The following is a 1,153,433-nucleotide window of genomic DNA, read 5'->3' as shown; positions in this document are numbered from 1 at the left end:
CCAGTGACTCTAGAATCTGGTCAGCACGGCGTCTTACAATGCTCTCTCCAACGTCCACGGTATACATTAGAGGTCCTTGCCCTGTACAGATCGTTCCTGGCTGCCATTTCTCTGTGCGGTAGTCCCGGGCCAAAACTGGTTGACCTATCTTAAAACTCCTGGTCGGCCTTTCATTCATATTCTGAAACTGCCTGTTCTCCACATCTCTTCTGACGTTTGGCTTAACCAAATCCAAGCGGCATCGTAGTCTTCGATTGAAGAACATCATGGCTGGAGTTTGGTTGGTAACCGCATGTGTCACATTCCGGTAGGCAAACAAGAAGTTATCCACCTTGTGTTGTAGGGGTATATCTTCATTACACATTGCCTTGATAGCCTTCTTGAATGTTTGAACAAACCTCTCGGCCAATCCATTAGTGGCTGGATGATATGGGGCGGATGTGTAATGCTTAACACCATTGTTCTTTAAGAACCTCCGGAACTCTTCAGACACAAACTGTGGTCCATTGTCAGAGCAAATCTGTTCAGGCAGCCCATTCCTAGCGAATATGGTTCGTAAGACTGTGATAGTTTTTTCTGTGGTGGTTGAGGACATTTTTATTACCCCTGGCCACTTTGAATGTGCATCCACCGCAATTAAAAACATCGAGTCCATAAAGGGACCAGCAAAATCAATGTGCACCCTTTGCCATGGAGATGAGGGCCACTCCCATGGATGAAGAGGGGCTTGTGGTGGGGCGTTTTGGACCTTCTGGCATCCAGTACAGCTCTTGGTCATCTCTTTGATTTCTCTATCGATTCCCGGCCACCACACAAACGCTCTGGCTAAGTTCTTCATTTTTACCCCTCCCAGATGACCCTCATGAAGCTCATTGAGCACTCTATCCTTCAATTTGGGTGGAATTACTACTCTGGATCCACACATCAAGGTTCCTCTGCACACTGACAGCTGTTCTCTTCTCGGCGAGAATGCTGGCAGCAGTGGTTCGCCATGTGCTGGCCATCCCTTCACCATTAAATCATAGACCCAGGAGAGTGTCGGGTCATTTCGTGTTTCCTTTTCTATGTTTGCATTCGTCACAGGGAGACATTCGACTATAGTCAAGTGGAATAACTCCACTGGATCCACTGCCAGTTCCTCTTCCACCGTCGGCAACGGTAGGCGCGACAATCCATCAGCATTCCCATGCTGTTTAGTTCCTTTGTACTCGATGTCATATTGGTGTGCCCCTAGGAACAGGGACCACCTCTGTAGCCGTTGTGCCGTCATTATCGGTACGCCCTTCTGAGGGTTGAAAATGGAGACGAGAGGTTGATGATCAGTTAGTAGAATAAATTTCTGACCGTGCAGGTAGTGATTGAACTTCTTCACCCCCCACACCAGGCTGAGGGCCTCTCTGTCAATCTGGGTGTAGTTACGCTCGGCTGAAGTTAACGAGCGTGACGCAAAAGCTATCGGCCTCTCTGAACCATCAAGGAATTTATGTGACAGTACCGCCCCAATGCCATAGGGAGACGCATCACACACCAGTCTTATCGGTAGTGATGGGTTATAGTGAGCCAATACTTCTCTTGAAGTGATTAGGTCCTTACTCTTCTGAAAGGCCCGCTTACATTCATCGCTCCATTTCCATGCTACTCCCGTTTGTAGTAGGGCGTTCAGTGGATGCAGAATTGTGGACAAATTCGGCAAAAACTTATGGTAGTAATTCACCAATCCGAGGAATGACCTCAGTTGCGACACATTTTCAGGCGCTGGAGCCTTAACTACCGCTTCAATTTTGTCAGGGGACTTATGCAACCCCTCTTCATCAATCACGTGGCCACAATACGATATCTGTTTCTTAAAAAACTCGCACTTGGGGCGATTGGCTCGTAGCCCATGTTCTCTTAGTCTAGTGAGCACCTGCTCTACGTTGGCAAGGTGTTCACTGTCATCTTCACCTGTCACTAGGATGTCGTCCAAGTAACACTGAGTCCCCGGAATCCCTTGCAGGACTTGTTCCATCGCTCTTTGCCATATCGCCGGAGCTGATGCTACTCCGAATACCAGTCGATTATACTGGTAAAGACCTTTGTGAGTGTTTATCGTGAGATACTTCCTAGAGGATTCTTCAACCTCCATCTGTAAATATGCTTGTGCTAGGTCAATTTTTGTAAAACGCTTCCCTCCAGATAGTGAGGCGAAGATATCTTCTATCCTTGGAAGAGGATATTGTACTGTGTGAAGGACTGGGTTCACCGTCACCTTGAAGTCCCCACAGATGCGAACCTTCCTTGGCTCCTCAGACTTACTGTTTAACGTTTTCTTCATGACAGGAACGATGGGTGTCGCCCACTCGCTCCAGTCTACCTTAGATAACACACCTGCATTCTCCAGATTCTCCAGCTCTGCCTCGACGGCTGGGCGAATTGCATATGGTACCGGTCTTGCTTTGAAAAACTTGGGAATTGCATTCTCCTCTATTTTTATCGAGGCGGTTACGCCTTTAAGAGTGCCCAGTTCTTGTTGAAATACCTCTTTGGCGTCAGCTAAGATTGTTGACAATCGTCCAGGAGTGACGTCGTCATCCTTCTTACCAGCCACCGCCAGTGCCTGAATGGAGTGCCAGTCTAAACTTATCTTTCTGATCCATTCACGTCCCAATAACGGTGGTCCACCATCTTGCAGAATGTAGAGATACAATTTCCATATTTTCTTTCCATTGTATTCGACAGGCACCCTTATTTTTCCTCTGGGGTATACTTTTTGCCCCGTATACGTCCTCAAGACAATGGATGTCTCTCTCAAGGGTATGTGTGAGAATAGCCGCTCATAGTCTCGTCGATTCATGACGGTTAGAGCTGATCCTGTATCCAATTCCATTTTGACTTGGGACCCTGCTATCGTGAGGGTGAACAAAAATGGTTCGGTGATCCTCTTTTGCGATTACGTTGTGAAGTTTGAGACAGCTTAGTCTCTTGTTCCCGGATTCACTATCGCTCATCTGGTCTTCGGAACTACTGTCCCTCATCTTTTGTACTTTCCTGTACGGTTCCTTAGTAGCCTTTTTGTTGTCATTGGTCTTCTTCCCAGACCTGCAAACTCGTGCAATGTGTCCCATCTTTCCGCATTGCCTGCATATTTTGTCCTTGGACCAGCAGTCCTTCTGGTCATGGTTTGTTCTGCCGCAGCGATAACATTGTGCAAATCCCCGTGTCATTTCGTGGGTGCCGTATTCCTGTGGTTTTTGTTGTATTTCCGCAGCTCCCCTTGCTGCTGCTTCGTACGATACTGCCACGCTGAAAGCCTTATCTAGCGTCAGCTCTTTCTCTGAGAGTAACCTCTTCTGGGTTCCTTCACTCAGGAGTCCACAGACAAATTTGTCCCGTAAGGTATCTGCCAGTCCTGCTCCGAACTGGCAGTGCTTTGATAGCTTGCGTAGTTCCGTAAGGTAATCAGCATTGCTCTCATTTTTATGCTGATTTCTCCTGTGGAATTTAAATCTTTCTGCTATCAGCAGCGGTGTAGGATTTAGGTGTTCCTGTAGGATAGCAACAATTTCGTTAAAACTCTTCGCCTTCGGTTTGGCTGGAGTAATCAGGTCCCGCAATAGGCCGTACGTTCTTGCGCCCATTAAATTTAGCAATATCGATGCCTTTTTCTCATCGGCTATTGCGTTTGCCTCGCAATATACCTCGACTCTTTCCACATACGTGGTCCAGTCTTCTATTGCATTATCGAAGGCAGTGATATCGCCAGTCTTTGGCTTCTTGAAAATCTAAGATGGCGCCTCCCGCGCTTTGCCTTCGTCCCCGATGGATCAAAATGGCGCCTCCCGCGCTTTCCCACCGCTAACGCTGTTGCTGGCGATTATATTTATTTTACTATCCTGTAATGGCGACGCCCTATGGTCTTCACGCCTCCCCGATCGCTGCTGCCAACGCCGCTCTCCGCGGTATTTTTATTTTTCTATCGCGCTTCAATATTTGCTCCGTTAATTGAAGAACTGTTCCCGTCGTGGAGCGGACCCTCTGGGACACTTCCCTCCCTCTTCTTAGGTCCGAACGCTGCCCGGCTTCGAAGCACCGGCCGCGCCCTGTGTGCTCCACCCTCTCTCTCTCTCTCTCTCTTGGCTTCCCGACTCGCTGCCCGGCCCCGTTGCAGAGCCACCCGATCGAGCTCTAGCCCGCCGCAGCCCAGGAAGGATCAGTGCACTACCTGCCGCCAGCCCGATTAGCTGGGAAACCACAGACTGGAGAACAAAGCCTGGCTCTCGACAGTCTTTCCTGCACTTTTCAATTCGATGATTTGGAGGGCGGTTGCCCACGGTCGACGCCCGTTTCTCGAGTTTCTTTGGATTATTTTTTTTTTTTTCTTCTGGCTTCGACCTTCAATAACGTCGTCTGAGGTGCTGCCGAGTTGCAGGTAAGTTCGTTTCTTACTCGTCGCCAGTATTATGTCCGTGTATAATTGAGACACGGACTGCAGGAGTTGATTATAACAAGTCTTTACTGAATGGAGACAACCTGGAAACTGAAACTGCAGAAGCCTGCTAGGGCCTTTTATACAGGGGTGGTCACTGCCGGTACTGCAGTCTGAGACCAGTTATTCCCTTAAAGGTACATACACAACACCCGGAGAGGCCCAGGAGCGCGAATCTCCATACCTCCCAGACCACCAGGTAAATTCATAGAGTTTTTGCAGGTCGGCGGCATCCGACTGCAAATTTTGGGCCATTATCTAACTCTGGGTATAATTTTCTCAACATAGAAAAATAGGAGCAGGAGTAGGCCATTCAGTCCTTTGAGCCTGCTCCACCATTCAATATGATCATGGCTGATCCTCTATCTCAATACCATATTCCCACTCTCCCCATACCCCTTGATGCCTTTTGTGTCTAGAAATCTATCTATCTCCTTCTTAAATATATTCATTGACTTGGCCTCCACAGCCTTCTGTGGTAGAGAATTCCACAGGTTCACCACCCTCTGTGAAGAAATGTCTCCTCATCTCAGTCCTAAATGTCCTACCCCGTATCCTGAGACTGTGACCCCTCATTCTAGATGCCCCCCAGCCAGGGGGAACATCCTCCCTGCATCCAGTCTGTCTAGCCCCGTCAGAATTTTATACTTTTCAATGAGATCCCCTCTCATTCTTCTAAACTCTGGTGAATACAGGCCTAGTCAATCCAATCTCTCCTCATAGGACAGTCCTGCCATCCCAGGAATCAGTCTGGTGAACCTTCGCTGCACTCCCTCTATATCCTTTCTTAGGTAAGGAGACCAAAACTGCACACAAAGTACTCCAGGTGTGGTTTCACCAAGGCCCTGTATAATTGTAGTAAACTGTACGTTTTATTCTCTCCCAAGATGGAACTCTCTTCATCATCTGTGAATGTCTTCCAGCAGTCCATCAGATAAAAGACAAGAGCCCTTGAACTCCACCTGGGATTCCAAGTCTCCTGCCATAACCCTGGCAGGAGATTGGCAGAGGCCCAAGGGAAATAGTGAAGAGCTGGTTTCTTGTCATTTCCTTGGGAGCTCCACCAGTCTCCCACAAAAGACAAAGTGGGAGGCAAGGTGAACCCCCTCCCTCCTCCTTAGAATTTCAAGGCTAGAAATTGAGGTAACAATTTGAACAGACCCAAGTTTGTTATCCTCTGCTTAGCACTGAGCTGCTCAAAAACCTTTTGGTGCTTTTCCCATTTACTGAGAAGCGACCCTGGCTGCACTAGGCTGGAAAATTCTGTCAATATACAGTATTCAGTTTCTGAAAGCAGTCATTCAGCCCGTGGCCTTGGAGGTGGTATAGTGCAGCTTCACCAGAATGATCGTGGGGTTTAGACGATTAAATTATGAGGACAAGTTGTGCAAACATGGTTTGCATTCCCTTGAGTATAGAAGATTGAGGGCTGAGCTGATCAAGGTATTTAAAATTTTAAAAGGATTTGATAGGGTCGATACAGAGAAACGATTTCCTCTGATGGGGGGAATCAAGAAAGGGAGCATAATCGTAAAATTAGAGCCAGGCCATTTTGGAAGGAAATCAGGAAGCGGTTTTTCCACACAAAGGTCGTAGAAATCTGGAATTCTCTCCCCCAAAGGCTGTGGTTGCTGGGACAATTGGAGCTCTTAAAACTGAAATTGATAATTTTTTGTTATGTAAGGGTATCAAGGGATGTGGCGCTAAGGTGGGTAAATGGAGTTGAGGTACAGATCAGCCATGATCTAATTGAATGGCAGAGCAGGCTCGAGGGGCTGAATGACCCACTCCTCTTACTACGTCAGCCCAATCACAGGATGAATTGTACAAATACGAACAATAATGGACAGGTAAAGACCCTCTGGTCCATTGAGCCTGTCCCTCACAATTGTGATACCTTGTGTATCACAATATATACACTTCACCCCACCCAAAACCATGTGATCTCCTGAGAGAGGCAAAAAAACCAGATTAAAAACCCAGGCCAATTCGGGGAAAAAATCTGGGAAATTCCTCTCCGACCCATCTAGATGATCAAAACTAGTCCAGGTCACCACTCTGGCCTTGAATTCCCTGCAGTACTGACCTTCTGTAAGATGTGATCTCTGCCCCAGTCAGAAACAAGTCCAGCTCTCACTTGAAAGAATTCAGCGAATCAGCATACACCACACAAGACGGCAGCCTGTTCCCAAGGGCCACTATTCCCTGGGAAAAGAACCACCTCCTGACATCGAACCTAGATCTGGCCTTATACAACTGAAATTTGTGACCCCTTGTCCTCCCTAACCTAGTTATTTTGAAACAAACCGTCAACTGGAACACAGTCTATTCCCTTCATTATCTTATAAACCTCAATCAGATCGCCTCAAAGTCTACGCTTCTCTAAAGTGTAGAGTCTCAACTCTTTTAGCCTATCTTGATAACTCAGATGCTTTAGACTTGGAATTAGCCTCTCCAAAGCTTCAATATCACCCACCATGTGTGGAGACCAAAACTGGACACAGTATTCCAAGTGCAGCCTGACTAAGGTCTTGTACAAGGACAAAATAGTATGCCTCATCTTATCCTCAGTTGTCCTGTGGATACACCCCAACACCCTAATTGCTCTAGCTATCGCTTCATGGCATTGCTCATGTACCTTTAAGGATGTATGCACTAGAATGCCCAAATCTCTTTCTAGCTTCACCTTTAATGCTTTTCCCTGAAGGGTGTATGAATGTTGAGTATTTGCCCTGCCCATATGCATTACACTGCACTTATCTAAGTTATACATCATTTTCCAGTCATGAGCCCAATATCCCAACACATTAAGATCTGCCTGAAGCAGACGAGCATTGACTACAGATCTAATACTCACACAGATCTTGGTATCATCTGCAAATTTGCAGATCGTGCCCCCAACACCTACATCCAGATAATTAATAAAAATAGTAAAGAGCAACGATCTCAACACTGATCCCTGCGGGACACCACTGGTGACTGGTCTTCAAACCGATCCAAATCCATCTTTAACTACTTTTTGCCTACGTCCTGCCAGCCAGTTCTCAATCCAGCTCAATGTATTACCACAAATACCAGAGGCTTCGATCTTATAGAGAAGCCTCTTACGCGGTACCTTAGCAAAAGCTTTTTGTAAGTATTAAGTAGACAATGTCTACTGGACTTCTCTCATCCACCAACTTTGTAGCTTCTTCAAAAAATACAATTAGATTTGGAAAACATGACCTTTTTATGAAGCCATGTTGGGTGTCCCTAATATGTCCCTCACTATCCAAGTACAGTAGTCATATATTGCATCCCTAATGTTTTACTCAAGCATCTTACCTATTACTGATGTTAAACTAATGGGCCTATAGTTACCCAGGTCTGTCTTCTCACCTTTTTGAAAGATGGCAACTACATTAGCTTCCTTCCAGTCTTTTGGGACCAATCCAGAGTGCAGTGAGCTATTAAAAATACGTTAAAACTACTAATTGAATCAAACATTTTCAAGAAAGCCACATAGACACTTCAAGATCCAAGATCATTCCCTTTATTAAAGAAAAAGATCAATAGTAAAAATTCTGTATTTTTTTGCATGTTGTTTAATATTATCAGAATCTTTATTGCGACATATTTAAAAAAAAAAAAGTTACTGTTTCTAATTTCAAAGATCTAAATTATTAAACAACGTGCCAGAAACCACAATTCTTCCAGTTGGCCTAGACAATATGTCAACTGATTTCCTGATACAGAACTTTAAAATGTTCCATTTCCTGTTGTAGACCTGTGTGTGGGTTTGTGCTGTCTGTCTTAAATGAATAACATTTACACTAATTAGTTTTACTCATATAACAGTAGCCCCAATAAGACTATTCCTATTGTATCAATACATTTTCTTATAATTTACACTTTGGTGCCATCAAGCTACTTCACTAATATTGGCACTACATCTCCAATTACTTTTCTCTTTATACAACTTAAAACCAAGTTTACCAGAACTACACCGTGCCCGTGTTGGGCTCTCTTGTTAATTACATTAATAGGAAACCAGGAAGGCTTCCTTCCCGCAAAATGTAATGGCAGTTTAATTTTTAATTTATGTTTATAAACTTAGAAAATATTTACATTTCCCATTTTGTCTTTTCCCCCCTTAAATGCAAAGATATTCAACTAGTTTTTGCTTCCTTCTGCAAAAGATCTAGTGTTGACCACCTTTTCTGATCATTTTAATCTGAATCACTGTAAAATTCAGACTCTCTGCTTCTCAAAATCCATGTTCTCATTGCATGAGGCTTTGAGCTAGGAATGGAGCATCACAAAATTTACTTTTCAGACTCAATCACAAAAGCAACCAAAAAAAGTAAATGGGAAATATTTTTTTAAAAGCTCTCCAGTCACATAGAACCATTAAAACACGATTACCTGTAATTAGTTCATAATGAGGAAGGACGTTCTTGCCATGGAAGGAGTGCAGCGAAGATTCACCAGGCTGATACCTGGGATGGCAGGAATGACGTATGAGAAGAGATTGTGTCGATTGGGCTTATACTCACTGGAGTTTAGAAGATTGAGAGGGGATCTCATTGAAACCTATAAAATTCTGTCAGGCCTGGACAGACTAGATGCGGGAAGGATGTTTCCGATGGCCGGGGAGTCCAGAACCAGGGGTCATAGTCTAAGGATAAGGGGTAAACCATTTAGGACTGAAATGAGGAGGAATTTCTTCACCCAGAGAGTGGTGAACCTGTGGAATTCTCTGCCACAGAGGGCGGTGGAGGCCAGTTCATTAAATATATTCAAGAAGGAGTTGGATATATTTCTTAAGGCTAAAGGGATCAAGGGATATGGGGAGAAGGCAGGGACAGGGTACTGAATTTGGATGATCAGCCATGATCTCATTGAATGGTAGAGCAGGCTCGAGGGGCCGAATGGCCTACTCCTGCTCCTATCTTCTATGTTTCTATGTTTCTATGATCAGCAGTAGGTTTGGCACTCCAGTATGATGTGATAATAGGACACAAGATTTATTTTCCTGCAATGCCATTTAACCTCTCTGGCCCTTAAAGGGAGCAATTTAAACCGTGAAGTCTCACTCCTGCAGGTCGTAAATTGTTCTTAGAGATTTTTAAAATGTAATGTTAATTTTTTTCTTCCTTTTCCTTTCTGTCCCTTTTCCTCTCTCAACCTTTCTTTCCCTCTCTTTATTTCTGTACCTGATTTGACTCTAATTCACCTTATTTCCTTCTCCATCGTCCCTCTGTTTCTTTCTCAATCCTTAACTCTCATTGGTTGCCCCGTTGCCCCCGTTATCAGCTCGCATTTCCAGCAAGTTGAGGCATAACAAACTTTAAAACCGAAGGGCGAGGGAAAAAGTCTAACCAACCGCGAGTGCCCTGCTTTAGCAAACTCTTGGCCATTACCACTCTGTATTTTTGTCCCTTTATGTTGCGAACAGTTAGATTTCTGCAAGCTTTGGCGTGTTGCATTTCATTTCTGCTTCCAGGCTAATGATTTATTTTTAGAGGGTATTTGCAAAGCACGTATCTTTCCATCTGGTGTGGAGAGTCACAAACGGGAGAGGTGATGTGGTGCTAGATTGGGATCGAGGTAAAATGTGTGATTTTATTCATCCTGCACAAGGTTTCCTTTTCTTTAATATAAATAACGTATTACAAAAAAAAATCACAATTAACATTTTTGCATTCTTCTTTCTGTGTTTAAATGTCAAGTGCTGATACTATCACCAACAGTGCTGACTGGGAACATTTCCTCAGCCTGACAGTTAAGCCTTGGTACTTCACTGATTGAATCACTTCAGTTTGGGTACACGTACATTCTTGTCTGGTTAGTCATCATGTACAGTAATATAACCAGTGATATGCTGTCCTTGCCGAGGCACAATCACCTATAAAGAGCTGGGGGGCATTACGGGCAATTTGTCACTTTGGAGCAGGCAGAAAGCAAAAGCCATACACACACCATCTTCCTTCCCCCCGTCCCCATGGTTGCACCTATGTGTTGTTGCCTCACCAATTTGGACTTATGGAAAAATAAAAATGATTGTTTTAAAAAATCTTAAAAATTAAAATGCAAATGTTCATGCTGCAGCAAACATAACTGCGGCTATAAATTTTCCCCATTCATTAAGTAGATTTTTGGAGCGGTATCAGGAACTAAGTCTACCTGAAAACTCTTCAGTGAGGTGATGGCCCTTGAAGTTAGCTTCTGCCCAATACCTGGCTCAAGACGTTCCTCCCTGATTATGCAGTCAGCACTTACCAGTTAAACAACCCCAGAAAAAAAAACACGTGACTAAACCAGCTTCTCCTCATGCTCACACACTCACCACTATTACAACCCTCACTTACCCACAACTCACATTTCACACGCAGTCTGTCAGTTATTCCACTAAAACAGGCACATTCTCCAAACACATCTCAAGTTTCTCACGAACGCAATTCCCTCTTTCTTGCGGGAACGGGTCGCACACAATACAAGGCAACAGGCTGCCACAGAGGAGGAAGAGCCCGTCTGCACACCCTCTTCCCCCGCCTCCCCCCCCACCCCACCTTGAAGAGAGCGTCCTGGCCATCATGGGAAGGGCCAGATGGGAGTCCACTGGTGATGAGGAGGAGACGCCGTGCCGGGTTTCATTATAGCTAATCCTCTATGTCTTTTCGTGCTTCTCTCTCACCCACTGCATGATAAGCTGCAGATGCTTTTGATACCCACTTCTCTCTCACTCCTGTCCCTCACACCAGCGCACCTGCACAGACACGATAGGCTGAACGGCCTCCTGTGCTGTAAATTTATATGATTCTATAAGCTAATACTTGTCCCTTTCTGTCAGTGCAGCTACTAAGAATGTCAACGCCCCTCAGCCAGTGGAGGAAGAGGAGTGCAATGTTCCTGAAGATGCACAGTCACTCGATTTGACTCTTGCAAGCACCAGCTCAGATACTGATTCCACACGGACTCCAGAAGCTAAGTTAGAGGAGGGATTGGAATGTGGTTACTCACAGGAGCCAGGGCAGGGGGGGAAGAGGTGCCACAGGTGCCTGGTCACCAGAGGGCCTGGTCAGATACCAGTTCTATTACTGAGGACTTGGATGCTCACTTCAAGGTCCCAGGTTATCGACGAAGGCTCATGGACATACGTCAGGAAATGATAGCTGCCCTGGGTAGCCTGCGAGAGAGCTTGTGCGCAATGTCGCGGTGCATGGAGGAGTCCAGGTCCAACTTGGCACAAGGATCTGCGCAGACCATGGCGATTCAGTCCATCCAACACGGACCAAGTAATCTGATCCATCAACACCACTGTGGAGCACATCATGGAGTGTCTTATGACAACTTTTGACAGCTTCCATAGCAGAACACACTGCTGCCATGGAAGCTCAGATAGCTGCTATCTTGTCTTTGGGGGCGACTATTGAAAGGGACTTTTGAGGGCATCACATCACTCCTGCACTTTATTCTCCAGCAAAGCCCTAGGATTGCTGAGGCGCTGCCCCAGGAGAGTGTCTTTGTTTCCATGGGAGACGCACTTGCTGTCTTCTCTCAGGATGACAGCATGCCTGCTCCCTCGCCAGACTCTCTGCCAGTACCCTTGCTGGTGCCACTCTGCCAGCCGGCGCAGACTACTGGAGCCCGGGACAAGATGCCGCAGTCTGCAGCCAGACCCTCTAGAATCAGAGCTGCTCGATATTATCCTCCAAGGCCATCTGAAGTGTCCTCAATGGAAGCTCAGCAGTCTTCAACCGCCCACACTGTAGGCACTGGAGAAGCATCTCATAGGAGCACTAGAATAGGGAAACAGGCACTAAGGGCTTCCACAAGGGTGATCAGCAATTTTTTTTGTCAATGTTAACATGATTTGTTTGATAAATTTGCTTTTTGATCTGGATTTGGTGTTGGCATTTGTCTTTGTACTGAAGTGAGGGCAAGACCAATAAGTTTGGAGTGAAGAAAGGCAATCTGATGGTGGTGGTTAGAAGATTGTGGGACTGTCAGTGAATGGGAAGGCTGATTTAGTTGAAGTGCTCCTCGATGAACTCGGGCAGATAGAGGCACTGGTGGTCATTGCTTCTGCTCCTCCTTTTCCTCCTCCTCCTGTACTTGTTGCTTCCCAGGTGGGGGTAAGGGCTGGTTCTTCATGATGGCAAAGTTGTGGAACATGCAGCAGACAATGACAAATCTGGATACCCGCTCAGCAGTGTACCACAAAGCTCCTCTGGTACGGTCCAGAGATCTTTGTACTTGATGGTGGACATGGAGATGGAAGGGGCTGGTAAAGGGTTTTGAGAAGACAACTCATTGTAGAGAAAAGAGCCATGGACTGTCCTTTCCTTCTTCCAGGGTAATCCTGGAGTAATAGGAGTATTTGGCTGAGGAGAGTGACACACAGCAGAGTTTAACATGGTTGGGTTAGATCTGCCAATGAATGCCTAGGTCAGTCATGCATCAAATGTGCTTATGTTTGCAGCCCTCAGATGCAACGTAAAGATGGAAACTACCATGAGCCACATAGCACATACAAGAAAGAAGGATAAGTGATATGCTCCAAGGTCACTTTTAATGCTGCTATTGGCCAGTTGCTAGGACATGCATAAGAACACAATGTTCAAAGTTTCTCAATGATTTTCATTCCTCCTCATGAGGAGATTCTCAGCCTCTGCTGGGGGGTGGTGGGGCGGCGGGGTGCCACCCTGCAGAAACATGATATTGCATTACTGTAAAACATCACACCACTGCATCAGCTAGATTCTGTGATCATGTTTGAATGAAGCCCAAACTATAACAGGCCAAAAAAAAAACAGTAATAGGCACTCTTTTTACAAAATCACTGAACCTGTTTTTTTGAGGGGGTATGTTAGCCTCCAATGACTGCATCAACCATTTTTCTCCTCCAAATTTTCTCCCTCAAGTATCCCCAGTCTATAGGCCTTCCACAGCTGAGAGCCTGCACCCAGGCCGGTACCAAACTCCTCCTGGGAAGGTGGTTCTGCACCATTTGGTGCCTCACTCCATAAAACAGCAGGCAGCAGAGAAAGCAGCAGAGTGGGGGGATCAACTCAAATTCAAATTCAAATGCTTTATTGGCATGAAAGTTTACAGAGAACCATATTGCCAAAGCTTACATAGCAAAAAGGTACATTTTCAAACATTTTGTAGGTGTCAATCGATTTGACAGTTGTTGGGTACATACAATATTACTTTTAAACAATATTAATTTTAAACAGTCTTTGTACTTCATTTGGTACGTTCAATATTAATTTTAAACAGTCTTAATTTTAAACAGTCCTCAGGTTGTGACATGTTGTTACATATTTGGCCCCAAGGTATGGTCTGTCTCCTTCTCCCAGGACTAATCTCAATTTTGACAGGTCATCCAATTCCTTGAAATCTGGGGTTGTTTGGCTTAGCTTGTTGAATAATATGTTTCTTGATGTGTTGAATTTTTCGCATTTTAGGAGGAAATGCATTTCTGTTTCAACCTCGCCGGCCAGACATTGATCGCATATTCTATTCTCTCTAGGCTGCCAGGATTTCTTGTATCTGCCTTTTTCAATTTCCAGTTGGTGGTCGCTTAGTCTGTACCTGGTGAGGGTCTGTCTCTGTTTTGTGTCTCTGATGGTCGTGAGGTAGTCTGCCAGTTTATATTCTCTTTTTAGGGCCCGGTAACATTCTAATCTGCTTTGGCTTACTCTTTGTCTCTCTGATCCGTGGCGTTTAACGTTGGTGCTCCAGCAGACCGTGCCACCTGACAACAGCTTCTGTTAACACACGGCAGATTGTTTTCCCCCAACACTATACATGGCAAAGCTTCCAGTGAGAGTGAAACCTTGACTCTCAGTCTTTCTGAAATTAAAGTCTACTTTGAAAATACTTTTCTTCTTTCATATAAATACAGGATGTGGAAAAATCAACGGTTTGAGACTTTACAACTGGTTTCTTCATTTTCATCTCCTTTGATTGCAAAGTAGTCAACAGATTCATACAACGATGAGGCCATCTGAAAAGCCAGAGAGTCATTTGTTAGTTGAATGGAGCTCTGTATAATAATCATGTGACTAATCACAATCTTTTTCAATCTATTGCTCAGGAAACAAGAAATGTTGGAATTCACCCTCATTCCTAATCAATGGGAGGGAATTCCACCGAAGGTGATTCCGTGTTTACAATTTCAAACCTTTGGAATCTCGAGCCCTTCTAAAATGTGTTGTCATTTCCCATGAAATTTAGAACATGGCATGAACCCTTTAAATTATGAAGGGAAATGGCAATCCCAGTTTGCATAACACATTGAATTGTTCACCTTGCATCAACAAAGTTAAAACTCAAGAATTGAGTGGACTGGACAGTGCCACCACACTGCCCTTTCATTACCTGGGACATGGTTTCAAGTCCAAGAATGATGGGATGAAAGTATTCTCTTCCTGTTGGATAGGTTTGGGGCAATCTCAAACCAGTTCCTAGTAGTTGCCCTTTCACAGCATGAAGCCACCCGTAATTCAACGCTAATTGTTACTAACTTATCAGTTGAATTTAGAAAAAATCACAAGGATAGCTAATGTGAGAAATACAGTCGTGGTGCTCTTCTGAGTTTAGAGTTAGGGCACCTAGAGTTGGGAAATGTGAAGAAAATGATGTCCCTTACAAAAAAATATAAAATTCCTTTTTAAAAACCCCAATTAGCTATGGTAGAAGCAGACAACTGTGGGATATGCCCTGTGAGTCAAAATGAATAAAGCCCAGCAGACCATCTTGTGCCTTGGAAAAATATAGGGTGATACTGCCTCAGCACTATTTGTAATGCATTTTAAGCTTTCAAAAAGGAAACACAGGAAATCTTCTCCAATGGTGTACACCAATTAAAGTTACTGCTATTGCTGTCCACTACTCGCTCCCACAGTTGCCTTGTAGTATGCTATATCATTTGTGTACCACTCATTGTCTATCCTTTGTTTCATTTAAACCTCCAGAAAAAATCTGGATTGGTCTGTGGAACCAGTAATGGGTTCCATTATCATTACCAATCCCTAATCATAAACCAGTTAAAATGCCCTGGGCGACTTGCCCACCTGGGTCACATTAATCCCAATTTTAACCTGCACTTCTGAGGAGGTGGCAAAGGCGCCCGCCTGAAGCCGATGGGGTCCTTCTTTAAATATGCAGATTGGGTTCCGATGACATCGTCAGGCTCCCACTGTGGCTTTCCTGCCAGGCTCAAGTCGGTCAGAAGCGGAGTGGGACGTGGAGAAGCTCTGAAAGGAAGTTTCTTCTACTTTTCTTTGCTCCTCCTGGCCCCGTAAGGAACGTTTAGGCCTCCCCTGGCCCAGACTCCTCCCTTTCCCCCCCACAAGACCTACCTGGAACCCCCTTCCCCACACCTAAATGGCAGGCAGCCTATTTTCTGCAGTCTAGCAGCTGCTTCTTGCCAGAATGGGCAGGAAGTGGACTGGCAGCATGGTAATAAATCCTAGCATTTAAAATCACTGTGGCCACTGGCTGCCCTGGGCAGGCAGGAAATTAACTCACCAGTGCAATTTCCCACCAGAAACCCTCGGACAGTTAAAATCCATCCCATATCAGTGGCACTTTTGAAAATGAGATGGGATTTTGAAATGGGAGTCGGATGTGAGGGCTGGGGTTGAATCATCTTCCAATTTTTTTCTTGCTTAATTTACTGCTTTTCCTAAACAATCTGGGAAAATTCAATAACTAATTGTATTGTGAATTATGAGAGAAATGTGACGTCTTGCCACTCCATGGAATGGCAGGGCAATTTACCAACGTGCTATGCCACCCTGCCAGTCAATTTATGGATATCATAGGGGGGAATTTTGCCAGCCCTGGGGAGGCAGGTATGGAGGCAGAACTGCTGGGAAAATGGCAGAAACTGGAAGCGGGAGGCGCGTCTCCGAGTCACGCAGAGACCCATCTCCTCGAGGCGGGAAGGGGATTACAGCCAATTAACTGCCGGTTAACAGGTAGTTAACCGGCAGTTAAGAGATTTATCCCCATGTTACCCCCGCAAAGTGCAAGCTTCCCGGCGGCTGCGAACCTCGCCAGGGTCAGTGAGGCGAGCAGTGGGTCTGCGGGGGTCAGAGGGGTCGAAAAGTGCGCTGTGGAGGTGAGTGATGGGTGCAAGTGTGGGGAGGTAAGTATGAGAGGTGAGTGTAAAGTGTTAGAAAAAGTTTACTTACCTTTGTTTCTTCCTGCAGGCTTCAACCCCTGGGGATCCGGAGATGCCTCATCTCAACAGCAGAGATGACAGAATGGCTGCTGGTTTGGTAAGTCTTCAGTACAAGGGCTCATCCTAGAACAGAGATTGTCAGTGTTTGACAGCTTCTCAAAGCTGTCAAACGTTGACAATTCATTTGTCAAAAATTTTTGACAGATGAAACGTCATACACTGACGTCCTCTGTCACCGACTTTCCCTTAATTGGCCGGCTAAGCCCGTAAGACGGGCTTAACAAGGTCAATCAAGGGAAAATAGCATGGGTTGGCCAGACGTCGTTGGGGGTGAGACTAAAACCCAAAAACCAGCAGCCCCGCCCCGAACGTGCCCCCATTGACAAAATCCAGCCCATAGAGTCATAACGTCACAGAAGGAGGCCATTTGGTCGAGTCGAGATCGTCATGTTTTGGCATCTTGAATCAAACATGTTATATTACTGTACTTCTATTCTGTAGCACATATTCTCTTATAAGGTAAAGCAGAAAGTATTATAATTAATGCATCTTTAAACTTAAAAAAAATGTAATGCAACACAGAGGTAACACAATTGTCTATATAGAATATACATTTGTGTGACTTGCTGACTCATTTTATGTGTGAAGAACTATGTGCCCCATGTGATGATGGACTCCATTTATGATGGGCTATAGTAAAAGTGCCCGAAATAATTTTCCGCAATCCTGCTGAATGCTGGGCAAAGAGAAACAGTTAATGTTAAAAATGATGGATACATCAGGACAGCATTGTGCACACAAGGATTTTTCATACCCATAGTCAGTAGACCTAGGTTGCCAAGGTGACAAACATACAGATAACATGTTCTGGGAATGACTCAGTAAAATGGCACTTTTATCTGGCGTTGTTTGAGTTTCCTGTTATTGAAGGCCAAGGAATTACAATAGAGTTACCAGCCACTAGTATGTCTGGTCTTTGTTTTGTAATTAAAATTGGTTAATTAAAAGTCCTAGACAGATGTCTGTTGAAGGTGATTGACTACTAAAAGGAGAATCCTTTCAATAAAGTATATTACTCAGATTAGCTAATTGTGCGGAAGGTGGGAGAAGCAGTTTACTTTGTGAAAATTAAATTGGTGTTTAAAAAAAGAGGAATAAGAACATAAGAAATAGGAGCAGGAATAGGCCACTTGGCCCCTCAAGCCTGCTCCGCCATTCAATAAGATCATGGCTGATCTTGGGCTCAAAGACACTTTCCTGCTCGCTCCCCATAACCCTTCACTCCCTTATCTTGCAAAAATCTGACTATCTCCACCTTAAATGTATTTAATGACCCAGCCTCCACAGCTCTCTGCGGTAGAGAATTCCACAGATTTATGACCCTCTGAAAGAAGAAATTCCTCCTCATCTCAGTTCTAAAAGGGCGACCCTTTATTCTGAAACTATGCCCCCGAGTTCTAGATTTCCCCAGGAGGGGAAACATCCTCTCTGCATCTACCTTGTCGAGCCCCCTCAGTATCTTATATGTTTCAATAAGATCACCTCTCATTCTTCTAAATTCCAATGAGTATAGGCCCAGCCTGCTCAACCTTTCTTCATAAGTCAACCCCCTCATCTCTGGAATTAACCTAGTGAATCGTCTCTGAACTGCCTCCAATGCAAGTATATCCTTTCTTAAATCAGGAGAATAAAAGTACTCAAGGTGTGGTCTCACCAATACCCTGTACAGTTGTAGAAGGACTTCCTTGCTTTTATACTCCAACCCCCTTGCAATAAAGGCCAACATTCCATTTGCCTTTTTGATTACTTGCTGTACCTGCATGCTAATTTTTTGTGTTTCATGCACAAGGACCCCCAGGTCCCTCTGAACTGTAGCATTTTGTAATCTCTCTCCATTTAAATAATAATTTGCTTTTTTATTTTTCCTGCCAAAGTAGATAAACTCGCACTTTCCTACATTATACTCCATCTGCCAAATGTTTGCCCACTCACTTAGCGGGCTGGATTTTAATTCAGGGGTGGGTTGGAGTCGTGTAACCCACATTTCGTGTTATCCACACGAATCTAAATCGACGTGGAAGACTGATGCGATTTTAACTTAATTGGCCAATTGAGTTCCAGCGTGTGGGAACCCATGGCAAATGAGTTTTTCCAGTCTGAAAGCCGCATCCGATGACGTCATCATTGCTGCTGCTGCATTTAAGGTCTGCAACAAGCCTTGCTTTTTCTGCAGACTGCCAACCTTTTGGCCTTTGCTGCTACAGGGACCTGGCGGCAGAATGGCCAGTGAAAGACCTAGGTCTGCTCCAAGATTTGACAACGTTGCCCTGCAGGCTTTAGTGGAGGGAGCAAGAGCTCATAAGGAGGTGCTCTTCCCTTCATCAGGGAGGAAGAAGCCTCCCCAGCAGACCAAGACTGTGTGGCTGCAAGTGATAGAGGAGGTCAACTCCTTATCGGTAACCCGCAGAACCTGGATACAGTGCAGGAAGAGATTTCATGACCTTCAGCGCACTGGAAAAGTGAGTATGAATTTCCCATCACCCTCAATCAGATCCCCATTGCCTTTCCTCACCAGCATTCAGCTTTAGCAATCTCTTCCTCCACATCCCACTTGACACTGACATCCCTGCACCCTGACCCATTCCCTCTCTCTCTATGGTCACATTCACCTAACTATTCGACTATGCAGCCCTCACACTCCCTATCACTCTGATGCTATGAAAACAACTGACAACACACAGGGAGGGCCCTTCGTCTTGCCACCTCACTCCATCTTTGTCTCCTAAGCATCTATGCTATGGATTCTCTACACTCACTCCTTCATTCTCACTCAAATTCCACTTTCTCCCTCATTGCAGGAAAAGAGAGCTCACAATAAAAGGGAAAGAGCGAGGACAGGAGGAGGGCCACACTCAGTAGCCCAGCTCACCCCCTGGGAGGAGGCGGTCCTGGAGATCGTAGGACTGGAGGACGATGCGCAAGTGGGGGACGGACAGACGGGTGACAGAATAGTTTTCCATCTCATTGACATTGCATGAGTCGCTGATAATGATTCTGAAGCTCTAACAGATGGACTTATGATCATTTGCAATATGCAATGTGCATGTAACCTTGGCCTCACATCTCTGACTCTTTCCTTTACTCCCCCATAGGACCATCGCAAGCACCCGTCCCCACTAGCCAGGAGGAACAGCCTGAGCCTCCAGACTCTTCAGAGGGAGCTGCAACCTCTGAGGGCACAGCGTCAGCAGAATTCAGCGCATCCAGCACCAGCACAGACACACCTTGGTGGGACCTTCGGGACATAGAGTAGTGTTGTCACCTGGTGCATCACAGCTCACAAGTGAGCATCAGCAGATTGTGGAGACAGGGACAGCAGTGGAGAGTCCTAGTCGGAGGGCGCAGGACTCTGCCAGCTCGGCTCAGCTGCATGTCGACTCTCTGCCTCTGGGTCCATCCATAAGATCAGCGGTGCTGGAACACCAGGAACAGATGCAGGAGTCTCTGGCAGGTTTTGTCTCCAGGGTTGCTGCGAGTGTGGAGCGAATGGAGGAGTCCATAGCGAACATGAGCAGAGCCTTTGTGGAGTCATTGGCGCATGAACGCATCACCATGGAAAGGATGGCAACCTCCATGGAGGTGATAAGTCGCCAGAGTGCAGAAAACATGGTGAGTGTTCAGAATAGAATGACATCTCTGGAGGAGCAAAACCAGACCTTCATGGAAGTCCTTCTGAGTAGGACTGCCAGTGCAGATACGGGTCCCCATGGCCCCCCTGATGTGTAGCACGGTGCTCTCAAGCCACTTGCAAGCGCTGAAGGGGACCTGACCCATGAGAGGGAAGTTGGTGGCAGACATCAAGGAAGTGGGGGCTCCTCTCCAAGTGCTCACACTTTCATGCCACTGCAGAGCCCTCTGTCAGAGCCCCACCAGAGTCCACACCCAACTGAGATCGGTGTCTCAACCCCTGCACAGCTGCAGGAGCAGCAGACTGTTGACGAGCCCTCACAGGTTCACCACCCCAGAGGACGCCCACCAAAGGTGTCGAGACAGGAGCAGCAGGAAAGTGAGCAAGGGGCCTCCACATCTGCTGAAGCCACAGGGGAAGCACCACGTAGGAGCACGCGTAAGAGAAAGATACTGCACAAGTAGTCACAAGGGTAGTCACGTGGGTGAAATTTGATCTTTTATGTGAAAAAGCCATCAGATGAATAATGTAAATAAAAAATCTGATGGGCTTCGGATTACTTGCAATTGTCAGTATGGTGGTCAAATTGCTAGGAATCCGCTGGTCCTTGGCCATTGTCGATGCTCAGGTAAGAAGCTGCGAGGCAAAAGTGCTCGATTGGCTAGGCTAAGCAAATCTGGCCAAGATGATTGCGTTCCTTGCATCCTGGGCAGCAATGTGGTCGCGCGCTGGCGCCTTCTGGCCTGTGCAGCTTCAGGTGGGTGAGCAGCAGCTTGGCGCTCCTGCTGTTGCTGCTGCTGTTGGTGGTGCTGTTGTTCCTGGTTCTGCTGGTGCTGTGGCTGGTCTTTGTCTGAATCTGATGTCCAGGAGGAAAGGAAATAAATGGCTCCCATGCTTCTGGTATATACCTCAGTTGAGGAAGCGCTCAGTGACCGTGGCGAGAGGGGTTTCCCAGGAGGTCACACTGGAGATGGGTGTCAGGCTCCAAACTTCCACAGCTGTGGTTATGCCTTCTAAAAGCTCCCCCAGACCTGAGACTACAAAGTCCTGCCACCTGCAAATGATGGCTGATCAAATCTCCTCTTTAATGGTTGACCTGCAGCTGATAGTCAGCAATCCAATTGTGCTCCCGCCAGGTTTCACCATCGTGTTTCAGAGGAGACGTGTTTCATGTGGAAAAAGGGTTAAAATCGCAAAGGCCTTTCAAAATGGCATTATAGAGGCAATTTAGTGCCTGTTAAGGGCCTTAACAGCCTATCCCGCCTCTTTGAGGCGGGCCGGAGACGGGACCATTAAACACGAATTAATGAAAATTGCGTGGAGGTGGGGTTGGGCCCGCCTGCCAGTTTTTGCAATTATAACCCCCCCACACGCCTCCAATCCCACCTCCACGGCCCAATGAAAATCCAGCCCAGCCTGTCTATTTCCCTTAATTAAGGCAGACAGTTTCAGACCGATAGCAAGTCTCTGAGAAAGAGAGGTTACAGGCCAGAGAATATTTGATAGATCTGAAGAAACGTTTAGAAGCCTACTTAGGCATAGGCAATTGTTTAAGTGTGTCACTTGTATGAAAATGATGTTTTCCTAAGAATAACGGAAGTGAAATTTGAACTAGCTCTTGCCAAATATAGTTACTAAAATGTAAGGTACAACTGCCCAGACTAGACAGACAGCCCAAGAGGGAATGGATACCCCAACGACAAATGGAAAGTCACCATGTTGTCTCGGGAAACTAACATGAGCATCTCAAAGGGAGGGGAGACAACCAGCTCTATTATGCTGACTCAGAAGGGCGAGATTCATTATCCAAGAATCATTGCTAAAATGTTCAGAGCTCATCAGTAATAAGCTGAACTAACCACATTTTTTTAACATATCCAACAGACTTGTTATTCAAATCTGTTAACTTGTGTCTAACTGTAAACTAACCCTGTCAACTTCATGCTAGTTTTGGATATTGAGCTTAATACTAGCTTGTACTAAGTAGGCCCCCAATGATGCTGAGTAATGGTAGTGCAGGGGTCCCCTGTGGCCATCCCCCTCTCAAACAGATATACCACTTTGGATATTGTTGAGGGAGATGGCTTATCGGAGGAAGGCAGCAGCAGCCAACTTTCTGGCACCATAGGTGCTTCTGCTGCATAGGACAGGAGGAAAAAGAGCGGGAGAGCTATAGTGATAGAGGATTCTATTGTAAGGGGAATAGATAGGCATTTCTGCACCCGCAAATGAGACTCCAGGATGGTATGTTGCCTCCCTGGTGCAAGGGTCAAGGATGTCTCAGCGTGGCTGCAAGGCATTCTGGGAGGGGGAGGATGAACAGCCAGTTGTCGTGGTGCATATAGGTACCAACGATATAGGTAAAAAAAGGGATGAGGTCCTAAAAGCTGAATATAGGGAGTTAGGAGCTAAATTAAAAACAGGACCTCAAAGGTAGTAATCTCAGGATTGCTACCAGTGCCATGTGATGGTCAGAGTAGAAATAGATGGATATTTCAGATGAATACGTGGCTAGAGGAATGGTGCAAGGGGGAGGGATTCAAATTCCTGGGACATTGGAACCAGTTCTGGGGGAGGTGGGACCAGTACAAACTGGGTGGTTTGCACCTGGGTGGGACCGGGACCAGGACCGATGTCCTAGGGGGAGTGTTTGCTAGTGCTGTTGGGGAGGGTTTATACTAAAATGGCAGGGGTTTGGGAACCTGTGCAGGGAGACAGAGGAAAGGGAAGCAAGGATAGAAACAAAAGACAGGAAGGAGAAAAGCAAAAGTGGAAGGCAGAGAAATCAAGGGTGTAAATCAAACAGGGCTACAGTACATAATAATTCTAAAAGGACTAAGAATGTTAAAAAAATAAGCCTGAAGGCATTGTGTCTTAATGCGAGGAGCATTCGTAATAAGGTGGATGAATTAGCTGCGCAAATAGATGTTAAAGGATATGATATAATTGGGATTACGGAGACATGGCTCCAGGGTGACCAAGGCTGGGAATTCAACATCCAGGGGTATTCAATATTCAGGAAGGATGGGCAAAAAGGAAAAGGAGGTGGGGTAGCATTGCTGATTAAAGAGGAGATTAACACAATAGTAAGGAAGAATATTAGCTCTGATGATGTGGAATCTGTATGGGTAGAGCTGAGAAATACCAAGGGGCAGAAAACATTAGTGGGAGTTGTATACAGACCCCCAAACAGTAATGCTGAGGGGGTTGGCATTAAACGGGAAATTAGACAGGCGTGCAATAAGGGCACAGCAGTTATAATGGGTGACTTTAATATACATATAGATTGGGCTAACCAAATTAGTAACAATACTGTGGAGGAGGAATTCCTAGAGTGGATACAGGACGGTTCCCTGGACCAATATGTCGAGGAACCAACTAGGGATCAGGCCATCTTAGACTGGGTATTATGTAATGAGAAAGGATTAATTAGCAATCTTGTTGTGCAAGGCCCCTTGGGGAGGAGCGATCATAATATGATAGAATTCTTCATTAAGATGGAGAGTGAAGTAGTTGACTCAGAGACTAGGGTCCTAAATTTAAATAAAGGAAACTATGATGGTATGAGGCGCGAGTTGGCTAGGATGGATTGGAGAGCGTTACTTAAAGGGTTGACGGTGGATAGGCAATGGCAAACATTTAAAGATCGCATGGATGAACTACAGAATTTGTTCATCCCTGTTTGGCATAAAAATAAAACAAAAAAGGTGACTCTACCGTGGCTAACAAGGGAAATTAGGGATAGCATAAGTCATAGAGTCATAAAGTTTTTACAGCACAGAAAGAGGCCCTTCGGCCCATCGTGTCAAGGAGAGGACATATAAATTGGCCAGAAAAAGCAGCAAACCTGAGGATTGGGAGCAGTTTAGGATTTAGCAAAGGAGGACAAAGGGATTAATTAAGAGGGGGAAAATAGAATATGAGAGTAAGCTTGCAGGAAACATAAAAACTGACTGTAAAAGCTTCTATAGATATGTGAAGAGAAAAAGATTGGTGAAGTCAAGCGTAGGTCTCTTGCAGTCAGAATCAGGGGAATTTATAATGGGGAACAAAGAAATGGCAGACCAATTAAATACATACTTTGGTTCTGTCCTCACAAAGGAGGACACAAATAACCTCCCAGAGATGACGGGGAACATAGGATCTAATGAGAGGGAGGAATTGAATGAAATCAATATTTGTAGGGAAATTGTGTTAGGGAAATTGACGGGATTGAAGGCCGATAAATCCCCAGGGCCTGATAATCTACATCCTAGGGTACTTAAGGAAGTGGCCCGGGAAATAGTAGATGCATTGCTGGTCATCTTCCAAAATTCTTTAGACTCTGGAACAGTTCCCATGGATTGGAGGGTAGCTAATGTAACCCCACTATTTAAAAAAGGTGGTAGAGAGAAAACAGGCAATTATAGACCGGTAAGCCTGACATTGGTAGTGGGGAAAATGCTAGAGTCCCTTATAAAAGATGTAATAGCAGAGCACTTGGAAAACAGTGACAGGATTGAACAAAGTCAACATGGATTTACAAAAGGTAAATCATGCTTGACTAATCTACTGCAATTTTTTGAGGATGTAACTGGTAGAATAGATATGGGAGAACCAGTGGATGTGGTGTATTTGGACTTTCAGAAGGCTTTCGATAAGGTCCCGCATAAGAGATTAGTGTGCAAATTTGAAGCACATGAGATTGCGGGTAAGGTACTGACTTGGATAGAGAACTGGTTGGCAGACAGGAAGCAAAGAGTTGGAATAAACGGGTCTTTTTCCAAGTGGCAGGCAGTGACTAGTGGGGTACCACAGGGATTGGTGCTAGTGCCTAGAAATTCAGTATAGCCACTTTTGGGGCGGTAAAGTCGGGCGGCCGCTAAAGTTTGCGCCCGCCGGAAAGTGGAGGCCACTTCGCCGATATTCAGTAGCTTTGGCCAAGGAGTTTGCTCGAGCGCTAAAACTGGCGTTGCACGGCTATCTTTAGGCGCTAAGCCGGCGATGCAGACTGATACCGCCGAGGCCGGGCGCAGCGCAGGTGCGGTCATGTTTTGATTGACAGCAGATACCCTGGCGCCGGCCAGCTCTTAAAGGGGGAAGGGTCGACTTGGTCTGCTGCCACGCCCTGGATACTGCAGCCCTCCAGCTAGGCCTAAACACTGCTGCTGGAGAGAAATAGCGCCAGGAAGGATGCAGAGGGCCCGTGAGCGAGCGCAGCGCTTCTCTGCCCATGATTTAAAGGTGCTGGTTAGGGCTTTGGAGAAGAGAAGCCATATCTTGTTCCCGGATAGTGGCAAGAAGCCTCCCAAGAGGGTGTACAGGAGAGCCTGGAGGGAAATCGCCCAGAGGGTCACAGCCAACAGCGATGTCCCCAGGACTGGTGTCCAATGCCGGAAAAAGTTTAACGACCTCACTCGGATTGTCAGGGTGAGTACCCTTTCCAGTGTCCTCCTCATCCTTGCATGTGCACCTCACATTATGGGCAAAGGGACCTCAAAGGCCTAATGGCCAGCCCTCATCCAGCAGCTATGGCACTGGCATGAACATCAATTGCACTTTCTGCACTTTACACACTGGCCAAGCTATTCGACCATGGGAGGCAGTGCACACAACAACAGGGCACCACATTGTACTTAGAGGCCGTCCTTTCTCTTGCAGGCCAAGCTGGCCCAGAATCTGAAGAGCCGGACTGTCACCGGGGGAGGCCGTGCCCAGTTCCAGCAGCTCAGTGACCTGGAGGAGCGCGTGGGTCGAGTCATGGGTGCCCAGGTGATTGGCCCCGTTGCAATTGGAGATGCCGACCTTGTGCTGGGCCCCAATGGTAAGGACATGACCGTTTGGACCTCTCTCGTTCCCCTTGCGCTTCAGATCTACATCCTTTGCCACTGTCCGACCAATGTGCAGAATGCCACCACTCATGCCTCCCTCGCTGACGCCCTGTCCTCACTCTAAAGCTACTCTTGTGCCTTCCTGCTTTCAGCTGCTGAGGAGGAGGTCCCTGAAGCTGCGAGTGTCAGTCCCTCGGAAGAGGAGGACGAGGAGGAGCAAGAGGAAGGCGGCACATCGGGGAACCCTCATCCGCGCCAGGGGATGGCAATGGAGGGGACACGTGTTCCCTGGAGGAGAGCCAGGGGGAAGTGTTGCAGGGGAGCGTAGCTCCTGTGCCCAGTGGAGTCCAGCCACGCGGGAAGGGTCGGGCAGCTCGGCGGCCTTCTCCCCAGAGGGGGGACGTGTTGCAGGGGAGTGTAGCTCCTGTGCCCAGTGGCGTCCAGCCACGCGGGAAGGGTCGGGCAGCTCGGCGGCCTTCTCCCCAGAGGGGGGAAGTGTTGCAGGGGAGTGTAGTTGCTGGGCCCAGTGGCGTCCAGCCACGCGGGAAGGGTCGGGCAGCTCGGCGGCCTTCTCCCCAGAGGGAGAGTCCGGCCTCCAGTCCGGAGACGGTCCTCGCCCAGGAGGTGCGCCTCCTTGATCAAATGTCCGCGGACTCGGATCGTCGGCACACCGAGTTCATGGGGGTTGTGGCACAATTGCCTGAGGCCATTGAGTCCCTGGCTCATAGTGTGTCCGATTTCGGGGCCTCACAGGCCAGGGGTTTCGAACAACTCGCGGCAGCACAGGCCAGGGGTCTCGAACAATTCGGGGCATCACAGGACGTGAGTCGGGCACAATTCGGGGCATCACAGGACGCGAGTCGGTCCGAATTCGGGGCATCACAGGACGCGAGTCGGGCCGAATTCAGGGCAGCACAGGACGCGAGTCGGGACGACTTCAGGGCAGCACAGGCAGCGAGTGGACAGTTGATCAGTGGTGCTGTGCAGTCACTGGCTAGTCTGATGCGGGCACAGACCAGGGCAGTACGGGCACTCACTGCTGCCACACTCGCTGTGTCACGCATGCATCGCCAGGGCACCCGCCGCGCTGCTGCAGCACAGCGGTCTGGCTTTCACCAGATTGCTGCGCTTGCTGCAGTGCCAGCCCAGCCGAGTGCCAGTATCTCTGGCGGCCAGCGAGCGCCTGGCATCAGCCAGCTTGCCCCCATTGCTGCAGCCGCCACTGCCACTCCCCCAGCAAACCTGCGATGAGCTGCTGGAGAGACTGATGCTGGCCAGCCACAGCTGCAGCAGTCAGCAGCCGGCCCCTCGAGGGCCGGAGCTCATCTAGGCCGACCCTCAAGGGCATCTGCCGTCACGCAATGTGCCCCTCAGGAGCCTTCCCCCAGCCTTGCAACACCCACAGGGCCCAGGTTGAGGCGGAGCAGCAGGTCGGCCAGGGGCCGGGAAAGGCTGGACAAGGACTCGCCCTCTCGGCACACAAAGTAGAGTGTGTTGGCAAATGTTTTTTTATATGGGGGTGGTTGTGCTGTCTATGGTGGGGGGTTCTTTTGGTAAGGCCGAGGATGAAGGCAAATGTTTTTTTATATGGGGGTGCTTGTGCTGTCTATGGCGGGGGGTTCTTTTGGTAAGGCCGAGGATGAAGGCAAATGTTTTTTTATATGGGGGTGCTTGTGCTGTCTATGGGGGGGGTTCTTTTGGTAAGGCCGAGGATGAAGGCCATTTGGATGGACAAGTTTTGTTATTCCTCCCCAGGTTGTGGGAGTGAGATATGTTTTTGACTGTTTATTGGGGGTGTTGTGTGTTTTTGGGTTTCATGTGGGAAGGGCCCTGAGTTTGTTCAATAAAGCTTTTTCTTTATTCAGCTTGTCCATGTGTGATGTTTCAAGTGGTTGTTGCGTTAACCGGCTGAGGGCTTGCGGAGCGGCTGCATTCATGTGCCTTCATTGCCACAAGCCATTCCCTAACAGGGGGCCTAGAAGTGTCGTTCAATAAGCCGCCGACGGACGGCCCTTGGACCTTGTGGCTCCCTCCTGGGCTGGTACTCCTCCTCCTCCTCCTCATGGTCCTCCTGCTCGTCCTCCTGAGGTGGTGGTCCAGCGTGAGGTGGCAGTGCCTGAGTCCTGCGGATAGCCAGGTTGTGCAGCATGCAGCAAACGACGACGAACTGGGAGACTCTATCCGGCGAATACTGCAGAGATCCGCCGGAGCGATCCAGGCAGCGGAACCGTTGCTTGAGGATGCCAATCGTTTGCTCTATGATGTTCCTTGTGGCTTGATGGCTTTCGTTGTATGCCTCCTCAGCAGGGGTCCTGGGCGCGCGGAGCGGGGTCATGAGCCATGTACACAAAGGATAGCCTTTGTCCCCGATAAGCCATCCTCTTGGGGGAGGCTGTGCCTGGAACATGTCAGCCACAGTAGTCTGGCGCAGGATAAATGCATCGTGGCTGCTGCCTGGAAAGCGGGCATTGACAGCTGGGATGCGCTGCCTGTGGTCACACACCAGCTGTACATTGAGGGAATGGTAGCCCTTCCGGTTGCGGTAATCCTCGGCATTGTCGATAGGTGCCCGCAAAGCCACATGCGTGCAGTCAATGGCGCCCTGCACCATGGGGAAGTCGGCAATCCTCGCAAATCCGACTGCACGCTGCTCCTGCCTCTCTAGGGTCATGGGGAAGGAGATGAATTGGTGTCTCCTTGTGAAAAGGGCATCGGTGACCTGCCGGATGCAGCGATGCACGGCGAATTGGGAGATGTTAGCTATGTCCCCAGCAGCGGCTTGGAAGGAGCCGCTTGCATAAAAGTTCAGAGCCACCGTGACCTTCACTTCCACCGACAGAGACGTCCTGGACATCAGCTGTGGACGCAGATCTCTGTGAAGCAGCTGGCAGATCTCTGCAACCACCTCCCTTCTGAAGCGCAGCCTCTTAACACACTGCGCGGCAGTCATGGTGAGATAGGACACCTGCTGGCGGTATTCCCTGAGTGGGTAAGGCCTACGTTGCCGACGCCTGATGGCCCCTCTGCGTCTAGGCATGGCTGCCCCTCTCACACAGCGTCTGCGAGCCCTTCGCACATAATGCTGGAACTGAGGGTTGGAACCCCATGCAGCCCCCATAATATACTTGCAAACAGTGAAATCACAATGAGTCAAATTTCCAAGCTCTGGCCAGAAGCCAAAAATACCTCTCCTATGTTGGCCCAAATCAGTAAGGTGTCTTCCTTGGTCTCTGTCCAGAAATCCGTTGCACTAAAGTCATTGCAGCAAAATGGCTGGCCTTTATAGTTCAGTCTAAGTGCCCTTTAATTAGCGCTCCCCGAGGCCCGCAGGGCCTCTGCTGCGTTCCACTTCACAGTTCTTAACAGCGCCACGCCCACATTGGGCGGGCGCCACTGAAGTTCCGGTTTGGGGCGCACAAACGGCGTTGCACGACGAAATGATGTCATAAGTTGCGCGCGCAGCTGAGCGCGCGCAAACACTTTGCGCCGGCGCTAAATGTCTACTGAAGTTGGGCGTAGGCGCAGATCGTTCTGCGCCCGGCCGCTAAGTGCCTAGCGCTCGAGATCTACTCCTCTTATGGCGCTAACGGCTGGCGAACGCAACTGAATTTCTAGGCCTAGGACCCCAGCTATTCACAATATATATTAATGATCTAGACGAGGGAACTAGATGTAATATCTCCAAGTGTGCAGACAACACAAAGCTGGGTGGGCGTATGTGCTGTGAGGAGGATGCAAAGAAAATCCAGTATGATTTGGACAGGTTAGGTGATTGGGCAGATGCATGGCAGATGCAGTATAATGTGGATAAATGCGAGGTTATCCACTTCGGTGGCAAAAACAGGAAGGCAGATTATTACCTGAACGGCAATAGATTGGGAAAAGTGGAAGTGCAACCAGACCTGGGTGTCCTTGTGCTCCAGTCGCTGAAGATAAGCATGCAGGTGCAGCAGGCAGTTAAGAAGGCAAATGGTATGTTGGCCTTCATAGCGAGAGAATTCGAGTACAGGAGCAAGGATGTCTTGCTGCAGTTGTACAGGGCCTTGGTGAGACCACACCTTGAGTATTGTGTGCAGTTTTGGTTGCCTTATCTGAGGAAGGATGTTCTTGCCATGGAGAGAGTGCAGCGAAGATTCACCAGACTGATACCTGGGATGGCAGGAATGACGTATGAAGAGAGATTGGGTCGATTAGGCTTATATTCGCTAGAGTTTAGAAGAATGAGAGGGGATCTCATTGAAACTTATAAAATTCTAACAGGACTAGACAGTCGAGTTGTAGGAAGGATGTTTCTGATGGCGAGAAGTCCAGAACCAGGGGTCACAGTCTAAGGATAAGGGGTAAGCCATTTAGGACTGAGATGAGGAGGAATTTCTTCACCCAGAGAGTGGTGAACCTGTGGAATTCTCTACCGCAGAAGGCAGTTGAGGCCAGTTCATTAAATATATTCAAGAAGGAGTTAGATATATTTCTTAATGCTAAAGGGATCAAGGGATATGGGGAGAAAGCATGGACAGGGTACTGAATTTGGATGATCAGCCATGATCTCATTAAATGGCGGAGCAGGCTCGAGGGGCCAAATGGCCTACTCCTGCTCTTATCTTTTATGTTTCTATGTGATATACTTAAACCTTGCAACCTTAAGTTTATTGATTCCATCTGTTAATAACATATGATTCAACACCTTGTGTACCCTTTAATGTTTAAAACAAAATGCTACTAATGGATTATCTGAAGCATTAATAAAGAAATGTTAATTCGTGATTTTGTTGTTTGATTTCTTCGATGACTTTTGAGGGAAGAGATTAACTCAATCACTCAATAGTACAGTGGTCCCCTGAAGTGTGGTTGGTTGTGTAAATATAAGTATAATTTTGACTGGTTAACATAAAACAGTTCAAGAAAGCAAAATCTAGACATCTAATAATCCCCTAGATGTGGACAGTAAAAATCTTCAGATAACATTTTGATAAGGAGTTAAGGTGAATGAGTTAAGGGTCCATTTTGTCCTTTTTTTTTTTAGCTAATCAACCTTGTAAGGTTTATGAGTTTACCAACCATAGCATTGTTACAGGACCCACCTGACCCTAGGAAATTGCTAAATGTAATTGAATTGACTCTCAGTTCTGTAACGTACCCACTGAGCGGGGCCTCTTGAAGGTGAGTTTTCCTCATTTCCTTCATTCTCACGGTTTTCTTCATGGATCGCTTCTCTCACAACAGCAACTGCCACTTAAAAGGGGACAAAGGAAAACATAGGATATTCCAACTCTCATGCAGCATTCATACACTAAACAGTCAACAAGTTAAATGGTGCAAGGCCCTAATTATTCAGTGTTCTACTGTGGGAGTCATATACAGGCCTATCTGGCACGTCATATTCTGCAAAGATCAAAGTTTTCTATTCACAGATTCTTTGTAAATCATAGAGAAGATGGACTCTAATGAACACACCAGAAAGATAACCATTAGATGTGCTAAACATTATTAAATGTTATGTTAATTCCTAATTATAATGCAATTCGAAATACCTAAAAATAAAAATCCATGGTATTCCACCAGCCTGTGTTAATATCTTCCGGTTGATGACATGTTCAATGTAAACAGCATTATTGTCACTTATTTTTACACTATCTCAAATTCTTTATAAACTATTCAAAAATAGGATGGGAACAAATAATAATTGAAGATGTTCTTTACCAATGAGGAATGAAATGGATGTGGAATAAATGTTATTTTTATTAATTATATTAAATTAACATAGACATAAATGTCCAGATAAGATTAATGATGTGCTTGATGTTAACATTTTGGTCTTTGTTACTGCAAACACAAACATGGCTCTGTTTGTGAATCCTCAGCCAGGGCACTCGCCAGATAGTTACGCCACAGGGGAACATAGTCCAGATGTAAGTGCACATCCAGTTACTGAGTAGCAATGGCACTGACTGTAGGAAAGATTGGAGCCCACATTACATTATCTGAAGCAGACTTCATGGCACTGAGTAACAGAAAAAATATTAAAAAGAAAGAAAAATGGGAAACTTATATCAAATAAAGACTTTGAGGGTGAATTTCCTCAGGGCTTCTCAGGCCCTCCTACAGTAACTTTGTTGGAAATTATAGTAGTGGAACAAGGGAAGCCCCTTGGAAATTCATCTCCGATACGGAAATCTTAGGACTAGGAAGAAATTGTTTGTAGATCAAAACTCTGATACATTTGACCATTTCACTTTTTGATGAATTAATAGCATTTCAGACCCAAAATAAATAAAGTATAAACTGTTTAATTATGATAGCTAAAATATTAATAGGCAACACTATTTAAGCCAAGCCAGCAGGATTATGAATTCTGGGAAGACACAGTTAAGAAAGAAGATAAATACTGGAATTAAATTCATACAAAACAGAAGAACAATGAACCATTCACATTAGTAGTGTGTCCTGGACTGTAACCAATTTTCATAATACAGGAAACTTTGTGATATCCGGCACCAACGGGACCGAGCTGTTGCCGTTAGATCAAAACTGCCGAACATGTTGAAACATATGGAGATTTTCAGCTCCATGTGAATCAACAAACCCTGTTGCTTAGCAACAGCTTCAAAACAGTCGGCGGCAGCTTAAAAGCATCTCTAGCTGAAGCTGTTGCTTAGCTACAGACTTTGCAGAGCCTGACTGGGGAAAAAAAAGCAACGAGAAGTAAAAATACTTATAGGAAACGGCTCCTGAATTTTGCCGGTAGATAGAGCTTTCCGGACTTTTAACCTCCGGATAAACCAAAGTTTCCTGTAGTTAATAAACTTAAAAAAGTTAGCATTTGCAACATTTTTCGGAAGTAGATACAGCATTTTAAAAAAGGCAGTATTTTACTGACAATGGGCAGGTATTTCCTCAGACCTTTACCCGCTCCACTGCCGTTACTTGGCCGGAAGTGTGGCGGAAACCCAACTTACACGTGTAAACGAGGTTTCTGCCCCACCTCCGCCAAAGTTACTGTGGCGGAGGAGCAAGAGCAGCTCCATGGAAATTCCTGGCCAATGACTCGGCATTATGTGAATGAACAGAGGACAGCAGCTTGAGGTGAGTGCGAACACAATGAAATGCTCCAAAGTAGTGAGCTACATCATGCCCTCACTGGACATCCACAGTTTGGTGCAAGTTTTTGAAATGTTAAGAAATTATCATTTATAGATTGTGCAAGTACTTCTCTGTAGAACATTTTGGCACTAGGTATAGAATGTACACTGCATTCAAATAGCAAAGTACCATTGTCAGCACTTCCCCCACTGCAGACTCAACACCTTCATTTGTGGTAAAAGGAACATGTTGTGACAAATAGGGGGGGCAAGGGAAGATTAGGTGCCCTAATCTGTGCCGCCATTCTGAATACAATTCTGATCCATCAGTTCAGCCATTTTTCAGTTTGAAATTCATATTTTGTTTTAACAAATGTTTATCAGTTACATACCTTGCACTCTTGCATTTCTCCGACTTTTCTGTCGTTTCTTATAAAATAAAATCGCAGCAACCAATATCACCAATAGCACTACTGCCCCCAGTTCAGGCCTGTAATTCCCACTGGGATTTGCTATAAAAAAAAATTGAAGAGAAAATAATGCATTATTGGAAGCAAACACAGGTTTGACATTTGAATAGGATGTCTGGATTGACATTTTGAATAGAATAATGAATTGCCGGAATATTAAATAAGAGTTGACATTTCCTGGACATTTTAGTCAAGGAGTTCCTGGATTTGCCGATAATGCGATACAGTACCTTCCTGTGGTCATCCAACCTGCCCTGTTTTTCAAAATGATCAAATGAAATGAAAGGCTTCTAAACTATTGGTCCCACCTATCAAAAGGAATAAAATTAATTTTTAATTACCAGCCGTGTGAACGCATCTTGTGACATTTCAAGAGTACGTTTACATTTTTTTTTAAATGGAACCGTTCCAAAGAATTACAATTAACTTTAAGATCCTTTTGATCATTCTGAATTTGTGATGATTTAAAATACATTCATTCTTGTTAAAATGTGAATATTGACATTATTGGAGAAACTGGCATTAGAGTTCTTGAGCCCAATGGTCTGAGAGAGCTGAATTAACATACAGCTGAAGCAGAAGTGCCCTAGGTTAATGATTGTATTTCTACTGATAGTAATTTAGGCCTCCTGTATTATTGAAATCTGTAACTGGTTCCATCAATAAATGTAATACAATTACATTTGAAAAGTTACACTAACTGACATGTTATGTAGGCATAATTATTTTGCTTTTCCTTTATTATGTACAATATAAACTTCAGCTCTTTAGCTTTCAAAGAGAGAGGGACCTAGTCGGGGCTAAAAAGGGTTAAATTATGAGGACAGGTTGCAGAGACTAGGCATGTATTCCCTTTGAGTATAGAAGATTGAGGGGTGGTTAAGATGATTAAAGTAGTTGATAGGGTAGATAGAGAGAAACTATTTCCTCTGGTGGGGCAGTCCAGAACAAGGGGGCATAACCTTAGAATTAGAGGTCGGCCATTCAGGGGTGATGACAGACAGTACTTTTTCACACAAAGGGTAGTGGAAATCTGGAACTCTCTCCCCCAAAATGCTGTTGAAGCTAGGGGTCAATTAAAAATGTCAAAACTGAGATCACTAGAGTGTTTACTGAGGAGTGGGGTTTGTTTAAAAGTGGGTGGGAGTATAGTGGAGGGGCTTGCATTTAGACATAGGGGGATTAAATACGTGGGGTTACGGGGATAGGGTGGGATATGTGTTGGTGTAGGGGTTACGGGGATCGGGTGGGATATGTGTCGGTGCAGGCTCGATGGGCCGAAATGGCCTCTATCTGTACTGTGAGGTTTCTGTGATTTCTGTGATAGTGGAGCATAGGATTAAGGGGTTGTGGAATGGAACACAAGAGGAAATGCCAGGAGGTCAGAGAGAAATGGAAGAGGTGCGGAAGGAGGAGAAGATGGGATGTGAAATGTAAATGTGTGGAGAGGAAGCACAGAGAGCACTCTGCAGCTAGTATCCTGACTGTTATTACAAATAGACTACAAACCATTGCATGATGTCAGAACGGGGATGGAAGTGGAAGGTTTAAATACCCAGACCATTTGAGACAATAAAAATGTCACAGAAGCATAGAGAAAATGGAAACTGAATTTGAAGTGTTTGGAACAGCAATGCGTAGGAGTCAAAATAAATAATTAAAGACAGCATGTGATAGATGAGGAAGCGACAGAGGTGTATAGTATGTTTACATGTGGTGATGGAGAGAATAAATGGAAACTAAAGATGTTACTGGACAAGGCTGAGGAATATTTTACACCACTGAAGAATATTGGGGAATAATTTTAACTTAACCCGCCCTGTGGGAAACTGATGGGATCAGATCGTCCGCCCGTTTTACTCTCCGCTCGATTTTAATTTAGAGGCGGGTTAGGTTACGATATACATACAAAAGACATGTTTAATACCAGGTTTCAAGTTCAAGGAGAAAACACTGTCTATTAGTAATAGACTTGCAAACAAAGGCTGGTCTTGTACACAGGCTTGTTAAAGAAAGAATTACAAACATACAGACTTACAAAAACAAAGGTCAGAAAAAGACCAGCCGGTTCATCAAGCTTGTCCTATACTGTCACAGTGCAATTTATGCACACCAAGACCCCACCATCTGACTGCCAGCCCCCCCCCCCCCCCCAATCAGTCACACCGTGTTGTAGTTGACAGGCCTTAAGATCACACCAGAATCAGATTACTAAAAGAAAAATGTCTAGATCTACAAAAGCAGGTCAACAGAAGCCAAATAAATATAGCTACAGCATTTATCGAATATTTGCAGTGCTGTAGATCGCGTGAGTGCAGCAGAGTGCCACACATTCAATGGAAAGAAATCAGATCAAACGGGTCAACTACAAGTCATGAATTGTAAGTATTGTGGTAATTCACATGATAGGAAAAAGATGTCTATTAAAGTAGAATGACATTACAACACAGAAATGGGCTATTTGGTCCAAACAGTCCATGTTGGCATTTATCTTCCACACAAGCAGTCGACCAAATGAACCTTGTTCCCATATCCCTTTATACCCCTTTGCTTCGACCACCTATCTAACCTAATAGGGAGGGCTAAATTTTGGCCAGGCCCCCTGCTCTCCTTTGAATAGTGACATCGGATCTTTAATTTCCACCTGAACAAGCCAACAGCACCTGAGTTTAACGTCTCATCCAAATGGCTGCACCCTTAGGCCGTGAATTTAATAGCGCTCAGAGGGCGGGTTTGGAGGCGGGCCCGCTGTCAAAATAGCAAAGATTGACGGTAGGAAACCCGCTGTCAACCCGCCTCCATGCGAGTCTCCCAGGTGTCGGATCCGTCAGCGGAGAACTGACCCGACACCAAGCGGCGGGGGAGACAATTCAGCTTGTTAAATGGCTTGTTAAGAGCCAATTTAAGACTATTTTGAGGCTTCCTTCAAATTTTATGATCTCCCCCACGGGTTACCTGCTGTTCAGGGAACACGCCAGCTCAACCTGGCGTGTTTTGAGTCTGCTCTGATGTTTCTGATAAGCTGACAGCTGCAGAAGTGGTGTCAAAGATGCCATGTTGCAGATGGTGTGTTTCAGAGCACAGAAAATGTTGGTTACTGCATTTTTAATACATATAGAGATTTCTTTAGTTTACACGTTTTTAGATCCAACTGCATGTCCAGTGCCACCTCATTGGGAGAACCTCTCTCACCATTGACAGATCACTTCTGTCATCACACCTGCAGCTGCCATCTATTGCAGCAACCCTTGAAAAAAATTAGACCTTGGATCTCCGAATCCTTCCACGATCAGCCCCAACACCAACATCAACCTTCTCCGCCATCACCTGATGCTGCACTGGACACAGGGCATCAGCCCCCGACAACATTGCTGCCTGAGAGGCCAGCGATAGCATCACCATGGCCAGATTTCACTTGACGATGTAAACCCTGGCTGCCACATGATGCGCCAGGTTGACACCATCCCACACCAGCATTGTGAAGCATCTCTTTAATGTCCAAGCCATTCCATACACACTCATCACTATAGCGGGCTGGGGGCAAGTTATGTCTGAGCATTCACTGGAACTCAGTAAGACACTTCTCAAGGTGCGCACAGATCTGTCCAATAAGGGGCAGTGTTGGAAAAATAGATTTCACTGCATGACAACACATTACCAGAAACTTCACATGAACATTGGCTAAACCTCTCAAGTGCCCACCCTTGTGTGTTGTTAGTTGATATGCTTGCAGTAGGATGTGGGTGAGTGTGAGGGGTGGCTAGTGAAATGGGGAAGTGATAAAATAGATAGAGAGGATTGGGTGGAGTTACAAGGTAAGTTGGTGTGAGTAAGGATGTGCAGGAGATGGGTATGGAAGGCAGAGTGTTGGGGATGTGATGAATGGTACAGCAGGGTGAGTTTGAGTGTGGCTTTGCAGTAACATTTCGTGATCCACTGAGATAATTGAAAGGTTGGCGCCACTGCAGCCAGGGACCCCTGTTGACATCCCTGCTTTTGCCCTCCTGTGCAATGTGCAACCAGGCTGCGATGGTGTCCTGGGGAGGTCTCTTCTGCCCTTGGAAGGAAAGAGAACCTCCCTGCATGCTGTGACTCTCTCCATAAGCATTTGGAGGGTGGCATTGGAGAGCCTGGGTGCAAGTGTTCACCTTTGTGCAGTGCTTGTCAGTGTTTGCAGCACCTCAATGCTGTCAAACACTGACAGAACAACTGTCAAATTCCATGTGGGCATGGTCCCTTTAAGGAAACCAACTGATGACTCGTCATCAAATTACGTCATCAGACCCGCTTCCTGTTAATTGGCCGGGAAGCCTGCAGGGTGGGCTTAACAAGGCCAATCAAGGAAAATCACGTTTACAGAGCGGCTGCAGCTGGGAGTGGGACGGGAACCAGAAAACCAGCTCTCCTGCCACCATCCCACCTCCTCCATTATATTCGCGGATTTAGTACTTAAATGAAGTGTCAGCCTAAATTCTGTACTCAAGTCCTGGAGGTGGGTTTGAATGCACAGCTTTCTGAGTGGGCATGAGATGACTAACTACACCACACTGACTGCAAAACCTAACCAGAACCATCCTCATCAGATGATCAAAGAATTAAAAAGAAAGTTCATAGAGTGAAAGCGCAGTCTGAGAGTGAGAATTATATTTTTATGGATGCAATTCAGCCATGTGATTACACTGAATTGGCAGTCGACCTCAAGGCAAAGAACAGAATTGTTCATTTTACATTAGACACAGGAACTCAATGTAGTGTCATATCACAGTCAGTTTAAAGAAGCTAAGTACAATATTAAACAAATCTAATACAAAGTTGGTGATTTACTGTATCTAAAAGATCAATTTGATAGGAAAATGTAAAGTGGTGAATGAATATAAAGACAAATATCAAAGTCTAAAAATACAAATTTTTAAACATTGAGTACAGTCTCTCTGAAAATTAGGGATTAGTTAGGAATTCTCAAAACTATTGATAAAACCACTAACAATAAATACTTAAAAGTGACCGAGAAGAATGCTGATGTATTCACATCGAGTTACATCAAACGTACAGCACAGAAACAGGCCATTCAGTGTTTATTCTCTACATGAGCCTCCTCCCACCCTACTTCATCCAACCCTGTCAGCATAGCCCTCTGTTCCTTTCTCCCTCATGTGCTTATCTAGCTTCCCCTTAAATGCATCTATGGTATTTGCCTCAACTACTCCTTGTGGTACTGCTTTCCATACTCCTACCACTCTTTGGGGTGAAGAAGTTTCTTCTGAATTCCCTATTGGATTTATTAGTGACTATCTTATATTTATAACCTCTAGTTTTGGGCTCTCCGACAAGTAGAAGCATTTTCTCTATGTCCAACCTATCAAACCCTTTCATTATCTTAGTGACCTCTCTCAGGTCACCCCTCATCCTTCTCTTTTCTTGAGAACAGAGCCTCAGCCTGTTCAGCCTTTCGTGATAAGTATATCCTCTAGCTACACCATTTCTCCGAATGTTCCGCTGATCTCCCACCAAAGATTGGACAACCTCTATAGATATTCAGGGTCATTATTTGGAACGTGGAAAATCCCTATAACAAGTAAGAGATTACAATACCAAACTGAATATGAATAAGTACAAGTTCAAAATACAAGGGGATAGATTTTAGCTCCAGGCATGGAATGGGCGGACAGTGGGCAGCATGCTCACCATATCCTGCCAACTGGGTGGAGCGTCCGCCATGCATGATCTGCCTAGTTGTACCAGACGGTGTTGCAGAAAAGGTCCGAAAAGGTAAGAACAGAACTATTTTTGTAGGGCCAGATGCAGCAGACCAGGGAAGCCCAAACCATTTAACAGGCCAGGCCTCATTAGCCTGCCGCTGGTGTGCAGGGTGCCGCAAGCGGACATCTCAATGTATTGCACTGGCCCCAGGCCTGTGCAATATCAAGCGGCCCAGATGTCAAGCTGGCCATCAGGCAGGTCGGTCCAGAAGGGGGGAACCAATCACAAGTGGGAAGGAGCCTGAGGCAGCAGTGGCTCCCAGTATTCTTGTGGTGTCCGGAGGAGCACTGTCTGCTGCTCCTGCTCCTGGCCCTACAAAAATAATTCCGTTCTTACCTTTTCGGGCCTTTTCTGCTACACTGTCTGGTAGAACTAGACAGATCATGCAAGGCGCACGCTCCACCCAGTTGTCCCTCACCGAGGTCCTATGTTGGTCTTGAGACTCCAATTTGCCTGCAGTAACGAGAGTTCTGCCTGAATCAGACAGGCACCTGGACCACCCAGCAGAAGGTCCTGGGACATATGGCGGCAGGCGGAATCCGAGCGAGAACGGGGCAATACACGCAGCAGAGCTATTTTAGGGCCACGACCACCTCATTTCCACTGGGTGGGCTGGTTTTAAATATGGAGTCAGTTACATGGGATAGCCACTTGCAGCAGTACGAACTTAAGGCCAACGGAAAAAGATGGAATCAATCAATCACATGAAAGTTTTCAAGAGCTGCAATGCCTGGTGATGGAAACCCCAGTGATAAAATACTACACTGTGACCATTCAGGAATGATATCCATAGTGTGTGCCATACAAGCCTTTACACCAATTCAATTCAGCTATTCCCAAAAAACAAAAATAACTTGCAGCTCTAATATTTGCGTGTTGGAAGTTCCATCAATATAGGCATACAAGAAATGTTGTGGGGAAAGTGATCATGAACCTTTTGAGACAAGTATGAAAAAACCTCCAGAGGAAACCCGTCAAGACTACAGAACATTGTGGCGTACCGATCACAGAAAGGACACAATCCGCTTTTCGGTCCGTAGACTATAAATCAGGCGTCATGCCTTTAAGAAGGATCACACCTTTAAGAAACTCGATCTGCAACATAGTTAAGCCCAGAGCGGGGGAGGAGCAGTCGAAGCTGTGGACTGATGAAAGGCAGTCGAACTTGGTGTAGGCTCTGACGCCATTTTGTGTTCAACATGCAGTCTCAACAATTAAACCTTTTCTGTTGAACCTCTCCGAGTTCAGTATTTTTTGCTAGGAGTACGTAGACTCCTACATTGGTGACCCCGACGCTCAGGACGACTCCTAAGCGTAACCATGGCTGACACAAACGCAGTTTCTGTGAAGCTGCCGGAGTTCTGGGAGAACCTAGCCACCGCCTGGTTCCTTCAAGCCGAATCGCAATTCCGACTCCGCGGCATCACCGCCGATGCAACGATGTACGACTACCTCCTCACCTCCCTGGGCAGCTCCACAATCACGAAAGTCTGGACAACACTGCAAAACCCTTCGGAGGAAGGCAAGTACGCACATCTCAAGGCCGCGCTCCTTAAAAAATTCACAGCCTCCCAATTTTTGCGCAACTGCCACCTCCTCGACCTCCCGGGCCTCGGTGACTCCACGCCATCAGACTTGCTCTCACACATGCTTGCTCTGACCAACGAGAAACCGCCCGGCTCCCTCTTCCGCACGCTCTTTATCCACCAACTACCTCCCAGCATCCGCCCGGTGATCGTGGCGTCCAGCCTCACGGACCTCGAGGCCCTGGCCGACGAAGCCAATAAGCTCCTGTCCGCCGGCTCCAACCACGCCGTCACCCCCGATCTGGCCTCCGCAGCGTTGGCGCACGCTCCACCCTTTATCGCGCGGCCACACAGCTCGGCCACGAGGCCCCCCAGGCCCCCACGCCCCCCAAGCCCTCCGACCCAGGGCTACTGCTACTTCCATACCTGGTTCGGTGCATGGGCACGCCGCTGCAGTCATCCCTGCACGTTTCCAACCGCCCCCACACCGGCCTACACGATGGCCGTGGGGCAAGCAGGCGCGCTGCTGTACGTTACGGACAGCGCCTCCGGACGCCGTTTCTTATGCGACAAGGGCGCGCAGCGCAGCATCATCCCCGCGTCCGCCCTCGAGATCCAGCGAGGCGGCCGCGGCCCTGCGCTGGCTGCCGCCAACGGCACCGACATCCGGACGTACGGCACCCGCACCGTCACCATCGACCTCGCAGGCCGCCGCTACCACTGGGAGTTTATCACCGCCAAGGTGCTCTCCCCACTCCTCGGTGCAGATTTCCTGTGCGCCCACGGCCTGTTGGTCGACATGCCTCGGTGCCGCCTCGTGGACATGAACACCATGTCACCTATCCCGGGCGCCATGGCACCCCCCCAACCCGCCGAAATGGCGTGGCAGTGCCGCGCCTGCTCAACGGACGACTACTCAGCACTCCTGGCTGAGTTCCCAGCCCTCACCAACCCGACCTTCTCCGCGAAAGTTGCTAAGCACGGGGTAGAACACTTCATCCCCACCACAGGCCCACCGGTGTATGCCCACGCCCGCAGGCTGGACCCGGCCAAGCTGGAGATCGCGCGGGCCGAGTTCGCCACAATGGAACAGCTCGGCATCATCCGCCGCTCCAACAGCCCCTGGGCCTCCCCACTCCACATCGTCACCAAACCCGACAGGGGATGGCGCCCCTGCGGGGACTACCGGCGCCTAAACGACGCCACCACGCTGGATCGGTACCCCATACCGCACATTCAAGACTTCTCGGCTAGACTGGCCGGCCGCTCAGTCTTCTCCAAAGTCGACCTGGTGCGCGGTTACCATCGGGTGCCAGTCCACCCCACGGATGTTCCCAAGACGGCCATAATCACCCCTTTTGGGCTATTCGAGTTCCTCCGAATGCCCTTCGGCCTCAAAAACGCGGCCCAGGCCTTCCAGCGGCTCATGGACTCGGTCCTCCGGGACCTGAAGTTCCTCTTTGTCTACCTGGATGACATCCTGGTAGCTAGTTCCTCGAAGCAGGAACACATCGAGCACCTCCGCACCCTGTTCCAGCAGCTCAGTGAGCACGGGCTCGTCATCAGCCCGGCCAAGTGCCAATTCGGCCTCAGCAGGATCGAATTCCTCGGCCACCACATCACGCAGGATGGAGCCATTCCCCTGCCCACCAAGGTGCAAGCCGTCCAGCAGTTCCCCCGGCCTACCACCATCAAAGGCCTCCAGGAGTTCTTGGGGATGATCAACTTTTACAACCGCTTCATTCCCGGAGTGGCTTCCCTCATGCGGCCCCTATACGAAGCCCTCTGGGGTAAGAAAGACAGAATGGCGATCGAGTGGTCGGCGGACATGTTGACCGCTTTCGACTCGACCAAAAAGGCGCTCGCCGACGCCACCATGCTCGCTCACCCACAGCCCAACGCCAGGGTGGCCCTCACCACGGACGCCTCCGACCACGCGGTCGGCGCCGTGTACGAACAGTGGGTCGACGGGGCCTGGCAACCGCTGGCCTTTTTCAGCCGCCAACTGCGCCCCCCGGAGGCCAAATACAGCGCATTTGACCGCGAGCTCCTCGCACTGTACCTGGCAGTCCGCCATTTTAGATTTCTTCTGGAGGGCCGCCGCTTCACCGCGTTTGTCGACCACAAACCCCTGACATTCGCGATGGTGAAATCTGCGGACCCGTGGTCAGCCAGGCAACAACGCCAGCTCGCCGCGGTGTCCGAATTCACCATGGACATCCGGCACATCTCCGGTCGAGACAACGTGGTGGCCAACTGCCTATCCCGCCCCGCCGTCCACGGCGCCCACCTGGCAGTGGACTATGCTCAACTGGCAGCGGAGCAATGCACCGACCCCGATCTGCTCTCCGCGCCCACAACCCTCCCAGGGCTGCGACTGACCGACGTCGCCTGCGGCCCGTCCGCCGTCACAGTCAAATGCGACACCTCCTTGGCGCAACCCCGCCCCGTAGTCCCGGCGTCCTGGCGAAAACAGGTGTTCAACATCGTCCACAGCCTCTCACACCCCGGCACCCGCGCGTCCATTAGACTGGTGGCCAACCGATTTGTCTGGCGCGGCCTGCGCAAAGATGTGCGCGTCTGGTCCAGATCCTGCATAGCTTGCCGGTGTGCCAAAATCCACCAGCACGTCAAAGCCCCACTCGAGGAGTTCACCGTGCCAGAAAGAAGGTTTGACCACGTCCACATCGACCTCGTCGGCCCCCTGCCGCCATCACAAGGTCACACACACCTGCTGACAATCGTGGACTGTACCACCCGCTGGCCCAAGGCCATTCCACTGACGTCCACCACCACCGCCAACATCGCGAGGGCGTTCATCGGTACCTGGGTCGCTCGGTTCGGCGTCCCCTCCGACATGACGTCGGATAGAGGCCCGCAGTTCACCTCTGATCTGTGGGCCGCCATCGCCCGAAACATCGGGGTGGCCGTTCACCGCACCACGGCTTACCACCCCCAAGCCAACGGACTGTGCGAGCGATTCCACAGGTCCATGAAGGCGTCCCTCCGCGCCAGCCTCGAGGACAAGGCTTGGATCGACTGCCTCCCGTGGGTGCTACTTGGCTTACGCTCCGCGGTCAAGGAAGACCTGCAAGCCTCGGCGGCGGAACTTGTGTACGGCCAGCCGCTGCGTGTACCCGGAGAGTTCCTGCCCACCGCCACGACCCCCTGGTCGGCTGACCAGCAACGCCGCGCTTTCGCCAACCGAGCACAACAGTTCGCTCCGGTACCCACCGGCCGGCACGGTGAACCAGCAACCCGCGTACCACCTCGCCTGCACATGGCCAAATTTGTTCTCGTGTGCCATGACGCCCACCGAGGACCTCTACGGCCCCCATACGACAGACCCTACAAGGTACTCCAGACGGGGAACAAGTTCTTCCTCCTCGAAGTGGGCGGCAGAACTGACAAGGTGTCGGTCGACCGGCTCAAGCTGGTGCACCTAGAGCCCGATGAACCCGTTCAAGTGGGCAAACCCCCACCGTGGGGCAACCCCCACCGTGGGGCAGACCGCCTAAGAGCCCGACGCGTCCGACCGCCCCGCTCCCGACACCAACCACCAAGCGCCGTTCCGGCCGTGCCATCAAGCCGCCACGCCGGTTCGTACACTCCCTACTAGCGGATTCTGGGGGGAGCTGTGTGGCGTACCAATCACAGAACGGACACAATCCGCTTTTCGGTCCATAGACTATAAATCAGGCGTCATGCCTTTAAGAAGGATCACACCTTTAAGAAACTCGATTTGCAACATAGTTAAGCCCAGAGCGGGGGAGGAGCAGTCGAAGCTGTGGACTGATGAAAGGCAGTCGGACTTGGTGTAGTCTCTGACGCCATTTTGTGTTCAACATGCAGTCTCAACAATTAAACCTTTTCTGTTGAACCTCTCCAAGTTCAGTATTTTTTGCTAGGAGTACGTAGACTCCTACAACATATTATTTAAGTTGCAAAAGTACAGTTTGACAGTAGAATACAAGTAGGTTTAGGAAAACTAGAGCATTCTGGACACATTTGTAGGAAAGCTAGTTATTGTGGCCGTACTGCAGGCATTCTGGCAAAACTAAAAGGGTTACTTCTTGCATGTTGGGAAATCTGTGCCACAAAGGATTCATATAGCCTTGTATCAACTAGGGTCCGAGCAAAACCATATACCGATAGACTGACTAATATGTTGTGGGCCTTATTATGAATTCATGGCTGCCGAGGATACGTTCTGGGATTCAGTGGCGTCAGTTGTTCCCATACGTGGCCTGAGCATTTTATTTCTATGGGAGTTGAGTCATACTGCGCTATATCTACTTATATGATAGCAGGACCCTTATGAAACTCCTTGTGACCTAAACTGCATCTCGGTGTCTTTCACCTGTGTATTTATTGAATCTTACTCAATTATTCCACAGTAAGGTGACCACACAGAGCGACAGGTGTTATCAGAATCATTTAGTTCAACTGGTAAAACCTATCTTTGCATAAATGTGCGGCATTATCCCACTCAGTTGTTGTTACTTACTGGGAACGGTAACATAGTGGTTATGTTACTGGATTAGTAATCCAAAGGCCTGGCCTAATGATCCCGCGACCAAGAGTTCAAATCCCACTACAGCAGCTGGGGAATTTAAATTCAGTTAATTAAATAAATCTGGAATGAAAACCCCTCTGGTTCACTAATGTCCTTTAGGGAAGGAAATCTGCTGTCCTTACCTGGTCTGGCCTATATGTGACTCCAGACCCACAGCAATGTGGTTGACTCTTAATGGCCAAGCAAACCACTACAGAAAACAATAATAAGAATAAAACCGGACAGATCACCTGGCATCAACTTCAGACACGACAATCGCACACCCAGCTCAGTCGACCCTGCAAAGTCCTCCTCACTAACATCTGGGGACTTGTGTCAAAATTGGGAGAGCTGACAAACAGAATAGACAAGCAAACAGCCTGATGTAGTCATATTCACAGAATCATACCTTTCAGCTAATGTCCCAGATTCCTCCAACACCATCCCTGGGTCTGTCCTGCCAGTGGGACAGGACATACCCACCAGAGGTGGAGGTACAGTGGCCCTGGGAGTCCTCAACATTGACTTCGGACCCCATGAAGTCTCATGGCTTCAGCTCAAGCATGGGCAATGAAACCAACCTCAGCCAATTCGATTCACGCCACGTAATATCAAGAAATGACTAAGCGCACCGGATACAGCAAAGGCTATGGGCCCCAACAACATCCCGGCTGTCTTGCTGAAGACTTGCGCTCCAGAACTAGCCGCGTCTCTAATCAAGCTGTTCCAGTACAGCTACAACACTGGCATCTATCTGACAATGTGGAAAACTGCCCAGGTATGTCCTGTCCACAAAAAGCAGGACAAATTCAATCCAGCCAATTACTGCCCAATCAGTCTACTTTCAATCATCAGCAAAGTGATGGAAGGTGTCGTCGACAGTGCTATCAAGCGGCACTTACTCACCAATAACCTGATCACCAATGATCAGTTTGGGTTCCACCAGGACAACTCAGCTCCAGACCCTCATTACAGCCTTGGTCCAAGCATGGACAAAAGAGTTGAATTCAAGAGGTAAGAGTGACTGCCCTTGACATCAAGGCAGCATTTGACCAAGTGTGGCATCAAGGAGCCCTAGTAAAATTGAAGTCAATGGGAATCAGGGGGATAACTCTTCACTGGCTGGAGTCATACCTAGCACAAAGGAAGATGGTTGTGGTTGTTGGAGGTCAATCATCACAGCCCCAGGACATCGCTGCAGGAGTTCCTCAGGGCAGTGTGCTAGGCCCAACCATCTTCAGCTGATTCATCAATGACCTTCCCTCCATCATAAGGTCAGAAGTGGGGATGTTCGCTGATGACTGCAAAGTTTTCAGTTCCATTCGCAACTCCCCAGATAATGAAGCAGTCCATGCCGGCATGCAGCAAGGCCTGGATAACATTCAGGCTTGGACTGATAAGTGGCAAGTAACCACTACAGTGTGTACCATCTACAAGATGCACTGCAGCAACTCAGCAAGACTTCTTCGACAGCACCTCCCAAACCCACGACCTCTACCACCTAGAAGGACAAGGGCAGCAGGCGCATAGGGACACCATCACCTGCAAGTTCTCCTCCAAGTCACACACCATCCTGACTTGTAAATATATTGCCATTCCTCTTCATCGTCGCTGAGTCAAAATCCTGGATCTCCCTGGCTAACAGCACTGTGGGAATACCTTCACCACATGGACTGCAGTGGTTCAAGAAGGCGGCTCACCACCACCTTCTCAAGGTCAACTAGGGATGGGCAGTAAATGCTGGCCTTGCCAGCAACGCCCATGTCCCAGGAACGAATAAAAAAAACTTAAAAACTTAAGTTGCTGCAGTGCATCTTGTAGATGGTACACACTGTAGTGGTTACTTGCCACTTATCAGTCCAAGCCTGAATGTTATCCAGGCCTTGCTGCATGCCGGCATGGACTGCTTCATTATCTGGGGAGTTGCGAATGGAACTGAAAACTTTGCAGTCATCAGCGAACATCCCCACTTCTGACCTTATGATGGAGGGAAGGTCATTGATGAATCAGGGCAATGCATCTCCTTCTTGCAATCTGTTGTCTTTTACAGTTTTATTTTTGCTTGACTGCCTGTGCAGTACCTTGTGTTAAATAAACAGACTGACTTTTTGATGTCTATGGCTCCAATATTGACATAGGTGGGTTGCGTAGGCGGGGCTGGAGGGTGGGGTGTGGGGGATGGAGCTCCGGACAGGAAACCTGGATTTCTGGGTTTCCCCGCATGCTGTGGAGTTCCAGCTTGCGACTTTTCTTCTTGACAGACTTGGCTTCCAGTTGGGCGGAGAGGACTCCAGAGTAGGCCGCAGGAGCAGATAGGAAGCCTGCAGCTGCTACTGGGATCCAGGCGGGGGGTGTCCGATTTTGGGGGGGGGGGGGGGGAGGGGGCGGTCCGATCCCCGATCCCGGGGGTCTTTGTATGGGGGGTGGGTGGCTTGATGGTGGAGGGGGAGCTTTATGGGCGAGGGGGAGCTTTATGGGCTGGGAGAAGCACTCCTACTCCTCCTGACCCACAAGCAATGTCATAAAGGCACGTACCTTCTCCCTTCTGCTGTCGGGTTTCCCGAGGTTTTGTAAACCCGGCCGACCATTGTTAAACCTGCAAAGCAGGTTAAATGAGAGGCTGCCAGCCTCATTAAAATATTTAAATTGCCAACCGCCTCCTGGGAGCGGGTTGGCTGCCTGCCCTTATCCCACCTCCGTTAAACCCGGAAATGGGCGGGTTGGAGACAGGTTGGAGTCAGGTTTGAGATTTAAAAAATGTTAACATCTGACCCGACCGCAACCTGCCCATTTTTGGGGGTTAAGATCCCACCCACCCCGTACCTCTCTCTTCTTAACCCGCTTTATACACCAACAAAGATATTATAACAGGGGTAAAAGTGCTTTCCAACACAATGGCCAGAATTTTTACCTGTGAGGCAAATTGGGTGCGCGGTGTCTGTGTAGAGGGTCGGCCTCACGCAGCACTCGGCAGCACGCTGTCCATTTTGTCTTTAACTCAATTAAATCAATTGAGTTAGGCCTGCGGGTTTCCCGGCCAATTAAATGGAGTGGGTCTGACGTCATCATCAATGACTGACCTTGAGCTCAGATATTTAAAAGGGACCTGCCACATATCACATTTGAAAGTTGTTGTAGGAGGATCACAGTTCTTTGGGAGAGGTGTGGTTGCTGAGAAATGAAATACTTTCGACCTGAGGCTTGAGGGAACCATGCAGTCCCAACGGCAGAAGGCAGCACCCAGATTCTCCAACTCCTCCATGGAAGTCCTGCTCTAGGGAGTTTGAGCACGCAGGGACATGCTGTTCCCTGGAGATGGGCGCAAGAGACCGTCCAGTGAGACCAAGAGGGCCTGGTTGGAGATCGCGGAGGTGGTCAGCAGCAGGGGTGTAGTCAGGCGGTCTTGGATCCAGTACCGCAAAAGACTTAATGATGTCATGAAGTCAGAAAAGCTAAGTGCAATGCCGCATTCAACTACATCCTGATGCGCGCGTGATCCCAACCCCCTCACTCTGCCTTCCCAAGCCTACTCCTGCACGTCACTCCTCACACCAACCTACCTTGCAAGGTGCACCCATCCCTCTCTGTCTATGCACCTACTCACATCCCCATTTGACTAACCACCACTGACATTCACCCTCATCCTAATGCAATCATAGAAAATAACGCCACAGAAGGAGGCTATTTGGCATTGTCACGCCACTCCCTCATCGTCACCCTCTACAGATGTAGCCCATCCATTCCTTACACTCATTCCACCACTCTCACTCAAAGTTCTCTTCTTTCCCTCCTTGCAGAAGAGAGCCCAGAACATCTGGGAGAGGCAACGAACCGGAGGTAGCCCTCCAATTTACACCAACTTGACTCCAGCAGAGGAGGAGATGCTGCAAATCAGCCGAGTTGCAGAGCTGCTGGTGGTGGAAGACAGAGAGAGGGGGACCTCCCAGCAACTTGGTGACAGGGTTAGATATACAGCCACATGGCATACAACAGTCACTCATGGTGACTTGATGTCAGCAGCCAGTGAAATGTCATCATGTGCATAATGGTAGCGTTGCATAGTCTTATCATTACAATTCTAATTCATGTTTTTACTTTCCCACAGGTCCAGCAAGTGCCCCCTCCAACCCCCGCCCCACCATTGTCCAGTTGGAGAATGAAGGCGACTCCTCAGAGGAAGCTACAGCCTCTGAGGATGCACCCTCATCTCCGGTCAACTCCAGTTCGTTGCCTCTCCCAGATGCTCTGGGCTCTCTTCTCCTGCAAGGAGGGAAAGAAGAAACATAGAAGATAGGAGCAGGAGTAGGCCATTTGGCCCCTTGAGCCTGCTCTGCCATTCAATGCGATCATGGCTGATCATCCAAATTCAGTACCCTGTCCCTGTTTTCTCCCCATATCCTTTGATCCCCTTAGCTTTAAGAAATATATCTAACTCCTAAGAGAACTTTGAGTGAGAGTGGTGGAATGAGTGTAAGGAATGGATGGGCTACATCTGTAGAGGGTGACAATGAGGGAGTGCCGTGACATTGCCAAATGGCCTCCTTCTGTGGCGTTATTTCCTATGATTGCATTAGGATGAGGGTCAGCAGGCCCATGCGCACCCAGCACCAGTGCAGATACGCGCACCTCGGTGGGTCCAGCGAGACATAGAGTAATGTTGTCACCTGGTGTCTCACAAGGACTTGATACCAACTGGTTACAGTAAATCTTTTATTAGTACACAGCAGAGATCATTACATTTCCTATCTCACGGCAGTAATTTACAGTTCCTGAATGATTATTACCTGTTCAGTCATTGGACAGAGTAGCATGCGTCGTTTAGTTCTTTAGCTAGGTAGGTTTTAGGCTCCAGCCAGCATTTACGTCCACCTACACAAGCTCGACATCCTTCTTGGGTCTTCTGCTCCTTCGTTTAAATGTTCACAATCCCTCTTCTTTTATCCTTCAAAGTTCCGATCATCTGACTAAATAAGTCCAATCGTTTTTGTCCACATAAGTTTAAACTATTGTTCTTTTTGCTTGACAAGCAAGTCTGCACATCTTAAGTCCAGCGCACGTAGACACTTCCTCATTTCGTCCACCCTCTTGAACAACCATGCTCCAGTCGCCCCCCGTTTGTAGCTCTTAGCCTGCCTGTGACATAGGCTTTGACATAAGAAAACTACTAGGCACTTGGTCTAAGCGTTAAACAAAGCTTTAATCAACTGTTTTACAACATGGAGGGCTAGTTGTGTCCTTCACTAGTTCCTGTTAAGAATGTCCCTGCGCAAGGTGGGCCCATGCCCGAGTATTTATACTCTCCCTAGACAGTGCCACCCGCAGGCCGCTCAGCATCACTTCACAAGTCTTTCTTTCATGAATGACCGATTCATGTCAGGCTTCACAACAGGACGTAGCTGCCGGTTTAACGCTTACTTCTGCCATAAGGACTTATTTGACAAAATAGCTGAGGTCTGCAAAAACCTATAGTGTATTAACCCTTTACATTCTTACAAGTGAGCAAGAGCAGATGGTGGAGACAGGGACAGCAGTGGCGAGTCCTCACCGGAGGGCGCAGGATGCTCCCAGCTCTGCTCAGCTGGATGCAGACGCTGAACCTCGGGGGCCGTCGACAAAGAGGGTGATCTTGGAGGAGCAGCAACAAAATGCACGAGGCTCTGGTAGCTTTTCCAGCTCCTTGCTAGCAGGGAAATGCGGGTGGCCCATGAGAGGGATGATGCTGAGAGGGCACATGGAAGTGGGCACTCCTCTCAAAGTGCTCCCATTTCTCCCCCGTTGCCTCCCCCTCAGTCAGAGCCCCACCTGCTGCCTCGGATCCCGATGGCCGAGTCTGTCCCTGCACAGTTTGCAGGAGGAGCCGTCTTTAGTGGGGCCCTCATGGGCCCTAAAACCCAGAGGACATTTGCCAAAGGTGTCAAAGCAGTCGCAGCAGGGAAGTGAGCAGCCTACCTCTACCTCTGCTGAATCCACAGGGGTTGCACCTCGTAGAAGCACGCTGAAAAGAAAAAAGACACAACCGTAGATGCACAAAGGTATGCACATGGGTGTTTGCCAAAATGTTAGTGTTAAGTTTCAGTTCTATTTATGATGCACATACATTTACTTATTTGCACTACTTTCCTGTCTTGTCCATTTTTGCCTGCTACCTGGGAAGTGGCCTAGTCACTTGGACTGAATGGTGAGACATTACTTAACCTCGAACAATGGGGGTTTGGTTGACAGGAATGGCTTGGTCATTTTAGGACTGCTTTATGGTGTTGTGGCGGGGGCGGGGTACTTGGTACAGCATCTGGGAGCCAAATGGGTGCATTGGTGCAAGTTAAGTAAATCAGGCCATTATGAGTCCATCCTGGGCCTCCCGGGTAGCAACATGCGCCACTGCTGGAGCCATCTCCACCTCAGCTTCTTCCTCCTCCTGAAGAGCTGTGCGCTCTGCGCCTTGCTCCTCTTGCAGCTCCAATCCTCGCTGCTGCGCTATGTTGTGATGACGATGATTCTGGAGACCCTGGCTGATGCATACTGAAGGGCTCCTCCAGATCTGTCAAGGCATCTAAAGCGCATCTTCAGCATGCCGATTGCTTGCTCTATGACACATCTGGTGGACATGTAGCTGTCAGTATAGCACTCCTTGGTCTCATTGCTTGACCTCCTCAACGATGTCATCAGCCATGTCTCCAGTGGATAGTTTTTGTCTCCAAGCAGCCAGCCGGTAAGTCTGTTTGGAGGTGCGAAGAGCTGAGGGAGGGTGGACTGGTGCAGGGCGAAAGAGTCATGACAGCTGCCAGGGAATCTGGCATGATGATCTTTTTATGGTTGCAGACGAGCTGCACATTGAGGGAGTGCAGTTCACAAACACTCCTGGGTAATGATGGAGTGCCTTGATGGCCACATGTGTGCAGTCGATGATGCCCTGCACCTGTAGGAAGCCAGCCAGAGTGGCAAAGCCAAGCGCCCGCTCAGTAACACTTGACTTCATCAGTGGCAAAGTTTATAAAATTGGCTGCATGGCATCGGTCACCTGGGTGATGCATCTGTAGGTGGCCGACTGTGAGATCCTGCAAATGTCTGCTGCAGATCCCTGGAAGGAGCCTGAGGTGAAGAAGTTGAGGGCGGTGGTGACTTTGACAGCCACTGGTAAGGAGTGTCCACCAGGTCCTTTGGGCAGCAGGTCTTCTTCCAGCAAGCTACAAATGTCTGCGACGACCTGGCGCGATTACCTGGACCTCCTGAAGCACTGCTGCTCAGTCATGTCCAGGAAGCTCAGCCTCCGCCTATATACCCTGTGTTGGGGGTATCGCCTCCAGCGTGGTTCAGCCCTGTGCTGATCCCCGCTCTCCTGTGGAGCATCAGGTCGCTGAGGAGAAGGCTTCTGGTGTGGTTGCTGCTGCTGCTGCTGCTGGTGTGGCTGGTGTTGTTGGTGCTGGAGCTCATCTTAGTCCGAATCTGACGTCCAAGGTGAGACAGCATAAGCGGCACCCATGCTGATCTAATAGATGCCAGGTAAAGTGAAGATCAGAGGCACAATCCTCCAATGTACTGAGAGTGGCTTCTGAGGTTGCAGAATTCACCTGTAAACTCCTGACAGCTAAATCTCTGCACAAAATGGTGTCAGCAGGAGCCTTTCCCTTCAGCAAAAGAGCAGGAGTAAGGTGTGTGAGTATTTATGTGCTTTTTCCTGCTGTCACTTAATGAAATAGCACAATGCCCACTGAGCCTCCACCGCCCCTTCACAGGCGAGGTTCCCGAATCCCATGAGCAATCAGGTAAAGTTGAAACCTGACGTTAAAAAGGCTGCTAAGGGTTTCGAAACGAGCAGTTAACAACCTCAAAGAGGTCGCTGCCTCTCCCGAGCAGATCCATGGTGCACCTCGAAACACGTCCCAGTGAAAGGCAGAAGTCGGCGGGATAACAGCGGGTTCCCGACGCGCTGTCAATTTCAGCGCTTTTAACCACCGACCCGCTCCCAAACCCGCACGCTCTGCAATGTGAAAATTCCGGCTAATGAGTGAGAGGTATTTACCAATTACTCAGACTATCTAATGAACTATTTATTGTTTAGACTCTGGAAAAACAACTTCATTTCGCATATTAACCAACCTTCATCTGGGTGGCTTTTATTTAAACTTGTGAAAATACAAATCGCTTTTTAAAAAAAAAATGCTTTCCAAGTCCTTTATGTGGAAAAATGATCAAAAAGTCCTGAAACATGACTCGAATAGATAAGGCTAATGAGCTAGTAAAAACCTTGAGAAACTGTAACATCAGAAAAGATGTCTTATTATGATTAAACAATCCCATGGTACTTTTGGAAGAAGAGCATGGACATACTCCCAGTGTCCCGGCCAACATAGATCCCTCAAACAACATCACCAACACAGATTAACTGATCAATTATCACATTCCTGTTTGCGGGACATTGCTGAACTCAAGTTGACTGCTGCACTTGCCCACAAAAGAAGTGACTACACTTCAAAAGTAAGTGGCCCAGAAATTCGGGTCCCAACGTGTGAGTACGCACGGGGTACTCACGTGTAGGCCCAACGAAAGTGCCGGTTTCGTGCATGCACTGCGCATGCGCGGGAAACCTGCACTTCCGTTCCCCTGAAAGAAGAGGTTGACAGGTGGAACGCGTGCGCCGGAGAGGCAGCGCATGCGCATCGAACTCACATTTTTTTTGCAGGTTTCTCCGGGAGGGTAAGTCTCCAGCAGTTACACTTTTAAAAAGCAGGCGCAAGGCCTGCTTTTAACAAGGTAAGTGGTGAATTAATTTAAATTAAAACATTTTTTCCACAGGTTTATTATTTTTAAATACTTTAAAGAAAGGTAAGTTTATTTTTAACCCCGTTAGAAAATGTAATTAATTTTTTCAAAAATTTAAATTATTGTTTAAAATAGTTATTTCATGTAATTTATATTTATTTTTAAAATGTGATTTAAAAAAAAAATTATTTGAAGTTTTAGTGATGTTTTGGGGCTTACAGTATTTATAGGTTTGACAGCTCTTCCTGTCAAACTTATGAATGAAGCATTCCCTGCTACCATTGGCTCTCCATGGCCCACGTGATCCCAGGGGACGCATCGAACTAACTGCGCCCCTGGGATACGCAAGCACTGCGCGCTGGCAGTTGGAGGAAGCCCAGGATCGCAATTCCACGCGGGCCCACAGCTCAACGGCCGGCGCACTAGGTAAGTGCAGGTCAGGGGCTTGCACCCGTGGGAAGCCCCGACCCGAATTTCTGGGCCATTAATTGGCTGTGAAGTGCTTTTGGATTTATTGAAGATGTTAAAGGCGCCACACTATTGTACGCTCTTTCTTTTTCTTTCTTAGCTGAGGGACAGCAAAAAGCATAACACTCAATTAGAAAACTGTTCCTTGTTACAGTTATTAAAATCGAGCAATTTAAGCTTCTGATAAATGCCTGTTTAATTGATTGACTCCTTGAAAAAGGATCCGTGGAAGTGAACATATTGATTGGGTATTGATGGCTATGTTCACTTAAATGGTATTTCCTTAGTAAAAATAAAGATATTTAAGACTAATACAAAAGCAAAATACTGCAGATGCTGGAAATCTGAAATAAAAACAGAAAATGCTGGAAATACTCAGCAGATCAGGCAGCATCTGTGGAGAGAGAAAAACAGAGTCATCGACCTGAAACGTTAACTCTGTTTTTCTCTCCACAGATGCTGCCTGACCTGCTGAGTATTTCCAGCATTTTCTGTTTTTATTTTTTATTAAAGATATTTAAGATTATGCTGTGGCGACTTAAATCCAGAAGGTTTCAGGGTGGCTAAGAAGAAAGATTCTCGGCTAGTTAAACGGTAAAGGAAGTTGTATAAAGCTTTTGAAGCTGCTCTTCAAAGGCTGAAAAAATGTGGAGAGTGAAAGGTGGAAGGCTAGGAAAGGTTAAGTGTGTAATTGAAGAAAAGTATCCTTGTGAAGTGTGTCACAATTGTTAGTTAATAGTTTAAATCTTTGAGCATAAAGAATAAAGTAATAATATAATAGGGAAATAATGTGCATGCAAGGTTACTTAAGCTCAGATGAGAAGATAAGAAACTAAGCAATGGGGGCAATTTTAACCTAACCCGCCCTACAGGAAACTGATGGGATCGGGTGCAGTGTTGATTTTTCCACCTCACCCCATTTTACTCTTCAGCCAATTTCCAGCCCCCATGGTTAGGTTAAAATTACCCTCAATTACCCAAATGTGAAACCCGAGCATCTCAGAGGAAGGCATAAACCACCAATGCCCCAGCAACCAACCTATTACAAGGGACAGCTTATATATCTTAAGCTCATGTCACAGAAAGTCAGCCTTGATATTGGAAATTTGTCAGTAATACAATAAATATAGACTGTAAACTTAACCTCGCTAAGACATACTGTAATTTTGCACATTGACCTTACCCCGTTAGACTATTACAGTATTAAGCAAATTCCAGCTAATGCCGAGATTGTCCTGTATTTAAATTACTGTTGTACCTATGATGATTTAAACACTGTGAATTGATAGTATATATCCAAGTACTTTATAAAATGTTCATGTTTAACCTTGTGATGGTTTTATCATAGATGTTATCAAATGAAGTCGCGATAGTTAATGCATCTGTGTGTCCGGATTCATCTTTGATGACTCTGGTAAGTAAAGGTTAATTTAATTCTCTCAGTATTGCACCACTGTCCTGTTGTATTGGGTGACTGTTGATATATTTTGTATTGGGTTATGTGAGACAATTCACAGATGAGCTAATTTAGCCATCTGATAAGCCTCGCAGATGAATGGTGGACTCCAATCCAATTTTCCTATGTGCATGCATTAGAAAAGGGGAGGAAAATTCAACTGATACCTTTTAACTAGTATAGATTGCAAATTAACATTCCACATGCAATGCTTTTTACATAATGTATGGGACGTTCTATTCGTCTATCTCACGGCACTGAGTGTGGCAGATGCAATGAATCAAAATTCCCTCCCTGAAACCAATGGCAAAAATGACAAAGATGACCCCATGATTGTGTGCATAGTAGCCTGCCTCCCGATGTTACAAGCAAGACTAGGTGAGATGATATCTGAAACTGAGAAAGACCAGTCATTACGAAATTTGATCCCGGAAGGATTTCTGGACACAAAAGGATAGATTTTAACTATCAGGCAGCTGACCGGCAGAGCGCACTGGCTGGCTGCCCATTAGAGCCATTTTGCGGACCGGGCTACATTACCATAAGGCTAACGGTTCTTTAAAAGTTACAAAGTTCTTCTGCCTACCAGCCTGAGGAATAACATCGAAACCAAGAGATTGAAAAATCCAAAACCTTAGCAATGGTTGACTTGTTCTGGTCTGTTGCCGCAAATTGCAGACATGGTTGGCCAATGTCTGAAATACAATACATATAGAAATAACGTGTACAAAGAGCCAATAAAAGTACCTAACATTCCAGCAGACTGTCGCAGAAAGTTGCGACTGATGTATTGGACTTCATTTCAAATCAATAATTAATAAGGGTTACTTTTGAATTTTTGAATAACAAGCATTCAAATCTGACGGCACATTGCAAGCAGCAGCTTGCTAGACGGAGTATCTGACAGAGTAGATTCAGATAAAGGACCTCAGTTTGGAGTTCAGACAATTAGCAACATCTACAGATTCGAACGCACAACCTCATCAAAAAAGGACCAACAATCCAACGAAAAATCTTTGCAAACTGTTCAAATGCAAAAATATATTTTTGAAGAATGCAAAAGGCCAAGATGTATGCCAAGCCTTGATTGATTTTCACAACAGGGCTAGGGATGATACAGTGTCACCAACACAGTTGTTGAATGGACCGTCGAACAAAAACAACACTTATAATCTCAAAAGAACTGCTCAAAGCAAGAATCATCAAAGGGGTTAAAGTTTTTTGTTTCAAATATTTATCCACTTCCCTTTCCTTTTAAGAACTACAGTGGATTCAACTTCTCTCACCATTTCTAATAGGTCATGCCATGTCTTAACAACCCTCTACATGAAGAAGTTTCTCCTAACCTCTCCCTTTGTCATTTTGTTGATGATCTTAAAGTTAAGAGTACACATGACATTTAACCTAACTTATTATATCTATAATAAAGCACAGTCATACGGGAAAGGTGGGCAGGTGGAAAATGTGTGAATGTTAGCATTTCCTGCCTGGTAATTTCCTGTCCCCCTCCCTCTCCCTAATAGGAATCATCTGTCTCTCCTTCAGTGATTCCCTCGAATAGGTTTGGGTGTAGGCTGCGGTTTGGTATGCCAGGCCACTCTGCCATGACAGACCAGCTAAGCTACAGTTTGCATTGGTGCAAAGCAATTTCATCTTCGGACTGAGGCAAACTATATTATTACTCAGGAATTCAACTGAACAATTTGAATTCTACCAAGGAATGTGTGTTTACCTCGTGCATGTAGTCTTACTCTGGTTTCCCACTGGTTGCAGTGCAACTGTGCCTCTTGCAAAATGAACTTTAAAATCTTTCCAGTTGGTCAGTTGCACTTTTCCTAGCCACAGTCTAACATAGAATCACCTGTATAACTCCAATCTGCCATCTCCACATTACTCTATGCAGGATCACTTCTCAGACCAGACACCTTAGTATAACAGCACATTAAAGGGACTAACTTCAGAAGATTCCTTTTGTGTACAGTATATTATATATTAATATATATATTGAATTAGATTTTGCCAGATTCCCAAGATTTCTCTATAGGCATAATAAAATGGCAAACGTTGATCAGATGATGCCATGGAAATGTCTGGGCAATATCAGCAAAGTTTAATTTAATGAACCGGCTCTCACTCAAAGAAATATATTTGACTCTTCCTTTGAAAACATCTTCCAAGCACCAATATAAAATCATAAAAATGACAGCACAGAAGGAGGCCATTGGACCCTATGCCCGTGTCAACGCTGGCTCTTCAACTAGAGTATCTACTGTAATGCCATTCCCTGTCTTCACAGATCACAGAAACCCCACAGTGCAGATAGAGGCCATCCCGGCCCATCGAGCCTGCACGACACATATCCCACCCGATCCCCGTAACCCCACGTATCTAATCCCCCTAACACTAAGGGTCAATTTATCATAGCCAATCAACCTAACCCGCACATCTTTAGACTGTGGGAGGAAACCGGAGCACCCGGAGGAAACCCACGCAGACACGGGGAGAATGTGCAAACTCCACACAGACAGTCACCCGAGGCTGGATTCGAACCCGGGTCCCTGGCGCTGTGAGGCAACAGTGCCAACCACTATGCCACCGTGCTGCTCCCATATCCTTTAATATTCTTCCATTTTAAATGCTTACCTAATTGCCTTTTGAATGATGTTATAGTCTCTACCTCTTTTGCCATTTGTTGTAAAGCAGACCATGTTCTAATAATAGTTCATTGAGTGAATAGCTGTGTACCAATACTTAACTTGTTCCTATGAATTTAATGTCTCCTATTTTAACACAGGCACTGTGTTAAGCATTTCCATACTAATATTTGAAGATAATGGCATTTGTGAATAAAATATCTTGTACAACATAAAATATATTTAACAGTACTAAATATTTACATCATAGAAATGTTTACCAGATTTATTTAATTAATTGAATTTAAATTCCACAGCTACCGTAGCAGAATTTGAATTCATGACTCCAGATCAGTTAGTCCAGGCCTTTGGATTACGAATCCAGTAATATAACCACTATGAAAGCATAAGAACATAACATAAGAAGTAAGAGCAGGAGTAGGCCATACGGCCCCTCGAGGCTGCTCCACCATTCAATAAGATCATGGCTGATCATTGACCTCAACTCCACTTTCCCGCCCGATCTCCATATCCCTTGATTCCCCTAGAGCCCAAAAATCTATCTCAGCCTTGAATATACTCAAAGACTCAGCATTCATAGCCCTCTGGGGCAAAGAATTCCAAAGGTTCACAATCCTCTGAGTGAAGAAATTCTTCCTCATCTCAGTCTTAAATGGCCTACCCCTTACCCTGAGACTGTGCCCTTTAGTTCTAGACACTCCAGCCAGGGGAAACAACCTCTCAGCATCTACCCTGTCAATCCCCTTCAAAATCTTGTATGTTTCAATGAGATCACCTCTCATTCTTCTAAACTCTAGAGAGTATAGGCCCATTCTACACAATCTCTCGTCATAGGACAGCCCTCTCATCCCAGGAATCAATCTAGTGAACCTTCATTGCACCGCCTCCAAGGCAAGTATATCCTTCCTTAGATAAGGAGACCAAAACTGTGCACGGTACTCCAGGTGTGGTCTCACCAAGGTCCTGTACAATTGTAGCAAGACTTCCTTACTCTGATACTCCAACCCCCTTGCAATAAAGGCCAACATGCCATTTGCCTTCCTTATTGCTTGCTGTACCTGCATGCTAGCTTTCTGTGTTTCTTGCATGAGGACACCCAAATCTCTCTGAACGTCAACATTTGAAAGTTTTATGCTACTGTACCCATAAGTAAAAAGTAAATAAAAACAGGAATTGCTGGAAATACTCAAAGGGTATTCACTCAAACATAAACCTGTCTTTCCCTGCTGAGTATCTCCCTTTTTATTACAGCATTTGCAGTTTTTATTTCCTGTGTGTGACATCTATTATTGTAGAGTGAGTCTGGGCCCTGATAATGATGTCGTATCAGTGTGTCCTATAGACTTTACGCCATCTCCATCACACAATTGTGCGTGATATCCCAAACTAAGTTAATCACATAAAGTTGTGAAATCAGAACCAAGACGTTTATTGTTCTTGAAGACTTTAGCAGGACCGGGAGTCTCACTGCTACCATTTTTCATATTGGATTATAATATAAACATTATTATACTATTGATCTTATTGTTTCAAATCAATTATTGACAGCTCTTTTATTTTCAAAATCAGTGGCACCGTTTAGATTCAAAATATCTGCTTGGAGATACTTGAAGAATTTCATGTAAGATTACATACCAATATTTATAGCTTTATTAATTTTAGTGAGCATTTACCTTGCACAGTTAATTTGGTTCCATTCCCAAGGCCTCTTCGAACTGGCGGTGGTATTTCAATAAACACTTTACAGAGGTACAATCCCGCATCATCCTGAACGATATTTTCAATTGTCAGCTTTGCATTTGTTTTGTTAATGGCATGAGAGAGTCTGTTGATGTAAGCTGGATGTACAGTAGAATTGGTATTGGTTGCATTGACGACCGAGTTTGAGTCTTTGGTCCAATCGACCCTGATGCTTTCAATCTCTTGGTCCTCTTTCCAAGAGCAGTGCATGTTGATAGAGCCTCCCTCAAAGGCCTCTATTTCTGGAGGTGACTGAGAGACTTCAATGCAATCTGTGACCACCGTCAAGGGAAAGAAATTATTAATTTATGTTAATCAACTGCTTTTGTCTGAGAATGTAAAGAAGATAAATTCACTACCTGCAAGAATAACACTGAAAGAGTTTGTTTGAATATAAGGAAGACATTTATTACAGTACTTACCCAAACATACTTAATGTAAATAATATCCCAATTATAAGCAGCAGATCAGAAAGGTAGCTAGACCTATTTTATTTCAGAAAAATAATGCTTACAACTTACCGGCAGTTACATGAACTGATATATGAATGCACTGCAGCATCAGTATTAACTGTAAGTAATCATGATTAAGATTCATCTTGGCGGCAGCTGAGAATCGAATGTATCTGCACACAGCAAACCTTTTGTTGAGTCAATTATAAAGGCAGGCTGTGCTGCACTACACCATTTCCGTTTCTATGTCAAAACCATGTCTGATTGGTATCTGTCATTGCCTCAAAGTTACTAACCTTTTAAAAGTTCCAAATTTTCCAACAAATCTCTACAAAGCACAAAACTGACATTCAAGTTTCAAGTTGATGACAAGGCCAGCTCAGTAATAAGATATTAAGGTTGTATGTCTGAATTAAATCGCAAAGCTAAGTTAGTAAACTAGGATGTTCACTGAACCGTGCTGATTATACCACGAGTGACATTTCTGCAGTTGTTTTCTTTCCAAAAAAATACCTCCCTTCACTTTCGCCCCCTCTTTTCCTGAAAGTATTGGCTTACTCTTAAAAATGATTAAAATCGGCTTTTATCAATTTCCATCATGAAAAGCTAGATTTTTTCATGTTGGTGGTTTGTTAAACACTATGGGCTGGATTTTAAGGAGGAGGACGGTTTTTTTTGGGGGGGAGCTCCTGGACGGTCAGGAAACCCGACTTTAACGGCCGGGCCTGATTTGCATGCGAGGCCTCGGTTTCCCACCTGCAGCCAGCCAGGTTGAGAAGCTGGCTGGCTGTGGGCGGGTAGGCCTGCGGCACTAGGTCGCACAGAGGAGGGAGGGAGGGTTTACGTGGGGACCGGGCCTTTAAAAGGATCAGGTGGGGCGGTTCGGGCAGATGATTGGGAGTTGGGCTGAGCTGTTAAAAGGATTGGGGGTGGGGGAGAGAGGATTGGGGCCAGATGATCGGGGTGGGTGAAGGGAAGATCGTGGCCGGTCACGGGAGGATCGGAGTGGGGGGAGAGAAGATCTGGGCCGGCCTCCAGGGGATCGTGGCCAGCCTCAGCATCATCGGTGGGGGGAGGCCTGGGGGGGCGATTGGAGGCCTTGTGAGAGGGTCTCCAATCGTGCTGGGTGGGTTAGGCAGGGACGCTGGATCCAGGAGGTAGGTATAAAGGCACTTGCCTTCTGGATCCAGCAGTCCCCGCCTTGCTGTAACTGTCGGGTTTTACGAATTGTGTAAAACCCATCCACATGCAGTTAAAAACAAAATGGTGGGTAAAAAAGTCCACCACTCCAGCCTCATTATAATGTTTAAATTGTCGTCCTGCCTCCTGGGAGCGGGTTGGCTGCCCACCCCCACCCCCGCCCAGCCCCTTTCCCGCCTCCGTTAAAACTGGAAGTGGGCGGGTTGGAGTCAGGTTCAGGTCGGGAATCCGATTTTTAACAATTTAATTACCACCACGCTCCAAGCCCACCCCTTTTTTTAGGTTAAAATTCCCCCCTATATCCTGGAAATTGGTTTGCGCTGTTTATCAGGCCCGAAATAGGCGACACATCTGAAGTTGGGCGTCGGGCATCGTGAATATTTCCGATGAGCTGCGGAGGCCAATCAGGCATTCAGAGGCACCTCGCCACTTAGGAGAGAACCAATTTCGTCCGGCTGTGACCCTCAGTGCAGACGAATTTCCGGGAGGTGTCCTTGAACAGGTGGTAAGCACCTTATTAGCATATGCAAGGAGCCTAAAAAGCCTGTTGAAGGCGCTCGCCAGGTATGCCAGAATATCGCCTGAGCCAATAAGGTGGAGGTAGCCCCGCAATATTGGACCTGTTTGCCCACATTTTGCGCCCGAAAGACGGGCACAATGAGGTCCCATTCACGTCCCCTCCCCACTATTTTCTCCCAGTTTTCCTATTAAGAAATCTAAATTCTCCCTGATCTTCATGTGAAAGTTCAGTCCCAAGTTGCGCAAACCTCGCATTAACAACATCATCACGTAATGTGCAAAGGATGTCACCAATGCGATGTGAGCACATTTCAAGATTTTCAGTGCCACCTTTTAAAAGAGTCAGGAGAATTCTTGAGACGAGTTTAGCAGTGTGAATATCAATCACAGAATCACAGAAACCCCACAGTGCAGATAGAGGCCATTTCGGCCCGTCGAGCCTGCACCGACACATATCCCACCCGATCCCCGTAACCCCACGTATTTAATCCCCCTAACACTAAGGGTCAATTTATCATAGCCAATCAACCTAACTCGCACATCTTTGGACTGTGGGAGGAAACCGGAGCACCCGGAGGAAACCCACGCAAACACGGGGAGAATGTGCAAACTCCACACAGACAGTCGCCCGAGGCCGGATTCGAACCCGGGTCCCTGGCGCTGTGAGGCAACAGTGCTAACCACTATGCCACCGTACTTAACTATGCAGTCACCAAGTGCACAAGTTAAACCTAATTGTGTGAATGGACTTAGATTTTATTCAAGGCCAGTAAGTTACAACTTCCCTTGATTTAATCACCTACTTAATTCAGTTAGAGTGCAGGTAGCTAAATTGGAAGTACGAGAGTATTGCTCCCTGGAGGCAATCAGGTATCGTAAGATTGACTGCTTGAAATAGTGTCCATGGACATTTGGTATGCTGACATTTTCTTACTCAGATCCACTGAAACACTAATGAAGAATATCTTCCATCTGACGTATTATAGAAACCAAATCAATCAGCGTCTTTGAGTCAGAACGGCACAGATCTTCCATGATAGTTGTGAGCTAGGAATGATAAGATCTTGATCCTCCCGTACCACATCTGTGCTGATTATTCATACCTCTTGTTACAGATTCTCAGAGCTGAACTGACGGACGCTTAGTACAAGATTCACGGAAATATCTTCAATAACTCCCTGAAAATTTTTTTTAGTACCCTGATCACACCGAGCTCTTGCCAATATCACCAAGCTGATAAAATCTTAAAAACAATTTTTGACTCCTGTCAAATTTTGAATTTAACATTTGTTGCTCGTTTCTCCAGCCCTCAAAAGGCGGATTTAAATTATGAAAGAAATGTCAGTGTGTTCTTTAACACGGGAGGGCTTTCAGTGTTCATACAATCATGGGGGCGATTTTCCCATTGGAGGTGGGATGGAGGCAGGTTTCAGTTTGGGTGGGTTTGAAACCCGCCTCCACTGTCAGGGGAAAATTGCAATTTTTTGAAAACTGATTGGCCACTTGATTTCAGAGGTGTGGGTTACCCTTGCTCAATTCGTGTTTTGAGACTGAAACTCGCCTCTGCTGACATCACTTTTCCAGCCTGATTTTAGGGCTGCTTGCTGCCTTGGATCATTCCACTGGATTTCTGCCGATGCTGCACCACCTGGGACATATTCTGAGAAACCACTATGTCCAATTCCAAGGCAAGGGCCTCCCCGAGGCTCTCGGATGAGGCGCTGCAAATGATGTTTGAGGGGGTGACAGCTAGCAGGGAGGTGCTCTTCCACTCATCTGGGAGGAAGAGGCCTCCCAAAGAAATAAAGGTGTGTGGGTCCAGCTGGCAAGGGATATAACCTCCAGATCTGTGTGCAGATTGGGTGAATGTTTATGTGTATTGATGAAATGCCATCCCTGTTGAAAAGCATTAAAATGATTTGATGCCAAAATGTTGGCATTATGGCATCTGTTCTTTTGCCTTAGGTAGCTCCACATTGCGGGCTCCTCAACACTTGCGTTGTCAGGTTGGTGGCCAGAGTGAAAGGAGGCCAGAGCGTCATGTCCATTGTCAATGATGTCTTAAGATGGAGCCAAGGACATGTGCCAACTTGGGCAACCTATGCAAATCTGGCCAGGATAAGTTCATCCCTTGCATCCCGGGCAGCCATGTGCTCGTGTGCTGCCGCTGCTACTAGTCGATACACCAGCGCTCTGACCTCCTCCTGCACCTCCTCCTCCTGCTCCTTCTCCTCCTCCAGATCCTCCTCCTCCTCCTCCTCATCCTCATCTGAGGTCCATGGTGAAAGAAAATGAATGGTTCCCATGCTGCTTGCAGATGCCTCCGTTGCAAGTGGGAAGAGGGTCTTCCAAGGAGGTCCCACAGTTGATAGATTCAAGCTGCAGCACCTCCGACTTCGGAAGGTCTGCTAAAAGTGCTCAAAGACCTTTTAAAGCAAAGTTCTGCCACCTGCAACTAATCCCTGATGAAATCTCCGATTTAATGTTTGAGCTGAAGCAGTGAGGAGACCACCCACTTGTTACCCGCCAGGTTTAGCTGGCGTGGTTTAAGATGGTCATGGAACACGCCAAAATGGTCGAAAAATAATGAGGGTCTCTCAAAATAAGCTTAGAGAGGCCCTTAACGAACATTTAAGCCTCTCAACAAGCTCTCTAGCCAGCTGGAGTTGGGACCGTTTCCTGCCCTGCAAAACCGGCACTGGCACCGGCAAAATCCCACGGAGGCGGGTTGGAGGCGGGTTCTGAACCCGCACACTTTTCCAATTTCCCCGCCTTTCCCGCCTCCAAACCCGCCTCCTCGAGCCTCAGAAATCGCCCCCATAGAATCAGAAATTTACAGCACAGAAGGAGGCCATTCAGCCCATCTTGTCCGTGCCGGCCGACAAAGAGCTATTCACCCTAATCCCACTTTCCAGCACTTGGTCCGTAGCCTTGTAGGTTACAGCACTTCAAGTGTATATCCAAGTACTTTTTAAATGTGTTGAGGGTTTCTGCCTCTACCACCCTTTCAGGCAGTGAGTTCCAGACCCCCACCACCCTCTGGGTGAAATCATTTCTCCTCAACTCCCCTCTAAACCTCCGACCCATTACTTTAAATCTATGTCCCCTGGTTATTGACCCTTCTGCTAAGGGAAATAGGTCCTTCCTATCCACTCTATCTAGGCCCCTCATAATTTTACACACCTCAATCAGGTCTCCCCTTAGCCTCCTCTGTTCCAAAGAAAACAACCCCAGCCTATCCAATCTTTCCTCATAGCTAAAATTCCCCAGCCCAGGCAACATGCTCATAAATCTCCACTGCATCCCCTCTAGTGCAGTCACATCTTGCCTGTAATGTGATGACCAGAACTGCTCGCAGTATTCTAGCTGTGGCCTAACTAGTGGTTTATACAGTTCAAGCATAACCCCCCTGTTCTTGTATTCTATGCTTCGGCTAAGCCTTCTTAACCACCTTATCTACCAGTCCTACCTTCAGGGATCTGTGGACATGCACCCCAAGGTCCCTCTGATCTTCTGCACTTCTCAGTATCCTACCATTTATAGTGTATTCCCTTGCCTTGTTAGCCCTCCCCAAATGCATTACCTCACACTTCTCCAGATTGAATTCCATTTGCCACTGTTCTGCCCACCTGACCAGTCCATTGATATTTTCCTATAGTCTGTAGCTTTCTTCTTCATTATCAACCACACGGCCAATTTGTGTATCATCTGCAAACTTCTTAACCATACTTCCTACATTCAAGTCCAAATAATTGATATATACCACAAAAAGCAGAGGACCTAGTACTGAGCCCTGCGGAACCCCACTGGAAACAGCCTTCCAGTCACAAAAATACCCTTCGACTATTACCCTTTGTATCCTGCCTCTGAGACAATTTTAGATCCAACTTGCCACTTTGCCTTGGACCCCATGGGCTTTTACTTTCGTGACCAGTCTGCCATGCGGGACCTTATTAAAAGCCTTGCTAAAATCCATATACACTACATCAAACGCACTACCCTCATCGACTCTCCTTGTTACCTCCTCAAAAATTCAATCAAGTTCGTCAGACACAACTTTCCCTTAACAAATCCATGCTGACTGTCCTTGATTAATCCGTGTCTTTCTAAATGAAGATTTATCCTGTCTGTCAGAACTTTTTCCAATAATTTTCCCACCACCGAGGTTAGGCTGACTGGCCTGTAATTACTCGGTCTATCCCTTTCTCCCTTTTTAAACAAAGGTACCATGTTAGCAGTCCTCCAGTCTTCTGGCACCACACCTGCAGCCAGAGAGGATTGGAAAATGATGGTCAGAGCCTCTGCGATTTCCTCTTTTGCTTCTCTTAAGAGCCTGCGATATATTTCATCCAGGCCTGGGAATGTATCCACTTTCAAAGCTGCTAAGCCCCTTAATACTTCCTCTCTCACTATGTTTATTTCATCTAATATTTCACACTCTAAAGGTTCATGGGCAATGCCGTAAAGCGATAGCTAGAGCGAATAGGGTGTTAGGTGCATTTATAAGACAATTTATTATAAGACAAAGCACGCTATTTTGTCCTTGTACAGGACCTTGTTCAGGCCTCAGTTAGAATACTGTGTCCAGTTTTGGTCTCCTCACATGGTGGGTGATATTGAGGCTTTGGAAAGGGTACAGAGGAGGGCCACTGGATTAGTTCCCAGTGTGAAGCATCTTAGTTATCAAGAGGCTAAAAGAGGTGGAACTCTACACTTTAGAGAAGCGTAGACTTAGAGGTGATTTGATTGAGGTTTATAAGGTGATGAAAGGAATAGATTGATTAAGTTAGGGAGGACTAGAGGCCACAATTTTAAGTTGTATAAGGTCAGATCTAGGTTAGATGTCAGGAGGTGGTTTTTTCCCCCAGAGAATAGTGGCCCTCTGGAACAGGCTACATGCTCGTGTGGTGGACACCGATTTGCTGAATTCCTTTAAGCGAGAACTGGACCTGTTTCTGGCTGGAGCAGGGATCGTCTCGTACAAAAGGTAGGTACTGCATAGCATTATCAGGTCCAGAGTGATCTTCTGGACTATTTTTGGTTGCCAAAGGGGATCAGAGAGGAATTTCCAAGAATTTTTTGCCCCCAAATTGGCCTGGGTTTTTATCTGGTTTTTCGCCTGTGCCCGGAGATCACATGGTTTTGGGTGAGGAGTGTATATAGTGTGATGCACAAGGCATCACAATTGTATGGGACAGGCTGGATGGACCACAGGGTCTTTTCCCGTCATTATGTGAATGTTCTTAATTCCTGCAGACAGGCACATAGTCCGATGCTCACCCGATATGCACTCAAACCCCAAATCATTACACAGTGTTTCAATGCTTTGATTTCTACACAATAGATGCTGCTTGCAAGCAGTATGATTATGGTGAGGAAAATATATACGCAAGGTTCTGCCTGTGCGGTTTATAGATGTGAATCCTCTGTCAGCAGCCGTCGAAGGTGTTACCCAGCCTTTCCTGTTTTGAGGCATATCGGCCGAGAAGTGCACAATGGACTGAGAACGCACTCCTGAAGGCATCGGCTCCAAGTTGAGCCTCATGCCTCATTTCCATAAGTCTGCTGGAAGGGTTGCGAGATATGTTAGTGGGGTAGAGCTGGGTTCTATTTAAATGAACGGATGAAAAGTCAGCTGGGCGCCATAACACGTGTGTGCAATCCTCCAATTTTCCTCCCTGCGCACCACCCAGGCGGCAGAGATGAAAATCTGCTCCTGCAATAGAACCTGAAATTCATCATCATCAAAAATGACCAGTTCTCAGAGAGACAGCCTTGGACCTTATTCTGGATGATGATGTCACAGAAATGTTTAAAACAGTCATGCTCAAATCTTTTGTGTAAGCAAAGGAATCAAATTAAATTGGAGCTAATATGTGTAGTTCTGAAATGAAAAGTGACGTCAAACTGAGAAAACATCTATACTTGGACTTTGAATTGGGTCAGTGTTGTAGGTACGTGAATGAATGCATGTTCAAGCAATGCAGGTTTCCTGCTGTGACCACTGCCTGCTTAAGGTCAAACTGTTTTTCAGGTGCTGCATTAGAAGTGCGTCAAACCTTTGTCGTATCTTGAAGTCATATTTTAAAATATACATGCTGTTGATTTTCCACTTGAAAGGACCATTGGTATGAAAGAAATAAGAACAGCCCTGAATTCCTGATCCCCACATGACTTCAGAGGCCATTTCTAGACGTTTATGTTGATTCTCTGTTATATCCGAGAATCTCTCCCTGGAAAACCCCCAAGGAACTTCCAGGTGAATGTGAACAAAAAGAGAACAAAAATGTTTAATTCTGATGATTACATAAACTAGCACAGAACCACTGCTACACTTAGAATGATAAACTGACCAGCAAGCTTGCTCGATATAACTAATTTGTTTTATTATCAATTAGAGATTATATTAGGGCGTGGGGTGTGGGCAGTGGGGTGCTAATGGGGGTCCCTTTGGGATCAAGCTGGGCAAAGGACATAAACCAATCTACCTGTCGCAGATGTATCCAGTCGTGAATGGTGGTGGACAATTAAACAACTAATGGAATGAGAAGGTTTCATGAACAACCCCATCCTCAATGATGGTGGAGCCCAGCATGTGAGTGCAAAAGACAAGGCTGAATGTGCGCAGCCATCTTCAGCTAGAAGTACCATGTGGGTGATCCATCTCAGTCTCCTCCTGAGGTCCCCACCATCACAGATGCCAATCTTCAGCCAATTCGATTCACTCCACTTGATATCAAAAAACAGCTGAGTGCACTGGATACAACAAAGGCTATGGGCCCCGGCAACATCCTGGCTGCAGTGCTGAAGACTTGTGCTCCAGAACTAGCCGTGTCTCTAGCCATGCTGTTCCAGTACAGCTACAACACTGGCATCTACCCAACAAAGTGGAAAATTGCCCATGTATGTCCTGTCCACAAAAAGCAGGACAAATACAATCTGGCCAATTACTACCCCATTGGCTTATTCTCAATCATCATCAAAGTGATGGAAGGGGTTGTCAACAGTGCTATGAAGCGGCACTTACTCACCAATAACCTGCTAACCAATGCCCAGTTTGGGTTCCGCCAGGATCACTCAGCTCCAGACTCATTGTCCAAACATGGACAAAAGAGCTGAATTCCAGAGGTTAGGTGAGAGTGACTGCCCTTGATATCAAGGCAGCATTTGACTGAGTGTGGCATCAAGGACCCCTAGTAAAATTGAGTTAATGGGGATCAGGCGGAAAACTTTCCACTGCCTGGTGTCATACCTAGCACAAAGGAAGATGGTTGTGGTTGTTGGAGGACAATCATCTCAGCCCCAGGACATTGCTGCAGGAGTTCCTCAGGGCAGTGTCCGAGGCCCAACTATCTTCAGCTGCTTCATCAATGACCTTCCCTCCATCATAAGGTCAGAAGTGGGAATGTTTGTTGATGATTGCACAGTGTTCAGTTCCATTCACATTTCCTCAAATAATGAATCATAGAGTCATAGAGTCATACAGCACAGAAAGAGGCCCTTTGGCCCATTGTGTCCGCACCAGCCATCAAGCCTTGTCTATTCTAATCCCATTTTCCAGCATTTGGTCCGTAGCCTTGTATGCTATTGCGTTTCAAGTGCTCATTCAAATGCTCCTTGAAAGTTGTGAGGGTCCCTGCCTCTACCACCCTTTCAGGCAGTGAATTCCAGATTCCAACCACCCTCTGGGTGAAAACGTTTTTCCTCAAATCCCCTCTAAAGCTCCTGCCCCTTACCTTGAAACTATACCCCCTGGTTATTGATCCCTCTACTAAGGGGAAAAGTTCCTTTCTATCTACCCTATCTATGCCCCTCATAATTTTGTAAACCTCAATCAGGTCCCCTCTCAGCCTTCTCTGCTCTAAGGAAAACAACCCCAGCCTGTCCAGTCGCTCTTCATAGCTGAAGCACTCCAGCCCAGGTAACATCCTGGTGAATCTCCTCTGCACCCTCTCCAATGCAATCACATTCCTCCTATAGTGTGGCGACCAGAACTGCACACAGTATTCCAGCTGTGGCCTAACTAGTGTTTTGTACAGCTCCATCATAACCTCCCTGCTCTTATATTCTATGCCTTGGCTAATGAAGGCAAGTATCCCATATGCTTTTTTAACCACCTTATCTACCTGTTCTGCTGCCTTCAGGGATCTATGTACATGCACACCAAGGTCCCTCTGATCCTCTGTCCTTCCGAGGGTCCTACCATTCATTGTGTATTCCCTTGCCTTTTTAGTCCTCCCAAAATGCATCACCTCACACTTTTCAGGGTTAAATTCCATTTGCCACTGTTCTGCCCATCTGACCAACCCGTCTATATCGTCCTGTAGCCTGAGGCTTCCCTCCTCGCTATTTACCACTCCACCAATTTTCGTGTCATCTACGAACTTACTGATCATACCTCCTACATTCATATCTAAATCATTAATGTACACTACAAACAGCAAAGGACCCAGCACCGATCCCTGCGGTACACCACTGGAGACAGGCTTCCAGTCACAAAAACAACCTTCGACCATCACCCTCTGCCTACTGCCACTAAGCCAATTTTGGATCCAGTGTGCCAAATTGCCCTGGATCCCATGGGCTCTTACCTTCTTGACCAGTCTCCCATGTGGGACTTTGTCAAAAGTCTTACTGAAGTCCATGTAGACTACATCAACTGCACTACCCTCAGCCACACACCTAGTCACCCCCTCGAAAAATTCAATCAAATTGGTTAGACATGATCTCCCCCTGACAAAGCCATGCTGACTATCCTTGATTAATCCTTGCCTCTCCAAGTGGAGACTAATTCTGTCCCTCAGAACTTTTTCCAAGAATTTCCCTACCACTAATGTTAAGCTCACTGGCCTGAAATTCCCTGGTTTATCCCTACTACCTTTCTTGAATAATGGTATTACGTTAGCTGTCCTCCAGTCCTCTGGCACCTCCCCTGTGGCCAGAGAGGTTCTGAAAATTTGTGTCAGAGCCCCTGCAATCTCCTCCCTTGCCTCACACAGCAGCCTGGGATACATCGCGTCAGGGCTTGGGGATTTATCCACTTTTAAGCCCGCATGCAGCAAGACCTGGACAACATTCAGGCTTGGGCTGATAAGTGGCAAATACCATTCACACCGCACAAGTGCTAGGCAATGACTATCTCCAACAAGAGAGAGTCTAATCACCTCCCCTTGACATTCAACGGCATTACCATAATCGAATCACCCACCATCAACATCCTGGGGGTCTCCATTGACCAGAAACTGAACTGGACCAGCCACATAAATACTGTGGCAACAAGAGCAGGCTGACACACCTCCTGTCTCCCCAAAGCCTTTCCACCGCCTACAAGACACAAGTCAGGAGTGTGATAGAATACTCTCCACTGGCCTGGATGAGTGCAGCTCCAACAATGATCAAGAAGCTCGACACCATCCAGGACAAAGCAGCCCACTTGACTGGCACCCCATCCACCACCTTAAACATTCACTCCCTCCACCACCGGCGTACCGTGGCTGCAGGGTGTACCATCTTCAAGCTGCACTGCACCAATTCGCCAAGGCTTCTTCGGCAGCACCTCCCAAACCTGCAACCTCTACCACGTAGAAGGACAAGGGCAGCAGATGCATGGGAACACCACCACCTCCAAGTTCCCCTTCAAGTCACACACCATCGTGACTTGGAAATATATCACCGTTCCTTCATCATCGCTGGGTCAAAATCCTGGACTTCCCTACCTAACAGCACTGCGGGAGTGCCTTCACCACACGGACTGCAGCGGTTCAAGAAGGAGTCTCACCACCACCTTCTCAAGGGCAATTAGGAATGGGCAATAAATGCTGGCCTTGCTAGCGATGTCCACATCCCATGATGAATTAAAAAAAACTAGCTGAGTCATTGAGAAAGCCACAATGTAGCTATTAATTCTCTTGCTGTACTACTCCATATAAAGGTAGTAAAATTGTAAAACTAAATATATCGGTGTGAACTACAATTAAAGTCGTCACCATCGCGAGTATGTTACAAAAGTATGAAATAAGAAAAGGATATTGAACTCACCAAGTCCATTCCATAGACCCTACACAGACTCCACCCAACCCATTTTATCTCTCCGAGGGAAGTGAATAACTACGGGTACAACCTCTAAGAAGAACTACCATCCCACAGGCCACAATCACAGAAATCAAGAACTTTTTCAACCAGAGCATTGTGTTATACAGTTCAGCAAGTTGTTGAGAGTCTTTTTATTTGTAGCAAGTAGTTCTGAGCACTGAATCCAGACAGATGGCCAGGAGCAGCCTGGCAGTGGAGAATTTCAGACCTCATTAATGATAACAGATTGAATGCATTGACCGTGCTGTTTATCCTGAAGGAACAGCAACATTCACAGCAAGCTTCTGACAAAAGCTGTATTTAGTCTTAATGGAGTATTAGAGCCACCTGACACACGGGTCTTGTGCAGCCAGCAGCAACCCCAGAGTAAGTTTGTCAGATTTGCCAAGGCCGGCGGCTGGGAAAACTGTTCTGTTACTAGCTTTTGCTGGTGACCGGCCTTAGCAGATCTTTCAAGTTTGTTCTGGGGTGGCGGTCAACTGCAGGTGAGCCAGATGTTAGAAACTGGTGGTCCTAACACTTCCCTTAAAACCAATATAAAAGGGACCTGCTGTGTTTTTCTCGATTTTTCGGTTTTCGTTTTCATATTTCCAACATTTGCAGTTTTTTTTATATCATTTGATAAGGTTACCCTAAGATATGGACTTTCAGTACACTTGCCAGTACTGGTATTCTTCCAGCTTGCATTTCAAGTAAAATCAATCTGAATTCTCCTCTGATGACCAGTTAAGCACAGTCTCTTGCACATTCGCTTGTCTCAGAGATGCTGCAAAAAAACACATATTCACTAATTATACTGTGACACGGTTTGTAGCATTTATATCAATATATTCATTTGACAGAGGACTCCATAATTGTGTTCTGTTTGAGCACAAACAGGTATGTCAAATATTCTTTGATATTTGTGTCTTTTCTCCTCTTTTCATTGTCTACATTCTCCATTTGAGATGTACCTTTCTCATCTGAGAACACAAACTGGAGACCAGAATCTGGAGTGGTGCCAGAGCCTAACATCAGTAGTAGTGAAAATGCCAGCCTTTATTATTAAGGACATGGTAACAGGGCACTTAGAAAATAATAATATTGGCCCAGAAATTCGGGTCGGCGGCTTCCCGTGGGTGCAAGCCTCCGACCTGCACTTACCTAGTGCACCGGCCGTTGTGCTGTGGGCCTGCGTGGGATTCCGATCCTGGGCCTCCTCCAACTGCCGGCGCGCAGTGCTTGCGTATCCCAGGGGCGCAGTTAGTTCGAAGCGTCCCCTGGGATCACATGGGCCATGGAGAGCCAATGGTAGCAGGGAATCTGTATTCATAGATTTGACAGGAAGAGCTGTCAAATCTATGAATACAATTCAGCCACAAAACATCACTAAAACTTCAGATAAATAAAAAAAAATCACATTTTTAAAATAACTATAAATTACATAAAATAACTATTTTAAACAATAATTTAAATTTTTGATAAAATTAATTACAGTTTCTAACGGGGCTAAAAATAAATTTACCTTTCTTTAAAGTATTTAAAAATAATAAACCTGTGGAAAAAATGTTTTAATTTAACTTAATTCACCACTTACCTTGTTAAAAGCAGGCCTTGCGACTGGTTTTTACAAGCGTAGCTGATGGAGACTTACCCTCCTGGAGAAAGCTGCAAAAAAAACGGAAGTTCCAGGCGTACGCGTTGCCTCTCCGGCGCACGCATTCGACCTGTGAACCCCTTCCTTTAGGGGAACGGAAGTTCCGGTTTCCCGCGCATGCGCAGTGCATGCACGAAACCGGCACTTTCGTTGGGCCTACGCGTGAGTACCCAGCGCGTACTCACCCGTGGGGACCTGAATTTCTGGCCCAATATAATTTGACGGATTTATGTAAGGGAAATCGTGTTTGACGAATCTGTTAGAGTTTTTTGAGGTTGTAACTAGCAGAATAGATAAGGGAGAACCAGTGGATGTTGTGTATTTGGATTTTAAGAACACATTCGATAAGGTGCCACACAAGAGGTTATTAAACAAAATTAGGGCTCATGGGATTGGGGGTAATATACTAGCATGGACTGAGGATTGGTTAACGGACAGAAAACAGAGAGTAGGAATAAACAGGTCATTTTCGGGTTGGCAGGCTATAACTAATGGGGTACCAGAAGGATCAGTGCTTGGGCCTCAGCTATTCACAATCTACATCAATGATTTTGATGAGGGGACCAGATGTAATCTGTCCAAGTTTGCTGTTGATACAAAGTTGGGTGGGAATGCAAGTTGTGAGGAGGATGCAAGGAGGCTTCAAGGGGATATAGACAGGCTAGGTGAGTGGGCAAGAACATGGCAAATGGAATATAATGTGGAGAAATGTGAAGTTATCCACTTTGGTAGGAAAAATAGAAAAGCAGAGTATTTTTTAAATAGTGAGAGATTGGGAAGTGTTGGTGTTCAGTGGGACCTGGGTGTCCTTGTGCACGAATCACCAAAAGTTAACATGCAGGTACAGCAAGCAATTAGGAAAGCAAATGGTATGTTGGCCTTTATTACAAGAGGATTTGAGTATAAGAGTAAAGACATCTTACTGCAATTATATAGGGCCCTGGTGAGACCACACCTGGAGTATTGTGTACAGTTTTGGTCTCCTTACCTAAGGAAGGATATACTTGCCATAGAGGAAGTGCAATGAAGGTTCACCAGACTGATTCCTGGGATAGGGGGATTGTCCTATGAGAGGAGAATAAGTAGACTAGATCTATATTCTCTGGAGTTTAGAAGAATGAGAGGTGATCTCATTGAAACATACAAAATTCTTACAGGACTTGACAGGGTAGATGCAGGGAGGGTGTTTCCCCTGGCTGGAGAGTTAGAACCAGGGGTCACAGTCTCAGAATAAGGGGTCGGCCATTTAGGACTGAGATGAAGAGAAATTTCTTCACTCAGAGGGTGGTGAATCTTTGGAATTCTCTACCCCAGAGGGCTGTGGAGGCTCAGTCATTGAGTATATTCAAGACAGAGAGCAATAGATTTTTGGATATGAAGGGAATCAAGGGATATGGGGAATAGTTCAGGAAAGCGGAGAAGAGGTAGAAGATCAGCCATGATCTTATTGAATGGTGGAGCCGGCTGGAAAGGCCAAATGACCTACTCCTGCTTGTTGTGTATGTACCTTTAAGGGAAGAACTGGTTTTAGACTGCAGTATCGGCAGTGACCACCCCTGTATAAAGGGCCCTAGCAGGCTTCTGTGTTTCAGTCTGATGTTACCCTCCTGTTCAGTAAAGTACCTGTTAAACTGTTCTCCCGAAGTCCGTGTATTATTGAGGCGCGGACTTTACAGTGGCGACGAGTAAGTTCGAACTCACCTGCAGTGTTACATCATCTCACGGGGATCTCACCCTGAGAGGAGGTTTCTTGGAGGTCGTAGTCTGAGCAACGGGCGTCGACTGCGGGCAACCACCCAAAGGATTCATCGGTGTTCGGAGAATTGCGGGAGAGGCTGTGGAGAGCTGAGCTTGGCTCCCCAGTTAAGGTGTTCCAGCAAATCGTGCTGGTAGCAGGTAGTGGGATGACCCTTCTGGACTGCGGCGGGCTCAAGCTCGATCGAGCGACTCTACAAAACGGGCCGCGCAGCGTCGCCGGGAAAAGAAAACAAAAGAGAGAGGGTGGTGCGCACAGGGCGCGCTCGGTGCTCAAGAACCGGGCAGCAGAGAGAAAAGAAACGGGGGGAAGGAAAGTGAGACGCGCCGAAGCCGCGGGTCGCCGCCATTACCCTGTAGAATGCTAGGAGCAGCATGGCAGCAAGGGGAAGAAGGAAAAGCGCGGGAGGCGCCATTTTATCCCGTTGGGGAAGAAGGAAAAGCGCAGGAGGCGCCATTTTATTCCATTGGGGAAGAGGAAAAAGCGCGGGAGGCGCCATTTTAAATCACCCAAGATGCTGAAAAGTGGCAGTATCACTGCTTTCGACAACGAGGTAGAAGACTGGACCACGTATGTGGAAAGAATTGAAGTGTACTGCAAGGCAAATGAGGTGACCGATGGAAAGAGGGCGTCGGTATTATTGAATTTGATGGGCGCGAGTACGTACGGCCTATTGCGGAATTTAATTACCCCAACTAAACCAATGGAGAAAAGTTTTGAGGAGATTGTTAATATCTTACAGGAACACCTAAATCCTACACCACTGCTGATAGCAGAAAGATTCAAGTTCCATAAAAGAAACCAGCACAAAGATGAGAGCAATGCTGACTATCTTACGGAACTACGCAAGTTATCGAAGCACTGCCAGTTCAGAGCAGGACTGGCAGACACCTTACGGGATAAGTTTGTCTGCGGGCTCCAGAGTGAAGGAACCCAGAAACGACTACTTTCGAAAAAGGACCTGACGCTAGAACAGGCTTTCAGCGTGGCAGTATCCTACGAAGCAGCAGCACGGGGAGCTGCGGAAATACAACAGAAACCACAAGAATACAGCGCTAACGAAATGGCGTATGGAGCAGAAAAGTGCTATCGCTGCGGCAGAACAACCCATGAGCAGAAAGACTGCTGGTTTAAGGACAAAGTATGCAGGCAATGCGGAAAAATGGGACATATAGCAAGAGTCTGCAGGTCGGGAAAGAAAACCAACACGACAAGAACTACTAAGGAACAGTACAGGAAAGTAAAGAAACTGACAGACAGTAGTTCGGAAGATCAGGAGAGTGATAAGGACTCCGGGAGCAGGAGACTAAGTTGTCTAAAGTTACACAACGTGATCGCAAAGGAGGATCACCAAACCATTTGGGTCACCCTCATGATAGCAGGGTCCCCAGTAAAGATGGAATTGGACACAGGATCAGCCCTAACTGTCATGAATCGACGAGACTATGAGCGGCTATTCTCACACATACCCTTAAAGGACACGTCCATTGTATTGAAGACATACACGGGGCAAAAGGTCTACCCCAGAGGAAAAATAAGGGTGCCAGTTAAATATAACGGCAAGGAAACACAGAAACTATATATGTATATACTACGAGATGGAGGACCACCATTATTGGGACGTGAATGGATCCAAAAAATACAATTGGATTGGCATTCCATTCAGGCGCTAACTGTGACTGACAAAAAGGATGATGACGTCGCACCTGGACGTCTGTCACAAATTCTACCTGACGCAGAAGAGGTGTTCCAACAAGGACTTGGGACTCTAAAAGGAGTAAAGGCAACCATAAAGATTGAAGATAACGCAAACCCAAAAATGTTTAAGGCCAGACCGGTGCCATACGCGATCCGCCCAGCCGTTGAAGCTGAACTGGAGAGTCTGGAGCGTTCGGGTGTGCTGTCCAAGGTGGACTGGAGCGAGTGGGCCACACCCATCGTTCCTGTAATGAAGAAAGCATTGAGCAGCACGCCTGGGGAGCCGAAGAAGGTTCGCATCTGTGGGGACTTCAAGGTGACTGTGAACCCAGTCCTGCACACAGTACAATATCCACTTCCGCGGATAGAAGATATTTTCACCTCACTATCTGGAGGGAAACGTTTTACAAAGATTGATCTGGCCCAAGCGTATCTACAAATGGAGGTGGAAGAAGCATCTAGAAAATACCTCACGATAAACACTCACAAAGGACTTTACCAGTACAATCGACTGGTATTCGGGGTAGCATCAGCCCCGGCTATTTGGCAGAGGCCGATGGAACAAGTCCTGCAAGGGATCCCGGGGACCCAGTGTTATTTGGACGACATCCTGGTTACGGGCGAAAATGACAGTGAACACCTTGCCAACCTGGAGCAGGTGCTCACGAGATTACAGGAATATGGGCTACGAGCCAACCGCCCCAAATGCGAGTTCTTCAGGAGACAAATCTCATATTGTGGCCACATGATTGATGAGGAAGGGTTGCATAAGTCGCCGGACAAGATTGAGGCTGTAGTCAAGGCTCCAGCACCGGAAAATGTGTCGCAACTGAGGTCGTTCCTCGGGTTGGTGAACTACTACCATAAGTTCTTGCCGAATTTATCTACAATTCTGCACCCACTGAACGCCCTGCTGCAAACTGGAGTAACATGGAAATGGAGTGATGAGTGTAAGCGTGCCTTTCAGGAATGTAAATGCCTAATCACTTCAAAAGAAGTATTGGCCCACTGCAACCCAACACTACCGATTCGGTTGGCATGTGATGCGTCACCCTACGGCATTGGAGCGGTGCTGTCACACAAATTCCTTGACGGTTCAGAGAGGCCAATAGCCTTTGCGTCGCGCTCGCTAACCTCAGCCGAGCGTAACTACGCCCAGATTGACAGGGAAGCCCTCAGCCTGGTGTGGGGGGTGAAGAAGTTCAATCACTATCTGCACGGGCAGAAATTCACCCTACTGACTGATCATCAGCCCCTGGTCTCCATTTTTAACCCAAAGAAGGGCGTTCCGGTGATGACGGCGCAACGGCGGCAAAGATGGTCACTTTTTCTAGGGGCACATCAGTACGACATAGAGTACAAGGGTACGAAACAGCATGGAAACGCTGATGGGCTGTCATGCCTACCGTTGCCTACGGTAGAAGAAGCACCTGCAGTGGACCCTGTTGAGATATTCCATGCGACCATAGTCGAATGTTTGCCTGTTACAAACTCAAGTATAGAGAAGGAAACCCGAAATGACCCGACACTCTCGGGTCTATGATTTGACGGTGAAGGGATGGCCAGCATATGGCGACTCACTGTTGCCAGCATTCTCGCCAAGGAGAGAACAGCTGTCAGTGTGCCGGGGGACCTTGATGTGTGGATCCCGAGTGGTAATTCCACCTAAGTTGAGAGATAGAGTGCTCAATGAGCTTCATGAGGGTCATCTGGGAGGGGTAAAAATGAAGAGCCTAGCCAGGGCGTTTGTGTGGTGGCCGGGAATCGATAAAGAAATCGAGGGTATGACCAAGAGATTCACAGGATGCCAGAAGGTCCAAAACGCTCCACCACAGGCCCCGCTACATCCATGGGAGTGGCCCTCATCTCCATGGCAACGGGTACACATTGATTTTGCTGGTCCATTTATGGACTCAATGGGCTAGATTTTCAGTATAGGCAGTTTTGGGGCGCTAACCTTAGCGCCCGCCCGAAGTTAGCGCCCGCCCCAAAGTAGCGCCCCGTTGCCGGGAATTCAGTGGCTTCGCCCTAAGAGGTTGGTGGAGCGCTAAAAGAGGCGTTCCACTACTCTCTTTAGGCGCTAAGCCGGCGGTCCAGAGGGATAGCGCCCAGGCGGGGCGCAGCACGGGTGCGGTCATTTTTGCACTGACAGCAGACCCCGTGGTGCCGACCAGCTCTTAAAGGGGGAAGGGACGAATTGGTCTGCTGCCACGCCCTGCACACTGCAGCCTTGCAAAGAGGCCTCAACACTACTGCTCAGCCCCAGGGAGTCATGGCAACGCCAGAGAAGGCCCGTCAGCGTGCCCTGCGCTTCTCAGAGGGTGATCTGGACATCATGGTCACAGCTCTGGAGGTGAGGCGCAAGATCTTGTTTCCAGACAGTGGGAGGAATCCAACCCACCACGACTACACCAAAGCCTGGAAGCAGATCGCCCAGAGGGTGACGTTCACCGGCGAGGCCCCCAGGACCCACACACAATGCCGTAAGAAATACAACGATCTGACCAGGATTGTGAGGGTGAGTAGCCTTTCCAGTCTCCTCCTCATTCTTGCATGTACACCTGACATGATGGGCAAAGGGACCTGAAAGTCCTTTTGGCCAGCCCTCAGCCAGCAGCATTGGGACAGTCATGAGCATCAAATGGCCATTCGGCACTCTACACTTTGGCCAAGCTATTCCACCATGGGAGGCAGTGGACAGTACATCAGGGCTTCACTCTGTCCAAGCTATTCCACCATGGGAGGCAGTGCACACTACATCAGGGCTTCACTCTGTCCAAGCTATTCCACCATGGGAGGCAGTGCTCACTACATCAGGGCTTCACTCTGTCCAAGCTATTCCACCATGGGAGGCAGTGCACACTACATCAGGGCTTCACTCTGTCCAAGCTATTCCACCATGGGAGGCAGTGCACACTACATCAGGGCTTCACTCTGTCCAAGCTATTCCACCATGGGAGGCAGTGCACACTACATCAGGGCTTCACTCTGTCCAAGCTATTCCACCATGGGAGGCAGTGCACACTACATCAGGGCTTCACTGCGCACTTACAGCCCGTCCTTTCTCTTGCAGGCTAAAGTAGCGTTTAATCGCCAGGCCCGTGCCAGGGGTGGCCGCGCCAAGCTGCAGAAGCTCACTCAGCTGGAGGAGCGCGTGTGTGTGCTCATGGGAGCACGTGTGATTGTCCCCACAGCGTGCGGTGTATCCGACCCTCCACTGCCCGGCAATGGTAAGGACCTCGCCTTTTGGCCCTCTCGCGTCGCACTGGCCCATCCGAGCTACCTCCTTTGCCACTGTCCCACCAATGCGCTGAATCCCACCAGTCCTAACTCCCTCGCTGACGCCGTCTCCTCACTCTGAAGCTACTCTTGTGCATTCCTGCTTTCAGCTGGTGACGACCAGGACCCTGAGGCTGCCAGTGACAGCACCTCCAACCAGGAGGAGGAGGAGGAGCAAGCCGGACCTTCGGGGGAACAGTCACGTCCCGCAGGAGAGGAGGAAATGCTCGACACCTCCTCACTGGACGAGTGCCTGGAGGAACTGTCGCAGGGCAATGCAGCTTCTGGGACCAGTGGCGTCCAGCCACCCAGCAGCCGTGCGCGTGGCCCGCGGCCTTCCCCCCAAAGGGGGGAAGGATCAGAGGGGAGTGCTGCTGCTCGGCACACTCGCCGTCACCAACGCGGCAAGGGTCCCCTAGTTCGGCCCCCTCCTCCCCAGCGGGAGAGTCGCGACTCCAGTCCGGACACCTTCACTTCGGAGGAGGTGCGGAAGCTCGATCAGATGGCCGACGACTCGGACCGGCGCCACACGGAGCTCATGAGCGTGGTGGGGCGCATGCCTGAGGCCATCGAGTCGCTGGCGACCAGTGTGCGCGAGTTCGGGGCAGCAACTGCCGCGACTGGCCGCATGCTAACTGATGCCGTCAAGACCCTGGCGGATGTGATGCGCGCGCACACCAGGACCACAGGGCCACTCACTGCTGCCACACGCGCTGTCTCAGGCAGGCATCGCCAGGGCAGGCGCCGCGCTGGACCATCCCAGCAAGCCGGCCGTCGGCTGATTGCTGCGGATCCTGCAGTGCGGGCCCGGCCGAGTGCCACCGCGCCACAGCACCAGCCAGCGCATCCCAGACGCCTGCTGGCCCACATTGCGCCATCCGTCGCCGCCATTCCCCCTCTGGGCCGTCAAGGGCAAGCGGCTGCAGCTGATGGTGGCCAGGCTCAGGTGCGCCACTCAGGAGACGGCCCCTCGAGGCCCAAACGCCGTGTAGGCCGCCCCCCAGCGGCATCTGGCGGAAGGGCATCTGAGCCTCAGGCGCCTTCCCCCAGCCTCGCAGCAGCCACTGGGCAGAGCTTGCGAAGGAGCAGCAGGCAGGGCAGGGGAGGCAAAATGCTGGCCAAGGTCTCGCCCTCGCGGGCCACTCAGTAGAGGGTGTGGCCAGCTTTCCTTTAATATGGCGGTGGCCATCTTTATTTTGCCCATGGTTGTGCTTTTGGAGGGCTTTTTTTTTGCGTTAGGCCGACGTTGAGGCCCGGTTTCAATAAAGGTGGAGTGGCTCCTCCCCAGTTTGTGGGAGTGAGTCGTTTGTTGGGCTTTTTGTGGGGCCCGTTTATTGTTTTTGGGGATTCATGTGGGAAGGGCTTTTCATTTTTGTTTAATAAAAAATTATCTTTATTCATGCAGTCTCCATGGTTGTTCTTCTTAGTGTTTGTTGGCTTCGCCGGCTGAGGGCTTGCGGAGCGGCTGCATTCATCTTCCCTCATGGCCCCTGGCCATTCCCTGACAGGGGGCTTAGAAGTACCGTGTAATAAGGTGGCGTCGTGCGGCCCTTGGCCCTGGTCGCTCCCTCCTGGGAACGTACTCCTGCTCCTCCTCCTCCTCCTCCTCCTCCTCCTCATGCTCCTCCTGCTCCTCCTCCTGAGGTGCTGGTCCAACGTCAGGTGGCAGTGCCTGAGTCCTGCGGATAGCCAGGTTGTGTAGCATGCAGCAAACCACCACAAATTGGGAGACCCGGTCCGGCGAATACTGGAGAGCTCCTCCGGAGCGATCAAGGCAGCGGAACCGCTGCTTGAGGACCCCAATAGTTAGCTCGATGATGTTGCGGGTGGTTTGATGGCTCTCGTTGTAGGCCTCTTCAGCAGCGGTCCTGGGCGCGCGGAGCGGGGTCATGAGCCAGGTGCACAAAGGATAGCCTTTGTCCCCGAGTAGCCATCCTCTTGGGGGAGGCTGTGCCTGGAACATGTCATGCACAGTACTCTGCCGCAGGATAAAGGCATCGTGGCTGCTGCCTGGGAAGCTGGCATTGACTGCCATGATGCGCTGCTTGTGGTCACAGACCAGCTGCACATTCAGAGAATGGTAGCCCTTCCTGTTGCGATACTGCTCGCCATGCTCCAGAGGGGCCCGCAAAGCCACATGCGTACAGTCAATGGCGCCCTGCACCAAGGGGAATTCCCCGAGTCTGGAAAATCCCAATGCGCGCTGATGCTGGCTCTCCAGGGCCATGGGGAAGGAGATGAATTGGCTTCTCCTTCTGAACAGTGCTTCGGTCACCTGGCGGATGCAGCGATGCGCGCCGTACTGGGAGATGTTTGCTATGTCCCCAGCAGCGTATTGGAAGGAGCCGGTGGCATAGAAGTTCAATGCCACTGTCACCTTCACTTCCACCGACAGAGACGTCCTGCACCTGAGCTTTGGCCGCAGATCTCGGCGAAGCAGGTGGCAGATCTCTGCAATCACCCCCTTCCGGAATCGGAGCCTTTTAACACATCGCGCGGCACTCATGTTTAGGTAGGAGCGCTGCTGGCGGTATAGCCTGACTGGGTAAGGCCTACGTGGCCGACGCCTGTAGCCCCCTCTGCCTCTAGCCAGGGCTGCCCCTCTCACAATGCGTCTGCGAGCCCTACGGACATGGAGCTGCAGCTCCGCGTTGGCACCCCATGCAACCCCCATCAAATCCTGGCAAACACTCTAATTTCCAAATGGCCACTTGCAGCGCTGTTGCCTGAGTCCAAAAATACCTGGCTCTTGCTGCTTGAAACCAGTTAGCTATCCTCCTTGTTGTGTCTCCAGAAATGCGTTGCACAAGACTGTTTTCTGAAAAAAGGATGGCCTTTATACTGGAGAGGACGTTCCCTTTAATTAGCGCCCCCCGGGGCCCGCGCTGGTTGTGTTGCGTTCCTTTTTCCAAACGCTCCGGCCGCCCGCCGCACAATGGGGCGGTCCGACTGAAGTTTGCAATCGGGGCGGCCAAAGGGCGTTGCACGAGGATGTGACGTCATTTTCTGCGCGCGCATCCGGGCGGGCGCTAAACTTTGCGCCGGCGCTAACGGGCAACTTAATTTGGGGCGGGGCGCAAACTGCGCTGCGCCCGGGCGCTACACGCATAGCGCCCGGAAATCACTTCTCTTAAGGCGCTAACTGCTGGCGCAAGCAACTGAAAATCTAGCCCAATGTTTCTAATCGCTGTGGACGCCCATTCGAAATGGCCAGAGGTCATTAAAATGTCCTCCACTACCACGGAGAAAACTATTGCAGTCCTAAGGACCATCTTCACCAGGAATGGGTTGCCAGAACAGATTTGCTCCGACAATGGGCCACAGTTTGTGTCTGAGGGTTTCCGGAGGTTTCTGAGGAATAATGGGGTGAAACATTACACATCTGCCCCATATCATCCAGCCACAAATGGATTGGCTGAGAGGTTTGTTCAGACCTTTAAAAAGGCCATAAAGGCAATGTATAATGACGACATACCACTACAACACAAGGTGGATAATTTCTTGTTTGCTGACCAGAATGTGACACATGCAGTCACCAACCAAGCTCCAGCCGTACTGTTTTTCAACCGAAGGCTAAGATGTCGCCTGGATTTGCTCAAACCAAACATAAGACGAGATGTTGAGGATAAGCAATTCCAGCACATAAATGAGAAGCCAACCAGGAGCTTCAAGATAGGGCAACCAGTCTTGGCCCGCAACTACCGAACAGAAAAATGGCAGCCAGGAACAATATGCACACAGCAGGGACCACTAATGTACACAGTGGACGTTGGAGAGAGCGTCGTGAGACGCCATGCTGACCAGATTCTAGAGTCACAGGAACAAGCCAAACCCATACCACGAGCAGGTGCACCTGATAATCAACCCGAAGTACAGATTGCATCTACCTCAGAAGCAGTGGTATTGGAAGCTGATGAACCAACCAATGACAATGAACCTGAATCAACTCCGCCGCAAGAACAGGATACTCGAGAAAGGCGCTATCCAGTCAGGATCAGGAAGCCTCTTCAAAGACTGAACTTATAAATGATTATTTCAGTTGATGTATATAGTACCCAGAAAATTGTAATGAGTTATTATTTAGTTGTTAAATGAATGTTATGTACTGTTTATCTAAAAGGGGAGGAATTGTTGTGTATGTACCTTTAAGGGAAGAACTGGTTTTAGACTGCAGTACCGGCAGTGATCACCTCTGTATAAAGGGCCCTAGCAGGCTTCTGTATTTCAGTCTGACGTTACCCTCCTGTTCAGTAAAGTACCTGTTAAACTGTTCTCCCGAAGCCCGTGTATTATTGAGGCGCGGACTTTACACTGCTCCTATTTCTTATGTTCTTATAATCGAGCATGTAGAAATGTGCCACGGTTGCCTCAGTTGACTAGCTCCCCTCATACTGGACCTGATAATTCCTCAGGGTTCTCCTAATCTCCTACCGTAAATTCAGTGGACACTCTGGAGAAATGGCGTAAACGGACATCATCAGCCGATTCTCCAGGAATTCCGCCGATTGCCCACGGAAATTCTAGACGCCCATGTTTATGAGCAAGGTTTACCACGAGATTTGTAATTCATTGTCTGAACACAACAGATTCACCCTCTTTCATGCAAAAAGCATCAGTGTTGTTTTCAAGCATCTTTTAGTGATTTGCTTGTCTCCCAATTAGTGCAATTTGGGCTAGAAATTCATCTCGGGCAGTGGCGCAAAGCGGGTGGTATCGGATCGGCCATCTGTTATACGCAGCGCCTGATATTCAGTTCTATTGATATTTCGTAAAAATCTTCCCGTGGATTGGAAACTGATTGGCCAACTAAGGCCAAGGTTTCAATCCCTTCTATTTTAGGGATGTTTTAAAAACAATTTTTTTGTTTTAATAATGTACCAAATAAACATCACCATCCCCATTAATACTATATTGCACCATTTAACAATGGAGGGAGGCCTCTCACCTTGCACCCTCTGTAAACTTGAGCTCATCCAAAACTGTGGACCGTATCCTAACTCGCACCAAGCCCCATCAACCCTGTGCTCGCTGACCTATGTTGGCTTCAAGTCTGGCAACGCCTGCATTTTAAAATTCTCAGCCTTGTTTTCAAATCCCTCCATGACCTCACTCCTCCCCAACTCTGTAACCTCCTCCAGTCCTACAACCCCCCACCCCCCCGAGATCGCTGTGCTCCTCCAATTCTGGCCTCTTGAGCATCCCTGATTTTCTTCGCTCCACCATCGCCATGCCTTCAGTTACCCAGGCCCTAAGCTCTGGAATTCCTTCCCTAAACCTCTCCGCCTCGCTACCTCTCCCTCCTTCTTTAAGACGCTCCTTAAAACCTAGCTCTTTGACCAAGCTTTTTGCTCACCTGTCCTAATAACTCCTTATGTGGCTCGGTGTCAAATTTTGTTTGGTAAATGCTTCTGTGAAGTGCCTTGGGAAGTTTTACTACGTTAAATGCACTATATAAATGCAAGTTGTTAGTATTTTAACCTGAATTAGTGAAGGTAAAACCGTTTTCCATAATTTCTCCTCGGGGCCCGCCCCCCCCGCCAAACCATGTTTATTTTATACACCCACTCCTCCTTTCCAGTTGGAAGAGATGGCATGTGGGCCATCACAGACGCCTCCCATCATATGTGTCTTTCCTGCCTCCCCTTCTAATGGCTGCCTGAGTAACGATTACGCTCCTTAATACCAATTGGTGACATTTTGGCTAAGCAGTGAGAGAAAAGGAGCTGGGGTTTTTTGGTTATCTATGCAAGGAAGTCGAAACAAAATGTATTGCTTGCACCAGTTGGTGCTACAAAAGTTAGTATCATCAACACAGTACGAATATAATTCTTAATTAAAACATTACAATAGAAACCGAGCGCTGGCTGGATGTGGGCCAGCTTAGACCTTTTCACCTGTGCATGTTTTTGCTGAGCTGAACCTGCATTCTTTGAAGAGAAAATTGCACCCTTTTTTTCCTTCCTTGACATCTAAGTGTAGCCTTTGCTCAGTGCCTTCCACTAATGGTAATGATGAGGCTGTAGCAACTCAAAATAGCAGGTGTGAGGGGCACACATTTATCACTTACCAGAGCCAACCACAAGGCTGGGAGCACTCTGCCTACTTGACCGAACACTGCTATATATACTGGAACATATATAATAACTAGCTAGGGGGGCCCGGCGTTGCCAAGGCTTTTTTGTAAAACGGCAGTTTACAGGGCCGCGCGGTTTACGGCCAGCCGCTGCCGCTCCCCCACTCTGTGTCTCGGGCCGAACGGTTGTCAGGCCCGGAGCGAGTGACCCCAACTCACCTCCCGCTCCGGCGGGCCGCCGCAGCTGCCCCGCTCGCTGTTGAGTAAAAGCAGTGAAAAAAATGGCGGCTACGTTTCGGGAGGCTGCAGGATTAGGTCCTGCCCACACACAGAATGAAACGCCCCCCGTGACGCACCGATTGGTCAACCATCAGGTCACTGAACTGTAGGATTGGTCAACCATCACGTCACTCAACGCTAATGAGCGGTAGGATTGGTCAACTGCTAATCAACGGATTTTTGAACGTTTTTTGTATACTGTCCGAACAATTTTTGTCTGACTAAAGAGTAAATATGCCTATGAGACTCCCCTAATGATAAGCTTTCTTTTGATAGAACATATGTGTAGGTACGCTCTATAACTTTTGAGTGTACAGCGGACAGACAGACATACAGACAGACATACAGACAGACATACATACAGACGGACGGATCCTTTTATTATATATATATAGATAGATGCACAAAACTGCACCATTGCAATAAAAGTTACTTTGCCAAATTGCATTGTAGTCTTTTGAGTTCAATTCAAATTTAGATCATGATTAAAATCAGTAACTAAAATTATTAAGTTCTGTTAATTATACTTGTGTACTGATGAAAATGTGACTTTTCCATTGCACTCAAATGCATTTTAAAACACAAACGATGGCAGCTCTGTCCATGCTATTCACTGATATTCACAGTGTATCAACTGAGGCCTGACGTACGCTTCATATTGCTCTTCTAACACTTTGCTGCATTTAAAAAATATTTATAAAAATGGCTTTATTTCATGGAGTTGCAGTTGTAAACTTTTATCTAAATGACATTGCAAGCAACTCTTTATTTCAGCCAAAATTCTTAACAAACGCAATGACCATCTTTATTTGTGTTGCTTTACTATTTATCAAAGGGCATCCCATTGTCCAACAGATTTCCCCAATTATGTCCCTACACAAATTATGCAAAAGAAAACAGTGTTACGCCACTGGAGGAGGAAATTTATATTTAAGGTGGTGGATGGGGTGCCGAACAAGCGGGCTGCTTTGTCCTGGATTGTGTCAAGATTCTTGAGTGCTGTTGGAGCTGCACCCATCCAATCAAGAGGAGAGTATTCTATCACACTCCTGACTTGTGCCTTGTAGATGGTGGAAACACTTTGGGGAATCAGAAGGTAAGACATTCTACACAGAATACCCAACCTCTGACTTGCTCTTGTAGTCATAGTATTTATGTGGCTGGTCTAGTTAAGTTTCTGGTCAATGGTGACCCCCAGGGTGTTGATAGTAGGGGATTCAACGATGGTAATGCCATTGAATGTCAGGGGGACGTGGTTAGACTCTCTCTTGTTGGAGATTGTCATTGCCTGGCATTTGTGTACCATAAATATTACTTGCCACTTCTTAGCCCAAGCCTGGGTGTTGTCCAGCTCTCGCTGCATGCGGGCACAGACTGTTTCATTATCTGAGAATTTGCGAATGAAACTGAACACTGTGCAATCATCAACGTGCAACCCCACTTCTGACTTTATGATCGAGGGGAGTTCATTGATGAAGCAGCCGAAGATGATTGGGCTTAGGACACTGCCCTGAAGACACTGCCCTGAGGGACTCCTGCAGCTATGTCGTGGGGCTGAGATGATTGGCTTCCAACAAACACAACCATCTTCCTTTGTGCTAGGTATGACTCCAGCCAATGGAGAGTTTTTCCCCTGATCCCCAGTGACTTCAGTTTTACCAGGGTCCCTTGGTGCCACACTCGGTCAAATGCTGCCTTGATGTCAAGGGAACTCACTCTCACCTCACCTCTGAAATTCAGCACTTTGTCCATGTTTGAACCAAGGCTGTAATGAGATCTGGAGCTGAGTGATCCTGGCGGAACTGAAACAGAAAATCTGTGAGCAGGTTATTGGGGAGTAATTGCCGCTTGATAGCACTGTCGACGACAGCTAGCTGTCCTAGAACAGTATTTACACAGGTCTTGGAGCTGGAGTTCATATTCCAGATAAAATCTAACATTTGGCTATTTACTTCAATACTTTCCAGCTTCTTCATGACGAGTGCATGAGGCACTAGATCAAAAACCTTATGAAATTGGAAAAGAAGAAGGTAAGTTGATTTCCCTGAGCCTTACAATGCTCCACGATTTTGTATAAAGCCTAAATCTGGCCTATATATTCCTCACAGAAACATAGAAACATAGAAGATAGGAGCAGGAGTAGGCCATTCGGCCCCTCGAGCCTGCTCCGCCATTCAATGAGATCATGGCTGATCATCCAAATTCAGTACCCTGTCCCTGCTTTCTCCCCATATCCCTTGATCCCTTTAGCCTTAAGAAATATATCTAACTCCTTCTTGAATATATTTAATAAATTGGCCTCTACTGCCTTCTGTGGTAGAGAATTCCACAGGTTCATCACTCTCTGGGTGAAGAAATTCCTCCTCATCTCTGTCCTAAATGGCTTACCCCTTATCCTTAGACTGTTACCCCTGGTTCTGGACTCCCCGGCCATTGAGAACATCCTTCCTGCATCTAATCTGTCTAGTCCTGTTAGAATTTTATAAGTTTCAATGAGATCCCCTCTCATTCTTCTAAACTCCAGCGACTATAAGCCGAATCGACCCAATCTCTCTTCATACGTCATTCCTGCCATCCCAGGTATCAGCCTGGTGAATCTTCGCTGCACTCCCTCCATGGCAAGAACATCCTTCCTCAGATAAGGTGACCAAAACTGCACACAATACTCAATATGTGGTCTCACCAAGGCCCTGTACAACTGCAGCAAGACATCTTGTTCCTGTACTCGAACCCTCTCACTACGAAGGCCAACATACCATTTGCCTTCTTAAACACCTGCTGTACCTGCATGCTTACTTTCAGCGACTGGTGCACAAGGACACTCAGGTCTCGTTGCACTTCCCCTTCTCCCAATCTATTGCCGTTCAGATAATAATCTGCCTTCCTGTTTTTGACACCAAAGTGGATAACCTCTCATTTATCCACGTTATATTGCATCTGCCATGCTTCTGCCCAATCACCCAACCTGTCCAAATCATAGTGGAGTTTCTCGGCATCCTCCTCACAACACACACGCCCACCCAGCTTTGTGTCATCTGCAAATTTGGAGATATTACATCTAGTTCCCTCGTCTAGATCATTTATATATATTGTGAATAGCTGGGTTCCTAGCACCGATCCCTGCGGTACCCCACTAGTCACTGCCTGCCACTCGGAAAAAGACCCGTTTATTCCAACTCTTTGCTTTCTGTCTGCCAACCAGTTCTCTATCCAAGTCAGTACCTTGCCCCCAATCCCATGTGCCTTAATTTTACATGCTCATCTCTTATGCGGGACCTTATCGAAAGCCTCCTGAAATTCCAAATACACCACATCCACTGGTTCTCCCTTATCTATTTTACCAGTTACATCCTCAAAAAATTCCAGTAGATTAGTCAAGCACGATTTACCTTTTGTAAATCCATGTTGACTTTGTCCGATCCTGTCACTGTTTTCGAAGTGCTCTGCTATTATATCTTTTATTATGGACTCAAGCATTTTCCCCACTACCGATGTCAGGCTTACCGATCTATAATTCCCCGTGTGATGAAATATTCCATTCATCACTCATCAGTATTTCTCTGCCTGTGACTGTGGTTGGTTTCAGTTTCATTTCCATTGTATTGTACTGTGTGTAGGGCTCCACCCATACCTGGCTCCTATGTAAGCTGGCCCAGCCTGCAGCACATCCAGTACGGCAGACCTCTGGATGGAAGATACATTCTCCTCTGTGTGTTACCTTCTAAGTCAATAAAAGCCTTGTTTTGTTTCGCTAACATCGAGTCTCGGATTTATTGAGGCACATCACCCCGTTTTCTCTCTACCACCTTTTTTGAATAATGGGGTAACATTAGCTACCCTCCAATCCATGGGTACTGTTCCAGAGTCTATCAAATTTTGGAAGATGACCAGCAATGCATTTACTATTTCTAGGGCCACTTCCATAAGTACCCTAGGATGTAGATTATCAGGCCCTGGGGATTTATCGGCCTTGAATCCCATCAATTTCCCTAACACCATTTCCCTACAAATACTGATTTCATTGAGTTCCTCCCTCTCATTAGACCCTATGTTCCCCGACATCTCTGGGAGGTTATTTGTGTCCTCCTTTGTGAAGACAGAACCAAAGTATGTATTTATTTGGTCTGCCATTTCATTGTTCCCCATTATAAATTCCCCTGATTCTGACTGCAAAGGACCTACGCTTGACTTCATCAATCTTTTTCTCTTCACATATCTATAGAAGCTTTTACAGTCAGTTTTTATGTTCCCTGAAAGCTTACTCTCATACTCTATTTTCTCCCTCTTAATTAATCCCCTTGTCCTCCTTTGCTGAATCCTAAACTGCTCCCAGTCCTCAGGTTTGCTGCTTTTTCTGGCCAAATTATATGTCCTCTCCTTGGATCATATGTTATCCTTAATTTCCCTTGTTAGCCACGGTTGAGTCACCTTTTTTGTTTTATTTTTATGCCAAACTGGGATAAACAAATTCTGTAGTCCATCCACGCGATCTTTGAATGTTTGCCTTTGCCTATTCACCGTCAACCCTTTGAGTGACATTCCCCAATCAATCCTACCCAACTCGTGCCTCATACCATCGTCGTTTCCTTTATTTAAATTCAGGACCCTAGTCTCTGAGTCAACTACTTCACTCTCCATCTTAATGAAGAATTCTATCATATTATGATCTCTCCGACCCAAGGGGCCACGCACAACAAGATTGCTAATTAATCCTTTCTCATTACATAATACCCAGTCTAAGATGGCCTGATCTCTAGTTGGTTCCTCGACATATTGGTCCTGGAAACCATCCCATAAACACTCCAGGAATTCCTCCTCCACAGTATTGTTACTAATTTGGTTAGCCCAATCTATATGTAGATTAAAGTCACCCATGATAACTGCTGTGCCCTTATTGCACGCTTCTCTAATTTCCCTTTTAATGCCCTCCCCAACCTCCGCATTACTGTTTGGAGGTCTATATACCACTCCCACTAACGTTTTCTGCCCCTTGGTATTTCTCAGTGAGCAAAATCCAGCCTGTTCCTTTCTGATTGCTCTCAGGGCCTCCAAAGCATCTAATATGTCTGCCGTGACAATCCAAAGAACCACCTTAAGAGCCATTGATATCAGAGAGATTAGGTTTTGGAGTCATTCAGATCCCCCTTCTTGTGGATAGAAACCGCAACTTTACCCTGGAATAAAAATGTGTGCGTGCCTCAAACAGAATCTTACCAGCCTCAGAAGGGGCAGCTCCAAGGTAAATCAATGACTCCTGGCACTGTTCTTCAACACCATTGCCATTCCCCACCCTTTCACCTACAACAGTAGTCAAGTTCTGATGGATGACATGTATCACCTCTCTGATTGTACATTATGCATCACCCTCTCTTGTAATTATATATTTTATATCACCCTCTCCATTAGTTTCTGCTGCATACCTCCTGACTCCACCAAAGCCTTTCCACCATCTACAAGGCACAAGTCAGGAGTGTGATGGAATACTCTCCACTTGCCTGGATGAGTGCAGCTCCAACAACACTCAAGAAGCTCGACACCATCCAGGACAAAGCAGCCCGCTTGATTGGCACTCCATCCACCACCTTAAACATTTACTCCCTCCACCACCGGCGTACCATGGCTGCAGTGTATACCATCTACAAGATGCACTGCAGCAACTCGCCAAGGCTTCTTCGGCAGCACCTCACAAACCCATGACCTCTTCCACCTAGAAGGACAGGGCAGCAGGCGCTTGGGAACACCACCACCTCCAAATTCCCCTCCAAATCTCACACCATCCTGACTTAGAAGTATATCGCCGATCCTTCGTCGTTGCTGGGTCAAAATCCTGGAACTCCCTCCCTAACAGCACTGTGGGAGCACCTTCACCACACAGACTGCAGCGGTTCAAGAAGGCAGCTCACCACCACCTTCTCAAGGGCAACTAGGGATGGGCAGTAAATGCTGGCATTGCCAGCGACGCCCAGATCCCATAAACGATTAAAAAAAAACTTTCCCTTGTTAAATATTACATCATTTAGTCTCTCCAGTACAGTTTACATGATCAATCTGTGCAGTATATCTCCCCCGAAGGATTGAAGTACTTATACACTGACAGGTGCCATTTTATCAGCAGACAACATGGTGACCAGCTACGAATCTGTGGCTATGTGTGTGTGTCTGTGCAGAAGAGCTTTCTGCAGCATTCTCTGGTGACCTCAGTAAAGCAAGCACCCAATGCAGGAAATCTGCATCCTGCGCTGATTTTATCAGTAAATGTTGACAAGTGGACACACCTTAAAATTGCTGACTGCCAGTGTGAAATACTGATGGAGGAGACTGTTCATGGGAATCTCAATGAATTGAAGTCACCTAATAGCTGACATAGCTCTCAGATTGGCAGCTCCCAACTGAGTTCCTCTTCTTTGCTTTCTGGACACTTGAAATTGACTCCCCGTTGTTTACAAGTTAACTTCATCTCACCACAGGGCCTCAGACTTTAACGTCGGACTGTTTAATTTTGTCACCTCCCTGTTCTCTGCTTATAACCACAGCTTGTCTTGCTCAATTTAAGGCGTCAGCTGTGGCTCAGTGGGTAACACTCTCGCCTCAGCGTCAGAAGGTCGTGGGCTCAAGTTCCACACCAGAGATGTGTGCACATAATCCAGGCTGACACCTCAGTGCAGTACTGAGGGAGTGCTGCTCTTAGAAGTGTCATTTTTCGGATGAGACGTTAAACCAAGGTCCTTTCCGCCCTCTCTGTTAGATGTAAAAGATCCCATGGCACTATTTCTCCTCAATGCCCTGGCCAAATTTATCCTTCAACCAACACTAAAAACAGATTGAGAGCTAAATTGGATAGCCCCGAAAATGGGTGTGGGAATCGCAATGTGCAATTAACCCGTGTCCATTGATTGAAATTATAATGATTTATGTTCAGCCAGTGCTAGCCGTGCTGCTGATTGGCTGCACGCATCAGCAGGGAGCCCAGAATATTAACTTCCTAGCACCACTTAAAGCTAGCTGCATTGCTTAAAGCTAGCCTGCACCTCTTAAAGGGAAGGTGCATTGTGGTTGGACCAGGTGTTGGGAGTTGTGCAGGAAGTGAATCTGTCCTGGTAAACAGTGAGGGATGGCACAACATGGGAGAGAGCGGGTTCCAAGGTTTTCTGATGCTGCACTGGAGGTCTTGGTGAAGGAGCTGGAAAAGAGGGAAGAGATGTGCTGTTTCCACAGTGGGTCAGGAGACCCTCTAGACACACGTTCAAAAGGCACTGGGAGCAAATAGTCATGGAGGTCAATGCCAGGATTCAAGCCCCGAGGACCGGGATGCAGTGCCGCAAGAAGTTCATTGACCTCACACAAGTGGTCAAGGTCAATGAATGTCATATCCTACCAACTGCACCACTACCCTCAGCCACTGCTCAATTCACCACACCCACATCACTCACTTATCAACACTTATCAACAATCTCTATCAATCAGGGCTCATACCTCACATTCATAGCTTCTCTCACCCTCACACATGTGACACTGCTGCAAGCCTCACACCCACATCTCACAGCTTGCACACACTGCCAGCAATGCAACATGATAGCCACATCACCTAAACAGATTGCACGACAGTCACTGACACACTGCCCTTTCTCTTGCAGGACAAGGTGGCGCACAACCGGAGGCAGCAAGAGCTAACCGGCAGGGGACAGGCGCGCCTGCATGTCCTAACCCGCATGGAGGAGATGGCGCTGGCCATTATTGGAAGGGCCATTGCTGAGGCTGTGGCCAGCGGTGGGGCTGAAACCATCGAAGATGGCGGTATCCTCATATCTAATCCACCATCCCACATCCCCCTCATTCCACAATCCCTTCTGATTTACAAGCTGCAGATGGTGTAAGCATACACCTTTTAGTTTCCCCCTCACCACAACCTTACCCTGGTGCCTTTTTTCTTTCAGATACCCAAGAGATGCAACCTGGTCAGGCAATGGTGGAACAGCAAGAAGAGAGTGATGATGTCGACACAGAACCATCACTTGATTTCACACTTGCAGCCACCAGCTCAGATACTGACTGTACGAAAAGCTGATATTTAAAGATATTTAGTAGACGAAAATCATTTATGTATAACTTCAAGTGTAGCCATTGACCAAATAATATTACCCATAATTACTCCTGGGTAACTAGAAAACTTGTTCAAAATGTAGCTGCACAGTCAAGAGCACTTTTCACTAAGTTTTGTTAACAAACAGCCACAGACTGCGAGTGAAGGTTAAATCATTAAATAACATATTATGATGCGAAGTCAAAATTAGAATTCACTTAACAAAACTAATTGCAACAATATTTAAAGGATAATTAGAATAAAGACATACAATGAGAGCGATCATGGAATTTAAGGTATTTATCTGGTCGATTAAAGTGAGATAGTTTGGATACCTCAAGACTAATGAAACAGCACTGATATGGGCCCTTGGTATAGAAAGGCCTTGTACCAGGGAAACTAGAAATGAAAGCGATAAAGTAAATTCCAATGGGGTGAAAAACTATAAACAAGATAACACTGAACATGGCAAAGTTGGTGGAAAAATACTTGGAAAGGCAGGATGCTACCTTAGTCTGAGTGACCATTAGAACCAATGAAAAAAGGTGATTTTGTTAAAGACCATATATGGACACTGGCCAAACCAACTTTTGATAAGAAAAGGGTTAAAACCTCGATACCCAAAGAACAACTTCACACAGACGTACTGCGAGGACAAAGGAACAGGCTTAAGACGACATCATCTGTGTCCGAGAGGTTCCAGAGACCTAGAGCTGCGAGCTACTCATTAAAACTATCGCCTAATATTAAGTATATTACGCTGTATGCTTAATAAATCTTGATCTATTGCTCAAACATACTGGCTGCTGCCTATTGGTGTCTTGTCCAAGAACTCAGAGATCGTTAAGATCTTATATGACACTGCACGTATCTTAGAGGATAGATGAGAGGCGGGATCTGCATGTGGTGAGACACCGGGCACAGGTGCACTGTAGCCTGGGCAGGGGGCAAGGATAGCTCAGGGGGCAAGGATAGCGCAAGTGTCAGCTCGCCAGAGGGCGAGGTCGCACATGGGTTCCGCTGCAAAGGACTCAGATGAGGACTTCGATGGGGCAGGCTACAGAATATATTTTTTAACATATATTTTTTATCCACACCTTTGTTTTGTGCCCTTCCCCCTTTTTTCTCTCCCACATGGCAGCTGTCTCTCATTCTGCCAACGCATTTCATACCTCATCTAAAGCCGTCTTTTGTCTCTTTACTAGTCCTATCACCATCTCGTCTCATTTTGAATACCTCTTAATGTCCCTTCACTTCTCTTCTGTTCTTTCATCCCCATTTCCGAGCCCCCAAACTAGCCTTTTAATCTGTTTCATTTCCTGTGTTTTTTCAGTCCTGACGAAGGGTTTCGACTTGAAACGTTGACTCTATTTCGCTCTCCACGGATGTTGCCTGGCCTACTGAGTATTTCCAGCATTTTCTGTTGTTATTACAGAAGAATGCTGATGGATATGTACAATGAAATGCTTGGTGCATTGGCAGACCTGCCAGAAAGCCTGCATTCAATGTCAAGGAGCATGGAGGAGTCCCACACCAACTTGACACAGGGCTTTGCGCAGAGCTTGGAGCCCATCCTTTCCAGCATGGAAGTGGTGGCCAACTCTATTAGCACACTTGTGGACCCAACCATGATGCCGTGTCTGATGCCCGATGTCGCAACTTCTATTGCAGAACGGTCATCTGAGTGCTGCAGTGGAAGTTCAGACTGCTGCCATCATGGCTGTGGATTCCAATGTTCAAAGGGGCTTGTAGAGTGTCACAGGAGTCCAGCAATCTGTCCTCCAACAGATTACTAGGATTGCTGAGGTGCCACTCTGGGGGAGTGGCAGTGGCTCTATGGAGAATAGAAACATAGAAGATAGGAGCAGGAGTAGGCCATTCGGCCCCTCGAGCCTGCTCCGCCATTCAATGAGATCATGACTGATCATCCAAACTCAGTACCCTGTCCCTGCCTTCTCCCCATATCCCTGGATCCCTTTAGCCTTAAGAAATATATTTAACTCCTTCTTGAATATATTTAATGAATTGGCCTCTACTGCCTTCTGTGGTAGAGAACTCTACAGGTTCACCACTCTCTGGGTGAAGAAATTCCTCCTCATCTCTGTCCTAAATGGCTTACCCCTTATCCTTAGACTGTGACCCCTGGTTCTCAACTCCCCTGCCATCAGGAACATCCTTCCTGCATCTAGTCTGTCTAGTCCTGTTAGAATTTTATAAGTTTCAATGAGATCCCCTCTCATTCTTCTAAACTCCAGCGAGTATAAGCCTAATCGACCCACTCTCTTCTCATACGTCATTCCTGCCATCCCAGGTATCAGTCTGGTGAATCTTCGCTGCACTCCCTCCAGGGCAAGAACATCCTTCCTCAGATAAGGCGACCAGAACTGCACACAATATTCAAGGTGTGGTCTCACCAAGGTCCTGTACAACCAACTGCAGCAAGACATCCTTGTTCCTGTACTCAAACCCTCTCGCTACAAAGGCCAATATACCATTTGCTTTCTTAACCGCCTGCTGCACCTGCATGCTTACCTTCAGCGACTGGTGCACAAGGACACCCAGGTTTCGTTGCACTTCCCCTTCTCCCAATCTATTGCCGTTCAGATAATAATCTGCCTTCCTGTGTTTGCCACCAAAGTAGATAACCTCGCACTTATCCACATTATACTGCATCTGCCATGCATCTGCCCAATCACCCAACCTGTCTAAATCATACTGGAGTTTCTCGGCAGCCTCCTCACAGCGCACACGCCCACCCAGCTTTGTGTCGTCTGCAAACTTGGAGATATTACATCTAGTTCCCTCGTCTAGATCATTAATACATATTGTGAATAGCTGGGGTCCTAGCACCGATCCCTGCGGTACCCCACTAGTCACTGCCTGCCACTCGGAAAAAGACCCGTTTATTCCAACTCTTTGCTTCCTGTCTGCCAACCAGTTCTCTATCCAAGTCAGTACCTTGCCCCCAATCCCATGTGCCTTAACTTTACATGCTCATCTCTTATGCGGGACCTTATCGAAAGCCTTCTGGAAGTCCAAATACACCACATCCGCTGGCTCTCCCTTATCTATTCTACCAGTTACATCCTCAAAAAATTCCAGTAGATTAGTCAAGCACGATTTACCTTTTGTAAATCCATGTTGACTTTGTCCGATCCTGTCACTGTTTTCCAAGTGCTCTGCTATTACATCTTTTATAATAGACTCTAGCATTTTCCCCACTACTGATGTCAGGCTTACCCCGTTTTCTCTCTACCATCTTTTTTGAATAGTGGGGTTACATTAGTTACCCTCCAATCCATGGGAACTGTTCCAGAATCTATAGAATTTTGGAAGATGACCAGCAATGCATCTACTATTTCTAGGGCCACTTCCTTAAGTACCCTAGGATGTAGATTATCAGGCCCTGGGGATTTATCGGCCTTCAAGCCCATCAATTTCCCTAACACCATTTCCCTACGAATACTGATTTCATTCAGTTCCTCCCTCTCATTAGATCTTTGTTCCCCGACATCTCTGGGAGGCTATTTGTGTCCTCCTTTGTGAAGACAGAACAAAAGTATGTATTTAATTGGTCTGCCATTTCTTTGTTCCCCATTATAAATTCCCCTGATTCTGACTGCAAGGGACCTATGCTTGACTTCACCAATCTTTTTCTCTTCACATATCTATAGAAGCTTTTATAGTCAGTTTTTATGTTCCCTGAAAGCTTACTCTCATACTCTATTTTCCCCTTCTTAATTAATCCCTTTTTCCTCCTTTGCTGAATCCTAAACTGCTCCCAATTCTCAGGTTTACTACTTTTTCTGGCCAATTTATATGTCCTCTCCTTGGATCCTATGCTATCCCTAATTTCCCTCGTTAGCCACGGTTGAGTCAGCTTTTTTGTTTTATTTTTATGCCAAACAGGGATGAACAAATTCTGTACTTCATCCATGCAATCTTTAAATGTTTGCCATTGCCTATCCACCATCAACCCTTTGAGTAACATTCCCCAATCAATCCTACCCAACTCGCGCCTCATACCATCATAGTTTCCTTTATTTAAATTCAGGACCCTAGTCTCTGAGTCAACTACTTCACTCTCCATCTTAATGAAGAATTCTATCATATTATGATCGCTCCGCCCCAAGGGGCCTTGCACAACAAGATTGCTAATTATTCCTTTCTCATTACATAAGACCCAGTCTAAGATGGCCTGATCTCTAGTTGGTTCCTCGGCATATTGGTCCAGGAAACACTCCAGGAATACCTCCTCCACAGTATTGTTACTAATTTGGTTAGCCCAATCTCTATGTAGATTAAAGTCTCCCATGATAACTGCTGTGCCCTTATTGCACGCATCTCTAATTTCCCATTTAATGCCATCCCCAACCTCCGCATTACTGTTTGGGGGTCTGTATACAACTCCCACTAAAGTTTTCTGCCCCTTGGTATTTCTCAGCTCTACCCATCCAGATTTCACATCATCAGAGCTAAAATCCTTCCTTACAATTGTGTGAATCTCCTCTTTAACCAGCAATGCTACCCCACCTCCTTTTCCTTTTTGCCTGTCTTTCCTGAATATTGAATACCCCTGGATGTTGAGTTCCCAGCCTTGGTCACCCTGGAGCCATGTTTCCGTAATCCTAATCATGTCATATCCATTTACATCTATTTGCGCAGCTAATTCATCCACCTTATTATGAATGATCCTCGCATTAAGACACAAAGCCTTCAGGCTTGTTTTTTTAACACTCTTAGACCTTTTGGAATTATTATTTACTGTGGCCATGTTTGATTTAAACCCTTGATTTCTCTGACTGCCACTTTTGCTTTTCTCCTTCCTGTCTTTTGCTTCTATCCTTGTTTCCCTTTCCTCTGTCTCCCTGCACAGGTTCCCAACCCCCTGCCATTTTAGTTTAAACCCTCCCCCACTAAATGGCAGGAGGATAGGCACCAGCATGTAGGAATGGAGGGGAGGAATGGGGTGCATGGAAGAGTGAGTGTGTTGAATGGTACTGGAGGGGAAGGTAGTGCTGGAGGTGGAAGTAGTACCATATTAGATAGGAGCAGACTAAGAAAAACTACAAAAAATTCACAACTAGGTTTAGAATGCATGTACGTAAACGCACAAAGTGTGGTGAATAAGGTTGGTGAGCTACAAGCACAATTAGCCGTGTGGCAATATGATGTTATGGCAATAATGGAAATATGGCTTAAAAATGGTGAGGACTGGGCACTTAATATTCAAGGGTACAAGGTGTTCAGAAAAGATAGGGAAAGAAAAAAGGGAGGTGGGGTGGCAGTGCTGATTAAGGAAGACATTGTAGTGTTGGAAAGGGAGGATGTTATTGAAGGGACAAGGACAGAATCAATTTGGTTAGAGCTGGGGAGCTAAAAAGGGTATGACCACGCTATTGGGGGCATTCTATAGGCCTCCAAATAGTGAGAGGGAGGTAGAGAAGCAAATCTGCAGGGAAATCACAGAGACATGCAAGAGCGAAAGAGTGGTGATATTGGGGGACTTTAATTACCCAAATATCGATTGGGATAATGCAAGGACAAAGGGAAAGGAGGGGGAGGAATTTCTGAAATGTGTTCAGGAGAATTTCCTTGACCAATATGTTCTTGGCCCAACTAGGAAGGAGGCATTGCTGGATCCGGTGCTGGGGAATGAGGTGGGCCAGGTTGACCAAGTGTCTGTGGGAGAACACTTGGATATGAGTGATCATCGTATCATAAGATTTAGATTAGCAATGGAGAGGAGCAAGGAACAATCTAGAGTGGAACTTCTAAACTGGAATAGGGCTAACTTCAATGGGATGCAAAAGGATCTAGCCAGGAAAAATGGAACCAAAGACTGACAGAAAAAACTGTAATGGAACAATGGGTGATCTTTAAGGAGGAGATGTTCCAAGTACAGGCCAGGTACATTCCAACAACAGGGAAGGGTAAGGGAACCAAAGCAAGGGCTCCTTGGATGATGAGGGAGATAGAGAAGATGATGAAACAAAAAAAGAGGGTGTATGATGAATGTCAGGGGAATTCTTCAAGGGAGAACCAGACCAAATACAATAAATTGAGTGGGGAAGTGAAGATGAAAATAAGATTGGCAAAGAGAGAATATGAGAGTAGAATGGCGGTTAACATAAAAGTAAACCCAAAAATCTTCTACCGGCTTATAAACAGTTAGTGGGTAGTAAGAGGTGGGGTGGGGCCTATTAGGGACAAAGAAGGTGATATATGCTTAGAGGTGCAGGGCAAGGCTAGAATACTCAATGGGTACTTTGTATCAGTGTTTACTAAGGAGGTGGATGCTGACAAAATATCAGTAGAAGTGGAAAAGGTAGAAGCAATGGAAGGTGTTGAGTCTGTGCTTTCAAATGTAGTTATGCTGAATAACTGGACACAGACTACAGAAACACTTAAACAGGTCTTTAGTAACTGAGGGTCAGGGCTGAACTGGAATACACTTTGCTCCACAGGGTTTATATACCGGTGTGGTCACCACCGGTACTACAATGTACAGGAGCCATCAAAAAGTAGTCCATCACCTTAAGGTATCCTCTTAAGGTGGTACAGGTTACATACACTACAGAAGGGGTGAAAATTGATAGACAGGATGTACTAGAAAGACTGGGTATGCGTGGAGTGGATAGGTCACCTGGTCCAGATGGCTTGCATCCCAGGTTGCTAGGGAATTGGGGGAGGAGATAGCAGAAGGGCTGGTCATAATTTTCCAATCTTCCCTCGATGCGGGAGGTGCCGAAGGATTGGAAAGTGGCAAATGTGACACCATTGTTCAAGAAAGGGTGTAAGGACAATCCTTGTAACTACAGGTCGGTCAGTTTAACATCAGTGGTGGGTAAAGTTTTAGAAACAATAATCAAGGAAAAAGTTAATGGGCACTTGGGAGATGTTTAAGCTAATTAAGGAGAGCCAACATGGATTTGTAAAATGCAGATCATGTTTGACTAATTGAATTTTTTGATGAAGTAACAGGGAGGATTGATGAAGTGAATGCAATGGATGTTGTCTGCATGGATTTTAGGAAGGCGTTTGACAAAGTACCACATTAGAAGGTTGGTTAACAAAATTGTTGCTCATGGAATAGGTGGGTCAGTGGCAGCTTGGATAAGGAATTGGCTTAAGGACAGAAATTAGCAAGTTGATGTAAATAGTTGTTTTTCAGACTGGAGAATGGTAGACAGTGGTGTTCCTCACGGGTTAATGCTGGGGTCACTGCTTTTTTTCTGATATATATAAATGACCTGGATATTGGATTACAGACTAGAATTTCTAAATTTGCCGATGACACCAAACTTGGGGGTGTGGCAAACAGTGAGGATGATACCAATCGACTGCAACAGGACATAGAAAGGCTAGCAGAATGGGCAGGCAAGTGGCAGATGGAATTTAATACAGAGAAGTGTGAGGTGATGCATTTTGGCAGATGGAACAGGGAAAGGCAATATACACTTAATGGCACAGTTTTAAAGAGTGTACAGGGACTGAGGGACCTGGGAGTTAATGTGCATTGTTCCCGGAAGGTGGCGGGACATATTGAGAGAGTGCTTAGCAAAGCATATGGGATCTTGGGCATCATAAATAGAGGTATTGAGTACAAAAGTAGAGAAGTTATGCTGAACCGTTATAAAGCGCTGGTTAGGCCCCAACTGGAGTATCGCGTCCAGTTCTGGTCACCACACTTTAGGAAGGATGTGAAGGCATTTGAGAGGGTGCAGAGGAGATTTACCAGAATGGTTCCGGGGATGGGGGATCTTAGCTACAAGGACAGGTTGGAGAAGCTGGATTTGTTTTCATTAGAGCAAAGGAGGTTGCGGGGTAATTTGATAGAGGTGTACAAGATTATGACGGGTTTGGATATGCTAGACGGGGAAAGGTTGTTCCCACTAGTTGATGGTACAAGGACTAGGGGACACAGATTTAAGGTTTTGGGCAAGAGATACAGGGGGGATGTGAGGAAACACTTTTTTACGCAGCGAGTGGTGATGACCTGGAACTCGCTGTGAACGGAAGTGGTGGAAGCGGACACACTCAATGTTTTCAAGGGGAGACTGGATAGACACTTGAGGGAAATAAACTTGCAGGGCTAGGGGAATAGAGCAGCGGAATGGGACTGACTAGATTGCTCTACAGAGAGCCGGCACGGACTCGATGGGCCGAATGGCCTCCTTCTGTGCCGTTATGACTCGATGCTGTCCCCTCTCAGGATGACAGTATCCGACCTCCCACCTCTGCCGCTCCGCCAGTGCCCTTGCTGTTGTCTGCCAGCCAGCCAACCCAGATTGCTGCAGCCCATGCCGAGATGGTGCAGCCGGGCCTTCGAGGGTCAGCGCTGCTTGAGGTCATCATCCAAGGCCATCTGCAGTCTCCTTCATTGAGAGTCAGCAGCCTTCCACCATCCATGCTGCAGCCACTGGGGTAGCACTGCATAGGAGCCCTAAGACAGGCAAAGGTACACGGAAGACAGGCATTAAGTGGATGCACAAGGGTGATTAGTTTATGTTTGTATGCAATATTGCAGGGGTTCTCAACCTTTTTGCTTCTGAGGCCCCTCTTCCATGTTATCAAAATTCCCCCTGTAAAACAACACAAGTATTTTTCTGTATAAAAATTAGTTATACAGGAAACTCTTTGGTATCCGGCACCGACGGGACCGGGATGGTGCCGGTTGATTAAAAATTCCGGATGACGGAGAGGGTTATCTACCGAGGCTATTTTTAACAAACAAAAATTTAAAAAATCAAGAAATATGCAGTATACAGTAATTGGGTACTCACCTACAGAATGTTGTGTTAAATGGATGGTGGAAGGTGCTTGATTAAGTACAGTACTGCCAGTTGAGGGTAATCCATAACTCTTTAATTACTTAACAGTAAAACAAAACTTATACAGTAAACGACTGTATACAGCGCGGGAGAGTCAGACTCCTGTTATTGAAGTGTTCGGACTTCCGACAGCGCCAAGAAGCCGAGTAGTGGCAGTTTGGAGAACTACCCTCATTGACTAACTCGGCCACCGCGGGAGACTCGGACTCGGCAACATTTCCGGTTATTGAGGTGTTGTTTTCGGAGTATGAATTTTGCCTGTTAATAGAGAATTCCGGATATTTAGGTGCCATTTAAACGAGAGTTTCCTGTACAATTAAACATATATATTTGTTATTATTTTTGTTTTACTTATATCCCGAACCATCCCCTGTATTATGACCCAGTTCAGTACATTCCCCTGAGGTTTATGACCCGGTTCAGTACATTCTCCTGGAGTTTATATCCCAGACCATCCCCTGTATTATGACCCGGTTCAGCACATGCCCCGGGATCTGACGCTGACAGCAATCTGCCCTCTGTGTTCCTGTCGGTCCCGGTTTAATAAACTAAACGGCCTCCCATGAAACCGAAAGTAAATGATTGCAGAGCCTGGAACAGAATCACAGATGGTAAAATCAGGCCGATGAGTGAACATTAAATGGACAGACGGCGCCAATCTCCGCCCTGCAGAGCTCCGTCCTGCTCTCTGCTGAGTTTCTGTGACACTTTAAAGTCGCTCCCTGTTTGATATAAAATATTCGAGCTGAACACCCGCGCTATCAAGGCCGTGTCCTGAATAGAGCGGCGTTCACTCAGTAACAGAGCGCGACCCCTGTAACCCGGGGAATGATCCTGTTTCTTACCGTCACTCACAGATCGGCCTGCACTGCCCATCACAAGAGGCAAACTGACCCGCCACTGGGAATCCCCGGATTAACGGCAGGGAGCAGCACTGCTCTGCCCGCTATCATCTAAGACTTATTTTGGTGGACCCATTAAAATCTTCTCACCGTCCCCTAGGAGGGGCCATGGACCGCCCCCCTTCCCCCATCCCCGGTTCAGAACCCGTGCAATATGGTATGATTTCATTTCTAAATTTGGTTTGGAATGTTTATTTTGTGGTGGATTTTATTTTTACATTGTGGTCAAGTGGACGCTGTGATGATCAGTAACAAAGGCAAGGTGTGGGACTGTTGGTGAAGGGGGAATTGGGGTTGGGGTTACTGGCAATGTTCCCTGTAATTTTTCTTTTGGGTGCGTGGCCCCTTTAAGGGGCTACGCAGCCCATTCAAACTTCCGCGCATGTGCGGTTTTTCCATTGAGAAACCGGCAAGCGGCCTGCACGGGAGCTTCAGGCAGCTTTGCGGCTGCGCGTCCGCCCAGCTAAACAGGAACATTAGTTACTGGTATCGCTCTTGAATTAGTTCTTCTCAGACAGCAAGGAGCTGTCTTGGTTGCCTCCTCCCTTCCTCTTCCTCTTCTTCCTCCTTCTCTTCTTGCTCCTCATGCTCCGGCACCTCACTGGTCAATATATACCTGGTGGCAAGGGCTGTCCCCTCTTGATGGCGAGGTTGTATAGCATGCATCAGCCCACCCCGAATCTGAGGAAGGATGTTCTTGCCATGGAGGGAGGACTGATACCTGGGATGGCAGGAATGACGTATGAGGAGAGGTTGGGTCGATTGGGCTTATATTCGCTGGAGTTTAGAAGAATGAGAGGGGATCTCATTGAAACTTATAAAATTCTAACAGGACTGCACAGACAGGATGCAGGAAGGATGTTCCCGATGGCCGGGGAGTCCAGAACCAGGGGTCACAGTCTAAGAATAAGGGGTAAGCCATTTAGGACAGAGATGAGGAGGAATTTCTTCACCGAGAGTCGTGAACCTGTGGAATTCTCTACCACAGAAGGCAGTGCGGGCCAATTCATTAAATATATTCAAGAAGGAGTTAGATATATTTCTTAAGGCTAAAGGGATCAAGGGATATGGGGAGAAGGCAGGGACAGGGATCTGAATTTAGATGATCAGCCATGATCTCATTGAATGGCGGAGCAGGCTCGAGGGGCCGAATGGCCTACTCCTGCTCCTATCTTCTATGTTTCTATGACACCTGCTCTGCCAAGTACTACAGGGCAGCAAATGTGTTGTTTCGGCACGCCAATGGTCTGCTCTATCACATTTCGTGTGGTAGCATGGCTTTCATTGTATGCATACTACGCACGTGAGCCATGTCATCAGCGGATAGCTCTTGATGCCCAGTAGCCACCCTTTGGTTTGCCGTGGTGGCTCAAATGCAGTTGGTACAGCGGACTGCCACAGAATGAAGGCGTCGTGACTGCTGCCAGGATACCGGGCATTGATCTGCATGATTCGCTGCCTATGGTCGCACACCAGCTGGACGTTGAGGGAATGGAATCCCTTTCAGTTCCAGGATATGGCAGAGTCGATATGCGGTGCCCGCAAAGCGATGTGCATGCAGTCAATGACACTCTGCTCCATGGGGACGCCTGCAATCCTAGCAAAGCCGCGTGCTCGCTCCGCCTGCTGGTCTCTGGCAAGAGGGAATGAAATGTAGTTTGCTCTCTTTGAATAAAGAGCCTCAATTAGCTCCCTTATACAACAGTGGATGGCAAACTGCGAGATGTTGCAAATATCTCAAGCTCCAGCCTGAAAGGAGCCAGACGCGTAAAAGTTCATTGCCACTTTCACCTTCACAGCCACTGACAATGCAGTCCTTGCCCTGCTCTGAGGTTGCAGTTGTGGCTGCAGCAGGCGGCAGATTTCAGTGAGGACGTCCTTAGTGAAGCACAGACGTCTCACACATTGTCCCTCACTGAGGTTCAGGTAGTAGAATTGTTCCCTGAACACCCTGGGCAGAAAGGGCCTCCTGCCGAGAGGCCTTCACCCCCTCCTCCTCCTCCCTCTTCTAGCAGCTTGTCCTGCTCTGCGCAGCCTCTGCTCATTCTCCCAGTCATGCTCTATTCCAAGGGAAATGCCAACTAGTGCAGCCATGTCTGGGAGCAACTGGTTTGTGCAGAAGCCTTGAAGTCAGCAGCAATCCTTCAGCACCTGCCGCACCGCTCCCTGTAGAATTTTGCAACTTGAAAGAACTATGGGAAGCGCCAAACACTTGTAGAATCGTAGCAACAGCCAGAAGAAATCAACCAGCAACTAACCTGTAAGTAGTTGATCCCTTTAAATAGCGTTGGTGGGGAGTCCTTCCTGCTGCTTAACGCATGTTCAGCTGTGTGAGCTTAAGAGAGGGTGTCGGCTGGAACACCAAAATGGCACCACTGATGTTAAATATGGCGTCCGGCGCAATTTGCGGCAGAAGTGTGTGTGCGCTCATCGGACGCCATTTTGGTCCCCGAATGGCACCTGTAATGCTCAAAACAACGGGCGCTACTGAGCCCAATTTCGTGCCCTTTATCTGGGCATTATCACATGACTGTTTGTGGGAGCTTGCTTTGTGCAAATTGGCTGCCACTTTGCCTATATTACAATTGTGACGGCACTTTAAATGCACTCCCATGACTGTAAAGCACTTTGGGACATCCTGAGGATGTGCAAGGCGCTAAATAAATGTAAGTCTTTCTTTCCTTTTTAATCTCTGCCATGTCTATGTAACTCAAATTCCCTTTGCATCCAATTGCGAACACATTTTTCCTGCCATTCTGGATTCAAGCCCATTACTTCTATCTTTTTTTCTCAGTCTCTCTTGGGCTTTTCTCTCCTCTCTCCCTCCTTCTTGTCATCCGGTTACACTACCTTTCATTTCTCCCCTCTCAGATACTGTGCCCCCTACCTACTCAAACCATCACTACTCATCTGCCTTCCTATTCTCTTGCTGCCATCTCAGGCTTGAATCTCCCTTGAGTAATCCCATAACTACCTTCTGGTCCTCTTTCAGCATAACCTCACCAACTTCTCTTCCAGGCCTCCATGCTAGTTGACATTGTAAATGGTTCACTCTCCTCAGGTACTGTCCTTCCCTTTAAAACTGTCATCATAAACCCCTCTCCTCGAAAAACACACACTCAACCCCTCTGTCCTTGCAAACCACTGCTCCTTCTCCAACCTTCTTTTCTTCCCCAAAGGCCTTGAATGTTTTGTCACCTTCCAGATCCATGCCCATCTCTTGTCAAAGTGCAGGTTTGAATCCCTAACTAAAGTTACAAATGACATTCTCATTGGCTGTGATCATCGTGCATTATCTCTCCTCATCCCCCTCGACCTCTCTGCAGCCAGTGATACATTTGACCAGATCCTCCTCCAACACGTCTCTTTTGTTGCCAGCTCAATGAGGCTGCTCTTTCTTGGTTCTGTTCTTCCCTATCTAGAATGAGTGATCTGTACTCAATTTACAGAAATATCGGCTCTGATTTCCAATCTACGCTATAATAATACTCCAAATGCCAGGTGGAAGTGTGGGAAGCACAAAAATAAATAGCATATCGTTGAAAACACACTTTGCATTTTCATATTTCAAATGGGAAATTATCTTTTTTGCCAATTTAACTGGAGAAATTTATTTTAGTGAACATTAATGATTTTTTTAAAAAACAGGCTTAGCGCGAAGCTTTGTGAATTGCTGAGTAAAAATATTTTTCACAATTCAGCATATCAAACTCCAATTTAGAAAATAAGGTTTCTTGTAAAGCGATTTGTAAATCAATACTTTAAATCTGTTGGCAAACTTTAAAAAACCATTACACACTTTATAATCATTACACTACATAAATGCTTAAACACTACATTGTTACGGTGACAAATACTTGGGTATAGCATAGTATTGATCTGCCTCATCACTTACCTTCTGCTGGTCGATTCTGGGATCTTAACACACAATGCCTCGTAACAATGAATGTCATGAAAATGACTATCCCAAAAATTAGTATCCTGGAAGCAGCAGCCGAAAGCCCAGATATGTCCACCAATGCTTGAATGTACAAACAGAATTGCGAGTTAAATGGTCAAGTCCTAATGTAGCACCATTGTTTTGAAAATCACACCTTCCTTAAACACACAAAAAATAAAGAAAACGTCCCTTCAAAATGTTCTTCGGTATTTGATGGTCAATGCACAATCTATTCATTAGCTGTGGTTGGAATTTCCACTGCACGAAATGTTTTGTTTTCACTTCAAAGAGAATAAAATTTACATTTCACACAAGAGAAAAATGAGATAATACAAAATGCAGTCCATGGGGCACTTTATCAAAATGACCTCGCTGTTATCCTTATGGCACCTTTAGATAAACACAAATCACAGAATATACACTATATAACACATCAGTAGTGACTTTAAAATAAATATTCCCAATGGAAGCACCATAATTAACCAATTCTGTCCTTCATTCACTTTTTATAATTGCATACAATAACATTACCTATTGGTCACTTTTCTCAGAGCTCTGTTCAGTGTTGATATGTCAACAATTAGTTCATTATGTTGTGGTATTGTTCTGAATTCAACTGAAAATTATCATTTCTTTTTTGTTTATTCAGATTGCACAAGATACCATTAATGTAAAGGGTAAACTTATATCTTTTGTCTGAAATATCAGCAAGCTAAAAAGGCATTGATTGTCCACGAATAAACTGGTTACAAGAATTAATTGTTGAAAAAATACTGCTTATTCATCAAGTTGTTTTAATTTGGACGAATCATTTTTTCTCAATTTAATATATAAATGATAAATACCAACATTTATAGCTTTTTTAATTTTAGTGAACATTTACCTTGTACAGTTAATTTGGTTCCATTCCCAAGGCCTCTTCGAACTGGCGGTGGTATTTCAATAAACACTTTACAGAGGTACAATCCCGCATCATCCTGAACGATATTTTCAATTGTCAGCTTTGCATTTGTTTTGTTAATGGCATGAGAGAGTTTGTTGATGTAAGCTGGATGTACAGTAGAATTGGTATTGGTTGCATTGAGGACCGAGATTGCGTCTTTGGTCCATTCGATCCTGATGCTTTCAATCTCTTGGTCCTCTTTCCAAGAGCAGTTTATGTTGATAGAGTCTCCCTCAAAGGCCTCTATTTCTGGAGGAGACTGAAAGACTTCAATGCAATCTGTGACCACTGTCAGGTAAAGAAAAAATAAATAAACTAGAGAGTGTTTTCAAAGGAGGCAGTAATATACCAAAAGGTAGTTGAGGCAGACATTTTTTTCTAATCATTAAACTTATTTTTGCAGCTTAATCTGATTAAAATGTGAATGTTTCCAATAGGTTCCTGTTGAGGCCGGTGAATACATATAACAGATCAAAATTGTACAGTGCAAAGCATCAACACTGTATCGATACAGAGTAATGTCAAAGAAATGCCACAGAATAAGTGAAAAAAGTAAGGTGGCATTACGACAGAAAGAATCGAGTGGTTCGCCAGAACAAAAATGAAGATTCATGAAAATATATAGAAAAGAATAATTATTTATAGCTATATTGTACTGATAAAGTATAAAAATATTATGATGCCTACCAGCAACAAGTAGATGATTTGTCAGAAGTGCCAATAATAACTGGCATTTCCCTACATCCTTCATACTGTCAGGTACTTGAGAAGCTGCTATACTCGCCTTTTATCAGAATGAAAGAGTCTTAATAAAAAGTGAGTTACTTGTTCACATAATTAAAAAGAAATACACACACAGAATCTCCAAGTGCCATTAATTTTAAATACATATCTGCAACAAAAACTCCTAGTACAGCTACATAGAAAAGTTTTCAAATCTAATACAAAACTGTGTAAGCTTTTTCAGCCAAATATTGTCTTCCTGTCAGCAAGCTTTTGCACTGTAATCTTGCCGCATGAAAAGGAAAGGAAAGGAAAGCAAAAGACTTGCATTTATATAGTGCCTTTCACAACCTCATGATGTCTCAAAGTGTTTTACAGCCAATAAAGTACTTTTAAAGTGTAGTCACTGTTGTAATGTCGGGTATTGCGGCAGCCAATTTGCGCACAGCAAGCTCCCACAAACAGCAATGAGATAAATGACCAGATAATCTGTTTTTAGTGATGTAGGCTGAGGGAGAAATGTTGGCCAGGACACTGGGAGAACTCCCTGCTCTTCTTCAAATACTACCATTGGACCGTTTACATCCACCTGAGAGGGCAGACAGGGCCTCGGTTTAATCTCACTTCTGAAAGACGGCACAATCGACGGTGACGTGTTCCCTCAGTACTGCACTGAGGTGCCAGCCTGGAATATGTGCTCAAGTCTCTGGAGAGGGACTTAAATCCATGACTGTCTGACACAGAGCAAAGTTCAGTGGAAATATTATAAGTAAAGATAATAATCAGCGGTAACAGACAATACGAAATCACAGAATCACAGAATAGTACAGCACAGAAGGAGGTCATTCGGCCCATCAAGTCTGTGCCGGCTCTTTCGAAGAGCAATGCAGTTAGTCCCACTCCCCGCTCTTACCCCCTATTGAAAGGCAAAACTTTAAACAAGAAATCTCACCAATGGAGAGGGAGGCAAAAGATTTGAAAATCAAAAAAATAATGAAGGCAGCACGCAGAAATGGTTAGCACACAGCTCTTCGACTTCTTTGACCTGTATTTAAATCCAGCTCCGACTAATGGCTTGAAAGCATCTTCACTGATTGCTATAAGCGTCCTAACTGAAATGAACTGGTGACGTCTCTAACTAGTTCTAGTGGGGGTCGGACCTCAGCACAAAATGACCTTGAATTTGACACTGATTGGCACTGATCCGCTCTCAGGCATACAATGTGTGATTTAGGAAATGGAATCATCATACTGGTGTCGTAAGAGCTATTCTTGAGGCTAATAGGTGATTTCCCATTCCCCAGTGCTAACGTCCCTTTCTTTGAACAAAACTTCATTCAATTCAATTTTTTATTCAATTCAATTCAATTTTGTTTTCCATATGTAACTAGTACAATGGAATGCTTACTCCCCGATCACTCCCACAATAAGCTGTGGGAGCTCACAGAGACACGTCGCTATTCTCCAGCGCCATGTTCAGAAAAAGTCAATTCAATGGCGGCCTCCTCCTCACTGTTGCCGGCTCCACAATGTGGTCGCCTGCTTCTCCCGCTCACGGTCCGGCCTCTGGCCACCATGCCCGGCTCTCCCTCCTCCCAGTCGGACTGTGAGCTTCCCGCCAAGGAGCTGCCGGCCGACGTGCTGTAGCGGGTTGTCGTAGCTGCTGCTGCTGGATCAAAAGAAGCCCCATGGCACAGTACACCGCATAATAAAGTACAGCAGGATTCACTGCCCCTTCAACATCAATGACAGCTTATGCAAATCAGCATCCCTTGGTTCAGAGTGCAAATTCAGAGTGTGCATTCTTTTGTACATTAATGTAAGGGTGAAAGACACAACATGCACTAGTGAATATGCTGTGTCACAGAGTTGTGCAACATAGGTTTAACACAATGCTTTCTCATCTTAACTGAGTTGTTGGGAAAAGGGGAGATTTTTTTTTAATGTATTCGTTCATAGGATGTGGCCGTCGCTGCCCTTGAGAAGGTGGTGGTGAATCACCTTTTTGAACCGCTGCAGTCCTTCCGGTGAAGTTACTGCCACAGTGCTGACTTTGTCGCAGCGGTACTGAGTGGCTTGCTAGGCCACGTATAGGCCAGACCGGGTAAGGATGGCAGGTTTCCTTCCCTAAACGACATTAGTGAACCAGTTGGGTTTTTACGACAATCCAGTTACTGATACCAGCTGTTTAATTTCAGATTTATTTAATAAACTGCATTTAAATTCTCCAGCTGCCGTGGTGGGATTTAAACTCACGTTTCTGGATTATTAGCCCAAGCCTCTGGATTACTAGCCCAGCAACGTAACCACTATGCTACCGTAACCCTGCAGTCAAGCTTAATTTTTTAAAAGCCTCAAATATATTCAAGGTCATGACACACTCAGGTGAGTGTCTTATTCTTCATGTGTTGCAGAACAAATATGCAAATTGGCACAATGACAAAGGGGAGAATTTTAACATGAAGGAACACGTGGGTTTGGGAGCGAGTGCGGATGGTTGGGGGGGGGCGGTGGGGTGGGGTGTTAATGATGGCGAAATTGACAGTGTGTTGGGAAACTGGCTCCAACCTGGCAACTTCTGGGTTTCACTCCAACATGTTAGACTGCGTGCATGCAACCCCCTCTGATGTGCCTCAATAATTCCGAGACTCGAAGTTAGCAGAACAAAAACAAGGCTTTTATTAACTTAGAAAGTAACACGTAAGAGAGAGAGATGTCTTCCTTCTGGAGACTGAGGCCAGACTGAAGCTAGCTTACAAACGGGGCCAGGTATGGGCGGAGCCCTACACACAGCACATTCCAGCACATTCCAGTACACAATACAATGAGGTCTGGGGGAAGGGAAATGACACTGAAACCGATCTCAGTCACAGGCAGTGGTGAATGGAATATTTCATCACACCCTCGGGAGAGGTGAGTTGGCAATTAACATATGTTAATTGCCCAATTAGAGTGATATTTGACACTGATTTTTAAGTTTAATGTGTGATCCACGGGTTTCTCGGGCTCCCTGAAATTCGCCAGTGAAAGCAAAGCGAGAACACCGTGGCAATTGAGGGGATCAATCAATCTCAGGGAAATATGACACTACATACACAGTACTCCCAGCTGCTTTCTTAGCTGCCAGTGGGAAAGGGTGTTCACAGTGCTTTTGCTGAAAGTTGACTTCCTACACTTTGGAGGTTTCTTTTACATTTTGGAGGTTTGATCTATCAGATGAGCGTGAGTGCCGCTTACGCTGCCTTAGATTAGACCTCAGATGAGGGCCAAGATGACCAGCAACAGTATCAGCAACAGTATCAGCCTGCTCATCACAGATCTGTAGCTGCACAGGAAAGGGAAGCAACAGAGAGGGGAGCCACAGAGAGGTGCAGCCCGCAGCAGGAGGCCATACCTGCCACACAGAGTCGACAGTCAGAGCATAAGCTTCCTCGACATTTCAGAACATCTCAGGATGCTCAGGGTGTTGCGTCAAGTGGTGGGAGACATTTGCAGCCTTCTGGAACAAGAGTTCTTGCCAATTGGACCTGGTGGCCATGCTTTGCCACTGGCTGTCAATGTCACCACCGCCCTCAATTTTTTTGCCTCTGGATCCTTCCAGGGCTTTGCTGGAGACATTTGCAGAATCTCGCAGTTGGTGGCACACAAACACATAAGACAAGTGATTTTAAAAAATTCGTTTTTATGGGATGTGGGCATCGCTGGCAAGGCCAGCATTTATTGCCCATCCCTAATTGCCCTCGAGAAGGTGGTGGTGAGCCGCCTTCTTGAACCGCTGCAGTCCGTGTGGTGAAGATACTCCCACAGTGCTGTTAGGGAGGAAGTTCCAGGATTTTGACCCAGCGACGATGAAGGATCGGCGATATACTTCTAAGTCAGGATGGTGTATGACTTGGAGGTGGTGGTGTTCCCATGTGCCTGCTGCCCTTGTCCTTCTAGGTGGAAGAGGACGTGGGTTTGGGAGGTGCTGCTGAAGAAGCCTTGGCGAGTTGCTGTCGTGCATCTTGTAGATGGTACACACTGTAGCCACGGTACGCCGGTGGTGGAGGGAGTGAATGTTTAAGGTGGTGGATGGGGTGCCAATCAAGCAGGCTGCTTTGTCCTGAATGGTGTCGAGCTTCTTGAGTGTTGTTGGAGCTGCACTCATCCAGGCAAGTGGAGAGTATTCCATCACACTCCTTACTTGTGCCTTGTAGATGGCAGAAAGGCTTTGGGGAGTCAGGAGGTGAGACACTCACCGCAGAATACCTAGCCCCTGACCTGCTCTTTTGCCACAGTATTTATGTGGCTGGTCCAGTTAAGTTTCTGGTCAATGGTGACCCCCAGGATGTTGATGGTGGGGGATTCAGTGATAGTAATGCCATTGAATGTCAAGCGGAGGTGGTTAGATTCTCACTTGTTGGAGATAGTCATTGCCTGGCACTTCTGTGGCGCGAATGTTACCTGCCACTTATCAGCCCAAGCCTGAACGTCATCCAAGTCTTATGCATGCGGGCATGGACTGCTTCATTATCTGAGGAGTTGTGAATGGCGCTGAACACTGTGCAGTCATCAGCGAACATCCCCCTTCTTTGCCAGGGCTGAAAATTATGTGAAATTCGCCCGCTATGACGCCAGTCAGAATGAGCTGGCGCTCGGGTTTGCAGCTCTGGCTAGCTTACCACAGGTGCAGGGCATCATCGACTGCACACATGTGGCAATTAAGGCACCCATAGATCACCCAGGAGTGTTTGTCAATTGCAAGGGCTTCCACTCCATCAATGTGCAGCTGGTGTGCAACCACAAAAAGATCTTTGTGCACCAGCTTCCCGGGCAGCTGCCATGATGCTTTTGTCCTGTGGCAATCCACCCTCCCAAACATCTTCGCACCTGGAAGCAGAGATACCAGCTGGCTGCTCAGAGACAAGGGATACCCACTTAAAGAGTGGCTGATGAAACCTCTCAGAAACCTGAGGAATAAGGCACAGGGGTGATAGAATGAAGGCCATATGACCACCAGATGTGTCATCGAACAAGCCATTGGCGTGCTGAAGCTGTGCTTCAGGTGCCTGGACAGATCTGGCGGCGCCCTTCAGTATGCACCAGCCAGTGTGTCCAGAATGGCTGTGGTGTGCTGCGCTCTGCACAATGTTGCACAGCAGTGAGGTTTGGACCTGCAGAAGGACCAAGGCACAGAGCGCAGATCCTCTTTGGAGGATTCTGAGGAGGAGGAGGAAGACGAGGTGGCGGATGAAGAAAAGGAGGAAGGTGATTAGGGCAATGCACCGCTAGCTACGTACCTTGCCGCCCGGGATGCCAGGAATGCCCTGATTTTTGCGAGGTTCACTTAGGTTCCACCAGTGGACCCATCTCACAACCTTATGCAACAGCCACTTTTCCGCCACCCCGCCAATGCCACAAACACAAAACAGTCCTACAAACAACCAACCACCTCTTTCACATCCCCGCATTGGTCGCTGTCAATTCATGTCTTCCCATTTATCATCTAACAACTTAAAAGGACTCTTGCCAGCCAGCACCCAAGAATGGGCAAGACAGAAAAGTGGTGCAAAATAATAATATTTATGTGCTTCAAGTAAAGAACAGAAATTTAACAACATAACAATGTCTAAGACACCCATGTGCATACCCTTGTGCAACTACAAATCTTTAATCTTCCTTTTCCACGTGGTGCAACCCCTGTGGTTTGAGCAGAGTTAGCACCAGGCTGCTCAGATCACTGGTCTGACTGTTGAGATGCTCTTGGCCGACGCCCTCTGGGTTTTGGAGCCCGTGTGGGCCCCGCCAAAGAGACTGCTCCACCTACACCTGTGCAGGGGCAGACTCAGCCAGCAGGACATGAGGCAGCATGTCAGGTACTGACTGAGGGGGGCAACGGGTGAGAAGTGGTAGCGCTTTGAGTGGAGTCCCCACTTCCATGTCCCCTTTCACCATCATCCCTCTCATGGCCCAGCTGCACTTCCCTGCTACCATTGTGCTGGAGAGCAGCTTGCTGCAGGTCAGTGAGGTGCTGCAAGGCCCTGGCTAGGGTATCTGTCATCCTATTTAAGGTGGTATCCAGCGACGGCAAGCTCTTGCTCAAGGCCTGCGTGGACTTGTGAGATTGCCCATTTGATGTTCCATGTGGTTGGCCAGTCGCTCCATGGAAGAAGACATCATCGCAGTGCCGAGTGACATCATGCCACTCATGCTTGAGGTGCACTCCTCCACTCTCTCTGCAATCATGGTCCGTGTGCTTCGAAGGCCTGTCAGTACAGCGCACATTCTCTGCTGCTGCTCAATGATTATTCCCTTGTGTCCAGCATGTGCCCAGCTGAGCAGAGATTGGAGAAGGCTACTCTCTCCGACAGGGACTCTCCACTGCTGTCCCCGCCACCACCATCTGCTCTTGGTCACTTGTGAAGTATGAGTCATCAAGGGAAAACCCAACTATCTCTCTTACTGGTCCCACCGAACTGCGAGTATCTGAGCTGGTGCATGGTATACATGAGTCGCGTGACAGTGCATCCCCTCTGAAGGATTCAGCTCCTCTGAGGAATCGTCATTCATGACCTCCACCGACTTCTGCTGCACCCGTGAAGGCCCTGTGGGAGATAAAATACATGAATGAGTCCTGGCAAGGTAAGAATGTTGCAAGTTATCATTATGAAGATGATCATATTTCACTCGCTGTTGAAATCAAGTCAACATGACTGAGTGCTGTTGACATGTGGGTGGCTGATATTTAATTGTGTCACTAGGTAGCTGGGAACTCCCCATCTCCGACGGCCAGGCACGCCGAGACGTCACTGATTCCCAGCGTCTCCTCCTCTGCACTTGTAAGTTGGGAAATGCGTGGAGGGCCACCTCCAGTTCTCTGCCTCTCCCTGGTGTTCTGTGCACTCTTCTCCTACAACGAGGGAAAGAACTGACCTATGAGTTCACGTAATGGCATGTGTTCAGCCGATGGATGGAGAGACATTAAATTGTATAAGAATGAGGGTGAGTGGGAGTGGTGGCTGGATAGATGGGGATGTGAGGAAGTACATAGAAAGCGCAGGATGGGTGGGTGTGCAAGGTAAGTGGGTGTGTGGAGTGATGTGACGGAGTAGACTTGAGAAGGCAGAGTGAGGGGGTGGGGTGATGTGTGCAGCAGGATGTAGTTGAATGTGCCACTGTACTCACCTTTCCTGACCTGTTTAGGTCATTAAAACGCTTCCTGCTCTGCATCCATGAGCGTGGCACTACGTTCCTGCTGCTGACCTCCTGTGCCACCTCCAGGCATGCCTTCTTGGTGAGCTTGTTCCTCCCGTTGCTGGGGAATAGAACCTCTCTCCGACTCCTCACTGTCCCCAGAAGCACATCAAGAGAGGTGTCATTAAAGCGGGGCACAGCCTTTGAGCATCCTGAGTCCATAGTGATAGTTCTTCCTCTGTTGCTTCCAACTCCAAGCAATCGCAAATTGCATCTTTGGATTGGCCTTTTAAGTACTGGAGTTGAGATCATGTCATGTGGGTCCTCATCAAGCCCGCTGCCGCTGATTGGGTGGGAAACCCGGAAGTAAAATGGCAATGAGGTGGTTGCATTAAAAAGCCACAGACAGATGCGTTGAACATACTTCCGGGTTTCCCCATGCGATGTCGGGCCCCGCCACTCCCAGAACATCTCCCAGTTAATATCAGGGCCAAAGAGTTTGTTTCGTGAATGACCAGTACAGCCTACTATGTTAATAACTTGGCTTTGTTGGTTTGTAACATGTTATGTAAAACATAGAGAAGTATGCTTCCCCAATCATCACACTGCATTGCCAATCACATGGGTTCCAAGAAATTACTTCAATGTAAAAAATAAATAAAAATCTGTTAACGCTTATCTAAAGTTCACACTGCTGCTATTCAAAGCTAACATAGTAGACAATATGGCAGCTTGCAACTTAAAATTTTAAACAAGGCTGTTCGAGGAACTGAATTTGGCTGAATGCTTGAAAATCTGTAAGAACATTGCTAACTCCTAGGAGAGGGTTTAAAAAGAGAACATTAACCTGCAGCTAATTTCAGTAAAAACTTTGGAAAATTCCTCCCTGCTCTGGTACACCCTGCTTACCAATGACACATATTAGAAAAACTTAAATTAACCCCATCTATATGTCCAGTATACTTAGGAACACAGCACTGTACAGGACCAGAAAAGACTATTTCTATTCTAAGGTGTAGAAGTGCATCAGCATAGATATATATATCCACACATATTAGTATAAAATAAGCACACATACTCTTTAATACTTATATTAAAATGGAGTCTGGAACGTTCAGCAGGCCAAAATGGCTTCACACAGTACAAAATAAGGGGAAACAGGCAGGCCCATATTAGGAAGCGGTTTAAGGAAGAGGATGTGACTCCTTTGTAGCTTGCAGGCTAGACAGTTCCATAAACAAGATAAGCTTAGCAGAACAAATTAATGATAACCGAAGAACATGTACTGTAAACATTCGTATGAATGTCCAGAACCAAAGTGAGAGACAAACCGTCTCCATTGTATAAAATTAATTAACTTTATCTAAAGGTATTCCTGCATCATGACTTTTGATTATCTATTGGCTAACCTTATCTTAAGACACCGAGGCTCTGCTGACCCTTTAGTCATCTTCTTGTTGACCTTAAACATTCCTTACTCATCTCTTTCTTAATGTTATTAATTGTGTCTCTCAATACCATACCATGTGATAAAAGGTTTTGATCTTTGTGTATAAAAAGAGGTGTTTTTGTCCATGTATTCGGAGAAGTCACGATAGCCTTTGCCTACGTGAAGCTCCCCTTGCTAGCAAGTAGTTAATAAAGTCTGCCTTTGACGATCACTTTGTTTCACAGAGTCTTATTGAACAGTCGAAACTTCGACAAAGGTCACACATTGTCTTACCCACTTCGTCATTCATACCCTTCAATTACCACATTTTATCCAAAACCCTCTTGAGGTTTACAACTTCCTCTGCTTCCACTGTCTCTCTCGTAGGCTTTTCCACAAATATAAATTGCTATGAAGCAAGCTTTTATCTGTTTGGGCCACATCGGTTTGTATCATGTAGTCACAGGGCCATGTATAAAGCTTAAATCCACGTTCCCATTAATTAATTTAGGTAGCACACACAGTCACCTTTGAGTATTTAGTCTAATGCACAGGAACTGTGATAGCAAAGTATCGTAACCTAAGCATATGGAAGTAAACTTTGGAGTGGCAGGAATGGTTTGTCATTTACAGGGCTATGGGGAAAGAGCAGGGGAGTGGGCTTAATTGGATGACTACCAAAGAGCTGGCACATGCACGATGGGCTGAATGGCCTCCTTCTGTGCTGCATCAGTCTATGTTTCTATCTGCAGCTGGGCCTGTGCTCTCAGGCCTATTTCCCTGAGCAAGGCTCTTCCAAGTGGTGGAGGCACAGCATTCAGATCCTGTCCTGTGCAAAAGTGGGAACAACTATTCACCCGTTGTCAAATGGCTTGGTCTTAAACTCAAATTTAATTTGCTGTCAGAATTTTCAAACACGAAAAGCGTATTAAAGATACAATGAGGTAGGTGTAGTGTATGTACTTTGCAGAAGGAACTATATTCTGCAGCCCCTGTATACTGCAGTACCAGTAGTGACCACCCCTGTATATAAGCCTGTGTAGTAACTTTGCATAGTTAGTTCCAGTTTGTCTCCACTCAGTAAAGACCTGTTATAACCAACTCCTGCAGTCCGTGTCTCAATTACACACGGACATAACAGTAGGGATGACAATTTGACCAAGAAAAATGATTTACATCATCTGATGTAATATTTGGAAAGATGTGGATGTAATATCACAAAAAGACCATGGGCCAGACAGATTTTGCTGTAACAGGGCAATCTGCTGTGAGTTAGATTTGCCTCTGCACCTTTCAGCTCCAAATTTTTTACATAGAAACATAGAAGATAGGAGCAGGAGTAGGCCATTTGGCCTCTCAAGCCTGCTCCGCCATTCAATGCGATCATGGCTGATCATCCAAATTCAGTACCCGGTCCCTGCTTTCTCCCCATACCCCTTGATCCCTTTAGCCTTAAGAAATATATCCAACTCCTTCTTGAATATATTTAATGAACTGGCCTCCACCGCCTTCTGTGGTAGAGAGTTCCACAGGTTCACCATTCTCTGGGTGAAGAAATTCCTCCTAATTTCTGTCCTAAATGGTCTACCCTTTATCCTCAGACTGTGTCCCCTAGTTCTGGACTCCCCGACCATGGGGAACATCCTTCCTGCATCTAGTCTGTCCAGTCCTGTCAGAATTTTATACGTTTCAATGAGATCACCTCTCATTCTTCTAAAGTCCAGCGAGCACAAGCCCAATCGACCCAATCTCTCCTCATACGTCATTCCTGCCATCCCAGGTATCAGCCTGGTGAATCTTTGCTGAACTCCTTCCATGGCAAGAACAACCTTCCTCAGATAAGGCGACCAAAACTGCACACAATACACAAGATCTGGTCTCACCAAGGCCCTGTACAACTGCAGCAAGACATCCTTGTTCCTGTACTCAAACCCTCTCGCTACGAAGGCCAACATACCATTTGCCTTCTTAACCGCCTGCTGCACCTGCATGCTTACCTTCAGCGACTGGTGCACAAGGACACCCAGGTCTCGTTGCACTTCCCCTTCTCCCAATCTATTGCCATTTAGATAATAATCTGCCTTCCTGTTTTTGCCACCAAAGTGGACAACCTCACATTTATCCACGTTATATTGCATCTGCCATGTTTCTGCCCAATCACCCAACATGTCCAAATTATCCTGGAGTTTCTCGACATCCTCCTCACAGCACACACGCCCACCCAGCTTTGTGTCATCTGCAAATTTGGAGATATTACATCTAGTTCCCTTGGTCTAGATCATTAATATATATTGTGAATAGCTGGGGTCCAAGGACCGATCCCTGCGGTACCCCACTAGTCACTGCCTGCCACTCGGAAAAAGACCCGTTTATTCCAACTCTTTGCTTTCTGTCTGCCAACCAGTTCTCTATCCAAGTCAATACCTTGCCCCCAACCCCATGTGCCTTAATTTTACACGCTAATCTCTTATGCGGGACCTTATCGAAGGCCTTCTGAAAGTCCAGATACGCCACATCCACTGATTCTCCCTTATCTATTTTACCAGTTACATCCTCAAAAAATTCCAGTAGATTAGTCAAGCACGATTTACCTTTTGTGAATCCATGTTGACTTTGTCCAATCTGTCACTGTTTTCCAAGTGCTCTGCTATTACATCTTTTATAATGGACTCTAGCATTTTCTCCACTACCGATGTCAGGCTTACCGGTCTGTAATTTCCCGTTTTCTCTCTACCACCTTTTTTGAATAGTGGGGTAACATTAGCTACCCTCCAATCCATGGGTGCGGTTCCAGAGTCTATCGAATTTTGGAAGATGATCAGCAATGCATCTACTATTTCTAGGGCCACTTCCTTAAGTACCCTAGGATGTAGATTATCAGGCCCTGGGGATTTATCGGCCTTCAATCCCATCAATTTCCCTAACACCATTTCCCTACAAATACTGATTTTTTTCAGTTCCTCCCTTTCATCAGACCCTATGTTCCCCGGCATCTCTGGGAGGTTATTTGTGTCCTCCTTTGTGAAGACAGAACCAAAATGCCCACTTAGTTGCTGAAAGTGCGAGCTGATAACGGTGCAGTGAGGGAAAGGGGGCATCTGGGATCTGAGTGAACAGGGCAAACAGGATAACAAATGAGCTTTAAGGATTGGGAAATAAACAGCAGAAGGACTGAGAAGGAGGATGGATTAGAATGGGTGATTTCAATGTCAAATCAGGTGCAGAAAGAGAAATAAAGAGAGGGAAAAAAAGTTTGGATTAAGAGAGAGAAAAAAAGAGACAGAAAGCAAAAGTAAGAAAAAAAATGTAAAGATTTAAATTTGACGTTTTAAAAAATCTCCTAAAACAATTCACAACCTGAAGGAATGAGACTCCACATTTATAATAGTTAATTTTCGATGCCAAAGAGGTTGATTGGCAGCCATTAACACTGATCACATCGTTAAAAGGGTACTTACGCTTGTAATTACTAGCCCTACATATCTGTGGCAGGTTTAGTTTGTATCTATCACGCAAATCAGCACCTTCACGATATTCAATGCACGTCAAAGATGAGGCAGACAGCGAAATTACGTTTTTGCAAAGCTAACTTTTGGATATTGGCATTTAACCGTGCATCTACCCCTCACCTGAAGTTGCTGTACCATTTACACATAAATAACAGAGAGTGCCATTAGCCTTACCGTTATTTTGACTGCAAAATCTGGCCCATTGTGTTGATGTAGTTCTTGAAAAGCAATTTCAGGATCCAAACAGCAGGAGCACCCAATTGTTTGTTCAGCTGTGACCAAGGACAAACAGTCCCATCCAACTTCATTTATTGATTATGTATCAGCATCTGTACACAATATCAGCAAATAGCTTCTTAGAAACCTGGAATTATCGTTTCAGGCATCAGCCAGCAACTCAAACCAAATTCCTAGTTCCCACACTGAGCAAAGAATGGCTTCAATGGTACAAGGCAGGCGCTCGCTGCCATCTTGAATTTAAACAGACATAACAGGATATTTTTTCATAATCCTTGCATTGGTACTTTTGGTCAAGCAGATTTTTTTCAGCTTAATGAGCTTTGCTGGCAGGAATTGACAGGTAGACACTTGTTCTGAAGACTCAGCAGCCTGTACAAATATCAACGCAGTGTAGGGATTAACGAATTCCTACGAATAACTGAGATCGACACAGGAGAACAATCAAACAGGTCTTTACTCAACAGAGACGCCACGAGGACTACCTGGGCAGTCCCGTGGTTTGCGACGTGACGTCAGCGCGTTTGCCCGCATTTTCCCGCGCTCTTAAAGGGGCCATGCCCTGTACATGCAAACTCTATATACAAAACACAGTAATGCCTAACACAATGGTACAGGTTTAGGCTGGTGTTAGAACATCATTAAAGAGAATTATATACAGTTAGCCAGAGTCAGAGTCATTCAGTGGTTCTGCCACATGCGCCCCCCCAAAATTCACTTTAACGGACAAAGTCAAACGGTGAGGGAGTCTGCCGAGCCTGTCAGAATGACTCCTGTACTCTCAAGGCGGAGGCTACAGGGCGGCTGGCGGCCTGGCGGGCGGTCGCACTTGGTCTGCTGTAACGACGATGGGTGGCCGACCCCGTCTCGGCAGTTGTGCTGTCTCGACGAGGCGGTCGAGGTCCAAATGTGCTGGCTTTAAGCGGTCGACCGAAATGTGGTCCGGTTTACCACCGACATCCACCGTGAAGGTTTTGCCCCCTGCTTCCAACACGTGGAAGGGACCGGTATATGGGGCCTTGAGCGGATCTCTATGTGCGTCATGGCGAATAAAAACATATTCAGCCTTGTGAAGCTCCGTGGGAACGTGTGACCTCTGCAGCCCGTGGTGCGAAGTGGGCACCGGTGCGAAACATCTGGCCGCCTCTTGGTGACTAGCAAGCTGGGCAGACGCGGACCAGGGCTCCGTCGATGTTGGTAGGAAGTCCCCTGGGACTCGCAGCGGCTGACCAGACATGAGTTCCGCTGAGGAAGAGTGAAGGTCTTCTTTGGGGGCCGTGCGAAGGCCCAACAGGACCCACGGTAGTTGTCTGCCCATCCAGCCTCCTGGAGGCTGGCCCTCAGGGCGGCTTTCATTGAGCAGTGGAAGCGCTCGCAGAGGCCATTCGCCTGTGGGTGGTAGGCTGTGGTGCGGTGTAATTTGACACTGAGTCCTTGGGCCACTGCATTCCAGAGTTCGGAGGAAAACTGCGGTCCCCTGTCTGACGAAATATCTGTGGGCACTCTGAAATGGGCGATCCAGGAGGAAATGAACACCCTGGCCACGTCCGCCGAAGTAGTGGATGACAGGGGGACCGCCTCTGGCCATCTGGTGATGCGGTCAACCATGGTCAGGATGTGTGAAAAACCATGGGAGGGTGGGAGTGGTCCTACCAGGTCCACGTTGACATGGTCAAAACGTCGCTCCGGAACTGTGAAGGTGACCAACAGAGCTTTGATGTGGCGCTGTACTTTGGTCTTTTGGCAGACCACGCAGGTGTTGGCCCAGTCGCGGACATCTTTATGCATGCCATGCCATACAAATTTTGCTGACATCCGTTTCTGAGAGGCCTTCATTCCAGGGTGTGACAACCCATGTATGGCGTCGAACACTTTGCGGCGCCAGACGACCGGGCGAGGATCCTGTACGGAGACGTCACACAACAGCATGGTACCTGCCGAATGGAACTTGACGTCGGCCAACTGGAGGCCAGTGATGGCCGTTCTGTAAGCTTGTACTTCCGGGTCTGAGGCTTGGTCCGCTGCCATGAGGGCGTAGTCGATGCCCAAATGAACCGTATTGACGAACGCACAGGAGAGGCAGTCTGCCACCAGGTTGTCCTTACCGGCCACGTGCCGTATATCCATGGTGAATTCGGATATGTAGGTCAGTTGACGCTGCTGTCGGGCTGACCACGGTTCGGCGGTCTTGGACATTGCAAAGGTCAGCGGCTTATGGTCCACAAAGGCGGTGAAAGGACGTCCTTCCAGAAGGAACCGAAAATGGCGGATGGCCAGAAAAAGGGCGAGCAACTCCCGGTCGAACGTGCTGTATGCTCTCTCGTTCTGCCGTAGTTGACGGCTGAAGAATGCCAACGGCTGCCACGTCCCGTTCACCCACTGCTGTTGCACGGCACCGACTGCGTAGTCCGAGGCATCGGTGGTGAGGGCGATGGTGGCTCCTGGCAGCGGGTGCGCCAGCATAGTCGCGTTGGCTAAGGCACTTTTGGTGTCGGCGAACGCTCGGGCCATGTCATCCGTCCAGTCTACTGGGTTCTTGCCAGTCTCGCCCTTGAGGGCCTCGTACAGGGGCTGCATGAGTAGTGGCGCCTTAGGCATGAAACGGTGGTAAAAGTTTACCATGCCTAGGAATTCCTGCAGGGCCTTTATGTTCTGCGGGCGTAGAAAGGATGTCACCGCCTCTACCTTTGAAGGTAAAGGAACCGCTCCCTCTGAGGTGATGCGATGCCCCAGGAAGTCAATTTGGTGCAGGCCAAACTGACACTTGGCCGGGTTGATAATCAGGCCGTGTTGGCTGAGGCATCGAATAAGGGTGCGTAGGTGACAGGTATGTTCTTCCTTAGTAGGACTGGCAATTAGAATGTCATCCAGGTAGACGAAGAGGAACCTGAGGTCCCGCAGCACGGAGTCCATCAGGTGTTGGAAAGCCTGGGCGGCGTTCTTTAACCCAAACGGCATTCGTAAAAACTCGAAGAGGCCGAATGGGGTGATGACTGCGGTCTTCTGGACATCTTGTGGATGAACTGGGGCCTGGTGGTAGCCCCGGACAAGGTTGACTTTAGAGAACACGGTGTTCCCTGCCAAATGGGCAGAGAAATCCTGGATATGGGGGATCGGGTACCGATCGGGAGTGGTGGCGTCGTTTAGGCGTTGATAGTCACCGCATGACCGCCATCCACCGCCAGGCTTCGGGACGATATGGAGGGGTGAAGACCAGGGACTATCCGACCGGCGAATAATCCCTAACCGTTCCATGGTTGCGAACTCCGCCTTTGCGACCGCCAGCTTGCCAGGTTCCAGGCGCCAGGCCCGCGCGTAGACCGGGGAGCCGTTGGTGGTGATGTGGTGTTCCACACCATGTTTCGTGGCTGTGGAGGAGAACGTGGGTCTTGTCAGGTCGGGGAATTCGCCGAGCAGGCGAGCAAACTCATCAGGAGTCGGGAACGCACAGGAGACGGTGTGCGATGTAGTGTTACTGCGGTAACACGGAAGAGAATTAAAAGTTGCTGCGTTGATCAGCCGCCGGTTCCTGACGTTGACCAGGAGGCTGTTGTTGCACAGGAAATCCGCGCCGAGGAGGGGCTGGGAAACTTTGGCCGTAACAAAATCCCAGTGAAAACGTTGCCCCCCGAGGCACACCTCCACTCGCCGTCTGCCGAAGGTCCGAATTGCTCCGCCATTGGCCGCTTCAAGGGTGGGGCCGTGATTCGCCGTCTGCACATCGAGGGCGGACGCGGGTAAAATGCTGCACTGCGCTCCGGTGTCGCACAGAAAACGACGACCGGAGAGAGTATCGTTGATGAACAGCAATTTTCCCGCATTGCCGATCACCATCGCGGCCGCGGGGTGCCCGATAGACCCGTTCCTCGGTGGTCGCAGTGTCAGTTGTTGTTTTTTGGGGGGAAAACTGCAGGGAGGGCAGCAATGCTTCACCTTCACGCCAATCTGTGCGTGGTAGAAACACAGTCCAGCAGGTTGACGAGCTGGGGTAACGTCTGCGGGGGATGAGTGCTTCGTGGCGGCGCAGTACTGCCGAGTTACAGCGAAAATTTTGTCAGCCTCTGCCGCGAGTGTTGCGCAGTCTTCAACTTCAGATCTGGCCAGGGCAGCTTGTACCTGTTCAAGCAGTTGGCTGAGGAAAAGCTCGCAGAATAGGAAACATTCCCGTTCTGAGCCCAGGAGTGTGAGCATTTGGCTCATCAACTCTGAAGGCTTGGAGTCCCCAAGCCCGGGCATAGCGAGTAATCGATGGGCGCGCTCCAATTTCGAGAGCCCGAAAACCTGCAGTAACCGCGCTTTGAGGTTTCATACTTGCGCTCCGTTGGGGGGTTTTCGAGGAGGCTGACGATCCGAGAGGCGGTAGAGCTGTCGAGTGCGGAGACCACAGATACTTGGTCTGATCCGCATCGATGTTCCTCAGGGCGAACTGGGCCTCGACCTGAATAAACCACGAGGGCGCTTGCTGCTCCCAGAACTGCGGTAGCTTCAGCGAAACGGCGTTTGCTTCCATGCTATGCTCTTCTTTTGTGAAAACGTGCACAAAAACGGGGTCACCAATGTAGGAATTAACGAATTCCTACGAATAACTGAGATCGACACAGGAGATCAATCAAACAGGTCTTTACTCAACAGAGACGCCACGAGGACTGCCTGGGCAGTCCCGTGGTTTGCGACGTGACGTCATCGCGTTTGCCCACATTTTCCCGCGCTCTTAAAGGGGCCACGCCCCATACATGCAAACTCTATATACAAAACACAGTAATGCCTAACACAATGGTACAGGTTTAGGCTGGTGTTAGAACATCGTTAAAGAGAATTATATACAGTCAGTCATTCAGTGGTTCTGCCACAAGCATTTTAATTTCATTATATTGAGCAGATATATCGACTGACCTATTTGTTATTCTTCCCACAGTAGAAAAAGACTTCACTTCTAATGAGTAAAATTATTTACTATTGTACAAAGATTCGGGCTGTTGACAGAAGAATTAACTACTCTGCCTCACTCCTGACTGAAAAGCCTTGGTTGAAGACTGCTATAGGCAATAAGTTTTTTTTAAAAATGTTTCAGACCTTTCTTCACTATTCAGTATGACAGTAACATAATCATCAGTGCATGATCTGGCAAGCTGTGTGTGAGTAAACTGCACCACAATACAAGTTAACAATGAGACACCTTCACACCTCTATGCCTACTTTGTGATAACAAAAGAGACACCAAAGTTTGTGGGTTGATAACCCATCTCTATTTTTGTTAACGGCACCAACAGTATGCTGTCACAGTCCCAAAACAATTGTTTTACAAAAACAGACTTGTCAGAAGTAGAAGAGTTGATTGGAAATATACTTGTGATTCAAAATATATTTGTGAAAATGAAAATACTTTTATGCAGGGTAGCTCAATCACTTAGGAGTTTGTTAATGCCCTGAATAGGACTTCTTTGAGGATCGCCACACTCAGAGTAAGTCCCTCAATGAAAGGCCTGATGCTACACTGTGGGAAAGCAGCAGAAAGTCTGCAGAGCTACACACTACTAATACTATTCTCTCAGCACGCAGCACGGTGGCATAGTGGTTAGCACTGTTGCCTCACAGCGCCAGGGACCCGGGTTCGAATCCGGCCTCGGGTGACTGTCTGTGTGGAGTTTGCACATTCTCCCCGTGTTTGCGTGGGTTTCCTCCGGGTGCTCCGGTTTCCTCCCACAGTCCAAAGATGTGCGGGTTAGGTTGATTGGCTATGATAAATTGACCCTTAGTGTTAGGGGGATTAAATACGTGGGGTTACGGGGATAGGGTGGGATATGTGTTGGTGTAGGGGTTACGGGGATCGGGTGGGATATGTGTCGGTGCAGGCTCGATGGGCCGAAATGGCCTCTATCTGCACTGTGGTGTTTCTGTGATTCTGTGAAATCTCCCAGCAGTGTTTTACAGAGCAGGATAGAGGCCTGGGAGGAGATCCGCTCAGTCATAAAACAATGGGATATGTGCAATTGAGGGAAAATGGAGTAAAGAAAATGAAGCCAAGAACTTGGAACTTTTTGAGCAGCAATCAAAAAAGTGATGCGTCTACCAGCTTCATCCAGGTTTCACTCTTGGCCTGACTGCTCATAGAAATATTTCACTGTTGAATTTTTGTTGTTGTTGCAGGTGCTCTGTATTCGCCGTGCGTGGAGATCCGTGGGCTTCAGCCACGTTTTAATGGTGTTTTTTTTCTCTTTCTTGTTGGGGTTTGGTGGTGATCTCAATGCAGGGTCTTCACTGTAGTGTGTAACCCCTCGGTGTAGAGTTTAAAGCCCCTACTTACTGAAGCTCTCTTTTATTTTAAATTCTATGTGGAACAACATACCTAAAGCAGTAGAATACAAGTCAGAGAGGGTAGTAATCAAAGTTTAGAGATATCTAATCAGACTGCACCTTGCATACTGTGTCCGGTTCTGATCACCAAGAAACAAAAACAGATATTTAAGCATGAGAAGCAGTGAAGAGAAGAATCAAAAGACTGATTCCCCAATGTCAGGGGTCGGAAGTAAGGGGAAAGCCTGGAGAAACTTGGGCTTTTCAATCTGGAAAGGAAATGACTGAGATGATCTTACAAAGATATATGAGATTATTAAGGGTATAGAAAAAGTTAGCCCAAAATAATACTTTCAATTGAACTATGGCAGTCGAACTGGAGGACACAGGTTCAATCTAGAGAAGGGTACTAGAGAGGTATCAGGAAATTCTTCTTCACACAAAGAGTGACCAGCATGTGGAATAAACTTCCAGATAGAGTAATGGAGGAAAAAACCCTAAAATAATTTAAGGAACACTCGATGGTACTACAGGGTGACATTAGGATTTCTCTGGATGGATAAACTAATTAGGAGCCAAATTATAATATGATTTTGCGATCAAGCGCTCCCAGGTTAGATTCAACACAAGCAGAATAAAGTTCCCTCTACTCTACTCCAACAATATGCTTAACCTCAACATCACTAGAACACTCTTTCTCCGCACCAGCCGCCCTGACAGCCTGAGTGAGGTTTCCAAATTCGTGTAAAGTTGTTTGTACTCACCTGCACTCACCTGGGCAGAGACTGTCCAAATTCACTTTGCGTAAGGCTCTACAGCCAGCAGAAAGAGGAGACTTTCACACCACCAGTCTGGGCTGCATTTTAGTCCAAGTCCCAAAGCTGAAAGGAAAGTGCCTAACCCATTGCATCAGCCAGATTTTACAATGTAACGCTTTAAATATTTAGAGATTTTAATTATTTTATTTTGTTCTGTACTTCATCACCGGGCTTCAAGTAATTTCACCATGTTATCCAAATGATCCTCATGCAATTGTGACAAATTATTATATCGCAAAAGTGTATAAATATAACTTGTACCATGCATGCATAAATTGTTTTTAGACACTGCAAATAGACTGCAGTCTGTACTATGGGCTTTTAATTCTGGTAAAATTCTGTTTGAGGAGACAAGATAGCTGATAAAGCTAAGTAAGATAAACCACTTTATCATGGATTCAGTCCCTGCTACCACAATCTCCTGTTAATCGCTTTTTGCTATAAGCAACATTACCACATGTGCTGCATTGAAATTTTATTTTTAACTCCACCAGCTTTAGAAAGCTAATGATAAAATAAGCAAATTAAGCAAACAAATCAAGCATAAATCAGTATGAGCTCAGGAAAATCTCCCTTAAAAGCTAGTTGAAATCCTACAAAATACAGTAACTACTTAGGCCAGGGTATCGCTAAGAATAGGTTGTGTAGCGATTAGTGCGGAGTGAACGAGCGAGGGCTAAAGCTATCGGGGAACAGGATCTCAACGTTATTACCATTTGTGAAGCCTCGTGCTGGTGGTTCCTGGGATCACGGACCATAAGACACTCAATGTACAGGTTCGCATGTGTGGAATGGCCATTAAGGTGAGGTATGGGAGGACTGTTATTGATTGTGGTGTAGGAACGGAGGCTCCTAACAAAAAGACTGAATTCGACTCAGGCAATCAAAACAACGAACTTTAATGGAACAAAACAGGTTTTAACTAGAAACTGCTGGAATACATCGAATACAGGTCTGCTCTCTCTGAAGGCTCCATGAGGACTGCCCCTCTGGTCCAATGGCTGACGTCATGACGTCATCACGTTCTTCCCGCCATTGGGGGATCATGTGACGAACGTCATCACGTTGAAACCGCGCTGTAAAGGTAACTAGACAAAGTACAGTTAAACAGTGTAATTAAAGGGACAGATACAGGCTGTAACTACATTGCTGTTAAAGGAATTATGTACAACTGCTTTGAGTCCTTTGGTGGCTCCGCCACATGCGCCCCCCCAGAATTGTCTTTAACAGAAAAAGTGAGACAAGGAGGAGGTCTGACAAGCCTGTCTGATCGACTTCGATAACCTGGTAGAGGAAGTTGATGACCAGTGGTCGAGCTGGCAGGCGACTGTGGCTGAGCTGGTACAGCAGGTGTAGTCGAATTGGCGGGCGGCTGTGGTTGAAACGGCACGGCGGCTGCGGGCGGACTGCCACGTTTAGGTGGCTGAGCGATGACAACTGGGCTATCCAAGTCCAGATGAGCCGGCTTCAAGCGGTCCACCAAAATGTGATCCAGCTTCCCTCCGACGTCGACCGCAAAGGACTTGTCTCCTGGTTCGATGACACGGAAGGGACCAGTGTAAGGAGGCTTGAGCGGGTCCCGGTGAGCGTCATGACGGATGAAGACGTACTTGGCGCTCTTCAGCTCAACCGGCACGTGGGAGCTCTGTAGGCTGTGGTTGGATGTAGGCACCGGGACGAAACACTTGGCCGCTTCCTGGTGGCTGACGAGCTGCTGGGCGGCGGACCATGGCTCCGTGGGAGAAGGGAGGAAATCACCAGGAACCCGGAGTGGCTGGCCAAAAAACAAGCTCCGCTGAAGAAGTTTGCAGGTCGTCCTTGGGCGCCGTGCGAATACCCAACAGGACCCAAGGGAGCCTGTCCACCCATCCCGCACCTTGAAGACTGGCCTGTAAGGAGGCTTTAAGCGACCTGTGGAATCGCTCGCACAGGCCGTTCGCCTGTGGATGATAGGTGGTGGTGCGATGAAGTTTGGCGCCGAGCTCCTGAGCTACAGCGTTCCAAAGCTCCGAGGTAAATTGTGGCCCACGATCGGAGGAGATGTATGCCGGCACCCCGAAACGAGCCACCCAACAGGAGATGAAGGCTCTAGCGACGTCCGCCGAAGTGGTGGAAACCAAAGGAATTGCCTCTGGCCACCTAGTGGTGCGGTCCACCATGGTGAGGAGATGAGTAAAACCACGGGAAGGTGGTAGTGGCCCCACAAGGTCCACATGTACGTGGTCGAAACGACGCTCCAGAACAACGAACGGAGCCACTGGTGCTTTGACATGCCGCTGGACCTTGGCCTTCTGGCAGACCACGCAGGTGTTGGCCCAGTCCCGGACATCCAGGTGCATACCCTTCCAGACGAATTTCGTCGACATTAGATGTTGTGAAGCCCGCATACCAGGGTGCAACAATCCGTGTACTGCATCGAAAACCTTCCGGTGCCATGCGGCTGGCACAATAGGTTGGGGCACGCCCATGGAGACATCGCAAAGGAGCGTGGTGCCCGCGGCCTGGAAACTGACGTTGGCCGGTTGGAAACTTGACGGGATGGTTCTGTATGCTTGGACCTCTGGGTCCGAAATCTGATCCTCCGCCATGCGAGCGTAGTCAATTCCGAGATGAACCGCATGTACCGTCGCGTGGGAGAGGCAATCTGCCACCAGGTTGTCTTTACCAGACACATGTTGAATGTCCGTAGTGAACACCGAAATGAACGTCAGGTGACGTTGCTGACGAGCTGACCACGGTTCGGTGGTCTTTGACATGGCGAAGGTCAGTGGCTTGTGGTTGACAAAAGCCGTGAAGGGACATCCCTCTAACAAAAACCTGAAATGGCGGATGGCCAGAAAAAGGGCCAGCAACTCCCGATCAAAGGTGCTGTATTTTCTTTCATTTTTCCTCAGCTGCCGGCTGAAAAATGCCAGTGGTTGCCACGTGCCATTGACCCATTGCTCCTGTACTGCACCTATGGCATAGTCGGACGCGTCTGTAGTAAGGGCGATGGTGGCGCCTGGAAGAGGGTGTGCCAACATGGTTGCAGCAGCCAAGGCGCTCTTGGTGTTCCCGAATGCCTGGTCCATCTCGGCAGTCCAGTCGATGGGGTCTTTGCCGGATTTGCCCTTGAGGACCTCGTACAAAGGCTGCATTAGCAGAGCCGCCTTGGGGACGAATCGGTGGTAGAAATTCACCATCCCAAGGAACTCTTGGAGGGCCCTGACTGTCTGCGGGCGCGGGAAAGCAGTAACAGCCTCCACCTTCGTTGCCAGGGGGACGGCGCCATCCGAGGTGATGCGGTGTCCCAAAAAATCGATGCTTTGCAGGCCAAACTGGCACTTGGCTGGGTTGATGATTAACCCATGCTGGCTAAGGTGTGTGAAAAGAGTACGCAGATGACCGATGTGCTCTGCCTTGCTAGCACTGGCGATGAGGATGTCATAGAGATAAACGAAAATGAAAGGCAGGTCTCGGAGCACAGAGCCCATCAGTCGCTGGAAAGCCTGTGCTGCATTCTTTAGACCGAACGGCATTCGTAGGAACTCAAAAAGCCCGAACGGTGTGATAACAGCGGTTTTTGGAACGTCCTGCGGATGAACGGGCACCTGGTGATACCCGCGGACGAGGTCAACTTTAGAGAAGATGGAATTTCCCGCCAAATGGGCCGAAAAATCTTGTATATGTGGGATCGGGTACCGATCAGGTGTAGTGGCGTCGTTCAGGCGTCGGTAGTCGCCGCATGGCTGCCAGCCGCCACCAGGTTTCGGCACGATGTGGAGAGGCGAAGACCAGGGACTATTTGATCGTCGAATAATTCCCAGCCGCTCCATTGTATCAAACTCCGCCTTCGCAGCCGTGAGCTTGCCGGGTTCCAGCCTTTGAGCCCGTGCATAAACCGGGGAGCCCGTCATGGTGATATGCTGCTCCACACCGTGCTTTGTGACCGAGGAAGAGAAAGTGGGCCTGGTCAGCTCCGGGAACTCCCCGAGGAGACGAGTGAATTCATCCGGAGATGGGTACGTGCAGGCAACAGACCACGACACGGCGGTGCTGCGGTGGCAGGGGAGCGAGTGGAAAGCGGCCGCGTTGACCAACCGGCAGCGCCGGACATAGACGAGGAACCCGATTGCACACAGAAAATCCGCCCCCAGGATGGCCTGCGAGACCTTGGCCGTGACGAACTCCCAGCAGAAGCGCTGACCACCGAAGCACAGTTGGACCCGCCGTTTCCCGAAGGTACGAATAGCCGCGCCATTAGCTGCCTCGAGGGAAAGGCCGTGGCCCCCAGCTTGGAGATCAAGACGCGACGCAGGCAATATACTACACTGCGACCCGGTGTCACAAAGGAAGCGGCGACCTGATTGGGAGTCTGTGATGTAAAGCAGCTTCCCTGAAGATCCGATGGACATCGCAGTCGTGGTGCGCCCTTTACACCCGGTCCTCCTTCGCGAAACACGCTGCGGGAGCTTTTTTGTTTCTTTTTTGGGCGAAAAACTGCAGAGAGGATGGCGGCATCTGGCTTTCGCGCCAAAACGGGCGTGGTAGAAGCACCAGCCCGCTGCCTGAGGAATTGGAGTCGCGTCTGTGGGGGCTGGGCTCCTCGTGGCCGTGCAGCACTGCTGGGTTACCGTGAAAATCTTATCCGCTTCTGCCGCGAGTTCAGCACAGTCTGTGATCGCAGAGCTGGCTAAGGCAGCTTGCACTGGTTCTGGAAGCTGGCAGAGGAACAACTCCCTAAAAAGGAAGCCTTCTGGTTCGGCACCCAAGAGCGTGAGCATTTGGCTCATGAGCTCGGATGGTTTGGAGTCCCCGAGGCCGGGCATAGCGAGAAGTCTGCGAGCGCGCTCCGACTTCGAGAGGCCGAAGACCTGCAGCAACCACGCCTTTAAAGTATCGTACTTGCCGTCATCCGGTGGGCTACCGAGGCGGCCAACGATCCGCGAGGCTGTGGCGCTGTCGAGGGCGGAGACCACGTAGTAATAACGGGTTGAATCCGCGACGATGTTCCGGGTGGCAAACTGAGCTTCAGCCTGGATAAACCACGCGGCTGGTTGTTGCTCCCAGAATTGTGGCAGTTTCAGGGTCACGGCGTTGGTTTCCATGATAGATATCTTCCACGAAAACTGTTCATAGAAGTCGGGGTCACCAATATAGGAATGGAGGTTCCTAACGAAAAGACTGAGTTCGACTCAGGCAATCAAAACAACGAACTTTAATGGAACAAAACAGGTTTTAACTAGAAACTGCTGGAATACATCGAATACAGGTCTGCTCTCTCTGAAGGCTCCACGAGGACTGCCCCTCTGGTCCGATGGCTGATGTCATGACGTCATCACGTTCTTCCCGCCATTGGGGGATCACGTGACGAACGGCATGACGTCATCACGTTGAAACCGCGCTGTAAAGGTAACTAGACACAGTACAGTTAAACAGTGTAATTAAAGGTACAGACACAGGCTGTAACTACATTGCCGTTAAAGGAATTATGTACAACTGCATTGAGTCCTTTGCTGGCTCTGCCACAGTGGAACCAATCCATACATGAGCCACATTTTCAGGAAAGGAAATTAAAATCATTAGTAAATAATATTTCTTAAAAAAAGCATGGCTGTCAATATTTTCATGGAATTTAATTTTTGTTGATAATTTAGTACGTAAACTTACTGAAGGTCTTGTCTTGAAATGCTACCTTGCCACATCAATGAAAATAAGAAAATGTTGGAATAAACTGCAGAATTCTGCTCATTCTCAGAACCAATTTCCTTTAAAATTGCCTTTTACCTTAGATCGGAAATACGGCACAGAAACAGGCCATTCGGCCCAACCAGTCTTATGCTCCACACGAGCCTCCTCCCCTCTTTCCTCATCTAACTCCATCAGCCCTTAATATGAACCGAATATATAAAAAATAAAAATCAGCCTTTTTTGTCATGAGTCTGTTCATATATGCTTGTGGATAAACTTGATCTTGATTGCACGGTGGCAGGAAAACAAAATGTCAGATTGATAAGGATCTTCAGAAGAAATTAGCTATCAGAAGATCTGAATAGAATTTGGTGCCATTCTGGAGAACGTTTTTAAACTTTAAAGCCATATATGCGGCCCAAATTGTCAGATGCAAAAAGGAACTGATGTAATTTGATGTATTTGCAAATGTACTGAATTTTAGTGACTTTTTAAAAATCTGTTTGTTTATCTTGGAAAAGGGAAAATCAAACTAACTTTATCTTTTAAAGCGAGGCTGGTATGACTTTTGGCACAATATCAAAAACTGAACTCCCTACCAGAAGCTTAAAGTTGTAAATTACCCTGAAAATGTCAGCATTTAACCCTCAATCATTTGTGTAGGTTGTAGCCAACCACCATTTCAACTTGAACTAGATTGTTGCGAACTTCTGGCTTGTATTAACGTTGAAACTCAACACAATAATTTTAGGATGGGATTAATTTGTACAACTATCATCTTGTTGTTCACTAACTTTCAAAAGCAGGGAAAATTCAATGATATACAATCAAAACCAATGCAATTCTACAAATGATTTCAACAAAGGTATCTAAAATTAAACAGTGAGCTGAAGCTCCACTTCCTCAAAGGCTACGCCCTGTCCAAGTGAATGCGTGGAGGGCCACCTCCCGTTCTCTGCCTCTCCCTGGTGTTCTGTGCTCTCTTCTCCTGCAACAAGGGAAAGAACTGACCTATGAGTTCACCATGTGTTCAGCCGATGGATGGAGAGACATTAAATTGTATAAGAATGAGGGTGAGTGGGAGTGGTGGCTGGATAGATGGGGATGTGAGGAAGTACATAGAAAGCGCAGGATGGATGGGTATGCAAGGTAAGTGGGTGTGTGCAGTGATGTGATGGAGTAGGCTTGAGAAGGCAGAGTGAGGGGGTGGGGTGATGTGTGCAGCAGGATGTAGTTGAATGTGCCATTGTACTCACCTTTCCTGACCTGTTTAGGTCATTAAAACGCTTCCTGCTCTGCATCCATGAGTGTGGCACTACGTTCCTGCTGCTGACCTCCTGTGCCACCTCCTGGCATGCCTTCTTGGTGGGCTTGTTCCTCCCATTGCTGGGGTATAGAACCTCTCTCCGACTCCTCACTGTCCCCAGAAGCACATCAAGAGAGGTGTCATTAAAGCGGGGCATAGCCTTTGAGCGTCCTGAGTCCACAGTGATAGTTCTTCCTCTGTTGCTTCCAACTCCAAGCAACCGCAAATTGCATCTTTGGATTGGCCTTTTAAGTACTGGAGTTGAGATCACGTCATGTGGGTCCTCATCAAGCCCGCTGCCGCTGATTGGGTGAGAAGATGAAGCATCACTTCCTCAAAGGCTACGCCCTGTCCAGGTGAATACAAAGCACCTTTCTGGAGGTGTTGGGTGCATTTTTCTTTAAATTTTTTAATTTAAGCTCCACCTTCTATGCCTTAGTCCCCAGAAAACCCTTTACCATCTTCACTTTGTCATTCCTCAGGTATGGGTCCCATCTTCACTCCCTCAATTGCAAGGGGTGTAAACTACCATAACAGCCCATTACACCAGGATTATCCTGGAGCAAAGATAACCACGGGCTCTTTTTCTCTACGATCAAATATTTCCTTAAAACCCTCTCCCCTGCTTCCTATACCTTTGCCTTTAATAAATGCAAGGAGGTCATAGATTTTTGGTCTCCAAGAGACTGTCTATTCAGCTGCTTCCCCCTTCCTCTTGTCCACTGAGCCATGCTCGACTCCACTCCACACTTTAGCCATGAACCCTCATCAGTCCCTAGTATTTCCCTCATCTGCCCCCCACCCCATAGCCCCTACCCCGTCACCCCCCTGGTCTCCCCCATCCCCATTGTCCCCACCCCTGTCAAACCCCACCACCCCATGTCCCCTCCCCCCACCCCCCGTCCTATCCCAGCTCACTTAATCCACGACATCTGCCTCCTATTCCTTTGGCCCCATTCCCACTAAACTCCTGATCGCCCAACTTCCTTTCTGGCCCTAATTTTAGTTGGTATTGTAAATGGTTCCCTCTCCTTAGGCACTGTTATCACTCCCTCTTCAAAAAACTCACCCTCAACCCCACTATCCAACATGATCTAACCTCCACATCCACCTCTCACGCAACTCCCAATTTGAATTCTTCCAATCAGGTTTCTGCCCTTCCCGCACCACTGAAAGGCCCCAAACCAAAGCTACGACTGTGAATGTGGCGCATTTTCTCTCTTTGTTTTTCTTCCATTTTCAACATCATTGATCACATAATCCTCCTCAAACACCTCTTCTCTGTTTCCAGCTCTATGGGATGCCCTTGCTCGGTTCCACTCTGTACCTATCTGATTGTAGCCAGGTCAACTCTACCAATGGATTCTCTTCCTACCCCACACCATCAGCTCCAGAGACCCCTAAGAATCCATCCTTGGTCCTGTTTTCTTCTCATTAACATGCTGCTCCTTGGTAACATCATCCAGACATTGGATCAGCTTCCAAATATGGTGATGACACCCAGTTCCATCTATCCATTACCGTGTTTGATTTCTCCATTACCTCTGTGCTGTCAGAGTGCTTGCCTGATATCCGGTCTTACAGGGGTTGCAATTTCCTTCAGCTAAACATGGGGAAAATCAGAACAATTACCTCTGGCCTATGCCACAAATTCCATATCTCGGCATCAATTCCATGCCCCTCCCTGGCCACTGTCTCAGACTGTTTGCAACCTAAGCATCCTGTTCAACCACGAGCTGAGCTGCTGACCTCATAACGTCTCCATCTCAAAAATGACATTCTTCCACCTCTGTAACATCATCTATCTCTATCCCATCTCCCACTGAAACCTTCATTCATGCCTTTGTCACTTCCAGACTCGACTATTCCAATGCTCTCCTACACATTCTCCTATTCTCCACCCTCCATAAACTTTAGCTCATCAAAACCTCTGCTGCCTGTATCTTACCTGCACCAAGTCCCGTTCGCCCATCACTCCATCATCACTGACCAACATTGGTTCTCAGTCCCCAACGTCTCACATTTAAAATTCTCATCCTTGTGTTTAAATCACTCCAGGGCCTCATCCCTTTTAATCGCTGTAATCTCCTCCAGTGGTAAACACCCATATTATCCATTCTTCAGACTCTGGCCTCTTGTGCATCCATCCCTCCCTTTACCTCACTATTGGCTTCCAAGCCTCGGTCCCACTGTAGAATTTCCTCCCTAAACATTTTTGCCTTTCCACCTCCTCCTTCTCCTTAAACGCCACCTTTTTGACCAAGCTTTTGGTCACCCTTCATAACCTCTCATTCTTGGGCTCAGTGTCTATTTTCCTTCCGTGTCTGAAGCATATTGGGATGTTTTTCTATGTTAAAGTTGCTAAACAAAAAAAGAGACAGAGCGAGAACAGCCAGACTTACATTAATATATTGCCTTTCTTGTCCTCAAGACATTCCAAAGCAATTCACAGCCAATGAATTACTTTTTTTGAAAAGCGCCCCCTTTGTTATGTAGGCAAACAGGGCAGCAGGTTTGCACACATCAGGGTTCCCCACACAGAAGATGAGATTAATGATCAGTTAAAAAGAGTTTTGGTGCTACAGATTGAGAGATGAATATTGGCTGTGGTACTGGGAGAACGCACTGTTCTTCTTTGAATGTTGTTGTGGGATCCTTTACATCTATCTGATGAGGTAGGCAGGAACTCAGTTTAATGTCTTGTTGAAAGACAGCACCTCCAATAATACAGCACTCCCTTCAGGTCTGGGATGGAGCTTGAATCCACAACTTTCAGACTTAGATGACAGTGCTACTGTTACAAATTTCAGATCCGCCTCAGATATTCTTGGAGATTTAGCAGTGCTGGTCACTTCTGTAAGCGATCCATGCATCTTATGTACAGAAGTGTGCCCATACTGCCTAATATCTAGTCAGATGATAGCATAACCCCAGGGTGTAACAATAGTACACCCTTATGACCTGAATTGGACATCATGGGATGTAAATTCTTTAGCGTCCCAATCTTGAAGCAATTCTGGCAGCATCCAGCGACGATGCGCTGGAACAGAAAGGCCCGAGGACTGAAGTAAATTCGTCCTCGGGCCTCAAAAGAATAAAGCAGGTGAGTTGCGAGCGGTAATTAGCCCCCCTGTTGGGACCATACTAATTTTGTCCAAGGCCTAGTGATAAGTCCGGGGTGGGTGGGAATAGCAAGAGAGGATGGGTGGGCTGACAACGGCCCACAGTTGATTTGTGAAGCCAGGAGGAACACTCCTGCTCCTTCAGAAACCACAAAATCCTAATTTTTTCCCACATTTTAGGGCTTTTTTTGAGCGGCCTCTTTAAGGACTGCAGGTTAAGCTGCTCAAGACCCAGCACACTGCAAGCTCTGAATAGAGCAAACAAATTTAGAAGTCTGAAATGAGAGCAACAACTTCATTTCAATACTGAAATAAGACCTGTGCTCATATCAGGAGGTAGCCATGGTCAGCTAAAAAAAAGGCCTCAACCAATTTAGCAGTGGTCCGAATGCTCATGCAGATTGGGCTCAGGCCAAATTGGTTGTCGTTGAGCCCGGTTTAGGCCCATAAAATGGGTGCAACATTGCTAATTCAGACCCCCGCATCTTTCACACGCGTCACATATGCTTTGCCAGTCACTTTAATGAGATGTGGCCAAATGCAGATCCACAACTAGTTTATTTTGCAATGAAGTGAACAGAGAAACATTGATTCTGTATCATTCCTTGCAGCAAAATAAAAATGAAGTATCTACAGTTGGATTTGTAGATTGTATAAAAACTAAATTGGTCAGCCTTAGGATTTTCAACGGTACCCTTCAGATAAAGCCTGCACAGTGTTCCATCCTGATGCATTTTCTTTAATTCCCATTCATGAACAATGGAAGGTTTAATTTAAGGTTGATTTGCATATTCACATCCCCTTTGCTTGCACCTGCAGTAGAAAAATATTTTCAATATTCCTCCTACTTAAGTAGTACTGCTATCCAATAGGCTAGTTTTTCTTCTCCCAACATTGACAAAAACACCTGCTGGTGTTTTACACAATGAAAACAAGGTGCAACTTGACACAGGAACAGTGCAACTTGACACAGGAACAGTGCAACTTGACACAGGAACAGTGTTCGGTGAAAATTTTCAGACTTCACATTCTCTTCATAGTTTTCTTACTGTTGAAAATGTACAAAGAATGTTCTCATCTCCTTGGGTTGAATGGTGACAGTGAAGTCTTCAGTTAGCCATCTTGTGTCATTTTTAAGATCTATGAAAGAAGACGGGATTTGGGATCAGAACACAGTGCTTGAATGCTTTTAGTCGGCAGTTTTAATACCATCACAAAAAATATTTGTAAAAATATTTTTGACTATTAGTAGATCTTGGTGGCATTGCTCACAGTGAGTCAGAGGTAACACTTGCAACAAGGCAGGGGGTGCAGTGAAAGAGGGGTACATATTTTCAGAAAAAGAATTTGTAAAGAGGTTTTTTTTAAAGAGGTCACCTGATCGATTCGTGGTAAATAGTATTTTCCTTGCCAACTGCAGAAATAAAAATAAATGTGTTGCCTCACATACCACACTTTACCCAAGTAAACCTCTGCGTGCAATAGAGGAGCAGCGTTTTGCCTTTATTGCCCATCTTTTCAGAGTATGTCTTTTTACAGCAAAGGCCAGGAACTTTAGTCCAATATTTTCTTATCTGTATCTTTTCTTCTTTTAAATATTTTCCCCAATAGCACTTGTATTTAAGTAGAACCTTTTAATCAGGGCTCTTGTCATACTTAATGATGGTCCTTCTCAAGGAATAAAGGGGCACCATTATGAGTTACAGCGTTATGGAACCATTCACAGGGGAACTCGGGAAATCTCCCGATTTTCCAGATGGCCTGGGTGAGTCTCACAAAAGTCATCACAGTTGAGCTCAATCCTACCTTCATTTGGCTACCACACACAAGCACTTTCCATCAGGAATCACCGGACAGCAATCTGGAGCAGGAAGCCTGGCTGGTTGTTCCCTCCCAAGCCCAGGGACATTGATTAATCCCTTCTCATATTTCATCAATATAAAAATGTTATTTTCCCTTTTAGTTCTGTCCTTACCATCTCCATTTGGGATAATAAAGACCAATCCATGTGAGAAAATAATTGCTCAAAAGGCAATTATTATGATCTAGGTGCACCCCAGATACTTGTTCCCAAATCAAATATCTGCTTAAACAGGCAAGCCCACTTTCCCTATGAAGCAAAATGTGATCTTGCGCACACAGTAATCTGTCACAGCTGGCTGCAGGATCAACAATGAATCTTTTTACTGAAGAGGTACACACTGGAAATGGTATGGATTGCCACCATAAGCTCGTGGATCTTTTTGACTGATGAACAAATTACACTAACAGATCATACATCTCAAGGACACACTGTGAATGGCCGGTCTTGCAGTCACTCGTAAGCACTTCAGGAAAATGTAGGCACAAGTGCCTGCTGAAAACTGTACGCTACTGTCTTCAATCCCTTCAGCTAACAGCCATGGTTCAGGAGCCTGCATGAACTTCGGACTCGAGCTTCTCACATAGGCACAGGCATCCGATAGAAAGCATTATTAAAAGCATTTCTAACAGAAAAATTACATTGTAGTGATAAATTCAATAATTTTCTTGTAAATTGTTATCTTTTACATTGCATTACAAACCTTATTTTCAGTAATAAGTTCTCAGTTTACAGGAGATTCAATACAGAGGCTGAAAACATTTTCAAAAAATATTTTGCACGATTTGATTCATTCACCTTTTCCACTGAGCTGTGAAAGAGGATTTTAATTTTTTTTAAAGAACTTAAAAGGGTTTATAATGTATAAACAGATGGCAGAGGCAGCAGGGTTGCGTTGTGCGATTCAAGGCCTGATGACCAAGGCCACAATAGCGATGACAGGGGCAGGAGGAATTTCATCAGCAAGAGGAAAGACCAGAGGGTAGATGATGGTGGCAAAAGATGGACGGAGGCCAGATGAGCAAGGCTTGAAGCCCATAATGGTGGGCCCAAAGATGTGAGTGGCCAAGGCCCATAAGAGCATCAGCAGTGGGGAACAGGGTGGGCAGACCAGCAACTGAAATGGGCAGGGGCAAGGCAGACGTTCTGGGCAGATGGCCTCAGGTACCAGATGATCCAAGGTGCCAGACCTGTGTTGGGGATGGCGGAAGGCAGAGGTGCAGACATAACTTCACGCAGATCAGATAGAGAAGATGGCAGATTTCATGAAGTTAGGTTCAAGCTTTTATTTTGCCAAAGCAACTAAAGATGAATGTCTTAAATATTTGTATAGTATTTTTTTTTTAAATGAAAGAAAAAACTTGCATTTCTATAGCACCTTTCACAAACTCAGGGTGTTGGATTTTGCCAATCGGGAGCTTTTGGAGGCGGGACTCCCATTTGTTGGGTTTTAATCCTGCCTCCATTGACTTGTGACCAACCCATGCTATTTTCCCTTGATTAACCTTGTTAAGCCTGCCCAGCGGGCTTAGCAGGCCAATTAAGGGGAAGCCGGTTACAGAGAACATCAGCGTATGATATTTCATCTGTTAAAAATTTTTGACAGATGAATTGTCATCATTTGACAGCTCTGTGAAGCTGTCAAACACGGACATTCTCTGTAGTTTGATGAGTTCTTGTATTCAAGACTCATCAAACCTCTTTTGTGAGCAGAAATTAGATGGTTGTTGCATTGGAGAATGTTGCAGCCATCTGTCATCTCTGCCGATGAGGTGCGAGACTCTCCGCATCCCCAACGTTTGAGGCCTGCAGGAAGAAACAAAGGTAAGTAAACATTTTCTATCACTTTCCACTTACCTCACATACTTACCTCTCCACACTTGCACCCATCACTCACCTCCACAGTGCACTTTAGCACCCCTCCGACCCCCGCAGACCCATTGCTCGCCTCGGTGACCCTGGCGGGGTTCGCAGCCTTCGGGAAGCCCGCACTTGTGTGGGTAAAATGGGGATAATCCTCTTATCTACCTGTTAACTGCCTTTAAGTGGCTGTAATCCCCTTCCCGCCTCCAGGAGATGGGACCCCGCGCGGGTCGGCTACCCGCCTCCCGGGAAGATGGCACGGAGGCGGGTTGGGGGCGGGATGGGTACCTGCCCCCAGATTCTGCCATTTTCCCGGCAGTCCCGCCTCCAAACCCGCCTCCCCAGGGCTGGCAAGATCGCGCCCAGGATGTCCCAAAGTTCTTCACATCCAATGAATTATTTTGAGGTGTGGTCACTGCAATGTAGAGAAACGTGGCAGATAATTTGTGCACAGCAAGGTCCCACAAACAGCAATGGGATAAATGACCAAATAATCTGCATGTTTAAATAGTCTGTTTGTGGTGGATTTTGTTGGGTCATATATGCCAATATGAAGGGTTAAGTAATAAAAAATTACAAGCCGATTTAAAGAGCACCGAGGTGAAAATAGACTTTGTTTGTAAAAATAGACTTTGTTTGTAAAAATATTTAAAGAGACAATGTTTGCATAGGGCTCTGTGGATGTGGTTGGGGGGGGGAGCGGAGGGAGGTAAGGTCGGGCGTTGGAAGATGGAGGTTTGGAAATTGGGATTGAAAGGCTGGAAGTGGTAGGCTCAAGACCTGAGCACTACTACCGCCACAGACATAAAATCAGGGAGTGGGAAGGGCACAAGAGCCCTGAAATTCCAATTGGGCACTGCAAACAGATCAGGTATGTTGGTTTTTGTGACTTGATCAAAGCCTAGCCACTACTACTGAGAAAAGGCACCCAAGTGGGCACCTACATTCCAGAACTGTTCCCCATGTTGATAGATCAGTGTCCATGATGATACTAGTTCAGCACAATACCGGGGCAGTAATTCCTCCCCAAACGCGTGAGTACAGAAGGGGTACTCACGCGTCTGGCCGGAGGAAATGCCGGTTTTCAGCATGCACAGCGCATGCGCTGAAAACCGGCATTTCCTCTCCTCTAACCCAAGAGTTGAAGAGGCTAGCGCGTGCGCTGTAGGGGGCAGCGCGTGCGTCTTGGATTTCCTCTGTTTTGGGGGATTTGCGCATGTGTAAAGTCCTCCGGTCTTTACGCTTGTAAAAAGCACATGTAAGTATTTATTTTTACAGGTAAGTGGTGTTTTAGTGCAATTTAGAATTTTTTTTTCCACAGGTTTATTATTTTAAAGAATCTACAATAAGGTAAGTTTAGTTTTAGACCCTTTTTATTAAAAATTAATTTTTTTCAAAAACAAAAATTGTTTAAATTATTTTTTTAAACTTATTTATACTTAATTTAATGATTGGGATGTTTTTTTAAATTTTATTTGAAGTTTAAATAGTGTTTTGGGGTGCAGTACTTCATGAGTTTGACAGTTCTTACTCTCAAACTTATGAATGAAGTTTCCCCTCCCCTGATTGGCTGAACAGTGCTCACCTGATCCCAGCCGGCACATCGCACTAACTACGCCGCTGGGTCAGGTTAGCACAGCGCGCCGACATCAGAACCTGGCCACTGAAAGGAAATCCACTGCGGGCCAGGTTTCAGATGTCGGCGCGCAGGGTGAGCGCACATCGGGGGCTTGCACGCGCGGCAAGCCCCCGACCCCAAGTTCTGGGCCAACATCTTCTAAAAACTTCAAGTTCACCCTGGACAATGCAATGTGAGATTTGTTAGTATGAACAGACAAAATTGAAGGAGCAGGAAAAAGACCAGCTGATCCATCAAGCCTGCCCCACACCATGATGGCTGGAGCATCCGGACGAAATACTTCCTCCCTCCCTCCCTCTTCCTTCCCCTCCTACCCCCGAGCTATTTGTTTTGTGTACAATGTGGATCTCCTGTAACACTTTTATGTCATGTCTTGTCTTTCCATAATGTGTGTCATGAAGTAACAGTAGTGTACTGTTTATGTTATTAGACTAGTAATCCACAGGCCTTGACTAATAATCAAGCAATAGTTCAAATCCCACCATTGCAGTCTGAAAATCTGAATTTAGGTTAAAAAAAAAAAGTTCTGGAAATAAAAAGCTGGCACCATGGATTGTTGGACTTCAAAAGTTGGACTGTTGTACAAACCCAACGTCCTTAAGGAAGGAAACCAAGTGCCATTACCCGGTTTGGCCTATATGTGACTCCAATCCCACACCAATGTGGTTGACTATTAACTGTCCTCTGAAGTGGCCAAGCAAACCACTCAGTTTTGGGGATGGGCAATAAATGTCGACCTTACCAGTGACGCCCACATCCCCGAGAATGATTTTTATTTTTAAATGTTACACTTATTTACTATATATAATTACCTCAGAGACCTCCAAGTAAAAGGCATTACACTCCATATGTGGCTACCCACCGGACTTTAGTTTTTTGGCCCTAGCCAAAGGCCCTCCCACTGCTCCTCCCTTCCCTGGTCAGATTCTCTCCACTCCCTGATGCCAGCCTGGAGCACTCGCCATACCCCACCTTTGTCACTGCATATACAAAACAAGAAGAGGAGAGAGACAGAGAAAAGCAGACACAAGATGTACAAACACATAAGTGGAGAACTGGAGAAAAACAGAATAGCATACAAACAGTAAACCAAAAAAAGGGGAGAGAAATACAACAGAGACAGAAGGGAAAGAGCACAAACATCGATGTACCATGCTCTCTATGGCACAGAGACAACAGACACAGGTCAGAGGGAAAAAAAGAGAGCCTATCCTCCAACTCATCATGAGTGATGTCACAGAAGATCCATAAGGCCACCCATGCATGTAGACACGTGATGGCTGAAGTGTGATATGACCGACAGGAAAGCCTCACAGTTGCATTATTTTTAAACAATATATTAAAATATGTATTATATTCGTTGAAGGGAAGGAGAGAGGTGGGGGGTCTGGCAGGAGAGGGAGAAGGAGAGAGTGAATGCTGGAGGGGATGAGGAGAACTAGCGACAATGAAAACTTCCATGCTAAACACAGCAAACTACACAGGGCAATTGTCACAACATGCTACATGTATTTCCTTGCTGTTTGCAAATTGGCTGCTGCGTTTCCTACACTACAACAGTGACTACACTTCAAGAGTACTTAACTGGCTGGAAAGCACTTTGCGAAGTCCTGAAGTTGTCAAAGGCGCTATATAAATGCAAGTCTTTCTTGCTTGCTTGCCTTTTAAAAAAAATAATACCGATCACTCAAATCTTCAGTCGAGCACCAAACCCCTGAATCATTTCCCCAAATTTGTCGATGCCTCAGAATGGATACATTCAAACATTTTATTGGGAAATTTGTATGTTTTCACAATTTTTATTTTGCCTAAAATCTTATTTTGGCTATTAGAAATTTCAGTCACAAAATATGCTGGATAAAAGATTTTTCAAAAAGCATTTGAAATGATTTGATTAGCTCACCCACAAACTGAAACGGCAATATGTTTCCATATAGTTTTCCCATTAAAAATGTTTACAAACAGGAACCCATTATAAATGTTTATACAGGCAGTCTCCATTGTAAATGTTGTTATAAAAAGCACACCGGAAGTGCACACTATAGTAAGATTTTAATATATAAAAGGTATGTACACATACTCAAATACGTACCTCACAAACCCATCTCAACCCACCCAGTTCCTGTTTCTACATGCACGCAACTGCAGAAAGCAGCAGCGACTTCACAAAAAAATTATTTTCGCAAGTAAAGTAGAAATTTCACAAGTTTTGAGCAAGGGTGGAGATTTGAAAAAAATATATATTTTTCTCCGCAGGATAGTAAACATGTAGAACAGATTCCCCAAAGAGACGGTTAGTTTGTAGTCAAGTAACACCATCAAACAGGAGATATTAAACAGCATTGCTCTATTTTTTCCAGGAATGGTGTGGAAGGAATTTGGCATTCCTTAAATTACAGGGATCAACAGGTAGGTGTTGGGCAGGTAGTCTATGATAAAATAATCATACATTCACTGGATGGAGCAGTCTTGACGGTATGCATGGTGCTTTCTTGCTCCAGACTTGATTTCCAGCTTTTGTAATATTCTGGGGGTTTTTTTGTTCATTAAAATATATTCATATAAGTATGATTTCGGTATCAATGCATATTGGTACCAATGCACTAAATAAGACTACTGATAACACAGGGAAGTTACATTGTTAAGAAATATTCACAGATAATTGCTGTATTAAAGTTGAGGGGAGGGAAGGGAGAGGACAATCTGGACAGGATTGTGGTCAACAGCCTCTTTAAAAAAAAAAAAAAAAAAAAAATTTCAGAACCTTTAAGTTAGGTAACTAGGTGTGAAAGTTGCAGTCTGCTCGTCGATTTGAATGAAAAACCACGTCCTAGAACATCTAACACAGGTGTGAAAGTTGCAGTTTGAAAAAAAGGAGAAAAAAAAGTGGTGACAAGAAGTAGATGGTCTTTAGAATTAAAAAGTAGTGTAAATACAGAGAGCTGGCTCATGGATACTGGCCTCCGACCCAAACAAGCACAAGTATACAAGCAGCCATAACTGATCTAGGAGTGCTTTAATGTGGATATTGGGCATCACAAGCAAAGGAAAGGTTCCATTCACAGGAATTTGGTGCCCCTTACTTTGAAAATCTCAAAAATTAATTTTAAAACAGTAAACTGAAGTAACTCACCCATATCCTGTTGCTGTGCTGTTCTCCATTTCCAGCGTTTGAGCGTGTTAATGTTCCAGATTCCTGTGAGCGAGCGCTCTTCAACAGACACCACTGTTCCCAGCACCTTCAACAGGTCCTGTCAGAGTTTTCATGTAGAAAGAGAATTTAGACGTTATTTAATTGATGGGGGACTCAAACGTTATGTAACTGGTTTGCAAATAAAAAGCCATTGATTACTAAAAATAAGACAGATTTTGAAATGCAGTTTGGATCCTCTGCTTCAAATCTACCGCCATCACCCCTCTCCTCAAAAAATCAACCCTTGACCCCTCCATCCTTGCAAACTACTGCTCAAACCTCCTTTTCCTCTCCAAAGTCCTTCAACGTGTTGTCGCCTCCCAAATCCGTGCCCATCTTTCCCGGAACGCCATGTTTGAATCTCTCTAATCAGGATCCTGCCCCTGCCACAGTACTGAAACGGCTCTTATCAAAGTCACAAATGATATCCTCTGTGACTGTGACAAAGGTAAACTATCCCTCCTTGTCCTTCTCGACCTGTCTGCAGCCTTTGACACAGTTGACCACTCCATCCTCCTCCAACGCCTCTCCACCATCGTCCAGCTGGGTGGGACTGCACTCGCCTGGTTCCATTCTTAGCCATCCAGTCATAGCCAGAGAATCACCTGGAATGGCTTCTCTTCCCGCTCCTGCACCATTATCTCTGGTGTGCCCCAAGAATCTATCCGTGGCCCCCTCCTATTTCTCATCTGCATGCTGCCCCTTGGCGACATCATCTGAAAACAGTGTCAGTTTCCACATGTACGCTGATGACACCCAGCTCTACCTCGCCACTATCTCTCTCAACCTCTCCAAATTGTCAGACTGCTGTCTGACATCCAGTACCAGATGAGCAGAAATTTCCTCTAACTAAATATTGGGAAGACGGAAGCCATTGTCTTCGGTCCCCGCCACAAACTCCGTTCCCTAGCAACCGACTCCATCCCTCTCCTTGACAACTGTCTGAGGCTGAGCCAGATTGTTCACAACCTTGGTGTCGTATTTGACCCCAATATGAGCTTCCAACCACATATCCGCGCCATCACTAAGACGGCCTAATTCCACCTCCATAACATCGTATGACTAAGCCCTTGCCTCAGCTCATCTGCTGCTGAAACCCTCATCCATGCCTTTGTTACCTCTAGACTTGACTATTCCAACGCACGCCTGGCCGGCCTCCCATTTTCTACCCTCCGTAAACTTGAGGTCATCCAAAACTCTGCTGCATGTGTCCTAACTCGCACCAAGTCCCGTTCACCCATCACCCCTGTGCTCGCTGACGTACATTGGCTCCCAGTTAAGCAACGCCTCGATTTTAAAATTATCGTCCTTGTTTTTAAAATCCCTTCATGGCCTCGCCCCTCCTTATCTCTGTAATCTCCTCCAGTCCTACAACCCTCAGAGATATCTGCGTTCCTCCAATTCTGCCCTCTTGAGATCCCTGATTTTAATCGCTCCACCACTGGCGGTCATGCCTTCAGCTGCTAACGCCCTAAGTTCTGGAATTCCCTCCCTAAATCTCTCCGCCTCACTAGCTCTCTTTCCTCCTTTAAGACACTCCTTAATACATACCTCTTTAACCAAGCTTTTGGTCATCTGCCCTAATATCTCCTTATATGGTTTGGTATCAAATTTTGTTTGATAATGCTCCTGTGAAGCGCCTTGGGACGTTTTACTACATTGAAGGTGCTACACACACAAACACACACACACACACACACACACACACACACACACACGTTCAATAGCAAAATACTGCAGATGCTGGAAATCTGAAATAACAACAGAAAAAGCTGGAAAAACTCAGCAGGCCAGGCAACATCTGTGGAGAGAGAAATAGAGTCAACGTTTCAGGTCGAAACCCTTCTTCAGAACTGAGAAGAAAAGTAGGAAATGAAACAGATGAAAAAGTAAGTTGGGGCTGGGAAATGGGGGAGGGGATGAAAGAACAAAAGGGAAGGTTTGTGAGAAGTAAAGAGACATTAAGGAGATATTCAAGGCGAGACGAGATGGTAATAGGACAGATTAAGAAACAAAAGATGGCTCTAGATGAAGTGTGAAATGCGTGGCAGACTGAAAGACAGCTGCCATGTGGGAGAGAAAAAGAAAAGAAAAGGCACAAACCAAAAGTGTAGATAAAATATATATAAATATGATCTAAAATTGTTGAACTCGATGTTGAGTCCAGAGGGCTGTAAAGTGCCTAATCGGAAGATGAGGTGCTGTTCCTCGAGCTTACGCTGAGCTTCCGTGGAACAATGCAAGAGGCCGAGGACGGTGAGGTCCGAGTGGGAATGGAGCGGTGAATTAAAGTGACAGGCGACCGGAAGCTCGGGGTCACCCTTATGGACTGAACGGAGGTGTTCCGCAAAGCGGTCACTCAATCTCCGTTTGGTCTCCCCAATGTAGAGGAGACCGCATCGTGAGCAGTGAATACAGTATACTAGATTGCGAGAAGTACAAGTAAATCGCTGTTTCACCTGGAAGGGGTGTTTGGGGCCCTGGACAGTGGGAAGGGGGGAGGTATAGGGGCAGGTGTTGCAGCTGCTGTGCTTGCACAGGAAGGTGCCGGGCGAAGGGGAAGGGGTGCTGGGGGTGATAGAGGAGTGGACTAGGGTGTCTCGGAGGGAGCGGTCCCTACGGAATGCTGAAAAGGGAGGCGAGAGGAAGATGCGTTTGGTGGTGGGATCACGTTGGAGGTGGCGGAAATGGCAGAGGATGATGCGTTGAATGTGGAGGCTGGTGGGGTGAAAGGTGAGGACAAGGGGAACCCTATCGTGGTTCCGGGAGGGAGGGGCAGGGGTGAGGGCAGAAGTGCGGGAGATATAACGGACGCGGTCGAGGGCCGTGTCAACCACGGTAGAGGGGAATCCTCGGTTGAGGAAAAAGGAAGACATGTCGGAAGCACTGGTATGGAAGGTGGTATTGTCGGAGCAGATGCAGCGGAGATGGAGAAACTGGGAGAATGGAATCGAGTCCTTACAGGAGGCGGGGTGGGAGGAAGTGTAGTTCAGGTAGCTGTGGGAGTCAGTGGGCTTGTAGAGAATGTTAGTCAATAACCTATCCCCAGAGATGGAGACAGAGAAGTCGAGGAAGGGAAGCAAAGAGTCGGAGATGGACCACGTGAAGGTGAGGGAAGGGTGGAAATTGGAAGCAAAGTGAATGAAATTGTCTAGTTCAGGGCGAGAGCAGGAAACGGCACCGATACAGTCATCAATGTACCGGAAAAAGAGGTGAAGGAGGGGACCCGAGTAGTACTGGAACAAAGAGTGTTCAACATATCCCACAAAAAGGCAGGTATAGCTAGGACCCATGCGGGTACCCATAGCAACAACTTTGATTTGGAGGAAATGAGTGGAATCAAAGGAGAAGTTGTTCAATGTGAGAACAAGTTCAGCCAGGCGGAGGAGGGTGGTGGTGGATGGGGACTGGTTGGGCCTCTGTTCAAGGAAGAAGCGGAGCGCCCTCAGGCCACCCTGGTGGGGGATGGAGGTGTAGAGGGATTGTGCGTCCATGGTGAAAAGGAGGCGGTTGGGGCCAGGAAAATGGAAACTGTTAAAGTGGCGGAAGGCATCAGAAGAGTCGCGGATGTAGGTGGGAAGAGACTGGACAAGGGAAGAAAAAATAGAGTCGAGATAGGAAGAGATAAGTTCTGTGGGGCAAGAACAGGCTGAAACGATGGGTCTACCAGGGCAGTCCTGTTTGTGGATCTTGGGAAGGAGGTAGAAGCGGGCTGTGCGGGGTTGGGGGACTATGAGGTTGGTGGCTGTGGGGGGAAGATCTCCAGAGGAGATGAGGTCAGTGACAGTCTTGGAAACGGTGGCTTGATGTTTGATAGTGGAGTCATGGTCCAGGTGAAGGTAGGAGGAGGTGTCAGAGAGTTGGCGTTCAGCTTCCGCTAGGTAGAGGTCGGTTTGCCAAACAACAACAGCACCACCCTTGTCAGCGGGTTTAATGACAATGTCGGGGTTGGATCTGAGAGAATGGAGTGCTGCAAGTTCAGAGGGGGGTAGGTTGGAGTGAGTGAGGGGAGCAGAGAAATGGAGACGGCCGATGTCACGGCGGCAGTTAGCAATGAAAAGATCTAGAGAGGGTAAGAGGCCCGAGGGAGGGGTCCATGTAGAACGAGAATTCTGAAAGCGGGAGAAGGGGTCAGCTGTGCGGGGGGAAGACTCCTGGCCAAAGAAGTGGGCACGGAGACGAAGGCAGCAGAAAAAGAGCTCACCATCGTGCCGAGCTCGCAATGCATTGAGGTGGATGCGTAAGGGGATGAAGCTCAGGCCTTTGCTGAGGACTGATCATTCGGGGTCAGAGAGGGGAAGGTCAGAGGGGATAGTGAAAACGTGGCAGGGGGTGAGATTGGGAGAAGGGGGGTCAGAGGAAAGTGAAGGGGAAGAAGGTTCCGGAGGGGCGTTGGTGTTCAAGAGCTGATGAAGCTTGCGATCCTTGACATCGGAAAGGAAGAAAAAAAGTTTTTTTTGAAGCGTCGGGTGAGTCGAAGGATAAAATGGAACTGTGGTCCCAGACAGCTTTGAGATAGAGTGCGTCGGTGCTGCTGAAGAGAGAGGTTGACAGTGTTCATGTGGCGCTGCATGGCATTGAGCGTGGATCTCAAGATCCGGCGAGAGCAGTAGTTCGAGGAACGATGAATATCTTGGCGATATTTATAATTCTGGGTGGATCCGAAACACGAAGGGTGGAAGTTGTTGTTGTTGTCAGGAGTAAAGTTGATTATGTTTGTACAATAACAACCTCATAAAACAGCAGTCATTATGGATTAAGAAGATACTGCCTAAACAATCTCCTTTTTTGAAGAAGTGCCATTGCAAATGGACTGTGGAAAGTCCTACCAAATGGTGGTATCTAGAATTCCTAAAAAGCTTTTGACAAAAATCTATTTAAGTTCATAGGGGTGGCAGCTCAGGGTAAAACCTGGTAATGCATTAAAGAATGGTCCAACTGTAGGAATCTGTGAGTAGTTGTTAAAGGAATGATGTCAAAGTGAAGGAGTGGGAGGGAATGAACTGAATGGAGCATCGCAGGAATCAGTGTTGGGGCCCCTGCTGTTTCCAATTTACAAAATTACTTGGATTCAGAAGCACAAACTGGTCAAATTGGCAGACAATATCAAGTTAGGAGGGCACGTTGTATCCAAGCAGGCAGTTTGGGAACTATAAAACAGTATCTAAATGGGCAGAACACTGGCAAATTTAATTTAATTCAAGCAGAAATACTACACACAGCGAGAAAAAAGGCCAACAAAAGCACTCCATGAAAAGTGCTGAAATAGTCAAGGGTGACGTTTAAAGTTACCCAAGGGTTTTAGTAGAGTCAACACTCAACATGCCCAAATAATGCAGATCAGCACTTAACAAACCATGTAGAATGCTGACCGATAAAGCCAAAACAGCAAAGTACAAGTCAGAGGACGTCATGCTTAAACTCTGTAGTGCTGTAGACCATACTTAGGGTATGGTGCACAGTTCTGGTCTCCATATTATAAAAAGGATATAGAGGCACTGGAGAAGGTGTAAATAGATTCACGAGGATGATACCAGAACTGAGGGGATATACTTACCAGGAAAGGCTGATCAAGCTGGGGCTCTTTTCTCTAGATTAAAATGATGACGGGATTTGATAGGGTAGACGTAGAGAAGATGTTTCCTTTTGCGGAGGAAACCAAAACAAGGGCCATAAATATAAGATAGTCACCAATATATCCAATAGGGAATTCAGGAGAAACTTCTTTATCTAAAGAGTGGTTAGAATATGGAACTCGCTACCACAAAGTGTAGTTGAGGCGAAGAGCATAGATGAATTTAAGGGGAAGCTAGACAAACACATGAGGGAGAAAGGAATAGAAAGATAGGTTGATAGGGTTAGATGAAGAGAGGTGGGTGAAGAGGGGTGGGAATAGGCTTGTGTGGAGCATAAACATCAGCACAGACCAGCTGGTCTGAATGGCCTGTTTCTGTGCTGTAGATTCTATGCAATATGCTCTGGTCAGATCACATATTTAATGCTGCGTCCAGTTCTGGTCACTGAGACACAGGGAGGCCATGAAGGCAGTTCAGAGCAGAGCCATGACACTCATCCCTTGTGTAAAAGGACTGATTTATAAGGAAAAGAGTAAATTAACTTTCAGTTTTTTAAGCTTCTTAGAGGGATACAAGACAGTAAATGGTATAGAAAAGATAGATCTGGAACACAACTTCAAACTAGGCCATGAGAGTAGGACAAAGAGACACAGATTCAAACGAGTATAAAAACAAATTTAGGACTGATGTCAAGGAATGCTTCTTCACACAGAGTTATCAATATGTGGAGTGAACATCTGGGTAGGGTAGTAGCGACAAAAATGTTAAGAATCGTTAAGAAATAGTTGGATGCCGTGAAGGGGGATGAACTGTTGGGTTTTGAAGTGGGGTGAATAGCCTTCCTAACCTATATCGATTTTGCGATCTTGTGAAAGAGAAAAACAAACATTTCAATCGTGATCTGTAAGAAGTTACAAGAGTTCATATTTTTGTTCTTCAACTTCGTAGTTGGCGAGAGAGGTGGAGGGAAGAGAGGAGAACGTCTACTGAGTGGACCACAATTACCGCGCCATAAGCAGCTTGATTTTCATTTCCTAACTGATGTGAGCATTTTTTCACACCCAGCTGACCACTCTCAAATTCGTGAGGCGCTGTATTATTAGAGGTAGGGGTGGAGGAGAACTTAATGATGGGTAGTAAAACCACGAGAGAGTTTTTTTTGAAAAACTTAAAAACATTATTTATGACCCAAATTGCTTTTCTACATAATTTAGTGTCAGCAGTTGGTGATGTTTTCCTATTATGGGCATTGAACTTCCTTTGCATTTGCACCCAGACACAGAAATCTCCTAGTCAATTGCATGGTTTAAAGGATCGTATAATTTGGGGCATAAGTGAATTACGCACATAGCTACAATGCACCCATATCTCCTCGATGTTTTACAGCCATTTATCGATCCCTCCCCCAAACACATTTTGGCCCATAATACTGGCCACGCCCCCAATTACAGAGCCTTATATACGAGCGGACTGAAAGTGCACTTGCTCAGAGGCTCCCTTAAAATGATGACCAGGTAATCAGGTGAAGCAGGAAACAATGGCATAAGCCACAATAAAAATTGAAAAGCTTCCCCAATTGTAGGTTCTTAAAACATGCTGGGGGAAAAATTGGGTGAGTAGTGCCACCTGTTAGCGCCTAAAGAGGCAGTCAGTGGCTGTAGCGCCACTGGCTGCGCCTCCCGCGATATTCAGCAGGGGCGCTAATGGTGGTGTTAGACATTTGCGCTGCGCCACCACCGATGACGTCATCGGTGTGCACAGCGCCCCATTCGCGCCACGTTCACGATATTTGGTAGCGAACGCCGCAGTTGAGCCGTTCGCTACCCGCGCCCGGTTCACGGGGCCTTACTGTGCCGGCAGAGGCGCAAGTTAAGGTGGAGGTGCGGGGCGGCCGCTTTTTCGGCGGCCGCCTGCCAGCACCTCCGTCCCCGGCCTCCTGGTCCCCCCCCCCCACCGCGGCATTGCCGGCTGTTTCCCGAGAGCCCGACACTTCTCCTTACTGCCGGGCTCTTTTGCCGGCACTCGCGATCGGGGCTCGCGCTGTTGCAGGCCCCTCCCCCTTAACAGTGGGAGGAAGGCCTGCAGTACCGCAGCGTGCCGTGCCGCGAAATTCACTTTCACGCCCTAAGAGGGACGCAGAGCGCCTCCCTCGAGGGGCACTTCAACTGAATTTGCGGCGATCACTAATGCGGCAATCGCGGCGCAAATTCCAGCGCCCAGGCAAATTTTGCGCCGCTGGGGCGCCTCAGGCCAATTTCTTGGTCGCTGTGTCTAATGTGCATGAATGATGGTTGAATGAGTTGAAACTTTAATTTTCATACCGAAAGAAGGAATATATGGTGGGTGTTCGCCGCTTTTTTGGGGCCCCGATTGTTTACGCTGATTTTCGCCCAATTTTATGTTTGGGCCTATTCTAATTAGAATGGCAAGTAATTCCGGCATATCAGGAGATCGGGAGAGTGGACACATTTTCAGGCCTAATTTACAGGATACATCCACACAGGAAATTCAAGGCCATGCATTCCCCACTTGCTGTGCTGGTGGTTGGTCACATGGGTCCAGAAATTCGGGTCTCCACGGGTGAGTACGCATGGGGTACACACCCGTAGGCCCGATGGAAGTGCCGGTTTCCTGCATGCACTGCGCATGCGCAGGAAACCGGCACTTCCGTTCCTCTGAACGAAGAGGTTCAGAGGTCGAACGCGTGCACGGGGGAGGCTGCGTGTGCGCATCAAACTTACGTTTTTTTTACAGGTTTCTCCTGGAACATAAGCCTGCAGAAGTTAGAAATGTAAAAAGCAGGCATGAGGCCTGCTTTTTACAAGGTAAGTGGTGAATTAATGAAAATTAAAACATTTTTACCACAGGTTTATTATTTTTAAATACTTTAAAGCAAGGTAAGTTTATTTTTAGCCACGTTAGAATATAAAATTATTTTTTTCAAAAATTTAAATTAATTTTTAAAATAGTTATTTCATGTAATTTATAGTTTATTTAAAAAATGTGATTAAAAAAAATGTATTTGAAGGTTTAGTGCTATTTTGGGGCCATAGTATTTATAAGTCTTGACAGCACTTCCTGTCAGACTTATGAATGGAGCATTCCCTGCTCCGATTGGCTGCCCATGGCCCACGTGATCCCAGGGGACGCATCGAACTAACTGCGCCCCTGGGATACGCAAGCACTGCGCGCCGGCAGCTTGACCAGGCCCTGGATCGGAATTCCACGGGGCCCTACAGCTCAACAGCCAGCGCGCAAGCTAAGTGCAGATCGGGGGCTTGCACCTGCGGGAAGCCCCCGACCCGAATTTCTGGGCCAGTGTGTCTGTGGTTTAAAAACTATACTGTGGGACATGGCAAGAGCAGAGCAAAGCAAAGCAAAGTACCATTTCAAATGCTTTGCATTTATATATTTGCATTTTACAGAATCTATATAGTATTCTTCATTGCCCATAGAGACGTCACAGATTCCGTGTTTAAGAACCGCGCAAAGAAGGAATAGCAATTTAAGAGAACGTAAAATCTATATAACTTGCAATAATTATATTCCAGAGACAGCAGAGTTTATGCATATTTATTTATTCTCGTTTGATGCCAATAAGATTGGAAATCTATGAGAATTAATCCCCTATAATAATTTCTAACTGTAGATCATAGCTAGTTCTCTTAGTGCATTGAAATAAAATACTAAAAATGCATTTAGTTAACGATATGCAACATTTTCATTCAAATGATTTTGATTTTCTGGGCCTCAATATCATTTACGTCAAATTGCTTCAGAAAAACTAGTTTTAGATGCTATTTCGTTTATCCTGGAATCCATTTTGCAATGTAAGCTCATTGTCTATTTCAAGTTCCATTATGGCTGGGAATTTTCTCAAAGCTTCTCCTGTTCTGCCGCCTTAACTCTGCCGGAAGTAAAAAGGGTTTCCGCCGAACTTCCACCAAGGTTACAGCAGCGCAGTGGGAGAAGCCCCAAGGAAATTCCCCCTGCATGTCTCATACCATTCCCTAATTAAAATGGTGGGCATAACTAATCACAATGGGGGTGATTTTGTGACTGGGGGCGCCTTGGAGGCGGGACTGCTGCTTGGCGGGTCGATGTCCCTCCTCCATCGATTTCTGGCCAACCCACGCTATTTTCCCTTGATTGACCTTGTTAAGCTAGCCCAGCGGGTTTAGCAGGCCATCAAGGGAAAATTGGTTGCAGAGCACGTCAACGTATGACATTTCATCTGACAAAAATTTTTGACAGATGAATTGTCATCGTTTGACAGCTCTGTGAAGCTGTCAGACACTGACAATCTCTGCAGTTTGATGAGGTCTTGCATACCTTCTTTCTTTTACAGAAATTAGATGTTTGTTGCATTTGAGAATGCAACGGCCATCTCTCATCTGCAACACAGAGGTGCGAGACTCTCCGTATAGAAACCGACTGAAGCCTGCAGGAAGAAACAAAGGTAAGTACACTTTTAAAAACACTTTGCACTTACCTCAGATACTCACCTCTACACTCTTGCACCCATCACTTACTTTCACACCACACTTTTGCACCCCCCCCCGATCCCCGCAGACCCAGTATTCGCCTGGCAAGAGCTGACGGGTTTTGGAGTCTTCGGGAAGCCCGCACTTGTGAGGGCAAAAAGGGGATAATCCTATTTTCTGCCTGTTAACTACCTGTTTTCAGGCAGTTAATAGGTTTTAATCCCTTCAAGGAGACGGGACCCGGTGCGGGACGGCTACCCGCCTCCTAGGAAGATTCCATGGAGGCGGGTTGGGGGCAGGTTTGCCACCCGCCCCCAAATTCTGCCATTTTCCCGGCAGTCATGCCTCCATACCTGCCTCCCCAGGGTTGGCAAAAATCGCCCCCAATGATCCAATTGCGAGTGGCAGGGGTTAAATCACTCCCTGGGAAAGCATCTCAACTTTGCTCAATAGGCCCCAAGACAAACCAGATAAGTTCGCAAATTTATCAGGCTAAGAAAATTATAGGGCTAAATGGCCATTCTACACTCCACAACACAGTGCACTTATTATGGTTGTGTTGCAAGCCAAACAGCTGCCTATTGTCACTGAAGAAATACAAACAATGGCTCAGATGATTTTGCACTGGTTAAAAACAATGCTAAATTTGAACAAATAACATTATCATTTATGTATCTAAAGTCAAAATGCATCATCTGAAGATCAGAGTGATGCTCAGGAATAAAGCAAAGCATGTACATTCCTTCAAAAATATGTTCAAATCTGAACACCATCATAAATTATTACGGCACGTAAATTATGCCTAGGGCGTGGATGCTTAACACATTTGCTTAAAATCCCTCTCTCCACCACTGTAGTTTACTAGACAAACACGGACACACACAGAAAGAAGGAAAGAAAGAGGGGAAAAAAGAAAATAAATAAAATGACAAGAAAGGAATGAAAAGGAAAGAATTTCACACAAATGTGTTGTGTTCATACACTAATATCCCACAGTGTAATAACAGGTTCTCACTGTCTGGGAACACTCAGAAAATGACCCTTTCTTGCCATCTCTGATATTAACAAGCAGGAACATAGAAACAGGAGTAGGCCATTCAGCCACTCAAGCCTGCTTTCTAATATAAAAGCAAAATATTGAGGATGCTGGAAATCTGAAATCAAAACAGAAAATGCTGGAAATACTCAGCAGGTCAGGCAGCATCTGTGGAGAGAGAAACAGAGTTAACGTTTCAGGTCGATGACCCTTCGTCAGAACTGGAAAAAGTTGGAGATGTAACAGGTTTTTAAGCAAGTGTTGGGGCAGGGAGAGAGGGGAGGGTAGGAAAGAACAAAAGGGAAGGTGTGTGATAGGATGGAAGGCAGGAGAGATTAAAAGACAAAAGGGATGATGGTGCAAGGCAAAAGGAGATGGTAATGGGACAAGTTAAGAAACAAAAGATGACGCTAGATGAATTGTAAATGGTAATGGCAGGATGATCAACAGCTGCTACGTGAGAGAGAAGAAAAATGATAGGAGCAGAGGTTATGGTCTGAAATTGTTGAACTCGATGTTGAGTCCAGAAGGTTATAAAGTGCCTAATTGAAAGATGAGGTGCTGTTCCTCGAGCTTACGTTGAGCTTCATTGGAACAATGTAATAGGCCGAGGACAGAGAGGTCAGAGTGGGACTGAAGTGGAGAATTAAAGTGACAGGCGACCGGAAGCTCAGGGTCACCCTTGCGTACTGAACGGAGGTGTTCCACAAAGCGGTCACCCAATCTGCGTTTGGTCTCCCCAATGCAGAGGAGACCGCATCGTGAGCAGTGAATACAGTATACTAAATTGAAAGAAGTACAAGTAAATCGCTGTTTCACCTGGAAGGAGTGTTTGAGGCCCTGGACAGTGGGAAGGGAGGAGGAGCTTTATAATATGCACGACTGCTGTATAAATTTCCTATAATACTGCTAAAAAGAGGAATGATCGACAGACCTTCAAGTTGACTGTCACAGGTTGGGCCAGAATGGGGTCTTCTCCCACTTCGTACAAATGCATAATTCTCAGTAGGACCCGATGGAAGTCTGGGTCAGACTGTTTAGATTTACCTTGAAAAAGGAGAAAGCTACATTAGCTACTCTGAAGTGGAGATTTAAAACAAATAGAATATTATTACTCAATTGTCAGAATGCAAAGCCACTCTTAAATAAGTGGGGTGCCTCACAATATATACAAGATTTTATTAAGCACAATAGAAGCTTTCTATTCAGTATTGCTCAAGTTAATTTGTCTATAATAGGAAAACAAAACCAGACACGCCTGCATTAGCTACAGTTTATAACATGATGAAACTGAAATTGAAATGAATATGAAAAACATTGAAGAGGCATATAAATAGACCGCTTCTATTTTATTTAATCTCTGCACTTCCAATAAAGTAATAGTTTCTGCAGATGAAAGCAAATACAAAATAAGGGGGTCGATTTTAACCCTACCTGCAGCAGAAACTGGGCAGGCGGACAGTTAAAAGTGAGCAAGGTACTTACCCCGCTTGGAACTTGACCCTTTCCTGCCATCTCCGATATTAACCTGCAGGAACATAGGAACAGGAGTAGGCCGTTCAGCCCCTCGAGCCTGCTCCGCCATTCAGTTAGATCATGGCTGATCTGTACCTCAACTTAATTTACCCATCTTTGCTCCATATCCCTTGATACCCTTACCTAACAAAATTCTATCAATCTCAGTCTTGAAAGCTCCAATTCTCCCAGCAACCACAGCCCTTTGGGGAGAGATTTCTACTTTCCATTGTGTGAAAAGGTGCTTTCTGAGATCCCTCTCGATTGGCCTAGCTCTAATTTTAAGATTATGTCACCTGGTTCTTGATTCCACCATCAGAGGGAATAGTTTCTATCTACGCAATCAAATCCTTTTAACATTTTAAACACCTCAATCAGATCAACCCTCAATCTTCTATTCTCAAGGGAATACAAGCCAAGTTTAAGCAACTTTCCCTCATAATTTAACCCTCTAACCCCCAGCATCACACTGGTGAATATGCGCTGCACATTCTCCAAGGCCAATATATCCTTCCTGAGGTGTGGTTTAAAAGCAGAGCCAAGTGTGCAGTTTAAGTTGTAGGGTCAACAGTAGAAGTCACGCCGAAGGAGTGTGGAGTCAAGGCAGAGGGAGGAAGGCACAGCTTGACGGGCGAACAAGGTCCTACCCAGAATAGGGGCGGCTAATATCAATTCTTGACCTATTCTGTTAACTACCGCTTAAATATTTGCACATATTGATCTTTTACTTGTTGGCAATAAAATAGCCATTATAAACCGTATTGGTGTCAGTCTCGAACCATTCGACCGCAAATTAAGAAACTACACGACTCACTTAATCTAGTACGGTGGCATAGTGGTTAGCACTGTTGCCTCACAGCGCCAGGGACCCGGGTTCGAATCCGGCCTCGGGAGACTGTGCAAACTCCACACAGACATTCTCCCCGTGTTTGCGTGGGTTTCCTCCGGGTGCTCCGGTTTCCTCCCACAGTCCAAAGATGTGCGGGTTAGGTTGATTGGCTATGATAAAATTGACCCTTAATGTTAGGGGGATTAAATACGTGGGGTTACGGGGATAGGGTGGGATATGTGTTGGTGTAGGGGTTACGGGGATCGGGTGGGATATGTGTCGGTGCAGGCTCGATGGGCCGAAATGGCCTCCATCTGCACTGTGGGGTTTCTGTGATTCTGTGATCTATGTCTCTTTGCAACATCCTGCTCCCATCTGCACGGCTTACTGTCCCTTCTAATTTAGTGTCATGTGCAAACTTGGATACACAACTCTCGATTCCTTCATCCAAGTCATTAATAAATATGGTGAAAATTTGAGGCCCCAGAACAGATTGCTGAGAAACACGACTTATCACACATCCTGCCAATATATACCCTCTATCCCCACTCTCTGCAGCCGACTCCCAACCAAATTCCAACCCAAGTTAAAAGGCTACCTCCAATTCCATGCGCTCTCATTTTTGCCAATAGAATGGTGGAAGCAGGCAGAAGCCTCATGAATTTATGCAAAATTGGATATTTTTTTAATGTCAGCAGGACCCCAGTGGCATTTTAACCAGGCCTAAGCAGGGAAGCAGCCATGGCGTTCCCGCCAGGCCGAGGCGGGTCAGCAGCTGGCGTGAAAGACAAAGGGGCCCAACCAGGTGAGTGAAAAACATTTCCAAAAACTTCATGCTCTGGGCTTCACGACGCGAGTCGCGGCCTCCCCTCCTTTAATGATGTTGGTTGAGGGATAAATGTTGACCAGGGCACTGGGAAAACTCCCCTACTCTTCTGCAAATAGTGCCACAGGATCTTTTGTGCCCCCGAGTCGGTTCAAAAGGCACCTCCAACAGCGCAACACTGGCCGCGATCTTGCCAGCCCTGGGGAGGCGGGTATGGAAGCGGGACTGCAGGGAAAATGGCAGAATCTGGGGGCAAGTGCCCAACCCACCCCAACCCGCCTCCGTGCCATCTTCCCAGGAGGTGGGTAGCCGTCCCGCGCCGGGTCCCGTCTCCTTGCAGGCGGGAAGGGATTACTGCTCGTTAACAGGTAGTTAACAGGCAGAAAATAGGTTTATCACCATTTTGCCCACACAAGTGCAGGCTTCCCGAAGGTTCCGAACCCCGCCAGGGTCACCAAGGCGAGCAGTGGGTCTGCGGGGGTCTGAGGGGTGCAAAAGTGTGCGGTGAAGGTAAGTGATGGGTGCAAGTGTGTAGAGGTGAGTATGTGAGGTAAGTGGAAAGTGTTAGTAAAAGTGTACTTACCTTTGTTTCTTCCTGCAGGCTTCAGTCAGTGGGGATGCGGAGAGTCTCGCACCTCCGCGGTCGAGATGACAGATGGCCGTTGCATTCTCCAATGCAACAACCATCTCATTTCTGCAAAAGAAAGAGGATTGATGAGGTCTTGAATTCAAGAAATCATCAAACTACAGAGAATGTCACTGTTTGACAGCTTCACAGAGCTGTCAAATGATGACAATTCATCTGTCAAAAATTTCTGACAGATGAAACGTCATACGTTGACGTTCTCTGCAACCGGCTTTCCTTTAATTGGCCTACTAAGCCCGCTGGGCAGGCCTAACAAGGTCAATCAAGGGAAAATAGCGTGGGTTGGCCAGAAGTCGATGGAGGCGGGATTAAAACCCGACACGTGGGAGTCCCGCCTCCAAAAGCTCCCCATTCGCAAAATCACCCCCACTGTGTTTTACTACAAAGACAAATAATGAGAGGTGGGAGAGGACCAAAATTGCAACACAGGCTGCTCTGGGAGCTGAATTTGCAATCACTTGAGCTATTATATGGAGAAATAAATGGGTAGAAATATCTTCGTATAATACAACAATCAAGGAGTGTAATGTTAAATTAAATGAACGCAAAAAAAGCTTTGACAGAGCTAATTCTTTTCACATCATCCCCTTTCCCAATAGCAGGCACTTGTTGCAGTTATTTCATTATTTTCTCCCATGTCAACATGTCATACACAAGCAAGAGAGCTGGCAAGTGACCTGCTCCCAGGTCAAGGGCACTTTGTGACCGACCACTTAGAAAGTATGCAATCGCAGCCCAGGGTTACCCCTGCCTGAAGATAATCACCAGGCTTCAGCTCACAGTGTTCCTTTTGACTTAAAAGAAAGACTTGAATTTATATAGCGCCTTTCACGACCACCGGACATCTCAAAGCGCTTTACAGCCAATGAAGTACTTTTTGAAGTGGAGTCACTGCTGTAATGTGGGCAACGCGGCAGCCAATTTGCGCACAGCAAGCTCCCACAAGCAGCAATGTGATAATGACCAGATAATCTGTTTTTGTTCTGTTGGTTGAGGGATTAATATTGGCCAGGACACCAGGGATGACTCCCCTGCTCTTCTTCGAAATAGTGCCATGGGATCTTTTACCTCCACCCGAGAGAGTTTAACGTCTCATCCGAAAGATGGCCAAGATCAAGGTATTCAACAAGCAGGGTTCAGTATGTTGCAAATCCAGGTTGCTAAATATCGCACCATCTAACTGCTGCAACTTAAAAAAAAAAAACGGCTATTCAATAAAAAACAAGTGCGATAGAACTGCTTGAGCAGCAGACAGTAACCCCATCAGTTCTTTTCCCAGCTGTCTGTGTAGGCATCAGCTTTATTCATTACAGTTTGAAAATTCACTGTAGTTAGCAAACAGCGGGTGGTGGGAAACAGAAGGATGAGAAACTTGATGCAGAACTTTTATAAACACTTCAGTAAAATATTTAAGTGGCCAGTGAATTTAGATTCTAACACTCTTCATAAACTCAGTGAACGTGTACAGGCAAGAACACATCAATACAGTCCAAATTTGTAATGCATGCTTACCTCGAACTATATTTTGCAAATGTTCGGAGTGGTTTGAATTATATCGCCAACCGGGCAAGCAAAGTGTTAGGAGATGAAGGTTAGGTGGGAGAAAGATGGAATCCGCTGCAGTGTCACCATGGTAATTGTGTGATGGGACAAGTGCCTCATTTCCTGTGGAATACACACCATAACAAGAATCGTTGTCAGTATAAAATTACAGCTACATTGACCAGGGGTTTTCTGCTTGTGCACCGAGCAGTCTGTGATTTTACCCCCCACTGATTTTAATGGATGAAAAAAAAATCAGAGGCTAGCAAGTGCACAAGGAGAAAACCCCAACCATTATACCTTAAATACTACAGCTTGTATGATTCAATGCTGGACAATGCGAATAGCATTGCTAACATTTTATGAGTCCTAAATAAGCCTGTTTGGTTTTCCAAGACTAAAATCAGGGAAATGTTCTCGTTTTCCATTAATGGACTATGCCAGCATCAATTGCTGTAATATACAACATAGGAAATACAGCACAGCAACAGGCCATTCGGCCCAACCAGTCCATGCCGGCGTTTATGCTCCACTCGAGCCTCCTCCCGTCTTTCCTCATCTAACTCTATCAGCAGAACCCTCTATTCCCTTCTCCCTCATATGCTTATCTAGCCTCCCCTTAAATGCATCTATACTATTCGCTTCAACCACTCCCTGTGGTAGCGAGTTCCACATTCTCACCACTCTCTGGGTAAAGAAGTTTCTTCTGAATTCCCTATTGGATTTCTTGGTGACTATCTTATATTGATGGCCTCTTCCCCACAAGTGGAAACATTCTCTTTGTATCTACTCTATCAAAACCTTTCATAATTTTAAAGATCTCAATTAGGTCACCCCTCAGCCTTCTTTTTTCAAGCAAAAAGAGATCCAGCCTGTTCATCCTTTCCTGATATATATATACCCTTGCATTTCTGGTATCATCCTTGTAAATCTTCTCTGCACCCTCTCCAGTGCCTCTCTAGCCTTGTTATAATATGGTGACCAGAATTGTACACAGTACTCAAAGTGTGGTCTAACCAAGGTTCAACACAAGTTTAGCATAACTTCACTATATAACAATATATAGCATAACATAACAACATATCATCATAAGATCAGCCATCATAGTGGGTATAAGCTTGAAAACAGTTGCCACAACACTTACAACAAATTAAGCTACTTGTTTTTAAAAAGAAAAATCACAACTGGTGAATTTAAGCAGGTGGCTTAAAGAGACAAACAAATACATAAAAAGAGAGACAATTTTATGACAGCTGATTACCAAAGAAAAATACTACTTGCAGTGCTACAGATCATGGCTGACTTTACAGGCATCTGTTATCATAAAACCACAATAATTGCGCAATGTCAGGTAAAGGACAACAATGGATTTTATAAGGCCGCAGCTAGTATTTCAAATTAAAATCCTCCTCTGGTATGTTGGATATCAGATGCATTACAGCATGAGTGGTGTAGAACACTTAGATTATATTAAAAAAATGTCTACATGCTTTTTAATATACGAGTGCAAGGAAAGAGACAAGGGTAACATTTAGGCAGCTGCAGTTCCGTTGCCTCACTTGATGCATTAGGGAATCGGAAATTGTTACCGCAGATTTATGGGAAGACAGTCAATACCAGGATGTCCATCAGACCAGCATGGAATCCGATTATATTGCTGCAATACACTAATGTTTGTGCAATGGGTTTCTTCCCTATCTCCTTCCTTCAAAATTTTCTTTCCTTATCTCCCTTCCTCTCCTGCAGGCACTGATATGCCGGGGTGCAGCTACGAGTGCCAACAGGCTATTCAAATGTAGAGGGCCTTATGGCCGAGTTTGATCCCGTCTTCATTCAATACTCGTGTGTAATTTCCAGCACATAGTGCTCAGAAGCAGCAAGGCTAATTTTCCCCTTCATTAGGATCTGAACATAAAGGCCAATTGCAGCCCTGCAACTGCTACCTAACTCAAGATGGAGTGGGGATTGAATCTGGGACCTTTCTGGTCTGTACGGTTTACCACAGGCACAACTACCACCCAGCAGAGTTGTGAATGCCCTGACCATTCGCTGCTAGCAGCAAGAGCAGGGGGGGGCAGCCACACTGGCACGGAAGGCTTTTAAAGCATGTTTCTGTGCTAATGCAGCAATGTTGCGCGGTTTCCCCTGCTCATGTGTCACTTTCATATTAACTCAAATGTACGAGTGCTGTTACCTTTCCTGCTCCCAGTTCCGATCGTTTCCCCCCACCTCCCCCCCGCCGCCGCCTTTCCTATCAATTCTGGCAGTCCTTGCACTGCTTCCGTAACACAGAGTACCTGAATTTCCTCCACCACTCCCACCATTCTGCTGCAGGTGACAGGGTGTGAGTTCCAGAAATAATGCTGGCCTGTCTGCTGACAGAAGTGGAGCACTGCAGTAATACAATGACAACTGATTAGCCTAACCCATTGCCACTGAAGGGGTTAAAAGTTAGATTAGCGGCTTAACTGACTAGCTGGCTGATGTAGTAAAGGAGAAGTCGAGCAGAACAAAGACAGCTGGAAAAAGCATATTACACGATGATTGGGGGAGTAAAAGAAGGCAAGGAGGCCATACATTGAACAATGGGCTGCCAAGATGTGATTTGCGAAGATGTGGTTAAGCGTACGTAAATTGGATAGAACAATGGCAGATGTGGAAACAGGGCAAATGAGATAAACAAGATGTGTTTTGTGGAGATGTGATTAAGTGTACGTGACTTGGACAATTAATTGGCCAAGTCCCGAAGATGTGAAGGAAACAGGTTGCAAGATTGTATATAAGCCAACTGCTCGAATGTAAAAATTAGACTCCCGTCTCAGCTCAGACCGAGAAGGCCTCTCCCTGCACGTGCTTGAATAAAGATCGTTTGGAACCAGTACACGCTCATCTCCATCTGCTTTGGGACAGAGAGAAATCCCACACCACCACCAACAGCCCTCAAAACAAATTTTCAACCTTTGGCCCTGCCTATAGGCTCAGCAGCACATACCTGAGACAGAGCCATACACAACAACCGGCCTGAACTCGAGCGCCATCCCACTCTGATACAAGGATGAGGTTGTGGATTTTGACCCCAACATTAGCCAGAAAAGTGGTCGAACCACAGAGGTGTCATTCAGTGTAAGGTTGTAGCCCAGATTCCATTCTTTGTTGTTCCATAATCTTCGATGAAGCATCATCTGCAATAGTATCATTATGGGATAAGCAGACTCTCAAGATTACACAATCATGGGGTGGAGAAAGAGACACAAAGATATTATTGATTAACCACTAAAACAAATATTTTTCACTGGAAATTTCAGTACAACTGACGGTTTGGCTTCATTATCAAGGGGAAAAAGGTCTGTGGGAGATAGCCATGCAAATAAACAACATGAAAAAAATTCAGGTGAAGGGTTACCTTGTCTTACAAATGTAACTTTCATAGAATGAGATTTGTACACCCCACAATAGATATTTTTCATTGATCACCTATTTGTAAATTTAGTTACAAATTTTAATCAGTTAAGTCTCCTTTCTGACTTCCTTCAACAGTCCTGGGTGCAGGTAATCAGGGCCTTGTGACTTAACCACCTCCAGGTCTGCTCATTTTCCTTTTTTAGTGCCAGTTGCCCTTCTACAGTTATCTCCAACAATCGCTCCATATCCTTCTCTTGTACACATACATTCTCACTTTCACCATCATTTATAAAGTTTGATGAACACTATTTAATATCGCCACTATTCCTTTATCCTCTACAATGAGACTCTCTCCATCATCCCTGAGCAGACCTAGCCTCTAACTAGTTTTACTTTTAATGAGCCAATAAAAGCCCTTACTGTAACGTCCGTGTGTAATTGAGACACGGACTGCAGAAGTTGGTTATAACAGGTGTTTACTGAATGGAGACAAAACTGGAACTACTATACAAAGTTATTGCACAGGCTTATATACAGGGGTGGTCACTACTGGTACTGCAGTATACAGGGGCTGCAGAATATAGTTCCTTCTTCAAGGTACATACACTACACTTACTATTACTTTTTATATTATCTGCTAGCCTTTTTTTCCCATTTTCCCTTTTAGTCCATCTAATCTCTCTTCACCACTCTAGTGTACTTTCCATATTCTTTGTTTTATTTTGTATTATAAGCCTCCCTTTTACATTTTAGTTTAGTTTTAATTTCCCTGTATAATCATAAAACTCGATTCTCAACTAAGCCTTCTGCATCCCACCCCCCTACCCCCGCCAACAGTTTTTATTAATTCTGATCTTCCTCTCTAGTCTCAAACCTACACTTTGCCTACCCCTCTGCCACATTAGTTTAAATTCTCCCACACTGCACTATTTAACATCTCTGCGAGGACACTGGTGTTATGTCTGTTCAGGTGAAGGCCAGCCCTTTGGCATAGCCTTCCCTTGTTCCAGAACTCGCTCCAATGCTCCAAAAACGTGACCCCTTCCCTCCTGCAAGAGCCCAGCAGCCATGTGTTGACCTTCCCTAAACCTCAGCTCCTTAACAGCACAGCAAGTAATCCGATACTCATCACCCTCGAGGTCTTGCTTACAATCTAGTGCCAAACTCTCTCTGCAAGACCTGAAGCATATTTCTATCAACGTTATCACAGCTTAGCTTGCAAGGACTCACTAATGCATTGTTCATCCGTTCCAATTTATACTAAAAACCATCAGGATACCCGTTTAAATATTGAGTCGTTACATAAAATCACCAATAACCATAACACTTTATTTTATCTGTTAAATTTTTGGAATGTTGTTAAACTGGCAAGTCCTGGTTTCAACAGCTTACTGACTTTAACAGCATGAGGGAGCTGAGTGACAATTAACTAGTATCATTAACATGGGGTGCTTCTACTGAATATAAATTCAGTTCTTTCATTTCTTCAGCCTAACTTTTCCTCGATGCTTTGCCTGGTGATGTAATTGGCACTTAATGTTTAAACAAAGAATTTAAAGCCAAAAGCAAGCTCTAAATTGATTCAATTCACTTTAACTAACTGATGTTTCAACATGGGTCCTGATCACGGTGAGACTTCCTCTTTACAGGGTGTTTCAATTATACAATATGTTTTTAGTGAGCTACGAATACTGAATTATCATGTCATTCATAAAAACAGGTAATAACAACAACAACAAAATTCCTTTAAGCTGGAAAAGCTTCTCACCTCCACCTGCCCATCAGCTTGGCTGGAAATGCCATGTGCTCTCTCGGATAATATGACGAGCCTTGTGCCACTTTCCTCAATATAAGCGGTCCTTACAAGAGGGTAGTAGTTCTGAAGAGCACAAGGAGAAAACGTCCTGATAATATTTTCATCCTGACCGCGATGCTCCAGTGACAGCAGCTGATATTTATATTAAAAATATAGGCTAGCCATAGTTTACTAAAGAATGAACAGGGGAGATTTTCCCCGGATACTTTAGGTGCTAAAGAGCCATCAAGGTGACCAAGATGTGGTCTTAAGCTGAAATGATGGTTTAGCTCGTATTTAGCGCATGACGCCATCTTGGTAAAGGAGTTGAAGCTTGCGCTAGGAACGGCCACCCGAAGGATCGTTAGGGTACTGATTGCCACTTAAATTGCCTGCTAGCGCTCATTAAGGATGTGCACAGCACTTGAACGAATGACCTTTCCCAACAGCGACAAGCTGGTTGGGAATTAACAAGTCATTGCAGTGGATTTTGAGCGCTACTTAAAAAGGTATATCACCGCTTACTGTTCACTTGCTGCTGGAGGTTTGAAGAGGGCTTTTGAAACACGTCAGGAGACTTTCTGGGACACTTTGTCAATACTTCACCAACACTCCATCAACATTTATTCCAAAATCCTCTGAGGACTTCACCTAAAAAGAGTAAGTGCTGTGCTACACTATGTTATTGTTTCACCTTATCAGGAGTCACCAGGAGAAAGGGAGTGCTTGGTCACCAGCATCTTGCTAGAGACCGAGTGAGAGAGGGCGCACAGGTTCTCAGACGCGGCACTAGAGGTCCTGGTGGAGGAGGTCCAGAGGAGGAGGAATGTCCTGTACCCAGAGGGGAGGAGGGAGTCACCTCGCCTTCCTGTCCCTCTCTCCTGCAGCAGCCGGTGTTGCTCTGTCTGGCCTCATGTCCTCCTCCTACTCCTACAGACCCATCTGTGGGTGCGTGGAGCCCACATATGCTGCTCCACGAAAATTGCGTCTAATCAGCGCTCAACCTGCAGGTGTCTGTTTTAGCACCTCCAGGTAAATTCAAATTATGGTAATCAGCAATTAGGACCAAATTTGCATGCTAAAACCACACTTGCATCAGGCATGTCTTATTAGCACAGCACCCATTCAGTGCCTGTTTTCACCAAAATAACCCCCAACATCATAAAGTTTTTAAATTGTTCACCTCTGAACAAATTGGTTTTTCAAAATGCACTTAAATTCTATTGGCATGTAAAAAAAAACGCACGTCAGATCAACAAAATACAATGCAACATTGAATAATAATCCCAGGTACACATCAGAGTCATCTTATGGCAGCATCCAGCACAGCAGGGTGCCACAGTTTTCAAGTTACGTTTTACTTGGGCCATTTGCATCAGCACTATGGCAACACACAATCCAATCTGTAGCACTGCAAAGCCGAAGAACTGTTTGACTCATTGTGAAATTAAGCATGGCTGAATATGTAGTTCTTCCTCAGTGAAAACAGAAATGCTGGAAATACACAGCAGGTCAGTCAGCATCCGAAATAGAGGTTAACGCTTTGGGTGGGGCCTTTCGGTAGAAACTCATCAGTTCCGATGTAGAGCCCCACCTCAACCTCTCTCTCTTTTGTTGAGATTCTGATTGAGCTACTAGGTCTTTCAAGCATTCTGGGTTTTCAGTTCATACAGTTGCAGTACTTCTTTTAAAATCATTGCATTTCTGGAATTGCTTTATGAACTTGACGGGTAGGAAAAGACCAGCTAGTCCATCAGGCCTGCCGCACACAATGATGGCTGGAGCATCGTGACTAAACACTCCCTCCCTCCGCCCCATGTAATCTCCTGGGAGGGACCCAAAAAAAACCCCAGAAAAAACCCAGAGCCAATAAGGGAAAAAATACCCTGGAAAATTCCTCTCCGACCCCATTCAGGCAATCAAAGCGAGTCGAGGAGATAATTCACAAGGTTTCACTGAGAACTGCATTACAGCAAAATGCTATGGACAGATGGCTTTCCATGCAGGGATTCGAAAGCAAGTTCCTTGCCCATTATGGAAATGTAATAGAATCTTTAAATGCGGTTGGAAATCCTGCCGCACTGAGGTCACAGTGTGTGTCTATATTTTTTACTGAGGTTTAATGAGATTAGCAGCTTCATGCCACTACCATACACTCTCAAAATGAATTTATAAGCAAACTGGTCCTTCAAGGTTGCTATTTCAAGTGCACCATATTACAAAGAAAGCTATACACAGGGAAAAGTGAGGGGATTCAGGTAAAGAAAAGAAGTGTTGTTGATTACAGCATTGCTAGAATATTAGCCCACCACCTCATTAAAGCCAGATCCGGAACTGAATCCAAGAATAGGTGTTAACGGTTTCCAGGCAATAGAAAGATCATCAATCTCAACAAATGTAACAGTCTACAGCACAAAATGCAATCAAATGTAGTGCCATCAACACCAAGAAAGCTGGTGTTTGCATGTGGAGAAAGGCAAATGTCACATGGAATAGCAGTGGTGCATTGTGAGCATTTCAGTACAGAATCTAAATAGTAATACTTGGAGAGAGGGAGAACCACAAGGGGAAAAAAGTACAATGGAACCTACACCTATCTGACCTATCCACCTTCAAAGCTGAAAGAAGAAATTATTTCAGCTTCAATACTTTCCCAGAGAAACTATGAACAAAATCAACAAAGGGCTTCTGTTATAATTTTCTAAAAATTGTAAGAATTCAGACTCTCCTTCCCCCACCCCTCACCCCGAGTGCAAGTGCAACATAACATTGTGTACCTACTCGAGCCAGAGTATTGTTGGTGCGGGACTTGTACAGTCTCTTCATCATCTGGTAACCGTTATTGTCAGTGTAAATGGTCCTGTCAGTTTTCAGATCTGTAGTCATCCTTAAGATCGCTTCCCTGTTCAGGTCCAGTGGGCCAACGGTATACTCCTGCTCAATTCTATTGCATATCATTGATCCATCATACCCATTAGGTACATTATAGATCCTTGTGAATATCGCATATCGGTAATCATGTGCAACGGCGGAAATATTGCTGTTTAAAAAGAAAAATCAAGGTGCTTAATAGTACGTACAATAACTGGAGTTCCATTCTGAGCGGATCTTTATTTGACTGCCAACCTAAACAAAATTACTGCTGCTGAAAAGTGGGAATTTACAAATATAGAAAAGCCCATGAACAGCGGTACGAATGAAAAAAGACGCACGACATTGCAATCAGTTTTTCTCAGACCAAAAAACAAGAGTTTTTTTTTAAATGATGAAATTGGTGTCAGGGATGGGATTATAGAACAAGGGAAGTACTAAATACCTAACTATCGTGAAATATTATTGAATATTAAGCCATTTTGTTTCTGAGGCTGTGGCTTGACCTTTATTGACTAATAAAAACAAATCATTCCTCTCGTCATTTTGTAAGCTGCATTTGCCTGTCCACCTATGTGACTCTATGCTATGGCCAATTCTCCAACTGCAGTAGCAAGCCTGTGTCTTAGTCCTAGACCACTGACACCACCAGTTTTTAAATTAAAAATAAAAGCTAATTGCAAGAAAGTATGCAAGAGTGATGCAAATTACTCTATCTGATTTTCCCTCTCTTGCTCAGAGGATGGACCTTCCTGGCATGTTCTAGATTAGGAACTCACCCTCATTAGGGCTTGCAAGGAGATACTTTATCCTACCATCCTAGGACAGAGCATCAATGCGCTGTGTTAATAGCCCATCTCACACAAAATAAATACTTGCATTGCGATTTTGGCTTCAGTGTCTGCCTTGGCTCAGGGGTAGCATTTTCTCCTCGGAGTGAGAACGTTGCGAGTTCAAGCCCTATTCCAGGACTGGAGTACAGAATCCAAGCTAACACTTCAGTGCAGTACTAAGAGGATGCTGTATTATTGGAAATGCTCTCATTTGGATGAGACATTAAACCGAGGCCAGTCTGCCTTCTCAGGAGGGTGTAAAGGATCCTGTGGTACTATCTGAAGAGGAGCAGGAGAGTTCTCCTTGTGTCCTAGCCAACATGTGTTCTAGCCAACACTTATCCCGCCAACAAACAACATCAAAAAACAGATTACTTGTATACATTCTTCCATTCCTTTTTACTTTTTCATATAACGTCATCCCAATTTTACTGGGAAATCAGTACATAAGGTGCTTAACATGTTACATTTTGAGATACATTACCTGTAGAAGTACTGCCTGATTTCAGTTACTAGTTTTCCTGTAACTATTTCCATACCGATAGACTTTGACACCAGAATCGCCGAGCCATTTGGTGTGAATATGTAATTATCGGAGATTGGGCCCTGTCCAATGTCTCCATTAGCGTGGTACTCTAGGAATTCCTGCTTTATCTTGACAGTCTTCTGGGAGGATCTGCCATTTATAACAGAGAGCAACTATTATTATGACAACTGGGTGGTCGAATACAACAAGGATTTCCCAATTCCAAATGGTTCATTTCTCAAGAAGGTTTCCAATCATGCATTTCACAAGAGCAAGGCACAAAGTGACCAGATCTAAATTGACCCTCAACGTTCAACATGAACTAAGGACATACCTTAACGTGTTTATGTGGGTTTCTCCATTGAGAAATTAACTACACGCAAGCCAGTTTCAGTATAATCAGAGTCATCGTGACAGTTTTATTGTTAATTTCTCCTAAGCAAGCAGCTTATTTTACACAAAAGACTGTTTCTACATTCTTAGTTGGGTTGGTTAAGGTAGAGAGTAGCTGAACCATATAGGCCAGGAAGGCACAATGCTTAATATTTGATCTGTGCTGGGTTAACTGGTCTCGGCCAGGCCAGCAGTAAAGGGCACTGACTTTATGGAGAATAGTCACTTGCATAAGATCCTGGAGGACAGCTGCCGCAGTAAGGGGTCCACACCCCCACAAAAGGAGGGCACAGAGAAAAGTTGACAGAAAAAGGAACAGAAAAAAGTGTTTTTATAACTGGCTAATGAGTCACAATTTTTGTGGAGAACTGTATTGCTTTGAAAAATGCATCCTGGAAATAGGTTTTGCATTGTGCATTGTGTGTTACAGAAGTTATTCCCTACACTGAATGTAAACTACCAATTGTGCAACAGCTCTACCGTAATCAATTACACAAGCCAGATTTACAAGTGTCCAAGAAAAATCTATATTAACTGTCTTTGATATTATCCCATTTTAAAAGAATCTAGAAGAATGCTTTTAAAAAAAAAATTCCATTATCACTTACCAAATCGGATTCTGAATTATGTTGCTATTCTGAAGCTTGCTGGAGTTTAAATGAAACAAGCTGGGTTTTTTTCCTCTTAAGCTTGGTTTGTATAGGAGCCATTTACCATGATTCTCACCTGTCAGTGATGCTGTGCAGCAAGTTAGTGTCCTCATTCAGCATCAATAAATAGCAGTCATTCATCAATGGTAGCAGTCTATGCCCTCGATTTTTCGATTTGCTCACTAGCTTTCTGTCAAAAGTAATCACTCTCCCTCTATACGAGGGTTGATTTTTTGAGCAGTTACCATCTGGCTCCTTGATGCAAGTTGATTTTTTTGTTTTTACCAGGTACCTACGGTAGCTGAGTGCATTTAGCCTTACGAGAACATACAGGTCAAAAGTGCTGTTAGAATCTGCAGATTTCTGGATCTACCAGAGAAAATGAAAATTGTATTGCTTTAATATTATTGCATGTACACTGAACATAAGAATATTCATTTTAATTGCAGCGGAACGAGAAAATTTCTCACTGATTCACCGTAAAGGATTATTATTTTTACTGGAACTTAAAAATATATTTACCTGCCAAGAAGCTTTACTGCTTGTAATTTATCTCCCATATTCAGGCTGCCTGACCTTAGCAGCTCTGGTGTGGAGGGCAAGTACATAGCATGCTCCCAGGCTAGCTCCATATGCCCTATACCCAACTTCCAGGGCTATTAGATAGGGCTCTCCCTTCTGATTTTTCCTTCTCACACACTCAGCTTGGCTCAGACCTGAATGAAGCAGAGACATACAATGGCCGAGAAATTGGGCGGCGACCATTTTTGGGTGTGGAGGGGGGCCTAATTTGCGCGGCTGATTGGAGAGGCCCGAGACGCTCCAGATATTGGGCCTCGGGCCACATTTCAAAGCCGGCCGGTGGAGAGGACTCCAGGTTTGGGCCGTTGTTATGATCATGTGGTCCTCAGGTGTGTGTTGTTGGGGATCTGAGCCTGGGATTGGGATGGGATGGGATCAAGGGTCGAGGATCGAGCCCTGAGTCAGGGATCGCAGGGGGTCAGTGTCGTGGATCACGGGGGTCGTGGAAGCTGAGCAGGTTCTTTAATGTGGGGCTGGAAGGAGCACTCCTTCACCTCCTGGCTCATCATTCAGCTAAGTTACTTACCTTTTTTGTTGCAGACGATCCCTAGGGCTGCTTTCCCCGAGTGCCGCCGGCTGCGTCAGGGCAAACCAATTTTACAGAAGTGGGCCTCAAACTGGTGCTCAACCCCTTATTTGCAAATGCAAAGGGCCCAATGCCTGCTTCAGGCATAGGTAACGGACGTCTCTTGTTTGTCCTTAACCAATAGGAGGGAGCTGCACTTCCAGACGGAAATGTGCTCACGCAGCCTGCCCCCCATATTGGGCCCTTAGTAATCCGAACAGCGCCCGAAAATGTATAGACCAATTTCTAGGCCAATGAGTCCACTTACAGAAAGTTAGCGTGCAGAAAGCAGCATGTTGTCAACCAGGCTGTAAAGTAGTTTACTGAATTAAGCAAAGGGATGGAATAGTGCAATTATATAGGGCCTTGGTGAGACCACACCTGGAGTATTGTGTACAGTTCTGGTCTCCTTACCTAAAGAAGGATATATTTGCCATAGAGGGAGTGCAACGAAGGTTCGCCAGACTGGTTTCTGGGATGGAAGGGATTGACCTATGAGGACAGATTGAGCAGACTAGGCCTATATTCTTTAGAGTTTAGAAGAATGAGAGGTGATCTCATTGAAACATACACAATTCTTACAGAGCTTGACAGGGTAGATGCAGGGAAGATGTTTCCCCTGTCTGGGGTGTCTAGAACCAGGGGTCGGCCATTTAGGACTGAGATGAGGAGAAATTTCTTCACTCAGAGGGTGGTGAATCTTTGGAATTCCCTACCCCAGAGGGCTGTGGAGGCTGAGTCGTTGAGTATATTCAAGACAGAGATCGATAGATCTTTGAATATTAAGGGAATCAAGGGATATGGGGATAGTGCAGGAAAGTGGAGATGAGGTAGAAGATCAGCCATGATCTTATTGAATGGCGGAGCAGGCTCGATGGACCAAATGGCCTACTCCTGCTCCTATTTCTTATGTTCTTATAGTGTGGTTTAGCCAAACACTTAGTTTACACAATAAAATTGAGAGACATCTCTTGGAAACCAATTGCTAAACAATGTTTGTGGAAGACATGAGTTGTTCTAGCTTTCTAGACGTTAGATTTTTTAGTTTCATGTATACACCACAGGAATAATCCATGCTCCCAGGGGGATGTGCGCAGGGCTCCATTTAAATCAGCAATAGGAAAATCATGGACAGCAACTTGAAAACTTGATTATGATTACAGAATGTAAGGCACTATTAATATCTACCAGGATGGATGACAGAGCTACAAAGCAATAGTGGGACTCAGAAACAGATACTAAAGATAGAAGCCTTTTTTAAAAATAGTCCTAAAAGCCAAGAGTACCAATAACCTGCACCGATATTTTTATTGTTATTAGAAAATAACCAAATCCTGCTGGATATCACAGACATCTTCACTATTATTCCACCTAACACTTGTTACCTTCATATTGGCTTGAGTTCTAAGACAGTAAGCCAATCAATATCAGCTCTCAACCTTTTCCTGATGTACTTTATGCACCTTATAACAAAATGTGCTCAGATCCCAAGATCTGATCCCAAGATGTTATAATGAAGGTAAAATGTTAAAGGAGCAAAGAACGAGCTTGCATTTTATATGGCACCTTTCATATCCACATGACATCCCAAAGTACCTTACAGCCAATTAATTACTTCTGAAGTGTAGTTGTTGTTTTGTAGGCAAACACGCAGCCTTCTGAGTCAGAAGGTCGTGGGTTCAAGTCCCACTCCAGAGACTTGAGCACAAAAATCAAGGCTGATGCTCCAGTGCAGTGCTGAGCGAGTGCTGCACTGTCAGAGGTACTGTCTTTCGGATGAGATGTTAAACCGAGGCCCCGTCTGCTCTCTCAGGTGGACGTAAAAGATCCCATGGCACTATTTCGAAGAAGAGCAGGGGAGTTCTCCCTCAATCAACATTGCAAAAACAGATTATCTGGTCATTATCACATTGCCGTTTGTGGGAGCTTGATGTGCACAAATTGGCTGCTGTATTTCCTACATTACAACAGTGACTACACTTCAATGGCTGTAAAGCGCTTTGGGACATCCGGTGGTCGTGAAAGGCGCTATATAAATGCAAGTCTTCCAATGTGCACACAGCAAGCTCCTATTAACAGCGATGAAACAAACAGCCAGTTTATCTCTTTTTTGAAAGCTAAATATTGGCCAGGACATTGGGAGAACTCCCCTGGTCTTCTTCAAATCGTGCTGTGTGATCTTTTACGTCTAATTAAGCACGCAGATCGCCTCAGTTTAACATCTCATTCAAAAGATGGTACCTCTGACAATGCAGTACTCCCCCAGCCTAGATTATGCGCTTAAGCCTTGGAGTGGGGCTTGAACACACAATCTTCTGACTCAGCGGTGAGAGTGCCATCACCGAGTCAAGGCCGATACAGGAAACTTCTTTGCACGACATGAATGATACCAGAAAGAAGGTGCTTTCTGGGATCATAACGAGGGAAAAATGAAGTCTATGTTGCAATAACTTTTAAAAAACAATTTCTAGTGCAGGATTTTTTCAGGTTTTACACTGCAAAAAATGTGAACCAATTTTATCATAGACTTCGCATAATTAAAACATTACCTGTCGGCTTCCTTTGTCAATATTCTCAACAAAAACACAAGTCAGATACCTGTGATGGTACAGCGTTTCCTGCATCGTCATACACACTGACTACGGAATAGGCAACAGAGACATTAATAACGGTCGTGATGTTCCATCCAAGAGGGTTGTACACAGTGATCTGTAAAGAGTCATCCTCTTTCAAAGAGGAAAAAATAGAAACAGTCTGACATTTACACATGCAGTTCTGTACTGATGAAATGTGATATTATCAACAATTAATTACACAAATTTACAAAGTTATCAAAAGAAACGCAAGTGAAAATTATAAAGTTATCATGTTCACAATAGGTTCATTCCCCAAAGAAAAGCATGGAATCAGTCACCCAAAACTGATGACAAGAAAGGTGCAGTGCATTGAAAGTGTCGCTCTAAACCTATTTGAGTAAAAATGTACATTTTTTTTTGCTAAACTTTCAAATGTGTACTCCAAAAGCAAAACTTAACAGCATGCTTTGTTGACATTAGGGGTCAATAAACAATGGCTCATCAATTCATGACTGTACTAATCATTTACAGAATCACAGAATCTACAGTGCAGATAGAGGCCATTTCGGCCCATCGAGCCTGCACCGACACATATCCCACCCTATCCCCGTAACCCCACGTATTTAATCCCCTAACACTAAGGGTCAATTTATCATAGCCAAATCAACCTAACCTGCACATCTTTGGACTGTGGGAGGAAACCGGAGCACCCGGAGGAAACCCACGCAGACACAGGGAGAATGTGCAAACTCCACACAGACAGTCGCCCGAGGCCAGATTTGAACCCGGGTCCCTGGCGCTGTGAGGCAACAGTGCTAACCACTATGCCGCCGTGCCTCCCAAGTCAAGTCACATGGCTAAGGAGGGCACTGAAAGATTTCCATAGGCTAGTTTAAAGAAAACAGAAAATTCTTCTAAACAAGCAACAGGTCTGCCAACGTCCGGAGAGAAAAGACAGGTTAACGTTCTGGGCACAGCCTCCCTTCTTCAGAGGTTACATAAGAACATAAGACGTAGGAGCAGGAGTAGGCCATTCGGCCCCTTGAGCCTGCGCCGCCATTCAATAAGATCATGGCTGATCTGATCTTGGCCTCAACTCCACTTCCCTGCCCACTCCCCATAACCCTCGACTCCCTTATCGTTCAAAAATCTGTCTATCTCCACCTTAAATATATTCAATGACCCAGCCTCCACAGCTCTCTGGGGAAGAGAATTCCAAAGATTCACGACCCTCTGAGAGAAGAAATTCCTCCTCATTTCTGATTTAAAAGGGTGCCCCCTTATTCTGAAATTATACCCCCTAGTTCTAGATTCCCCCACGAGGGAAAGCATCCTCCCTGTTTGGAGAGTCCTGCTCAAAACGCCAACCTATAATTTCTCTTCAAAGATGCTGATTGACCTGCTCTATGCTTCCAAACCTTTTCTGTTTTGTTTCCAGCATTTGTGGGGGGTTTTTGTTTTTATTTCTACTAGTTTTATTGCTCTCAGATGGCTGTAACTCGTTGCAATGGGTCATTTTACAGTTGAATTAAGTCCACTGAAAGCGTGCAACAGCTCTCTCCAAACAGGGTTTCAAACCTTGGAAATACTGTCCCCATATTCTTTTAAGGATAAAAACATCAGCACAAGTAGGTTATTTTGAAGGCTATTACAATGCAATTAAAATATTTCCTTTTAGTTTAAGCTTGTGTTTGTACACGCACCCACAAACCATTCCTTCAGTACTGAATTGAATTCAATTTTTCTTTTATTTTTGTTACATTTACTGTTTATATTTTTTCACCAATTTTGCTTCTTTCAGTCCCAAATTGTTGAGTCCCTTTAATATTTTTAATTCAGTCAACAAGGCAATAGGTTTCAAGTTGCAGACTTCTCCACAGCCATTTTATTAGCCAAAAGAGTTGGGTTGTTTTTAAAAAAAAAAGTGAACTGATTTAACCAGGATTCAGTTTAATTTTGTAATACAGAGTATTGCATCAAGTTTCAGACATAAATAGGCCACCTTTGTGAATCTACCATGAGATCGTAAAATCTTACCTACAATTGCTCTTATGGGCAGCTTCTTGTTGTCAAGCAACAATTTTCAAAAAGATGAAAACCTATATTTAGATGCAGATTTGCTAGTACATGTCTCTCATGCAAATTCTATTCACTAGTCATTACCACTGAAATATCAGTGTTATGTTTTAACACAGAATATCATGCCCCAACCTGACACAAGTCACTGTGCTGCACTCTCTGGCTCACCTCTCACCTATGCTGCTACTATTCCAAGGGATCAAACTGTGCTTCACTTTATAGTCGGGAACATGATCCTGTGATTTAAGAGAAGAGTGCCAGTGGGTTGGGGGAGTGTCACCATGGACAGTGCAAAAGTGAGGGGGCAGTGAAGAGTCACTATGAACTGGGAATAGAGGGAGGATAAATAAATCATCTTAAAACAATTTAACATGCAATAAAACAATTAGAATTAGTAAGACAGAGACCCAATACGTACCTACTAAAGGCCAGAATCTCTACAAGAACAAGGAAAACACTGCAATTTTTTGTCACAATCTTTCACTATTTTCTAATAGCCCTGCTCGTGACTAGATCATAATAAAAGATTTTCAATGTATACTTGCCTCACTGTGTCCATGAATTTGAATCAAAATTAATGGGCCAGAAATTAGGTTCGGGGGCTTGCCACGCATGCAAGCCCCTGATGTGCACTTACCCGGCATGCTGACATTTCAATCCTGGCCCGCATTGCATTTCCGGTCACTGGCCCGCTTCAGGTCCTGCCGCACTGTGCGTGCGTGACCCAGCGGCGTACTTAGTGCGATGAGCCGGCTGGGATCACGTGAGCACTGGGCAACCAATGGGAGGTTGCAAAAGTTCATTCATGAGTTTGATAGTAAGAACTGTCAAACTCATGAAAACTCCTGGCCCCAAAACACTACTTAAACTTGAAAGAAAATTTAAAAAAACATCGCACTACTTAAATAAACTATAAATAACTATAAAAAACTATTTTAAACAATAATTTTAAATTTTGAAAAAAATTATTATATAAAAAATCAGGGCTAAAAATACACTTATTCTTAAATTCTTTAAAAAAAATGAACCTGTGGAAAATTTTTCTAATTTTACTTAATAGACCACTTACCCATTAAAAGTAAGTACTTACGGCTGCTTTTTCCACGCGTAAAAACCGGAGTCTTTTCCCCACAGGCAACTCTTCAAAAAAAAAGGGAAGTTCAGCGCGCACGCGCTACCTGAAACCTCGCACGCGTTCCGCCTCTTAACCCCTTGGGTCAGAGGAGAGGAAATGCCGGTTTTCCCCGCATGCGCTGTGCATGCTGAAAACCGGCAATTCTTCCGAGCCCATGCATGAGTACCCCGTCCGTACTCGCGCGTTGGGACAGGAATTACTGGCCCAATGACTGCTTTTATTGTCAACTTACTTGGTGTACCTGTTCGTGCATTCTGCCCAGTTAACATTCAAGAAAACTCTGCACCTTGTGTGAGAAACTATCTGTACCTGTACTTCTGGTGTCTTGACTGTAGGGAAGAAGAAAATCAAATTTATCCTTTCCAGTATTCAGGGTTTCTTGAAATATGGCGGCCATTACTGATTTCACAGCCCACATCCCTCGTAGTAGGTGATCCATGTACATATCTCTCACTTTGGGAGACTCTGTCCCAGTTACGGCATCATGATGTTGTACCTAATACACAAATGTTGACATTTCCATAAAGATAAAACAGAAATGCAAAGTTTAAAGGCGTGTATTTGTTTTTTTTTTTTAAAAGAATATGAATTGAAACGATTACAATTTTCTATTTCATTTTATTTCATGATGTCCAGTGGAGTAAACACTCCCATTCAGCACTCCCAGTGCAGAGCATTGCCCGACCCGCATGATTCTCTGTCCATTGGCTGGCAAATCTTTGCACTGAGAATCGGCGCCATAACCCTCGTGGCCAAATTCCTGACATGCACTCCACTCATGCTAACTTTTAAAATTCCCTTAGCGTTTCTTTAGTTATCACAGAAATCACAGAAACCCCACAGTGCAGATAGAGGCCATTTCGGCCCATTGAGCCTGCACCGACACATATCCCACCCGATCCTCGTCACCCCTACGCCAACACATATCCCACCCTATCCCCGTAACCCCACGTATTTAATCCCCCTAACACTAAGGGTCAATTTATCATAGCTAATCAACCTAACCCACACATCTTTGGACTGTGGGAGGAAACCGGAGCACCCGGAGGAAACCCACGCAAACACGGGGAGAATGTGCAAACTCCACACAGACAGTCACCCGAGACCGGATTCGAACCCAGGTCCCTGGCGCTGTGAGGCAACAGTGCTAACCACTATGCCACCGTGCTGAGTGGCTATTTTTTCCAAATGCTCCAATATGAAATCAGTCTCAGTTTTTATAATGGAGTACCCAGCTGCTGCATTAACTTATCATGCTCAATAAACACTCAAGGACTACACAGCTAGGACAACAAATGCAGTGATTCGTTTTTTGGATTACCCTTGCAAGCCAAAGCGTGAGAATCTTAACTTCACTGTTGCTCGCTTAAAAAATACACGCATACAAGTTAGTTCTGGAAATGCACTATTAAAAAGGATGGACACACAGTCCTGTAAGTATACACATGACACAAGTCATTTGAATCTCAATTCAATTAGCATCTAGTAATTAACTAGGTACACATTATCTTCTCTGCTATCATTTGACTGCATCTGCACTAGATAATAACGGTAGTCTTGTGAAACTGTGTCAGCTATGTGGCATCAAAACACAATTTGTACTGTATTATTCCATAGAGGTACTTCTTGGGAGTACAGACATATTACATGAGTGCTCTGCATTGTCCGGTTAATTTTGCCGTGCTCCTTTCCCCCAAACTGTAAAGAAAGAAAGACCTGCATTTATATAGCGCCTTTCATGACCACCGGACGTCCCAAAGGCCTTTACAGCCAAAGCATTTTTGAAGTGTTGTCACTGTTATAATGCAGGAAACGGGGCTGCCAATTTGTGCACCGCAAGCTCCCACAAACAGCAATGTGATAATAACTAGATAATCTGTTGTTGTTATTTTGATTGAGGGATAAATATTGACCAGGACAGCGGGGATAACGCCCCCGCTCTTCTTCAAAATAGTGCCATGGGATCTCTTACGTCCACCTGAGAGAGCAGACGGGGCCTCGATTTAATGGCTCATCCGAAAGACAGCACCTCCGACAGTGCAGCACTCCCTCAGTACTGCACTGGAGTGTCAGCCTAGATTTTTGTGCTCAAGTTTCTGGAGTGGGACTTGAACCCACAACCTTCTGACTCAGAGGCGAGTGTGCTACCAACTGAACTACAGCTGACACCATTTCTGAACGCCCGCTATTGCTCCTTTTGGGTAGCAACTGAGGAAATAAAATACAATTTATGATTATTTTGACCAGCCTTTTCAAAAAAAAAAGTACATGAGTACAATTTGGAATATTTCTTCACTTTATACCTCACTAGAAAATGTAGCTGATCAGCAAGGTGCCTGAAAGTCCTCACCTCCGATACTGCCCATCTCAGATGCTGAATTTGTTGTAGAGCCCAAAGTCTGTCTATAGATCCCGCTGGGTATCTCAAGAGGTACAAAGTGAAAAGGGATTCACAGGCATAGAGGAAAGAATTTGCTCTCCGGGCCATTCCTTTCAGTATATTCCGAGAGGCATAAAATCCAGTCCAGGCTTGAAATGGCTCTGGAATTAGACAGGTAAAATATAAACAACATCATCTGTTGCCAAGAAAGAATTTAAGTTTCCTTTCTTCTGTATAGTTGTAATTTAAAACATACAAAAGGAGGTCAGCAATAAAGATGAGGGTTAGTACCATTTAGAGCTTTTTTTTTTAAAAGAACAAAATCTGTAATTATAAAATGAACATGAATGGTACGTGTTAGGCAAAAAGGTCCTGATCTCAGTTATACCGTGTGAGTAGAAACCATGTAGTCACTCACAGGAACAAAGAGAGAGACGGAAAATAATATGCATCATGTTTAACTCAAGATAAAATTCATGTGTTTTACAAGCAGCATTGTTGTCAATTGGTTTACAATTCCATTGTTGCCTAGTTGGTGATGGTGGTTTGACTCAAGCCATATCTGTTGGTCTTTTCATTCCATAATCATTTATAGAATCATAGAATGGTTACAGCACGGAAGAAGGCCATTCGGCCAGTCAAGCCCGTGCAGACTCTCAGCCGGTCCCACTCCCCTGCCCTTCCCCCGCTTAACCCTGCAAATTTTTAACTAGGAATAGAGGGGACAACTCCAGTCTGGCTGTAGCTTTGCCCACATGGTATACTTGGTCATAGGATTAAGCAAATAGCTCTTTTTCCCAGGTCAATGCTGTCCTAAGCAACAAAAAATAATCAATGACCAGCATAGCAATGTTTTCATTTCACCTGTTATTCTTCCTCTATCCAAGAGATTGCACGTTAGTTCGACTTAGTGCATTTAAAAAAAAATTTGCACCATGTGTGAGTGACAGTGTTCCTAATGATTCTCGCTCCCTCCTTATGAGCAAGCATCTGGCTTTCACTCTGCACCCCCTGAGTTACACAGACGACAATGGGAACTCAATCAATGAACTCGTAGTGAGGAAGAACATTACCATTTTAAAAAGGAGAAATATCACATTGTTAAGGGAATCCATAACGGATTAAGCTGGGGAATCCATAACTGATTAAGCTGGACAATTTGACTTGGTATTGGTGAAATGGAGTAGCAAAAGGCCTGAAATCAGGCCTCAAATTTGGGTACTAACCTTTCTGGGATTAGAGCACGACACACTCAAATCTTCAAAATACCCTGAAAGCCCACTACCACAAGCAGCCAGAATATTTCAAATGTGAGCATCACCATCAATATCCTTCTTAAAAAAACTGAAAAGATATATTTTTTTGCAATTTATTATCAGATTAAACATTTGAACAGCGAGTTCCACTGACCTCATTGAGGAAGTTAGTCAGGAAGAGTTACCGAGCTGAACAGTGTGATGAATCAGGAATCATCAATAGTCATTAACCCAAATGTTTAAACTATGCACGTTAATTCAGCCCCCCACGCCACCCTCAAGTGCTCTGCATACCCGATACCAACACAATAATGGCCCGGAATTTGCGGTCCGGATGGCAGCGTTCACCGTCATTCCGCCTTTGAGACTGACCGCAACTTTGGGATTTGGCACATGCGCTGGCGCAAGCGGAAATCCTGAAGTTGCGGGCTGTCATTCACTGGTCTGACAAAGGCTGCGCCGTGCCTCCCACCCCCACAGAGCGGGCAATCAGTGAGATCACTCAAATCAGGGAAACTGACAAATACTTTGGTTCTTCCGCAGCAATTAAACTAAAAGTTAGACCCAGAGGGATTAGGTGTAACTGGGGGTTTAACAGCGTATTGACTGCTAAACAAAGGTTATGGCCCTGAATAACTACTTTTAATTTTGTGAAGTGTGAAATTTATCAATTTTTTTTTTAATGTAAATTTTTAAGAAACTTTGTTCATCTTTATTTCAGGTTTGTCTTTTCCCCATGTGGGAGCCCCAATCTTTGTTTTGCACTCTCTAACATTTTCAAAAAGTTAGAATTTTAAGAGCTTACTCACTTCCTTGTTGGGTGTCTGTGAGAGTTCTGCATTTTGATTGGCTGCTTAGACAGCGTGTTGACATCACAGCAGCTCGCACTAGGGGATCCCCACTATCCTCCGTTGATTTGAACTGGGAAAAAACCCCGAACATCTTACCACCGAGATGGCGAGATCTTTGTGCGAAGCTTATGTCGGAGCCAGCGGCGAACGCCTTTGCTTCGCCACTGACCGCAAGTTCCAGGCCAATCAGTTCCTTACCTAGGTGACAACAGCGCTCTCTCCTATTTCAGTACAATGCCATTGCTGAGCAAAGCAGCCACTCCTCTTCACAGATACCGAGAACAGCTCTCTTCAAATTACAACCCGTACTAATTTTGTACGGTTAGCGATTACTTCCCATTAGAGTAATACATTAAAATTGTTCTACAGCCACTGGTTAGTTTTTGCAATGTGCTTGAAGAACCTACTTATCTACAAGTATCTCCAATTATGGAGCAGTAATCAGAACAATTTTTAAAACTCTGACCATCTTATTACAAACTGCTGATGCATAAAGCACGCAATGGCTCCCTCCACAGGAACTGGCAAGGTACAGCACTGACATCACACTCAACAGTAGGAGATATTGGGACTGGCTCTTTCTATCCAGCTCTCCTTGCAAGTGTTTATAAGACAACAGATCAGCACAGGTTTTTTTTCTGGTTGAAAAAGCTACTGCATTGATCCATGGACACAAATCCCTGAATAACAAATGACCCACGTCGCTGCCTCGAGTATTTTTCCCAACACATGACTATTTAGGGCAGAGATTTTGCTCAATACACAGAATATTTTGTAAACTCTACAAAAGAAAGCATAAAGGATACACACTTAATAATACCTTTAAAAAAGGCCTTTTAAAGTTTTTAAAAAAATATTAGGATGGATTTAAAACAACTAAGATAATTTGCTGTCCATACATAATTTTCTCAAGCATTTTAGAACATTAAATTAGTTAAAAAGCAGACACTTTAAAAAAAAAAAATTGGAATGGCAGTTTTAACTTTTAAAATGTGTTGTTGCACAAAATTGCAAATGGGCCCATCTGCAAATTAATTTTGCCACCTGTAAACATAGGGACCGCACGCTAACAGTGGGGGTGGCGGCAATGTTCCATGTAAATTTTTTTGGGTGCGCAGCCCCTTTAAGTGGCTGCGCAGCCCATTCAAATTTTTGCGCATGCACGGTTATTCCAGTTCAAAAGTCGCCGAGCAGCCTGCGCGGAAGCTCCAGACCGCTGCGCAGCTTAAAGGGAACATTGGCAGTGACCGCCTTGTTCACCCACAGATGATTTTTAAACAGTCATCATTGAGAAGTATGAATGCCGAGAGACCAGTGCCCACTGATGCAAAGGAACAACATATAACTTAAGGCACCTCTTGTCCTCCCATTAATACCGCCAATACCAACTGCAAGGAACCCTCCATTAGCGCGTTAGAACATTCAATATTTTTTTGGACCTGCAACAATAGCAAAAGAGTTTTTACAAAAGGACACAAAAGTGGCCTGTTGCCTCCAAAATTAAAACAATGTGCGCTCCCGGAGAGATGAGTTTTATTGTTTGCCTTTCATTACCTGAGGAGTAAGGGAGAAAGTCCTGGTTCTCTCGGATGTCCCATGTCAGGTTTGCATTGTGCACAGCCTGCATATATTCACTTAATGTAGCATATTGCACTGTAATTCCAAATTCATCTCTATGTTGGTTGATATAATCCATCAATGGATCCATGTTCTCAAACTGCACAGAGGCATTGAAGAACTGCTTGTCACAGCCCTGCGGGCAAAAATAATAAAGAGGTAAAAATAAAAGGGGGAAAATAGGTTACACACAAACTGACAACACTATTTTAATGAACCAACAACTTGTATTTCTCTCGTGCTCCTCACAGAGAGACACATCTGGCAGTTAGAAAGATTACCTGTAAACATCTGACATTATTCTCTGACTATATAAGCTGTGTTTTTATGCATCTCTCCACTTCACCTGACGAAGGAGCAGCGCTCCGAAAGCTTGTGATTTCAAATAAAGCTGTTGGACTATAACCTGGTGTTGTGTGATTTCTTACATTTGTCCACCCCAATCCAACACCGGCATCTCCACACCAGAAAAGAATTAAGCCAGTGTCAGAGGACTGGAAGTGCATGTGAGGACATATAGCTGCAGCAGATTAAGATAGGGCCATGGAAGGATTGGAAGGTGAGAACAATGATCTTAAAGTCAGTTTACTCGGGCAAGGGGAGCCAGTGGAGCTTGGCAAAATGGGTGATGGAGGTACGGTCCTCTGAGTGCATGTGGATACGGGTCAGGGTATTATAGATTAATTGTACTGTAGCTTGTAACAAGTGAAACCAGGCCGGCCAGAACAGAAAGCATTGTAGAAAGTGAACTTTGGGGTAATAAATGTTTTGATAGAGAAATATTTCGGTCATGGAAGTGGTCTTAGTAAAAGATGCAATGTGGGGAAGGAAGCGGAACTTGGGCCACACAGTACACCAAGGTTCCACACCTCTGGGCTTTAACTGGAGGTGACAGCCAGGCTGATCGAAGGGAGTCAATGCTGGAGGCATAAAGGAGATTACAGGAATCAAAGCGGATTACTTCAGTTTTTCTGACATTTAGCTAGAGGAAGTTACGACTCATCAGGTCTTAATGTCAGGCACTGATTTAACAACTCAGTGATTCAAAGTTGATAATGTCAACATAACCTTTACATGAGAATGACTGTGTCAGAAGCTGAAATCAAAAAGCAAGTAGAAAGTAAATAGGGGAAAAGTAACCAGTGTGGGAATGGAACCTGGAAGAATTTTACTTGGAACAAAGGATTGGCACATTCAAACATGAAATATATATATGAAATGAATACAACGTTTTACTTGTTCCAACTTGTTGATTTATATTTTAAACATTCCAATCCAATTCCATGAATGAGTCACAATGCACATTACTGCATACCAAATACATGAGAATCATTCAACATTTTGAAACAACAAAAATCTTGTGTATCTGTTGCAGCTCTTACCCATGGCCACAGAACATGGCCAGATCTGAACCAGGCTGCTCGCTCTTTAATGTTTGATACCATGGTCTCTGCATAGGCACGAATTGTTTCCTTGGTCACTGGGAGACTCATATTGGGGTAAATTCCATCTTTTGGTGGGTCAGGAAAAACAGCAACTCCATTCCAAAAAAAGCCAGATCTAAACAACATTCAAAAAGATGATGATATATCCTTGTATCTAATTTGATCAACCATAAAATATTTTTTCTTCTTCCCCCCCCCCCTTACAAGTAAGTGTCCACTGTTCAAAGACTATTTTTCCTTAAGATACTAACAAGGCCACTCAATATTTCACCCGAGTTATATCGCAGAACCAATGAATATCGCACCTCAGTTATATTGTGTGTATGGTGTTGGTGGAATCCTGTTTTTTCTGCACTGCATGAATGTCAAAAAAGCATTATTAGCTCCTAATTTTGGAGAAACCAATAGTTTGACGCTCGTACCAAGTTCAGCCTAAAAAGGATGCTATTGCTAGGTGCAGCCAGTGTGAACCAGCAGGGGACCAGCAGTAGATTGGAAGCAGGCCAACATGGTGCCCATATTCCAAAAATGGCAACATATCAAAAACAGGCAACATTAATACCATGTAGAATAATGGACTCAATTATTAGATGTTAACTTAAAAGATTATTAGTACAATAGTTTAGTAAACAGTAGTCAACATAGATTTAGAAGGTGAAGATGATGCCTAACCAACCTCCTTGACTTTTCTGAAGAAATTACATACCAAGTGAACTGTGGAAAACCTTACTCGTAATTAGGTTTCCAGATAACCTTACATGTGGAACTTTGTAAAATGCCTATTCGTTAAACTCAAAAGTGTGGGAATTCAGTGCAAGTCTTGGGAAAAGATATGAAATTAACTGAAGGGTAACAACAACTTGCATTTATGTAGCGCCTTTAACGTAGTAAAACATCCCAAGGCGCTTCACAGGAGTATTAGAAGACAAAAATATTTGACAGAAAATTTGACAACGATTGGTAGAAAACAATAAGTACTTGTTAAAAATGTTACATCGGGATTGGGAGAAGTACTGAGTGGATGCTGGGCCCACACCGTTTCTAATTTATATCAATGACTTGGACTCAGAAACTCAATGCAAATTAGTCAAATTTTCAGACAGCACTTATTTAGGAAGAGCAATGGAATTGAAGGAGGCAACTCAGAAATTAGAGAATGAGAATGAGAAATGGACAGAGCAGTGGCAGATAAAAAATAAAGAAAAGTGTAGAGTACATGAGAAAGAGATGGCACAGGCATTTTATGAATGGAGTTGAAATATCGAAGGACGAAGTTGAAGAGATCTAGGAATCTTAGCAAACTCAACACTCAAACGTGTCCAACCAATGGAGGGCAACGATCAACAAAGCCAATAGAATGTTGAATTAGAACGTCAAAACAGCAGAATACAAGTCAGCGGGAGTCACGATCAAACTGTACACCGCTCTGAGTGCTACATCTCGTTCTGGTACCAAGACACAAGGGAGACATTCAATTGTTGGAAGCAGTGCAAAGAGCCACAAGACTGATCCATAGCCTGAGAAATCGGAGTTATGAGACAAGACAAGAGAAAAGTTGTTATGATTGCACTCGGATGAGGGTGAGTGTGAGGGGTGGCTAGGGAGATGGGGAAGTGATAATGTAGATAGAGCGGGATGGGTGGAGGTGCAAGGTAAGTTGGTGTAAGGATGTGCAGGAGTAGGGTAGGGAAGGCAGAGTGATGGGGATGTGATGAGAGGCACAGCAGGATGAGGTTGAGTGTGGCTTTGTACTAGCGTTTCGTGATCATTGAAACATTTGCGGCACTGCACCCAGGTCCTCCTCACCACATCCCTGTTTGTGCCCTCCTCTGCAATGTGCAACCAGGCTGTGTTGATCACCTGGGGAGGTCTCTTCCGCCCATGGGAAGGGAAGAGGACCTCCCTGTGTGCTGTGACTCCCTCCATAAGCATATGGAGGGAGTCATGGGAGAGCCTGGGTGCAGCCGTGCACCTCTGTGCGGTGCTTGTTGGTGTTTGCAACACCTCAATGCTGTAGAACACTGACGGCACAAATGTCAAAAGAAAGTCGGCCACGGTCTCTTTAAAGAAGCTGATGACGCGTCATCAAATGACCCGCTTCCTCTAACTGGCCGGGAAACGCGCTGGGCAGGCTTAACAAGCCCAATCAGGGGAAAGTCATTTCGGAGGCTCGGATGGAGCCAGCAGCGGGGTCGGGACCCGCCACCGACATCGCCCGCCACGGACCCGCCGAGGTTCATAAAATCCAGCCCAAAGTGTTGAGTACCCACCCAACACTTCCTTATTTGGGTTATTAAAGTGAAAACTGTATTACCTGTTGGAGAATGGCAGAGAAGAAGGGACGCAATAACTGTACTGGTCCATGGTATGAGTGAAGATTTCCTGTTGCTGGGCCAAAGAGGAAGATCCTCGCCACACAAACTGGAGCTTCTGTATAGGGGAGGAAGAACAGGAAGAGAGAAAAAAAATAATTCAGAGAAAAACCACAGCTCATCCAGATACATGAACCCCTTCAGAAAAAGGAACATTTCATTCTTCTTAAGATGGTGTGTATTCTACTGAATTGCCTCATGATCCAAAATGTTACAAAAAGATAGGTATCTGTGTAATTATTCATTCTCTCACCACAATACTTCATGCTGCTCTGCCTTAAGCTTCAGGACTGGTCAGGGATAACCCGGGAGCAGGTGTGTGTGTCTGAAGTGTCCCCAGCCCCGCCCCCGCCCCCTCCTGAGGCATCAAGAAGTTCTGCCCAGTAACAGAATCAACAGGGACAATGGATTGTGGGCAATGTTCCCCATTTCTGAAATGACTGTCTGGTAATAACCTCCAGTGACCTGCTCCCAAGCCTGTCCCAATACAATTCTTGAGCAGCGGTTAAGAGATACATGACACTGGCCCGGGACAAGTCGCACTTTCATTTTCCCTCCCTCTTCTGAGGCACCAGCCACCCGCCCTCCCCCATCATATTTATTTCCCCACAATACAACTTAGATCAGTAAATTAACAATGGGGAGTGGGAGAGGAGAGGAGAAATTAAGCCCATGTTCTCTCACTGCCACTGCATCATATTGCTGCTTGTTTTCTACACCACCTATTTACAGTAAAATTGCTGTCTCCCGGCAGCACAATAGTATGCATGGAAATACAAGGACATATGATTTGACTTGTAGCTATTAGTTTGCTGTTGAAAATAAATGGAACTGTGGAATGTTATCCCAAACAACGAGTAAAAAAAAAAAGTCCTCAGTATAGAAAATTAATTTGACTTATTCAGTTACGGCAAACAAATAAAAAACCGAAACAAAGACTTGCATTTATATAGCGCCTTTCACGACCTCAGGACGTTCCAAAGCGCTTTACAGCCAATGAAGTACTTTTGAAGTGGAGTCACTGTTGTAATGTAGGAAACGTGGCAGCCAATTTGCACACAGCAAGCTCCCACAAACAGCAATGTGATAATGAGCAGATAATCTGTTTTAGTGACTTTGGTTAAGGGATAAATATTGGCCAGGCAGGGAGAACTCCCTGCTCTTCTTCAAAATAGTATTGTGGGAACTTTTACGTCCACCTGAGAGGGCAGGCAGGGCCTCAGTTTAATGTCTCATTCTAAAGACGGCACCTCCAACAGTGCAGCACTCCCTCAGCATTGCACTGGGAGTGTCAGCTGAGATTTTGTGCTCAAGTCCCTGGCGTGGGACCTGAACCCACAACCTTCTGACTCAGAGGCAAGAATGCTACCAACTGAGCCATGGCTGAATAGGAGTAACAGTCTCTTTGTGTGTTAGAGGGAAGCCCACTGGACAAACTAGCAGAATGTGATCCTGGTTTAAAAAAAAAACCCATGTAATAAAAATGGAAATGTGTCTTTCAGAGCAACTATTTAACTATTTAGCCTGTAACATCAATATTTATTATTTTATGTCTAACCAGAATTTGCTGTGAATGCCAGGAAATCAAATGCAAATGAATCACTTTTGTCTGGCATGTGAGAGTGAACCTTGAGAGTGTGGAAACAAAAGATGGTCCTGAATTGTACAGGACTAAAAAACTTGCACTGGAGATAGTTACATACTAGTGGTAAAAGAGACTCTACATTCAATGCTGTTTGGGCTGAGTGTAACTTTAAAATTTACTGCTGTCACTATACTAAAACGTATATTGTTTCTGCACGTGTCTTACTTGCTTAATTTACGGAAATAAATCCAGTTAGTCAATTCAGAACCTGAGCCTAGCTTCAGTGCGGTGTGCTGATTTTACTGTCTTTATGAGGGACTTGGAAGAGTAGTAAAGTGCAGAGGACTCTAGTGAGCAAGGCTTGTGCGAGTTGTAAAGGATACAAGATTTCTGCAGGAACAGAAAGTCAAGAGGCTGTGACTTCCAGTGTGTAGGTGATGGGAGGTCTGCTTACAGGAAGTACAGCAAGATCCTTGAAAAAGAGAACAGCTCATTAAAAATACCCTTAACCTTCACTACTCTGGTGACAGCGAATTGTGCAAGACACATATTCTGTTGTAGGAGACACTCAGTGGATTCCATAAGGTTGAGAGAACAATTCTCAGGGAGCCACATTTAACTGTTCTTGTGCACCTTCCTGTTCTATAAATCCGGAAGGTCATTTCGCAATGTCCTTCAGATCCCAGATGAGTTGCGATACAGGGATAAAAATTAGAGGGAAATTTCTAACAGCTCAATATCTGATGCTAACAATTCTTGGTGCATTTGTCGGAGGATAAAGTCCAAGCGCATTCTAACATTGTGTGATAAAAATTGCAGGGTAGATTGAGCAACTTTGAGATGCTCACTTCACAACACTACAACTGTGATTACAGTGACTCGTTAGAACACAGACTGACACATCAATCCTTCCACCACATTTGTGACAAGGTTTAGAAATTCTAAACAGTATTGCTAGATTGGATACGTCAGAGGCACAGCGCCTCACCAGAGGAAAACTTGAATGCGGGAACATGAACATGTTACACCAGGACGTACATATACAGTTGACGCTAACAGTTAGATTGTTCCTTGGATTTCTCCCTGCTCTGTTTCACCTTATTTTTCTGCATCATGTCCTTTTCATCATAGTCAATACGGGAGATGAGATGAGCATTAAAACCGGCCAAAGCAAACACTGTGGGGGTGGTGGCTGATGCGCCAAAGGGATCCACGTGCCATGAAAACTGAGGCCTTGTTCCAAATGTTTCATACAGAAAACCGTGTCCTTCTGCAAAGACATATGGTGTCATCAAAACATCTTCATAAATGTCTCAAAATCAAGATCATAAAAATAACTTCATAAAAATTACAATTGTACGTATGAACATGAGACAACTATGATTGTCTGATATCTGTGATGTTTCCAATTTAACATGGGTGGAGCACCAGTTTGTTTTAAAGATTACATTTTTAATAAACTTAGTACAGGTAGACTACCCTTTATCCGAACTTCCGAAAACCGAAACCCTCTAAAAACCGAAGGTTTTTTCGTTCAGCGTAAGTCGTGCGCACGACCCCGACCCCCGCTGACCCCCCGCCGACCCCCACCCTTTCGGATAAGGGATATTGTATCCTTTATCCGCACTTCCGAAAACCGAAATCCTCTGAAAACCGAAAGGTTTCGTTCAGCGTAAGTCGTGCGCACGACCCCGACCGACCCCCCGCCGACCGCCACCCCCGACAAATTTCCCAGTCTTATAAAATACCTTCTGAAATCCGAAATTTTCCGAAAACCGAAACACGGCTGGTCCCGAGGTTTTCGGATAAAGGATAGTCTACCTGTACTCGCAATAGATAAGACTAGAAAAGACAAAGATACACCGCAACAACAGCAGGAAATTCAATCAGCATCTGAAAAGAGAAGAAACAGGTTCTTGATGTTGTGGGTGCGTACACTTCACCAGAACCAAAAAGACATGCTGAAAATGACCTTTCAACCAATGCGTCCTAATGATCGATATGCGGGAATTGTGTTTGACCCAATAAGGTCTGTGTCTTATAGTTTATTGTACAATTCTCCAATTGCAGTTGAAAATAGTCACCCTAAGTATTGTGCAGGAAATCAAATGTTATTTGACAGAACATAAATGTATATTCTGAAGGTGGCATTCAGCATTAAAGGTATTGAAAAAAAAGTCGGTGTTAGACACAAACGGAAACATAAAATGACATGGCCAGCAGGTTACACTCGCTCAATATTGTCATTTGGAGTCGAAGGATACAAACCTGTGAGCTGTAAGATCTGGGAACTGAGTTCTGTTACTGCTTCATCATGCATCACCTGGCCTCCAATGATAAACTCCAAACGTCCCTCCTCCAGCAACTGGTGCACCTGAAATTAATACTTACTAATAATAAACCACTTTTACAATATCAAAAATTACTTAAATCAACTCACATAGGAATAAAAACATTGGGCCTGAATTTGCAGTCGGAGGCTTCCCGTGGGCGAATGCCTCCGAGCCGCAAGAAAAGTACGAGCCTGCCCGATGATCCCGGACGTTCGTAGACTCGCGCTCCTGGGACTCTACGCGTAGGCCTGCGGAAAGGCCCACGTATCCCAGGGACGCATGCGGTTCGCAAGCATCCCCCGGGATCACGTGGGCCAGCTCAGCCAATCAAAAAGGGGAATACCCATTATGCATATGGGGATTCCATTTAGGTACGGAATCCCCGTAAGCATGAATAGGAATCCCCTAAAAAAACACAATTACACACCAGTTAAATAAAATAAATCATTACATGCTCAAAATTAATTAAAATACAATTAAACATTTGAAACAAAAATTTAATTTTGGAAAATAAATTTAAATGTTTTAAAGGGGCTAAAATTAACTTAACTAATTTTAATGTTTAAATAATTTTTTTAAATTAATATTTATTCAAACTCTTATGCTGGTATAAGAAGGCCCTACGCAAATGTTATTTGACAGAACACAATGTATATTCTGAAGGTGGCATTCAGCATTAAAGGTATTAAAAGAAAAGTCGGTGTTAGACACAACCGGAAACATAAAATGACATGTCCAGCAACTTACACTTGCTCAATATTGTCGTATGGAGTAGAGATTTGGAGGGGAAGGATAGAAGGCCCTATGCTTGCTTTTACCAGGCGTAAGAGTTTCACGGGCATTCGGTGGGCAGCAGTTGGGCAAATAGCCCAACTTTCCGCCAGCGAATGTCCAATTCCCGGGGATGCGGATGATCTGTCAAGCTGAAACTTGACAGATCGCAAGTTCCGGGTTTTCACGCATGCCGGCCACTACATGATGAATTGGCTCTCGACCTTTTTTCAGTATTTACTGCAGTGTAGCTCAATGCCATCAACCATTCCCTAGGTTTCAGTGAAGGCGATGGGCACTTGCAAGCCTCCTAGGTTACATATGCATGTCTGGGTGACGAGGGGTCAAGGTTAATGCGTTATATATTGACATTTCATTTTTTATTTAAATGTCAGCAATGGGAATTCTTTTGCAAAAGTATCCATGGGACTACCATCTGTTCTTAATTAGGTGTAGATAGTTTTTGTGTAGGACCTCTTTGGATTGTCACCTTGTTATTCTCACGGGGTAGGGAATTGGGAGCGGCTGCTTTTCCCCATTTTCCTGAGATATATTTTCTTCCTTGATTTTGTATCTCTCTATGCTAGTCACATGTAATGGGAAACATTTAAATGGTGACTGAATGAGACAATTTTATTGAACTGAAGAATAGGCCTTACAATGACTCACTGAGCTTATGCACGGAGTAGCTGAGCCATATTAAATCAGGAAGGTCCCAGATTCAATCCCTAGTCTGTGGTCAGTGAGCTCAGTTCAGCCAAGGCAATGGTAAGGGCACGAGAATTGTCTTCAGACCCCCCGGAATTAGAACTGGATAAAAAAAAATAAGCCAGGGTTCAAGGTCAGTGCAAGTTGCTCGAAGGTGAGGGCCACATTTGCCTACAAACCAACAGTGATTGTGCTTCAAAAGTAATCCATTATTTGTAATCATCAAATAGTGCCCTGGGATCTTTTACATCAACATGAGAGGGCACTACCAGTAATATATGTCTCATCCAAAAAGACGAAAGGGTAATTAGAATAGGGAATTTTCTGCCATAAACCGTTTTTGAGAGTTCATAAATTGCTTTCAAAGAGAATTAGATATTTGTTTTAAAAGGAGAAATATTAAAAGGTATGGGGAGTGCGCAGGAGGAGGAGATTTGACTAGGTAGTTCATGTGAAGAAAAACACTGGCACAGACATAGAATCACACAGCACAGAAGGAGGCCATTCGGCCCATCGTGCCTGTGCCGGCTCTTTGAAAGAGCGATCCAATTAGTCCCACTTCCCTGTGCTTTCCCCATAATCCTGCAATTTTCTCCCCTTCAAGTATTTATCCAATTCCCTTTTGAAAGTTACTATTGAACCTGCTTCCACCATCTCATGGGACAAATGGCCTGTATTTGTGGTTGTAACATTCTGTAATAAGTCAAATGGAAAATAAAAAGTACATTCATACCAAATTTCTCCCATTACCTGTTCTTTCTGTGCAGCTGTGGCCACATTGTCCCACCAGAGCCGAAAGAACTCCTGCTCCACCACAATAAACTTGTGCTCTTTCCCCTTCACCAGTTCTTCCACGACAGTGCTGTAAACATTGGCTGCATATGCATGCATGCTCTCCTGTTGAGAGATAACAAACTAGTTACTGCCTTAGAGGATACGTTTAGAAGATTAGTACACAGTGCATTACCAGTAACATAGACCATCTTCTTATGCCAGTCGTAACACCTTTCCAACAGCACCAGCAATATCAAGTAACTCAGCACAAACAGCAACAACAACTTGTATTTATATAGCACATTTAACATAGTAAAACGTCCCAAGGTGCTTCACAGGAGCGTTGTCATACAAAACTTGACACCGAGCCACATAAGGAGAAATTAGGGCAGATGACCAAAAGCTTGATCAAAGAGGTAGGTTTTAAGGAGCATCTTGGAGGAGGAAAGAGAGGTGGAGAGGTTTAGGGAGGGAATTCCAGAGCTTAGGGCCTAAGCAGCTGAAGGCACGGCCACCAATGGTTGAGCGATTATAATCAGGGATGCTCAAGAAGCCAGAATTAGAGGAGCGCAGATATCTCCCGTGGGGGGGGGGGTTGTGGGGCTGGAGGAGATTACAGAGATAGGGAGGGGCGAGGCCATGAAGGATTTGAAAACAAGGATGAGAATTTTGAAATCAAGGCATTGCTTAACCGGGAGCCAATGCAGGTCAGCAAGCACAGGGGTGATAGGTGAACAGGACTTGGTGCGAGTTAGGACACCGGCAGCTGAGTTTTGGATGACCTCACGTTTACATAGGGGAGAACGTGGGAGGCCAGCCAGAGTGCGCTAGAATAGTCAAGTCTAGAGGTAACAAAGGCACAGATTGAACTTGTTCTGACTCTGAGACAGTGCCTCTAACTCTGAGCCACTGGGATCACCCGTGGTGTCCACTGTAAGTGCAATCAATCAAATCTAAAAGATAAATTAGCAATAATCCAAAACTGGGAAAGGAATCAGGTGCAGGTACACACTAATGCAAACATTTCCAAAGAATTGCTGAATGGTTGAGCTGCATGGCCTAGTTCCATTGCCTGGCTGCAAAACTAATCTTTTGGCTAAACTGGGTTAGTATGAACAATGATTTAATAATCTTCAAATAAAATTGAATAAATGCACCAAGAATTGGTGAAATTGATCATCATTCCAATTTCAAAAATGGGTACTGCTGTTTCCATGTATTTCATCTCAAGTCTGGTCACATCACCTGCAAGGCCCCGTTCACACCCATTATATCAGTGTGCGATTTTACAAGACAGAACAAACCAAGGGCTGACAATAAAAAATACATATTTTTTAAACTTTGGTGAATTTTATGCTCAGAATGAAAGATGTCAGTGCTGGAAAATGGGATGTTTGCTATTTAGGCACAGAGTGTCAGCATCAAGCTCTCCAAGGTTAGATACAGCATTAAAACATGCCGAGTAAGCGCCCTGTATTCGGGCTAGAGCAAAGCAAAAGAAGTAGATGCGGATAAAATGAAAAGCTGAAAGCCCAGTACGTACACAATGAAAGCAAGTGAAAACTGAACTTAAAGTCACTGCTCAACATAACCACAAGAAAATAATCTGAGTTTTATAGATTTGAGAGAACACTGGTTCAAGATCAGCAACTTTATTTTAAAATTCCATTAACCATATTCTGCCAAATGCAAAGTACCAAGGCACTTAGACTGCAGTTTGATTCTGACGGCATGTTATGGTGTGGGCAGGGGGATATAGATTACATTTCCGAGCTCCCTTTAAATAGTTACGTTACAACACACTCAATGCAGTTCTAACAGCCACCTGACAGTAAATAACTAATACAGGAAACTTTCGTTTAAACGGAGGTTAAATCTCCGGAATGCTCTATCCACCGGCAAAATTCAGGAGTCGGTTCAGATAACTTTTTTGACTTTTCGTTGCTTTTTTTCTCCATTCCTGGCTCTGCAAGCGTCTAGCTGAAGCTGTTGCTTAGCTACAGAGACGCTTGCAAGCTGCGCCGACTGTTTTGAAGCTGTTGTTAAGCAACAGGGTTTGTTGCTAGATACGGAGCTCAGAAGCTCCGTATGTTTTAACATTAGCACTGGTTTCTCCAGCAGTGTTGATCGATCGGCACCAGCTCGGTCCCGTCAGTGCCGGATACCAGAAAGTTTCCTGTATCTTATTTGTTTTTTTTTAATTCGTTCATGGGATGTGGGCGTCACTGGCAAGTCCGGCATTTATTACCCATCCCTAATTGCCCTGGAGAAGGTGGTGGTGAGCCACCTTCTTGAACCACAGAGGGCAGTTAAGAGTCAACCACATTGCTGTGGGCCTGGAGTTACATATCGGCCAGACCGGGTAAGGGCAGCAGATTTCCTTCCCTAAAAGGACATTAGTGAACCAGACGGATTTTTTGCCAACCCGGTAGTTTCATGGTCACCATTACTGATGCTAGTTTTTTTATTCCAGGTTTATTTAATTAACTGAAATTAAATTGGGATTTGAACTCAATCGCTCCAGATCATTAGTCCAGGCCTCTGGATTACTAGTCCAGTAACATAACCACTATGCTACCGTACCCCTATGTTACCGTGCCCCTATTTGTATTGCAGAAATAAGCATATATGCAAAATGATAGGGCTAGTTATGCTCCAAATGCACCTTTTATACTTTGTGGTGCATTCAGAGCAAAAACAATACAGTACTACAACAATCACATATCCAAAATTTGCAGAAGATCCCTCCTCCACAGTTGCTTTATGTTTTAGATGGTGTAGCTTTCCCAATGTCAGGGTCCATACGTAAGCATTGGTGGACAGCTGGCCTGAGAGGCGAGTTCACCCACAGCCAGAAATGGTGATGATTCTCTGTTTATTCCATTGGCAGCAGTTAGCCATTTATATTTGTTCCAGATGCCACATAGCATCCAGAGACAGGGAATTAAACCTCTTCATGAGGTAGTGTTCTGCACTTGTGGAGGCATGTAGGTTATCTCATTTACATGGCAGCATTGCTTCCAGAAAATGAGAGCAGAAACAGAATAATAAAATCTGGAGTGTAAATCAGTAGGATGCACTGCCTGGGAAATGGGGTTAGACAACAGGATGAAAGACTACACAGGGGATCAAAATGAGCAGGACTAGCTTCCTCCACCATCAAAACACTAAATCTCTCAAATATATTTGTAATATACACTGTGCACATATATGTGGACAGAAATATGGGTGGGGAAGGCCATTCAGCCCATCTTAACTCATCCATTTAGACAACCTACCCATAACACAGCATCTAACGGTCTCTTAAATAATTAAAGTTTTACCTCCCATCCCTTCCTGACATCAATTCTAAATTTGTCTGTTGGCAGTTTTACCCTGTGGCTCTTTGTCTTACTGTTACCTTGAAGCAATTATTGAGATTTACCTTTGCCATACTGTTTAATATCTTGTTTACTGCTACAAGACCACCTCTCAGTTGTCTCCTTTCACAGCTGACAAGCCCGAGTTTCTCCAGCTTTCCCTTTTGACTCAGTCAGTGACCAAACTTAGACAGCGTTAAACGTGCTGTCTGACCAAAACGCTATCCAGTTTCCGCATGGCATCTTCCAATTTATAATCTACCTATTTATCATTAATATAGTTCAGCATTCGGTTTACTTTGATTGTTGCTTCAGTGACTGTGTGACGGAATAAGCCATATTCCAAGAAATACACCATAATACGAACAGATTTCTGACATTATTAATACATGAGAAACTGGGTTTAAAAATCTAAAAAACCCCAGAGACACAAGCTGTAAACAGAAATACAGGCTTCTGAGATAAAGATCAGTTGTTAACAAAGTTGTAAAAACCACAAGCTTTTGCAATAGGAATGGGTTATTGACCAAGAAACAATGGCCCTATTGAAATAGCAGTTTGGCACTTCCAGGAGGTCTGGAGTTTGGGAGAAACACAATGGAATGACCCAAGTAAAGTGTTAAAAACTAACACGTTGAACAGGAACACAGAAACATTAAAAGAGGTATGTGCCTTTGAAAAGATGACATCAAGTAAAAGAAACACCTGTTGGTCAAATAGCTTTTATGTTAAACTTGGAAGACAGGAAACATAAGATTAAATATGCAACCAATTGAGATAGCTAGAAAACAAGCAACCACCCTTGTTGAAGTGTCTTTAATTTACATGTAGTAAATATGATACCGGCAGAACACTTTGAAGATATGACTTCAATAGATGCACCAAGCAATCACATGGTTTTTGTATTGAACTTGGAACACCACGGAGTCACAACGTCTGCTAAAACCAGTTAAGCCAATATTAAGAATTGAATGAAAGGCCTTCGATAAGAATGGCATCAAATAAAGACTACTGTCATAGTGTATTATAAGTTTTTGGAACACCTAAAGGTAGAGACATAATTATGCATGCAGCAGCTAAATTGACAATAAGATCAGTAAGAATTCAACAGAGAGAATAAGATAATTAGCTTACATCAGCTGAAAACTTCAAAGAATAAACCACTAAAAAGAGTATAAAAGGTAGTATTTTCAAATGGGAAAACAGAAGTCGCTGGAAACGGGCAAGCGATTCTCAGCTTCAGAACCACTCTGTAAGCCAACAACTCTGAGTCTCAGGTAATCAAGGTATTTGATTTTGGTGGATATTCTGGATTAAGAATAAGTAGAAGTGTGGAAATGAAACGAAGTTAAGAATTGAGAATAAGGATCTCTGATAAGAAATGTAAGCTATTTGTATTTTGAATTGTTAATGTTGTGACAGACTCAACAGCTTTTAAATGAATGTCAGTTCTTAAATAAATTTATACATTTTTAGAATTGTCTCACAGAGTATTTCTGTATCAATCTCGCGAACCCAATTTCTGTACACTCTTTTGTAAGGAGTTGCAGAATTCTGGGGGGTATTCCGGACCCTCATAATATCCAGAAGGTTACAGTCTAGTTAAACTTATTAAAAGTACTATCTGGAGGACGGTAACATCTTCAGTCGTTCCTTTCCTTTAGGGAGGGATAGCCTGAACCTTTAGACCCATTTAAGCGTCTTATAGAATTCAGCTATCTCTAACTTTAGTTGAAGGTGAACGTCTGGGGAATACGCCTGATCTGGGGTAGCCTGGAAAGGGCTAGGACTAGCAATTATCCCTTCAACTGGACAAATTAAGTGCAGTCTCGCAACACCCCTAGCCCTTTTTCAACTTCACCCTTGGCTAGTTCAACAGCATTCAAAGAGCACATGTAGTTTAAGCTTAGGAATTTCATCTGCCCCTGTTATGCCCACTTGAAAATTTTATTCAGTTCACTTTTGTAAGCCCTTGGTTGCCTCATTGGACTCAACTGTCCCTCCCACCCCACCCCTGACTGCTAAGACACTGCAACAAAAGCACACTACTCCTTTTATTGTCAAATTGCATATTTATTGGTGGTGGAGAGGAAGAACCTTACACAACTGAAACATGAGTCAAGCTACCCACACATTCTCAGCAGGAACGATGCATACAGTTAATTACCTTCAAATGGATATTTGAAACTCTCCTCAATCAACATGATCTAATAAGGCAAAACTATTTTTTTCCAAGACAGCAGTAAAACTGTCTTCTGTCGAAAGGATAACCTCAGATAACAGGCTTACCATTGGAAAGTACCCTGTAAGGTAAGCAGGGTATTTTTAGTCTGCAGTACCAGCATCTATAATAATTTGAGAGTTTAACACATTTTTGTAGACAATAAGATTGGGCATGTGTGACTGCAACAGTTTTACTATTGTCATTCATTTGTACTTCAACTGAAGTGATTACACATACACTAAATGGAACAGGCTTTCCACACATAAATATGTGCACAGTTCCATGTTTTCCAATAGTTTGTTTTAAAAAATCTCTGATGCAGTGTGTCCCCTAAATACAGGCCAAAGGTATGAATGCTATTGTGTCTAAAGCAAAATGTGCCACAGAAAATTTGAGTCACAAGTTAAGGCTGGGGTTTGGGCAGCCTGCTCCAACTATAATGCTAGCTTTCTGGATAGTAAAACGACAGTTAGATCATTTTGCATTGGCAGCATAGCTCCAGGATCCTGATGAGAGGGGATCTCATTGAAACTTATAAAATTCTGACAGGACTAGACAGACTAGATGCAGGAAGGATGTTCCTGATGGTCAGGGAGTCCAGGACCAGGGGTCACAGTCTAAGGATAAGGGCTAAGCCATTTAGGACAGAAATGAGGAGGAATTTCTTCACCCAGAGAGTGGTGAACCTGTGGAATTCTCTACCACAGAAGGCAGTAGAGGCCAATACATTAAATATATTTAAGAAGGAGTTGGATATATTTCTTAAGGCTAAAGGGCTCAAGGGGTATGGGGAGAAAGCAGGAACAGGGTACTGAATTTGGATGATCAGCCATGATTGCATTGAGTGGCGGAGCAGGCTCGAGGGGCCAAATGGCCTACTCCTGCTCCTATGTTTATGTTTCTATTCCCAAATGCACTAAAGCAAGTTTTCCAGATGTCTATCTCACGACACTTAGAAAGAAAGACTTGCATTTATATAGCGCCTTTCACAACCACCAGATAGCTCAAAGCACTTTACAGCCAATGAAGTACTTCTGGAGTGTAGTCATTGTTGTAGTGTAGGAAGCGCGGTAGCCAATTTGCGTTCAGCAAGCTCCCACAAACAGCAATATGATAATGACGAGATAATCTGTTTTTTTAGTGATGTTGGTTGAGGGATAAATATTGGCCAGGACACTGGAGAGAACTCCCCTGCTCTTCTTCGAAATAGTGCATTTGGACCTTTTACATCCACCTGAGAGGGCAGACAGGGCTTCGGTTTAGAGGGCTCATCTGAGAGACGGCACCTCCGACAGTGCAGCCCTGGAGTGTCAGCCATGATTTTTGTGCTTAAGTCTGTGGAGCGGGACTTGAGTCAGAGGCGCGAATGCTACCCACTGAGCCACAGCGGACACTGTGACACTTCGATTCGACACTACATAGGAGGGCAACCCTAATGGGTTTGAAAGATGCACGACAGTCCATTTGATCTCACTGCAGTCTGAACATTAACATAGTCTGTGCATTCACTGCCTGTTTCTATCTGCACTACAACTCTGGTTTTTCTGGCTGCACTTTGCACTCTACAGCTCCTAGTCAGGACAGTAATTCAGTATCAGAACCGAATAGACATTGTAGCATTTGTTTATCTACAACAAATTGCAAGTTCGTTTTTTTAAAACCTAATAAAAGTAAGTTTATAAAACGTGATCTGCAAAACAATTATGTAGCTGGGCCATACATTGCTTGAGGTTTTGTAAGGATGTGAAATTTGTATGACAAGAACTAAAGCTCCTGAAGCAATTTAAGTTTTTGAACCACATTGTCGAGATGCTGAGCCGAATATTATTAACTTGCTGTACCTTATTTGAAAATGGGGCTTTAATAAAGTTTAGCTGACATGTAATAGAAAGTGCTGAATCACATGACAAAGCTCCCCAAAGTCACAAGATCAGTAACAGTTCCACCGTCATCAGCTAGGATACACGACACTCGCTCATTTGGGTTCAACCTATTGCGAGAATTGAGATAAATGTGGGGGGCAAGAGTTACAGAACTTCGCATTAGGATTCTTTTCCCCGTTCTGCAAGAGGGAATGCAACCGGTCAAAACACCAGGGGCAGAGGGCAATGCACGGAATCTCAAACTCCGCCCAGTACCTGCACGGTGTAAACCCAGCCGACGTCCATATGACTGTGAGGCACGATGAAAGCCTGGATGCCATCCCCTTGCCCCAGCTGCTGCCTTGCTCCAAGGACGCCGAGGCACAGGCAGGCTCCGCAGATGGTTACAGTCACAGCCCCGCGAACGCCTGCCATAGTCGCAGCCTTCCTTCCGCCTCTCCGGGCAAAGCAACAACTGAATACGGAACCAGTCCGAGTCCAGTTGCACAATGCAGAAGAATCAACTTCCTCCACACATTGCTTTTCCCAACAATTATTAAGCCTGCCCTTTAATGGGGTTGCCACAGGGTGAGATTGCCGACCCCTCGCCTGACAATGGGTTTAAACATTTCACCCAATTGTACGCGCATATGTTATATATGTAAAAAAATATATATATATGCACGGTTCCTTATGCTTAATTCGAAATATGTTGCTGGTCACGAAATGTCACGTCTAACATTTCAATCGTGTTCAGTTCTACAATTGTCAGAAGATGGAGCAGTGAATGTCCAATTGGCAAATGTATTGAACTAAGTCTGAAAAATTTTTACAATAAAATGTACATTCACATTTCATTTGAAAATTCTATTTAAAATGTCAAAGTAAAAAGAAAACAAGAGTGGATCTCCCCAAGCAGTGCCCTCACAGTGTATTAGTGTATAGATGAGTGATGAGGTACAGACATGGAGATCTGGGGGTTATGGTGCTCCACTGAGAGGCGTGACACAATGGTACTCCCTAAATAAGGAGTGCTCGACACACATTGCGAACTTAATAGCCCGCAATTTGCGGTCAGCGGTGAAGCAAAGGCAGTTTGCCGCTGGACCCGAAGTAAGCTTCCCACAAAGACAAAGATCTCGTGATCTCCGTGGCGAGAAGTTCGGCTTTCCCGACGTTCAGTTGAAATCAACATAAGTTAATCGAGAATCCCTAACGCGAGCTGCTGTGATGTCAACAAGCTGCCTAAGCAGCCAATCACAATGCAGAATTCTCACAGACCAGGAACCAGGAAGTGAAGTGAATAAGCTCCTTTTATTCCAACATTTTAAAAAATGTTATAGAGACCAAAACAAAGGGCTCTGACATGGGGAAAAGGTAAACCTGAAAAAATAATGATCAATCTTTAAAAAAAATGTAAAAAATGAAAGTTTCTTAAAAATTGTAATTTTTATTATGGATAAATTTGACACTATACAAAATTTAAATTAGTTTTTCAGGGCCACAATGTTTGTTTAGCAGTCAATATGCTGTTAAAACCCCAGTTACACCTAATCTAAAAGGGTCTAACTTTTAATGGGGTATTTAACAGTGATATTACCGCAGGAAAGCCAAAGTTTTCATCACTTTCCTTGATTTCACAGATTACGCTGATTGCCGGCTGGGTGGGGGGCGTTTGCAGGCACAGCGCAGCCAGTGTCCAGTGTCGGAGCAGTGAATGGCTGACCGCAACTTCAGGATTTCCGCATTAGGGTGCGTGTGCACTACATCCTGAATTTGCAGTCAGTTTCAAAGGGGTAATAACAGCGAACGCTGTTCGTTCGTTGTTATTACCCACCGCAAATTCCGGCACAATGAGTCCATCTGCCATGGTGTTGCACATGGTAAATCAGAGAATATGATCACTCTGTATCTGTTTCTGATGTCTTAGCATTGCTGATTATCCGTCTCCTCTTATGTGCCATTTTCTCTTTGCTGCTTCTCTCTTTTTCTTTTCTTTCCTTTTGGTTGCGATGTGGGAGGTGGTGTGTTGGGGAAAGGAGCCACAAATGGCTGCATTTGGCGTGGCGGTATTGGGGAAAATTTGACCCTTACCGGGTCCCTTTACCAATCACTCATGCTTCCCTTTGTTCCCATCACGTTCCTGTATCTGTTCACCTTCCCACTACCCCATCACCACCCCATTTCTTCCCCTTCAAAAAACCACCCAACTCATAAGAACATAAGAAGTAGGAGCAGGAGTAGGCCATACGGCCCCTCGGGCCTGCTCCGCCATTCAATAGGATCATGGCTGATCCGAATTTAGACTCACGTCCTCTTCCCTGCCCTCTCCCCGTAACCCCTAATTCCCTTATCTGCTAGGAAACTGTCTATCTCCGTTTTAAATTTATTTAATGTTGCAGCTTCCACAGCTCTCTGGGATAGAAAATTCCATAGATTTACTACCCTCTGAGTGAAGAAGTTCCTCCTCATCTCAGTTTTGAAAGGGCAGCCTCTTATTCTAAGATTATGCCCCCTAGTTCTAGTCTCACCCATCAGTGGAAACATCCTCACCTATCCTTTCTCCCCTTTCTCTATTGTCACTCACCTCACCTTAACCCTCAATTCACTATCCCACATACCCCAGCCTTCAATGATGGGTGCCAAGTGGCCAGAGACTTCCACAATCAGTTTTCCTCCTCCGTCCCTCCCTATCTGTTTCTCTAAATGAGGTGTTGTTTGTTTTCAAAATTCAACTTATTTTTAAAAAATGAAATCATTTAGAATGAGGGGAAAAACAGCTGCAAAGCAACTTTTCTCTCTATTTGTGTCTTTCTCTCCCTCCACCTCATAGGTGTTAGCAATTAGAATGTGCCTCACTGGTGTATGAGATTAACACTGACATTTTCTAACTGTCAGGTGGCAATAATTAGTTAACTGCTGTTTTATTTTGAAAGTTTAAGTAATATTAAATGAAGAAAGCACACTTTCACTCCCACCCCTCTCTCTTTCTTTCTCATCCCCATCTCCTTCTCTTTCACTTTTAAAGGTTTATAGAACACAAAACAAAACCAAAACAGGTGTGAAATCAGAACATGGTCATTTCTCTCTCACTCACCACACACTGCCTCTCTTTTTAAAAAAGTGCACAATATAAACTTTACCTCAGTGTCAGACGTGGCTCAGTTGGTAACACTCTCGCCACTGAGTCACGAAAGTTGTGGGTTTCAAGTCCCACTCCAGAGACCTCGAGCGCAAAATCAAGTCTGACACTCCAATGCAGTACTGAGCGAGTGCTGCGCTGTCGAAGGTGCCATCTTTCAGATGAGCCCTTAAACCGAGGCCCCGTCTGCTCTCTCAGGTGGACGTAAAAGGTCCCATTGCACTATTTCGAAGATGAGCAGGGGAGTTCTTTCCAGTATCCTTGTCAATATTTATCCCTCAACCAACAGCACTAAAAAAACAGCTTATCTAGTTATTATCACATTGCTGATTGTGGGAGCTTGCTGCGCGTAACGTGGCTGATGCATTTCCTACAGTACAACAGTGACTACACTTGAAAAACAAACTACTTCGTTGGCTGTAAAGCACTTTGGGACACCCTGAGGTTGTGAAAGGCACTATATAAATGCAAGTCTTTCTTTTGAAGCTTTTGAAATTTGTCCTCTTGTTTTTCAAAATTATTTGAAGAAAAACTACTGGGCAGAAAGTGTGGGAGGTGAAGAAAATTATTCCATCAATAGATCTGACTGAACGATACTGATGCATCCTGGGGACGCTCAGACTGCAGAATCCAAATTTAACTCACATCAGCACAGCTTTTCGCCAAAATATCAAATCTGATTCAAGTAAAAACTTTAATAAAGACATTCTTAGACACTAAAGACAATGGATACATTTAATCATGTTATTGTGGAATATGTAATTTTTGATGTTTTATTATTTTTAAAACTTATTTTGCATATTAGAAATTTCAATTACTGAACAAAATAAATTGTAGAAAACATTTCATAAAGCATTTGAGCAGGTCATGGAACCCATATTGTGCAATGACCGGGTAAAATCATTGGCAGCACCTCACAAACTTGCGACCTTTTCCTTCTGCTTCTACTTCTTCTTCTTAGGCAGTCCCTTGGAACCGAGGATGACTTGCTTCCCCATTAAAAATGAGTTCTCAGGTGACTGATGAGTCCAATGCGGGACCTACAGTCTCTGTCACGGGTGGGGCAGACGGTGGTTGAAGGGGCGGGTGGGTGGGGTGCTTGGGGCGCTGCCTGCGCTTGGCTTCCGCTTGCTCCCGGCGAAGAGACTCGAGGTGTCCAGCGCCTTCCCGGATGCTTCTCCTCCACTTTGTGCAGTCTTGGGCCAGGGATTCCCAGGTGTCGGTGGGGATGTTGCACTTTTTCAAGGAGGCTTTGAGGGTGTCCTTGAAGCGTTTCCTCTGCCCACCTGGGGCTCTCTTGCCGTGCCGGAGCTCCGAGTAGAGCGCTTGTTTTGGGAGTCTCGTATCGGGCATGCGAACAATGCGACCCGTCCATCGGAGCTGATCGAGCGTGGTCAAAGCTTCGATGCTGGGGATGTTGGCCTGAGCAAGAACACGGACGTTGGTGCGCCTATCCTGCCAATGGATTTGCGCACCAGAATGACAAGGGCATGGGAACACCATCACCTCCAAGTTCCCCTCCAAGTCACACACCATCCTGACTTGGACATATATCATCGTTTCTTCATGGTCACTGGGTCAAAATCCTGGAAGTCACTGCCTAACAGCACTGTGGGAGTACCTTCACCACATGGACTGCAGCGGTTCAAGAAGGCTGCTCACCACCACCTTCTCAAGGGCAACTAGGGATGGGGAATAAATGCTGGCCTTGCTAGCAATGCCCATATCCATAGAATGAATTTTTAAATAAGATGCTGTCACAATAAAATATTAACTATTGTGTGTCCCGTTGTGTAATGCCTTTAACTTTGTAAATACCTTTATATTACCACCTATAGTAGTAACAGGTATTAATAAAAAGCTTTCAATGAAATGCGTGCCCATCTGTGTACCAAATTTAATATATTACCATCAAATTATGAGTTGATCTTCCACGGTGTTGTATACAGGGAGTCGAGACTCAGTGTATTCTTCAAGTGAATCAGGATTACAAGGTGAGGGTTAATTGGACCAGGGGATGCAGACGTAATTCAGTCACCATTTTAAAGTTAAACATTTTGTCCTTATTTTTATATTAGTATTATAAATTCCTACTTTAACGATTATGATGGAAACTGCCCATGTAAACCTGTCATCCTGTAATCACACCCTCCTGCCGGTGGTGGTGCTGCAGCACTTCCACTGGGAGGGTAGAATGCAATTACAGCAAGACAAGTTCACACAGGCAGTTTCATTATAAATGTAGACATGGGAATTTATGAAGGAAAAAGTTAATAGGAAGTGTATGCAGATGTAACATTTTTAATATATTACCAGTCAATTTGCCGGTGTTTCAGACGGTTAGTCAAATGGGTTTACAGGGGATGGAGGGGGGAGGAGAAGAAGAGGTGGTGGAGGGAGGAAGGCAGAGGCGAGAGGGGAAAGGATAAGAGAAAAAGAGTTGGAGAAGGGAGTGGGAGGAGGAAAGGTGAAACGGAAGACGGGCAAAGAATGGAGAGGGGAGAGAAGAAGAAAGAAAGACTTGCATTTATATAGCGCCTTTCACTACCACCGGACATCTCAAAGCACTTTACAGCCAATGAGGTACTTTTGAAGTGGAGTCACTGTTGTAAAGTGGGAAACGCGGCAGCCAATTTGTGCACAGCAAGGTCCCACAAACAGCAATGTGATAATAACCAGATAATCTGTTTTTGTTATGTTGGTTGTGTGATAAATATTGGCCAGGACACCAGGGATAACTCCCCTACTCTTCTTGAAATAGTGCCATGAGATCTTTTATGTCCACCCGAGAGCACAGACGGGGCATCGGTTTAACGTCTCATGTGAAGGACGGCACCAACAACAGTGCAGCACTCCCTCAGCACTGCAATGGAGTGTCAACCTAGCTTTCTGTGCTCAGGTCCCTGGAGTGGGACTTGAACCCACAACCTTCTGACTCAGAGGTGAGTGTGCTACCCACTGAGCCACAGCTGACACTTAAGAAGGGGGGGGTGGGTAGGAGTGTGAGAAGAGTTGCGAAGACAGGGAGAAGGAGTACAGGAAGGGTGAAAGAGATGTAGGTGGTGGGGGGGTGGGGGGGGTGGCGGGAGAGAAGGCAAGGAAAGATTGTTGCGGGTCCATCTCCAGGATTACTGGCACAGTAAATGCAGAGAGGGGCTAAAATCCAATTCTATGCTGGTGAAGGGACAAATTCTGATTCAATGCTCAGGGAGGCTCCTAGCCAGATTCTACACTCAGTGGGGAGAGGCGGAGTAGTATTTCAGATTAAATGCTGAATTGGGTTTGGGGAGAATTTCAAAACTTGGGGAATCAGTGAAAACATTTTGTGTGTGCACTTCAGTGACTGAGTGCAGATATCCTTCTGAACTCAGCGCTCTCCTGGCAACAGGGTACTGGGCTTCGCATTTCAGGCATGGTTGCCTCAGACAGGCAGGATTTATTTTCAGGGGGTGTTTGGATGTGAGCTTGCCAGACTAAACAAAACTACTTCAAAAGGTCTAGTTTTCAAATAGAGATTTCACAATAAGTTTCAAATAGAAACCTTATTGCTTCCATTAACCTAACAATTCAAATAAAGCAAATGAACAGTGAAATCAGTCTTGTCGAACAAAAACTCTGTAGAACCAAGTCCAAACTTTGGTTATGTGTCGCTAGTCTATCAATAACGTTGCTACAATTCACTGCACCATCCGGGTGAATATTTAAAAACGCAAGCCCAACGAATTAGATTTTGCTGGTCGAATTGTGGAATTGACTAGCTCCAGAAGAACATCTGTTGTTTCTGTGTTTTAACAAGTGACCTGAAGCATATTCTTTCAAAAAAAAAGGAGTGGTTCGATAAAAAAAACATAGAAATTTTGGGGGGGCATTTGAACACCCTAAACACTTGCCTTTCTACGCCACTGGCCTTGAGATGTTCGGGAAGTGAGAATCTTGGGCTACCAGATTTCTTACAATGTTCGATCTGTTTTTCAAAATGTCAATTACATAAAGCCAATTACGGAGGTATGGGGGCGAGTTGGTTAAGGTAGATTGGGAAACTAAATGAAAAGGTATGACAGTGGTTAAGCAGTGGCAAACATTTAAACAAAAATTCTCACCAAATATACATTCCATTGAGAAATGAAAACTCCACAGGAAAAATGATACCATTCATGGTTAACTAAAGAAGTTAAAGATAGTATTAGATTAAAAGAAGAGGCTTATAATGTTGTGAATAATAATAGTAAGCCTGAAGACTGGGAGAGCTTTAGAAACCAGCAAAGGATGACCAAAAAATTGATAAAAAGGGAGAAAATAGAATATGAGAGTAAACTAGCAAGAAATATAAAAACAGATTGTAAGAGCTTCTAAAAGTATGTAAAAAGAAAGTAGCAAAAGTAAGCATTGGTGCCTTAGAGGCTGAATCAGGAGAAATTATAATGATGAAGAAGGAAATGGCAGAGACTTTAAACAAATATTTTGTATCTGTCTTCACAGTAGAAGACACAAAAAGCACACCAAAAATAATGGGGAACAAAGGGCTAATGAGAGTGAGGAACTTTAAGTAATTAAGATCAAAAGAGAAAAAGTACTTGAGAAACTAATGGGACTAAAAGCTGATAAATCCCCTGGACCATTAGATTTACATCTTGGGGTTATAAAAGAGGTAGCTGCAGTGATAGTGGATGCATTGGTTGTGATCTTCCAAAATTCCCTAGATGCTAGAACGGTCCCAGCAGATTGGAAGTTGCAAATGTAACCTCGCTATTCAAGAAAGGAGGGAGAGAGAAAACGGGGAAATACAGGCCGGTTAGCCTGACATCAGTCAACGGGAAAATGCTGGAATCCATTATTAAGGAAGTGATAACAGGGCACTTAGAAAAACATAATATGATTAGGCAGAGTCAACATGGTTTTATGAAAGGGAAATCATGTTTGACAAATTATTAGAGTTTTTTGAGGATGTAACTAGCAGGGTAGATAAAGGGGAACCAGTGGATGTAGTATATTTGGATTTCCAAAAGGCATTCAATAAGGTGCCACATAAAAAATTGCTATTCCAGATAAGGGCTCATGGAGTTGGGGGTAATATATTAGCATGGATAGAAGATTGGTTAATGGACAGAAAGCAGAGCGTAGCGATAAACGGGTCATTTTCAGGTTGGCAGCCTTTAACTAATGGGGTGCCACAAGGATCAGTGCTCGAGCCTAGCTATTTACAATCTGTATTGATACCTTAGTTGAAGGGACCGAGTGTAATGTATCCAAGTTCTATGACGATACAAAGCTAGGTGGGAAAGTAAGCTGTGAGGAGGACACAAAGAGCCTGAAAATGGTTATAGACAGGTTAAGTGAGTGGGCAATAAGGGGGCAGCTGGCGTATAATCTGGGGAAACATGAGGTTATTCACTTTGGTAGGAAAAACAGAATATTTTTTAAATGGTGAGAAACTATTAAATGTTGGTGTTCACAGAGATTTAGGTGTCCTCGTACAAGAAACACAGAAAGCTAGCATGCAGGTAGAGCAAGCAATTGGGAAGGCAAATGGCAGGTTGGCCTTTGTTGCAAGGGGTTTGGAGTACAAGAGTAAGGAAGTCTTGCTACAATTGTACAGGGCTTTGGTGAGACCACACCTGGAATGCTGTGCACAGTTTTGGTCTCCTGATCGGAGGAAGGATATATTTGCCTTAGAGGCGGTACAATGAGGGTTCACTAGATTGATTCCTGGGATAAGAGGCTTGTCCTATGAGGAGAGATTGAGCAGATTGGGCTTATACTCTCTGGAGTTTAGAAGAATGAGAGGTGATCTCATTGAAACATATAAGATTCTGAGGGGGATTGATAGGGTAGATGCTGAGAGATTGTTTCCCCTGGCTGGAGAGTCTAGAACTAGGGGGCATAGTCTCAGGATAAGGGGTCGGCCATTTAAGACTGAGATGAGGAGGAAATTCTTCACTCAGAGGGTTGTGACTCTTTGGAATTCTCTACCCCAAAGGGCTGTGGATGCTGAATCATTGAGTATATTCAAGGCTGATATAGATAGGGAATCAAGGGATATGGAGATCGGGCGGGAAAGTGGAGTTGAGGTCGAAGTTCAGCCATGATCTTATTGAAGAGCTGATCAGGCTCGAGGGGTCATATGGCCTACTCCTGCTCCTATTTCTTATGTTCTTAAGTAACAAAACTGGTTTAAGGTTGTAGGTGGCTTTTTAAAATCCCATGAATTGTGCCTGATTTTAATGGACACCTACCAGACCAAAAGAAGACAGATTGCTTTATATTGTCACGAATATGTCTAAAGCCTGAGATTACATTTAAAGGGCCAGAAATTCGGGTCCCCACGCATGAGTACGCACTGGGTACTCACGCGTAGGCCCAACGAAAGTGCCGGTTTCGTGCATGCACTGCGCATGCGCGGGAAACCGGAACTTCCGTTCCCTTGAAAGAAGGGGTTGACAGGTGGAACGCGTGCGCCGGAGAGGCAGCGCGTGCGCATCGAACTTACGTTATTTTTGCAGGTTTTCCCGGGAGGGTAAGTCTCCAGCAGTTACACTTTTAAAAAGCAGGCGTAAGGCCTGTTTTTAACAAGGTAAGTGGTGAATTAATTAAAATTAAAACATTTTTTCCACAGGTTTATTATTTTTAAATACTTTAAAGAAAGGTAAGTTTATTTTTAGCCCCGTTAGAAAATGTAATTAATTTTTTCAAAAATTTAAATTATTGTTTAAAATAATTATTTCATGTAATTTATAGTTATTTTAAAAATGTGATTAAAAAAAATGTTTTTGAAGTTTCAGTTATGTTTTGGGGCTTACAGTATTTATAGGTTTGACAGCTCTTCCTGCTACCATTGGCTCTCCATGGCCCACGTGATCCCAGGAGACGCTTCGAACTAACTGCGCCCCTGGGATACGGAAGCACTGCACGCCGGCAGTTGGAGCAGGCCCATGATCGGAATCCCACGCGGGCACACAGCACAACGGCCGGCGCGGTAGGTAAGTGCAGGTCGGGGGCTTGCACCCGTGGGTAGCCTCCGACCCGAATTTCTGGGCCAAAGTGTTTCCAATACTCTGGTCCATATGGTAGTGGTAATCTAAACTCATTGGGAAAACTTTTGTGCAAATTTGTAAAACTTAGGGTTGTAGAAAATAGGTTTGAACGTGGCTTTGAAAGAGTTTTCAAAAACATTTCATTATTTTTGAAAGTTTTAACAATTTTTTCACATGTTTTTATCAGGAAATATGGATGAAGGAGAGTGATGGCAGTCGTGGTTATATGGTACACCTTGCAATAATCTAATATAAACCTCTGTAAAGGTAATATCACACAATTGCTATCATAGTGTCATTGCTATCATTAACAGATATTAACCCAAGTAACTAATGCAAAACATATATAAAACACACTGGGGTTATTTTGGTGAATGGGTGAAAACAGGTGCTAGAAGGGTGCTGTGCTAATAAGACACGCCTGTTTGAAAGTCTGGTTTTAGCATGCAATTTTGGTCCAAATAACCATAATTTGAACTTGCCTGGAAGTACTAAAGCAGACACCTGCAGGTTTAGCACTCAAGCGCTGGCGAGACACAATTTTTGTGCAGCAGTATATGTGGGCTCTTCACACCCACTTCCACTGAAGGTGTGGAGTGCACTGGCTGGCACACAGTAGCACATTGCAGGATGGCTCAGGGATCAAGGATTTCGGAATAAATGTTGACAGAGTGTTGGTAAGGTCTTGACAAAGTGTCCCCAGAAAGTCTCCTGATCTGTTTCAAAAGTCCTCTTCAAACCTCCAGCAGCAAATGAACAGTAAAAGGTGATATACCTTTAAGTGGCACTCAAAATCCGCTGCAACGACTTGTTTACTCCCAATCAGCTGGTCGCTTTTCGGAGAGGGCGTTAGTTCAAGTGCTAGCCACTAAAATGCTGTGCAGCTTCCTTAATGAGCGCCAGCAGGCAATTTAAGTGGCAATCAGCCCCTTAACGATCCTCTGGACGGCCATTCCTAGCGCAAGCTCCAACTCCTTTACCAAGATGGCATCTTGCGCTAAACCGGGGTTTCAGCTTAAGACCCCATCTTGGCCACTTCAGAGGTTCTTTAGTGTCTAAAGTATCATGGGGAAATAAGAACATAAGAAATAGGAGCAGGAGTAGGCCATTCGGCCCTTCGAGCCTGCTTCGCCATTCAATGAGATCATGGCTGATCTTCTGCCTCAATTCCATTCACCGGCTTTATCGGCATATCCCTTGATCTTCAGTAAATGCCAAGGAGCCTGCAGGGCCACATGTCAAGTTTGAATCAATATTCCCCATGAATTTGCATGTATGTCTCAAACTGTGGGTGCTAACAGGTAACAGAAATATTCCCCCTAGTTATTTAAAATTAAAGTAAATATGGCACATATATCCACATATGATACCAGCCAAAATGTGCTTGTTTAATATTAATTTATTTTAGACTGGGGTTTCCAAACTATAGCCTGTGGGAAATCCAAACCACAGAACCCAGGCAACTTATCTCCTTGTGTTACATTTCTTAGCTGTTGGTATGTCTTGCTTAAAATGCGTGGACCTGGGAGTTTGGCTATTCTTAGTGCTGTTCTCATTTGATGTATACATTGTAAATCAGAACACCCGTATCTGTTAGCAGCCACAGTTTGAGACATATATGCAAATTCATGGGCAATATTGATTCAAGCTTGACATGTGGCCCTGGCGGCTCCTTGGCATTTACTGAAGATTAAAAAGCTTGGCTATGCCTGTTTGAAACATTATGTGCTTGTTTCTTTCTTCTATTGATTTGTCTCTTGCTGCATATATAAATAAACACAGGCAGGCAAGACTATTAAACTACACTGAGAGATCCTACAAGTTACAAAGTTTACATACCACTGTAGCAACGATTATGCTTCATGTGAAGTTTTTTCCAAGCATTGTGTAAACATTATATAGAGCAAGAGTCAGTTGTGGGTTATGTTTGCGATGCTGACATGAAGACACAGAAATAATTTAACTTAAAATATTCAATGAATGATTTAGCTGGCGCATCCATTTATTGGATAAATTGTGCACACTTGGCCACACTTGATTTAGTTGGAAGCTGAAATTTACTGAGTAAGAATCATGCTGTGATGATTCCAGAAAGTGTCCTGGGCTTGGAGGTTTTGTTGAATCCAAGAAGAATGATGCTTCCGGGTAATGTGGCAAATATTTTGCCAGTCGGGCAGTGGATGGAAATTCTCTGAGAGATCGAAAACAAGAAGAAATGTACTGAAGATCTAGAGCTTCATTTTGCCTGCTACCCTGTAGTCAAACACTATTTTTCTTAAGGCTAGCTCAGAGTTCATTTGCGGCACACTTTGTTCTCCTGTTAGTGCCAGCACCAGGAAGTTCACGCCTGGGCTATGAAAGGAGGTAGAACAGCCAGAGAGGGGGTAATGTGACAAGACAGCAAGTAGGGTAGCTTTCCTTATCCAGCATTAACAAGCAAGTTCCTGCATTGGTACAGATAAGACTTGTCTGGTGTGTCTGATTTTGGTCCACTGGTCATTTGCAATTTTTTTTAAGGAAGAGTATTCCTATCCCTTTCAAAAGAGATATCTTTTACATCTTCAAAAAAATTTCTAGAGTAATAAAACTGTCTTGTTTTCATCCATTCTTCCTTTGGTCAATACTAAGATATCAACTTAGGGTGCATGTTTGCACTCCCAGCCATTAGTATGTAACATTTTAATATTAGTTCACCCCTGTAAGAAAGAAAATAATAACATCAAATGCAGACAACTAAACTGTTTTATGCATGTTTATGCATTTTGACCTTAGGAAGAGGAGGGATTGGTGCCCCATATCATTGAAAAAGAACAGGTACATGAAACTATGTAGAATGTGAATGTATGTTGAGGTGTTGCATTTATTTATGGGATGTGGCCAAATTTACATTCATGACACTGCTATTCATATTTGGAACTGAAGAAGTGCCATCAAAAATCATATCCACTAGATCCAGAGACCAGATTACAATCTACTGCATATTGGTAATTATGATATATCATGAGCAAATTATGAGCAAAATGATTATGAATGGGTTAAAGTCAGGCTAATGAGTGAAAACGTTTATTAGACTGCAATGCAAGCTATGACATATTTTATTGATACATGTTAAAAAAGATAAGTGTATAGATATGAAAAATGTATCCATAGTTATCAGATTACTTGCATGGTAGAAAATCAAATTTCTGGATTTGTGCTCACGTGCATAGTTACAATTCCCATGTTTTCTCTTTGGAAAGTAAGTAATGCAATAGTTAGTCTTGTTATAAATCTGGTTATGTAAAATTACTGAAAATGTTAGCATTGTGTATGCACATTTGTTTGTTTCTGTGCATTGGTTTCATTGTAAAAACTAGGTTTTCGGTATTGCTAATTGATGCCAGTTCAAAGTAATCTTTATTGAATAGCTTCAATAGGCAAACAAAGCAAGACAGCACAAAGACTGTAGCCTTTTGATAACATTAGTGTTTAATCTCTGCAAAAAAACTATTATATTCATCATATTTTGCTACACTGTATTCAGAGCTAAACATCTGTGAACAGAGCAAAGGAGACATGAATTTAGATGTGTTCAGAATACATAAGCAGTGAAAAGTAATGTATGTTTGAGTTTTTAATAGCATCATAGAATGGTTATAGCACACAAGGAGGCCATTTGGCCTGCCGAGCCTATGCTGGCTCTCTGCAAGAGCACTTCAGCTAGTCCCACTCCCCCACCCTTTCCCTGTAAGCCCTGCAATTTTTTTCTTTCAGGTACTTATCCAATTCCCTTTTTAAAGCTACGATTGAGTCTGCCTCCACTGCCCTTTCAGGCAGTGCATTCCAGATCATAAGCACTCGCTGCGTAAAAAAGTTTTTCCTCATGTCGCCTTTGGATCTTCTGCCAATTTAAGTCTGTGTCCTCTGGTTCTCGACCCTTCCGCCAATGGGAACAGTTTCTCTCTATCTATTCTGTCTAGATGTATTACAAAATGCTAGTTCAGTTTCTCAAATGTTAGCATGGGAAAGGGAAGTGCCCTCAACATGAAGTATATGGAAAAAAAATAACAAAAATCTACTTTAATAGAGAAATCCTTATTTATTGAATTTATTTCACAAAAGTACTCACTTCAGATGCTTGTAGATTGATATCCAGGCTAGTACCAAATGCCAGTTTTTGGGTTTCTGTGTGAAGTTACTCCTTGATGTTCCCATACCTACACCATTGGATCAGGATAGTGGTGTGAGGGAGACCAGAATTTAGAGTTTCTAGAGAGACAGAGTGATAATAAAAACATCTCTTACATGGGTGAAAATTGTTAGCCAGTCTTTTATATTAAATAATAAGGTGGATGGGTTACACCATCTTCACTGTTCAAATAAACCTAAGACCAAAGGAACAAACAAATACTAGCTGTAGTGAGGGGTAATTCAGTAAATTAATGACTGTCAGATTATAAAAGTATTCTGAAGTTTGCCTCAGCTTTCATGGATAACACATCTATGGTCTCCAGGCCCTTCTAAAAAAAAACTTTGATTTAAAAGAGATTTTCAAAATGATTGATTTTTTTTGAGCGGGTAAATAGTGAAAGATTGTTCCCACTGTTTGGCCAACCAGTAACAAGAGAGCATAGGCTCAAAATTATAACCAGGAGAACTTTGGGGGAAATTTCAAGTTTTTTCCCACATATTAGAACAAGGAATGATTTACCACAAGTGGCGATTGAGGAAGAGACTGTGACATAGGAACACAGGAACAGGAGACCATTTAGCCCCTCGAGCCTGTTCTGCCATTCAATGAGATTGTGACTGATCCGTGACCTAACTCCATATACTCACCTTTGCCCCATATGCCTTAATACCTTTGGTTAACAAAAATCTATCAATCTCAGATTTAAAATTAGCAATTGATCCAGCATCAATTGCCATTTGCGGAAGAGAGTTCCAAACTTCTACCAACCTTTGTGTGTTGAAGTGTTTCCTAATTTCACTCCTGAAAGGTCTGGCTCTAATTTTTAGACTATGCACCCTAGTCCTAGACTACCCAACCAGTGCAAATAGTTTCTCTCTATCTGTTCCCCTTAATATCTTGAAAACTTGGACCAAATCACCCCTTAACCTTCTAAATTCTAGAAAATACAACACTACTTTGTGTCATCTCTCCTTGTAATTTAACCCTTGGAGTCCGGGTATCATTCTGGTAAACCTATGTGGCATAATTAAAAAAGGAATTGGATAAGTAGTTGAAGAGGATGAATAGAAAAAGGTATTTTGGGAAAAAGCAGGGAACTGGGATTGACCAGCTGGCACCAACACAAGCAGTGAAATGACTTCCTTTGGTGCTGTCATCTCTACAATTCTATGGTCAATTGTTTGCTAACCTTCTGTTCAAGTCTCACTCCATGGACTTGAGCACATAATTCTAGGTTGACACTTCAGGGCAGTACTGAGTGCTGCACTGTTGGAGGTGCCGTCTTTCGGATGAGACGCTAAACCAAGGCCCTGTCTGCCCACTCAGATGGACGTAAAAGATCCCATGGTACTATTTCAAAGAAGAGCAGGGGAATTACCCCCGGTGTCCTGGCCAATGTTTATCCCTCAATCAACATAACAAAAAACTGATTACCTGATCATTATCATATTGCTGTTTGTGAGAGTTTGCTGAGCGCAAATTGGCTGCCCCATTTCCTACAACAGTGACTACACATCAAAGAGTACTTCATTGGCTGTAAAGCGCTTTGGGACGTCCGGTGGTCGTGAAGGGCGCTATATAAATGCAAGTCTTTCGTCTGTCTCCTTCCACTAAACTCAATAGTTGCCATATGCAGATGAGAATAATGTTAAGCCAATTGATTGTGATGTAGAGATGTTGAAATCATGCAGGTTCCGGGGCAAAGGGAAAAAATGTTGAAAATATAGTTGAAAAAGATCATCATCATCATGTTTTATACATGCACAGGTGTTCTGCCACTCAGCAGGGTTACAACTTCTTTCTTTCAGTCTAGAAAAGTACTCGAGTGACTGCAGCCGGTCGACTGTTCAAGCGACCGTTCTAAATGACAATTAAAAAATAATAATTGCTGGGCGACAAAAACCATTTGAATCCAGATTTCACTTTAAGTGTGGCAAATCTTCAAAAAGCAAAACATCCGTCTCCACTTTGAGCCAACCTAACGGAAACCTGCATCATATTTTGTGATTGGGTGGCCGAAAGCTCCTCAGTCGGGTTCACCTCGTTTGCCTTGGCGGGATTGGCCCCCGGAGCTGTCAATCAGGACAGCTCCACTCATGGCAAATCCAACTGGCTGCGGCCAAGAGATGATTGAGGAGCTTTGCTTTGGGGTGTGACCGAGGATTGCCTCCCAGTCTCTGGATTGTAGCGGCGGGGCGAACTTGCAGCCATGAGAAGTAAGCAACCGTATACGTTCTGGTGGTCAGAGCCTAATACAAGGGCAGTTTATCTGTATCGTTACATTACAAAAAAAAAAGGAACTTAATGCACGTTTGCTGGTTAAATTAATGCACCCGTGAATGAATTTGTCTCTTTAGGAGTCGGAGGCTGTGGGAATGATGTCCAATGGTGTTTTACCCAAGTGAAAGGTACCACAGACCTTGATGTTTCTGAAGGTAGGATGTGATCCTGTCAGCATCTGCTGTGTGGAGGAAGTGGTATGTGTACGTGTGTGTGTATATACACACATACACACACACCTGTTTTCATTACAGATTCTCATTCCTTCCTCAATGAGTTATCTCGCAGCATACTTGAAATCAGTATTTTATTTCCTAATATGTTTGGATTATCTTGGTGAGGAATGTGTGTGTGGGTGTTACTTGAAATTAATTGACTTTGGAAATGGATTGCAGCTGCACAAATGCTGATTTAGTGTGTTAGGGATGGAGTTGTCTTTTATGAATTTTTATAAGTAATCACAGGGCAATTGTTGTTATGTCAAAAATAGTAGTAGCCAAGAACCCCCATTGTTGCAATTAATGGTTTCTTTTGTAGGGGGTGGTGGGGGTGGTGAAGGAAGGAGTTGTATAAGAGGAAACCAAGAACATGGCCAGATAATCAATCCAACACAAATTCACCCTTTTCTCCATGCTCAGAGTTCTGGTGTGTGGCCATCGGCTATGAATGTGTGTTATTTACTGGCTTACTCAAAGCCTTTCACGGCTGGTGGGCACCAAGGGACTCTCAATACCTCCAACAAAATGCAGATGTAAATACCTGTAAGTTATTTCAGTTTCGGTGAGTCAATCGAACCCCATTAGTAATATTCTCAGAAGAGAAGAGTACTTGGAAAATTATTGACGCATGGCATAAACCTATGTCTCCCCTACTGGTCCATCTAAAGTAGGATTCATGCTTTTCACAATGACTCGGTCACTGGAAGTAGTGTATGTATTTATGACGACACCTGATTTTCACTATCGAGTCATAGAGTTATACAGCACAGAAAGAGGCCCTTCGGCCCATCGCGACATGATTCTCAATTTTTTTTTGTCTTCCGCCCCCTTGCTTTTTGTACTGATCTTCCCAAAAGTGGAAACAATTTTTGTCCTGCTGAATTGTGCCACCTATTGTTTTCCCTAACACAGTGCTGTCCTCTCTGTGTGGAAGCTCCTCACATCAGCAGTGCCTCGCCAAGAGGAGCAGAGTTGACTGTGAGGGAATCACAAGGTGCTGGTGCTCGAATGTACTGGCTAGGATTAGTGAACTCCTTAAAGTTATGTTACTTAAAGAATGCCTTGTCTTTGAAGGGTCTACAGTCCATGTAACTAATAACCTGATTTTTACTCTCATCTCCATCAAGAGGTTTCTCTTCACATTTCCATTTAAATATATGAAAATGACTTCGGACGAAGGGCATTTTTGTTTTTTTCATAAAGTATTTGATATTTTAAAAATATATTTACATAATGTGATGTCAATTCTGTTGAAATACATTATTGTCAATTTCAAATAATGTGGTGAAAATGTCTAGCCTGTGGACACAGTTATTTGTATATGATTTTAGATAGTTGGAGTAAATCAGAAATGAAAATTACATCAGCTGGCTGTGTCTCTTGATGTGTGTGAAGTTTCCTTTGGTCTGTGGCAAAGTTAGTGCATTGGTGACCGAGACATGTCTGACTGTATTGCAATGGCAGTTGACAACTTAGTCAATGGAATTGTTTGTGCTAAATGGATTTTCATTGTTTCTGTCTGTCTGGCCAAGGCACAGCTGTTCTCTGTTTGAATGGCTACCTCTGGATTGCTACATTTATTAATGTATTCTAGGTGATAGCAATCTAACAACATGTGTTAAGAGCTAGTTGAGTTAAGAGAGTGTGAAGACCACCAAGAAAAAACATATTTCTTAATCATCAACTCCGTATAAACTGCGATGTTAAACTGCACACATGCTGTTGAAGACGATCGTAAAAAAATGTCAAAAAGTGTTTGTTTATATTCCAAGGGCCCTCGCTTGGTTTTCAGTCGTTTATTTGCCTAGCCTTGATATGTGTAAAGGGTAAATGAGTCTTAATGCATTTGCAACAACAATACCAACAACTTGCATTTATACAGCGCCTTGAACGTAGGAGAATGTCCCAAGGCGCTTCACAGGAGCGTAATCAGACAGAAATTGACACCGAGCCAAAGAATGAGATATTAAGATGGATGACTAAAAGCTTGGTCAATGAAGTAGGTTTTAAGGAGGAGATTCTGGCCTCTTGAGCAATTATAATCAGGGATGCTCAACCATTGGTGGCCGTGCCTTCTGTTGCCTAGGCCCTAAGCTCTGGAATTCCCTGCCTAAACCTCTCCGCCTCACTACCTCTCTTTCCTCCTTTTAAGGCGCTCCTTAAAATCTACCTCTTTGACCAAGCTTTTGGTCATCTGCCCTAATTTCTCCTTATGTGACTCCGTGTCAAATTTTGTGTCTTTGAATACTATGTTAAAGGCGCTATATAAATACAAGTTGTTGTTGAGATGGAGAGGTATGGGAAAGGAAGTGGGGGATGGGAAAGAGGCCAGAGTTGCAATAATGCAGAGTTCTAGGAGGGTTGTAGGGCTGGAGGAGGTTACAGAGATATGGAAGGGAGAGGCCATGGAGGAATTTGAACACTGATGAGAATTTTAAAATCGAAGCATTTGTGGGCAAGGAGCTGATGTAGACCAGCAAGCACAGGTCAAATGGAGCTGGGTGTTGTCAGTGTGCATGTGGAACCTAACATCATGTCTTCAGTTCATGTCACTGAGGAGCAACATGTAGATGAGTAATAGGAGAGGGCCAAGGACAGATCCTTTGAGGACTCCAGAGATGACAATGCAGTGGGTGGGAAGAGAAGACACTGCAGGAGTATCTCTGCCTATGACTGGCTAGGTATAAGGCGAGGGCAGTCCCCCTCAGCTGAACAATGAAGGAGAGACGTTGGAGGAGGATAGTGCGGTCGACCATGTCAAAGGCTACATAGAGGCCGAGAAGGGAGGAGCGATTCTACCCCATGGTCACTGTCACCGAGGATGTTGTTTGTGACTTTTATTCTGGCTGTTTCAGTGCTGTGGTGGGGCAGAAACCTGATTGGAGAGGTTCAAACATGGAGTTGCGGGAAAGATGGGCATGGATTCGGGAGGCGAAGAAGGTTGGCAAGATTATCCTCCAGCATACGCGTTGGGTGTAAATCTCAGCGAGAGAGGAGGATGGGCCACTCGGGATTGCTGGTCATGAGGCGCCAGCAGCGAGTGCCTTGATGGGCCCATCGGAAAATGCCAAGAGAAGCACAGAGGGAAACGAAGGGCTTCATCTGTGAGGCTTTGCTAGTTTTCCATTTTATTAATAACTTGGATGTGTTCTGCTGATGTTGAACATATAGAAACACTTTGGAGATGCCCACTTCCTTGCATTGGTATTTGATTTTTACTGTAGAATATTAAGATTTTTAAAAAAATCTTGGTTTGTGCAGACTTTCTGCTATCCTTCTCCAGGGTAAAAAAAGATGAGTTGTAATCAGCAAGTGATCTGACTCTATCCTACTCATTGAATGTAAGCTGTAATTATGTCACTGGTCCCATCGCAGCCATCGCTGAAATGAATCCTCTGTTTGACTGAGAAAATATCAACTAATGATGCTCCAGAGATGGTTTTAAAAAAAAAAAAAAAAAAATTTTTTTAAATTTGTATTTGGATGAAATTTTGTTAAACCCTTCCCATATGTTGTCTCTGTTTTTCTTTAGTACACTTAAGTTGCAACTCATGTGTTTTGTTGCAGTAAAGCCGATTTTGTTTTGCCGCCATTTAGGATGATCAGTATAACCAGCTGAAGTAACATTGGTTAAGAATGTTATGTTAGTTGTAACGTTGTCTGGAGGAGGCCGTGTCCCAGACACTGGCTAATGTTGGTGCATTTGCAACACTTGCTGAAAAGCTTTCAAACTTTTGTTCTCGTGCAGGAAGAGTCCTGGCAGTCTATCGGATTGCTAGTTATTTTTTGAAAGAACTAACTATGATGTTGGTTCTATTTTTTAAATTAGAAATTTTACTGGTGAACAAAATTCAGTGCGTGTGCATCTATTTTTTTACGAGGTGTTTTAATCTCTTCACGTGTTCTCCGAGAGATCATCTGTGCAAGATGACTATAAATAGGCCTCTGACATTTTATATTTAATTCATTTTTTCTACGTGAACTACACTGCAACATAATTGTGCATTTGATTGCTCACCTACACGTATACAAAGATTAGAAGAATTCTCTCTTTAAACCAGTAAAAGCGAGTTCATCATAGTTATTTTACAAATGCAAAAAATGGGTTTGTATTGATCCCAGGGCTGAATAAAGTTGACATCTGTCATGCTGTATCACTGCTGAGATGTATATGGTACTGGACTGATGCTGCGTTCCTGTTGTACCTTCAACTGTATTTTCGACAGATGGCACTGTGTGCAACATGGCATGAGCTGGGCAAAGCTAATTTGTGCAGGACTCATTCGGAACAACATTTCAAATCTGCAGAGTGCCCATTCAAAACGTCAGACACTTTATAAATCGCGTCTGAGGAACTGAGTTAACGCTGGCCTTTCATCTCTTGGATCTGGGTTCAAATCCAGCCTAGACTGATGAGTTTAATTCCTCTGTTTGCTGGCTGTAAGGGTCCCATGCGAACTGAGTTTGGTCAGTCCCAATCTGGCTTCAAGTTCTCTCAGCCCTACAGCACAAAACTGTACCTAAGTAGCAATCTCACGAAGGCCATGGAATGTCTCGTGTGGAAATGGAAAAACTCTCTCACTAGTGCAATGGTGGGTGCTCTTCCAAGGTTGCGGTGCATTGTTGAGGCAGAGTGGAGGGTCTGTGGCTCTGCATCTTGCTGTGCTATATGTGACCTGGGGAGTGCTTGATGCTGACACTGGGTGTCTGAAATGGAAAGAGTGCCATTTCTCCAACACTTCTCACGTGCACATTGCCCTAAACTCGGTTCTGCACCAGCATTTCTAAGCCACTCACTGGGCTCAGACTCGAGAAAGGAGAGTTTTCATAGAATGATAGAAATTACAGCAGGAGGCCATTTGGCCCTCCGTTCCTGTGCCGATGCTGGCATGCCTTCCTGTAACCCCATTTCCCCCCCCCCCGATCATTTTATATTCTTCCTGTTCAAGCATTTTATCTCATTCTCCTTTTTAAATGATGTTCTAGTCTCGCCTAGCCACTTACTGTGATAGCCCTCCGTTAAAGAACCTCCCTTCTCCCTTCCCCCTCAGTTCTTCCAGTGAGTCCAAAGATGTGCAGGTTAGGTTGATTTGGCTATGATAAATTGACCCTTAGTGTTAGGGGATTAAATACGTGGGGTTACGGGGATAGGGTGGGATATGTGTCGGTGCAGGCTCGATGGGCCGAAATGGCCTCTATCTGCACTGTAGATTTTGTGAGAGTCCTCAGTATCTGTCTCCTTGTGCCCCATTCAACTACCCTACTGACAAGCCAACTGAGAGTAGTCCTCAGGAACGGTGCTTTGCTTTGTGTTGTGCAAGTGAAGCAAAGCCATCTAGACCTGCTGATTTTAAAAACAGGGTTTTCCGAGTGGAAGAACATTGAAATATATAATTGCTAGTGCAGCTGGGGAGGAGGGAAAGTGAGTTGCTGGACTGGGATTCTAAATGGTTCTTTAAAGGAACTGTTAGATGCTATTTTTGTGCATATAGTATCGCAATTTATTTGCAAGATGATCTGTTTACCTCGCCTGTTCTGAAAAATGGTATTCCTGTAAAATTGCAGTTAATGTTTGAACACAGTATATGTTGGTGTAAATTTTATACATTCTGGGCCTCTCTTCATTTTGTCACCTATGCAATAAATTCTAAAGGTTTTTTTTGAACGAGGGGGAAAAAAAAATGAGATTTGCATATTACTAGTCAATGTCCTGTGGCATTGCACGCACACCGTTGAGATCACATGCAATAGCCAGGTCAAGCAACAACAACAACTTTTATTTATATAGCACCTTTAACGCAGTAAAACATCCCAAGATGCTGCACAGGAGTATTAAGGCACAAAATTTGACACTGGTCCACATAAGGATAAATTAAGGCAGGTGACCAATAGCTTGGTCAAGGAGGTAGATTTTAAGTGGCGTCTTAAAGGAGGAAAGAGAGGTAGCGAGGCGGAGAGGTTTAGGCAGGGAATTCCAGACCTTAGGGCCTAGGCAACAGAAGACACGACCACCAAAGGTTGAGCGATTATAATCAGGGATGCTCAAGAGGGCAGAATTAGAGGAGCACAGATATCTCGGCGGGGGGGGGGGGGGGGAGACTGAATGAGATTACAGAGATAGGAAGGGGCGAGGCCATGGAGGGATTTTAAAACAAGGATGAGAATTTTGCAATCGAGGCGCAGCTTAACCGGGAGCCAATGTAGGTCAGCAAGCACAGGGGAGATGGGCGAACGGGACACGGGCAGCCGAGTTTTGGATGACCTCACGTTTACGTAGGGTGGAATGTGGGAGGCCAACCAGGAGTGCGTTGGAATAGTCCAGTCTAGAGGTAACAAAGGCATGGATTAGAGAGTGGAACATAATTGGAACAGAGCTCCTTATCCCATTTGCAGGTCTGGATTTCATCTCTCGTGGGGGGGGGAGCGGGGAGGTTGGGAGAGATGCTGGAAATAGCTTCTCTTTTAATCTGCTGGCCTGGATTGCCTTCTCAATGGGGAGGGATCCCCATTGCAGGGCTTGATTTTTATCTTGGTGTTTGGTGGGGGAGGGAGGGTTTAAACTTCTGTTCTCATTTACATTGCTCAGATTTAATTTTCAGTGGCGGGGAGGGGGAAGTGGGTGTGAGCTCTCCTTCTCCTCTCCAGTCTCTGTTTTGTATCTGTGGTTGAGGGAGATTTTTTTTTCCCCCTTTGGGTTTGAAAGCCCTGCTGTTCTCATTTGGCGGGGGGCGGGGGGGGGGGGGGGAAGAGCGATGGTTTTCTCTGGGATTACAATCTACTTGGGCGAGGTTTGAAGGTCTGTGAACTGACAGTCGATGACGCAACTGTTAAGCCACGAGTAGCATATGCATGTTGACGAGGGGGTTGAGATTTGAGCTGCGGCGAAGGGGACAGATCAGGGGGTTGCTGGGGTGGTTCAGGCTCAATAATGGTGGGTCGGGGGTGGGGTGCTGTTGAAACTTTCGAGATGTTGTGTTGCTCGGTTGAACGCGGGCCCAAATTCATAAATTATTAGATCAACATTCTGAGATACGAACAGGGCTTGAGGGACGAGGGGTTCAGAAGAGGGCATGTTCAAAGGTTGCAGGAAGGAAATAAGCAAGCTGGAAGTTGGTCTGCGATGAATAGTCTGCTCAAACTTATTATCAGATTTATTATCTTGGTCCCAACATTTCACTTCAAAATAACCCTTTGCCATTGCGACTAAACTATTATGCTGAACTACGTTAAGACTTGCAACTGCCAAATTTCAGCCTAGGATTATGTGACATATTTTGTAATAACAGTGTGCCACCTACAGTTTTGGTCGCCTTATCTGAGGAAGGATGTTCTTGCCATGGAGGGAGTGCAGCGAAGATTCACCAGACTGAGACCTGGGATGGCAGGAATGACGTATGAGGAGAGATTGGGTCGAGTAGGCTTATATTCGCTAGAGTTCAGAAGAATGAGAGGGGATCTCATTGAAACTTATAAAATTCTAACAGGACTAGACAGACTAGATGCAGGAAGGATGTTCCCGATGGTGGGGGAGTCCAGAACCAGGGGTCACGGTCTAAGGATAAGGGGTAGGTCATTTAGGACAGAGATGAGGAGGAATTTCTTCACCCAGAGAGTGGTGAACTTGTGGAATTCTCTACCACAGAAGGCAGTTGAGGCCAATTCATTAAATATATTCAAGAAGGAGTTGGATATATTTCTTAAGGCTAAAGGGATCAAAGGATATGGGGAGAAAGCAGGGACAGGGTACTGAGTTTGGATGATCAGCCATGATCACATTGAATGGCGGAGCAGGCTCGAGGGGCCGAATGGCCGCCTACTGCTCCTATCTTCTATGTTTCTATGTTTACAGGTGTAACAGGTACTGCAGGTAGATGTTGACACGTTAAAAATGAATTTTGCCCCAAACAGAGCCTGACACAGGAGCGTTTAATACATTTTGAAATAATGTTACAATTCACTCGTCATCTTTAATATATAAATAGGTATACAAAACAACCAACTGTTACCAATATTCTAGCCATGTAAGACCATAGAATCTTACAGAATGCGGCTTTTGGCTCATCACGGGTCTGCCAATTCTCTAAAGGAGATATCCACTTGGTCCCATTTCTCTCTCCTTTCCCCATGTGAGTTCTGATGAAGGGCCACAGACCTGAAACCTTAACTCTGTTTCTCTCTCCACAGATGCTGCCTGACCTGCTGAGTGTTTCCAGCATTTTCTGTTGTTATTTCGATTCAAACATTTCCTGTTTCAAAGATTTATTCACATCCGCTTCAAAAGCGATTATGGATTCTTCTTCTAGGAAGGCATTCCATGTCCTAACAATCTCTGCAAGGAAAAACATCCCCCTAATTTCTCTAATAAACAGCAAAATACTGCAGATGCTGGTGATCTGGAATAAAAACAGAAAATGCTGGGCGTATTCAGCAGGTCAGGCAGCATCTGTGGAGAGAGAAACAGAGTTAACGTTTCAGGTCAGTGATTGTTCAACAGAATTTTTCCCCAGCATTTACTGTTTTTTACCCCTAATTTCTCTGCTTTTTGCCTTTGTGTAGTTTTCTTGACACCACTTGACTACTTAACCTGTTCAAAGCCAGCTTTGTATCATGTGCATGTTTTGTAATTCACTGCTGAACATCAGCTCTACAAATTATTCCACATTCCATAAAAGCTTCCTTCCTTTCAGATGGCCTCATTATAACCTCTGGTCTAGTGTTCCAATGTTATTGCTCATCTTTCCTATCACCTGATGCAGAACAGCAAGGTGCGTAAGCCACATCTTAAAATCTGGTGTATTTGCAAGACTTGCACTCCCAAGTCACAAAATTCTGCGTTCTGATAGATGGTATCAAAAGAATGCTGAAACAAATAAAACAATTTTGCTGCAAACAGCATACTAAATCTTCCATTTAAAACCTGTCAAAAGATAAAGACTTGGGAAAAACATTATTCACCAATACCGTCTCGATTAAGTGTTGTGGGTAATTTTTGTGCCGATGCCTTTTTTGATTTGATAAAACTTAGTTTTCATGAAAATGTGTTTTTAAACAAATAAAAAATATGTGCCTTAAAACTAGTCAATTATATATTTTCTTCTTGTTAACTTAAATTACTTTTCAGAAGGACATTAACGCACTGGAAAGAGTTTGGAGAAGAGCCATGCTGAGATTTGGGCCTTTGGCACAACGACTGTAGGGGTGGGTGGGAGGGAGAGGACACACATGCCGCTCCTCAATTTTTTTTTAAGCATAGGTTATATTCCTCTTCCAGCCCCTAAACCCTTTCTATAAGTTTTTACAAGTGTTTAAGTTATGAAGAGTATCCGAACTGAACATGTTCTTGTTGACTGAGAGGAAATAAGGGTTTAAAAAAAAATTCTGAGGGGAGTGGGTAATGTAGATGTAAGCAGCTTATAAAACTTGAACTGTGAATATAGAGCATATGAGTAGAAAATCAATAAGCCTCGTGCAAATTTTGGAGATTATAATCTTCCCCTCCCCTAAATTATGCAAATACAGATTGGACTTCTAGATAAAGGAGTTACTACAGGAAACTTTGTACTATCGGGCACCGACTGGACCGAGCTGTTGCCGTTAGATCAAAACTGCCGGACACACCAGCGCTAATGTTGAAACATACGGAGGTTTTGAGCTCCGTATCTGGCAACAAACCCTGTCAGTCGGCTGTACCTTGCAAGCGTCTCTAGCTTAGCAACAGCTTCAGCGAGACCTTGCAGAGCTTGACTGTTGAGAGAAAAAAGCAACGAAAAGGAAAAAAAACCCTAACTAAACGGCTCCTGATTTTTGCCAGTGGCTCGAGCTTGCCGGACATTTAGCCTCCGGATAAAACACAGTTTCCTGTACTGTGCTTATTAATAATATCTTTTTTTAAAAACACCTGGTTAGGAATAGGATTCATGGATGTACCGGTAAGAGCAAATTGAAATGATTGGAGATATGTAGAGTGTAATGTTTCCTGAGCTGCTGGGACCATGAAAATGTCATGCCGGGAACTAAACCAGTTAAGAAAAGAATGGAATGTAGGCTTAGATGGGTATTTTAGAGAAGTGATCTCAAAATTGTCTGAACCACCCCTGCCCCCATCCTCCCCCAGAAAACATTGACACACTTCTTTGGGACCCCCTTGTGTTAACCTCTGAAATAAATGCCAACCACCCAAAGACACCGATGCAGAAACCAGCATTATGCAGCAAGAGAAATCACGTGGCGGTAAGTAAACAAAAACATAAATTCAGACTGTAATCTCTCGCATCCCCGAATGGAACCCAGTTTGAAAATATGTTGGAGTTTTCTTTCATTTATCAATGAGACTGGCGCAAAATACTGAAGAATCATGCCTTGGGGAAATTAAATGGGTTGTGTAGAGTCCATGTTGGAGTGGATTGTACAGTACAAGGTTTGTGGACGGAACAGGCTTAATGGTCTGTCTGGGTTTTTTTTTCTCGGTCCATGCATTCTCCTATTCTTCACCACAAAGCCTGTCACTTTTTAGCCGTGCATTGTTCATCAGTGAAGTGCTGCAGATACTTACTGCCCTGCGGGGACAATGTCTCCATGCACTGGCAGTCTATAATACTTTGGTACTGTGACGAAAGAGCAGTTAATGTGCTTGCATTGATTCTATCCTTTTTCCAGTAAGCACTAGTAACCAATGAGTATTGCAGTTTTAAGTGTTTTTATTTTTAAAATAGCCTCTTGTACCACTTTTAATGGAGGGTTAGATACAGAACATTTGATGAATTGGAAGCTTAGACGCTCATAGCCCTGTCAGATGTTCCAGTTGACCTTTTTAATTATGCATTAATTACACCATGTAAATGTTTACATATTATGTAAGGCACCCTCTTTTGTCCAAAAATACAAAAGAATGTTTTTATTTTCAAAGATAATCTAAACATTTGTGCTCCATTTTCTTCTTTGACTGCCAGCAATATTAATTTATGTTTGTAAATATATTAATAGAATGTTTGTTTGCTCTGTAGCAGCAATATCTGTCGTGAATGTGATGGTTTTAGCTTAACACTTGTTGACTGCTCTAATGAATGGGAATGGTTGTGGCAGAGAGGACAAGGTTGGAGTGGAAGAAGCTTGCTGCAGAGTAGGAATGGATCGTGTGTGTGTGTGTAGTATTCTAGAGAGCTCTTTTGAATAGTTTTGTGTTTGTGTGTCATTTTTTTAATGGGAATTTTGACTGCTTATCTCAAACAACCCCCGTGGAGACAGTAGATATTTTAATATTTTGTCGTTTGACCATCTGCTTACCGCCGCTGCAATTTAATGCTTCACCAAATTTGATCGGTGGGGGGAAAAAGTACTTTTTTCTTTTAATTGTTTTGTTAATGTGGCAGTGCATTAGCTAGCTGTAGGATGACGCAACTTAGGAGGAGGAGGATAAACTGAATATAAATCAACCTGCGTCAATCTCACCGATTTCCCCACCACCTCGCCCCCCTGTAGCTGAATGGATCAAAAGTAGATTTCCCCCCTCCTCTTTCAGCAGTGCACAGGTGTAACATGGGGAGAGGAGATTTTTGCTTTTTAAAAAAAAAAGTGTTACTGATTAGTTGGTGTGCAACACTTGCTTTGATTTTCTTTTAAATGGCTCAGTATATTTTAAAATTATGTTTGATTTTTACCAGAGACATTGTAACTTGTTCTGATTATGCATTTGGATCCTTTATGGTGCTATTTAAATGCAAGCCCCTTTTTTTTTTTTTTTTCTTTTAAAGAAATGGTAATGTATAAAACCTCATTGCACTGGATCATTTGTGTGCAAAGTGTCAGCTGTGGCTCAGTCGGTAGCACACTCGCCTCTGAGTCAGAAGGTTGTGGGTTCAAGTCTCACTCCAGGGACTTTGAGCACATAAAGCTAGGTTGACACTCCCAGTGCAGTGCTGAGGGAGTGCTGCACAGTTGGAGGTGCCGTCTTTTGGATGGGACGTTAAACCCGTCTGCTCTCAGGTGGACGTAAAAGATCCCATGGCACTATTTCGAAGAGGAGCAGGGGAGTTATCCCCGGTGTCCTGGCCAATATTGAGCCCTCAATCAACATCACTAAACAGATTACCTGGCCATTATCGCATTGCTTGCTGTGCCGACATTACAACAGTGACTACATTTCAAAAGTACTTCATTGGCTGTAATGCGCTTTGGGACATCTTGAGGTTGTGAAAGGCACGATATAAATGCAAGTCTTTTTTGATGTGTGAGTGCTTGATGCTGGCACTGTTTTTATATATGGACTGTTATGTTTTTTGGTTTCTTTCATACTTTTGACTTGGATATTTTTGACCATGTTTAACTAACCTCACAGGTGAGCTCCAACTACTTGCATCCTGCAGAGCGTTTTCACTTGCCCTGAAATCTAGATCAAGTTCCTAGTATACCTGGAAAATGTACAGAGAACCCTTGTACAAATTGTCTTGGCTGCTAGTTCTGTTCTGTGCCTTGGCAGGGACCGACTTGTCTTTGGAAGGTGGCCGAGCAACAGTGCATGAGAACTTGTTTTAGGCTTTAACTGCCAAACATAATTGTTAAACAGTAGGATAACAATGTTTACAATAGTTAAGCCTAGCTCGTAACTTACTGTAATATGTCTGCAACCTCTATGCTGTAACTAATTTTAGTAGTGTTTTTATTTCCTTTTCCACACCAACTACAGGAGTTATTTGCTTAGCTAATGCTCTTTGGAGGTTCCAGACAGATTCACTGATTTGAAAAAGATCAGCTGCTAAATATCTTGAAAATAGTTGGTGGGACCTCCATGATTTGAAATCATAGAGTCATAAAGAAAGAAAGACTTGGATTTATATAGCGCCTTTCACGACCACCAGACGTCTCAAAGCGCTTTACAGCCAACGAAGTACTTTTGAAGTGGAGTCACTGTTGTAATGTGGGAAACGCGGCAGCCAAATTGCACACAGCAATCTCCCACCAACAGCAATGTGATAATGACCAGATAATCTGTTTTGGTTATGTTGGTTGAGGGACAAGTATTGGCCAGGACACCGGGGATAACTCCCCTGCTCCTCTTCGAAATAGTGCCATGGGATCTTTTATGTCCACCTGAGAGAGCAGACGGGGCCTCGGTTTAACATCTCGTCCGAAAAACAGCACCTCCGACAGTGCAGATAGTCATAACGGCACAGGAGGAGGGCATTCGGCCCATCGAGTCCGTGCCGGCTCTCTTTAGAGCAATCCAGTCAGTCCCATTCCCCCACTATATCCCCGTAGCCCTGCAAGTTTATTTCCCTCAAGTGCCTACCCAGTCTCCCCTTGAAAACATTGAGGGCTGGATTTTGATACTGGAGGCGTGTCAGAGGCGGGACTACAACTTTTGGGGTTGTAGTCCTGCCTCCATCGAGTTGTGGCCAACCCACGCGATTTTCGCTTGATTGACCTTGTTGAGCCCGCTCAGCAGGCCAATTAAGGGCCACCCGGCAACAGGTGACGTCACAGATTGACATTTCATCTGTCGAGCTTTTGACAGCTCTTTGAAGCTGTCAAACACTGACAATCTGTACACTAAGTTAATTCCTTCCCCTCAGGCTGATTTAGACATCTCTCCACAACAGAAAGCAGAATGCTGCAGATTTTGACAGCTCGCGGCCATTCTGCTTTCTGTGCCGGTGAGATGAGGGACTCCCGAGACCTGAAGGAAGGTGTTGGATCCGTGTGTTAATGGAGACACGGAATGCAGGAGTTGATTTAACAAGTGTTTACTGAACAAAGTCTGGAGGTGAACTAACAACACGACGCTACACAGGCTTATATACCCGAGTGGTCACTACTGGTACTACAGTATACAAGGGCTTCAAAAACATAGTTCCTCTTAAAGGTACATAGACTACAATTCCTCCCCTTTTAGATAAATAGTACATAACATTTTAAGTAATCATTAAATAACATTTTTACAAGAACAATAATATACACATTTGCTGAAGTTAATCAATTACAAATTCAGTCTCTGGAGGCCTCCTGACTCGGTCCGGATAACGCCTCGGTGGTGTAGTAGGCTCTTTTGGCAAGGTCGATTCGGCTTCAATGCCAGTGTCGGGTTCATCTGGTTCCAGTATCACCGGATTGGAGGTAGATACTATGGGTATCTCTGCTTCATCACTAGGCGTATAGAGTTGTGGTGTAGGTTGTCCTTTTTCGGATGACTCTATGATCTGGTCAGCATGGCGCCTTATTCTGCTTTCTCCAATGTCCACGGTATACATCAGCGGTCCTAGTTGTGTGCAAATAGTTCCAGGCTGCCATTTCTTGGTACGGTAGTCCCGGGCCAAAACTGGTTGACCTATCTGGAAGGTTCTAGTTGGCCTTTCATTCATGCTTTGAAATTGCCGGTTCTCTACGTTCCTTCTGACGTTTGGCTTGACCAAATCCAGCCAGCATCTTAGTCTTCTATTGAAAAACATCATGGCGGGGGTTTGGTTTGTAACCACATGCATTCCTGTACGCAAACAAGAAGTTATCTACCTTATGTTGTAGATTTATGTCTTCATTACCCATGGCCTTTATGGCCGCCTTGAAGGTCTGGACAAACCTTTCAGCCAATCCATTGGTGGCGGGATGGTATGGGGTGGACGTGTAGTGCTTAACCCCATTGTTTTTTGAGAACTTCCTGAATTCTTCGGATACAAATTGCGGTTCATTATCGGAACTGATCTGATCAGGCAGCCCATTCCTGGCGAATATGGTCCTTAATACTGTGATGGTTTTTTCCGTGGTGGTGGAAAACATCTTTATTACCTCCGGCCACTTGGATTGTGCATCCACCGCGATTAAGAACATTGAGTCCATAAATGGACCAGCAAAGTCGATATGTACCCTTTGCCATAGAGATGAGGGCCACTCCCATGGATGTAGAGGGGCTTGTGGTGGGGCGTTTTGGACCTTCTGGCATCCTAGACAGCTCTTGGTCATTTCATCGATGTCTCCATCGATACCTGGCCACCACACAAACACTCTGGCGAAGTTCTTCATTTTCACTCCACCCAGATGCCACTCGTGAAGCTCCTTTAGCACTCTATCCTGGAGTTTGGGTGGAATCACCACTCTGGATCCACACATCAAGGTTCCTCGGCACACTGACAGCTGTTCTCTTCTTTGCGAGAATGCTGGCAACAGTGGTTCGTCATGTGCTGGCCATCCCTTCACCGTTAAATCGTAGACTCGTGAGAGAGTCGGGTCATTTCGCGTTTTCTTTTCAATGGTAGAATTTGTCACCGGTAGACATTCCACTACGGTCGAGTGGAATATCTCCACTGGGTCCACTAGGCGCCTCTTCCACCATTGGCAATGGTAGGCACGATAACCCGTCAGCATTCCCATGCTGTTTTGTTCCTTTTGTATTCTGTCATATTGGTGTGTCCCTAGGAAAAGGGACCACCTCTGTAGCCTTTGCGCTGTCATAATGGGAACGCCCTTTTTAGGGTTGAATATGGAGACGAGGGGTTGATGGTCAGTCAACAAGGTAAAGTTTTGTCCGTGTAGGTAATGATTGAACTTCTTCACCCCCCACACCAGGCTGAGTGCCTCCCTGTTGATCTGGGCATAGTTACGCTCAGCTGAGTTCAATGAGCGTGACGCAAAAGCTATCGGCCGCTCCGAGCCATCAGGGAATCTATGCGATAATACCGCTCCCACGCCGTAAGGGGATGCATCGCACGCCAGTCTGATTGGCAGTGATGGGTTGTAATGAGCCAACACTTTGCTGGACGTGATCAAGCCTTTGCATTTATGGAAGGCACGTTTACAGTCTTTGCTCCATTTCCAAACTACTCCCGTTTGTAGCAGTGCGTTAAGCGGGTGCAGAACCGTCGACAAGTTTGGTAAAAATTTATGATAGTAATTTACTAATCCCAGGAACGACCTTAATTGTGAGACATTTTCAGGTGCTGGGGCCTTTACGACCGCTTCAATTTTTTCAGGTGACTTATGCAACCCTTCTTCGTTAATGACATGGCCACAATATGATATTTGTTTCTGGAAAAATTCGCATTTGGGGCGATTTGCTCGTAGGCCCCGTTCTCTCAGCCTCGTGAGCACCTGCTCCAAGTTGGCAAGGTGCTCATTGTCGTTTTCTCCTGTTACAAGGATGTCGTCTAGGTAGCCTTGAGTCCCCGGAATCCCTTGCAGGACTTGCTCCATAGCTCTTTGCCAGATAGCCGGAGCTGATGCCACTCCGAAAACCAGTCGATTGTACAGGTAGACTACCCTTTATCCGAACTTCCGAAAACCGAAACCCTCTAAAAACCGAAGGTTTTTTCGTTCAGCGTAAGTCGTGCGCACGACCCCCCCTGCCGGCGCCGACCCCCCCCGCGGACCCCGACCCCCGCCAAGTTACGCTGAGCGTCAGCGTAAGTCGTGCGCACGACCCCCCCCGCCGGCCCCGACCCCCCCGCCGACCCCGACCGTAAGTTGGCGGGGGTTGGCGCCGGCGGGGGTCCGTGCGGGGGTCGGGGCCGGCGGGGGTCCTCGGCGGGGGTCGGGGCCCGCGGGGGGGTCGGTGGGGGGTTGTGCGCACGACTTACGCTGCATGTCCGAAAACCGAAACACGGCTTGTCCCGAGGTTCCCGAGGTTTTCGGATAAAGGATAGTCTACCTGTACTGGTACAGGCCTTTGTGTGTGTTTATCGTGAGATACTTTTTAGAGGCCTCCTTAACCTCCATCTGTAGATATGCCTGTGCTAAGTCAATTTTGGTGAAACGTTTCCCTCCGGATAGTGAGGCGAAAATATCTTCTATCCTCGGAAGAGGATACTGTGCTGTGTGAAGAACCGGGTTTACAGTCACCTTGAAGTCCCCACAGATGCGAACTTTTCTCTGTTCTTCAGATTTATCATTATTCAACGTTTTCTTCATGACCGGGACGATGGGTGTTGCCCACTCGCTCCAATCTACCTTGGATAACATGCCTGCTTTTTCCAAATTCTCCAGCTCTGCCTCGACGGCTGGACGAATTGTGTATGGCACCGGCCTTGCCTTAAAAAACTTGGGAATTGCCGCATCTTCTACTTTTATTGAGGCGGTGGCGCCTTTCAGGGTTCCTAGTTCTTGTTGAAGCACTTCTTTGGCGTTAGCCAAGATTTCTTTTAATCGTCCAGGTATGACGTCATCATCGTTTTTTTTCTTACTGGTCACCGTCAGTGCCTGAATGGAGTGCCAGCCTAAACGTATCTTTCTGATCCATTCACGTCCCAACAACAGTGGACCACCATCTTGCAGAACGTATAAATACAACTTCTGTATTTCCTTGCCGTTGTATACAACAGGCACCCTTATTTTCCCTCTGGGGTATACTTTCTGCCCCGTATATGTCTTCAAGATAATGGATGTGTCTTTCCAAGGTATATGCGGAAATAGCCGCTGGTAATCCCGTCGACTTATGACGGTCAGAGCTGATCCTGTATCTAGCTCCATTTTAACTGGGGACCCCGCTATCGTGAGGGTAACCCAAATGGTCTGGTAATCTTCTTTGGCAATTACATTATGTAATTTGAGACAGCTTAGTCTCTTGTTTCCGGAGTCGCTATCACTCTTCTGGTCTTCGGAGCTCCTGTCCGTCACCATTTGTACCTTTCTGTACTTTTCCTTATTGACCTTTTTACTGTCAGCGGATTTCTTTCCAGATCTGCATACACGTGCAATGTGTCCCATCTTTCCGCATTGCCTGCATGCTTTGTCCTTGAACCAGCAGTCCTTCTGGTCATGGGTGGATCTGCCGCAGCGATAACATCTCTCGAAACCCCGTGTCATTTCATGGGTGCCGAAGTCCTGTGGCTTTTGCTGTATCTCTGCAGCTCCTCTTGCTGCTGCTTCGTATGATACAGCCACACTGAAAGCCTTGTCCAGTGTCAAATCTTTCTCAGAAAGTAGTCTTTTCTGTGTTCCTTCACTTAGGAGACCGCAGACGAATTTGTCTCGCAGAGAATCTGCCAGTCCTGCCCCGAATTGGCAGTGCTTTGACAGCTTTCGTAATTCGGTGAGGTAATCAGCGTTACTTTCATTCTTGTGCTGATTCCTCCTGAAGAATTTGAATCGTTCTGCTATCGGCAGCGGTGTTGGGTTTAAGTGCTCCTGTAAGGTATCAACAATCTCCTTAAAATTCTTGTCCATCGGTTTGGCTGGAGTGATCAAGTTTCGTAACAGCCCGTATGTCCTTGCGCCCATCAGATTTAGAAGTACCGATGCCTTTTTATCATCCGCTACTTCATTCGCCTTGCAATATACCTCCACTCTTTCCACATATGTGGTCCAATCTTCTATATCACTATCGAAAGCAGTAATATTGCCAGTCTTCGGCATGTTAACAGGCAGTTAATTGGCACTAATCCCCTTCCCGCCTCGGGGAGGCGGGTCCCAGTACAGGTCGGGTATCCGCCTCCTTTGAAACTGACATGGAGGCGGATTGGGTTCGTGCCCCCGATTTCGCGATTTTTAACCCCCCACACGCCTCTAATCCCGCCTCAACGGCCCAATGAAAATCGAGCCCCGAGTGTCTCTGCTTCCACCACTTCCGTTGGCAGCGAGTTCCAGGTCCTCACCACTCGCTGCATAAAAAAGATATTCCTCACATCCCCCCTGTATCTCTTGCCCAAAACCTTAAATCTGTGTCTCCTAGTCCTTGTACCATCAACTAGTGGGAACAGCCTTTCCCCGTCTAGCCTATCCAAACCCGTCATAATCTTGTCTATCTAATCACCCCTCAACCTCCTTTGTTCCAGTGAAAACAAATCCAGCTTCTCCAACCTGTCCTTGTAGCTAGATCCCCCATCCCCGGAACCATTCTGGTAAATCTCCTCTGCACCCTCTCAAGAGCCTTCACATCCTTCCTAAAGCGTGGTGATCAGAACTGGATGCAATACTCCAGTTGTAGCCTAACCAGCGTTTTATTAAGGTTCAGCTTAACTTCTCTACTTTTGTACTCCATATCTCTATTTATGAAGCCCAAGATCCCATCTGCTTTGCTAACCACTCTCTCAATATGTCCTGCCACCTTCAGGGACCTATGCACATTAACTCCCAGGTCCCTCTGTCCGTGTACACTCTTTAAAACTGTACCATTAAGTGTATATTGCCTCTCCCTGTTCCTTCTGCCAAAATGCATCACCTCACGCTTCTCTGTATTAATTTCCATCTGCCCCTTGTCTATCCATTCTGCTAGCCTTTCCTGTTGCAGTCGATTGGTATCATCCTCACTCTTTGCCACACTCCCGAGTTTGGTGTCATCGGCAAATTCTATTCTGTATTCCAATATCCAGGTCATTTATATATCTCAAAAAAAGCAGTGGCCCCAGCACTGACCCTTGGGGAACACCACTGTCTACCATCCTCCAGTCTGAAAAACAGCTATTTACCAAAACTCGCTGTTTTCTGTCCTTAAGCCAATTCCTTATCCAAGCTGCCACTGACCCACCTATTCCATGAGCCTCCATTTTGTTAACCAGCCTTCTATGTGGCACTTTGTCAAACGCCTTCCTAAAATCCATGCAGACAACATCCATTGCATTCCCTTCATCAATCGCCCCTGTTATTTCATCAAAAATTTCAATTGGATTAGTCAAACACGATCTGCCTTTTACAAATCTGTGTTGGCTCTCCTTAATTAGCTTAAACCTCTCCAATTTTTTCCTTGATTATTGTTTCTAAAACTTTACCCACCACTGAGGTTAAACTGACTGGCCTGTAGTTACTACGATTGTCCTTACACCCTTTCTTGAACAATGGTGTCACATTTGCCACTTTCCAATCCTCAGGCACCCCCCCCCCCCCCACCCCGCATCTAGGGAAGATTGGAAAATTATGGCAAGCCCTTCTGCTATCTCCTCCCCCAATTCCCTTAGCTACCTGGGATGCAAGCCATCTGGACCAGGCAACTTATCCACTCGAAGCATACCCAGCCTTTCTAGTACATCCTGTCTATCAATTTTCACCCTTTCCATTGCTTCTACCGATATTTTGTCAGCATCCACCTCCTTAGTAAACACCGATACAAAGTACTCATTGAGTATTCTAGCCTTGCCCTGCGCCTCTAAGCATGTATCACCTTCTTTGTCCCTAATAGGCCCCACCCCGCCTCTTTCTACCTGCTTACTGTTTACATGCCGTTAGAAGATTTAGACATCTTGCTATTTAAAAAAAGAATTGAAGAATGGAATGGTTAAAATGTAGGTTTACTATGATAATATCAGGGATGAGCAGGTATAGTTAAGATCGATTTGGGGAAAACTAGTACTATGTTCACTGGAACAGAAGTGAGTCAAACAGAAGTGCTAAATGGTTTGGGAGAAATAGTGAAATAGGACTTCCACTGGTTGGTCAATTGGTAACAGGAGCATAAATTTAGAAATAGTATTACAGGTTGAGCGCCCAAAATCCGGAGTTCCGGAATCTAGACTCTGGGACAATTGGTGGCAGGGTCGTCCGGAATCCGGACACCCTGTTTCCGCCGCCAGCCGGGCCCAGGCATTTCCGGACTCGAACGTGTTTCTGATGTCCGAAGTACGGAAATGCCCGAGCCCAGGTTGTGACATTTCCAGACTTTGGACGTCAGAAACATGTTCCGAAGTCTGGAAAAACACGGAAACTGTCTCGGCCTCGGTCCCAAGGTTGCCGGATTCGGGACGTTCAACCTGTAGTAGCATAAAGGGGAGCTTGGAAGATTTTTTTTCATTCAAAATGTTATTAGAATGTGGAAAACATTATTGCAAATGGCCATTGAACCTGAGCCAATTATGGAAATTAGGTGAACACCTGAAGAGGAACATTAAGGGTTATGGGGAAAGAGTAGGTTAATGGGATTAGAGTAGACAGTTAGTACTAGCACAAGGGGTCCTTCTGTGATATACCTGACCTGGTGTTCTATGCCTCTTGTGAGGAGCACAACATTTTTTCTACTTTTTAAAAACTGCATTGCACAAATATTCACATTTATTACAATACAGGTGATGGAAAGTGCACAATTTTATGCAACCCAATGCTCAAACATTGTTGATGGTGTAATATTTTGTATTTACATTCAATTCCATTAAATGTCACTTCTGGCACCACTGATACCCACAAATGTCATAGAATCATAGAATGGTTACAGCGCAGAAGGAGGCCATTTGGCCCGTCGAGCCTGTGCCGGCTCTCTGCAAGAACACCTCGGCGAGTCCCACTCCCCCCACCCTTTTCCCGTAGCCCTGCAAATTTTTTCCTTCAAGTAAGTATCCAATTCCCTTTTGAAAGCTATGATTGTGTCTGCCTCCACCACCCTGTCAGGCAGTGCATTCCAGATCCTAACCACTCGCTGCATAAAAAAGGTTTTTCCTCCTGTCGCCTTTGGTTCTCTTGCCAATCACCTTAAATCTGTGTCCTCTGGTTCTCCACCCTTCCGCCAATGGGAACAGTTTCTCTCTATCTACTCTGTCTAGACCCCTCATGATTTTGAACACCTCTATCAAGTCTTCGCTGCTCTAAGGAGAACAACCCCAGCTTCTCCAGTCGATCCATGTAACTGAAGTCCCTCATTCCTGGAATCATTCTCGTCAATCTTTTCTGCACCCTCTCTAAGGCCTTCACATCCTTCCTAAAGTGCGGAGCCCAGAATTGGACACAATACTCCAGTTGAGGCCAAACCAGTGTTTTATAAAGGTTCATCATAACTTCCTTGCTTTTGTACTCTCTGCCTCTATTTATGAAGCCCAGGATCCCGTATACTTTTTTAACCGCTTTCTCAACCTGCCCTGCCACCTTCAATGATTTGTGCACATATGCCCCCAGGTGTCTCTGTTCATGCACCCCTTTTAGGATTGTACCCTTTAGTTTATATTTCCTCTCCTCGTTCTTCCCACCAAAATGTATCACTTCGCAGTTTCCTGCATTAAATTTCACCTGACACGAGTCTGCCCATTTCACCAGTCTGTCTATATCTTGTTGAAGTCTATCACTATCCTCCTCACTGTTCATTATACTTCCAAGTTTTGTGTCATCTGCAAATTTTTAAATTGTCGCCTGTATATCCAAGTCATTTAATATATATCAAGAAAAGTAGCGGTCCTAGTACCGACCCCTGGGGAACACCGCTGTATACCTTTCTCCAGTCCGAAAAACAACCATTCACCACTACTCTCTGTTCCATGTCACTTAGCCAATTTCATATCCATGCTGCTACTGTCCCTTTTATTCCATGGGCTTCAACTTTGCTGGCAAGCCTATTATGTGATACTTTAGCAAACGCCTTTTGGAAATCCATATACACCACGTCAACTGCACTGCCCTCATCAACCCTCTCTGTTACCTCATCAAAAAACTTGATCAAGTTAGTTGAGCAGGATTTTCCTTGAACAAATCCGTGCTGGCTTTCCTTAATTAATCCACACTTGCCCAAGTGACTGTTAACTTTGTCCCTGATTATCGTTTCTAAAAGCGTCCCCACTACGGAGGTTAAACTAACTGGCCTGTAGTTGTTGGGTTTATCCTTACACCCTTATTTAAACGAAGATAAACAAGTTATGCAAATTTATCTTTATTAATTTTTGGCTTATTACCACATCTTCTATAATTGTTTTATGTATTTGGTGTAGTGCACCTATTTATACAAACTATTGCATGTATTCCATAGCTGTGCAAATCTGTAATTGGTCACATACTTGAATTCGAAAAAGCATAATAACAAAGATTACGAAGGATTATTCAGCCAATAGCAGAAATGATTTGTGTAGAATTGTGTTTTGTGGGTTCACGAGGTATTTATTTAGGTGTGTATATAGGCGAAGCATAAACACTTCATTGCGTCTTCTTGTCACCCTATTTCTGCAACATCTGTTCCATTTACTTGACATATCCATGCACCCTTGTGAGTCCTCACAACTCCAATGTAAGGGTGTTGTTTGTCCTCTCAGGTAGGTGGCAATGTGCTCAAAGACCCATCCCACCTGAAAGTCGTTCAATTTTCGGTTCTTGCTGGTTTTGGTTTGTGTCGAGTTCCTGTTGTGAGCAGGAATGGGCTCACTCTTAAGTGTTTTGGACTTGAAGCCTGTTCCTACTCACAGTGGGAACCTCCTTTTGGTAGGAGAGATGGGATTCTCTATACGGGATTCCCCACACAGCTTTTCCCATCTATGGAAAATGCTGTATCATTTAAACTTGGGGAAGGGAAGGGAAATATAATCCTCCTCATTTAAACAGTACATTGTGTACAAGTATGTCCACAATCCTGGAGTTTGTGCCTGAAAATACTACAAGTGCTCCCACAATATATTCTGTAATAGAAATGGAATATGACTCAATCACTAGAAAACAGTGGCCCTCATTATACATTAAGTGGAATAAATAGCATATCCTCTGACTTGCATACCATGAGCAATGCCACGAGAGACCAACTAGAATATAAATAATCTCGGTACCCATTCAAGCAGATGACCTGCGTAGCGATTAGGAATTTAAACCTATCATAGTTCAGGGATGCTAAGGACTCCGTACATGTCACCCTGGTTGAGATCAATTTATCCAACTCAAAGTGGGACTTTTCTGACTGCTGGTACAATACCATACCAGAACAATAGTCGCCCAGCCATCTGGATACACACAGGCTTGGTTGTTTACACAGAGTACCCGGGAATAGATGAGAGGATGAATAACTGATACGTATGACGTGTAAGTAGCAATGTATGATGCAAATATGCTGCTGTCAGTCTCTCAATCTTCACTTGGAAGATCTGAAAAATAAATTGCTGAATTCTGGCAAATTATAACCAGTTCATTGAGAAATTTGAAGTAATCGGGATTATTTATAGGTAAGAACTTGAACACAATAGAAATTTTGCATTGGAATTGTATGTTTTGAATTGGGTATGAATTCATGTATTTCCAGTCCATTGGGATTACACATTGGTACTGCGGGTCTCTGGGTTTGCACTGGAGGTGAATTGCTTTCATTATATGTAAGTGGTATACATGGACTAGTAATGTTGGTGGAGCATTCTGCAAGATTTGTGCAACAGCAACTTTGATTTCTAATATGCCCGTCATTTAGTACTTTGCAGTACTTTGCCTTTGTTACCTCTAGACTTGACTATTCCAATGCACTCCTGGCTAGCCTCTCACATTCTACCCATGTAAACTTGAGGTTATCCAAAGCTCGGCTGCCCGTGTCCTAACTCGCACCAAGTCCCATTCACCCATCGCCCCTGTGCTTGCTAATCTACATTGGTTCCCGGTTAAGCAACGCCTCGATTTTAAAATTCTCATCCTTGTTTTCAAACCCCTCCATGGCCTCTCCCTTCCCTATCTCTGTAATCTCCTCCAGCCCCACAACTCCCCTGAGATATCTGCGCTCCTCTAATTCTGGCCTCTTGAGCATCCCTGATTTTCATCATTCAACCATTGGTCGTGTCTTCAGCTACCTAGGCCCTAAGTTCTGGAATTCCCTCCCTACACCTCCGTCTCTCTACCTCTCTTTCCTCCTTTTAAGACACTCCTTAAAACCTACCTCTTTGACCAAGCTTTTGGTCATCTGTCCTAATTTCTCATGTGGCTCAGTGTCAAATTTTGTTTGATAACGCGCCTGTGAAGTGCCTTGGGACGTTTTACTATGTTAAAGGCGCTATATAAATACAGGTGGTTGTTGTTACAGAGCAATCTCTTCTCAAGATGGCTATTGAGCAGGAGAGTCGTGGGGGGGTTGGTGTGGGAAAAGTGAAATGCTATACCCCCAACCCAGAGAGAGAGAGATGAAATATTTACAGTTATTGTAGGTTGTTCAGTAGAGTTTGAGGAGGGGGATGTTGGAGGTGTGGACCTCTGTGGATGAAGGTGCAGACTATGCCATTCTGGATCAGCTTTATTTCTGAAGGGTGGAAGCAGTGAGGCTGGCAACGAGAATGTCTGAAGAGTCTGGCCTTGAAGTTAAAAGGCACAGATTAGGGTTTTGGCTGTGGTGGAGGTAGGCAAAGAAAGCAGCATTGATATCTGACTGGATGTTGGGAAGGAAACTCAGCTCTGGTCTAAAAGTAAACCAAGATTCTGCACTTTTTAGGTTTTTATTGTGTACATTTTTCTTTTACTTTTTTTGCTTTGATACAAAGAGCAAGTAAGTAAACATGACAAATTGTGAATTGTGTCGGAGTTTAATCTTTTCCATCTTCCCTGCAGTTACTCAGCTTGTTCAATCAATTTGACAACCTCATGAGTCAGTCAAAATATGCTCATAGCTTTTTTTTTAAACTGCTATTTACCTGGATCCGTAGAACTAACATAACTCTTCCCTTGTATTATTAGTGTACATCCGCGCCTTTGTTATCTCTAGACTTGTCTATTTCAATGCACTCCTGGCCGGCCTCCCAGCTTCCACCCTCCATAAACTTGAGCGCATCCAAAACTCTGCTTCCCGTATCCTAACTCTCTCCAAGTCCCGTTCGCCCATCACCCTTGTGCTCACTGACTTACGTTGACTGCTGGTCTGGCAACGCTGCAATTTTAAAATTCTCATCCTTGTTTTCAGATCCTTCTATAGCCTCGCCCCTCCCTATCTCTGTAACCTCCTCCAGCCCTACAATCCTCCCACATCTCTGCACTCCTCCAATTCTGTGCATCCCTGATTTTAATCGCTCCACCATTGGTGGCCGTGCCTTCCGATGGCTAGGCCCTAAGCTCTGGAATTCCCTCCTTAAACCTCTCTGCCTCGCTTGCACTCTCTCCTCTAAGATGCTCCTTAAAACCTACCTCTTTTTGGTGTCCTGTCCTAATATCTCCTTAAGTGACTCGGTGTCAAATTTTGTTAATGCTCCTGTGAAGTGCCTTGGAACATTTTACTATGTTAGAGATGCAAGTTGTTGTTTTATAATGAAATCCATTAGCCAAAACCCTAATCTATGCCTTTTAACTTCAAGGCCAGACTCTTCAGACATTCTCGTTGCCAGCCATAATGCTGTCTGACGGAGGGTTCAAAGGTCCAAACCCTTATTGGAAAAGACAGGTGCCATGTGACATTCTTCCCTGTAAAGACCAAGTCCAGTGAACATGCTGTGTAACTGCTGATCCAGTAATGTCAAAGCTGTATCGCACCGTATGATGAAAATATTTTTACTAATGAGTTTCATTGGGATGTCTTGTTATTAATACATTCATGGGCTGCGGTAAAGATAAATAGAAGTTAGGTACCCACACAGTAAGGTCCTAATCTCAGACAGAAAATAATTTACAAGGGAGAGTGGACTCGTCATTTAAATGCACATCTTTTACCAGCCAGTAGCAGGGAAGCATTTAATAAGATCCTGGAGCAGGTCACCAGCTGCCATTTTAGCTGGAAGTGAGTGTGTGGTGTATGAAACTTTATACTTGAAGAAAATGGCTAAAGCACAGTCTTGACATCCAACAAAAAAAAAACTGGTATACTAGTTGGAAAAGAATACTAGAAGTATCAAAATATTTTAAGTGCTATTTAAAATCCAATGGCAGTTCTTGTCACCAAAAATGTTTAAAATAAAAATTTCTTCCTGAAACTGTATCTCTGCTTGACCACCACTATTTTGTTCACACTTTCTGTTTGTCTCCCTGTCTCTTGCACACTGTCTTGTTGTCTTGCTTGCATCCTCTCTCATGCTTTGGAGATGTGGTTGGCAGATTTGAGACGTGTCTCTGTCTATCTCGCTGGGCCTCTGTTTCTGTCCCCCACTACCCGCTTCACCCCCCCCCCCCCCCCCACCCCAATCTCTATCTGTTAATCATTTCATTGTTGTTGCTGCAGCATTATACCATTTATTAAAAAAAATTAGTGGGAAGGTATACTGGAAACTGGGCATGTCATGAAGCCTGATGCGGTCGGTTGGGCTTTCCAAGGGTAAGTTGTTGGAGAAAATGGATGACAGGATAAGTTTTTTTTTCCTGCCTTTTTTTTTCTTCTCCACACATCTTAAAATGTTTTATTGATGAGGGTTTATTGTAGGATTGTGAGGAACGGCCATGGTGCCTATACCTTGCAGAAATCATTCTCGTTAAATGTGATATGACAGAACTTATTTTTGGCAGAATGTGATTCGGAAGAGAAGTGAAATGGGAGACAAAGATTGCGTATAATATACCCACAAGCAAACAGCCTTCACTTAATGTCCTGAAATTTCCCAGAAAGTTTCCATTTAACTATGGCGTAAGACTGGAGATGCACTTTTTTTTTGCCCATGGAAATGCACGCATAACTGATTACACTAGTTTTACACAAACGTAGCTATACGCAAATTTCCTTGTTCATTTCCGCAGCTCCTGTGTTACGTCAGCCGATTCCCCAATTGTCTCATTAACACAGTTTTGCTCCATGCAAAAAAAACCAGAGAACCTGCTCTGTGGTCATGCATTTACACCTAAAATTTAGCTACAGCAGTACCCAAAGTCACTACCACTGGTGTTTTATAATGGTTTTTTTCCAAACAATTAAAAAAAAAAAAATTCTTCTTACTGAGACGTACACTGTTTTCTAAAATGTTTGAATGTTTTTTATCGCATCAGAATCTCTTATTAAAAAGAGGAAAAGGTTTCAAAGTTGCATTTTCTTAATGCTGCACTTAATGTGCATAAATGATGGTTTGATGGCTTCAAACATTAATTTTCATAACATCAAGAGGGACTTCGGGAAGGAAGAATCTATAAGTTGCGCACTTTAGTTGCCCTCAATGGTGATTTCTGCTTTTATGCCAGTTTTTATGATCTGGCATATGAGATTTTTTTGAAATTTTGGCGCAAGTTGCCGTTGGCAAAATTGGTATTAAAATGGGCGTAACTTTCATCGTAAGTGTGATCCAGGGAGTTCCGACCCAATGTCTCACCCAAGGACTCTGACAATGGAGCATTCCCTCCACACTGGATGTCAGCCGAGATTATGAAGGAAAAAATGGTGATTGCCAGCAAAGCAGTCGGTGTCAGCGCTGGCCGCAGCACTAACCGACCTAAATTGGTGTGGGGGGCACAGAGGTAGGTGGCGCAGCGCTAACCTTGGGTGCAACGCCGTCCTGGTGGCGTTGCATGAGGGATTCGGGACCAATTTGTAGTCCTGGTGCGGCGTTGCTGCTTCCCCGAGCGTCTGTGCAGTGTGGAGCTCTGAAATTTTAAGGGGCCCTGCACATTGAAGCAAGACAAAATAAAATGCACTGATTCAATACATTTTTCAGCCCTTTCTGTCTTTTTACAAATATTCAATATTTTAATAGAAGTTACAAATGTGATTACAGGAAACTTTGGTTTATCTGGAGGTTGTATGTCCGGAAACCTCGATCTAACGGCAGAAATCAGCAGCCATTTTGGTTAGGTTTTTTTTCTTCCAGCATTTTTTTTTTTTAAAACAGTCAGGCTCTGGAAAGCGTCTCTATAGCTTAGCAACAGCTTCAGAGACGCTTCCAAGGTACGGGCTGAGTGTTTACAAGCTGTTGCTAAGCAACAGTGTTTGTTGTCAGATACGGAGATGAAAACCTCCGTATCCTTCAACATTAGCGCTGGTCTATCCGGAAGTTTTGATAGATCGGTAGCAGCTCGGTCCCGTCGGTGCCGGATATCGCGAAGTTTCCTGTATTCAGCTCTTAAAGCTGAATTACATTCCTAAATTGAACAAATGGGAAAACTGCCTCAGCGCTAACACAAATGGCTCAGCAAGCCAGGGAAGGGGCACCCAGGGTCTCGCGCAGCAGCACTCCAGCTTTGTGCAGGGGGCCAACACTGCAAGAGCGGCCCTCTACCCACAGGGGCCAGAAATCCCTCCAGAAAGAACAATGTGAGAGTACATTACGAAGGCCGTTACTGCCAACAGTTTCACCCCAATCACCTGGCTCCAGTGCCCAAAGAAGCTTCATGACCTCCGACCACTAGTCAATGTCAGTGAATGCATCTTAAAAAGCCATCTCCTACCAACTGCACCACGAGCGTCACACACTGCTCAATGCACAAGTCCCAATCACTCGCCTACCAACAATCTGCACCAATGACGAGGCACATCAACCATTCCTAGCATCACCTCACCCCCTTAGAGTAGATGGTGCAGGCCATTCTTGGCAGGGGCATGGCTGAGCCCTTGGTCAGCGGCAAGGCTGAAAGAATACAAGATGTGGGTATCCTCGTACGTTATCCCCTTTGGGTATGCACCTCTACCTTTCCCGCCCTCCCGTCTGCACAACCCCACCCTTGTGTCTTCCTCATTTCTCACGCCCAAGAAATGCAGCCTGCTCAGTCAGTGGGACTGCAGGCAGATAATTCCATCCCGGATATCCTGGCCACAAAGGGGCTGTCTGGGATGCATCCTTCCATCTGATTCCTGCTCTTCTGCGCCTTCCTCTTCCCTCTGCAAGCGGATGCTTTAAATGTGAAATCACAGCATAAGATGCTGCAAATGCTTAGTTGGTCAGGTAGCATGTCGACCTGAGACGTGAACTCCACGGATGTAGCGTGACCTGCTGAGTATTCGCAGCTTGTTCTGTCTTCTCAAAGGCGTTCACTTACCATCAGCCCTGGCAAGAGTCCAGCAACACTCCCAAAACACTTAAGAAAAACTTTCACAAATATTACAGCAGGCCACCACTTCAATAAAATCCAAAAAACAAAGGCCAAACCCTTCCATTCAATCTTACCTGATTGTGTGTGTCCCTTTAACAGCTGCAGATATCACCCCTGTCAGCCTCTGTCAAGTTAAGTTGGTGTGCTTGTGACCCAGCGCTGAATTGAGCGCTAGGGTCGAAGTTCGCACAGGTGACATTAAGTCGGCGTTGCACGCCGACTGACTTCACCACGCCGCCATTTTTTTCACGGCGCTGCCGGTTACCGGCAGCACAAAGGGGCACACGAATAGTTCGGTTGTGTGGGGACTGCCTCCAGTTGCCGCAAGAGCGGTGGCTGCCATTTTTTCGAGAATCGCTGGCGCTAACAGGAGGCGGTAAGTCTATGAATTTCTCGCCCAAAGTGTTTAAGTCCTGGAGTATTGCTGACTCAGGAGGGAGTGTTAACATTGGAACCAAACTGATAACTGAGCAACCAATCTGAAATATAAGAAAATGGACTTGGCCAATGAGGAAGAAATACATTGATAGACATGACCGAGGTACAAAAATTTTTAATCATACATGTATTATATTCTGACACTGAAGATTATCTGATCTAATTTCATTTTTTTTTGCTGAATAATGGCATGACTTTCCTTTTGGGCTCCTGAAGATAAACCAAATCAGTATGTACAGTCTCCTGATAACTTGATGTTTTTAGTGCAAGTTAGCAAATAATTTGAATGAAACAATGTAAATAACTCCGCCAAGTGAGAATGTAGCCCCCCAAAAAATGTAATTATCAGATAATTTGAATTAAGTAAGTTTGAATTAAAAGGAGTAGATGGTATATACTTCAGGCTTCTAAAGTATGCAAGGAAGAGATTTTTATATCACTAAGAATTTACTTAATTTCCATTCCAGCAAAATACAAGTTTGTATTGAATCTAAGTGTTTGTTTCTGTTTGGAATTTATCCAGTTAAACCATTTTGAACCAAGACCAAATTTTAATAGACATGGGATGAAGTTTTGGATTTTGCTAATTTTAGTTAAAAAGTGTATGTGAATATAAAGTGATCTACTTTTTCAGTGAAATTACCAAACACAAAATATTCACCCCAATAAACTTGCTTGTTCCAATGGGGACCTGGCATGGAGAGTGTTGCCCAGAGCAGTCCCACCAAATAGGTTTTTAAACACGTTCACGGACCCCGAAGTTGCTGCAATTTCTGTGACCTGGATGAGCCCGTTTCACGTATACACTGAGTATGAGGGGTTGCAGCCCATCTTCCATTATTTGAGGGGGCTGCTCCTCAATTTCTGGCTGCACTTCAGTCCAACCCTCCTGATTTTTTGGCCACCTGCTGCGGAGAGCGGTGGCAAGTTGGAGGACCTCCTCGTGGTTCTGCTTCAGGTGCTTCACACCTGTCTTAAGGCGTAAAGGCCGAGGAGCGAGGCGCTGGCGAAGCAAGGAAGGGCCAATCAAAGTAAACCTGCAAAGTGCTGCTCCGTACTCAAAACTCCTTCACACAGCGTTGAATCTCTCCAGAAGTCTCTCTCTCTCTGTCCCCCTCTCTGTCCCTCAATGCGTGGTGCAAAAATGTCACCGACAAAAAATGTCAGGAAGCGCTTTCTGACTGCAAAATGCTCCCCTTAACATGTCGTTGCTAGTGGCAAGGCAAGGGGCGCCGCTCAATATCCGGTCCGGGGCGTTGTGCACTCGACTGATGTCACAATCTGCCGGCGCAGGAGATCGTGGCGGTAGTGTTTAGCGCCGCCGCAAAATGCCTAGTTAATTTCGCGAGCGGCGCAAACATCGCCGGGCGCTAGTGGCTTTGTGCCCCATTAGTGCCCTCTTAAGGCACTAACGGGAGGTGCAAACAACTGAATTCCTCTTTCCCCCCCCCCCCCCGTGTATTCGGTTCTTTTATTATCCAGGTAACTTTGATGGTATGTAGTTGAGCATTTTATTACTTCAAGCTCTACAGAGCTGCTTGGCTCTCATTTCATATTTGATATAAATATAGTTTATAGGCTGTGGCATAAATTGCTTCAATGTTTCCAAATTTAATGACCGTAAATCACATTTGAAGAGGTATTTGGATTCTTGGGATACGTATTTTCGGCGATCCGACCTGTCTCTTGTTTCTTTGATTTAAGACATGTATGTGATTTTATCATCTTGAGATTCAGTTCCCAATTTTGTATCTTTGGTACATCGATTGGAATTATGCAGCAAAACTTTGTTGTGCAAAGTAGTGCTTTTCATCTTGTTTACACTTTATCGTGTGAAGTGCTGCTTTATTCTGCAAATGAGGTTTCTCAAAGGCGTGATTAATTGTATCAATTACAACTTGAATTTAAATGGAGGCATGGTCTCCGAACACACAATAGTCATTCTTGTTGAATGAGCACAGTGCAGCAAGGTGACAAAAGAACTGCCGAAAAGCTTAATTAATTATATGCAAAGAGGTCTTGTATATCACACATGCAAGAGCAAATAAATATGGTGTCACTTTGATTTTATAATTTTAAAAGGTTCTGTGCTTATTATCTCTGAATTATCTTTGAAACCAAAAATGTTAATTTTGAAGAGTGTAAACATTGATGCGTTTTCAAAAAACTTTTATTTATGTTAACAAAAAAAATTAATTTAAGCACTGCTGGTGATTTCATTAGTGCTTGGAAGAGTTACTAATCTAGATGAAATGAAGAGACCGAATTAATAGACTTGTTGAAAATGACATGATTGCTGAAACACTCCACACTTTCTCACCCTATGCCCCCTTACATGTTGTCAGCAGTCACTTTAAACAATTTGAGCAAAAAGACACAAGATTTTCAAGTTGATAATTCTTTGTAACCTGTTTAATTAACTTCTTGGGGGGGCAGGAAATCTGCATTTTCTATGTCATTAGCATTTGACATTGAGAGTTCGTGCCTTTTTTATATATTTAATGGGACTATTTATCCCCCAACCACAATGGAAAATGCTTTATCCATCAAGGGGGAATTGTCTAATAAAATGTTTGAAGAATATTGCAATATATCTTCTGTGATTCAGTCATTGCGCCACCAAATCCCCGTGTTTGATTTTATTTTGATAAACAAGAGCATTTCATTATTTCCTCACTGATCTGGCGGCTTGTTTCAATGTGACATTGTTGAGCTCTCCCCTCTTATTTGTGCCCCTCATACACTGCACCAATTGGCTATAGTGTCTCCTTACAGCGCTGAATTAGAAAAAGCTCCACCTTTTCTTCTCCCCGCCCCCCCCCCCCCCCCCAAAACAGCCACTTAATTATGAATATAGCTCTATGCACCAGCCTTTGGCTACCATTGCAGTTTATAATCTTAAATCTGTTAGGAGAAAAAGGCCCATTATCCCATCACTAGAAATTTACTGTTGATACATTGCAGTACCAGCTCAAGGCTGTCTGTTCCAAGTGGTGTCAGCCCTTGCACCAAGTTCCATTGGCAGGATTACACCATTGTCTTTGATTTTGCACCATTTGATGTCAACATGTAGTATAATTGATGCATAGGGAACGGAGGCAAAATCCTATAGGGTTGGTTGGTTTGTTTATTTTATTTATTTATTGATTGATTGGGGGGGTGGTGGTGACATAGTCATTACGGCACAGAAGGAGGCCATTCGGCCCATCGAGTCCATAATATGAAGTGATTCAAGCAATATCTTTAGCTCAGATAGGAGAGGCTGCTTGAATAGTTAAGCAGGCATTAAAAAAAAAAAATTAATTCGTGGGATGTGGACATTGCTGGCAAGGCCAGCATTTAATTCCCAATCCATAATTGCCCCTGAGAAGGTGGTGTTGAGCCATCTTGAACTGCTGCAGTCGGTGTGGTGAAGGTACTCCCACAGTGCTGTGAGGGAGGGAGTTCCAGGACTTTGACCCAGCGACGATGAAGAAATGGCGATTATATTTCCAAGTCAGGATGGTGTGTGACTTGGAGGTGATGGTGCCTGCTGCTCTTGTTCTTCACTTGATTGCAGAGTACAGGCAAGGTTATCGGAAATATTAAATAAATCAGTTGGGTGTGAGTTCTACAACATCTTCATTGAATGCTGATGGCATATGCGTCACTAGCCCATGCAGACTTGGAACAGATGATCTGGACTTCTTGTAGCCATTTTAAATTCAAAAGTTTATACTTTTATGATTCAAATGTGACATTGATTTTCTTTTTTTTTCCTACTAATTTTCTGTCTAATTCTAAAGAGACTGATTTGTGCTGCAACATAGTTGCACTGATGTCAACTACCCTTGATATCTTTCCCAAGTTGGCCATTCTTCATGCCTAGACAGTAGGCATGGGCAGACTATTCAGCAATAGAAGGTATCCTAGCAAAGTCCTATCCTGTCCTCCTTAATGTTCAAGTGTATGCTTTCCAGCTGGAGAATCACTGAATAACCAGCAGGAGCAGAAACCCAGCCATTTATTTTCTTGTCATTTCCCCTCCTAGCCTAAGGGACAGATGCAAAAGCAATCAAGTACGCTTAGACAACAGAGGTCCATCGCGTCGACTGTCCATGACCATGCTGTATGGCTTCATTTCAAGCATCTGAGTTCTACTAGATTGTTAATGATCTGATCTGGTATATCCAGATTAACCGAGGACAACCCTGTGGCCGACTCCAAGCGGGAGCAGGTTGGTGTCCCTTCCGGACCTAGATTCCGATCTTCAGTGCCCGGTTTACAGGCACTTTCCAGAGATGGGTGACATGACCAAAGAATGCCTGGTGGCGGCGATTAATAATGGCTTCCATCTTCTGGAGTTCAGTTCTCGTTACATCTATGTTGCAGACAAAGTCAAACCATCTAATTCCAGCAGTTGCCTCTGACGGTGCATATAATATGCTTCCAGTCCCTTGTGATCTTGCTTAAGCAGCGTTCATGTTTCAGATCCTTACAAAAGTATTGGAAGGACGCAGGGCTGATAGCTTTCATAAGAACATAAGAAATAGGAGCAGGAGTAGGCCTTTCGGCCCCTCGAGCCTGCTCCACCATTCAATAAGATCATGGCTGATCATCTACCTCAACTCCACTTTCCTGCACTATCCCCATATCCCTTTATTCCCTTAATATCCCAAAACCTATCGATCTCGGTCTTGAATATACTCAAGGACTGAGCCTCCACAGCCCTCTGGGGTAGAGAATTCCAAAGATTCACCACCCTCCATGAAGAAATGTCTCCTCATCTCAGTCCTAAATGGCCAACCCCTTATTCTGAGACTGTGACCCCTGGTTCTAGATGCCCCTGACAGGGCAAACATCCTCCCTGCATCTACCCTGTAAAGCCCTGTAAGAATTTTATATGTTTCAATGCGATCACCTCTCATTCTTCTAAATTCTAGGGTATATAGGCCTAGTCTACTCAATCTCTCCTCATAGGACAATCCCCCCCATCCCAGGAACCAGTCTGGTGAACCTTTGTTGCACTCTTTCTATGGCAAGTATATCCTTCCTTAGGTAAGGAGACCAAAACTGTACACAATACTCCAGGTGTGGTCTCACCAGGGCCCTATATAATTGCAGTAAGACGTCTTTACTCTTATACACAAATCCTCTTGTAATAAAGGCCAACATAACATTTGCTTTCCTAATTGCTTGCTGTACCTGCATGTTAACTTTCAGTGATTCGTATACAAGGACACCCTGGTCCTGCTGAACAACATTTACCAATCTCTCACCATTTAAAAAAATACCGTGCTTTTCTATTTTTCTTACCAAAGTGGATAACTTCACATTTCTCCATATTATATTTAATTTGCCATGTTCTTGCCCACTCACTTAGCCTGTCTATATCCCCTTGAAGCCTCTTTGCATCCTCCTCACAACTTACATTCCCACCTAGCTTTGTATCATTAGCAAACTTGGATATATTACATTTGGTCCCCTCATCCAAATCATTGATATAGGTTGTGAATAGCTGAGGCCCAAGCACTGACCCCACTTTAGATAGGTGAAGGCATGAGTGCCAATGGAAGGGTGAAGGGAGTGGGGGATGTTCAAGAGATCAGTAATAGGAACTGAAAGTTCTGGGAGGTTGCAGAGATATGGAGGGGGCAAGGACATGGTGATTTAAACACAAGGTAGAGAATTTTAATTTTGACGGTGTTGTGGGACTGAGAACCACTGTTGGTCAGCAAGGAGAGATGTGATCATGGCTGAGTGGGACTTGATGTTGGATACGATATTGGAAACAGAGTTTTGGATGAACTCAAGTTCACAGACATTGGATGCCAGTGAGGAGTGTATTGGAATGGCCGAGTCTGGAGGTGGCAGGGACAGAGATGAGGGTTTCAGCAGCAGATGGACTGGGGTGGGCAGTGTTCCAGAGGTGGAAGTAGGCGGCCTTTGTGATGGAGAAGGTATGTGGTCGAATAGTACTCGAGGTTGTGAACAGCCTGGTTTTTCCTGAGACAGTGGCTGGGGAGAGCAATGTCAAGGGTACAAAGTTTGTGGCAGGGGTTTAACTGGAAGAAATTGTGGCTCACCCAATAAGAAATGGTAATGAATAAAAACCATGGTAAGATAAGGATTTTAACGCCAACAGCAGGAGAGTTGTGGGTAAGTACAAAACAGATGGTGGATAAAATAGGCAATCTGACAAAGTGAAAATTAAAGTATGTTCAAATCATGGACATAGCATGTAAGTGATGCGATCAGTGAAAAGTGATTCCACTGTGAAATGGTGCCCTCTTTTGACCAATGATGGGCACAACAAATATTGACAACATCAATCCGACTACAGTGTTTATTTAAAAATAGAGGATACTTCGGGTCAGATTTTACTGGAGCGGGGCACCTTGTGTCGTGCCCCATCAGTTAGACTTGTTGTGCACGTTTAGGTTTTTAAAAAGTTTTATGCCCACAAAATTGCTGGAAGTGCAAGCTGATAACGGCACAGCGAGGGCAAGCGGGCATCTAGGACCTGAGTGAACCATGGGACAAATAGTGCATCTCCTTAACAAATGAGATTTAAGAATTGAGAGAAACCAGAGGAAGGGCTGACGAGGAGGGTGAATCATAGTCATAACGGCAAAGAAGGAGGCCATTCGGCCCATCAAGTCCGTGCCGGCTCTCTGTAGAGCAATCCAGCCAGTCCCATTCCCCCACTCTATTCTCATAGCCCTGCAAGTTTATTTCCCTCAAGTGCCTATCCCTTGAAAGCATCGAGCGTCTCCGCTTCCACCACTTCCGTCGGCAGCGAGTTTCGGGTCCTCACCACACGTTGAGTAAAGAAGTTTTTCCTCGCATCCCCCACTGAGAGTGGGAGAATTCAATATCAAATCAGGTACAGAAGGAGAAATAAAGAGAGGGAAAGAAAGATTGGATAAGAGAGAAGAGGAAAAAAAAGACAAAAGTAATGTAAGAAAATACATTGTAAAATTTAAAATTTGACCTCTTAGCAATTCACAACCTGAAGGAACCAGACTGAGGCCAACTACAGCATGCTAACTACTACTCTAGAATCATAGAATGATGCAGCACAGAGGGAAGCCATTGGCTGAATGGAGCCATTGGAAGCCATTGTGCCTGTGCAGCTGAAATGACTGCATTCTGCAAATCCTAGTTGAACTTAGTTACTCAGCACAGAGTGGGAAATGATCCTGGGACTTCTGGCCTGTTTGTCTTTAAAACCATGCAAGGTGATACATTTACCCATTGAATTATACAAATATTTTCAATTGGTGATTAAATTGCAGTGTTGCTATCAAATGAGGACTCCTGCAGTGCTGCGCACAGTGAATTGGACTCTTTTATAATACCAGGAGTAATGTATTTTTAAAATCATTCTTTAGGATGTGGGTGTCGCTGGCAAGACCGGTATTTATTGCCCCTTCGTAGTTTAACGAATCGTTTGAAAGATGACCCCTCCAACAGTGCAGTACTCCTTTAGTACTGTCGCCCACCTTCACCTTATCTTGGCAGGCACAGCAACATTTTATCAGAGTTCTCGCAACCCAGCCTCGCAGGGACCCAACGTAACTCTGGAGGCTGATGCGCAGAGTAAGAGGTATGGCTTGAAGGGCCGAAGTGGGGACCACCACAGGCACACAGGTCAGAAGTGGCCTGGACCCTTGAAGACTTCCACCAGGGAGATATGCTAATTGGTTAATGTGGCACCCGTACAAAGGGGGTAGTTTTCAAATATTCTCCCCCTCTTTCCCACCCCCGCTCCCTCAAAATGCCGAGCAGCCTGAGGAAGGAAGGTACCCAAGATGTAGCCCGAGTGATACGGGTGCCCGGGAGCTGCGTGCAAATTCGATTCCCTTCCTGATCCCACATACCCCATACTGAGCACTGGATGACTCCAGCAGGTGTGATCCCTGTGTAAATGCATAGATTACAGAACTTCAGGGCCACAGCATGACTTTGCCAACTTCTCAGAAAATCAATCGTTTAATGTACGAGACCAATTGGAATAGCATAAGAACTGTTATGTTTTACTATTCCATTTAAAAGCAAAAGTGTTCTTCAGGATGTGGGTGCCAGCATTTATTGCCCAACAAGAATCTGTTCAGGTTCGGAGACGAGTGTATTGATGGGGGGGGGGAAAGTACAGCTGAAATGACTGCAAATATAAGAATAAATGAGATAAAGGATGAACTTGAGGTTTCATTGTTGCAAGTATCTAAAGAAGTGACAATTATGGACTGCCTTGGATCTGTTAATTTAATAGTGACATTCAAGATTGTATAAGCCTGTGGTTAATTTTGTACAAATTGATTGATGAAGCCGTTGTTTAAAATGCTAACTGACGAGGTGAGGAGTAGTTTGCAGTTCATAAATACTGCACCACTGGGTATTATTCAAAGAATACTCCTGAGAAGGCTCTCTGTGCTATCAACTGGGTTCTGGTATTTGTTTGAATTAATTAAAGGTAAACTATCAAACTCATTACATTAGATTTTTATTTCATTAATTGGTACATCTTGTACGTTGGGATGTTTGTATCTGTTAGACTGTTCTCGTTGCAGTGTCCGTCAATGATGCATCATGCCTGAAGCCTGAACACTGAATCCACGCAGCCTCCCTGAAGTATTGAGCCAAGCATTTCATTATGACTGAAATTTTCTTCAAAACTGTACACTAGCCTCCCGTTAAACCAGTTTGACTGTTCTGGAGACGAAGACCCGGAATTTCCAGGATTGCACTTGTGCAGAATTTACACCAAAATTTATGCCGCTTTCTGCACTGATCTTGTTGGCAGGAACTTGCGTCCAAATGTCCTGTGAATCTTGGCAATATGCCAGAACGTAAAACTAGCGGAAATCCAAGTCAAGAATCGGGGCCCAAGAAACGCGCGGAACATATACCATTTTCCTTCTTTACGTCCATTAAGGAGAAATGAAAAAGGAATTGCTTTTTAAAAAAAAAAAAAAAAAAATTAGGAATAGTGACTTTGGTCCTGCTGTGCCTAAATTTCTGTACGTAAATTTAAACCTGGTACGAACTGGCATTTATTCTTGACGACGAGCCAAGAGCTACCATGACCACTTTTATTGATTCAAACTTTTTTTTATTTCCAGATTCATTACGCTGAATTCAGATTCTGAAAATGCCGTGGTGGGATTTGTACGCAAGTTCTCTAGATTACTAGTTCAGGCATCTGAATTAGTAGTCCAGTAACGTAACCACTACACCACTGTACCCGGATCTTTGGACTTTTGCATGGGGGCGGTGCTATGGGCTTCTGCCGAATGCAGCTTGGGAGTGGTGCAAATGATCGAGGAAATTCATACGTAGCCATGTTTCGGTGTAAAACTGATGTAAACTGGTTATGTGCAAATGTCCTTGTTTTTATATATATAAAAAAAAAATGCCACAACTCCGCTCTTGGGCTGTAGCGACACCAAAACTTTGCAGGAAATTCTGGGCCAAAATGTCTCGAAGGGCTCCCTGTTTAATGGACAATATACTTATGTTTTTGGAAATAATGGCTGGAATTTTGACAGTGCTCAGCAGACGGGATCGGTGGCAGGTCGGCTGTGGAATTTGATTTGATTGACAGCAGGTCGGGAACCAGCTGTCAAATCACGCACACCTGCCTTTCCCAATGTCTGATCTGCCAGTGCTGAGCAGATCCGACCGGCAGCAGCGGGGGACCTAAATTAAACAATTATTGGCTTGTTGACAAGCCATTAAGTGTGAATTTAACCTTACCTTTTGACTTTTAACAGCTCACCCACGGCTTCCACGCTGCTCCTGGACCCCGTCTGTTAATCTGAGGTGGAAGTTGAGTGGCCATTGAATCAGCTGATGAGTGACAGCTTGAAATGTAGTATAAAAGCTCCCACTTCACACCTGTTCATTTTCCAAGTGCAGAATCTGTTGCTTTCTCCCTTTGGAACACAGATTGAGCTTTATGCAGGCTGCAAGTGTTTGGAGCAAACACTCCAGCCAGTGTCACCTCATTGCAGCAAGCTCTCTCACCATTGATGGATTGCTTCTGTCATCTCTACTTCACCTGCCATCTATTTCATCAGCATGGGCCCCTTTTATACTGTCTCACCTTGGTCCTCAGAATCCCACCACGATCAGCACCAACAACACCAACCTTCTCCGCAATCAATTGATGCTGCACAGAGCGCATCAGCACCCGAGAACATTGCTGCCAGGGATGGCCTCACCATGGCCACATTTACTTCACTTGACGCTGTACACGCTGGCTGTCACATGATGCGCCAGGTTGGCACCACCCCACACCAACACCATAAAGCATCCCTACAATGCCCAAGCCATTCCTTTCAACTCCTCACCATTGCGGGGTGTACCGTAATGTCTCATCATTCACTGCAACTCACTAAGCCATTTACAAACATGCGCACACATCTGTTCAAAAACGCAAAGTCGTGAAAATAAAGGTTTCAATGTTTGACACCACATTAACAGAAACTTTACATGAACATTGCATAAAACACCGAGTGGCTACCCTTGTGTGTTGTTAGTTGGTATGATTGCATTAGGATGAGGGTGAGTGTGAGGGGTGGCTAGTGAAATGGGGGAAGTGATAATGCAGATAGAGAGGGATGGGTGGAGGTGCAAGGTAAGTTGGTGTAAGTAAGGATGTGCAGGAGTAGGGTAGGGAAGGCAGAGTGATGGGGATGTGATGAGAGGCACAGCAGGATGAGCTTGAGTGTGGCTTTGTATTAATGTTTCCTGATCTACTGAGATCATTGAAACATTTGCAGCACTGCACCCAGGTCCTCCTGACCACATCCCTGCTTGGGCCCTCCTCTGCAATGTGCAGTCAGGCTGTGTTGATCCACTGGGGAGGTCTCTTCCGCTCATGGGAAGGGAAGAGGACCTCCCTACGTGCTGTGACTCCCTCCATAAGCATATGGAGGGAGTCATGGGAGAGCCTGGGTGCAGCCCTGTGCCTTTGTGTAGTTATTGTCAGTGTTTGCAGCACCTCCATGCTGTAGAATACTGACTGCACAAATGTCAAAATAAAGTTGGCCATGGCCCCTTTAAGGAAACCAGCTGACGTCACCAGATCCGCTTCCTCTTATTGGCCGGGAAACATGCTGGGCGGGCTTAACAAGCCCAATCGGAGGACATTCATTTCACAGAGCAGGATGAAGCCAGCAGCGGAGCAGGGACGCGCCACGGAGAGCAAAATTCGGCCTACATATTAATGATCCTGCACTATTTAAGGAAACCTAGGAATCCCAACACCAGAAGGAGGACACTTGGGCCATTGAACCTGTGCATGTTCGAGCTTTTTAACTGTATCTACTTTAATCCCATTTCTTTGTCTTTTCGCCATTTCACATGCTGCAGGACTCTGCAAATGTTTGGAGGAAGTGTCTAATGTCCACATACATTAGGTGCCCTCGAAGTGTATGTGGAATAACTTTTTGGAAAAGAAAATCTGAAGTTCTTGGGTCTAACATTTGAAGAAACGTTGGAAACTAAAAGGAGGTCCACAATTATAATCGAGCAGCTACACATCACTCGAGCTTCCACCTTTGTCATTTGTGTCGTGTATGTACCTTTTTAAGGGGAGAACTACTTTTTACAGCTCCTGTATACTGTAGTACCGGCAGTGACCACACCTGTATATAAGCCCTGAGTAGGGATCTGTATGTTTAGTTTTAGAGTAACCCTCATCCAGTAAATACCTGTTGATTGTTCCCTGCAGTCTCGTGTCTAGTTATTGAAGGACACACAACATCAAAATATACGGATCTAACATTGGCGACGAGGCAGATTCGAGCCTACCTGCAACTCTGCATTACCTCCCAGGGATTTGCTCCTGGAGAACAGTGGAAGAAAGTTGAGACCAGAAGCACGGGCGTCGACCACGACCTTCACACGGTACAGTATCCACTTCCACGGATTGAAGATATTTTCGCCTCGCTATCTGGAGGGAAACGCTTCACTCAGATTGATCTGGCCCAGGCGTACCTGCAAATGGAGGTAGAAGAAGCCTCGAAACAGTACCTCACGATCAACACCCATAAAGGTCTCTACCAATACAACCGGCTGGTGTTCGGGGTAGCATCAGCTCCGGCTATTTGGCAAAGGGCAATGGAACAAGTTCTGCAAGGGATTCCAGGGACCCAGTGTTATTTGGACGACATCCTGGTCACGGGCGAAAATTACATGGATCACCTCGCCAACCTGGAGAAGGTGCTCACTAGATTAAAGGAATATGGGCTCCGAGCAAATCGCCACAAATGCGAGTTTTTCCAGAAGCAGATCTCGTATTGTGGCCACGTTATTGATGAAGAGGGGTTACATAAGTCCCCTGAAAAGAGTGAGGCAGTAGCATAGTGGTTAGCACTGTTGCCTCACAGCGCCAGGGACCCGGGTTCAAATCCGGCCTTGGGTGACTGTCTGTGTGGAGTTTGCACATTCTCCCCATGTTTGCGTGGGTTTCCTCCGGGTGCTCCGGTTTCCTCCCACAGTCCAAAGATGTGCGGGTTAGGTTGATTGGCCATGATAAAATTGGCCCTTAGGGTTAGGGGGATTAAATACGCGGGGTTACGGGGATAGGGCTTGGGTGGGATGGCTGTCGGTGTAGGGACCAGGTGCTAGGGTTTGGATGATCAGCCATGATCTCGTTGAATGGCGGAGCAGGCTCGAAGGGCCGAATGGCCTACTCCTGCTCCTATCTTCTATGTTTCAAGGCTCCAGCACTGGAAAATGTGTCACAACTGAGGTCGTTCCTTGGGCTGGTGAACTACTACCATAAGTTCTTGCCGAATTTGTCTACAGTACTACACCCACTGAACACCCTACTGCAAATGGGGGTACCATGGAAGTGGAATGACGAATGTAAACGAGCTTTCCAGAAGTGCAAAGTGCAAAGAATTGATCATATCAAAAGAGGTGTTGGCTCATTTCAACCCAGCACTACCAATTCGGTTGGCGTCTGATGCATCACCCTATGGCATTGGAGCGGTGCTGTCGCACAAGTTCCCAGACGGCTCGGAGTAGCCTTTGCGTCTCGGTCACTAACCTCAGCCGAGCGTAACTACGCCCAGATTGACAGGGAGGCCCTCAGCCTGGTGTGGGGAGTGAAAAAGTTCAACCACTATCTGCACGGGCAGGAGTTCACCTTGCTGACAGACCACCAACCACTTATCTCCATCTTTAATCCAAAGAAGGGCGTGCCGGTGATGACTGCGCAACGGCTACAAAGATGGTCCCTTTTTCTAGGGGCGAACCAATATGAAATCGAGTATAAGGGCACGAAACAGCATGGAAACGCTGATGGGCTATCACGCCTGCCACTGCCTACTGCGGAGGAAGCACCAGCAGTGGACCCTGTCGAAATATTTCATTCGACTATAATTGAACGCTTGCCAGTAACTAACGCTGATAGAGAAGGGGACCCGAAATGACCCGACACTGTCTTGGGTATATGACTTGACGGTGAAGAGATGACCAACACATGGCGACTCACTGTTGCCAGCATTCTCATCCAGAAGAGAACAGCTGTCAGTATGCCAGGGGACAGCTGCTCAGGATGCCAGAAGGTCCAAAATGCACCACCACATGCCCCTCTACACCCATGGGAGTGGCCCTCCTCTCCATGGCAACGGGTGCATATTGATTTTGCTGGTCCATTCATGGACTCAATGTTTCTAATAGCCGTGGATGCGCACTCGAAATGGCCTGAGGTGATCAAAATGTCGTCCACCACCACGGAGAAAACTATTGCAGTCCTACGGACCATATTTGCCAGGAACGGCTTGCCAGAGCAGATTTGCTCTGATAACGGACCACAGTTTGTGTTCGAAGAGTTTCGAAGATTCATGAAAAAGAATGGGGTAAGGCATTACACATCCGCCCCGTATCATCCAGCCACAAATGGATTGGCTGAGAGGTTCGTACAAACCTTTAAAAAGGCAGTAAGGGCCATGTGCGATGACGACATTCCACTGCAGCATAAGGTGGACAATTTCCTGTTAGCCTACAGAAATGCAACACATGCAGTCACCAACCAGACCCCGGACATGATGTTCTTTAACCAAAGGTTGAGATCTCGTCTGGATTTGCTCAGACCAAATGTACGAAGAGATGTTGAGAATAAGCAATTCCAGCACATCAATGAGAAGCCGACAAGCAGCTTCAATGTAGGGCAACCAGTCTTGGCCTGCGACTACCGAACAGAGAAATGGCAACCAGGAACAATATGCACATGGCAGGGGCCACTAATGTACACAGTGGATGTTGGGGAGAAGATTGTGAGACGCCATGTCGACCAGATCCTAGAGTCACAGGAACGAGTCAACCCCATGTCTCGCACACCTGGTGATGAACCCGACATACAGGTAGCATCTGCCCCAGAAACAGTAGCATCGGAAGCTGATGAACCAACTGACGACAGGGGGCCTCCGCACCAAGAACAAGACACTCAGGAAAGGCGCTATCCAGAAAGGATCAGGAAGCCGCCCCAAAGACTGAATTTATAAATGGACTATTTTCAGTTAATGTGCATGTTAAAAGTGTTAATTGTTAAATGAATGTTATGGTACTGTTAATCTAAAAGGGGAGGAATTGTCGTGTATGTACCTTTTTAAGGGGAGAACTACTTTTTACAGCTCCTGTATACTGTAGTACCGGCAGTGACCACACCTGTATATATAAACCCTGAGTAGGGATCTGTACGTTTAGTTTTAGAGTAACCCTCGTCCAGTAAATACATGTTGATCCCTGCAGTCTCGTGGCTAGTTATTGAAGGACACACAACATCAAAATACACGGATCTAACAATTTGCACCCCTCTTGAGATTACTGCCACAGTAATTATCTTGGGTTTCTGTTCGAATCTACTTTATTTCATTCCAAACTGAGCTTAGAAATGGAGAGGGCAGGATGATGCTCAGCTGAGGAGCAGTGAAATTAATGTGGTTTGTGAAACCGTGGGAGACTTTTTATCAGGGCAGTGGGCGAAAAGAAAACCTGACCGCAAATAATTTGTTTTATATAAAAATTGCACCATCGTGTCTTCATCCATGTGTGGTGTAATATAACAATGAATAAATGTTTTCATGTAAGTGAAATTTTAGACCTCCCTAAAGTGCTTTTTGGTTTGTTGCTTTTCTCCCCACAAGTCCTGAAGATGCTGTGTCTTAAATAACAACAGAAAATACTGGAAAAACTCAGCAGGCCAGGCAACATCCGTGGAGAGAGAAAGAGTCAACGGCCCAGAACTTGGTGTCGGGGGCTTGCCGCGCGTGCAAGCCCCCGATGTGCACTCACCCTGCGCGCCGACATAGGAAATCCACTGCGGGCCAGGTTTCAGGTCAGTGGCCAGGTTCTGATGCCGGCGCGCTGTGCTAACCTGACCCAGCGGCGTAGTTAGTGCGATGTGCCGGCTGGGATCAGGTGAGCACTGTTCAGCCAATCGGGAGGGGAAACTTCATTCGTAAGTTTGAGAGTAAGAACTGTCAAAGTCATGAAGTACTGCACCCCAAAACACTACTTAAACTTTAAATAAAATTGTAAAAAACATCCCAATCATTAAATTAAGTATAAATAAGTTTTAAAAAAAAATTTAAATTTTTTTTTTGTTTTTTTTTGAAGAAAATAATTTTTTTATAAAAAGGGTCCAAAACTAAACTTACTTTATTGTAGATTCTTTAAAATAATAAACCTGTGGAAACACAATTTCTAAATTGCACTAAAACACCACTTACCTGTAAAAATAAATACTTACGTGTGCTTTTTACAAGCGTAAAGACCGGAGGCCTTTACACATGCGCAAATCCCCCAAAACAGAGGAAATCCAAGACGCACGCGCTGCCCCCTCCAGCGCACGCGCAAGCCTCTTCAACTCTCGGGTTAGAGGAGAGGAAATGCCGGTTTTCAGCGCATGCGCTGTGCATGCTGAAAACCGGCATTTCCTCCGGCCAGACACGTGAGTACCCCTTCCGTACTCGTGCGTTTGGGGAGGAATTACTGCCCCAACGTTTCGGGTCGAAACCCTTCTACAGAACTGAGAGAAAATGGGAAAGGTGCTGTGTCTTGTTGGGTCACAGATTTCCAGGCATCAGTAATCCTCGGTTATCTTCTCTAAGTGGACGTTCTGCATATGTGAGCTTATTTGTCGAAGTCAGCGAGGTTGAGCCTAATCTTGCCCGTACCTCCTCGCGTGTTCTTAAATCGCAGTCGGGAGCAGGAACTTTGGCTTTCCTTCCATTCCCAAATTGCTGCCTCAGTTGATATTCATTGACTCTCAGTACAGACGGCTTAGCATTACACCAGCTGTGGAGACACCAAGGGAAACCTGCATTCTTTCCCATTTTTGTTTCTGGGATTTTCCCATTGTCTGTGCCTTGATTTTATTAAAAAGTTCACGGAATGCTTTTTCAGGAAGACAGTTGGAGGTACAATTCAGTTTCGGTGGGAGTGCGAAATTGTTGGAAGCGGATTGGCTACCTGTTAAACGCACTCTGCCTGATTTTCCTTTCTACTGATGTCAGGAGCGTATAACTGCCCATTTTTCACCCCCCATCAAAGTTTAATTTTACTCGATTCTCCACAATGATGATTCCTCCAAAATATGCACTTATAAATAACAACTACAGGAAACTCTCGTTTAAACGGCACCTAAATATCCAGAATTCTCTAATAACTGGCAAAATTCTCACTCCGAAAACAGCACCTCAATAACCGGAAATGTTGCCGAGTCCGAGTCCGGGTCTCCTGCGGTGGCCGAGTTAGCCAGTGGGGGGTAGTTCTCCAAACTGCCACTACTCGGCTTCTTGGCACTGTCGGAAGTCTCTTCTGATCCGAGTTATGGATTACCCTCAACTGGCAGTACTGTACTTAATCAAGCATCTTCCACCATCCATTTAACACAACATTCTGAGAGTACCCAATTATACTGCACATTTCTTGATTTTTTTGATTTTTGTTTGTTAAAAATAGCCTCGGTAGATATACCTCTCCGTTATCCGGAATTTTTAATCAACCGGCACCATCCCGGTCCCATCGGTGCCGGATACGAAAGAGTTTCCTGTACATCTATAAAAGTTCTCCTGAGATTACTCGCTCTCCAAAATGTAATCACTCCAACAGTTTGGGATCCGTCTAACTTTGCCTTCAATTCAAATCCATGTTTCCAGCCCCCTTTTTTTTTTAAAGTGCTGAATCAACTTGTTCAAAGGAACTAGATTGAGAAAGTTCTCCCGCTATTTACTAATTTAAGATCAAAAGATTGTAAGTAAATGCTGAATTTCCTTTTTGGCTTCATCTTGAAACTCTACTACTAGGGGATTACTGATAAATTGAATTTTGAATTGCAATAATCTGACAATATACAGCTGCCCCTGTTCAGAGTGGTGTTGCAATACAAAGGTTTATTAAAATTGTCACTTTTTTTGAAGTTTGTCAAATTGACTGGATAGTACCATACATCTCGCCCTGAGCTGCGATAATAAAAACTGACATCAGCAAGCAGCTGCCCGTGTGCCCTTGATTGCTTTTTGCTTTATTGTTTCTTTTGATCTTTTGAGGATGCTTCTAAAAAGATGTTTCTCATTTTATTTTGTATCCCATATAGAAATATAGACCACCCAGAGGAGCGTTCTCATTTATATTTGGCATTGCCCTTCAATAATGCAGACAGCAGCAAAAAAAAAAAGTTTTGTATCTATTCCCAGGACTAAAAAGCTGTCCCCGTCTCTTCTTCAAACAGGAACTCTACAGGAAACACATTGGCCTGGATTTTGCTGTCAGAATAACGGTGAGGCTATCGGCGCTCGCCGTTATTATGGAGTAAATCGGACAGCAACCTCCGGCGTCCGCCCATGGAAATCAGGAAGTTGCTGTCCCAAGCTGCCCTGCTGCTCCACAAGCTGGCTGCACCGGTACCTAGCCGACCAGACTCGACATTCAGACACATGAAGGCCGCGAAGTTGCAGTACTTGCCCACTAGATACCCACTAAACACGCCAGAAAAAGTTTGGGCTTGCTCATTCAAGTGTAAGTGAATTTTTAATGGCGTGATGAGTCTTAATTACTGCCAAACAATCTCTCTGACACTGAAAATTTTATTTTAAAAGTGTGGAGTCTAATCCCTTCAGATCTTATGTATTGTTGGAGATTTAAAAAAAAAAGTCTGTCTTTTTTATCTCTCTCAATTCTATCTTTCCCTCTTTATTTTGCTTTCTGTATATGATTTGACATTGAATGAACTATTGCAACTTGCACTGCCTTGTTTCGACTACGTGTCTCAGTAAGGATTCTTCAATCTGATTGGATGAAGAGACACGCTGTTGCTTGTCTTGTTCACATAGGTCCCAGAGCCCCTGTGGAGGGCGCCGCATTGTTTCGGCTCTCTAATTACCGCAAGTCACTGTTTAACCACAAAAACCCACAGTCTGTGGGCAAGTGTAAATGCAGTGAACAGTGTGCACCGTTTGTTTGCCGCTGACTGCAAAATCTGGGCTATTATCTCACTGAGTCAATCATAACATAAGAAAATAAGAATTAGGAGCAGGAGTAGGCCACACGGCCCCTTGAGCCTGCTCCGCCATTCAATAAGATCATGGCTGATCTTTGACCGGAACTCTACTTTCCTGCCCGATCCCCATATCCCTTGATTCCCCTAGAGTCCAAAAATCTATCTCTTTCTTAAATATACTCAACGACTCAGCTTCCACAACTCTTTGGGGTAGAGAATTTCGAAGATTCTAACCCTCTGAGTGAAGAAATTCCTCCTCATCTCAGTCTTAAATGGCGACCCCTTATCCTGAGACTATGCCCCCTAGTTCCAGGCTCTCCAGCCAGGGGAAACAACCTCTCAGCATCTACCCTGTCAATCCCCCTCAGAATCTTATGTTTCAATGAGATCACCTCTCATTCTTCTAAACTCCAGAGAGTATAGGCCCAATCTACTCAATCTCTCCTCATAGGACAACCCTCTCATCCCAGGAATCAATCCAGTGAACCTTTGTTGCACCACCTCTAAGGCAAGTATATCCTTCCTTAGAAAAGGAGACCAAAACTGTGCACAGTACGTGTGTGTGGTCTCGCCAAAGCCCTGTACAATTGTAGCAAGACTTCCTTACACTTGGACTTTATTGCAAGGGGGTTGGAGTACAACATGCCATTTGCCTTCCTAATTGCTTGCTGTACCTGCATGCTAAAACTCTGTTTCCTATGCAAGGACACCTAAATATCTCTGAACACCAACATTTAATAGTTTCTTGCCATTTAAAAAATATTCTGTTTTTCTATTCTTCCTACCAAAGTGAATAATCTCACATTTCCCCAGATTGTACTCCATCTGCCATCTTCTTGCCCACTCACCTAACTTGTCTGTATCCATTTGCAGGCTCTCTGCGTCCTCCTCGCAGCTTACTTTCCCACCTAGCTTTGTATTGTGAGCAAACTTGGATACATTATACTCAGTTGTAAATAGCTGAGGCCCACGCACTGATTCTCGTGGCACCTCACTAGTTACAGCCTGCCAATCTGAAAATGATCCGTTTAGCCTACTCTCTGTTTTCTCTCCGTTAACCAATCCTCTATCCATGCTAATATACCTCCAACCCCATGAGCCCTTATCTTGCGTAACAACCTTTTAATGTGGCACCTTACTAAATGTCTTTTGGAAATCCGAATATACTACATCTACTGGTTCCCCTGTATCTACCCTGCTAGTTACATCCTCAAAAAACTATAATAAATTTCAAACACAATTTCCCTTTCGTAAAACCATGTTGATTAATCATATTATGTTTTTCTGAGTGCCCTGTTATCACTTCCTTAATAATGGATTCCAGCATTTTCCCGTTGATTGATGTCAGGCTTACTGGCCGGTCGTTCCCTGTTTTCTCGCTCCCTCCTTTCTTGAATGCCATTTAAGTTGTTACTGGAAGCAATGAAATATTGACTTCTGGTATTAAATGTATTTGCAAGAATTGCTTTTGGAGTATATTGCATTTTACTGTTGAGGTTTACCAGTGCAAATTTGAAATGTGAAATCAGATACTATATAACTTTCTGACATCACAGTATAACTTCTATTTAACAGTCTACGTGTTCCAAAGTACTAAATGTTGTTCACTCGTGGCACTTTGAAGCATGCATTTTCTTGACAAAATTTTGTCAGCGTTAACTGTATTTGTGAATGAAAAGATGACCACAAAGCTCTTGTGCTGCCATTCAATATAATTAAATCGTTAGCAGCCTATTGTGGACTTAGTTGGAAAAAAAATCTTTCAAACTAGTGTTTATTAATACAAATCTTTAACATACTGAAATTTTCACACTCGATTGGTGTTACACTCATCAATTCTTTTTGCGGGGGTTTTCTACCAGATATTCCTCTTAGGTTCATAATCACGGGTCACTCCCATAAATGGATTTCATGTCCTGTATGTCTTCACTTGCCCAATATTTATATAAATGTAGCAAGACCCAGGGATTGAACAGAAAACCTTTGCTTTTATACTCTGGCTTACTGGAATTTATCACGTACGGGTGAATATATACTCAGTGTCAGCTGTGGCTCAGTGGGTGGCACCCTCGCGTCTGAATCAGAAGGTTGTGGATTCAAGTCCCACTGCAGGGACTTGAGCGCAAAAAAGCTAGGCTGACACTCCAGTGCAGTGCTGAGGGAGTGCTGCACTGTCGGTGGTGCTGTCTTTCGGATGAGGCGTTAAACTGAGGCCCCGTCTGCTCTCTCAGGTGGACGTAAAAGATCCCATGGCACTCTTTCGAAGAGGAGCAGGGGAGTTATTACCTGGTGTCCTGGCCAATATTTACCCCTCAACCAACAAAACAAAAACAGATTATCTGGTCATTATCACATTGCTGCTTGTGGGAGCTTGCTGTGCGCAAATTGGCTGCCACGTTTCCCACATTATAACAGTGACTACACTCCAAAAGTACTTCATTGGCTGTAAAGTGCTTTGAGACGTCCGGTGGTCATGAAAGACGATATATAAATACAAGTCTTTTTTTTAAATAGCAAAACCGAGGCCCATTCTCCCCTTAATGTTAAAACAACCAAGACCCTTCTCCTGCGTCAGATCTCAATGTAAGGATTAATTCTTGCAACAGTCACTCACTTATGTGGTGAAACTCTACCACAGAGCCATGGCCTTGCTGAGTACCTCTGCTGGCTTCATCCTGATTGGGGCACCAAGCACAGGCAGCTCAATAAGCCCACAAGCGGAAGCTCCTGGCCGCAGACTTGTCCATCAAATTCAGACTTGCTTCACGTCTTCAATCCAGACGTACCTGCCAGTCAATGCCCCTATCCCAAAATGACCCCCAGATATCCATCACATATGATGTTTGGAATTGACTGGGATGGTTGATTTGATGATCGGTGCCAAATGCTTTGACTGATCTTTAGATCCTTGTCTATGTACAATATGAGCAGCTAAAGCAAAGATTTCCTGAACTACCCATGTCTCTTCCTTGCCTTGAGATGCAAATATTAGCCGGACTATATGATCTATTCCCTGCAGCTTGCAGAAACAGCTATCCAATAACTGGCCTTCCAATCCTGTATGTGTACTGTGACCAGCAATGAAAAGTCCAGTCAGGAATCCATTATTCTTTGTCTCAGTACAATAGTGAGGTTTTTTCTTTATGGCAGGTAAAGGGTATAGTGAATCCTTCACTTAAGTAGGGCTTTTATACTTTTTACTCTTATTTAATATTTCATCACATTTTCCCAATCCCCCGCCAAGGTTTTTCTTTCTCAACCTGTTTGTTTTCACACAGTAGGATTGTATTTTTTTTTATTCGTTCATGGGATGTGGGCGTCGCTGGCAAGGCCAGCTTTTATTGCCCACCTCTAATTGCCCTTGAGAAGGTGGTGGTGAGCCGCCGCCTTGAACCGCTGCAGTCAGTGTGGTGACGGTACTCCCACAGTGCTGTTAGGGAGGGAGTTCCAGGATTTTGACCCAGTGACGATGAAGGATCGGTGATATACTTCCAAATCACGATGGTGTGTGCCTTGGAGGGGAACTTTGAGGTGGTGGCGTTCCCATGCGCCTGCTGCCCTTGTCCTTCTAGGTGGAAAAGGTTGTGGTTTTGGGAGGTGCTGCCGAAGAAGCCTTGGCAAGTTGCTGCAGTGCATCTTGTAGATGGTACACACTGCAGCCACGGTACGCCGCTGGTGGAGGGAGTGAATGTTTAAGGTGGTGGATGGGGTGCCAATCATCGGGCTGCTTTGTCTTGGATGGTGTTGAGCTTCTTGAGTGTTGTTGGAGCTGCACTCATCCAGGCAAATGGAGAGTATTCCATCACACTCCTTACTTGTGCCTTGTAGATGGTGGAAAGGCTTTGGGGAGTCAGGAGGTGAGACACTCGCCGCAGAATACCTAGCCTCTGACCTCTTGTTGCCACAGTATTTATGTGGCTGGTCCAGTTAAGTTTCTGATCAATGGTGACCCCCAGGATATAGATGGTGGGGGATTCGGCGATGGTAATGCCATTGAATGTCAAGGAGCGGTGGTTAGACGCTCGCTTGTTGGAGATAGTCATTGTCTGGTACTTGTGTGGTGCGAATGTTACCTGCCGCTTATTATCCCAAGCCTGAATGTTGTCCAGGTCTTGCTGCATGCGGGCATGGACTGCTTCATTATCTGTGGAGTTGTGAATGACGTTGAACACTGTGCAGTCATCGGCGAACATCCCCACTTCTGACCTTATGATGGAGGGAAGGTCATTGATGAAGCAGCTGAAGATGGTTGGGCCAAGGACACTGCCCTGAGGAACTCCTGCAGCAATGTCCTGGGGCTGTGATGATCGACCTCAAACCACCACAACTATCTTCCTTTTGTTCTAGATATGACTCCAGCCAGTGGAGAGTTATCCCCCCTGATTCCCATTGACTTCAATTTTACTAGGGCTCCTTGATGCCACACTCGCTCAAATGCTGCCTTGATGTCATGGGCAGTCACTCTCTCCTCACCTCTGGAATTCAGCTCCTATTTCTATGTTTGGATCAAGACTGTAATGAGGTCTGGAGCCAAGTGGTCCTGGCAGAACCCAAGCTGGCATCAGTGAGCAGTTTATTGGTGAGTAAGTGCTGCTTGATAGCACTGTCGACGACATCTTCCATCACGTTGCCGATGATTGAGAGTAGACTGATGGGGCGGTAATTGGCTGGATTGGATTTGTCCTGCTTTTTCTCGGATAGATGCCAGTGTTATAGCTGTACTGAAACAGCTTGGCTAGAGGTGCGGCTAGTTCTGGAGCACAAGTCTTCAGTATGACAGCCGGGATGTTGTCGGGGCCCACAGCCTTTGCTGTATCCAATGCGCCCAGCCGTTTCTGATATCGCATGGCATGAATCAAATTGGCTGTGGTGGTGCGGACCTCAGGAGGAGGCCGATGTGTATCATCCACTCGGCACTTCTAGCTGAATATGGTTGCAAACGCTACAGCCTTGTCTTTTGCACTCACGTGCTGGGCTCCACCATCATTGAGGATGGGGATCTTCATGGAGCCTCCCCCTCCCGTTAGTTGTTTAATGGTCCACCACCATTCATGACTGGATGTGGCAGGACTGCAGAGCTTTGATCTGATCCGTTGATTGTGGGATCGCTTAGCTCTGTCTATAGCGTGCTGCTTCCGCTTTTTAGCATGCATTTAGTCCTGTGTTGCAGCTTCCCCAGTTTGGCACCACATTTTTCGGTACACCTGGTGCTGCTCCTGGCATGCTCTTCTACACTCCTTATTGAACCAGGGTTGGTCCCCTGGCTTGATGGTAATGGTAGACTGAGGGATATGCCGGGCAGATTGTGTTGGAATACAATTCTGCTGCTGCTGATGGCCCACAGCACCTCATGGATGCCCAGTTTTGAGCTGCTAGATCTATTCTGAATCTATCCCATTTAGCACGGTGGTAGTGCCACACAACACGATGGAGGGTGTCCTCACTGTGAAGATAGGATTTCGTCTCCACAATGACACTGGTGGTCACTGCTACGAATGCCGTCATGGACAGATGCGTCTGCGACAGGTAGATTGGTGAGGACGAGGTCAAGTAGGTTTTTCCCCTCATGTTTGTTCTCTCACCACCTGTTGCTGGCCCAGACTGGCAGCTATGTCCTTCAGGAGTCGGCCAACTCGGTCAGTGAAGGGGCTACTGAGCCACTCTTGGTGATGGACATTGAAGTCCCCCACCCAGAGTACATTCTGTGCCCTTGCTACTCTCAGTGCTTCTTCCAAGTGGTGTTTAACATGGAGGAGTACTAATTCATCAGCTGAGGGAGGGCGGTAGGTGGTAATCAGCAGGAGGCTTCCTTGCCCATGCTTGACCTGAAGCCATGAGACTTCATGAGTCAATGTTGAGGATTCCCAGGGCCACTCCTTCCTGACTTTGCTGGTGGGATAGGACAGGAATGGTGATGGAGGAGTTGGCACATTGGCTGAAAGGTATGATTCTGTGTCAGTAGACGCAGGTCATTTGGCCCCTCGAGCCTGCTCCGCCATTCAATAAGATCATGGCTGATCTGATCTTGGCCTCAACTCCACTTCCCTGCCTGCTCCCCATAACCCTTGACTCCCTTACCGTTCAAAAATCTGTCTATCTCCATCTTAAATATATTCAATAACCCAGCCTCCACAACTCTCTGGGGAAAGAGAATTCCAAAGATTCACAACCCTCTGAGAGAAGAAATTCCTCTTCATTTCCGTTTTAAATGGGTGCCCCCTTAGTCTGAAATTATGCCGCAGTGTTCTAGATTCCCCCACGAGGGAAAACATCCTCTCCGCATCTACCCTGTCAAGCCCCTTCAGAATCTTAAATGTTTCAATAAGATCCCCTCTCATTCTTCTAAACTCCAATGAGTATAGGCCCAACCTGCTCAACCTTTCTTCATAAGACAACCCCTTCATCCCAGGAATCAACCTCGTGAACCTTCTCTGAACTGCCTCCAATGCAAGTATATCCTTCCTTAAATAAGGAGACCAAAACTACACAGTACTCCAGGTGTGGTCTCACCAACGCCCTGTACAGTTGTAACAGGACTTCCCTACTTTTATACTCTATCCCCCTTTGCAATAAAGGCCAACATTCCATTTGCCTTCCTAATTACTTGCTGTACCTGCATACTAACTTTTTGTGATTCATGTATAAGGACCCCCAGATCCCTCTGTACCTCAACATTTTGTAATCTCCCCATTTAAATAATTTCCTTTTTTATTTTTCCTACCAAAGTGGATAACCTCACATTTTCCCACATTATACTCCATTTACCAGATGTTTGCCCACTCACTTAGCCTATCTATATCCTTTTGGAGATTCTTTGCATCCTCCACACAATTTGCTTTCCCACCTATCTTTGTTCCATCAACAAATTTGGCTACATTACACACGGTCCCTTCATCCAATTCATTCATTAATATAGATTGTAAATAGTTGAGGCCCAGCACTGATCACTGGGGCACCCCACTAGTTACAGTTTGCCAACCTGAAAATGACCCATTTATCCCGACTCTCTTTTCTGTTAGTTAACCAATCCTCTATCCATGCTAATATATTACCCCCAACCCCGTGAGCTGTTATCTTGTGCAGTAACCTTTTATGTGGCACCTTATTGAATGTCTTCTGGAAATCCAAATACACAACATCTACTGGTTCCCCTTTATCCACCCTGCTCATTACATCCTCAAAGAACTCCAGCAAATTTGTCAAACATGATTTCCCTTTCATAAAACCATGCTGTCTCTGCTTGACTATATTATGATTTTCTAAATGTCCTGCTACCACTTCCTTTATGATGGACTCCAGCATTTTCCCAATGACAGATGTTAGGCTAACTGGTCTATAGTTGCCTGTTTTCAGTCTGCCTCCTTTCTTAAATAGGGGCGTTACATTTGCGGTTTTCCAGTCTGCTGGGACCTCTCCAGAATCCAGGGAATTTTGGTAGATTACAACCAATGCATCCACTATCTCTGCAGCCACCTCTTTTAAGACCCAAGAATGCAGGCCATCGGGTCCAGGGGACTTGTCCACCTTTCGTCCCATTAGTTTGCTCAGTACTTTTTTTCTCTAGTGCTGGTGATTGTTTTAATTTCCCCTTCCCACCCCAATAGCCCCATGATTATCTATTATTGTGATGCTTTTAGTGTCTTCTACCGTGAAGACCGATACAAAATATTTGTTCAAAGTCGCCGCCATTTCCCTGTTTCCCATTATTAATTCCCCAGACTCCTCCTCTAGGGGACCAATGTTTACTTTAGCTACTCTCTTCCTTTTTATATACTTGTAGAAGCTCTTGCTGTCTTTTTTTAATATTTCTTGCCAGCTTACTCTCATAAGCTATCTTCTCTCTCTTTATCATTTTTTTAGTTGTCTTTTGCTGGTTTAAAAAAATTTCCCAATCCTCTGGCCTTCCACTATTCTTTGCAACATTGTATGCCTTTGTTTTCAATTTGATACCATCCTTTACTTCCTTAGTTACCATGGATGGTTCATCCTTCTCTTGGAGTCTTTCCTTCTCACTGGAATATATCTTTGCTGAGAGCTATGAAATAGCTCCTTAAATGTTTGCCGCTGTTTTTCTGCAGTCTTGCCCTGTAATATATTTTCCCAGTCCACTTTAACCAAGTCTGCCTTCATACCTTTGTAATTACCTTTATTTATTTAAGTTCAGGACACTAGTTTGAGACCTAGCTTTCTCACCCTCAAACTGAATTTGAAATTCTACCATGTTATGATCACTGTTCCCAAGAGGATCCTTGACTTCGAGATCCTTAATTAATCCAGCCATGTTACACGTGACCAGATCTAAAATAGTCTGCTCCCTGGTTGGTTCCACAACACCATCCCACATGCTTGACTAGTCTGTGGGACAGCTCTCCCAATTTTGGCACAAGTCCCCAGATGTTGGTGAGGAGGACTTTGCAGGATTGACTGGGCTGGTTGTGCTGTTGTCGTGTCTGTAGCCGGTGCCGAGGTTGATGTTGGGTGGTTCGTCCAGTTTTATTCTTATGTTTTTTTTTAACAACTGAGTGGCTTGCTGGGCCTTTTCAGAAGGCAGTTAAGAGTCAACCACATTGCTGTGGGTCTGGAGTCACATAGGCCAGACCAGGATGGCAGATTTCCTTCTGCTAAAGGACATTAGTGAACCAGATGTGTTTTTACGACAATCTGATAGTTTGTGGTCACCATTACTGATGCTAGCTTTTCATTCGAGATTTATTTAATTGAATTTAAATTCCACAGCTTCTGTGGTAGGACTTGAACTCGTGTCTCCGGATCATTAGTCCAGGCCTCTGGATTACTAGTCCAGTAACATGACCACGATGCTACCGTTGCTTGCTACACTGATTTGTTGTGGTATACCAGCAATACTGAGGGCAGTGGATGCTCAGTCGTTGAGTATATTCAAATGTAAGAAGTCACACAACACCAGGTTATAGTCCAACAGGTTTATTTGAAATCACAAGCTTTCGGAGCGCTGCTCCTTCGTCAGGTGCACGGTGGCATAGTGGTTAGCACTGTTGCCTCACAGCACCAGGGACCCGGGTGACTGTGTGGAGTTTGCACATTCTCCCCGTGTTTGCGTGGGTTTCCTCCGGGTGCTCCGGTTTCCTCCCACAGTCCAAAGATGTGCGGGTTAGGATGATTGGCTATGATAAATTGACCCTTAGTGTTAGGGGGATTAAATACGTGGGGTTACAGGGATAGGGTGGGATATGTGTTGGTGTAGGGGTTACGGGGATCGGGTGGGATATGTGTCGGTGCAGGCTCGATGGGCCGAAATGGCCTCTATCTGCACTGTGGGGTTTCTGTGAGCTCCACACCACGAGTATATTCAAGGCGGAGATCAATAGTTATTTGGACATTAAGGGAATCAATGGATATGGAGATTGTGCAGGAAAGTGAAGTTGAGGTAGCAGATTAGCTATGCTCTTATTGAATGTCAGAGCAGGCTCGAGGGACCGACAGGCATACTCCTGCAACTATTTCTTATGTCTTTATGTTCTTATGATTTCCCAGAGGAGGTAGCGTTCTGAGTCAAATTGGACCATACAGTTCAGATAGAATGTCTTGCACTGCTCCGTGGTCTGACTAAAAGCAGAATAAAGTGCCAGACAGTCCTGGGACTCGGAACAGTTAAATCCTTGCCCTCCCTCCCCTCCCCCCACCACTGTTTGAAAGGAACTAATGAGATCTCAAATACAGCGCTGCAACATTCTTATACTCACTATATAACCATTTCTCCTTCCCCTGTGCAGGGCACAGTATCACAAATCAGATCAGTTAAGATGAATGGAAATCAAATTAACTGATTTGCCATTCCGACCACTTGCTGTGTTGCCTACAATTTGCACAGTGATGTACAATATGTCTTTTTATGCTTATCTCCTCAGGGTCTACCAGGGCACCTGTGGTTTACAGTACCTCTTGAATCCTTGCCTCTTGCATTGATAGCAAGTTGCTGACGCACAAAATTCATTTTATTTGGGTCTAGTTTGTGCAGTTCCCTAAAAGGTGACCTTGTATTGTCACATGAAACTGAGATGACCCTCACTTAGCCATGTTGAGTAATTTCGATATGAACCTCTCCAGCACTGCGCTCTTCAATTTAAGTCACTTTAACAGATACAGTCATAACATAATGGAATTTAGAAATTCAGAGCTCTTCTGCTCTTGGCATTGGTTGTTTATATTTGTATCCTTCAAAAATACTTTAATCAGCTATTTATTTGTTCCTCGTGTTTAGAAACTAGAAAGGTCAGCTGGAAATATATTTGTATATCTATCTGGTTTTGCTATTACAGCCTAGATTTTCTGCCAGGTTAGCAAGTGTGGCAATAAAAACCTGTTTTTTCCTGAGATCGTAAGATCTCTGACTAATTGCAATGAAGCTCCACCAGTAGGGGTCTAAAAATAGGAACGAACCATATATTTCTTGGCCTGTCAAGTGTAGGGCATGAAATCAAATGATGTATTCTGTCCTCCAACTTGTCTTTACAGGTCAGGCGAAACTGGCATTCTCTCTTAGATGTACTGAGCACTAACAGCTGATCAGATATCTTTGTAAAATATAATAGCTACAACTACTTAGCAGATGTAACTGGAACATTTTAACTCTTGGAAAATTGTACTTTTTTTCTAATTCATCTATCTTCTACATAGCTCAGAGTAGGCCTGTAATCCAGAAGGGAAATTGTAGCACAGTATCCATTTTAGGAGCTTTTATTTGCAATAATTTCAGAAGAAATAATCACCCAGTGCTACTTTTATTTTGTAGCAGTTTTGGCCTGGAGTCTCCCCTTAGTTCTGTGCTGCTGTAGCTCTCTACCAGGAAACACTCCTCAGTGAAATGTCACTTTGTTTTCTGCAGAGATTTCCTCCAACTAAATATTGGGAAGACCGAAGCCATTGCCTTCGGTCCCTGCCACAAACTCCGTTCCCTAACCACTGTCTCCATCCCTCTCCCTACCAACAGTCTGAGGCTGAAACAGACTGTTCGCAGCCTTGGTGTCGTATTTGACCCCGAGCTGGGCTTCCGACCACATATCTGTGCCATCAAGAAGACCGCCTACTTCCACTTCTGTAACACTGCCTGACTCCGCCCCTGCCTCAGCTCATTTGCTGATGAAAACATGCCTTGGCTACCTCTATCTAGACTTGACTATTCCAATGCACTCCTGGCACTCCACCCTCCATAAACTCAAGCTCATCCAAAACTGCTGCCTGTATCCTAACTTGCACCAAGTCCTGTTCGCCCATCACCCCTGTGCTCGCTGACCTATGTTGGCTCCCGGTTGAGCATGCCTCAATCTTCAAAATTCTCATCCTTGTTTTCAAATTCCTCCATGGCCTTGCCCCTCCCTATCTCTGTAACCTCCTCCGGCCCCACAACCCTCCGAGATATCTGCGCTTTTCCAATTCTGGCCACTTGCGTATCCCCGATTTTAATTACTGCACCATTGGCGGCTTTGCCTTCAGCTGCCGAAGCCCTAAGCTCTGGAATACCCTCTTTAAACCTCTGTGCCTCTCTACCTCTTTTTCCTCCTTTAAGATGCTCATCAAAACTTGCTGCTTTCACCAAGCTTGGTCACCTGCCCTGATCGCCTTATGTGGCTTGGTGTCAAACTTTGTTTGATTACACTCCTGTGAAGCGCCTTGGGATGTTTTATTATGTTATAGGTGCTATATAAATACAAGTTGTTATTTTGTAGCTACAACTCTTATATTTCTGATCTTGTAACCTCTGCGTACCAAATATGTAAATTCCGTTTTTTCACAATTGGTTTTTGTGAGAAGCGTTTTGGGCCTGTTGAAACCTGCTTTAGCCAGTGCTTGAATTGGGGCCACAATTTCTGACTTGCAGGGATGCCGAGTTCCAGTACTATCACTAAACTGTTTGAACTAACACGGTGAACGAGAAAGGATTAATTAGCAATCTTGTTGTACGAGACCCCTTGGGTCGGAGCGATCATAATATGATTGAATTCTTCATTAAGATGGAGAATGAAGTAGTTGACTCGGAGACTAGGGTCCTCAATTTAAATAAAGGAAACTACGATGGTCTGAGGAGCAAGTTGGGGAGGATTGATTGGGGAATGGCACTCAAAGGGTTGACGGTGGATAGGCAATGGCAAACATTCAAAGACCGAATGGATGAACTACAGAATTTGTTCATCCCAGTTTGGCATAAAAATAAAACAGAAAAGGTGACTCAACCGTGGCTAACGAGGGAAATTAGGGATAGCATAAGATCCAAGGAGACGACCTGTAAATTGGCCAGAAAAAGCAATAATCCTGAGGATTGGGAGCAGTTTAGGATTCAACAAGGGAGGACAAAGGGATTAATTAAGAAAGGGAAAATAGAATATGAGAGTAAGCTTGCAGGGAACATAAAAACTGACTGTAAAAGCTTTTATAGATATGTGAAGAGAAAAAGATTGGTGAAGTCAAGCGTAGGTCCCTTGCAGTCAGAATCACGGGACTTTATAATGGGGAACAAAGAAATGGCAGACCAATTAAATTCATACTTTGGTTCTGTCTTCACAAAGGAGGACACAAATAACCTCCCAGAGATGCCGGGGAACATAGGGTCTGATGAAAGGGTGGAACTGAAAGAAATCAGTATTTTGTAGGGAAATGGTGTTCGGAAAATTGATGGGACTGAAGGCCGATAAATCCCCAGGGCCTGATAATCTACATCCCAGGGTACTTAAGGAAGTGGCCCTAGAAATAGTAGATGCATTGCTGGTCATCTTCCAGAACTCGACAGACACTGGAACAGTACCCATGGATTGGAGGGTAGCTAATGTTACCCCACTATTCAAAAAAGGTGGTAGAGGAAAAAGCGGGGAATTAAAAGATGTAATAGCAGAGCACTTGGTAAGCAGTGACAGGATCGGACAAAGTCGACATGGATTTACAAAATGTAAATCATGCTTGACTAATCTACTGGAATTTTTTGAGGATGTAACTGGTAAAATAGATAAGGGAGAACCAGTGGATGTGGTGTATTTGGACTTTCAGAAGGCTTTCGATAAGGTCCCGCATAAGAGATTAGCGTGCAAAATTAAGGCACATGGGATTGGGGGCAAGGTATTGACTTGGATAGAGAACTGGTTGGCGGACAGAAAGCAAAGAGTTGGAATAAACGGGTCGTTTTCCGAGTGGCAGGCAGTGACTAGTGGGGTACCGCAAGGATCGGTCCTAGGACCCCAGCTGTTCACAATATATATTAATGATCTGGACGAGGGAATTGGATGTAATATCTCCAAATTTGCAGACGACACAAAGCTGGGTGGGAGGGTATGCTGTGAGGAGGATGTCGTGAAACTCCAGTACGATTTGGACAGGTTGGGTGTTTGGGCAGAAACATGGCAAATGCACTATAATGTGGATAAATGTGAGGTTATCCACTTTGGTGGCAAAAACAGGAAGGCAGATTATTATTTGAATGGCAATAGATTGGGAGAAGGGGAAGTGCAAAGAGACCTGGGTGTTCTTGTGCACCAGTCGCTGAAGGTAAGCATGCAGGTGCAGCAGGCGGTTAAGAAGGCAAATGGTATGTTGGCCTTAGTAGCGAGAGGGTTCGAGTACAGGAACAAGGATGTCTTGCTGCAGTTGTACAGGGCCTTGGTGAGACCACACCTTGAGTATTGTGTGCAGTTTTGGTCGCCTTATCTGAGGAAGGACGTTCTTGCCATGGAAGGAGTGCAGCGAAGATTCACCAGGCTGATACCTGGGATGGCAGGAATGACGTATGAGAGATTGTGTCGATTGGGCTTATACTCACGAGTTTAGAAGATTGAGAGGGGATCTCATCGAAACCTATAAAATTCTGTCAGGCCTGGACAGACTAGATGCAGGAAGGATGTTTATGATGGTCGGGGAGTCCAGAACCAGGGGTCATAGTCTAAGGATAAGGGGTAAGCCATTTAGGACTGAAATGAGGAGGAATTTCTTCACCCAGAGAGTGGTGAACCTGTGGAATTCTCTACCACAGAAGGCAGTGGAGGCCAATTCATTAAATATATTCAAGGAGGAGTTAGATATATTTCTTAAGGCTAAAGGGATCAAGGGATATGGGGAGAAGGCAGGGACAGGGTACTGAATTTGGATGATCAGCCATGATCTCATTAAATGTTGGAGCAGGCTCGAAGGGCTGAATGGCCTACTCCTGCTCCTATCTTCTATGTTTCTATGAACAATGTTGTCTTGATTCTGATGAAGGATCTCTACCTGAATCATTATCATTTTTCTCTTATCCCCCCCCCCCCCCCCCCCTAATATGCGTTGCATTTACAGCATCTCCATTTTTCAGGATTTGCAGGTTTTTTTATTCTTTAACTCCTCTCTGTAATGGTTTGTACTCAGCAGTTGGTTAACCCCTTTTTGTTCTCGAGATTGTCATTGTTGTTCTGAGTACCTCTTATCTGCAAGAGTCTGTGTTTAGGTGTTGCCAGAGATTATATACTGCTAGATTTAATTGAGGACATTTCCTCGGTCGACAAAAACAGAAAAGGATCGCATTTAGAAAGACTTGCCTCAATGACTCCGCAGTTACTTAAGGAGCATTGTTGCAAAATGTAAGCTCCTCAGTAATATTTATTTGCAAATTCTAATGTTCTGTATGTCACTGATCTTGTCTCTTTCAAGATTTATGTATATTTAACAAATAAATAGAAAAGTTTGTGATAAATTTTCTTCCCAACTAGTATGGGCAAAATTAAGTTTTCCGAGGTCAATGATAGAGCCGATATATTTGGTCTGTGGATTTGAGATGTTGCTTATTATCAGGACTGCTGGACAATGCAGAGGATCCACTTGCGCAGAGGTTCAAGAAAGATATCTGGAAAGTTTGATTCTCGATACCAGCCTAGAATCTGTCTTGTTCTCCAAAAACGCATTGCACCTATACTATCAGGCAACCTTACGATTTCTTGCTTTACAAACATTGACTACCGTCACCTTTAGTTCTGCCTGCTGAAGGATTGAACATCCTGCTTCAATTAGAGATCTATAATATCTATCGCACGTAGGTAAAACTGCTGAAATGGCCAAGGAAAAATTTGCCCCCTTCTCAAATTATTGCGGAATTTCACGACACCTGGAAGATTACAGTTCCTATATGACTTTCCTTGGCGGTTCAATGATGGATCCACTACTTGGACCTCTTTTGTGCCTTTGAAAATTTATATATATATTTTTGTCAGTAATAATTTGAGAAACATTTGGATACAAAACTCATTTAGTAGATGAACATAATGGACCCGAAATTGCGGTCGGAGGCTACTCGTGGGCGAATGCCTCCGATCCGCACGAAAAGTACGCACCTTCCCGGTGCCTCCGTATCTTCAGACTCTTGCGGTCCTGGGCCTGCAGACGTACGCCTGCGTAAATGGCCACATATCCCAGGGGCGCAGGCGGTTCTCGAGCTTCCCTGGGATCACGTGAGCCGACCCCAACCAATCAAAAAGGTTCTGACGAAAGGTCATCGAACTGAAACGTTAACTCTGTCTCTCTCTTCACAGATGCTGCCTGACCTGCTGAGTTTCTCCAGCATTTTCTGTTTCAATCAAAAAGGGGGATTCTTGTTATGCTTACGAGGGTTCCAGTTACATACGGAATTCCAATAGGCATAATAGGAATGACATTAAAAAATACTTTTTCACGCAATCTAACTAAAAATAAATCATCACGTTTAAAATTAATTAAAATACAATTTAATTAAACATTTAAAACAAAAATGTAATTTTTAAGAAAATAAATTTAAACATTTTTAAAGAGGCCAAAAATAAGCTAAATTAATTTTAACGGCTTTAGAATGTTTAAATGATTTTAAAAATTTATTTTAATATTTATTTAAACCCTTACGCAGGTAAAAGAAGGCCCTGAGCCTGCTTTTGCCAGGCCTAAGAGTTTTGTGGGCATTCGTTGGGCAAATAGCCCAACCCTGCTCCAACGAATGTCCATTTCCTGTGCATTCGTGCGATCTGTCAAGCTGAAACGTGACATTGCCAAGTTCTGGGTTTTCGTGCAGCGCAGTGCGCGCACAAATCTGGAACTTGCAGGACACTTACAGCCGCGTACATGCGCATAGGCCCTGTAAAATCCGGGCCAATGAGATTGTCCAAGGTTTGATATTGGGCCAAATCCAATGGTGTGACTTGGGCGAGTTTGATTTTCAGTTTTCCTGCTTTTATTGTGGGCTGCTGGCGGGGGTGGGGGGGTGGTGGAGGCGGGGAATGTTATCCCTTGGTATTCAAGATTAGAGCTGAGCTGAGCCAATATTGCCTGCCATTTTATGTTTTTCAAGGTTGCTGGTTAGCAACTCGAGCAATTTTCAATAGATTTGTAACTGTTTGAATAGATAATCCTCTCTCGTCATTGTGTGTGTTTGAGGTGGAAATATTGCTGGTGAAAATACATCCAGTTTTGGAAAGAACTACGAGACATGTAGAGGGAGCACTTGAGCTGCTTTCCTATCCTCAGTTCGGAAAATTAAAAATGCATTTTCTGTATTCGGATGCAATCTTAAGAGGATTTCTGTCGAGGTTTGAATCCTCCAAACCACCACTAGATTTAATGAAGGCAATTATTATATTTATATTTTAGCATGAGCTGCCAAAAATAAATTTCTATAGCATAAACACAAGCTGGTAGAGAATAATGGGTTTTCGTAGTTCATGTTCTCAAGATACTTTAACTAACTTTCTTCAAACTACCTTGCATTGTTGCAATTTCTTCAAGGTAATTGGTGACTAGTCAGTTATCAGCACACTTTGCACTCACAGTAAAACTCGCTGTTTGCCAAATGCAATTAATATGCAGGTCACACCAATTTGTGAACAGGAAGAAAATGTGCACGTGTCTCTTTTGTTTAAAAGCTGATACTTAACTCTTATGCATGTTAAATTAAAGTCAGATACATTGGCACTAGTTGGTTTATTACAATTGAATCGTAACATAGGGCGCAATCTTGCCAGCTCTGGGGAGGCGGCATTGCCGGGAAAATGGCAGAACCTGGGGGCGGGTGCCCATCCCGCCCCCAACCCGCCTCTGACATATTCCCAGGAGGCGGGTAGCCGACCCACACCTGGTCCCGTCTCCTGGAGGCGGGAAGGGGATTACAGCCACTTAACTGCCTGTTAACAGGTAGTTAACAGGCAGATAAGAGGATTATCCCCATTTTACGCACATAAGTGCGGGCTTCCCGAAGGTTGAGAACCCCGCCAGGGTCACTGAGGCGAGCAGTGGGTCTGCGGGGGTCGGAGGGGTGCAAAAGTGTGCTGTGAAGGTAAGTGATGGGTGCAAGTGTGGAGAAGTGAGTATGTGAGGTAAGTGGAAAGCGTTACCTTTGTTTCTTCCTGCAGGCTTCAATCGTTGGGGATGCGGAGAGTCTCGCACCTCCGCGGCAGAGTTGACAGATGGCTGCTGCATTCTCCAATGCAACAACGATCTAATTTCTGCTAAAGAAAGAGGTTTGATGAGATTTGAATTTAAGAACTCCTCAAACTACAGAGAATGTCAGTGTTTGACAGCTTCAAAGATTTTTGACAGATGAAACATCATACGCTGACGTTATCTGTAACTGGCTTCCCCTTAATTGGCCCGCTGGGCGGGCTTAACAAGGTCAATCAAGGGAAAATAGCGTGGGTTGGCCAGAAGTCGATGGAGGCGGGATTAAAACCCGACAAGTGGGAGTCCCACCTTCAAAAGCTCCCCATTGGCAAAATCCAGCCCATGGGCCAGAATTTGCTGGAAATTTATTCGTGATTTGAGCTTTTATTGAAATGCAAAAGTTCAAGGAAATAACAAGATTAAGTGAGTTATACCATTTGTCGTGTTGCGCCATAATTTGCTGGGACATTTGCGCCGCTCCACCGATTCTCTTCAGTTTTGGCAGTCTTTTCTTGCCAGTTTTGCCATCCCGTGTCCTATTCCTGTCTGAAGGCAATTACTTCCAGGCCACCCCCGCCTCTTTCTTGACTCCTTTGTCCTTTGCCACTCCACCATCCATGACTTATTCAGCAGGGGAGAGACAAGCGGGTGGATGGACCCTGGCGGGGACCAGGCTTACCCAGTGATGCAGTGGCTGATGACACCATCCCACATCACCAACAATTCAGCACAGGAAAGGTACAATCACGCACATGTGACCCTGCATGTGGTGAACACAAAACCCGCTTTGGGTGCCTGGACGGGTCATGGCTTGAGGTGTACTACAGTAGGCCCCTGATAAAGTGGTGAATACTTTGAATAGAAAATTGTTAAATAGCATGAAATGATTTTTTGGCAGAATTGCCATAACGCCTTATAAACAACAACAGCAATAATTTTAAATTTCAAACTATTTACAAGCAATTCTGCAGTCTGTGACTGAGGGACTGCTGAAGGTGAAAATGAGCAGGAGGAGGCTGACTCTGCATGCAGGGGGAGGCACTCTACTCCCTCGTGCATCTGTGCGTCTCCCCTTGTGCCTCATTAACGACCTCCAAGTTCAACATGTAGGTCGGGATCAGGGAGTTGGGAAGTGGGTGGTTCTCAGTGCTGCTCCAAGGGGACATGAGAGACCGGCAGCTGCTGCTGGCTCCATCAGTGGAGGGCCGTCCTCCGCAGCCGGATCCTGCAAGTCTTATGTAGCCCAGGGGTAGAAGGACACGGCCGTGTGAAGCACTGGCATCCTGATCATCCACAGCAAGTTCCTCAGAATCACGACTGTCACCAGGGGAGGGGCGGACACACGTTGGGCAGCTGTGGATGCCTCGGCAATATCATGAGCTCTCTGCATAATCTCCTTAGTGGTTATCCAGCTACTGCCCAGTTGATTCCAGCCCGCTGCAGATACCTGCGATGTTCCTGCATCATCCTCCTTTGCAGTGGGGACCCCTGTAGCCCGCACCCACTTTGCAGGCATTGCAATGTTTTATTCAGCAGAGACATAAAGCAGCCAAATTCATCAGCTGCCCACTCTCAAATGGCTGTGTCCCATGACAACAGACTTTTATGACTTAGTCATCATTGGGTTGTGCCTTGAGTAAACGAACATCTTATCATCAAAGCACCTACCTGTCTCTTCCCCCACGCCACAAACACTGAATGAGAAGTAAAACTCCTTTCCAGCTCGAGCCTTTCTTCAAAAATTGTTTGCCTTTAACTTTAAAAAAAAAATCATTTTTTTCTTAACTGATAATAAAATTGAGAGTTCTGAATAAAAGCCCACAGAATGCTTACGTTGACTGTCCTGGTCACGTCATTGTACTTGCGCCACTAGTTGCAAATCCGTGGGATGACCGATGTGACGCTCAACGACCTCGCCACCCCTCTCCATGCCACCTTGCGGGGAGCCCTCTACCTTGGAATACCCAACAGCTGATCTCGCTGAATCTCGACCTCCTCCAACAAGGCACACAGGTCTGTGTGCTCAAAGTTCTGCAAATGTTGGTTTACCTTTTCTTGCCTCTGTGGGGAAGAAGGGACGTGCAGACACTGGAAATTACTGCTTGCTTTTAAACTAAAACCAATTTTTAAAAATGGAATTAAGCTAATTTCAGAAAATGCAACTTGCTTACCGCCCAGTGCCAAGCCTCAAGCTGAGTTATGGCATCAGGTTCTCGGGTTTTTATTATGCCATGTGGGTGGTCTGTGGGGTAAGCTATTGGCTGCGCCATGAATGAGATCCCTGATTTGTCATTAAGCTCGCTGCACCACAGCCGGATTGACTTCCCAACATATTTTGCCGTAAGTATAGTGCGAGATGAACAGAGAGGGCAAGTTAATGGCGTATGCTGCTCATCACGCTGTTCCGGCAAATTTTGGCCCCTTGTGTCCTAACTCGCACCAAGTCCTGTTCACCCATCACCCCTGTGCTTGCTGTCCTGCATTGGCTTCCGGTTCAATTTTAAAATTCTCATCCTTGTTTTCAAATCCCTCCCTGGCCTCGCCCCTCCCTATCTCTGTAATCTCCTCCAGCCCTACAACTCTGAGATATCTGCGCTCTTCCAATTCTGGCTTCTTGGGCATCCCTGATTTTAATCGCTCAACCATTGGCGGCCGTGCTTTCAGCTGCCCAGGCCCAAAGCTTTGGAATTCCTTGCCTAAACCTCTCCACCTCTCTTTCCTCCTTTTAAGATGCTCCTTAAAACCCACCTCTTTGACCAAGCTTTTAGCCTTCTGCCCTAATATCTCTGTGGCTCGTTGTCAAATTTTGTCTGATAACGCTCCTGAGAAGCACCTTGGGATGTTTTACTACGTTGCAGGTGCTATATAAATGCAAGTTGCTGTTGTTGTTTAACCCAAGTCAGTGTCACAAATCTACAGCTGAGGAAGCCTATCGTCATTTGTTACTAGTTCCCAGTAATTGTAGGAACTGCAGTGATTACAATGGTAATTCTTTTTGACTTAAATGACATTCTGTATTAATTTCACCATGTGCTTGTTCCTAGTTGCTGTTTTCCTCCATCAAATATCTATAATTTATATCCGTTATGACATGTTATTCCTGCTGCATATTTACCCTTCAAGTTGATGACATTGCCTGCCTCTGATCACTTTTAAGAATCCATTTATTCTTCATTTTTGCATCTCTTGTCAATATTTAGCAGTTGTTTAAAGTAAAAATGCTGCTACCAGTGTGAAAGCTGAGTGTCCTTACACAGACTGATATTTCAACAAAGGAACACCACTAGATCCGAAGGCCTCAACGCCATTGTGACACACATTCTAAATAGTTAAATATTGTGAATTTCTGCATTTCTCTTCGTGCAATGAAATATATTGCAACCGAGTGGCAGGCAGTGACTAGTGGGGTACCGCAGGGATCGGTGCTAGGACCCCAGCTATTCACAATATATATTAATGATCTAGACGAGGGAACTAGATGTAATACCTCCAAGTTTGCAGACGACACAAAGCTGGGTGGGCGTGTGTGCTGTGAGGAGGATGCCGAGAAACTCCAGGATGATTTGGACAAGTTGGGTGATTGGGCAGAAGCATGGCAGATGCAATATAACGTGGATAAATACGAGGTTAGCCACTTTGGTGGCAAAAACAGGAAGGCAGATTATTATCTAAACGGCAATAGATAAGGGGAAGTGCAACGAGATCTGGGTGTCCTTGTGCACCAGTCGCTGAAGGTAAGCATGCAGGTGCAGCAGGCGGTTAAGAAGGCAAATGGCATGTTGGCCTTCGTAGCGAGAGGATTCGAGTACAGGAGCAAGGATGTCTTGCTGCAGTTGTACAGGGTCTTGGTGAGACCGCACCTTGAGTATTGTGTGCAGTTTTGGTTGCCTTATCTGAGGAAGGATGATCTTGCCATGGACGGAGTGCAGGGAAGATTCACCAGACTGATACCTGGGATGGCAGGAATGACGTATGAGGAGAGATTGGGTCGATTGGGCTTATATTCACTGGAGTTTAGAAGAATGAGAGGGGATCTCATTGAAACTTATAAAATTCTAACAGGACTAGACAGACTAGATGCAGAAAGGATGTTCCCGATGGCGAGGGAGTCCAGAACCAGGGGTCACAGTCTAAAGATAAGGGGTAAGCCATTTAGGACTGAGATGAGGAGGAATTTCTTCACCCAGAGAGTGGTGAACCTGTGGAATTCTCTACCGCAGAAGGCAGTTGAGGCCAATTCATTAAATATATTCAAGAAGGAGTTAGATATATTTCTTAAGGCTAAAGGGATCAAGGGATATGGGGAGAAAGCAGGGACAGGGTACTGAATTTGCATGATCAGCCATGGTCTCATTGAATGGCGGAGCAGGCTCGAGGGGCCGAATGGCCTACTCCTGCTCCTATCTTCTATGTTTCTGTATTGCACTTGGATTTATAGACCTGTGACAAGTGCATGCACTATGGGTTTGAAATGCATGTTAATTGAATACAGTAAAACATACTGCAGCTAGCACATCCTGCATTTATTACAACTGTACCGTTAAAAATTGATTCTTTAAAACCAAAGAGGTTTACAACACAGAAGGAGGCCATTCGGCCCAATGTGTCTCTGCTGACTCTTTGCTGGAGCAATCGAAAACTAATCTCACTACCTTGGTCTCTCATAGCCCTGTATCTCCCTCTGCTTCAAATGTTGATCCAATTTTCTCTTAAAAGCTGCAAGGCTTTTGCCTCAACGAGTTCCTGTGGCAAAACATTCCATGCCTCAACAACTTGCTCCTGAAAGAAATATTTCCTAACCTCCTCACTGTCTTAGTGACAAATTTAAATTGACGACCGCTTGTCACTGACTCCTCAATCGCAATCCCTGTTCACCCTCAAAATCCTACATCATTTTACAAACCTCTTAAATATCCTCTTGGTCTTCTGTGGGTTCAGTGGAAATAGTCCCAGTATCTCGGGGTGTGTCTTCATAATTATAGCTTCTCACACTATATTTTCTCATCTCTGGTTGAATCTGTGCTGAATGCTCATGGCTTTGACATCCTTTTTAAAATGGGGTGCCTGAAACTTTATACAAAATACCTTTTGTGGCCCGACCATTGGATTGCACCAATTCATCTCTTTGCTGTTGTAGTCTATGCCCCTGTTTTCAACCGCAAAATGCTATTTGCCTTTTTCTTGGCTTTATCTACCTGCACTTGCATTCCATTAATTGACCTCATCCATTTGTAATGTGCAAAGTTGGTCCCGGCCTTAATTCAGTTTGGTTAGGAAATGCTATTGACCCATTTTAATTTCTGATACATGCTCTGATTTGATTGACTGATCTGTATCACTGCACACTGTTAGTACTATTAGGAACAGTGAATCTGTGCTTTACAAAACTGCTGATTTGTGGGGACGTGTCATTTTCTTTTCATAGAAAGAAGTCAGTTGGATTGCACATGTACAGTGGGCACCGGATGCATATATTTAAATGTTTGAGGTGATGTTCTGTGTAGAAATATAACGGCTTGTCTCCCTTGTTGAGAATTATTGGATCAAAGTATGTCAGTTTGAATAAGCTGTTGCTGAGTGTTATCCTTCTGATTTGTTGACAAAATCTTCATGGATTAATTGTCATTGAAGAAGAAAATGTATTTTCAAAGTGCTGTGGTGAAATTGGAAATTGCTTGCTTTTGTTGAGAATTTAAAATCAAACTACTAGGTGGACCTCTTATCAGTGCCACCTATTGCACAAGATCCCTGAGCAACCAGAAGAATGTGTGCTGAATATATCATCCATCTGGTTATCACTGGGCTGTGTTTGCGTATTTATATCTGAGATTTTAAGTAAGAAATGACCCAAGGCCATGCTGTTTCACCTCAACTTGAAGAAAAAAAAAATAGACTGAAGTACACTGGGAAGGAAATTGGAAGACATTTATAATGATCTTGCTGCCAAGGGCAAAATAAAATGTAAACCAGGTGAATTCTACACTTTCGCGCTGCCAGCCTTTCATGGTGTCTCAAGAATCGAGATCCTCCGCAGCATTTAAAGCAAGCGCCTCTTTGTATTGGCCTTCCAGTGGAGACTGGAAGCACACAGGTATAGTAAAAAGGGGAAGAGTGGTGCTTTGGGGTTGCAGGCCACCACTTGAGAACGGTTCTCCTCAAGCCCAAGCATAAATCTAAAAGGGATAAAGAACAAGGTCTTAAAATAGAGCATTCCTTTCTAAAAGTTGTTTTATGCATGTACTAATCCTAATTTAACATTTACTAGTGATGGTTAATATCTTAATTCATGCTACCATTTTCAAATTTGGAGATTGCTTTTGTGATGATTTGGCAACCTCCCCATCTCCTGCCAACGCCGTCTAGTATGCCTCCCCTTACAACTGTTCCACTGATCTCTGAAGAGCATCCCTTTGTTAATGAGATACACAGAAACATGGGGCTCGATTTTAATAGCCCTGAGGAGGCGGGTCTGTTGGGAAAATTGGGGAAAAATGGCTTCAGACACCCATCCCGCCCCCACCCGATTTTCCTGAGTCTGTTTTGCTGCTCCCAAACTGACCCGTCTCCACCCGGTGGGACAGGTAGTTAAGGCAGTTAACAGCCTGTTTAACTGCCTTGCTAATCCTATTTTCATAGTGGTTTCCCATTTTCCTGCTTCTGGCTCCTGTTTCTTGACTAGTCAGAAACAGGCCAGGTTTAAGGAGATGATTTGCTGGAGGACATGATTTGTATGCATTAGTGGAGCAATTTAAAAGCGCCCCTGAAACATGGCTGACATTCAAATGCAACAACTTTGCTGTTGTAGGTATGGTATAACATATTTTGCACATCTACTGACCTTGTGACTGTTCAAGCTGACACCCATTTGCAGTGTGTCATGAATGGAATTATTTCAACTGCGCTTGCAAGATTGTTACCTCAAATGAAATCTATAGCAAGGGGGTGGGAAACATTTATGCCTCCTCATCCTGGTCCTCATAATCGGGAGAGTACCAGCCGCGTGGCTCATCGCATATCTTCCTGGGAAGATGAGGACGAGGGGCGCCTTATGTGCCATGTTTTGACCAATGCAGTATCCCTCCAGTTCACTGCTGCCCGTTAACCAGGGTATGCACACTGCCATGCCACACTACCATAAGCTTACCCTTCGACCATAGGTGGCCACCATATGGCTCTGTAATTGCAGGCGACACTTGTCCAATGTCATGCTCCATCTCTGCTAGACCCTCTTATTTCCTATCACTTACCATCAGCATTACAAATGTAAGCCGCCCTGAGCCCTCAATGCACTTTTGCCGTTTCCCAGAACACATAGGCCACACAATCATAATTTATCTTTGACACATGACAAAATATACCAATAACAGTCAGGAAAAAAAAGAAACATCACCCAAGTGAGTCCCCTTGTGACTATAGGTGCCTAATTTTTCTCTTACGCATGCTTCTACATGGTGTTTCCCCTGTGGCTTCAGCAGATGTGGAGGCACCTTGCTGACTAGGATGCTGTGCCTGCTTAGACGCCTTTGGTGGGCGTCCTCTGGGTTTGGGAGCCTGCGAGGGCTCTTCAACAGTCTGCTCTTCCTGCGGCTGTGCAGGGGCTGAAACGACCATCTCTCTTGTCTCTGCGAAGTGGGTCTCTGACCGAGGGCTCCGTAGTGACATGGTCGTGTGAACGTTTTGAGAGGAGCCCACACTTCTTTCTGTCCTGCCAACAACATCCCTCTCATGATTTAGCCACACCTCACTGCTGGCAAGTGGCAGAAGAGCACCTTGCTGCACTTCAGGGGGCCCCATGAGGACCCATATCTGCACTGGCAGTCCTCCTCAAAAGGACATCCATGAAGCTCTGGTCTCTCTATTTCGTAGCTGCCCATTGCTCCTCCAGAGATGTCATTCTATTCTGAACAGTCAATGTTTTCCTGACTCTGATGACTTATTTCCCCCATGGCCGTAGCCATCCTTTCCACGGAGGTTGCCATCCTATCCATGGTGGTGCATTCATGCCCCATTGCTTCTACCACGGCAGTGCTGATGTTACAGATGGACTCCTCCATTCTCTCCACACTCGCACTAACCCTGGAGGCAAACCCTTCCAGAGACGCCTTCACTTGTTCCTGTATTTTACGAACTGCTCTTTTTCTGGATGACCCCATAGGCACAGCGTCTGCATGCAGCTCAGCAGAGCTAGGAGAGTCCCGCGACCTCCGAGGAGGACTCGCCACTGCTGTCGCTGTCTCCACCATCTGCTGATGCTCAGCTGTGCGCTGTGATAGTCCAGGTGGCAACACTACTCTAACTCGCGATGGCCCCACCGAGGTGTGTGTTGCTGCGCTGGTGCTGGGTGTGCTGAGTACTGGTGACGCTGCTCCCTCAGAGGCTTCAGGTTCCTCTAAGGAGATGTCTAGGTCTTCGTCCTGGATCGTGGAGAGGGGGGCGCTCGATGGTCCTGTGTGAGAGTAAAGGCTTGAATTAGACATCGGATATTGATGTAGCAGGCACATCCCTTTGAGCAGATGATAGAAAGTGATTCTCTATTAACATCATATGTCATTGCTCTCTGAAAGGGATGAAACTCTATTATGTCACTAGCTTCCTCTAGTGTGCCCATCTCTCCATCGCCCACTTCCAGGTCCTCGCCACCTCCAACAATCTCATTTGCTGCCTCCTCAGCACTTGTCAGTGTTGCAAGGGAAGCTGTTGTTCCTCCTCCAGTCATTGCTCTCTCCCTCTTATTGTGGGCTATCTTTTCCTGCAAGGAGGGACACAAGCGGTGTTTCAGCCACAGTGATGGAGTGAGTGTGAATAATCCCTACCATAGAAGATTTGAGGGAGACGAAGATAGTGTAAGGTGCCAAGAGGAAGCTAGCTCCCTGTGCATTGTTGGTTGTTGTCACTGCATGACAGTGAGAGCGAGTCTAAGGGGTGCATAGGCAGGATGCTGAAGTGATTCAGTGCAGAGACAGAGATGGATTGGAAAGGGTGCAAGGGTAGTAAGAGTAAGGTGGGATGTGAAGGAGGAGGCTTCCAAAGCAAAGTGCAGGTGATGAGAAGAGAAGGGATGCAGAGTGAAGGCAAGTGAGATGAGATACTCACTTTTGATGTTCTCACAAGATCATTAACCCTTTTGCAGCACTGGATTCATGAGCATGCATAAATGGACCTTGTGCTGACCTCCTGAGCAATGCGAGCCAGGCTGCCTTGGTCTGCTGAGGAGGCTTCCTCCGGCCATCAGGAGGGAAGAGAATCTCCCTGCGCCCTCTGACAGCATCCACAAGAACTTGGAGGGACTCCTCATTAAAACGAGGAGCTGCCTTGCCTCGGGAAGAAGTCAGAGCGTTTAAATCAAGTCCAGGAAACCACAATGGAAAGGCTCCGGCTCGAAGGCAGCTTTAAAAGCAGCTGCTATTGTGACATCATCAGAGGCGGCCAGCCGACCCGATCCCACTCATTGGACCAGCCAGCACGCCTCCATGAAATTGACAAGGTTCTTTAATAAAAATCGCAACTCTGCAGCTGTTCCCGCCAGAAGCGGCTCCCAAACCCGCCCACCACGCAACCCGACTCCAACCCGCCTCGGGATTTTAAAATCGAGCCCATGGGGCTCACAGCTGATTTTAGCTTTTTCATAAATGCTGCTGGAAGAGGGCGTTTTGTTGTTGACTGCTGTCCAAAAGTGTAACTGCAGGGAGTTGCTGGTTAACCTGAATGTAGAAAGCTGAAGTCATCGGAGTTTAAAGATGAAACTGACCAATGTGAAAAAGGCTTGATTTTGCCAGGCCCGAGGAGGCAGGTTTGGAGGTGTGAGTTATCAAAATCGCAAAAAATGGCAGCTGGGCCCGATCCCGCCTCCGAGCAATTTTCCCACATTCGAGTTTTCAGACCCCGTTTCCATCCCGCCTCCAAGAGGCGGGATAGGCCCTTAACCACTTAATTGCCTCTATAATCCCATTTTGAGAGGCCTTTCTGATTTTTAGACATTTCCTACACGCCTCCTCTGGAACATGCCAGGTAATCCTGGCGGCCTCACCTTTGCATTGGATTGCTTACTAACAGCTGCAGCTCCACCATTAAAAAGGAGTTTTCACCAATGATCATTTGCAGGTGGCAGAACTTTGTTGTCTCGGGTCTGGGGGTGCTTTTAGCAGGCATACTCATTGTTGTGGAAGTTTGGAGCCGGACACCCATCTCCAGTGTGACCTGCTAGGAAACCCCTCTCCCCACCTTGACTGAGCGCTTCCTCAACTGAGGCACATACCAGAAGTATGGCGAACATTTATTTCCTTTCCTCCTGGACATCACATTCAGACGAAGACCAGCCGCGGCAGCAGCAGACCCATGAGCAACAGCAGCACCAACAGTAGGAGCAACAACAGGAGCGCCAAGCTGCTGCTCATCCACCTGAAGGCGCCAGCGCGCGACCTCATTGCTGGCCAGGATGCAAGGGACGCACTCATGTTGGCCAGATTTGTTTAGCCTGCACAATCAAACATATTTGCCTCGCATCTTCTTACCAGACCATCGACAATGGACGAGAACCTGCAGATTCCTATCACTCTGACCACCATACTGACAATTGCAAGTCGCCCTAAGCCCTCAATGTGGAAGTCCCATTTGTGAAATAACACAGACCACAACTTCAACAGTTTGCCATCAAATCTGTTTGATACCATGACCAGGATGGCTGATCGAAAAACAATACATCACAACACCCAAGTGACTACCTGTGCATTATCTTCCTCTTACGCGTGCTCCTATGTGGTGCTTCCCCTGTGGCTTTAGCAGATGTGGTGGTCCCTTGCTCACTTTCTTGTTGCTCCTGTCTCAACACCTTTGGTGGGTGTCCTCTGGGGTTGCGAGCTTGAGGGCTTGGCATCAGCCTGCTGCTCCTGCGGCTGTGCAGGGGCTGAGACGCCCATCTCAGTTGGGTGTGGACTCTGGTGGGGCACTGATCGAGGGAGTTGCAGTGGCATGGTCGTGTGAGGGCTTGGAGAAGAGCCCCCACTTCCTTGTCTGCCACCAACATCCCTCTCATGGGTCAGCCCCACTTCAGAGCTAGCAAGTGGCTTGACAACACCTTGCTGCACTTCAGGGGGGCTATGAGGACCTGTATCTGCACTGTCAGTCCTACTCCAGAGGACTTCCATGAAGGTCTGGTTTGTATGCTCAATAGCTGATCATTGCTTCTCAAGAGATGTCATTCTATTCTGAACAATGACCATGTTTTCAAGACCCTGGCGACTAAGTTCCTCCATGGCCATAGCCATCGTCTCCTCCTCTACGGTAGCCAGCCTTACCACGGAGTTTGCCATCCTTTCCATGATGATGTGTCCATGCGTCAGTGCCTCGCAAAGGCTCTGCTCATGTTCGCGATGGACTCCTCCATTCGCTCCACACTCGCAGTGACCCTAGAGACAAAACGTGCCAGAGACTCATGCACCTGTTCCTGGAGTTCCAGCACCACACTCCTTCTGGATGGACCTAGAGGCACAGGATCGACATGCAGCTGAGCCGAGCTGGCAGAGTCCTGCGCCCTCTGACGAGGACATTCCACTGCTGTCCCTGTCTCCACCATTTGCTGATGCTCACTTGTGAGCTGTGATACACCAGGTGACAACACTACTCTATCTCTCGAAGGTGTGAGTGTCGGTGCTGGGTGCGCTGAATTCTGCTGACGCTGCGCCCTCAGAGGTTGCAGCTTCCTCTGAGGAGTCTGGAGGCTCAGGCTCTTCCTCCTGGACAGTGGGGATGGGGGCTTTCGATGGTCCTGTGGGGGGGTATTGGAAAGAGTTAGAGATGTGGAAAATATCAGGGCATCAGAGAATTTCTACCAAAAATTCTCACAAATATGCCCTGAATTCAGAAATCTGACTGACAACCAAAAACTCCCATTCCTACTGGGGGAGGAGAGAAGCTGTGTAACACTGGCGGCACACTATGTTACAGCTTGCCATGAACAGAGGGACAACCAGTAAACTAAGACAAGAGTATATATAAACAAGGCGAATGTATATTTATAAACTCAGGGATATACCTGTTTATACACTATGAATGGAACCGCGTTTATGTGTTCAACCATAAATGTATTTTGATGCTTTGGCAACATTAGATGTACCTTATCATGCCAATAAAGCGATTTGTATTGTGAGGTCAAGGTTACATGCACATTGAATAGTGTAGATGATGATTCTGAAGCTCGAACAGATTAACTTATCAGTGACTCATGCAATGTCAATGAGAGAGAAGCCAAACTATTCTGTCACCAGCTTGCTGTGATGCACCCGTCTGTCCGTCCCCCACTTGGGAATCGTCCTCGATCCTGGTGATTTCCAGGGCCGCCGCTGCCTCCCAGGTGGCGAGCTGGGCTACTGAGGGTGGCCCCCCCCTCCTGTCATGGCTCTTTCCCTCTTATTGTGGGCTCTCTTTTCCTGCAATGAGGGACACAAGTGGAGTTTGAGTGAGAATGAAGGAGTGAGTGTAGAGAATCCATAGCATAGATGCTTAGAAGGAGACAAAGGGCCCTCCCTGTGTGTTGTAAGTTGTTGTCATTGCATCACAGTGATAGGGAGTGTGAGGGCTGCATGGTCGAATAGTTAAGTGAATGTGACCATAGAGAGAGAGGGAATGGGTAAGGGTGCAGGGATGTAAGTGTCAAGTGGGATGTGGAGGAAGAGGTTGGCAAAGCTGAGTGCTGGTGAGGAGAAGCGATGGGGATCAGATTGAGGGTGATGGGAAAGTCATACTCACTTTTCCTGTTCGGAGAAGATTATGAAACCTCTTCCTGCATTGAAAGCAGGTTCTGCGGCTCATCGAGATGGAGTTGACCTCCTGGGCCACTTGCAGCCACACAGCTTTAGTCTGCTGGGGTGGCTTTTTTCTCCGAGGAAGGGTAGAGCACCTCCTTATTGGATCTTGCTCACTCCACCAGAGCTTGGAGGGAGGGCTCATCAAAGCGTGGAGCACACTTTTTGGCCTACTGGTGGACATCGTCGATCAATGAAGTGCTTACTACAATGGCCATAAAGTTTGCAGTCTCCAGAAGAAGCAAGGCTGCTTGCAGGCCTTATGTCCAGTAGCATTGATGACGTCATCGGAGGCGACTTTCTGGATGACAAGACTCATTGGGCCAGGGGTTCCCACACGCTGGAAATCAATGGCCCAATTTGGGGAAAATCGCACTTTTTATCCCCACTTCACTTCGGAGTCCGGGTCCTGACACGAATGCCACCTGACACGCCCCAGCCCGCCCACACTGGCAACATCGAGCCCTTCCCATCCGATTTCTCCTTGGAGTTGAACAAATTTCTTTTTAACCTTTTTATAAAGATGGAAGTAATATTTTTACACCAGTGCATATAAAATTGCTCAATGAGATCCATTAACTCACCCCAGGCCATGAAGTTAACTTAGGACCTTCTTGGGGTATATGGCCCACTTGCTCACTGGATAAACCTCTGAGCTATTGGGGGAAATGGTTTCCACCTTTGTGGGAAAGAAACAATATTCATATAGCCCAGCAAAATTAGCTAAACCTGATTCGTATTGCATAACAATGGGTAAATATACTTTTACTGATGTTATATTGATGATCACTTAATTTGTAAGGCTATGGAGAAAGAGTGGGTGAGTGGGACTTATTGGATAGTTCTTTCCAAGAGCCGACACAGGCATGTTCAGCTGGATGGCCTCCTTCTGTGATGTATGATCCAGTATTGATGCCAGATTTGAGTTTTTAAATATAACTACAGACAGAATAAAACTCACTACGCATTTGGTTTGAGTATAAAGCAAGGCTTAAATCAACTTGTTTCAGAACATGGAGGTCTAGTTGTACTTCACTAGTTCCTGTCTTACAAAATGTCCCTGGCAAGCTGGGCCCAAGCCCGAGTAGTTATACTCCTTGGACGGTGCCACCAGCTGGCTGTCTAGCGTTATTTCATGAGTAGTTTCTTTATGATGATGAGATTTATAACATTCTTCCTGCCTAAAAGATTTGGAAGTCCGACGACTTCCTCTTAACAGATTAGGCAGACCACAAATAGCCGCAGTCTTTTAGATCTTTGTTTATGGCTAGAAGGCTGTCTCCCCGGACCGTGTCCTGGTCCCTGGGCCGCTTGATCCATACCGGTGGATCAACAGGGCCCGTGTTACCCTGATCAACCCGAGGGAGGCTGGGGAGATCGTGATTCTGAGTGCGGGTCCCCACAGGTGCAGAGCTGGCTTCATCCTGTTTGATAGCCGGGGATTGACCGGCGTCCTGGCCTCGGGTGGCCATCCCAGGGGAGCGCTCGGCTCCTCGAGTGGATCCAGTGGGGCAGCCGGCAGATCTCTTGATGTCCCAGGTAGGGTGTCATCTTCGAGGGAGCGCAGAGTGTTGGCATCATCACCGTGGGTCCCTCTATCAGTTGGGTCCGTGGAACCAACTGGACAGGGAGCCAGGTCCCGGAGCGAAACGATGGACTCCCGGCCATCAGGGTACCGCACGTGCGCATACGTGGGATTGACGTCCATGAGTTCTACCTCGTTGACGAGGGGATCGTTTTTAGAAGATTGGACGAATCTTCGGAGCAGCACTGGGCCGGGAGCTGCCAACCATGACGGTAAGGACGTCCCATGAGTGGCGCGACGCTGGAAGCTGAAGAATCGCTCATGAGGTGTAACATTGGTGGACGTAGAAAGAAGAGACCTGATGGAATGCAACACGTCAGGGAACATAGTTTCCCACTGCTGGTCTGGTAGGTTTCGTGACCTCAGTGCAAGACGAACAGCGTTCCAAATGATAGCGTTGTATCTCTCAACCTGTCCGTTACCGATGGGATAGTACGGTGTCATTTTACTTGTGGCAATTCCATGTTGGGAGAGAGAACTTTTGAGTTTGCTTGACATGAAGGAGGGACCCCGATCAGATTGGATGAAATTGGCCGTACCGCAAAGGGAAAAGACTTGTTCAAGGCATTTGATCACTGGAAGTAAGCATATTGGGACAGGGGAAAGCGTGAATATTCGTCCACCATACTAAGTAAGTAGGTGTTTCGCGTTGAGGAAGGCAAGGCCCTTTAAACTCGATGCTGAGTCGCTGCATAGCGTGTATGAGCGAGCCATCCGATGGACGGAAGAATTGCAGTTTTAATTCCGCACAAATTCTACAGGAGGAGCATGTTCGTTTCACATCTTCTGTAGAAAATGGGAGATTTTTAGATCGCACAAAGTGCCACATACGGGTAAAGCCAGGATGGCATAAATCAGTATGAAGATCCGCAAGAGTCGAAGTTGACATGGAAGAGCAGAATGCCCGCGTGAGGGTATCCGGGGCCACATTCTCTTTGCCGGGTCGATAATGTATGGTGTATGCAAAGGCAGCCAATTCCATCCTCCAGAGTTGTATTTTGTTATTCTTGATCTTAGTGCATTTCCTGTTATCCAGCATAAAGGCCACGGAGTGCTGATCAGTTATAAGTGTGAAATGGCGACGAGCGAGAAAATGACTCCATTTACGTACAGCTTCGATGATGGCCGTAGCCTCCTCTCGACAGGAAGATAATGGAGCTTGCTACCCTGCAAAGTTCTGGACAGAAATGCAACGGGTCGACCACCTTGATTCAAGGTAGCAGAGATCGCCACATCCGATGCATCGCACTCGACCACGAAAGGAAGATTTTCATCAATGGAACGAAGCGTGGCTTTTTCCAGTTGTCGCTTGAGGAGGTTGAAAGCTGAAATAGCCATTGCCTCCAATGGAAATGACTTTGCGTGAAGCAGGGGCTGGATCTTGTCGGAGAAGTGGGGTATCCATTTTGCATAATAGGCGAACATGCCGAGTGCCTGACGAAGAGAGCCGAGATTCGTAGGGGGAGGGAGCTCCTGAAGCGGACGAAGTCGCTCCGGATCTGGTTTGATGACACCGTTGCCCACCCAGTAGCCAAGGATGTTGACTGATGGTACTGATTTCACAGATTTGGACTCATTTAAGGTTAAGTTGCGACGATGGAGAACGTCAAAAAATTTCTGGAGATTGGCATCATGCTCCTTCTGGTCATGACCAGCAATGGTGATATTGTAGGAACGGAGGTTCCTATCAAAACACTGAGTTCGACTCAGATAATTAAATTAATGAACTTTAATGAAAACAAACGAATTTAAACTGGAAACTGCTAGGACACATCAATAACAAGTCTATTCTCCTTGAGGGCTCAACGAGGACTGATCCCCTGATCAGGAGAGTGACGTCATGATGTCGTCGCGTTCTTCCCGCCGTTGGGGCATCACGTGACTAATGGCATGACGTCATCACGTGCTGTAAAGGTAACTGGCGTTGTACAGTCAAACAGTGTAACTAAAAGTACAGGCACAGACAGTAACTGCATTGCTGTTAAAGGAATTATGTGCAAACGCTCTGAGTCCTTTGGTGGCTCTGCCACAATATTATCTAAATATGGAAAAGTGTCCGTTAAGTTCTCCTGTTTTGACTAGGCTATCCATTGCCCGTTGAAACACAGCCACCCTATTGGTGACCCCAAATGGAAGGCGACAAAACTGATAAAGTCGACCATTGGCCTCAAAGGCTGTATACTTTTTGTCAGAGTCCTTTAACGGTACTTGATGATAGGCACTCTTTAAATCAAAAGTTGAAAATACCTTGTAGTTGGCAAGGTTATTGACCATGTCATCGATGCATGGTAGTGGGTAGGCATCCAGGTCGGTATACTGGTTAATAGTTTGCGAGTAATCGATGCAAAGACGTTTCTTGTGCTGCTTCAGAGGATTTTTTAACAACGACGACTTGCGCCCGCCAGGAAGATGAACATGGCTCAATGATAGTCCGCTAGAAGGCGAGAGATTTCTGCCTCGATAAAGGATCGATCATCTTGGCTGAAACGTCGTGATTTCGTGACTATGGGCTTACATCGGGGGGAAAGATTGGCAAACAAGGAGGGCTCGTCGAGCGAAGCTGCCGAAAGCGCACAAAACGGTACTTTGGAAATCGTAAGTTCCGGCTTTGACCCTCCAAACTCGAAAGTGAGTCTTGTGTTGTTTCTGGAAATCCTGTCCCAGGAGCACGTCACTGCATAGGTTTTTGAGCACCCCGAGCCGGGTGGAGAAATAAGTGCGGCCATTGAGAATAAGGTCGACAAGACAAAAGCCGGAAGAATTGGTGGTCAGTGTCGTCGGAGCCATTGCAATTTCCCTGGCCAAGAGGTAAATACGCAGTTTTAACTTACCGACAGCCCACTTACTAATGAAGCTGTCAGAGCTGCATGAGTCGATTAGTGCGCTCAAAATGTGCCTATTTACCGAAACCTTCGTGGCTGTATGGGACAGACTTTGGAATAAAACAGCTGTGATGGGAGGAGGGGCAGTTTTACCCTTGACAGCTGTAACCTTAGTAGTGGTTCTTGGGGGAGGAGCAGTTTCATAGATAGCAGCTGCAAAACTAACAGGAGCTCTCGACCGGTATACCTTAGAAAGGTGGTCTTTCTTGCTGCAATGATTGCAGGTTGCGTTACGAGCAGGACAAAATTTACTAGGGTGGTGTAGAGGGCTTTAAACTAAATTAGTGGGAGCACCTCCACAGAAGAAACACTTGCTTCCAGATTGCCAAGATGCCGCTAGGGCGGGGTCATCAGTGAAGGCTTCTAGGGTAGGGTTGTCATCCGCTCGGTTAGAGTCATCATCAGTGAGGGTTTCCGCCTGAGAACTATCGAAGGAGTCATTAAAAGTGATAGCAGCCCGTGCACGAGGTCAAGATAGGTATCTGCATTCCTCTTTGCCAAGTCCAAGGAACACGCCTGGTCATAGGCAGCCTGTAACTCGAGGGTTTTATTCTCCAAAGACGCTGGCGTATGAAAGGAGACGTAATTCCATTAATAAAGGAATCGCGAATTAGCTCCTTTTGGTACTGCTCAGCTGTGACAGCTTTAAGGTTACAACCCTTGCTGAGCCTGCAAAGCTTTTGAAGGAATTTGTCAAGTGATTCCCCGGGTTGTTGTCGAGTTGTGGCCAATAGATGCAGAGCAAAAATTTCGTTTGGGGCCTTAACACATAGTCGCTGTAATATTAGGATAGCGGAGTCATAGTCTACACAGTCTTCGATATAGTCAAACACATGAGGAGATACATAATTGGCAAGCATCTCTAATTTATCAGGAACATTCTCACCACACACCCTGAGGAAGTTGCTGAAGGTACGATACCAGTGTTTCCATACCTTAGCAGTTGTAGGTGAATTTGGGTCCAGGTCAAGACGGGCAGGTCTGAGTAGTTTGTCCATGATGGATCGATTGCTACGCTGGAGTTCCCTTCTGCAGTTGAAGTCGTAGCTGGCTGTTCCCGAAATCACTCGGAGCGTGGAGTCGATAACAAGTTGATTAAATTGACGTAATAAAACTCACTACGCACTTGGTTCGAGTATAAAGCAAGGCTTTAATCAACTTGTTTCAGAACATGGAGGTCTAGTTGTACTTCACTAGTTCCTGTTTTACAAAATGTCCTGGGCAAGCTGGGCCCACGCCCGAGTATTTATACTCCTTGGACGGCGCCACCAGCTGGCCGTCCAGTGTTATTTCGTGAGTCGTTTCTTTATGATGATGAGATTTATAACAACTACTATGACAATTGTACTTGCACAATGTCATTTGCTGGTCTTGCAAAGAACGAAATATCATTGGTCCGTATTTTGTGGTCGGCAATAAACTAATGGCACTCGCCATTCATTACGCTTACAGCTGCCCACAAACTTTTCGTGGGCTCTTGCAGGGCAATTTATTGTCATCGGGAGTCTGAAACAGCACGGTGCCCTCTACAGGGGATCTGGAACCTGTGTTAACAGGGAAAGCAACAGCATGTCTCTTCAACCAATCAGATTGAAGAATCCTTACTGAGCAATGCAGAGTCTAAACCAGGAAGCGTCAGTTAAAATATTTAATTCAATGCAAAATCATGTACAGAAAGCGAAATAAAGATGGGATTAAGAGAGAGTGATAAAGAGACAGAAAGAAAAAGTGGTAAAAATTATTTAATTTGTATTTTTTTTAAATCTCCAACATGAAAATCTGAAGGAATGAGACTCCACACTTGTAAAAGTAAATTTTCAGTGCCAGAGAGGCTGTTTGGTAGTAATTAAGACTCATCACAGCATTAAAAATTCACTTACACTTGAATGGACATGCCTTAACTTTTCTGGTGCATTTAGTGGGTATCTAGTGGGTAAGTACCGCAACTTCATGTCTTTGAATGCTGAATCGGCAAGATGCCAGTGTAGCGAAGCTTGTGGAGGAGCAGGGCAAATTGGACAGCAACTTTCTGATTTGTTTAACTGCACGTGAGGACTCCGGAAGTTGCAGTCTGATTTACTTCATAACGGTGAGCGCTGATGGCCTCACCATTCTTCTTATCGCAAAATCCAGGATCTTGTGAACCACACTGAAAAAAAGAATCTGCAACTTGAAAGCAGTGGGAACTATAACTGTACCCATGATGTCCCAAACATAAATGTTTAATCTCTGCTGCACTTTGGGTAAGCAGGGAGGGGTTTCTGTGACAAACAAGCAGGCGCCTCTCATTGAAAAGTGTGAAAGCTAGGAGTTGAAGGCTGCATCGCTGCTGTTGCACACTTTCTGCTGTTCATGAGCCTTATTGGCTGAAGCCTGGGAACATCTTGCTTTGGGCTTAGGAAGTGATGGGGTGGGGTGCGGCTAGAGAGGAGGAGGGGCTGTTAATATAAAGTGAAATGCAACAATAATCCACAAAAAATACTGTGTCTCAAAAGTACTGAGTGCACATAGTTTTATTTTCCTTTTTTGAGCATTTGCTAGAACCTAATGTTTTGAAGTGTAAAACTGGAATTGTACTCCTATAAATTACAGATGTTTATTAAAAACAACAATTGTGCAGCTGTAATGATTAGGTGCATTCTGGAAAGCTGCAGAACTCGAACCAGTTTATAAATGTTGGCTATTATGTGTAACATGCATTATTAATGAACAATAAACATTAGTTATGAAATATTTAAAAATGCATTCTCACACTTGGTACCACCAACTAATGCTTCTCACTTCCTCCTGAAGTGCAGAATTCTCATTCTGAAGCAGATTGAATAAATGTCTGGAAGACCTTCGATGTCTTGAATTCAGTGCAAGGTACTGAGCCTTTATTTAAAATGTTAAATACATAGAGGATATTCGATAACTTGCTATAAATTGAAAGACCTTCATTAAATCAAGGTTTCTTATTGGCTCATAAACCGCAAGTGCCAAAGTTGAATGACTTGTATTTCTAGTCCGAACCCTTTGATTGGGTAACTACCTTAAATCCACAAAGTTGCATGGGTTAATATTTATAATTTGTGCCCACGTAGGGAATTTTTTAAAATTATTTTTCATGCCATTGTCATGTCATGTGTTTTGCTGTTCCAACATGCCTCAACCTGTAGGTATATTAAAGTTCTGATATCAGACCTGCAGTATTAATTTCCCAGTACACTGCAGCAAAATTCAATACCTAATATATATTGAAAATAATAGTGGAGGGTTGTCAAAAAAGGCCTTTGAACAGTTTGTCATTTAAAAAATCCTGCTTACACTAGAGTCTCAATTGCCCCATTATCAGTTTTGTTTACTCTCTATTTCCCACCGTGCCCACCGCCCATGATTTCCCACCTGTGCCCACCGCCCATGATTGCCCACCGCCCATGATTGCCCACCGCCCATGATTTCCCACCCTGTGCCCACCGCCCATGATTTCCCACCCTGTGCCCACCGCCCATGATTTCCCACCCTGTGCCCACCGCCCATGATTTCCCACCCTGTGCCCACCGCCCATGATTTCCCACCCTGTGCCCACCGCCCATGATTTCCCACCCTGTGCCCACCGCCCATGATATAGCACAAGTGTGAAAAGTATTCAGTGTGGTTTGTGCATTATGATGTCCAGATTAGGAGTTTAACAATTATGACAAATGTAGTCACAATACACTTATTAAGTCAAAGTTCAGTTTGTTACTAAATAAAAATGTCAGTCTACATTAAAAGGAGAATAAGCATGGGCTTGGAGTGTGTTGGTGACTACAATCTATTCTAGGGTTAAGATGATCTTGCCTTTTATCATAATGATTTATATTATGAAGCAGGAAGAGATGACTTACAAATATACATTTTATGTATGTATGTGTATTTTGCATCTTTCTTCACCAAAGAAGGGGATGCTGCCACTGTCACAGTAAAGGAGGAGGTAGTAGAGAAATTGGATAGGATAAAATAGAAAAAGAGGAGGTACTTAAAAGGTTGGCAGTGCTCAAAGTAGAAATGCCACCTGGTCTGGATGGGTTGCGTCCAGAGGGAATTAAGCGTGGAAATAACGGAGGCTCTAGCCACAATTTTCCAATCCTCCTCGTGTATGGGAGGAGTGCCAGAGGACTGGAGGGTTGCAAATGTTGCACCCTGTTCAAAAAAAAAAAAAAAAGGGGGGTGGGGAAGAGGGATAATCCTGGTAACTATAGGCCAATCAGCCTAATGTCTGTGGTGGAGCACTTTGAGACAACAATCTGGGACAAAATGAATTGTCACTTGGAAAAACATGGGTTAATCAATGACCACCAGCACAGATGTATATACATACCAAGTGAATGCAAATGTGGAGTGAGAAGGCCATTCACCCCATCAAACATGTTTCTTCCAGAATCTATATATAACTTGCTGTCTTGCGGATTCTGCGCAATCGGTCCTTCTTTTCCCTTGAGAGAGGCAGGCAAACAACCAACCAACCACAGGTAGAAGCCCTAAGGAGATAAACCTCTGAAATTACTTTCCAACTCCCAAAGGAAATTGAATTCTGAGATTTAATACAGTTTTGAACCTGCACTATTGAATTCTGAGTAGCTGTATGCACAGAAGCCTTTGTGCTTTGTAACAAATCTGATTTATGCTTCTTAAACTTGTAGCCTTCAAACCTTTTATTTAAAAAAAAAAAAAAAAAAAAAAAAAATTTTAATCAACTTCTGAGCAAGACATAATTCTATAATTTCAACTTCACTGCAAAACTAGACTTCAATCCGTGTTACTTTCAATGCATGTTGCTCTGTTGTATGCAAGGGGAGAAGTGTGTTACATCCTCATTATATTAGGTTGCTGCCATTCTCTTTCTCAAAGGGCACTCTCCCGATACAACCTAAGGTTAGGCGGACAAAATCCATAAACCTGCAACTGGGTTCTTCCACAGTTCAAATGGACATAGTACAAAAAAATGATGTGCCCATGTCTAGTCCCTTCCATGGAAACCAGGATCTAAAAACGGCTGTGTGAGTGTATGTTTGTTGCTTGTGTGCGTGCGTGCAATTGGTTATTGCTGATGACTTGAATTATTTAATCTTTTAACGTGGCACAATACATTTTCCCCTCTTGTTTTCATTTTAGTGCAGAAATAGTTCTGCAGTGTTTAATGGGTTAAGCTGTTGTTTAAGTGCCTTACTGAAAGTGACAACCTTTCTGACTTAAAGCATTGACTGATATCATTTAAAATGCTTAGTGGTGATTATCTTTCCTGGTTTCTTAGAATTTAAAATGCCCCCGAACCGCCAGTAATTTCACTCCCATCTGTGGAGGATTGTGTGGTTAGTGCAGTTCCTGCGAATAAACTGGGTTTCTCACTCTACCGATTTTATATTTCTGAACTCTGGTACAGGGGGATTAGGGAATGCTATTAGCATTTGCCTTTAAGTACCACATTTTAAAAGGTTTAAAAAAAAAACAGTTGAAAGGTGTATTGTTTTGTCTGTAATGTTGGATAGTATCTGTAGTTTCTTACAATCGTAAGTGCCAGCATTCATTGCTGCATTATGAACTCCTTTCTTCTCCCCGCGCTCTCCTCCTACTCCCCGACCCTGGTTACGCGAGATGACAGGCCTGAAACAAACCAGTCTGTTTTTTAAACTGTAAAAAGCACTAGTTGCCAACTCTCTGACTTTATAAAATGATGGTGTGGGCCAAAGGTCACTTGATCAATATATGTTCCCAGCAGTGGCTACTGCAAATGGCTTCTGTAGTATATTGATGAACTGTTGCTGGACTAAGTCAAAGGAATTTCTGTGTGGAATTTATTACATTTTTGTGGAAAACACTAAAGGGAACGTACCTCGGGGACATATTTTGACTTGAAACTTGTTTTTTTCTAAAATATATCTAACATGATTTGGTAATCTACTTGGATATACCAGGATTTTGTTGGGGGGAAAAGTTACTGAAATTATATTTTGTTTACTTTTACATAATGAATGCAGTAGACATAAAGCCCATTTTGACATGTAGCGCAAGTCGCAGCCAATAAATAAAGGAATGAAGTATCCAGTTAGATGCAGAATAGAAATCTAGAAGCTACCTGCATTATCCTAGAATCATTAGAATTTTACAGCACAGGCGGCAGCCACTTGGCCCATCTGGCTATGCTGTCTCTCTGGAACAACTATCCACTTAGTTCCTTTCCCATACCCTTTTAAGTTTCCTTTTTCAGATATTTATTCCCTTCCTTTTTAAAAGCTATTACAGATTCTGCTTCTACCCTTTTTTTGGTTGGACATCCTGTGTCCTAACCCTCTGTGCAAAAAAAAAAAAAAAAAAAAAAAATTTGTCCCAACCCCTCTTTGTTCTTTGTGATGATAAATCTATACCCACTAGTTAGCGACTCATTGAGCAGTATGATAGCAAAATACTGCAGATGCTGGAAATCCGAAATAACAACAGAAAATGCTGGAAAAACTCAGCAGGCCGGGCAACATCCGTGGAGAGAGAAAGAGAGTCAACGTTTCAAGTCGAAACGTTGATTCTGTTTCTCTCTCCACGGATGTTGCCTGGCCTGCTGAGTTTTTCCAGCATTTTCTGTTGTTCTATTGAGCAGTATAGTTCTGTCTGTCCTTCTGAAGTCACATGCAGCCCTCTTCACAGTTAACCACACCCACGACTTTTGTGTCTTATGCAAATTTTGATAATGTCCCCGCACTCAACTTTGCCAACCTGACACTTGTGTATGACTGCTCGAAGCATGTTTAAGGCATTTGTTACATTTCCCAAGATCACGAGTATATCGAAGATTTGTAAATCTAGAAATCTTGTGTCCTCTTTGCTCAGCTGGGAGCACTCTTGTCTCCTGAGTTAGACGGATGTGGGTTCGGACCCCATTACAGACTTGAGCACAAAGTCTAGGCTGACACTTTAGTGCAGTACTGATGGACAGCTGCATCCTCCGAGGGGCTACGCTTCAGGTGAGGTGCAAAATTGATACCCCTGCTGCTTGCTCAGGTGACCATAAAAAATCTCATGATACTGTGGAAGGAAGGGCAGGGAGATTTCCTCGTGTCTTGCCCAACATTCCTCCTTCATAAAAACCAGAATCAAATTATTTGGTCATTTATTCAATTCCTGTTCTTGGGACTTTGCTAGGTGGAAAATGGCTACTGCATTTCCATAAATAATGGTGACCACACTTCAGAAGTAAGCCATTGGTTGTAAAGCACTCTGGGACATCCTGAGAATGTAATAAGATGCTACATAAATTATGCAAGTTTGTTCTTATTCATTCCTCTCGCGCGCTCTCTGTCGTTCACAGTAATATAATTTATAAGATGATGTCTGGGGCTTCAATTCTGTGCTCTTTCTCCTCTCCTCCCCCCACCATCACCTTTTTCCTCTGGGTCACCTGTCCACATACACTTGGAGTTTGTATATGAAGGTGTCTCAGTGCCTCTGAGTCTTTGCACCTGTATGGTCTGTCAACCATTTAAAGTTCAGTGCCAGCTCCTGCTTCTCCCTCCATTCCTCCCAGGTTCAGTGCCAGCTTTGGCTGCGTTAGAGGCTGCAGTGGTGATGATGTTGTGTTTGGCTTTTTTCCATCTCGAGTTCAAGGAGGAAAAATTTGGTTGATTAGCACTTCCCGTTGGCATCCTACGAGGGCGCTAATGGGGCGCAAAGCAACTTGCGCCCGGGCGCGGCGATGTTTGCGCCGCTCGCGAAATTGACCAGACATTTTGCAGTGGCGCTAAACACTACCAGGGGCGCCTGCAGATCGTGACGTCAGTCGAGCGTGCAACGCCCTGGTAGCGCCCCTGCCCGGATATTGAGTGGCGCCCCTGCCTTTCCGCCTACCGCAAGCAACGACTGGGAGAGTGGAACATTTTGCAGTCTGGCAGGGGCTGGGGGAGCGCTATTTAAAGGTGGCCTCTTCCTGCCTTTTTTTGTCCGTGACATTTTTGCACCACTCATTCTGAGAGAGAGAGGGGCTTCTGGAGAGATTCAACGCTGTGTGAAGGAGTTTTGGGTACTGAGCAGCACTTTGCAGGTTCTTTTTGATTTGACCTTCCTTGCATCAATTTAGAAGAGACTATGGGGGCTGCACTGATTCGGGGCACCTCCAGAATCTGAGGCATCAGAGACGCAGAGAGAGAGTGGCAAACATGGCCAGAGGGTGGAGGGCCAACAGGCCTCTGCACAGGAGACCTTACCCTCCCAAGGTATTCCGGGAGCAATTCTCCTACATTCGTTTGTCTGAGGAGCAGTGTTTGCACAGGCTGCGCTTCAGCAAGGTGATCACTGAGCTCTGCCACCTGATGTAGCCAGATCTGCAGCCTCAACTCCGGACCAGAACGTCTCTGTCGGTGTCAGTGAAGGTCACAGTGGCTCTGAATATTTATGCCAGCGGCTCCTTTCAAGCATTTACTGAGGACATTGCCAATATCTCCCAGTTCGCTGTCCATTGCTGTATCTGGGAGATGACATACCCTCTATAAAAGGAGACGCCAGTACATCTCTTTCCCCACGACCCAGGCCCAACAGCATGAACGCGCATGTGGCTTTGCTGGGATAGCGGGCTTCCCCATGGTGCAGGGCGCCATTGATTGCACGCATGTGGCATTGCGGGCACCACCTGAAAATGCAGAGGTTTTCCAAACCCGCAAGGGCTGCCACTCCTTAAATGTGCAGTTGGTCTGTGACCACAGACAGCTCATACTCGCCATCAATGCCCGCTATCCTGGCAGCAGCCATGATGCTTTCATCCTGTGCCAGACCTTTTCCAGGCAACGCATCAGCCAAGTGGTTGGTTCCTCGGGGACAAGGGTTATCCACTCTGCACCTGGCTGATGACACCACTCCGTAACCCCGTCACCACTCCGTAACCCCTGCTGAGCTGCGGTATAACGAGAGCCATCTCGCCACCAGGAACATAATTGAGCAGACGATCGGCGTGCACAAGCAATGGTTCCACTGTCTGGACCACTAAGGAGGAGCCCTGCAGTACTCTCCTGAGTGAGTACCCCTCTTCATAGTTGTGTGCTGCATGCTTCACAACCTGGCAATCCTGAGGACCCAGCCAATGCCACCAGGGATTGGTGCACCACAGGAGGAGGAGGAGGAGGATGATCAGCAGCAGCACCAAGGTGGGAGGGAGGCCCACAATGTTGCCACTGCAAGGGTCGTCCGTCAACAGCTGATAACAAGAAGCCGCTTCTAGGCCCCTAATCAGAAGATGGCTTCTGGCATGGAGAACAACATCATGGAAAGCAACCCGCAACCCCTATAACCGGCCAAAGTTGCAATGATTCCAAAGGCCAAACACGTAAATTGTGAATACAACAACTTTTTTATTAACAAACAGTGTTCGTGTCATTTATTCAGGACAAACAATTAGAAACAAACACAACAAATCATGAATTTGCAGAACTGGTTCTCGCAAGCTGGAGAAAAACGCCAAAACAGTAAGTAAATGTCATCAGACAAACCTCGACCTTTACTACAAACATTCCCACCGTTTATTTAGACCTCCTACTGTTTGCCCTTTGAGGGTGATCTCCATCCCCTGTGTACTTACCACTCTACTCCTCTGTAATGGTGCCCCAGTGGCTGCAGCAAGGCTGGTGGAAGGCTGCTGAATGTCAGATGCTGAGACTACAGATGCCCTTGAAGGACACCCTCGACCAGCTCTGGGCCTGGAGGGCCCGGCTGCAGACTGCACCAACTCTGCATGGGTGGCAGCAGTCTGGGCTGGCTATGTTGCAGGCGGTGGCAAGTGCAATGGGGAAGTGCCAGTGGTGGGAGCAGGAATGCTGTCATCCTGAGAGGACAGCAACTCCCTGCTCGACCAACACACTGGCACTCCCACGGGGCAGTACTTCAGCATCTGGAGCAATCTGCTGGAGCACAGATTGCTGGCCTGCTGCGGCACCGTGAGAGCCCTGGGGAAATGTGGCCGAACCAGCAACGATGGCAGCAGTCAGTGTTTGCGTTACATCAATCTGAGACTGCATGAGACCAGCCTGAGATTGGATGGCAGCAGCCAGCGACTGAATTGCAGCACGAAGACGTTGCATTGCGTCGGCCTGTGCTGCAGCGGAGTGCTCCACACTCCTTGCAAGTCCATCAATGCTTTCGGGCACCCTTCCCATTGTGCCCATGAGCTGAGTGTGCATGTTCACAGCCTGGGTGTTCGTTTCTGCAATGAGCCGCCGCTCCTCTGCGTCCTGTGCAGCAGGACTCGCTGGCCTGCTCTCCCTCCGGGGAGAAGGCCCCCTGAGCTTACCTACCTCCATGGTGTTGTTGGGTCCTGGAGCTTCACCCTCATCAGAACCTTCTCCTCCCCCTCCCCCCCCCCCCCCCCCCCCCCCCCCTGCTCCACTCCAGGGAAGACATGGTCCCAGTGTGGGCATGGGCTCCCTCTGGAGACGCAGGCGCTGAGGCTCCGGCTTCCTCTTCCTCCTCGCCTGGCGTCGCTCCCACTGGTTGGTTGAGGGACAGTCTGCTCAGCTGGTGGTTCACTATCTGAAAGCAGGGAGTTACAAGAGTGGCTTTAGCATCAGGACAGGGGGGCAGTAAGGGAACAAGGACTGGAGACATTGGATTGAAAGTGTAAAAGGCTGGTGTTATGAGGGGCAAGTGGAATGAGAGAGGAGAGAAAGCTGATGAACTTAACATTGCCGTCCCCAAGGGGTCGACCTCTCCAGCAGCCATGGCACCTATCACCTGGCTGGCAACAATCCTGTGCACGCACGCCTCCAAATTGCTGAGGGTCTGCAGCTCAGCTGGTCCTCCACCCGTCTGTTGCTGCTGGCGCCTGCTGAAATAGCTTGGTCTGCAAGAAAAAGGACAGCGTTTGAGTAAATATACAGCCATGTGCTTGCCTGATGTGCCTCCCATAGTTGAATAGCCCTTAATGTATGCAGCCATGTGCTTGCCTGATGTGTGGAATGTGGGTGTGTGTTTTATGAGATGGCCATAGGTCTTGGATGAGTGTTGGGCATTTGGGGTTTTTGAACCCTCTGAGCACTGAGTGAAGTTGCGATGGAGGTATTGAAAAGCAGCCGCTCACCCTGACCACCCAAGTGAGGCCGTTGAACTTTTTCCGACATTGGTGTGGGTCATGGGCATCATGCTCCTGGAGGAGACGTGCTGAGCCACTTCCCTCCACACTCTTCTATATTTGCGTGGCAATGGCCTCCTGTCACTCTGCGGGTAGAGTACTGACTTTCGGAGCTCCACTGCGCCAACCAGAGCCACCAAGGCCCGGTCGCTGAAGCACTGAGTTCGTTTCCTGAGCCTCTCCATTGTTCTTTCCAGCAGAATTCAAGTTCAGGTCTCTCCAGGCCGAGATTCAAGGCTGCAATGAGCAGGGTGTGGTGGAGAGCAAAATCAACCCTCCCCTTTAAGAACTGGCCGGCGCCAGTGTGTCTCTGTTCCATTGCTGACTGACATCACATGAGCTTCGCCAGCACTCTGAGGTAGCGCCTCGCTCCTCGGCGTTAGCACCTTGAGACAGGTGTGTAGCGTCTGATTTAGTGCTCCAATCACCTCCAGGGGCGATAGAAGCCAAGTTTGCAGTCGGAGGCGATAATTAGCGGCAGGTGCTAAACTTTCCGCCCGGCCGATAATTAATTGTGCCCCAAATGGGGCGATACCGAATTTCTCCCCCCAAAAGTTTTGCCATTCCAAGTTGCAATAGTCCCACTCATCGGTGTTTGTTTAACGGTGGTTCCTTTTAATCCCCAAAATTCCTTTGTGGATTTTTTTTTTGTGTCGTTGACTTCCATCAGCGAAGGAAGGGGAAATAATATCGTGCTTTCTGCAGTAAAACCAATAGCGTAATAAATAATCAAGGGTATACAGCCCAGGCCCCTGTTCTCTTCGGCTACAACCTCCTGACATTGCGCTTCAACCTTTAGGGAATGCTCAATGGTCACTTCAGGTCTTTGTCCCTTTGTCACCTTTAATTGACACTCACTCATGCTATACTGTATATGTAAAAGAATAAAAATCATTTTTGGCAGTTAACGAAACGTGCAAGTTCCAAAAGACATGCAGCACTCCAAGGACGTGACTGCTGCCAACGAAGTTGAAGTAGTTGCGCATGCGCAGTCTTAGTTTTTTTTTGGTTGTTCGCTTAGCTGGGAAAGGAGCAGGCTCATTTAATTAAAAAAAAAGCCAGGAAGGGAGCGGGCTCGTTTGGGGGAAAAAAAGCCGGGAAAGGGGCAGGCCACTTTATATTTTTTTTAAAAAGCGTGGAAGGGAGTGGGCTTGTTTAAAAAGAAGCCAGGAATGGAACGGAACGGGCTTGTTTATATAAAAAAAAATTTAAAAAAATATGCTGGGAACATCATGCTTCCGGTCATTGGAGCTTCCAGATTAATGTGCAATATGCTTCTGTGCAGCTTCCAGTCATTGGCAGCAGTCACTCTGGTTTTTTTTTTATTGCAGTTCACTGCTGTTCCATAGATACATAGAAGATAGGAGCAGGAGTAGGCCATTCGGCCCCTCGAGCCTGCTCCGCCATTCAATGAGATCATGGCTGATCATCCAAATTCAGTACCCTGTTCCTGCCTTCTCTCCATATCCCTTGATCCCTTTAGCCTTAAGAAATATATCTAACTCCTTCTTGAATATATTTAATGAATTGGCCTCAACTGCCTTCTGTGGTAGAGAATTCCACAGGTTCACCACTCTCTGGGTGAAGAAATTCCTCTTCATCTCAGTCCTAAATGGCTTACCCCTTATCCTTAGTGGCTTAGCCCTTATCCTTAGATACCCCTGTTGCAACGAATTTATTTGAACATTCTCCCTACGTGCACAACTGCACACTTAGCTGTGTGAAAGACATTTGCCAATCTGGGGCCCATTTTCTCAATTTATCCAAATCCAGTTGTAATCTATTTTCTTCTAAGATCCTAACTCTACTACACAATCTTCTATGAATATCGATAACCTGCTCCAGATCTTTAATAAGCAGTAAGCCCTGGGACACCCCACTAGCAGTCGAACCCCATTGGGAAGCGACCTCATTTAAAATCACCCTTCGCTTACAGTCCTGTAGCTAATTTGCAATTCATCTTTCATGCATGGGCTTAATCTTCGCACAGTCCCTCGTCAAAGCCTTTCAGAGATCCATCTGTTTTAAATTTAATTCATTATAGTACCTATTCTAAACAGTTCTAAAATTCTCAGATTTTGGTATTTGTTGATTTGGTTGCAAGTTGTGAAATTGGTGCTCGGTATTAGGCAATCAGTTTTGGAAATTACTGCTATCTCTTATTACATGATAAAACTTGGGTGTAATCACATGTGGATGAAGGATGTCAGTACAAGTTTATAATCTGTATAAGCAGTAATTCTCGAATTACAAGTTCAACTCACCATAAACAATTTTAGATGAAATTACCATGATCCCTAAAGTATGCACATTGTCTTCCACACGCAAGCACAGTTAGTCCAGATTTGTGCAAGTGTGGAGGGGCAGAAGTTTCTGCAAGCAGATTTAGGTGCGCTAGGAGAATGGACCAAACTTTGGCAAATTATATTTAACCTATTTACATGCAGTGTTATGCATTTAGGCAGGACCAACATCAAGTATACCTAAACTTCATCGGGAACAGAACTGAAATCGGTTGTGAGCGAAAAGGATCTTGATGTCATTGATCATGAATCTCAAGAGAATTATGAACTATGTCGAGAAGCCTTGGCCAAAGCAAATCAGGTTTAAGTTGTATTAACAGGGCTATTGAATAGAAAGCAAAGCACACCATTTCTTGTACAAGACCTTGGTTAGACCACATTAGTGAATACTGTATCCAGTTTTGGTTCCCTCATATGCCTTTGGAAAGATTCCCAGCTTAAACAACCTTGATTACTCAGGCTTAAAAAGATAGGTATATTCACTTTCGAGATGCTTAGACTTCGGGATGATTTGATTGAGGTAAATGACATAGTTAAAGTGCTAGATTGTGGTGTGTGTGTGTGTTTTAGTTCTTTATGCAGGGAGGGCACTCTATTGGGCATGCATTGCTTAAATTGTGGGTTGGTAACTCTGGCCACACATGCTGTAGCTTTGTTGATACATATCTAAGTATCTGGGATGTTCAAGGATCTCACTCCAACAATCTCCTCTGTTTGAGTTTTCTGTATGAAATATCCATTTTTCTTATTTTAAAATGCAAGAATAATTGTAACAGATTCCTGTAATACTGAGAAAACATCAACTGTAAGAGGAGAAAATAAAATCTGAGTACATACACAACCTGTAAAACTGTATATGTACACCCTGCATGAATTTCAAGCACTGACCGTAAAGCCTGGGGGCAGAACTGAGACTTGAAACTTATTTTATACACCACATATTTCAAAATGGAAAAATCTTAGCTTCTGGTTTGGAAATCTCCCTTGTACAATTTTCAAAAAATCCATGAAGCATTCTTCAGTGAGTTTTGAATTGCATTTCTTTTCTGCCCTACCTTTCTCTAAGGGAACTGGGGGATAAAACGGCTAAACATTTAAAATTACTTTGCGTTCTAATTGAACATTTAAAAATAAAGTGTACATCTTTATACGTTAACCTTCAGAGTACCATTGTAACAGGTTTGCTTAACACTGTACAATAGCAAAATACTGCAGATGCTGGAAATATGAAATAACAGAAAATGCTGGAAACACTCAGCAGGCCAGGCAGCATCCGTGGAGAGAGAAACAGAGTTAACCTTTCAGGTCTGTGACCCCTCGTTCTGCTGAGTGCTTCCAGCGTTTTCTGTTATTTTTGCTGAGCACTGTACCTGGCCTGGTACTGTCTTTGGGAGTTACATAACACCTTGTGAAAGGGAAGAAGTTCTGTATGGCTTTATGTGCATAATTAAGCCATAAGCAATTTGTTACTTAAAAAAAATTGGAAATTTGACTTCTAATGGTGAACAGCTAGTGAATTTTTAAAACATTTAAATCCAAAAGTCGACTGTTTCCATTCACATAATCACTGAAGCAGAAATTCATGATGTCACATCAGGAAGATTCTTGCACAAAATATACATTCCCTATTTGCCTTTAACTGGTAAATTTAAGTATAAACATAGTAATAAGGGACAACTGAGACACTTAGGTATATTTATAGACCATAACATTTAAGATTATGTGACCAGTTAATGCAATACCGTTCCACTGTAATGAATACTTAAATTTCTGCTGATTGATTTGGTTTTACATTTATTTTAATTGGTACCAGCCTGAAACTTAACTTTGGTTTGCAGGTGATGACCATTACTTTAACAACTTCAGGCCTTAACCACAGCTCCCGTTTTTCTCTTGGACAGCAGGCACTGGGAATGTGGGATGAGCACTCGGAGCTCCTGGGAATGGGGCGCTCCTGGGAATGGGGGATGTGTGGGCTGAAGCTTGGAATGGGGATCCCATATCGGTTATACGGCCAGTGGGCTGGTCCCGCACCCCTGGTGTCTACCTGCATTTTTCTTCTGCCATTTTCCTGGTGGATGGGAGCCGTTACCAGATTTTCCATTTCCTATAGAAATGCAAGTCTGTCTTTCTTACTGCTTCCCGCACCCCTCCTTTCCTGTTGTAACCATTCACACATGGTCTGGCCATATCTTTTATTTCTCCAACTTCTCTCATTAGGGACACGGGTATGCTATTTCAGTGAGATCATGGCTGATCTGTATCTTAACTCCATTCACCTTGGCTCCATATCCTTTTATACCCTTGCAAAATCTATCAATCTCGGATTTTAAAATTATTAATTGAGCTAGCACCGACTGCTTTTTGTGGGAGAGAGTTCCACACTTCTTCCACCCTTTGCGTGAAGAAGCGTTTCCTAACTTCTCTCCTGAGTGGCCGGGATCTGATTTTAAAGGTTATGTCCCCTTGTCCTATCCACCCCCCACACCGGCGTAAAAAGTTTATCTCTATCTCCCTTGTCAATTCCTTTCAAAATCCTAAAAACCTCAATGAACTCGCCCCTTAACCTTCTATATTCCAGGGAATAAAAGTCTAGTTTACGTCATTTCTCCTCCTAACGTAATCCTTGGAGCCCTGGTAATAATCTGGTGAATCTGCGCTGCACTCCTTCCAAGGTCAATACATCCTTTCTAAGGTGCGGTGTCCAGAACTGTACGCAGTGCTCCAGATCGGTGTTCCCTTGCTCCTGGAGCTCCCACACTGCCGGCTCACCGGCTTTTAAATGGGGAAAAAACCGCGCATGTGCAGAATTTTGAATGGGCCGCACAGCCCGTTAAAGGGGCCATGTGGCCCTTCAAAAAAATTCGAGGGAGCATTGCTCCAGATGTGGTCAAAGCAGGGCATTGTATAGCTGTAACTAAACTTCCTCCCCATTATATTCTAGCTCTCTCATTATAAAGGCTAACATTCCATTAGCTTTTTTGATTAATTTTGTATCTGACTACTACATATTAGCGATCTGTGCAGATGACCTATCCTTTACAAATTCATGTTAACTCTCTAATCAGCTCAAATTTCTCCAAGTGCTCAGTCACTCTGCCTTCTATATGTATATGTAATAAAAACAGAAAATGCTGGGAAGACTCAGCAGGTCAGGCAGCATCTGTGGAGAGAGAAACAAAGTTAACGTTTCAGGTCGATGACCTTCAAGATTTCCAGCATCCGCAGTATTTTGCTTTTGTCTATATGTATATGTATGTCACACTTCCTTTTGCCTTGTACCATCATGACTTCTGTTGTTTAATCATCTGCTCTCCACTTTTTTTCTTCCACCCTCAGTCCCTCCTTATAAGCTGTTCATCTGTAATAGCTTCCAGTTCTGACAAAAGGTCATTAACCTAAACATTAACCCTACCTTCCTCTCTCCACAGATGTTACCTGACCAGCTGAGTGTTTGTTCCCCACCCCCCACAGGTTTCCAGCATCTGCAGCTTTTTGATTTTTCTAGTATAGGTTTGCGTTTCTAAATCACCCAAGAAATTCATGTTTCTTTGTGTGTGTGGTGGCAGCTTAGTCGGAATGCTGATGAATGTATACTATACCAATTGCACTGAACCACTGAAATAGAACTTGCTTAGTCATGCATGAAGATGAAGGTGGATGTATAAAGTAGGTCAGAAACACTGAAATGCAACCAAATAATTTATGTAATGTATCTAGGCGTCGGCCAGAGCTAAACAAAACAAAAGACCTCATCATTTTGGAGAAAAGTTTTAAGCCATTCCAAATGATATGTTTGAAAAATACACGATGCCCATCTTTCCAGCATTCCTAAAGAAGTTATTTGGAACTCCAAAAAGTGCAATTTGTTTCTGAAATAATTCTTTTGAGATTAGTGAGTGTAATTGCTCACCTGAAAACCTGAATAATAATGGAATAATTTGTTATGTTAATAGATGAGAAAAAGTATGTAACGGTTATGGGAACAGGCCTCTCTAAAATCTAGCCTAATGCTCTGTATATAGGCTGGCTGAATTTATCATCAGTTTAAATCTGCTAGTTATGAAAATGTGACCAGTTTTTATATACCAAATTGGACAGTTGTATCATATTTGCTCCACACAACAGCATAAATGGTATAATTTAGATAACTGTGCACTTAGACATGTGTTCAAAATTGTCTCCTTTGCTTTATATGGGACTGCTTGCAAGCAAATGTGAACCTGATTTAGACAAACCAGTATGACAGATTTTAGGCCCAAGCACGATCTAAAATGGGTGGGATGGTGGGGGGAGGAAAGTTTGGGCTACTAACTTGAAGGAGGTAATGGACCAACAGAATTCCTCACTTAATTAGAGAAATCAAGAAGGGTAGCCAAAAGGATTTGCCAAAGGTATTTGGGCAATTTAATTGGTTCACCTTCTCCTTGAACTGACTGATTCTTTCTTGACTGGAGCGTTGTTGAAAAAATATTACTGGTTACATGTCGATTTGTAACTGTTCTGTGAATATGATATTTCAGCCAAATGAGGGTAAAATTGGCTACAAATTAGCATGAGTGATACCAAAGCACAAGATAAAATGTAACTTTTATGTAATAAATGTGTTCTTTGAGCTCAGTGTCATTTCATCAAAATGCATTTGATTTTTACCAGTTATATAATGAGCAAATTCATAGCATTGTTACGAAGTTTTCGGAAACAGTTTAATATTGCAAAGTTACCTCTCCTGGAAAGATATACAAATTCAAATATGTTATCCAAATGTGTGGATGGGCAGATGTCGATGACTAAGTCTAACACCGCCTTCAGTGTGCCAGTGTAGCCTTCGGTTGCCCGAGGAAGAGAGTGTTTGAAGACCAGGACCTCAAACCCGGCACCAAGCTCATGGTCTACAGAGCAGCAGTGATACCCGCCCTCCTGTATGCTTCAGAGACATGGACCATGTACAGCAGGCACCTCAAAGCACTGGAGAGGTACCACCAACGCTGCCTCTGCAAGATCCTGCAAATCCATTGTCAGGATAGGCGCACCAATGTCTGTGCTCTCGCTCAGGCCAACATCCCCAGCATCGAAACTTTGACCACGTTCGTCAGCTCCGATGGACGGGTCGCATCGTCCGCATGCCCGATACGAGACTCCCAAAGCAAGCGCTCTACTTGGAGCTCCGACGCGGCAAGAGAGCCCCAGGTGGGCAGAAGAAACGCTTCAAGGACACCCTCAAAGCCTCCTTGAAAAAGTGCAATATTCCCACCGACACCTGGGAATCCTTGGCCCAAGACCGCACAAAGTGGAGGAGAAGCATCCGGGAAGGTGCCAAACACCTCGAGTCTCTTCGCCGGGAGCAAGTGGAAGCCAAGCGCAAACAGCGGAAGGAGCGCACGTCAACCCAAGCACCCCACCCACCCGCCCCTTCAACCACCGTCTGCCCCACCTGTGACAGAGACTGTAGGTCCCGCATTGGACTCATCAGTCACCTGAACTCATTTTTAATGTGGAAGCAAGTCATCCTCGGTTCCGAGGGATTGCCTAAAAGAGAGAGAGAGAGGACGCTTTCTGTCATAAAACATTGAGGCACATAATATGCAGCATGTTAATATTACCGGAACTGTTTGGAGTAGCTTTCAAAATTGGCAAAAATGATGGATTGAAAACCCATTTAAATGGAGGGAGCTATTTTTACTTTCTGAAGAGACATCTGTCAAACTAGGTCACATTTTAAAATCAAACTGAGTGATATTTGGCAAGCGTAAAGCATGTGGGTAATTATGCATTTCCTAGTGGATGGATCAGGACTGGCGGAGGCTTGGGAGCTGGTTGTCTGTGCAACTATCAGCTGGGAACTGGTGTATGGAATGGGATGGAGAAAAACAGTGCATTGAAAAGCAGAGTGTGAATTGCTAAAGAACATAGCCCATTCCTTTTTAGTAAATAAATTTATATGATTTGTAGCGAGGGATTTGTTGAGCTTTAAAACATCAACTCACGCAAATTAGTCCAGGGAAGAACAGATTGCCAGTCATTTGTATAATGGCTGTTTTGGTAGAGTGCCATTCTGTAAAGCCAGGAGATTTGGACTTGGGACTTTTTTTTAGACGTGAAGAGATATTAAGGGCTGAGAGCAAGCTGGAGATCTGTGTGAAGGACAACTAAATAGAGAAGGGTCAAAGTTACTAAAGTCACTGTTTGCACTGGAGGTCTGAAAAATGTCCAGAATATTCCATACTGTTCCTGAAGCTTGTACTGAACTTAGTCAGAACAGTGTAGGAGGCCAAAGATAGAAATGGCAGGACGGAATGGGAGGAGTTCAAGTAGTGAGCCATCAGGAGGTCAGGATCACGCTTGTGGTTAGAACTGATGTGTTCATAGAAGATAGGAGCAGGAGTAGGCCATTCGGCCCCTCGAGCCTGCTCCGCCATTCAATGAGATCATGGCTGATCATCCAAACTCGGTACCCTGTCCCTGCCTTCTCCCCATATCCCTTGATCCCTTTAGCCTTAAGAAATATATCTAATTCCTTCTTGAATATATTTAATGAATTGGCCTCAACTGTCTTCTGTGGTAGAGAATGCCACAGGTTCACCACTCTCTGGGTGAAGAAATTCCCCCTCATCTCAGTCCTAAATGGCTTAACCCCTTATCTTTAGACTGTGACCCCTGGTTCTGGACTCCCCCGCCATCGGGAACATCCTTCCTGCATCTAGTCTGTCTAGTCTTGTTAGAATTTTATAAGTTTCAATGAGATCCCCTCTCATTCTTCTAAACCCCAGCGAGTATAAGCTTAATCGACCCAATCTCTCCTCAACAGAGTGGGCACTTAAACCGCGTTTGATCTTCCCAGTGTAGAGGAGACTGTACCATGAGCAGCTAATACAGTATACTAGGAGTAATACATTATAAACTGTTGTATCCTCACAAGAAGGCTGCAGAAGTTGTGTGGGAAGAGGTGAATGGATAGATGTTGCGCCTGCTGCAATTACATAAAGTGCCAAGGGACAGGCACTGGAAGTTGGGGTTGTGAAATATTCAACAAAGCTATCCAAGAAATGGTCCCTCTGGAAAATGGTGAGGGGGAGACATGTTTGGTAGTGGGATCATGCTGTAGGTGGCAGGAAGTGATCTGCTAAATACAAGGCTGGTGGGTTGTAAGTGGGGATAAGGGGGACTATGTGTCATTGAGAGGAGAGACGGGGAAGATTTGGAAGACGCCATCGGGAATCTTGTTGACTGTTGTCCAGAGGCAGCTCGGTGGAGGAGAAATGAGGTTTCAAAAGCTGTGTTGCATAAAGTGTGCTCATTAAAGCAAAAGTGATCAAGAGAAACTGGGAGAAAACAGGAGTGTTTTTGGGAAGTGGAATGGTTAGAAGCATAATCCAAGTCAGTGTGGGATTGTAGTAGATGCCTGTGGAAAGTTCATTGCCTTTAAAGTGGAGATAAATGGCCATGGACTCAAGGTTATCATTAGAAGACTGGGGTAACAGCAAGAAATTTTTTTAAGGGATTTTAAAATATGAAATGCTTTACTGCAAGTAGGCATTGTAACATAGACTATAACATCAGTTAAAAGGAAATTGAATCAGGAGTTGAAAGAAAAAATCTAAAAAGGATATGGGGGAAAGGGGAGGAAATAAGATTAATTAGCTAGCACCAGCATAGGCATGATTTGCTGAATGGCTTTGTGCTGTAATTTCCAGATGAAAGGCCTCAAAATATATGAGCAGAAAGTGCTAGAAACTAAAGCAAAATATTCCAGCAGTTCAGGTATCTGGTACTAATGCATCCTAGAAAGTACCGTCAATGTGCTACACCCAGACTTTCAAAAGACATTTGACAAAGTTCCAGAGGAAAGACTACAAGTTAACCTGAATGCTGTGGGGATCCAAGTTAAATCTTTAAAATGGATAAGAAATTGACAAAGGTAGCATTTTCATGAGTGTTCTTCAATCTCTCTTTGTAACTTCAACAAAAGCTCAACAGAAACACCAGAGAAATGGCGTCAATGGCAGTGGCTTTGGGGTTTCCACCAAAGTTATGACCGTAGATTAGGAGAACCCCTCTGGAAATTGGTGTAGGTTGGAGGAGTTGTCAGGGTGGACGGGGTGGGAGGTACTGAGTGACTGGGTGACCCAGAGCTCAGTTTTGAGATTACTACTGTTTCTAATTTAAACCAATGTCTTGCAAAGCTGAAACATTTTAAAGTTGTTATCAAACTGTATAGTGTTCCAGTCAGACTGCATCTTGAGTACTGTGCCCAGTTCTGGTCACCAAAGAACAAGGGAGACTTTAATGCTAGAAGCACAACAGAGAACAGCCCCAAGGCTGATCCCTAGTGTAAAAGGTTTGAGTTAAAAAGTATGCAGAAACTCGGTTTTTATCCTGTGAAGGAAGTGCTTGAGTCGTTATCTCAAAGGTGCATCAGGTGACTAAAGATATGGATTGAAAAGATAACACTGCAATATTGCTTTACATTGCAAGAGTAGGGCAAGAGGACATGGGTTAAATTAGTAAATGCTAAATTTAGGACTGATATCAGGAAGTTTTCTGCACAGTGATGGCTAGATATAGTGACATCACGATTCCCTGCTAGAATGGAGATGATTGGGTAATTCCTCTGTTAATCATGCCTGGAGATCGCACTACTGTAAGTGACTGGGATTGATTTATGCACATAATTTGTTCAATATAACTATCCTCCACTCACGGCATTTTTCTGGAGAAATAACCCTGCTTTTTTATCGGGAGACTTTGCTGTAGTTTCGGTCACGAGTTCTGTTTGCTGTAGTTCGAGGAGACTCTTTTTAAATAGATTCTGTTCGCTGTAAAGTAGACTAATTGCTGTAAGTCCTGCCCCGCCTCCGACTCATTGGCTGACAGTGTAACGCATTGGCTGATATAGTGGTGTCAGTAGATACAGTGTACAGTGATCAGTTCGAGTAGTACAGCTGAAAACCCTGGAATCATTTAAGAAACAAGCTGGAGCTGCAGTGGGGGTGGGGGAAATGTTTTTTTTCTGGATGGATGAACTAAGATGGGTTGTATGGCCTTCCTCATCCGTAATGATCTTGCAAAGGCCACGTTTATTGCAGATTCAGAGTTGCCTGAGGCCCCCTTCTAAAGCAGTTGTTTTGTTTAGAATAGAAAGGCTTGCTAAGCCACTTTATAAGGCATTATTAAGAGTAACCACATAGTATAGGACTGCAATGATGTGTAGACCAGGCTACATAGGGGTGACAGGTTCCCTGGACATTAGCAATCCAGCAGCATTTATTGCGCCAGCCCACAATTACTAGATTTATTGAATTCAATTTCAGTACTTGCTATGGTGGGATGTGAAGTCATGACCTCTGTTGTTAGTCCTGTACCGTAATTGCTACACTACACTGCACTCTGTGACTTCCCTTTTGAAAACTAGTGACCGTCTCAAACGTTGTAAATGATTAATTAAGTTAATTGTTCATCAACTGAGCCTTCAGTCATCTGCAATATGAAGAGGTATCTGGCTTTAATAGCTTTTGTAGTCAATATTAGTTACCTTTATACAACTGAAATGATAAATTAGGAGTTAGCATTGGCAGTTTGTGGATGAGGCAAATAATGCTGCCTTTCCAAATCCAAACGGTTTTTCTTGGAAAAAAGTTTTTGCTCATCTATTTTGCCAATTTTTGGTGCATTAGACTTTAGTGGCAAGTTATCCACACTGTAATACTGTAACAATTTGCATGTTGTTTACCTTGGTGGAATTGAAATAGTTTAAAAAATCCTACTTGGGTTTACCAAATGGGCCCCTTTTGCTTTTTATAATTGTCTTCAGGTGCTCTAACTTTATGAAATCTAGTAAACCACTGTGTAGTTTGCTAAATTATTCCCTGTATTAACCATAGCAGACAACATATATACTGACACACATGTTCCTGAATGGAAGGTTGAAGTTAACTTGGGAATCATTCCACATGTGAAATATTCTTACAGGTGTCCCGACCATTTTTCAAGATTGCTGTTCCCCCTTTTTATCAACTCCCTGCCCTGCAGAAGGAAAACCAACAGTATCGAAACAACAACCAATTTGATGTTAAAGGGCATACAGCCAGAATCTCTGTTCAACCTACAGTACTTTATAGACTCTTGTATTTAAAAAGAAGCATAAGGATCCCTTCAAGGTTCATTTGATGACGGTCGGAGTGTTATAATGGAATAAACAGAGCTCTGGGAGTTGTTACCCACCAGAGGTCCGTTTTAACTTTTAAATTTAAATTGTTGCACAGTTTGGGTGACCCATTTGATGCAACAGAGCCGCACGTTCTCCACAATCAGTGATATAAACACCATTCAAATTCAGAATTGATTTGAATTGGAAATGTCTTTTTTTTGCTGTACACGGCTGGAATTTTTTTATTAAACTAAGGTGACTGTGGAACAAAGCTGCTGAGGCAAAATTTGAATCTTGCGTATTTTACTAATGACCACAGGTATACACTGAAGAGGTCAATGGCTGCTGTGTGCAAGACCCCCTCCCTCCAGCCATCCTCCATTTCACCATTTGTTATCATTAAGAACCAAGCTTTTGGGACCTTCTGTTCTCTGAGGGCACAAGAGGTTTTTCCTCAAAATTGCACTAATTTGTCATAGTGTCAGAATGTGACTTTAGCCCTTCAGCCAAATTGCATCTGAAGAAATTCTGGCATTTCAGGTTTTATGTACTGTGTACTGGAGCACTGCAGATTTAATAAGTTTTATATGTTGCTATGCTATACTGTACCAATGAATGAATAATGTCATCCATTGTGATTGTAATCTGTACAGACTAGGAAGTCTGGAACCTAACCTGACCTAAAATAATTAAATAGCCAATATTTCTTGCATCAGACAAAATCTAGAGAAATGTTATCTTTTGGTCAGGGAAGATTTCTAATCTTTGCTTTTGGGCTCGCCATGAATTGATTTCATTCTGTGTATATAAAGTCAACTTATTGAAATCTCAGGATAGAACTAATTGCTAATAAAATACAGTCAGATATATTGACAATGAGTTGGAGCTGTGTGACATGTTGATTATGAAAAATTATTTTAATAAAGTGCATATGATGGATGCATTACTTCTAAATCGCCTTCCTGCCCCCAAAAAGGCACTAGTAATAATTGGGGGTAGGGGGTGGTGGAAACTCGAGTTTTGTTGGTCTGATGCACTCGCCAATACAAGCTCGATATTTTTCTCTCTCCATAAAATGTTTTAACCCATCAATCTTCCACCTTGGTTTAACATCCCAGCAGACCACAATGATAACTTGCATTTATATAGTGCCTTCAATGTAGAAAAAAAGTCTCCAGGTGCTTCATAGAGGTGTGAGGAAAAACTGCTGAACCAAGTCGGGAGAAACTGGGACAGGCGACTAAAAACTTAGAGGTGGCTTTTAAGGAAAGCACTTAAAGGAGATGGAGGGGCATTTAGAGAGGGAATTCGACAGTTAGACTTGAACACCAATGATCGGGCCGGGGAAGAGAGTGGGGCAAGGCACAAATGGCTGGAGTCCGAGTGAGTTCTTGGGAGAGGGTTGTAGGAGGTTAGAGATTGGGAGGAGTGAGGCTATGGAGGATACAAGGACAAGAATTTTAAAATGCGAGACACTTGGAGAACTGGAAGCTACTGTAGGTCAAATCCCTTGATGGCCTGTTTCCCCTCCTATCATTGTAATGTCCTTCAGCCCTACAACCCTCCTGAGAACACTGCGTTCCTCCAGTTCTGGCCTCTTGTGCATCCCTGACATTCTTTGCCCTACCAATGGCGGCTGTGCCTTTAGCTGTCTAGGCTCCAAGCTCTGGATTTCCCTCCCTAAACACCTCTATCTCTCCCTCCTTTTAAGACACTCCTTAAACTAACTCTTTGACCACTCTTTTCATCACCTGCAATGTCTTTCTTTGGCTCTGTGTCAATTGTTGTCTGATTATGCTTCTGTGAAGCGTCTTGGGACATTTTACTATGTTAAAGGCTCTATTTAAATACTTGTCATCGGCGACCTTGCATCCACAGATGAAGTTGCCAAGGGGCAGCATGGAGGTGAGCTAAGGATGGATAGCTGGGCGATTCCTGAGGTAATTGTGCAGGGGTGGGAGGAGAAGCCATTGCTCGAAATGTTCTGGCTACAATCGGATGCATAAAAATAGAACGAAGCAAAGGCAACCCAATGGAACTGGACAATAGAGGAGAGGCATTGGAGGATTGTGTGGTTGGTCATAATGAGGGTACAGAGAAAAATAATTTCCCATGACTTTGGTTAGGGTTCTTTTGGTTCCGTGGGACAGGTAGAAAAATGGAGCTGCAGGAAGGCTGGGCACAGACCTGAGAAGCAGGGTGTTCGAGAATCTTCAAAAGGAAAGGGAGATTGGCGAGAGGACAGAAGGGTTAAGGTTGGGTTTTTGTGTACAGAGATGATTGTGTTTCTGACAGGGAGGATGACATTTTTTGAAGAGTGGGAACCAAAAGAGGTGCAGAGGGTAGCAATGGGCTTATTCAATGGAGATTTTAGCCTGGGACAGTGGCAGAAGAGAAGGAAAACTGAGCAGGAGTGATTTGTTGAGGAAGGATGGGGGTGGGGAAAATATAAACTGGCATAGGTGTACAAGATTATGACTGGTTTGGATAGGCTAGACGGGGGAAAGGCTGTTCCCACTAGTTGATGGTACAAGGACTAGGGGACACAGATTTAAGGTTTTGGGCAAAAGATACGGGGGATGTGAAGAAAAACCTTTTTACGCAGCGAGTGGTGAGGACCTGGAACTCGCTGCCGACGGAAGTGGTGGAAGCGGAGACACTCAATGTTTGCAAGGGGAGACTAGATAGGCACATGAGGGAAATAAACTTGCAGGGCTACGGGGTTAGAGTGGGAGAATGGGACTGACTGGACTGCTCCACAGAGAGCCAGTACGGACTCGATGGGCCGAAATGCCTCCTTCTGTGCCATATGACTTAAGTCTGGGTGAGAGGACGGAGAGGAGAGGGGTTTTAGAAGGGCTGGAAAAAGGAGATTGAACTAGGGCTCTGGTCGAGTGGCAGACAAAATTAGCACATGACTGGGCACAAAGGGAATTCTGGATAACAAGTGCCTGCCACGTTAGGCGAGACAAGTAGTGGTCATAAACTGAGGGCAGGAAAAAGAGAACATGAAACAGTCCAGAGTTGAATTGGGACAGTCGGCAGGATGTCCTGGTTCAGAGCCAGGAGTGGAAAGCGTATTGATCCAGGAGCCATTGAAGGAGCAGGGCATCAGTCGAGGTGCTAGTGCAGCTTGTACACGATTATTATCTGTACTCGTAAAAATCATTGGGCACAATGGGGGGAATTTTTACCATAAAAAAAAAAGTGAGCGTGTTTGGGAGCGGGCGGGTGGTTGAAAGGGATGAAACTGACCGCGGGTCGGCTCGAACCCGCCGACTTCCGCTTTTAACTCCAGCGCTTTCGGCTGCGTGCGAGAATCCCCCATAGGAGAGGCGGGTTGGCAATTGAAAGATGTCAAGAGGCAATTCTGAACTGTTTCAACTCCAGATTTCAGCTTTAACTCCAACTCCACACCTTTTCCTTGCTTCCGGGAACTCGCCAGTGAAAGCAAGGCGAGATGACATCGCAAAGTGAGAGGGCTGACCAAATAACAGGCAGCACTCGGGCAAGGAGGCAGGTGTGAGGTCTAAGTGAAAGGTTTCTGGAGAGAGTGCTTTCACTACTTTGCAGCTGATTTCCACTACTTTGGAAGTCATTTCTGTTACCTTGGATTTTTGTGCGCCTGATCTACACTTTCCATCTGTCAAGCAGCAGTTCAGCTTATGCAGCTTTACCTTGGACCTCAGATGAGGACCAAGATGAGCATCAGCACCAACAGCAGGAGAAGCACCAACAGCAGGAGAAGCACCAGTAGGAACAGCAGCAGCCTTCTCCTCACCGACCTGCCGCTCCACAGGGGAGAGGGGATGAGCACAGGGTTGCAGCTCGCAGGAGGCGATACCCCCAACTCAGGGTATATAGGCAGAGGATCAGCTTCCTGGACATGTCTGAACTCCAGTGCCTCAGGAGACTCGGCATCGCGTCAGGTGGTCGCAGACATTGGCAGTCTCCTGTAAGAAGACCGCCTGCCCAGTGGAACTCGTGGCTGTCAAAGTCACCACCACCCTCAATTTTTTCACCTCTGGCTACTTCCAGGGATCTGCAGGCCATATCTGCAGAATCTCACTCTGCTGCCCATAAATGAATCACTCGGGTGACCAATGCCACGTTTGCCAGGGTCGGCAATTACGTGCACCTTGCAACAGATGAGGCCAGTCAGAATGAGCGGGTGCTCAGCTTTGCCGCTCTGTCTGACTTCCCACAGGTCCAGGGAGTCATGAGTTGCTCACGTGGAGTCTTCATCAACCACAAGGGATTAAACTCCATCAATGTTCAGCTTGTACACAACCACAAAAAGATCATCATGCAGGTGTGTGCAAGATTCCCAGGCAGCTGCCATGATGCTTTCGTCCTGCGCCAGTCCACTCTCCCAGAAACATAGAAACATATAAGATAGGAGCAGGAGTAGGCCATTCGGCCCCTCGAGCTTGCTCTGCCATTCAATGCGATCATGGCTGATCATCCAAGTTCAGTACCTGGTCCTTGCTTTCTCCCCATAACCCTTGATCCCTTTAGCCTTAAGAAATATATCCAACTCCCTTCTTGAATATATTTAATGCATTGGCCTCTACTGCCTTCTGTGGTAGAGAATTCCACAGGTTCACCACTCTCTCAGGGTGAAGAAATTTCTCCTCATTTCTGTCCTAAAAGGCCTACCCCTTATCCTTAGACTGTGAACCCTGGTTTTGGACTCCCCGACCATCGGGAACATCCTCCCTGCATCTAGTCTGTCCAGTCCTGTCAGAATTTTATAAGTTTCAATGAGATCCCCTCTCATTCTTCTAAACTCCAGTGAGTATAAGCCCAATCGTCCCAATCTCTCCTCATACGTCATTCCTGCCATCCCAGATATCAGCCTGGCGAATCTTCGCTGAACAACTTCCATGGCAAGAACATACTTCCTCAGATAAGGCGACCAAAACTGTACACAATACTCAAGAAGACCTCTTCGGAGCTCAAAGCAGAGTTGGCGGCTGGCTCCTTGGAGGCAAGGGCGACACCCTGAAGACGTGGCTGATGACACCCGTTAGGAGCCCAAACAATGAGGCCCAGGAGAGATGCAACCAAAATCACGGGAACTGCCATCGAGCAAGCAATCGGAATGCTGAAGATGCGCTTTAGGTGCCTGGACAGATAGGAATGAGTGCACCTGCAAGCTAATTATGTATGAATAGTGATGTGCTGGAGTCATAAGAACATAAGACGTAGGAGCAGGAGTAGGTCATTCGAGCCTGCTCCATCATTCAATAAGATCATGGCAGGTCTGATCTTGGCCTCGATTCCACTTCCCTGCCCGCTCCCCATAACCCTTGACTCCCTTCTGTTGTGTATGTACCTTTAAGGGAATAACTGGTCTCAGACTGCAGTACTGGCAGTGACCACCCCTGTATAAAAGGCCCTAGCAGGCTTCTGTAGTTTCAGTTTCCAGGTTGTCTCCATTCAGTAAAGACTTCTTATAATCAACTCCTGCAGTCCGTGTCTCAATTATACACAGACATAATACTGGCGACGAGTAAGAAACGAACTTACCTGCAACTCGGCAGTACCTCAGACGACGTTATTGAAGGTCGAAGCCAGAAGAAGAAAAAAAGTAATCCAAAGAAACTCGAGAAACGGGCGTCGACCGTGGGCAACCGCCCTCCATATCATCGAATTGAAAAGTGCAGGAGAGACTGTCGAGAGCCAGGCTTGGTTCTCCAGTCTGTGGTTTCCCAGCTAATTGGGCTGGTGGCAGGTAGTGCACTGATCCTTCCTGGGCTGCGGCGGGCTAGAGCTCGATCGGGTGGCTCTGCAATGGGGCCGGGCAGCGAGTCGGGAAGCAAAGAGAGAGGGTGGTGCACACAGGGCGCGGCCGGTGCTTCGAAGCCGGGCAGCGTTCGGACCTAAGAAGAGGGAGGGAAGTGTCCCAGAGGGTCCACTCCATGACGGGAACAGTTCTTCAATTAACGGAGCAAATATTGAAGTGCGATAGAAAAATAAAAATACCGCGGAGCGCGGCGTTGGCAGAAGCGATCGGGGAGGCGCGAAGACCATAGGGCGTCGCCATTACAGGATAGTAAAATAAATATAATCGCCGGCAGCAGCAGCGGGAAAGCGCGGGAGGCGCCATCTTAACCCGGCGGGGAAGAAGGAAAAGCGCGGGAGGCGCCATTTTGATCCATCAGTGACAAAGGCAAAGCGCGGGAGGCGCCATCTTAGATTTTCAAGATGCCAAAGACTGGCGATATCGCTGCCTTCGATAATGCAATAGAAGAATGGACCACATGTGGAAAGAGTCGAGGTATATTGCGAGGCAAATGAAGTAGCCGATGAGAAAAAGGCATCGGTATTGCTAAATTTAATGGGCGCAAGAACGTATGGGCTATTGCGGGACCTGATTACTCCAGCCAAACCGAAGGCGAAGAGTTTTAACGAAATTGTTGCAATCCTACAGGAACACCTAAATCCTACACCGCTGCTGATAGCAGAAAGATTTAAATTCCACAGGAGAAATCAGCATAAAAATGAGAGCAATGCTGATTACCTTACAGAACTACGCAAGCTATCAAAGCACTGCCAGTTCGGAGCAGGACTGGCAGATACCTTACGGGACAAATTTGTCTGTGGACTCCTGAGTGAAGGAACCCAGAAGAGGTTACTCTCAGAGAAAGAGCTGACGCTAGATAAGGCTTTCAGCGTGGCAGTGTCGTACGAAGCAGCAGCAAGGGGAGCTGCGGAAATACAACAAAAGCCACAGGAATATGGCACCCACGAAATGACATGGGGATTTGCAAAATGTTATCGCTGCGGCAGAACAAACCATGACCAGAAGGACTGCTGGTCCAAGGACAAAATATGCAGGCAATGCGGAAAGATGGGACACATTGCACGAGTTTGCAGGTCTGGGAAGAAGACCAACGACAACAAAAAGGCTACTAAGGAACCGTACAGGAAAGTACAAAAGATGACGGACAGTAGTTCCGAAGACCAGATGAGCGATAGTGAATCCGGGAACAAGAGACTAAGCTGTCTCAAACTTCACAACGTAATCGCAAAAGAGGATCACCGAACCATTTGGGTCACCCTCACGATAGCAGGGTCCCAAGTCAAAATGGAATTGGATACAGGATCAGCTCTAACCGTCATGAATCGACGAGACTACGAGCGGCTATTCTCACACATACCCTTGAGAGAGACATCCATTGCCTTGAGGACATATACGGGGCAAAAAGTATACCCCAGAGGAAAAATAAGGGTGCCTGTCGAATACAACGGCAAGAAAATACGGAAATTGTATCTCTACATTCTGCAAGATGGTGGACCACCGTTATTGGAACGTGAATGGATCAGAAAGATAAGTTTAGACTGGCACTCCATTCAGGCACTGACGGTGGCTGGTAAAAAGGATGACGACATCACTCCTGGACGATTGTCAACAATCTTAGCTGACGCCAAAGAGGTATTTCAACAAGAACTGGGCACTCTTAAAGGCGTAACCGCCTCGATAAAAATAGAGGAGAATGCAATTCCCAAGTTTTTCAAGACAAGACCGGTACCATATGCAATTCGCCCAGCCGTCGAGGCAGAGCTGGAGAATGCAGGCGTGTTATCTAAGATAGACTGGAGCGAGTGGGCGACACCCATCGTTCCTGTCATGAAGAAAACGTTAAGCAGTAAGTCTGAGGAGCCAAGGAAGGTTCGCATCTGTGGGGACTTCAAGGTGACGGTGAACCCAGTCCTTCACACAGTACAATATCCTCTTCCAAGGATAGAAGCTATCTTCGCCTCACTATCTGGAGGGAAGCGTTTTACAAAAATTGACCTAGCACAAGCATATTTGCAGATGGAGGTTGAAGAATCCTCTAGGAAGCATCTCACGATAAACACTCACAAGGGTCTTTACCAGTATAATCGACGGGTATTCGGAGTAGCATCAGCTCCGGCGATATGGCAAAGAGCGATGGAACAAGTCCTGCAAGGGATTCCGGGGACTCCGTGTTACTTGGACGACATCCTAGTGACAGGTGAAGATGACAGTGAACACCTTGCCAACCTAGAGCAGGTGCTTACTAGACTAAGAGAACATGGGCTACGAGACAATCGCCCCAAGTGCGTGTTTTTTAAGAAACAGATATCGTATTGTGGCCACGTGATTGATGAAGAGGGGTTGCATAAGTCCCCTGACAAAATTGAAGCGGTAGTTAAGGCTCCAGCGCCTGAAAATGTGTCGCAACTGAAGTCATTCCTCGGATTGGTGAATTACTACCATAAGTTTTTGCCGAATTTGTCCACAATTCTGCATCCACAACGCCCTACTACGAACGGGAGTAGCATGGAAATGGAGCGATGAATGTAAGCGGGCCTTTCAGAAGAGTAAGGACCTAATCACTTCAAGAGAAGTATTGGCTCACTACAACCCATCACTACCGATAAGACTGGCGTGTGATGCGTCTCCCTACGGCATTGGGGCGGCACTGTCACATAAATTCCTTGATGGTTCAGAGAGGCCGATAGCTTTTGCGTCACGCTCGTTAACTTCAGCCGAGCGTAACTACGCCCAGATTGACAGAGGCCCTCAGCCTGGTGTGGGGGGTGAAGAAGTTCAATCACTACCTGCACGGTCAGAAATTTACTCTACTAACTGATCATCAACCTCTCGTCTCCATTTTCAACCCTCAAGGGCGTACCGATAATGACAGCACAACGGCTACAGAGGTGGCCCCTTTTCCTAGGGGCACACCAATATGACATCGAGTACAAAGGAACTAAACAGCATGGGAATGCTGATGGATTGTCGTGCCTACCGTTGCCGACGGTGGAAGAAGAACTGGCAGTGGATCCAGTGGAGTTATTCCACTCGATTATAGTCGAATGTCTCCCTGTGACGAATGCAAACATAGAAAAGGAAACATGAAATGACCCGACGCTCTCCTGGGTCTATGATTTAACGGTGAAGGGATGGCCAGCACATGGCGAACCACTGCTGCCAGCATTCTCGCCGAGAAGAGAACAGCTGTCAGTGTGCCGAGGAACCTTGATGTGTGGATCCAGAGTAGTAATTCCACCCAAATTGAAGGATAGAGTGCTCAATGAGCTTCATGAGGGTCATCTGGGAGGGGTAAAAATGAAGAACTTAGCCAGAGCGTTTGTGTGGTGGCCGGGAATTGATAGAGAAATCAAAGAGATGACCAAGAGCTGTACAGGATGCCAGAAGGTCCAAAACGCCCCACCACAAGCCCCTCTACATCCATGGGAGTGGCCCTCATCTCCATGGCAAAGGGTGCACATTGATTTTGCTGGTCCCTTTATGGACTTGATGTTTTTAATTGCGGTGGATGCACATTCAAAGTGGCCAGAGGTAATAAAGATGTCCTCAACCACCACAGAAAAAACTATCAGTCTTACGAACCATATTCGCCAGGAATGGGCTGCCTGAACAGATTTGCTCTGACAATGGACCACAGTTTGTGTCTGAAGAGTTCCGGAGGTTCTTAAAGAACAATGGTGTTAAGCATTACACAGCCGCCCCATATCATCCAGCCACTAATGGATTGGCCGAGAGGTTTGTTCAAACATTCAAGAAGGCTATCAAGGCAATGTGTAATGAAGATATACCCCTACAACACAAGGTGGATAACTTATTGTTTGCCTACCGGAATGCGACACATGCGGTTACCAACCAAACTCCAGCCATGATGTTCTTCAATCGAAGACTACGATGCCGCTTGGATTTGGTTAAGCCAAACGTCAGAAGAGATGTGGAGAACAGGCAGTTTCAGAATATGAATGAAAGGCCGACCAGGAGTTTTAAGATAGGTCAACCAGTTTTGGCCCGGGACTACCGCACGGAGAAATGGCAGCCAGGAACGATCTGTACACGGCAAGGACCTCTAATGTATACCGTGGACGTTGGAGAGAGCATTGTAAGACGCCATGCTGACCAGATTCTAGAGTCACTGGAAAACGTCAACTCCACACCACGATCTGATACACCTGGCGATGAAACCGAAGTACCAATTGCATCTACCGCAGAATCGGTGATATTGGAAGCAGACGAACCAAACAACGACATTGATCCCGACGCAACCTTGCCAGAAGAACCTGATATCCCAAAGAGGCGTTATCCAGACAGAATCAGGAAGCCTCCTCAAAGACTGAACTTATAATTGCTTAACTTCAACCAATGTATCTAGCAACCGTAATTGTAATTGTAATTAGTTATTATTTAGTTGTTAAATGAATGTTATGTACTGTTTATCTAAAAGGGGAGGAATTGTTGTGTATGTACCTTTAAGGGAATAACTGGTCTCAGACTGCAGTACCGGCAGTGACCACCCCTGTATAAAAGGCCCTAGCAGGCTTCTGTAGTTTCAGTTTCCAGGTTGTCTCCATTCAGTAAAGACTTGTTATAATCAACTCCTGCAGTCCGTGTCTCAATTATACACGGACATAATACCTTCCCTTTGAAAAATCTGCCGATCTCCACCTTAAATATATTCAATGACCCAGCCATTTAAGCAAGGTGCAGCCATGCCACGTTGGGACTCCAGTTCGTTCCTCTGTTCCCCTACCTGGACAATCCTTCAACATTCACCTTGGCGGGGTCCCTTTAAATAGTTGAGCTGGAATAGACTGATGCGGGATGTCATCACACCCGCTCTCATTAATTGGTCGGGAAACCCGGAAGTCAGCTGCAGGTGCAGTGGCTTTGTTAATAAGCCACCAACGAGCGCGATGCTGAAACGTCCGGGTTCCCCATGCGCTATAGGGCTCCCCCGCTGCCAGCGCGTCGGCCAGGGAAAATTCTGGCCGATGACGCTTGTGTAGAAATTTTAACTCCATATGATTTCTTAATGAGCCATTTCATCATTGCAGTGACTGGATTCTCAGTAGTCTATCACAATCCAGGAAACGGTGCACTTAAAAATTAATTTTAATTTGGCTTTCCGTTGCGGAGAGGAAAAATACTTCTTGGGAGTGATGGATGTTGTTTGACTTATGTGCAATTTAGAGCTCTTTTATTTTGTGTGTAGTGTAACAAATCACTTTCTTAAAAAAAAAGTAATGAAATTAATTTCTTTACATAAAGCTTTGCTAAGGCCTGATGTAACCCCTCGCACAGTATAAAACTACTTCAGAAAGGGAATTCTATCTAGAAATTCCAGCATTTTCTGCTGATTCATGGGCGGTTGCTAGGCAACGGAAGTGTAATGTAGCTAAGGGATAAGAATGGGGAATCTGCAGGTCATATATAAACCTTCATAGAATTCCTTGGTGCTGCACGAACTTGAAAGGACTTATTTTACCATAGTAACAATCTGTCTGGATAAGGTCTACATTAACCCCTGATTATAAGCATGCAGTTCAGTCAGTATGTTAAAGTGAATAATTACGTAATAAATTTCGATTGCTGTAGTTGTAATATCAGATTATATTTTTATTAAATGTGCTGTCTGAAGCTGTTGCTCAGTTTAAGTTCATATTGAACGTAGCTGTGCACTTCCTTTAGAGGTGGGAAGGACATGGAAGTCATTTTGAAGGTAATCCCTGTCATATTTAGCCGCTGGAATTATTGTATTTCCTTGTGCTATGGCAAAGGATAAATATTTTTGCATTAAGCCAAAGTGTTAACTCTTTCGTACAATGATATAGTCTGACGGAAACAAGGGCCTGTCTTGTTTCAAATCCTAAATTGTGTATTATATCTTCTTTATGTAATCTTAGGTGGGCCAAAATTGGCAAATTCAATTCATTATTTTTATATTTTTTTTATCCACACCTTTTTGGTTTGTGCCTTTTCCTTTTTTTCTCTCTTCCCACATGGCAGCTGTCTTTCACTCTGCCAGCGCATTTCACACTTCATCTAGAGCCATCTTTTGTCGCTTTACCTGTCCTATTACCATCTCGTCTCGTCTTGAATATCTCTTCATGTCTCTTCACCTCAGACCTTCCCTTTTGTTCTTTCATCCCCTCCCCCATTTTCCAGCCCCCAACTTGCCTTTTAATCTGTTTCATTTCCTGCTTTTTTTCTTCGACCTGAAACGTTAACTCTGTTTCTCTCTCCATGGGTGTTGCCTGGCCTGCTGAGTTTTTCCAGCGTTTTCTGTTGTTATTTTGGCAAATTCAAACTGATTTCTGTTAGCTGCTTCCTGAAAGGGTTTCTACTGTGTAGATGTGAACAAATATATAGATGTCTGATTTGAGACCTCGGCAGCCTTTGAACTAGTTATGGACCCTTTATAGGACAATAGACATATTGGCCTGGATTTTCTGGGGCCCTTGACGGTGTACGTGGCCGTAAGGGCCTCGCATGTTCCGGGATTACGCAGGCGCTGCACGTGCATGAAAACCCAGAACTTGCAATCTGTCAAGATCATGCTCTATCTGCCCAGAGGTATAAGTTATTAAAATCTTATTTATCTGTTGAGAAAGGATCTGAAGCTTCTTTGAATAAAGGTCCAATGAAAAAAGTAGCTATAAAGGTTTCTTGTGTGCTGAAGTGTGAGAAATTGCCTGGACCAGTTCGATCCGAGTGGCCGTGCCATGTTCTTGAGTTCAAATCAAACATTTTTCTAGGTGACTGCAGTGAAACCGAACTCTTGAGTGTGCTTGTGTAAAAGCATCAAAGGATTCCATTTTAGAGACTTCAATGACTAAGGATCTCAAAACAATGAATGTTGTGCTTTTTATGCTAAAACTTAATTACTGTATTGCTATTTTGTTTAATGTTTTAACTTCTGTGTATTTTTTTCTTGTAATACATCATTTGTAGTTTTCTCTGAAATGTATGCAAGATCCTATTTGGCTCCACCATCATAGTTGCCAGTGTCCAGCCAATTCTGTTGACTCCGCTTGACGTTAAATGGTTAAGTGCACTGGACACTGCAAAGGCTATCCTGGCTATACTGCTGAAGACATGTGCACTCGAGCTAGCAACTCCCTTGGCCAAGCTGTTCCAGTACAACTGTGATACTGACATCTGCCTGATGATGTGGGAGATTGCCCAGGTATACTCTATGCACAAAAAAAGACTAAATCTAACCTGACCAATTATTGCCTCAGCAGGAAATTGGTGGAAGGAGACATCAGTAGTGCCAATAACCTGCTCAGTGTTCAGTTCAGGTTCTCCCAGGACCACTCGGCTCCAGGCATCATCATAGCCTTGATCTAGCCATGGATGCAAGTTCTGAATGTGAGGAGAGGTGAGAGGAGCTGCCCTCGACATCAATGCGGCATTTGACCTTAATATTGATTTTAATAACTTCAGACCTTAATTAAAGCTCCCATTTGCTCTTTGGCAGATGGTGCTGGTGGTGTGGGAGATGTGTCTGCTATTTGAGTGGGGAGGGGAAGGTTCATGTTTGGGGTGGGGGCCTTCAGTCAGAACACTGTGCTGGTGGGACAATATGCACTCCAAGTCAATCTGCTTTTTTCTTCTCCCAGGCTGCTGGAGCTTACTTTGTTTTGCCAGTTCTTCCTCCTTTTCCTGTTTGCATTTCTGTCTGTCTCACCCCCCCCCCCCCCCCCCCCACCATACTTTCAGATTTCACTTTTGACTTTGCTTTCATTGATACCAGATAGTGACTGTGTGATCCTTCTGATCAAAGTGGAACATGCAGCAAACTAAAAAGTGGTTTGTGGATTCCACATATTTCCAGCTGTCTACTTTATAACAACCACCAGTTTTTCCAGACGGGTTGCATCAGCAAGGTGATCTGTGTAAGTAGCACACAAGGCCATCTTCTCGGTCGCAAGGCCATCGCTGGCTGTTGCAAATGCCTCAGGATTGGGATCAAAAACTAAGGAGGAAATCGCTCCACACGTAGACGTTGTATCTACTGTTTGATGGTCCTGCCACTAATTGTTTTTTTTAGGCTTTTAGAGCTAGAAGGTGTAAAGGAGTTTTCTAAGGTTTCTAAAAATTAGACAATCTTTAGTGTTTCATACTGAGAGCATTTACACATTAAATTGCCTGTAAATGTTGATGATCTTAAGGAGTTTTGTAGCCATTTGTATGAGTAATCCTCATGCCTGTGACAGCTACTTACATAGCATGCAAGTATGTTCAGACTGTTACTGTTCATATCTGTAAACATGCAAATGAATGATAAACAGTTAAACCTATAGCTGCAGTGCACAAGGCTTAACTTGCAGGGAAATGAAACCCTGTGCTCCAACATGGTTCTAGGTGCAAAAGCAAACTTACTGAGTTGGTTTAGTATTTAAAATGTTGCATTAATGATCAACTGCATAAAGGGACTGTTGGAATTTGGGCTCTTAACCAGTTCCTTGCATCCAACAAACTAGTAAGCTCCCATTGGTAATCACTCGCTCTTTATGACCTGAAGTGTGACCTAATGGACAATATAATCTCGGATAGCTTGCACTAGGTGAACAACAGACCCATTTGTTGGTTTTGGCCTTGTACATCAGAGTGTGCAAATCACATGAGAAGATGATTGATGACATTTTAGCCATAACGTTCCATAAGCAGATCAAACTACCAAGCAGGTTTATTCATGGATAATCCATTTTTTTTTCTCCGATGCTTCTATCTGTTGGTAATCAACAGTATTTGCTGTAGTGGCTTCTTTTTGATGTACTTTAAGAAACATTGAAAGAAAATAAACCAATTTTGCAGCATGCAGTTGCAAAGCTATTTTGTGGGTGCTATTCTTAAAAGAATTTCCTTTTTGTTTTTGGTTAACTAATACTGTAGGAATCAACGGATTCCTATCTAAATCACTGAGGTCGAGGCAGTTCAGTAAATTAACCGAATTTAATTAAACTGGTGAACAAAACAAAAACATGCAGGAGCAACAGCAAACAGGTCTACACAGTAACTAGGTTCCACGAGGTTTGAACTCAGAACCTCCCACCCCTGACGTCATCACGTTTCCCGCCACTCGGCACCACGTGACCAACGTGATGACGTCATCGCGTTTCAGGGTTTTTACAGAAAGCTTGTTTACACTCAGCAAACGGACATAGGTGCTGTAACATTGCTTTAAATACAGTTATTCATTTGTACAGGAGTTCATTGGTAGTTTTACCACAATACAGTACAAAGAGAGAATCTATACACTATGGACAAAAATGCCCCATCTTTGTTTCAGGCCCTACCTGTCCATGTTGATGTCTTAACTTCTGTCTGATTAAGAAACCCCTCAGAAAACAAAACCTGTACATCAGGCTGATCTGTTCATTGTGAGTAAGGCCATTGCTCCATTAATTTTTAACTGTGTTTATATAGGATCGGGTCATTATAGTACTGGAATTGCATCTAGTAGGTGGCGAGACATTGAATGTATTTGTCTCATTAAAAGCTCTAGATAATAAATGGCAATTGCCTATTGTGGTACCCTCTGATGAAAGATGTTTGGTATCTGAAATGTATCTCTGTATGTCGAAACCTCGGTGTCATATTTGACCCCAAAATGAGCTTCCGACCACACATCCACACCATAACAAAGACCACCTACTTCCACCTCCGTAACATCGCCCGTCTCTGCCCTTGCCTCACCTCATCCGCTGCTTAAAACCCTCATCCATGCCTTTGTTACCTCTAGACTTGACTATTCCAACGCACTCCTGGCTGGCCTCCCACATTCCACCCTACGTAACCTTGAGTTCATCCAAAACCAGGCTGCCCATATCCTAACTCGCACCAAGTCCCATTCACCCATCTCCCTGTGCTCGCTGACCTATATTGGCTCCCGGTTAAGCAGCGCCTCGATTTCAAAATTCTCATCCTTGTTTTCAAATCCCTCCATGTCCTCGCCGCCCCCCCCCCCCCATCTCTGTAATCTCCTTCAGCCCCACAACCCCCGCCCCGAGATATCTGCGCTCTTCTAATTCTGCCCTCTTGAGCATCCCCGATTATAATCACTCAACCATTAGTGGCCGTGCCTTCTGTTGCCTAGGCCCTAAGCTCTGGAATTCTTTGCCTAAACCTCTCCGCCTCTCTTTCCTCCTTTAAGACGCTCCTTAAAACCTACCTCTTCGACCAAGCTTTTGATCGCCTGCCCTAATTTATCCTTATGTGGCTTGGTGTCAAATTTTATGTCTTAAAATACTCCTGTGCAGCACCTTGGGACGTTTTACTACATTAAAGGCGCTATATAAATACAAGTTGTTGTTGTTGAAAGTACCAAATATGACAGCACAAATGGCTGAGGCAGAAGAATCTGCTGGAGTCATCAGTGAGTAGAAATTGGATTATCAGTAGCAAAGTTGCTTAAAGGAATAAACTGCAGGATTCCAAATGATAAAACTAAGCTTGAATATGAAAAGCATGCTTCAGGATTTTTGAAATGATAGTAACATCGGGATGAAGTTTCTGCCCGGCATAATTCCACCAAAATTGGCGTAACCGAATTTTAAATGCAAATTATGTTCAGTGCAAATAGCGTTTCCGTGCTCTTTTGTGCTAGTTTAAAAAACATTGTGCTAGAAGCCAGCCCCGCCGACAAAACTAGCCATGTCCTCGGGCTGAATTAATCACCATTGCTTGTGTCAGCTGTGGCTCAGTGGGTAGCACGCTCGCCTCTGAGTCAGAAGGTTGTGGGTTCAAGTCCCACTCCAGGGACTTGAGCACATAAAGCAAGGCTGACACTCTAGTGCAGTGCTGAGGGAGTGCTGCACTGCAGGAGGTGCTGTCTTTTGGATGAGAGATTAAACCGAGGCCCCGTCTACTCTCTCAAGTGGACGTAAAAGATCCCATCGCAATATTTCGAAGAAGAGCAGGGGAGTTATCCCCGGTTTCCTGGCCAATATTTATCCCTCAATCAACATAATAAAAACAGATTATCTGGTCATTATCGCATTGCTGTTTGTGAGAGCTTGCTGTGCGCATATTGGCTGCCGCGTTTCCTACATTACAACAGTGACGACACTTCAAAAGTACTTCATTGGCTGTGAAGTGCTTTGAGACGTTCAGCCGTCGTGAAAAGCGCTATATAAATGCAAGTCATTTTTTTCTTGTGTGTTTCCGCCATTTGTGGGCCTTTGAGGAGGCTCGAAAGGAAATTAAGCTGGATCTTTTGCGCACAAGGATAATGAGAACTTTTTCAGCTTTTGAATGAAATTCTTTTTAATTTACTAAAACTGACGACTGTACCCCATATAACTAGACAATGGTTCCGTATATTTTTTCTAAAGTCATTTTCAGTCATTAACATCGGGTTATTCATAGGTGGTGGATTGACTCTGATTTTAAAAATGCATCTTTAAAATTGCGCCCAGAGCGGAAACTCTACCCCATTATATGTGAGGGCAGTATGAGGCATTAAAACAAAATAAAACCTTCCAACACTGAATAGCAGCTTTTCGGGCCATTTTTTTTTGTACTGGTCCTTCCTTCCATGTCACAATCTCTGGTGAGACAGGGAAACGATTCACTTTGTTACTCTGTAAACGGTTGACATCCTTCTGATTGAGCCATTCACTGACACGTGACTGAATTGATGCTAAATGCATACATTTGTGCTCCATCTGGTAAGAAAATAAAATGCAGTGTTTTTTTTTTAAGAGTAGGGTTTTTAGTTTGGGTTAGACAATCCAGTCACATAATAAAAGGCCGATAATTGCATGCTGTACATGACCCTGGCGAACACACTGATGCTCTGTGTTAGACAACAATTCTCTTCAGCCTGTTCATCAAGGCATTGATCTATTGACGCCACTGAGAAATGGCCAAAGGTGGCTGCCTTGTGGACTTGTTTCACATTTTATTTTTAAAACGCAGAAGTTTCAAACATAAACATCTGATTTAGTTTATAGCAAATGTTCCATCAGGTTTAAAATCTGCTTTTTCATTGACATTGATTTTATTTTGGTTTTATTTTAACATTGATTCTGATGGATGATGGGTTGAAAGGGTCTCGACAGTTAACTTAGTGGTAGGTTCTTTGCTTCAGCAAAGGTGATGCTGCCGAAGTAAAGATCTGTACAGAAATTCGAACACTATGGTACACAAGGGGAGGTTATTCTGGGTCTGTGCCCAGGTACGATAGATTGCCTCGGCACAGTGAATATCAGAAAATCTGGCCGGACTAAGTTCACGTTATAACAGAATTTCTGAGTTTTCTGATGAATTTTGTGATTGTTAAGGTGAGTACTTTCAATAAAAGAACAAACTTGCATTCATATAGTGCCTCGTTACATCTCTCGCACATCTCGGCCCACTTCGCATTGACTAAATTTCTTCGAAATATACTATTTATGAAGCGAATGTGTCAGCTATTATGTAGACTCCTACAGCCAGCAGAAAGAGATTACCATCTCCAATCCGAATTTGAACACTTGGGGGTGATTTTGCCGCCCTGGGGAGGCAGGACTACTGAGGAAATGGCAGAATGTGGGGGCGGGTTCCCATCCCGCCCCAACCCACCTCCGTGCCATCTTCCCAGGAGGCGGGTGCCCGACCCTCGCTGGAAGCCGCCTCCTCGAGGTGGGAAGGGGATTAGTGCCAATTAGCTGCTTATTAACAGGTAGTTAACTGGCAGTTTTTTTGAGAATCCCTATTTTCAGCCCTGAAGTGTGGGCTTCCCGACGGCTCCGAACCTCGCCAGGGTCAGCGAGGCGGGCCGTCGGTCTGCGGGGGTCTGAGGGGCCGAGATGTCCAGTGTGCAGGTGAGTGATGGGTGCAAGTGTGGAGAGGTGAGTGTGTGAGGTGAGTGTAAAGTGTTTCAATAAGTTTTACTTCCCTTTACTTTCTGCAGGCTTCCTCCCTTCAGGTCTCTGGAGTCCCTTAGCTCACCGGCACAGAAAGCAGAATGGCCGCTGAACTGTCAAAAGCTGCAGCCTCTGCTTTCTGGTCTGGAGAGCTCTCTAACTGAGTCTGAGTAGAAGGACTCAAGTTAGAAGACAGATTGTCAGTGTTTGTCAGCTTCACAGAGCCATCAAATGCTGACATTTCAGCTGTCAAAAGCTCTTGACAGATGAAAAGTCACTCGCTGACGTTAGCAGTAACCGGCTTCCCCTTAATTGGCCTGCTAAGCCTGCTGGGCAGGCTTAACAAGGTCAGAAGGGAAAATAGCGTGGATTGGCCACTAGTTGATGGATTCGGGACTAAAACCCGACAAGTGGGAGTCCCGTCTCCAACATGCCCCCATTGGCAAAATCACCACCCCCCCCCCCTTGTCTGGGAGAGGAAATGTTAACTGATTAATGCAATCCACATATTATCTGTGGGTAAAATCGGAAATCATCTAACATTGAAAAGTTGAAGTTGTATTAATTATACTATTCGAGATTATACCATAGTTGATAGAGGGGAAAAAAAGTTATATAATTTTATTAACAAGTAAAACTGATATTAAATGCAGAAGGAATTTGAAACAAAACCTTTCACATTAGGCGATCCTCCACATATGGGTCATATAATTTGGTCTATATTTGGGTAAGTACGATACTGTTGTGTCAAATGAGAGAAATAAAAATGAATAAATGTGCCTTTTTTGCAGGGGCAGGGCTCAACGGTAACTTTCTGGAGAACAGAATCTTTACATATGAACATACAAAAATGACGGGCTGGAAAAGACCAGCTGGCCCATCAAGCCTGCCCCCCACATGATCCCTGGAGCATCATGACAAGACCCTACCTAACCCCCACCCCCCCCCCCCCCCCAACACCACAAGTATGTAATCTCCTGGGAGAAGTGAAAAACCCAAGGCCATTATAGGAAAAATAAATCTGGAAAATTCCTCTCCGATCCCCTCAGGCAATCAAAACCAGTCCAGGAGATCACATTGAACATGCATGCATTACTTAGCTTCACTTAAATCCACTTAGCTTTTCTATAATGCGATCTCTGCCCCTGCCAAGAACTGGCACAACTTCCATTGAAGGCTCACAGAGAGTCTGCACACAAGCCGACAAAGCATTCCAGAGGTTCACTACTCTCTGGGGAAAAGAAAAACTGTCAAACACCAAGTTTGTTCCTACTTCTGCGTAGTTTAAACGCATATCCCCTGGTCCTACTCAATCTGGCATATCCCCTGGTCCTACTCTGCAGCCAAGAGCATGAATCCCGAAGGCTGTGTTGCCTACCCAGTGCCAGGGTAAAGGACATCTTCTCCGGGCTGGAGAAGAACTTGGAGTGGGAGGGGGAGGATCCAGTTGTCGTGGTCCACGTAGGTATCAACGACATAGGTAGGACAAAGAAAGAGGTTCTGCTGAGAGAGTTGCAGCTAGGGACTAAGTTTAAAAAGCAGAACCACATAGGTAATTATCTCTGGATTATTACCTGAGCCACAAGCAAATTGGCATAGGGTCAGTAGGATCAGGGAGATGAATGCGTGGCTCAAAGATTGGTGTGGGAGAAGTGGGTTTCGATTCGTGGGGCACTGGCACAAGTACTGGGGAAAGAGAGCTGTTCCGTTGGGACGGACTACACCTGAACCATGCTGGGACTAGAGTTCTAGCGAATCGAATAACTAGGGAGGTAGATAGGGCTTTAAACTAAATAAGGGGGGGGGAGGGGGGGGGGGGCAGGGGGAGAGTCCCGGTGGAGAGAAATTTAGAATGCTAAAGAGAAAAGACAAGGAAGCAGTGTAGGAAAGTGATTGGGGTAAGGATAACCAGATTGTGTCACGAAGGGACAGAGCGTACAAACAAAAGAGTACACTAATAAATAGGTTACGGGTAAGAAAAAATGGTAAGACAAATAGGGCCATAGTAAAAAAAAATGTTAAGATGTCTAAAAGTGTTAAAAAGACAAATCTAAAGGCACTGTATCTGAATGCACAAAGCATTCGTAATAAGGTAGACGAATTAACAGCGCAAATAGATGTAAACGGTTACGATATAATTACAATTACGGAGACATGGCTGCAGGGTGACCAAGGCTGGGAGCTGAATATCCAAGGATATTCGATATATAGGAAGGACAGGCAAAAAGGAAAAGGAGGTGAGGTGGCCTTGTTAGTAAAAGATGAAATCAGAGCAACAATGAGAAAGGATATTGGCTCAGAAAATCAAGATGTCGAATCAGTCTGGGTGGAGCTAAGAAGCACCAAGGGGTAGAAAACATTGGTGGGAGTTGTCTATAGTCCTCCAAACAGTAGTGGTAATGTAGGGGATGGCATCAAACCGGAAATTAGAGATGCATGCAACAAGGGAGTAATCATGGGAGACTTTAATCTGTATATAGACTGGCCAAACCAAATTAGCAATAATACTGTGGAGGATGAATTCCTGGAGTGTGTACAAGATGGTTTTTTAGACCAGTATATTGAGGAGCCAACACAAAAAGAAAAGTGGCCCAACCATGGCTAACAGAAGAAATTAAGGATAGTGTTAGATCCAACGAGGAGTCAGATAAAGTTGCCAGAAAAAGTAGCAGCAAAAAAGGACCAAGAGGGGAAAAATAGAGTATGAGAGTAAACTTGCAAGGAACATAAAAGCGGACTGTAAAAGCATCTACAAGTATTTAAAAAGAAAAAGATTAGTGAAGACAAATGTAGGTTCCATATAGTCAGAAATAGGACAATTTATAATGGGAAACAAGGAAATGGCAGAGCAATTAAACAAATAATTTGGTTCTGCCTTCACGGGAGAGGATACAAATAACTTGCCAGAAATGCGAGAGAACCAAGGGCTGGATTTACATTCAGCAGTCGGGAAGGAGGCGGGACTACAACTTTCAGGTTTTAGTCCCGCCTCCATCGACGTCCGGCCAATCCACGCGATTTTCCCCTTGATTGACCTTGTTGAGCCCGCCCAGTGGGCTCAGCAGGCCAATTAAGGGCCACCCGGCAACAGGTGACATCAGCGATTGACATTTCATCTGTCAAGACGTGCTGACAGATGAAATATCAGTGTTTCACAACAGTTTGAAGCTGTCAAACACTGACAGTATGACTTCTAACCAGAGTCCTTCCACGCAGACTCGGTTAGAACTCTCACCGGCACTGAAAGCTGAAGGCTGTCACTTTTGACAGATCGCGGCCTTTCTGTGCCGGCTGAATGATGGACTCCCGACGCCGAGAGGAAGAAAGGCTGTTAAGGTAAGTACAGGTAATTTAAACTTCTTCACACACTTTAGACACACCAAACACACTTACCTTTGCACTCATGCACCCATCAGTCACCTGAACACCGACATCGCGACCCCTCCAAGTCCTTCAACCCGATGGCCCACCTGCTCTAACCTGGCGAGGTTTGGAGCCGTCGGGAATCCCACACGACACCCCTCAAAATAGGGATTAGGCTAAAAACTGCCTGTTAACTACCTGTTAACAGGCAGTTAATTGGCACTAATCCCTTCCCGCCTCGGGTAGGTGGGTCCCAGTGCGGGGCAGGTACCCGCCTCCTTTGAAACTTACATGGAGGCGGGTTTTGGGCGGGCTGGTGTCGGGACCCCCGAATTCGGGATTTAAGCCCGCCTCATGGCACACTGAAAATCTAGGCCCAAGGGTCTAGTGAGAAGGAGGAATTAAAGGAAATTAGTATTAGTAAAGAAATAGTGCTGGAGAAATTAATGGGACTGAAAGCTGATAAATCCCCAGGGCCTGATAATCTGCATCCCAGAGCACTAAAAGAGGTAGCCATGGAAATAGTGGATGCATTGGTTGTCATCCAAAATTCTATAGCTTATGGAACAGTTCTGGCAGATTGGAGAGTGGCAAATGTAACCCCACTATTTAAAAAAGGAGGGAGAGAGAAAACGGGAAACTACAGACTGGTTAGCCTAACATCAATAGTAGGGAAAATGCTGGAGTCTATTATAAAGGATGTGATAACAGGACACTTAGAAAATATGAACGGGATTAGACAAAGTCAACATGGATTTATGAAAGGGAAATCGTGTTTGACAAACCGACTGGAGTTTTTTGAGGATGTAATTGGATAAGGGAGCACCAGTGGATGTGGTGTATTTGGATTTTCAGAAGGCCTTTGATAAAGTCCCACATAAGAGGTTTGTGTGCAAAATTAAAGCACATGGGATTGGAGGTAATATACTGGCATGGATTGAAAATTGGTTAACAGACAGAAAATGGAGAGTAGAAATAAATGGGTCTTTTTCGGGGTGGCAGGCGGTGACTAGTGGGGTACCGCAGGGATCAGTGCTTGGGCCCCAGCTTTTCACTATATATCAATGATTTGGATGAGTGAACCAAATGTAATGTTTCCAAGTTTGCTGACGACACAAAACTAGGTGGGATTGTGAGTTGTGAGCAGGATGCAAAGAGGCTTCAAGGCGATTTAGGCAAGTTGAGTGAGTGGGCAAACACATGGCAGATGCAGTATAACGTGGATAAATGTGAGTTATCCACTTTGGTAGGAAAAACAGAAAGGTAGAGTATTATTTAAATGGTGATAGATTGGGAAATGCTGATATACAGAGGGACCAGGGTGTCCTTGTACACCAGTCACTGAAAGCAAACATGCAGGTGCAGCAAGCAGTTAGGAAGGCAAATGGTATGTTGGCCTTCATTGCAAGAGGATTTGAGTACAAGAGCAAGGATGTCTTACTACAGTTGTACAGGGCCTTGGTGAGACCACACCTGGAGTACTGTGCGCTGTTTTGGTCTCCTTACTTCAAGTATATACTTGCCATAGAGGGAGTGCAGCGAAGGTTCACCAGACTGATTCCTGGGATGGCAGGACTGTCGTATGAGGACAGTTCCTGGGACTAGGGACAGGGTCACTGGCAAGGCTTGGAAGCTAAGCAGAGCCAGGCCTGGTTAGTACCTGGAGGGGTGACCATCAGGGAAGACCAGGTGCAGAAGGTCACGGAAGGAGCCCCGAGGAGGGGCGGTTGGTGAGAAGGTCACGGAAGGAGCCACGGGAGGAGCGGCTGGTGAGCAGGCCCGGGCGGTGGGCTGAAGATTGTCGGATAGGAGGAATGGTGGAAATGGAATGGCGGCGCGCACCGACGCAGCGGCTTTGCTTCTCCAAGTCATGGGAGCTTGCAAATCACATTTCGTTGTTCATGTACTTGTGCAATGACAAAGTTGAATTATTATTAATTATTATTAGATTGGGTCGACTAAACCTGTATTCACTAGAGTTTAGAAGAATGAGAGGGGATCTCATTGAAACGTATAAAATTCTGACATGGCTAGACAGACTGGATGCAGGGAGGATGTTTCCCCTGGCTGGGGGGTCTAGAACGAGTGGTCACAGGCTCAGGATGCAGGGTAGGACATTTAGGACTGAGATGAGGAGTAATTTCTTCACACACAGGGTGGTGAACCTGTGGAATTCTCTACCACAGAAGGCTGTGGAGGCCAAGTCACTGAATATATTTAAGAAGGAGATAGATAGATTTCTAGACACACAAAAGGCATCAAGGGGTATGGGGAGAGAGTGGGACTATGGTATTGAGTTAGAGGATCAGCCATGATCATATTGAATGGCAGAGCAGGCTCGAAGGGCCAAATGGTCTACTCCCGCTTCTATTTTTCTATGTTTCTAAACTGAAATTCCAAGGCCACTATATCACCCACCATGAGAGGGCACCAAAACTGGTGCAGTACTCCAGATGTTGTCTCACCAAGGGCCTGTGTAATGACAGAATGGTGTCCATTGATTTTTACTGAATGGTTCTATTAATACAACCCAATACCTTGTTTGCTTTGCTTACAGCTTCTCTGCCTTGGTTGTGAACTTTGAGCGATCTGTGCACAATAACACCAAGATCCTTTTGTCTTTCGACCACTTTCAGTATTCTTCCCTGCAAATTATAGGTGTATTCTGTGTTGGTCCATCCCACCTGCATCACACTGCATTTATCTGGGTTAAATGCCATTTGCCATTGTTTGTCCCATTCATCTAGTGCATCTAAACCTATTTGCAGAAGATTGATTTCCTCTACAGACTTGACCCTTGCACAAATTTTAGTGTCATCAGCAAACTTATTCACCATACCCCCAACACCACTATCCAGACCACTAATAAAAACAGCGAACTGCAGTGGGCCTAACATCGATTCCTGGGGGACACCACCAGAAACTGCCTCCAGGCTGATGCACAGCCACCAACTACAACTTTTTGCCAGTGGAATTGGAGTTAATCCCTAATCCAGCATATCAACTTCCCACTGATTCCACAAGATTCTGTCTTGTGAAGTAATCTATTGTGAGGTACCTTATCGAAGGCTTTCTGAAACTCTAGGTAGCCAGTGACAACCGGATTTACCCTTGTCCACTAATCTAGTAACTTCTTCAAAAAACTCAAATCAAGTTTTTTTTCCAGAAGCTGTGTTGAGTATCTCTCAAGGCCCCTTCTCTTTCCCAGTGCTCATAAGGAACATCCCTTAGGATCCCTTCAAGCATCTTCACTATGATGGGTGTTAGGCTGATGGGCCTGTAGTTCCTTAGTTCTGATTTGTCCCTGTTTTTTTTGAAAATTGGAGCTACATGAGCTGCCTTCCAACCTAAGGGAACTATCCCTGACTCTGTTGAGCTATTGAAGATGTGGGTAAGGGGCTCACCCTTGGGTGGATGCCATCTGGACCTGGAGCCCTATCTAATTTGAGATTTCCTATTCTATCCAAGATGACATCTTTATCTTTTTTAATATTTATAATGGTGTTTAATATAGGGCATCCCACAACTGGAACATGAGCAGCATCCACAGGTGTAAAGACTGATGTGAAATAATCATTTAGCAGCTCTGCCAAACCCTGAGAATCAGTTTGAATCTGTCCTAAACTGTCTTTCAGTTACCCTATACGATCTTTAACGGTCTTCTGACTCCTGACGTTGCTGAAAAATCTTTTGCTATTAATAACAACAATTGTGCACCATCTTCTTTTCCAGAAATCTCTTAGCTACTCTAACGGCTGCTTTTATCTCCCTCAATTGCTTGTGATATTCCTCCCTATTCTCCTGTGCGTTAAATTCCTTAAGCTTTCTGCTTCAATCTAATGTGTCTGTGATCATTTCTAGTTAACCTTCATGGTTTGGTTTTTGCCATGAACCCTTCTTTCAGCCATAAGGACATGCATGGCTTGGGTAGAAAAATTTCTAGAGCCTTACTTGCTTATTTTAAGTGTTCTCAGTTATTAGAGAGAACAAGGTGAAGGCCCAAAACCAATAAACCCGAGTACCGCCAAAGTTAAAAGAATTTATAAAAAAAATGTAAATAAGAATATAATGATTAGGGTGATGCCTAGCTTGGGTTTTAACTGAAGTGTGTTTGAGGGAAATGTTAGCTTCCATGAAGCAAGCTTTATTCAGGGGTTATAGGGTTTGAATTTTTAAGTGGCACTGTTATAGGAAGCACTCCTGGTAACTTAAAATGTTATTGGGAACAGAGTCAACTTCTTATTCCCTCTAGCTGCCTCTTGCTCATGTTGCCTTGGGGTATGGTGGCACAGTGGTTATGTTACTGGACTAGTAATCCAGAGGCCTGGACTAATGTAACTCCAGTGACTTGAGTTCAAATCCCACCACGACAGCTGGGGAATTCAAATTAATTTAAATAAATCTGGAATTTTTAAAAAAGCTAGCGTCAGTAATGGTGACCATGAAACTACTGCATTGCCGTAAAAACCCATCCGGTTCACTCATGTCCTTTTAGGGCAGGTACTCTGCCGTCCTTACCTGGTCAGGCCTATATGTGACTCCAGACCCACAGCAGATTGACTCCTAACTGCCCTTCTTGAGGGTAATTAGGGATGGGCAATACATTTTTATTCATTCACGGGATGTAGGCCTTACCAGCGACGCCCACATCCCGTGAATGACTTAAAAAAAAAAAGATGCCCCGTATTCTTTACTTACCTGCAAGTTCTCTACTAACTGCTTGCTGTGCATTCAAAATATAGTGTTATATGATGGCGAGTACATCAGCTTCAGAGCACAAAGTAGAATGGGATGGCTTTACCACCCAATAGCATTTAATGTAAAGAGTGAATGGAGCATGTAAGTGCTACATTATAGATGCTAATTAAACAATTGGGAGAGAAAGGCTGACTCCTGTTTTTGGGGGTAGGAGTGCTCAAAGGCTTTATTCATTTCGGGTACTTGCCAATTTCATCTGTATGCTTCCTGATATGTGCATCTGCTAATATTAAGCCTTTTTTTTTAAATTTGGTAAAAACTATAAGCCATGTGAAATTGATGGCATGTTAAAGTATAAACTCCTTTTAAGAAAATATTTGATATTTTTATTTTCATTTTTATTTTGACATGTATAAGATCAAAAGTACTGCTAAATTAAAGCTTTATTTTCATAAACTGAAGGGGGGACAGGGTAAAGCTTAAACTCTAATTGATGACCTGTCCGCTAAATCGTGTCAGCACATCCTAACATAAGAACATAAGAAGTAGGAGCAGGAGTAGGCCATACGGCCCCTCGGGCCTACTCCGCCATTCAATAGGATCATGGCTGATCCGAACTTAGACTCACGTCCACTTCCCTGCCCTCTCCCCGTAACCCCTTATTCCCTTATCAGCTAGGAAACTGTCTATCTCCGTTTTAAATGTATTTAATGTCGCAGCATCCACAACTCTGAGGTAGTAAATTCCATAGATTTACTACTCTGAGTGAAGAAGTTTCTCCTCATCTCAGTTTTGAAAGGGCAGCCCCTTATTCTAAGATTATGCCCCCTAGTTCTAGTCTCACCCATCAGTGGAAACATCCTCACCGCATCCACCTGATCAAGCCCCCTCACAATCTTATATGTTTCGATAAGATCGCCTCTCATTCTTCTGAACTCCAATGAGTAGAGTCCCAACCTACTCAACCTTTCCTCATACGTCAACCCCCTCATCTCCGGAATCAACCGAGTGAACCTTCTCTGAACTGCTTCGAGAGCAAGTATATCTTTTCTTAAATATGGAAACCAAAACTGTACGCAGTATTCCAGGTGTGGCCTCACCAGTACCCTGTATAACTGCAGCAAGACTTCCCTGTTTTTATACTCCATCCCCCTTGCAATAAAAGCCAAGATTCCATTGGCCTTCCTGATCTCCTGATCACCTGCTGTACCTGCATACAGGAAACTTTCGATTTACCGGCACCTAAATAACTGGAAATGTCGGTTAATCGGCAAAATTCAGGAGTAGGTTTTACTTCATATTGTATTTGCCGCCTTCCATCTGTGCTGTGCAAGGGTGTGGCTGCAGCTGTTGCTAAGCTACAGAGACGCTTGAAACTTGTGTTCAATGTTCTACAGTTGTTGCTAAGCAACGTTTGTTGCTTTATACGGAGCTGTCAGCTCTCTCAATCTTTTACTATAGCGTTCGGTTATCCGGAATTTTTGATGAACCGGCACCACGTCGGTCCCGTCCGTGCCGGATACCAGAAAGTTTCCTGTGCTAACCTTCTGTGTTTCATGCACCAGGACCCCCAGATCCCTTTGTACTGTAGCACTTTGCAGTTTCTCTCCATTTAGATAATAACTTGCTCTTTGATTTTTTTCTGCCAAAGTGCATAACCTCACACTTTCCAACATTATATTCCATCTGCCAAATTTTTGCCCACTCACTTAGCCTGTCTATGTCCTTTGTCGCCAATGTGTATGTAGCGTTATATTTGCTAATTAACATGTTGGGACAGAAGTGGTGCCTGAGGGTTTTTCCTCAAGAAAGCCTGATGGTAGTTGAAGTTTATCATTGAGGCAGTTGGTAGCAAATATTCATAGCTAGTTTCATTTCAGCACCTGGGTACACTTTGGTTTTCCGCTGTCTAACCTAATCCCACATGGGATTTGCTTCGGTGCTGTAAATACGGACGCCTCTGGAAACCTTAGATCTCGATCAATATCGAGTTCAATAATTTCAGATCATAATCTCGGCCCCCATTACATTTTTACTTATTTTTTATCCACACCCTTGTTTTGGCCCTTTTTCCCCCCCCCCCCCTTTTTCTCTCCCACATGGCAGCTGTCTCCCATTCTGCCAGCGCATTTCACACCTAATCTAGAGCCATCTTTTGTCTCCACTAGTCCTATCACCATCTCGTCTCGTTTTGAATACCTCTTAATGTCTCTTCACTTCTCTCTTGTTCTCTCCCAGCCTGGCCTTTTAATCTATTTCATTTCCTGTGCTTTTTCAGTCTTGACAAAGGGTTTGACCCAAAACGTTGACTCTATTTTCTCTTCACGGATGTTGCCTGGCCTGCTGAGTTTTTCCAGCATTTTCTGTTATTTCGGATTTCCAGCATCTGCAGTATTTTGCTATCGTACTATGGAAACCTTGTGTTCCTTTCAATGTAGGTCCTTTTTTTTGCCAAAGATAAGCTATAGTCTAACGCTAAAAAGAAACGGAAAACGAATTACTGTATTGGAAATGCATAGTTGGCCAGTCATCCGAATGGAAAAGATGATTTTAAACTAACATCAGAGCGGATGACGCCTCTGCCACATTTTCACACAGAACAATCTTAAAAGTTGCAGTTGTAGGTTAAACACTGGAGATGTTTCTCCAGCATGTACGAGTTGTTTACTGTACTAATAGTAATTTTATATCTCCAGCCACCTGACACAGTTACAGCATAATTATGAATGAAGTCAGTACTGATATTGACTTGAGTTCCCAAGACGGCAAAATCCTTTAATTTGCTCGTCCTACAGAAGAAAAGACACTGTTGCTGTAACACATTGCAGCTTGAGAGCTATGCGCTTATCTCCTGCATTTCATATCCTCTTCCTTCTCGCATACAGCAGAAACACTTAGCTCAGTATTTAAAAGTAGTGGTGGAATTCTGAAATAAAAACTCATCTTGCTGGAAATGCACAGCAGAACCCCCTTCAACTGGAAGAGAAATAACAGGTTAATGTGTTTGTGTGGTGGGGTGGGGTGCGGGGCGGTCCTTTGCCTCTTTTTTTTTGGATGCTGGTCGACTTGCTGTGCCTTTCCGGCATTTTTTATTCTGACTTCAGCGCTACTTAGCTCGGCCACTCAACCTTATTTTGTGCAAGTCAAGCAGGTGTGTTTTAAATATAGGAACTTCCTAATTGATTTCATAAATCTTTGTAATAATATCAACATACCCTCGAGGAGGAAGATTTTATTATCTTTCAACTATTTTACAACTGCCGTCAGCGCAACTGATGTCGTGGGGTGGGGAAATCCTTATGGGACAAAAGGTGAATTTGTATGTGAACAGTATTCTATTTGTGACACAATGAAGTATTTATTTTGCAATTTACAATACTGTAGTATTGTGGCGGAGCCACGAAGGAACTCCGATCAATTGTATATAATTCCCTTTAATAATGTTAGCTACAGCCTGAGCCTATCTTTGTTTTCACTGTTTACATGTACAGAGCGCGATCACTTTAATAGCGTGGGTAAACGTGATGACATCACGCCGTTCATCTCGTGATCCCCCACCGGCAGGAAAAACATGATGACGTCATGACGTCAGCCACGGGACCGCCCAAGCAGTCCTCGTGGAGCCTCCGAACAGACTCGACCTATATTCGATGTTAACATAAGAACATAAGAAGTAGGAGCAGGAGTAGGCCATACGGCCCCTCGGGCCTGCTCCGCCATTCAATAGGATCATGGCTGATCCGAACCTAGACTCACGTCCACTTCCCTGCCCTCTCCCCCTAACCCCTAATTCCCTTATCTGCTCGGAAACTGTCTATCTCCATTTTAAATTTATTTAATGTTGCAGCTTCCGCAGCTCTCTGGGGTAGCAAATTCCATAGATTTACTACCCTCTGAGTGAAGAAGTTTCTCCTGATCTCAGTTTTGAAAGGGCAGCCCCCTTATTCTTAGATTATGCCCCCTAGTTCTAGTCTCACCCATCAGTGGAAACATCCTCACCGCATCCACCCGATCAAGCCCCCTCACAATCTTATATGTTTCGATAAGATCGCCTCTCATTCTTCTGAACTCCAATGAGTAGAGTCCCAACCTACTCAACCTTTCCTCATACGTCAACCCCCTCATCTCCGGAATCAACCGAGTGAACCTTCTCTGAACCGCCTCGAGAGCAAGTATATCTTTTCTTAAATATGGAAACCAAAACTGCACGCAGTATTCCAGGTGTGGCCTCACCAATACCCTGTATAACTGTAGCAAGACTTCCCTGTTTTTACACTCCATCCCCCTCGCAATAAAAGCCAAGATTCCATTGGCCTTCCTGATCACCTACTGCACCTGCATACTAACTTTTTGTGTTTCATGCACCAGGACCCCCAGATCCCTTTGTACTGTAGCACTTTGCAGTTTCTCTCCATTTAGATAATAACTTGCTCTTTGATTTTTTTCTGCCAAAGTGCGTAACCTCACACTTTCCAACATTATATTGCATCTGCCAAATCTCTGCCCACTCACTTAGCCTGTCTATGTCCTTTTGCAGGTTTTTTATGTCCTCCTCACTCACTGCTTTCCCTCCCATCTTTGTATCGTCGGCAAACTTGGATATGTTGCACTCGGTCCCTTCCTCCAAATCGTTAATATAGATTGTAAAGAGTTGGGGTCCCAGCACTGACCCCTGCGGAACACCACTAGTTACTGATTGTCAACCCGAGAATGAACCATTTATCCCAACTCTTTGTTTTCTGTTAGATAGCCAATCTTCCACCCATGCCAGTATATTACCCCCAATCCTGTGATTTCTTGATCAGTAATCTTTTGTGTGGAACCTTGTCAAATGCCTTTTGGAAGTCCAAATAAACTACATCCACTGGTTCCCCTTTATCCACCCTGTATGTTACATCCTCAAAGAATTCGAGCAAATTTGTCAAACATGACTTCCCCTTCATAAAACCATGCTGACTCTGTCCTATTAAATTATGTTTATCCAAATGCTCTGTTACTGTTTCCATAATAATGGACTCCAACATTTTGCCAACCACAGATGTTAGGCTAACTGGTCTATAGTTTTCAGCTTTTTGTCTACTTCCCTTCTTAAATAAGGGTGTTACATTAGCAGTTTTCCAATCTGCCGGGACCTTTCCTGAGTCCAGGGAGTTCTGGAAAATAATCACCAATGCATCCACAATCCCTACCGCCACTTCTCTCAAGACCCTAGGATGTAGGCCATCAGGTCCGGGGGATTTATCCGCCTTAAGTCCCATTTATTTTACTGAGTACCATCTCCTTAGTGATTTTAATCGTGTTTAGCTCCCCCAACCCCCCCCAATTGCCCCCTGTTTGTCCAGTGTTGGGATATTTTTAGTGTCCTCTACTGTAAAGACTGATACAAAATATTTGTTCAGCGTCTTTGCCATCTCCATGTTCCCCACCACTAGTTTCCCGGTCCCATCCTCTAAGGGACCAACGTTCACTTTAGCCACCCTTTTTCTTTTTATATAGCTGTAGAAACTCTTGCTATCTGTTTTTATATTTTTTGCTAGTTTACTTTCATAATCTATCTTCCCTTTCTTAATTCATCATTTAGTTATTGTTTGCTGGCTTTTAAATGCTTCCCAATCTCCTATCCTCCCACTAGATTTGGCTACTTTATATGCCCTTGTTTTCAGTCGGATACTATCCTTTATTATTTTACTAAGCCACGGGTGGCTGTCTTTTCTTTTATTCCCCTTTTTCCTCAGTGGAATATATTTATCTTGAAAGATGTGAAATATCTCCTTGAATGTAGACCACTGCTCTTGTACCGTCTTACACTTTAATCTGTTTTCCCAGTCCACTTTAGTCAATTCTACTCTCATACCTTCATAGTCTCCTTTATTTAAGCTCAGTACGCTGGTTTGACATCCAACTCTCTCATCCTCAAACTGAATTTGGAATTCAACCATATTATGGTCACTCATTCCAAGGGGATCCTTTACTAGGACATTTTTTATTAATCCTGTCTCATTACACAGGACCAGATCGAAGATTGCCTTTCCCCTGGTTGGTTCAGTTACATACTGCTCAAGGAACCCGTCCCTAATACACTCTATGAACTCTTCCTCAAGGCTGCCATGCCCAATTTGATTAGTCCAGTCAATATGAAAGTTAAAATCCCCCATGATTATAGCTGTTCCCTTATTACAAGCCCCAACTATTTCCTGATTTATACTCCGACCAACAGAGTTGCAACTGCTAGGCCTATAGACTACGCCCATGAGTGACTTTTTCCCCTTCTTATTCCTTATCTCCACCCAAACTATTTCACTATCCTGATCCTTTGACCCAATATCATTTCTGACTATTGCAGTGATTCCATCCTTGATTAACATAGCAACCCCACCTCCCTTTCCTTCCTGTCTGTCCTTCCTAATTGTCAAATACCCTTGTATGTTTAGTTCCCAGTCATGATCATCTTGCAGCCATGTTTCCGTAATGGCCACCAGATCATACCCATGTGTAGTTATTTGTACCATCAACTCTTTTGTTACGAATGCTGCGTGCATTCAGATAAAGAACTTTCAAATATGTTTTCTGACAATTTATTCCTGCTTTTACCCCTTTTACTACTTTACCTTTATCATTATACATTCTGTCCCTTCCTGACACGCTCTGGTTTTTAATTCCCCCACTGCTACCTTGCTCTATTGCCTTCTCCGCTGTCATTTTTATTTTTCGCTCTCTTAAAACCTCCCCCTCACTAATTAGTTTAAAGCCCTCTCTACAGCCCTAGTTATTCGATTCGCCAGGACTCTAGTCCCAGCACTGGCCAAGTGAAGCCCGTCCCAACGGAACAGCTCTCTCCTGTCCCAGTACTGATGCCAGTGTCCCAGGAAGCAAAACCCATTTCTCCCACACCAGTCTTTGAGCCACGCATTTAACTCTCTAATTTTATTTACCCTAGTCAAATTTGCACGTGGCTCAGGTAGTAATCCAGAGATTATTACCCTTGTGGTTCTGCTTTTTAATTTGGCCCCTAGCTGCTCAAACTCCCTCAGCAGAACCTCCTTCCTTGGCCTATCTATGTCATTGGTACCAACATAGACCATGACAACTGGATCCTCCCCCTCCCACTGCAGGTTTCTTTCCAGCCCAGAGGAGATTTCCTTAACCCTGGCACCGGGCAGGCAACACAGCCTTCGGGACTCTCGCTCTCGGCTGCAAAGAACTCTATCTATCCCCCTAATGATACTATCCCCTACCACTACAACATTTCTTTTATCGCCCCCCGCTCCACGGTGCTGTGGCCGGGTTGCTGACCCTCCCCGCAGTCCCCGTTCCCATCCTCACAGGGAGTAAGAGCCTCAAACCTGTTGGACAAGAGCAAGGGCTGCGGCTCCTCCAACACTACCTCTTGGATTCCCGTACCTGCCTCACTTCGAGTCACACCATCCTGACCCTGGCCACGGACTACATCTGAATTAATTAATCTAATTGGTGTGACTACCTCGTGATACACAGAGTCCAGGTAACTCTCCCCTTCCCTGATGTGTCTCAGTGTTTGAAGCTCGGACTCCAGCTCTTCAACATGGAGCCGGAATTCCTCGAGCAGCCAACACTTACTGCAAATGTGATCACCGTGAGCATCAATGGTGTCCACCAGCTCCCACATATTGCAGCAGCAACACATCACCTGATCTCCCATTCTATGTAATTAATTAAATTTATTAATATTATTCTGAAATACCCTCTGCCCCGATTCTAGATGATGAATATCGCACCTTAGAAACTATAAACCACAGAGTTTAAGCTTAAAAAAGAGAGAAATGCTCACCAACCAATCACTTACCCACTTTCTGGTGACGTCACACTTGGATTACTTTTTACCGCTCTCCTTTCCTCTGAGGTCCGAGACTGGAGATTGGTATGCCTTACCTGGGCTCTGGGGCCTTTATACAGCCACTCAGCCCGCGATTCTCGCACTGAGGCCTTACCTGGGTCTCGGGAGCCTTTATACAGCCGCTCAGCCCACGATTCCCGCCGATTCTCCTGTAGTTATCTGTTAAACTCTGTTAGTTTCATTAAGCCTCGTTTATTTGATCGCCTGAGTGGACCTCAGTCTTTTGGATAGGAACTAGACATTCCTTCATTGGTGACCCCGACTTTTGCGAACGGTTTTCGCAGAAGTTACTGAACATGGAATCGAACGCCGTTGCTTTGAAGCTACCACAGTTCTGGGAGCAACAGCCAGCCATGTGGTTCATCCAGGCTGAAGCCCAGTTCGCAATCAGGAACATCGTTGCGGATCAGACCCGTTACTATTACGTGGTCTCCGCCCTCGACAGCGCCACAGCTTCGCGGATCGTCAGCCTGCTTGGTAATCCACCAGAAGATCGCAAGTATGAAAAGATAAAGGCGCGGTTGTTACAGGTCTTCGAGCTCACTAAGTTGGAGCGCGCCCGTCGACTGCTCGCTATGCCTGGCCTCGGGGACTCCAAGCCGTCTGAGCTCATGAGCCAGATGCTCACGCTCCTGGGCTCTGAACTGGAATGCTTCCTTAGCCAGCTACCGGAGCAAGTTCAGGCTGCCCTAGCCAGGTCGGAAGTCACAGACTGCGCAGAGCTGGCTGCCGAAGCAGACAAGATCTTCGCGGTGACACAGCAGTACTGCGCTGCCACGAGGCGCCCATCCCCCACAGACGCTGCTCCAGCCCCTCAACCTGCGGGGTTGTGCTTCTACCACGCCCGTTTTGGCGCGAAAGCAAGATGCTGCTGCCCTCCCTGCAGCTTTTCGCTAAAAAAAAAAAAACAGCAGCCACCCTGTCGAAAGAGGACCGGTTATAATGAGCGCCCCGCGGCTGCGATGGCAATCGGTAATTCGGGAAAACTGCTCTTCATCACCGACTCCCTATCTGGTCGACATTTCCTCTGCGACACCGGGGCGCAGTGTAGCATCCTACCCGTGTCAAATCTTGATCTACAAGCCGGGGGGGCACGACCTCTCCCTCGAGGCGGCTAATGGCGGGGCCATTCAGGCCTTCGAAAGACGGCGGGTCTAAGTGTGCTTCGGCGGCCAGCGGTTTTACTGGGATTTCATCACGGCCAAAGTCTCTCGAAGCCATCCTCGGGGCGGATTTTCTGTGCACCAACGGCCTCCTGGTGGATGTACGGCACCGCCGGTTGATCAATGCGGCCACTTTTCACTCCATCCCGTGCCACTGCGGTCACACCGTGTCGCGCACTGTCTCCTGTGCGTTCCCACCTCCGGATGACTTCACTCGCCTCCTGAGATTTCCCAGACCTGACCAGACCCACTTTCTCTTCCACGGCCACGAAACATGGTGTCGAACATCACATCACCACTACTGGCTCCCCTGTCTACGCACGGGCCCGGCGCCTCGAACCTGGCAAGCTCGCGGCTGCGAAAGCGGAGTTCGTCACGATGGAGCGGCATGGGATTATTCGCCGGTCAAATCGTCCCTGGTCTTCACCTCTCCACATTGTTCCGAAACCTGATGGCGGCCTTGCGGCGACTACCGACGCCTGAACGATGCCACTAATCCTGATCGGCACCCGATCCCTCACATTCAGGATTTCTCTGCCCATTTGGCGGGAAATACCATTTTTTCAAAAGTCGACCTTGTCCGTGGCTACCACTAGGTCCCCGTACACCCGCAAGACGTCCTGAAAACTGCAGTCATCACCCCATTTGGCCTGTTTGAATTTCTGCGGATGCCGTTTGGATTGAAGAATGCTGCACAGGCTTTCCAGCGCTTGATGGACTCCATGCTTCGGGACCTCAAGTTTCTATTCGTCTACCTCGACGACATCCTCATCACCAGCCCTAATAAAGAGGAGCACATCTGCCATTTGCGCACCCTCTTTAGACGCCTCAGTCAACACGGCTTGATCATCAACCCAGCCAACTGCCAGTTCGGCCTGCAGCAGATTGATTTCTTAGGCCTTCGCATCACATCAGACGGCGCAATTCCCCTGCAAACTAAGGTGGAGGCAGTTACTTCGTTCCCGCGCCCGCAGACCGTCAAGGCCCTGCAGGAGTTCCTCCGGGATAGTAAATTTTTATCACCGGTTTGTCCCTAATGCAGCCCCTGTACGAGGCCCTGAAGGGCAAGTCCGGCAAGGATCCGATTAGCTGGACGGTCGACATGGACCGGGTGTTCATCGACACAAAAGGCGCTTTAGCCAACGCAACCATGTTGGCGCACCCGCTGCCAGGTGCCACCATCGCCCTTACCACCGACGCGTCAGACTACGCCATCGGCGCAATGCAGGAACAGTGGGTGCATGGGACGTGGCAACCGCTGGCGTTTTTCAGCCGTCAACTACGGCAAAACGAACGGAAGTACAGCACGTTCGACCGGGAGTTGCTGGCCCTTTTTCTGGCCATCCGCCATTTCCGGTTCTTGCTAGAGGGACGTCCATTCACTGCTTTTGTGGACCATAAGCCACTAACGTTCGCTATGGCCAAGACCGCCGAACTGTGGTCAGCTCGGCAACAACGTCAGTTGACGTTTATCTCAGAATTCACCGCTGACATTCAGCATGTGTCCAGTAAAGACAATCTCTGATGGCGGATTCCGACCGTTGATGCAGTCCAGCTCGGCATCGACTATGCCCTCATGGCTGCGGATCAAGCCTCGGATCTGGAAGTCCAATCTTACAGAACCAACCCCTCCAGCCTCCAAGTGGCCGACGTCAAATTCCATGCCGCAGGCACTACGCTACTCTGCGACGTCTCCGTAGGAGATCCTCGCCCTATCGTGCCGGTCACCTGGCGCCAAAAAGTTTTTGACGCCATACACGGGTTGTCGCACCCTGGCATGAAGGCCTCGCAACAGTTGATGTCGTCCAAATTCGTGTGGCGGGGCATGCACATGGATGTTTACGACTGGGCCAACACCTGCGTGGTCTGCCAAAAGGCCAAGGTGCAGTGTCACGTCAAGGCTCCATTGCCACTTTCGCTGTTCCGGAACGTAGGTTTGATCATGTGCATGTGGACCTGGTGGGGCCACTTCCGCCTTCGCACGGGTTTACTCATCTTCTTCCAATGGTGGACCGCACCACTCGATGGCCGGAGGCAGTTCCTTTGTCATCCACCACTTCCGCAGACGTCGCCAGGGCATTCATCTCCTCTTGGGTCGCCCATTTCGGGGTACTGGCGGACACCTCGTCTGATCATGGGCCGCAGTTTTCTTCGGAGCTCTGGAACGCTGTGGCTCAGGGGCTCGGCGTCAAGCTACATCGCACCACTGCCTACCATCCACAGGCGAACGGCCTGTGCGAACGATTCTACAGGTCGCACTGCGAGCCAGCCTTCAAGGCGCGGGCTGGGTGGACAGGCTTCCATGGGTCCTTTTGGGTCTTCGTACGGCGCCTAAAGAAGATCTTCAATCGTCCTCGGCGGAGCTCGTATACGGCCAGCCGCTACGCGTACCAGGGGATTTCCTTCCGACTCCAACAGAGCCATGGTCCACATCCCAGCAGCTTGTCAGCCACCAGGAGGCGGCCAGAAGTTTAGCTCCAGTGCCTACGTCACATCACGGCTTGCAGAGCTCCCACGTCCCAGCTGAGCTGAAGAACGCCGACTATGTGTTTATCCGCCACGACGCTCATCGGGACCTGCTCAAACCCCCTTACACTGGTCCTTTCTGCGTGATAGAGCCGGGAGACAAAACTTTTTCGGTTGATGTCGGAGGTAAACCGGACCACATTTCGGTTGACCGGTTGAAGCCGGCTCACTTGGACCTTGACCGCCCAGTTGAGATGGCACAACCGCCGAAACGTGGCCGACCGTCCACAGTCGCCGTGCCAGATCAAACGCAACTGCCCGCCAGCTCGCCCGCCGTCCATCAGCTTCCACTTCAAGGCTACAGAAGTCAATCTGACAGGCTTGTCAGGCCTCCTCACCGTTTTACTTTTGCTATTAAAGACTATTCTGGGGGGGGCGCATGTGGCAGAGCCACTAAGGGACTCCGATCAATTGTATATAATTCCCTTTAATAATATGTTAGCTACAGCCTGAGTCTGTATCTTTGTTTTCACTGTTGACATGTACAGAGCGCGATCACTTTAATAGCGCGGGTAAACGCGATGACGTCACGCCGTTCATCACGTGATCCCCCACCGGCAGGAAAAACGTGATGACATCATGACGTCAGCCACGGGACCGCCCAAGCAGTCCTCGTCGAGCCTCCGAACTGACTAGACCTATATTCGATGTTCTCCTGTAGTTATCCGTTAAACTCTGTTAGTTTCATTAAACCTTGTTTATTTGATTGCCTGAGTGGACCTCAGTCTTTTGGATAGGAACTAGACATTCCTACAGTATCTCTTTAACCCTTTTCCCCATGGTAGGGTACTTCAAGCCCCGCCTGTTTCCTTGTCCAGCACGCTGATTTGTATATTGTGCCCCTGGCATTGTTGTGGTGTCAACAATGTTACACCCGGGCAAAGGGGAGAAAAGGGTGCAGTGCCTGCACAACATGGATTTATGATGAGTGTTCCAATAATTTCTATAGTGGTTAGTTTTGCAATATTGAGGCCAGACGCTAACTAAGTAGCTGCAACCTCCAGTGCATTTGCCATTGAACAATTTGGAAGAATTAATGAACAAACCTGCATTTATATAGCATCTTCACATCATCAGGACATCCCAAAGCACTTCACAGCCAATTAAGTACTTCTTAGTCGCTAGTGGCTGAATGCAACTTTTTCTTCTTGAGAAGTTAATGATGAGGTAATTGGCTACTTCAACAAAGCTCTTCGCCTCCCTCAGGAGATTTAAAAAAACGTTGGCAAGAGCTGTTCTGATGAAGGGTCATACGACCTGAAACGTTAACTTTTATTCCTTCGTCCATAGATGTTACTTGACCTAAATGTTTCCAGCATTTTCTGTTTTTATTTCAAAGTTCAGATTGTCCATTACCTGTTGATGGGCCAATTGTCCTTTTCTTGAGCCAGATTTGTTGTTTCATGAGTTATCATTGCTTTGTAAGTGTTTAGTGTAAACAGAGTGGGGGGAAAAAGATTTTTTTTTTGTAGAACTGACCACCCATTTCCTCTTCTCCCCCTCCGCATTCTCTCCCATAGCATACTTATGAGCAGCAAGCCCCAGCTGCACCATCCTTGTCTCTTGCGAGCCTTCCTACCCAACACACCTGCTAGCCTCACCAACCTTTATTCTGTGCTGCTCACCCCCACCCACCACTGCCTCTTTGGACTCTGACAGCGGATCAACGATCACTGCCCCTCTCTGCATTTCTCTTCAGAATATTCCTTCACTCACAATCAAGACCCTTGCCACCTACTGCCTTATTGTGGCTCATTGCATTGACATCCTGGTTTTGACTGAACCTTCATCATGGGGATTGACACCTTGCTCTTTAACAAAGCCTGCCAACCAGGCTATACTTTCCCCCACCTGCCCTTCTCAAAACTATTACAATGGTGGTGTGGCCTTCATCACCAAGTCGCACTTCTGTCTCTTTCCTTAGTTCTCTGGCACTTTATCCTCCTTCAAGCACATCACCTTATTCCACCTCTCTCATCTCCTTCCAAATCCTTATTGTTTACTGCCCTCCACCTCCCACCCACCAAGCCCTACCCTGAGATATTGGCCCAGATTTTGTGGTCAGCGGCGAAGGAACAGCGCTCGCCATTTGCTACGCTGCCCACAGTTTTCATGGGCTTTTGAGCAGAGACTTAGGGGTCGATTTTCAGTGTGCCATGAGGCGGGCTTTTAGGCGTGCGGGGGCTAAAATTCTGAATTTGGGGTCCCGACACCATCCCGCCCAAAACCCGCCTCCATGTAAGTTTCAAAGGAGGCGGGTACCCGCCCCGCACTGGAACCCGCCGACCCGAGGCAGGAAGGGATTAGTGCCAATTAACTGCCTGTTAACAGGTAGTTAACGGGCAGTTTTTAGCCTCATCCCTATTTTGAAGGGTGTTGTGTGGGATTCCCGACGGCTCCAAACCACGCCAAGTTAGAGGAGTCGGGCTGTCGGGTTGAAGGACTTGGAGGGGTCGAGATGTCGGTGTTCAGGTGAGTGATGGGTGCATGAGTGCAAAGGTAAGTGTGTCTAAAGTGTGTAAAGAAGTTTAAATGACCTGTACTTACCTTTACAGCCTTCCTTCCTGTAGGCTTCAGGAGTCCATCATTCAGCCGGCACAGAAAGCAAAATGGCTGCGATCTGTCAAAAGTGACAGCCTGCAGCTTTCAGTGCCGGCGAGATTTCTAACTGAGTCTGCATAGAAGGACTCAGGTTAGAAGTCCGACTGTCAGTGTTTGACAGCTTCAAACAGGTGTGAAACACTGAAACTTCATCTGTCAACACCTCTTGATAGATGAAATTTCAGTCTGTGACGTCACCTGTTGCCGGGTGGCCCTTAATTGGCCTGCTGAGCCCGCTGGGCGGGCTCAACAAGGTCAATCAAGTGAAAATCGCATGGATTGGCCACATCTCGATGGAGGCGGGCCGCCCCCTTCCCGACTTCTGAATGAATATCCAGCCCTTCGTCATTGGGCGTCTGATCCCGTGCGGCGCCCTCTACAGGGGATCTGGCATGTGTGAGCAGAACAAGCAACAGCATGGCTCTTCAACCAATCAGATTGAAGAATCCTCACTGAGCCACGCAGAGACTAAACCAGGAAGTATAAATTAGATTTAAATCATGTACAAAAAGCAAAATAAAGAGAGGGAGTGAAAGATGGGATTAAGAGAGAGAGATGAAAGAGAGAGAGAAAAAGTTTTTAAAAAAATTTACTGAAATCTCCAACACACTAATTAAATTCTGACATCCAGTTTTACCTTTCCGCCACCTCTCCTCTCTCCCTGTTGTCAGATTGCTTGCCTGACACTTGTATGAGCCACAATTCCCTCCTGCTGAACATTGGGAAGATTTAAGCCATTGTCTTTGACACCCTCCGCCATAAACTCTGTGCCCTTGCCAATGATTCTAATCCTCCTCCCCCAGCCACTGCCTCAGGCTGATCAGGATGGCTTGCAATTTATCATCCTATTTGACTTCGATTAGAGCTTTCAATCCCTTATCTTCTCACAAAAGACTGCCTACTTCCACCTCCATAACATCGCCTACTTCCACGTCTACATAACTCCATCAGCTATTGAAGTCCATATCCTGTCCTGACTGCCATCACCTCTATCCTGACTGAAATTCATTGGCCTTTGGTCCCCCAGTGCCTCAGATTTAAAATCCTCATCCTTGTGTTTAAATTGTTTCCTGGTCTTTCCTCTCCCCATCTCTGTAACCTCTTCCTGTCTACAATCCCCCCACCCTAATATGCTTTATACCTCTGTCTATCAACCCTCCTTCATCCCTCCCATTGGCAGCCTTACCTTCAGCTGCCTTGTCCCCACACTCTGGAATTCCATCCCTCTGCCTCTCTAACTGCCTCGCCTCCTTTACGACCCTGTTTAAATCCCACCTATTTGACCATGGGTTTGGCCACCTTTCCTAGCACCTTCTCCTTTGGTTCAGCCTCTGTTGAAGGTGATGACCCTTGCTAAGATATAGTTCCGTAAGTGATGCTGTCTTCCAGCACCTTGTCTAAGCAAGCAGTCATCATGTGCAAGCCCAGACCGAGAATGTTGGCAGGCCAGTTGACGATGGGACACATTGAAGCCACCTTCAAATGTCCTCACCTAACATCCAAACAGTTGCATATTCAAGCAAGGGATCACGGAAAAGTGTTCAGGAATACATTAAGATCCAAAGTGCTGCCCTGGGCAAGAGAAATTAACTCAGAAGAGACCATGGCTTGAATCTGCAACACTCCTGGCTCAAATACCACAACACATGGTGCAATTACATACTGAGAAATCTGGAGTGACATCTTGTATATCATTAGAAAAAATATATATACACATAAGACAGCATGCGCACAATTTGAAAGCTGTGCTTGGCCTGGAGTACACAATGAAGCAGCTGATCAATCATTTCTCATATAATGGAATGAGTTGGACATGTTAATAAAATAATTTATGTACATTAGTGTGCATATTGTAATCAAATTTTTGGTTTTTGAATCCACAGATAAAATTGGGGAAACTGCAGCTACATTTACCATTTATGTAACTAAATAGGCTCTAAAAATGAAACCAGTAAGCTTAGCATTTAAATATTGCTTGAGTTTGGCATCACCATTGTCTTGCTGAATAAACAGGTACTCTATAGGTGGACTGGATGCTGTGATGGCTAATACTGCAAGGATTATTAAGACTCTTAATTAGCAGCATGTAGTTTAAAAAAAATACAATTATGTATCTCAATAGCACATCTAAGAGTAAGAGCAAACCTCTTTAGTTATAACCTTGGATTGCACTGGTTTTTGCCATTTCTCAGTTAGATGGTGCAACAGTTCTGTTCATTGGGGTGGGGTGGGGTGAATGCCTAATACACAGGTAGATAATAAGGGTTTAGGAGTTGCACTTGCCCATAAGTCATGCTAGCATATGTAACATTTCATGCAGAGTATATCCCAGTACTTGCTTTGTAAAATAAAATGTTCTACATAACTCTCCTCACTGTGGATTTATATTTCAGACCTGAAAGTCATAGAAAATGCTTCAAATCTTAATTTAATCCTGGCAGAATGAGCACTAACCTCAATCTCCTTTCCAGCCTGAGCATTGTAAAATGGTATTTTATTAGAAACAATAAATGGCATTAGCTTGTATCTACCCAGGACTTGAAATGAAAGTTATGACATTAATTTGGGAATGTGCAAGAAGGGAAAGGTTACAGTGCAAGGTTGAAGTGCAACCAAGGGCAGTGTAAAGCATGGAACCTTGCAGTTTTGCATGGTTCACTACTGTGGCAGCAAATCCCCCGTGGTACAAGCAAGGAGAGGCAATCCATACAGCATGTTGGAGGTCATGGCCCTTCACCTCCATGTTTTATTTTAACAAGGTAGACATTTGATGGCAGCTTTCGCTCTCTCTTTCTCCCCTCTTTATGGGTTCATCTCCATGCCATGTGCTGAGGGTGCAGGGAGCACTCTGGTGATTTGTTACGTAATTTCTCTATCACATGCATGCATCCTTACCTGTCATGGTGTACAACAGGATTGTTTCAAATTCGGGTCTGCAGTAGATATTTTCTTGGGTTCAGCATCATCGATTATAAACAGATGTCACAACCCTTAAGATCAGAAGTTTACCTTTATTGATTAATATTGAGTCCTACGATAGCATGACTGTATGTTGCAACAATGACAATCCCTTGTTATCTCAACTACATAATGTAATCTCGCACATGCCATCAGGTGCGCTTCTCAAATCTTCTGAACGGCAGACTGATGAAGACTTTACTCGGATAAGGTCAGATTATGAATCAACTGGCTGCGTTATTATTGATGTATATTAAAGAATAGAGTGATTACAATGAATTACAACTTACTTTATAACATTGTTGGTAACCTGGAAAATACCAAAACATGGCACACTGTTCCTTTTAGATGGCTACATGTCATTTCTGACCAGCACTAAGCTCAAGGGGAGAGATCTTTCTCTTTCGGTCCTTACTAGATCTTGCAGACTAAGGGTAGAGTTTCCGCTTCGCCAATCCGGGCACAAATTGCGCTGGTTTTCCAAAGTGAGGTTATGGATCAAGTTTCTGCTCAAATGCATTTGAATATCGCCAAATGTAAAACCTTCCATGAACCAGCGCAATTGGGTAGCATAATAGAATGTAATTGTTTATTTTTCCTTCCTTGCATTAAAACATATTCCTTGATGTATTTAAGAGTGGTAACCTAATGTAGTTTGATTAACACAGCTGAAAATGGGTTTATCACAAAAAGTAAGCATTTTAAATAAGTGTCTAGTGAGTAACCTGATTTTAAATCACTGAAAATTACTTTAAAAAAAACTATACAGAACCATTTATAATTTCATTAGTCAATTTCTGAGTAAATTAAGTAATTTTCAATATTTAATTTTTTTTTTAAATTAAGCTTTTTCTTTGCCTACTAGTGTCTTTGCGCCTAAAAATAGCCTAATTTTAAGAGCCTCCTCGAAGGATGTAATTAGCGGAACCTCGCCATGCTGATTAATGCGATCTTGGGGGCTTGGCCAGTTTTGTGGGCGTGACTGGCTTTCAGCGCGATGTATTTTAAATCAGCGTAAAAGATCTCGGAATGAAACATGCACTTAAAATTCCCTTGATCTTTTCCGCCGGTTTGCCTGATTTCTGGTGAATTGTGCTGGACAAAACAGCAGAAAGTAACGGAAACGCTAGCCCCACGTGTTTCTTTTTTGTTCCTGGCTGGGTTGAAAATGAAAGGGTCTGACGAAAGGTCATCGACCTGAAACGATAACTCTGTTTCTCGCTCCACCGATGCTGCCTGGCCTGCTGAGTTTTTCCAGCATTTCCTGATATTTTGGATTTCCAGCATCCGCAGTATTTTGCTATCGTGAAAATGAAAGGGCTTGATCTCTAACCCTCTCCCAGCTTTCTGTTTGGGGATTGGTTTGCCAAGCTGCCAATCAAATAGGCTGCTGCCTTCCCAGGTGAGGAGTTCTGGGAACTAACCCCCAGCTGAACTCAAATGGATGGGACATTCCAACATCTTGTGCGAATGTTTACTGGAATCTGTTTAACAAGCCTCTGTTGTCTCGAGCAATCTAGATAAGCGCTTCATCTCAATCTAATCTGCATTTCTCAGAAGCTGTATTTGGTAGATTTAACCTCTTTTGAACTGAACATTTTATTTTAAATTAGACCAAAATATTTCCACAAGCAAATGGTCAGAAGGACCAATTTTTGCAAACCCTGAACATGACTTGGAACAAATTGCACAAGCAGACTTCAAAACTGAATTTCTGAAGCTGAGTGGAAAGATTTTATTTTTATTCTGCATAGAAGGTTGCTGAATCAGCATAAACAGGCCAATTCAGCACCAACAGAAGCCGACTCAATTAATGATGCAGCTCCGGTAGAAGCAGCTCAATAATTTAAAAAGGGCATTAGAGATGTCATGAATAACAAGATCAAAGTTGCAGCCGTCGGAGTCTTTGAGATTGGTCATAACTTTCACTACTACCTGATTTTTGAAACAAATCTCATTTGTTTAGCATTCGTCAGCTGCAAGTTTTTCTTTTATTTGTTCATGGGATGTGGGCATCACTTGCAAGGCAGCATTTATTGCCCATCCCTAGTTGCCCTTGAGAAGGTGATGGTGAGCCGCCTTCTTGAACCGCTGCAGTCCGTGTGGTGAAGGTACTCCCACAGTGCTGTTAGGGAGGGAGTTGCAGGATTTTGACCCAGCGACGATGAAGGATCGGCGATATACTTCCAAGACAGGATGGCGTGTGACTTGGAGGGGAATTTGGAGGTGGTGGTGTTCCCATGCGCCTGCTGCTCTTGTCCTTCTAGGTGGTAGAGGTCGCGGGTTTGGAAGGTGCTGCCGAAGAAGCCTTGGCGAGTTGCTGCAGTGCATCTTGTAGATGGTGTACACTGCAGCCACGGTACGCCGGTGGTGGAGGGAGTGAATGTTTGAGGTGATGTTCCCCATGGTTATTGTTATATAGGCTTTCTTTGTATCTTTGTGGAGGGATGCCACAGTTAACTGGATGACCTGACCAAAGTTTTCAAGATTATGAAGGGGCATCATAAAATAAATGCTAATGGATTGTTTCACTGGTCAGGAGACAGTAATAAGGGTGCACACATTTAAGATAATACAAATTAAAGGGGTGCATAGAAACAAGAATTCTTTACACAGTAGTGGGTTAGAATATGGAATTCACTGCTGTTGAAGCAGCATCCATAAATTTATTTTAAAAGGAAATTAAATAGTTGGTAGAAAGAGAGGAATAATAATAGGTATGAGGAGGAAGCAGGAGAGTGGGACGAACCATCTGGAGAAAAATGCCCATCTGGACATGATGGTCCATATGGCCTGTTTCTGTGATTCTATGAAATACAAATATGACTGTTTACTTCAACAAAAAAAATTACGCCTTTACCACACCAGTGAGCAGTTGTCCCACCCAGCACTTGGCTGGGCTGGCATTGAGATGATTCAGCCTTTCTAAGTAACATGGGTTAAAATGTGTCAAAAGTCCTTGGCTCAGTGAATTTATATACTGAATGTCTGTCTGAACAATACAAGTCAAGAAGTCTCTGCCACTTCTGAGATCAGCTAACTCAACAATCAGGGTGTTACATTTGGCCTCAGCACCCCTTGGTTAGGGAGGAGAAAATGATCCATGGTTCCTGCTCCTGATCACTATCCAGTGACTCCTGCAGGAAGTGCTCGAGTGAAGACATTGTACAAGAATGGACTGGGTTCAGCTGCGATGCCTCTTGCAATCAAATTTCCTGGCAACACTCCCCGTCAATACTTGCTGTATCGGTTTGCTTTCTACCTTTGCGTAGTGATGTCCATGAAGTCATGGTCAGGTAATTGCAGACTGGAGAGATCGCATGACTGGCACTTTTTATTTTCACATCACCGAGGAGTTTCTTCACTTGTTCAAGATATTGGAAGCAATTTGTCCCAGCAAAGAGTCCACGGCTTTGGCAGAGGTAATGGGAGGAAACTGGCAAAATGAAAAGGTGAAGGAATGTATCCAAGATTAACAGTCAAATTCTGTGGTACAACCCTGTCGATCATTAAATTTGTAGCCTTCACTGGTCAAAAACAGGTCTTTGGTGCCACTTTTCAGCCAAATATAAGGCAATTTTTTGAAATAAGCAAAATATTTTCTCCATTTCCAAAATGGCTGCTGAGGGTACGCTGGGGGCACAGAAAAAGCTAAGTAGATAAAATGGGTTGGCATAGATAAGTTGAAGTTAATTCATAGAATCAAACAGCACAAAAGGAGGCCATTTGGCCCATCATGTCTGTGCCGACTCTTTAAAAGAGCGATCCAATTAGGTCTCGCTCCACTGTTCTTTCTCCAAAGCTATAGAAATTTCTCCTTTTCATATATCCATTTCCCTTTTGAAAGTTGTTATTGAATCTGCTTCCTCCACCCTTTCAGGCAGTGCATTCCAGACTGTAAATTTTTTTAAAAAAAATGCTTCTCATCTCCCACTGGTTCTTTTGCCAATTACCGTAAATCTGGTCCAACAGAGAAGTACATTTTGTTTTAGAAACATAGAAGATAGGAGTAGGCCATTTGGCCCCTCGAGCCTGCTCCGCCATTCAATGCGATCATGGCTGATCATCCAAATTCAGTACCCTGCTTTCTCCCCATACCCCTTGATCCCTTTAGCCTTAAGAAATATATCCAACTCCTTCTTGAATATATTTAATGAATTGGCCTCTACTGCCTTCTGTGGTAGAGAATTCCACAGGTTCACCACTCTCTGGGTGAAGAAATTCCTCCTCATCTCAGTCCTAAATGGCTTACCCCTTATCCTTAGACTGTGACCCCTGGTTCTGGACTCCCCGACCATCGGGAACATCCTTCCTGCATCTAGTCTGTCTAGTCCTGTCAGAATTTTATAAGTTTCAATGAGATCCCCCCTCATTCTTCTAAACTCCAGCGAGTATAAGCCCAATCGACCCAATCTCTCCTCATACGTCATTCCTGCCATCCCAGGTATCAACCTGGTGAATCTTCGCTGAACTCCTTCCATGGCAAGAACATCCTTCCTCAGATAAGGCGACCAAAACTGCACACAATACTCAAGGTGTGGTCTCACCAAGGCCCTGTACAACTGCAGCAAGACATCCTTGTTCCTGTACTCAAACCCTCTCGTCACGAAGGCCAGCATACCATTTGCCGCCTTAACTGCCTGCTGCACCTGCATGCTTACCTTCAGCGACTGGTGCACAAGGACACCCAGGTCTCGTTGCACTTCCCCTTCTCCCAATCTATTGCCGTTCAGATAATAATCTGCCTTCCTGTTTTTGCCACCAAAGTGGATAACCTCACATTTATCCACGTTATATTGCATCTGCCATGCTTCTGCCCAATCACCCAACCTGTCCAAATCATCCTGGAGTTTCTCGGCATCCTCCTCACAGCACACGCCCACCCAGCTTTGTGTCGTCTGCAAATTTGGAGATATTACATCTAGTTCCCTTGTCTAGATCATTAATATATAATGTGAATAGCTGGGGTCCAAGGACCAATCCCTGTGGTACCCCACTAGTCACTGCCTGCCACTCGGAAAAAGACCCGTTTATTCCAACTCTTTGCTTTCTGTCTGCCAACCAGTTCTCTATCCCAGTCGATACCTTGCCCCCAATCCCATGTGCCTTAACTTTGCACGGTAATCTCTTATGCGGGACCTTATCGAAAGCCTTCTGAAAGTCCAAATACACCCCATCCACTGGTTCTCCCTTATCTACTTTACCAGTTACATCCTCAAAAAATTCCAGTAGATTAGTCAAGCACGATTTACCTTTTGTAAATCCATGTTGACTTTGTCTGATCTTGTCACTGTTTTCCAAGTGCTCTGCTATTATATCTTTTTTAATGGACTCTAGCATTTTCCCCACTACCGATGTCAGGCTTACCAGTCTGTAATTCCCCGTTTTCTCTCTACCACTAAGTTCAATTTAAGATTTCTTGACTAAAAGGAATATGTATTGGCTCACACAAAATGACACATGGCTGCCATTATGCTATTAGAATTGTCTAGTCAATACCACTTTATTTTATGATTGTTTTGTTGTTCCTAATGCATTTCTTCCTATTTAATGTGCTCCAGCCCATGCATTATTGTCAATATGATCATGGACCTACTGTTTTCTTTTGTGATGGTCAGTATTCTCCACGATTGTGAACTGCTATATGCCCGAGTAGTGTAAATACACCAGAAATGTGCAGTAGAAACTTCTTGTACAAAAGGAAATGTTAAAAGGAATTGTTCACATGCCATGAAGCCAAGGAGTAATGTTATGTCGAGAATTGCTTTAAAGTGCTAGACATGTACCATTGTCAGTACGTACTACAATGGCATGCGATAACTGGAAAATAGCTTTGATGGCATATATTGCACTGATTGACTATACATTCTGCAGTATATCCATTATAAAGCCACAACTCTGCTTTAAAGCCATATTATTCATCTATTTCATCGATTAATTTCACTAAATTCAGAATAATTCTACCTGCAGTCACGCTGATTCCAGGAGTTTTTCTGCAAATAGATTAATGATTACTGCAATAAATTCTAGTTATCTTCGGAATGGGAAACAGTTTCAATAACACATGATTTTTCCCCTTGCTACTTGACGTAAATATTTTTAGCCAACTCCATGGAGAAGGGCAATAATATATGAACATTTGGTACTAAGTAGGTTAGATTTAAAAAAAAAAAAAATTTGTGTGTCATTTTGGTCCCTGTTTGAGGTGGAAGTGAGGACAAAGTGGAACACAAGTAAACTGCTTCAGACAGATTCTGCTGAGAAAACCTCAGCTCTGCTTCATAGTGAAGCTGCTGGATTCAGTGTCCAACATTTTTCACACACTCCAGCTAGCAACGTGTCGTACCGATGGTGCTGTCCCTCTTTTCTCTCTCTCTCTAACATAAATTGATTTGTTAACGATTTTCCAGTAGTAACTAACGTGCCTGTGACTTTTTTTTCCCCCATCCGCTGGCACAGAAGCGTTTTTGCTCTGAAGAATTCCACCAAATTATAATGCGATGGCTGTTCTTTTTAATCACCTGCAGTGCCATATTTCATCTCCAGAAATGCGGACTAACGTGGTTGGATGCTGACAGGATGCCTGGGAGGGGCTTGTCCTGATGCAGCATGCACATATGACAGCAGCAGCGGCCGTCACATAGTTAGCCCTGTTTTCCTGAGTCTCCACAGGCAGCTCATGCAGCAGTGCACTTATTCCAAGTGCTGCTCAGACCTGCCACTTTCTCAGCAACCGGTTTTTTCTTTTTGAGATTCTGCAGCAGCACTCGAGTAGCTTCCGCACGGGGTTTTGTTTGAGGAGTCGCTGACTGAAAGATTGATTGGCTGTTTTTTAACTGCAGAAGTGACCTGGTACTGTGGGGGGGGAAAAAGTCTACAATAGACCACCTCTTGCTTGATTATTTTTTTTTCTGACACTGTCACTTTCGTGGGAGCTTTTTCTCCTCTTCTTCCCATCTCTCCCTCTCGCTCTGTCTTTTTTTTCCTCTCCCTCCCTTTTTGTAAAGCTGTGCTGCATCACTAAACCACATTATGCTGTGCTCCACACCCCTCGCCTTCCTCCACCTCTGCTAGGCAGTGGGAGTATGGATGCTGCTGTTGTGACGACCTCTTCTGCTTTTAGTCCACTGCGGATCGGCATGCCGAATAATCCTGCTGTCAATGGGCGAGGACATTGATACCCGCAAAATCAACAACAGCTTTCTCCGAGACCATAACTATGTGACAGAAGGTATTGGTTTTTTCTCTCAAAAAAATATTTCCTTCCCATAACTTCAGTTCGTTATTTAAAATGCATTTAAATGCTTGCTGAAATCGTACAGAATTGCAGCAGAATCAGTGAAGTCATGTCTCGAATACCTTAGCAGGTCAGGAATGAAGTAGTGAGTCAGCGGTTTTTTTTTCCAAGTGCCTTCACAAGTGTGAAGGTTTACAGATGCACCTTGCTATGTAACAAAAACTGATCTTTGAAATAAACAGTGATGAGAAGGAACATTGGCTTACTCCTGTTTCAGTTAAAGGATTTCATTAAAAAAAAATACATATATTAAAAAAAACATTTGAAATGTTGCCTCATCCTGTAAAACATCTACCAGCAGGACCTGTTTCTCTAAACTGCAAATTTTAAAATTGAGATTTTTTTCTTAATCATGAAATCTGCAAATGTTCAAATGCAGGTGTTTTTTGGCCCACACGAAGGATCCTTCTTCACTTTCACATTTTAATTGTACCACAATTCCTTTTGGCCTGGTTCCTCACTCGGGGAGTGGACTGGCTCAAGAGCAGAAGGTGACAACTGTTTGTAGAGATTTTGAAGACTGCAGTATTTCAGTGTGTGACATTTTTGTTTCGTGGTGCTTGGGGCACGTGCCACAAAATGACATGAAATGTTAAAACATAAAATTGTTGCCTTGCAAAAGTGCCTCGGTGGGGGCTGGTTCCTGGTCAAAAAGGTGTTGTTCTGATTCATTGAAAATCCATTGCGAGCATGTCATGCATCATCATCTCGCGTTGAAATGACCCAAAAGGCAGCATAGCGTGTGGCGGTACCGTATATTGATACTCGCTTGTTTCATTGAATAGTGGACATGGTATCACACGTGGAGAGTTTCTAATCTCGGTTGTGCCATTATGGAGAGATGAAACGTGCAGGTCAGGTGCTTCTTCACGAAGAGGAGGAGAAGGGGAGGTTCGAGCCCCCGGTTGCTCGTGGCCAGCCCAAGAGCAGAATGGGTAGAAACTTGGAGAGAAATTACCTGCTCGTGCTCTTTTAGACAGGAAACTGTGTGTGGCGTGCAGGAAATGTAAAGGAAGGGGAGAAAGGTCATTTAATGAGGCGAGCAGCAGGGGCCCTCTTCCTCACCACCAAAAAGGCATTTTAAAAATCTAGAATTGGCAGCGAAGGGCACAGTCCAATCGCAAGTCTTGTAGAAATGGAACCTTCATTAATTTGGATCCACGATTTCTGGAAGCTCACAGTGTACAGACTATTTTTGTGTTTAATTAATTTAGGACAGAGATGAGGAATTTCTTGACCCAGAGAGTGGTGAACCTGTGGAATTCTCTACCACAGAAGGCAGTGGAGGCCAATTCATTAAATATATTCAAGAAGGAGTTGGATATATTTCTTAAGGCTAAAGTGATCAAGGGGTATGGGGAGAAAGCAGGGACAGGGTACTGAATTTGGATGATCAGCCATGATCTCATTGAATGGTAGAGCAGGCTCGAAGGGCCGAATGGCCTACTTCTGCTCCTATCTTCTATGTTTCTATTATTATTGATAGCCCCCTCACTTTGCTCTTTTTAAAGGAGGACTGAGTTTCTATATTTGTGTGCTCAGAAATAGAATTCTTTGCTCCATGTTCTTTGTGTGCCACTGCATTGCAGCGGGAGGGGCAGGGGGGGAACACTTAAATGCTGCTGTGTACTATGTAGGTGGACACATCATGGCTAGGTATCCCAGCAGAAGTGACCCCAGGTTATAATATTATCCAGAGGGATGGGCTCAAATTATACGGTTGTAATCCAAATGTCTGAACAATACATAAAATCTGGGATTGTTTTTATTGGGGAAACTAGTTTTGAACAACAAAACGTGCTTCTTAATAGTGCCTTTAACACACAAAAATTCCCCAAGGAAGCATGCTTTAAAAAAAGGATGCTGAGCCAAAGCAGGAGCTATTAGGAGGGTTGACCAAAAGCTTGGCCAATGAGATGGGGTTTAAGAAGTGGAAGGGTTTAGGGAAGGAATTCCAGAGCATGGGGTATAGGCTGCTGAAGGCAAGGCCACCAATTGTGGGGTAAAGTGAGGGGAGGATGTACACCAGGCCCGAGTCAGAGAAACAGAGAATTTGAGGGGGTGGGGAGGAGGGTGGGCTGGGTGCAGGGCTAGAGTAGATTTACAATTAAATCAGCCTAGCATGGACAGTTTTGACACCTAGTTAGTGAAAAGGTGCAGTATCTACATCAATTTTCCCAGTAACACATTAACATGGGACAAATAATTCTGTTTGTGAATAAACTACAGATTTTTAAAAATAAAAGATTTTAAAATTCGGCAAATAATTCACTTAAAACCCTTTTGAGTTCGTCGAGAAAACCCACCAGCTTTGTTAATAAATAACAGCAACATAAGTCCTTTGGTAGTGTTGTACCTAATGAAGTGTTCAAGAAGTACTGTGTGATATTGTCTTTTGTAGAAATAAAGATAGAACATGGATGTAAATTTGAGAAGCACGTTGGGTGTGTGGCTTTATCAGTAGTAAGTGAAAGGGAATTTTCAGGTTCTGTTAAAGCCTGTTACGACAGATAATATCAGTTTTACAGCCAGTACAGTGATAAAATCACCACCCAATGCTGATTGGTATTGGATTTATTTGTATTCTTTTCCATCGCCTATGTATGTGAAACATTTATGTTCTGGCTGCTTCAACTGTGATGCTCTTGTACCTATTTGCCACAGTGTATTTTTGAAAGCTATGTTCTGCTTTTTTTGCCTTCAATGGCTGGTAAAGCATTTATAAAGTGGCTAAAGTGATGTTCAGTATTCAATATCTGAAGTGGAAAGCTAGTCTCTTATTGCCCTTCCTGAAAGTGAGAATCCATCATTACTGCTTGTCTGTTATTACAGTGTGATGCCATGTGTATCCTGTACATCAAATCATGCAATCCAAATAAACAAAGCATTGTATTGAGAACAGTTGGAAATATTTTTCTGCTTTGCTGCCTGCTTCCTTGCTTGTATTTTAAAATGAAAAGCTAGCCATGCAGTTCTTGAGACAAGGAATGTTGGCCATTTTCAGTAATAGCCCTCTGCAAATCGCAATATTGGGTAATGAACAGCACTGACTGCACTAATGGTATGTTTCCAATTCAACTAGAGTTATTGGTTTCAGGATTCAGATAGGAGTAATCTCAAATTCCAGCCTGAGAATGCTGTAAATGGAGTGTATTCATCTGATAAAAATGGATGTCTTGGGATTAGTCACCATAATGAATTCCTGCAGTGCACAAACCATTGTAGACCATGTCACATTGTTGACCAGCTTTGCTGAATTATTAATTTGACGTAGACATTGGATTTAAATCTCTCTAAAGACTCCAGCGTCTGTTGCTCTTTCTGTACAAGTGACTACCTCAAAACACAACAGTTGGATACAAAGCTGAAGAATCTCTCCTGCAATTTTAGATATCGTAAATTGTTGCATGTTGGTTTGTGTGCAGTCTTCACGCTGCACTCTGTTACATTGATTTTCTTTTAACTAGATGTGTCCTGTATTATATCACTTGTAAATCACACTGTGACTTTCTCAATTCTTATTTGTGCAGTTGCACAGTAAATTGCCTTTTTGCCACAGGCCATAGGCTAGTATGGGAGCCCAGCGATGGGAGTATTCCCAGTCATTGTTGGCCCTGACTGCAAGTAACGCATACTGATTGCAGTGAGTGACAGAGATCTCTGCAGGACTTGGCTTTAATGTTTTTCATTTAAACATATACATTTGCCATTGGAATGAAATACAGTTTAAAAAAAAAAGACAACTATCACAACTTAGTGTGAAATAGCATTTTTTTAGATGATTAAAGGATCTTCTGGGGAATTAACTTGATGCTGTAATCCAGTACATGTTACTTCAAATTTCACAATGTGAGCTCCCAGGTTTCTTCGTGGGCAAATACATTGGTGTGACACTGAGCTCAATGCCTGGTCTGTGCTGTTAACTGATCTCCATCATTGCAGCAGTTGAAATACTCCAGTTGACTTAGCATCCTTTGGCCAGGGAAGGAAAAAGTCAACCAGTGTTCTAGCACCTTGTTGCTCCGGCTGGAAAAGTATGCTTGAGGATAGAGTTCAATGTTGTTTTGATGGCCTCCCATGGTTGAAAAAGCTACCTACATTTCAGGGTTGGGGGGATATTGGGGGGAGGGGTGGAGAACGATACTTTTTTTTCCTGAATATGATGACTGCTGATGGGTTCCAGTTCTGTTGGCATTGGTTGCAGTCCTTTTCGTATCTTCCTGAAGTAGCTCTTCCTATGCAAGCCTGGACAGTGATGGAGTCCCACAATCAAACAGCCCACCTATTCTTTCAACCCTGATCCAGTACTCAAAATGTCCACAGTTCCAGCCAGGGATATTGGGTAGCCATCGGGAGTGTAATGTGGTTGCTGATTCATTTTATTTGCCTCTTGTTCTCCCCACTCACCCTGATAGATGGCACACTGAGCATCTAAAACCACCCACTGAACCATGGGGGAGCCCAATTGGGCCCCCACTCCAGTTAACATAGAAACATTTGCCTATCTAGGTTTGAGGTCTATTGCATTACATCTGTGAAATTTCTCTCAACTTTTAAATTAACCATAGATTTATAGCACTCGTTCTTAATCTTACTGGCTTAATCCTTTTCATCAATATGCACTACAATTCACTGAGCACTTTCAGTACTATAGTCTTAAGGATTTTAATGATTTATTGAACAGTGAGCCTGGAAAGTAAACAACTTGTTCGTTCATCAGTGGTTTTGTTTCTTGGCTGCTCTTCACTTTTCATGATGGTTTATTATCCAAGCTCTATGGCGGCCACTACACATCACTACTTATATGTCGAAGTGGCAGCAGAATTGACCATCACAGGATTTTGCTAACGATCCAGGTATGAAAAAGATGGAATATAAACCGAAAATTCTGGAAATAACGCCGCAGGCCACGCAGCATCTATGCAGACAGAAACAGAGTTAACGTTCCAGGCTGGTGATCTTTCCTTGGAACTGAAAAATGTTAGATGTAACAGGTTTTAAGCAAGCACAGAAGCTGGGGAGAGGGGAGGAAAGAACAAAAGGGGAAGGTCTCTGATGGGGCGGAAGGTGGGGGTGATTAACTGAACAGCAGAATCGTTACCAGCACCTGCTGTCTCTCAAAATGGGAGCACTTTCCAACATGTTCAACTCTGTTGTGTCCGGAACGTTGTAAAGTGCCTAATCGAAAGATGAGATGCTGTTCTTTGAGCTTCCGTTGAGCTTCATTGGAAAGAAATGAAGATAGACAAGTCGAGGAAGGGAAGGGAAGAGTCGGAGATGGACCATGTGAAGGCAAGGGAGGGGTAGAAATTTGAAGCAAAGTTGTTGAAATTTTCCAGTTCGGGCCGAGACCAGGAAGCGGCACCGATACAGTCGTCAGTGTATCAGAAAAAGAGTTGAAGGAGGGGAGCTGATTAAGACTGGAACAACGAATGCTCCATGTATCCTACGAAAAGGCAGGCATAGCCAGGACCCATACAGGTTTCCATAGCAACACCTTTTATTTGGAGGAATTGAGAGGAGTCAAAGGAGAAGTTGTTCAATGTAAATACAATTTCAGCCAGGCGGAGGAGGGTGGTGGATGGGGTCTGGTTGCGCCACTGTTCAAGAAAGAAGCGGAGGGCCCTCATGCCATACTGGTGGGGGTGGAGGTATAGAGGGACTGGATGTCCATGGTGAAAAGGAGACGGTTAGGGCCAGGAAACCAGAAGCTGTTGAAGTCAGTGCTACTTGGATCTCCTCCCTCACCTTTTTTTCCGTTATATTGATGACTGTAACAGTGCCGCTTCATGCTCTTGCCCCGAACTAGAAAATTTCACCAACTTTGCTTCAGATTTCCACCCATCCCTCGCCTTCACATGGTCCATCTCTGACTCTTCCCTTCCTCAACTTATCTATCTCCATTTCTGGGGATAGGCTGTCAACCAATATCTACTATAAGCCCACAGTTCCCTTGATTACCACCAAACACATTCCCCCCCCCCCCCCCCTTTCAGCATTCCGAAGAGCCGTTCCCTCCGCAACATCTACTCCCCTTCCCGCGGCAACTTCCCATGCAAATGCAGGAGATGCAACACCTGCCCTTTCACCTTCTCCCTCCCACCGTCCAGGGCCCCAAACACTCCTTTCAGGTGAAACAGCGATTTACTTGTACTTTCAGTTTAGTATATTGTATTCGCTGCTCACGATGCGGTCTCCTCTATACTTGGGAGACCAAACGCTGATCGCTTTGCTGAACACTTCCATTCAGTCTGCAAGCATGACCCTGAGATTCTGGTCGCTTGCCATTTTAATTCTCCATCCCACTCCCACTCTGACCTCTCTGTCCTCTGCCTCCTACACAGTACCAATGAAGCTCAATGGAAGCTCGAGGAACAGCACCTCATCTTTCTATTAGGCACTTTCCATCCTTACAGATTCAACATCGCGTTCAACAATTTCAGATCATAACCTCTGCCCCCATTTTTTTGGACAGCAGGTGTTGGTATTGATTCTACTGCTCATTTAATCTCTCCTGCCTTCCACCCTATCACAGACCGTCCCTTTTTTGTTCTTTCCTCCCCTCCCCCCTTTCCCTGCCCCTGCACTTTCTTAAAATCTGCTACATCTCTTAACTTTTTCCAGTTCTGATGAAAGGTCATTGACCTGAAACGTTAACTCTGTTTCTTTCTCCACAGATGCTGCCTGACCTGCTGAGTAATTTCCAGCATTTTCTGCTTTTATTTCAGATTTCCAGCATCCACAGTATTTTGCTATTGTATGAAAAAGATGCTTGAAGCCAAGGTGTCAAATACCCGTATGTATCACCTGACTATATCATCATATTTATTAATCCTTCAGTAAAGTTAAGAGTGTCTGGATTGAGGTGATGAGGTATTGCCATTTGAAATGTCTGTATTTCAAGATCAAATAGCAATATCTCTTCACCTCGCACCTACATTCCTGTTTCAGTGAAACCCTACAGCTGAAATAGCAGAATGTACCTTGTGTTCCTTGCTTTTAAGGTTTAACATTTTAGCCTTCGTATACCTATAGATAATATTTCAAACTCTTCAGATACAGCATTTTTCTAACAGTGGGCCCCCTGCATTGCCGATTTAAATGGGTTCACTCACTGCAGTGACAGCTTGGCCTATTACAAGCAGATGCCATAATTAATGTCCCTTTTATGTAAGAATGTGTGCTTAAATTATATACCTTTTTAGGTATTGATGAGGGTCGTGAAATGTTGCGTTAAAGCTGATGTGCATGGTTTGTGCAGTTTGCGTGTAGACCACTATTTCAAGCAGACAAAGATTAAGCTGAAGTGTCACAGTCAATTTAAGACATTACACGGTACCTCAATGACAAGTCTTATCAGCAAGATGCAACGCACCAACATTAGCTTCGACAGGAGCCCTTCCTGTTGCTTGCTACCAAACAAGATGTTGTGCATGAACAAACCTGATGGCAATATTGCTGCATGCTGTTGACAGAACTACGTGAGTATTATGACACTGGCATAAGGTTTTTGTAACATTGCCCAGTTTATAAAGGGGATGTTTTAGACAGTTGCCATACTTTGCCTGTGTGAGATGTGTCCGAACAGTCCATATAGCACTTCGCCAAATGATAAATGGAAGTTAAACAAATGCCTATAGTACGACTGACTTCATCACTTCAATTATTTTATATATGATAAAATCCCTCTTCCTAACCTGTAGTGTTTGCGAGTGGTGGACTGAGACTCAACTGGAAACAATGTGGGCATGCACCATCACCCTTTGCATTACTCTATATCCACTTTATTCTCTATGTAGTTAATTAAGGCTGACTGCTGTTCACTTGGCTTCCTAACTGACTGATGTGTTTCAAGCACGGGAATACTTGTTCTGCTGTATATGTATTTCCTCTAGAGTCAGCTTTTACTCTGTTTCTTAACCATTGCCATGTTTGAAAGTAATTTGTCCCGGGCTGCAGGTGAATGGGCCACTTTTAAAAAATTTCTTTGAAGTTGCTTTAAAAAGAAACACAATAAGCAGAGACATAATAAATGTTATTTATAAGGCAATGACTGTTGGCAGGTAGTGGTGGGATTACCACCGATGACGCATTGTTGCTGCTGCAGAATTTAATTGTCCCCTTGTGGCGTTACCAAGTAAAATGAAATAATGTAAATGTTTGTCCACCTAACATTTATTGTTGTACATTTATTGTTGACTGATCCCTGTGTAGACCATCCCAAGCAGTTAAAGCAGCACGGTGGCATAGTGGTTAGCACTGTTGCCTCACAGCGCCAGGGACCCGGGTTCAAATCCGGCCTCGGGTGACTGTCTGTGTGGAGTTTGCATATTCTCCCCGTGTTTGCGTGGGTTTCCTCCGGGTGCTCCGGTTTCCTCCTACAGTCCAAAGATGTGTGGGTTAGGTTGATTGGCCATGATAAAAATTGGCCCTTAGTGTTGGGGGGGATTAAATACATGGGGATAGGGTTTGGGTGGGATGGTTGTCAGTGTAGGGACCGGGTGCTAGGGTTTGGATGATCAGCCATGATCTCGTTGAATGGCGGAGCAGGCTCGAAGGGCCGAATGGCCTACTCCTGCTCCTATCTTCTATGTTTCTATGTTCCCGTCCCACTCTGCTTTTATTTCCATTGAAACACTTGTTGAGGATAAGGCTCTGGTATTTTAAGAGATGACATCCAGTGCAGTACAGAAAGCCAATACAGGAAACTCTCTCTCTTTACTGGCACCTAAATAACCGGAAAAATCTCTCAACCGGCAAAATTCAGGAGTAGGTTCAGGTAAGTTTTACTTCATATTACAGGTGCACTATCCCTTATCCGAAACCCTTGGGGCCAGATGTGTTTCGGAATTCGGAATTTTTCGGATTTCAGAACGGATATTAATGCTTATAAATGGACAAGAGGCAGCCGTCGGGTTTACCCTACAACTACACCACTAGTGATGGATGCAAACCTGGCTAGGTAACCAGATTACTATAAAGAAATAGTTAACAGCAATGTTTCCTCAAAGTTGCACACGGCCACGCAGTAACCTGCAAACTCCCGTGCAAGCTGCTCAAGCTTTTACACTGGAAATACCGAGAGACGCTCCACGAAAAAACTTTCGGTTTTCAGAGCTTTTCGAATTTCGGAATTGCGGATAAGGGATAGTTGACCTGTAGTGGCCGTGTAACCAGGTTTCCTGGCTCTGTGGCCGTGTAACCGGGGTTCCTGCACCTGTTGCCATGCAACAGGAACGCCGGGATCTGTGGCCGTGTACAGGGCTCTCATACCTTAGTAAGTATACCTCTCTGTAATCCGGACTTTTTGATCAACTGGCACCACGCCGGTCCCGTTGGTGCCGGATAGAAAAGAGTTTCCTGTATATTCATGTCAGAGTGTTCAAACTCTCACTGTTCATGGGCACTCAGTTGCTTTATCGTGGAACTCATGGGCCACCTATAAAACATACATCAGGATTTCTTACTTTTTTTTTGTCATATCCCTTTAATGCTTTGCACTTTTTACCCCCTCTTTCCCCCCCCCCAGTTAAAGTAGCATTCTTCTTCCCCCCCCCCCCAAATCTCCTCCAGAACTTAGGATCTATACACCTGAACTACGGTAGATGTAAAGTACCAGGATGAATAGCTCTGGGATTTAGATCCTTGAAGGATGTTCGATACTTGAGTTAATCCTTTTTCTTAAATTATCTACCTCTTTAGATCACCTCACAGCTTGCATTATTTCACAGCTAAGATGACCAACCAACCGCCTACTTGTACTGCTCTGCTCTTAGTCGAGGATGGGTTTCCAACTTGCCTCATTTTATCTCCTTTTTATTCTATCGAGAAGTATCTAGCCTCTGTTCAGTGCCTTGCTTGACCAGAATTCTGTTATTATGAATCATTTATTAAAAATAATATAGGCAAGTGCTGTCGAATTCATACTATAGCTTAGTCTGAAGTGCATTCATTTTGATTCCATCTTCCCAAATGCATTAAACTTAATGAAAACAATATTTGTTCGCAGCAGAAGAGTCTGGATTTCAAATTCTTTGATTTTGCGCTTTGTTTATGGAGAATTAGCTTGCATCGAATCTACAGCACAACTGGTCCCTGCTGGCGTATATGCTCCACTCAAGCCTCCTCCCATCCCTCTTCATCTAACACTATCAGTATACCCTCTTACTCCTTTCTCCCCCATGTGCTTATCCAGCTTCCCCTTGAAATCATCGATGCTATTTGCATCAACTACTCCTTTGTGGTAGCGAGTTCCATATTCTTAGCATTATTTGGGTAAAGCAGTTTCTCCTGAATTCCCTATTGGATTTATCAGTGACTATCTTATATTTATGGCCTCTAGTTTTGGTCTTGCCCACAAGCGGAAACATTTTGTGTTTTTTTTTAACTAAGTGTAATATGTGGCATTCTTCGTATTGGTATTGTGAGTGGATTGATGAAAATGTAATGCCAAGTTCATGGCAACATTTTGTGTGCTGGCAATTTTGTCATAGGTGATTCTTTGAATAATGGATGACTATTTGAGGGCTGGCATAGCTGCATAAACTTCAAAGTTGCAAATCAGCATTATGCTTTGTTCTTTTTGTGGTTATTGATGCGCTATCAATTCTAATAAAAGGCTAGGCAGAGTTCAGAACAACAGGCTTTTATTAACTACTGAATTGCACTTCAGACAGATCAGGACTATGCCTCTAGTGGACGACCGAATGCCAGGAGCTGCCATGCGGCCGCTCTTATACTCGGTAGCCCAGGGGCGGAGTCAGCTGAGGCATAGTCAGGCACAACAGTGAAACAAGAGTGAACGACAACAACAACAACAACAGTGAACTACAGTGGTTTACCACATTCACCCCTCGTTTAAAATTAAGTCCGGCAGGGTGAAGTGTATCAAAAGTTCGAGTAGGCGAGTCTGTCGGGCGGCCTCGTTTGCCGTCGAGATCTTCGTGGCGACGGTTGCGATGGTACAGCTTCCCACGACGCGTCTTGAGCGGGGCCCAGCACCGGCGTATCGTCCCCTTTGGTGTTGGGTGGGCGAGTGGGCTCCGGCTGGTCCTGGGGGCGCGGCATGCCGTCTACTGGGGTGGAATGGACAGGGGTGAGAATTGGGTCTACTGAATTTTGGGCCGTGTCGGAGGGGGTCGTGGTGGGGGGCAATGGTGGCGGGTCAGTGGACCCCGAGGGTGCCAGATCTCTAATGGAGACTGTGTCCTCCCGCCCGTCCGGGTATGCCATGTAGGCGTACTGGGGGTTGGCATGGAGGAGGTGAACCTTCTCTACCAGGGGAGCCGTTTTGTGGGACCTTACATGCTTCCTCAGCAGGACGGGCCCTGGGGACGTCAGCCAGTGTGGGAGTGAGTTACCGGATGTGGACCTCCGGGGGAAAAACAAACATTCGCTCATGGGGGGTTGCGTTGGTGGCTGTACACAGCAGTGACCGGATGGAGTGGAGCGCATCGGGTAGGACATCCTGCCAACGGGAGGTCGGAAGGCCCCTAGATTTTAAGGCTAGGAGGGCCACCTTCCAGACCGTCGCGTTCTCTCTTTCAACCTGTCCGTTCCCCCGGGGGTTGTAGCTGGTGGTCCGGCTTGAGGCAATACCTCTCATGAGCAGGTACTGACGGAGTTCGTCGCTCATGAAGGACGAGCCCCGGTCGCTATGAATATAGCTGGGAAAACCGAACAGAGCAAAGAGGTTGTGCAGGCATTTAATGACCGTAGCGGTGGTCGTGTCTGGGCAGGGGATGGCAAAAGGGAAACGGGAGTACTCATCAACTATGTTGAGGAAGTACACATTGCGGTCAGAGGAGGGGAGGGGCCCTTTAAAGTCGATACTCAGGCGCTCAAAAGGGCGGGTGGCCTTGATCAGGTTTGCTCTGTCAGGCCTATAGAAGCGCGGCTTGCACTCTGCACAGACTGGGCAGCTCCTGGTCATGGTCCTGACCTCCTCGATGGAGTAAGGCAGGTTGCGGCCCTCAATGAAATGGAAGAACCTGGTGACCCCCGGGTGGCAGAGGTCGTTGTGGAGGCCCCGTAGTCTATCGATCTGCGCGGTGGCGCATGTGCCTCGCGATAGAGCGTCTGAGGGTTCGTTGAGTTTCCCTGGCCGGTACAAGATGTCGTAATTGTAGGTGGAAAGTTCAATTCTCCACCTCAAAATCTTGTCATTTTTGATTTTACCCCTCTGCTTGTTGTTGAACATGAAAGCAACTGAACGCTGGTCAGTAAGCAGGGTAAATCGTTTTCCAGCCAGGTAGTGCCGCCAGTGGCGCACCGCCTCCACAATGGCCTGGGCCTCTTTTTCCACAGAGGAGTGTCTGAGTTCGGAGCCCTGGAGGGTTCGTGAAAAGAAGGCCACGGGTCTTCCCGCCTGGTTAAGGGTAGCGGCCAGGGCGAAGTCGGATGCATCGCTCTCCACCTGGAAGGGGATGGACTCGTCTACCGAGTGCATGGTGGCCTTGGCAATGTCATCTTTTATACGGTGAAAGGCTGAGCGGGCCTCCGCCGTCAGGGGGAAGGAAGTGGACTTGATAAGTGGACGGGCTTTGTCCGCATAATGAGGGACCCACTGGGCGTAATAGGAAAAGAAGCCCAGGCACCTTTTGAGGGCCTTGAGACAGTGGGGCAGGGGAAGTTCCATCAACGGGCGCATCCGGTCAGGGTCAGGACTGATGACTCCGTGTTTCACCACGCAACCAAGGATAGCGAGGCGGGCTGTGCGGAATATGCACTTTTCCTTGTTGTACGTGAGGTTTAGGAGTTGGGCCGTGCGGAGGAACTTATCAAGATTGGCGTCATGGTCCTGCAGGTCATGGCCGCAGATGGTCACGTTGTCTAGGTAGGGAAACGTGGCCTGTAACGCATTCTCGTCGACCATCCGGTCCATCTCCCTCTGGAAGACGGAGACACCGTTGGTGATGCCAAAAGGAACCCTGAGGAAGTGAAAAAGGCGGCCGTTTGCCTCGAAAGCTGTGTACTGGCGGTCCTCAGGGCGGATAGGGATTTGGTGGTATGCTGCCTTGAGGTCAATGGTCGAGAAAACGCGGTATTGCGCTATCTTATTAACCATGTCGGCTATGCAGGGGAGGGGGTATGCGTCCAACTGGGTGTACTTGTTGATAGTCTGGCTGTAGTCGATGACTAGGCGCTGCTTGTTGCCAGTCTTAACGACTACCACCTGGGCTCGCCAGGGGCTGGTACTACCCTCAATAATCCCCTCTTTCAGGAGCCGCGTCACCTCAGATCTTATGAAGGATCTGTCCCCGGTGCTGTATCGCCTGCTCTTTGTGGCGATAGGCTTGCAGTCGCGGGTGAGGTTGGCGAACAGGGGGGGGGGTGTGATTTTGAGGGTGGAGAGACTACAGGTGGAGCGTGGCGGGCAATTTAAAAACTGCTGGTTGCAGACAGTGAGTGGGGGAAAAGGTCCACCGTATGTCAAGGTGACACTCTTAAAGTGACAATGAAAGTCCAACCCCAGTAGAACGGCAGCGCAGAGATGTGGCAGGACGAAGAGCTTTACATTTTTATATACGGAGCCCTTCACCGAGAGGGTCACTACGCAGTAGCCGCCGACGTCTGCTGAGTGGGATTTCGAGGCCATGGAGATCCGATGGCGCGTTGGCCGGACCGAGAGAGAATAGCGCCGTACTGTATCAGGGTGTATGAAGCTCTCCGTGCTCCCGGAATCAAAAAGGCAAGTTGTGGCGCGGCCATTTACCTGGATGTCCATCGTGGACCTGGCTAGCTGATGGGGTCTGGATTGATCCAGCGTGATGGAGGCCGCTGTGGAGTCGGTAGCGTCGCTGTAGAACCCTGGTGAGGCGGCGGTGGGTGAGTCGGGGGCCCGTTGGCAGAATGGCAGACAAGATGGCGGCGTCGGAGAGGAAGGACAAAATGGCGGCGCCCATGACGATCCCGATCCCCACGAGGCTGGAGGGAGGCAAGATGGCCGCTCCCACGGATCGCACGCGGCGCTGCTGGAGGTAGGGGTCTTCTGGCTTCTGCAGACGCCAGCGTAGTGTCCCTTCTTACCGCAGGCAGAGCAGACCGCGTTTTTCGCCGGGCAGCGCGCCCTGGGGTGTTTGGTTTGGCCACAGAAATAACATTTCTGGCTCGGGCGGGACATCGCTGCAGCAGTTGAGGCCAGGGCCCGTGGCGGCGCCGCGTCCCAAGGTGGCGGCGGCTGTGGCATCCATGAGGCGACCGCGCGGTCCGGGGAGTAGGCCTCCATGTTCCGGTGGGCTACGTCCAACGAGAGGGTGAGTGAAATCGCCGCCTTCAGGTCGAGCTCGCTACTTTCCAGCAGTCGCTGCCGTGTGTGAGTGGACCTGAGGCCCGCCACGAGGGCGTCCCGGATGAGCTCCTCCGTATGTTCCGTGGCTGTTACTTGCTTGCATTCGCAGGCTCGGCCGAGTTCCTTCAGCGCCCGTATGTATGCTTCTGTGGGTTCCCCGGGCTGTTGTTTGCGAGACCCCAGGAGATGTCTTGCGTAAACATAGTTGACCGGGCGTGCGTATTGCTCCTTCAAGATGTCGATAGCCCCCTGGTAGCTCGTAGCGTCCCGGATAAGGGCAAAAGCTCGGTGGTTTACTTTAGAGTTCAGCACCCTGAGCTTGTCGGCATCGGCGGCGACGGTCTCGCCGGATGCAGTCAGAAAGGACTCAAAACAGTGCAGCCAGTGCGAGAACTTAGCAGTCGAGTCCGGTTCTTGCGGGTCGAGTTCCAGGCACTTGATCTTAAGAAGCTGCAGCATCGTTTTTTTTTTTCAGTAGTTAATAAAATTGATGCGCTATCAATTCTAATAAAAGGCTAGGCAGAGTTCAGAACAACAGGCTTTTATTAACTACTGAATTGCACTTCAGACAGATCAGGACTATGCCTCTAGTGGACGACCGAATGCCAGGAGCTGCCATGCGGCCGCTCTTATACTCGGTAGCCCAGGGGCGGAGTCAGCTGAGGCATAGTCAGGCACAACAGTGAAACAAGAGTGAACGACAACAACAACAACAGTGAACACAGTGAACTACAGTGGTTTACCACAGTTGTGATGCACAACATGCAGGCTGGATATGCAGTATGGTTGATTTGATTGGACTCTCAAATGCATAGGCTGTTTTTATATTGAATTTATCATCTGCACGAATTGCTTTAAAAATAAACACACATAGTGGTGGAGATTAGTATTCCTTTTATCAGAACAACTATAATGTTTGGTGCAGAGGTTAAACTAGTATAAAAGTAGCAACCTTTTGTGACAAGCGGCAAACACATTGGTGCTCAAGATTCATGTCCAGTCTTCCAGGTTATAGAAACTGCTGGACCTTAGGATGCAATTTTTCCCAATGGATCAATTAATTTTTCTCCTTGTATGAACGTTCAATTGAAGCTGTATAAATTAGTAACACAGTCTATGTACAGATTGAGCGTCCAAAATCCGGAGTGTTCCAGAATCCGGACTCCGGGATGATTGGTGGCAGGGTCGTCTGGAATCCGTAAAATGTTCCGGAATCCAGACACCCTGAGGGAGGCTTACCAAAAACTGGAAGTGTCGCAACCTGGGCTCGGGCGTTTCTGGACTTTGGACATCAGAAACACGTTCCGAAGTCCGGAAAGACACGAAAACCGGCTCGGCCTCGGTCCCGATGATGCCTGATTCGGGATGCTCAATCTGTAATACAATCCTTAACAAACACTATGCGTTCCTTGTAATTGTGCAACCAACACTCTGGTTTTTATACATTTGTTCCTGATGGAGACGTGAGCCTTTCTGACACAAAACAGGTTAAAGGTGAACTTGCCTAAAACGTTTGGTTACAACAACATGAATAAGAGCATAACGTCTATACTGTACTGCTCCGTAACTGTGAAGGACCTAACATTATTGACGATTTGAGGACTTTTCTTTCTCCAGTTTCATTACCCAATTTTAATGCAAGTTGTGGAGACCACTGCCTTGTTCTTTGGTCAGGTTTGTGCCAGCGTACAGGTTCAAAAGTGGCTGCCAATATTTCTGCAGGTATTCTCTGGTTACATCTTAACTCACTGATTTAGGTACATTACTTCCGTAACAGTAAATGTAGATGTGGCCTTTTTTCTGTTTATTGATCCACATACACGCTCAGACAACCTTAAACTCTAGCTACAGCAATTGTTCCAACACACGAAAGAAATCTATGGATCCAGGAGCAATTTGAAGGGGCACAGCAGTAAATTGACATTTAAAAAAAAAAAAAAAAAATGCTATCAATTCTATAAATCCATTTTATTTTCCTCCACTGCCACCACATTGGTGCTGTAATCTACCTTAGAGCTGTATCTTGGAACTTCACAATTTTACTGCATAGAGAATAAGTTATCACCAAACAGTCCTCTGAAGTTGATAGCAAAATACTGCGGATGCTGGAAATACGAAATAACAGAAAACGCTGGAAAAACTCAGCAGGCCAGGCAATATCCGTGGAGAGAAACAGAGCTGGATTTTCATTGAGGAGGCGGGACTACAACTTTCGGGGTTGTAGTCCCACCTCCATCGAGTTCTAGCCAACCCACGCGATTTGGACTTGATTGACCTTGTTGAGCCCGCCTAACGGGCTCAGCAGGCCAATTAAGGGCCACCCGGCAACAGGTGACGTCACAGATTGATTTTTCATCTGTCAAGACCTTTTGACAGATGAAATATCAGCGTTTAACAGCTGTTTGAAGCTGTCAAACACTGACAATCTGTACTCCAGGTTAATTCCTTCCTCTCAGGATGATTTAGAGATCTCCCCGGAACAGAAAGCTGAATGCAATTTTTGACAGACCGCGGCCATTCCGCTTTCTGTGCCGGTGAGATGAGGGACTCCCGAGACCTGAAGGAGTAAAGGCTGTTACATGCAAGTAAAATTTCTTTAAACACTTTATACACAGACCAAACACACTTACCTCTTCACTCATGCACCCATCACTCACCTGAACACCGGACATCTCGACCACTCCAAGCCCTTCAGCCCGACGGCCCACCTCGCTAACTTGGCGTGGTTTGGAGCTGTCGGGAATCCCACATTTCACCAATGAAAATGGGGATTAGGCTAAAAACTGCCTGTTAACTATCTGTTAACAGGCAGTTAATTGGCACTAATCCCCTTCCCGCCTCGGAGAGGCGGGTCCCAGTGCGGGTCTGGTACCCGCCTCCTTTGAAACTGGCATGGAGGCAGGATGGGGTCGTGCCCCCCGATTTCGGGATTTTAACCCCCATATGCCTCCACGGCCCAATGAAAATCCTGCCCACAGTGTCAACGTTTCAGGTCGAAGACCCTTCGTCAGAACTGAGAAAAAAGCAGGAAGTGAAACAGATTAAAAAGCAAGTTTGGGGGCTGGGAAATGGGGGAGGGGATGAAAGAACAAAAGGGAAGGTCTGTGGCGGGTAAAGAGACATTGAGATATTCAAGGGGAGACGAGATGGTAATAGGACAGGTAAAGAAACAAAGTCCTCTGAAGTTTATAGAAGGGATTAACACAATTGTAAGGAAGGATATTAGCTCTGATGATGTGGAATCTGTATGGGTAGAATTGAGCAATACCAAGGGGCAGAAAACATTAGTGGGAGTGGTATATAGACCTCCAAACAGTAATGCGGAGGTTGGGGATGGCATTACAAGGGAAATTAAAGCAGCGTGCAATAAGGGCACAGCAGTCATCATGGGTGACTTTAATCTACATATAGATTGGGCTAACCAAATTAGTAACAATACTGTGGAGGAGGAATTCCTGGAGTGTTTACGGGATGGTTTCCTGGGCCAATATGTCTAGGAACCAACCAGAGATCAGGCCATCTTAGACTGGGTATTATGTAATGAGAAAGGATTAATTAGCAATCTTGTTGTACGAGGCCCCTTGGGTCGGAGCGATCATAATATGATATAATTCTTCATTAAGATGGAGAATGAAGTAGTTGACTCGGAGACTAGGGTCCTAAATTTAAATGAAGGAAACTACGATGGTATGAGGCGCGAGTTGGGTAGGATTGATTGGGGAATGTTACTCAAAGGGTTGACGGTGGATAGGCAATGCCAAACATTTAAAGATCGCATGGATGAACTACAGAATTTGTTCATCCCTGTTTGGCATAAAAATAAAACAAAAAAGGTGAATCAACCGTACCTAACGAGAAATTAGGGATAGCGTAAGATCCAAGGAGAGGACATATAAATTGGCCAGAAAAAGCAGCAAACCTGATGATTGGAAGCAGTTTAGGATCCAACAAAGGAGGACAAAGGGATTAATTAAGAGGGGGAAAATAAGAGTATGAGAATAAGCTTGCAGGGAACATAAAAACTGACTGTAAAAGCTTCTATAGATATGTGAAGAGAAAAAGATTGGTGAAGTCAGCGTAGGTCCCTTGCAGTCAGAATCAGGGGAATTTATAATGGGCAACAAAGAAATGGCAGACCAACGAAATACATATTTTGGTTCTGTCTTCACAAAGGAGGACACAAATAACCTCCCAGAGATGCCGGGGAACATAGGGTCTGATGAAAGGGAGGAACTGAAAGAAATCAGTATTTGTAGGGAAATGGTGTTAGGGAAATTGATGGGATTGAAGGCCAATAAATCCCCAGGGCCTGATAATCTACATCCCAGGGTACTTAAGGAAGTGGTCCTAGAAATAGTAGATGCATTGCTGATCATCTTCCAACATTCGATGGAATCTGAAACCGTACCCATGGATTGGAGGGTAGCTAATGTTACCCCACTGTTCAAAAAAGGTGGTAGAGAGAAAATGGGGAATTACAGACCGGTAAGCCTGACATCGGTAGTGGAGAAAATGCTAGAGTCCATTATAAAAGATGTAATAGCAGAGCACTTGGAAAACAGTGACAGGATTGGACAAAGTCAACATGGATTCACAAAAGGTAAATCGTGCTTGACGAATCTCCTGGATTTTTTGAGGATGTAACTGGTAAAATAGATAAAGGAGAACCAGTGGATGTGGTGTATCTGGACTTTCAGAAGGCCTTTGATAAGGTCCCGCATAAGAGATTAGCATGTAAAGTTAAGGCACATGGGATTGGGGGCAAGGTATTGACTTGGATAGAGAACTGGTTGGCAGACAGAAAGCAAAGAGTTGGAATAAACGGGTCTTTTTCTGAGTGGCAGGCAGTGACTAGTGGGGTACCGCAGGGATCGGTCCTTGGACCCCAGCTATTCACAATATATATTAATGATCTAGACAAGGGAACTAGATGTAATATCTCCAAATTTGCAGACGACACAAAGCTGGGTGGGCGTGTGTGCTGTGAGGAGGATGTCGAGAAGCTCCAGGATGATTTGGGCATGTTGGGTGTTTGGGCAGAAACATGGCAGATGCAATATAACGTGGATAAATGTGAGGTTATCCACTTTGGTGGCAAAAACAGGAAGGCAGATTATTATCTAAATGGCGGTAGATTGGGAGAAGGGGAAGTGCACCGAGACCTGGGTGTCCTTGTGCACCAGTCGCTGAAGGTAAGCATGCAGGTGCAGCAGGCGGTTTAGAAGGCAAATGGTATGTTGGCCTTCGTCGCGAGAGGGTTTGAGTACAGGAACAAGGATGTCTTGCTGCAGTTGTACAGGGCCTTGGTGAGACCAGATCTTGTGTATTGTGTGCAGTTTTGGTCGCCTTATCTGAGGAAGGATGTTCTTGCCATGGAAGGAGTTCAGCGAAGATTCACCAGGCTGATACCTGGGATGGCAGGAATGACGTATGAGGAGAGATTGTGTCGATTGGGCTTGTACTTGCTGGAGTTTAGAAGAATGAGAGGTGATCTCATTGAAACTTTTAAAATTCTGACAGGACTGGACAGACTAGATGCAGGAAGGATGTTCCCGATGGTCGGGGAGCCCAGAACCAGGGGACATAGTCTAAGGATAAAGGGTAGGCCATTTAGGACAGAGATGAGGAGGAATTTCTTCACCCAGAGAGTGGTGAACCTGTGGAACTCTCTACCACAGAAGGCAGTGGAGGCCAGTTCATTAAATATATTCAAGAAGAAGTTGGATATATTTCTTAAGGCTAAAGGGATCAAGGGGTATGGGGAGAAAGCAGGGACCGGGTACTGAATTTGGATGATCAGCCATGATCGCATTGAATGGCGGAGCAGGCTCGAGGGGCCAAATGGCCTACTCCTGCTCCTATATTCTGTGTTTCTATATACAGCTGTTGCTGTTGCATTGTAAGGGACGTGCAGTACTGGAAGTATCTACAGTGCCGTCAAAGGTTAGCGCACAGTAAGAGACCCTTCAGCCCATCGTGTCTCTGCTGGCTGTTTTGCTAGAGCAATCCAAAACTAATCCCACTACCCTGCTCTGTCCAATAGCCCTGTATCTTCCTCTGGTGCAAATGTTTGTATATTTTGTAACGAATAACCAGTCCACGGTTGTACTTTGTATAATCGTAAGATGTCTAATTGGAAATTTGCATAATCAAAAGCTTTCAAATTGCAGTGACAAGAAGTATCCTGTTATGTAATTATTTGGCATGTGTCTGTATTTCCAGTGCTGTAGCCTGGAGTGATATACAATTGCTAGTTCTAATCTAGTACCCATTTTAATAACCATTTGTTTATCTAGCCCAAATTATAAATAAGCAGAAGTGACAGCAGTTTTAGAATATTTACTTTGCAGGAATAAGATTGAATTGAATAAGAGGTAGCAATACAACAATTGAAGATGCTGATTTAAAAAAAATCTAGCGATGTTCAGTCATCTAAATATTAATGTTTCTGAATTTGTGAAGATAGTTTGGACTCGTGCCAACAGTACTGAGGTTTGTGTGACACTGCTGTGGCTTCTTCTGCTGTCGGGAGAACATGTTGAATTCACCAGTTTGAAGCCTGTGGCCAACCTTCGGCTATGGTTGCCAACCCTCCTGAATTGTCCACGAGTCTTCCGGAATGGGGCATGAATCTCCTGGGCACTGTTGCTAGCAGCCCAGAAGAACTTTTCGCTTTAAATTTCTTGCTACAGTGGGACCCTCTTCCCACTCCGTAACCTCACCGGTTTCCAGTGTAGAGGTCTCAGAACATAAGAAATAGGAGCAGGAGTAGGCAATATGGCCCCTCAAACCTGCTCCGTCGTTCAATAAGATCATGGCAGACCTTTGACCTCAACTCCAATTTCCTGCCCGATCCCCATATCCCTTGATTCCATTAGAGTCCAGAATACTATTTACCTCAGCTTGAATATACTCCAAGACTCCGCATCCACAGCCCTCCAAAGATTCAAAACCCTCTGAGTGAAGAAGTTCCTCCTCTTCTCGGTCTTAAATGGCCGACCTCTTTGCCTGAGACTATGCCCCCTAGTCCTAGATTCTCCAGCCAGGGGCAACAACCTCTCAGCATCTACCCTGTTAAGACCCCTCCGAATCTTTTATATTTCAATGAGGACACCTCTCATTCTTCTAAACTCCAGAGTATAGGCCCAATCTACTCAATCTCCCCTCCTAGGACATTACCCTCCATGCCTCCTTCCCCCCCACCCCCCCCTCTCCCCGGCCCAGCTGCTGCACAGACGCTGCCCTTTCTTAAGGGTAACCGATAACCGGATCAGCTGGTGGAGAAATAGACTCCACTCAGGGGCATGAGGAAGGTGTAGGTCTGAATGAGGATAAATAGGGATTAGAGGTTGGTGAGATTGGGCTCTAAGTGGGGAAGATTGAGTGACTGGGGATTGGAGCAGGGGAGAGTGACAGCGGACTGCAGGTCTGGGGAGAGGGAGACGGGACTGTGGGTCGGAGGATGGGGGCTTGCAGGAGAAAGGGAGACTGTGGGGTGGGGCCCAGCATTTTCTGCAGGAGCAGCAGCACCAACGTAGTGAGTGGGAGCATAGTGTCAAGAGGAGCTGCCAGTAAATTGGCTACACCTGGATAAGTAGACCAGTAAAAGGATGAGTGAAACCCAGGGACTTCTCTGTGGGTAAATAGTGAAAGATTGATTCCACTGCTGGGCAAATGGGGAACAAGGGGACGGAGACAGAGGATTCTCACTGAAGGGTCCAAGGGGGAAGGGAGAAGGTGAACTGAGAGCTATTAGACTATGAGATGCTTTCTCATAAATGGCTATTGAGGTGGAGACTGGAACATCATTTTAAAGGAGAATTTAGTTATTTGGTAAGTTGAAATATAAAAGAATCTGGAGCGAAGTAGACAGGGTACTGAATTTGGATGATCAGCCATGATCTCATTAAATGGCAGAGCAGGCTCGAGGGGCCGAATGGCCTACTCCTGCTCCTATCTTCTATGTTTCTATGAATGGGGTTACAGGACAGGGTGCTGGCACAGGCACCGGGGGACCGAATGGCCTCTTCCTGTGCTGTAATTTCTATCCTTCTATGAAAACTCTCCTTTATATTGACCGAGCCCAGGGAGTGGTTTATACATGTTGGTGCTGAGCTGAGTAACATTCTTCACACCATGCTACTGTAACTTGGGCAAAATGGTGACTGGAATTGTTAGAATGATCATGGGAGAGAGATAAAATGCTGAAAACACGTAAGAAATGAAGATGAGGGAAGAAAATACAAACAAGCGAAAGAGAAAAAGACTCCAAGCATAAGAAATTGAAGTAATAAAATAAAATCCTTCAAGGGAGAGTGAAAACAAATTGAAATTCAACGTAAAATAGTTCTAAAGAAGCCAAACTTAAAATGTCATTCATGTGTAAAAAAAAATGGTCAGGTTAAAGGGTTAGCCACATTTTGGGATGTCCTTTTAAGACATAAGGCATATGTACATTCTGATTATCCAGATGTAGCTAATTTACCACCCTTGTGCCAGCGTGAACTGGAGCCTGCCAAAATCAAAGAGCAAAGTCAGATAAATTTCCCATGAATTTTAGGCAGGTAAATCCCTTCACGAGACCGTGGCAGAGAACTGGTCAGAGTATGTCTCCTTTATGGGAAGAAACAACTGGGAGTCTGATTTTTGTCCAAGCAAATAAAACCTGGCAATTAATAACATTTCTGAGATGTGGCTGTTTAGTTAAATAATCCCTTTGAAAGCGATCCATGTGGCTGAAGGGGATATCTTGATTCGTTATTAATGGTCATGTCACTTGCAGTGGGGTTTATTGTGATATTTCCAAGTACAGATAGAATGTCCCGAATCCGGCAGCCTCGGGACAGAGGCCGAGCCGGTTTTCGGGTTTTTTCGGACTTCGGAACGTGTTTCTGATGTCTGAAGTCCGGAAACGCCCGAGCCTATGTTGCGATATTTCCGGACTTCGGACATCAAACATGTGCCGAGTCCGGAAATGCCTGGGCCCAGGTTGCGCTTTTGGTAAGCCTCCCTCGGTGTTCGGATTCCGGAACATTTTACGGATTCTGGACCCTTGTCACCAATCGTCCCATAGTCCGGATTCTGGATCATTCTGGATTCCGGAACTCTCTATTTGGGACGCTCAACCTGTATAGGTTTTCAAAGTGGGGTACACAAGGACACACCTGGGTTTGTCCTGTGAGTCCCCAATATTACTGGTGCAAGGTACCAAAGCATAATTGACCAATGTGCTGACACCACGTTGGCGCCTGCTAGCACCCACACTGCTATATAACTGACGTGAGTGTAAAGTCTGTGGGTTGTGCAGTTAATTACGACGCAGACTTCAGGAGTAACATACAACAGGACTTTACTATTCGAAGGTCAGGGCGAATCTGCCCTATAAATCATGCCACAGCACTTATATACCGGTGTGGTCACCGTCGGTATTACCGTATACAGAAGCCAAACAAGTAGTGCCACACCTAAAATAGTTCTCTTAAAGGTGAACGGTTACATACAATAGTCTCTTAAAGGTAGACGGTTACATACACTACAATCCTCCCTTTTTAGCTTACAACATACTATTTCTCATTAACATACATATATTCAACTTCAGGTAAACAATTTACAGATATAGTCTCTGCGGGAAACAGTTCACAGGTTCAGTCTCTGTGGGGAAACAGTTCACCGGTTCAGTCTCTGTGGGAACAGTGTATAGATTCAGTCTCTAGTCTTGACTCGGTCCGAACAACATCGCTGCGGTGTAGCCGGTTCACATTGCTAGCGTGACTCCTCCACTAGTCTTCCCCTTGACGTAACAGCTTGAACTTTCGTCCTGCTGAACCAGCAATGCTGACTTTTACAAACAGCTGTATTGCCTTGGTAATTTTTCTTACTTTCCAACTGATTTATCTCCCTTCGTAGGGCCCACGTGCATGATCTGGTAGGAGTGATAATGATTTTGATGGTTATCATCTTCTGCTTTTTCTTTTCTGCTTCTTGGAGACTCTCGGGGCTCCCTTATCAGCTGCCAGCTGCAGCGCCACCATCTCTCTATGTTCCTTAGACTTTAAGTGCTTCATCCTGATTTCTGCACTTTGGGAGTTTTCATCACAAGCTGGGCAGACCAGATCCTCGTAATATTCAGTGTCACTCAACAGGTCCTGGTAATATTCGGGTTCGTCCTGAGTTAGGCCGACGAGAGGACCTTCTCCTTCCTCCTTACCCATCTGGACATTAGCCGACTGTTGTTCCCTCCCTAGACATCTTTCTTGAAGAGACTTCTTCATGCGTTCATATTCATCCCGCTCTTCCTGGGTTTCCTGCAAACCCTTCACTACTGACCTCATTTGTGATTTCAATACCTTCCCTTCCATCAGGGATTGATTGATCGGGCTATTCAATCCTTCTACTGAAGCAGCTGTTTCAACATTCTGTTGTTCACATAGACGTGATTCAGCGTACTTTTGGCATCCCAGTAAAGTCTGTGTTGCAACCTCAGCTATTTCCATCACTTTTGAGAGCTCCGAACTCCTTCCCTTTGAAGATTGAAGCTCGTGTTCCGATTGTTCCCATTGCAGAGTCTTGTCCCTCAGCATATGAAGGAGTTGGCTGACCGTTAACTCTTCCACGGGAACACTGTGGATCAGAGTCTTCTCCATTTCATCCACCTTTTCCTCCCATGCTTTCACCTTCTTTTCCTCTTGTACTTTGGCTTCCAGTGCTCGGAGAAGTTGCGCCTTGATGCTCTCTAACTCATGTTCAGGGGCCATTCTTACAGTCTCTGTGTTTCTTACAATTTCCTTTTCTTCCACTGAGAGGATTCCCAGTTGAATCTGTTCTTCAAGTTGTTGAACCTCGGTCATTGCCGCCTCATATTTGTCTTGGGTTTCCTTCACTATTTTTATGAGTTCTTGGACATCTTGTCTTTCATGTTCTGCCATGTCTTTCACCTCTAATTTCTCATCTATGGATGGAACTTCTACCGATGAGTCTGTCTTGGCCTTGAGCTCATCAAGAATTTCCTGCAGCCTTTGGACTTCTTGCTCATGTTCAACCTTTAGTTGCTCATATGCTTCTACTGAAACTAGCTTTTCGGAGGCTGCCGAGTTAACCCCCTTCTGAATTGTAGCCTGGGCCTGTTCATACTGTTATTTCAACTTCTCACACTCTGCTTGTAAGGAGTCGTAGAGAAGAACTGGAATAAAATCCTGGCTTCCTGAAGATTCCTCTTCATTTGCTTCTTTCGCAATTTTCTGTTGGAGTTCAGCCAAGGCTGCTATGCTATCCGCCTCTCGAAGTCTCACTGCCATCAAATCTTCTTTATTCTTGCGGTCTGTCTCAGCCATTTTCCCTTTACTTTCATTCAACTGAGTGAGTAGTCCCTTATTCTGGGCTGAGAGATATTGCACCTTCTCTGCTCGACATAGCTGGTTACTGCTGATTTGGTTCTGTGTTTCAAGTTCCAACATCCTTTGCTTAGCTTCTTTGAGTTTCGCCCCTATAAGCTCCTCTTGCAACATGGCCACATTATTCTCATCCGGTAAAGAAGCGTTTCTCTTTTCTATGTCCAAGATTTTTTTCTGCATATCTTTAAGTGTACACTGCGATTCAGCTTCTCTTAACCTTGCCTGCACTAGCTCCGTCTCCAATTGCAGAACAAAATCCTCAGTGTAGCGTGGTTTGCCTGTATGCTGTATCTCTAGATCATGCAGATATTCTAACTCCTGAACATCATAAGGGAGATGTGATCGGTAATTGGTCACGATGGCTCTATGGTCGCTCTCTGCTTGAGCCAGCAGGTTCTGTTGTCTTTCCAGACTCTCCCATTCGGTGTCGTAGAACTTTTTCATTGTTTTCATCTCTTGTACGAGACGGTAACTCAATTGTTCTAATTGTTGCCGTACTTTGAGATAACGTTGAGTTCGAGCCCGGTGTTCCTCCGTAATGCATATGTCTGTAACTTGAACAGACTCAGAATTCTCTGTCTTTATACACGCCGTCGTTTTTCCAACCTTAGTCAGTGAGTTCATGTTAACCTTGTTTTTCATACTTGGGCTGGACTTATCGTCTTCCGGCTCAGAGTCTGAGCTGCTTGTCTGCACCGAGTCCTCACTCGTCATTGCTTGCAGGTAGGGCCATTCCCTGTCTATTTTCTTGATCCACTCCCGTCCTAGAAGTGGTGGTCCTCCCTCAGGTAGTACGTACAAGTTCATTCTTGGGTGTTCTTTACCCCTATCTCTCACCTTGACTCTTATCTTTCCCATGGGGTATACTTTATGCCCCGTGTATGTCTGCAATACGAACTTGGTATCTCTTTAGGGTATGTGAGAGAATAGCCGGTGGTAGTCCCTTTGATTTATGACTGATAGAGCTGATCCCGTGTCCAACTCCATTCTCACTTGGACTCCAGCTATTTTTAGTATGACCCAGATAGTTTGTAGGTCAGCTTCCTTACTCACATTATGAATTCTCAGACTACCCAGCTCCTGGCCGTTTGGGTCTGAGTCTGAATTCTGTTCGCCTGAACTCTTCTCAGCCACCTTGTGTACCTTGTTGTACTTTTCCTGTGATGGCTTCCTTTGGTTGTTGGTCTTCTTCCCTGACCGGCATACCTTAGCGATGTGACCCATGTGGTAAACCACTTTTATCGTTCACTATCGTTACACTATAGTTATCACTGTTGTAATCACTGTTCTCACTGTTGTATCACTATACGAGGTCGCCTCTTGTCGCGCTGTTATACCTGGGCTGACCACCTCCGACTCCGCCCATGGCTCCACCTACCTGCCCAGGTATAAAGGTAGTCGACTGGCTGGTATTCCTCCTTGTTGGACCCGATCACCCACGAGGGTGGGCTCTGTTATTTAGTCAATAAAAACCTTTAGTTACGTTCCTAACTCGTCGCTTTTTATTGGACGAATTGATAGGTATATCAATTTTATTGACTAAATTTTAAAGATGTCTACTACTGGCCAGCCAGAAGCCCTCCCAGAAGCACAGCCACAGCAGCTTTCAGACACCGGGCTACGCCAGCCACACCAGCCGGCTTGGCTGCAAGCCCTCAAACCACCGTACCTGGATCTAAACCCACAGGCAGCAAACTCAGCCCTCAACTTCAAACACTGGCTGGACTGCTTTGAATCCTACCTGGAAGAATCCGGCGTCCCTCAGAGATCCAAACTAAGAGTTCTGAACGCCCAAGCGAGCCCGAGAGTATACGCACTCATCCAGGACACGACTACATATGAGGCCGCTATCAACCTACTGAAACAGCAGTACCGGAGCCCGGTAAATTACATGTACACCAGGCACCTCCCGAGATCCCGCCCGCAACAGCCAGGAGAGTCTGTAGCTGAATTTTTACGGGCGCTAAGAGCACTCGGCAGGAACTGTGACTTTAAAGCGGTGACGGCTGTTGAAAATACGGAAGATAATATCCGCGATGCCTTTGTGAAAGGCCTACGGTCCGACTACTCACGGCAAAGACTGCTTGAAGCTAAAGACCTCGACCTGGACAAAGCTGAAGCCCTCACTCTCTCCCTAGAGGTGGCCCATCAGGACCAGGAGGCGTTTTCCAGGTACTGCTCGCGACCCTGGGACTCGGGCCTGACCCCTACCGCAATACCCTTCGCAGCGCCGCCCCCGGGACCTACCTCAGCGTCGGCGTCCCGGACCCGACCGGGACCGCCACCCCCGGTACCGGCTCCGACATCGGGCACCCGCGATCGGGCCGCCAGCTGCTTCTTTTGCGGCCAGGAGAAGCACCCGAGGTCGCGCTGCCCAGCCAGGAACTCTACCTGCTCAACCTGCAGGAAGAAAGGCCACTTCTCTAAGGCCTGCAGGAGCGGATCTTCAGAGGCCAGCAGTGCCTCATGCGAACTGTGGGGGCGGCCATCTTCTTTCAAGGCAACTGAGGCCAGCATCCCCACACGTGAGTCATGGGGGCGGCCATCTTTGATCAAGGCAACCGACCCCAATAGTGCCTCGTGAGTTATGGGGGCAGCCATCTTCTCCGCCATTTTGTCCTACCTCGTGGGAGACGCCATTTTACCCACCACGCCCGACTGCCACCGGGCCCCCGGACCCGACGACCGCCTCGCCCGCAGACGACAACGACTCGCTTACCTACACACTAGCCTCCGTCACTCTGGATCAAGCCCGCCCACACCACCTGTCCAAGTCGATGATGGACATCAAAGTAAACGGCCACGCCACGACCTGCCTGTTCGACAGCGGAAGCACGGAGAGCTTCATCCACCCAGACACGGTGAGCCACTACTCCCTCCCTGTCCTGCCAACGCGCAACCGAATCTCGATGGCATCGAGGTCCCACGCCACGGACATTAGCGGCTACTGTGTTGTGACCTTGGCGGTTAAGGGTACGGAGTATAAAAATTTTAAACTCCTCGTCCTCCCCCAGCTCTGCGCTGCCGTCCTACTAGGGCTGGACTTCCAATCCCACCTCCAAAGTGTAACCCTAGCATACGGTGGACCCCTCCCCCCACTCACAGTCGACAACCAGCGAATGTTAAACCGCCCACCGCGTAACACCTGCAGCCTATCCACCCTCAAGGTGCCGCCACCTTCCCTGTTCGCTAACCTCACCCCCGACTGCAAACCCGTCGCTACCAAGAGCAGGCGGTACAGCGCTGGGGACAGAGCCTTCATTAGCTCTGAGGTGCGGCGCCTCCTGAAAGAGGGCATTATCGAGGGGAGCAACAGCCCCTGGCGTGCCCAGGTCGTGGTCGTTAAGACCGGCGATAAAAATCGCCTGGTCATCGACTACAGCCAGACCATAAACAGATACACCCAGCTGGACGCATACCCCCTTCCCCGCATATCTGACATGGTCAATCAGATTGCACAATACCGCGTATTCTCGACCATCGACCTTAAGTCGGCCTACCACCAACTCCCTATCCACCCCGAGGACCGCCAGTACACCGCCTTCGAGGCGAATGGGCGCCTATACCACTTCCTTAGGGTCCCCTTCGGTGTCACCAACGGGGTCTCGGTCTTCCAAAGGGAGATGGACCGGATGGTTGACCAGAACGGACTGCAGGCCACATTCCCCTATCTAGATAACGTCACCATCTGCGGCCGCGACCGGCAGGACCATGACGTGAATCTGGAGAAATTCCTCCGTACGGCCCAACGGCTGAACCTCACCTACAATAAGGAGAAATGTGTGTTTAACACCTCGCGCCTTGCCATCCTTGGCTGTGTAGTAGAGAACGGACTCATCGGCCCCGACCCCGAAAGAATGCGCCCCCTCATGGAGCTACCCCTCCCCCACTGCCCTAAGGCACTTAAGAGAACCCTGGGGCTCTTCGCCTACTATGCCCAATGGGTGCCCAATTATGCGGACAAAGCCAGACCCCTCATGAAGTCCACATCCTTCCCCCTCACGGAGGAAGCGTGCGCGGCCTTCTCCCTCATCAAGGGAGACATAGCCAAGGCCACAATGCACGCAGTGGATGAGTCCATCCCCTTCCAAGTGGAGAGCGATGCATCCGACTTCGCCCTAGCCGCTACCCTTAACCAGGAGGGGAGGCCGGTGGCCGCCTTCTCAAGGACCCTACAGGGCCCCGAGATCCGACACTCGTCGGTCGAGAAGGAAGCCCAGGCAATTGTGGAGGCGGTACGGCGCTGGAGGCATTACCTGGCAGGCAAACGATTTACCCTCCTCACCGACCAACGTTCGGTTGCTTTCATGTTTAATAACAAGCTGAGGGGCTGATGCGCCATCAATTACTCAAAAGACTGAAGTTGAGCGAGTAACAATCAGGCTTTTATTAACTAAAGAATGAAGGTCTTGTCTCGAGTGGTCGACCCGTCCAGAATACTAAGGGACTGGGAGGTAGTCACTTATATACCTGGAATAGTGGGAGGAGTCAGCCGAGGCATGTCCAGACCTGTACCTAGTGGAATACACATACAGACACAGACAGGTATGACAGTGGTTTACCACAGGGGCAAAATCAAGAATGACAAGATCTTGAGGTGGAGAATCGAGCTATCCACCTACGATTATGATATCTTGTACCGGCCAGGTAAGCTGAACGAACCCCCTGATGCTCTTTCACGAATTACATGCGCCAGCGCGCATATTGATAGACTTCAGACCCTCCACAACGACCTCTGCCACCCCAGGGTCACCAGACTTTACCATTTCATTAAGGCCCGCAACCTGACCTACTCCATCGAGGAGGTCAGGACCATGACCAGGAACTGCCAGACCTGCGCCGAGTGCAAACCGCACTTCTATAGGCCGGACAGAGCAAGCCTGATCAAGGCCACCCGCCCCTTCGAGCGCCTGAGCATCGACTTTGAGGGGCCTCTACCGTCATCTGACCGCAATGTGTACTTCCTCAACATCGTTGATGAGTACTCCCGTTTCCCTTTTGCCTTCCCCTGCCCAGACATGACCAGTACCACGGTCATCAAGTGCCTGAACGACCTCTTCGCCTTGTTCGGGTTCCCGAACTATATACATAGTGACCGGGGCTCCTCCTTCATGAGCGAGGAACTCCGTCAGTTCCTACTAGCGAGAGGTATTGCAGCAAGTAGGACCACCAGCTACAACCCCCGAGGGAACGGCCAGGTGGAAAGAGAGAACGCGACAGTATGGAAGGCCGTCCTCTTAGCCTTAAAGTCTAAGGGCCTCCCAACCTCCCGCTGGCAGGAAGTCCTCCCGACAGCGCTGCACTCCATCCGGTCACTACTTTGCACTGCCGTTAACGCCACCCCCCATGAACGAATGTTTGTTTTCCCCAGGAAGTCGACTACGGGAACCACTCTACCAACCTGGCTGACCTCTCCGGGGCCCGTCTTGCTGCGAAAGCACGTGAGGGCCCATAAAATGGACCCCCTGGTCGAGAGGGTGAACCTCCTGCACGCCAACCCCCAGTACGCCTACGTGGCTTACCCAGACGGGCGGGAGGACACTGTCTCCTTACGAGACCTCGCACCCTCGGGCACTCCGGAGACACCACCTTTACCGCCCCCCCCACCACCCCCCCAATTCCAGCCCAGGTAGACGGCATGCCAGAACCCCACGAGCCTTCGCCGACCACGCAGACACCAGCATTAACACCGGATAATGCAGCACTGCCGCTGTGACGATCGGAGAGGCTTACGAGGCCTCCGGACAGACTGACATACCAGAACTGGTAGTACACTTCACCCCGCCGGACTCAAATCTAAACAAGGGGTGAATGTGGTAAACCACTTTTATCGTTCACTATCGTTACACTATAGTTATCACTGTTGTATTGTTATCACTGTTCTCACTGTTGTATCACTATACGAGGTCGCCTCTTGTCGCGCTGTTATACCTGGGCTGACCACCTCCGACTCCGCCCATGGCTCCACCTACCTGCCCAGGTATAAAGGTAGTCGACTGGCTGGTATTCCTCCTTGTTGGACCCGATCACCCACGAGGGTGGGCTCTGTTATTTAGTCAATAAAAACCTTTAGTTACGCTCCTAACTCGTCGCTTTTTATTGGACGAATTGATAGGTATATCAACCCAGTTTGCCACATTTCCTACATTCTTGGTTCTTAAACCAGCATTGGTTCTGATCGTGTGTTGTCTTCCCACAGCGATAGCATTTGGTTGTACTCGAGGTAATTTGGTCCACCCCGAGTGCCGCTGCATTTCCGCAGTTCCTTCTGCTGCGGCTTCGTGCGATGCTGCTATAAGGACAGCCCTGTCAAGTGTAAGGTCGTTCTCTTCAAGTAGTCGCTTTTGCGTCCCTTCCTTGGACAATCCGCATATGAACTTGTCTCGCAATGCCTCTGTCAGATTCCCTTCAAACTGGCAGTATTTCGCTAGTCTACGCAGTTCGACCAAGTATTCTGCGTTGCTTTCGTCCTTCCGTTGCGTTCTCGCATAGAATTTGAATCGTTCCGCCAACATCAACGGTGTAGGGTTCAAGTGGTCCTTCAGGACAGCCACAATATCATCGAAAGTCTGATCCGCCGGTTTAGCTGGTGCTAGTAGATGCTTCAAGAGCCCGTATGTCTTTGTGCCCATCGAGTTCAGCAAGGTTATAGCTTTGTCGTCTTCTTCTATTTTATTGGCCTCACAATAGATCTCAATGCGTTCCACGTACGTGGCCCAGTCTTCTACTTCGGAATTAAAATCGTTGATGTTACCACGCTTAGGCATCTTCCTCTCTTTGGGAACAACACAAGTATTTCTTTAAATTATTATTTCTTTTTTTTTCCTAAGATGGCGGTTTTCCCGCGAAAATGGCGGTTTCCCGCTCTTATCTTCTCTCCCCGCCCACTTCAATGGCGGTTTCCCGCTTCTGTCTTCTTCCCCGCCTAATGGCGGCTTCCCGCGTTTCTTCCCTGGCGGGAGGGGTACACTTTCCCCACGGGCGACGGCCGCTGGCTTTCAGGTTCACAGCCTGCGCGTCGGCTTCAAGGCTTTCCCTTTTTTTTAATTTTATGGCAGGGCGACTGGCTCTGGGTACCCCGTTGACGGCGAACAGGTTCAGCCGCTGGGCTGGCTCTCGCACAGTTCCCCTTGCTCGGCTCTGTCTCTCGCTCGGCTCTACCGGCGCTGGGTACACCCCGTTGACGGAGGACAGTTCAGCCGCTGGACTGGCTCTCGCACAGTTCCCCTTGCTCGGCTCTGCCTCTCTCCCGCTCGCTCGGCTCTACCGGCGCTGGTTACACCCCGTTGACGGAGGACAGTTCAGCCGCTGGACTGGCTCTCGCGCAGTCTCTCTTGGTCGGCTCTGCCTCTCCCGCTCGCTCGGACCCCAATCGCGCCTCCCAGCCCTCTCGCAGTCCGGTGCTTCTCTCTCCGGCTGCGGCTGAGTTTCTCTCTTCCCGCGCCTACGCTCCCGGTCGCAGCACTTCGTGGCTTCGGTCACCGCCCGGCTTTTCCCGCCGGTCGCGGTCTCTCACGACGCCGTTGGACCCGACTTTTTGTCCGGCTCCTTTTCCCCCTCGACCGTGGTCGAGTGCTCAGCCCTTAACCTCCGGCTATTCTTTTCACTTTCCCTTACAGTCACCGTGGCAGAAGGGACAGTCAGTGCCTGTTGCAGATGGAAGTTTTCTGTCGCTACAGTCTTCCTCCTTTCTATTGTTGCAGTCTTGAGTTTTCTCCCAGCCGAATGACGAGGGCGGTTGCCTCTTTTCGACGCTCTTTCGTTGCTTTGAAAGTAATGTTGCCACAGGGTACGATCGGACTCGTCGCCACTGTAAAGTCTGTGGGTTGTGCAGTTAATTACGACACAGGCTTCAGGAGTAACATACAACAGGACTTTACTATTCGAAGGTCAGGGCGAATCTGCCCTATAAATCATGCCACAGCACTTATATACCGGTGTGGTCACCGTCGGTATTACCGTATACAGAAGCCAAACAAGTAGTGCCACACCTAAAATAGTTCTCTTAAAGGTGAACGGTTACATACAATAGTCTCTTAAAGGTAGACGGTTACATACACTACAGTGAGTATGATGTTTGATGTTCGTTTAACTTCAAGTTTATCCAGTAGTATGGTATTGTGCTACTGAATAAACTTGAACACAAATGGAACACTTGATTGATTCACCTTTCACTCAGTGAATAGGATGAGGGGGTTTGCTGGTACTGTGCTATGTTTGGTGCTTTCTGTCTTACGCACTGTTATATTAGCTGTAAAAAATAAAACCCTCTTGTTCTCAGCAAAAATACTGTTTCCTCAAAAGAAGCAGGACATAAATCTCTAACGGGGGTGCAGCAAAGAAAAAGTTTGGGAAGCTTTGTTTTAAAACCTTAATCATAAGGGTTTTTGAACGGTTTGAAAGAGGTTGGAAGACTCCAGCTGATCTGAGCGTTGAGTGTTTTAAGAGTGGCAAGTTACAAAGTTTAGAAAAGGCTCGGTGTTTAGCTCTGGTGAAGAGCATCGACAGTTAATTTAATAACATAAACTTCAAAGCACAGACGATGTACCATATGACAGCAACAGAAGGTTTTATGTGCAGGGTTAGCTGTGCAACGTAAGTCAGGTGTTACAGCCTGAACTGGCTCCCAATTGCAGTTGAAACTCCCTCTGCTGCCTTCCTTTAGTGTTTGGGTTGGCCCCAACACCACATTCAGGGTGCATTTACACTGTATAACTGTAGCGTCAGTGTGAAGTGAAATCACTTCAGTGTAGTGGCAATGTGAAATCACATCACACTGCCACTACAGTGATAATGTAGATGCACCCTTAGATTGGAAAAAGACTTCATCAGAGTCAGAACTCTTCTCCTAACGCTATGCAAACAGGAAAAAAATGCCTTTGTTTTCTTACTTTAATCATAGACATACAGTAATGATGGAGACGGGGAATTTAGTGACTCAAATTGGAGATTAAGAGGATAGCAAAATACTGTGGATGCTGGAAATCCGAAATAACAACAGAAAATGCTGGAAAAACTCAGCAGGCCAGGGCAGCATCCGTGGAGAGAGAAATAGAGTCAACGTTTCAGGTCGAAGACCTTTCGTCAGAACTGGAAAAAAGGCAGGAAAAGGGAATAGATTTTAAAGCAAGTGGGGGCTGGGAAAAGGGGGAGGGGATGTAAGAACGAAAGGCAAGGTCAGTGATAGGATAGAAAGCAGGAGAGATTAAGAGACATTGAGAGACATTAAGAGATATTCAAGGAACAGAGGAGGTGGTAATGGGACAGGTTAAGGAATAAAGGATGGCTCTAGATGGAGTGTGAATGGCCCTGGCAGAATGAAGGACAGCTGCCATGTGGGAGGGAAGGAAAAAGCCCAGACGAAAGTGTGGATTAAAAACGGAGAAATATGCCGAGGAATGGCTTAATTCATCCATGGCAAGAAGTCTTGTGCCTCAGAGGCTGCAGCGTCTAGGTTCCTGTTGTAAGACATTATCTTGGTGTGAAAGCTTCTGATTTTCATTGCGTTTATGTTGACTTATTCTGCAGGTAAAATACTGAAAGGGTCATGGAGGCCCAGTGCTCAGACACTGGTCTATGGGGCCTCTGTTCAATTAGGTCCTCCGACTGTTCAGAGAGTTTGCCAAGTTTCGATCCAGTTGGACACACGGCGCATGATTGTCCTAAATTTGGCAGCAATTGTCACTAAATTGGCAATCCTGGTGAGGCCGGACAATGATGGTAGGGGAAGTGCAAAAATGTTACATTGGTACATTTGGGACTGCTCTTCTGATATTGGGCTGAAATAAAGGGGACTGTACTCTGAATCTGACCATGATTACCCTTGGGAGCACTTGGTGACACTGGGGGGGAAAAATTTGGTATCGCCCCGTTTGGGGCACAATTATCAGCCGGGCGCAAAGTTTAGCACCTGGCGCTAATTATCGCCTCCGACTGCAAACTTGGCTTGTAACGCCCCTGGAGGCGATTGGAGCACTAAATCAGGCGCTACACACTTCTCTTAAGGCGCTAACACTGAGGAGCGAGGTGCTAACTCAAAGCGCTGGCGAAGCTCATGTGATGTCAGTCAGCAATGGAACACAGAAACACTGGTGCCGGCCAGTTCTTAAAGGGGAGGGTTGATCTTGCTCTCCATCCACATCCTACTCATTGCAGTCTTGAATCTCGGCCTGGAGCAACCTGTACATCAATTCTGCTGGAAAGAACAATGGAGAGTCCCAGGGAAAGAGCTCAGAGTGCAGCCCCCACAGTCTCTTCTAAATCGATACAAGGAAGGTCAAATCAAAATGAACCTGCAAAGTGCTGCTCCGTACCCAAAACTCCTTCACACTGCGTTGAATCTCTCCAGAAGTCTCCCTCAGAATGAGTGGTGCAAAAATGTCGCCGACAAAAAAAGGCAGGAAGCAGCCGCCTTTAAATAGTGCTCCCCCAGCCCTTTCCCGACTGCAAAACGTTCCCCTCTACCTGTCGTTGCAGGCGGTAAGGCAGGTCCGGGGCGTAGCACGCTCGACTGATGTCACGATCTGCGGGCGCAGGAGATCATGGCAGTAGTGTTTAGCGCCGCTGCAAAATGTCTGGTCAGTTTCGCGAGCGGCGCAAATATCACCGCGCCCGGGCGCTAGTTGCTTTACGCCCCATTAGCGCCCTACGGAGGCGCTAATCAACCGAATTTTTCCCCCTGGGCGCCTGAAATGAAAAACCATTTCATTCCCTTGCATTGAATTCTCATCTTAATGACCACAAAATGAACAAACAACATTCGAATATAGGGCTATTTTGATTTTAGTTTCAGTATTTTTATTTTATGGTTAATTCTTCTTGAAAACAAGTTTGGCTTCCCCTTACGCCATTAGTCATCTTTTTTATTGATCCAGAATGCTCTGCGTAGCAGAAAACCTGTTCAACCATTTGCTTGTAGAACATTGTATGTCAAACTTTAAAAAAATATATACATTTTGAGACCTTGCACCATAGACCCAGAAGGTAAATGGGTGGAAGTTCACCTTGGATCACTGGAGATATGCAGCGGTTGAAGAACACAAATTAGTTTATAGGACAACAATTAGAATGTTGTCCTTTTGTGGTTGTAATGTGATGTAGGCAAATAGAACATATTCTATTTTTAGAAGACAAAAATAGAGGCAAGCTCCCAAATGTCTGCAGCCAGCAGGTCTATGCATTGCTTAATTGTAAAAATGTTGCCTTTGAGTGCCATTGTCCTTTTTTAAAGCATTGCTTACCATGTAATGTTATGATTTGTTATTAGGAGGAGTGACATCACTGCTATATGTCTTCGTATTGGTGCTTGTTTTGGTATGTAGTTCTGATACAAGAAATTTTCAGCTTCGACGCTGACCTTTTTGGTTGATGGGGGCGAATTCATCTTGGGGACCTGGTAGAGTCCGAGAAGAGAAAAGATTCCACGAAGCGATTGAACTGGAGAAACATAAGTTTTATAATACCACATTTCTGCTGGAGAAAAACTTTGAGTTCTCCGAGAGACTTTCTGCATGTGTGAGATTATCACCCTGTGTAAAGCATTTCTCCAATGCATTATGTAGTTTTGTCATACCATCTTCCTATCAATGTTTAATTTGTAAATCGGTACTCTAGTTACCCTTAGCTGATGGTCATCTTAAATTGGATATTTACCCCACTAGAAACAGACTGAAGATGTAAGGAGAGCTCATGCCATTCAGTATGTTTGGTTATTAAACCTGAGTTGTATAATCTCCAAGAACAGAACACAGCTCCTTCCTGTTTATGCGGGGGATGGGGGGGGGGGGGCCCCACTCGTGCCAATTGTTGAAAGAGAAAATAGTACTTTAAAAGTCTGAATTGTAACTGCTCATACAGGAATTGTATTAGGAATTGGAGGCCACAGAAGTGAATATTGCAAAATTCATATTTACAGTAGACTTGTTTCAAGGTGGAATAAGTTGGAAGATTTTATGCAATGCACTTGTAACGACAATGAAGAGATTGATTTTGAACCAAGTGTTGTGCACTCATACTTGTTTAGAACTCTTCTCACAAACTTGATTTGAAACGGAGAGGATCGCAGTTCTTGTGGAAGAGAGCACCCTGATTTTAATGTGGCGGTGGTGGGGCGGGGGGGGGGGAAAAACAGCTGTATTCTTCAATAAATTTAGTCAAATAAAATTGAAAGCTTTAATTTGGAGCTTCGGTCTAGTATATATTGGAATTTAAGCTATATTTCACTGTCCATTTCCATGCCTTTCAAATTTTACTGAAAACTAGAGTTAAGTCACATTTTAGTTCCAAACCCTAAAGTTGATTTTAATTATAGAACTTTGAAACATGTGAATAATTATTATACCGAAAGCACCCTAAAATTATTTATTTATCTTGGAAGAATCTATCATTCCTTGTACGCCATTGTGAAATAGAAACATAGAAGATAGGAGCAGGAGTAGGCCATTCGGCCCTTCGAGCCTGCTCCGCCATGCAATGAGATCATGGCTGATCATTCAAATTCAGTACCCTGTCCCTGCCTTCTCCCCATACCCCTTGATCCCTTTAGCCTTAAGAAATATATCCAACTCTTTCTTGAATATATTTAATGAACTGGCCTCCACCGCCCTCTGTGGCAGAGAATTCCACAGGTTCACCACTCTCTGGGTGAAGAAATTCCTCCTCATTTCAGTCCTAAATGTCCTACCCCTTATCCTTAGTCTAAAGACCCCTGGTTCTGGACTCCCTGACCATCGGGAACATCCTTCCAGCATCTAGTCTGTCCAGGCCTGACAGAATTTTATAGGTTTCGATGAGATCCCCTCTCAATCTTCTAAACTCCAGTGAGTATAAGCCCAATCGATGCAATCTCTCCTCATACGTCATTCCTGCCATCCCAGGTATCAGCCTGGTGAATCTTCGCTGCACTCCTTCCATGGCAAGAACGTCCTTCCTCAGATAAGGCGACCAAAACTGCACACAATACTCGAGGTGCGGTCTCACCAAGGCCCTGTACAACTGTAGCAAGACATCCTTGTTCCTGTACTCGAACCCTCTTGCTACGAAGGCCAACATACCATTTGCCTTCTTAACCGCCTGCTGCACCTGCGTGCTTACCTTCAGCGACTGGTGCACAAGAACACCCAGCTCTCTTTGCACTTCCCCTTCTCCCAATCTATTGCCATTCAAATAATAATCTGCCTTCCTGTTTTTGCCACCAAAGTGGATAACCTCACATTTATCCACATTATAGTGCATTTGCCATGTTTCTGCCCAATCACCTAACCTGTCCAAATCGTACTGCAGTTTCATGACATCCTCCTCACAGCATACCCCCTCACCCAGCTTTGGGTCATCTGCAAATTTGGAGATATTCCATCCAATTCCCTCATCCAGATCATTAATATATATTGTGAACAGCTGGGGTCCTAGGACCGATCCTTGCGGTACCCCACTAGTCACTGCCTGCCACTCGGAAAATGACCCGTTTATTCCAACTCTTTGCTTTCTGTCCGCCAACCAGTTCTCTATCCAAGTCAATACCGTGCCCCCAATCCCATGTGCCTTAATTTTGCATGCTAATCTCTTATGCGGGACCTTATCGAAAGCCTTCTGAAAGTTCAAATACACCACATCCACTGGTTCTCCCTTATCTATTTTACCAGTTACATCCTCAAAAAATTCCAGTAGATTAGTCAAGCATGATTTACCTTTTGTAAATCCATGTTGACTTTGTCTGATCCTGTCACTGTTTTCCAAGTGCTCTGCTATTACATCTTTTATAATGGACTCTAGCATTTTCCCCACTACCGATGTCAGGCTTACCGGTCTATAATTCCCCGCTTTTTCTCTGCCACCTTTTTTGAATAGTGGGGTAACATTAGCTACCCTCCAATCCATGGGTACTGTTCAGAGTCTATCGAGTTCTGGAAGATGACCAGCAATGCATCTACTATTTCTAGGGCCACTTCCTTAAGTACCCTGGGATGTAGATTATCAGGCCCTGGGGATTTATCGGCCTTCAGTCCCATCAATTTTCCTAACACCATTTCCCTACAAATATTGATTTCTTTCAGTTCCACCCTTTCATCAGACCCTATGTTCCCTGGTATTTCTGGGAGGTTATTTGTGTCCTCCTTTGTGAAGACAGAACCAAAATATGTATTTAGTTGGTCTGCCATTTCTTTGTTCCCCATTATAAATTCCCCCGATTCTGACTGCAAGGGACCTACGCTTGACTTCACCAATCTTTTTCTCTTCACATATCTATAAAAGCTTTTACAGTCAGTTTTTATGTTCCCTGAAAGCTTACTCTCATATTTTATTTTCCCCTTCTTAATTAATCCCTTTGTCCTCCTTTGTTGAATCCTAAACTGCTCCCAATCCTCAGGATTATTGCTTTTTCTGGCCAATTTGTATGTCCTCTCCTTGGATCTTATGCTATCCCTAATTTCCCTTGTTAGCCACGGTTGAGTCACCTTTTTTGTTTTATTTTTATGCCAAACTGGGATGAACAACTTCTGTAGTTCATCCATTCGGTCTTTGAATGTTTGCCATTGCCTATCCACCGTCAACCCTTTGAGTGCCATTCCCCAATCAATCCTACCCAACTCGCTCCTCAGACCATCGTAGTTTCCGTTATTTAAATTGAGGACCCTAGTTTCTGAGTCAACTACTTCATTCTCCATCCTAATGAAGAATTCGATCATATTATGATCGCTCCGACCCAAGGGGCCTCGTACAACAAGATTGCTAATTAATCCTTTCTCGTTGCATAATACCCAGTCTAAGATGGCCCAGGAAACCATCCCATAAACACTCCAGGAATTCCTCCTCCACAGTATTGTTACTAATTTGGTTAGCCCAATCTATATGTAGATTAAAGTCACCCATGATGACTGCTGTGCCCTTATTGCACGCTTCTTTAATTTCCCTTTTAATGCCATCCCCAACCTCCACCTTACTGTCTGGAGGTCTATATACCACTCCCACTAATGGTTTTTTTCCCCTTAGTATTTCTCAATTGTACCCATACAGATTCCACATCATCAGAGCTAATATCCTTCATTACTATTGTGTTAATCCCTTCTTTAACCAGTAATGCTACCCCACCTCCCTTTCCTTTTTGTCTATCTTTCCTGAATATCGAATACCCCTGGATGTTGAGTTCTCAGTCTTGGCCATCCTTGAGCCATGTTTCCGTAATCCCAACCAAATCATATTCGTTTACCTCTATTTGCGCAGCCAATTCATCTACCTTATTACAAATGCTCCTCGCATTAAGACACAAAGCCTTCAGGCTTGTTTTTTTAACGCTCTTAGACCTATTAGAATTATTATTTACTGTGGCCACGTTTGATTTAAACCCTTGATTTCTCTGACTGCCACTTTTGTTTTTCTCTTTCCTATCTTTTGCTTTTATCCTTGTTTCCCTTTCCTCCGTCTCCCTGCTCAGGTTCCCAACCCCCTTCCATTTTAGTTTAAACCCTCCCCCACAGCACTAGCAAACAAACCCCCTAGGACATCGGTTCCAGCCCTGCCCAGGTGCAGACCGTCCGGTTTGAACTGGTCCCACCTCCCCCAGAACCAGTTCCAATGTCCCAGGAACTTGAATCCCTTCCCCTGGCACCATTCCTCTCGCCACGTATTCATCTAAAGTATCCTTCTATTTCTACTCTGACTAGCACGTGGCACTGGTAGCAATCCTGAGATTACTACCTTTTGAGGTCCTGTTTTTTAATTTACCTCCTAACTCCCTATATTCCGCTTTTAGGACCTTATCCCGCTTTTTACCTATATCGTTGGTGCCTATATGCACCACGACAACTGGCTGTTCACCCTCCCCATCCAAGATGTTCTGCAGCCGCTCGGAGACATCCTTGACCCTTGCACCAGGGAGGCAACACACCATCCTGGAGTCTCGTTTGCGGCCACAGAAACGCCTATCTATTCCCCTTACAATTGAATCCCCTATTACTATAGCTCTACCACTCTTTCTTTTTTTATCTCATCATTTTCAGTGCAATAATCCTATGGACACAACATTGAGTGCCATGGAAAGTGCTTTTTGTATAAATAATAATAATTACATTCAAATTTCCATTAAGTAGAGATGCATCAACTTGCACTAATAGTGTTTTTAATATTTAAAAAAATTAAATAAATACAAAAAGTTCCCAAAGTGCTTCACAGACGTGTAATAAAAGATGGTCTGAAAGTATGGGAAGAAGGAAAGTTTGTCAGGGAATGTATATAGGAACATAGGAAAATACAGGACTGAAAAGGACTCGGCATTGGTCGGTCCCAAAAAGTAATACTTCATCGCACCACTCCCAAATAACACTCTCATTCTGCCTTATATTTTCAATACAGTACTGTCTACCTCCATGCCTCCCTTGCCAGTCTGTTCCACATGTTCACCACCCTCTGCATAAAGAAATTAAATCTAAACTGTCTGTTCCATTTCTCCCTTCTAACCTTGAGCCAGTATCCCTTGCCTCTAGAGTTAATGGCCATTTCAGACATAACAGGATTCAGTTCATCCCTCAAGGATCTTGAGCGTTTGAAAATATCTCCAGTGAGCCTTCTCTTCAGAATAACCAATCCCAGCCTCTTGAACCTCTCCTAGTTGCTCAGATGCCTTAATCCAGGTATGAGTTTTGTTGCCCTTTCCTGTCCGGCCTCTAGTGCCTGGGTAACCTTGCTGTAGTACAGTGACAAGAATTGTACATAGAATGAAAGTATAGCTGTACTAGTGCCTTGTACAGACTCCGGATCAGCTCCTGTGATTTGTGCTCTACATCCAAGGATCCAGTCAGCTTTTCCTTGGTGCTGCTGCACACTGTGCTGTTGGCTTTGATGCGCATTCCACGAATACCCCCAGCGCTCTCTCCTGTGTTGTGTCCTATAGCATAGATCTATTTTTAGTTTATATTCTCATTGTTTATTTCCCATCCCTTATTTCATTAGCTTGCATTAGTCTAATTAAATGTCATTTGCTGCCACTCCGCTCAGCCTATCCTTGTTCCTTTGTATTTGGTTTGCCTCTTCTCTATTATTGGAATTCTCCCTCCCCAATTTGCTATGAGCTGCAAACTTTGCTTTGTTTCTGTCGCAGCTCCAAATCATCCAAGTTTATCTTTAGCTGCACTGTATGGCAACGCCTAATGGCTCCTTCCCATGGTGATGCAACTCCACTCGAATTTTCAATCTGCCTCAAAGTTGCCTCCTATTCCCAGCCTTCCTATCTTGTAGACTAATCGTTTGTGTCGCACGGTATCAAAAGTTTTGATGAAATCAAAATATGCCCAGGTTGCCAACCAGTTCGTCATTTGCTCAAAGAACTGCAGTAGGTTTGTCAGGCAAGACCTCCCTCCCACAAATCCAGGCCGACTCCATCTCTGTTTGCCTACAAAACAGTAGGTACACATCAAAAGCAATTTTATTAGCTGTGAAGAGGTTTAGAACATCTTGTGGATGTGAAAGGCTCTATATAAAGGCAAGATCTTTCTTTCTACCTTACCGTACCATACCTATCTAGGTGTTCCGTTGTCCCTCTCTTTCAGGATGCCTTCTAACACTTGGAATAATCGCACTGGCTTGGACTCTAGATAGAGCAGGCCTAATGGGCTGCATCACCTTTTCTTGCTAAGGAATTTATTCTTATAGATAAATGCGGATAAATATGAATGACGTATGAGGAGCGATTGTGTCGATTAGGCTTATACTCACTGGGGTTTAGAAGATTGAGACGGGATCTCATCGAAACCTATAAAATTCTGTCAGGCCTGGACAGACTAGATGCAGGAAGGATGTTTATGATGGCCGGGGAGTCCAGAACCAGGGGTCATAGTCTAAGGATAAGGGGTAAGCCATTTAGGACTGAAATGAGGAGGAATTTCTTCACCCAGAGAGTGGTGAACCTGTGGAATTCTCTGCCACAGAGGGCGGTGGAGGCCAGTTCATTAAATATATTCAAGAAAGAGTTGGATATGTTTCTTGAGGCTGAAGGGATCAAGGGATATGGGGAAAAGGCGGGGACAGGGTACTGAATTTGGATGATCAGCCATGATCACATTGAATGGCGGAGCAGGCTCGAAGAGCCGAATGGCCTACTCCTGCTCCTATCTTCTATGTATGTTTCTATGTCCTTTTCACACCATTTGGAGTCAACATGTGAGGCAAGTCGCAGTATAAAGTTAAAGGAAGTGACCTACAAATGCTTTGAAAAGTGGTAATCCTGAGGACTGGAAGAAATATAGAAAACAAAGGGACACAAAGAAAATATTAAGTGCTGCAAAAAGGAATACAAAAAAACTTGCAAGTAATAGAAAGGTTGATAGTAAAAGTTTTATAAATATATTAAGAGTAAGAGAGTGGCTAAGGGAGATGTGGCCCAATGAAAGACTGACACAGGTGATACAGTAATAGATAACAAGGTAATGGCAGAGTTATTAAACAAATACTTTGGGCGCGATCTTGCCAGCCCTGGGGAGGCGGGACTGCCGGGAAAATGGCAGAATCTGGGGGCGGGTGCCCAACCCACCCCCAGCCCGCCTCCGTGCCATCTTGCCAGGAGGCGGGTAGCCGACCTGCGCCAGTTCCCATCTCCTTGGAGGCAAGAAGGGGATTAGTGCCACTTATCTGCCTGTTAACAGGTAGTTAACAGGCAGATAAGGGGATTATCCCCATTTTACCCACACCAGCGCGCGTCCCGAAGGCTGCGAACCCCGCCAGGGTCACTAAGGCGAGCAGTGGGTCTGCGGGGATCAGAGCAGTGCAAAAGTGCACTGTGAAGGTAAGTGATGGGTGCAAGTGTGGAGAGGTGAATATGTGAGGTAAGTGGAAAATGTTCGTAAAAGTTTACTTACCTTTGTTCCTTCCTGCAGGCTTCAAGAGTTGGGTATGCGGAGAGTCTCGCACCTCCGCGGCAGAGATGACAGATGGCTGTTGCATTCTCCAATGCAGCAACTATTTAATTTCTGCTAAATAAAGAGGTTTCATGAGTCATGAATACAAGAACTCATCAAACTACAGAGAATGTCAGTGTTTGACAGCTTCACAGAGCTGATTTTTTGACAGATGAAACGTCATACATTGACGTTCTCTGTAACTGGCTTTCCCTTAATTGGCCTGCTAAGCCCGCTGGACGGGCTTAACGAGGTCAATCAAGGGAAAATAGCGTGGGTTGGCCAGAAGTCGATGGAGGCGGGATTAAAACCCAACAAGTGTGAGTCTCGCCTCCAAAAGCTCCCCATTGGCAAAATCCAGCCCTATGTATCTGTGTTCACAGTAGATGAAGAGGATACAATGCCTGTGACAGAAGGGAAACTAAACAAAATCAAGAAAGATAAATCTAAATAGTGAGAAACTAGAGGAGCAGAGGGGGAAATTGGGAAGCACTTTTTCACACAAAGGGTAGTAGAAATCTGGAATTCTCTTCCCCAAATGGCTGTTGATGCTGGGACAATCCGAGCTTTCAAGACTGAGATCGACAGATCTTTGTTGGGCAAGGGTATCGGGGGATACGGAGTTGAGGTACAGATCAGCCGTGATCTAATTGAATGGCGCAGCAGGCTCGAAGGGATGAATAGCCTACTCCTGTTCCCATGTTCCTAACACTCATCCCTAGAACTAGGATCACAAATATTCCCAAGCAGAATTGAGGATAAATGAATTTTTCTTCTTCGCCTGTGCCAAAGCTATATTGCCAGCAGGAAATTCATGATGCATTCAGTGTAGATAATTGCACAATTTATATTTTGCAGGCTTTGCTTTTTCAGTTTTGGTTTTTCTACAAATTATCTGATGCTAGAATACTGTTGATCCATTCAGGACTCTCGTAACTGAAATAACTTTATATGCAAGTATGTTTTTACGTAGCAAAGTGGAGTCTGCTGGTCATATTCTCTTTCCACTATATCTCTATTCTTATAAGATCTGATACTTTTGTCGAAGTCCAACCTATTGTATCCCATTTATGTACTGTTTTTCTGCCAACTTTACTGCTACGTCAGTCAAAACTATGTTTTGACAGAGCTCTCCATAAACAGGAGAGTGAAACGTTTCACAAAGATGCGGTAGCCTTCATTGCAAAAGGTTATCTTTTTCAGAGCAGTAGATGATCAAATCTTGTCATATTTTGACTGAAAGATTGGATATTAATGAATTGAAAGAGCCTACATTGCTAGAACAGGCTGACTTGCCGTAGCTTGATAGTTAAATTCCTGTAACTATAAATAGGTGTATTGGATTTTCCAGCTTATTTTTCTTGCTGTTTTTTTAGATACAGAAATGTTGGTGCCGCCTGAATATTGAAAAATTGCTCTGATTGAAATTTTTTTTTTTTTTTCTGTTTTGTATTTGCTGAAATATTACATTTAGAATTATTTAAGTTTTCAAACTTGATCTTCAGCTCATGTGAAAGTGACACTTTTGCACTCTACAATGTTTTATATGACTAACCAGGAGACACCAGTTAATGGGGAATTCCCTTTTTATTTGTGTGTAGACGTAGATTTATATGTGTACTCATTAGGTTTAGGAGAAAGAAACCATTTTCCACTTTGAGTCTCGAGGGAGTATTCTGTTGTTTAGTCGAAGAGCTGGACGCTTAAAAGTAGCAGAAATAAGTGCGACAAATGAAATTGGTAATGAAATTTAAAACAAATCTGCCGTTACTTGTTACGATCTATTAGTGAGCTCTCAAAGGAATATATGGTCATTTTTTTGTTGGGTGGGGCAGGGGTGGAATTTAAATAACCAGATAGCCATTAGTTCATCCGCTCAGCTGGATTAACAACTGAGCGTTAAACTCTTGAAGCTAAATATCTTTTCAACATGAGTTTGGCTACAATTGTCGAGGTGTTGGCCATTCTGCAAGGAGACGGCTAGGAGTGCAGGGCCCACTGTAGACTGAGCATGCAGCCATCAAGCAAGGCTCAGGAGCAGTTTAAACAGATGAGTAGGAAGCTGTTGAAAAGCTTTGACTCACTGTTTAGCTGTATCTTTCAACCTCCCTCACGGGGAAATGGAAAATCTCAGGATTTGGATATTTAATTGTCCCTCTAATGTGTTCTGCCTGAGGTTAGGTCCCAACTCAAGTCTCACACATGAAATTCTTAAGCCACTTACTATGGACGAAAACTTTCCTCAGTTTTTATCTTCGGATAAAAGAAGATTTTACCTTTTCCTGCAACCAAGGCTGAAGAACCCCATCTACCCTTTACAATGGGGTGGGGGAAAAGGGGGGGGGGTCACTCAGTCCCACTGAATACAAGTACCCCCACTAGACATCAATCCAGTATTCGGAGCCAGCACTCTGACCTTTGCTTTCCAGGGCTGTCTTGGAGTGGGGCTTGAACCCTAAGGACTTCGGCGGGAATCCTACCACTGAGCCAGTGGTCACTCCATCTGGAAGCAGATCCCCTGCTGAATGTCAAATCCGTCTTTAGAGACCATATTCTAGTCCCCACGTGCTGGGCTCGAACCCTACACCCTTTGACTCCGAGGCGGAAACGCTACCACTAAACCGTAGGCTCGCTCCTAATTTAATTGGTACTAATATAAAGAAGACCAGATCTAAGCAATAATTAAATGTAACCTTTGAATGCAATCTACACAAGCAGACAATGCACACAATGGTTTAATTTGAAGTTTACTGTGAGGGGGAGAAGCTCAGACGTTGATTATATACATAAGAACCAATACTTTGTCCTAATGCGTGGGATCTACAGATCTGTACTTGAAGATCCAGAAGTAGCCCTATTGGTGTATCATACCAAATAAAGTTGCTGATGTCCTTAATTTCCTGCAGTTCTTCACACTTCTGAGCTGGAGCAAGATTATTGGCTCTTAGTTGACCAGTTAAATGGCTGTTCATTCACTTGAAGAGCACAAAATAAACATAAATGTGAAAAGTTCTGATTGGCCAAGTTTCCGCCAGTAAGGCTATCAAAATCCTACAGAAAAAAACTTAGCTAATGGACAAGTGGAGTCATTTCCCCGAATTTCCTGGATCGCACCTACAAAGAAATGACCTCAATTTATGCCTGTTTCTGTGCCAGCCTTGCTGACGGGAACTTGTGCTGAAATTTCCTGCAGAGGTCATTGACCTACGCCGGAATGTAAAAGCTAGCAGAAAACAAGTGTACATGCAGCGCCACCAAGAGCGTACGGTACTTGCGACTGTGCTGTTGGCTTCTGCCATGGTGACTCACTCTGAGTTTCGGACCTCTGCTCCTCCTATTCTTCTGCTATCAGTGCAGAGTTGGGGTATCATTGTTGGGAAGGCCCATCTGCTGCTTAGCTCTTCTGAGTGAATGGGGGGGAGGGGGGTTGGGGGGGTAAGGTCTGAAAAATGTCAGGTGCAGTGAGACTGGCAACATTTATTGGTCTCGGTGAGAATTTCTAAAAAAATGTGGGAAATCACTGACTTGGTATTTTGCATGCGTATCCCTGAAGCAGTGCAAACACTGGAAGAAAGTCGTGGGTAGCGATATTTAAGCATAAAACTGGCATAAATCAGTTATGCGTGTATTTCCTTGGTGGGGAACAGTGCAGTGTCACAGCTACGCAGAAACTTTCCAACAATTTATGGGCCAATAAATTTTTTTTGCCGTTGAAATAAATCATTGTTTTCTAAAAGTGGAACATAACTGTGCCAGAATTAAGAATTCAAAGGTCTGAGGCACCAGAGTCTGGTGCAAAGCTAAAACATTGTCCACTCTGTGTGTTAACAAAATGCCTTAACCCCAACCTCAGAAGAGGACTCCCGATCGATCAACGTGAAGGTTTCTATTTCCTACAGTAGCCAGTCTGAGATTTTGTACTAAATTATGCAACTGGTCGGAGTTGAAAAGAATGAGTTGAGATGGGAATAATATTAAACGGCTTTATTCGATTCACCTTTGGGAGTTGGGAAGAAATTAAAGAGTTTAACCCTCCTTTGAAGCTAGGGCTGCCTGTGACCTTTGTGAGATTGGTTGGAATGTGTAATAAACAAAATTGCACATGGTCTATAGAAGAAATGGACATGATAGACTGTGAATTGCTTTGTAATTTGACCCTAAGCCAACTAAGAACTGGTTGCTGATTGTCTAAATTCACTTGGGACATTACAGCTGTGAGAAGAGACTTCCATTCCACCAATCTGGACTGGATTCAAACTCTGTTCCACTGTGTCACCTAATCTTGGTTAAAATTGAATTGCTTTATCTTTTAATATTTGGATGTTCCAAGTTAAATATTGCTCGCTCTGAATTTCCACAGGGGATCTGCCAATCTCCCGCCAGAGTTACGGCAGGGGATCAGGAGGACCCCTGTGGAAATTTGGGACCACAATTTAAGATGATATAGCTGTTTTGTAGAGATGGCGGGGTTGCAAAGTTCTTGGCCACTTTTCCAATAAAATGTAGTTCACGTAGATGTTAATACTGCAGAAACTGTCCGCCATCTGTATGTTTGCCTATACAACACAAGCAATTCATGCCAAGCACACTGAAGTGCTTTGAGACATTTCAATGAATATGATGAGGTGCAATATAAATGCAAGTTTAAAAAAAAATGTACTGGTTTATAAAAATGACTTGGAGTCTTGTGCTGTAAAACATCTTGAAACGACTTGAGTATTTCGGTGAATAAATGTGATCAAACGAAGGGAAAAGATCCCTTTGAAAGAAAAGCTGTCAATCCACTGAGGTGAACAGCCATTGTGAAGACCGACCAACACCTAAGGCTTTAACGAGTTGTAACAGTGCTTTATAACATGGCAGCAGGCTTGCAGTCTGCTCTGATTATTTCAGTAACATAGGTTTTGAAGAGAGTAAATGGTGCACTCTTCTGACAGAGCTTGTATGCAACGATCTTGCCATCCTACTGTTAAAATAGTTTTACTGAAGCCATCACAGCAGTCTGCTGTCACAATGTCATTGCACCTGGATGAACATTTAGGCAGATCTAAGTCATTGCTCACCATAACTGAAGGGTGAGGTTTTTCCTCTTAAAGTAGACTCTGTCTTTTGGTTTTTATCAAAACTTCTCATTAACATGGTAAAGGATTGCAACTAAGTTGCCACCAAATAGTAGATTTATTGATAATCCTAGATGTCTCATTACGAAACCAGAAACTCCTGATCACAGCACCCTTTACATACTCTGTTGATAGATTAAAGTTAAGTGCATTATTTCCTAGAAATCCTAAGTTGTCCAGTACAACAGGAATGTTACAATCTGAGCTTTACTGACCAAGCTCATAGCAAAAGAGAGGAGAAATAAAGGGTCTAGTTAGCGAACACAAAAGCATTGCCAGATATCAACCCTTAAACGAATAAATATGGAGATACACTCTGAAAACAAAGCAAAGTTTACATCAGATATCCTCTTAATTAAGTAGTCCCAAAACAGAAGGGAGATAAAACTGACCACTTTGCGATTTTACAATCGCTCTTTACTGTAGAAACAGAACTCTAATATTTTAGGCTGTGTCTGTTTACAAGAGGTGCTCATTTTGTTGGTATAACCTTCTGTGAATTTGAATCAGGGGTTTACATTCTTAAGGTAAGTAGCTGGCAACAATGAACATCTACAATAGCAACAAGACAGTTAATGTAAAATCTGTTGTTCAGATTTTTAGCCTCATCCAAGTCGTCATCCTGTCTAAATATTGGGTTATGTGACTTCTATGGGCTTTACCAAAATGGTAAGTATAAAATTATAGAAATTACAGCACTGAAGGATTCAAGCCTGTGGAAGGAGGATGACTCCCAGCCAGCAACTGTGCTCCTCACCTTTGCAACTTCATCCTTTTCCCTGCTGCTAATAGTGGGTATATTTTCACTCGATCTACAAGTTAAAGCTACCATTGCAAAGCACATTGCCCATCCCCTGACCCCAAGCTCCAAATTCCTGTGGGGGTGGAAAAGATCCACATTCAGGCAGTTAGATCTTGTGAAAGAAAAAGCTTTGAGGTGCATTTGCTAAGGCAGATTTAGAAAGTCAGAAATGTCCGATGAACGATTAGAAGACCTCTTGTGTACGTCAAGGAAGATGACTCACTGATGTCGGGTAGCTTTATTTTGTCTCATTACACAAAGATAAGTTGTGCCGATTGAACAAAATCCATTCTGATCCTGTTGCTCTCTAGATTCACCTTACTGTGAAATAGTGATTTAACACTTCATATTGAGGCTTGTCTCACCTAGTGATAACTTAGTCCATCATAACTTCAGAGAGGTTGAAGCAGTATTCATGCAAAAGACCGGATTATCCGGCCCAGATCACAAGGGGATACTCTTGTTTTGCCCCTGGTTTATGCAATTGTACAAGTTGATATAGGGCAATGTGAGTCAACTCCCATAAAGTAAACTGCTCACAGGTTCAGCAATGTCAGTTGCTCCCAACAAGATATCTACGGCAAACCCGAATTTGTAAGAGTGTCTAATAAAGTAATACCATATCGTTCATGGCTTGGGTAATGAGAAGAAAGTGGCAACGAATGAGAGAGAGGGCAGATGGCCAATTGCCGACTGCCAATATAGCAGCGTATCCTCCTTGTCTTAGTGCGGTAATTATTACAGAACGTTTCTCGGTAACTATTAGCTATGAACCTTGAGTGCGGCCTGTGAATTTATATGCTGCTCAATGAAATTCCTATTAACCTATGTGAAATGGGGTTGGTGTGCAGTTGTAAAAATCATGAGTGGACCTTCATAAGGACACCTGTAGAAGAACTGGCAGGAATCTGGGGGCATTCAAGACATTTTTCACTTTTTTTCATTCATTAATAGCTGTTCAAATTTTTATTCATTTAAATGTACTGTACTTGCACAGAATTTAGTGAAGTAATATGAGAAATTTTCCCAAAGCCTTCAGCTTAAAAGATCTAGGGGGAAAATTTCGATATCGACCATTTTGGGGCGCTAACATCGCCTGGGCGCTAACTTTAGCACCGGCGACCGCAAAATTGAGTTTTAGCGCCCCAAGAGGGAAGTGGAGCACTAAATCAAGTGCTTCATACTTCTCTTCGGGCGCTAACATCGGAGAGCGGGGCGCCACCTTCAAAGCGCTAATCAAGTTCCGGCGCTGTAAGTTAGAGAGTCCTCAGACAGACTGACCCTTTCCGGTTCTTGAAGGGGAGGTTCAATGATGCTGCACAGCCTCACTCTGATCATTGCTGTTTCTGAACTGGGCCTCCAAGGAGCTGCAAGCCTTCACTCAAAGAAGTCATGACTGATCAGAGGCCCAGAGAAAGCGAGCTTGCTGGCTCAGCGACCATGCCTTGGAGGCTCTGGTCGCGGCTGTGGAACTCCGACAGGCAGTGCTCTTCCCGGACACTGGCAGGAGGCCATTGCCACAGGCCTTTAGGAGGATGTGGAGGGTGGTCGCCCAGGAGGTGTTGGCCGGAAGTGTGGCCCCCAGAACTCCCACCCAGTGTCAGAAGACATTCAATGACCTCACTCGGGTGGTCAGGGTGAGTACATGCTTCAAAAACCTCTACATGCCACCATCTCAACCTCACTCTGTGCACACACAGTATACCGCCACATTCCCCAGCACTCGCCCATCAACTATGCCCACCGACTAGAAGTCACATGCACATCTCACGCCTTGCATACATTAACAGCCATTCAACTATGGTAGGCACATCTGCCAAACACACAGCTGCACACTCACTCACACACTTTCCTTTTTCTTGGAGGCCAAGCTTGCTCACAACAGGAGGGAGCAGGTACGAACGGGAGGAGGTGAGGCGGACCTGCACCCCCTTCCAGACCTGAAGGAGCGAGTGGGCTGCATCATTGGGGCCCTGGTCGTGGGCACTGTGGCCATCGGAGACGTCAACCCCCTTGGGGACAACAACGGTATGTTCATCACCTCTTCCCCCTTCTCTCATACCACCTCCCCCTCTCGCCACAAGCCTTTCCCACTTTCCATCTAAGTATACTGTCCATTCCTTGCTCCCTTCCTGCACCCGCTCCCCTGACCTAAAACCCACTCTTGTGCCTTTATTTTTTTTTAATTTGTTTGTGGGATCAGGGCATTGCTGGCAATGCCAGCATTTATTGCCCATCTCTAGTTGTCCTTGAGAAGGTGGTGGTGAGCTGCCGCCTTGAACCGCTGCAGTCCATGTGGTGATGGTACTCCCACAGTGCTGTTAGGGAGGAGTTCCAGGATTTTGACCCAGCGACGATGAAGGATCGGTGATATATTTCTACATCAGGATGGTGTGTGACTTGGAAGGGAACTTGGAGGTGGTGGTGTTCCCAAGCACCTGCTGCCCTTGTCCTTCTAATTGGTAGAGGTCGCAGGTTTGGGAGGTGCTGCCGAAGAAGCCTTGGCGAGTTGCTGCAGTGCGTCTTGTAGATGGTACACACTGCAGCCACGGTACGCCAGTGGTGGAGGGAGTGAATGTTTAAGGTGGTGGATAGGGTACCAATCAAGAGGGCTGCTTTGTCCTGGATGGTGTCGAGCTTCTTGAGTGTTGTTGGAGCTGCACTCATCCAAGCAAGTGGAGAGTATTCCATCACACTCCTTACTTGTGCCTTGTAGATGCTGGAAAGGCTTTGGGGAGTCGGGAGGTGAGACACTCGCCGCAGAATACCTAGCCTCTGACCTGCTCTTGTTGCCACAGTATTTATGTGGCTGGTCCAGTTGAGTTTCTGGTTAATGGTGACCCCCAGGATGTTGATAGTGGAGGATTCGGCGATGGTAATGCCATTGAATGTCAAGGGGATGTGGTTAAACTCTCGCTTGTTGACGATAGTCATTGCCCGGCACTTCTGTGGCGCGATTGTTACCTGCCACTTATCAGCCCATGCCTGAACGTCGTACAGGTCTTATTGCATGTGGGCATGTATTGCTTCATTATCTGTGGAGTTGTGAATGGCGCTGAACACTGTGCAGTCATCAGCAAACATCCCCATTTCTGACCTTATGTTGGAGGGAAGATCATTGATGAAGCAGCTGAAGATGGTTGAGCCTAGGACACTGCCCTGAGGAACTCCTGCAGCGATGTCCTGGGGCTGTGATGATTGACCTTCAACCACCACAACCATCTTCCTTTGTGCTAGGTTTGATTCCAGCCAGTGGAGCGTTTTCCCCCTGATTCCGATTGACTTCAGTTTTACCGGGGCTCCTTGATGCCACATTCGGTCAAATGCTGCCTTGATGTCAAGGGCAGTCACTCTCGCCTCACCTCTGGAATTCAGCTCCTGTGTCCATGTTTGGGTAATGAGGTCAGGAGCCGAGTGGTCTTGGCGGAACCCAAACTGGGCATCAGTGAGCAGGTTGTTGGTGAGTAAGTGCTTGATAACACTGTCGACGACACCTTCCATCACTTTGCTGATGATTGAGAGTAGACTGATGGGGTGGTAATTGGCCGGGTTGCATTTGTCCTGCATTTTGTGGACAGGACATTCCTGGGCAGTTTTCCACATTGTCGGATAGATGCCAGTGTTGTAGCTGTAGTGGAACAGCTTGGCTAGAGGCGCGGCTGGTTCTGGAGCACAAGTCTTCAGCATGATAGCCGGGATGTTGTCGGGGCCCATAGCCTTTGCTGTAGCCAGTGTGCTCAGCCGTTTCTTGATATCACATGACGTGAATCGAATTGGCTGAAGAATGGCTTCTGTGATGGTGGGGACCTCCGGAGTAGGCCGATATGGATCATCCACTCAGCACTTCTGGCTGAAGTTGGTTGCAAACGCTTTAGCCTTGTCTTTTGCACTCACGTGCTGGGCTCCACCATCATTGAGGATGGGAATATTTTTGGAGCCTCCTCCCGTTAGTTGTTGAATGGTCCACCACCATTCATGACTGGATGTGGCAGGACTGCAGAGCTTTGATCTGATCCGTTGATTGTGGGATCGCTTAGCCCTGTCTATAGCATGCTGCTTCTGCTTTTTAGCATGCATGTAGTCCTGTGTTGCAGCTTCCCCAGGTTGGCACCTCATTTTTACGTACGCCTGGTGCTGCTCCTGGCATGCTCTTCTGCACTTGTCGTTGAACCAGGGTTGGTCCCCTGGCTTGATGGTAATGGTAGAATGAGGGATATGCCGGGCCATGAGGTTACAGATTGTGGTGGAATAAAACTCTGCTGCTGCTGATGGCCCATAGCGCCTCATGCATGCCCAGTTTTGAGCTGCTAGATCTGTTCTGAATCTATCCCATTTGGCACGGTGGTAGTGCCACACAACGCAATGGAGGGAGTGCCACACAACACAATGGAGGGTGTCCTCAGTGTGAGGATGGGACTTCGTCTCCACAATGACTGTGCGGTGGTTACTGCTACCAATACTGTTATGGACAGATTCATCTGCGACAGGTAGATTGGTAAGGACGAGGTCAAGTAGGTTTTTCCCCTTGTGCTGATTCTCTCACCACTTGCCGCAGGCCCAGTCTGGCAGTTATGTCCTTCAGGACTCGGCCAGCTCAGTCAGTAGTGGTGCTACCGAGCCACTCTTGGTGATGGACGTTGAAGACCCCCCCACCCAGAGTACATTCTGTGCCCTTGCTGCTCTCAGTGCTTCTTCCAAGTGGTGTTCAACATGGAGGAGTACTGATTCATCAGCTGAGGGAGGGTGGTAGGTGGTTTCCTTGCCCATGCTTGACCTGAAGCCATGAGACTTCATGGGCTCCGGAGTCAATGTTGAGGACTCCCAGGGCCACTCCTTCCCAACTGTATACCACTGTGCCGCCACCCCTGGTGGGTCTGTCCTGCCGGTGGGACATTACATACATAGGGCTGGTGATGGAGGAGTTCGGAACATTGGCTGACAGGTATGATTCTGTGAGTATGACTATGTCAGGCTGTTGCTTGACTAGTCTGTGGGACAGCTCTCCCAATTTTGGCACAAGTCCCCAGATGTTGATGAGGAGGACTTTGCAGGGTTGACTGGGCTGGGGTTGCCATTGCCGTGTGTCAGTGCAGAGGTCGATGCGAGGTGGTCTGTCTGGTTTCATTCTTATTTTGTTTCGTAGGGGTTAGTTACAACTGAGTGAGTTACTAGGCCATTTCAGGGGGCAGTTAAGAGTCAACCACATTGCTGTGGGTCTGGAGTCACATACAGGCCAGACCAGGTAAGGACAGCAGATTTCTTTCTCCTAAAGGACATTAGTGAACCAGATGGGTTTTTACGACAATCCGATACGAGCTATCCATTACTGATATTGTAGTGTATGTACCCGTCTACCTTTAAGGGAACTATTGAATGTAACCGTTCACCTTTAAGAGAACTACTTTAGGTGTGGCACTATTTGTTTGGCTTCTGTATACTGTAATACCAATAGTGACCACACCAGTATATAAGTGTTGTGGCAGGATTGCTGGGGTAGATTCGCCCAGACCTTCGAATAGTAAAGACCTGTTTGTTTGTTATTTCTGAAGTCTGTGTATTTATTAACTGCACAACCCACAGACTTTACAGATATTGGCTTTTATTCCAGATTTATTTAATTAACTGAATTTAAATTCCCCAGCTGCCGTGGTGGGATTTGAACTCTCGTCTCTGGATCATTAGTCCAGGCCTCTGGATTACTAGCCCAGTGACATTACCACTACGCTACCCTCCCTGCTTCAGATAATCAGCCACCAGCTGGCCAGCCTGTCCCTCAGCCTCCCAGTGGCAGCGACGCAGGAGAGGAGGAGGAACAACAAGCCAGAGCTTCACTGCCTGTGTCTCCCGAAGGCGCTAGGCCCGATAATTGGGCGACTCGGTCGTTGGAGGGGAGCCTAGTAGATGGGTCTGATGTGGGTGAAGCTCCGGGACCCAATAGGCTGCAGCAACACCACGGGGAAAGGGAAGCTCGGGGAGCCGTTTCCCCGGAGGGCGAGCTCGCACGCAAGTTCTGCTGCACAGGACTCGGATGAGGATCTGGATGTGGAGGCGATGACCAGATGGGAATGCTCACTGAGCTCATGTGTGCAATGGCAAGGGTGCCCAGGAGAGGGGATGCACTGGCAAGGAGCGTGGAGGAGTCTGCCTCCAACATTGCACTCAGCTCTGCTCACACCATCGAGCCTATCCTTGGCAGTTTGCGAAGGTTGTTGATTTGCAGAGAGACCGTGGGGACCCAGACTTCATGCCACATGTCATGGTTGAGGTGGCAGCAGCTGTTGCAGCACAGGCTGAAGCAACGCAACAGCTGTGTTATGTCTGACATTGGGGATAGGTATTCGATTGCTTTTGCCTGTAAGAGTGTGGTTGCATCAGCCATTAAAAGCGACATGAGTTGAGTTCTACATACGGCCCCTGGATTATCTTTGCAAACGCAACAGGCTTAGTGCTGTAATGGAGTCAGTGGTTGGTGACATCCAATCTCAGACTGCTCTCATGCAGTTTCAGATTGATGCCACGCAAGCACTGACTGCTGCCATCTTCGCTGGGTCGCCCACAGTCCACCAGGGATCTCATGGTGCCGCAGCAGGCCAGCAATCTGTGCTTGAGCAGATTGCTCCGGATGCTGAGTTCCTGTTCCAGAGGAGTGGTAGTGTGTCAGTCGAGCTGGAAGGTGTTGTCCTCTCTCAGGATGACGGCATTCCTGCTCCCACCACTGCCACTCCACCATTGCACTTGCCCCAGCCTGTAACCCAGCCATCCCAGACTGCTGCCGTCCATGCTGAGTTGGTGCAGTCTGCAGCCGGGCCTTCCAGGCCCAGAGCTGGTCAAGGGTGTCTTGCAAGGCCATCTGCAATCTCTGGCTCCCAGACTTGGCAACCTTCCAACAGTCTTGCTGCAGCCACTGGGGCCACATTATGGAGGAGCAGTAGGGTTGGGAGGGGGAAACTCAAAAGGGGAGGGAGAGCATTGAAGAAGGGGGGGGAGTAAAGAATACTTTAGTAGCAAATGGGGGTAGTGTATATGTTAATAAATTGATGTGTTTGTAAATATATTGTGTTTGTGAACAAATAGTTATGCTTGTAAATAATTATTTGTGTTTGGTAACATAGTTCAGTTTGATAAAGAGTTGTGTTTGTTGATAAATGGTTGTGTTTGTTTATGAATAGTTGTGTTGCATAAGAGTGAGTTTGTTCGATAATAAATTATTAATTTGATGTTGCACATTTTGTGATGTTTCTTATTTGACCTTTGCCCGGTGGTAGGGACTGCGAGCTGGCTGTAATGATGTGATTGTGCTGCTCAAACGCTGTGTGCTATATCATTGATTGGAAGCGCTGTCTAATGAGGTGCTCACGCATGGCCCTTGCAGAAGTAAGATTGAGTGCCTCCCTTCTCCGTTGCTGCTGCTGCTCCTCCTCCTCTTCATCATCCTCCTCTTCATCCTCCTCTTCCTCTCCCTCTTCCTCCTCCTGAGGTGAACCTGCAATCCCTGTTGGCAATGGCTGGGCCCTCAGAATGACCAGGTTGTGCAGCATGCAGCACACAACGACGACAAGGGAGACTCGATCAGGGGTGTACTGCAGGGCTCCTCCAGAGCAGTCAAGGCAGCGGAACCGTTGCTTTCGCACCCCGATAGTGTGTTTGATCAGGTTCCTGGTGGCGGTATGCGTGCTGAGCAGGAGTGTTGGGGTTGCGGAGGGGTGTCATCAGCCAGGTGGCGAGTGGATAACCCTTGTCTCCGAGCAGCCAGCCGCGAGCTTCATGTGGTGGGTGGAACAATGCTGGGACACCGGTCTGTCGCAGGATGGATGCATCGTGGCTGCTGCCAGGATAGCGGGCATTGACGGCGAGGATGCGCTGTCTATGGTCGCACACCAACTGAACATTGAGAGAGTGGTAGCCTTTGCGATTACGAAACACCTCTGCATTGTGATGAGGTGCCCGCAATGCCAAGTGGGTGCAGTCAATGGCGCCCTGAACCATGGGGCAGCCCGCTATCCTTGCAAAGCCACATGAGCGTTCACCCTGCTTCTTTGGTGATGGGGAATGAGATGTATTCCTCCTTCTTCTGTCGGGAGCGTCTGTGACCTCACGGATGCAGCAATGGAAGACTAATTGCGAAATGTTTGCAACATCCCCTGTTGATGCCTGGAAGGAGCTGCTGGCTTAGAAATTGAGAGCGACTGTGACCTTAACTGCCACTGAGAGAGACGCCCTGGTCCTGACTTGAGGCTGGAGGTCTGGCTGCAGGAGGTGGCAGGTCTCTGTGACCACCTCCTTATTGAAGCAGAGCCTTCTAAGGCACTGCTCCTCAGAGATGAATGCAGGAGAAGTGCTCCCGGAAAACCCTGGGCAGGTGAGGCCTTCTGTTGCGAGGTCTGTCAGCCCTCCTCCCACTGCTTGGCCACATTTGGCAATCTCTGTCTCTGCCTCCGCTGCCTCCGACGTAGTTGCCAAAGAGCAAAGTGGAGTGTCAGTGCAGCCCCCATAAACGAGAGAAAAGAGGAGGTCGAAATGTTCAGAGCAATACAAGTGAAGAAACTGTTAGAGCAGCAACAAAGCAAAAATGGAGAAAATGTGAACACAGCCAAAATGCTATCTGACAAGCCAGAAATGAATCTGGCCTCCCAATGAACATAAGAACAGAAGAACATAAGAAATAGGAGCAGGAGTAGGCCAATCGGCCCCTCGAGCCTGCTCCACCATTCAATAAGATCATGGCTGATCTGATCCTAACCTCAAATCTTCTATCACTCTGCATCCACCCGAACCCATGTGATCTCCCGGGAGAGGCGAAAAACCAGATAAAGACCCAATGGCCAATTTGGGAGAAAAAAATCTGGGAAATTCCTCTCCGACCCATCTAGGCGATCGAAATTCTTCCAGGAGATCACTCTGTCCCTATATTTTCTACAGTACTTACCTTCTGTAAAGGCGATCTCCACCCCAGCCAGGAACAGGAATAAAACCATCTCCTGAAATCTAACAGAATTAGAACACAGGAGGAGCAGAACAAGGCTACACGGCCCCTGGGCCCGCTCCACTACCCACAGGGCCATGACCATTCCGAACCCAGACTCATGTCCAATTTCCTGCCCGCTCCCCGTAACCCTTTATTCCCTTTACTTCTAGGAAACTATCTATTTCTGTTTTAAATTTATTTAATGATGTAGCTTCCACAGCTTTCTGGGGCAGCAAATTCCACAAACCTACCACCCTCTGAGTGAAGAAGTTTCTCCTCATCTCAGTTTTGAATGAGCAGCCCCTTATTTTAAGATTATGCCCCCTAGTTCTAGTTTCACCCATCATTGGGAACATCCTCACCGCATCCACCCGATCAAGCCCCTTCACAATCTTATATGTTTCAATAAGATCGCCTCTCATTCTTCTGAACTCCAATGAGTAGAGTCCCAATCTACTCAACCTCTCCTCATATGACCATCCCCTCATCCCCGGGATTAACCGAGTGAACCTTCTTTGTACTGACTCGAGAGCAAGTATGTCTTTTCTTAAGTATGGACACCAAAAAATAGCACCCCGGGAGCGGCAATCCCAGGTATCAACGCCTGCCATTTCTGTTGTTCTCAGTGCCCGGCGGTAAGTCGGGGGAAGCGACCGAATTTCACATCCGGGGCGCTAACGGGGCCTTGCACACTCATTGATGTCACAGTCGCTAAATGCCGACTGAATTACGTGGGCGGCGTTGGAATCACCTCGACCGGGCAATAGGTACCGAATTTACGGTCTAGAAAAGATCGAATAAGGCTTTATCTTCTGTATCTCAGTTAAGCAGAATATTTTTAATGCTTTCCTTTTAGTTGTTCTTTGGCATAGTAATGTGGCTGCACATCCTGTAAAATTCAATGCTTAAGTAATAAATAATGCATTGTTGGTGTTGTAATGATGGAATCATGTGGTGCAATGTCAAGAGACTAGCCAAAGCAAGGTTTGGCTGAACAGTTACATTTGAGGTGTATAAAGACACTGACCCCCAATCTTCCTGAGTAGTGTGAATTTGTAAACTCCTTCACAATTAACCAAAATGCTGGATTTTATGCTGGTACATTAGATGCCACAGGGGCTTTGTTTTCGCATTTACAGAAATCTAGGTCAGCATGTTCCAAAGCTGCAAAATCCACACCTTAAACTTCATTCAATCTCATACAGTTGTAAAGCTGATTATGCTGACCAAAATGATGCATCAGCCAAAACATTATTTGAATCTATTTTGCTGAGTTTTACTTCTATTTTGAGAACTGTAATCGCCGTGTTCCTTCACAAAATCATATACCTACCTAATGCTGCGGGCAGTGCAAGCATAACATATGTTTGAATATATTGGACCAAAATTATTTCTATACATAACTTTGCTTCCTAGAATTGTTTTGCACCTGTGACTTGGACCCCTTCTTCATCCTTGAAGCACAAGCTTCAGATGTCGCACTTCTGAAGTGGAATTACTTTACATTGCATTTCAAAAGCAAGTAACAGGGATGGATGACCATCCAAAACCTGGATGTTTTGAGTGCATCGATTGCCTAGACCAGCAAGTCTTTTTGGAAGGACAGATCGATAATAATCCCACTTGTCTGCCATAGAAATTAGGTTTTCTCTGTGTACTCACTGGGCCACCACAGAATTGGATGACCTAAATCGTATTTGTTTCTAATTTAAATGTGATCACTTACTTGCATTACCTTTTTCCATCATCATGATTGTCTTTGTTGCCAATACAGTGCTGTACTTGTACCGAATGCACACAGTCAAAACAGTGTACTTGGACCTTGCATTCATGACTTGTCTGATGTCTTAAATCCAACTGGGCTTAAAATAAATCTTGCATTTTGAATTGACACGTTCCTGTCTTCTTCCTTGTCACAATCTCCTTTTTAAAAAAAAAAAAAAGATTCAGGTGGTTAATCTTCAAAGATTTGCTGTGTGATTTACCATGTTCAATTGCATAAACTGAACCACATAGAAATTAGTTTAACTGTAACTTTGTAAATATTTAAAATGAATCGTCCTTGTCGGCTGTTTGCCCATTTTTGTGCTCCTCTCGCTCTCACATGTTACCTCAATCATAGCCGAGATGGCAAACCAACACGTCCGATTCTGTGAGGTTCATTGTGCCTTTCCTTCTGATTTGAGACTTCCTTTTATTTTGTAAATAAAACAGTGTGAATGAAGAATCCAAAATATTCAATAATGACTAAATACTAAGTATTTCTGATGGGGGCTGAACATCAAACATCAGAAGATTAAAGTAAATAGAATTTGCATGTTTCTCACGTGAATTGAATTAACACTGACGCTGAATCACTGAAGAGAGGTCCCATGGGTCGAGGACCGATGCTTACTTTAAACTCTGTCCTGCTAAATTATTCATTATTTATCTAACAAGTAAAAACTGCCATAGGTGAAACATTAGAAATGCTTTGTGCCCCATAAAAATATTCGGAAATGTTTTTTACACTTTGCTTCTAGTGTTTCGAATGTATTTTTCTTACAAGGAAAACAAAAAATGCAAATGTCAGCTATAGTCGTTCCACCGGACACTCATTAAACAGTCACAGAGAAGCTGTGTCTTTGAAGATTGTGTGTCACTGAGCTATTAAAGGGCATGGAGGAAATTAGGAGGCAGTGGTTCAGCCATTACGCTACAAGGCATCTGGCAGTTGTTTGCACTGAGGGCGTGCAAGTGGAAGGAAGTTACTGAATGTAGAGTGGGATCATCGGCAAGAGTGGATGAGGTTGAATGATATGTGGAGGTCATTGAACGGAAGAAGGAAGTGTGTCGGAGAGAGGACAGAACCCTGGGAACCCATGAATTAATTGAAGAACAATTGGAGGTTGAATCATTAACTACAGCACAGATGGAGTGCTTTTGAGAGGAAATTTCATAGCCATGGGAGGCCATGTGATAGGGTCTGGTACCATGTGCTTCTAAGACACCATCACAGCTTCGGAGATGTTTAGGGTGATGATAGATGATTAACCAAAGTCTTCAAGAGCAAAATTTCAGATGTGCCTAAAGTAGGCCAAAAAGTTGACTATCCGTAAAGTCCATGCCGAAAACCAAACTGGTGATCGTGGATTAGTCCAAAAACCATGGATGATGGCTAACTTGAGATTTAAAAGTAGTTTCCATAACTTTAGATTTGAGGGGGAGGACTTTGAAGGTTAAGCGGAATAGAGTGAATAAGGGCAAAGGAAGGAAGACTGGGATTAAGAGTGATTGAAGAGACAGGGATACTTTTTTGAGTTGAGGTATGTATCTTGAGAACAATGGAGGAATATTATAGTGACCAGAGGTGTTGGTGTCCAGGGAGAGAATGTAACACATCTGGCAGAGATGAAAGTCTGATGTCGGTTGCAATGGTAGAACAGATCGGAGTACCAAGGCAAGTTTATGACCAAGATCATTGAGATTGGAGTTAGGGAAATTATTTTATTGTGAAATCTGATATTTAGGCACAGATGTTGCACCACGGAAAAATAGATTTTATTTTGTTTGCCAAACAGATCAGAATGACATTGCGCACCCCCTTTTAGTTATTCTTCCCATTTAAACAGTTTTGTTGTCACTATTTCACTGTCCACTTCAAGTTGGAGATTGTTAGTCACGGAACTACTACATTTAGATACAAAATGTTGTTATGCCTGATATTGTTTCCAGTCTGTTCTAATTTAAATGATAGTCAGGAACCTAGATGACTTCTGAAGAACTTTGTACACTTGTTATACTCCCGGTAGAAAGTGAACACACTCCATTGTCAGACTATGCCATATTATAATTCTCTTCCACTCTGATTAAGACAGCAGTTGTACTGCCACATGGATGCAAAACAGTTTGGGTGTGTATCGACGTGAAAGTGATAATATAATTCAGCAATAAAAACCAAGAATGCTGGAAATACTCAACAGGTCAGGCAGCATCTGTGGAGAGAGAAACAGAGTTAACGTTTCAGGTCAATGACCTTTTGTCAGAACTGGGAAAAGTTAGAGATGTAACAGGTTTCAAGAAAGTACAGGGTCAGAGAAAGGGGGGAAGGGAGGAAAGAACAAAAGGGAAGGGTGGAAGGCAGGAGTGTTTAAATGACAAAAGTATGATTCAACGGATCATCCTCTGCCATTTCCACCACCTCCAGCGTGATCCCATCACCAAACACATCACCCCCCCCCCACCCCCCTCTTCAGCATTCCGAAGGGACCGCTCCCTCTGCGACACCCTGGTCCACTCCCAACAGCCCCTCCCCTCCCCATGGCACCTTCCCGTGCAAGCGCAGGAGATGCAACACATGCCCTTTTACCTCCTCCCTTCCCACTGTCCAGGGCCCCAAACACTGCTTCTAGGTGAACCAGCGATTTACTTGTACTTCTTGCAATCTAGTATACTGTATTCGCTGCTCATGATGTGGTCTCCTCTACATTGGGGAGACCAAATGCAGATTGTGACCGCTTTGCGGAACACCTCCGTTCAGTCCGTAAGGGTGACCTTGAGCTTCCGGTCATCTGTCACTTTAATTCTCCGCTCCACTCCCACCCTGATCTTTCCGTCCTTGGCCTCTTGCACTGTTCCAATGAAGCGCAATGTAAGCTTGAGAGACCGCACCTCATTTTTTGATTAGGCACTTTACAGCCTCCTGGACTCAACATCAAGTTCAACAATTTCAGATCATATCCTCTGCCCTATCTTTTCACATGGCAGCTGTTGATGATTCTGCCATTCCCATTTACGCTTCATCTAGACTCATCTTTTGTTTCTTTACTTGTCCTGTTACCATCTCCTTTTTCTTTGTACCATCATACCTTTTGTCATTTAATCTCTGCTGCCTTCCACCCTATCACAGACCTTCCCTTTTTGTTCTTTCCTCTCCTCCCCTCCCCCTTTTCTCTGGCTCTGTACTTTCTTAAAATCTCTTGCATCTCAACTTTTTCCAGATCTGACAAAAGATCATCGACCTGAAACGTTATCTCTGTTTCTCTCTCCACAGATGCTGCCTGAGCTGCTGAGTATTTCCAGCATTCTCTGTATGTGTTTCAGATTTCCAGCATCCGCAGTATTTTGCTTTTTAATATAATTCAGGAGTCTGATCTGTGTTTTAAAAGTGCACAGTCTTGGAGTTTATAAAATTAATTTTCAATGTTGCTAACTTTTGTAAGAATGTGGCTCACCTCACAGGCTCCCTCCCAACATGGCAAATTAGCCACTCGAGTAGAAATCAGTACATGTGCCCAGCACACAGCTGCCGGGCTCCTTAGCTCGTGATCTTGGTGACCTTGACCATTGTGCAGTTGGTAATATACTTCTGGCCTGCAAACAGTTCATTGTATTCCACAAATAGTCTTCATATAAATTCAGCTTAAAGAAACAGTAGCAAGGGAATCTTCAAAATAAATTACCTATTGCATATAGTTTGGAAAATTAAACAAGGGAACAGAAAGTCAATCCTTTGCACTTGTTATTCAAAGATTAGATTTCAGTGATATTAGAGACACCTTGATCCAGGTATGTTGTAATTTTTTCTGATTCCAGCAATGTCAACGTTTTAAAAATGCATCCCATTTTGGAGTGTATTCGAACTCATGGAATGATGAGTCCAATAATCTGGCTTGTTATCTGTGCCACTTGGATCCAAAGATCCTTCAAGACTTGACACATACAAAAAATATGGAGTACAAAGTCTTGTCCTCCACATTTCCAACAGTAATTGGGGAGTAGATTGCTCATTTCACTGTAAAGTGCTGAGGGTTTAGTTGCAGCAGCGTAGAATATTTGATCTACCTGTCCTTTCCTTATATGTGTATGTAACATTGCTTTTGAGCTCTCCGTACTGTTTTCAACCAAAGAATGAGGCCTTCTACAAACTAGGAACCAACATCTGAGCAAAACAATAATACTGTAATGAGTTTCGTATCTGCGGGTGATTTTTACTTCCAATATATCTCCAACCCCCCACCCATAGGATGATGGTAATATCTTGTTTGTACATGGAGGTTGAATTACTTTCACAGGATCAAGAAAACAGTAATCAGAGGGTGCAGTTGTACTGTTCATCTTGGGATGAATAGCTGTCGAACTGATTTGCAAGTGGCAACATGTTTGATTTATACTGTTCATCAGGAATCTGTTCCCCATCTGGTAAATTGTGCAGTTTTGAGAGTGTAAGTGGGCGTGTACACTAAGAAGAAGGACAAAAAAATCTGCTTAAGTGTATCAGGTGCGCAAGAGGTCCAGTGGATCCCTTGTGCACTTTTTAAAATCTGGCTAGGCACTGCGCATTATACTCTATGGTATTGAGCCAAAGTGGTATGAGACATCCTCCACGAGGGCTTTGCATTCTGCACTCCGATCAGGACCTGACACTGGTGTTATGTGGTCAGTTTTTGGCATCACAGCTAAGTGGCAAACACATCATAGTGACTTAAAATTGGTACTATAGCTGCCGGGATCCTGACCAACGGTTCCACCACAAACCCAATTCATTTTCGGACCGGGGTCAAGCAAGACTGTGTCATCGCACCAACGCTCTTCTCGAGCTTCCTTGCTGCAATGCTCCATCTCGCCCTCAGTAAACTCCCCACTGGAGTGGAGCTAATTTACAAAACAAACGGGAAATTGTACAACCTCCAGTCCAGATCCAAGGTCGTCCCATCCTCTGACGTCGAATTACAGTATGCAGACGACGCTTGCGTCTGCGCACACTCGGAGGTCGAACTCCAAACCATCGTCAACACCTTCACCGAAGCGTACGAGAACATAGGCCTTACACTAAACATCCGTAAGACAAAGGTCCTCTACCAACCTGCCCCCACCACACCACACAGTACTGCCCCCCGATTATCAAAATCCACAACAAGGCCTTGGACAACGTGGACCACTTTCCATACCTCGGGAGCCTACTGTCAACAAGGGCAGACATCGCCTGAGGAAGAGGGTGTTTGAAGACCAGGACCTCAAACTCAGCACCATGCTCATGGTCTACAGAGCAGTAGTGATACCCGCCCTCCTGTATGCCTCAGAGACATGGATCATGTACAGCAGGCACCTCAAAGCACTGGAGAGGTACCACCAATGCTGCCTCCGCAAGATCCTGCAAATCCATTGGCAGGATAGGCGCACCAACGTTGGTGTTCTTGCTCAGGCCAACATCCCCAGTATGGAAGCTTTGACCACACTCGATTAGCTCCGATGGATGGGTCACATCATCAGCATGCCCGATAAGAGACTCCCAAAACAAGCGCTCTATTCAGAGCTCCGACACGTAAAGAGAGCGCCAGGTGGGCAGGGGTAACGCTTCAAGGACACCTTGAAAAAGTGTAACATCCCCACCGACACCTGGGAATCCCTGGTCCAAGACCGCACAAAGCGGAGGAGAACCATCCGGGAAGGCGCCGAACACCTCGAGTCTCTTCGCCGGGAGCAAGCACAAGGAGCGCACGTCAACCCGCCCCTTCAACCATCGTCTGCCCCACATGTGACCGAGACTGTAGGTCCCGCATTGGACTGATCAGCCACCTGAACTCATTTTTAATGTGGAAGCAAGTCATCCTCGGTTCCAAGGGACTGCCTAAGAAGAAGAGACTATAGCTGCATCCTAATGATCCCTGTGCTGATACCCAACAGGTGTACACATAGTAACTCAGGAACAACTTATGATATCTTCTGTCATGTCTCGAATCAAATATTTCATATATTTCATTAGTTCCTGTATCAGTATATGTCAATCCTGTTTCCATGCTGATCTGTTTGGCAGAAAGAAATTAACACTGCTCAACCACACATCAGTAAATGAGCAATAAAATGCTGATGCAAATAAAAATGCCTTGTGTTGTGTATGTACCTTTAAGAGAGAACTGTTTTTATTACTGTAGTACCGGCAGTGACCACACCTGTATATAAAGCCGTAGCAGGCTTCTGTACTTTCAGTTCCAGCATACCCTCTGTTCAGTAAACACCTGTTATTACCGTTCTCCTGCAGTCCGTGTGTTATTGATACGCGTACACTACACCTTGAATTAGGTTTGACTTAATTGTTGTGTGAAAAACTTGAATTTCCAAATGGGGTTGAATGACGTAATAGCATAGCATCCAAATGTTGACATTTTCAGTGGCATTCATGAAAAATGTGACAATTGAGATTTTGTGCATGATGGTCATAAAGTGTGTGATGAATTGTAACGAGTGTTTGTATAAAGAGGCCCAGACTAGCAGCAACAATAACGTTCTGGCTAGATTTGTAATCTGCTAAATCATCATCTGATAGTGACATTCGGTTCCTTGTAGAGTAGTTGAGCTTGATTAAGGAGATCTGGCATCATCGTAACTAAAGATGGTTGGGGGCAGGGAGGGAAAGAACTGTATTAACACATAGTATTTTTTGGCGACTTTATTTTCTTGCTCCTCCAAGATGAAGGACGTTACTGCAGGGGAATCACGCAAATTTTGCACAGCAGGTCAACACCGAGTACTCCAAGGTCTGAATTCTTCCTCTTCCCAAACAATCATTAAGGCATCTTAGTGGTTTGTCGATTGACTCCCAATTTGTGCAAAGTTATAGTGTATGGATCCACCTCCAATAAGGACTGTGTTGAGACTGCCCAAACTTATTTCATGTAGGATGCTTATAGCCAACAGAGAGGTGTCAATGGAAACTTGATTTGAATCTAGGTCCTGGAGGTGAAAGACTGTGCACTAGCTCTCTGTATAAGGTTCATTATGAATTTGAGCATATCATCTCGGCTCACACTTTAATGCAGTATGAGGGAGTGCTGCATTTTTGGAAGTGCCATCTTTTAGATGAGATATTAAACTGAACAGGCAGCTGGTGCCTCAGTGTAACATAAAAGATTCCATGGCACAATTCCAAGAAAAGTTCTCCTCGTGCCCAGGCTAACGTTTATTCCCTCAACCAAGATGACAAAAAAAACCCGATTAACTAGTCATTTTCTGTTTGTGCGACCTTGCTATGTGCAAGTTAAACCAGCATGTTGGGCTGCATGACAATGACTGCACTACAAAAGTAAAGCATTGGATTGTGAAGTGCGATAGGATGTCCTGAGGGCACGAAAGGTAGTACAGAAATGCAGGTCTGCCCCTCTGTCCTCATTTTCAAATCTTGCTTGAGAACTGGTGTAATACTGTGAATGGAGCCGCCTTGTACAGCCAGTTGTAATTGAAATTGTGACCTTGTCCATCGGGCACACTGCCGTTTCTGAACAGTAACTTGCCAAATGGTATTGGTCATTAATGCTTGCTTCGTTCACTTACTCTGACCACTGTTTGCACTCTTGGGTGGACATGCACTCTGTCACCCCTTATCTCCCTGAAAGGAACTGCGACTTAATACCGTGCATTCTCCTTTGGTTAGAGGAGAGAAGATCTGGAGCATAAATTACTTTTTCAAATTGGCGGGGGTGGGGGGAGGGTGGTGAGTGGAAGACATTTTGTAATTCCACAGTGAGCAGAAAAGTCAAAAATTCTGCTGTGGAAAAGGAGGACAAATTTGTATTTAAAAAAAAAAAAAAAAAAAAAATCCTTCAACATCTGATTGATGGAAGCACATATATCTTTTTAACTGTTGCCTTTTATCACAGCACATAATGTTTTTTTAATGCAAGATCACCCCATCAAAAGGATTTTTTTCCCTGAACGCATCAAGGAGTTAAAGCTTTATTCTTTATTCTTTCTGGTTTATCTCAAAAGACACATAAAACACAAAGTATAAACATTGGGTTCTAAAACAGAGAAATGTATGATGGATTCAGACATAAAGCAAAAAAAAACTAAAATGGAGACATTTATTGTACTTCTGCCACATGTAACAACTGAATGATGGATTGGTTTATGCGACTTTTCCAAGATTTTCTAGGATGCATTGCTGCACACAAATCAGCAACCCTGTTCGAGAGAGGCTTTTCATTTTATGGTAGATTAACTTAATTCATCATTTTTCAAGTTTGTGCTAAAAATATTAATTGGTAACTACCTTGAAAATGTAACCTGTTCCCAAATGATGTAATTTGACAACATTCTATCATTGGTAAAGATGACATTACATTTCAAAAAGGCACTAGTATTCACATTGTTTATTAAATAATCTAATTTGCATTTAAATTCCTTCATTTTTTTTTAGAACTTTTCTCCTTCCCATACCCCTTTCACTTTGCAGATGGACAACACTGTGCTCCCACATGAGCTACCTTTTCTAACCCCTCTCCTGTTTGCTCCCCATACCTGTTAATATTGCGCTTTTTCAACAAAAAAAATCCCCTTTTAACAAATTTATGGATTCTACGCAAAGTGGTTATAAGGTGAAATTCTTTGCCCTAAACCATTGTTGAAGCAAAGCATTTTTTTTTCTATCCTCCTTTAATTCTTTTGGTAACCATAAGCTTCTGCTGTCTTGTTACTACCTCACTGACGAGTTACCGACTCACTGACGAGTTGAAACAATCGTGTCACTATCCTATCATAACCTTGAAGACTTCTATCAGGTCACTCCTTAATCTTCTCAATTGTAGTGAAAAAAGCCCCAAGTACTTGAGGCTCTCTTCATCCCAGTGAATCGAACCTGCACCTTTGCCCATTACTAGCCTTCCTAAAATGGGATGTTCAAAAATATCTCGCCATACTCCCAGCAGCAACTTAACTAAGGTATTGTACTTGTTCAACAATCCTTCCTTGCTTTTGTATTTTGTGACTCTAGGTACAACGCCAAAGATTCTGCTTGCCTTCTTAATGGCCTTCTCTACTTGCACTGCAACTTTTTAATGATCTGTGTATCTGCTTACCAAAGTCCCTCTTTCTGCTCTACTCCATTTCAAATCTTCCCACTTATGGTGTATTTCCTTTCCCTGTTCATACTCTCAAGATGCACGACTTCACATTGTTCTGCACCACCCTGTCACCTACCTGCCAATCGGTCTATGTCCTCCTGAATTCTCTCAATCTTGTCACAATGTGCCATACCTTCTCATTTGGTGCCGTTAGCAAATTTTGATGTTGGTACCTCAATTGCTAAGTCCAGATCATTTATCTATATAGCAAATAAGGACAGTGCCAGCATAGACCCCCGTGGACCACTACTACCATACCTTTCAACTCTGCAAAAACTTCCTTTTCCCCTCAATCCTTTGCTTTCTGCTCTCCAACTATCTCTCTTTCCATTTGGCCACATTTCCCTTCATTCCAAATGTCATTATGCTTGTCATCAGTCTCTTAGGTCGTACCGTATACCACATCAATTGCATTTCCTTTATCTTCCCTTGTTTCTTCAAATAATTCTTTGTGATGTGCTGTTCAGACATCTGTGCTGACTGGCCTGATTAAAGAGTGAAAGAAGGAAAGAACTTGCATTCGTATAGGACCTTACACAACCTCAGGATGTCCCAAAACACTTCGCAGTCAATTAATTACTTTTGAAGTGTAGTCACTGTTATAGGGAAATACAGCAGCCAATTCTTGCACAGGGAGGTCCCACGAACAGCAGTAAGATAAATGGCCAGATAATCTGGGAGGATGGTTGAGGGATAAATATTGATCAGGACACATGGAGAAGCTGGTGTGTAGAAATCTGGATTTTGTGCATGAAAAATGTAAAGCTATTTTATTTTTGATATTTGCAAAACATTAAATGTTTTTTCTATCATTCAGCTGGGTGGAACTGCCCTTGCCTGATTCCATTCTTATCTTTTGAATTGTAGCCAGAGAATCACCAGCAATGGCTTCTCTTCCCACTCCTGCACCATTACCTTGGCCCCCTTCTATTTCTCACCTACATGCTGTCCCTTGGCCATATAATCCGTAAACACATCAGGTTCCACACGTATGCTGTTAACACTCCGCTCTATCTCACCACCACCTCTTGTCGCCTCCACTGTCTCTGATTTGTCACACTGCTTGTCTGACATCCACTATTGGATGAGCAGAAACTTCCTCCAACTAAATATTGGGAAGACTGAAGCCATTGTCTTTGGTCCCCGCCTCAAACTCTGTTCCCTGACCACCGTTTCCATCCCTGGCAACTGTCTGAAGCTGAGCCAGACTGTTCGCAACCTTGGTGTTGTGTTTGACCCGGAGATGATCTTCCGACTACATATCTGCTCCATCACCAAGACTGCCTACTTCCACCTCTAACATGGCCTGTGTCCGACCCTGCCTCAGCTCATCTGCTGCTGAAACACTCATCCATCCCTTTGTTGCCTCGCGACTTGACTATTCTAACGCTCTCCTGGCTGGGCTCCCATCTTCCACCCTACATAAACTTGTGCTCATCCAAAACTCTGCTGCCTGTATCCTAACTCACACCAAGTCTCATTCACTCATCACCCCTGTGCTTGCTGACCTACACTGGCTCCAGCTGCAACAACGCCTCAATTTTAAAATCCTCATCCTTGCTTTCAAATCCCTCCGTGGCCTCGCCCCTCCCTATCTCGATAGCCTCCTCCAGCTCTACAACCCTTCAAGATCTTTGCGCTCTTCCAATTCTGGCCTCTTGGGCATCCCTGATTTTAATTGGTCCGCCATTGGCGGCCGTTCTTTCAGCTGCTTGGGCCCTAAGCTCTGGAATTCTCTGCCTCTCTACCTGTCTCTCCTCCTTTAAGATGCTCCTTAAAACCTATCCCCTTGACCAAGCTTTTGATCATCTGTCCTGATGGGCTCCTTTTGCAGCTCTGCGTGAATTTTTTTTTTATTGGTAACGTTCTTGTTCAGCACCCCGGGATAGTTTGCTGCATTAAAGGCGCTATATAAATGCATGTTGTTGTTAACTGGATCTACATCACTGACTGGTATCTCAAGCTCTTGCTGCATACCCAGTATGTGTTTTGACAAACTTTGTTCAAGCTCATTCCTTAACTTCTGTAATATATGATGCTCATGGCAGTAACTACAAGAACAGGCAATAATGGATAGAGAAGGAAAATGGACCAGTTTGATTCCTCTCTCAACTCTAAAATCTACAATTGTAGAACCTCAATTTTTCAGAATTACTTGTGCCAGCAAATAAATGATTTTTCATCCACTTAGCGCTATTTTCATTTCAATGATCATAATTATCTTTCTGAATAAATACATTTTTTGTTTCCTTTTCATTAGCTCACTGGGTAATTAGGAGCTGAATTATTTTTAAATGCCTGATGAACCAAAAAGGCATATAATTAACTTTTTATTTAAAAGCTGTGTTCCCGAACAACCTCGTTTGAGAAAACAGTGCTCCGATTTTGGAGTCTAGTGCAACGGCATTTGAAGCACCTTTAGTGCTTCGCATTCAATTAATATCTAAGTTTTCCAGTTGCTGTTGAGGGACAGCTCCACGATCAATTGTCACATTTGCTGTTGGTAGTCTGCGTTGCTTTTAACCTAAATCCCCTTTACAGTCATATTTGATATGGAAAACAGGCACTTCGACTGAGAGGTGAATTCTACCCCATGACTGTGGGAATATTAAAACACTCAAAGCACAAGTCAAATTCCCTATGCAAGAGCGATTTAAAAAAAAGAACAGTATCTCTGGAATACTATGGGGAAGGGCCACAGTTTAAGGCCCTCCTGCCACTGTACACTGAGGGGCTGGAACCAGTGTAACACCCCCCCCCCTTTCCGCCCTTCGGCTGTATGACGTAGAAAATGTTTTAATAAAAATATAAGTGTAAATAGAGTACCATGTACTGCTTTCTTCTGAATTGTGCTATATATATATATGATTTTTGGATTGTATTTTAATGTATTTTGCCAAGTGTTGAAATGTCATTTTGACAAATTTTATGAATAAATATATTTTTGAAATTTAAAAAAGTGTCTGTGGAATATTTTTATCGCACTTGCAAAAAAGAACGTCGCAACTCATATGACTTTCTCACCGATGGGTTACATTGACTCGTGCTCATGCATTAAATGTGATATTGCAGAGATACCCAGTGAATTCCTCTATCTATTTATTGGAACTCCAGGAGCCTTTGAAATAAATTGTCTTCAACTTATTTCAAAAGTATGCAGATGTCAACTCGAATCAAGCATGACTGAAATAAGAGAGGTTTTTTTTTACAAACTAACTGGCTATTTGCAGTCTATTTAAAAGCTAATCAAGTAGCTGATATTCTTGTCACCGAGTGAGTGCTGGAGGTTCTGTTGTATGTAGAGGATCATTGATGTTTCTCCCCATAGAATAATATCTTCTTTGTGCATGTGTATGGAGGGCGAGGTGGTCATCTGTGGAAGGGCAGAAAGAAAATCGTACAACAAAAACATATTGCAAATCTTTCAGTAATAACCTGATTGCAAATTGAAAAATGCTAATAAAGCCACTATCGCTACAGTGGATCTTGAATGTAGGGTTCAGCAAAACAGTGATTTCCCCCCCCGCCCATTTATTCTCTTTCAATTTGCAGATCAATGCTTTCTGAACAAAATAAGCCTTGATGCTTTTTTCTGATCATCTGCAAAATGTATTGGTCTGTACATTTTACAACCTCAGTGAGGATCTAATGGCTACAAATTATTTTCAATAATGGGTAACAGACAATAAACTGATTTGTTCCATCAAGTGAAGAATGCATCATTGAACATATTCCTAAGAGATGTTGGACCTAAAAAAAGAAAAGACTGTGTAGAGATAATGTTGTTTATTATGTTCCAGTTTTGATATGATCTAAATACTTTTTCTTGATGTGTTATATGTTCCAGATTTTTGGGGTTAAGGCATTGTGTTGCCGCAGAGTAAAGAGATTTGCCCTATATTTGTTTCTGATGAATCTAAAGAATTCCCAGGCATTAAGTTATTGGAAACCGACCCAAGGCCAGGAATGATGGCTGTAATATGATCTCCATTCTAGTGATGGCTATAAGTGCAGAGAGCTTTGCACGTGGTATCTGGACTCAATCTATTTACTGCCATGTAATCCCATTATGCATTATTGGGATCCGTATAATGTGCAGTAACCAGGAAACATGTTATTTTCTTCAGTGTAAGGATAGCCAGTTGAAAGCAGCCCCCTCGATATCTCTGCAGAATAGAATTTTTAATTGGCAGGCTTTTTGGTAACGCCTCACCCAGGCCAAGCTGATTCAATCTGTGAAATTCAATTAAATTGTGTTGGAAGAAAACCGGATTTAAATCAAAATACAAATTATTTCTGTGAAAATACATGTTCCCTGGACCCATCTTTCGAAACCAAAATCAGATATACATAAAATGTGAAACTGTTGTGAAAGGGTTTAGAGATACTGTAGTATAATGTGGAAACCACGACATTTCAACAGGAACAAATCATAGTGGATTTGACGTGACTAAAAACACAAATGGAACAAGTAAATTTAATCTTGGACAACTTGCCCACTTTTACTGCACTTTGAAGTAATTGAAGATGATTCTGTGTCGCAGAGAGCCAGTTCTACTTGTTTACTGCCCACCTCGTGTCAGTCACATAATTGTAAGCACTGATGGCAATGGGCTGGGGCTGAGGAGGTCGTGGCTTTACCATTCATCTTGATGTTGACTACACGATTATTAAACACCAATAATAATGTGCCAGGGAGTGGTCGAGCTCAGCTGTACAGAGGGAAAAGGCTGCCCTAGTGGTTAAGAATGGGCCTGTGACTGGCTCGGGCGACAGGCTGGAAAATCTGCTTGATAGGCCAAGACGGTAGTGCGTGGAGCCATATGACCACAGGGCTGGGTGGGCAGCGAGCAGCAGACAAGAACTTAAGTTTGGAAAAATTTAAATGTGTTGATTTAAAAATTTTTTTTAAATACCTAGAGGCCGATAGGTAAGGAGAAGAGAGTGGGTTCTGGGGAGGGAAAGCAACTGGTGAAGTGGCCTACTTTTTGTGATATTTATTTTTTAGCAAGTGTTGAAAGAGAATATGTATTTTAAACAAAAAAAAACTTTTTAAATGAACGCCAACCTCCTGGAAGATTAAGAGGAAAAAACGTGGTGGCAGAGTGACGAGAGAAAGACCAGAAATTTCGGCCACCTAGTGACCAGATTGTGTGATTACAATATGTCAAGTTTTCACAAGTGGTTTCCATTATAACTATGGACATAGGAATTTGTAGTAAGGGGAAAACATTGCCATGAAAGTGTGACAACAGGAGGACGGGATGTGCATGCAGACACAATATTGTTCGTAAAATATTAGTCTATCGTGGAGTTGCACAGAATCAAGGCAAACTGTAGTCTTCAAGTGAAGCGAGATTAAAGGGTAGTGAATAATTCAATCAGCATATGTAGATGTAATTCAGTTTCCATTTTAAATTCATAAATTCTGTCCTTATTTTTATTTTCCATTCTAAATTCCTACAGCTGCAACATCCCCAGTGGAGGGACGGTATCATTATAGTGTGACAAGTTTGCACTGCTTTTGTTTTCAAATCCCTCAATGGCCTCGCCCCTCCTATTCGCTAACCTCCTCCAGCCCTACAACCCTTCGACATCTCTGCGCTGCTCCAATTCTGGCCTCTTGCGCTTCCCTGATTTTAATCGCTCCACCATTGGTGGCTGGGCCCTAAGCTGTAGAATTCCCTCCCTAAGCCTCTCCGCCTCTCTCTCTCTCTCTCTCTCTCTCTCTCTCTCTCTCTCTCTCTCTACCCCTCTCTCTCCCTCCCTTTAATATGCTCCTTAAAACTTACCTCTTCCTGTCCTAATATCTCCTTGTGTGGCTCGGTGTCACATTTTATTTGAAAATGCTCCTGTGAAGCACCTTGGGATGTTTTACTACATTAAAGGTGTTAAATAAATGCAAATTGTTGCTGCTGTTGGTACTTCCTATTATCAACGTGGACATATTGATTACCAATGGAAGAAGTTGACAGCAAGCACACACACAGAGTAAGGTTTTAAATGCTTAAGTAATCGATCTCCCATGGCAGTGTACATAGTAAGTCAAAGAATATGGTCACTCTCTTACCTGCCTCAGATGTCTTACTGTTGCTGTTTCTTTCTGCTTCGGTCTCCTTTTTCATCTTCTGTTTTTCTCTGCTTAAGTTTTCTTTTTCTTCTCTCTCTGTCCTCTACTGATTCTTCTTTTCTTTTTGGTAGTAGGTGATGAAAGGAGCACCAAGGCTGCAGGCTGCATTCGAGGTGGGGGTTGTGGGAAAACATGGTACTCAGCAGCTTCCTTCCCATTCCCTTCCCCATTCATTCATGCTCCCCCCCCCCCGCCACCTCCTTCCGTCCATCGTGTCCCTATTTCATCTTCCCATCACTCCTCCTTCCTCTTCCCATCACTCCTCCTTTACCATCCCTAACTCTTCCTCTTTGATCAACCTGCTGAATCTCTGTATTTTCCTCTCCCCTTGCTCCACTATCATTCAACCTTTATCCTCCACCCACTCTTCCCACCCCAATTCTCATGCTCTCCACGAGGGCCAGTGGTAAGAGGACAGCAAACCCCCCAGAAGCTCAGCCAGATTCCCTCCTCCATTTACACTCTCTTCCTATATGTGTCCCTCAGAGGCTTTGTTTCCCTTCAAAATTCTACTTTTCCTTTATATATAAAAAAAAATGAGGAATGACGTTTCCTGTCTGCCTTTCTCTGTCTGTTCTTAGTCTCTTTCCAATTTAACCCACCCCTCTTTCTCACTCGACCCACCTCTCTCAAACCACCCCTGTCTCTATCAAACCATACCCCCGTGTACACGTTCTCTGTCTCGACCCTTTTCAACTAGGGTACATGTCAGCAAATAATTTAATAACGCTCACCGCATGAACTGGCTCAGGCAACCAATACTACAAAGGCTGGGGAGAATTGCAAAACTGCATTCAGTTTAGGTTAGCCCAAATAGAACAGAATGCAATCTCCACAGGGCTTTGCAATGGATGTCTAGCATCATTCCACCTAGTTCTAGGTTACTGACACTTTCCAAAACCCCTTTTCAACTCCAGCCCCTGTGCGCACGCTCTACCGCTATCTACAGTATCTATATTTTTCTGTCTCTTTAGCCCCTCCTCTTTGTACCCCCCCTCCTTTCTTTACCTACCCTCGGCTCTCTCCTCCTACCGTCTACCCTTTCTACCTCCTTTCCTCTCTCTTTCTTTCCCTTTCTCTGTCTTGAGCCCCTCTAACAATTCAATTTTTTCAATTCAAATCGCTTTATTGGCATGACAAGGTACATCTTATGTTGCCAAAGCATCGGAAAACATTCATGGTTGTACACAAAAATACAGATCTATCCATAGTGTATAAACAGATATATCCCTGAGTGTATAAATATACATTCATATAGTTTGTATATACTCTTTTCTTATATTTAGTGGTTGTCCCTCTGTTTATGGCAAGCTGTAACAGTGTGCCGCTAAGGTTACACAATTTCTCTCTTCCCCTAGTAGGTATGGGAGTTTTTGGTCGGCATTCAAATTTCTGAATTCTGGGCATATTTTTGTGAATTTTGGGTAGAAATTCTCCCTTATGCCCTGATATTTTCTACAAGCTGTGAGGAAGTGCATCTCTGTCTCCACCACTCCCTGACTGCAGTGAGAGCATATCCTGTCCTCTCTTGGTAGCCGGGTCTGCCTGTGTCTACCTTTTTCGATCGCCAGGCTATGTTCACTAAGTCTGCACATTGTCAAGGTTTTTCTCAGTTTGCTATCCTTTACCATGGTCAGGTAATCAGCCATGTTGTATTGTTTGTTTAGGGCCAAGTAGCAATTGAGTTTGCTTTGGGTTTTTGTTGTTTCTGCCCAATATGACATATTTTTCCTTTTGCTTAGCGACGATTGTGTTGGGTCGAATTCTTTGTGTTACGCTGTCACTGTCCTGGGGCTGGTTATTGTTAGTAGTGTTAGTAGTTACTTCACTGAGTCCCAGGACTAGTTGACTGAGGGTATTCTTCTTTATGGTCCTCTCTTGGCATTTCAGGGCTTCGTAATGAACCACCTCTCTCTCTCTAACACCGCCCCGCCACACCTCTCTCGCTCTCTGATCGAGGCGTTTAAAATGTTTAAATGATTTGATGGGATACATATGGTGAAACTATTTCCTCTGGTGGAGGAATCAAGAATAAGGGGACATAATCTTAAAATTAGAGCTAGGCCGTTCAGGTGTGAAATCAGGAAGCACTTTTTCACACAAAGGGTAGTAGAAATTTAGAAGCCTTCCCCTCGCAAAGGCGGTGGATGCTGGGACAATTGGAGCTTTCAAGACAGAGACAAGTAGATAGATTTTGTTTTAGGTAAGATTATCAAAGGATATGGAGTTGAGCAGATCACCCATGATTGAATTGAATGGTGGAGCAGGGCTGAATGGCCGCCTCCTATTCCAATAGTTCCTAACAGTTAGTGCATGCAGATATATTTGTTATTTTGACGTAATAAACTTCATAGTTAAATAGCATAGGAGTTTTTTTTTGCAGTATAGGCTGAGCAGCTGGGAGATGCGAAACCGAGGAGCTACAACACGACCACTGATGGGAGGTTTAAGCACAGCATGATAAGTTTACATAGGCCGTTTACTTTCTAAAGGTGGGCACAGAAGTTTGCAGTGGACGGAAGTGTGCGCAGATGTAAGATATTTACTGTGTGATTTTTATTATATGTATGTATGTATCTACAACTAGAGCTTGTGGTAATGTTGTGGAGTGTAATTTGTGATATGTACGTTTGTCATGTGTGACTATAAAGACTACACAGCCAGAGCTGTTTAACTGCTTACACACATGTTCTCGGGGAAGTTCCTTTGAATGGAATTGCAACTGTGTGGAAAGCTTCCCAGAAACATGGACACTTGGATGAATCTTCTGTCAATAGAAGGTTTTGGAAAGTGTTTGTAACCTAGCACTGGGTGGACTGATGTTAGACTTCCATTGCAAAGCCATACTTACATTTCACCCCTGTGGAGATTGCATTCCGCTCTATTTGGGATAACCTAAACTGAATGCAATTTTGCAATTCTCCCCAGCCTTTGTAGTATTGGTTGCCTGAGCCAGTTCATGCGGTGAGCGTTATTAAATTATTTGCTGACATGTACCCTAGTTGAAATCAGCAGGAGGTTTTGGTTCATCTTTTACACTTGCTTGTTTCCTCTGCTTTTCGTCACAGAGAATACGAAAGCCGCGCAGTGGGAGGTTTTACACTAATATGATTTTAGAGTAATAACAAAAAATGCTGGAAACACTCAGCAGGTCAGACGGCACAGAGGTGAGAGAAACCGAGTCAACGTTTCGGGTCGAGGACCCTTCGTTAAAAGGGGATAAGGTTAGAGATGCAGCAGATTTTTAAGCAAGTGCAGAGACAGGGAGGAGGGGAGGGAAGAACAAAGGGAGGGACTGTGATAGGCTGGAAGGCAGGAGAGATTGACTGACAAAAGGGATGATGGTGCAAGGCAAAAGGAGAGGTAATGGAACAAGTTAAGAAACAAATGATGACGCTAGATGACGTGCAAATGGTGATGGCAGAATCATCAACAGCTGCCATGTGAGAAAAGGGGGGGGAAAAAACAAAATATAGGGGACGAGGTTACAGTCTGAAATTGTTGAACTCAATGTTAAGTCCAGAAGGCTGTAAAGTGCCTAATCGAAAGATGAGGTGCTGTTCCTTGAGCTTCATTGGAGCAGTGTAAGAGGCCGAGGACAGAGAGATTAGTGTAGGAGTGGAGCGGAGAATTAAAGTGACAGACAACCGGAAGCTCGGGGTCACGCTTACGGACTGAACGGAGGTGTTCCGCAAAGCGTTCACCAATCTGACATTGGGGAGACCAACCGGATTTTAGAGTATATAACTCGACTGTTTTACACTCGTCGAGTTAATGGGAATATATGGCCACAAACTCAGCAGCAGAAAATCCTTGTCAAACTTTCTTGTTAATGTGATTGATTTTGTTTTCTCTCCGACCAAAACTGTTGAGAGCATTATCCAGTTGGGGCTAAAAAAAAACTATGTGGGTTAACATTCAGCTTTAAACATTAGACTGTGCTTCTCTTACTAGCTCCATTCTCAAAGCGGCTGGGTGCTGTTGTGTCCGTGTATAATAAGACACAGAGTGCAGGAGAAACAGTACAACAGGTGTTTACTAAACATGGCTCACACTGGAACTGCCTGTACAGATTACTCCTCAGTGCTATCTACAGGTGTGGTCACTGCCGGTACTACAGTATACATGAGCTGTAAAAAGCAGTTCCCCCCCCTTAAAGGTATATACATTACAATTCCTCCCCTTTTAGATTAACAGTACCATAACACTCATTTAACAATTAAATATCAAACTAATTACAATGAACACTTTTAACATGCAACATTAGCTGAAAATAGTCTATTTATATATTCAGTCTTTGGGGAGGCCTCCTGATCCTTTCTGGATAGCGCCTTTCCCGAGTGTCTTGCTCTTGGTGCGGAGGCGATTCTGGCCCCCTGTCGTCGGTTCATCAGCTTCCGATGCTACTGTTTCTGGGGTAGATGCGACCTGTACGTAGTGTTCATCACCAGGTACGTATGGGCGAGGCATGGGGTTGACTTGTTCCTGTGACTCTAGGATCTGATCAGCATGGCGTCTCACGATGCTCTCCCCAACGTCCAGTGTGTACATTAGTGGGCCCTGCCGTGTGCATATCGTTCCTGGCTGCCATTTTTCTGTTCGGTAGTCGCGGGCCAAGACTGGTTGCCCTGCATTGAAGCTCCTTGTTGGCTTCTCATGGATGTGCTGGAATTGCTTACTCTCAACATCTCTTCGTACGTTTGGTCTGAGCAAATCCAGGCGAGATCTTAACCTTCGGTTAAAGAACATCATGGCTGGGGCCTGGCTGGTGACTGCATGTGTCGCATTCCGGTAGGCGAACAGGAAATTGTCCAACTTGTGCTGCAGCAGAATGTTGTCATTGTACATAGCCTTTATTGCCTTCTTAAAGGTTTGTACGAACCTCTCAACCAATCCATTTGTGGCTGGATGATACAGGGCGGATGTGTAATACCTTACCCCATTCTTTTTCAAGAACCTCCGGAACTCTTCGGACACAAACTGTGGTCCGTTATCGGAGCAAATCTATTCTGGCAAGCCATTCCTGGCAAAAATGGTCCGTAGGACTGCAATAGTTTTCTCCGTGGTGGTGGAGGACATTTTGATGACCTCAGGCCATTTTGAGTGCGCATCCACGGCTATTAAAAACATTGAGTCCATGAATGGACCAGCAAAATCAATATGCACCGTTGCCATGGAGATGAGGGCCACTCCCACGGGTGTAGAGGGGCCTGTGGTGGTGCATTTTGGACTTTCTGGCAGCCTGAGCAGCTCTTGGTCAGGTCCTCGATTTGTTTATCGATTCCCGGCCACCACACAAGCCCTGGCTAGGCTTTTCATTTTTACCCCTCCCAGATGACCCTCATGAAGCTCATTGAGCACTCTATCCCTTAACTTGGGTGGAATTACCACTCGGGATCCACACATCAGGGTCCCCCGGTGATGTGCCAAATAACTGTCCGAATCCGTGAAGTTAAAGTTTAAGACTGAAGGCTTTTATTAAGTAAGAATCATGGCAGAGTTAACAGAGTTCATCATCGACCGAGCCCTTGGTACAACATACCAGAAGAGGGGCGGGGCCAGGGAGGAGCATTAGTGGTTCCCCCCGGTGGAACATTCCAGACATTACAAGTACAAGTACAAATATCAGAACAGAGTTATTTCATCACACCCGGCACACTGACAGCTGTTCTCTTCTTGTCGAGAATGCTGGCAACAGTGAGTCGCCATGTGCTGGCCATCCCTTCACCGTCAAATCATATACCCGAGACAGTGTCGGGTCATTTCGGGTTTCCTTTTCGATACAAGTGTTAGTTACCAGTAGGTATTCAACTATAGTCGAATGGAATATTTCGACAGGATCCACTGCTGGTGCTTCCTCTGCAGTAGGCAGTGGCAGGCGTGATAGCCCATCAGCATTTCCATGTTGTTTCGTGCCCTTATATTCAATCTCATAGTGGTGCGCCCCTAGAAAAAGTGACCATCTTTGTAGTCATTGCGCAGTCATCACCGGAACGCCCTTCTTCGGATTAAAAATGGAGACAAGAGGCTGGTGATCAGTCAGCAAGGTGAATTTCTGCCCGTGCAGATAGTGATTGAACTTTTTCACTCCCCACACTAGGCTGAGGGCCTCCCTGTCAATCTGGGCGTAGTTACGCTCGGCTGAGGTGAGTGATCGTGACGCAAAGGCTATTGGCCTCTCTGAGCCGTCCGAGAATTTGTGCGACAGCACCGCTCCAATGCCGTAGGGTGACGCATCACATGGCAACCGAATTGGTAATGCTGGGTTGTAATGGGCCAATACCTCTTTCGATGTGATTAGTGTTTTGCTCTTCTGGAAAGCTCGTCTACATTCATCACTCCACTTCCATGGCACCCCAGTTTGCAGTAGGGTGTTCAGTGGGTGTAGTATTGTAGACAAATTTGGCAAGAACTTATGGTAGTAGTTTACCAGCTCGAGGAACGACCTCAGTTGTGACACATTTTCCGGTGCTGGAGCCTTGACTACTGCCTCAATCTTCTCTGGGGACTTATGTAACCCCTCTTTATCGATAACATGGCCACAATACGAGATCTGTCTTCTAAAAAACTCGCATTTGGGGCGGTTAGCTCGGAGCCCATATTCCTGCAATCTAGTGAGCACCTGCTCCAGGTTGGCAAGGTGATCACTGTCATTTTCGCCCGTGACCAGGATGTCGTCCAAATAACACTGGGTCCCTGGGATCCCTTGCAGGACTTGTTCCATTGCCCTCTGCCAAATAGCCGGAGCTGATGCTACCCCGAATACCAGCCGGTTGTATTGGTAGAGACCTTTATGGGTGTTGATTGTGAGGTATTTTTTTGATGCTTCTTCTACCTCCATTTGCAGATACGCCTGGGCCAGATCAATCTTAGTGAAGCGTTTCCCTCCAGATAGCGAGGCGAAAATATCTTCAATCCGCGGAAGTGGATATTGTACGGTGTGAAGGACCGGGTTCACTGTTACCTTAAAGTCCCCACAGATGCGAACCTTCCTTGGTTCCCCAGGCGTGCTGCTCAACAACTTCTTCATCACCGGGACGATGGGTGTAGCCCACTCGCTCCAGTCTACCTTGGACAGTACACCTGAACGTTCCAGACTCTCCAGCTCTGCTTCGACGGCTGGGCGGATTGCATAAGGTACCGGTCTGCCCTTAAAAAAAATTTTGGGCTTGCGTTTTCTTCAATTTTAATCGTCGCTGTCATGCCTTTTAGTGTTCCGAGACCTTGCTGGAACACTTCTTTTGCGTCAGTTAGGATCTTTGACAGTCGCCCAGGTGTGACGTCATCATCCTTTTTGTCAGCCGCAGTCAGTGCCTGTATGGAATGCCAATCCAGTTGTATTTTCCGGGTCCATTCACGTCCCAGTAATGGTGGTCCTCCATCTTGCAATACATACAGGTCTAGTTTTGGTGTTTCCTTACCGTTATATATAACGGTCACCCTTATTTTTCCTTTGGGGTAGACTTTTTGCCCTGTGTACGGCTTCAAAATAATTTTTGTGTCTCTCAAGGGTATGTGTGAGAATAGCCGCTCGTAGTCCCGTTGGTTTATGACTGTTAGGGCTGATCCTGTGTCCAATTCCATCTTTACCTGAACTCCTGCTATCTTGAGAATGACCCAAATGGTTTGGTGATCCTCCGTTGTGATCACATTATGTAGTTTCAGACAACTCGGTTCCCTGCTTTCGGAGTCGTTATCACTCTTTTGTTCGTCTGAACTATTCTCCGTCATCTTATGTACCTTCTTGTACTTTCCTTTGGTAGGTTTCTTATTGCTGGTTTTCTTTCCCGACCTGCAGACTCGTGCTATGTGTCCTACTTTTCCACACTGTCTGCACACTTTTTGTCTTTGAACCAGCAATCATTCTGGTCGTGTGTTGTTCTGCCGCAGCGATAGCACTTCTCTGTTCCATATGACATTTCGTTTGCACCATATTCTTGCGGTCTCTGTTGTATCTCTGCAGCGCCCCGTGCTGCTGCTTCATATGATACCGCAATGCTGAAAGCCTTTTCCAGCGTAAGGTCCTTTTCAGATATAAGCTGTTTCTGGGTTCCTTCACTTTGAAGCCCACACACAAACTTGTCCCTTAAGGTATCTGCCAGTCCCGCTCCAAACTGGCAGTGTTTCGATAGTTTGCGCAGTTCTGTTAAATAATCAGCATTGCTTTCATCCTTATGCTGGTTCCGTTTGTGAAACTTGAATCTTTCTGCTATCGGCAGCGGTGTGGGGTTTAAATGTTCCTGTAGTATCGTTACTATGTCTTCAAAACTCTTTTCGATTGGCTTCGTTGGGGTTACTAGATTTCGTAATAAACCATACGTCTTTGCACCCATTAAATTTAACAATACCGACGCTTTCTTGTCATCTGATACCTCATTTGCCTTGCAGTACACCTCTATTCGTTCGACATATGTAGTCCAATCTTCGACTTCATTGTCAAATGCGGTGATACTGCCACTCTTCGGCATTTTGGGTGTGGTTTAAAATGGCGTCTCCCAATGGCTTAAAATGGCGTCTCCCGCGCTTGTCTTCCTCCCCCGCTGCTGCCAACGCCGCTCCTGGTGGTTCTCGTGGCAATGGCGGCGCCCTGTAGGTTTCGCACGCTTCTCCTGCGCTGCTGCCAACGCCGCTCTCAGCGGTCCTCATTACAATGGCGGTGCCTCGCGGGTTTCTGCGCGTCTCTCTCTCCCTGTCTTCGACGCTGCTCGGCCCCTGAACACCGGCTGTGCCCTGTGCGCTCTGCCCTCTCTCTCTCTCTCTCTCTTCCCCCGTCGACGCTGCTCGGCCCTTTGCTGTGCCGCTCGGTCGGGCTCTAGCCCGCCGCTGTCCGGGAAGGGTCTGCGCACTACCTGTTGCCAGCCCGTTTCGCTGGACCACCTCGACTGGAAAGCCAAGCCTGGCTCTCGACAGCCTCCCCCGCAATTCTCGAGTCTCTGCTGGATGACTGGGCGGTTGCCCGTGGTCGACGCCCGAGTCTCTGGCCTTGACCTCCAATCCACTGATCTCCAGGAACGAATCCCTGGGAGGTGATGCAGAGTTGCAGGTAGGTTCGAACTTGCCTTGTCGCCAATGTTGTGTCCGTGTATAATAAGACGCAGACTGCAGGAGAAACGGTACAACAGGTGTTTACTAAACGTGGCTCACACTGGAACTGCCTGTACAGATTACTACTCAGTGCTATATACAGATGTGGTCACTGCCGGTACTACAGTATACATGAGCTGTAAAAAGTAGTTCCCCCCCCCTTACAGGTTATACATTACAGGTGCAAGATGTACATTTAGCAAGTGGATATTATTCATAGTGGCAATGAGAGCTGAGACTGTTGGAAGGAGACATTTCAACAGGGGTAGTGTCGAAAAAGAAAAGGCGGGGCCATTCAAATATTCGTCACTGGACGGTGCAGTGTACTATCATGCTGTTCTTTCACCTCTGGCACTCGAGTTCAAATCTAACCAACATTGAGGCGATCCCAACGTGTATCGTTATAGGCTGCAGGAATCTAAACTCTTTTTAAAAACGGAACAGATGATATTACTGAAAAAATCAGTCATGCTGCTTGAGAAACCTGTGAGTAAGCATTCAAGCAGTTTCTGCAGTTAAGGAGGCCTTGGGCTGCATGTATTAGAACATAAGAAATGGGAGCAGGAATAGGCCACTTGGCCCCTCAAGCCTGCCCCGTCATTCAATAAGATTATGGCAGATCTTGGGCTCAAAGCCACTTCCCTGTCCGCTCCCCATAACCCTTCACTCCCTTATCTTGTAAAAACCTGTCTATCTCCACCTTAAATGTATTTAATGACCCAGCCTCCACGGCTCTCTGGGGCAGAGAATTCCACAGATTTACGACCCTCAGTGAAGAAATTCCTCCTCATCTCAGTTCTAAAAGGGCGACTCTTTATTCTGAAACTATGCCCCCGAGTTCTAGATATCCCCATGATGGGAAACATCCTCTCTGCATCTACCTTGTCGAGCCCCCTCAGTATTTTATATGTTTCAATAAGATCACACCTCATTTTTCTAAATTCTAATGAGTATAGGCCCAACCTGCTCAACCTTTCTTCATAAATCAACCCATCTCAGGAATCAACCGTGTGAATCGTCTCTGAACTGCCTCCAATGCAAGTACTTCCTTCCTTAAATAAGGAGACCAAAACTGTACGCAGTACTCGAGGTGTGGTCTCGCCAATACCCTGTACAGGTGTAGCAGGACTTCCCTGCTTTTATACTCCAACCCCCTTGCAATAAAGGCCAACATTCCATTTGCCTTTTTGATTATTTGCTGTACCTGCATGCTAACTTTTTGTGTTTCATGCACAAGGACCCCCAGGTCCCTCTGAACTGTAGCATTTTGTAATCTCTCTCCATTTAAATAATAGTTTGCTTTTTAATTTTTCCTGCCAAGGTGGATAACCTCGCACTTTCCCACATTATACTCCATCTGCCAAAAGTTTGCCCACTCACTTAGCCTGTCTATATCCCTTTGCAGATTCTTTGAGTCCTCTGCACAACTTGCTTTCCCACCCATCTTTGTATCATCCGCAAACTTGGCTACATTACACTCGGCCCCTTCATCCAAGTCATTAATGTGGCACCCCACTAGTTACCGTTTGCCAATCGGAAAATGACCTATTTATCCCAAATCTTTGCTTTCTGTTAGTTCACCAATTCTCTATCCATGCTAATATATTACCCCAATTTCATGAGCTCTTACCTTATGCAATAACCTTTTATGTGGCACCTTATCGAATGCCTTCTGGAAATCCAAATACACCACATCCACTGGCTCACCTTTGTCCACCCTGCTCATTACATCCTCTAAGAACTCCAGCAAATTTGTTAAACATGATTTCCCTTTCATAAAACCATGCTGACTCTGCTTGACTGCATTATGAATTTGCAAATGCACTGCTACTGCTTCCTTAATGAAGGACTCCAGCATTTTCCCAATGACAGATGTTAGGCTAACTAGTCTTTTGCATCCTGCTTTCTGTCTCCCTCCTTTCTTAAATAGGGGTGTTACATTTGCGGTTTTCTAATCCGCTGGGACCTCTCCAGAGTCCAGGGAATTTTGGTATATTGCAACCAATGCATCCACTATCTCTGCAGCCACTTCTTTGAAGACCCTGAGCTGCAGGCCATCTGATCCAGGGGACTTGTCGTCTTTTAGTCCCATTATTTTACCAAGTACTATTTCCTTAGTGATAGTGACTGTCTTTAGTTCCCCCCTTCCTGTGGCCCCTTGATTATCCATTATTGGGATGTTGTTAGTGTCTTCTACTGTGAAGACAGATACAAAATATTTGTTCAGAGTCTCTGCCATTTCCCCGTTCCCCATTATTAATTCCCCAGTCTCATCCTCTAAGGGACCAACGTTTACTTTAGTTACTCTCTTGCTTTTTATATACCTGTAGAAGCTCTTACTATCTGTTTTATGGTATGCAGCTCCATGAAATAATTGATTTGAAGCCTCACCAAGAACAACTTCAGTTCGCTGAGAGAAAGCAGAAATTTAACAGGAACTTGATTGTAATAAAGATCAAGCTGCATTTAAGGGTCACTGTTACTTGGACAAATGTTATGCCAAATGCTCGATGTCTGTTGCTTGTTACATAGAAAACTAAGTGTTGCAAAAAAAAAATGAACTGCACCGGGTAATGTGTACGAAGCTTCGAAGTATTGCATTGCCTAAAGGCCAAGCTGGCATATTTAGCATTGATTTTACAAGGAATTGAAAATGCCCAAATAATTTCCCAGAATGTTAATACTGCTTTTGAAATAATAGATTGGAACATTTAATTTAAATGAAGCCACTTAAGATCAACACCAATAAGTTCAGTGTAATCAAGGTTCAGCGTCATCGCTGAATCTGCACCGCCTACATACATTTTCATGTTACTTATTGCTGTTCTGCAGGGTAAAAAGAAAGAAAGACTTGCATTTATATAGCGCCTTTCATGACCAACGGATGTCTCAAAGCGCTTTACAGCCAAAAGTACTTTTTTTTTTGTAGTGGAGTCACTGTTGTAATGTGGGAAACGTGGCAGCCAATTTACATAGAAACATAGAAGATAGGAGCAGGAGTAGGCCATTCGGCCCCTCGAGCCTGCTCCACCATTCAATGCGATCATGGCTGATCATCCAAATTCAGTACCCTGTCCCTGCTTTCTCCCCATATCCCTTGATCCCTTTAGCCATAGAAATTTGCGCACAGCAAGCTCCCACAAACAGCAATATGCTAATGACCAGATAATCTGTTTTTTTGTTATGTTGGTTGAGGGATAAATATTGGCCAGGACACCGGGATTACCTTCCCTGCTCTTCTTCGAAATACTGCCATGGGATCTTTTATGTCCGCCTGAGAGAGAGCAGACAGGGCTTCGGTTTAATGTCTCATCTGAAAGACGGCACCTCCGACAGTGCAGCACTCCCTCAGCACTGCAGCATCCTAAATACGATTTATGTTTTTCTTTTCTTTGGTCAGTTTAACGCATTGGGACATTTCTGAACGATACGAAATGAAATCTAAATAACCCTGGCAACGGTTGTGTCTTTGGTACCCAATTTGCTGGTTTCAGAGCAGGTGGCACTTGCAAAAAGTGAAGCATATTTTTGTTGCTTGTGCTTCTTGCTAAGAAAAGGAAGCGTGGAGTTACTGCTGTGTCATGTGATCGGTGGAATGAACCGTCTGTGCTCAGGCAAATGTGATGGTAAACAGCATGAATTTTAATTTCCTTCCTGCAGTGAATAGCATTGCTGCCTTGGGCCAGAAGATGAGACTGCCAGGGATATGCTGTGCTGTCATTTTGTAGCCTGCTGGAAGATATGTTTTGCTCTCCCATTACCTACTGACACAAATGCTTTCATTGCTGAGTTAGACCAGGCAGATTTATAAATCATCAAACTTGGATCTGCACAGCATCTTGTGGGGCTGGCTACACCATTCAGTATGTTTAACTTTATATAAAAAAAAAAAAAAAAAAATTTGGCCTTTATTTTTTTTTTGTAAACAATTTTTTTTCCCTAAATTGTTTCCCGTACTTTCCTGAAGGCACACTTGCTGAAGTCCAGCTCACCGGATACCATCAGTCTTCCAGTACTTTTCCCAAGCTGTCATCCTTTGTCTTTGAGCCTAAACAGCGAGGTATTATTTAAACAGCGATTTGCTTGTACTACTTTCAATTTAGTATACTGTGTTCGCTGCTCACGATGCGGTCTCCTCTACATTGGGCAGACCAAACGCAGATTGGGTGACCGCTTTGCGGAACACCTCCCTTCAGTCCGCAAGCGTGAGCCCAAGCTTCCGGTCGCCTGTCATTTTAATTCTCCGGCCCGCTCCCACTCTGCCCTCGGCCTCCGACACTGTTCCAATGAAGCTCAACATAAACGCCTCATCTTTCTATTAGGCACTTTACAACCTTCTGGACTCAACATAGAGTTCCAACAATTTCAGCTCATAACCATTGCCCCCATTTTTTTCGGATGGCAGCTGTTGATGATTCTGATATTCCCATTTACACCTCCTCTAGACCCATCTTTTGTTTCTTTACTTGTCCCATTACCATCTCCTTTTATCTTGCATCATCATCCCTTTTGTCACTTAATCTCTCTTGCCTATCACACACCTTCCCTTTTGTTCTTTCCTCCCCTCCCCCATTGCATAAAATCTGTTCCATCTCTAACTTTTTCCAGTTCTGACGAAGGGTCATCGACCTGCAACGTTAACTCCGTTTCTCTCTCCACAGATGCTGCCTGACCTGCTGAGTATTTCCAGCATTTTCAGTTTTTATTTCAGATTTCCAGCATCTGCAGTATTTTGCTTTTTCATTATTTAAATGTCTGATTAGTGTGAGGCAAGGCATAAAGAACATATAAGAGTAGGCAGTATCTGTTTAATATCCCCTTTGTATTTTTAACATTTTAATTGATACTTCAATGAAGTTTGGGATGAGTATAAGGTTTTTAAATGCAATCCTACTAGGCCCAGGAAACCTATGACGTATTCAATACAGTTAAAGCTTGGGCAAAATCTTAAAATATTAAATATGGTAGTGAGGCATATAACAATAACAACTTGTATTTATATAGTGCCTTTAATGTGGTAAAACATCCCAAGGCGCTTCACAGGAGTGTTATAAGACAAAAATTTGACACCAAGCCACATAAGGAGAAATTAGGGCAGATGACCAAAAGCTTAGTCAAAGAGGTAGGTTTTAAGAAGCGTCTTCAAGGAGGAAAGAGAGGGAGCGTTTAGGCAGGGAATTCCAGAGCTTGGGGCCTAGGCAACAGAAGGCATGGCCACCAATGGTTGAGCGATTATAATCAGGGATGCTCAAGAGGACAGAATTGGAGAACAGCAGATATCTCGGGGGGGGGGGGGGGGTGGCGGGGGGGGGGTTGTGGGGCTGAAGGAGATTACAGAGATAGGGAGGGGCGAGGCCATGGAGGGATTTGAAAACAAAGATGAGAATTTTGAAATCAAGGCGTTGCTTAACCGGGAGCCAATGTAGGTCAGCGAGCTCATGGGTGATGGGTGAACGGGGCTTGGTGCGTGTTAGGACACGGGCTGCTGAGTTTTGGATGACCTCAAGTTTACGTAGTGTCGAACACGGAAGGCCAGCCAGGCATGCATTGGAATAGTCAAGTCTAGAGGTAACAAAAGCATGGATGAGGGTTTCATCAGTGGAGGAGCTGAAGCGGGGTGGAGACAGGCGATGTTGCAGAGATGGAAATAGGCGGTCTTAGTTATGCCATGAATATGTGGTCGGAAGCTCATTTCGGGGTCAGATATGACACCAATGTTGCGAACAGTGTAGTTCAGCCTCAGACAGATGTCAGGGAGAGGGATGGAGTCAGTGGCTGGGGAACGGAGTTTGTGGCGGGATCCGAAAACAATGGCTTCAGACTTCCCAATATTTAACTGGAGAATATTCCTGCTCATCCAGTACTAGATGTCTGACAATTTAGAGGTCGAGAGAAGTGGTGGTGAGGTAGAGCTGGGTGTCGTCAGCGTACATGTGGAAACTGACGCTGTGTTTTTGGATGATGTTGCCAAGGGGCAGCATTTAGATGAGAAATATGAGGGGGCCAAGGATAGATCCTTAGGGGACACCAGAGGTAGTGATGCGGGAGCGGGAAGAGAAGCAGGTGATTCTCTGGCTGCAATTAGATAGATAAGAATGGAACCAGGTGAGTGCAGTCCCACCCAGCTGGATGACGGTGGAGAGGCGTTGGAGGAGGATGAAGTGGTCAACCGTGTCAAAGGCTGCAGACAAGTCGAGAAGGACAAGGAGGGATAGTTTACCTTTGTCACATTTACAAAGGATGTTACTTGTAACTTTGATGAGAGCTGTTTCAGTGCTGTGGCAAGGGCAGAAACCGGATTGGAGGGATTCAAACATGGAGTTGCAGGAAAGATGGGCATGGATTTGGGAGGCGACGACACATTCAAGGATTTTGGAGAGGAAAGGGAGGTTGGAGATGGGGCGGTAGTTTGCAAGGACAGAGGGGTCCAGGGTTGATTTTTTTGAGGGGTGGTGATGACGGGAGAGGGGGACAGTACCTGAGGAAACGTTAACAATGTCAGCTAACATGGGAGCTAGAAAAGGAAGTTGGGTGGACAGCAGTTTGCTGGGGATAGGGTCGAGGGAGCAGGAAATTGGTCTCCTGGACAAGATGAGCGTGGAGAGATCATAAGGGGAGGTTGGAGAGAAACTGGAGAAAGATGCACGTTCAGGGCTAGGATGGGGGGAACCTTAGAGGAACTTTGGCCCGCTGGGCATGGGGAAGGAAGGGAAGTGGCAGAGGCAGCTGAACGGATGGTCTCAATCTTAGAGATAAAGAAGTCCCTGAGCTCCTTACACTTGTTGTCGGAGTTGAGAGTGGAGGAGACAAGAGAGAGGGTTTTAAGAAGATGGCTAGCAGTAGAGAATAGAAGCTGGGGTTTGTTTTTGCATTCCAGAACGATTCTGCAATAGTGAGCAGTTTTGGCAGACGAGAGCAGGACCCGATAATGCTTTATGTGGTCCAGCCAGATCTGGCGGTGAATGGCTAAACCAGTTGTCCGCCATATCCATTCAAGTCTGCATCCCTTGGACTCAAGGGCGCAAAGATGAGGGTCATACCAGGGGGAACGGCCAAGGTGAGAAATGGTATTTGTTTTAATAGGGACGAGGGCATCAATGGTGGTGGTGAGGGTGTGGTTGAGCAGATCGGTGGCTGCAGAAAAATCAGGAAATTGAAGGGGTGTTACTATCTTAGTTCTGTGGCAGATGATTGACCTTTAAATAACTGTGATGCCAATAGGTGGTTGTATCTGTGGAAAAGCAAATTAGAAGTACCTTTTACAATATTACAACATCCCCATACATCCACATTGACCATTGTAATAGTCGATATTCTTTTACCAGCTGTCAATATAATGCTGTAAAACTCAAAGCTGAGAGAAGTTGTTCCTGCATTGAATCTTGCCTGAAAATAGCCACAACCTTGAGTTTTGCCTCTTGAATCTTCAGTATATCTATCATAATGGAATAAACCCCCTCGTGGATAATGGAAATTGGCCAAATAATTAAGAAACCCCCAAATTTGGTCTTGCCCATGTGATGCAGCATTATACCAGGTATGAGGATCAAGACATGTAGAAGAAGAAGACTTGCATTTTTATAGTGCCTTTAACAACCACCGGACGTCTCAAAGTGCTTTACAGCCAATGAAGTACTTTTGAAGTGTGGGAATGTACAGTACAAATGACAGAAAAATACTTTTATTCGCCAGCAAAAGGAGATAAATACAATTGAGAGGATGTATTGCAATGAGACCATGTTTTCTGCAAGGTTTTAAGACTTTGGCCCTGAAATTAGGATCGGGAGCTTGCCGCGCGTACAAGCCCCCGATCTGCACTCGCCCTGCGCGCTGACATCTGAAGCCCGGGCCTGCTTGCATTTCCTGTCACTGGCCCGGTTCAGATGTCGGCGCAATGTGCTTACCTGATCCAGCGGTGTAGTTAGTGCGATGTGCCGGCTGGGATCAGGTGAGCACTGTGCAGCCAATCAGGGGAGGGGAAACTCATTCATGAGTTTGATAGTAAAGACTGTCAAAATCATGAAAAGTACGGGCGCCCAAAAGACTAGTTTAACTTTAATTAAAATTTAAAAAAACATCCCAATAATTAAATAAACTATAAATAACTTTAAAAAAAAACTATTTAAAACAATTAATAAAATTTATGAAAAAAATAATTCTTTACGAATTCGGGTCTAAAAATAAACTTACCTTACTGTACAGTCCTTAAAAACAATGAAGCTGTGGAAAAAATGTAATAATTTTAAATAATAGACCACTTACCTTCAAGAATCCACTACTTACGCCTCCTTTTTTCATTTCCAAAAAGTCCAGGCCCTTGCACACGCGCAAACCTGTCAAAACGAAGGAAGTTCAACGCGTGCACGCAGAGTCCTGCGCGCACGCGTTGGACCTCTTAACCCCTTAGTTCGATGGAGAGGAAATGCCGGTTTCCTGTGCATGCTGGAATCCGGCAATTCCTCCAGCCACACGCGTGAGTACACCGTCCGTACTCACGCGTTGGGAACGCAATTACTGGCCCTTTGTCTTTTGAAAATTGTGGAGGATATTTGGGATGGCAGACTTTCAGATTGTGGATTATGTCAGTTCCACTATAATGCATCCCAATTCTTTAAATAGTACTGTAATGGGTATCAACAGATGAAAAAGATTCTAGCACCTTCAGGATTTGAAGTTAATGGACAAATCATTTAAAATAGACAAGCACTCTAAAGAACAGATTAACTATATTCCTTCTATTTACCTGCAAATTACAGGAGTTGTATCAACTGGTTTTCATTCTCCAATCCATCTCAGTGAGCAGCCACTACCTGCAGGGAGAAAAATCGATTTCCTATTTCAGCAGGTTTTCTTATTCCCTTTGTAGAGCTACGCTAAAGGCAGCACAAATGGCAGGTTGTGTGTTTGAAGCTTCGGTTTATATTAAAACAAAAATTGGTGTAATGGCATAACATTGATAGTTTTTTAACACTGAGAATCGGCTGTAGCTGAATTGCTGTCTATTGCTTTTCCTTACTTGGATGATGAGAGATCAAGTAACCTTCAAAAAAGACCTTTTTTACATTTACTTCATTCCCTCTCCCTCTGTCACTACCCTCCAGAAAACCCCACCTTGTTGCTGGTCCATGATTTTACAGATCTCACATTCATGCCAGGCCCAGTGATATATCGTACTGCAATCTTTTCCAGGACACTATTGTTCCGGGCATAAAAGCAGTAGATACCCCCAATCTGATTTTATGGCAGAAAAACTTCCATTTTAATGAGTTTTTGTTATGCTGGGCTGGTGATAGTTGAGAATCTGACCCATTTACACTGCAGCATTAATTAATAGTGGAAGCTGTAAAGTATGTGTCTATACTTAATCCAATAATGAAGAGACAGCTTGGAAGATTCAACAACGTAGGTCTTTACTTAATACCAACAGGCGGGAACTGAGGGGAGATCAGTACCCACAGTACTATTTATACCCCTATGGCCAGGAGTGGTACTATGGTATCACTACGCCCTACGAAGTAGTGCCGCCCTGGCCATAGGTTTAAAGTAACATACATATTACATACACAACAGAAGCCAACAATTTGACAAGTGCTTTGCTGACCAGTGTGGGCAGACTTCAGTGGCCAGTATGCCTGCAACCAAAACTAACGGCAGCCAAAGCATATATCTGTGGCCAATTAAATTTACGACTAGTAGGACAGCTGTCTTGGGAAGCCATCTGAGGTGCTTCTCTGCTCTACTGGTGGCTGAAGTGATGCCTCATTTATATTACAGTGCTGCCACCAAAGTTGGGGCTGCTTTTGGAGGCAGCACTGTATCAAAAGAAGGGATTAGAATTGGATTGTAGCTATTCAAGTTGAAGCCTATAGATCGTTGGCGATCCATGAAGGAATCCCAAAAGATCTAGAGGTCATCAGATCTTTAACTGTTAACTTAACATATTATTTCTTTTGCGTGTGCGCTGGCACTCACTCTTTATTGTGCTCTCTTTTGCTTGCTCTTTTTTATATATTTTTTATACATGTGTATTACATATATAATGTGTTTTTTCTGCAATTATCTCACTTTTTCTTTGGATAGCTGATGCATTGTCTTTTGGACGTTAGGACAGGGGGCTCCATAAGTGGAATATTTGCATAGGGTTCCCAATACATAAATCTATGAAAACCTCTACATTCGACAACTAATGCTGTAATGATAGTACCAGGGGTAAGTTTGTGATGAAGCTCAGTCGCATCACAAATTGAAAAATCTACCTTCTGAAAGTCTGTTCCCAGCTTTGTTCCCATTTCCTCTATTTATAAAAAAAAAAAAAAAAAAAAAAAAAAAAAAAAATTCTTTAGGCTGGAGAAATGGAATATTTAGGAAAATGGAATTCTGCACCCTTATATTCTTTGACTGCCATTTTGATCATTATTTCTTTTACTCCGTTATTTTTAAGTCCAAGGTTTCTGTTAATGCCGCTGTAATAAGCTGCTAAGAGATGTCCAAGAATATACTTTGTTAAGTCAGCTGTTGAGGTAGCACTACACCGCTTAGCCTCTCGGTTCCCCTGTGCCACTAGGCATTAAACTGTGGTTGGCAGCACAAGCAAAAACTGGCAACATTTAACTAACATTTATTCGTTTATGGGATGTGGGCGTCGCTGACAAGGCCAGCATTTATTGCCCATCCCTAATTGCCCTTCTTGAGAAGGTGGTGGTGAGCCGCCGCCTTGAACCGCTGCAGTCCGTGTGGTGAAGCTAGTCCTACAGTGCTGTTAGGGAGGGAGTTCCAGGATTTTGACCCAGCGACGATGAAGGATCAGCGATATACTTCTAAGTCAGGATGGTGTGTGACTTGGAGGGGAACTTGCAGGTGTTCCCATGTGCCTGCTGCCCTTGTCCTTCTAGGTGGTAGAGGTCGCGGGTTTGGGAGGTGCTGCCGAAGAAGCCTGGTCGAGTTGCTGCAGTGCATCTTGTAGATGGTATACACTGCAGCCACGGTACGCCAGTGGTGGAGGGAGTGAATGTTAAGCTTAGATGTCAATTGGAGTTAAAGTTGGTGATACCCTGGTGAGAAGCTCAATAGTCTGCCGAGTTACTGGGCTGACCTTCTTAGTAAAAGCAAATATCAGATCAATGAAACCTAGGATGAAATATCTGTATTGAATGGAAAACCAGATTTTCAATATGTAAATTGGTCAATGCATGAATTCTGATCATAAATCCAAATTAACTCATGACATTGGGGCAAAAAGCAAAATACTGTGAATGCTGTAAATCTGAAAACAAAAACAGGAAAAGCTGAGAAGTAATTTTCCTCTTTAAATAAACAATTCAAGGTAGCTAGTATTGCAGGAAAAGGCACGCAAGCATGAAAATTACTTGGCTCCATTTGAGGTGAGGCACCTCTTCGCCATGGATGGGTGCAGAAATGCACATTTTTAATGAATAAAATGAGAGAAAAACTGCAACCTGGTGAGGTAACTTCTGCCTTAGATTCCTATTTCTTGGTGGGGTTTTGTTCAGTACCGCCAGGGATGAGAGAGCATCAATCCCAGCATACTGTGAATTGACACTGTTGCTGATGGTGGCTCTCCAAATGGACTGGAGCACAGCCAGATTTCCAGAGTCAATGTAAATGACTCTCTTTCTGAAGAATGACTTCCCATCTCATGAATAAAGATAGTGGGCCAGCCACTGCAATATTTCATTATTGCTACAGGTTTTGTGCTGGAATTAGTAAAACCTCAAGGAACGTTCGAAATGAGAAATTGTGCCGAGTAGTTTTGTCCCACAGCCTTGCAAGTTAGCATAGAAATAAAAATGGAAAAAGAAAGGAAGGTATCACTTCTCGGTGCTCAAACTTTTGAGGGCTGAAAGATAATTTTGGCACCAATGTTAATTACATTTTGTTGGATTATTCAAAAAGAATTAATGAAGAAATGTACTGCTATTTTGTGCGTTTCTCCATAGGCTTACTTTATAATACCCAACAATTACAAATTATGGGGATGACTACTTGGGCTGTTAGATGGAACCAGAGCCAAAAGTGACCTCTGGTACGTTTGCACTTCGGAACCCATGTATGTCAGAAATGTCAAGGTTATTAGTGAGCTTCAGAGTGGTATTGAACAGGTTCATATCTGGCTTGGATTCAACTGCAATTTGTTACTGCCAAGAATAAGTGAATTGCAGATGTTTATATTATGGAAAATACAAATGTTATTAGATATGTCATGCTGAACTGAATGCTGTGAAAATATCCTAAATGGGACTAGGTGCTGAGGTGTGTTAATAACCACCAGGGATCTGGGTTTGACTTTAGCCTAGGGTTTGCCAAACCTCCGAGATTGACCTGGAGTCTTCCAGGAGCTGAAGATTAATCTCCAGGATACTGCTGTCAGCAACCGGGGAGAAAAATCATCCGGGCATTAAAAATGTTTTTTTTTCATTTTCTTTGAGCACTTTTGCTTATTAGTTATAGAAGTAGTGAAGCTGGGGGAAATGCTATTGTTTTCTGTCTGTTAACCAATCCTCAATCCATGCTAGTATATTACCCCCAATCCCATGAGCCCTAATTTTGTTTAATAACCTCTTGTGTGGCACCTTATCGAATGCCTGCTGAAAATCCAAATACACCACAACCACTGGTTCCCCCTTATCAATTCTACCAGTTACAACCTCAAAAAACTCGAACAGATTTGTCAAACACGATTTCCCTTTCATAAATCAGTGTTGACTCTGCCCAATCCTATTACAGGAAACTTTGTGTTATCCGGAGGCTAAATGTCCGGCAAGCTCGAGCCACTGGCAAAAATCAGGAGCCGTTTTGTTCGGTTTTTTTTCTTCTCGTGGCTTTTTTTTCAACAGTCAGGCTCTGCAAAGTCTCTGTAGCTTAGCAACAGCTTCAGAGAGACGCTTCCAAGGGGGCCGACTGTTTAGAAGCTGTTGCTAAGCAACAGTGTTTGTTGTCAGATACGGAGATGAAAAGCTCCGTATGCTTCAACATTAACGCTGGTGTGTCCGGCAGTTTTGAGGGAACGGCAACAGCTCGGTCCCGTCGGTGCAGAATAGCACAAAGTTTCCTGTATTAAACAATGGCGGGGCGGTTGGAGGCATGAGGTCATGTGATGAAACTTCCAGGAATGCGTCCAACCAGAGTTGGCAACCCTAGTTGAGCCTGTGCTGGTGGTGTGAAAGTCTGTTCCCTCCACTAGCTGACACGGAATGACAGCGGACTGCAGAAGGTGAGTGAAACCTTGAAAGCTCCTCTCCATTTACTCCACCAATCTCTCCATGGTGGACATCTGTTAAGTGTAATGGTAAATTATATGAACGCCACAGTTTGATGGCATTATATATGTTAGATATTGGAGAAGTATTAGAGAATCAGAATAACTGAGCAGTCAATCAGATCCTCTGTTTTTGTTGCATACAACTATAAGCTGTACCTACAAATTGAATTGCCAATGAACGTGTTGCTTACATATACAGGGCAAGATGCTATAATTTTTGGATATCCTACTATACACAATATAGTGACCTAATTTACTTCATTTTTTACCTTTTCTGCTTTTTTTGATTTATACTGAGTGCCTACTGTGAGAATGATTATATTACCAATGATTGACTGAAGTCTCTCCTGCTTAAGTCCAAACACAATTGAACTATCAGAAGCAAAGCTAATCCAGTCCACCTTGAGTTGCTTTTTTGCACAGGCATATGTTTGATCCATTTCAGTTGAGTACCTTTGCAGCACTGTAATATATAATCCAGAGAACAAAGTTACTTCACATGGGGAGAGTGTTTATTTTATTCAGAGAAGAACTGAATTTTATTCTGTTTCATGCAGTTGATTGGGAACAGGTTTCAGTGAAGCATGAATGCTTTGATGAACAAGGCAATTTCTAGACGGAAATAAATGGGAAAATCTTTTTTTCCCAGCTTTGGAGAAGATGACACCTTACCCCTTACTGAAACTTCCCCTCCCAGCTATACTTTCTACCACCTGCCCTGCCCAAACAACCACCGTGGCAATGTGGCCCTTATCACCGCATCACACTTTGGCCTCGCCCCCTACTCCTCGAACACCTTCTTCGCCTTCGAGCTCCTCCCTTTATTCCACCCCTTTCCTTTTAAAAGCCTCGTTTGCCACCGCCCCATCCAATGCATCTCACCGGAATATCCTCCCTCCTTTCCTCCCTCGGCCCTCTGCACTGAGTGACTTCTCATCTTTAGTGAATTCAATCTCCATCTGAACTCACCTTGCCCTCTCTCTCCCCTGTCCTCCCTTAACCTCTCTCTCACCTGTCCTCCCTTAACCTCTCTCTCCCCTGTCCTCCCTGAACCCCTCTCTCCCCTGTCCTCCCTTAACCTCTCCCTCTGCTCCCATGGTGTTGATCACAGCCAAGGACATCTCTGAACACTTTTTATTCCTCACCAGCCATGTTCCCCACCTCCTTCCAATCCCACTTCCATCTTTACCTGTCCTGGAAAAACTTCCCCCCTCAGTCACTTACAACTGTACTTTCGAACTCCTCTAACTGTACAGCCTTTGGTTGTCCATTTGCCTCGTTACTTCTACAGCTGTCAAAGTGCTCAGTCCCTTGCTCACCACCTCCTTTCAATGGCCTCATCTCGAGTAAATCGCTTACCCTGTCCCACCCCGGTTGTTTCCCCTGGTATGACCCCCATATTTGCTCTCAAGTCAAAGGGGTGCAGACTTGAGAGTATTTGGCACACAGTTTGTTTAACCATTCACCACCAGATCTGGCTGGACCTCATCAAGCATTATCGGGCCTCACTTTCCTCTGTCAAAACTGCCCTCTACTCCAGGATCATTCTAGAGAGCAAAGATAACCCCCATTAACAACCATCTCCTTAAGCCCCTGTCCCCTTGCGCTCTCCACCTCATCTCCAAGAAGTGTGATGAGCCCGTGAACATCCTCGTCAATAAGATTGAGACCATCCATTTAGTTGCCTCTGTTGCATCCCCCCATTTCCCTTTCCCACCAGCCCAAACCTTCCCCCAAGTGCTGAACCTACATCTTTCTCTAGTTACGCCTCATGCCATCACCAAGCTCATCCCTCTTAGTTCAACGAGAGGGAATAAGTATTGAGGACATCATGCCTGTAAGGAGATACAAATGCAGAGAGAATTGACAAAAGTTAATATGGGGAGGGAAATGAACAGGTGCAGCCAGGGCTGTGTATCCAGCAGGCTTCCCCTCCCTGGTTCAGCGAGTTAGACATATAGTGAAAAATAGAGACTCCCCCAGAATCCCAACAGCCATTCAGTGCTTTGATTGATTGATTGTATTTGACACTTAACAGAATAGATGGAGATTTATTTCACCTAAAACAGCAATGGTAATCCATAAGAACATAACATAAGATCATAATACGTAGGAGCAGGAGTAAGTTATTTGGCCCCTCGAGCTTGCTCCACCATTCAATAAGATCATGGCTGATCTGATCTTGGCCTCAACTCGACTTCCCTGCTCGCTCCCCATAACCCTCGACTCCCTTACCTTTCAAAAATCTGTCTATCTCCATCTTAAATATATTCAATGACCCAGCCTCCACAGCTCTCTGGGGAAGAGAATTCCAAAGATTCACGACCCTCTGAGAGAAGAAATTCCTCCTCATTTCCAATTTAAAAGGGTGTCCCCTTATTCTGAAATTATGCCCCCTAGTTCTAGATTCCCCCACGAGGGGAAACATCCTCTCTGCATCTACCTTGTCAAGCCCCTTCAGAATCTTATGTTTCAATAAGATCCCCTCTCATTCTTCTAAACTCCAGTGAGTATAGGCCCAACCTGCTCGATCTTTCTTCATAAGACAACCCCTTCATCTCCGGAATCAACCTCGTGAACCTTCCCTGAACTGCCTCCAAACTCAATTAATTTCAGGTTTTGAGTATTTCTAGTTTTTCTTCTTATCCCTAACATGCTTAGCCAGTGGCCAGCTAACATTTATTAATGAGGGACAGTGTCGTGAAGATGTAATTTCTTCACATTCTGTCCTGTATACTCACTTTTATTATTCCCCTCTTCCCATTTCTGGAGTGCTGTTGTTATGCTTGTGTCCATTGGCTCACAGAAAAGAAAAGCATCCAGATGACTGGAAAATGTATTATTGAAAGCAATTCTGAAAGGCTAGCTACACAGAAACCAGGTGACTTTTTGGTGTGCTTTTTATATAAAACCTACAATGAGCAATCCGCAGGAGCTCAGTTCTCCAGTACACACCACTTAGTGATGGATCAGATTCATCTTTCAGCTGCAGTGAGGTTGCTGGTCGGGTCTGCATGTAAGATATACGTCTATCTATCACCGCCACGTTGATGAGCTCATCACAGAGCCCCAAAGAAACATGCTACTGATTGATAATGGAGGAAACATCATTAGTTCTACTATTGCAACCCACGAGAGGGAAGATAGCAACATCTCATTACTTGCCATGTCGTATATTTTTAGGAGCCCAGTGACATTTTCAGAATGAGACAGATAACATTTGAAGACATTGGAGGCAGATGCAGTTTTAATTTGCCACGGTGCCTTTACTGCAGTGCAGACAGCTGGCATGATTGGATGAGTTCATGTTCTGCTGCACTCTAATAAGTCAATTTGCCTGGTTCTTGTGGCAAACGGAAATATTTTTTCTTCGCTTTTCGTCTCCCTTCTGAAACCAGTGAGGATAACCTACTCCAGGACATGTTTATTATCCTTTAAATTTCTTTTGAATTTTTTGGTGAATATCCTTTTAAAATTTTAAATATGCAAGGATAAATCCTGACCAGAGCTTAACTGAAAAATAAACTACCCGGCACACTGAATATTCCTGCCCATGAGAATATTCCTGCCCATGAGACCGCAAGTGGTTTATGTAGCATATACTGTACAACACTTATTAGTGCAACTGGTAGTCCTTTTGGTAGCTCCCAGGGGAGGTAAACTACTGCTGAACTTGATACCTGTGTAGTATAAATTGCCATAAGCAAAAGGGACAGTTCTCCAGTTAATTATTGTTTGTTCCTTCCAAAATCAGTTTTGCTTATTTTATTATTTGCAAGGCCATCTATTTGATTTTATTGAAATTCATAGTGTAGTTACTCCTTACTTAGACTTGCTCAGCAACGAGTCAGTTGCTCTCTGATCCATGCCAAAAGATACAAATAAAATGCTGTAACAGTCTTTAGTGATCAGAGATCATTGTGACAGAATTGGTCTTGCCGAGATATTTTTCAAGCTCAGATTTTGGAGGAAATTTTCACCCTTTTTTTAACTGAACCACAAAGCTTGCTCTTTACGTAAATTTGAAAACATTGCTGTCGGTCATGTCCCCAAAAGTAGTTAGTGGTTATTGGCATACATCTCTTGCCTTTGCGACCAATTTTCTAGTCAGTTCAAAACTGGGGACAGTCTAGTCGGGCTTTCAACCTTTCACTGATCTATAATGGGTTACTTAATGAAAGGGCAATTAGATTGTCAGTAAATGAGCTGCGATATGTACATGCATGTTTATTTACTATAAATGCTGCAGTGATCTACTGCATCTAAAATGCATTGGCCTTTAGGGATTTATTGTAATTATATTCATTTACTGTCACTTTAATATGAAAATGAAGTATTTTTTTGTTTAATCAAATATACACACATTTCACTACTGACTTGTGCCTTATAAATGGGAGCAATACTGAACTGGCGCAGCATGATAACTGAGTGGTTTCCTTGGTAACAGTATAAATGCCTTTGGTATGAGGTGCAAGAACATTTTTAGAAGTCAGATTCGAAGGATGTGGCTGGTGTGCAAGACAGTCTCTGGAAAATGTTTATATTTTTTAAAGCTGGTTACAAATACACGTCCAGATATTCAAGTCCAGTAACCTCCAGCAAAATCCTTGTTTTAAATCCAATTGTTTCAAATTTGTGATGTAACATTGATGGAAAAATAATGGTGGGGGTGGGGGGCCACTTTTGTAGCATGTTGTGTGAAAATCTTTGGAAATGCTGTCTTTATTTTGGTGCGAAGTACATTTTCCTGCTCCGTGAAAATAAAACCACTTAATGTTTTAAAGCTGAAGTAACAGCACTGTACTAACTCATTTATTGAAAACCAGGTTAGCATTGAGCCCTCTCTTGGCAATAGATTAGCACTGACCATACTTGAGTGCACTTACTTTATTAAAATGGAAGTAGAGTTTTAAAAAAAATAATAATGTTGTACGCCGAATTCTTTACATTTTTGGAATGGGTCTTGGAGAGCATAGTGGGCGAGAACAGCTACCCAATTCAAACGTAGCCCCTCTGCCAGCTTTAAGTATCCAATGGAACATTAGTTTGGGTAGCATCAACACAATTTTTAGAGCACAGGTTGATAAAAGTAGTGTAGTTATGCTGAACCTTTGTAAAACGCTGGTTAGGCCACAACTGGAGTATTGCGTCCAGTTCTGGTCACCACACTTTAGGAAGGATGTGAAGGCCCTTGAGAGGGTGCAGAGGAGATTTACCAGAATGGCTCCGGGGATAGAAACATAGAAGATAGGAGCAGGAGTAGGCCATTCGACCCCTCGAGCCTGCTCCGCCATTTAATGAGATCATGGCTGATCATCCAAATTCAGTACCCTGTCCCTGCTTTCTCCCCATACCCCTTGATCCCTTTAGCCTTAAGAAATATATCTAACTCCTTCTTGAATATATTTAATGAATTGGCCTCAACCTCCTTCTGTGGTACAGAATTCCACAGGTTCACCACTCTCTGGGTGAAGAAATCCCTTCTCATCTCTCTCCTAAATGGCTTACCCCTTATCCTTAGACTGTGACCCCTGGTTCTGGACTCTCCTGCCATCGGGAACATCCTTCCTGCATCTAGTCTGTCTAGTCCTGTTAGAATTTTATAAGTTTCAATGAGATCCCCTCTCATTCTTCTAAACTCCAGCGAGTATAAGCCCAATCGACCCAATCTCTCCTCATATGTCATTCCTGCCATCCCAGGTATCAGTCTGGTGAATCTTCACTGCACTCCGTCCATGGCAAGAACATCCTTCCTCAGATAAGGCGACCAAAACTGCACACAATACTCAAGGTGTGGTCTCACCAAGGCCCTGTACAACTGCAGCAAGACATCCTTGTTCCTGTACTCGAATCCTCTCACTACGAAGGCCAACATGCCATTTGCCTTCTTAACCACCTGCTGCACCTGCATGCTTACCTTTAGCGACTGGTGCACAAGGACACCCAGGTCTCGTTGCACTTAACCCTCTCCCAATCTATTGCCGTTCAGATAATAATCTGCCTTCCTGTTTTTGCCACCAAAGTGGATCACCTTGCATTTATCCACATTGGGCAGGTGCAGTATAATCACCCAACCTGTCCAAATCATACTGGAGTTTTTCAGCATCCTCCTCACAGCACACACGCCCACCCAGCTTTGTGTCATCTGCAAACTTGGAGATACTACATCTAGTTCCCTCGTCTAGATCATTAATATATATTGTGAATAGCTGGGGTCCTAGCACCGATCCCTGCGGTACCCCACTAGTCACTGCCTGCCACTCGGGGGGAAAAAGACCCATTTATTCCAACTCTTTGCTTTCTGTCTGCCAACCAGTTCTCTATCCAAGTCAGTAACTTGCCCCCAATCCCATGTGCTTTAACTTTACACGCTAATCTCTTATGCGGGACCTTATCAAAAGCCTTTTGAAAGTCCAAATACACCACATCCACTGGTCTCCCTTATCTATTCTACAAGTTACATCCTCAAAAAAGTCCAGTAGATTAGTCAAGCACGATTTACATTTTGTAAATCCATGTTGACTTTGTCCAATCCTGTCACTGTTTTCCAAGTGGTCTTGCAAATAAATATTTTATAATGGACTCTGGCATTTTCCCCACTACCGATGTCAGGCTTACTGGTCTGTAATTCCCCATTTTCTCTCTACCACCTTTTTTGAATAGTGGGGTAACATTAGCTACCCTCCAATCCATGGGAACTGTTCCAGAGTCTATAGAATTTTGGAAGATGACCAGCAATGCATCTACTATTTCTCGGGCCACTTCCTTAAGTACCCTAGGATGTAGATTATCAGACCCTGGGGATTTATCGGCCTTCAATCCCATCAATTTCCCTAACACCATTTCCCTACAAATACTGATTTCATTCAGTTCCTCCCTCTCATTAGATCCTATGTCCCCCGACATCTCTGGGAGTTTATTTGTGTCCTCCTTTGTGAAGACAGAACCAAAGTATGTATTTAATTGGTCTGCCATTTCTTTGTTCCCCATTATAAATTCCCCTATTCTGACTGCAAGGGACCTACGCTTGACTTCACCAATCTTTTTCTCTTCACATATCCATAGAAGCTTTTACAGTCAGTTTTTATGTTCCCTGCAAGCTTACTCTCATACTCTATTTCCCCCCCGTTTAATTAATCCCTTTGTCCTCCTTTGCTGAATCCTAAACTGCTCCCAATCCTCAGGTTTGCTGCTTTTTCTGGCCAATTTATATGTCCTCTCCTTGGATCTTATGCTATCCCTAATTTGCCTTGTTAGCCACGGTTGAGTCACCTTTTTTGTTTTATTTTTATGCCAAACTGGGATGAACAAATTCTGTAGTTCATCCATGCGATCTTTAAATGTTTGCCATTGCCTATCTACCATCAACCCTGTAAGTAACGTTCCCAAATCTATCCTACCCAACTCGTGCCTCATACCATCGTAGTTTCCTTTATTTAAATTCAGGACCCTAGTCTCTGAGTCAAATACTTCACTTTCCACCTTAATGAAGAATTCTATCATATTATGATCGCTCCTCCCTAAGGGGCCTTGCACAACAAAATTGCTAATTAATCCTTTCTCATTACATAATACCCAGTCTAAGATGGCCTGATCTCTAGTTGGTTCCTTGACATATTGGTCCAGGAAACCATCCCGTATACACTCCAGGAATTCCTCCTCCACAGTATTGTTGCTAATTTGGTTAGCCCAATCTATATGTAGATTAAAGTCACCCATGATAACTGCTGTGCCCTTATTGCACGCTTCTCTAATTTCCTGTTTAATGCCAACCCCAACCTCCGCATTACTGTTTGGGGGTCTGTATACAACTCCCACTAACATTTTCTGCCCCTTGGTATTTCTCAGCTCTACCCATACAGATTCCACATCATCAGAGCTAATATCCTTCCTTACTATTGTGTTAATCTCCTCTTTAACCAGCAATGCTACCCCACCTCCTTTTCGCCTGTCTTTCCTGAATATTGAATACCCTTGGATGTTGAGTTCCCAGCCTTGGTCACCCTGGAGCCATGTTTCCGTAATCCCAATCATATCATATCTGTTTACATCTATTTGTGCAGCTAATTCATCCACCTTATTACGAATGCTCCTTGCATTAAGACACAAAGCCTTCAGGCTTGTTTTTTTTAACACTCTTAGACCTTTTAGAATTATTATTTACTGTGGCCATGTTTGATTTCCTCTGTCTCCCTGCACAGGTTCCCAACCCCCTGCCATTTTAATTTAAACTCTCCCCAACAGCACTAGCAAACACTCCCCCTAGGGCATCAATCCCGGTCCTGCCCAGGTGCAAACCGTCCAGTTTGTACTAGTCCCATCTCCCCCAGAACCAGTTCCAATGTCCCAGGAATTTGAATCCCTCCCCCTTGCACCATTCCTCTAGCCATGTATTCATTTGAAATATCCTTCTATTTCTACTCTGACTAGAACGTGGCACTGGTAGCAATCCTGAGATTGCTACCTTTGAGGTCCTATTTTTTAAATTTACCTCCTAACTCCCTATATTCAGCTTTTAGGACCTCATCCCGGTTTTTACCTATATCATTGGTACCTATATGCACCACAACAACTGGCTGTTCACCCTCCCCCTCCAGAATGCTCTGCAGCCGCTCTGACACATCCTTGACCCTTGCACCAGGGAGGCAACATACCATCCTGGAGTCTCCTTTGTAGCTGCAGAAACGCCTATCTATTCCCCTTACAATAGAATCCCCTATTACAATAGCTCTCCCATTCTTTTTCCTCCCGTCCTGTGCAGCAGAACCACCCATGGTGCCAGGAAGTTGGCTGCTGCTGCCTTCCCCCGATAAGCCATCTCCCTCAACAATATCCAAAGCAGTATATATGTTTGAGAGGGGGATGGCCACAGGACCCTGCACTACCTGCCTGCGCCTACTACTCTGCTTGGCGGTCACCCATTCCCTTCCTGCCTGTGCGGCCTTTACTTGCGGTGTGACCAACTGATTAAACGTGATATCCACGACGTCCTCAGCATCGTGAATGCTCTAGTATGTATCCATTCGCAGCTCCCACGCCGCAATGCGGTCTGCCAGTAGCTGCAGCTGGATACACAGGGAAGTGTCCCTGATTTCCCACATAGTGCAGGAGGAGCATGCCATGGGGCCGAGCTGTGCTGTCATGACTTACCCTTCAATTAATTTAAATTATCTTAAATCAAATCAATACCACCAATTACACTACAATTAAATGATATACTCAAGGGCCCTTGGTTACTAGCACTCCCCGATACACAACAGAGACCACAGATACAATAACCACAAAAATTAAGACCTTCTAAACTTTATAAACTATTAGCCTTAACTGTCAAACTATAGAGTAGTATAAGTACTCACCTGGCCGTACTCACCCAATCAGCTGCTTCCTCTTGCCCGCGTCACTTTTGGAATCGTGGTGTGGCTCTGGAACGCCGCCACCGGTCTGCGAGATTGACCGGCCTTTGAGAAAAAACCCGTGAAAGTGAGTTTAAAAACTCACTACTCTCCTGCTGCTCCCGACACCCTCTTTTTAAATCAGCCTCTCCCGCTCTCGGCTCTTTTAAAATCAGCCCCTCTCGCTTTCGTCTCTGTTTAATTCAGCCTCTCCCGCTCTCGTCTGTTTAAATCAGCCTCTCCTGCTCTTGGCTCTGTTTAAATCATGGGGGATCTTAGCTACAAGGAAAGGTTGGAGAAGCTGGATTTGTTTTCATTAGAGCAAAGGAGGTTGAGGGGGTGATTTGATAGAGGTGTACAAGATTATGACAGGTTTGTATAGGCTAGATGGGGAAAGGCTGTTCCCACTAGTTGATGGTACAATGACTAGGGGACACAGATTTAAGGTTTTGGGCAAGAGATACAGGGGGGAATGTGAGGAAAAAACTTTTTTACGCAGCGAGTGGTGAGGACCTGGAACTCGCTGTGAACGGAAGTGGTGGAAGCGGAAACACTCAATGTTTTCAAGAGGAGACGAGATAGGCACTTGAGGGAAATAAACTTGCAGGGCTACGGGGATAGAGCGGGGGAATGGGACTGACTGGACTGCTCTACAGAGAGCCGGCACGGACTCGATGGGCCAAATGGCCTCCTTCTGTGCCGTTATGACTCTGACATAAAGCTAAAAATCACAATCTCAAAGTGGTCATAAGTGCATGGCAAGTGAAACATTTGCACTGGTTCATTAGTGGGAAGGGGACAGGTGTGTTCCTCTCAAAGTATGTTTGGGAGCATTTTGGTGGCAAAGTGGGGGGTGGCTTTGCTTGAGCGGGCTGGACGGGATCGCTAGACATGAAATATGCTCCATTCCTCAGCACCGATGCCCTTCTCTTTGACACAAAGGATACTGATGGTGAGGCTCACTTTTTCATTTCTTGATCAAAATACTAGGTCACCTGAAAAGAACAGATAAATCTCAATTTTGAGTGATCCAATTGGAAAGTCTAAAATATCTTGATTGCTTGCCCCCAGTTTAGATCCCGTGCAATTAATTTATCCACAGTTCAGAACTGCAGTGTGAAAGGGGTTGTTTTCAAACGGCATCGAAGCAACATCATCTGGTTCACATTTCAAAAGCATATGGAAACCATTTGAAATGTAAAGTTGGCTTAAAAGTATTTTAAAAAAATTTAAATAGGTTTAAATTGTGATGGAAGCCAGTTTGCAGTTTACTTCCCATGTTTGGACCACACATATGCAGATTATAGTAATGGCTTTTAATCCAGCTCATTTTTTCTTATCACATTCTGTATCTTCCTGCAAGTCTTTCAAACGTTACGAGATTCGTAACAATATAAAACCACAGGACATTGAAACAATACAGTTGTTAATTATGTCTGAATTATAAAATGTGTAGTCAGAGGGATGGGGATTGGAGCAGTATGATGCTTGCAATGCCTTCGACCAGCCTGAATTGTTACCATAGTGATGACATTGGCTCAGCTGTTGCTGAAATTCTGCTGTGATATATTTGAGTAGTTTGCAGCTTTCATGCAAAGTTGCTGCTGTTGCAATACAGTAGAATGGCATTGCTACAGCTCGCTTTTGTGTTTGTGGGTATAAATTTGTGGCTTACAAGTGGGCCATTTCTTTATGACCCATGGCACTTTTTAAACTCTATTTTTCAGCCCATTCAGTTTGGTTTGTAACAGTGTTACCAAATGCAGTGAAGAAGGGGATTTCTCTGTTTTAGATTCAGTGGTGTAGCCTAATTTGGCATTTTCCATAAACTTTGCCCGCCCTCCCTATCTGCTTCCAAGTTATCGAGTTGAGATGCAGTACAGGGCAGGTTAAAAAAAAAAATAACCATTTATTAAACGCATATATATATATATATAATAACTCCTCATACATAGTACACCATTCTGGACATTGTGGCGGAGCCACCAAGGGTCTCAGAACAATTGGTAATAATCCCTTTAACTACAGTATAGTGCAACCGCGGACTGCACCTTTTAAACTGCCTGTTAACTACTGTATTGTGTTTTCCTGCACTCCACGTGATGACGTCATGACGCTGCTCACGTGACCACCAGTGGCGTGAAGAATGTGATGACGTCAGCTTCCAGAATCTTCCAGTAGTCGTCGAGTGCCCAGCAAGCTGTATCGACCTGTATACCGTTTCTCATGTAGTTTCCCTGCTAACTTCGTTGTTCATTAAAACCTGTTGATTTGATTCATCGAGTCGAATACTTTATTCAGCTAGGAACCTCCGTTCCTACAACATCACCTTTACAATATGCATTTTCAAGCTAATTTTATGGGCGTCAATTTAGTCATTGTGATTTAATATATTACAAGGAGATACTGCACTGGTTCAACTTCATCCCAGAAGCGATAACCATTGGAGCAGCTATTTGAGAGATTAGGTTTCTTTTTAAATGTTTTCACCTTAGCGTTACTGAACTTTGCCCTTCGGGATCCGAACTGTAGAAGACCACATTTACACTTCAGACTGAGATCTGCAGTTTGCGTTTGAAACCACCAAATGCTGGGATTAGAGAGCCTGGTCTGGAGGTTGCTTCAATTGGCCAGCGATGCTGTTCACTCAGCATCTTTAGCATCGCTGTGAAGCAAGAATCGCTTTACACTGACGCTAAAGATGGTGTGCAAGTGAATCTATAAATGCTCTCTTTGTACAAAGTTACTCATAGCTATGTCTGACGATTTTTTTTTACAAGCAGGGCAAGTAGATCATAACTTATAATGCTTACCTCCTAATTTAAAATGAATACAGACAGCTGAGTTACTACAATTTCAACATTTTTCAAAAGCCATCCCAATAGGTTCCTTCACCTCACTGTTGGCAGTGGAACTTTTCAAAAGCTGTGCTACATTTTAAGTGGAACCTTTTCAAGGGAAAACTAAGTATTACATTTGTTAAAAATGTACAAGTATAAAGGTTAGATTTTGGCCATTGAGTGCATTCATCACACGTGTGTTCAGTAAGTGAGGAAGTCTCTGGTCTCCACCCTGCTCCTCCTTTGACTGTACAGGTGCACTATCCCTTATCCGAAACCCTTGGGACCAGATGTTTTTCGGAATTCGGAATTTTTTGGATTTCAGAATGGTATTCAGAATCAGTATGTAACACCCTAGCGGGGGTCTGGGCAGCACCCCATAAGCAAACACATTAATATTTTTGCAGCGAACCTTATGAATATTCACACTGGGATAAATAAAGACTATAAATAGTATTACAGTTTATTTGTACAGTAATAATTTGGTAAATTAAATAGTGGGATAAATATAGACCATAAATACTCTAGTTACGCTCCACGAAAAAACTTTTGGTTTTCAGAGGTTTTCGAATTTCGGAATTGCGGATAAGGGATAGTCTACCTGTATAGTGATAGCTGAACTCAAGGAAAACTGTAGGCACTAAGAGAAGAGTTTGAATGGAAGATGATTTTTTTTTGGGTAGAGAAAGCCACTTGTAAAGTATTCTTTCAGCAAGCACTTTCATAACTCATGCAAAGTTCAGTCAGGAATGTGTACTGAAAATAAGTGTACAGCACCTGAAGGTCATTGCATTCTCTTCTTGTTGAATCTGCTTGGTGGGTATGTCCTGCTTCAGTCAGGATGCTTCGGCCTCTGTGTTTAGTCAGTGTTTCATTTCAGATTCTTGATTAATGAACGTTAACAATTAAATGCTTGCATGAAACCATAAGAAACGAGCATTGTGGTTACATTCTGGCATTTAATAGCACGGAGAGTTATCGTCATTACGCCACCCCAATTAAAATTAACTTTGCAAAAAACTGAAGTCATTTTTTAATGATACTATTGGACATTTCACACAAATTAAAATGTAATTTTTACAAATGACTCCATGTTTTACATCAATGAAATAGTTGCTCCATTTCAACCACAAAAAGCATTCCTACTACTGTTTTATTTAACGGTACAGATGTGAAAGATGTCTCAGACAATTGGAAGTCTGAGCAGAATAGCCTGGAAGCTTATGGAGAAATGCAGTGAGAGGAAGGATGGGTCTCGATGGAACTTTCGTATTCTCTTAGAAGAGTTGCCAAATCAATCTAATTGCTGGCTGTTAACTAATGGTTTCCATTCCCATACCATCCCCTCATCCCCACACACATGCACACAAAGGAGGTTATTATCCAGCCTCAAATTCTATGTTTGTCTAGATGGCTGCAGGAAGTCACAAAGGGACATGAACAGATTAAGTGAATGGATTAAACTATGGCAGGTGGAGTTCAATGTGGGGACGTGTGAAGTCATCCATGTTGGATCCTAGAAAAACAAATTGAAACATTTTCTTAATAGTGAGAGACTAGGAGCTGGAGCAAAAGGATTTGGAAGTCACAAATCACTAAAAGCTAGTGCACAGGTACAAAAAATAATCCAAAAGGCTAGTGGAATGTTGGCCTGTATCTCAAGGACTTGGAAATTCAAAAGTAAGGAAATTGTGGTTTAGTTGAACAGAGCCTTGAACAGACCCCATTTGGAGTACTGCATTCAGTTGAAGCTAAAATAAAAAACAGAAAATGCTGAAAATACCTCAGCGTGTCAGACAGCATCTGTGGAGAGAAACAGAGTTAACGTTTCAGGTCAATAACCCTTTGTCAGAACTGGTAAAAGTCAGGGAAGCTATATTGGTTTTGGAGGTGGTACAGCGCACATTCACCTGAATGATACCAATGCTTAAAGGGTTAAAATATGACAGCAGGTTGCATAAACATAGTTTATTTCCATTCTCGAACAGAATCAAAGTAGTTGAGGAGGTTATTGAGTAGGATCTTTGGTTTCTTTGGGTGAGATGACAAGACAAGGTGTTATCGCTTTGTTCCAGTGGTTGAGGTGACCCTTGCCTGTTCTGAAGGATGAAGTGGGTATTAAAGATCCCATGGGAGTTCTAGTGTACGAGCAACATCCCTCCCTGAAACAAGAGAATCAAAAAAAGTAGATTCCAGTTACTGTATACAGAACTTCACCAGCGCTCGCTGATTACTTCATGACCGTAGCTAGTATCCCACAAATATCTTCTCTAGTCCCCTTCTAAAACCTAAAATATATGCCTTCTTGCCTGGGAGATTTGTTAAAATTAAAACCTTGTAACTTATCAAGTACAGTATCTCTTACATACTGACTTGGAATTTTTTTAGAATATTGTGCATAATATTTAAGTTGGATAGCAAGTTCTTCTCGGTGTACATTTAAAAAAAGCACTTAACATTTGAACTATTCTTTTCTGCAGTGTCACTGTCCCTATTATCTCCTAAGTTTTACCTGACATAGTTTGTCCCTGACCAATTTATATTGATGTTTGCCATCAGAAACTATTTGAGGATTTAATGAATCTTAAAACAATTTGCATTTATATAGCGCCTTTCACAGAACAAAAAGTCCCAAGGCACTTCCCAAGGCATAAGGGGGTGGTGGGGGGATGGACAGTGAGCCAAAGAAGCTGATGAGAGCTAATTTTTAAGGAGGCAAGAGAGGCAGAAGGGATTAGGGAGGGAATTCCGAAGCATGGGACCTAGAGTTCAGTGGGACACCAAGGTTGTGAAGAATCTGATTAAGCTGAAGATATTGGCCAGGGAGATGGATGGAGCCGGTGGCAAGGATTCAAATTTTGTTTGTGGGGTTTCGGGGGGGGGTGGAGGGTGGTTGGTTGGCATAAGATGATACCTTTTGCTTTTAGCAATGTTTTGCTGGTAGAAATTCCGGCTCATCCAAGACTGGATGTTAAACAAACGGGTCGATTATATCTTGCCAAAGTTCTCGTTAATGGCACAGTAATGGCCTCAAAATGGGGTTGGTAGACTTACTGCCAACGATCAGCCTGTTTCCACTGGGGCTTACTGCTAGGCGGCTGAAGTACCTGCCTGTTTCAGGCAGTAGGCTTTCTCTAGCATGCAAATCGGGCTCTTGTGAGAGGTCAAGAGAGGTGGCGGAGAGGTTGAGCTGGGTATCCTCAGTTGGAGCTGATGCCATAACTGCGGATGATGTCGTCAAAGAGTAATGTGTAGATGAGGAAGAGGAGCGGGCCAAAGCTGGATCCTTGGGAGATTCCTCAGGTGATGGTTCGGGAGGGGGTGGGAAGGAAAGCCTTTGGTCGAAATCATCTGGCTATGATGGGATAGGTAAGAGTGGAAATAAGGAAAGGCAGCCCCACAGAGCAGGATGCTGGAGATGCGGCATGGAGGAGGAGGATGGTGTAGGCAACCATGTCAAAGGCTACATAGAGGTTGTGGAGGATGAGAAGGGATAATGCATTACGGTCACAGTTGCAGAAAATGGTGAGGGGCATTTCAGTGATGAAGGGGTGGAAATCTGATCGGGGCGATACCAACAGGGAGTAGCAGGAGAAACGAGCCTGGATCTGGGAGGCAACAACCCATTCAAGGATTTCTTGGGAGCTACTTGCACGGATTTCTGCCCTGCTTGCAGTAAATATCAAGATTCTGCCTACTGTTTGCATGACTATTCCCTCCCTAAACCTCTCCGCCTCTCTCCTCCTTTTAAGACGCTCCTTGAAACCGACCTGTTGAGCAATCTGTCCTGATATATCTTTGTGGCTCAGTGTCAAATTTTGTTTGATAACGCTCCTGTGAAGCGCCTTGGGATGTTTTGCTGCGTTAAAGGCCCTATATAAATGCAAGTTGTTGTTGTTATTGTCATTTGAAAATTGATTGGGTATGCATTGTATTGAAATTCAAAAGGAAATCTTTCAGTGCTAGATCTAATACCGATAGTGAATTCGAAGGTTGGCGAATATTCAGCTTTTCCTGGTTTCTCATGCATTATTCAGGCATAGACATCAAGGAACTTGGCTCTGTAAAAAGTATTAATGTTGAGCAGCTGCAGGAGGTTTTCTGAAGCCTGTCCAGACTCTCTACTATGTGAGATATTTGTATGTTTCTGAAGTCTGTGTTGCTTTTCGCACTGTTTGCAAAAAAAAGTAAGCAGAATTAAAATGAACCAGTTTTTCCTATCAACTATGATTTGGTAAAATGACTGACGATGGAGGGAGCACACTTAATAATGAAAAGGTTACAAAATGTTTGAAGCTGGTACATATTGAGAGAGTGGTTAGCAGAGCATATGGGATCTTGGGCTTCATAAATAGGTATTGAGTACAAAAGTAGAGAAGTTATGCTGAACCTTTATAAAGCGCTGGTTAGGCCACAACTGTAGTATTGCGTCCAGTTCTGGTCACCACACTTTAGGAAGGATGTGAAGGCCCTTGAGAGGGTGCAGAGGAGATTTACCAGAATGGTTCCGGGGATGGGGGATCTTAGCTACAAGGACAGGTTGGACAAGCTGGATTTGTTTTCATTAGAGCAAAGGAGGTTGAGGGGTGATTTGATAGAAGTGTACAAGATTATGACTGGTTTGGATAGGCTAGATGGGGAAAGGCTGTTCCCACTAGTTGATGGTACAAGGACGAGGGGACACAGATTTAAGGTTTTGGGCAAGAGATACAGGGGGGATGTGAGGAAAAACTTTTTTACGCAGCGAGTGGTGATGACCTGGAACTCGCTGTGAACGGAAGTGGTGGAAGCGGAGACACTCAATGTTTTCAAGGGGAGACTGGATAGGCACTTGAGGGAAATAAACTTGCAGGGCTACGGGATAGAGCGGGGGAATGGGACTGACTGGATTGTTCTACAGAGAGCCGGCACGGACTCAATGGGCCAAGTCGATGGGCCGAATGGTCTCCTTCTGTGCCGTTATGACTCTGTGACTATGATTTAAGGCATCTGCCAGTGTTGCTTGTAACCAGTCATCAGGAAACACACGGGAATGGCCAAAGTTCCTGTGCCATTTCATTTTATTTTCCTGCCTTATCTGTGGAGGAAATACAAACCTCACCTGATATAGTGCCTCATCAACTCTCTCTGGCATGTTTTTCCACATGTATGTTGATGATACTCCGCTCTACCTCACCACCATCTCTCTCAACCCCTCCACTGCCTCTGATTTGTCATGTTGCTTGTCCGACATCTAGTACTGGATGAGCAGAAATATCCTCCAACTAAATATGGAGAAGACCGAAGCCATTGTCTTTGGTTCCCGCCACAAACTCCGTTCCCTAGCCACTGGCTCTATCCTGCTCCCTGGCTGAACTAGGCCGTTTGTAACCTTGCTGTCCTATTTGACCCTGACGTGAACTTCCAGCCCCATATCTGCTCCATCACCATGACCGCCTACTTCCACCTCTGTAACATCGCCAGTCTCTCAGCTCATCTACTGCTGAAACACTCATCCATGCCTTTGTTACTGCCAGACTCCACTGTTCTAATGCACTCCTGGCCAGCCTCCCATTTGCACCCTCCGTAAATTTGAGCTCATTCAGAACTCTGCTGCCCATAACCTAACTCGCACCAAGTCCCATTAATCCATCACCCCTGTGTTCAATTAACTACTTTGGCCACCAGTTCAGCAATGCGTTGATTTAAAAATTCTCATCCTAGTTTTCAAATCTGTCCATGGCCACGCCCTTCCCAATCTCTGTAACCTCCTCCAGTCCCACAACCCTCTGAAGTCTCTGCGCGCCTCCAATTCTGGTCTCTTGCGCATCCCCAGTTTTAATCGCTCCACCATTGGTGGCCGTGCCTTCAGCTGCCTAGGCCCCAAGCTCTGGAATTCGCTCTCTAAATCTCTCCGCCTCTTTAGTCTCTACCGATCTCTCCTTTTAAACCTACCTTTTTGACCAAGCTTTTGGTCACTGCCCTACTATCTCCTTATGTGGTTTGGTGTCAGATTTTGTTTGATGACGCTCCTGTGAAGCGCCTTGGGATGTTTTACTACATGAAAGGCGCTATATAAATTTAAGTTTTCTGACGATCAGATTGAGATAATTTACAGTGTTGGGAAATTCTCATCGTGAAACGGTATCCTATCGCTCCATGGCACAGTAAGCTGCCAATAGCACTAGTTCCACTTTATTTGTATAAGTGGAAGAGGATCTAGCTTTTCAATTTGACCTGTACAGTCTTGTCAAAATCCAGTTGACTGCTTTGGTGACTGATGCATGGAGCAGGTTTAAGAATTAATGAAATGCAAATGGCAACTATGTCTGTAAAACACAAGATGCATCATTAGGTCCTTTGCGAATTAACACCCACAGTCTGTTGCGAATACCCAGAATGTGTCTCAACATGGGAATGCAATTAAAGCTCATGTAAAATTTCATTAGCTCTGTGCTTTTGTGCTGTAGTATACGTGCGTAATAGGTCTCTGTAGTGACACAGATATGATCAGTGGTGGGTAACCAAGTGTCTTACTGTGGTAAGTCGACATTCTTGTGTGCTTTTGGGTGTTTAAAAATGTGCAGGAATGCTGACTACTGAAGTCCTTGAAAATTGTAACCAAATTTGGTTATAAATGGCATTTTACAGCTCTTCAAATAGAATTGCTTTGAATCACCTTTACTTGGAGCCCCTCAGTAAATTTAACCTGTACGGAGTACTTTATTCTGATTGATTTGTAGTTAGTGTAGCTCCCTTTTTTCATGCCATTTATTGATTTGTGCCTCTGACTTGACACATTTTGAAATATTTATCCTTTTAAAATGTTCCCACTAGATTAGTTTTCGTTTTTCATAAGTGGTTGTATAATCTTAATATTTTAAAGCTCTAAATCTTTATAGAAGTAATGACATCAATATTAATGCCTTGTACATATGAAGCTGTGCACACCACCTATAGCAAAGTAGGTCTTTGGTTGTTGTTTTTAAAATAGCTTCTACTGGAGGGATGAAGAGAATCAGGTTTTAGATTTGAGATTTAATATTGAGGTGACATTTATTCATTGTATAGAATCTTGTTTTAGTTTAAAGACTTTATTGAGGTATTCCATGCTTCACAAAATCTAATTTGTGCTAATTACATTCCCGATCCATTTGTTTGCTGTAATAGATTGTGGATTTATTATCACATTAAATTTATCTTGACTATTGCAGTCTTAATTGAACATGTCATATATTCAATTCTATTAATAGTAATGATGCACTTGAATTTAGTCCAGGTTGTTTCCTGTCTGCCTTCATGTCAAATAACGGAGCCAAAACCTTATCTTAGCAATCTGACTCAGTGCTGCATTATGTCTTCTCTCCGGAGAGACGCCCCCATGAATTGAATTAGTTAACCATGTTAAGGGGATAGCTACCCCTGAAGATATGAGTGAGGCAGTTTGCATGAATTATTGAGTATTAACTATTTTAAAAGTGTGAGTGTGTGTTTTTCAAAGAAAAGCTCAATTTAAAAAAATCATCTGCATATATAAATACAGTATTCTATGGAAAAATATCAGATACAACATATTCTCACTCAGAGTACCCTAGCAACAGACCATGCCTTCCATTTATATCTTTCCTCCTTTGACTTGGCATCTGTTTTTTATTATGCCTCTATGAAACATTTTGGGACATTTTTCGATGTTAAAGGTGCTATATAAATGCTAATTGTGGTTGTGTAGAATCTCAAATTGCATCACATGGAAAACAAACAGTGTGTAGCGGTTCGTGTAGATCGCCACTAAATAAGAGAGTTTGACTTCGAACTATAAATAATTGTTTATTTACAGGAACAGGCTAATTACATTAGGTAAGATAGCAGGTGATGGCTGACCGTAGGAGCACCATGGTGTAGGTCTTGTCCCAGCGGGGACTCCACGAGGACTGAGTTCGCAGTCCTGTGGGGAGCGTGATGACATCATCACGCTCTGCTGTGTGTTCCCGTGCTTTGGGCGTCACGTGACCGCGTCGTTGCATCAGTGCGTCTCCCGGTATGGAGGCTGGCCGTTGAGGCCGAGGTTGCGAGGCCGGGCTGTGCCGGTGCTTGCCGCGGGGGCGGAAGATCGCGTCGCTCCCATCGGCTAGCCGATGCGGCCGAAGTCGCGGTAGGCCGGGCTGTGCCGGCGGCCGTCTTGGAAGACCGTGTCGGGCCGGCGGCCGGTGCGCGTGCGTCACGTGATGCGTGACGTCAGCGCGTTAGGTCGCCTCTTAAAGGGGCAACAGCCCCAACAGGCAAGTTATACATACATAAGTAAGTTAAAGGGAATTATGCGTCTCAATGTAAGGGACAACCAGTGGTACCGCCACAAGTGCACTATTGGGTTTGTCACTCGTAGAAAAAGAAACACTGCTCAATAGTTGCCCTTGTACCCTTTGTATACAGTAGACAGATCTGAGGGAACTTGAAGATGGTGAGGATTTATGTGACACACAAGTAACCCACCAGAGTAGCCCTCAAATTCATTTATGGTGACCCAGAAGGCTTGTTAGGCTTCTGCAGTTCTCTTGTGATTTCAATGAGTGGAAGCCTTTATGACTTAAGCAAACACAAGATGGTAGAATCCATTTTATTGGCTGAAGATGTATGGAATGATTAGACTTGGGTATAATACATCCCACTCAATTGGCCAAGGGATTGGCAACAGCCACTCAACCTTACAACCATTGCTTGGGATTGAGTTTGGGCCAGTAGATAACTGTAGGATGGAACAAATGATACCGCTGGGCTGTTTTAGTTGTAACTTTAATTTCCTAATGAATAAACATAGAGCGACATTCAAATAGTAAAGGGGCTCCATGATCTTCTTTCCCATCATCTTAGACTGGGGGGCGGCGGTGGTGAGTAATTCAGGAGAAAGATGTGTCGGTAGGAAAGAAATACATAGGAGAGAGGTTTTCTTTGTTGATTTGCTGGCATAAAACTAGGTGTAGATAGAAATAGTTGTAACGGGTATATCTGTTTCATAAAATGGGTTGCTTGGAGCAGACAAGATTTTGGGGTTATTTACTCGGGTTTTAGTGGGCACCACACGTATTTACAAAACTCTGCAGAATCGAGGGATTGAACTAATGACCTCCGGTGGTTTATTAATGCAATTGTGTTCCTGTCTCTTGCACCTTAAGTAGCTTTTATTTAATCTAATTACAGTATGCACTTTTATTACAGTTTTGATCAGGTAAGCATATTTCCCGATACCCTCAACAGGGCAAAGCCAAAAGAAATGATGGACTAAAGGAAGCAAAAATGATTCAACAAGAACACAGAGAAAAATACTTAATTAAATCTTTGGAATCTGTCTTCGTTCCCCTTTGTCCCTCCACCTGCTTAGTAACCAAGGGATATTTTGTCTCATACGTGTGTTGCAAAAGTGCTCTTACCTTTTTTTTTTAAACCTTTTATTGTGTTGCTGCTGTCTGTAGCCCAGACAGAAAGACATGAATGTGTTGAAAACGAACACGATAGTAAACAACAAGCAAGGAGTAAAGGAAAGGGTGGCAATTTTACTGGAGCATTCACACAGCGGCCCATGAAGACCCATCCCATAAGCCAAAAAGCAGGTGCTTTCCCACAGGGAGGGAGGGAGAATCCTGGGCTAGCAGATGGCCAAAAAGCAGCATTGGCATGAGGTTGGGAACATGATGCCTGACCTCCTCTCCCTGGGCAGTGCTGCATGTGAAAGAGGTAACGAAAGGGTTGACCAGCATTTCACTTATTTAAAAAAAAAAAAAAAAATTGAATGAACATTTAGGCAGCAAGAGCTAAAGCTGTCCTTTTTAGAAATATTCTCGGAGCACATTAAGGATAAAAATCTATAACCGGCATCTAAATATCCGGAAACTTCTCTTAACCGGCAAAATTCAGGAGTAGGTTCAGGTAAGTTTTACTATGTATTAGTGGCCGTGTAACCGGGGTTCCTGGATCTGTGACCGTGTAACCGGGGTTCCTGGATCTGTGACCGTGTAACCGGGGTTCCTGGACCTGTGGCCATGTAAGCGGGGTTCCTGCATCTGTGGCCATGTAACCGGGGTTCCTGGATCTGTGGCCGTGTAACTGGGGTTCCTGGATCTGTGGCCGTGCAACAGGGACTCCTGGATCTGTGTACGTGTAACTGGGACTCCTGCGCAAGTGCCGTGTAACCGGGGCTCCTGCACCTGTGGCCGTGTATGGGGCTCTCGTACCTTGGTAAGTATACCTCTCTGTAATACAGACTTTCTGATCAACTGGCACCACGCCGGCCCCGTCGGTGCCGGATAAAAAAGAGTTTCCTGTACTTGGTTAATTAATCATGATTGGCTTTGGAATCTAGATATTACGTTCACTTACCTGAGATGGCATTATGTTGCTAGTGCGCACCCTTACAATGTTAAGAGATACTTTCTTCCCTTTAATTTGCATGTAATTTTGTAGATTAATTTTTCTCCCTGGCTGATAAATGTATTAATCGTTGTTCAAAACGAACGGTACAGAAGTAAAGTAACTCGCATCATGGTTTTCAATTTAACAAAAACTGAAATAAGCAATATATTTTTTAAAAAGCTGTAAAGCAAAAAGCCAGCTGTCATATTAGTGAGGGCACTAGGATGGCCTCGGTGTTGCCAAGCTAGGCAGGGTTCCCTATCCTGATAGTTAGCCAGTGACTCTTTCTGGAAAGTACACCTACATGGATAGACATCAGGTGAGGTTGGTGCTCGGCTCAGGCTATGTTGTTGTTCATGGTTGAAAGGCCTACCTGCAGTTGGAATCTGAGCTTTATACCGAGCAACGATTACATGGGTGTGGTGCCAGAGGATTGTTTGTGTCCCAGCATGAATCGCTGCTTTTGGGAAGGAATGGCAAAGGAAGAAAAAGCAATTCGTTGGATGGAGGAAGAAATGGATGGTAAAGTATAATGTGGTATTTGTATGGAGGCCACAATCTTAGATAAGATTGAATTTAACTGCTGTTTAGCAATATTGGCAAATGGGTATTTATTTCTGATATTCCCATTGGGTGTTGAACAGTGTTGATGGCGCTGGAGCTATAAATAATTACCATTTGGATTGGAATTTATAATTACATCAGTTCTGCATCTATCTATCTTCTATCTTATATATATAAATCGGTACATCTGTCTGTCTGTCATTCTGTCTGTCATCGCCTGTGCGTCTGTCGGGCTATGCGCTCGAAAGTTACAGGGCGTACCTACGCGCACGTTACCTCCAAAGAAAGCTTACGCTTCCGAGACGGTTTTAAGCGTATTTACGTTTTGGCCGGGCTAAAATTGCGCCCGCGGTATCCCAAAAACCTTCAACGTTCCGCTCATTAGCATCTCATTATCCGCTCATTAGCGACAGAGTGACCTCGAGCTCGACCAATCGTACGCCGGGTTGCTGGCGTGTGCCGCCGGGCCAATTGGTGCGTGTGTGGCCGGGCCTTATCGTTCTGAACCGAGGCGAGTCGCTGCCATCTTGATTCCAAACTTTTCCTTTCTTTTTCCCGCTTTCTGCGTCTTAAAAAAAAAGTTGCTTTTAAAACACACATTGTTTTTAAAAAAAATGATTTAGAAAGTAATTAACTTATCTAATCTCATTAATTTTCCTACCTTTCCCCGTTTTTCCAGGTAGGCCTAGAAGCCTCGGCGTCTCCTCTGCACCCACGCCCGAGCTAGGCACCTCCCGGCCCCACTCGAAGGCTGGAGGGCCGAGCCTCAGCCCAGCGCCGCTAGGGTGCACGCGCAGCAGGAGCTGAGACGCGGCGTCTCTCTCTGGCTCGGCCGGGGGGCGGGGCTTGCTGAGCGTCCAGTGTTACCCTGGCAACCGGGCTCGCCGGCCGTCTCGCACAGCCGCAATCGGCGGTCTTCACCTCGGTGGGGGGGGCGCGACCCTCGGGGGGGGGCCCCCCGCCCGCCCTCCCTTCTCCCTCCCCCCCGCCCTCCCTTCTCCCTCCCCCCCCGCCCTCCCTTCTCCCTCCCCCCCGCCCTCCCTTCTCCCCCCCCGCCCTCCCTTCTCCCCCCCCGCCCTCCCTTCTCCCCCCCCGCCCTCCCTTCTCCCCCCGCCCTCCCTTCTCCCCCCCGCCCTCCCTTCTCCCCCTTTTCCCCCCCGCCCTTCCCCCTGCCCTCCCTTTCCCCCCTCCCTTTCCCTCCCCCCATCTCTTCCCCCCAGTCGCTCGCTCTCTCTCTTCCAACAACAACATTCCCTTGAAAAAGCCTCGGCACCGCCGGGCACTTCAGCTAGTCTATATATATAAATCGGTCGATCTGTCTGTCTGTCATTCTGTCTGTCATCGCCTGTGCGTCTATCGGGCTATGCGCGCGAAAGTTACAGGGTGTACCTACGCGCGCGTTACCTCCAAAGAAAGCTTACGCTTCCGAGACGGTTTTAAGCCTATTTACATTTCGGCTGGGCTAAAATTGCGCCCGCGATATCCCAAAAACCTTCAACGTTCCGCTCATTAGCATCTCATTATCCGCTCATTAGCGACAGAGTGACCTCGAGGTCGACCAGTCGTACGGCGGCTTGCTGCCGCGTGCGGCCAGGCCCTCCTACGGTCGAGTGACGGGACGATTGACCAATCCTACGCTTTGGTCACCTGACGGTCGACCAATCGGTGCGTGTGTGGGCGGGCCTTATCGTTCTGAACCGAGGTGAGTCGCCGCCATCTTGCTTCCATTCTTTTTCCTGCTTTCTGCGTCTTTCTTTTCAAATATACATTTCCAGCAAAATAAAATTCAATTTATTAAATTCTTTTAAAATAAATCACTCATTTGCAAATATTTTATCTAACCTGAACATCCGGGGGGGGCGGGGCTTGGAGAGCGCGGCTCTCGGCCGGGGGGGGCGGGGCTTGGAGAGCGCGGCTCTCGGCCGGGGGGGGGGGGGGCGGGGCTCGGAGAGCGCGGCTCTCGGCCGGGGGGTGGGGGGCGGGGCTCGGAGAGCTGGGCTCTCGGCAGTGCGGGGCGGCGCGGCAGGGTTACCACGGCAACCGGGCGTGGCCGTGCCTGTCTCTCAGCCTCAAGCCCTCCCTTCCTCCCTCCCTTCCCCCCCGCCCTCCCTTCCACCCCGCCGCCCCCTTCCCCCCCCCCGCCCTCCCTTCCACCCCGCCCCCCCTTCCCTTCCCCCCCCCCGGCCCTCCCTTCCCCCCCTTCCCCCCCGCCCTCCCTTCCCCCCGCCCGCGCTCTCTCTCTACCCCCCAGTCGCGCGCTCTCTACCCCCCAGTCGCGCTCTCTCTTTCCCCTCCCCCCCCCAGTCGCGCGCTCTCTCTCTCTCTCTCTCTCTCTCTCTCTCTCTCTCTCTCTTTCTCCCCCCCCAGTCGCTCTCTCTCTCTTCCAACAACAACATGCCCTCGAAAAAGCCTCGGCACCGCCGGGCACTTTAGCTAGTATATATATAAAAGGAATATATAAAAGGATACTTCTGTCTGTCATTCCGTCTGTCTGTCTTGAATTAACTCGAAAGTTATAGAGCGTACCTACACGTGCGTTACGTCGAAAGAAAGCTGACGATTCCAGAACCGTCCTAAGCATATTTACGTTTCGGCTGGACAAAAATTGTTCGCGCGTTATGCAAAAAACCTTCAAAATTAAACTAATTATCTGCTAAGTAGCATTGATTGACTGACGTCAAGGTCGACCAATCCTGTGCCGGCACGATTGACCAATCCTACAGTTCAGTCGCCTGATGGTTGGCCAATCGCTGCGTCTGTGGGCGGGACTAATCGTTTTCATCTCCGGGATCTGGCAGCCATTGCCTCAAGTTAAAAACCCCATTTACTTCCAACTCAAAATCTGCTAATCCAGCTTTGAAAAAGTTAGTATCTCTTTTAAAAAATAACATAAGATTTACCAAAAACGTTTTATAAGTACTTTCACTTTCATCTTTGAAGGTATTAAAAGGTAGAAATGTTGCCCGGCAGCAGATTGAGAGAGGGACACAGAGACAGGGCCCAAAAGCCTGGGACTTGATTTAAAATGTTGCCCGGCAGCAGATTCACAGAGGGACACAGAGAGGCCCCAAAGCCTGGGACTCGATTTAAACCGCCCGGCCCAAAACAGCCCTGGCAAAGCCAGTCTCCCCCAGCTAGTATATATATATATATATATATAAAACGATAGTGGTGTCTGTCTGTCTGTCTGCCTGCTATACACTCAAAAGTTATAGAGCGTACCTACACATATGTTATAGCAAAAGAAAGCTAATGACCAGGGGAGTGTCATAGGCATATTTACTTTCTGGTCAGACAAAAATTGTTCGGACAGTATACAAAAAACTTTCAAAAATCCGCTCATTAGCGGTTGACCAATCCTATCGCGCATTAGCGTTGAGTGACGTGATGGTTGACCAATCCTACAGTTCAGTGACCTGATGGTTGACCAATCGGTGCATCACGGGGGGGCGTTTCATTCCGTGTGTGGGCGGGCCTAATCCTGCAGCCTGCCGAAACGTCGCCGCCATTTTTTTAATACCAACAGCACCAGCCCCAGCACAACAAACCCCCACATTGCGGCTCCGGCACAGTATCCTGCTCCCGCTCGGCGTTTCAGCAGGATTCTTCAGCAAAGGTGCAGAGAGACGACTTCCCTCTTCACTCCTCTCAACTTTATTCAAACCTCAAGCGGCAGCGGCCGGCCGGAGACATTAACTCCTCAAGTGGCGGCGGCCGGCCGGAGTGGATCACCGATGGTGCGCGATGCGGCGGGCCCAATGGGGGGCCGGGGACTCAGGCTTTCCCCCCCTCGGCCCGGTCGCGGGGCTCGGCCCGGTCCCAGGACTCGGCTCCATTTGCGGGTGCGCGCCGGGGACTCGGCCTTTTCCCCCCCCCCCCTCGGCGCTGGATGAGCTGCCTCAGGCCTCGAAGCCTCAGCCTCTCCTTGCCAGCCACGCCCGAGCTAGGCACCGCTGGGCCCGATTCCAAACCAGCGGCCCGCGATCGCCGCCGCCTTGGTGAAGGCGGTCGGGACGGAGCAGAGCGTAGCCATCGCCGCCATCTTTGATCGTGGCAGCACCTCAATGTGGGGAGACAACCGCCATATTTGATCCTGACGGCACGACAATTTCCTCGTGACGCCATCTTTGATCATGGCGGCACTTCAGTGTGGGCCCCAACAACGCCATCTCTCTCTCTCTCCTTCCCTCTCTCTCTCCTTCCCTCTCTCGCTCTCCTTCCCTCTCTCCTCTTCCCTCTCTCTCTCTCTCTCTCTCCCCTCTCTCTCTCTCCTCTTCCCTCTCTCTCCTCCCCCCCCCCCCCGCTCTCTCTCTCTCCTTCACAGACAGACAGACTCCTTTATTTATATATATATATATATATATATATATATATATATATATATATATAAAATTATTTTTTCTTTTTTCATTACAGCATGCCCCCAAGAAAACCTGGCAGAGTTGGACGCACCACATCTGATGCATACCGAAAAAAGGCTCGCAGAGCCTCATACTCCTGACCAGACTCAGGCACGTCAAGCTGCTGACCAGGCGAGACATACCCAAGCCAGAGCCTCAGAGACTCCTCACCAGAGTCAGGCACGTCAAGCTGCTGACCAGGCGAGACATACCCAAGCCAGAGCCTCAGAGATTCCTGACCAGACGCAGGGGCATTGCCAGAGCTGACATTTGGAGTCATTGACTTGAAGCAGCCTTCTCCTATAGACACACCATCACATATGAAGCCGACTCCACATTCATCATTGGCAAGATGACCATCATTTGCCCTCACTGTGGCGCTCTGAAGTGGGAAGGGGAAATTGATGGGATATGCTGCAATGGAGGAAAGGTTAAACTTCCAACACTAACAGCTCCACCTGAACCCCTACACTCACTTCTGTTCGGCCGAACTCCAGCTTCAACACATTTCCTCACTCACATCAGAAAGTACAACAACTGTTTCGCAATGACCTCTTTTGGTGCAAACAGAGTGCATGAATCAGGATTTTGCCCAACTTTTAAAGTTCATGGACAGGTGTACCATACAGCTGGCTCCCTACTTCCTCTACCAAACGAAAGACCTCAGTTTCTCCAAATCTACTTCTTGGGTGATGCCGAAGAGCAAGCCAATCACCGCAGGGAAGCTGCTGTTCACCCCGCACAACAACACCAAATCAAGCTTCAAACTTTGCTTGGGTTATAGGAGATGCTTCATCAGCAAAACCCGTATGTTAAGAGTTTCAAAACAGCCATTGAAAAAACAACAAATGAAGACCTCAAAGTTGTCATCAAAGCTGACAAGACTCCTGCAGGTGAACATGAGCGACGCTTCAATGCTCCTACCACCAATGAAGTAGCCATTGTCATTGTGGGCCAAGAATTTGAACAACGGGACATTGTCTTGCATATGAGAGGTGGTCCACTCAAAAGAATTTCTGAGCTTCACAGGTCATATGATCCTATGCAATACCCGCTTTTGTTTTGCCATGGGGAAGATGGATACGATGCCTATAACAAGATCCCACATGTTGACCCCAAAACTGGTGTGCCACCTACAGCCCAAAGGCTGTAGGTGGCACACCAGTTTTGGGGTCTGCCATGGAATTCTATTCATACAGGCTGATGGAACAACAAACTGCTTCAAACCACCTGCTTCAGTGTGGAGGACTTCTCCACCAGTTCCTCACTGACATATAGCAAAAATGGAAGGAGAGCGGCTTAATTGGTTCCGGAATAACCAAAATCATTTGAGAGTCACAGACTATATATGCTTACGAGATGCTGTGGCGAATGATGGCAACACTGAGGACATTAGTCAACTGGTCATCCTACCATCCACCTTCGTTGGAGGTTCTAGGTACATGCATGAGCACACGCAAGATGCCATGACCTATGTCAGAAACTATGGCAGACCTGACCTCTTCATCACCATGACTTGCAATCCCCAATGGCAGGAGTTCCCACTGAAAGGCATGATCTCATAGCACGGGTCTTCAACCTCAAAGTTAAAAAAACTGCTCAAACTCCTGACTGTGGGCAAACTTTTTAGTGCACACCATTGCTACATGTACAGCATTGAGTGGCAGAAGAGAGGACTTCCTCATGTTCATCTTTTACTCTGGCTTCAGGCAAAGATTCACCCCAATCAAGTTGATTCCTTCATCTCTGCAGAGCTACCCGATAAGGACACGGATCCAATCCTCTTTGATGTTGTTGTAAAAAATATGATTCATGGTCCTTGTGGGCGACACAACCCTTCTTCTCCCTGCATGAAAAACAATGCATGTACAAAAGGGTACCCAAAGCCACTCCGCGAAGAAACTCAGCATGGGGATGATGGCTATCCTTTGTACAGGAGAAGGGGCAAAGAGAGTGGAGGTTTCAGCACTGAGATGAGAATGCGAACTCAAAAATCTAGTGACTCAGGTCAACCTGGTCCATCAAATCAGACAACACAGCAAAGACAGACATTGGAAGTTGACAACCGTTGGATTGTTCCTTACTGTCCACTCCTATCCAGGCTCTTCACATGTCACATCAATGTGGAGTACTGCCACTCAGTTAAGTCTATCAAATATGTGTGCAAGTACATCCATAAGGGCAGTGACCAAGCTGTCTTTGATCTTCAACCGCTGGACAGCAGAATCAAAATGATGAGATCACCACACATCTGATGGGCTGTTACATCTGCAGCAATGAGGCAGCCTGGCGAACTTTTGGATTTGACATCCACAAGCGTTACCCCACTGTCACTAAATTGGATGTTCACTTGCAAAATGGACAAAGGGTTTTATTCCGACCAGGAAATGCCAGCCAACGTGCCGAGGAACCTCCAAAGACAAAACTGACAGCATTCTGAGTTGTGCCAAACGAATGACTTTGCCAAGACACTTTTGTATCATCAGGTGCCCAAGTACTACACCTGGCAGCCAAACAAGACATGGCGGGCTCGGTGCCCTGGACCAGGTCAGAAGGAAGTTCCTGGTCAAACAGGGGTGTACTCATCAGATGCACTTGGCAGAGTCTACACGGTCCATCCAAACAACACAGAGTGCTTTCACCTTCGTCTACTCCTCCATGACGTTGCTGGGCCAACATCATTTAATGACCTCAAGACTGTCACTGGCCACCTCTGTGCCTCCTTTCAAGAAGCTTGCCGCAGGAGAGGGCTCATTGAGGATGACATTCATTGGCATGCAACGATGACAAAAGCTGCTCTGTCTTACTCCCCCAATAGGCTACGAAATCTCTTTGCCATTATAATTGCCCTCTGCAGACCTTCCAACCTGATGCAGTTGTGGGAAGATCACAAAGACAGCCTCACAGAAGACATCTTACACCAACTCAAGACAGCCAACCCCACAATGACGCTGAACTTCACTAATGCAATGTACAATCAGGTATTGATCCTTCTGGAGGACAAGACTTTGGCATTGGCTGGCAAGTCTCTGACTAAGTTGAACCTTCCATCTCCCAATAGGAATGATTCTCCAGGTCTCAGCAGAGAGGTCCTCGGGGAAACCACCTACAATGTTGAGGAACTGACCTCCTTTGTCACCGTCACTGAACCTAAATTGGTTCCAGACCAGAAAGAGACATACAGGTTGGTTGTAGATATGCTGGAAAACAATGCAGGTGGCATTATCTTCCTCGATGCGCCTGGTGGAACAGGAAAGACATTCCTGATCAATCTTTTATTGGCCATGGTTCGCTCTGAGGGATACATTGCACTGGCTGTTGCCTCATCAGGAATCGCTGCAACTCTTCTCCAAGGAGGTCGCACTGCCCACTCAAGCTTTGCTCTCCCTCTGGATCTGACAACACAAGAACACCCAGTGTGTAACATTAGCAAAGGAACTGGTGCTGCTGAGTTGCTTCAAAAGTGTAGACTCATTGTGTGGGATGAGTGTACAATGGCCCACAAGAGGGCACTTGAAGCACTCGACAGAACTCTTCAAGATCTGAGAGGCAACAATAGGCTGATGGGTGGCACCACCCTGTTGCTGGCAGATGATTTCTGCCAAATCCTGCCAGTTGTCCCCAGAGGAACTCCAGCAGATGAACTCAATGCATGTCTCAAGGCATCCCATCTGTGGCCAAATGTGCAAACAGTCCATTTGACCACAAACATGCATGTTCTTATGCATGGTGATGAGATGACAGAATCATTTGCGCAACTTTTGCTACAATTGGGAGAAGGAAACTTGCCAATTGACAGCAGTGGTCAAATCACAATTCCTCCAGGCTTTGGCAGTCAAGTCAAAACAGTTGATGAGTTCATCTCACAGGTGTATCCAGACCTCCTCAATCACTTCAAAGATCCCAAGTGGCTGTGTGAACGGTCAATACTTGCACCTAGGAATGATACTGTCAAAAACATAAACATGCTCCTTCTTCAAAAACTCCCTGGCCAAGAGCAAATTTATAAAAGCGTTGATACTGTTTGTGACAGTGCTGATGTGGTACACTACCCCACTGAGTTCCTCAACTCATTGCAGCCTTCAGGAACGCCTCCTCACAAACTGGTACTGAAGGAAGGCACCCCCATCATGCTCCTAAGAAACATATATCCACCAAAGCTGTGCAATGGAACCAGACTGGCAATCAAAAAGCTCATGCCAAATCTCATTGAGGCTACCATCATCTCAGGCTGCGCCAGAGGGGAGGATGTTCTCATTCCTCGAATTCCAGTGATACCAACTGACTTGCCATTTCAGTTTCCTGTGACAATTTCTTTTGCAATGTCAATCAGCAAGGCACAGGGGCAGACTTTGAAGGTTGCTGGCATCAACTTACTCACGCCCTGTTTTTCACATGGCCAGTTGTACGTGGCATGTTCAAGAGTTGGTGCGTCAAGGAATCTGTTTATTTTAACACCCTCAGGAAAAACAGAAAATGTTGTCTATCAACGGGCTCTCCAATAACGCAGAGTGCTTTCACCTTCATCTACTCCTCCATGAGGTTGCTGGCCCAACATCATTTAATCACCTCAAAACTCTCACTGGCCATCTCTGTGCCTCCTTTATAAAAGCTTGCCACAGGAGAGGACTCATTCAGGATGACATTCATTGGCATGCAACGATGACAGAAGCTGCTCTGTCTTACTCCCCCAAAAGGCTACGAAATCTCTTTGTGGCCATCCTTCGCCCTAAGAGATTCATTGCACTGGCTGTTGCCTCATCAAGAATCGCTGCAACTCTTCTCCAAGGAGGTCGCACTGCCCACTCAACCTTTGCTCTCCCTCTGGACCTGACAAGACAACAACACCCAGTGTGTCACATTACCAAAGGAACTGCTGCTGCTGAGCTGCTTCAAAAGTCTAAACTCATTCTGTGGGATGAGTGTACAAAGGCCCACAAGAGGGCACTTGAAGCACTCAACAGCACTCTTCAAGATCTGAGAGGCTGCATACCTACTACAAGATAACACATATAACAGTGTAATGTTGAATACATTTATTGATTACAAAATCACTCTGTACAATACCAACCCTATTGGGTTTGCAAACCTTTACCAGAGGGAGTATTCACTCAGTCTTTGGTTGTAACTCCAGCATATTGTCAACTGTTCTATTGTTCTACATTATTGGAATAAATGTTCACTGTTGATTTCTAAACTGACCTCTAACTGCCTCAGATGGAATCTTTTATTTCCCTATTCAACTCGTACACTGAAACTTTGTGAATAATGTAATATCACTCCTGGGTGCTTAGGAAGAGTTCTTCAATCCCAACGGTTTAAAAAACAGTTTTATAAACATGCCACAGGGTTCTTGAGTTCCCTCGGCACCGCCGGGCACTCCTACTACTATATTATAAAGAGAAATGGACAGTGCCTCTTTTTCCATTTGTTCAATTGTGTTGTCTTTTATTCAGGATTCCCGAATTGTTCTTCCCCTTTTTTCCCCCTTCCCTGGTTGTTAAAGCTCCACTTTGGCCATTTATACATTTTTGTGTGATTAGAATGCATGCTAATAATGACACTTCACACTTGTGCTGAAATTGCTTAGCCTTGGTTTTCGATTTTCACTGTTAAGAGTGACTGCACTTCAAAAGGGCTTTGGAACATCCCAAAGTCATGAAAGATGCTATATAATTGCCAATTAGCTCTTTCTTTACAAATATCCAGTTGGACTTTGGGCTGAACTATCTAAATTTGCAGATATATACTATCAAATCAGTCAGGTGACCATATTTTCACAAGCCCTGCTGTTGAGTTGTTACTCATTGTACTGGCTGCGCTAGACGTGCTCCTATCTAGCCATCCAGCAAGTTAAACACTTATTCAAAATAATTCTTCGTGAAGCCGTTTGCTGTTTTGAAGCTTTACTTGAACAAATTTGTGAAACTGTAAACAAAGATAAAGTATGTTTTGTACATAAACGGAGTACTATACATTCGATATTACATAAGATATAACATATTTACAACAGTAGAATAGATTAATTGTATAACTAACATTTGGACTCACTTCTGTAACTATCAAATATTAACCTTTTATAAACATAGTGTTATCAAAATACTACTCTGACAACATTGCTATTATGCTAACAAACAAAGATACTCACAGATACTGCGCTTGGCCTAACATATGAAATCAGATTACATTGGATTGTGAATCCCTTATGGAATCCTCCATTACTGCCAGGTTCTTCCTGGAATTCTACTTCCTGGGATTCTACTTCCTGGGTTACACAGGAAGAAAGGTACGAAGGTCAAATGACCTCTCACAGGAAGAAAGGAACAAAGGTCAAATGACCTCTGTTTCATATAAACACACTGCTAACACATAACCACCACCAGAGGGTGCTATCTGCACATAAGATAGTCCATCGGTCCAGAACACTCATGGTATATTATGATTTTTTTCCCCCATTTGTGTTTTGAGAGGGAAGTTCAATGGTTGAGAGTGGTGACAAGAGTCTGATGGTATAATGTGTGTGGATGTTATCTGCACTCCCTTCCCCCAGCCCCCGGCTTTCTCACATAGCGAGTTCCTAATGTGAGTGTCTCGAACTAGGGGGCATCGTCTCAGGATAAGGGGTTGGCCATTTAAGACTGAGATGAGGAGGAATTTCTTCACTCGGAGGGTTGTGAATCTTTGGAATTCTCTGCCCCAGAGGGCTGTGAATGCTGAGTCTTTGAGTATATTCAAGGCTGAGATCGATAGATTTTTGGACTCTAGGGAAATCAAGGGATATGGAGATCGGGTGGGAGAGTGGGTTGAGGTCGATGATCAGCCTTGATCTTATTGAATGGTGGAGCAGGCTCAAGGCCTACTCCTGCTCTTATGTTCCGTTTTAAAGATGTCAGTCCCTGCCCCCTGTGTTCAAATGCGTTAACACTGGTTTTATATAATTGAACAAGTACTTGTATTTTGTGAACCCTGACTGGTAGGAACCGTAAATGTGGGCACGTTTCAAAACATAAAGAAGAATGTCCATGTGTGTCTTTTTGCATTTTCTAAGTCAAAACATTAATTAGTTGAAATGAAGACTCCCCTGATGGCCCAGTGGTTGGGTTCCCAACCCTCCCGGAATGACCAGGAGTTTCCCGGAATCAGGGGGGCACCTCTCCCGAGCTGTGCCTTTAGCAGCCCGGGAGATCAGTGAATTAAATTTCCTGCCGCAGTGCGCACCAACAGCCCCGCTCGGCGATGTCTCCCTGTTGCTGTTCAAGCTTGGAGCGTGGTAACATCACCCAACCACCGCCGCAGGGAGCCACGACCGTGGGGAGCACATTCGCCAGGGGGCTGGAGAGTCTGGAATCAGGAGGTTCAGGAATCACGAGTGTCGGCAATCGGGGGAGGTCTGAAATCATGGGGTGGGGGTTGGTGAAAGGAAGAAGACTGGGGGATCAAGGGGTGAATGGGGATCAGGGGAAAGATGGAGACTGGTGATTTCCCTCAGAGCTGGGAGCAATGGTGGCAAGGTAGTGAGTGGGAGCGGCACCAAGAGAGGATCAGCCAGTAAAGGAGTGAGTGAAGCCCAGAGACCTTCCTGTGGGTAAATAGGGAAAGTTTATTTCCACTGGGGGTGAATGGGGAACTTGGGAACAGAAAACAAGGATTCTTACTGGCAGAACCGAGGGGGAAAGGAGAAGGTGAACCAAGGGCTATTAGACTGTGGAATACTTCACCACCTACAGCTAATGAGTTAAAGACTAAAACTTAATTCACAGAGAATAGGATATGTGTTTGAAAACGAGGGATATAAAAAGATCTTTGGGGGTTGAGGAATGGGGTTACAGGAGAGAGCATCCACACTAGGGGCCGAATGGCCTCCTTCTGTGATGTAATTTCTCGAATTCTCTGGAAACTTTCCTTTATCTGGTACTAATCTTGTCTGCCAAAACTACTCACTATTCCAGGATCGTTCTGGAATGCAAAGATAACCCCCGACCTATTATTTTCTACTGCTAACCGTCTTCTTAAATCCCTCTCCCCTGTCTCCTCCACACTCGCCTCCGACAACAAGTGCGAGGAGCTCATGTACTTAACGGTTCGCTATCCTCAGATACTGTCCCCGTCTCCTTCAAATCTGCCGTCATCACCCCTCTCAAAAGAACCAACCCTTGACCCCTCCGTCCTTGCAAACTACCGCCCCGTCTCCAACCTCCCTTTCCTCTCAAGTCCTTGAACATGTTGTCGCCTCCCAAATCTGTGCCCATCTTTCCAGGAACTCCATGTTTGAAACCCTCCAATTCGGTTTCCGTCCTTGCCACAGTACCGAAATGGCTCTCATCAAAGCTCCAAATGACATCCTTTGTGACTGTGACAAAGGTAAACTATCCCTCCTCGTCTTTCTTGACTTGTCTGCAGCCTATGACACGGTTGCCCACTCCATCCTCCTCCAACGCCTCTCCACCGTCGTCCAGCTGGGTGGGACTGCACTCATCTGGTTCCATTCTTATCTATCTAATCATAGCCTGAGAATCACCTGCAATGGTTTCTCTTCCCGCTCCCGCATCGTTACCTCTGGTGTCCCCCAAGGATCTATCCTTGACCCCCTCCTATTTCTCATCTATATACTGCCCCTCGGCGACATCATCTGAAAACACAGTGTCAGTTTCCACATGTACGCTGACGACACCCAGCTCTACCTCGCTACCTCTTCTCTTGACCCCTCCACGGTGTCTAAATTGTCAGACTGCTTGTTAGACATCCAGTACTGGATGAGCAGGAATATTCTCCGATTAAATATTGGGAAGACCGAAGCCATTGTTTTCAGGCCCCGCCACAAACTCCATTCCCTAGCCACTGACTCCATCCCTCTCCCTAACATCTGTCTGAGGCTGAACCACACTGTTCGCAACCTTGGTGTGATATTTGACCCTGAAATGAGCTTCCGACCACATATCCGTGGCATAACTATTTTCACCTCTCTAACATTGCCCGGCTCCGCCCCTGCCTCAGCTCATCTGCTGCTGAAACCCTCATCCATGCCTTTGTTACCTTTAGACTTGATTATTCCAACGCACTCCTGGCTGGCCTTCCACATTCTACCCTATGTAAACTTGAGGTCATCCCTAACTCGCACCAAGTCCCATTCACCCATCACCCCTGTGCTCACTGATCGACATTGGCTCCCAGTTAAGCAACGCCATGATTTCAAAATTCTCATCCTTGTTTTCAAATCCCTCCCTGGCCTCGCTCCTCCCTATCTCTGTAATCTCCTTCAGCCCCACAACACCCCCCCCCCCGCCCTGAGATATCTGTGTTCCTCTAATTCTGCCCTCTTGAGCATCCCTGATTATATTTATGGGAACAGTAACATCGTGGTTATGTTACTGGACTAGCAATCCAGAGGCCTGGACTAATGATCCACAGACATGAGTTCAAATCCCACTATGGCAGCTGGGGAATTTAAATTCGGTTAATTAAATAATTCTTGAATAATTTAAAAAATAACATCAGTAATGGTGACCATGAAACTATCGGATTGTCATTAAAAACCCATCTGGTTCACTAATGTCCTTTAGGAAAGGAAATCTGCCGTCCTTACCTGGTTTGGCCTATATGTGACTCCAGACCCACAGCAATGTGGTTGACTCTTAACTGCCCTTTGAAATGGCTGAGCAAGTCACTCAGTTGTACCAAACTGCTACAAAAAGACCAGAGGTTCTTCTCCAGGACAATTAGAGATGAGCAATAAATGCTAGCCTTGCCGGCGATGCCCACATCCCATGAACGAATAAATAAAAAAAAATAATCGCTCAACCATCGGTGGCCGTGCCTTCAACTGCCTAGGCCCTAAGCTCTGGAATTCCCTGCCTAAACCTCTCTGCCTCTCTACCTCTCTTTCCTCCTTTAAGACACTCCTTAAAACCTACCCCTTTGACCAAGCTTTTGGTCATCTGCCCTAATTTCTTACGTGGCTCGGTGTCAATTTTTTGTCTTCTAACACTCCTGTGAAGCACCTTGGGGACGTTTTACTATGTTAATGGCGCTATATAAATACAAGTTGTTGTTATCGAGTCCGAGCTCAGGGAGTGGTTTAGAGATGTTGGTGCTGAGCTGAGTTTAAGGCGATGTGCCCTGTGAGAAGTGCCCCACACACTGAGCCCGCTGCCCTTTTTGCGATTTCTCGGTTGGGTTCATGTCGGTCTGTGCTGCTTGGTTTTGATGTGTGAAGTCCAAGTACAGATCGGCTCTGACTGAGGCTCCCAGTTGAGAGTTGTCATCTTCACACGGAACCGGAGTCCCAACAAGAGTCCAAGGAGATAGCGAGAGAGATCGGGCCTGTTAAAAGTGGCATTGCCTCGGGAGCCTGTCCACACCTTGTGCAGTGCAGGGGGATTCTGGCTATGGTTTCAGGATGAATATCAGCTGGTTATAGAATTACTACTAGTTAAAGGTAGAATATCTGGTTATTGCACCTATGACTATCAGTGAGTTATTGTATTACTGTTGGTTATGAGGGGAATGAGTGTTGTCACTTTCCTATTGGTTATCAGTGCAATTTCAGTGAGTTACCATTCGTTACTAGTGGAATCAAAGTTCCTTCCGCATCCAGTTTCCCCTCTGCTAATCGCTCCCCCACTCCCAGTCTCCCCTCTGCCCCGTCCCCCACTTCCCCCGGTCTCCCCTCTGCCCCACCCCCCCGTCTCCCCTCTTCCCCGCCTCCCCAATCTCCCCTCTAACCCCACCCCCCCACAGTCTCCCCTCTGCCCCACCCCCGTCTCCCTTATGCCCCGCCACCCGGTCTCCCCTCTTGCCCGCCACCCCCCCCTCCCCCCCCAAGGTCTCCCCTCTGACCGCCCCCCCCCCCCCCCCCCACCCCCCAAAACAGTCTCCCCTCTGCCTTGCCCCCCCTGGTCGCCCCTCTTCGTCTGCTTATGGATGGCCTCCTGGTTCTTGGAACTTGACGCACAACTGCTGCTAGCATGAAACCAGGAGCAAAACGTTCAACTGCAGTGGACCCAACCTTTATAAGGTAAATGTAATAGTACTTGTAAAAGTCATGTGATTGGGCCTCACATGGTCAGATGTCATGTGGTCAGAATGTTACATGATCAGTCCTCCAAGAATGACTCCAACCAGAGTTGGCAACTCTACTCAGTGGGTACAAATGGACCCCAGCTGTGGTGCTAAGCTGTACACATGAGGGGTTCCCAGGTTTTGTTCTGGATCTGTGTTACTCTGGTCGAGGTAAGCTAAAGCAACAGTTATCTTCAGTTGGGCTTCGCTAAAGGCCCGCGTGTCTGTTCTAGATTGCTACGTAGCAACGCCTGGGAAGAGCTTTTGTGTGTGGTAAAAGTGGGATGAGGCTCAGCTGCCATGCACGCAAGTAGAGTGTCAACAAGAGCAGGTCAGAGGCTGGGTATTCTGTGGCGAGTGTCTCACCTCCTGACTCCCCAAAGACTTTCCACCATCTACAAGGCACAAGTAAGGAATGTGATGGAATACTTGCCACTTGCCTGGATGAGTGCAGCTCCAACAACACTCAAGAAGCTCGACACCATCCAGGACATTGGAGGCAGTTCAGAGAAGGTTCACGAGGTTGATTCCAGAGATGAAGGGGTTTTCTTATGAAGAAAGGTTGAGCAGGTTGGGACTAAACTCATTAGAGTTTAGAAGAATGAGAGGGGATCTTACTGATTCTGAAGGGGCTTGACAAGGCAGATGCAGAGAGGATGTTTCCCCTCATGGGGGAATTTAGAACTAGGGGCCATAATTTCAGAACAAGGGGGCACCCATTTAATTGGAAATGAGGAGGAATTTCTTCTCTGCGGATCTTTGGAATTCTCTACCCCAGAGAGCTGTGGAGGCTGGGTCATTGAATATATTTAAGGTGGAGAGAGACAGATTTTTGTAAGGTAAGGGAGTCGAGGGTTATGGGGAGCGGGCAGGGAAGTGAAGTTGAGGCAAAGATCAGATCAGCCATGATCTTATTGAATGGCGGAGCAGGCTCGAGGGGCCAGATGACCACCTCCTGCTCCTATGTCATATGTTCATGTAGGACAAAGCAGCCTGCTTGATTGGCACCCCATCCACCACCTTAAACATTCACCCCCTCCACCACTGGCGTACCGTGGCTGCAGTGGGTACCATCTACAAGATACACTGAACCAACTCGCCAAGGTTTCTTCAGCAGCACCTCCCAAACCCGCGACCTCTTCCACCTAGAAGGACAAAGGCAGCAGGCGTATGGGAACACCACCACCTCCAAGTTCCCCTCCAAGTCGCACACCATCCTGACTTAGAAGTATATCGTTGATCCTTCATCGTCGCTGGGTCAAAATCCTGGAACTCCCTACCTAACAGCACTGTGGGAGTACCTTCACCACACGGACTGCAGCGGTTCAAGAAGGCAGCTCACCACCACCTCTTTCTCTAGGGCAATTAGGGATGGGCAATAAATGCTGGCCTTGCCAGCGACGCCCATGTCCCATAAACGATTTTTTTTTTTTTTAAAAGGTAGCCTGACGATGTTCTGTGTGGACTCTCGCATGAAGAATGGCTACTTGGGTCAGACAGCAGAGAGCTATGGACACTGGTGGGACTGTAGCCCAGCACCAGACTGTGTCTTCAAGAGAGGAGGGAGAACAAAAAAATGAGTTGGAAGTGCAATGTAAATTTTCTGGTCTGAAACATGGAACTCCCATCAGCATCTATTGCTCAAAAAATGTGCATGATATATGCGGATTCAGATCGAAGTGTGAAAAATTGTAAGAAAATCTTCTGCAGAGATTTAGCTGAAAAGCAGCTTCCTTTTTCCAGCAGTAAGGTTTGAATGTATACCAACATTTCCCTGTTTCTCATTTTCTATTTTTTTTTTTTTAAACGTGGGGTTTACTGCACCGCCAGGAAGAGGCTCACTGAGATGGGTTTTAGCCGTGTTGCTTTTCAGACAGCTCTGTCGCGAATACTGATATCGTGTAGCTTAGACAGAAGTCAGCATTCCCTGCAGCTCCAATACCTGTGCTAAGCAGACGTGTCCTCCCATGTACTCCACATATTTGTGATGAATAAACAAACCCCACAAGTATCAGCTAAAGTAGCATTCATAAATTGTGCTGTTTTAAATTAAATATAAGATTTTTAAGGCTGCATTTCCTTATCTGTGGCTGAATAAACTGTTGTTCGTTCAATTCATGACTCTTGGCTCCTGATAGTGTGATTTGGGATGAGTATGAATGCAGGGCAGAAATCCAAACCCATCTGAGTTTAACCAGGACAAAAATCCATAGTACTGCCATTTAAATTGTGGTGGTATTTGTGTAAAACAACAGAATTATTATTCAAATTTCCTCCTTTTTCTCCCTTTTGAATACTGTATGACCTAAAAAACCTCAGACCTGAGGTAGCTTTGCATGTGATCATTTCACCACTGATTTTATCGGTTTGAATTACCTGGGATTCAGTGCACACCAATACATTGAGTTCCAATTCCTGATGCTGTTTTAGTGCTTGGTTTTCCAAATGTTGCCTTTACTTATACAAGCAGTGCAACAACATTCTGATCACATCTTCTCCACGCAGTATCAGGGAAGTTCACATAACCTTGTACTCTCCTTACTTGACATCGCAATTTTTATTTACAGGCCATTAGCTTGTCAAGTTACTTGACTTATTGTAAAACACTGTTGCTGTATTGTCTCGGCAATCAAGTAATGGAAAGCTGGAGGAAAGCCTTGGACAAATATTGCATCAGTAAAATTACTGGAAGGTATTACTGACCTGAATTGTTAATGATTCACGAAAACAAAATTTTGTATAAGAACATAAGAAATAGGAGCAGGAGTAGGCCATATGACCCCTCGAGTCTGCTCCGCCATTCAATAAGATCATAGCTGAATAACAACTCTACTTTCTCGCTCTGTCCCCATATCCCTTGATTCCCTTAGTGCCCAAAAAATCTATCGATCTCTGTCTTGAATATGCTCGACGACTGAGCATCCACCGCCCTCTGGGGTAGAGAATTCCAAAGATTCGCAACCCTCTGAGTGAAGACATTTCTCCTCCTCTCAGTCCTAAATGGCGACCTCTTATCCTGAGACTGTGACCCCTGGTTCTAGACTCTCCAGCCAGGGGAAGCATCCTCTCACCATCTACCCTGTCAAGCCCTCTAAGAATTTTATACATTGCAATGAGATCACTGCTCATTCTTCTAAACTCCGGCGAGTATAGGCCCATTCTACTCAACCTCTCTTTATAGGACAACCTTCTCATCCCAAGAATCAATCTGGTGAACCTTTGTTGTACCCTTTTAAGGCAAGTATAACCTTCCTTAGGTAATGTAAGAAGTCACACAACACCAGGTTATAGTCCAACAGCTTTATTTGAAATCACAAGCTTTCGGAGCGCTGCTCCTTCTTCAGGTGAAGTACATTTGTCCACCCCAGTCCAACTCCGGCATCTCCACACCATGGCTTCCTTAGGTAAGGAGACCAAAACTATGCACAGTACTCTGGTGTGGTCTCACCAAAGCCCTGTATAATTGCAGCAAGACTTCCTTCCTCTTATACAGGTTGAGCATCCGGACTCTGGGACGATTGGTGGCAGGGTCGTCTTGAATCTGTAAAATGTTCTGGAATCTGGACACCCTGAGGGAGGCTTACCAAAATCCGGAAATATCACAACCTGGGCCCAGGCACTTCCAGACTCGGAACGTGTTTCTGATGTCCGAAGTCCAGAAATATCGCAACCTGGGCTTGGGCGTTTCCGGACTTCGGACATCAGAAACACGTTCCGAAGTCCGGAAAAACACGAAAACCGGCTCAGCCTCGTTCCCAAGGTTGCTGGATTCGGGACGCTCAACCTGTACTCCAACCCCCTTGCAATAAAGGCCAACATGCCATTTGCCTTCCTAATTGCTTGCTGTACCTGCATGCTAACTTCCTGTGATTTGTGTAAATGGACACCCAAATGCCTCTGAATACCAACATTTAATAGTTTTATTCAGTTCACACTAACGTTTGTAACCAGGAATGACTAAATTTAAAAATAATTAGGAACCTGATTCGGTGTTCATTCTCTCCCTTGTACAAAGGATAACTGAAACAGATTTTTTTTAATGATGTGGCGATTGTTGCAGCTTTGCGCTGTAACTTGTAATTAAAATCAGCTCTGCTGCTCGTAAAATCAAGTAAATAGGCATGTTTGTAACACACTAATTTCTTAAGGTGGCAATGATCTAGGTATGATCAACTTGGATAAGTCAAGAGGATACAGTGGGCTTACTGACGATTCCATTACTTGGGACAGGCAATTTTTGTTGGCTAGTAATGAACAGAATTAAATTTATAGCCCTATGTTTCACTAATTGCTGCTTGAATCAAATATATTCAGTACAAAAAGCAATCTTCGCTGATGGTTTGTGTGTTTTAAAAAAAAAAATCATAAATTTGTATTGCAGTGAGATAATAAAGGAACATTGCCATCGCTGTGGGAGTAATTACCAATCACAGCGTTATTACACCATAATGCATCAGGTTAGTGATCTTGCCATCTGCAGTGTCACTCAAGAAATGTGGGCAAAGGGCGAGTTATTTTTTTTGGTGGATGATGGTAAACCTGCAACCTGATTCTGCCAGTTTAGGGAGGGAGGGGCAGGCGAACAACAATACAGAAGTAACAATGGCCCTGTTAACAGATGAAACTGCAGCTTGGTTAGGTGAGGGTTATTTTTTCTCTCCCAGTTTTCTCCACTAGCCTCCTCTTGTTGAATGTCTGGGTGATAGCTCCATTCTTGCCCTCTCGTACCTTAAAGTGCCTTGACAGTGAATGCTGACCGGCTATTTGACTGCATAAAGCTAAACCCAATCCGGTCTTCATCCAGTGTCCACGCACACACTCCTCCAGCACGGCTTCACTGAATACTTCTGCGATGCTGCTCACCTGGTTAATGTTGCTCTCTCAACCATCTCTTCCCTTGCCGCCCCGACCCCTCTTCCTTAACCCAAGGGCACTGAAGTGAAGGAGGGGTCTGACTGCAGCCCAGTTCAGATCAACTAACCCAACCTGCAGATTTAATGATCAACGTGCTTCAGCTGCTCAATACGTTTACTGAGCCACTGGCAGAGCAAGCTTCGTCTAACGTTTAAAAGCCATATTGAAACATATTAAAGCTATAGATGTGACGATATTTTCTCACGTATCTCTGCTTTCTCTGAACTAATTCGGGTCCTAAAGATTAGAAGGCCTGTTCATAGGCAATACATTTTAATTAAAATAAGAGTGCCTCTAAATTGGATGTGATCATGTTGTCCGATAGATTTCATTCCTGTGTTTACAAAAATAAAATTGGATACGTTTTGTTTGGCACGTTTTGTCGTTACAGCAAATAGATTTCACGTCTTTTTATTATGATGTGGGGAATGATCATCTGTGCATATTTTGCAGATGACCTCGCTGTGATAAATTGATTTGGTTTTCTAAATTAGCTTTTGATGGTGCAGCATTGTCAGCATCTGGATTTAATATCCGTCATTTTGCAAACTTCTCCATCGTCTACATGCTTTTATAAGAGAACAATATCCCTGATCTAATTACTCGCAAAGAAACCCCGCAGGACTCTGCTAATAGGTATCAGATGCTCGAAATGATGGTGAAATTTACATATTGCAAGCCAACAACTGCTAAATGCACACGAGCACAACTGTCAATAACGACAGACATTATTGAAAAAGAAGTACCAAAACCCTACAGCAGTTGGACAGCTGATATGTAATAGATTGGCAATTATTATAATGGTTTCATTTTAAATTATATTACTTTATTGTTACGCAGTCTGCGCTTTTTATGAAAATCTGTTTGCCAGAGCAATATTACTGCAGGGGTGATGACGTGTGTGTCTAAACGAATTTGTGTATGTTAAGCTGGTGCTTTGAAGAGCCACTCCATGTAGTCCACTAGATCAGCATGGAATGGAAGCAGGCGCACGCCATGGGTATATTAGTGGGGGCGAGAAGTGGTAGTTTGGTGAAATGACTTGCTCATTGCCATGATTGTCGCATTGCTTGTGTTTTATACAACCCATTTAGTGTTCGATTTGTACTGTGTATGGAGTGCTTTTGTTGCCTTAGATTTATCAGACTCTCACCTGAGATCAGTGAAGCTGCCAGATTAAAAATAGATACAGATTCTAAATGCAGTGATGTGCGAGTATGTTGAACCTAATACCAGCTGCTGGGGAAATGGTTGAAGCAAGAGAGAAAAAAAAGGATTTTTTTAAAAAGCTTTTCAGAACAACGTCCTATTTTGGACAATGTTTGGCTCCAACAATTTCTCCAGTTGCTGGGATGCTCTGTGCTGAAAGCAGTGTATGGTGGGAGCAGGAAATCTTCAATCATTCCTTTCCATAGCTGTATGCTTATTTATTCTCTCCTCAGACTTGCCCCTCCCTAACTCTGGAACCTCCTCCAGCCATACAACCCCACCCACTCCCCAAACTCTCTTCCTCTGGCCCTGACCCCTTATGCACTCGTTCCCTTTGCCCCACTATTGGCAGCCGTGCCTTCAACTGCCGAAGCCCCGTACTCTGGAATTCCTTCCCTAATCCGCTCCGCATCTCCACCTCCCTCACCTCCTCAAAACCCATCCCTTTGAACAAGTTTTTGGTCACTCCTCCTCAGCTCTGCCTCCTTTTCCTGATTACACCTCTGTGGAAAAACCGTTATCTACATTAACAGTGTTATATAGATGTAAGTTATTAATATTATTATTTGTGGTGGTTGAGGGAGTAATGTTGGCTAGAGCAACAGGAGACGTCCCTGCAGTTGTTCAAATAGAACCAAGGGATTTTTAAGTGTCCACCAGCCTAGGACCTCAGTTTAACATCTTAACCGAAGGACAGCACCCCCAACAATGCACCACTTCCCTGCAGTGTTGGTCTAGACTCTGTTCAGGACCTGGTGTGGGGCTTCCCTAGCCCTGATTGAGGATTATTTTGGGCAAGGTGTAAGAGTACTTGGGGATGACTATGAACTTGCTTTAATTGTCTTTTTTGAAGCGTTTCTAATTGTCTTGGAAAGGGTTCTCGTTATGTACTTGATAATTAAATTGCATCCCCCCATTTTTCTTTTGAATCTTGCCCAGTAAATGGCATCACCGTGGATAGCGTGTCATTTTAGTGTTTGATTGCTGCTGTCGGCGATAATTGAAGTTTATGAGTTGTTAAACAAATGCATATTATTTCTAATTAGTGTTATATGTTCAACCTCTCTCGATGAATCACACTGTGCCCAAGTCCCCCTCCTCTCTCAATTGGCTAAGCCACTGATCTTGTTGTTTAATGATAAAACACAAGAATGGATTTGAATGGCTTCAGATCAGCTTCAAGGCAGTTCTTTCGAACATGAATGTGCAGGGTGCTGATAGAACTGACTGACTGTTGTGCCACATATAAAAATGTGAGCTGAACTTGGGAAAAGCTGATGAAATGAACCAACGAGCACAGTTTGTAAGATCACTATTTACAATCGAAATGCTAAAGGATGCAATACTATTTTTGTGTCCCCAAAAAGTGACTTCTATCTTTTAATTATAGTTTATTCAAAGGATAGTGTGTGTGAATAAAAACCCTTTAGTATTGTAATTGCCAAAAATTTTACTTCATAATGCAGCAAATTAGAAATGCACTAAAATAACTTTTGCAGCTGTAGTTTGACAAACGTGTCCATATTTTCCACACTGCTGGTGCCAACTCTATTCAAAGGTCTTCTGACATTATGATTTGTCAAGAAGCAGGCTAATAATGAAAGGGTGCGCATTGCTATGCATATAATCAATCAGAGAACAGACAAAAAAAGCTGAGCTGTCACTCAACTGTTCCCCGCCCCCCCCCCCCCCCCCCAGTTTTCGTTATTTCTGGTCTTGCTGCACTGCTCATCTCCTGCAGTTGAGTCTGCAAGTGGTCAGCATGCACATAGGCCCTTGACATTGTTGAGCTGGCCACGAGGAGCTTAACACAGGGGGGGCCACATTTTCTAAACCGAATCCGGGCATACACAGGGTGGGAGCATAGCAAAGTAGCCAGGACACGTTTCAGGAAAAGTGGCATGACGACTTTGTTGCTTCTGCTAGTGGAATACGCGTAGAGACAACGCCATTTTCACTTTACACCGAATCGCGAATCTTGCGTGTGTTCTGGCAATAGTGCTGTACCATCTATACTTGCCCCCAATACCCTAACTTTTAATTTCTCAATTTTAAATCTGTTCCAAGCAGACTGAGATTTTCCATACAAGGTGTGAACCACCCTCTGTCTCAGAAGGTTTCAGAAACCTCTTCCCGTTGGGAGAATTTAAAGCTTGCCTTATTCATTAAAAAAACACGATGCACCATACTGATCTCTGAGGTAAATTAAGTCCACTCACCCACCAACTCTCACCGTGCCCTCGGCTTCTCCCGTGCATTTTAAAGGTTCCACCCTCCGGCCAGTCACTATTGGCCGAAACACGGGGTCAGGTGACTCAATCCCCCAGAGTGCCGAGCTATCGATGGGGCCTTTTCTCCGCCGCGCTACATTGTGTGAAGGCGGGGCCGCCATCGTCGCCTCCATTCAGTCAGCTCCTGGAATCCATTCCTGAGCTCAAACCGGGCGCAAACGGGACGAGAAGCTCACCCCCAGTGCTTCTGTACTTCGCATTTTAAACAAAAACCAAAGATTGAATTTTTCCAGTTTATCAAAAAATAAAGTTAAAATCCAACTCCTGCTGACCAGCGGACCAATGCATACAGCTCTATTCGGGGACGAGTTTCCTGAACCGGGGACTCTTCCACGGACAATGTTTGCCCGGGGACACAGTACCTAATCCGGGGACAGTCTCCAGAAAATGGGGACGTATGGTCAGCTTAACAGTGATTCTTCCCTCTTCTATTTTATGTGTGTTGTGTATTTTGAATGTTGTATTTGAATTGTCCCACATAGCTTACCGTAGTTGTGATGTGCAATGCACTATGGGAAATAGAGTGCATTCAGTTGAAGAGATTCTTCTGGAAGTAAAGATGGCTGTTAACTGAACTCTCCTGCGTACTCTTTTAATTGTTATACAAGCAAGGGTAATAAACTCTTGGGATATAACAAAAGTGGCGACGAGGACGTCTGAACTTGCGTGGTTCTGCTGTGCGGAAGATAATCGGGTTTTACGTGTTTAAAACTGTTATTTTTGCCATGGACTAACGACTTGAAGGGGAGAAAAAGCAGTGAGTAAATCGAAAAGGACATTTATTCAACTGTGAAACGATCTGTGAATTGAAGCACTAAATAACTGATGGTGATTTTAGTTGAGTTCAACATTGGAAGGATCCTTAGTGAATGATAATTAGGAGCCTGAGAGAAGGAAAATGGCTGGAATTATTGGTAACATTGGACCGTTTGATGAGAATGTCGAACAATGGAGCTCATACACAGAACGATTTGAATACTTCACACAAGCAAATGACATTGGAGGGAACAAGGTAGTACCTACAAAGACTTTCAATCTTTTGCGTACTTTAGTGCATCCAGATAAACCAGGGACTAAACAATATAGCGAAATTGTGGAGATACGAAAAGGGCATCTTTCACCCAAACCCCTAGTCATAGCTGAGAGGTTTAGGTTCCACAGGCGTAACCAGGAAGAAGGAGAAACAGTGACCATGTTTGTAGCTGCACTAAAAAGACTATCCGAGCACTGTGAGCTTAATGACGTGCTAAATGATACTATGAGAGACAGGCTAGTGTGTGGTATGAGAACTGAAGCCATACAGAAGAGACTATTAACAGAGAGTAATCTGACTCTACAAAAGGCCATTGAAATCAGTATTTCCATGGAATTGGCAGCTAAGGAAGCTCAACAGTTGGGTGCAACAGGAAAAAGTGCACAAAGTAAGAACAGAGAGTCAAGGGCCATGTTTCCGTTGTGGCAAAAAGGGACATCTTGCGTAGGTTAAAGACATACACCGGTGAAAGTTGAATGGACAAATTAGGAAGTTACCACTCTACGTAGTTAAAGGACGTTCGTGGATGGAGAGAATAAAATTAGACTGGTCATCAGTCTACATGATGTCACACAATGATCCAGGCTTACCCGCCATCTTAAAGAAATATGCAGAAGTCTTTAATGGAGAACTGGGTAGCATGAAAGATATTACTGTGAAGCTTCGTATTAAGCAGGATAGCAAACCCAAGTTCATGAAGGCACGACCCGTACCTTATGCCATCAGACCAAAAGTCGAGGCTGACTTAGAAGCCCTAGTTGAAAGCGGAGTACTAGAACCAGTCAGCGTGAGTGAATGGGCAACGCCCATCGTACCAGTGCTCAAGAAAGGGGGTGGAGTTAGGATATGTGGAGATTTTAAAGTAACTGTTAACCCTGTATTGTCAGTGGAGCAATAGCCGCTTCCCCATATTGATGATTTGTTTGCAGGACTTGCTGGGGGCCAGAAGTTTAGCACAATCGACCTCTGTCAAGCCTACCTGCAAATGCATGTGGATGAACAGTCACGAGAAATGCTGACTATTGTGACGCACAAGGGCCTATTTAGGTATCGTCGACTTCCTTTTGGAATTACATCAGCTCCAGCGCTTTTCCAACGTGCTATGGACCAGATCCTTAGTGGATTGCCTGGAGTCCAGTGCTATTTAGATGATATCTTAGTTACTGGGTGCGATGACCAAGACCATCTGCGTAACTTGGACGCAACGCTACAGAGACTGAGGGATTATGGACTCAGAGTTCGCAGGGATAAATGCGAATTTTTTCAGGCATCAGTTGAGTACCTCGGTCATGTGATCGATGCCACAGGCCTTCACAAGGCACCGTCCAAGACCAAGGCAATCGTGGATGCCCCAGCACCTGAAAATATCAGCCAGCTGCGTTCTTTTCTAGGGTTACTGAACTACTATGGACGGTTCATACCGAACCTAGCCTCGATGCTGAGGCCGCTGCATTGGTTGCTATGTAAAGACAAGAAGTCGGAATGGACTAACAAGTGCCAGGAGGCGTTCATGACAGCAAAGGACACGCTCCTGAAGTCAGAGGCTTTGACGCTTTTTAACCCTTCATTACCAATACAGTTAGCTTGTGATGCATCATCATATGGTGTGGGAGCGGTCGTTTCTCATATCATGCCAAACAGAGAAGAGAAGCCAATAGCATTCGCATCTAGGACTTTGAACAGAGCTGAAACTAACTACGCCCAAACAGAACGAGAAGCACTGAGCAGCGTTTTTGGCGTTCGCAAGTTTCACCAATATTTGTACGGGAGACAGTTCACCCTACTAACAGATCACCGTCCTCTCATGACCATCTTTGGGCCACATACAGGGATTCCGTCACTTGCGAGCAGAATGCAAAGGTGGGCGCTGCTGTTGTCTGCACACACCTTTGACATTAGATATCGCAAGTCTGACCTGCACGGCAACGCCGACGGTCTTTCCAGGTTGCCGCTGCCCGTCACCAAGCCTATGACGAGTAGCATGGACATCTGCTATTTTAGGCAGGTGGAGAACAACGCGCCTGTTACTTTGACACAGGTCCGACGAAACACCAGAAACGACCCAGTGTTGTCTGCAGTGCTGGACATTATCGTCAGGGGCAAGCTTGACAGCGATGACCCAAACCTGAAACCATATCTCTTAAGGAGAAACGAACTGTCGGTGCAGTCTGGATGTTTGCTGTGGGGGAGGAGAGTGGTTATTCCACCATCGCAACGGAAACCAGTGTTACAGCAACTACACTCCGGACACTGCGGAATGGTTCATATGAAAGAAATAGCGAGGAGCTACTTCTGGTGGCCGGGTATGGATGGACAGATTGAGGGCAAAGCTAAAACCTGTTCCTCATGTCAGAGTTCGTAATGTGCCACAGCTTGCACCTCTTCACCCCGGGACTTTCTGGAGGAAGCATGGCACTGCATTCATGTAGACTTTGCAGGTCCATTCGAGGAGAGAATGTTCCTGGTGGCTGTTGACGTGCACAGTAAGTGGCCAGAGGTTGTTATAATGAGGTCCACCACCGCTGAGAAGACCATCGAGAAGTTAGGTGAGGTGTTCAGCTGATTTGGATCTCCGATGCAACTTGTCTCAGACAACGGTCCACAGTGGGTGTCACAAGAAATGGCTACATTCCTGCAGGTGAATGGCGTACAACATATCAGGGCTGCACCATAACACCCTGCGACCAATGGTCTAGCTGAGAAGTTTGTTCAGACCATGAAACACTCTCTAAAGGCATCGCAAGGCCAGGGACCGCTTCATCAGTACCTGAATAGTTTCCTGTTGAGTTACAGGAACACTCCACATGCGACCACAAAAGCATCACCTGCCACTCTACTGCTCAAAAGAGAGCTACGAACCAACTTCGACCTGCTGAAACCGCCAAAGGTGAAAGACGTGGTACAGTATCAACAGGACAAGCAGATCAAGCGACGTGAACAACGCTCCAAAGACAGAGTCTTCAGTCCAGGTGAACATGTGTTGGCACGGAACTACAGTGGTGGACCTAAGTGGGTTCCTGCTACTGTCATTGCACAGACGGGTCCAGTATCCTACACTGTACAGCCACCCGAGGACATTGTCTGGAAGAGAGACACCGATCAGCTTCTACGAAGTGCAGCAACACCCACTGAACCACCAACAGCAGTTTATCTGCCATTGGGCGACGCTGTGGGTCATCTGCCTTCTACACCGAGAGGCTCACCTTCTGAGGAAGCAGCCGCTTCAGCCCCTATCTCATCAGCAAGGGAGACCTGTATACAGGCACCCCAGCCGCCTACACCTGTGTTGATGTCACCTGTGAGAGACAATGAACTGGAGAGCCAGGTTGACCGCCGGTATCCTACCAGAGAGCGGCGGGCCCCTATACGTTTGAACTTACAGTTCAGAGGCTTACCCTTTATCTGGGGCAGAATAATCCCCCATGGATATAGCCATGGTTGGAGGAAGTCTACCCTCACTCCCAGGTTATTGTGTTTTTAAAATGTTGTGGTTCTATTGGGACATCTAATGTAAGAGGGGAGGAGATGTTGTGGATTTTGAATGTTGTATTTGAATTGTCCCACATAGCATACCGTAGTTGTGATGTACAATGCACTATGGGAAATAGAGTGCATGCAGTTGAAGAGATTCTTCTGGAAGTAAAGATGGCTGTTACAGAGATGTTGTCAGGTATCCTATGCAATAGGCCCACAACAGGCTTTCTATTTATTGCATTGATATAAAAGCAAACAAAAATATCTTCATGGTTTTATAAAATGCTGTCTGTAAGATTTAGTGTAGATGAAAGTGAAGTTTGATGAATTATGAAGGCATTGCTACCTTCTCCATTTGTTTAGTGGAGGTTAACAACTGCAGCAGCAAGTTTCATTGTGTATTTGGTGGGAGAAAGGTATTGGTGAAGCACAGAAGCTCCTATAGTAAATTTCAACACTGAATTTGACAAGTGTGATAAGACAACAGTGGCTACAAAGGGATGCAACAGGGAGCAGTACAGATCATTGGACCTTTCTTAATATTCAACTCCTTCAATGAATTGTTGCTGAATATTTGTTCTGGACATTGGCTGACTGTATCATTTTGATCCTTTTATATCTAATATGGTTGTTGTCCCTTCCTCAGTTCATTTTTTGCTCTGCGGTAGAAGTGCACAAATCACTTGAGACAAGATCGTAACTATAATCAATATCATTACACATTTTATTTTGCGCATTGACCTTGCGCCCTGTAGTGTATTATAACTTGAAATTATTTGCGTAAATGTTGCAGTGTCTTCAATTAACTAAATTATTGATAGGCTGAATGACTTATAGATGCTCATGGATTCTCAAAGATAGACCGCATTTTTAAAAAAATGAATGTTGTTCATTGAAGGAAAATTACCAATGCAGCTTAGTATGCCGTCTGTCTTCATAACCCTGCAATACAATGGTATTTTCTGTATTTTAAGTATATTGAATTATTTATATCCATTTGCCCTACAATTGATAGAAAATCTGCACCTAAGCAATATATTTTAATATCCTTGTAAGTTTAAATATAGTTTGCCAACTCTGAGCTCTCAACTCAGCCCTATGTGGCAGCTTTTACATTTATATTAGGATCCTTTGTCACTTGATGGCATTGTTGATGACTCCTTTCATCACTGTGCTGATGATTGAGAGGAGGCTGACAGGACTCTAATTGGTCAGGTTAGATTTATCCTGTCTTTGTGGACAGGACGTAACTGGATAATCTTCCACATCGCAGGGTAGATACAGCTGTCACCGCTGACCTGGCACAGCTTGGTTAGGGGAGGCCCTGGCTCTGGTGCGCAGGCCTTCACTACACCTGGGATGTCATCAGGGCAAATGGCCTTCACTGCATTCAGTGCACCCAGCCGCTTTGTCTTGTCGGGTAGAGTGAGCAAATTGTCTGTGCACTGACATCTATGATGGCGAGACCTTGGGAGGAGGCAGAATAAAATCGTATACTTCAACCTCTTGCACTTGCATGCTGGGCTCCACCAGAATTAAGGGTGGGGATGTTCATGAGTCTCCTCCTTCTGATAGTTGACTGACTGATTTTTCACCACTGGATGTGGTCGGGCTACAGAGATTTCCTCTGATCCATTGTTTGTGGGACTGCTTAACTCTGCTTGTAGCCTGCTGCTTCTTGTGATTAACATGCAGGCAGCCCTGTGTTGTAGCTTCAATAGGTTCATACCTTATTCTAAGTAATGCCTGGTACTGCTCCTGGCATACCTTTCTACACTCTCCATTGAAGCACAGTTGGACGACTGGTTAATAGTGAGGGAAGAGTAGGGCTGTGTCAGGCTATGAGGTTGCAAATTATGGTGGTATACAATTCTGCTGCTACTGAATTACTAGTTCAGGGATTCTAGATCTTTCTTCAGTCTTTCCCATTTAGCACGATAGTACTGCCACACTACAGGATATGAGGGTGTCCTTAATGTGGAGATGAGATAAGGTCTATGCAATGATAACTCATACCAATGCTATCACCGAAAGACATGTTTGTGACAGGTAGATTGGTGAGGACGAGGTCCAATTTTATTTAATTGTATTTTTTGCTTTGCATATCCCTTTGCTCTTGTCCCCAGTAGATCCAAGACAGTTTCCCACCCTCATCAGTCCCTCTTCTACAACAGCCATTTTCACAATCTCAAATCTGATGGCTGCAGGTTCAAGTGCCCACACTTCATAGCTACCCCTTTGTCTACTGCCAGATCTGAATGATCACCCCAAGCGGTATTGCACTCCCTCCCCAGCCAATGTCTCTTGTGACTCCAGATTATCTTGGAGAAGTGCACACATCCAAAAACTTCTCTCTTCGGTTGCAAACTGCCTCTGCTAACTAGGACAGTGTAAAGCTCCCTCTACTCTGTGCCAACGATGTGCCTGAGCCCAACCTCCGAAGAGCACTCACGACTACACCAGTCTGCTAATTCTTCCACTTCTTAAATGATCCATCCTGTCATTTCTCTCGAGTGAGAATGCCAGTTGGTGTTAAATTAGGGACAGTTTTGTACCGTAGGCCAATGCCCACTATGAGCTAGATTGAGACTGCTCAGACTCATTTCACATGGGAATCTTACAGCCAGTGGACACGGGAGGTTTTCATCCCTTCAGTCTGGCACGAATGTTGAACCCAGATCCCAGAGGTGTGGACCCTAGGGGATGAAATTCAGTTTCAACAGTAGCGCAAAACAGGTGATAGCGTATCGTCAAAACTGGGCAGGATGTATCGTGCGTTATCATCGAAGTTGAATTTCAGCCCCCTCCCAGTGTCTAAATCATTGTGGTGCAAAGTCTCCAAAGTTCCATTCTGCCAATGATTGGTGTCTACTGAATAAATGTTGGAAACATTCCAAACCCAATTTCAAGTTACAATTCCTTCTATCTTCCTTTTCCTTACAGTGTGCCATGTGTGAACTCTCCGACTGATTTTATTGTTAACAGCAAAAATGTTGGCTGTGACACCCGTACAAATATTTTGATTAATATTCAATTTTCGCCCCTTTTTAAAATCTATTCTTTCTTTCACCATTTGGACTGTACGGTGTAAAATTACTGCTCATAAAACTTAGTTTAATGCACAGGTTTCAAATTCCCCATCGATTTTAATGACGGCTTTAACGACACCTCTTAAAATGGCAGAGAGGAAATTGATACAAGCATGTTCCGTGTTGTGCAATAACATAACCAGCAGTAGTTCAACTTCTCCATGTTGGGCTGGGTAACTTCACTAGGTCAGTTCTGCAATGATGTCTTTGTAACATTTTTGCTTTGAAATTAATCCCTGCTCGGTTTTTTTTTTAAGGGTGTTGATGAAGACACTTGGGGTTATGGTGTATCTATTCATTCTGAATTAATTTTTTTGTCTTTCCTTGAAGTTTTCCCTTAGCTCTGAAATCCAAAGTACGTAGCGCATTGTGCTCCAACTGTGTAATAGCTTTTTTTTTTGTGAAGTGCCATGGAGTCGATGTTGTGATAGTTGGTGCTTGAGGCTTTGTAAAGAATCAAAATACGATACATTTACCATAAACTAACAGGTGAACTGGCATCGACCATTTACTGCACAGTAGTTACATGGAAATGCAATGACCCTCCTCTGCTATAGTGCATCTTGGCAGTGAGAGTGTGGCTCGACGCCTGAAACTACAGTGGAGTAACAGCTGGACTGCTGTCGGCAGTTGTTTGTGCATTGAGGGATGAACTGTGTGATGTTCTAGCAAGAAATCATTTGAACTTGCTATGGAAACTCTTGTGATGGATGACTTTGTTACCTGATGGTGCAATGATGACATGGTTTTAGATCATGTGCAATATGATGTGTATTGTTTTAAAAATCTGGTTAAAACTTTTCCTAAAATGAATCTCCAGTCCCTTTCAGTATTATGAGCATGTGGTTTTCTCAATCGTCCTTGCTGCAATGCTCCATCTCACCCTCAGTAAGCTCCCCACTGAAGTGGAGCTGATTTACAGAACAAACGGGAAACTGTTCAACCTCCGTCACCTCCAGTCCAGATCCAAGGTCGTCCCATCCTCTGTCGTCGATTACAGTATGCAGACGACGCTTGCGTCTGCGCTCACTCGGAGGTCGAACTCCAAACCATCGTCAACACCTTTACCGAAGCGTTCGAGAGCATAGGCCTTACACTAAACATCCGTAAGACAAAGGTCCTCTACCAACCTGCCCCCGCCACACAGTACTGCACCCCCCCCCCCCCCCCCACCCGATTATCAAAATCCATGACAAGGCCTTGGACAACGTGGACCACTTTCCATACCTCGGGAGCCTACTGTCAACAAGGGCAGACGTCGACAATGAAGTCCAACACCGCCTTCAGTGTGCCAGTGCAGCCTTCGGTCACCTGAGGAAGAGAGTGTTTGAAGACCAGGACCTCAAACCCGGCACTAAGCTCATGGCCTACAGAGCAGCAGTGATACCCGCCCTGCTGTATGCCTCAGAGACATGGACCATGTACAGCAGGCACCTCAAAGCACTGGAGAGGTACCACCAACGCTGCCTCCGCAAGATCGTGCAAATCCATTGGCAGGATAGGCGCACCAACGTCGGTGTTCTTGCTCAGGCCAACATCCCCAGCATCGAAGCTTTGACCACGCTCGATCAGCTCCGATGGACGGGTCACATTGTCTGCATGCCCGATACGAGGCTGCCAAAACAAGCGCTTTACTCGGAGCTCCGGCACGGCAAGAGAGCCCCAGGTGGGCAGAGGAAACGCTTCAAGGACACCCTCAAAGCCTCCTTGAAAAAGTGTAACATCCCCACCGACACCTGGGAATCCCTGGCCCAAGACCGCACAAAGTGGAGGAGAAGGCGCCGAACACCTCGAGTCTCTTCGCCAGGAGCAAGCGCAAGGAGCGCACGTCAACCCAAGCACCCCACCCACCCGCCCCTTCAACCACCATCTGCCCCACCTGTGACAGAGACTGTAGGTCCCGCATTGGACTCATCAGTCACCTGCGAACTAATTTTTAATGTGGAAGCAAGTCATCCTCGGTTCCAAGGGACTGCCTAAGAAGAAGTTAAAAGAGCCAAATATCTGGTACACCTTTAGTATAAACTAAAATAAACAATTGACAGGACAGTGCTGCTTAAAATATTGGAGTTTGGAAGTTTTATATAGGCTTTATACTTATTGTCCCAAGGTGTGATTATGACCTGCCATGGGATACATTGTTATGAAACTCACACTGTAGGGTTCCAAAAGTGTGTCTTAAAAGCTGCCTGCACCAGTAAGGTAATGGACTGGAATGAGAACTGAACAAACCCAGCTTATTTCTGCCCACAAATTTTCGCTCAATCTTTTTTTGCAGCCACCCTAGTTGCAGATTAGCAGGGAAGACGTTGTAAATGGACCAGAATAAATTGTGCGGATTGTTACTTGCAGCTGTACTTTTGTGAAGTTTTCATCTCTTGACCGTGGCAGCAAAAGCAAGTGATGTTCACCAGGCGAATGCATGCTGATGAGAATTTACTTGGTACTATCTGTGGAGAAGTAAACTTCGGCAGATTTGCAGCAGTGGTAATTTAATACTGCCAGGTGCATAAAAGTGAACCTTGGGAGCCTGAAGTGTAAATCCTGAAAAGGGTGTGTCCAGTTCAGATTATTGCATTAGAAATGAACAATCTTTTTGGCGAGGGGATGGTGAGGAAGAGGGATTGTAATCTAAATGTAGCTAAAGTCAGCAGCCTGTCAGAGCTGCTTAAAATTTGATTTAAATTGGTTCACATGATCTTCACCATTCTCGCCAACGTAGACAGTTCGGCATCTCTGTATAATGATGTGACATGCAAGGCAGTTTCTGGTTAAGTTCCATGGATGATAAATGCTCCAGTTTAGGAATTAGTAAGGTTACCACACAAGAATGTTTGATACAATATTTATAATGGTCTGAAGGTGCCTTGTTCCCCTCAGTACAGCATATTATAAACGAGTCAAATGTCTGTGATGTCGCCCACAGTCAGTGGATGAGTAGAACATTTTTACATACAAATTGGTGATGGACTTGTTAAAGAGACTTCAGAAACTTGCTCTACAGAGTTATCTAGTGGCCAGAGCCTGCAAAAATATTGTGACCAGTAACAAAGCAAAATTGAATGGGAAATGTTGGCAATTTACAATGGGAGATGTTGAAAGAAAAGTATGACAAAAAATAGAGATAACTGGAAGTAAGATTTGTGCACAGGAAGTGTGTGCCTCATGCTAGATTTTTAACAAATGGATAACATAAATTATGAACTCAGGTTCATAATTTGGACAATCCATTTAGATTGTCCTATACAACACTGTGGGCTATACTCTTTGTCCTATACAACACTGTGGGCTATACTCTTTGTCCTATACAACACTGTGGGCTATACTCTTTGTCCTATACAACACTGTGGGCTATACTCTTTGTCCTATACAACACACTGGGCTATATTTTGCTCTCTTGGCTGTTTTTAACAAAAAAGTAGCATTGAAAACACCACTTTATACTCATGTCCACTTTTATGCTAAAATCAGCCAACACAGGAAGATGTACCCCGAAATAGCTACAATTTCTGTAATTTCTCCACTCTGTTCTGCTGTGATTTTTTTTTTAAAGTATGCTGAACCTGTAAGTGTATTCTGCGACCTGCATTCTCTTCAAGTGCAGCTCCTCATTGGGTGCACAAGCTGAGTGAATTTACCTTATAATCCCAATTTAGTTTTATTTTAAACTTCTTTTTGTTTCCATCTTTCTCTTTCAGCTGATATAATTTCTACCGTAGAGTTCAACCACACTGGAGAATTGCTGGCTACAGGGGACAAGGGGGGTCGAGTTGTTATATTTCAGAGAGAACAAGAGGTAAGTGTTGAGGAATTGTGACAAGAAATTTGTAATTTTGCAATCATGACAGCACTGCATTCTTATCTCTGGTGCCTCATTATTGCTTTACTTGTTTGTTGAACTGCTTCCCTGGTAGAAACATTTTGTTTCTGTAGCCGCGAATGTCAGCGGAGCAGGTAAGCTAAGTGGCCGCTCAGAGGTGTGCTTGCCCGATGGTACAACTGTGATTTAAAGAGCTGAAAGTTTGAGCCCGTGTTTAATCTGTCAGTGGCGTCGTGCTTTGGAACACCAATATGTTGCCTATCGAAGCACCCTGATACAAGAAATAACAGTGCCTCCTGTGATGAAATAACTCTCTGTTCTGGCATTTGTATTGTCTGTTGTTACTTAATAAAATTGATGTGCCAAATAACTGCCTGAATCCAAGAGGTTAAAGCTTAAAACTAAAGGCTTTTATTAAGTAAGAACATGGCATCGAGTTAACACAAGGCAGCCATCATTCATCACCGACCCAGCCCTTATGAGTAAGACTCACACCAATCCAGAGGATCCAGAGGGGTGGGGCGGGGCTAGGGAGGAGCATTAGTGGTTACATCTGTAGAACATTCCAGACATTAGCAAGTACAACAACAACAGACAATACAAATGCCAGAACACAGAGTTATTTCATCACACCTCCCCGATAGAACAGTGAGTAAATCCACGTTATGGGCTGGCAAACAGTCTTGCCGACCAAGAATGCCGCAAGCTTCATCCTCTGCTTTTTACAAGCTGTAGCTTACTTAAGGAGTCAGGAGGACGTCCTGAATGATGAGAGTGAAACTCAGGTGGTTTATGAATGTCTGATGATACCAGAAATGCAAGGGTGTACCCATCAGGAAAGGATGAACAGGCTGGGTCTCTTTTCTGTTGAAAAGAGAAGGCTCAGGGGTGATCTAATAGGGGTCTTTAAAATCATGAACGGTTTTGATAGAGTAGACACAGAGAGAATGTTTCCACTTGTGGGGAAGAGCAAAACTAGAGGCCATCAATATAAGATAGTCACCAAGAAATCCAAGAGGGAATTCAGAAGAAACGTCTTTACCGAGAGAGTGGTGAGAATGTGGAACTCGCTACCGCAGGGAGTGGTTGAGGCGAATAGTATAGATGCATTTAAGGGGCGGTTAGACAAGCATATGAGGGAGAAGGGAATAGAGGGTTATGCTGATAAGAGATAGATGAGGAAAGACAGGAGGAGGCTCGAGTGGAGCATAAACGTTGGTATGGTCTGGTTGGGCCGAATGGCCTGTTTCTGTGCTGGTATATCCTATGTAATCCTGTGAAACTCCATCCTTTCAGCTACTAATTCTTTTGAAGTTCAGATTTTCAGGCTTAAAATGTACGTTAACAATGCTACCTACAATACATGAGTAAAATACATATTCATGTGTGGAGCTAGTTACAGTTCGCAAGAAAAATTATCTTTTGTTTGCAAAGATCCACATATGAAATACCAAGGGCTAGATTTTCAGTTGCTTGCGCCAGCAGTTAGCGCCTTAAGAGAAGTGATTTCCGGGCGCTATGCGTGTAGCGCCCGGGCGCAGCGCAGTTTGCGCCCCGCCCCAAATTAAGTTGCCCGTTAGCGCCGGCGCAAAGTTTAGCGCCCGCCCGGATGCGCGCGCAGAAAATGACGTCACATCCTCGTGCAACGCCCTTTGGCCGCCCCGATTGCAAACTTCAGTCGGACCGCCCCATTGTGCGGCGGGCGGCCGGAGCGTTTGGAAAAAGGAACGCAACACAACCAGCGCGGGCCCCGGGGGGCGCTAATTAAAGGGAACGTCCTCTCCAGTATAAAGGCCATCCATTATTTCAGAAAACAGTCTTGTGCAACGCATTTCTGGAGACACAACAAGGAGGATAGCTAACTGGTTTCAAGCAGCAAGAGCCAGGTATTTTTGGACTCAGGCAACAGCGCTGCAAGTGGCCATTTGGAAATTAGAGTGTTTGCCAGGATTTGATGGGGGTTGCATGGGGTGCCAACGCGGAGCTGCAGCTCCATGTCCGTAGGGCTCGCAGACGTATTGTGAGAGGGGCAGCCCTGGCTAGAGGCAGAGGGGGCTACAGGCGTCGGCCACGTAGGCCTTACCCAGTCAGGCTATACCGCCAGCAGCGCTCCTACCTAAACATGAGTGCCGCGCGATGTGTTAAAAGGCTCCGATTCCGGAAGGGGGTGATTGCAGAGATCTGCCACCTGCTTCGCCGAGATCTGCGGCCAAAGCTCAGGTGCAGGACGTCTCTGTCGGTGGAAGTGAAGGTGACAGTGGCATTGAACTTCTATGCCACCGGCTCCTTCCAATACGCTGCTGGGGACATAGCAAACATCTCCCAGTACGGCGCGCATCGCTGCATCCGCCAGGTGACCGAAGCACTGTTCAGAAGGAGAAGCCAATTCATCTCCTTCCCCATGGCCCTGGAGAGCCAGCATCAGCGCGCATTGGGATTTTCCAGACTCGGGGAATTCCCCTTGGTGCAGGGCGCCATTGACTGTACGCATGTGGCTTTGCGGGCCCCTCTGGAGCATGGCGAGCAGTATCGCAACAGGAAGGGCTACCATTCTCTGAATGTGCAGCTGGTCTGTGACCACAAGCAGCGCATCATGGCAGTCAATGCCAGCTTCCCAGGCAGCAGCCACGATGCCTTTATCCTGCGGCAGAGTACTGTGCATGACATGTTCCAGGCACAGCCTCCCCCAAGAGGATGGCTACTCGGGGACAAAGGCTATCCTTTGTGCACCTGGCTCATGACCCCGCTCCGCGCGCCCAGGACCGCTGCTGAAGAGGCCTACAACGAGAGCCATCAAACCACCCGCAACATCATCGAGCTAACTATTGGGGTCCTCAAGCAGCGGTTCCGCTGCCTTGATCGCTCCGGAGGAGCTCTCCAGTATTCGCCGGACCGGGTCTCCCAATTTGTGGTGGTTTGCTGCATGCTACACAACCTGGCTATCCGCAGGACTCAGGCACTGCCACCTGACGTTGGACCAGCACCTCAGGAGGAGGAGCAGGAGGAGCATGAGGAGGAGGAGGAGGAGGAGCAGGAGTACGTTCCCAGGAGGGAGCGACCAGGGCCAAGGGCCGCACGACGCCACCTTATTACACGGTACTTCTAAGCCCCCTGTCAGGGAATGGCCAGGGGCCATGAGGGAAGATGAATGCAGCCGCTCCGCAAGCCCTCAGCCGGCGAAGCCAACAAACACTAAGAAGAACAACCATGGAGACTGCATGAATAAAGATAATTTTTTATTAAACAAAAATGAAAAGCCCTTCCCACATGAATCCCCAAAAACAATAAACGGGCCCCACAAAAAGCCCAACAAACGACTCACTCCCACAAACTGGGGAGGAGCCACTCCACCTTTATTGAAACCGGGCCTCAACGTCGGCCTAACGCAAAAAAAAAGCCCTCCAAAAGCACAACCATGGGCAAAATAAAGATGGCCACCGCCATATTAAAGGAAAGCTGGCCACACCCTCTACTGAGTGGCCCGCGAGGGCGAGACCTTGGCCAGCATTTTGCCTCCCCTGCCCTGCCTGCTGCTCCTTCGCAAGCTCTGCCCAGTGGCTGCTGCGAGGCTGGGGGAAGGCGCCTGAGGCTCAGATGCCCTTCCGCCAGATGCCACTGGGGGGCGGCCTACACGGCGTTTGGGCCTCGAGGGGCCGTCTCCTGAGTGGCGCGCCTGAGCCTGGCCACCATCAGCTGCAGCCGCTTGCCCTTGACGCCCCAGAGGGGGAATGGCGGCGACGGATGGTGCAATGTGGGCCAGCTGGCGTCTGGGATGCGCTGGCTGGTGCTGTGGCGCGGTGGCACTCGGCCGGGCCCGCACTGCAGGATCCGCAGCAATCAGCCGACGGCCGGCTTGCTGGGATGGTCCAGCGCGGCGCCTGCCCTGGCGATGCCTGCCTGAGACAGCGCGTGTGGCAGCAGTGAGTGGCCCTCTGGTCCTGGTGTGCGCGCGCATCACATCCGCCAGGGTCTTGACGGCATCAGTTAGCATGCGGCCAGTCGCGGCAGTTGCTGCCCCGAACTCGCGCACACTGGTCGCCAGCGACTCGATGGCCTCAGGCATGCGCCCCACCACGCTCATGAGCTCCGTGTGGCGCCGGTCCGAGTCGTCGGCCATCTGATCGAGCTTCCGCACCTCCTCCGAAGTGAAGGTGTCCGGACTGGAGTCGCGACTCTCCCGCTGGGGAGGAGGGGGCCGAACTAGGGGACCCTTGCCGCGTTGGTGACGGCGAGTTTGCCGAGCAGCAGCACTCCCCTCTGATCCTTCCCCCCTTTGGGGGGAAGGCCGCGGGCCACGCGCACGGCTGCTGGGTGGCTGGACGCCACTGGTCCCAGAAGCTGCATTGCCCTGCGACAGTTCCTCCAGGCACTCGTCCAGTGAGGAGGTGTCGAGCATTTCCTCCTCTCCTGCGGGACGTGACTGTTCCCCCGAAGGTCCGGCTTGCTCCTCCTCCTCCTCCTGGTTGGAGGTGCTGTCACTGGCAGCCTCAGGGTCCTGGTCGTCACCAGCTGAAAGCAGGAATGCACAAGAGTAGCTTCAGAGTGAGGAGACGGCGTCAGCGAGGGAGTTAGGACTGGTGGGATTCAGCGCATTGGTGGGACAGTGGCAAAGGAGGTAGCTCGGATGGGCCAGTGCGACGCGAGAGGGCCAAAAGGCGAGGTCCTTACCATTGCCGGGCAGTGGAGGGTCGGATACACCGCACGCTGTGGGGACAATCACACGTGCTCCCATGAGCACACACACGCGCTCCTCCAGCCGAGTGAGCTTCTGCAGCTTGGCGCGGCCACCCCTGGCACGGGCCTGGCGATTAAACGCTACTTTAGCCTGCAAGAGAAAGGACGGGCTGTAAGTGCGCAGTGAAGCCCTGATGTAGTGTGCACTGCCTCCCATGGTGGAATAGCTTGGACAGAGTGAAGCCCTGATGTAGTGAGCACTGCCTCCCATGGTGGAATAGCTTGGACAGAGTGAAGCCCTGATGTAGTGTGCACTGCCTCCCATGGTGGAATAGCTTGGACAGAGTGAAGCCCTGATGTAGTGTGCACTGCCTCCCATGGTGGAATAGCTTGGACAGAGTGAAGCCCTGATGTAGTGTGCACTGCCTCCCATGGTGGAATAGCTTGGCCAAAGTGTAGAGTGCCGAATGGCCATTTGATGCTCATGACTGTCCCAATGCTGCTGGCTGAGGGCTGGCCAAAAGGACTTTCAGGTCCCTTTGCCCATCATGTCAGGTGTACATGCAAGAATGAGGAGGAGACTGGAAAGGCTACTCACCCTCACAATCCTGGTCAGATCGTTGTACTTCTTACGGCATTGTGTGTGGGTCCTGGGGGCCTCGCCGGTGAATGTCACCCTCTGGGCGATCTGCTTCCAGGCTTTGGTGTAGTCGTGGTGGGTTGGATTCCTCCCACTGTCTGGAAACAAGATCTTGCGCCTCACCTCCAGAGCTGTGAGCATGATGTCCAGATCACCCTCTGAGAAGCGCAGGGCACGCTGACGGGCCTTCTCTGGCGTTGCCATGACTCCCTGGGGCTGAGCAGTAGTGTTGAGGCCTCTTTGCAAGGCTGCAGTGTGCAGGGCGTGGCAGCAGACTAATTCGTCCCTTCCCCCTTTAAGAGCTGGTCGGCACCACGGGGTCTGCTGTCAGTGCAAAAATGACCGCACCCGTGCTGCGCCCCGCCTGGGCGCTATCCCTCTGGACCGCCGGCTTAGCGCCTAAAGAGAGTAGTGGAACGCCTCTTTTAGCGCTCCACCAACCTCTTAGGGCGAAGCCACTGAATTCCCGGCAACGGGGCGCTACTTTGGGGCGGGCGCTAACTTCGGGCGGGCGCTAAAGCTAGCGCCCCAAAACTGCCTAAACTGAAAATCTAGCCCCAGGTTGCCAAACAAATAGGTCTGTTGGCTAAGGTAAGAAGGCATTCACAATGGAGAAAGAAATTGACTTGTATTGATTACAAGAATCTCCACTATTGTATTGATGCTACCAACAACAATTTCATCTGATCAAAAAAGAGACATTATCTGCCTCTAACTAAAAATGAAACAAAGCAAAATTTGTGATATGATTTGATTTTTGTTCCAATGCTAAGTTCAATGTTTCGGCAACTGTAGGTCATGATTTCTGTCGGCAGGGGGGGGTTTCCCCATCAAAATTACTGGGGGCACGAATGCACACAGCTTATGGAGAAGGATATAGTTTGCCTGCTTCCTCATGTTGCTGACGTTGTCATTTAGTGCATCCATTTAATCAGCTAAATCCAACCTTGAACAGTGTTTCCTGACTACTCCCCTCCCCCTCTCCCAACTTCCCACCCTTTTTCTCCCCTGAAGATCTGAACTCTTGTTGGGACGGAGACCCACGGCCACTTGTACCCCTTTTAGTGTCTCATCCAAGTGAGTGTTGGTGGGCTATTTTCCGATGCAACGAATCGCATTCAACCCACCTGACGCACAATTTCAGCAGGAATTGAAGGATGGCATTTAGGGTGGGAAGGTTGGCTGGTTTCTTTCTTGCCCTTTGCCCCAACCCGAGTCACTGAGGTCTATGACCGTGCCCAAGCTGCTGCTCCAGCTGAATCAGCACCGACTAGAAATCCGAGCTGGGAATTTTTGGCTTGCATTGTTTAACTCTCTACTCACCAGGTTGCTGGGGAAACAAATGCTCCCAATTTCAATAGAAGAAAATTAGCTTTTTTTTAATTCACTTATGGGATCTGGGCATCGCTGGCAAGGCCAGCATTTATTGCCCATCCCTACTTGCCCTTGAGAAGGTGGTGGTGAGCCGCCACCTTGAACCGCTGCAGTCCGTGTGGTGAAGGTACTCCCACAGTGCTGTTAGGTAGGGAGTTCCAGGATTTTGACCCAGCGACGATGAAGGATCGGCGACGTACTTCTAAGTCAGGATGGTGTGGGATTTGGAGGTGGTGGTGTTCCCATGCGCCTGCTGCCCTTGTCCTTCTAGGTGGAAGAGGTCGCAGGTTTGGGAGGTGCTGCCGAAGAAGCCTTGGCGAGTTGCTGCAGTGCATCTTGTAGATGGTACACACTGCAGCCACGGTATGCCGGTGGTGGAGGGAATGGATGTTTAACATTCGATGGAATCTGGAACAGTACCCATGGATTGGAGGGTAGCTAATGTTACCCCACTATTCAAAAAAGGTGGTAGAGAGAAAACGGGGAATTACAGACCGGTAAGCCTGACATCGGTATTGGGGAAAATGCGAGAGTCCATTATAAAAGATGTAACAGCAGAGCACTTGGAAAACAGTGACAGGATCGGACAAAGTCAACATGGATTTACAAAGGGTAACTCGTGCTTGACTAATGTGGAATTTTTTGAGGATGTAACTGGTAAAATAGATAAGGGAGAACCAGTGGATGTGGTGTATTTGGACTTTCAGAAGGCTTTCGATAAGGTCCCGCATAAGAGATTAGCGTGTAAAGTTAACGCACATGGGATTGGGGACAAGGTACTGACTTGGATAGAGAATTGGTTGGCAGACAGAAAGCAAAGAGTTGGAATAAACGGGTCTTTTTCTGAGTGGCAGGCAGTGACTAGTGGGGTACCGCAGGGATCGTTCCTTGGACCCCAGCTATTCACAATATATATTAATGATCTTGACAAGGGAACTAGATGTAATATCTCCAAGTTTGCAGATGACACAAAGCTGGGTGGGCATGTGTGCTGTGAGGAGGATGCCGAGAAACTCCAGGATGATTTGGACAGGTTGGGTGATTGGGCAGAAGCATGGCAGATGCAATATAACGTGGATAAATGTGAGGTTATCCACTTTGGTAGCAAAAACAGGAAGGCAGATTATTATCTGAATGGCAATAGATTAGGAGAAGGGGAAGTGCAACGAGACCTGGGTGTCCTTGTGCACCAGTCGCTGAATGTAAGCATGCAGGTGCAGCAGGTGGTTAAGAAGGCAAATGGTATGTTGGCCTTCGTAGCGAGAGGGTTTGAGTACAGGAACAAGGATGTCTTGCTGCAGTTGTACAAGGCCTTGGTGAGACCACATCTTGAGTATTGTGTGCAGTTTTGGTCACCTTATCTGAGGAAGGATGTTCTTGCCATGGAAGGAGTTCAGCGACGATTCACCAGGCTGATACCTGGGATGGCAGGAATGACGTATGAGGAGAGATTGGATCGATTGGGCTTGTACTCGCTGGCGTTTAGAAGAATGAAAGGGGATCTCATCGAAACTTATAAAATTCTAACAGGACTAGATGCTGGAAGGGTGTTCCCGATGGTCGGGGAGTCCAGAACCAGGGGTCACAGTCTAAGGATAAGGGGTAGGCCATTTAGGACAGAAATGAGGAGGAATTTTTTCACCCAGAGAGTGGTGAACCTGTGGAATTCTCTACCACAGAAGGCAATAGAGGCCAATTCATTAAATATATTCAAGAAGGAGTTGGATATATTTCTTAAGGCTGAAGGGATCAAGCGGTATGGGGAGAAAGCAGGGACAGGGTACTGAATTTGGATGATCAGCCATGATCGCATTGAATGGCGGAGCAGGCTCGAGGGGCCGAATGGCCTACTCCTGCTCCTAGCTTCTATGTTAAGGTGGTGGATGGGGTGCCAGTCAAGTATTAAATTACAGATTTTAAGTACTGCCGTAGCCAATTCAGCCAATATGTAGCGCGCACAATTTTTATAATGCATCTGTAGCCTACAAAATTCAAATCCACCATAGTTCCAAAGTTTGAAGAGGGAAAACATTTGTGTTCTTCCAAATCTTTTAAAATATTTGCTAATTAAAGTTGCTCCCCAAAAATCTGTTGATCTGCATATTCAACTTCAAAATCAACCTTTTTTTTCTTTGTAGACAAAAAACCAGCCTCACCATCAAGGTGAGTACAATGTTTACAGCACCTTCCAGAGCCATGAGCCTGAGTTCGATTACCTAAAAAGCCTGGAAATAGAAGAAAAGATTAACAAGATCCGGTGGCTGCCTCAGCAGAATGCAGCCCACTTCCTCCTCTCCACCAATGGTGAGTGAACTCTGGGCGTGATGAAATTATCATCATTTGCCTGCAGCCGTTAACGGATGGCCATGTCAAAATTTTCAACATGTGGATTGCTTCGCTCCATTCAGATCTTAACTGAGTGCAGTAGTCAGAGTTAACAGATTTTAAGCTGTATTCTGTTTTAAAACGACGTCTCCTTCACCAGTCAGGAAAGGAGACTGGCTGCAGCGTTCTTGTTTTATTTTAGCAGATAAAAACAAAGCCACAACCAAACAAAAAGAAAGAGAAGGTAATGTATATCCTTCAATTCTGAGGCAAAGCCATTTCTATTTTAACGTGTAAATTAGGCCACATTTGTGTTCCAATATTTGCAGAGGTAAAAATTGTCCTAAAGTGTTATGCGTTTAACCTAAAATCTTTTCGTTTTATATATTCTAGATTTTAACGAGTACAATATAGGTGTTTCAGAATATTTACTTGAGGTGCAAGTGCAAATGTAGGGTGGAGATTTTGCACTGTTTTATTAGTCCAGTCTGTAAATTAACTTTGTTCAAATAGCTTTTAAATAATGAGGAATCTCTTTTTCAACGAGCCCAGTCGCTACAATACTAGACTCAGGTTTTCAAATAAAAAGTGAAATGGAATCAGATTCTTAAAAAAACAATATGTAAAAAGCCCAGCAAGGGAGGATTCACTATTGGATCTAGTTATGGGGAATGAACCAGAGCAGATGAGAGAAGTAAAAGTAGGGGAACATCTAGGCAACAGTGACCATAATATAATATGCTTTAAGATGATAATTGAGAAGGACAAAAGTATGACAAAAAACAGGGTAATAGATTGGAGAAAAGCTGATTTTGAGGGGCTGAGAATAGAACTTGGGAAAATAAAATGGGCAACAATATTGGCAAATAACAATGTAAAACAGCAATGGGAAACATTTAAAATGGTGTTCAACAGAGTGCAGGAACAATATATTCCACTAAAAGAAAAGAACAAACTAAACTAATGAGACTCCATGGATGAATAAAGCCATAAGGAAACAACTGAGGGTGAAGAAAGAGACATACATTAAGTACACAGACAGCAGGGGGAGTGTATGATAAGGGAGAATACGAAGAGATTGGGAGAGAAACAATTAGGAAGGTAAAGAGGAACTATGAAATTAAATTATCAAGAAACATAAAACAAAATAGTAAAATATTTTACAGGCACATGAATTAAAAAAGGACAGTTGGAATGGGAATAGGGCCATTAAAGGATAGCCCGGATAATACCACAGGTAACGATAGAGAGATGGAAGAAATATTAAATAATATTTTGCTTCAGTATTTACCAGGGAGATAGAACAGGTGGACATGACATTGGATGATATTAGCAATGAGATAAGAGCATTTAAAATAAGAGGAGATAGATTAAATAAATTAATCAAACTCAAAGAGGATAAAACCCCTGGTGCAGATGGATTGCATCCATGCATTTTAAAAGAATCTAGCGAAGAGATAGCAGAGGCATTACTACACATATTTAATCATTTGTTCGGAAAAGATATAGTGCCAGAGGACTGGCGGATAGCTAACGTAATACCTATATTTAAGAAGGGGGGATAGAACATGTCCAGGGAATTATAGACCAGTCAGCTGAACATCAGTGACAGGACAAATAATGGAATCCCTACTAAAAGAGAAAATAGAAGAGCATCTAGAAACCAAAAACATAGTAATCAATAGTCAGCATGGATTTCAAAAGGGAAAGTCTTGCTTGACCAACCTCATTGAATTTTTTGAAGAGGTAACAAAGAGAGTAGACAATGGTAATGTGGTAGATGTAATTTATCTAGATTTTCAAAAAGCCTTCGATAAGGTACCCCATAATAGACTGATGAACAAGGTCAGAGAATGTGGAGTCAGGGGACAAGTAACCGAATGAATAGCTAGCTGGCTTCAAGACAGAAAGCAGAGAGTAGGGGTAAAGGGTAGCTATTCACAGTGGCAGAGGTGGGTAGTGGTGTTCCACAAGGATCAGTGCTGGGGCCACTGTTGTTCACAATTTATATAACGATTTAGACTTTGGAATCAAAAACCCAATTTCTAAATTTGTGGATGACACCAATTTGGGGGGAGGGACAGTCAATCCTGAGGAGGACTGCAACAAATTACAGGAGGACATTAATAAACTTGCAGAATGGGCATATAATTGGCAAATGAAGTTCGACACAGATAAATGTGAGGTATTACATTTTGGTAGGAAGAATAGGGAGGTCACTTATCACTTGGAGGGTGCGAGTCTAGGTGGGGTAGAGGAACAAAGGGATCTTGGAGTACAAATAAACAAATCACTAAAAGTTGTGACGCAGGTTAGCAAAGCCATAAAAAAAGCAAACCAAGCACTAGGGTTTATTTCTAGAGGTATAGAATTGAAAAGTAGGGAAGTTATGCTAAACCTGTATCGAACCTTGGTTAGACCACACTTGGAGTACTGTGTACAGTTCTGGTCGCCGTATTATAAAAAGAATAGGCACTGGAAAGAGTGCAGAGAAGATTTGCAAGGATGATACCAGAAATGCGAGGGTATATATATCAGGAAAGGATGAACAGGCTGGGTCTCTTCTCTTGGAAAAAAGAAGACTGAGGGGTGACCGAATAGAGGTCTTTAAAATTATGAAAAATTTTGATAGTGGAAACAGAGAGAATGTTTCCACTTGTGGGGAAGAGCATAACTAGAGGCCATCAATATAAGATAGTCACCAAGAAATCCAGTAGGGAATTCAGAATAAACTTCTTTACCTAAGGAGTTATGGGAATGTGGAACTTGCTACCACAGGGAGTGGGTGAAGTGAATAGTATAGATGCATTTATGGGGAGGCTAGAAAAGCATATGAGGGAAAAGGGAATAGAGGGTTATGCTGTTAGATTTAGATGAGGAAAGACAGGAGGAGGCTCGAGTGGAGCATAAACGCTGGCATGGACTGGTTGGGCCACACCTTAGATTGAGTGAGCTGCGGAGGAACACTGACAGCATCTGTGGGAATGCTCTTGGGCTAGAGCTGGCTTATATTGTAACCATGACAAGTGGCCGAGGTAGCAGGTGTGAATGGCATGGAGGAGGAGTTGGCAGATTGTTAAAATAAAGCTTAGAAAAAGATGTTTTCAGTCGGTGAGCTTGTATTCTCAGCCCAGATGATGAATCTGACTTTTGATATGTTAAGCAGGTACATCAAGATTGATCATTTTTGCAGTTGGTCGAGAGAGTTAATTATGGAAGCTCAGGAGAGTTATTTCCAACTACTCTTGCATTCACAAAGAGGTCATGTGTTAAAGGAGGAATATAAATGTCATAAAACACGAGGGACAAACAGCTACATACGGAACACCTCTTAATTGTCTCGGCTGCAAGTTTTCAAAAATGTAATTTGTTTTTTCTACGAAGGTCAAATAGTACAATGTTTAAAGGTCATTGTATCATTATTTCAAGCCAAAATGGTGTACCCTGGGATAGCAATAGAAAGTCGGCATTTGATAAATGGTCCTGTCAAATAAAAAATGAAATCAATTGATGATATTTTCCACTAGTTTGTTCTTGCTGGACAATTAGTTGGATATGACGAGTGTATTGTATAGTAAATCCCTATCAAATACAGATTGCCAATTATTATTCTAAAGAAGGTTATTCAAATAGCCAGTTTTGAACTGACTACTGTAGTGGATGCAGTGATTACAGTTGATTTGGAAGTGGTCTGGTAGAGTGGCACATTGGTAAGCCATTGATCTGCATAATCGAGTGCTGGGATCGAGTGTCATCAGAACATGGGGTGGTAATGAGATTAGGTTTGATACCTCCCCACAAAGACAGTAAGAGAATGGCAGAGGACTAATAACAGGATGGCTTCCAGCAAACCCTTGTCAAAAAAGAGAAAAATATTATTTAAATAGAAGAGCTAAAGAGATTGTCATATATATTCCTTTTATTGCCAACATCCATTTTCTAATAGCAAAGAAAACCCTGCTTATAGCTGAAGTTATTCTTGCACGGAGTTTACCTACGCTTTTGAAGATGCACAATATAGCAACCTTTTAGAAAAGTTTAAAGGGCGGGGAAAAAAAATGACAGGTAAAAATGGAAACCCAATATGGCGGTACAAGCCTGCAGGCAAACGACTGAACAGCCTAACTTCTAATCCTCTGTTTGATGGCTGGTGCAGTGGAAGTGTTGCTTCATGAAGCCATTGCAAGGAGGGTGTTTGCCACTGCAGGGCACCATCCTTATAAGTCAGCAATCCAGCACGCCTGGAAGGAGGTGGGGGTAAGTTGAAAGCTGCAGCTGATCATTACTGCCCCTTTCTGTGTCAGTCCTGTGATTAGCTGCAGCCAGCTGAACAGATGGCACAGTCTGCTTTTGGCACTCTGCTGACCTGGAGCCTGGGAAGTCACTTTTCACTGGATATGTTCATCAATTGTCTGCAGATATAGTTGGTGGCTTCTTGATGAAATGTGGCTCATTAAGCTCGGCTTGCTGTTGATCACTCTGGAATGCCCTCTTTCATGCAGTGCCACTTAAAATATACGGTGCTTCTGATGAACCATCCAGCATAATGGTTAGGTCAGGTCTTCCCATATTTTATTCATCCCCTTGGATCTGCTATTCCAGCCTCTCTGTGAAATTGGCACCTCCATATAATTAATATAAAATATACAATGGGATGTCGCCTGTTGTTACCAGACCGCCTCCCACACTCTCCCTCTCCCCTTCGCACATTTGGAGATGATGGGTATTTTCAAAAATTCAACTTCCCAACTGTTTTGTAGCTTCTAAAAGTTTCTCCACTCCAGAATACCTGTGCAAAAGGGCAGATTTGTTTAAACCCCTGATCTTTACCAGAAGCAGAAAGCTGTAGTTGAAAGCTTGCATCGGTGGATCCATGTTTAACTCGGTTTGAGGTTCGTGACGTGCAGGTTTGGAATAGATCCTGCGATGTGGAATCGCAAGGCGAAAGAAGACAAACCCACCTTATGGCAATCTTTTCAAAATCTGCTCTTTGGATGCAGCTACTCCCCAATCTGATTTTGGACACCTATGGGACGGCGGCGGTGGGGGGAAAAGAGAGAGAGAGAGAGAGAGATAAATAGACACAGACACACAGTTTCTTTCCTTTTTATAACCTTTCTAATGATGGGACTCCGGCTTCTGGCACGTGCTCCAAGACCATTGCCTATTTTGGGCCGGAAAATGATCCCAAATCAGTTTCCACCATAGTGTTTTGTGACTGGCTTTGGTCACTTGTCTTAAGAAATCATATAGTGACAAGCAAAAGGATTCCAAGCTGATGATTCCAGATTTTAGATTGTCCAAGTTATGAAGAGGAACCTAGAGGAATAAATGTATTTTGCTGGGAAAAGAGAAGAAATGGGGTGGGGGGAAGAATTCTGTTTATAATCAATTTTTTTTAAAGGAAAGCAATGCATAAAATTAGATGTGGAGAGCTTTTTTTTAATAAAACCAGGGGGCAATCTTCAGAGCACAAGATTGCAAATAGTGTCAGTCACTAGCTAAACTTATTTGTACTTGGAGTCATCAATGTATGGAATAGACTGCCATGTAGTCCAGTAAATACTAACACTGTTGATGTCTTGAAAATTGAATCAATTATTGATGCAACAAAAAGTTAAAGGGATGTGATTTAGAGATGTGAAAATGATTTGAAGGTATGGATCTTTTTATGTTCCTAACCTTGTTAAGATGACATGTAATCTTAGCAGATTTTCTGTTAAACAACTCTTAGACATTTTGTGTATATTTAGGTTGCTATATGATTCACCCTGTAGATCTCTGAATGATTCACACTCCTTAAAACCTACCTCTTTGACCAAGCTTTTGGTCATCTGGCCTAATATCTCCTTATGTAGCTTGGTGTCAAATTTTGCTTTATAACGCTCCTGTGAAGTGCCTTGGGACGTTTTATTATGTTAAAGGTGCTATATAAATACAACAGCAACAACTTTAACATAGTAAAACGTCCACAAGGCGCTTCACAGGAGTGTTATAAGACAAAATATTTGACACTGAGCCACATAAGGAGAAATTAGGGCAAGTGATCAAAGAGGTAGGTTTTAAGGAGCGTCTTAAAGGAGGAAAGAGAGGCGGAGAGTTTTAGGGAGGGAATTCCAGAGCTTCGGGTCTGGGCAGCTGAAGGCACGGCCACCAGTGGTTGAGCAATTATAATCAGGGATGCTTAAGAGGGCAGAATTAGAGGAGCGCAGATATCTCGGGGGGGCGGGGGTGTTGAGGGGCTGAAGGAGATTACAGAGATTGGGAGGGGCGAGGCCATGGAGGGATTTGAAAACAAGGATGAGAAGTCAACGAGCACAGGGGTGATGGGTGAACGGGACTTGGTGCGAGTTAGGACACGGGCAGTTGAGTTTTGGATCACCTCAAGTCTACGTAGGGTAGAATGTGGGAGGCAGGAGTCAAGTCTAGAGGTAACAAAGACGTGGACGAGGGTTTCAGCAACGGATGAGCTGAGGCAAGGGCAGAGACGGGCGATGTTAGAGGTGGAAAAAGGCAGTCAAATTGTTGTTGTTGTTGTACAAATAATGTACAGGAAACTTTGGTTTATCCAGAGGTTATATGTCCGGAATACTCGATCTAACGGCAAAAATCAGGAGCCGTTTTCTATATTTTTTTTAGTTCTCGTTGCATTTTTTTCCCCAGTCAAGCACTGCAAGGTCTGTAGCTATAGCAACAGCTTCAGCTACAGACGCTTGCAGCTGCAGCCGATTGTTTTGAAGCTGTTGCTAAGCAACAGGGTTTGTTGATTCACACGGAGCTTCTCAGTTCTGTATGTTTAAACATTAACTCTGGTATGTCCGGCACTTTTGATGTTACGGCACCAGCTCGGTCCCGTCAGTGCCGGATATCAGAAAGTTTCCTGCACATCAGTTTGAACGGGTTATTTGACTTGCAATGTTAAAATATATGACATGTGGAAAGAAAAAAGTGCCATTTATTTATTTTTTCAGGTCTATCAGTATTATTTAGCTCTATAATGTATTGCTTGAAGCTGACACTATGTATTGTCCTTTGATTCTTGCAGATAAAACTATTAAATTGTGGAAGGTCAGCGAAAGAGACAAGAGGCCAGAAGGTTATAATCTCAAAGATGAAGAAGGCAGAATGAAGGATCTATCCACAGTTACAGTGCTGCAGGTGAGTGTACATCTCACAAATTGAACTTTGGCAGATCAACAAGTGGATGCAGTGATAATACACTCACCTGTGTTATGATCAAAAACTTGGAGAGGACCAGTTGGGGACCAAAGCATTTTCCAGCATATTCAATTATATAGAAACCATATTGGGTGGGTTTGGTTCCATGATGTTAAAAATAGATCAAGTCATGGCATTAATGGAGAGATTGGTGACCTTAAAACTCACCAGAAAATCCCTCCAAGATGGACTTTTGTTCCTTTATCTGCTTATAGAGTCATAACGGCACGGAAGACGGCCATTCGGCCCATCGAGTCCATGCCAGCTCTCTGTAGAGCAAGATTATCATGTCTTTACTGTAAAAACTGTACTGGGGGAAAATCACAGCCATACACTGGAATCTCACTGTGCACATTCCTTACACTGGATGAAGAAAGCAAAACAAAAAACAGCTGCTGAACACGATTCAGAAACCAAGTCCAAACATTTTGCTTTTTGTTATAGAGAACAATTTTCGAGAATACATGGCGTGAATGTTCAGATAACAATTTATTATAAATGCAAATGAGAAAACACCTCAAGAAGTTGATATCCCAGCGTAACCATAAATAAAACGCACAATAAAAGGAAAATAGCTGTGCATGTTGGAAATCTGAAATTAGAAACAGACAAGGGTGGCATCCAAAGAGAAATAAAGGAATAAAGGTTAATGTTTTGATTAGAAACTCTTTGTTAAAATTGGTATTGTTGCAAATTTTGGGTGTTCTCTTGTATTATCTTGGGATCAGTGTCATCAGTCCATCCAGTAAGCGGCCCTTGCGTCCCCTATGATCTGAGGAGTACTTTTAGTGCTTGATATCTAGGTAAATTATACCATGGCCTGGAACCCATAACAATAAACCCCTCTGTGTGTACTGAATACAGCCACTATGTGCCTTTCTCCTATTTTTCAGAAGGTAGACTGAAAAGCACTCCAGTGAGATGAAGCCAATTGTAAACTAATAAGCTGGTTTATTTTGTCGGAATGAACCCAATACAGTTTTCACGAAGGTTCAATCAATAGCTTATTATTTCTTATCATGCAAAATAATAAATTATGCAATTTGCGCTTTGCTCACTTCGCAAGTCAGCAACCTCCTGAACTAACTGGTAATTATCTTTTGAAACGTGACACCTTGCTATCACTCTGGCTGTTCCAGAGTCTCATCTGCTGCAGAGGGAGAGAAACAGAGACAGCCACATACAGATACAGGCAAGGGTTGACCTCTGACCCCTCCCTCAGCTCTCTGTCAAAGTATTGCTCACTGAGCTGCCAATCAAACTTCTCACCTTGAATGAGCATCTTCCCTCTTTTGTGTGGGAGCTAAGGCAACCACATTGTTTTGCTGGATGCCCCCTGAATGAAACCCATTCCAATATTAAAGATGCAATGACCCCTGCCCCCACTGTCTCAAATGAATGTGGCTTGCAAAAAATACCCAATCCAGTGATGGCTGGTATTGCAACTCATTTGTCTTAAACAACAACCTGGATTGCTTGAATATCTGGGAGTTAACCCTAAGTGAACTGCGTCTAACCTCATAGCAACATCATCATATAAATTAAACCAAAATCCCTTTCAGAGAGATTAGGCAAAAGTCTTGAAATGTTCCAGGCAGGTTTTGCTTTGAGCAGAAATGTCATTAGAACTAGAGGGAAAAAATTCCAGTTATGACGATGGGTTTCCGCCTGGAATGTAAATGGTTGCATTTTAAAAAGCATTTATAGAAATCTTGTTTGTACCGAACTTGCTGTGGACTTTTCGAGTAGTTTGAATAAAGTAATCTGTCTCCCAGGTTGTTTTTTTGTACCCAAACACACTTTGTTATATTCTATTGGACTTGAAATACGGTGCAGGCTAAATATCGATACTGCACAAAGTTGTTAAGATGTCATTTTGTGTGCTCTGGATAAAGCAATTTAACTTGGTTGTTCGGGGAACTCGACGCAGTGCTTACCTTTGAAATTAAACCTATTCCTACACACGTTGGTTCTTTGCAGAATTAGCTCAATATTTCAAAAGCAAACATTGCAGTCCATCACGCTTGACAAAGTGATGTATCAGTTTTTTTCCCCAATAGGAGTGAGGAAAAGATTGAAAATATATTTGTCCTTGTACATTTTCTTTCATTTTATTTATTCCCTGTTATTTTTGCACACTGGTGATCTAGCTTGAAGCTGTTTGAGGCAAGAGAAGAATAGACGAATCATTGATCACAGCAAGGGGTTAAAAAAATTAAAAATAACAACAGAAAATGCTGGAAAATCTCAGCAGGCCAGGCAACATCCGTGGAGAGAGAAATAGAGTCAACGTTTGAGGTCGAAACCCTTCGTCAAGACTGAAAAAGCACAGGAAATGAAACAGATTAAAAGGCCAGTTTGGGGGCTGGGAAATGGGGATGAGAGAACAAAAGAGAAGTGAAGAGGCATTAAGAGGTATTCAAAACCAGACGAGATGGTGATAGGACTACTGGAGAGACAAAAGACGGCTCTAGATGAGGTGTGAAATGCGCTGGCAGAATGAGAGATAGCTGCCATGTGGGAGAGAAAAAAGGGGGAAGGGCTCAAAACAAATGTGTGGATAAAAAATATATGTAAAAATGAAATAGGGACCGAGGTTATGATCTGAAATTGTTGAACTCGACATTGAGTCCGGAAGGCTGTAAAGTGCCTAATCGGAAGATGAAGTGCTGTTCCTCGAGCTTACGCTGGGTTTCCGTGGAACAATGCAAGAGCCCGAGGACGGTGAGGTCTGAGTGGGAATGGGGCGGTGAATTAAAATGACAGGCGACCGGAAGCTCGGGGTCACCCTTACGTACTGAACAGAGGTGTTCCGCAAAGCGGTCACCCAATCTGCGTTTGGTCTCCCCAGTGTAGAGGAGACCACATCGTGAGCAGCGAATACAGTATACTAGATTGCAAGAAGTACAAGTAAATTGCTGTTTCACCTGGAAGGGGTGTTTGGGGCCCTGGACAGTGGGAAGGGGGAAGGTATAAGGGCAGGTGTTGCATCTCTTGCGCTTGCACGGGAAGGTGCCGGGCAAAGGGAAAGGGGTGCTGGGGGTGATAGAGGAGTGGAAGAGGGTGTCTCGGAGGGAGCGGTCCCTACGGAAGGCTGAAAGGGGAGGTAAGTGGACGATGCGTTTGGTGGTGGGATCACGTTGGAGGTGGCGGAAATGGCGGAGGATGATCCGTTGAATGTGGAGGCTGGTGGGGTGAAAGGTGAGGACAAGGGGAACCCTATCGTGGTTCCGGGAGGGAGGGGCAGGGGTGAAGGCAGAAGTGCGGAAGATAGAACGGACACGGTCGAGGGCTGTGTCAACCACGGTTGAGGGGAATCCTCGGTTGAGGAAAAAGGAAGACATGTCGGAAGCACTGGTGTGGAAGGTGGCATCGTCAGAGCAGATGCGGCAGAGACGGAGAAACTGGGAGAATGGAATAGAGTCCTTACAGGAGGTGGGGTCGGAGGAAGTGCAGTCCTGGCAGCTGTGGGAGTCAGTGGGCTTGTAGTGAATGTTAAAAAAATTAAGCTATCTTTAAAGTAGGCAGGGTTAAAAGTGCAGAGATCCTTTAGGCACAAGCTGGACAGAACTGTTATGGAGATCAGGATTTGTGCTTAAATGAATTGTTCACATAAATCTTCATAAATGAAGACTGGGCAATGTCCAGATCAAGTCAATTGTGTCAATGTACAGCAGGTTAATTAGCATCTGAAAGAGAATGATCGGTTAGTGTTTTGGGAGTGACTCTTTATAAGGATTCCACCTTTGTAATGATGCTGATGATCTTGCATTATGTTTCCGTCTTTATTTCAGGTTTCCAGCATTCCGCTTTCTCGGTAATCTCCAGCTCCAGTCAAACTTGCTCAGTAATCTTACCTACGCGTCGGATAATAAAGCAAAGATTATAAAAGACGTTAAATGTCAATGGGGTCTGGGCCAGGAGTGCACCTAGTTTCTTGAATGAAATGAGACAGGATATGGGCATGGATCCGATTAATATTTTTTAATTTCATTGGCTGTATGTGAGGAAAGGAGCATAGTTTGTGAAATGCTGAGATTCACAAAAATGAAGCATAAATTCTCAGTGGTGCAGGAAATGCTGCAAACTTTATTGTAGGTTGATTTTCCACATTATCTGGAGAGTGTCGTGGAGACGTTTCACAGAATTTTCTCTCTGGCAGATTTTTACCTCTGCTGGAGCTTTAAGTCGAGGAGAGCTTGGTGATGGTCATAATTGTATAAGAATTGCAGTACTATTCCGACCCAAGAATTGCTGCAAAAAAGCATTCAATCTCGAAGACCTGGAAAATGAGATTGGTTGTCATTGAGTGGTTTGGGGATTTCCTGGCAGTATCGTTCAAGGATGTAGTCCTGGATAAATAAAACATGGAACGAAAGAGATTGAGACAGTTTTGAGCCAAGATTATGTATATCCTAATACAAAAAGAAAATACTGCAGATGCTGGAAAATTTGAAATAAAAATAGAAAATGCTGGAGATACTCAGCAGGTCAGGCAGCATCTGTGAAGTGAGAAATAGAGTCAACGTTTCAGGTCGATGACTAGTTCTGACGAAAGGTCATCGACCTGAAATGTTAACTCTGTTGCTCTCTTTACGGATGCTGCCTGACCTGCTGAGTATCTCCAGCATTTTCTGTTTTTATTATGTATATCTGAGGGTGGCTAGCAACACGGCTCTTTTGAGTGCCTCCGGAGGGCGCTAACAGGGCGCAAAGCGCTTATCGCCCAGGGGGAGAGGGAAAGAGGCGAAAAAAGTGCCTCCTGGGAAATTCGGCGGGGCATTGCTGAGGCACTATCCGATAGTGCCGCGCCACCGCCAGCAGCGCCCCGAGCCACTGCGCCACCAGCAATGACGTTACCGACGTGCGACGCAACCCCTTACTGCCCCGCGGCAGAAATTCGGTTGTGCCCCGCGAGGCTGCCACAGGCCTGCTCGCAGGTCGTTATTTAAAGGGGAGGTGTGGCCGCGACCAGCGCCGCCATTTTCTTTTTCTGGTCGGCCCTCCGTGGTGGGCCGTGGCGTGGTCCTGGCATCTCGGTGCCGAGCTGCGGCCGCAGCACCACGCCGCTCTGGTGGCCTAGTATGGGCCATCGGAAGCCCTGCAGAGTGCGCAACGGCCCTCCCCTTTAACTGAAGAGGAGGGGCGTTGAAATGCAGCAATGCTCCGTGGAGCCTCAGTTACCGCCCGAACAGGAAGTGGAGCACCCGAGATTGCGCTCCACTTCCTGTGCAGGGCAGTAAGCTGAATTTAGCGGCTGGGGCGGTACTTTGCGCTGGGTGCTAAATGTCCGGCCTTAACTCAGTTACCGCCCCCAAACGGGACGTAACCGAATTTCGCGCCCTAAATGTTGTTCTACAAGAAAAAGCTCTTCACCTTTAGAATATTATAGCTTGCACTAGTATTGTTCGAGATTTTTTCCCCCTCAAACTCTTGTCCATGAAGACTACCGGAAAATAACAATGGGTACCGGAGTTTTTGAAGCCACATCCCAGTGAAGAAGTCTTTTATTTCAGTTCTTTCCGAAAGGTCCTGATTTTAGGGAGCACTGTAGAAGCGACACAAAATAATTGGAGAGCTATGCAGTGGCTGGTACTATTCTTAATGCCCTTTGTATGATGAGATGTATTTACATTAATACAAACTTCTTATTTAAAAATGTTACAAAAGTTTGCCTGGGTTTAGTGAAAAACGCACTACTTGAAAGCATGCAGGAAACTTAGAACTGCTGCCTTTGAAAGGTGGATACCGAGCCTAGATTTCCCAAACATTGATACGGCAGAACTTCCCACATCTTAGTAGAAACATTGTCGTTTTTAGTATTTTGGCATGTCAAAAGTCATATGCTGTGCGTGGCCATGTTTAAAGTGGATGTGACATTTAATATTGTGCAGATCAAGTGCTGGTACGTATAGTTGGCGCTTTTGTTTTGCTGCAGTTTTAAATAACCGAACGGGGAAAAAAAAACCTTGCCAGCTAACCTGTTTTTGTTTGCCATTGAACTGAGGCAGAAGAAAACTGTTTTATCCGTTGGTCTGTGGTAGATTTGGGCACCTGTCTGCTGCTCCTTCTTTATACTTGTCGAAAAGCAGGACAGCTTGGATAAGCTGGTGCTAATTGTGTCTGTACTGGAGTGCAGTGGCAACTGGGATAGAGTGATGTCCCCATTAATCAAGATGATTCCAAACTGAAGTAATCCAAAGGCGGCTAGCAGCTGACTGCTGCAGGTGTTAATGGCTATCTGTGACTGCTACAGGGTGAGTCTGTCATATTTAAAGCTTTGGGAATGTATTTAAGACCGTATTGAATTCCTGATTAGTCAGTGTAAGCAGATTTAAAGAACCTGCTGTAATATCTTCTGTTTTTTTTTTAAATTGAGGATGAGAAGAACCGCTCAGATTTGGACCTTTGGTATAAGTCACAACAGGCCACCTCCACTAGACTGAGACCAAACAGTATTTTTCAGATACCCATTCCCACTACTATTAAAAATGCCCGAAGCAATAAAACCCATAGCGATAATTGTTGCCACAAATAAAGCTGTTTACCCTTCCTCTATGGTCCTCCTCCCTGAGTTTAATCTTCAAAGCAAATTGAAGGATCCTATCTTTTCTCGATAACCTGAAGGTTAATTTTTTGAATTGATGTGCTTGAATCTGCTCTCATGCGGCAGGTCTTTTGGACGATGGTTTAAGGCCTCGTGGGCAAAAGTTTAACAATTCACATAAAAAGAGAAGAAAACTGCAAACTTGTGAATCTGAACTAAAAGCAGAAAATGTTGGAAGCACAGCAAGTTAATCAGCATCTGAAAAGGGAAGATAACTCGATGTTTTATATAGAGACCCTTTGTCAGAACGTGGACAATTCAACTGTCAAAACCTCAAACATCCCCAGAGCACCATTCAAGGCTTCCTGTCAAACATTCAATTTTCTTCTGAATAAGAATTCCTCAACCAGATGCTGAAAGCTTCCTAGGTCACTTGTGAAAACTTAGCCCATTGGAGTAAGTTTCAGCGAGTTTTATCTAATTTACTTCAATTCTCTCAGGCACTGGACATAGAAACAGAAGATAGGAGCAGGAGTAGGCCATTCGGCCCCTCGAGCCTGCTCCACCATTCAATGAGATCATGGCTGATCATCCAAATTCAGTACCCTGTGACGTAATAAAACTCACTACGCACTTGGTTTGAGTATAAAGCAAGGCTTTAATCAACTTGTTTCAGAACATGGAGGTCTAGTTGTACTTCATTAGTTCCTGTCTTACAGAATATCCCTGGGCAAGCTGGGCCCACGCCCGAGTATTTATACTCCTTGGACGGCGCCACCAGCTGGCCGTCCAGTGTTATTTCATGAGTCGTTTCTTGATGATGAGATTTATAACACCCTGTCCCTGCTTTCTCCCCATATCCCTTGATCCCTTTAGCCTTAAGAAATATATCTAACTCCTTCTTGAATATATTTAATGAATTGGCTTCAACAGCCTTCTGTGGTAGAGAATTCCACAGGTTCACCACTCTCTGGGTGAAGAAATTCCTCCTCATCACTGTCCTAAATGGCTTACCCCTTATCCTTAGACTGTGACCCCTGGTTCTGGACCCCCCGGCCATCGGGAACATCCTTCCTGCATCAAGTCTGTCTAGTCCTGTTAGAATTTTATAAGGTTCAATGAGATCCCCTCTCATTCTTCTAAACTCCAGCGAGTATAAGCCCAGTCGACCCAATCTCTCCTCATACATCATTCCTGCCATCCCAGGTATCAGCCTGGTGAATCTTCGCTACACTCCGTCCATGGCAAGAACATCCTTCCTCAGATAAGGCGACCAAAACTGCACACAATACTCAAGGTGCGGTCTCACCAAGGCCCTGTACAACTGCAGCAAGACATCCTTGTTCCTGTACTCGAACCCAAAGATGTGCAGGTTAGGTTGATTTGGCTATGATAAATTGACCCTTAGTGTTAGGGGATTAAATATACGTGGGGTTACGGGGATAGGGTGGGATATGTGTCGGTGCAGGCTCGATGGGCCGAAATGGCCTCTACCTGCACTGTAGATTCTGTGATTCTGTGCTACGAAGACCAACATACCATTTGCCTTCTTAACCACCTGCTGCACCTGCATGCTTACCTTCAGCGACTGGTGCACAAGGACACCCAGGCCTCGTTGCACTTCCCCTTCTCCCAATCTATTGCCGTTCAGATAATAATCTGCCTTCCTGTTTTTGCCACCAAAGTGGATAAGCTCGCATTTATCCACATTATACTGCACCTGCCCAATCACCCAACCTGTCCAAATCATACTGGAGTTTCTCGGCATCCTCCTCACAGCACACACGCCCACCCAGCTTTGTGTCGTCTGCAAACTTGGAGATATTACATCTAGTTCCCTCGTCTAGATCATTAATATATATTGTGAATAGCTGGGGTCCTAGCACCGATCCCTGCGGTACCCCACTAGTCACTGCCTGCCACTCGGAAAAAGACCCGTTTATTCCAACTCTTTGCTTCCTGTCTGCCAACCAGTTCTCTATCCAAGTCAGTACCTTACCTCCATTCCCATGTGCCTTAACTTTACACACTAATCTCTTATGCGGGACCTTATCGAAAGCCTTCTGAAAGTCCAAATACACCACATCCACTGGTTCTCCCTTATCTATTTTACCAGTTACATCCTCTCAAAATTCCAGTGGATTCGTCAAGCATGATTTACTTTTTGTAAATCCATGTTGACTTTGTCCGATCCTGTCACTGTTTTCCAAGTGTTCTGCTATTACACCTTTTATAATGGACTCTAGTATTTTTCCCACTGTCGATGTCAGGCTTACTGGTCTATAATTCCCCGTTTTCTCTCTACCACCTTTTTTTAATAGTGGTGTAACATTAGCTACCCTCCAATCCATGGGAACTGTTCCAGAGTCTATAGAATTTTGCAAGACGACCAGCAATGCATCTACTATTTCTAGGGCCACTTCCTTAAGTACCCTAGGATGTAGATTATCAGGCCCTGGGGATTTATCGGCCTTCAATCCCGTCATTTTCCCTAACACCATTTCCCTACAAATACTGATTTATTTCAGTTCCTTCCTCTCATTAGACCCTATGTTCCCCAACATCTCTGGGAGGTTATTTGTGTCCTCCTTTGTGAAGACAGAACCAAAGTATGTATTTAATTGGTCTGCCATTTCTTTGTTCCCCATTATAAATTCCCCTGATTCTGACCAAGGGACCTACGCTTGACTTCACCAATCTTTTTCTGTTCCCATATCTATAGAAGCGCTTACACACAGTTTTTATGTTCCCTGCCAGCTTACTCTCATATTCCATTTCCCCCCTCTTAATTAATCCCTTTGTCGTCCTCTGTTGAATCCTAAACTGCTCCCAATCCTCAGGTTTGCTGCTTTTTCTGGCCAATTTATATGTCCTCTCCTTGGACATAATCATCACTGGATTCATTAGGAAGGACTTGTGGCAGAAATGAGCTGATCTTTCATATTTACGTGACCTTGTATTTAAATGAGTCTAACTACTATTTTAGATTTGCTGTATAGACATTAGATGTTTGTATAGCCAAGCATGACACCCTTACCTAAGATACAAATGGACATAGAAGGTGTGAACTGTTCAACCCTGCACTTTAGGAAGGATGTGAAGGCATTCGAGAGGGTGCAGAAAAGATTTACGAGAATGATTCCAGGGATGAGGGACTTCAGTTGTGTGGATAGACTGGAGAAGCTGGGGTTGTTCTCCTTAGAGCAGAGAAGGTTGAGAGAAGATTTGATGAGGGGTCCAGACAGAGTCGATAGAGAGAGAAACTGTTCCCATTGGCGGAAGGATCGAGAACCAGAGGACACAGATTTAAGGTGATTGGCAGAAGAACCAAAGGCGACATGAGGAAAACATTTTTTATGTAGCGAGTGGTTAGGATCTGGAATGCACTGCCTGAAAGGGTGGTGGAGGCAGATTCAATCATTCAATCACAGCTTTCAAAAGGGAATTGGATAAGCACCTGAAGGTAAACATTTTCAGGGCTGTGGGGAAAGGGCGGGGGGAGCGGGACTATCTGAAATGCTCTTGCAGAGAGCCGGCATAGGCTCGACGGGCCGAATGGCCTCCTTCTGTGCTTTAACCATTCTATGATTTTATCCTATGCTAGGATTTATCTCCATATAGTTATTTACAAATACTGTGATGCAGTTATAGACTGTATTCTTTTGTTGACCAGGGAGGAATAAGTCCTCGATTTACAAGGTTGTTGTGCTCCCTCTTCCTATCGGGACCCCTTAGACTCCTTTGTAAAGCACTTTGGGATGTTTTGTTCTGTGAAAGGTGTTAGAAAAATAACACGAGAAATGTTGTGATAAAATTGTAAATGCATTATTTCTGTGCATATCTTGGGATTTCACTACAAATAGCAATGAGTGGAATTGTTCCCCGCTGTTTGTTGTTGAGGCTAATGGTTTAGAGGGTATAGTTACTGTTCTTGTGTAGTGGTCGTGTAAGGATATTAGGGCTGGTTTATTTTTGGGCTTGTGCTTTACCAATTGGACTTATTTGCCGAAATTTTAATAGGGAGGCGGGTTGGAAGCAGGGGGGCTAGAAAGCGGTCGTGAAAGCCAGGAGAACCGGGTCGGGAGTTGCAGTAGCATTGGGGTCTGGGGGCTGGTCAGGGGCTGCAGCAGCATTGACAGGGAAGTCCGGGGAGACCTCGTGTGGGCGGGGGGGGGGGGAAATCGGAGGCCTTGGAGTGGGGGGGGGGGGGGGGGGGGGATCTGAGGCCACGGGGGTGGGGGGGGAAGTCTCTGATCACAGGGAGTGGGTGAGGCTGGGACGCTGGATCCAGGAGCTAAGTGTAAAGGCAGTCACCTCCTGGCTCCAGCAGTCCTTGCCTTACTTTAGCTGGTGGGTTCTCTGAGGCCTGAGAAACCCGACCAGCCAGAGTTAAATTTGAAGTGCTGGTTAAATCTGAGGCACGCCAGCCTCATTATAATATTTAAATGGGGACCCGCCTCCTGGGAGCGGGTTGGCTGCCCGTCCCGCCTCCATTAAAACCGGAAGTAGGCGGGTTGGGGTTTGCGATTCAGTTTTTTAACACTTTGACCTCCCACCCAACCCCAACCTACCTGTTCCCAACCTGCCCATTGATTTTGAGCCGTTAAATTTAACTGAAACTACTGGGTGAAGTGAAATATGTCTTTTCTGTGCCCTTTGTCCTTCATAATTTTTCCTCTTTTTATTTTCCTTCCCAGATGCCTCTCCTTTATGGAATTCCTGGTGCTCATTCTCCTGTAGTGTTCTTGTGTCCTTTGTAAGGAGGTTGTTTTCCAACGCTTTCCTCCTGACACCCAAGATGTCCAAGTTAATCAGGCTTTAGGAAAAATTGGGCCTATTCCATCTTAGAGAAACAGTGGGAAGGTTGGGGATATTTATATTTGTAACTGTTAGATAGTCTGCAGTTTAGGGGCATTGAGGATGACGTGGTCTAAATGTAAAAACTCTTGTATTTTTAATCAAGTTAGACAGTTTTTAGTTGCATTTAGTGTATCTTTAATGTAGTACTGTACTTGGATGACATGTAGCAAACGCCCTGTGTCTGCTCCTTTACAGCTTAATACATTTTTGTAGTTGGCAGGGGATTATTTTTGCCTGGAATCTTGGAGGATGGAGCCCTTTCTTTTATTACATAGCTAGGCAGTGATAACAGCCCCCGTGCAAATCACTATTAGATTCACTTCCTTGAGCGTGACGGGAATTAATTTTGATTAAACGAGCCAAGATATTAGCCAAGCTGCATGTTAAACATTCAAATGCAACGTTTCACCAGGAAACCCATCTCACGGGTCATGAAGCTGCAAAATTGAAAAGAAGGTGGGGTGCCCATGCTCTGCAGGTTTCGGTATAATTAAAAATGTGCATTGCTATTTTGGTCCATTGGGTCCCACACTATCCATATTCTCTCAGACTAAAGATGTTGAAGGTAACTATATTTCTGAGAAGATCAAAATGAAGAGGGTGGGGGGACGTATATATGGTTGCTAGGGCATTGAAAGTCCGCCCAGAAACAGTGGTGGATGCCGAATTCATAATCGCTTTTAGAAAGGATGTGGATAAATAATTGAAGAGAATTTTTGACAGGCTACAGGGAAAGGGAATGGAATTGAAGCTAAGTGGATAGCTTTTTCAGCAAGCCAGTACAGGCATGATGGCCTCCTGTTCTGTGTAAGTTTGATTCTATTAGAAGACAGACTGTATTATCTCCAGTGTAAACACCCTTGCATCAGTACTGATGTTCCTGGATAGGTTGGCTGCAGAGCTGGCCTTGCAGGAAAACATTTTTGGGGGGAGGAATTGGAAATCAGTACTTGATCCAGTGCTTCATGCACAGTTGCCAACCATCTACATTCAGAGCAAGTGGTTTACTTCTCCGAATCGCATGTGCTCCTTTCCCTGGGTGGCTCCTGAAGTAGCATTTCTGTTCACAACTGACGTTCGCTCCAGAAAGTTGGGAATTTGCGTCTTCTGCGCGTGTGTGGACATTGTGCATGCGCAGGTGAGGCAAATTCTGAACTGTATGGCACGAAGGTCAGTGTCCTAAATGCTGCTTGAGGCGCCAGTACATGAATGGAGTGGACAGAGGTTGGCAGGTACAGCCACGTGACCCCAGGTCCCAAAGCCTGATTCAGCAAAAGTGAGATCATGATGATGGAATTGAGAAGGGGGATAAGGGGGAACCAGTTGAAGGGGGATAAGGGGGAACCAGTTGAAGGGGGTGGGGGAAGAAAGCGAAGACACAGCCAGAGAGGATTGAAGGAGGAAAATGGGGAGAGTGAAAGGAGCTTGCAGCTGTGGGGGATAAGGAAGAGAAGAAGAGGGTAAGAAGTAGAGGCCAATATTTATCCCACAAACAACGTCACTAAAAACAGATTATCTGGTCATTATCACATTGCCGTTTGTGGGAGCTTGCTGTGCACAAATTGGCATTACAACACTTACTGCGCTTCAAAAGTATTTAATTGGCTGTAAAGCACTTTGGGACGTCCTGAGGTCGTGAAAGGCGCTATAGAAATGCAAGTCTTGCTTCTTTCTTTCTTAAGAGGGACTGAACCAAGAATTAGGATTGGTGAATTAAGAATGATTGGATGAGAGCGAAAGGTGCAATCTCCCATTGTGCTCCACATTCTCCGTGGGTGGGGAGGAGGGGGTGGGGGGGGGAGGAGAACAAGGTCCCACATTACAATGCCACAAAGTTTGAATGGTGTCGGAGCCACTTGCACATTATGGCCCGCTCGCGCAGAAGTGGACCCTGCATCTGGGCCCCCCAAAACCTTACCACAAGGCGTGGGTGTATAATCTTTATTTTGTTCAGTGGCATTTTCCATTTCACGGCACGCAGCAACTTTTATTTTGCATGTTTTTTTCCCCCTAGCTCAGACACAACATTTGATTGCCTTGAGTTTTCTAATTTAACTAGTTCAGGTCCCATGGCATTGCGCTTGGGATGAAAGGATAAGACTACGCAAGCACATGTGCGCAGGTTGGTAAACGTGCACGATTGGGCTGAATTTCAACAGGACAAAAAAAAAATCAAAACTTCATCTCGAGAAAAAGCATGGCAAAAAAACACAAAATGCATGTCCGGGAGAGAAATCACAGTACACTTGATAATGCTGACAGATGCGCCAAAAGAAGTGTCAAAAATCAATATTTCTTGGAGGCGTGCCCCAGATTTCCCCCTAAAAAAATACATAAATTTTGCACCAACAGAGCTCACTACCCCTGCAAAAATTGTTTTTTTTAGCGTCTTTTTTTAACCTATAATACAGCTGATGTAGTATTACATGTAGATGCAGCTTAAAGCTTGAATAATTCATGTTGCACTGCACTTTTTATTTTTACATGTCTTGTGGGAGTCCATTAGGCTTCAGCTTTCACAGAAAAACAAACTGAATGGTGGAATGTGATCCCAAAACACCAAACCTATCCTGAAAGTCAATATAATTAAAAGGAAATTAACTTACTCGGTTACCTTGCCGGGGTGGCCTTGGTCATGGGCCTTTATTCAGGGCTATTTTTCAGTTGTATGCTGCTTTTTGAGTGGTCAACTTTTTTGAAGGTGCCTGTCAGCTTTACTGATTTTTTTTTTTTTTAGGTTGACATGTAGATTGACATGTAGATTGACATGACATGCATGACCTCACACTTCTCCACATTAAGGTGCATCTGCCACCTGTCTGCCCATTCCACTAACCTACGCCCTCCTCGAGTATTTTGTAGTCTGTATCCTCCTCGCTTTTGGCCAATGTCCCCACTTCTGTGTTTGAAGCAAATTTTAATATTGCACTCCTTATGCCCAAGTCCAAATCATCTGAATTTAGCAAGAACGAAATTGGATGCAGCACTGACCCCCCCCTGGGATACACCAGTTCCAAAACCCTTCTCTAATCCCAGCAGCCCCCATTAGCTATAACCCTTGACAGATTTAGACTGACAGATTTGGCTTGGTGTCCAGGACCAAGGATGGACCTTAATGTGAAGATGTGTGAGGTCATGCATGTCCTGTCAACCGAAAAAAAATCAGTAAAGCTGACGGGCACCTTCCAAAAAGTTGACCACTCAAGCAGCATACAACTGAAAAATAGCCCCGAATAAAGGCCCATGACCAAGGCCATCGCGCCAAGGTAACCGAGTAAATTAATTTCCTTTTAATTATATTGACTTTCAGGATAGGTTTGGGAGGAAAAGCAAAGAATGTCTGGAGGCTGAGACATCCCAAGGGATGTGACTATTCTAATTTTTTACAACTCCCTACAACAGTTATTTTAGGTTAGTTGCAATTGTCACGTCAAAATACCACCATTATTGGATGCTTCTATTAACATTCCATATCAGATCATGTTTCTGCTGGAATTGATTTGGCATTTGATCTAATGTACTCCTTTTGTGGAGACTTACTGAATCCTTGTTCCAAGATCCAGATGTTGTTAAATGTTTAGATGCTGATCAGGACTCCTCAATTATATTCAGGCAAAATCCACTTACATCACATTGATCTTACTAAGAGCCGGATATTTTTTTCCATGGAGTCAGTAGAAAGTGAGACAAGGATGTGATTAGATTATTTTTTGATTTTATTTATGCGGCGACTTTTACAGCAGTCATGAAGTAAATTGTTACAGTGTAACTCATTCGGTTCTCAAAAGAAATCGGCATGCAATCGCCCAATTATAGTTCCAGATAGAATGGAAATTGCGTGTTTAGAAATCGGTGCATCACAAACCAATAATAAGTCAAAGGGGCTGGTGGAAATGCCTACTTAATGATCATTTGAATTAATTAGAAATATTGATTTCATTAAAGCTGCAAAATAAAATTGATTGAGGGTTGCTTTAATTGGGGACAAAAAATAGAAACAAACGAGAAACGGCGCCATCAGTAATAGGAACACAAGCTGACATCCAAATCCAGCATGTAAAATGTCAACATGATGGTATGGCACAAAAATTCCAATCAATCCTTATTATATCCCTTTACCCTGGCCCCCTTCCAATTTCCCAACTAAACAAAAAGTGTTGAAAATGACTACCCTATATATGAGAATGGAAAGCATGAAAAGTAGAGGGAAAAAAACCAAGAGAGGGGTTGTACCCCAGCCCAGGACCGGCCTAGCGTCCCCTATCATAGCTTCGTCCTATTCGCTTAGATGTAAGGTCCCTTAATCTTGTAGTTCTACTTTCCCTATATTACAAAATGTAAAGCATTTTCAGATCCATATTTACAAGGATTACATTCACCCATTATGAACATGTAGGTAGCTTCTTTGAACACCATGCCAGAACGCACTTCTTTGCCGCCAACAGTGCTGCTAGAATCACCCGTAATAACACAGTGGAACTTTTACTCTTGATATTAAACCCAATGTTTGTATTTTAGAGTCAGCTGTGCTCCCTAGCCTACTTAAGGCAAAACCTAGGCCCTGCCCACCCCCCACCCCCTCTCCCAGAAAGGAGCGGTTTAAGGTATTGCCGCAGTTTATGAAAAAATTGCCCTCTAAGGCATAATACCAATACTAATGAGTAGTCTAGTGTAGCCGTTCGGTATGGAATTTAGTAGAATTTGTGAATGATCTTCAATTGGATCAACTTTATCTTCATGGTGCTAGATGCTTTATGTGCATGAAACCAAATTTTTATCCAGTTGGCATGTGTGAATTCAAACCCAGGACCCTTCTCTGCGAGCTTTTGGACTCTGTAAATTCTACTGTTCCCCACCTTGTTGAATACTCTAGTCTTTTGTTACAAGATGCAGTTTGTTGGTTTCTTGCTGGCTAACATTGTTGAGCTCAGAGGATCCAAAGGCAATCCTTTAACACTCTGCTAAGCATCGAATTGATTAAGACGGTTTGAATTCCTGACTTATTGAAATGATTCAAGAAACCTTCTTTTATATACATCCCTAGTACTGTTGAGTCCTGCTTTCACCCAGTGTTGAAAATTATTACCCTATATATTAAAATAACGATTTCTCTCATCAAGCAGCTGCCAGAGAATGCGTTAAGTCAGTCATAAACCAGAGATCATTGAGAAAAGCAGTGTATTATTTCATTTTGAGACTTTACACCTGTGTTAGGTGTAAAATAAATTCTTAAAAGCTATGACTTTCAAGTATTGCAGCCCTCTCCAGCTCAAACTGGTCCAAAATCTTTGTCATGGTGCAAATCTACTGTGATATGCATCAAAGTTTCAACCCCAATTATAATATTTGCTCTGGCAGGACTAATCCATCCTTCATTTTGTCCTCCTGCAGTTTGGCTAAACTTAATATTGGAGTTTTATTTATTCATTCACGGGATCTGGACGTCACCGGCAAGGAAAGCATTTATTGCCCATCCCTAATTGCCCTCGAGAAAGTGGTGGTGAGCCGCCTTCTCGAATACAACTGAGTAGCTTGCTTGGCCATTTCAGAGGGCAGTGAAGAGTCAGCCACGTTGCTGTGGGTCTGGAGTCACAGGCCAGACCGGGTAAGGACGGCAGATTTCCTTCCCTAAAGGGCATTTGTGAACCAGATGGGTTTTTACGACAATCCGGTCGTTTCATGGTCACCATGAATGATAGTACTGTATTTCAGATTTATTTAATTGAATTTAAATTCCCCATTGGTGGGATTTGAACTCGTGTCTCAGGATTGTTGGTCCAGGTCTCTGGATTGGCAGTCCATTAACATAACCACGATGCTACCGTACCCCTCCCAATGAAAGTTCAGTAACATCTGTTTGCTCTTCTTGAACTAGTGCGCTCGCACTCCAGAAGAATCATATTACAAATACAGTTCAGCCTGGTTATTATGTCCAATTTTCAGGTAATAAGGGGAGAACTTTCTATCTCAATTTTGTCCCAAATACCAGCCAGTAACTTTACATAGAAAATACAACATAAAAACAAGCCATTTTGTCCATACAGTCTAGTCTGTATTGGTGTTTATCCTCCACATAATTGTTCCCATTTCCATGTTCTTTCCTTCAACCTCCTATCTAACCTATTTTAAATGTTGACATAGTTTCTGATTCAGTCACTAACTGAGTGTATTCTACAGCCTCACAACCCTCTGTGTGTATAAAAAAGGTTTCTCCTGCTCAAACTGTCACTCGTGTCCCTTCATTCTGGACCCCTCAATTACTGGAAACAATTGTTTCTATCTACTCTGTCCCAGCCTTTTTAACACTGATCAAATCACCCCGTAATCTCCTCGGTTCTAACAAAAAAAGCTTAATTTTCAAGTCTCCCATTGTATTTCCTCATACCAGACAGCATTCTAGTAAATCTGCACTATATCCTCTCTATTGCCTCAACATCCTTCCAATAGTATGGAACCCAAAATTTCACGCAGTGCTCCAACTGTGGTCTTCGTAAGATTTTATATAGATTTACCTACTTTGGACATGTTAACCTCGAATAATAGATAAAGGTTTGTGACAATGATTATGTCCATGTAGCCCGTACATATAAGTAAATCTTATATTCTTTATCCCTTAATTCTAAACCCTAAGCTGTGACAAATAGTAATTTGGGGAGTGGAAATAATTTCCTTGTGTCCCTTGCCAAATAAGTAAGGGGGAGATGATACTATTTCATGTCACTGATGCTAAAGCAGTCGCATACATAATTCCTGCCCACTTGATTAATCCAAGGTTTGAAGTTGAATTTCTGCAGGGCCATGGTGAGGTTTCTGCAGCTTCTTCCACCTATTTCAGCTGTCGAACCAGCAACCTTCCACCTTTTATCTCGCTACATTACAACAGTGACTACACTTCAAAAAAGTACTGCATTGGCTGTAAAGCACTTTGGGACGTCCGATGGTCATGAAAGGCGCTATATAAATGCAAGATTTTTTTCCCGCTGATCTAAAATCTTTGCCTAACCTGAAACAATGTACAGTCTGGGGTATTGACGGAGGATTGGAGCGGGCTCCGGAGGGTGGCCGATCACGACTCCTGTGTAGTTGGAGCAGCACTCCTGCCCCTTCTGGCTCCCCAGCAGCGGTTTTTTTCTGAATAAAAAGAATTGACTTGCCTTTTGCTGGCGGCCATGGGGGCCGCTGAAGAATCTTGAGCAGGGCAGGCCTGACCTTTGCCTTTCTCATCACTGACTAATTTCCGGATGGGGTCCTTCAACAGGTGTTAGGCTCCCAATATGCATATTTATGGTGCTTAATGTCTGATTGAGGCGGCCGCCTAGGACATCTAAAATCGGGGCACCATGAATTTAGCAGTGGGTCCAATGGCTGCGCAGATTTGGCGCAGGCCGACCCACTGCTAAATTGGTATGCTTTGAGCCCATTTTATGCCTGAAAAACTCGCATACCAATTTCTACCCCTTTTACATGTTCTTTTCACAAAGGTTATGTTTAATTTTTATTCGCTTTCTAATGTTCCTTCTGAACGAGAAGCTGGTGGTCCCGAGCCTGCAGCATGGATTGCCCCAGTGCTTTTTATTTTCTTTTTGGTTGGAGCACCGTTTATAATATGTTCCCCTAAACCAGCTTGAGAGCTTTCCACGAGACAGCCTCGGGGGCTCCCAACAACCGTTTCCAGTAACTCCAACTTTAGAGGAGGCCACCTCCAAGAATTGTGTGGACCACTATTAGGGGCATATACGTCAACCAGGATATATCTGCCTGTATTAAACAAAACTGAGCTGTCGCTACAACATACCTCCCACCTGGGTCCTTAACACAGTCTTCCATTGTAAATAAAAAAGATTTATATATTAAATATTTACCCAACTTTGGAATTATTATGTTTTGAGAACTGTTCATCTGAATGGATAGGCTGAGGCAAAGTTGCCTTGAATGCCACTTTCCTAAACACTCAGTGGTGTCGTTGGAACTCTCAAATCCAAAATGGTGTTTGTTTTTGTGGACCTTCCCGTTAAAGCCAGTTTTGCTTTGGCTTTTACCCATTTTGGGGACGGGAGCTTGACCCGCTTTGTGGCTACTCTCAGGACTCTGTGTTGTATTCCCCAATACAAACGAGCAGAAGTGCTACTGTTTTTTGGGATTTTTTCCCAGATATTTCCTTGAGTTACTGTAAGCGGACCTTACATCATCTACGCTCCAGAGTGTGTCAAGTCCATACTGGTAGGCAGGCACATCTCCCCTCTTTCCCCCTGCTGCCTTCCCTCCCTTAGTAAATCTGACCCTTGGATATTGCTTTCCCCTCAGCATTTCTTAAATGTATGATGGGGTGGTCAAATGATTCCACATTTGGTCGGTATCATGAGTTTGTATGTGGTTGAATTTATTCAAAATGTTTCTTTTCATGCGTAATGCCCACTGGAAATGTTGTGTGCGCTGGGTGGGGTTGTCAATCTTTGGCTTGGTACCACTGGTTGTCCCTTACATTGAAATATACATAATTCCCTTTAACTTACCTTACTGTATGTTTAACTTACCTTTTGGGGCCGTTGCCCTTTTAACTTACCTGTTGGGGCCATTGCCCCTTTAAGACGCGCCCTAGCGCGCTGACGTCACGTCACGTACGACGTGATGTGCGTGCGCCGGCACAGCCCGGCCTAGCGACTTCGGCCTCAACGGCCAGCGACGCAACGACGCGCATCACGTGACGTCCTAAGCGCGGGAGTGACAGTTGGCGAGAGCGGGAGTGACAGTTGGTGAGCTCGGGAGCAGGAGTCAACTGTCGAGTGCGAGGTTTGCTCAGGAACCGCAGGGCGTGGAGTGCCAGTAGAGGCTGAGGACCACGCCTTACCCTGGGCTTACAGTGCGGGGGAGTGCAATTTCCTGCCACCTGTTTTGAAAACATAACTAAACCGATGTTTGATGGGTTTAATTACTGGGTGGTTCTGCACTGTCGTTGATATTTGTTGACGGTAACAGAAGAAACAGCTTATGGTGCTATGGTCTGAAGTTACGAAGTACAATTTCTCTTGTGTGAGAAAGCACTGAAGAAAAGCAGAAGTTAAAGAACCATACAGGAATTGTTAAGTGAGGCTGCGCAGTCTCCAGGCAGAAACCCCAGGAGGAAGGGGTTCGGAGTCGTAAGTCTTGCAGACATTATACATACCATGAGCTCCAACTTAATCGCACCAACGAAAGAGTGCACTCGAATTTGGACACAGGGACAGATTCTCCTTTGAATCCATATGAATGGAGAATATATGTTTATTATGTCTAGATTCATTCCAATGTATGCAAATGTCTAATTTAGGTCATTGACCCGTAATATTCTTATACTGTCTGATGTTAAAACTATAAAGTAAGATAATTAGAATTAAGCCATTGTAGTAGTGATCTCCTTACTGGACTATAGAATACTGTCTACAACAGAGACCACATCTCACATATATCTAGAGAACCGTGAAGGGGTTACACATGGGTAACTGTTATTTCGGTGTCCAAGGCCACTGATCTATGTTTTTCATGGAACAATTGCAGAATCTGATTCCCAGGTTGTAGGTTTGAATCATGCTGCTCAGTAGAGAAAGGGAAAGTTAGCAAGGGAGTGTTTACTGAGCCTCATGTACGCCCGTTGGTCGCATTCAGAAATGGTGCAGGTGGTGAGTGAATGTAGAAATGTTAGACTATTAAAATAGAAATGAAGAATAATCATTGCAAATGTTTCTTTAATTGGCACCATCTTATTCTTTGCTGCAGTGAAACTTCAGCCCCACCACCTCTCAACCAGCAGGTGGCAAAAAACCATTCATTAAGGGCTGGAGAAACAACAGTGATCGCTTTTTAGATAAAACACTAAGCTTTCTCATGTACTTAGGCCAAAAGTCTGTTTTGGGTGATTTTTTAATGGGAGGGTGAAATGTTTGGCTGAATACTGTTCATTTCTACAATACAGTTTGTGCAGGAATGAGGCTTTAAGCCAGATGTTGACAGGAGTGATCACTGGGGATGTAGCAAAGCTCCCGGGGATATGTAGCTGTATAAAATAGAGTGCCTGTCAATGTATTTTGGAGAAAAGGTCATACCTGTTAACATTGACTGATAACGTGTCTGCATGACATTGTAGAAAAGCTTCATATGATGCGATTTATCTCACTGACAGCCACAGCCCAATTGCATTGCAAGTAAGGCGCACATAAACTATGCCAGTGAAAAAGTTCTTGAGGAAATGTGAATTGTGACCTCTTTTTTTTCTTCTTGTACAACATTTCCAGAAAATAGTTTAAACGCATCAGTAACAATGTCTGAGATATTTCTTCTTTCCCATAGAAATGTGAAGTTGGTAGGACTCTCGCCTAATTTGTGATAGTTAGCTAGGATAAGAGATAATAAACTACATTACAGCAAAGCAATTGAAGAAAGCCAAGTAAATACGAAATAAACATGGGTTATGTAGTAAAAACAGAAAATGCTGGAGATACTCAGCAGGTCAGGCAGCATCTGTGAAGAGAGAAACAGAGTTAATGTTTCAGGTTGATGACCCTTCGTCAGAACTGGATTGTGTAGATTGTTTTCATTAATATGGATGATCTCCTGCCTGTTTATTTTTTTTTCCTACCTAGGCTCCTCCGTGTCATGCATTTCTGTCGGAAAGTGGAGAGGGCAGGTGACCTTCTACCAATTCTCTCTCTGCTGCTTTCTAACTGAGTGCTAGATAGATGGGACCCAATCCATGGTGGCTCACTTTCTCTTTCTCCCCAAAAACAAGCTGCCTCTTGCAACCAACCTACACCCTCTTGATCAGTGGCTCACTAGGAATCATAGATGATTTGGCAGCGTATGGGTGTGCATTTTAACTAGATTTATTAGAACAAGAACTCTGCACAGTTTTTTTCCATCTGATATATTAAAAAAAAACTATTCTGCAACAATTCTCTATATGCAAAAGGTTTGCAAAAAAAAGATATGGGGGTGAAATTGGTCTTTGGCAGTTGCACAAAATGGGCGGTAACCCATTGGCAGTCCTTCTTGCACCCGGCACAATTTTAATTTCCATTAGCTTAAAAGGAAAAGAAAAGAGGCCGAAGTGTAAAACGAGCTATCGATTCACTATTGCCCATTACAGCGCAAGACCAAATTCACCGCTATATCTTTTTTGCAACCGTGTTGCGTATAGAGAATTGTTGTAGAATGAACAGATTTTTTTTATGTGCAGTATATTTGTATTCCCGGTGCATATTTTACATCGCCTATCGCTATGCTGTACTATGCTGCACAGTTTTTCTTTTGGCAGACTGAATGTCTGACAGGTGCAGACACCCATCACTATGTGTGAGTCTCCAAACTAAACTACTGAGAAATCCACATCGGCACAGTTTCTATTTAACTGAGAAAGGGTGTATACTCCCTCCCTGTAGGGACATAACCCCGCTAACTGAAACCCAGAGAACTTAAAGCACGGTTTGTGAAGAGATGAGGTTTAGGGACATCTTAAGTGTACATTGGGGGTAGTGCTAAAAATGTGCAGGTCATGAACACAGAGCACTGATCGCGTTCCCGGTGCTTTTCCAGCTGGGACCGGCTACCTCTGAGGGAATTGTTTTGCTGAGTTATTTGAAGCTAAGCATTAAGAATTCTAGCCGCAGTGACATGTTTATTGCTCCTGGTCCCACCAGTGCACCTGCCTGACTGACATCAACAAGGCCCTCGAGTAATTCAGACCTGCTCTATCAGGAATTAACTGTGCCAAAGAGGATCGATTCGGTTACAATCTTCCGCAGCAGATGTCATCTTGGAGCCAACTCAATCCCAACGAAACTGGGCTTGCCTCCTTCAATAAGGATAGTCACTAGTTGGCCATGAATTCATCGAACCAGCTGTACAATAATTTTAATTTGTTTCTCTCTCCAGGTGCCAGTACTGAAGCCCATGGATCTGATGGTGGAGGTGACTCCACGGAAGATCTTTGCGAACGCTCATACCTATCACATCAACTCCGTTTCTGTCAACAGTGACTGTGAGACGTATATGTCAGCCGATGACCTCAGGATAAACCTCTGGCATTTAGGAATAACAGACAGGAGTTTCAGTATCCTTTGATGTAATACGCGTGTGTGATTTCAAAGAACAGTTATGAGTGCCGCTGAAACTAAATCTACTGAGATTAATTTCTCTTCCTGTTCATAAACAAAACATGGATCTTGTACCACCTGAGTGCTGGAAGTTCATTGAAATTTCCAAGACTTGCATAAGTTTCACATCCTACACATTGTTTTTTTGTAAATTTTTAATATGAAATGGTTAGGCAAATGAAAAGAAACAATATTTTCTGTTAATAGTATTGTCGCAGTAAACAACTATCCTGCTTTTTGTTTTTGGTGTCTTTGACTTTTCTGCTTCATGCCATTTTGCAGTTCTTTTAAGGGCAAGGCAAATCTTTGTTTCAATTTTTCACTCCATTAATACTGTTATTAATTGTTTGGTTCTCATCAGACCACTGATTCAAGTAAGTGAAGTACACATAACAATAGTGACTGCACTTCAAAAGTAATTCATTGGCTATGAAGTGCTCTGGGACATCCTGAGGATGTGAAAGGCACCATATTAATGCAAGTTCTTTATTCACTTTTTTTGGCCTCATTCTTGTTGGGATGATTCAACCAACGCACATTCCCTTGAGGAATAAAAGCACCACAGGAAAAGTGGTCCAACCGTAGATAACTAGAGAAGTTAAGGATGCTATTAGATTAAAAGAGGCTCACAATATTGCCAAATAATGTAGTAAGCCTGAATATTATGAGGGTTTTAGAAATCAGCAAAGGATGACCAAGAAATTGATGAAGAGGGAGAAAATAGAATATGAGAGTAAACTAGCAAGAAATATAAATACAGATTGTAAGAGCTTCTACAAGTATCTAAAAAGGAAGAGAGTAGCAAAAGTAAACATGGGTCCCTTCAAGGCAGAGACAGGAGAAATTATAATGGGGAATAAGGAAATGGCAGAGACGTTAAACAACTATCTTGTATCTGTTTTCACAGTCGAAGACACAAAAACACAGCAAAAATAGTAGGGAACCAATGGTCTAGTGAGAGTGAGGAACTTAAAGTAATTAATTTTAGTAAAGAAAAAGTACTGGAGAAATTAATGGGATTAAAAGCTGACAAATCCCCTGAACCTGATGGCCTACTTCCTAGGGTTTTAAAAGAGGTGGCTGCAGAGATAGTGGATGCATTGGTTTTGATCTTCCAGAATTCTCTAGATACTGGAACGGTCCTCGTGGATTGGAAGGTAGCAAATGTAACGCTGCTTTTTTAAAAAGGAGGGAGAGAAAACAGGGATCTATAGGCCAGTTAGCCTGACAGTAGTAGGGAAAATGCTACAATCTATTATTAGGGACGTGGTAACAGGGCACTTAGAAAATCATAATATGATTGGGCAGAGTCAACACTGATTTATGAAAGGGAAAATCGTGTTTGACAAATCTGTTAAGAGTTTTTTGAGGGTGTAACTAGTATGGTAGATAAGGGGGGACCAGAGGATGTAATATATTTGGATTTTGAAAAGTTATTCGATAAGGTGCCACACAAGAGGTTGTTGCACAAGATTAGGGCTCATGAGATTGGGGGTAATATTATTAGCTTGGATTGAGGATTGGTTAATGGACAGAAAACAGAGAGTAGGAATAAAGGGATCATTTTCACATTGTCCGTTTGTAATTAGTGGAGTGCCGCAAGGATCAGTGCTTGGGCCTCAGCTATTTACAATTTATATCAATGACTTCAATGAGGGGACTGAGTGAAATGTATACAAGTTTGCTGATGATACAAAGCTAGGTGGGAAAGTAAGCTGTGAGGAGGGTGCAAAGAAGCTGCAAAGGACATGTGAGTGGGCAAGAAGGTGGCACATGGAGTATAATGTGGAGAAATTAAAATTATCCACTTTGGTAGGAAGAATCGAAAAGCAGAATATTTTTTAAAAGGTGAGCGAGTAGTAAATGTTGGTATTCAGAGAGATTTAGGTGTCCTTGTACACGAATCACAAAGTTAGCATGCGGGTACAGCAAGCAATTAGGAAGTTCAAATGATATGTTGGCCTTATTGCAAGTGGGTTGGAGTATAAGAGTAAGGAAGTCTTGCTGCAATTATATAGGGCTTTGGTGAGACCACACCTAGAGAACTGTGTACAGTTTTGGTCTCCTTACCTAAGGAGGGATATTCTTGCCTTAGAGCGGGTGTAACAAAGGTTCACTAGATTGATTCCTGGGATGAGAGGGTTGTCTTATGAGGAGACAATAGATTAGATCTATATTCTCTGGAGTTTAGAAGAATGAGAGGTGATCTCATTGAAACGTACAAAATGATTAAAGGACTTGAGAGGGTAGTTGCTTAGAGGCTGCCTCCCTAGGCAAGAGAGTCTAGAACTAGGGGTCATACTCTCAGGATAAGGGGTTGGCCATTTAGGACTGAGATGAGAAATTTCTTCACTGAGGTTCGTGAATGTTTGGAATTCTCTACCCCAGAGGGCTGTGGATGTTCAGTCGCTGAGTGTATTCAACACCGAGATCAATAGATTTTTGGATACTAAGGGAATCAAGGGATATGGGGATAGGGCAAGAAAGTGGAGTTGAGGTAGAAGATCAACCATGATCTTATTGAATGGCGGAGCAGGCTCGAGGGGCCGAATGGCCTACTCCAGCTCCTATTTCTGATGTTCTTACTGGTCAATGAAATTATTCTCCTTTATTGTGACTGGTTTAAAAAGCCCACAGATTTAACCGTAGAGCACCAAGTGCTTAAACTAACACCAACAACAACAACTTGGATTTATATAGCGCCTTTAATGTAGCAAAACATACCTTAAGCTAACACCAGATCCAGCGTTATAAGCCAAGTAGAACCAGGGGCCTGTGTTTGGTGCATTATAGCTTTTTGCCCACTAAAGGAACTCAGCTGTTGAAAGTCTGCAGGTAATGCTCTCTGTTCTGTTGCTGCTTGACTTCACTTGCTGTACATTAGCACCAGTTGGTGAACAAAACTTTTCTCAATGGTCCTGCCTCTTCAGCTTGGCTCAGTGCTAGTGTTCTTACCTCTGAGCCAAAAGGTTGTGGGTTCAAGCCCTACTCCAGGATTTAAGCGTATAATTCAGTTTATACCAGAGTGTAACCTGAAAGACTGCTGCAATGTTGCGGGTGCTGTATTTTGGATGAGATGTTACACCAAGACCCCATCTGTCTGTTCGGGTGGACTTAAAAGATACCATTGTGGCAGAACCACTGAATGACTCTGGCTAACTGTATATAATTCTCTTTTAACGAGGTTCTAACACCAGCCTAAACCTGTACCATTGTGTTAGGCATCACTGTGGTTTGTATATAGAGTTTGCATGTACGGGGCGTGGCCCCTTTAAGAGCGCGGGAAAACGCGGTCAAATGCGATGACGTCACGTCGCAAACCACGGAATTGCCCAGTCAGTCCTCGTGGCATCTCCGTTGAGTAAAGACCTGTTTAATCGTTCTCTGGTGTCGATCTCAGTTATTCGTAGGAATTCGATATTTCCTACACCATGGCACTATTCGAAAAAGAACAGGGGGTGTTCTCCCCGGTGTCCTTGCCAACATTTATCCCTCAGCCAACCAACATCACCAAAAAAGAACTGATTAACTGGAAATTTATCATAATTGCTGTTTATGGGACCTTACGTTGCACAAATTAGCAGTTGCATTTGCTTAAACAGCAGGGAATATACTTCAAAAAGAAATTCATTGATTGTGAAGTACAGGTAGACTATCCTTTATCCGAAAACCTCGGGACCAGCCGTGTTTCAGTTTTCGGAGAATTTCGGATTTCGGAAGGTGGGTCGGCGGGGGTCGGGGCCGGCGGGGGGGTCGGGGCCGCCGGGGTCCGCGGGGGGGGGGGGGGGGTCGTGCGCACGACTTACGCTGACGCTCAGCGTAAGTCGGTGGGGGTCGGGGTCGGCGGGGTTCGGGGTCCGCGGGGGGCCGTGCGCACGACTTACCCTTTATCCGAACTTCCGAAACCCTCTAAAAACCGAAGGTTTTTTCGTTCAGCGTAAGTCGTGCGCACGACTTAAGCTGAACGAAAAAACCTTCGGTTTTTAGAGGGTTTCGGTTTTCGGAAGTTCGGATAAAGGGTAGTCTACCTGTAGTTTGAGACATACTGGCCTTGATATTAAACACCACCCCCCATGACGGGCGGGAGAGGATCGGGGTGGGTGGGGTTAAAAATGTTAAAACTGGGAACATGTCCCCAAACGGCTGCGTACGTGCTCATTGCCGTTCTTATGGTGGCGGGTTTCATGTCTCGCGAGTGTCCCACCCTCCAGAGGCAGGAGGTGGGACACTTCATTAACATATTTCAATTAGGCTCCCACCGGGCAATTGGGAGCCTGATTTAAATTTAAATTCCCAGGGCTCGGGAAACGCAGCAGTAAAAGGTAGGTGGGAGCAGCCGGCTCAAGAAAGCTATGAGGAAAGCCTTTTACAGCTCTTCTTGTGGGCCAGTAGGAACAGTATTGCTTCCCCCCGGCCCTCAAGGAAGTCTTCTGCTGATCGCGGCCTCTTTCTGTCCCCACCACCCACTATAAGCCCGAGCTTGTCCTCCCTCCTGCAATGGTCTCTCTTTCCTTCTCCCCCCTCCCCCGCCACCAAAAACCTCAATCACTCGCTTCCGCCCCCCTCCTAATTGCTAGGGAACGCTCCTAAGGGTCCCTGGTTGCGGCCTCCTTGACGCTGGTTTTCCTGTCCGGCAGCTGTCGATTTGGCTGGCTGCTGGGCAAGAAACGGAAGAAAAAAATTATCATGAGGTCCTGCCTTATATTCGGCAGGACCTCTACGTCCCCACCTTTACCACATTACCGTGCTCTCCTGCACCCTTCACGCCTCTCCGTAAATATCAGGGCCACTGAGGACATCAACATTGCTGTATAAATAAAAGTGTTTCAGGTAGAATTTCAGCCTGCTACTATTTTGTGTGTGTGCGCGCGCGTGCGTGTGTGAGTGTGTAATGCATGTGTAATGCATAAGTACATATAATGTACAGTGTAACCATCTCCGTTTATTATGGGAAATGTGTTAATTCAATCGCATGGTTAATGCTAATTTAGAACATAAGAAATAGGAGTAGGCCATTCGGCCCCTCGAGCCTGCTCCGCCATTCAGTGAGATCATGGCTGATCTGATCTTTGCCTCCTCCACTTTCCCGTCCGCTCCCCATAACCCTTGACACCCCTGTAGCGCAAATATATGTATATTTAGTTTGCAATTGAGTTGCAAGTGGGTTATGTACTTGTTGCTGACTTCTTTACCCAGTTATTGATGGTGACCGTTTAAAGTAGAGTCACTGTGAATCAAAGTAATTTAATTCAGGCTATGTAAGCGTCTTAATTTGAAAATCCCCCACATCCTTCAACACCCCCCCGCCCCCCCCCCCCCCCCCCCCCCGGACAAAACAGCGTTTACTTCAGAACACCCATAGGATGTCTTGTCGCAGCAAAGAACCATGTAAATGCTGATAACGATTACATTTATTTTAAATCAATGCAGATGACCCGCGTGCTTCCTGAAGTGATGCTGCAGTCACTGAGTGTGTGTAATGTGAACTTTTACAACATTTGCTGTTTAAAGCAGATAAGAGAGTAACAGCATTCAGTCAACCATCTCTCGGTCAGTCACGTGCACCATGCTGGTGTTATGTAGAATGCAGCTGTTCCAGACATGAAGCTTCTCCTCGTAACTGCCAAAGAAACTTCAGCTATGACATTTGTTTCAATAAAATGGATGTAATTATTGAATATTTTGAAACAAAGGAATTGCTGCCCCAGTGTCGTGAAAATTTTCCAGAGTTTGTTGAAGTTTTTTAAAAGTAAATATTAATGCTGGTCAAGATGAGGTACCCTGTGTCGGCAACAAGCACTCCCAGGTCAGATATAGCACAATTAGTGACAAAGATATCTTTGTCCAATTTCAGAAGAGCATCCCTGCTGCAGTAGTATCACTTTTCCACATCGACCATCTTGTGGGCTGTGGAGGTGAGATTGCCAGTAAAGAGCAATTTTCCACAGTGGGCCCATGGTACACAAGGAACGAGTAGAAACTGAATTCAGGTTGGTCAGATTCATTTCATTTCCTTCTGCAGCCAGCACATAGAGGACAAGAAATTCCATACCTGTGCATGGCCATTAATGCTGGTTTGCGGCAAAAAAAATGGCGGCCGCCTCACTTCCGCCTGCCTCTGGCGCGGGACACGGCAGCTGCCATTTTGGTAAAGGCCACAACACTGCTATTGATAGCGTGGCCCCTGAAATGTGAATGAGCAGATCGTGACGTCAATCGGCGTGCAATGCCTGACTTGACTCCACGTCTGCAGACTTGGGCGGTTTCGCTCTGTTGATCACCGAGTCCTACGCACGCTCAGAAAAGGAACCCTGCAGAGCCGCTGTCAGCGCTTCTTAAAGGGGCACACACATCTTTCAGGTCATTTTGGATTTAAGCTTTTGAACAGTTTAAAATTTTATTGAAGTAGTGGCTTGGTGCAATAGATGTAAAAAGTTTTAAATTGTGCAGGGAGTGCTACTGGATGCTTGCAAGGCTTCGGATGGTAAAGGAAGGCCTCTGAGAAGACACAAAATGCTGGAAATACTCAGCAGGTCAGACAGCATCCATGGAGAGAGAGAAACAGAGTTAACATCTCAGGTCGAGATGCTGCCTGACCTGTTGAGTATTTCCAGCATTTTATGCTTTTATTCCAGATTTCCAGCATCCGCTCAGAGGGAAGAGGAGGATGAGGAAGAGGAGGACGCAACGCAGACAGCCCCTTTCTGGCCAGGATTTCCGGGATGGAATCTTCCACCTGCGGTACCAGTGACCACAACCCCAATTCCCCTTTCAACATTTGTCCCAAACCTTACCTTCCCTCTGTTACTGACCATCACAGTGTCCTCTTGGCCACAATGCTACAATAAAAGCCACCACAAAGCAAAATTTCCAATCCAACTTTATATGTCTATCCATCCAATATGACATCAAGAAATCACCTAGCCACCCTTGTGCATTCCTTTAGTGACTGTCTTGTGTGTGCCTTTGCCTATCCTACTGATGTCACGCAGTGCTACCCCAGTGGCTGCAGCATGGCTGATGAAAGGCTGCTGACTTTCAGTAGGGGACAGTGCAGATAGCAAATAGATGAGGGAGAACCAGTGGATCTGGTGTATTTGGACTTTCAGAAGGCTTTCAATAAGGTCCCGCATAAGAGATTAGCGTGTAAAGTTAAGGCACATGGGATTGGGGGCAAGGTATTGATTTGGATAGAGAACTGGTTGGCAGACAGAAAGCAAAGAGTTGGAATAAACGGGTCTTTTTCCAAGTGGCAGGCAGTAACTAGTGGGGTACTGTAGGGATCGGTCCTTGGACCCCAGCTATTCACAATATATATTAATGATCTAGACAAGGGAACTGGATGTAATATCTCCAAATTTGCAGACGACACAAAGCTGGGTGGGCGTGTGTGCTGTGAGGAGGATGCCGAGAAACTACAGGATGACTTGGACAGGTTGGGTGATTGGGCAGAAGCATGGCAGATGCAATATAACGTGGATAAATGTGAGGTTATCCACTTTGGTGGCAAAAACAGGAAGGCAGATTATTATCTGAATGGCAATAGATTGGGAGAAGGGAAAGTGCAACGAGACCTGGATGTCCTTGTGCACCAGTCGCTGAAGTTAAGCATGCAGGTGCAGCAGGCGGTTAAGAAGGCAAATGGTATGTTGGCCTTCGTAGCGAGAGGGTTTGAGTACAGGAACAAGGATGTCTTGCTGCAGTTGTACAGGGCCTTGGTGAGACCTCATCTGGAGTATTGTGTGCAGTTTTGGTCGCCTTATCTGAGGAAGGATGTTCTTGCCATGGAAGAAGTTCAGCAAAGATTCACCAGGCTGATACCTGGGATGGCAGGAATGACGTATGAGGAGAGATTGGGTCGATTGGGCTTGTACTCGCTGGAGTTTAGAAGAATGAGAGGGGATCTCATTGAAACTTATAAAATTCTGACAGGACTGGACAGACTAGATGCAGGAAGGATGTTCCCGATGGTCAGGGAGTCCAGAACCAGGGGTCACAGTCTAAGGATAAGGGGTAGGTCATTTAGGACAGAAGTGAGGAGGAATTTCTTCACCCAGAGAGTGGTGAACCTGTGGAATTCTCTACCACAGAAGGCAGCAGAGGCCAATACATTAAATATATTCAAGAAGGAGTTGGATATATTTCTTGAGGCTAAAGGGATCAAGGGGTATGGGGAGAAAGCAGGGACCGGGTACTGAATTTGGATGATCAGCCATGATCGCATTGAATGGCGGAGCAGGCTCGAGGGGCCGAATGGCCTACTCCTCCTATCTTCTATGTTTGCAGGACGATCTCGAGGAGCTGGTGGGTGGCAGTGTCAAATCGAGTGACGGTGTTGTTGTTTCTTCTCATCTCATCTCTTTTCTCTTCCCTTCTCTTCTCGTCTCATCTCCTCTTCCCCTCCTCTCTCTCTCCTCGCCCTCTTCTTGGTCGCCCACTGGTTGGGCAGGCTGAATTTCTTGGGTGTGTGAAATGAGGAAGGCACAAGGGTAGAGTTGTGGTGAGGGGAGGGCGGGAAAGCAAGAGCTGCATGCTTACACCATGCTCACCTTGTAAATCAGAAGATATTGTGGGCTGTGAGAAGGAGGATAATGTATGAGCATGCCAGCATCTTGTATCCTTTGAGCCCTGCCGCTGGCCAAGGGCTCCACCATGTCCCTGCCAAGAATGGCCAACAGCATCTCCTCCAAGGGGGTGAGGTGAAGCTAGGAATGTGAGGTGTGCCTCGTGTTTGGTACAGATTGTTGGTAGGTGAGTGATTTGGGCTGGGGTCGGCGCATGCAATGAGCAGTGTGTGAGACTAGTAGTGCAGTTGGTAGGAGACGGCTTTTGAAGATGCATTCACTGACCTTGACCACTATCCTGAGGTCATGAAGTTTCTTTGTGCACTGAAGCCAGGTTGTGGGGGGTGGCAGTAACTGCCTCGGTGATCTGATCCCACATCATTCTTTCTGGAGAGCCTCCTGACCCTGTCAGTAGAGGACCTCTTGCAGTGTTGACCCCTGCACAAAGCTGGAGTGCTACATGTGAGACCCTGGATGCCCCTTCCCTGGCTTGCTGAGCCATTTGTTTTAGTGCTGAAGCACCTTTACCATTTTTCTATGTGTGGAAGGCAGTTCAGCTTTTAAGAGCGGAAAACCCCCATATTCGTTATAATAATTTTTATTTATAAGGCAGTTGAGCTCTAAGAGCTAAAGGCTGCCTATTTTTATTTTTTTTATTTTAGAAGGCAGTTCCCCTTTAAGGGATCGACACTGCTTTCTAAAATGACAGGCAAGCTTTAAAACAACAGGTGCTCTTGCTCCAGGGATACTATGGCCATGGTACATTGAGCCTCCTGCTGAGACTACCACCAGTATACCTGCGACATTATTTCGGGCGGCCGTTAACTTCGGCCTGCGGTGGCACCGGCAGCGTTCTGGCCTACTCCAATTTCTAGGCCAGAGACTTTTTATCCTAGTGGTCTGGTTTGATTTTGAATCCTGGTCTTAGAGGTGAATAAACATCGTCTTAAGTACACTGTCCAGTCTCTACTCCAGAAATGGTTACCATTCATCCTTAAGGATCATGCGTGCAGTGAGTTCTCAGGCTCCTGATAGATATAATTTCAAAATAATGTTTTACATTCACAGATCTAAAATGATTGGTGTTAAAAGTGTGAAAATTTACTTTGGGGCTGAGGTAGAGGGCCCTCTGAAGCTGAAGGATTGTAATACAGGTACACTATCCCTTATCCGAAAGCCTTGGGACCAGCTGAGTTTCGGTTTTCGGAATTTTTCGGATTTCAGAAGGTATTATTATAAGACTGGGAAATTTGTATTTAATATAAATTTTAAAAGTTCAGGCTACCTCTTGCGACTGTTCCGTGTCTCATTCCCCTTCCTGCTTCTCTGGAAAGCCGGATATCGGCTGACTCCTACTAAGCTGGCCCGCAAATCAGGTCGGGTGGGGGGGGGAGAAAAGAATATCGGACGGGCCGCGGTTCAGGTCGGGGGGGGGGTCGGGGTCGGGGGGGGGCCCGGGGGATGGGGGGCGGTGGGGGGGGCGGGGTCCGGGGGGAGAAAAGAATATCGGACGGGCCGCGGGTCGGGTCGGGAGAGAAGAATATCGGACAGGTCGGGTCGGGTGTCGTTGGGGGAGAAAAGAATATCGGTCGGGTCGGGGGAGAAAAGAATATCGGACGGGCCGCTGCAGCTATCGGACCGGCTGCTGTATTGTTGGGTTCACTCTCCCGGTACCTCCTTCACACTGCCCGGCTCGGCCTGCAATCTCCTACCCAGGAGGGAACTCTGTGATCCTCTGCCCTGCGCACGACTTACGCTGAACGAAAAACTTTCGGTTTTTGGAAGTTCGGATAAAGGATAGTCTACCTGTAACATAAGATGGTAGTGGATAACAATAGCTCACTAATCCATTTTCTTTTTGCAGTATTTTCAATTTTGTTGTTACAGATTTGATTTTGAATCACATTTACCTTTTGATTACATCTGTCATATTTTATTCAAAATTAAACATTAAATGCTGAAAATGGACACCAGCAAAATCAATCGCCGAGAAAACTACGTCAAGCACTACTCGCTTCTGCTGCTGACTATAGTGTAAGCGACAGTATTGATGAGGCAGAGTGCCTTTAAACCTTAAGGAACATAACAGACATGCAGGGGTTAAAATTAAACTTTGTTGGTAGCGCAGAACAGGTGGTAATGATCGGGCACCCGTTACACGCCCTGCCTGATTTTCTTTTCCGTCAAAGTCGATTCTCCATTAGGAGACCCGAGTTTGAATCCCGATTTTTGCTGATGTTTGGTTTCTTTTCAGATTGCATGTCTCTATGGAAATGCCCAAATTAATCAATTTTACCCTGCTGATTGAAGTTGCCATGGGTCAACTCAAAGAAAATTAGTACTGCTGATCTTGAGTGATGTTACAGCACATTTCTGCTTATTGTCTTGACTAGATTCTTTTAAGCAGCTGTGTCATCCATAGATCCGTGTACTGGAAGTGGTTTCAGGAGAGGATAAGGGTTTTCTGGCTATACACTGCAGTATACTTTAAAAGAAAAAAGAAAGACTTGCATTTATATAGCGCCTTTCACGACCTTGTGTACTCTAATGCTCCATTAACCATTCAGAAAACATGCATGTTAATTCTACACCAAAGATCAGCTCAGAACTTTAATTTTAAACAGAAAATGTAGTTATTAACAATTGTAATAAAATGTTCACATTCCCAATTGTACATTTTGATGAGGCTGGCGGGGAAACCAGATAATTTTTCCAGATGCAGTTTTATTTTTTCTTTATTAGATTTGTTTTTGTCTGCCATTATTGTTGTTGGAATGAAAAGGTAAAACAACATTTTAGAGAAAGGAAAGGAATGGGAAAGGAATGAGGTGGGATCTATCAGGTAAGGTATGTTCGACCCTAAGGGGGTGAAATTGGGGATCGCCCCATTTGGGGCACTAACACTTGAAAAGGTGATAAAATTAACGCCAGGCGTTAATGTTTCTAAACTTCTCAAAAATTCGGGTTTGCGCTCCAGCACGCCACTTCCTTCTTGGAGCGCAATCGGCAGCAGGCAGGGCGGAGACTCCAGCAGCGTTGCACACTTGGCCATGCAGCGCTGCCGCGTTCAAAGACTCCATCCCTCTCTTAAAAGGAAGGGCCATCGCTGCAGGCTCTGCAGTATAGAAAGTACCTACCTGGACCACCAAGGCAGCCACCATCCCGCACGATCAGCCTGGCACTCGAGCAGAGTGCCGGGCTGATGGATTGTGGGCAGGAACCCACGAAAAAAACTTCAACATGAAAGGTAAGTTTTTTTTTTACATACCTCGGCCACCTCGCCTTTAATCATCGCCCCCTAAGCGGCCGGCCGCCCAATGCACGCCTCCTGCAGCTGTCGGTGTTTTCGACTGGCGACGCTGCACGGGGCGAAAGTCAATTTCGGGTCCGGGGCGATGCGCACGGTGATGACGTCACGATCTCCAGGCGAAGGGGATCAGGGTGTAACGCTGTAGCGTCGCCGCGAAACTCCCGCCGAATATGACGGGAGTCGATGTCAGCGCCGCGCCCGGTCGCAAAGCCATTTGCACCCCGTTAGCGCCCCTAACAGGAGGTGTAAAGGCACCCAATTTCTCGCCCTAAAGCTTTATGACTAATCGATTTGCCATCCAAAAAATATAACGTGAAACCATTTGAAAATCTAAGGCCACTGGTATATTATAGTTGGACACAGTGTGTAGGAGTTTATAGAGATCGAAATGCCCTTGTTCAAAGGTGGTGTCCCACCAGTAATTCTACTTCCTTTACTGAATCATGATCATCAAGTGCATGTTGTGAAAGGTCTTTCAAAGAAACCACTATCCTCACAAATATGCTTGAGAAGCCGTAGACCTAATTAGCTGCACCACTTAAAGCTTGTGTATTTTTCAGCATTAAAAGTGGTTGCTTTGTCAATTTAGTCAGTTACTACAGAGCAAATGGATTGATTGTCAATCTGCTGCACAGTAGTCATTAAAAAAACGTATTTAAAAGACAGGCAAGCAAGAATAAATGTAATTGAACAATTCACTCTTTTCAATAAAATCTATATTCATGTGCCTGGTAGTAATATATTCGAATTGATAAGTTGCTATTACCAGAGATTCTGGCCCCAATATTAATGGAGAGGCGGGGGCTGGGGGGGCAGTTTTGCAATCTCAGGTCCTGCTAAATATAGGGGAAAGCAGGTTAATTTGGTGGGCTGGGGTAAAGGTATTCCACACAGCAGTCCTCACCTCCCTTCGAGGTGGGTTGGGTTCGGGTTTGAGATTTTTAACATTTTTACATCCCACCTGACCCAAATCCATCTGTTTTGCAGGGTTAAAAATCCCCCGTCTGTTTCACAATCCTTTTTAGGCTTACCAGTATATGGAATTTTTTTTTAGGGATGTGGGGACTGTTGCCTCCTGAACATGGGTGGTCCAGCTAGTTTAATTGGGTTGAACGGCAACTATATCTTTAATCAACTTCTTACATTTGTCTGGTAGTAAGAGAGGAAGAGGCAATTTTTACTTTCAAGAAAGGCAAACCTAGCCCTGTCAAAAGCCACTTGCCAATAAGACAGACTGTCGCCTTTTCACTGATTCTACAGAGGTAGCGGTATGAAATTCAAGTCTGAGTTTGACAAGCTAGAGTCACCTTGGATCATATCAACTTGAAAATCTAAGTGGAGGCTGGTTTATTCCATCCTAGTACTTTTGTGTTGAAAACTACCACAACTGGTAAGTACAGTGTGGCAGTGGCTTTCCTGCATAAGAATGCCCAGAAGAGAGCTTGGAACTGAGGTCTCATTACTACTGTTCAATCTAAAATGGCTTGCAGCAAAGCCGCATTGTCATAGAATGCAGGTCATTATCAATTGAGGGTTGGTAAAATTACACTTTTTTGGCAATGCACTGATAAGTGCTGCTTTCAGAGTACTGGCAAAAGAAGTGGGGGAAAGTACTGTGTTTCCATGGCAATCATGTTACTCTTCCCACTGTGTACTCATCCTAAACCATTGAAAGTCTAAAGTGGTCATTTTATATTCTGATGAATGTGGACCTGGCCTTCGTAGCATCCATTAATGGTGAACTGCAGTTTCCAATATTCCCGAGAGATTAATTTTGTTATGTGGAAGTGAGCCACAGTGTGCATTAAAATGAGCTGAGAGGATGACGGTTCTTTAGAAAGGAGCGAAGCAGGATTATGTATTGTAGACCATTTACTCATGTCACTAAAAGAAAATTGAACTGTTGTATCAAAATCTGGGGTCAGGATTCTTGACGTGGGAATAAATTTGCTGCCAGTTGTGAGAAGCATTGATTTTTGGCAGAGTAATTCTATGGAGCCAGTCTTGAAGTGGAACTGCGTAGGTTTAACGGATTTTTTTAGTTACTTTAGTAGCCAGTTTTATGATCCTTTGTGTGCTGTTCTTAAAATGGGACTGTCTGTATAAAAATAACCCGAAGGTCATGCATTAATTTTACTGTGAATGTATAGCACCCAAGAAATAACAGTAATGCATTTTAGTGGGGTTTATGTCATTTTATTGTATGTTTGGAAGCAAATAAAATCAGATTTGCCAAATGCTTTTCCAATTAGACAATATGTTATAGGCTATTTTCGGTCACATTTCCTCATAGAATCACACAGCACAGAAGGAGGCCATTTGGTCCATCGTGCCTGTGCCGGCTCTCTGAAAGAGCTATCAATTAGTCACGTTCCCCCGCTCGTTCCCCATAGCTCTGCAAGTTTGGTTTGGATGGTCTTGGCATTATGAGGTTAATACTGACCAAAAAAATAACGGTGCGAGTCCTGTTCCTGAAAGGCTGCTTTCATGTTGGTACAAGTTTGATTTGTATAATTTGGGACATTTTAAATTAGGCACGGTTAGTGATAAACCCTAGGAGATTATTTTCATAAGTGTCACTTAAATATATTTTTCAGGAGAATGTTGGCGAATTCTGCTATAATTGTTGAGAGTTCATGAAAGTTGCCATGGCATCCATGCACCCCAGGCTTCTGAACTGTGTGCTGGATCACCTCGGGAAGAGCTGCAATCAGTGACTGTTATCTTAGGCTAGTATATGTATGGGGTTCTGTAGAAGTACCCATTAAAACAGAACTCTCAAGAAATTTAACTTGGAGAAAATAAGCTACCTCACTAAATTGGGTGATAGAGGTATCTGCAGTTTTCTGTTTTGCACATTGTGTGTACACTAAATCTAAATAGTGGTAGCTGAAACAGGAAAAATTTGCCTTTGTTGATTCCTCTAAACTGGCAAAATTAGAGGGGGCTTTAGAAGCTTTACTCTAAACATTAATGTTAATACATTCAGAGAAATACACTTAACTGGAGGCTTTTCTGCTGTACACTTGGAATCTTTCAGTACTTGCCTCACGGGATTGATGCATTCTTTCTGTGTTCTATGATTACATAGGATTACCTAGAATTACATAGGATATACGGCACAGAAACAGGCATTCGGCCCAACCAGTCTATGCCGGCGTTTATGCTCCACACAAGCCTCCTCCCATCTTTCCTCATCTAAATCTGTCAGCATAACTCTCTATTCCCTTCTCCCTCATATGCTTGTCTAGCCTCCCCTTAAATGCATCTGTACTATTCGCCTCAACCACTCCCTGTGGTAGCAAGTTCCACATTCTCACCACTCTTTGGGTAAAGAAGTTTCTTCTGAATTCCCTGTTGGATTTCTTGGTGACTATCTTATATTGATGGACTCTAGTTATGCTCTTCAATTGTTAACTTTACTCTGGGGTAGACGTGTACTGCATCTCAAGGTGAGGAAACCTGCTGAGGTAGAGACCTTGCATTATTCCATTCACTAACACCACATCCACCACCAAATACTAAGGCCTAGATTTTCAGTGTGCCGTGAGGCGGGCTTTTAGGCGTGCGGGGGCAAAAATCCCGAATTCGGGGGGTCCCGACACCATCCCGCCCAAAACCCGCCTCCACGTAAGTTTCAAAGGAGGCGGGTACCCGCCCCGCACTGGGACCCGCCGACCCGAGGTGGGAAGGGATTAGTGCCAATTAACAGGTAGTTAACGGGCAGTTTTTAGCCTAATCCCTATTTTGAGGGGTGTCGTGTGGGATTCCCGACGGCTCCAAACCACGCCAGGTTAGAGCAAGCGGGCCGTCGGGTTGAAGGACTTGGAGGGGTCAGGATGTTGGTGTTCAGGTGAGTGATGGGTGTATGAGTGCAAAGGTAAGTGTGTTTGGTGTGTCTAAAGTGTGTAAATTACCTGTACTTACCTTAACAGCCTTTCTTCCTTTAGGCTTCGGGAGTCCATCATTCAGCCGGCACTGAAAGCAAAATGGTTGCGATCTGTCAAAAGTGACAGCCTGCAGCTTACAGTGCCGGTGAAATTTCTAACTGAGTCTGTGGAGAAGGACTCGGGTTAGAAGTCAGACTGTCAGTGTTTGACAGCTTCAAACAGCTGTGAAACACTGATATTTCATCTGTCAACACCTCTTGACAGATGAAATTTCAGTCTGTGCCGTCACCTGTTGCCGGGTGGCCCTTATTTGGCCTGCTGAGCCCACTGGGCAGGCTAACAAGGTCAATCAAGGGAAAATCGCGTGGATTGGCCGCATCTCGCTGGAGGTGGGACTAAAACCTGAAAGTTGTAGTCCCGCCTCCTTCCCGACTGCTGAATGAAAATCCAGCCCTGTGTTTGTCTTCTCTAATCCACAGCAGTTGTTCTCCAGTTATTCACTAACTGGACAGCATATTCTATTCTATAGTTGCATAAATCTGAAAGGAGGGGAAAACCAGCCAAGATTGTGCTCCTGCTCACTTTGTAGTAATCCCTTCTGGAAAGTGCTCATGTGAGTGTCAGACGACGATGGGAATGGGCTGAGTTATAACGTTTCCCCCATGGTTCAGTCACCTACCATGTAGCGGAATGTATACCTGCACATGAAGAATACCACTTGGACCCCTAATGCCCATGGAAACCTGCACCAGCATCAGTCAGTCCCCTCAAAAAATGGGAGAATATTGGCAAGACAAGAAAAACATAATCCTCCTAAACCTTAGAGTAGAATGTATGCTTGTGATCAGCCCATCATCTGCTGTGTGTGTGATTTTTAGGTTTATTTTTTGTGCATCAGTAGCAGTCTGTGCTGGTGCTGAATACTGCCATTACTCTCTGTGAGATTGATGTATGATCAGGATTTACTGTGATCACTGCCGATTTATTGAGAAGTGGTTGGTGACTAGTCACTGAGAAATCCTATGTCCACCATATATTTCATTAACCTTGTCTTAATTACTTACAGTCACAGTAAATCTGTGTTGGAGCTCTGATCATATCCAGTCCCAATGTTTAGCATTACACTATACATCCACTTTGAATAGGCTAGGCCTCCACTGGAGACTGAAGTAGTAGCAGCTTTTTTCCCCTAGTTGACCCTTGCTGATTAGTAATCAAACACTGAATACCTTATTTATTATTTCAACTCCTTGTGTTTAGAACATGACAACATTTGCACCTCCAGAGGTTTGGAAGGGTGTGTTTTCAGATGACTGGATTCTGAGTGAGTTACAAATCTGTGTCCAAATTGCCTACAATTTATTAAAGCAGAACTATCCCTACTAGCAAGCAGCACAGTAGAATCTGCACATCACATCTGAAGAAAACCCAAGGCGCTTTATAACACAACCTCATTATCTTGTGTTGGGAGATTATAGTTGAACAAAATGATGGCTGGGAAATGAAAGCCTGGCTCATTTTCTTTTGACATTAGTTGTGAAATGATTGGAATATTCATTTCAGTAAAAAGAAAAGATAGAAGTCCTTTTTTTTTAATGTTTTTTTTTACAACGGAAGCAGGTCCCAGTGGGAATGAGTGCATGTGGCTGCAGAATTTGCAGTGCAGTAGGGTGATAATTGCTGCAGTTTCTCTTCATACCTGGGATCATGGACTTTGCTGCTCCTTGGCCACTGTGTCAATATGCAAGACTGCTCACCGCTCAGTCCCTTGGCAGGAAGGAGACATTTGACATGGTAAATTATAAATGGTGTGGTCCATTTGATTTTATACCTAATCAGATATTCAATCATAAAAGCAGTTTGCCATTTAAGTGTTGAGCCAGGGTTAAGTAGTGCAGATGGCGAACACATTGCATTTTTCCACTGCCTTTCACTTGCATATATTCAGGTCAAATCTCACTTGTAGAGAGCAGACAGAGGTCTCCTAGTGTTGGCTGCTTTGTTACAGGATATTTCTTCCACAATTATAAATCCGAATAACCTGGAAGAACACTTACTGTTTAGATAATGTTAATGTTGCCTCTGCAAAGGCTGGCAATGCAAAGCAGCATTTGAAATTGACAGGCGGGTTAAGCATTCAGCTGTGACCCCATAACAGACGCTTCATCAGTTTTGATGAGGGTCACGGCCAAATTTTGAACCTGTCTTTTTCTTTCAGATGCCAAGTGACCTGTGCATTTCCAGCTTTAAAGAAAATTTCCACCGTTCCTGTTTTTAAAAAAAAAAAAAAAATCTCGTTAATGTCTAGTTATGCAACGTTGCTTTTTAAGAAAGTGGAATTTGCTAATATAATTTTGAGAAAATATGGAGGTGTGTCCAATGGGGTTTTTTTCAGCTGTGACGAGGTGGTTGCATTTAGAATTTTTTTTTTTTTTTAATAAAAAATGTTTCTACATTTCTAGTTGTAATTGTGGTTGGTTTTTCATTCAGACATGAGCTGAGGTGGCTGACAGTTGGCACCAATGAACAACATAAAGCTGCTTTGCATCAAACACAGATGTTGACCACTAACCTGTGTCGTGATGAGAGCTTGGAGCTGTGACACTGCCTGTCACATCACTTTAATATGAGCTATTGGCAGAGATATACTCATAAACTCACACACACATCGTGTGCTGCTTACTGGCTTCTCCCACTTTTGTTTTCTGTTGAAAAGGCCCAACCGTCAAAGATGGAAGTGTATCAGCATCACAACAAGGTAGTTTATTTTCTTTGGGTGCAGCTACCAGTCTGAGTCCAGTATCTGCAGGTTCCAGCCAGCACGTACCTAATTAATTAGAGCTACTGCGTGGCTGGAATTTTAAATCTACTGTTTCGGAGAGAGCTTTATGCATGCCTGGGTACACACATGGGCAGAGCCGAGTCTGAAAAGTTTGAAATTTAAAATGCTGAGTGTGTGGATGGGCTTTTCATGATGCCATCACTGTGTGGCAGTCCGTTAGGGTCGCCAACTCTGGTTGGGTGTATTCCCGGAGGTTTCATCACATGACCTCCTGCCGCGAACCACCCTGCCCCCACATGCCCTCCATTAGTCCATCCTCCAGTCACACTGCTACACAAGATAAGGGGTTGGGGGTAATATATTGGCATGGATAGAGGATTGGTTAATGGACAGAAAACAGAGAGTTGGGATAAACGGGTCATTTTCAGATTGGCTGGCTGTAACTAGTGGGGTGCCGCAAGGATCAGTGCTTGGGTCTCTGCTATTTATGACCTATATTAATGACTTAGATGAAGGGATCGAGTGCAATATATCCAAGTTTGCTGATGATACAAAGCTGGGTGGGAAAGTAAGCTGTGAGGAGGACACAAAGAGCCTGCAAAGGGATATCGACAGGTTAAGTGAGTGGGCAATAAGGTGGCAGATGGAGTATTATGTGGGAAAATGTGATGTTATTCACTTTGGGCGGAAGAATAGAAAAACAGAATATTTTTTAAATAGTGAGACACTATTAAATGTTGGTGTTCAGGAGGACCTGGGTGTCCTTTTACAGGAAACACAAAGTTAGCATGCAGGTACAGCAAGCAATTAGGATGGCAAGTGGCATGTTGGCCTTTATTGCATGGGGGGTTGGAGTGGAAGAGTAGGGAAATCTTACTCCAATTGGACAGGGCTTTGGTGAGACCGCACCTGGAGTACTGTGCACAGTTTTGGTCTCCTTATATGAGAAAGGACATACATGCCTTCGAAGGGAGTGCAACGTAGGTTCACTAGATTGATTCCTGGGATGTGAGGGGTGTCCTATGAGGATGGAATTTAGTAAATTTGTTGTGCTCTATTGTTGCGTCATGAGGTAATTTGGTCAAGTAGCAATTTTTGTGCTTTGAAGAATCATAATATCAATTTTTGATAATTCACACTGCTTCTATAAAACTTGTTACATTGTGTATTTTAAGATGCTACAGGTTTTTTTAAAATGTAAATATTAAACCATGTGGTCATACAATTATTCCAAATAATCTTAATTGACTGCTCCTCATTGTAGCACCAGTGGTGTCGAGCTCAGTTTGGCAACACAGGTGACTGTACAGAACATGCTTTCTTACAAACCATGCTTTTTGTTCCAATTTTTCAATTATCTCGCTTCCTAATTGTTGAAATAATTATTATCTTCCATGGAGAACATCTTAATTAATTCCTGTGGGGAATCGGTGATGGAGAATGGTCACTATGGATTTGTTGGTATTTGATTGAGGAATGATGTGATTATTTAGAAAGCAGTTGTTTAATGTTTCATCCTCTAACCATTCTTCCCCCCTCAAAAAAAAAAAAAAAAAATCTGTAAATGTTTCCTTACTCTTTATATAAAACAAAGCAGCGATTGGTCTTGACTGAAATACATCAGAGTGGAAGAAATCCATTATGTGCCCTTACAGTTTAATTGGATAACTTCATGGAAGCTATGGGTGCCCAAGGTGCACTACCTTGCAGTGAAAATCTTACAGCCACAAATGGAAAACGAATGCAATATTTTTCCTATTGTGTGCGAGTCTTGCAGCTGAACCAGTCAGTAAATCCCTTCAAATGGCTGCAACATGTATAGATTGAAATCTATCAGTTAGCGGTATTGTGTTTCAGGTATATTGTCAGTCTAAATATCACTCGTTGAGACTGGATGTGTTCATTTAATTTTTTTTCCTCAAAATTTTACATTGGCTTAGGGGCATGCAGTGTTACAAATAGTATGTTGGCATGGCTTTCTGATAGTGTTACATGCTTTTGGGGCAAGGTTATTTCAAAATTTAATCCAGAGAGCAATGGATATTTACAAAATGGTATTCAGCTGGCTCTCTAACTCCTGAGCAAAGATTTGAGCAGTTAATAACTGTTTCTAAAATCTGAGATTAGATTACTGCTTTGAAGTCACTGCCAGATGTGTTTTCATAATAAATATCTGAATTTTGGGACGTCCTGAAGTCATGAAAGTAAATGTAAGTCTTTTCTTTTTAATCCCTTTTATGGTGGCTTGATTTTGTTATGGTGCTGTTTGTGTTACTGGGTTCCAGCAGCATGCTAACTGCTGTCAACGTGTTCACTCTGCAGGATTTGCAACTGTCATGTCATTGAATGTTTATTGATAAATAATTTGTACTTGTTAAGTACAAAATTCTTTGGTCAACTTATATTGCACTACAACAGAAAAAAAAATAGGAGCAGGAGTAGGCCATTTGGCCCTTCGAGCCTGCTCTGCCATTCAGTATCATCATGGCTGATCCTCTATCTCAATACCATATTCCCGCTCTCTCCCCATATCCCTTGACGCCTTTTGCGTCTAGAAATCTATCTATCTCCTTAAACATATTGGCCCAGAAATTCGGGTCTCCACGGGTGAGTACGCACGGGGTACTCGCCCGTAACCCCAATGGAAGTGCCGGTTTCCTACATGCACTGCGCATGCGCGGGAAACCGGCACTTCCGTTCCCCCTGAAAGCAGGGGTTCAGAGGTTGAACGCGTGCGCAGGAGAGGCTGCGCGTGCGCATCGAACTTAGTTTTTTTTTTGCAGGTTTTACCAGGAAGGTAAGTCTCCAGAAGTTAGACATCTAAAAAGCAGGTGTAAGGCCTGCTTTTTACAAGGTAAGTGGTGAAATAATTAAAATTAAAACATTTTTTCCACAGGTTTATTATTTTTAAATACTTTAAAGAAAGGTAAGTTTATTTTTAGCTCTGTTAGAAAATTTAAAAAAATTTCAAAAATTTAAATTATTGCTTAAAATAGTTATTTCATGTAATTTATAGTTTATTTAAAAAATGTGATGGTTTTTTAAAAATTTATTTGAAGATTTAGTGATGTTATCTAAGTTTTGACAGGTCTTTCTAAGTTTTGACAGGTCTTCCTGTCAGACTTATGAATGGAGCATTCCCTGCTCCGATTGGCTCCCCATGGCCCACGTGATCCCAGGGGACGCATCAAACTAACTGCGCCCCTGGGATATGCAAGCACTGTGCGCCGGCAGCTGGAGGAGACCCAGGATCGGAATTCCACGGGGGCCCACAGCTCAACGGCCGGCGCGCAAGGTAAGTGCAGGTCGGGGGCTTGCACCCGCGGGAAGCCCCCGACCCGAATTTCTAGGTCATTCAGTGACTTGGCCTCCACAGCCTTCTGTGGTAGAGAATTCCACAGGTTCACCACCCTCTGAGTGAAGAAATTTCTCCTCATCTCAGTCCTAAATGTCCTACCCCGTATTCTGAGACTGTGACCCCTCGTTCTAGACCCCCCAGTCAGGGGAAACATCCTTCCTGCATCCAGTCTGTCCAGCCCTGTCAGAATTTTATACGTTTCAATGAGATCCCCTCTCATTCTTCTAAACTCAAGTGAATACAGGCCTAGTCGACCCAATCTCTCCTCATATGACAGTCCTGCCATCCCAGGATAATAATTCTTTTAAATTAATGTTAATGTCATTCAGATGATCTGGTAGGTTTGGAAGGTCCTGAATAGGTATTGGTGTGGTGCTTTTTTAGAGGTAACGGAAACACAGCAAGATTCTATGTGGATCACTGGTTCTAGAATCCTTATTAAAAGCTTGCTTATGTTAGAATGCATCCTACAACATTGATGAGATGTGGCTGGGCTGTCGATCTTTGGAACAGCATGGTAAGAGCTGCTACCACTTAAGTCAGACCTCCATGTTTATGCCACGTACACAAGAACTGAGAAAGACGCACTTTGGCACTCTATCTATCCAAAAAGTCCACAGAGAGTACCAGTATCATTGCTTGGAGCTCTGTCTCTTGTGTGCATCATTGTTGGAAGTTTTTAGTACTCCAGTATATAAATTGTCAGGATCTTTTTATACTCTCAACATCTTGTCTGATGGAATCCAAAATAATCCAAGAAATTTAAAGTGGTTTAGGAGTTGAAAGTATTGTTTAATGGTCGAATGTGGTGTCAAGAGACACAATGGCATTTTGCATTCTTTCAGTAGTTGAACAAAGACTGAGAATCCAACAATCCACAGGATTCTGTTAGGTCATGTCAGCAAATGTAAAGCCAGAAACGATCCCATCTCTGGAAAGGAGGAAAAAGGATGTGACAAGCAAATAACTCTTTAAAAAGCAGGATTTTTCTCAAAAATGAACATGTTACACGAAGGTAAAACACACTAGGAAGCATCACATTATGATAAATCCACAGCTTGTGATCCTGCTGGAACCAACATAATTTGCTTGTGCTTTTGTGGCCCTCATTTTTTTGTCGTCAACTGATGCACGAAGAAAAGCTGAGGTAAACCAGGAAGTAGACGAACCCCAGTAACTTAATTGAATGGATTTTCTTGATAAAGGTTGTCGCTTGTATTATTAGCCAGTCTTTCCCTCAGAACAATTAGGTCAGAAGTTCCAATTAAGTGCTTACGGTGTCGAGTAAATCAAGAACGTTAGCATCGCTGTTCACGTAATATGCTGCGTTACTTTTATGCTCCCGTGTGAAATATTAATGTAACCAGTATCTTTCGACGTCATTGTGTTTTTCCTTAATGAAGTTTTTAACCCAGACATTGTAGATATTAAACCTGTAGACATGGAAGAATTAACCGAAGTGATCACAGCAGCCGAGTTCCACCCCCACCACTGTAACCTCTTGGTTTACAGCAGCAGCAAAGGAACGTTGCGGCTCTGCGACATGAGGGCGGCTGCACTGTGCGACAAACACGCCAAACGTAAGCATTATTTGTTCGCGCGCGAATTCCAGCTGCAGGTTCTCAATTGAAATGTTCGAGTCCCCACAGCAGAATGCTAGTTTGCAAATTGCTCAGCTGGAATTTTAACTTGTGGTCGCTCGCATAATGGTTCAGTCAAGAGCTTGACCAACTGTATGTGGAGGGGAATTCCACTCGTCCAGTTCAGGAAAAATCATGTGGCCTATCAAACGGGTCTCTCAACCAACTTTTCTGCATTTGGCAGAACATGATCTCCGAGCCTCCCGCCTGAAGATGATCATCATCTCCTGTTCTAGCTATCCCAGTTGTTTGAGTATTTCTCTTGGTTTCTCTCACTTAGGGGGCCAGGGAAAACAAAATAATCCATGGAGGAGGGGCTGTGTCCACCTCCATCATGGTTGGAAAGATCTTAAAACTACAGGACCTATAGATCCATTTGATGGTTTTCAATATCTTTCTGAATGCTGGCATGAATGGCCATCTGCTTACTTGCAGGAAATTTCAAATTGGGTTCTGTACTCTGTCCCCATGCACTGGATGGAGGTCAATGCTTTCATGGGTTGGCTTTACGCACAAAAAGTACAGAGATATTCGTATTAATATAAACAGTTCTACAGTATGTAATGGACTGCTATTTGTGAATTCCAACTCGGGTTGAAGGATCCAAAATGAGAAAATTCCTGCTTCAGTATTCAAGCAAATGAGCTGGGCGACTCTCTTCACGACCTTGTGTTCTACTGTAAACACAACCATGTGAACCATTCTCCATGCTTGCATGTCTTCTGTCACAGCACATGCACCAGCCAGCAGTGGTTAATTGTTGAACTGCATTGAGAAATTAGTGATTAGGAATTTGTATTTTCACTGCGCTGTGGTGGAAACCGATCTTGGCTTCAGCTGACCACATTTGGAGAATGTTGCCAAATATATAAATATTGAGAGCGACTGGGTTAGTACTAAAATAATAGAGACTTTTGGGGTAATTTTAAACCACCGCGCACCCCCTCCGCCCCCCCCCCCCCCACCCCCCAACAACAGGTGGGAGAGGGTCATCAAATTCACAAAATTCAACCCCAACCCACCACGAAAGCACCTGTTCCTGTTTTAACCGTGTCTGAGTAACCCGCTCTGGAGAGGCGGATCCATAATTATAATATTTAAATGAGGCTCCTTTCCTGAGATGTTGGCAGTGATTTAAAATCAACACCTTCTGCACAGGTTTCCCGGGCAGCCTTTGCCCTTCCTGACTGCATCTCAAAATACTTTTCTCTGCTACAATGCTCCCAACTCCGCCAACTTCCACCTGTGCATTGACCCTTTCAATAGTCGAGGTGAAATCGCGCCATGCGGCTGCACATCATGCCCACTCACGCGCGTTGGAGACACAAAACCCAAAAGTAAAATGATAATGATTCGTCGCTGTTGAAATCAGACATTCCCACACGTCCCATGATCTTCTGTGCTTCATGCCCGCTATCGCACCCCCCACTCGGATCCCGCTTCTGCATTAATATCAACTCCATTTTACTTGAAGTGTGTGTGTAGAAAATATAAAATAATACTTGGAACTGAGTTCTGAATAGAATTTGTAATCTGATATCCACATTATCTTCATACTGAAAAATTCGGAGACTTCGAAAGACTTGTTTTGAGGGGACTTGCCGATTTATTGTATATGTTTTTTTTTAACCATTTGACATGAGAAAATGCTGGTAGTAATGTGGCAAGAACTTGCGTGACTTTTTGTTTCGGTTTTCTGTTGGCCATTGGTGGATTAGGTTTTTTTATTGTTGGATATTGTGCCACAAGGTCAGAGCACATTAGAGCCTTGGTCACTGCTCCACACCTCCGAGCAACCAATTTCACAGAGATGTTGGCAAAGGCCTGGGATGACTATGTCACTTGCTTTCTTTTTTGACTAGGACTGATATGTGCTAGTTACCGACCTAAAATAATAGATGTGAAACTATGGGCCCGGATATTTTAATTAAGATTTCAGATGAGGCCATTCTGTTTTCCACATGGTAAAAACATGAAATATTTTAACTGTGAAGTTTGGAGCAAATATAACAGCATTATCTTTCGGATGAGACGCTAAATTAAGGCCCCGTCTGTCAACTCGGGTAGACCTAAAAGATACCATAGTGCTATTTGAAGACGAGCAGGAGAGTTCTGTCAGTGTCCTGGCAACATTTACCCCTCAACCTAGAACACCAAAACAGTTTGATGATTTGTCACATTGCTGTTTGCGGGATCTTGATGTGCGCAAGTTGGTTGCTTCATTTGCCTACATAATGGTGACTGATATCTCAAAAGTAATTTTTTGTTGTGAAGTGCCTTGGGCCATCCTGAGGATGTGAAAGGTGACGTGTAAATGAAAGTTTCTTTATATGTCCAAATTTTAATTACAGTAGTACTGAACACCCAAGAATATTCTGTGTATTGTTAAACCAAGTTGAAGGGCTAAGCACATTCAGGTCAACAGTAAGATTGAAAAGAGCAGAGGAGAAATGAGGTTAAACCAGGAAGTAATGATTAGGCGACACCAAGTTTGATTTTAAAAGCCTACAGGTTCAATGAGGAGAAGACTGAGGGAGGTGAAGAATTCCACAGTTTGAAGGGTCTAGGAAAGAAAGGGGTAGAAGTTTCTGCTGGTGCAGAGCCTCAGCTCTCACTCAACTCAAGTGTGGGGCACAGAATCAGGACCACAATCTCTCATCCATGCTGACATCTACTGTGGCAATTTCAGCCCTTAGAATTAGAATAGGAGACAACGCAATCAGTCTTGATTTTCAACACAGTGCATAGAGGAAGAAGTTCAAGGAATATGCTGTATTCACAGATTAGGGAGAACAAAAGAGGACAGTTTAGAGGAGCACTGACAATAGTAATATCAATAAATTCAATGTGGGAACGTTGAGGTCATCCGCTTTGGATCCACGGATGACGAATCGGAATATTTTCTAAATGCCAAGAGACGAGGAAGTGTGGGGGAGCAAAGTGATTTCAGGCAGAGGCCCTTTGTCAGAACTAATAGTCCAGCTGTATATTTCCAGTTTATATTTCATATTTTCAGTATTTAAGGGTTTTTTTTGTCCTCGAGCTTGTTTTTGCATCCTGTCCTGAAGTGTGGGAGAGCAATCTTCCATTTTTATCTTTGACTGATTTTGCTCGTGGGTCCCCCAATTCCTTCGTAGCATTTCTATGTTTTGCTTTAGATGGAAAAGGCACATCTAATAGTTATTTTCCTGATAGACATTCTGCCTTCTAATCCAGCAACAAGGAGAATTGTCTTCCTTATCGAATTTATATTTCACAGTGTTCATAGTTCAGCAAAATGAAATTCATTTTCTTGATTTAAAAAAAAAAGCAAAATTCAATACTGTTTGTTGAAAATGTTTCCATTATCAGACAAACATTTTAGCGTTTCCAGTTCTGTAGTACAGCATTGATTTCATGCAGACAAATAGCACAAGAATACAATAAGCAAATCATCAACATGTGAATCACACACAGGCTACTGTGCTGCTTAGAATTACAATGAGATTCAACTAGCCTGACGATTTAGATGGCCATAAATACAACATCCTTTGGCATGTAGGCCCCATTTGGTGCCTAGAGGTATAATAAGGTCTTGTAGTCATTGATTAAAGTCCATTTTCCAGATCTGTGAGTTGGAAAATAGCCAGTTAATGTCGCAGTGTTTCACTGAGCCAGTGCAGAGTTCATGCAGCCAAGCAATGTATACAACATCTGACTGATGCTGTATGGTGACAAAAGAAAAAAAAATAGCAGTAATGAGTGACCATGTAAATATCATTAGCACATGTGTGTCGGTTTCAATAAGAGTATGAGACAAGGCAGAGAATGTAAAAAATAACACTTCAAGTAATCGTTCATTTTCACTGGACACATTTTATTCTTTGCATATTCATGCCGATCAGCTGACAGTTTTACAACAGGCTCGTCCATATTTGCTGTTAAATTGAGCTTATTGCTTGTGAATTGTGATTAACCTAATTAACTTTCTGTCTTGGAAGAAAAGAACCTGAATATTAGTGCAGGAGACACGGGATGACAAGAATCAGTGGAAACGGTTCAGTGGCCAATCTGAACTTTAGGCAACTTGTCAAACCTAGGTAACGGATACAGCTTTGAGAAACTAGATTGAAAGTGGTTAATGAAAAGGGGTCAAGCTGGCAGAGACATTTAGATGTTTGAGGCTGAATAACTCATTGCCACACTTAAACACTTGTATGGTGAGTAAGTGGCTCATTGGGTTTTATTTTAATATGTATTTTTTATAAATTAATGTCATCTAGTTATGCTGTCAATACACAGTATCATTTCTCTTCATATTGTCCTGGTTTTCTTTGCCATTAAAACAATATATAGATCATGTTGAGAGCATAATGATTGTCATAGTCACTTACTGCTTCCTCCTGCTTGGTTTTATTGGTTCGTACGAGAACCAGTAATCCCCATCAAACTTCAACACGCATGATGACGTGGCTCTGACTCCATCATAATCCATTGTAATCAGAATTATATCCTGGAAACTGCTCAATTTGACTTGTTATAAATGCAGCTCAGTCGTCTGATGGTCTATGGAGTACATGTTACAACAATAACAGCAACCTGCATTTATATAGCACCTTTAACGTAGTAAAACGTCCCAAGGCGCTTCACAGGAGCGTAATCAGGCAAAATTGGTTCAGAATGTAATTCACACAGACCAGATCTGTTCACCTTCCAGCTATTAGGTTAAGAGTAGTGTTATCAGAGGACTTGAAAACAGTTATCCATGCATCATCTTAACAAGAGAATAGTGTATCGCATCGGGGGAGGGGGGGGGGGGACCTCACGCGGGTAAAATTTATTTAAAATTGAGAGGAGAGGGAAATAATTCGGAGTTAAATTTTCATTTGTTTGCTAATTCAATTGGGGGAAAAAAGTGTGTATAAAGCAGGAAGCACCACTTTACATCAGTGTCCATTTTTAACTGAAGTAGCAAATGGTTTTGCTTGACTATTTCTTGGCACAGACAAGACTGAAGCTATTGGATTGTGCCACACTTCAGAAAAGTGCTTTTTCAAGCTGTTTTATAGAAGGTATTGTCCTAGTTACCATATTTGAGGCAGCGATCCTCTTAAAGCTGACAGACCCCAATTAACCCTAGCAGGAAGGAGAAAAAAAGCACCTGCTTCCAGTTTGCTTTAATTACAGAGATGAAGTAACCTTAGCACTGTTGCCTCACAGCGCCAGGGACCCGGGTTCGAATCCGGCCTCGGGCGACTGTCTGTGTGGAGTTTGCACATTCTCCCCGTGTTTGCGTGGGTTTCCTCCGGGTGCTCCGGTTTCCTCCCACAGTCCAAAGATGTGCGGGTTAGGTTGATTGGCTATGATAAATTGACCCTTAGTGTTAGGGGGATTAAATACGTGGGGTTACGGGGATAGGGTGGGATATGTGTTGGTGTAGGGGTTACGGGGATCGGGTGGGATATGTGTCGGTGCAGGCTCGATGGGCCGAAATGGCCTCTACCTGCACTGTGGTGATTCTGTGATTCTGAAAATTTGTTTTATTTATTGTCAATCAGTTTGAGTGAGAGCTGATAATGAAAGATGTCTCGTAGTTCAATTATGTCAGAAATCACGCAGAAGTGCAATCTTTGTCACAGAATATTTGAATATTCAAAATTGCGCAAAAATCCATCCCTAATCATGTAGAACATGTGTACTGTAGAAATAGATCTGTAATTAAGAGGGTTTTTTTTAACCATTGTGAGTAGATTGGAACTGAAAATAACAGAAATTTATTTGATTTTACTTCTATACACAAACAGAATACAGATTTAATATGCAAATTATTATTGGTGCAAACAAAATTTAAATGCTTAACAATCCTTTAGATGCAATGTTAAACAGCATGTTGCAAATAAGCAGAACATTACACAAAAAGTTTAAGATAATGGCCCAGAAATTCGAGTCGGGGGCTTCCCGTGGGTGCAAGCCTCCGACCTGCACTTACCTAGCGCGCCGGCCGTTGAGCTGTGGGCCCGCGTGGGATTCCGATCCTGGGCCTCCTCCAGCTGCCCGGCGCGCCATGCTTGCGTATCCCAGGGGCGCAATTAGTTCGATGCGTTCCCCTGGGATCACGTGGGCCATGGAGAGCCAATGGTAGCAGGGAATGCTTCATTCATAAGTTTGACAGGAAGAGCTGCTGGAGAAACCTGCAAAAAAAAACGTAAGTTCGATGCGCACGCGCTGCCTCTCTGGCGCACGCGTTCCACCTGTCAACCCCTTCTTTCAGGGGAACGGAAGTGCCGGTTTCCCACGCATGCGCAGTGCATGCACGAAACCGGCACTTTCGTTGGGCCTACGCGCGAGTACCTCGTACGTACTTGCACGTTGGGACCCGAATTTCTGGGCCAATGTGTATTTTAAGGGAGGGACGAAGAACAGATTTGTCGAGGTGCTCTGGTGTTTATGATCTTGGAATTAAGAAATGGTAGATGCACCATTCTCTTTTCCAGTGATTATTGAGGTGTGTTCATTCCTATAAAATCCAGTGTACATGTCACCAATGAAAAAATTGCCAATTTAAACACAGCTATCAAAAATTAAAACTGCCAAGGCTGGGTGAAATTAATGTGCTTCTTTTCAGCTCAGACCTGTGTCTGAATCCCGACTTGACTAAGGGACGAAAGCCCTTTGTTGACTGACCGACATCAACTGAGTTGGGCAGTATCGATCCAGTTTCCAATGGCCGATAAATACCCACCACTTGGTAAATTGGCAGTCTCACTTGGAGAATTTTAAAAGAATGGCTATTTGTGGGAAATAGAAAATAATTCACACTGGTATGGAAAAGGGTGCTTTTCCAAGGTGGGAATAAAGGCTTATTGTTGGGGGCTTTGTGTCGGGAGCTTCATGCTCTTTTTAGCTATGTTGACCCAAGAGTGTTCAATTCCGACGATGGAATGCAGAACAGGCAAAGTGTTATATTTTTCACTGGTACCTCAAAATAATGAAGAACATTGGCCGGAGGGCGGGGCGGGGGGGGGGGGTGGGGCTGCTGCACCAGGAGTGAAAATCAAGTTCTCATTTTAATAAATAGCCTAAAAGTCAAGCCTGGTATGCAAGTTGCTCCCTTATATTGAGAAGACACAGAAGCCTGAATAAAGATGCAATTTTTATACTAGCTTTCAAGGGAGTTTTAAAATATGCCATTCAGTGATAAATTACCTCTGGCAGAGTTTGAACCCATACTGCAAAGTGAAAACAGCAATAAACTTCCAACAGTTTGAAGAAACCGAGGCAAATTAAATGCAGTAATCGAGGTGCTGATGCTTTAAAAGCTTTTTCAGTGTTACCATGCCGTTTGCAGCTCTCTGCTGTGAATTTTTACAGGGACTTTATATAATCTCTGAAATCAGTAGAACTGCAAGTTTTCGGGGAGCTTGTGGTATTTTTCTGTCTGGGGCAGTGTTGCACATTTTCCTTTATTATTTAATATAACCCTTCGTTTGCACCACGTTCCTAACAGATGGATTTCTCAGGCCCCAAACATATTTGCCAAGTAGTGGATCTTTGCTAAATGTGGCAAACCTTTCTACGGGGCATTTGGCTTGGCATTTGTATTTTGCATTTCTGTTTGTGATGTAGCAACAGACGCACTGTCTATTCACACTGCATTCTAGCTGATGTTTAAGGGGAAAGGGGCCCTGTGCTCTGAGTTAAGGAAGAGAAAATTGTCCAGGGTTCCTGCTCCAGGGATTGCTATTCCTGTTACAACAGCACGTGCGGATATTGGGGCCAGGCGGGATCAGGCTCCGCTTGGATGCCCCTGTGGGTGAATAACCTACCGACACGTCGGCACTGAAATTCCACACTTCTTTTGGGACCCTGCCAGAGTGGAACTCCCAGAGAAACATTGTAACGTCTGAAAACGGCCATTTACGCCATTTTCCTGGAGGTTCTGCCAGTCTCTAGCGGGAGACCAGAAGAATCCTCCTTTCGAGAATGGCCACTAGGGCAAAATACCAGAGCCAACTGAAATGGATGGAAATGTATATGACAGCAAAGAGGGAGATGGGAGAACATTCACAAAAAAGTGGGGGAAAAAAAGTATTTTCTAAATTTATTTAGCAAAAAATCTTCACTTTAATAGCCGATGAGTTCACACAAGATCAATTGCAATTTTGTGGGGGTGATATTTTGCAGAGTCTAGTAACTGGAGTGCAGAGACACAATTAGACCTGCAGAAAGGTTTGACTGTAGGGAGGAAGTCAGTAAATATGATTTAAGTTATAGCTCCGCTCCTGATCAATTTGGTAAGAGGGTCATTTTTTTCTGAAATATTTTCTTAGAATAATACTTCATCTGCAAAAAATAGGATAGCATGGAAGGAACAGAGGGTGTGATCATATTTTACTACTCAATGATGACTACTTGGAAACCATTCCAGCATTGTCTCCATACAGAATTGAGCCATCACTGGAATCCATGCTCATGGTAGAAAGAAGCAGCAAAATCGACCCTGACAAAAGAAATAGTACAGTTTCAAATCGTGATGGCTAGAATGTGACAGCAGACAGGACACAGTGTATGGATTTGCTGTCTGCAAGTAGAAAATCAGACTGGTCATAGTAACTGAGTTTTCTAATTGATATTGATTATAATATTGATAATTTCCATAGATTAGATGCACGAAAAGGGTAAGTACTTTCTTTCTATTACAGCGGAGAATGTGCTCCCTCAATCGTCTTCACAAGCCATTGTTGTTTTCGTAAATAAATAGACGTTTTCATTATGAACAGCTAGCTTGAGCTAGTCATTTATTCAGCCATGTGGACTAGTGTACAGGCATCCATCTTGACTACTGCCTTGTGGGTAGCCCCTACTAAACATACAGCTCCACCTAGTGTACCATTCTAGAATGACATGTTACTGATCATTACATCCCCCTTCCTTGGAGGTTAAACAAAATCAATATCAAGCAATCATAACGACATAAACATCTTCACAACAGTCAACATATTTTCAAAGCTTTACTTTATGAACTCTAAGCTTTTCATTCTTTTATTATAGTTTTCTTTGTACTCAAAGATTAAGTCTATCAGGCTTTTTGACTTCACGTGTGGATCTTCTCAGCACAGGTAAGTCTGATGTGTTTTCACGAGAGCCTGTATGTGTGTTTGTGTTAGATTGTTCTGGTGGTGTGTGACAAGATTCAGTTGCGGCATTGTCATCGATTTGCTCTTGGATAGTTTCTTGTGTTTTCAGGAGGGAACGGCGGTTCCTCCTGAGAATCTGTCTTTCCTCAGTTCTAACAGTGTATGACCTTGGTCCTACTTCCTCAAGAACTGTAGCTTTTCTGTTCCATGCATCTGGATCCTCAATCCTGACAACATCATCCCTTGTCAACGGTTTCAGAGTTTTGGATGACTTGTCATAGTGTGATTTCTGTCTCAGTTCCTTACTCTGCTTTTCTTTTGCACAGCAGGGTAGCGTGGTGCGCAACTTGCGACCCATTAGGAGTTCAGCAGGTGAAGAACCAGAGTCTAAAGGTGAGGCTCGGTAGCTCAGCAGGGCGAGATAAGGATCAGACTTGCTTTCTGTCGCTTTCTTCAGTAGCTGTTTGAGAACTTGAACACCTTTCTCTGCCTTACCATTCGACTGAGCATACAGAGGACTGGATGTGATGTGTTGAAAGTCATAATGTGCTGCAAACTGTTGCCACTCCTTACAGTTGAAGCACGGACCATTGTCGCTAACGGCAATCCTGGCAATTCCATGTCTGGCGAAGATGGATTTAACATGCATTATGACACTGCTTGCTGTGGTGCTTGAGAGCAGCGCCATCTCAGGATAGTTAGAATAGTAGTCAATCACTATTAGATAGTCTTTACCATTCAAATGAAAAAGGTCCATACCAACCGTTTGCCATGGTGCTGTTGGTAAGTCAGCTACTATCATTGGTCCCTTTGCTTGTTTGTTTTGGTGTTTCTGACATGTCTCACATTCGCTTATCATGTTCTCATTGTCCTTATTTATGCCAGGCCAATAAACAGTGTCTCTTGCTCTCCTTTTGCATTTTTCAATTCCGAGGTGTCCCTCATGAATCCTTTTGAGCATGTCTTGACGTAGAGCCTGTGGAATGACTATTCTGTTCTGTTTTAGTAATAGTCCACTTGCGACACTTAACTCTGACCTGATGTGATAGTACTTTGGACAGAAACCTTTTGGCCAACCATGATGAATGTTCTCTATTACTGTTTGTAACACTGTATCTTTTACTGTTTCTTCTGCTATTTGCTTTGATTTTGTGTCTGACACGGGCAGCGCAGCAGTGACCATACTCACAAGAACATCCACATCCTCCTCAGTAGAGCTCACATGACTCATTGTGGGTGCTCGGGATAGTGCATCTGCTAACACTATGGGCTAGAAATTCAGTAGGCTTTGTGCCCAGTTTTCGCCCAAAGAGGGCTTTTGCGCCACTTGCTGAGATTGCGCCGATATTCAGCACTGCGGTAATGGCGGCGTTAGCCAGTAGCGCTGCGCCGCCACCAATGACGTCATCGGTGTGCGCAGTGCCCCGCTACCACCCCAACCGCCATATTTAGTTGCGGCCGCCTCTTCCGCAGCGGCCGCAAACAGCGATCTGAAAACGGGGCCGTCCTGCAGCCTTAGTGGGGCGAGTTAAGGCGGAGGTGCGGCGGCCGCCTGCCCGCACCTCCTTCCCCGGCCTCCTCCACCCCGCCCCCCCGCGGCATTGCCGGCTGTTTTCCGGGAGCCCGGCACTTCTCCGTGGTGCCGGGCTCATTTGCCGGCACTAGCGAGCGGCGATCTCGCTGTTGCAGGCACCTCCCCCTTAAGAGAGGGAGGAAGGCCTGCAGTACCGCAGCCTGCCGCTCCGCAGCGGGTGGCGCTGCGGCATCTAGCGCGCCGAAATTCAGTTTCAGCGCCCCAAGCGGGGGCGGCCACACCCTTGAATAGCGGCCGGCTTCGACTTGGGGCGCTGAAACTGAATTTCCGGCGGGCGCAAGTGGCTCCGCGCGCAGCGGTAACTTCTGGGCGCAAGCGAGCTGGCGGGCCCAAACTGAATTTCTAGGCCTATGTGTTTGCCTGGTGTGTAGATCAGTTCAAAGTCATATCTTTGCAGCTTCATCATGAGTCGTTGAATCCTTGGAGACATCTCATTCAGGTTTTTATTTATGATGGCAACCAGTGGGCAGTGGTCTGTCTCAACTGTGAAGGTGGGAAGTCCATATATGTAGCCATGGAACCTTTCTAGTCCAACTACCAAGCCTAGACATTCCTTTTCAATCTGGGCGTATCGACACTCGGTATCAGTCATAGACCTGGAGGCATAGGCAACAGGCAATCTTCACCCTCTGCTTGTAGCAAGACCGCGCCTAGGCCATCTTTTGATGCATCCGTTGACACTTTGATTCTCTTTGTTGGGTCAAAGAAGGTGAGTACAGGTCTGGTTGTCAGCACTGTTTTGAGGTTCATCCACTCTTGTTCATGTCTTTCTGTCCATGCGAACTCACTTGTTTTATGTAGCAGGTCTCGCAGACAGGCTATCTTGGCTGACAAGTTAGGAATGAACTTTCCAATGAAGTTTATCATACCCATGATGCGTAGCACTCCTTTTTTGTCAGTGGGTCGGGGCATTTTGAGTATGGCGTTTACTTTTTCCATATCTGGCTCTATTCCTTTACCAGATAGATTATCTCCTAGGAAAGTGACTTCCTGGACGCCAAACTGACACTTGGCTTTGTTAAGCTTCAGTCCATTCCGGCGTATGCTCTGTCGCACTTTAGTCAGTCTCTCATTGTGTTCTTTCAGTGTGGAGCCCCAGATGATGATGTCATCAACATAGACCCGAACTCCTTCCAGACCTTCAATTATGTGTTCCATCGCGCTATGAAAGATTTCAGATGCAGATATTATCCCGAAAGGCATTCTGAGGAAACAATACCTGCCAAATGGTGCTCTCTCCATCCAGTTTTAGTTGCCAAAATCCTTGTGAGGCATCGAGCTTTGTGAAGTATCTGGCACCTGACATTTCACTGGTGATTTCTTCTCGCTTGGGAATCTGGTAGTGTTCACGTTTTATGTTTGCATTTAAGTCCTTTGGATCCATGCATACTCTTAGATCATTGTTCTTTTTCTTTACATATACCATGGAGTTAACCCAGTCTGTTGGCTCTTCGACTTTCTTGATGACTCCTAGTGTGGTCATTCTGTCCAGTTCTTTCTTGAGCCAGTCACGCAGGGGTGCTGGAACTCTCCGTGGAGCATGTACCACTGGCTGAGCATCCTCCTTTAGCTGGATCTTGTAAGTGAATGGTAGAACTCCAAATCCTTTGAACACATCCTGGAAATTACTCACTACAGAATCCACCGAGTCATCTGGTCTGCTTATGGCACAGTTTATACGGTAGACTCTCTTGACCAGTTCTAAGTCCTCACAAGCTTTGTCACCTAGTAGTGAATCAAGTCCTTCAGCCACAACAGAAAACATGAGATGATGCACTTTGTCTTTGACTGTCACTTTAAGTCTGCATACAACTAAGCTATCTATTTTCTGTCCATTATAGTCCTTCAGTAGCACTGACTGTCTGCATTTTGGGCTTTTCTTTCATATTTTTAATGTCACTCATACTGATTAAGTTTGCTTTTGCCCCAGTGTCTAGTTTCAATGTAACTAATGCTCCATTTACCTGCAGTGGCATTATCCATTTGTCCTCTTGTACTGCATTAACTTTATGTTCAGCATTGTCCATTCCTGAGGGCTGCACATTTTCTGTATCCTTTTCGATATTGTCACATGACACCATTCCTACAAAAAATGTCTCACTTAAATCAGTGTCCTCAATCACATTGACTTGTTGCCCTTTCTTTGTTTTTACTTTTGAAAAGCATTGTTTGGTAAAGTGATTCTTTCCATTACATTTTGTGCACATTTTTTTCAAACGCTGGGCATTGTCTTGACTGGTGCTGGTAACCACAGCGTTTACAATTAAAAATTCCATCCTCCGATTGCTTTGCATTTATGTTCTGCCCACGTTTCTTCCCCTTGTAGGACACAGCACCGACAGCAGCACTGTCATTCACTTCAGTCGCATTATTATTAATTTCACTGAAAGTCTTTGCATGCTGTTGAGCTAGCTCACTGGCATGGCATATTTTCACAGCACCCTCCAATGTTAGTTCGGTTTCTCTCAACAAACGTTCCCTGACCTTTTTATCATGAATACCAAACACAATCTGGTCACGAATCATGGATGATTTCAGTTCAGAGAAATTACATGTCTGTGCTTTCAGTTTCAGATCGGTCACAAAGCTATCAAAAGTCTCATTTTGCTGCTGTGTCCGTGAACGGAACACGTACCTCTCATAGGTCTCGTTCTTTTTGGGAGAACAATGTGTATCAAACTTCTTTAGCACATCATCCATCTTTTCTCTGTCCTCCTCTTGATCAAATACAAACGTATTAAATACCTCTATTGCCTGCGGGCCTGCAACCGTGAGCAGTAACGCTATTTTCCTTGCGTCTGGCAACGTAACGAACCCGATGGCGGCAATGTAGAGTTCGAATTGTTGTTTGAAAGTCCGCCAATTGCAGTCGACATTCCCTGTGAGTTTCAAACCCTCCGGTGGCTTCAAATTCTCCATGTCGTGTTTCACAATATTCAGCAGATATTACCAATCCTGGTACCATGTTATGTTCATAAATAAATAGACGTTTTCAATATGAACAGCTAGCTTGAGCTAGTCATTTATTCAGCCATGTGGACTAGTGTACAGGCATCCATCTTGACTACTGCCTTGTGGGTAGCCCCCTACTAAACATACAGCTCCACCTAGTGTACCATTATAGAATGACATGTTACTGATCATTACAATTGTGAATAATTAACTATTATTTGAGATGCTGGCAGTAATAGCTGAATGGTTGACATGATGTTGCAAATGTAGTAAGGAGTGTTTTGTTACTGACTAAAGGCACTAGTGTCCTTTGTTCCTGTTCATGTTCTGAAATTGGTGATTTCACCTTGGTCTGTCCTCCTACTCCTTCTGGCAAATTCACCTCCTTTGTGCACATCACCTTGTTCCATCTCACTCGCCTCTCCCTTAAAATCCTCGATCTCTACCACCCAGCCAAGCCCCATGACAAGTTTGCCGAGATATCCTCACTGCTTTCCTCCCTCAGCCTCTGCACCAAACGACTTCTCACCCTCGGTGATTCTAACATCCATTTCAACTCACCTTGCCCTCTCCTTTGAATTCACTGCCCTCCTGTCCTCTCTTAACCTCCCTCTCCATATAAACTCTCCTACCCATAGTCACAGCCCCCCCCTCAAACTTTCCATCTCACATGGCCTACCTATTCCCTTTGCCCCAATCACAGAAAAGGACACCTCTGATCACTTCCTTGCATCCCTCACCACTCACATCTGCCTTCCAAACCTCACTTCCTTCTTCATCCAGCCTTGGAAAAAACTCTCCCCCAGGTCACTTACAATGGTACTTTCAAACTCCCAACTGTCTACCCTTTGGCTGTCCATTCGCCACAATATTTCTGCATCTACCGATCTGCTCAATCACACCCTCACATCCACCTTTTGATGCTCTTGTCCCTAGTAAAACCCTTTTTCCCATATTGGTCGTTCACCTTGGTACAACCCCTTCTTCACTCCCTTAAGTCCACGGGACGCAGATTTGAAAGTTTATGGCGCACAAGTGATTTAGCCATTCACCGCCAGATCAAACTGGATCATATCAAGGCCTGGCTTTCCTCTGCCAAAACTTTTCACTACTCCAGAATCACCCTGGAATACAAAGATGACCCTTTTGTACACTATCAACCATCTCCTTAAACCCCTCTCCCCTGCCTCCTCCACCCTTGCTTCCAACAAGTGCGACGAGCTCATGGACGACTTTGTCACTAAGATTGAGACCATCCATTCACCTGTCTATGCCACATCTCTCCCTTTCCCTTGCCCACCAAACCAAATGTCCCCGATGTTTCTCCCCTGCTCTAGCCCACAACTTGCATCTTTCTTTTAGTTTCTCTCCTATCTCCCCTCATGCTCTCTCCGAGCTCAACTTGTCCATGAGACCTAACTCCTACTCTGTCGACCCTATTCTCACTAAACTGCTGACCACCCAACTTCCCTTCCTGGCCCCAATGCTAGCTGACCTTGTAAATGAATCCCTCTCATCAGGTACTGTCCCCCTTGCTTTCAAACCTGCCAGCATCACCCACCCCAATAAAAATTCCACCATTGACCCCATTATTCTTGCAAACTACCGCCCCATCTCCAACCTCCCTTTCCTCTCCAAATCCCTTGAATGTGTTGAAGCCTCCAAAATCCGTGCCCATCTTTCCCGCAACTCCATGTTTGAACCTCCCCAATCAGGTTTCCACCCCTGCCACAGCAATGAAATGGCCCTAATCAAAGTCACAAATTATGTCCTATGTGACTGTGACCATGGTGCACTATCCCTCCTCAACCTGTCTGCAGCCTTTGACACGGTTGACCATACCATCCTCGTCCAACGCCTTTGCTCCATGGTCCAGCTGAGTGGGACTGCACTTGTCTGATTCCACTCTTGGCTATCCAGTTGTAGGTAAACTATGTCCTGCAATGGCTTCTCTTGCTGCCCCCTGCACTGTTACCTCTAGAGTCCCCCAAGGATTTATCCATGGCCCTCTCCTATTTCTCATGTACATGCTGCCCCTTGGCGACATTATCCAAAAACAGAACATCAGGTTCCACATGTACGCTGTAATAACCCACCCAAAATAGCACATAGAAAATCAAGGACCCATTGGCCCTGATTTTCCTGCAATGGCATCGCCGGTGCTAACTTCCTCCATGTTGTGCATTTCTAATTAGAAGATGCTGCAGCGAGCCTAGCGGCAAATCAGCCGATGTTTATCTCCCCTTTCAGTACTAGCAAATTATGACCAAAACCTTGGAAGCTGATCGGATTCCTGGCTGTATGTTTGGCACCAAGTTTCCTTCTACTGTGAGAAAACAATTAATCACAGTAAGTGTCCTGCTACGACACGATACAAATACAAGTTCTTTCTTTGTTTTCTTTTCTTTATTGATGGCACCATGAATGAGACACTTGTGTAACACAAGTATGGGTTCTAAATTTGGATTCATAGTTTGGAATGTTGCTGCATTATTATGAATAAAAGTTGAATAAGTTTTCTAGAGCTCAAAAATGAAGCTGTGAATGAAGCCTCCCTCAGAAGATTGGGTTGAGTAGAAACCACAATGGGAAAACTGGCTCTGGGTTGTGGCGAGAATGGGCTTGGTGGGTGAAATGGCATTTTTTTCGTTAAATAACTGACCTTTGATTTTTGTCCAGCGTAGCATTGCACTGTTGCCACAAAGTTCTCATGAAATGGTGGATGTGCTTTGCTTGCAAATATCAGGAGCGAAGGCTACTTGCAGCTACAATTTTGATAAGTTTAATGTGTTTGTGCTAATGACATTTTCATAACCCAGTGCCAAGTTATCACTAAGTACTTTATCCCTGTTGAGGAAAAAAGTTTCAATGATGACAAATGCAGTATCTTCTCACCCCTTAGAGCATTGCAGCCCCATGCTTTGGGACCACTTTCCTAACACAGCTTGCCTACAGAGGCCATGCATTTCAGCACAGGGAGAGGAGGAGAAGTAACTAAAACTGTTCCTTTTAACAGCAAAAAGATCTGTGATCCTCGGTTTTATCAATAGGGGTATAGAGTACAATAGCAAAGAGGCAATACTAAACCTGTACAAATCATCGGTTAGAATACTTTGTCCAGTTTTGGGTGCCTTACTGTACGAAAGATGTCAGGACCATGGAGAGGATGCAAAAGAGATTAACTAAGATGACACCAGGAATGAGAAGCTTTACTTATTGGGAGAAACTAGTTAAACTGGGGCTTTTAAAAAAAAAAAAAAAAAAGAACGATGAAGGTTAAGAGGAGATCTGATAGAAATGCTCAAAATTATGAGAGGTTTTGATGAGATAAATTCGGAAAATGTTAGTGGTTCATGAGTTGGTAACTAGAGGACATAAATTCAAGATTATGTCACCAGAAAGCCACGAGGAGGTGTTAGGAGAATTTACAGAGATAAGATATGGAATGCAGTGTTGGAAGCAGAATCCATAATAATTTTTAAAAACAAAGTGGATAAACATTTGAAAAAGAATTAAAAAGGCAGAGGAATAAAACGAAGTAGATAATTCTTTGAAAGCCGGCCCAAAAGGCCTCCTTCTGCACGTCATATTCCATGAGGGGAAAGTCAAAGGACCAATCGCCTCCGGTTCTCCAGACAAATTTTGTAGGAGCCAATTATCAAACCACAATGGCAGATGCCTCGAAGCACATTGGACTGTTCATTTTCTGAGTAGGGAGTGTGGTGTTTACTATGTGTTATCGCAAAGATAGGAGAAGATATTAAACATTATGGAAGAGGACTGGATCTACCAGTATTGCAGGAGCTGTTCTCCATGCATCACAGTAGCTTGCCTGAAACTCCATCATAATTCAAAGTGAAATGGGTTACTTTGGTGTTTAGGAAGCATCCATAGGTTGAATATAAACTCCCATTGCTTTTGAACCAGTTCCAGTATACAAGTGGTTACTTAATCATTACTTCCTACATGCACTGTAGAGAAAACTGGGCAGTCAGTTCTTTTGTGAAATATAATAAATACCTTCTACAGAACACCTAGCAGCTTGGTGTGTTAAATCATTTCTTCCCGTCACGTAACCATTAATCGTAGTACAGGTAGACTACCCTTTATCCGAACTTCCGAAAACCGAAACCCTCTAAAAACCGAAGGTTTTTTCGTTCAGCCTAAGTTGTGCGCACGACATGACCAGAGTGGCGCACGACTTACGCTGAGCAGGGCAGAGGGTCACTGAGTTCCCTCCTGGGTAGGAGATTGCAGGCCGAGCCGGGCAGTTGTGAAGGAGGTATACCAGGAGAGTGAACCCAACAATACAGCGGCCTGTCCGATATTCTTTTCTCCCCCCCGAACCCCCCCCTTTCGGATAAGGGATAGTGTATCCTTTATCCGCACTTCCGAAAACCGAAATCCTCTGAAAACCGAAAGTGTTTTCGTTCAGCGTAAGTCATGCGCACGACCCCGACCCACCCCCGACCCCCCCGCCGATGCCGACCCCCACCCCCGACAAATTTCCCAGTCTTATAAAATACCTTCCGAAATCCGAAATTGTCCGAAAACCGAAACACGGATAGTCTACCTGTATTGTTTGGGGAGGGGAGCAGGACCCTCCTTGTGAAAATACTGTTTAAATTAGTTCAGCATGCAACAGGAGCCTCAATAGTGTCAGGGCAAAGGGCATCTTGGGTACGGCACTACAATCACAGAACAATGACAATAACTATATATAGGACATAAATTAGATGATGCTGCTATAATGCACTCTTAGGTTTGCGTTAACTTCTTTACATCTCTTTTGCTTTCCTAATGTTATCATATTATCTGAGTGCTTGGTTATACTCTAGCCGTGGAGCTTTCTCAAGCTCCTGTTTTATTCTACGTTAATGATTTTCTCTACTGTAACACAGGATTTCCAGACACCGTGGATTGATGGCAATGAAATCCACATTTTGACTTCATTCTCTTATCATTAAATGTTAGAACCTTGTCATCAATCACAGTAAGCTTGGTTAATTACTGTATTTCGGTACAACAAATGGATTTTAGTGAGACATGCATGTCAGGTCTGCTAGAGGAATGTTATTAAAGAAAAATGGATGACAGCAAAGGGCAGAAATTTCATAAAGATCACTGTGATGCTGTATAATTGGAGTTTGCACAAGATTATTGTAAATCATACACTGCTACTGATTAGTCCTCCTGTCGAAGAAATGGCCCACTCTTGTTGCAAATAGGACCTGGAACAAGAAGACTGATTTAAAGGTCAGTATGCACCACAAATGAAACTGGGCTTGGACCTGAATGGCGTTTTAGAATCATAAAATGATACAGCGCAGAAGGAGGCCATTCGGCCCATCACATCTGTGCCAGCTCTTAGAAAGAGCTATCCAAATAGTCTCACTCCCCTGCTCCTTCCCCGTAGCACAGCAATTCTTTTTTCCTATTCAAGTATTTATCCAGTTCCCTTTTGCAAGTTATTATTGAATCTGCTTCCACCACCTTTTCAGGCAGTGCATTCCAGATCATCATAACTTCCTGGGTATATTTTTCTTCCTCATGTCGCTTCTGGTGCTTTTGCCAGTTACCTAAAATCTGTCCCCTCTGGTTACCGACCCTTCTGCCACTCGGAAACAGTTTCTCTTTAATTACTCTATCAAAAGCCTTCAAGATTTTGAACACCTCTATCAAATCGCCCCTTACCCTTCTCTGCTCTAAGGAGAACAACCCGAGATTGTCCATGTAACTGAAGTCCCTCATCCCTGGTCCTCTTCGAGTAAATCTCCTCTGCACCCTCTCTAAGGCCTTGACATCCCTTTCTAAAGTGTGGTGGCCAGCATTGGCCACAGTAACTCCAGCTGGGGCCTAACCAGTTTTTTAAAGGGTTATCATAACTTCCTTGCTTTTGGTACTCTTTGCCTCTATTTATAAAGTCAAAGATCCTGTGTGCCTTTTTAACAGCATTATCAATTTGCCATGCCGCCTTCAAAGACATGTACACGTACACCCTCAAGTCTCTCTGTTACCGCTCACCCTTTAAAATTGTATCATTTAGTTTACCTCATTCTTTGTGCTAAAATGAATCACTTGACACTCCTCTACGTTAAATTTCATCTGCCATGTGTCTGCCCATTTCATAGTTTGTTTATGTCCTTCTGAAGTCTCTTACTATCCTCCTGACTGTTTACGACATTTCCGAGTTTCGTGTCATCTGCAAACTTTGAAAAATTTGTTTTATTCGCTTATGGGATCGGGGCATCGCTGGCAAGGCCAGCATTTATTGCCCATCCCTAGTTGCCCTTGAGAAGGTGGTGGTGAGCCGCCGCCTTGAACCGCTGCAGTCCGTGTGGTGAAGGTACTCCCACAGTGCTGTTAGGGAGGGAGTTCCAGGATTTTGACCCAGCGACGATGAAGGTTCGGCAATATACTTCTAAGTCAGGATGGTGTGTGACTTGGAGGGGAACTTGGAGGAGGTGGTGTTCCCATGCACCTGCTGCCCCTGTCCTTATTATCCCCTGTAAGTCCAGGTCATTAATATATATATAAAGAAGAGCAAGGGGGCCACCACCTAATACTTCCCTCCAGTTTGAAAAATAACCATTCACCACTGCTCTCTGTTCCTTAGCCAATTTCGCATCCTTGCAGTCACTGCCCCTTTAATCCCATGGGCTTCAATTTTGCTAACAAGTCTATTACGTGGTACTTTATCAAATGCCTTTTGAAAGTCCATATACACAACATCAACCACACAACCCTCATCAATCCTCTCCATTACTTCAAAGAACTCGATCAAGTTTCTTTCAAAACAACTTGAAAAGAGAGCAGAATTACCATATGTTTTACGGAATAATTTTTATTATCTTAGTTTTCTCCCCTATTTACCTTTACCCTGCCACAATTTCTCTGTGCTATATACACAGCTTTTTAAAAAAATAGGCTGGGAACTTGTTTCCTTGCTTCAGTCAATGGATTTCTATAGCCAGCTGATCGGTTACACAGGAGTGGCCCAGGAGGACTCCCCTCCCTGTAGGGATGAACCCAGCCTCCACTTGGTGCCTCAGGGTCAGCTTGACTCAGTGGTAGTATTCTCACCCCTGAATCAGAATGTATGGGTTCATGTCCTATTCTTGAACTTGAGCACATAATCTACGCTGCCATTTTAGTGCAGTACTGAGAGAGCACTGCTTTGTCGAGAGTGTTGTCTTTCAGATGAGATATTGGCCCGTATTTTCCGATTGCAGGTCTCCCACGGGCGGAGGCCTGTGATCTGGAAAAATCTGCGCCCTTACCTGAGGGCTCCCGGGACGCGCACAGTTCCGATGCTGGGCCTCACCAAACTCCAGGTGCGCAGGGCTCACGTATCCCAGGGGTGCATGTAGTTCGCAGCGTCCCTGGGATCACGTGGGCCATGGGAAGCCAATCACAGAAGGGAATCTCCCTTCATACATTTGACCTGTCAAATACATGAATGGATATCACCCCCAAAAACATAGTAAAACTTTAAATAATTTTTAAAAAAAGAAATCACATTTTTAAAATGACTTGAAATTACAATAAATTAAGTATTTTGAACAAAAATTTAATTTTTTGAAAAAAATAAAGGCCTAGAAATTGGGTATAGCCCCGCTTGGGGCGGTAGAATTGGCGCTGCGCAAATTTTATAGCCAGACACAACTTATCGCCACATCGCGCGATATTGGGTTGCAGCACCCCTAAAGGTGATTGCGGCGCGAAATCAGGCATTACACGGGACTCCTAAGGCGCTAGCCTGGCGGCGCTATTCAATATCGGGGCGGGCGCAGCGCAGGTGTTGTCAATTACTGATGACCACGAGACTTTCAGGCGCCAGCCAGCTCTTAAAGAGGTGGGTCAGTAAGGATCAGCAGCCACACTCTGCGCCTTGTAGGCCTCAAAATCGGCGCTGGGCATTCTGTGGTGTTACAAACTTTGAGAAGATGGAGAGGGTGAGGCAGAGAGCGGAGCGCTTTACCAATGGGGCATTGGATGAATTGGTGGGCGCAGTGGAGCGCCGGCGAGCTGTGCTGTACCCCGACAATGGCAGGAGGCCTAATCAGAAGGAATACCGCAGAGCTTGGAGGGAAGTTTCTCAAAATGTCAACTCCAACAGCATGGTGACCAGGAGCCCTGTGCAATGCAGGAAGAAATTCAACGACCTCACTCGGGTCGTCAGGGTGAGTGGTGTTTCGGCAATCTTCTTCATCCCTCCATCTGCACCTGACTTTATGGCCAGAGGGTGCGCGATGCCCCATTGGCCATCTGTCAGCAAGCACCCATGGCCCTTTCTGGGAACACACATGCACATTAAACTCAGGGCATGATGTAAGGGCTATTCCACCATGGGGGGCATGAGATGACAACTCAGGGCATCATGTAAGGGCTATTCCACCATGGGGGGCATGAGATGACAGCTCAGGGCATCATGTTTCATCACTTCCCGTCCTTTCTCCTGCAGGCCAGGCTGGCCAGGAACCGCAAAGAGCAGCTTCGGACCGGAGGAGGACGTCCTCGCCTCCAGACCCTCACGGACCTCGGAGAGAGTTCACCAGATTGTTGGAGGCTGGATGACTGGACCTGTCGCCACTGGAGCTGCCGACCCCATTGTGCACAGCGATGGTAAGGTCATCACCTTTTTGATCTGTCTCCTTCCATTTGTTCCCCCCACCAGCATGCTTTTTCACTCTGGACCCATGTCATAGCATTGCAGCAATCTTGCATCCCTTGCTGCCACCCTGTCCTTTCGCTAAAGCCACTCTTCAACCTCCCTGCTTTCAGATGCTGCATCACCAGCTCGGGAGACTGGCCCTCAAGCTGCCAGTGCCACTGACTCTGGAGGCGACCAGCAGGAGGAAGCCGGAACATCCGTGCCAGCCTCGGGCGAGCCAGCCCATCTGGAGACTGGGGATAGTACTTCCCTGGAGGGGTGGGGGTGGCTCTGATGAGGAACCTGTTCCAGGAACCAGCGGGCTGTAGCAACGCAAGAGGGGTAGGGAAGCTCGGGGGACGTCTCCCCGGAGGGCGAGTCAGGCCACGATGACTGCTGCACAGAGCGCGGAAGAGGTGCGGTCCCTCGCTGAAATGAGCGCCCAGGCTCGGCTCAGGCACACTGAGCTGATGGCTGCAGTGGCAAGGATGCCTGAATCCGTCGAGACACTGGCAAGGAGTGTCCAAGACTTCGGGGCAGCACAGGCAAGGAGTGCGCAGGACTTTGGGGCAGCACTGGAAAGGACTGTCCAGGACTTCGGGGCATCACTGGAAAGGACTGTCCACGGCTTCGGGGCAGCACTGGAAAGGACTGTCCAGGGCTTCACCGAAGCAGTGGAAAGGACTGTCCAGGGCTTCACCGAAGCACTGGCACCTGCCATGCAAGTGCTGAGTGCTGCCACCCTCGATGGATCAGGCAGGATTACCCGGGGCCCTTGCAGCACCACAGCAGGCCGTCAATCTGTGGACCAGCCGATTGGTGTGCATGCTGCGGTGCTGCCCCGTCAGAGTGCCAGTGTGTCGGCCGACCACGAAGCAGGTGTCCGCTCTCAGGATGTCAGCATTCCTGATGCCACCACTGGGACGTCTCCACTGCAGCTGCCACCACCTGCAGGACAGACTGCTTCCACCCATGCACAGTTGGAGCAGTCAGCATCCGGGCCCTGCAAGCCCAGAGGTCGTCCACGCCGTCCCTCAGGGGCTTCTGCACTTTCGGATACTCAGCAGGCGTCCCCCAGCCTTGATGCAGCCACTGGGGTCCAATTACGGAGGAGCTGCAGGGAGGGAAGGGGACGATCTCGTAAGAGAAGTAGATCACCATCAAGGGGTAAAGAGTAGAGGGAGCTGCTGTGACGTCTTATTTGTAGAATTCAAGGCCGTATACACCTGCTGTGAATGTTAGTAATGTTTTGGGTAGTCTGGCGGGTTTGCGAGACAGTTATGTGTTATTTCGTTAGTTATGCTTTCGGTTGCCATTGCTTTGTCATGTTGGAAGGAAGCACATTTTTGAAAATAAAGAAAAGGTTTTATTTACAATGGCCATCTATACTATTTGCAATCATTCTGGCCTTCATAGGCTTTGGGTGACCCGGACGTTTCTCTCCCAATGACACCAAGCATTCCGTCAGAGGGGCCTAGAACCGACCCCTTATGAGCCTCTGACGGACGGCCCTTCCAGTTTCTGGAACCCTCCTCCTCCTCCTCTGCTGGTCCTTCAAGGTCGGCTGGTATTGGCTGGGTGCGTTGGATGGCGAGGTTGTGGAGCATGCAGCAGACAACGACGACATGGGCGACTCGCTCCGGCGAGTACTGCAGGGCGCCTAACGCATTACCGGCACCCGGCTACCGACCATAGAGCACATATACCAGAAACGCTGTTTACGGAGGTCACGGACCATCATCAAAGACCCTACCCACCCCAGCCACAGTCTGTTCGCCCTCCTGCCATCTGGGAGACGCTACAGGTGCATTCGCACCCGAACGACCAGATTTAGGAACAGCTTCTTTCCCAGGGCTGTCATCCTACTGAACGCCACAAATAAACTCTAAAGCCTGCACATCTGCCAATGCACTTTATTATGGTTGTGTTTATGTTAATGTATTACAAGCCAAATGAATGTTGAATGTTTAAATGTCTTAATCTAAATGTACACTCTCGGGAGCCGCAAGCCTACATTTCGTTGTACTGCACTTGTGCACTAACAATGACAATAAAGTTGATTATTATTATTATTATTATTATGAATGGTCGAGACAGCGGAACCGCCGCTTGAGCACACCGATTGTGTGCTCCACAATGTTCCACGTCGCCTGATGGCTGGCGTTGTACTGCTCCTCTGCCGGGGTGCTGGGCGAGCGGAGCGGGGTCATAATCCAGGGGCACAGAGGATAGCCCTTGTCTCCGAGAAGCCAGCCTCGTGGGTGAGCCGGGGCCTCAAAGGTCTGCCACTGAGGTCTGTCGCAGGATGAAAGCTTTGTGGCTGCTGCCAGGGTATTGTGCGTTGACCGCGAGGATCAGCTGCCGGTGGTCACAGACCAGCTGTACATTGAGGGAGTGGAACCCCTTGCGGTTGCGGAACTCCTCGGGATTATGTACAGGCGCGCGCAAAGCCACGTGCGTACAGTCAATGGCGCCCTGCACCATGGGGAAGTCAGCTATTGCCGCGAAGCCCTGTGTGCGCTCCCAGTGCTTCTCCGGTGTCAAAGGGAACGAGATGAATTGCCGTCTCCTCTTATATAGGGCATCTGTAACTTGGCGGATGCAGCAATGCACCGCAAACTGGGAAATGTTAGCAATGTCCCCAGTTGCTACCTGAAACGAGCCGCTGGCAAAGAAATTCAGGGCTACAGTAACCTTTACGGCCACCGACAGAGAGGTCCTGCACCGTATCTTCGGCTGCAAATCGTCCTGAAGCAGGTGGCACAGCTCAGTCACCACCTCCTTGTGGAATCGCAGCCTTCTGACACACTGCTCCTCCGACATGTTGTGGTAGGAGAACTTGTGATGAAATATATGCCTTCATCAGCCCCTGTGTTTTACCTGCTTTGTATTGTGTGTACCGCCCCCTTTTTCCTATTGTGTGTATTGGCTACGCCCCTGTCTTTTGTCATAGAATGACTCATACAGCTCGAGACCTTTATATCAGACGAACCCGATGTGGAAAGACCTGCAATGTTCTTAGTGATTAAAAGCCTTCAGTTGAATCCTTTAAACTCCTTGTCTTTGAGTTATTGATGGCACATCAATTTTAATCACTAAAACACCAAGATGGATCGACTCCTGAAACCAGAGCACTTGGATCTGGACCCCCATGCCTCAGACGCAGCCACATAGTTCGGACACTGGTTCCAATGCTTCAAATTTTTCATCGCAAACTCATCCACCGCCATAGCAGCCGCAGTCGCCACCGGAGACGTGAAACTGGGAATCCTGCGAAACTGGGTGAGCCATCGTGTCTCCCCTCTCATCCAAGATGCCACCAGCTACGGGGATGCCTGCACCATTCTGAAGGCCCACTACGTGTGGCCAATAAACGAGGTGTACGCCAGGCATCTTCTGACTACCCACACGCAGCGGCATGGTGAGTCACTAGAGGACTTCATGCTAAGCCTAAAAGTACTGGGCAGAGACTGTAACTGTAAGGCCGTGTCTGCCATCGTGTACACGGAGGAGCTGATTCGAGACTCCTTTATTGCGGGCCTCAGTTCAAATTACATTCGGCAGAAACTGTTTGAAAAGGAGGGACTGGACTTAAAACAGGCTATGGGCATAGCGCGATCGCTGGATATGGCCCAGAGGAACTCTGAATTCTGTTCCTCAGGCCACGCGGCCCACTCCGCCTCGTGGGGGCCGCCATCTTGGAAGCCATCTTCACCTCCCAGGTCTCAGGCCAGCCCAGCACCATCGGAGCCCCAGCCCCCACCCAGAAGCCCCACTACTGCCGCGATGCATCGGGGCCCGAAATGCTACTTCTGCGGCCAGGACAAACGCTCCAGGCATTTGTGCCCAGCGAAGGGCACCACCTGTTTTAAATGCGGGAAGAAAGGACATTTCAGCAAAGTCTGCAGAGGGAACCCCGCCTCCAACTCCACCACCGCCGCGTGCGTGCCGTGGGGGCGGCCATCTTGGACGCCATCTTGTCCACCCTCATGGAGTCCACCATCTTGTCCCGACTACATGGACCTCCAGGACCCACTGGTGGCCTCGATCACAGTGGATCAATCCAGGCCGCATCCGTTCTCTAAATCGATGATGGACATAGAGGTAAACGAGAACAAGGTTAAATGCTTGATTGACTGCGGGAGCACCGAAAGCTTTATTCATCCTAGCCTGGTAAAACGACTTTCACTAACGATAGTCCCCACACAGAGCAAAATCGCCATGGCTGATAAGACTCATACCTCAAAAATTACAGGTTTCTGCGCAGTTACGTTGTCGGTAAAAGGCACTGATTACAGAGATTTTAAACTATTGATAATGCCAGATCTCTGTGTGAGCGTGATCTTGGGTCTGGACTTCCAGTGCCACCACCAAAGTATCACGCTTACCTACGGTGGGTCCCAGCCGCCCCTCAGTGTGCGGTCTGGCTACCCTGAAGGTCAGGACGCCCTCTCTGTTCGCCAACCTCGCACCCAACTGTTGACCCATAGCGGCTGAGAGGATAGACGGTTCATTGCGTCGGAAGTAGAAAGACTCAAGCGGGAGGGTATCATCGAATGCAGTACCAGCCCGTGGCGCGCCCAGGTAGTAGTAGTTAAGGGTAGCGAAAAGAAGCGGATGGTGATAGATTATAGCCAGACGGTTAATCTATACCCCCAGCTAGACGCCTACCCTCTGCCCCGCATAGCGGATATGGTTAACCAAATTGCGCAATACCGGGTGTTTTCCACCATCGACCTAAAATTGGCATACCACCAGCTCCCCATTAGGCCGGAGGACCGTCCATACACCGCCTTCGAGGCGAACGGATGCCTCTACCACTTCCTCAGAGTCCCCTTTGGGGTAACGAATGGGGTCTCGGTCTTCCAGCGGGAGATGGACCGCATGGTCGATGAGAACCAGATAACAGCCACCTACCCATACCTAGACAACGTCACCATCTGCGGCCACGACCAGCAAGACCACGACTCGAACCTCGCGAGATTTCTGAAAACCGCCCTCAGACTCAATCTCACCTACAACGAGGATAAGTGTGTCTTTAGCACCACGCGCCTCTGTATCCTGGGCTGCGTGGTGGAAAACGGGGAAATCGGTCCGGACCCCGACCGATTGCGCCCCCTACGGGAGCTACCCCTACCAAACACTCCCAGGGCCCTGAAAAGGTGCCTGGGGTTCTTCTCCTATTACACCCAATGGGTCCCCAATTATTCCGACAAGGCCCGTCCCCTCCTGAAATCAACGTCCTTCCCGCTCACGGCCGAGGCCCACGCTGCCTTCAACAGCATTAAACACGACATTGAGAAGGCCGCGCTGCGGGCAGTGGACGAAAACATCCCTTTCCAGGTCGAAAGCGATGCGTCCGACTTCGCTTTAACAGCCACCCTCAACCAGGATGGGTGGCCCGTAGCCTTTTTCTCAAGAACCCTCCAAGGGCCCGAGATCAGGCACTCCTCGGTAGAGAAGGAGGCCCAGGCCATAGTGGAGGCAGTGCGGCACTGGAGGCACTACCTAGCCGGCAAACGCTTCACCCTGCTTACCGACCAGCGGTCGGTAGCCTTCATGTTTAACAACAAACAGAGGGGGAAGATCAAGAACGACAAAATTCTCAGGTGGCGGATCGAACTCTCCACGCTTGAGTACGACATAATATATAGGCCAGGGGCCCTCAACGAATCCCCCGATGCCCTATCACGAGGGATGTGTGCCAGCATCCAGGGGGACAGGCTACAGGGCCTCCACAATGGCCTCTGCCACCCGGGGGTCACCCGGCTATTTCACTTTATAAAATCCCGTAACCTGCCCTATTCCATCGAGGAGGTCCGGCCTATGACCAGGGACTGCCGCACCTGTGCGGAATGCAAGCCCCGTTTTTACAGGCCCGACCGAGCCCACCTGATGAAAGCTACACGGCCATTCAAGCGCCTGAGCTTAGATTTCAAGGGACCACTCCCCTCCACCGACCGCAATGTGTACTTTCTCAACATTGTGGACGAGTACTCCCGCTTCCCATTCGCCTACCCCTGCCCAGACATGACCAGTGCCACGGTCATCAAGTGCCTCGGCAATCTGTTTTGCACGTTCGGCATGCCTAACTACATCCACACTGACAGGGGGGGCGTCATTCATGAGCAACGAACTGCGCCAATACCTGCTGTCGAAGGGGATAGCCACGAGTCGGACCACTAGTTATAACCCCCGGGGTAATGGGCAAGTGGAGAGGGAGAACGCGACAGTGTGGAAGGCGGTCACCTTAGCACTAAGGTCTAAAGGCCTCCCCACCTCCCGCTGGCAAGAGGTCCTCCCAGACGTACTCCACTCGATAAGGTCGCTACTGTGTACTGCTAACGCCACTCCTCACGAGAAGATGTTTGTTTTTCCCCGCAAATCAACCTCAGGAGTCTCCCTACCCTCGTGGTTCTCCACCCCAGGGACAGTCCTATTACGGAAGCATGTGAGGGGCCACAAAACGGATCCCCTCGTGGAGGCAGTACACCTACTCCACGCAAACCCACAGTACGCGTACGTCAAGCACGCCGACGGGCGTGAGGACACCGTGTCCATAAAGGACCTCGCCTCGGCAGGAAGCGACGACGACCCATCACCACCACCCCCAGAAGAACCTCCACCATCCCCAGGCTCACCACCCCCAGAAGTACCTGCAACACCCCCAACACATGGGTATGCCCAGGAGGGCACCACGGACTCCCGGTCGGAACCTGAGGTACTGTTGCGACGTTCAGGAAGGACTATCACACCCCCGGACAGACTAAATCTGTAGAAGGGGTGAATGTGATGAAATATATGCCTTCATCAGCCCCTGTGTTTTACCTGCTTTGTATTGTGTGTACCGCCCCCTTTTTCCTATTGTGTGTATTGGCTACGCCCCTGTCTTTTGTCATGTAAAGGTCTCAAGAGCTGTATGAGTCATTCTATCAGACGAACCCGATGTGGAAAGACCTGCAATGTTCTTAGTGATTAAAAGCCTTCAGTTGAATCCTTTAAACTCCTTGTCTTTGAGTTATTGATGGCACATCAGAACTGTTGCCTGAAAACCCTCGCCGCGTAAGGTCTGCTGTGGCGACGTCTGTTGGCCCTCCCCCGTCTGGCCACTCCTGGCCCTCTCTCCCTCTGTCTCTGTGCCCTCTCAACATGGTCGACCAGCAGGACGTTCCCCTCCAGAGCAGCCCCCATAATAAGAGAGAACAAGGTAAAGGTTGTAATGTCTCACCAGCAGCAAGGTAATGTTCACAGGGCTGACGGTCCTCTGGCACCGCTGGCTGAATGGCAATAAGGCTCTCCCACGGCAGCTCTGCAACTCTCTGAAACCAACCAACAAGTTGCGCTCTCAAAATGGCTGACGCTTTGATAACAGTGTAGTCCCCTTTAAAGAGCACCCCCCTAGCCCGAGAGTGCCTGGGGAACATTCCAGTGAGCTGTCACTATTAGTGCCAGGCAGAGTGGAGGCGGGCGCCACTCAATTTCCGGTCCGGGGCGCCAAAAAGGCGTTGCACATTGAAATGACGTCATGATCAGCCTGCGCCCGCGAGTGGGCGCTAAGTTTTTGCGCCGGCACTAAGAGCCCACTCAATATGGGACAAGGTGCTCGCCTCGCGGCGCCCGGCCGCTAGCTGCTTAGCCCCCCGCTCCTCGGCCTCTTTAGGCGCTAAGCCCTGGTGCTACCAACTGAATTTCTCCCCCCAAAGTATTTTACAGGGCTAAAAATAAATTTTTTAAAGTATTTTTAAATGATAAATCTGTGGAAAAAAATTATTTTTTTCACTTTTTTCCAACTCTGATCCTGGTAAGAGCAGGCCTTACACTTTTACTGCTTTTACCAGGCGTAAGAATTGTAAGGGTTTTCTGCGGGCAGAGGGTCTCCAAAAAGCGGAACTCTCTGCCCGCAGAGGCCCTCCTCCAGGGCAGCAGGAGGATCTGTCAAGACCATTCTTGAGAGATCGGAAATGCCGGTTTTCAGCACATGTCTGAAACCGACATTTCCGATGTCCCTACGGGTGGGTACACAGCCCGTACCCACCCGTAGGGGTCGGAATATCCGGCCCATTAAACTGAGATCCTGTCTACCTGTTGAAGTGGGCGTAAAAGATCCTATGGCACTTTTATGAAGAAGGGAAAGGAGATTTCTTGGTCTCCAAGCCTATATCCATCCTTCAGTCAGCATCCAGTAATGATTAACTGGTCATTCATCGCACTGTTGCCTCACAGCGCCAGGGACCCGGGTTCGAATCCGGCCTCGGGCGACTGTCTGTGTGGAGTTTGCACATTCTCCCCGTGTTTGCGTGGGTTTCCTCCGGGTGCTCCGGTTTCCTCCCACAGTCCAAAGATGTGCGGGTTAGGTTGATTGGCTATGATAAATTGACCCTTAGTGTTAGGGGGATTAAATACGTGGGGTTACGGGGATAGGGTGGGATATGTGTTGGTGTAGGGGTTACAGGGATCGGGTGGGATATGTGTCGGTGCAGGCTCGATGGGCCAAAATGGCGCCTCTCTGCACTGTGGGGTTTCTGTTTCTGTTTCTGTTTCTTACTGTTTGTGAGACCTTGTATATAAATTGACTGGAACTTTTGTAACTAATTCCACTTCAAAAGTAATTCATTGGCTGTGAAGCATTTTGGGACAGTCTGAGGTCATCAAAGACGCAGTATGAATGCAAATTCATGTCTGCAGCAGAGCTCAGGAAATCTCTGGGGTGTGGTAAAACCACCAATGAACTCCTGTACAAATGAATAACTGTCTTTAAAGCAATGTTACAGCACCTATGTCCGTTTGCTGAGTGTAAACAAGCTTTCTGTAAAAAAAAACCTGAAACAACACGATGACGTCATCACATTGGTCACGTGGTGCCCCGAGTGGCGGGAAACGTGATGACGTCATGACGTCAGAGGTGGGAGGTTCTGAGTTCAGACCTCGTGGAACTAGTTACTGTGTAGACCTGTTTGCTGTTGCTCCTGCATGGTTTTGTTTTGTTCACCAGTTTAATTAAATTCGGTTAATTTACTGAACTGCCTCGACCTCAGTGATTTAGATAGGAATCCGTTGATTCCTACAGGGGTAGATTTTTAACTTGCCACCTGGGCGTAAAACTGGCATTGTAGATCATTCGCCCATTATCGAAACCGCTCGCTTTTCATTTCTATTGAGTCAGCAAGTTTAAAAACCTGACGCATTGTGTTGGGAATTGCAGGTGTTGGGTGTAAGTACAAGCCCGACCACTCTGAGGCACAGCTGCCACAAGAAGCATGTATTGTTTATATGTAACATTCGCTGCAATAATTTTAGTTCCGTAATATAATTTTAGGTTTTAATGAAGAGTGGATGTGAGAGGAAGGAAAATGAAGTTAAGAAAAAAATCTAACATAGAAATAAAATGATAATGAGAAAAGATTAAAAATTAGAATTTTCAAAAAAATGTATTAGTAAAAGTGTAGAGTTTCTTATCTCTCTTGTGCAGAATACACAAGGCCAAGGATCAAGCGAGACATTGCAGTTGTTTTTTAACTTTAAAGAATTTAATTTGACATACAGACGTAACAGTTTTTACCAGAAAGAAAGTACAGGTAGACTACCCTTTATCCGGACTTCCGAAAACCGAAACCCTCTAAAAACCGAAGGTTTATTCGTTCAGCGTAAGTCGTGCGTACGAACGAAAAAACCTTCGGTTTTTAGAGGGTTCCAGTTTTGGAAGTTCGGATAAAGGGTAAGTCATGCGCACGACCCCCCGCCGACCCCCCCGCCGGCCCCGACAACCGCCGACCCCCCCGCGGACCCCGACAACCGCCGACCCCCCCCCCGCCGGCCCCGACAACCGCCAACCCCGCCGGCCCCGACAACCGCCGACCCCCCCCGCGGACCCCGACAACCGCCGGCCCCGACAACCGCCGACCCCCCCGCGGACCCCGCCGGCCCCGACAACTGCCGACCCCGACAACCGCCGACCCCCCCGCGGACCCCGCCGGCCCCGACAACCGCCGACCCCCCCGCGTACCCCGCCGGCCCCGACTCCCGCCGACCCCGACTGACTTACGCTGAGCGTCAGCGTAAGTCGTGTGCACGACCCCCGCCGACCCACCTTCCGAAATCCGAAATTCTCCTTTATCCGAAACTCGGCTGGTCCCGAGGTTTTCGGATAAAGGATAGTCTACCTGTAGTAGCCTCTCGTACAACCTTTTTTCTAGTGACCATAATTCAAGACAAAGGATTGATCAAGTTCTTTGTTCTTGGGAGAATGAAGGTTCCTCTTCCACGCCGTCTTGTCCTGACGTCACATGTGGTCCTCCTTTTTAAAAAAAAAAAAAAACCTTGTAGGATGGATTGTCTTTGTTTTCTCTTCAAAATCTGCTGTTTGACCATCATACCAAATGTGGGTTGTTTTTACACACTAAAGAATCTCTTATCAGATCCACAGGCTTTGTGTCCTTATTTCTGTCATTGTTGGCATTGTTGATATAGTAATCTGGGATGTTATGATTAAGGTTATCCACCAGGTGGTGCTGTAGCCAATGCTGCTGTTAAGGTCAGAGGTTTGCCTCCTGTTAAGGTCAGAGGTTGGCTTCCTTTCAAGGTCAGCAAAGGTGAAATGCCAGGATGCAGGCATGATGTTTGTTACTCTGTTTGTTAATAAAGTACTCGTGCTAATTCTACGATATCGCCTCTTCGAGTCCTTGTCTCACGACATGGATTTATCACAGTTCCTAACAGTTACTAAGGTCGTGTAGTTTACCAAGACCAGTCTTGTAGTAAAGACATCCATGATTCTTTGCAAGACATGTCAATGACCTAATTTACCAGCTTTCTGATGTTGCTCAAGTTGACAGTTCTGCGTTCTTTTACCAAATAATCGAGAGTTTCAAGTCCATTCTTTTAGTCTTTAAAACAAGTATTATAAGTCCATATTGAAAAGTACAAAATCCTTCAAAGGTGACCAAATTTGAAGCAATTTTTAAGTGCTGCCTAGATGTGCAGTACATTGGATCACTGTTGTATGTATTTAAACACACATTTGTTGGCAATCTATACTGGCTGTTACAGAATTCTATGAATCATACTTAATTTCTGTACAGACACTGCTTGGAGCTTGGCCCTCTGATCAGAACCCTCGTGGGAACAGTTAATCAGAAAGGGCTCCCAAAACACTTTTTCCATATGCTTCCTTTTATTGGTCTCCAGAGTGTCCATCTGCGAGCCCATGACTTGCAGTCCACCTCCCCTCACCCTACCTTGAATGTAAGCTGCATTCACCCTGTTGCATATAGAAAGCAGTCATTTTTTGCAGCAACTGCCAACTAATTAATTCTAAGTGCCAGCATAGAGAGATGAACTCCAGGGATCCTTGTGCATTGCTACATTATCTTTCCTTTTGATTACAGTGTTGAAGGCTGTGTTGTGGGTAGCCCCCAGGAGACTACATACAGGTTTCACCTACGTTTAAAGCAGTGAGCTTATTCAAGTTTCCATATTTGTGATTTAAATGGAAACCAAGTGGCAAAGAACTGGGCAGCATTTTGTCTTTTTCAGTTACTTTTGTTTTGAAAATCAGCAATTAAGTCTGCAAATGTGGACTGATGGCACCTGTACTTTTAGTGTCTAGTGAATGTTGCAATTTGTCCAATTGAATGACTGTTATTTCTGACACGCTTACATCCTGATTGCCTCCAGTAATAGGGCGCTTTGAGATGATAATTGGTCTGTACTTATTATAGTCCCTATTGAAATGTGACAAGAAAATTACATGATGGAAGAAGAAAGTTTCAGATAGACTTTGAATACCACGTTTCAAAGGAAAAAAGTACATTACCATTTAAGTACTGCTCCCGTATAAGATGAGGTAGGTTTTTGAATGTCACCTTTTGCGTGAAGTAAGGTTTTGATGTCGGTTCATAGCGTAATTACTTTTTTCATCTATTTTGTTTCAAGTCTCCAAGCAGCTTGGACTGAATTTCGTTTTTGTTGAGTTGAAATTAGTTTTGCCCCTTACTTTTCACAGTTTATAAATTTAACCTTTGTGAAATAAATCTTCACTGTGATGCAAGATACAGTAATTACTTTTTTCTACTTCTCCCTCTCTTGCTGCTTTTTACCTGTTATAAATGTTTAGTGCACACAAGCTTTCCACACCAGATGGTGCTAATTATGAATTATGTAAGAGTCCTCCATCACAGCACAATCCCCAATATAACTCTCTCTCAGGATAGGAAAATTGCACAAAGCAACCTTTGCATGGGGTTGTATAACCATCATTCAAGTAATTTACTATAAAATCTGATGTACAACTTGCTTTTTGCATGTTTCATATCTTGTCATGTAGGAGAGTTACATGTTGGAGCTTTTACACAATTGTAAGTATGTTCTACTTTTCTGAGAGAATGCTGTATTGGGTCTCGAGCTCTGTAACAGCTCTGGTTTTATGAATGTGGACTCAGTTCACTTTTAGGGATTTTTTTTTTTTGAACAGCAGTTCAATGGCAATGCAATTTAGAAATATCTTTTCCCTCAATGGAATAAAACACAATGATGTATCAATAAGTAAATGAATGCTCCTGATATTGGGAAAAGTCCTGCGAGCACACCCACTCAAGCCATTCTTCTGAAAGTTCAGTTGCTGGCACCGTTCACTTCCTGCTTCCACTGCTGCTCAGAATAATGGTTGCTTTTAGTTTAAAGTTTATTGGGGCTCGATGATATATTTTTCAATATACAAGAGAATGTTAATCAACTTACAGTAGTGAAAATTGTTACATCTGTATGCTTCACCTTGTGTGAAAGACACTGACATTGTAAAACCCAGGTTATGCACATGACTGAGTATTCAATACTGTTGTCTGAACAATCTTGTAGTTTCTGATCAGTAAAATTACAACATTGAGGCCTTGTGGATACTGTTTGGTGACCTGCTTTTCTTGTATAACTGCCCTGTGAACAATCTGGAAATCAAAACCGCTTTACTCAAAAGTTCAACATGATTCAAGGATGCTGTAATGTAGGAATTTAAAATGCTTTGAAGTAATTTATTCGGGTAAAGTAAATAAGGTGGTGTGTATACACGGGGGCTACCTCAATATGTGAACATCTTCAAGTTGATTATTACTATTAAATTCTGCACTGTGTCTTTTGAGTTGTAAGTAATAGCTGTTTTAGCACAAAAATGTAATAAATAGTTTAACTCTTCAACTATGCACTTAGAATTTCTCAGCTCAGTTTAGCCTCAATGTGATGATTAATCATCCCAGTAGTGAGGAAAATGTTTAATGAGGAAGTGATGCTACATTTGTGCATAGCCTTGGTCACACCATTTCGAGTACCGCTTTCGGTTTTCTTTGCACCGAACCCCAGGAAAAATATATTGGCCTTGGAGGGGGTACAGTGCAGATTCACTAGAATTATACCATAAGGACATAAGACATAAGACGTAGGAGCAGGAGTAGGTCATTTGGCCCCTCGAGCCTGCTCCGCCATTCAGTAAGATCATGGCTGATCTGATCTTGGCCTCAACTCCACTTCCCTGCCCGCTCCCCATAACCCTTGACTTCCTTATCATTCAAAAATCTGTCTATCTCCACCTTAAATATATTCAATGACCCAGCCTCCACAGCTCTCTGGGAAAGAGAATTCCAAAGATTCACGACCCTCTGAGAGAAGAAATTCCTCCTCATTTCCGATTTAAAAGGGTGCCCCCTTATTCTGAAATTATGCCCCCTAGTTCTAGATTCCCCCAGGAGGGGAAACATCCTCTCTGCATCTACCCTGTCAAGCCCCTTCAGAATCTTAAATGTTTCAATAAGATCCCCTCTCATTCTTCTAAACTCAAATGAGTATAGGCCCAACCTGCTCAACCTTTCTTCATAAGACAACCCCTTCATCTCCGGAATCAACCTCGTGAACCTTCTCTGAACTGCCTCCAATGCAAGTATATCCTTCGTTAAATAAGGAGACCAAAACTGTACGCAGCACTTCAGGTGTGGTCTCACCAGGGCTTAAAGGGTTAAATTAGAAGAACAGGTTGTAAAAAAAGTTGTTCCTCACATCCCCCCTGTATCTCTTGCCCAAACCTTTAAATCTGTGTCCCCTAGTCCTTGTACCATCAACTAGTGGGAACAGCCTTTCCCCGTCAAGCCTAGCCAAACCCGTCATAATCTTGACAACCTCTATCAAATCACCCTCAACCTCCTTTGCTCTAATGAAAACAAATCCAGCTTCTCCAACCTGTCCTTGTAGCTAAGATCTCCCATCCCTGGAACCATTCTGGTAAATCCCCTCTGCACCCTCTCAAGGACCTTCACATCCTTCCTAAAGTGTGGTGACCAGAACTGGACGCAATACTCCAGTTGTGGCCTAACCAGTGCTTTATAAAGGTTCAGCATAACTTCTCTACTTTTGTACTCAATACCTCTACTTATGAAGCCCAAGATCCCATATGCTTTGCTAACCACACTCTCAATATGTCCTGCCACCTTCAGGGACCTATGCACATTAACTCCCAGGTCCCTCTGTTCCTGCACACTCTTTAAAACTGTGCCATTAAGTGTATATTGCCTCTTCCTGTTCCTTCTGCCAAAATGCATCACCTCACGCTTTTCTGTATAAATTTCCATCAGCCACTTGTCTGTCTGTTCTGCTAGCCTTTCTATTTCCTGTTGCAGTCGACTGGTATCATCCTCACTGTTTGCCACACCCCTGAGTTTGGTGTCATCGGCAAATTCAGAAATTCTATTCTGTATTCCAATATCCAAATCACATATATCTATATCATATATATATCAGAAAAAGTAGTGGCCCTAGCACTGACCCTGGGGGAACACCACTGCCGACCATCCTCCAGTCTGAAAAACAGCCATTTACCACAACTCGCTGTTTTCTGTTCTTAAGCCAATTCCTTATCCAAACTGCCACTGACCCACCTATTCCATGAGCCTCCATTTTGTTAACCCGCCTTCTATGTGGTACTTTGTCAAACGCCTTCCTAATATCCATGTAGACAACATCCATTGCATTCCCTTCATCAATCCTCCCTGTTACTTCATCAAAAAATTAAATTAGATTAGTCAAACACGATCTGCCTTTTACAAATCCATGTTGGCTCTCCTTAATTAGCTTAAACTTCTCCAAGTGCCTGTTAATTTTTTCTTTGATTATTGTTTCTAAAACTTTACCCACCACTGAGGTTAAACTGACCGACCTGTAGTTACTAGGATTGTCCTTGCACCCTTTCTTGAACAATGGTGCCACATTGGCGACTTTCCAATCCTCAGGCACCTCCCCTGCATCTAGGGAAGATTGGAAAATTATGGCAAGCCCTTCCGCTATCTCCTCCCCCAATTCCCTTAGCAACCTGGGATGCAAGCCTTCTGGACCAGGTGACTTATCCACTCTAAGCATACCCAGCCTTTCTAGTACATCCTGTCTTATCAATTTTCACACCTTTCATTGCTTCTACCTTTTCCATTTCTACCGATATTTTGTCAGCATTCACCCCCTTAGTAAATACAAAGTACTCATTGAGTATTCTAGCCTTGCCCTGCACCTCTAAGCATATATCACCTTCTTTGTCCCTAATAGGCCCCACCCCGCCTCTTACTACCCGCTTACTGTTTACATGCTGGTAGAAGATTTTTGGGTTCCCTTTTATGGTAACCGCCATTTTAATGGTAATGCCATTGAATGTCATGGGGAGGTGGTTAGCCCTTCTGCTATCTCCTCCCCCAATTCCCTTCGCAATCTGGGATGCAAGCCATGGTGTGTGACTTGAAGGGGTAACTTGGAGGTGATGGTGTTCCCATGCACCTGCTGCCTTTGTCCTTCTAGGTGGAAGAGGTCGTGGGTTTGGGAGGTGCTGTCGAAGAGGCTTGGCAAGTTGCTGCAGTGTATCTTGTAGATGGTACACACTGCAGAGACGGTGCACCGGTGGTGGGGGGAGTGAATTAAGGTGGTGGATGGGGTGTCAATTAAGCAGACTGCATTGTCCTGGATGGTGTCGAGCTTCTTGAGTGTTGTTGGAGCTGCACTCATCCAGGCAAGTGGTGAGTATTCCATCACACTCCTGACTTGTGCCTTGTAGATGGTGGAAAGGCTCTGGGGAGTCAGGAGGTGAGTCACTTGCCACAGAATACCCAGCCTCTGACCTGCTCTTGTTGTCACAGTATTTATGTGGATGGTTCAGTTAAGTTTCTGGTCAATGGTAACCCTCAGGATATTGATGGTGAAGGATTCGACAATGGTAATGCCATTGAATGTCAAGGGGAGGTGGTTAGACTTTCTCTTGTTGGAGATGGTCATTGCCTGGCACTTGTGTGGTGCGAATGTTACTTGCCACTTATCAACCCAAGTCTGGATGTTGTCCAGGTCTTGCTATATCCGGCACGGACTGCTTCATTATCTGTGGAGTTGTGAATGGAACTGAACACTCTGCAATCATCAGCGAACATCCCCACTTCCGACCTTATGATGGAGGGAAGGTCATTGATGAAACAGTTGAAGATGGTTGGGCCTAGGACACTGCCCTGAGGAACTCCTGCAGCAATGTTCTGGGGCTGAGATGATTGGCTTCCAACTATCACAATCTACTCTTAGTGCATACCTGATGTGCAAACATATATTTTATCTTTGGTAAATGTTGTGCTCATCAAGGTGCAGAATTTTAGCATGTGGAAATGGAAAACTTTCCCAGTTTGGGCATTCTGTGTTACCATCAAGTTGACAGCACTGTTACATCAACAGTAGAGCTCCCTTTATTCTGCTCCCAACAGTGAGCCTTAGCTCCAACCTCATAAGAGCAACTCTTTCTCCATGTCTGAGAGATTTTCCATGCTGGCCATCTTGTGGCTTCTCTGAGTGACATCACCAAGTTAGTGTCAAAATCGTTTTGTTTTTTTCCCCCTGTGGATCCATGCTTACTGGGAACAAGATGGAGGCTGCCCAAACCATCATTTCACAAAGGACCTTTACAGACAACCGGCAGGGGAGACTTCTCATTCCAACAATGGGCTAGATATAAACCTAGGCCTCAGGTGAAGGGGAAGTGCTCCATGAAGCAACTGTGCCACCTACCAAACATTTTTTTCCGCTGAGATAGCAAAACTGAAAATCGCACATTGCATTCAGGATTATTAATGCAATAACGTTAATGATACATTCTTGAGCAAATACTTACTCCCCTCCAAAGTTAAATATTTGTTTGTGGTGTAACAACCCACTGTTGATGTGTTGCACACTTTTGTTATTTCTACGGTCTACCAAATGAGACCAAATTAATTAAAAGTCTGAAACTATTTCCATTTCAATTAAAACAATGCAAGAAATTGTGGAACTAAAATTTTGGTATTTAGTAATGTATTATGTAAGGGATCAGTGTAACTAACTGTTTTTCCTTTCTCAGCCAGTTTTCTCCCCTCCTCACTTTATGATATTGGTTCTTTACTAGCGCACAGTTCCATGGGTGGTAGGCGCCCTTTGGGACCTCACACACGTGGCCATTATTCCTGTACCAGCCTTGATAGTTAATGCAGATAGGTTGTTTTCTTCAGGCGAATCACAACACACTTCCAGCAGGGCGCAGTGGATAGTGATCAGGGGTGGGCATCGGGAACCCTAGTCAATTTACTCCTCCCTAACCCAGGAACACTCAGTCCAACTGCAGCACCCTTCCTAATATTGGTTAATTTGGATGCAGACCAAACATTGACCTCTTGGGGCTGGATTTTACCAACCGTGGCGGGCGATGTCGGTGGCAGGTCTCAGCCTCGTTGCCGGCTCCAGCCCGTTGTCCATAATGATTTTCCCTTGATTGGTCTTGTTAAGCCTGCCCAGCGTGTTTGCTAGCCAATTGAAGGAAGCCGGTCTGATGACGTTATTTGATGATGCATCATCAGCCAGTTTCCATAATGGGACCATGCGCAAATTGATTTGGACATTTGTGCTGTCAGTGTTCTACAGCATTGAGGTGCTGCAAACACTGACAAGCACTGCACAAAGGTACACGGCTGCACCCAAGCTCTCCCATGACTCCTTCCATATACTTATGGAGGGAGTCATAGCACGCAAGGAGGTTCTCTTCCCTTCCAATGGGCAGAAGAGACCTCCCCAAGAGACCAACACAGCCTGGTTGCACATTGCAGAGGAGGACACAAGCAGGGATGTTGTCAGGAAGACCAGGCTGCAGTGGCACAAATGTTTCAATGATCTCAGTAGCTCACGAAACATTACTGCAAATCCACACTCAACCTCATCCTGCTGTGCCACTCATCACATCCCCATCACTCTGCCTTCCCTACCCTACTCCTGCACATCCTTACTCACACCAACTTACCTTGCACCTCTACCCATCCCTCTCTATCTACATTATCACTTCGCCATCTCATTAGCCACCCCTCACACTTACCCTCATCCTAGTCCAATCATACCAGCTAACAACACACAAGGGTAGCCACTTGTGTGTTTTAGCCAATGTTCATGTGAAGTTTCTGTTAATATGCTGTCAAACATTGAAACCTTTATTTTGAACACTTTGCATTCTTGGTCAGATTTGTGTGCACCTTTGGAAGTGGCTTAGTGAGTTGCAGTGAATGGTGAGACATAACGGTACCCCCCCGCAATGGTGATGAGTATGAAAGGAATGGCTTGGGCATTGTAGGGATGCTTTATGGTGTTGATGTGGGGTGGTGCCAACCTGGCCCATCATGTGTCAGCCAGGGTGTACAGCGTCAAGTGAAGTAAATCTGGCCATGGTGAGGCCATCCCTGGCGTCCCGGGCAGCATTGTGGTCGGGTGCTGATACCTTCTCTCCTGTGCAGCATAAGTTGATTGCGGAGAAGGTTGGTGTGGATGTTGGTGCTGCTGGTGTGCCCGGTGATGCTGGTGTTGGGGCTGATCGTGGTCAGATTGAGGACCAAGGTGAGCTAGTTTCAAGGGCACCAATGCTGATTTAATAGATGGCAGGTGAATTTGAGATGACAGTAGTGATCTGTCAATGGTGAGAGAGGTTGGTCCAATGAGGTGACACTGGATAGAGAGTTTACTCCAAACACTTGCAACCTGCATAAAGCTCAATCTGTCTTCCAAATGCTGCAAGCAACAGCTTGGAAAGTGAGCAGCTGTGAGATGGGAGCTTTTATAGCACATTTGCAGTTGTCAGGCAATGAGATGATTCCATGGTCATTCAACTCTCGACCTGTTTACCTGACGTGATCTCCGAGCAGCGCAGACCCCATGGGCAACCTGGTAAACTCCGAAGGTGGGCTCAAAATATTTCTTAATGGGCTGTTAACAAGGTCATAATGACCTGAATTGCCTCCCCCGCCACTGCGTGTCAGGTCTGCTCTGCCCTGACAGACCCAACATTTGGGAAAGGCGGTTGGCGGCGGGGTCCCGACCCGCTGTCCAAAAAAACCCAATTTCTCACCCGACCTGCCACCGATCAAGTCCGCTGACCCCTTGAAAATTTCCCTCTGCAGTCTTTATTGCTGAGCTACATCACTGGTTAAACATGTTGAGCCATCGGGAGCAAATATAACAAACCTGGCAGTAACCTGATGGAGTTTGACAAAATTGGGAAAATAAAACATTTTGAGAATTCCGGTTCAGGTTGACTTGTTCAGTAATTTTACTGAGTATTGAAAATATAACTTCGAATCTTTTATAATATCAGTGAATGTACTGGAAATGTTGTCTTTCTTTGTTCTTCCATAGAGGTTAGGAAACTTGATAGATTATTTATTAGTGCTGCGTTATAAATAGGCTACCATACTGTGATAGCGAGGGCTTCAAGAAGTTCTTGCATATAGTGAGTGGAGGCCTGAGGATGAATAGCATGAGTTGGATTTTTGCCCAGTATGTTGTCAAGAAATCAGTCATGTCTCTGCAGCTGTTTTAAAAACCCATTTCTGTCAGTTGGAAAGATATGGTATCATTTCAGTGGCGTCACAGATAGGCCACACGATTAAAGCTCCACAGGTATAACTCATAAAGCAGTCCCCTGGATGCACTGCAGTTGAGTAGGACAAAGGGACTCTCTTGCAGAGCATTCACTTTGGATCATTGGTGACCAGACTCATTAGAGTCCCCTCAGCGGCTATCTGCCAATTTCTTGTCCGAGTCTCTGCCCGTAATCTGCTTCTACTTAGCTGATGTCAATGATTCAGAGAAGAGCAATTGCCACGGATGGGGAAGATCCTCTTTCCCTACATTTTGCATCTGACCCCCTACGTGTTGCCTGGAATGGATAAGTACAGAGTACCATAGAGGTGTCTGGTAAACCAGGCTAATTTCTCATTGTCGATAATACCTGCTGGGGGTGCTGTCGTTTCTTTAGCCATCTATAAGCTGTACTGCACATGATTTGGATTTTATTTCATTTTCCCAAAACAGTAGTGATAGGCTGCATTTTTTTTTACAGTTAAAAATTGCTAAATTAAAATATATATAGTATTTAATCGTATAAAATTTAGGCACTCTGTTTACAGCAGAAAGAATAATGTACAAGTTGCTAATTTTAGGGATGGTATCCCAACTTATTAATTTTTATGAAACCTGCCTCCAGGTGTTAAATGGCAGCTTAGGCTTTAAGGTTACTGTGGCTGGTGTTAACACCAGTTCTGAAGTCCCACCATAGGTTAATGTAGCATTGTATGTCTTGGTGCAAGGAGACTAAAAACATCAACTTCGTTAATCAGTGGGACAAATGCCATTAATTAAAGTCCTGATTCAAATTTCAAGTTCTAGGTGATATATGTTACTAGTGTTAAGTAACACACAGAGCAGGGCTCAATTATGACAACATGACAGTCACACCATTTGCAGCTGTCATCATCCTCTTGGTGATAAATGGGAGATTCCAATCATGAAAGGTCAAACAAGAGAAAGCTTTATGTGAAATGCCTGAATGAGAGCTTTGGGGACTCTAACTCACGGAGAGCACATTTCAAGAAAGAGTGTGTGGCCTCCCATCCGTAATGGCGAGATTGCCTGCCGATGGCGCACATTAGTAAAATCAGCCATTATGTAAAATACTTCACGATGACCACAGGTGAGCCCCAATCTGTCTGTATTGAATACTCAAGTAGGTCACTGGATAGCAAACCAAAGTGGCAGATTTTTCTTGCCTTAACCAAGGGACACTGAAGCTAGCTGCTGCACTCTTGTTCACCTGGCTGACATCAATCAACTCAAAGATTGGAGAACTAAACATGGAATGTGTCTCGGCTACTCACCGGATGGGACCTGAGAGTGATTAACAAAGCATATGGGGTCTTGGACTTCATAAATAGAGGTATTGAGTACAAAAGTAGAGAAGTTATGCTGAACCTTTATAAAGCGCCACAACTGGAGTATTGCATCCAGTTCTGGTCACTACACTTTAGGAAGGATGTGAAGGCCCTTGAGAGGGTGCAGAGGAGATTTACCAGAATGGTTCCGGGGATGGGAGATCTTAGCTACAAGGACAGGTTGGAGAAGCTGGATTTGTTTTCATTAGAGCAAAGGAGGTTGAGGGGTGATTTGATAGAGGTGTACAAGATTATGACGGGTTTGGATAGGCTAGACAGGGAAAGGCTGTTCCCACTACAGGAAACTCTCATTTAAACGGCACCTAAATATCCGGAATTCTCTCTTAACCAGCAAAATTCATACTCCGAAAACAACACCTCAATAACCGGAAATGTTGCCGAGTCCGAGTCTGAGTCTCCCGTGGTGGCCGAGTTAGTCAGTGGGGGTAGTTCTCCAAACTGCCACTACTTGGCTTCTTGCCGCTGTCGGAAGTCCGAACACCTCAATAACAGGAGTCTGACTCTCCCGCACTGCCGGTAGTCTCTTCCGATGTGCCATTTTTCTGTTTACTCTAAGTTTTGTTTTACTGTTAAGTAATTAAAGAGTTATGGATTACCCTCAACTGGCAGTACTGTACTTAACCAAGCATCTTCCACCATCCATTTAACACAACATTCTGTAGGTGAGTACCCAATTACTGTATACTGCACATTTCTTGATTTTTTTTATTTTTGTTTGTTAAAAATAGTCTCGGTAGATAACCCTCTCCGTCATCCGGAATTTTTAATCAACCGGCACCATCCCGGTCCTGTCGGTGCCGGATATCAGAGTTTCTTGTACTTGATGGTACAAGGACTAGGGGACACAGATTTAAGGTTTTGGGCAAGAGATACAGGGGGGGATGTGAGAAAAAACTTCTTTACGCAGCGAGTGGTGAGGACCTGGAATTCGCTGCTGACAGAAGTGGTGAAAGCGGAAACACTCGAATGTTTTCAAGGGGAGACTGGATAGGCACTTAAGAGAAATAAACTTGCAGGGCTACAGGGATAGAGCAGGGGAATGGGACTGACTGGATTGCTCTACAGAGAGCTGGCACGGGCTCGATGGGCCGAATGGCCTCCTCCTGTGCCGTTATGACTCTGACTATGAGTGGTGCAGTGGCTTAGACACTGGCCAATCACCTCTGGGAGCAGGGTTCAAATCTAGTCCACATGGATGGAATGAATATCTATTGGCTGTAAGAGTTCTGTGCGAAATGAGTTTGGACAGTCTCGGTCGAGTTATAAGTGGGCCTTGTGATGAAATATGCCGTTCATCAGGCACTGTATTCTCTGTGTTCTCAGGTGCTGTATTCTCTGTGTTTAGTTTAGTTTCAGTTTCATTTCCCCTCCGGTACTGTATTGTGTGTAGGGCTCCGCCCATACCTGGCCACTACTTAAGCAGGCTGCACTGTCTCACAGACAGTGCAGCAGATCTTTGGATGGGAGACACTTCTCCACTGTGTATTACTTTCTTAGTTAATAAAAGCCTTGCTTTGCTCCGTTAACGTCGAGTCTCAGATTCATTGAGGCACATCAATTTTATTAACTAAATTTTCAACGCAATGGATCAACTCTTGAAACCCGAACGTTTGGATTTGGACCAGCATGCTTCGGACGCATCGGCACGCTTCAGACACTGGTTTAAGTGTATGGAATTCTTCCTGGACAATTCCGTAGCCATCACAGGCGCTACGGACGCCGAAAGTATGAAACTCGGAATCCTGCGGAATTGGGTAAGCCACCGAGTTTACCCCCTCATCCAAGACGCCGACACGTACCCGGCCGCCTGCGACATCCTAAAGGCGCATTACCAGCAGCCTACGAATGAGGTGTACGCTAGGCATCTGCTCGCTACTCGCGCACAGCGACCTGGGGAATCGCTGGATGAGTTCCTAGTCACCCTGAAAACGCTTGGCAAAGACTGCAAGTGCCAAGATGTAAAAGCCGCAGTGTACACTGACGAGCTTGTTCGTGATGCCTTTATCACAGGCCTCGGCTCCACTTACATCCGGCAGAGACTACTGGAAAAAACGGGATTGGACCTGAAACAGGCTGTGGACACAGCGCGATCCCTGGATGTGGCCCAGAGAAACTCGGACGCCTACTCTTCAGCCCGCGCCGCCCACGCCGCCACGTGTGCACCAAGGGCGCCGCCATCTTGGAAGGCATCTTCCCCGCCCGGCAGCCCGACACCGTCGGGGTCCCGCTCTCCCCCCAGAAGCCCTACGACAGCCGCGACGCGTCGGAGCCCCAACTGCTACTTCTGCGGGCAGCCGAAGCACATCAGAAACCTGTGCCCGGCGAAAGGCACCACCTCCTTTAAGTGCGGTAAGAAGGGGCACTTTGGGAAGGTGTGCAGAGGGAACCCCGCTGGAAAACCCGCCACCGCCGCGTGTGCGCCGTGGGAGCAGCCATCTTGGACGCCATTTTGCCCGACCTCGTGGGGTCCGCCATCTTGTGAGCAGACAGCGTGGACGCCATCTTGTCTCAATCAGGGCTCTACAGTGGCATCGGTCACAGTGGACCAGACCAGACCGCACCCGCTATCCAAATCAATGGTGGACATCGAGGTAAACGGGTGCGGGGTTAAATGTTTAATTGACAGTGGAAGCACGGAGAGTTTTATCCACCCTGAACTAACACAACAACTCTCTCTAACGGTGGTCCCTGCTCGGGGCACCATCTCTATGGCTGATAAAACCCAGACATCGACCTTTATGGGTTACTGCGCGGTACAATTGTCCGTTAACGGAACTGTATACGATAATTTTAAATTGTTAATCATGAAGAATCTATGTGCGAGCGTGATCTTGGGCCTGGATTTCCAGTTCCACCACCAAAGCATCACGCTCAATTACGGTGGGTCCCAGCCGCCCCTCACAGTGTGCGGTCTGGCTACCCTGAAGGTAAAGCCGCCTTCGCTATTCGCGAACCTTACTCCCAACTGCCGGCCAATAGCGACCAAAAGCAGGAGGTACAGCTGGGAGGACAGGCGGTTTATCACGACCGAGGTAGACAGGCTCCTGAAGGAGCGCATTATCGAACGCAGCAACAGCCCGTGGCGCGCCCAAGTGGTGGTGGTGAGGGGTAGCGAGAAGAAGCGGATGGTGATAGATTATAGCCAGACGGTTAATCTATACACCCAGCTAGACGCCTACCCGCTACCCCGCATATCCGAGATGGTGAACCAAATCGCCCAATACCGGGTGTTCTCCACCATCGACCTCAAGTCAGTGTACCACCAGCTCCCTATCAGACCAGAGGACCGCCCGTACACCGCCTTCGAGGCGAACGGACGCCTCTACCAATTCCTCAGAGTCCCCTTTGGGGTGACGAATGGGGTCTCGGTCTTCCAGAGGGAGATGGACCGCATGGTCGATGACCACCACTTGCAGGCAACCTTCCCCTACCTCGACAACGTCACCATCTGCGGTCACAACCAGCAGGATCACGACTCGAACCTCGAGAGGTTCCTGAAAACCGCACAAAAACTCAACCTCACTTACAACGAGGACAAGTGCGTTTTCAACACCACGCGCCTCTGCATACTAGGCAGCGTGGTGGAGAATGGGGAAATCGGACCAGACCCCGACCGATTGCGCCCCCTACGGGAGCTGCTCCTGCCCAACACTCCCAAAGCCCTGAAAAGGTGCCTGGGATTATTTTCTTCTTATTCCCAATGGGTCCCCAACTACTCCGACAAAGCCCGCCCCCTCTTGAAAGCATCCTCTTTTCCGCTCTCTGCTGAGGCCCACGCCGCCTTCAAAAGCATTAAGCAGGATATTGAGCGGGCCACGCTACAGGCAGTGGACGAGAACACTCCATTTCAAGTGGAAAGTGATGCGTCTGACTTTGCCTTGGCGGCCACCCTCAACCAGGCGGGGCGGCCCGTAGCTTTCTTCTCGAGGACCCTCCAAGGGCCCGAGATCAGACACTCCTCCGTGGAAAAGGAGGCCCAAGCCATCGTGGAGGCAGTGCGCCACTGGCGGCACTACCTAGCCGGCAGACGCTTCACCCTACTTACCGACCAGCGGTCGGTAGCGTTTATGTTTAATAATAAACAGAAGGGGAAGATTAAAAATGATAAGATTCTCAGGTGGCGGATCGAGCTCTCCACCTTCGAGTATGACATCATTTACCGGCCAGGGGCCCTTAACGAATCCCCCGACGCCCTCTCACGAGGGATGTGTGCCAGCGCCACCGGGGATCGGCTACAGACCCTCCACAACGACCTCTGCCACCCAGGGGTCACGCGGCTGTTCCACTTCATAAAGTCTCGCAACTTACCCTACTCGATTGAGGAAGTTCGGTCTCTGACCAGGAACTGCCGCACTTGCGCTGAGTGCAAGCCTCGGTTCTACCGCCCAGATAGAGCCCACTTAATCAAAGCTACACGGCCCTTTGAGCGGCTCAGCTTAGATTTCAAGGGCCCCCTCCCGTCAGTCGACCGCAATGTTTACTTCCTGAACATTGTGGACGAATACTCCCGTTTCCCATTCGCCTTCCCCTGCCCAGACATGACCAGCGCCACGGTCATTAAATGCCTCAACAGCCTGTTCTGCCTGTTCGGTATGCCAAGCTACATCCACACGGATAGGGGGGCGTCCTTCATGAGTGAAGAGCTACGCCAGTACATGCTGTCCAGGGGGATCGCCACGAGCCGTACCACCAGCTACAACCCCCAGGGTAATGGCCAGGTGGAGCGAGAGAACGGGACAGTATGGAAAGCAGTCACCCTAGCTCTAAGGACCAAGGGCCTCCCTATCTCCCGCTGGCAGGAAGTCCTCCCAGATGTGCTCCATTCGATACGGTCGCTATTGTGTACTGCCACTAATGCCACGGCTCATGAACGAATGTTTGTCTTTCCCCGGAAATCCACCTCGGGCGTATCCATGCCGTCATGGCTCTCCACCCCAGGTCCGGTATTTGTACGAAGGCATGTGAGGGGCCACAAGACGGACCCTCTCGTGGAGTCAGTGCACCTACTCCACGCCAACCCCCAATACGCGTATGTCCGGCACGCCGATGGAAGGGAGGACACTGTGTCCATAAAAGACGTCGCCCCAGCCGGTAACGACAGCAACCACGACAACAACAGCAACAGCGATCACAGCAACTCTTACCCACCCACTACTCTTTCATCACCCCCGGAAGAACATCGACCAACGGTGCCCCCACCAACTACCCCTTCAACAACCCTGGCAGCGCCCCCGGCAGAGACCCAGGAGGCCACCGGGGACACCCAGCCGACACCCGCGGCACCACGTCGGTCACAGAGGACTATCAAACCCCCAAACAGACTAAATCTATAGAAGGGGTGAATGTGATGAAATATGCCGTTCATCAGGCACTGTATTCTCTGTGTTTAGTTTAGTTTCAGTTTCATTTCCCCTCCGGTACTGTATTGTGTGTAGGGCTCCGCCCATACCTGGCCACTACTTAAGCAGGCTGCTCTGTCTCACAGACAGTGCAGCAGATCTTTGGATGGGAGACACTTCTCCACTGTGTATTACTTTCTTAGTTAATAAAAGCCTTGCTTTGCTCCGTTAACGTCGAGTCTCGGATTCATTGAGGCACATCAGGCCTCTAATTGGCTAAGTCACTCAGGCAGGTCTAAGGATAGTGGGAAATGAGGGAAGATAAAGCCACACTGGTGCAGTCGGGACGGCCTCTCAGTAACTCGCTCAAGCGGCCAGTTGTCCTGTGTGAGGTCAGACACAGTCAGCCTATCCAACCCTAGTGAGTGCTTTTCCATTTTCAAGCTTCGACATCCCTCAACTTGATGTGCAGAACAATAAAAGAAAATTATGGGGTGGGAGAAAGCTACTTCTTGATTGAGAGTCTCCAATCCTGGATTTTTTTTTTTTTCAAATATCAAAGGTAATTGCTTCAGCGTGTTAATTGTATAAATTGGTTATGCAGTAAGGATAATAAAATATCATAAATATTAAACCCCTGAATCACTAAGTTTTTCAACTAAATGACCCTATGAGCATCACAGCTATTCCTCAGCGATTAATACAATTGGCTCACTAATCCTAGACATATAGAATATCCGTACCCTTGACTTCACTCAGCTGGTTTCTAGCACCATTCTGTCACTCTGGTTTAATTATCTGACAAGCAGTCGATGATGACCCTTCACAAATACTGGCAGCAAGGATTGTGCTTCTAAATTTGAAGTGATCATCTGAATCGTTTTTAACAGTACATTGATTAGTAGCTGAATCTGCAAAGCCTCTGCTTTAACCTCATCCTAGTGAACAAAGAGGAGCTGTGTTGTCATCCCAGTTCATGCTGTGACAAATTGGTTCCTGCACATCAGGAGAAACCAGATCAAATTTCTGAGCTGGAGTCGTTCCCCCAATGTTAGTAGGCCATGGTGCTTTCAGCTTTTCCATTTGAGATGCTGTCTTTATGCTCATTGGCTCTGCATCCTCCAACACATTGAATTCAAAATCCTTATCCTCATTTACAAATCCCTATAGGGCCTTGCACTACGGTATCAGTGCAACTTTCTCCAGCCCTGCATGCCAATGAGCACTCTGTACCCTGGCTACCTCAATATCCCGTCCCTTGGTCTGACCTTTGATGGTACAGTCTTGTCCCTACTCTATGGCACTCTCTCTCCTTAAACCTCTCCACATTACTTTCTGTCTCCATAGCTTCAACAGCCTTGCAAAAACTTACTGACCAACCCTTCAGTCACTTTTGCTAACTTTTCTCCTCGTTACCTTGATTTACAGGGTACAGTGCCATAGTGGTTCTGTTACTGCACTAGTGATCCAGAGGCCTGGACTGATGATCCAGAGACTTGAGTTCAAACCCCACCATGGCAGCTGGGGAATTTACATTCAGTTAATTAAATGAATCTGGAATAAAAAGTAAAGCTAGTATCCGTAATGGTGACCATGTAACTACCGGATTGTTGTAAAAACCCATCTGGTTCACTAATGTCCTTCAGGGAAGGAAATCTGCCGTCCTTACCCGGTCTGGCCGATATGTGACTCCAGACCCACAGCAATGTAGCAGATGCTCAACTGCCCTCTGAAATGGCAGCTCAACACCACCTTCTCAAGGGCAATTAGGATGGACAATAAATGCTGGCATTGCCAGCGACGCCCACATCCTGTGAATGAATATTAAAAAATTAATGTCTTTTTTTCTGGGACATTTATTATGTTAAATATACTATATGAATGCAAGTTCTGCAAAAGTGGCTATAGTAATCTGGGATGTTATGATTAAGGTTATCCACCAGGTGGTGCTGTAGCCAATGCTGCTACTAAGGTCAGAGGTTTGCTTCCTGTATAGGTCAGCACAAGGTGGAATGCCAGGATGCTGATGCAGGCTGTCTGTAAACGTGTTTCCCAGTTGTTAATAAAGTACTCGTGTTAATTCTACGATATCGCCTCTTTGAGTCCTTGTTCCACTTAATGGATTTATCACAGTGGCAATGTGCATTGAAACTAAATTCAGATAATGTAACTTGTTTCATGCAAACTCTTGAAAAAAGGTGACCTAATAGAGGTCTTTTGATACAGAAAGAATGTTTCCACTTGTGGGGAAGAGAATAACTCATGGCCATCAATATAAGATAGTCACCAAGAAATCAAATAGGGAATTCAGAAGAAACTTCTTTACCCAGAGAGTGGTGAGAATGTGGAACTCGCTACCACAGGGAGTGGTTGAAGCGAATAGTATAGATGCATTTAAGGGGTGGCTAGACAAGCATATGAGGGAGAAGGGAATTGAGGGTTATGCTGACAGAATTGGATGAGGAAAGACGGGAAGAGGCTCGAGTGGAGCATAAACGCCGGCATGGACTGGTTGGGCCGAATGGCCTGTTTCTGTGCTGTATATACGATGTAATCCTACGTAAACCTCAGTATTATTGTAGAACATAATTTGATCTATAATTTGTCTGACTTTGGACTAAAGCCAAACAGACAATTGAATTTAGTATAAAAAATGGCTGCATTCACAATTATTGTCATTCCAGCTTGTGTCTAGATTCATCTTTTATCCTACTTGACCCTGCTAAACCCTTTCCTGTAGAGTGGCTCTTGTTCCTTTTTACAGATTAGCTAATTCCCTGTAAATTGGCCCTTTCAAAATTTCTCATGCTCTTATCCTTCCTCTTTCTAAACTGTAAAGCTTAAGATTCTCTCATTTTAATAGCTCAGCCCCTTTACACTTGGGATCAATATTGCTGCTGTATCATTGCAAATGCAAGAATATTCAAAATGGAATAGAGTGCTCGATTTTCCTTCTATTGCTTATGAATGGATGAAAACTCAACCCATGTATTTTAAGTGTGATCTGAACTGCACAGTACAACAGTTTTTTTTTAAATAGCTTACATTTACTATGTAAAATCTTTTTGGAAAAAATAAGGGAGCAAATAAATACCTCATGTTGCAGGAATCACCAAAATGAAAATACCAAAGGCATAATTTCATACTAAAAAGTATTAAATCCAGAACATAGTTACTTAGAATACAGACTATGTAATTAATTTTATTTTAAAAGGCTATGGAGTAAAAGTTCAGTTGGTTAGCAACTCCTGTTAGCGCCTGCAGAGGGCGGTAATGACGTGCTGATGCAGTCGCCCTGGGCCGGGGCGAGGCAAATCCGCCCCCCCTGCCCAATTGCGCCGCCGGTATGTGGTACCGCCGGGGACTTCAACGCCAGGCAGATCGTGACGTCCGTGAGCGTGCAACTCTCACTGGTGCCTGATCTGCAAAATTCATTGTTGCCACTTACCTTTGCGGCTCGACCAGACAGCAACAGGGAGAGCGGATGCACAGCTGACGGAAGCTGGCTTCAGCGATATTATTTAAAGCCATCAGCATTATTCAGTCGCAGCTATCGGGGCAGGTTAGTTTCAGTGTCGTCTTGTCAGTTTCAGCCAGTGGATCACTTTGTATGAGTAATTTCCAGCTTTTTTTATCAGCAGTCTTCTGGCAAGTGCAAAGTGGCTACATTTATTGCTCAAAGATTCAAATTGCTACACTTGGCAACATTAATGGGGGCTGTACTGGCATGCCACCTCGCCCTCCAGGATCTATGGCAGAGGGAGCGTAGGCAGCAAGAAATACATGAACATGTGCGCAAAGGGATGAGGAGAGACATTAGGGCTCTCGCCAGGAGGCCTTACCCTCCGAGCGTATTCCGACAGCACTTCTCCTACCTTCGATTAAGCAAAGAGCATTTTATTAGATGGCTCTGCATCACCAAGGTGGTGGTCACAGAACTCTGCCACCTCCTCCAAACAGACCTCCAGCCTCACAGCAGGATGACTTAAACCCCCTTTTGCTCACCACATGCCCATCATACCATCCTTGTGTCATGCCATATCAGTGTCCTCCTGGGTGCAAAGGTGGTATGAGAGAGACCACAAACTATTGCAAACTCCTTGAATAAATTTATGCATAAATATATCACACATATCACAATCATTCTAATAACCCTTGTGCCTGCTATAGTTGAATAGCTGTCATTGTGTGCAAGGTGTGAGATGTGGGTATGAGTGTTGGTAGGTAGAGATTGTTGGTAGGTGAGTGCTGGGGGTCTGGTGCTTTGGGCAGTGTATGAAGCTTGTGGTACAGATGGTGGTATCTAGCATTTGTTGAAGCGTTCAATCACCCTGACCACCCGACTGAGGTGGATCTGCCATGAGCCCACTTGCTTCAGTCCTCCAGCTCCTTCTCCTTGTTGTGCTTCTCCTTGCTGAGGCAGCTGCACAGCCAGCAATGCTGAGAATGAGGTGCTGCAGTATCAATGAACCTCCCCTTTAAGTACTGGGGAAAGCCTGTGGCAATGATGAGTTGAGATTAGACTGCACCTGATATGGTCCACCCTTTGAGTGTAACGCCACTGAGCTAGGCCTTTAAGACTTGCTTTAGCGCCCCAATCATTTCTTTGAGCAGAGAGAATGAATTTTGCGTGCAGTCTAAAGCATTAGCGCCTGGCGCTAATTCTCAAACTTTTCTAAATATACCGCCCATTCCTGGACTACAATGAATTTCTAGCCCTCTGAAATTCCACAAAGTTTCTCTTGCTCTCCCACTGCAATGTTGGCTGAAAATGGCTGTTTACATTGTTTGCACAGTGTTTCCACTGATGTTATGATGGGGACTCCTCTGAGAAGGTTTGGAAGGTGGGTTCCACTGGGAGTTAAGACTAAGTGCAGTCCACGGTTTGATCATGGTAGGGGAAGGGAAGAGTGGGAGATGGAGATGAGGGGAGGAAGAGAATTCTGGGGAGGAGGAGGGGTGAGTGGAGTAGGAGGAGAGGGCAACAGAGAAGGCAGGAAATCGGGCATGCCCATGAAGGATTGTGTGTGCAGTGGTGGGGGAGCTGGAGCTACTTACAGCAGGGCAGTCACAGTAACGTTAGGTCACACAAAATGACCCTCACAGGTGCCATACCCAGAGAATGTTGCAGCCACTCAACATTGTTAATGGTGGATATATATATATATCTATATATCCCCTTCCCCCCATCTCCTTTCCTCCACTGCCCTCGACCTGTAGATTTGACTTAGTTTTAACTCCCAGCTTTGAACATCACAAGACATTGACTAGTAATAATATATTAAAAATGGTGAGCGGTTGCAACAGTCCATAGGCATTGCACCTGTAGGTGGTGCTGTGTGAGTCACATTATATGATGCCGCACCCCTAAAATAAATAAACAAACGTAGCACATCAGAGAGCGAGGATAGTCACAAAGCCACATTGTGCTTGGAACACCAACAGTCTCAAATGCATATAAAACCAATTATGTGTTCTCACCTCTCTACCTTCCTTCCCCTCCTAACTAGACTGTGAGGGACTGTATCTTATTTGACTCACATCCAAAAGTACAGAGTATTTCTTACAGTTAAAATGTCTGATTCTGTGGTTCCAACTTCAAACACCTGCTTTCTGCACAGTGATAACCGAGAATAGCTCCGGCAGTCAGGCAGCTAGAAATGGCGTTAGACATGTACAAGGATTACGTGGTGCTTCTGCACATGAAGCTTTGTGGAAAATGGCGGTATACATTTCCTTTCCATGTGGTGCAACCAATATTTTTTAAAGCGATAGATTCATCCGAAGTGAATCCTTTATGGATAGATTTAGAAATACCATAGTTCTCCAGATGGTTTAGTTTGCAATGGCCTGGTCTGATATTGAACCAAACAAATCAGGATAGTCCCAAGCTCGAGTCCTCCTCTGCGCTGAGTTAACTGATCTGAGCTGGGGCAGCAGTCGGGACACTACAGTTGCCCTCAGCACCTTGTGCTCGAATGGGGAAAACTCAGCCAGGGTTTCCAACATTTGATTGCGATCTGGTAACCACGGCTAGAAAGTGCTTGTGAGGGTCTCGGTTGTGACCTCCCCCATGAATGATTAGCCTCCTGATCTTCACGATCAAGGTGCTCTCATTAACAGATGGCCACTTGTGCAAGGTAGTAAAGTGTCGCCAGCATCTGTGGAGCTGCGCCCAGTGAAAAATCAGAGTCCTCAGAAGAGGAGGAATAAGAAGTGGAAAAATTTGGAGGGAAAAAGATGAGTTTAAAAAAAAGGTAGCACCACCAATTTGCAAACATAACAAAATAAATTCAGATTGTTCACTGTGAAACCATTCATTTCATAGAAACCCTTATTTCCATCACGACACCCAGTAGATTAAAAGTCAAAATTGTATGTAACGTGATAAAGGAGATCTTAGGGTCCTGTTTCAAGCCATAGATTATAATTTCAAAGCCTTGCCGATTTTGACATGAAGAATGATGCTATAAATCCTGTTGCAGCAATATAACACCCGATACATGTTCTAATACAAACTTGATGACTTTTACTTCATAAATCTAATAGCTCCTGAGTGACAGTCTAATAGTAATGAGCTATATTTTCTATGCTTATAGTGATGTAGCATTGCCCATAAAAAAGACCACTAGAGACTACTGCCCAGAAAAGGCAACAGTAATTTAAGATTATAGAGAATTCAAACAGATTTCTAGAAGCAAGGCTGATGTACTGCTGCTAACAGTGTAAACTTCAGGGAGCCAAAATCAATACAAATGTTGCAGACTGGCATATGGTACTGCAATAGTCTATATTATAAAATAAAATTGATACATGTGCATAATGCATGATACATAATGAAGAATTGGTACCTATAGAGTTTAAGGTTTGAAATCTATTTTATTTGACATTACATGTCATTAGGTTAACTCCACACAGTGAAATGAACCTCGTTAGGATGTGTGTCAGCAGTACCAATGGTGATATTTATGGAGTACCTTGTTGTTAGGAAGCTAGGGCCCTGATATCTACGGAGGGAGGGTGTGGGGGTGGCCGTAATCGGCTGAAAAAGCTGGTGACTTGGAGGCCCTGCCGATCTCAACAGTACAGCCTCATTTAAATAAAATAATGCAGTCTCCCACCCAACTACCTGCCAGATTGAGAACCCTGCAGTTTGCGGGGTTTAGGGTCGGGGTCGGGAGGGTGTGGGTGGGGGAAGGCTGTGGACGGGGCTGCAATAGTCAGGGGGGTGAGGGCTGTGAATGGGGCTGGGGGAAAGTGGGCCTCTTGCTGCGATTTGTCAGTGATCAGGGGGAGGAAGGGTAACCTGGTACAAGGCAGACCCAAGGCTTCCTTGTCTATCCAATCGTAGACAGAGAATCAGCTGCAACGGCTTCTCTTCCTGCTCCCGCATCGTTACCTCTGGTGTCCCCCTGAGGATCTATCCTTGGCCCCCTCCTATTTCTCATTTACATGCTGCCCCTTGGCGACATCATCCGAAAACACAGCATCAGTTTCCACATGTACGCTGACGACACCCAGCTCTACTCACTATTTCTTCTCTCGATCTCTCCATGGTCTCTAAATTGTCAGACTGCTTGTCCGACATACAGTTCTGGCTGAGCAAAAATTTTCTCCCATTAAATATTGGGAAAACCGGAGCCATTGTTTTCAGTCTCCGCCACAAACTTCGTTCCCTAGCCATTGACTCCATCCCTCTCCCTAACATCTGTCCGAGGCTGAACCATACTGTTCGCAACCTTGGTGTCATATTTGACCCTGAAATGAGCTTCCAACCACCATATCCACAGCATAACAAAGACCGCCTACTTCCACCTCCGTAACATCGCCCGTCTCTGCCCTTGCCTTAGCTCATCCGCTGCTGAAACCCTCATCCATGCCTGTTAACCTCTAGACTTGACTATTCCAACACACTCCTGGCTGGCCTCCCACGTTCTACCCTACGTAAACTTGAGGTCATCCAAACTCTGCTGCCCGTGTCCTAACTCGCACCAAGTCCCGTTTGCCCATCACCCCTGTGCTTGCTGACCTACATTGGCTCCCGGTTAAGCAGCGCCTCGATTTCAAAATTCTCATCCTTGTTTTCAAATCCCTCCATGGCCTCTCCCCTCCCTATCTCTGTAATCTCCTTCACCCCACAACCCCCCCGAGATATCTGCGCTCCTCTAATTCTGCCCTTTTGAGCATCCCTGATTATAATCACTCAACCTTTGGTGGCCGTGCCTTCTGTTGCCTAGGCCCTAAGTGCTGGAATTCCCTGCCTAAACCTCTCCGCCTCGCTACCTCTCCTCCTTTAAGACGCTCCTTAAAACCTACCTCTTTGACCAAGCTTTTGGTCACCTGCCCTAATGTATCCTTATGTGGCTCGGTGTCAAATTTTTTGTCTTAAAATAGTCCTGTGCAGCGCCTTGGGACGTTTTACTACGTTAAAGGCGCTATATAAATACAAGTTGTTGTTACTGTGACATCATCGGACCCGATCTGCCTGTATAAAACAGGACCCCGCTTCCTTCCTGCGGGTGTCCTGTTCGCCTGCTCAAAAGAGCAGGTTAATATGGGGACACTCCGGGAAGGAAGCGAGATCGGTGTGGGGAACTGGCGCCCGTTATTTTAACTGTCCTGCCCCCACAACCGGTTTCCACCTGGTGGGGGCAGTTAAAATCGGGGTCTAAGTCTCTCTGACCAGCAGCATGTTTGTCATTGGGATTTTCTGTAATTAGCATTTTGCAGGTTCCTTGTGCCATGTTTTTCTGGTTTTCCTTCATTTTGTTATTGGAAAGAAGGAATTAGAATTTTTTTTAAGAGGTATTATCCTCCTACAGATTGCTTGTAGCCCATTCTAATACAATAAACTATAACAGCAGCAAAACAGTAGTGTGATTGAGTATGACCAGGTCCACTGGATTAGGGGATGTCAGTCAGAGTGCTGATTTCCCATTCATTTAAGATTACATAGAATTCAAACCAATTTAGGGAAGAAAGATTGATGAACCCCTCGTAAAGTATAAACTTTAGAGAAGGAAAAAAAGCCAGTATTAGCGTTCCCAGTTCTCTCCTTGGTTAGATTCAAACTAAACTGTATTTTCATGTAAGTCTTACTGATGCTGGTTGTTTCCACACTGTACTCTAGATTATTCAGTATATTGTTGCTATCTGGCAGTGAATGCGCTGAAAGTTTTTTTTCCCCCAAAATAATTGTGAAGGTAAGGAGTTTCTGACAGCGATGTATTTCTCGCATTTTTTAATCATTAGGAAGGGCCGCTGTTTGCTTGGTGAAATATTCCGCTGAGCATTTTTTCATTTTCACAGGATCTAATGTGAATGATATGATTTGAGGCTGTGACTGTTCCTGAGGACAAAAGATTATTTCGTTTAAATTAAAAATTAAGACAGCTGCAAAAATTGTGACATCATTTTCAGACATGAACTAAATCTGCATGAAACTGTCCTCACAAAGGATGGCAATGTTTCTCCCAAGTGCTAGACTGGATTTCTTTCAGCTGGCTTGAAATGCAGTATCACAAACCGTGACGAGCACAGGCAGGTAAATGAATTTGTCTAAATTCAGATTTGGAATGTTGTTCTTCAGATATCTGAAACTGACCCTTTGATTCATTTATTACTACTGTATTTTAATGATTCAGGCATCTGTACTTTTGAACCTTGCCAAAACAGCAAGTCCCAGTTGATTCGAATTTAGATCAGTGCAAATCATTTTGAGGTGGTGCAGTTTGGATCAGTCCAGATCACTTTAGAATCAGTTCAGAGGTCGGCCTTGGCTGCGTGTTGGAATTTGTGATTCTTTTGAAAAGGTGACACTGAATATGTTACCTTCTGTTCCTTTTCGATATATTTGCCATCATTTTGCAGAACTAGACTGAACACACTGATGTGTTGAATTTGAAAACAGACAAAATATTTATCAGAAATGTAAGAGAGACTCCGATCATGCCTTCAGTGCTCAATGTTTTTTTGTCACCCTATTGGATTAGCACCATGCTGGGTGAAACAACCCAGGAAGGATATTTGCTAATAAATAGCCTGAAGATAATATCATATCAATGAAACATGATTGCTTGTTGCTTCATAGTGTCCAATAAGAAATAGTTTTGTAAATGACCTAACATGGCTGCATTGTATAATGATACGAATAAAATTACTAACTTGCATCCATTGATCCACTGCTAAATATTCATTTAAAGCATCGTGAAAGAAAAGTTGCCAGTGGGCACATGATTACCACAGAATGCTGTTTTATGACAATGTATCCAGTGGTTTAGCTTATCTGATAGTTGCATTAGATTTAATAAATCCATTAAAAAAAAAATAACCTAATAGTTTAATGAAAATTATATTACAGCCAAAGAGATGAGTGTTGCTTCCTTAAGATTCTGTATAATGCTGTATTTATGTTGCAGGAAAACTTTCAAAATGGTTCTGCAATAGTGGCTGCAGCTCCTGTTGCCATAGAAACTGGCCTGTTAATATTACGGGTGGATTCTTTACATCCATATTGCACTGTAATGAATTGTATGCATCAAGAAGGCAGTTCATACTACCACGAATTAATATGGCATCCCGTTTAATATCTCTGTTTTGTGAATTGGCGATGGTCCTGTCTGTCTCAGGGAACTACTTTTAATATTACTTTCCTTATTTTGCCCTGCAGTGTTTGAGGAGCCAGAGGATCCCAATAACAGATTCTTCTTCTCAGAGATAACCTCTTCAGTGTCTGATGTGAAGTTCAGTCACAGCGGCCGGTACATGATGACACGAGATTACCTCACTGTCAAAGTCTGGGATCTGAACATGGAAACCAAGCCTATAGAAACATATCAGGTACTCTGTGCTCAAGATTCGGAAGTTCAAGGCAGTTGTATTCTTTTACCATAACATCCACTGGATGAACTGCATCTCTGGGAGCTATTTTCCCAGCACTAGGGAGACGGGACTGCCGGGAAAATGGCAGAATCTGGGAGCGGGTACCCAACCCACTTCCATGCCATCATCCCAGGAGGTGGGCACCCGACCCGTGCCGGGTCCCATCTCCTCGAGGCGGGAAGGGGATTTGTGCTAATTAACTGCCTGTTAACAGGTAGTTAACACCATTTTTTTAGCTAATCCCTATTTTGAGCCCTAAAGTGTGGGCTTCCCGATGGCTCCGAACCTTGCCAGGGTCAGCGAGGCAAGGCGGGGGTCGGAGGGGCCAAAATGTCCGGTGTGCAGGTGAGTGATGAGTGCAAGTGTGGAGAGGTAAGTGTGTGAGGTGAGTCTAAAGTGTTTTAATAAGATTACTAACCTTTGCTTCTTCCTCCCAGGTTTCATCCCTTTAGGCTGCGGAGCTGCCTCATCTCCATGGCAGAGATGGCAGAATGGCTGCTGCATTCTCCGATGCAACAGCCATCTGATTTCTGCTCGGGAAAGAGCTTTGGTGAGTCTTGAGTACAAGGACTCACCAAAGAACAGAGATTGCCAGTGTTTGACAGCTTCTCAAAGCTGTCAAACGATGACAATTCATCTGTCAAAAATTTTTGACAAATGAAACATCATATGCTGACATTCTCCATCACCAGCTTTCCCTTAATTGGCGGGCTTAACAAGATCAATGAAGGGAAAATAGCGTGGGTTGACCGGACGTTGTTGGAGGCGGGACTAAAACCCGACAAGCAGCAGTTTCGCCCCCAGCGCGCGCCCCCATTGATAAAATCACCCCCTTTGTGTCTGGTGCGAGTTGTCATTTTGCCAACTGGCCATGTGACGGAAGTTGTGGGTGCAACGTGTTTTTATTTGAGTTCTACAATCATAGAATTATGCAACACAGAAGGAGGCCATTCAGCCCATTGTGCCTGTGCCAGCTGTTTGAAAGAGCTCTCCAATTAGTTCCACTCCCCTGCCCTTTCCCCATAGCCGTGCAAATTTTTCCTCTTCAAGTATTTATCCAATTCCCTTTTGAAAGTTATATTTGAATCTGCTTCCACCACCCTCTCAGGCAGTGCATTCCAGATCATCAGAACTCTCTGCCTTGAAAAATTTTCCCTCATCTCCCCTCTGTTTCTTTTGACAATTACCTTAAATCTGTGTCCTCTGGTTACTGACCTTCCTGCCAGTGGAAACAGTTTCTCCTGATTTACACTATCAAAACCCCCTCATTAAATGAACACCTCTATTAAATCTCCCCTTAACCTTCTCTGCTCTCGAAGGAGAAAAACCCCAGCTTCTCCAGTCTCTCCACATAACTGAAGTCCCTCATCCCTGCTACCATTCTATTAAATCTCCTCTGCATCCTTTCCAAGGCCTTGATATCCATCCTAAAGTGTGGTGCCCAGAATTGAACACAATTTCCACACAAGCCTTGACAAAATATTTTGACAATGTGGTATTTAGCAGAAAGAAGACCCAACAGTGCGAAACATTTCTAAAAGATGGAAAAATTACAGTCTGAACCCCCATTGACATTTTCAAAGAAAACAATATTGCGACTCCTCAACCCCATAAATATTTTTTAAAAAACATCCTACTTTTGAGGAGAAATAAAACTGCTAAAGTGCTGACAGTTTGGGGTCTCTGAGCCGGAAAAGAGCAGCTCCATCCCGGGGTGGATGAGTCCATCAGTTGCAGCAGGCATTTTGCCGAGAGAATGTCAGAATTCTATGCTGATGACTGAATGATCCTGGTGCTTTTCCACGATTTAAAAATTTCACGGCCAGGGTACAAAACCTCAAGAATTTCTGTGAAATGTAACATTGTGTTCCAATATCAGGAGCTAGAAATATGATGAGGAAGAGTTTCCTGTCGCCTGCGTCCACATGCACTGGATCACCCGGGTACTGGGCTGGAGCACAAGCCTGTCAAATAAGCCGTCAGATTTTTCCTATCCCGGGAAAATCGCCCCAAATACTTAAACAGACATTGGTACTCCTGTATGTCAGCATTCCGTGCTGTCACCTCGGGGACCTGCGTGTTAATCCAGCGCAGACTGATGGGTCGAAAGTTTCTTCTCTCTGCTGGTTGGAAGCGTCCTGTGTGAAGTGAGTTTAGGCAATGACCGCCAGGGTTTACAACTGGTGCAGTCAGCAAGCATCCTCGGATAGAATACACAGATGGCTGCCATGAGAAATGGAAGCATTTACAGCAAGCTTCTGAGGTTGGACCCTCGACACCTTGTGGATGCTGAGCAGAGAGAACATTACTCTGCATCTAAGCACGCTATACCTTGATGCTGAGATGGGATACAAAGCAGAGAACCATTCCCTTCTCCAGCACTGACCACTCTCACCTTGGTGAGCGCTAATTTAACATAGACTGGGGAATTTGTAATTAAATTACATGCTAGAATTGGAGTACTGAAGGGGAGAGGCTTCAGTAAGACAAGCGATCTATTCTCATCATTGTTTTATTTCTTATGTTTTTAAGACATTGCAGTTTGAATAAAGTCCAATACTTGAAGTTTTTTGAAAGGATTTAGTTTGATAGGATTCTACTTTGGTTTCAATAATATCTTGCATTGAATTGTTTGCTACTTTGCTTTCAGTCTTTATCATTTTAGTTCTGCATATTCAGCCTTGCTCGTAATAAAACATTGCTGAAAATCAAAGTGTTGAATAAAGTAAGCGCACAGAAGTAAAATCAATTAGAATCAACTTTGCAGCGCTGCGCTGGCTCATCTCTCTGGTTTTCAATGAGCAACAACTGCAGAACCATTTGGAAGAAAATGTTTTGCCTGCCAAAGCTTTTAGGAGGGACAGAGAACAATGTGAGGAAGCTGCCACACTGTCTGCCTTGTGCAAACCATAGCCTCTGCCACAAGGGTCTCCAAATCATCAGGCCTCAATCTATGTGTTACAAATAAGATAAAACAGGATATTGTTGTCAAACTCAATTATACAGTGTTCATCTCACAGTACCCACAAGTCGTGGAAGGCCCCGAGCATACCGGCAGGCACCGCATGGTCACTCTCCAGGGGCAATGTTCCCTTTAAGCTGCATCAGCCGCGCATTGCTCTGGAGGTCCCGCGTAGCCGGCTCCACCGGCTTTTAAACGGAAAAACCACGCATGCGCTGAATTTTGAATGGGCCGCGCAGCCCGGTAAAAAACAAATTAGTGAGCATTGCTCCAGGGTCACTCGGAAGCGGACAAGACCGCGAAAGACAGGCAGGCAGGAAGAACGACCCTCCCTGTGGGTCCCATGCACCCTGGACCTGTAGATAAACCAGGAGATCTTGTTTGAAACCAGTTTTTAAAAAAAAGTATTTCATCTTTTTCTGGAAATTTGGATTTTATTAAGAATTTATGGGTAACAAAAGTTTCATGCAACTTAAATATTAGTTAAAATATAAAATCACACCGTAGCCATCATAATTTCTGCAATTGAAATGAAATGTATTTAATCATTGACAAATACACAGATATACAATTGGGGCCCCCACTCACTGGGAGAAAGAATGCCACCATTTGCATAAGAGATTAGCGTGTAAAGTTAAGGCACATGGGATTGGGGGCAAGGTATTGACTTGGATAGAGAACTGGTTGGCAGACAGAAAGCAAAGAGTTGGAATAAACGGGTCTTTTTCCGAGTGGCAGGCAGTGACTAGTGGGGTACCGCAGGGATCGGTCCTTGGACCCCAGCTATTCACTATATATATTAATGATCTAGACAAGGGAACTAGATGTAATATCTCCAAATTTGCAGACGACACAAAGCTGGGTGGGCGTGTGTGCTGTGAGGAGGATGCCGAGAAACTCAGGATGATTTGGACAGGTTGGGTGATTGGGCAAAAGCATGGCGGATGCAATATAACGTGGATAAATGTGAGGTTATCCACTTTGGTGGCAAAAACAGGAAGGCAGATTATTATCTGAATGGCAATAGATTGGGAGAAGGGAAAGTGCAACGAGACCTGGGTGTCCTTGTGCACCAGTCGCTGAAGGTAAGCATGCAGGTGCAGCAGGCGGTTAAGAAGACAAATGGTATGTTGGCCTTCGTAGCGAGAGGGTTTGAGTATAGGAACAAGGATGTCTTGCTGCAGTTATACAGGGCCTTGGTGAGACCACATCTTGAGTATTGTGTGCAGTTTTGGTCGCCTTATCTGAAGAAGGATGTTCTTGCCATGGAAGGAGTTCAGCGAAGATTCACCAGGCTGATACCTGGGATGGTGGGAATAACGTATGAGGAGAGATTGGGTCGATTGGGCTTGTACTCGCTGGAGTTTAGAAGAATGAGAGGGGATCTCATTGAAACTTATAAAATTCTAGCAGGACTGGACAGACTAGATGCAGGAAGGATGTTCCCGATGGTCGGGGAGTTCAGAACCAGGGGTCACAGTCTAAGGATAAGGGGTAGGCCATTTAGGACAGAAATGAGGAGGAATTTCTTCACCCAGAGAGTGGTGAACCTGTGGCATTCTCTACCACAGAAGGCAGTAGAGGCCAATACATTAAATATATTCAAGAAGGAGTTGGATATATTTCTTAAGGCTAAAGGGATCAAGGGGTATGGGGAGAAAGCAGGGACCGGGTATTGAATTTGGAAGATCAGCCATGATCGCATTGAATGGCAGAGCAGGTTCGAGGGGCCGAATGGCCTACTCCTCCTATCTTCTATGTTTCTATGTAAATGCTGGAAGGCAGATGAGCCTTTTTGTTCTGATGGTAGGCTTTGCAGGGAGTGGGTTGGAATGGATTGGTTCACTGGACCAGCTCAATGCTCCTCATTTCGGTCCTGAAGTGGCTTTGTGTTCATGCGAGTACATGCACAGTGGTGCCTCGGTAGAACTGTCTCTTGCATCATGCTGTGGTAGTTGCGAGCTCTCCTAATAGGCAAAGCACTTAACAAAAGAAAATCTTAGAAACACAATCTTTTTGTCACAGCATGTTTTTTGCATTGCTCCCTAAAGACAAAATTACAGTGAAACTTACAATGGGGAGGGCGGGAAGCTCCAGTGAATAGACATCAGCTGTTTGTTACAAAATTACATCCCAATTATGACGACAAGCTGGGCTCGAACCTGGGGGGGACAAAGTAAGATGCTCTGTTCTGAAATGTGGAGCATTTGTGGTGGGAAATAAGTACATGGAGCATCACTCCAAAACTGTCCAAAGTGCTTTTAGTGCATGCCTGCCATTCTGAAATGTGTACACTCAAACAATTAGGCTTTCTCAGCATGCATTTGGTATAACAGCACTGTTACCTATATTATCATTTTAAAATCATCATTAATTAGTTGGTTAAAAAAATTCTGCTATAATATGCTCCAAGTAATCATTTCCAACAGACTCATTCCGTCAAAAAGCCCTTGGGCCACATTCCTGTTATATTTATATCCTTTAAAAAGAATTAACCAGAGATGCTAGAAGTTATACTTTCCATCAGGAAATGTAACAACGATTGCAGACTTGCTTTAAATTATGATTGTGTAAATTTTTAAGAGTGATGCGTCAAATCATGGCACACGCCCACCACTTCTGACGGGCCACACTTAGATCTGAATTAGTGCTTCGTAGCCGCAGGAGCTGGTTGGTGAATGATCACCATTTTTACCTTGAAGAATTCAGTCTGAACCATGTCAGAATCATTCACCTAAAACTAATTGCTTACTTTATCAGGAGAGCCGGATCCTGATGCTGTCTGTCGTAACTGAACCTGAACTTGCTGCCTTCTGCATTCCTGCCCTTTTTGGTACTGCACTATTGCCTCCTTCCATATCCTTTCACTGTTGCAGCACAGCGCACCCTCAATCAATCAGCCCCAAATAGAAGAGCTGCCAAGTCCCGCTCTTTAGGAATGACAGCCACTCATTTTGGATTTAAAATGACTTATTTTAATGCAGGTCACTCTTACAAAATAAACAGTGAAGGAAGTTCTGTTACTGTTGCTGAATGAATGTCACTGCTAATCTTTCCCTGCTGTTGACCGCTCTGGTAGTGGTGAAAATGAGATGTCATTCCATGGTATGCAGACAGTGTATTGTATCTGGTGTCTGTAAAATGATGTGTATAAACATTCAACTTGACGCACATTCACTGGTACATTCTGCATTCTATCTGACGCACAGTCACTGGTACAGTCTGCATTCTATCTAATGCACATTCACTGGTACAGTCTGCATTCTATCTGATGCAAATTCACTGGTATAGTCTGCTTTCTATCTGATGCACATTCACTGGCGAAGTCTGCATTCTACCTGACACACATTCACTGGCACAGTCTGCATTCTATCTAATGCACAGTCTGTTGTGTCCCCTTGTGCTCTTATTACTATGTAATATGTTATGTTCATTAATAAATAGACATTCTTATTATGAACACATCTAGCTTTTGCTAGTTACTTTATTGAGCACATGTGGACTTGTACAGCATCTTGTAGAGGCTTCCATCTTGACTGCTGCCTTGTGGGTAGCCTCGCCTCATGGGGAATGTGGTCTTAATATAATATATAGCTGGGTAGTGTAGTCTTATACATACAGCTCTACGGCTCCACCTAGTGTCCACTATAGAATGACATGCTATTGATCACTACATCCCCCTTTCTTTGAGGTTTAACAAAATCAATATCAATCAACTGTCAAGAAAACAATAAAGATAATATCAGTAACACTTTTGTTAGTGCTCTATAAACATAAACATTTTCAAAACAGTCAACACATTTTCAAAGCTTTACATTGTACTCAAAGATTAAGTCTGTCAGGCTCTTTTACTTCACGTGTGGATCTTAACACGGGTAAGTCTGATGTGTCTTCGTGAGATTGTTCTGGCGGTGAATGACAAGATGCAGTTGCGGCATTGTCATCAATCTGCTCTTGTATAGATCGAGGTCTCCTTGCGATCTTTGCTTGGAGAGGGTTTCAGTGTTTCCTTCATTCTTCATGCCATAACACTCAATGTAGTCAATGCACTCTCGAAAAACTGCTGGCAGCTGGATCCCATCATACAGCATAGTCCTCTCAGCAGTCTCGGCTAATGGAACACCAAAGATTGGCCTGAGGGAAGAAGGAGTATCCACCAGAACTGCTTCCTGCTCTGGTGCAGGCTTTTTCTTTTTCTCTTTCCACTGCTTAACAACATCTGCTGCGGTTATATCTTTGGACTTTTTCTCCTTGTGTTTTTCCTCTTTGTGCTTTTCTTCCTTTGGCTTCTCTTTGACCTTCAAGTCTTTTTCTTTCTTCTTGGAGAAACTAGGCTTTTTGAAGACTTGGATACCCTTTGGCCTTTTCATCCTTGATGGGCTCTCTGCTTCATCACCTGAGTCATCTGGTCTGCTTATGGCACAGTTTATACGGTAGACTCTCTTGACCAGTTCTAAATCTTCACAAGCTTTGTCACCTAGTATCGAATCAAGTCTTTCAGCCACAACAGAAAACATGAGATGATGCACTTTGTCTTTGACTGTCACTTTAAGTCTGCATACACCTAAGCTATCTATTTTCTGTCCATTATAGTCCTTCAGTAGTACTGACTTTTTCTGTATTTTGGGCTTTTCTTTCATATTGTTAATGTCACTCATACTGATTAAGTTTGCTTTTGCCCCAGTGTCTAGTTTCAAGGTAACTAATGCTCCATTTACCTGCAGTGGGATCATCCATTTGTCCTCTTTTACTGCATTAACTTTATGTTCAGCATTGTCCATTTCTGAGGGCTGCACATTTTCTGTATCCTTTTTGATATTGTCACATGACACCATTCCTACAAAAAATGTCTCACTTAAATCAGTGTCCTCAATTACATTAACTCGTTGCCCTTTCGTTGTTTTTACTTTTGAAAAGCATTGTTTGGCAAAGTGATTCTTTCCATTACACTTTGTGCACATTTTTACAAACACTGGGCATTGTCTTAACTGGTGTTTGTAACCACAGCGTTTACAATTAAAAATTTGTCATCCTCCGATTGCTTTTCATTTCTGTTCTGCCCACGTTTCTTCTCCTTGTAGGACACAGCACCGACAGCAGCATTATCACTCATTACAATCGCATCATTATTGATTTCACTGAAAGTCTTCGCGTGCTTTCGAGCTAGCTCGCTGGCTTGGCATATTTTCACCGCATTTTCCAAATTTAGTTCGGTTTCTCTCAACAGACGTTCCCTGACTTTTTTTTATCATGAATACCAAACACTGGTCACGAATCATGGATGATTTCAGCTCAGAGAAATTACATGTCTGTGCTTTCAGTTTCAGATCAGTTATAAAGCTATCAAAAGTCTCATTTTGTTGCTGTGTCCTTGAACAGAACATGTATCTTTCATAGGTCTCATTCTTTTTGGGAGAGCAATGTGCATCAAATTTTTTTAGCACATCTTCTAATTTTTCTCTGTTCTCCACTGGATTAAATACAAATGTATTAAATACTTCTATCGCCTGTGGGCCTGCAACCGTGAGCAGCAACGCTATCTTCCTTGCGTCTGGCTTTGTACCGAATCCGATGGCTGCAATGTAGAGTTCGAATTGCTGTTTAAAAGTCTGCCAGTTGTAGTCGATTTTTTCTGTGAGATTCAAACGCTCTGGTGGCTTCAAATTCTCCATGTCGCTTTTCACAATTTTCAGCAGATCTTCACCACCCTGGTACCATGTTATGTTCATTAATAAATAGACATTCTTATTATGAACACAGCTAGCTTTTGCTAGTTACTTTATTGAGCACATGTGGACTTGTACAGCATCTTGTAGAGGCTTCCATCTTGACTGCTGCCTTGTGGGTAGCCTAGCCTCATGGGTAATGTAGTCTTAATATAATATATAGCTGGGTAGTGTAGTCTTATACATACAGCTATATACAGCTCTACGGCTCCACCTAGTGTCCACTATAGAATGACATGCTATTGATCACTACATAATACAGACACTTTTAACTCATTTTAGTTTACAGCTTTTACTCAGTGCTTTCATGATGTTGCTGCTGCATGGTGCAGAGTGATACAAGATGTCCGACCTTGCACTGTGCACTGCCTGACACAGTGTGCCACATAGCAGTATAAATGCACGAACCAAAGTAGTTCCATATAACAATGTAACAAGTAGTTCCATTTAACGATGTGATAATATAACGATGTAACATCCCTCTTTCTCAAAACACTAAAACATGAAATTTAATTTAATTTTAAAAATATATCTAAACTATTATTATCAAATACAAAGAATCGTGAGTTTTCTTATTCGCGATATCGCTCAGGTGGTTGGATGTTGTCCCTCCATCTTGTGGATGATTTGGTGGTGACCACTCCTCTCTGCGGTGTTTTGGTGTGTTCCGCTCTTGTTGTTGTTGCTGTCGCACTTGAGTTGGAATGTGCATGCTCGCGGTTGTTTGATTTGTGGCGCTTGTTTCTGGCCTTGTACTGCTTGTAGTAGCTGGTGTTGTCAATGTTGCTGATGTTGTCTGCTGCCTAACCAGTTCAGGTGAAGGTCTGATGTGGAGTCTGTTCTGTCTGTATTGGTTACCAGGTTCGCTCTCTACGAAGTAGGATCTTGGAGTATCAGCTTTTCCAATGACCTTGGCTGGATTCCAGGTTTTCAACACCAGGTCTTGCATATGCACTGATTGCCCATTCAGCAATTCTGGTCGCATCTTTGCATGTTTGTCGTAATATTTGCTCCCTACGACTTGTGCTTCTGCCAGCTTCTGTCTGAAATCCTCCTGGTCCTGGGGAGGATGTATTTTTGCTGGTAGGGTAGTCTTAAACTTCCTCCCATTCAGCAATTTCACAGGTGATTTCATGTCTGCTTTCAGTGGTGTTGATCTGAGTGATAGGAGGGCAAGGTCTTGGTCTTCCCCCATCTCACTACTTTTGATGAGAGTTCTCTTGACAGTCTGGATCTGTCTTTCGATGAACCCGTGTCCCCTTGGGAAATGTGAGGATGAGGTTACTATTTTGAACCCATACTTTTCTGCCAGAGCTCTGAATTCACTCGATGTGAACTGGGTTCCATTGTCACAGATTACCTTTTCTGAGATTCCTTGTTCAGCAAACAAGTTCTTTGCAATTCTGGTGGTAGTTGTGGCTCTCAGATCTTTCATGCTTCTCACAAAAGGAAACTTGGAATAGTAATCTACCACTATAAGATACCATTCTTGATTGCACATGAAGAGATCTGCCCCAACAGTGTGCCATGGTCTTGACGGTATTTCACTAGGTATCATCTCTTTCTGTTGTGCATTTCTGTATTTCTGGCATATACCACATGCAGAAACCATCTGTTCGATATTTTTGTACATGCCTATCCAGTATACAGCTGATCTGACTCTCAGCTTGCATTTCTCCATTCCCATGTGGCCTTCATGTATTAGATGGAGAAGTTCTGTCTGCATCGTCTTTGGCACGATGATCCTCGATCCAGCAAGGAGAATACCGTCTTCTACTGCAATATCGTCTCTAATCATCCAGTATTGACGAATTGTCGCCTGTACCTGCTGGATTCTCTCCGGCCACCCCTGTATCACTTGTGTGAGTAGTTGCAATTCCTCATCTTTGCTAGTCTCATCTCTGATTTGACTGAACTTTGTAGGGGTAACACTCACTCGGTGGTGGATTTTTACTGTTAGACCCTCCACCTCGTGTTTCTCATATGGTGACAATCGAGACAACGCATCTGCTAGCACCATTTCCTTTCCTGGCTTATATTTAAGCGTGAAGTCATAGCTTTGGAGCCTTAGAAGTAATCTTTGCAGTCTTGCAGGTGCTTTGCACAGATTCTTCTTATAGATCTGTTCTAGTGGACGATGGTCACTCTCTATTGTAAACTGCCTTCCATACAGGTAAGTATGGAATTTCTCGTATCCATACACTACTGCTAATAGTTCTCTTTCTATGTTGGCGTATCTCGTCTCGGCTGACGTCAAGACCTTTGATGCAAAAGCTATTGGCTCTCCTTCCTGCACAAGAGCTGCCCCTAGTCCTCTGGTAGAAGCGTCTACTTGCAGAGTGACTGGTTTTTTTCTGTCATAATATGACGGACTTGTTTCTTTGCACAACAGTTCTCTAAGCTGTTTGAAATTCCTTTCGTGTGATTCAGACCCCTGGTATTCGGCGTCTTCTTTCATTAGCTCTCTGAAATTTGTTGTATGTTCCGACATGTTTGGGATGAAAGAACTCATGTATTGGATCAAGCCGAGGTAACTCCTTAGCCCTTTCTTATCTTTGGGTGGTTTCATTTGAGCAATCGCCGCAATCTTCTCAGGATTTGGCTTGACTCCCTCTGGGGTGTAAATCATACCGAAGAATTGGCATTCCTTGACTTTAACTATGCACTTATCGGCATTTAACTTGATGCCAGCCTTCCTGGTACGCTCCATGGCCTCATGTAGGTGCATATCATGGTCTCTTTCATCTTCTCCATAGATCTGAATATCATCAGCTATTCCTATAGCTCCTCCACAGCCTCTCTATGTCTCGTCTACTTTCTGTTGAAAGATATCTTGACTGACCTTTAACCCGAATGGTAACCGCAGGAATTTGTAACGCCCAAATGGTGTGTTGAATGTTGTCTCTGTTGTTGATTCCTCATCCAGCTTCACGTTCCAATATCCATTTCTGGCATCTAGTTTTGAGAAAACCTTGGCTCCTGCCAGTGATGGCGTAATCTCCTCTAGCGTTGGGGTGGGATAGTGGTCCCTCTTTATCGCCTGGTTTAGATCTTTGGGGTCCAAACATATCCTGAGACGCCCATTTGGCTTTTCTCGTACCACAATTGAGTTTACCCAGTCTGTGGGTTCAGTGACCTTTACGATCACTCCCTTTTCTTCCATCTCCTTTAGCTCTCTTTCAAGCTTTGTCTTCAGCTCGATGGGTACTTTTCGTGGAGCATTGATAATGGGCTTTACCTCTGGATCGATGGTGATGTGGTATTGGAAATCTCCAAAGCATCCCACTGTATCATCGAAACATTCCGGATACATGTCTATCAAGTCTTTTTTACTCTTGATTTGTGGGCGATTTTCCAGCAGGGTGTTGCTGTCTATCCTCAGTGACGTTTTCATCAGCTCGTGATTCACGGAGATCAATCTCAACTTCTCACAGCTGTTTAATCCCAGGATCGCTGGCTCCTCAGTGTCGGTGACATAGAACATGCAGTTGATCTTTCTTTTATGTGTCCCTTTGACAAAGGTTATTCCGAGTTGTTTAATCTCACTCCCCCCGTATGCTGTCAGCGTGACATTACTTGCCTTTAAACAACTGTTTTTCGGGTAGCCATCTTCTCTCAAGTTTTCGGGAATGATCTGCTGGTACAGTCTCAATGGGAGAATGTTGCTCTGAGCCCCTGTGTCCAGCTTCAACTTTAAGTTGATGGTTGTGGGCTGACCTTTGATCCACTTTTCGATTTGGATGATGGTGTGCAATTCTCTCCTCGGAGTATTTTCTGCTCTGGCTCGTGAAGCTGTACCTTTATGGCTTCGATGTTTAGTGTATTGTCATGACCATAATCATCATCATCCTGCTCATCCATGGCATGGATATTGTGTTTCTTTCTCTGGTTCTGCTGTCTGCCTTTGTTTTTGATGTATGTTCCTTTTTTCTTCGTTCTTCACCTTTTTTCCCAGTGGTTTAGTTTGCCACATGCATTGCAGCTTGTTCCATATGCTGGACATTTCCTCCTGTCTGTATAATCGTGCGGTCTACCACAGTTTCTGTACATGTTTCTCCCGTTGTCATGTGCATGTCTTTGTGTGTTGTACTTTTCTCTCACTGTATCCACTCTGTTGTCCGTCTCAGAAGCCGTCCGCATGTCAGCTGTTTGAGAAATCAGCATTCTCATTTGTTGCTTCATGGCTTCATGAGCTCTCGCAGTATCTATAGCCTCTGTTATTTCGAGCTTTTCTTTCCCTATCAGGGCTTTTTGTACCTCTGCATGCGCTGACCCCCATATCAGCTGGTCCACAAGCCTTTCCTCCATTTCCTTAAATGCACACTTGCTGGCTTCATTTCTCAGCCTTGTTAAGAAATTGTCAACTGTTTCGCCGAGTTCCTGTCTTAGACTCTGGAATTTGTATCTGTATACGGTGATTGGATTTAGGCTCTAGATGGTTGCTGAATTTCTTAAAGATTGTCTCAGGGTTTTCCTTTTCCTCTTCAGTCAAACTCCAGCTATTATACAAATCTAGAACTTTTTCTCCTGCCCACAACAGAATGTAACTAACCCTTTCCTCGTCGGCAGTACCCTTCAGGAAGCTTTTGAATGTAAGATCACATTTCTGTTTGAACTTGCGGAATGCCTCTACTATATTGTCGGCTTCCCAGTTCATGAGGGGTTGCATTTGCGCAGTCAGTGCCGCGGCAGCCGCCATCTTAGTTGCACGTACGATTCACACTCAATTCCGCAGACACCGGCACTCATGATCAGCTCATATATTCACTTTTCGTCTTATTCATAGTTAGTATGGCACAAGTTGTACTCACTTATACCGCTGCCACCATGTTGTGTCCCCTTGTGTTCGTATTACTATGTAATACAGACACTTTTAACTCATTTTAGTTTACAGCTTTTACTCGGTGCTTTCATGATGTTGCTGCCGCATGGTGCAGAGTGATACATGATGTCCGACCTTGCACTGTGCACTGCCTGACACAGTTTGCCACATAGCAGTATAAATGCACTAACCAAAGTAGTTCCATATAATAATGTAACAAGTAGTTCCATTTAACGATGTGATAATATAACGATGTAACACAGTCACTGGTGCAGTCTGCATTCTATCTGACGCACATTCACTGGTACAGTCTGCATCCTATCTGACACACATTCACTGGTACAGTCTGCATTCTATCTAATGCACATTCACTGGTACAGTCTGCATTCTATCTGACACACATTCACTGGTACAGTCTGCATTCTAATGCACAGTCACTGGTACAGTCTGCATTCTATCTGACACATTCACTGGTACAGTCTGCATGCTATCTAATGCACATTCACTGGTACAGTCTGCATTCTATCTGACACACATTCACTGGTACAGTCTGCATTCTATCTAATGCACATTCACTGGTACCGTCTGCATTCTATCTAATGCACAGTCACTGGTACAGTCTGCATTCTATCTAATGCGCATTCACTGGTACAGTCTGCATTTTATCTAATGCAGAGTCACTGGCACAGTCTGCATTCTATCTAATGCGCATTCACTGGTACAGTCTGCATTTTATCTAATGCAGAGTCACTGGCACAGTCTGCATTCTATCTGGCACACATTCACTGGTACAGTCTGCATTCTATCTAATGCACATTCACTGGTACAGTCTGCATTTTATCTAATGCAGAGTCACTGGCACAGTCTGCATTCTATCTAATGCGCATTCACTGGTACAGTCTGCATTTTATCTAATGCAGAGTCACTGGTACAGTCTGCATTCTATCTAATGCACATTCACTGGTACAGTCTGCATTTTATCTAATGCAGAGTCACTGGCACAGTCTGCATTCTATGTGGCACACATTCACTGGTACAGTCTGCAGTCTATCTAATGCACATTCACTGGTACAGTCTGCATTCTATCTCATGTACATTCACTGGTACAGTCTGCATTCTATCTGACATTCACTGGTACAGTCTGCATTCTATCTAATGCACATTCACTGGTACAGTCTGCATTCTATCTAATGCACATTCACTGGTACAGTCTGCATTCTATCTAATGCAGTCACTGGTACAGTCTGCATTCTATCTAATGCAGTGTCACTGGTACAGTCTGCATTCTATCTAATGCAAATTCACTGGTACAGTCTGCATTTTATCTAATGCAGAGTCACTGGCACAGTCTGCATTCTATGTGGCACACATTCACTGGCACAGTCTGCATTCTATGTGGCACACATTCACTGGTACAGTCTGCATTCTATCTGACACACATTCACTGGTACAGTCTGCATTCTATCTAATGCACATTCACTGGTACAGTCTGCATTCTATCTAATGCACAGTCACTGGTACAGTCTGCATTCTATCTCATGTACATTCACTGGTACAGTCTGCATTCTATCTCATGTACATTCACTGGTACAGTCTGCATTCTATCTAATGCACATTCACTGGTACAGTCTGCATTCTATCTAATGCACAGTCACTGGTACAGTCTGCATTCTATCTAATGCACATTCACTGGTACAGTCTGCATTCTATCTCATGTACATTCACTGGTACAGTCTGCATTCTATCTAATGCACATTCACTGGTACAGTCTGCATTCTATCTAATGCACATTCACTGGTACAGTCTGCATTCTATCTGGCACACATTCACTGGTACAGTCTGCATTCTATCTCATGTACATTCACTTCCACAACCTGGCTTACATCTAAAGCATATTCACTGTTGGTCTAGTTTCTATCTACTACACATTCATGGTCAGCCTGACCGATCTAATGCACATTCATTGTCAGTGTACCTTGTATCTAATGGTCATTCGCTGTCACAGTGTGGCTTATATCTGATGTACATTTACAGTCATAAAAAGCTGTTTTAATATTCTAAGAGTATAGTTACATTTTCAGGAAATGCCACATGAGCAGAACAGTTAATGGTAATTGCATACTTGGCACAGAAAGGATTGCCTAAAAGTGCTATGATCAATTTGAAGCATTCATATAATTGGACACTGATTTTGGCAGTGATATATTTCATGTGGGAAGAAATATATTGATTATGCTTTCATTGTGTTAATTGTAATTGGTTTAAAATCTTGTGCTTAAATTATGTTGCTAATTACTAGTAATTTACTGTTGCTATGGTATTCTTTCAATTGCTTAATGTTAATGTTGCTAATTTTTTTTTAAAAACAGGTTCATGATTACCTCCGGAGTAAGCTTTGCTCTCTCTATGAGAACGACTGCATCTTTGACAAATTTGAATGTGCATGGAATGGCTCAGACAGGTCAGTAGCTCTGACTCTTCGTTTCATTCTAGAGACCATGATATAAACAGATTGTTTTGATCTTCCAGTGTGAGTTGAGAGTCTTCCTCAATTGTAAGGTAACTCTGAATTCTGTATTATCATCAGACTTCTGTAAAAATCCAAGTAGAGTCACGACATTGCATCAGGAGATTTTTTCATGATCTACAAGAATTTGTGAAGTGGAGTTGGGGGCGGGGGTTGACACAAGAAAACTACTAGGCACTTGGTCTGAGTATTAAACAAGGCTTTAATCAACTGTTTTTAAACATGGAGATCTAGTTGTGTCCTTCACTAGTTCCTGTTAAAGAATGCCCTGCACAAGCTGGGCCCATGCCTGAGTATTTATACTCTCCCTGGACAGCGCCACCAGCAGGCCGCCCAGTATTATTACATAAGTCATTTTCACATGAATGACAAGATCCATGTCAGGGGTTTTCTGCTTTTATTTCATTCATGTGCAGGCCTACCAATCCTGCAGCATTCAGTGGGTTACTCACACGTTTGGTGGCTCTCTTGGCTGAGTCAGAAGGCAGTAGGTTCAAGTCCCACTGCAGGACTTGAGCACATAATTTAGACCGACACTCCAGTGCTGCATTGAGGGGCTGATGCATTGTCCAAGGTGCTGCCAACCGGCGGAAACATGAAAACTAAAGCCCGATCTGCCCCCTCGAGGACATAAAAAGTCTCATGGCACTATTTGAAGAACAGCAGGGGTGTTCTCCTGGTGTCCTGGCCAACATTTATCCCTCAGTCAACAGCACCAAAAACAGATTAATGGTCATTCATATTGCTGTTTGTGGAACCGTGATGTGTGCCAATTTGGCTGCCCTGTTTACCTACCAAACAACAGTGACCACACTTCAAAAGTAATTCATTGGTTGTAAAGCACCTTGAGATGTCCTGAAAATGTGAAAGACGCTATATAAATGCAAGTGAATTTGTTTGTTCTTGTATGGAATTGAGATCTCATTCTCACAGTCAGTATTTCTCCCCACCCTCACCCAACCCAGCCCCAGCCAAGAATTCGAATCTTGTACAGTGGTACAGAAAAATCTCAATAACTGAATGGGCTACTCTGCATTTTGGGAGGATTTTGAATGTGCACAGCAATGCTCGTATGTAGAAAGACTCTCAAACAGGAGCAATATTCAAGTTGGCAGCATCAAGGAGAAGATGGAATGGACACTGAAGAGTATTAACATAATCCAGAATATCTAAATGCACATTCCATTTTGGCTTCTCTTCATTAAAATCACTAAAGAAAAGCAATTATTTTGCAAGGCAAATACTGCAGTGCAAAACTTATTTTTGGGTTCCTTGCTTGACTAATAAGGAAAACATATATTGTTGAACCTGTGATGATGTAATTCACAGCATTGGAATGAAAAGCTGGTATACTATTATCTGAATAGTCTTTGAATCTGCTTCAAGTTGTTAAACAATTACTTCAGTTCAGCTATAGCTAAATTATTCATTAGCGAGACCATTGCATCACAGTAGGACACAACTCAGACCACAATATACTGCATAATGTTCAAAAACATAAAGTACAGAACTCATTTTCAATTAACATTTTTATTTGCAATTTGGGAAATGCTACTGGCATTAAAAATAAACATTTTCATAAGCTCCGTGACCTGCCATAAACACGTGCTTTATTTGGGTATGTAATAGCCTACTTTTTGTGTAAATGCTTTCTCCCCTTCTCTGCTTTAAATTAACCAAGATGTGAACCATTTCCCAGCTCCGAGAGCAGACTGACAAACTGCTGACTGGCCTCAGCTAATATTATGAGGCCTCTATCTTGGTCACTGTGGCCCATGTGATGATCTGCTTTTAACTGTCCTTATTATTTTTGACGCGAGGAAATGCCCCAGGTATTGACAGCTGAAAATTTTGTGGCAAGCGTTCGCCTAATGTAGACAGCTCTGCTCGTGCATAAGGACAAGCAAGCAAACGTGATTGTGTTAAGCTCACTGACATGGTTGGATGTTCATCTACTGTGAAATATCTCAAATTCCATGAATGGATAGGTTGCCATGATATGTTACTTGAGGTGGAATAGCTAAGGCATCCCAACAGCTTGGAGTTGTTTTGAAACCCTGATGTGTGAAGTTCTTGTACAGCATTCCTTTTGTATTGACTTCCTGCTACATCAAGTGGCTGCAGTGCTTGTGCAGGCAACTTCATGTAGTGTCAGCTCTGGCTCAGTGGGTAGCACATTCGCCTGAGTCAGAAGGTTGTGGGTTCAAGTCCCACTCCAGGGACTTGAGCACATAAAGCTAGGCTGACGCTCCAGTGCAGTGCTGAGGGAGTGCTGCACTGTCGGAGGTGCCGTCTTTCGGATGAGACATTAAACTGAGGCCCCGTCTGCTCTCTCGGGTGGACGTAAAAAATCCCATCGCACTATTTCGAAGAAGAGTAGGAGAGTTATCCCCAGTGTCCTGGCCAATACTTATCCCTCAATCAACATAACAAAAACAGATTATCTGGTCATTATTACATTGCTGTTTGTGGGAGCTTGCTGTGCACAAATTGGCTGCCGCATATCCCACATTACCACAGTGACTACACTTCAAAAGTACTTCATTGGCTGTAAAGCGTTTTGAGACGCCTAGTGGTCATGAAAGGCGCTATATAAATGCAAGTCTTTTTATGTAAGTCAGTCTGCAGTCTTTACAACTAATACTCGCACACATCTTGACAGGTTCCAGCATTGCTTCAAGTGTTGTAGTACCAATTTTCCAAAAACAAAATTTCAAAGGACTAAATGAGATTTCTTTACTTCAGAAACAGCCACTTTTTTGATAAACTTGATAATTTTTGTTCTACTTAGAAGACTCATTTTTTTTAAAGTTCATATGTATATGATTAGAAAAAATGTGCCCTCTCCGCATTCTGTCTTTAACTTCAATGGATGCAGTTGTTTCTATGTTCAGCTTGAGTTGTAAGTATTTGAACATCAGTTGTAGCACCTGTGGCAGGTAGGAATAGGAAACTGAAAACCTGTATACATTGAAGGGACGTGTACACTAGTGAAAAAGCAAAAGGTTTGAGGGTTAGTTAACGATTCACTCCCGGTATCAAGTCAATGTGAGGCTGCTGTAAATAATGTTAATCAAGTACTGGATGCATCTTAATAGCATTTGATTGTAAATCAAACAAGTTATTCTAAACTTGCTAAAAGAAGGCCAAAAGGGATATTTTGAACTTGAGGCTTTAAGTTATGAGGCAGAATTAATAAACCAAACTTGTTTTCAATACAGAAAAGAAGATTGAGAGGAGGCATGATGCAGAGATTTAAAGTGTTGAGACACATAGACAGTGCAGATGCAAGCAGGCAGGGGTGGGTGTGCTGGGTGCACTGTGGTTTGGAGGATTGGGGGGTAAACCCGTGGGTCAGAGAGAGATTGGGGGCATAGATTGGGGGGGACGGTGTAGGGGTGTCGGTGATCGGGGGGAGGGGGGGTCGGTGATCGGGGGGGAGGGGTGATCGGGGGGGAGGGGGGTTCGGTGATCGGGGGAGGGGTCGGTGATCGGGGGGAGGGGGGGTCAGTGATTGGGGGAGGGGGGGTCAGTGATTGGGGGAGGGGGGGTCGGTGATTGGGGGAGGGGGGGTCGGTGATCGGGGGAGGGGGGGTCGGTGATCGGGGGAATGGGGGGTCGGTGATCGCGGCGAGGGGGGTCGGTGATCGGGGGAGGGGGGTCGGTGATCGGGGGAGGGAGGAGGTTATCGGGGTGATCGGGGAGGGGGGTCGGTGGGCAGGGGGGTCGGTGATCGGGGGAATGGGGGGTCGGTGATCGGGGAGGGGGGAGGTGATCGGGTGATCGGGGGGGGTCGGTGATCGGGGGGGTCGTTGATCGGGGGAATGGGGGGTCGGTGATCGCGGCGAGGGGGTCGGTGATCGGGGAGGGGGGTCGGTGATCGGGGGAGGGAGGAGGTTATCGGGGGGATCGGGGAGGGGGGTCGGTGATCGGGGGGGTCGGTGATGGGGCAGGGGGGTCGGTGATCGGGGGAATGGGGGGTCGGTGATCGGGGGGGGTCGGTGATTGGGGGAATGGGGGGGTCGGTGATTGGGGGGAGTGGTGATCACGGGGGAGGGGTGTCGGTGATCGCGGGGAGGGGGTTGTCGGTGAATCGGGCAGGGGGTGCAGTTGGTGATGGTGCGGGGTTGGTGGGGTTCCTATCATGGAAAGCGAAGCGAGTTAGCTGTTGGGGTGGGGGGGCGTCAGTGGAACACTCTTGCTTTTACTGGCCCACAAGTGGTGCTGCAAAGGCACTTACCTCATCCATGCAGCAGTCCTCGCCTCCCTTTACTGCGAGTTTCCCGAGGCCTGGGAAACCCAGCTGGCCAGCATTAGAGCTGGAAGAGAGAGAAAATCTGAGGCACACCGCCTCATTCAAATATTTAAACGAGCAACCCACCATTTGGGAGCGGGTTTGTTGCCAACCTCCGTTAAAACCGGAAGTAGGCGGGTTGGGTTCGGGTTTGAGATTTTTAACATTTTAACAACCCACCCATTTTTGGGGGTTAAAATTACCCCCTTCAGTGCAGTACTGAGGGAGCACTGCACAGCCGGAGGTTCTGTCTTTCATATGAGATGTTAAACCAAGGCCCCATCTGCCCTCTCAGGTGGACGTAAAAGATCCCATGGCACTATTCAAAGAAGAGCAGGTGAGTTCTCTCCGATGTCCTGCCAATATTTATCCCTTGATCAACACCACTAAAACAGATTACCTGACTGTTATCACATAGCTATTTGTGAGAGTTTGCTGTGCACAAATTGACTGCTGCATTTCCATTAAAACAGCGACTCCACTTTAAAAGTATTCATTGGCGGTAAAGAGTTTTGGGAGGTCCTAAGGTCGTGAAAGGCGCTATGTAAATGCAAGTTCTTTCTTTCCATGGAATAGTGACAAGGGTACAGAGTTTGTGGCAGAACACCGAGGCAGTGGAGTAGTCAAGAGAGATGATGATGAAGCAGAGCTGGGTGTCATCAGCGTACATGTGGAAGCTGACCCCATGTCTGCAGATGATGTTGCCATTGGGCAGCATGTAGATGAGGAAGTGAAGAGGCCAAAGACAGATTTGGAAGTAATGGGGTGGGAAGATACTGCGGCTGTGATCTGATAGGCAAGATTGGAACCAACCAAGGGAAGTCTCGCTGAACTGGGCTATGAAGGAGAGGCATTGGAGGAGAACGATGTGGTTAACCATCTCAAAGACTGCAGAGAGGTTGAAAAGAGATCATGCACCACATTGAGTCACATAGGATGCCATTTGTGACTTTGGTAAGAGTCGTTTTGATACTTTACAGGGGCGGAAACATGATTGGAGAATTTCAAACAGGGAGTTGCGGGAAAGATAGGTACAGATTTGGGAAGCGCCAACACGTTGAAGGACATTGGAGCGGAAAGGGAAATTGGCGATGGGGGCGGAGGGATCGAGGGTATTTTTGCGTGGGAGGGGAATGATGGTGACAGTTTTAAAAGGGAGGGAACAGTGCCTGAGATGGGAACCATTTATGATGCCCGCTAGCATGGGGATCAGGTAAGGAAGTTGGGTGGTCAGCAGTTTAGTGGCAATGGAGTCAAGGGAGCAGGAGATGGCGCTCATGAACAAGATGAGCTTAGAGAGGACATGGGGGGGGGGGTGCGGGGGGGAATGGAAGAGAAACATAGGTTCAGGGGTAGGGTAGGGAGAGCCAATGGGGGAGTTCAGTTCCATTGTTCGTCACTTTCTCCTCCCTGCCCATATTTAGGGATAACAGTGTGATAATGAAAAAGGGCCGCCTCACATACAAACAGAGAAAACTTAACTCATTTAAAAATATAATATATTTTATAATAATCCCATCTCTAAGCAGTGACTTGCTAACTCCCTCAGGTTTCAGTATCTCTGGTGTAGCATTGTGCATTGATCTTGAATGTTTTTTTGAATAGTGGGTGAAATCCTTTTCTGCAGCGGGGGTGACCCTGAATCCAAATTGAAGAGCAAAATTGTAGTGAATACCTGGTTGGTTCAAACCTGCAATTTCAGGAATCTTTATCAGGAGCTTAAGAGAATCTGAACCTTGCTAAACCATGTCATACTGCTTTGGTGTAAAATGAATGCCTTTACACTACGACTGCAGCTTCAGTACGAAGTGGTTTCAGTCGCACCAATGTTGCAGTTAATAATGTGAATGCAGCCTGAACATAGAATCGCCCAGCCTGACACTACAGCAAAGTGGGGTGAGACTCCTTGGAAGAGGGCACTTCATGCTGCTTTGCTTCAGAGTCCGATCAGGCCTTAACACCTGGTTTACACTATACTAGTTCATTGTTGGTGTGAGGTCGAAACTACTTCGCACCTTTGGATGAAACTAATAAAGAACTTGGAGGAAGAACTAAGCGGTAAGCTATCATTCAGTGATTTTACACTGAACTTTACTCGGCCTAGTCTGACTCAGTCTTTGATTGACAATATGAAGCGCAACAAAGGTTCACCAGACTGGTTCCTGGGATGGGGGAATTGTCCTATGAGGAGAGATTGAATAGACTAGGCCTATATTCTCTAGAGTTTAGAAGAATAAGAGGTGATCCCATTGAAACATACAAAATTCTTACAGGGCTTGACAGGGTGGATGCTGGGAGGATGTTTCCCCTGGCTGGGGAGTCTAGAACCAGGGGTCACATTCTCAGAATAAGGGGTTGGCCATTTAGGACTGAGATGAGGAGAAATTTCTTCACTCAGAGGGTGGTGAATCTTTGGCATTCCCTACCCCAGAGGGCTGTGGAGGCTGTCGTTGAGTATATTCAAGACAGAGACCGATAGATTTTTGAATATTAAGGGAATCAAGGGATATGGGGCTAGTGCAGGAAAGTGGAGATGAGGTAAAAAATCAGCCATGATCTTATTGAATGGCGGAACAGGCTCGAGGGGCCAAATGGCCGCCTCCTGCTCCTAGTTGTTATGTTCTTATTACCAGGCTAACAAAAATGACGGAAAAGGTAGATTTGAATCCTGTAAGCTTCTGTACTCATGTCTTCTGCTGATTTTAAGCTCACTAACTCCCAGACATAACCACCTATAGCTGCAGAAAACATTTCTAAATGTCTTTAACACAACTAAAAGTACTTAAATATTTATACAGTGAAATTGATTTTAATTCAGCTTTGCAATGGCCGATGATGATAATTCAATATTCGGTCATTTCCTTCCATGTTCAGCATTAGTAAACCGCAAAAGATGTATCAATGCAAGTACTGTAGCAGAGGGCAATTTATTCAGCAGAGGCGAGTTGTTGACCCAAAAATGGCAGAGGCCTGGAAGCAGCTTGCCAGATGTGTAGGGGAACAGGGTGGAGGAGAGCCGCAAGAAGGTAAAATAAAAAATTTAAATGGAGGTGGGAGACAAATTGGTGCAGAAATATTAGAATAACTGAGGACAAGAGTACATTAAGTGCTTCTGACACAACTATGCAGCAAAGGTTTCTTATTAAATAAGTCCATAGCAATTGTGATTAGAATTTGATTGATGTACTCTAGCTGTAATCAACAGACTGAATACAGATCTTAAGAAGTGATTTATATTGGGCACACATGGGATACATTTGTCATCTGGGCATAGATACGAGCAACTGCAACTTTAATCTTATGCTACTGCAGTGTCGGAACATGAAACCCATCACCGCAGTATATTTATCACCAAATTAGAATTGTGGAAAATTAGGTTAGTGTTAAATATAGAAAGCAATTACGGAAAAGAAAAGCATACTGAACCAATGTATTACACCAACTGGCAGCCAAAAGTCACAAGAAGAGCAGGCATGCAGTCTAATAGCTTACTCATAAATACTCACCTTTCATGAACTGTGGGAAGGTTGTCAAATATGATATGGATAATTCTTAGCTACTGTATTATCTTATTGTAGACTCTGCTGTCTTTCCAGATTAATGCTTATTTTGTTGCATGATACTTTAGTGTTTTCCTGCTTAAACTCTGTTCATCTTGTACCATGTATTATACATTGGGAAGCAATGACCTGCTCCCAACTCCTACAAGTCTTGCTAGTTTACTTTCCGTTATAGGTGAGCAAGAATAGTCTGGGTTCATTCTTGTCCAATGTGTGGCTGCTTTTCAACTTGGTCGGATTGATTATGGATTTTGGAAGGCCAGCATCCATGAGTTGACTCTGTGCATTTACACGACTAAATGCAGCTCTCTTATCCCAGTGACAGAACTATAGGCCTGAAGTGAGTGCACGGTGCACCAGTGAAAATACACAGTATGTGATAATTCTTCTTTTTAAAAAAAAAAAACCCCAACAAAAATGTCGACTTTGTGATCCTAAAAATGTGCAGACCGTGATCCTGGCAATTACACCAGGATCATGCCTGCTGGTGGCCTCCGGCACTGACCCTGCTGGAGTTTACAGAGTCAGTAGGAAGACATCTCATTTGCATGGGGCCACCTGGCTTCTGTATGAGCACATCTTGGGCGCCTCCGGCACCTGGCTGCGGTCAGGGAGTTACTCAGCTCCCCACCTCCAGAGACCCCATGCATGCTTCCCCTTGGTCCCTTTTAAAGTAGTTGATGCATAAAACTTTATAACTAATTCTCACCGTCTTCAGGAATCCAGACCACTTTTCAGATCAGCCATGATCTTATTGAATGGCGGAGCAGGCTCGAGGGGCCGATTGGCCTACTCCTGCTCCTATTTCTTATGTTCTTATGTTCTAGCCCAGACACACCCTCCTCCATCCCAGTGGGGGCCCAATTCCACCCTTCTTGAGGATAGCATGACTTGTGTCACTGGGTACATGATGGGTCGCTGGAAGATGGAATTCCCAACATATGAAGTCTCTGGCCTTGCCCCCTCTGCATGTGCCCCTGTAAGGGGCAGGCAGAGGCTCTGCCCTTACAAAAGCCAAGTGAAATTCCCAAAGAAGATTGGGACCCTGAACATATGGGTCGCATCCATTTTACAAGCTGTTGTGGGAGTTCAGCAAAACAGCTGAGGGAATTCGCCCCGCCACCCTTTACTTTTATCTAGTTTAGAAACACCTCTTTTCATTTTCATAGAGATGAAAATTGTTAACTCAAATGATATTTTATATGCCAGCTCCATGGTCACTATATTGGAGCCCAGATGATTGCAACTTTCCAACGAACATGTGGCTGTTCATTTGGGGGCGTAATCGAGTGTAATTAATGTATTCAAACTATAGACACTAAAACTGTCCCTTTAGTCCAGCCTCTGAGGAAGAATGGGCTCGGAAGTTAGTAGTCAATGGAAGTGGCCATTCAACCACTTCTTTTTACTAAAGCAAAGTAACATACTTTTTAAGTGAACACGCGCTGGTTTTGGTGAGGAGCTGCGCCCTATAGTACTGGTTACAGTAACACTTACTTTATAGTGTTTTGAGATGGGTAAAAGATTTACTATTGTTTAGTGATGAATCTAATTTGTAAATAAAACTAGATTTTTCAATGATAGTGTACTATGTGTTTCCCTCAGTTCTGTACTGTGGTAAACCCACGACCAAACACATTTGGTTCTGCAATAGTTAGCTGCCCATTCTGATGGACGAGACTTCTCTCTGAGAAAATATGAGTGGGGTAAAGCTACTGGCGTCATATTCAAAACATAACCTATAGGTGCAGAATACCAAACGGGTATATGTACAGATATACAGAGCGCTTTCTTATTGGTGTTTCTATCTTCACTCAGTGCTAATACTGGTGTAAACATACTTGCGGAGTGCTGATCAGGCTAATAAAAAAGACTGTAGTTTTTTGTCGCTAAGTGACGGTATCTTTATATTTTTTGTGTGAAATAAGTGCTGATTATTTGCCTTCAGGGTCAATAGAGTTTTCATGTATTTTTATTTATAATTCTCTGGAGCAATAGATGATGCTGGTTTTGTTAAATTATTTTGAATCATTGGCTTCTTTCCATCATCTCAGAAATTTCTGCCAGCAGTGATATACAATCCAGTTTTCAGCAAATTTCGTATCTCTCACATGGCTACAGTTCAACGGGATTCCATCACATATTTTCACACACAACTAAACCCTGCAATGATGCAGTGCACTCCCGATCCCGGCAAACCAGAAAAATGTAGAAATCTGATTGTTCAGCTAATGTTATAAATTATAGACAGGAGTCCTTTTAAACGGGGAGAGGATTATTCATAGCATGGAGGAAGCGCAGTCAGCATTGGTAATCTGTTCACAGACAATATAGTGGCTTTTACATCATCATAACTGAAAAAAGAAAGAGGGTATCATAGTCAGCAATCTTTATTTTTTTTGGCCCGGAATTTGCGGCCAGCGGCGAAGTGAAGGCGCTCGCTGCTGGCCCCGAAATACTCTTCGCACAAGGATCTGTGTCGAGAACTTCAGGTTTTCCGACCTTCAATTCAAATCAACAGAAGTTAATGGGGATTCCCTTGTGCGAACTGCTGTGGCATCAACAGGCTGTCTAAGCAGCCAAAGGACAGAATTCTCACAGTGAACGGGGAAGTGAGTAAGCCCTTAAAATTCTAACTTGTTAAAAATGTTAGGGAGAGCCAAAGAAAGATTGGAGCTCTCACATGGGGAAAAAGCAAACCTGAAATAAAGATGGACAAACTTTTTTTTTTTTTTTATAAAGTAAAACATTTCAATTTATATTAAAATGAACACATTTCACACTGCACAAAATTAAAATTAGTTTTCCAGTCCCTTAACATTTGTTTAGCGGTAATAATGCTGTCAAAACCCCAGTTACACGTAATCCCTTTGGGACTAACTTTTAGTGGGGAATTTAACAGCGTACTTAACTGCGGAAGCGCCAAAATTTTCATCAGTTTCAATGCTTTGGCTGATTACACAGATTGCCGGCTCTGAGGAGGAGGGAGCACAGCGCAGCCTGTTTCGGAGCTGTCAATGACTGACCGCAACTTCGGGAATTCCGCATGCGCCAAATCCCAAAGTTGTGGTCAGTTTCAAAGGCAGACCGCAAATTCTGGGCCATTATCTTTGTCCATTCTATTTAATGTTCAGCTGGTAGTTGGGGAAGTGACTGGAGCCTCCTGAGCCTGGCATGTTTCTCATTAATCATTCTGTTACTGATGTAAGGGAAAGGTGATTTTTTTTAAAGGAAGGAATCTGCTTAAGGATTCTTGTGTTCAATTTGTGATTGGTGGAAGTTAGTAGTCCTGTGAGAGAAGTAAAATGCCTTTTAAGGCCTGGCTAGTATTTACTAGGGTTAGGTATAAACCAGTCAAAGGCACTGTATTTCACTGTTTAGTTGCTTAATGCTGCTTTGAATAGCAGTTTATTTTTCCCAGGTGTAGTGTTATTTCTATTGAATCTTATTGGATGTTATTATTAGGTATTGGTAATATTGGGACTTCACTAGATTGTCTTTTATTATCACAAGATAATTTACATTTATTTTCCTAAATGTCTAAAATTGGTTCATATCTGGGGTGGGAATATTTATGGCTATTATACTAATTATCATAATATCAAGAATGAGAGAAGTAGCAGATACGAATGCTGGCGTGAAACATGCAGAGTGATGTACACAAATTTACAGCATACCAGGATGGGGAAAGTGACTGAATAAAGCAAGCATGGAGACGTACTAAAAACAGACACTACTTAAAGATTAATAAGGAAAAATTGGGAGGTGAAATGTGTCTACTTTATGAGCGAGTATGTGGTTATGTTCTTGTGGGCAAAATGCAGATGTTTTTGCTGTAGTTTACAATCTTAAGATGAAAACAAATGAGGTAAAAGTAGCTATAGAGTGAATGAAGTCAGTTCTGTGTTAATAGGCTCAGGGTCATTCTGTGGGTGAAATGCCCTCTCTGAATTGATGTTTTACTCTGCTTCTCTTTTTACTTACTTGTGTGACCGACTTGTGCATTCTTTTTGTATTACTTCAGTTTTCTCTACTGTATCTGTGCGGACAAAGTCAAGCTTAGTTGTGATGGCTCCTGCAGTCAGTGCTGATCACTGCTCAGGATCTCTCGCATTAAGAATTGCCACTTAGGTTAGGCACAGTCTCCACCACATACCCCACCCCGCTTATCCCAGACAGCCGCCTATATCTGGCAAATGGTTCTAACTGGCGTCAATTGCAAAGGCGCTGCATTAAGCGCGCCGACTATTTTGGGCAGTTAAAATGCAATTTCTTCACAATACCGGTTATTCGCCATTCCTGTCAGAAATCCAAGGCTGGTTGATAGCAAACCTCAAGTAAGTATTTGAACACGGTCACTAAGTTGTGAAAGTCTGAGCCTTCCAACAACAGCAACAACAACAACAACTTGTATTTATATAGCGCCTTTAATGTAGTAAAACATCCCAAGGCGCTTCACAGGAGTATTAAAAGACAAAAATTTGACACCGAGCCACATAAGGATAAATTAGGGCAGGTGACCAAAAGCTTGGTCAAAGAGGTAGATTTTAAGGAGCGTTTTAAAGGAGGAAAGAGAGGTAGCGAGGCGGACAGGTTTAGGCAGGGAATTCCAGAGCTTCGGGCCTAGGCAACAGAAGGCACGGCCACCAAAGGTTGAGCGATTATAATCGGGGATGCTCAAGAGGGCAGAATTAGAGGAGCGCAGATATCTGGCGGGGTAGGGACGTTGTGAGGCTGAAGAAGATTACAGAGATAGGGAGGGGCTCCAAGCATAGACACTGGCGTGTGTCATTCCCTTCATAGCGTAGCACTGCCTTGAAAGAAAAATGGGTCTCACGCTGTCCTTGTGATGGGACACTGACAGCAACAAGTCAAGGTTACCGTCTCTCCATTTAGACACGAGGTTGATTTCGGTAAATCATCTGGGTAAATACACAGAAGCCGCACCTGTGCTGCAATAGCAGCAGTGTCTCTGCTTTTAACCATTCAAATAAGTAAGATGCAGATTGTGTCAGTTAAGGTTTAACTATTTTTATGAGCTTTTAAATGGTTCTACATTTTTGGAATTAGTGTGCAATGTTTAACTGCTGTTACGGATTTCATGTGTCGCTCCGCGTTGCTGGCCACCTCCAGGATGTAAGAATATCGACCTGTTTTTACATTATTTAATAGAGAGAGGCCAAATTGGTTTAAGCTTTGTGCTGAATCAGACGGGCTTTTTTTATCACTGCAGGGGGGAGTTTTAAGAAGGATAAGAGTAAAGATTGCTTTTGCAATAGTGATTGGAAGAGATAAGGGTGCACACAACAGGTGGTAACAACTGATAAACTGAATGACAGTGGTTGTGTCAACAGGATATCTGATGATATATGATACACACATTTGTTCTAGTAATGAAACGTATCAGAATGCATCTCACTTCAGCTTCCTTCAAGGAAAGCTAGGTGAACAGGCATGGGTTGGCATACTCGCGATTGATTCTGTTGATCATAGTATAAAAGGACTAGTTAAATCCCAACTCCTGCAATGGAGCAGAAACTGGGTATCTCCCTTCAGGAACATGTCATTAGATAGCTGCATCAGCTCCAGTTCCAAGCTGTTCCTTACATGTATGTTTCAAGACGTGAGACTGCGTGTACTGCTCTGTAGGTAGTCTTAAGATGAATGTTTTGAAACCGTAATACTGAAAGGGTTGGGAACTCACTGCCTGAAAGGGTGGTAGAGGCAGAGACCCTCATCACATTTAAGAAGTACTTGGATATGCACTTGAAGTGCCGTAACCTACAGGGCTACGGACCAAGTGCTGGAAAGTGGGATTAGGGTGGATAGCTCTTTGTTGGCCGGCATGGACAAGATGGGCCGAATGGCCTCCTTCTGTGCTGTAAATTTCTATGTAGTTAATTGCCAGACATATCACTGTTTTGAATCTGTTATTAAAAAGGATAAATTATCCTCCCAACACAGGATCTCAGCCTAATATAATAGCAAAATACTGCGGATGCTGGAAATCTGAAATAACAACAGAAAATGCTGGAAATATTCAGCAGGCCAGGCAGCATCCGTGGAGAGAGAAACAGAGTTAACGTTTCAGGTCTGGGACCCTTCATCAGAACTGGAAAAAGCTGGAGATGTAACAGATATTAAGCAGGTGCAGAGACAGCGGGGGCGGGGTTAGGAGGGGAGGAAAGAATTGAAAGAACATCCTGTACTTTTGTAAGAGGCAGGAAAGATAAAATGTTGCAAATGGGAATGGCAAAAATCATACTGCATGAAAAATGGGGGCAGGGATAATTATCTGAAATTGTTGAACTCAATGTTGAGTCCGGCAGGCTGCAAAGTGCCCAATCGAAAGATGAGGTGCTGTTCCTCGAGCTTACATTGAGCTTCATTGGAACAATGCAATAGGCCGAGGACAGAGAGATCAGAGTGGGAGTGAAGCGGTGAATTAAAGTGACAGGCGACCGGAAGCTCAGGGTCACCGTCTCTGCACCTGCTTAATATCTGTTACATTTCCAGCTTTTTCCAGTTCTGATGAAGGGTCCCAGACCTGAAACGTTAGCTCTGTTTCTCTCTCCGCGGATGCTGCCTGGCCTGCTGAGTATTTCCAGCATTTTCTGTTGTTATTACAGGATCTCAGCCATCCGGTTACACCAGCCATCGCGTAGAACAGGCAAATTGCGTTTGCACGAACGCTCCTCCTCTAAGTGGTAGGGACTGTACCAGAGGGTCACCTGCACTGGTAGAGCTGCACCAACAGCATGAGTTTCTCCCTTCTGGAAAAATGTGGTTCCAGATGCTAGTTTAAAAAAATGAAACAAAGTGGCTTAATGAATAGTAACGTATATTAATATTTGTCTATATCAACTGAGATATTAATTTCACCATCACACACAAAATTGAAGTAAGACACAATTCAAAAATATTGTATAAATGTGCACAATGTCATAAATAGCCGAGGTGCACAGATCAGGATGACCTCGGGCAGCTCAATTTTTGGCCTGGGCTGAGTTAGCAAAAGCGGGGGAGACTGTGAGCCCCCGCACACCTTGATTAAGCAGAGGAAAAACTCGCCAAGGTTCTCCCTCCAGTATCCTCTTTCGGAATTGACCCTGTGGGCACGTCTGGCAAGGTCAGGATAAGACTGGCTGTGATTTTCCTCCAGTCCGAGTTACCGTATAAATCAGGAATTTGAACCTGACCTCACTGCAGACCGTAGCGGTATGAGACCCCCCTGTCGGAGGTTTGATCCTAGGTGGTAGATAACTGCAGTGCAAGTATCAAACCGGGTTTAAAAAAGTGCATGGGGTCTCTTGGACCTCTGGGGGATTTTATTTTTAAGACTGTTGGGATGAATTTAAAATTTTAGCGCAGGTGCTGCCGCCCATACTCTCTCAATTTTTTTTAAAAATTACTTTACTCCGGGAGGGAACTCTGCACATGTATATTTTCCTGGGCAGTTTGAGCTAAGCTGTATAAATGTTAAACGCCGGGCTGGAATCCATACTGCAGCTATCGCCTGAGACCAATAGATGCAGCATCTGATTCGTGAAGCTTGATGACTCGTGTCCTTGCCTCTCGGACTGGAACACATGTTGCCCCCTCCTCGTGTTCAAAAGTGAAGGCAAAGCCGATCTCATATCGGTAACATTGAACACAAACCAAAGTTTGAGCTAAGATTGAAACGATAGCAAAATACTGCGGATGCTGGAAATCCGAAATAACAACAGAAAATGCTGGAAAAACTCAGCAGGCCAGGCAACATCCGTGGAGAGAGAAATAGAGTCAACGTTTGAGGTCGAAACCCTTCTTCAGGACTGAGAAAAAACACAGGAAATGAAACAGATTAAAAGGCCAGTTTGGGGGCTGGGAAATGGGGATGAAAGAACAAAAGAGAAGTGAAGAGACATTGAGAGGTTTTCAAGACGAGACAAGATGGAGATAAGACGAGTAAAGAGACAAAAGACGGCTCTAGATGAGGTGTGAAATGCGCTGGCAGAGTGAGAGATAGCTGCCATGTGGGAGAGAAAAAAAGGGGGAAGGGCACAAAACAAAGGGGTGGATATTGTTCGGGGCGACTCAACTCATGAAGGTGCCACAAGATGAAGCTGCGTTTTGCTATTTTGGGGTATATAGTGGTATCTGGATGTGAAATAGATGCTTTCACAATGGAAATATACACATTGAAGGAAATGACAAACATGTGTTGGTGTTTGAAAACCCGTATGCTTTAAAATTCAACTCACCATTGGTTTTGTATTTTGAAAACATGTACATTCATGGATATAATTCAGACTGACTTGTGGAAAGCTGACACATTTATGTGACCATGATTATCTAATATGTATTTCCCTTGATTAAAGCTTCAATGTCTGTTTCTTCACAGTGTTATTATGACCGGTGCCTACAATAACTTCTTCAGGATGTTTGACCGCAACACAAAGCGAGATGTCACACTGGAGGCTTCCAGGGAGAACAGTAAGCCACGGGCTGTGCTTAAACCACGCAAAGTCTGCACAGGAGGCAAGAGGAGAAAAGATGAAATTAGTGTTGATAGTTTAGACTTTAACAAGAAGATCCTGCACATGGCCTGGCACCCAACAGAGAACATAATAGCAGTGGCAGCGACAAACAATCTCTACATATTTCAGGATAAAGTGAACTCGGAGATGCACTAGGTTTATAAATACCTTGGTGTAATTATAAACCGGCCTTTTTTCTGACCTTTCTGCCAATGATCTTCACAAGGTTGTATTCATCTTAGTGGAATTGTGGAGTGTGGTTTCTCATTAGTGTGTGTCACTTGTCAGTAAGAATTGATTTTTGTCAGTCACCAGGGGTGAGCTCAGCACTTCAGAGTGGAACACAGAAGGGCACACATGGCTACCATCTACACAGTTACACCTCTTCTCAAGTCAATCAAATTTTTATGGTTCAGGCATCTTAGAAATTTTACTGGTTGTTTAAAACTTTTCACCTAAGATCTCTGAATTTATACACGAGGACTTAAATAGAACGGTTACCTGAGATCTGACTCTACCTATTCATTCCTGATTCGTTTTCGGTCTTTGTGGTGGATTCAGTTGGCCTTGCATCAGTAAATAGCTTCAACAGGCACCTGAAAGGTAAAAAGCTGCTGTCTTTGTTTGTTGTGTCAGCCTACCCAAAATGTAATTTTAATCTATCGCTAATCACATCTACGCAATGCTTTTTCACAATGGTTTACCCTGTTATTAGACAACTCAAGTGGGTTCAGCTATTGTCCTCTTGCCGCTGGCTAGATAGAAAATCTATCTTTCCTTTTATGATCGTTGAGAATTGTTGGAAGCAAAATGGGTTTGAGCATTTGCATTCCAAGCCCATAAAGAATTGCCAAAAAAAAATACAACTGCCGTCTAATTTGGCACGATTGATAGTAACTTGGCAGTTTGACTCAAAGGCATTAAGGACAGTTAAAAACTGACACAGTAGAGTAGAGCACTCTTCTGAAGTTGGGGATTTTCAGAACAATGGTGTGGGAGCTTTTCATTGAATCTAAGCAATTTTACACCTGACCTGAAACCTTTTGACATGGTCACTGGCTGCAAAGTGGGGATAATAGTCCATAACCCAGCACTGCCATTGTAAAGAAAACTAACAGAAAGGTTATGCAATTTTTTTTTTCAAAGAATATCTTCCAGATTGTTAAAGAAATAATTATCTAGAACAGATAAAATGCAGTGGTCCTACCCAGTTTCATATCACTGTGCCAAACAGAACCGTCAAACTGAAAACTTGTACAAATTGAGGAAAAGGTGGATTCTATTTGAACTGTTTATGGAGCTGAATTGTTCATGGCCTATTGCAAAATTTGAGATAGCCTTTAAAAATTTACTTGGAATGTTGAGCATAATTTTTACAGGCTGTTAAAAACATACCACTTATCATTAATTAGAACATTCCTAATAAAACCATTGGTTTTTTTTGTAAGGAGGCTGAGGACAACAGGAAGGTAACGTTACACAGGTTTGATTTTGCTGCTACTTTCAATAAAACATCAGAAGACGCACTGCCTCTTGAGAACCTGTCATGTATGCTGACAATACCTTGTTTTTTGCGTTTTGAAGGTTAATGATTTCGTGGAACTATTTAGTAACGAGATAAAAAGTTTTCTAGAACAGCCTTTACAGTCTGAGCACTATTTAATTCTTGCACCCATCATTTCTGCACTGATGAATGTCGGAAGACCTTTGGTATTTTCTCACTTTTTGCTGAGTTTCCAAGTAACCCAAAATTATGTGTCATAAGAGGGGATGGGGGTACTTTAACCACACTTATGTCTTTGTCCAAAACTCTGATCCGTCATTGAGTTAGAGAGATTCTGCCCCAATTTATACAAGAAGAGTGTTCATCTGGAGAATTAGCTCTGATTCATAAAGCACAATACAGTTTTAGTAAGTTAATCTGTGTTGTCAAAACACAATGAATGTCTGAATATTAAGTGCATCCTTAGAGTTGCTCTTCCCTCGGCTTTTGAGTTCACCGAGCAGCTTCATTGAAGGCTAGACACTGACACGGATTTTTGACTTATTGGGGGAAAAGACTTAAACAAAAGAAAAGTATAAATTTGAGGCAATTGTATTGAGTATTAAAATTCAAACCTGCAAGAGGTGCCTATATATGAGCGATCTTAAACTTTAGCTATTTTGAGGACAAACTTTGAAATTTGCTTGGGAAAAGGGGTGTCTATTGGACCTATTGCTTATCTATACCTGACCAATGCTTTTTACTTCTGATGTAAAGTTGGTAAAAATGTTTGTCAAAGACAGAAAGGTTATCAGGTTTGTTAATATCAGGTTTTCAAATAAAATCTAATATCAGCCTTTGCATCCTTTAATATTGCCTAAAGGTGTACTTTGCTGTTTTGGGCTGACATTCTTTTAGCACATATGTTTCGTACATAAGGGTATCTTTGTTTATGTTGGCCTGAGGTACAAAACGTACTGCCGCAATGTTCTTTTGAAGCTCACGAGCAACGCAGAAAATCAGACCTTTTACTAATACCATTTGATGACAATTTGCACAAACTATTACAGCATGAAATTGTACTGTCTTGTATCCGTATTTCCATCAAACCTTCTCCCAGTGCTATTGAATAGTTTCTACTTGTAAAGAATAATATCTCGCCATTGAGAGAACCTGTAAACTGTCCCATGTGCCTTGCTTCAGCTGTGTTGATGTATATGATGAATGTTGTCTGCTCCCTTATCATTCTGTACCATTTCTTCTTCGTGAATGTCAGCCCCAATTATGAAATTTATATTTAAAATTACAAGTTGTATTTATGATTTCAATATAAGGAAACATTGACAGCAATCAGAATTAGTCATAATTTTTAAAAAATAAATTTGTGTAATAAAATGTAAAAGTAAAATGTCATAGTTCAGTCTGGGATGGTTCCTAAGGACTGGAAGGTAAATCTTGTGGTTCTAATAGTGTATGCAGGGAAACTGGGAGTTTTCCGTTGGAACACAGACCATGGTGTAATTGTATAACTTGTAAAAAAAAAACAAGGACATTCCCTGTCAATAAATAATCCAGGTTGATAAAGACAGACATGATATTTTAACAACAAGGATGAGATCAAGAATATGAATGAAGCTCATGGATAATTTCAGAGGAGTTGGTAACAAAACAGTTTGTGTTTACATAGCGTAGAAAAACAACCCGAGGCGTGTCTCAAAAACCTAATCAGACAAAAGGTGATGCCAAACCATAGAAGGAGATCTTAAAGGAGGTGAAGAGGCGGCGGGGTTTAGGATGGGAATTCTGGAGCTCGGGCACGAGATGGCTGAAGGCACGGCCACCAACGGAGAGGTGAAGGGAGTGGGGTTACACGAGGTCAAAATAAGACTGGAGAAGGTTACAGAGAAAAGGAGGGGCAAGGCCACAAAGGGATTTCAACACAAGGATGAAAATTTTAAATTGGAGGTGTTGGGGAACGGGGAGCAATGCAGGTCAGCCAGCACCAGGCTGACGGGTGAGCGGGACTTGGTGCGGGATAGGATACGTGCAGTAGAGTTTTGGATGAGCTGAAGTTTATGGAGGTTGGAGCATGGGAGGCTGGCCAGGAAAGCGCTGGAATAGACTAGTGTAGGGCTGAGAAAAGCACAGATGAGCGTTTCAGGAACAAATGGGCTGAGGCAAGTTTGGTTCAGGGGTTATGACTATGATTAACTTCTGTAGGTTATGCAGGTTTTGCTTAGCTCTAGGCCTGTGTATGTCTGGAATGAGTCAATGACCACAGATCCAGTGTATCCCATATATCTGTTTGTTTAAGTAACTATACAGTTGAACCAATAATATGGTCCTGGGCTGCCTCAAACCCTCATACAAGCTACACAAAGATTTGACTTCAGAAGTCTCTGCAGGTAGGAGAAATAGATGAAATGGTTGAGTGTACCATGACAGATTTTGATATTACCAATACAATGCAAAAAGAGAGCTTTGTTTTTGCATTATAGGTAGAACACTTCCCATATATATTGAACACGCAGTTTGATGCTGGATATGATGCAGATTATGATGAGGCTAGGAAAGCCCTAACTGATCATTTCACTCCCAAGCAAAATACCATGAATCTATCATATTTTATAAGGCTGCACACGCAATGCAAGAATGAATCTGTAGATGCTTTTTGCACGCACTTATGTCAACGAGCAGGTCAACTCCAATTGTATTAAAATTGGTAGAAATTATCTCTCTCCTGGTAATTGTACAGCAAAGGACAGCAAATGTTGTGCATGTGACAAACAAAATCATTTCTTAGTGCTCAGTCATCCAACCATAGACCTGTGTAAAAACATGCATGAAACATGGTGGCCCAAATGCATATTCACAGAATTTCAGCCAGTCAGACCAGCACAATGTGCAGCAAGTTACTAAAACAGAGCTGACTGCAGCTCTAGCGATGAGGATGCATATTTATTCACTACATGAGAACGGTGCACCATTGATTCAGGAATCCACAACAAGCCAACAACAGTATATTTTCAAGGTGTGCCAATCCAAGTAATTTTTGTTTCCGTGGGCCCACAGAATATTATTGATGAATCCAGTTACCAATCTAACGTTGCTGCTTTTAAATCTTGCGTGAAGCTCGACCACACACCCATACACATCCAGTTAATACAAATACATCGTCCCACTGCATGGTGTAATTTTTGTTCATAGACTCTTCACAACAAACACATCTGCTGAGATTGCTTTTTAAGAGAAAGTCTGGTTGTTTCTTTAGTCTACTTTGGCAGTATGTAACATCAATATAGCAACATTGGAGGATACTATTTCGTAAATTTCCTCAAGACGTTCCACAATATAGGCAAGCTGGTCAAACTGTTAATTGCCAGGTCTTTTATTCCTGTTAATCAAAAGATGCCATTTCCTGTACAGAATAAAGTTGAGGCAAAGCTAAAAATACATTGGCAGATAGTGGAATAATTGAAGATGATGATAGTCCTTGGATCTTACCTTTTATAGTGATCCCCCAATACATTCCTCTTCATTGATATACAAGCAGCAAACAAAGCAACATGATATTTCAACCATGGCTGATGCTAGAGTTAAATAGGTCACGTTTTCTCAAAGCTGGACCTGAAATCTGGGTAGTGCCAACTCGCGTTCGACAAAGAGCTGCAATATTACAATGTTTGCAACACGTTGGTCTGAAATGATGGAAAAGGCCAAAGTTCAGTATATCTTCATGAGCAGAGATTTTCCATGTACCATACTAACAGGTATTGAAGGAATTCCGTTCTTGAATGTAAGCGATGATGCTCTGATACATGCACGCAACTAAGCAGAACACAATTGGGTGGGGGGAGTGGGTGGTGGTTTTCAACTGATGGCCACTATTTCTCTCCTGAAAAATCGGTGCCTAGCAGAGGAAAATCTGGTGGGGGCCTTGGGCACCCATTTGCCCGGTTGCTTCAATTATCAGGCAGGCCTTTAAATGGACACTCATCATTCCCACCCAAAACAGGTGGGAGGTTGTTGAAATACACAAATAAATGTCCTATCCCGATTGCAGTTTTCATGGAGGAATGGGTGGAGTATGCGCAATGCACGCAAGTCTGAGTTTTTCTAGGCATTGAGCGACTTAGCCAGCGGTCCTTAAAGGGACCACTGGAGGCTGCTCAGTAAAGGCAAGTTTTTAAAAAATATATTTTTATCAGTCAAGGAGGAGTACTCAGTGCCCTTTTGGCCCCTGCAGTTCGACTGCAAAATTTCAATGAGGTCCGAACCTGAAAAAGGTTCAGGCCTCCTGACCGTGGGCACTGCCGATATTGCACCCGTTTTGGGCCCAACTTAAATCTTCCTCAATATGTATCTTTGCAGAGTTCATCACAGAAAATGGTCTTATGTTCACATAGACGTGTGATCTTGGTAAGGAATACCTAGAATATTTTGCCCTAGTCTTCACAAAGCAAGGAATGTTACCAGACCCCAAGAAGGTTAACATAATACAGAATGCTGCAGCTCCAAGTAACATATTTTGCTGTCAGTTGGGCATGGTTGCTTACTGTTCCTGTTGTATTACATAAGAACCAGGAGCAGACCATTTGGCTCTTCGAGCCGGCTCCGCCATTCAATAAGATCATGGCTGATCTTCCTCATCTCCACTTTCCTGCACTATCCCCATATCCCTCGATTCCCTTAATATTCAAAAATCTATCGATCTCTGTCTTGAATGTACTCAACGACTGAGCCTCCACAGCCCTCTGGGGTAAGGAATTCCAAAGATTCACTACCCTCTGAGTGAAGACATTTCTCCTCATCTCAGTCCTAAATGGCTGACCCCTTATTCTGAGACTGTGACCCCTGGTTCTAGACTCTCCACCCAGGGGAAACATCCTACCCTGTCAAGTCCTGTAAGAATTTTGTATGTTTCAATGAGATCACCTCTCATTCTTCTAAACTCTAGAGAATATAGGCCTAGTCTACGCAATATTTCCTCATAGGACAGGAACCAGTCTGGTGAACCTTCATTGCAGTCCCTCTATGGCAAGTATATCCTTAGGTAAGGAGACCAAAACTGTACACAATACTCCAGGTGCGGTCTCACCAGGGCCCTATATAATTGCAGTAAGACGTCTTTACTCTTATACTCAAATCCTCTTGTAATAAAGGCCAACATACCATTTGCTTTCCTAATTGCTTGCTGTACCTGCATGTTAACTTTGTGATTCGTGTACAAGGACACCCAGGTCCCGTGGAATAACAACATTTACCAATCTCTCACCATTTAAAAAATACTCTGCTTTTCTATTATTCCTACCAAAGTGGATAACTTCACATTTCTCCACATTATATTCCATTTGCCATTTTCTTGCCCACTCACTTAGCCTATCTGTATCCATTTGAAGCCTCCTTGCATCCTCCTCACAACTTACATTCCCACCCAGCTTTGTATCATCAGCAAACTTGGATATATTACATTTGGTCCCCTCATCCAAATCATTGATGTAGATTGTGAACAGCTGAGGCCCAAACACTGATCCTTGCAGTACCCTACTCGTTACAGCCTGCCAACCCGAAAATGACCCATTTATTCCTACACACTGTTTTCTGTCTGTTAACCAATCCTCAATCCATGCTAGTATATTAACCCCAATCCCATGAGCCCTAATTTTGTTTAATAACCTCTTGTGTGGCACCTTATCGAATGCCTGCTGAAAATCTACACCACATCCATTGGTTCCCCCTTATCTATTCTGCTAGTTACAACCTCAAAAAGTTCATAACAGATTTGTCAAACACGATTTCCCTTTCATAAATCCGTGTTGACTCTGCCCAATCCTACTATTATTTTCTAAGTGTCCTGTTACCACATCCTTAATAATAGATTCTAACATTTTCCCTACTACTGATGTCAGGTTAAGTGGTCTGTAATTTCCCATTTTCTCTCTCCCTCCTTTCTTAAATAGTGGGGTTACATTTGCCACCTTCCAATTTGCAGGAACTGTTCGAGAATCTATGGCATTTTGGAAAATGACAACCAATGCATCCACTACCTCTATAGCCACCTCTTTCAAAACCCTAGGATGTAGGCCATCAGGTCCAGAGGATTTATTGGCTTTCAGTCCCATTAATTTCTCCAGTACTATTTTTTTTTACTAATTCTAATTTCTTTTAGTTCCTCATTCTTGCTAGACCCTTGGTTCTCCACTATTTCCGGGAAGTTTTTTTGCGTCTTCTTCCGTAAAGACAGACACAAAGTATTTGTTCAATTTCTCTGCCATTTCCTTATTCCCCATTATAATTCCTCCCATCTCAGCCTGTAAGGGACCCACATTTACTTTTGCTAATCTTTTCCTTTTTACATACCTATAGAAGTTTTTACAGTCTGTTTTTATGTCTCTTGCTAGTTTACTCTCATATTCTATCTTCACTTTATCAATTTCTTGGTCCTCTTTTGCTAAATTCTAAAATCCTCCCAATCCTCAGGCTTACGATTTTTGGCAACATTATAAGCCTCTTCCTTTGGTCTAATACTATCTTTAACTTCTCTTGTTAGCCACGGTTGGATCACTTTTTCCGTGGGGATTTTGTGCCTTAAAGGAATGCATATTTGTTGTAAATTATGTATTAATTCTTTAAATGTTAGCTATTGCTTGTCTAACCGTCATACCTTTTAATGTCATTTCCCAATCTACCTTAGCCAACTCACCCCTCATACCTATGTAGTTTGCTTTGTTTAGATTTAAGACTCTAGTTTCGGATTTAACTAAATCACTTTCAAACTCAATATAAAATTCTATCATATTATGGTCACTCTTCCCTAAAGGCCCCTTTACTACAAGGTTATTAATTAACCCTACTCATTGCACAATACTAGATCTAAAATAACCTGTTCCCTAGTTGGTTCCTCAACATACTGATCTTGAAAACTATCTTGCATACATTCCACAAATTCGTCCTCCACACTATTACTGCAAATTTGGTTTGCCCAGTCTATATGTAGATTAAAGTCCCCCATGATTACTGTATTACCCTTGTTACATGCGCCTCTAATTTCCTGATTTATACTCTGCCCTACATTACAACTACTGTTGGGGGGCCTATAAACAACTCCCACCAATGTTTTCTGCCCCTTGTTTTTTTAGCTCCACCCAAACTGATTTTACTTCTTGATTTTCAGAGTTAAGATCCTTTTCCTCTACTGTCGTTATCCCATCCTGTATTATCAGGGCTACCCCACCTCCTTTTCCATTTTGCCTATCTCTTCTAAAAGTTAAGTATCCTGGAACATTTAGTTCCCAACTTTGGCCACTTTGCAACCACGCCTCCATTATGGCTATTAGATCAAACCCGTTCATTTCTATCTGCGTTATTAATTCATCTATTTTGTTACGAATGCTTCGCACATTCAGATATAATGCCTTCAGCTTTGACTTATTTCTATTTTTCCTTGATGTCTCCATTACCTTTGTTACTCTCTCTGTCCCTTCCTGACCCACTCTGCTTACTTTTCCCCAAAATTCTGTTCTAGAGCCTTGACATTTCTCTCGCTGCTTTTAAATTTACTTTTTCCTGAATCCTCCCACCCTCCCCTTCATTAGTTTAAAGCCCTGTCTACTGCCCTAGTTATTCGATTCGCCAGGACACTGGTCCCAGCCTGGTTTAAATGGAGCCTATGCCAATGCCCCATGAACTGAAAGCCCTTCTACCCACACCACTCTTTGAGCCACGCATTTAAACCTCTAATCTGTTTGTCCCTGTGCCAATTTGCGCATGGCTCAGGTAATAATCCAGAGATTATTACCTTTGAGGTTGTGTTTTTTAATCTGGATCCTAGCTCCTCAAACTCCCTCAGCAGAACCTCATTCCTAGTTCTACCTATGTCGTTGGTTCCTACGTGGACCACGACAATTGGATCCTCCCCCTCCCACTCCAAGTTCTTCTCCAGCCACGAGGAGATGTCTTTAACCCTGGCACTGGGCAGGCAACACGACCTTCGGAACTCTTGGTCACGGCTGCAGAGAATAGTATCTATCCCCCTGACTATACTGTCCCCTACCACAACTACATTCCCTTTCACTCCCCCCACTTGAATGACCTCCTGCACCATGGTGCCATGGTCAGCTTGCTCATCCATCCTGCAGGCTTTTCCCTCATCCACGCAGGCAGCAAGAACCTCATACCTGTTGGACAAGGGCAAAGGCTGAGGCTCCTCCAGCACTGCACCTGGGGTCCCCTTACCTGCCTGAGTTGCAGTCACACCCTCCTGTCCCTGATCACTAACCAGACCTGTACCACTATCTAATCTAACTGCCTCCTGGATCAAAGTGTCCCAGTAACTCTCCCCATCCCTGATGCAATGTCTGCACCTCAGACTCCAGCTCAAAAACTCTGAGCTGAAGTTCCTCAAGATGCAGGCACTTACTGCAAACGTGATTGTCCGGGATCACAATAGTCTCTGCAAACTCCCAAATGCTGCAGTTGCGACACACCACTTGCACTGCCATTCCTATATGACCTTGTTTTATTTAATTAAATTTGTAATTAGATAACCTAGTTTACAGTGTAGTTTCTTGACTACTTACTTGATCAGATTAAGTTAAGGGTACTGAAATTAAACCTATAACACAAAGCACTACAAGTAGTGTAGGCAAAAAGCAACAACTCCTTCCCACTCCTCTCCAAATTCCCACTCTTTCCAAATAAAACACTCTGTTCAAGTCCACACTGTTTAATCCCGCTCTGTACAGACCGCTAATTGTACCAATATGGTTACAATTATAGAGTCTTTATGAGAACTAACAAGTAAAAGTAGCATATTCAAGTGCAAAGATGCATATGATCATATGCTTCAGATCAAGTAATTGCTAAATATGAATACGCCAATGGGAGTCGAGGGTGGTGCTAGTCCGGTGGGGTTTCAGAACCAATCCAATACGAGCAACTGATCTTAGTGCATTTAGACCGATCATCAATTGCCAATCATTCACTCAATTCCACACAGCAATGTCACAGTCACATCAGACATGAAGCATTACCAATTACCTGGGCTGTGCAATGATTTCACTTGTACACCGATGATTGATAGCTTATTATGTTTACGGATCTCAAAACTTTGATCCCCATATTCTCCAAGCCATGGTCTAAACCTCAGATTCAGTGCTTGTCACTGAACATCCAGCCTAATGACATGATCATTAATTATTGCCTAAGATCTAATGATCCTGACCACACAACACCCAGATCCAGATGTTCCCACTAATCATGTGGAGAGATGTGAGGATTTTATTAATTTAGTAGCTCAATGTTCTGCATGCAAGGCAATCTCTCTAGTTCATACCAAGCAAGCTATGTGGAAGTATCTTACACTGAGAGCAGCCATACAGTATGTTTCCACACAAATCAATGGTGCAACTTGAAGACTGACTATTAGTAGCTACTGCTACTGTTGTCACACTAGATGATATATTCCTATCATGAGAGTGTTTACTCTCACATTCTGAGCTACAGGATCAAGTGCTATGCCTCACCTATATTGGCCAGCAAGGGATAGTCAAAACTAAAGCCCTCCTCCGAACAAAAATATGGTCTGCAGATATAGATAATCAGGGAGGGCTAGAGAGGTGATTTGAAAGGGTTACAGGATGTATCTATAATTTAGGCAGAGAGTCAGTTAAATTCCAGGAAGTATTTCTTCTCTGAGGGTTGTCGCCCTCTGGAACAGACTACCAATAGATTTAATCCACTACTGTCCTTTAAGAAGGGACTTGACAGGTTTGTGAGTGAACAGGACAGTGGGTGTGGGGGCAGGGAGGATAGGCTTAAGTTCATCCAGTGACGTATCATAAGTGGTCACCATTGTCTCCTGGAGCTCACTTCATTGCCTTATAGAGTTGGGGAAGAATTTCCAGAGTTTTACTTGAAACTCGCCACAGGTTCTTTGTGCCTCTCCCAGGAATTAGCATAATAGAGTTTGGGAAGGCACTGCACCAGTTACACCATCAAGTGGAAAACAAGCATTTATGGGCCTGATATTCTATTTTTTCCATCCATCTTATAATGAAATCCTATGATGACAAATGTAGGCACAAAAATTATTTAAGGTAGGTCAGAAATTAATATGAAGCCAGTGTCTGGTTACAAGCTCTTTGATTAGCCTATTAAACTTGGCAAATTTTCCTACACCCATGAATACATACATCAAAAAGATGAACTTATCTGGTAATGTCATCTTTGTTCTTTGAATGCTGTGTGTCCTCCATAATACTGTAGGAGTATAGCCTAACTTAAGGGCTCTCGGACAACCACACACTGAGCGCACGTGTGAAAAGGTTATCAGAGTTTGCGGATAGGCAGTGCGGCACGTGGTGGCCCACCCTAATTCATTTTTGCCTGAAACTAACTAACCACATAAACACTAACCCCCTTTCCCCCCTCTCATAAAACTAAGCCCATACAGGAGCTGCGAGGACAGATGGGTGTGATCATGATGTATGCAGGAGACGTATCATTTGAAGAATGAAGTAGAGCGTGCTAGGTCGGTAATCTATCCTTCATTCCATCTTCTTCTACATACACTATAGGAGAACAGCAAAGTATTACAAATTTAGGGGGAGTGCATTGCATAGGATTCATATTATTGGTTGTCAGAACCGATCTGCTAAAGATGATGGCCCAAATATTGCTGTGGTAGGCCAACAAATGGCGCTCGATGTTGGACCTGCCCGTGTCCATTTAATGTTGACGATATTTTGCTCTGCAAGTTGCTGGAAGTGGGAGATGGAAATGGTGCAGCGTCCTCTACAGGGCATGTGGGATTTGAGTGAACCGCCCAAACAACTGCGTATCTGCTTAACCAATCAGATTGAAGCATTTTATAAAATTTGTTCCTGGGATGTGGGTGTTGCTGGCATAGCCAGCATTTATTGCCCTTCCTTAATTGCCCTTGAGAAAGTGGTGGTGAGCCGCCTTCTTGACCTGCTGCAGTCCGTGTGGTGAAGGTACTCCCACAGTGCTATTAGGGAGTTCCAGGATTTTGACCCAGCGACGATGAAGGAATGGCGATATATTTCCAAGTCAGGATGGTGTGTGACTTGGAGGGGAACTTGGAGGTGGTGGTATTCCCATGAGTCTGCTGCCCTTGTCCTTCTAGGTGGAAGAGGTCACGGGTTTGGGAGGTGCTGTCGAAGAAGCCTTGGCGAGTTGCTGCAGTGCATCTTGTAGATGGTACACACTGCAGCCACAGTGCACCGGTGGTAGAGGGAGTGAATGTTTAAGGTGGTGGATGGGGTACCAATCAAGCGGGCTGCTTTGTCCTGGATTATGTCGAGCTTCATGAGTGTTGTTGGAGCTGCACTCATCCAGGCAAGTGGAGAGTATCCCATCACACTTCTGACTTGTGCCTTGTAGATGGTGGAAAGGCTTTGAGGAGTCAGGAGGTGAGGCACTTGCCACAGAGTACCCAGTCTCTGACCTGCTCTTGTAGCTCCATTATTTATGTGGCTGATCCAGTTAACTTTCTGGTCAATGGTGACCCCGAGGATGTTGATGGTGGGGGGATTCGGCAATAGTAATCAAGGGTGGTTAGATGCTCGCTTGTTGGAAATAGCCATTGCCTGGCACTTGTGTGGCATGAATGTTACTTGACACTTATCACCCCAAGCCTGAATGTTGTCTAGGTCTTGCTGCATGCCGGCATGGACTGCTTCATTATCTGAATAGTTGTGAATGGAACGGAACACTGTGCAATCATCAGTGAACATCCCCACTTCTGATCTTATGATGGAGGGAAGGTCATTGATGAAACAGCTGAAGATGGTTGGGCCTAGGACACTACCCTGAGAAACTTCTGCAGCGATGCCCTGGGGCTGAGATGATTGACTTCAAACAACCACAACCATCTTCCTTTGTGCTAGGTATGACTCCAGCCAGTGGAGCATTTCCCCCCTCCCCCCGATTCCCATTGACTTCAATTTTACTAGGGCTCCTTGATGCCATGCTCGGTAAAATGCTGCTTTGATGTCAGGGGCAGTCACTCTCATCTCACCTCTGGAATTCAGCTCTTTTGTCCATGGTTAGGCCAAGGCTGCAGTGAGGTCTGGAGCTGAGAGGTCCTGCTGGAACCCAAACTGGGCATCAGTGAGCAGGTTATTGGTGAGTAAGTGCCGCTTGATAGCACTGTCGACGACACCTTCCATCACTTTGCTGGTGATTGAGAGTAGACTGATGGGGCGGTAATTGGCCGGATTGGATTTGTCCTGCTTTTTGTGGACAGGACATACCTGGGCAGTTTTCCACATTGTCGGGTAGATGCCAGTGCTGTAGCTGTACTGGAACAGCTTGGCTAGAGGAGCAGCTAGTTCTGGAGCACGAGTCTTCAGCAAGACAGCCGGGATGTTGTTGGAGCCCATAGCCTTTGCTGTATCCAGTGCGCTCAGCCATTTCTTGATATCATGTGGAGTGAATCGAATTGGCTGAAGACTGGCTTCTGTGATGGTGGGGACCTCAGAAGGAGGCCGATATGGATCATCCACTCGGCACTTCTGGCTGAAGATGGTTGCAAATGCTTCAGACTTGTCTTTTTTACTCGCGTGCTGAGCTCCACCATCATTGAGAATGGGGTTATTCATGGAACCTCCTACTCCCGTTAGTTGTTTAATTGCTCACCACCATTCACAACTGCAGAGCTTTGATCTGATCCGTTGATTGTGGGATCACTTAGCTCTGTCTATATCATGCTGCTTCTGTGTGCAGCATGCATGTAGTCCTGTGTTGCAGCTTCCTCAGGTTGGCATCTCATTTTTAGGTACACCTGGTGCTGCTCCTGGCATGCTCTTCTACACTCCTTATTGAACGAGGGTTGGTCCCCTGGCTTGATGGTAATGGTAGAGTGAGGGATATGCCGGGCCATGAGGTTGAATACAAATCTGCTGCTGCTGGTGGCCCACAGTGCCTCATGGATGCCCAGTTTTGAGCTGCTAGATCTGTTCTGAATCTATCCCATTTAGCATGGTGGTAGTGCCACACAACACTGGATGGTGTCCTCAGTGTGCTAGATGGGACTTTGTCGCCACAAGGACTGTGTGGTGCTCACTGCTACCAATCCTGTCATGGACAGATGTATCTGTGACAGGCAGATTGGTGAGGACGCGGTCAAGTAGGTTTTTCCCTTCGTGTTGGCGTCCTCAGCACCTGTCGGGCAGCTATGTCCTTCAGGACTTGGCCAGCTCGGTCAGGAGTGGTGGAGGGAGTGAATGTTTAAGGCGGTGGATGGGGTACCAATCAAGTTGACAGCTTTGTCCTGGATGGTGTCAAGCTTCTTGAGTGTTGTTGGAGCTGCACTCATCCAGGTGGAGAGTATTCCATCACACTCCTGACTTGTAGATGGTGGAAAGGCTTTGGGGAGTCAGGAGGTGAGACACTTGCCATAGAATATCTAGCCTCTGACCTGCTCTTGTTGCCACAGTATTTATGTGGCTGGTCCAGTTATGTTTCTGGTCAATGGTGACCCCCAGGATGTTGATGGGGGATCCGGCGATGGTATTGCTGTTGAATGTCAAGGGGAGATGGTTAGACTCTCAATTGTTGGAAATAGTCATTGCCTGGCATGAATGTTACTTGACACTTATCACCCAAGCCTGAATGTTGTCTAGGCCTTGCTGCCATGGACTGCTTCATTATCTGAGGAGTTGCGAATGGGACGGAACACTGTGCAGTCATCAGCGAACATCCCCATTTCTGACCTTATGTTGGAGGGAAGGTCATTGATGAAGCAGCTGAAGATGGTTGGGCCTAGGACCCTGCCCTGAGGAACTCCTGCAGCGATGATCATTGACTTTCAACTACCACAACCATCTTCCTTTGTGCTAGGTGTGACTCCAGACAGTGGAGAGTTTTCCCCTCAATTCGCATTGGCTTCAGTTTTACTAGGGCTCTTTGATGCCACACTCGGTCAAATGCTGTCACTCTCCACTCAAATTCAGCTCGTTTGTCCATAGGCTGTAATGAGGTCAGGAGCTGAGTGGTCTTGCCGAAACCCAACCTGGGCATCAGTAAGCAGATTTTTGGTGAGTAAATGCCGCTTGATAGCACTGTCGACGACACCTTCCATCACTTTGCTGATGATTGAGGAGTGGAGGACTCCTCCCTCTCGCCTGTATACTACTGTGCCACTACCTCTGGTGGGTCTGTCCTACCCAGCGATGGTGATGGAGGGACATTGGCTGAAAGGTATGATTCTGTGAGTATGACCATGGTCAGGCTGTTGCTTGACTAATCTGTGGGACAGCTCTCCCAATTTTGGTACAAGTCCCCAGATGTTAATGTAGGAGGACTTAAGCAGGGTCGACTGAGCTGGGTGTGCCATTGTCAGGTGGATCTGCCTGGTTTTATTCATTTTTTATTGCTTTTTAACTGAGTAGGCCATTAGCAGAGGGCAGTTAAGAGTCAACCACCTTGCTGTGGGTTTGGAATCACATATAGTCAGACCAGGTAAGGACAGCAGATTTCCTTCCCTGAAGGGCATTAGTGAACCAGATGGGTTTTTAATTATGACAATCCTATAGTTTCATGGTTACCATTACTGATACTAGCTTTTTATTCCAGATTTATTTAATTAGGTGAATTTTAATTCTCCAGCTGCCCATAATGGGATTTGAACTTAAATCTCATGGTATCATTAGTCCAGGTTCTTTAGATTACTAGCCCAGTAACATAACCACTATGCTATCCCATTGTGAAACAGCACAAAGTCTGAACAAGTAAGTGTAATTTAGAATGGTGAATTCAATGTCAAATCAGGTACAGAGAGAGAACTAAAGAGAAGGAAAGAAAGATTGGATTAAGAAAGCAAAAAGAGAAAAAGAAATGTAAAAAATATATACCTATAATAATTAACACCTAATTTTCAGTGCCAGAGAGGTTGACTGGCAGTAATTAACATCACATTGCTAAAAGGGTACTTAGACTGAAATGACTTAACTTTCTGTGGTGAGTTTTACTTTGTATCTACCACGTCGCTCAATGCATTTGAATGGTGAGGCTGATAGCGAGATGCCATTTTTGCGAAGCTAATGGCGCAACAGCCCATCTCCAACAGCAATTTTTTGACTTCCACGCTTATTCGCTCATCTGCCCTCGCCTGAAGTTGCTGTGGCATTTGCTCATAAATAACAGCGAGCGCCATTAGCCTGGCCGTTATTTTGACAGCAATTTTTGGGCTGATGTCATGTGCTGCAGTTAATCTAGACTGTAGCATTCAGTAAATATGATGTCCCTGCAATATGCTATCAATTGGAACTTGCCCAAGATAGCAGCAATGGAATGATTCTTAACCTGCCATTGGACAACTTCGCTGCGAGATGTTAGCAGTGTAGGATGCACTCAATCATCCAATTGACAATCGGCTGTTTCATTGGCCTCCCTCCAGTCCTTGCACCACAGGAAATAAGTAACCAATTTGCTTTGTATGAGAGACAACATGGAGGTCTTCAAGAGTCTACATAGTGGAATTTAAGTTCTAGTTTTGACTTGTGTGCTAAGTGGATAAAATTATAGAGTAAGAACTTTGAAACCCATGATATTTGGAAGCAGTTGTATTTGAGTATTTTCTACCCTTTTTACTCTCAATACTTTGGCTTCTAGATTTTATGTCTCTGAAGAGGTTTGAATGGTGTGTATATTAGCTAGTAATAATTACATTAAGGTCCTAATTATCTATCAGTGAGGGTCTAAGTGGGCACAATATCAAGGTAAGTTTTTGATAACAGAAAACCTTCCTGTAACTTTAGCTACTATATCTATCTTGTACCTCATATCTTCCAAAGGAAGTAAAAACATTAGACTAGTTTCAGACTTTAAGGAGGAAAAATTCAGTTGGTTTGCGCCTCCCATTAGCGCCTTAGGAGGGCGCTAATGGGGCGCAAAGCAACTAGCGCCCGGGTGCGGTGATGTTTGTGCCGCTCGCAAAATTTACCATTTTGTGGTGGCGCTAAACATTACCGCCACGATCTCCTGCGCCCGCAGATCGTGACATCAGTTGAGCGTGCAACGCCCCGGACCAGATATTGAGTGGCGCTCCCTGCCTTACCGCCTGCCGCTAGCAACGACAGGTTGAGGGGAGCATTTTGCAGTCAGGAAGGGACTGGGGGAGCGCTATTTAAAGGCGACCGCTTCTTGCCTTTTTTTTCGGTGACATTTTTGTACCTCGCATTCTGAGTGAGAGAGAGACTTCTGGAGAGATTCAACGGTGTGTTGAGGAGTTTTGGGTACTGAGCAGCACTTTGCAGGTTCATTTTGATTTGATTTTCCTTGCATCAATTTAGAAGAGACTATGGGGGTTGCACTCTGCCATCTTTCCCTGGGCCTCTCCATTGTTCTTTCCAGCAGATTTGATGTACAGGTCTCTCCAGACTGAGATTCAAGGCTGCAATGAGCAAGGTGTGGATGGAGAGCAAGATCGACCCTCCCCTTTAAGAACTGGCCAGCGCCAGTGTGTCTGTGTTCCATTGCTGACTGACATCACATGAGCTTCACCAGCGCTCTGAGGTAGCGCCTTGCTGCTCGGCGTTAACACCTTAAGAGAGGTGTGTAGCACCTGATTTAGTGCTCCAATCACCTCCAGGGGCGATAGAAGCCAAGTTTGCAGTCGGAGGCGATAATTAGCGGCAGGTGCTAAACTTTGCGCCCGGCCGATAATTGCGCCCCAAACGGGGCGATACCGAATTTCTCCCCCATAGTAACAAGTACATTTATTGAACAATAAATTAACAAGTGATTAGCTTAACAGTAAAGAAATAATTTGTATTTATATAGCACCTTTCACAATCTCAGGACTTCCCAAAGCGCTTCACAGCCAATGAAGTAATAATAATTTCCCTGAAATGACTGACACAGTTGCATAATAAAAACCCCACAGGGATCGGATTGGCCAATCATTTTACACCTCTGCAGTGGAAAGTAAAATCAGACAGGGGTGTAAAACAGGTGACCAATCCGGTTAAAATTACACTCCTCCCACCCCTCTGGCCCGCCCCGAATGGATTTCACTATCAATCAAATGCATTGATCACTTTATTTAAATAATGAAGTGGTTTAAATTTTAATACAAGTTGGCTGCACTTTTAAAAGAAAGCCTCCTCACAACTACCTCATCAAGTAAAATACTACATACACGAATCAATGTTACTGGTTCAATGATTAAGTTAGAGCGGGAGTTAGTATGCAACTATTCTAAAATTCATAGCTTTGTTCTTGGACTGAATTTCTAATATAAGCTACAAAACCAGAGAACTGAATTATTTATATATTTTTTTTAAGTTACATTTTCAGTTATGGACAATAAAAGGGAAAATAAGACATCAAGTAAAGGTTATGTTATTGGAATAGTTAACATGACCCAGAACAACTAAACATCGATGCTGCAGCTACCAATTTACTGATGGCAACCCATATGCCTGAAAGCAAATACAAAGAGTAATTATCAGTGGATTTCCTATTGGACTAGCAGGGATTGCAGTGATTCTAATAGAATTGTAGAGGCAGAGGAGATTTTTAACTAATACATCTGAAAGATTGCTTACATCATCATCACTTTTCAAGCTAACTGCTAGCTGATACTTGCAGCCATGATTGTTCAAGGAAAATGCCCCAAAACAGGTCAGCAATTTAATTACATTTTAATTATATTAATGCTACTTTTCCCTTTTTAAGAGTTCTCCAGTTTTATATTTTCCTTCCTGGGTGAGGAAAGCAGCATGTGCTTCTGCCAAGAGCATCCCAGTGTACAGTGTCAATCTTGTACCACGGCAGAGCCAGTTTTGAGGGGTGAGATTGGCCGAGTCAATTTTATTCACCTGCAGTCAAGACAGAGTGTGCCATCTAGTGGCCAAATTGAAAAGTGGTGAAGATTTGTCCTATGGGAGGTGAGCTCAAATGTCATTAGAGGATGACATTGAACACATTACCTTCTGCTTGGGATACTAATGCTTTATCGCTAGCGCTAACAAGCCACCCACTGTGGTTTGGCTATAAAATTGATGCATCACCCTGGGGGGCATCCTTAGCCCGAGACGACTACTCACGAGTGCTGAAAGGATACTTTGCAGTTCATGCCAAAAAAGCAAAAAGAGGCTGTAATCCTTTAACACCCAGCCCAACGCCTAATAATATAAATAAAGGTACAGCATGAACAAAGCTCCTTCAATCCATTGAGCACCTTCCTTCTAATGGACAGTGTGTGTTATTGTGGACTCAAGTTGACAAATTAGGTTTCAATCTTCGTATTGCTACAGTGACCATTGCACTGCTTGGAGTTACAACTGTAATAGGGTTCTTTTTGAATACCTGCACTGCATTTTACGAATGTAAGTTTGAGTTCCCTTTCTCAGTTTTCTTCTATCAGTTTTTATCCCCTTCTTTCACTCCTTCTGCATTACAGTACTGCCATCATTTTACCCCCTTGTATCTCACCCAACTGATCATATCGTGTAAGCCTTGACGGTGTTAGCAGGTATTCAACTGCAAAGAGCATCACAATTGAGTGCGATCCTGCCCTACATGGATGCCCACACAATGCACTTCCAGCATGGGTTGCTGAATAGTGTTCAGGAGCAGGAATTGTGGCCGATTACCCCTTCCCTAGGCACAGGGCTGGTAAGGCCTACTGTAGCATTCCTACCACTACCCCCTGGGTGATATCAACTAATTCTGCCCACACCAGTGATTGAACCTGAACCTTCTGGGATAAACCTGCTCTATGCTGCCACTCAGTCGCTTCACGTTACAAGATAAACTGTTCTAGCCTTTCGTGCCCATCCACCACCTACGGTTGAGCTTCAGGACTGCACTTCAATGCACTGCTGGCTTCTCAGCTGTACTGTGCTGCTGGGTTGGCTTCTGGGCTTTATAGTGACCACCACTTTCTACAGAGACTGTATTCTCTGCTGGATTGCCTCTATTTTAGTACATACTCTGCTCCTGTGTCCTCCATTTTCTGCTCCTCTGCTGGGAATTTTTCACTCTATGCTGCGCTAACTGATCTGTTCCTGCTGATTCCCATCCTGTTTTGGATTCTGCTCCATTGCTGCCAAATGACCTTCACTTTGCTGCTTTCCACTTCGTTCCTGTGACTACTGACTCCCCTCAATCACCCTTCACTGGACTGGGTTGGCCAGACAATACTACTGCTCCCAATCTTGTGTACTCTTCACCTCCCTAAAGCAATTCCTCAGCTACACCTCTGATCCCATGGATTTCCTAGAGCAGTTCCTCAGCTGCACCTCTGATCCCATGGATTTATCCTTCACCATCCCCTGGCTTCATTGCTCACCATCCTTAGGTTTCACTACCAATGCGTCTCGTATACTGAATCTGGTGACATGCATTACTAACACTGATGCCACGCCTCACCTCTGTTGACACATCGCTGACTCCATGTCTCCTCGATGCTCTATTTTCCACTTGACAACCTCAAGCAATGTGTCCACTGATCCTCTACCCCTTGCACAGTCCTGGACTCACTCGCTGTCTGCAACTGTTTCCGAACCTGGTCACTGATTTGCTGATATTCCAAGCTGACTTCACTTTGCCTAAAAGTCAACTTCATCCTACCACAGGACCTCAAACTTTAACTTTGGACTCTCTCATTGTCTCCTCCCTATCCAATCAGGACATAGCTCTCTGAAGTAGCCAAATTACTATTATACCTTAGTTTGTATGTTAGAATATGTATAATGCAGCACCAATGTACAAGGTGGAGATAATGGGTTAATCCTTACCCTGAGTTAAACGATATAGAGATCTGTATATTGCCTTCACCCAGCTAAGTTTTAAAACATGATTAAGTGACTTCAAATGCTGAGATTAACCCATAGGAAGATTGAGGAGGATGCGTGTTTGGCCAGGCGAAGCATCACATATGCGAGATAACGCACCTAAGAATTCAGTTATTGTAAATCACAACAGGGTTTCATTCTTCAAAGTCTAATTAGGATGTGCTTGCTTTGCAGAAGGTAACCTGAGACGAGGCCGAAAGTCTGGGCTTCGCACCCTTAAGGAGGACTGTTATCTTAAGAAAACATGTAACAAGCAAAACCACCTGGCTACAGGCAAATGGATGGTTGTAAAGTAATTATGAGGCCCATGGTCACAGGAGGTGACGGGACTAACCGATAACAGAAATGTGGGATTGTGGGCGCAAGATGAAATGTCACGGTTTATAATTGCCATTTAGCTATAACTCTGTATATGCTGATAAGCTTTATCCCCGCCCCTAGGGAGGGGGGGGGGGTTTGATTTTTGTATAACTGTGATTGTTGCTAGGGGTCTCAGAAGGTTCTCCCCAGGCTTGTGAATAAAGACCGTTTTGAACCATCCTTCACTCGAAGTCGGTCATCTGTACCAAAGCTAAGCGTCGACTTTGTATATCACTTAATCTGCTCTGAGGGGGAAAGGGTTAAGTGGTGACCTGACAGCACCAGGTCCACTTTTCAGGATACAACACTCCTAATCTTTGCCATGCCTATGAAACCTAAATGACCTCTGTCTATTTGCCTGCCCTTTGGAGGATAGAGAGGCAGAGAGAATATTCATGGGATTATCGAAGGGGGATTTAAGCTTGGGATGGTGACAGGTGTGTAGGAAGACAGAGGAGTAATAATTGCTTAGGGTTGGGATTGGGGGGGGGGTGGGGGGGGGAGAGCAAAGTACTCGAGGAGAGAAATAAAAGGTGGCTTGACTGGAAGGGGAGGAGACAGGAGGCAAGGGCCCCAAAAGGGGTCAAGAGAAGAAAAATAGAAGTAGTGGACTCGGGTCCAGAGGGACAGCCAATATGCACACATAAATGGACACAGAAGAAATTTAGGTTACATAGGCATGGCAATGATTAGGAGACATGTCGTCTGCAATATACACAATGCCCTCCAGTTAAACATTTGGAAGACCAAAGCCGCTGCTACAACTTCTATACTCTCTCCATTGATTCAATTCCCCCTCTCTAGCCACTGTCTCAAATTGAACCAGACTATTTGCTACCTCAGCGTCCTATTTGACCCAGAGCTGACCCATAGCTTCTCCATTAGAGAGAGACAACCTACTGCTGCCTTTATATTGCCCCTCTCCACCCCTGCCTCAGCCTATCTGCAACTAAAACCCTCATGTGTCGTTTTTACCTCCAGACTCGACTACTCTTCTGGTCGGGCTTTCATCTTTCACCCTCAATAAACTTCAACTCATCCAAAACTCTGTTGCTCGTACCCTGTCCCACTCATCATCACTCCAAATTAAAATTATCATCCTCGTATTCAAATCCCATTATAGCCTCGCTCTGCTCTATCTCTAACTTTCTCCAGCTCTACAACCCTCCGAGCATTCTGCGTTCCTCCAACCCTGGCCTCTTGTGCATCGCCCGCTCCCTTCACCCCACCATTGGCAGCCTTCTAAACCCTATGCTCTGGCATTCCTTCTCTAAACCTCTTGGCCTGGCAACCTCTGTCTCCTCCTTTAAGACACCTCCTTAAAATCCACCTCTGACCATTTTAGTCAGCCCTCCAAATTCTTAACTCGGCATCTATTTTTGTCAGAGTATGCTTCTGTAAAGTTTCTTTGGGTGCTTTGCTATTATAAAAACACTATGTAAATACAAGTTTTAGTTTACTTTAAATGAGTTGGTATGATCCTGGAAAATGTTGTCTAATTAGAAACGTTTAAAGTGTGAATCATCTCCTTGGACCTTTCTTGTTCTTAATAAGATCCTAGAATGCTTGATGTAGGAGGCTACCAGCCCCAGAATGCAGGCAAAAAACTTAAAAGTAATGCAGCGCCTCAGTAGGTAAAATGGCTGAAGGAAGAATACTTTTAAATTTACACTTTATTTTTAAAATCTTCTAATTTCTTTGATATTTGTCTGCCTTTCCCATGTCTGATCTCCCATATCCCTCGTTCATCTTGTACCACCTAAACCATGAATACAGCCACTTTAAAATACTTGCATTAAAAAAATTACATTCATTTGAAAAATATAACTGAAGTAGACCGTAAATATTGAAATAGAACGTTAAAAACCCCCCCGCTTTTGCCACATTAAAAAATGCTGCACCCATGGAGCTTCGCTTGCTCCCATTCCAAGGAATAATAGAGCAAAGTCAGCACCACAATGTGGTGTTTGTGCTACATGCCGTTTCAAAACTTAATGAGGCATGTTCATCACTTATGTGCAAATCCACAGCATCACAGTGACTCCTTCACTGCATGATAACATGTGTGCAACGGGAGTACAACAAGCCTCCGGCTTCGGCCCCATAAACAATCAGTGAGCTTGCACAGCTGTTACTGAAGCAGAGGATTGTATTGCTGGCCTGACTGAGCTAATGATCTCAAGTTGTGTGATGGATGGAAAGCACTGGCTGAGTGGGAGGAAGTTACCCGCCTGTCTCGCCTTTTGATACTTAAAAGTAAAAAGGGAGAAATACAAAATATGAAAGTCTGTATTTAAGTGAAAATTGTCACTTTTTAAATCAGTACTATAAAAGCTTACAGGTTACACCCTTGTGTGCGATGTAATTGAATTCAGAAGCTACACCCTATGCTAGTGCCAAGACAAATTACAGGTAGAAGAACTTTAGAAGACACTGTTGGTGCTCTCCTTGACTGGTGTGCACTTTACTACAGTAGCTCAGAATCTATTCTTAGTGACCATGGCAAGCATTACAGTGCCATCTTGTGGCTGTAAAGTGCTGCAGAAGAAATCCTGACTAAATAGATCAGAGACCGTGAGAATAGAAAAAACATCAGAACATTGTTGAATTCAACAGACGTTTGAACAACAGCAAAGAACAAAACTGAAGTCCACAACTGCCCAAAATATACTCACTTTTGCAGCTTTTGAGATAGCTTGGGCTCCCACTTACTCAGTCATTTCCATTAAAAAAAAACAGGGAATCAAATACTTTCCAGCTTGGTTTAAAAAAAGCCAGAAAAAAAATTACAAAAACACCCCCTCTAGAATACATTAAAAAAATGAAAGTATGATTATATATTGACTATTATTGTGGATTTTCCTACATTAGTGACTACACTTCAAAAAGTACTTCATTGGCTGTAAAGCGCTTTGGGATATCCACTGGTCATGAAAGGTGCTATATAAATGCAACTTTTTTTTTACTGTAAAGTACAAAAGGGACACAAGGCTGCTTCCATGGTACTGAAGTATCTTCCCTATTAAATGACTCAAACTACAATATTTGACATCATACAGTAACCTCCCTTGCAATTACAAGACACATGAAATAAATTAAGGAGACAAAGCTAAAAACCCTAGCGCATTGATGAAATTTTCATTTCAAAATAAAAAAAAGTCAATTATTCACAAAGATAAAAGAAAATGCACTCCATTGGCCACTGGAGAGGGAAACCCCAAACCCCAACACCGCCCCTGCATCCTGGCAACAGTTTGAGGGCATGTCTGGGAAATCATTCCAAACTGGGCTGGCTGTCCAGGAGCAAGTTAGAAATAACTGGCACGTTTTTCTTCCGGACAATCCAGCTTCTGGCTTGCTATGTTGGAGCAACAGGTGAAGGTCCAAGATTCCAACGTGACCATGTGATGGGCACCCTATTCAAATGACTCCTTCCCCAGGATTTGGTAAATTTTATAACACTGAATACAAGACCGTAACCCTTTTTTCTTGTTCCCAGTTGTCTCCTTCGCCTATTCCATTCCCAGATCGAGGACAGTCATCTGCTTCAAAGCGTCTACCAATGCCAGCCTTGATCCAGGCGCCGAGAGGTGTGCAAGTCAGACAAGTTGCCTTTGGATGTGCTCTCTCCCTAATGGGAAGGGCAGAGGTGGGGGGGGAAACGAAAGTGAGGCATGTGATCAAGACATACTGATGTCAGTGAGGCATAGAGGCCTACAAATTTGGCCACAGTGCCCGTTTCTCAGTCACTAACCGGCCTACTAAGCTCGCGATATGGCAGGCAGGAAGTGCGTGCACATTTCCGGCCGGAAGTGCGCTGCCTGACATTATTTATATTTGAGTTTTTTAAAATTGGAATGCAGGCCGCTCCCCCTCTCCCACCAGGCCACTGATCACCCAAATGCTCAAGCCCCGGCCCCACTGACCACCCTCCCTCACTTACTGAGGGCTGCTGTCACCTGATCTTTAATTATGATTCACCGGCAGTTCTGCGCAGTTCACCGGCTTCAAGGAAATGAGGCCCAAGATCAATATCCTCGAGCCTCACCCTTTTGGTGCAGGGATTGAATCCTGTGCCCTTTCCTTCCCCGTGCGCCCAAAAATGGGCATACCTGAATTTCCAGGCACGAGTATACAATTCAAAAATCACAGCATTCCTTCTACTGAACCCTTAGATTTCTAATGAGACAAGAATAAAACACTGGCACAAATAATGGAAGCAGCCTTTTTATTCAAAGAAAAAATTCATAACTGATTAAATGCAGTTGAAGGCTTGTACGGTAGTGGCATCAATACAAGTGTTTAATACAGAAGGTAAATACCAGTTTTAGTGGAAATGTTACATTTGGTGATACAGCCACCATGGAGTGTCACAATCAGGCACTTAATACAAGCAGATCTTTAAATGACAATTAGTGCTCAAATCAGAATAGCCAATGTGAACTGGCAGCTAAGCACGTGAGGGGGTTTATGTAAGGCAGCTAATTTAAAGAAATAGTTTGGTTGAATACCAACTCTGTACTGACCAAATTCCATTATTCAGGATTGGTTGGCGGACAGAAAGCAAAGAGTTGGAATAAACGGGTCGTTTTCCGAGTGGCAGGCAGTGACTAGTGGGGTACCGCAAGGATCGGTCCTAGGACCCCAGCTGTTCACAATATATATTAATGATCTGGACGAGGGAATTGGATGTAATATCTCCAAATTTGCAGACGACACAAAGCTGGGCGGGAGGGTAAGCTGCGAGGAGGATGTCGTGAAACTCCAGCACGATTTGGACAGGTTGGGTGATTGGGCAGAAACATGGCAAATGCACTATAATGTGGATAAATGTGAGGTTATCCACTTTGGTGGCAAAAACAGGAAGGCAGATTATTATTTGAATGGCAATAGATTGGGAGAAGGGGAAGTGCAAAGAGACCTGGGTGTCCTTGTGCACCAGTCGCTGAAGGTAAGCATGCAGGTGCAGCAGGCGGTTAAGAAGGCAAATGGTATGTTGGCCTTCGTAGCAAGAGGGTTCGAGTACAGGAACAAGGATGTCTTGCTACAGTTGTACAGGGCCTTGGTGAGACCGCACCTTGAGTATTGTGTGCAGTTTTGGTCACCTTACTTGAGGAAGGACGTTCTTGCCATGGAAGGAGTGCAGCGAAGATTCACCAGGCTGATACCTGGGATGGCAGGAAAGACGTATGAGGAGAGATTGTGTCGATTGGGCTTATACTCACTGGAGTTTAGAAGATTGAGAGGGGATCTCATCGAAACCTATAAAATTCTGTCAGGTCTGGACAGACTAGATGCAGGAAGGATGTTTCTGATGGCCGGGGAGTCCAGAACCAGGGGTCATAGTCTAAGGATAAGGGGTAAGCCATTTCGGACTGAAATGAGGAGGAATTTCTTCACCCAGAGAGTGGTGAACCTGTGGAATTCTCTGCCAGAGGGCGGTGGAGGCTAGTTCATTAAATATATTCAAGAAAGAGTTGGATATATTTCTTGAGGCTAAAGGGATCAAGGGATATGGGGAGAAGGCAGGGACAGGGTACTGAATTTGGATGATCAGCCATGATCTCATTGAATGGCGGAGCAGGCTCGAAGGGCCGAATGGCCTACTCCTGCTCCTATCTTCTATGTTTCTATGTATCATATCAGTGAGCTTCTACCCTTTACAGAATGCACACTTCATTCAAAGTTTTACTCAATGCTACATTTGCTTACTGCCACTGTTCAAACCTTTGAATACTGCACCACACAAGGGGCTATACAGTCACAGTGAAGGGTCACAGTCAGGCACTTAAAGTAGAAACTGATCACTATTCAATCAAGAATAATGCAATCAATGAACAATGGCTTCATTAAAAAAAAATTATTTTTTTATTTTTTTATAAATACACTGGTAAACACGCTTAATTTCCAGTAAATCATCTTTGGTTCATCAGATGATGTACGATGTATTTTGAAAAATATGGAGAAGGTTCTTGAATTATTCATAGCACTTCCGTCACCTTGAGAGTTGGCAAGTTTGGTAGAAACATATCTATTGGCTTTCAACTATGTAACCAGTGAGTGATGGCAGCTTCTTGAAGTATCAAGCCACGATTAACTGCACACAGTATCATGTAGGACGCATTAAATGTCATTGCAAATACCAACACTGCCCGCCCAAAAAAAAACTTAAAGCCTTACTTTCACAGATATGCAACTTTCATTACAGAATTGACATTAAAGAAATTATACCATTTGACTGAAGAAAAATGCTACACACTCAATTAGGTCCAAGTTCTGCTTTATCATTGTTTTGTGAAAAAAAAAAGATTTGATTTTCAAACCACTCCCCGGTTAAGCAAACCTCAAAAGGTTATATTCTTGGGGGAAAAAGTGACTACCACTAATACCAACTAAAGTGCTCCTTTAACATTTACTTTTATATTCAGAAACTTTACCAGTGAACCTAGGAACAAGACTGAAGGGCTGAATGGCCTCCTCCTGTTCCTCACCGCATTTCATCTTAATCTATAAAAAGCTTGATAAATCTTAACTTTTTAAAAAATTGTACAGTGTTGTCCTGCAAGGAAAAAAATTGCATTAAAAAAAACATGATCCTTCAGAACCTCCATGCCTCCACCGCCCCCCCCTGCCCAAATTGACAAGGGTATGCAACACTTCTAGATGACTAGAGGTAGCATCTTTTTATTTACACTACATAGTACTATTTGGTCAGAAGCCCTTAAGGCAAGATTTCATGAACCTCTACTTACAAAGTCTCATAAGATAAAGCTCCTTCTCTTGAGCATCTAAAGTGATTAAAAGATTACCCACACTTCTCTCCCCCCCCCCCCATTGCTAATAATACCACAAAATCAAACTGCTATTAAACTAGCACAACACTGATCTTTTTAGATTGCCAAGCTAAGAATTGTCCATTAAATAAGGTCCAATCTTAGTCAAGTTTTCCACAGACATTAGAGAATTAAAGTGTTATACGAAGCAGGAAACACAATTTCTTGTCCGTGATAACATATTACTGACCTTTAAGTTGGCCACCATCACAACCTATGCTATTTTACACAGACATCACTGCCCTCGGATAGTGGCTGCTGAAACAAAGTAAACACTAAACTAATCAGGACTCCTACACTATGGAATTTCCATGTGGCATTTAAATGGTCCAACACTGCTGTTGATGGGAGAAAAAAATATGCAGTGAAATCATCAAAGGATGAATGCACTGCAAAGAAATTCTGGACTACTTCGCCTTTTCATGTTTTTGGTGAAAGCTTAAGTATAGCTATGCTATGAGATCATAATATTGTGTCCATGTATTTATATGATGATCACAGGGGAGGAAATACACCACAGCTTGTTTAAATATCCTTAATTTTCATACACATTTTAAAACAGAAGCCAATCTGCATATCCGATCACTGATGCAATCAGATTTATATTGGAATTAAAGTCTAAAATTATTACCTCAATTTGCTTTCATTGAATAAATTTAAAGTGCTGGCCATTGCGAGTGTCTCCAGTGACGCACCAACACCACAGATGACGACCATACCACTTTAGGCCATTCATTAAAATTAAACAGTTAAAATACAATATATGTTTTCATCTGGAATGTATGTTTAAGTCTTTCTTTAGAGTTCAGTGTTAATTCAGTAGCACATACATAGGCATAGCTTCAGACCTAAATTAAGCTCCGATTTAAAAACAAAAGTGAAACAATGCGTTATCACTTTACCTCACCCCCACAAACAGGAATTGCAATTAAGCTTACAAAACATAGTAGTGACTGAACCCTTCCTCTGAACTGTACTCAGGTGGCAGCACTTTGTCGATACTTAATCTTGTCGCATGCGCTCTCTTTCATATAAAGGCAAAAGCTGAACAGGCCCAAAATGCCGCATTACAGAGAATGGGCCTTTTATTTATAAATTATTTCTTCAGTAAATGTATGGATGCACATGTACATTTAAGCAGATTAATCCGTGGCACTGTATCATAGATCATGTTAAATACATGCTTCACCATTTAGTGTTAGCTCTTGTTCACCACCCATTCAATGCATATTGAATATGTTAATACAGGTTTACTTAAAGAGTACTTAAACAGTTAATACAGTTTAAATATCTTGTAAATGCTAGCCATATTTAGCTAACCATCTAACTTCCCATTTTCTTAGCAAAATAAGACTGGACTAAAACAGTAGCTGGTATCTGCACCAAGGCCATTCAAGATCAAATGAAGCATGTGCCCCAGGGTACTGCAAACCACAAATCCACTGGTAACTCTTGCTTCCCACTAAATGTGACCAGAATGGTTTGGTCCAGGTAACGTTTAAATTGGACTGGGTAATGCACATTTCTATTGCCCTAAACGCGATCCCATACTTTTCAATGGGAAGAATTCCAGGGTTGTTAAATGAATATGCTGCAGAGTACCTCTTAAGGAGCCAAAGGGTAGTTTATCCAGCAAGAATATATCTAATGTCAACAGCCCCTGCTTAAAAGCAAAACATGGGTTTATATAGCACACAAGAATGGCGCAAAGAAGAAATTGAATGCAAATTTGAAAGCTTGCTTCACTGTACCTCTCCAGTCATGTTCAATTTTGACGTGCCTTGCTGTTGCTGGTGTTAACTTCGACATACAGTTAAGGCATCCGATGGCTTTCAGTTCAAAGACTGGCCATTTACTGCCCAACTTGCCCTCCAAAATGGTACTGAATTCCACCACACTTCCTTGCCCCAAGTTCAGCAGAACATTCTTGAACTCATTACTTGCTCTTAGTACAATATCTTTGGTTGCATCATCTTCAAGAGTCTTGTTCCCATTTTTACTGTAAGGCATTCCCACAGTTATTTCAAATTTATAGCGACAAAACTTTTTAAGATGACAGGTGTGCTTGGTGAGGAATTTCAGCCGACAGAGATCTTCCTCCACCACAGTCACATTCTTGGGATCACACTCAGGATATGGCTCACCGTACAGGCATCTCATCCAATCACTCAAGAAGTACGGAAGCATATTTATTGCAGACTCTGCACTATTGTCAATCTCGGTGACACGGACATATTTGAACCTTCCAGTCCATGTGACTCTGTGTCCCTCAAGATGACCACAAAGGATCTGAACCTGAGCCATGTTGGTCTCTTTCCAGGCACGAGGCCCACAAACAAAGCTGTACTGCTGCCAAGTCAGAGTGGAATTGTACACTTTCATACCTTCCGATCTGTACACGTACACCCAACAGAACATCATGATAGCAGTGAGCCAAACCAGGATAAGCTTGACAATTGAGCTGCTGGTCAGGGACTTGACTAGTCCTAACAAAGTGCCAGTCGATTTTGTCCACAAGTGGAGGACAACTGGAATAGTGCACAAAATGAGGGTGACCATTATCTTGATCAAATCCATGGAAATGAACCATTTTATTAATTGGATCACAAACATTAATGCAATACCTAGAACTAGAATTGGCAGGGCAAAGAGAAACAGGAAATAGCCCACTGATGCCCGAAGAAGACCTAATCCTGTGGACATTTTCAGGAGAGCTACGGCCAGTTCGCACCACATAAAGCAGACAAGGTAAGGAATCAAGTAGCAGTAAGTACCTTTAAAGTTCCTCAACTGCGCCATTCTGAAGAACAAGTAAAACAAGAAAAAGTACAAGAGACAGGGAATGCCTATATTCAACATAAAGATATTACCTATCGGGATAGACATAAAGGATTCCCCAAAGAACCTCAAGTAGGACCAGCTATCAGGAAGAGATTGAAAGAACCCGATTACTGAACATGCAGCCTCTGTAATGAGAGCCCTTCGTGTGTATGGTTCTGCACATGTACTCAGGCTCATGTACGATGTTATCATAAAGAAAATTGCAATGACGGCCAGCTCTGAACAAGGAATCCAATCTTTGTCTACTATGGCAAGGGAAAGAACCACGAAAAACACAGAGAGCATGAAGTGGATGTGTGGTTCCAAATGACTCCAACTAAAGTTCACCTCCGCCTGTTCTACATCTAGATCTGGCTCAAAGCGGAGCAGCAAGTCAGTCATTGTCCTGAAATTATCCCATGCTTTGCTATCCTGAAAGACTTTCAAAGTACAGATCACCATGGAAATGAAGGAAAGGTAAAAGATGACTAGAGGGATGATGAAAGCAAAAAAGTTGATTGTCAAGTTGCTGATTATGAAAAAGAAGATGAGGGCATTTACATGGTGGAGTGGAATAATTGTCTGTAGCCAGTGCATTCCAGCTTTGGAGGCTATATCAATTAGGAGCTCCTTCATTTCTATTAAGGCATGAAGTGGGTATTTCAGGATCTGTAGAAGACATACAAAATATGTGTTTAGTATATTAAAAAAAAAGTAAACTTTTACACTGCTCAGGTAAAAAAAACTCAAACTATGATCGCGTTAAAACCATCAAAAATTATAATAGATTAGCATATTGCAAAGGCTTGCAAACTAGTGTCACCGTTGACAGATAAAAAGGTAGTACTATACATGCAGTGTAATCAAGCCAACAAAATGAGTGAGAACCCATTGATAAGCATTGGAAACAACAGCCAGCAAGAAATCTCTGGAAGGACACAGCTACAGGCCTATTCAGTTCTTTTGGTATAGAAATATTTCAAGTTTTGATGAAGTTACAACCATTAGCAGCCACTTACATATAGCAGAATCATTTATTTATGCTTAAGCTCCCCAATCTTTGCAAGAACAAGAATTGATATAATGTTAATATAAAATATCAATCGGTGCATTTTTTTCTCTCTATAAACCCACAATTCTGGTAACTTAAATAATTTAATGCATTTACCATCTGTAACAAAGCCCAGTAATATTAAGTTAAATATGTCAAAGTATGATTTTAAGAGTGACCTATACTGAAACTGCTGCGTGTTACACCAGTCCATAGAATAAACTGTTCATACTCTTAACTATACCTTCTGCCGCAATGGCATATCTTCAGGTGGCTTCCCATCAAGGCCATCATCCTCTCCCTGCATTAACAAGTTAGATGGGATAATGCCCTTGGCGTACTTCTTTGTGAGGTCAACAAAATCATTCAACATCATGTCCTTGTTATCTGAAATAGCAGCAACAATGTTAATTAACAGGAACACAGCTGTATCATTAATGCACCAATGCAGCAGAGGTCCCACATGCCTCCGCATTTTATTTTTGTGCTCGAGGTGAGGGTGTTAGCACGGAGTGACAGAACATGTTAGCATTATAGGTACTTGGTTTGCATTGAACACTTCCAACTAAGTACATCAAAGTGAACTTTACTCTGTTTAGCTCTGTAAACATGCCTTAGCCCAAACCTTAAGAATTGTCCCACACCAGCCATCCCTGTGGTCACAGCAACTGCCACTTTATTGCCAAGTTATGGACACACCTGTGATACAAACTCATTCTATATGAAACCCACAAAGCCAGTGAAGCTTTCTGTGATCAATGGGCACCGCAGGACAGGGTCTATCTCATCAATAATGAGAATAGAATTACTATTTAACATTTGCGCGCATTTTTAGTTGACTCGGTCATTTGTTTTGTCTTTATGGTGCTTTTCTCTTGGTGGGTGGGGAGAGCATTTGTAGTGATATTGGTTCTGGAGGCATTGAGCTCATGCCCATTGTCACTATGAACCCAGGCAAAAATAGAGGACATATTTAACCCATCAGTCTGGCCTGAATTTGAACTGAGGAGTTAACAAACCAGCGTGCTAAAGTACTATGCCATCCAGTCCTCTAAATAGGTAACTTTAGTCAGGCATCTCAGCTGTGCTCGTCACATTATACTGGCCTCACACACCAGGTGTCAGAGAATCTCAGACCACTACAAAGCATATGCATCGACATAGGTACAAGTTTTAAGCAGTATTATTGTGCTATTGGGGAGTTTATAGGTGGGTTAATTTCCTTCTGCAGCTCGAAACAGCCCGGTTTGAGAACTGCTGAAGGTTTGTGCTATTACCAAGAGGTGAATAACCACAAGTTAAATTTTCCATTGGTTTCCCTTTGCGTTCTTCCCTCTTTCCCTTCTAAACTTTTCTGTAGTTTCAAGGGAGTTCCCTACAGAGAAAACTTCAAAGCAGAAACTATTTGTTTGAAAACAATTGGCAATCTAGCTAAAACTATCTACAGTACATATGAATCTCTGATCGGAAGTATCCCTTTTCTTTAACAAGCTATTGTATGAACTGTGGAAAATCCTTCTGCACTGTTGATTTGATTTTCCCACCCCTAGTATTTCATAGCACTAAAATGCACTACCGTGCAAGACAATCTTTCTTGGAAAATGGGGTCAGAATGAACTTGAAATAAGAAACTAAAAAAAATTGCTGTTACACTGAATATTGAACTTTAAAAAAAACAAAGTATGTTTTTAAGAAGTAACAAAACAGAAAAAGCGCCAGCAGGTTTTGTCCTTACTTTGAATGCTGACCAGTCGTTCAAGCACTCGCCTCTCTTTTTGCAGTGTTTTTGAGACAGGGCCCGGTTCTACCTGGCTACCTGCATAATAATAAAACCAACACAAGTTAATTTGCTATCATAACACATGGTCAATGCAGATTTGAAAACGTGTAACCTCTTCTACATTGTTGGTCTTCAAAACCATCTCAGACATGGCCCAGCTGTTAGCCTTCTCTTTTGTCCTACCTTCAGCATTAATTTGGCTGACATTCTCCAGGAGTTCGGAGACGGCAACCTGCTTCTTTCGGTTTGGATTCAGCTTCCAGTACATGACTAAGGTAGCCTTCCGCACAACTCGTTCAAACTCACTCTCGTCTGTGAGCTGTTTCACCTCCTGCTCGTTCTCAGACGTGATGCCTTTAGGGAAAAAGTGGGGGTCAAGTGTTCAAACTTTTTAAGCAATGGAAACCAACAATCTTGTATGAAACCAAGAAAAGTTTACACAACCACATATTCTATAACAAGATACCACATATTCTATAACACGATTTTCTTTTTAAATACACGTTCAATCTCTGGCAACCCATTTTAGAATTAATTCAAGACAGGCTATAAATAGAGCATCAGCTCTTTTAAGTCACATTTATCATTTATTCCCATTCTCTTTCAGGGATGCAAATTGGATTGGATAGGAAAAAGAGGGGGAAAATTGTTACAGCATACAATATTACAAGATATCTAAGAGAATGCAGGAGTAGGAAGATTCAGACAGCCTACACATGATCCATTTCCTAGTCTGAACAGAAACTAATCAGACCAAGACTCATTCCTAAAATGTAGCTGAATTCTGGTACCAAGTATCTCCTGGAATCCAAGTCCACTGACACTGTATTCATAGATTATTCATGGATGAGTAATTATTAAAAACAATGGAACAGGAGTAGCCCATCTGGCCCTTCAAGCCTGCTCTGCCATCTCGTTAGCCAAGATAGCGTCCTCTTTCAATCCCAATTTCCTGTCCCCTCTCTTTACGTATCAATACCCACATTAAATATCGGTCACCCTTTCACCCATGGTCTTACTGGGATGCAAAGGGAGGGAAGAATTCATCTCATTTGCACATTTGACTGCCAGTGTGCTCACTGAACTGTATAGCAAGGCATAGTGTTTCTGGGGGTGGGGATTAGGAAAGCTCAAGAATAAAATAGTGAATGGCAAAAAGTTACGCTGTTCATTAAAGCGCACCTCTCCCCTGTCATAATTCTTTCATTTCAGTATTCAACTGCATTTTGAAATTATCATCTCTACTACCCTGCCTGGTACTTTAAGTAGTTCTTCCTGACATTGCCTTTAAATCTACTTTCTGCCTTTATGAAATGTATTTACACTTCAAAGTAGCTTTGGGCCATTCCTGACAAATGTAATAAGGCACTATATTAATGCAAGGTTTTTCTTTCCACTAATATAAATTTATGTGCACTAGTCTTACATTCACAGCTTATACTATTCCATAACATTTAATATTTTAGATACTTTGGTGAGGTCACTCAACTGTCTGCTTTCTAGAACTTCAGCTGACCCAATCTTCACTCATAGCACATCCCCATTACATAGAATTAGAGTCTACAGCACAGAAACAGGCCATTCAGCCCAACTGCTCCGAGCCAACATTTATGCTCCACACGAGCCTCCTCCCACCCCTAGTCATCTAACCCCATCAGCATTTAAGTCTACTGATTTCTCCCTCATGTGCTTTTCTAGCTTCCCCTTAAATGCATCCATGCCATTTGCCTCAACTACTTCTTGTGGCAAGGCGTTCCTCATTCTTACCACGCTTTGGGTAAATAGGTTTCTCCTGAATTCCCTCTTAGATTTATTGGTGGCTATCTTATATTTATGGTCACTAGTTTTAGACTCCCTCACAAGTAGGAACATTTTCTCGATGTCTATCCTATCCACCTCTTTCATAATCTTAAAGACCTCGATCAGGTTACCCCTTGGCCTTCTCTTTTCTAGAGAAAAGAGCGCCAGCCTTTCCTGATATGCATATCCTCAGTGTTCTGGGATCGTCCTTTTGAATCTCTCTTGCACCTTATCCAGTTCATTTCATAATATGGAGACCGGATTACATTCAGTTTTGTTGCCCTTCTTGGGACCTTTTCCAGTGCATGTATATAGTTTTGCAGCATCAGAATTGAATACAGAATTCAAAGTGTGGTCTGAATAGGTAGTCAGTATTTTGCTATGCATTGCTTTGGTAGACTTGTGCTCCTATAGTGTTAGTCATGTAACCATTCAATGAGCTTTCAATTTAAAATTTTTTTTATTTATTTATTTAATAAAACTGCTTCACCACATTATCAAGACATTGAAAATGGTAAGTTACCATTACTCCCACATCCCATTCCAAGCCTTTCTATGCTAACTACAAAGAAATGTACCTTTCCTTTCTGCAAGGCAACCTTTAAGCAGTTCTGATGCTTCTTTCTTGCCCTGTTTGGCAGCTTGGATCAACCAGTCTACAGCTGTACAGTTGTTCAGTTCTTCGTCCTCATCGCCAGCTAGCTTCAGGTAATATTTACCAACCTAGCAGTACCAGGGAAAAAAAGCCCATTATTTTTTTCTTTAAACCTGAAGTTCACAGCAATGCTGATTGAAGAGACATTGGGATGTACATACACAAATCTTTGAAGGTGGCAGGTCAAGCTGAGACAGCTGTTAAAAAAGCATACGGGATCCTTAGCTTTATAAACAGAGGCATGGAGTACAAAAGCAAGGAAGTTTTGCTAAACCATCATAAATCAGTGATTAGGCCCCAGCAGGAGTATTGTCTCCAATTCTGGGCACCACATTTTATGAAGGATGTCAAGGTCTTAGAGAAGGTGCAGAAGAGATTTACTAGAATGGCACCAGGCATAGAAACATAGAAGATAGGAGCAGGAGTAGGCCATTCGGCCCCTCGAGCCTGCTCCTCCATTCAATGCGATCATGGCTGATCATCCAAATTCAGTACCTGGTCCCTGCTTTCTCCCCATACCCCTTGATCCCTTTAGCCTTAAGAAATATATCCAACTCCTTCTTGAATATATTTAATGTATTGGCCTCTACTGCCCTCTGTGGTAGAGAATTCCACAGGTTCACCACTCTGGATGAAGAAATTCCTCCTCATTTCTGTCCTAAATGGCCTACCCCTTATCCTTAGACTGTGACCCCTGGTTCTGGACTACCTGACCATCAGGAACATCCTTCCTGCATCTAGTCTGTCCAGTCCTGTCAGAATTTTATAAGTTTCAATGAGATCCCCTCTCATTCTTCTAAACTCCAGTGAGTACAAGCCCAATCGACCCAATCTCTCCTCATACGTCATTCCTGGTATCAGCCTGGTGAATCTTCGCTGAACTCCTTCCATGGCAAGAACATCCTTCCTCAGATAAGGTGACCAAAACTGCACACAATACTCCAGATGTGGTCTCACCAAGGCCCTGTATAACTGCAGCAAGACATCCTTGTTCCTGTACTCAAACCCTCTCGCTACGAAGGCCAACATACAATTTGCCTTCTTAACCGCTTGCTGCACCTGCATACTTACCTTCAGCGACTGGTGCACAAGGACACCCAGGTCTCGTTGCACTTCCCCTTCTCCCAATCTATTGCCATTCAGATAATAATCTGCCTTCCTGTTTTTGTCACCAAAGAGGATAACCTCACATTTATCCACGTTATATTGCATCTGCCATGCTTCTGCCCAATCACCCAACTTGTCCAAATCATACTGGAGTTTCTCGGCATCCTCCTCACAGTACACACGCCCACCCAGCTTTGTGTCGTCTGCAAATTTCGAGATATTACATCTAGTTCCCTTGTCTAGATCATTAATATATAGTGGCCCAGAAATTCGGGTCGGGGGCTTCCCACGGGTGCAAGCCCCCGACCTGCACTTGCCTTGCGCGCCGGCCGTTGAGCTGTGGGCCCCCGTGGAATTCCGATCCGGGGACTGGTCCAGCTGCCGGCGCGCAGTGCTTGCGTATCCCAGGGGCGCAGTTAGTTCGATGCGTCCCCTGGGATCACGTGGGCCATGGGCAGCCAATCGGAGCAGGGAATGCTCCATTCATAAGTCTGACAGGAAGTGCTGTCAAACTTAGAAATACTATGGGCCCCTTCTTACAAAACATCACTAAATCTTCAAATAAATTTTTAAAAAACCATCACATTTTTAAAATAAACTATAAATTAAATGAAATAACTATTTTAAACAACAATTTAAATTTTTGGAAAAAATAATTTTATTTTCTAACGGGGCTAAAAAAATAAACTTACCTTGCTTTAAAGTATTTAAAAATAATAAACCTGTGGAAAAAATGTTTTAATTTTAATTAAGTCACCACTTACCTTGTAAAAAGCAGGCCTTATGCCTGCTTTTTACATTTCTAAATTCTGCAGGTTTACCCTCCCGGGAAAACCTGTAAAAAAAAACGATGATCGATACACACCCGCAGCCTCCCCCGCGCACGACCTCTGAACCCCTGCTTTCAGGGGAACGGAAGTGCTGGTTTCCCGCGCATGCGCAGTGCATGCAGGAAACCGGCACTTCCATTGGGCCTACGGGCGAGTACCCCGTGCGTCCTCACCCGTGGAGACCCGAATTTCTGGGCCATTGTGAATAGCAGGACTTTAGTTACACAGAGAGACTAGAGAAGCTGGGGTTGTTCTCCTTAGAGCAGAGAAGGTTAAAGGGAGGTTTAATAGAGGTGTTCAAAATCATGAAGGCTTTTATTTGTTTCTCCGTATTTACTCCGTTTCCAGTGGCAGAAGTATCGGTAACCAGAGGACACAGATTGAAGGTAATTGGCAAAAGAACCAGAGGCAAAATTAGGAGACTTTTTTTTTCTATGCAGCGAGTTATGTTCTGGAATGCACTGCCTGAATGGGTGGTGGAAGCAGATTTAATAATAACTTTCAAAAGGGAATTGGCTAAATACTTGAACGTGAAACATTTGCAAGGCTATGGGGGAAGGGCAGGGGAGTGGGACTAATTGGACAGCTCTTTCAAAGAGCCGGCACAATGATTCTATGGATTGTACTATACAGATACAGTTCTGGCGTAACAAGAGTAGGGAGCACTGGCTTCACTTCCCACTTACATATGGTTTGTGCATGTCAGGATATGGTAATGGTATCCCAGGCAACCTAGCTCAATCATTTACTGCATAATACAACCTACTTTCCACTGATTAAGAACAATTGACAGGAGAGTCAGCATACTTCAAAAACATTAGGAACTGATTGGCAGTACAGTGGGCTACGCTAATTGTAAAAAGGAAAGTCAGTTTTAAAAAGTGCATTTCACCCCAAGAACCAATCCAAGACTACCTGTTGGAGACTGCCTCAGTGAAGGTAATGGCGTGCACTCCATTTCAAGTGGATGTGATGTGTCCAGACAACTCGGGTAAGTTGGAAGAGCCTCACCTTCCCAAACTAAAACATGCCACCCATTTCCTTTGGCTTCTCTGAAGATGTTGGCACGAAGGTGCAGTATAAGCACTGCATTACATATGCTTTAACCAGAGTGTGTGCGCGCACATATTGTGTAAATAATTTGGATACACAAGCAGCATTGCCAAACAGAAGGGAGATGGTCAAGACTGAAAATCATTACAAGATCTAGAGAAAGGCCTGTATTTTGAAGTGAAAGGCTGAAATTGCTTACATAGTATACCAAGTCGGTCAGTACTCTGACAAAGTGACAACTTGATATTGTTGTGCTTGCATCAGTTGCCTTTCATGCTACATACTATTATTTTTGAAATTCTGTATTAGCAAATGGCACTTTTTTGGGCCTGTTGGAAACAAGCCCCATTTGGGTGAGGGTGAATTTCAACTTTGCTTAGACAATTTTTCCTACAAGTTAGCCCCTGGACCATTTACTCTGAACAATAATACACTACTCTAATGCATCTTCCAGTAGAAAGATCTGCAAAGGAACAGCAGTAGGCCATTCTGCCCCTCAAGCAGATTTCACCATTCAATTAGATCATGGCTGATCTATATGTTAACTCCATCTACCCGCCTTGATTCCATAACACTTAATACCCTTGCCTAACAAAAATCTATCAATCTCAGTTTTGAAATTTTCCACTGACCTAGCCTCAGCAGCTTTTTTGTGGAAAAAAGAAGTTTCAGATTTCCACTACACTTTGTGTAAAGTGCTTTCTGACCACCCCTGAAAGACCTAGCTCCAATGTTAAGGCTATGCCCCCTTGTTCAGGACACCCCCCACGAGAGAAAATAGCTGCTCTCTATCAACTCCTTGGATCATCTTAAACATCTCAATTAGACCCCTTAATCTTCTATATTCAAGGGAATAAAAGTCTAGTCTGTGCAATTTGTCCTCAAATTTAACTTTTAGCCCTGGTTTCATTCTGGTCAATCTGCGCTGCGCCCACTCCAAGGCCAATATATCCTTGCTGCGTTGCGGTGCCCAGAACGGAATGCAGTACTGCAGATGGGGTCTAACCAGAGTTCTGTACAGCTGTGCCATAACTTCCACCCCTTGGTATTCCAGCCCTCGAGATAAAGGCCAACATTCCATTAGCCGCCTTAATTATTTATTGTTCCTGTCCACCAGCTTTGTGATTTCTGTGCTTGGATCCCTAAATCTCTCTGCTCCTTCACAGTTCCTAGCTTCTCGCCATTTAGAAAAATACTAGGATCTATCTTTTAGGTCCAAAGTAGAGGACCTCACACTACATTGAACTCCACCTGCCGCAGTTTTGTCCACTCACTTAATCAAGGTCTCTTTGCAACTTTTTGCTCCCATCTACATGATTTACTATGTCACCTAACTTAGTGTTGTCAGCAGAGCGTCACTAAACCAAATATCCAAAACAGCACGGCAATCTAGAAACATCTTAGTAAGCAAGTGTGTGTGTAAGGTGACCCTGCAATGCAGTAGTGATCTGCTTCCTGCCAGGCAAGGCTCCCTAAAAAGAGTTTTACAGCTGCTTGCTGCCTAATAGGAGGCAATGTGTATTGTAGCACCAAGGCTAAAATAAAGACATAAAATAGAATAATCATTCGCAATCACAGCACAGTGAATGGGGTCTCAAAACACATTTATCTAAGAGGAAAAGAATATAGTCACTCCCCATTCTCAATAGCAAAATATATATTACTTTCCAAAGCCACATCTCAAAAATAAACATCTTCGAAGCATGAATGTGTCCAAAATAGACACAAGCTTGGGAAGCTTTAATCTTAAGGATTGAAAAAGGTCTTGGATTCAAGGCAGCTTTTAATTTAGACAGAACTGCAATTTCAATTTACTGTACAACTAGCACTACTATAATACACCAAAATTTGAGTCTTCCTGCTCGTCATGCCTATTTCCTTTTGCACCTATTTTAATTAGTAACACTAATGCGTTCTATTCTGTCCTCCCACCACAGTGGTGCTGTGGCCCCGAGACACCCGCCATTTTCCACTTTATAGACAAGTGTTGTTTTAAAATATGTTTCACTTTATACTAGGCCGTTGACTCCCCCACTGTTGCCTCCAACAGCTTACTAGTCTCTGAATCTTCGCCATTGTAGTTGTCGTTCATCATCCTCCCCCACTCCCATCACATTATGCTCCACATCATCTCCCGGCCTTTCACCACCACTCCAGGGTCTCTTCAGCCACCTTTTTTTCCCCCAAGCTACAGCCTCTCCTACTCTTTTCAGCCCATCTTGGAGTAAATTCTGGCCCCTGCCACTTTTTGCTGCATTAGTTCTTTTCTACCTCGAGTGTTCGGACTCCAGTCCTGGCCAGTGCCACTTGCAGCGCCCTCAATTGGTTCCTGTATACCCGCCTACTTCTCTGTCGTGCATTTTGGGCCTACGGACCCATTTGCAGGCCTGGTAGAATGAGCATAGGGTTGTGTGGGATGGAAGGAGAAGGGATAGGCAGGAAATCAAGTGGCACTATTGAGCGAAGGGAGGGGTCAGGACATGACACTGAGGGAAAGCAGGGTATCGGAGGGAATGGGGGGGGGGGGGGGGGAAGCAAATGCTTCCACGGGACCGAGGGTAGCTGAGGCGACCGAGAAATGAGCTGCAGTGCAAGACTCAGAGGCCAAGGGAATTTAAAGTGCAATAAATGCTTGACAAAAGACAATCGCAAAAGAATGGAAGGATCATAGGGGGATAAGGGGGGTGGGGCGGCGGGAGCAGAGTGGATGAAGGAGAGTCGCAGCACAAGAGAAGGATCTCATAGGGAAGGGAGGTGAACTGAAAGATACAGGCTGTTATGCGATGTGAAGTGGAAAAGGAAATGGTAAGGTACGACAAGAGTGATGAAATGCTGGTGGTGATCAGAGCGAGAGAAGGAAGTAAAGAGCAGGATCAGGGTAAGCACAGAGGGGTCAAGGGCATGATATGGAGGACCAAAGAAATAGCAGAAACAGGAGTGGGTAGAGATACAGAAAATATAGAAAAGGAGATGCAGTGTGGGATAGTGGAAAGATGTGGTACAGGGAGAGGGGAAGGCCCAGTGTGCAGGCAGAGAAAGACACAAGCTAGGTGACTGGGAGAGCAAACGAGGTTATAGCTCCACCCCATTCATGTTGCTTTCCTATCAACTCTGCAGTCTACCTCGATTCCTCTCAATGTTTGCAGTGCCAAGGGCAGCCTGCATCCCTGCCCGATATCCACCTGCAGAGTCAGGCTAGGGTTATGGCCAGAGCGGGGTGGGGCTTGGCAGCATTGACCAAGTGGGAAATGGGGCAGAGACTCAAATTGGCTTGCTTCCAGGGGGGGAATTAATGAAATTGAGTGAGGGACCCATGAGGGAATGGGATGCAGAAACATGGAAGCATAGATGAGGAGATGTGAGGGAATTGTTTTAAATTTATTCATTCACAGGATGTGGGCGTCACTGGCAAAGCCAGCATTTATTGCCAATCCCTAATTACCCTCAAGAAGGTGGTGTTGAGACGCCTTCTTGAACCGCTGCAGTCAGAGAGGTGAAGGTACTCCCACAGTGCTGTTAGGGAGGATGTTCCAGGATTTTGTCCCAGCGACAATGAAAGAATGGCAAAATGGAACCTGGTAGTGTAAAGGACGGGGATGGACACAGGTCCAGAAGCAGTTTACAACAGGGATGCCCAAATACTTGTCTTTGTAGGCCTGTGGAACATCGAGCATCACAAATAAAAATTTAAATCCACATTCAAATCATTTGCATATATTTCAAGTTGCTGATACTAGCAAATGTTTGATGTTCTGCTTTTTGATTTACCCACCGGTGCAAAGAATAACCTTTTCCAAATCTCCTGACCTACAAAATTCACAAGGGGCAAACCAGGGATACCCAAGGAAGGATATACTTGCCTTAGAGGGGTGCAACAAATGTTCACTAGATTAATTTCTGGGATGAAAGGGTTGTCCTATGTGGAGAGATTGAGAAGAATGGGCCGATATTCCCTGGAGTTTAGAAGAATGAGGTGTGATCTTATTGAAACGTATAAAATTCTTAGAGGGCGCGACAGGGTCGCTGCTAGAGAGTCTAGAACTAAGGATCACAATCTCAGGATAACGGGTCGGCCATTTAAGACTGAAATGAGGAGAAATTTCTTCACTCAGAGGGTTGGGAATCTTGGGAATTCTCCACTCCATAGGATGCCTAGTCATTGAGTATATTCAGGACTGAGATGGATAGATTTTTGGGCACTAAGGGAATCAAGGAATATGGGGATAGGGCAGGACAGTTGAGCTGGTGTAAAATTCAGCCATGATCATATTGAATGGTGGAGCAGACTCGAGGGGCCATATGCCAACTCTTGCTCCTATTTATTATCTTGTGTTGCCTGGGCTTCGTGGGCCAAATTGCTAGGGCTCATTGGTTGTAGTTTGGACACACTTGGGGCGCGAATTTTCAAGCCCCGTGGAGGTGGGAAAATTGCAGAATCAGGGGGAGGGGGGGGGGGCACACGAACCCATCCCGCCTCCGTGCCAATGTCCCAGGAGGCGGGTATCCGACCTGTGCTGGGAGTCGCCTCCCCGAGGCGGGAAGGGGAATAGTGCCAATTAAGTGCCTGTTAACAGGTAGTTAACAGGCAGTTTTTTGCCTAATCCCTATTTTTAGCCCTGAAGTGTGGGCTTCCAGACAGCTCCGAACCACGCCAAGTTAGCAAGGCGGACCGTAGGTCTGAAGGGGTTGGAGGGGTCGAGATGTCCGTTGTGTAGGTGAGTGATGGGTGCATGTGTGCAGAGGTAAGTGTGTGAGGTAAGTGTAAAGTCTTTCAATAACTTTTACTTACCTTTACTTTCTCCTGCAGGCTTCATCCCTTCAGGTCTCGGGAGTCCCTCAGTTCACCGGCACAGAAAGCAGAATGGCCACTGAACTGTGAAAAGCTGCAGCATTCTGCTTTCTGGTCTGGAGAGCTCTCTAACTGAGTCTGAGTAGAAGGACTCAAGTTAGAAGACAGATTGTCAGTGTTTGACAGCTTCACAGAGCTGTCAAATGCTGATTTTTCATCGGTCAAAAGCTCTTGACAGATGAAATGTCAATCACTGACGTCACCAGTAACCAGGTGTCCCTTAATTGGCCTGCTGAGCCCGCTGGGCGGGACTAACAAGGTCAATCAAGGGAAAATAGCGTGGGTTGGCCACAAGTCGATGGAGGCGGGACTACAACCCAAAAGGTGGGAGTCCTGCCTCCATCACGTCCCCATTGACAAAATCCAGCCCTTGGTGTGCAGGAGTGCTACAAGAGGCACTGGTCAGGATCAGAGTCCGTGCAATTGGAAGTAGATTCACCTGGGTAGGGATTGGGAGACTGGACTCTGGTGTTGCTGAACGGAAGTGCGGCATGGTTTGCTCTGCTCAAACATGAGGGGCCAGGCCCAGTGGTATGCATATGCAGTCAGTACATGCATGCACCAGGCCCAAAGAAGAAAGGCTATCCTGAAGAATCGAACTCTAATAAAATGGTACACAAACCTGAAGCTTCTAAGAGGAGCAGGCCTAGTGGCTTTGCGTATTTATTTGTTATGAATTTTACTTTCAGTATTGACATGAGATAGTAGCTGGAAGCAAAAATATATTGAGCAATTTTATCAACCCCTTTCCTTCTTGCTTCCGTATCCACCCCTGCCTCAGCTCATCTGTTGCTGAAACCCTCATCCATGTCTATGTTACCACTAGACTTGCCTATTCTAATGCTCACATGGCCGACCTCCCACCTGGTTGCTCCTTTAAAGTTGAGCTCATCCAAAACTCAGCTGCCCATATCCTAACTTGCACAGAGTTCTGTTCACCCATCACCCCTGTGCTCGCTGACCTACATTGACTCCCGGTCCAGCAAGGCCTCAATTTTAAAATTTTCATCTTGGTTTTCAAATCCTCCATGGCCTCACCCCTCCCGATCTCTGTAACCTCCTCCAGCCCTACAACTCTCAGATCTCTGCGCTCCTCAAATTCTCGCCTCTTGCACATTCCCAATTTTCATTGCTCCACCATTGGCAGCCATGCCTTCAGCTACCTAGGCCCCAAGCTCTGGAATTCCCTCCCTAAATCTCTCTCCTCCTTCAAGACGCTCCTTAAAACCTACCCCCTAGTCCTAGTATCTCCTTATATGGCTCAGTGTCAAATGGTGTTTGTTAATGCTCCTGTGAAGCCTTGGGATGTTTTACTATGTTAATCATTTAGTGTGTGGGGAAGTGATTAAGGCCATTAGATATTGTAGTAGTACAGCTGTAAGAGTTTACACTGTTAGCAATTTTAAAAAGTTGCAAACAGAAAAAATGTCCAACTAAGAAGGGAGAGAGGAGATAGAAAGAGCGAATAAGAGTACAGAAATAAATTGTATTGATATGGTGCCATATCATATCCTCGGGGCCTCCTAATGCACTTTGTAATCAATTGCCTTCTTTTGAAGTACACCCCCTGATGTAGGCAAATGCAGCAGCCAATTTGTGCACCCCAAGTTCATGCAAAGTGAATTAATTGAATGACCAGTTCATCTGGGTTTTTTTTTGTTTTAATTAAGGGATGAGTGTTGGCCAGGACAACATGAAGACCTCCTGCTCTTCTTTACATTGTGCCATGGGATCTTATATGTACATCTAAAATCAGAAAAAAAGGCAGCAGGGCCTTGGTTTAACTCCTCAAATAAAAGGCTGCACCTCTGACAATGCAGTACTTATTTAGTACTACAATGAAGTGTCAGCCTAGTTTATACTTTGAATAGGGGAAAACATTTTAAACAAGGCAGAAACAGAGTACACACAAAATAAAGCTAACCCTTAAAATAGAATCAGTTGAGCTACTTGCCCACAGTGCCAGTAGTATTCAAATTGTGTCACAGAAATTGATCGGCAGTAATGCGTGACCCAGTTATCCTAACATTATTTGCCTTAATTGAGCTGCATCAGACATGCAAACTAGGCTTCAAACAACTTAATTCAGTGACGAGTTATCAGATAATGTACACAGTAATTTACTCAGTTAGCACTTTTGAAAATATGATATCGATGATGCAAAAGTAATGTGTTAAATAAATACATATATTTAGATTTTTGGGACAAAGCAGTAAAATGCAATAGTGGTCATAAAATGTAACCTGAAAATATAGAATTATACAGTGAAACAGCACAGGAGGCCGCCATTTGGTCCATCTCTTTGAAAGAGCTATCCAATTAGTCCCACTCCCCAGCTCTCCCTATAACCCTACAAATTTTTCCTCTTCAAGTATTTACCCAATTCCCTTTTGAAAGTTATTATTGAATCTGCTTCCATCACCCTTTCGGGCAGTGCATTCCAGATCATCATAATTCGCTATGTAAATTTTTTTTCCCCTCATGTCGCTCCTGGTTCTTCTCCCAATTACCTTAAATCTGTGTCCTCTCGTTACCAACCCTTCTGCCACTGGAAACAGTTTCTCCTTATTTACTCCATCAAAACCCTTCAAAGATTTTGAACACCTCTATCAAAATCACCCCATAACCTTCTCTGCTCTAAGGAGAACAACCCCAGCTTCTCTAGTCTCGCCACGTAACTGAAGTCTGTCATCTTTGGTACCATTCTAGTAAATCTCCTCTGCACCCTCCGAGACCTTGACGTCCTTCCTGCAGTGTGAAGCCCAGAATTGGCCACAATACTCCAGCTGGGGCCTATCTGGTGTTCTACAAAGGTTTAGCATAACTTCCTTGCTTTTGTACTCTATGCCTCGATTTAAAACAGTCAAAAAACACATATGCCTTTAACAACCTTCTCAACTTGTCCTGCCACCTTCAAAGACTTGTGTACATATACCCCCATGTCTCTTGGTTTCTGCATCCTCTTAAATTGTACCATTCAGTTTATATTGCCTCTCTTCCTTCTTAACAAAATGAATCACTTCACACTTCTCTGCATTAAGTTTCATCTGCCATTTCACCAATCTGTCCATGTTCTTCTGAAGTCTGTTACTATTCTCACCGTTTATTACATTTCTGAGTGGAGTCATCTGCAAACTTTGAAATTATGCCCTGTAATCCCAAATCCAGGCCATCAATATATATCAAAAAGAGCAGTGGTCCCAATCCCAATCCCTGGGGATTCCACTGCTCACTTCCCTGCAGTTTGAAAAACCCGTTCATCACGACTCTCTGCTTTCCGTCACTTAGCCAATTTCGTATCAATGCAACCACTGCCCCTTTAATCCCATGGGCTTCGAGTTTGCTAACAAGTCTAATCTGTGGTATTGGAAATAACTCCATTCAAAAGGATAAAGACCATACCAAAAGTGGATCTTCTTCCATATTCATTCATCCATGACTAGGCCGATAACTGATTTAGATCCTGCAACAGGATTTGAAGGTTTAAACTGAATCTTCATTGAAGAATTTCTTAGCGCCAAGATGAAAAATTTGTACCCGACTGTAGTCTTGCCACCCTGCAATTTCGTCAAAACCTATTGGATATTTAAAGCCTCTAGAATAAGTAGCCACACCACAAATAGCAACCTAATTGACTGTTAATGGTTCTACTAAAGGGAAACTTAAACCCTCATGATCATGTCTGCTGGCACTTGCACCTTCTGACACCATTCTAACAAGAATAAGGAGGCCAGTTGGAAGGCCTTAGTAGCTGCTCAAAACATTAGCGTCAACCTTCCCTCGGAGGACCTCGAAGATGCTTTTATGCTGCAGCCATCTTGACACCGGCTGCTTTGCCCAGACCTTGATCACGACCAGGTGATACGTCCTCAATGCTTTCACTAATTCAACAAGTATGGAGTTTCCCTCAATATTGCTCGTCAGTTTGATCTTTAGGCCACTTATAATGGCCCCTCCCCACACCAATCAGGCTAATCTCTCTAGCCTGTTCTCTAGTTAGCAAAATACAGTCTTCCCAGGCTGTGTAACAAATGAATTACACCAACAATGTAACAGTTAGGAAAACAAATGACATACTTTCAACATCATCTCTGGGAAAGCAATAAAGATACAAGTGAGTAACAGGTGTGTAAAACTTTAAGACTAGTGGAAAAATTAACTGAACAGGGGAAGAAAACAACAGCTGTGCCAATATGGAATCTAAAGCAGATTTTACTCGAGGACGATGCTTAAAAAATAGTTGGGACTAATAGAACCAACATTCAGGAAATTAAAGAGAACTCAAAGTTGTCCGAGGAACGCAGACAAAACACAACCTGCCAATAATTTTTTTTTTTTTTGGGGGGGGGGGGGTGCGGGGAGACAAGGATCGATAGGTTAACTGTGCACATCCAGAGTAAATGGGAAACCCATATGGGTTAAGGCTTCCACAAATCAAAGTTCTTATAAGAATGTGACAGTTTTTTCTCCCAATTTCATGATATATGAAAAGTATAACTACATGAGGAAGAACGAGTTTATATCGTTATATATTGAATAAATTAGCATTTGGACCACTGAAGAATTTTTACAGCAATGTTCTAATTCTACCTTAGTCTGTGCCTTTGCGTCACCATCTCTGGCTTTTTGTTTTAGTTCCTCTATTGATATTTCTTGTTCCTCATTCAATGCTTCTGCTGAAAAATTAAAACATGCCAAAGGAAACCATTAGTTACAAAAAACTTGCTTTAAAATTTATACCATGATACAAATTTTTACTAGATTGAGTTTGGTTGATGTGGGGCTCCCAAAACTCAAATTTAACAAAACGGTCACAGAATATATTCATGCCATGCTACAAAGCCACATGAATTAGACAAACAATTGAACAGTTAGGAAAACAAATTAATAACTATCAAATAGCATGGCATTTGAAAAATAGCAAATTTCATTTCCAAGAGCCATTTTATCTTTTCTCCCCTTGCAATTCCTCTCCTAAAAGGCTATAGCTGAAGATGCAATCCAGATGCACAGCCCCTGGAAGCACATCACTACCTCACTCAACTGGTTTTTCTCAATGTGTAAGTCGGAACTCTTGTCTTACCCAGTATGTAAAAAGTCCAGCAAGAGAGGAAGCACTGCCGGATCCAGTAATGGGATATGAACCAGAACAGAGAAGTGTAGGGGAATTTGTAGGCAATAGTGATCACAACAAATGAATGCTTAAGATAAAGGTCGAGAAAGACACAAGTAAGACAAAGACCAAAATAATAAATTGGACAAAGCTGATTTTAAAGGGAATGAGAATGGAACTAGGGAAAATAAACTGGAAAATTTTACTGACAAAGAAATAGAACAGCAGTGGGAAACATTTGAAACAGTGATCGAGAGTCCATGAGAAATATGTCCCACTAAAAAGCAAGAACTAGCCAGTAATGTCACACCATGAAAGAAGAAATAAATAAGGACAAAATTGAAACTAAAGAGAAAGTCACACACTGAACACAGACAATGAAGGAGAGGATGACAGAAGTGAATATGAAAAGGTTAGGAAATAAGTCAAAACAACAATTAGGAAGGCAAAGAGAAAATACAAAATTAAAATATCAAAAGAAAGAGTACAGTATTCTATAAACACAAACAAAAGAAAAAAAATCACGAGGGACAGGGCCACTAAGAGATACACACGATAAACTCACCAAATAATGATAGTGAAATGGCAGAAATATTAAATAATTACTTTGCCTCGGTATTTACCAGGGAGACCAACATGGTGGACATGACATTAGAAAACGAGATCAAAACAGAATTAAAGACATTTAAGATAGAAAGGGGGGAGATAATTGATAAACTAAACAAAGAGGATAAAACCCCTGGACCAGATGAAATGCATCCGCGTGCATTAAAGGTTAAGGAAAAGATAGTAGAGGCGCTTTTACATATATATAAAAAAAACAATTAATTGAAAAGAGAATCGTGCCAGAGAACTGGCGGACAGCTAATGTGATTCCTATATTTTAAAAAAAGGGAGATAGAACAAGTCCAGGGAACTATAGACCAACCAGCTCAACATCGGTGGTAGGAAAGATAATGGAATCCTTGCTCAAAGATGCAATAGAAACACATCTAAAGACTGGAAATATAATAAAGAGTAGTCAGCATGGATTTCAAAAGGGAAGTTTATGCTTGACCAACCTTATTGAATTATTTGAAAAAGTAACAGAAAGGGTAAAGATGATGCAGTAGACGTAATATATTTGGATTTTCAAAAGGCCTTCGATAAGGTACCAAGCAGTAGACTCATGACTAAGGTCAGAGCATGTGGAGTCAGGGGACAAGTAGCAGAATGGATAACAAGCAGGCTACAAAACAGAAAACAGAGAGTAGGGGTTAAAGGTAGTTACTCAGACTGGCAGAAGGTGGGAAGTGTGTTCTACAGGGATCGGTGCCAGGACCACTGTTATTAACTGTACTGGTCTCGCTAGACGTGCTCCTATCTAGTTATCCAGCAAGTTAAACACTTATTCAAATAATTCCTCAAGAAGCCGATTTGCTGTTTTGAAGCTTTACTTGAACAAATTTGTGAAACTGTAAACAAAGACAAAGTATGTTTTGTACATAGAACTGAGTACTATACATTAGATGTTACATAAGATATAAACACATTTATAACAATAGAATAGACTAATTGTATAACTAAATAGCACTGGGACTAAACTTCGGTAACTAACACTAATAACTTCTTATAAAACAAAGTATTGTCAAAATACTACACTGACAAGGTTGTTCTTATGTTAACAAACAAGGATACTCACAGACATTGCGTCTGGCCTAGCATATATATGAGATGGCACTGGATTGAGAATCCCTCATGGAAGATCCTCCATTACTCACTCACTCAGTCAGGTTCTTCCTGGAATTCTACTTCTGGGTTCAAACAGGAACAAGAGGTCAAATGACCTCTTGCAGTATACTAACATTGCTATACAATATCTACCACCAGAGGGTGCTATCTGCACGTAATAAGTCCAGAACATTAACGATACACATGAATGATTTGGACTCGGGAATCGAAAGTATAACTTTAAAATTTGCGACAACAGCAAGTTGGAGTGGGGGTGGGGGTTAGTTAATACAGAGGAGGACTGCGACAAAATACAGGAAGACATCAATAAGCTTGTAGCATAACCATGTCATTGGCAAATGAACTTCAAGCGTGAGGTGGTACATTTTGGTAGGAAGAATAAGGAGGTTACATACTCCTTGGAAAGGAAGTATCTAAATGGGGTAGAGGAGCAGTGGGATCTGGGGTTACAGAACCACAAATCACAAAGTAGCGACGCAAGTTAATAAGGCCATAAAAAAAGTAAACAAAGCACTAGGGTTAATTTCTAGAGGGATAGAATTGAAAAGCAGAGAAGTTATGTTAAATTTATATGGAACCTTGGTTAGACCACACTTGGAGTACTGTGAACAGTTCTGGTCTCCATATTATAAAAAGGATATAGAGGCACTGGAAAAGGTGCATAAAAGATTTATTAGAATGATACCACAACTGAGGAGTTATACCCATCAGGAAAGATTGAACACGTTGAGGTTCTTTTCTCCAGAAAAGAGAAGGCTGAAAGGCAACCTGACAGATGTATAAGATTATGAAAGGATTTGAAAGGGTACACGTAGAGAAGATCTTTCCACTAGCATGGGAGACCAGAACTAGGGGCCATAAATATAAGATAGTCACTAACAAATCCAATAGGGAACTTAGGAGAAACTTTATTACCTAGAGAGTGATGAGAATGTGGAACCCGCTACCACAAGGACTAGTTGAGGCGACTAACATAGATGCATTTAAGGGGAAACTAGATAAACACAAGAGGAAGCAAGGAATTGAAGGATGTGCGATTGGGTTAGATGAGGAAGGATGAGAGGAGGCTCGTGTGGAGCAAAAACTCCGGCATGAACCTGTTGGGCCATGTTTCAATGTTGCAAATTACTACATGACGTCAGTAGTAGGGAAAATGCTACAGGTACAATCTATTATTAAGGACGTGGTAACAGGGCACTTAGAAAATAATAATAGGATTGGGCAGAGTCAACACTGATTTATGAAAGGGAAATCGTGTTTGACAAATCTGTTCGAGTTTTGAGAGGTTGTAACTAGCAGAATAGATAAGGGGGAACCAGTGGTTGTGGTGTATTTGGATTTTCAGCAGGCATTCGATAAGGTGCCACACAAGAGGTTATTAAACAAAATTAGGGCTCATGGGATTGGGGGTAATATACTAGCATGGATTGAGGATTGGTTAACAGACAGAAAACAGTAGGAATAAACGGGTCATTTTCGGGTTGGCAGGCTGTAACTAGTCGGGTACCGCAAGGATCAGTGCTTAGGCCTCAGCTATTCACAATCTACATCAATAATTTGGATGAGGGGACCAAATGTAATATATCCAAGTTTGCTGATGATACAAAGCTGGGTGGAAATGCAAGTTGTGAGGAGGATGCTTCAAGGAAGCAAAGTGAGTGGACAAGAACATGGCAAATGGAATATAATGTGGAGAAATGTGAAGTTATCCACTATGGTAGGAAAAATAGAAAAGCAGAGTATTTTTTAAATGGTGATAGATTGGGAAATGTTGGTGTTCAGAGGGACCTGGGGGTTCTTGTACACGAATCACTGAAAGTTAACATGCAGGTACAGCAAGCAATTAGGAAAGCAAATGGTATGTTGGCCTTTATTACAAGAGGATTGGAGTACAAGAGGAAAGACGTCTTACTGCAATTATATAGGGCCCTGGTGAGACCACATCTGGAGTATTGTGTACAGTTTTGGTCTCCTTACCTAAGGAAGGATATACTTGCCATAGAGGGAGTGCAACAAAGGTTCACCAGACTGATTCCTGGGATGGGGGGATTGTACTATGAGGAGAGATTGAATAGACTAGGCCTATATTCTCCAGACTTTAGAAGAATGAGAGGTGATCTCATTGAAACATACAAAATTCTTACAGGGCTCGACAGGGTAGATGCAGGGAGGATGTTTCCCCTGGCTGGGGTGTCTGGAACCAGAGGTCACAGACTCAGAATAAGGGATTGGCCATTTAGGACTGAGTTGAGGAGAAATTTCTTCACTCAGCAGGTGGTAAATCTTTGGAATTCTCTACCCCAGAGGGCTGTGGAGGCTCAGTCGTTGAGTATATTCAAGACAGAGAACGATAGATTTTTGAATATTAAGGGAATCAAGGGATATGGGTGTGGTGTATGTAACCTGTTCCACCTTAAGAGAACTTAAGCCTGTTCCACCTTAAGAGATCACAGAAATCACAGAAACCCCACAGTGCAGATAGAGGCCATTTCGGCCCATCGAGCCTGCACCGACACATATCCCACCCGATCCCCGTAACCCCTACACCAACACATATCCCACCCTATCCCCGTAACCCCACGTATTTAATCCCCCTAACACTAAGGGTCAATTTATCATAGCCAATCAACCTAACCCGCACATCTTTGGACTGTGGGAGGAAACTGGAGCACCCGGAGAAAACCCACGCAAACACGGGGAGAATGTGCAAACTCCACACAGACAGTCGCCCGAGGCCGGATTCGAACCCGGCTTTCTCTGGCTGCTGTATATGTAATACCGGTGGTGACCACCGGTATATAAGCACTGTGTAGTAATATTGTATTTAGTATAGTCCTGACCTCCAACCAGTAAAGACCTGTTGAACTTTAATCTTGTAGTCTGTGTTAGTAATTACAACTAGAACACACAGACTTAACAGTGGCGACGAGTCCAATTCTTACCCTGCGGCAGTTTATATCCACGGCGGCTTCGTCCACAGAACGGACGTCGAAGAGAGGCTTCCACCCTCATCACCCTGCTGGAAGACACGTCGCGCGGCAAACATCGAGAAACCAGAGTGCAGAAGACATCCTGAACTCGAAGCCTCCATCAGCGGCTGTCAGCTATCTTCTTTCTACCTCGGTGGTGGGTAAGCCGGGCAGCGACGCGACCAGAAAGTCGGCCGCGTTGGCTGTACAGACGGGGAGGGAAGACGGAGGAATAAGGGCGGTGAGATCGATCGCGACCGGAGACAAGGGCCGGGCCGCATTCGGGCCGAAAGGCGCAGCGCGGGGACATCAATCGCGGCTGGTGATAAGGGCCGGGCCGCATTCGGGCTAAAAAGGCGCAGCGTCTGGGGCAACTGAAGGCGCGAGAGCCGCGGTGAAGCGGAGACAGCGTCGGGGGACGGGTGAAGACCGCCAAGCGCGGGGAAAACCGCCATTTTGTAGGCGGAGGACGAAGACAAGAGCGGGAAGCCGCCATCTTGGATAAAAATTAAAATAAATTAAATTGCAACGATGCCTAAACATGGGAACATTAATACCTTTGATAGCGACATCGAAGATTGGGCCATGTATGTAGAACGCATACAAAATTATTGTAAAGCAAATAAAATCCCAGATGAAGAGAAAGCACTAACATTATTAAACTTAATGGGTGCGAAGACATACGGGCAATTGAAACACCTTTTATCACCAGATGAACCGGCGGATAAGACGTTCGAGGAGATTGTTACTGTCCTGAAAAATCATCTAAACCCCACGCCGCTGATGCTAGCGGAACGATTTAAATTTTACAGCAGAAGGCAGCCGAAGGATGAAAGCAATGCTGAATATTTAATGGAATTGCGTAAGCTAGCAAAGTACTGTCAGTTTGGAACGAGACTGACAGAGGCGCTAAGAGATAAATTTGTGTGTGGTTTATTAAAAGAGGATACACAAAAGCGACTGCTCGAGGAGAATGAGCCGACGCTTGAGAAAGCAGTCACTATGGCAGCAGCACACGAAGCCGCAGCGAGAGGCACGGCAGTAATGCAGCTACGGTCACCGGAACTCAGTACAAATAAATTGGGTTTGAGTACTGTAAAATGTTATCGTTGTGGAAAGACAACGCATGATCAGAACCAGTGTTGGTTTAAAAACCAAGAATGCAGAACGTGTGGCAGGCTTGGCCACATAGCTAAAGTATGCCGGTCAGGAAAGAAGACCAGCAACAAAGTCACCGCAAGGAAAATACATAAAGATGCACAAGGTGACAAAGACCAGTTCGAACGAACAGAAGTCAGATTCAGACGCTAGCAGTAATGAACTGGGTAGCTTAAGAGTACACAACGTTGGTAAGGATGCAGATCTCCAGACAATTTGGGTCACCCTTCAGATAGCAGGAGTCCAAGTAAAGATGGAATTGGACACTGGATCGGCATTGACGGTCATGAATAAGAAAGATTACAAAAGGTTATTCCAACATATTCCCCTACGGGATACGGAGATTATATTGAAAACATACACGGGGCAAAGAGTGTACCCCGTCGGAAAGATAGAGGTAAAAGTGGTCCACAAGGGCGAAGAAAGCCAAGTAATGGACTTATATGTGCTACCTGAAGGAGGTCCACCACTACTGGGACGGGAGTGGATTAGGAAAATGAATATGGACTGGCACTCCTTGAAGGCACTAACGGTAGATTCCGGGGAAACAGATGTCAAACCTAAAACGATTGTCCAAAATATTGGATGATGCTAAAGAGGTGCAGCACGGTGGCATAGTGGTTAGCACTGTTGCCTCACAGCGCCAGGGACCCGGGTTCGAATCCGGCCTCGGGTGACTGTGTGGAGTTTGCACATTCTCCCCGTGTTTGCGTGGGTTTTCTCCGGGTGCTCCGGTTTCCTCCCACAGTCCAAAGATGTGCAGGGTTAGGTTGATTGGCTATGATAAAAAAATTGACCCTTAGTGTTAGGGGGATTAAATACGTGGGGTTACGGGGATAGGGTGGGATATGTGTTGGTGTAGGGGTTACGGGGATCGGGTGGGATATGTGTCGGTGCAGGCTCGATGGGCTGAAATGGCCTCTATCTGTACTGTGAGGTTTCTGTGATTTCTGTGAGGTGTTCCAGCAGGGACTGGGAACACAGAGGAATTACAGCAAACATCAAGATTGATGAACATGCACACCCAAAATTTTTCAAAGCCAGACCGGTACCCTATGCAATACGACCTACTGTAGAAGTGGAACTGGAAGCGCTAGAACGTTCAGGTGTACTGTCTAAGGTAGATTGGAGTGAGTGGGCTACGCCCATTGTTCCCGTTATGAAACGTCCTTCGAGCAACAAGCCAGGAGAACCAGGGAAGGTTCGCATCTGTGGAGATTTCAAAATCACCGTTAATCCGGTGCTTCACACGGTGCAGTATCCGCTTCCGCGGATTGAGGATATTTTTGCTTCGTTGTCTGGCGGGAAACACTTCACCAAGATAGACCTGGCACAGGCGTACTTGCAGATGGAGGTTGAAGAAGAGTCACGCCAATACCTCACGATCAACACGCATCGAGGGTTGTACCGGTACAATAGGCTAGTTTTTGGAGTGGCATCGGCTCCGGCAATTTGGCAGAGGGCCATGGAGCAGGTATTACAGGGAATTCCAGGCACACAATGTTACCTGGACGATATTCTGATTACAGGTGATGGTGATGAAGAACACCTCGCAAACTTGGAACTGGTGCTCAACAGACTGAAAGAGCATGGACTTAGAGTTAATCGGCAGAAATGAGAGTTCTTCCAGAAGCGGATCTCGTACTGTGGTCATGTCATTGACCGGGAGGGGCTTCATAAGTCTCCTGACAAGATAGAGGCAGTTGTAAAGGCTCCCGCTCCAGATAATGTCTCTCAGTTGAGGTCGTTTCTAGGATTGATTAACTATTACCATAAATTTCTACCAAATCTATCCACGGTACTGCACCCGCTAAACGCTCTTTTACAGAAGGGGGTACCATGGGAATGGAGCAAAAACTGTAAGAAGGCATTTCGCAAAAGCAAAGAATTGATCACCTCAGAGGAAGTGTTGGCTCACTTCAACCCGACACTGCCTATTCGGTTGGCTTGTGATGCTTCTCCATATGGTATTGGGGCAGTACTCTCACACAAGTTGCCAAATGGCACGGAAAGGCCAGTCGCGTTTGCATCTAGATCATTGACCTCTGCTGAGCGCAACTATGCGCAGATCGATAGGGAGGCTCTCAGCCTTGTATGGGGAGCGAAGAAGTTTAATCATTACCTGCAGGGCCAAAAATTCACACTTCTGACAGACCATCAGCCGTTGGTATCCATTTTTAACCCCAAGAAGGGTGTTTCAGTGATGACAGCACAGCGTCTCCAGAGATGGTCCCTTTTCCTAGGGGCACATCAATATCAAATAGAATTCAAAGGTACGAAGCAGCATGGCAATGCTGATGGGCTGTCGCGCCTGCCACTACCTGAAGAAGAAGAAACGATGAAAGTTGACCCTGTTGAGTTATTTCATTCGACCATCATCGAGTGTTTACCAGTCACCAATGCAAGTACTAAAAGAGAAACCAGGAACGACCCGACACTGTCCAGAGTCTACGAGGTGACAGTGAAAGGATGGCCAACACGTGGTGATCCTCTGTTACCGGCATTCTCGGCAAGGCGAGACCAGCTGTCCGTCTGCCATGGTACTTTGATGTACGGGACAAGAGTGATTATTCCTCCCAAGTTAAGGGAAAGAGTTCTAAAAGAACTGCATGAAGGTCATCTGGGGGGAGTTAAGATGAAAAGTCTTGCTAGGGCTTATGTATGGTGGCCGGGTATTGACCAACAGATAGAGGAGTTGACGAAAAGCTGCGCTGGGTGCCAAAAAGTGCAAAATGCACCTCCGATCGCACCGCTACACCCATGGGAATGGCCTTCAGCCCCATGGCAACGCGTACATATTGACTTTGCTGGTCCATTCATGGACTCCATGTTCCTAATTGCGGTGGACGCACATTCCAAATGGCCAGAAGTGATCAAGATGAATACCACTACTTCAGAAAAGACAATTGCGGTGTTAAGAACAATATTCGCAAGGAACGGATTGCCAGAACAGATCTGTTCGGACAACGGACCACAGTTCGTGTCGGAAGAATTCCAAAAATTCTTAAAGATGATTGGGGTGAAACATTATACCTCTGCCCCATATCATCCGGCGACAAACGGGTTGGCCGAGAGATTTGTCCAAACATTCAAAAAGGCAATAAAGGCCATGAACGATGACCAGATTCCGCTACAGCACAAGGTGGACAATTTCCTAATGGCGTATCGAAACGCTGCTCATGCAGTGACTAACCAAAGTCCTGCCATGATGTTTTATAACAGGAGGTTGCGGTCCAGGTTGGACTTGTTAAAACCAAATGTGCGGAGGGAAGTGGAAAACAAACAGTTCCGGCATATTAATAACAAGACCACTCGAAGTTTCGACGTAGGACAACCAGTGTTGGCAAGGGGCTATGGAAACGAAAAATGGCAGTCCGGAACAATTCGGGCCAGACAAGGACCTCTGATGTACACAGTAGATATTGGTAACAATGTGATAAGGCGTCATGCGGATCAACTGGTAGAATCGAGAGCAAGGGTCGAACCCATGGTTGCGACAGAGACAACTGTGGAAGACGTTAATGAACCTGAAGCATCTACCTCGGCAGGGAATGTACCTGATGATGATAACACCCAATGCATGGGAGACCAACTAGAGGAGTCACCTCAGCAACAGGAATCAGAGACCACTGAAAGGCGTTATCCAAACCGAATCAGAAGGCCTCCTGAGAGACTGAACCTTTGAACTGTTTATACCTGAAGTTATATATGTTATTATGTTATGTTAAATGGGGATATGACTGTTAAGCTAAAAAGGGAGGATTGTGGTGTATGTAACCTGTTCCACCTTAAGAGAACTTAAGCCTGTTCCACCTTGAGATGTACTACTTTCTCTGGCTGCTGTATACGTAGTACCGGTGGTGACCACCGGTATATAAGCAATGTGTAGTAATATTGTATTTAGTATAGTCCTGACCTCCAACCAGTAAAGACCTGTTGAACTTTAATCTTGTAGTCTGTGTTAGTAATTACAACTAGAACACAGACTTAACAATGGGGATAGTGCAGGAAAGTGGAGACGAGGTAGAAGATCAGCCATGATCTTATTGAATGACGGAGCAGGCTCGAGGGGCCAAATGGCCTACTCCTGCTCCTATTTCTTATGTTCTTACGTAATACTATGCAACAGTGAGTGTCGGCAGGCTATTCATGGGGGTATCATAACCTAAACCATCCTGCAACTCATTATAATGCATTATGTACTTCCTCAATCTGAAAATAGGATATATTTGATTTATCCTTTCTCTTGCATCTAGTTTCAAATTCTCTTCTCTATTTGACCATTACTACAGCTAGTGCTCTCCTGAACAGATGTTCATGTCAAGCTTCAAATACACTCCCTTTATTAAAATTAAGACTGATTACACCATTTCCTATTCAAACTCCTTACCGCCCTCCATTTCCTATTCAAACTCGTTACCTCCCTCCATTTTTCTTTTTTCCTATAATCTGCAGGCATTTCAAACAAGGTTGGCATCATCTAATTACTGCTTCTTGCTTTACTTCATCTATCCTACCCTTTTTCCAAACTTGAGACATCCTTCATCATGGGTTTTGCCTTTCACTCAAGATCCTAAATTTAATCAAATATTTCAGACTAGTACTTAAAACCAAAAACCCCTTCCTCTCATTTCTTTCTTCTCACAAGCAGAATGCTTCTGTACAAATCAAGTTAAACCCAACATTATCTGGATTGATGCATTGCGAAAAAAGTGCAATGGATTGAGATACACCCTTGACCTCAGCTTGGCTTTGCGGCTGCAGTTGGTTGTATCAGGAGAGGAGAGATCACGTGTGACTGCCGAGAGAGAGAGAGAAGGAGAAGGAACAAAGCTGATTAAAGTTGAACTGTGTTTTTTTTCCCCCTGACAGCAGGGGCAGTGCCACAACTTTTAGTGTTTCAGCTTTTCTACCACATATTTCATCACCTCTTGGGTCTTGAAAGTACAAAATGTTCGCAAGTAAGTTTACCAATGTGTTGTGGTTACGAAGGACAACATCAAGTTAATTTTAAAAATCCACCATCTCATCTTCAATATTTAAGAGTTTTAGCAAAATCAAATTATTTCCCCTTGCATAAATGTCTACACTTCACATAACTATGTTTCATTGACAGTCAATTGAAGACAGCAGGCTGGATTTTTCCTGCGGAGGCGGGATGAGAGCTGGTTGGTGGTTTCCGGTCCCACTCCAGTCTGCAGCCGCACTCAGATTTTCCATAGATTGGCCCCAATGGGGTTCCTGGCCAACTAACAGGAAGCGGGTCGGACGACATCATTTGATGACATGTCATCAACCGGTTTCCTTAAAGGGACCGTGGCCACATTGATTTTGACAGTTGTGCTGTCAGTGCACATCTACACCCAGACTCACTCCATATCCCATGGGCGGAAAAGACCTCCCCAGGAGATCAACGCAGTCTGGTTGCACATTGCACAGGAGGGCACAAGCAGGGATGTCGTTAGGAGTGCCTGGCTGCAGTGGCGCCAACCTTTCAATGATCTCAGTGGATCACGAGACGTTACTGCAAAGCCACACTCAAACTCACCCTGCTCTGCCACTCATTGCATCCCCATCACTCTGCCTTCCATACCCTACTCCTGCACATCCTTACTCACACCAACTCACCTTGCACCTCCACCCATCCGTCTCTATCTATATTAGCACTTCCCCATCTCACTAGTCACCCCTCACACTCATCCTACTGCAAGCATACCAACAAACACACAAGGGTAGGCACTCGAGAGGTTTAGCCAATGTTCATGTGAAGTTTTTGGTAATGTGTTGTCATACAGTGAAATCTATTATTTTCAACACTTCACCTTAGACAGATCTGTGAGCACCTTGGAGAAGTGTCTTACTGAGTTCCAGTGAATGTTGAGATATAACTTCCCCCCCCCCCCCACACAATAGTGATGAGTGTGCATGGAATGGCTTGGGCATTATAGGGCTGCTTCACGGTGCTGGTGTGGGATGGTGTCAACCTGGCGCATCATGTGGCAGTCAGGGTGTACAGCGTCAAGTGAAGTAAATCTGGCCATGGTGATGCCATCGCTGGCCTCCCGGGCAGCAATGTTGTCAGGGGCCGATGCCCCGTGCAGCATCAGGTGATGGTGGAGAAGGTTGGTGTGCCTGGTGATGTTGGTGTTGGGGCTGATCGTGGAAGGATTCAGAGGACCAAGGTGTGATTATTTCCAAGGGCACAGATGTTGCTGGAATAGATGGCAGCTGCAGGTGAGATGACAAAAGCGATGTCAATGGTGAGAGAGGTTGTTCCAATGAGGTGGCACTGGATATACAGTTGGCTCAAAACACTTGCAAGCTAAAGAAATCTCTAGATGACTTACAAATGCAGTAACCAACAGTTTGAGCTCTGAAACTGAATATCTGCAACATGGCATCTTTTATACCACTTCTGCAGCTGTCAGGTTATCAGATAAATCAAAGACTCAACTCACACCAGGGTGAGCTGGCGTGTTACCTGTGGGGGAGCACGTAAAATTACAAGGAAGGCTTAAATACCATTAAATTGTCTGTTAACAAGCCATTTAATGATACAAGTTGTCTCCCCCGCCACTTGGTGTCGGGTCAGTTCTGTGCATACAGACCAAACACCTAGGAGACTTGCGTGGAGGTGGGTTGACAGCAGGTTTCCTACCTGGTCAATCTTTGCTATTTTGACAGCGGACCTGCCTCCAAACCCGCCCCGAGCGCCGGCAAAATCCAGCCCAGCCTATTCAAATTGAGCAGTATTGCATTTTTCACAAGCTGAAGTAAGCTTATCATTCATGTTACTAAACTTGTCAAGTGAGACATTCTTTCCATTGCAATTATTGTATCTAAAAGCCTTAAAGTTCAAACAGGGTTGCATTATGAAGTAGATCTTACGTCAAATGTACAGCACAAAACAGGTCATTCGGGCCAACTGGTCTGTGCTGGTGTTTATGCTCCACACGAGCCTCCTCCCACCTTTCTTCATCTCACCCCATCAACATATCCTTCTATTCCTTTCTCCCTCATGTATTTATCTAGCTTCCACTTAAATGCATCTCTGCTATTCACCTCAACTACTCCATGTAGTAGCAAGTTATACATTCTCACCACTCTCTGGTTTAACAGCAGCCAGACTTGAGTCAAATGTTGGGTGATTTAAAGAAACCATCAACAAATTTTCATTCCCAAATGATTGTTTAGGTCAGGAAAACTTCCTTTAAATGAACAAGATGTGTTTTAATAACTTGCATTTATATAGCGCCTTTAATGTAGTAAAACACCCCAAGGATGCATGAAGTTCCCATTAAATAGAATTTTCTGGAATGGAATAATGAGAAATGACTACAAAATACTACAGAGATTTCCAAAGAACTTTTCCAACAAAATAAGGAACTTTGTCACTTCCAATATCATCCTACAAAAAAAAACTTCTGTAAGTTATCTAGCATAATCTGCACTGGCCAATTACTGTACTGCACATAGCCCTGTATAACATGCACGATTTACAATAGGATATACAGTGCAGAAACAGGCCATTCGACCCAACCTGTCCATGCCGACGTTTACGTTCCACATGAACTTCAGGCTGGCTCCACTTATCACAGTTCAACATAAAACACATTTTACCATGCTAAATTGGTACTCGAGTTAGGCGATAATCAGGCCCACTGTTAACAGCTAGTCCAATAAATTTAATTCAATGTTTATTACTCAGGATTCCAGAAGTTAACAGTTTGGAGATCACAAGCCACAATTCCATCCATTTTTCTGTGATAATTTAACGCTCGTGGCCTTGGCAATAATAAAAGTGAGTTATGAGAGAGGGTTTTACATCACTGAAGCAAAGCCAAATACTAAAACAATCACTGGTATAGGAAAAATCTTGATTATTTATTTGCCTCCTTACTAGGCTCTTGCATAATGATTCACCCTGATCCAGTGCATCCTAAATTTCCTAATGGCTGCTCATATAAATGTTAGTACAGTAATAGGATTTCCAGCCCTCCCGGATTGTCCCAAAATCTCCAGCAATTAAAGTTATAACCTCCTGGATGCTGCCATGAGCAGCCCAGGAGAAAAGTCGTAGGGACATTAAAAAAAAAATGGATATGGGAAAGAAGACCGTTTGACTGACAGTCAAGAAGCATCCAATTGGGTAATAAAGAGTCTGTTCGCTTTCCAATTGGCGTGAGAAGGCAGGGCACCACGAGGATGGATGGGTCAGGTGTCCAACGGTGGGTGGGGCGGGGCGGGGGGGGGGGGGAGGCTGGAAAGCATGTGATAAAACCTCCTGGGTTTTGTGCAACTGAAGTTGGCAACCCTAGTTAATAATTATTGGTCAGATAACTACAAGTTGAAATGAGAAACACACCTCGGATTTTAATTTCAACTGAGTATGGGGGCGGGGTATGAGGGATGGTTATAGTTAATTACCATTATTTAGTAAGTAATTTTAATCACACATTTTTTTTTTTCCCCCCAGGTCCTTGACATAATAAATAACATGGTTTGTAAATTGTTTAGAGCCAGTGTTAAATGCAAAAGATGGAGGCAAAAAGAAAAAAAAAAAAGTGTCAGAGCAATTTTAAATATTTCACTAATCATAATCTATAGATTAAGAACAATCGGTACAAACAAACTGGCAGTCAGACTAATAAAACACACTAGAGAAGATCCCATTGTTTTTGAATAGGAGAAAGTGCTGAACTTTGACCATGGCAAATGTCACAGGCTATTTACTGAAACCAGATGACTCAACTCACTTACTCATCAAATGGCTCCTTCAATACCTTTGAGCTGGTCAGAAATGGACCCTGCCCATGCTTCACATCTGCCAAAGGGTAGGTTTTAAAAAGCTATATATTCCACCTGTCTTACAGCAAGTGCATAACCAGCACAATTGAAACCGTGCTTTCAAAGATCAGTAAATGCAATCTTTTTGGCCATATACAGCTGTAATAGTTTGAATTTATAACTCCACAAGAACATTAATACGAACTTCAAAAATTTGTAGTAAAACAGAACCAAATAGCAGTCTCATGCTCTTGCATTAAAAACAAAGTCTGTAACGGGTTAGCAGTCGAGTAGCTTCAGCAATACTTCATATATGGAATAGCTCAGATTTTACTGTACAAATTGGGAATGTTCACTAGCCAGTGAGTCATGTGGCTGGAATCCCCACATAGCCAGAACAGAAACAATGACTGTGAAGCAGCGCAGCAGTTTGGACTGTGCACCGAAGAGTGAACTAGAATGGCAATCTCCCCTCTCCACACACCCCCACCTTTGAAGAGCTTCAGGGAATTAGCAAAAAAGATCCAAATAGGCAAGATTAGATTTCAGATGTATATGGAGAGGTCTCGATAAAGTGAGCAGGCTTATTAGTAGAATTGAAAGGTTTGAGTGGGATATGCTGCGAGAATACATGGCCAGGCCGAGAAGACTGGGGCAGGATTTGTAAAAACAGAGCCGTTCAAGTCTGAACTCAACGAGAGACTGGAACAGATCATCAATTCTTGTTTGGCTTGTTCAGCCATCCACAATCCCACCTTTCCTGCAAAACAGCTCTAGTCTGGTCAACTTGACCCTACATCTTTTGCTCGGTCTCCTTTTTCTGCTACCCTTTCCCCGCACCCCCCAGTAAACTTGAGGTCATCCAAAACTCTGCTCCAGTGTCCTAACTCGCACCAAGTTCCATTCACCCTAACCAATGCCTAAATTTTTAAAATTCTCATCCTTATTTTCAAATGTCACCATGGCCTCGCCCCTCCCTATTGCTGTAACCTCCTCCAGCCCTACAACCCTGCAAAAAAGCTGTGCTCCTCCAATTCTGGCCTCTAGAGCATCCCCAATTTTAATCGCTCAACCATTGGCGGTCGTGCCTTCAGCTGCCAAGACCCTAAGCTCTGAAATTCCCTCCCTAAACCTCTCCGCCTCTCTTTTCTCCTTGAAGACACTCCTTAAAACCTACCTCTTTGACCAAGCTTATCTGCCCTAATTTCTCCTTATGTGGCTCGGGGTCAAATTTTGTTTGATAATGCTCCTGTGAAGTATCTTGTGACGTTTTACTAGGTTAAAGACGCTATATAAATACAAGTTGTTGTTGCTACTCTAAATCAGTGTTTCACAAACTGGGGTCCTTAGAAGCGTTCCAGTGGGTCTGCAAAATAATCTGAAGATTAAGAGTAAGATTCAGAGATATCCACAGTATACACCTCCAAAGGATAATCATCTGGGATGCAGATCTGAATATCCATCTCCTTCAAATCAAAGGGCCAGTCTGGATCTGTAGGTTCCACCGCAATCCGGCATCAAGGAAAATCAGCTTGCCGGCTGTTATCTAGCTAGACCAATGAATGACCACAGGAAGCCAATGAACAGCAGCAGGAGGTGGGCTTGGTGCAAGGCGGGAGCAGAGTGGACATGTAGAGAAGCACCGAGAGCGGCACGAGGATCGGCAGGTAGATAAAATCAAACAATCTTCGTATACGATTATCACAGCCATTAATCCTTAAAGCCTTACAATCACAAGGGCAGTGCTCTGCAACAGATGAGATTTTCAGTTGAAAAATATTATTTGTTGGCAGTTTTCTGTATTGTGTTATAGTTTACTGTTGATGAATGGTATTGTTTCACACTGGTTATTGTGGTATCATAAAGCAGTTAGAAATTAATGTTGGTGGAGTATGGTAGTCCCGTCATTTGCAAAATTGGAATTGCACTTTGGTTGAGCTAATTGGAATTGAGCCACTGGTGTTGCCAAAGGTGAGACAGGATTATGTCATTGCTATTGTTTGTTGAATATTAATCATGCCATCAGTTATCCTGTTGAAAGTGTCAGAGGTGGAAGAAGAGGTTTGTCCAGGTTCAGCCGAGTTGCATCTCATTTCACAGACTTTTTCCCCAGTAATCTACTTTTATTGCATAATTCTTGATTTCTACTGAGGAAATCTACTTAAATTGTTCCTTTCAAGCTGTAGGTAATAAATTTATATTAAAACTGCCAAGATTAACTAGTGCAGAATTCTTTGAAGCCACAGATGTGCATGTGCATGTTTCATAAAAGTGGGCCAAATAGATTTTCACATGGTGTGAAAAATTAGAATCAGTTACATTGCTGAAAATGACACCTACAAACCCCATATGGACATCACTAATCTTATCACATTTTATGTTGGAATTTTCAACTCATTAATCTCAATCCTATTTTTTGGGTTAGCAGTTTTGGCCCCTATTCCTGGTCAGTAAGTACCAAACCCAGGAAAATCAAACTATTTCACCAGCGAGGGTCAAACCAAAGCAAATCCACAGACACCCTGAAAAAAAGTTGATCGGTGAGTAAATTACTTTAAAATGGTAAAGTTTTTGAAATACCTGCACTCTTAAAAGCATTATTAAAACACTCTTTACAGGTGGCACTTTCATATTATGAGTATTATAGAGTATAATTACATTTTAGATGCAGGGTCTGTGATTACTAATCCATTTGAAGAGGTCCTTCAACCAACAAAGGTCGAGAAACACTGCTCTAAATTGTGTCATTAACAGAAAACACTACTGCTGTGTTGATGAGTGCAGCAAACCCATTGGTATACAAATGGATACACATTGGCAATTGAGCCTTTTACTTAGTTCCACCAATAGTCCTGGTCACTCAAAGCCAATTACAATGATGAAAAGAGGAGGAAAAAAAATGTTCATTGCCATAGTGCCTTTCACATCTTCAGAATGCCCAGACACTTAACAGCCAATTAATTACTTTTGAAATGTATTCGGTGTTTTGTGGTGAAATGCGGCAGCTATTTCAGCACAGCCAGAACCCCAGGCCAAAGGCTGTGTTTCTTGTTTTTTTTTGGTTGTTTTTTTTTTTAAATGGCAAGCTAATTTTATTTACAAAAATGGAGCATTACAGAAAGATTGCTTCTCCCAGGTGATCGCAGTTGAAGGTTGTTCCAACATGTTGAGTACTTCCTTTCCACACTGAATTCGATTGCACTCCTGCTCCTTTGGCTTCGTCAAGTTGGACTAAATTACAAATGTCCTTGGTGTATTGTCTGAAGCACTGGCGGCACATGTTAAGGCCGTATTTCTGGATCAGGCCGTGTCAGTTGGCACAGACTCGGCATGAGCGGGAGCCCTGGCCGAACTTCCTCAGGTGAGACCAATAGAGCTGCTGGTGACCCATCTCCGGCAGAAGATCCAAAAGGAAGAGGCCAGCCTGCGCACGTGCACTTCAAGCCCTTCCCGGCTGCCTCGGCGCGTTCTTGTTATGCAAATTTGAAAACTTGGAAAGGCAAAGTTCAAATTAACCACAAATCTTTTTAATTTCTGTTTTTAGCCACCATGGGTAAGGCCCAAGGTTGCTCCCATCATCATAATAGGTTCTTAAAGATTTGACAATGCATTTCCAGACCACAACTTTTATTTTCAAAAAGTGAGGGATGGGAATCAAAAGAACGATTACAATTCTGTTGCTGTTGCTGTTGCTAAGCCTTTCTGCTATTCCTCTACCCACTCCCATCATTGGAATAATTTCAATTTTACCACAACAATTTAGTGTTTTTTTTGGCCCATTTACTTCATATTTTGTAGCAAAAAAATGTCAGAGTAAAAGAGTGGTTCCATTAGTAATTGGGGGGGGGGGGGGGGGGGGGGAGAGAGACCTTATAGCAGATTTGCATAAATGGATCATTTTCTGACCACTATCGACAGACGACCATTTCTAATTGTTTTCTATTTATGTAGCAAATATGTATTTGCATATACATACACAAAAAAGCACAGCACTGATTAAGTACTAGAGGTTTGTTTCACAAGCATTGACGTCCCAACAAGTCTAAGTGCTGTAACTGAAAGTCACTATTCGGAGATGGATGGGGTCTGCACCCTCGGTGCGGTGGTCTTGGCTTTCGGGCATAGTTCCAGCATTCACTGTTTGAATTTCCATCTACCTGCATTTGCAGTTTTTTTGTTGTTTCCCCTTTTCTTTGTGTGCGCTTCTCTCTCAATGTCCTTTTAGCACAGTAGCAATTTTCACATTCTTTTAAAGGGCAAATTCGATGCTCCATGACATAGAATGTACAGCACAGAAACAAGCCAGTCAGCCTAACTGGTCCATGCTGGTGTTTATGCTCCACACAAGCCTCCTCCCACCCCTCTAAACCTATCAGCATAACCTTCTATTCCTTTCTCCCTGTTTATCTAGTTTCCACTTAAATTAAATTTGCGCTATTTGCCTGAAATACTCCCTGTGGTAGCAAGTTCCACATTCTAACCACTCTCTGGGTAAAGAAGTTTCTCCTAAATCCCCTACTGAATTTATGTATAAGTGACTATCTTATATTTATGACCCCTAGTTTTGGTCTCCCCTTAAGTGGCAACATTTTCTCTACATCTATAATAGGATATGCAGCAAAGAAACAGGCCATTCTGCCGGCGTTTATGCTCCACTCCAGCCTCCTCCAGTCTTTCCTCATGTAAATCTATCATCATAACCCTCTATTCCCTTCTCCCTCATATGCTTGTCTAGCCTCCCCTTAAATGCATCTATACTATTCGCTTCAACCACTCCCTGCGGTAGCGAGTTCCACATTCTCACCACTCTCTGGGTAAGGAAGTTACTTCGGAATTCCCTATTGGATTTCTTGGTGACTATCTTATATTGATGGCCACTAGTTATGCTCTACCCCACAAGTGGAAACATTCTCTCTGTATCCACTCTATCAAAACCTTTCATAATTTTAAAGACCTCTATTAGGTCACCCCTCAGCCTTCTCTATTCTAGAGAAAAGTGCCCCAGCCAATGATCTTCCACCTGCTAAAATATAAACGGCAAAATCACAGCTGCACACCTGCAATGCACTCCTCACTGGGAGCACAAGTTCAGCCCTTCAATCTCTCTTGATTGCCTATGATCTTTAATATCTAACAATTTATTTTAAATCAAGCAATTGCAATAACTAAGGTCCCTCCCTTTTTTATGCCCAGCATTAATTATGAGCTTTCTTATGTTCCATTCAAGAGAGTTTATCTGTAGGATAATCACCTGCAACAGCTTCTCTTCCCGCTCCCGCATCGTTACCTCTGGTGTCCCCCGAGGATCTATCCTTGGCCCCCTCCTATTTCTCATCTACATGTTGCCCCTCGGCGACATCATCCGAAAACACAGCGTCAGTTTCCACATATACGCTGACGACACCCAGCTCTACCTCACTACCACTGCTCTCAACCCCTCCATGGTCTTTAAATTGTCAGACTGCTTGTCCGACATCCAGTTCTGGAGGAGCAGAAATTTTCTCCAATTAAATAATGGGAAGACCGAAGCCATTGTTTCCGGTCCCCGTCACAAACGCTGTTCCCTCACCACTGACTCCATCCTTCTCCCGGACACCTGTCTGAAGCTGAACCACACTGTTCGCAACCTTGGTGTTCTGTTTGATCCTGAAATGAGCTCCCGACCACATATCCGCAGCATAACAAAGACCGCCTATTTCCACCTCCATAACATCGCCCATCTCCGCCTTTGCCTCAACTCATCCACTGCCGAAACCCTCGTCCATGCCTTTGTTACCTCTAGACTTGACTATTCCAACGCACTCCTGACTGGCCTCCCACATTCTACCCTATGTAAACTTGAGGTCCTCCAACACTCGGCTGCCCATGTCCTAACTTGCACCAAGTCCCATTCACCCATCACCCCTGTGCTCCATGGCCTCGCCCCTCCTTATCTCTGTAATCTCCTCTAGCCCCACAACTCCAACTCCCGCTGAGATATCTACACTCCTCTAATTCTGCCCTCTTGAGCATCCCTGATTATAATCACTCAAACATTGGTGGCTATGCATTCTGTTGCCATGGCCCTAAGCTCTGGAATTCCCTGCCTAAACCTCTCCGCCTCTGTCCTCCTTTAAGACGCTCCTTAAAACCTACCTCTTTGACCAAGCTTTTGGTCACCTGCCCTAATTGTTCCTTATGTGGCTCGGTGCCAAAATTTTTTTTGTCTTATAATACTCCTGTGAAGCGCCTTGGGGCGTTTTATGTTAAAGGCACTATATAAATACAAGTTGTTGTTGTTGTGGTTGATAATCAGTCATATCACTTTACAGATCCGTATTGATCTGCTGCATATTTTCACTCTTAAGTTCTGAGTACAAATCACATTCTGATGGCCACGCACAAAAGTGGGGTTTCACACTGGATTATTTCTGGAACTCAATTATGACTTGCTTTGAAAATTCTGCTGTTTAGTTTGCAGTTCTTCCTCTTATTTTTCATTTAAAAATCCACAACTGATTAATGATAATGATCAAACAACAGAATACAATTGATCAATGAACAAAAACTGCTCAAAAAACTGCAGCCTTAATTGGTAATGTTACTTGAAAAACCACTTACATAGTTCAGTTCTATCAAGTAGGTTTCCAATTTAATGGTGTAAATAATCTGCCTAAAGCATAATTAAAAATGTATAAACAGTACATACTGAATGCACATCCCCTTCAATAAAATAAAGGTAAATAATTTAAAACATACCACACCTTCGACCCGACAAGGGCACACAGCTCTTCTACCTCCACAGGCAATAAAGATTTGCAGAACACTCATTCATGATTAAAAAGTACCTCTTTAAAAAGTAATCCGACTACTGTGCGGTGCACTGAAAAAAGTATTTGCCACACACCCGACTTTCACAGATACCACTGTGACACAGGCGAGAATCAGTGACAGATTTCCCCCTGATGTTTGTAACCGCGAACTCTGTTGACGAAGCGGTTAACGTGTGGAGCAGATACTGACCGTCCTCTGCCGTCGTATAGGCGGGGGATGCAGTCTGGAGCCCATCCTTGTGCGCGTCTCCAACACCACCGGCGGCGGCGTTCAGCTGCGACTTGCCCTGTTGCGGAGTTGGGAGCGGCTCTGACTGCATCTCCTCCCGCGGACCGATCGCCAGCTCCTCCTCGGCTTGCTGTAGTCTGACTGATCTCCTCGGCCCGCTGCTTGCTGCAGTCTGACTGAACTCCTCGGCCCACTGCTTGCTGCAGTCTGACTGATCAGTCACTCTGCAGGGCGCAGACCCCAGCCATTGGCCACGCCCTCCACCGCTCTGATTGGCGGATCTGCCGCCTCCCGGAGTTCCAACCCTTCTGCTGTGACGTCACAACGCCGCGGCGTCCGGAGTCCTCGCTCCAGCCGGCCCTGCGATTCGATCTCCCACTCCCTCACACAGCGCCTCCAACCGCTCACAAAAAACACCCCCAAAATTGAGTTCTCTGCCTAGAGCAAATAGACTTCTCCTCAATGGCTACCAAACCAGTTGCGTACTGCAGCTGGCAAAATAACTCCGCTTCCAGCCAGAGGTGTTTACTAATTGCAAGTGAATGCGAGTGGTTGTTCTAATTAGACGGCCGAGATTCCGACGGTTTAAACGGAGCTCGATTGTCCACGCACGCAGACGCACTGTGGTTCCAACTAGGTCCCGCGCGCAGGCGCAGTATGTGGTTCCATTGGGTCCCGCGCACGCAGGCGCACTGTGTGGTTCCATTTGGTCCCACGCACGCAGGCGAACTGTGTGGTTCCATTTGGTCCCGCGCACGCGCGCCCCCGGGATTTCGGCCGGTCCCGGGGCTCCATTCGGCGCCGCGCCGCGCGGACATGGAGATGGACGCGACCGGCGGCATTTCACGGGCCCGAGGCCCGCAGCCTCTGTCGCGGGCTGAATTCACTTCGTCCCCCTTCGCAGCTCAGCTGAGCCGGAAAGCGGCAGCTGTGGTGAGGACGGGTTCTGGCGGAGGAGGAGGAAGAAGCGGCGTTGTGACGGCCTACCGCGGCAGCAGTGCTGGCAGGGCCTCGGCCACTTTCATCGAGAGTGTGCCCGTCACCGTCTCCCTGGAGAACGTGGACGGTCAGCACAGGTACTGGGGGGATTGGCGGCGCTGATGGGCGGGGGTGTGTCATACCTGGTAACAGTGACCAGCACACTGGACCGACATAGAATTTACACAGAATATCCAGCACAGAAACAGGCCATTCGGCCCAACTAGTCTCTGCTGGCGTTTATACGCCACAAGAGTCTGCTCCCATTCCATCTACCTCATCTCAGCCTTTCAGCATATGTCAGTGCAGAGGGTCAAGCCAACAGAACTGTCTGTCACTGCTTAAAACGAGAGGTGAAGGCGAGAACAGGGAGTGTGTTAGATAGTGAGTGGTCATGGTGCAGTCCCAAAACCACAAGCACCAGGGAATCTGTTAATAATGGAGAGAAGGTTCAGATGGCACTGTTGGTGGGAAGGGAATCACTCAGCCATCCATCCTTGCTGAGACACCAACCAGTTCACTTTTGGTGTGGAGATGCTGGTGTTGGACTGGGGTGGACAAATGTAAGAAGTCACACAACACCAGGTTATAGTCCAACAGTTTTATTTGAAATCACAAGCTTTCGGAGCGCTGCTCCTTCGTCAGGTGAAGTGGAGAGATGCCTATAGACACAGATTATATAGTCAGAGAATAATGCCAGATGATGATCATTTAACGTATAAAAATTGACATAGTTACATGAGATATTAATGCAGGTGACAAAACACTTAGCCAAAGAGGTAGATTTTGAGGAGCATCTTAAAGGAAGAGAGAGGCGAGTGGTTTAGGGATATTGCTTATCACATCCAGGACACAATCATGTTCATTCTGGCAGTTGGGGTTGTTTCTGCTGATGTTTAATAATCCTTATGACTGGGCTGGAGTTTAATGTTCTGGATCCTGCAAATCCATTGGCAGGATAGGCGCACCAACGCCAGTGTTCTTGCTCAGGCCAACATCCCCAGCATCGAAGCTTTGACCACGCTCGATCAGCTCCGATGGACGGGTTCCATTGTCCGCATGCTTGATACAAGACTCCCAAAACAAGCGCTCTACTCGGAGCTCCGGCACGGCAAAAGAGCCCCAGGTGGGCAGATGAAACGCTTCAAGGACACCCTCAAAGCCTCCTTGGAAAAAGTGTAACATCCCCATCGACACCTGGGAATCCCTGGCCCAAGACCGCACAAAGTGGAGGAGAAGCATCCGGGAAGGCGCCGAACACCTCGAGTCTCTTCGCCGGGAGCAAGCGGAAGCCAAGCGCAAGGAGCGCACGTCAACCCAAGCACCCCACCCACCCGCCCGCCCCTTCAACCACCGTCTGCCCCACCTGTGACAGACTGTAGGTCCCGCATTGGACTAATCAGTCACCTGAGAACTCATTTTTAATGTGGAAGCAAGTCATCCTCTGTTCCGAGGGACTGCCTAAGAAGAAGCATGTTCTGGAGATATGTCAAAAAATATGTGCACAACCACCTCTGATCTGGTCACAGTGCCACTTGCCTTCAAAACATGAGCAGAGTCATTGGTTTACTGTGATTCACTGAACAAATTTAGTTTCTAATTCATTTATATATTTCACCAGTGACTTGAGGGATTGCTTTTTTGCGATTCAGTCCATTCATGGTGATTGGATGGAAAATATAGCTCAGCATTTGACCCACTGATTTTTGGAAACTGGCTAAGTCAAATTCAAAGAGTACTTTGGTTTATGGGATTTTTACTGGTGTTTTAGGGATCACACGCATCCATTTTTTCCCATGGAAACCACAAATCCGTGACCTTAATGACATGCAAGACCACTGCACATGAAATTCTGTTATAATCATTGTATTTAGGTAGCAAAATCCTTTGTTTGACACTGCATTATGACGGGCCCCTGTTGACAAAATAATTACTTCTGTGTTATGTAAAATAACTCACTGTTTGAAATGTATTGCAAGCCAATAATACCTCACTGTTCAAATGATGGTAATACATCACTGAGCTTTCCTCCTATTTTTGATATCTGAATCACTAGATACATTAATTGTAATGTAACTAACAATAAATATGAAAGGGTGTAGTTTATGTTGCTTTTCTTTTAACTTATTTCTATTTTCATCCCCACTTTTATTATATCTTTATTTTTAAAGTGTGTGGAAACATCTATCTTAACTGTCTCATCGGAAAGCTTTGTCACTGGGTTCTCTGCAAGTTCTCTCAATTAAGATCTTTTGACTGTACACATATGTTATTGTCAGGAATTTTGTTACGGTATTGGTGAAATGCCTGAAGTAATTCCTGCTGACACTGCTTCCTCTAATACAGTATCTTATTTAGGATGCATTAACATCAAAATCAATAGGGAGTGTTTTCAGGAATAACGCATCCCTTGTTCTGTTGAAGTTTGTGTGGGGAATACTATTAACTGTAGAATTTCGTGCATGAATCAAACCATCAGACTTGGTGTTTAACTTTATGCTTTAATGTGAACGCTAGTTGGCTGCTGGGTGTAAGTCACACTTGCTTTTGGATGGGTTTTTACAGTACCTTTTGTAGTAACTGGGAATGCTAATGTGTTTTGATTGCTTTAGTATAACTGAAAATAGCAACTTTTTAGAGCTGCTTGTTTTTTCATAGGCTCTGGTTGTTGCTTGGAAACTGAAGTCAAGGGGATCGTGTGAATTGTTTAGTGTTTTACACTGATTTTAGCAGAATTTTGATGAATTTCACACGTCCTTCTGAATTCAGTTTTTCGCACAGTTCCTTCGTTGTTAGTTCTTTACATACAATTAAAACCATAGCTGTTTTTATTAAAGTTAGCAATTTCTCCTTGTTAAAATAATTGTTCTTTACCTGCATGCAATTCATGTATGTTGGTGCATCTGTTCTCCACACAATTATGAAAATTCAGATTTTTTTTAAGCAATACAAATCACCCGTTAGAAATTTGAATTGCACTCCCAGTGCAAGTCAACCCAAATGTCATTTGTCCCTGCATCTAAAAACATACTGTTGTGTCCCTTCAACATATTTTTGCTAATAAATAAATATTTTCACCACATATTTTCAAATACATTGACGTACAACAGATGTTTATAATTAGCCTAATTCTGCATAATTTTTAATTTAAAAAAATGGTTCTGATATTTTTTATATAGATATATATGAGCAGCTAAATCTCTCCAGTGCAACTTTTTTGATAGAGAAAAATAAGTTTTAGAATTTATTGATGAATTCTAAAACTTTGCATTTTTTTCCCCATCAAGGGAGTCACATTGGCAAGGATGTGAGATACAGTTTGGAAATTGTGTTGACTTCGTAGACGGTATACAATCACAAAAGGCTTCAAAACAAGAAGGTACAATCACGAACAGAAAGTACGTTGTTGGAAAACAAAAACACACAAAGCTTTGTGTTTTGCCAGGATGTGTGCTAAATTGGTTGCCGCAGTTGAGATCAGTGTTCCCTGTAAGCTGTGCTTTGTTCTGCACGGCCTGTTTCTTTTAGTGAGCAGACCCTTGAAATTTCCACGCATGCGCGGTATTTACAATGGAGAAGCCGGTGAGCAGCCTGCGCGGGACCTTGCCCATTACTGCGCGGCTTCTCCATTGTTGAGATGCACTTTTTTTTATTACATTCATTAAATTACAGGAAACTCTTTTTTCCGGGACCGGCGTGGTGCCGGTTTATCAAAAAGTCCGGATTACAGAGAGGTATAGTAAAAGGTACGAGAGCCCCGTACACAGCAACAGATCCAGGCTTCCCTGTTGCATGGCAACAGGTGCAGGAACCCCGGCCACAGATCCAGGCGTCCCTGTTGCATAGCAACAGGTGCAGGAACCCCAGTTACACGGCCACAGATTCCGGAACGGCCACTAATATGAAGTAAAACTTACCTGAACCTACTCCTGAATTTTGCCGGTTAACAGAGATTTCCGGTTATTTAGGTGCCGGTAAATCGAGAGTTTCCTGTACAATTGTTCAACAGAATAGTGGAGGGCCAACAGTCGCCTTCCCTAACTCTTCTCCAAATTACTATTAGATGTTCTGATTCTTCCCCCTGCCCCCCCACCTCCCTCAAGCCTCGAGGAGCACTTTGGAATGTTAAAGGCATTATAAGTGTATATTGTTGGTATAGGCAATGAATTAATCGCCCCTTTTTTTCCTCATTCTCTGTTTCTCCTTATAAGCTATTAATCTTTAATATCTCCCGGTTCTCACAAAAGGCCATCGACTTGAAATGTTAACCCCACCTTCCTCTTTGCACAGATGCTGCCTGACCTGCTGAGTGCTCTCAGCATTTTCCCTTTTTATTTCAGATTTCCAGCTGCCGCAGTATTTTGCTTTTTGAGATGAATCCTGAAGTGTGCAGTTGATTTATGTCTGACAGGAGAAGATTGGTGTCAGCCGGCTGCCCAGCGAAGGGACATCGCACACAAAGCTTTATACCCCAAATATTGTGGTTCAGAAAGTAAATTAGGCAAAAGATCTTTATAAAATAAAATTTAAAAATCACAATAAAAGCTAATACTATTCCCATGCCTACAACCTTAGAACCTGCACACTGTACAGCTGTACTAAAGCCACACTGCTGATGAAGTTTTACCTTGGATAGAGATCTGGAAGAAAAGATTGTCAGGATATCCAAGTTCTTGATTTCTTTCAGCACAGCGAAGTTGTTGTAGCTACGGTTATCTTAATCACTAAGCTGTTTAAGTATTCTGGAGTAAATCCATTTCTGATAATTGAATACTAAAGCAAACATTTTATTTGCTTTCATTGCTTTATTTTATGCCACAGCTATGACAAAGCCGTCCTTTTATTTTGCCATTTTTGATGTAAAAAAAAGTGTTAGTGCATGAGGACAGTTGACTAAAAGATTTGCTGTTTGTATTGAATAGCAAAATAGTTAGCATGATTTTAAGTTTCCGTTTCCTTGCTGGGGCTTGTTTTGACCACAATTTTTATTATTTTCAGGATAGTGTGTGTGACTACGGATGCTAACGGAGGTACATTGTCTTACGTAGGCCAGCTGAATTCAGATGTGAATTTGGAACTGCAGGCTGCAGGTAATGGTCTTGTATACGATTACTTTACTTCAAAGTGGTTTTATTCTGTCTCTGGGTGGGGAAATAACGTTTCCAATAAATACTTTTGTTTGTTCACTTGCTAAATAGTGGATAATGCCCAGTGTGCAATTTGTTACACATCAAGGAGTTGAGTTAAACTTCATGATACAGGAAACCATGAAGCTTGAAAAGATTAAAAGTGAAGAAGCAGGTTTCGGCCTTGGCACAGTGGTAGCATTCTCGCCTCTGAATCAGAAAGTCGTGGGTTTGAGCCCCACTCCAGAGACTGGAGCACATATTCTAGACTGGCACTTTCAGTGCAGTGCTGAGGAATGCTGCACTGTCAGAAGTCTTTCGAATAAAATGTCCGTTTTCCCTTTCAGGTAGATGTACAAGATCCCACTGCACTATTCGGTTACGGTGTCCTGGCCACCATTATCCATCAAACAACACCTACAATAGATTCTCATTTATGTCATTGCTGTTTGTAGGACCTTACTGTGTGCAAATTGGTTGCCTTATTTCCCTATATTACAACAGTGACTACACTTCAAAAGTACTTCATTGGCTGTGAAGTGCTTTGAAAAGTCCTGAGGTTGCTATACAGATGCAAGTTCCTCATTTCTAAATCAGAAAGGAATAATTAGACAACGGTATGTTTGAGCTTTAAAGCCTGTAGGTTGTAAGACAAAGGAAAATCTACCAGAAATAAGGAGTTCCACAGTTTTTATGTCCAAGGAAAGAATGATTTAGACTGGCACATTGTGAGTTGAATGTAGGAAGGAAGAAGAATGTGCAGGGTGGTACTTTACAACTTAGAAGGAGCATGAGAAGAAAGTTCTGAGGAACAATAAACATACAGGAAACTTTCTGGTATCCGGCACTGACGGGACCGAACTGGTGCCGTTAGATCAAAACTGCCGTATAAACCAGCGGCAATGTTAAAACATACAGAGCTTTTCAGCTCCGTGTGAATCAACAAACCCTGTTGCTTAGCAACAGCTTCAAAACAGTCGGCTGCAGCTGCAAGCGTCTCTAGCTGAAGCTGTTGCTTAGCTACAGACCTTGCAGAGCCTGAGTGGGGAAAAAAAAAAAGCAACGAGAAATAAAAAAAACTTATAGAAAACGGCTCCTGAATTTTGCCGGTAGATAGAGCTTTCCGGACTTTCTCCGGTTAAACGAAAGTTTCCTGTAACAAGTACCTATAAAATATATAACGTTGCTAGAATGGTAGAACTTTATTAGCTGCAATGGCACGGTTGAGATTGGGAACTTGGTGTACAGAGAAACTGCTGGTCCAGACCATTGTCCCAGCATATTGGTGCTTCAGCACTCTGCAGTGATTTAATTTTAAAAAGATGTGAGCATTTGAATTGTTGAGCTTGCAACCTAAGACTTCAGCTTATAACGTACAAGAAAGAAGAAAAGGTAGAGAAAGACGTAAAACACACAGGATGCTTTAAGAAAAAGAATGGAATCAATAGAAAGAACTCAATAAATGTCAAAAATATAAATATAAGAAATATATAAATATTGAATAAAAACAGTAGCGCAGAAGTGACGATGAAAATTTGTTTCCAAGTATTTGTTAGTTTAGCTGAACAAATACTTGAAGTTTGATATCCGAGGCCAATGCTTTTGCAAAGTCTTTGAGACCTAATGGGCCGTAATTTGTAGCCCCTATGGGTGCATTCGAGGTGTGTACGTGCCCGTAAGGGCCGCGCAAGTTCGGGGTTTAGGCATGTGAAGCGCATGTGCGAAAACCCGGAAGTTGCGGAGTCATCTGCATCCCCAGGAAAAGTGCATCCACAGCTGGAGAGTTGGGCTATTTCCCAACTTCTGCCCATCGAATGCCCGTGAAACTCTTATGCTCCACTCGAGCCTCCTCCCGTCTTTCCTCATCTAAATCTATCAGCATAACCCTCTATTCCCTTCTCCCTCATATGTTTATCTAGCCTCCCCTTAAATGCATCTATACTATTCGCTTCAATTACTCCATGCGGTAGCAAGTTCCACATTCTCACCACTCTCTGGGTAAAGAAGTTTCTTCTGAATTCCCGATTTGATTTCTTGGTGACTATCTTATATTGATCGCCTCTAGTTTTGCTCTTCCCCACAAGTGGAAACACTCTTTGTGTCTACTCTATCGAAACCTTTCATAATTTTAAAGACCTCTATTTGGTCACCCCCAAAGCCTTCCCTTTTCAAGAGAAAAGAGACCCAACCTGTTTATTTCTTCTTGATAGGTATAACCTCGCATTTCAGGTATCATCCATGTAAATCTTTTTTGCACCCTCTTCAGTGCCCCTATATTCTTTTTTATAATATGGCGACCAAAATTGTACACAGTGTGGTCTAACCAAGGTTCGATACAAGTTTAGCATAACTTCTCTACTTTTCAATTCTATCCCTCTAGAAATAAACCCTAGTGCTTGGTTTGCTTTTTTAATGGCCTTATTAACCTGTGTCGCTACTTTTTAGTGATTTGTGTATTTGTACTCCGCTACCCCATTTAAATTCTTCTTTTCCAAGTAATATGTGACCTCCTTATTTTTGTTACCAAAATGTAATACAGGAAACTCTCTATTATCCGGCACCAATGGGACCGGCGTGGTGCCGGTTTATCAAAAAGTCCAGATTTGGTATAGTTTAAAAGGTACGAGAGCTCCGTACGCAGCAACAAATCCAGGCTTCCCTGTTGCTTAGCAACATGTTCAGGAACTCCGGCCACAAACCAAGCGTCCAACAAGTGCACGAACCCCATTACACAGCCACAGAGCCAGGAACTGCCACTAATATGAAGTAAAAGTTACCTGAACCTGCTCCTGAATTTTGCCGGTTAACAGAGATTTCCGGTTATTTAGGTGCCGGTAAATCGAGAGTTTCCTGTACCTCACATTTATCTGTGTTGAAATTCATTTGCCAATTATATGCCCATTCTGCAAGTTTATTAATGTCTTCTTGTCATTTGTTGCAGTTCTCCTGTCCCCCGCAATTTGGTGTCATCCGCAAGTTGTCCCCTGACTCCACATTCTCTGACCTTATTCATTAGACTATTATGTGGTACCTTATCGAAAGCCTTTTGGAAATCTAGATAAATGCATTACCCTTGTCTACTCTCTTACCTCTTCAAAGAATTCAGTATGGTTGGTCAAGCAAGACTTTCCCTTTTTAAAATCCATGCTGACTATTCATTATTATATTTGGTTTCTAGATGTTCTATTTTCTCCTTTAGTAGGGATTCCATTATTTTTCCTACCACCGATGTTAAGCTGACTAGTCTATAGTTCCCTGGACATGTTCTGTTCCCCTTCTCAAATATAGGTATTATTAAGTTAGCTATCACCAGTCCTCTGGCACTATACCTTTTTCTAACAAATTATTAAATATGTGTAGCATTGCCTCTGCCATCACTTCCCTAGATTCTTTTAAAATGTGTGGATGTAATCTGTCCAGACCAGGGGTTTCATCCTCTTTGAGTTTGATTAGTTTATTTAATATTTCTCCTTTTTATTTTAAATGCGATTATAACATTTCTAATCTCATCTTCTGATGTCATGTCCACCTGATCTGTCTCCCTGGTAAATAATGAAGCAAAGTATTTATTAATATTTCTGCCATTTCGCTATCGCTGCCTGTGATTTTATCCTGACTGTCCCTTAGTGGCCCTATTCCCATCCGACTTTCCTTTTTTTATTTACGTGCTTGTTTTATGTTCCTTGATAATTTAATTTCATAGTTCCTCTTTGCCTTCCTAATTGTTTTTTTTTTACATCTCTCCTGATTTCTTCATATTCTCCCTTGTCATGCCCTCCCCTGCTGTCCATGTACCTGTACTTAGTGTATGCCATTTTCCTTACCCTCAATTTTTCACTTATGTCTTTATTCATCTATGGTGTCTCATTAGTGTTTAGCTGGTTCTTATTTTTTAGCGGAATATATTTTTCCTGGACTCTGTTGAACACTGTTTTAAATGTTTCCCATTGCTTTTCTACGTTATTGTTTGCCAATATTGTTGTCCATTTTATTTTCCAAGTTCTATTTTCAGCCCCTCAAAATCGGCTTTTCTCTAATCTATTATCCCGGTCATAACTTCGTCATACTTATGTCCTTCTCAATTATTATCTTAAAGCATATTATATTATGGTCACTATTGCGTAGATGTTCCCCTACTTTTACTTCTCTTATCTGTTTTGGTTCATTCCCCATTACTAGATCCAGTAGCGAATCCTCCCTTGTCGGGCTTCTAACATGTTGGGTTAGAAAGGAGTCCTGTACACATTGTCGGAACTCCATTCCCTTATCCCCTTTACCTACCTCTTCTGTCCAATTAATATCGGGGTAGTTGAAATACCTCATGATTATTCTATCTTTTTTAACTAATTTCCCTAATTTGCATATTTCTTCCTCCACCTCCCATCCACTATTAGGTGGTCTGTAGTCTACCCTACTAGTGTGATTGATCCTTTATTATCTTTTATCTCTATCCACGTGAATTATATTTCTGTCCTACCAATAGCTGTGTCACTTTTTTCTACTGCCATTGTTATCTGGGTTGTGGAGTCTCTGCTGTTAGTTAACTGCAAACACATTTTTCTAAAAGCGATTTGTATAGTTTCAAAGGACTTGTTTCCTGAAAGGATTCTGATACACCACATAATATATCAAAACTCTGAGCTAATTCGTAGGATCAAGAGCAGCAGAAAATCTGGGTCAAAAACAAAGGTCATAAAATCGTGTGGTCTACTTTGTAAATTTAACATATTAAGATTGGAAGCAACATGACAATAAATGGCTGCCTTTCTATTGCCACTGAAGGTTGGGGGATCCTGAAGGATTGGGGAGTGGTCCCGTGTCTGTCATTATTTGGGGGTTCTTGGCATCTGGTAGAATTGGGGGAGCAAGGTTTGCAATCTCGAGTGGGAGGGACCCAAGAGCACTTTGGCCCCTTTTGATCCATCAAGCTTCCTTGCCCCACCTGTCAGTCTGCTCACTGACTCATCCATGGACCCTTTTGGGCCATTTCCCCCCCCCCCCCCCCCCCCCCAAACTACTGTTTTTACTGTCAGCCTGTTCCTGCCTTAAAACACTTAGTGCACTGTTACTGTGTTTATTGACTTATGAAGCATAATGTTCGGCCAGATTTATGCCATTTATCTGCCATTGGGTGCAAGATTGTACCTAACCATTTCTTCATCTGCATGGAAGGACCATCTTCTGGTATCACGTATTTAAATAGAACGGTAATGATGGATTAGTGTCATATGTCACATTACAGCAGTAGCAATGTTGGAAGCTAGTCACGCCAGCATTTTACTGGTGATCAGTGTCACTAGGGCTGGCCTGGGGCGATCGATTCAATCTCTGTCACTGTCAGATTTTGCTAAGAAATAGAGATACCAACAAGAGATGCCTCCAAGAAGCAATTTGATTTAATTTGTTCATTTTCTCCTTTCTATTATTGGTTTGCTATCCTGACTGGTCATTCAGGATTGGTTGTTGTTATAAGTCCTCCGTTTCTTATTGGCAGTTTCTAGCCATTTTCCTTACACTTGATTAATATGTTCCCTGGCTTTTCAGTTTTGATTTGCTGCTGTTTTACTTACAGCCAATCAAGAAAATGTGACTGGCTGACAGAGTATAACAGGAATTGCGTGCAGACACAAGACTTTTAATATGTAATTGGCAAATCTCCCATGTTATTTTACATTGAGTTTGAGGATATGTTATTTTATACCATAAATCATTGGGCCTGATGACATGCCATATAGGGCATAGGATCAGGCCCACTGACTTAGGGTAACTAAATAATCAAATTTCATTTTTGTTACACAGTATTCAGGAATATGGGGCTTGAAATCCACAACTCTTTAATTCCCTACATCACTAATTTTTTGTCCCATACCATATTTTAAAGATGAGTGTACATAAAAAAAAGTGTGCAAGATGTATCAATTGGAGGTAGGTCTCCAGTATTTAGCCGTACTGAGAAGGCGATGGGGTTTATCTGCATGGAGAGATCCTGGGCTTTGGTAGCAGTGAGGAATGATCCTGGGCTTTGGAAGCAAAAAGGGGTGGTCCTGTAGTCCTAGTACCATTGTGGAGGTGGAACCTGGGATTTGGCAGAACTGTGGACGGGGATATCTTAAATTTGTCAGACTGGAATTTGTAAGTGTGTGGAAAAATTGAAATATGGTTTTGGATAGAGACAAAATTTGACTCTTCCACTAAGAAAATAAATAATACAATGTTTATAATTAGAACATGGATCTCTGTTTTCTCACTCGCTCACTCTCATCCTTTCCTACATGCAGTTTCTGTGTTAAACACTCGATATAAACTTTATCTGAATGACACTTTTGAACTTCGTCCTAGCTTATCTTCAAATTATTTTGGAAAAATAATGAAGCAGATATGGTTGTAAGCTGAAGAGAAATAAGCAAGCAGTTGTCTGACTAAATACTACTGATGCATCCAGGGAGATGGTGCACGATGCACACGCTCAGACTGCAGGATTTGCTTTCAGCTAACACAATCACAGCTCTTGGCAAAAATGTCAAGTTCATGTCCAGGCTTTTGGGGGAGGCTGAGGCCTTTCAAATACATCCCAAATTTGGACAGTTGAAATTTCAGAGACAAGTGGCAGATCATTTTATTTTTCCGTAAAGTATGGTTCAATTGGTTCACCGTTTTTTCTTGAATATTTTTTATTGGTATCCTGATTGGTCATTCAAGATTAGCTGTTTAGATTAAAGTCCTTAGTACAGGAAACTTTGTGCTATCCGGAGGTGAGCTATCCGGCAATCTGGAGCCACCGGCAAAAATCAGCAGCCGTTTTTTATTCTTTTTGTTTGTTTTTTTTGCTTTGTTTGAACAGTCAAGCTGTGCAAGGTCTGTAGCTATAGCAACAGCTTCAGCTACAGAGCTTTAGGGCCACACCCGAGTGTTTAGAAGCTGTTGCTAAGCAACAGTGTTTGTTGTCAAATACGGAGATAAGAATCTCCGTATCTCTCAACATTAACTCTGGAGAGTACGGCACTTTTTAGGCAACGGCAGCAGCTCGGTCCCGTGGGTGCCGGATAGCACAAAGTTTCCTGTAGTTTCTCTTTAGCGGTTTGCTAGCTGGTTTTCCCGCTTTTTGATTTTTACATTCCCTACCTATTCTGATTTGCTACTGTTTTACTTTGAGTCAACCAACAAAGTGTAATGGTGCAAATGTAAGTGACAAAAAAGTGTTACAGGAAGTGTGTGCAGATGTAAGATTTTTAATATCGGTATTTCACAATGTATGTCATTTATAAATGTGTTTCAGTGTCTCCACAGCCTTTGCTGCAACGAGATGGTGTGAGTGCTATTTCAGCAGGCAATCCGCTGCTTCAGATTCACCCTTTGGATACAGGATCGCAACAGCTGCAAGATGTTATTCTGGAGGGACAAGTAGAAGGTAGCAGTGGTACAAAAGAACTGGAGAATGATGAGCCAAAGGTATTCATGTCATAGGATTGGTGAAATGAGGTTCTTATGTGGGTATTGTGGAGTAGGATAAACTCCACAAAGTGTAGTACAGGAAACTCTCGTTTAAACGGCACCTAAATATCAGGAATTCCCTATTAACCGGCAAAAATCATACTCCGAAAACAACACCTCAATAACTGGAAATGTTGCCGAGTTCCAGTCCGAGTCTCCCGCGGTGGCCAAGTTAGTCAGTGGGGGTAGTTCTCCAAACTGCCACTACTCGGCTTCTTGGCGCTGTCGGAAGTCCAAACACCTCAATAACAGGAGTCTGACTCTCCCGCGCTGCCAGTAGTCTCTTCCGATCCGCCATTGTTAAGTAATTAAAGAGTTATGGATTACCCTCAACTGGCAGTACTGTACTTAATCAAGCATCTTCCACCATCCATTTAACACAGCATTCTGTAGGTGAGTACCCAATTACTGTATACTGCACATCCCTTGATTTTTTTTATTTTTGTTTGTTAAAAATAGCCTCGGTAGATAACCCTCTCCGTCATCCGGAATTTTTAATCAACCGGCACCATCCCAGTCCCATCGGTGCCGGATACCAAAGAGTTTCCTGTAATTGATTTCTATTATTTTAAAAAAAGAAATAAAAGATTTGTTTCTTGTGAACTTCTATTTTAACTTAAAATACTAACATGAGTTAATGTGGCATTGGTGGAAGTACCAGTCCTGCCCAGGGTGATATCATGACTTTTTATTGGTTCTGTGGCTTTGCAATATAGATTCCCACAGCTTGGTCATATTCAGAATTAGACATAAAGAAAACATTAAAGTGAATTGATAGTTTAAATTGCACAAAAGAAGTCAAAAGTTAGCACAAAAGAAGTCAAAAGTTAGCAAACAGATGAACTTAATTTGTGGTATGTAAAAATTTGGGATGAATTTCTTCTTTTGAGGAACTATTAATTCTATTTTTGGGATAAAAATTGCCAAAAAATCCTCTCAGAACATCATGAAGTTATAACCTCACCGAGGACTGTTGTTTGAATGGATGAAGACGCAAAGGAGCCTGCCTCAACAATGCAGTGCTGCAAATTGGGTTTTCTGTGCAACACATTGAGAGTACTATAAAGAGAATTGTGTTTTATAAGTAAACTGTTGAAATTTAACCCCTTCTAATGGGCCTGTTCCCCATTAACAAGTTGCCTGTAAACTGCCTTACTATGTCAGCAACTTTGCTTGAACGCTTTAAATAAGGAGGGTTATTTGGATCTTTTTTATAGCTTGATTACTGTATAGTTGGCAAAGAAAGTAATTAATTCTTTTTAATTTTGGAAATGTACACGGTGGGTGAGTCATAGAGCAACTTGATTGCAGGGTGAGCTTCTTTTGCCAATCCATTGGTTTACATTTTAGGGTGTGTCAATTTTTCCAGTTATGGTTGAATCCTGAAACATGCGAAACTGGTTTGCTAAGAAATAACACACTTCGGCCAGAAGTTTTGCGAACTAAGGGGTGAAAGTAGCAAATGTTCTAACTTTGCACTATCACAGAATCACAGAAACCCCACAGTGCAGATAGAGGCCATTTCAGCCCATCGAGCCTGCACCGACACATATCCCACCCGATCCCCGTAACCCCTACACCAACACATATCCCACCCTATCCCCGTAACCCCACGTATTTAATCCCCCTAACACTAAGGGTCAATTTATCATAGCCAATCAACCTAACCCGCACATCTTTGGACTGTGGGAGGAAACCGGAGCACCCGGAGAAAACCCACGCAAACACGGGGAGAATGTGCAAACTCCACACAGACAGTCGCCCGAGGCCGGATTCGAACCCGGGTCCCTGGCGCTGTGAGGCAACAGTGCTTCATGTGATTGAACTGAAACAAAAGCAACACTTCTTTACAAAAAAATCCTGCGGGCTCAGTGAAAACTGGTAGTGGATTGACTAATGCACTAAGCACTGGAAACATTGAGAATTTGGCTTGGGTCTAGAATTCGGTATAGTAGGAGTGAATGGGAATCAATATGCTGGGAAATTGTGGTTAGATCATGTTTGCATTTATCAAAAATCTGCAGGGCCTGATCATCATGTTTCCAGTATGGGCACTGTTTACACTGGCTTAATTAATTTGAAGAGATGTGTAATTGGATTGAATTCAAATTGGTACCTCATGACCTTTGTGGATTTTTTTCTTCGATTATTAACAAATGATCGCAATATAGGATACTTCAACGTGAAGTAGAATTTCAGCAGCAAGTTTAATTTGCCCAGGCTTGGCATTCTGGAACAATGAGACCTTGTAAATACAAGTTCCAGTCTATTGATGCAATGTTTGTGTGTGTTGGCAGATGTGAGTGAATAAGTGTGCTGGTAATTTTGTGTGTTTGTGTAACTTATAAAATTGTAGCTGGGGATGAAAGTGAAAATTACTCTTGGATTGGAAGAGAAACGTTATCAAATCCTTTGTTGCTAACTTCACAATGTGTATTTAAATTGAACACCTTTATGGTAACGGTGTTAAATTTAAACCTCCGATTGTGTTGCAGCTATTTGCAGATTGTATTGTTACCTTAAGTAAACTGAATGCATGAATCACTGCGGTTACTGCTTTGGATACTTTTGTGCTGGTAAAATTGGCCAGTTTGATTCCTGCTTATGGCTAGAATTTACTTCAGTTATTAATAGATTCAAATTCCTTTTATGGTCGGTTCAATTTTTTCAAATAAACCATATGTCAAATTCGTGGGTTGCACATCAGAATTCAAGGTGGGGGTAGAGGAGAAACACCTCTTCCCTCCTAATTAGTATCTCCAGTCAGATTTTTCTTGTAATATCAAAATCATCATGTTTTTATAAAGGGAGTGACTTAAAAAAAAAAATCTCTGTGGGTGAGTCAATGTTTTGGTATGACATGTTTCCTACATGCTGGGTCATGTGCAGATTACAAGAAAAATTGGAATAGTTTGTTTAAACCTGGTGAGGAGGAGGCTGGTTCGTTGTAGGAGTTAGGTGGGATGGCAGTGGTTCTACTTTATTCCCTTTATTCCTTCCCTCCCCCAACAAGTTTCTGAAGATGACCTGCAGTAATGTTGGTACAGTTTCATACATTGCCACTAAATGCACAATAAACAAGATATTTAGCAGATTTTTCATACTTGTATTAACAGTTGTGAGGATAGTAATTGTGTTGCCATATGCTTGCACAGTCCCTGTGTATGTGCAGGTTACTATATTTTAGCTTTGATCCGTTTTTTTTAACCCACTGTTTGGCTGATGAATAGGATCCTAAGAGCCACTGTGGGAGACGGTGCTTTTCCTTTCTTTGTCTCTTTCTCTTTCTCTCGCTCACACTCTGCGCTCTTTCTCTTGCGCTCACTCATTCACAGACATACTTCTGGTTATATATGAGTGTGCGCTAGTAGCAAATTACTTCTGCGCACAAAAAATGGTTCTTCATGTAGATTTTGTTTTTCAAATACTTTCATCTGTTTTCTCTCCCTGCAAACCTCCCCCCCCCCCCCCAAAAAAAAGCTACTTTCTGGTTACAAGCCATCCTCTATCTGCAAATCCTTCATCTGCCTCCTGCTTCCATTTCCATATGAGTAACCCTACCCCCAATTGCATTTCCCATCTACAACACACACACGTCCCCTCCCCGCTGGCTGTATTTCACCTCCGCCATGACTGACTGTTCCATGCCTCATTCCCCCTACCTCCACTGATCTGTATTTCCCTTCCTCTTCTCTCTTTGCTCTGCCTCCTCCCGAGCTCACTCACTCAGACTCTCCCACCCGCCACCGCTATCGTCTCTTCTCCCACTGCCTTTTTTCTTGCTTGGTTCCCTTCCCCCCTCCCCCACATTGCTTCCATTATCCTCCAACCTCTTGCAGCACTAGAGATTGACTAATGTGTATATATAAAGATTAATTCACACACAGCCAGATCAAGGGAAAATTGTCCACAGATTGAATGGTTATTTGTTTTCGTGCTTAGTCCTGGGTTCAATAGAAAAGTATTTTGTTCTTTATTTTGCCACTTATACTTACTGTAGCCCCAAGGTTGACCTAACAAGAAACTAGATTTCCCCATTGCAGAAATTGCCTCTTATGCCACCTTGTGGCAATTTTGATTTCTAGCTTGTGAAGTCATCCTTTCTAGTTTGAATGTAATGCATTGCATCGCTGCATCTGTTTGCTTGAGGTAACTAAAATTACATTGGTTACTAAATTGTAACAATAGCTTGTTGAAACTGTGAAATTGTGATTTGGCTTCTGTTGTGACTATAAATAATATGCATTTGGGGTATTCCAAGTACCCTTAAGTGTGAAGTTCCCACCAATATAAAGAAAGAATGTAATTATGTAGTGCCTTTCATGACTTCAGGACGTCCCAAAGTGCTTTACAGCCAATTAAGTACTTTTGTATTCATTGTTGTAATGTAGGAAACATGGCAGGCAATTAGCGCCACAGCAAGGTCCCACAAACAGCAATGTGATAATGACCATATAATCTGTTTTTAGTGATACAATAGCAAAATACTGCGGATGCTGGAAATCTGAAACAACAACAGAAAATGCTGGAAACACTCAGCAGGTCAGGCAACATTGTGGAGAGAGAAACAGAGTTAACATTTCAGGTCGATGACCCTTTGTCAGAACTGGAAAAAGTTGAAGAAGTAACAGATTTTTAAGCAAGTGTGGGGCAGGGAAAGGGAGGAGGGGAGGAAAGAACAAAAGTGAAGGTCTGTGATAGGGTGGAAGGCAGGAGAGATTAAAAGACAAAAGGGATGATGGTGCAAGGCAAAAGGAGATGGTAATGGGACAAGTTAAGAAACAAAAGATGAGTCTAGATGAGGTGTAAATGGCACTGGCAGAATGATCGACAGCTGCCACGTGAGACAAAAGAGAAAATATAGGGGCCGAGGTTACGGTCTGAAATTGTTGAACTCGATGTTGAGTCCAGAAGGCTGTAAAGTGCCTAATCGAAAGATGAGGTGCTGTTCCTCGAGCCTACGTTAAGCTTTGTTGGAACAATGTAAGAGGCCCAGGACAGAGAGACCAGAGTGGGAGTGGAGCGGGGAATTAAAGTGACAGGCGACCGGAAGCTCAGGGGGTCATGCTTACGGACTGAATGGAGGTGTTTTGCAAAGTGGTCACCCAATCTGCGTTTGGTCTCCCCAATGTAGACGATACCGTATCGTGAGCAACGAAAACAGTATACTAAATTGCAAGAAGTACAAGTAAATCGCTGTTTCCCTGGAAGGAGTGTTTGGGGCCCTGGACAGTGGGAAAGGAGGAGGTAAAAGGGCAGGTATTGCATCTCCTGCGCTTGCATGGGAAGGGGTGTTGGGGGTGATAGAGGAGTGGACCAGGGTGTCACAGAGGGAGCGGTCCCTTCAGAATGCTGAAAGGGGGGGGGAAGGAGAAGATGTGTTTGGTGGTATCACGCTGGAGGTGGCAGAGGATGATCTGTTGACAGGAGGCTGGTGGGGTAAAAGGTGAGGACAAGGGGAACCCTATCGTGGTTCTGGGAGGGAGGGGAAGGGGCGAGAGCAGAAGTGCGGGAAATTGAACGGACATGGTTGAGGGCCGTGTCAACCACGGTGGGGGGAATCCTCGGTTGAGAAAAAAGGAAGACATATCGGAAGCACTGGTATGAAAGGTGGCATCGTCAGAACAGATGTGGCGGAGACAGAGAAGCTGGAAGAATGGAATAGAGTCCTTACAGGAAGTGGGGTGGGAGGAAGATTAGTCCAGGTAGTTGTGGGAGTCAGTGGGCTTATAGTGGATGATTGTCGATAGCCTATCCCCAGAAATGGAGACAGAGAAGTCGAGGAAGGGAAGGGAAGAGTCGGAGTTGGACCATGTGAAGTTGAGGGAAGGGTGGAAATTGGAAGCAAAGTGAATTAAATTTTCTAGTTCAGGACGAGAGCAGGAAACGGCACCATACAGTCATCAGTGTACCGGGAAAAGAGGTGAGGGAGGGGACCTGAGTAGGACTGGAACAAAGAATGTTCCACATATCCCACGAAAAAGCAGGCATAGCTAGGACCCATGCGGGTTCCCATAGCAACACCTTTAATTTGGAGGAAGTGAGGAGTCAAAGGAGAAGTTGTTCAATGTGAGAACAAGTTCAGCCAGGCGGAGGAGGGTGGTGGTGGATGGGGACTGGTTGGGTGTATGTTCAAGGAAAAAGCGGAAAGCCCTCAGGCCGTCCTGGTGGGGGATGGAGGTGTAGAGGGATTGGACGTCCATGGTGAAAAGGAGACGGTTGGGGCCAGGAAACTGAAAACTTATAAAGTGGCGGAGGGTGTCGGAAGAGTCACGAATGTAGTTGGGAAGAGACTGGACAAGGGGAGAAAAAATAGAGTTAAGATAGGAAGAAATCAGTTCTGTCGGGCAAGAACAGGCTGAAAAAGTGGGTCTACCAGGTCGGCCCTGTTTGTGGATCTTGGGAAGGAGGTAGAAGTGGGCTGTGCGGGGTTAGGGGACTATGAGGTTGACAGCCATGGAGGGAAGATCTCTAGAGGAGATGAGGTCATTGACAGTCTTGGAAACAAAGTCTTGATATTTGGTAGTGAGGTCATGGTCCAGGGGGAGGTAGAAGGAGGTGTCAGAGAGTTGGCGTTCAGTCTCTGCACGGTAGAGATCGGTTCGCCAAACAACAACAGCACCACCCTTGTCAGCAGGTTTAATGACAATGTTAGGGTTGGATCATAAGAGAACGGAGTGCTGCAAGTTCAGAGGGAGGTAGGTTGGAGTGAGAGAGGGGAGCAGAGAAATTGAGATGGCCGATGTCACGCCGGCAGTTAGCAATGAAAAGATCTAGACAGGTTAAGAGGCCCGAGGGAGGGGTCCAGGTAGAACGCGGATTCTGAAAGCGGGGGAAAGGATCTGCTGTGTGGGGGTAAGACTCCTGGCCAAAGAAGTGGGCACGGAGATGAAGGTGACGGAAAAAGAGCGCGACATTGTGCCGAGCTCAAAATTCATTGAGATGGGGGCGTAAGGGGATGAAGCTCAGGCCTTTGCTGAGGACTGATCATTCGGGGTCAGAGAGGGGAAGGTCAGAGGATATAGTGAAAACGTGGCAGGGGGTGAGACTGGGAGAAGGGGGGTCAGAGGAAAGTGAAGGGGAAGAAGGTTCCGGAGGGGCGTTGGTGTCCAAGAGTTGTCGAAGCTACGATCCTTGACATCAGAAAGGAAGAAAAAAAGTTTTTTGTCGAAGTGTCAGATGAGGCGAAGGATGAAATGGAGCGGTGAACCAGGACAGCTGTTTTTAGTGATGTTGGTTAAGGGGTAAATGTTGGACAGGACTCGGGAGAACTCCCTGCTCTTCTTTGAAATAATTCGATAGAATCTTTTACATTCACCTGAGAGAGCTGATGTGACCTCGGTTTATTGTCTCACCTGAAAGACGGCCCCGCCGTTAGTGCAACTCTCCATCAGTACTACACTGGCGTGTCAACCTAGATTTTTGTGCTGAAGTCTCTGGAGTGGGACTTGAACCCACAACCATCTGACTCAGGCGACAGTGCCACCATCGAGCCACAGCTGACACTATAGACGCTCATTAACATTGGTCAGTTTGCAGCAGCAACGAAACATTGGTGCTGCCAGGAAATCTACCTACACTCTCTTCCACTTGCCCTGTTTTTATCATAAAAGAGAGTTACTTTTGGCTGGACTCTTCCTCAGTGTCACAAGATAATTACAGACGAGAAAGGCAGAAAGATCCTAAAGTCCCCCCGGTGTAGCATCCAATTGTTTTTTTGACGATTCCATGGTTTTCACCTCCCTTCCTCTAGCTAAAACTTATTCCACATGTTGAATCACGAGGAAGAGTTCAAAAGGGAACTTTATTTCCAGTTTTGCTGTCCCCTTTCTCTAAGTTGAGCTCTATTTTACTGTGTCAAGCAGGGAGGTCTCATTCTAAATGTGTTCTTTTAAAGGGAGGGCTGTGGATAGTAAGAGGAGGGCATTTATGTGTTATTTTCCCTCGTCCTATTGGTGAAGCTGCCCTGTAATATAAATTAGAGTTACTTTCAACTGGGAAATTGATTTTATTTTCCCTATTTTGCATCGATTGATAGCACTAAAACACGTGTTCTCTATATCTCAATAGATCAGACACAGAGCTGAACTCTCCTATATCTGAAAACCTGGGTTTGATGTAAATCTCAGATCATTCCCCGCTTACCACACAGTCTGATTTTTTTTTTTAAACCTCAAACTGGCAACCTCTGTATGGATTGCATAATTAGTAACGGGCAGATTATTGCTTCGGATAGATCTAGTCCGTCCAAATGGGTTTCGCTCTAAATCCCCCAAAATGCAATTCCACTTCGCTTGCAAGAAAGAAAACAATATGACCAATCAGCTATTTGCTGTGGAGGTAGCAACAGACAGGTAGAAGTCTTACAAATACTAAACATGCCACTATAACGGCATCAAGGACCAACAGCAGTTAGCCTGTGACTCTGAGCACAAACAGGGTACCAGAGCCACAGACTCCTTTAGTTTTTTAGCTGACCTACTTACAGATCTGTGTGAACATAATTACAGGAAACTTTCTGGTATCCGGCACGGACGGGACCGACGTGGTGCCGGTTCATCAACAATGCCGGGCGACCGAACGCTGTAGTAAGAGATACGGAGCTCAGAGCTCCGTATAAAGCAACAAACCCTGTTGCACAGCTTCAAAACAATCGGCACAAGTTGCAAGCATCTCTGTAGCTTAGCTTCAGCTACACCCTTGCACAGCAACAAATGGAGTAAAAAAAAGTAATAAAAGTTACCTGAACCGACTCCTGAATTTTGCCGGTGGATAGAGCGTTCCGGTTATTTAGGGGCCGGTTAATCGAAAGTTTCCTGTACATTGTTTCCTCATAATATTCAACATCAAGTTGGTAAATAGCGTCCACACTAATATTTCTCTAGGACACATCTTTAAACGAAAGACCAAGGCAAGTATTTCAACAAAGTGAAATTTGAAGTAATCAGTTTATTCTTCAGAATAATACATTGGAATTGTAAAAACTTGTGACCAGCATGGATGAAAGTCTGCTTTCACTTGGGGGTGAAATTCCTCTTGTCGATTTAAGTTTGGTGAAAAGCCAACACGAGTGCAAATCCTGTTTTACAGTTGTGCTGATCTTTTTGCTAATTTTATCGGTGGAAGTAATTCAACATCCTCCACCCCAAGCCCAGAGACTATTTCACCAAAAAGCAATTCACTTTTTTTCTGAATATGCCTCAGTGAAGGTCCTCAGGATGTTTTTCTATATTTAAGGCGCTATATAATTGCTAGTTGTTGTTGACTGCTATCTCTGTACAGCTTCTTCGTGCTATTATATCAGCCATGCTTGGAAATAGTGATATAAAATTGTTACAGATTGGCACTTGTCTGCTGCTATCTTCACAGCAAATAGCTGATGTGTTGAATTATTTTCTTTCTTGTAAGTGAAAGGGAAGGTAATTTTTGTTGATTTTAAGGGTTTTTAAATGAAATGCATTGGACAGAATTGACCTACCCAAAGCACCACCCTATGCTTTTCAATCCAGACAGAGAATGTTGATTTGATGGTTGAAAAAAAATCAAACGGTGGAAAGCTGAATGGTCTGCGGTTGATGTTAATTCCTGTTTTCAGATACAGGGGAGTTCAGCTTTGCTTCTGATCTGTGGCGAGATAAGAGAGAACATCTGTTTTTGTGATAAAACTCAGTGCAAAGTAAGGGAAACAAAATCAATTTCCCTTCACTGCTCGCCTACATTCTCTGATAAATTGAGCTAAGTCGCAAAAATGGAGCTGCACAATACAGTAAGCACACTGTATGGCTAAATTAGGGCACCTTAGGGAAAATGTTGTGCAAGCACAGAATGATTTGGTCAACTGAAAAATAAGAGTATTACAGTTTGATTACAACACAGGGGTTCTGAAGTCATAAAACTGAACTAGAAGTTTGAGTGGTTGCTAGAATATGTACCAGCCTAAGGTTTTGTTATTGTCATGACATCTATGTCTTGTTCCATATACAGGAAACTTTGTGTTATCCGGAGGCTAACTGTCCGGAATGCTCGAGCCACCGGCAAAAATCAGGTGCCGTTTTCGTTAGGTTTTTTTTTCTCGTTGCTTTTTTCCTCGACAGTCAAGGTCTGCTGAAGCTGTTGCTAAGCTACAGAGACGCTTGGACTGTTTAGAAGCTGTTGCTAAGCAACAGGGTTTGTTGACAGATATGGAGCTCAGAAGCTTCCGTATCTTTCAACATTAGCGCTGGAGTGTCCGGCAGTTTTGAGGGAACGGCAACAGCTCGGTCCCGTCGGTGCCGGATAGCACAAAGTTTCCTGTACTGTAGTAAGTATATCTCGTATGCTGCTAGGAAAGCAAATTGATATTGTAATACTAGTAACAGTGCCATAACCTTTCAACTCCTGTGGCACAGTTATTGTTACTGTTTTATCTACGTCGCCAGCACTTCCGCATTTAATGAATAAAGTTACATAGTTTAAAAATAGAACATATGATACAGTAAGAAATTTCTGGTAGTGAGATTTTAGGCAGTAATTTGATCGCACGGTCTGCTGACATTCATAAACAGCTTCAATGTCACTCCTTGCTTAGGGCGGCACAGTAATTAGAAATGCTTGATCGAATTACAGTGTTATAACTTGCTAGAAGTCCTCAAGTATCTAAATATGCAGTCTGAACTTTCACACTCGACCTTGTATTGCTGGTATGCAACGGCACGTTCCGTGACAAAGGAGTGTTTATGGTAAATAAGTATGGGCAAGGTTTGCTGAAAAATAATGGTCCAGAAATTGCAGTGGGAGGCGTAGCTATGGAGTACGTCGCCGACCTGCGAAAAGAATACGAGTTTACCTGATGGGGGTCCCTCCTTGGAGAACTTGCTCTCTAACGCTACGTACTGGAGGGCAGCGTAATGGCCCACGGATCCCAAGAGCGCAGCGTGTACGGAAGCGTACCTGCGATCACGTGGGTCTGTTGCACTAATCAGTACACCGAAGGGAAAGTGTCCACGTTCAGTACTGGTAATTTTCTTTATATTGCATTTCACCCGATGTATTTTCAGAATTATTATGAGGACTAGAAGAATAAATAGTTCCAAAATGACCTGCTCTCTCTCTCTCCTCACACAGATCCATCTAAAAAAAAAATATATTGAGAATTAATTCTTAAATCTAATTTAGGAATTCGAGTTCTGATAAATCATTGAAGCTCTGCGAAATTTCCTATAAAATAACATGGACAGTTGATACAAACATAAATACAACCGAGCCCAAACAAAGATCAGAAAAATCTGTACATTAATCATTGGAGGTGTTTCGGATAGTTTTACAATTCATGACATCACATTCCGGAGCTAATAGAACGAGTAACTGTTTCTATCTAATCTTATGCTGATGCAACAACTGTAAAATTTTCGTGCGTAGTAGGTGGGCAATTAGCCCAACTCTGCGCCAGCGATTGGGATTTCCAAGGCGGTGCAGATTATCTGTCAAGGCGTACTTTGACAGATTGCAAGTTCGGAATTTGGCACATGCGCAAGGCATGCAGAAATCCCAAACTTGCGGTCAATTTCAAAGATGGTATGATGGCATACTCGATACGCTGTCATACCCATCGCAAATTCTGCCCCAATATGTATTTTAGTCCAGGGCATGTGTATGTCCATAATTTTATTTTTGAAAAAACAAGTTAGAGTTAAACCAGTAATGCTGGGCACCAAGGTTGAAAAGCACACAAGAGAAGATGAAGTAAGTCAGGAAAAATAATTAGATGACACCAAGCTTGGGTTTTATTTGACTTTGGCTCTCCTGTACATACTTTCTGAGTCATTTATTGTATCCTCAGGCATATACACATACATATATCTCTGGTGTAATCAATGACAAGTTTACAGGGTTACAGTGAAGAATGAATTTTCTTAAGAACAAGCTTCTGATTTTGCCCAGTGATGATTTAATGTATTGAAATGTGATCATGCCAGCTGAGATATCCATAAACCTCTCCAGCCTGATGCTGACATCTTTTAAATTCAGAAAAGAAAAGGTGGTTGGCCCAAAGGCAAGAAGAGAAAACCTCCAAAAGATTTTACTGCACCACGGGCTCCGACCACAGGGTAAGAAAATGGTTTCCTGTTGAATGTCAGTTGCTGGTGATGCTATCCACACACATTTCTGTTTGAGGGACTAACTTTTGAGAGTGGCTGACTCTTCAGTCCCATAACCACTTGTAACAACGTTTGACCGTTCGGCTGCTAAGTAGTACAGGCTGAGCGTCCTGAATCCAGCAACCTCGGGACCGAGGCCGAGCCGGTTTACGTGTTTTTCCGGACTTCGGAACGTGTTTCTGATGCCCGAAGTCCGGAAATATCGCAACCTGGGCTCGGGCGTTTCCAGACTTCGGACATCAGAAACACGTTCCGAGTCCGGAAATGCCTGGGCCGCTCCGCGTAGCACTGACGCGTTTCTCCGTCCCTCCCCTTCTGTTAAAGGGGAGGGACGCTGCGAGCTCTGCAGAGCATCCGATGGCCCACACTAGGCCACCAAGGCGGCGTGGTGCCGTGGCTGCAGCCTGGCGGAAACACTTGGTGGAGCTGTGCAGATTAAGGAGGATAAAACACAGCACTAAAGTTTTATTGCATCACTCGCATTTCTCATAGGATTTTTCTAAAAAAGACAACAAAAGTTAATGGCTTTTTGAAGTACAGGTTGAGCATCCAAACTCGAGTTCCGGATTCCAGAACATTTTTCGGATTCCGGACGAGCCTGCCACCAATCATTCCGGATTCCGGAACTCCGGATTTTGGACGCTCAACCTGTATAGCGAAACATGTCACCTGCTTCACCTGATAAAAAGCACATCCCCTGTAATTTAAGGATAATGTTCGTGTCAAAGTCATTGACAAGTCCCTGATGATGTGTGTTTCTAATTGAAAAGCAACCAGATTTACTACTATGTTTTCCTGAATTTTGAATTGGCACCCAGCATTTCTTAATATATTAAATAAAAGTATGAACTCGCAAGTTGTTCTCACACCAGTGCTAATTTGTGTCCACACAATGCCCAGGAATAAATGTTGGTAATCCAAGTCCACGCCCTCTCCATCATGTGTCACCACTTTTCCCAGTCAAAATAAAAAGCCTACGCATACAAATCATAACCTGCGATTATGAAAATTAAAGAAAAGAAAAGCGTTTGGAACAGCTACACTAAATTAGCAGGTATGGATACAAACACCAATTTTAACAAATTACTGCACGAGGTATGGGAAAAGAATGACATTGGAGCTTATGGTGAAGATTGAAGCTAAATTGAGTAAAAATCTTTTTTTTTTAAAGTTTACATTGAGTGCTAACTAGTGGTGTGGCTCAATCTGTTTGTAACTTAGGGCAATGTCTTCATTTGATAAACTGTAACATTTTATAAAATCACCAAAAATGCACATTTTGACCGGAATTTTATCGGTGCTCAGAGTGCAGGTTTGGAGGCAGGTCCGCTGTCAAAATCACAAAGATTAACAGCGGGTCGGTATCCCGATGTAAACCCGCCTCCTTGTCAGTTTCCTAAGTGTCGGGTTTGTCATCCCAGAACAGACCCGACACCAAGCGGCGGAACAGCCAATTTAGATACTTAAAGCTTGTTAAAAGGTAGCTAAGAACCATTTTCCCATGTACATTTTACCAGGCTTTTAACGAGGTTCCCGGAGAGCGGGCATCACGTCAGGTAAGTAGGTCGGGTGTTGTGTCAGCATGGAATGATTTACTAACCTGACAGCTGCAAATGGTCTATGAAAGCTCCCATTTCATAGGTCTTCACTTTCCAAGATTAGAAGCTGTTGTTTACTGCATTTGGAAGACAGATTGAGCTTTATGCAGCTAGCAAGCGTTTGGAGCAAACTCTCTATCCAGTGTCAACTCATTGGAACAACCTCTCTCACCATTGACAGATCGCTTCTGTCATCTCAACCTCACCTGCCATCTATTCATTCCATCAGCATCGGTGCCCTTGAAAAAAAATCTCACCTTGGTCCTCGGAATCCCAACACGATCAGCCCCAACACCAGCATCACCGGGCACACCAGCAGCACCAACATCCACACCGACCTTCTCCGCAATCAACTGATGCTGCTCTGGACACTCAGCACCATCACCCATGCACATTGCTGCCCGTGACGCCAGCGATGGCATCACCGTGTCCAGATTTACTTTACTTAACACTGTACACCCTGGCTGACACATGAAGCACCAGTTTGGCACCACCCCACACCAGCTCCATAAAGCATCCCGACAATGTCCAAGCCATTCCTTTCACACTCATCACCATTGGGGGGGAGGGGGCGTGACGTTATGTCTCACCGTTCACTGGAACTCACTAAGATACTTCCAAAGGTGCACACAAATCTGTCCAAGAAGGCAAAGTGTTGAAAATAAAGATTTCAATGCTTGACCAACACATTAACAGAAACTTTACACGAACATTGGCTAAAGCACACCCTTGTGTGTTGTTACTTTGAATGATTGGACAAGGGTGAGTGTGAGGGGTGGCTAGTGAGATGAGGAAATGATAATGTAGATAGAGAGGGATGGGTGGAGGTGCAAGGTAAGTTGGTGTGAGTAAGGATGTGCAGGAGTAGGGTAGGGAAGGCAGAGTGATGGGGATGTGATGAGTGGCACAGCAGGATGAGGTTGAGTGTGGCTTTGCAGTAATGTTTCGTGATCTACTGTGATCATTGAAAGGTTTGTGTCACTGCAGCCAGGTCATCCTGTCAACATCCCTACTTGTGCCCTCCTGTGCAATGTGCAACCAGGCTGCATTGGAGTCCTGGGGAGGTGTCTTCTGCCCATTGGAAGGGAAGAGAACCTCCCTGCGTGCTGTGACCCCCTCCATAAATATATGGAGAGAGTCATGGGAGAGCCTGGGTGCAGCCATGCACCTTTGTGCAGTGTTTGCAGCACCTCAGTGCTGCAGAACACTGACAGTGCAACTGTCAAAATGAATGTGGACATGGTCCCTTTAAGGAAACCGGCTGATGACACGTCATCGAATGACATCATCAGACCCGCTTCCCATTAATTGGCCGGGAACCTCACAGAGCAGGCTTAACAAGCCCCATCAACGGAAAATCTTGTTGAAGGCTGGGATCAAGACAGATGCGGGGTTCCCTGCCCGCCACGGACATTGCCCGCCATGGACCCGCCGAGGTTGGAAAAATCCAGCCCTTTATGATTAAAAATCATAAACCACCTTATGAATAGATAACTCAACTTCTATTTTAAATATAATAAATACATTTAGTGAATAATTTGTGCCAATAAGATCGCAAAGATCTGTTGCTTCCTCAATCCTTGTTGAAAAAACTGTTTTGGTGTTGTGTAAGTGAAGTTTATGGTAGCATAGATAAATTTATAGTTGCTTATTATAAATAACCAGATGTTTAGTAATAGTACTTGTACAGTAAGTGCACCACAAGTAGGCTTGGTGATGTGTGTAGAGTTTCTGAAGTGCTTGATGTAAAATAACAGTTGGGTAATTTCCATTATGTATATTTCAGGTATAATTGAGTAACCTCGTCAGAGATTGTCTTCTGATGCACTACCACTTTCCATGATCTTTACAAATTCCTAAATCACTGTGTGTAGTTAAAATGTAATAAGATTTATTCTTTCTGTAGTTTCACTAATATGAAATTTTTAATTTAATAAGCCTGGTAGCACTGTTTCTTAAGAATTTGTTCCTTTAATCCCTTGTAACTGCCTGACAGGTATGTGTTATTCCTGAATGAACAGAGAGCCAAGCTGAAAATTGAACATCCGGTCCTCCCATTTACCGAGATTACAAAGTTGCTGGGCACTCGGTGGTCACAGCTCTCTCGGGAGGGAAAGCAGGTGAGAAATGCCTCTTTACTCTTTTATTGTGGGCGCTCTGTTTTTTCCATCTAAATAGTTTTGAAATAAGAGTTTGGGTGTTGCAAGAGTTATTTTTTTTCCAGATAAATCTTCAGTTTCCTACCCTCGCCCAGAAAGAGAGGAGAGAAGTGGGTCTGCCCAAGACTTTGCCTTCATGGTTCACATAGGTGCTTACCATGGAGCCTTGAGGGTTACATATAAAGTTTACATCCATGTTCCCAATAATTTACATATATCTTGTTGGTGATGCTAACAAACCATGGTGTTCTGATTTAGTATTTATCCACCGATGAAACAACAGCACTAAAAGCAGCCCTATCCAAACCTCTAGACACACAAAATTCAAACCGGACTAACTAACACATAAGAAGTATAAGTGCAAAAAGGACTGAATTGCCTGGCCTTTAAGGGCCGGATTATCAGTACTCAAGGGCTGCATATGGCCCTCAGTCTGCAGGTTGGACACCTATGCACTAGATGGCGCCACTCAGTAGCCTGTTTCCATTAATTGGCGGTCACTGCTATTTAAAAGGACAAGTAGAAGTGATAATTGCATTTACTAAAGGACTGCCATTTGATACGGTGACCTGACCCGCCGCTACAAAACAAAAACACCAGTTTCAAATCCCTGCCATAACGTGCTTGGGTTTATTTGGGCATATATTATTTCACTGGATACACACCAGGACAAATGATTTCCTTTATCCCCAAGAAACATGAAAACTCAACCCTATCTTGTACCTCAGGAGTGGATTTATACAACCTGGCCCAAGTGTTGGCTCTGAGGTTTGAAGTTGTTCTTTCTGAGCTTATTTAATAAATCAAGCAGGGCTAATCAAGGCAGTCAAACAAAACAGACTGTGTGATAACTTCTGGACAATCCGGAATTTGCTGAGATCCTTGGATGCAGTAAGATAGTCAATACATCTTTACAAATTTGACCACTCCAAAGTACTTACAGAATTAGTTGCAGTGGTAGTGTGTTTGTTCATGGATTTTCAGCCTTTCAAGTAATGGACCAGATAAAGGTGTATTTAATGATCCCCTTGTACCTTTCCCTAAAGATAGAGCCAGTGGCTACTGAAATGCAAACTAGTATAACTACTAAGATAGGTGTTGTCCTGGCTATTGGCTCAAATACAGCTTGTCAGTAGACAAAGATCTATTTATCACTAACTGATAGAGGAAGAAAGATCATCCACTGGCTAAAATCCTAGACTACAGTTTTCATTTCAGCTGTAAAAGCCATCATAATCCGGACCACTGATGTGTGGTTTCCATTGTAAACTGGACGGAATCGCAGAATGCGATCCTAAAACACCTGTTTTTAAAAAAACCTTGCAATAAAAACAGGATTTGACTTTTCAGTTATTGTAAACGAGTGGCCCTGATTATAAAGAAGCAAAAGCCTGTTGGTTTTTTTTGCACAGCATTTCATAGTGTAATTGGTCATGGTTTACTTACATCTGGATCAACACATACCAGGAACTACTGTTTGCGGATGTATGGGCAAACTACTGTATAAGCTTAATACAAAAGCAAAATACTGCGGCTGCTGGAAATCTGAAATAAAAACAGAAAATTCTGGAAATACTTAGCAAGTCAGGCAGCATCTGTGGCGAGAGAAACGGAGTTACCGTTTCAGGTCGATGACCCTTCATCAGAACTGGAGAAAAGTCATCGACCAGTTCTGACGAAGGGTCATCGACCTGAAACGTTAACTCTGTTTCTCTCGCCACAGATGCTGCCTGACTTGCTGAGTATTTCCAAAATTTTCTGTTTTTATTTACTGTATAAGCTTGATTGGAGTAAAAATGGGATATTGGATGAACTTAAGTTTGCAATGGTATCAAAGTGCCAATTTTGCCTGGGTAACCTTAACTCTTGAAGTACTGACATTGAAAAAGTACTATAGATCTCCTGTTGTGCTGCATACAGATAGTCCAGACCCTGGAGTGAGATTTCTGATAACAGAGGCTTGCTATCATTATAACAACAATTTATTGAAAGAATCAATTGCATGACTGACCCAAAGCAAAAATTTACATAGCGTACTGATACTGTCAGATACAGATCTCAGATATACTTGTGATACTATTTATTTACCACTTTACAAAACTTACTTCGTCTTTCCTACTCCAAATCCTCTTACTTCCAGTTATGATCGTAACAGATTTTTTACTCCTCCCACCCCCACCCCGTTGATATTTCTAAATTTACTTTGCAATAATAGATGTGGCTTCCACTAAGGGTTCTTTCCTATATTTGGACAGAAGTATATTGATGAAGCAGAAAAAGACAAGCGCCGATATATTGAGGAGCTGGAAGCATATCAAAATTCAGAGGCTTATCAAGCTTTCCTGAAAAGAAGAGCAGTGAACAAAGTAAAATACCTGTGTGGTAAGAGTCAAAAACATTTGCCTTTTATTATGTTGCTTTAATCATGTGATGGTTCTTTTTTAAATGCTGTAACTAGAACCCATTTAAAGGGGAAAATCAACCCTGTTGTGAGGGAGGGAAGAGGAAAAAAAATCAGTAGTTCTGCTCACAAACAAAATCCTCTCCCAATTGTTTGGAACCATAGTGGAGATAAAATGCAAATATTAGAAATCTGAAGTTGAAATAGAAAATGTTTCTAGATGTACATCATCAGATATAATAGTATTTGAAAAGAAAAAGGTTAAAGCTTTGGGTAGAGACCTTACCACAGAACTGAAGAAGGATCTCTACCATTTTTAGCATTGTTTTTGTTCTGCTCTGGAAAAGTCCAGTGTGATACTGTGCCTGATTAACGGTGGAGGGGGGGGGGGGGGCGGTGCACTACTGCAGCAACTTCATCCACTGTGTCTTGGGTAACCCTCCTTGGTGATGACGTTACTATGCATAGTCTAATTGTCCTTGACAACCTTTCACAGTTCTTGGCTCTGCCATGCAAAGAAGAGTAGACTTAAGACACTCTGATGGGTCAGTTCTCTAGTGTTCTTGTATTTGCTGCTAAATTGGCTCAGTTGCTTGCAATCTTACCTCTTGAGTTGGAAGGTTGTGGGTTCCAGCTCCAGTGCAGTATTGAGAGAATGCATCCTGTCCACCTATTCCAATGGTTCAATTGTCCGTTAAAGAGAAGGTGCAGGGAGTTCTGAGTGTCCTGGCGCTAACTCTCACCACAACCAACGCCGCTTAAAATGAATTAAGCAGTCATTCATCTCATCACTGTTTGTGGGATCTTGCTGTAATGCCGCATTTGCCTGCATCGTAACAGGCACTGCATGTCAAACTAATTAATTCTATGTGAAGCACTTTGACTGCCTTGCTCAGGTACAGTTACACCCTCCTGGCATTGCTCATGTTAAGTTGGTAGATGCCGTGTTTTACAATGATGGGAGTATTACAGTATATAATGTAGAATATATTATTCAGCTGGTAAGATGCAGCTATGTTCCGTTAAGGCTACAAAATGCAATTTTTCAGTAAACAAAGCCTCCGGCCATTCAGCGATTAATCGATGTTTGTTCAGGGAAGTTTGGAAATTGGAATGTGCTTGTCAGTTTACGGCTTCAGTTCAGAAGCACATCACATTTTCAGATTGTTTAGCATTTGTACAATTTGTGATTCATGTGCAAGCAGACATGCCGTTATTAATATATTAAAATGATTTAAGTTTATCACTTCATAGATTTCTACCCCATCTATTGCGATGTAGACATAGACATAGAAGATAGGAGCAGGAGTAGGCCATTCGGCCCTTCGAGCCTGCTCCGCCATTCAACGAGATCATGGCTGATCATCCAAACCCTAGCACCCGGTCCCTACACCGACAGCCATCCCACCCAAGCCCTATCCCCGTAACCCCACGTATTTAATCCCCCCTAACACTAAGGGTCAATTTTTATCATGGCCAATCAACCTAACCCGCACATCTTTGGACTGTGGGAGGAAACCGGAGCACCCGGAGGAAACCCACGCAAACACGGGGAGAATGTCTGTGTGCAGTTTGCACAGTCACCCGAGGCCGGATTTGAACCCGGGTCTCTGGCGCTGTGAGGCAACAGTGCTAACCACTATGCCACCGTGCTGCCCTTAATAGAACCTATTAAAATCTCTCTCAGCAGATTCTATCAGCAGATTTTTTGGCATTGTTACAATTGTGGTTATGGAGGTAATTTCAATTTGAAGATATCTCAACAGACTGTCAAGGAGTAATTATTTCACTGCTAGCAAGGCATATGAAGCCACATAAAATGTTGAGCGAATATGAGATTTATCAACATTGGTGATTGCTGTGTTTACTTGCCAGGATCCTGCTGCTGGTGAGGCATCGACTTGTTCAGAATTTAAGTCGCAGTTAATGTAACATTTTGTTCCAATCAGGTGTGGACTCTCTGGATACTGAATTTGAAGGTGAAGCAGTTGCACTATCAGAAATTGGCGTAAGTAGAGTCTTTATTTCATTAAACTTAATATATAACAATAATTAAACATTTTTTTACAAGGAAAAGACAGTGGAAAAATATTTGTGAAGTTGTTCATTGGTAAAAGAACAAACGAGCTTGTATTTATGTAACACTTTTCATAACCTCAGGATGTCCTGACAACAATTGAGTACTTTTGAAGTGTAGTCACTGTTGTAATGTGGCAGTCAATTTATGCACAGTAAGGTCCCACAAACTGCAATGAAATAAATGACCACATAATCTGTTTTTGGTAATGTTGGTTAAGAGATCAATGTCAACCAGGACACCGGGTGAACACCCCTGCTCCTCTTCAAATAGTGCTATGGGATCTTTTATGTCCACCTGGGAGGGCCTTGGTTTAATGTCTCATCTGAAAGACGGCATCTCAAACAGGGTCACGCTCCCTCAATACTGCACTGAAATGTCAGCCTGGGTTTTGTGCTCAAGTCTCTGGAGTAGGGCTCGAACCACAACCTTCTGACTCAGAGGCTAGCGCGCTACCACTAAGCCCAGGCTGATGCATACCCTCAATAATAAACTATCCTTTTTGTGGTAATGTCATATAAAAATAGTTCAATGTTGGGGGTGTTCCAGGGTATGAATGTGGGAGATCTCCAACACTTAGCAGATGCAAAAACTTTTTACAGGAAACTTTGTGCTATCCGGAGGTGAGCTATCCGGCAATCTGGAGCCACCGGCAAAAATCGCAGCCTTTTTTTATTCTTTTTTTTTTTTTTTTTTTGCTTTGTTTGAACAATCAAGCTGTGCAAGGTCTGTAGCTATAGCAACAGCTTCAGCTACAGAGCTTTAGGGCCACACCCGAGTGTTTAGAAGCTGTTGCTAAGCAACAGTGTTTGTTGTCAAATACGGAGATAAGAATCTCCGTATCTCTCAACATTAACTCTGGAGAGTACGGCACTTTTTAGGCAACGGCAGCAGCTCGGTCCCGTGGGTGCCGGATAGCACAAAGTTTCCTGTACATGCGTTTGCAAACACCTAAAACTGTCAGGTGATACATTTTTATGCTGTGGATGGGTGTGAGGCTTCTGGAGAAATCGTAAAATGCTCCTTTCATTCTGATCATGATTACTTCTGAGTTTTAAAATGTTATTTCACACGTATCAGTTTTGATTTTTTTGTTAAGTGAAACTCTACATTTCCATCTTCCACATCCCCTTTTCTTGTACAAGTCTCGATTTGTCACGTACCTCATGTAGCCAAGAAGGAAGGTGATTGATCTGCTCCCTGGCCCTCATAAATGCAACTTCTTTGGCTGTGCACTAGGGACACACAAAAGTGACACAGCATCTCCTCTACTTGGCTACTTCTCAGAAACCTGGCTGAGATCAAGAACTTTAGGGTTGGAGGGATTGTACTCCTGTTGCTGCACTCTGGCCCAACACACAGGCTCTCCAAAATGCTTTATTTTCAGACATTTAATTTTGACACTGTAGACATTGGAACTATGAGTTTGACTCAAACAAACCAAAGTCTACCACTTTATAACAATAGCTGATAATGTAGTTGTGCATGAACCAGATGTTGGTAAGGAACAGTCATTGTTGATTACATTCTCAATTTACTAACTTGCACATTTAGCTTTCTATCATAGTGTACAAGCAATATCATGATAATATTTTAGCCACTTCAACAAATTATCTCAAAATTGAGCATACAAATCACATCAGAATGAATGTTTTATATTCGCTAAGTGTAGGGCAACCATTTGCACCTAGTTTGACTTCTTTATTTTAAATGCTAATGATATCTATAAAAATGGGTCAGCAATTTATACATTGGTTCAATTTGTATTCTGGATTTGAAATTATGCTTTTGTTGTCTTGTAAATAACTCAAGTCATCAAAAGAAGATGTCCACCAACCTTGTATGTTGTTGATAGATTGAAGAGTAAATAATTGGGTGTTTTTGTTCAGCAGGATGAGGACAACAATGACCTGTATTGCAAAACATGTAATCAGTATTTTAGCTCATTACATAACAAGAGGGAACATCTTTTTGGAAGACAGCATCTGCAGAATTTGACAGGTAAAAGATTTTCACAAGTTTCCTGCCTTCTGCAAACAGGAAATATTTCAATAAAATCTAAATAAAATAATGACGTCTGAAAGGTTATAGATGAATTCAACATAGCAATTACACAAAAGATTTTTATGAAATACATATAGCCGTGGCTTTTCAATTAGTGTGATAACTCTTGTGTGATAGATTTTTTTTTTGCATAATTATTTAACACCATTGCAAGCTACACCATGTACCCAGATTTCTATTGATGCTATTTAGTCAAATAACAGTTTTAAAAGTATTAATTGATGACAAAACACAAATCACAGCAACCTAGCAACATTCAAATAAAGTTACATTTTTCGACGTGTTACATAAAAGCGCCTCCAAAATAAAAAAACCTCCATCCTCTAAAATGCCCATGCATAATGAATACCTGACTCGAGCAACTAGCCAACTGAATCACTGCGTAGCTACAGTATTCCAACGTGACGCTATGCATAAATATACGGCAGGTAATTTACTTCTATTATTTCTTCATTGCAAAGTATTTCAAATTTTGATGATTGATATCACTTAACCATTATATGTATGGAATTCCCCATCAGCTTTTGTGTGATACAACATTTAAAAAACGTTTGTATCTGATGAGATGCAATGTGCTCACACCTTGATGACTAATGTATCATGCGATCAGGTCCAGTGATGAGCCTGTTTCACACTGCTAAAGGACTATGTGAACCATTTTAAGTCCTATCAACCTGGAGATGTGTTGTGGTGCTCTTTATAGAGTGTGCATTTGGAATTTGTAGGGTCAGTTTTATTCCATGTTTCGTTGAGATTACTTTTTATTGGTAGTGGGTGTCATGACTTCCATGATCATATCACTTGATCGACACTGAAAGTGTTTTATCATCTGATTTTTTCTGCATTGACATTAGGTTTTACTTCGCCACATATTAGAGGGGAATGCATATCTGCAAAATCCATCTGAATTGATTGCAAAAATAATGGTCCGAATTTTGCTGTAATAATAACAGAGAGGGTGTCGGCGCTCGCTGTTATTAAAGGGTAAATCTGACAGCAACTTCTGGCGTCTGCACATGCGCAGTTAAACACGGAAATCCCGAAGTTGCTGTCAGAGATGCCCTGTTCCTCCACAGGGTGCACTGTTGCAGTTCTCTCCGATAGACTTGTTACTGAAATCACTGTTATGGCGTGAACATGGCGTAATTACCCACTAGTTCCGCACTAAAAATGGCTGAAAAAGTTAGAGCTGGTACATTTAGGAGTAAATAAGTTTTTAACAATGTAATAAGTGATAATTACTGCTGAACAACCTCTCTGGCTCTGAAAAATTAATTTTACAAGCGTGGAGTCTCATTCCCTCAAGAAAATTAATGTAGATTTTATAAAAAATCAAAATTTAAATAATTTTGTTAAGCCTTCGTCTGTCTATCTCCCTTAATCCCATCTGTATTTCCAAATCTTTATTTCGCTTCCTGTACGTGATTTAAATGTAATTTATATTTCCTGGTTTTTACTTCCTGGATTAGACTGCGTGGGTCAGTGAGGATTCTTCAATCTGATTGGTTGAAGAGCCTTGTTGATTGTCCTGTTCACAAATGCCACAGCTACCCTGTAGAGGACGCCGCTTTGAAACAGATGCCGGATGACGAAGTCTCCGCTGACAAACCCATGAAAAGTATGTGGGTAACTGTATGTGAGGTGAACGGCAAAAGCCGTTCCTTCGCCGCTGAGAGGAAGATCCAGGCCATTGAATTTAATCTTGTTCTCGGCTCATTTTCTGCCAGCAATTGTATTCATTACTGTTCCCATTTGAAATACTTTATAGTAAAGAACGATGCTGTTGCATCGCTATGAGCTACCAGCCTCTTTCCACTCTAATTGCCTCTTCCCACCCTGCCCCCGTATCTCTTTATTCCATTCTCCCTCATGCATGCATAAAGCCTCCCTTTAAATGTGTCAATGCTATCTGCCACAACCACATTCTCACCACTCTAAACAAATTCCTCCTAAATTCTTTATTTGGTCTGTTATATTTATGCCCCCTTGTTCTGGACTCGCTCACAAGTAGAAACAGTTTCTTCATGTCCACCCAATTAAAACCTTTTGTAATTTTAAAGACTTTTATCAGGTCTTCACTTAGCAGCCCCGGCCTTCTCAGCCTTTCCTGATGGTTGCATTCTCTCAATTCTGGCAATATTCTTGTAATCTTTTCTGCACTTTCTCCAGCTCTTCAATATCCTTTTTGGCAGTATGGAGATCAAGGCCTAGAAATTCAGGTGGCTGCGCCACCCATTAGCGCCTTAAGAGGGCGCTAAGTGGGTCGCAAGCCACTGGCCACGCCACCTGCCAAATTCAGCGGGACGCTAATGGTGGCGCTAGCCGTTAGCGCTGCGCCGCTACCGATGATGTCATCGGTGTGCGCAGCGCCTTGCTGACGCCCCGGCCGCGATATTAGGAAGTGCCCCCTGCTTTACCGCCGGATGCTATGTGCGACCGGTTCAGGGGGGCCTACCTGCGGCGGTAGAGGCACAAATTAAAGGAGGTGCGGGGCGGCCATCTTTGTTGTTGGCCGCCTGCCAGCACCTCTCTGCGCTTCCGTCCCCGGCTTCCTAACTCCCCCCCCCCCCCCCCCCCCCCCCCCCAGCGGAGTGCCGGCTGCGTTGCAAGAGCCCGGCGCTTCTCGGTGCCGGGCTCTTTTGCCGGCACTCGCGATCCTCGGTGGCCCAGCTGGGCCCCAGATTGCGCAGAACAAGGCCCCTCCCCTTTAAGAAGGGGAGGAAGGCCTGCAGTACCGCAGTGCGACGTGCCGCAGCGTGTGGCGCTGCGGCACGTTGCGCAACGATATTCAGTTGCAGCGCCCCAAGAGGGATGCGGGGCGCCTCCAGTAGTGCCGTACTTCCCTCTGGGGCGCTCCAACTGAATTTCCGGTGGGCGGCCGCGAATGCTTCCGGGGCGCTACTTTTAGCGCCCTGGCGAGGCTAGCGCCCCAAACGGGGCTATAGTCAATTTCTAGGCCCAAAACTTTATGCAATACGCCAAATGTGGTCTGACCAAGATTCTATACAAACTTAACATTACTTCCCTGCTTTTGTATTCTATTCCTCTAGAAATGAACCTCTGTACTTTGTTTATGCTCTTTATGGCCTTATCAATACTTTTAGCAATTTATGTATCTGAAATCATAGATCTCTTTGCTCCTCCCATTTAGTTTCTTGCCTTCCAAGAAATAAGTTTTCCCCTTCCTACCAAAATGAACCACCTCACACTTCACAATATTGAATTTCATTTGCCTTTTAGCCGCCCACTCTGCAAGCTTGTTTATGTCTTCCTGTATTTTAATGCAGTCATCCACATTATTAGTTGATATGCCAATTTGGTATCATTTCTAAATTTCGACACCGTACCTCCAATTCCTGGGTCCAAATCATTTGTTAGCATCTTCAGCGAGTTTATTTTGCTCATCCCACAGTGGCCCTATCCCTATCTTAATTCTTCTTCTGTTACTTTGTGCATTTAGTATACGCCACTATTACTTTTTATATTCTTTGGTATTTTCATTTCATGTTTGCTCTTTGCCTTCCTAATTGTCTTTTTAATCTCTTTCCTAAGCTCATCATATTCCTTTTTATCATCCTCTCCTTTATTGTTTGTCATTTGCGTATTCCTTTTTCTTCAGGTTCAATTTTATCCTTACCTCTTTATCCATCCGTCTCATTTTTGGCTAGTTCTTGAATTTTAGTGGGATATATTTCTCCTGAACTCTATCGATCTCGCCTTTAAATATTGGCCCACTGTTGTTCTACCCCTTTGTCAATATTTTTCTCCAGTTTATGTCCCTTAACTTTATTCTCATTCCCTCATAGTTGACTTTTTCCCAGTCTTGTACTATCTAGATCTCTCAGTCATTATCGTAAATCTTTTTGAGTCAGAATTTGCTGAAAATATAATGGTGTGTGAACGACGCACACCGTTGTTAGTGTGCAAATTGGCAAGCAACTAGTGGCAAGGAAGAGATACCTTGTGATTTGTGAATCACCAAAAGTTGCTGGACAAATTGTGCCTCTCCACTGTAAGCTTTGTGAAAACGGCATCTCGCCCTTAACCTCCCCATGAGTTTTATGAAGTTGCTGCATTTGTACATCAATTATTAATTGCCTATTAAACTCGCCACAGAAAATTAAGTCTAGTAATTAATAGCGCAAGTACCCTTTAATGATGTGATGATCATTAATGACAGACAATCAATCTCTCTGGCCCAGAAAGCGAACAATTAAAAGTGTGACGTCTCATTCCTTCAAGTAGTGAATTTTTGTTGGAGATTTTTTAAATCTCAACTTTTGCATTTTTTATTTCTTCCTTACCTTTCTTTTCTGTCTCTCTTTTTCTCTCAATCTAGTCTTTCTTTCCCTCTCTTTATTTGTCTTTCTGTACCTGATTTGACATTGAATTCACCCACTCAAATCACCCTCCTTCTCAGTCCTTAAATCTCATTGGTTATGGAGATACACTTGGTCCTGTCGTTTACCAAGGTCCCAGGGGCCCTGTTGCCCTCGCCGTGCCATTACTAGCTCGCACTTCCAGAAACTTCCAGGGCAAAATATTATTGAGGTGCAGGGTGCAGGAAAAGGTCTAACTAACTGGGCACGTGACAAGAGGCCCTGCTCCAGCAAATTCCAGCCCATTATTTTGTGATCACTGCTCTCTAGATTTTCTCCCACGCTTACTACTCTTATCTGCATTATTTATTACTAGCATTGCTTCCTCCCTTATTGTGGTTTTTACATATTGGATCAGAAAAGAGTTTTATGCACAAGACACCTTCCTGACCCAGTATGTAAAAATTCCATCCCCTTTCACCCCCTCTCCTTGCTAGTTTATTGGGGGATAATTGAAATCCCTCGTGATTCTGATTTTTTTTTTTTTACTCATTTCATAGACTTGTCTACAGACCTACATCTCTAACTCTTTCCAGTTCTGATGGAAGGTCATCGACCTGAAACATTAACTCTGTTTCTCTCTCCGCAGATGTTGCCTGACTGCTGCATATTTCCAGCATTTTCTGTTTTTATTGCATATATCTCCCTCTACTTCCCACCATTTGAGGTCTGCAGTATACCAGTAATAGTGCGACCAATCCTTTACTATCCTCTATCTCGATCTATATGGATTCTGTTTCTGTCTCTTTATTGGTTATGTCCTTTCTTGCTATTGACGTTATTTTTTGATTAACACAGGTATCCCACCACCCTTTCGTCTTTTCTTCTAGCCTGCAATATTTAACTGCCAATCCTGTCCTGTCTGCAGCCATATTTCCATTATCCCTATTAAATCTGTTTTCTCACTTGTAATTACTGCTTCCATTTCCCTATTTTGTTCTTGATGCTCTGAATGTTGCTATACAGAACATTTAATAGGCTCTTATTTTTCATTACTCCTGTTTTATTTTTAACAGGTATACTATTATTACTTCCTATAACCTTTCCTGTTCCCTGAGTATTTGTAATCTTTATCTCTTTTCATATTCTGACCTTTTATCCCTTTTCATACCTTTAGGTTACTATTATCTCTGCTCAAATGCTTTCCCCCCTCCCCCTTTACTAGTTTCAAGTTCTTTCTACAGTTTTATTTATGCTTTCCACGACGACCTTGCTTCAGGTTCAGGTTCAGGTGCAGCCCGTCCCAGTGGTACAGCTCCTGTCTCAGTGTCCCATGAATTGAAAGCCCTCCTCACACCACACTTTCAGCTTTGCATTTATTTTCCTGATCTGTTTATGCCTGTGCTAATTAACACAGCTTAGATAATAATCTGGAGGTTACCACCTTTGAGGGTCTGCTTTTTAATTTAGCCCCTAGCTCCTGATGCTCCCATAGCAGGGCCCACCTCCCTGTTCTTTCCTATGTTATTGGTTCTAACTTGCATCATGATGACTGGTTCTCCTCCCTTCCCTTCTAAGTTCCATTCCAGCTACTTTGAAATATCCCTTACATAAGTTACCCTGGCAATACCCCTACCCCTTTTGCACTCTTAATCATGACTGCAGAGGTTATCTGCAATGCCACTAGAATCATAGAATAGTTGCAGCACGGAAGAAGGCCATCCGGCCCGTTGAGCCCATGCCGGCTCTCTGCAAGAGCACTTCAGCTTGTCCCACTCCCCCGCCCTTTCCCCGTAGCCCTGTAAACTTTTTTCCTTCAGGTACTTATCCAACTCCCTTTTGAAAGCCATGATTGAGTCTGCCTCCACCACCCTTTCAGGCATTGCATTCCAGATCCTAACCACTCACTAAGTAAAAGAGCTTTTCCTCACGTCGCCTTTGGTTCTTCTGCCAATCACCTTAAATCTGTGTCCTCTGATTCTCGACCCTTCTACCAATGGGTATCTACTCTGTCCAGACCCCTCATGATTTTGAACACCTCTATCAAATCTCCTCTCAATCTTCTCTGCTCTAAGGAGAACAACCCCAGCTTCTCCAGTCCACGTAACTGAAGTCCGTCATCCCTGGAATCATTCTTGTAAATCTTTTCTGCACCCTCTCTAAGGCCGTCACGTCCTTCCTAAAGTGCTGTGCCCACAATACTCCAGTTGAGGATGAACCAGTGTTTTATACAGGTTCATCATAATTTCCACGCTTTTGTACTCTATATCTCTTCATGAAGCTCAGGATCTCGTAAGCTTTTGTAACTGCTTTCTCAACCTGCCCTGTCACCTTCGACGGTTTGTGCACATATACCCCCAGGTTTCTCTCTCCATGCACCCCTTTAGGATTGTACTCTATAGTTTATATTTCCTCTCTTCATTCTTTCTACCAAAATGTATCACTTCGCACTTTTCTGCGTTAAATTTCATCTGCCACCTGTCTGCCCATTCCACCAGCCTGTTATGTCCTCTTGAAGTCTCTCACTATCCTCCACACTGTTTTCTATACTTCCAAGTTTTGTGTCATTTGCAAATTTTGAAATTGTGCCCTATACACCCACATCCAAATCATTAATATATATCAAGAAAATCAGTGGTCCTAGAACCACCCATGGGGAACACCACTGTATACCTTCCTCCAGTCCGAAAAACTACTCTCTCTTTCCTGTCACTTAGCCAATTTCATATCCATGCTGCCACTGTCCCATTTATTCCATGGGCTTCAGCTTTGCTGACAAGCCCATTATGTGGCACTTTGTCGAAAGCCTTTTGGAAATCAATGTACACCACGTCAACCGCATTGCCCTCATCAACTCTCTCTGTTACCTCATCAAAAAACTCGATCAAGTTGGTTAAACATGAGTTGCCTTTAACAAATCCGTGCTGGCTTTCCTTAATTAATGCACACTTGTCCAAGTGACTGTTAATTTTGTCTCTGATTATTGTTTCTAAAAGTTTCCCCGCTATGGAGGTTAAACTGACTGGCCTGTAGTTGCTAGGTTTATCTTTTCCGCTTTTTTGAACAAGGGTGGAACATTTGCAATTCTCCAGTTCTCTGGCACCACCGCCATTCCTAAAGAGGATTGGAAGATTATGGCCAGTACCTCCGCGATTTCTTCCTTCACTTCCCTCAGCGTCCTAGGATGCATCCCATCTGGTCCTGGTGACTTATCTACTTTAAGTACAGGCAGCCTTTCTAGTACCTCCTCTTTATCAATTTTTATCCCATCCAGTATCTCCTCTACCTCCCCCATCACTATGTCTTTGGCAGCATCTTCCTTGGTGAAGACAGATGCAAAGTACTCATTTAGCACCTCAGCCATACCCTCTGCCTCCGTGCGTAGGTCTCCTTTTTGGTCTTTATCGGCCCACTCCTCCTCTTACTACCCGCTTACTATTTATATGCCTATAGAAGACTTTTGGATTACCTTTTATGTTAGCTGCCATTCTATTCTCATACCCTCTCTTTGCCCCTCTTATTTTCTTTTTTACTTCTCCGCACTTTCTATATTTAGCCTGATTCTCACCTGACATCTGTCATACGCGCTCTTTTTCTGCTTCATCTTACTCCATCTCTTTTGTCATCCAGGGAGCTCTGACTTTAGTTGCCCTACCTTTCCCCTAGTGGAAATGTACCTCGACTGTACCCGAACTATTTCCTTTTCTTTAAAGGCAGCCTATTGTTCCATTACAGTTTTGCCTGCCAGTCTTTGATTCCAATTTACCCGGGCCAGATCGGTTCTCATCCCAATGAAATTTGCCGTCCTCCAATTATGTATTTTTACTCTAGATCTTTTCCATATCTAATCTAAACCTTATAATACTATGATCACTGTTCCCTAAATGTTCCCCTACTGACACTTGCTCCACTTGACCTACGTCATTCTCCAGAACCAGATCCAGCAATGCCGCCTTCCTCATTGGGCTGGAAACATACTGATCCAGAAAGGTCTGCTGAACACACTTCAGAAATTCTTCCCCCTCTCTGCCCTTTACACTATTTCTATCCCAGTCTATATTAGGATAGTTGAAGTCCCCCATTATCACTGCTCTATAGTTCTTGCATCTCTCTGTAATTTCTCTGCAAATTTGCTCCTCCATATTTTTCCCACTAGTTGGTGACCTATAGAATACACGTAGTAGTGTAATGGCACCTCTATTATTTCTTAACTCTAGCCATTTAGATTCTGTCCTTGACCCCTTCAGGGCATTTTCTCCCTCCAGCACTGTAACATTCTCCTTAACCAATACCACCACACCACCTCCTATCTTTCCTTCCTTATCTTTCCTGAACACCTCATATCCAAGAATATTTAATACCTAATCCTGCCCTTTTTTGAGCCGGGTCTCCGTTATTGTCACACCATATTCCCATGTAGCTATTTGCGCCTGCAGCTCACAAACCTTGTTTACTATGCTTCGTGCGATCACATACATACACTGTAAACCTATTTTAGACCACCCTGTGTTCTCTCTTAGCCTGACCCCTCCTAATACCATGCTATTTCTTACTTCAGTGCTATCCGTATCTCCCAATGCTTTGTGCCCTTTGTTTCTCCTTTCTAATGCTACATCCTGGTGCCCATCCCCCTGCCAACTTAGTTTAAATCCTCCCCAACAGCACCAGCAAACCTCCCCGCGAGGATATTGGTACCGGCTCTGTTGAGGTGCAACCCGTCCGGCCTGTGCAGGTCCCACCGGCCCCAATGCCCCAAGAATCTTAAGCCCTCCCTCCTGCACCATCGCTCCAGCCACGCATACATCTGCTCTATCCTCCTATTTCTATACTCACTTACTCGTGGCACCGGGAGTAATCCAGAAGTTACTACCTTTGAGGTCCTGCTTCAATTCAATTCAATTCAAATGCTTTATTGGCATGAAAGTTTACAGGGAACCATATTGCCAAAGCTTACATAACAAAAAGTACAGTTCTCCAACATTCTGTAGGTGTCAAACAATTTTGACCTTCGTTGGGTACATACAATATTACTTTAAACAATATTAATTTAAACAGTCTTTGTACATCAGTGGGTATATTCAGTATTAATTTTAAACAGTCCTCAGGTTGTGACATGTTGTTACATATTTGGCACCAAGGTATGGTCTGTCTCCTTCTCCCAGGACTAATCTTAATTTTGACAGGTCATCCAATTCCTTGAAATCTGGGGTTGTTTGGCTGAGCTTGTCAAATAATATGTTTCTTGATGTGTTGAATTTTTCGCATTTTAGGAGGAAATGCATCTCTGTCTCAACCTCGCCGGCCAGACATTGATCACATATTCTATTCTCTCTAGGCTGCCAGGATTTCTTGTATCTTCCTTTTTCAATTGCCAGTTGGTGGTCGCTTAGTCTGTACCTGGTGAGGGTCTGTCTCTGTTTTGTGTCTCTGATGGTCGAGAGATAGTCTGCCAGTTTATATTCTCTTTTTAGGGCCCGGTAACATTCTAATCTGCTTTGGCTTTTGGTTATTTTGTTCCAATGTTCCAGGTAGGTTTCTTTGCTTTGTTTAATGATTTGGTTCACTCGGATTGGTGTTTGGACGGCAGTGTTGGTCTGGGACTGGTCAGGGTCCGGCTGAGTAGGAGCACTTAGTTTCAGTAGCAGCTGACTCAGGGGACCCTTTTCTGGGTTTAGCTCTTGGGTCTGGAAGGCTTTAAAATGAAGGGTGTCTGAGGAGCTAGATTTGAGGTGATTTAGGAAGTTTAGTGCTCGTTTTTGGATGTTTATTATCAGTGGGTATCTGCCTAGTTCGGCTCTGCATGCATTTGTTGGTGTTTTCCTTTGGGTGCGAAGGATGCTTCGGCAAAATTCTGCATGTAGGGCTTCTATTGTGTGTTTTTCCCATTTAGTGTAGCTATGGTGATTGAGCGGGCCCCATACTTCACTACCGTACAGCGCAATCGGCAGGATTACGCTGTCAAATATTTTTAGCCAGATTTTGATTGGGATTTGGATGTTGTAGAATTTTCTTTTTATTGCATATAGGGCTCTTCGGGCTTTTTCTTTTAGTGCATTCACTGCTATGCTGAAGCTCCCTGATGCTGTAACGGTTAGACCAAGGTAAGTGTAGCTCATAGTGTGTCCTATGGTGGTATCACTGAGAGTAAACTGGTATTTGTTTTCCTGACACCTGGGCCTTTTTTGAAAAATCATGATGTTGGTTTTCTTTAGATTTACTGTTAGGGCCCAATTTTGGCAGTATTTGTCGAGTAGGTCTAGTTGTTGCTGTAATCCCTGTTCTGTGGGAGACACTCTCCTAGCTCCCTAAAATCTGCCTGCAGGACCTCATCCCTTTTTCTGCCTATGTCGTTGATACCGATATGGACCACGACCTCTGGCTGTTCACCCCCTCCCCCCTCAGAATGTTCTGCTGCCGCTCGGTGACATCCTTAACTCTGGCACCAGGGAGACAACATACCATCCTGGAGTCAACACCTGTTTGCTCCCCTAACTATTGAATCCCCTGACATGAGTCAGTCATTCATGAAAGAAAGACTTATGAAATAATACTGAGCGGCCTATGGGTGGTGCTGTCCAGGGAGAGTATAAATACTCGGGCACAAGCCCAGCTTGTGCAGGACATTCTTAACAGGAACTAGTGAAGGACACAACTAGACCTCCATGTTGTAAAACAGTTGATTAAAGCTTTGTTTAACGCTTAGACCAAGTGCCTAGTAGTTTTCTTACATCATCCCCTATCTTCCTCCCACCCTGTACAGCTGAGCCACCTGTGGTGCTGTGGACTTGGCTCTAGCTGTGCTCCACAGAGGAACCATGGCCCTCACCAGTACTCAGAACAGAATACTGGTTGGAGAGCAAGATGCACTCTGGGGACTCCTGCACTACCTGCCTGGTCCTCCTCTTCTGCCTGGCGGTCACCCATTCCCTCTCTGCCTGCACACTCCTTAGCTGCTGGATGACCGCTTCCTGAAGTGTGCTATCCACATAGCTCTCGGCCTCACGGATGCACCGCAGTGACACCAGCTGCTGTTCAAGCTCCAAAACCCGGAGCTCAAGCTCCTCCAGCTGACGACACCTCCTGCACACGTGGTTGTCCAGGACGCGGAAAGTGTCCTGGAGTTCCCACATGGCACAGGATATGCATTCCGCTGGACCGAGCTGCCCTGCCATGCCTTTATTTATTCGACTATTAACTAACTTTACAGAAACCTAAGACTAAGATGTATCTAATTTAAGTTATTAATATAATATTAACAGTTACTAATCTCCAAGCTCCAGCTTTATCCCATACCAGCTATTTAATCCCAGCCCCTAACTTGAAGAGAAAAAAAAGGGTGTGACCTTTACCAACCAATCAGTTACCAGCTATTCTGTGACGTCACTCCTTGTGTTTTTTTTGAATCGCCGCTCAGCTCCCTATATGCTGCTGCTGCTCCCGCTCAGGTCCACACTCTGTCCTGGGCCATCTCCGCCTCTCCCTTTATGCTGCCGCCGCTCCCACTCGGGTCCGCGCTCTATCCTGGGCCTTTGCCGCCTCTCCCTTTATACTGCTGCTGCTGTCGCCGCTCCCACTCGGGTCCGCCGCACTCTATCCTGGGCCTTTTCCGCCTCTTCCTTTATACTGCTGCTGCTGCCGCCGCTCCCACTCGGGTCCGCGCTCTATCCTGGGCCTTTTCCGCCTCTTCCTTTATACTGCTGCTGCTGCCGCCGCTCCCACTCGGGTCCGCGCTCTATCCTGGGCCTTTTCCGCCTCTCCCTTTATACTGCTGCTGCTGCCGCCGCTCCCACTCGGGTCCGCGCTCTATCCTGGGCCTTTTCCGCCTCTCCCTTTATACTGCTGCTGCTGCCGCCGCTCCCACTCGGGTCCGCGCTCTATCCTGGGCCTTTTCCGCCTCTTCCTTTACACTGCTGCTGCTGCCGCCGCTCCCACTCGGGTCTGCGCTCTATCCTGGGCCTTCTCCGCCTCTCCCTTTATGCTGCCGCCGCTCCCACTCGGGTCCGCGCTCTATCCTGGGCCTTTTCCGCCTCTCCCTTTATACTGCTGCCGCCGCTCTCACTCGGGTCCGCACTCTGTCCTGGGCCATCTCCGCCTCTCCCTTTATGCTACCGCTGCTCCCGCTCAGGTCCACACTCTGTCCTGGGCCATCTCCACCTCTCCCTTTATGCTGCTGCCGCCGCTCCCGCTCGGGTCCGCGCTCTATCCTGGGCTGCTCCCTTTATGCTGCTGCCGCTCCAGCTCGGGTCTGCACCCTGTCCTGGGCCTTCTCCGCCTCTCCCTTTATGCTGCTGCCGCTCCAGCTCGGGTCGACACTCTGTCCTGGGCCATCTCCACGTCTCCCTTTATGCTGCTGCCGCTCCAGCTCGGGTCCACACTCTGTCCTGGGCCATCTCCACGTCTCCCTTTATGCTGCTGCCGCTCCAGCTCGGGTCCACACTCTGTCCTGGGCCATCTCCGCCTCTCCCTTTATGCTGCTGCCGCTCCCGCTTGGGTCCACACTCTGTCCTGGGCCTTCTCCTCCTCTCCCTTTATGCTGCTGCCGCTCCAGCTCGGGTCCACACTCTGTCCTGGGCCTTCTCCGCCTCTCCCTTTATGCTGCTGCCGCTCCAGCTCGGGTCCACACTCTGTCCTGGGCCTTCTCCGCCTCTCCCTTTATGCTGCTGCCGCTCTCACTCGGGTCCGCACTTTGTCCTGGGCCTTCTCCGCCTCTCCCTTTATGCTGCCGCTGCTCCAGCTCGGGTCCACACTCTGTCCTGGGCCTTCTCCGCCTCTCCCTTTATGCTGCTGCCGCTCAGGTTCACACACTATTTATCAAAGCCTCTCAGACTACAACCTTTCAACTCTTACTCCCATTCAAAATGCTTCTATTGTATTTTTATTTTTCCCCTGTTAGTTGTGCTTATTAGGTTTGTGTAGGCAATATTTGCAGTAGGAAAAAACAGTTGCAAAGAAAAAAAAATTGAGTGCATTATGGATGAGCCCATAAAGCTATACCTTCTGTTGAACCTGAATTATTGCTGCATTATTTCCTGGATGAACTTTATAGATGTGCAGTGAAAAATGAATAATGAAACCATTTGCAATCTGAGGTTTTTATGTTTTCTCCAGTGGGACAATAGTTAAATTGTTTTGTGGCAATCATATTAAGAATAATAAAATTAATGGTTGGGAAAAAAAACTTCAACTTATAAATTATGATGTAATTACATCTTTTCTGAGACGCAGCACGTCTTTCTTCAATAACTGCTGTAAAGTCAAGTCATAGAAAACACGCAGTATGTTGTGTAAGCGTTCGTTTTCCTCTTGCCCCCCCCCCCCCCCCATCAAAAAAGGAGCTATCCATAGTGAGACAGATGTTAGGGAATAGGAACTGCCTCTTACATTCTTCATCAAAATGTGCTTAAGCACTGAAAAAGGGCTCTACAATCCCCAAACCAGTTTTCACTTTTGAGACAACACTAACAAAACGAGTGAAATTTTGCATAAGAACTGGCAACAGTACCCTCCAGTCCTATTCAAATGGTCATTCTTCACATGTGAAACTGCATAGGATATTTGCCCATGAGGGGTCAGCTGGATGGCATCACAGCCAAGCATGATCCTGTTATCACCCAATGTCCACGTAGATACTTGAGAGAGTCGGTCGTAATCACGAGTGGGAACCCCGGCTTATTTCCTCCCTCTTTTCAACCCCTTCTCCCAGCCAAGGGTTCTTGAGGTCAATTGTGTACCCCAAATGAGAATAGCTAACTTAGTCCAAATGAGGGATCATACCTGGACCCTTCATTATCTGTTATGACCACTGAACCACCCGGGTGCTCAAACGTTCTTTTCTTGGGTGTTTCCATTCTCATGTTAGGACGCAAGTGAGATCTTGTATCTTGGAAATAAGCCAGGCTGTTCTTGTAGCAAGGCTTCAGTTTTAACATTTTCTGACAGCTCCCCGCAGCAATGCAGAGCCCTTCTGATCAGCAGAAGTATTATTTCAGTGGTGTTAGTAATCCACACCACTGCGGAAATCAGTGTACAACTGAAGCCTTCGGTTTCAAAGGAGAAAAAATAAAAATCAATGAGATCATGCTGGGGGTCGGGGAGGGGTGCGGCAGGGACTGGATATAAGAAAAGTGGGAGACATGAAAAGCAACTGGACAGAATAAGATTTGGAGGGTTTGGGATGCTCATTTGTGGGTAATGTCACAATGACAGTGTCTTTTTTGTTTTAACACATTAATAAGGTAGCTGTGGTTCAAAAGCATGATTGAATTGCATTGCCATTAGTAACATACAAATCTATTTGTATGCAGACACTACAGTATTATTACAAAAGCAAAATACTGCAGATGCTAGAAATCCGAAATAAAAACAGAAAATGCTGGAAATACTCAGCCGGTCAGGCAGCATCCGTGGAGAGAGAAACAGAGTTAATGTTTCAGGTCAATGACCTTTCACCAGAACTATTACAGTATTATTACTTGCTTCAGATTGTACATGCATTGTTATCTATGTGCAGAAAATGTATCTAGACAAAGCAGTAATAGCTTGTTGATCTAATCCTTCTATCTTCCCCTCTGTTAGGATGAAGTCAAATTTAAAAAACAACACTTTTCAGGTTATGCCTTGTACCATACTTCATTTTCACTGTGATGCTGCATTTCTACTGCACTGATGGATTGGACAGTGGTAGCTGCAGTATTGGTTCGAGCAAGGCAGTGCCATATGCAGTACCTGGCTTGAACTGCAGTTCTCCTATCAAGGAGAGAGCTCTTCCAATGCAGTTAAAATTTAAATGCTTGGACAGCATCCAAACATGCATTAACTCATAACAGTTTTCTGAAGTCCTCAGGTAGTACAATGATCCCCATGGCACTTTTCAAATTTTTTTCAACACCACACTTGATTTGAACACCAAGCTCAAGCAAGTTGAGACTTCCTCCTCCAGGGGATCTCATACCACACCTCTCTGGACTTGGGTTAGGCTCCAACTCCATTATTACACTACAACTTTAGTGAAATTGCAAAGTGTTTAAGATATTAATACTGCATGTAGTCACCATCTTAATTTACTTCGGCAGACAAATGACATGGAACACCCTCCGCCCCCCCCCCCCCCCCCCCCCACAAACATGCACAGCTGTAAAAACTGTGACTTTGAATTCAAACAGGAGACTTTGAGAAAGAGACAGCTGAGCTCTCGAAACAGCAGCAAGACCAGCAGCAGGGTGATGAGGACTCAGCAAATGATGCTGACCATGCAGAGCTGTCCCAGTTATGTGGCCTGGCCTCGAAGCGTAACTATACATCACTTAACCTAAGTCTACTGGAGGAATATATTTTCAAGCAGGTAAAATGTAAGTACAAACAATGTGTGGGATTTTATTTCCAAATTTGTAGCCAAGATAAACTGATTTTATTAGCAACTACCTGTATTATTTTAAACTCTATTAAAGGAGGACTGGGTTGCACCTCTTGGATCTGGTATAAATCTAGCTTAGAATAATGGAGTGAATGTCCTCCCTCTGTTGGCTGAAAAGGTCCTAGTTGAAATGAGTTCAGGCTGTCCTGACCAAAGTCATTGTAGGTGCACCAACCATGTTAAACTGCCCATAGTTTGGCACAGTTGGCTTTAATTCAGCTGGTGTGGTAAATGGCTGCAGTTCACATTGGGTGATAGGAAATGTCCTCGGTTAGGATTCAAGCACTTTAATTAGGGCAGAGTGGTAGAGGCTTTATTCTGTATTTGATGTGGTTATACCGGACGTGGGAGTGCAAAGTGCTGATACATGGTGCCTGAATTGGAAATGTGTTGCTGTTCCGAGCACTGGCATTCCTCCTTTATCAATATTTTTTGTTAACATAAAAACCAATGTGTTATTGACTATTACAAATAGACATAAAAACTGCAAATCTGAAATAAAACAAAATGTTGGAAATGCACAGCACATTAGCATCTTAAAGAAAGAGAGGACAGGTTAAAGTTTAAGTTAAAGATCAAAACCGACAATGGTCTACATCCAAAATGTTAACAGTCTTCTCTCTTGATAGATGCTGATAGACCTGCTGAGTATTTTCAGTAATACCTGCATTTTTTGATCATGTTCAACAATGTCAGAACCCTAGCCTCCTTAAAGTGGAAACGAACATTTTTTTAAATACTAGGAGTATCAGCCGTGGCTCAGTGGGTAGCACTCTCGCACCTGTGTCACAAGGTTGTGGGTTCAAGTCCCACTCTAGGGACTTGAGCACAAAATGTAGGCTGACGCTGGAGTGCTGCACTGTCGGAGGCGCCGTCTTTCGAATGAGACGTTAGACCGAGGCTCCGTCTGCCCTCTCGGATGTAAAAGATCCCATGGCACTATTTCAAAGAAGAGCAGGGGAGTTCTCTCTGGTGTTCTGGCCAGTATTTATCCCTCAACCAACACCTACAGATGACCATTATCACATTGCTGTTTGTGGCACCTTGCTGTGCGCAAATTGGCTGCCACGTTTCCTACATTGCAACAGTGACTACACTTCGAAAGCACTTAATTGGCTGTAAAGCGCTTTGGGATGTCCTGAGGTTGTGAAAGGTGCTATAGAAATGCAAGTCTTTCCTTTTTTCTTTTACTAATAGTAAGATCCTTTTATGTTAGAAGGACCCTTGTGTGTACATTGAATGGGTGTGTGTCATGTCTTAAATGATGCAAGTTGACAGCAACCTCCATTTCATGCAAGTCAGTTTGTAATCTGAAAACATCTTGATCCCTACCAGTAGTTTATTTTGATATGAATCCTCTTACTTCATTTATTGATAGGATCTCTATGTTCAAATATGGCAACTGAATTTGTCAAACAGCTGAAAAATAACACAATCTGGAAGAATAATTGCTCTGGTTGCTATGTGTAATGAAGTCATAAATACCTCCAAATGTAACAGGTTTGTGATGTTATTACACATATCATCAGAACACTTCTTTCCCTGTTACGACTTGAGAAAGCACCATAGATGGTATTTCTATGTGCTGAGGTCCTTTTATTCAATGGTGTATTGCTGAAGCTAGTGCTCCTAAATACATTTCAAGGGGTAATTTTTTTATTTTGTGTTGCCAGTGGACAGCATTGCCCGCCAGAAATCTGAGTGTGCTGCAACTGATTGTCAAACCATTTAAATTAATGGGCGGCAAAATCATTCACAGACCTTGAATTTCTCCAAAACTCTGCTTTCTGCCTCTTAACCAATTTTATATCCATGCTGCCACTGTTCCTTTAATCCTGTTTCAATTTTACTAACAAGTCTATTATGTGACACTTTATCAAACACTACTTTTAAAGTCTACAACATCAGCTGCACTACCATCATCAACATTTTCAGGATTATTGAGAAAGAGCAGGGGGACTAATTGGATAGCTCTATCAAAGAGCCACACAGGCACGATAGGCCGAATGGCCTCCTTCTGTGCTCTAAGATTCTATGAACCCTCTCCATTATTCCATCGAAGGACTTAATCAAGTTTGTGAGACACGACTTGCCTTTAACAAATTCGTTTTGGCTATCATTAATTAACCCTTTTTTTCCATGATCTTTGGAAAAGTATTGACAAATCATTCCGGGAGTCCTAATCGGCAGCAGAGATGCGAGTCCAGGCATGAGTAAGACATGGGGATAAAATCCAAAAAGAAAGTCACTGTCTGTTTTGTTTCACTCCTAGTAAGAGAGTTTGAACTTGGTGAACTTGCAAAATCTTTGGAGCATGCACAAGATGAGCATGAAAATTTAAACCAACAGTTGGAAGGTTTGAAGGTAATTTATATTGTTCTTTCAATGTTCAGTTTGTACTTTATTTACATTTCCTGAATGACTCATTCAATGGTCTTGCAAATGCATGTTTTCTTTAAAAATGCATAATAACTATGGCTGCGCAGTGTATACTGGATATTTAATATTCAATGTAAAATGCATGATGTTGTCTTTGGTGAGAAGGTAACAAGAAACCACTATTTTCAATCTGACTTTGTAGAGCCAAATAGTGCTTAAAAAGATTAAAACTCTGCAACAGTAAACTGTTAATTCTGCTTCATTCTGAGTCATTACAAGTGATATTGGCTTGTCACTGTATCTGATATCTTTGTACGTAAAATAAAGATTTTACCAAATGTTTTACCATCTTAAATGCATTAAAACTATTTTATGTAACTTATTTTAATTATCTAGATGGGGCTCTAGTATGATCTGTGGCTGTTCCATGATTTCTCAGAATGTTTTCTATCTCAGAATCGGAAGATAAAGTTGGAAACCGATCTTGCAAATTTGAAAGCCTATGGGGCATCTTTGGATGCGCAACTGGAAAGTTTAAAAATGGTTCCAATGCTCTTTCAGTTCCACATTCAAATAATGGATAATGGTAAGTTATAAATTACACTGCTGATCAGTTCTCTTTATTATTCCTTCCATTCCTTTGTCCTATATGAACACCCCCTGAAGGTATTGTTAGGATAGTCAAAGCCTGTAGTCTTTGCCTTTATGTACCAAGAATGAGAGTCCAACACGCCAGAGTCAAAGTTTTTAAGTTTATTGAAGGGAATGACACTCACGACACTCATGATGATACGGTGGTTGTGGAAGATCTCGCGTTCACAGTCACTGAGCTCAGTAGTAGAGCGATCCGCCCTCAAATTCCTGACCGCATTACACCGTCTCACCTTTTATTCCCTAGCTGTGGACCATCACCTCGTATTTTGCATCCTGTGAACTTTACCCTCAGTTTGTATTAGCTCGGCATTGCAGCAAATAGTCAGCTCTGTTGGCTCCAATTAGTACCAGTTAGATGAGGGCCTATGGCCTTTAGTTTGTTTATTGCTGGTGGTCACAAGATAGAGCACAGGCTCCCTGCGTGATCAAATACAAGAACTCGGAGCTTTACGTAACCTCCCTGCACGATCAGGTTAGGAAAAAGGTAAAAACAACTCCTGTGTTGCAGAAACTATAGAAAGAACAGACAATTGTCCTTACCAGCTACGGTTGGGGGGGCGGGGGGTGGGGGGGATTTGTGAGAAGGAACATTGGTCTTGAGGGACTGGACTTGTTTGGCCATGTTCCAAATTCCTGCTGCTAGGCAGATTTCTGGAGAAATTGTCTGTTACAAAATGGAGCCTTCACTATAAAATGGATTCCTTAGCGCAGCCTTTCTTGTACTCCTAACAGTATCCACCTTTAGTTTATTTTCTCCTACTGTCAACATTGTAGCGTGCTCCTTTGGAGCGTTGCTGGATGGATCATACATCTCCATCTCTCAAGGTCCTTGGTTTTCCTCACAGCAGAGAAGACCCCTATACTCTGGGACCAGAGGTCAACTGTAACGGTTGAGAGCCAAGTGCTTCTAGGCCTTCCAGAGGGCTGTTGCCAGGTCTTTGGAGGAAGGGCTCTGCATCTCCTGGATGTATCGTGTGACTGGTCAAGGCTGGCCACGTGCCCAAACAGCGATTAAATTCCTTTTGGCAATTATGACAGGGAGGTTAGGCAATCATCTTTTTGAGCTTGCTGTTGGTGGCATAGTCACACCACCGAATGCGACAGATGCGGTGAACACACCACTGGTGTTCTGTGTCAGTTTTTGCCCTGCCTGCTTGCAAGACATTGCAAGTCTCTAATGCATACAGGGGATTTGGAGTGATGTAGGTATTGTACGGGGGAGATTTTCTTCGGAGCTGGAGATGCGATGATCTAATGTTCTTGTCCGGGCTCATCATCGCCTGGAGCATCAGCACAATTCTGCGTTGTATTTCTGGGGTGCTTCGACGTGACTTATGGATCATTAATCCTAGAAACATTAACTGCTCCACGTGTTCCACAATCTCTAAATTAGGCGAACGTAGGGAAAGTCACTGAGCGACTGGACTTTTGCATTTTTCCAGTAGACTTCCAAGCCCATGACACAGAGGCACGTCCCCTGGTGGTGGGTGGGGGAAGTCCTTCTTGTAGAAACCCGGAAGGGTTGTGTTAAGTCTGTGGGTTGTATTATAAATAATCACAGACTCCACTGTTAACAAAATAAAACACGTCTTTACTATTCAGAGGCTCGGGCGATTCTGCCCTAGTTAACGTATCACAACCCTTATATACTGGTGTGGTCACTATCGGTATTACAGTATACATGAGCCAATAGATAGTGCCACCCTAAAGTAGTACTCTTAAAGGCGAACGGTTACATTCTATAGTTCCCTTAAAGGTAAACGGTTACATACACAACAGGTTGCACCAAATAATATGGAATAAAGTGCTGTGAACCAACTGAATCGAGGAGAGGGGAAACTCCGATTACAAACCTGGGCTAGATTGGCTCATTGGCCTTAATTGGTAACCATCCTAGAGTAACCATGACTGAGCATCGTGGATGTAGCACACCAATCCAGCAGGTTGGCTGGAAAATCTCTTGCCTAATTAATTGGTATATTATTCTGCATTGTCTGTTGTGCGAGTCACCAAAGGGCGTGCCTTCCGGTGCCCCACTAGCTCCAGGTGATAAATTGACTACAGCAAGGGGGAAGCATCTTTCGGCACCCTGCTGGCCAGAGGTGTCCAGGTGGCAACAGCAACATCATCTAAAATCATCACCCACATGATTAGTAGAAAAGGTGTTAAGCACCTCCAAGATGGTGATGTCTGTGCACTTTCAATGTGCGCACCATGAATGATCCTGGTGTGTCGTCTCTGCTTTTGAAAGAATTATCGCGACTTCATATTTTGTTTGTTACACTACATGCAGTTAGGTGGCGAGGCTCTGGGGAGCTGTAGCGGGACGACATGTCATACCTGTGGTCTGGTACATCGTATTGGTTGCACTGCAGTATATTAATGCTGCATGAACATTACTCCCTTTCTTTTTCCTTGAATATTGGTTGGGAAACCAGGCCAGGACCTTAAATTATTAGTGCAATGCCAAAAGTCTTATGCAAGTTGTCACTTTTTTTAAAATCCAGTTTTCTCCCCTCCTTTCTTGAAGGAATTGTTCCACTATGGTTCCATGAATACTGGTAATGGAATGCCCAAAACCTCTACATGATGATATATTTATCTGTAAACTACATTGGTTCTGGGTCTCTAACCTTCTCCAGCCCTGCATCCCTCTAAGATATCTGCGCTCCTCCAATTCTAGCCTCTTGTGCATCCCCGATTTTCATTGCTCCACCTCCGTGTCTTCAGCTGCCTAGATCTATCGCTCTGTAATTCCCTCCCTAAACCTCTCGGCCTCCGTACCTCTCTCTTCTCCTTTAGGACCCTCCTACCTCTCGCCTGTCCTAGTATCTCATGTGGCTCAGTGTCAAATTTTGTTTGATAACACTCCTGTGGAGCACCTTGGGACAGAAGCTGTGCGCTAGTTTAGCAAGTACTGTAATAGTGTCATTGACAGTGTAGTCTGCAGCTTTTCTAACTAGTTTTGATGTCAGTGTTAGCCTATTTTAATCCATAAATCGCAGTCATTTTATTTTAGTTTTCATGAGTCAGGCAGTAAAACCAAGTATCTCTGGTACATGTTTTCACAAAATGACCTTTCAGCAGTTTTTTTCACAACTTGGTAAGAAAAATGTACTGGCAGTCAGTACAAATCTAACATAAAATCTTTGTTTTATGACTTAGGAAATTGCATTCGGCAGAAACAGTGCCTATCTCTGGATACACTCATGAAGTAAAGGTGAATATTTTCCCCAAACAATTTAATACAATTAATAACTCATAAATTCACATTGGTTATCGCCGATTTATATGTTTGTCGGCATACTACAGCCTGAGAGTAGTCAAAATGAAATGATACTACCTCCTTGCAATGGTCTTGCACTGCTTGTCAAAATTCAGTTTGGGCAACTTTCCATTTCATTAATGCTACAGTTTGAATTGATACCAAGCCAAAACCTCTTTCTTCGATGCAAAATGAGTAGCATAACTGCCCAATAAAGGACACCAATTTTCACTAGAGAATAAAACCTGATTGTAGTTGCACATTGCTTTGATCACAGAGTCATCCTGAGAAATAGTTGGCTTTCACTGTAGTACAATGCCACAAGAGTCATGGTTCACTGTAGTAGATTGTATGCAGAGGAATGCATGGACTGGCGTGCACTACAAGACAATAACAAGCCATGAGATTACAATGCTATAACCCATGGTTCATTTTAGTGAAGTCTTATTTTGCATCTCTCACAGTTGAATGGTGTGAAGTTGCTATATTTGCGCGGTAGATACAAACTGAACTCGTCATAGAAAGTGAAGTCTTGTAATTTCAAGTCTAAGTGGCCTTTTAATGACGTGATAAGTGTTAATTACTGCCACTCAACCTCTGGCACTGAAAATTAACTATTACAAGTGTGGAGTCTCATTCCTTCAGTTATTAATTGTTGGAGATTTTTAAATGTAAAATTAAAATTTTTAAAAACTTTTCCATACTGTCTCTTTTCACCAATCTTTCTTTCCCTCTCTATTTCTCTTTCTGTACCTGATTTGATACCAACTTTAATGTATATTTCCTTCTCAGTTGTTGCGCTGTTAATTTCTCAATTCTTCAATCTGATTGGTTAAGAAGATACACACTTGCTTGCCCTGTTCACTCAGGTCCCAGATGCCCAGTTTCCTTCGCTGCGATATTATCAGCTTGCACTTTCAGCAACTTGCCACGCAATACATTTAAAAACCTAAACGGGCAAGGGCAAGTCTAACTATGGCAGATGCCGTTAGATGCCCTGCCACAGCAAAATCTGGACCATTGTGCTTGAATTGCAACATTATACCTTGTAATTGTAACCTCAAGTGGGGTTCTTTTGAATGCAGGTTACAGTGACATATCATGCTCTAAATTTTAAGTATCAAACATCATCAGTGGTGATGCACTGCAGTTCTTTTGTAAGTGTGAAAGTCTCATCAGTCCTTAACATGGTTTTTTGAATCATAGCCTTTGGAAAGAACCAGTAACATAATGTCAATAGTGCAATATTCCATTTATTGAATTGATGATTTTTAAATGCATTTGGGGACACGTCCTGTTGTGGCGTAACCTGTTAAAACAACTGAATCTCAACATGTGACAAAAGGAGTTTGCTTGTTTTAATTGAAAATATAACTTGCTGGATTAGATTAAGACATCTTGAATTAAAAGGGAATCCTGAAAATGGTAAGAGACAAATGTAATCTCTTAGCCCAATTTTGGCCCCAGTTTCCTATCGGGTGAGCTCCTGATCATGATCCAGGAGGTACCGACAAGCAGAAGCTAAACACTTTCTGCTTGCAGGGAAGGGAGAGCGAGTAGGTCTGGTCTACTCATGTATGCTGACTGTGGCCTCTATATTGAGTAGGTTTCTGTTTTCCCCCTTTGCCGTAGTTCATTCAGTGTTGTAGTGGAGGGAGAAGAAAGAAATACACGTAGCAAGGCAAGACTGACTCTGCAAGGGTGGGAAAAGTCTGCTGGTTCCCCCAGATTAAGTGCTCGGCTTAAAGGAGCTGAAACTACCTTAATGCATGGCTGCACCCTAAAGGTGGGGAAGGCAGTTTTTGTTGTCTGTGTGATGTATATGAAATGGTAAGGATATCTTGGATCATTTCTAGACGGCTCCATTTTTGGGATTCCTTTCCGTCTTTTTGAAGTTTGTTAATCAATTGTATTTATGGTTATTATTAATCTGTTCTCTTATTCTTTTCTTGTATAATGCAAATTATTGTACACCATATCCAGTGTAGATTTGATGCACTGTGCTAGCTACCACAACATTGACCACTGTGAATGGGAGCGGGGTACGATAGTCTGATAATTAACAGCTGCTTTCTCAAATCTTCAATCCTTTAAGCCCAATGAAGATGAATGTTGATAATGAATACAAGTTTAACTACTACTATCATTTTAGATGGCATGGTTTATATATGTTATTCCTGTTACTATGTGTTCATGATATATTTCAACAAATTCTGCAGAATTCTTACATAAGGGATGTCAGGCTTGACTGGGCACCTGCCTTTCTAGAAAAAAAGGATAATAGCCCTCAAGACATTCAGCTAAATGCAAATCTTAATTCATTATGATTTGTAGGCAAAGCCTAGACTTTTAAGAGCTGAGTGAGGCAGATTACAAATATTTGGCAAACCTACAATGTGGAGATGTCTTAAAATGCTGGTTGTATTCTGTAGGTGAGGATGTTGGTGAGGATGTTCCCAATGATGGGTGAAACTAGAACTAGGGGGCATAATCTTAGAATAAGGGGCTGCTCTTTCAAAACTGAGATGAGGAGAAACTTCTTCACTCAGAGGGTAGTAGGTCTGTGGAATTTGCTGCCCCAGAAAGCTGTGGTAGCTACATCATTAAATACATTTAAAACAGAAATAGACAGTTTCTTAGAAGTAAAGGGAATTAGGGGTTACGGGGAGCGGGCAGGAAATTGGACATGAGTCTAGGTTCGGATCGGTCATGGCCCTGTGGGTAACGAAGCGGGCCCAGGGGCCGTGTAGCCTGGTTCTGCTCCTACTTCTTGTGTTCTAATTATGTGTTAGATTTCAGGAGATGGTTCTATTCCTGTTCCTGGCTGGGGTGGAGATCACCTTTTACAGAAGGTAAGTACTGTAGAATATATAGGGACAGTGATCTCCTGGACGAGTTTCAATCGCCTAGATGGGTCGGAGAGGAATTTCCCAGATTTTCTTTCCTCCCAAATTGGCCATTGGGTTTTTTATCTGGTTTTTCGCCTCTCCCAGGAGATCACATGGGTTCGGGAGGGATGTAGAGTGATAGTAGATTTGAGGTTAGGATCAGATCAGCCATGATCTTATTGAATGGTGGAGCAGGCTCGAGGGGCCGATTGGCCTACTCCTGCTCCTATTTCTTATGTTCTTAGTGCCACTGTGAGCAAGTGAGACCTGCGACTGAGGTGATTCAAATTGTCATTTTTTTAAAAGTTGTTATAGAAGTAATACAAAAAAATGTTAATTTTTAAAAAATTTATTTTTCAATCAGTGGTTTCTTAGCCTTTAAACTTGAGCTTATCACCTCTCCTGACAGCTCTGCTGGTGAACAACTGATCTACACACAGATCATGAAAGACCCAGATTCAATCCAGGGCCTGTGCTGAGTTAGCTGATCTTAGTTGGGGTGACATTAACACCAGTACAGTTGGCTACAGTGCCCTGGGTTAAGGAGAGGAAAAATCATCCTGGGTTCCTGCTCCTTATTGCTTCCTAGTAATCCCTGCTGGACGCACATGCATGGGCATCAGGTGAGGAGAGGGTTGGTTTCAGCTACGATTGCCCTGCGATTGAGTAGCCTGCCAAGTTTCATTGTCAATGCTTACACATGAAAACTAGCTGTTTTGGTGAGGTACTAAAGGGAGACTGGCATCTGGGAGCCGTATCCTAATAAGAAGCTAGCAGCCCCTTTAGAGGAGGTGAAAAGAGAAAGTTGACAACTGATCTTTAGCTTGTATTTGTCTTTGCTTGAAACTGGGCTCGATTTCACCCATGTGGGTGAGCGTATGTGGCTCTTGTCATGTTTTTTTTAAATTTGTTTATGGGATGTGGGCGTCACGAGCAAGGCCAGCATTTATTGCCGATCCCTAATTGCCCGTGAGAAGGTGGTTGTGAGTCGCCTTCTTGAACTGCTGCAGTCTGTGTGGTGATGGTACTCCCACAGTGCTGTTAGGCAGGGAGTTCCAGGGTTTTGACCCAGCGACGATGAAGGATCGGCGATATACTTCTAATCTCAGGATGGTGTGTGACTTGGTGGTGGTGGTGTTCCCATGCACCTGCTGCCCTTGTCCTTCTAGGTGGAAGAGGTCGCGTGTTTGGGAAGTGCTGCCGAAGAAGCCTTGGCGAGTTGATTTCAGATACACCGTACACAACCCAGACACACACACCATGCTAAAATCTGACGATCGGGCTTTTACATGTAGCCTTGTTCATGATGTTGTAACAATACAACAATATTTGACTCAAATTTCCTGTGTGTACTTCCCAAAGTGTAGCAATACTTCCTTCTACCTGTAATGTTTCACTATTTACTGAAAGTGCCAATGCTCTCCTTTGGATAGAAGCTGTAATGTGCCCTGCTCCTTGAACCAAAGCCAGACAAGTTAAGCAGCCCAAATTCATTTAACAGTTATGTATAAGTTACTGGGTAAAAATAATTTAAATTGTAACAAACAATTTGTGTGATTTTACAGAAACACTCCCATTTGCAAAAGCCTTTGTTAACAGTACTGTATATGAAGAATAAAGAAGTTGAAGGATGAAGAATAGAAAAGGTTCTGAAGAAGCAGCTCAGGTCAGATGTGAACATTGAATTTCACTGGGTTTCTATCTGTTTAGAGATTTTGTTGAAGTTGACTTTTATGGATTGGACTCATCGGTGTTCTTTTTTTAAACGCAAATGATTTTCACTGTTTAGTATATTTGTGCTCTGTATCCTGTTATAAAAGCATGTAGCAGATGCATTTTTTAAACTAGATAATACATGTGGTGCAAGTTGTACTTTACAAATGCACATTACTAATGTTAAAATTGGCAAACAGGCCATCATCTTCACACTATTATTGCTGGCTAAGGTGTGATGGGATTAGTCTTGGGACGGGGCAATTTACTGGACCATTTAAGTCCAGTAGTGAAAGATGTTTGTCACCAATGTTCCCTGCTGAGAGGCCCCGCACAGCTGACTCAACGGCGTTCCAATGGTAAAAACCGCGCATGCGCAGTAATTTGAATGGGCTGCGCAGTCCCTTAAAGGGGGCGGGCACCCCAAAAAAATAGCAGGCACACTGTTTGTCACGGTCACGTAATACCTAAACATAGTGCAAATCAATGTTTTTTCTTTCCCTTTGCCTCTTTTGGATAGAACACTACAGTTTTGTGATTAAATTATCTTTTCCTATGTTTTGCATGTACCAAGTGTCACAGTATTTTTTACATGCAATGATATAAAGAAATACCTTTTACAACACATGTAAGGGAAAGTGGTCTCCATTTGTGTTTTTTCTACAAACTGAACTGTGGTTTGCCTTTCATTTTTTTTTAAATTATGTATTTTAATGGAAAACTACTTTGCCCAGTTTTTTGAAACAGCAGCCAATGTGATTTTTCACAGTTGTACTTGTGTTATTTGCTGCCAGCTATTCAACACATTATCAAATGTTTTGTACAAAATGTACATGTGTATCATACCAGTTTTTTTAAAGTGTAAATTGGCTAGTGATTTCAAAGCATATATTGTGCTGAAGTACAACATTATTTCCAGTTGGTGATTAGCACTATATATTCTTGGTGCCAATCTAGAAGGAAAGATTGCCGGTAAATGGCTATTGTCTTATACGTCCATCAGTTGGTGCTATGGTAGTGAGACTTTTTAATTGCACTTTCATATATGAATCATATTGTAGAATGTGTATTTTTAAATGACGCTTAAGAAAACTATGAACTCTTGTTTTATAGATATAAAAAAAATTATGTTTTGGTGTTTTAAATGTTTACTAAATCATTGAGAACACAAAGTGTTTTCTATATAGTATTGCTACATTTGGACAGAAAAAGTACTGTATATTTATTTTTATTGTGAAAGTACTGTTGAATAAAATAAACTTTTTTTTAAAACACTTATTTATATTTGCTGCTTTGCTGCTAAGGAAAACTGCAAAATTGCAGTTGTACTCCTATTTTGTGTTTGTGATGCTGCCTTCCATATTCTAGTGATGATCAAATCTCGAATAGTATTTGCACTGCAAAAGCAGCTGGTAATAATGGGGAGTAACATCATTCGCTCAAAAGGAGGAAATAAAAATCTACGGTGCTGACAATTGGGCAGGAAAATATATTTATAGGTAGATAGCGGGATGGATTAGCTTGAAGGGATTTGATTTGTACCTGTCGTAGAAGGATAAACCATCAGCCATTGTGATACTTAGACTTTATTCTATTTAGTTTACACTGTCAAAAAAACTTTTCTGGTAAAAATTTTGCTCATCAAACTTGACCGATCTCACTGCTGGAGAAAGTAACCTTTTTCCATTTTGGGCACCTAGCACAGCCAGGTGCCCAGTAAATCTCTGCTGCTCTACCCCAACATTGTACCTCGACTCAATCGTCGTAAAAAAAAGTTGCACCAATATATCTTTATCCACTTCCTACACCAGCTAACTTGGTGGCATTTTGACTTGATTCTGCTAACCAAATCCCACTGGCCTATTTAAAATAGGTTTGTAAGTAACATTGCCAGTGTGGTGCCAAATTGTGCTGAATCGCGGACAATTTAACAACTAATTTATCAGAAAATATGTAAAGGCAAATAATGAACTGTTAGCGTAAAGTAGTGAAAAGGTATGCCGTATAATTATATGCACGTGCACACCAGCTGAGCTCCTGTGGTGTTGCTCATTGACAGGCTGAGTTCTGGAGCATGGTTCGCTGTTCAGAAAGGGAGAGAAAGCTAAGCTGGTTAACTATAGCCTAACATCAGTTCTGGCCAAGCTCTTAAAATCCATAATTTGAGATAAAATTAGTAAACATTTGGAAATGCATAGGTTTATTGAAGGAAAGTTCTGTTCGATAAATTTAATAGATTTTTTTTTTTGACGAACAGACACATTGGTTCGATAAAGAATATGCAATAAATGCAGTGTATATGGATTGGCAGAAGGTGTCTCAGTAAAGAAACTTGTTAGAATATTTCAGGTGTATGATACAAGAGAAAATGTAGCAGCACGATAGGAAGTTGCATAGGAACATGAATACTGATGTATCATTTCGTAGATTTAGTCTTTTGGGCGCAAAGTTGATAAAACCCAATTCAGTGTGTGTATCACATCAAAGTGTTAACTGAAAGATGTAGAACTTTGTTGTCATTTGCTCAAATGTTAATATTGATTGACAATAATGTAAACTCAATGCAATGTGCTCTGAGTTCTTTCTTTCAAGTTAATTTTCATTTAAAATTTCTGCTCCAAAGGTAGCTCTGTAAGATTGCCTTTTTTGTGGTTACAGTACTAATGCCGAACTGATGACTAATGAATACATTAACATTAGACTGTGGTTTTGCTGTTTGTATAGGACATAAGATTCCACTGTATCAATGCCAAATATGCAGTATGATTGAAATACAATTAATATTCCTTTGTAGAGGCGAGAGTCATCAGCCATTGTGACACTTACATTTTTCTCTACCTCATTGAATCTACGCTCTGGTTAATTTTGATTTATGTTTTAAAATACAGGAAACTTTTTTTTATCCGGCACCGACAGGACCGACGTGGTGCCGGTGCATCAAAAATTCCAGATAACCGAAAGCTATAGTAAAAGATACGGAGTGGAGAGCTCCGTATAAAGCAACAAACCCTGTTGCTTAGCAACAGGTTCAGAACAATGGCCACAAGTTCCAAGCGTCTCTGTAGTTTAGCAACAGCTGCAGCCACACCCTTGCACAGCAACAGATCGAGGAAGGCAAGTAATAAAACTTACCTGAACCAACTCCTGAATTTTGCCGGTTAACCGAGATTTCCGGTTATTTAGGTGCCGGTAAATCGAAAGTTTCCTGTACCTTTTAGTGAAATTTTGTACTGATCAAACTGAGGGCCGCTGGTAATGGAGAACAGAAGATTTTTCCACTTTGCGTACTCAGTGGCAATATCGAGCCCTTTTGGGTCAGTTCCAATGTTCAGGTTTGTAGAAAAATTTCTGTTTTTGTAGCCCAATGATATGCATTAACCCCAGCACCAGTGCCATCCTTGTGGAGTCTTGAATAGGATTTGAGTGCAGTGACAATTCATAATGAGTTCTGACAGTTTTGTGCTCTGGGCCTGCGCGCAGTAGGATCTCAGGTGACACTGCCTAAACTCACCATGTCGTCTCTTCTTCGGCAGTCCCTCGGAACCGAGGATGACTTGCTTCCACATTAAAAATGAGTTCTCAGGTGACTGATGAGTCCGATGCGGGACCTACAGTCTCTGTCACAGGTGGGGCAGATGGTGGTTGAAGGGGTGGGTGGGTGGGGTGCTTGGGTTGACGTGCACTGCTTGCGCTTGGCTTCCGCTTGCTCCCGGCAAAGAGGCTCAAGGTGTTCGGCGCCTTCCCGGATGCTTCTTCCTCCACTTTGTGCAGTCTTGGGCCAGGGATGGGGATGTTACACTTTTTCAAAGAGGCTTTGAGGGTGTCCTTGAAGCGTTTCCTCTGCCCACCTGGGGCTCTCTTGCCGCGTCGGAGCTCCGAGTAGAGCGCTTGTTTTGGGAGTCTCGTATCGGGCATGCGGACAGTGTGACCCGTCCATCGGAGCTGATCGAGCGCGGTGAAAGCTTCGATGCTGGGGATGTTGGCCTGAACGAGAACACTGACATTGGTGCGCCTATCCTGCCAATGGTTTTGCAGGATCTTGCGGAGGCAGCGTTGGTGGAACCTCTCCAGTGCTTTGAGCTGTACATGGTCCATGTCTCTGAGGCATACAGCAGGGCGGCATCACTGCTGCTCTGTAGACCATGAGCTTAGTGCCGGGTTTGAGGTACTGCCCCCCCCCCCGATTATCAAAATCCACGACAAGGCTTTGGACAACGTGGACCACTTTCCATACCTCGGGAGCCTACTGTCAACAAGGGCAGATGTCGATGACCAAGTCCAACACCGCCTTCAGTGTGCCAGTGCAGCCTTCGGTCGCCTGAGGAAGAGAGTGTTTGAAGACCAGGACCTCAAACCCGGCACTAACTCACCATGTAGGGTGCTTACAGCCACCATTGAGAAGAATCAACTGAATATGAACCACGGTGTTAAAGCTTCAAGTTTAAATTCAAACCAACTTCATCATCCAGCCCCCTAGTTTTGTTTGGTTCTAAATTTATATTTCAATTGTTCATTTCACAATAGTGTGCAAAATTACGAGTATGCAGATGCTCGGTTTGCTGTCTGTTGAATCGCCTGCCTGTTGCTCCAACCGGAATATTTTCATATTTGTGAAATAGATTTTAGGGACTGTGTAATCTACTTGCTGTACTTGTTCCATTCCAGTTCAGTACCCAATAGCTTGCAGCCTTGAGCAAAAACTGGAGCATGGTAGCTGGACTGGTAAATTGACGTCATCTGGTGCATGAATGGGGTGGGAAGACCTGTGCTTATTGCCAGTAAACCAAACCTGTGACAAAATTCTCTGTTCCACTGATTTAACTGCCAATTTCAACCTAGCTCTTGTTTGCAAAAGTTGATTTAAACCATGAGCTTATCAGCAAACCCCTTACATTGTTAACCACTTGAAGTAAGGGTGGTAACTGTTGCAGGAGTTCAGAGGGGCAGAGCTTCCATGGGTTGTTCATTCAGCCAGTGCAAACTGGTTCCTTATTAGCCAGTCGCTGTTGCTCTGCAGAAAAACACATGGGTGTATTGATGACTCCAGCAAAATATGATCATTTTAGCCCTAAAGCAATATACAAGATACTCTCGTTTAAACAGCACCTAAATATCCGGAATTCTCTATTAACTGGCAAAATTCATACTCCGAAAACAACACCTCAATAACCGGCAATGTTGCCGAGTCCAAGTCTCCTGCGGTGGCCGAGTTAGTCAGTGGGGGTAGTTCTCCAAACTGCCACTACTTGGCTTCTTGGTGCTGTCGGGAGTCGGAACACCTCAATACCCCTGTAACAGGAGTCTGACTCTCCCACGCTGCCGGTAGTCTCTTCTGATCCGCCATTTTACAGGGGTACTGTGTGTCTCCCACACTGCTGGTAGACATTGCATTGCATTACCCTCAACTGGCAGTACTGTACTTAATCAAGCATCTTCCACCATCCATTTAACACAACATTCTGTAGGCGAGTACCCAGTTACTGTATACTGCACATTTCTTGATTTTTTAATTTTTGTTTGTTAAAAATAGCCTCGGTAGATAACCCTCTCAGTCATCCGGAATTTTTGATCAACCGGCAACACGCCGGTCCTGTTGGTGCCAGATACCAAAGAGTTTCCTGTACTTTGTAGGAAAGATATTTGGGGTGATGATAAATAAAGCTGAGAGTGGAGTTGGTCTCAGAGCAGTGTGTGATCAAACATCGCTCCTGGAAGAGAATCGGCAACAGCTAATGAGAAGATATTACCAGGCAGAAGCAACCAATAACATTCTGGGTGTGTACCCTTTATCAGAATAGCCTGATGAAGAGTACGGTCTTGAAACAACATCATGTGCCTATTATAGAATCGTAAAACACAGAAGGAGGCCATTCAGCCCATAGTTTATATGCCAGCTCTTTGAAAGAGTTATCCAATTCGTCCCACTCCTCTGCTCTTTCTCATCGCCCTGCAAATTCCTCCTTTTCAAGTGTATAACCAATTCCCTTTCGAGATTGAAGCTGCTTCCACCACCATTTCAGGCAGTGTCTTCCAGATCATCACAACTTGCTGCGTAAAACAATTATCCTAATTTCCTCCCCTGGATTTTTTGCCAATTATCTGAAATCTGTGTTCTCTGGTTACCGATTCTCCTGCCAGTGGAACAGTTTCTCCCTATCTACTCTATCAAAACCCCTCATAATTTTGAACACCTCTAATAAATCTCCCCTCAACCTTCTCTACACGAAGGAGAATAATTACAGCTTCTCTCATCTCTCCACATAACTGAAGTCCTTCATCTCTGGTACCATTCTGGTAAATTATCTCTGAACCCTCTCCTAGGCCTTGACATCCTTCCAAAAGTGTGGTGCCCAGAATTGGACACATTACCCTACTTGAGGCCTAACCAGTGATTTACAAAGGTTTAGCATAACTTCCTTGCTTTTGTACTCTATGCCTCTATTAATAAAGCTCTTTACAGATGGCTGACTGGACTGATGTGAATTTTCAGCACTTTTCTGTGTTTTTAACAGTTCATGACTGTATAAGTGATGTGCGCAAATCGAACAGCAGATGGCGGTGTTTTGTGCTTCATGGACACAAAGGGAAGTGTTTTCTTAAAAGCTGTGACCAGCAGCACTGTCTTTCCATAAGAACAGTTTCATTTTATAGGATTCTGAATTTAAATCTTCAGGGAACAGTTAAGCTCTTACAGAATTATTGTACGACGGTAAGCCCCTGTCATAATGTTCTTCCTGAGAAATGTGATAAGAATTATAATGGGATATTTTCTCTCTCATTTTCTCCTGCTCCAGATATTTGAAATGGTTGCACTATTCTTTTTAATATTACACAATAGGAATTGTATCACTTGATTTGAACAGTAGGAATATTGAGTTATGTCTCACATGATAGGGAAATATAGCTTGTGGTTTATATTTAGTATATATACACTTAAAGCAGCAAACAAAAGCAATTTAAAATACTTCTGTTACATTATTGAACATGACACTGTGAACATTATTCTGCACCTTGTAATGTACTTGTCTATCGCAGTTATACATGAGAAAGCACAATTAGAGCTTTTGTAAAAATGTATAAACAGAATACCATTGAAGTCTTTGTTGAGGTTTATAAGAGCATTGAATTTAACAGACCTTGGTCTTAACGTGCATTTGTATACCTTTAAATATTGCATTATAATGACTTAATATACATTAATGTTTATGGCAATATACCAAGAGTTAAGTGTAACTTGTTTTAGTTCTATTTTCCTGTTTGTAAATACCTCGTGTCACATGTTGCCTTGTAAATTTAATAAGCAACTGCATCAACCAGTCTGGAAAATATCTATAATTTTTTTTTAAATGTTGACATTGACATCAAACAAGAAAAACAATGAGTACTAGTTAACATTTTAATTTGCCTGAATGCGATGTTTTTAATTCATATTATATAAAACACGTTTGTCTCCTTTTCCCACCAATTTTCTGCTCTCCCTTTCTCGTTTCCGAAAGTTGTTGACCCGTTGATGGTATATGGTTCCATGGGTGGGCTGCTTCACTCGTGTGATCATTCTCGTTTCATACTAGATGGTGAGTTTTGTCAGGTGATTCAACCTGGCGAGGGGAGGAGACCACCTTCATCCAGCCCTTTCTTTACTCGATGTTTACACCATGCAAATCTTCAGCAGGCATCACTGGATAGCAATCAGGAATTAAAGCTCTGGCCGATCAACCGTATCCTGCTACAGGGGTACTCGGGGTCATCGTGCTGTCCTGGCTAAGATCAGCTAATTCAGCAAAGAGAGGTAATCGAACCTGGGATCCCCTGGTCTGTATGTTTCACATTCTTAACCAGCTGAGCCATTGGGGAGCCACGTTTTGTATTTTTTTTTAATTTGCACAGTCGATCTTACAATTATAGTGGTAGCTACTCAGTCGCAATAACAGTAAGTTTAAAAGACATTAATTACACTGCGGGATCATTGCATTTTATGACACTCAATTTCACAGTTATAGTTTGGCATACAATGTGTAATAGACACCTGCAGACACATTACAACTGCCACAATAATGAACTAATAGGTTACATTCAGTATAATGTGATTTGATGAAGACGTCCAAGTAAATGTTACATACTTCTGAAATGGTCTGTTTATTTTACATAGGCCAATTAACTTAACTTCAATCATGGGTATGGTACTAGAAAGGATCATTAGAGATATTGTGTATGATCACCTGGATAGAGTAGTTATTAGAGACTGAACACAACTTCATGTCTTACCAAGCTGATTCAATTTTTTTGAAGAAGTTACGAGGTAGATGGGTAAAGGTAGCACCGTACACCTCGTAGACTTAATGGTTTTGGATCTGCTTGGAGACTGATTTATAAGTATTGTCCCACAGAGGTCGGTGTTAGGGCCGTTGGTTTTTACAATCTTCATTAATGACCTGGATGTAGCGGTCTGCAAGTTTGCGGCAGATACGAAGATCTGTTTGGCAAATGGTATTTACCGAGGATTAGTGTAATGCTATGCACGTGGGCTGGACCAATACCAAGTATACTCACCCTACAGGGTACAGAACTAAAGTCTGTTGAGAAAGAAAATGATCTCTGTTATACAGTAGTACTAAATTCTCTTAAGGTTCATGGCTATTGCCGTGAAACGATAGCAAATAGGGTGTTAGGTTGCATTGCTGCGAAGATTCAATATAAATAAAAAAGCACCAGTGTCCTTCAATAAGGCCTTGGTTAAGCTCCATTTAGAATACTGTGTCCAGTTTTGGTTCCCTTGCATGGGTAAAGTTGAGGTTTTGGAAAAGGTTCAGAGGAGGTCCACTGGAATAATACTCAGTTTAAAAACACCTCAGTTACCCCGATAAGCTTAAAAAGTTGGGTCTTATTTAGTTTAGAGAATCATAGACTCTGGGAGGGTTTGATTGAGGTATTTAGAATAATGAAGGGACTTAACTGTGTTCATATAGAGACAGATTCTTTCAATTGGATAGGATAGGGGGAACAGGGATCATGTGATTGTTAGGCAAGGATAGAACAAGGTTACATTTCAGGAGGTTCTCTCCCCAGAGGACAGTGGACCTATGGAACAAGTTGGCAGCTCATAGGTTGAGTGGATTCGCTGCACACCTTCAAACGTTCGAAAGAGAGCTGGAGCAGTTCCGAGCTGGGGCAGAAACCACAATATACAAAAGGTAGGTGAGATACTTAGTAATATAATTCATAGTCAGTGTGGTCTCCTGGGTGAGTTTTGATTGTTTTAGGGAGTGGAAGAGGAATTTTCCAGATTTTTTTTCTCCTCCCTAAATTTGCCCAACAGTTTCTTAAAAATCTTTTTTTTTCCTCTCGCAGGAGATTAGATGGGTGATGGGTGACGGTTGTTGGGAATTGATACTAAAGTCATCGTGACTGTGGAGTAGGCTCTGTGGGCCAGCTGGTCTTTTCCTGTCCATCATTTTCATATGTTCTAACAAGTAAATGTGATCAGGAAGATGATAGTAAGAATTACATTGCTGTCATTTGCTGTTTTAAATAAATTAAATGGACTTAAACACTGTTCTAGAATCAAGCTACTTTAGATTAATTTCTAGAATATATCAGATTAAAGATAAGGGTCTCTGTTGGGACACCCTCTAACATGCAAATTTAATACATGTGAATATCCTTGAATATTTTTGCTTAATCAGTGTGTGTTGGTGATGTCATTAGGGCTATTTACAGTACTTTGTCAGGGAGCTGATTATCAGGAAAGACGCAGCAAATAATCTAAGGATACTTCAGCCTCGACTCCCATACTGTCAGGCTCAGTCATTTTTCCAATGTAGTACCTTTACGATATCATCAGATTTACTGTTCTGAATGATATTGACTGGACAAAACAAAAAGATGTTAAAGTTCGTGGTAATTCTATGTAATGGTTTGATTTTTAAATGAGTTCTGATGGTGAGAAAGTATTTTTAAAACTGAGAGATACAAAAAAAATCCAACATAGTGCATGCATGACATGCAGATACAGTAGTGGCTGAATAATATTGTAGTTAAAATGCCTAAATTAGCCTGCTGTTTGCCGAAATCTCCGTGTGTGCATATGGATGAGAAGTTTACCAGGCTGCTGGTTAATAATGAATATCTAGTCTCCCTTTTTGGAAAATACATATCTTAATAGCTGAGACAGAGCAGCGTTGGAACTGGTGATTAATAGAGGAGTCAGTGACCCGGTGACGAGCACTGCCTGCTTGAGGAAGGGCATTTGGGCTTAGAAGCTGTTAAAGAGATGATAGGGGTCATTAATAGAGAATAAATATAGCACTGTACTAATAGGAGATGTTGGCAGGAATAGTATATAGAGTGAAATAAGATGGCCAAGTCGCTCTCTGTGCAATTATGGCAGTCAGTGTGATGACTGCAGGGAATATCTTACAAATTATTGGCTCTTTCCCAAATGTCATTGTGTTTCTCATTGCTGGTGTCGGGTTTTTTTTGGAGGGGTGGGGGGGCAGAAAGGAATAGTTACATATTTTGGAGAGGAGAAAATGATTTTTGAACCTAAGTTAAGGCACTACCAATCATTACAATCTCAAGTACAACATTATTGTGGTTGTTCTTTGTTTCCTCATTTTGCCCTTGCCCTAAATTGACAAATGCTCAACTAATGCAAGTCTCGTAGCGATGTGAATCCATCTCATGAGTAGATGCACAATAACCTTTCAAAAGCAGGAGAGTCGCTTTGGAATAGAAATTCATTTAAGCTGTGAAAGGTTTGACTTTGGAATAAATCCAGTGTCAGCACTGTGTACACATAGAGCAGAAGCATTCATGAATGGAGTTGCCATGATCTGATTCTTTGGAAGTGATTTCAATAACCGGTGCTGCCAGATTCCTTTAACTGACATTTTTAATGAATTTTGTATGTTATGTTATTTTAGGATATACTTGCCTTGGAGGCGGTGCAACGAAGATTCACTAGATTGATTCCTGGGATGAGAAGGTTGTCCTATGATGAGAGATTGTGTAGAATGGGCCTATACTCTCTGGAGTTTAGAAGAATGAGAGGTGATCTCATTGAAACATACAAGATTCTGAAGGGGATTGACAGGGTAGATGCTGAGAGATTGTTTCCCCTGGCTGGAGTGTCTAGAAGTAAGGGGCTTAGTCTCAGGATAAGGGGTAGGCCATTTAAGACTGAGATGAGGAGGAATTTCTTCACTCGGAGGGTTGTGAATCTTTGGAACTGTCTGCCCCAGAGGGCTGTGAATGCTGAGGCCTAGAAATTGGGTATAGCCCCGCTTGGGGCGTTAGACTTGGCGCTGCGCAAAGTTTTGCGCTAGGCGCAATTTAGCGCCACCTAGCGCGATATTGGGTCGTAGCGCCCCTAAGGTGATTGCGGCGCTAAATCAGGCTTTGCACAGTAGACTTAGGGCGCTAACATGTCGGCGCTACTCAATATCGGGGCGGCCGGGTGCAGCACAGGTGCAGTCAATCATCGATGATCACGAGAGAGTCAGGAGCCGGCCAGCTCTTAAAGGGGTGGGTCCAGAAGGATCAGCAGCCACACTTTGCGCCCTGCAGAACTGAATTTCGGCGCTGTGTTTTGTTCTGCGCTTAAAACTTTCTGAGGATGGAGAGGGCAAGGCAAAGAGCAGAGCGCTTCACGGAGGATGCATTGGTGGGCGGAGTGGAGCGCCGTCGAGTGGTCCTGTACGCGGACAATGGCAGGAGGCCTAGTCTGCAGGATTACCGCAGAGCATGGAGGGACATCACTCAGAGGGTCAACTCCAGCAGTCTGGTGGTCAGGACTCCATTGCAGTGCCGCAAGAAATTCAACGACCTCACTCGGGTCGTCAGGGTGAGTGATTTTTTGCCAGTCCTATTCATGCCTTCATCTGCACCTGACTTTATGGCCAACGGGTGCGCCATGCCCCAGTGGCCATCTGCGAGCACGCACCCATGGCCCTTTCTGGGAACACACTTGCACAGACAGATGATGCCAGGGCTAATCCACCAAGGGGAGCATGGCATGACAGATGACGCCATGATGTCTCATCATTTCCTGTCCTTTCTCTTGCAGTACAAGCTGGCAAGGAACCGGCGACAACAGATCCAGACCGGGGGAGGACCTCCAAACCTCCAGAACCTGACCGACCTGGAGGAGCGAGTGCACCAGATTGTTGGCGGCCACCTGACTGGTCCTGTCACCACTGGAGCAGCCGACCCCATTGTGCACGGCGATGGTAAGGTTATGACCTTTTTGATCTGTGTCCTTCCACTTGTGACCCCCCACCGGCATGCTTTTTCACAGTGGACCCATGTCATAGCATTGCACCAATCTTGCATCCCTTGCTGTCAACCTCTCCTCTCGCTAAAGCCACTCTTCAACCTCCCTGCTTTCAGATGCAGCATCACCAGATCGGGAGCAGGGCCCTCAAGCTGCCAGTCCCACTGAGTCCGGAGGCGACCAGCTGGAGGAAGCCGGACCTTCCGTGCCAGCCTCAGGGGAGGCACGGCAGCTGCAAAGTGGGGATAGATCTTCCTTGGAGGGGAGCGGGGGGGGGGTGCCTCTGATGAGGAGCCAGCTCCAGGAACCAGCGGGCTGCACCAATGCAGGGGGTGGGAAGGGAAGTTCGGGGGCCGTCTCCCCGGAGGCCGAGTCAGGCCACCATGACTGCTGCACAGAGCGCAGAGGAGGTTCGGGCCCTAGCTGAAATGAGCGCCCAGGCTCAGCTCAGGCACAATGAGCTGATCGCTGCAGTGGCAAGGCTGCCTGAAGCCATTGACACACTGGCAGGGAGTCTCCAGGACTTCGGTGCAGCACAGGAAAGGAGTGTGCAGGCCTTCTCCACTGCACAGGAAAGGAGTGCACAGGCCTTCTCCGCTGCACAGGAAAGGAGTGTCCAGGGCTTCTCCGAAGCACTGGAAAGGACTGTCCAGGGCTTCATTGAAGCACTGGCACCTGCCACGCAGTCACTCGCTGGCCTCATGCAGGCACAGATTGAGGCCACGAGAGCACTGACTGCTGCCACCGTTGAAGGATCAGGTAGGATTACCCGGGGCCCTTGCAGCACCACAGCAGGGCATCAATCTGTGGGCCAGCCGATTGGGGCGCTTGCTGCGCTGCTGCCCCGTCAGAGTGCCAGTGTGTCGCACGCCCACGGAGCAGGTGTCCGCTCTCAGGATGTCAGCATTCCTGATGCCACCACTGGCACGTCACCACTGCAGCTGCCACCACCTGCAGGACAGACTGCATCCGCCCATGAGCAGTTGGAGCAGTCAGCCCCCGGGCCCTCCAAGCCCAGAGGTCGTCCAGCCCGTCCCTCAGGGGCTTCTGCGCTTTCGTCCACTCAGCAGGCTTCCCCCAGCCTTGATGCAGCCACTGGGGTGCAATTACGGAGGAGCTGCAGGGAGGGAAGGGGGCGTTCCAGAATGAGAAGTCGATGCCCATCAAGGGGTCAAAAGTAGAGGGAGCCTCGTTGACGGCGAGGTTGAACATTTCAAGGCCCTCTACAGCTCTTGTGAATGATGGGGATGTGTTGGTTAATGTTGCGTGTTTGGCAGACATTAAAGTTGTATTTCCTTGCTCATGTGTTAAATCTTTAGCTATGTGTTTTGCCGTTACTTTTGTGTTAAATCCTTAGTTATGTGTTAAGCCGTAACTGAAGTGTTATTTCGTTAGTTTTGCTTTCTGTTGCAATTGCTTTATGAAGTTGGAAGGCTCCACCTTTTTGAAAATAAAGATTTTTTTTTATTTACACTGCATATCTAAACTATTTACACTTATAATCTGTCCTTCATAGGCTTTGGGTGAACCGGACGGTCCTCTCCCAAACACACCAAGCAATCCATCAGTGGGGCCTAGAAGCGAGTCGTTATGAGCCTCTGATGAATGGCCCTTCCTCTTCCGCCTCCTCCTCCTCCTCTGCTGGGCCTTCAAGCTCGGCTGGCATTGGCTGGGTGCGTTGGATGGCGAGGAAAGCCCTGCAGCGGGTAGTCAAAACTGCCCAACGCATTACCGGCACCCGGCTACCGACCATAGAGAACATCTACCAGAAACGCTGTTTACGGAGGTCACTGACCATCATCAAAGACCCTACCCACCCCAGCCACAGTTTGTTCGCCCCCCTGCCATCTGGGAGACGCTACAGATGCATTCGCACCCAAACGACCAGATTTAGGAACAGCTTCTTTCCCAGGGCTGTCATCCCACTGAACTCTACAAATAAACTCTAAAGCCTGCACATCTGCCAATGCACTTTATTATGTTTATGTATTACAAGCCAAATGAATGTTGAATGTTAAATGTCTTAATCAAAATGTACACTCTCGGGAGCCGCAAACCTACATTTCGTTGTATTGCACTTGTGCACTAACAATGACAATAAAGTTGATTATTATTATTGTGGAGCATGCAGCAGACAACGACGATGTGGGCGAGTACTGCAGGGCGCCCCCCCGAATGGTCGAGACATCGGAACTGCTGCTTCAGCACGCCGATTGTGTGCTCCACAGTGTTCCGCGTCGCCTGATGGCTGGAGTTGTAGTTCTCCTCTGCCTGGGTGCTGGGCGAACGGAGCGGGGTCATAAGCCATGGGCACAGAGGATAGCCCTTGTCTCCGAGAAGCCAGCCTCGTGGGTGAGCCGGGACCTCGAAAAGGTCTGCCACTGTGGTCTGATGCAGGATGAAAGCGTCGTGGCTGCTGCCAAGGAATTGTGCGTTGACCGCGAGGATCAGCAGCCGGTGGTCACACACCAGCTGTACATTAAGGGAGTGGAACCCCTTGCGGTTGCGGTAATCCTCGGGATTGTTCACAGCCGCCCGCAAAGCCACGTGCGTACAGTCAATGGCGCCCTGCACCATGGGAAAGCCAGCTATTGCCGCGAAGCCTTCTGCACGCTCCTGCTGCTTCTCCGGTGTCAAAGGGAACGAAATAAATTGCTGCCTCCTGCAATATAGGGCATCTGTAACTTGGCGGATGCAGCAATGCACCGCAAACTGGGAAATGTTAGCTATGTCCCCAGTCGCAGCCTGAAAGGAGCCGCTGGCAAAGAAATTGAGGGCAACAGTAACCTTAACGGGCACCGACAGAGATGTCCTGCACCGTATGCGCGGCAGAAGATCATCCTGAAGCAGCTGGCACAGCTCAGTCACCACCTCCTTATGGAATCGCAGCCTTCTGACACACTGCTCCTCCGACATGTTGTGGTAGGAGGACTGCTGTCTGAAAACCCTCGCTGCGTAAGGTCTGGTGTGGCGACGTCTGTTGGCCCTCCTCCGTCTGGCCACTCCTGGCCCTCCCTCCATCTCTGTGCCCTCTCAAGATGTTCTAGCAGCAGGTTGTTCCCTTCCAGAGCAGCCCCCATAATAAGAGTGATGAAGGTAAAGGTTGTAAGCTCTTACCAGCAGCTAGGTAATGTTCACAGGGCTAAAGGTCCTCTGGCACCGCTGGTTGAATGGCAATAAGGCTCTAGCACTGCAGCTGCTCAACTCTATCAAACCAGCCAACAAGTTGCGTTCACAAAAGGGCTGACATTTTCAGACCAGTGGTGTCCCCTTTAAACAGCGCCCCACTACTCCGAGAGTGCCTGGGGAACGTTCCAGTGAGCTGTCACTATTAGCGCCAGGCGCAACAGAGGCGGGCGCCACCCAATTTCCAGTCCGGGGCGCTAAAAAGGCGTTGCACCATGGAATGACGTCACGATCAGCCTGCGCCCGCGAGCGCGCACTAAGATTTTGCGCCGGCGCAGAATGCATGGTCAATATGGGGCGAGGCGCTAGGTTCCCTGCGACCGCACAGAAATTGGCTAACGCCCCAGTTTTTGGCCTCTTTAGGCGATAATCGGTGGTGCTAACAACCCAATTTCTCCCCCTGAATCTTTGAGTATATTCAAAGCTGAGACAGATAGATTTTTGGACTCTAGGGGAATCAAGGGATACAGAGATGGGGCGGGAAAGTGGAGTTGAGGTCGATGATCAGCCATGATCTTATTGAATGGCGGAGCAGGCTTGAGGGGCCGTATGGCCTACTCCTGCTCTTATTTCTTATGTTCAGCTATTAAAGCAGGATAGGAGGAGGATTTACTTGTGCATGGAAAATGATTAAAGTAAACTAAAAAGGTTTTAGGATGCAAAGAAGAAATTAGAGAATTAAGTACTGTAGTGTAGTGGTTATGTTACTGGACTAGTAAACCAGAGCCCTGGATTAATAATCCTGAGCCCGGGACTAGTAATCCCAAGCCACGGACTAGTAATCCAAAGACTGAGAGTCCAGATCCCATCATGGTAGTTTGCGATTTTTAATTTGGTTTTTAAAAATCTGGAAATAAAAAGCTCTGATCTGTAAAAGTGACCATAAAGTTATTGACTTGTCGTAAAAACCCAACAGGTGTAGTAATGTCCTTTGAGGAAGAAAACCTCCCCTCCTTACCCAATTTGGCCTATATGTGTGTCCAGTCCCACACGAATGTGGTTGGCTCTTCGCTGCCCTCTGAAATGGGCAAGCCACTCGGTTCAGGGTGACTAGGGATGGTCAATAAATGCTGTCCTTGCCAGTGACACGCACATCTCGAGAATTAAAAGTTGCTCGCAATGTTAAGGGCCAAATGAAGATAGTTGCTATGTTTTGTATTCTTTGTTCTCGGAGGGGTCTGTGTAACATTTAAGCTATTAAAGGACTGGATGTACCCAAGGAATGAAAAGATGGACAAGTGGTGGGAGAGGGCCACTGCACAGCTGACATTTCAAACAGCTGTTTTTCCTCTGCTGCTACTGTGGAAAACTGAGAATGCCCCAAACCCTCCAACCCAAGGCAGACAGAATCTGTTGTGAGAATCACTGGAGAGAGTAAGTAGTTAGTAGTTGTTAATAGACAGTTGGCAAAATTATTTAATCTGATGGTATACATAAAAGTATTAAAAGAAACAATGTGAGTATGGTCATATATCTTACAAGGGTTTGAGATGGGAGAAATACCAATAAACTAGAAGTTAGAGATTGTTTCTTTATCATAAAGTGCATAACTCAAATTGTACCATCAAGATTGGTAACCATAAGGCATGTACTTAAAAATTTATTTTTATAGTAATTGTTTTAAAATCCAACCTGTATAATCAGATATCAAACAATAGCATTTGATGATCTATTCTTTGACTGTATCCAAAAATTGTAAAAGCAAAATTAGCCTTTTGTTTCTAGGTGTTTTGTAAATTTAATTTGTTGCATTTTTATTAAAGGCAATAGTATTTCTGCAATATAATGATGTGGGTAACTTTAATAGGATTGTATTGTTTTACACACTATATATACATATATATATCGTTGTACCTGACATAAAAATAGCTTTTGTTTACTGGCCCAAATTTTACTGTCGCAGGGCAGCTAATGGTGTCTGCCATTAGTTAGACTTGCTCTTGCATGTTTAGGGTTTTAAATTTTTTGCGTGGCAAGTTGCTGAAAGTGCGAGCTGATAACGTCACAGCGAGGGGGGAAACGGGGCATCTGGGACCTGAGTGAACGGGGCAAACATCTGTGTCTCTCCTTAAGCAGCCGAAGGTAGTGTAAATTGGAGTGGGTGAATTCAATATCAAACCAGATATAAAAAAATAAAAAGGGAAAGAAAGATTGCAGTGAGAGAGCGAGCGAGAAAAACAAGACAGAAAGGAAAAGTAAAACTTTTTTTAGCATTTTAAATTTGACTTTTTAAAAATCTCCAACAACAGTTAATACCTGAAGGAATGAGACTCCACACTTTTAATAGTTAATTTTCAATGCCAGCGACTTTGATTGGCAGTAATTAACAGTTATCACGATGTTAAAAGGGTACTTGTGCTTGTAATGGCAAGATTTAACTTTCTGTGGCGCGTTTAGTCCGTATCTATCACACAAATACAACAACTTCACGCCATTCAGTGCATGTCAGTGGTGAGACAGTCAGCAAAATACCGTTTTGCAAAGTTAACAGTGAAGAGGTGCAACTTGGACAGCAACTTTTGGATATTGGTATTTAAACGCGCATCTGCCCCTCACCTGAAGTTGCTGTACCATTTATGCTTAAACAACGACGAACACCATTAACCTCACCGTTATTGACAGCAAAATCTGGGCCATTATCTCTTAGATTCTGTTAGTATTTGTAAATGCTCTGATATTTTCTTCTTTAGGTAGTGCTTTTTAATTGCAAGCCTGAATAGACCATATTTCTGTTTGGACTTGAAATGTTTCCAGGCCAAGGGTAGAGCAAATACCACAGTGCGTTGAAGCTCCCATTTGATTCACCGTGAAGTGCAAGGAAATGGTTTTGTGACTGCTGTCCTTTGTGCTGGTTCCTTATGTTGTGTCCGTGTATAATAAGACACAGACTGCAGGAGAACGGTACAACAGGTGTTTACTCAACGTGGCTCACAGTGGAACTGATCTGTACAGATCACTACTCAGTGCTTTATACAGGTGTGGTCACTGCCGGTACTGCAGTATACATGAGCTGTAAAAGATAGTTCCCCCCCTTAAAGGTATATACATTACAATTCCTCCCCTTTTAGATTAACAGTACCATAACACTCATTTAACAATTAAATATCAAACTAATTACAATTAACACTTTTAACATGCAACATTAGCTGAAAATAGTCTATTTATATATTCAGTCTTTGGGGAGGCCTCCTGATCCTTTCTGGATAGTGCCTTTCCCGAGTGTCTTGCTCTTGGTGCGGAGGCGATTCTGGCCCCCTGTCGTCGGTTGGTTCATCAACTTCCGATGCTACTGTTTCTGGGGTAGATGCGACCTATACGTCGGGTTTGTCACCAGGTACGTATGGGCGAGGCATGGGGTTGACTTGTTCCTGTGACTCTAGGATCTGGTCAGCATGGAGTCTCACGATGCTCTCCCCAACGTCCACTGTGTACATTAGTGGGCCCTGCCGTGTGCATATCGTTCCTGGCTGCCATTTTTCTGTTCGGTAGTCGCGGGCCAAGACTGGTTGCCCTACATTGAAGCTCCTTGTTGGCTTCTCATGGATGTGCTGGAATTGCTTACTCTCAACATCTCTTCGTACGTTTGGTCTGAGCAAATCCAGGCGAGATCTTAACCTTCGGTGAAAGAACATCATGGCTGGGGCCTGGTTGGTGACTGTATGTGTCGCATTCCGGTAGGCGAACAGGAAATTGTCCACCTTGTGCTGCAGCGGAATGTTGTCATTGTACATAGCCTTTATTGCCTTAAAGGTTTATACGAACCTCTCAGCCAATCCATTTGTGGCTGGATGATACGGGGCGGATGTGTAATGCCTTACCCCATTCTTTTTCAAGAACCTCCGGAACTCTTCGGACACAAACTGTGGTCTGTTGTCGGAGCAAATCTGTTCTGCCAAGCCATTCCTGGCAAAAATGGTCCGTAGGACTGCAATAGTTTTCTCCGTGGTGGTGGAGGACATTTTGATGACCTCAGGCCATTTCGAGTGCGCATCCACGGTGATTAAAAACATTGAGTCCATGAATGGACCAGCAAAATCAATATGCAACTGTTGCCATGGAGATGAGGGCCACTCCCATGGGTGTAGAGGGGCCTGTGGTGGTGCATTTTGGACTTTCTGACATCCTGAGCAACTCTTGGTCAGGTCCTCGATTTGTTTATCGATTCCCGGCCACCACACACAAGCCCTAGCTAGGCTTTTCATTTTTACCCCTCCCAGATGACCCTCATGAAGCTCATTGAGCACTCTATCCCTTAACTTGGGTGGAATTACCACTCGGGATCCACACATCAAGGTCCCCCGGCACACTGACAGCTGTTCTCTCCTTGTCGAGAATGCTGGCAACAGTGAGTCGCCATGTGCTGGCCATCCCTTCACCGTCAAATCATACACCTGAGACAGTGTCGGGTCATTTCGGGTTTCCTTTTCGATACAAGCATTAGTTTTCGGTAGGTATTCAACTATAGTCGAATGGAATATTTCGACAGGATCCACTGCTGGTGCTTCCTCCGCAGTAGGCAGTGGCAGGCGTGATACCCCATCAGCGTTTCCATGCTGTTTCGTGCCCTTATATTCAATCTCATAGTGGTGCGCCCCTAGAAAAAGTGACCATCTTTGTAGTCGTTGCGCAATCATCACCGGAACGCCCTTCTTCGGATTAAAAATGGAGACAAGAGGCTGGTGATCAGTCAGCAAGGTGAATTTCTGCCCGTGCAGATAGTGATTGAACTTTTTCACTCCCCACACTAGGCTGAGGGCCTCCCTGTCAACCTGGGCATAGTTACGCTCGGCTGAGGTTAGTGATCGTGACGCAAAGGCTATTGGCCTCTCTGAGCCGTCCGAGAATTTGTGCGACAGCACCGCTCCAATGCCGTAGGGTGACGCATCACATGCCAACCGAATTGGTAATGCTGGGTTGTAATGGGCCAATACCTCTTTCGATGTGATTAGTGTTTTGCTCTTCTGGAAAGCTCGTCTACATTTGTCATTCCACTTCCATGGCACCCCAGTTTGCAGTAGGGTGTTCAGTGGGTGTAGTATTGTAGACAAATTTGGCAAGAACTTATGGTAGTAGTTTACCAGCCCGAGGAGCGACCTCAGTTGTGACACATTTTCCGGTGCTGGCGCCTTGACTATTGCCTCAATCTTTTCTGGGGACTTATGTAACCCCTCTTTATCGATAACATGGCCACAATACGAGATCTGTTTTCTAAAAAACTCGCATTTGGGGCGGTTAGCTCGGAGCCCATATTCCTGCAATCTAGTGAGCACCTGCTCCAGGTTGGCAAGGTGATCACTGTCATTTTCGCCCGTGACCAGGATGTCGTCCAAATAACACTGGGTCCCTGGGATCCCTTGCAGGACTTGTTCCATTGCCCTCTGCCAAATAAGGTTCACTGTTACCTTAAAGTCCCCACAGATGCGAACCTTCCTTGGTTCCCCAGGCGTGCTGCTCAACGACTTTTTCATCACGGGGACGATGGGTGTAGCCCACTCGCTCCAGTCTACCTTGGACAGTACACCTGAACGTTCCAGACTCTAGTTCTGCTTCGACGGCTGGGCGGATCGCATAAGGTACCGGTCTAGCCTTAAAAAATTTTGGGCTTGCGTTTTCTTCAATTTTAATCGTCGCTGTCATGCCTTTTAGTGTTCCGAGTCCTTGCTGAAACACTTCTTTCGCGTCAGTTAGGATCTTTGACAGTCGCCCAGGTGTGACGTTGTCATCCTTTTTGTCAGCCACAGTCAGTGCCTGTATGGAATGCCAATCCAGTGGTATTTTCCGGATCCATTCACGTCCCAGTAATGGTGGTCCTCCATCTTATAATACATACAGGTCTAGTTTTGGTGTTTCCTTACCGTTATATATAACGGTCACCCTTATTTTTCCTTTGGGGCAGACTTTTTGCCCCGTGTACGTCTTCAAAATAATTTTTGTGTCTCTCAAGGGTATGTGTGAGAATAGCCGCTCGTAGTCCCGTCGGTTTATGACTGTTAGGGCTGATCCTGTGTCCAATTCCATCTTTACCTGGACTCCTGCTATCTTGAGAGTGACCCAGATGGTTCAGTGATCCTCCGTTGTGATCACATTATGTAGTTTCAGACAACTCAGTTCCCTGCTTTCGGAGTCGTTATCACTCTTTTGTTCGTCTGAACTATTCTACGTCATCTTATGTACCTTCTCGTACTTTTTTTTGGTAGGTTTCTTATTGCTGGTTTTCTTTCCCGACCTACAGACTCGTGCTATGTGTCCTACTTTTCCACACTGTCTGCACACTTTGTCTTTGAACCAGCAATCATTCTGGTCGTGTGTTGTTCTGCCGCAGCGATAGCACTTCTCTGTTCCATATGACATTTCGTTTGTGCCATATTCTTGCGGTCTCTGTTGTATCTCTGCAGCGCCCCGTGCTGCTGCTTCATGTGATACCGCAATGCTGAAAGCCTTTTCCAGCGTAAGGTCCTTTTCAGATAAAAGCCGTTTCTGGGTTCCTTCACTTTGAAGCCCACACACAAACTTGTCCCTTAAGGTATCTGCCAGTCCCGCTCCAAACTGGCAGTGTTTCGATAGTTTGCGCAGTTCTGTTAAATAATCAGCATTGCTTTCATCCTTCTGCTGGTTCCGTTTGTGAAACTTGAATCTTTCTGCTATCAGCAGCGGTGTGGGGTTTAAATGTTCCTGTAGTATCGTTACCATGTTTTCAAAACTCTTTTCCATTGGCTTCGTTGGGGTTACTAGATTTCGTAATAAACCATACGTCTTTGCACCCATTAAATTTAACAATACCGACGCTTTCTTGTCATCTGACACCTCATTTGCCTTGCAGTATACCTCTATTCATTCGACATATGTAGTCCAATCTTCGACTTCATTGTCAAATGCGATGATACTGCCACTCTTCGGCATTTTGGGTGTGGTTTAAAATGGCATCTCCCAATGGCTTAAAATGGCGTCTCCCGCGCTTTCCTTCATCTCCCGCTGCTACCAACGCCGCTCCCGGCGGTTCTCGTGGCAATGGCGGCGCCCTGTAGGTTTCACGCGCTTCTCCTGCGCTGCTGCCAACGCCGCTCTCGGCGGTCCTCGTGGCAATGGCGGCACCTCGCGGATTTCTGCGCGTCTCTCTCTCTCCCTCTCTTCGACGCTGCTCGGCCCCTGAACACCGGCTGCGCCCTGTGCGCTCTGCCCTCTCTCTCTCTCTCTCTCTCTCTCCCCCGTCGACGCTGCTCGGCCCTTTGCTGTGCCGCTCGGTCGGGCTCTAGCCCGCCACTGTCCGGGAAGGGTCTGCGCACTACCTGTTGCCAGCCCTTTTCGCTGGACCACCTTGACTGGAAAGCCAAGCCTGGCTCTCGACAGTCTCCCCCGCAATTCTCGAGTCTGCTGGATGACTGGGCGGTTGCCCATGGTCGACGCCCGAGTCTCTGGCCTTGACCTCCAATCCACTGATCTCCAGGAACGAATCCCCGGGAGGTGATGCAGAGTTGCAGGTAGGTTCGAACTTGCCTTGTCGCCAATGTTGTGTCCGTGTATAATAAGACACAGACTGCAGGAGAACGGTACAACAGGTGTTTACTCAATGTGGCTCACAGTGGAACTGATCTGTACAGATTACTACTCAGTGCTATATACAGGTGTGGTCACTGCCGGTACTGCAGTATACATGAGCTGTAAAAGATAGCTCCCCCCCCCTTAAAGGTATATACATTACACCTTATTTGTACCGTGTGGCTATAGGAAGACACCATGTTGATATCAGACACTTCTCCAGAGGTTGTGGCTGTGCTGACACACCTTGGAGTAGCTTGTTTCAGAGCGCAGTTTGCAGATGTCTGGAAACAAATTGCCAATCCTCTCTTATCAGAATGGTGCAAGGCTAGGGGACAGCACTGTGTACAGACAACAGGTGAGAAAATACCCTCTTTAAAAATTTGGGAAAATAAAAAGCGTCCCTAGAACTTTGCCCATTCTATCATTTACCTGGCTTGGAGGAAGTATACTAAAGTGATGCAAGGAGACTTGTCTCTGATTTTCTCTTGCTTAATATATTTCTAGACTTAGACTGGGGAATCGCAGAGGAGAGGTGATTCTGTGCTGCTACGTGTCAAAAAGGAAGCCTTCAGTTTTATGAATTTGATGCAGCACTTCTACAGAACATAAGAATATAACCTAAGAAATAGGAGCAGGAGTAGGCCATTTGGCCCCTCGAGCCTGCTCCTCCATTCAGTAAGATCATGGCTGATCTTTCACCTCAACTCCACCTTCCCGCACTATCCCCATATCCCTTGGTTCCCTTAGTATCCAAAAATCTAATGATCTCTGTCTTGAATATACTCAACAACTGAGCCTCCACAGCCCTCTGCGGTAGAGAATTCTAAAGATCCACAACCCTCTGAGTGAAGAAATTTCTCCTCATCTCAGTTCTAAATGGATGACCCCTTATTCTGAGACTGTGACCACTAGTTCTAGGCTTCCCAGCCAGGGGAAACATCCTCCCAGCATCAACCCTGCCAAGTGCCTTAAGTATTTTATACGTTTCAATGAGATCACCTCTCATTCTTCTAAACTCAAGGGAATATAAGCCTCGTCTACGCAATCTCTCCTCATAGGTCAATCCCCCCCATCCCAGGAATCAGTTTAGTGCACCTTTGTTACCCTCCCTCTAAGGCAAGTATATCCTTCCTTAGGTAAGGAGACCAAAACTGTACACAGTGCTCCAGGTGTGGTCTCACCAAGGCCCTATATAATTGCCGTAAGACTTCTTTACACTTATACTCAAATCCTTTTGTAATAAAGACTTACATAGCATTTGCTTTCCTAATTACTTGCTGTACTTGCATGCTAACTTTCTGTGATACGTATACAAGGGCACCCAGGTCCCTCTGAATACCAACATTTCCTAGTTTCTCCCCATTTAAAAAAGTATTCTGCTTTTCTATTTTTCCTACCAAAGTGGATAACTTCACATTTCTCCACATTATATTCCATCTGCCATGTTCTTGCCCATTCACTTAACCTGTCCATATCCCTTTGCAGCCTCTTTGCGTCCTCCTCACAACTTATTTTCCCACCTAGCTCTGTATCGTCAGTAAACTTGGACATATTACACTCAGTCCCCTCATCTAAATCATTGATATAGATTGTAAATAGTGGAGGCCCAAGCAGTGACCCTACCAGTTACAACTGCCAAACCGAAAAAGACCCATTCAGTCCGTTAACCAATCCTCAATCCATATTACCCCCAATTCCATGAGCCCTAATATTGTGTAATAACCATTTGTGTGGCATCTTATCGAATGCCTTATGAAAATCTAAATACACTACATCCACTGGTTAACCCTTATCTACCCTACTAGTTACAACCTCAAAAAACACTGAACAGATTTGTCAAAAATGATTTCCCTATCATATCATGTTGACTCTGCCCAAATATAATACGATTTTCTAAGTGCCCTGTTACCACGACCCTAATAATAGATTCTAGCATTTTCCTTACTACTGATGCCAGGCTAACTGGCCTGTAGTTCCCTGTTTTCTCCCTCCCTCCTTTCTTGAATAGTGGGGTTATGGTTGCTACCTTCCAATCTGCAGGGACCGTTCTAAAATCTAGGGAATTCTGGAAAATCAAAACCAATGCATCTACTATCTCTGCAGCCACCTCTTTTAAAACCCTAGGATGTAGGTCATCAGGTCCAGGGGATTTGTCAGCTTTTAGTCCCATTAATTTCTCCAGTACTATTTCTTTACTAATACTAATTTCTTTAAGTTCTTCATTCTCACTAGACCTGGTTCCCCACTATTTCTGGAATGTTTTTTGTGTCTTCTACTGTGTTCCCCACTATTTCTGGAATGTTTTTTGTGTCTTCTACTGTGAAGATTGATACAAAGGGGTCGATTTTCCTGGAGCCGTCAGGCGGGATTTCAGGCGGGGGGGGTGGGGGGGTGAAATCCCGAAATCGGGGGTCCCGCCCAAAACCCGCCTCCACGTAAGTTTCAGGGGAGGCGGGTACCCGCCCCGCACTGGGACCCGCCGACCGAGGCGGGAAGGGATTAGTGCCAATTAACTGCCTGTTAACTCCTATTTTGAGGGGTGTCGTGTGGGATTCCCGACGGCTTCAAACCACGCCAGGTTGGAGCAGGTGGGCCGTTGGGTTGAAGGACTTGGAGGGGTCACGATGTCGGTGTTCAGGTGAGTGAAGGGTGCATGAGTGCAAAGGTAATTGTGTTTGGTGTGTCTAAAGTGTGTAAAGAAGTTTAAATTACCTGTACTTACTTTACAGCCTTCCTTCCTGTAGGCGTCGGGAGTCCATCACTCAGCCGGCACTGAAAGCAAAATGGCTGCGATCTGTCAAAAGTGACAGCCCTCAGCTTTCGTAACATAAGAACATAAGAAGTAGGAGCAGGAGTAGGCCATACGGCCCCTCGGGCCTGCTCCGCCATTCAATAGGATCATGGCTAATCCGAACCTTAGACTCATGTCCACTTCCCTGCCCGCTCCCCATAACCCTTAATTCCCTTATCAGCTAGGAAACTGTCTATCTCCGTTTTAAATTTATTTAATGTCGCAGCTTCCACAGCTCTCTGAGGTAGCAAATTCCATAGATTTACTACCCTCTGAGTGAAGAAGTTTCTCCTCATCTCAGTTTTGAAACGGCAGCCCCTAATTCTAAGATTATGCCCCCTAGTTCTAGTCTCACCCATCAGTGGAAACATCCTCCCCGCATCCACCCGATCAAGCCCCCTCACAATCTTATATGTTTCGATAAGATCGCCTCTCATTCTTCTGAATTCCAATGAGTAGAGGCCCAACCTACTCAACCTTTCCTCATAAGTCAACCCCCTCATCTCCGGAATCAACCAAGTGAACCTTCTCTGAACTGCCTCGAGAGCAAGTATATCTTTTCTTAAATATGGAAACCAAACTGTACGCAGTATTCCAGGTGTGGCCTCACCAGTACCCTGTATAACTGAAGCAAGACTTCCCTGCTTTTATACTCCATCCCCCTTGCAATAAAAGCCAAGATTCCATTGGCCTTCCTGATCACCTGCTGTACCTGCATACTAACCTTCTGTGTTTCATGCACCAGGACCCCCAGATCCCTTTATACTGTAGCACTTTGCAGTTTCTTTCCATTTAGATAATAACTTGCTCTTTGATTTTTTCTGCCAAAGTGCATAACCTCACACTTTCCAACATTATATTCCATCTGCCAAATTTCTGCCCACTCACTTAGCCTGTCTATGTCCTTTTGCAGGTTATTTATGTCCTCCTCACTCACTGCTTTCCCTCCCATCTTTGTATCGTCGGCAAACTTGGATATGTTGCACTTGGTCCCCTCCTCCAAATCGTTAATATAGATTGTAAAGAGTTGGGGGTCCCAGCACTGACCCCTGCGGAACACCACTAGTTACTGATTGCCAACCCGAGAATGAACCATTTATCCCAACTCTCTGTTTTCTGTTAGATAGCCAATCTTCCACCCACGCCAGTATATTAACCCCCAATCCCGTGATTTTTTATCTTGTACAGTAATCTTTTGTGTGGCACCTTGTCAAATGCCTTTTGGAAGTCCAAATACACCACATCCACTGGTTCCCCTTTATCCACCCTGTGTTACGTCCTCAAAGAATTCGAGCAAATTTGTCAAACATGACTTCCCCTTCATAAAACCATGCTGACTCTGTCTGATTAAATTATGCTTATCCAAATATCCTGTTACTGCTTCCTTAATAATGGACTCCAACATTTTACCAACCACAGATGTTCGGCTAACTGGTCTATAGTTTCCAGCCTTTTGTCTACCTCCCTTTTTAAATAAGGGCGTTACTTTAGCAGTTTTCCAATCTGCTGGGACCTTTCCTGAATCCAGGGAGTTTTGGAAAATTACCACCAATGCATTCGCAATCCCTACCGCTACTTCTCTCAAGACCCTAGGATGTAAGCCATCAGGTCATGGGGATTTATCTGCCTTAAGTCCCATTATCTTACCGAGTACCATCTCCTTAGTGATTTTAATCGTGTTTAGCTCTTCCCCCCGCTATAGCCCCCTATTTGTCCAGTGTTGGGATATTTTTAGTGTCCTCTACTGTAAAGACTGATACAAAATATTTGTTCAGCGTATTTGCCATCTCCATGTTCCCCACTACTAATTTCCCAGTCTCGTCCTCTAAGGGACCAACATTCACTTTTTAGCCACCCTTTTTCTTTTTATATAACTGTAGAAACTCTTGCTATCTGTTTTTATATTTTTTGCTAGTTTACTTTCAAAGGGAAGATAGATTATGAAAATTCATTGCTGGTGAAACTTCTAACTGAGTCTGTGGAGAAGGACTCAGGTTAGAAGTCAGACTGTCAGTGTTTGACAGCTTCAAACAGCTGTGAAACACTGATAATTCATCTGCCAATACCTCTTGACAGATGAAATTGCAGTCTGTGACGTCACCTGTTGCTGGGTGGCCCTTAATTGGCCTGCTGAGCCCGCTGGGCGGGCTTAACAAGGTCAATCAAGGGAAAATTGCGTGGATTGGCCGAACGTCGATGTAGGCGGGACTAAAACCCGAAAGTTGTAGTCCCACCTCCTTCCCGACAGCTTTATGAAAATCTACCCCAAAGTATTTGTTTAATGTCTCTGCCATTTCCTTATTTTCCATTATAATTTCTCCTGTCTCTGCCAGTAAGGGACCCACATTTACTTTCACTAATCTCTTCCTTTTTACATGCCTATAGAAGCTTTTACAATCTAATTATGTCTCTTGCTAGTTTACTCTCATTCTATTTCTCTTTTTCAACAATCTGAGCACTCCTGGGATAAGATTCACAATAAGTCTGAGAAAGCATTTTTTATTTTGTTTTGTTTTATCTATCAATTTTTTAACAATCTAACTCTAGGTATACCTTATATATTAATATATTAAACACCTTGTTATATGGCACACACTTCCTATGTTCTCATAAAGTAAGTTTTTTTTTTCCTGTCACACTATTTTTGTCATGTCTGCCTGTCACATCTGTCTGCCATTCTTAGGTGATCTCTATTATGCTTAGCATATATTATATTTACCTCCCACTGATTCCTCCTAGCTGTGTCTCCAGGGCAGTTGGCTTTGTACTGCACAGACACTCACTTGAGGCCTACTCAAATCCAGCCTCTCTCTCTCAATTGTCTTTACTCCCTGCTGTGTTTACCGTGACCTCCAACATGCTGCTCACCTCCCAGCTTTGTTTCATTTATATCTCTATTTAAAAATTGTATCCCAGAACAACTTTTTTCTTCACATTTTCATAGAACTATTAGATCTGACAGTCAGGGCTCATAATAAATAATTTAGCAATGATTGTTGTTTTACTTCATATTACTTATGACAACACTTATAGTCGCAGGACTGGTAGAGATCCCGGTGGTGCTTGCCTCCTATGTTCCTGCTTATTGGAACATGTGCTCATTATAAGTTGTTTTCTGTGGCTCCTGTTGCATCTGAATACATCATTACCAGTCTGGTTTCCCTTATGATTTATTGCTGATGCAGATAATGGGATCCAGGTCCAATTGTCAACTAAAATGTTATGTTTGCATAATTTAACAATAATTTACAGTTATGCAGAAGCGAAGCAAAGCAATTCTAATGAGCATACAACAATAAGTGACATATTACATAGGATATGCAGCACAGGAACAGGCCATTCAGCCCAACCAGTCCATGCCGGCATTTATGCTCCACTCGAGCCTCTTCTCGTCTTTCCTCATCTAAATCCATCAGCATAACCCTCTATTCCCTTCTCCCTCATATGCTTGTCTCGCCTCCCCTTAAATGCATCGATCCTATTCGCTTCAACCACTCCCTGTGGTAGCAAGTTCTACATTCTCACCACTCTGGGTAAAGAAGTTTCTTCTAAGTTCCCTATTGGATTTCTTGGTGACTATCTTATATTGATGTCCTCTAGTTATGCTCTTCCCCACGTGGAAACATTCTCTCTGTATCCACTCTATCAAAACCTTTCATAATTTTAAAGACCTCTATTAGGTCACCCCTCAGCCTTCTCTTTTCAAGAGAAAAGAGACCCAGCCTGCTCATCCTTTCCTGATATGCATACCCTCGCATTTCTGGTATCATCCTTGTAAATCTTCTCTGCACCCTCTCCAGTGCCTCTATATCTTTTCTATAATATGCGACCAGAACTGTATGCAATACTGAAGTGTGGCCTAACCAAGGTTCGATACAGGTTTAGCATAACTTCCCTACTTTTCAATTCTATCCCTCTAGAAATAAACTCTAGTGCTTGGTTTGCTTTTTTTATGGCCTTGCTAACCTGTGTCACAACTTCTAGTGATTTGTGTATTTGTACTCCGAGATCCCTTTGTTCCTCTACCCCACCTAGACTCGCATCCTCCAAGTGATAAGTGACCACCCTATTCTTCCTACCAAAATGCACTACCTCACATTTATCTGTGTTGAACTTCATTTGCCAATTATATGTCCATTCTGCAAGTTTATTAATGTCCTCCTGTAACTTGTTGCAGTCCCCCTCAGCATTAACTATCCCCCCCCCCCCCAATTTGGTGTCATCTGCAAATGTAGAAATTGGGTTTTTGATTCCCAAGCCTAAATCGTTAATGTAAATTGTGAACAGCAGTGGCCCCAGCACTGATCCTTGTGGACCACCATTACCCACCTTCTGCCACTGAATAGCTACCCTTTACTCCTACTCTTCTGCTTTCTGTCCTGAAGCCATCCAGCAATCCATTCTGCTACTTGTCCCCTGACTCCACATTCTCTGACCTTGTTCATCAGTTTATTATGGGGTACCTTATCGAAGGCCTTTTGAAAATCCAGATAAATTACATCTACTGCATTACCCTTGTCTACTCCCACTGTTACCTCTTCCAAAAATTCAATGAGTTTGGTCAAGCAAGACTTTCCCTTTTGAAATCCATGTTGACTATTCATTATTATATTTTTGGTTTCTAGATGTTCTTCTATTTTCTCCTTTAGTAGGGATTCCATTATTTTTCCTACCACCGATGTTAAGCTGACTGGTCTATAATTCCCTGGACATGTTCTATCCCCCTTCTTAAATATCGGTATTACATTAGTTATCCGCCAGTCCTCTGGCACTATACCTTTTTCTAACTAATTATTAAATATGTGTAGTAGTTCCTCTGCTATCTCTTCCCTAGATTCTTTTGAAATGCGTGGAAGCAATCCATCCGGACCAGGGGTTTTATCCTCTTTATATAGTGTCTTTAATGTAGTAAAACATCCCAAGGTGCTTAACAGTAGTGTTATCAGACAAATAATTGACATTGAGTCACATAAGATATTAAGACAGGTGATTAAAAGCTTGGTTAAAGAGATAGATTTTAAGGAGCATCTTAAAGGAGGAGAGAAGGTAGAGAGTTGGAGAGGTTTAGGGAGGGAATTCCAAAGTTTAGTGCCTGGACAGATGGAGGGGCGAAGGAACTCGGGGATGCATAAGAGGCCAGAGACAAGAAAACACAGAGTTTTCAGAGGGTTGTAAGGCTGAAGGAGATTACAGAGATAGGGAGGGGCAAGGCCATGGAGGAATTTGAACACTAGGATGAGAATTTTAAAATCGAGATGTTGCTGGACCGGGAGCCAATGTAGGTCATTGAGCACAGGGGTGATGGGTGAACGGGTCTTGGTGCGAGTTAGGACACAGGCAGCAGAGGTTTGGACGAGCTCAAGTTTACAGAGAGTGGAAGATGAGAGGCTGGACAGAAAGGCACTGGAATAGTTGGGTCTGGAGGTAACAAAAGCAAGGATGAGGGTTTCAGCAGCAGATGGGCAGGGGTGGAGACAGACGATATTATGGAGACAGGCGAGACATGCTAGAACTAATGATAAACAAAATGAATTAGACACCATTTAAGTTATGTTCACATGAAGTTTGTAATTTGATTCAAAGATATTTCCTAGTATGCCAGTTAGATCAGCAATTTCCTAGTGTTGCCTCTTTCAATTTTCAGGCTGAAGATGAAGAACATTCTGATTTCCATTTTAAATGTGCAACTCTGCTTCCCAAATTCAGACAATTCTCCCATATTGAGAGCACTGAATGATCAAATTTACCTCTGTGACGCTTCAGCTGCCGAATGGAAGGGCAGTTCCTGTTTCAAAACAACTTTCCCCTTCAAGTTGTGTTAGCAGGTCTGCTTTGTAAGGATTCCTTCATGCCTGGTGTCATATCTGCTTCCCCGAAATAATGGTCTGCAGAGCCCGTCAACAAAGTATTTCAAAGCTGGCAAGTGGTTGTCAACACCCCTCAAACTATATTGCAGCATGAGTCACCTCCTAGAATCATAGAATGGTTACAGCACAGAAGGAGGCCATTCAGCCCGTTGAGCCCGTGCCGGCTATGGGAAAGAAGGGGAAGTAAAAGAAGTTGGTGTCTTCTTCTTTATACTGTGGCAGGAAAGTACTTTGTTTTTAATATCTAAACTTAAAAAGATGATTTTTATATCTACTTGGGGAAAATGGTGAAATCAAGTTACGTGTTTATAGATATTTTCATTTTTGAAATTTTAAACATGGGACTTTTAATATAATTTATAATCTATCGATCTTATATATATAAAAGGATACTTCTGTCTGTCATTCCGTCTGTCTGTCTGTCTTGAATTAACTCGAAAGTTATAGAGCGTACCTACACGTGCGATACGTCGAAAGAAAGCTGACGATTCCAGAACCGTCCTAAGCGTATTTACGTTTCGGCCGGACAAAAATTGCGCCCGCGGTATCCAAAAAACGTTCAACATTCCGCTCATTATCCGCTCATTAGCATTGAGTGACGTCGAGGTCAACCAATCGTACGGTGGGTTCCTGGCACGTGCGGCCGGGCTCTCCTACGGTCGAGTGACAGGACGATTGACCAATCCTACGCTTCGGTGACCTGACGGTCCACCAATCGGTGCCTGTGTGGGCGGGCCTTATCGTTCTGAACCGAGGTGAGTCACCGCCATCTTGATTCCAAACTTTTCCTTTCTTTTTCCGCTTTCTGCGTGTTTCTTTTCAAATCTACATTTCCAGCAAAAAAAAAGTTGCTTTTAAAAGACATTGTTTTTTAAAAAAGTTAATTAATTTGTAAATCTTTTGTCTAACTTCTATAATTTTCCTACCTTTCACCGTTTTTCCAGGCCTCAAAGCCTGGGCGTCTATTGACCAGCCACGCCCGAGCTAGGCGTCTCCCGTCGCGATTGACAGAAGGCCAGCGATCGCCGCCATCTTTGTGAAGGCTGGAGGGGGCGGGCCTGAGCCGAGCGTCGCCACCGCTGCCATCTTAGTAAAGGCGGGCGGGGCGGGAGTCAGCATCCGCGTCATCTTCTGCCCGGAGCGCGACTTGAGTTCCGGCCAGGCCTCACGCGGTAGGTTGCGCGGCGGCGTCTCTCTGGTCTTGAAGCCGGCTCAGGCGGGGACATCGGGAGATCGTGGGGGCGGGACATCGGGAGATCCGGGGGCGGGAGATCGGGGGGGGCGGGAGATCGGGGGGGCAGGAGATCGGGGGGGCAGGAGATCGGGGGGGCAGGAGATCGGGGGGGCAGGAGATCGGGGGGCGGGAGATCGGGGCGGCACATCGGGAGATCACGGGGCAGGACATCGGGAGATCGGGGGCGGGACATCGGGGGGCGGGAGATCGAGTGGCGGGGCTCGGGGACTCCCCCTCCTCTCCCTCCCCCTCCTCTCCCTCCCCCTCCTCCCCTTCCTCCCCCCTCCCCCTCCCCTTTCTTCCCCCTCCCCTCCCCCCCCCTCCCCCCCTACCCTCCCCTCCCCCCCCTTCCCCCCCAGTCGCTCTCTCTCTTCCCCCCCAGTCGCTCTCTCTTTTTCCCCCCCCCCCAGTCACGCGCTCTCTCTCTCTCTCTTCCAACAACAACATGCCCTCGAAAAAGCCTCGGCACCACCGGGCACTCCAGCTAGTTTAATATAATTTACTTAAATTTTTTAAAGGGAGTCATAACCTCCACCTACCCACGTGCATGGTTTTCATTTTCCTCCTACACAAACTTTCTGAAGCGCCATATGTTCCTGTTCCTGGGACTAGGGACAGGGTCACTGGCAAGGCTTGGAAGCTAAGCAGAGCCAGGCCTGGTTAGTACCTGGAGGAGTGACCATCAGGGAAGACCAGGTGCAGAAGGTCATGGAAGGAGCCCCGAGGAGGGGCGGTTGGTGAGAAGGTCACGGAAGGACCCCCGGGAGGGGCGGCTGGTGAGCAGGCCCGGGCGTTGGGCTGAAGATTGTCGGACAGGAGGAATGGTGGAAATGGAATGGCAGCGCGCACAGATGCAGCGGCTTTGCTTCTCCCAGGACGGTGCTATTTACGTTAATGTTAATGTTATTTGTACTGGACTCATGGGAGCTTGCAAGATCACATTTCGTTGTTCATGTACTTGTGCATTGTACAATGACAATAAAGTTGAATTATTATTATTATTATGTTCCCGCTGGTGACCTTTGGTTAAAAAAAATCCCTATCCGCAAATCATTTTAAACATTTCTACTTTATGAAGTTCTGAGACTGTTCCTAGTATGCCAGTTGATGCAGCATTAGATTGGCAATTTTCCGAGTGTTATCTCTTTCCATTTTCAGTCTGAACACGAAGAACATTTTGTTAGAAAGGAAGAGTTGCATTTATACACCGCTATGATGTAGTTTACCTCACAGAAATATTCAACCAAATCGTTTTGGAGTATACTCATAATAAAAGCCATCAGTCACTTTTAGCAGTAGCTGCTACAGCAATCTTGTGGTGATCCCGATTACATTTCCTGTTCAGAGGAAGATGTGAGCTCTTGCATCTGACAAGAAGATTGTAGCAAAAGCGTAGCTGTGCATGAAAATTATGTGATAATAAGCAGGCTTTAATAAACAAAAGGTGGCGTCAGACACTGGTATGAATGAAAAGGGCTGAGAATTTCCGAAAGCAGTGGGAAGTTGCAGCAAAATATTTGGAATACACAGAATCACCTTTTCATATCTGTTAAACTGGAATAATTAGATGTTATTTACCTACAAAGCAATGAGGCAATAATGGGTAAATCGAGCGGCCTCGAGGGGCCTAATGGCCTACTCCTGTTCCTAGTGAGGAAAGGGAAAGTGCTCGCCTGAATTCCTGATATGTAGGTGCGCTATTTGATAACTAGTTGATTTCCTGTGATGTTGCTCAGAGATAATTTTTAAAAAATCTGTTTCTGCAGCTCCTCTTGTCTCTTACTAATTCTTACCACCCTTTGTCTGCCTTCCATTTTTCTCTATGTATGGCACACATTCTATATGCATCACACGATTTGTCTGTCTGTCTCTCTATCTCTGATTCATTGACATCCCACACCCCTGTTCTCATCCTCAGCATGCCCAGTTATCAAGGTTCATTGTTTCTGGTGTACTGCCTTTCAAGGATATTGTGTTTGTGAACTCAGCTGAATGATTAGGAATGAAATGATACATCTTCTGATGTGACAGTAAGCCTCTTGTGGTGAGCAACTCATCGACTCCTTCCTTAGTTTTGCCTTTAGCTTTTCCAATTGAGATTTTTCATGATTCACTTCACCTCATCCCTTCTCCCTTCCCCCCAAATGGCAGCTTCTACCAACAATCCCAGCAGCCTCCTTCAAATGGACTCTGTCTGTTCTGGGCACCTTCTTGAAGTTGGAGATACCACCAGCCAGGAAGCCCAGATAAAAGGTGATCGAGGACTCGGAGAACGAAGAAGTGGAACACAGCCATGGAGATGAAGAGTAGAGACGATCGGATGCCCATGGAGGCTATGGCCATCACGGAGCTGTTGCTAATGAGTTGTTTGGGTATGTGTGTGGTGCGGGGGGGGGGGGGGTGCCTGGGAGCATTTGGGCCCTGGAGTGGTCATGGGGGCGGGGGAGCGGGACCACTCAGCAGGCAGGGTAAAATGTTAATGGATGAACTTCAAAAGAAATATTTGTTGGCTCTGGGAGCCCTACTTTCATAAAATGGTGAGAGATTACTACCAACAATTAACAGTAAGTTTAAATACATTATAGCTAACATGAAAATTAGTGTTTTTAAATTGGTATGTAAATGATCTGATGGTTATCTTTAAAGTAAGAATTAAATTTGTACTAATATGAAATATACATTTCAATGCAAGTGTTTCATAAAATGGTGGGAAACTTTTGTCAACCACTATACAATCAAATATTTTAGTAAATGGGAGACTTCTTCATAGAAACACTCATGACAGTCAATGTTTTTAAATAACGGTTATAACAATAGCTTGGAAACTCAGATGAATTATTTTAAATTCTGCCTGCTTGAGCTAAACATATATATTAAAAATGCTCAAAAAATATTTGAATCAATTTTGGGCATGAAATAGCTTGTACTTTGTGACATCTGTCGGCCTCTATCTGTTGTCTGCTGACGTCACTTCAATGAATGCTGTTGCCTGCTGATGTCAATTAGTGGCCAATGGTTACAGATTTCTTTTCTCATATCTGACAGCTCTTCAGCCAATTAAGCCTAATGTTTTATTTGGAGAGAGTCATTTTTTAATGGACATGAATTAGTTTTCATCAGAAATGTAGTAGTTATTCTGTATCTGCAAAACTAAACGTTTTCAGTATTTTGCTTCAATCAACAGGCAGTCAATATCTGAAAATGCTGGAAATACTCAGCAGGCCAGGCAGCATCCGCGGAGAGATCTCTCCACAAATGCTGCCTGGCCTGCTGAGTATTTCCAGCAATTTTGTTGTTATTTCAGATTTCCAGCATCTGCAGTATTTTGCTATTGTATGTGGCACTCAATATCTTATACCTATTGATTAGAATGCTCCTATTTCTACAAATTCCAATTATTCCTAATATTAAAGCGTTTGTTTAAAATATGTATAGGAAGATTAGATGCCTTGGTTTAGTTTCACACAGCATAAATGTAGCTCAGAGACACAAAACTAAGATAGAATATCCATAATGCAAACAGGCCTTTCAGCACACTCTCATAGCTATATTTTTAGTTTATGTCCAGTAACATTTTTACAGTCCATTCTTAAATTATAGTACTGTAAATATTTAAACGGCAAACCAGGGTTAGACCTCCTGGCACAGAATGTTTATTTTGAATTGGAGATCAGTTTTTTTCTTGGATGATTACATATTTAGATTCCTCAGACAATAGAACATGCTTTATGAGTGGCAATTTTGTTCTTGCGAAATAAGATTGGATATGCCAGAGTGTGCATGAATGTCTCTTTATATTTGTTGCTTGAAGGTATCCTCAATTGTTTTTTGATCGGTATTTTGACATGTATCCTTAAAATGGAGAATTATGGGAATGACTGCCAGAGAATTATCCATAGATTGATAGCTTAAATATTAATAAACACCCAAGACTGATTACATGAAGAATTATTCACAGTGGGGTTGTGTGGAGAATAAACAGATACTTGGGAGTGACTTCAAGGACAATTAGGAATAGAGTGATTGCATATTGGCAGAAATTGTGTGGAAATTATGCATATACTTGGGAGTTAATAGCGAGCAATAAACCAAATGAAGGACTCCAGTGATGTCATAAGTCATGGAAATGAAGCTGAATGGTTTATGACCATCCTTTGGAGTCCTGAGATTTTGATTATACCCTTGAGTCTATTATTTATCATATCCACAGTACTTAAATTTTGCGCATTTTTTTTTTCTTCTAGTCAGTTTGTCTGCTGCAGCAACTGTTCACCCGGATGCCAATTGCCAGTCCGCCTGTGCTGACATTTACACAGGAGAATTGATAATTATGATGTAATTGCCGCAGGTTTACCGAGGAAAATAATTTGCAGCTGTTTACTGGGGAAGTCTGTGTACAATATCAAAAGGAGATGTCAGCAAGGATCAGCAATTATAATGGTGGTGTAGTTGGGTGAAAGATGTACAGAATTCACTCAAGCTTGCAGCCCTTGCCAGTTAAGGGTCTTTTCCCACTGATAAAATAACTCCTGTATTCACAGATCTTGGGTAAGTTTGCTTCTGTTTCTTCTGTCCAAAACCCATGAGTAGTACAGTATAAATAATCATGCAGACATGTTCAAGTTGATGTGAGAGAACTGCTCATTTTTTTAGGACAAATTTTTGCAGCCTTTTTATTTTCTTTAATCCAGTCACTCTGATCCTTACAGCACCAGAGCAATTTAAAGGATCATATATTTTACCAAAAACATTTTTTTGAAAGTGAAATATATCCCTACCCCTCCCAAGATCTTTTTTTTTTAATGTCGTTTTTTTGTTATTTAAACAGTTTCTGAAGAAAAACCAAAGTATTACTTGAAAATAAACCAGGAACCTAGGACAGGGGACATAAATGGAAATTATTTAACAAATTTAAAATTGATGAAACTTCTTTATTCAAATAGTGCCAAATATGTGGAACAATCTGCCAGGCTGGATAGTGGGATCTCTAATTGCCTTTGAGAAGGTGGTGGTGAGCCGCATTCTTGAAGATGAGATTCAGTGGGACGAATGGCTTTTCTCGACCATGACTTTTCCGATGTAATATTTTCAAAAAGTGAATTGTTGGTAAAATTATAATGTTAGTGATTTTACTGCCAAAGTCAATTAAAGCATAGAATATCTTAAAGATAGAAAGGAAAAGGAAAAACAGTAGAAAACCAGTTCCACAGATACAGGTGAAAACCTGACTGACCGAGTGCTTTGGCCTTGTAGGTGTAATACTGTAAACTGCTTGAAATGGAGGGCCGCATTGCAGTTATCAATCAGAAAATAATAGATTATATTTTTTACAGACCCTTCCCCATCTAAATAACCAGGCCTTGTAACTCGAGCAACAGCCAGATTCGCTGAACCTCAAGAGAGACAATTTCTCATGGGACCAGACAAACCCAATAGGGGTTATTCTAAAACTTGTTTGCACAGTGCTGAAACACACATATATATATCTCCTCCTGAAGGCATTGATAACTTGCTGGAAGGTTCTATGGGGGCTGGCAGCCCTCCAGTAGCACGCCCAAGTGACCATTCTTCATGTGTGAGCCTCGACAGTATGTGGCAGCAGACTATTTGCTCACACAGGGCATTATAGGCGCGCCCTTTCCCGGCCTCGCCTCACCTGACCGCTGCATGCAGGCACGTTCCAACAGCGATTACTGGACGGCAGACAGGAGCAGGAGCCCTGGCTAATCTTTCCTTTCCCTCATGCAGTGGCACAGAGGTAAATTGTAACACCCGTAACACCCCTACCACCAGCTGACGTGCCACATATTGGAGATTGAATCGAAAACAATTAATATGGCACAACTATAATAACCAGCTGATCCACTGGTTATACTTGCTCAGTAAATTGTAATGGTGTATGAATGTAATTTTTATACTGTGTCCAGTTGAATTTTGGAAGTATATAGATTTTGCCCTTCCGAACTTGGATTGGTACTGGAGAATGCATTTTGTACTATATAACACTAATGTAATTGCAGATCAGTCACTGGCGGTGGGAGCAATTTAAGGTGATGAACTCGGAGTATCACGTAAGTGTATTTGCACAACATTGAAGCAGGGGTGGGAGGGGGAAGTGTTCAAACATCTCCTGAAATTTCTGTGATTATTTTTTTTAATTGACCCACTACTTCTTTCTAACGAACATGCCTTAGATCACTTGATAGAACACAGAAACAACCGATGTTCTTCCAGAGCTAGTCACTCCTGCAATTCGAAGAGCGAAAACTGATTCATTTTGGCTTGCCCTTCTTTATAAAAAAAAAAAAAAAAAAATGTTTTTATTCGTTTATGGGCTGTGGGCATCACTGGCAAGGCTAGCATTTATTGCAGATCCCTAATTGCCCTTGAGAAGGTGGTGGTGAGCCGCCTTCTTGAACTGCTGCAATCTGTGTGGTGAAGGTACTCCCACAGTGCTGTTAGGTAGGGAGTTCCAGGATTTTGACCCAGCAACAATGAAGGATCGGCGATATATTTCCAAGTCAGGATGGTGTGTGACTTGGAGGGGAACTTGGAGGTGGTGGTGTTCCCGTGCACCTGCTGCCCTTGTCCTTCTAGGTGGAAGAGGTCGCAGGTTTGCGAGGTGCTGCCAAAGAGGCCTTGGTGAGTTGCTGCAGTGCACCTTGTAGATGGTACACACTGCAGCCATGGTGCGCCGGTGGTGGAGGGAGTGAATGTTTAAGGTGGTGGATGGGGTGCCAATCAAGCGGGCTGCTTTGTCCTGGATGGTGTCGAGCTGGGGAATGTTCACCGGGATATTGCACTGAATAGTAGCGAAGTTACCAGTAGACTAGTGACATAACCACCGCTTGGTGTTTGTGGCTTAGAGCCATTTGATTGAGTTGGATTACAGGAGGTAATGATGTTTCCATTCGGATCTTATTCTGAAACTCCTATTTGAAAGATGGACCTTTGGTATTAGTTTTGTTTGGTCTGGCAAGCTCGTGTCTAAACAGCCCCTGAAAAAAAATCCTGCCAACTCCACTACAAATTGGACTATAGTATATTGGTACGGATAGGCTAAATAAGCCTGCGAACAACACCGTTGCTCCATGGGTGGAAATACCACTTGCTGCGCTCCCAAAATTCTTTTGGCAACATATGAAGCAAACTTGGCAGATGGTATTTAATTATTTTTTACACTTGGCTAGGAACACAAACATTATTATACACACAAGATGCATTTCTATGTAATTTGGGAGCGAGTTATAAGGCGGCAGTTCCATGAAATGGGAGGTTTTCCGATGGCATAAATCCTGAGAGCAAATCTGTTAAATGTTTCAAAGTCATCAATGGAATTCTTGCCTGTGCAGCAGAGTTCCAACCTGACAGCGAATGGTGATGCAAAATGCAGTTTCTTGCGCTGTGGTATGAAACAGATTTCACACTTTCACACGACAATTTAAAGCACTTGACCATGTCATAAGTGTGTTTCTCTGTCCTTTTGCAGTAGCACGCTGAAATTACAACAGTTAAGAGGGCAAGAGATTCGTTAACACTCAGAAGCCATTATTTTCACTGGTGTCAGGACCTTTTATGCAAAATTTAAGTTCTTGAGCAGCAAACTGTGCTAAGTGTAAAAATTCATGGCATTTGGCAGAGAATAATGAGCCACAACAAATCATTTGCCTCAATAATAGAACAGCAAAGGAAATTGTACGGATTATGCCCCCACCTTCAAACCCTAGAATTGCTCCTGACGTCTGTCCTGTACCCCCACCTCCCCTGCCCCCAACTCTATATATGGTTACACCTCTAGGTTAGAACATGTGGTACTATAGCATAGATGTGGTGTACTATGATGCCAATCTGATTAGATATTAAAACACAACTAGTGGATCTTCTGTGTCACTGCTCATTGAGAAAGAAAGTGGGGCTGAAAGTCAGCTAAGGAGGGACCAGCGTGGCTATGGTAGGGAAGAAGCAAGAAGTTGGGGTTGGAGCATGGGGTGGGACAAGTGGAACGGGCCCTAGCCTGAGCGGGATTCAGGAGAGTATGTGTGTGTGTGTCTTTGTGTGTGGAAACACTCGGTGGGCTTGCAGTCCTGGATCTGGGAGGACTTTGAAGTGGCTAACCTCTGGCAGGAAGGAAGTGAGGCAAAGACATACTTGGAAGGGGGAGCACTCGAGGAGAAATCGGGAGGTTGGGGATCATGGAGGCCTGCCAAGCAGTCAGGGAGGGAGGTGGGGGTTATTGTACTTGAGGGGCTGGAAGTGCAAACCACTGAGTGGCTGGACACACTGAATAGTGAGGTAAGTCAGGAATTACTCTGCGTAAATCAAGTTGGACCGCTGCAGGGAGCACAGGGAAGAGGTTAGACCTCTTGGATTTCAGCATAAACATGGGTAGAACCAGACTGAAGGGTTTGGGCTTTCCGTGATTGAGATGACTGCAATCAGGAGGAACCAAATCATTTGCAGAAAAGAAGATGCCAACCCAATAATTGATGCTGTCGCCAAATGAAGCACCAAGGTGCCAGCACAGGAGGAGGCCTCTCCAAGAAATCACTTGAGATTTGCAACATTTTACAGGCAACTCTACCAGGAAGAACAATAATTTTATTCAGAACCAATTATTTCTTTATGTTAAAAGTGTTACTTTTATCAGTAAATTTTCAACTGGGGTGGGGGAGCGGGGGAATTCAAAGGATTCTTGCTAGTTCAGGATTGGTATTTCCAGCTACAGTACTTGCTAATTTAGACCTAGTGCTAATTTAGAGTTAGTAGCACTATTTCTGCTGCTTTACTCGTTCCTCATTGGTACCCACTGCTTTTGATTTGCTCACATTTCACCAATTGGATAATTGACTGGTGATTTAATGGATAAGTCCTCAGTTCAGCCAATCACAAATTTCTGCTCTTTCAGATGCGACACCATTGATGTGATAGGCATGCACCAGACATAAAAGTTTTAATTATTTAGATGTTGTACATGGTGTTTCTGCTTAAATGTTTAACAAATTTCTATACAAGCACCATTGTTCCCCCCCTCTTTCTGTGTGTCTGATTTTAGTGAAGCTCTGCCTATAATGAGCAGTTTGAAATGCTTTGATTTAAATCCATTTCACCTTTATGGTATTAACAGCTCTCATAAAATAAACGGATTACCTGTTTATAATGTTATACGTCAGCGACACTACCATGCAATTCTGGACATTTACACTGATCCTGTTCCCTGTTGGGAGGGCTTCTGTCTTATTGTCTGCACTTTTTGGCTAGTTCTCTGCCTTCTGGCTTTTCATATTGACATGTCAATTTACATCAAGCCAATTGGGTACAAGAAATGGTTTGTAAGTATGATTTTTGACAATTTAGATATGCGGTGTCCGAGCCCATTCAAGTATAAGCTGCAGCTTTGAACCCTAAAGAAAATGCCCTTAAATTGAATCAGTAAATTGAGTCCTGTATTTTACTATGACTTTTTGAGTCACTCTATCGTGGCCACAAAGGAGACTGTAATTGTAAATATATATTAGTTCCTCTGATACCTGAAGGGGCTTGTGTCTTCGTGTTACTGTCAGATGTATAAAATTATACACATGCAAGCAACCCTGCATTGAACTGGCACCTACAGGTAAAAATATAACACTTTTTTTACTGTGGCAAGCTAATGTTTGTTTTATGAGGGATTGTGACTCTATGTACGCATTTTTGGGCCTCATCAAGGTGAGGGATGTCAATGCTGGGGAAATAAATTCTGTTAATTTTTGGCAGACATTGTGACCTTCGCAATTGCCATGTTAAGTACAGGTTGGGAAGATGCATAAGAACATAAGACACAAGAAATAGGAGCAGGAATAGGCCACTTGGCCCCTCACGCCTGCTCCGCCATTCAATAAGATCATGGCTGATCATGGGCTCAGAGCCACTTCCCTGCTTGCTCCCCATAATCCTTCACTCCCTTATCTTGTAAAAATCTGTCTATCTCCACCTTAAATGTATTTAATGACCCAGCCTGCACAGCTCTCTGCGGCAGAGAATTGCACAGATTTACAACCCTCAGAGAAGAAATTCTTCCTCCATCTCAGTTCTAAAAGGGCGACCCTTTATTCTAAAATTATGCCCCCGCGTTCTAGATTTCCCTACGAGGGGAAACATCCTCTCTGCATCTACCTTGTCGAGCCCCCTCAGTATCTTATATGTTTCAATAAGATCACCTCTCATTCTTCTAAATTCCAATGAGTATAGGCCCAACCTGCTCAACCTTTACTCATAAGTCAACCCCCTCAACTCTGGAATTAACCTAGTGAATCGTCTCTGAATTGCCTCCAATGCAAGTATATCCTTCCTTAAATAAGGAGACCAAAACTGTACACAATACTCAAGGTGTGGTCTCGCCAATACTGTTATAAATCTCATCATTCATTAAGAAATTACTCGTGAAATAACGCTGGACGGCCAGCTGGTGGCGCCGTCCAAGGAGTATAAATACTCGGGCGTGGGCGAGGGCCCAGCTTACCAGGGACATTTTGTAAGACAAGGAACTAGTGAAGTACAACTAGACCTCCATGTTCTGAAACAAGTTGATTAAAGCCTTGCTTTATGCTTAAACCAAGTGCGTAGTAAGTTTTATTACGTCAAATACCATGTACAGTTGTAGCAGGACTTCCCTGCTTTTATACTCCAACCCCCTTGAAATAAAAGCCAACATTCCATTTGTCTTTTTAATTATTTGCTGTACCTGTATATAACTTTTTGTGTTTCATGCACAAGGACCCCCAGGTCCCTCTGAACTGTAGCATTTTGTAATCTCTCTCTATTTAAATAATAATTTGCTTTTTTATTTTTCCTGCCAAAGTGCATAACCTCGCACTTTCCCACATTATACTCCATCTGCCAAATGTTTGCCCAGTCACTTAGCCTGTCTATATCCCTTTGCAGATTCTTTGAGTCCTCTGCACAACTTGCTTTCCCACCCATCTTTGTATCATCCGCAAACTTGGCTACATTACACTCGGTCCCTTCATCCAAGTCATTAATGTAGATTGTAAATAGTTGAGGCCCCAGCACCGATCCCTGTGGCACCCCACTAGTTACCATTTGCCAACCGGAAAATGACCAATTTATCCCAACTCTCTGCTTTCTGTTAGTTAGCCAATTCTCTATCCATGCTAATATATTACCCCCAACTCTGTGAGCTCTTATCCTATGCAGTAACCTTTTATGTGGCACCTTATCGAATGCCTTCTGGAAATCCAAATACACCACATCCACTGGCTCACCTTTGTCCACCCTGCTTGTTACATCCTCAAAGAATACATCTTCTCTTCTGCCCTAATAATGTGCTTTAATCCCAATATCAGATGAGCACTGCACCAGTGATATTTTTTCTATTTCCCACATCAGTCAATTTTACGGCCTCTTAAGTGAAGACTACATTTGTGCTGAAATCCAGGTTGCTTTGCGCTGTGAGCCCACATGCATTAAGAACTGGATTAAGGCTGTTTAAATCGATTTCACATAAGGCCATCCCAGGCAAGGCAGAGAAGGAAACTTCTTCACTTCATTCCTGAATAAATTCAAAGTCGCCCAGACATGGAAAGAAAGTGTGTTATCCAACGACACCATCCATCTCTGTCCCCTCCATGACTGGTGACATGTATAATATTTTCCTGAAAAGACAGTAGAATCCCAATCAAAAATAAAGCTGAGAAAAGCCCATTCAATCCAGTCAACCACTTACACCATTCAATCACCCCCTTAACCATGCTAACCCTTGGGACAGGCGTAAAAAAAACCAAACCTGCAACTAATTCAGGAAAAACTTCAGGAAATTCTTCCGTGACTCGTCAAGGCAATCCAACAAACTTCAGCCGACGGCGGTAGCCCGTGCACCTCCTAAACACAACTCACTAACAACTTACCCCCTTTAACTGGAAACATCCTCTTTTCTCAGGAACTTGTCAAGTTCCAATTTAAATGCTTGTCCTTACTCATCACAATCTTCAGTGGTTTATTCCAGAGGCCAATGACTGTGAAAATAAATGTTTCTTAGCATTTAATCTAAATCTTTGCTTGTGGATTTGTTTAGGGAACGACCTCCAGCCCTACCATCGCTGTACTCTTCAAATAACCTTTCTAACCTCAATTACTTAAGGGACTGATCAAAAGTGGGCAACTTAGTAAGGTGGTTGAATTAGCAAGTACATTCCATTGGACTGATTATCTTGGTGCCCTACTGCTGACTCTGGCACACAAGCGGAAGATAAGAATTTTTATTTTTTCCAAAATGGGGAGATTTATACAGGGGGATGAAATTTACATCATATTGTTTTGAAAATGAAACTTTAAAAAATACAGTTGTCATGGGTTGGTTTGAGCTAGAGAATTAGCTAACTTGCAGGTTTCTACTATAAATAACACGTACATTTCACTGTAGTTGATTCAGTTAATGTGACATTGAGAGAATAATACTACAGTATTATGAAGATTATTTACATTAAGTATATAATTTGAAGAAACACAATCACTTGACTAATGACGCTGAACTAACAATATTGCGTTTTTCAGTAGATTATTAAAAAATAATGTATACAGTGCACATGTATTTGTATTTTGGATATGTTTCTACCTTTTTATGTGTATTTTATGCTGCTTTTCATCCACATGACCTGACAAATCTACAGGGGTGGGGGGCGGGGGGGTGGCTACACCTAGGCTGCTGTTAAATGCCCATGTATTCATCTGCCAGTAGGAACTCATGTCAAAATCCCAGAACTCCCTACCTAACAGCATTGAGGTAACGCAAACTGCAGCAGTTCAAGAAAAAGGCCCACCATCACCTCCTCAGGACAACTAGGGATTGTTTTAATGTACATAGTCTAAGACAATTAAATGTACTGGCTTTGCCAGTGATGCCCATATCCCGAGAATGAATTTTCAAAAAGTAGCAGTGACCTCAGGAAATTAGCACCAACAGAAAAAAGCTTACTGTGATGGAGCAAGGTTGAAGGTTTTCTTCTTCTTAGGCAGTCCCTCTGAACTGAGGATGACTTGCTTCCACGTTAAAAATGAGTTCTCAGGTGACTGATGAGTCCAATGCGGGACCTACAGTCTCTGTCACAGGTGGGGCAGATGGTGGGTGGGGTGCTTGGGTTGACGTGCGCTGCTTGCGCTTGCTCCCGGCGAAGAGACTCGAGGTGTTCGGCGCCTTCCCGGATGCTTCTCCTCCACTTTGTGAGGTCTTGGGCCAGGGATTCCCAGGTGTCAGTGGGGATGTTGCACTGATTACACGTGGCCTGATTAGCATCAGCTTTTTAGTGTTCAATCCTATTTGTTTAAGCTCTGATTACAGATATATGATTTGATGGGACGTATATTTTAAAGCATAATGATGTTTAAAACTTTGTTTTTTGATGTATATAGTCCAAGACTATTAAATGTACTGTGCAGTGACTTTTTTATTTGTTGAAATATTCTCACAATCTGTTGGACCCCACATTTTTAAAGCATAATTATTTAAAAACTTTGTATAACAGATGTATATTCATGTATAATAAGGCTTATTAAATGTATTGGGTAGTGACTTTTTTAATTTGTTGAAACATTCACACAGTCTGTTGGACCCCACATTTTTAAAGCATCATTATTTTAAAACTTTTTCTCTGATGGATTTCGCGTTTGTTTGTTTTTTGCTGATTCTTCAAAAATATATTAAAATATGCCATGCAATTTACACCCCCAGCCCAGCCCAGCCCAATACACCGTTGACTAGATTATTTTTTTTTTAAAGGAAGAGGTGTGTGCTGGTGCTGTAAATAGTCTGTTGCCTCTTTAAGCAGTGCTGGCTGACGCTGTGCGGATAGAGCGAGTCAGATGGCTGTGGGCTGTGCCGCTTTCACAGAACTGCGCTAGGAGCTGTCCACACGGAGGGACCCGTTTCCACATAAAACAGTGAGGCAGACAGACAGTGGGAAAGAATGACAGACAAGAAAATTACCTTAATGCAATAGAACATTGCAACAAGAAAAAGAAGACAGCTGCGTGATATAGAGATATATATATAAATATAAATAATACACAGTAGTTTCATAATGAACCTGCAGTTGGATTTTCTCCCAGTCCGGAAGCTGGTCGAGACATGAGGTTATTTTTCTAGTGGGGTAAGAAAATATTTAAGTATCTGCTAGTTGTGCAGTTTAAACCCATAAGACGGTGAAGACAGCGTGGCAAGTGAGTACAGCAATACCTGAGCACTGTCAGCCCTTTCAATGCAGAGGGGAGAAAAAATGAGGCTGAAATTCCTCAGCTTGTGCACCGTGCTTGCAGATCAGCAACACGTATTTCATGAAATCGCGTGGGTGTGTGTTTCACCGCTTTATTATTTCTTAAAAATCTTCATAAATGTCTTTTTTTTAAAACTACTTATCTGGGTGTAACGTGCACGCTGGATTAAAAATACTGTCGAGATTTGCCAGCGTTAACTGCCATTAAGTAATGTAAGAAACATTGCAATAGGTTGATTAGGTTTCGGTTTCCTGCGTCGTGCATGTTGGTTTTTTATCTATTCTAAATAAATAGGTCTTTTTTGTGTGTGTGTGAGAAATCTCCTGGTGAATTTGGGGTCTTTGAGCCCCATGCAGCTCCCCGGGCCCCGTGATGCTGTAGTTAGTGCTGCAGAGGATCTGCCTTTTGCGGACTGGCATGAAGGCAGGGTGGGGCAACCAACAGTCTCCTTCCATTCACATTTTTTTTCTCTCCATATAGCTGAAAATGCGTTGACATCCTGTAATTGATGTCGCATCTGACCTCTTCGGAGCTGCAGTGTCTATTTTTGTGGTCACCCAACACAAGTCTGTGATTCAGTCCTCAGTCGGAAGTATGCCATCCCCTTGACCCCGGTGCTTGAATACTAGTTTGGCTCATCTTTTTTCACAGAAGTTTTTCTATTAATTCATGGTTTTGATGATCCCAGGTTCGAATAATTATTTTAGATTTATGACTGGAAAAAAAATGGCCCTCAGTTGCTGTAGTTGTCATCAATGTTGTTCATTGAAATTGAAACGTTGCTCGTGAAACTTTAAAAATTTAAGGCTGTTCATTCCTACTGCGATGACATCACATTTTCAGATGTTGGTTATTGGCAAATTTTATATTTATTTTGTTCTTGCCATGTTTAGATCTGCATACTTGTATCTGATTGACGAGGCGTGTCTTTGTGTCTGGAGAGAGAAAACAACAGGAATGATTGTACATTATTTGGTCACAGATTTTTGTGACACAGTGATTGGTTTTGACACAGATTGCATTGCACTGTGTTTGGTTAATACAGGAAACGGACCAACACACATCTTGGGCCATGTATTGACCCAAATTATATTTCAGTGACAAACATTTAAAAAAAAGAGTTTGCTCTTCTGTTTTGTCAAAGGTGATAAACACCAGAAATATTCTGGCCAGTTCAAGGATCCATTTTCATTATTTTCTACTGTCCTGTTGAGTTACTCACCCTCAAATACCATGATTTTTGTTCTGGTTTTATATTAAAAAACGCCGCCGTGTCTTTTGGCAGGAGGGCCTCCCAATGCTCACTCCTGATAACATATCAGAGGAAGAGGTAATTGGATTGCAGCCTACTTATGGGAAAATTACAGAACATAAAAGCTTTTTGGATGGCAATTATAGCCAGGCAATGTTGGCTTCAAAACTAGCTATGCAACAATGTTGTACTTAAATCACGTTCAAAATATTTTATCCCAAAGTGTTTTGCAGTGGTCGAAACACTCTTTCAGCAGCAGGAACTGATGTGCTAAGAATCTGATGGAATACCTGTTCACAATATTGGTAATAACATTCCTGTCACTGTTTGTTTGACTGCATAGGTGGGTTAGAGGTATTATAGAGACTGGCACGACCCTATTTTGTATTGATCCAAAATGAAGAGGAATTTGGGTCCAAGTAATGGCCGTCCACTGATTTGTGGCCAATTTAATCATCTTCACCAAGCCTTTAGAGGCAATTCATATTATTTGGAGCCAAAATGTTTCCATGATCCAAGTATATTAGGGATATCGTGAGATCACATGCAACATTGAATATGAAGAAAAGTTTCAGTTATCGTGGTACCCATTTAAACATTTTGGGAGTGGAAGCTGACCAATGAAATTAATGGAGGATCAGTCTTGTATAACATGTCCTCTATAAATATTTGTATTTCTGCAATTGAATTGAATGCAAGAACATGGCAGAAAATGCAAAATCATAAGTATTTTAGTTCAGTTGATTTTATTGCAGCATTTTAGCCAAGAGGATGGTGTTCCATTCCCTTCCATGCCAGTGGCTGGTTCGTTCGAGAGTTCAAACTGCTAACTTATTCATATTAAAAATAGGAATGAATTTGATGGCTAAAATGTATCCAAGTAACACATGCGCAGGAAACAATTAAGAAAATTGTGTTACCTTGTAAATAAAAAGGGAAAAAGTCACGCTTATGAAATTAAGTAGATTGCATGATTGACTTGTGTAATATAGTGAGAAGTGCTGCAGTTTCAAATATAATAGTATTACAGTTCCTTGTAGCACAGATAAAGTGTGGGGACTTAATATATTTTATATTTATAATAAAAACATTTTTAATAAAATATTTAATGTTATGACATAAGTAGAATGTTATTGCAAGTAGTGAGTAGGTATATCCACTGGTAAAGTTGGCTGTCTAACTAACTCATGAGTAAAGCGAGCAAGTTACAATCAGCTTTGCTTGTGGATATACTTCACAAATCTCATTGGTAGCCCTTTACATGCCCTCAATGCATATTGAGGATGAACTGTAATTGTAACAAAGCTTACAGTACAAGGTATTGCAGATTTATAACTGCTTATGCCTACACCTTATACCATTAGTTTAAATTAAATTCTCAACCTGACAGCACGCTCTCAAAATAAAAAAGACAAGCATGAATGTCTTACTGAATAAAACACAGAGCCTACACCATATTTTTTTTATTTCAATGTTCCCCCAAAGGATTTCATGGGCCAAACAGATCATACAAAAGGCATGGCTAAGGTTCCAGCCACAATGCAACCAGTTGAATAATTATTTGATAATAGGGGGAGGTACATACATTTGACAGAAGAAGTTGCAATATATTTTTAGAATTATGAATTTTTGAATTCTGTGGAATTGCCATTGTATATTTGTATTTGTGCAGGATAGGTTTTGCCTCAGTTGCTTATATTATGCAATGTACTTCAGAAGTTTGCACAGGAATGTTAAAAATACATGTCGAAAGGGCTGTGTTAGCTCTCTTTGCTTCTGTAAGATGAATATTGGCTGCGGGCAAACGGTACGCACAGACATTGAATAATCATAATCCTGCAGTGATTTTTGCATAATAAAGAAAAACATATAAGTAAAATTAAATGGTAACGCTTCTCTGAGGCATACTCTGCAATTTGTGGGCAGTTACCAACATTAGTCAAAAAAAAAAGCAGGCCAGCTCTGTATGCTAGCTATTTACATAAAATATAACTACACTAGCCTGTGCTGTGGACAATACCAAAATACGTCATCTATACGCACACATACTGCTACATATGCAGTTTTTTTTGTTGTACCTGCTCACACTGCAAAAAGGTAAATACATTGGGGCATTATCATTTTAATAAGATACTGATAGTCAGATATTTTTAAACAAAGATCACTATTGGCGATATATTTTCCTCTTTTTCCAGAGTGAGCATTAAAGTCACTTTGTCCAAGAATCTCTTTTCCCACAGAAGTGTACAACATAAGATGAAGATTTGTTCCCCCCCCTCCCCAGACTGAGCACCAGATCTGTTATGTGCAAGAATCTATTTTGTTCCCATTCAAGTTTATAGCACAGAAGGACATCCTGCCTGTGCCAGCTCTTTGCTCGAACAATCCAAAACAAAACCCACTGTCCTGCTTGCCATAGCTTTGTATCTTCCTCTAGTTCAAATATTTATCCATTTTCTTCTTCAAAGATGCAGTGGTCTCTGCTTCCAGTAGTAACACATTCCATATTCTAACAGCCCTCTGTGTAAAGCAATTTCTCCGAACTTCTCTCCTTCGTGATAATTTTAAGTTGATGTTCTCCCATCACTGACTCCTCATCCAGCGGAAATAGTCTTTTCCCTATTCACCTTTCATAATTAAACTTCATCTTCGACTTTTCTCCTATTATCGCAAGTCTCCTCAGAAGTATAGTTTTCTATTTACCCTTGGCAGCTAAAAAGAACATTTTTAATATTAATGTGAACAAAGTGGACTTGTTGCATAGCAGTAGGCATTCTACTGGAGTACCCTTTGATACATGAAGCATTTTGCTTTTTGAATTAAACTTTTGATTACATTATTGTACACAGCATACAAAACTATAAATAAATATAGATAGATGGGGATACATGGATATAACCAATACAAATGAGGCTTAGAAATTGAACACCAATTGTACAGTAAGCTCAATACATTCAATTTGTGAGATAGTTGCTAAAGGACAAGAGGGAAAACAATAACTTGAAAGAGGACATTCCCTTGAGGCGAATCTCACATCCATTATTCTTTTATACATCTATTATATGAGGACCTAGTTCTTTTCCAAGTTCCCCTGGGGGCCCTTTGCTGTAATCTAAACATTTGCACATTGAAAGGTCTCCTTAATGAAGGCGTTTCATTTTTCAGTGCAATCCCTGCTGTCTTCAGGTGGTACACTTTACAATGGTCATTAATGTATAGCACAGTCTATGGATTCCTGATGTTGCTAGATTTGGAGAGTTGCATATTTTTAGTGGTAATCAGCATTGGGAAGAGTGGTTCCCTTTGTCAATCTCCAGGACTTTCATCCAGAAAGGCTTTGGTGTTGCAATCCCATAGGATGTACAGAAGTTCAAACCTGCAGTACCAATGTCTCATTTAGATGTAAAGTGGTCCAATATGTTCTTTGGCACACTTTCAACTGAATTTGTTTGTTTCCAGTTTCTCTCTCTGCCAATGTGATTGACCTCCAGACTTTATTCCTTAGCTCTTCATCAGTAATCATGTCTGCAACACCTTGACGAGATTGCCTGAGAATTTGGAATAAATCTCTCTTTAAATCTTATCACAATTTTATTTTTACATTTAGAGGCTATATTTGGACCTCTTGCCGTTTTACTTGGGGATTGAAGAAGCTTCTGCCTAAATCCCCACTGTTGAAGTGTGTATGCTTAATTGGTAGACGTTTAAATAAATCTTTATTAGGAATAGTATGTTTCAATTTTGGTTTATTAAAGCTGCAATAACCTAAATCTGTGACACAGTCTCTGAGTACTATCAGACCTATACTGCTGCCAGTAAATCTCTGTGTGGTTAATCTCAGTAATAGGATTGTACCATATCGGGACATGAGAGCTAAACATAGATCCCTCATTATGTTTCTCTAACTTTCAGTAGAAAAGCTATGCACGTTTTAAGGTAAGGTGAAGGTGATTTGTCAAGGGAAGAGAGGGAAAAGGCAGAGTTGATAAGCATGCAGGCTCTACTCTCTATATGCCACTACTCTGGGGGAATCTAGCCTGAGCACATCAGCTTGACTGTGCTTCATAATTACATCACTGCACACACTCCCATTGATGAACAGTGGGAGCAGAAGAGTGCAATAAAATATATGCCTTGCCTTGGACAGGATGACTTTTGCATGCACACTTTGTTTTAAAAGAACAGAACTGATAGAAACTAATTGCCTATCAAATTAGAGTTCTAATCCAAACATACAAAGGTTATATAAACAGTAATGTGGATGTGGCACCTTTTGGGGAGGGGAGCACTTCCTGGCTTCCCGTGTTATTGATTCATTTTTAGTCTAGAAATAGCTTAAGAGCCTTGCTATTCTTGGCTAACTCAGTAAATCAGTTGAAGAAAAATTAGGCAAATAAGTCATTACCTGTCTTCAGAGTCGGCATTAGGTACCACAGGGCTCCAAGCGGGTCCAGTGTAAGAACACCTATGTAATGGTCCCTGATCATTTTGTCAATTATTTTTATATTTATCGCAAACATGCCTTTTCATGATCGTACGTGTACGGATTTGGCCCCAGATTAAGTAGGTGGTATTTAGTATCCTTGTCTAGTAAAATGGAGGATCCCCAAACTGTGCCTTTGCATGAAGGCCTCATCAAGGCAAACGCTGCTAGCGCCTGCCTTTCAATCCTCATTTTTTACCCCTCACCAGGTGAAAGCAGGATAGCATTGCGAATGGGGAAAGTTGTGGCTAGATGGCAATCAGCCAGCACGAGGAGAAAATGGGAGTATCTGATGAAAAACTTCGGGGAAAAACACAGCAAAGCATAGCTTTTGTTGTCGGTAATGTCTGTTCACATAACTTCCAAGATCGTTTGTGATTTCTTGTAGCATACTTAAAATTCAAGTTCACAATCCTAGCATTGTTAAGTTCTGTTGTCATCTGTAGAAGCATTAATTTACTCGTAATGTCAAAACTGCAGGAAGCATTGTCATGATGCAGTGATCTATTCAGTAAGAGCTGTATGAAAGTTTATTGATGCTGTAAAGTCGAATATAATTGAGCTCTGCCTAAATAGGAGCTAGGGATGTTCCACAGGCCACCCCCTTCTATCTGCTGGTTCTAGAAGAAGGGCAGTAGCAGAGGAGGCATGCAGCTCCGGCCAGCCTAGATATCCAAGGTAATTGGAACCTGATGTGCATTACACCCTACAAAAAGCCATTGTCATGGTGTTGGTGGAGAAGAAGAGACCCTGAGCTATAATATATACAACCAACAGTAGCCTTGGCAAGAGTACTAAGGCTGGCTCTGATAAACTGCATTTACCTATACCATCGAATGTACAATGATCATCTGCACGTGTGCCCAGTACCCTGGGAAAAAAATGGGACCGTTGCCATTGGCCTCAGCTTTACATCTTGAATAGCACAACATTTCTCCAAGTACATTAACCTGCTTCACTCCCAAATTAACTATTACGACACATTTGAGTACCAGTTAACCCCAGTGTTATAACTTGAAGTACCTGATGTGGTGCAGGTGTGTTCAGGGTGTTTCCTCTGGTGCTTCATGTTTATCATCGCATATGAAGCCGTGGCTCAGTGGGTAGTACTTTCGCCTCGGAGTCAGAAGTTTGTGGGTTCAGGTCCCACTCTAGAGACTTGTGCACAAAATCTAGGCTGACACTGCAGTCCAGTGCTGAAGGGCTGCTGTCTTTCAGATGAGATGTTAAACCGAGGCTCTGTCTGCTCTCTCAGGTGGACGTAAAAGACCCCATGACAATGGCCCTGAATTTCTGATCGGAGGCATCCTGCGAGAGGATGCCTCTGATCGGAAAAAAATCTATGAACTTACCTGCTGGTTCTGTAGATCCCGAGGCTTGCGATTCTGGGCCTCTCCTCTTCGAAATGCGAAGAGGCCCAGGTATCCCAGGGGCGCATGCGGTTCGCAAGCTCCCCTGGGATCACGTGGGCCATGGGGACCCAATGGAAGAAGGGAATCCCCCTTCATACTTCTGACAGGTCCTTACGGACAGAACTGTCAAAAGTATGACTGGGAATGACTGCAAAAATGCACCGACACACCGAAATAAATAAATAAAAACCATTACATATATAAAATTAATTAAAATGCCATTTAATTAAATATTTTAAACAAAAATTTAATTTTTTGAAAAATAAATTTAAATGTTTTAAAGGGGCTAAAAATAACCTTACCTTATTGCACAGGTTTTATAATGTTTAAATGATTGAAAAAAAATTTTTTTGTTATTTTAAACTCATGCTGGTAAAAGCAGGCCTTACCAGGCGGAAGAATTTGACGGTCATTCAGCGGGCGAAAGTTGTAAAAAAAAATTTAAAAAAACCCGCAACTCTCCACCCGCAGAGGCACTTTTCTTGAGCGTGCGGATGAACTGTCAAGAGAATTTTTGACATCGCAAGTGCCGGGTTTCAGCGCATGCGCTTCGCATGCCTGAAACCGGCACTTGCGAGATCCCAATGGGTGTGTACGCACCCGTGGGGGGCGGAAAATCCGGCCCATTATTTCGAAGAAGAACAGGGGAGATATCCCCGGTGTCCTGGCCAACATTTAACCCTCAATCAACTTCATTAAAAACAGATTATCTGGTCATTATCACACTGCTGTTTGTGGGAGCTTGCTTCATAAGTACTTCATTGGCTGTAAAGCGCTTTGGGACGTCCTGAGGTCATGAAAGGTGCTATATAAATGCAAGTCTTTCTTTTTATCTACTTTCTAACTGTGTGACCTTCTAAATGTTTCCCCAGTAGAAGGAGGGAATGAGATAAATGGCTGCTGGGAATGAATGTCCATTAAAAAGAATTGGCGGGGAGAGACAAGTAACTCCTCATGCTTGGGACAGTAGACAGCCCTGCCATGGGATTAAATGTAGTGGCCTACTTGGGCCTGTGCACTATCTGTCATAATTGCAGTCTTTTGAGTGGGACGGCTCGGTGTTTATGGCTGTGGTGTTAAGCTGAGTGACACCTCCATCATCTATGGCAGTTCCCGCTATTCCCCTCTTACTGGCAACTCCTATGGCCTAGCCAAAGATCTGTCTGGGAACAGACAGTTCGCAAACATCATTGAGGCTGTGGCGGCCTGCATTCTGGCTGTCTCAATCTAATTGTTCAACATGATGAATCCGGACAAGACATAATGCTGTGGATTGGAGCCCCCAAGGCCAGGGGTCGCCATCTCTGCAGTTGTCAGCTTGTGATGGGGAAATTGCGAGCTGGTGTTTAGACAGGATATTGTCATATATCCCTATTGCCCTTATGTGGAGGTATTATAGGATATTGTCATGCATCCTTTACCCCTAATACAAGTTCAAGGACTAGGGAACATTTGTTTAATACTTCTATATTAAATCAAGTCAAAGACCTTCCCCCCCTGTCACAGACCGTCCCTTTTGTTCTTTCTTTCCTCCCCTGCCTCTGTACCTGCATTAAACATCTCTAAATGTTTTCAGTTCTGACGAAGGGTCACAGACTTGAAACGTTAACTCTCTTTATTTCTCCACGGATGATGCCTGACCTGCTGAGTATTTCCAGCATTTTTTGTTGTTATTTCAGATTTCCAGCATCCGCAGTATTTTGCTACTTTATATATTTTTTAATTTGTTCCTGGGATGTGGGCGTCGCTGGCAATGCCTGCATTTATTGCCCATCCCTAGTTGCCCTTGAGAAGGTGGTGGTGAGCTGCCTTCTTGAACCGCTGCAGTCCGTGTGGTGAAGATACTCCCACAGTGCTGTTAGGGAGTGAGTTCCAGGATTTTGACCCAGCGACTATGAAGGAACGGCGATATATTTCCAAGTCAGGATGGTGTGTGATTTGGAGGGAAATTTGGAGGTGGTCGTGATCCCATGCATCTGCTGCCCTTGTTCTTCTAGGTGGTAGAGGTTATGGGTTTGAGAGGTGCTGTCGAAGAAGTCTTTGCAAGTTGCTGCAGTGCATCTTGTAGATGGTACACACTGCAGTCACGGTGCGCCTGTGGTGGGGGGAGTTAATGTTTAAGTCGGTGGATGGGGTGCCAATCAAGCGGGCTGCTTTGTCCTGGATGGTGTCGAGCCTCTTGAGTGTTGCTGGAACTGCACTCATCCAGGCAAGTGGAGAGTATTCCTTCACACTCCTGACTTGTGCCTTGTAGATGGTGGAAAGGCTTTGGAGAGTCAGGAGGTGAGACACTCGCCATAGAATACCCAGCTTCTGACCTACTCTTGTAGCCACAGTATTTATGTGGCTGGTCCAGTTAGGTTTCTGGTCAGTGGTGACCCCCCAGGATGTTAATGTTGGTGGATTCGGCGATGGTAATGTCGTTGAATATCAAGGGGTGGTGGTTAGATGCTCTCTTATTGGAGATGGTCATTGCCTGGCACTTGTGTGGCGCGAATATTAATTACCACTTATCATCCCAAGCCTGAATGTCATCCAGGTCTTGCTGTATGCGGGCATGGACTGTTTCATTATCTGAGGAGTTGCGAATGGCACTGAACACTGTGCAATCATCAGCGAACATCTCCACTTCTGACCTTATGATGGAGGGAAGGTAATTGATGAAGCAGCTGAAGATGGTTGGGCCTAGGGCACTGCCCTGAGGAACTCCTGCAGCGATGTCCTGGTGCTGAGATGATTGACCTCCAACAACCGCAACCGTCTTCCTTTGTGCTAGGTATGACTCCAGCCAGTGGAGAGTTTTCCCCCTGATTCCCATAATAAATCACAACCCCTTACATGCAGTGCATATGAGATATAGGTGCCAATATTCACATTACAAGGGCTCCGTCAGGATTGAAGTGCCCCAAGGAGCTCCTGTGTGTGGTATCTTTTATAGGTTTAATTATATAGGACAAATGTGGGTACAGGAAACTTTGGTTTATCCGGAGGTTGTATGTCCGGAAACCTCGATCTACCGGCAGAAATCAGGAGCCGTTTTGTTAGGTTTTTTTTTCTTCTCGTGGCTTTGTTTTCAACAGTCGGGCTCTGGAAAGTCTCTCTGAAGCTGTTGCTAAGCTACAGAGATGCTTCCAAGGTACGGGCCGACTGTTTACAAGCTGTTGCTAAGTAACAGTGTTTGTTGTCAGATACGGAGATGAAAACCTCCGTATGCTTCAACATTAACTTTGTATGTCCGGCAGTTTTGATAGATCGGCAACAGCTCGGTCCCGTCGGTGCCGGATATAACAAAGTTTCCTGTACCATATGTCATCACGTGTGTACGTTGTTGACATGTAAGCTGGTTTAGTAGTAAGGTTAGCTGCTACCATTTTTGTGCATGTCTTTGATGTCTTGGGTTGTTTATTACACATATTTCACACGCGTGCTCATTAGTTCTAGCATTCGCGTCTGACTTTGTGTAGCCATTAAACCACTGCAGAATCAATCTTTAATATGTGGCTATATATTTAATGATAAGCTTACTATGGCTATTCAACCTGGTGCACCTATACTTACAGTCAGCACACAAATGGAAAACCCTGGCCCAGGTCTCCAGAGCCGCAGTAAGAACATTTGTTATGCCTAAGCTTAGGATTTCAGTCAAGGGGCGTTCCACTACAGAGATCACGTTCTCCATGGTGATCTGCTTTCTGCTCATGTGGTCATGCAGCACTGCACAGATGTGAGTTGTGGACTCTCTCATAGATGACACTAAATTGTGCAGGCTGGATTGCTACAAAATACCAGCAAGAACCGGCGATGCTGACCTACCAAACTGTGTTTCTGGACTGCCCCTGCGTAAGACCCAAAACCCTGGGTTTAGCAGCTGAAGACCCTCCAGCCAAGAGGTTACAGTTCCTCCAATCCTACTTGCTCTTACTCGTGCTCACGTATCACCAGCTCCCTCTTGTAGCTCACGAACTGAACCCCCTGGCCCCCTGGTGCGAATGTATCTGCCCATCTACTTGCTGCTGTAGCCGTGCATGGTGCAGGATGCTGTGAAGTTCTGGAACCTGGGTGCATATTACCCTCTGGAGTCTCTCTCTTACGGGAATATGATCAGAAGAACATGTGCTACAATTCTGCTAGGAAGATATCACTTCGAACACTGCTTGCATGGTAAGATATTGTGTGTTGTGCTGCTGTGGGCCACTGTATACTTGTGATTCAGTGAGGGGGTTGGGGTGGGGAATGAATAAAAAAGCATCGCACGGTACTAGTCCTGAAGTTGGGGAAGGCCATTGACCTCCCCCTTTCCCCACTCCCAATTATCTCCAGGCCCAAAATTAGCAGGGCTCTCTTCTAAGAGGTCAGAGGCCTTCTGCTTGAGGGGTCCCCTGTGCTGCCACTTATTATGGATGACTTCCTCCTGTAAGTAGATAAAAACGGACATGTATTGGAATGAGGAAGCTGAGAGGCGTGTGATAGCCAAGCGCGCAGCCCAGACCCTACTGTATGTGAGTCTCTGAATGTGTAACTTGCAGGTAGCTGGTGTTGGCAGCGTTCTTGCTGTTTGCACTTTTCATGGACGGCAGTGCAAACGGATTGGCATGGCAATGATAATAGTGTGCAACAAAAGCATAGGCTTCCCATGCATTTGGGAAGTCATTGAGCAATTGTCAGAGTGTTGGTCATGTGCCCTCTTAGCATGCATTGTAAGGCACCCTGGCAACATTTGGCAAAGTGTGATGAATGTGCAAGAAATTTACAGGTCGCTGGAAGATTGCCACGGTGAGGGTCATCTCTCTTTGCCAAATCTGTGGAGTGGTGAAATTGTATTGATCTTTTCTGCCACCTTCACCCATGCTGCTCTTCACAGCGGGATGCCCCTCACCAGCAAAAAGGGCCGCCCTTCTGAGCAGCACCTCCTGCAGTAGGACCGTGGAACTGCATCTTGAGCTGTGACGGTGCTGTTCCACCACAGTGCAAGGTCAGCTGGTTTTTCAAAGCTGAGGATACAGAGGTACATGTTGCAGGTTGGTAGACGATAAGCTGTAGGAACTTGGGAGTACTTGGGAGTGGAAGGAGGTGGATCTGGGTTGTTAATGTTGGGAGAGTGATCCAGGGTTTGGAACATTGAGAATGGGCATCGTGGGATGTGAATTTCTAATTGTTTCTCACAGGATCAGATCACCAGCAGATTTTCAGACTCCCATTACCCCTCCCCTTCTCTCTTACACCCCCCCCCCCCCACTCCCTACCAACAGCCAGAAGCAAGTATGGCATTCTCTATGGGTGCATATTTTCATGCTTCTTCAAGATGTCACCGAGGGCCAGGACCACAGGAGGTGGTTGGCTGCTCATTGTCTACAACAGGCTCATGGGACTGTGAAGGCTCTAATCAAATGCCAACTATCTCCTTGGCAGCTTGGTGTTGCCTCCCATTTTTCACTCTGGCGCCAGACATCGCTATCTCCCAGGATAAGCTGAGTGGCTCACCATGAGCTGCATGGCACTTCTCCTCAAAGCGGGTAGCCCGAGTGCAAGCTGCTGAGCTGGAGCCCCTACTTAACCAGCAAACACTGTGAAGCATTTGTTGCACAAGTGTTACTTTAAGAGGGTGCAGAGTGTGCTGGTCCAAGGTGAGCAAGGAAGAAAAGGGCAAGGTGTGCAGCGTTACCGTGCCTGCTCCGCTGAGGATGTGGAGCTTTTGGCAGCATTGTTCTGTAGTCATCGGATTGAGGGAGTTGGCAGTCCGTGCCAGTGCCACCTCCCTCCAGGTGGCACGTGTGATAATTCTGGTTGCCTTGGTGGCACACATACCAGGAGCCTGTTCACCTGCCTTCAATGCCCTCCAGGAGGGCTTGGAAGACTCAATGATTGAAGTTGTACGTCCTTTTTCTCTGGCTCAGTGACATGTCCTGCTGCCCTTTCAGCATAGACGGTGCTTGGGTGGTCATAATATAATACAAGTGTTGACGTAATAAAACTCACTACGCACTTGGTTTGAGTATAAAGCAAGGCTTTAATCAACTTGTTCCAAAACATGGAGGTCTAGTTGTACTTCACTACAGGAAACTTTCGATTAACCGGCCCCTAAATAACTGGAAATGTCAGTTAACCGGCAAAATTCAGGGGTAGGTTCAGCTAACTTTTATTACTTGCCTTGCTCCATGTGTTGCTGTGCAAGGGTGTGGCTGCAGCTGTTGCTAAGCTACAGAGACGCTTGCAACTTGTGGCCATTGTTTTGAAGCTGTTGCTAAGCAACAGGGTTTGTTACCTTATACGGAGCTCTCAGCTCCGTATCTTTTACTATAGCGTTCGGTTATCCGGAATTTTTGATGAGCCGGCACCACGTCGGTCCCGTCCGTGCCGGATAAAAGAGAGTTTCCTGTAGTTCCTGTCTTACAAAATATCCCTGGGCAAGCTGGGCCCACGCCCGAGTATTTATACTCCTTGGACGGCGCCACCAGCTGGCCGTCCAGTGTTATTTCATGAGTAGTTTCTTTATACATAGATACATAGATACATAGAAGATAGGAGCAGGAGTAGGCCATTCGGCCCTTCGTGCCTGCTCCGCCATTCGATGAGATCATGGCTGATCCTTTAATTCAGTATCCCGGTGATGAGATTTATAACAAGTGTATTAAAAGTATTGGTAAGACATGCAGTAAAGTTATTAGAGAGTGAAATGAAGGAACCAAGCAGTGTTCCTCGCTTACTACTTTGTTCCCTCGTCTGTTGCTGAAGTATCCGCTGGATTGTCTTTTTAAATGCTGCACGGGCGTTTCCTGGGGGCCGAGTTTCCCGGGGGCCAAGTTTCCCAGGGGTTGAGTTTCCTTGGGGCTTCTCCCTCTTCACCACCGTAACTTCGGCAGAAACCCCGTTTTCGTGCAGGGTTTCCGTTGAACTGATGATGACGGAGCTGTAGTAGCACTGAGGAAATTAACACCCAGATAGCTCAGCTGCCGCAGCCACCAGATTAGAATGACCAGTCAAGAGTTTCACCTCCTTATTTTAGTAGATTGTTTACTATATCCAGTCAACAGCGTTTATAACGAACAGCTCTACTATTTTCGTGCAGACAGTGTGCGCACTTTTCCCTATGTGTTGATTGCACTGGAGGACATGTACCTTTAATTAAATTTGACAGGTCTGCAGAAGCATGGTTTCTTGTGATGTTTGACAGCATGCTGACAGATTTACTGTCATTTTGTTTACTGCGTTAAGAAGGAAGCTGCTGCTTTTGGGCAGACGGATTTTGCGGCCATTGGCTGAGCTGGAATGAATTAAGTCACCAACCAAAACATTTTCACTTCTTTTACTGATGGTTGATAATTGATTGTTTTTTTAGCAAAGTTTAATGTAATTTCCCCTAGTGGCATAATGGTTTGTCAAGCATAACTGCTGAAGGAAATCACTGCTAATTATGTTAGCTTTTCTTACCTACCCTAATTTTTTCTCTTTAGCTCCCAAAGGGGTGCCCATCTCTGTAAAGCATCCTTCAGTTGGGAGTGTCACAAGCCTCTGCTGTGAACCCTTCATTACCTACTTCCAGTGCTGCTCTGCCATCACCAGCAAATGTAAAGAAACAAGTAGGTCAAATCATGGCATCTGAAAACGGAACTCCTTTCCGTCAGTGTCCAGTGGATTCTCTTGCCCGGAAGCCATGACACTTTCTGCCATTACAGTACCATGGGAGAAGAATTGCACTGGCTGCTACACATAGCAACATCATAAATGCATTAAATTTCCTCTGATTGGTATTTTTAGTGAAATCAAAAACACTTTCAAAAAGAACGGGTTTATGATTTCACTGGCCAGAAAGAATTCTAAATATTTTTATGCTGTCAATACAGGCAGCAACCAAGCCAATTCTTCCCTCGTGTTGGAAGGCAGGGACTCTACAGCTAAAGAAAGAAAGAACTTGCATTTATATAGCGCCCTTCACAACTTCAGGATGTCCTAAGTCACTTTATAGCCAATGAAGTACTTTTGAAGTGGAGTCACTGTTGTAATGTAGGAAACACATTGGCAAGTTTGCGCACAGCAAGGTCCCACAAACTCCTCTTCTCTTCTTAGGCAGTCCCCCCACAAACAGCAATGTGCTAATGACCAGATCATCTGTTTTTTGCTTAATTAGTGATGTTGGTTGAGGAATAATATTGGCCAGGACACTGGTAAGATCTCCCCAGCTGTTCTGCAGTAATTTATCCATTGATCTCGCTAAAATATGGCAAAACTTGCCATAGGTAGGTGTGTTTAAGAACATAAGCAATAGGAGCAGGAGTAGGCCATATAGCCCTTTGAGCCTGCTCCACCATTCAATAAGATCATGGCTGATCTTCTATCTCAACTCCATCCTCCTGCACTAGCCTCATATTCCTTGATTCCCTTAGTATCCAAACATCTTATCAGTCTCTGTCTTTGCTCAACGACTGAGCATCCAGAGCCCTCTGGGGTAGAGAATTCCAAAGATTCACAACCTTTTGAATGAAGACATTTCTCCTTGTCTCAGTCCTAAATGCCCGACCCCTTATTGGATACATTACACTCGGTCCCCTCATCTAAGTCATCCAGATTGTAAATTGCTGAGGCCCCATCACTGATCCTTGCGCTACCCCACTAGTTACAGACTGCCAACCCGAAAATGGGCCATTTATTCCTACTCTCTGTTTTCTGTCCATTAACCAATCCTCAATCCATGCTGATATATTACCCCCAATCCCAGGAGCCCTAATTATGTGTAAGAACCTCTTGCCTGGCATCTTATCAAATGCTTCTTGAAAATACACTACATCCACTGGTTCCCCCTTATCCACCCTACTAGTAACAACCTCAAACAACTCAACAGATTTGTCAAACATAAATTCCCTTTCATAAAACCATGTTGTCTCTGCCAATCATATTATGATTTTCTAAGTGCCCTGTTATCATGTCCTGAATAATAGATTCTAGCATCTTCCCAATACTGATGTCGGCTTTGAACATCAATAGAGTCTACATTCAGATTTATGGATCTTTTGATTTGAAAGTCCATTGCTCTTATCTCCAGAACCAATAACTTACAACCTACTACCATCCTTTGGTATGAAGTGTTTCACAGACAATTTTACATTTCTCTCCACTTTTCAGCAGTTACTGCTCTTTAATTCACCTGTGATGACTTTTAAAAATAAATCTAATAATGTTTACAACCTATTTATTAACACCTATTCCACGTACTATCCTCGGGAACAGAGAAATAGCCATTCTCTTTCGATTTTGAAATCCCATAGTTAAAAGAGAGGGTTTTTTTTTCCTAAATTGCAAAGTGTTAAGATAATATACAAATGAGTTGCCATTTAAAACATTTTGTATGATTTTCCCTCAAGTTCCATCCATTTTTGTTAACACAACTTTTCAAAGAAGCTGCATTATACACTGCAACAATTGAATCTACTTTCTTATAGTTTGGGGAAAAAATCACACTCGAGCTTTGAAATTACTGTGAGTGAATATTAGCATCCAAATGCTCATTTATATGCAGTTTCTTTCAGATACTTTAATGGAGTCATTAAGCCAGTTAAAATAAATGAATGGATGCAATAAATTAGAGGACCAAGGCATTGCATACAAATGTGTTAAAGTGATAATATTTGTGCAGTCTATTTTCAAAGCAAAGGATATACAGATAATATCAGATCTGTTGGCCCCAGATTATCCGGGGCCTATGACCGCATACGCGGTGTGTACGCGGCTGTAAGTGTCCCGGAAGTTCCAGGTCTCCGCGTGTGATGCGCATGTGCCAAAACCCGGAACTTGCGATCTGTCAAGTTTCAGCTTGAAAGATCCCCCCCATCCCCGGGAAATGGACATTCACTGGTGGAGTGTTGGGCTATTTGCCCAACTACTGCCCAGCGAATGCCTGTGTAACTCTTACACCTGGTAAAAGCAGACATGAGGCCTACTTTTACCAGCGTAAGAGTTTAAATAAATATTAAAAGAATTTTTAAACATAAAAAAACTTTTAAAATTAGTTTAGGTCATTCTTAGCCCCTTTAAAACGCTTATTTATTTTTCAAAAAATTAAATTTTTGTTTTAAATGTTTAAATTGTATTTCAATTAATTTTGAACATGTAATTTATTTTTATTTAACTGGTGTGTAATTGTTTTTTAGAGGATTCCTATTCATGCTTATGGGGATGCTGTACCTAAATGGAATCCCCGTACGCATAATGGGGATCCCCCTTTTTGATTGATTGATTGGTTGGGCCAGCCCAGGTGATCCCATAGAAACATAGAAAATAGGAGCAGGAGTAGGCCATTCGGCCCCTTGAGCCTGCTCTGCCATTTAATGAGATCATGGCTGATCATCCAAATTCAGTACTCTGTCCCTGCTTTCTCCCCATATCCCTTGATCCCTTTAACTTTAAGAAATATATCTAACTCCTTCTTGAATATATTTAATGAATTGGCCTCAACTGCCTTTTGTGGTAGAGAATTCCACAGGTTCATCACTCTCTGGGTGAAGAAATTCTTCCTCATCTCTGTCCTAAATGGCTTACCCTTTATCTTTAGACTGTGACCCCTGGTTCTGGACTCCCTCGCCATCGGGAACATCCTCCCTGCATCTAGTCTGTCTAGTCCTGTTAGAATTTCATAAGTTTCAATGAGATCCCCTCTCTTCTAAACTCTAGCGAATATAAGCCCAATCGACCCAATCTCTCCTCGTATGTCATTCCTGCCATCCCAGGTATCAGTCTGGTGAATCTTCGTTGCACTCCCTCCATGGCAAGAACATCCTTCCTCAGATAAGATGACCAAAACTGCACACAATACTCAAGGTGTGGTCTCACCAAGGCCCTGTACAGCTGCAGCAAGACATTCTTGCTCTTGTACTCGAATTCTCTCGCAACGAAGGCCAACATACCATTTGCCTTCTTAACCGCCTGCTGCACCTGCATGCTTACCTTCAGCGACTGGTGCACAAGGACACCCAGGTCTCTTTGCACTTCCCCTTCTCCCAATCTATTGCCGTTCAGATAATAATCTGCCTTCATGTTTTTGCCACCAAAGTGGATAACCTCGCATTGATCCACATTATACTGCATCTGCCATGCATCTGCCCAATCACCCAACCTGTCCAAATCATACTGGAGTTTCTCGACATCCTCCTCACAGCACACACGTCCACCCAGCTTTGTGTCATCTGCAAACTTGGAGATATTACATCTAGTTTCCTCGTCTAGATCATTTAATATATATTGTGAATAGCTGGGGTCCTAGCACCGATCCCTGTGGTACCCCATTAGTCACTGCCTGCCACTCGGAAAAAGACCCGTTTATTCCAGCTCCTTGCTTTCCTGTCTGCCAACCAGTTCTCTATCCAAGTCAGTACCTTACCCCCAATCCCATGTTCTTTAACTTTACACGCTAATCTCTTATGTGGGACCTTATCGAAAGCCTTCTGAAAGTCCAAATACACCACATCCACTGGTTCTTCCTTATCTATTCTACCAGTAACATCCTCAAAAAATTCCAGTAGATTAGTCAAGCATGATTTACCTTTTGTAAATCCATGTTGACTTTGTCCGATCCTGTCACTGTTTTCCAAGTGCTCTGCTATTACATCTTTTATAATGGACTCCAACATTTTCCCCACTACCGATGTCAGGCTTACTGGTCTATAATTTCCTGTTTTCTCTCTACCACCTTTTTTGAATAGTGGGGTTACATTAGCTACCCTCCAATCCATGGGAACTGTTCCAGAGTCTATAGAATTTTGGAAGATGGCCAGCAATGCACCTACTATTTCTAGGGCCACTTCCTTAAGTACCCTAGGATGTAGATTATCAGGCCCTGGGGATTTATCGGCCTTCAATCCCATCAATTTCCCTAACACCATTTTCCTACAAATACTGATTTAATTCAATTCCTCCCTCTCATTAGATCCTATGTTGCCCGACATCTCTGGGAGGTTATTTGTGTCCTCCTTTGTGAAGACAGAACCAAAATATGTATTTAATTGGTCTGCCATTTCTTTGTTCCCCATTATAAATTCCCCTGATTCTGACTGCAAGGGACCTACGCTTGACTTCACCAATCTTTTTCTCTTCACATATCTATAAAAGCTTTTACAGTCAGTTTTTATGTTCCCTGAAAGCTTACTCTCATATTCTATTTTCCCCTTCTTAATTAATCCCTTTGTCTTCCTTTGTTGAATCCTAAACTGCTCCCAATCCTCAGGTTTACTGATTTTTCTGGCCAATTTATATGTCCTCTCCTTGGATCTTATGCTATCCCTAATTTCCTTTGTTAGCCATGGTTGAGTCACCTTTTTTGTTTTATTTTTATGCCAAACTGGGATGAACAAATTCTGTAGTTCATCCATGTGGTCTTTGAATGTTTGCCATTGCCTATTCACCGTCAACCCTTTGAGTGACATTCCCCAATCAATCCTACCCAACTCGCTCCTCAAACCATCGTAGTTTCCTTTATTTAAATTCAGGACCCTAGTCTCTGAGTCAACCACTTCATTCTCCATCTTAATGAAGAATTCTATCATATTATGATCGCTCCAACCCAAGGGGCCTTGTACAACAAGATTGCTAATTAATCCTTTCTCGTTACATAATACCCAGTCTAAGATGGCCTGATCTCTGGTTGGTTCCTCGACATACTGGTCCAGGAAACCATCCCGCAAGCACTCCAGGAATTCCTCCTCCACAGTATTGTTACTAATTTGGTTAGCCCAACCTATATGTAGATTAAAGTCACCCATGATGACTGCTGTGCCCTTATTGCACGCTTCTCTAATTTCCCTTTTAATGCCATCCCCAACCTCAGCATTACTGTTTGGAGGTCTATATACCACTCCCACTAACGTTTTCTGCCCCTTGGTATTTCTCAGTTCTACCCATACAGATTCCACATCATCAGAGCTAATATCCTTCCTTACAATTGTGTTAATCCCTTCTTTAACCAGCAATGCTACCCCATCTCCCTTTCCTTTTTGCCTATCTTTCCTGAATATTGAATACCCCTGGATGTTGAGTTCCCAGCCTTGGCCACCCTGGAGCCATGTTTCCGTAATCCCAACCAAATCATATTCGTTTACCTCTATTTGCACAGCTAATTCATCCACCTTATTACGAATGCTCCTCGCATTAAGACACAAAGCCTTCAGGCTTGTTTTTTTAACGCTCTTAGACCGATGAGAATTATTATTTACTGTGGCCATGTTTTATTTAAACCGTTGATTTCTCTGACTGCCACTTTTGTTTTTCTCCTTCCTATCTTTTGCTCTTATCCTTGTTTCCCTTTCCTCTGTCCCCCTGCTCAGGTTCCCAATCCCCTGCCATTTTAGTTTAAACCCTCCCCCAGAGCAGTAGCAAACTCTCCCCCTAGGACATCGGTCCCGGCCCTGCCCAGGTGCAAACCGTCCGGTTTGAACTGGTCCCACCTCCCCCAGAACCGGTTCCAATGTCCCAGGAATTTGAATCCCTCCCCCTCGCACCATTCCTCTAGCCACGTATTTATCTGAAATGTCCTTCTATTTCTACTCTGACTAGCACGTGGCACTGGTAGCAATCCTGAGATTACTACCTTTTGAGGTCTTTTTAAATTTACCTCCTAACTCCCTATATTCAGCTTTTAGGACCTCATCCCGTTTTTTACCTATATCGTTGGTAACTATGTGCACCACGACAACTGGCTGTTCACCCTCCCCTTCCAAAATGTTCTGCAGCCGCTCAGACATCCTTGACCCTTGCACCAGGGAGGCAACACACCATCCTGGAGTCTCGTTTGCGGCCGCAGAAACGCCTATCTATCCCCCTTACAGTAGAATCCCCTATTACTATAGCTCTACCCCTCTTTTTCTTCCCGTCCTGTGCAGCAGAGCCAACCCTGGTGCCAGGAAGTTGGCTGCTGCTGCCTTCCTCTGATAAGCCATTCCCCCAACAGTACTCAAAGTGGTGTATCTGTTTGAGAGGGGGATGTCCACAGGGGACCCCTGCACTACCTGCCTGCGCCTAGTACTCTGTCTGTTGGTCACCCCTTCCCTTTCTGCCTGTCCAACCTTTGCCTGCGGTGTGACCAACTGCTTAAACGTGATATCCACGACGTCCTCAGCATCGCGAATGGTCCAGTATGTATCCAATCGCAGCTCCAGCGCCGCAATGCGGTCTGGCAGTAGCTGCAGCTGGACACACTTCCTGCACACATAGTTGTCAGGGACACAGGCAGTGTCCCTGAGTTCCCACATAGCGCAAGAGGAGCATACCACGGGGCCGGGCTCTCCTTTCATGACTTACCCTTTAATTAATTGAAATTAAATTAAATTAAATCAATCCCAATTACACTACAGTTAAATGGTATATTTAAGGGCCCTGGTTTACCAACAGTCCCCGCTACACCACAGAGAGCTTAAAAACTATAAACCACAGAGTTAAAGTTTAAAAAGAGAGAAATACTCACCAACCAATCACTTACTTGCTTTTTGTCCTTGTGCACCAGCCGCTGAAGGTAAGCATGCAGGTTCAGCAGGCGCTTAAGAAGGCAAATGGTATGTTGGCCTTTGTAGCGAGAGGGTTTGCGTCCAGGAACAAGGATGTCTTGCTGCAGTTGTACAGGGCCTTGGTGAGACCACACCTTGAGCATTGTGTGCAGTTTTGGTCGCCTTATCTCAGGAAGGATGTTTTTGCCATGAAAGGAGTTCAGCGAAGATTCACCAGGCTGATACCTGGGATGGCAGGAATGATGTATGAGGAGAGATTGGGTTGATTGGGCTTGTACTCGCTGGAGTTTAGAAGAATGAGAGGGGATCTCATTGAAACTTACAAAATTCTGACAGCACTGGACAGACTAGATGCAGGAAGGATGTTCCCGATGGTCGGGGAGTCCAGAACCAGGGGTCACAGTCCAAGGATAAGGGGTAGGCCATTTAGGACAGAAATGAGGAGGAATTTCTTCACCCAGAGAGTGGTGAACCTGTGGAATTCTCTACCACAGAAGGCAGTAGAGGCCAATTCATTAAATATATTCAAGAAGGAGTTGGATAGATTTCTTAAGGCTAAAGGGATCAAGGGGTATGGGGAGAAAGCAGGGACTGGGTACTGAATTTGGATGATCAGCCATGATCGCATTGAATGGCGGAGCAGGCTCGAGGGGCCGAATGGCCTACTCCTGCTCCTATGTTTCTATGGGATCTTTTACGTCCACCTGAGAGAGCAGACGAGGCCTCGGTTTAATGTCTCATCCAAAAGATGGTACCTCTGACAGTGCAGCACTCCCTCAGCATTGCATTGGAGTGTCAGCCTAGATTTAATGTGCTCAAGTCCCTGGAGTGGGACTTGAACCCACAACCTTCTGACTCAGAGGCGAGTGTGCTACCCACTGAGCCACGGCTGACACTGTTTCAAGGGGGAAAATTTTGCCAGCTGCTGATGGAGCATTTCCTCACCTGTGTCATGATTTTAATTAAGAAAAGCAATTTCAGATCAGTGACTGGAGTGAACGAATATTTTGTAATTGTAATGTTACTGTGTTGTAAGCAATAATTTACTTAGGATTGAAATTTACATTTCCTCCACGCATCATGAGAAGTCCAACACTCATGTATTTGTGAATATGAAGATCTAATCACAGTGCTCAGCTCACAAGTTCACGAGACTGAGCAGCTCACTAACACTACCAGGGAAAGTGGATGCATCCACTGACAGTAGACTGTTACGAATTGAATGCTGTCACCAACTCGATTACAAGGTAGTGGAAAAAATATATAAAAACACCTTCCTTTATTTCTGTAACTCTCACCATAGATAATAATCGATCATTCCACCTTATTGGGAATATTTTGTGTATGCAAGCTGGTTTCCAAAGATTAAAGCCATTTAAAACCATTGATGATCTCAATAAGGGAAAAAAAATGACTGTATATTCCCTTAATCCTTTTCCCATTCTTGGGTAGTTTGTGAAATTGAAAGTAACTTTTGGCACTTTCAAGCTATTTATAATGACCCTGTTATAAAGCAGTGTTTTTAACAGTTTTAAGTGCTGTTAATGGAAAACAGCATTAATATATAATAAAAAAGCAAAATACTGCGGATGCTGGAAATCTGAAATAAAAACAGAAAACGTTGGAAATACTCAGCAGGTCAGGCAGCATCTGTAGAGAGAGAAACAGAGTTAACGTTTCAGGTCGATGACCCTGACGAAGGATCATCGACCTGAAACGTTAACTCTGTTTCTCTCTCTACAGATGCTGCCTGACCTGCTGAGTATTTCCAGCGTTTTCTGTTTTTATTATTCATATATGATAACTCTGGTCTGGAGTAAATCAATTTAGCATATTTTAATATGCTTCAACTTATATACCACTGTGAAGTTAACATCAATGTATTTGTCAACACTTATATAAACCTGTATAGCAGAGTCTCAAAACATGACATATTCCTATGAAAAGTTTGGTATTAACAGCAAGCAAAAGTACATGTACAATGTCTAGGCGTTGTACTAATTAGGGTAGAAATTCCTGCCAGTGATATTTTATGAGCACTTTGTGTGCTTGTACCAAATCCCCCTCTGCTATTTTAATAGTAGCATTAACACATTTAAAATAGAGCAATGCCCCAGTTAAAATAGCAGAGAGAAGTTTGACACAAGCTGGTTAAGTGTTCATATGATGACAGTTATTATTCTGTGTCATTCTTAAAATAATGGTGCACTCCACATGCCATCAATAAAATATTCAAACCAACAGGGGGGAAAAATCCACAGAATCGGTTAATTCAATTTTCAGTTCACAGCCATGTGATCGTTCGCACATCTTTCCATTCAAGATTCATGTATCACTTGGTTTTCAATTCTTTGGGCCGCATGTGGCATCTAATGTAAAGCTAAGTGATCAGACAACTTGGGCCCCATTTCTTCTGTCATAGATGGAGAACAGGGGGAGGGCGGAAATATGGTATGTGAAGCTCAGCTTCATTTGAAAAACCATGACTAATGTGCCTAAAGGCAAATAATCTACAAGCTCTCTCAATTTATTACTGTACATCTCATGGAATGCCTCTACGGAAGTGCTAGCTTAGGAAGTGATGTGGCTTGTCCAGCCTGAGCTGGAGAGAGAGAGGTGAAGCATTGGTCTCCCAAACTTTTTTTTAGCAGGATGATCTAGACAGTGGTGCTTTTTGAAGCTACTCTAGTCAGCTGCTGTATAGATACCTTGCATTGGCGTACAAAAATGGGCCCATGTCCATTTCCGTGGTAGTGTCTCAAGATTTTCCACCATATCCTACTCTATTAGCTGGTAGAAAAGGGTCAATGCATTCAACTAACTAGTGCATTAGGCACTAACTGAAGATAAGAAAGCCTAAACCTCTAGTCCAGTTGGACTTAAATAATTTGAGCAATCTTTCTGAATGCTCTTTGTCCAATAGACTTCGTACAAAATGCTGCTTTTAATAACTATGGAGTGGAACACAAGGAATGAGGTGCGGTATAGAAAAAGGCACTGTAATCTGAGCAAGATAATCTCAGTTTAGGTTCAGAATGAGGGATCGACCTATCTTGGTGCCTGATGAAGTTACATGATTAAGCATCTAAGGCACAGATCCACCGAGAGAAATCAGTGCCAATGGCATAGATGTCTTCCATGACAAAAGTTAAATCTGTGGTACCCATAGGCTCATGGAGAGCTTACATGAAATTGTGAATCAGGGGCTAAATGCCATCCATGGATTCAAGGTTTGATTAGGGATTATTGGTGCCCTTTGATAAATCAACAGATGAAATGGTATTCTAAGAATCCCTGGCTCGGAGGGGGATAAAAGTAGATATTGAATGCAAATTAACTTTAACAGAGCAGGATTTCATTTCTTTGTTTGATATATCCTCAAGATAGTGCAGGATTTATGTTACTTTAAAAAAACGATGGTCACATCTTGTTCAAAGTGTAGGAAAGCAAACATTTCCACTTGTAGGGATATAATTTTGCAATAATGTGTAAGTATTCAGAACCCAGGGAAGATCACCATAGTTACCAGACTGCCAACTGCAAAATGTTTGGCGACGGCTACCAAAAGAAACTCACTTTGGTTCAGAAGAAATGAGTATGTTCTGTCTGGAATGGAGAAGGGGATACATCTCTTGGATGGGGAGAAAACCCCCTCCAAAGTTGACATAGTTGATATGCTGTGTGTGGAGTCACACTAACGTTGACCCACTTGTCTTTCTGGTATTGCCTTGGGGGTTGGTGGAAATGGGAAAAATGTATACAGAATGTCCTTTCTGGGAAAGAGCAGCAGCCCAGGCCTTGGGCTCTAGGCTCTGAACTCCTCCACCAAATCATTGCAACTGTGGATGTTTACCTGAGGCAAACAAGCCCATCTGCAGATGTCTCGATTTTTGGGTGATTCTGAAGATTGCAAAGTAGAACACGAGGAAGGAAAATGATGATCCTGCAATTTAACAGTAATTATGGAGATGCCGAGTATTTGTGTGTAAATAGTCTGTTTGATATATTCATCACTGGCTCAGTTGTTGCCAAATGTCCATGCAGGTGCATTGGTTATCATCACTTTTACAATGAAGTGTTGTAGGATTACTAAACTTGAAACTGTGGTTGTGAAGTTGTACTTTCTAATGAAAGCATTATCATCCTAACTTAAGTTCAAGTTGTCAAATAATTTTCCTTCACAAAATATTAGCTTCATCAAATAGTTGTTTCAAAATGGTTTTTCATTTATTTTGAGTGTGCAAGAATTGCAGCTTGACATTTTATAGCTTCAGTATAGAGTGTCATAAAATACATTTAAAAGAAATTAGAATTAATGCATTTTATAGTGTTAGATAGCATGCTACAGTTATAACTATAACATAACCCAATATCTGTATTGCTACAAAATGTCTAGTATAGTTTGCAAAGCTTTAGGATGAAACAATATTTAGTTACATCTTAACCCTTTGCTAGTGAGCTGTTCTTTGATAATCTGAATTTTCAGTGACTTGTGTACTCTTAGTACCAGATATTAGATGAGACTTGTACTTATTGATGAGACTAAGGGGGAAAAAAATCATACAATCTGCAAGAACTGAATTTATTTGAGTCTGGGAATTACTGTTGGTGTTGGCTGTAATTCATGTATTGTTTGGGAATCACTGAGCAGTGGTATTAGGAATGTGGGATAGCATACATTTCCCTGTTGATCATATGCTGCCAAATTGCTGTTCAGGGTAAATGGCTTCTGTGCAGTACAGTTATGATCTCGAATGCACTGCCTGAAAGGGTGATGGAAGCAGATTCAATAGTAGAAAACATGTTACGCTATTTTAGCTTCTTATTCTTGGCATAATTGGTACTTAAGGGAAAAGCGCACCACATTGGATGGCTAACTCATTACACGAGCAGTGAAGACTGAGAGGAAAATTAATAAGAGGGTTTAAAATCATAGAATCTTACAGAACCGAAGGATACCATTTGGACCATTGTGCCTTTGAAAGAGCTATCCATCTAGTCCCACTCCCCTGCTCTCTCCCCATAGCCATGAACATTTTTCCTTTTCAAGTATTTATCCAGTTCCTTTTTGAAAGTTACTATTGAATCTGCTTCCATCACCCTTTCATGAAGTGCATTCTCGATCATAACTCACTGCATAAAAACAAATTCTTCTCATTTCCCCCCGATTCTTCTGCCAGTTATCTTAAATCTGTCTCCTTTGGTTACCAACTCTCCTGCCAGTAGAAATGGTTTCACCTTATTTACTCTATTAAAACACCTCATGATTTTGAACACCTTTATTAAATCTACCTTTAACCTTCTCTGCTCTAAGGAGAACAATCCCAGCTTCTTTAGTCTCTCCAAAAACTGAAGACCCTCATCCCTGCTACCATTCTAGTAAATCTCCTCTGCACCCGCTCCAAGGCCTTGACATCCTTCCTAAAGTGTGGTGCCCAGAATTATGCACAATACGCTAGCTGCGACCTAACCAGTGATTTAGAAAGGTACAGCATAACTTGCTTGCTTTTGTGTTATAAAGGCATAGAGTTTATCCCATAAGCTTGTTTGACAGCTTTATCAATCTAATAAGATAAATATCAGAAATGATAAATGAAATGTAGTTTGCAGTTGTGTTTGAAAGATTTGAAGTCAGATTTCTTTAAACAATCTTTTGTCCACCAGAGCATAAGTTAGGTTGGAAAGATAGTCAAGCCTTTTTTTTAAATCCCATACTTTGGAATTTAAGTTTTTTTTAGTTGGTTCATGTTGGTTTCACAGTTCAAATTCCTACTTTCCTCACTAGTTACACTATTAAATTTATGTCTTCTGCAGCCATTTTACAATTATCGCATGCAATTTCTTGATGAATAGCCAGTGGCATTTTTTAATCAGCTGTGTTGAAGCTTGGGGCCACGAGTAAGTTTTTATGGCTTAGCAATTTGCACTTAAAAAATTAACGCATTAAATTTTTTTCAAATCACTCGAGCATCTTTGAACTAGGCATCAAGATACATAACATACTCCTAAATCATTTTGTTTTGGAGTCTTTATTACAGTGTATAAGATAAACTTAGTTTTTCATTTTTAATAAAGTAGGTTTATGGTTCAGCAGTAAAGGAGACATTTCTTTTCGTCACATTTTTTACAATTTTTATCATCATCTGCTGAGATACGAGTGCTAGGGCTAATGCAGTCTCTGGCAATGACCATTAAACTGGTGGCTTTCTATTCATATGAGCACTGCTGTTAAATCATTAGTGTTTCTGCAGCATATGCTAACTTCTGGGAAAGTCGGTTGGATTTATGGCCCATGCTGCAAATTTTGTTCAATATTTTGCCTTTCTTATAATTTAGGTCCTAATTCAATCCATCTTGTCGGGAATAACCGTCTTCTCTCTCCGCTGGTTGTGTCGGACCTACGTAATGTGAATTTGTGATTTCTGAATCAAGTTCCACAGACCCACACCACAAAACTGCCCACAATTTGGCATAAATTGCCACTAAATCTGCCTTTGTTATAACAGCCAACCAGTGCAAGTAACAGATATAACGGTGTTACCTCAGTTATGCCAGCTATGTTATATCAGCTACAGTTGTTTGGATGCTCTGGATTTCTCTGAACCCTGGACTATCATTGTGCGTGCATATATTCACTGCATCATGCAGTGTGTGTATACATTCGTACATATGCATTGAATTTTTGGAGAAAACCAGAGCAGCCAGTCAGACTGATATTAGATCAAATGGGAGTGGTGCATCAGTGAGGAGTGCTTCTGTAGAGATCACCAGAAAAACTTGGATGCATATCCATAGGACTACTAAGAAAATTGAACTGTGGATCAAAAATAATCTTATCTGATTCATCCCTTTCCAACCATTGCCTCCCAGTGCTGAAGACATGACCAACATTTGGCACAACACCCTGAAGATGTTTTAATATAGTCTAATTATAAATTGAGATTATATAACAGACGTGATGGTCTCATTTATAATACAGATGTGATGGTCTCTTTGAATAACACCAATGTGATGGTCTCTTTGAATAACACCAATGTGATAGTTCCATTGAATGCTTTACAATGACAATGGTTGCATAGCACAGAGAGCAGTAAGAAAGGTCTTCCTGGAAATATGTGCAGCCCAACAGTGCACTCCACTGAAGTAGCAGCAGGTGGATCACCTGATGGTCAGTGTGGGTTGATGTGCTATGGAAAAGAGCCCAGTCTTAAAATATAATGTACTCATTGAGGATGAGCCACTATTGGCCTACCGCCAATGACCAACTGGTACATTTCCAACATTCCCCATATAGCCCAGGCAGCATAGGAGAGGGACATGCACCCACCTTCCCACGGAAGTTCACAAAACTAGACTGATGCAGCTAAAGAGATCCAGAGGTCATCAACAACAGTGTACCTAAAGTCCAATACTGTTTACTGGAATCTGCTATCTGGACCAATTGTAAACCTCGATGTAAGGCTCACTCCTTATCAGTATGTGTCATTGTACAGTGAACCATACTTTTTGTATACTACACCAATGGTGAATAAAAGTATAAATATTTATTCAACCAGCGAACAATAATTATAAAAAGAAGATATGTATGTTCAGTCACACTCTGTTTCTGGGAAAATATTGATTGGTTGCGAGCACAAATGGCTCAGGTTCTATGTACTTTCTTGCATCTCCGAAGAAAATATGAATGGTTCTGATTATCAGTCTCTCTGTAAGTGAGCTAATCTTTTTTTCCTTATTATATGCTGCCTGTGAATCTTTCCATTCCTCCCAAACAATTAATTGCGGCAAAAATATAGACCCAACAATAATAGCCATTGTTCTTTGCGTTTAATGTTTATAATACGTACATAATGTTAGCCCGTTCTTGAGTGAACCCCACCCTAGCATTTATTTGGTGGTATCTCTGCTTCATGGAAACTGAATGGGCATCAGGTATGGTCAGTAGATCATTTTCTTCCCATTGTCCTCTCCACCCTAATCTAGTGTTGCTCAGGCTGATTGTAGTACCTTACTGCCACTGCGAAATCAGGTGGGACAACACAGACCAGGGATTGAACTAGGTCATGTGGCTTAGATACTCACTAGCTTAACCAACTAAGCCATCGAGGGAACTCTTATTAAACTCGTCCACTTTTAATTTGTGTGTGGGTACATGAACCAATTGCTCCACTCCCTCCATGATGCGCTAAGTGCAAATAGATAGTTGTTTGTTGGACTTACAAATCTGCACCATTGATGAATCAAATTTAACTTATTATGAAGAGGATGATTTGAGGCCCAGTTATTGGCTGATAAATTCTGGAGGTGTTAGTAAAGTTAATTGTTAAATAGTTTGCATTTTATTTAGGGACATAGTTTCAGGATAAGGGGTCACCCATTTAAGACAGAGATAAGGAGGAATTTTTTCTCAGAGGGTCGTGAATCTTTGGAATTCTCTACCCCAGAGAGCTGTGGAGGCTGAGTCAGTGAATATATTCAAGGCGGAGATAGATAGATATTTGAGCTACAGGGGAGTCAAGGGTTATGAGGAACAGGCAGGAAAGTGGAGTTGAGGCCATGATCAGATCAGCCATGATCTTATTGAGTGGCAGAGCAGACTTGAGGGGCCGAATGACCTACTCCTGCTCTTATTTCTTATGTTATTACTTTCAATTGAAAGGAATTAAAATCCTTCTCAGCCAAAATGGCTCTTTCTTTCCACATTTGGTTCAAAATCGGTTTGTTAATTGTAATGCATGTTTAGGTTCTTAACTGAAATTGCTAGTGCATGCCTGGGTTGTCATGTGACTCACGTTTTGGGATTTATTGATCATTTTTCCACACACAGGATTTGAATGAAAAAAAAGGGTTATAGTGACTTATTGTGTTTTTGAAGCAAAGTGTATTCACAAATTCTTTTTTAAAAAGGCACTGACGAAAGATGATTGAAATGCTAATAAGCTAAGCTTTGACGTTGCTTCCCCAAAAGCTGTAAATGATGAGCAGCTCGTTAGACTGTATCAGCTATCAGTGAACATCTTACACCTATTCATTTGGGATGTTTGTCGCTCCAGGCACTTTGCAGGGGTAGCCTGGCAGGCCTTTCCTTCTGGCTGTGGGTGACAAAAACAGAGATAGAGACACAGGATGTCAGTCAGGTCTTCAAAGAGACACCTGCAAGGGCAAGCTTTGCCCAGGCTCAAATTTAGCATGCAGGAGGTAAGACGACCCACTGATGTGGGACAACATGGTGTGTCTGTTGTTTTGTACTGTTGTGTGAAGAATAGTAGACTAGTTATACTGATTGCATCTGATTTTAACTGTTGCTCTGTATGTACGCTCATTATGAAATAAAGCATTTTAAGGATTTGCATCTGGCTTCGTCTTACCAGATGTTTTCCCAGTCCGCCTTTGCAGACTTTGGAGAGGCGCATGGGGCATGTGTAAAAGACAGGAATATCTGATCCCGTCACAGGCAGGTACTATTTTTATACCCCTGCATTATGTCGCATAGTTCGATATTGGGCAGTGCGAACACACCAGTAAACATGAGATACTCGGACCACTCATGGAAGTGACCAGTATAGCTGTACCCAAGAGAATATCTAAGACAAGCTCCTAAACTTGTAATAGTGACTAACCACATTATTATTAGGTTATTCTTGACTTGCAAAGGTCATTCATACTACATTAATCTCTAGAGAGCAGGGCTTGATTAATTTAATTTAATTCAACTTTTGCTGAAATTGGTTGTGTTCACCATTAATTTTACTAATCGTTGAAACTGTTAGGATATATAATGCCAAAATTAATTTGTCACATGATAATCTATATTATTTAACAGTGGCCAGTTGTACTTGACTGGGCAACATTCCTCTGGTCACTAAAGATTACCTCCAATTGCCTACTTTGTGAAAAGATAGATGCACAGGCCCAAATCCTGGGGCAACCCATGATGATTAGACTATTATCTGCATTTAGGAGTACCTTGTACTTCCACCTTGCTGCTCCTGCTTCTTAAATCTGTGGCCTTTGGAGGAGAATGACCAAAACAAGCATTCAACAGCAATAGCCCTATCTATTTTCCCATTTCTAAAGATAAGTTGTTTGTCAATTATTGATGCACTATCAATTACTGAGAAAGACTGGAAGTTAAGAGAGTAACAAACAGGCTTTTATTAGCTAAAGAACGAAGGCATGCCTCTAGTGGTCGACCGGTCCTGAATACCTGGGGAACTGCAGAGCAGCCGCCTTTATACCAGGGCATATGGGTGGAGCCAGGGGCGGAGCCAGCTGAGGCATGCACAGACAGGTACAACAATGGGCAAGAGTGAACAACAGTGGAGTGAACAACAGTGGTTTACCACAATTATCCATTGGTGAGCGTGGAGACGATCGACATTTTAAATCATTGTAGCAATCCATTGAACTAACTTCACCAAACCTAAGTAAAAAAAAGAAAGACTTGGCGCCTTTCACAACCATCGGACATCTCAAAGCGCTTTACAGCCAATGAAGTACTTTTGGAAGTGGAGTCACTGTTGTAATGTGGGAAAGTATTTGAGTAACTATCATTCTCTTAAGGTATTTGTGGCATCCAGGGAAATAGCTGCAATTGGATATGCCACAAATGCTTTGTTGAGACCAAAACTGACAAATTGCCTCAATGTGTTTGTGTGCTTTAATTTTCTTAAAGGATCGGCTACAAAGAACCTGAATAGTCGGAACAAAGCCAGAATCCAGATCTAGGAACTGATTATATTGCGTATAACTACAAAAAAATTACAAATACAAAGAACATAAGATCCATAATTATCAGTTAAAATGACAAATATTGATGAAAAGGTTGTTATTAGAAAAAATTTAATGTAACATTGTGCATTATCATTATTTATGTCTAAGCAGTTAGTGTCAACATGGGAAATAATTTATGTTGTACATACGGCCAAAGATTGATCATTTTCCCATGTGAAATTTGGATCCTCCATTGAAATATCATTGGTGCTCTTAGTCCTTGTGATGAGTTTTAACCCAGGCTATTGCTAATTCAATCTAGCAATAATTCTGATGTGGAAGCAATGCACATATACTCCCATTTGAATGGATTACTGCTTCCCCGCTGTTTGCTTATTGCACTTAATGATAATGGCTGTCACTAAGTGCTTAGTGATGCTTACAAGACATTATGAATAAATTTCACACCTTTTCCCTTAATGCTAACTTAAAGACTAAAGTGCATTCATTAGGCTTATTTGAATGTATTGCGTGCTTCCTGCTGACACCAGGTAGACTGTACAGTAATGTACTGTAAGTGGTCATTGCCTTCAAATGTCAGCAGTTCTGTGATGAAATGTGTACAATTTGTTTTGCTTCCTTTCAGTTCTGCAAATAGTTCTATTAATTTCAGTTTATCTAGTACATGTTGCGGGGGACAAAACTAATTCGGTTTCCCTGCTAGTTATTGCTGTCTGACCATCACACCAAAACAACTTGAGCACAGATCAGTGTCTCTATCTCTTGCTGTAGTGTAATCAATAAATGTTTGTGTATGAATCGCTTTTGCAATTCAGTAATAGAAAATGAAAACTGTCTTGGTTTATTGCTGTTTCGGATAACACGATGAAATAAACATTTCTGAATTCCGTATTTTGATAGCATAGTCGATAGCTACTGCTGCAGTTAATATAGTACGTGAAGATTTTTATTTAAACCTGATTTCATGATCAGCATTTTGTGTTCAGCTTGTTAAAATAGCACTTTGTACAATTTGGAGATTGTCTATCTGTCGATTGTATTTGTTTAATTGATATTGATGCACTTGTGTTTAAAATATTGCTGCCAATTGGAACCATTAATGTCAGTTTTCTGTTTTATGGGAATAGTTGGGAAAAGACAATGATGAACTCGGAATGCCCAGTTTCCCATCAAGCATCTTGCAGCTATGGGTAGATTTATACTACACAAAATATTGGCCCGGATTTTGCGGTGGGTATGACTGCGCACTCTCGGAGTACGTCTTCATCCCGCCTTTGAAATCCGCTGCAAGTTCGGGAATTTGCGCATGTGCGAAATCCCAAATTTGCGGTCTGTCAACGTATGCGTTGACAGGCCATCCAGTCCGCCACCGAAAAATCTAATTGCGGGCGTAGAGTTGGGCTATTTGCCCACCAGCTGCCCAGCAATTTCATACAAAAATTGTACAGCTGGTGGAAACGGGCACAGGGCCTGTTTCCACAGCGTAAGGGGATACCGAAATGAAAAGAATGCTTTTTAATTAAATGACATAAAAGCTTCAACGAGAAGCAATCCTACTGTATGTTCAAGCTGCAGGTTTTTTTTTAATAACGTTTACATTTCATAACTTTCTGCACAGTGCACAGTATTTGTTTAGAAGTGAGTAATGAATTGGATTCCCACGATAAAAGTTAAATCTGAATGTATTTTAAAGGCCGTAGTAATGAAGTCATGTAGTAATTTAAATGAATGAAAGACGATCTGTTTTCTGATTGGTGGACCAAGCCCACGCGGTCCCAGGTACGTTTCCGCACAGGCTGCGTCCCTGGGATCCGTGGGCCATTACGCTGCACTCCTACTCGCAGCGTCAGAGCGCAAGTTTACGCAGGAGGGCCACCAGCAGGTAGGTGCATGTTCTTCCGACCACAACTTTTGGCCCGGTAAACCACCACAAGCAATAGCCTGGTAAGACCGTAGTGAGCTAAGTTCTCTCCTTCAGTTTTGGACTAGCACACACTACTGTCGGCACTGAACCCAGTGGGAACACAGAAAACTGATGTAGCTGTATCTTTTTATTTGCTGACATTAAGCTTGGTAGGGCTAGTTAAGGCCTGTTTGTAGTGTGAGTAGCACCAAAGGTACTGCCCTGTACTGATCTCTACTTAAGTACCCCAGTTATTACCCGCTATTACTTTGAACTGCAGTTAAAATAACAGGAGTGTGCTCAACTTACTAACAAGGTAAGTTTTCAAATATACTTGCCTGAATGTGGATCTGGGAGGAGCCAGGAGTGCTCCTCAGACCTCACATTCAAAGAATGTAGACCACTACTGATCCCCTCCCCTTAAATCCAGCCCCCTGTCCAATTGCTCCCCCCCCCCCTCCCCGGCTAACGATCTCTACCCCCGGCTAGTGATTTCCCTCCCCCACCCCTCGGCCAGTGCTGCCTCTTCGCCGGGCGAGCTGCCTCTTACTCTCCGCAACTCACTCATTTCAAGGAAATAAGTCTCGAGGCCTAATATCAGGGGCTCCTCAGGCCTCACCATTCAGGCGCAGTGTTAACCTTGTCTGATATTTTATTACAGCAAAGTTGTACAAAGATTGATGTGGTAAATGTACATTAATCCTGCCACTGTCAAAAATCATTGAGTTTTGGTTAAAGGTCTTGCCCTAGAAATTCCTTTACGCCGTGTTCATTTTACAGGCATAAAACGGGCGCCTACACACCCAATATGGTGGGTGGTGTGCGTGCGCACATTCATACCGGAAGTGCACCATCCGCCACGTTGATAAATGCTGAAGTATAGGTGTCCAGGGCCTTCGTCTAAAACAGGTGTTAGACCCCTTGCATATGCAAATAGGAGGCCTGATGCTTGGTTCAGGACCCCTTCCAGAAATTAGGCTGCCCTGAACGCCGCTGGCACCGGCTAACCAAAAATCCGGATAAACAAGTCTACATGTGGCCTTACCAGCGGTCCTTACAGGGACCACAGGAGGCCGCCACCACCAAAAAAGCACTTGCCTGAATATGGAGCCGAGAGGGGCACTCCTACTCCTCTCAGCTCCACACTAGTCCTGAAGATCATTGTCGGCCTCCTCCTGAGCACTCTTTCCCCCCCTCTCACCTCCCACCCCCCTTTCTCAGGATCTACCTGAGTGCTGTTATGGTCCAGAATTTAAATCCGCTTCACCAGCAAGCTGCCTGGGGACGCACAGCAGGCATCCGCAGCTCGCCAGCCTAATTTAATTGAAGCTCAAGGCCCAATCTCGAGCGCGCCGGGCCCACCCGTTCCCTGCACCCAGTTCACGCCAGCAGGCCGGCTCTGTCCAATTTCACCTCCCTTGTTTCTTGTTGGAATTCCTAATCTTACTAAACATTTGTGGCTGGAATTCCCATGGGGATTCCTTTGACCTCCCACTGTAACCTCTGCTTTCCGGCAATCTTCCACCAAAATTACAGAAGAACTTCCCAGAAATTCTCCCCCCCCCTGTTTACTCCAGATTTTAAAATTGTCGCAGGAACAGTTATTAAACCCAGAATTTCCAGTCCTTGTTAGTCAATGGGTGGAACATCTAGTTTTTTTAAAGGAGAAAATGAGATGCATTGATGAGTTATTTTTCATCTTTCTCAGTATATGTTTATGCTTTACTGATTTAAAATGGACAAGATACATTAAGAGCTGATATTAGAAAATTGCATTGGAGGCAGTTCAGAGACAATTCACTAGGTTAATTCCAGAGACGAGGGGGTTGAATTATGAGGAAAGGTTGAGCAGGCTGGGCCTATACTCTTTGGAATTTAGAAGAATGAGAGGTGATCTTATTGAAACATATAAGATACTGAGGGGGCTCGACAAGGTAGATACAGAGAGGATGTTTCCACTCGTGGGGAAATCTAGAACGCGGGGGCACAGTTTTAGAATAAAGAGTCGCCCTTTTAGAACTGAGATGAGGAGGAATTTCTTCTGAGGGTCGTAAATCTGTGGAATTCTCTGCCCCAGAGATCTGTGGAGGCTGGGTCATTAAATACATTTAAGGTGGAGATAGACAAATTTTTGCAAGATAATAGAAACATAGAAGATAGGAGCAGGAGTAGGCCATTTGGCCCATCGAGCCTGCTCCGCCATTCAATGCGATCATGGCTGATCATCCAAATTCAGTACCCTGTCCCTGCTTTCTCCCCATATCCCTTGATCCCCTTAACCTTAAGAAATATATCTAACTCCTTCTTGAATATATTTAATGAATTGGCCTCAATAATGGAGTTATGGGGAGCGAGCGGGGAAGTGGCTTTGAGGCCAAGATCAGCCATGATCTTCTTGAATGGCGGAGCAGGCTCGAGGGGCCAAGTGGCCTATTCCTGCTCCTATTTCTTATGTTATGTTCTTAAAATAATGGACTCACCTGATGGTTCAGTGGACATATGTACTGCTTGTATTGGCATTGAACCACAAAGACTAGGAAGATCCCCGGTTGGATTCACGAGCTGTGCTCGGTTGACTGATCGCAATGAGATGGGGTTGGAGAAGGGAAGCTTCTTCAACTGCTCTAGTTGTCCCAGAATTAACAAAAAAACTCTTACTGGAAAGTGTGCATGTATGAAGTCACGCTTGGCTATCGCCAGGACGTCTTCACAGTTGAACAGTCCGCCAACTCTCGCTGTCCAAACCGACACTTGGAAAAAGGCAACTTTTTTATGAAGCAGTGGAGGACTGCAGGTGCCCATGGAACTGTGTTACTCAGTGCCAACACGAGACAAAAGGAGAACATTTGAAAGAAAAAGAAAATCGATTTGCTTTCACGTTTTCTTTATAAAGCATAAAATAAGTTTTGGATCTTAAAGAAAGACTTGCATTTATATATCGCCTTTCATGACCACCGGACATCTCAAAGCACTTTATAGTCAATGAAGTACTTTTGAAGTGGAGTCACTGTTGTAATGTGGGAAATGCGGCAGCCAATCTGTGCACAGCAAGCTCCCACAAACAGCAATGTGATAATGACCAGATAATCTGTTTTTGTTACATTGATTGAGGGATAAATATTGGCCAGGACACTGGGGAGAACTCCCCCGCTCTTCTTCGAAATACTGCCATGGGATCTTTTACGTCCACCTGACAAAGCAGACGGGTTTAACGTCTCATCCGAAAGACGGCACTCCCTCAGCACTGCACTGGAGTGTCAGCTCAAGCCCCTGGAGTGGGACTTGTAATATTAGAGAGATCCTGCTCTGAGTAAATAATAACGCTGACTTACTGTAATATTGAAGAGACCTCACCGTGTTTAAAGAAGTCACAGGTGGGATTCATTTGCTGCATATGTTTCCCTCTCCTCCCCTAACCTTGGTTGCTATGTTTTGCCAGTGCTTACACAAGGATGAATCGCAGTGTTTGATGGGTCCGCTTTTTTCCCTTGGAGAGCACTGACTTAAACGGAATCACCAGTCAGCCAGCTGCAGTATTCAAATGCATTTTTATTGCATGTTATTAGCTCTTTTGCATGTGTATAGGAGTATTTAAACATGGCAGTGTGTATTTTAGAAGGCGTGCTGTTAATTAAATGCACTGTTAGTAACACTTCCCTCTGTGGCATAAGTAATGGCTTCCTTGCAGAATGCCATTTGAACAGCATTTTAATGTCACAAAGGAGCAAGCTTTTACTTCATTCATCTCGCAGGTCCTCATCTGTGTATGTCATTGGACAGTAAAAGTACAGTAATTGTACCCACTTGTATTGAAGAATAATGAAGCTTTGTGTGGATTGCATTTGTTCCTGGCTGCTTCCATTCATTGAATAGTAATGGGCTGCCATTTAGTGCCAATTACTTAACCTTTTGTGTACAAAAATGCTTTGAGATTTGAAATTCTAACTTTTTACAAAGGCAATTATTCTGAAGAAAAAGAGTAAAGTAAACTTTTTTTTTGGCAGAGTGCGAGCTTCTAGATTTGGGCAGGAAAATTCCAGTGGATTTTCAACCAGTATATTGAGATAAAGAAACCCACTTAGCATTCTCTGTTAAATCATCCAACAAAAATGCCACAAAAATTTCAGCCTGTGGATATTTTTCAGTGATGGGGAAACAAGACATCCAATTAGAATTGAATTTAACAAGTGCAAGTTTTTTTTTATCCACTCACTTTGCCCAAGCAGTAAAATGGAGCCCACAGCAGCTGTGTGGCAGAGTCCACAGTCCTACACCGTGACTTGGCATGCATTTGTAAAACAGTTTACAAAATGACGTGTATACCTAGGCACTGTTACCATTGAACCCTGTCTGTGTAGTTGAAACATTAGTGGTCCAGGACTTGCTGAAAAATAACAGTGTGAACAGCGTGTTATTAATTTGCAAATCGGCCAGCAACTTGTGACGAGGAAGAGATACCCCATGCTTTGCGAATTGCCACAAGTTGCTGGATGATTTGCGGCCCGCCGCCATTAGCTTCATGAAAACGGCGTCTCCCCCTTGACCTCCCTGTGATTTTCATGAAACTGCTGCATTTTCACATTAATTGTCCATTAAATTCGCCACAAAGTTACATCTAGTAATTAACAGCATAAGTACCCTTTTAACGGCATGATAATTGTTAACTGCCAAGTAATCCCTCTTTTGCAGAAAATGAACAATTAAAGTGTTGAGTTTCATTCCTTCAGGTTGTGAATTGTTGTTGGTGATTTGAAAAATGTCAAATTTTAAATTGGGGAAAAAAAAATCTCACTTTTCCTTTTTTTTGTCTCTTAAACCAATCTTTCTTTTCCTCTCTTTGGTTCTCTTTCTGTACCTGATTTGACATTGAATTCAACCACTCTAATTCACCTTCCTTCTAAGCCCTTCCTCTGTTTATTTCTTAAGGAGAGTTATCCCCGGTCTCCTGGCCAATATTTATCCCTCACTCAACATCACTAAAACAGATTATCTGGTCATTATCACATTGCTGTTTGTGGGACCTTGCTGTGTGTAAATTGGCTGCCACGTTTCCTACATTACAACAGTGACTACACTTCAAAAGTACTTCATTGGCTGTAAAGTGCTTTGGGATGTCCTGAGGTCGTGAAAGGTGCTATATAAATGCAAGTCTTTTTGCCTAATCCTTTCATCACATTGTTTAATGAGATACACTGTCCCGTTGTTCACCAAGACCTCAGATGTCCTGTTGCCCTCGCCACTCCGTTATCAGCTCGCATTTCAGGCAACTTTGTGGGCAAAAAATTTAGAATTCTAAACGTGCGCGAACAAGTCGAGCTAACAGGACACATCGCGAGATGCCCCTCTCCAAAATTCTTCCAAAAGTCACTTTTTTTCAAAGTAGCTGACACACCTTAAGGACTGTCAGAAGTGCATTAGTAACTTACTACATATTCAACAATAAAAAAATAAGTTTACAAAAGTAGCTACAATCCGACATGCCAGCACATCAAAGTAAAACAATTCTCACATAGGTAGAGTGTAGGGGGGCATCTTTTACCTGGTTTACGGTAATTTACCTGGTCAAGCAGCCTTTTTTTTCCACTGCACTGTGACCAATACCAATCAGCGGTTTCGAATCGCTAAACCCAACCTTCCAGTTCTGACTGGAGGAACTTATAATTAATGATATATTAAAAACGGACAAATGGTTTGGATGCAAGAAAGTCAAACTTTATTAACTAAATAAACGACACCACACGATCAATGTAATCACAGTAAAATTGCTTAGATAGGGGAGGAAAAATGGGCATAATGAGGGAAAACGACTAAAATGACAATTCTAATGAAATCCCACTTTACTCCCCACCCCTATGCCTATCCTAAGTTGCCTTGTGGAAGGTCAGAAAAATATATGCTCACCACTATAATGCCAGCTCCGTGCCCCACGAGATCTTCACTGTCCTGAAGTAAAGAAACACCCCAGTGTTTTAAAAGTAAACTGCTGGTGTTCTTACTTCTTCAGACAGACTCCCACGCTGTAGAGGGCACACAGAGGCAAGCCAGAGAGAGAGAGATGCCTCTGAGAAGCTATCTTTTTACACCCCAATTTTGGGGCCGAAATGTTACCGCCCAGATCCGGAAGTTTCTGGGCGGTAACTGTCCCCATTGTCTGGGATGGGTTTGAATAAAGTTGCAGTTTAAATGTGTCCATTGTCTGTGATGGCTGTCGAATAAAGCTTGGAGTGGTTTGAATGTGTCTTCATTCATCCTGATGGGTTTGAATGGAGTTGTATTACTATGTAAACAGAAACCCATTGTCTGTGGTCAACTGAGACTGCAGTCTCAAGTGGTTACTCCTTGTGCAAACATCCTTGTAGCAGTTTCTGTAAACAAATCGATTGTCTCTGCAGGGAGGGGCTTCCTGAACTGCCTTTGATTGGCAGATTCAAACGGGCTACTCCCCAGTGTAAACAAACAGCTTGTAGGTTACCTGACCCGCCCAATACCACAGGGTGATTGACAGCTCGGGCTCCATTCAAATGCTAATGGCCTGTCTGTCCTTTTTCCTGCTGAAAATTCTGTTTCCATGAGGTTCAAAACTCAAGAGTACATCTCTTTTTAATAAAATGTACTATCTTAAAGTGTGCGATTTTCACAAGTCCTTTGATTCTGGTGTCCAAGTGCTGCTTAGCTCACGGGCTCCTTAACGCAGCCTTTTGCGGTTCTGGGCACGTTTTAAAACATTGTCCAACCCAGAGACAATTTAAATCACACAAAGTCTTTGTCCACGATGTGGATTAATATTTCCCGATCTTCGGGGACTGAGGGGATTTTGCGAACCCCTACAAGAGTAATAGGCGGCTGCAATCTTCCATTTTGCGGAACATGGGCCTGTGCCCTCTCTAATTACTCTGGCGAGTGTTACACTGTTACCTCAAACCTATGCCCTGTTGCTTTAGAGCTTAGAATCTCAGCTATTTTATTTCATATACTTCATACCATACCATCCACTGCCGTAATATATATACAAGCCCTTTGAAGCATGTGTTAATACTCCTAGTCCGTAATTTGTAACTTGTATATAACTTCAACGCAGTCAGCTTTTTAATGCTCGAAATTCTTGCAATCTCTTTCTGTGACTTAGCTGTTCAGTTTATCCAGAACCCTTGTCCTTGACCTCCAAGGATGATTCTTCCATATCTGATGGCCTTGGGCAAACACCAGCAAATCATTATGATCTTACAGGAAAAGAAGGTGTTAGCTGAGCACACGGAACCTGAGAAAGGCATCAAGGTTGCTGTAAAGTCCATAGGGGAACCGTATTCTCAAACTGCAGTCGGCAGTTTCCCACAGGGAGGTATCCTCGTAGGACAACACAAGTAAGAAGGACACAGCAGCCAGAGTTCACAGATACTGGCTGGGAAATTGTCGTCGACCTATTTTTGGGCCCATAAGGGTCGGCGTGCTCGGAGCAGGCGTCGGAAGCTGAAGGTCAAGGCTTGCCTGAAATTGGGATCGCGGCCTCATTAGCATATTTTCGGCGAGCTGCAGGCACCGACCGCAACACCAGAGGCAGCCTGCCACTGCGCTGGCCTCCAACGTGTGGGTCACCAGCCTCGCCAGCTGCGACCCTCAGTTAAGCCCTGGGGATGGGGAGGAGAACAAGAGGGCTGGATCGTGAGCCAGCTGCGACCCTCAGTTAAGTCCTGGGGGTCGGGAGGAGGACAAGAGGGCTGGGATCGTGAGCCAGCAGCGACCCTCAGGAGTGCTGTGGAGCCGGGAGGAGCACTCCAGCTTCTTCTGGCTCCATGTGAGATTAAGTTCCATTTTAAAAAGTTGCCTTTTTTTGGTGACCGCAGCTGGTTAGTCTGCAGCAAGCATTGGAAAACCTGAGTGGAGCACACTCTGCTCAGCGCTGACAAATTGTACTGAGGGGGTCCGTAAACAGGCCATGGACCCCAGTTTAACACATGTAAGGTGCCCAACACCTGTTTAACGCAGCCGCCAGGAACACGTGGAAAGCCGACTTCACCGGTGTGGCGGCGCCCAAAACGCAGATCGGGCACGGGCTGTTGCTCCTGATTGACCCCTTTTGCCCCCATTTTCCACCTGGAAAATAGGTGCAACGAGGACCAATGTCGTCTTCTCCCATATCACTCCCAGAACCCACAAAAGGCAGAACTTAGCCCCTTATTTTGGATGGTTGACTTATGCATGGAGACTGTACAGTGTGGCTTCAACTATGTTTATATTGTCATATAAGTAAATTGAAAAATACGTTGTAAAATTGTGTGCCCAGTTTTCATGGCATGTTGTCTTTAGTCGATGTGATGCAAACATTTATGAGACTCCCTCAGTTCTTCCCATGCTCCACCAGGATATTACCATTCTGGTCTCCACAGAATCGGCTCAAAGCCACCTTGAGCATGAAAGCAGGTCGCCATTCAATGCAACTGTGTCTTTTATGCCACTGCACCCTGAGGATGACCCTGAAGGGTATTGCCACTGATTCTTCCTAAGCTCCTCAAGCAGAGATGTCTGAAATCTGTAAATATACAGAACGTGAATAGCGTTGATGCAATCTGACATTCCCAAAACTTATTATTTACCTAACTCAAAATTAATAATATACAGTTACATATATGCACTTAATGTTTTAGAGCTTTGGAATGTTCAGGTATTAGTTATTAGGGTTACTGATATTTTTCCTTGCCAATTTGTCTTGCTCCCAATCTCAATTGAAGGCATTTGATTCCTTGATGGGATCTGGTTCCACAGGAATGGTCACTTTCTGATACCTCAACAAAGTGGCCAATTTTTCATTGGCAGGCTATTCCATGGCACGTTATTCCAATAAGGAAACGCAACTGAGTCCAAACCTGTCCCTCACTCAATGTTCACATACTTGTACTTCCAACAGGGGCCACTGGACAGTAAGGAGGAGTGGGAACTTTTTTAACCCAGGGTCACTGAAGCTAATTGCTTAGATCGGCCAACTAAGTATGGACTACGGTCCAAACCTCAGACCCTCATGGTCTGCATAGCTCAGCTACTCATTAAACAAGCTTTGGGTCATTAAGGAGCTGCATTTCGACTGATTTATATTTAGGGACAGTCACACTCTTTCAAATTCATATATTTTTTTAATATTCTGGTTTAAGGTTAAAAATGATGTGGCAAATTCTTAAATGATCCAGATAATATTTTAGTAACTATGAAAGTTTTTTGTGTTTTGAATAAAAGATTTACCGATCACTTCTCGGCTCGCTGCTTTGTTTTCTTGGCTGAGACCGTTTGCACTTTACATTAAAGGTTGTAGATGAGCCCCAAACTGCGGTACAGCCTGAGGTGATGGTGAAGAGCTTCTGCAATTATGTGGTGCTTTTTCATGTTTCAGGCCTGCCTTTATTTCCATATTAGCCCAGCATGTGGTTTTGATTGAACCATTTTACAAAAACAGATCAATTATAAATTTCCACAAACACTTTTTACAAGCATACTCTTTTCAAATGTAGTAATGTAATAAGTACTGATGAGATTTATTTTATAAAATGTTAAATCTTCGGAATATATGAAGGAGTACATGGTTTATAATTACAATTATTTGTAATGGAATAAAATTACACACATTTATGGTTTTTTGGAGTAATGATTTTTATTCTGTCTTGTGGATGGTGTCGTTTGCAAACTTGTTCTAAATAGATCTGAATTTGGCTGAAGATTTAGTTGTGGTTACAATTGCTGATCTTCTCCCCGACAATCAATTAAATTGATGGATTTTGACGTGATTGTAGGTTTAACTGTTTGTTCTGCCACAAGTTCAGCAAAACTCAGATATTAGGCCACTTTCCAATCACCTGCCTTATCAAAAATGGGTAATAAGAAAGACATACATTTATATAGCGCCTTTCATGACCTCGGGACGTCCCAAAGGGCTTTGCAGCCAATGTAGTACTTTTTGAAGTGTAGTCACTGTTGCAATGTCGGAAATGTGGCAGTCAATTTGCGTACAGCAAGGTCCCATAAGCAGCAGTGTGTCAATGACCAGATATTGGCCCGGATTTTGTGGTCAGCGGCGAAGGAACGGTGCTCGCCGTTCACTATGCTGACAGCTGGCCACAGACTTTTTGCGGACTTTTGAGTGGCGACTTGCTGTCATCGGGCATCTAGTCCAACGCGGCGCCCTCTACAGGGCATCTGTGGCGTGTGTGAGCAGGTCAAGCAACAGCGAGGCTCTTCAACCAATCAGATTGAAGAATCCTCACTGAATCTAAAGCAGGAAGTATAAATTAGATTTAAATTATGTGCATAAAGCGAAATAAAGAGAGGGAATGAAAGAAGGGATTAAGAGAGAGAGATAAAAGAGACAGACAGAGAAAGTAAAAGAAAAATTATTTTAATTATTTAAAAAGAATTTCCAACACTAATTAAATTCTGAAGGAATGAGACTCCATATTTGTAAAAATTAAATTTTCAATGCCAGAGAGGTCGATTTGCAGTAATTATGACTTATCACGCCATTAAAAATTCTCTTACACCTGAATGCACCAGCCCTAACTTTATCTGTTGTGTTTAGTGGGTAACTAGTGGATAAGTATTCCAACTGCCCACTCTTGCATTGATTTCAGTGCAAGTCTATCGACGAGATACTGTTAGAACATAGCCTGTGGAGAAGCAGGGTAACTCGGACCGTAACGTCCAAATTTCCACGTTTAACTGCGCGTGTGCGGACTCCGGAAGTTGCTGTCCGATTTACTCCATAATAATGGTGAGCGCTGTTACTCTCACCCATTATTCTCAATGCAAAATCCGGACCAATCTATTTTAGCGGTGTTAGTTGAGGGGTAAATATTGGCCAGGAAACCGGGGACAATTCCCCTGCTCTTCTTTGAAATAGTGCCATGCGATCTTTTACGTCCACCTGAGAGGGAAGACGGGTCTCAATTTAACGTCTCGTCCAAAAGACAGCACCTCCAACAGTGCAGCGTTCCCGCAGTACTGCACTGGAGCGTCTGCCTAGATTTTGTGTTCAAGTCTCTGGAGTGGGACTTGAACCCACAACCTTCTGACTCAGAGGCAAGTGTGCTACCCACTGAGCTACGGCTGACACGCGACATGATTTTACCTGCACCCGGTATGTTCCCTCTCCCCCTTTGTATTCATCTGTATTAGGTTAAATGCTACTCTAATAGTTAAATTGGTTTAATTAGTCAAATTGTTGTATATAAGATAACATCCAAATCTTTGCCTTTGACTAGTTAGTGTTTGAATTAGTAATGAAGATATGTAATGGTAAATTCTGCCATCATGTATCACACGTGGGGAAGCTGTGCCCAAAAGGAGCATGGATTGGAGCAAGGGCTACAACATTGCAGCCCTGATTCTCTAACCCACGCTCCCTGTGACAACAGCTTTCCCTGGATCACGGGATTGTGGAATTTAACGTCTACTGTCTTGGCAAATTGAGGAATGGGTGGTTGACGGAATAATTAAACTAAAGATTAAGAATACAAAAAAGTATGGAATGAGCAAAAGCTTTCCCCTTATTGCAGTAAGTACCCTTTTGCAACAGGCCTTGTACACCTTTCAGTGTCATGGACTGTTTCCCATGTACTTAATCTCCTGACGGTTGTGCATAACCACAGGTAAAACTTCCGGGAAGACATGTAAGAACTTACTTCCTGACCATGAAAGGTAATTGAGCAGAAACTCCAATCCAACATTACAATCTATCTGATCCTGACCACATGCATTCCATGGGACTGTACCATAATTTTCATCAATTATTTGATCATTTGTATCTGCACCCATCCTTCCAGCCTTTAATTCTTAGCCAGATATTTATCTAGCTCCTTTGGCAAGGAATTAATGAACATAGCAGTAATTGTACTTGATGGGAGTCTGATCCACAACATTACCAATTCTGTAGTAAAGATTTCTTATCACATGTTCTAATCTCGAGCTCTGCTTGAGACTTGCCAATGTGGTCTCTCCTTCTGAGATTACAGTTCAAGTTAAATTATCTGCTTCAGTGAACATACCTCTCTTCATTTTGTTAAAACAGCTCAATTTTATCAGCTTCTTCTCGTAACTTAGTTTCAAGTCCTGGAATTCTCACTCTTCCACTGAATCGTCTCCAATGCATCAGGGTCCTTTTCAAGCTGACGTACATACATTGCGCACAATATTGGCCTGGAATTTACGGGGCCTGTGATAGTGTATGCCCACTGTCGCGAGTGCTGTAAATGGCCCCGACTTGCGATCTGTCAAGTTTCGCTTGGGCAGATCCACCGCATCCGCTGTAAATTCACTTTCGCTGGCACAGAGTAGGGCTATTTGCCCAACTACTGTCCAGCAAATACCCACGAAACCTTACGCCTGGTAAAAGCAGGCATAAGGCCTTTTACCAGCGTAAGGGTTAAAATATTTTTTTTTAAACGATTTAAACATTCACTTACATTTAAAATTAGTTTACGTAAATTTTGTCCCGTTTAAAAATGTTTACATTTATTTTTCAAAAAAATCAAATTTTTATTTTAATTAATTAATGGGTATTTTAATTAACTTTGAACCTGTGATCATTTATTTTTATTTAAGTGATGTGAATTTTTATTTTTTAGGCGATTTCTATTATGCTCCTGGGGGATTCCGTAAGTAAATGGAATCCTCATAAGCATAATAGGAATCTCCCTTTGTCATTGGTTGGCCTGGCCCACGTGTTCCCAGAAACGCTTGTGAACCGCATGCGCCCCTGGGTTGCGTGGGCCTTTACGCAGGCGTACGTCTGCAGGCCCAGGACCGCAAGAGTCCGACGCTCTGGAGCCATCAGGTAAATACGGAGTTTTCTTTGGAAACCTCCGACCGCAATTTCCAGGTCATAGGGTTAATCGGGTAATTGCCCCGCCTTTTTGACAACAGACTTTCAGTAACTGGATGCTTTCAGTAATTGGTCACTAATCTCATTCAAATCTTTTCCTTTTGCCATTTTTTCCCCACACTTCTATATGTTGCTGAAAATGCAATGAAGGCAGAGGCCGGACGCTTCTGGAACATGCTGTGCAATGAGAATGTTCAGTATTAAGTGCAACGATAGAGTAATCAATAATGAAGAGAGGAGAAGCAACTACCTACATGCTGTAACACAGCGTATTATGATCTGAACATTATAATGAGCGGGACATATGTGCCATTTGTCGGAATATAGGTATCCTGAGAAGATACTGGTCTTCAGCTGCCTGGGCCCTAAACTCTGGAATTCCCTCCCTAAACCTCTCCGCCTCTCCTCCTTTAAGAAGCTCCCTAAAATCTACCACTTTGACCAAGCTTTTGGTCACCTGTCCTAATATCTCCTTATGTGGGTCAGTGTCACATTTTGTTAGGTAATGCTTCAGTGAAGCACCTTGGGACGTTTCACCAAGTGCTATATAAATGCAAGTTGTTGTTGTCCCAGTAGGGAAAATACTGGCGTGGGTCCCAAATGGGAAAAGGCCACATGGAAGACTGAAGGTATTGATCTATTGCTGGTATTGAAGTAATTATTCCAGCTGCCTTGGCTCATATTATCGAGTAAGCTAATTCTTTCCCATATGTTCAAAATATGGCCTATTGGTAACCAGATTGAGTCACCGTATTTTGGAAAAGCCATCGGTTTTTACTCTGGTCATAATCTAGAATTATCGGAACAAGGATTTCCCAGTAAATGGGATTCCTCATTCTTTTGGCTTGATGATCTACTGGTACAAGTTCTTCATTAGTTAAGACACTCTTGCATTCCTTAAAAGAAGTAAAATATATTGTAAGCTCTGCAATCATAGATACAAGTTGAGCGTCCTGAATCCGGCAACCTCGAGACCGAGCTGGTTTTCCGGACTTGGGAACGTGTTTCTGATGTCCGAAGTCCGGAAACGCCCGAGCCCAGGTTGCGATATTTCCGGACTTTGGACATCAGAAACATGTCCCGAGTCCGGAAATGCCTGGGCCCAGGTTGCGTTTTTGGTAAGCCTCCCTCAGGGTGTCCGGATTCTGGAACATTTTATGGATTCTGGACCCCTGTCACAAATCGTCCCGGAGTCTGGATTATGGAACAGTCTGGATTCCGGAACTCTGGATTTGGGACGCTCAACCTGTATATACATTTGCCAAGTCACTGTTATGAAACCCTCCTGGGTATTACTGATGGATTGAAAAAGCAGCTCTGCCTGGAGCATTTTGACAAAGGCAGTCACCTAAGGGAAAGATTTACGCTGTCAGCAAACTAAAGCCTTTTGTATACGACTGGCCAAAGTAACCCTTTCCCTCACTGGTGTGTGGCTCCCCCACTGTGTATCGATATGTATGCGATGTGAAGCGTTCTGCTTCCAGTGTGCATTGTGAAGGCATCTTGGAGACCAGCACTGAATCAGTTCATCGTCAAGAGTTATAAGTTGTGAGTTAGAAGAATTCCATAGAGTCTAGATTCATTCATGTTCAATCATATTCTGTCTCAGTAAGGTAATGCATCCTAGGTATGAGAATGACGACTTTTGTGGGTGTAAAGTGATTTCCCCATTGAGTCCCAAAATATATTTCCTGAATCAATAATTGTTTAACATGACGGTGGTGGAGCAAATGAACCAAAAAAAAGGATCAAATGAGGCTTGGAAGTGTGGCTAGAGTTCCGCCCATTCATCTTCAATGGCTGTAAAATCTAATTCCATATTTATGGTCAGTTATCAATTCCCTCCCATCTCTTGACAGCTGTTAAATAAAGGCCCTGATATTTATGGGGAGGCTGGGACAGGAGCAGGGGGGGCAGTTTAGTGGTCGGGAAACCCGGAAGAACGGGTTTCCCTCAGGTCCTGCGAATTTAACAGCAGGATCTGATTACCATTTTTGGAATCTGTTTCCTGGCCGCAGCCAGCCAGATTGAGAGGTTAGCTGGCTTTTGGGTGCATAGGCCTGCAGCACCAGGCCGCAGCCAGGGAGCATAAAGGAGGAAGGGCGAGATCGGGTTGGATGGGGGAGAGATTGGGGGAAGGAGGGGATATCGATGGGGGGATGGGGGAGGAGGGGATATTGATGGGGGAAGGAGGGGATATCGATGGGGGGACCGGAGAGATTGGGGGAGGAGGAGTATTGATTGGGGGGGGGGGGCAGAGAGATCGGCGGAGGAGGGAACGTTAATGGGGAGGCGGAGAGATTGGTGGTCGGGGACACATTATTGGGCAGCTGGAGAGATTGGGGGAGGAGATCGCAGGGGGCCCATAGAGAACATCACGGGGGGTGGGGAGGAGATCGCGGGCCGGGGAGGTAATCGAGAGGGCATTGGATTGCAGTCGGGTGGGGGATCTAATTGCTGGGGAGGTTAATAAGATAACTTGGAGGGCTGGGGGAAAGCACTCCTGCTCCACTTGGCCCACAAGTAGTGCTGAAAAGGCCCTTAACCTATTCCACCCAGCAGTCCTCGCCTCCATTTCATCTGCCGGGTTTCCCGAGGCCTGGGAAACCTGGCCGACCAGTGTTAAAGCTGGAAGAAAAAAAAATTATTGCCGCGCAGCCTAATTAAAATATTTAAATGAGGGTTCTGTCTCCTGAGAGCGGGTTGGTTGCCCGCACCACATCCCACCTCCATTAAAACCGGATGTGGGCGGGTTGAGTTAAGTTTGTAAATTTTAACTTCTCGCCCGACCTTAACCCACCTGTTTTTGGGGGTTAAAGCTACCCCAAAGAGTCTCATAATCTTGATGCAGACTTCAGCGATTGTACTTGCAGATAACAATGTTTACATTATCATTTTTATTGCTTTGACACATTCATTGCACTGCATTCACTATTGATGCAGGAGCACGTTATGTAAATGAAATACTTATTCATCTTTTGCTACCAACAGATGAATTGTCTTCTTTCTTCAGGCCTGAATGCTCTAATTTAGACAGGGATCTTCAGCTTAATAAATCCCTCCAGCCAGGGCGCAGCGCAGTGCTAAAGCTGCAGCTGAAATGAGATGTCAGTGCGGCTTTCGCTGCTCTGCATTTCTTCCTTTTTATATACTTTTATCGGCCGTGATTTGCTCGATGCTAAAGTGAGATGGCTGCAGGGAACTCTCTAAGGTAAACGACTCTCCTTTCGTGCAGCCATAAAAAGAGCACTACATTGCATTAAGAATGAGCGTCTGATGTTATTGCGACTGACTTTGTGGCTGAATTTATCGTCGTGAAAATTGTAGTGAACAAAGGATTAGTCATGCTCTGTGTAAAGCAGCTCAAATACCCTGTATATGCTGTTCATCTTCCTTAGCTCTATGTTTTTGCCCTGTCCTCTCAGCTGTGCCCTGTGGTTGCACAGTACAAAAATAATGTCCAGTTTCAGCAAAAGCTAATTGTTTCAAATAGAATGCTATGTGAGAAACTGTACAGTATAATTGTCACTGCACTCGTGACCTAGATATGACTTCCGTAGTTAACAGTCTTGCATCCAGCACACTTGCTGTTTCATACTTCCTGTTGTTATAATTCTGCAATAACACACAAACTAACAGCAGCAAATCAGAACTGAAGAGTTTTGGGAACCTATAGATCTAAAGGAAGGAATGTGATTAATAATCTGCTGTTGTGAAACCACTAAAGATTTATGAGAACAACCAATCTTGAATGACCAGTTCGGAAAACCTACCAATAATAAAGGTGAACCAACTGAATGACTGACTCAAAATGTGTTTTGAAAAAAATCATCTACCATATTTTTCTCAAATGGAAAATCCTACTGTCCACAAAATTGAATATTTCCAAAAAACAGGATTAAGCGTATCCATTGAATTTTTTTTGTGTCTTTTACACTATCACCAAAGTTGTTATTTGACAAAAGCCTGAACTGGTCTTGCTAAGAGGGATGACTCTTGTTCGCTGAAGACAGGCCCTGCAGTCTCACGTGTGCACAGTTTCCTGAGGTGTATCAGTGGCATTTAGTTTGCTCAACCGATACAATTCTTCTCTTCAGTCTCTAACAATATCCAGTCGGTTTTTGAAAGAAAAGCTGGAGGACAAATTCCCAAAGCTGTGTATAGGTAAAGCAAATATTGATTATGTTTTTTAAACAGTGAGAGCTTGTGTGTGTGTGTGTGTTTGAGAGAAAGAGAAAAGATCTGTTTTAAATATTAAAATATACTGGGCTGATGACACACCACTTCTGGCTTTTATTTATGTTCAAATTAGAAGCATTGTTTTATGGGGAAGCATCAAAATGTATTTTAGTTCTTATAATATTTCAATTTGTGTGTTTTTGAAGGTGAGTAGGTTTTCAAATAAAATTTTAAATAAAAACTTAAGAAAATGTATCAAGTTGAAAGTGAGAGAGGGTGAGTAGAGAGGCAGTGGGTGTCTTTCCTTATCCTAATTTGACTTTCCTTCCCTTTAACAAATGAATTGAACTTTGAAAGTTGCTCAGGCAAACAGGCTCTGATTACCATCATCTTATTTGTTGAAAGTTAGAAAAATGTAAACATTCTAATTAGTGATAGCTGTGATGCACGCGCACACACATATCTGGAGCAAATCATGACAACAATAATAACTTGTATTTATACGCCTCACATTTCATCTCCGCCCCACCCCCCCATTCTGTCAAGCCTCCATTTCAGCCACCACAGTGCTTCCAAACTTGAAGTTCTCCTTCCATGGTGATACCAGACTAATGCTGCCAAACCATAGAATCCCCACCCCTGCCAAACCCCAGGACTGTCCCCCCAGTGCTACCGATCCTAGGACCATCATTCCTAGTGCTTCCAAAGCCTAGCCCAGTGCAGCCAAACAATATCACCTCTGTCCAGTACTGTTAATTAGTAGAGAACTACCTCCAAGCGGTACATCTTACAATCCGTGACTCCTCGGATTTAAAAATTATATCGGATCAAAACTAAAGGAATATTATATATAAAGCAAAGGCCATTCATAGAATAATGCTCAGCACTGATCCCCAAATTACCAATAAAAATCCTAAAATACCATTACTAATAATGGACTTTGACTTATTCAGTCACTTCAAATCGGTCGACCTGAGCGATGCCATGGGAGAGCTACTAGTATTTTTTTTCCCCAAGTGTTATAATTACCCACATCATATCCTTTGTAACCCACAGTAGGTTGAGGCCAGCTATGGAGTAAGAGCGAAGCAAGCGGGGTTTGAAAAGCTAGAGCTAGTGGCAAAAACATTAGGTATGCATGGTGTGACTTTAGCAGTATTAGAATTCCTTCCCCTACAACAAGTGATTGACATGTGGGATCTGATGTGTGATGCAGGAGCAATCATGCTTACTCCAGGACTGCTTACACCATTCATTATTATATTTTTATCTTTGTAAGTTCTGCAAATGCCACTTTTAAATTCCATTGAACAAGCTGTAGCTCCTATCTGGTGTCACCGCCACGATTTGTTGTGGCAAGTTACCAGTTTTTTCAATCGTGTATTGTTCAGAACATCTACAGGAGAGAACAAGAATTCTGAAGTAATTGTGCTGTGGAGATATGTCTCTGGTACCTTCTTTAAAATTAGCGTTGATTGTGCTGGTGTTGGTTTCAAATGATAGTTTTTACTTTACCAGCACTGATGTGTCCTTTTAGTCTTGTTTTGCTGGCCACACTAAACAGTGGTGTAAATTCTCTGGTGCACTAGTAACAAATGCACACTTCAGGCCTGTGATTTTCAGTTAGTCAGTTAGATGACTTTTGGTTCTTGTAGATTTTAGCATTTTACATAATTGCTGTGAAAATGTCTTTGAGCATGGCCAAGGCTTATTAATCTGTTTCAAACTTTATTTAGTACGTGTGTACGACCAATCAGAGGCAAATGGACCAACTTTCCTCTTTCAAATCACCTGGCTAAATAGAGTGGTGGGCTTCAAGGGGATAGGAAAGAGAACCTAATGAAGAAGATCTAGGCAAATGTGAGTAGAGGGGCAAGTGTCTGTTTTACCTTCATTGACAAGTGGGTATGCTTTAATTGCAGTGACCGTAACAGCGAGCTTTGAGTCTGGTACTGTGGTGTATGTAACCTGTTCCACCTTAAGAGATGTACTACTTTCTCTGGCTGCTGTATACGTAGTACCGGTGTTGACCACCGGTATATAAGTACTGTGTAGTGATATTGTATTTAGTATAGTCCTGACCTCCAACTAGTAAAGACCTGTTGAACTTTATTCTTGTAGTCTGTGTCAGTAATTAATCTTAATACAACTGGAACACACAGACTTAACAGTGGCGACGAGTCCGATTCTTACCCTGCGGCAGTTTATATCCACGGCGGCTTCGTCCACAGAATGGGCGTCGAAGAGAGGCATCCACCCTCAACACCCTGCTGGAAGACACGTCGCGCGGCAGGCATCGAGAACCCGGAGTGCAGAAGACATCCTGAACTCGAAGCCTCCATCAGCGGCAGTCAGCTATCTTCTTTCTACCTCGGTAGTGGGTAAGCCGGTCAGCGACGCGAGCAGAAAGTCGGCCGCGTTGGCTGTACAGACGGGGGGAGGAAGACGGAGGAATAAGGGCGGTGAGATCGATCGCGACCGGAGATAAGGGCCGGGCCGCATTCGGGCCGAAAGGCGCAGCGCGGGGACATCGATCGCGGCTGGTGATAAGGGCCGGGCCGCTTTCGGGCCAAAAAGGCGCAGCGTCTGGGGCGACTGAAGGCGCGAGAGCCGCGGTGAAGGCGAACGCAGCCGGTGCTAATAACCGGGCTGCAAGAAGGGCTGCGAGGCGCGACATTGGGGAAGCGCGAATGCCCGAGGGAGCCGCGGTGAAGCGGAGACAGCGTCGGGGGAGTTACTAACCGCTGGGAAAGGGGAGCAGCAGCGGCACGCCAAACGCCATTGCAGCCAGTGGGTGAAGACCGCCAAGCGCGGGAAAACCGCCATTTTGTAGGCGGAGGACGAAGACAAGAGCGGGAAGCCGCCATCTTGGGATAAAATAAATTGCAACGATGCCTAAACATGGGAACATTAATACCTTTGATAGCGACTTCGAAGATTGGGCCATGTATGTAGAACACATACAAAATTATTGTAAAGCAAATAAAATCCCAGATGCAGAGAAAGCACTCACTTTATTAAACTTAATGGGTGCAAAGACATACGGGCAATTGAAACACCTTTTATCACCAGATGAACCGGCGGATAAGACGTTCGAGGAGATTGTTACTGTCCTGAAAAATCATCTAAACCCCACGCCGCTGATGCTAGCGGAACGATTTAAATTTTACAGCAGAAGGCAGCTGAAGGATGAAAGCAATGCTGAATATTTAATGGAATTGCGTAAGCTGGTGAGGTACTGTCAGTTTGGAACGGGACTGACAGACGCGCTAAGGGATAAATTTGTGTGTGGATTATTAAAAGAAGATACACAAAAGCGACTGCTCGAGGAGAATGAGCTGACGCTTGAGAAAGCGGTCACTATGGCAGCAGCACACGAAGCCGCAACGAGAGGCACGGCAGTAATGCAGCTACGGTCACCGGAACTCAGTACAAATAAATTGGGTTTGAGTACTGTAAAATGTTATCGTTGTGGAAAGACAACACACGATCAGAACCAGTGTTGGTTTAAAAACCAAGAATGCAGAACGTGTGGCAGGCTTGGCCACATAGCTAAAGTATGCCGGTCAGGAAAGAAGACCAGCAACAAAAAGTCACCGCAAGGAAAATACATAAAGGTGCACAAGGTGACAAAGACCAGTTCGAACGAACAGAAGTCAGATTCAGACGCTAGCAGTAATGAACTGGGTAGCTTAAGAGTACACAACGTTGGTAAGGATGCAGATCTCCAGACAATTTGGGTCACCCTTCAGATAGCAGGAGTCCAAGTAAAGATGGAATTGGACACTGGATCGGCATTGACGGTCATGAATAAGAAAGATTACAAAAGGTTATTCCAACATATTCCCCTACGGGATACGGAGATTATATTGAAAACATACACGGGGCAAAGAGTGTACCCCATCGGAAAGATAGAGGTAAAAGTGGTCCACAAGGGCGAAGAAAGCCAAGTAATGGACTTATATGTGCTACCTGAAGGAGGTCCACCACTACTGGGACGGGAGTGGATTAGGAAAATGAATATGGACTGGCACTCCTTAAAAGCACTAACGGTAGATTCCGGGGAAACAGATGTCAAACCTAAACGATTGTCCAAAATATTGGATGATGCTAAAGAGGTGTTCCAGCAAGGACTGGGAACACTGAAAGGAATTACGGCAAACATCAAGATTGATGAACATGCACAACCAAAATTTTTCAAAGCCAGACCGGTACCCTATGCAATACGACCTACTGTAGAAGCGGAACTGGAAGCGCTAGAACGTTCAGGTGTACTGGCTAAGGTAGATTGGAGTGAGTGGGCTACGCCCATTGTTCCCGTTATGAAACGTCCTTCGAGCAACAAGCCAGGAGAACCAGGGAAGGTTCGCATCTGTGGAGATTTCAAGATCACCGTTAATCCGGTGCTTCACACGGTGCAGTATCCGCTTCCGTGGATTGAGGATATTTTTGCTTCGTTGTCTGGCGGGAAACACTTCACCAAGATAGACCTGGCGCAGGCGTACTTGCAGATGGAGGTTGAAGAAGAGTCACGCCAGTACCTCACGATCAACACGCATAGAGGTTTGTACCGGTATAATAGGCTGGTTTTTGGAGTGGCATCGGCTCCGGCAATTTGGCAGAGGGCCATGGAGCAGGTATTACAGGGAATTCCAGGCACACAATGTTACCTGGACGATATTCTGATTACAGGTGATGGTGATGAAGAACACCTCGCAAACTTGGAACTGGTGCTCAACAGACTGAAAGAGTATGGACTTCGAGTTAATCGGCAGAAATGTGAGTTCTTTCAGAAGCGGATCTCGTACTGTGGTCATGTCATTGACCGGGAGGGGCTTCATAAGTCTCCTGACAAGATAGAGGCAGTTGTAAAGGCTCCCGCTCCGGATAATGTCTTTCAGTTGAGGTCGTTTCTGGGATTGATTAACTATTACCATAAGTTTCTACTGAATCTATCCACGGTACTGCACCCGCTGAACGCTCTTTTACAGAAGGGGGTACCATGGGAATGGAGCGAAAACTGTAAGAAGGCATTTCGCAAAAGCAAAGAATTGATCACCTCAGAGGAAGTGTTGGCTCACTTCAACCCGACACTGCCTATTCGGTTGGCTTGTGATGCTTCTCCATATGGTATTGGGGCAGTACTCTCACACAAGTTGCCAAATGGCACGGAAAGGCCAGTCGCGTTTGCATCCAGATCATTGACCTCCGCTGAGCGCAACTATGCGCAGATCGATAGGGAGGCTCTCAGCCTTGCATGGGGAGTGAAGAAGTTTAATCATTACCTGCAGGGCCAAAAATTCACACTTCTGACAGACCATCAGCCGTTGGTATCCATTTTTAACCCTAAGAAGGGTGTTTCAGTGATGACAGCACAGCGTCTCCAGAGATGGTCCCTTTTCCTAGGGGCACATCAATATCAAATAGAATTCAAAGGTACGAAGCAGCATGGCAATGCTGATGGGCTGTCGCGCCTGCCACTACCTGAAGCAAAAGCGACGACGAAAGTTGACCCTGTTGAGTTATTTCATTCGACCATCATCGAGTGTTTACCAGTCACCAATGCAAGTATTGAAAGAGAAACCAGGAACGACCCGACACTGTCCCGAGTTTACGAGGTGACAGTGAAGGGATGGCCAACACATGGTGATCCTCTGTTACCGGCATTCTCGGCAAGGCGAGACCAGCTGTCCGTCTGCCATGGTACTTTGATGTACGGGACAAGAGTGATTATTCCTCCCAAGTTACGGGAAAGAGTTCTAAAGGAACTGCATGAAGGTCATCTGGGGGGAGTTAAGATGAAAAGTCTTGCTAGGGCTTATGTATGGTGGCCGGGCATTGACCAACAGATAGAGGAGTTGACAAAAAGCTGCGCTGGGTGCCAAAAAGTGCAAAATGCACCTCCGATCGCACCGCTACACCCATGGGAATGGCCTTCAGCCCCATGGCAATGCGTACATATTGACTTTGCTGGTCCATTCATGGACTCCATGTTCCTAATTGCGGTGGACGCACATTCCAAATGGCCAGAAGTGATCAAGATGAATACCACTACTTCAGAAAAGACAATTGCGGTGTTAAGAACAATATTCGCAAGGAACGGATTGCCAGAACAGATATGTTCGGACAACGGACCACAGTTCGTGTCGGAAGAATTCCAAAAATTCTTAAAGAAGAATGGGGTGAAACATTATACCTCTGCCCCATATCATCCGGCGACAAACGGGTTGGCCGAGAGATTTGTCCAAACATTCAAAAAGGCAATAAAGGCCATGAACGATGATCAGATTCCGTTACAACACGAGGTGGACAATTTCCTAATGGCATATCGAAACGCCGCTCATGCAGTGACTAACCAAAGTCCTGCCATGATGTTTTATAACAGGAGGTTGCGGTCCAGGTTGGACTTGTTAAAATCAAATGTGTGGAGGGAAGTGGAAAACAAACAGTTCCGGCATATTAATAACAAGTCCACTCGAAGTTTCGACGTAGGACAACCAGTGTTGGCAAGGGGCTATGGAAACGGAAAATGGCAGTCCGGAACAATTCGGGCCAGACAAGGACCTCTGATGTACACAGTAGATATTGGTAACAATGTGATAAGGCGTCATGCGGATCAACTGGTAGAATCAAGAGCAAGGGTCGAACCCATGGTTGCGACAGAGACAAGTGTGGAAGACGTTAATGAACCTGAAGCATCTACCTCGGCAGGGACTGTACCTGATGATGACGTCCAATACATAGGAAACCAACAAGAAGAGTCACCTCAGCAACAAGAATCAGAGACCACTGAAAGGCGTTATCCAAACCGAATCAGAAGGCCTCCTGAGAGACTGAACCTTTGAACTGTTTATACCTGAAGTTATATATGTATATATGTTATTATGTTATGTTAAATGGGGATATGACTGTTAAGCTAAAAAGAGAGGATTGTGGTGTATGTAACCTGTTCCACCTTAAGAGAACTTAAGCCTGTTCCACCTTAAGAGATGTACTACTTTCTCTGGCTGCTGTATACGTAGTACCGGTGGTGACCACCGGTATATAAGTACTGTGTAGTGATATTGTATTTAGTATAGTCCTGACCTCCAACTAGTAAAGACCTGTTGAACTTTATTCTTGTAGTCTGTGTCAGTAATTAATCTTAATACAACTGGAACACACAGACTTAACAGGTACGTTCTGTGTTCATTAACACAGTCAAATTTAATGTTCATATTGCAAGCATGGCTTTAATAATTGACGTAAATTGACTTGTTTTAGTATTTTAACTTGATTTACAGCTCGGCTTTAATAAATGTAGGGGCACCTCAGAATTCTGTTATTGGAGGCAATTTATTGCCTTTCTCCAGAGTTGTTTAGCTGCCATTTTCAACGTTCTGTCAAGAGTCAGTTGAAATTAGGGAAAAATATATTCCCCCTTAGTGCCATAAATATATTGTCATGGAGCTCGCTCGATGGCTGATCGCCACTGTAACATTTACAAAAACAAATACTGTAACACTCTTAAAATTCTTGCTTTTCCCCCAAAACATCGGTAACTAGGCTGCACTAATGAAGATATATTCAGTGGCTTGTACCCTTCCATGAATGATAGTTGGCCAGGGGACGGTACGATTAACTGCAGCAAAATATGAGGCGTGCTGGTCCGTAGACAGCCTCTTGGGTTTGCACCAGCTGCGGAAAATATTTGAAGAGTGTACGAAGTGATAGAACAGGAACAGGCCACTTGGCTCATCAAACCGATCTGGTCCACTTGGAGTACTTTAGTGGCATCACACCCTCCAAACGCTACTCTTCAGCAGCTGGCCATTCACCAAGCGGAACAGCACCATCCCAGCGTCTTTGGAAATCAGCCAGTTTGATTCCAAACTGATTTTATTTCTATTAACATTCCTGCCAGGACTTTTTGTTGCAAGTCACTTGAGATCAAATGCGCAGTGGCGCACTTTGAATAGAGAAGCTTGGCACATTGTCTGCTTGTTGCATTGTCGGTGCTTCTTCTTTGTGATAGGCCCCTGGTGAGATTCTCGTGGATCACAAATTGATCTTTTTTAGAAATTGTCTAGAGGAGAGTAGGTGTCCTCATCTTCTCAGTCGCATGTAGATAATTCTGTATTCATTCAGGATATATAAACCGCCCTGATTTCTAACTCGTGAAATCATTACGCTGGACTAGCAAAGAGCAAGTCATTTACTGACCAAATAAACCATTAAAGAAACTCAGGAGATACAATTGCTTTACCACAAAACGCTGCCCTTGATTGGACAATTCTAAAACAGGAATGGGCCTAGGGCGAAGATCTAAACTGGTTAGCTTTTTTATTAACTCGACCTAGGTGTATTTTGTTTTAGTTGAGTTAATATGATAATCAAATAAAAAAGCTAACAAGTTTAGATCTTAGCAACTGATTTTTAAAAATCACAAGTTTGTAACCTTTATAGTAACAGCATTATTTTGTTCTTACTTGGTGATGTTGATTTTAACTCCCCTTCTCCCGCCCCCCCCCCCCCCCCCCCCCCCACTACCGGCAGAAACCGGGCAGTTAAAATGGACCGGGAGTCTTATCCACTCTGTTCCCGCCCTGATCGAGCTGACTGCAACGTTAAATTGCAGGTGGCAAGGACACACGACGGAAGCCAAGGTGGATGCTTCTTGAAATATGCAGATCAGGCTCCGATTACATCATCAGGACCTGACTGCTATTTTTACTTGCGGCCGGAATGGGGGGGTGAATTGTGACTTCCCTGCCAGGCCAAAGCTGCTGGGAGCTGCATCGAGATCCAAGTTAAGTTCATTTAAGTGTTCCTCTGGGTCTCAGCGAGGGATCCTTGCGCATCTCTGCTCCAAGCTTCCTCCCACACTTTCCCCGACCACAGTTCTCCTCGCAAGTCCCTCCTATACATTTGCCATGTGCCGGGGACCATTCCCGTGGGTCCCTGGCAGTGGTCTAGGAGCCACCCGATTTTAAACGGCCGGACAGCCACTTCCTGCTGACTTCCCTGACCTCTCTGCTACGCTTCAAGACGGGCCGGCCACTCGCGAGGCCACGTTCCCGCCTGGGAGTAAAAATCGACCCCAATGCATCCGTCACCTCACTTGACAGCTTTTATCACATCAATAGTGTACAGATGTTAACCTCAAACTGGCTTAATGGTTAGGAAGGCCCCATGACACAAGCAATGGGAGCATTTAAATACTTGAAGAGGAAACATTTACAAATCCATGGGGGGAAGAGCAGGGGAGTGGGATTAATTGGATAGGTCTACGATGGGCCGAATGGCCTCCTTCTGTGCTGTTTGATTTTATGATTTGACCCCTAATTAAAGATTATCAGCTTGAGTCTGGGAGTTTGTCATTCTAACTTGTTTACCTTGGTTTTTGTTGGAGGGAGATGAACAGAGATTAATGTAACCCCATTGATCACATGCCACTCATTGGTGCTAAAGCCTGAGTGGCCTAACCAGCGGTCCTTAAAGGGAACTCTGGGAGCTGCTCAAAAACTGGCGAATAATAGCTTTCCTGTATTGAGCAATTCTTGACCCCCACAAAAATACCGTGAGCTGCTGGCAGCCGCTCAGTAACCACCCCCAGAGTGCCCCCCCACACCCCTTCCTTATACTCTGCACTATTTCGAAGAAGAGCAGGGGTGATTGGTCAATCCCTCAATCAGCATAACAAAAAAACAGATTATCTGGTCACTATCACGTTGCTGTTTGTGGGAGCTTGCTATGCGTAAATTGGCTGCCGCGTTTCCCACATTACAATAGTAACTACACTCCAAAAAGTACTTCATTGGCTGTAAAGCACTGACCTCCAGTGGACGTGAAAAGCGCTATATAAATGCAAGACTTTCTTGTAGCCCCCGGATTTCCTGCAACCCCCCCACCCATCCCCTCCTCCCCGCGCCGGATTGGCAAGCTACCAGTCAATGTTCATTGAATGCTCAGCAGCTCGCTAACCTTGTACAAATGAGGCCTAAGCTTGGAAAAAGTGCAGTTGCTCCACTCGCCTGTCCAGTATGGACAAGTGCTGGAAATCACCCCTGTTATCGCCTGAGGACGGAATATATGCTGCCCAGGACTGCTGCCAAGATCATTTGTCCTAATTGATATATTAAAAGGATCATAAACTTTGACGGCCAAGTCAATCAGAAAGCAATTTTTTCTGTGATCTGGAACTGGAGGGTTTTAGAGGAAAGTTAAAATCAGTATTTAAACTTGAATTAAAAATAGAAAAACAGTAACAGAAAAGGTGGGATTGGGTTATCGGTGCTGCTTTGTTATAACATACTAATTCGCCTGGAGATTTCCATTTTAAGACCATACTGGACAATATCTAGGCTGACAGCTCCATGCAGTACAGAAGGAGTGCTGCATTGTTGAAATGCTGTCTTTTGGATGAGATCTTAACCTGAGGCCCTATCTGCTTTTTCAAGTGGATATGAAAGATCTTGTGACACTCTTAGTATAGCAGGGAAATTCTCCTGGTGCCCTGGTCAGCGTTCCTCCTTGAACCAGTATACCCATAAAAAGAACAGATTGGCTGGCCTTTCATTTCATTTGCTGTTTGTGGGACTTTGCTGTGTGTAATTGGCTGCTAGGTTTGCCTAGACAACAGTGACTGCACAACAAAAATAATTTACAGTATTGGATACGAGCACTTTGGCATGTCCTAAGAATGTGATAAGGCACTATATAAACTTTTAAGTTTATTTTCTTTCTAAAGCAGTGGTTACCTTAGGCCAGCAAAGACCTCTGTGGTTCTTTTGAAAGAAGCTAGATACAGCAAAAGTCATTGCTGATGCTCATTGAGATCAAGTAATAATAAGGCTTTTCCTTGGGGGGCCTTTCTTGAGGCCCATACACCTCAACTACAACCATCTGGATCTCGGTGCCTATCTGGTCTGGGGAGATACACTGGAATAGTTATAAGGAAATACTAAAACATATCTATGATTTAAAATGCAAGGATGAAGGGTAGAAAGTTGAGATTACCTTGTTAGTTGAAGATTTAGTAGCAGAACTTAGTGAGATAAATCTATTGATGATGTAAGAAATGGTTCAGATGAAGACTGATGTCGTTCTGGGAAGTAAAGAATCTGAGATGGAAATGACTGAAGCAGCAACACACTTAAAGTGGTGAAATTCTATTTTTTTTAAAAAAAATGTGAGATTGCCTATTTTCTCTAATTAACAACCTGTTAAGAAAAGTTGGAGAGTGGCCAGATTGCCTGCCAGTGGTTGAAATTTGGGGAGACTTGGTCCTGTCGGATTCCGCCATGTTTCTTTAAGATTTGCATTTTGTGATGGGTAGAGTAATTCCTCTGCCTGCTAGCTTTACATCAGGGGTTCGTGTCTGGCGGAGTTCCCATGCTACCCTGGGAATTCCACCCAGTACGCCCTAATAAGGCCTCAACAGTAGTATCGCGTGAGGAACGCCGTCGCCTTTTGAAAGGCACCAGGCCTTACTTAGACTAAGATAATTGATCTTGGCGGGGATTGATTACTTTGTCAAGAGGCAGAACATCTTTCTTTCCAGCTGAAGGATTCTCCTATTTATTTTTTCCCCCCGGGAAGGGCCTCGGGGTACCTCGGGCGGAGCAGCTGTGGGCTTCTCTGCTTTGCAAGGGTGGATCGGAGTTAGTACACTGAAGCACCCTTGCAGGCGTGTGTGGCCTGCTCCAACCATCCAAATAATCCCACCCCTGCAATTCCGGATGGGGCCCTCATCTTTGTGTACTGGGCAGCTGGGGGTTCTGCTCCAGCGAACCTCTGGTGGTGGGAAAGGCAATTCGAGTCCACAGGGACTGGTGCTGCTCTGCTTTGTGCCAGGTGTCCACCTATTTATAGCAATGCATAATGTCAGGTCTCCTCCCCTTTTGAGCTTCACTCGTGTTTTTAGCAGGTGGGGGGGCGGGGGGGAGTACGCAGCCCTCGCTGAGCGTGGACTTCTCCTTGCTGAAACAGGCAGCTACATTTAAATGCAGTGCTGATGACGCAAATGAGATGAAAGACCATTTGCCTGGCAGACGCCCATACAGAAGCTCGCTCACTGAAAGTGGCCATTGGATGTTGTTGGAGAACCTGAAAATGAACCTCCTCCTACATCAACGAAGGTATGCTGCACATTCTGTGGGCCACTCTATGGAGCTGGTAGCCATGCCATGCGTACAGTAGGCTAGTAGTTCTGGTACATATTCTACATGAAATGCTATTGCTTCACAATGAGGGGCGCGAATTGGGAGAGTTTTGGAAAAACTAGCCCAGTTCGGCTTCCGCCCCCCCCCCCCCAAGAACTCTTGCATCCTGTTTGCAGCAGTTTGTGGGATTTTGCTGTGCACAAAATGGCTACTCTGTTGCGCGGTGTATATTAACTGCCATCAGGTAATAGGAAGATGCATTGAAGAGGACTGTTAAAGGAGCTTTAATTTGGTGGTTGCGGTACTCCTGTTAATGTAATTCAAAGTCTGTGGGTTAGAAAGCAGTAGCTTAAAACGGACGGTGTCTATTATAGTCCCCGCCTGATATTCAGTCTCAGTGACTCCAATAGAACTGAATATCAAGCGGGGCGGCTGAAAGGCGTCCCGTGCAACACCACCCGTTTTACACTGCTGCCCGATGAATTTCAACCCCTTTGTGTGTGTGTGTGTGTGTGTGTGTGTGTGTGTGTAATAGAATCAACTTTGAAAAGACATACGGCTCCTCGAGTATGTTTTTTTCTATAGGGCTAGATGTTAATATTTAGTATTTTTTCCTAATCATGTTTTAGCACTCTGTTCCACATGCCGCTCCCTGGGGCCCGTGGTGTTAATGCTGCAGTGAGTCTTCAGTGAGATAAAAGCTGGGTGGGGAAGAACTGCCTTCTGTTGATATTTTTCGAGCAGAAATGGTTTTGGCATCCTGCAATTGATGTCCATATTAACTCTTCTGAGCTGCAGTGTCTTTTTTCGAGATCAGATGCAGGCCCGTCCTGAAGTATGTAGGAATTATGTGGGAGAGATCGCCATGATTCTTGCACATTTTTAAGGTCCAATTGGGCGCGGCAAAGTCCAGTACAGCAGCGCCGGAAGTGCGTGCGACACCACATTGGTCTGTGCACTCAATAGGCGTCCATGGCAACCGCCTGCAACCAGCGCAGGCATCATTTAAGCATGCTAATAAGGGCCCCGCACCTAAATCAGGGCCCTTTTGTTAAATTGGTGTCCACATGCACCTGAAACATCCCCTCCTTAACTCGCCCTGCAAAACACGGTGAGAACAATCGGTACACAGCTTGAACATGTGGTATCCACACCTCCATCAAGGCAAGTCTCTGGTTAGTCATTTCAGGCGTCTAGGGTACTATTGGGCCAGGGTTTTGGCAAGTCTCTGGCTGTAAGATACCTTTTTGCAGAGTGGATTTTTGGAGGGTGTTTCTCAGGATTTGCTTGCTCTCAATTGCTGAACCTGCCAATGCTGCTGGGCTTACCACTGAAGCTCCGAAATCAGGAGGAGAAGCAGCAGCAAGGAAAGCAACAGAGACCTGCACAGGGTGCAAGAAGAGGACGCAGCAGGCATTACAGCATGCGGGCATTCAGGAACAGAACGTCACACCTGAACCTTGCAGAGGAGCAGCATGTAAGGCTGCGGCATTTCAAAAGGGAGATAGTCACTTGTCGCAGGGGCATTTACTGCACTGCCTGTGGTGGTGAAGGTCACCTGTGGCATTAAATTTTTCTGCCTCTGGTTCTTTCCAAGCTGCGTCCAGTGACGTCAGCAACAACAGTCAGCTGCCTTCCCCATGGAGGCTGATAAGCAGGAAGAAAGTGGACTGGGATTTGCACGCATTGCTGGATTCCTGTAGATGCAGGGCATCATACGCTGCACGCAAGGAGCCCTCCGCACTCCCCCCTCAGGAAGCAGCTCTGTTGTTCACCAGGAGGGGCTTCCATTCGCTCAATGCTCAACTTGTTTGTGACCACAGGCAGCGACTGGCGCAGGTCAACGCCCGGTTTCCCGACAGTAGTCGTGGCGCTTTCATACTGCGCTAGTCCTCAAACTCTCTCTGTTCTAGGGGACAAAGGCTATCCCCTCTAAACTGGCTCATGACTCCTGTCAGGAACCTGGGCATAGACGCAGAGTGCCAGCATATATTGAGCGCCACTCCGCAGCAAGGGTTCTGATTGAGCATACCATTGGCGTCCTCATACAATGGTTCCGCCCTCTGGACAGCTCGGAAGGGTCCTTCAGTACAGCCTAGAGTGAGTGTCGAGATTAGTTATTGTTTTCTGCATGCTCCACAACCTTGCCATCCCTTGGAGCTGCCTGAGGAGGATACAGTGGAGCAGGAAGATGAAGAAGAGGATGACGAGCCGAATGATGCCAAAGAAGAGCATGGATCAGCAGTACTGTGAGCTGTCAGAGCTGGAAGGCAGCAACTTATTGAGCAGAGATTCTCCGAAACAATCCCTCCCCTGCCTTGAGCACCAACACTCCTTTCTTCCATCTGACACAGTCACTGCCCTCAAAATGTACAACTTCATGGGTGTTCCTGTTATATCACTAACATTATGAACATAGAAGATAGGAGCAGGAGTAGGCCATTTGGCCCCTCGAGCCTGTTCTGCCATTTAATGAGATCATGGCTGATCATCCAAATTCAGTAACAGCTGGACCAGAACATAACCGAGGTCCCTGGCCAGATAAGTCAGGATTTGTGGGGTGGGTGGGCGGGGGAGGTGGTCGTCAAGCCAACAATCAGGGAAGGGAACCTTTAAAAATGATTTTTTTAAAAGCCTTTGACAAGGATCCTTGCTGTCGCCAGCTTTCACTGGCGGGTTGCAGACTGTGCAGGTTTTAGTTGGGCCTGCAATTAAAATGGTAGTGCGTGTCTCGATGACCTCATTGGGATGCATCACTGTAAATTAAGCCCCACCACTCCTTTGGTGCGGGTGCCCTTCCTGTGCCTAAATTCAGGCTTGTAAAAATGGCGGGTGGCAGGAGTGTGGCACAATCCTCTCTCCAGCCATCTTTCCTGCCCACACCGTTCCTGTCAGCCAGAAGGGGAGGTAAAATCGGCCCTTAAATTTCAAGGCTATAGTGTGCGGATGTGTGCTGGAGGACTGGAGAAAGGTCATTTTTTTTTAAAAAGGAGATTGAGCTAATCTGGAAATTACAGGCCAATTAGCTTAACCTCTGTGGTAGGGAAAATTTAAGCCTTTGATAAAGTACGACAGAGGAGATTACTAGTGAAGATTAAGGGATATGGGATTAGTGGGAGTATAGCAAACTGGATTAAAAATTGGTTAGAAGGGAGAAAACAGAATAGGTAATAAGGGCAGTTTTTCAGAATGGCTGGAAGTGGTTGATGGTGTCCCACAGGTTCCAATCCTGGACCACTCCTGTTCACTCTGTATATCAATGACTTGGATAGCGGCCTAGAGGGAGTGGTGTCAAAATTTGCTGATGATACCAAAATACTATAGGAGGTACAGTTAATTTTTTTAGAACACCAAAGGAAGTTGTAAAGTGATATTAATAAGATGGGTGAATGGGCTAAAAAGTGGCAACTCGAGTTCAATGTCATTAAGTATGAGGTGATCCATTTTGGTTAAAATAAAACAGCAGTAATCATAGTCTGATTGAAAGTTGGCACGTGCTGAGGAAGAGCAAAGGGACTTGGGGGTGGGGTATAGGTTCGCAGAACATTAAAAGCAGCACGTCAGATTGATAAGACCGTATAAAAAGTTAATAGAATTCTACGTTTTATCACAACAGGAATAGAATATAAAGACCAAGAGGTAAAGATGAACCTATATAAAACCTTTCTTAGACCTCAGTTACCCCCGGTGTCCTGGCCAATATTTATCCCTCAATCAACATCACTAAAACAGATTATCTGGTCATTATCACATTGCTGTTTGTGGGAGTTTGCTGTGCGCAAATTGGCTGCTGCGCTTCCTACATTACAACAGTGACTACACTTCAAAAAAAGCAATTCATTGGCTCTTTGGGACATCCGGTGGTTGTGAAAGGCGCTATATAAATGCAAGTCTTTTCTCTTTCTCAATTAGAATATTGTGCGCAGTATTGGGCTCCACACTATAGAAAGGATATTGAGGCTTTACAGAGGGTTTAATGCAGGTTCACTAGGATGCTACCTGGTATGAGGAAATACAATTACGAAGAAAGCTTTGAAAAATTGGTGCTTGTTTCATTAGAATAACGCAGATTATGGGGGCGATATGATAGATGTGTTTAAAATCATGCAAGGTTGTGATATGGTAGATAGAAGCAGGCTGCATCCAGTAGTTGAAGGGTCGAAACTTCTTTACCCAAAAAGTGGTGAGAATGTGGAACTCGCTACCACGGGGGGTGGTTGAAGCAGATAGTATAGATGCATTTAAGGGGAGGCTGGGCAAGCATATGAGGGAGAAGGGAATAGAGGGTTATGCTGATAGATTTAGATGAGGAAAGACGGGAGGAGGCTCGAGTGGAGCATAAACACCGGCGTAGACTGGTTGGGCCAAATGGCCTGTTTCTGTGCCGTATATCCGATGTAATCCTAAGTCAAGAATGAGAGGCCAGAAATACAAGATTAAAAAAGTTTTAGAACAGAGAGCACAAGAAATTACAGAGTTATAAGTTTGTGGAATTAATTTCCATGGTTCGTGGATGAGCCAGAAACGATGTCAACATTCAGGATTAGATTGGATAGGTGGCCACAGGGAATTAAGAGCTATGGGAACAGGTAGGTAAAAGTGATTAGGACTCTTTGTTTGTGTGGAGGGTAAACGCCGACTCAGACTGGTTGGGCTAAATGGCCTGTTTCCATGTTGTAACTTTGTGCTTTTCTATGTATTATCTCCAAGCAGATGGCTGCAGACCATCATCAGTGGAGACCTGCTACAGGTCTCCAGTTTGTTCTTTCAGCCAGGGTTGGTATGCGGTACAGGGAGATTACAAAAGTAATAAGGATTACAGGAGAAAATAAAAGTGACAAGAAAACCACTTTAGGACATAAGAAAATACTAAATATCATCATTCAGGAATAATAAAACCAATAAAACAAACGCTCAGTCTTAATACAAGTGAAAAATAAAGGGAAAATAGGAAAAGCCTAAAAAAGGATTAGAACTTGTTCATAAAAGGCAGTTGTGCACTATCTATTGTAAAAGATATCAAGGGCAATTAAATAATGTGTGCAACTGTATTTGCTTTATGCTAGATACAAGAACAATATGGTTCGCTAAAGGATGATAAGGACAGAGGACTGGGAAATGTCAGACTCATTAAACAAACACTTCAAATCATTAATGAGCGAACACCGGAACATCTCCAGATGAGGAATAAGATGGTTGCGGAATTAAAGGAAGCTATATGGATGAAGGTATCAGTAAAGGAAGATTGATGAAGAAGTTCAGCAAATTGCAGTGACATGATCCTGAGGGATGCAAGAGAAAATTCTTCAGGAAATAAGGAAGGAAGGAAATAGGGGGACTTTTACTGGAAATTACATTATAAAGAAGTTCCTAAAATAATGGAAGGTGGCTAATGTGATGCTCAATGTTAAGAAAACACAGAGGCTGGGCTGCTGTGCCACGGATGTAGAGGTCAAAGATTTTTAGCGTTGTGAGACCTGTTCTCTATTTTGCCTTTTGGAGAGCCTCACTGAGGAGTTGTTGGTGCTATTTTTAATGCTGAAAAATTGATGGCTGCATCAACCTCGGCCAATTACTCATAAAAGACTGAGTTAGAAGGGTAACTAAAGGCTTTTATTAACAAAAGAATGGAGGTCTGCCTCGAGTGGTCGACCGGTCCAGGATACAAAGGGCTGGGGAGCAATCACCTTTATACTAGGACCTGTGGGAGGAGTCAGCCGAGGCATGTCCAGGCATGTACACAGTGGAATACAAACAGGAATACAAACAGTGGTTTACCACATTCACCCCTTGTTTAAAATTGAGTCCGGCGGGGTAAAGTGTATTAAAAGTTAGTGTATTGGAGTCTCTCCGGAGGTCTTGTCTGCCGCTGTGATCGGCGTGGCGACGGCAGGGGTAGTGAAGCTTCCGGCGTCGAGTCCAGCGTAGGCTGTGGCACAGGCGTGTCGTCCTCGTAGATGTCGAGCGGGTCGCGGGGCCCAGGCCTGCCGTCTGCTGGGGCTGGATATCGGATCGTGGGGGGGGGTGGTAGTGGGTAGTGGGTTACTGCGGCCCCCGAGGGTGCAAGGTCTCTTATGGAGACTGTGTCCTCCCGCCCGTCCGGGTATGCGATGTAAGCATACTGGGGGTTGGCGTGGAGGAGGTCGACCCTCTCGACCAGGGGGTCCGTTTTATGGGTCCTCACGTGTCTTCTCAGTAGGACCGGCCCTGGGGACGTCAGCCATGGCGGTAGCGATGTCCCCGATGTGGACTTCCTTGGGAAGACAAACATTTTCTCATGAGGGGTGGCGTTAGTGGCAGTGCAGAGCAGTGACCGAATAGAGTGGAGCGCATCGGGGAGCACATCCTGCCAGCGGGAGGTTGGAAGGCCCCTAGACTTTAAGGCTAGCAGGACGGCCTTCCAAACTGTCGCATTTTCTCTTTCCACCTGTCCGTTCCCCCGGGGGTTGTAACTGGTGGTCCTGCTTGTGGCAATACCCCTAGTTAGCAGGTACTGACGGAGTTCGTCGCTCATAAACGATGAGCCCCGGTCGCTATGGATATAGCTGGGGAAGCCGAACAGGGTGAAGAGGTTGTTCAGACATTTAATGACCGTGGCACTGGTCATGTCCGGGCAGGGGAAGGCGAACGGGAAACGGGAGTACTCATCAATAATATTGAGGAAGTACACATTGCGGTCAGAGGAGGGGAGAGGCCCTTTAAAATCAACGCTCAGGCGCTCGAAGGGGCGAGTGGCTTTTATCAGGTGGGCCCTGTCTGGTCTATAAAAGTGCGGTTTGCACTCAGCGCAGACTTGGCAGTTCCTGGTCATGGTCCTGACCTCCTCAATAGAGTAAGGCAGGTTGCGGGCCTTGATGAGGTGGAAGAACCTGGTGACCCCCGGGTGGCAGAGGTCATTGTGGAGGGCCCGCAGTCTATCGATCTGCGCGCTGGCGCAGGTGCCACGCGATAGCGCATCCGGGGGTTCATTTAGCTTCCCGGGCCGGTACAAGATCTCGTAGTTGTAGGTGGAAAGTTCGATTCTCCACCTCAAGATCTTGTCATTTTTGATTTTGCCCCTCTGCTTGTTGTTAAACATAAAAGCAACTGAACGCTGGTCAGTGAGCAGGGTAAATCGTTTTCCGGCCAGGTAGTGCCTCCAATGACGCACAGCCTCCACAATCGCCTGGGCCTCCTTCTCAACAGCGGAGTGTCTGGTCTCCGGGCCTTGGAGGGTTCGTGAAAAGGCCACGGGTCTCCCCGCCTGATTGAGGGTAGCGGCCAGGGCAAAGTCGGACGCGTCGCTTTCCACCTGGAAGGGGATGGATTCGTCCACTGCGTGCATGGTGGCTTTGGCAATGTCCTCCTTGATACGGTGGAAGGCTAAGCGGGCCTCTGCCGTCAAGGGAAAAGAGGTGGACTTGATCAGCGGACGGGCCTTGTCCGCATAGTAGGGGACCCACTGAGCGTAATAGGAGAAAAACCCTAGGCACCTCTTCAGGGCCTTGAGGCAGTGGGGCAGTGGAAGTTCCATAAGGGGACGCATCCGGTCGGGGCCGATGACTCCGTGTTCCACAACACAGCCAAGGATGGCGAGGCGGTTTGTGCGGAATATGCACTTCTCCTTGTTATATGTCAGGTTTAGGAGTTGGGCGGTGCGGAGGAATTTTTCGAGGTTTGCGTCATGGTCCTGCAAGTCACGGCCGCAGATGGTCACATTGTCCAGATATGGGAAAGTGGCCTGCAACGCATTTTGATCTACCATCCGGTCCATCTCCCTTTGGAAGACGGAGACCCCGTTGGTGACGCCAAAGGGAACCCTAAGGAAGTGATAGAGGCGGCCGTTTGCCTCAAAGGCAGTGTACTGGCGGTCCTCAGGGCGGATGGGGAGCTGGTGGTACGCTGATTTCAGGTCAATGGTCGAGAAGACGCGGTACTGCGCGATCTGGTTGACCATATCAGCTATACAGGGGAGTGGGTAAGCGTCCAGCAGGGTGTAGCGATTTATTGTCTGGCTGTGGTCGATGACCGGGCGCTGCTTCTCGCCGGTCTTAACGACCACAACCTGGGCTCGCCAGGGGCTGGTGCTGCCCTCAATAATCCCTTCTTTCAGGAGCCGCTCCACTTCGGTTTTAATGAAAACCCTGTCCCCGGCACTGTATCGCCTGCTCTTTGTGGCGATGGGCTTACAGTCGGGGGTGAGGTTAGCAAACAGTGGTGGGGGGGTGACTCTGAGTGTGGAGAGGTTGCACCTGGTGCGCGGCGGGCAATTTGGAAGCTGCTGGCTGCGGACTGTGAGTGGGGGTAGGGGTCCACCGTACGCCATCGTAACACTTTTAAGGTGGCACTGAAAATCTAACCCCAGCAGGACGACAGCGCAGAGGTCAGGCAGGACCAGAAGTTTAAAATGATCGTACACGGTCCCGTCTACTACGAGTGTCACCACGCAGTAGCCGCCGATGTCCGCCGACTGGGACTCGGAGGCCATAGAAATCCGCTGTTGCGCAGGCAGGACTGGGAGAGAGCAACGCCGCACCGTGTCGGGGTGGATGAAGCTCTCCGTGCTCCCAGAGTCAAAAAGGCAGATTGTGTCGTGACCATTTACCTTAATGTCCATTGTGGAACTGGCCAGTTGGTGCGGTCTCGCTTGGTCCAGTGTAACGGATGCCAGCGTAGGGGTCGGTGTGTCGCTGCGGGTATCAGATGAGGCGGTGTCGGGGGCCTGCTGCGTCCCGGCTGTCGTCCAAGATGGCGGCGTCCATGATCCCCATGTGGCTGGAGGCGTCCAAAATGGCTGCTGTACCGGTGATTCGCACATGGCCGGGGAGGTCCAAGATGGCGGCCCGCATGGCCCACACGCGGCGCTGCTGGGGTTCGGGGTGGCTTTGGCCCTGCAGACGCTAGCGTAGTGTCCTTTCTTCCCACAGCCCGAGCAGATCGCGTTTTTCGCCAGGCAGCGCGCTCTGGGGTGTTTTGCCTGGCCACAGAAGTAGCATTTCTGGCCTTGGGACACTGCTGCGGTAGTTGGGCCATTGTTGGGGTGTGGCTGGGGTGGCACGGCGCTATGAGGCGGTCCTACCGTGTCCCAGGCTGTCATTCCCCGCGGCGTCCACGGTGCAGAGGAGTAGGCATCCATGCCCTGGTAGGCTGCATCCAACGATAGTGCGAGTTCAGAGGCCTTGTTGAGGTCGAGGTTACTCTGCTCCAACAGTCGCTGTCGGGTGTAATTGGATCTGTGGCCCGCTACAAAAGCGTCCCGGATAAGTTCCTCTGTGTACACGGCGGCCTTTACATCGTTACACCCACAGGCCCGGCCAAGCACAGACAGTGCCTGAAGGTATTCCACGGTCGATTCCCCAGGTTGTTGTTTACGACTCCCCAGAAGGTGCCTGGCGTACACTTCGTTCACTGGGCGCGTATACTGGTCCTTGAGGAGCTTGATAGCATCCGCGTACGAGGTCGCGTCTTGGATGACCGAGTACACTCGGTGGTTCACTTTGGAGGTCAGGACAGCCAGTTTGTCCTCTTCCGATTTGATTGCTTCGGAGGCGGTCAGGAATTTTTCGAAACACTTAAGCCAGTGAGTAAACTTGGTGGATGAGTCCGCCTCCCGATGATCTAAGTCCAGGCATGCTGGTGTGAGGATCTTCTCCATTATAAAAATTTTGTTAATAAAATTGATGCGCTATCAATTACTCATAAAAGACTGAGAGTTAGAAGGGTAACTAAAGGCTTTTATTAACAAAAGAATGGAGGTCTGCCTCGAGTGGTCGACCGGTCCAGGATACAAAGGGCTGGGGAGCAATCACCTTTATACTAGGACCTGTGGGAGGAGTCAGCCGAGGCATGTCCAGGCATGTACACAGTGGAATACAAACAGGACAAACAGGAATACAAACAGTGGTTTACCACACTGTTCTCTATTTTGCCTTTTGGAGAGCCTCACTGAGGAGTTGTTGGTGCTATTTTTAATGCTGAAAAATTGATGGCTGCATCAACCTCGGCCTCCCGTGCACCTCCTAGCGGTTATTTAAGAAGTGGTTCAGGCAGAATCCTGGAAGTAAGGAGCCTGCCTACTTTCTTAGTGTGTGTGTGTGTGTCAGGGGATGGGGGGGGGAAAGAGATGTCAGAAACAAAATGGGGAATGGGCTAAAAAGTGGTTTGAAAAAAAACCTGGGGCGGAGGGAAGAAAAGAGACCTGAGAATTTTAGGCAGGCAAAGTTCAGAAGCACAAAATCATGATGCGCAATATACAGGATGCAATAAAAGCTCTTTTGAGATTGGTTTAAGCAATGAAATCCAATACCTCAAAAAGTGTATTAAATTGATTTAATGGAGGAAGTTACTGAATGGTTAATAATATATATTTTGAAATTTAAAAAGTATTTGGCAAGTTACTGCACAGGCCTTTTTATTGATCCTGAAGGCTTGTGTCGTAAAAGGATAAGGAACTAATTAGACTGATTTATTGTTGGAGTATGCCAGTAAATAAATGCACTCTTCACCTGAAGCAGTGACTAGTACAGCTCAGGGGAAGTTTTACATGATCTTCTGCAATTTGCAATCATCATTAATGATCCGGAGGAGTGGTCATGTACAGCATCACTATTTAATTTGCAAAACGTGCAGCAGAGGCTAGAAAAGTGCATCAGAATTTGGTGAGAAATAGCGCAGGCGTCAATGTGGCAAATAACATTTAGTATGGGCAGATGCATAATATAGGAGTAACACGACATCTAAACTCACCAGCAAGACCACACCTCAGTGATAGTAGTAGACATATACTTAGCATGTTCGTATGATAATCCTCTGTCTGGTATTTTCAGAGCTGTTAACTGTTGTGTCTGTGTATAATAAGACACAGACTGCAGGAGAACAGTATAACAGGTGTTTACTCAACGTGGCTCACACGGGAACTGGTCTGTACAGATTACTACTCAGTGCTGTATACAGGTGTGGTCACTGCCGGTACTGCAGTATACATGAGCTGTAAAAAGTAGTTCCCCCCTTAAAGGTATATACATTACAATTCCTCCCCTTTTAGATTAACAGTACCATAACACTCATTTAACAATTAAATATCAAACTAATTACAATTAACACTTTTAACATGCAACATTAGCTGAAAATAGTCTATTTATATATTCAGTCTTTGGGGAGGCTTCCTGATCCTTTCTGGATAGCGCCTTTCCCGAGTGTCTTGCTCTTGGTGCAGAGGCAATTCTGGCCCCCTGTCGTCGGTTGGTTCATCAGCTTCCGATGCTACTGTTTCTGGGGTAGATGCGACCTGTACGTCGGGTTCATCACCAGGTACGTATGGGCGAGGCATGGGGTTGACTTGTTCCTGTGACTCTAGGATCTGGTCAGTATGGCGTCTCACGATGCTCTCCCCAACGCCCACTGTGTACATTAGTGGGCCCTGCCGTGTGCATATCGTTCCTGGCTGCCATTTTTCTGTTTGGTAGTCGCGGGCCAAGACTGGTTGCCCTACATTGAAGCTCCTTGTTGGCTTCTCATGGATGTGCTGGAATTGCTTACTCTCAACATCTCTTCGTACGTTTGGTCTGAGCAAATCCAGGCGAGATCTTAACCTTCGGTTAAAGAACATCATGGCTGGGGTCTGGTTGGTGACTGCATGTGTCGCATTCCGGTAGGCGAACAGGAAATTGTCCACCTTGTGCTGCAGCGGAATGTTGTCATTGTACATAGCCTTTATTGCCTTCTTAAAGGTTTGTACGAACCTCTCAGCCAATCCATTTGTGGCTGGATGATACGGGGCGGATGTGTAATGCCTTACCCCATTCTTTTTCAAGAACCTCCGGAACTCTTCGGACACAAACTGTGGTCCGTTGTCGGAGCAAATCTGTTCTGGCAACCCATTCCTGGCAAAAATGGTCCGTAGGACTGCAATAGTTTTCTCCGTGGTGGTGGAGGACATTTTGATGACCTCAGGCCATTTCGAGTGCGCATCCACGGCTATTAAAAACATTGAGTCCATGAATGGACTAGCAAAATCAATATGCACCCGTTGCCATGGAGATGAGGGCCACTCCCATGGGCGTAGAGGGGCCTGCGGTGGTGCATTTTGGACTTTCTGACATCCTGAGCAGCTCTTGGTTAGGTCCTCGATTTGTTTATCGATTCCCGGCCACCACACAAGCCCTGGCTAGGCTCTTCATTTTTACCCCTCCCAGATGACCCCCATGAAGCTCATTGAGCACTCTATCCCTTAATTTGGGTGGAATTACCACTCGGGATCCACACATCAAGGTCCCCCGGCACACTGACAGCTGTTCTCTCCTTGTTGAGAATGCTGGCAACAGTGAGTCACCATGTGCTGGCCATCCCTTCACCGTCAAATCATATACCCGAGACAGTGTCGGGTCATTTCGGGTTTCCTTTTCGATACAAGCGTTAGTTACCGGTAGGTATTCAACTATAGTGGAATGGAATACTTCGACAGGATCCACTGCTGGTGCTTCCTCCGCAGTAGGCAGTGGCAGGCGTGATAGCCTATCAGCATTTCCATGCTGTTTCGTGCCCTTACATTCAATCTCATAGTGGTGCGCCCCTAGAAAAAGTGACCATCTTTGTAGTCGTTGCGCAGTCATCACCGGAACGCCCTTCTTCGGATTAAAAATGGAGACGAGGCTGGTGATCAGTCAGCAAGGTGAATTTCTGCCCGTGCAGATAGTGATTGAACTTTTTCACTCCCTGCACTAGGCTGAGGGCCTCCCTGTCAATCTGGGCGTAGTTACGCTCGGCTGAGGTTAGTGATCGTGACGCAAAGGCTATTGGCCTCTCTGAGCTGTCCGAGAATTTGTGCGACAGCACCGCTCCAATGCCGTAGGGTGACGCATCACATGCCAACCGAATTGGTAATGCCGGGTTGTAATGGGCCAATACCTCTTTCGATGTGATTAGTGTTTTGCTCTTCTGGAAAGCTCGTCTACATTCGTCACTCCACTTCCATGGCACCCCAGTTTGCAGTAGGGTGTTCAGTAGGTGTAGTATTGTAGACAAATTTGGCAAGAACTTATGGTAGTAGTTTACCAGCCTGAGGAACGACCTCAGTTGTGACACATTTTCCAGTGCTGGAGCCTTGACTACTGCCTCAATCTTCTCTGGGGACTTATGTAACCCCTCTTTATCGATAACGTGGCCACAATACGAGATCTGTTTTCTAAAAAACTCGCATTTGGGGCGGTTAGCTCGGAGCCCATATATTCCTGCAATCTAGTGAGCACCTGCTCCAGGTTGGCAAGGTGATCACTGTCATTTTCGCCCGTGACCAGGATGTCTTCCAAATAACACTGGGTCCCTGGGATCCCTTGCAGGACTTGTTCCATTGCCCTCTGCCAAATAGCCGGAGCTGATGCTACCCCGAAAAGCAGCCGGTTGTATTGGTAGAGACCTTTATGGGTGTTGATTGTGAGGTATTTTTTTGATGCTTCTTCTACCTCCATTTGCAGATACGCCTGGGCCAGATCAATCTTAGTGAAGCGTTTCCCTCCAGGTAGCGAGGCGAAAATATCTTCAATCCACGGAAGTGGATATTGTACGGTGTGAAGGACCGGGTTCACTGTTACCTTAAAGTCCCCACAGATGCGAACCTTCCTTGGTTCCCCAGGCGTGCTGCTCAACGACCTTTTCATCACAGGGACGATGGGTGTAGCCCACTCGCTCCAGTCTACCTTGGACAGTACACATGAATGTTCCAGACTCTCCAGCTCTGCTTCGACGGCTGGGCGGATCGCATAAGGTACCGGTCTGGCCTTAAAAAATTTTGGGCTTGCGTTTTCTTCAATTTTAATCGTCGCTGTCATGCCTTTTAGTGTTCCGAGTCCTTGCTGGAACACTTCTTTCGCGTCGGTTAGGATCTTTGACAGTCGCCCAGGTGTGATGTCGTCATCCTTTTTGTCAGCCACAGTCAGTGCCTGTATGGAATGCCAATCCAGTTGTATTTTCCAGATCCATTCACGTCCCAGTAATGGTGGTCCTCCATCTTGCAATACATACAGGTCTAGTTTTGGTGTTTCCTTACCGTTATATATAACGGTCACCCTTATTTTTCCTTTGGGGTAGACTTTTTTGCCCCGTGTACGTCTTCAAAATAATTTTTGTGTCTCTCAAGGGTATGTGTGAGAATAGCCGCTCATAGTCCCGTCGGTTTATGACTGTTAGGGCTGATCCTGTGTCCAATTCCATCTTTACCTGGACTCCTGCTATCTTGAGAGTGACCCAAATGGTTCGGTGATCCTCCGTTGTGATCACATTATGTAGTTTCAGACAACTCAGTTCCCTGCTTTCGGAGTCGTTATCACTCTTTTGTTCATCTGAACTATCCTCCGTCATCTTATGTACCTTCTTGTACTTTTTTTTGGTAGGTTTCTTATTGCTGGTTTTCTTTCCCAACCTGCAGACTCGTGCTATGTGTCCTACTTTTCCACACTGTCTGCACACTTTGTCTTTGAACCAGCAATCATTCTGGTCATGTGTTGTTCTGCCGCAGCGATAGCACTTCTCTGTTCCATATGACATTTCGTTTGTGCCATATTCTTGCGGTCTCTGTTGTATCTCTGCAGCGCCCCGTGCTGCTGCTTCATATGATACCGCAATGTTGAAAGCCTTTTCCAGCGTAAGGTCCTTTTCAGATAAAAGCCGTTTCTGGGTTCCTTCACTTTGAAGCCCACACACAAACTTGTCCCTTAAGGTATCTGCCAGTCCCGCTCCAAACTGGCAGTGTTTCGATAGTTTGCGCAGTTCTGTTAAATAATCAGCATTGCTTTCATCCTTATGCTGGTTCCGTTTGTGAAACTTGAATCTTTCTGCAATCAGCAGCGGTGTGGGGTTTAAATGTTCCTGTAGTATCGTTACTATGTCTTCAAAACTCTCTTCCATTAGCTTCGTTGGGGTTACTAGATTTCGTAATAAACGATACGTCTTTGCACCCATTAAAATTTAACAATACCGACGCTTTGTTGTCATCTGACACCTCATTTGCCTTGCAGTACACCTCTATTCGTTCGACATATGTAGCCCAATCTTCGACTTCATTGTCAAATGCGGTGATACTGCCACTCTTCGGCATTTTGGGTGTGGTTTAAAATGGCGTCTCCCAATGACTTAAAATGGCGTCTCCCGCGCTTTCCTTCCTCCCCCGCTGCTGCCAACGCCGCTCTCGGCGGTTCTCGTGGCAATGGCGGCGCCCTGTAGGTTTCGCGCGCTTCTCCTGCGCTGCTGCCAACGCCGCTCTCGGCGGTCCTCGTGGCAATGGCAGCGCATCGCGGGTTTCTGCCCGTCTCTCTCTCCGACGCTGCTCGGCCCCTGAACACCGGCTGCGCCCTGTGTGCTCTGCCCTCTCTCTCTCTCCCCCGTCAACGCTGCTCGGACCTTTGCTGTGCCGCTGTCCGGGAAGGGTCTGCGCACTACCTGTTGCCAGCCCGTTTCGCTGGACCACCTCGACTGGAAAGCCAAGCCTGGCTCTCGACAGCCTCCCCCGCAATTCTCAAATCTCTGCTGGATGACTGGGCGGTTGCCCGTGGTCGACGCCCGAGTCTCTGGCCTTGACCTCCAATCCACTGATCTCCAGGAACGAATCCCCGGGAGGTGATGCAGAGTTGCAAGTAGGTTCGAACTTCCCTTGTCGCCAATGTTGTGTCTGTGTATAATAAGACACAGACTGCAGGAGAACGGTATAACAGGTGTTTACTCAACGTGGCTCACACGGGAACTGGTCTGTACAGATTACTACTCAGTGCTATATACAGGTGTGGTCACTGCCGGTACTGCAGTGTACATGAGCTGTAAAAAGTAGTTCCCCCCCCTTATAAAGGTATATACATTACATTAACTAGTTTATTTTAATTAGGCCAGTGCCTACGTTTATTAGTGGATAGAGCCACATGAACGCATTGGCCCCGATATTCACGCAGAGGGTCTGGGGGAATGGGATCGGCGGGGCGGGAGAAGAACCTGGAAATTCCAGGAAGGTGGATGTCCTGTCGAGTTTAATAGCAGGACCTCATTGTCATTTTTGCCTTCCGTTTCTCACCCAGCAGCTGGCCAGATTTACAAGCTGGCAGTCTGCTGGGTGGGAAAGGTGATGGCAGGAGGCCAGAGCCGGGGGACCACTGGAGACAGTCCCCGGCAATCGGGAGAGAGGGGAAGATCAAAGCTTGGTTGGGGGTGGGGTGGGGTGGCAGTCAGAGCCTGCAATGGTGAGGGAGGGAAAGAGTGGGGCTTGTGGTCGCCGGTCACGGCAGTGAGGAGAGGCTGCGATTGGCAGAAGGGGAGGCCGAAGGCTTCCTTGAGGGGCTGGGGGAAGCACTCCTGCTTCTTCTGGCCCACAAGGAGTGCTCTAAAAAGTACTAACCTGCTGGAGCCGGCAGCTCCTGCTTCCATTTTGCTGCCAGGTTTTCCCAAGCCTTCCCCTGCCTGTCGGGGCGGGGGGGTTGCTTAATATCAGCCCCATTGTTTGTCAGCTAATTTTGCCAACAGTGTTATCTAGGCTCTGGTGCAGTATTTTCAGTTTTGTTCCACTTGGCTTTAAAAAGGACTTTGCACGTTTTGAATTGCTTCAGAATAATAAAGTCTAGGAACTCAGGTTATACATAGAAAAATGAAGATCAAGGGTGATAATGGAGATGGTGATACGGAGATTATAGTGTGGTGACTTTTTGAGTTAAAACACGGGGTGGATTTTAACTCTGAGCGGGTTTCCGTCAAAAACCTGCAACAGTAAGTTAATTTCCTGCCCGCCAGTAGCAAGTGGTCGGCTTTATGTATAAGATCTTGTGCTTATACACAATACTGAGTGAGGCCTCGGCAGAGGGCTGGGAGTTGAAGTTGCATGGTAACAGAGAAAGTGAGTCAGCGAAGGTGGTGTCAGCTAGATGGATGGTTGTGATTTTGGACATGAGTATAGAATTAGATAATAGGGCAATGTGGAGGGAGTTGTTGATGGATTTTGCTTTTTTTTGGGGGGGGTGGGTGGGTTGGGTAGCGAACCAGAGGAGACTCTGACATTGCCAAATGGACAGGATGGCCTAGCTAAGCTAACTGGTCTTTTCTTATTTTCTTTGTCAGGTTAGTGATTTTGATGGCTACACAGATCTTCATAGGGCAGCTTTTCGGAACACTCTGCCAACCATTGCGTAGCTGTTAGCTCCAAGCTTCGTTTTGCCTGACTCTCAACATTTTTTTCAAACAGATTTCAGTCCTGTTTTCCTTTGTGTAGATTGCTCAATACTACACAACTAGATAGGAGCATGTTTAGTCTGGTCTATAAACTTTTCAACGAATGTTATCAAGGTCATTCTGTAGTTGACCGGCAAGAGGCTGATTCAAGGCAGGTAGGCCAAGTACTTTCTATTCCCACCGAATAGATAGCAGATAAGACCCGATTAAACTTTCCTAAGCAGAATAATTTGGAGAATCCCACTTTTGCATACCACTGCTGACCAGTGGCCTGGGTTAGAACTGACAAAACTCAAACCAAATAATTTATGGGTGAGGGTATATTAGATGGTATAATAACCAGCAACAGCTGCAGCAAGAACAGACATTTCATTAAGCTGGCCATTGGGCGGAAGGATTATGCCACTTCTCTCAAGCTGCAATTGCCCCATCACACCAGATTTCTACTAGCATAGGACCAGTGGTAATGATTCATTGAATGAAGGTGTATTACAGGGGAGTATTGCCTCAAACCTCTGGAGAAAGCATTTTTATATTTTGTTTCCTTGTGAATGAATAAGCAATTTAATGCACAGAATGCTGTTCTAGTATCTGACTACTCACTTTTTAAAAAAACAATTATTCAGATAGGGCCCTAGGACCAATTTCTATAGCTGTTTGGGGATGCCAAGTCTGGGCCCAAGAACAGGCTCAAACTAATTTCTACTCCCGAATGATGATAACGTGGTTCGCAGTGCATAGAGCGAGCCCCTGTTAAATGTTTTGAGAATGCTCAAGACAATAACAAATGTTTCACCAAAGTGTTCAAAACAGTTTTTTAAAAATAAACTCTCATTGATGCTAACACATGTTATCTACAAACTAACTGAAAATGTGTTTAATCCAGTTACCTTCTATTAATGGCAAGAGTTAACTACCATCTGTTCCATTATCTTTTGCCAATTTGACTTTGAGAAGGCTTTCTCGGTGTGGACTTCTGCAAAGAGAGAAAAACAGTCACCTTCACTTTGTGATCGATAAGAAGTCTTTCAGCCTTTCTCATTTCGCAAAGAGTAACAGGACAAATTTAGTTTCTTCAGATAAAGGTATCTTGATCAATTTGTTGGAAGTGCACTCCAGATCATTAAATTGGACATGTTAATCTTGATGCATGGCATTAATCTGAGTTAGAATCAGCTCTTCCTACCTCAACTGTCTAAAGAATCTAAAGAAAGAGTAAAAATAATTGCATTTATATAGTGTGTTTCATGTCCTCTAGGCAGCTCAAAGCACTTCACATTCCATTAATTAGTTTGATGTGTAGCTGCTGCTGTTTTGCAGGTAAATACAGAATTGGTCTTGCACAGCAAGGCCCCATAAACAGCAGTGAGATGAATGACCCATTAATCTGTTTTGAGAGAACTACCTGCTCTTCTTCAAAAAGTGCTATGGTCATCTTTTGCATCCACCTTCACAGGGCCTCGGTTTAACATTTGACCTGACCAACAGTGCAGCACTCCCTCATTACTGTACTGGCATGTCAGTCCAGATAATGGCCCTGTGGAAAAAATGTTTTAATTTTAATTAATTCACCACTTACCTTGTTAAAAGCAGGCCTTGCGCCTGCTTTTTACATGTGTAACTCCTGGAGACTTACCCTCCCGGAAAAACCTGGGAAAAAAATGTAAGTTCGATGCGCACACACTGCCTCTCCGGCGCATGCGTTCGACCTCTGAACCCCTTCTTTCAAGGGAACAGAAGTTCCGGTTTCCCGCGCATGCACAAAACCGGCACTTCCATTGGGCCTACGGGTGAGTACCCCGTGCGTACTCACGCGTGGAGACCCGAATTTCTGGGCCAATGAGTTCCAGTTCTGGACTGGGGCCTGAACCCATAACCTACTGACTTAGAGGTAAGAGGGAAGCCATTGGACTATGCTGACACTTCAAGACCACTACAATGCCAATTTTTAAGTAACAGTGAGAGACTATGGCAGATATGAAATTCTTTGCATTTCAACATAGTTTTGCATACATTAGAAAGATTGTATGATCAGAGGACACCAAAATTAAACAAGATTCAGCAGTTATAATTTATTCATCAGGGAGGAGTTTACTATGGCAAGCACTACAAAGCTATAAACTGCTTGTTTTTGTTCTCTGGGCATAATGATTGATTTACTGATATTTTAGTGACAGGTATTCCACTAGTAGAAATGTCTTGTCAGAACAGTTTAGTGAATAATGTCTTGAATTATATATATTTAATGTAAGGGCCCTATTGAGGTGCCAAAAGATCAACCTTACTGTACTCATTGCAGTTCATACAGAACTCAGATTTGAAGGGACGAATACTGCCGAGGGACTCGGTTTAAAACCAATTCTGACCAGATTAAATCCTATTTGAAAATTGAAGTACAGAAGAATTTCCATTTTGCTGCAATGTAAAACGTTATGATTGAGATCAATTATATAAGTTCAGACTCCTGCTTATTTCCAGTACATAAAACATTTCCTAAATCTGTAGTGATTAGAGTCTGGTGAATATAGAGGAAGCTTTTACTACTTTTAATCAGTTAGCATTAATAAAGGGCTGGAATTTACTGGAGCAGGACATCTTGCGGAATGCCCGGTAAGTTAGACTTTTTCCTCCATCCTTTAGTTCAAAGATTTTTTTCCGTTAAGTTGCTGGAAGTGGCGAGGGCAACAGGGCACCTGGGACCTTGGTGAACGACAGGACCAACAGTGTATCTCCTTAACCAATGAAATGTAAAGATTGAGAAATAAACAGAGGAAGGGCTGACAAGGAAGGTGAATTAGAGAGAGTGAATTCAATGTCAAATCAGGTACAGAAGGGGAAATAAAGGCCGTAATTTTAATCTGGAGGCGGGTTGGTTTTTGTGAGGGGGGGGGGTTAGAAAGCGGTCAGGAAACCCGGGAGAACGAATTTAACGGCAGGGCCTGATTAGCATTTCAAAGCTCTGTTTCCCACCCGCAGCAGGCAAGATGAAGAGGCTTGCTGGCTGCAGGCAGGTAGGCCTGGGGCACTAGGCTGCAGCAAGGAGGGAGGGAAGGAAGATGATTGGGGGCTGGAGGGCGGGATCGGAGGCCTCGAGGGGGATTGTCAAATCGCGATGGGTGGGTGAGGCAATGACGCTGGATCCAGCAGGCTCCCCGAGGCCTGAGAAACCCAACCAGCCAGGTTTAAATTTGTAATGGTGGTTAAATCTGAGGCAAGATTAAAACCGGAAGTGGGTGGGTTGGGGTCGGGATTTCGTTTTTTAAAACTTTAACCTTCCACCCAAACCCAAACCACCCGTTTTTTGGCGTTAAAATTCCCCCCAAAGAGAGTGAAATAAAGATTGGATTAAGAGAGAGCTAAAAAGAGAAAGAAAGGAAAATAAGAATTTTTATTACAAAAAATTTAGATCTCCCAACAATTCAGTACCTGAAGGTGTTCAGCAGGAATGAGACTCCACACTTTTAATTGTTCCCTTTCTGGGACAGAGAGGTTGATTGGCAGTCATTAACAATTATCATGTTGTTAAAAAGCACTTACGTTAATAATTACTAGATGTGATGATTTTAATGGACAATTAATGTGCAATTGCAGCAACTTCATGAAATTCACGGGGAGGTTGAGGGCGAGATGCCGTTATCGTGAAGCTAATTGCGGAGTGGTGCAAATCATCCGGCAACTTGTGGCAATTCGTGTGCTATCTCTTCCTCACCACAAGTTGCTGGCTGATTAGTACTTTAATAACGGCGTGCTCCATTCACTCGCCGTTATTTTTGAGCAAATTCTGGCCAAAAATATTTACATACTGATGTTGAAGGTGAATGGTTTTCCAATGAACTGTTCCTATTCCCTTGAACACCATCACCTGGCAGTGCACAAATATCGAATGAAGGAAGCACACTTTAGGTTCTGGCTGTTCTGAATGGAAATGCAAATCTAGACTATCTGATTAGCTAACCACTGCCAGGTTAATTTGTTGCAAGCTTATCATACCTTTAGTGCAGATCATTTTTGAAAGTGGTTTATATAGAATAATATTAAACTAATTGGTGATATTTATTGGCAAAAGCAGTTTCTTCATCAACTTTCTTTATGATAATGAAATTAAGTGCCACTTAAGATGAAGTATCTGCTGTACCAGACCATTGAGCTCCTAGCTCGAACATCTAAGGTCAACTCCTCGTTTTCACCAATCGCCCTCAGGTCATCTGTGGGTGGAAAACAAAGCTGGCACTGGGCTTGTTTCACACCACTCAATGTATAAGGACAAGAGTGGCATTGAGCTAACTATCGTGATGTTGTGCTGACTGAAGAGAATAGCGTAGATGTGTGTGCTGGGAAGTAATTCTTATATAAATTTGAATAGAATGTGGTGTAAAAAATGACTTATTTTGGCAATGTAATACATCTCTACAGTATCCCATCATATTCTATGCTATTAATATGAAAGATGATGGAAAAAGTTGATCACTCTCAATTCTACCACCACCTGCCATGCAAGAAATTGCTATCTTGCTTTCCCCTCAGCCAGCTCCTGTAGCTCTTTGTCTGTTGGCACTCTGCTATTCTTCTACACAGTTCCACCATCTGAATTTTGACCTCCCACATGGTCCTTTTCCCAAGGATACCAGTATTCAGCCAACTAGCCTATATGCCCCTGCCCTTTACCACTCGCTTTATTGTAACGTGTTCTGTTACTTCACAGAGGCTGCTTTCCTCATTACTTCAGTGTTTGTCACTCAAACTTCTCAGCTAATGCCCAACAACCTCTTTGCACAGTGCATTCCAGCAGCATCCAGCCTCATGCTGTCTCTTTTTCACATTGATGGCTTGGACATTGGGAGCAACAACTCTATTACTTTCGAGTAACATTGTACAATTCTGAATAGTATTCCTAGCTGTCAGGGCTGCCTAGCTAAACATTGTCAGAAGGTTAGGAGTAAACTTGCCGATAAATATGCCTACCATAGAGTTTGCTAATGTTGAGTGTTAACTTTGTGCTGCTTGCAATGATTCAATGCTAGCACCACACTCAAGATCATGTTTTTGCACCTATATATAGTACAGTACTTTGAATCTGCTTAAATGCTGAGCTCCTCCATATCTCTAAATAGTATCTACTTCCACAGTTTTTTGTCATCAGCAAATTTTGAAATTCATTTATTTTAGCTCACCAAGGTCATTTGTAGAAAAGAAGGGACACTGGGATTCTTCTCTGAGGGAACTCTATTAGTCACTGTTAAAATAGTCCATAGTTAAAATAATTCCTATTGTCTAATTTGTTTAGATCCCCTTTACTAATGTTTCCGTATTTTCTGAGCTTCAAACTTTTCTTGTGCAGTACTTCATCAAACATGTTTTGAAAATCACAATCAGTATCAAAGCAATTCAGAAACCAAGGTGCGTAACTTTCATATTTGGCGGGGTGTAATACTGGTAGCGGATTGACCGCCCGTTATACACCCTGCTCGAATCTAATTTCCTTTGAAGACAATGGAAAGGCAAATCGGGGGGATATATAACGGGCGGCTGACACGATAGCACCAATTTTCTGCCCCCACCAAAGTTGAAAGTTGCCACCATGCATATCCCGGTTATAATCCCTGGGGTATCTTTTTTTTACAAGCTTAATATATTTTAATAAATTAGTACAAATGAATATTTAAAATTTTAAGCTTTTATTTGTAAAAAAAAACGGAAAGAAGTTGAGTGAATTGATCAATTTTGATGCTTTTAAATGCACAGTTTAACTATATAAAGCTGTACTGCAAATCGAAGAGTCTATCTTCATAAATGTTTAGCAAACTTTTTTGGTTTGGCAGTTGGATGAACTGAAATCTGTTTCAGATTGTTGTACTGATCTCACATTTAAGTGGCGCAAAGGTGCCTTTTTATTTGATTTGTATCATTGTTTCAGGATAATAAACAAAAGACAAAAAGATTTTTTAGGATTTTCCAAAATCCATGTTTTGTTTTTCTTATTACTTAATTTGCTGATTCCATTGGAACTGATGTTAGAATTTAATATGGAGACTACTTTCTTGACTGCACATTATCTAAGGTTCAGAAATTATAGCAGATTGACCAGTGTGTTAAATGCCATTATGTACAAACAAATCAATAGGTGAGATGGTTCAGAGTGAAGTGGCTCCTTTCCGTGCGGTTGTTGTAGTGTGTTGTTTTGCTGTCACCTTTGGCTGACGCAGCAATGAATCTCAGCCTGTGGAAAGTCCTCGCTTCTCCTTGGCGAGGATTGAATCAACGGTGAGTTAGCTGCTGCCCTCAGATATATCTTTTTTCTTATGTTATTAGTTCTTTGATATGTTTACGAATATCTAGATTATGGAAACATGCATTCCAAAAAGGCTTTTGTTAGTAACGTGGCTTCTTTGCGGAATGCCATTTGAGCATTTCGGTGTCACAACGGAGCAAGTTTGTGCATCATTCATTTTATAGATCCTCTTCAGTACATATTTGTGGACAAAGGCCCAGACGTGTTAGAACTGAATGATAATTACAGCTACTTGTGCATGCTGAAGATTTTGTAGATTGTACTTATTCCTGACTGCCCCCATTGATAAAATAGTAATGACTTCGATTTAGTGCAAATTACTTGACCTTTTGTGTGCTAAATTTCATTTGCAACAAATTGAATTATAAATATCAAATTCTATGAAATGTGGTGAAGCAAGGTGACTAAGAAGTGCCAACAGCTTAAGCCTCTCAGGATTACAGAAGCGTTTCTGTGCAAAAAAAATTAAGAATAAAGTTATTCAGGTCGCTTTGCGAGCACTATAAATTTCTTCGTGGTTTAGTGTAATTCTGAAAAACCCTCTTACAATAATCTGCTGTTCTGCTTTTTTAATTTTCCCCAGTATTTGGGTAAATTAAAGGGTGTAGATACTGTGCTTGTAAAAGCAGCAAAAACTATACCGTAGGTCACACGAAACATTACCTTCTAGTATAACATGATGGGAGGCAAAAGTTACAATTCTCTTTATTTTTAAACTATAACCTTGCTCTACAGATATTCTGACATGTCAGCTTGTTATTCATAAGCTCTTATTTCGATTGAAAGAAAATAAGTAATGGCTCCATGCAGATTTCAGTGACTCGATGAGATTATATATGAATCAGCAAATCCAGATGTCATTCCACAGCAGTTTAACCTTCACATGTACATTATGTGTGATGTCAACAACTCAATTTTCTTCATATGGAAGGCTGCTTTTAAATGCAAGAGTTTTTCATTTTGGAAGTGCTCTGATAATTGATGGTGCTGCATGTTGTTAATAATAGTTCTATACACATCCTTCTCGCTTTTTTAAAGTGTACACTTTGAAGGTTTTCCACAAGTGAGCACTTGAACATTTGACTGCAGCAATAACTGAATTGCGCCTGCTCGGACAGCAGATGGTGGGGTAGATTTTTGTCTGAGCCCGTTTACGGGCCGAGTCTCGGCATTGCAGAGACAACCCGTGCCCCAACTGACAGGCCCGTGGATCGCCAGACATTGGCCCTTGGGCATCGTCTACAGATTCGGGGCGCCTGTCACAGCTCCGCAGGCAGCTCGCCTGCCGGGGAAATTCAATTTTAGGCCGCTGCGGCCCTTGGGTACGTCTTGCCAAGGGAATTGGAGCAGGCTACGGTGGGGCAGTGATCGATCGTGATGACTGTGGCGTTGGGTGAGCATTTCTGCTCCTCCTGGCTTCACGGGAAGTTTTTTTTTAAACAAAAAAGATCGGGAAAAAACCTATCTTTTGTCGGAGGCTGCAGGGGTCGCGGCTGAATTCTGAGGGGGGGCAGGCCCGACACCTGTTCCACTCATCCTAAATGAATTTCAGCAAAGGGGACTTCGGTAGGCATTAGGGCTTCCACTTTTACATAGGCAAGGGGGCGAACGCCTACAAATTGGTCTGCGACACATGCGCTGATTGGACGCAGGCCGCCCCATTGCTAAATTAGAATGCGTTGCACTCGTTTTACGCCAGAAAAACTGGCACAACGCATACCAACTTCTAACCCAAAGGCTTTTGACTTGGCTGTGAATCTCTGTGGAAGGATACTCCTAGTTTTCAGGGCCTACCAGAAACGTGTCCTTCCCTACAGCCTTACTAAAAATGTGTTCTCAGTCTTTAATAATGTAAAAGTAAAACCAACATCATTTCCTTATAATGTTCCATCATTATTTTTGTAAGTTTGGGGTCTAGTCAGAGTTGAGATTTTTTTCCCAGCACAATATAAAGGGCAACTTTATAAAGAAGAGCGGGGGCGGGGAGTCGGTGATGGGGGCATTGAAGCTTTCATTTATACTTATTTAGCATCGATAGTAGCCAATGAAGAGAGATGGGCAATGCCAAATTCATTATGATATTAATGTTAGCAAAACATAGCTTCTGTGTATTTGCTGGAATTCATTACCAAATGCTGACACAAAATGAGGGAAGTAGTGTATACATGCCTTTTTTTTGGTGGGTAAGTAAACCAATGAGAATTTATCCTTTGGGTTAAAGAGTGGATAATTAGCGCTGATACTGACCTTTGATGGACAGTGCTTGTCAGGTGAGTGTTTGGCTCGGGTTCCCCTCACAGTCCAATGGCTTGTGGACACTCACAATCTAGCCTCATACATGAAAAATGGGCATTTGAATGAGGTACCAGAAATTGCCTGCCACACGTGGAACCATAGCCCAATTTAAGACAGGAGGAAGAAAATTAGGTGGTAAAAATTCACACCTCCTTAATAACTAATTTCCTCTTTGCTTGTGTATTCCCGATACAAGTAATGTCGATAACAGCAATGACCACGGCCATGTTGTGGAAATCTACAAAGCTATCCTTGAGTCCTATCAAAAGGTGAGCTTCTTGCAGTTTCCAGCTGGGAAAACTCAACCTTTGTTTTTAATTAGACTCTTAAAGTGTGATCTCTCGTGATGAAAAATTAGAGACTGCCTGTTTTGTTCTCTAATTAACAATCTGCTCGCAAAATCACATTCTCAGAAATGATGCATTTCGAAGCTGTGATTTTATTGCCAAAATTAAGACTAACAAGCTTGTTTTTTCCTCTCTTATTGTCGGAGCTCAATAAATTCAGAAATGTTATTGAGTTATTTGCCTTTTCTAATTTTGTAACCATCATTTAAAAAAAACGCTTCGACAAATCTTTTCCAGTCAAAAGCCAAAGCTAATCTATGATTTTAATTAGCTCGTTATTATCCTTTTGAAGAACTAAGACCTGGGGTTTCATTAAGTTTTAAAGTAAGAGAGGATTTGGGAAAAGTAACAGGAAGCCATATGTCAGTCACATAAATTACAAGATTGCACATTAAATACATATGATGAAGGCCATTTGACCAGTCCTAGCTCATCCATCTGGAAAAACCTACAGTTTCCCCACCACAGTATTCAAATATTACTGAAATAATTCCAACTTATTTGCCTACATACCCTATCCAAAAGTCCCATCCATGTGCTAGCCACTCTTTGCAAGAAGGGGAGCTTTGGGACATCAATCCTACATTTGCCTTTTGCCAATTTGAACTAGAGCCCCCTCCCTCCCCACTCTGGTCTTACTGTCATGTTTGTCTTGAAGCAGTGGTCTAAATTTGCCTTCTCTATACCATTTAGCTCTGCGAGGTCTCCTCACCGTTGCCTTCCTTTCAAGAATGAAGAACCCGGGTTTTTCCAGCCTAGGTTCAGAGCTCAATCATCTGATGCTAGAGATGCATCTTGTGGCACTTTCTCGTGTCTTGGAGACTGAACACAGTGCTCAGTACTGCGGTCTGTACAGTTTTAGCAAGACGTCCTCTGACTTGTGCTCTACTGGTTTGGCTAGCTCTCTGGTGCAGTATTCTACGTGCTTTGCTGCTCCGCAATGACGAGAGATGTTAAGCAGTGAGCCTACTAACACCGCTAGGTCTGCTCCACACTCACCTCTTTCTGGTTTGGCACTGTATGTAGAGTATGGCGCCTATTTTTTCTTCTGATGTCCTGAGGTCATGAAAGGTGCTATATAAATGCAAGTCTTTTTTTTTCCTTTAATAACTTAGGCTTATCTGCATTGAATTCCATCTGCCACTGTTTTGTTCACTTAGATTTTATCTAGTGCATTCCCTAAGTCCTTGGTTGCTCCATCAATATCGGGGTACGGTAGCATAGTGGTTATGTTACTGGACTAGTAACCCGGAGACGTGAGTTCAAATCCCACCACGGCAGCTGGGGAATTTAAATTCAGTTAATTAAATAAATTTAGTGTCAGTAATGGTGACCATGAAACTATCAGATTGTTGTAAAAAACTCATCTGGTTCACTAATGTCCTTTAGGGAAGGAAATCTACCACCCTTACCCGGTCTGGCCTATATGTGACTCCAGACCCACAGCAATGTGGTTGACTCTTAACTGCCCTTTGAAATGGCGGCTCACCACCAATTCAATTCGGGATGGGCAATAAATGCTGGCCTTGCCAGCGACATCCACATCCCAGGAATGAATATTTAAAAAAAATTATGATACCTCACCCCCATCCAGTTTACTTTTCTCCAACTAATATTAGGAAGAAATAAAACTGCAAATTCTGAAGATCTGAAACAAAACCAGAAAATGCTGGAAATACCCAGCAGTTCATTCAGCATCTGTATAAAGAAAGGACAGGTTAACTATCTTTTGCCCTGCCAGTACAATTTACACCTAATCCCAGCATATTACCATCTCGTCTAGCTTCTAATCTCTTTTACTTCTTTTGGTTCTTTTATTCTTTTGTCCGATCGCAGCCCTGCCTTCGATCTAGTTCCTTTTCTCTCCAGTTTTGAAGAAGGGTCAAACCCGAAACGTCAACTCAAATTTCTCTCCACGGATGTTGCCTGACCTGCTGAGTTTTTCCAGCATTTTCTGTTGTTTTTAACATTTTAGGTATTGACTCTTCATCTGAACCCTTACTTTGTTATTGCAGAATTCATAGACTCATACAGCACAGAAGGAGGCCATCCGGCTCTTTGAAAGAACTATCCAATTAATCCTACTCCCCGCTCTTTCCCCATAGCCCTGCAATTTTATCTCCTTCAAATATTTATCCAATTCCCTTTTGAAAGTTATTATTGAATCTGCTTCCATTCCCCTTTCAGGCAATGTATTCCAGATCATAACTCGCTGTGTAAAATAATTTCTCCTCCTCTCCCCTCTGGTTCTTTTGCCAATTACCGTAACTCTGTGTCCTCTGGTTACCGACCCTCCTGCCAGTGGAAACAACTGCACAAGAATTTCTACACTTTCCCAGATCATATTTAAATACAGAATAACTCCGTACATGCCGGTTTGCAGGTTACACCCTAATTCCAATACATAAAATGAAGGCACTATGGAGCAATACATTCTTTTGCACATGAGTAGGATTACTGGTTGGCAGTGTGAGGGTCTTTCCTTATCAAGATGGTAAGGTTGCAGTGCAGGCGAAAATGTGAACCTTAACATTGAGAACTGAGTTAGGACTGCCCTGGGTACCTGTGGGAGGTGAGGGATATGGTGGGTTCGAGGTTTCTGTCCATCAGAAGCTTGGCCGAGTGTACCCTTTGGTTGTGGTTGACTGGTGCTACAGGAAGGGACCCATACTTCCTGGTGCAGTCACGATGTCACATGCTCTGCTTGGCAGACATCTTGCCGGTACTTTATTCAAGTTTGTTGTGAGGGGGCATTGGGTTGTGAAGGGATTCACTTTCTTACAGCTAACCCGACAAGCTGGAGAGACGCACTACACTGAAGGAAGAAGATAGGGAGAAACGTGCAGAACTGTTCCTCAGGAAGTTCAATGTTTGAGTTGAGCCTATGATAGGGTGTATTGTACGTGGTCTGTCAAACAAATGGGCTAGGTGGACCAAATTGCCGCTTCTAATTTCACATGTCCCTATGTTCCAAAACCTGCCTGTCTGGTTCAGGTTTGCCTAAAACTGAACTTTACAGAGGGGAAGCAGGAACTGATGAAAATATGTACATGAGGTTATAAGGCAGGGGGGGGGGGGGAAACGGTGGTGGGGTAAATGAATGATAGTCAGTGTTTGCGTGCGGCAAAGAAATTTGTGCATAGCTATTTAGATTTTCCTTGCTTGTGATAAAATGTGCAGTCGAATGTTTGGAGCTTTGGGGCCAATATTAACCCTGCCCGCCCGATGGAAACTGGATGGGTGGGCAATTAAATTTTCCCAGGTTACTTATCTACTGGAAAGCTGCCAGGATCCCGTAGTTCCTGATTTTAACCTGGTCTCCTGAGCAGGTGGCAAGGACACCCGCCCAAAGCCGCTGGGGCCCACCTTTACATATGCGGCATCGGGACCCAACTGCAATTTTAACTCTGGCCTGAGCAGGGCAACTTTCCTACCTGGCTGAAGCAGATCGGAAGAGGATCAGCCCCAGAAGAGGGTGAAGAAGGTAAAAAAAATTTAGAAGAAGAAGAAGACTTGCATTTATATAGCGCCTTTCACGACCACCGGACGTCTCAAAGCGCTTTACGGTCAATGAAGTACTTTTTGAAGTGGAGTCACTGTTGTAATGTGGGAAACGCGGCAGCCAATTTGCGCACAGCAAGCTCTCACAAACAGCAATGTGATAATGACCAGATCATCTGTTTTTGTTATGTTGGTTGAGGGATAAATATTGACCAGGACAATTCTTTCTTTTGTGGGGCCAGGAGTCCGGGCTCCACAAGGAAAGCTTAGGTCTCCCCTGCCCCTTCTATCCCCCCCCCCCCCCCCCCGGTCCCAAAGGCATGACACACCTCTGGAACCCGATCCTGCCACTTACCTTGTGTCGGCAGACTGCCTCCGGGTCAGACGATTTTCTGCTGTCTCTCACCGACTTCATGACTATTCTGGTGGGATTTAAGCGAGGCCTGGGAATTAAAATAGCCTGGGCCTCATTTCTGCAGCCGCGGGTGAGTTCCAGATGACCTGCCCAAAACCCTCCCAGTGTTAAAATCAATGCTTTTATATTTACAGGTTTCATCAGAAGCTAATTATAATTTTTATGTGTTCAGTTAAAAAAAAAAATTGGAAGAAATTATTTGGCGACACGTACAGTATAAGTAGTAGTTTCGCCTGGACCTCTGGAGTAGTGATAAATTAGAAGCTGAGCTCACCAGCATCAGCAGTTGAACCTGAAGGTGATGAGAGTTCAAGTCAGGAATGATGGGCCTGAAATTACTAATGTGGCATAATAAAAAGTCACATTTGTCAAGCTATGGCAGGTAATTTCTTATTGCTAGTTGTATAATGACCTGAGGAGAAAATAAGGAAAACAAATGACGGTATTAACTATTCTGAAGGTAGGTTCAAGTATGAGGCATGAATGTATTTCCCTCAAGTGTTAATCCTATGACGGTTATGTACTTAAAATTGCACTGAATTGATATTTTGCTTCGTAGAACGCCTTGGGTAAATGGAGACTGCGAATAACAGAAAATTGTCTTGTAAAAGAAACTAACCTGGAACTCTGCAGTGCTTTATGAGACTAGAATTAGGCTGAGTCGCTCGAGGTTGGAATTTTATATCAAATATTCATTTTCCTGACTCAACATTTGTCGTAACTGTTGAAGTATCTTTTATTGTTGGAATTTCGGTAACCATTGTTGATTATGCCACCAACAAATGCTCAGACAAACTGATTTAAGAGAGGCGACCAACCATTATGGCAGTGGAGGAGCAGCTTCATTCATTTGTCTCACAGCAGAGACTAGTTTAACAGTCATCCAGTTTGCTGTGTGAACAGTGCCGACCTCCTGTACAAGTGACACACATCTCCATGTAATGATGCTTATGTGTGTTCGGTGAATAGCCAGTGATTCCTTTGACAATAAAAACATTCTTTTAGTTAGGAAGTGATGGGTATTGAGCGTATTGGAGGAATACCTACAAATAGCTTACAGGAAGCGGGGTAGGAATGTAAAAAAAGCACCTTTATTGGGTGTATGTGTGCATATCGAACATTATTTGTATGTTCATGTTCTCTGTGGAGTTGGTTACAGGACAATATAAGAGAAAAGGGAAAGAAGGGTACATAGAAGATGTCATTTATTGAGTTAATTCACCTTGTCTCCTAAGTTTTGCTCTGATCATTTCTGGATCACTTCATAATTTTTTAAAATCCCAAACCAGTGCAAAAGTCCAGACAGAGAGTTAAATTTGGGAAAACATTATCTGTGCATTTAAAATATGTATTATTTTGCTATTGTGCTGGAGTTCAATGAATGAATAGGAAAAAACAGAAAAAGAAGAAAATGGAAACTAGGGTAGGGTTGGTGACAGGAAGAGCAAAGAAAATCTAAGAAAAATCTAGATAACAGAGCGCTCAATAGAATTTGGCTTTGCCAGCTGTGGCTCAGTGGGTAGCACACTCGCCTCTGAGTCAGAAGGTTGTGGGTTCAAGTCCCACTCCAGAGACTCGAGCACAAAAATCTAGGTTGACACTCCCAGTGCAGTGCTGAGGGAGTGCTGCACTATTGGAAGTGCCATCTTTTGGATGAGGCGTTAAACCGAGGTCCCGTCTGCTCTCTCAGGTGGACGTAAAAGATCCCACGGCACTATTTCGAAGAAGAGCAGGGGAGTTATCCCCGGTGTCCTGGCCAATATTTATCCCTCAATCAACATAACAAAAAAAAACAGATTATCTGGTCATTATCACATTGCTGTTTGTGGGAGCTTGCTGTGCTCAAATTGGTTGTTGCATTTCCTATATTACACCAGTGGCTACACAATAGAAGTACTTTGGTTGTAAAGCACTTTGGGATGTCCTGAGATCATGAAAGGCGCTATATAAATGCAAGTCTTTTTTTTAGAACAATTATACAGGTAACCAGCAGGAAACATTTTCGAGGCTCGAGGAACAGCACCTCATCTTTCGATTAGGCACTCTACAGCCCTTTGGACTCAACATAGAATTCAACAATTTCAGATCATAACCTCGGCCCCTATCACATATATATATTTTCTTTTTTTTTTATCCACACTTTTTGTTTGGCCCCCTTTTTTTCTTCCCTCCCACATGTCAGCTGTCCTTCATTCTTCCAGCGCAATTCACACCTCGTCTAGAGCCATCCTTTGTTCCTTAACCTGTCCCATTACCACCTCCTCTTGCCGTGAATATCTCTTAATCTCTCCTGCTTTCTATCCTATCACTGACCTTCCCTTTTGTTCTTTCATCCCCTCCCCCTTTTCCCAGCCCCTAAACTCGCTTTCCATTTCCTGCTTTTTTCCAGTTCTGACGAAGGGTCATCGACCTGAAACGTTAACTCTGACTCTCTCTCCAGGGATGCTGCCTGGCCGGCTGAGTTTTTCCAGCGTTTTCTGTTGTTTTTTCGGATTTCCAGCATCCGCAGTATTTTGCTATCGGAAACATTTTACCTTTTGGGGCATTACAGTATGTAGTCTACTGACATGGAAATCGGGGCCAGTAGTTCATTACATGCATCAACAATGCCAATGGAGTTCTATAACCAATCAGTAGAGTAGAAGTAAGAGGAAGTTCTGCTCAAACTGTCTCGTGCTGACCTCACATTGAGTATTGTGTCCTGTTCTGGCCGCTGAGGTACAGTGAAGGCATTCAAGCACTGGGAGCAGTGCAGAGAAGAACATAAGACTGATCTCTAGTGTTAGAGGTTTAAGTTATGAGAACAGAATTTAGAAACGTGGGCTTTTCAGCCTTGAGGTGTTTGAGGTGATGTTATGATGGAATATAAGGTAGTAATTGGTGTGGAACAAATAAATCCAGAGAATTGATTAAAACAAAATTGCGAGTGTAGGACAAAGAGGACAGAGGTTCAATTTCATAAAAGGCAAATTTAGGCCTGATGTCAGGAAGTTTCTTCACAGCAAGAGTGATCAATACATGGAATGGACATCCGGATAGTGCAGTGGAGCGGAAAACCTTGACATAATTTGAGAATCAATGAAATGCTGCCAAGCGGGGATTTCTGGGGTCTTTCTAGCTGGATAAACTAAGAAGGTTTCAATGGCCTTCTTCAGTCGAAAATTTAGAAGCATGAGTTTTGACCCCTTCTCCAAATCTACTGTCGAAGAGAAAAGCTGCAGAATATCAGCAGTGTAATCGATTTAACTTAAAATGCATTTTGGTTACACCTCACAGGGACTTTTGTGGAACATATTACTTAGTACACGTCGATGTTTTTAAAAAAGTGATTAAAGTCTTTCACTGCACACACTCAACTCAGCTGAACGATCTAGCCTTCCGCAGTTAGTTCAGAAATAACTACCTTTTGATCCATGACCTGTTGTAAAGCAGTGGTTCTCAAACTGGGGGCTGCAGACCCCTGGGGGTCCGTAGAGATTTCCCAGGGGGTCCTGGAAATTATTTGAAAGTTATTTAGCTGGGAAAAGTCACTTCAATTCTACTTACAATTTTGTACACCCTATTTAGGATCTGGTTGACAGAAAAGCCATTTGGAATCAATGACATGGAAATGGCTTCTGAAGTGTTCATGGTTCAGTGTTCTTGGTTGCTAAGTTATGTCATCCCCAGGCTCCGGCGCGGGATGCCTGGAGTGGGCTGGTTGCGGCAGTCGGGTAGATGCAGCCGGCTGGACAGAGAGCAGAGGGAGGGGCGCGGTGGGTCAGGCCGCTGCTCAGCTTCTTTTGGGACCCAATGGAACGGCAGAAGGCGGCTCGCGGTCGCTGTGGCCAGGCCCCCGATGCTGCAATGCGGCCAAGCGCAGAGTGCGAGTCCGTGGACTTGAGCTGCGGGCACCATGAGTCAGCCTCACCGAAGAAACCAAAGGTTAGTTGGAGCTTGGTACAGTCGGTACTCTCCCCCGGTACAGTCGGTGCACCCCCCAGTACAGCCGGTGCACCCCCCCGGTACAGCCGGTGCACCCCCCCCGGTACAGCCGGTGCACCCCCCCGGTACAGTCGGTGCACCCCCCCGGTACAGTCGGTGCACCCCCCCGGTACAGTCGGTGCACCCCCCGGTACAGTCGGTGCACCCCCTCGGTACAGTCGGTACTCTCCCCCGGTACAGCCGGTGCACCCCCCGGTACAGTCGGTACTCTCCCCCGGTACAGTCGGTGCACCCCCCCCGGTACAGTCGGTACTCTCCCCCGGTACAGCCGGTGCACCCCCCGGTACAGTCGGTACTCTCCCCCGGTACAGTCGGTGCACCCCCCGGTACAGTTGGTACAGTCCGCTTAAAAAGCCAGTACACGCTTCCCCTCCTACATAGAAACATAAAAGATAGGAGCAGGGGTAGGCCATTCGGCCCCTCGAGCCTGTTCCACCATTCAGTGAGATCATGGCTGATCATCCAAATTCAGTACCCTATCCCTGCCTTCTCCCCATATCCCTTGATCCCCTTAGCCTTAAGAAATATATCCAACTCCTTCTTGAATATATTTAATAAATTGGCCTCTACTGCCTTCTGTGGTAGAGAATTCCACAGGTTCACCACTCTCTGGGTGAAGAAATTCCTCCTCATTTCTGTCCTAAATGGCTTACCCCTTATCCTTAGACTGTGACTCCTGGTTCTGGACTCCCCGGCCATCGGGAACATCCTTCCTGCATCCAGTCTGTCCAGTCCTGTTAGAATTATATAAGTTTCAATGAGATCCCCTCTCATTCTTCTAAACTCCAGTGAGTAAACGCCCAATCGACCCAATCTCTCCTCATACGTCATTCCTGCCATCCCATCATATGTCATTCCTGCCATTCCATCATACCTGGGCTGGACCCCTGCCCCACCGATACTCTGAAGCGATACAAATGAGTTGAAATATATTTAAATCTTCCTTGTGAAAAAGCAATGTACAATTAAAGCAAATCCATAGCGAGAAAACTTCCCAAATTACAAGTAGGAAAGTATCAGTGCTCAATTCATTTTCTTACAATGCACCTTTTGTGACTGAAGGCACTTCCATTATCATAGAATGATACAGCACAGAAGGAGGCCATTCGGCCCATTGTGACTGTGCCGGTTCTTTGGTAGAGCTATCCCACTACTCCCACTCCCCTGCTCTTTCCCCATAGCCCTGCAAATGTTTTCCCTTCAAGTATTTATCCAATTCCCTATTGAAAGTTACTATTGAATCTGCTTTCAGGCAGCGTATTCTAGATCACAGCAACTCGCTGTGTAAAAAAAAAAAAAGTTTCCTCATGTTGCCTCTGATTCTTTTGCAGTCAGTACCCAGAATTGGTAAAAAGCAATTAAAGTGTTGCTACATCTCCCAACAACATACATTCGTGATACCTCACTTTCTGCTATGGCAGCAATGAAGACAAAGTACAGGTCCTTAAAAGGCATTATTACAATACTCTTTACATGCAGGACTTTCATATTATGTGTATTATATAGTAAAATTTAGATGAGGGGTCTGTAATTACTAATCCATTTGAAAAAGGGTCCTTCAACCAAAAGAGTTTAAGAACCACTGTTGTAAACGCGTCCTTCCCTCAATATTTAATGTTGGAATTGTTGAGCAGGAAAAAGAATTGCAACCTCATTTCAGTTATTCTTGAAGGACGGTTTTAGTAAGCTATTTGGAAATGGCATGAGTGAATCTGACTTGAGATACCTCAGGGTTTAATTTTCTCTGTGCTCTATTTTTAGCACACTGAATGTTTCCCTGTTAAGTTCCTGTCTGTGCTATTTTAACAGTCATTTAGCCTGAGTTAACAAGTGAGTTTAAAATAGCACAGACAGGAATGCAACACAAATGCATTAACCACTGGGTTAGAAATAGTGCACAGCGGAAATAAAATCCCCTACTGTTCAGTGCTGCAATTGATATGATGCGTCTGGCCTTTGACCTTCTGGCTCTGATGGTGTGTGCATGGGAGGGCATTTGCTTGATCAGCTGTTCCTGCTGAGCATCTGCAAACATCAATATCATTTTCCTTACAGATTAGACGCAGTATGAGCATGCGTATACTGTAACTCCAGGTTCTAAAAACTGCTTCTAAACGACCATCCGATAAGAAATCATAGACATTCACCTAGTGTACGCCTCACTGTAGCTCTGCTAATGCTGCAGTTATACTGAAGGTACAGTTTGACACTGCACTGGTTTGAAAGCAGTGCAAGTGGACAGTATCAAATGATACTGTTGGGTTGCATCAATATCTAGTTTGGGAAAAGCGAAACTCTGCTTTATATACTTGATCGCAGCTGCAGAGTTTTGCTTGCTGGCCTTTGACTGCTAATGGAATTTCAAACGTTAGAAAAGTGTCAAGAGGACAATCAGCTGTTGTCTAAGAATTACAAACTTAAAAAGTGCTCGCATGGGCTCGCTGACAGCCTTGGGCGCCAGCTTAAAAAGTTAACTTTGCATCTGGTTGTAGTTACACTGCAGAACTTGCTCACTCCTCCATGTGGTCTCAACTTGATATAAAGTAGAACTAACCCTTCTTAGTGATGGAGGAGCATTTTACAGGGCTAGTCTACTGTATTTGTTAGTCTGACAGAAAAACACGCTGTAGTAACACAGCTCTCCAGTAGACATTTTTAAAATCGGGAGAAAAACTGATTTATTGTTCATTTATGCTTATGTTGTAGCAATTTTGGGTTGGATCAGCACTGGTCTTGGTAATGATCTAACTCTAAATTGACAGTGCACTTCTTTCAGGAGTGAGTGATTCAGCTATTACAAGTACGTGTTCCATCAGAGCTGATTCAAGTGAAATAATATTAAGGGGGAGAAATTCGGTTGGTAGCGCCGGTGATTAGCGCCTAAAGAGGCCGAGAAGTGGGGTGTTAGCCAATTTTCAGCCGGCCGCAGTGAACCTAGCACCTCTTGCCATATTGAGTGGGTTTTAGCGCCGGTGCTAAATCTTAGCGCCCGCTTACGGGCGCAGGCAGATCATGATGTCATTTCGGTGTGCAACGCCTTTTTGGTGCCCCGGACCGGAAATTCAGTGGTGCACCCCTTCGTTCCGCCTGGCGCTAATAAGGACAGCTTACTGGAACGTTCCCCAGTCGCTCTCGGGCTTAGGGGGGCGCTCTTTAAAGGGGACTGCACTGGTATAAAAGCGGCAGCCATTTTGGGAGCACAACTTCTTTGAGATTTTCACAGAGTTGCACTCTGAGAGCCATATCACTAGTGACCCAGCGCTGCCAGAGGACCTTCAGCCTTCAGACCATCACCCTGCTGCTGGTGAGCGTTTACACCCTGTATAATTTCTTGTTACCTATTATTATGGGGGCTGCTTTGGAGGGGAACGTCCTGCTGCTCGACCATCTGGAAAGGGCACAGAGACAGAGGGAGAGAGGGCCAGGAATGGCCAGACGGAGGAGGGCCAACAGACGTCGCCACACCAGACCTTACGCTGCCAGGGTATTCAGGCAGCAGTTCTCTTACCTCAACATGTCGGAGGAGCAGTGTCTTAGGCTGCGATTCAGAAAGGAGGTGGTGACTGAGCTGTGCCACCTGCTTCAGGCAGATCTTCAGCCGCAGATAAGGTGCAGGACCTCTCTGTTGGTGGCTGTCAAGATTACAGTAGCACTGAATTTCTATGCGACCGGCTCCTTTCAGGCAGCAACTGGGGACATTGCCAACATCTCCCAGTTTGCGGTGCATAGCTGCATCCAGCAAGTAACATGCCCTGTTTAAAAGGCGGCGGCAGTACATCTCCTTCATTGTGACACCGGAGAAGCAGCGGGAGCGCGCAGAGGGCTTCGCGGCAATAGCGGACTTCCCCATGGTGCAGGGCGCCATTGACTGCACGCACATGGCTTTGCGGGCGCCTGTTTTGAATCCTGAGGACTTCCGCAACCGCAAGGGGTTCCACTCCTTGAATGTGCAGCTGGTCTGTGACCACCGGCAGCTGATCCTCGCGGTCAATGCTCAGTTCCCAGGCAGCAGCCACGACGCATTCATCCTGCGCCAGACTTCAGTAGCAGACCTTTTCGAGGCCCTGGCTCACCCAGAAGGCTGGCTTCTCGGTGACAAGGGCTATCCTCTGTGCCCATGGCTGATGACCCCGCTCCATTCGCCCAGCACCCCTGCAGAAGAGCACTACAACGTCAGCCATCAGGCGACGAGGAACATTGTGGAGCACACAATTGGCGTGCTGAAGCAGCGGTTCCGCTGTTTGGACCATTCGGGAGGCGCCTTGAAGTACTCACCAGAGCGAGTCTCCCACTTCATCGTTGTCTGCTGCATGCTCCATAACCTCGCCACCCTGCGCACCCAGCCAATGTCAGTAGACATTGAAGGACCAGCAGAGGAGGAGGAGGAGGAGGACCAAGACGGGAGGGTCCCAGAAACTGGAAGGGCCGTCTGTCAGAGGCTGATTAGGAGTCGGTTCTAGGCCCCTCTCACGGAATGCTTGGTGCCAATCGAAGACCAGGAATGGAACCATTCGGATAACCCAAAGTCGATGAAGGTCAGTATGAATGTAAATAGCAGACATGGCCAATGTCAATAAAATAATTTGTTTATTTTGATAAATGTGCTTCCTTCCAACATGACAAAGCAATGGCAACAGAAAGCTTAACTAACAAACTAACACATAATGACTCGCACACCCAGGAGACTATCCAAAACATTACTAACATTCAGACCAGCATCCATGGCCTTGATTTCTAGACGTCTCAGCAGCACCTTCTACTCTTTCCCCTTTGATGGTGATCTACTTCTCTTGCGAGAACGGCCCCTTCCCTCCCTGCAGCTCCTCCGTAATGGGACCCCAGTGGCTGCATCAAGGCTGGGGGACGCCTGCTGACTGTCCGAAAGCGCAGATGCCCCTGAGGGACGGCCTGGACGGACTTTGGGCTTGGAGGGCCCGGATGCTGACTGCTCCAACTGGGCATGGGTGGAAGCAGTCTGTCCTGCAGGTGATGGCAGCTGCAGTGGAGACGTGCCAGCAGTGGCATCAGGAATGCTGACATCCTGAGAGCGGACACCTGCTCCGTGGTTGGCCGACACACTTGCACTCTGACGGGGCAGCACCGCAGCATGCGAACCAATCGGCTGGTCCACAGATTGCTGGCCTGCTGTGGTGCTGCAAGGGCCCCGGGTAATCCTGCCTGATCCATCGAGGGTGGCAGCAGTCAGTGCTTGCGTGGCCTCAATCTGCCTCTGCATGAGGCCAGCGAGTGACTGCGTGGCAGCACTCAGCACTTGCGTGGCAGGTGCCAGTGCTTCAGTGAAGCCCTGGACAGTCCTTTCTAGTGCTTCGGTCAAGCCCTGGACAGTCCTTTCCAGTGATGTACCGAAGCCCTGGGCAGTCTTTTCCAGGGCTGCCCCGAAGCCCTGGGCACTGCTTTCCTGTGCTGCCCCGAAGTCTTGTACACTCCTCGCCTGTGCTGCCCCGAAGTCTTGCACACTCCTTGCCAGTGTCTCGATGGATTCAGGCATCCTTGCCACTGCAGCCATCAGCTCAGTGTGCCTGAACCGAGCCTGGGTGCTCATTTCTGCGAAGGAACGCACCTCTTCTGCGCTCTGTGCAGCAGTCATCGTGGCCTGACTTGCCCTTCAGGGAGACGGCTCCCGAGCTTCCCTACCCCCTTGCGTTGCTGGAGCCTGCTGGTTCCTGCAACTGGTTCCTCCTCAGAGCCATCCCCCCCGCTCCCCTCCAGTGAAGCACTATCCCCAGTCTGCAGATGGGCTGGCTCGCCTGAGGGTGGTACGGATGGTCCGGCTTCCTCCTGCTCGTCGCCTCCGGAGTCAGTGTCCCTGGCAGCTTGATGGCCCGGCTCCCGAGCTGGTGATGCAGCATCTGAAAGCAGGGAGGTTGAAGAGTGGCTTTAGCGAAAGGACAGGGTGGCAGCAAGGAATGCAAGAGTGCTGCAATGCTCTGACATGGGTGCAGAGTGAAAAAGCATGCTGGTGGGGGGAACAAGTGGAAGGAGGCAGTTCAAAAAGGTGATGACCTTACCATCGCTGTGCGCAATGGGGTCGGCAGCTCCAGTGATGACGGGACCACTCATCCGGCCTCCAACAATCTGGTGGACTCTTTCCTCCAGGTCCGTCAGTGTCTGCAGCTGAGGACGGCCTCCTCCGGTACGAATCTGTTCCCTCCGGTTCCTGGCCAGCTTGGCCTGCAGGAGAAAGGACGGGAAGTGATGAAACATGCTGCCCTGAGTTGTCATCTCATGCCCCCCATGGTGGAACAGCCCTTACAGTATGCCCTGAGTTGTCATCTCATGCCCCCCATGGTGGATCAGCCCTTACAGTATGCCTTGAGTTGTCATCTCATGCCCCCCATGGTGGAACAGCCCTTACAGTATGCATTGAGTTGAATGTGTGTGTGCGTTCCCAGAAAGGGCCATGGGTGCTGGCTGACAGATGGCTATTGGGGCATTGCGCACCCTCTGGCCATAAAGTCAGGTGCAGATGGAGGGATGAAGAAGATTGCCAAAAAGCCACTCACCCTAACGACCCGAGTGAGATAATTGAACTTCTTCCTGCATTGCACAGGAGCCCTGGGCGCCACGCTGCTGGAGTTGACTCTTTGAGAAACTTCCCTCCAAGCTCTGCGGTATTCGTTCTGGCGAGGCCTCCTGCCATTGTCAGGGTACAGCACTGCTCGCCGGCGCTCCACTGCGCCAACCAAAGCATCCAATGCCCCATCGGTAAAGCGCTCCACTCTCTGCCTCACCCTCTCCATCTGGTCAAAGTTTGTAACGCCACAGAATGCACCGCGCCGATTTTGAGGGTGATGAGTGTGGCTGCTGTTCCTAAATGACCCACCCCTTTAAGAGCTGGCCGGCGCCAGCATGTCTCGTGGTCATCGATTATTGACAGCACCTGCGCTGCGCCCGGCCGCCCAGATATTGAGTAGCGCCGCCAGGTTAGCGCCTTAGGAGTCCCGTGCAGCGCCTGATTTTACGCCGCAATCACCTTTAGGGGCGATGCAACCCAATATCGCTCGAGGTGGCGATAAGTTGCGCCTGGCGATACAATTTGCGCACCACCAATTCTAGTGCCCCAAGCGGGGCTATACCCAATTTCTCCCCCTAAAAATATTGTCCATTAATTATTGTTGTTCTCCAGAATCCTGACGTCACCTTATTAAAACCGGTTTGCTTTAACTTCCCATTGCATGGTATCATTAAATAAATATATGTTGGTTTAGTTTACTATTGCACAATTTGCATTAGCAGTCTGAAATAATTTCCATTTACTGCTGTTGGCAGGTCGCCACTGATTAAAATCTGGAATATATGCGGATTTACAGCTGTGTGCTAAATTGACGTTGCTTAAGCATGAAATGAAAAAGACTAAGTTATCATTTTGGAGGGGGGGGTGGATTTCAGCATTGCTGTATATATATTTGTGGCTTAAAGTGGCCACATCCTTTTCATGTGTCATTTGTTAAACCATTAAATAATTAGACTTGTACAATGTATTTTGAAGACATTATGATAGATTGTCCCCTGAACAGGTTTTGGACGTCCAGCCAAAGGAGGCGCAGTCCATTTTGAGTGCTGGGCCTCTTTAACATTCGGCTGCTCGGCTGCGGAGGGAGGGGACAAGCGCCCTGGGGCAGCCCGCTAGCTCCGGGACACTGCAATATCGGCCAGTGCAGCCGACTTCTAGGTATGTCCGTTTTGGGGGGAGATTGGGGGGTGGTGAGTAGTCTTTTCCCATGTGTTGGAGATAGTGGACAAGTTGGAAAAATTCACATCCCACATCTGCAACACTATGTGGGAGGTGTTTCAAAGAGCTGGCACAGACATGATGGGCCGAATGGCCTCCAGTGCTGTAGGATTCTATGTGTGTCAGCACACCCTGAAGAAGGTGGCAGTCCAGGAGATTTCTGTGACGACAAGGCATCAGGGGAGGTTCTGAGGGTTATCATCGCTTCCAGAGTGGCAGCACCAACTGCTTCATAGATCACCAAGTACCAGTGGGCTGCAAGGATGTCACAGTTTCCCATGTTAGTGACAATGCGGCTGAATAGCCCGAGTCAGATCGGTTTTGGAGACATAAGTGACATGATACTGGAAGAAAGTACTTCAGGGACATTAGCATCACCGAGATGAGTGCCACCTCAGAATTCAAATGCTCTCATCAGTACAGTCCCAGCCACCAACCTCACAACCCCCTGACACTGAGGTAGCACCACACAAGAGTAAGAGGCTAGATTCACATGTGAGACGAGCGTTCGGCACAAGGGGTAGGCACAGTGATAAGAAATAATAATAGGTCGTAATGAAGAGACAGTCAATGTGGAAGTTTTCAGCAGATTGATACGTTTGTGGATTATTTTTTATGGAGCTCGGGTTTTCTCTTTATTTAGTGATAATGTGTCCCTTCCCTGCAGTAATGTGAAATGTTTTGTAGATTTGAATAACGGGTAGCTGTTAATGCAAAGGCTCATCATCAGCATTGCAGTTTCTGGAGGTGCAGTACCTCCTTTTTACTGGAAACAGTTGCTGATGATTTGCTGCTGAATCTCGCGTGCTGCTGGCGATGGTTTGTCACATTCCAACTCATCTCTTTCCCACATCATGATCTGCAAACTGATGGCTTCCATATTCTTTCTCTTCTGCAGATCTCTTGCCAACTGCTAAATTATGCTCATGCAGCATGCCAATATAGTTCTAGATACCCTGCACTATGGGGCTCCTCTTGACCTATCCAGGTAATGGAAGTGGGAGCTCAGAATCCCGATGGTCTGTTTAATAATGATGTATGTAGCACACGAGGCTTCATTGAGCCTGTTATTGGTATTGGTCCTCGGATGATGGAGTGGTGTCGTCAGCCATGGTTGAAGTGGGTGACCTTCGTCTCCAAGCAACCGTCCTGATGCATTGCTTTGACAGAACAATGCAAGTCCTCGTTTGTCATGCAACAAAAGAATCATGGCATCTTTCAAGGTAGCATATATTCACAAGCAGAATGATGTGGCTGGCACCACTCACAAGCTGCATATTCATAGAGTGAAAAGCCTTCCTGTTGGTGAAATTTAGGGTATTTTCAGATGGGGTCTGTAATGCCCAGTGACACCTAGACTTGTGGGGGATTCTGCAATTCAGTAAAATTCAAGCGCTTGTGGTGTGGTGGGTCCCTGAGGAAGGATATGAACTCTGAGACACACCTGAACACGGCATCCATCACCTGCGTAATGCAGTGGTGCACTGCTGATTAATTTATGTGCCTTAAGTCACCCGAGGCTGCCAAGAAACATCAGGTGGCATAAAAATTCAGAGCTGCTGTTGCTTTTGCACTGACGCGGCTGTGCCCCTGCTGGAAAGGAACTGCAGGCCTGGTGCCAACAGCTGGCATAATGCAGTGCTTAGGAAACTGCAGCCTCCTTACACACTGCCTATGGGAGGAACCCAGCTAATACCTCCTTGGTCTGTAGACCCACTTGCATGGGTATCTACAGGTCGGATGTTGTCTGGGTACCTGATGCAGCTCTCTTCCATCCTCCTCTCTTTCATGTCCTCATCATCCTCTTCCTCAAAGCACAGGAACAATAGATTTCCAAGAGGGAAATCTATTATTTCCTTCAAGTTAACCACTTAACCTAGGCATTCTTTTGGTCGCAGAAAAGGTACCATTAATGCCTTATTTTTCAAGAGGCTCAGGCATTGCCTGTCGCTTCGAGGCTTTAAAGGATTGCTGATAATTGTCAGCAATGACCTCCAAAATGCTTTCCTGCCTCTGGATCACTGTACTGCCCCCCTTTATAATGGTGGTGTTTCGTGTGGGTGGAGACTGGCTGAGAAGTAAAGGAAAGCCAGGGGGAAAGCCCTGCCCCCACCGTGAGCCATGGCTCAGTGGTAGAACTCTTGTCTGAGTCAGAAGGTTGTGGGTTCAAGTCCCACTCCAGAGACTTGAGCACATAAAGCTAGGCTGACATTCCAGTGCAGTATTGAGGGAGTGCTGCATTGTTGGAGCTACCGTATTTCGGATGAGATGATAAACCGAGGCCCTGTCTGCCCTCTCAGATAGACGTAAAAGATCCCATAGCAGTATTTTGAAGAAAAGCAGGGAGTTCTCCCCTGGTGTCCTGAACAATAATTATCTCTCTATCAACATCACTAAAACAGATTACCTTTTCATTATCTCATTGCTGTTTGTGGGACCTTGCTGTGTGCAAACTGGCTGCTGGGTTTCCCACATTACAACAGTGACTACACTTCAAAAGTACTTCATTGGCTGCAAAGCACTTTGGGACGTCCTGAGATTGCGAAAGGTGCTATATAAAAGCAAGTTCTTTTTTATTTACATACGGTTGCAGTTACAGTCAGGGCACTCGGAGGAAAATTCAGATTACCAGTTGTTGGAGCTGGATTTCGCAAATGACCCATCCCACCTGACCCCATTTTCCTTTTCGTACCGCCTCTGCATCATCACCACATTTCCCTGGGCTGTTGAGGCTTTGATAAAAAGATTAAATTCATAAACTTCTATAATAATTAGCAGCATTGTTTCTTTGAGCTGGAAGTACATGGACAGCAGGGGGGTGCATGATAAGGGAGAATACAAAGAGATTAGGAGAGAAGTCAAAAAAACAATTAGGAAAGCAAAGAGGAACTATGAAATTAAATGATCAAGGAACATAAAACAAAATAGTAAAATATTTTGCAGGCGCATCAATAAAAAAGGAAGGTTGGGATGGGAATAGGGCCATTAAGGGATAGACAGGATAATACCGCAGGTAACGATAGAGAGATGGCAGAAATAGTAAATAACTATTTTGCTTCAGTATTTACCAGGGAGATAGAATAGGTGGACATGACATTGGATGATGAGATTAGTAATGAGATAAGTGCATTTAAAATAAAAAGAGGGGATATATTAAATAAACTAATCAAACTCAAAGAGGATAAAACCCATGGTCTGGATGAATTGCATCCACGCATTTTAAAAGAATCTAGTGAAGAGATAGCAGAGGCATTACTACACATATTTAATCATTTGTTAGAAAAAGGCGTAGTGCCAGAAGACTGACAGATAGCTAACGCAATACCTATATTCAAGAAGGGGTATAGAACATGTCCAGGCAATTATACACCAGTTAGCTTAACATCAGTGGTAGGAAAAATAATGGATTCCCTACTAAAGGACAAAATAGAAGAACATCTAGAAATTAAAAATATAATAAGGAATAGTCAGCATGGAATTAAAAAGGAGAAGTCTTGCTTGACCAACCTCATTGAATTTTTTGAAGAGGTAACAGGGAGAGTAGACAATGGTAATGCAGTAGATGTAATTTATCTAGATTTTCAAAAGGCCTTCGACAAGGTTCCCCATAATAGACTGATGAACAAGGTCAGAGAATGCGGAGTCAGGGGACAAGTAGCAGAATGGATAGCTAGCTGGTTTCAAGACCGAAAGCAGAGAGTAGGGGTAAAGGGTAGCTATTCACAGTGGCAGAAGGTGGGTAGTGGTGTTCCACAAGGATCAGTGCTGGGACCACTGTTGGTCACAATTTACATTAACGATTTAGACTTTGGAATCAAAAACACAATTTCTAAATTTGCAGATGACACCAAATTTGGGGGGGGGGCGGAGATAGTCAATACCGAGGAGGACTGCAACAAATTACAGGAGGACATTAATAAACTTGCAGAATGGATATATAATTGGCAAATGAAGCTCAGCACAGATAAATGTGAGGTGTTACATTTTGGTAGGAAGAATAGGGAGGTCACTTATTATTTGGAGGGTGCGAGCCTCGGTGGGGTAGAGGAACAAAGGGATCACGGAATACAAAGCACTAAAAGCAGCGACACAGGTTAGCAAGACCATAAAAATAGCAAACCAAGCACTAGGGTTTATTTCTAGAGGGATAGAATTGAAAAGTAGGGAAGTTATGCTCAACCTGTATCGAACTTTGGTTAGACCACACTTAGAGTGCTGCGTGCAGTTCTGGTCGCCATATTATAAAAAGGATATAGAGACACTGGAGAGGGTGCAGAGAAGATTTACAATGATGATACCAGAAATGCAAGGATATACATATCAGGAAAGGATGAACAGGCTGGGTCTCTTTTCTCTTGAAAACAAGAAGGCTGAGGGGTGACCTAATAGAAGTCTTTTAAATTATGAAAGGTTTTGATAGAGTAGATACAGAGAGAATGTTTCCTCTTGTGGGGAAGAGCATAACTAGAGGCCATCAATATAAGATAGTCACCAAGAAATCCAATAGGGAATTCAGAAGAAACTTCTTTACCCAGAGAGTGGTGAGAATGTGGAACTCGCTACCACAGGAAGTGGTTGAAGCGAATAGTATGGATGCATTTAAGGGGAGGCTAGACAAGCATATGAGGGAGAAGGGAATAGAGGGTTATGCTGATAGATTTAGATGAGGAAAGACGGGAGGAGGCTCAAGTGGAGCATAAACACCGGCATGGACTGGTTGAGCCGAATGCCTGTTTCTGTGCCGTATATCCTATGTAACTCATACAAGAACATTTCACGTAGGATCCTCACAGCGAGTAGAGATCTCTACTTTATTCGCAGAGAGAGGTGTTAATGGACTGTGATCCATTGGGGGGAGCACAGGCTGACTGTCTCCAATCCCTAACTCAAGGGCACTGTGGCCAATTGAAATACTGTAGTTCCAATCACCAGCACCAACCTCATACAAGAGATTTGCAAGAGGATGAGATAGGCTGACTTTGCAGTACAGGTAGACTATCCTTTATCCAAAAACCTTGGGACCAGCTGTGTTTCGGTTTTCGGAATTTTTCGGATTTCAGAAGGTTTTCTGACAACAAAAGCAACAGCTTGTAAACACTCGGGCCCTGCCTTGGAAACGTCTCTGAAGCTGTTGCTAAGCTACAGAGACTCTTTCCACAGCCTGACTGTTTAAAAAAAATGCTAGGGGAAGAAAAAAATGCTAGGGGAAGAAAAAAAAACTAACAAAACGGCTGCTGATTTCTGCCGTTAGATCGAGGTTTCCGGCTCCCCCTGCTCCGTATCTGAATTCCTTGACTTAGCGGGGGTCTGGGGCTCGACTGCTGCTGCCAGTTGTGGGAAAGCCGGATATCGGCTGACTCCTACACTAAGCTGGCCTGCAAATCAGGTCGGGGGGCGGGGGGGGGAGAAAAGACTATCGGACGGGCCGCTGTATTGTTGGGTTCTCTCTCCCGGTACCTCCTTCACACTGCCCGGCTCGGCCTGCAATCTCCTACCCAGGAGGGAACTCTGTGACCCTCTGCCCTGCTCACAGGGAAAGGCAGAGCTCCCGGACCACTCCTGTCATGTTTGGCACCACTCGGGTCATGTTGTGCACACGACTTACGCTCCACGAAAAAACTTTCGGTTTTTAGAGGTTTTCAGTTTTCGGAAGTGCGGATAAAGGATAGTCTACCTGTACTATAACTTAAACTTTGTTAATTGAATTGGTAAAGGATTTGAACCCTCATCATTATTTTGGGCACGCAACCCATTATAGACTTGCTTATTTGATTTATGTTCAAATATTGTTGTTTTAGTATTTGATGATTATTGTGCCTCATATTACTATTCATGAATAAAAATACTGGATGCTTCAGTCTGTGAACTTTGGTTGGTGTGGTCATCTGGGCCATTTTATAGAAAATTTGGTAACACAACAACAGTAAAACCCAGTTAGAAAATTATTTTGGGCTTGCAATTGTTTGTCCTCACAGAAGTGGGTAGCTGCCTGGGATTTCCTCAGAGCGGCTCTCTACTGCCGTAACGTTGGTCTTTTAGTCTCCTTATTTAAGGAGGGATATACAGGAAACTCTTTGGTATCCGGCACCGACAGGACCGGGATGGTGCCGGTTGATTAAAAATTCCAGATGACGGAGAGGGTTATCTACCGAGGCTATTTTTAACAAACAAAAATAAAAAAAATCAAGAAATGTGCAGTATACAGTAATTGGGTAGTCACCTACAGAATGTTGTGTTAAATGGATGGTGGAAGATGCTTGATTAAGCACAGTACTGCCAGCTGAGGGTAATCCATAACTCTTTAATGACTTCCGACAGCGCCAAGAAGCCGAGTAGTGGCAGTTTGGAGAACTACCCCCACTGACTAACTCGGCCACCGCGGGAGACTCGGACTCGGCAACATTTACGGTTATTGAGGTGTTGTTTTCGGAGTATGAATTTTGCCAGTTACATAGAAACATACAAACATAGAAGATAGGAGCAGGAGTAGGCCATTCGGCCCCTTGAGCCTGCTCCGCCATTCAATGAGATCATGGCTGATCATCCAAGTTCAGTACCCTGTCCCTGCCTTCTCTCCATATCCCTTTAGCCTTAAGAAATATATCTAACTCCTTCTTGAATATATTTAATGAATTGGCCTCAACTGCCTTCTGTGGTAGAGAATTCCACAGGTTCACCACTCTCTGGGTGAAGAAATTCCTCCTCATCTCTGTCCTAAATGGCTTACCCCTTATCCTTAGACTGTGACCCCTGGTTCTGGACTCCCCGGCCATTGGGAACATCCTTCCTGCATCTAGTCTGCCCAGTCCTGTCAGAATTTTATAAGTTTCAATGAGATCCCCTCTCATTTTTCTAAACTCCAGCGAGTATAAGCCCAATCGACACAATCTCTCCTCATACGTCATTCCTGCCATCCCAGGTATCAGTCTGGTGAATCTTCACTGCACTCCCTCCATGGCAAGAACATCCTGCCTCAGATAAGGTTAATAGAGAATTCCGGATATTTAGGTGCCATTTAAACAAAAGTTTCCTGTACTTGCATTGGAGGCAGTTCAGAGACGATTCACTAGGTTAATTCCAGAGATGAGGGGGTTGACTTATGAAGAAAGGTTGAGCAGGCTGGGCCTATACGCATTGGAATTTAGAAGAATGAGAGGTGCTCTTATTGAAACCTATAAGATACTGAGGGGGCTCGACTAGGTAGATGCAGAAAGGATGTTTCCCTTCGTGGGGAAATCTAGAACTCGGGGGCACAGTTTCAGAATAAAGGGTCGCCTTTTTAGAACTGAGATGAGGAGGAATTTCTTCTCTCAGAGGGTCGTAAATCTGTGGAATTCTCTGCCCTAGAGAGCTGTCGTGGCTGGGTCACTAAATACATTTAAGATGGAGATAAGACAGATTTTTGCAAGATAAGGGAGTGAAGGGTTATGGGGAGTGGGCATGGAAGTGGCATTGAGCCCAAGATCAGCCATGATCTTATTGAATGGGGGAGCAGGCTCGAGGGGCCAAGTGGCCTATTCCTGCTCTATTTCTTATGTTCTTATGTTCTTTGTGGGAAATGCAATGGAAACCCTATTTACGTGGAAGCAGCTCTGGGAGAGATTCAGGGCTCTTCGGTCTACTTAAGGAAACTTCTGTTTAACCATTAATGGAGATGATGTTTAGATAAAGCCATGAAACTGTAACAATCTCAAATTGGAATGGGTACCTTAAACAAAAGCAGTGTTTAGCAGGGCCAGCACTTCTATAATTATTCAAGCACTTTTCCCTGGGGAATTTGTTGGCAGCTGTCAGTCACCAAGTGCTACACAAGGTGTCCGTGCCTTTAAATGTCAACCAATTACAGGAAACTTTGGTTTATCTGGAGGTTAACTGTCAGGAATGCTCGATCCACCGGCAAAAATCAGGAGCCGTTTCGTTAGGTTTTTTTTCTTTTCGTTGCTTTTTTTTCACCAGTCAGGCTCTGCAAGGTCTCGCTGAAGCTGTTGCTGAGCTACAGAGACGCTTGCAAGGTACGGCCGACTGTTTAGAAGCTGTAAGGCAACAGGGTTTGTTGCCAGATACGGCTCCGTATGTTTCAACATTAGCGCTGGTTTGTCCGGCAGTTTTGATGGGACGGCAACAGCTCAGTCCCGTCGGTGCCGGATATTACAAAGTTTCCTGTACTGCCAATGTACGGTATTGCCCTTCAACTTACTCCTGTGATGAGAGTCTTAACCAACTGCCTGAGTGATAAGCACCTGTGCTTTTTTTGGGGGGCAGGGGTCAAAAGGGATTACATGTTTATCCTTTTGTGAGCTAGTATATTTTGGAGTTAAGATGGCAGATAGAAAGACAGTTTCAATTGGGAAGTACTGAGTGCAAAGGGGATGAATGGGTTGATGAATAAAGGGACTTAGAGGTCCAGGCATATAACCTTTTAAAAAAAAAAACCTAGCACATAAGTGCAAAAGGTGAACAAAAATACGAATGAGATACTCGGTTTCATAATTAGAGCTAAAGAAGATAAAAACAAGGAAGTACTACTGTAGTTAGACTGATCACCGGATCTTATTTTAGAGTATTGACCCCAAAAATCCACAGGGCCATGATCCCAGCAGTTACACTGGAATCATGTACAAAATAAAAAAAAGCTACCGTGGCTGATAAAATGGTGGAGCAGATTTCTGGGTCAAGTGGTCTGCTCCTATTCCTATGTTCCTGCCTTGATAGGGTTGTTCAGGCAAGTTCCATATGATCTTTGAGTCGCAGGCACAGAAATTCTCAAGATGTCGTCTTTGTAGGGGCTTGATATAACTCATTTTGGGCAGGGTCGTTCTGATGGTAGAAAGGTACTGGGATATATGGAATTACTTTGATGGTCAAGTCGAACAGCAGAGTTCTGCCAAAGCCTATCTCAAGGTCCTGAGACTGATGGTGCTGTAATCAACCTAATGCCAGATCCAGGGATCTCCGGGAGGTCCCTTCAACTTAACTTGTTATTTTCCCTGATTCCCTCTTGCATCGGGCAGCATTGGTGACCTTTCTTATCCAGAAGCCTCTCATGATTTTTATTTTTGGAGTATTTGTGATACCTCCTCATGCTGGGGTACCCACCTAGGGGACAGTGTGGCTCAATAAACCTGGCCATGGTGACACTCGGCCTAGTGTGTTGGAGTAATGTGATTACAGCACTTCGAGCCCTAAATATGCAACCATGGGGGTGATTTTGCCAATGGGGGCGCGTTGGAGGCGGGACTGCTGTTTTTCGGGTTTTAGTCCCGCCTCCATTGACTTGTGGCCAACCCACACTATTTACCCTTGATTGACCTTGTTAAGCCCGCCCAGCGGGCATAGCAGGCCAATTAAGGGGAAGCCGGTTCCAGAGAACGTCAGTGTATGACGTTTCATCTGTCAAAAATTTTTGATTCAAGACTCATCAAACCTATCTGCTGAGCAGAAATCAGATGGCTGTTGCATCGGAGAATGCAGCAACCATCTGTCGTCTCTGCCGGTGAGATGTGGGTGTCTCTGGTTCCCCAACTGTTGAAGCCTGCAGGAAGAAACAAAGGTAAGTAAACATTTTCTATCACTTTTTGCTCACCTGACATACTTACCTCTCCACACTTGCACTCATCACTCACAACCACAGCGCACTTTTGCACCCCTCTCACCCCTGCAGACCCACTGCTCGCCTCGCTGACCCTGGCAGGGTTTCCAGACGTCGGGTAGCCTGCACCTCTGCTGGAAAAATGGGGATAATCCTCTTAACTACCTGTTAACTATCTGTTAACAGGCAGTTAAGTGGCTGTAATTCTCTTCCCGCCTCTAGGAGACAGGACCCAGCGCGGGTCGGCTACCCGCCTCCTGGGAAGATGGCACGGAGGTGGGTTGAGGGCGGGATGGGTACCCGCCCCCAGATTCTGCCATTTTCCCGGTAGTCCCGCCTCCAAACCCGCCTCCCCAGGGCTGGCAAAATCGCCTCCGAAACAGCATAGGGGAAAAGGGCTAAACTCTGGGAAATGCACATTGGGTGCCAAAAACACAAAGTTACACTGACCTCCCAGCACTTGATTAGCATCACGAGCTCAGAGACTAACCTGAGTGAGACCACTACACCATCCTAAGCATGATTGTACTTTCCTTCAGTTTGGGGAAGTAGACAATTGTGCATCGGATGAGAACAGCCTGCTTGTCAAAATGCCTGCTGTGATTGAGAAGAAAAAGATCTCGTTATTACCGCTCAAAGGAGTGGCAGAGCAAAGTTAGAAAGCACTAGTTAACTGGCAAGGATCGGAGACGAATCCTGGGGTACTGTGGGAGGCGTGTGGGGAAGACTGTGGGCAGTATATCTGCTGATCTCTCATGGACAACACCATGGAAGACCTCCCAGTATTATACTGTGATAAAAAATGGGCTGTAGAGCTGTAGCTGATGGGCAAAGCACTAAGTATAATTGGTACAATGTCATGGTAATGAAATGGTTCATGATACAAAGTGAAACTGCTGTTTTCTGAATTTAAGATGCACATTACTGGTTCAGTTCCATCTGTAAAATCTCAAGTAAACTCATTTTTCTTTCTCTCCTAATAAATTCTGTTCCAAAGCTTTCAAATGTGGGATGACAGACATTTTAGATGAGTATTATTTTCCTTTAAGTGCAGGAGTAGGGTGAATTATGAAATCTGTGATTTGTTTTTAAATTCACAGTTTACCACTTGTATACTACAAGGAGCTGAACATGCTTGAATGAAAACATCACATTCAGGGAACGATGCTTTGCTGGATTTCGACCTCTAATTACTGTTGGGTGCATGAGTTAGTTTATCTCGTACTGCACAATGGATATTCTAGGTCGTGGCGAATTGTTTGATGGAGCTAATCACCAGTGGCATGCTGAGTGATCTGCCTTGGATTTAAGGAAGCAGATTAATGTTAAATGTAAATTCGGGGACTTTGGTCAGCTGCCTGTCATTAATGAACGGTTAAATTGCTAAAGACGCCCTGTGCAAATGAGGCTACCTATGGATAAAGCGAATGATTAGCAGGGAAGAAAACGTGACTTTCTGTCAGAGATGTCACTTAATGTGAAGCAGAAATGGCTCGGAACAGATCACCCATAGCAAAATGCAGTGACATAATCCTTGCGAGGGTTCAGTCCTTTGAACAGTTTCAAAATATGTGCAGCATGCAAAGAACTAACACACGTGACCTCAGTTTGAAGTAAAGAATACAGTTTGGAGAAAGATTTACATTTGTTAAAATCACTAATTACTAGCACAAACGCAAAATACTGCGGAGGCTGGAAATCTGAAATAAAAACAGAAAATGCTGGAAATACTCAGCAGGTCAGGCAGCATCTATGGAGAGAGAAACTGAGTTAACGCTTTGGGTCGGTGACCTTTCGTCAGAACTGGTAGAAATTAAAGATGTAACAGATTTTAAGCAAGTACAGAGGCAGGGAAAGGGGGGAGGGGAGGAAGAAACAAAAGGCAAGGCCTGTGATAGGGTGATAGGAGAGATTAAATGACAAAAGGTACGATGGTGTGAGGCTAGCCTTCAGTCAGGAGAAGATACAATCCCCACCACTCAGACGGTCCATGGTTAGCACAGTCAGTCGCCTATATCGAGCAAATGGCAATAACCATTTGCCATTACCATAGGAGTCAATTACAAAGGCATCACTTATAATGCATTAAGCGTGCCAGCTATTTCGGGCAGACTTTGTCATGGAATCATTCTTTAAACAGATTTTTCCACTTCAATAACTAGCTTTTTGCATCTCGTCCATTTCTCGACCTCCGGCTGCTGTTTTCTCCACTTTTCTTCTTCTCTTGCTTTTCTTTTTTGCTGAGCCTCTTCGGTACTCTCCCGTTCGATTGGATAAAAGGTCAGTGCTACAGTCTCACAAAGTCACACGGTTGTCTCCTGCCTTCCTGCTACTTGATTTACCGTCCACCGCTGACAGCGGGTAAATCACGTTAACGCCAATGCGCCCGTCATAGCGATGGAGCCTGCACCAGGATCTGATGATGATTCTGGAAGAATTCTCCATTGTGATCAATTAAACTAGCAGTGGCTCTTTTTCAACATAAATGTGATCGGCTGAAGTTTTCGCGGGGCTCTCCCGATTTACTGCAGTGATTTTGACAGAAGTCAGAGGCTATCCTGATTTAGAAGTATATCGCCGATCCGTCATCGTCGCTGAGTGAAAATCCTGGATCTCCCTCCCTAACTGCAGTGTGGAGTACCTTTACTGCACGGACTGCAGTGGTTCAAGGCGGCGGCTCACCACCACCTACTCAAGGGTAACTAGGGATGGGCAATAAAAGCTGACATTGCAGTGACACCCACATCCCATGAACAAATTTTTAAAAAAGATCCCATTAATGCCGCCTCTCGAGAGTTTCTGTCGATCTTGATGGCGGGAAATCGGGAGAGGGCCGAGGAAATTCTCCCCCAATGTAAATCCATTTGAAGTTTGCCTCCCATCGATGTGGTCCTTGAAATGTCGGCAACTTAGTGAATTATCCGTCACATGCATCACGATGATAAAATTTGCTCATACCAAATACATGGACAGAAATGTTGAGGTATTTTTTGTTGTAATGGATTCCATAGTGCTTTTGTTCCAATTTCCCTTTTTGGGCTTCCCACACCTTGTGCTGCTCTCTGGGCAAGAAGAACCTCTAGGGATGAATTTGCTCTGACCTGCTCCCAAATAGCACCCAAAAAATGCAGAGGAAGAATGGAAGCTAGTTCTTTGCTCCCATTTTGCTCCTAGATAGCAATTAGACGTCCTCTATGGCTTTTCCGATGTCTGCACTTGACTGTGCCTAAAGAGGAAGCAGCAAGATTCATTTCATGTAAACCAGTGTCAAAAGCCTCTGCACTCAAACGTCCTCCGAAAGCACTGGCTGCAGTTCAGATGCGCTCCCAGAAAGTTCTGGAACTATTGAATCCATATCTGCTGTTTTAAGCAGTGTCTGTCTTAAAGGACAGACTGGTGTTGTCAAGAAAGGGATTTATTTTGGGCCATTTGACTAAAAAATGGTTTTGCTGCTTCTGTACCTGTTTTGGGCTGATGTTATTATTTTACATTTAGTGCTGGAGGCACCTGCTCTTGCGATTCATGGCTTATTTGGAGGCCGATAAGGAGGAAACAACCACAAGCCCTCTTGGCAGGTGCTGAAGTCATTTGGTGGGCCGTCTCCTGGGCTCTAATCAACTGTTTCCGTACTCCAGACTAGGAAATCCCTCACCCTCTGACCATACAACTGCCCAGTGGCACCTGGAATCAAAAGGAGAAGCCAGAAAGTCAGTCCAGCACCCACCCCATTTCTTCAGAGCCACACTTTATATGCTTGCTCCCCCAGCTGCTTCCTGGCGCAACGGTGCCTCACTCTTACCAGCTCCCTCCAAGGCCGATGGCAGGGGCATCCAAACTGCGGCTTGGACTGCTGCGGCTATCCCAGCCACAGCACAGCAGCTAACACATAAGTCACTGGGGATGGGACCTTTAAGTAAATGTAAAGACCACCGACTTGCAACATTTGGCTTCTAGCCCGCATACATTAATTTCAAAATCTGTCATTCTTCACCAGGAAGTGCACTGTCAATAATCCTGCCCCAATACCTGCAAAAAAAATTACTGTGCCCCTCCCTTGGGCGTTAGCTGTGCCTGCCCCGTTAACACTGTTGGTGTGTCTGAGGCCCAGGATGTGCCCACACTTCGTCTTCTCTTCATGGCTGTGGCCAAAAGTGCACCTGCATGGCAACTCCATGAAAGTTAGGTTCAAGAGCAAGTTTGGGTGCACTTGGCAATAATTGCTTCCAGAGAGCGCTGGGAGAGGAAGATCAGCCCTTTATTATTTTCCCCTCCATAACATTACTGTCTGCATTTTTACCTTAGTCCCTTTGCTGCTAGAAATGTTACCCACACGTTTTGCACCTCTGGTCTTGATTATTTTGATGCCCTCCTTGCTAGCATTCCATTCTCCACTATCCTGGAACTCCGCCTGGTGCAATGCTCAGCTGCCTGTGTCATAGAACATAGAAAAATAGGAGCAGGAATAGGCCATTTGGCCCTTCGAGCCTGCTTCACCATTCAATATGATCATGGCTGATCCTCTATCTCAATACCATATTCCTGCTCTCTCCCCATACCCCTTGATGCCTTTTGTGTCTAGAAATCTATCTATCTCCTTCTTAAATATATTCAGTGACTTGGCCTCCACAGCCTTCAGTGGTAGAGAATTCCACAGGTTCACCACCCTCTGAGTGAAGAAATTTCTCTTCATCTCAGTCCTAAATGTTCTACCCCGTATCCTAAGACTGTGACCCCTCGTTCTAGACACCCCAGCCAGGGGAAATATCCTCCCTGCATCCAGCCTGCCTAGCCATGTCAGAATTTTATACATCTCAATGAGATCCCCTCTCATCCTTCTAAACTCTGGTGAATACAGGCCTAGTCAACCCAATCTCTCCTCATACGACAGTCCTGCCCATCCCAGGAATCAGTCTGGTGAACCTTCGCTGCACTACCTCTGTGGCAAGTATATCCTTTCTTAGGTAAGGAGACCAAAACTGCACACAGTACTCCAGGTGTGGTCTCACCAAGGCCCTGTACAACTGTAGTAAGACATCTTTGCTCCTGTACTCAAATCCTCTTGCAATGAAGGCCAACATACCATTTGCCTTCCTAACTGCTTGCTGCACCTGCATGCTAGCTTTCAGTGACTGGTGTACCAGGACACCCAGGTCCCTTTGTACATCAGCATTTCCCAATCTAGCACCATTTAAATAATACTCTACCTTTCTGTTTTTCCTACCAAAGTGGATAACTTCACATTTATCCACGTCATACTGCATCTGCCATGTATTTGCCCACTCACTCAACTTGTCTAAATCGCCTTGAAGCCTCTTTGCATCCTCCTCACAACTCACAATCCCACCTAGTTTCGTGTCGTCAGCAAACTTGGAAATATTACATTTGGTTCCCTCATCCAAATCATTGATATATATTGTGAATAGCTGGGGCCCAAGCACTGATCTTTGCAGTACCTCACTAGTCACCGCCTGCCACCCTGAAAAAGACCCATTTATTCCTACTCTCTGTTTCCTGTCTGTTAACCAATTTTCAATCCATGCCAGTATATTACCTCCAATCCCATGTGCTTTAATTTTGCACACTAACCTCTTATGTGAGACTTTATCAAAGGCCTTCTGAAAATCCAAATACACCACATCCACTAGTTCTCCCTTATCTATTCTACCAGTTACATCCTCAAAAAACTCCAGTAGGTTTGTCAAACACGATTTTCCTTTCATAAATCCATGTTGACTTTGTTTAATCCCATTGATATTTTCTAAGTGTCCTGTTATCACATCCTTTATAATAGACTCTAGCATTTTCCCTACTACTGATGTTAGGCTAACCGGTCTGTAGTTCCCTGTTTTCTCTCTTCCACCTTTTTTAAATAGTGGGGTTACATTTGCCACCCTCCAACCTGCAGGAACTGTTCCATAATCTATAGAATTTTGGAAGATGACAGCCAATGCATCCACTATTTCCATGGCTACCTCTTTTAGTACTCTGGGATACAAATGTTCAGGCCCTGGGGATTTATCAGCTTTCAGTCCCATTAATTTCTCCAGCACTATTTTTTTACTAATACTAATTTCCTTTAATTCATGCTGCTCACTAGACCCTTGGTTCCCTCGTATATCTGGGAAGTTATTTGTGTCCTCTTCCGTGAAGACAGAACCAAAGTATTTATTCAATTGTTCTCCCATTTCCTTGTTCCCCATTATAAATTCTCCCGTTTCTGACTGTAAGGGACCTACATTTGTCTTCACTAATCTTTTTCTTTTTATATACTGGTAGAAGCTTTTACAATCCACTTTTATGTTCCTTGCAAGTTTAATCTCATACTCTATTTTTCCCCTCTTAATCAATCTCTTGGTCCTTCTTTGCTGAACTCTGAACTGCTCCCAATCCTCAGGCTTGCTACTTTTTCTGGCAACTTTATACGACTCCTCTTTGGATCTAATACTATCCTTAATTTATTTTGTTAGCCATGGTTGGGCCGCTTTTCCTTTTGTGTTTTTGCGCCAGAAAGGAATATATAACTGTTGCAATTCATGCATTCGTTCCTTAAATGTTAGCCATTGCCTATCCACCATCATGCCTTTTAATGAAGCTCCCCAATCTATCATAGCCAACTCACTCCTCATACCTTCGTAGTTTCCTTTGTTTAGATTTAGGACTCTAGTTTCGGATTGGACTTCTTCACTTTCCATTTTAATGAAGAATCCTATCATGTTATGGTCACTCTTCCCTAAAGGATCCCGCACAACAAGATTATTAATTAACCCCTTTCTCATTGCACAATCCCAATCTAGGATAGTCTGTTCCCTAGTTGGCTCCTCAAAGTACTGGTCTAAAAAACTATCTTGTACACAGTCCAGGAATTCATCCTCCACAGTATTATTGCTAATTTGGTTTGGCCAGTCTATATGTAGATTAAAGTCACCCATGATTACCGAAGTACCCTTGTTGCATGCATCTCTAATTTCCTGTTTGATGCCATCCCCTACATTACCACTACTGCACTAAGACCTGCTTTCCCATGACTTCTATCCTCGCTAACCTACATTGGCTCCCTGTCCCACTTGCATTAAATTTAAAATTCTCATCCTTATCTTCAAACCCTTCCATAGCCTCGTCCCATCCTATCTGTGTAAACTCCTCCAGCCTTACACCCCTCCTGCATCCTTTGGTGCTCCCTCTTGTGCACCTCCCAACTCTCTTGACCCCATCATATATAGTAGAGCCTTCAGCCACCTTGACCTGGAGGGCTCTACTTAAACCTGCCCATCTCTCCACCTCTATGTCCACCTTTAAAAACCCATCCTGTCTGCCAAGTTTGCAGTCAAACCTCCTAAACTCTGTCTCCATAGATTGACGTCTGTTCCCCCTTCTCTTTCCATCACGAAGCACCTTGGGAAATTGTTTGTTTACATTTAAAGGCGCTATATCAATGCAAATTATCATTGTGTTACTCATGTTGATGGCCAGCCATGAGGTGCATGAGAGTGGTTCCAGGTAGCTTTCCTTTCTATTGACCTCTGCTCTGCCTCTCTCACGAAGCTTATCGTGTGGGAAATCGTGGCTGGAAAGCCAGATTCTTTCAGCTTATGGGGGAAAAAAAACACGTTGGATCCCAACAGCTGTACTACTGCAATGCCTTGGTATCTAATAATATTATGTAAAGTTCTAAAAAAAAAATCTGATATAAATGCATAGTACAGCTTCTGAAATGGAAGTTGCTCTGAGAATGGTTGAATAATATACAATGTAAGCTTTGTAACTTGTGTGGAGTTATTTGTTAACATGTCATTTCTTAAAATATTTTTGAGCTCAGACAGGTTTAATCACACCGCTTCCCTGAAACATGTGGAAAATGTGATGAATAAAGACATTTCTCCAGTAATTGTTTGGCTGAGGGTTGTGTAGTCTGTTAAGCACTGGTTCGGAAGCCAGAAGATCATTTCATTCAATTTTGATCAACATCATGATAAGGCACTTGAAGCTGCACTGCCCTAGGGGAACCTTGAGTAAAAATATCAGGCAAAGCTTGGATTCAAATTGAGAGCTTCGTTTTCAAATATTATAGCCACAGAATCATCTTTTTAATAAATGCTATTTGGAATTTTGTTGCTAGCTCCAATTCTGTTTTTGGCTCCTCTAATTTTCCCTGTTCCCAGGCTCATTTTTGGATTCTCCAACCCTGTTTTGGGAATTGCCCAAAGCCTTGAAGCCCGGGTATTGAAAAACATCCAAGGCTTTGAACAGAAAAGCAGGATTCATTAAAATCCATCTCTGCCCAGTATACAGTAACCCCAATTAGGAGAGTCACTGAAAGACAAGGCTGCTAGTAGATTTGATAAGTGGTGTAGAATGCAGATTTGAATTGCAAGCCATGACAATAATGTATTTTAATTAAAGAAAATGTTTCCTGCCAGTCTTGAATTATGCTTCAGAGATCCCGAGAAGAGTGAGTTTAATAATTAGTTGCTACTTGGAACCACAATTGGAATCAGAAATAGCTCTGAGTATATATACTGTAGTTTCTCTTCGTCCTGTTGCTGCAAGAACTCTGTTTATATTGGGCCATAATTTGCTGTGGTAAGGTATCTAACAGCATCTGCACGTTTGGGTTTTTAAACTTTTTGCGTGGCAAGTTGCTGAAAGTGCGAACTGATAACATCTTAGCGAGGAAAACCGGGCATCTGGGACCTTAGTGAACAGGGCAAACAACTGTGTATCTCCTCAACCAATCATATTGAATGATTGTGAGATTAACAACGCAAGGATTGGGCAAGAAGTGTAAATTAGAATTGGTGAATTCAATGTCAAATCAGGTACAGAAAGAGAAATAAAGAGAGGGAAAGAAAGATTGGATTAAGAGAGAGAGAAAAAGGAGACAAAGCAAAAGTTTAAAAAAAAATTACAATTTTACATTTTTAAAAACTCCAACAATTAAAACCTGAAGGAATGAGACTCCACATTGTACTAGTTAATTTTCAGTGCCAGAGAGGTTGTTTGGCAGTAATTATTACGTCATTAAAAGGTTCTTGGACTGAATAAGAAAAAAAACGGACGGACCACCCGGCATCGACCTAGGCACCGGTTGCGGACACGACAACGGCACACTTAGCCCAGTCGACCCTTCAAAGTCCTCCTCACTAACATCTGGGGACTTGTGCCAAAATTGGGAGAGCTGTCCCACAAACGAGTCAAGCAACAGCCTGACATAGTCATACTCACAGAATCATACCTTTCAGCCAATGTCCCAGACTGCTCCATCACCATCCCTGGGTATGTCCTGTCCCACGGGTATGTCCTGTCCCACCGGCATGCAGTCGGGAGGGAGTGGTCCTGGGAGTCCTCAACATTGACTCTGGACCCCATGAAGTCTCATGATTTCAATTCAAGCATGGACAAGGAAACCACCTGCTGATTACCACCTACCGTCCTCCCTCAGCTGATGAATCAGTATGCCTCCCATGTTGAACACCACTTGGAAGAAGCACTGAGAGTAGCAAGGGTGCAGAATGTACTCTGGGTGGGGGACTTCAATCACCAAGAGTGGCTTGGTAGCACCACTACTGACCGAACTGACCAAGTCCTGAAGGACATAACTGCCAGTCTGGGCCTGCGACAGGTGGTGAGAGAACCAACATGAGGGAAAAACCTACTTGACCTCGTCCTCATCAGTCTACCTGTCGCAGATGCATCTGTCCATAACCGCACTGCACAGTCCTTGGGGAGATGAAGTCCCGTCTTCACACTGAGGACACCCTCCATTGTGTTGTGTGGCACTACCACTGTGCTAAATGGGATAGATTCAGAACTGGGCATGCATGAGGCACTGTGAGCCATCAGCAGCAGCAGCAGAATTGTATTCCACCATAATCTGTAACCTCATAGCCTGGCATATCCCTCACTCTACCATTACCATCAAGCTAGGGACCAACCATGGTTCAACGAGGAGTGTAGAAGAGCATGTCAGGAGCAGCACCAGGCACACCTAAAATGAGATACCAACCTGGGGAAGCTGCAACACAGTACTGCATGCTATAGACAGAGCTAAGTGATCCCACAATCAATGGATCAGATCAACACTCTGCAGTTCTGCCACATCCAGTCATGAATGGTGGTGGACAGTTAAACAACTAGCGGGAGGAGGAGGCTCCATTAATATCCCTATCTTTAATGATGGCGGAGCCCAGCCCAGATGGTTGTGGTTGTTGGTCAATCATCTCAGCCCCAGGACATCGTTGCAGGAGTTGCTCTGGGCAGTGTCCTAGGCCCAACCATCTTCAGCTGCTTCACCAATGACCTTCCCTTCATCATAAGGTCAGAAATAGGGATGTTCGCTGATGATTGCACAGTGTTCAGTTCCATTTGCAACTCCTCAGATAATGAAAGAGTCCATGCCCACATGCAGCAAGACCTGGACGACAGTCAGGCTTGGGCTGATAAGTGACAAGTAACATTCGCGCCACACGAGTGTCAGGCAATGACTATCTCCAACAAGCGAGAGTCCAATAATCAAGGAGTCAATTACTGCTGTAAGGAGGGATGATATTTTAGCAGGTTCCTCTAATGAGGCCATATGGGTAGAACTTAAAAACAAAAAGGGGGCAAGCACTTTGGTGGGAGTGTACTATAGGCCCCCAAACAGTCAGGGGGAGATAGAGGAACAGATATGTAGGCAAATTTCAGAGAAGAGTAGAAATAATAGGGTAATAATAATAGGGGATTTCAACTTCCCCAATATTAACTGGGATAGTCAGAGTGCGAAAGGCTTAGAGGGTGCAGAATTCTTAAAGTACATGCAGGAGAGCTTTTTGAGTCAACATGTAGAAAGTCCTACAAGAGAGGGGGCAGTACTGGACCTAATTCTAGGGAATGTAGCTGGGCAAGTGGGTAGAAGTGTCAGTAGGAGAGCATTTTGGTGACAGTGACCATAATTTGGTGAGATTTAAGGTAGTCATGGAAAAGGACAAAGATGGACCGGAAATAAAGGTTCTAAATTGGGGTTGGCCAATTTTAATATGATAAGGCAGGATCTGGCCAAAGTGGACTGGGATCAGCTACTTGTAGGAAAATCCACATTGGGAGTCTTTCAGAAAGGAAATAGAGAGAGTACAATGCCAACCTGTTCCAATAAAGGTCAAGGATGGGACCAACAAGCCCAGGGAACCCTGGATGTCAAGGGATATACAAGAATGGATTAGGAAAAAAAGGGAGGCTTTTGGCAGATACAAAGGACTAAAAACAGTGGAAGCCCTAGAGGAGTATAGAAAGTGCAGGGGGGTACTTAAAAAAAGAAATTAGGAGAGGGAAGAGGGGGCATGAAAAAACACTGGCAGGCAAAATAAAGGAAAATCCCAAGGTGTTTTATAAGTATACTAGCTGGGGGTGCCCGGCGGTTCCGAGGCTTTTTTGAGGGCATGTTGTTGGAAGAGAGAGAGAGAGCGACTGGGGGGAAGAGAGAGAGCGACTGGGGGGAAGAATTAAGGGCAAGAGGATAACCAGGGAAAGAGTAGGGCCCATTAGGGACCAAAGTGGCAATCTGTGTGTAGAGCTGGAAGATGTAGGTGAGGTTTTAAATTAATATTTTGCATCTGTGTTCACTATGGAGAAGGGTGATGTAGGCATAGAAATCAGGCAGGGGGATTGTGATATACTTGAACAAATTAGTATTGAGAGGGAGGAGGTACTAGCGGTTTTAGCGGGCTTAAAAGTGGATAAATCCCCAGGCCCAGACGAACCCCTGCGGACATCCCCCTTTCAAACAGGTATACCAAGTTGGATACTGTTGAGGGGGATGACTCACCAGGGGAAGGCAGCAGCAGCCAGCTTCCTGGCACCAGGGACGCTTCTGCTGCTCAGAAAGGGAGGAAAAAGAGTGGGAGAGCAATAGTGATAGGGGATTCTATCGTAAGGGGAACAGATAGGCGTTTCTGTGGCCGCAAACGTGACTCCAGGATGGTTTGTTGCCTCCCTGGGGCCAGGGTCATGGATGTCACTGTGCGGCTACAGGGCATTCTTAAGGGGGAGGGTGAGCAGGCAGAGGTCGTGGTCCACATTGGGACCAACGACATAGGTAGGAAGGGGGATGAGGTCCTGCATCAAGAATTTAGGGAGCTAGGTAACAGATTAAAGAGCAGGACCTCAAAGGTTGTAATCTCTGGATTACTCCCAGTGCCACGTGCTAGTGAGTATAGGAATGGGAGGATAGAGCAGATGAATGCGTGGCTAAAGAGTTGGTGTAGGGGGGAGGGTTTTACTTTCCTGGATCACTGGGCCTGCTTCTGGGAAAGGTGGGACTTGTACAAGTCGGACGGGTTGCACCTGAACCAGAGCGGGACAAATATCCTTGCGGGGAGGTTTGCTAGCACGGTTGGGGGGGGTTTAAACTAACTTGGCAGGGGGATGGGATACAGAGGGGAGCTGAAATAGGGGGTGATGTGCTGCCAATTATAGAGAAAAAAACAAGTCAGCTTGGTAGACAGGGCAAACATATAAGGGCAAGGCTGGATGGCATCTATTTTAATGCAAGGAGTCTTGCAAATAAGGTGGATGAACTGAAGGTGTTGATAAACACATGGGAGTATGATATTGTTGCTATCACGGAGACATGGTTGAGGGAGGGGCAAGACTGGCTGTTCAATATTCCGGGGTACAGAATCTTCAGGCGAGACAGAGGGGGAGGTATAAGAGGAGGGGGTGTCGCAATATTAATTAAGGAGTCAATTACTGCAGTAAGGAGGGATGATATATTAGCAGGTTCCTCTAATGAGGCCATATGGGTGGAGCTTAAAAACAAAAAGGGGGCAAGCACTTTGCTGGGAGTGTACTATAGGCCTCCAAACAGTCAGGGGGAGATAGAGGAACAGATATGTAGGCAAATCTCAGAGAAATGTGCAAATAATAGGGTAATAATAATGGGGGATTTCAACTTCCCCAATATTAACTGGGATAGTCAGAGTGTGAAAGGCTCAGAGGGTGTAGAATTCTTAAAGTGCATCCAGGAGAGCTTTTTGAGCTAGCATGTAGAAAGTCCTACAAGAGAGGGGGCGGTACTGGACCTAATTCTAGGGAATGTGGCTGGCCAAGTGGAAAAAGTGCTAGTAGGTGAGCACTTTGGTGACAGTGACCATAATATGGTGAGATTTAAGGTGGTCATGGAAAAGGACAGGGATGGGCTGGAAATAAAGGTTCTAAATTGGGGGAAGGCCGATTTTAATAGGATAAGGCAGGATCTGGCCAAAATGGACTGGGATCAGCTACTTGTAGGAAAATCCGCATCGGAGCAATGAGAGGCTTTCAGAAGGGAGATTGAGATCATACAATGGCAACATGTTCCCGTAAAGGTCAAGGGTGGTTCCAAAAACCACAGGGAACCTTGGATGTCAGGGGATATACGAGAATGGATTAGGAAAAAAAGGAGGGCTTTTGGCAGATACAAAAGGCTAAAGACGGAGGAAGCCCTAGAGGAGTACAAAAAGTGCAGGGGGATATTTAAAAAAGAAATTAGGAGATCAAGGAGGGGCCATGAAATAACACTGGCGAGCAAAATAAAGGAAAATCCTAAGATGTTTTATAAGTATATTAAGGGTAAGAGGATAACTAGGGAAAAAATAGGGCCCATTAGGGACAAAAGTGGCAATCTGTGTGTGGAGCCGGAAGATGTAGGAGGGGTTCTAAATGAATTTTTTGCATCTGTTTTCACTATGGAGAAGGACGATGTAGACATAGAAATAGGGCGGGGGGACTGTGATATGCTCGAACATATTAACATCGAGAGGGAGGAGGTATTGGCGGTTTTAGCTGGCCTAAAAATGGATAAATCCCCAGGCTCGGATGAAATGTATCCCAGGCTGCTGTGTGAGGCAAAGGAAGAGATTGCGGGGGCTCTAACACATATGTTCAGGACCTCTCTGGCCACAGGGGATGTGCCAGAGGACTGGAGAACCGCTAATGTAGTACCATTATTCAAGAAGGGAAGTAGGGAAAAACCGGGGAACTACAGGCCAGTGAGCCTAACATCAGTGGTAGGAAAATTATTGGAAAAAATTCTGAGGGACAAAATTTGTCTCCACTTGGAGAGGCAAGGATTAATCAGGGATAGTCAACATGGCTTTGTCAAGGGAAGATCATGTCTGACTAATTTGATTGAATTTTTTGAGGGGGTGACTAGGTGTGTGGATGAGGGTAACGCAGTGGATGTGATATACATGGATTTCAGTAAGGCCTTCGATAAAGTCCCGCACAGGAGACTGGTCAAGAAGGTAAGAGCCCATGGAATCCAGGGTGCCTTGGCACATTGGATACAAAACTGGCTTAGTGGCAGAAGGCAGAGGGTAATGGTCGAAGGTTGTTTTTGTGACTGGAAGCCTGTGGCCAGTGGGGTACCACGGGGATCGGTGCTGGGTCCCTTGCTGTTTGTGGTCTACATTAATGACTTGGATATGAATGTAAAAGGTATGATCAGTAAGTTCGCGGATGATACAAAAATTGGTAGGGTGGTAAATAGCGAGGAGGGTAGCCTCAGTCTGCAGGACGATATAGATGGATTGGTCAGATGGGCGGAACAGTGGCAAATGGAATTTAACCCAGAAAAGTGCGAGGTGATGCACTTTGGGGGGACTAACAAGGCAAGGGAATACACAATGAATGGTAAGACCCTAGGCAAGACGGAGGGTCGGAGGGATCTGGGTGTGCAAGTACACAGATCCCTGAAGGCGGCGGAACAGGTGGATAAAGTGGTAAAAAAGGCATATGGGATACTTGCCTTCATTAGCCGAGGCATTGAATATAAGAGCAAGGAGGTTATGATGGAGCTGTATAAAACACTGGTTAGGCCACAGCTGGAATACTGTGTGCAGTTCTGGTCGCCACACTACAGGAAGGATGTGATCGCGTTGGAGAGGGTGCAGAGGAGGTTCACCAGGATGTTACCAGGGCTGGAGCGCTTCAGCTATGAAGGGAGACTGGGCAGATTGGGTTTGTTTTCCTTGGAGCAGAGGAGGCTGAGGGGGGACATGATTGAGGTGTACAAAATTATGAGGGGCATAGATAGGATGGATACTGAGGAGCTTTTTCCCTTAGTAGAAGGGTCAATAACTAGGGGGCATAGATTCAAGGTAAAGGGCGGGAGGTTTAGAGGGGATTTGAGAAAGAACTTTTTCACCCAGAAGGTGGTTGGAGTCTGGAACTCACTGCCTGAAAGGGTTGTGGAGGCAGGAACCCTCACAACATTTAAGAAGCATTTGGATGAGCACTTGAAATGCCATAGCATACAAGGCTACGGACCAAATGCTGGAATATGGGATTAGATTAGACAGGGCTTGATGGCCGGCGCGGACACGATGGGCCGAAGGGCCTCTATCCGTGCTGTATAACTCTATGACTCTATGAGATGTATCCCAGGCTGCTGTGTGAGGCAAGGGAGGAGATTGCAGGGGCTCTGACACAAATTTTCAGAACCTCTCTGGCCACAGGGTGAAGGGATAATTAAAAGTCCTAGCCCTTTCGGGCTACCCCAGATCAGGCGTATTCCCCAGACGTTCACCTTCAACTTAAGTTAGAGATAGCCGAATTCCATAAGACGCTTATATGGGCCTAAAGGTTCAGGCTATCTCTCCCTAAAGGAAATGAACGACTGAAGATCTTACCGTCCTCCAGATAGCACTTTAAATAAGTTTAACTAGGCTGTAACCTTCCGGATATCATGAGGGTCCGGAATACCCCCAGAATTCTGCAACTCCTTACAAAAGAGTGTACGCAAAATTGGGTTCGCGAGTTTATACAGAAATACAACAAGAGCAGGTCAGAGGCTGGGTATTCTGCGGCGAGTGTCTCACCTCCTGACTTCACAAAGCCTTTCCACCATCTACAAGGCACAAGTCAGGAGTGTGATTGAATACTCTCCCACTTGCCTGGATGAGTGCTGCTCCAACAACACTCGAGAAGCTCGGCACCATCCAAGACAAAGCTTCTTCAAATGCATCTCCCAAACCCACAACCTCTGCCGACCTCTACCACCTAGAAGGACAAGGGCAACAAGCGCATGGGAAGACCATCACCTCCAAGTTCCCCTCCAAGTCTCACACCATCCTGACTTGAAAATATATCGCCGTTCCTTCATCGCCACTGGATTAAAATCTTGGAGCTCCCTCCCTAACAGCACTGTGGGAGTACCTTCACCACACGGACTGCAGTGGTTCAAGCAGGCGGCTCAAGGGCAATTGGGTATGGGCAATAAATGCTGACCTTGCCAGTAATGCCCACATCCCAGGAATGAATATTTTAAAAAATGGGTAAGACTTAACTTTCTGTGGTGAGTTGAGTTCATATCTACCACGCAAATACAGCAACTTCACGGCGTTCATTGCATTTCAATGGTGAGGCAGACAGCGAGATGCCGCTGTCACGATGCTAACGGCAGAGTGGCGCAACTCCGACAGCAACTTTTGGATTTCCACATTTAACCTCCCATCTGCCCTCGCCTGAAGTTGCTGTAACATTCGTGCATAAATAACATTGAGTGCCTTTCGCCTCACCGTTATTTTGACAGCAAATTATGGGCCATTGTGGAGCAGTTTGACCAAGGGAAGGGAAAAAGCAAATGGTGACAGCAGTAGGAAAACATGCTACCGCCAGCCCGTCTTCCTGTTACTTCGGTCATATCTGCCCTTCATGTGGTTGCAATGATACTTAATCCACGTGTTACAGTTCTTAGCATGGTTCCAAAAGGATTGTAATAAAAGTTGGGTGGAGGATTACGACATGTGACATGCTGGTTCAGGCTGTTTTTTTCCCCCAAAACATTTTAACCCATTCTTTTATACAAAGTGACGAGGAGTCATGTCTGAAAAAGAAGAAATGGGAAGGCAGGAGGTTGGTGGCAGCCCATGTTAGTTCACCATCGAATAGGCAAGTGCAGAGTCCAACAGTGTCTACTGACAAAAGCTCCAAACTTAGAAACCCATCGCCATTTACACCTCATCTGGACTCACCTTTTGTTTCTTAACTTGACCCATTACCATCTCCTTTTGCCTTGCACCATCACCCCTTTTGTCATTTAATCTCTCCTGCCTTCCATCCTATCACAGACCTTCCCTTTTGTTCTTTCCTCCCCGCCCCCCATTCCCTGCCCCTACACTTGCTTAAAACCTGTTCCATCTCTAACTTTTTCTAGTTCTGACGAAGGGTCATCGACCTGAAACGTTAACTCTGTTTCTCTCTCCATAGATGCTGCCTGACCTCCTGAGTATTTCCAGCATTTTCTGTTTTTATTTCAGATTTCCAGCATCTGCAGTATTTTGCTTTTGCATTAGAAACCTGAGGGTTTTCTTTATTGTTGATATAGTTTGTATAGTGGCAAACAGGAGCGGAATCATCTGACTTTAAATATCTCTTTAATACCAAGTGTGCTGGTTCGCTACCCGCTCTGTTTATATAGCTGTGCAAGCAGAATGCAGCATCACAAGGTATATCACTTTGCCCAGACATCAGGACCAGACTGCGATAGGGAATTAAGGGGTAAATTCCACAATTAAATGCATATACATGTGCGCCAGAAGCATTTGAAATAAAGCGATGGAATTTGAGGCACTGGTGGCAGCCAAGTTTATTTGTCAATTTGCACCAAAATTGAAGCTTTGTGTATATGCTTTCCAAAAAAACATGCAGGGACAGTGATTTTAAAAGAAAGTGTTTTATAAATTTTTATTTGCACTTCCTTATGTACGGCAACAGTTTTTTTTCCCTGATTGACAGCACACAGTAAGTTTTAAAAACTAATAAATAATAATGGCCAGGAACTTTCTTAGGAGCTGTTCCCACTCCGCCAACGTAACTTTGCAGGAAGTGCGGCGGAACCCTGTCTACATGTATAAATGGGGTTTCCACCACAGTTCCCGTGAACTAACGGGTACGGAGCGGGAGCAGCTCTGCGGAAACTCCTAGCCTGCGTGCACACTGTACTAATTCCACTTAGACCACTGCAGTTGAAGCCAAGATGATTAACGTGCACTTTTGGAGGCCGTTTCATAAAACTTTCAGTCGGCCATCAACCTCAAATATGCACCCAAAACAGGAGATGGTGAATGATGTGGATTAACCCTTTCAAGCATTGCCAGTAAAATAATATCATTCCGCAGCATGTCGTGCCCTGAGCTGCTGACATGATAACTTGCTCAGGGTTGCACCCGAAATCAGCCAGTAAAAACCACCAGAAGCTTGACTCGGTAGCTCCCATGACACAGTTAAGTCAAAGATTAATGTTCTGACACTCAGTCGGCAGAAGAGCCAGCCTTGAGAGTCAGCTTTCAGACAGAGAACAAGGGTACGATTTTAACCCAACTCGCTCAGCAGAAACCTGGCGGGTAGGCAGTTAAAATCGCCCTAGCTCTTAACCTGTTCAAAAGCCGCCATGATCGCAACATCTGCAATTTTAACCTGCTCTCCCGAGCAGGCAGCAAGGACACCCGCCCAGAGCCACCGGGGTCCTTCTTTGCAGATGCATGTTGCGGCCCGATGACATCATTGAGACCCGACTGTAATTTTAACTCAGGGCTGAGCGGGGAATCCACCTGGAATTTAAAATCAGGGCCTGTCGAAGGTGGGGTGGAAGGAGGGGAGGGATCAATCCCAAGCTCCAGCGAGCTAAAGCCATAGAAATAAAAAATAAATTGAATATTTAATTCCGTTCTGACGATAGGTGAACAACCTAAAACATTGGCCCAGAAATTCGGGACTCACCCGTAGGCCCAATGGAAGTGCCGGTTTCCAGCATGCACTGCGCATGCGCGGGAAACCGGCACTTCCGTTCCCCTGAAAGCACAGGTTCAGAGGTCAAACGCGTGCGCGGGGGAGGCTGCGCGTGCGCATCAAACTTAGTTTTTTTTTACAGGTTTTCCCGGGAGAGTAAGCCTGCAGAATTTAGAAATGTAAAAAGCAGGCGTAAGGCCTGCTTTTTACAAGGTAAGTGGTGAATTAATTAAAATTAAAACATTTTTTCCACAGGTTTATTATTTTTAAATACTTTAAAGCAAGGTAAGTTTATTTTTGGCCCCGTTAGAATATAAAATTATTTTTTTCAAAAATTTAAATTATTGTTTAAAAGTTATTTCATGTAATTTATAGTTTATTTAAAAAATGTGATGTTTTTAAAAAATTTATTTGAAGGTTTAGTGCTATTTTGGGGCCGTAGTATTTATAAGTCTTGACAGCACTTCCTGTCAAGACTAATGAATGGAGCATTCCCTGCTCCGATTGGCTGCCCATGGCCCACGTGATCCCAGGGGATGCTTCGAACTAACTGCGCCCCTGGGATACGCAAGCACTGCGCGCCGGCAGCTGGACCAGGCCCCGGATCGGAATTCCACGGGGCCCTACAGCTCAACTGCTGGCGCACAAGGTAAGTGCAGATCGGGGGCTTGCACCTGCGGGAAGCCCCCAACCTGAATTTCTGGGCCGTTAACTCTGTTTCTCTCTCCACAGATGCTGCCTGACCTGCTGAGTATTTCCAGCATTTTCTGTTTTTATTTCAGATTTCCAGCATCCGCAGTATTTTGCTTTTGAATATTTAATTCTTAAGTTAGATATTTTTTTCTTTTTTTTGTTTGAAGCCGAGAATGCCAGTTAGAAATAAGACAAACTTAAAGTTAATGAAGAAAATATAGAAGATATAGTTAAGAGGAAGCAAATGCTTTAAAATGTATTTTATATTTTGGAATGTTTTGATAATCTAATATTGATAGAGTATTACAGCTAGTCCTGTCATCTGAATAGCGTTATTACTGTAAAATTGGGATTTTCAGCATCACAGTGTGTGTCCTTGGAGCTGCGACTGTTAATATAATTACGCAGCATAACAAGGTGCCAAAAACTGTGTGAGGTGCATGCTTGCATTTCCAGGTTTGAAGTACATTGGATCTTGGAAAGGTAAACCACTGTAGAGCAATGGGTTAGTTATTGGCTTGGAATTTGCGGTGGGTAATAACAGCGAACGAACAGTGTTCGCCGTCATTACCCCTTTGAAACTGACGGCAACTTCAGGATTTAGCGCATGTGCATCCTAACCAGAAATCCTGAAGCTGCGGTCAGATATTCACTGCTCCGACACTGGCTGCACTGTGCGCCCCTCCCACCCGCTATTGTCGGCAATCGGTGTAATCAGGGAAATCAGAGAAACTGACACAAACTTGGGCTTTTCCGCGGTAATATCGCTGTTAAATACCCCATTAAAAGTTAGACCCTTTTGGATTAGGTGTAACTGGGGTTTTAACAGTGTATTGACTGCTAAACAAACGTTATGGCCCTGAAAAACTAAATTTAATTTTGCGGTGTGCCAAATTTATCCATTTTAATAGAAATTCCAATTTTTAAGAAACTTGGAAAAAAAAGTTTTAAGTTTGTTCATGTTTATTTCAGGTTTACCTTTTCCCCGTGTGAGAGCCCCAATCTTTGTTTTGCTATCTAAAACATTTTTTAAAAGTTAGAGCTTATTCACTTCCGGGTTCCCAGTCTGTGAGAATTCTGCCATGTGATTGGCTGCTTAGACAGCTTGTTGACGCCACAGCAGCTCGCATTAGGGATTCCCCATTAACTTACACGGATCTCAACTGGATGTCGGGAAAGCCGAACTTCTCGCCACAGAGACCGCTAGATCTTTGTCTTTGTGGGAAGCTTGCTTCGGGACCAGTGGCAAACGCCTTTGCTTCACCGCTGACCGCAAATTACGGGCCAATAAATTACAGAATGAAAAACATTTATTTTGTTCACTGTTTTTGATACTCATCTTGTGCTATGAAGCGCAAAACAGTTAAATACATTCTGGTAAGAAACAGTCATTTTGTTTTGTAGAAAAGAAATGAAATAAACCCTCCGGGATAAGAAACCTTTGTTTTGACGTGAAGAATATTTGACATTTATTATAACACTTAAAATTTCAGTGTAAAGTATGTGTTGGGGAGAAGCAGAATGTTTCTTGTTGTTCCATTCTGGTGCAGTGTGCATAATGAGAACTTTGGCTTGTCATAGAATCTGTTATTATATCCTTTACACACAGCACACGATTGGCTGGGGGTAGCTGTGTACTAAACGCTAGCTCCAAAACAGAATAAAAAAGTAGCGTACAAATGTAGCCGCTGCTAATTCTGTTCACCATTAATGCCAAGACCATCCCAGCATGCACAAAGATTTAAAGTTGGGCCCTTTACATGGCTGCTTATACATTCTGGGAAAAGAATATTACTAATTTTTTTTGTTGGAAAGATTGTTCAGGTTGCTGGATTCTTTTCTGTTTGTGTAAATATTGTTTGATTTATCGCTGAAAGAAAATTATTTTAATTTCCTCAGCCTCGAGTCCATGTCAGCATTATGCATTAATTAACTGACACATTATTACTTTCTTAAGCGTTCTCAGGAGTTACTTCCGAAACCATTCTCTGTTCATAAATTGTTGATAAATAGATAAACCTATATCCAGTTAATACTGTTTAATGGGGCCAGTCCTTTATGGGGAGTGTTTAGCTCAGATACTAATTGATTCCCAGTGTACATAAAGAGCACTAATGAGATTTGGTTAATGGGAGGTGAGCAGATAAATGGGATAGTTTCATTTCCATCAGGATGCCCTAATTAACAGACTTCAACACTTATTATATGAGCTTTTTTCTGGTGCACTCCACCTCCAATTGATGGTGACTGTTAAATAGAATGTGCAGCATACAATACCCTTTGCATCTGCGAGCTGTCCTGCTGGAACAATGCAGCCAATGTTATGCAAGGTTACCTACCTTTACACATGGGAAGGCAGAAGGTTTGGGCTGGACAGGCTCCTTTATTATGACCTCTGTAATGCATCACCAATACAGCATGTTGTGCAGTCTACTCAATTATCGTCATCTGACACTCTTATGTGTGAGGTGCATGCCCCAGTAGAAAGCATTCTCATTTAATGCAATTTAATCCTGTTAATTAGGACATCCTGATAGATAGTAAATATCCCCCTCCCCCCTTATACAGGCCAGGAAGTAGCATGTATTTAAAAATTCATTAAGAAATGAATATTACATTATTTTTAATAAGATTTCAATTTCTTCCAATCATGATAAGCCACACTCAAGAGGAAATCAAAATTATGAGTCCCAGTGACAGGCCTTAGAATCCTGGAATTCCCTCCCTAACGCCAGTATGGAGCACCATCACCACAAGGATTGCAGGGGCTCGCGATGTCCCACCATCTCAGGGCAACTAGGGATGGGCAATAAATGCGGTCTTGCCAGTGTTGCACACATTCTGAGAACAAATATAAAAAAATGTCCACAGGGCCACTTGTCCCAGTGATGCGCTGTAAGGGTGGGACTTCTGCCCGCCGATCTACCCCAGCTTTGACCCTGCCATAGAACGCAGGGTCAGCTCAATTTTATACCCACTGTCATTGGCTGAGTGCAGCTGTTGTGTAACATGGGAGTACTTCGCTGGGGCGGGTGGAATATTTCAGGTGCAGCTATTATATTGGTAAGAATGACAGAAGATTTCAGCAGCAGGCTAGGGGAGTACCAGGTACGTGAAGAACTTTTTGCAAGACTTAGTTGATTGATGGGTGACTGTAACAGATGCACTCGTGTAAGATTTTGTGGCACTTTTAATGAATGTCCTCAAGTGGAAGAGCAGGCAGAGTTACCCAAAGAAGCTAGCAGGGCACTGAAAGGCAGCGTAGAAGAGCCCCAAATTTAATGAGGTCGACCTTCAGACACTCCTGGTTGAACTATACCAAAAGAGACAAAGACTGCTGGATGCCCACGGGCAAAATTCAGAACCTAATTGACTGGACACTGGTATCTATGCTGGAAGGAGGCCAAGTCTGATTGTCCACTTACCACATTTGGCTGAAGACACTTGCAAATACTTCATGTGTTGTGCTCTACCATGATTGAGGATGGGATGTTCATGGCGCCTCCTCCTGTTTTCTGATTGTCCACCACCATTCATTACTGGATGTTGTAGGGCTAAAGAGCTCTGTCCTGATCCATTAGGTGTGGGACCTCTTAGCTCTGTCTATAGCGTGCTGGTTTTTTGTGTTTAGTAGCTTTGTTAGGATGGTACCACATTCTGAGGTGATGCTCCTGGCAATCTCTTCTACATTAAACCAGGGTTGGTGTGATACATAGAAGATAGGAGCAGAAGTAGGCCATTCGGCCCCTCGAGCCTGCTCCGCAAAATAAGTGGCTCGTACGGGGATCGAACCCGCGACCTTGGCGTTATTAACACCACACTTTAACCAACTGAGCTAACCGGACCTGCGTGATGACGGAGTAAGGGTTGTGTTGGGCCATGAGGTTATGGATTGTGGTGATAGTCAATTTCACTGCTGATGATGGCCCACAGTGCTTCATAGTTGGCCAGTTTTGGGCTGTTAGATCTCTCCACAGTCTTTCCCATTTTCTTCTTCTTCTTCTTAGGCAGTCCCTCGGAACCGAGGATGACTTGCATCCACATTTAAAAATGAGTTCGCAGGTGACTGATGAGTCCAATGCGGGACCTACAGTCTCTGTCAGAGGTGGGGCAGACGGTGGTTGAAGGGGCGGGTGGGTGGGGTGCTTGGGTTGACGTGCGCTCCTTGCGCTGCCTGCGCTTGGCTTCCGCTTGCTCCCAGCGAAGAGACTCGAGGTGTTTGGCGCCTTCCCGGATGCTTCTCCTCCACTTTGTGCGGTCTTGGGCCAGGGATTCCCAGGTGTCGGTGGGGATGTTACACTTTTTCAAGGAGGCTTTGAGGGTGTCCTTGAAGCGTTTCCTCTGCCCACCTGGGGCTCTCTCGCCGTGCCGGAGCTCCGAATAGAGCGCTTGTTTTGGGAGTCTCGTATCGGGCATGCAGACAATGTGACCTGTCCATCGGAGCTGATTGAGCGTGGTCAGAGCTTCGATGCTGGGGATGTTGGCCTGAGCAAGAACACTGACGTTGGTGCGCCTATCCTGCCAATGGATTTGCAGGATCTTGTGGAGGCAGCGTTGGTGGTACCTCTCCAGTGCTTTGAGGTGCCTGCTGTACATGGTCCATGTCTCTGAGGCATACAGCAGGGCAGGTATCACTGCTGCCCTGTAGACCATGAGCTTAGTGCCGGGTTTGAGGTCCTGGTCTTCAAACACCCTCTTCCTCAGGCGACCGAAGGCTGCACTGGCACACTGAAGGCGGTGTTGGACTTCGTCGTCGACGTCTGCCCTTGTTGACAGTAGGCTCCCGAGGTATGGAAAGTGGTCCACACTGTCCAAGGCCTTGTCGTGGATTTTGATAATCGGGGGGCAGCACTGTGGCGGGGGCAGGTTGGTAGAGGACCTTTGTCTTACGGATGTTTAGTGTAAGGCCTATGCTCTCGTATGCTTCGGTGAAGGTGTTTACGATGGTTTGGAGTTCGACCTCTGAGTGAGCGCAGATGCAAGCATCGTCTCCATACTGTGATTCGATGACAGGATGGGACGACCTTGGATCTGGACTGGAGGCGACGGAGGTTGAACAGTTTCCTGTTTGTTCTGTAAGTTAGCTCCACTCCAGTGGGGAGCTTACTGAGGGTGAGATGGAGCATTGCAGCAAGGAAGATTGAGAAGAGCGTTGGTGCGATGACACAGCCTTGCTTGACCCCGGTTCGTACGTGAATTGGGTCTGTGGTGGAACCGTTGGTCAGGATCACAGCTTGCATGTCGTCGTGAAGCAGGCGGAGGATAGTGACAAACTTTTGAGGGCAGCCGAATTTGAGGAGGACACCATAATCCCTCACGGTTGACAGCTTGGCAGTAGTACCACATTGTACAATGGAGGATGCTTCATAGGGATGCCATGGCAATTGTCTAGGTTAGCAGCATTGGTGTATGCACACATGGAGGGCCCTGGACCCGAACAGAAACACAGTACAGCCATTATAAGGTGGAAACAAGTCCCGTCCCCGAAATTCACCCCAGAAAATCCAGTACACTGTATTTATGACCTAGATCGCCTACAAAGAACGAGTAAATTCATGGCCACATTTTAAAAAAAAGTTAAAAATGTTATTAAAAGTAGTATTTCTTAATTAAAAATTAAATTGCACTTCTTCTCTGCAATTCCCCACAAAATGAGTTCACACACTGCCAGGTAACTTGGGCAGATGCTTAGCCCAAGGGAAGAATAAAAACATGAATGGAAAAAATATGCTGGTCCACCCTTTCACACCTCTAATTATCTGGAGTCAGAACAGTATTAATAGGGAATAACAACAGAAAATGCTGGAAATACTCAGCAGGCCAGGCAGCATCCGTAGAGAGAGAAATAGAGTTAATGTTTCAGGCCGAAGACCATTCTGACGAAAGGTCTTCGACCTGAAACTTTAACTCTGTTTCTCTCTCCACGGATGCTGCCTGGCCTGCTGAGTATTTCCAGCGTTTTCTGTTGTTATTTCGGATTTCCAGCATCCGCAGTATTTTGCTATTGTATCAGTATTAATTAATAGGGTCTTGGGAGCAGGTTGCCTGATTTGCCCTCACATTTAAGGAGTGGGGTGTGGTTATAAAGGGTGGAGGAAAGCAAGAGCAAGGTTCAAAATGGCTTGCATGGCACTGGGCACTAAGCTGCTGATTCCCAGTGCCACGCCATGCAGCCCTCGATCTGAGCCACTTTGAGTGAGGCGACGCTGAGCAGAAGCTGCAATGCCTCCCATTAGCAAGGGGTAGCTTGTTTAAAACGCACTGTGAGTAAAAACTTCTTTGATTCCTGCCAGATCAAAATCTTTTGGTTTACATACTAGCAGTCATTTCTTTTCAAAAGTACTTGTTGTGTAAATGTTTCAAAGGCATGATAAGGCTTTATATAAATGCAAATATTTCTTTCTTGTTTTGTTTTGTAAGACACTTTTTTGGAGGGGTGGCTTGTTTTTATGACTCTAAAGATGTTGGTCGGGTTTCGTAGAATGATGACTTGCCATTGTAAAATTCAGACCAGCAGATTGAACTGCTGTAAAACCCAACAGTCATTCCGATAGACGTGCTGTGACACATTTGCTTTGCTTTGCTTGCCTTGACTTGACTGTTACGGGCCTATCACAATCCGCTCTCCTCATAAACATGAGTGCTGTGTGTGCAGTAGCTAGGTCCCAGAGCAATATGTACAATTTGAAAAAAAAAAATAAGGTCAGTTTACTCGCCTGGTGGGTAAAAGCTTGGCAAAATTGTTTACTGTTCAGTGGAATATATACAGGCAATGGACAGCGAACATCTGCGAGAAGCTCTCAGCCAACCAAGAGCAATAGAATGCCGTAGTGGTACAAAATGATCCCGACAAAGGGAAGTTGTTTTCAGAGAGATAACAGTATCGACTGATTGTCAACCATGAATAGAAAGAAAAATGTGATACCTCCCAGTGTGTAGTGAACTGATAAGTGCGACCATTATGGGCCTTATTGTAATAAATTCTGCTGTCAAATATGTTTTGCTGTGACAGCAAAGTGAAAAATGCTCACATTACCTTTTATATAGTTTATTTTAAATAACCAAAAACATTTTGTTACGATATGACCAGCGTTATAGTAGAAAAATTGGCAGAATAACCCTACTTAGATTATTGTTATAGCAACGTGTTGCTTTGACAGTGGGTTAGCATGTTTGCTAAACGACAAAGCAGCATGTGCTACCGTGTGATAATTAGTGAGCTTTCATTTTCTGAGCCAATGAAATGTTAGAGTGGAAGTACATGTGGATTTTTTTTTTGGTAGAAGAAAATTACTTATTTTTTCGAAGTTAATGTTGGTGGAGCCATTTATGGTGAAGCTCATGCCACATTGTTAAGTTCTGTGTGCAAGATTGTCTCTTCTGAGTATCGGTTGAGAGAGAAGCCAGGGCTGAATATCAGGGTTTTGGTGCATTTTTAAATGCTGCATTAAGCATGAGAATTGGAAAGAGCTGGAATGTGAATGGTGCTGCTCAATGCCACGTTGTTCAAATGTAAGTACAGAAAGGGTGGGTGACCAAACCCACGGGTAGGCTTCAGCCAGCCGACCGCTGGAGCACATCAGCTGCTCGCTCGTGCCGAAAGGTTATAGTTACATGGATAGACTGGAGAAGCTGCGGTTGTTCTCCTTAGAGCAGAGAAGGCTAAGCGGAGATTCGATAGAGGTGTTCAAAATCATGAGGGGCCTGGACAGAGTAGATAGAAACTGTTCCCATTGGCGGAAGGGACGAGCACCAGAGGACAGAGATTTGAGGTGATTGGTAAAAGAACCAAAGGCGACATGAGGAAAAACTTTTTTACGCAGCGAGTGGTTATTATCAGAGATGCACTGCCTGAAAGGGTGGTGGAGGCAGACCCAATCATGGTTTTCAAAAGGGAATTGGATAAGTACCTGAAGGAAAAAAAATTTGCAGGGCTACAGGGAAAGATCGGGGGAGTGGAACTAGCTGAAGTGCTCTTGCAGAGAGCCGGTATGGACTCGATGGGCCAAATGGCCTCCTTCTGTGCTGTAACCATTCTATGATTCTATAATAAATATTGACATTGAAACCAGACCCCATGAAGTCTCATGGCTTCAGGTCAAGCATGGGCAAGGAAACCTCCTACTGATTACCACCTACTGCCCTCCCTCAGCTGATGAATCAGTACTTCTCCATGTTGAACACCACTTGCAAGAAGCACTGAGAGTAGCAAGGGCACAGAATATACTCTGGGTGGGGGACTGAGATAAAGAATAGATTTGCCTTTCTAATCTAGGCTTTATTAACTTTAAAATCCTGCAGCACATCTTTCCACACCCAGTCCCAACCAAAGCTAGAAAGAACTGAATTTAAGATGGCCACCACAAATCACATGACATCAACTACCAATGAGATTACAGCATATATCCCAAGGCAGGAAACAAACAACCAATCACAATACTTCTTACTAACATAAAGAATAATCACCACAGGGACTTCAATGTCAATCACCAAGAGTGGCTTGGTAGCACCACTACTGACCAAGCTGGCTGAGTCCTGAAGGAAGTAGCAGCCAGTCTGGGCCTGCGACAGGTGGTGAGAGAACCAACACAAGGGAAAAACCTGCTTGACCTCGTCCTCACCAATCTGCCTGTCGCAGATGCATCTGTCCATGACAGCATTGGTAGCAGTGACCACCGGCACAGTTATTGTGGAAACAAAGTCCACTGAGGACACCCTCCATCGTGTTGTGTGGCACTACCACCGTGCTAAATGGGATAGATTCAGAACAGATCTAGCAGCTCAAAACTGGGCATCCATGAGGCGCTGTGAGCCATCAGCAGCAGCAGAATTGTATTCCACTACAATCTGTAACCTCATGGCCCAGCATTTCCCTCACTCTACCATTATCATCAAGCAAGGGGACCAACCCTGGTTCAATAAGGAGTGTAGAAGAGCATGCCAGGAGCAGCACCAGGCGTACCTAAAAATGAGGTGCCAACATGAGGAAGCTACAACACAGGACTATCTGCATGCTATAAAGCGGAAGCAGCATGCTATAGACAGAGCTAAGCATCCCACAATCAACGGATCAGATCAAAGCTCTGCAGTCCTGCCACATCCAGTCGTGAATGGTGGTGGATCATTCAACAACTAACGGGAGGAGGAGGCTCCATGAATATCCCCATCCTCAATGATGGTGGAGCCCAGCATGTGAGTGCAAAAGACAAAGCTGAAGCATTTGCAACCATCTTCAGCCAGAAGTGCCGAGTGGATGTTCCATATCGGCTTCCTCCTGAGGACACCCCCACCACAGAAGCCAGTCTTCAGCCAATTCGATTCACTCCACATGATATCAAGAAATGGCTGAGCGCACTGGATACAGCAAAGGCTGTGGGCCCCGACAACATCCCGGCTGTCATGCTGAAGACTTGTGCTCCACAACTAGCTGCGCCTCTAGCCAAGCTGTTCCAGTACAGCTACAACACTGGCATCTATCCGACAATGTGGAAAACTGCCAAGGTATGTCTTGTCTGCAAAAAGCAGGACAAATCCAATCCAGGCAATTACCGCCCCATCAGTCTACTCTCAATCATCAGCAAAGTGATGGAAGGTGTCGTCGACAGTGCTATCAAGCAGCACTTACTCACCAATAACCTGCTCACAGATGCCCAGTTTGGGTTCTGCCAGGACCACTCGGCTCCAGACCTCATTACAAAGAGCAGAATAGAAATGTGGTAGTGATAGGGGACTCTATAATTAGGGGGATAGAAAACATCCTCTGCAGCTAAGAACGAGATTCCCGAAGGATGTGTTGCCTACCCAGTGCCAGGGTAAGGGATATCTCGAGGCGGCTGGAGAGGAACTTGGAAAGGGAGGGGGGTAAATCCAGTTGTGGTGGTCCAAATGACATGGGTAGGAACAGGGAGGAGGTCCTGCTGAAAGAGTATCAGGAATTATGCTCTAAATTAAAAAGCAGGGTCTCGAGGATAATAATCTCTGGATTATTGACCGAGCCATGGGCAAATTGGCATAGAAGCAGACAGATCGGGAGAATTAACACGTGGCTAAAGGGCTGGTGTGGGAAAGAGGGGTTCCTTTTCCTGGGATGCTGGCACCAGTTCTGGGACAGGAAGGAGCTGTACTGATGGGACGGGCTCCACCTGAACCGGGATGGGACCTGTGTCCTAGGGAAAGGGTAAATAGGGACGTGGCAAAGGCTTTAAACTAGTAAGATGTGAGAGGGATCTACAATAAACATAACCAGCCTAAATGTAAACAAAACAGGAAAGGAGAGCATAGGAAATAATAAAGTAAGGAAGACATTGATGACAAGGGAATAAATAGTTATAGAACAGGAGTCTAAAAAGATGGTTAAACATAAAGTGAGAGGAAATCCTATTAAAAATGAGTTAAACTGTCTGTACAGCAATGCATACAGTGTCTGCAATATAACAGGGGAGCTGGAGGCAATCACGTGTTGCAAGAAACCAGACGTAGTAGGGATTACTGAGGCATGGCTACATAAAATCAGGACTGGGAATTAAACATTGCTGGGTATAACATATTTAGAAAAGATAGAGAGAGAAAAAGGGGAGGTGGAGTAGCTGTACTTATTAGTGATAACATAATGGCAGTAGAAAGAAGTGACGCAGCTGTCAGCAAATCAAAAATAGAATCCATATGGATAGAGATAAAAGATAATAAAGGATCAATCACACTAATAGGCGGAGTCTACAGACCACCTAATAGTAGAAAGGAGATGGAGGAAGAAATGCAGACAAATTAGGGAAATGAGTAAAAAACATAGAATAATAATCATGGGGGATTTCAACTTTTAAGAGGTAGGTAAAGGGGATAAGGGAATGGAGTTCTGACAATGTGTACAGGACTCCTTTCTAACCCAATATGTAAAAAGTCCAACAAGGGAGGATTCAGTACTGGATCTAGTAATGGAGAATGAACCAGAGCAGATAAGAGAAGTAAAAGTAGGGGAACATCTAGACAATAGTAACCATAATATAAATTGCTTTAAGATGATAGTTGAGAAGGACATAAGTATGATGAAAACCAGGTTAATGGATTGGAATAAAGCTGATTTTGAGGGGCTGAGAATAGAACTTGTTAAAATAAAATGGGCAACAATATTGGCAAACAACAATGTAAAACAGCAATGGGAAACATTTAAAACGGTGTTTAACAGAGTGCAGGAACAATATATTCCGCTAAAAGGAAAGAACAAACTAAACACTAATGAAAAACCATGGATGAATAAAGCCATAAGGGAACAATTGAGGGTAAGGAAAGAGGCATACATTAAGTACATGGACAGCAGGGGAGTGCAAGATAAGGGAGAATACGAAGAGATTATGAGAGAAGTCAAAAAAACAATTAGGAAGGCAAAGAGAAACTATGAAATTAAATTATCAAGGAACATAAAACAAAATAGTAAAATATTTTACTGGCACATCAATGTAAAAGGGAAGGTTGGGATGCAAAAGGGCTATTAAGGGATAGACAGGGTAATACCACAGGTAATGATAGAGAGATGGCAGAAATATTAAATAATTATTTTGCTTCAGTATTTACCAGGGAGATAGAACAGGTGGATATGATATTGGATGATGCGATTAGTAATGAGATAAGTGCATTTAAAATAAAAAGGGGATATATTTGTGGTAAACCACTGTTATACCTGTCTGTATGTGCATGTGTATTCCACTAGGTACAGGTCTGGACATGCCTCGGCTGACTCCTCCCACTATTCCAGGTATATAAATGACTACCTCCCAGTCCCTTAGTATTCTGGACGGGTCGACCACTCGAGACTAGACCTTCATTCTTTAGTTAATAAAAGCCTGGTTGTTACTCGCTTAACCTCAGTCTTTTGAGTAATTGATGGCGCATCAATTTTATTAACTAAATTTTTATAATGGAGAAGATCCTCACACCAGCATGCCTGGACATGGACAGTCGGGAAGCGGACTCTTCCACCAAGTTTGCTCACTGGCTCATGTGCTTCGAGGCATTCCTGACTGCCTCCACTGCGGTCGTAACGGATGCGAACAAACTGTCTGTCCTGATCTCCAAGGTGAACCACCGAGTGTACTCAGTCATCCGGGACGCGACCTCGTACACAGCCGCCCTCCAGCTCCTCAAGACCCAGTACACGCGCCCTGTGAACGAAGTTTACGCCAGGCACCTCCTGGGGAGTCGCAAGCAACAACCTGGGGAATCGACTGAGGAATACCTCCAAGCACTGTCCGTGCTTGGCCGGGCCTGTGGGTGTAAGGCGGTAACGTCCACTAAGTACACGGAGGAACTGATCCGGGATGCCTTCGTAGCGGGCCACAGGTCCAACTACACCCGACAGCGACTGCTGGAGCAGAGCGACCTCACCCTCGACAAAGCCTCCGAAATCACACTAACACTGGACGCAGCCTACCGGGGCATGGATGCCTACTCCTCTGCACCGTGGACGCCGCGGGGAACGACAACCTGGGACACGGTAGGACAGCCCCATAGCACCGTGCCACCCCAGCCACAGCCCAACAACGGCCCAACCACCGCAGCAGTGTCCCAAAGCCAGACAGCAGTATCCCAAGGCCAGAAATGCTACTTCTGTGGCCAGGCCAAACACCCCAGAGCGCGCTGCCCGGCGAAGAATGCGACCTGCTCGGGCTGCGGGAAAAAGGGACACTATGCTAGCATCTGCAAGGCCAAAGCCACCCCGAACGCCAGCAGCGCCGCGTGTGGGCCGTGCAAGCCGCCATCTTGGGCCCCCAACAGCGCCGTGTGTGGGCCGTGCGGGCCGCCATCTTGGGCCTCCCCAGCCATGTGCGAACCACCGCAGCAGCAGCCATCTTGGACGACTCCAGCCACATGGGAATCATGGACGCCGCCATCTTGGACACAAGCCGGGACGCAGCAGGCCGCCAACCACCCCCCATCTGATACCCGCAGCGACGCACCGACCCCAACGCTGGCCTCTGTTACGCTGGACCAAACGAGACCGCACCAACTAGCTCGGTCCAAAATGGACGTTAAGGTAAACGGCCATGCAATAAACTGCCTTTTTGACTCCGGGAGCACAGAGAGCTTCATCCACCCCGACACGGTGCGGCGTTGCTCTCTCCCAGTCCTGCCTGCGCACCAGCGGATTTCTATGGCCGCCGAGTCCCAGTCAGCGGACATTGGCGGCTACTGCGTGGTGACACTAGTAGTAGACGGGACTGTGTTCAATAATTTTAAACTCCTGGTCCTGCCCCAACTTTGCGCTGCCGTTCTACTGGGGTTGGATTTCCAGTGCCACCTCAAAAGTGTTACGATGGCATACGGTGGCCTCCTCCCCCCACTCACAGTCCGCAGCCAGCAGCCTCCAAATTGCCCGCCGCGCACCAGATGCAACCTCTCCACACTCAGAGTCCCACCCCCCCCACTGTTTGCTAACCTCACCCCCGACTGTAAGCCCATCGCCACAAAGAGCAGGCGATACAGTGCCGGGGACAGGGTTTTCATCAAAACCGAAGTGGAGCGGCTCCTGAAGGAGGGGATTATTGAGGGCAGCTCCAGCCCCTGGCGAGCCCAGGTTGTGGTCGTTAAGACCGGCGAGAAACAACGCCTGGTCATCGACTACAGCCAAACAATAAACCGCTACACCCTGCTGGACGCCTACCCACTCCCCCGCATAGCTGACATGGTCAACCAGATCGCGCAGTACCGCGTCTTTTCGACCATTGACCTGAAATCAGCGTGCCACCAGCTCCCCATCCGCCCCGAAGACCGCCAGTATACTGCTTTTGAGGCAAACGGCCGCCTCTATCACTTCCTTAGGGTTCCCTTTGGCGTTACCAACAGGGTCTCCGTCTTCCAAAGGGAGATGGACCGGATGGTCGATCAAAACGCGCTGCAGGCCACTTTCCCTTACCTAGACAATGTGACCATCTGCGGCCATGACTTGCAGGACCATGACGCAAACCTCGAGAAATTCCTCCGCACCGCCCAACTCCTGAACCTGACATATAACAAGGAGAAGTGCATATTCCGCACAGACTGCCTCGCCATCCTTGGCTGTGTTGTGGAACACGGGGTCATCGGTCCCGACCCGGACCGGATGCGTCCCCTTATGGAACTCCCACTGCCGCACTGCCTAAAAGCTCTGAAGAGGTGCCTAGGGTTTTTTTCCTACTACGCCCAGTGGGTCCCCTACTATGCAGACAAAGCCCGTCCGCTGATCAAATCCACCTCTTTTCCCCTGATGGCAAAGGCCCGCTCGGCCTTCCACCGTATCAAGGAGGACATTGCCAAAGCCACCATGCACGCAGTGGACGAATCCATCCCCTTCCAGGTGGAAAGCGATGCGTCCGACTTCGCTCTGGCCGCCACCCTTAATCAGGCGGGGAGACCTGTGGCATTCTTCTCACGAACCCTCCAGGGCCCGGAGACCAGACACTCCACGGTCGAGAAGGAGGCCCAGGCTATTGTGGAGGCTGTGCGTCATTGGAGGCACTACCTGGCCGGAAAACGATTTACCCTGCTCACTGACCAGCGTTCAGTTGCTTTTATGTTCAACAACAAGCAGAGGGGCAAAATCAAAAATGACAAGATCTTGAGGTGGAGAATCGAACTTTCCACCTACAATTACGAGATCTTGTACCGGCCTGGGAAGCTCAATGAACCCCCAGATGCCCTATCGCGTGGCACCTGCGCCAGCGCGCAGATCGATAGGCTGAGGGCCCTCCACAATGACCTCTGCCACCCGGGGGTCACCAGGTTCTTCCACTTCATCAAGGCCCGCAACCTGCCTTACTCCATTGAGGAGGTCAGGACCATGACCAAGAACTGCCAAGTCTGCGCTGAGTGCAAACCGCACTTTTATAGACCAGACAGAGCCCACCTGATAAAAGCCACTCGCCCTTTCGAACGCCTGAGCGTCGATTTTAAAGGGCCTCTCCCCTCCTCCGACCGCAATGTGTACTTCCTCAACATCATTGACGAGTACTCCCGTTTCCCGTTCGCTATCCCCTGCCCGGACATGACCAGTGCCACGGTCATTAAATGTCTGAACAGCCTCTTCACCCTGTTCGGTTTCCCCAGCTATATCCATAGCGACCGGGGCTCATCGTTTATGAGCGACGAACTCCACCAGTACCTGCTCGCTAGGGGTATAGCCACAAGCAGGACCACCAGTTACAACCCCCGGGGGAACGGACAGGTGGAAAGAGAGAATGCAACAGTTTGGAAGGCCGCCCTACTAGCCTTAAAGTCTAGGGGCCTTCCGACCTCCCGCTGGCAGGAGGTGCTCCCCGATGCGCTCCACTCGATTCGGTCACTGCTCTGCGCTGCCACCAATGCCACCCCTCACGAGAAAATGTTTGTCTTCCCAAGGAAGTCCACATCGGGGACAGCGTTACCGCCATGGCTGACGTCCCCAGGGCCGGTACTACTGAGAAGACACGTGAGGACCAATAAAACGGACCCCCTGGTCGAGAGGGTTGACCTCCTCCACGCCAACCCCCAGTACGCATACATCGCGTACCCGGACGGGCGGGAGGACACAGTCTCCATACGAGACCTCGCACCCTCGGGGACCGCTGTAACCCACTACCCATTACCACCCCCCCCCCCCCACGACACCCTCGGGGACCGCTGTAACCCACTACCCATTACCGCCCCCCCCCCCCACGACCCGATATCCAACCCCAGCAGCCGGCTCGCCTTGGACCGTCACCCACGAGGACTACACTCCAGTGCCCCAGCCTACACGGGACGCGACGCCGGAAGCTCCACCACCCCTGCCGTCGCCACGTCGATCACAGCGGCAGACAAGACCTCCGGAGAGACTCCAATACACGAACTTTTAAATACACTTCACCCCGCCGGACTCATTTTTAAACAAGGGGTGAATGTGGTAAACCACTGTTATACCTGTCTGTATGTGTATGTGTATTCCACTAGGTACAGGTCTGGACATGCCTCGGCTGACTCCTCCCACTATTCCAGGTATATAAGTGACTACCTCCCAGTCCCTTAGTATTCTGGACGGGTCGACCACTCGAGACTAGACCTTCATTCTTTAGTTAATAAAAGCCTGGTTGTTACTCGCTTAACCTCAGTCTTTTGAGTAATTGATGGCGCATCAATTTTAAATAAACTAATCAAACTCAGAGGATAAAACCCCTGGTCCGGATGGATTGCATCCATGCACTTTAAAAGAATCTAGGGAAGAGATAGCAGAGTTATTACTACACATACTTAATAATTCGTTAAAAAAAGGTATGGTGCCAGAAGACTGGTGGATAGATAACGTAATACCTACATTCAAGAAGGGGGATAGAACATTTCCGGGGAATTATAGACCAGTCAGCTTAACATCAGTGGTAGGAAAAATAATGGAATCCCTACTAAAGGAGAAAATAGAAGAACATCTAGAAACCAAAAATATAACAAGGAATAGTCAGCATGGATTTCAAAAGGGGAAGTCTTGCTTGACCAACCTCATTGAACTTTTTGAAGAGGTAACAGAGAGAGTTGACAATGGTAATGCAGTAGTTGTAATTTATCTAGATTTTCAAAAGGCCTTCAATAAGGTACCCCATAATAGACTGATGAACAAGGTCAAAGAATGCAGAGTCAGGGGACAAGTAGCTGAATGGATAGCTAGCTGGCTTCAAGACCAAAAGCAGAGAGTAGGGGTAAAGGGTAGCTATTCACAGTGGCAGAAGGTGGGTAGTGGTGTTCCACAAGGATCAGTGCTGGGACCACTGTTGTTCACAATTTACGTTAACTACTTAGACTGCATACAGCTCTGGTCGCCATATTATAAAAATGATACAGAGGCACTGGAGAGGGTGCAGAGAAGATTTACAAGGATGATACCAGAAATGCAAGAGTATACATACAGGAAAGGATGATCAGGCTGGGTCTTTTTTCTCTTGATAAAAGAAGGCTGAGGGGTGACATAATAGAAGTCTTTTAAATTATGAAAGGTTTGATAGAGTGGATACAGTGTAGGGGGTTTTGGTTTGGGGTTTGTGTCTGGTCAGTCAGTCATGTGTCTGAGCTGCTCCAGCCCCGTGCGGTTCGAATCGCTTCCCCTTTGGTTCTGACCACTGGACTTATTTACAAGTAGCGATATAGACAAACGAGACCAGTGGTTTGGTGCAAAGAAAACCAATGTTTATTAAAATAGAGAACAATTACTATACAGAGAAAATCACTATGGATGTAGCACAATTACACTTAACGGGGGAGGAGAAACGGAGACATCGAGGGAAAATGACTAAAATGACACTTTAGCGATTCCCCTTAACTCCCACCCTTTACACCTATCTAGATTATCTTGTGATGGGCCAGAAAATTGATGCTCACCAGTCTAGGATGTTGAAACGCCTGCTCCATGCCCTGTTGCCTGCCGATGTCTTAGGTTTTCACTGCCTAAAGCAGAGATACCCCAATAATTTAAACGTAACTGCGGGTATTCTACTTCCCTGGACGGGCCCTTCGTCGACGATCCTCTTGCTGGGTTGATGGTAAGGCAGGGCACCGGAGGCGAGGCGGGAGAGAGAGAGAGAAATGGCCTCCCGAGGGACTAGTTATACCCTTCCCAGTAGCCCTTATCTCCCGCCAGATCAGCTCATTTCTTTTGTCTAATCTGGACGTATTGAAACTCATACAAAAGGTACCGATCTGGGCCCATCGACCTGGATGGCCGGTAATCGGTTTTACTGATCTCATCGGTGTTCCCCTTTGTCCAACTGGTTTCGTGATGGGGCCATTCCAGTCTGAATGCCCCGTTGATCGTTTTGAAGTACTTAGGTAAACAATGTTGACGTTCTCTAAACGAAGGCCTGAATGCAGCTGAGCTTGTCCCACTACATATTCAATAGGCCCTGTCTGCTCTTGATTGTTTGTGCAAACAACCTTGATGGCTTTTAATCAGAGGCCCGAATGCCACTGGGTTTGCTTCTAATGCATAAATGCAGAAGGTCTGTCTACATTCAAGTTCTGGAAAGTTCCTTCTCACAGTCATCAGAATACAAGCTGTCAGTCCAAACTGAAATTTACAGGCTTTGGCCCTGAGGCTGACCGCAGTCATCTTGATGTGCCCTGGATTTTAAACTCAGTCCAACCAGGGTTTCTTTAATACGATGTAGGTAAAAAGCGGGATGAGGTCCTAAAAGCGGAATATAGGGAGTTAGGAGGTAAATTAAAAAACAGGACCTCAAAGGTAGTAATCTCAGGATTGCTACCAGTGCCACGTGCTAGTCAGAGTAGAAATAGAAGGATACTTCAGATGAATACGTGGCTAGAGGAATGGTGCCAGGGGGAGGGATTCAAGTTCCTGGGACACTGGAACCGGTTCTGGGGGAGGTGGGACCAGTTCAAACCGGACGGTCTGCACCTGGGCAGGGCTGGAACCGATGTCCTAGGGGGTTTGTTTGCTAGTGCTGTGGGGGAGGGTTTAAACTAAAATGGAAGGGGGTTGGGAACCTGAGCAGGGAGACAGAGGAAAGGAAAACGAGGATAAAAGCAAAAGATAGGAAGGAGAAAAACAAAAGTGGCAGTCAGAGAAATCAACGGTTTAAATCAAACATGGCCACAGTAAATAATAATTTTAATAGGTCTAAGAGCGTTAAAAAAACAAGCCTGAAGGCTTTGTGTCTTAATGCGAGGAGCATTTGTAATAAGGTGGATGAATTGGCTGCGCAAATAGAGGTAAACGAATATGATTTGGTTGGGATTACAGAAACGTGGCTCAAGGATGGCCAAGGCTGGGAACTCAACATCCAGGGGTATTCGATATTCAGGAAAGATAGGCAAAAAGGAAAGGGAGGTGGGGTAGCATTACTGGTTAAAGAAGGGATTAACACAATTGTAATGAAGGATATTAGCTCTGATGATGTGGAATCTGTATGGGTAGAATTGAGAAATACTAAGGGGAAAAAAACATTCGTGGGCGTGGTATATAGACCTCCAAACAGTAAGGCGGAGGTTGGGGATGGCATTAAAAGGGAAATTAAAGAAGCGTGCAATAAGGGCACAGCAGTCATCATGGGTGACTTTAATCTACATATAGATTGGGCTAACCAAATTGGTAACAATACTGTGGAGGAGGAATTCCTGGAGTGTTTACGGGATGGTTTCCTGGACCAATATGTCGAGGAACCAACCAGAGATCAGGCCATCTTAGACTGGGTATTATGTAACGAGAAAGGATTAATTAGCAATCTTGTTGTACGAGGCCCCTTGGGTCGGAGCGATCATAATATGATCGAATTCTTCATTAAGATGGAGAGTGAAGTAGTTGACTCAGAAACAAGGGTCCTCAATTTAAATTAAGGAAACTACGATGGTCTGAGGAGCGAGTTGGGTAGGATTGATTGGGGAATGGCACTCAAAGGGGTGACGGTGGATAGGCAATGGCAAACATTCAAAGACCGAATGGATGAACTACAGAAGTTGTTCATCCCAGTTTGGCATAAAAATAAAACAAAAAAGGTGACTCAACCGTGGGTAACAAGGGAAATTAGGGATAGCATAAGATCCAAGGAGAGGACATACAAATTGGCCAGAAAAAGCAATAATCCTGAGGATTGGGAGCAGTTCAGGATTCAACAAAGGAGGACATATTTCTGAAGGCTAAGGGGATTAAGGGTTACGGAGAAAAGGCGGGGACGGGGTACTGAACTGGTAAGATCAGCTAAGATCTCAGACGAAGATCAGCCATGATCTCATTGAATGGCGGAGCAGGCTCGAAGGGCCGAATGGCCTACTCCTGTTCCTATCTCTATGTTTCTATGACAAAGGGATTAATTAAGAAAGGGAAAATAGAATATGAGAGTAAGCTTTCAGGGAACATAAAAACTGACTGTAAAAGCTTTTATAGATATGTGAAGAGAAAAAGATTGGTGAAGTCAAGCGTAGGTCCCTTGCAGTCAGAATCGGGGGAATTTATAATGGGGAACAAAGAAATGTCAGACCAAATAAATATATATTTTGGTTCTGTCTTCACAAAGGAGGACACAAATAACCTCCCAGAAACACCAGGAACATAGGGTCTGATGAAAGGGTGGAACTGAAAGAAATCAGTATTTGTAGGGAAATGGTGTTAGGAAAATTGATGGGACTGAAGGCCGATAAATCCCCAGGGCCTGATAATCTACATCCCAGGGTACTTAAGGAAGTGGCCCTAGAAATAGTAGATGCATTGCTGGTCATCTTCTAGAACTCAATAGACTCTAGAACAGTACCCATGGATTGGAGGGTAGCTAATGTTACCCCAGTATTCAAAAAAGGTGGCAGAGAAAAAGCAGGGAATTATAGACCGGTAAGCCTGACATCGGTAGTGGGGAAAATGCTAGAGTCCATTATAAAAGATGTAATAGCAGAGCACTTGGAAAGCAGTGACAGGATCAGACAAAGTCAACATGGATTTACAAAAGGTAAATCATGCTTGACTAATCTACTGGAATTTTTTGAGGATGTAACTGGTAAAATAGATAAGGGAGAACCAGTGGATGTGGTGTATTTGGACTTTCAGAAGGCTTTCGATAAGGTCCCGCATAAGAGATTAGCGTGCAAAATTAAGGCACATGGGATTGGGGGCAAGGTATTGACTTGGATAGAGAACTGGTTGGCGGACAGAAAGCAAAGAGTTGGAATAAACGGGTCGTTTTCCAAGTGGCAGGCAGTGACTAGTGGGGTACCGCAAGGATCGGTCCTAGGACCCCAGCTGTTCACAATATATATTAATGATCTGGACGAGGGAATTGGATGTAATATCTCCAAATTTGCAGACGACACAAAGCTGGGTGGGAGGGTATGCTGCGAGGAGGATGTCATGAAACTCCAGTACGATTTGGACAGGTTAGGTGATTGGGCAGAAACATGGCAAATGCACTATAATGTGGATAAATGTGAGGTTATCCACTTTGGTGGCAAAAACAGGAAGGCAGATTATTATTTGAATGGCAATAGATTGGGAGAAGGGGAAGTGCAAAGAGACCTGGGTGTTCTTGTGCACCAGTCGCTGAAGGTAAGCATGCAGTTGCAGCAGGCGGTTAAGAAGGCAAATGGTATGTTGGCCTTCGTAGCAAGAGGGTTCGAGTACAGGAACAAGGATGTCTTGCTACAGTTGTACAGGGCCTTGGTGAGACCGCACCTTGAGTATTGTGTGCAGTTTTGTTCGCCTTATCTGAGGAAGGACGTTCTTGCCATGGAAGGAGTGCAGCGAAGATTCACCAGGCTGATACCTGGGATGGCAGGAATGACGTATGAGGAGAGATTGTGTCGATTGGGCTTATACTCACTGGAGTTTAGAAGATTGAGAGGGGATCTCATCGAAACCTATAAAATTCTGTCAGGCCTAGACAGACTAGAGGCTGGAAGGATGTTCCCGATGGTCGGGGAGTCCAGAACCAGGGGTCATAGTCTAAGGAGAAGGGGCAGGACAGTTAGGACTGAAATGAGGAGGAATTTCTTCACCCAGAGAGTGGTGAACCTGTGGAATTCTCTGCCACAGAGGGCGGTGGAGGCCAGTTCATTAAATATATTCAAGAAGGAGTTGGATATCTTTCTTAAGGCTAAAGGGATCAAGGGATATGGGGAGAAAGCAGGGACAGGGTACTGAATTTGAATGATCAGCCATGATCTCATTGAATGGCGGAGCAGGCTCGAAGGGCCGAATGGCCCACTCCTGCTCCTATCTTCTATGTTTCTATAAACCAAAAGTAAATCCTCAGGGGAGACATGAAATTTGCGAATCCTTTCAACAGAGAGAATGTTTCCACTTGTGAGGAAGAGCATAACTAGAGGACATCAATATAAGACAGTCACCAAGGAATTCAACAGGGAATTCAGAAGAAACTTCTTTACCCAAAGAGTGGTGAGAATGTGGAACTCGCTACCACAGGGAGTGGTTGAAGCGAATATTATAGATGCATTTAAGGGGAGGCTAGATAAGCATATGAGGGAGAAGGGAATAGAGGGCTATGCTGACAGATTTAGATGAGGAAAGACGGGAGGCGGCTCGAGTGGAGCATAACCGCCAGCATGGACTGGTTGGGCTGAATGGTCTGTTTCTGTGCTGTATATCCGATGTAATCCTATGCATGTAATCATGGCTGATCTGCGACCTAACTCCACCCGCCTTTGGCCCATATCTCTTAATACCTTTGGTTAACAAAAATCTATCAATCTCAGATTTAAAATTAACAATTGATCTAGCATCAATTGCCATTTGCGGAAGAGAGTTCCAAACTTCTACCACCCTTTGTGTGTAGAAGTATTTCCTAATTTCACTCCTGAAAGGTCTGGCTCTAATACTTAGACTGTGCCTCCTTGACCTAGAATCCCCAACCAGCGGAAATAGTTTATCTCTATCTACCCTATTTGTTCCCCTTAATATCTTGAAATCTTCGATCAGATCACCTCTTAACCTTCTAAATTCTAGGGAATACAACCCTAATTTGTGTAATCTCTACTTCTTAACTTAACCCTTGAAGTCTGGGTATCATTCTGGTAAACCTACGCTGTACTCCCTCCAAGGCCAATATATCCTTCCTAAGGTGTGGTCTAGCCAGTGTTTATAGCTGCAGCATAATAAGTACATAATTACAAATGCACATTTTGTCTGGTAGTAATGATGTTACTACTCGATAATTTTTGGCTAATATTGAACATTTTGAGGCTGTACTGCAAAGAAGTTTGGGTTCCAAGTGGAATGGATTTGTTTCGTGAATGATATTTTCCCATTCTGTGCATTCTTATGATGTGTCTTTAAGTTACTTTATTATTTTGTTGCCCTGAATCTGTCCTATTACTAAGTATCACTTAAAAGCTGTGTCTCCATTTTTTGAACATTAGTATTAAGGCTCAACCGACTGACCAGTGATGCTGTATTTTCAACTTGCTTTCAGAAATGGAATTCCAGAAGAGATTATTGGAAAAGAGGGGAAAAAATTAACCCTTAGCACTGTATCAGCCAAGAAAAGTCCAGGGAAGAAGTTTGCTTTTGGTAAGTGAGGTGCAGTACTGTTGATTTAACTGACAAGGTGATGAATTATTTATACGATCAGACTGCTCTGTAATAAGTCTTTGATGCAGCTGAAGAAATCCTGGCCAAGAAATACAGTGTAAATTGCACGAAACCTTTCTGTGTATGGCGGTGAGACTGACCGCCTTCGCTCCTTTGTTGACTGACGTGGCTCCCCTGTGTGCGTGCCTTACTACTAGTCAGGAGAGGTCAGTGTCTGGTGCAGACAGCCGCACTTCCCCTTCCACCCACGCTACTGCTTGAAGATTATGCCATTAGATTGAATGCTGTTCTATATTCAGCTCACCTCACCGAGCCCAGTGGCAATCCAGTGGGATAACTCATTTGTCTTGCTTCCCTATTTGTGAGGTTATAGAAAGATGCTTTTTCTTGAATGATTTTATCTCTTTATCTATTGTTGCTTTTTATAGAAAATATACCGGCCCTGAATGTGTGGTCGGAGGCTTCCCGCGGGCGGATGCCTCCGACCAGCAAAAAATCTCCGAACTTACCTGATGGTCCCAGCGGTGCGGACACTCGCGCTCCTGGGCCTCTGTGCGTAGGCCTGTGAAGAGACCCACGTATCCCAGGGGCACAGGCGGTTCGCAAGCGCCCATGGGATCACATGGGCCGGCTCAACCAATGAAAGAAAGGGATCCCCATTCATACTTATGAGGATTCCGTACGTAAGGAAACCCATAAGTATGAATGGGAATACACCCAAAAATACACGTACACTTCAAATAAATAAATTAAAAAATCACATATTTAAATGTAATCAAAATGGCATTTAATTAAATATTTAAAACAAATTTAATTTTTTGAAAAATAAATTTACATATTTTAAAGGGGCTAAAGATAGTTATCTTATTTCACAGGTTTTTAAATGTATAAGTTATTGAAAAAAAGTTAGTTTTCTGTTCTTTAAAAGCCTTACGCTGGTAAAAGCAGACCTTAAGCCTGCTTTTACCCGGCGTAAGGATTTCACGGTCATTCTCTAGGCAGAAGTTGGGCAAATTGTGCAAATCTCCGCCTGCGGAGGCCCTTTTCCCGGGGATGTGGAGGATCTTCTTGACAGATCGCAAGTTCCGGGTTTTAGCGCATGCGCTTCGCATGCCTAAACCCGGAACTTGCACCGCCCCTATGGGCGCGTGCACACCTCGTACGCACCCATAGGGGCCGCAAATTACGGCCCACCGTTTTTGCCCTTTTCTGCCCCTCTGGTCAAATTTTTATTCGCTTGCTTTCTTGTGAGAAGCCACCTGGCCTCCTATGGCAGTGCAGTGGAGGTTGTGAATTGGGCAGTGTAGGCGGAGCTGAATCGACTGCACTAATGGTGCTGTGGCTTCTGTCAGTGCTGCACTCTTGTACAGCTCCATTTTTGCTTGTGTTGTTGGATTCCTCCTCTAATGCCCCTCTAATTCAACCGGCCCTGTATCCCTAAAACTTAACTGGAGTAACAGATGGAGTTTTGAGCCTGTTTCAACGTCACATCAACAGTGCAAGAAACAGGTGCGGGCTGCAGTTGGGCAGAAAAGTGGAGTTGCACTCACCTCTGCCTACCCACATAGGAATGGGTGCCCCTGGTAGGGTGGCAGATCCTTGTTTTTTAATTATATATATATTTAAATTGCCTAAATGAGCGACTCTTGTCACCATATTAAAGAATGTTCCTTCAAGTACTTCTATGTTATGTAAATATTTAAAGAGTTGATGTAGTGCAAAAACAAATATTTATCTCTGAAATTCCTGGAAGCCTCCAGGATCGATCGAATGGTCCAATGAAAAAGTGTGTCTTGTCCATCTTTGGCTCCCAGTGAGGTCTCGGGGACATTTCTTTCTGAAGATAATCAATCCCCACTGGCATTGATTACCTTTGACTGGTATGGGCATGGGGCCTTTCAAAGGGCCTCACCAGGACTCATGCCCCCTTCCGCCCCTCTCCCCATCGGAATATAAAGGGGCACTTTGGTTGGGGCGGTGTCCCCGTGGAAATCTTTCCCGCCCGCCCCCAAGTCATAAATTTTAGCACCATTGAATTGTAATTTAGGCCGAAGTGCCAGTTTAGTGTTAAAGTTCCAAAGTTTGTTGTTTTTGTTAAAATGAGAGTTATTATATTGAATGAAACATATTATTTTAGTCCCTTATTTGGTTGGTGAGGGTGAGCCTACTAACCTTGTAACAAGTGGAAGCAGAAAGGAAAAGCCACAAGTCACACTGGTTCTTAAAATATTTTCTGCTGTGTACCTTTTACCTGGTAAAGAAATGAGCACATTATTATCAGAATATAGCTATATTGGCCCAGAAATTCGGATCCCAACACGTGAGTACGCACTGGGTACTCACGCGTAGGCCCAACGAAAGTGCCGGTTTCATGCATGCATTGCGCATGCGCGGGAAACCGGCACTTCTGTTCCCCTGAAAGAAGAGGTTGACAGGTGGAACGCGTGCGCCGGAGAGGCAGCGCGTGCGCATCGAACTTACGTTTTTTTTGCAGGTTTCCCTGGGAGGGTAAGTCTCCAGCAGTTACACTTTTAAAAAGCAGGCGCAAGGCCTGCTTTTAACAAGGTAAGTGGTGAATTAATTAAAATTAAAACATTTTTTCCACAGGTTTATTATTTTTAAATACTTTAAAGAAAGGTAAGTTTATTTTTAGCCCCGTTAGAAAATGTAATTAATTTTTTCAAAAACTTAAATTATTGTTTAAAATAGTTATTTCATGTAATTTATAGTTATTTTAAAAATGTGATTTAAAAAAAAATGTATTTGACGTTTTAGTGATGTTTTGGGGCTTATAGTATTTATAGGTTTGACAGCTCTTCCTGTCAAACTTATGAATGAAGCATTCCCTGCTACCATTGGCTCTCCATTGCCCACGTGATCCCAGGGGACGCATCGAACTAACTGCGCCCCTGGGATACGCAAGCACTGCGCGCCGGCAGTTGGAGGAGGCCCAGGATCGGAATCCCACGTGGGCCCACAGCACAACGCCAGCGTGCTAGGTAAGTACAGGTTGGAGGCTTGCACCCGCGGGAAGCCCCTGACCCGAATTTCTGGGCCACTGTGTTGGCCAATGGAGCTGATGGGAGGAAATGTCTAGCGAGGTCCAGTAGAGAGATAAGGATGACATGTTTAGATGAGGCACATGGTGTCGATTGGCTGTTACTCTGAATCTGTAGACTGTCTCTGGGAATTTTTGCTGAATTTTCACCAAAAGGGGTTAATTTTTAAGGCCGTGATGTGAGCTGTCTTAAATTTGGAGGCCTGCACATAATAGATTAGTCCAAAATTTAGAACACGATCCTTCAACAGTGAAATTTTAACCTGGACAAAAGGTGAAGGTTCAATATTAATGGAAGAAAACACAAGCTACGGAATGAGAGCAACAACCCAGGGAACGGTGCTATGCAACACAGTGCCTTAGTGTAGCAGACAGAATAGCCAGCACCACCACCGCACTTCTCAAGCAGGTTGCTCAGCCTTTAGCAAGAGTGGATCACTGGGGATATGCAGATCCGCCCTACAGTTTTGTGGGAGATGCCAGAAGTCCTGATGAGAGATGTGGACATGGTGATGGACGTGGACATCTTACCATCAGGATCGGTCCTGTTGATGCAGGGTGACATGAATCAGTTCATTCATGAAAGAAAGACTTATGAAATAATACTGAGCGGCCTACAGGTGGTGCTGTCCAGGGAGAATATAAATACTCGGGCACGGGCCCAGCTTGCGCAGGACATTCTTAACAGGAACTAGTGAAGGACACAACTAGACCTCCATGTTGTAAAACAGTTGAATAAAGCTTTGTTTAATGCTTAGACCAAGTGCCTAGTAGTTTTCTTACGTCACAGGGTGTGTGAGTGTTGGTCGGAACAGTGGTGCAAGAGCCTAATTTAAATATTAAAATCAATGTTAATGACGGGCTAATGAGGCCTTGTGCGATTCCCCAATTTTTCACATGGGGAATGCGCTCTGCTCTTAGTTTTCCTACACAACATGGGCAACGAAGGCCAGGCGTGCTATGGGCTTTCAACAAGTGAGCAAAATCTTAAAGGGGAATCTGCTGGATTTTTCACAGCAGCATTTGTTGATGGTGGATGTTTTAAGTTCGAATTGATGAGCTGTAATAGTGATGTGGGGGTCGAAGCTTCGAAGTTATTTTTCTCAGCTCTGTTATAAAAGGGGCTGATAGGCCACAGTGCAACGGTATTTTGTGGCCTCCCCCATCTGGCGGGTGCTCAAGATGCAACAACAGTAGTGCGGATGCCCACCATTGCTATGCAAATCAGGGGAACTCCCCTTGACCCTGGAAAGTGTGGCTGGGTCAGGGACTGAAAGAAAGAAAGACTTGCATTTATATAGCCCCTTTCACGACCACCGGACGTCACAAACGCTTCACAGCCAATGAAGTTTGGAGTGTAGTCACTGTTGTAACTTAGGAAACGCGGCAGCCAATTTGCGCACAGCAAGCTCCCACAAACAGCAATGTGATAATGACCAGATAATCTGTTTTAGTGATGTTGATTGAGGGATAAATATTGGCCAAGACACCGGGGATAACTCCCCTGCTCTTCTTCGAAATAGTGCCATGGGATCTTTTACGTCCACCTGAGAGAGCAGATGGGGCCTTGGTTTAACGTCTCATCTGAAAGACAACACCTCTGACAGTGCTGCACTCCCTCAGTACTGCACTGGAGTGTCAGCCTAGATTTTTTGCGCTCAATCTCTGGAGTGAAGATCAAAGCAATCTGATCTTAGTACTGCTGCTGAGATAAAAGGTCTATGGATTTATGGTCCCAGGAGATTTTTTTTCAAATGAAGAAACAACAGAAAAAAAATCAGGATTATCTTTCTTTTCTTGAGTACTTTTTAGCTTAAGCAACAGGGTGGCCTCATCTTTCTTTCTATTGGTATATGGGATGTGGGCGTCGCTGGTAAGGCCAGCATTTATTGCCCATCCCTAATTGTCTTAACTTTTCTTCTTTGAGTTATGGTGAAGTTGATCGGAGACCCACCTCCAGTTTTGTTGAACTACTTTGATATAGTCTTATTTGCATGTGCAGATAATAAATAAAGATGCAATTAGCGTTCTTATTATTGGTTTAGTCTTCCTCGATCTTCAAATGCAGTATGGTCTCCAGTAGAGAGCACCATCCTTGTCGGTTTTTCCTTGATCCTCTGACCTGTTGTGATGGAACGATTGGGACTTAAATTTCAGGAGTATGTAGTGTTGCCATTGAACAATCCTGAGACCTTGTTACCTTGGAGGGTAGCTAATGTAACCCCACTATTCAAAAAAGGTGAGTAGAGAGAAAACGGGGAATTATAGACCGGTAAGCCTGACATCGGTAGTGGGAAAATGCTAGAGTCCATTATAAAAGATGTAATAGCAGAGCACTTGGAAAACAATGACTGGATCGGACAAAGTCAACATGGATTTACAAAAGATAAATCGTGCTTGACTAATCTACTGGAATTTTTTGAGGATGTAACTGGTAAAATAGATAAGGGAGAGCGAGTGGATGTGGTGTATTTGGACTTTCAGAAGGCTTTCGATAAGGTCCCGCATAAGAGATTAGCGTGTAAAGTTAAAGCACATGGGATTGGGGGTAAGGTACTGACTTGGATAGAGAACTGGTTGGCAGACAGGAAGCAAAGAGTTGGAATAAACGAGTCTTTTTCCGAGTGGGGTACCGCAGGGATCGGTGCTAGGACCCCAGCTATTCACAATATATATTAATGATCTAGACGAGGGAACTAGATGTAATATCTCCAAGTTTGTGGACGACACAAAGCTGGGTGGGCATGTGTGCTGTGAGGAGGATGCCGAGAAACTCCAGTATGATTTGGACAGGTTGGGTGATTGGGCAGATGCATGGCAGGTGCAGTATAATGTGGATAAATGCGAGGTTATCCACTTTGGTGGCAAAAACAGGAAGGCAGATTATTATCTGAATGGCAATAGATTGGGAGAAGGGGAAATGCAACGAGACCTGGGTGTCCTTGTGCACCAGTCGCTGAAGGTAAGCATGCAGGTGCAGCAGGCGGTTAAGAAGGCAAATGGTATGTTGGCCTTCATAGCAAGAGGATTCGAGTACAGGAGCAAGGATGTCTTGCTGCAGTTGTACAGGGCCTTGGTGAGACCACACCTTGAGTATTGTGTGCAGTTTTGGTCGCCTTATCTGAGGAAGGATGTTCTTGCCATGGAGGGAGTGCAGCGAAGATTCACCAGACTGATACCTGGGATGGCAGGAATGACGTATGAGGAGAGATTGGGTCGATTGGGCTTATATTCGCTGGAGTTTAGAAGAATGAGAGGGGATCTCATTGAAACTTATAAAATTCTAACAGGACTAGACAGACTAGATGCAGGAAGGATGTTCCCAATGAGTCCAGTAGTCCAGAACCAGGGGTCACAGTCTAAAGATAAGGGGTAAGCCAGTTAGGACAGAGATGAGGAGGAATTTCTTCACCCAGAGAGTGGTGAACCTGTGGAATTCTCTACCACAAAAGGCAGTTGAGGCCAATTCATTAAATATATTCAAGAAGGAGTTGGATATATTTCTTAAGGCTAAAGGGATCAAGGGATATGGGGAGAAAGCAGGGACAGGGTACTGAATTTGGATGATCAGCCATGATCTCATTAAATGGCGGAACGGGCTTGAGGGGCCGAATGGCCTACTCCTGCTCCTATCTTCTATGTCTATGTTTCTATGTTACCGTCTCTTGTGTTTGGAATGAAGGGAGAATGTGTTCTTGAATGAGCCAACATGTACAGCTTAGAGGGGAGGAGCACAAAACAGCATTAAAATTTAGCAGAGTAGTCAGTATGTCAACTGAGAGAAGTTTGCGAACAGGTACATGTCGAGGTCTATTCTCTCTGACTCGGGCAAGGTTCATTATATTCTGCAATATCTATAGCATTTGGTGACATCAAGATCAGAAAAAAAACTGGACAGGTTTCTGAGGCATGTGAGGGTTGTTACAATTTGAAGGATGACCCTACCATGTACTTTCATAATTCTAAACACATTTATAAATTTGTTAAAACAAATGCATGTAGATATCAGATGGATATTAAATTATTAATGTGACATTATCTGCTCCATAAGTCCTATTTTAGCCTGTTACTTTGATGTGAAATAATATCCGCATTTTTTTTATCCCCTTCTCTGTTTCCCTCCTCTCCCAGATACAGTTCCCAAATTGCACCCTCTGCTCATCTGTTTTAACTAGTGGGAATTACTGTAATGCAAGTTTAATAGAGGCTGAATCAGAAGAGGTGCCGGCATCATAAATCACATCCTAAAGCTAATATCTCAACATAATTAAAGCAGTAACAAAGCTGGGCCATGTATTATCTTAATCTACAGAGTGTGCCACTTAATTGGATACTTCGACTATCCACCTAATATTTCACCCTCAGGCTTATCAAGAGTGTCTTTAGTGTCATATTCAATTAAAGATTTCCTATTGAGGGTAGCATGTCATTTTTTCTCTCTCCCAAAAATATGCCGCAGATGGTAAACACTAAAGGACTATTATATCACAAAGACTAATACTATTTAAAGGAGTCATATATTGTCTAAATATGAAAAGTGGAACTTTATTATAACACCTGATTGATTGATTGATTAAAAATCAATTTATGACTGCTAACTTTGCCCCAGCACCAGCTCAATTCTGTGTATAGTTATGGAAAAATACACTGTGAATGATATTCAGAACAGTGCATAGTTGCACAAAATATTACTGCATTAATAAGGTCTGATTTTATAAATACTCACTCCCAGTGCAGAGCCTTGCCCACTGGGATGAAGAGTCAGCAATTCGAGGGTGCCCTCTCCACAATTTTCCATCATTAAAATGAATGGATGGAGAATGATGAGGAGTGCACCTAAGATTCCCCGACGCACTACTGGCCGGTGAGGTTGTGTGTCAGCAGTGCGCATTTGTAAAATCAACCATCTCGTGCTAGCATAGAACCTCATTGGATGAGTGAGAGATAAAATTAAAAGACTAGAAGAAGGTTTTGATAGAGTAAATAAGGAGAAACTGTTTGCACGGGCAGGAGGATCGGTAACCAGAGGACACAGATTTAAAGGTAATTATCAAAAGAACCATGAAAGAGATGAGGAGAATTTATTTTACGCAGCGAGTTGTTATGATCGGGAATGCACTGCCTGGAAGGGGAGTGGAGGCAGATTCAATAGTAACTTTCAAAAGGGAACTGGATAAATACTTGAATGGAAAAATGTTGCTATGGGGAATGGGCCTAATTGGATAGCTTTTTCAAAGAGCCGGCAATGGCTCCTTCTGTGCTCTATGATTCAACTATCAGACTGTCTTTTCTGTCTGCAATTATAATAGTCTCTTTTAAATAAAAATGATGGGTGGCAACCAATGTACCCTTTAAGCTGGCCACGCAGCGCTCCAGGGGTCCTGTGCAGCCGGCTTTTCAATGCAGTAAGCGTGCATGCGCGATATTTTGAATGGGCTGCGCAGCCCCTTAAAGGGGCCGCGTGACGCCAATAAAAATTACAGGGAACATTGGTAGCAACAGCAGTGGATTCAATATAGTAAATTGGTTTGACGCTCTTCCACTATACCAGAAGGGATCAGAGCTGTAAAGTGGACTGTTCAGTTCTCTGGGTGAACCCTTGAATTGAATTTGCTTCCGAAATAAAATAACAATGCTTGAAATGCGCAGAAGATCCATCAGCATCTGTTAAGGGAGAAGATCGGTTTGGGCCAATTTTAACTGTCGGTGGCGGTGGAAAGCTGGCTGCAGTGGATCGGGCGCCCGTTGTACACCCTGCCCGAATTTCCTATCCATAGACTTCAGTTTTCTGCCACCACCAAAAGTGGAAAATTACCACCATTGACTTTGAAAAAAGGAAATCGGCTGTATAGAGGCAGCCAATCCGCAACCGCCTGTTTCCCCACTCCTGACAAAAGTTAAAATGGCTCCCATTCTGTCTTGACTTTGCTTCTGATGCAGGCAGAATAATTCATACTGCGAAAGTATATCAGTTATACTATACCATGCAACAAAGGTAAGTAGAGGGTCATAAATATCATCAGTTCCGGACTATATGCAGCATGATGATTCACAAGGAAATTGCTCTTTCGTTTTGTGAATTTTAACTCCTAAGAATGTTCTGAAAACTGGGCGATTTAAAGATTTCCTTTAGTTTGAACTCGAGTTAGGAACTATTCATTTTCATCTTCTGCACAAGAATGCAGAGTGTTAAAACAGCTGATCTGGTCATGATCTTATTGCTGTTTGTGGGTTCTTGCTGTGCGTAATTTGGCTACCGCATTTCCTACATTACAAGCGTGACTGCACGTAAAGTGCTTTGGGACGTCCTGAGGTTGTGAAAGTCACTGCATCATAAAATCATAGAATAGGATCATACAACACAGGAGGCCTTTCGGCCCATCGTGTCTGTGCTGGCTCTTTGAAAGAGCTACCCAATTAGTCTCACTCCCCTGCTCTTTGCCTGTAGCACTGCAAATTTACCATATAAATGCAAGTCTTTTTTTTATTCCTTCAACCTTCCCAAAAATATATGTGGAGGATGACAATATGGCAGGATGGGTTTTAATCTTATTTTCTTTCCAAGCACTTGGTCATTTCCTGAGTGATGTGGTTTTTCTTTCATAAATTTCCTTTTTTCAAGTTACTTTGGCCTAGAAATTGGCCTGAGGCGCCCAAGCGGCACAAAGTTCGCCTGGGCGCTGGAATTTGCGCCGCGATCGCCACATTAGTGATCGCCGCAAATTCAGTTGAAGTGCCCCTAGAGGGAGACGGGGCACGGCTCAAGGCGCTCCACGTCCCTCTTAGGGCGCTGAAAGTGAATTTCATAGCGCTACGTGCCGCAGCGCCACACTGTGGTACTGCAGGCCTCCCTCCCCCTGTTAAGGGGGAGGGGCCTGCAGCAGCGCGAGCCCGATCGCGAGTGCCGGCAAAAGAGCCCGGCACCAAGAAGAAGCGCCGGGCTCTCGGGAAACAGCCGGCAATGCCGCGGGGGGGGGGGGGGGGGACCAGGAGGCCAGGGACGGAGGTGCTGGCAGGCGGCCGCCGAAAAAGTGACCGCACCTCCACCTTAACTTGCGCCTCTGCCGGCACAGTAAGGCCCCGTGAACCGGGCGCGGGTAGCGAATGGCACAACCGCGGCGTTCGCTACCAAATATCGCAAATGGGGCGCTGCGCACACCGATGATGCCATCGGTGGCGGCGCAGCGCAAATGTCTAACGCCACCATTAGCGCCCCTGCTGAATATCGCGGGAGGTGCAGCCAGTGGCGCTACAGCCACTGACTGCCTCTTTAGGCGCTAACAGGTGGCGCTACTCACCCAATTTCTCCCCCTTTATTTTTAAATATTCCAGTAGCTGTCTGGCACGTTGGGAGAGCCACAGCCTCTGTTCCAATGGGCATTTTCTGCAATGCTACGCCATGACGTGTGAAGGCCGAATGCAGAGTTCAGCACTCCTCGGGTACAGTAAAGTTTAATGCGACTATTTAAAAAAAATTAGGTGGCATTACCACAGGGTGCTTCTGGAGACAGTTCCAACAGTGGTACATATCTCGCTCATGAAGGCAACTCTGCTGGTTGCTGAGGGCACAGAAAGACGTGGGGAATTTGTATTGGGTTACACGGGACAAGCCACAGATTCCTCATAATCCTAGATCCCACCGCGTGCTCTGATTAAAACAACAGAATCTTACAACAGTACAAATTGTGGGGGAGATGGTACAGCGTGTGCTCCAGTTTGTACATGACACAGCATTAAAATAAGTTGAAACGAGATCTTGGCTACAATAGGCTGGCTAGACAGGTGACATTCTGTGCCTCTGGGTTTATGGATTTTCCTACGCAGCTTTAGTTGATGGATGTTGTTGGTGTCCTACAAGGGTGCTAACAGAAGTTAATGAGCCAGTCATTCTACTGTAATTCTAATGAGCATTAAGGCTGTTCATTGCTTTAATTGAAGCAATTTAGGAAAAAGAAAATTATCTCCTTGCTTCAATCTTTTATCTTGCCATTACTCCAGCACTTGTTAGTCCTTTCCCACTCACTAAAAATGAACTGATGGTTTGTCACAGGACACACCCACACCATGCTTAATTTATTGTTGGTTTAATATAATCTGCTGTTTGGAAATATGTTGATAAATTATATAATGCAAAAAGATGTTGAATGTTTTGCTGACTTCCTAAATTCTCATCCAGTTCCGCTGCTAACAAGATATCAAGAGATGTGCAAAATAATTAGTCTACCACTGCTGCCTGTATAAGATCGTAGAAATAACAGTTTAGTGGTGACACTGTGATTCAATACAACTGAATCTCAAAATCTCCCTTGAAACTAGACCGGCATTATCAATTCCCTTGTCCAAACCACCAACCGATTCATGCATTTTAAAAGATGAAAATTTCCCAGGTTTCAAAGCTGTTCAATCTTGATGCAATAAATAATTTATTGAGGTTGTTAACATTTTAAAAAAAATATTGATCAGACTTTCCTGCTGAACAGAGCTTTTGAAAAAGATGCAAAAGGTAATAAAACACAAAAGCACACAATTAATATTTTGGTCCTCCTTTCGGAACAAAGGAAGTACTTGGAGATTGTACCAGTTCCATACCAAATAAAATCGCTACAGATGCTGTTCATTTGGACTAGATATCTCAGAATAGTAAAGAAAATGCCCTCGCTCTGTATTCTTAATGTACTAAAGATGAGGGGTCTGAAATTCCAATTGGGTCCTGGGCAGAGCTACCCTGGTTGATGGCGGGGAGACTGGAAAATTGGAAGCAAGCCAGTTCCGACAGGATTCTGCCCTATTTGCATTCCAAAATGATTTTCTGGCAGGGGGGAGGGGAAAGAGAGGGATTCTCCAATCGGCAGCCCCTGGCGATCCAGGCTACCTCAGGAATTCTTCCCGCCTTCCCTTGGCCTGCCTAGGGAACTCACATCAGCTGAGAGCCCCAAGAAAGTCCTTCGAGCTTGTGAAGCTATCGGTGTTCTGGAGGGATTCTATACCTGCAAATAGTGCCCTGATAACTTTTTGAGGCGCTGTAGATTTCATAAACTTCATCTTTCATTGGTCCGTCCCCGGATCTCCTTTCCTGTGTGCGTGTGGCTGATGCATCCTAACAGGTGCAGACCACCTGCCTAAGTATGCAAATTACACTGACCCTGTAATTTGAGACAGGGTCTAGGTCTCCCAACCAGGGCGGACTTGGGCCCACTCAGCCATTCTTCAGCCGGCAGAGTGGTCCTATATGAATTCTGGCTCCATGTTTTTGAACTATGGGCATATTGTTCACAAATTGCACTGATTTTCATTCAGTGTTCGTGGTTCATGCCTTTCTCATTGGTGTTGTATATCCAGTGAAAACCAAACAGGCAGCATGGATTTAATCATCGCTAACTTTGTTCGAATGGAATATAATAAGCAAGGGCTGACTGTAAAACCTGCACAAAGTTTCTAGCGCTTTAGCTAAGGCAGAACTTGCATTTACATTGCGCCTTTCACATCTTCAGGACATCTCAAAGTACTTCACGGTGAAAGAGTTATTTTGACGTGTAGTCACATAAGAACATAAGAAGTAGGAGCAGGAGTAGGCTATACGGCCCCTCGAGCCTGCTCCGCCATTCAATAAGATCATGGCTGATCCGAACCTAGACTCACGTCCACTTCCCTGCCCTCTCCCCTAACCCCTAATTCCCTTATCTGCTAGGAAACTGTCTATCTCCGTTTTAAATCTATTTAATGTTGCAGCTTCCACAGCTCTCTGGGGTAGCAAATTCCATAGATTTACTACCCTCTGAGTAAAGAAGTTTCTCCTCATCTCAGTTTTGAAAGAGCAGCCCCTTATTCTAAGATTATGCCCCCTAGTTCTAGTCTCACCCATCAGTGGAAACATCCTCACCGCATCCACCTGATCAATCCCCCTCACAATCTTATATGTTTCGATAAGATCGCCTCTCATTCTTCTGAACTCCAATGAGTAGAGGCCCAACCTACTCAACCTTTCCTCATACGTCAAACCCCTCATCTCCGGAATCAACCGAGTGAACCTTCTCTGAACCGCCTCGAGAGCAAGTATATCTTTTCTTAAATATGGAAACCAAAACTGTACGCAGTATTCCAGGTGTGGCCTCACCAGTACCCTGTATAACTGAAGCAAGACTTCCCTGTTTTTATACTCCATCCCCCTTGCAATAAAAGCCAAGATTCCATTGGCCTTCCTGATCACCTGCTGCACCTGCATACTAACTTTTTGTGTTTCATGCACCAGGACTCCCAGATCCCTTTGTACTGTAGCATTTTGCAGTTTCCCTCCATTTAGATAATAACTTGCTCTTTGATTTTTTCTGCATAACCTCACACTTTCCAATATTTTTATATTCCATCTGCCAAATCTCTGCCCACTCACTTAGCCTGTCTATGTCCTTTTGCAGGTTTTTTATGTCCTCCTCACTCACTGCTTTCCCTCCCATCTTTGTATCGTCGGCAAACTTGGATATGTTGCACTCGGTCCCTTCCTCCAAATCATTAATATAGATTGTAAAGAGTTGGGGTCCCAGCACTGACCCCTGCGGAACACCACTAGTTACTGATTGCCAGCCCGAGAACGAACCATTTATCCCAACTCTTTGTTTTCTGTTAGATAGCCAATCTTCCACCCATGCCAGTATATTACCCCCAATCCCGTGATTTTTTATCTTGATCAGTAATCTTTTGTGTGGCACCTTGTCAAATGCCTTTTGGAAGTCCAAATACACCACATCCACTGGTTCCCTTTTATCCACCCTGTATGTTACGTCCTCAAAGAATTCGAGCAAATTTGTCAAACATGCTGTTGATGTGTAGACAAACATCAGGTACAATTAATGCACAGCAGAGATAAACCAACAGCAAATGATATCAGTGACAAGCCAATCTGCGTTTGGTGATCATAGTTGAAGGAGAAATATTGGCCAAGATACCAGAAGAACTTCCAACTCTTTGAATAGTGCCATGGAACTGTTTACATCCACCTGAGGAAGCAGACAGGACCTTAGTTTAATGTCTTCTCTGATACACAGTGGCAGGAAGTAGAGTTCTCATTGTGATTGGCACAGCATGGAGGTGGCAATGCACTCAACTAGTGCCAAACTTAGACACTGGGGAGATTCTGCAATCCTGCGGTCCCAGCAGGGAAGTCGTGCTCACAGGGAACGTGGCTCAGAGATAGACAACAATATTGTAGCCCCGATTCTGTGACCAGCATTCTCTACAAGTCTGGCTCCCTGCTGCAAGAACAGGATCACGGAATTGCTCCCATCGGCGCTGGTAAGGTGGATAGGTGCAGAGAGATTTGGGTTCATCGTTAACTAACTTCTGCTATTTCTCTTTTATACAACTATGCTGGGATCAGAATATTTAGGTTCACCATTGTTGGTTCTCTAAAATTCCTGTCCAATAACTAAGTCTTTACTGCAAAGCTGAGTCAATCACAAGACTTAAGGGGCAAATAGAGGAACAGTTGAAGAAGAGACAATTACAGGGTACAGAGAAAGAGCAGTAAAATGGATTGAGTAGCTAGCTAGAACAGACATGATAGACCAAATATCCTCCGTCAGTACCGAAATTCCTATGATCTATGGAGCAACTGTGGTGGAAACTCTCCTTGTTGTTTGAAGAATCATTCTCATGTTTGAAGAATTTAAGAACAAAAGATTTCCAAATCAATTCTTATAGCAAAGCAGTTCGTAAGCAGTCTTTCAAAATACAATTAAAACATTCCGCTTCTCCATTTACTCAAGGGTAATAATCGAAGAATGCGAATGTTTGATCCCTATCTGTTACATGAATTCCGCAAGCTCTAGGGAAATTAACAGAGATCCATTATCTGAATCCATTTCATGAGGATCTCCCTGTCTGGTGAAAGCAGAGGCGAGAAACTTGATGAAATTATTTCACGTCTTGTGAAGTGAAACAACTTCAGGCCATTTTCTGAAGTAGTTCAGCAGTGTCATTGCATAATTACCATCAGCTGGGAGAAATTCCAATGGCCTTACTATATCAATAGCTGCTTTATGCCATGGGTCTTATGGCATAGGAACAGTGAAGAAATACAACCAAAAGTAACTGGGGTCTTGCCATTGTCTGCAGGTGATATGGGGCTGGATATTGACTCGGGCGCGGGGATGAGCTGCTTTAAGGTCAGGAAACCTGGAAGAGTGGGTTTCCCGAAGGTCCTGCCGAATTTACCAGCAGGACCTGGTTAGTATTTTTTATCTCCATTTCTTGGCCACACCCCGGGAGCGCTGGGTGTTGGGGTGAGATCGGAGGCCAGAAGGGAGATTGGGGTCGGGGGATGGGGGGAGATCGGAGGCCGGAAGGAAGATCGGAGGCCGTGGGAAAGATTAGGGTCCGGGGTCGAGGGAAACTGGAGGCCATGGGAAAGATCAGGGTCGGGGGCAGTGGGGGGGAAATCGGAGGCATTGTCGAGGAGATCGGAAGGGTCCGGGGGGAGATCAGAAGAGTCGGGCGGAAGACAGAAGAGTTGGGGGAGATCGGGAGGTTCGGTGGGGGGCAAGATCAGGAGAGTCGGGGTAGATCAGAAGGGTCAGACGGGGGAGATTGGTAGGGTCGGTGGGGGGAGATCGGTGGGGGGAGATCGGTAGGGTCAGTGGGGGGAGATCGGTAGGGTCGGTGGGGGGAGATCGGAAGGGTTTGTGGGGGGGGTTGTCCAATCCCGGGGATTGGTGAGGCAGGTAAACTGGATCGAGCAGGTAAGTAGAAAGGCACTTACCTCCTGGATCCAGCCGCCCTCGCCTCCCTTTAGCTGCCGGGTTTCCCGAGGCCCAGAAAACTTGGCTGGCCAGGGTTAAATTTAAAATGGTGGTTAAATATGAGGCGTGCGGCCTTATTTAAATATTTAAATTGCCAACCCACCTCCTGGGAGCGGGTTGGTGCCAGCTCCCCAACCTGCCTCTGTTAAAACCGGAAGTGGGCAGTTTGGAGGTGGGTTGGGGTCGTTTTGGGGGTTAAAATTCCTCCCATGATGTTTACAGTCACGTTTGTTGAGAATCCATTCTTGGGCCAAAATCCTAGATCACTAAGACTTTGCCCTTCCCTGTTATATCCCAGTGCCTTCCCTGTGATAGCCCAGTGATTCATGTACCAGATCAGTGACCTTTTGAAGGGTTACAGACACGACCAAATGATAAGAATCATAAAATCATACAGCACACAAGGAGGCCATTCGGCCCATTGTGCCTGTGCTGGCTTTTTGAAAGAGCTGTCTAATTAGTCCCACTCCCTTGCTCTTTCCCAATAACGCTGCAAATTTTACCTTTTCATGTATTTATCCAATTCCTTTTTGAAAGTTACTATTTGCTTCCACCACTCGTTCAGGCAATGCATTCCACATCACCACAACTTGCTGCGTAATAAAAATTCTCCTTATCTCCCCTCTGACTCTTTTGCCAATTACCTCAAATCTGTTTTACTTACCCTCTTGCCAGTGGAAACAGTTTCTCCTATTTACTCTATCAAAACCTTCACAATTTTGCACACCGCTATTAAATTTCCCCTTAAACTTCTCTGCTTTAAGGAGAACAATCTCAGCCTCTCTAGTCTCTCCACAGAACTGAATTTCCACATCCCTGGGACCATTCTAGTAAACTCCTCTGCACCTTCTCCATGGCCTTGATATCCTTCCTAAAGTGTGGTGCCTAGAATTGGACACAATACTCCAGCTGAGGCCTACCCAGTGATTTATAAAGGTTTAGCATTACTTTCTTGCTTTTGTACTCTTTGTCTCAATTTATAAAGCCAAGGATCCCGTATGCTTTTTTAACAGCCTTATCAACTTGTAAGATTTGTATATGTGAACCTCCAGCACTTCCTTTAAAATTGAGCAAAACGTAACATGTCAAATGTAATCAGCATGAACTGTAAGTTTACCCTGACTATAGTAGCAGGAAAGCAGTGCTGAATCTACATGCCTGTGATTTTCTGGTCACTTTAGCATCCATCAATGTAACTTTGCAAGGACAGATCAAGAAGGAGCAGCAGAACATAAAATTCCTTCTCTGAAATAGTACCAAAACCACGACCTGTCATAGTAACTGTCTCTACATCCATCCTCTTGCATATCACTTTTGAACAAACTGGCAATCTGGATAAAGAAGTTAGCAACTTTCCTGTGATTCTATTGAACATCAACTTGAACAAGCAAATGGAGCATCATGTAATGTGTACAACTGTTATGTCGTATTGTACTTGGAACCCTCACGATTTGACAATGCACATTTTCTACTTCATATCTCTGCATGCCATTTTTCTGCAGTAAGAATTCTTTTCCCCACTACAGAATATTTCCCTTGTCTGTGACAAAAATTGCATTTTTTTTTTACTTATTGGGCTGGATTTTGTGAATGGAGGCGGGACTGCTGCTTGTGTCACTGTCCCGTCTCCATCCCCGCCTGACCAATCAGAGGGATTTTCCCCTGATTGAGCTTGTTAAGCCCGCCCTGTGGGCTCAGGCCAATTAGGGAGGAAGTCACTGACAGATCACGTCAACGTCAGACCTGTTCTCTGTCAAGACTTCTTGAAAGAAGAAATGACAGCGTTTGACACCTCTTTCTTTCATTTTCTCGTTGCTTTTCTTTCTTCATTCCTTCTTTGCTTTTCTTTCTTATTTCCGTTATTCCTTCTTTCTTTCTTTCCTTCTTTCTTTCCTTTTCTCATTCCTTTTCTTCCTTCATTCCTTCTTCCTTTGCTTTTCTTTCTTTATTTCCTTCATTCCTTCTTTCTTTCTTTCTTTATTTCCTTTTTTTTCTTTCTTTCTTGTTTTCTTCCTTTTTCTTTTGTGAAATATCCAGGAGTAGGAGCTGATGAATTATGCCTGCCTTTTACAGAATTAAATCAGTGTCTGTAAAGCATCATTAATAGTGCAATGCTCTATTTATTCTACGTGCTAGTTTTACAGGAACCTTTGTACACACCTCAGATAGTATGGCCCATTAAGTATCAGTAACTGTTATTTATTGGTTTTATTTTCAGTTGGGTTGGCTGTCACATTTACCAGGCTGGAAAATGAATGTAACCTCTTGGACTAATCACACAGTAAATAGGTTGAAGTATTGGCCGTCAGGATGTGCCCTCGTGTGTGTGCTCTGAGGGCATGAACAACAGTCAACCTTTAATTCATTTTATAAATTGTATTTTTGTTTAAAAAATAGACCTCCAATCTGCATTTTGAACTTTTGTTGAACAGTTTGATTTTTTGTTCAGTAAAAGCAGCCAATCTTCAGTGGATTAACATTGATTGTGATATGCCCCACCCTGTGTCATGGTGTTATAATGTTTGTTTTTAGTTAGTTAGTTAGAGTCTCCTATACTTAGTGACATATGAGACAACCCATTTCTTGTGCTGCTGTTTACCCAAAGCAAAATATTTGACTCCAAATGGAATATCATCTTGCTTAACATCCAGCCTATCATGATTCTCCACAGTTAATGTCTTTATTTGCAAGTCTGTAACAGACTCGTCTTGGCTCTTGAGTTGCTTCCATAACGAAAGGCAATTTTATGTGGACAGGTTGTTAGCCTGGCTCACAGCCCCTTACCAGGAGGCCCGGTGGACTGCCTTTAGTCAGGGTCCTACTTTCTGACCTATCTGGCTTGGGTGGCACTACCAGCATAGCTCTCAGGATCATAGGAGCACACAAGCCTTTCCGCTACATCAAGGAGCAGTCCTGAGGAACATTCATTGAGGCTGTGATACCTCCTGCAGTTGAATGCTATGCAAGAACTCACTGAAGAGGCCCTCGTGTCCAGTGCTCAGATAAAGGTCTAAGTGCTCAGCGGAGGAGAAGCAGGTGCAAATTGTTGAAGAAAATTGATCAGGAAAGGAAGAACAAAGAAGCCCATTATCAAATTGTATTCTTCGTTACCGACGCTACAGGTTTCTATTTTTCCCACATTTACTTTTAAATCCGATAATAAAGCTGATGATTTCTACTGAAGATCTAACCCTTCGTCTGTCAATGCTGTCAAAGCAAATCATATCCGTAAAGAGAAGGTGTGTCACATACAATTGGGAGGGTCCATGACAGACATATGTATTCTTCATTGTTTCTCCATTGGCAAGCTTTCCCATTCACCTGTGAGTCTTCCATTATTGCAACCAAATGTCTTGCATAATGACAGCGACAGTCGCTACACTTTATATTGTGGCATTGCCTTGTGACTGAGGTTTTACTGGGGGAAAATAATATGCAGCAAATTCACTATCCAATACATAGTGGCCTAGAAATTCAGTGGGCTGCGCCACCAGTTTGCGCCCAAAGAGGGCACTCAGTGGCTTTAGCGCCACTGGCCACACCTACCGCGATATTTAGCGGGGCGCTAATGGCGGCGTTAGCCTGTAGCGCTGCGCCGCCACCGATGACGTCATCGGTGTGCGCAGCGCCCCGCTCCCGCCCCGATGACCATATTTGGTCGCGCCCGCCTCTTCAGCGCCGGCCGCAAATAGCGACCGGTTCACAGGGGCCTACCTGTGGCGGTAGTGGCGCTAGTTAAGGTGGAGGTGCGGCCGGCCGCTTTTTCGGCGGCTGCCTGCCAGCACCTCCGTCCCCGGCCTCCTAAACCCCCCCCCCCCACCCCGGCCCCCGCGGCATTGCCGGCTGTTTCCCGAGAGCCCGGCACTTCTCCTTGGTGCCGGGCTCATTTGCCGGCACTCGCGAGCGGGGATCGCGCTGTTGCAGGCACCTCCCCCTTAACAGTGGGAGGAAGGCCTGCAGTACCGCAGCGTGCCGTGCCGCAGCGTGTGGCGCTGCAGCCCTTAGCGCGCCGATATTCAGGGTGAGCGCCCCAAGCGGGGCGCGGGAAGCCTCGAGTAGCGGCCCGCTTCCATTTGGGGCGCAGAAACTGAATATCCGGATGGCGCAAGTGGCTCCGCTCGCAGCGGTAATCCCGGCGCCCAGGCGAGCTTGGCGCCCAACTGAATTTTTAGCCCACTAGTGTATTTTATCTGTCTGCAAATCTTAAATTATGCTCACACCACCAAGTCTAACTCAGCTCAGATCACTATGCCAATCCAAGTGAAAATACTTTTGACAATATTCCATTTATTCAATGGCCATTGATTGCAGAACATTTAAAATGTCATAGTCCTTAAGTGGTAATTGACAGTTTTGTTTATAAGGCTAAACGTTAACAGGTACCTTTACATATAGTGACCATAGAGCAGTTTTACTCCTGCGTCAGAAGCTGGGATACCTGCTGTAGATTACACACCAAGGGGGTTGCATTGAGTAACTCACTGGATGGGAGAGTACAATGGGATGTCACTGAGACTGATTTAAGGAAGGCTCGTGGAGCATGTGGGAATGGAGGAAAGGCATCTGGTGGGTGGGTGGGGGGGCGGGGAAAAAAAGAGGCAGATGCAAGCAGCGGATTGAAGGCAGGGACATGTTTGGGAGAGGAGGAGGGATCAACTACTGGGAGAATCAGAAATATGGGAGCTGCAGGGCGAGAAGGAGCAGGGGTAAGGAGGAATACCATAAATTGTCCAAAAATGGGCTGCAGCTAATGCTATATTGAAAATTAATATTGTAGGAGACTCCAGAACAACCTTCGTTAGACTGCTTAAAGTGCAACACATGAATTAAACTAGTATAACTACCAAAAAGAACAGCAGAAATATAACTGCAGCTGTAACAGCAACTCCGTATACTTAACTATCTTGAGTTTTTCTAATACAATGGTGCAAGGCTGGATACTTATAACAGTTCCAAAGCTAAAAGTGTGTTTGTGTGTGTGGAGGAAGGGAGATTTCTCATGGATGCTACATTGTTCCTGAAATTTGCAGTGCAAAGTGGGGAGGGGTGATGCATATTATGCATGGCAGCGTATTGTACTCAAAGGCATTGTGGAGTTTTGTTTGATTACCTTTGGGAGCTAGGGAGTATTTATGCAGAACTTAGGCGGAGTCTATTGATCTGTGGAAGGACCGGAGCGTGGGATGACTAGACTTTTTCTTGTTCCATGCTTTCTTATCTTAGGAGGCAAATGGGGGTGAGGGTGGGGAGAATAGCAGGTCGGTACTTTTCTCTATGTTTTTCCCAGTGAATTACGTCCTCTTGCTGTGCCACCTGGAGCTCTATATCCACAAACCATAGCTGCCTTGGTTTAAACCTGAAGGCCTAGAAATTTGGTTGTTTGCGCCAGCGGTTAGCGCCTAAAGAGACCGAGAATTGGGGCGTTACCCAATGTTGGGGCGGGCGCAATGAAGATAGCGACAACTCCCATATTGACTATACATTTAACGCCTGCGCTAAGTGTTTGCGCGCGCCCGCGAGCGCAAGCTGATCATGACGTCATTTCAGTGTGCAACGCCTTTTAGGGGCGCCTGAGCGGATATTGGGTGGCGCCCGGAGCCTTTACGCCTGGCGCTATTAGTGACAGTTCGAAGGAGCGTTAGCAGGCCCTTCTCGGAGTCGGGGGGCGCTATTTAAAGGGGACAGCTCTAGTATAGAAGCTTCAGCCACTTGGCCTGTTCATTGCGATCGTTGGTGGAGAGAGTTGGTGAGCTACTATGGAGCAGAGTTTTTGGAATTTAGCATTAGAGTACTTGGGACCTTCAAACCTGTCCGGAGCAGTTGGAGCACTAGACCTAACAGCCTTTTGACCAACTGGCATCAGAATGGGAGATGCTTTGGAGGGGTACGGCCTCATGACCGAACACTAGGGGCAGAGAGACGGCGGGAGAGAGGGCCGGGATTGGCCAGAAGGAGGAGGGGCAATGGAGGTCGGCCAATCCGAGGGTATGCTGCGAGGGTCTTTAGGCAGCAGGTGTCATACCTTACCATGTTGGAGGAGCAGTGTGTGCGAAGGCTCCGAATTGGGATGGACGTTGTTACTGAGCTGTGCCACCTGCTTGCTGAGGATCTGCAGCCGCGTCTACGGTGCAGGACCTCTCTGTCGGTGGCCGTTAAACTGACTGTTGCCCTCAATTTTTATGGCAACGGATCCTTTCAGTCAGCCATTGGGGACATTGCGAATATCTCTCATGTTGCAGTCCACTGTTGCATCTGGCAAGTTACAGCTGCCCTTTATAGGTGAAGGCGTCAATTCATCACCTTCCCTCTGACCCTGGAGAAGCAGACGGAGCGCGCGCAGGGCTTCGCTGCTATTGCGGACTTCCCCATGGTGCAGGGGGCGATTGACTGTACACACGTGGCTTTGAGGGTGCCATTCCAGAATCCTGAGGACTTCCGCAGCCGCAAGGGCTTCCACTCCCTCAACGTGCAGCTGGTCTGTGACCACCGCCAAATCATCATGGCAGTCAACGCCCAATTCCCAGGGAGCAGCCACGATGCCTTTATCTTGCGGTAGACCTCAGTTTGTTACCTTTTTGAGGGGCCGGCTCGACCATGAGGCTGGCTTATTGGGGACAAGGGCTACCCTCTCTGCCCATGGCTGATCACACCACTCCGTGTGTCCGCCACCCCAGCAGAAGAGCTGTTCAACAGCAGCCATCAGGCGACCAGGAACATTGTAGAGCACACTATTGGTGTGCTCAAAAAGCGTTTCCGATGTCTTGACCATTCGGGGGGAGCCCTGCAGTACTCGCCGGAGCAAGTGGGTCACATCGTCGTCGTCTGCTGCATGCTCCACAACTTGGCAATTCGACGCACCCAGCCAATTCCAGCTGTCCCTCAACGACCAGCAGAGCAGGCGGTCGAGGAGGAGGAGGAGGAGGAGGAAGAGCAGGCGGAGGAGGAGGAGCATGCGGACGAGGAGGAGGAGGAACATGGAAGGGCTCCTGAAAGTGGAAGGGCCAGCCGTCAGAGGCTCATGAGGACTCGTTTCGAGGCCCCTCTGGTGGAATGATGAGTGTCTTTACTCCTGCGCACTTTGGATGTTTGAAAGCCTCTGAAGGCCAGCATCACTGTAATTAGTCACGTGCACCATAGCACATTAAAACTTCTCTTTATTATCACAAAAGTCTTTCATTACAGCAAAACAACGTCATGTCAACAGAAACCATAACTAACAAAATAACAGTTAACTCTTTGGCAAAGCTGCAAAACGAAACAAACCATTTCCAACAATTACTACAGGTGAGGGTGTCCTTGAATTTGGCCAAGGAAACGTCTCAGGACCTCCCTCTACTGCTGGCCCCTTGATGGAGAACGACTTCTCTTTCACGGACGGCCCCTTCCCTCCCTGCTGCTCCTATGTAATTGAACCCCAGTGGCGGGGTGAAGGCTGGGGGACGCCTGCTGACTGTGTGGAAGCGCAGAAGCCCCTGAGGGACGGCCTGGCCGACCTCTGGTCTTGGAGGGTGCGGACGCAGGATGCTTGATCTGAGCATGGCTGGAAGCAGTGTTCCCTGCAGGTGGTGGCAGCTGCACTGCAGACGTACCAGCGCTGGGATGTGCAATGGTCACCTGCCGAGAGAGGACACCTGCACCATGGTCGGACGACACACTGGCTCTCTGAGGGGACCGGCTCGGCTCATCCGCCACAATCGCATGCTCCACTGATTCCTGGCCTTGTATGGGACTGGAAGGGCCCGGGGTGATCCTAGCTGATGCAGATAGGGTGGCTGCAGTGAGAGTTCGCGTTGCCTCAGTCTGGGTGTGGACGAGGCCAGCAAGTGATTGCGTGCGAGCAGTGAGGACCTGTGAGCCAGGTGCCAGTGCTTCGGAGAAGCCCTGGACAGTTCTTTCCATTGCTTCGGACAAGGCCGGTGCCGACCGCTCCACTGCCTCGGACAAGCCCTGGACAGACCTTTCCAGGATTGTCTGAAGCCCTGGACAGTCCTTTCCATAGCGGCCTCGAAGCCCTGGACAGTCCTCTCCATTGTTGGCCCGAAGCCCTGGACAGTCCTCTCCATTGTTGCCCCGAAGCCCTCGAGAGTCCTCTCCATTGTTGGCCCGAAGCCCTGGACAGTCCTCTCCATTGTTGCCCCGAAGCCCTCGAGAGTCCTGTCCATTGTTGCCCCGAAGCCCTGGAGAGTCCTGTCCATTGTTGCCCCGAAGCCCTGGAGAGTCCTCTCCATTGTTGCCCTGACGTCCAACACACTCTTTGCCAGTGTATCTATTGACTGAGGCATCCTCCCCACTGCAGCCATCAGCTCAGTGTGCCTGAGCCGGGCCTGGGTGCTCATTTCAGCCAGGCGACGCACCTCCTCTGCACTCTGTGCAGCAGTCATCACTACCTGCCTTGCCCTCCGGGGAGACGGTGGCCAAACTAGCCTACCCCCCTTGCGTTGCTGCATGCCGCTTGTTCCGGCAACTGGCTGATCCTCAGAGCCCCCCCCCCCTCCCCTCCAGGGAACTACTATCCCCAGTCTGTAGATGTGTATGCTCCCCTGAGATTGGAACGGATGGTCCGGCTTCCTCCTGATCCTCGCCTCTGGAGGCACTGGCACTGGCAGCTTCAGGGCATTGAGCCCGAGTTGGTGATGCATCATCTGAAAGCAGGGAGGTGGAAGAGTGGCTTTAGCAAAAGGACAGGTTGGCGCAAAGGCATGCCAGATTGCGGCAAGGCTCTGACATGGCTGCAGACTGAGGAAGCATGCTGGCGGGGGGACCAAGTGGAAGGAAACAGCTGAAAAAGGGAAGAGCCTTACCCTCGCTGTCGGAAATGGGGTCGGCAGCTGCAGTGGCAACAGGACCAGACAGACGTCCTCCAAGAATCTGGTGCACTCTCTCCTCGAGATCCGTCAGAGTGACGACTTGTGGAGGCCCGCCACCGGTTCGAGTCTGCTCCTTTCGCCTCGCTGCCAGCTTGGACTGCAGGGGAAAGAAGGGGAAGTTCTGTAACATGATGCCTTGAGAGATCATCTCATGCCCCCCATGGTGCAAGAGCCCTTACATGAGGCCTTGAGAGATCATCGCATGCCCCCCATGGTGCAGGAGCCCTTACATGAGGCCTTGAGAGATCATCGCATGCCCCCCATGGTGCAGGAGCCCTTACATGAGGCCTTGAGAGATCATCGCATGCCCCCCATGGTGCAAGAGCCCTTACATGAGGCCTTGAGAGATCATCTCATGCCCCCCATGGTGCAAGGGCCCTTACATGAGGCCAGAAAGGGCCATGGGTGCTTGCTGACAGATGGCCATTGGGGCATCATGGTAACAGGGTGCTCGAAGTCAGGTGCAGATGGAGGGAATCAGAAGTTTGCATAACCAACACTCACCCTAACGACCCGAGTGAGGTCGTTGAATTTCTTCCTGCACTGAACAGGGGTCCTGGTCGCCATGCTGCTGGAGTTGACCCTCAGAGAAACCTCCCTCCAAGATCGCCGGTAAGCCTTTTGATTCGGCCTCTTGCCATTGTCAGGATACAGAACATCTCGACGGCGCTCAACTGCAGACACCAACTGGTCCAGAGCCTCAGTGCTGAAGCGCTCTGCTCTCTGTCTCACCTTCTCCATCATGAACAAGTTTCTTGCGCCAGAGAAGGGCGAGCGCCGATTCTGAGGCCTACAGGGCGTTGAGTGTGGCAGCTCAGGCTGACTGACCCACCCCTTTAAGAGCCGGCCGGCGCCTGGAAGTCTCGTGGTTTCCGGTAATTGAGATCACCTGCGCTGCGCCCGTCCGCGCCGATATTGGGTAGCGCCTGAACTTTTGCGCCTCAGAAGCCCCGTGCAATGTCTGAGTTCGCACCTCAATCCCCTTTGGGGGCGATGCAACCCAATATCTCGCCAGGCAGCGATAAGTTTCGTCTGGCTATAAACTTTGCGCAGCGCCAGTTCTAACGCCTCAAGCGGGGCTATACCCAATTTCTAGGCCGTTGTGTTTAATTGCAAGAAAGGGGGAAATGCATAATAGCTGCAGAAATGAGATTCAAACCCAGTCAGTGATGCTGTCTGGGATCCCAGTGTCTGCTCTGTATATGCTACTGTAACAGGAAGCCACATTTGTCCACTTAAACAATTTGCTGGGAAAGAAAATTAAATAATGGACAACAATATTGACTTAAAAACAGAAAATGCTGGAGATACTCAGCAGGTCAGACAGCACCTGTGGAGAGAGAAACAGAGTTAACGTTTCAGGTCGATGACCAGAGGTCAGGCAAAGTTTGTTGAGCATTTGTCTGAAGGGCACATATTCAAATTATACTATTGAATCTATGTTATTATGGAATAATATTTGGCTTAGTGTAATTTTATAAAGTTTTAACTTTAATGAGAGATTTAAATGATCTCAAGCAACAGAGTGAAGTTTGAGTGTGTTGGAAAGAATAGTTGAGTCCTGAGATTGGGTTGTGGCCTGTCATACTCAGGATATCCATTGTTTTGCTTTGCACATATAGGGCTGGATTTTACTCACCGAGACGCATTGGGAGCAGGACTGCTGCCTTCTGCGGGCTTGCCGGCCAATTAAGGGAAAGCCGGTGTCGGATGACGTCAGTTGATGATGCTTCATCTGCCGGTTTTCTTAAAGGCATATGGACCACACTTGTTTGACAGATGATTTGACAGTGTTTGACAGCATTGAGGTGCTACAAACACTGACAATCACTGTCCAAAGGTGAGCCCTTGTACCCAGGCTCTCCAATTACTCTCTCCTTAGGATAAAACAGATGGCAGCTGCAGCTGAGATTGCAGAAGCCATCTGTCACTTCTCCCGATGAGATGAGGCTACACAAACACTTCACAGCTTGTCAGCTGCAGAAACATCTAACCACATTAAAAATTACTTTCACAACATTTCCTTACCTCTGATACTAATCGGTGTCCCATTGCATCCTTCACACCACTTCTGCAGCTGTCATCCAAACACCAACATAACAACAGAACCACAGCATGCCTCACTTACCCCGATGTCGGAAAGCCCGCAGCAGCAGTCGAAAAATTGGAAAAAGCTTCTTAACTGCCTGTTAACTACCTGTTAACAGGCAGTTAAGTGGCTATAATCCTCTTCCCGCCGCTAGGAGTCGGGTCCTTGCACAAATCAGGGACCCGACTCCCGGGAAGATTGGTTGGAGCGGGTTTGAGACCCGCTCCCATTTTTGGGGGATTTTCCCAGCAGTCCCGCCTCCAAACCCGCCTCCTCAGGGCTGGTAAAATCCAGCCCATAGTGTTTCTTGATTATATTTTATCTTTAATACTCTGAGCTTCAGTGGGCTTGAGATTGTTCTGCAGTGAATACTGAGGGCTATTAGTGGGACCACATGACATGGAGGAGGATATTGTAATCCTTTGATGTGATCACCGAAGGATTACACAACCATGTGATTGCCAGAGGGTTATTACAGGGTTGTTAGTTTTGGAGGAGGGAATTACAGGATTATGTATTGCTGCGTTAACAGTGTTTCCTTAATTTTGTATTTCTTTTTTGCATTAGTGAGAATAAACAACTCCACTATCCCATATGGTTTTTTTTAAACACTGCTACTATGGTTAAAGTAAGCCCATTGTTTCTGACCGTTTGGATAAAATATTTGTGAATCAGGCCCAGTCATTGCTGTTAAAAAAACTAGGCTGCAGTAGCTCCCTGATTTCTCATTGGGCAAACATAACTAGCAGTGTGGTGCTGAGGCATATAGCCCATCAAGGTCCCACGGTCAATCCCTGGTCTGTGGCTACATTTGATTTCAGCGTTCCTGGGCTAGGTAGGGGAAGAATCAGCCCGGGCTCCTGCTCCTGATCTCTATCCAGTGACCCTTACCAAAAATGCATTTGAGCATGGATTGGGTTTGTATCATTCCCACGGCGAAGTAGCTTGTCAATGCTCTCTAGGGTCACCCATAAAGAACAGCCAATTGGGTGAGATATTAGAGATGCCAGCCAAGGACAGACAGGCTCCCCCGAAAGCGCCCATTCTCCCGGAAAAACTGTGGAGTGGGCACTGTTAATACAATGCTGTGGAATCATTCACAGGGGCACTCGGGGAAAACTCCTGATTCCAGTCCACTCCTGGTTCCAGTAGCTGTTGTACCTCACCCCCAGAAAGGGCCTTTCAGGAGAGTAGAGGAGAAAACCGGGAACTAAGAAACAAGCTCAACTGTGGGCAGAAGTGTGCCTTATGAAGTCACTGTGTTAGTACAAGCAGTTTGCAAGCACTGTCTTGGATGAGATGTGTTGCTGCTTTGGAATATAATGCAGATTAGGTATTCTCCATTATATTAACTGTATGAAGAAAACCAGTACTGCAATTCTAACCTTTCATTAGTGCTTTTTTAATTCATTCATGGAATGTGGGCATCGTTGGCAAGGCCAGCATTTATTGCCCATCCCTAATTTCCCTTGAGAAGGTGCGGGCGAGCCACCTTCTTGAACTGCTGCAGTCCATGAGGTAAAGGTACTCCCACAGTGCCGTTGGGGAAGGAGTTCCAGGATTTTGACCAGCAATGATGAAGGAATGACATTTGAAATGTATTGTTTTGAATGGCCTAGAAATTCATTAAGGCGCTGCCAGCTTTGCGGCCAGTTACCGCCTAAAGAGGGCTTCTGCGCCAAAAATGAGTTTGCGCTGATATTCAGCGCAGCGGTATTGGCGGCGGTAGCCGTTAGCGCTGCGCCGGCACCGATGACGTCATCGGTGTGCGCAGTGCCCCGGTTCCGCCCCGAAACCGGCCCGATCCCCATATTAGTAGCGGCCGCCTCCTCCGAAGCGGCCGCAAACAACGACCAAAAAACGGGGCCGTGCTGTAGCCTTAGTGGGGCGCTTTAAAGGTGAAGGTGCGGCCGGCCGCTTTTTCGGCGGCCGCCTGCCCGCACCTCCTTCCCCGGCCTCCTCCCCCCCCCCCCTCGGCGGAATTGCCGGCTGCTTTCCGCGAACCCGGCACTTCTCCGTGGTGCCGGGCTCATTTGCCGGCACTCTCCAGCGGCGATCTCCCCGTTGCAGGCAGCTCCCCCTTAAGAGAAGGAGGAGGCCTGCAGTACCGCAGCCTGCCGCTCCGCAGCGGCGCCAAGAGCGCTGAAATTCAGTGTCAGCGCCCCAAGCGGAGGCGGGCACACCCTGGTATAGCGCCCGGTTCCGATTTGGGGCGCTAACACTGAATATCTGACGATCGCTAATGGCTCCCCGCCCAGCGCTAACTTTTGGGCGCGAGCGAGCTGGCCGCCCCAAAGTGAATTTCTAGGCCAATGTATATTTTTAAACACTATCAATGCAAAAGAAGGAACAGATTTTTAACAAGAGAATAGCAGACCAAAAAAGCCAAGAAAATATTATTATGGCCTATAAATTCGGTGACGCCCCGCCAGCACGTTTGCGCCGGAAATTTAGCGCCCGCCGCCGAGCCAGTTGTGCCCACCCCAAATTCACTTTCAGCGCCCCAAAGCGGAAGCGGGCGCTGGTACAGGGTGTGCCCGCCCCGCTTGGGGCGCTGAAAGTGAATTTCAGCGCTGCCGGTCCCGCTGCGCCACCCGATGCGGAGCGGCAGGCTGCTGTACTGCAGGCCTCCCCCTTCTCTTAAGGGGGAGGTGCCTGCAACGGCCGGAGCCCCGTTGAAAGTGCCGGCAAAAGAGCCCGGCACAACGGCGAAGTGTCGGGCTCCACGGAAACCAGCCGGCAATGCCGCGGGGTGGGGGGGTGGTGGAGGAGGCCGGGGAAGGAGGTGCGGGCAGGTGGCCGCCGAAAAAGCGGCCGGCCGCACCTCCGCTTTAAATAGCGCCTCTAAGGCTGCAGCACGGCCAGGTTTTCAAAACGTTGTTAGCGGCCGCCAGGGAAGAGGCGGCCGCTACTGAAGATGGGGATCGGCGTGGTTTCGGGCGGTACCGGGGCGCTGCGCACACCGATGACGTCATCGGTGCCGGCGCAGCGCTACCGGCTTACACCGATTTAAAGGCCCACCTAATTTCAGCGGCGACGCAACTTCCGGCGCAACCCACTCTTGCGCCCCTAAATGGGCGCAAACCCAAGGGAATTTCTAGGCCTATGACTTGTCAAGAAAATCAGCACCGGCAGTCAGCTCAAACAGGACAAAAGGAAAACAATTATCCAGCTTCAATTACTCATTTATTTTTATAGGAAAGCCTCTTCTATCTACGCTTAGAAACTGTTAAAAATATGGCAAGAGCTTGATGTCTGTCACAGTCCACCTTGATACCCCTGTCAGCAGAACAACAGTAAAGAAAAATCAGTGTTTCTGGACAGACACTGGCCCGAATTTTGCGGTGAGCAGTGAAGGGATAGTGCTTGCCGCTGACCTCGATAAACAGCTGTCCCCAAAGATTTAGCGGGCTCTAGGGCATGGATTTCCTCTATTCTGACGTGACTTTGAATTTGGTGCCATCTGCGGCAACAGTGCAGACAACAAGTAGGCTGATCAGCCAATCCGATTGAAGAATTCTCACAGACAGCAAAGCAGGAAGTAAAAAGTAGGGATTATTATTCACATTTTAATCATTGTACAGAAAGCGAAATAAAGATTGGGACCTACACATGGGATTAGGTTAGAAGCTGAAATATCATGAACAAACTTAATAAAAATTAATTTAAAAATCATGCAATTTTAAAATGTTCTTCTGAGGGAATGAGACTCCACACTTGTAGAATTAGTTTTTCAGGGCCAGAGAGGTTGTTCAGTAATTATGACTTAGTACGCCGCTAAAAACTCAGTTACACATGATTAAGCAATGCTTAACATTTTCATAGTATTTTACAGCGAGAATAGTGCATAAAAAGTTGAAGTTCACGTCAAATCACTGATTCTATGTTGATTGCACCTGCGAAGACTGCAACAGCGCATTCTGTGGAGGAGCAGGGTATCGCTGACAGCAACTTCCAGATTTCCGCGTTTAACTGCACATGTGCGGACGCCAGAAGTTGCTGTCAGTTTTACACAGTAATGACGGCGAGCGCTGACAGTTTCGCTGTAATTACAACTGCAAATTCCGGGCCAATATTGTGTTCCAAGACAGTAAGTGATATATTAAACCGAACGATGTGACTTGTCTCTGGTAGGACCATGTTCTAATAGTTGCCTGAGCAGTAAGAGGATGATGATAAAGTAATCTTGTTATTACTGAAAGTCGGCTCCGGTATTTTCACTTGGCAAGCTGTTGTTTCTGATGCTTACATTAAATTCTCACTTCAGCATTGATACATGAAACTGAAAAAAGCTACAACTCGATGGTGCCTTGCACACCCTTATTTCGTCCATGTGTTCGGTCACATGATGTACTGGCTGTCGGTGGCACCAATAGATTTTATTGGCACCCCACCAACCTCTCACCTTTTTCAGGCGGAAGTTGAAGATTGGCTGTAGAATTCTGTGGCTTCACCCCAATGGCACTAGGACCTGTTTACAGAAGCAGACTTCAGTAGCTCCCAGAGGTACTCTTTTATTTAAAAAATTATAGCTCCGGCTAGGTTTTGTTATAACATTAAACAAGCTGGATTAAGCAGGCCAGAGAAAGAATTCAGATTTAGTACTTTTATGAAAATGGTATTAAAATTGGAGAATCGCTCCTGGCTCCCAGTAAGATGCCAACAGTGACCAAAACCAACTACTTAACATACACAATTCTATATCCAAAGTGATCAGAATTGTACTAGTTTAGATTAATTAATTAAATGACAAAATTTGGTGTAAATCAGACTCATCACATCCAGACGTGCCAGTCCCCTCGCAACATCTATCCGTACAGGGATAAACTACGTAGCTGCAAGAGACTGACACATTTCATAATCTGTTAGACCCTTCCCTAGGCTTCTAAATGTAGGCAAAAATACGCTTTGGTCTACAAGTCAAAATTACAGTCTGTACCCATGTGTTTTAACAGTCTTGGAAATTTGCAGTGTACTTTACACAATAGATGTACCTGCACTAAGGAGGATGAATAAATGCTGCAATGTTGAGTGAAGCACGAGTCATTAAAAGCTTATACAGTCAACACTGCTTTGCTTCGTGGAAGCAAAGTGGTAGCAGAGTACAGTCCAGTATTTGCTGGTGATATGATGTGTTGCTAAGAATCTTTCAGGTCTTACAAAATGCGGTACCACAAATCAGTGACAGGGATGTTCTCAAATTAAAAATGGATATGGTGAGTAGCCTATAATTGATTAGGCTTTGAATTAGCATCAGTAGAGAAACACTCATTAACCCGAAGTGCTTCGCAGTGTAAACTTTCAATTGCATGGGTTAATTTAGCTGGTGCAGCAACTCCCTCAAGCCCGTTCTCTTAACGATGCCTTCAGTTTTCATTATTTAAACAAAGCTTATTCCCCCCCAAAAAAGAAAAGCTGTGAAAATAGACAGAAGATACATGAGTTAACCTAATTCTTTGTGATGGTTCGACTTTTGAAAGGGGCTGTTGATGGTGAGATTCCCTTTTCAGTGAATATAAAAAACTGCAGGTAACATCAGCTTAATATTGATGTACATGATCCTCTTTTGGTTAAAGAGGACTTTGCTCACCAATACATTACCGCTGAAATGGAATAGAAATTAACATGAAACTGTGAGTCTCTTTGAGTCTGTGGCTCACTGTTTAATCCATTAATTGAATACTAAGAAACCAAGGTTGAGTTTTACGACTCATTTTTGCACCTCTTCTCGCTAACCAGTGAAGTCATAATGAGGTGGTTCAACATGATGGGCCACAGCCATTCCCTACAGTACTTTGTAAGAGTACAAGTTGTGAGTAAAGAAGTGAAACTGATTGAGGTGTAAATGGACCTGTGTCTAGGTTTTAATTTGTTGCCAATTGGTTCAGTGCATGCTCTGTTTATTCGTCTTTATTCGATGCATAGGTGATTCCTCCAGGAAGCTCCTGCCTGTTAATCAAACTGGGAAAGATTTAAATGAAAGCAAAAAACAAGCTCACTGAATTGTCAGGAAGCAATTTTTTGTTGTTGTTGTGAAAATTACATGGTTTGCTGGTGAAGAAAATAGCTTATTTCTCCCTTATTTTATTTTTTGCTATCATTATCCTTTGTGGAAGGGGCTGGGGGCAGATTATTTGTCGATATTATTCAAGAACTACTGTGATCTGAAATAACTCCCTTCACAAGAGAACAGCTGTCATACGATAATGGAGGGGTGAACCGACATGTATTTTGTCATCTAGCACGTGTCCATACTGTGTGGAGAATTTTATGTCACACTCGCTAATGTGATTCTTATATTTAAAAAGGAATGTAACCCCTTCATGGTTCTCTAGATATATGTGAGATGTGGTCTCTGTTGTAGACAGTATTCTATAGTCCAGTAAGGAGATCACTACTACAATGGCTTAATTCTAATTATCTTACTTTATAGTTTTAACGTCGGACAGTATAAGAAGATTATGGGTCAATGACCTAAATTAGACATTTGCATACATTAGAATGAATCTAGACATAATAAACATACATTCTCCATTTATATGGATTCAAAGGAGAATCTGTCCCTGTGTCCAAATTCGAGTGCACTCTTTCGTTGGCGCGCTTAAGTTGGAGCTCATGGTATGTATAATGTCTGCAAGACTTACGACTCCGAACCCCTTCGTTGAATTCTCTTCACGATCACTGAATCCCACTTTGAGTTCTGGATGCAGAGCTACTAATACGAAGGGCGGCGGCCGAGTTTGGAAGCCCGGGACGGGATGCGGCAGCCATTTGCCCCCTGAGCCCTCTTTTCAGAGCTCCTGCCCTCTTTTCTTTCAGTCGCTCCTGTTTTCCCGCTCGAAAAACCCGACTCCACCCCTTCCTGGGGTTTCTGCCTGGAGACTGCGCAGCCTCACTGTCTGCAACAGTTGATACTGGTGCAGAATTATGGAAAGTCTGCTCTTAGTCACATTGTGTCCTTAAAAGTTCTTGCCGTACCTTCACATGGGCAACTTTAACCCAGGGATTTATAACAATGATAATACAGTGTCTAAGTTAAAGATTGATAACCATACTTAGCGTACATAACATTTCCAGTGGGTATTACAGGAAGATAGAACAAGTCCAGGGAACTATTGACCAATTAGCTTAACGTCGGTGGTACAAAAGCTAATGGAATCCTCACTCAAAGATGTAATAAAAAAAATCTAGAAACTGAAAATATAATAAAGAGTAGTCAGCATGGATTTCAAAAGGGAAAGTCATGCTTGACCAACCTTATTGAATTCTTTGAAGAAGTAACAGAATAACGAATAACAGGGTAACGTAGTATACGTAGTATATTTGAATTTTCAAAAGGCCTTCAATAAGGTACCGCATAGTAGACTCATGTCTAAAGTCTTATTGAAACTTATAAAATTCTAACAGGACTAGACAGACTAGATGCAGGAAGGATGTTCCCGATGGCAGGGGAGTCCAGAATCAGGGGTCACAGTCTAAGGATAAAGGGTAAGCCATTTAGGACTGAGATGAGGAGGAATTTCTTCACCCAGAGAGTGGTGAACTGTGGAATTCTCTACCACAGAAGACAGTTGAGGCCAATTCATTAAATATATTCAAGAAGGAGTTAGATATATTTCTTAAGGCTAAGGGGCTCAAGGGATATGGGGAGAAGGCAGGGACAGGGTACTGAATTTGGATGATCAGCCATGATCGCATTGAATGGCGGAGCAGGCTCAAGGGGCTGAATGGCCTACTCCTGCTCCTATCTTCTATGTTTCTTCTTTGTTTCTATGTCAGAACATGCAGAGCCAGGGGAACAAGTAGCAGAATGGATAACAAGCTGGCTACAAAACAGAAAACAGAGTGTAGGGGTTAAAGGTAGTAACTCAGACTAGCAGAAGGTGGGAAGTGGTGTTCCACAAGGATTGGTGATGAGACCACTTGTTCACCATTTACGTAAACGATTTGGACTCGGGGATCAGAAGTACAATTTCAAAATTTGTGGATGACGCTAAATTGGGGGGTGTAGTTAATACAGAGGAGAACTGTGATAAAATACAAGAAGACATGAATACATTTTCAGAATGGGTGTGCAACTGGCAAATGAACTTCAGTATAGCTAATTGTGAGGTGGTACATTTTGGTAGGAAGGATAAGGAGGTCACATACTCCTTGGAATAGAAGTATCTAAATGGGGTAGGTTAATAAGGCCATAAAAAGTAAACCATGCACTGGGGTTCATTTCCAGAGGGACAGAATTGAAAAGCAGAGAAGTTATGTTAAACTTGTATAGACTGTGGTTAGACCACACTTGGGCCTAGAAATTCAGTTGTTTGCGCCAGCCGCTAGCGCCTTAGGAGGAGGAGATGTGGGGTGCTAAGCGGCTAGCGCCCAGGCGCAGCGCGATCTGCGCCTCTCGCGAACTTCAGTTAAGATTTAGCGGCGGCGCAAAACCTTTGCGCGCGCTCAGCTGCGCGCGCAGATCCTGACATCATTTCATGGTGCAACGCCCTTTGTGCGCCCCAAACCGGAAATTCAGTGGCGCCGGCCTATTGTGCGCCTGGCGCCCCTAGCGACTGGTAGAGGGGAACGGTTCCCAGTCGCTACGGGGCGCGGGGGGCGCTAATTAAAGGGCACTCCTCCTGCAGTATAAATGGCAGCCATTTTGCACCACTCCTTCTTTGTGAGAGACGGATCTTTGGAGAGAGACAAAGGTAGAGAGCTTTCTGGTTTGGCTCAACACTCGCACAGGTACTTGTGGCTTCAGGCCACAGCTTTGCACTTGTCTTTAACTTCCGAGCCATAGCATTGATTGGAAACATATAATGGGGTCTGCAATGGGTGGAAACGTTGGGCTTCTCCATTGCATTCAAAGGGCTCAGAGACGCCGTGAGAGAGTGCCAGTCATGGCCAGACGGAGAAGGGGCAACAGGCGTCGGCAAAGGAGGCCTTACCCACCCAGGGTATACCGCCAGCAGTTCTCATATCTGAACATGTCTGAGGAGCAGTGTGTTCGGAGGCTGCGATTCAGAAGGGCGGTGGTCACTGAGATCTGCCACCTGCTTTGCGGAGATCTGCAGCCACAGCTGAGGAGCAGGACGTCTCTGTCGGTGGCAGTGAAGGTGACGGTGGCTCTCAACTTCTATGCCACCGGCTCCTTCCAATCCGCCACTGCGGACATTTCCAACATCTCCCAGTTTGCGGTACATTGCTGCATCCGCCAGGTGACCAATGCCCTTTTCAGAAGGAGACGTCAGTTCATCTCCTTCTCCATGACCGTTGACAAGCAGCAACAGCGTGCAATGGGCTTTGCAGCATTAGCGGGCTTCCCCATGGTGCAGGGCGCCATTGACTGCACGCATGTGGCTTTGCGGGCACCTCTAGAGAATGCCGAGGATTACCGCAACCGGAAGGGCTACCATTCGCTCAACGTGCAGTTGGTGTGTGACCACAGGCAGCTCATCCTAGCTGTCAATGCCCGCTTTCCAGGCAGCAGCCACGATGCCTTCATCCTGCGCCAGACTTCTGTGGCAGACATGTTCGAGGCCCAGCCTCACCCACGAGGATGGCTTCTCGGGGACAAAGGCTATCCTTTGTGCACCTGGCTGATGACCCCGCTCCGTGCGCCCAGCACCCCTGCTGAAGAGGGATACAATGACAGCCATCAAGCAACCAGGAACATCATTGAGCAAACAATCGGCGTGCTGAAGCAACGGTTTCGCTGTCTGGATCATTCCGGAGGAGCCCTACAGTACTCGCCTGAGCGAGTCTCCCATTTCGTTGTCGTGTGCTGCATGCTGCACAACCTGGCTATCCGCAGGACTCAGCCACTGCCAGCAGACATTGGAGGACCACCAGAGGAGGAGGAGGAGGTCCAGCACAGGAGGGAGGCAGAAAGTGCAAGGGCCGCCCGTCGGCTTATTGCAAGTCGGTTCTAGGCCCCCTCTCAGGGAATGGCTTGTGCCAATGGCAGAAGATGAATGTAGCCGCTCCACAAGCCCTCAGCCGAGCAGGGCAACCAGGACTTCCAAAAGAAAGCATGGACAGTGCGATTTAAGAATTTTTTTTACTATGATACCTCTGCCCTTCCCACATAACAAACTAATGGAGAGAAACCCCCCCCCAAAAACACAAATAGACCAGTCTCGGCCTTTACAAGTAAAACAAATAGACCAGTCTCGGCTTTTACAAGTAAAACAAATACACCAGTCTCGGCCTTTACAAGTAAAACAAAACATTTGGCCACACCTTCTACTTTTTCCCCTGCGAGGGTGATGCGTTTCGCATCCGTGACTGGCCCCTACCCGCCCTGCAGCTCCTCCTCAATGGGACCCCAGTGGCTGCAGCAAGGCTGGGGGAAGGCTGCTGAGGGTCAGATGGTGAGACGGCAGATGCCCTTGGGGGTCGGCCTGGACCAGCTCTGGGCCTGGAGGGGCCGGCTGCTGACTGCTCCAACTCTGCTTGGGTGGCAGCAGTCTGTCCAACGGCTGGTGGCAGCTGCAATGGAGGAGTGACAGCTTTGGCTGCAGGAATGCTGCCAACCTGACAGATCACAGGTACTCCCTGGTCGGCTGATACATTGGCACTCGCACGGGCCAGCACTGCAGCATGCGCAGCAATCTGCTGAAGCACAGACTGCTGGGCTGCTGCGGCGCGGCGAGTGCCCCGGCGATGCCTGGCCGATCCAGCGAGGGTGGCAGCAGTTAGTGCCCGTGTGGCCCTGGTCTGTGTCTGCATGACACCAGCCAGTGAATGCACGGCACGACTGAGCACTTGGCTAGAAGCCGCCTGTGATGCAGCGAAGTCCTGCAGACTCCTGGCCTGTGCTGCACTGAATTGTTGCAGACTCCTGGCCTGTGCTGCCCCGAATTCCTGCACACTCCTTGACAGTGACTCTATGGAGTCAGGCATCCTTGCCACTGCAGCCATGAGCTCAGTGTGCCTGCACTCAGCCTGGGCGCCCATTTCCGCTAGGATCCGCACCTCCTCTGCGCTCACCGTAGCAGGACTGGAGGCCGCACTCACCCTCCGGGGAGAAGGCCGCCGAGCTTCCCCACCCCTCCCGCGTTGCTGCAGCCCGCTGGTCCCTGGAGCTTCACTATCCTCCGAACCTTCCCCCCTGCTCCCCTCCAGGGAAGACGTGTCACCATCATGGCCATGGGCTGCCTCGGCTGAGGGTGTCCCTGATGGTCTGGCTTCCTCTTCCTCCTCCTCTATGTCTGACTCGGACACAGTGCCAGCTTGAGGGGCCGCCTCCTCACCTGGCGAGTCACCATCTGAAAGCAGGGAGGCACAAGAGTTGCTTTAGAGTGAGGACAGGGCGGCAGCGAGGGAGGCATAAGTGCTGCTATGCACTGCATTGGTCCGACAGTGGCAAAGGATGCTGGTGTGAGGCGCAAGTGGAAAGAGAGAGGTCAAAAAGGTGATGCCTTTACCATTGGGGCCCACAACAGGGTCGGCATCTCCACTGGCGACGGGGCCAATCAGCCGGCCTGACATAATGCGCTCCACACGCTGCTCCAGGTCGCAGAGCTGTTTGAGGTCAGGATGGCCTCCCCCGGTCTGACGCTGCTGCCTTCGGTTGTGCGCCAGCTTGCCCTGCAAGAGAAAGGACGGCCTCTAAGTACAGTGTGAAGCCCTGATCTTGCCTGCACTGCCTCCCATGGTGGAATAGCCCTGACAGTGTGTAAAGTCCTGAATGTGCAAGTGATTTTCATGACAGTCCCATAGCTGCTGGATGAGGGCTGGGCATTAGGGCTTTCAGGTCCCTTTGCCCATAAAGTGAGGTGCACATGCAGGGATGAGGAGGACACTGGAAAGGGTACTCACCCTGACAACCCGAGTGAGGTCGTTGAACTTTTTTCGGCATTGTACAGGAGTCCTGGCAACCACGCTGTTGGAGGTCACCCTGTTTGACACCTCCCTCCAGGCTTTCCAATAGGCGCTGGGCAGCGGCCTCCTGCCACCTTCAGGGAACAGAACATGGCGCCTGCGCTCCACTGCGCCAACCAGCACCCTCAGGTCACCCTCGCTGAAGCGCTGCGCTCTCTCCCTGGCCTTCTCCATTGTCCTGGGCGTTGAACAGTTCAAGCAGCAGTGGTCAGGCCTTGCTTCAGGGCTGCAGTGTGCAGGGCGTGGCAGCCAAACAAATCCACCCTCCCCCTTTAAGAGCTGACCGGTGCCAGAGTGTCTGCCTTCAATCAGCAACTCGCCGCACCTGCACTGCGCCCGCCCTCGGGGGTAGCACCCCGGACCGCGGGCTTAGCGCCTAATGATAGTCACGTATCGCCTGTTTTAGCGCAGCAGCAACCTCTTGGGGCGATGCAACTGAATATCGGCGAAGGTGGCGCTAAGTTGCGCCGGGCGTAAACTTTAGCGGCCGCCCGGCTGTAGCGCCCCAAACGTGGCTATACTGAATTTCTAGGCCTTGGAGTCCTGTGGTCAGTTCTGGTCTCCATATTATAAAATGGATATAGAGACACTGGAGAAGGTGCAAAAAAGATTTACTAGAATGATACCAGAACTGAGAGGTTGTATCTGTCAGGAAAAATTGAACAGGCTGGGGCTCTTTTCTCTAGAAAAGAGAAGGCTGAGGGATGACCTGATAGAGGTCTTTATGATTATGAAAGGGTTTCATAGGGTAGATGTAAACAAGGGCCGAGAAATTCGGTGGCGCCAAGCTCGCCTGGGCGCCGGAATTACCGCTCCGGATGGAGCTGCTTGCGCCAGCCGGAAATTCAGTTTCAGCGCCCCAAATGGAAGCGGGGCGTTGGTCGAGGCACCCCGCTTCCCTCTTGGGGCGCTGCAACTGAATATCGCAGCGCACCATGCCGCAGCGCCACATGCTGCGGCACGGTACGCTGTGGTACTGCAGGCCTTCCTCCCCTTAAAGGGGAGGGGCCTGCACCAGCGCGATCAGAGATCGCGAATGCCGGCGAAAGAGCACGGCACCGAGGAGAAGTGCCGGGCTCTTGGGACACAGCCGGCACTGCCTGGGGGGGGGGGGGGGGGGTGCTCAGGAGGCCGGGGACGGCGGCGCGAGGAGGTGCTGGCAGGTGGCCAGCGAAAAAAATGGCCGCCCCGCACCTCCCCTTTAATTAGCGCCACTACCGCCGCAGGTAGGCCCCCCTGAACCAGTCGCAAATTGCGACCGGCGTTACAGCGGGGGACGTGACCAAATATCGCGATCGGGGCGGTAGCGGGGCGGTAGCGGGGCGCTGCGCACACCGATGACATCATCGGTGGTGGCGCAGCGCTACAGGCTAATGCCGCCATTAGCGCCCTGCTAAATTTCGCGGGAGGCATGGCCAGTGGCGCTAAACCCACTAAGTGCCCTCTTTGGGCGCTAACTGGTGGCGCAGCCCACCGAATTTCTAGGCCAAGATGTTTCCACTTGCTGGGGAGACCAGAACTAGGGGCCATAAATATAACATAGTCACTAATAAATCCAACAAGGAATTCAAGATAAGTGTCTTTATCCAGAGAGTGGTTAGAATGTGGAACTCGCTATCACATGGAGTTGTTGAGGTGAATAGCATAGAGGCATTTAAGAAGAAGCTAGATAAACACAGGAGGGAGAAAGGAATAGAAGGATATGTTGATGGGGTTAGATGAAGAAGGGTGGGAGGAGGCTCGTGTGGAGCATAAACACCAGCATGGACCTGTTGGGCCGAATGGCCTGTTTCTGTGCTGTTAATATTATGTAAAGTGTCACACATAGCAGCTATATAAAAGAAAAAAGACTTGCATTCCTATAACACCTTTCACGACCTCAGGACGTCCCAAAGCGCTTTACAGCCAATTAAGCACTTTTGAAGTGTAGTCACTGTTGCAATGTCGGAAATGCGGCAGCCAATTTTCCCACATCAAGGTCCCACAAACAGCAATGTGATAATGACTGGATACAGTAAACTTTCTGCTATCCGGCACCGACGGGACCGAGCTGGTGCCGTTAGATCAAAACTGCCGTAGAAACCAGTGCTAATGTTTAAAACATACGGAGCTCAGAGCTCCGTGTGAAGCAACAAACCCTGTTGCTTAGCAACAGCTTCAAAACAGTCGGCGCAGCTTGCAAGCGTCTAGCTGAAGCTGTTGCTTAGCTACAGAGACGCTTGCAGAGCCAGGACTGGAGAAAAGAAGCAACGAAAAGAAAAAAAAATTATCTGAACCGACTCCTGAATTTTGCCGGTAGATAGAGCTTTCCGGACATTTAACCTCCGGATAAACGAAAGTTTCCTGTAATCTGTTTTTAGGTGTTGGTCGAGGGATAAGTATTGGTCAGGACACCGGGGTGAACTCCCCTGCTCTTCTTCGAAATAATAGTGCCACAGGATCTTTTATGTCCAACTGTGCGGGCAGACGGGGCCTTGATTTAACGTCTCTTCTGAAAGATGGCATCCCCGATAATGTGGCACTCCCTCAGTACTGCACTGGATATGCCTCACTTACTTGACTGGCTCAAAGTATCTCTATCTGTTGAGCTCACCATTATGATATGTTCAAATATAGACAGGTAGGAAAAGCTACACATCAAATTGCTCAATTTTTTTCAAAGCTGCAAACCAAGAACCACCAACCACCAGAAAAAGAACCAGGCAAACCACTAAAACCGTCTTTTCTAAAATCTTTTGGAGCACCAGTTTCCTGTCTCCTTCCTACATATATAACAAAACATATAAATGGGGTTAAAAATACATGGCCCTTCTGGCATGGTCCTGCTGTAACTCCGACAGGGATCCAGCAGATAGGACCACAAGTTAGGTGCGACCTGGATATGTTGGGCCCCGGCCTCCCCAGCAGTTTCCACATGGTCTTGTTAAGGGTGGGCCTTCCACCTGCTCCAGGGAAGGCCTGGGCCTCCGAAGTTTCTGTAATTTTAAAGTTTTCTCATCCCCTTCTAACAGGCTGGCATTTTAAAACTCTCCTGGAGTGGGCACCCTAAGCTATATTTTGCAGCCTTTCCACCATGGTGGGCATCTAAGAGGTGCCCCCTATTGGCAGGGGTGCCCACCTAGTTTACTGAAAAACAGGGGAATCAAGGGTTATGGGGAGTGGGCAGGAAAGTGGAGTTGAAGCCAAGATCAGATCAGCCATGATCTTATTGAATGGCGGAGCAGGTTCGAGGGGCTGAATGGCCTACTCCTGTTCCTATTTCTTATGTACTGTAAAATCTGGTGCTTGGAGGAGGGGGGGTGGGGGGGAACAGGCAGCCCCATTCCCATGAGACATCAACCAGCAGCCACTTGGCATCCTGTATAAGGGGCTGACAGGTTATTTTTTTGAAAAAAATTACTTTCTTTGGATGTCAAGGCTCCTTCCTTAGCCTAGAAAAACCCCAACTCCCTCTGGCAGCCTCGTCTCTCTTGGCATACCAGCCTCCAGTGTAATGTCTGGGTCAGGGAAGTGGGAACTCCCAGTATAAGGAGTCTCCACCCCAGCTCAGCCGCGCTGACATTGGAGGTCTCGTGGAATGGATAGAGGTTCCTCCCCTTAGAAAACCAAATGGGACCTCGTATATCTGTCTCTTTGTCCTTTCTACGATACCATTACAAGCAGAAATGTTGAAAAGTAATACTATAAATGTACTCTGAGGGAATAGTTAGCAGTTTGTTTCTGCACTTGTTCATAGTCAAGTTTATTAAATCTTGGTGAGCATAAAAGCTCATTATGTTATTTCAGTCTAATTTGTGGGGCAGTTCGATTACTGCAGCCTTCAATGTCCGTTCAGGCCGCACTGGACTAATGTGAGGGGAAATGAAGCAGTAAATATAGGTCATCTGAGCCTTTCAGGATGTTGGCTTGGAGAATACTGTGCTTCTGGCTGGCTGCTTTCATACACAGCTTAATGGATCCATTAGTAGGGGCAAGTCGTTTCAGACTTGGTGAGCTCGTAGCAACATTTGGCAGAAGGATATTCTAACTTACTTGGATTAACTGCAGTGATGTGAAAGGACAACTGGTAACACTGTCTATAGGTTTCTCTGGAGACTAATGATTAACAACACAACATGCTAGCATTACAGATGGTTTATGCAGTAATGTGATTGCATTGAGGGGATGCTTGCTAGGTTGTACTATAATCTTACCACTGTTCAGTTAGAAAGGTGTGTGGATACATTTGTGTACTATTGACATCTCGGTATGTGGGACAGGGGTAGAGATTATGACCAGTTTCAATTTTAAGAATATTGGCGAATAATCACATTTAGAAGCCGAGGCCCTAAAATTCTGTGGGGGGTTCTACTGGTCTTCCGCCATAACTCCAGTGGGATACCAGTAGAACCCCTGCAGAATATCATGGCACTAATTTTTTTAAACTTTCATCCCATGTGGATGGTGCTGTAATTCTCTGTTTTTATCACATCTGTAATATTCTGTGACAGAAGTTTTAGTGTGGTTTTTTTTAGGTGCGCCCTTGGATGGCATTGTTAAAAATGGTTGATATTGCTGTAGGTACAGAATATTGCTGTAGACAACACTATTAAATAATAAAATGCACAGACCACATATTGGATTGCCCTCGATATCCTTTTTTCTTGTTGTGGTTGAGCGCCCCTCTTTTTAAGGTACTTCCTCCCATTTATTTTAGAAACATAGAAACATAGAAGATAGGAGCAGGAGTAGGCCATTCGGCCCCTCGAGCCTGCTCCGCCATTCAATGCGATCATGGCTGATCATCCAAATTCAGTACCCTGTCCCTGCTTTCACCCCATATCCCTTGATCCCCTCAGCCTTAAAAAATATATCTAACTCCTTCTTGAATATATTTAATGAATTGGCTTCAACTGTCTTCTGTGGTAGAGAATTTCACAGGTTCACCACTCTCTGGGTGAAGAAATTCCTCCTCATTTCAGTCCTAAATGGCTTACCCCTTATCCTTAGACTGTGACCCCTGGTTCTGGACTCCCCCGCCATCAGGAACATCCTTTCTGCATCTAGTCTGTCTAGTCCAGTTAGAATTTTGTAAGTTTCAATGAGATCCCCTCTCATTCTTCTAAACTCTAGTGAATATAAGCCTAATCGACCCAATCTCTCTTCATACGTCATTCCTGCCATCCCAGGTATCAGTCTGGTGAATCTTCGCTGCACTCCCTCCATGGCAAGAACATCCTTCCTCAGATAAGGTGACCAAAACTGCACACAATACTCAAGGTGTGGCCTCACCAAGGCCCTGTACAACTGCAGCAAGACATCCTTGCTCCTGTACTCGAATCCTCTCACTATGAAGGCCAGCATACCATTTGCCTTCTTAACCGCCTGCTGCACCTGCATGCTTACCTTCAGCGACTGGTGCACAAGGACACCCAGGTCTCGTTGCACTTCCCCTTTTCCCAATCTATTGCCGTTCAGATAATCTGCCTTCTTGTTTTTGCCACCAAAATGGATAACCTCACATTTATCCACATTATACTGCATCTGCCATGCTTCTGCCCAATCACCCAACCTGTCCAAATCATACTGGATTTTCTCGGCATCCTCCTCACAGCACACACACCCACCCAGCTTTGTGTCGTCTGCAAACTTGGAGATATTACATCTAGTTCCCTCGCCTAGATCATTAATATATATTGTGAATAACTGGGGTCTTGCCTCCTCATTTGCCATCAGAATAGATAGAGAGAATCTGTTCCCATTGGTGGAAGGGTCGAGAACCAGAGGACACAGATTTAAGGTGATTGGCAAAAGAACCAAAGGCAACATGAGGAAAAACTTTTTATGTAGTGAATGGTTAGGCTCTGAAATGCACTGCCTGAAAGGGTAATGGAGGCCGACTCAATCATAGCTTTTAAAATGGAATTGGATAAGTACCTGAAAGAAAAGAAAACTGCAGGGTTACGGGGAAAGGGCGGGGGAGCGGGACTAGCTGAAGTGCTCTTTAGAGAGCAGGCATGGGCTCGATGGGCCAAATGGCCTCCTGTGCTATTTCCATTCGATGATTCTTGGTGAGGGACAGTGCATGGACAACCTGTTCCCAGGCCTCTGTCAGTGTTTGCCTAAAACTAGGTGTGAGAAGGCACTAACCCTGGGTGACTTGTAATGATTTTTCCATTTTGTTTATCTGTGGGAAGGTACCCTTGATAGTAGAGACACTCTCTACCTCTGATAGAGAGTGGGATTGTCAGGCCCCAGAACTATCACTACACGTACCACATCTTACATAAAACATAAGATCCTAAGACGTAGGAGCAGGAGTAGGTCATTTGGCCCCTCGAGCCTGCTCCGCCATTCAATAAGATCATGGCTGAGCTGATCTTGGCCTCAACTCCACTTCCCTGCCCGCTCCCCATAACCCTTGACTTCCTTATCGTTCAGAAATCTGTCTATCTCCACCTTAAATATATTCAATGACCCTGCCTCCACAGCTCTCTGGGGAAGAGAATTCACGACCCTCTGAGAGAAGAAATTCCTCCTCATTTCCGATTTAAAAGGGTGCCCCCTTATTCTGAAATTATGCCCCCTAGTTCTAGATTCCCTCACGAGGGGAAACATCCTCTCTGCATCTACCCTGTCAAGCCCCTTCAGAATCTTATATGTTTCAATAAGATCCCCTCTCATTCTTCTAAACTCCAAAGAGTATAGGCCCAACCTGCTCAACCTTTCTTCATAAGACAGCCCCTTCATCTTCGGAATCAACCTCGTGAACCTTCCCTGAACTGCCTCCAATGCAAGTATATCCTTCCTTAAATAAACTGTATGCAGTACTCCAGGTGTGGTCTCACCAATTCCCTGTACAGTTGTAATAGGTCTTCCCTACTTTTATACTCCAATCCCTTTGCAATAAAGGCCAACACTCCATTTGCTTTCCTAATTACTCGCTTGGGACTTCAGTATACTGCTCCACCATTTAGCTGACTTTTTTTCATTTATTTGACCTTCAGATAGCTTCAGTATGGATTGTGCACTCACCTAATTAAATGAACAGTGCATTTGAAGTGTTTGGAGCCGTATATCTGATTGCTGAATTTCTCAGTGTGTAAAAATAGACCTCGAAAACAAATACTTCAGAAAATCTTCAATATTGTTCAATACTCTGGTGCTATTTTGGTGCAAGCCCATTCTGAGCCATACACCTATCCTAAAGTACAGTCGCTGTAGATCTGTAAGCTAGTGAAAGCTAAATGTGCAATGCTGCAATCTATTTTACACGGGCTTTTTGTTTCCAGCGTCATGTGGTCATTGAAGTGGATTTTTATATTACTGCACAGGAGAAGTCAATAAACAGGGGGTCATAGGTTTAAAGTAATCGGTAGAAGGATTAGAAGGGAATTGAGGAGAAATGTTTTCACCCAGAGGGTGGTGGGGGTCTGGAACTCACTGCCTGAAAGGGTGGTAGAGGCAGAAACCCTCATTGTGTTCAAGAAGTACTTGGATATGCACTTGAGGTGCCGCAACCTATAGGGCTACGGACCAAGAGCTGGAAAGTGGGATCAGGCTGGATAGCTCTTTTTCAGTCGGCACAGATGTGCTGGGCCGAATGGCCTCCTTCTGTGCCGTAAACCTCTATGATTCTACCTTTACTGAATACATTGATGACATCTGCTAATAAATTGCGTTACAGCTGCAGTTTAGGCACAAAATGATCTACAGGAAACTTTGTGCTATCCGGCACCAACGGGACTGAGCTGTTGCCGTTCCTTCAAAACTGCCGGACAAACCAGCGTTAATGTTGAAGCATACAGAGCAGCTCCGTATCTGGCAACAAACACTGTTGCTTAGCAACAGCTTCTAAACAGTTGGCCATACCTTGGAAGCGTCTCTGTCGCTTAGCAACAGCTTCAGAGAGACTTTGCAGAGCCTGACTGTTGGACAAAAAAGCCACGAGAAGAAAAAAAGCCACGAGAAGAAAAAAACCTAACAAAACGGCTCCTGATTTTTGCCGGTGGCTCGAGCTTGCCGGACATTTAGCCTCCGGATAACGCAAAGTTTCCTGTTCATTGCTGGTGATGGTGCTGCTGATGGAGAGGCTTTGTAATGGTGCCCAGGGGCCTAAACTCATCAACGCCTGAAACCGGGTGTGATTCGTATGGTGGGCAGCCAAGGTGTGCGCCAGAATGGCACGGCCCAAGGTCCATCCTAAATTGGTCCTCGGGCCTTATCAGTTTAATTCTCCGTCCGCTTTACGCCCATAAAAGCAGCGTGACGATGTTGAATTTCTACTCTATTTTGACTCCAATGAGGAGAACTAATGAAAGGAAACGACGATTTGGTGCCATTAATTAAAACATTTAATATACTACAAGTTTTATATATATTTTTTAATCCAATAGTTATTCATCCATAGCACTCCTTTGGTATGATTTCTGCGAAAAAGCCTCTTTATGGGAAATTCAGTACAGGTAGACTATCCTTTATCCGAACTTCCGAAAACCGAAACCCTCTAAAAACCGAAAGTTTTTTCGTTCAGCGTAAGTCGTGCGCACGACATGACCAGAGTGGCGCATGACTTACCCTGAGCAGGGCAGAGGGTCACTGAGTTCCCTCCTGGGTAGGAGATTGCAGGCCGAGCCGGGCAGTGTGAAGGAGGTATACCGGGAGAGTGAACCCAACAATACAGTGGCCCGTCCGATAGCTGCAGCGGCCTGTCCGATATTCTTTTCTCCCCCCCTGACCCCCACCCTTTCGGATAAGGGATAGTGTATCCTTTATCCGCACTTCCGAAAACCGAAATCCTCTGAAAACCGAAAGTTTTTTCGTTCAGCGTAAGTCGTGCGCACGACCCCGCCGACGCCGACCCCCACCCCCGCCGACCCCCACCCCGACAAATTTCCCAGTCTTATAAAATACCTTCTGAAATCCGAAATTTTCCGAAAACCGAAACACGGCTGGTCCCGAGGTTTTCGGATAAAGGATAGTCTACCTGTATATGTAGTTTAGAGAGCAGTGGGCTCATTTCTGTCGACAGTCTTGCGCACATATGGTGCATCAGAACAAAACAGGCTGTCATAGCTGATGAAGATATTTGGAGAGGGTTTGGATTTTGTAAGCTTCCACATTGTCTTTTGAATTTTCTGTGATGTTTACAGGCAGGCTTTTAGATGGGCAGCGAGCACTCCTGCCCAAAGATGGGGGGAGGATGTTATAATTGCACAAATCAAGCTCCTACGCCTGTCACAGGACCCCGATTGCAATTTTCAAAGAGAAATGGGTGATGCATGCACAGCGGATGCCCATCCCATCTCTCCAGGCATTGAGAAGCCTGACTGGTGATCCTTAGCGGGATTGCTGGAGGCCTCGCGAAAAGGTAAGTATTGTTGGGCCATTGAGGAGGTGCGGGAGTGCCTCTCTTCAGCGCTAAGGTAGTTGAAATCAGAAAGCGCTTTTTCCACACAAAGGGTAATAGAGATCTGGGCCTAGAAATTCATTGACGCCACTTTTGGGGCGCTAAAGTGGGGCGTCCGCTAAAGTTTGCGTCCGCCGCCAAATCTAGGCCACTTCTCCGATATTCATTAGCTTCGCCCTACTAGTTCGGGCGAGCGCTAAAACTGCTGTTGGACGCCTCTCTTTGGGCGCTAAGTCGGAGGTGGTGATCGATAGCGCCGAGGCCGGGCGCAGCGCAGGTGCGGCCATCTCGTGACTGACAGCAGACACCCTGGCGCCGGCCAGCTCTTAAGGGGGAAGGGTCGACTGTGTCTGCTGCCACGCCCTGGATAGTGGAGCCCTCCAGCTAGGCCTGAACACTGCTGCTGGACCCAAATAGCGCCTGAAGACATGGAGAAGGCCCGTGAACGTGCGCAGCGCTTCTCAGAGCGTGATCTGAGTGTGCTGCTTGCTGCTGTGGAGAAGAGGCGCCATGTTTTGTACCCGGACAATGGCAAGAAGGCGACGGTCCGCGTCTACAGGAGAGCCTGGAGGCATGTCGCCAGCAAGCTGTCGGCCAACAGCGACGTCCCCAGGACCGGTGCCCAATGCCGCAAAAAGTTAAATGACCTCGCACGCATTGTCAGGGTGAGTACCCTTTCCAGTGACCTCCTCATCCTTGCATGTGCACCTCACATTATGGGCAAAGGGACCTGAAAGCTCTAATGGCCAGCCTTCATCCAGCAGCTATGGCACAGGCATGAGCATCAATTGCACATTCTGCACTGAACATACTGGCCAAGCTATTCCACCATGGGAGGCAGTGCACACCAGATCATGGCGACACACTGGCCAGGCTATTCTACCATGGGAGGCAGTGCACACCAGATCATGGCAACACACTGGCCAGGCTATTCCACCATGGGAGGCAGTGCACACAAGATCACGGCGACACACTGTACTTAGAGGCCGACCTTTCTCTTGCAGGCCAAGCTGGCGAATAATCGCAAGAGCCGGACTGCGACCGGGGGAGGACGACCCCATATTCAACCACTCACCGACCTGCAACATCGCGTGGAGCGCCTCATGGGTGGCCGGGTGATTGGGCCCGTTGCATGTGGAGATGCCGACCCTGTTCTGGGAAGCAATGGTAAGGACATCACCTTTTGCACCTCTCTCGTCCCACTTGCGCATCAGATCTACATCCTTTGGCACTGTCCGACCAATGCGCTGAATGCCACCACTCATGCATCCCGCACTGACGCCCTCTCCTCACTCTAAAGCTACTCTTGTGCCTTCCTGCTTTCAGATGGTCAAGAGGAGGTCCCTCAACTTGCCAGTGACAGACCCTCCGAGGAGGAGCAGGAGGAGGAGCAAGAGGAAGGCGGCCCATCAGGGGAACCCTCAGCCGCGGCCACCCAGGCCAATGTAGGGGACACGTCTTCCCTGGAGGGCAGCGTGGCGGAAGTGTCGAAGGGGAGGGGAGCTCCTGGGACCTGCGTGCTGCAGAAAGGCGGGAGAGGGGTGGAAGCTCGGCGGCCTTCTCCCCAGAGGGGGGATGCGTCGGAGGGGAGTCCAATTGCTGGGCCCAGCGGCCTCCAGCAACGCAGGAAGGGTCGGCCAGCTCGGCGGCCTTCTCCCCAGAGGGAGAGTCCGGCCTCCAGTCAGGAGATGCTCTTCGCCGAGGAGATGGAACGCCTCGAAGACTTGTCCGCGGACCCGGAGCGCTGGCACACGGAGCTCATGGCGGCAGTGGCACGGTTGCCTGAGTCCATCGATTCCCTCTCTCGGAGTGTGGCCGAGTTCGGGCCCTTAGAGGCCACCAGTCGGGCGGAATACCGGGCAGATCTTTCAGCGACTGGCCAGGTGATTAGTGGTGCCGTCCAGTCACTGGCTGCTCTGCTGCGGTCAGTGAACAGGTCAACACGGGCACCCACTGCTGCCACACTCGCTGTGTCAGCCAGGCATCGCCAGGGCACCTGGCGCGCTGCAGCAGCACATCGGTCTGTCCCTCGGCAGATTGGTGCGCATGCTGCAGTGCTGGCCCGGGCGAGTGCCAGTGTCTCAGGCGACCAGCGAGCGCCTGCCACCCGCCAGCTTGCCGCCATTCCTCCAGCCGCCACTGCCACTCCCCCAGTGGAGCTGCCAGGAGCTGCTGCAGCGACTGATGCTGGCCAGCCACAGCTGCAGCAATCAACAGCCGGCCGCTCGACGCCCAGACCTCGACTAGGCCGACCCCCAAGGGCATCTGCCGTCACGACATGTGCCCCTCAGGAGCCTGCCCCCAGCCTTGCAGCAGCCAATGGCCTTACTTTGAGGCGGAGCAGGAGGGCGGGCAGGGGCCACCCAAAGATGGCCAAGGCATCGCCCTAGCGGGCCAAATAGTCGAATGTGTGGCCATTTGTGTTTGTTTCTTGAGGCCGAGAATTGGATATTTGTTTTTTGAAGGCCGATGATGTGATGTTTGTTTTGGACGAAGGCCGAGAATGACGGCCATTTTAGTTGCCCTATTTTGTTAATCCTCCCCAGGTTGTGGGAGCGAGTAATGTGTTTGAGTGTTTTTTGGGGGTTTCCTCTGTTTTTGGTTTTCATGTGGGAAGGGCCCAGAGTTTGTACAATAAAGCATTTTATTTATTCACATTGTCCATGTTTGATCTTTGAAGTGTTTGTTGCCTTAACCGGCTGAGGGCTTGCGGAGCGGCTGCAATCATGTTCTATCATTGGCACAAGCCATTCCCTGACAGGGGGCCTAGAAGTGACGTTCAATAAGCCGACGACGGGCGGCCCTTGGACCTTGTGCGTCCCTCCTGGGCTGGTACTCGTCGTCCTCATGCTCCTCCTGCTCCTCCTCCTGAGGTGGTGGACCAACGTCAGGTGGCAGTGCCTGAGTCCTGCGGATAGCCAGGTTGTGCAGCATGCAGCAAACGACGACGAATTGGGAGACTCGATCCTGCGAATACTGGAGGGCTCCCCCGGAGCGGTCGAGACAGCGGAACCGTTGCTTGAGCACGCCAATTGTTTGTTCTATGAGGTTCCTCGTCGCTTGATGGCTCTCGTTGTATGCCTCTTCAGCAGGGGTCGTGGGCGCGCGGAGCGGGGTCATGAGCCAGGTACACAAAGGATAGCCTTTGTCCCCGATAAGCCATCCTCTTGGGGGAGGCTGTGCCTGGAACATGTCAGCCACAGTTGTCTGTCGCAGGATAAAGGCATCGTGGCTGCTGCCTGGAAAGCGGGCATTGACAGCTAGGATGCGCTGCCTGTGGTCACACACCAGCTGTACATTGAGGGAATGGTAGCCCTTCCGGTTGCGGTAATCCTCGGCATGCTCAAGAGGTGCCCGCAAAGCCACATGCGTGCAGTCAATGGCGCCCTGCACCATGGGGAAGCCCGCTATTCTTGCAAACCCCACTGCACGCTGCTGCTGCTTGTCCAGGGTCATGGGGAAGGAGATGAATTGATGTCTCCTTCTGAAAAGGGCTTCGGTCACCTGGCGGATGCAGCAATGCACGGCGAACTGGGAGATGTTAGCGATGTCCCCAGTAGCGGATTGGAAGGAGCCGGAGGCATAGAAGTTGAGAGCCACCGTCACCTTCACTGCCACCGACAGAGACGTCCTGCGCATCAGCTGTGGCTGCAGATCTCTCTGAAGCAGCCGGCAGATGTCTGCAACCACCTCCCTTCGGAATCGCAGCCTCCTAACACACATCGCGGCAGACATGGTCAGATAGGAGGTCTGCTGGCGGTATACCCTGCGTGGGTAAGGCTTCAGTTGGCGACGCCTGTTGCCCCCTCTGCGTCTAGCCAGGGCTGCCACTCTCTCACGGCGTCTGTAAGCCCTTCTGGCATAAGGCTGAAATTCAGCGTTGCCACCCAATGCAGCCCCCATTATATGCTGGCAAACACTGAGCTCTGAATGAAGGCTAAGATAATTGGTAAGCTCTGGCCTGAGCCAAAAATACCTGTCCAAGTGTTGGTCCAAACCAGTAAACTCACCTCCTTGGTCTCTGTCCAAAAAACCGTTGCACAAGAGTGAATGCTGCAAAATGGCTGGCCTTTATACTGCTGGGTAAGTGCCCTTTAATTAGCGCTCCCCCCGGCCCGGCTGGCCTGTGTACCGTTCCACTTCACAGTCGCTCGGGACGCCCGGCGCACAATGGGCCGGCGCGAGTGAAGTTCCGGTTTGGGGCGCACAAAGGGCGTTGCACTATTAAATGACGTCATGATCTGCGCGCGCAGCAGGGCGCGCGCTAAGACTTTGCGCCGGCGCTAAATGTGTCCTGAAGTTAGGGAGAGGCGCAGATCGCGCTGCGCCCGGGCGATAAGCACCTAGCGCTCGAGATCTACTCCCCTTAAGGCGCTAACGGCTGGCGCGCCCAACTGAATTTCTAGGCCCTGGAATTTACCTCCCCAAAAGGCTGTGGATGCTGGGTCAGTTTAAGTTTTCAAGACTGAGATCGATAGATTTTTGTTAGCAAAGAATATTAAGGTAGAGTGACCATATTTTTTAAACCGAATCCGGGGACACACAGGGTGGGAGCAAAGCAAAGTAGCCAGGATGGGAAATGTAGGTTGCGCAGCGCAGCGAGGCAACATTTGTTAGCAGCCTATATTTAACAGCTACACATATGCACATTGTTTTGCATTTGTAGTGTATATTATTACTGCGGATGTGACGTCACACCATTGAAGCGCATTCAGACACCTGACTCCCCCCCCACCATGACTAGATCACACCTGACCCCTGCAACCCCCCCCCCCATGCCTGAGGTCACACCTGACTCCTCCCCCCAGTGACTGAGGTCACACCTGAGCACTCTCTCCCCCCCCACCCCCCCCGTAACTGAGGCCACACCTGACCCCCCCCCCCCCACGCTGTGACTGAGGTCACACCTGACCCACCGCCCCCCCTCCCCCCCCGCCCCCGGCCCCCTTCAGTGACTGAGGTCACACTCACTGCCCAGGGGTACACTTACTGCCCGGGTGTACACTCACTGCCCAGGGGGGGACACTCACTGCCTGGGGGTACACTCACTGCCTGGGGGTACACTCACTGCCCAGGGGGTACACTCACTGCCCGGGGGGGACACTCACTGCCCAGGGGGGACACTCGCTGCCCGGGGGGTACACTCGCTGCCCGGGGGGGACACTCACTGCCCGGGGGGGGGGGACACTCACTGCCCGCGGGGGACACTCACTGCCCGGGGGGTACACTCACTGCCCAGGGGGTACACTCACTGTCCAGGGGGGACACTCACTGCCCGGGGGGTACACTCACTGCCCGGGCGGGGACACTCACTGCCCAGGGGGTACACTCACTGCCCAGGGGGTACACTCACTGCCCAGGGGGTACACTCACTGCCCAGGGGGGGGACACTCACTGCCCAGGGGGGGGACACTCACTGCCCAGGGGGGGGACACTCACTGCCCAGGGGGGGGACACTCACTGCCCAGGGGGGGGACACTCATTGCCCAGGGGGTACACTCACTGCCCGGGGGTACACTCACTGCCCGGGGGTACACTCACTGCCCGGGGGAACACTCACTGCCCGGGGGAACACTCACTGCCCGGGGGTACACTCACTGCCCAAGGGGGACACTCACTGCCCAGGGGGGACACTCACTGCCCAGGGGGGACACTCACTGCCCAGGGGGGACACTCACTGCCCAGGGGGGACACTCACTGCCCAGGGGGTACACTCACTGCCCAGGGGTACACTCACTGCCCAGGGGTACACTCACTGCCCAAGGGGGACACTCACTGCCCAGGGGGGACACTCACTGCCCAGGGGGGACACTCACTGCCCAGGGGGGACACTCACTGCCCAGGGGGTACACTCACTGCCCAGGGGGGACACTCACTGCCCAGGGGGGACACTCACTGCCCAGGGGGGACACTCACTGCCCAGGGGTACACTCACTGCCCGGAGGGTACACTCACTGCCCGGGGGGTACACTCACTGCCCAGGGGGTACACTCACTGCCCAGGGGGTACACTCACTGCCCAGGGGGTACACTCACTGCCCGGGGGTACACTCACTGCCCGGGGGTACACTCACTGCCCAGGGGGTACACTCACTGCCCAGGGGGTACACTCACTGCCCAGGGGTACACTTCAGGGATGTGTTTTGTGAACCGGGGTCTCTTCCAGGGACCTTGTTTGCCCAGCGACACAGTCCCTCATCTGGGGACTAACCCGGAAAACAAGGACGTACGGTCGTCCCATATTAAGGGGTATAGAGCAAAGGCGGATAAATGGAATTCAGGTACAGATCAGGCGTGATCTAATAGAATGGCACAGGGGCTGACTGGCCTACTCCTGGTCCCATGTTCCTAATTCCTACCTTAATTCCTGTGACGAGCAGTAAGTGTTTAGTTTATGCTGGCTCGCTCAGGAGAGCACAGCTGAAGGGAGGAGGGTCCTGTGTTCAAAACGTTTTCCCAACTTGATGTCCAGAAAGTGAAATTGTAGCCTGTCCTTTTGAAAGAATATTCCATTATACTCCTCCCCCTCAAAGCAAAATGTATATTAAGAGCAAAACAATAAATGCTGGAAATCTGAAATAACGACAGAAAACGTACAGCTGGTCAGTCAGCATCCGAACGAGGGAAGGGCAGATTTCCCTCCTGTAGCTATGGGGATGAACCTGCCTAACGGAGCCTGTCCCATTTCTGTCCATTTGAATGAATGGATGGAAAATCAGGCGAGCTTCGTTATGGGACTGTAACCCTCTTCGCCCATTTACTCTCTATATGCTACACTCAGGCCATTTTCTGCACGAGGAAAATCTCCCCCTGATAGTTTAATTGTTTGGGTAGGATCATTCATCAGAAAAATTGGACCATTTTAATCTCTGTTTAAACCTTCTGCCCCCTAGGGTTTCTTTGGCTGAATATTTCCCTAAACTATTGGTTTCTACCCATTTATATTCATGAGACCTCAATAACCAGCTAACATCGCCGCACTCTTTTTGTACGAGCATTATTGAATGGATGCTGTGTTTCTTAAAAAAAAAAAAAAAAAAATATTTGCATTTGATTGTGTATCCTAACATCCTTGTGTATAAGGTTTGATTAACTCAAAAGCTAGCCCCTGCTAGCTTTACCATCTGGAGGAAGCTGAACGTTGGCAGAAGTATGGACCTTGTGATTGAATTAAATTGGACACTATTCCAACCGGTGAGACATAGAGTAGCTTTAATTGAAATGAAGTACCATCAAGACTCTGCTGTTAATACAAGCGAATCAGGTTAGATCAAATTTAGAGGGATATTTGGTTTTACTATCAGATGTGCCAGGCATTTAGAATATTACTCGACTGATGGGACTCGATGGAGAGGATTTTGAATGGAGCTTCAGCATTCCCATTGCATTCCCTGTAGTCTCAGAGGGAGCGTTCAAATGACCCCTGCAAGATCGGTCAGCTAGCTCCTGTTGAAATTAAAATGAATATGGAGGCTTGAGTGGCATGGACCTCGACATTAACCCCCCTCCACGATGGGCAGGTGAGGGTTAAAAATTAAAAATAGGGGAACAGGTCCTCAACCCGTGGCGTACACATCTGCTGCCATTTTTACGGTGGCGGGTTGCATGACGTGTACGTGTCCCGTCTTGGAGAGGTGGAACACTTCATCATCACGTTTAAATCTGGCTCCCGCAGTGCAGTTGGGAGCCTGATTTAAATTTAACAGTTGCCAGCCAGGTTTCCCAGGGGGCGGGAAACCCGGCAGCGAAATGGAGGCTTGAGCTGCTAGCCCCAGCAGCTTCGCGCTTTTTAGAGCACTCCTTGTAGGCCAGGAGGTGCAGGAGTGCTTTCCCCCATGGCTCCTCAAGGAAGCCTTCGGCCTCCCTTCTGCCGATCGTGGCTTCTCCTCGCTGCCGTGATTGGCGACCCCCACCAGGCTCCAATCCTGGGCTCCTACTGGGCTCTGACTCTTCACCCACCCCCCCCCCCTCACCTGCCACTAAGCTCCAATCCCGATCTCTCCTGGTTACTGGGGATCGTCTCCAACGGTCCCCGGCTGCAGCCTCCTGTTGCTGGTTTTGTTGCCCGACAGCCAGCCAGCCTGTCAATCTGACCGGCTGCCAGGCAGAAGACAGAAGAAGAATATGTTAATGAGGTCCTGCAATATTATCGGACATCCCAGGTTTTTGATGCGCTACCGCACTCCCCCACACTTTCCCCGTCTCCCTGTTTCTGTTGATATTTTTTCAGAGTTTCTCTCCTCCTTTGGACAACTCAATATATGTCCTTAACCTCCTTGACTCTGCCTTACTGCAGGTTTTCCACACAGTCTGGGCCAAGAGCTCAGCTTCTTGTAGTTGATTTGGGAACATGAGGCTATATTTTGAAAGGTGTTTGAGGCATAAAGGCAGAGGAATATAATCCTTAACATAGTGATTACATTTGCAGTATAATTAGGTGGAAGATGTGTTGCTGGCTGAGAGTGAGGAAGTGATGAATGAACGAGTGAAGCTGCAGCAAATAATTAGGGTTTCAAACATGGAGGGCCAACATTCAAAATGCCACTTGTTTTTTTCTGTGTCCTTAAGCAGGTTAACATTTTTGCAATGCTAATTTTCTGATAACAGGCTTTGACATTCAGGCAACATGTTGAGATGAGCAATACAGTGCAAACATGACGGCAAAATGGAACAAAATAATGGAGATGGCACTCGTCCTGAGCAAAGTAGAGCCATTAGACCAGAAAAGGATCCATTGTTATCTGCTAAAAGTAATAACCCTTGACAATTAAACTGCATTACATTGTGACCTGTATTTTACCAGGGTTATATATTAATACAGAATATTTCAGAGATACAGGTTGAAATTCTAATGCTGCTATTTACATTTAGCATTGATGCCAAGACTGCTAAATGTGGAGATCACATTAATATATATCGCATGAACAAGTCCCAGGTCTACATTCACCAGTACTAAGCATAGCGATGCTTTTTTTGTGTGGAGGTTGTAAATTATTTTATATTTCTATTGCTCGTTTTGTTAGCTTTTTTTCCCCCAACCCTGCTACATTTTCGTTGGACAAGCAGACTACCTGCTTTAGGCCTACATCAACGCTGCTCAGAGGTGTGTAAAAGCCTACTGTCTGCGACAGCATGCCTGATATACATGGGGACCACAGGCATAATCCCACATCCTAACACTCCACACTACCCTGAATTAACATCCAAAGCTGCATTTTTCATTTGAACTCTTTGCTACATTGTCACTGGAAAAGAGGTTTCCACAGAGTGCAGTGAATGTTTTAAGAAAAATGTGAGGGATAAACTTGCCTTGGAGGCGGTGCAACGAAGGTTCACTAGATTGATTCCTGGGGTGAGAGGGCTGTCCTATGATAAGAGATTGTGTAGAATGGGCCTATACTCTCTGGACTCTAGAAGAATGAGAGGTGATCTCTTTGAAACATACAAGATTCTGAAGGGGATTGACAGGGTAGGTGCTCAGAGGTTGTTTCCCCTGGTTGGTGTGTCTACAGCTAGGGGGCATAGTTTCAGGATAAGGGGTCGGCCATTTAAGACCGAGATGAGGAGGAATTTCTTCACTCAGGGGTTTGTGAATCTTTGGAATTCTCTGCCCCAGAGGGCTGTGGATGCTGAGTCTTTGAGTATATTCAAGGCTGAGATAGATAGACTTTTGGACTCTAGGGGAATCAAGGGATGTGGAGATCGGGCGGGAAAGTGGAGTTGAGGTCGATGATCAGCCATGATCTTATTGATGGTGGAGCAGGCTCGAGGTGCCATATGGCCGACTCCTCTTATTTCTTATGTTCTTCTGTAAATGAATATAAGCTTACTCAAAGGAAGCAGCATCACAGAAAGAACTTGCATTTATATAGCACCTTCCACAATCTCAGCACATCCCAAAGTGTTTTACAACCAATGAAGTACTTTTGAAGTGTAGTCACTGTTGTAATGTAGGAAATGCGAAAGCAGATGGGGACTCCGAAAGACAGCACCTCCGACAGTGCAGCACTCCCTAAGTACTACATTGAAGTGTCAGCTTAGATTATCTGTTCAAATCTCTGGAGTGGGACTTGAACCCACAACCTTCTGACAAAGGCAAGGGTGCTACCACCGAGCCACGGCTGACATCAAAGCTATTGAAAAGCTCTGCTCCAATGGGATGCATGTATAATTTTAACATTACCATTTTTATCACGAGCTAGCAAATCTCCCATGATGCTGCTCATGGCAGGACGTGCTGTTTTGTAAGGATGAGAAAACTATACCATATAAAATAGACTGTAGATGTGTGTCCTCTTAAGGCTAGATGCTTTGGAGGAACAGATGGCTTTGGACCTATGGGCCTAGAAATTCGGTGGAGCCCCAAACGGAGCGCCAAGCTCGTCTGGGCGCTGGAATTACCGCTACGAACGGAGCCATTGCGCCCGCTGGAAATTCAGTTTGAGCGCCCCAAGAGGGACGCGGGGCGCTGCTCGAGGCGCCCCGCGTCCCTCTTGGGGCGCTCAAACTGAATATCGCAACGTGCCGCAGCGCCACACGCTGCGGCACGGCGTGCTGTGGTACTGCAGGCCTTCCTCCCCTTCTTAAGGGGGAGGGGCCTGCACCAGCGCGATGACCGACCGCGAGTGCCGGCAAAAGAGCCCGGCACCGGGGAGAAGTGCCGGGCTCTCGGGACACAGCCGGCACTGCCCGGGGGGGTGGGGATCAGGAGGCCGGGGACGGAGGTGCTGGCAGGTGGCCACCGAAAAAAATGGCTGCCCTGCACCTCCACCTTAATTTGCGCCACTACTGCCACAGGTAGGCCCCGTGAACCGGGCGCGATTTGCGACTGGCGTTAGAGGCGGGCGCGACCAAATATCGCGATCGGGGCGGTAGCGGGGTGCTGCGCACACCGATTACGTCATCGGTGGCGGCGCCGCGCTACAGGCTAATGCCGCCATTAGCGCCCCGCTAAATATTGCGGGAGGCGCAGCCAGTGGCGCTAAAGCCACTGAGTGCCCTCTTTAAGCGCTAACTGGTGGCGCAGCCAACCGAATTTCTAGGCCATGGTTCCCAAAGCTTTCTACTACAAGGGATTTTGTTGCCTCTTTTCTAGGTCTTTTGTAATTGATAGAGATTGATTGTCCTGCTTAGTCACCAACTCGATTATTGTTGTATCATACAACCACCAGGTTGGTAGAAGGTGATCTAGATGGACCTTGGTATTTTTGCATCTCGAAAATCCTATGTTCCGATGTTTAATTACTCTCCATATCTTAAACCGAATGGCGGGTTCACTTAAGGGTTGGGTTGCGGTTGAGGACCCTGGCTTTGTTTATCCGACAGGTTAATTAAGAATTTGTAGTCATTGTGAAATTGGTACGTTCTTGAAGACACTCAGATCAAACACACAGCATTTTGCAATTTGGTTTGGCTTTTTAAGAAAGGGTCGAGCTCAAGGAAGTGTAAAATATCCGAATTGCACCAGTCATTGCTTAGAAAGTTTAAACTTTGCTGCATTTATATCGAACTTGGAGCTGTTCAAGTCTTAGCTTTTTTTTAAGCTGCTGGTCTGCGGCTTGCTGCAATGCTTCATAAAATGGAGGCCAGGTCTGGGAGTCAATCATGGGAAGAATGACTCACGCAGGTGTGCTGGAATAAATTTCCCTGGATTAGAGTAAATCTGTCTATGATTATGAAATGACATAAAAATATTACACTAGAATAGATACATCAGCACAAGAACCAGGGGCCAATCACCTTAGACCTTGAGCCAACAGGAGACAGAGAATGCCCAAAGAATCTGGGTCGTAGAATATATTATGGATACTCTGCACTCTGCCTTACATCGGCTGCACAATGCCATCAGATCCTGTATAAAATTCAGCCTGGATACGCTTTGCCACGCATTGGCTCTGTGGTCAACTTGCTGAATACATCGACCCACAATTAGCCACCCTCCTACATACAACAACAATAACTTGTATTTATATAGCGCCTTTAGCAGAGTAAAATATCGCAGGAGCATCATCAAACAAAATCTGACACCAAGCCAGAGAAGGAGATATTAGAACAGATGACCAAAAGCTTGGCCAAAGAGGTAGGTTTTTTGAGGAGCGGCTTAAAGGAGGAGAGAGAGGTAAAGATGCGGAGAGGTTTAGGAGGGAATTGCGGAGCTTAGGGCCTAGGCAGCTGAAGGCACGGCTGCCAATGGTGGAGCGAAGAAAATCGGGGATGCGCAAGAGGCCAGAATTGAAGTAGCGCAGAGATCGCGGAGGGTTGTAATACTGGAGGAGGTTACAGAGATAGGGAGGAGCGAGGCTTTGGAAGGATTTGGAAACAAGGATCAGAAGTTTGAAATCAAGACATTGCCGGACCGGGAGCCAATGTAGTTCAGCGAGCACATGGGTGCTGGGTGAGCGGGTCTTGGTGCGAGTTAGGATATGGGCTGCAGAGTTTTGGATGAGCTCAAGTTTACGGAGGGTGGAAGGTGGGAGGCCGGCCAGGAGTGCATTGGAATCGTCGAGTCTGGAGGTAACAAAGGCATGGGTGATGGTTTCAGCAGCAGATGAGCTGAGGCGGGGCGGAGACGGGCAATGTTACAGAGGTGGAAGTAGGCGGTCTTGGTAGGCAGTGTATACAGCTCAAGGATGTCATCAGTCAGATCTCCTTAGAGTCACTTGACAGCCCGCTTAGTGGGATTGTGGAGAAACCTCAAGTGTCACTGTGGGTGATGAGCACTTCACGCAGAGGATGACACTGACCCAGATTTTAGTATCCATTGATCTAGTAATACTTAAATTTCTGCTTTATATAAAAATTATATAATTTAGTAATGAAGTAAACTACTTTTGTTTTACCGTTTACTATACTTTTTGTACTACGTTAAAAAAATTGAATAATTTATTAAAAAATTTTAATTGAAGATTTGTTAAATAAAAGATCGTTTTTACACCCAGTCTTTTTTTCTGGTTTGGGCAACCAATTCCCATTTCAGATTAGAGAAAGAATGGTGTGAGGTGGCCCTGTATCTCGAGGTTCCTGGAGTGTCCTGGCACAAGATGTGGCATTCTTTTGTCCTCTGAGTCCTTGTGCCTTTAGTTATTGCTCATACAAAGCAGCTTGCCTCATTTGAAACACAGAAAAATAGAAAAATAGGAGCAGGAGTAGGCCATTTGTCCCTTCGAGCCTGCTCCGCCATTCAATATGATCATGGCTGATCCTCTATCTCAATACCATATTCCTGCTCTCTCCCCATACCCCTTGATGCCTTTTGTGTCTAGAAATCTATCTACTTCTTAAATATATTCAGTGACTTGGCCTCCACAGCCTTCTGTGGCAGAGAATTCCACAGGTTCACCACCCTCTGAGTGAAGAAATTTCTCCTCATCTCAGTCCTAAATGTCCTACCCCGTATCCTGAGACCGTGACCCCTCGTTCTAGACCCCCCCCAGCCAGGGGGAACATCCTCCCTGCATCCAGTCTGTCTAGCCCTGTCAGAATTTTATACATCTCAATGAGATCTCCTCTCATTCTTCTAAACTCTAGTGAATACAGGCCTAGTCGACCCAATCTCTCCTCATACGACAGTCCTGAAGTAGTTTACTTCATTACTAAGTTATATAATTTTTATACAAAGCAGAAATTTAAGTATTGATGGATACTAAAATCTGGGTCAGTGTCAACTTCTGAGTTTGTTTCTGAATTGTCGCTCAGTACAAAATATCAAATGATGTCAAAATTGTAACTTTTGTTTAAATCAAGTGTGACTCAGTTGGTAGCACCCTCGCCTCTTAGTCAGAAGGTTGTGGGTTCAAGTCCCACTCCAGAGACTTGAGCACAAAACTCCAGGCTGACACTCCAGTGCAGTGCTGAGGGAGGTGCTGTTTTTCAGATGAGATGTTAAACCGAGGCCCCGTCTGCTCTCTCAAAGATCCCGTGGCACTATTTCGAAGAAGAGTAGGGGAGTTATCCCTGGTGTCCTGGCCAATATTTATCCCTCAACCAACATTAAAAAAAAACAGATTATCTGGTCATTATCACATTGCTGTTTGTGGGAGCTTGCTGTGTGCAAATTGACTGCTGACTGTAAAACGCTTTGAGACGTCCGGTGATCGTGAAAGGCGCTATATAAATGCAAGTCTTTCTTTCAAATATATCACATAATAATGAGATCTGAAATGTAACTGCAAAAGAGGGGGGGAAATGCTATTACACATCAGGGCTTGCCTCAGAATGAGAGATAATGAAGTCTTACAGTTGAATGGCTGACAGAAGATTGATACTTTGGCAAAAAAGATAATGTCGTATTTGTAAATATCAATGTAAGCCAATATTGAATTAGCATGTTTTAGCATCCACGCCATAAAAACAGGGTTGCACCAGCCTTGCTTATTCAAGTGCTAATCATATAACCAATGTTCCCTTTAATTTTTTTTGGCCCGCACGGTCACTGCGCATGTGTGTATTTTCAATTTAAAAGCCGGCTCTCCGGCTGTGCGGGACCTCCAGAATGCTGCGCATCCAGGCAGCTTACAGGGAACTTTGCATATAACCTACTCAGTTAGGTATTTTGTTTGTAGCTCATGTTTAAGTTGTGTATTTTTATGTTCAGTAGAATAGAGGCTATTCCATGTGGTTCCCTCCCTTTGTCACGTGAGCTATTTCATACCTCTCTTTAGAGACGAGTGGCTTGCATCTTGAAACTCCACACATGCACGTGGATCAAGTATAAATTCACAGGTCATCACAGCTGCTTTGAGATCTTTAAATACCAGCAAATCACAGAGCTTTTGACTCAAAGGTGACAGTGCTACCATTGAGCCATTGCTGACATCAAAACTATTGAAAAGTCCTGCTCCAATGGGATGCATGTATAATTTTAACGTTAACATTTTTATCAAGAGCCAGCAAACCTCTCCTGCTGCTGTTCATGGTAGGATGTGCTGTTTTGTAAGGACGAGAAATCTATACGACATAAAATAGGTTGTATGTGTGTCCCATTAAGGCTAGATGCTTCGGAGGAAGAGGTGGCTTTGGGTATTTCCAAAGCTTTCCACTACAAGGGGTTTTCTTCCCTCATGTCTGGGTCTGTTATAGATTAATGTAGATAGAGATGGATCACCATGGTTAGTCAACAACTCTATTATCATATCATGCGTCTACCAGGATGGTAAAAAGTGAACTAGGTGGACCTTGGTGTTTTTTCTTTGGTTCCTGACACCGACTGCGAATAAAATACCTGTTCACAATTGGTCATCTAAGGCACAAAGTTAAACCTGTACCAATTCAGTTCCATACAGTAGGCTGTAATACAACAGATGCTGCAAAGTCAACAGTAATACCGCAGTAATGGCCTGTCCTGTGGAGCTGAAACAATAAAAAAAATGGAATTGCTTTCTAGTCAGAAGCAGACGTAGATTTACTGGTCAGTCACTTATTTATTTGTACAGTCACAAGATACTTACATATGAGGGAGATCATTCAGCCCATCTTAATTCATCTATCCAGAAAGTCCCTACCATTTTCACATCTCAATATTTCTTAAACGAATATTTACTATTTTGTGTGGAAAAAAAAAAGACTTTGTGCTTGTTTTTTGATTCGCCACTGAACAAGTTTTATTTAGTAGTCAGGTGGACTTTAGTCCCCAATAGGCTTAACTTGAAGCCAGGGGGATGGAGTTTGGAAGAAGAACAGGACTTGAGCTTTCCTGTTGGGTACTCAGATACTAGGAGGAGTGTAGCCCCAATTCAACAGCTAAATAACAATGCCATGTGCATGAAAATATGAGGAATCTTTTCAATTCTCTGACCACGTAAGTGATGTCACACAGTGCATTTGATTTACTACGAACTAATTACCAATAAAATGAGAATTGGTCAGTTTTATCTTTGTTATTTATGTCGTCCCTTTTGTGATGTTCTACCATATTTCCGATCAGCTCCTGCCTCCTTCTATTGGTTAATTTAACCTTGCTGCCTCACCAGACTTTACTGCTTTTCTAAACAAGAACTTCTACGTTTTCCCTGGGTCTTGGTTCCACTCATTCGAGCGTTTGCTTTTTCTTCCATTCTCATTGCTGCTAACATGAGTCACAATAAAGACAACACATATTGTAACTGAATGGATGGAGAGTGGAAAAGGTGATGAATCACACCTGGAGAGAAAATTGCAAGATGGACCAAAAGAAATTAAAATATCAACACGTTTTCATTGTCTGTGAGTCTAGGTTTAAAATGATCAAATGGACAAGCTCATAATCATAATTTAATAGGACAAAGTCAGCATGGTTTTATGAAGGGGAAGTCATGTTTGACAAATTTGCTGGAGTTCTTTGAGGAAGTAACATATAGGGTGGATAAAGGGGAACCAGTGGATGTAGTGTATTTAGACTTCCAAAAGGCATTTGACAAGGTGCCACACAAAAGATTATTGCTTAAGATAAAAAAATCACGGGATTGGGGGTAATATTCTGGCATGGATAGAGGATTGGCTATCTAACAGAAGGCAGAGAGTTGGGATAAATGGTTCATTCTCAGACTGGCAATCAGTAACTAGTGGTGTTCCGCAGGGGTCAGTGCTGGGTCCCCAACTCTTTACAATCTATATTAACGATTTGGAGGAGGGGACCGAGTGTAACATATCAAAGTTTGCAGATGATACTAAGATGGGAGGGAAAGTAGTGAGTGAGGAGGACATAAAAAACCTGCAAGGGGACATAGACAGGCTAAGTAAGTGGGCAGAGATTTGGCAGATGGAATACAATACTGGAAAGTGTGAGGTTATGCACTTTGGCAGGAAAAATCGTAGAGCAAGTTTTTATCTTAATGGCAAGAAACTGGAAAGTACTGAAGTACAAAGGGATCTGGGGGTCCTGGTGCATGAAACTCAAAAGGTTAGTATGCAGGTGCAGCAAGTGATTAAGAAGGCCAATGGAATGTTGGCTTTCATTGCTAGGGGGATAGAATATAAAAATAGGGAGGTATTGCTTCAGTTGTACAAGGTATTGGTGAGACCGCACCTGGAATACTGCGTACAGTTTTGGTGTCCATACTTAAGAAAGGACATACTTGCTCTCGAGTCAGTACAAAGAAGGTTCACTCGGTTAATCCCGGGGATGAGGGGATGGACATATGAGGAGAGGTTGAGTAGATTGGGACTCTACTCATTGGAGTTCAGAAGAATGAGAGGCGATCTTATTGAAACATATAAGATTGTGAAGGGGTTGGATCGGGTGGATGCGGGGAAGATGTTCCCGATGATGGGTGAAACTAGAACAAGGGGGCATAGTCTTAGAATAAGGGGCTGCTCTTTCAAAACTGAGATGAGGAGGAACTACTTCACTCAGAGGGTGGTAGGTCCATGGAATATGCTGCCCCAAAAAGCTGTAGAAGCTACATCATTACATAAATTTAAAACAGAAATAGACAGTTTCCTAGAAGTAAAGGGAATTAAGGGTTATGGGGAGCAGGCAGGAATTTGGACATGAGTCTAGGTTCGGATCGGTCATGGCCCTGTGGGTAGCGGAGCGGGCCCAGGGGCCATGTAGCCTGATCCTGCTCCTATTTCGTGTGTCTAATTCTGTTAGATTCAGGAGATGGTTCTATGATAGTGGATTGGCGGTTAGGATCAGATCAGCCATGATCTTATTGAATGGCGGAGCAGGCTCGAGGGGCCGATTGGCCTACTCCTGCTCCTATTTCTTATGTTCTTATGTTATGTTCATCCTGGGATGAGGCTAGATAAGGGAGAAGGGAATAGAGGGTTATGCTGATCGAGTTAGATGAGGAAAGAAGGGAGGAGGCTCGTGTGGAGCATAAATGCCGGCATGGACTGGTTGGCCTGTTTTTGTACTGTATATGCTGTGTAATCCTATGTAATCCTAAATGTGTTAATCCCATTCTGAGTTGGTTTGCAATTCTGTGCTGTAATCAGTGACCACTGCATTCTTTAAAAAAAAATTCTGGTGCATGTATAACCTTGGAAGATTATAGACAACTAGGAGTGGAAAACTTCATAACCCAAATATTGGCATTTGACAATCTCTCTCACAGACTACAACATTTTCTGAAGCAATATTGTGTGCTGTGTTTATGTCAAAAAACATTAGTTTCTCCGTAGGAGTTAGCTGACAATTAATTAATTCCTCTCCAATGTTTCCATTGCTCCCTTCCCTTTCCCCTCTGCTTACTTCTTCCGACCCACTTCAAATCCTGTTCCTTGCATTGCTGTGGTGTTGCTGCTTGTACTTTGTATTTTGGAGACGGGGAGGGCTACGGAGTTTGGGCTATCCCAACATCCGCAGTGTCAGTGGAGCAAATTCATTAGTGCCGAGAATTTTGGGAGAGGGATGTGAAACAGTGGTGAGACACAGAAAGGTAGGAGCAAAGCTCGACACTGATGTAGGCTGGGGCAGCGGAGGAATTGGAAGCAAAACTGCCAGCAGAGCATATTTTCAGAAGCACAGCGATTGTTTGGGGGATCTTGGCGGTAGAGAGATGACAGCAGCTTGGGTCCCAGACGTAAAGATGGTGAAGAAATCTTGCTAACATAGAGGCTGTAGGGTGGGGGAGAAAATCCTCAGAATTATGAGCATGTACATACAGATAGACAATTGAGAGAGAGAATACTGAAGGAAGATACCACAGTCTAAACTAATATGGGTCAACTTTTTTTTAAATAGTAAAATATAATCTGCTTTAGGTTCTATTGTTAGTAACCAGTTAACACTTACTGTGACTACGCTCCCAATAGCATAAAGCATGGTGGAAAGTCAAAATAGTTAATGGCCTAAAATGTAGACAAAACCAGTTCTTGGGTTACAGATCGTTTGTTTCTCCAAGTGACCGGAGCCAGCATCACGGAATGAATATCACCGTATGGCATAGATTCCACATGTCAGCTCTCCATTTTACAAATGAAAATGAAATTTATAATTAGATTATATTACAAATGATATTTTGATCAGTCAGCTATTTGAGTTTTAAGTTTTGTGTCTGCAGAAGTGAATTTGAAGCAAAGCACCTTTAAGGTTGGGTGGGCATTATGAGGTGAAGCAACCTTTCCAACTATTATTTGATTTATTCCTTTCCATTATTGTGCGACAGTTTTATTAACAAATATAATCCCTCCTTCCCAACCAGAGCTGCCATTTCTGTGGTCTGAGGTGAATTGAGACACAGAAGTCTGGTATCTTGACTCCTTGCCTCAATATTCCTTTTAGGCATCCATCCTGACATTGTCTAGTAAAGTGTATCTTAGCTGTTAAGAGAGGCTGAGTACCTGACAGTTGTTTCAGAAACTTTGAGAAGAAAAAAACATTTGAGTTTGCTGTTTATATTTTAAAAAGTTAATCTCCACATTCAAGCTATTTAATACCAATAGTGTGGGGAGAAAATGTTAGTTTGGTGGGAGCTTTACCCATTGAGAAATGCTCAAAAACAGCATGTTGATGTCTCCTGTTGGGCCTCACTCTGGGGGACATGGAGTGAGGGCGGGAAGTGCTACAGTGGCAGGTTTAGTGCAGCCACTTCTGCCTTTTTTTTTATAAGGTTTACCAATACTTTGAGCTGACAGTTCTTTCTTACTTTCAGTTCTGGATTATGTGAATATGGCCCAGTAGCACTTCCGCAGTATTGGACTGGGGTGTCAGCCTAGACTTTTGTGTTCAAGTCTCTGGAGTGGGGCTTGTGACCTTCTGACTCGGAGGCGAGCGTGCTACCAACTGAGCCACAGCTAACAGAGCTAGTCCTACTCCCCTGCTCTTTCCCCATAGCCCTGCAAATTTTACCTTTTCAAGTATATGAAGAGTATATTTGAAAAGCTAAACTACTGAACACCTGGAGTTGTTTTACATAGAAACATAGAAGATAGGAGCAGGAGTAGGCCATTCGGCCCCTTGAGCCTGTTCCGCCATTCAATGCGATCATGGCTGATCATCCAAATTCAGTACCCTGTCCCTGCTTTCTCCCCATATCCCTTGATCCCTTTAGCCTTAAGAAATATATCTAACTCCTTCTTGAATATATTTAATGAATTGGCCTCAACTGCCTTGTGTGGTAGAGAGTTCCACAGGTTCACCACTCTCTGGGTAAAGAAATTCCTCCTCATCTCTGTCCTAAATGGCTTACCCCTTATCCTTAGACTGTGACCCCTGGTTCTGGACTCCCCCGCCATCAGGAACATCCTTCCAGCATCTAGTCTGTCTAGTCCTGTTAGAATTTTATAAGTTTCAATGAGATCCCCTCTCATTCTTCTAAACGCTATCGAATATAAGCCTAATCGACACAATCTCTCTTCATACGTCATTCCTGCCATCCCAGATATCAGTCTGGTGAATCTTTGCTGCACTCCCTCCATGGCAAGAACCTCCTTCCTCAGATAAGGCAACCAAAACTGCACACAATATTCAAGGTGTGGTCTCACCAAGGCCTTGTACAACTGCAGCAAGACATCCTTGTTTCTGTACTCGAACCCTCTCGCTACGAAGGCCAACATACCATTTGCCTTCTTAACCGCCTGCTGCACCTGCGTGCTTACCTTCAGCGACTGGTGCACAAGGACACCCAGGCCTCGTTGCACTTCCCCTTTTCCCAATCTATTGCCGTTCAGATAATAATCTGTCTTCCTGTTTTTGCCACAGAAGTGGATAACCTCGCATTTATCCACATTATATTGCATCTGCCATATCACCCTGTGATTCTTAGACCCAGGAAAAAAGGCAAAAATATAAAAATGAAACGCAGCTAATATTACGGAAGTAATTGCTGAACATCTGCTACATCCCTCAAAAAAATGAGTGAAGGGCAAGACGCGAAGTGTTTGTTAAAATAGCTTACAGTTGGTCGTATTCGCTACTGTAGCACATAGTGTCTGCTCAGCAGCCATTCCTGGCTCTCCACCCAGGGGCACAGTGAAACCAGGAGAATCAGGCGGTTCAGAGCGCTCGCTCTAAAGGAACCTGCACAGTTTTTTTCCCTATTTAAATGGAGGAAAACTTGGTGGGTTCCTTCACAGCCGTGTGCTTACCTGCCCGATTTTCGGCTATTTATCATGTTCAGGTGATCAGTGCGCCCAGGAAAATCTCCGCCTAAATTTGTCAAATTACTTCGCAAGTAAAGAAAAAGTAGATTTTAGGCAGTACAGGAAACTTTTTATCCGGCACGGACGGGACTGACGTGGTGCCGGTTCATCAAAAATTCCGGATAACTGAAAGCTATAGTAAAAGATACGGAGAGCTGACAGCTCCGTATAAAGCAACAAACCCTGTTGCTTAGCAACAAGTTCAGAACAATGGCCACAAGTTCTAAGCGTCTCTGTAGCTTAGCAACAGCTGCAGCAACACCCTTGCACAGCAACAGATGGAGGAATGCAAGTACAATATGAAGTAAAACCTGCTCCTGAATTTTGCCGGTTAACCGAGATTTCCGGTTATTTAGGTGCCGGTAAATCGAAAGTTTCTTGTACTGTGTTTATCATCCATTCTTACTAAAAAATAAAACCTCCCTCCGTAATCACTGTCTCAGATTGACACAGACTGTTTACAACCTTAGCATCTTATTCAACCCCAAGCTGAGCTACTGACCCCATATCTTCTCCACCACAAAGGCCGCCAGGTTCCACCTCTATTACATCACCCACCTCTGCCACTTCCTTATCCTCATCTGTTGCTGAAACCCTCAGCCATCCTCCAGTCACCTTCAGACTCAATTATTCCAAAGCTCTCCTGGCCTACCTCCCATCCTCCACTCTTTGTAAACTTCAGTTCATCCAAAACTCCTCTGCCCGTATCCTATTTTTAACCAAGTCCCACCTACCCCTCACTCCTGTTGTTGATGACCTACATTGGCTCCCAGTCCCCCTACGCCTTTAATTGAAAATCCACATCATCATGTTTAAATCCCTTCATGGCCTGGCTCCTCCCTGTCTCCATAATCTCCTACAGCTCTACAACACCATCCTCCTTCCCCAGACTCTGCATTCCTCCAACTCTGTCCTCATGCATCCTCCAACTCTGTTCACCCTAACATTGCCTCTTAACCTTCCTGTCCTCACATAAGACCGTCCTTAAAACTCAGCTGTTGGACCAAGCATTTGATCAAACTTCCTAATATCTCCTTCTTTGACTTGCCGCTCACTGCTGTCTGAATACGTCTCGGTGAAATGCCTTGGGATGCTTTTCTATGTTAACGACACTAAAAGCGAGCTGTATTAGACTTCTGTATGTTGGCTAAAAATCAGTTATGAAAGGTATTAAAGGGTTGCAGGATGGAAACACAATTAAATTAGCCAGACTGATATTTTTTGTATTTTACGAGAGAGAGTGGAATCCTAATATTTTCTGTTGAAGTCATATTTAAAGTAGGGTTCAATACCTGCTGTCATGTTGCACTGTTGCTTTGCCATTATTGGCCCTGAAATTGCAGTCGGCAACATAGCTAGGGAGTACGCCGTCGACCTCCGAACGAAATGCGCACTTACCTCGGGCTGGATTTTGTGAATGGAGGTGAATTGGAGGCGGGACTGCTGCTTGTCGTGTCAATGTCCCGCCTCCATCCTCGCCTGACCATTCAGAGGGATTTTCCCCTGATTGAGCTCGTTAAGCCCACCCTACAGGCTCCGCAAGCCAATTAGGGAAGAAGTCACTGACAGATCACGTCAACGTCAGACGTGCTCTCTGTCAAGACTTCTTGAAAGAAGAAATGACAGCGTTTGACAGCTCTGTGAAGCTGTCAAACACTGACATTCTCTTTAGTTTGATGAGCCTTTGAGGTGAGGACTCAACAAACATTGAAAATAAGTAAATTTCAGATGTCTGATGGATCGGAGGATCCATCAGCCATTACCTGAAATTGACAAGGTGGATGTCCGCTCTCCCGATCCAGCGCGGCTAAAGGCTATAGAAGGAAAAAAAGGTAAGTGACTTCAACAGAAAATGTTAGGATTCCACTCTCTTTCGTAAAATACAAAAAATATCAGTCTGGCTAATTTAATTGTGTTTCCATCCTGCAACCCTTTAATACCTTTCATAACTGAACACTCACCTTGCATACGTACCACTGCACACTTGCACCCATCACTCACCTCTACACCTTACTTCCAGGTGCCTCCAACCGCCGTAGACCTCCTCCACGTCTCCTCCAGCCCGGCGAGGTTCTCCGAGGTCGGGAAGCCTTCACCTGTGAAGGTAAAATGGCACTAATCCTTTTTCTGCCTGTTAACTACCTGTTAAAAGGATTAAAAGCCTTTCCCGCCTCCAGGAGACGGGACCCGAAGCTGCACATCTTCCCGCCTCCTGGCAAGTGGGCACAGAGGCGGGATGGGGACGGGTTTGCCATCCGCCCCCACTTTCTCCGATTTTACAGGCTGTCCCGCCTCCATGCCCGCCTCCTCGGGGCTTGGAAAATCCAGCCCCTCGTGCGAGGCCCCAAGGGAAAACTTGCTTTGAAACACTGCCGAGTTTTGCACAGCCTAGTGGCTCACGGATCCCAGGGGCGTGCCGTTGTGCATAAACGTAGCGGGAATCACGTGGGGCGATGCTCCTTTCACTAGCCAATCAGGAAACATAGAAAGCCCCTTGTATTACAACTTGTGAATTAAACAGTGTGATACTAAATATTTATTTGACAGGTGCAGTACTTGGCTTTAAAAAGCACAGGGAATACTTTGGAGTAAGTTCAGTTCGTTACTGGAAGACTCTGCAAGATTAAAAAAAAATTAAATCAATCTCATCCCTTAAACCGAGACTTTACAGCTGCCTGGTAAGTTCTTTTACCGGTTCGTTTTTAACCCTAGACACAAAAGGCATGAAGGGGCATGGGGAGAGATCGGGAATATGTTATTGAGATAGAGGATCAGCCATGATCATATTGAATGGCAGAGCAGGCTTGAAGGGCCGAATGGCCTACTCTTCCTATTTTTCTATGTTTCTAATTATTATGGCCCTGAAATTGCAATTATTTTCAACTCCCCTCCCCTTACACTGTGCAAACAAGCTCCTGCGCCTGTTTTCACCAGCCGTAAAATTTTCCAACGTAATTGATGCGCAGTTGGTGGGCAATTAGCCCAACTTTTCACCAGCAATAGGATTTGAAAGTCACAGCGGATCATCTTTCTATTTGGCAATTGACAGATTGCAAGTTCGGGATTTAGCGCGTGCATGCGGAAATCCCAAACTTGTGGTCATTTTCAAAGGCGGTAGCGACCGCAAATTCAGGGCCATTACCTTAAATTTTTGGCTGTTTGTTACCATGTTGTGTCTTAAATTTTCCTGAGTTAAATTCCGACCCATGGGGTTTCCGTCCGTACGGAACTCCTATAAGTATGAATTGGGATTCCCTTTTATTGGTTGGGCTGGCCCACGTGATCCCAGGGGCTGGTATACGTGGGCCTCTGCCCGCACGGACCTGGAGAGGCCCAGGATCGCAAGTCTCCATACCTCCCGGGCCACCAGGTAAGTGCGTAAATTATTACAGGTCGGAGCCTCCGATCGTAAATTTTGGGGAAATAAGAATGCTTTTCCCTAATGGCACATTGGTCAGACAGGATGTTGCTGAAGCACAGGCCAACCAGCATTCATATGTATGTATGTGTGTGCGAGTGCGTGACTCTATGTGGTGTATGATTATAAACCAATATATGAGAGGAAAATGTTGTAACACCTGAACAAGCGGGACAGAAGAAACTAACTAGAAGTACAAGATGACAAGATCTCGGTGATGGATTGGCTAATTTCCCTGAAATCAGGAGCTTGATGCTGCCTTTTAAAAGTTGGAAAGATTACCTAAGTATTACCTCTCAACCCAGTTCGGTAATATAAAGAGGGTACAATCCAGATGGCTTCAGATAAATTGCCATTCAGTGATATGCAAAATACCTCTTTACAGCTCAGTATGCATATTACCACTAAAAGTGCTTTAATGCTTTTAGGTTTGATTGTGTAGTCTCTGGTTTTCTAGCACTTTATACATAAATATATTCTATAGAGTAAGTAAAATGGTGTTCAAAGGCAGCAGTTGTCATTTACTGGGCTGTAACCATCATGTGCCTTCATGAGATCATTAGCAGCCTTTTGTCACTTCATGCCGACACTTCTCTGACACAGAGTTAGCCCCAGATGTATGAGGACTGTTAAGTACATTAAATGCAAATTGTTTGGCACCTGAAGTTCTCGTTTTAATCATTGGCTTTAGCGTCAGTTGCATTGTTAACACCTTGTTCTCACCAAATATAACAGAAGCTGCAGCCGTGCTACTTACAACAATATTGCACCCGCCGTTCTGTAGTTTCCTAAAAGACGGACACAAACGGGGTACTTTTCTTGCCTGAAATAATGCTAGCCTAGAAAGAGCGGACCAACAATCCCACCCCTGAAAATCTGTTCTGAATTAGGCCTTGTCATGTGAAAATAAGAAGTTAAACTGAAGGTGCAGCAGGACAAGAAACATAAACATAGAAACATAGAAGATAGGAGCAGGAGTAGGCCATTCGGCCCCTCGAGCCTGCTCCGCCATTCAATGCGATCATGGCTGATCATCCAAATTCAGTACCCTGTCCCTGCTTTCTCCCCACACCCCTTGATCCCTTTAGCCTTAAGAAATATATCCAACTCCTTCGTGAATATATTTAATGAATTGGCCTCTACTGCCTTCTGTGGTAGAGAATTCCACAGGTTCACCACTCTCTGGGTGAAGAAATTCCTCCTCATTTCTGTCCTAAATGGCCTACCCCTTATCCTTAGACTGTGACCCCTGTGACTCCCCGCCCATCGGGAACATCCTTCCTGCATCTAGTCTGTCCAGTCCTGTCAGAATTTTATAAGTTTCAATGAGATCCCCTCTCATTCTTCTAAACTCCAGCGAGTATAAGCCCAATCGACCCAATCTCTCCTCATACGCCATTCCTGCCATCCCAGTATCAGCCTGGTGAATCTTCGCTGAACTCCTTCCATGGCAAGAACATCCTTCCTCAGATAAGGCGACCAAAACTGCACACAGTACTCAAGATGTGGTCTCACCAAGGCCCTGTACAACTGCAGCAAGACATCCTTGTTCCTGTACTCAAACCCTCTCGCTATGAAGGCCAACATACCATTTGCCTTCTTAACCGCCTGCTGCACCTGCATGCTTACCTTCAGCGACTGGTGCACAAGGACATCCAGGTCTCGTTGCACTTCCCCTTCTCCCAATCTATTGCCATTCAGATAATAATCTGCCTTCCTGTTTTTGCCACCAAAGTGGATAACCTCGCATTTATCCACATTATATTGCATTTGCCATGCTTCTGCCCAATCACCCAACCTGTCCAAATCATCCTGGAGTTTCTTGGTATCCTCCTCACAGCACACACGCCCGCCCAGCTTTGTGTCGTCTGCAAATTTGGAGATATTACATCTAGTTCCCTTGTCTAGATCATTAATATATATTGTGAATAGCTGGGGTCCAAGGGCCGATCCCTGCGGTACCCCACTAGTCACTGCCTGCCACTCGGAAAAAGACCCGTTTATTCCAACTCTTTGCTTTCTGTCTGCCAACCAGTTCTCTATCCAAGTCAATACCTTGCCCCCAATCCCATGTGCCTTAACTTTACACGCTAATCTCTTATGCGGGACCTTATCGAAAGCCTTCTGAAAGTCCAAATACACCACATCCACTGGTTCTCCCTTATCTATTTTACCAGTTACATCCTCAAAAAATTCCAGTAGATTAGTCAAGCACGATTTACCTTTTGTAAATCCATGTTGACTTTGAAGATGCCATACCTTACGCTGCCGCTTTACCTCTCAAAGATTATTTAAAAAACTTTAAATACACAAACGCTCAGTTTGTGGATTTTGAAATGACTAACGTGGGATTGGAATGCTGATGGTATGATATTCTGTTTTCAGGGGAGATTGTTGACTGTCCAAGGGAGATAGCTTGGGGTGGAATTTCCACACAGGTTCTCTCGACCTCCTGCCATAAGGTCAGCAGAAGATTGGTGCAAAGCATTAATTGACATTAATAAACTTGCAGAATGGGCATATAATTAGCAAATGATCAAGGTCAGGGAATGCGGAGTCGGGGGACAAGTAGCAGAATTGTTAGCTAGCTGGCTTCAAGACAAAGCAGAGAGCAGGGGTAAAAGGTAGCTATTCACAGTGGCAGAAGGTGGGTAGTGGTGTTCCACAAGGATCCCTGCTTGGACCACTGTTGTTCAAAATTTATATTAACGATTTAGATTTTGGAACCAAATACACAATTTCTAAATTTGCGGATGAAACCAAATTGGGGCGGGGGGGGGGGGGAATAGTCAATACTGAGGAGGACTGCAACAAATTACAGAAGGACATTAATAAACTTGCAAAATGGGCATATAATTAGCAAATGAAATTCAACACAGATAAATGTGAGGTATTATATTTTGGTAGGAAGAATAGGGCGATCACTTATTACTTGGAGGGTGGAAGTCTAGGTGGGGTAGAGGAACAAAGGGATCTCGGAGTACAAATACACAAATCACTAAAAGTTGCGCCACAGGTTAGCAAGGCCATAAAAAAAGCAAACCAAGCACTAGGGTTTATTTCTAGAGGGATAGAATTGAAAAGTAGTGAAGTTATGCTAAACTTGTATCGAACCTTGGTTAGACCACACTTGGAGTACTACGTACAGTTCTGGTCGCCATATTATAATAAGGATATAGAGGCACAGGAGAGGGTACAGAGAAGATTTACAAGGATGATACCAGAAATGTGAGGGTATACATATCAGGAAAGGTTGAACAGACTGGGTCTCTTTTCTCTTGAAAAGAGAAGGCTGAGGGGTGACCTAATAGAAGTCTTTTAAATTATGAAAGGTTTTGATAGAGTGGATACAGAGAGAACGTTTCCTCTTGTGGGGAAGAGCATAACTAGAGGCCATCAATATAAGATAGTCACCAAGAAATCCAGTAGGGAATTCAGAAGAAACTTCTTTACCCAAAGAGCGGTGAGAATGTGAAACTCGCTACCACAGGGAGTGGTTGAAGCGAATAGTATGGATGCATTTAAGATGAGGCTAGACAAGCATATGTGGGAGAAGGGAATTGATGGTTATACTGATAGATTTAGATGAGGAAAGACAGGAGGAGGCTCGAGTGGAGCATAAACGCTGGCATGGACTGGATTGGGCCGAATGGCCTGTTTCTGTGCTGTATATTCTATAGATTCTATGTAAAGCCAGGAGGAGCGGCGTAAACCCAGGAGAAAGGACGTAAATCCAGGAGAAATGGAGGAAACCCCAGAGAAACAGAGGGATATAGACAGGTTAAGTGAGTGGGCAATAAGGCGGCAGATGGACTATAATGTGGGGAAATGTGATGTTATTCACTTTGGTCGGAAGAATAGAAAAACAGAATATTTTTTAAATGGTGAGAAACTATTAAATGTTGGTGTTCAGAGATTTAGATGTCCTTGTACAGGAAACACAGAGTTAGCATTGCAGGTACAGCAAGCAATTAGGAAGGCAAATGGCATGTTGGCCTTTGTTGCACGGTGGGTGGAGTATAAGAGTAAGGAAGTTTTACTACAATTGTGCAGGACTTTGGTGTGACCACACCTGGAGTGCTGTGCACAGTTTTGGCCTCCTTATCTGAGAAAGGACATACACGCCTTAGAGGCGGTGCAACGAAGGTTCACTAGATTGATCCCAGGGATGAGAGGATTGTCCTATGAGGAGAGATTGAGTAGATTGGGCTTATACTCTCTGGAGTTTAGAAGAATGAGAGGTGATCTCATTGAAACATATACGATTCTGAGGGGGATTGACAGGATAGATGCTGAGAGGTTGTTTCCCCTAGCTGGAGAGTCTCAGGATAAGAGGTCGGCCATTTAAGACTGAGATGAGGAGGAATTTCTTCACACAGAGGATTGTGCATCTTTGGAGTTCTCTAACTGAAAAGGCTGTGGATGCTGAGTCGTTGAGTATATTCAAGGCTGAGATAGATAGATTTTTAGACTCCAGGGGAATCAAGGGAAATGGGGATCAGGCGGGAAAGTGGAGTTAAGGTTGAAGATCAGCCATGATCTTATTGAATGGCGGAACAGGCCCGAAGGGCAGTATGGCCTACTCCTGCTCCTAATTCTTATCTTATGTTCTTATGTTCTTAAACTCCGGAAAAACGATGGCTGCGCTTTTTTAAATAGATGCGGGTTGGGAGCGGGTCAGGTGGTTTCCGGCTTCCAGTCCCGCCCCCAACTACATCCGGCCTACGGACCTGATTTTACGTCGGTTGGCCTTGTTTAGCCTGCCCTGCGGTCTTGCCGGCCAATTAAGAGGAAGCCGGTCAGATGATGTCATTTGATGACGTGTCATCTGCTGGTTTTCTTAAAGGGACCACGCACAATTTTTCTTTGACAGCTCATTTCTCAGTGTTTGACAGTATTGAGGTGCTGCAAACACTGACAATCATTGTAGAAAGGTGAGCTCTTGCATCCAGGCTCTCCAATGACTCCCTCCATAGGCTGGAACAGATGGCAGCTGCAGGTGAGGTTACAGAAGCAATCTGTCACTAGTGAGAGAGGTTCTCCCAATGAGGTGGGACTAGACATCGATTTTAAAACTTTTTACCTACAGAAAATTGTAAAAGCATTAAAAATTATTTTCCCAACATTCCCTTACCTCTGAAACTCACCAGTGCACCATTGGATCCTTCACCCCACTTCTGTCATCAATGCAGAAACACTACAGCAGACTCACAGCACGCCACACTTACCTGGCGTGGTGTCCGGACATCAGGGAGCCCGAGGCAGAAGCAGCAAAATTGAAAAGAGCCTGTTAACTACTATCAAGTACCTGTTAACAGGCAGGCAAGTGGCTTTAATCCTCTTCCCGCCGCTAGGTGTCGGGCCCATGCGCAAATCGGGGACCCGACACTTGAGAAAATTGTTTGGAGGCAGGTTGACAGCAGGATCGAAACCCGCCATCAATCAAAACGATTTTGACCCTTGACCCGCCTCCAAACCTGCCCTCTCAGTGCCGATAGAATCGCGGCCGGTGCATGCAGCCATTTACATTGTTGGTTTCCGCCGATCTTCCACTGTAGCTACGGTTAGAGATTGAGAAGCACTTCCATGGAAATTCTACCCTCTTTTCCTTTAAAAACAATACGTTGAAACAATGTAATTTTTTTAACCATGAATTATTCAGGCGGCACGGTGGTAAAACATATCGTGAGTGAGTGGCATAAGGGAAATTGGAAGGAGGTTTGGAAAGGAAGAAGATTAAATAATAGACCGTATTTCTCCAGGGCTTTGTGCTGAAGCTTCACTGGCGGATCGGGAGAATCCCCTGCGGAAAATCCAGGCGCATATGTTTGCCTAGCTTCACCTTTTGAAATTCCGGCTGTGTTTCACTGTTTAGCAGAGAAAGGTTCAGATTTAAATGTTGATACAAAAAGGAGGGTGCTCCACTCGAGAGGAAACAGCGGTGTCATCATACAATGGTACTAGGGGGCAATTTGTCATGGTATTCGGGAAGCATTTTGAAAAGCTGGATGATATCTGTGTCTCATCCTTTCAAATCAGTTCAGTTACACAAAACACATGGTAGGAACAAACCTTGAGAACATGGGATTGCAAAAACCAAATGACTGGTTTTATAAAGCAAAATGAAGGCTACACTGTGTGGCTTGGCATTTGTTCAGAGCACTGTTCACACTAAATATTTTAAAAGCTGGTTTTTGCTTTGTTTGAGAAATTTGCCAGTCTCTGTGTTCCTTATGCATTTTTCATCTGTGTCAAGGGAGCTACTATTTGCCACGTATACAGCCACACTCCTTATTGTAGTTCTGTCCAATATAGTATTCGTGGAATACTCTAATGGTGGCACTTTTTAATCCCATCCATCAAAGTACAACTTTCTTATCGCTATAGAGACTGTGTGGAAAAGGAAGTCATTAGCACTGGCACCTCAATCAACATCAACTGAATGTGAATTTTGTTTTAAAAAGCCCGCACAAGGATCGGCAGTTTTACTTTCAGAAAGTGATGTGACAGTGCAGCATTGATAATCGCAGTTATATTTTAGTTATATGAAGATATAGGAGGATATATTTCATAGTGTTATTCAATTGCAGGGCAGAGAAAAAGAGATGGAGATCTGTTACGTCAGGTTTTTGTCCCCATTGTGATGCCCAATGTTTTCCAGTGAAGCGTTACTGGGCCTACACCTGTCATTGGTGGAGGCTCTGTGTGGTTATTTGAATGATAGGAGGGGACTAACTTGACAGTCAGTGCACTTAAAGACCCCAGCGCAGGGGACTTATCTATTGTAGGTGATGGAGGGGCTTTGGGGCATCAGGAGGTGAGCCACTTGCTGCAGAATACCCAGCCTTTGACCTGCTCTAGTAGCAGGCCACATATATGTGGTTGGTCCAGTTGAGTTTCTGGTCAATGGTGACCCCCAGGATGTTGATGGCGGGGGTTTCGGCGATGGTAATGCCATTGAATGTCAAGGGGAGGTGGTTAGACTTTCATTGGAGATGGGCATTGGCTCGCACTTGTGTGTCGCGAATATTACTTGCCACTTATCAATTCAAGTCTGAATGTTGTCCAGGTCTTGCTGCATGTGGGCACGGACTGCCGCATTGTCTGAGGAATTGTGAATGGAGCTCAACATGTGCCATCATCAGCGAACATCCCCACTTCTGACCTTATGATGGAGGGAAGGTCATTGTTCTAGTTAAGCCTAGGACACTGCCCTGCAGAACCTCTGCAGCGATGCACTAGGGCTGAGATGATGTGACGTACTGTATGTGATGATCTGTAATGAATTACAAGGTTGATTTTTCTTTTCCCTTTGTTTTGAATGTATTCACTCCAGGTTCCAAAGGATGGAGCTGATGATGGGAGGATATTCCATAGACTGTGAGACTTTGACAGTTAGGAATTATTGATTCCACCTTCACCGTGTACAGAAGAACTGCTGAACAAACATGTCAAAGAAAGGACGCGGCAAGGGCGAAAAGCCCGAGGCACTAATAGACGCATTGCAAGCTGCCAATGAGGAACTCCGGGCTAAGCTGACCGATATTCAAATAGAGCTTCAGCAGGAAAAAAGCAAGGTAGGTACGGTGATCAATACTGAATAGTCTTAGAGGGCACATTATATTGCACACTGCAACATGGGTAGAACAGCTGATGTTCTAAGACAGAAATATGTTGAAGAGGTTGAGATGATGCCGTAAACTTTGAGAACAGTTTATTAATGTCACCTCAACTCTGCCAGTCCAGGTTATATTACTCTGTCGGAATGTCTAGTTCCTATCCAAAAGACTGAGGTCCACTCAGGCGATCAAATAAATGAGGTTTAATGAAAACCAACAGAGTTTAACGGATAACTACAGGAGAACATCGAATATAGGTCTAGTCAGTTCGGAGGCTCCACGAGGACTGCTCGGGCGGTCCCGTGGCTGACGTCATCACGTTTTTCCCGCCGGTGGGGGATCATGTGATGAACGGCGTGACATCATCACGTTTGCCCGCGCTATTAAAGTGATCGCGCTCTGTACATGTAAACAGTGAAAACAAAGATACAGACTCAGGCTGTAGCCAACATATTATTAAAGGGAATTATATACAATTGATTGGAGTCCCTTAGTGGCTCGGCCACAACTCTTTATAATACGTACGGATTTAAGAAATCCTTGCCTTTCGTAGTATATTTAGTCGAGGCTAAGTTCTAATTATTTTTAATTGAGAAAGTATCATTGTTTAAATCAGTAAAAAATCCCTTCCATCTCTCCCTTAGTGACCACATACATATCATGAGGGAAAACAACAGCTTTTTCTGCTTGCAAGAGTTAGTAAGCTGGAGGATGGGCTCAGCGTGTGGTAGCTCGAACATTCCTGCTAGCGCTGAGCCACCACACTGGCCGAGGCAGATCCAATCCCATCTCGCCTCCTCGCCGCATTACCCAGATACCTAGCATCGGCTCAGAGGAACATCAGTGGAGATCCAAGTACTGGTGGTGCTGGTTTGAGGTGGACCAGACGGCATGAAGCAGAATCTAGGGCCGCGACTTCGCCAGCCGTGGTGAGTCCGGTGCGGCCGGAGTAGGCAGCGGCCTCAAACCCCGCTCCCATCTTCATCTCGCCTCCTCCAAGTGATTTTCCTCTGATTGGGCTTGTTAAGCCCGCCCTGCGAAGTTCCCGGTCAATTAAAAGGAAGCGGGTTTGATGATGTCATCTGATGATGCGTCATAGAAACATAAAAACATAGACGATAGGAGCAGGAGTAGGCCATTCGGCCCCTCGAGCCTGCTCCGCCATTCAGTGCGATCATGGCTGATCATCCAAATTCAGTACCCTGTCCCTGCTTTCTCCCCATATCCCTTGACCCCCTTAGCCTTAAGAAATATATCTAACTCCTTCTTGAATATATCTAATGAATTGGCCTCAACTGTCTTCTGTGGTAGAGAATTCCACAGGTTCACCACTCTCTGGGTGAAGAAATTCCTCCTCATCTCTGTCCTAAATGGCTTACCCCTTATCCTTAGACTGTGACTCCTGGTTCTGGACTCCTCCGCCATCAGGAACAGCCTTCCTGCATCTAGTCTGTCTAGTCTTGTTAGAATTTTATAAGTTTCAATGAGATCCCCTCTCATTCTTCTAAACTCTAGCGAATATAACCCTAATCGACCCAATCTCTCTTCATACGTCATTCCTGCCATCCCAGGTATCAGTCTGGTGAATCTTCGCTGAACTCCTTCCATGGCAAGAACATCCTTCCTCAGATAAGGCGACCAAAACTGCACACATCATCAGTCGGTTTCCTTAAAGGGGCCATGTCCACATTCATTTTGACAGTTTTGCTGTCAGTGTTTTACAGCATTGAGGTGCTGCAAACACTGACAAGCACTGCACAAAGGTACACGGCTGCACCCAGGCTCCCCCATGACTCCCTCCATATGCTTATGGAGGGAGTCACAGCACGCAGGGAGGTCCTCTTCCCTTCCAATGGGTGGAAGAGACCTCCCCAGGACACCAATGCAGCCTGGTTACACATTGCACAGGAGGGTACAAGCAGGGATGTCATCAGGAGGACCAGGCTGCAGAGGCGCAAATGTTTCAATGATCTCAGTAGATCACGAAACCTTACTGCAAAGCCACACTCAACCTCATCCTGCTGTGCCACTCATCACATCCCCATCACTCTGCCTTCCCGACCCTGATCCTGCACATCCTTACTCACACCGACTTACCTTGCACCTCCACCCATCCTTCTCTATCTACATTATCACATCCCCATCTCAATAGCCACCCCTCACACTCACCCTCACCCTTGTCCAATCATTCAAAGTAACAACTCACAAAGGTAGGCACTTGTGTGCTTTAGCCAATGTTCATGTAAAGTTTCTGTTAATTTGTTATCAAACATTGAAATCCTTATTTTCACCACTTTGCCTTCTTGGACAGATTTGTGTGCACCTTTGGAAGTTTTTTAGTGAGTTCCAGTGAACGGTGAGACATAATGTCATGCCCTCTCCCCCCACCAATGGTGATAACTGTGAAAGGAATGGCTTGGACATTGTTGGGATGCTTTATGGTGCTGGTGTGGGGTGGTGCCAACCTGGTGCATCATGTGGCAGCCAGGGTGTACAGTGTTAAGTAAAGTAAATCTGGACACGGTGAGGCCATCGCTGACGTCCCGGGCACCAATGTGCACGAGTGATGATGCCCTGTGCCCAGAGCAGCATCAGTTGATTGCGGAGAAGATTGGTGTGGATGTTGGTGCTGTTGGTGTGCCCGGTGATGCTGGTGTTGGGGCTGATCGTGTTGGGATTCTGAGGACCAAGGGCACTGATGCTGATGGAATGGATGGCAGGTGAGGTTAAGATGACAGAAGAGATCTGTCAGTGGTGAGAGAGGTTGTTGCAATGAGGTGACACTAGATAGAGAGTTTGTTCCAAACACTTGCTAGCTGCATAAGGCTCAATCTGTCTTCCAAATGCAGTAAAAACAGCTTCTAACCTTAGAAAGTGAAGACCTATGAAATGGGAGCTTTCATGGACCATTTGCAGCTGTCAGGTTAGTAAATCATTCCATGCTGACACAACACCCAACCTACTTACTTGATGTGATGCCCGCTGTCCGGGAACCTCGTTAAAAACCCGGTAAAATGGTAAGTACATGGGAAAATGGTTCTTAGCTACCTTTTAACAAGCTTTTAAGTGTATTAAGGACAGCACAAGACATAATCAACATAAGCACAAAAACAATTGAAGTGAACTCAACCACAAAAACCTAAAGTGATGTCCCTGCAATTTCTGAAATCACTAGAATTACCTAGAACATAAAAACTGTTTATAAATGCAAAGGGACCTTTTGAGTTCATCCACTTTCAGTTCCAATTGGATTGTTATCTACAACTTCAATATTTCATATCAATATCCTTTTGTTGTTTTGTTATTGCCAAATTACTGGTAAACTTGAATAAAAGTTGATTATTGACCAATGCCAAGATATGGTTTAGAGTGGTTCATTGGTACAGCCTGCAGAGATCCAGAGAGATAGAGGTGTGGAAACAAAGTGGCACCTTCAGCAATGTTGGCATAGAATTTGTATGAAATATAACAAAGATGCAGGGTCTCCACCCCCTTTACATTGTCCTAAAATTCCATGGGCCAGGGCAGGCGAGTGCCTGCACCTACAACAGGTATAGGTAAAGCATTGCCATGTAAATGAGGTGGGAGGGGTGTTCCCGGCCAACCCACCTAGTTTTCCAGATACAGAAAGGCCAGGAGAAGCTGTTGTAGCCCTTTACGCCAAGTGCTCTCAGTGTGGGGGGCCCCTGTGAGGGGCAGGCAACATGGTGAAGGTGGCCCAAAAAGGTAAGGGGTCAGTTTTATTTTTGCAGATGCCCATTGGATCCTCAGGGTTGAAGGCTTTCTGGCTGCTGTTTTTGGGCGACAGCTGGACAACCCTGCGGCGGGTGGCCATCACTGCTCCTGCAGGCCTCTTGGGGCTCTCTGCATCCGATTCATAGAAACATAGAAGATAGGAGCAGGAGTAGGCCATTCGGCCCTTCGAGCCTGCTCCGCTATTCAATGAGATCATGGCTGATCATTGAAATTCAGTACCCTGTCCCTGCCTTCTCCCTATATCCCTTGATCCCTTTAGCCTTAAGAAATATATCCAACTCTTTCTTGAATATATTTAATGAACTGGCCTCTACTGCCTTCTGAGGCAGAGAATTCCACAGGTTCACCACTTTCTGGGTGAAGAAATTCCTCCTCATTTCAGTCCTAAATGTCCTACTCCTTATCCTTAGACTATGACCCCTGGTTCTGGACTCCCCGACCATCGGGAACATCCTTCCAGCCTCTAGTCTGTCCAGGCCTGACAGAATTTTATAGGTTTCGATGAGATCCCCTCTCAATCTTCTAAACTCCAGTGAGTATAAGCCCAATCGACACAATCTCTCCTCATACGTCATTCCTGCCATCCCAGGTATCAGCCTGGTGAATCTTCGCTACACTCCTTCCATGGCAAGAACGTCCTTCCTCAGATAAGGCGACCAAAACTGCACACAATACTCAAGGTGCGGTCTCACCAAGGCCCTGTACAACTGTAGCAAGACATCCTTGTACCTGTACTCGAACCCTCTTGCTACGAAGGCCAACATACCATTTGCCTTCTTAACCGCCTGCTGCACATGCATGCTTACCTTCAGCGACTGGTGCACAAGAACACCCAGGTCTCTTTGCACTTCCCCTTCTCCCAATCTATTGCCATTCAAATAATAATGTGCCTTCCTGTTTTTGCCACCAAAGTGGATAACCTCACATTTATCCACATTATAGTGCATTTGCCATGTTTCTGCCCAATCACCCAACCTGTCCAAATCGTACTGGAGTTTCATGACATCCTCCTCGCAGCATACCCTCCCACCCAGCTTTGTGTCGTCTGCAAATTTGGAGATATTACATCCAATTCCCTCGTCCAGATCATTAATATATATTGTGAACAGCTGGGGTCCTAGGATCGATCCTTGCGGTACCCCACTAGTCACTGCCTGCCACTCGGAAAACGACCCGTTTATTCCAACTCTTTGCTTTCTGTCCGCCAACCAGTTCTCTATCCAAGTCAATACCTTGCCCCCAATCCCATGTGCCTTAATTTTGCACGCTAATCTCTTATGCGGGACCTTATCGAAAGTCTTCTGAAAGTCCAAATACACCACATCCACTGGTTCTCCCTTATCTATTTTACCAGTTACATCCTCAAAAAATTCCAGTAGATTAGTCAAGCATGATTTACCTTTTGTAAATCCATGTTGACTTTATCCGATCCTGTCACTGCTTTCCAAGTGCTCTACTATTACATCTTTTATAATGGACGCTAGCATTTTCCCCACTACCGATGTCAGGCTTACCGGTCTATAATTCCCCGCTTTTTCTCTGCCACCTTTTTTGAATAGTGGGGTAACATTAGCTACCCTCCAATCCATGGTTACTGTTCCAGAGTCTATCGAGTTCTGGAAGATGACCAGCTATGCATCTACTATTTCTAGGGCCACTTCCTTAAGTACCCTGGGATGTAGCTTATCAGGCCCTGGGGATTTATCGGCCTTCAGTCCCATCAATTTTCCTAACACCATTTCCCTACAAATACTGATTTCTTTCAGTTCCACCCTTTCATCAGACTCTATGTTCCCCGGTATTTCTGGGAGGTTATTTGTGTCCTCCTTTGTGAAGACAGAACCAAAATATGTATTTAGTTGGTCTGCCATTTCTTTGTTCCCCATTATAAATTCCCCTGATTCTGACTGCAAGGGACCTACGCTTGACTTCACCAATCTTTTTCTCCTCACATATCTATAAAAGCTTTTACAGTCAGTTTTTATGTTCCCTGCAAGCTTACTCTCATATTCTATTTTCCCTTTCTTAATTAATCCCTTTGTCCTCTGTTGAATCCTGAACTGCTCCCAATCCTCAGGATTATTGCTTTTTCTGGCCAATTTGTATGTCCTCTCCTTGGATCTTATGCTATCCCTAATTTCCCTTGTTACCCACGGTTGAGTCACCTTTTTTGTTTTATTTTTGTGCCAAACTGGGATGAACAACTTCTGTAGTTCATCCATTCGGTCTTTGAATGTTTGCCATTGCCTATCCACCGTCACCCCTTTGAGTGCCATTCCCCAATCAATCCTACCCAACTCGCTCCTCAGACCATCATAGTTTCCTTTATTTAAATTGAGGACCCTTGTTTCTGAGTCAACTACTTCATTCTCCATCTTAATGAAGAATTCGATCATATTATGATCGCTCCGACCCAAGGGGCCTCGTACAACAAGATTGCTAATTAATCCTTTCTTGTTACATAATACCCAGTCTAAGATGGCCTGATCTCTGGTTGGTTCCTCGACATATTGGTCCAGGAAACCATCCCGTAAACACTCCAGGAATTCCTCCTCCACAGTATTGTTACCAATTTGGTTAGCCCAATCTATATGTAGATTAAAGTCACCCATGATGACTGCTGTGCCCTTATTGCACGCTTCTTTAATTTCCCTTTTAATGCCATCCCCAACCTCCGCCTTACTGTTTGGAGGTCTATATACCACTCCCACTAATGTTTTTTTCCCCTTAGTATTTCTCAATTCTACCCATACAGATTCCACATCATCAGAACTAATATCCTTCATTACAATTGTGTTAATCCCTTCTTTAACCAGTAATGCTACCCCACCTCCCTTTCCTTTTTGCCTATCTTTCCTGAATATCGAATACCCCTGGATGTTGAGTTCCCAGTCTTGGCCATCCTTGAGCCACGTTTCCGTAATCCTAACCAAATCATATTCGTTTACCTCTATTTGCACAGCCAATTCATCCACCTTATTACAAATGCTCCTCGCATTAAGACACAAAGCCTTCAGGCTTGTTTTTTTAACGCTCTTAGACCTATTAGAATTATTATTTACTGTGGCCATGTTTGATTTAAACCGTTGATTTCTCTGACTGCCGCTTTTGTTTTTCTCCTTCCTATCTTTTGCTTTTATCCTTGTTTCCCTTTCCTCTGTCTCCCTGCTCAGGTTCCCAACCCCCTTCCATTTTAGTTTAAACCCTCCCCCACAGCACTAGCAAACAAACCCCCTAGTCATCGGTTCCAGCCCTGCCCAGGTGCAGACCGTCCGGTTTGAACTGGTCCCACCTCCCCCAGAACCGGTTCCAATGTCCCAGGAACTTGAACCCCTCCCCCGGCACCATTCCTCTAGCCAGGTATTCATCTGAAGTATCCTTCTATTTCTACTCTGACTAGCACGTGGCACTGGTAGCAATCCTGAGATTACTACCTTTGAGGTCCTGTTTTTTAATTTACCTCCTAACTCCCTATATTCCGCTTTTAGGACCTCATCCCGCTTTTTACCTACATCGTTGGTGCCTATATGCACCACGACAACTGGCTGTTCACCCTCCCCTTCCAAGATGTTCTGCAGCCGCTCGGAGACATCGTTGACCCTTGCACCAGGGAGGCAACACACCATCCTGGAGTCTCGTTTGCGGCCGCAGAAACGCCTATCTATTCCCCTTACAATTGAATCCCCTATTACTATAGCTCTACCACTCTTTTTCCTCCCATTCTGTGCAGCAGAGCCACCCCTGGTGCCAGGAAGTTGGCTGCTGCCTTCCTCTGATAAGCCATCCCCCCCAACAGTACTCAAAGTGGTGTATCTGCTGGAGAGGGGGATGGCCACAGGGGACCCCTGCACTACCTGCCTGCGCCTAGCACTCTGCCTGTTGGTCACCCGTTCCCTTTCTTCCTGTCCAACCTCTACCTGTGGTGTGCCCAACTCCCTAAACGTGCTATTCACGATGTCCCGAGCATCGTGAACGCTCCAGTATGCATCCAATCGCAGCTCCAGCGCCGCAATGCGGTCTGTCAGTAGCTGCAGCTGGGTGCACTTCCTGCACACGTAGTTGTCAGGGACACAGGAAGTGTCCCTGAGTTCCCACATATCGCAGGAGGAGCAGATTACGGGGCCGGGCTGTCCTGCCATGATTTAACCTTTAATTAATAGAGTTTAAATTAAATCAATCAATCCCACTAATTACACTACAGTTAAATAGTTTTACCAACAGTCCCCGCTACACCAGAGAGACCTTAGAAACTATAAACCAGAGTTAAAGTTTAAAAAAGAGAGAAATGCTCACCAACCAATCACTTACCTGCTTCCTGCTGACGTCACACTTTGATTACTTTTTACCTCTCTCCCCTGCTGCTGAATTGGTCGGCCTCGTTCACTGCCGCCGCTTTTAAGCTCTGCTGCCGATGCTGCTCTCTCCCAGGTCCAGGCTCTGTGGTCGGGCCTCGTTCACTGCCGCCGCTTTTAAGCTCTGCCGCCGATGCTGCTCTCTCCCAGGTCCAGGCTCTGTGGTCGGGCCTCGTTCACTGCCGCCGCTTTTAAGCTCTGCCGCCGATGCTGCTCTCTCCCAGGTCCAGGCTCTGTGGTCGGGCCTTGTTCACTGCCGCCGCTTTTAAGCTCTGCCGCCGATGCTGCTCTCTCCCAGGTCCAGGCTCTGTGGTCGGGCCTCGTTCACTGCCGCCGCTTTTAAGCTCTCTCCCAGGTCCAGGCCCAGGCTCCGTGGCGCAGGTGCCTGTCAGGAAGCAGGACTGCGCTGGGGGCACATTGGGACAACGCAAATAACCTGAACCGGCAAATCAGATCCGGCATAGCGCACCTATGAAAGAAAAATAAATATTTAAATAAAAGGCCGAATATGAGTACATCGCACCTAACTGGTGTCCAACTTAGAGTGGATTATCGGGTCTGTGAGCTTCTAGGAGATTTTCCTGTACTGGGCATTTTGTATATTGTTGTATATTGTGCTGATATGCCATTCAATTTAGTCATTTGGTCTGTTCTACATTATCTCTTATCCTGCAGAAAATGGATATTACAGATGGAAAAAATATACATTTCTGAACTTGTAACAGCTTATAAGATTGAGTTAAAACTTCAGTCAGCAGAATTTTTATTGCACAATCTGTCACTGAGGATGTGTGTGAGTAGAGTAAAGCTGTTCAACTGATTAAGAATCGGAATTCCAGAATGTTGATAGCTGTGATAAAGCCCCCCTATTGTCTTCAAAGTTTATTAGACCTAAGGGACTGAAATGGCTTCCACTTGTCTAAATGAAATTATACTCGGAAAACAACAAAGTAGGCTTGATGGTATGTTGTGAGCTGTGTCCTACATATTTGTTTTTAATATCGTAAATTGAAAAATATTTAAAACGTTTGAGAACAATTGGAAATGAATAATCAAACTTTGCTGGGAGCTTACGTCAGTGCACCGTTAGCGTCCGATTTTGTTTGCAAGTACAGGGTGTCATGAATCTTATCATTCATGGAGAAATGACTCATGAAATAACACCGGGCGGCCAGCTGGTGGCACCGTCCAAGGAGTATAAATACTCAGGCGTGGGCCCAGCTTGCTCAGGATGTTTCTGTAACCAGGAACTAGTGATGTAACTAGAATCTCATGGTTGTGAAACAGTTGATTAAAGCCTTGTTTTATACTCAAACCAAGTGCTCAGTAGTCTTTTTACATCACAGGGTCTTAAACTAAAGAGAGATTATTTATGCTGCACCAAAACACGGGGCCTCAAGTTCGAATCCAGACCCGCTGGAAAGCCGGCAGAATTGTTGGCCAAGGGCCAGGAAATGGGGTGGACCCCAGTTCCGCCAAGATTGTGCCCCATGTTTTCAAGTTAACTATTTTCTGGTGTGTGGGGAGGGGGTGGGGGTTGGGAGGTGCTGACAAATCTTCTGCTTGTTCTTTCCATTCGCGCAGTGAAGGTTAAGAGTTTTATTGGGGATTTTCAAAATTATGAGGGGCTTTGATAAGGTCAGTTAGGAAAAAGTATTTCCACTGGTCAGTTAGTCAGTAATTACAGGGCATAAGTTTAAGATCATCATCAAAAGAACATAGGGAGAGGTTGAGAATGTATTTTTAAATATAAAACAGTTGTAAACATACGGAATATTGAATAAAGAACAATGTCAAATGCTTAGTGAAAAGCTACTTGGCGCTAACAAGGGAAAGAGCGGGGGAGTGGGACTAATTGGATAGCTCTTTCAAGGAGCCAACACAGGCATGATGGGCTGAATAGCCTCCTTCTACGTTGAAAACTTCCGTGATTCTATTCTATGTTGGAAGATGAGGTGAAACTTCCAACATGGGCAGAGGCATAAAATGGGCAGGAGCGGATCAGCCGCCCATGACGCACCCCTCCCGACTTTCCTTTCCGCTGACTCCCATTGGGGCGGGGTGTATAACGGGCGGCCGATCCGCTGGTGCCCACTTTACGTCCCCTGCTGATGTTGCAAGTTTTGTCCATAGAGTTAGGAAAATGGCTACTTGTACAAAGTGCAGGAGAGTTGCCGCTGCTTGCGGAACCATAGTTGAACGCGAGCCGGGAGCTGCACGAGGTGACAATCGGAGAAAGAAAAGGGAGAGGCTGTTTTTAACTTGAACAGTCCACATGGATCTGGTAATCAACATCACAAACCAGCAAAGGGGACATCAATATCAAGAAGATAGATTTTAATTGTACCAAATCTCAGAGGGGCAAGTTAAGTCAGATTTCTTTAGCATGTACTGTACTAGGCTTGCTTTTCATATTCAGGACACACCTCTGTTGTCAACTTTCTACTCCAGTTAGACTGTAGGTTTGATCGGGTGGTGGACTTGGAAATAACGTGCTGGAGTAGACCTGGCTGGAATAGTGAATCTTCATAATGGTCTGTGACTATTGTGTCAGAATACAGACACAGTGATGGGTAAAGGAAAAGCATGTTCAGCTTCTTTTGCGCTCACCTCTGTGTGGATTATCATTCAGAGAACAGTTTAAATTGACTGTCCTTGGTCTTTCCTTCAGCGGCTTTGTTCTGCTGGACCCAGTGCACTGTGCTGTTAATCTATTTGGTCTTTTAGAGATAGATATATAAAATATAAACACATGCTGCAAAAAATAGATCACAATAGTTGCAACTTTCTCATTTTCTAGCCCAAAATATCCAAAGACCATCTGATGGCTCAAATATTTTGTATGCCTGTTGGATGATTATGGTCTTGTATGTGGGTGTTAGAGGCTAATCATCTTAGTCCCAGGACATCGCTGCAGGAGTTCCTCAGAGCAGCGTCCTAGGCCCAACTATCTTCAGCTGCTTCATCAATGACCTTCCCTCCATCATAAGGTCAGAAGTGGGGCTGTTTGCTGATGATTCCACAGTGTTCAGCTTCATTCACAATTCCTCAGATAATGAAGCAGTTCATGCTGCATGCAGTAAGACCTGGACAACATCCAGGCTTGGGCTGGTAAGTGGCAAGTAACATTCGCGACACTCAAGTGCCAGGCAATGACCATCTCCAACAAGCGTGAGGCTAACCACTTCCCCATGACATTGAAAGGCATTACCATCACTTTCCCCACCTGCAACAAGTGGGAGTCGTGATTGACCAGAAACTCAATTGAACCAGCCAGATAAATGCCGTGGCTACTAGATCAGCTCAGAGGCTGGGTATTCTGCAAAAAACTGCACACCTCCTGACTCCCCAAACCCTCTCCACCACAAGTCAGGAGTGTGATCGAATACTCTCCACTTGCCTGGATGGGTGCAGCTGCAACAACACCCAAGAAGCTCAACACCATCCAGGATAAAGTCGTCCGCTTGATCGGCACTTCATCCACTAGCCTAAGCATTCACTCCCTCCAATACTGGCATACTATCTACAGGATGCACTGCAGCAACTTGCCAAGGCTTCTTCCAGATCCATGACCTTCACCACCTAGAAGGACAAGGGCAGCAGATACATAGAATCATAGAATGGTTACAGCACAGTAGGAGGCCATTCGACCCATCGAGCCTATGCCGGCTCTCTGGAAGAGCACTTCAGCTAGTCCCACTCCGCCGCCCTTACCTTGTAGCCGTGCACATTTTTTTCCTTCAGGTAGTTATCCAATTCCCTGTTGAAAGCCATGATTGAATCTGCCTCCGCCACCCTTTCAAGCAGTGCATTCTAGATCCTAACCACTCGCTGCGTAAATTTTTTTTCCTCGTGTTGCCTTTGGTTCTTTTGCCAATCACCTTAAATCTGTGCCCTCTGGTTCTCGACCCTTCCGCCAATGGGAACAGTTTCTCTCTATCTACTCTGTCTAGACCCCTCATGATTTTGAACACCTCTATCAAATCTCCTCTCAACCTTCTCTGCTCCAAGGAGAACAACCCCAGCTTCTCTAGTCTATCTACGTAACTGAAGTCCCTCATCCCTGGAACCATTCTTGTAAATCTTTTCTGCACCCTCTCTAAGGCCTTCACGTCCTTCTTACAGTGTGGAGCCCAGAATTGGACACAGTACTCCAGTTGAGACCGAACCAGTGTTTTATAAAGGTTCATCATAACTTCCTTGCTTTTGTACTCTATGGGCTCGATTTTCATTGGGCCACGGAGTCGGGATTGGAGGCGTGTGGGGGGTTAAAACCCCGAAATCGGGGGTCCCGACCCCATCCCGCCCCCAACCCGCCTCCATGCCAGTTTCAAAGGAGGCGGGTACCCGCCCCGCACTGGGACCCGCCTACCCGAGGCGGGAAGGGATTAGTGCCAATTAACTGCCTGTTAACAGGTAGTTAACAGGCAGTTTTTAGCCCAATCCCTATTTTTAAGGTTGAACTGTGGGATTCCCGATGGCTCCAAACCATGCCAAGTTAGAGGAGTCGAGTTGAAGGGCTTGGAGGGGTCGAGATGTCGGTGTTCACGTGAGTGATGTGTGCATGAGTGCAAAGGTAAGTGTGTTTGGTGTGTCTGAAGTGATTAAAGAAGTGTAAATTACCTTTTCTTACCTTTTCAGTCATCCTTCCTTTAGGTTCCGGGAGTCCCTCATCTCACCGGCACAGAAAGCAGAATGGCTGCGAACTGTCAAAAGTGACAGCCTGCAGCTTTCTGTGCAGGAGAGATTTCTAACTGAGTCTGTGGAGAAGGACTTAGGTTAGAAGTAAGACTGTCAGTGTTTGACAGCTTCAAACAGCTGTGAAACGCTGATATTTCATCTGTCAAAATCTCTTGACAGATGAAATTTCAGTCTGTGACGTCACCTGTTGCCAGGTGGCCCTTAATTGGCCTGCTGAGCCCACTGGGCGGGCTCAACAAGGTCAATCAAGTTAAAATTGCGTGGATTGGCCGCATCTCGATGGAGGCGGGACTACAACCCCGAAAGTTGTAGTCCCGCCTCCAACCCGACTTCTGAATGAAAATCCTGCCCAATGCCTCTATTTATGAAGCCCAGGATCCCGTATGCTTTTTTATCACTTTCTCAACCTGCCCTGCCACCTTCAACGATTTGTGCACATATACCCCCCGGTCTCTCTGTTCATGCACCCCCTTTAGAATTGTACCCTTTAGTTTAAATTGCCTCTCCTCATTCTTCCTACAAAAATGTATCACTTTGCACTTTTCTGCATTAAATTTCATCAGCTACGTGCCCGCCCATTTCACCAGCCTGTCTATGTCTTCTTGAAGTTTATTACTATCCTCCTCACTGTTCACGATACTTCCAAGTTTTGTGTCATCTGCAGATTTTGAAATTGTGTCCTGTATATCCAAGTCCAAGTTATTAATATACATCAAGAAAAGCAGTGGTTCTAGTACTGACCCCTGGGGAACACCACTGTATACCTTCCTCCAGTCTGAAAAACAACCGTTCACCACTACTCTCTGTTTCCTGTCACTGAGCCAATTTCGTATCCATGCTGCCACTGTCCCTTTTATTCCATGGGCTTCAACTTTGCTGGCATGTCTATTATGTGCCTTTTGGAAGCCCATGTACACCTTGTCAACCTCATTGCCCTCATCAACCCTCTCTGTTACCTCATCAAAAAACTTGATCAAGTTAGTTAAACACGATTTGCCTTTAACAAATCTGTACTGGCTTTCCTTAATTAACCAACACTTGTCCAAGAGACTGTTAATTTTGTCCCTGATTATCGTTTCTAAAAGCGTCCCCACTACCAAGGTTAAACTGACTGGTCTGTAGTTGCTGGGTTTATGGCCAGTACCTCCGCGATTTCCACCTTAACTTCCCTCAGCATCCTAGGATGCATCCCATCCTAGCGACTTATCTACTTTAAGTACAGCCAGCCTTTTTAGTACCTCCTCTTTATCAATTTTTATCCCATCCAGTATCTCCACTACCTCCTCTTTCACTATGACTTTGGCAGCATCTTCTTCCTTGGTGAAAACAGATGCAAAGTACTCATTTAGTACCTCAGCCATGCTCTCTGCCTCCATGCGTAGGTTTCCTTTTTGGTCTCTAATCGGCCCCACCCCTTCTCTTACTACCAATTTACTATTTATATGCCTATAGAAGACTTTTGAATTCCCTTTTATGTTAGCTGCCGATCTATTCTCATACTCTCTCTTTGCCCCTCTTATTTTCTTTTTCACTTCCCCTCTGAACTTTCTATATTCAGCCTGATTCTCACTTGTATGGGAACACCATCACCTCTGTCCCCCTCCAAGTCAGACACCACACTGACTTAGACATATATCATCATCCCTTCATTGCCACTGGATCAGAATCGTGGGACTCCCTACCTAAGTATTGCGGGAGCACCTTCACCATACGGACTGCAGTGGTTCAAGAAGAAGACCCACTACCTTCTCAGGGCAAGTAGGGATGGGCAATAAACGCTGGCCTTGCCAGCGACGCCCTCATCCCGAGAAAGAAAATTAAAATTGTGTCTCTTGCACACTATATGGAGGATTCAGTTGTGCTAGGCTGAACTCTGGTACATGGACAAGTGACTTATGGGATCAAGATGACTCACATACATCTCACCCTCACAGCTCTTGGCCTAAGTACTGGTATTCACCTGCTATTCAACTAGCAAACAGTTGTAACTTTTCATATTACAGGACTGCCTTAAGATGCTTTTCTTGGTTCTTTGTAAAAGACAAGATAATAGTTATCTTTATTTTATTTTTCTGGTCAGGCTCAATGAAGACCTCTCCTAGCCTGTTTCTGTCTTTCACATCCAGATATCTCTGTCTCTAAGATGACATGCTATGCTCGCCCTTGTTTGATATACACTGCATGATGTCATGGCAGGAGACTCTTCTTCTTCTTAGGCAGTCCCTCGGAACTGAGAATGACTTGCTTCCACACTAAAAATGAGTTCTCAGGTGACTGATGAGTCCAATGCGGGACCTACAGTCTCTGTCACAGGTGGGGCAGACGGTGGTTGAAGGGGCGGGTGGGTGGGGTGCTTGGGTTGATGTGCGTTCCTTGCGCTGCCTGCGCTTGGCTTCCGCTTGCTCCCTGCAAAGAGACTTGAGGTGTTTGGCGCCTTCCCGGATGCTTCTCCTCCACTTTGTGCAGTCTCGGGCCAGGGATTCCCAGGTGTCGGTGGGGATGTTACACTTTTTCAAGGAGGCTTTGAGGGTGTCCTTGAAGCATTTCCACCTGGGGCCCTCTTGCTGTGTTGGAGTTCCGAGTAGAGCGCTTGTTTTGGGAGTCTCGTATCGGGCATGCGGACAATGTGACCCGTCCATCGGAGCTGATTGAGCGTGGTCAAAGCTTCGATGCTGGGGATGTTGGCCTGAGCAAGAACACTGACGTTGGTGCGCCTATCCTGCCAATGGATTTGCAGGATCTTGCGGAGGCAGCGTTGGTGGTACCTCTCCAGTGCTTTGAGGTGCCTGCTGTACATGGTCCATGTACAGCAGGCACCTCAAAGCACTGGAGAGGTATCACCAGTCAGATGACTACGCATTCAGTGGAATGCTTACTGCTGTGAAAAGCTACTTGGCATTAACAAGGGTAAGAGCGGGGGAGTGGGACTAATTGGATAGCTCTTTTTTTGAGGATGTAACTGGTAAAATAGATAAGGGAGAACCAGTGGATGTGGTGTATTTGGACTTTTAGAAGGCTTTTGATAAGGTCCCGCATAAGAGATTAGCGTGTAAAGTTAAGGCACATGGGATTGGGGGCAAGGTACTGACTTTGATAGAGAACTGGTTGGCAGACAGAAAGCAAAGAGTTGGAATAAACGGGTCTTTTTCCGAGTGGCAGGCAGTGACTAGTGGGGTACTGCAGGGATCGGTCCTTGGACCCCAGCTTATTCACAATATATATTAATGATCTAGACAAGGGAACTAGATGTAATATCTCCAAATTTGCAGACGACACAAAGCTGGGTGGGCGTGTGTGCTGTGAGGAGGATGCCGAGAAACTCCAGGATGATTTGAACAGGTTGGGTGATTGGGCAGAAGCATGGCAGATGCAATATAATGTGGATAAATGTGAGGTTATCCACTTTGGTGTCAAAAACAGGAAGGCAGATTATTATCTGAATGGCAATAGATTGGGAGAAGGGGAAGTGCAACGAGACCTGGGTGTCCTTGTGCACCAGTCGCTGAAGGTAAGCATGCAGGTGCAGCAGGCGGTTAAGAAGGCAAATGGTATGTTGACCTTCGTAGTGAGGGGGTTTGAGTACAGGAACAAGGATGTCTTGCTGCAGTTGTACAGGGCCTTGGTGAGACCATATCTTGAGTATTGTGTGCAGTTTTGGTCGCCTTATCTGAGGAAGGATGTTCTTGCCATGGAAGGAGCTCAGCGAAGATTCACCAGGCTGATACCTGGGATGGCAGGAATGACATATGAGGAGAAATTGGATCGATTGGGCTTGTACTCGCTGGAGTTTAGAAGAATGAGAGGGGATCTCATAGAAACTTATAAAATTCTAACAGGACTAGACAGACTAGATGCTGGAAGGATGTTTCCGATGGTCGGGGAGTCCAGAACCAGGGGTCACAGTCTAAGGATAAGGGGTAGGCCATTTAGGACAGAAATGAGGAGGAATTTCTTCACCCAGAGTGGTGAACCTGTGGAATTCTCTACCACAGAAGGCAGTAGAGGCCATTTCATTAAATATATTCAAGAAGGAGTTGGATATATTTCTCAAGGCTAAAGGGATCAAGGGGTATGGGGAGAAAGCAGGGACTGGGTACTGAATTTGGATGATCAGCCATGATCGCATTGAATGGCGGAGCAGGCTTGAGGGGACGAATGGCTTACTCCTGCTCCTATCTTCTATGTTTCTATGTTTCAAAGAGCTGGCACAGACACGATGGGCTGAATGACCTCCTTCTGTGCTGTAAGATTCTGTGATAAGGCAGGGTAGCGTATGCAGACCAGGAGCCCTGATCTCTGCTCTGATTTTGGGTTAGTGCCCATTGCTGTCGATACAATCCATGCACAGGACAGTTAAATTTAATGTAATCGCAGCAAACATCATTACACATGGGAGTTCGAGTTCTCTGCTGGCTCCAAATTGGATAAGAAATCTTTAACAAGATTATTTTTTTTGCTGCAGCAGACCCATTAAGCCCGATTTGTTGCAGAATCACTGCCCTCTGTTTTTTACATACTAAAATGTTCCAGTCATTCCCTGCCCTCAGTTTCAGCTGCAGTTGCAACAGCCACAGTGCAGCAAATGCTATTGAGTTGGTGGGATGAGCAGGTTTGCAAATGGTTGTCTGATTTTATTGCTTAGGTGCAGGAGGCAAAGGGCTGAAGGGGAAGCGGGCTCCATAGAACCTTGATAGCCCCTGGCGTCAGACAACGACATCTCAGAACCAGTTACAGGAAACTCTCGATTTACCAGCACCCAAACAACCGGAAATCTCGGTTAACCGGCAAAATTCAGGAGTAGGTTCAGTTAAGTTTTTCTTCATATTAGTGGCCGTTTCTTGATTCTTGGCTGTGTAATCGGGGGTTCCTGCACTTGTTGCTAAGCAACAGGAACGCTTGGTCTGTGGCCGGGCTTCTTGCACCTGTTGCTAAGCAACAGGGAAGCCTGGATTTGTTGCTGTGTACGGAGCTCTCGTACCTTTTAACTATAACTCTCTGTAATCCGGACTTTTTGATAAACCGGCGCCACGCCGGTCCTGTCGGCGCCGGATAAAAAAGAGTTTCCTGGTACCTGGATGTGACTGCAGATCACCGCACGTGACATATGCGTCATATCTAGGGAGGTGGCTACTGACTTGTGCCATCTTGTGAACCATGCTGGAGGAGCAAGGCAGGGTGGGCACAGCGCTGCCTGCTGTTAAAGTGGCCCAGCCCTGAATCTTTATGCTTCAGCATTTTCCCAGGCTGCCACCAGGGATCTGACAGAATTGAGCTGTTCCTCACTGCAGCACTGCAGTCAGAGTGTCGCTGAGGCTTGCACTAGGCCGTGTACAGTTCGGCACCATGCCTTACCAGAAAACATCCAGGCAGCAATTGTTAACTTCCCATGGTAACAGGGCACCATTAACTGCATACATATGGTCATTCAGAATTCATTATGCAGTGTCAGCCGGAGACACCATGTTAATGCCAGATATCCAGAGAGCTGCCATGATTCCTAAATTCTGCATCAGTTGAACATTCAGAGCATAATTTCAAAGTTTGCAGATGACACAAAACTTGGAAATGTAGTAAACAATGAGGAGGATAGTAACAGACTTCAGGAGGATATAGACAGACTGATGAAATTGGCAAACACATTGCAGATGAAATTTAATGCAAAGAAGTGTGGCGTGATTCATTTTGGTAGGAAGAATGAGGAGAGGCAATATAAACTAAATGGTACAATTTTAAAGGGGGTTCAGGAACCGAGACCTGGGGGTGTATGTACACAAATCTTCAAAGGTGGTAGGACAAGTTGAGAAGGCTGTTAAAAAAGCAGATGGGATCCTTGGCTTTATTAATAGAGACAATGGCCAGGATTTTACTGACCTCGGCGGGTCCGTGGCGGGTGACGTTGGTGGCGGGTCCCGACTCCGCTGCTGGCTCCAGCCTGCTCTGTAAAATGATTTTCCCTTGATTGGGCTTGTTAAGCCCACCCATTCGCATTTCCCAGCCAATTAGAGGAAGCGGGTCTGGTGATGTCATTTGATGATGTGTCATCAGCTGGTTTCCTTAAAGGGACCGTGGCCAACTTTAATTTGACATTTGTGCTGTCGGTGTTCTACAGCATTGTGATGCTGCAAACATTGGCAAGCACTGCACAAAGGCACAGGGCTGCACCCAGGCTCTCCCATGACTCCCTCCATATGCTTATGGAGAGAGTCAGAGCACGCAGGGAGGTCCTCTTCCCTTCCCATGGGCGGAAGAGACCTCCCCAGGAGATCAACACAGCTTGGTTGCATATTGCACAGGACACAAGCAGGGATGTGGTCAGGAGAACCTGGGCGCAGTGCCGCAAACGTATCAATGATCTCATTAGATCAGGAAACGTTAGTACAAAGCCCCCCTCAACCTCATCCTGCTGTGCCTCTCATCACGTCCCCATTACTCTGCCTTCCCTACCCTACTCCTGCACATCCTTACTCACACCAACTTACCTTGCACCTCCACCCATCCCTCCCTATCTACATTATCACATCCCCATCTCACTAGCCACCCCTCACACTCACCCTCATCCTAGTGCAAACATACTAACTACCAACACACAAGGGTAGGCACTTGGGTGTTTTATGCAATGTTTATGTAAATTTATGTAAATGTGGTGTCAAACATTGAAATCTTTATTTTCAACACTTTGCATTCTTGAACAGATTTGTGTCCACTTGAGTTGCAGTGAATGGTAAGACATAAAGGTACCCCCGTAATGGTGATGAGTGTGAAAGGAATGGCTTGGGCATTGTAGGGATGCTTTATGGTGTTGGTGTGGGGTGGTGCCAACTTGGCGCATCATGTGGGAACCAGGGTGTACAGCGTCAAGTGTAGTAAATCTGGCCATGGTGAGGCCATCACTGGCCTCCCAGGCAGCAATGTGGTGGGTGCTGATGCCCTGTGTCCTGTGCAGCATCAGTTGATTGCGGAGAAGGTTGGTGGTGTTGTTGGTGCTGCTGGTGTGCCTGGTGCTGCTGGTGTTAGGGCTGATCGTGGTGGGATTCTCAGGACCAAGGTGAGAGAGTATAAAGGGCACCCATGCTGATGGAATAGATGGCAGGTGAAGTAGAGATGACAGAAGCGATCTGTCAATGGTGGGAGAGGAAATGAGGTCAGACTGGATGGAGACTTGTGTAAAGACTTGCAGCATGGTGAATCTGTTGTGGAAATGCAGTGAGGAAGAGCTTGTGGCTGAGGGAAGATATCTCTGTAAGGTGGGAGCTTTTACTGTTCATTTGAAGCTGTCAACTCAACAGCTGATTTAATGGCCACTGGAACTCCTGCCTCAGCTTGACAGATGTAGTCCACGATCAGCGTGGACTCCGTGGGCGAGCTGGTAAAATCAAAAGGTGAGCGCAAATATATTCTTAATGCTCTCTAAACAAGATCATAATTACCTGAATTGGGTCCCCCGCCGCTGCCTGCTGGGTTTGCTCAGCGCTGACAGACCCGACACCAGGAAAGGCGTGTGGCAGTGGGTTCACAGCGGGGTCCCGACCCGCTGGGGGAAAAAAACACTTTCCCACTCGACCCGCCACTGATTGTGCTTGCTGACCACCACCCCGCCACCCCCCCCCCCCCCCCCGGAAAATCTCGACCATAGAGTACAAAAGCAAGGAAGTTTTGCTAAACCTTTGTAAATCACTGGTTAGACCTCAGCTGGAGTATTGTGTTCAATTCCAGGTACCACACTTTAGAAAGGATAGTAAGGCTTTAGAGAGGGTGTAGAGGAGATTTACCAGAATGGTACATGGGATGAGCGACTTCAGTTATGTGGAGAGACTAGAGAAGCTGGGGTTGTTCTTCTTAGAGCAGGGAAGGTTAAGAGGAGATTTGATCGAGGTGTTCAAAATCATGAATGGTTTTGATAGAGTAAATAAGGAGAAACTGTTTTCAGTGGCAGAAGGGTCATTAAGCAGAGGACACAAATTTAAGGTGCTAGGCAAAAGAACCAGAAGTGACATGAGGAAAATGTTTCTTTATGCAGGGAGTTGTTGTGATCTGGGATGCACTGCCTGAAAGGGTGATGGAAGCAAATTCAGCAGTAACTTTCAAAAGGGGATTGGATAAATGCTTGAAGGTTAAAAAAGTACAGGGCTATGGGGAAAGAGCAGGGGAGTGGGACTAATTGGATAGCTCTACCAAATAGTCGACACAGGCACGATGGGCTGAATGGCTTCCTTCTGTGCTGTATCATTCTTTGATTCTATGATTTTAACGGTTCTGATTTCTTTGGGGCTGTTAAGGCACTTCGGGGGTGCTAAAAAGCTTGCCTGTTTCTTTTTTTAAAATTTCTTTCCACTATTAGTATTGGCAAGAGGAATTTCCCTCTAACACATCTCCTGGTAGGTGACTGTAGAAAGACAGTCTGAGAGTTTTGGGAACAGACCGCTACTCTGTCATCTTTCCTGAAGACCATGTGTAATGCAAGGGAGAAAATAGTCATGAAAATGATCCCTCCCAGTCTTTTGTTCCTTTGATTAATGCACTGCCCTGGCTACATTAATGGACAGAATTCCAGGTGATGATCTGGAACTCGCTGTCGACGGAAATGGTGGAAGTGGAGTCGCTCAGTTTTTTCAAGGGGAGACTGGATAGGCACTTGAGGAAAATAAACTTGCAGGGCTATGAGGATAGAGTGGGGGAATGGGACTGACTGGATTGCTCTACAGAGAGCCGGCACAGACTCGATGGGCTGAATGGCCTCCTTCTTTTCCGTTATGACTCTATGGGGGAAAAATTCAGTATCGCCCATTTTGGGGCGCTAATATCGGCCAGGCGCAAAGTTTAGCGCCTGGCGCTAATTATCACCTCCGACTGCAAAATTCACCTCTATCGCCCCTGGAGGTGATTTGAGTGCTAAATTAGGTGCTACACACCTCTCTTAAAATGCAAACGTCAGGGAGCGAGGCGCTACCTCAGAATGCTACCGAAGCTCAGGCGATGCCAATTACCATGGAATCCAGACAGACTGGCGCCATCCAGTTCTTAAAGGGGAGGGGCCATCTTGCTGGCCAGCCACACCCTGCTCATTGCAGCCTTGAATCTCGGCTTGGAGAGACCTCAAAAGCAATTGTATTGGAAGCACTAACGGATAGGCCCACGGAAAGAGCTCGGTGCTTATGGACCTCAAAAGTGGTACTGAGGGCCAAAACTCCTTAGGACAGCATTAAAACCAAAAATTTTGCCGACAAGAAAAGACAGGAAGCGCCCACCTTTAAATAGCGCTCCCCCAGCCCCTTCCTGACTTGAAAATGTTCCCCTCTACCTGTCGTTCCTAACGGCAGGTGCTAAGGCAGGGGGCGTGACTCAATATCCGGTCTGGGGTGCTACTGGGGCGTTGCACGCTTGACTGACGTCACGATCTGCGGGCGCAGGAGATCGTGGCAGTAGTGTTTAGTGCCGCCGCAAAACGACTGGTCAATTTCGCGAGCGGCACTAAAACCGGCGCGCTCGGGCGCAAAGTTCCTGGCGCCCGAGCGCCCACCAACCGAATGTTTCCCCCTATGACTCAATGAGAATATCTTCTCCTTGGTTTCTATCAATGGCACTCGTTAAACTTGCCTGTTGGTGGCACACAAGCATTGGCCACGGCATCCTGCTCTCCCATTTTATATTGGATTTAACACACGGGACAGTGTATCCAGGTTCACAGGGAGGCGAACAGGAAATGGGTTGTGCTGAAAGCTGATAGAAAGCTACATTATACCAGATCATATTAATTTTTAATGGTTTTACTTGCTTAAAAAGGACATATTTAGGACATGTTGTGGGATCTGAATAAAGAGAGCTTTATTCTAAATCTGGGTTGTCTTGTACCTGATCCGGGAGTACCTGATGCTTACAGTTACAGAAATGGTTCCTTTCCTCAGGATTGACATTGCTTATTTTAATGAGCACATCAAACTACACCTTCCCATAATACAGGAAACTCTTTTTTATCCGGCACCGACGGGACCGGCGTGGTGCCGGTTTATCAAAAAGTTCGGATTACAGAGAGGTATAGTTAAAAGGTACGAGAGCTCCGTACGCAGCAACAAATCCAGGTTTCCCTGTTGCTTAGCAACATGTGCAGGAACCCTGGCCACAGACCAAGCGTCCCTGTTGTTTAACAACATGTGCAGGAACCCCGATTGCACAGCCACAGATCGAGGAATGGCCACTAATATGAAGTAAAACTTACCTGAGCCTACTCCTGAATTTTGCCGGTTAACCGAGATTTCCGGTTATTTAGGTGCCGGTAAATCGAGAGTTTCCTGTACAGCAATGAACTTCGATAGAATACAGTGATTGTGGAAAAGTAATGGAAGATGGAACTAATGGAGACCTACCTAAACAACACAAGACTGGTTTCTTGTAGTCAAAAAACAAAACAGGATGGTTACTGAATGCTGCAGTCCAAATTATATGTAAATAAATTCCATCTGGTACAATGCAGGTCATTTGGGCCCCCTTTTAGACTCTTGTCAAGCTATCTGAATAATTGGTTTGTACCTTTGAAGACCTACTGTGATGTCTGCTGATAGCATGCTTATATTGGCATTTCCAAATGAAAAGTAAAATGGTGTGAAATAGTCCCAGTACTGAATGTGGCAGAGGAGAAGGCCAAAGTGTGTTATCCAAAGGCCAATTACAGGACAGCCATTTATACTTTGATATTTCTACTTCTCTTATTTCATTTCTCTGGAGCAAATCGTGTATGTGCGATTACTGCAGATAAGTAGATGTAAGCCTTCAAACATGAAGTAAATGCAGAACAGATATTTGCTATCGTCAAATCATTGTAACTATTAATAATTCAGGAAGTGATGTGTTGTAGTTTTGTTTAAGTAAATGCCTCTTAATTCGAACCCCGCCCTTCAGTGAGGAGTAATTGTGCAACTTTCTCCAATTGCTCATATCAAACAAATCCCGAGGAAGATATGAATGAATTGGTGCCAGAGCACGTTCCAGTAATGGGCTTGCACTGCACTTAGCTTCGAAACACAGTGTAATCTGCCAGTATTCATAAGGCTCGACATGCATTTATATATGTTTTAGTGTTTGTAAGCAGCTTTGTATTTTGAGGACTGATGAAAAGCAGTTTTATTGACAATGGACTGTGTGCACTGAATGCCCCTGATTACAAGGCGGTGTTGCGGAACAATGACAGATGGTAGCTGGATGGTGCAGTTCACAGTCTGTTACACCCAGTTAAGGTGACTGTGACCTCTGGCATACTCCTTGAAGTTCAACATTAATGCAGTGACAGCAGTACTGCTATGAATTCAATGCAAGACTCTTGTCAAGCTGTCTGAATAATTGGTTTGTATCGCTGAAGACCTACTGTGATGTCTGCTGATAGCATGCTTATATTGGCATTTCCAAATGAAAAGTAAAATGGTGTGAAATAGTCCCAGTACTGAATGTGGCAGAGAAGGCCAAAGTGTGTTATCCAAAGGCCAATTACAGGACAGCCATTTATACTTTGATATTTCTGTTTCTCCTATTTCATTTTTTGTGAAATATCTTTATAAGTAAGACATGATGGATGGCATATATTTTTTTTCACTGTCCTAGGCAGGCTGTGAAATACATCAAGAAGTATAATGAACCTTCATTTACTAGTTAAAATCTATTTTGTGTCCCCCTTTCAAAATTCCTGCAAAAATTAATACATTGCTCGAATCCTTTGGGCTGGACAGTAGGGGGGAAAAATTCAGTTGGTTTGCGCCTCCCGTTAGCGCCTTGAGAGGGCGCTAATGGGGCGCAAAGCAATTAGCGCCCGGGCGCGGCGATGTTTGCACCGCTCGCGAAATTAACTAGACATTTTGCGGCGGCGCTAAACACTACCGCCACGATCTCCTGCGCCGGCAGATCATGACGTCAGTCAAGTGCGCAACGCCCCGGTAGCGCCCTGGTCCGGATATTGAGTGGCGCCCCCTGCCTTACTGCCTGCCGCTAGCAATGACAGGTTGAGGGGAGCGTTTTGCAGTCAGGAAGGGACTGGGAGAGCGCTATTTAAAGGGGACCGCTTCCTGCCTTTTTTTGCACCATGCATTCTGAGAGAGAGAGAGAGAGAGAGAGAGACTTCTGGAGAGATTCAACGCTGTGTGAAGGAGTTTTGGGTACTGAGCAGCACTTTGCAGGTTCATTTTGATTTGCCCTTCGTTGTATCGATTTAGAAGAGATTATGGGGGCTGCACTCTGAGCTCTTTCCCTGGGTCTCTCCATTGTTCTTTCCAGCAGATTTGATGTACAGGTCTCTCCAGGCCGAGATTCAAGGCTGCAATGAGCAGGATGTGGATGGAGAGCAAAATCAACCCTCCCCTTTAAGATAAAAACAGAAACTGCTGGAGAAACTCAGCAGGTCAAGCAGCATCTGTGAAGAGAGAAACAGAGGTAACGTTTCAGGTCGATGACCTTTCGTCAGAACTCCCCTTTAAGAACTGGCTGGCGCCAGTGTGTCTGTGTTCCATTGCTGACTGACATCACATGAGCTGCGCCAGCGCTCTGAGATAGCGCCTCGGCCTTTGCGCCTTAAGACAGGTGTGAAGCACCTGATTTAGCGCTCCAATCACCTCCAGGGGCGATAAAAGCCAAGTTTGCTGTCGGAGGCGATAATTAGCGCCAGGCGCTAAACTTTGCGCACGGCCGATAATGGCGCCTCAGACGGGGCGATACTGAATTTTTCCCCCTAGGTGTGCACATTAAAGGAAGCTACCAAGAGTCAAGTTCCTTTTCCAAATTGATTTTCTTTTCTTTATGCAGGGATCCATGACCGAGTCAGAAAAATCTTAGCTTGTCATCTGCCTCATTTGTTTATCCTCCATATGCAAATGAAAATGACTGTCATGCAAATGAGACAAACTATGGGGGACTGTCCCTTTTAATAGCTTTCATTCCTACAGCATGTATACAAGTACTACATAACTGGTCGATTGGGCTCCAAAATGAATTCATTGTGTAAAGCACTTGCCTGGAACTTAAGGCGGTGCACTAAAAGGTTTATTGCTTGATCACCATTTGGACACCAAAGACATTTAAGGGTCTGTGTTGTGGGTGGAAGGGCATTCTTCGTAGATCTTTGACCAATTTTGAGGGGAAAAAATCCACACTCAGCGGAATCACCCACCACGACAACACGGTCTTCGATTGGTGGAAAAATAAGACCTCCAATCAGAATTGAGAAAGTCTGCTTCTACAGAATTCTCCATGTTGCCTGTATAAGTAGTTGTAGAACAATTTGTAAATTGAAAAGAAAATGTTACTTTTAGGTGCAAACGGCAAAAAGCTTGTTGATGTATTTTTTGCAAAAAGAAATTCAATAAATATCTCGAGGTACTTGACTGCCTGAATACTGTCCAAAGCACATCAATGACGTTACCTATTGCTAGAGGTGGGGGTGCTTTTAATAAAAGAAGAGCTAGTGTGCAACACAACAAAGTGCCAAAGGAGAAACTCAGTACGGGCAGAACAAAGGGTGGCCTAGAAATTCAACCTGATGGAACAGAGACCCAACACCTTCCTAGACTTCAGTCATTCTGGTGAGTGTTGTATTATTTTATGAGCCCATATTCCATTCATACTTTCATTTTTTTTCTAAAACTGCAGAATGTGCATTACAGTAGTATTTCTGCAAGCTGTTCAAGATATATGTAAATTTACTTGGCCCACAATCGTTTGCTTTTGTAGTTAAGCACTGTCGGCCTTGATGTGCAAAATGTTTGCAAATTCTTGCGATATGTTCCTTCATTTTCTGGAAGACTTCAACATGAATGAAGCAAAATTTTGTCCTTATATTTCCACAGGTGGTTCTTCCATGTCCCAGTCCTTAAACTTGGAACAATAGTAAGTAATCATATAAGTAACTACAATCTTGGAAGAGGAGGAAGAATCACAAAGCCATGACTGAGGAAGGCCTTGGATCGCAAAGAGTTGTACCAAAGACCATAGGGAGGAGTGTCAGATTTAAAAATCTATAGTCTGGCAACATCTAATTCGGAGGTATTCTCGACAGACTTAGTACAACTAAGAGAAACAGATCATCTTCTACTGTAAACCGAAACAACGCGAAAGGAAGAACATAATTTGATCTGTTAGATGCTAAAGGCACTTGCAGGGACTGTGAGTTCAACCAATAGCAGGAACATAAGTCCTTTGCAAAATGTTGCTTACTGTCGCGGTACATGTGTGTCTGCATCATGATCTCAGGTGATGTGAGGTACACAATTGTGAGAACACTGCGGGCCCAGTGACAGCCATCCTATTCGAGTCAGGATATCACCATTCAGGCCTCCATGGACTCAGCTCCCGGCCATTTTAAGAGGCATGATTCCAGGATTGTTAGAAGTGCATCAGGTGGCAATGTGGATGATGTGCCACTTCTTTCTGAGGGTGAACCTTTTTAAATTCGTTCTGGGATGTGGGCGTCGCTGGCAAGGCCAGCATTTATTGCCCATCCCTAATTGCCCTTGAGAAGGTGGTGGTGAGCCACCTTCTTGAACTGCTGCAGTCCGTGTGGTGAAGGTACTCCCACAGTGCTGTTAGGGAGGGAGTTCCAGGATTTTGACCCAGCGACGATGAAGGATCAGCGGTATACTTCCAAGTCAAGGAGGTGTGTGACTTGGAGGGGAACTTGGAGGTGGTGGTGTTCTCATGCACCTGCTGCCCTTGTCCTTCTAGGTGGAAGAGGTCGTGGGTTTGGGAGGTGCTGCCGAAGAAGCCTCGGCAAGTTGTTGCAGTTCATCTTGTAGATGGTACGCACTGCAGCCATGGTGCGCAGGTGGTGGAGGGATTGACTATTTAAGGTGGTGGATGGGGTGCCAATCAAGCGGGCTGCTTTGTCCTGGATGGTGTCAAGCTTCTTGAGTATTGCTGGAGCTGCACTCATCCAGGCAAGTGGAGAGTGACATGAATCAGTCATTCATGAAAGAAAGACTTATAAAATAATACTGAGCGGCCTACGGGTGGCGCTGTCCAGGGAGAGTATAAATACTCGGGCACGGGCCCAGCTTGTGCAGGACATTCTTAACAGGAACTAGTGAAGGACACAACTAGACCTCCATGTTGTAAAACAGTTGATTAAAGCTTTGTTTAACACTTAGACCAAGTGCCTAGTAGTTTTCTTACGTCAGAGAGTATTCCACCACACTCCTTACTTGTGCCTTGTAGATGGTGGAAAGGTTTTGGGGAGTCAGGAGGTGAGACACTCGCCGCAGAATACCTAGCCTCTGACCTGCTCTTGTTGCCACAGTATTTATGTGGCTGGTCCAGTTAAGTTTCTGGTCAATGGTGACCCCCAGGATGTTGATGGTGGGGGATTCGGCGATGGTAATGCCGTTGAATGTCAAGGGGCGGTGGTTAGACTCTCACTTGTTGGAGATAGTCATTGCCTGGCACTTCTGTGGCGCGAGTGTTACCTGCCACTTATCAGCCCAAGCCTGAATGTCGTCCAGGTCTTGTTGCCTGCGGGCATGGACAGCTTCATTATCTGAGGAGTTGTCAATAGCACTGAACACTGCAGTCATCAGCGAACATCCCCATTTCTGACCTTATGTTGGAGGGAAGGTCATTGATGAAGCAGCTGAAGATGGTTGGGCCTAGGACACTGCCCTGAGGAACTCCTGTAGCGATGTCCTGGGGCTGTGATGATCGACCTCAAACCACCACAACCATCTTCCTTTGTGCTAGGTATGACTCCAGTGGAGAGTTTTCCCCCGATTCCCATTGACTTCAGTTTTACTTGGGCTCCTTGATGCCAGACTTGGTCAAATGCTGCCTTGATGTCCAGGGCAGTCACTCTCACCTCACCTCTGGAATTCAGCTCCTTTGTCCATGTTTGGACCAAGGCTGTAATGAGGTCTGGAGCTGAGTGGTCTTGGCGGAACCCAAACTGGGCATCAGTGAGCAGGTTATTGGTGAGTAAGTGCTGCTTGATAGCACTGTCGATGACACCTTCCATCACTTTGCTGATGAGTGAGAGTAGACTGATGGGGTGGCAATTGGCCGGATTGGATTTGTCCTGCTTATTGTGGACAGGACATACCTGGGCAGTTTTCCACATTGTCGGATAGATGCCAGTGTTGTAGCTGTACTGGAAAGCTTGGCTAGAGGCGCGGCTAGTTCTGGAGCACAAGTCTTCAGCACGACAGCCGGGTGTTGTCGGGGCCCGTAGCCTTTGCTGTATCCAGTGCGCTCAGCGGTTTATTGATATCAGGTGGACTGAATCTAATTGGCTGAAGACTTGCTTCTGTGATGGTGGGGACCTCAGGAGGAGGATGATATGGATCATCCACTTGACACTTCTGGCTGAAGATGGTTGCAAATGCTTCAGCCTTGTCTTTTGCACTCACGTGCTGGGCTCCACCATCATTGAGGATGGGGATATTCATGGAGGTATTTTATTAAAAGTAATAAGGGCTGAAAACGGAAATTTTTTCATTTCATTTACATTTTTTATTAGTTCAGAAGGCATTGTCCTTTTAATGCAGTGCCCTTTTAATTTCCCTCAATTCCTAGCGACCTCCATAGCCTCACTGGTCAAGGTCAGTGAATGCATCTTCAAAAGCTGTCTCCTACCAACTGCACCACTAGCCTCACACGCTGTTCAATGCATGACTCTGCCCTCCCCCCGCCAATCACTCACCTACCAACAATCTGCACCAATCACGAGGCACATCTCCCATTCTTAGCCTCACCTCACTCCCTTGGAGGAGACGGTGCAGGCCATTCTTGGCAGGGGCTTGGCTGAACCCTTGGCCAGCGGCGGGGCAGAAAGGATACAAGATGCTGGTATCCTCATACGTTATCCTCCTTCTGGCATGCAACCCTTGCTTTCCTGCCCTCCTCTCACCAAACCTCCACCCTTGTGCCCTCCTGATTTTACACACCCAAGAAATGCAGCCTGCCCAACCATTGGTTGGCCAAGAAGAGGGAGAGGACAGTGAAGAAAAAGAAGAGACACCATCATTTGATTTGACATTCCTAGCCATCAGCTCCTCAAGGTTGACGAGCAAGACCATTTGCAGTGTCCCCCACTGAAAGTTAGCAGCCTTCCAACAGCCATGTTGCAGCCACTGGGGTAGCCTGCGTGCTATCAGTAGGATAGGCAAAGGCACACACAAGACAGTCACTAAGAGAATGCATAAGAGTGATGAGTTGATTTCTTGATATCATATTGGATGGATAAATGTATAAAGTTGGATTGGAAAGTTTGCTTTGTGGTGGCTTTTATTTGAGCATCATGGCCAAGAGGATGCTGTGATGGTCTGTAACAGAGGGGACGGTAAGATGTGGGACTAATGTTGAAAGGGGAATTGGAGTTGTGGTCACTGAGACCGCAGGCAAATATCCCAGACATCCTAGCCAGAAAGGGGCTGTCTGCATTACATCCTTCCTTCTGCTTCCTCCTCTTCTGCTTCTTCCTCTTCTGCATCTTCCTCTTCTCTCTGCGAGCGGATGCTGTAAATCTAAAATGACAGCATAAAATGCTGGAAACACACAGCAGGTCAGGCAGCATCTTGACCAGAGATGTGTACTTTGTTTCTCTCTCGACGGATATTGCCTGACCTGCTAAGTATTTCCAGCATTTTCTGTCTTCTCACAGGCCTTCCTTTACCATCTGAGGCCTTGCAAGCATCCAGCAGCGCTCCTTACACACTTAAAAAAATCTTTTAACATCTATTGCAGCAAGCCATTACTTCAGTAAAATAAAAATAAAAAGTCCAAAAGCTTAAATGCAAACTTACCTGAAAGATATGTGTGTCCCTTTAAGAGGTGCTGACAGCACCTCTGAGTCTGCTTGCACGCTGGGTTTACATGGCGAGCTTAGGACCCAGCGCTGAACTTGGCGCAAAGGTCCAAGTTCACCGCGGTGATGTTAAGTCGACGTGTGACGTCACCGCTCCCTCATTTGAATTTGCAGGGCGATGCATCTTACCAGCAGTGCTGTCAAGCCTAGGAAAATGGAGGATGCTGCGGGACTCGCCACCAGCTGGTGAAAGAGCGGCGGCCGCCCCTGAATTTTTAGCACTCTATATGTGTTTTATGCGCCCAATACCTATACCATTTAAAAACTGATGTTGAGCTGGAATGTATGCTTGATTTTTGTTTTTGTTTTTGGACGCAATTTTAAAGCAAGCGAATGCAATGAAATGTGTTCTCACCGGAGGCCAGCTGGAAATAAGCTGTACAACGCAGGAATCTTTTATAAATTACACGATGTATAGTACAGGATTTTTGGGGGGGGAATCTAATAAACCACTGTGCATTGTAAATAGTGCATTACTCCGGTGCAATAAATATGTGTTTTTGGATGGAACTGTCTGCAACAAAGTTATATATGATCGCCTTAAAAAAAATGTCATAAGCGGGCAAACTGATCCTCGGGGCTGGATTTTCTCAATGGGGAGCCTTTGGAAGCGGGGCTCCCACTTGTTGGGTTTTAGTCCCGACTCCATCGACTTGTGGCCAACCCACGCTATTTTCCCTTGATTGACCTTGTTATTCCCGCCCAGCGGGCTTAGCAGGCCAATTAAGGGAAAGCCGGTTACAGGTGACTTCAGCGAGTGACGTTTCATCTGTCAAGAGCCTTTGACAGATGAAATGTCAGCGTTTCACTGCTCTGCGAAGCTGTCAAACACGGACAGTCTGTCCTCTAAGTTCAGTCCTGTCACTCAGACTCAGTTAGAGATCTCTCCTGAGCAGAAGGCAGAAGGCTACAGCTTTTGACATTTCAGCGGCCATTCTGCTTTCTGTGCCGGTGAGCTGAGGGACTCCAGAGACCTGAAGGGAGGAAGCCTGCAGGAAGAAGTAAAGGTAAGTAAAATTTATTAAAACATTTTAAACACACCTCATAACTTAACTCTGCACACATGCACCCATCACTCAGCTGCACACCCGACATCTCGGCCCCTCCGACCCCCGCAGACCCACGGCCCGCCTCGCTGACCCTGGCGAGATTCAGAGCCGTCAGGAAGCCCACACTTCAGGACTGAAAATAGGGATTCTCAAAAAAACTGCCAGTTAACTACCTGTTAACAGGCAGTTAATTGGCACTAATCCCCTTCCCGCCTCGGGGGGAGGCAGCTCCCAGCGCGGGTCGGGTACCCGCCTCCCGGGAAGATGGCACGGAGGCAAGTTGGGGGCGGGATGGGTACCCGCCCCCAGATTCTGCCATTTTCCCGGCAGTCCCGCCTCCGAACCCGCCTCCCCAGGGCTGGCAAAATTCTCCCCTCAGTTTCGTCTGAGCAGGATTAGTATCTGCAAGTGCCCTCCTTCCGATGGTAACGCTCTGAAGCAAACAGGAGCTGCCACCATGCACAAATTTCCTCGGAGCTGCTTCCACGCTTAAACGGTGTTTCTGCTGCACTTTTGGTGAAGATACGTCCGCGAAGCGGGAGCAGTTCCGAAGGTGTCTTCTGAAGAAGAAATTTCCCACCTTCCTAGTATGGCTTGTTTGTTTCGCTTGGAAGCCATGCTGCTGGGCGGCAGTATCAGTTTGCTCGACTCCGTGGAAATAGCCATTTTCATTTCATTGTGCACGATTAGTTACGGAAATTGTATTTTTGACTGTGGCAACTCCGTGGAAAACATCTGACAGAAGCGTAACTCTCTCTCCGGCCCAGTTCTAATCAGCTTGAAGCAGGCTTAGTTTGGCATCTTGCATTCAGTATTAGTGGCGTCGGCTAGCTTAAGGCAGCTGCGTGCTAATTAAAATCAGATCTTAGGCACCTTCCCCTGAGTCAAGACCACATGAATCAAGATAAGCTGTTTGGCATTATTATTATTCCGCTTTGGAGTCAATTTAACTGGTTCTGAGCTCCTGAATTCCATGTAATCCTGGCTGATGGGCCAGTCACCTCTGTTGTGTGACCGTGTCACAGAGGTTTTACTAGTAAATCAGATAAGTAGAAGTCTTTTTTTTTTAAGGAGCACACTCGTCATGAAGAAAAAGTGTTTGGTAAAGCTTTTTTATATTTTGGGAAGGGGAAGAGCTGTATGCCATTCTTCTTACAATTCTTCTTCTTCTTAGGCAGTCCCTCGGAACCGAGGATGACTTGCTTCCACACTAAAAATGAGTCCTCAGGTGACTGATGAGTCCAATGCGGGACCTACAGTCTCTGTCACAGGTGGGGCAGATGGTGGTTGAAGGGGCGGGTGGGTGGGGTGCTTGGGTTGACGTGCGCTCCTTCTGCTGTTTGCGCTTGGCTTCCGCTTGCTCCCGGCTACATTACTCTCAAATGACATAATGAATTATTGATATGATATTAAAAAGCTTCCCTGAAATTTTTTCACTCGGGGCGTTGTCGGGATCTGGAATGCTCTACCTGAAAAGATAGTGGAAGCTAATTCCATAAATAATTTAAAAAGTGAGTTGGACAGGTACTTGAGGATGAGGAACTTATAGGGTTACAGACAAAAGGCGTGGGGGGGGAGGTGGGACCAAGCACAACTGCTCTTTCAAAGAGCCAGCACAGACACGACGGGCTGAATGGCCTCCTTCTGTGCTGTAAGTTTCTATGGGGGATAAAGTCGGTTGCCAAGCGCCCCGGTAACGCCCTGGACCAGATATTGAGTGGCGCCCCCTGCCTTTCTGCCTGCCACTAGCAACGACAGGTTGAGGGGAACGTTTTGAAGTCGGGAAGGGACTGGGGGAGCGCCATTTAAAGGTGGCCGCTTCCTGCCTTTTTTTGTCGGCAACATTTTTGCACCACGCATTCTGAGAGAGACTTCTGGAGAGATTCAACGCTGTGTGAAGGAGTTTTGGGTACTGAGCAGCACTTTGCAGGTTCATTTTGATTTGACCTTCCTTGCATCGATTTAGAAGAGACTATGGGGGCTGCACTCTGAGCTCTTTCCCTGGGCCTCTCCATTGTTCTTTCCAGCAGAATTGATGTACAGGTCTCTCCAGGCCGAGATTCAAGGCTGCAATGAGCAGGGTGTGGCTGGAGAGCAAGATCAACCCTCCCATTTAAGAACTGGCCGGCGCCAGTGTGTCTGTGTTCCATTGCTGACTGACATCACATGAGCTTCGCCAGCGCTTTGAGGTAACGCCTCGCTCCTCGGCGTTAGCGCCTTAAGATAGGTGTGTAACACCTGATTTAGCGCTCAAATCACCTCCAGGGGCGATGGAAGCCAAGTTTGCAGTCGGAGGCGATAATTAGCACCAGGCACTAAACTTTGCACCCGGCCGATAATTGCGCCCCAAACGGGGCGATACCGAATTTCTCCCCCTATGATTCTATGATTCCCCAACAATTTTTTCAAGAAAATAGAGCCTTTTAAAAAATATCTTTGATTTAAGTGGGGCATTCATAATTAGAAGTAATGTTGTGGTTATGATTTTATGTTTTGAGGTAACAAGACTGTACAGACTTAGCTACGTCTGTTTCCCCTTTAAATGCTCTCCTGAAGGCGATGACTCATGTTCGGGTATGGTACCATAAGCATTGGCTGTTCTTCATCTAACTCTGTCCAGGATGAGACATTCCTGATAGGTGTGGCTCAGTCCTGAACCACACGGAGTGTTTACCCACTGAGCCACAGGCAGTGATGCCAAGTTTATAAAGGACTGTCATTATGAAAAGGTTGCATGAGTGGTTTTTGTACTCTGATAATATTTGTACGTTTATCGTAAACTAAGCCTCGCTTTGGTTTAGCAGTGACGCCAGTCCTGTTTTACAGTTAGAGTTAGTAGAAAGAACAGCTGTATTTTGGGGGATTTTGCTTAGTATAAGCACCAACTTTATTTTAGAAACAGAGTAAACTGAAACTTGAGGTTTAGAATTTGGATTGGCAGCAGCACAGATTTTGTTATGATTAGAGTCAGCCAAAACAGTTGCCTTACTTTAGGATTTAGGCAGGCAGTCCCTATGGAACAAGATCCAAGATAACCTCGTTTCTTGATGCATCGACTACATTACTCCAAGTGGTAATACTGTTAATACTCCCAAATATGATCTTCAGTATATTGTACTGTTAAGATTAACATTTGCACCACATTAAACTAAATTTAATGGTAATTCCTTTTTTTTGCCTTTGACAGTGGTGAGTTGATTTGGGGAAAGATGAAAGTCAATGTTTTGTGTGTGTGTTTTTGGGGGGGAACATGCTGTTTCCAGTTACATAGGAGAATGTGTTTAAGATTTCCACTCTGTTAACCCAAACCAACAAAGCTGCCGTTGAAACAGTCAGTCATTTCATTTGGTCAATGCACCATGTTTGTTTTTATAATTATCACAATTTTTGCACCCTTAAACTGGTCAAGACTCATCAACAGTCACCTGAGCAGTTCAAAATAAAATCTCTCTCTTTATGAGCCTCGAAAACATATTTTAAATCAAGTAAAAGGAAGAAACCAGGAAACGCAAACAGACTTTACTTGGTTCTCCGATCTTTCAGTGGCGATTTAACGTGGCTCGTGGTTCAAGCTGACAAACTGAATGGAGGAACAGTCTTACTGCTCCAGCAGGCTGAACACTGAAGCAGTGCACAGTTCTCCAAATTTGGGGCCACTTTAAGGGTATAGTTATGCTGCCAGTTCTGCATTGATGCAAAGTGGTTTGGATGCACATCAGTGGCACTATAACTCAGGAGACCCCAGTCACACGAAAGTTGTGAGGCAGCCTCCAGACGGTTATCTCACACCAGTTTGTTGTTATAGGAACTTAGCAACATTAGAACATGAGCAGGCCATTCACATTCAGAGCGGTATAACTCCAGCTTAAAAATCTCACCCGATGAATGGGCACCACCGCATAGCATTTTCTTACAGGAACTCTTTGAAAGGCTATTTAAACTGCAGTTCATGTACATGTTTATAAACTTTGGGTTATTGAATACTCTTTACTATCTAAGAAAGGTTGTCACCAGGATTTCATAGGTTTTGCTTAGTCCTAGTATGAAGACCATTTTTGGAGTGTGTTATGTGATGAATTTCAACATTTTGTGGTCCTGAAGATCAAATGCTTTCCGCATGTCGCCTGCGTGTTAGTGAATATTCAATGATAGTTATGAAGTATAATTTTGGAAGTGCAAGGAACTATAAAAGGTTTTCTAAAGAAGGAAAGTCTGGAGGTTATTTTCAGTGTCATGTGTCTCTCTGTTTTAAGAAATTCAAATCAGTAATGTAGAGTCACTGGAGGGAATTTTAATATGAAAAAATGGGTGGGTTGGAGGCAGGGTGAAGTTAAAGTATTAAAAATCTAAATCCCGACCCCAGCCCGCCCACTTTAGGCTTTTACTCAGGTGGGACGGGGGGCGGGCTGGCATTTTAAATGTGGCAACGAGGCCCTGAAGCCTCTGCTTTAACCTGCTTTGTAGATTTTACTGCAGCCAGTCGGGAATTCCGGGCCTCGAGACTCCCGGTAGCTGCAACGAGGCGAGAACCGCCTCGGGGAGCAATCCTTGTGGGCAGGAGTGCTTCCTCCTGGTCCCCCAAGCTCGCCCACCATCAGCCCGCCCCATACAAACACTAACCTGCCCGACTGCAATCGCCACAGCGTGTGGGGAAACCCGGACTTCCCGCGGTCTACCGCTGCCCACCCCGGGCGGGTCGGAAACTTCAAAATTCTGGCCAATTTTTTCTTCCCTCAGTGGGGAGCAGCGCTTAAAGGAAGCATGGGTCGGAGTTAGGCCTACAAAATTGCAGCGCTCATTGTCTGACCTGCTCTCCCTTCAAGCGTGGCTCCCTGCTGGAAGTGTGGGATCAGTGATTTTACCCGAGCATCTCCTATTTGTTTGGAGATCCTTCAATTCCGTTTTCTTCCCCAAGAAGACCTCACAGGTGTCCACTCGTCTTCTGAGCTGCTCCAGTGTTATGGAGTGGCGACCGTATGTCCTCATTCATTTCTAATCTGTGCTTGGTACTGGCTTGAAAGCTGTTATACCCACATTCACTGAATACTCCTCAGAGCCCAACTGGAGCTCCTCCAAACTGGCACCTGAAATTGCTGCAAATCCACTCCTTGAAACAATTGGAGAACCTGTGATGAAATCAATGATACTTTCATCCTGGTAGATTTCCCCCAGAACTTTTCACTATTGCACATAAGAGGAATTAACAGATTGAATCGACTGCGCCGTGTGCTGTCCTTCTGCTTTCATTCACTGTATTCCAGGGATACGTTTTAGTTTTGATTTTACTGCTAAAGGGCTACTGTAATTCTTAGAAAGAACATTTAGACTACTAGCTACAATACTACTACTAAATTCCCGTCCCTCAGCGCAGCATCGATGATGGGGCCGAGTGAATTAATTCCACTGTTGTTGGTTCTTAACTAGCCTGGCCGCTTCAGTCTCTGCTTCTTGTTCCATGTCTCTGTATGCAAGGCCATGAAAGGCATCCTAGCTGTTTCCATTCTTGAAATGTGCCCAAACCATCGCAGTCACCTTTAGCGAGAATACCTAATTATAACTTAGCAAAAGACATCAGTAATGAGAAGGCAGTATTTTACACTGATACGTTTTTTGCTTGTCTCTTTTGCTCTCCAGGTGAATAAGCTAGAACGGGAAAAGGTGCAAGAAGTGAAGCAAGTGCGGGAGCTGGAGCAGCACAAGCACACGGTGGTTACTACGGACCTCAAGGCCAAACTCCACGAAGAGAAAATGAAGGAGCTACAAACCGTCCGCGAGATCCTGCTGAAGCAACACGAGCAGGAACTAGCCCGCGCAATCAAAATTAAGGACAGCGAAATCCAGCGACTCCAATCTACGGTGAATATACTACGGGATGGGGCAGCTGACAAAGTTAAAACCGCCTTGCTCAACGAAGCCAGAGAAGAAGCTCGGAAAGGGTTTGACATCGAACGCACCAAGCTGCAGCAGGAGGTAGTAGAGCTGAAATCCGCAAAGAAGCAGGTGGAGGAATCCCTGAACAATATCGCGCAGGCTGATAAGAAGAAAGCTGCTGACCTGAGAAGTGCTTATCAGTCCCATCAGGACGAGATAACCAGAATTAAGAAAGAGTGTGAGAGAGACATTCGCAGGCTGGTAAGTAGAGAAATATGAGCTCAGTAACTGCATGGGCTTTCTGCTGCAGGTACCAAGAAAACAAAGAAAGACTGACTTGCATTTATATAGCGCCTTTCACGACCACCGGATGTCTCAAAGCGCTTTACAGCCAATGAAGTATTTTTGAAGTGGAGTCACTGTTGTAATGTGGGAAATAGAATAGAATTAAACCTCCTTTACTGGCAACAGAAGCTGAAATTTGCAAACTAAAAGTTAAGCGATTAAGGCTTATAACTTTGATTTCTTTCCCCAGATTGAAAATATATGGCATCATATTACACATTCAGAATAATTAGTCATAGTTTGCATTTCAAGTTGCTCCAGAGAGATATTTAGTCCTCACCATTATTATTACCATTAGCTGAGGGAAAATTATACGGTTTGTGGGTGATTTAAGTCTGAGCAGTACTTTTTTAAAGCCAGGTTACATTACCACAATTTTTGTTATCTTTCAAACAGGTTTATATATATAAATACAAATAATTGCTGCTTTAAAATGAGCAGACTGCCCCGTGAAATATAAGGTAAACAATAATTAAATCTTCACTTCGCTTCCTGAGAGAAGTTTTCAATAAATGTTTGCCCAGATTTATCTAGGAACATTAGCTATTGTAATGGCGCACCTACGTCATAGGGACCCTTGAACGGCACTCCATATTTTCTTGTTACCCTCGCCAAAAACAGTGAGAAGGTATTTATCATAACTCTGCCCCCCTTAAAATAATGGCAATCACAATTTTCCTGGGCTCAATCCAATTTTAATGCCGCAGCAACTTAGACTTAAAAGTGATGGCCTAAGTGATCTAGCAGCAGCGTGATTTATCGCTCCCAGACAAAGTTTAAACTGGCAGTTGTTAATGTATTACTGTTGCGCATTCACTTGCTGTACCTTGAATTTTCAATGGCCCAGAATTTGTGGTCAGCGGCGAAATGGCAGTGATTGCCATTGACCTCAAAACGCTACCCACAAAGATCTTGCGATCTCTGTGGCGAAAACTTTAGCTTTCTCGACGTTAATTTGATTGTAGCGCTATCTATAGGGGATCTCCAGTGTCCAGCAGCAATGATGTCATCAAGCTGGCTAAACAGCCAATCACATTGAAGAATTCTCACAGACAGCAAACCAGGAAGTTAAAAGCAGCTATTATCATGGTTAAGGTAGAAGCTGAAATATCATTAAAAATTTAAAATATATTTTTCATTTTAATGCCATAATGGAGAAATTTGACATTCCACAAACATAAAGTTAGTTTTTCAGGGCCAGAGTGGTTGTTCAGCAGTAGTTATCACTCAGAACGCCGTTAAAAACCTTATTGAACAAGGCTTAACTTTTTATGGTGTGTTTAACAGCGATATTAGAGCGGAAAAGGGGAGGTTTTCATAAGATTTGAATTGATTGCCGCCTATGGGCAGTTCCACAACGCAAAATGTGACAGAGCAGGGAATGACTGATCGCAACTTCAGGATTCCCGTGATTATCTGTGCAAGCGCTAAATCCTGAAGTTGCGGTCAGTTTCAGAGGGTCAATGACGGCAAACGCTGACAGTTTCGCCGTCATTACCACTGCAAAATCCGGGCCTAAATTAATAAGGCCTTGCTCTATGTCCAGAGCCCAATCAATGTGTGAGCTCGTGTTCAGAATTTAAATGACCCCGTTTGTGTATTCCCACGGTGCTCAACCTCACTAAAGCCACTAACACAACAAACATATATTTTCTAATAACTCTAATTTGCTTATTAATTACTATTGTTTCAATCAGTTATGAGTAAATTGATGCACATGTACCTCAAAAACATTTCAAGCCCATCTACTCAGAGGTAAGTCAGCATGACATTATGTAAAATGTTGCTGTCCACAAAGATTTGCTATCTTCAACACCATTCAAACCTTTCTACAAGTTAAAAACTCAAGGTTAGCTTGCTTGGCTCGTTTTATGGCCACGTACTCCACGGAAATAAAAACCAGTAATTATTTTATTCCTAAATTATTCCTAATTTATAACGTAACGACTTGATGTGGCCTGAATTCGTCGATCACACATAGCAGTGAAAGTGACGAAAATCTCCAACCTCGAAAAGGGACATGACACCTGAAAATAATCATAGATCAGAGCTTATTTAAGAAGTTACACTTCCATTCACTGAAACCCTCCTGTGACTCCAGATGATGCCGTCAGTTCAACAACAACAACTTGCATTTATATACAGGAAACTTTTTTATCCGACACCGACGGGACTGGCGTGGTGCCGGTTTATCAAAAAGTCCGGATTACAGAGGTATAGTAAAAGGTACGAGAGCCCCGTACACGGCCACAGATCCAGGCATCCTTGTTGCATGGCAACAAGTGCGGGAACCCCGGCCACAGACCAAGCGTCCCTGTGGCACAGCAACAGGTGCAGGAACCCCGGTTACACGGCCACAGATCCAGGAACGGCCACTAATATGAAGTAAAACTTACCTGAACCTACTCCTAAATTTTGCCGGTTAACAGAGATTTCTGGTTATTTAGGTGCTGGTAAATCGAGAGTTTCCTGTAGTACCTTTAACATAGTAAAACATCCCAAGGCACTTCACGGGAGCGTTATCAAACAAAATTTGACACCGAGCCACATAAGAAGATATTAGGACAGATGAGCAAAAGTTTGGTCAAAGAGGTAAGTTTTAAGGAGTGTCTTACAGGAGAAGGGGCAGAGAAGAGCAGAGGTTTAGGGAGGGAATTCCAGAGCTTCGGGCCTAAGCAGCTGAAAGCACGGCCGTCAGTGGTGGAGTGGCTCATCTCTTAGACCAGCGCTGAGTGCCTGATTCACCGCTAAGCTTGCTGCGGCGTATTCTAATTAGAAAACCAGCAAAATTTGGAGCAAGCTGGCAACAGTGAGATTGGCTTTTCTAGATCTCTAGAAACAGACGTATTGGATACAGTTTGCTCACTGGATATTGAAGCACTGGAGAAAATGCAAAAAAGATTTAGAAGGATGTTGCCAGAACTGAGAGAGTACAACTATCAGGATAGACTGAATAGACTGGGGTTCTTTTCTCTAGAAGAGAGAAGGCTGATGGGTGACCTGATAAAGGTT

General features: G+C 45.0%; 7 protein-coding genes, 1 long non-coding RNA gene and 1 pseudogene across 24 annotated transcripts in view; 3 read left to right on the top strand and 6 right to left on the bottom strand.

Annotated features, from left to right (window-relative positions):
• Window positions 1-13,518: 13,518 nt before the first annotated feature.
• On the bottom strand, window positions 13,519-61,505 carry LOC147122637 (cytotoxic T-lymphocyte protein 4-like). The gene is made up of 5 exons (XM_086003635.1): window positions 61,125-61,505; window positions 60,543-60,884; window positions 33,613-33,732; window positions 31,279-31,373; window positions 13,519-14,459 (listed from the first exon to the last, which is right to left on the bottom strand). The coding sequence occupies exons 1-5, from the start codon at window positions 61,204-61,206 to the stop codon at window positions 14,370-14,372; spliced, it is 729 nt and encodes a 242-aa protein (XP_085859761.1). The 5' UTR covers window positions 61,207-61,505; the 3' UTR covers window positions 13,519-14,369.
• An 11,474-nt stretch (window positions 61,506-72,979) lies between these two features.
• Window positions 72,980-113,027, bottom strand: LOC147122636 (cytotoxic T-lymphocyte protein 4-like). Of its 2 annotated transcripts, XM_086008186.1 has the most exons (5): window positions 111,968-113,027; window positions 110,980-111,076; window positions 110,233-110,580; window positions 109,305-109,430; window positions 72,980-73,638 (listed from the first exon to the last, which is right to left on the bottom strand). In XM_086008186.1, the coding sequence occupies exons 2-5, from the start codon at window positions 111,041-111,043 to the stop codon at window positions 73,571-73,573; spliced, it is 606 nt and encodes a 201-aa protein (XP_085864312.1). In that variant the 5' UTR covers window positions 111,044-111,076; window positions 111,968-113,027; the 3' UTR covers window positions 72,980-73,570. The 2 variants fall into 2 exon arrangements, with proteins under 2 accessions (XP_085864312.1, XP_085864318.1); XM_086008192.1 differs by lacking the exon at window positions 111,968-113,027 and having other exon boundaries at window positions 110,980-111,142.
• A 28,085-nt stretch (window positions 113,028-141,112) lies between these two features.
• On the bottom strand, window positions 141,113-207,044 carry man2b2 (mannosidase, alpha, class 2B, member 2). 4 transcript variants are annotated; one of them, XM_086008157.1, is made up of 19 exons: window positions 206,804-207,034; window positions 199,059-199,205; window positions 196,765-196,870; window positions 195,594-195,766; window positions 192,854-192,969; window positions 190,477-190,654; window positions 189,032-189,230; window positions 185,341-185,531; window positions 183,300-183,486; window positions 179,799-179,926; window positions 176,130-176,422; window positions 174,969-175,160; window positions 173,562-173,820; window positions 170,754-170,864; window positions 168,576-168,765; window positions 165,554-165,706; window positions 161,160-161,272; window positions 149,070-149,187; window positions 141,113-141,713 (listed from the first exon to the last, which is right to left on the bottom strand). In XM_086008157.1, the coding sequence occupies exons 1-19, from the start codon at window positions 206,960-206,962 to the stop codon at window positions 141,619-141,621; spliced, it is 3,108 nt and encodes a 1,035-aa protein (XP_085864283.1). In that variant the 5' UTR covers window positions 206,963-207,034; the 3' UTR covers window positions 141,113-141,618. The 4 variants fall into 4 exon arrangements, 2 of the variants coding, with proteins under 2 accessions (XP_085864283.1, XP_085864294.1); XR_015081032.1 differs by lacking the exon at window positions 141,113-141,713 and adding an exon at window positions 159,038-159,146 and having other exon boundaries at window positions 206,804-207,041; XR_015081033.1 differs by lacking the exon at window positions 161,160-161,272 and having other exon boundaries at window positions 206,804-207,042.
• Window positions 207,045-222,703: 15,659 nt separating this feature from the next.
• LOC147122633 (serine/threonine-protein phosphatase 2A 55 kDa regulatory subunit B gamma isoform) lies at window positions 222,704-715,885 on the top strand. 4 transcript variants are annotated; one of them, XR_015081021.1, is made up of 11 exons: window positions 222,705-223,087; window positions 223,229-223,306; window positions 538,383-538,480; window positions 547,331-547,496; window positions 554,563-554,675; window positions 578,047-578,224; window positions 601,587-601,751; window positions 661,425-661,594; window positions 677,516-677,607; window positions 693,911-694,649; window positions 715,530-715,885. XR_015081021.1 is itself a non-coding variant. In XM_086008136.1 (10 exons), the coding sequence occupies exons 1-10, from the start codon at window positions 223,081-223,083 to the stop codon at window positions 694,200-694,202; spliced, it is 1,332 nt and encodes a 443-aa protein (XP_085864262.1). In that variant the 5' UTR covers window positions 222,704-223,080; the 3' UTR covers window positions 694,203-697,113. The 4 variants fall into 4 exon arrangements, 3 of the variants coding, with proteins under 3 accessions (XP_085864262.1, XP_085864246.1, XP_085864254.1); XM_086008136.1 differs by lacking the exon at window positions 715,530-715,885 and having other exon boundaries at window positions 222,704-223,087; window positions 223,229-223,279; window positions 693,911-697,113; XM_086008120.1 differs by lacking the exon at window positions 715,530-715,885 and having other exon boundaries at window positions 693,911-697,113.
• LOC147122634 (uncharacterized) lies at window positions 693,951-704,265 on the bottom strand. The gene is made up of 4 exons (XR_015081026.1): window positions 704,109-704,265; window positions 699,034-699,227; window positions 694,548-694,642; window positions 693,951-694,036 (listed from the first exon to the last, which is right to left on the bottom strand). It is a non-coding gene; the product is annotated as an uncharacterized LOC147122634 (long non-coding RNA).
• A 4,044-nt stretch (window positions 715,886-719,929) lies between the features above and the next one.
• wfs1b (Wolfram syndrome 1b (wolframin)) lies at window positions 719,930-765,937 on the bottom strand. 2 transcript variants are annotated; one of them, XM_086008052.1, is made up of 7 exons: window positions 765,254-765,937; window positions 743,084-743,169; window positions 730,578-730,722; window positions 728,383-728,553; window positions 728,155-728,235; window positions 726,664-726,806; window positions 719,930-726,037 (listed from the first exon to the last, which is right to left on the bottom strand). In XM_086008052.1, exons 1-7 carry the CDS (start codon window positions 765,381-765,383, stop codon window positions 724,232-724,234), a joined length of 2,562 nt encoding a protein of 853 aa, XP_085864178.1. In that variant the 5' UTR covers window positions 765,384-765,937; the 3' UTR covers window positions 719,930-724,231. The 2 variants fall into 2 exon arrangements, with proteins under 2 accessions (XP_085864178.1, XP_085864187.1); XM_086008061.1 differs by lacking the exon at window positions 765,254-765,937 and adding an exon at window positions 764,995-765,217.
• LOC147122632 (small ribosomal subunit protein uS14 pseudogene) lies at window positions 759,133-761,842 on the bottom strand (annotated as a pseudogene).
• Window positions 765,938-765,973: 36 nt separating the features above from the next.
• On the top strand, window positions 765,974-829,230 carry LOC147122630 (uncharacterized). 5 transcript variants are annotated; one of them, XM_086008074.1, is made up of 14 exons: window positions 765,977-766,368; window positions 769,558-769,668; window positions 771,269-771,360; window positions 778,673-778,845; window positions 790,894-790,973; window positions 794,619-794,742; window positions 797,037-797,163; window positions 799,132-799,190; window positions 801,149-801,260; window positions 816,805-816,990; window positions 819,328-819,419; window positions 819,891-820,020; window positions 823,254-823,308; window positions 827,807-829,230. In XM_086008074.1, exons 1-13 carry the CDS (start codon window positions 766,109-766,111, stop codon window positions 823,304-823,306), a joined length of 1,599 nt encoding a protein of 532 aa, XP_085864200.1. In that variant the 5' UTR covers window positions 765,977-766,108; the 3' UTR covers window positions 823,307-823,308; window positions 827,807-829,230. The 5 variants fall into 5 exon arrangements, with proteins under 5 accessions (XP_085864234.1, XP_085864200.1, XP_085864210.1 ...); XM_086008084.1 differs by having other exon boundaries at window positions 765,978-766,368; window positions 801,152-801,260; XM_086008099.1 differs by lacking the exon at window positions 769,558-769,668 and having other exon boundaries at window positions 765,979-766,368; window positions 801,152-801,260.
• A 45,451-nt stretch (window positions 829,231-874,681) lies between these two features.
• Window positions 874,682-1,153,433, top strand: part of LOC147122628 (janus kinase and microtubule-interacting protein 1-like) — a 546,134-nt gene continuing 267,382 nt past the window's right edge. For 2 of the 5 annotated variants that reach the window (XM_086008029.1, XM_086008040.1), the window contains exons 1-4: window positions 874,683-874,983; window positions 1,032,242-1,032,339; window positions 1,112,244-1,112,484; window positions 1,149,840-1,150,337. In XM_086008029.1, the coding sequence (XP_085864155.1) occupies window positions 1,112,356-1,112,484; window positions 1,149,840-1,150,337 (627 nt within the window). In that variant the 5' untranslated portion in view covers window positions 874,683-874,983; window positions 1,032,242-1,032,339; window positions 1,112,244-1,112,355. Of the gene's footprint in view, window positions 874,984-1,032,241; window positions 1,032,340-1,063,148; window positions 1,063,672-1,103,444; window positions 1,103,594-1,112,243; window positions 1,112,485-1,149,839; window positions 1,150,338-1,153,433 lie in introns of those variants that run through there. The other 3 variants (XM_086007999.1, XM_086008019.1, XM_086008009.1) reach the window with 3 other exon arrangements.

Source organism: Somniosus microcephalus, chromosome 2, assembly GCF_052327205.1.
Source record: "Somniosus microcephalus isolate GS21.2 chromosome 2, FLI_Smic_1.0, whole genome shotgun sequence".
In the NCBI taxonomy this organism is placed as follows: Eukaryota; Metazoa; Chordata; class Chondrichthyes; order Squaliformes; family Somniosidae; genus Somniosus; species Somniosus microcephalus.
The sequence above is the reverse complement of the archived record's forward strand: the minus strand, read 5'-3'. Positions and strand labels throughout refer to the sequence as shown.

Excerpts from the sequence above, each read along its gene's own strand:
- LOC147122637 (XM_086003635.1), bottom strand. The coding sequence starts at position 61,206 with ATGAATCTTAATCATGATTACTTACAGTTAATACTGATGCTGCAGTGC. Across the intron at positions 33,733-60,542 it reads AACCAAATTAACTGTGCAAG|CAAATCCCAGTGGGAATTAC; the intron begins GTAAATGCTCAC and ends TTTTTTTTATAG. Across the intron at positions 31,374-33,612 it reads GAGAAATGCAAGAGTGCAAG|TGGCAGTTGCTGTTGTGAGA; the intron begins GTATGTAACTGA and ends TCCCCTTTTAAG.
- LOC147122636 (XM_086008186.1), bottom strand. The coding sequence starts at position 111,043 with ATGAAGGATGTAGGGAAATGCCAGTTATTATTGGCACTTCTGACAAAT. Across the intron at positions 109,431-110,232 it reads AACCAAATTAACTGTACAAG|CATTGGTGGACATATCTGGG; the intron begins GTAAATGTTCAC and ends TGTACATTCAAG. Across the intron at positions 73,639-109,304 it reads CCAGAATCGACCAGCAGAAG|CATCTCTGAGACAAGCGAAT; the intron begins GTAAGTGATGAG and ends GTTTTTTTGCAG.
- man2b2 (XM_086008157.1), bottom strand. The coding sequence starts at position 206,962 with ATGGCAGGCGTTCGCGGGGCTGTGACTGTAACCATCTGCGGAGCCTGC. Across the intron at positions 195,767-196,764 it reads CCAGATCTTACAGCTCACAG|AAGGACACGGTTTTCTGTAT; the intron begins GTTTGTATCCTT and ends ATGTCTTTGCAG. Across the intron at positions 183,487-185,340 it reads TGAGATGGGCAGTATCGGAG|GTACAACATCATGATGCCGT; the intron begins GTGAGGACTTTC and ends TTTGTGTATTAG.
- LOC147122633 (XM_086008120.1), top strand. Across the intron at positions 538,481-547,330 it reads TATTTCAGAGAGAACAAGAG|ACAAAAAACCAGCCTCACCA; the intron begins GTAAGTGTTGAG and ends TTTTCTTTGTAG. Across the intron at positions 547,497-554,562 it reads CTTCCTCCTCTCCACCAATG|ATAAAACTATTAAATTGTGG; the intron begins GTGAGTGAACTC and ends TGATTCTTGCAG.
- wfs1b (XM_086008052.1), bottom strand. The coding sequence starts at position 765,383 with ATGCAGTCAGAGCCGCTCCCAACTCCGCAACAGGGCAAGTCGCAGCTG. Across the intron at positions 730,723-743,083 it reads ACGCAAAGGCACAGACTAAG|GTTGGTAAATATTACCTGAA; the intron begins GTAGAATTAGAA and ends TGGTACTGCTAG. Across the intron at positions 726,038-726,663 it reads ATATGCCATTGCGGCAGAAG|ATCCTGAAATACCCACTTCA; the intron begins GTATAGTTAAGA and ends TGTCTTCTACAG.
- LOC147122630 (XM_086008074.1), top strand. The coding sequence starts at position 766,109 with ATGGAGATGGACGCGACCGGCGGCATTTCACGGGCCCGAGGCCCGCAG. Across the intron at positions 816,991-819,327 it reads TATTTTCAAGCAGGTAAAAT|TAAGAGAGTTTGAACTTGGT; the intron begins GTAAGTACAAAC and ends TTTCACTCCTAG. Across the intron at positions 820,021-823,253 it reads CATTCAAATAATGGATAATG|GAAATTGCATTCGGCAGAAA; the intron begins GTAAGTTATAAA and ends TTTATGACTTAG.